Genomic DNA, 956091 nt, shown 5'->3' on the forward strand with positions numbered 1-956091 from the left:
AAGCAATAATCAAAAGTTGTTCTGCTTTTCACCTTTAATCGTAGGGTTTGCTGTGGTACAAAGGCCGTGTGATGCATCACAAGTAACAGAAACTTCACTGATTAATCCAGGGGCTAACATGTTGTTCTCTGTTGAGGTTATTCTGTACTGGGTGGATTCCAGTGAAATCTTTTTTCCCCTTAGCGGGGGGACTTGCAGAGGAAATTGTTGTTTTCTAAATCTCCTTATCTCGGGTTCAAATATTCAAGTTTTATGCCTACATCCTCAAAGTCGCACACACTGTGGTGTGCGCCAAGATTCTAGCCTCTTATCATTCAACTGAAAACCTGGCCACAAAAGCTCTCTTCTGCCCACATCAAGGGCTGTACTCAAAAGAGAGCTAGGTATGCTCACCCTGAAATGGAGTTTCCATACAGCCAAGGAAGGCACCTAGTTCTAAAAGGGGAGTAGAAACAAACTGAAAATTTGCCAGGTCAGGGAGAAAGAATGCAAGCTGCATGACAGACGAGCTTAGGTACTTAGGAGTCTTGCACAGGTTGAAGAAGTCCTGGATTCCCTCCTCAAAAGTTTATGTAGCTTATCCAACAGGTATGATTCCGTGAAGAACTAAGTCTCCTCATTTCTAGTTAGATAAGTTTCCTAATCTTTAGAAGCACCTGTACAGATGTACAATCAGTAGGTATTTACCCATGGAAACCAAACTCAAAGGCCAGCATTTGTTTAAAGTGTTCTGTCTCACATATTTTACTCTCTTCTTTGGAAAAATCATACTGGCATTGGAGAATGTTGTTATTGCTACTTTCCGACTCCATCTGTGTTGAGCTTTTCGACTGAGAAAAAAGGTCAATAATGACAGTTGCTGAGACAGCTAAACTTCTAACATGGCTTTACTGGTTAGTATGCACAGAAGCAAATCACATTTTAAAATATTTAAAAACATGGAGGAGTTTTAAATAACTGTTTAAAGAACTGCTCTTGGTTTGGTGCCAGCTACAGATGCCATGCTGATTACAGATTACTTAAATTCCCCAAGCCTTATTATCCTCTCACTTACCCCTACAAAACTGGGAAGAATTCCACTCAAGTCACTGGCGTTACATAGGTGTAAATGTGTGCTAGAGAAGAATATGGCCATTATGGTTGGCAAATTACCAATGCTTTCAGGGGGTCCAGTTATCTCTGCCTATCTATTAATACAAAACCAAAACATGTAGGATATAACGTCTATGTAAAGGTTTGAAGCTTCAGCACTTTCAACTGAGTTTCACAGCTTTATGTGCCAGATGAAATTTGACTCAAATACATAGGGAAAAAATCCAGCTCCTCGGGTCACGATGTTAGTGTTAACTTTTTGGGGAGGAGGGGTGTTCCCTCTCACTTCCACAATATGGACGTTAGTACAGATTCTGAAGGTTTCCTTCAGGGATAACTACACTTGTTCATATGAAGAGTGGTAAGAGGAAAGCAGTTGGTATAGTCCATGATTCTTTTTGTGTTATTTAGCTGTCAGTAATAACAAAGAGAACTAAAATTTGGTGACCTGTCAAGTTTCTATAGACTGCTGCCAAGAGCTCCACAGACAACCAGTGGCCATGAACAAGTGAGTGGGAAACAAACTATCAAGAATAAATCATTACAGTTTTTTCCTAAAAGTTGGGATGATTCTATACTACAACATTGTAGAAAAGCCATAATACCTTTACTGTGGTCCCTAGCTCTTAAATGGGATGAAGAGTTCTTAGTCTATAAAAGAATCATGTATTTCTTGAACAATACAAACTTGAGAATAAAAACAAATTTGTTCCTTAGAAATTGCCTAGTGTAGCAGTTGTTTCATACTGCCTGTTGAACATTTGGGTAGACTGATTCAAATGTTAAAGCTGTGTTCAAACCAGAAAAAATAAAAATAATAAGCTGTCAGAATAATTACTAAGAACATACAAGGATTATACAAAGTAAACTGCAGCCTGCAAAAAGAGAATTGCATGTTAGCTAATTGTTAATTTTAGCAATTGCAATGGCTAATTACTGTGGCACACATTGACTATTAGCATGATGCCCCAGCACCTGCTTTCTCCAATGAACAGATTTCTTCATTGCTCGTGCAGGAGCAAAATGTGTAATTATTGGCCATCATTGGGGCGATTTTTCAGTGATTCTTTTGTGTGATGTGAATAAAGCATAATGACATATTTTATTAGAGGGCAAATAGCTGTTTGTTAATGGAAATGATTTGAAATCCAAGAAACTAGGAGCTAGGAGCATGTTTTCAGTATCAGCATGAATTCAAATGTATTTTCTTTTAACTCTTTATAAAAGAAGCATAGAAATCAAATCTAAACTTAGTATAATATATTTAATGATATGTGCAAACACAGCATTGATTAATTGCCTCAAATGTTTTCAATGCTACACCATTTCATTTGTTACAGCAGTCTGCTAAATTTATGCATTTCTTATTTAAACTCTTCTTTCCTGGGTATAGCAAGATTATGTGGCTTGTTCCTCATTTACTAGGGGGAAAAAAAAAATCATCTTTGTAACTTAAGCAACAATTATGGGCATTATGAGGCACATTTTCATTGCACACATTGTAGAACACAGTGCACTGGCATTATTATTCCTGAAAGTACATGCTTGAATGTATCTATCAAGACCCAAATGTCAGCTACTGAATAGATTATGCATAGTTATCCAAAACAGTATATAGATACATAAAATCTCAACAACACAACTCTTAACTTTTGAGAAAAGATTTTATTAGATAATCTGCACGATACCTTTAAAGAGCAATGCAAATTTAAAAAAGAATCACATATGGATCTGAAATATGGTGGTGATTAAAACAGCTATCTACTTTGTAATTTTTGAAGGACAGGTCACGGCTACTATATGAAAGTTGCTCTTTTCATCTTGTTTTTATTTGAACACTGCTCAAAGCTTAAAAAAATGGTTACTAATGGACATAACTTTCTGAATTCTGATATAAATCTAGACCAAGTCAATAAAAAATAATGAAGTGACTTTGGATTTCCAAGGAAAGCAGAAGCCTTGTCAATCCCTGTGAAACTTTCAAGGATAAGCAGGAAACCTCAGCCTCTTATGCAGTGTTCAGATACAGAAGCCAAAAATTTAACACTATCTTAGGAGGACCTTAGAAGTCTCTTCTACCTTAGAAGAGATTTTTTGGCACGACCCCAATTTCATTTTATTTTGACAAAGATCCAGCTTCTTAATTTCAACTAAATTTGATACAACTTATACACACATGAATTAGATGAAATTCAGACCTAATGGATAGATAAGAAATAACTGGTTGAAGTAAATTAGCTTTCAAAATCATATTGAAATAAAGCTAGTACATAGTAGATGTAATAGGAAAATACAGTAAAGGATCCTATATTCTGCATTTCTCCTAAAATTGCATTTGATACATGTAACACACTTTAACACTGTGGCTTCATAGACCAGCTTAAGAAAAATTAGCCCAACTCTACCTATACTGAAAAATCTGGCTTGTCCCACGTACTGAGTGTGATTTATTTACAAACTTGAGGAAAAAACTGTGAATGGGCACTTCCTCTTCTCACCCAGGGCCTATATCTACATCTTGCAACAGCAGAGAAGCTAAGTTTGGTATTCAGGTTCACTGTTTGACCCATTAAACTGGTATTGAGGTATAATTTGTGTGTTTTCCCAGTACGGTTGCACATAGAATGGGGTTCATTTCCACAAGTTTGAATAAATTTATCCAGTTCAGTGAACCTGTTGTTAAGCTTAGCAAAACTCAGTAGGTGGCTTTAAAGTCCTGTAATTAGCCCATTACATAAAATCTGTACTTTAGATTTTTGCACATTGGTTAGTAAGTATAACGTGCTTCGTATATATAAGTAACATTACATTAAATGATGCAATATAAAGGAATTAAAGGCCAAAGCAGTTAAATAAAATACTTGAAGGAGATCTCAAATTAGCATGTTTAATTCCAACTCATTGAACAGGAAAAGGCTTTAGCCTTACTGTACCAGTTCCATACAATGTGCAGAATAGCAGATATTTAGTCTCCATTTTACATAAGGTCGCTGTCATCCCTGACCTCTATGTGACTTTGGAAAAATGTTCTAATTAGCTCGTTTCTTTTAAAATCTAATCATTACAATGTCTAAATATAGTCATGAATTACCAAGACAGCACTTGCCTCAACATTTTTTCATAGTTTGTACATAGCTAATTAATTCCTGATCCTTAATTTTTGCTTTTCAAATGAAATATGTTAGGAAAATGAAGTCTACAGCTAATTAACCCATGCAATGCCTGCTGTTTCATGAGAAAAACACTTACCTTAAAGTTCAAGCTTTTTAATAGCTGCGCAAGTAAAACACAGCTTTGAATCCTGTTGCAATAGGTCAAAGTTCCACATTAATCTGACAAATGATTATATTTATTTTTAAATGTTGAAAAAATTAATTAAGCAAAGTTGCAGACTTTTCTCTTCAAATCTATAGATGAATCCCATAGTTTGAGTTAATATATTTAAAGGTAATGTCCCACATAACCATTACCTTTTTTGAGAACTTCTTCTATTTAATAAAAGGAGTACAGAATAATACATAGCCCTCTTCACAGATTCAAGGTTATCAACACACGAAGAAACATATTCGTGAAGTTTTGTATAAATGCACACATGCATACATATGTATATCTACATACACTACTATATTAGAATCACATGAAATACTCAGAGTTAATTCTGCAGCCAAAGGAAACTTGCTCGTATTTGATTTCTCCAAGTCTTGGATAGTTTGCTAAGATTCATAAATATACAAATTCTTGTGGGTGAACCTGACCTGATTTATGTATTTATACTGAATTTACATTAATTCAATGGGTCCACTTGATTTCAACCTCATTCAGAAGCCGCAGCTCATTCATTTGAGATTTTAAGAATCATCAGAAAATTCACAGCGAAAACCTGGATAACAATCTTTATGATGCTCAACCAGAAGAAAAGAGTTATTGAAAGTAACAAATTTCACATGACTTTGCTTATTGTGATATGGCTAACAAAACTACACCAGTCGGCAGTAGTGTCCTGTTTTTCTTGTGCCATTCTATACCACCGTCTTTGAATGCCTTTGATATTTTTCCCATTTAATTTATTTCAATAGTCCTCTATACTACACTATTCTTTTTTTAATATTTCATTTTACTGACAATTTTACTTTAAAACTAATACAATTGCTTGTTTTTACATATACGTCCATATTGTCTACTTTTTTCTACTAAACATTGACATCTGATATTTATCGTTTGGCCAGACACTTCACAAGAGGTAAATCCAGGCACATTTCCTATTTGTTTTATATAGAGCTACTCCCTTAAAAGTGGAATGAACTTTGACCCCTCATATAAGCAACTCTGTTTCTCAGAACTATCTGGGCTATGTTTGGAAGTAACAGAAATGATGAAGAAATACCATATAGGGTATTAATAGATCAGAAAGTTCGACTAAGAGGTGGAATGACTTGCATAGATTAAGTATACCATAATTTATGCAAAATGAATCTAATTCAACAGTTGAGGAAAAAAAACAGAAAGAAACTGCAGGATGGAAAAACAATCACTGCAATACGCAACACAAGCCAGGTTAATCTTCCTTTACTTGTTTCATCCCAATATATTCCCAGCCTTGCATCCTCCGTCTTGGAAAATACATCTCATTTGGTTATCCCTGAAGGCCAGGTTAATGCTCTGTTACGCTACTTTCCAAAATTGCTTAGGCTTCCTTCTTCTGAAGAATTTCAATCCAATCTATTAAGTAAACCATCAATTACACTCCTTTACACTATGGATCTGCGTAACAGAAACGGTTAGAGGAGGTCACAGAGTATGAGTTATTTTTGTGAATGTGATACTTGATTCAGGCTCTTAATTGACCATGTGCATTAATTCTACTCATGGGAAAAAAGTTACATCTGGGGATCTGTCTGCTAGAACGCTGAAGGGGAGGCAATTACGGACAGGAATTGGAAAGTTGCCTTCTCCCCTCCCTAAGTACAAAATTCCTCATTAACATCTAGCAGTAAGTTAATGATCCAAAATAGCCAACACTGTCTTGCCTACCAGCCATAACTCTCCGTTTTAGAAGGACTAGTAATCATTAATGAATAAAACACACCAATCGAATATTTTTTTAAGTGTAAAAACATTACCAGATGGAAGATGGGAAAACTGTTTCTGTTTGCCCAGTCATTTTCTAAACATATATATCACATTGTTAGGCAATGTATGAGCACGTTCATCCTTGGACTTCCTGAGAAATTGCAATTTAATTTACAAGACAGACAGATTTGTCTTATCATAGGTGAAGAGCCATTTTTCCCCAACAGATAAATTAACCTCAACAAAGGACTTAGTTCTCTCTTTCTAGAAATGTGTGAGTATATACAAATAGGTAACTACTAGATCCTAAAGCTGTACACGCCAATAAATTAAAATTTTCTCAAGTGAGGACAAATGTGTATGTTTACTTTGAAAATCAGGCCTAAATAGGAATTTAGGTGCCCATCTTTGAAAACAGCTTGTGTACATGTTAATAAATATCACATCAAGTTATTAGCTGCCTGTGCATCATTTCTGAGGTGTCTGAATCTCTGAAGCTTATCAGTGGTACCTATACAGTAGCAAAGATACCGAATTTTACTTTTGTTTGCTTTTGAATTAAGAAATGGTTAGGGATAGCATATCTGGAAGCATCTAGCTAGTTTAATTTTTTAACGATAATGATATTGTTCAAAATATATTGAGGTTATATAGAGAATTAATGACTGAAGCACAGGAATGTTTACATCAAAATGTTGTAAAGGTAGCTGAGGCAGAACAAACAACGTGTTTTCTTCTCTTCTGCTTTTTGTGTGAGCAATACTGTAGATGGCTGTTAGGGTTTTAGTTAAACCCTTAGTTTTCCTAGATATAAATACCAATTTTAAAATATGTGCTTTTAACAATGCTTGACTACTTTTCCTTATATACCTCAGTAAAAAGTAGGCACAACAGGGCCCAGATGCTGAAGAAGTGACGTGTTCTTTATTGCTCCACTGATTTTGCTTTCTGTAAGATGACAGAAACAGACGCCCATTACAAACTTCCTTTTCATACTGGAGCTTTCACAATATATATTGAAAACATGTTACCTGGGAACATTTTGTATGGAACTAACAAAAAAAAGATTGATTTCTCTTATAACTATTATTATGAAGGCCCTGATCATGACCGGATAATGAAAACCGAGCTGAACTTTTTATTCAAATATAACAGACTACCCATGAGTGCTCTAGCATAACCAGTCATGACCACACTCCACAGCAGTTGGCAAAGACACAAGTAAAGCACAGAAAATACGCTACATGAGTTTGTGATGTGCGTTATAATTACTGATGATCTGTTGAATTTATATTCTGAATTGCAGAGGTTTTAACTGTTCTGGAGAGTTTGCGATAATTTACTGAGTCTGCCGCCTTCTCTCTCTTTCCCTGCTATGACAAGTTTTCTTTATACTGTGAATCAAATGATGTATACCTCAAAAAAAAGTGAATAGCATCTAGCTCATATAGCATTTAACTTACCTGATTTTATCTAATATCTTGGAATTTTTAAAAGCTAGAAGCTAGTCCCATGTATTCCATTGGGACAGCTAGAATTTTTCTTTTCCAGTAATATCATTTTCTGGGAGACAAACAGTCTACTGGTACAAATTAACTGACTTCACAGAGTCAGCTGAGCGGAGACTCTAGCTAAAAAATTTTTTCTAGCTGGTCAGGGTTATACAACGTGAGACTAAATATTGACCACTCTCCAACTAAGAGGAATACAAATTTGGAAGTGCAAGTTACAAGGGAAGCTTCTGTGGCAGATCAGTTTAACAGCGCAAAGACAACCTGAACTTTCAAGCAAATATCGTGGTAGGCAGAGAGCAAATGATGCTACTGAAAATGCATGGTAAAATGACTTTGCAGTCTAACACATTATTACCATCAGGAATGTGGAAAGTATGCTTCTACTAGCACGTGCACTCATGGAACCTATTTCTAATATCACCAAGTAAACTAAGAAAATTTTCTGTGTATCAGTAGCAGTATTTTTATCTTACAAAACGCTCATTCTAAAAGCTCCTGAAGATCTAAAACTACAGCTTTTTTCATTATTCCTTTCTATACTTGTTCTAATTGTTTTGTGGGCTAACTGTCCATCTTCATTTTCTATCACAGATATCCATTAAAAAACAGACATTAAAGGATAAGAATAAAGAAAGATTACTAAAAAAGTATGACTTCTTATTACAGGATATGACATAACTGCATTTTCTATGGTCATCAGTAAATTTTGGTTTAGAATAATTCCTTCTAAAAGTGTGTAAAATAACAATTCAAGTTAAAGAAGGGAGAGTAGGTAGCTAGGAGGGCGTAAGAGTGCAGAAAGAGAACTCCTAAGGAGAAGAAAGCTTTAGATCAAGTAAGAGAAAGAAACACATCCTAAGTTAATTATCCAAGCTTTTTGCCTGGTCAAATGTTTAGATACTTATTCAGGAAAATCCATTTTTCAGGATATAAACTTCCAATACTCCATGCCGCTCTAGTGAAGTTCGCTATGCAGCTTCTTAATTTTTCTGAAACAAACTATTCCTGTCAGGTTCTAGCTTTCACAGCTTAGCATACTTTCTCTGAAAGTGTTTTAATTTCATATTCACAAAACTTTTCCTACTTTGGAAAGTGAAGCACAAAAATTTCAATCCACTTAAAACTCAATGCAGGAATTTGGAAGGCCTGAGAGAAAGAATTCTCCATCCCTTTTTTCTGAGCACAAAACCTTTAAAATGTGTAAATAAAGCACCAATTAGGTTTACCATTCTAGAGGATAATGAGAAGTTCCCATCAAATATGTTACCTTCCTAAAATGTTTTTATTTAGCAGGATAAATTCAAAACACCGTAGTAGCTTCCAGAGTAAAACCTGACTGCACTCACATGTCACATTCTTTAAAAAAAAACAACAAAAAAATAAAAAGAAAAGGACCCCCCCCAAAACCATAAAGCTCTAATTGGAAAGCTGCCATCATCTGAGCACTTGCTTCCTGGCATACATGAAATGATCAGTGGGGAAAGCAGGGTCAATCGAGACAGACCGCGAGTGAAATTAAAATAATAAAATGTCTAAACATTTAACTGCAAATAGGAAATCTTTATACCCACCCACACCCTATTCTGTAGCATAAAACTAAGGCAACAATTATTCATATACCTCCAAGTAATTTGCAGGCTACACACAAAAATCTCATTTAAAATAAGAAATTGCTATTTCTGCACATTTATTCTCCCCAAATGCTGGCTAATTGCTGCAATGGCCATTATAAAGAATAATTTTCTCTTAGTGAAAAAAAAAGGAATGAAGAGAACATTTTCTGGTTTTGTTCCTCTGCGGAGGCTCTATTCAGCGAATCCTGAATGCACAGCGTTTCACTGCTACATTTATTATGCTGAGAGGTCAAGTATTACACAGCATCTTGTATTACGCTTTGCATGCTAAGTATTTCACTTCACAAATTGACCCTTCGGTGTACTTACTACATAATGCTCTAAAAACCCAGCTAAAACGCAGGACAATTAGCAATACTTTGGCTCCCGCTTAACAATGGGGACACCAATGTAGGTGATTGCATTTACAGTGTTGCTTTCTTCACAAAACATTTTTGACACATTAAAGGTACTTTGGAATTGTGCAGTACCAGTCGCCTCTCTCGTGAATGGCTTTTCCAGCATGTACTGAGAGAAACAGTTACTGTAGTTTAGGGCTTAATTGAAAAGAATTCAGGCACGGCCCTATGAAGCACCAATTAGGGGGATATTATATCATAAAAAGCTGTAATATCCATTTTCAGGCTTGTTCATCAGCCAATACAAAGTAGGGCACGGCTTAAAAAGAGGACGGAGTTTCAACTCGGGGAAGCGGGATGGTCGGGGAGGAGGGCAGAGGCCGCGGAGCCAGGCCACCTCCCCGCGGGCGCGGCCCGGCCTTCGGGCCGCAGGCAATCCTGAAGTTTAAAACAAGCAAACAAACAAACAAACAAATAAATCATCGCGGCCCCGGCTGGTGCAGAGGTCCCCGCAGGCGAAGGCGCCGGCTTTACACTTGAGTCATTGAAGCCGCAGCTTCAGGTTATTGCGGCGAGGTAATAATCACCCACAACGCCGGCAAGCGCGCAACGCGTTCGCCGCGCTTTCAGCGTCCCTCAGCGCAAACCGCGTTAATATCCGTGTCAGGCGGCCTGCACACGCCCACGGCACAGGCCGACCGCGCGCTGCAGCCGGGGGCGCGGCGGGGCCTCAGCGCGGCGGCGGCAGCGCGCAGGGGCCGCGGCGGGGGCCGGGGCCGGGGCCCGAGGAGAGCGCCGAGAGCGCGGCGGGATGGAAGCGCCCGGAGCTGCCGCCAGGGCTCTTTTAACTGTTATTATTTGTAGCTGTAATCATGGAAACAAACAGAACCCTCCATTAGAGCTCACGCCTCAACTCGCGTTTCCGCGATTTCTGCTCCCACCCCCCTACTTGGCAATCCGGAGGGCGGCAATTTCTTTCTTTTCTTTCTTTCTTTTTTTTTTCTAAGTTCATTCTGAGGAGAAAACAAACAAACATAAACTTATCGCCCCGAAAATTTCGGATTTCCTCACGTCAAGCTGCTAATAAAACGACATTAATGGCTCAACCCTGCAAAGTGTCTCTTCAGGGGTTTTAAAGTACCTTTCGAGTGCCCCGGGAGCCCCTCGCGCCTCCTCTCCTCCTCCTCCTCCTCTTCCTCCTCCTCCCCGCCGCGGCCGCCGCCGCCGGCTGCCCCCGGCCCGGCCCGGGCGCCATCGCGCCCGCCGCCCAGGCCCAGCGCCTCCCTGGCCCTCGTGGAAGTAAGAAATTAAGCGCGAATCCACCGGGTGGCACCGCGCCAATTACTCACATCTAAACGGGGACTCGACAGGCTCCTCGGAAACTCAAGCACCGGCCGCGCCCGCTGCGGGGGAGAAAAAAAAAAGCTTTTTTTTTTTTTTCCCACCAGGAGAAAACGCGAGCGCGGAAGAAGAGCGCAGGAAGCCAAGCGCACACGTCGGGCGGGGAAGCGCGCAGCGCAAAAGCCGCGGCGCCGGGCTAGGTGCCGCCGCGCCGCGCCGCGCCACCCCCGCCCTCCGTCTCTCCGTCCCGTCGGGGGCGCTGCGGAGGGCGCCGCCCGGGCGCCATGCCGCCACCTCCGGCAGGGCCAGAGCCGCTTAGGCGCCGTCCAGCTGCCCGGCCTGGGCTGACGCCTCGCGGGCGCCATTTGCCGCCTCGGGCGGGCGACCGCGCCCCGCGGCGCCATTTTGCTGCCTCAGGCAGGAGCTGCGGCGAGCGGCGCCGTCCGCCGGCCTAGGCCAGGGCGAGGGCGGCCTTTAGGGTTGACAGCTACAGGGTCCACCTTTGAGCTGATTAAGCAGCCAGAGCACCAGACTTCATCCTGCCTAGGAGAGAGCACTTCCCTTGCTACGTTTCCTTACCTTTTACCTGGGGATGAAGGTGTTTGCAGTCTGGGTGGGCCTTTTACGGGGCTTTGTACAGCGGTACAGGGCCAGAAGAGACCACTAGAGGAGACTAAAGGCAGTGTTCATTTGCACTAGCATCCCATGGTCACAAAGATACATTTCCTTCTGACCTGCTAGAAGGATGGGAGCTGTCATATGAGTCGTCACCTAGTTTAAGCCCACTATTACCTGTGTACGTGGGGAGGTGGTGGGCAGTCATATGGTGGGCTGGCTTTTGGCCTGCAAGACAGAGTGCTGAAGGGGCCATCATTACTGTAATTACAAGATTTCCTAACCAGAGCCTTTCAAAGATTTGCCAGAAGATTTCTAAGGTGTATGCCTCTGTGCCATCTTACTGTTCAGTGAGACTTAGAAAATTCAGGTGTAAGCAGATTAAACTCCCTTTCTGTAGCAGGATGCATGGCTGACATGTGCATGCAGAATCTGTACGGCCTGCTCCTCTCACTCCATGGTTACGATAGCCTGATTCTGGCTCCTTTGCAGTCAGTGGCAAAAGGATTAAGTCCAATGTCAACACAACTGGTGAAGAGAAAATCTTTGCTGTGGCTTCCTAATGGGGACTGAAAACATGGTGAATAAGTAGCTAAGGCTGCAAAGAACCATGATGTCTGTATGTAAAAGAATGTACAGAGTTGCACCTCCTCGAATGCCTGTTCTGCCTGTTTTTCTCAATCCACATATTTCATTCCTTTTTTCTAGTGGCTCTGGCACCATTCCTGTAGCACTGTTCTAGAAGCACAAGTGGTGCTAGGGTCATCGTAAGAGGAAGAGGGACAAGTAACAACAGGAAACGAAAGCTAAGTAATGTGGAGGGAGGGGACTGGTGGTGGCAAGGAGTTGTTCAGTGAGTGTAGTGTCCAGGGAGCACTATCTCCATGGGATCCCAGTCGCTGTTACATGTGCTTCATGTGTTTAAGAGAAGTCCTGTAAATGATAAAGCAGGATTTTTCTTCTGAAGTGAACGAATAAAATAGCACATTTCAGTGGAATATGGTTCCATCAGAGCCCTCTGTCTTGCTCTTGAGACAGTCTTCATGCATAAAGCACTGTTGTTTCTGAAGAGGAAGAGCTTTGAGGGCTGATAGCAGCTGTAAACTCTAGAGTGGCCCTGCTTTCGCAAGTGCAAAGTCACATGTTTTCCTCCACTAAGGGCTTTTCGAAACTGTGCACATAGCAGTGAGTCATGCTTTTTGCCATCCTTAAATTTGTGACAGCTCACATCAGGTCAGGCAACTTAATAGTTTTACAGGAATGACCAGTGGTTCAACTTTGGCAGTATCTATCAGCAGGGTGTGACAACAAATCCTTCAGCACCTGTCCATAGCACTCTGTTTTAAAACTTGATTAAAACTTTTGAACAAGCTATAAACAAACATAAGGAACCAAACATACAAGACGGACTGGCTAGGTGTCGTTTCTCTGTGGGCCAATGGTTTTAGAGGGTGATGCCAGGGGCAGTGCGGGATGCTGCTTTTCATAATTCCACTTCCCTTAATTAGAAGGAGCTTGGGGGGGGGGGGAGTGAAAGGATATTCACTATGGCCAAAGACTGCAGCTGTTTTAGCCATTCTTCTCAGCATAGCTTTACTTAAGACCATTGCAAGTACGTGGTGGCTTTGTCTTTCAGCAGCCAAAGCACTGGAGTCCCACACTGTTGCACATGCAGGAGCTACTATGTGGCAGTCCGGGGTTGAAGTTTGAGATTTTTATATATGATACAATTGTAAGCACTTACAGGGACCCCTGGCAAGGCTGTTGTTAGGAAGTCTGTGTGTCATGTAATGATTCAATGCAGTTATAAATTGTGATGTAACTGAGATTAACCAAAACGTACTTCTCATATGCAGAGAAAAATGTTTTTCTATATGTCAACTAATATGATTACAAAGCTGATAAGATGTGGCTGTCCTTGATGGAAAATAAGCGTGTGATACTACATCAGTATACTTATGTCACTGTAGTAAGGTATCTATCTGATTCTCTTGTCTACACTCTTGGATCCCTGCTTTAAAAACATCAGTTTACTTTGTTTCCTAGGAAAATGAGGAAGTATTTAAATACTGGTAAAGGCTGATTAGCACCACGACTAGCTAGCTTCATCAACTGGTAATACCCACAGCATAGTATTGCATGTCAGACACCTTAGCAACACTTCAGTTGACAGAATGATGCACATGCTGAAGAGTCTATTGAAAATTATAGGCAAGTTGTGTAGTAGAGCTTGAGGAAACCATGATGAAATATTTTCAAGACAGTATTTTTAGGTATATTAGAATCATGTTTTAATAGGCATGCAAGATAGATGTATGCTGAGTGTTATCTAGACTAGCCTTCCTTTATCCGTTATGCTAATCCCAAAACAAACAAACTAAAGACACAAAAAGAGGGGGAAAATGTCCAATAAGGAAATTCTAAGAAAGACTGAGCATGCAAAAATCATTAAAAGAGAAGAAAAAGACATTGAGAATTAGATACCATTTTATTATCCAACTTCTATATTAGGTCTATATTGTTGGTTGCTAAGTTTGAGACTTTTATTTATAAAGTATTTCAATTACTTACAAAGACTTACACAGCTAATCAGTTACAACTGACATACATTTTGGCTAAATACCTATAATTACAGTTGTCTCATACCTGAGCCCCTGTTATTGATGTTGTGTAACAAGCAGTCCTGATTGCTGACATCAGCCCACTTAATGTGCCTGCATTTATGTGATAATTAGATAAAATCAAATAAAGACTTTCTAGTAACTTCATAAAATGCAGTAAATATATTTACTGAGAGGAGTGTAGATCTCAAATATCTCATTATTTATGGTTTCATCTTTTTCTGACTGTGATAAAGAGCATGAAAATCACTAAGTATCGTAGGAAATGTTACTTTCTGAAAGTATGTTTTCCAATGTCACAGTGTACAGGTCTGTGATATGTCCGGTGAGATTTGTAGAGAAAGCTAGTATCTTTGATTAGACCATTTGAAATACTTAGAAAAAAACTCAGACAATTCAAGGCTTTGTGCCTAGAGGCTTTCTGTTTTTCCCAGCTCCATCAGCTGATCTAATAAGCTACATCTCACTTATACCCTTAGACCACCATTGCTACATTAGCATTACATGTTTGTTTTGACCCAGGATACACAAGTGATCAAACTAAGGTGCCTTGTAAGTGAATGTGTGGAAATGATGGTCTCTTTAGAGATAAAGCTTAAAGATATTTTAGAACATCATGTTATTAAGAAGATACTTCAAATGTATGAGGATAAAAAAGCCAACCGAAAGAATCTTCAGCCATTCTAAATAAGGCATTAGTGAGTGACAGATTTGGATTCAGTTGAAGATTTTTTCTGTTTAAATAGAAAAGTTCAAAGAGTCAGTTATTCTGTACATGCTATGGGGAAAATGCATGGGTAGCGTACTCTTTATGGAAGGGTCACTTTTGACGTTAGAGGAATAAAAACCACATTTGTGTACTCCAAGGTGAAATTCACTGCAGAGTAGAGGGTCTATGAAGGGAGCTTTCTACCACATTAACCCAACAGTATGGATGCACAGGGAGCATGAGCACAGTCACTCTGTGCCCACTGGACGATGCTCTGCTCCAGCTTTGGCTATGCTCACCCTGAGTGACCACTGAATCCACAAATACTCCATAGAGGTTTTCACTTTCCCCTTCATTCTGTTGGCTCAAATAGCAGCTAGAGGAGATTAACACTGCAGCCTGTCAGGCTGTATACAAATGGGCAGTGGAATTCCAGTCCTCAAAGCTTTCTGCTCTCCCCTGTACAAATCTTTATTTCACTGACTCTGTCACTCAGTCCTACTAAAGCTCATCCTGTTAGACACTCCGTGTTTGGGTCCTAGCCTTTTGGATCAGTTTGCCCTTAAGCTTCTCTTGGTTTGAGTAAGCTGCAGCACTGCTTCTTTCCTTGACATCTCTGACATGTATCCTAGGCATCTGCTTTCGGTCTTTAATCCCTTTACAAAAAATGGGTTCTTGCTGGCCACCTGCCATAAGCCTGCAAGAGCAGCTTTGGCTTCCCAGGCTTCTCATTATAGTGAGTACCCTGTGCTCCAACCTTGCAGGCTCCAGTTTATCACTTGCTAGGCATATGCAATAGTTAAAGTAAGACAACACAGAGTCTTTGTGAAGGCTGTAAAACCAGTCACTTTATACCTTGGCTGATACAGCAGTAGACAAAATAAACCTTTACAGGTATTTCCTCCCCTCATCACTCCTGTGTGCTTTCTGCGTTTAGATCGGAGTACCTCTGCAGAAATCTTCTTTGCCTTTCCTATCCTAACCTCACAAGCTTTTTCCCTGAATCGTAGAATTTCCCTTCTGTATATCCATTTTCTTTTTCCTTCAGCTGATCCTGCAGTTAAACAGAACCATTCTGCTTTGAAAGTGTGCCCATCTGTTCTGTCCCAGCATCCTTTGTCTGAGTGTAAGTTACCTTTGGGTGACCCTGTGATCTTTCAAACTGTGGTTTAAAAGTAGTTCTGTTAGCTCCTTCTCTTTTCAGACCCTTCAGAAAGGCTGGAAACAAATGGTTTGTGGCCATTCCATTCCTTCGAAATGACTTTTGATTGTTTCTCATCAGGTAGATACGTGGCATGATGAAAAAAACAGCTGCTAATTCTGCAGCATCTAAGATAAAACAGTGGCATAGCAGTTTAATTAAATCAACCAGAATTTGTACATTACATATAGATTATCAGTACTGCCGTATCTGCACACCTTGTGATTTTGTCAGGAATCTCTTAACACAGAATATTTATTTCAAATATCTATTTTCAGGAGACATGAGACTACATGAAGATACTAGCTTTCATTTTTTCAGAAGATTCTCGTGTGAACATAACCAGAGAATGGCCATATTGGATCTGACCAGAAGTCTAGCTAATCCAATATGCAGTCTCTAACAGTGGTCAATAGCAACTCTTAGGGAAAGAATCCAAGAAATAGGACAGGTACAGCATGGTACTTCTGTGGTGTCATTTTAAAGGAAAGTTGCAGTGAAGCCGCATTGTGGTTAATAGCCACAGAAAGATTTTTCTTCTGTGAATTTTTCTAGGTGTTTTTTAACCCCTTTATGCTACTGGCCCCACAAAATCCTGTGTCAGTGAGTTCCACACGATAATTACTTCTTGTTACTTTTAAACCTGCTATATGAGCATTTTGCTGGATGCCCCATTATTCACCTTCTGTATGTCTTTCAAGATTTTAAAGACTTCAGTTTCCAACATGAAGAGTCTTAACTAAGAATCAGTAAGAAGCCATGTTATGCCTCTGACAGTTTTGTCTTTTTTCTTGGAATATATTTTAGTCTTGCTATATTCCTTTGTGGTGGTTCACTATGGGGTTATTTTTTAAGCTGTGGCTGCACTATGGATGCGTTCATTGGCACAGAGGTCCTTTCTGTTTTCTTTTCTGTTCCTGTCCAGTAATTCCTGACATATCGTATACTTCATTTGTCATTATGGACTATTGAGCTGATATTTTCAGAGAACCACACAAAATGACTTCCAAGAGCTTCTTCCTGAGCAGCTGGTTAACTTAGAGCCCATCATTGTGTACTTAAAACTGCATATAAGGGGCTTATTTTTCTTCAGGTCCGTTTATTTGGATATATCAACATTATGTTCATCAGCGATTTAAGTTGCTACTTACTACATGTCTTGAGATCTTTCTACAGCTCTCCATAGTCAGCTTTAGTTTTGGGTAGCTTGAATATTTTTGAATCAGTAACAGTCTTTATCTTCTCATGATATGTTCTTTTTTGTGGCTATTTATAAGTATGTTGGACAGATCACCAGAATTCACTAGCAATCTCCTTCCATATTTTTCTTCAAAATGGTAAAAGCTAGACATTTTTTTCCTTCCTAATCTTTAACCAGTGTTTAATACTCAAGAGGACCTACCCTCTTGTGCTAGGACAATGTCGTTTAAGAGTCCTATGACTCAAGTGAAGGACTTGTCAAAAACTTTTTGAAAATATGCCCTATACCCTGTCAACTGTATAGCCAGTATATGCACATTAACATCTTTAAAGAAACCATGGAGTTACTAACTGCTGCTTTCATAAAAAACTTAAAAAAAAAAAAAAAGCCCTCAGATTTAGTAAACACATAAATGGGATCCTACACATATGTTAAAAATTGTTATTTTAAAGCCTGCTTTGATTTGCCAGTACTTAGTATTGGCAGTGCAACTAATCGCATATAATTGGTGGTGCTTTAGTATTTATTTCCCTTCCCGTTCTGTACGGCTTTTATGAAGCGTGGCTACTTGCGGCTAGGGAGGAGGTGCCTTGCTGAAAACCTATTTCACTGAAATAAAACCTCAGATTTATTCTGAGATTGAAGGGGGTTTCTGAAGTTCCTGGGCTTTGCATTGGTCCTGTGCGGAGATGAGAGTGTCAAGCGCTGCAAGCCAAAGCTGCCTTTCCTGTGCAAAGAATGGAACGATGTGGAATGGTGTCATTAATAAGCCCTCATAGTAGTAGGGAAAAATGTAGACAGGAAAGCTGTAAGCATATTTACAAATATAATAGGTTCAACTGTAGCATTAATCCACAGTCACTGAAAAGGGACTGCCCTGAATCAGGGGCAATGTGGGGATACTGTACTTCCAAAAGTACCAGGGAGTAAAGCTGCTAACCACATGAGGACTTGGTCCTTCCAGCAAGAAATCCTCTGTGAATCCATACTCCTGCTGTAGGTTTCCATTGCTCTGCATCATCAATAATCCCAAGTGAGGTGGACAGACAGAAACATCCGGAAAGTGCAAGGACTGGGATGATGTCGGTTACTCGTATAGAATCACCAATGAGAATAGTCTATGTGCCTTGGCCCTCCCTGGCCATTAAGTCCCAGCTATGGAAATACTCATCTTGGCATTATTTTAGTAATTGGAGGTGCAGAAATGTGATAGGAAATATGATATTTATCTTTTAAAAGCAGTCCTAAAATTCAGGATATAGAGAATGCAAGTTTGCTTTCTTAGTATTTATGCCTTCGCTGCTGTTACTTTTGTATCACATTTTAAAATATCAATATCTACACTTCACTGCAGCTTGCTACTTTGACAGAGAAATGTACTTGACTCCCTACAGTTATTACAATTGGAGGGGGATCTGATTAGGATGCTTTTCCTAATTAAGTGATATCACCTAAAGTGAGTTTCCCTACCATTGTCTCACTGCAGTGTAAAAATAACAACAGAGGAGAATCGTTTGGTTATTTTATTTTCCTGATTAAAATGTCTTTACTCATTCATACTTTACAGGGTAAAATTCCATCTTAACGAAAGAACGAGGGTCAGTTTCCTAACACAGCTAATTACATGTCCTTGTATCCCAATCATAGCTAGGGCTCACTGCCACTGAATCCAGCGGCAGCACATTTCACTAGATCTGTACAGAAGGAGAAAGCCCAAGGTGGGGACTCAGCCACCAGAGATCAAACAAAGGGTCCTTCATAGGGTTTTTTTGCCCACAGTCAAGTCTGGGGGAAAGATGCATATCGTCCGCTCCCTGACCAGATACAGCATATAAGCACTTATTCACAATGTGCAGGAACTTCTTTGACTTAAGCAGATTCCCCAAGATCTATGTATTTCAAATTCAATTAATATGTTTCTGCTTTGGCAATAAACTGCTCTCCCTCCATGGGAAGCACTTCCCTAGATTTCTCTCCGCTTCCGTTCTCTTTTTAAAGGTCCAGCTGAGCCCGTGTTTTACCAAAATTCTGCTCTACTAAGTGGTGCAAGTAGTTCTCTTGAAATCATTTGGCCAAATAAAGGGGATTTAGAGCATCTTTCCTTATGTTTTGAGTTGATAAATAAAAGTAAGGTAGATGAGGTTTGTATTTTATCAGCCCTATCTCTTTGGTTCACCATTTTATTTAGGCATGTGTTCATAGAGTTGCGTAAGAAATATTTTTAAGACCTTAAAAGTTAACAGACATGGTTCTAAAAGAGTTATTTCTCTCAGAAAGAGAAATATTTTGTTGTGGCAGAAAAGGTGTTGTGTTTAAGAAAATATTCAAGTGAAATATATTAGTTTCTCTTTTTAATTAAGAACCTCAGGTTCAACTATTGGATGGAAATCCTGCAGTTATTACTTAGAGCAAATTATCATTTAAGTTTATTGAAATTTTGCCTGAAAAAGGCTTCAGGATCAGGTCCAGGTTAGATGAATTTTCTAAATAGAATATTATGTAACATTATTTTATTCATTTATTGTTTGTTTACTTGTGACACTGACGTACGTTGTTTCATGTCTCTCCTGATAATTGTATGCAGCGCAGTTTAAAAAAGCAGTTTTCTTTACACTGTTGTGAAAGTAGAAGCAGGATTTCATATGTCTCATTTATTTCGTTCTGACTAGTAACATTCTGTGTAGAGGATTTCATCACCGTGCTGCTGTCTCCCATGCCTTTGTGCCTACATGCTTAATCATTAATGGAAAAATAGACTTTCCTGCAGTTCTGTGTTTTCTTTCTTGTACTTCCTTTCCCACTTCTGTTGTTTTTATTGATTCTACCACAATAAGTAACACACAAAGAGAAGATTAGGGCAGAAAGATTTCCCCAGCCCATCAATAAATTTTTCTAAGCTTCATTAGCTGTAATTTTTTGAAAAGACTCAGAGTAACATTTACATTAGGTAAACAAAATATACAATCTAAGGGGTCAACTCTATCATGTTCAATAATGTGTACCAAAAAAAATTCAGCTGAAGCCAATGGCTTAAAATTTGTACGACAGAGCAGAAAACCAGGCTGGTGTACAAAGTGGCAAATTCTCATCACTTTTGCTTAGGCAAAAATCTAGAGAAAGACAGCTGTGAGAGTGTTGTCCAAATAAGAATTTTGATAGTCAGCCAAGGAACAGTAAGAAGACTAGAATTAAATTCCAGTATTTTCTTTATGGAAGTGTTTGATGGACTGTTCTCTGCTTGTGGATTTGGGGTTTTTTTTTTCCTTCAAAGATTTTCCTTTTCAGTTGTACACATTGCATCAAATTATCTCCTCATTAATAGAAGAAGACAATTTTGCCTGTTGACAATTATAACAAACAATGTGATTGAAACTTCTGTTAAAAAAATTGCTCATACAGTATACCCTGCTGGGGCAAAGTCTCACCTCAGCTTTCCAGGATTTCACCTCACTCCCTTTACACCCTTTTTAATTTGTCTGTCTAAAGGATTGAAATATTTTTATCTAAACTATTTGACCTTTCATGGGGGCATATTTGTTTTAAGAAACGATGATTTCAGAGGCAATTCTATGACTGTTTTAATATTCAAATTTGACGTTACAGCACTGTGACATTTTATTTACTAAAAAACAGTGTCAACAATATAATTTTTCATTAACCACAGTTACTAAAATTACCGTCAGTGCTAAGAACACTGGCATCTTTACAAGCAAGCAGTGTCACATTCACAAATGTTTCATGGAAATATGAACATGAATGGCACAGTTGTCCTGCTGGTCAGTTTTGAATATCTCCTGTAATAGGAGCCTTAAATAATTTGAAGGCATATGCTCTATTGTTGTAGCAGTTTATTAAATACAAACGGAACTTTACAGAGGTTAAAGAGCAGCCATTAAAAATGTATTTAATTCTACTTTCATTTTCTGTTGTACTGTTTTGTTTTTTTCAAATACAAGCAAACTAATGATACAAGGTACTTGTCTCTAAAAGTAGGAGCCCTTACATTCCCTCCTCCTAATTAATCCCATCCCTAAACCCCATTCACTTTTGCAATAAAGGTGGCCCCTGTTCAGTTGGGTTTGGTATATATATACAACCAAAGGGCAGAAAATGTCTTAGCATTATTTATTTGTTGTTACAAAAGTGAAGAGCAGCAAATAGTGAACAAATGCTAAATAATGTCTGAGGAAAGCATCAGCATTTCAGAACGTTCAAGAGGAAACCTATTCTGTTAAGCATGCTTTCTGGACAAAAGATTTTTTATCTTTTGCCTTCCCTAATATCTTGCTTTAAAAATAATCATCTGAGCTTGGAAGCACTGCCTCTCCTCAAAATAGTATATATTTATAAATTTGTACAGGCAGAATAATAAAAGTGCATCTCAAATTTTAAAGTAATACATTTTAAAGCAAATATTGTATTCTGATACATGTTCTAATAGTAATCGGTGGACAAGTTTTAATGTTCTTCACAAAAGTGAATTACAGTCACTCCTTTGGAAAGAAAGCATTTTAGACAGACCATCTCAGCTCTAAGTTGAAATCGGGAGCTCTTTAGGGCATTTTAAAGACTATGCCAAAAGTAATACATTGTACACACCTATTTGAAGTGCATGATGCAAAGAGTCTGAACCATTTAAATACGTGTCTTGCACAATCAAAATTAATTGAAATAAATAAAATTCATGAAATACGGTGCTTCTCCCTGGGAAGTCACTTGCCTTATGCAGATCTCTAAGACACGAACTCTGCAGCCTCCTCTGGACCAGAACATTCATTGAACAGTTGCAGTAAGGAGAGAGAATCAGATGCTATTTAAAGGCATTAAGCAAAGTGTTGATGTTTAATATACGTAACTTAGCTCTGCATTCAGTTAATATGGAAATAATTATTATAATGTAGCACTTCATTATTTATAATGCATTAAATGGAGAATTTTATATGATGCCTTTACAGAACAGAAAGACAGTTCCCCTGCAAAATAGATAACTGAAGTACATAAAAATTAGAATGAATAAAGAAAGGTTGAAAGATCTTTTTAAAAGCAATGCGTATGATTTGATGATTAAGAATAGTTATTAACCCCTAAATGCTGAGCAAATAGGATTACAAACCATGCTGTTCAGCGGTTTTAATCTCTGTTTTTATGGAAATGATTTCAAACCTCTTCTCCGGTGCAGGAAAGACTGTCTGAAATTCCTCTATACTTTGAATGACTAAGCTATATATTTTCTAGTTGTTTTCTTCACCCAGAATGTGGGAAATGTTTATTCCAAAGCCCAGATGAAGCACTGATGTGAGAAATGTTGTACAGCATCTCATGTTGACTGGAGCTAATTAACTACAATGCTGCAGTGTTGTTCTCGGTTTTAAGCAGGAACACACAACACAATACCTTTTATTTTGCTTTTCAATAGTTTTTTTGCTTCAAAACAGATTAATTCAATATCTGTACAGTTTTGACCCTTTTTTCTTTAAAACATTCTTAGTAGGTACACTAGGAATATTTTCTATGACATATGGCAATTTATGTTTAAAAAGAAAGTATAATTTGCTAAACTAACTGCACTATTGAGTCCTTGTGTAGGTATAGTGTACATACTAAACATGCTATACTTAATGATTGCATTTCCAAAACAGCATTACGTTTTTAAGGGCAGACATCAAAGAAAACATAAGCTTAGATGAAGAAAAATTTCAGAGATTCGGTGATTAACTTCCACATTTTCTCTCATGTCCAAGGTAACCTTGAATCAGAAGTAAATGCTGATATTGCGTATATCCTACACTTGCATCTGTATATCTGTAAGCATATGTACATTCAGGGTGCTAGAAGCTGGAATACCAAAAAGCTGTTTCAGCTGTAGAAGGAGACAATTTTGCTACTGTGCAAATCAGATTGTTTTAATATCTAAGATATATGAAATATGTAAGAATTCATGATTTACCTTTAGTTGCTGCCACTAGAATTTTAATAGCTAGAGAAAGTTTACTGTAATAAATTGTATTTAATATTAAAACACAGCACCACTGTTAAAGAATGTGATTAAAAACATCTTATATTTTCCACTGGCTGAACAAGAAATAAAAAAAGAAACTCTAATTTTTTACCTGACTAGCTGCAAATTTACCTATCACTTTTTAATGACACTTTCCAAATTCTTTATCTGTGTTTCAAAGTGCTGTAAATTTACCTATCAGCTCTTCATGCCACTTTCTAAATCCTTTATCCCTATTTCGGAAGTGCTGCTTTTTCTGTGCTACAAAATGTCTTCATTCCTGCCCATACAGACTCTAAGAAGCAGAGCCAGAACAAGATATTCATATAAGACTGGAGAGTCCAAACTCATCTGAAGATCTGAAATTCAAGAGCAGTTCAGCTGTGCATTAGACAGGAGTGTTTCCGCTGTCTGCAGTGGGAGTTATGTCCCACTCTGAGACTGTATCTCTTGAGGTCGTATCTTGGCATCAGTCTGCGTTTGCCACTCTCGCTGCCGCTCTGGGGCATTAGATTCCCCTGCTGCACAGAAGGGCTGCAGGGAGGGGAGGGATGGTTAGGTGAGCACGGCACTCTCCCACAGAGCTCAGCTCCAGGCAAGATAAAGCTGTCCACCCGGCAGCCTGCCACTCCAGCGAAACACAAAACCAAACTCTCAGACTGAAAACTCCAGAGTGGAGGCTGTCAGCCGTTGAACTGTGAAAGAAATCAGTCACAGTTTAAATAGTATGTGAATTTTACGCTGACAGTAGATAGGACCTAGCTGCTACCCCATCCTTTCTCTCCACCCCGTTATGCCCCTCAGACAACCATGACATATTCTCGAACCCCTATGAAATCACACTTCTGTAAAGTGGAACTGGAGCTGAGAGGCCTCTTCAGGCTCGGGGTCACTGAGAGCATACTACATCTTTTGTTTCTGTTACGCTGCTCCTGCTGCTTCTCGGGATTTGAGAGCAAAGAGAGGAAGGAGAGACCTGTGACTAATATGTGAGCTGCACGGTTTGGTGGGCTACTTTCCAGTTCCCTCTTGTGCAACAGACTTCCAGAGGAACCTTGAGCCTGTCCCTTCCTCTCTCTTAACTCAGCTTACTTGTTAGAGTAACACTCATATTTTCTCACTCTCTTTCTCTGGTTTAGGCTGTGGCTGTTTGTGGGTTTTAGGCACTACTGTGAGACGAATAAGCTCCGCTTTATTTGCACTTGATCACCTTTGTACTAGAGAGTAGGAAACATCAGAGGCCCTATTGTGAGAAGGCAGCTTCATGTAGTGGAGAGCAGAAATCCATTCCAGTTCTGATCATAGTCAGTTGTTGGCACATGTTTTTTTTTAGTCCACAGAAGATCACACAGTGAAATCCCACCTTGTAGGAAGGAAGTTCCCACACAGATTAAGAGGAGAATAGAGACTGCCAAATAAGTATCCAATCACCTATCTACCTTCAATCCCTTTTTAAGGTGTTAAATATTCAGAAAGAATTCTCCACTTCAGGACAGGCATTACATTCTAGCTCCTCCATATTCTCCTGTGTCCTCTCCATTTTCCTTGTCTTCTTGTTTTTTCCTTTGTTTTTCTATCTTCATGTTTCCGTACAGCCATTTGAGTCCCTCCTGTATTTTTTCAACCTGCCTCCTTCCTTTCATTATCTGCTAAGCTTTGGCAACAAAGTAGCTAAAATTGAAATGATCTCTGCAAGGAGAAAAGAGGGTGTGCTGGCTTTCATGCTTTCTAAAGTCATTGACTAGGACTTCCTTGTTATATTTATAGTTAGTTGGTGAACACTGCGCACTGGAGGCATTTAAAATTTATAACTATGACTTCTGTGCAGTCTGAATATATCGTCGTAGATATATTATGTAGGCCAGATCTCTACCATCTCAGGTCTCTGAACCATACTTTTTAACTAACGTGGGTCTAGAAATGCTCTGCCTTAAAAGCAAATCATACCTTTTCCTTTAGAAAGTACCATCTGCCTCTCTTCCAAAGGAAGTCCCCTTATTAGAAGTACTGTGTAGTAAAGAGATCCAAAAGCAGCCTTCAAGTCTTATTTCAATAATCTTATTCTGGATGCCAAACAAAAATTGAACAGATGAGAAAAGGTAGTCTTAGTGTAAAGCACGAAAGTAAAAATGCTGTTTCAGATAAATTGGAATTTCTCCTTTCCCTGACTATGCTGGTTTTGAAGAATCCATTTTATCAGTGTTGTTAGTGGTTCCTTGCAGCAACCTGTCAAGCTGATTTTCAGCCCCTGGTGCACCATCGTGAACAGCCAGCAGAGCTGACTCCTGTGCCTCTCTATCTCCCTCCTTGCCTGCCTGCAGTGCCTACTGAGAAAGTTAGACTGGAAATGGCACAGAAGATACACAGGAGACTGGGAGTTGGGAAGCAGCTATGGGAATGAACCCAAGAAGTATGAATTCTAGCGATAAACAGACAGTGAAAGCTCTCTGGGGGCCTGACCCTCTTGGGTTGCACACCCGCAGAGCCCAGACTAGCTATAGCATGGTTCGAGACTATGAAGGGGGAGCTGCCTTGTTTTTCCATTATGTATTTGCTTTCTCCAGGTAAGCTACTGCTAGATCTAGACCACCAAGGAACTTGCTTGAGAACTAAGTGCTGGACCTCTGTAGAAGCTGATTATAGCACACATTATGGGTTTGTTTGTTTGACGTGTGGGGTTTTTGTCTGTTTGTTTGTTTTTTTAGTGTGGACATTTCAGCAGCTATTAGGGTTTCAGTGCCTTTCGGTGCGATGGCAGGTTTGGGTTGTTCTGTTTAAAAAGATACGCGTTTGGTTGCTGCGCTTGGAAGGGTCCCAGGGTTTCACATGCTGTGAAATACTGGTGGCTGGTAATGATGGACCTGTCAATAGAACACTCTGAGGCGAGAAAGTAATGCCTCTTGGTGGAAAGGCAGGCTGCTAGGGAATTGATTTACTGGCTTGTTGACCCTTCACATGTGATGGATAAGAGAATAAGTATAGGGAAGCAATGTCCCTGTATGTATTGAGCATTAACATAGGGGCAGGAGTGTTTTTCTTCAACTAAAGCATTTGTCCCTGTTCACTGTTTCAGAGTTTCTGAGGGAAGAGGCTTTGCAAATGTCTCTCTAGATAGGACTAAGAGGGTTTAGCATAAATGCGGGTCTTTCTTATCAGTGTTAATTTCTTTGATTTCACATAACAGCCTTTCTGAAAGAGTCTGTCCTTGCAAGGACAAAGAGACCTTGATCTAGGATTCCTCAGAGTAACAGAAATCGAGGCAAGAAAAGGCTAGTATGGATCTTTAGTCCTACTGCCAGCATACCATAGGCTGCCATACTTCGCCCAATAATTTCTGCATTAGGTTTCTCTCCAACTCCAACAGACATGCAACTTTGAGTTAAAGTGATGGAAAATCTACCACATCACACTTATGCCTTCACTATTAAAGATTTGCACCTTATTTCAGGTGGACTTTGCCTAGCCTAAGCTTTCAGCTGCTCGGTGTCAGTATGCCTTTTTTCTACTAAATTAAAAACACATCTAGTATAGGAAATCTTTTCTTAGTTACATGTAGACCGTGATTGTGTCATCTCAACCTCTTTTTGACGCCCTAAAACAACATGCTTCATTGATTTTATGTGCTGGAAAAGTATCTTATATTCCTTAAATAAAGGTAATTTAAATGTTGCTCCTGTATTGGAGTAGAAATGGAATGCATGAGAGGGAACAAAACGGAGGGTACTTGTATTTGCAATGAATAAAATAAAATAAAAGACATTCCTAAGAACATCATATAGGGAGGGAAAAGAGTTTAGATTGTGGCACAGATTTTTGTTTCCGGTTGCTATGTGAGTTGTACAGGCAGGAGACGATTCTTCGCACTGTAAGAAGACTCCTTAAAGCTTGTGGTTCTTTTGCTTGTGAAGCTTTTGCTTCAATATTACCTACTCCAGATAATGTTTGTGCAGTCCTAGTCAAAATAGTGATGAATAGTGCATGATCTGAACTGAGATAATAGCAGCAATGAAGACACTAAAGGTAGAAGAGTAGATCTTCAGATCTTACAGCATTGCTTACTGAATCTCACAGGACAGGAGGAAGAATAACTTGTCCTGGGCCCCCAATCTCTGCACCTTCTAGGGAAAAGCTTAGACTAGAAACTACCAGGGAAGAATGCGGTGGAAGTGATTCCAAGTTGCAAAGTACACTGAGAAAGGGCCAACCCTAGCTTTAATATAGCACCATAAAAAATGTTGCCCTGTGGAATATGCCTTTTTATTTAGGTCAGCAGAGCTGAGGAGAGGACCTTAAGCTGCCAATTGTGGATCACATCATGGTTTAGTCGTCAAACTCCTTGCCACAAAATATCTGTGGGAAAGTCGAAGAAATAATGAAATTCAGAAAGCTCCCAAGCATATATTAGAAAGCTCTCTTTTGAGCAGGTTATTCCATACTTTCCCATTTGAGCACCCTGTTTTAGAAGCAGTAGTTCAGTACTATTGTCGAGAGAAGGACACTGAGTTATATGAGCTACTGATCTGATATGACCTTGCCTTTTCTATATATTCTTTTCTCTAAGCCTAACCATTGCCTTACAGATAAGGTTCTAGTATCAGTGAACTTTTGCACATCCACACCATCCCCATTTCTCTCCTGTACCTCCAGTAATACTAGCATTTTTGTCTGACTTTTGATATCCACGTGCCCCCCCATGGGCCTTATCTCCTTTATTAGAGCAGAGTATTTATTGCTGCAGCCCATTACTGGAAACACGTGACAGTTTTTCTTACTTCAGCCAGCAAAGTAGCCCAGGCAGAGAACTTCCAAAGCAGCCTATCTCCCTCCTGTTGTTCCTCCAAGCTTTGAGACTAGTGTGTGTTACAGTGCAAATTTTTGTTTGCAACATAAACTCTGGATCACTCAGGGCTCAGTTTCCTGACTATTTTGGAGTAGGCTTTCCTGGGTGAAGATAGAATATACAAAAGGAAAGCAACTGCAAAGTCATTTTTGAAATCTGGTTTCCAGTTTAGAGGCAGTAAACTCTGCAACATTTGCCAAAAAATCAGGCTGTGGGCTGAGGCATATTTTTAATAAATTCTATCAAAATATTAAACATATCTTCATATCTCTAAAATCTTATCTCTATTCTGAATCACCAGAAAAATTCTGCTCTATATTTTTGGTCATAGAAATCAAAACAGTCTAAAAAGCTTTCAGAGAGTGGAGAAAATAGTGTTTTGCAGCAGAGTCCCTACATTTATGGGCTATTTCTGCTCGAAAATGTATAAAATAGACTCATTTGATTGCTCTATGCACAGCAGCTTAAAACAACCAATAATAAAGGTTACATATTGGAAAGTTAAAGATTAAAAATCCTGCATTTCTATTATTTATATTGCTAGAGAGTGGGATTGCTTTGTGATTTATGTCTTGTGAAGAAATCTTGAGATCTGGGTTTGACTTAGAGATAAGAGATAGAAAAAAATATTGAAGTGCTTTTATCACCAAGTTCTTCCTTTTTACAAGCAGATCACTCACCGTTGCATAAGAAATCCCAGTGCATTAAATCTATAAGCCACCACTAAACTGGTCAGGTTTCACTCAAGATCAGTAGGTCTGGCCGAGTAGCAACAGCCTAGTGGAAAAAAAGCAGTAAATCTTATGATGTAGCTTATTCACTCACAGATATCTGTAACCCAAAAGACTCCAAATGAGAGGAAAGTCATACAAGTTTCTGGGCGAAACTTTGTTGAGGGTTTTTCTCACTGACCTTCACTGGCTTCTGCAGCAGTCAAGTCTATTCTCACCTGGGAGCTTCCCTAAAATAGACCCTAGAGAGGTGATGTATTTGCTTCTTCAGAAGCCAAGAAAGCTTTTCAATTAACTTCAGCATAAACAGAACGAGGCCATTTCTGGACTTTTTAAAGCATTGTCTCAAACTTTTCCACAGATCTGTTTTTTTATAATCCTGGCTGTAAACTCTCTCTGCTGGAAAGACTTTCTCTGCAACCTAGGAAGCTCTTGGTTGCAGATTGTATTTCATTTTTCTTACCAAAAGAGCATACTGGTGTCCCTCAGCATAATTTAGAGACTTATCACCCATTTCCTCCCTGCACTATTTCAGCACAGAACTGTTCTGTGTTACTATGTTGGAAAACCTGTCCTTCCTCAGAGGTGGTGCACTGCCAGAATGATCCAAGTAGAGTGAGTTGAGCTCACTTGCATGGTTGCCTCCTGCTTCTGTTAAGAAGTGGATGGAGAATCTTTGGAGAATGGGATTGTTTTTCTCATCTTCCATGCTATTTTTGCAGAGCTCTGCACATGTTAACATTGCCCTGTGTTGTTTCTTCATGCTTTTTCCCCATTCTTAGTGCAACTGCTGTCGTTATCCTAATCTTGCATGAGATAATGCTAGGAAAAACACACAAACAAAAACTTCTCTCAGTTTTTGCTTGTTTATAAGCATTTTTCAGTAAATAAATGGATTTGCCAATACGTTGAGAAAAGCATCAGCATTAGCTACTAGCTGTCACCTCTCCTTTAACGTTTCTTTAGACCCAGGTTCTGTCTTGCCTTTAGGCATTAACAATGTTGCATGTTTCAGTTTCCTTTGCTGTACTATCTTTGCCTTTTGTTCAGCTGTTTCTTGCCTGTGTTTTCTGAGAATATCCCACATCCATGGAATCACAGGCACTGCAAGCAGGGAAAAGGAGGGGCGGCAGACATACTGTGTGTGTCTTGGACTGGTACCCCCAGAAATCTTGTCATTCCATCAGTCAGCGCTGTTCACGCCTGATTTAAAACTGATTAAGTTGCGGACTGAGTTGCTTTCATCTGTAAAATAGCCTTTTAAGGCAAGATTTGTGCAATCTTTCATGCTGCAAGAAGAGAACATATTTGCCTGCATGACACCATTTTAATAAGAATAATTTTCTTAACATTAAAATCAATGGATTTAGGGCATCCTATTGTCCGCAGAGTATCCTTGAGTTTTACTATTTTATTTTCTTAGAGCCAAGATTGTTTGGCAAATGTATTTCCACACCATGACAGGAAAAGGCTGAAGAGCACTTTGTTTTGCAAAGATATCACAGTGAACCTCAAGTTCCTTAAGGGAAAATTGTGTCTGTGATTATGAACTGAAAGGAAAAAGACAAACTGTAAATCACTGCATGTCTAAGGAAGGAATGAAAGTCTGAGATTTAAGAATAATCCTGCAAGACTTCTGGAAAGTCGTGATTTTGCGGGGGGCGGGGGGAAGAAAAAAGAAAAAAGAAAAGCAGTCTAGCTCGTATCCCTCTTGCAGCCTTGAAACAAGGCTTTTAAAGTGATAATGCTAGACTACTCCAACACTCACTGTAAAGAACTTTTCAGGTCAAATGGGGCAAGCCTAGAAGCAAAATTGTGGAGCAGGATGTACACGGGAGCTCTTGATTTTCCACTCCAATGTTCAGTTGTGCAGTCAGCATCAGGACAGAGATTGCTCAGCGAGTAACTAGCTCACTTTTAAAAATATGACATTTTACTTCAATAATCACGATCGAGCTGACATGTCATAAGCAGTATAGGCTAATGCGTGTAAAAAAAGGATGCAGTATTATTATTTTTTACTGTTATTACTTATTAGAGTAAACTGCTAAGAGAGGAGAATGACAAAAGAGCAGGGGGTTGTTGGTATCACTGCCTGTGGGTTGTTGTGGGAAGTGTGCGTGATAAAGAGCTGTTTGCTGTCACCAAGGAAATGCAGAACAACTTTAGGAGGAGTAATATCATTGTACCTGACCGAGTCAAGCTTATAACAGTAGCTTTTGGGCATATACTGATGCTATTAAACTCATATTAACACGGAAGGGCTTGATATTATTCCACTGAGAGCGGAAAGAGTCTTGCATCATAACTTCAATGGGAACAGGATCGGGCCCAGACCATCTTAACGCAGGATAATGACGGCAAACGTCTCACATGGGAGAAAAAATCGTGCCCGATCTTTCAGAAGAAAGATCCCAAATTATAAGAGCAGTAGTTTTTGGAAGATTCTATTTTGGTTCACAGAGACTTGCTAAAGACTTGCTGAAATGTCATAGATATAACAACAGGGAAAAAGAAGAAGAAGAAAAGAAGGGAAACATTTCCGTTTAAATAAAATATTTCTGATGTGGCACTTCAAAACCATAATTATATGAATGTTAGTAGTAAAAAAACATCCTTAAGGACCTGGCAATATAAAACCTGAGAACAAACATAAACTTATCATCCGAGTGGGAAAAGAATCCCTCCAGGTATATTTTTCCCCTCTCACCACTTTTCTATCTGAAATTTGAAAGTATTGGAAAACTACAGGCAGGTGGCGTGGTTTGTTTTCATTTTTTAAAGCTGCACTACAGGAACGGTGTGTTTAAGCTGCCCATTACCGAAGTGTGCGGCGCGCCCCGATTCCCAGGCAGCCGCCGGGCTGCGAGCAGGGAAGCAGCCGTGGGAGACGGGCGGTTTGGGCTTCGTGCTCATAACAAATCGATCCTCGACCGAAGCACACCCCAAGAGAGAGCAGCAGCACTGATCGCTTTAACATCAGCCCGTGCCCCCAGGCCGAGTGAGGCTGGTTCGCTTTAGAGCCCCGTGCCCTGCGCTCTGCCCCGCATACGCGCAGGGGGAAAGCGCCGCAGCACGCAGGCTGCGCTGACGGAGTGTGCAGGAAAAAGGAGGGATACAGCAGACATCTTTTCCTCTCCGCATCGCAAAGAATTTCAGCTGTTTTCTTTCTCTCTTTCTTTCTTTTTTTTTCCCCCTTTCTGTTTCTTCTGCAATTCTGCCCGCGGAATCCAACGATTGCTTTGCACTACAAGCCGCCGAGTAATGGGGCGGCGATGTTAAAATTCAGGGTTTGAAGAATTCCTAGTGCCTCGAGAATATCACTTAAAAACTGCTTCGAAATATTCCGTAGCTTTTTAATTGAAGTAAACAAAGTGCAACAAATCCTAACTCAAATATGATTGCACTGAGATTAGGCTCTAATTGCTTAAGGTTCAGGTGGACTCTGCAGGCTAAAGCCTATAGGAACAATCTGAATTTCACAATCATTCTGTCAAAAGCAAAGAGATGAGAGCCCACACGCTTCCTAACAAGTCATTTTTAACAGTTACAAGCTTCTTACAAAGACCACACAGGGAGTCTAAGAGATGCAAATCTAATCCCTGGTCATTCTGCAGGCCTTCAACAAAGATGTACTAAAGCCTAATAGAAAAGAAATCAGTTCTCTGTCACCAGCTCCTAGTAAAATCTATTAGAGAAAGTACGGATCTTGTATTTACAGCAGTTGCTTTTAAAGGTTAAGGACAAGTACATATAACAGGTATAAAAATTTTTTTTGTCTGAAATATTTAATAAAACCTATTATCTGCTCTTTTTTTTTTTTTACTAAACATGCTTTGGAAATTAGTTTGTATTCATTAGACAAAAGATTTATCCCTCCCTTTGTTCTTTAAAATATTGGCAACAGAAATGAAAAACGTTAGAGTTATTTAGAGGGCTGTCGTTTCTTTTTTTTTTTTTTTTTTCCAGGATTCCTCATTTAAAAACGCATGCACGGACCTCAGAACTGTGGTCAGCGTCTTATCAAAATACCTTGAAATGTCTCCCTCCCATTGGTAGTTCGACCAGTGTCCAGAAGTGAATTTTTAGATCAAACGAATATCTAAATCAAGAGAAATAAAAGGGCCGGTTGTGTAAAGCCAAATGATACATAGAAATAGTCAGCCTTTTCAACGATACTGTCCCCTCCTAAGTTTTATTTTTAATGAGATCATCAAAAGTCCTTTCTTTTTTTTTTCATCACTCGCTATAGAATGAATTACCTCTCTCGGCAAATCTTACACTAATTTGTTAAGGCTCTCTATTATACTTTTGAAACATTCAATTTAACTAACACAAAAGTCATCACTTTAGTGTATGAATAAACAGGTACGCAAACACCCCTCTGTGTACACCTTTACGTGCACACATTTATGTTTTTTTGCAGAAAATCTATATTAAAATAGAGGACTCCCCCCACTCCAGCACATTTGCATAGCAGCATTAATTTTTAGGTCACTGCTGCTTCTCGTAGGATTTTTGCCTGTTTCTTTTGCCCAAAAAAGAGTCTCAGTACACCAGCCTATAACCCCATAATATAAGTAAATGAGGTCTCAGTCTTACGATCTTCCACTAGCAACACTTCGATTGGGTTAAGTGGGAATATTGCCTGCGTAAAGACTGGCAGATTTGATCTTCCATTTCTCGGATAATAAACTTAACGAGTCACTTGTTGATAAACTGCAAGTTTTCTGTGCGTTCTTGGAGTGCAATATTCACCGTGGGAGCCGAAGTGCGGGGCGAGGTGGCGGGGATCTTAAATGACAAGGGGAGCTAGCGTATGCTCCGCAGAATAGATGATACTTCTGGGGGTGAAATCGCCCTTTCTTATTCGGGGCTATGTCGCCGACGTGAGTAAAGACTTAACAACATTCAGGTAATACAGCTTCATAGCTTGGTGACCCACAGCAGAAAGTAAGCTGCTCTTTAGGAATTATGTAAAAGCAAATTGGGTGGGAATGGTTTACTTTTTCTGCTCTTAGCCTTGGGATGTTTTTTTCACGCCATGATAAAATCAGCACAATCCGTTCAGCGTGGGAAACACCTACCAACCAACTGGCGTGACTTTAGGAGAGTTAAAAACACGTGGGGCAAAAAAGTGCTCGTTCCTCGCCATGATTAGCACGTAGAGTTCGGCGGGACAACACGTATGAGTAAATCCATCTCTGTCTGGGCTGGGAAGTAACTTTTCCTAAGCAGAACAGGCCCCCTTTCCTCCTCCTTATTCATCCTCCATGCCCATCTCTCCACTCCGGCATTTTCGAGGGAGAATCGACTCCCACCCCACGCCTGGAGGCGGAGGTACGAGGAAATCTCTCCCTCGGAAACGGCAACGATGGCGAAACCCTCCCTCTACAGCAAATGCCACCGCGGCCAGCCGGTACCGGCTGCTCCGCAGCATCGGAGGAGTCGCGCCGAGGGCCGGGACGCCGCGGCTGCCGGCTTGGGGGGCCCCGGCGGCCCCCTTCCCTCCCTCCGTCTAGAAAGTGCCCGGCCGCTTCCCGCGCCCCAAAATTGCCCCGGGAGTGTGATCGCAGCCTGTGCGGGCACGGGCCACGCCTGGGCGTGGGACGGGACGCGAGGGCCACGAGCGATCAGTGTCCGCTTTGGGGATGCGGGGGAAGTAGGGAGAGAAGAGTTTTGTCACGGTGACACCTCGGGCCGGGGAGGAAACGCTTCAGAGCACCAAGAGCAGCCTGCTCGTCTGGCCTAAGCCCTAATTAGGGCTCGCACCCTAACGAGCGGGCGCGGCGGGGGGAGCGTGGGAGCCCTCCCTTGGCGACCGGGGGGGGGCGGGGAGCAAGGGAGAAATCACAGTCGAAGGAAGTTTCCTTCTTTCCTTTTTGCCGGGGAAAGGGCTACCCGCCGCGGGGGCGGCGCAGCCAAACGCGGGGAACGGAGCAGGGAGAGAGGGCTGGAGGAGCAGGGAGCGCGGGTGAGCGCGCTGCGCCGAGGCTGCGCCGCGGCCGCGCTCTGCCCGCCCGGCCCCGCGGCCCGGGCCGGCGCTGCCGCGCTGGCAGCCGAGAGAGTCCCCGAAGCAGTGCCGGAGAGGACGGGGCTCTGCATAAACCCACCTGCCATGCTGTTCTGCGTGCATGTGCTTTGCAAGTCGGTAATAACGGTCTTTAGCTCTTCTAGGGCTCATCCAGCTTTCTGCAACATTGCCTTATTTATTCAGATATTTATTTATTTACTCCCCACTTCCCAAGGGTTGATTTGGCCCCTTGAAGTGTAGAAGAATAAAGTGTGTGGGGCAAAGGGTGGGAGCGGGGAAAAGCTGAGACTGCTGCGGCCGGGACGCGCCACAGTATTTAGCTGCAAGAAGCAAGTGACTGCTTCCAAAACCCTCGGAGAAGCAGGGCGGATGGCTGTGATCGGAGTAGGAAAGCTGCCTGCAGACATTGTGCGCTGTCAGCAGCGCACGCAGTCACATAAACAAGTAAATGAGGGAAATCGGAAATGCCAATTAATGTGCTATGTGCGGTGTTGGGAGAGCCTTTATTTCGCTATTGGTTATCTGCAGGAGAGCCTCAACTGCCCGCTCCTTTCCTGCGGGGTGATTATGATGGAGGACGCGTAGGCCTCCCGGCTTTCTCTTGCCTTCGGGCACACTTGAGGAGTAAGAAAAATGCTCTAGAGCAAGCAGAGGCGGGGAGGTGCGGTGCCTGCTCGGAGCAGGGATTGCTGTGGGGGGTGAGGTGAGGGGGATTTTGCTCTCCCTGGGACTAAATCCCCCCCTCCCCTCCAAGCTCTGCGGTCTGGCTTTCTTTTCTGCATCTTTTCCCCCAGCTCAGTCTGCAGGACAGCATGCGGCTCCCAGGGGACGGCTGTCCCGCGCCGGCCGCGGCCCCTCGGTGCTGGGGCTTCTCCAGGGCAGCACTCGCTTTGCTGCCGAGCTCTCGCCTCTGCGGACACTAGCCGGTGTTTGTCACCCTCGTGCAAATGTTCTTCCCCCCGGACTTACTTAAAAAACAAGTTCACATTTTCTACAAAATCATTTACCTAGTGCACTCTTAATTAAATGACTATTAACCCTAAGAGACGGGTAGGACAATCAACATGCTTTTCCAATCACCATTCTTTTCGTGGTTGTTCTTTTTTTCCCCAACGGGAAGTCTCGCTGTAGGTCAAAACCTTGCTTTCTAAAGCAATTAAGTCATATTTTCAAAGGGAATATTAGATTAAAAATACATCGTGATTAAAGCATCGTGTAAAAGGTCTGCAGCGGGAAGAGGATATTTGGTGCTCGTCTGTAGATTCTCTCACCTACCACCTACTCTGAATGCGTTCTGTATCTTCCAGCATGTCCGGCCCTCATGATTGCAAATAGGCCTGTTTTCAAATGGAAATAGGACTTCCAAACTGATTATGTGTATTGAATCGGAATCACTCGCTAGATCCTCTTGTTTAAAATGTATTGAAAAAAGCATGATGGTTGCACAGCTCTGAAACTGGCTCCTTCTCATCTCAGGGAGGTCGATCTATTTTGCAACTTTTTGCCATCTGAGAATGTTGCAGCTAGATAATTACGCTGCCATTGTGGAAGGGCGATACACTGACACACAAACACCCCCTCCCCCGCTACGCGCACACACACACACACACACACACACACACACAGAGCCCGCCGCCAAGCCCCAGCGCACACACCTTCCGCCAGCACCGCCGAGCCCCCCCGCCGCCCTGCCCGGCGGTGCGCGGACCTTGCCCGCGCGGACCCGCCCGCGCTCCCCGCGGCCGCCCGGCTCCCCCGCCTCGCCCCCGCCGCCCTGCCAAGCAGCCCCGGCTAGCCCCGGTGCCGCAGCCGCCACCGCCACGCACAGCCTCCTCTGGAGGTCAGGCACAAAATATACAACCCACCAGCACCCCTACTGAGCCCCACGGGACAGCACCTACACGTCGGGACCCAGTTCCCACCTCGGGGTTTTGCTTCGTGACCTACTATTTAAAGACAACCAGCCTGTGTGTGTGCGGGCGTGCGTGTGTCCATGAAAGAGCCAGAGCCAGAGCCAGGGAGCGACAGCTATTGCTCATACACTGAAGAATAAGGACAACCTCCACGCGAAGGTTCTGTCTATTGATATGTAACGAGTGCTTTAAACCCTGTCATATCTTCCAAAGAATAATCCATTCGCATTCACAAGAATAATTAAAAAGAAAGGGGAGAAAAAGGGGATCTGCAACTGGCAGGCAGCGGGCAGCCCCCCGGCTGGCCACGCCGCTCATGGGGGGAGTGCGGGGGGGGGGGGCAGCCGGACCGGGCCTCTCCGCGCCCCCCGCTTGCCCGGGGGCAGCCCGGGTCACGCACCCGCCCCTCGTCGTCCCGCTGACTCGCCAAAACTTTCTCGGGCGCTTCCTCGGGGTTTGCCTTCCCCCGACCCAAACCCACCAAGCCTCGAGCTCCGAAGGGACGGGGCGGGGGGCAAATCCCGAGCACGTGCGGAGTGCTGAGAGCCCCTCGGGGCTGCACTAGCCCAGGTGGGCAGGGGTCCCACGAAAGTGACTGCGCAGGAACCTCTGACAGCGCATAGGATGTCAGTGCCGGGCCATGTCCTCCTTCCTTCCACGCACTTGCACAGTACCTTTGAGAAGACATAAATTCACCCGGCCGCATCCCGTCCCCACCCCCGACCACGGGGGTGCCACGCACTGCCCTGCCGTTACCCCAGCAGGCAGGTGTGGTGTGCGTTGCAGCGACCGGCAGTGCCGGGTCCCTGAGTCTCCCGCCACTCGCCCTCGCTATGGCAAAGCGCCACAGAGAGCCAACACCTTGCCAGTGGGTTTGGGATGCGCGCTGGGACCGAAGTCCCGCGGGTTCTGGGCCGGCGCCTGCGGCCGTGGCGCGTGTGCCCCGCCGGCGGGCCGGGCAGGAGGGGAGCCGGTGAGAGCACCCCGCTGGGGCTGCCGGGGAGCACCTGCAGCCTCGCCGGCTGCGAGCGCGGGGGCTGCCTTCGCTGACATTAACAAAATAAAATAGGGAGGCTGGCGCTCCCCTCGGCAGGCGCAGAGTCGCATTTAGATCGCGGGCGGAGAAACGTGCCCCCGCCGCCCCGGCCGCGCCGGGCTGTGCAGCGCCAGCACCTGGGGCTCAGGAGGCTTCGCGCCGGCTCGGGCAGGGCCGGCCCCGGTTGCTGCTGAGCCCCTCGGCAAAGCCTGCGCCTCGGGGCAGCAGAATCTGGCCCATTACCCCGGTCTGAGAGCTGTCACCCGAACAGCGGCGAAAACTTTAGCCGGGTTATTTTTTCGCAGGTGCCGGTGCGGGGAGGGGGCAGGGCGGCGGCGCCCGCCGGCTCCGGCGCTGCTCGGGGGGAGCCGGCGAGGCCCGGCCCGGCGGGGCGGGCGCCCGGCGGCCTCGGCGGGGAAGGGCGGCAAGGCGCGGGGCACTTCCCGCAGCGAAAAATAAGGAGCCGAGCGCGGGCCGGCGGGCAATGCTTGTTTCAAAGTAAGAGTTTTCTCATTGCAGCCTGCCTCTGCTCCCCAGACCCCTCTGTTAATGCCGGGCACAGCAGCTCCCAAGTACACCATCCTCAGTGTGGATGCACACATCTATAGGTATATATAGTCGCGGGCGAACATATATAGACTAAACACTCCGCACCGATCATCCACATTTTTTTTTCCACTGCGATGAGCTAATGCGCAGAGGGGTGAAAGGGACAGGGAGCCGGGTGCACTGCGTTTGGCTGTAGCAACAGTGCGTTTCCAAAGTAAGGCGCAGGTTAAGAGCAAATGCCCAGAGCAAGAAGGTGCACAGAAGAAGATATTTTTAAGACCTCCTCTGAGAAACAGCAACATCAACAACAAAAAGTTTGAGGAACAAAAGCACCGAGAGAAACTCGAAAAGAACCGTGTTCTAGAGTCACGTTATTAGGTCACTAACACGCTGAAATGAACTCAGCCACTTCAGCAACACCTTTGATATGAAGCAAAAAAGTCTGTTCCTTCCAAGACCCCAGGTGTATGTAACTTTGTCTCCTTCTACCAGATTACTACTTGGAAAAATTTACTTGATCGGAGAAGAAGGACTCTGGTGACATCCAGCAGAACAGATGGAAGTGTAGATCTCACACCTGGCTTAGTTTCCTGCATTACAATTATCTTTTTTCCTTAAATTGATTGTACATACACTTTTTTCCTTTCCTTTAGACGGTAAAGAAGCACTGTATCGATTAAGCACTATTCAGAATGATATTAGAAGTTTTCTTTGAAAGAATACAAGAATTCGTATATATTTACCAAAGTTTACATCGCTGGATGTATATTCATTTGCTACAGTAGCACAGCCCCCAAACTAGTTTAAAATTACTTGGAAAGTCCCTCTGTGCTTAACGAAAATAAATCTATTTCAGAAAACAGTAGTCAACATTTTCAGATTAAGTTAGCATGAGATATGGAGCTAGGCAGTAAAAACAGACGTAAGCATTGCTAGTCACCTCGTAAATATTTTTAAAACATAATTTTTAAAGTTTTATATACCAGCTCAGGATAGTGAATTCCTAGTATCGTTTATAGTTAATGCATCAGCCATTTGCAAATTTGCTTCTTAATGTCTGTGTCAGTGTAAAAATATATATATATATCAATTTCCTTCTTCCCCCTCCCCTCCCAAAACCTTTAAATCGAAGATTAAATGTCATAATTATCGTTTTCAATTCTAGATTTCCCAAGGAATTTTCTGCATAGTAAGTCGTTTTAAGCATCAAAACGAATTTCAATTTGTTTTTAACAACAATACATCTTATTTACCGTCTTATTTATATCGCTGACCAGAAATCTTCTAGAGAACGACATAGTATATAGAAAACGTTGACCTTACCTGCTCCCTAATGTGCTCGCAGCCAGAAAAAAAAAAGTCATTTCATGTTATTCACCAATTTGCCAGAGAAGGTAATCTCTCTGCCTCATAGGGACGGCCTCACTGGGTCAGATCTCTGAACACATTTGATACATATAAACAGTATTACCATTTACTTTTTTTTTTTCCCTGAAGGGGATCGTAAGAGGAAAGCGGTCAGACAGAAAAAAATATTTCTCAGCTTTGCTCCCGACCCGGCCATAAAAGGACTGAAATTCTTCAGAAGTCATTCAGTTTTTACCTCTAGGTCCCCTTTGTAAAAGTAGCCGTCGCGACAAGTTGGACCGGGGCTGCCTTCCCAGCGAGGCCCCTGTACCTGCGCTCTGCCATAAAACTGCTAAAATACTTTTTTCCCCCTGTGGCAACTTCTCTTGGTGTCATCTTAGAGCTGTCTCAGATTACATTGTTTGGGATCTGCACTTTGAACACTGTCTTAGGGCACTGCACTGCCTTTTGAACTGAGATGCAGGCGATATACTTTTAGATCAGCTCCCCATCGCTTTTCTCGTAGGTATGGAAACAATTCTGCGCTACTTCATTATTCTGCCTGCCGGGGACAGAAATAGCATGTGGGTGCAGGCCCCAGGATTGGCGAGTCTTCTTAATGTTTCTTCCCGAGCCTCCCCAGCTACTGATGGTAAAAGACGGTGCTGTGAAACAAAAACGTTTTGATATGAAACAGCAAATATGAAGAAGCCTTTTGCTATTGTTGCTGTTGTGGTGGTGGTGGTAGTGGTGGTGGGTTTTTTTTTTTTTTTCCACAGCCTGCTGTGCCACTACATGCACACTTCATGGCACTCAAGCATGAACTCCTATTTACAGCAGGAAAAAATGCCCTCAGCGATTCTCGTACATTTGCAGGCAGTGCCAGGGAGCGGGGGAGTGGAAGGCAGCAGCCATTCTTCACTAGATCCCTTTCTCTCTCAAAATATGGGATGCCCACGGTCTGATGTCGATAATGGAGTAGTTATATTAGGAAATGTGTATTTCTTCCATCATTTCAGATTTAGATCATGCTCGGCCCTCCCCCCTTTCCCCCCGCCATCCCATTATCCAAGTTTTGCATTGATTAACGAGAGACTGAAAATCAGCGTATTGGAAGAAGCAAGCGTTTACATGGAGGCATATATTTTAATTTAGAAAAGCTATACAGTGACTAAGTTCTCGTGAGTGTTCTCGAGGGAGATTGGAGATTAAAATGAATTTCAAAAAAAAAAATCACCGAAATATCTTTATCCCAATCAAGGCATAACTGGTTTATACAAAGAAGTTTATGATAAAAGGCAATAACACAATGTCATTAAAAAACTCTATAAAATTGTTAAAGAGCAGTTTGTTTGCATTTCTCCTGATTGATATGTAAATACAGTTTGAACTGTGTTTGCTCGGTCTCTAGTGCTTAATAAAGAGATGAATTCACCTTTCTGTGGAACAAGTAAACAGACTTTAAACTAAGCCGACATCAGACAAAGTGGAAACGAGTTTATTTAATCGAAACTAAATCTAGTTTAAGAAAGATAAGTCAGTGTACATAATAATCCATTACAGTAATTACACCCACCACCAAATATGTGTTTATGAGGTTGTCGAGACACAATAAAATTCATTTATTTTCCCCGAAGTCTATAATGAAAAGTCACTGGCTGGTTCTCTATTGAACTTGCCAACTTCAAAACTTTCGGGCCAAAATAATATTTGTAATCTGTATTAACGTCTTTCAGTTCTCGTCAATTTTAACTGTTACTGCGTTTGAAAGAATGCAAACATTAATCACATCCGAACGAGAAATGTCGACTTAGCCGCATCACTTTCCACTTCGCACTCATATATTAACTCCGTAAGAAACTAATCCTAATTAAATAAGAAACTAACCCTAATTAAAAAAAATGCATTGCCTTAACCATGCCCTGATACCGCTCCTGCTGCCTTCGCTGGGACCTGGCAGCGCTGTGACACGTACGAGGAATTCCAAATACTTTATCCCTTTATCAGAAATGCCAGCACTCAGCTCCAGACCCCTCCGTGCCAAGTTTGACAAGACGGTATGTATCTGAAATGAATATTCCCAGTAAAGAAAAAAATGTTTATACTTTGGGGGTTAGTTGAGAATCTGGCTGTATAAAGCAGGACATAATATAAAGAATAAAAGGTCTCGAAATTCCTGTTGACACACGTGATGTTCTCTAGTTAAAAATAAAGGGGGGAAAGAGGCAGACAGAATCTGATAATCTTTTTTTTTTTTTCTGTCAATTTCCCTTTTTCTCCATCCAAACTAGCACTTGGTGTCCGAGTAACACCGGCTATCTTGTATAAATAAAAGCCTGTAGCTTTCGAAAGCTGCTACTTAAGCTGGGGCTTGGTTTGTTTCCATTCCAGGCAGTTTGCTTTTTTTCTTTTTCTTTTCCTTCTTAAAAAATATCCGTAGTTCATAATACCTCTGTAGTTCAGAGATCTTTGAATGACCATCATTCGCTTCCATGATTTAACTGAGAGGATATGGGGGAAAACCCGAAACCGTGCAGAAGATGCAAAGGAAAATACACGCTCAGGTCTTTTAGGATGGAGAGGCTTCTTATTTTCAGTTACACTCACAAAAGGGATATTTCGGGACTGAAAGATGGCGAATTACACGTTTTGTTGATTGTCCAATACAAACTGCTTCACTTAATCTGTTTTATCTATTTACAGCAAAGTTAATACCTAATTCTCTCACCTTACCCAAAATATTTACCTTACTAACAAACGCACCTCGGTTCGTCAGCTACACGCGCGCCCTGCATACACACACATGCACACATGCACACACACACATTGCACACACACACATTGCACACACATTGCACACACACGCGCACACACACACACACACACACACTTTATCTTCATCTGCTTCTTTGCAAGCCTCCCAAATCGCTACAGAAAAAGCGATGGGCGCTACACGGAGCTGCAGCCTGCAGTCAGCTCCGGCCCGCCCGGGCAGCAAGGCTGATGACGTTTGCAGAGGAAACCGCAGCGCTGTGGGCATGCATGCGGAGGTGTGTACGGGGAGAAAATTAAATGCATTCTCATAAAGAAAGTTAATTCAAACTGCATGTCGTACACAATAAACTATCATTTTATTTTGATTATAAATAAGGTGACTGTACTTTCCTTAAAATACAAGTACATAGGAAAACCTGGTAGAAATGATTCTCTTTTTTTTACAAGTTATTAAAACTGGACGCTCTTTAAAACGGCCGCATATTCTATACTGTCAGTAGGTTCTTCGTTAGTTTGTTTCTAGTGGCATTAGACTTTTACCTTCTCCTCCGTGCCTTTGGCATTTAAATTTCTGCTCCCGGAATACTTTGCTTTCTCTAGCAATAAGTATCCGAGATGCTTTCCCCCGCCTCCCCCCAACCGGGCTAATCAATTTGGACTCGATTTCTTCACTCTCGAGTTTATCAGCCCCACACGTTTGCTTGTAATTTTTCCATGCTGGGTACTGATCCTGTTTCCCATTAACTCCCTGGCGCAGTCCCCCTCTGGGAACAGAGTCCGGGCCCTCGGAGGGGCAGGGGTTCAGGATTTGGTAGCATCCCGGTTTGTTTCTCCATCAAGCAAAAAAAGAAATTAGGGCAAGGGCGGGACCGGGGAGGGGACCAAAGGGAAATAAAAAAGAATATTCGTAATGTGTATAATTTATTAGAAGCTTCTTAGGAACTATATTTAAGCCAAATATCTACATAAGTTACAACAGGAAAAGGCGGCGTGCGCAAATAACAAACTGCCAGAGGATTTACGACGGGGCGATCAGTGTCCATAAAAAAGGTGGGGGTTGGTTTGGTTGATTGTATTTTTTTTTTCATTTTACAACAAAATATACAGGTTACTAAAAACTATGGGTTTAGTCCAACTTTTGACAGCATTATACAGCTACAGGTTCACATCAAACGTAAGGAGGAAAATAAAAGCCAAGCCTTTGATGACTCCACATCTCCATCCGCTGGCCCTGGCGGCGGGGCTGGGAGAGGAGACCGGGGGGAGGGGGGAAAGCTGCTTCTTGTGTCTGGGTGACGCGAATGCTTTTTTGGGGAAAACCACCCCATCCCCCAAAATCTCTATATTTACATGCAAGTCCTAGACGCTGGCAAAGTGTACATCTGAAATCCAAGCCTTCAGACCACGCCTAACGATGGTCCCCTTTCTGCAGATTGCTCCATGGTTATTAGTCAGAATTTTTTTAACACCCCATTTAACAACCTTGGGGGGAAAAAAATACCCAAAACCATCAACTGTAGCAATAAAACCAAACAAAAAGTCACTCCCCCTCTCTCTCTCTCTCTGAGGGGTACTCAGAGAACCATTCAGTTAAACCAAAAAAAATAAGCGTTAAAAAAGAATGAAAGAAAAAAAAGAAAAGAAAAGAAAATCACCCAGTAGTTTGGACAGGGCAGACATTTGTGTGACTGGGGAAATCTGTTTTTTTTTTTCTTTTTTTTCCTTTTTTTGTTTTGCTTTGTTTAATCCTTTCACCAGGTCCTACCGTATAGCAAGGTGGAGCAAGACATGGCAGTGCCATAGTCAGAAGTAGAAGAGTTTAGGTGAGACAAACTGGAGACTTGGCTCTGCAGAGAGGAAGGGCTGGCTGAGTGCTGTCCCATGTCTGGAGACTGCCCCGCACTGTTTGTCTGGTGGCTCTGATGCTGTCCGAGGCTGTTGCCATTGGTAGCCACCGTGATTGTTGTAGCTGCCTGCTGCTGATGGCTCTGGATCGCGGCTGTGGGTGTGTTGGAGCCTGCTTGGCAGGGCTTGCCATCCTTCACAAGCACTGGCACTGCCACCCTTCTGGGAGACTGCTGCTGCTGGCAAGAGCCGTTCTCCTGTTGCATCTGCTGCTGCGCAGCCTTGTCTTTGGCCTGGCGTTTCATCTTGTAGCGGTGGTTCTGGAACCAGATTTTGACCTGAGTCGGGGTGAGGTGTATCATGCTGGCTAAATGTTCCCTCTCAGGGGCGGAGAGGTATTTCTGCTGCTTGAAACGTCTCTCCAGCTCGTAAACCTGGGCCTGGGAAAAAAGGACCCTCCGTTTCCTCCGCGGCGTGCTCTGGAGCGGGGCCATGCTCTTGCTCACGTCGCCCAGGGAGCCGAGGCTGCCCATGCCGCCCATGTTCATGCCCGAGGACGGCGCCATGAAGCGAGAGACTGCAAGGGAGAAGACGACCCGTTGTAAGCGGCTCGGCTCGGCTCGGCCTGAGCGGGGCCCCGCGGGCCTCGGCCCCCTCCGCCCCGCCGCCGCCCGCTCCTGCCGGAGCCCCGCAGCCTCCCCGCAGCCGGCCCCGGGCGCGGGGCTCCGGCCAGACCCCCGCGGCGTCCCGCTCCCCGCCGACGCTCCGCAGCCCCCTCGGCGGGCGGCGGCACCCCTCCTCGCCCGGCCCAGCCCCGGGGAGTAAAGGCGACCGCTCGCCCCTCGCCCTGCCCTGGTGACACCCGAGCTGGGGGGCGGCTGCCCGAGAAGGTACCTGGAGGTGACAGCGAGCCGGCAGCGGCCGCGGCGGGGGGCTCCGCCGGGCTGCCCGTGGCGGGCTCGCCCGCTCCCCCCCCGGCGCCTCCGGGGACGCGGGTCCTGCCCCTCCGGCTCCCCCCTCGCCCTGCCGGTGCCGGGCGGCGAGCAGGGCACGGGCACCGCCGGCTGCCTCGGCGGCCCCCGGGCCGTGCCGTTCCCGCCCCGCTGGACGGCGAGCCCCGGGCTCCCGCTCCCTCGCAGCGCGGGGGCTGCCCGCCTCCTTCCTCCCGTCGGCAGCCCCGGGAGGCTGCCATGAAACCAAACGGGGGAGGAGGGACCGGACACGATCCTCGGGCAGGGGGAGGAATGGGGGGGGGCAGCTGCGATTCGGACCGAGTTTTGCCCTGCCGCGGAGCCCCCGGCGCCCGCGGTGCGGCGGGGCAGGTGCGCAGCCCCCCACTCCCCCCCCCTCCAGCCGCCCAGCCCCGGGGCTCACTTACTTGAGGAGAAGCGGGGGTCCGGGTTGGTGCCGTACCATCCTGTCGCCGAAGCGCTGTTCCTCATGGTGTCCTGGTAAGGCGGGAGCTCACTCATGTTGCCCAGGTTCCCATTGCAGTAGCCCCCCATCGTAGCATGGGAGAGCTGGGGGACCCCTGCCGCTGTCATATGGTAGGCGGCAGTCACTGTTCCGTTGTGGCCCATGGGGTGCTGCTGCATGGCCGGCTGAGAAACCTGAGACTGTCTGTAGGCTGACAAGGGAGCCCCCAAGTTACTGCCCTCCATGCCCACTTTCTTGTAGCTTTCCTCCAAAGGACTCAAGATGTCAGACACTGAGAAAGGAGTCGTATGCTTTGGGCTCATCGACATGATTCGGCGGCTGGGGAAAAAAAAAAAAGGAAGGGGAGGCAAATCTTTTTTTTTTTTTTTTTGCCAAATATTCTGGTGTTGCCTTAACGCCGATCTTGTTGGATGTACACGTAACCGAGTGGACGAAGTCCGCCTTAATTGGATTGAGTGGAGGCTCAGGGCTGCCTTTCGTTTGTTTTAGCCAGACGCCAGGTTTTAGGCTGCCACCAGAGGCGGGGCATAGGCACTAAAGCAACAAGACAATAGAAGCCTACATCTTGCCCAAGATAATTAGCTTACATGCTGATGACAAGGTAAACACCTTTAAGTTTTACTTGTCAGGATTTTTTTTTTTATGTCTTAAAAAAAGAGAGAGAGAGAGAGACAGAGAGGGAGAGAGAGAGACCCCGTGAGCACAAGTCATTTTATTTTTTTCGGGGGTGGCAATATTATGGATGGGGAATCGAAGGCAGTGCAAAAAGCCCCATTTGGCTGGGTGAAAGGATTTAAAATCAGCTCCCGGGTGGCAAGGCTGCCACCCAGTCTTTGTGAGAGCTGGGGAGACGGGGCTGAATGCCGGTGAGCAGAGGGACCGAGCTCCCCTCTCCCCTCACTAAGTTTGATGTGGCAGGAGCACTGCAGCCAGGAAGGGCGAGCTCTCCGGAGGGCAGACATTTCGCGCTGGGCCACCGCTCCCAGGGCTCCGCACTCCCTGCACGGGCTTGTCAGGTACCTCGACTGGCTGCTGGCTGAACAGCACTTGGGGTTTAGCATCTCGGAAACCTTTTTTATGTCTTCTAAGACCCCCAGTGCGAGACCCCCAATGAGAGGATCGTTTGTCTCCCCAAAACTATAAGTTCCGTACACCCAGGGCTTTTCTTTCTTTCTTTCCTTTTTTTTTCCTACTTCGAAGAGCAAGAAGATGCAAGTCTGCAAAGACGAGCAGTAATTCAGTTGCCTGAGGCGAGGAACTGCTGAAAAATAGGTTAAAGCAATATGTCGCTCGTTATTCTCAAAGGGAAGGAGTGTCACAGACTGTCGTGGTCCCTCTGAACCTGAAGCTGCCTTCTAAAGTTATTTATACAGCATGGGAGCTAGGATGGAGAAGACCTCTCAGGTCATCTGCTACACCACCTTACCAATGAGTTTCCTGCAGTTTCTAATAAAGTGCAATTTCTGGCACTTTCGGGTCTGTTCTCTGGTCTGATGTGAAAACAAAAGAGAGCCCATTCACAGCCACACACATGTACATACAGAGAGTAGCTACTGTCACTCCGGTCTTTGAAGAAATCTCCCAACTTGTCCAGTGTCTTCAAAGCTCACATTTCTCGGGTGTTCCCGAGAGAAGAGAAACCTCCCCTAAGTGTTTCACATCCTGGCCTATGGTCCTGGGAAATTCATTTAATAAAGCGATTACCCGAATATTAAGAAAATTGCAGCGAAGGTACAGTTAACCCAGTGACTTTGAAGTGTCAAGTAACTATTTAGTAATTGCACTTGTAAATATGTTTGTGCTCGGCTGGTTCGTGCTTAAAAATGCAAAAGTGCACTTGCTACCCGGGAATAACTAAATATCTTTGTCTAAAGTGGCAGCATAAATAGCCGGTCGCTTTGTGACTGTGCTTGATATTAGTACATAAGGATCATTTTGCTTCAATTGGGAGGCTCTCATTCAGTAGGCAAGAAACCGTTTAGGAGAAAGTAGGTTCCCGTATGAGAGTTAACATCCTTCAAGTGTAAGCCTGTGCCTTGATTACACTTTAGGGCTCTGCAAGAGGTGAGCTTTTCCACACAAATATAATCGGGGAACTTTCTTTCAATCAGGCCTTCAGCTCCTCTACATCATCTCAGCTGCCTCTTTCGGCACCAGCTCCCTCAAACCTGAATACCCCGAAGAGGGCTTGTGAGTCTGCTGGGTTACCACACGCAGCCCAAGGGCGACCTTGGGTTAGAAAGGTGGCTGCTTTTACCACATTCTCATTTCTTTTCCAAATCTTATATCTTGTCTGTCCTGGTCCCTGAAACATTTCTTTCCTCCCCCCCCCCCCCCCATCTCCCGCTTTCTGCGCTTATTTTTCAGTATGGTCTTTGGTTTTGCTCCTACGAAGAGAGACACACGAGCTGCCTTGTTTTTTCCCCCGGATTTCTCACCCGTCAGCTCCGTGCCTGTTCTATTAGCCTTAAAAAGGAGGGGATGGGTGGGGGAAAGGATTTACCAAAAGATTCACCAAAATAACTCTGCGGTCGACTCAAGCCTGGGACGAATGATAGCGAGTGACCGCACTATTGGTGGGGCAAGAGCTGGGGCAGCGACCCTGTTTCGCTCCCGAGGCCGAGGCGCGAGGCGGCCGGGCACTCTCCGCCGCCGCGCAGCGCCGCGCCGCTCCGCGGAGCCCGCCGGCGCCGCAGCGTCTCCCGCAACGCGCCCCGGAGCGCGGCCGCGCTCGGGCTCGGCGCCGCAGCCCGCAAGCGCCCGCCGCTGCGCCTTCCCGGCGGCGCCTGCCGAACGGCTCCTTTTACCGCTGGCTGCGGCTCGGAGAGCTTATCTATCCTCTGGCTAGACTGAACGCAGGTTAACTAGCCTGCAAAGCACTGCTCGTTTAGATTAACTCAAGGGAGTCCAGCCTTGGCTTTGCGCGGGGTCTTGTAAAGGGAAGTTAGTGCGAGAGCTCTAATTCCGCCTTCGCTGGGGAGCGGGGTGAAACTCTCTTTGTAGGTTTGATCGGTTAGTTTATAAATACACCGAGCGCATGCAGGCACATCTACACCGTACCACAAGGTCCCAGCCGCACTTTTTTTGCCCCTAGATCAATCTAGTGAAATGGAAGCAGTTTAGGCTCTGATCCTCCTTTCCCACTACGAAATAACTGTAAGATGGCAAATAAAACCCCGGACAACTAGCAAGAAAGCTTGTTTGCTGTTGATCTGTCCCATCCGCTCACTTTTTTTCCTCCCCCCCAACCCTCCATCCCAACTTTCGTTTGCCAGAGCTGTCTCCCCGCACCCCCCGGGAAGTGTAGCCGCCCCGATAGGGTCCTGCCTAGGCTGTCTCTAGTGATGTGTTCGTTTACCTGGTGATGCTGCTTAGTAAAACGCTCGAGTTAAAAGGAAATGCTAAGGAGGAGAGCAGGGAAGATGAGATGCGTTTTGCCTGGTGGAAGCATTTTCATGAGAAAGGCACGGTCTTCACCCCGTGTTTGCAGAATGCGGCTACACGGACGTCCCTTCAATAGCTTCTGACCCCACACAATCCGTTTGATAACACTCGAGAGGTGGAAGAATGGGAGACTTTGTCAATCAAATGGTGCCAATCCCAATGGAAACGGTGCCACCAAGACCGCAGCGCGTTTCCTCATCAACTGGATTGCGGGGGCTGGGAACTCAAGGATCAGCTTTTGAAAGTGCGCACAGGGCTCTCCAAAGACAACAATGTCTTTTTTATACGAGCTGCCGTGCCTCCCCAAGGGGAATCAAATGTGCTCGTCCAGCCAGAGCCGCGGAAGGGCTGCAGCTACGACTTGCCACCCATTTCGCCGGGCAGCAGCCGCGGCGGGGGGAGGGCATTTCTGTCTGTTCCGGCGCCTCTTCTCAGCTCCTTGCCCCAAATCGCTCTCCCCTCCTTTATACACTTCCAGTTAAAAGCGATCGCTCCGCTGCGCCTTTCCTCCGCAAGCGGAGCTCACGCAGGAGAGCGGGCTCGATTCAGCGCAGCACTTAAGCACGTGCTTAAGTGTGACCAGACTCCTGGGGTGGCTGGATCTGAGTACACGTCTAAAACCTTTGAAGCATCTGATCTCAATGGGGAGAGGAGAAGGCTACCAAACAACTTGTAGGCAAATTCTTTCTCAAAGAGAGATTTTTTTTTTCAGGTGCAGCTTACTAATGCAAAGGCAAAACGGGCTCCATGTCCCCAGTGGGTCGCTTCAAAAGTGCGTGTCTCCCTGCGCCAAGCCACTGCGACTTCTCGCTGCAAAAACGCCCAGCCCTTCCCTGCCCCGCTCCCGCGGCCGGGGTGTCCTTTCCTGCAGGCATGTGTCTGCTGTGAACTGTCACCTGCCACTGGAGCAAAGGGCTCGGCAAGCTTCCTCTGCGGCGCCGTGAGCCGCTTTTAGAGGAGTCTACGTTAAAGCGGGCAAGAGCAGAGCTGGGACTCAGCTCTTTCTTCTGTCCTGTTTTTTTCATTAGTTCAAGTCTAGCACATAGATATAGAGAGAGATTTAAATTACCCTCCAAAAACCCTTCGTCCGGAAAATGAGAGAAACACCCCGCACTACCGGGACAGCTAGCCGCAATTCTTCCCGCTTGGCTGACCCTCAGCGAGCTCTGAGAAACTTCATCACTAATTCCTTATGCATGTAGGACTAATACATCCCCTGTTCCCGTAGCCCCCAGAAATCAAGCGTGCCCGGCACATCTTGCCCGCAACCCACGGCGGGAGGGAGGGAGCGGCGGCGGGGCGGCCGTTTCGGCAGTCACTGTGTGGGGCGGACATGCGTCAGTGCCGCCGCCGGGCGCCGCGGGGCGCTGGGAGCGGCACATGCTGGGCAGTGCGAGGCAGGGCTGCTCCCCAGACCCGCTCCTGTAAGCGATCCCTAGGCGTAGGGCGCTCTGGAGGAAGAACTGTTGTCAGGGCTCAGCGGGATAATTTAACTCCGTAGGAAAGTCACCTTGCCCTGGTTATTTCGTTAAGCCGGCAGAAACTCCGCAGCAGATCGGCCCGAAATCTCTTCCCCTGGCGTGGGAATCCGAGAAGATAACCAAAACAATCAAAGCCTAAAACAAAAATCCTTCCTCCTCCCCAGCACACGCGCAGTTACTCCTCCAGCTGCTCAGGGCATGGAGGCTCTTGCACGTGGGGTTTCCTGGGGACCCTTTCGTGACCAGCCCTCCGGCCCCACTTGCAAGGCTCCGTCCAGAGAACTGTTTCTCGCAGCCCTTTTGCCTCCCACCCATCGCTTCCCTAGCGCCTGTCCGACGGCTGGCCCTAATCTTCCGTCCCTGTCTTGTCCTTGGCTGAGGCGTTTCCGGACAAGAGGGCCAGACGGGGCCAGGCACGGAGTGCCAGGGCAGGGTTTGGGGGCCGGGGGCAGCAGAGCTCGGGAGCGCGCCCTGGCCCGGGGACACGCTGCGCATCCCTGCTGCTGCCGTGCGGCATGGGGCAAAGGGCAGCCAAGATTAAGGCCCCAGACGGCCTGGGGTGGAGAGCAGCGGGACTCGTGCAGATATAGTAATTCTGTCTGATGCTGGCACCTTATTAGCAATTAATATATTGTCCTTATGAATTCTCCACATCTGGCTTCCTTATTGTCTGTACATTGTCACTGTCGCAACACTCTCAGTACGTCTATACAAGACTCTTTATTGTCCCAGAAGCATCTCTACACATCTCTATACATCTAATTCAGAAGGTGATTTCGACGGGGATGTGGTTGCTGAGACAATTTGCAAAGATTTGTACTGGAGAGAGAGTCAAAAATTACAGGTACGAATTATACATATAAAATCAATCAAACCTAAATACTTATCAGTACATTACTACAAACAGAATCCTGCCGGGATCAATCTGTTTATTTTTATGTATAGATGTCAGTATACCACATTAGATATCTTAAGAGATACGTACTTGTGTATGCATATTCGTATATATCCACATATGTACACAAACATACATGTACATATGTGGAGGGTGCCTGTCTCTGGGAGTGGGTATGTATGTATGTATGTATATGTATGCATACATCTATAGCCCTTAGTCCTGTCTTCTGTAAGGGTTTTAAAAGGGAATGTAGCTTTTAAATTAGTTACTTTGCAGCCCTGCCCTTCCTTTCCTGCGCCCTCCTAGTGAGCTCTGCTGGAGCCTGAGTGAGACTCCTGCCCTGTCAGTGGTGTCATGAGGTTTCCCAGGCCTCTGCCCACACTAGCACTGGGGAAAAACTTGTCGTTCCCCTCTGGGGAAGGGGGATCTCCTTAGCTCCTGGGGTGAGACTGGACACAGAGTTTAGGGCTTCCGATGCACTTGTGTGTGCCTGGAGGAACGGAGATCAGCACTAGTGGTTTGATTTACCCCATCCTTTCCTCGGCCGGTTTCGGCGCGGCTGCCGGGCGCCAGCCGGGAGGAGGCAGGGACTCGCCGGCTTTGCCTGGGAGCGCCCCTTCCCCCGGCAGCCCCGGCGGGGGGGCGGCGGAGCTGAGCCCTCCCTGGGCGCGCGTGTGCGGGGCAGGGGCTCCGCGTGGGCGCGCCCGCGGGGGCGGCACGGCCGGCGCCGGGGATGGGACCGGGGCCGGGGGGCAGCGGGCCGGGCCCGGGGCGCTCCCCCGCGCCCGCCGGGAGTACGTGCGCTGGCGGGAAGGCGACCTTTCCCCCTCGACCTTTCCCTGGGGGTAACCAAAGCTCCCTTTTATTTTCAATGTCACTTCGGAGTTTGCCTTTTGTTCCCCGCTACCTCTCGCTTCCAGGGATACAGGCGGCTCCCCGCTGGCTCGGGGAGGGGCGAGCGGTTGCAAAGATATCTCATTTAAAAACGACAATGGAGCCCTTTCGACCGACCCGGGTGGTGCCGAGCTTTATTTTGGGGCTGGGGGATGGGAATTGTTTGCTTTGCTTTTGTTTTCACAGCAAAACTAGAGGGCAAGTTACAGGAGGGTGGCGAGTAGCCCGAACCCTGAGAGCCACAAGGTATTGGGCAGGGCCACCCAGGCAAAGACTGGACTGCACCCGGCGCACCCGCCCGCCTGCACGGGAGCCTGGGAACCCGCGCAAACAGCGCGGGATCGGGCGGATCTGCCCTCGGCTCCCCCGCCGCCACTCGCTTCTGACTGACTAAGTTCTCCAGTTGTTGCCTCCGAATCCTTCTCTGCTCCCCCACCCTTCTCCCGTCTGCAGTTTGGCCTGAGCTCCCCCAGGAGTTTGAATTTGGAAGAAAGCTGACAGCTGGCCCCCTGCGTCCTTGTTGCTGTTGTTGTTTTTGGCAAGGGCAATCGCTGCGAGGTGGGACGCTGCATTTGTGCTCCCGAGGCTCCAGCGCCGGCGTGCAGGCTCCCAGGCCCGCCCAGGGAGGGACGCGCCGAGTCCGGGCCCCTCCGGCCCTTCGGGTGCAGGCGACCCACAGCAGCCTCCGCTGGCCGCCGGGAGAAGTGCAGCGCCGAGGCCAGCGGAGCGGGGCGCCTGGGCGCCCCCGTTCCTGCGCATCTGTTATTGTTCAAATTTGCCCCTAAAAAAACAGGCAGCCAACACACACACACACACACACACACACACACACACACACGCACACGCACACACACACAAGAGCAGTTTTACTCTGTCGTCCTCTTAGGAGATCGGTGTAATTATGTGGATATTCATCCCTCTTCATTGTTTCATCTGTGCATTGCTTGAGATCTAGAGGGAAGGACTAGCTTCTTTTAATGTTGCTGCAGCATCTCTTTTCAACAGCTTCCCGTACAAACAGATCGTACAAGCAGGGTTCTTCCCCCTCCCTTGGAAAGTATTAGCAATCAGCCTGTTCCTGGATCAAGAGGAGCCGCTATATTTTGTGGCCACTGCAAGTGTTCACTTTTGAGTGGCACAGTCAAACAGTTTCAGATTGTGCTCTTGACAGTTTGTGGTTACATGCACACAAAATTCTTACACAAAAATGACTGTTGGGAGCGATCCTGCTTCTTCACCATCTGCTTGTTACCCCCAAGCCTGAAGCACATGTCTATCGTCTGCAGGGGCTGAGCTCAGCTCCCCCTTTGCAGGGGCTGCCTGCTTGTCAGTCTGCACAGCATGCTGGATCACACTCTTTTCCAAGTGTGTGGAGTGAATCTGCCATGTCTCTGTCCCTGCCTCCATACCAAACTTGCCTTCCTCAGGGGCTGAAGTCCTAAGAGGTAGAGGCAAAATGAATGAGTGAAGCGAGGCCTGGTAGGACAGGTAGCACACCAGGCTGACCAAACTGCCTACTATGAGTGGCAACTGGATTTGTTGTTGTTGTTCTAGGGTTTTTTTCCTCATGTAAGCCTCAAAAGCAACATTTTTCCCCAATATATACATATACATGCATGCATGCATAAGCAGCTCCCTCTGCCTTGATTTTCTGCTGTTCACTTCCTGGGACAGAGGGAGCAGGAGATTTCCTGGGCAAAGAGGACCATTTCAGAAGCCCAAGTGCAATTCTAGGGATGTGTCAGAAGTCTCCTTTTCAGGTCATGGGAACCAAAGTCTCCTGGGAAGATCATGCCCTCAGTCAGGCTAGTACAACTGGTAGGTCTAGCTAAAAGCTGACGTAAAAAACTGCAGCACAAAGAAAGCCATTTGTAGCAAAACTCAACAATGAACTTTATTGGTCCTGCTACCAAATGCATTAACAAAGCTATACACTCTTGAGCATTGTTTCCAGGCCCAGTTTTTGTTAACTAGCTACTGACATATATATGGCCCGGAGGGCTAATGTAACAGGTGCATCCCTCTTGCCAGCATTCAGTTAGCAGTTTCAGCTAGTTCCATTTGTAGGTACTACTGTTTCAAGAGTTTTCTGCTATAAGCAGAGTCTCCAACCTTCCTTGCACAGTGCAACATATATGTGGCAGGGATTCTCTTTTTGGGCCATGAGACCTGTGTGCAACAGAAGGACTTTGGCTACCCTGTCAACTGCTTTCATCACCTCTAAGGTGATGGGTCAAACAGAACATCCTGGTGGCCAGATCAGGCTCCACCACCTGGACTACCTTGCAATACTGTATATAACAAAGAGTGCTGTAAAAGCAGTCTATGCGACTCTCATATTCCAGCACCAATGACAGCTGTACTGGCTTACATATCTATGAAGGCAGGGTCCCTCTACTTTGTGCAAGGACTGGAGACAGGGGGTAATGAATTACAACTCCTTATAATACTGAGTTACTCCTGGGAGCAATGGGTGTTTATACCTTTCTGTGAATTTGTGTACAACCGTATCCTTGCTCAGACATTGGCTTTTTTCACTCTTTGCCATTCACTGTGACAAATAAGTTTTTTATGTAAGCTTCACAGTACAAAGTATAGGATCTATCAGGATGTTGCTCTTGCCAAGGAAGGTGACGCAAAGGTTCATCAAGCTGTTTCATTTTTCTCCCTTCCAAAAAGACAAAAAATATTTGGTAAAGAAAGGATCCAGTTGGAAAAAAACTTTTTACCAAGTCTGGAGGAGAACAGAGCTGCTCCCGGATGAGCTGCTCATATTATAATCAGCTGAGGCCCATATGTTGCACTCTTGCTCCAGGTAGCAACCTTTCTTCCCTTTGGACATGTTAATCCACTGAGGATGATTCTTTGGCTCCCATATTACTGAAGGGTTGATAGCAGATTTCCACTTGCAACTGAACGCTGACCAAAATATTTCACAGATATAACAAAAGACAGCTTCAGCCCCGCAAAATCTTTCTTCCTGGAGTTGATAAGCAGGAGAGAAAAAGTGAAGCTTGAGAGTCAGTTGGGTTGAAGGACTGAGAGTCAGACAACCAAAACAAAGCCTATCTGTATTATAACCTTAAAAAATGCACCCCAGAAGTCTCCGAAGCCCAAGAAGTACTCTACTTCTGCATTAGAATAGCAGAAATATTCTCTATTATAGAGGAACTCTCTATTGAAATAAAAATCCTAAAACATGTGCTAAAATAAGTCTTTACTAGCAGCTCTATATTCTTTTTCCACAGACATTAGTCATTATTAGCATTCTAGTGCAGAAGAGTCTCTGTGTAGCAGGACTATCTTCTAAATTACTTTGGATGATAGAAATAATGAAGTTAAAAATTTCACTCATCTTTGCCCTGTCATAAATGAAAGCACATATTATACTCATTCAAAAAATAGCTAACCATAGACTTAGGTTCAAGTTACATTTTCAGTGTAGAAATGTTTGTGCTGAAATAGCCTAGATACTTTCTTGGAAGTAGTTTAATGATGTAAAATAGTCCATTAATGGATTTTGACTACTGTACAGTTTTTGAAATAATGTCTCTTATAATTAGTTCATTCCTTTATGTGCCTTGCTTATTTCAAATTCCAGGGAAAGAAGGCTGTTAAGCTAATATAATGAGATAATACCTTTCACTGGCATAAGTAAGGATATGAGATGGACTGCTACCCACATTGGTAATTATACAAGTTCCATTTCTACAACTGGAACCAGAATGAATCCTCTATAGCATTTTACTGCCTTTGAATAACATTATCTGAAAAAACCAAGTGGGTAACTTGTTTACGCATTAGTATTGGAGGAAGCAACCTGAGCTGGCTGCCCTTGAGTCTGTGGAGTCAAACTCGTTCGGCGTGTACTTAACGCAGGACTAGGGAGGAAAACCATTGTGCCGTCTACATATGCACTTGCTGTGCTGGCTGTGCAACTCCACAGGGGTACCAGCTTCACAGAGGGTTCCCTAATATGCCCTCAGCAGGTTGCCAGAAGGCAGGGAGAAGATCACAGACTTGTCCAGTTGTGAGATAAAAAATTTATAGATTAACAAACTTGACACCTCTGTACCATCTTCTCTGTAGGATCTCAGAACATTCTATTGCTACTACTGGACTTAGGGTGTGTGGCTTGGGAAGTGTTTTTATCGTCATTTTAAGATGGCATAAGGGGCAAAGATTTGGCTTACAGTCATAAGGTGAGAAAAAGGTGAGTCCAATCCTGTCAGTGTTCCCTTCTGGAAACCCATTTTGGTTAATGAAATAAGAGGCACATTCACATACTGCCTGTTTGATTGCACTGACCTCTCTGGCAGCACAACAAACAGTTGGCTGTCCAAGCTGGACTGCAGGTTTTATGGTGAAAAGTGCATGCCCAGTTGGAGCAGCTTGGAGCTGCAGACAGCCTCCGATAGCCTCCCTGTCTGCAGTGGGTAGAGAGCAGCTAGAAAAGGGCCGGAAGGGAAACACTTGGGTGACCCAGCAGCTCCACAGTTCCTCCTCATGGGGCTGCAAACAGGACTGCAGCCTGTGATTCAGGAGCATGTACACTCTGCCGTCGCCTTCAGGCAGGGGTCCTCCCAGTCATTTGCCACCTGTGGTCCAGGACTCTTCCAGAATGAGAAATAAGGATTGCATTTAAATTCAGTGGGAAGACGCTCTAGTACTTACAGGCTTTAAAGCTTGCACTGCAAAACCTATCAGAGAGTACTTGCTTTCATTATTGCATTTTGGTGCTTTTTCAGTAAAAGAGCTTTGTCCTGAATACCTCCTGGAAACATCAAATGGAAATACATATTACATGAAGCAAGGGTTTCCAAACAGAGTTTGATTTGGGTACTGCTTGCTGCAGCAACCATAGCTGCTGGCAGGGATGGCAGCTGGAGCTGTGAGTGTCAGCTTTGGCCAGGGCTACCAGCAAAGATAGTGGCTGCCTTATTAAATTTATACCAGCCTGTATATACTTCTGCCCAGTCCATCTCCAGCTCCCCAGCCTCCTGTCAAGCCCCCAGCACTACGACTCCAACCATAAACCTAATTCCTCTTCCAATCCCACAAACAAAGAGTCAGCCCTCTTCCCTCTTCCTCCCGTCACATTTTCAGTAGCTTACTGGCACTAATGGTATACTTGCAGGAGCTGACCTGAGTGCTAGTGCCTGTGGGACACTGCCCGTGTACACGTATAAGTCTGACAGCTGACTACCTTTCTACATAACATGCAGAGTAATTTGAGTACCAGCAGTGGTTTGCAGGCTGCAGGGTGTTCATGCCTAGGAAGATCATGAACTACAGTGACCAACCACTTCAGATACATAAAATAAAGAAAAAGAGATCTGAAATGTTTGAAACTTTTCTCTCCAAGAAATTTGGCTTCTGTAGAAGCTTTGGCTTCTATAGAAAGTTTCAACGAACTTTGGATGTTCAGCACGCTGTGGCCTCTTCCCCGTGAAGGGCTGAACTGCAGTCCCTTCAATTGATGTGCTTCTGCAATTTTTCTTTTCTGAATAAGTCATCAAGTACCCTGAATTTATAAAAAATAGCTAGAAAGAGGACTTTGCCCTTCTCTCAATCTGCATGTCATTTCTTTACAAAGCTTGGAAATATTTTTCCTCTGATATTTATTCATTTTCCTGTGCTTTATATCCAATTAGACTATTTTGCTGCAGATTCAGAAATAGGAACAGTTCCACCTCTCTTGCACACTGCTCCATTTCTCTTCAGTTTCATTTTCCTCAGGGTCACTGTTAGGTGATGATATACAGTAATGTTCCCAATGAGGTGCTGCTTCCATTAACTTTCTGCAGCAGAGGTGGTCAGAGGTCTGAATTCTTATATGATTTGTTTTCTTGACTACTTAGAAAATAATGTTCAGTTCTGATCTCTCTTCTACACAGACGACAAATGCTCTATTTTCAAGAATTTATTCCTTCTCTTAGAAGGCAGTGGCTTTTCCCTCTGTTGTTAAAACAAGCAAGATGTTTTGGTGGATGATTTTTCTAATTAGCATTCAATACTATTTTTATAGAAATGGTGATAAAAAGAGGAAGAAATCATCTAGCAGAACATAGCATGAACTATTCATCCATGTTAAGAAAATAGCAGCAGATGCTCCCAGATTCACCTACCAGGAATGCAGTGAGAAAACTAAGCATACTTTTTCCTATGGAGCACAAGCATTCTGTATACGTAATCTTTGCTGATTCACCGTGCACCATGCTTTCAGTCATACTGTTCCAAAGCCATCTCCATTTCGGCAACTGCCTTTGAGGGCAGGGAGAGGGCCATAAGGAATCAAGTACAACAGGTTCCCCTTCTTCCCTTAAGAAAGTGTCATTTGAAAGTTTATCTTTTTTGGAGCACTGAAATGGCTCTTCTTCTGATCATGAAATTCTAACATATGGGGGCACTTCAGTGCCTTGCAGCACTTTAGTTTACAAAAGTAGTTACTCGCCTTAAAGTCAGTATTTCTCTGTAACCTTCTCTTGACTCTTCACACCACTTGAGGCCCATAGAAGGGCTTTGCAAGATAAATTGGAGAAAAATGGTCCAGTACTTTGCAGTCATGGACCTTGAATAAACTGTTGTGGAAGTGGATTGGAGGCAAATTAGGGCTACTGTTTCAGAGGAATTAGTGACCCAGAAGTTGGGAGGAGGGGGTTAGAAATGCAGTGACTGCTACTCAAAAATCAGAAGAACTCTTTTTTATGCATTCAAATAAATAAATAAGCAAACAAATGTCAGAGTCACAGTGAATTTCAATCATCAGTCATATTTCTTCCAGTTGGTTCAGTTGATCTTTCTATACTTTGACTTCATATTTTCTATAGTTATCTAAATTTAGCTAGAGTCAGCAGTAGATGTTACGTTGTGACAAAGGCTGGCAGGAAATTCCTTATCATTTTCAACTGAAGATACATTTTTTTCTCAAGTTGCATCATTTTCTGTCGAGCAAATCTAAGTGAAACAGTCTTCTTTATGCTGGATTGTTGTGAATGGCTAGACTGGTGAGATGAACTGCACTGAAGTAAGTTATACTGGGTCAATAGACTGCTGATGTGAGTCTGCCTGAGCTGCTGCACAGTTCTCTGGGATTTTCCATGGGGGTGCCACTTGCCCACACTTTTTTCTGTCCTCCTGACAGACACCAGAAATCAAATTTTCCCTTCTGCAAATCTCCCCTTTTCTCTATTTCAACACAGGAGTAAAGTAAATGCCAAATTTCAATGTTTTTTCTAGGACAGAAATTTCACTAAAACTCTCTGATATATTGACAAATGCTTTGATCTGGATTCAGGAGAAGTATTAGATTTTATTTTGAGAGAGAAATTTGCAATCATCTCAGATTGAAATAAAAAATCCAATTGTTCTGAGTTCTTAAAATTGTTTCGAGTAACTCCCTTTTGGGGAGCAGAAAGCTGTGGAAAGAACTCACAGACAGTATGTCTGAACTTCAGATGACTGTTAGAAGCCTGCTGTCACATAGACTAAGCAGTTAGTACAGATATTTTTCTTCTGTATGGAGTAAAGATGTTGGTTCATGCAGTTGATCAGGGTAACAATAGAAAAGCATCTATGTTGCCACCATAGCAGGAGTAACCGGGTCTTCTTCAGCATCAGGAATGCTGATGTCTTCTTTATGAGCGCTGAAAGACATCTGACCTTCCTTTGCAATTCAGGGTCATCATTCATTACTTGTCAGAGAATTATTTTAGTCTATTAGGAATGTTTCTTCTGCAAAGTCCAGCATGGCTCAAAATCTTGCCCTAGAAGATAAACAGATGGGAAGGAATGTAGCTTGGAAACAACTAGAATCAAATAATTTGAGGCAACAACTTAAGTTGTCAGATACTACAGATCTGCTCCTATGAGCATCAGCATGGCTTAGGCTGCAGGACTCTTTCGAGCAGTACAAAGACTGGTCAAGCCATTTTGTTTCATTACATTAGAAAGCCTTCAGGTAATTATTGCACTGAGCTGGCTACACTATTCGTGACTGTTGTGGCAAGACTGACAGGCATTGCCAAAGGCAGGAATCTTGCTTGTCCTACTTTGGCAGCAGCCCTTGTTTCCTAGTGGAATATTTCTGAGTCCTGTGAGGTCACCCATGGCACGACATCAGCTCTGTTGCAGCGTTTCAGGACTCAGTTAAAAAAATATTCATGCTTTTGCTCTAGTAGACCCAAGCATGTGGATCTTGGGCTGTTTTTCTTCTTTACGTATGATTCTCTCTCTCCTGGTTTAAAAATAACGAGACCCTAAAGTGTGTTAGTGTTTTCTTTTTACCTATTTCTTGCATATGTTTGTTTCCCTCAATTGTTAAATATATTATCTTTTTTTTAGTATATTATTGGATTTTACTTTAAAAACAGCTCTTTGGAAATGCTTACTCTTCAGCAGGGAATCTGAATGCCTTTAGCATTTTGGATTTTTATTGAAAAACAAAATCCTGCACATCCTTAAGAGACACGCACACTGTCCTTTTATTTGGCAAACTAGGCCATCCTGTACTGTTACTTTTAAACTGAGCACTGCAGAGTGTTTTCATGAAACAACTCATATACACATCATATACTGTCATAAAACATCTGCTAGCTTAAATTTACTATTGCAGCATAAAGCTCATTTGTTTCTTGCTTTCAAGTCAACAGCTCTAGAGATGCATAGGTAAGCATCTTTTCATTTTTTCCTACAATAGCAAATTTTTTTTTTACCAAATTTCACAATGGGCATTATTCTTCTGAATACTATGATGTCTTTGTCAGTTAGTGTGCTTCGGAAGTCTCTCTTTGGATTAGTTATCCAAATAAATGTTAGGTAAAGCTCTTCACTTCCAAATCCTCATCTTTATGTGCACACATAACTTGCACTTGTCTCACAGAGTTGTGTGCACACAGAGATAAGAGGGTAGCGATCCAGTAATTGTGCAACTGGCAACACACAGCACAATTTTTGGCTTCTTTCTTTAACTTTGAATGCAACACATGGCATCAATATTAAATTTCTTCTCTCTGTGGTTGCCTCTTCCTTTGTCAGTTACTTTCTGTTGCTAAGCCTCCTCTTCCTCATCTTCTAGTGCAGGTATTCCCTCTCTTGCTCTCCTGCCACAGAATTGAGGAGATCAAGTCATATCCCAGGAGAAAACAGTTGTGTGACTGCAAAGACCACACCTTTGCAAGGTATGTTTCCACTCCAAACCCAGCTGCATGTCACTGTGCTGTAAGAAACGCACAGAACTGACAAGCTGGGTAGAAAATAAGTCAAAGAACAAGTGCCAGGTATGGCTAACAGCCTTTTTAGATGGCCAGATTTTTGGGGGCTGTTCTATGGTTGCATAAGCAGCTCAAAGGATCTCTAAGGGGCCTGGAAAGCAGAAAGTATAGATGTGTCTCTCCAGCCACTTGTGCCGTGAAAGGCAGATGGTGGGCCAGGATGGCTCTGCGCACAGAGAAAGACTGAAGAGAGGAGGGGGCATTGCAGACAGTGGCTCTGTGGTATTCATGTCTCCCCTGATGTATAGCTGAACTTCTCTTGGATTGGCTGCAGATGAAGTAGCAGCAGTTTGTGTCCGTTCATCTTTATTCCAACTCATCTGTGCTCAGGTAGGGTGGAAAACTGAGCCATAAACAGCTTATTCTCCATCTCACACAGCTTGAAAGGCCCACAGCAAAGGGAGGAGACAATGTGACTGACTCTCAGGCCGGTAGCCTGATGAAAGAGAATTTGGAACAGGCTGAGGCTGCCACACTTTGGGATAGAAGAGATTTATGGGAGGATGCTCCTTTTGCATGTTATTTGTGGAGCCAAGATTTTGATATTTCAGGACTGTAGAAGGGCGCTGGGAGAAAATGTGCCTTTTCCATTGGCCTGAGACTTTATTTAGTGTAACTGAATCTTTCCTTCAGTGTTTGAAATCAAAACTAGGAAAAAAAAACGCCTCCCGTATCCACCTACATGACAAAAACCTTCTCCAGGTGTTTGAATGAGAGAGGAACACAGAGGCTTTATGCTTTAAATAAATACTCACGTATGTATTTCTTTCAAGGCTAGTTGCTCTGATAATCATTTCTTTAAAATTTGTTCTTGCTACATCTCATTTCTTTTCTGCATCACATGCTTCATTTTTCTCTTCAGAAAAGGGAAGGTTTCCTAACTGCTCCATCCATGTGCACAGCAGAATCAAAGGGCTGGAGTCTGAAGGGTGTGTGGCTGGAATATAACTGTACTGTCTTCAGTAGTTACTCCCAGAGTACTTGAGAGAAAAGTCAGGGACAAGATATTTTTAACAACAGGAAAGTCTATTGTTACAAATGTGTTAGGGTACGATATAGGATGTATTAGACAATGCTCATTTTTAAAAAGCACACTTTTATTCTCTGCAAACTTCTGTGAGGTGAAAGCTTTGATGCTTTGTTGGATTGATCCTTCTCATCGTCCAGTTTTGCAACTCTTTTCCCCATTAGCCTGATTTAAGAAATTATTCCAGATCACAGCAACTCGTAGCTCTGATGGTTCCCATGTCTGTCTAATTTGTTTGTGTGCTTATAGATGAATCGTGACTAAGAGAAAAACTTGAACTCTGCCATTTCCACTTGCCCATAGATTTATTTTTAATGAGCAGTACGTTTTCAGGAAAATGTAGTTCCAGTTTTCTTCACACGACACATGTGCAAACTGCACCAAATAGCAGGACTAAACTGACAGCTCTGCTGAAAGAGTTGTCTCCTTTCTATCCAGAGTAGAGGATCAAGGTTCCTTAGGGGATCTGAACCAACTTACCCCATCTCAAAGGCTAACATTTTCATCTTTTTGTGCCTATTAGACAGCACCTCACCTCTTTGGCCTCGGCTGAGGCTGTTCTTCTGTTGAAGATTGCATGCGTGCTGAAACAGGGGGAACGAGAGCCCAGCACAGCAGACCATCCGTTAGACCACACAGTCACAGTCACCTCTCTGGCTCAGTTAGTTATGTATTTCACATCTACTAGAATAGCTCCAACAGTGGAAAATCGATTCTTGTTTCCCTAGTGCTTTATCTAGTCTCGGATGGGTTTTTCATTGCTTTCCTTGAGTTTTTTTCCTTTCACAACTTTTCCAGTGCTAAAACTAATTTTTTTTTTGCCTTTTTCAAACTGCCATTTTCATTCAGACATTTTGCGTTCCCTTACTTTTAGCCATGAGCACTCTGCTTCTGTCACACTTCTGTACTACAGACTCCTTAGTTTCCCCTGTTTTACACACCTTCATTGCAAGGAATTGACTCACCCTAGAAATGCTTCTCTGTAGTGCCTAAAAAGGCAGTTTATACAGCTGTCTCTGGGTAGAAATCTACTTACTGACATCTCCAATTAGGTGAACCAGATCCAGTTCTTGTATTGATCATCAACAGCATCCTTGCAGACTGACTTTGCTGGAGCTGCTGTGCTGCATTTTGGAATTCTCCTTCCCAGAGTCAAGCTGCTAAGTTAGCCCAGGGAACCAGGTTTGAGCCCCTCAGTCCCTACCACCTGCTCAGCTCTCTCTTTGCTGAGAATGGAAGTTTCCTCCCTCTTCTCACCAACCTTTATTCAAACTTGTTTTTTTTTTTTTTAATTAAATAATCTATTTAGAAAGGAGCTTTTGGATTTACATTCATTGACACAGTATATTGCTATGAAAATGTACATCCCTCCTTCCTCCTACTCATTCTTTGAAATGAAAATGGAAAACTAAATAAATAAGGTCCTTTTCCTGAGTTTGTGCCTCTTAATTAGCACATACTTTTTAGCTTAAATGGCCCTCCTGCTGTTCACAACATTGGTACGACACTGCTAGTTACGCTATTTAATTAGTCATATAGCATAAGAAGTAGCTGCTGTACAACATGCTTCAGAGAGTACTTTCTGTCCATGTTAAGGTATGCATTATCAGGTGGACAATATGATTCATCTTCACAATTGAATAACCTTGCACTGGGCTTTCCTCCCTTCTTCCAGATTCTCCACCTTACATTTTTCCTAGATCGATCTTGTTATTTCTAACCATCGTCCCAGACTCCCTTAATCCTTTTATATTTTATATCTGTTTAACATGCATGTCCCCAGAGAAGGATGGGAACATTTCCCAGGGAAGAATCGTATTCAAATATCATGAATGTGTTTCTAATCTTCCTTTTCCTAATCATGCAAAAGATATTAAATAAAATCAGAACTAGCCTGTCTCTGTAACAACCTTCTGAGCACCTTCCCCAACTTGTCTTATCAGTGCTTATCATTTCAGTCCAACAGTTAATTTAAAACTCATACGTTAGTGCTCTTGAAGGAAATTAATGTAACAGTTCAGGACCTTTTGGATAGGGTGATATTTATTTTAAATAAAACTGATTGCAGTCGCTCACACTCCTTCTCTCACAGATTCCACTCACTTGTGTTCTCACACCCACATACTCAAAAAAACAGATGCATGTATCCATGTAGTCTGGCCAGGATCAATTGTGTTTGACAAGGAGGATAAAGAGCGCTTGCTATTGACTCCTCACTGCATCTCTTGGGTTCCTCTCGGTGGCGACAACAAGTTTTTTTTTTTTTGGATAGGTCTTTTATACCTTTAAGAGTCAAACTTACTATGGCATGATATCTTGACTCCAAATCTTGCTTATTTCGTCCTCTATGAAATCATCCTCTATAAATCTTAAATAAAGTTAACTGCTGTTTTCTTTGGGTATCTTTATCGCTACAGTACATTTTCCTGATGGGGTAGTGAGAAGAGGAACCATGCAATGTGCTGTAACTTTGTTACCCCTCTTTCCTGTCATCAGAGGTCTGTGCTGTGGCCTTACTGGAGCACAGAAGCTTCTAGTCTTCATGTAAAAGTCCCATTCCTCAGGGTTTACCAGTTTGACTGCAGTTGGTCATATCCTTGGTTTTCAATACAGGTACCTCAGGGATTGTCATTCATGTCTGTCCATAAGTATGATCAATTACAGAGACATTTTTGAAGTTGCCTCAAGTATTCTTTCAAGGGATTTCCATTTGTTTCAGATTTTGTGGACTTATTTATAGATTTTGTTTTGTATGTTAGCAGCTCCCTTTTACAGATCTGATCAACAAATGCTAAATGTGATTTGTTTATTCTTATGCACTCCTAAAAAATCTCAGCTTGAATAACGAGTCATCTCAAATTCTAAGTTAGTGTGGGACATTATCAAAACACTCAAATATAAAAGATCCCATACTGCACAGTTTGATTTTGGTGGAATGACTGAAGCGTGCTCTAAACACGGGACAAATAAGTTCCATATCTCAATGATTTCAGAGTTGCCATCTATTGAGCTGAATCAATTACAAATGGAGGGTCATTCAGAAACAGCAAAACATTTAAACTATAATTTCTCATTTTGCAACAGTGAGTCAAATAGTACTGCACAAGCTCATTTTTTGCATGTTTTTGTTCAATATCTGTATTTTTTAGCACTGGTGGTGTTAGCTATGAACATATTACATATTTATTCTATTTCAAGGTCAAGATTTCCTGAGAGGATAGAGATATACAAATAACTTATATTTGATATGGCTGGGTATTCAAGCAGCAGTGCTATTGTAAAGGATAACAAAAGACAAAATGTAAGTCTGACACTTAAGGCCAGAACATGTTGGTTTTGGCTCCTCTGTAAAAATATGAAGAAATAGAAACGTTATCTTCCTTAATAATGTTGCATGTTTAGTTTATGCTATAGGTTTTCAAAATGATTCAAGCAACCCTCATAATAAAAAATACCTCTTTAATGCTCCTATAAGATTAAATATTGTTTCTAGATATACATCTGCATATCTCAATATCCAGAGATCATTGCTTTCTCATTGGAGAGGAATCTGAAGCAGTGCTTCTCGTGTTTAATTATAAGACATTTATGTTTCAGTAAGCAAATTCTGACCTCATTTAGCGGCTGTTTAGGGCTCATTTTGTAAAACCATTTGTTTGGGGATTACGACTGTCGTTTTGTTCATTCTCTGTGTATTCACAGCTAACTCTAGTGTGGACTGTAAAACTCACAGCACAGTGGGTGGTGATGAGCTTGAGTGTGCATACATACTTCTACTTTCTTCATCTTCTGTTAAGTTTAGAAATTCATGGTAAGGCGACCCACACTGAAAAGACACTGCTCTCGCTTTGTGATGGATTTGTATATTTTCTGCTCTATCACATAATCAACAGTTTTATATGAAACCATTACATTATATTAGTTATTTTAAAAGATTTTTGGATCATTTCCTTCATTTAGGGCTTAATTATGATCTGAAGCGACAGCACAAGCAAGGGGGAAAAGATCAGGGCGTGTCCACGGGGCTAAAGCCACTCACAAAGCAATGGCGAATGCCGCTATACCTGCCTCATGGTACTCCCGAGGGTGCTGGGAAAAACAGTCAGCAGTGGAATTTCATTCAGGCTCCTGTTCAAAACCCAAAACAATGCATTGGCAACAAAGGCTCCCACAAACAAATGATTGAATTCCTGGCCCATTCATTGATGGAGCGTAGGGAAGGAGATAGTTGGGTTTTTTTCTTTTCCCTTCACCCATGCTTCCAAGAAGTCAATCCTTTGAAAATCCAAAGGTGAGTGAGCATGAGGCCAGTCAGAGTCTCAACAGTAGTGGGAGGCAGCAGGAGAGAGAAAATGAGGAAAGTTCTGCAAGAAGCAGCTCATGGGTTGGAGGCAACCTGAATAGCAGAGAGAGTGCACACAACCAAGGGACAGAAGAAGAAAACTAAGTAACAAAGGAAAAAGAAAGGAAAGACATCAGACAGGCAGAAATGTCCTGGTATACAACATGTCCTGGTATACAACACATAGGCATTTGTCTGCTCTCCAGCACCTAAGAGCGCAGCACTGGCTTGTACTGCCCTAGGGCTCTGGCCTTTGCTCCTGCTCCTCATTGAAATCAAAGTAGATATTCAAATCTCTCTTCAGGGATGGGTTCTAGCAATGCAGAAGTGACTTCTGCTACCATGTTACTGGTTTAATTCCCCTGCTGGATTCCAGTCGAAATCTGACTGATTACTGGGAACTTCTGCCCCTGGGAGACAGAGCCGTCACTCTCACAGGAACTGCACTGAGGTTAGGGGCCCTGCTCTTGCAAGCAGCAAAAATGCCTACAGATCTTAACATGCTGGGAGCTAAATGCCAGATACCAAACACTGTTCATCTACTTGATGCCTCTACAATAATTTCTTCAAGTACGAACACTTTGAGATGCAGCCCACTCACTCAGTCAAAATAACAGAGCTGTTTCAATTTTGCCATTTATATTTTATTTGAGCATGCTACAGGCAGCTGCCCACTTGTGTCAGGTTCAGGTACAGTCTGTCATAGAAGGAAAAAAAACCCATGAAATTTCTTTTGTCTAATTTTTTCCTCTTATTTTATTTTTTCTATCACCTGGAACAAATAATTCAGGTTCTCTCAGCATGATCCTAACATGAGCCATCCAATACTTAGTGTTTTGCCTAGAGCCCAAGGTCTTTTAAAACACGTGGTTGTCTCAGTTTAGCCTTCTTTTGTCTTTTTAAGGTAAGATTCTTGCTCTCATACCTGCAAGGGACAGCTTGATGGAATCTGCAAGACTCAAAGAGTATCAGGCAAATAAAGAGCTCGAAATTTCCTAACTTTTAACAAGCTCATATTTTAAAGCTAATTTAAAGATTTTGGAGAGGCTGAACCTAATTTTTTGAGCATTTGGTGCTTCCAGTAGTGCAAATGAATGAGATTCTTTTTGAAAGGTAAAAGATCCCATGCAGGAAGGCTGGCCTGTTAGCCAAAAGAGCAGTTATTTTGTTGGCCCTTGACGGGAATGCTACCCAAACTTTTCTTGTTCAGAAAAGTCTGTCAAAATATGAAGCCTTTAAGTAATAAACAAACAAAGACAATTGAGATAAAATAATTAGCAAGGAGATACAAATCATTCTCCAGTCAAAATGTACTTAGAATGTGAAAATTAAAAATCCAGAAGCAGTGAGCCTAATCAAATTAGGCTCCATCCCAGTGTTCAGATTATGTCATATAGCCTGAAAAATGTTAAGCAAATCCAGTTCAGCCTACCAAGATTTGTTGAAAGCCTCAACAAATCTGACAGAAATTTCACTAAAACCCTTGCAAATAGTCCTAAAAGTCTTACCACAGGCTGCCGATTTTCTATTGAAATAGGGAATCTTTGCAATAGGTGGCAAGGAACTTCAGGAAAAACGATTTTTTTTTCTTCTGAGCTTTGCAACAGTAACAGAGCAGGTTCCATAAATCGTTTTTGCAGTTTGCTCAGACCCCTGATTTCATCGCAGCAAGATTTCTGTACAGTGGCTTCAGATCCCAATGGTGATGGATTGTCCACGGGAGCACACCACAGACAGAAAATCCTCAGGATCCCGAATCTCTTTCATCTCTCCTTTAGGTAGGAGAACAACCTTTCCTTCTTCCTGTTTCTTTCTCCAAATGATCAGAAAAAAGTCAGCATTGTTCCAAGTCTTCTGATGCCAATTTTTCACTGAAAAAAATTGTAAGAGAAGGAAAATAAAGCTTGCAAATTTTTGAGCCTGGGAAACTGGGCAATTTTCAGATTCAGAACAAGAATCATTGTAAGACGAAAACCTGCTCTGCTTAGAAGAGGTTACTGGCAGGTGTTAAATGACCTTAAGGGTGTCAAACCAGATATAAGTAAGAGCAAACTAATCGATCTCATGTAGGGAGCAGAGATAACCCTATTCCTGCTCAGCCCCAGAGGAAGGAATGAAAACTCTGACCCAAATCTAAGCAATCTTTTCAAGATTTTAAGACCATAAAGCTCTATCCGGTGAGATGACCTTTATGACTCAGAAGAATCGGTCTAGACAGAAATATTGACTGAAGAGTGACACACCAGATGTAAGCTTCTTATACAAAATAATGCATAATTTAGCATCAAAGACTCGGGGCTGAGTCGGGGCCAGGGGTGAGGGGTTGATCAATCGTTGGTTTCATGTATCCTATCCACTGATCTTGGGTGGTGCGTTTCTTTTCTCTTTCCTATGAGCACTTACGAAGCACAGAAATGTAAGCTGCCACTGCCTGACTTTTACAAACTGGAAACTGAGCCAGCCCCAGTGCTTCATTTTCTTCCCATTGAGGATGAACTCCAGCTCCAATGGAGCAGGTCTCTTTGGAGCATTTCAACAAGCTGCCATGGAACAGCAGATCTGTAGTGGAAAAGTTGACATCCATTCCCATAGCAGCTGACAAAGGAGACTTTCTGCCTTTGCTACATTTCAACAGAGGTTTGCCCTTAGCATTTACCAGTCTCTCAGCAGAGCTTTCCCTTTTACATTTAAAGTGCACCACTTCTGAAATGGCCACACTGTAGCCTCCATCTAACATGCTTACATCCAGCAGCCACTTGCTGGGCTAAGAATCTTGTGTGCGGAGGAAGAAAGAAAATTTGAAAGGGGTAAGAGAGTAGCAAATGGTATCTGGGGAAATTTCTTATGGCCTGCTAGTTCCTGACCCACGCATGAACAATTCCCATTTCCCAATTCTAATAAATTTTATCCAGGAACAGAGTGGGTCCAAGGGTACCATCCCTGAAAAATTAAATTCTGTTTTCCATTAGGATACCCATACAGCAATTTCTGGAACCTTAAATATTCAAAGAAAAAAATATTACTGTTGACTCTCTAAGCAGAGAATACCTATTCAAGTATAGAAGAGTCCTCTTGGTGGTGTTGCTGTTCCCACCAGGAAAATATAGGGTCTTTTTGAGAGAGTAATATGAACCATGAGTGGCAGGATCTTCTTCTTTTTTTTCCTTTAGGAGGGATTCAAGCAGAGCTAGTTAGAAAATCCTCTATAAAACATATATTTTTGAAATTGTCATTCCTCAAAAACAGAACTTTTCATAAAGGCACTTCCAAACTAGCTTCTGGCAATTTTTGTAGAAGTTAAGCCATGATGTATCATTATATCACAGACCTTTTTTAGAGATTGCGTGGGACACTCTGCCCCAGAACTGCCCTCCCTCTGTGTGGAGTGGCAAGTTGCTGAGCTGCCAAGTGTGCACTCTGCCACGTGGAGGAAGAGATTGCCTTTGCTCTGGGATACCAGGCATCTTCCCACTGTCTCCTTTTACTGCTTCACCTTGTACTGCCCATGTGGTCCCTTAGGATCTCTGCCACTCAGGGATGTCTTCCTGGGAGTCACTACTGCCTCCCAATATCAACATCGGTTTGTGCTGAAGCTACCTTGGGGTGAAGGACTGACCACTTCTGGGTCCCCGCTACCTGCCGTACCATCAAACTGACCAGTCTCCACTGTTTGGATCAGTTCAAGGCACAGCTAACCTTACATCTGCTCCTCAACCTGGCCTGACATTTTGAAATCCGCCTGTGTTATTCATAAAAATGACAACGCAAGAAATATCATATTTTCCCCAGTGAAAACTCAAAGTTAAAAGCCATCACAGCTGCTGCAGAGGCTTCACCAAAAGCCGTATCAGCAGTTTCTGTTTTAAAAACATTTTTTTTGCTCAGTCACACTGATGCAGCTGCAGTTTTGAGCAGAGCCTTCTCTGTGGCTGATTTGCCCGTTTTCCCTCTCTTTCCATTAAAAAAATATCTAGAGCTTTAAACACCTTAAGACTTAGTTTTTGAAACTCTGAAAGTGAAGGTTAAATATAACATAGCATCTGGCAAAGCTCTGTCAGAGCCAAGGTCAAGTATTTTGCATTTTTAGATGGAGGAATGTCTTTGTTCTGCTAACACATTCTGAATGCCAAATGAAATTATCAAAAGTTGCTCCCAAAGCTTGCAGTATTAGCAACACACTGTGGCTACCTCAGTGCTAATGGATTCTACCTGATGGATTTGAACCGTCCTGCCAAAGGCAATGAGTGGCGTTCCAGACTCCCCATGATCATGGAGATGAGATGATCAGGAGTTATAGTAGGTTTTGTAAATGTCCCTCCAGGCAGCGTACCCTGAGAGACAGACGTATTTGATAGAGTTTGCACCTCTTCCCCAAAGTGCCTTCATCCCTAGAAACTCAACCCAGTCCCCCCCAGGAGCCACCTGATTCGTTTGCTTCCATCCGAGTTCCAGCTTCAGAAATAGAGACAACTGTGTAATAGCTGCTGCTAAAGAGAGGGGAAAAGTGAGGCGTTAGCTATCATGAACACAAGGGTAAGGGGGTGTTCCCTGCTGACTTGAGACCTTCTCTAACAGCCTTGTCTGGTCTGTGCTCTCACAGCAGGAGCAGGTGGCCAGGCTGATCCCTGTGGGGCTCTACAGGGGGACCTTGCAGCAGAACAAGTAGGCTGTTTCTGTGCCCTGAGGAGGGTGGCAGATCTGCAATGAGAAGGTGATCAAGAAGACAGTCACATGTCATTTAATAAAATCTTGTGGTAGGGGGAAGAAAATCACGTCTTGGAACTCCTAGAGATGTGATGGGCTTGGGGGAGAGGATATGCCATAAGTTTAAAGATTTTCTTTTCTTTTTTTTTTTTTCATCTACTTCTGTGCTGTTGTCTTGGTTATTGTCTTCTGTGAGTGCTGCTCCCATATATGTCAGAAACTAATGCGTGGATGACATGGATATTCAGCTCCAGAAGCCCTTAATATCAAAGCAGAGATGAGCATATTCTAATGCAAAAGGTGTAAGTATTATTTATCTAACAGCTCTGCTTGACATCTAACTTCTGAGCTCATATATGAAAAGATATAACCTCCTCCCTATCCATTCCAGTCAAAATTTCTGGATGCAATAGAATGAATGTACTTTTGTGGGTTTTGTGCAATTCAGTGCAGGCAATCGAGCAACAAAAATTTTAAACAAAAATATAATTAAATATCAATACTAGTGGCAACACATCAGTCACACTGCATTATCTTATCTTTTCATTATTATAGCATGCATCTAAAACAGTGTTACAAAGCGATACGAACAAAGTAAAACCAAAAGCAGTGAACAGCTCTTTTTTATATGGTGCAATTTCATCTGCTCCATTTATATTGAAGCTGGACTGAGCCAATCATTTGTCTCAGGGCACTGCTGTCAAAACTCCTAGCATTAGGGCTTTCCCAGAGCAGAGTCTCACCTAATAAAAGATTGTGAGAATATAAGTACCGCAATGATAAGTTAGATCAAAGGTCAGTGTTCTACAATAGCCAAAAATGAATGCCTAGAAGAGGGGAGGACGACAGAAAAAGTGCGCAGTGTTGCCCCTCCAAAATAACCTTCCGATTTCCAGCAATCTGTAGCTCAGAGATCTGCTTAACCAAATGCAATGTTTAGCAATCTTTCTGTTTCTGTTACTTGAACTGTTCCAGACTTTCCTTGAACTCAGGTACAATTTCGGTATCCACAACGTGTTTTGGTAAAGAGTTCTTTTGCTTAACTACTTTGTGCGAAGAACCCCCTCCTTTTTGTTTGTTTTCAGCCTGACACTTGCCAATATCATGGGATGGCCCCTTGCTCTTGCACTGCGACAGGGACAATGAGCTGTCATTTCCTATTTGTCTTCTCCTTGGCCCTCAGATCTTTATACTCCTCCAGCATGTTTCCCCTCTGATACCTCTTCTCAAGCCGAAGATGTCGTGCCTTGTAGGAAAACCATTTCATACCTTTGTCAGCCTTCTCTGAGCCTTTTGCAATTCTGCTATTCCCTTTCTGAAATGGGCAACCAGAACTGCACATACATAGTGTTGAGGACACAGATGTACCATGAATTTCTACATCAGGATTTCTCTTTTGTTCTCTTTTTGTTTCCTAAGCACCTTTAACGTTCATTTTCCATTTTTTACTTCTACTAAGCATTGACATGACATTTTATAGGACTGTTTGTTATAAACTGTCATTCCTGAGTAGTTATCTCTGAGCCCATAATATTTTATGTGAAATCAGCATAGGATTTTTCTTTTTCTTTTCCTTTTTTTTTTTTTTCTGATGTGCATCACTTCATGTTCCTCTACACTGAATTTCATCTGTTATTTAGTACCCAACCACTCAGCCTTGTAAGGTCCTTCTGGACGGCTCAGCCACCCTATTACTTATACTTGAAGCATTCAGTATCCATTATTTCAAGGACTAGAACATGTAATTAATTGCTATTTGGCTTTAAAAACATACTCGAATACATATCAGGGAAAGTTATAACCACTAAGTCCAGCCTGCATATTTAGTAACTCCAGGCTTCCTATTTATTGCAAATCAGTGACAGTGGAAGAGAAGCTTTCCCTGGAAATTTCTGGTGATGTGAAGCTGGGTGGAGGATGCAGCTGGGAAGTGAGCTGGAGCAGTCTTGGTTAAGTAATCAATGCTTTCTTTTTCCTTCACTATAAATAAGCCGCTTGCATTGGCTATTGCTGCAGTGGGAACAGACAGCACATACGGGACAATGAGTGTGTACAGTTCAGAGGTGTCTCAGGAGATGTATCCGTCATTTGAAGTCAGATAAAATCTGGAATCAAATACCTCATTCTTGGGACTGAAAAATCTTTTAATCTATTTTAAGTAACAGTCTCATTTTTTCTTGAAAATACTGTTTGGAATGTATAACTGCTGATTAGGGAAAGGATGGAGAACAACGATTGTAGTCTCAGTCAGTGGCCTTTGACCAGTTAGTTTTTCTTCTCTGCCAGGCTCTGAGCTCTTCATGGGGCATAAGAGTGCCATGGAGAGCATACACAAGGAATTCCCAAGTTCTTTTCCTTGAGCCTTGTGTTACCAGAGTAGCATGAGTCCAAGGGAGAAAAGGGGCCCATCGTTTTCCCTCTTCTGAGCCCTGAGAATCAAAACTTCCCGTCTTCACCACAGAAGTGGGCTGGACTTGCTTAATCTGCAACATTTAAGAAATAAGATACAACAAGAAGAAAATGCAGATGTTAATTAAAAACAATGAGCCAGCAGCCTACACCTCACCCAAGACATCTTGCAGAAGCATAAACTTTTCCCCTCTGGCTTCACAGGGATGATTTAACTGCCAGAATGCAAAGAAAACAGAAGCTAATTATCAAATGAACATTGTCTTAATATGTTAATGAAGCGGTTTTGCTAATAGCGAGAGACCTGAATTTTAATACATTTTAAGAGCTCCTTGATTACGTGTTTGTTAGTTGTTATGATCATTTTAAATTATCTGTGCATGGCTTTATAATGGGTTAAAAACTGTATTAAGCACTGTATTCTAAACAGGCCTTGATGAGGCAGGTGAATAGTGCAAACATTGTCGCTAGGAAATTCACTTCAAAAGAAATGTAAACTAGTTATCCTAAAACGTGTCATCAGGCCCAACAGTTACACTTAGCAATGCAAGCAATTTTTTATGTGCCTGCCAGTTATGTCTTCAGAAATTTTTTTCTGATGAACACAGTATTCCAGGAACCGTATAGCTATTATATCAAGAGTGTTTCTGCATGCATGAGATAGTACAACTGGCCTCAAAAAATGTTTTGCTGAAGAGATTAGGGGAACGAGTGAATTAGTTTGGAATATATTGAGTTGTTTCATCCCATCTCTGATTTTTAGAACCAATCCTGTTTTCCATTTGGTTATCCACAGATAAACTCATTTTGTTCTTCTCTGTTCAGAGAATCTGTACAATCATCTCTAAGCAGGTCTGGAGCTGGTACAAATGAAAAATGCTTTCTGCAGTGACACCACCATAAAAATATAGCCACCTACAGAGCATTTTTCTATTAGAAGGTTTCTCTGTTCCCCTTTCCATCAATTTTATTCCAAATCAAGTCCTGGAATGTAATCTTTCCTTCTCCAGCTTATTTTCAGCCAGCTGGAATGGCCTTCAATCAAATTAGTCATCCTGACGAATAACTATTGCTCCTATGGAGCAATAACGGAAAGAGGTCTGCTCCTCCTTAGCGAGAAACCAGTGACTGTCACGAGTCCTCTGGCTTCAACTTCTGCACTTTCTAGGAACAGTTAAACTGAGGTTTCTTCTCAATGAGCTAGTCTTCAGCCCTTGAAAATCCAGTTCCAGTCAAAAAACTGAATAAAGCCCAGCATGAGATCCGTGTGGACAAAATGTCAGAAAGTGCTAACTCCTTAGAAGGATGTCAGTGCTAGATGGGGCTTGCTCACATGTCCATGTTCATTTGGAGGTCTTTTCCCATTGTGAAAAGAAATGATACTTGAGGTACCGTGTGCCACATGTGCTGGCTTTGCAGGTGTGTGAGCGCATGTATACTACCTATGCAAGTCATCAAGGAAATTAGACTATAGTCTCAAAAGTGCAGCTCTGGATAGGACCTGGGCACAAATGGGAAAAATAGTTTATTTCAGAAAAAGAGCCACTAGATGGATTAGACTTGCCCCTCACTGCTGTCACTAATACTGAATAAAAGGCTCACGCCTGCAAAAATAAAGGGATTTTGTGAGTGTCACATAATATATAATATTTAGTTTTTCGGAATGGGACAGGCACTCCTCCATTTCAATGGAAAGCACACACCCCTCTCTCATTTAAACACTGAAAGTACCTGGAAGATTGGGCCCTGCAGCAGTTTACTGACTATATAAGTTAACTTAGAGTATCAAGCCCTGGGCAGTGCCTGATTAATGGCCCAGTACTTTTACCTCCTACTGACTTGGGCATTTGACATCTTTCTTTTCCTCAAGATTAAGCCAATGCTGTGGTAGAGAAAGACAAATAGGGAATGGAGACCACCTGGAATTCTAGCCATAAAACTCTTCTTAGGAAATCAGCTGACAGGATACTTAAATACAGTATACTTGGCTTTGATAGTTTGCAAAATCAAGTATAGGTATTATGTGAGCTAAATAAATTAAAATAAGGTGATATTGTTCATTTGATTATATTCATTTTCTCTTATAATTTGGAGATTATAAATATCCCCCAATTTCTTGCACGTTGGTGCCAATTTGTCAGACCAAGTAGGAAGCACGATCTTATTTAACATAACCAACGTTTCGGAAATACTAATTGCATGGCTCAGTTTAACTTATTTTTAGGTCATACTGCCCTCTAGGGGATTAGGCATATAGCTAGCGATTTTTGCATAATACAATTGTTTTTAATTCATGGAAAAAGAGGTCACATTCTTTGTACAATGGTAGAATATATTGATCTACATAGATCTAATAATTTAGCATTTTAAGTGTAATTTGCACTAATTTTCTTTGGGAATATCTTTATTATTAGCACAGGGTCTCTGTTTTTTGGATGTGTGGCTAAATTCACATAGGCGGGATGTTCTTTTTACTTAAGGATATTTGTACAGGGTCCAGTCAATAAAAACAAATCAGAGGAACCTTCTCACTGATTTCAGGGGGCATTACATTAGAATTATGAGAAAACTGAAACACTTAAATATCCAGTGTGATGCATATACCTATATATAGAGAGAGAGTTATTTATATCAAAAACAACCTCTCAATGTTTTTGAAAAATCAGATGGTTAAAATAGAACACATGACAGAGCACTCACTACATGAACGGTTGTGATGCTTTTTGATGGAATATGAATGTTAAAAGAAGGAAAATAAGGAGGAAATGGAAAGGCTGGAAAATGGAAATGGAAAGCAAAAGAAAATGACTAAGAACTTTGACCTCTGGCTAGGTGGAAAAATTTGCAGGCTTTTTTCCAGATGGCAACACTTGCCAAGGAAGGAGAGTAGCTTTCTGGAAAGGGCTAAAAGGCTAGATTTCTAGTTGCCTCAAAAAATCTAAATCTTGGATCCTTCAGTGTCCCTTACTGATGCCATGATTCTGCTGCTGACTTTCTCCTTGTCCTATTTTAATTCTAAAATCCATTAATTAAGCAATAGCGGCATAGTCTTGGCTGACGAATTGAGAGTCACATGCCCTGCGGTATGGCAAAGGTGGTGCAGTGGCTCGATGACTTGACTATATGCTGACGTGCCAGAATCTGGTCTCAGAAGCACCATACCGAGCACATGTTCGACCAGGATGGCTTGAGCAGTACCTCCTTTACTAGGCTGGGAATTTGCTTTAGAGCTCTCTTAAGTCTGTAGTTTGTTCGGGGTCTGTATAGATCCTCCAGTTACCTGAAGGCAAGGCCTGTTCCCAAAGGAATAGGGATGCTTCTTCTGTTCTAATTTCAGTGACTCTAGCAAGACACATAGAAGTACCCTCACAGGCTACTCACGCCCACAGGAAGAGTTTTCTAGTACTGCCCTGAGGCTATAGCCATTGCTTTCACTGCCCATGCTTACCTCAGCGTACAGGCACAGCTCTTGTTCCTGCGCTCGTTTGGAAATCTTATGTTCTTCTCATCTCTCAGTAGATTAACAGCAATGCTTACTATTCTTGCTGGGACTGCACACTGCTCAGTTCCATGGTCTTGCTGAAATCAAATTCACTGCTGATCTGCTAGCACAGTTCAACTCCTGCAAATGTGGCTGTCAGCTCTTTTCCCTGGGCTTTGCTCTGCGACCTTCTGGATCTGCCAAAGCCACACCACAGGTACTCTCCCAGGAAGTCTCTGTATCCTCCATCCTTGGCTCCATCACTTCTCTTTTTCTTAGTTGGAACAAGTCCATATCTGCCCGTACCAGCAGAGCGTATGGGGCGAGGGCTTGCTTCTGCAAAGTTATTTCTAGAAATCTAAGAACTCCAGAGATCCCCTCAGGTTATCTGTTTTGTCTGTCAATTAATGATGCTTTCTTCATTGCTGTGGGTACCACTGGAGCAGCAGTTCCCACTGTGGTTCTCTGCATGCTTAGAAAGAACGCAGATGAACTGGTTCCCTCATAGGATACTCATTTTCTTAGATGGTGCATTTTCAGGTAGCGTTTGAGGCATGGGCAGCCAGATTGACCTCCTAAATTATACTTCTCTTCCTTCCTACATTTGTGCTACTCCCTCAGTTTCCATGCAGGCAGCCTCTTTACAAGGAGAGGCCACACTTGGGAATCGATATTCCGTAAGGAATTCCAAAATACCAACAAAAAGCCTCTACTTCGAATTCAACGATTAGAAATACCCTGCAAAAAGAGTGTGAATTCCATCATTTCATTTTGAAAAAACAAAGCTATGCTTATACATTGACATTTTAAAAAGAATTCAGTGGGGCTGAGCAGGCATTAGAGGCGCTTTTTATACTCTGTGCCATTGTGCTAGGCACACTTCCTCCAGACTGTAAGGAGTAAAGGGGGATAAACATTAAACCGCAGCATTTACATGGCCAGTTAAGAATCTGCATAGTTGCATAGACTCATTTTAGCATAATTTAAGACATATTTTACATAATATATTTTCCTAGATCTTGCATGCCTGCATGAAGAACTTCTTGACTCCGTAAGTGATTCTCCAATGAAAACAAACAAGGCCTGATGGTGACTAAAGTGCTCCTCAACACAAGAGCAGTGCTGCGGCCAGATTCTGCCATAGCCTTTCTTGCATTAAGTAGTGACTTAGTCTACAAGTAGGATATTTAGTCTCAGCCTGAGCACTGCTGGTGAAAGGTGCTACTCAACCTGAAAAAGAACCTTATCTACAAGAAGAAATGCAAGCCAAAACAACAGCTTTTCCAATCACAATAGTTGAGTGGGGAGGTTAAGATTTAAGATGCAATACTTGAGTTAGAATTTGCCTTGGAAAGCAGGGTTAGCGCCTCTCTTCTGCACATCTGTTCATGGCCTTCTCACTCACATATTCCTGGGATCCAGCCTGGAAAACAGGGCTCAGCCTGTGCCTCACAGACCTATCCATCAGCATTGCTTTTGCACTGACTTACACAAACAGAAATAAGACCAGAAAGCAACGAATCATCTTGTCCAGCCTCCTATACATCAACAGTAATTTCATGTCCCTGTAAGACCTGTATTGAGCCTTGAATGTGACTTGAAAGTAACTTGAATATGCCTTGCAGAAGGGCCTCTAGTCTTCATTAAAAGAGTCCTTACCCTGGTTAATTACTGTCACACTTACAGCTGTGTGCCCTATATCTGAATGTATCTGGCTTTCAACGTCCATTGTTGTTATGCCTTTATTCCCCAGACTGAAGAGTTTTTTGCCTCTAGGAACACTAGATGTTATTGCAGAGTGTTCAGTAATGTAATCCCATGTGTCTCTTCACACAATAATGAGCATAATAATCCCATATGTACCTGGGAAGAGACTTTTAGACTTTGATGAAATAATCCCTCAACCTTCTTTCTGCTAAGTCAAATAGATGTAGGCTTTTATGTCTTTTGTCCTTTTATTTTCATCTTCCTTGAAACACTTTTTGCCTCTTGTTTGTCTTTTCTCCTGTTTTTAATATCTTTTGGAAAAGTGGATGGAACCGATCTAACATCAATCTCATCACTGCTAGAGACGGAGGGAAATCATTTTCTTTCTCCTACTTTCTACCTCATTCTTCAAAATCCAAGGATCACACTACCCTATTTTACTCCACAATTGTACTGGCAGCTTCCAGGGAACTCCTGTTTCACTAGTTCTGTTTCAGACTCAAGGCTTCCCAGCTATGTTTTCCCTGTTCCCTCTGTAGGGCCTGTGTTCCTCACTACCTGAAGTACCATTTTGCCTGTGGTAATATTTAAATGTATTTTTTAAAGGCCAGTCTTTCAAAGCAACGCATACTGCTTTATATGGTTGCCTTTTCCACCCATTATCTCATATTCTACCCTACACTTGGTGTGCCAGGTAAGGGATAGGACCATGTAGCCAAGGATGGAAAGAGAAATGGGAATAGGATGACTCTTCTAGCAGCAACAAACTGATAGATAACTGATAGAATAACTCAACCATCCAGCAGAAGCTCACCTGAAGGAACATTATTGACAGGAAACAGAAAAGGATTTCTGTCTTCTGCATGTTTTGATTTGGGACAAAGAATGTGAAGAATAGGAAAAATACCAAACATTGAGGGATTGTGCATTAAAGAAACGCCATCTACAGTGTGCACTGAAAGATGCAGAGCTTCTATGGAAATAATTATGTGTGATCAGATGATTAAAGACTGTATTAGAGTAAATAAAAAAGGGCTACCTCATTTCTGGAATATTCTGACTTTGAAGATATAACTTTGCAAATGCAAAGATATTTAAATGCATTCGCACATGTAACACTTCTTATTTTTCTCCCCCAAGAAACAACCTTGGACAAGCATGAGACAGACTATGGTCCCACTTTACATTGATGTTAAACATGTGCTTAAGAAATTCCCTGAATGAGACAGGTCTTAACTGTTACTCTAATTCTACAGGTCAAGGTAGGATTTTTTAGACCATGTAGCTAGGCTTCTAAGTTCACCCCTAATGTTGTCAAAGGCTAATTTTTAGAAGTGTTAAGTGTCCAGTAATACTTCATCATCAATATGTAGCTACAACATGTCTCATTGCTATGCAGGTTTCTTCCATAAATATTCTGTCTTTGGCTGTTCTGTTGGTGAAACTTAATATTTGTCATTCAACTAAATAGGTATTTTTGAGCAGCCAAGGATGGCTCAGGTTTAACTCGTTTATCATGCTATTTTATCTTTTGACCAGTGAGGGAGGGTTTGACTGTATATTCCCATATGTTTAGACAGCTCCTATCACAATATTAAGCTTTCCTTCTGCTGAGGAGCTTAAATGCTGTTGTGCTATGGAAAAACACTGCTGATATATCTACATAGTAAACAAAAAAGGAAAAGGTTCCCATATGAATAATGGTTCAGAGAACCTGGGGGAAGAAGGACCCTTTATTCTCTCAGTCATTTGGTTTCTGATAGCAAAAGATATTTTCCTTGAAGTTAAGATGAGCTATTCTTTAATCTCCAGGAAAATGATTACTATCATTTAAGAAAATGATGTTCTTTCTAATTAAGCTGTTTTCAGACAATTAAATTGCTTCCTCATTTTCATAATTGTCTCATTGCTAAGATCTACCTCTTTCTTGATTAGCAAGGTGGAAAAACCCCAATCCTTTTTCTCTGTACAATATTTAGTAGTCAAGAAAAAAGTCCCGGCAAATATTCTGAGTCAGATTCTGCCTCGCACTACTTGCCCTATATGTGCTGCTCTGGCTTCACAAAGTCAATTCAAATAGCCAAAAGCACCCAGAGAGGTAATCAGAAAAGTAAGAGGAAACCTCTTGGGATAAGACTGTGATGAGCTAGCATGGGAGGAACTGTAGCCTGGGATGCCAAAGTGCTGGAATGAATCTCTCCATCTCCTTCAGCTTTTACAAGGAAAAGAGTGATTTGCCAACTAGCCCTGATGGGGAACAGAGCTGGCTGCACAGCAGAGGATCAGGGGGAGGAGATATACTTGAAGGATGCTAGCATGGTATCACTGCCTCCCAGTTACAGAGCAAGTAAAAATACCCTAGCAGGCAGGTATGATACTCGTGACAATGACTGCATTTCTCATGCTACTTTGGCAGTTCACTTGCATGCATCAATCCTTGTGGTGGTGAAGTCTGTGATTCCAGATCTCCTGGGACTGGTACGTTGCCACCCCCAACATTAAAAACTCTTGTGTTGTCCCTTTCCCTGGTAGTACAAAGTATCAGCTCAAAATGAGATAGTTCTGCTGGATGGAACAAGGGACTGATTTCATTTCTGCCAACCCACTACGGCAGATGCCCTGTTTTCTAGTGTATATCAATATTTGCTCTTGATACTACCAGTAGTACTAAAACTAAGGCTTAAAACTGATGTTAGGTAAATGGAAGCTCCTTTAAACCACTTTTTGACATTTCTAGATAAAATGGACCTTGTTTGTTTTGTTTTAGCCCCTTGAAAGCAAGCTCATCTGCACCAACAGTTTGTCTACATCTTAATCTGAGGTAGCAACAAACTAAAACTATGGATTCCCAAATCCATAGTATACAGCTAATTAATCTTCCCTGTGCATTAAATAGCTATTGTAGTCAGCCCTTACTGCTGACAGAGTTTGGTACATGATTGATTTACTGTGCACAGATGCCTTGAAGAATGTACATAGAAAGTCTGCTTTTTCCTCACCTAACTGCAGTTTGGTGAGTTGTTCAGTATACCTGGATCTATTAGAGAAAATTTATTTTTGCATCTCATGTGCACGAATAACTTTCTTTTCCTCTTTCTCTCTGTCTTCTGTTCCCTCTCCCTCCATAATTTCCTGCTCTGTTATAGTAGGGTATTAGCTGTTAATGTAAGAAGTCTAACATTTACTGTAATGTGCAAGGTGTTACAGGGTGCTTGGTGTTACAGGGTGCTGACTTTTGACATGTGAAAGGTACATTATGAAAGTCCTGCAGATCTTTCCATGTTTTTTGCACAGTCTCCTGCAACTTCAGGGAGGCTATTCAAAATGCCGAGAGGTATTCCTGAGTCCCGTTTCCTTAAACTGGATATTGAAGGAAAATGCATGGATAGGGAGTTGTGCTTCAAAGCCTCTGCTCGTCGTTTGGCATGCATTTACTGTCACACACTTGTTATTATGAGAAATAAAGGTACCAGATTCGTCAAAAACTATGGACTGGAGTTGTACAAATGAGAAGGTGAGAGAATATACAGAGTGTATCAAAGACAGATGATTAAAGTAATCAGGTCAGATCCTCAGCTGTTTATAGAGTTGTTCCTAGAGCAACTGTAACAAACATTGTCTGAGGATCTAGCTCATTATAACTCTAAAGATAAGGCTAGGATGGAAACGTTCTTTCCACATTCATACGCTCCTTGCCTAGCTGCATGGATGGGTGGTATACATTCACTCCAGACCAGCCTTTGCAGCACTCAGAAAAACAGCAACACCGACTAGCCTGAGACAGGTGTAATTCAGCCAATGAAGCAGAGAACGATCCTAGAAACACCCTAGGAAGCCAAGGGCCTCTCTCATGACACAACCTCCTAGCATTTCCCACATCCCAAGCCAGCCTCTCTTCTGAAGCACCAGGCTTGGGCTCTGTTAACTGATCTCAGCCTACAAGACAAAGGCAATCACCTCCTTGGGGATACAGTCCCTTCCTTTCTGCATTACCAAGCAGATTTTCTTCAGAAGACCCATTCCCCAGAATCGATTCTCAAGCGTACAGCCTGTGAATGCTGTGTATTGAACCTGGATATCCCTTTGGTCTCTGTTTTCAATAACTGTGCATCCCACAGGCAGTGATTCCTTTAGCGTTTCAGAATGTTTCCAGATCCCTTTAAATATAACTTTATAGGACAATTATTACAAGTGGCCTTAAAGCATCTTCTAACTTTATGCCCCAAAAGGTCGTTGGTTTGTCTGTATGTGTTTACTTGTTTGCCTAATGGTGGTTATTAACAAGTACAGAAATAACAAATCAGTAGCACAGAACATATGAGTACTGACCCACATTTTCATGGTGAGGAGAAAAGAACAAACACATCAAATAAAACTGAAGAAGTGTTTCAGCAAGGTATTGCTCTTTCTACAGCGACAAATTCCTCCTGAATTTACTGAACCTTTTCGTAATAATGTTGAGTAGAGAGGAACAGAACAAAGAGCTTTCTCAACCTCCCATTACCTACAGAAAGGCAAAGAGCACAGGACTTACCAAGAGGGTAGGGAAAAGAATGAGGAGATATCTTGGCTCCTCTGCCCAGAGCACAGGCTAGCAGAGCTGGCTGCCTGGTGCCAGCGAGAGCCTCCGTTCCCAGCTCTGAGCTCAGCCACTTGCAGGGCTGCCCCTTGTCGTGCGTTGCAGGCAAAGTCCAGACCATAATGTCCCTTCACACCTCTCTGCCTTCGGTGACTTTAGTACTGACGACTTTGTTCATTTCTAAAGTGATTTGTGTTTCACATCCTAATTAACTTTACCCGTGAAGAGTACATACTCTGTGTATTTGCTTTAACATGACTTCAAGTTACTAGTTGCGTAGCCACATTTTGGCTGGCATTCCCAGGGAAATTTAACCACAGAGAGGACTTTTTTTTTTGCAGTAGGGCAGGTCTGCCTTTGAAAATGATGAATTCATCAACTCAATGGTTTTCACATTAGTGTCACTGTGATTTTTTTTGAGTGACCTGGCTCTTGAAAATAAACGATAAGTGATACCACATACAAACATGCGCAATTTTATTTTTCATTAGCCTAATATGCTCTTTTGAAGAGAGAGAAAAAAAACCCCAAACCTTGAAAATATAACAGAAGTGTTCCCCAAAATGAAACTAGGTAGCAAAAATTAACAAGTTATTAATTTTTTTTAATCTCATAATTCTTTAAACTCATGATTTCATAATTTTTGAGATATGACTCATTGATTTTTAATACTTGTGTGGCATGATGTTGAAAATCTGGCATAGACTCATAATCATAAACACACGAATATAACCAAAACCATTCCTCCATTAGAGATATTCATGGGAACGTTAGCTGTCTCCTACAGTCTACTTCCTGTAACACTCTTAACTGGAAGGAAAAAAAAAAAAAAGCAAAGGTTTTTGCCTTCCTGATGTGAGGGACTATTCCACTGTAATATCAGGGGCCATTATTAATAATTGCCTCTCTTGTCGCAGACTGTCTTTCAAATTGTTCCATGGGAAATATCTTTATATGAACTTAATCTTTTCCTTGAAACTTTTGTGAGGGAAAGGATAACCACAGTCAAAGGTGAGGAGGGTAGCTGAGGCAGTAGCCAGCATCAGAACAAACACAGATGGCAGAGCAGTGATTCGGGTGTAGCAGCCCCACCAGATGCAGTGGTATGGAAATGAGGAGAAGATGTAACCAGTGAGTCCACAGGTTTCCTCTGAAAGTCAAGCATCTGCTGTTGATTAGTCTCATCTTGATTGTTTTCAGGAATACTGACACTCTCACACTTTGCTCTTCCACTTTCTGCCCTTTTCATCGTACACTTTAACAGCCTGTCTCAGAGGGTGATAATGAAATAGAGATAATTTTTGTCTGCTGAAAAGAATCCTGTAGAAAATATCTTGTGTGGGAAGTGATCCTTCCAAACACCTGCATGTCCCCTCCGTACTGGGGGCTGAGCTAGCTGGAGTATGTTATAAGAGTGATATGCAGATGATCAGTAAGCTCTTTGCTTGGCATCCCTTTTCATTATGCTGCCATTTTAGAGAAATGTTTTTATAGCCTCTGCTTGATTTTCCTTCAGATCCCTCCCTATGCATCCTCCCTTCCTGCCTCCTACAAAATATGGCCAGCTGGTTACTGCTAAATTTAAACAAAGATGTGCTACTTGTAACTCTCTGTTTGCTTCATCCATACAATATTACTAGCCTAACTCAGCTAGCAAGAAGTACTTCTATTTTGATGTTCATAGGGACCATAAGCCCACATGAAGGTCAATGAAGGCTGTTGCATAGATAAATAATGCTGACAGGGAGTGCTCTAACTGGTTTTCCGCAGGAAAGTGCTGATTCAATGGGATTGTGATGCTTGAGGGGTACACGTGAATTCTGCTTGATGGTCCATGCACAACATGAAAGCAGAAGGTTGGATGCCCAGCGGTGACCTGCAGAACACAACTCCATGAGCAGCAGAGAAGCGTGGCCCAGATCTCCACCAGTTCCTAATGCTGCTGTGCTGATACCGAACAAAGCAAGTCAGCATCTCCTCTGCAATGGAAAGCCTCCTTTCTAGCCAGCTCTAATTACAAACAACATACCATTTTAAAATAACCAATAAAATAGTGCATCAACAAAGGAGCTGCTCTTTGCATCTCTGAGATTCACACAGCATCCAAGAGCTCCAACATCAAGGCAAAAACAGCAGGTAGCTTAACTCCCAAGATCTCTCCCCTGCTGTTGTTATCATTGGCAATGAAGGCAGTGTTGTAAGTGCAGAGTGCAATGGACAATTCATGCACTTACTGTGTCTTGCACTCTAGCTACAGGCGCGTGATTTTCTGAAGAAATGATGACAGGATCAAACATATTCTGGCAGATGCTCACAAAATCAGAGCCCCTTTCACTCTGCAAATGACCGTAAAAATGCTTTGAAGATGACAATAAAAAGTTATTTAATCATGTTCAAAACAGAAGCACCTGCCAAGTCAATATATCATTTTGTACATGATTGGCTGGTTCAGTGACAATAGAAAAAAATGCAAAATGAGGCTGTTAGGAGCAGCTACTGGTCTGATTCTATAGTAAGCACAGCCTGATGGTGGAGAGAGAGAGAACAAGGGAAGGGGAAAGAGAAAGAAAGAGAGAGTCACGCGCATATTTCCTCAGCCTCCTGATTTTTCAACTCTTTTTACCAGACTTTTTTACAATATGGAACCTACTTTCAAGGTGTCCTGAGCACCCCCCATTTTTAGTGAAGTCAGTGCCAGAGGGACAAGATACAAATGACCTAGAAAGAAACCTGAGACAGCTTGAGTGATCTTCATGCAGTTACAGCAGAGAGAGGAAAAGATGCTGGGGCAAGGAGGAGAAATTTGGCCTTTTTGTAGGATTACTGCCCTAGGATCTCTCAAAGCTGGTGTTTGGTAAGTGCTGGTGGAAGTAGAGAGAGAGAGATACTGTTATGTGCTCTGGGCCTAGATTTACGTGGAAGCCCAGCACAGCTAATGCCTGCCATGAACCCATGAACACTGTGGGCTATGGGGCCACGCCATGCACCAAAGAAGAGCCCTTGCCACTGTTCAGTCCCTTAGTCACAGTTACAGCTCCATCTTTCCTGATTCAGCAACTTTTTCTGCACACACCTTTTACCTGTCACTTGGTGCATACAGTCATAGCATTGAAGAGCTTCTCAGCTATAGCTGGTGCATTTTGAAATCATGATGTTGATTGACTGGGCTCTTTCAGCGTCAGCTGAAATTAGAGCAGCCCAAGGGTGGTGGCAATTTGCATTGGTTGATGGTAGACACCATTCTGGATCGGAAGACCACCAGGGTGGCAAATTTGTATGTGCAGATTTTAAGGTCAAAAGGGCTTGTTGTGATCAAGCTCTATGACCTCTCACATAATCCAAGCCATGGGGATCCTTGGAATTAATTCCTACTATGAGGCCAGCATCTATGATTAAAGTGGAATATTTTTGTTTAAATATCCCATTGCAGTTTTAAAATTTTCTGAGTCAGAGAATTTGCCATCAAGTTGTGGTTAAAATGGTTAATTATCCTCACTGATTAGGAATCAGGACAGATTTTTAATTAGGATTCATCTAGCTATCGGACCTCATTAAAGTTTGACTTGCTGAACTGAAGAGTCTTTTATGACCAAATTTACATGCACTGTGTGCATTCTTTAACTCAGGATGCTTCTTCATGGTCTCTTTGATAAGCTAGAATAGACAGAATCCCCAGCCTTCACCCCACCATCTGTTTTCCAAGCCTTCACCTTGCAGCTCTTGCATGATGACTCTTGAGGTCTTCAACATCTTTCTGAAAATGTAGACACCAGAATAGTATTCTTGTAGTGATTTTAAAGCTTCAATGCACTAATATTCAACTCTCTGTTGTCAATGAAACACTTGAATTTAAAGTAGTCAAAGTAAAAACTCATAATAGACTGCTATGCTACTTTGAAGCATAGATAAAATTAATTTTCTGTAGCAAAATTTAAATAAACATATGTTAACATAATCATAAACATATACATTGGTATTATGAAAAGTTGGACCACTGGGTCTGAAGACTACTCAGTGGTAAAACTGATTCCCTAGGATTGTTGTATTAGACATGAGTGAAGAAAACAGAGTGCTAAATTACCAGGTTGAGAAAACAATAAAGAAGAGAGGCATGCTAACACAATCTCAGCCTTTAGTAGGAGGCAAGTAAACCAGGCACAGAGAAAATACTTGCAGCAGTGAAGGGAGAACACAGACGGCACTAACAGTAACATTGGCACAGTGTCTTGAGGCCAATGTAAGAGAAGTAAAGAGAAGAACGGAGTAAAAATAGTCACGTCCATATTAAAACTGTGTGTCCAAAGGCTAAAAGGTAAATAGCACAGAAGGATGTTTAAAAGTGCTGTGCTCTGTGAAAAACAACTGGGAAACGGAAGAGACCAGGAGAAGCCCCCAACTGGTGCCCAGCTAGCAGCCGCAGATGCATTTTCTGAAGTGTGATGGCAAAGCAATCATCAAGAATGATACTGTATTTTGCAGAGAGCAGATGTATCCAATTAGGAGCTCTACGTGAATGCACACAAACAACAGAAAGTGGCAAATCAACAGCTTCCAGAAAAGCATGATATTAACTATTGGGCACCTTTCCATACTGGGTTATAGCCTTTTCAGGGAAGTTTGCTTTGTCTGGCAATATTGGAAAGTTATGAGCAGATAGGGCAGGTGTAGAAGATACCCAATATAGGATGCAAACCTTGAAGAACACCTATAGAAAGATAGCTCTAGTAGAAAAAGGAAGTAAAAGATGTAACACAGATTTTATGAAATACGTAACAGCTAACACAAATAGTCACATGCCTGAGAAAAGACAAAACAGATAACAGGGATCTTCAGTCATTTTCCATGGTATCCAGATATGGAGAAATAACAATAATATATTTTGTTCTTCAGTTGCCTTTCAACTTGCCTTGCAGAGTAAAAAAAACATTATTTCCTTAAATACACATAAGATGTGTATGGGGGAGTATACAAACACCCCCGCATAGTGCCAATACACTGAAGTTCTAATGCATAGTTCATGTAATACCATGAATCAATATATTTTATAAAAAATAGGATTCTTTCTCTCTGGATAGTTTTTTTTTTCTCTGTACTTTTTAAGTGGCTATACTTGTGACTCAGTAAAATCATTGTTAATGTTGAACATCAAAAGGCATTAACTTAGCACCAAACCTGCCATCTACACAGAAATAAGCGAAAATAAAGAAGAGAGAGGAAAATATATTCCCAGCCTAAAAAATCTGATGTCTCCTGCCCATGAATATTACAAAACTATACTGTAGCTGCTGGGAATGCCAAAAGATCTTCTTATCCTCAGAGAGAGTGCGAATTATTCAGCAGGACTGTTATGCAAGTTGGATGCCCCTGGGGAGTTTGGCTGGCTGCTTGAAAGCGACATGAAGATCTTGGGACAGTCCCATAGAAATGCACCCTCCAGACTCCAGAAGGGAGAGGATGAGATTTGTTCTTTTCATTGCTGCTATGTGAATCTCCATAACCTCTTCCTGTTTCTGTCTGGTCCTTTTCTGTTCTGAAGTATTCCTCACCGAGGGCTGAAATCAGTCAGATTGTGAAGAAGGTATCTAACTCCCATGGTTGAACACTGAGTGCAGCAAAGGGCTATGGAGAAGTAACTAATATGACATCAACTCTAAATGATTTTGTCTCCTTTTGCACAGGAAGACTGCGTGAGACCTGCAAATGACTGTCTGCAATGATCTTGTTCTCCACATTGGTCATGCAAATAAAGAGAGATATAGGTCTGCTCTGGAGAGAGGTATCCAAACTTTTGTTTGGAAGACCTGTCTTTGGAGGGTAGGTCTTTGACATACTTCATGACCTCTTTTAAATAGAAGAGGATTGGAGATTACAAAACGATAACTGGGACAAGAGTCAACATCATTGTTGGCTAGAGACTTGATTGCCTTCACTCTTTAGAATGTAATCATGAGCCTGAATACGGGGGAAAGTAATACCGGCTCGCAGGTCGGTGTTCTGTGCCTAGTGGTAGACAGAGCTCTCTTACCCCTGATAAACTCTTTAGATGTATAAGCAACTTTTGGTCACATCAGCAAGGCTAGTTATTGCTGAGCTGTGCTACTCTACTGCTGTATGACGCGTGAACAGCTTTAAGCAATTTTTCTGAGGTGGGAAGAATTGTGAATCCATTGCTCCCTTTCTCCCCGGAAGTTTCCTCTTTCCCTTTTAGCTAATATGACTTAGAAGACTTCTGGAAGCTAGGTGAAGTGTCTGGTATCCTTCTGTCATTGCTAATGGTGGTGGCACATGACTCTTCCTCTTATTATTAGTATTTTTTATCTCAGGGAGATGGAGTGGCGTCTTTGTTTTGCAACTTTTGTTCACGACATAAATTTCGGAAAGAGTGCATTATCTGATGCCCAATTACATCCATATAGGATGGGACCAGTACTGAAGGGCTAGGAACACACACCAACTGAAGGAGAAGGAAAATTCACTATCCAGGCTTTTGATTAAAGGGCTAAGCACTGCCAGGAAGGCTCAGTTTGGCATTCCTTAGGTCCTAGTTGCTCCTGTCTTCTTAACAAAGAACTGCATCGAAGAACTGTGGCTTGTGGAAGTCTCTGCATACAGGGAAAGGCAGACTTGTGCTCTTCCACAAACTGTCTTGGGCACCACTGGGTTCTGAAAGCAGAATAAGGTCACTCTGCCATACAGCATCAGCTGAGCCCTGACCCCGGAGTGGAAAGCTACTGCTATCAAGTGCTATGAGGTAGGAGGGGCTGAAAACTCTGGAGTTTCCACAGTTTCGACTTGCACTTAGTTAACAGCACAGCCCATGTGGGCTATTAACCCAGGCATACATATTATAACGCTGCTAGGAGCCTTTCCTAAGTCAGTGATGAGAGAAGGGATTTTTTTTTTTTTGGCATTTTGGAATTTTCTTCCATGGCAGAATTCTGCTTGGGAAGTAATCTCTTTCATCTGTTTCGATTTTTAAAATGCATTGTGTGTACATCCAGAAACTAATGAGGGACACAGATTGGCAGCAAAGCACTCAATTCTGTCATAAACTATAGCAAAGATGTCGATTATATGCTCTTTCAAAACTAATGACCATTTCTTGGAGACAAAGTCTTGTAATTTGTTTTAATGCCTGGGTTCTGAGTTAACGAACATGTGTCCAGGGGCTCCCACTGAAGCAGGACCGGGCTTTTTCAAAGGCAATAATTTATTTACTGACTGAGAATAAAGCATCCAGGAAGATGTTTGAGGACGTTAGCAATGCTTTTCATTGGCTGAAGATGGTATTTAGGTCTTGATCATGGCATGTTTATTCATTAGTTTCAGTGAAATCCCAGGCCTGTTTGCAGGGTGAAAGTGACAGTAAGACCTGGTGGGATGAAAAGAGAGAAAAGACAGAGATTGTGTGTTTGTTTACCCCTTTGAGTAGAAAAAAAAAGAAAAGAAAAAAGAAAAAAAGATCTCCTGTCTTATTAAAAACTAAATTAGAACAAAACAACTGAAAATTCACTGAAAGTCAGAAAGTTTTCTGCCTGGAAGCTGTCATCAATGACATCTGTTAAGATGTATCTGATAGATACAGCTTAACCACTGGTTAGGATAATAAATCAATTTTTCTTGCAAAAGACACTTACAATTTAGAAGTATTTTTTTTTGTTTCTATCAAAAGAAAATCCGTATTTTTAGTCCTACCCTCTCTTCTTGACAAGAGTGCAGCTTTTTACCTCAAATCTCCATAATGCATTGAATTGACTTATTATTTAGTGCCTTCTTCCTTCTACCTGAAGGTAGAAGTTAAGAAAGCTGCTTTTCCCACTACTTTAGACCTAACTTTACAGCTCGCCCTGCACCCCTGTAGCGTTCACTTCCCCAGGGCCTGCCACAGCACGATTTTAGCTTTTCTCTGCACCTGTTTCGTTCCCAGGCTTGAAAAACTCAGTGCCCAGGAACTGCACATTTTGCTTACCGAATCCCGCATCGGGGGACACTGCAGCCGAAGGGAAACGACTGCAGCCTGGAGCTGTGATGGGAAGAAGAGGCAAGGGACACCCAAGCATCCTCTGCCACTGCCCGAACAGGCAGTTACTGGTAAAAGCAATAAGATAAATAAGGGCAAATAAGATAAATAAAGACTTGCAATTTTGCAGGAGCTTTGTAGAGCCGTGAGTGGGCTCCAGGACAGGAGAACAGCCAGGTCAGCTGAGGAGCCGGGAAGGAACCCAGAGCCCTCCGGACTAGACAGTGCCAAACCCTCGGCAAGCTGGCAGAGGGTAGACTTAGGCTGGGGGGAAGGGTCTTCTGCTGCTGTCTTTGTTTCGGTTTCTAATGATGATGTCGTGCTACTTTCACGGTGGGTCCTGCTGCATAGAGGGGTAGCAAAGAGTTAAAACGGAAAGCAGCATGTGCACTTTCAAAACTACGTGTGATAAAGTCCACTGCTTGAAGTCCTGGTCCTTTCCCTCCCTCCGCCCCCACCTCAGTTTCCAGCAATCATTTATTATAAAGGGTTTTTATGATACAAATTTGATAATCTCCTATACACATTGGCACTGTTCTAATTGGAGTTGTAAGCCCATAAAATTCAAGCCCTTTGTTTTCATGAAGGCCACAAGGTTTTAAAAGATACTATTGTACCGCCTAAAACCCATAAAATTGTCACTAGGGACTGATTAAACAGTCCTGAATTGAAACAGTGCGGATTTTGTCTAGGTCCTTTTCAAGCACAACAATGCTCTTTTCAACTCCCAAGACAAAAGGAGGTTTAAGGAACGATTCTCTGGGAGATTCTTCTAAGATAACCCCATCCATATGGGAGACAAGGTGGCCAGCAGCTGAGACGGAAAAGGGGCGGGGGGAAGATTTGGGATAGGGGAGAAAAGAAAGGCAAGGGAGTGTAAAGCCCCCAAAACAGGTGTCAGAGAGGCTGCGTCCCTCTGTATCCTTCCTGCACGTCCCAGAAGCCTGGCCCGGTCCATATCTCACCCTCGGCATCTGGCGCCCGGCCGAGCCCTGCCTGGGACGATGCTGGGAGGGGATGCAGGTGGGAGGATCGGGGTCCCTCCGTCCCGCCGTCCTGCCCCGCTGTCGGGGTCTGATCCTCCCTGAGGAGGGGAGGCAGCCCCGGGGTGGGGGCACGACACAGCCCAGGCACACATCTGTGCAGGCGTAGCCCCCTCCCAGGGGGAACCAGCTTCACACGTCGTGTTTCCTGGCAGGGAAGCCGCCGGGGTCTGTCCCTGCAGCGGCGCCCTACGCCGGGCGCAGCGCAGCCGCGGGTCGCCGGGCGGGCGGGCAGTGCGGAGACGGCCGCGGCCCGTGCGTGGGCCTCTCCCTCTGCTCTACAGCCTTTCCTCGGAGAGCAGGTTGCCTCCTTCAGTCCCCGGCGGGGGCTTCACGCCCGAATAGCCTCTCTGGCCCCGATCCTGGTTTCCTCACCCGCGGCACCCGTTGAAGGGGTGGGAAGGTCTGTCCGCGTCGGAACAGCCGATCCGGTCTATATTTCAAGGATACCTGGGGTTTTTTTTTGAGAGTTTTCTCCCTCTCCTCCTTGACGGTTATCAGGACAATTATATGATTTTTTTTCAATCAGTAAAATCTATTCATTCACCGAAGCCCTTCAGAGTGTAATTCTTTGGGCGTTAGAGGATATTGCTGTCTTCTCCTAACTGTCCTTCCCTACTAGACCTGTGGAAAAGACACATTCTAATGCGAATAGCAGCCTGGATCCTGGGTCCTGCTTTAGCGGGTCCAAAAATGACACCAATGAACAGGCAGGCCCTGCCCGTGCCAGCGGCTCCGAGCTCTCCGACCGTGCGCGGCAGAGTACGGGCAGGGGCCGGGGGCGAGGGAGGAACCGTGCGGTGCAGCGGCGCGAAGCCTCCGCATCGCCGGGCATCGCCGCGCAAAACGAATACCAGGCAGCCTCAAGCGACGGGGAGCTTCAGTCTCACCCTTCTCAGAGAAAATATCCACCAGATTTAAAGTGAGATGTTTGTAGCAAACTTTATTCACCGTTTACCGGCATACTTTAAAGTGAGATTCAACTAGCAAGTTTAAGGAAAGTACTTAAGCTTTATGGCACAAGAGGTAAACCTAAGAGAAAGCCCTAATTGTCAGAAATACACTTCTCCACCGGGGACAATTTATTTGACAAAAGTCAGTTTATTAGTCAATGGAAGAATAATCTATTTGAAAATAATCTAGGTCGCTAGTTTTTTTTTTTTTTTTTAATCGGGAGACCTCTCGAAACGAAACACGAGGAGCGGAGGCTTTACGAAAATAGAGCCGCACCCGGAATCTGTGCCCTCGGGGCAAGACCGGCGGAGGGGAAGGCAGCCCAGGCGAGCAGTCCCCGGCCGGCCGGCGCTGGCCTGCCCGCTGCACCGCGGGGCGCCCCGCTCCGCGGCCCCCTCCCGCCCGAGCCCGGGAGACGCAGCCCCCGGCGCTCCCGGTGCCTTGGGCGCATTAAGAGCCTGGGGCTGGGGACTGGACTCCCCGCGCCCTTGGGATGAGTCCGGCCCTGGAGGGCGAGGCGCCACTATCACCAGCTCCAGGAGACGATGGCAGGATGTGCTAAGTGCTGGTAAGCGGGGAAGACGCCGAGGGCGGCGGCGGCGGAGCCAGGCTGGCAGGCTTGGTAGCCCTGGACGGCGAGGGCCGCCTGGGCGCTGCAGCCCGCCAGGGCGCAGGCGAGCTTGGGGCGGGCGGCGGGCGGCGGCGGGCTGGCGGGGCAGGCGCGGCACGGCTCGCCGTCCCGCACCAGCACCGGCACCACCACGCGGCGCAGCAGCGCGGGCGGGCGCGGCGGGCTGCCGGGGCCCTCGCTGCGCGCCCGCTTCATCTTGTAGCGGTGGTTTTGGAACCAGATCTTCACCTGGGTGGGCGTGAGGCTGAGCAGGCGGGCCAGCTGCTCCCGCTCCGGCGCCGACAGGTACCGCTGCTGCCGGAACCGCCGCTCCAGCTCCAGCGTCTGCGCCTTGGAGAAGAGCACTCGCCGCTTCTTCTTCTTCTCGGCCTCCGAGCCGCAGGCGGGCAGCGACCTTTGGGTGGAATCGGGCAAGCTCAGCTCCGGGCCGCTCTCGTCGGAAGCTGGGGACAGCGAGGCGTTAGAGAGAGGCAGCGGCCCGCGTATACCGCCAACGACGGGGCAGGGATGCCGGGGAGGCGCCGCGGAGGTGGCGGGCCGTCGAGCCCAATCGCCTCCTGCGGGGAGAGCCCCGGGTGCTTGCCAGTCTGGATTAATCCCAACAGTCAACAAGAGATTTGATCTAACCCCTCGAATAAATTAAACCTATAACATGGGACGCAGTGGGCTTTCCCGCTGCCAACGAAAAACTCTGCCTCGGTGTGAACCCCGCGCGGGCACAGCCGCTCTGCCACGCACAGCCCGGGACTTGCCAGGTGTTAGTGGTTGTGCTCGCTCGCTGCTATAATGTGGTATCAGGCTGCCAAGCGCTTTCATTCCTGCTTTTCTCCTGTTGCTCGACTACCTTAATATGTAACTTATCTCGATGGGGTTCCTGCATCCATTCAAAGGACAGTTCCCCCCCCCCCCGCCCACGCATACTCATGTATTAAGCGCTATATGTCTGCAGATACAATCTATGTGTGTGTGTGGTAAGACAAATGTGCTGCATAACCGGGTTTCGTGCTGGAGTCCGCTCTTCGCGGTAACAAGCGCGTGGGTTTACGCGGTGGCGCCCAAGGCGCGCTCCGCCGCAGCGCGGGGAGGTGAGGCACTGGGTGTGTGCTTGGCTTTCCGTTGCCGTGCCAGCCGCAGACCTGAAACCCCTCCAGCCCAAAGAGGCAGGATATTTTTGCAACAGTGAAACGGGGGGAAAGAATCCGGGGAGCGAGCTTAAGCGATAAGCGCAAATAAACGGGCAGGCGCAGCCTGAGGGTTCGCTTTCTGCCATAGACTGAGAACATGGACAGACCTACGAGAAAAGGTCTTTTCTCTTTTAAGCTCGTGGCCGGGATGTTCCTCCTGTTTCATTGTTGCAATTCAGCAATATTCTATAAAACTCCCAGCCTGGATCCCCCCGATCCTGTAGGCTACACACGCTGGAGATTCGCTTCTTCATATCTTCCCCAAAGGAAGGGAGAGCAAATACAAGAAATCTGCGTGGAGATGGCGAATTCCTGTCCGTTTCATACTCACAGGGATAGTGATTTCTGTCTGTTTCTATCCACCCTCGGTACGGCGAGCTGGTGTAGTTTTCCGCTGAACGGTGGTGATGAGAGGCTTGCTTTATGCTATTAGCATCTTGTTCTGGTAAATCCAAAATGCTCCTCACTGTAAAACTGATCCTGCTAGATGTGGCCATGGTAAATTGTGCACACCCCCAAAAAATTATCGCCGCAAACACCCAAGCCCCCTCCCTTAAAAGCTGCCAGGAAAGGATTGCGCCCGGTTACTGGGGAATCTCCCGGCTCAAGAGGACCTTCCCTTCCATCGCCGCCTATCACCAAATATTAGTGTCGTTTACAGAGGTGTCCTGTTTATATAAACAGTCCTCCCCACTGCAAACACTGCCTGCTTTCAAACCGTCCCTGTCTATAGGATGCTAAGTACCTGAATTAGTCAAGTGCTAAAGCCCTAATGGGAGTAGGTGTGACCCCCCCCTCCCGCCACCCCCATGAGAGAATAACCCGTTACCTCCCAAAGACAGCAGGAAACAGGCTTCATCATTACATATTCTGTCTGATTAGCCAAAAGTGGGGACAGATAATGGTAATTGTTAGCAGTGAATAACATCTTGGGTGGCATGTGGATGACCAACAACCACCCCCCTCCATCCTCCACCAAAGCCACCAGAGTCCCTTCTATCCGCAGACAAAATGAATCCTCCCAGGACATCCGCAGAGCCTGCCGAGAGCCCCCTCCCCGCTTCTGCCTCTTTATTTTGTCCACTTTTCCCTCTCCCTTTAAACCTGGAAGAAATTTAAGTCGTTATTTGTTTTATTTTCCCTGGTTATTTGCTATGGTACCTCCAATACTCCCGCCTGTCATTGGCAGGTTTCCTACCCTCAACGGGGAATTTTTCACACCTCCTTTGTGCTTTCCTCGGGGAAAGGTGGTGTGTGCGCGTTAAGGGGATGAGATCTCTTCATTTTTTGCCTCTCCTGACCATGGTAGATGTAGGGTGCACTTTTCCCTCTCGATGGGGTCCATTTGACGGGGTGAGGTTGTTTGGGTAGACGTTGGGAGCTCGGCATATTTGGTGCATAAGCAAGAGTCGGGACGAGGGACAGAGAAGATTTTTTTCAGCGTCATTTTGCGTGGCAATAATCCGGGGAATACCCTCCTCAGGCGAAATGTGTGAGTGGCTGAAACGATTCCAGCTGGGAGAGGGGGAGAAAAGACCAAACACGGTGCGTTTATTATTTACCCGCGCGTCTCCCGTCCCCGCCGGGCGCCGCTTCGCCTGCCAGAAGCAACAGCAAACAAACGCGGAGCTCCGCTCCCGCTCCCCGCTCCCGGGACGGGGGTGCAAGCGGGGAGGTGCCGGGCGGCGCTGCCGCGGGGGCGCCCCCACCGCGGGGCGGCCCGCAGGAGGCCCGGCCGCAGCTCCGCGCTCCCCTGCGCGGCCGGGCCTCCTGCGGGCGGCACCGTCCCTCCGCGGGGCTGCGGTCCAGCTTTCAAGTACCCGCCGAGGACTTAAAGAGGACGCAAAAACAACAAGCCTAATTAGCTGGTTCACATGCAAAACCGCGTTGGCAGGTCTCGGTCGTTAAGCTGCGGGGTAGGGACGGCAATGACTGATGGGCGCAAGTAGCCTATTTTGCGCGGGTCGCCCGCCGTGGCTCAGGCCGAGGGGGCCGTATCGGGGCTGGGAGCAGAGCAGCCCAGCCGCTGCGGCGGGCCGCGCTTCCCGCACTCCGCGCGTCCTCCTCGCAGCCCCATCGCTTCTCGCCGGCTCCGCAGCAGTGACCTGCGGCCCTTCTGAAACAGAGTAGAAGCCGATGTCCTGCTAGATAGAGGACATGGGGACTCTGGGGAAAAGGAGATATCTAATTTCTCCCAGGCATAACTGTTTTCATTTGAATGCAGTCCAAAAATGCATACAGTACGGCCTCGTCGGCTAAATCGCGTGAAAACGTGTGACACTGTGCGCCTTGAAACAGAAGCCCAGATACAGATGCAGACATTCTTCTAATCGGCTGCTTTGTTGGTAGAGACTTCCCTGTCCAAATAGACATCCATAACCTATTGTGTATAGATTATATTTATCCATCCCCTGCTTTCGGCCCCCAGTCCCGTTCCCTGCCTGTTTCTAGCCGCCGCACCCTCCCCCCCCCCCCCCGCCCTGCTCTGTGTGTCGCTTCTGGAAACAGTTACATTTCATGGTGAAAATGTAAATAGAGCGATAATGACAACGGAGAGGCGAGATTTATATCGGAGAGATTTGTGGGCGAGATGAACAGGGCACAAGGCTCCATTTGGCCAACTTCCTGCATATTTCTTCGGGACTGGACAGGCTCCATATAAACGATTCCCAGGCCATGATTACTGCAGCCACCTATCAAGCGTGCCTGGTGACAGTAGTTATCTTCCCTGTTTCAAGCACAGCCTCCCAGCCGTCCTGGGTGGTCGGAGCGAGGGGAGCACAAATACATGCCAACTGCTAGGCCGTGAACAAAAGGGAAATGTAGCCCTATGTCCCGGACCTGTTGGAAGCATTTGTTCCAGTCAAGATTTTGCATTTGTTCAGATCTGGAATAATAGGTGATTGACGCCTTCCCACAATGTGCTTTAACTCTCTGGGATAAATCGGAGCTTGTTCCTTGTTGTCATGGTTTTCAATAGGGTTCAATGGGATTGAACCACTATCGACTCTGCTTTACGTCTCCGGCAGCCCCGTCCATACAAATTTATTAGTTATGTCTTTTTAAATGAGATTAAATTGGAACGACGTGGCCGTCCTCCGCGGAGCGACTCCTCCCGAGACGGCTCTCGGCCCCTCGCCCCCCGCTCCTCGCGTTAACCCCGGGCAGCCCCGCGGGCGGCGGCGCGGCTCCGCGGCCGCGCAGGTACAGCCGAGCGCACCTGGCGCCCCGGCGGGCCCGGCCGGCGCGCTCCCGCCGCACGGCCCAGCCCGAGGGGCAGACCGGGGCTCCACCGGGCTTCCTAACGCCCCAAGTGTAAAAGGAGACCGAAAAGTTCTTATTAATATCTTGACCTCGCAGGCAAACATTTGCTGAATGGCTGGGCTGAGGCTGAGTTTCGGGGGGGGGGGGCTTGGCTAGGGGAGGGGGGCTGGGGTTCACAGCGCCACAAGCTTATACAGTATCCGAGGTGGCTCTTAAGAGGAGTTTGCCAAGGACACTCTAAAGAAAGTGCAAAAACTTTGCAAGGAAAAAAGTCAGGATGAGAGAAAGAGAGTCTACTTCAGTGACCTCTCTTAGCCTTTTAATCTATTTAACATCCTAAGCCCACACTGATGTGTAGAAATAAGTAAATGGTACTCTTCAAGCCTTAAGGGCTCTTCAGCATCAAATATTTGCACTTACTCTTAGAGTTTTTCTCAAATAGCACAAGACACATTCTCCATGGAAGAGCTGAGCTATCTAAATATACCTACGTATTGTTATCTGCGGGAAATAGTTTGCTTCAAAGGGAAAACGTAATAACCCGAAATGTTTCATGTCTTGTTTTGCTTGGGACCGACTCGGTACATTTCAGATCCAGCTGCCCGGCCTCATTTCAGGGTCTCGCGGTTCAGATTTCACCCTCTCCCCCGGCACTTTGGCGTTGGGGTCGAGGGCTCAGCGGCTCCCCACGGGGTCCCGGACCCGCGGTACCCGCCGAGGATGGCATCCTTTGACCGAGGAGGTCGGTTTGCCACTCACCCCTCCGCACAGGCTGCCGTGAGACCCCGCTGAGTCCCTGAACTGCTCCAGCAAGGGCCACCTCTTCCCCGACGGCGCTTACATGCGGCCGAGTGCAGACGCGGCACAGGAGGCCTCGAACTGGGCGGCAAACCCACGCGTGTGCCGCGCAGGGCCACGGGCAGTCACGCGTGTGCGCTACTCACGGAGGGGGAGCGGACCACAGGGCGCGCGTGGGGCGCGCGCGTGCCCCGCAGCCCTGTGCGTCCCGCTCGGGGGAATGAACCGCAAAATCCGCAGTGGCACCACCGGGCCCCAGAGCGTTTACACGCATTTCCACACTTCCTCGGGGGTAAAGAATAGATTTTTTTTTAATGCTTGTTTCCACATTATTCGCTGCGCGCCAAGGACCCTGTTTGTATCTCGCGTGAAGCAGGGCAGGACAAGCAGGAAGGCTGGAGGCGACCCCGCAAGGCGACAGGGCCGGCCGCAGCCTCGGCGCACCGACTGCCGCGCGGAGTTTTGGGGGAGCCCATGGGGGGGGGGGGGCGGCCCTCTGGGACAGCCCCGGGGCTGGGTCGGACCTGCCTCGCTGCCGCCGGGGCTCCCGCCGCCTGCCTGAGCTCCTCCCCGCCGCGTCCCTCGCCCGCGGGGTCGCGGGGCTGGTAAAAACATCCTCGACCACCTGAGAAAATAAGGGCTCCTTCTTTCTCCATCTCTCTCTCTCTCGCTCTCTTTTATTTTGTTTTATTTTATTTTAGTGAATGGGGCCATTTATTGTGTTCAGTGGAGGACTGCAAAGCAAATTGAGCAAATCGATGTACACGAGATGCAAACCGAGCATTTTTCTGAAGCAGTTAATTGTGTCTACACCTCGAGAGAGAAGGAGGGGAAGGGGGAAAAACAGATTTAAATCAACAAAAGCGATAGGTTGGTTCTAACTTAAATAGTCCTAGTTTCAAGGAGGAACTCCCTGTAGCCCTGACCCAGTCGAGGGCGAGGCAGTAGTGATGTGCAAGGGAAGCCCTGGCGCTGGGAGGTTTCCCGGCAGTGTGAGAGTGAAAGCTACCGAAAGGACACACCTGGCCAGGCTCATTCCTATGGGCTTTCTCTCACTGCCGGGAGATCTCCAGGTGGGAGCTAAAGGGCTCTATCATTTGGACCCAGCTCACTCTCTGGGAACGTTATCTTAATTAATCCATTAACTCTTTAACATTAACTGCACCCGTAGAGCCTCGACGCTGCTATATTCCAGGAACTCATCTTTCGAGGAGACAAGCTTTATTCCAGAAAATTTGCAACCTAAATAGATATATAGAACAAAAGAAAGGAGAAAAAAGAACAAAAAAGCGAGAGAGTGAGAAGTAGAAAGAGAACTTTGTTTAACATTGGTTGACAACTGGGCACTGAGACGTGGAAAATGAGCGACTTGACAAACATCACAAAAAAGCCTGTATCAGAGCTGGAAAATGAATCCCTGACCAAGAACTTCCTTTTTCTAGAATACTAGATTTTAGTATTTTAAGCTATATGCAACATGTCTGTGAGGGAGTTAATATTTAATCTCAGTACTCTTTACTGAAAAGAAAACTGGCCTCACAGAATTCAATGTGAATTTTAAAATTGACTTTAAAACAGGCAAGGTTTCAACTTTCTATAAAACCAAACCATCCTCTACCTCATTTTTCCAACAATGAACATTTTCATAACTTTACACCTTTTCCCTAATTCATCTTCTGAAAAATATGTTTCCCTCTCAACGAATCCACTTTAAATCTTACTACAAGCTCTTCTTTTTCTCTTTGTTTTGCAATTGATATTTGTTATGGTACATTTTCTGATTAGAACGATATTCGGGACAATGTGTAGTGTTCTCCATGGAAAGGATTAATTTCTATATAGTCTATATTGTATTTGTCTCTTCTTCCCCGGTAGAATAATGCCGTTTGCTTTTAACCATTGCTTTTCCCACTTCCTAGCACTTCCTAACAATCTGCTTATTTTTATGCACCTCCTTTATTTCTTCTGTTCATAACTATTTCCCTCCCCAGTCTAAGCACATAAATACATACATCGACTTTAACCTATTAACAACATTTTAAAACCCCAAAACACCTCTTTTTGTGGCTAATTTGGAAGATTCTTATTCTCTGGTGCTCTAACTTTCCTCCTGTCCAATCCATGACTCCCTCTGCTGAAAGTCTCCTGTTGGTTTTATAGATTTCATGAATCAAAGTAAAACCAGTTATTGAATCTGATATGTACAAAGGATGCTTATACCAAGGCTTACCCTTTCTCTGAAGCCCTCAACTTTCTATTTTGCATTTAAACAAGAGGCATTACTCCTAGGAACAGGGATTACCCGCACCAGTAGGGGATTCTGGATTGGGCTTTTCATTTGCTCTGTGCGATCATCCTGGAGGAATTAGTTTGCAAATGGTCTGCGAGCAAAGCAGTAAGAGACAAGCCCTCCCTGCTCTCTAAGTTGCCTTGGGATCAGCAGACTGGTCTGGCTCCACACTGCGAGGACAAGAGCAGGGTCTGCAGCCCCTCGGGCTTTGCTTCCCCTGGGCTCCTTTGAGCTCAGCTTCCAGGAAGGCCGAGCAATGGGCCCTGGCAGCTCTCCCCTTGGGCACGCAGAGGTCAGCTGCTGGGGTTACCTGAGTCACAAAACAGCAGCAGTAGCTTTCCTAGCAGCTAGCGGGAGCATAGGCTCCATACTTATCACCATCACGGTGCTAGTCCCCTCCTTGCCCCATTTCAGTCCCACACTCACAGCCTACATGGGGTAGGTAGAGAGGTCAGGTTCAAGTCTGGCTGAAGGGCAAAGCACACTCAGGGCAGCAGGCACTCTCAGGTCTGGCTCCAGCTGCTGTCACTGCCCTGTGCAGGGCCTCTTGCCCCCTCCCGGCTATAACTAGTCTGCACAGCCTCAGGGGTGCAGGTGGGACATCTAGGGTACAGAGGACATCCAGTAACCTGATGACCTTGAATGGGTCAGGTCTAGAACAAAGGCTTGATCTTGACCCATTTTCTCGGTGTTTAGGCACCTACCTCCCTTTTCTTTCAGTGAAAACTAGGTGCCCAAACCCCTTTGAGAATCTGGCCCCAGAACTGCAGCAGGTGGTGCTAGGAAAACGAGGTGAGTGGTGAAAGGTGACTAAAGCCTCTAAGCAGCTGTTGCAGAACTGCAAGGGGGCAGGACAGCTGGGAAAGCTGTTCTTTTCACCGAAGCCATTGTCCTCCACAGAGCTTCACAGAGGCAAGAAGGTACTTTATGCTTTGAACAACTTACATGGGTGCATATGGATTCCACTGTATAACTGTCTGTCCTATACTGTAATATATTAAGTACACTTTTAAGTATGTCATTAAATTCTGTTAAATGACCTCTATTGGCTAAATTCTATTAAATTTTGATACATAACCCCTGCTGGGCAAAAACTGGCAGCCAAAATTATAAACTTAAAAAGAAGCCTTTTATCATTGTCATAAGACATTATTTTCTTCCTCTGTGACATGCCCAGTGGCCAAGGGGTAGTGTGCTTTGGTTCAGTGCGTGCTAACTGGCTGGGTGTCACATGTGCTGACTGGCTAGCAGGCTGCTGCCAAGCCAAATATTTGGGTTTTGTTAGTGAGACAGTAATCTGGGCTTTCTCTCATGCCATTATGTTTCATAAACCTCCTCTGAGATTGTTACTAGTTTAAGACTTCTGATTGACTATCAGATTTGACTGAGGCTTGCCTGTTGTTTCAAAATTCTTTTTTTTTTGTGGATGACAAGCAGAAAATTAGATTGTGTGAGCCTTGTTCTTTAGGAAGTCAGGCTAAAAAGGCAGTTTTTGTTCCCAAGAAAAAATGTTAGGGAAAAGGTGTCTGAAGAGACTTAAACTGTTTCCAGAACTGGAAAATTTGTCTTTGTTACAGCAGCTGAAAAGGTATTAACACAAAAAGTTAATTTTTAAATTGCAGTCCAAGGTTTCTTGCCAAGGTTTCTTGGGCTGAATCCTGTTGTCATTCACACTCTACTGACTACACCTACTTTAAAAACGGTAAGTAAAGTAACTCTACTGACTTCAAAAGAATTCAGCACCGACCCTGGCATGCCACACAAGAAATAACAGAGAGGCTTTAGCTGTACAAGAAGTTACCACTCAAGCTGTCACTGTGTGGAGGGAGTTTACCAAAGAAAGAGTCACTTACAGCCTACAGCAATAAAAAAAATTTGCTTTTTACTTTTGACTGTACATGGGCCAAACCTCAGACCCAAAATCCAGATATAGATTTTGAACTGAGTCTGTAAATGAAAGCATTTAAAGACCCAGCTCAAAATCTGTATCTGAAGTTTTCAGCTTCACCCTGACTTGATATTGAGCTTCTTTTTTTGTTGCTACAAAAACAAGTTGCAGAGAGAGCTGTTTTAGGGTTTGTGCCACAAGAGACTAGTTTATTTTCAGGTACAACAACCTTTCAAACACATAGCACATGGCACACATCCAATTTCAGATATCTTATACATGAAAGGTCATATGTATATATGCATACTTTGGGTGCTCATTATTTAATATGCAGTCTACATTTAATGTAGACTACATTTAATATGCAGTCTACATTAATATTTAATAGCAGTCTACGAAATTCACAGTACATAATTAATTTTCCTTTCTTCTTCAGTGTCTTCAAAGCCTCCTTCCATTTTATTTCCTGCTCTCACCCAATGTTTTGGCTCCTTTTACCCTTATTTCCCTCTCTCTATAGTATTCATTTTAAAACATATTTTACAGTCACTTTCTCACAGTAACATCAAGTGCTGAACATAGTCTGCTACCAGACATTGCCTTAAGAAACCATGAGAATTTGGGGTATTTTTTCAATTCGGTTGCAGTTTCTTAAACGCCATTAATGGTCAAAACTAGACAGCAAAGCTTCTGTAGATCCAAAGCAACCCCAGACTAGAACACTTGATTAGGAGACCATAGCTGAAAAGCATATTTTCAGATACAGTTTACTTTAGGCTTATGACCAGAGTCTGGTAAAATCATTGTGCCTGATCCTGTTGCCCCTATGCATTCTTAGCCCCAAATGACAATAAGGACTACAGTGAGGCAGATATCATTTGCACCAGGTATAGATATCTAAATATGTATTTGAAATAGATTAAAATGAGTTTATACAGCTACATTCAAAAATGGTGAGACTGTGAATGTCTCTCAAGTTATTTTCTCAAAGGTTCTTTACACAGCTTTAGTATGAAAGTTACACGATCTGAAGGCATATGCATTAGATGAGAACGGAGGAAGATGAAAACCTAATTTTGGTTCTGTTGCTCTCATTCTGCAGGGCTTTGCTTCCTTGCCTTTAAAATAGGGCTAAATTGTATTAAACTAGCTTTCTCACGCAGCTGCCATGGTGGCACATTGCATAGCCAGCGAGTGTCTGTATAGTGCATTAATCACATAAAATGCTGTTAAAAATTTTAAATAAGCACTCATACAAAATTGTGGGGACATGTATTTCATAATGGACTCATAAGCCAGCTTGCCCTATTGAAATCACTTATGCCTCAGCTCTGGACTTCAGTGTATATTGTGTTTTTGTTTATTCACTGAAGCTATTTAAATGGCCATGGTTTCTAAGGCAGAGAAGTTATGAATCACGTGCAGAAACAACTGCTGTGAGAATACTTCAAAAGAAAAGTTCTTTTGTGGTTTTATTCACCTGCAGACCCAGGGATATAATATTATGTAACAGCTCCCAAAATGCTATTGCTGAAGCTCCCATAAAAGATCCAGGAGTGATTTCTCATAAAGTTTTCAGCCAGGTAGGAACACTGCTAAAAAAGGAAATAGTAATTTTTACTGACGTGCAGAAATTAACAACACAGGAAAACCAATCTGCTTTCACAACACTCAGGCACGCTTCCCTGCGTGCCCTTCTCCAAGCGCAGCTCCACGCCAAGGTTCAGCTGCTGAGCACGTGACCCCATCCTTTCTGAGAAGTTAATGCTTATGAACACTCACATACATATTTTTAAGGTTTTTTGACTTTGAATGGACTTGTTTGATGATTTAGAGCCATGGCTCCCCTTGGGGTTTTTGCGGGCAGGAGAAGCACGTGCTGGAGGTCAGTGTGAATTCTTGCAGACGCAGGATCAGGACAGAGCCTGCATCTGCCTTTTGTCCTGTAGGAACAGGCAGCAAATCTCCTAGCTGGCTTTTCGGAGATGAAGCTGGCACAGGCATCACACAAACCCTAAATACACAGACTAAGTGAAAAAGGGAGGACGGAAAGCCAGGAGGCTAGAAGAACATGTAATAGTGTGATAATATAATAATAATAGTGATAATAGCGAATAAATGCCTGCTGACCCTCCCCGTCTCTGCCCGCATTTTCATGCTGAATTCAGAGTAAGGTTGTACATCAGCTGCTTTTTTTAGGAGTTTAGTCAGCTCCACACATACAGCATTAAACTCAGCTGAATCATCTTATAACTTACTTACTGATTTGTTGTGAGCTGGCATCCTTCCTCAATTAAAATACTTGGAGTTAGTATCTCTTGACATGTTGTCCGTAATAATCCCTCAGCTCTTTGCAATACAATTACTACTCAATTTAAACACCCATTGGTCATTTCTCCTGCTGGAGTCAGAATGTTTTTCTTATTGGCATGCTGCAGCTTCGTAAAAGCTCTCACTGAAACTCCCAAAGTTATGAAAATCAGGATTGGGAGTATTCCTTCCTGCTTGCGGTCTTGAGCATTGGATGAACATGAAAAAGGTTCCAAGATTTTCCTCCTTATATTGCAGCGTTCAAGCACACTGACAGGAAGGACGAACAGTGAATGATTAATTTTAAAATAAAACATTCCTGCCAGCCCTCTGCTGCTAAATGGAGGCTGCGGTGACTGACACATTTATTGAGAATGTTTCAAAGTGAGATATATTTATCCTATGACAATACTCTATTACCATGACATTTTACGGTACACCTTTAATAATGAGCAACCTTTGTATAATAGTTTTCATATGATGGCATTTGTTAAAACAGTAAAATAAAGCTACTTTATTATTTCTGGAGCAGACACATTCCAATCTCTTTTTCAATATGCTAATATGCTTTTTTTCCTCCCTGTTTCTTGTCCCGTCAGCAAAAACAGCCAACGAGTAACAATATAGTTAAACTTCCAGCTCACATAATCAGATGATGCCCAGCAACAAGCAGATTTGTATAACTTAAAGTAATGATTACTAGTTGTATAATGATAATATTTTTTGGCTTTAAAAGGCTGACTCTCAGAAATTCTGATAAACATTGTATTACATTGATTTAGCAGGCTTTTAAGGTTTAAGAGTCTGTACAGGATTGCTTGAACAATTTTTAATTTGGTAAATATTTTAAATTTATTTAAAGCTGTTTTATTTTATGTATTTAATCAAAGCAGTGTTTTGTAAAGCTATTCTGTACTTCTGTCCATAACGAATGTTTACTTTAGAGTAGAAAAAAATTCATCTGCGCTCAAATGGTTACATTATACAGTCTATCCTGCCATACCTCTGAATAACAGCATTTGCAAATAGAAAATAAAAATAGAATGAGAGGAAAAAGAAGTCACTATTTTTAGTGCTTTAGCTTGAAGACACATCTCAAGGCGCTAAATAGAAATGATTGAAAAGGGATTTTAGCACTGCTTTTTGGGGAGACAAAATGATTTGCATCCAGCTAACAGCCAATGAGCACAACTGTGTCTTGAGGTTAGACTTTAATCACAAGGAAGGTAGTGAGGTTGATACTGGCAGTAGGCAGTGGGGTCCACGTGCACAATGGCTGAAAGAGCGACCACCCAAAGTGACACATTTCAGTACCGAAGATGTACAGAGACCTGTATCAGTTGACCCCAGCCTGTGACCAGCAGAGTGAAGAGTCACTAACTGAGAAAGGTAACTTGGGCCGGGCTTTTCAATGCCTTTGTAAATCAGCATAAGCACCTTCTAACGAATGCAAAACTTTCTTGGTAACCCAGTGCAACTGAGATGGGATCGGGAGACCGGGGGGGGGGGGGGGGTTCCTATGGACAAACCTCCTAGCAGCAGTGAGGATCCCAGCTGCTCTTTTTAATACAGTACCATCTGTAATGCCGCACAGCAAACAGGCTGGACTGTCAGGAAATACTGCAGCACTCAGTTTGAAAGTGTATGTGTACAGCTCCTCTTTGCTTGGATCATCAAAATCATGAGTTTCAGCATCTGTTATTGGGAGCCTCAAAATAGGGATGGAAAAAACAGCGGAAAAATCACATTTATACAATGGCAGCAAGGCAGTATTAAGACACGTTTTAACACATACAAAATCAGATCTTAAGCTTTCACTGGCCCTAAAAGATCTTTTGTGCCACTGGGTGCTCCCAAGGCTGCTTTTCCACACTCTAAGCAAGTATTCTGCCTGGGATGCACAGAAAAGATACTGTTTCATTTAATTTATGTTACCGTCTATTGTGGTTTTCAGTCCTCAGAGGGTTTTAATTTGTTTGGTTGTGACAGCTGTATTGCAGCTGCAGCCACAGTATCCTCTGTCTTTCTTTAGTGTCAACAGCAACATTTTTAGACATTTCCTGTACTGCCTTGTTTGGCTCTTTTCAGTCTTCCAGCTTTTATTTTATGTAATTAATCTTTGTATGTAGAGTGTTTAAGTTTGTGTTCTTCCTGCCTTGTTTTGCATCCTTACATGCTCTGTTTGGGTTTCCACTTGTGCAGTAACCACCATAGCAATATTTTCCCTGTTTCTCTTCCAGGTCCAGAGCCCAGGGTGCAGAACTCATGTACCGCTAGCATGTGAATTGCGTGTTACATTTCAGATCCCTCACCTAGTCAAGAGGGGCCTGGTTCACTGCATCTTCAGGTTATTCTTCTGCATCTCCAATCCAGTCATTTGAGTTACATTGGCTATAAACCAAATAAATACAGCAGAGAATCAGCCTGAATTTTCAATCCATTGTAAAGATTTAAAACTTACTGGCCAGCAAATCTCTAATAGACTTTATCAACATAATCACATTTATACAAGGAGTCCATGTCAACTGAAACATGCCAAAATCAATATTAACTGATAAGTCATCAATACTTTTAAAAATAAACTTAATGACTCCTCTTAGAAAAAAGCAGAAACGTTAAGAGAGAAGTAAAAGACAGATAAACCTATGAAAGCCAGTGTGTACTGAGTACTGGAGCCTTTTACCTAAAGCCAGATTTAGAGTATGTGCATATCTCTGTAGTTCTATCGACTTTGTGGAACTGCGCTGATTTAAACCAGTTAAGTTGCTCCTTTTACTCCTTTCTTTATTACCTTACCATGCCAAGCTTACAGAACAGTCACAAGAAATAAGGCTCACAACGCTTGAAAATGAGCTGAAATTTTGCAGTGCTGGTTAAGTGTTTAACTGCTCGTCAAGGTTAACAATGTGTTTAGTGTGCACGCATGAGGGAAATCTTAAAACAAGTGGATTTACAGAAACAGGCCATTGCTAGATTGAGAGTATAAAGGTCTATAGCTACAAGTTGGAAGATAATTGCTTGAAAATATTGCTATAAAAATAAACCATAAACCTCTATGACCAGCTTCAGATAATATCCTGGGAACAGGCTGCATGCCAAGAAACAGTAGGGAAGCAAAGAGCTAGAGTTCACTCCTCTGTGTCCAGCAGCACTCCAGCAGGGACTGCCCAGGGACTCTCCTATCCTGGTTTGCTGCCCATGTCACTCCTATGAGGCGAGAAATACAAACACAAATCGGAATAACAGAAGAGAGAATCAGCCCTCTTCTGTGGTTTGGAAAATCCTTAGACTCTACAGCATTTTAGCGGAACGATTGCAGTAAAAAGAATTTCCATCCTCCATTCAGAATGCTCCCCGGCCCCCTTCTTTTTTCTTTTCCTTTTTTCCCCCCTCACTGCTACAAGAAGCCACCCCACAGCATCACAGCTGGGTTACAGGTGGTAAGTGCCAGGTTACAACTCCTATAGTCTGGAATAATACATGCCCATAAACTTTTAGGGAAAATACACCTTGTTTGTCCATTCCTAAAAAGCTTTTAGCAGATAAATTTCTCATTAAAATGGTATGAAGCCACTCGAGCTGGCAATCACAGAGCTTGTGTTGGCAATTTGGGCACCGGGCTCGGAATAACGACATACTAAAAAATTGCAGTCTGGCCCCAGCCTGTAAGAGTTTACCCCTGGAGTGTATTGTCAGTTGGTTACATTCCTTCAAGCAGTGGAAATAAGGCAAGTGCTAGCGCTCTTTTTCCTACCGTTTTCTCAGCCTTTCCAAATTACTTGCCATCTCCTTTCCTGAAAGAGCAGTAAACAGCAGCAAGTAGACAGCATGGTTCTGTGCCTGTACCTTCGAACTCCTCTTCCTCTCTGTATCCTTGCCTGAAGCATAATCTGAGTCATGTTTTAGTCAATTAAAAAAAAAAAGACTATAATTAAAATTCAACATCCATATTATAAAGGAGTTACATTGTTCAAAATAACAGATTTACATCATAAACAACGTATCACTTATAGTGCAATCTTTGCTTATGTAAGGTCACTACAAAAGTAAACGTATACAAATATATTCAATACTTTTTCCAAATATAGTACAAATATAACAAGCTATACTTTTGCCCCTAAACATGAGCTAATTATAATAATATTTTAATGGACAACTTGGCTCCTGAAGTCATTTTGGGAAGCAGTATCCAGCAAAACAAAAGCTAGAAATAAACCTTTTTTGAAAGCTGACTTTCTTTCATGTTCTTAATGCCAGGACTTGTGTCTTCAAAAGAAAAAATCAAATTACTGTAAATCTGTGAGGCTCACCAACACTACAAATGCCTCATCCCTTTGCTCTCACAATACAAGATGTATTTCCAGCGCATCTGCATTGTGTTTGTATCCACTTTAACACACTTTGATGTTCATTGGCAAAGTGAGGTCCCTATTTTAAATAAGAATCTGTATTTCTGTCTTTTACAGTAATACAGTATCACGTTCCAGCCTCCAAGAATAAACATTGTTCAGGAGGACTCAAAGCAAAAGCCAGTGGAGAATCAGAAATATTGCCTGAGCCTTACATGCCATAAATGACGGTTATTTTTAATGGGAATCTACTGCTTTGCGAAGGAAAAAGCTGGCTGAGGTTTTCCTGCAACTTGACTTTTTAATCCTGTTCAGAAAGACAGAAGGGCAAACTGAGCTGACAGGTGATTTTTAAGGTCTCTAAAGCCATGTGTTGAGAAAAATATCAATGCTAGGCCTTTTAGGAGAAAATATATCCCATTGAACCTACACAAGCAACATTAAGTTCTTCAGGGAATAAAGCTCACGCTCTTTTTCACAAGAAAGGGAGTAGGTTCAGTGATAGTCTAAAAGCTCTTTCCAGGGGGTGATGTTCCCAGGCAAGTTACCAGAGAACATCACTGCACACAGATGGGTTGGGATAGGCAGGCCCCCTGCGTCCTGAGGGAAGGGGCCTCTGACAATCAATCCCATGGCATGTGGGATGAAGTAGATTCAAGCCAATCTGACAGGGGATTCAAAATGGAGCAGTACATTTTCGAAATCTTTGGTAAAAAGAGTTGATGGAACCAGTTCTTTTCCCAGGGAGTGAAGGATTAATGTTTCCAGTGAACACCAGGGCCTGTGGCATATATGCCACTGACTAAAACTCTTTACCAGAAGCCAGTAGGGAGCTCACGTGCTTTTCAGTGTACAAGTTCTGTGCATAAATATTATGTTGCCTTCTCTAGGACAGGCAAACCAATACAAACAGTAAAAAATCACATAGATAGTAAGAGCTCATACACAGGAAAAGTAAGCAGTTGGGATCTAGATATGCAAAATGAACAGCCTATTTTCACCCTAACTGCCTGCCTGCCTTTGTAACAACTTGAAATATTTCCTGGCGGCATAAAGACAACTAGAGAAAAAGGGGATCCTAGCAATGTTTATTTTTAAAGTGTCTTTTGTTCCCACACAAGGTCCTTTAAGACTTGCAAGCAGAAAGCTCTTGTCAACCTTCCATTTCATTTATTTCTATGGCTCCACAATGTGCTCTCCTTCCATGCATCCTTCTGCAGTCCATTGCGAGCTCTTTGTTGTCTGGAGACTCACCAGGATGCCAACATTTTACCTAAATTGCTCGGTGGAAAAATATCAGAATATTTCATTTCATCAGCTTGAAGTGCTTCACTTCTCTTCGGTTGAAGCACTTCAATTCATCTGTAATATTTTGACTTTACAAAATAACAAAATATCCTAAACTGTAGGCACTGAAGTCAGTACAAAAAGATTGAGCCTTGCTGTGGATGTCTTTCTGAGATATTTCATGACAGGGGAAATTCTGACTTTTTCTTCTGACTCTAAGTGAGAGGAAAATTATATTTTTATGGAAAAGAGGTTTCCCCAAAGTTTGAAATAAAAATCCCAAATTTTGTTTTATTCTAATAAAAATAGCTTTTGTCCGACCACTAATTACTCATATCAAAAACATGTTTTCTTCCTCCATAAATTAGTCTTTCTTTTGTCATTGGCCATACCAGGTTACATAGACTGACTTGAGCAGTTGAGAGATTTACCTTTGTTTTTAACATTGTGAAAATTTGTATTTCTCGTTAACCACACTAATTTTGGGTTTAAAAGGGCTCTCAAAACTGAAACCACTCAACAAAATGAACCATAGACTAGCCTTATCTGTCCTTATCCAGGCATTTGCAACAGATAGATACCTGCAAATTTGTCCAGTCTCCCTGTGTCGGCACGAAATGCAAATACACAGCCCCACGTCCGGCTGCCATCACCATCACTGGCCACACGCACCCATGCCAGCTGCCATGTGCTGCTCTCCTGTCTCAGCTGGTCACGGGATCCTCAAACCAGAGAGAACCACTGGGCTCCACTGCAGTAGCAGCTTTGCCCTTGGGCTCCCCACTCACAGGGCACTGCTCAAATGCCCTTTCCCTGTTGTTTTAGCCTTTTCCCCATCATACCATCCCAAATCCACATCACCCTTTTCCATCCCACGATTCTGGTGGACTGCCAGACCTCCCATCCTCCAAATGTGTATGCCACACAGGGCAAGCTGGGTAGCTTTGGGTAAGTGGAGAGATCTGTGCCTGGCACTGAAAAGGTCTCTGTCATTAATAAGAAGAACATAGACCTCAAAAGTATATATAGCCTCATTCAGTGATGTAACTTTTATCCCAGAAATGCCTAGAGCAATAGAGGTTGCAATCCAGTCATATGAAATTATCTTCTAGCTAAATGGCAAGGCAACTTATATCATCCCAATAGTCCACAAGCTATTTCAGAGCCATGGCAAAGGTTTAGTTTGGTTCTTATACTCAGACAAGCAAAGCTACACACATAGGTCATTCAGACCTGTCTCCTAGCTCAGGGAGGACTCATCTTACACCTTAACTTTTTCTAGACTTTTGTCTCAAGAACAAATAAAATTACTCCAAATAAACAGCTAGTAATTGAGAAGGATCTAGCATCTGAAGCTGAGTGGCTGACCACAGTTTCCTGGTCTTTAAAATAGTGAAAACCCTGCCTCAGGTGAGTGGAAAAAAGATGTATGTTTTTTCCACGACTGGTTTGCCTTCTCCTAATTTCGTCATGATTTAATCCAACACACACAATATAAAATAAAATGCTTTAAAACTTTAACTATGGTTATAGTTTCTGTAGAACCAGCATTACTTGAAAATAAATTGGACCGTGTTTATCTTTGCTTATTTTCTGTTTACCTGAAGTCATTTTTATTGTCAAAACTTGTGTATATGATCAAAACACAAACAATTCTGAAGTAAATCTGATAATGCTTAGACATGCTATAACTGTTTGTTTCCTAGGCAGAATTTTAGCACACCTAGAGAATTCTTAATACAGTTTATTACAATGTGTCTTCTTGGACTTTTAGGATCACAAAAGTAAATGTAACATGAATATTGTGAATTTCTGCAAGTCGACAGCCATTTCATTCTGTGATACTTAGATTTTCTACATAGCGGATTGAGATCAAGCAAGTAAACATAGCCAAAAATCTGTCCTGATTTCTGCAAGGTAATTCAAGACCTTTGGAAGAGGAATCATTTCACACACCAGATACAGAGATGGTGAGTGAAGTCTTTGCATTGTATACAGAGACCATTGCTTCAAAATCTTACTATATCCAAAACCAGCCAAATACACTTCACAAATGAGAGAGCTACTAATTATGAAAGACCCAACATTAAAGCAAGGGGTACCTCCTTGGTTTAGCTCATGTCTCAGTAAAACCAGTTGAAAACCAGTGAACTGCCTTCCTAGTTGGTGCTAGAAGATCAAACCCTTTAAGGGGGAAAAAGCTGGAGAATGAAGCGGGTGAATAGGGCACAAAGACATCCTGAAGAAGGACATTTTGAATACAAACTCCAAAGGACACAGCATGTGTGTTGTGTTAGCCTCATTTTCTCACGTTGGTAGAAAGTCCCCATTGCCAGCAAGAGGACTGTGCCCTGGAATGCACAAAGGAAATGGAGACTGTTGGAAAGAAACACAAGGTATTGGATTCGGGGCATTAGGGAGTGAAAGCACTGCAGAATACAATCTGCACATACGTGAGTGATGCGTCATGATCCATAGGAAAAAAAAAAGAGAAAATATTAGGGAGGAAAACAGTCCTTTTCTTTTCTTTTCTTTTCTTTTCTTTTCTTTTCTTTTCTTTTCTTTTCTTTTCTTTTCTGTGAGCAGAACAGTAAACACTGGAAATTCTAAAAAAGGGAAAAGGAAATTTGTGGGTTTTTTTTGGCAAAAATATTGATTTTCTTTTTACATTCATGTTGAAATTACTCTTGCTGCATTTCCATCTCCTAAAGTGGTATTTAATGTCTTGCAGTATTACAGATATTACATTTCCTGTCCTTACAGGACCTCGAGACAGAGACCAAATTTTCCATTTCTTAATGTTAGATTTTTCTGAATTTAGAGGTGTGTCATTAGACAAAAAAAATCTGTTGATGTACCTTAATATGCAGCATGGCTCCTTCCAAGGTCCCAGTGTGTTTTTCATCGTGTAACATTTATTTATTTAAATTCATCATTTCTATTTTTTCTTGGATAAAAGCGTGAAATAAGGGATTTTTTTCAGTGCCTTCTAAATATCCAAAAATCCCTAGCTGTAGATGTTGTGAGGTAACACTATGCTTCAGCTTGGGATCCCAAGCAAATACAGGCTGCAAATGTTACTCACAGCCAGGCCAGACACTGAAAAGTTCTGCTCCTTCTACCGCCTACAAATGGAGGACTCTATTTCTGTCTGGGCAATGCAGGTGAGAAACAGGAATGTGTGTTTCGTGCAGCAGGTGCTCCTGGGTCCAACACCTGGGAAATGGAGCAGATCCACCAAGTAGCTGATGCATATGTGATCAACCCATGCGAAGTACACCCAGCACATTGTAGATATATCAGACCTATTAAATGTGCATAGACGAACAGTGCAGCAAAGATGCATTCAATCTGATGCCTACAGACACATGATGCATAGTCTGTGCTGTTAATATAACCATGCAATTTGTCCAGGGCTTCCAAACATCTGGAAATTTCAAACAAGTGGCTAAATTCCTTTTCCATCTGGAGATCATTTATATATAACATCCATGCTAGCTGTCATGCTATTTCCATATGTCTCTTGAATGACAGACAGGAATGAGAAAGGCAAGATGAATTATTTATATTCATTACTTTTGTTTATACTGAGCACAAACAGCATATTTCACATTACTGACACTTAGAATTTCTGCAGAACTGAGGGACAGACATTCCCACAGCAGCAACATCACTTCTGCTGTATTTTCTCTGATCATGGTAATTCCCCTTATTACTCTCTGACTCACTCCTAGAGCACATATGTAGAAGAGCTGGCATGAGGTTAACTATCGTAGTGTCCCACCTTGCCCATGAGGAGTGAGCATTGCACTGTCTGGCCTTCATGCTGTCCAAATGGACCAAACCACTGAGAACAGCACACCAGCAATTATTTGTGAGCAGATTATCCAGGAAAAGTCATTCCCCTCCTGTTCAGCTCTGCACATCTTCAAAACCTGCATCTCACTTTAAGCAGAAAATCGAGCAATACAAAAGAGTCTCCAGTTAGAATTAAAAAAAAAGATAGCTATAATGTTTTCTGACAAGCAAACGGTTCGAGCTCGAACAAAATTATCGTATACTTGCAAGGTGATTCACTGGTATTTACAGGGAATCTGACAGAAGATGGTTTCGCTGTGAGGATCTCGCCTCACCTGAAAGCAGTATACGGGTATCTATCCCCCTCTAGAGGTCAAAGCCTGAAGCATCTATTTCGTGAGTGAAAGCACTTTCCTACAGAAGCAACTGCAGTAGTGCAGAGCCTCTTAGTTGCCACAGCCCTAGGATGGTCCCTAGCTTAGTTTGCATTTCTTGCTGCAAAAATTGAATGCTCAGATCTTCAGCGTTTTTTCATCTCATAGAAAGTCAGTGCAAAGCAGGTGTGAAACCACAGCCATTTCAGTGTGATCATTAACTACAAACCTCTTTTGCTTAGGTATAAGGAACCATAAAAGGTAAAAAGCAGTGGAGAAGCCAGATCCCTGGCTCAGTGTGCTGAGCATAAAAATAATTTTCACCATAAATAGTGCTTTTTCTTATTTCATAATGTTTTGCTCTTGATTCAATCTAAGTAACACAGCTACCGTCTCAGTCTGAAGGGAGCTCTTACTATATTTGCCTTTTTTGGCTACTAATTATAAGACTGCAAAGTCTGGACAGTCTCTTGGAATATGCAGCACATAGTTAGGTACACGTGTGCTCCCCCTGTCGTATGGCTGCTCAGAGCTCTGCCCTCCCAGACAGAAACAACACCTCCTGGGGCCCCTAGGGTGAGCACAAAACCCCTGAATTTATCACAATTACTGGATGAACATGGCAGGTCTATCAGTACACCAGTAGAAATATGTTATGTGACTGTTTTAAGCCCACCTAAAGGTGACAGGTTGGAAAATATTAGCGGCATATGGAATTATAGATGTTTTAGATGAACAAAGATGTTTTAGTCCATAATGTACCGTCCCTAAAATACTACAGGAATAATGCAATAAAATATCACATTATTGTGTTTAAAACTAATTTCTCAAAAAGAAGCAATGGCATTGTGCTAAGTTCTCCACTTTTTCTTTTCTCTGTTGAGGTTTCTGTTGCAGCCTGACCCACTGAAGTCATGGTCAAGTTTGCTGTTGATTTCTGTTGACAATAGGATGGAAAGAAGTAAACAGGCTCAGTTATAGAGTTAAAGCAAGGCTCAGTTATAGAGTTAAAGCATGGCATTGAGTGGCAGGATAAAGACAATAATGTCACAGCTGGAAGGACTGAAAAGCCTTTGAAGAAAGCATTCCACCTGTAAACTTGATTTTCCAAGTGCAAGTTTGCAATCACAAATGTACAAATGCATGTTTCAGTTGAACAACTTCTTTCACAAGTTTTCAGTTACATATTGCCCTGACTATGCCGTAGTTTGTTTCAAACATATAACCAAAATGTGTAGGTCTATAAGCATGGGTCACCTAGCCTTACTTTCACTATTTTCATAGGAGTCAGAAAGATTGAAGTGAGTGAGGAGAAGGTATGGAAAAATCAACCCCAGAACTTCTGGTATGTGTCCTATTTTTAATTTCCTTTCTTTGCAAGATCACAGAATCACAGAATCACTGAGGCTGGAAGGGACCTCTGGACATCACCTGGTCCACCCCCTGCTCAGAGCAGGGCAACTAGAGCAGGAGTGTGTCCAGTCGGGCTTTGAATAACTCCAAGGATGGAGACTCCATAATCTCTCTGGAAAAACCTGTTCCAGTGTTTGACCATCCTCACAGTAAAAAAGTTTTTTCTTATGCCTAACTGCAATTTCCTGTATTTCAATTGTTGCAGTGTAAAGAAAAAAGAGGGGATGCTGGTGGTCCTTTTACCACTACAAGATACTTGTAAGGCAAAAGATGACAAAGAAAAAGGTGTATCCAGAGAAAGGAGAAGATCTGCTTTATCATGTGGCTGATCATCATACCTAACTTCTGTGGTAAAACCATGTATAATAAATGAGAGTCCTACAGAGTTGTATTTTTTCCACAAGTTCTCTGTAAATACTCACAACTTACACTGTAAATCTTTCTTATGCAGTAAATTATGGTCATGATTAAAGACAAGACACCACTTCTGGCAAGAGAGCTACTAACTTGAAAATTATTCAAGACCTGGAGTGTATTCTGGGTATATACCTTCGTATGAGCTATCTCTTGCTATATTGCTCCATACACATCTATTTTGGTACACAGTTGGAGACGTGATATTTTGGGGTGGTTGGACCTCTGGTCTGATGCAGAATAGTTCTGCCTCACATTTTTGAAAGCTCCAGTAAATACAGCACCACTGACACCGTGTATTGTGAGAATAGGAAGCCCTGAAGCCCATGAAAACATGAATGGAACTGAGTGGAAGCAGGAGGCCGTCATGAGTCCCAATAAAGCCACCCCTGAAGCATGAAGAGAGCACCCAAGTAGGCATTCAGCCCTGAGAGTCCAAAATAATAGTGTTTCCACAACAGCCTTGGGAAAGTTGTGTTTGCAGAATATCTAGTTCAGTGAGGTCATGTTTACAGCCAGTGGATGCAGTTAGATGACCGTTAAATCTTGGCTTTGCTGAGGCAGAGCCATTTTGCTGCACTGGCTCCGACTGAAATTTAATTCCTTGTTAATCTTTGGGTTTTAAACATGTTGACCCTTGCTTTATCAGTGCTCTGCAGAAGAACCTCTCTAGCCTAGTTGCTTTGGGCTGGTCCCTCCAAATTCCTGGATCAAGATTTTATGACAGTCCAGGAAGAGATGCTCCTAGCTTTGAACCACAATGTTTCTGGGAAAATGTGAAGACTGACACAAATCCCAGGGAAAAGATGAGAAGTCTCTCCATTGATTTAAACAGGCTTGGTGAGTTCTCCAGGAATATGCATACTGGCAGATACCACATACCTTCCCATCAGCTCTCTGTGCTTTTATTTCAGGAACTCTCAGAAACCTGGCTTATAAGACTGACTAAACTGTCATTTATTAATAATGATTTCTCAGCTTATTGCTTCAGGTTGAGCCACATTTGTAACATTTATCCCAGATCCACCAGTAAGAGACGTTTCAGCTAGACTTGGAGCCAAATAATTCAGTGGCTTTGTTAGCATTCATTACTCAAGGGCAAGAAGATGAAACAAATTCTTTTTGATTAGGTCAATCTGAAGGACTATTTCTATGCCCCATTTAATAATATATTTCTTCTATAATGCAGAATAAATTGTTTGAAACTTTTCCTGAAGCGCTTTTCCAGAGAAAAGGTTAAACTAGGTACAAGTTCATGGTCTGACTGGGGGTATGGAATTTCAGATTGGCTACAAAATTTGATTTTATATGCAGACGTCTAGGGACCTCTCCAGAAAGAACAAGAAAACTGATTTTCTATCAGTTATTTTAGAAAATGTGTTCCAAGTACACCTGCAGGGCTTCATTAATACGAATGACATAGGAAAACATTCACACTTACACATATACCTACCATTAAGACTTTAGTACAAAAAAACTAGAGTGCTTAGTTCCAAAAGGAAAAACAAGGAATTTAATTGATTATGACTTGTGGTGCTAGTTTAGCCAAAGGCAAAGCTGCAGTTGGTGAGGAAATATAACTGCACAAAAACACAGTTTTCCCAAACTGATCACATGTTCCAATCAGGAAACTCACTCAGTACTTGGTAAGAAATGCTACTATTTCTATGGGTCTTCAGAGGAAAGCAGAGTCCAAAAGCAGAGATGTCCTGCTTATGCAGAGTCCTTCCCGTCAAGGACTTCTCTACTGCCTTTTTTTAGAATCGAGTTCTATAAAATGTTAAACATATTTATATATGTGTGTATATGTGCATATAAAAATGAATTTCATGAAAAAAGGAACAAGAAAACTGTGAAAAAGAAACTGTTATATCCAAAGTAAAAAAATTACTTTTTAAAAGTCAAATTACATTAGACATCTAATTTGACTTTCCAGACGACGCATACTATTTATAAAAACAAAATTCAGGTGTTCTGGTTCTGAAGTTCTTTGTAGACCTTCACTGACTACCTCTACTGCAGCTGGTGGGTCAAATCCTGCCTTAACTTTCAGGAAGTCAATGCACTAGCTTCTTCTTTTACACTAGTTCTGTCTTGCTCTGACCCCATTAGACTTACAGGTATAAACAACGTTTTACAGCTGTGTGAGTACAGCTGCCATTCGTTGAAGTCAGTGAAAGCAAAGCAAACTTAAATTTACAGGATAGATTAAAAATTATGCGATAGTGTCAGAATTTCTAAGCTTAATTCTTCTTGAACTCCTTTATAGTGGGCTAGATCCTTGCTGTAATTCACCCTTTCACTCTTTTGGAGGATTGAGTCCATCCACCACGGATGATCTGTAAACTGAAATCCTGTGAGACATAGCTTAGACGTGGCTCAGTCCATGTCTAATTCACATACCTGCCTAGTTATCTGAAAAATAGAAAAGTTGAGGTTGCAGGAGTATAAGCAGGAAACTCCATCCTTATATTACATGATATGTTCCTAGGATACCTGATGGCCAAATAATTATCTGTGCAGAGACCAAAAGTTCAATGAGTTTCAGAAGGAAGGTGAATTTATTTTAGGTGAATGAACATGGTTTTATGAATAAAACAGTTAGAAAAGCCAATGCAAATAGGGTGTGATGCTTTTATAAATCTAGCCTGTAATTGTTAACATATGAAGCACACTTATTTTACTGCAACTTGAATTGCATACTAAGAGCTTGATTCATGAAGGCATTATGCAATAATTAAGTGGGTTTTCTGTGAACTTAACCAATAAAAAGTGCAGAAAGGACAAGTCTGAAAATGTCACTGGTCACTAAAAGTGAAAAACCTGACACAGGTGTTCCTAGTGTATCACAGCCTGCTTACAGCAGGGAAGGAGGGAAGAAGTATTTTAGACATAACCTTACATGCCGTTACATGCAATTATGGCACTTCAGGCAAATTATGGCAAATGTAAGTACCAGGCTTTGCCCTAAAATATTAATGTGATAAAGAGAATCTGTGGCATGGGCCTTCTTTGATCATTTTCTGTATATATATATTATCTTAAGCAAAAAGTGTCTCCTGTACACTGGCCACAATGCTTTATATAGGTGCTGGAAGCAGTAAAATACAACACAGAAATATCTACAGCATGTTAAGCTCGTATGTTTTTTTCTAAAAAATAACTAACCCATACTGCTAGCTCTGTAGTTCTATCAAGTCACTTATTTGTGGTACCAAGGATCCAGTTCTGCCTCAGTAACTAAACTAAACTTACAATCATTGTAACTTCAGAGGTCAAGAGCCATGCTAAACCATCATACTTTTTTTCTGGATTTGAAAGCTAAAATAAGTCCCATCATAATTCCACTAGTCAAAAATGCCTGTCTCCTCGTGACTTGTTAATCTCTCTCTAATGCAGGGAAGAAGGATGGAAGAATTTCCATTTATCCGTTTGCTGCTGAAGCCCTGCACATATCCATGATGGTGACAACACCCAGCACGTTTACTTTGCAATCAGGGCATGCTAAGGGCACTCATACATTTAGCAACTGCAAACACAGCTAATGGGAGATAACTTGTCAGACCACAGTTGCTCAGTACTTTAAGACTGTGAAGCCACCAGATCATAAACCTACTTTATTGTCTCTTCTGCATAAACTAAATCTGCTTTAGAGATACTGAAAAAAGAGGGGAGAAAAAGAAAGAAAGAAAAAACAGGAAGTTATTTCTCCTGTCAGTCACAGGACAAGACTAACGCTCTCGATGCGAGATTCAGTGGACTCCACTCATACTCCTTCATCACAACCCTGGTATCTCACACACCACACTCGTGCCATAATGTCTCTCTAGCTGTGTACTCTGCCAGACACATGAAGTCAGAGAGAGGGTAGAAGGGGCAGCAGGGCTGGGCCACCTTGCTGGGCCCGGTGGCCAACAGGACATCTGTCGAGCGGCGATCTAGGGATATGTGGTCCTACATGCTGCAGGTGACACTTGTCGCACGACCCTTCTCACATGCCTGTCCAAAAAGCAACCCCGTCCGGTCGTCTACCCATCACATGCCTAAAATGTACTGATGTCAGGAAGGAAGTCTGGACAGGGAAGATAGTAACTAGGTACTATCCCACATTGCTCTGACTCATGGCAAGCAAGTACTGAGGCCTAGCCAAGCTCCACTCAGTCCCGGTACCCAAGGACGGGAAATAGCTGTTTAGGAACATGGAGAATAAGCCTTCTGAAAGGCTCCAGAGAGAAGCAAGAAGAATCTGGGCCACTTATTTTCTTAGTCTTTTTGTGAGACTGTAATGAATTCATTATTGTAATCCTATCTTCTGCTAACTATATGGGATTTATCGAGACACTGTAGTACACGTACTGGTTCTTCTGTGTGGATGGTTATTTTGGGCATAATCTGCACTGTTGTCTGATTGCTAGTTAAGAAATGGATGGCTCTAACAAAATTGTTGAGAACAACATGTTACTACATTCCACACCCCTTTCTCCTGTAGAAAGATATGCAGGTAGTCAAAAAAAGAATATATCCCAAGATGTCTGAAGCATTAGTACATATCAGGATAGAAGCAGTTTCTTTCTGCCTAAATCTCCTGCACGCCCACACTCCTCTCAGTGGGCATGCACAGAGCAGCTCAAATCTTTTCCGTATAGAAGCAACTCCCATGTAAGTGTCACAGGATTTGCAATCCAGGCTTCCTTTTTTCTATCTGGTCAGGGGGTACCCAATCTCTCTAAGGCATAGGGAGAGCCTAAGGCAGCATTACCACTGTAAGTGTTGCCATTTTCAAGACCTCTTTTTTATTATTGAATCTATTTAAATACTTTTCGAAGTTCAGCCAGTCGGATGGTTTTGAAGTGATTCTACATGTTACTCATTAGCCACAGCTTTGAAAGCAAATGTGAAACTTATTAGCTAAAATGTATCAGACTCTTCCCACCTGACCGGTGACGCTTCTCACAGGGCGTATTTCAAAGTAATTTCTTCTGTTAATTGCTGATGTCAAAGCCAGAGAGAGGCCTCCACTGAGCCCGGAGCAAAACGCAGCGTCCCCGCTTCACGTGCCATTGTTCGATACGGTACTACGTGGCTGCAAGGGCTCTGCCCCTTCCCTGTCTGTACTCCCCATTGATCCTCCAGACTCAGGGCTACTTGTGTCCCCATCTGGTTCGCCCAGGAAGGTGCGATGACAGCATCACAGGAATACGGACTAATGGGACTCTGCAGCTCTCCCGTCCAACCTCCTGTTTGCAGAGGGACTGCCACCAGCAGCAGACAAGGTCAGCTCTGGCTTTGCCTTGAAAGCTTCCCAGGATGGACAATCCACAGCCTCTCTGAGTAATGGGCTCCAGCACTGCACTACCCTCCAAATGAAGAAGTTTCTCTTAATGTGTGAGCTTAACAGAAGATGTATTTTTGTTCTTCTATTATGCAATAGGAGACACAGAAAATGTGATCCCAGCACTGAGTATGTCTATCAAGCATCTTTCAAGCTTCACTCTCCCCGCTCCCCCCCCCCCGCCCCCAGGGTAGTCTAAGGTGCTTCTCAGAGACATCCCATGAAATTTCTAGTGAATCCATGAGAATGGGGGGAGGGGGAGGGTTAGGAAAGTACTAACAGTACATATACATGTGATACAACTGTCACATTTCAAATCATCAGCTGAATGCTGCAGCCTTGCCTGTGTTTATCACACTCCCCCATCTTCATTTCCTTCTTCCTGCTAGTATAGCATAGATGTCCCTTTTGCTCCTTCCCACAGTCTCACCCTGGTTGGTACCTGGTTGTAAAATTCCCTGGAGCTTCTGCCATCTGGAACAAGCTTCCAGTATTGCTCCACTTCATCTTGATTCAGGCTTGGCTATAAGCATATATCTTCTTACTTGTTTGCACCTGATGATTTCTCTTTTCCTCTGCATTTATTTATTGCTAAATGAAAAGTGCCTGCTAACTCTGAAAATGCATTTTGGGATGCAGTAGGTGTGAAAGCTGTGTTCCAAAATAAAATGATGTCTTCTGACCAATGTTCTCTTGTAATTTCTCTCATCAGTTCAGAAATATCAGAGATATCAGGTATAACTATCCTATTTCTACTGGAAGGCTGCTTATTATATGAGCTAACCTTAGGAAATTCATCAGAGGTGCATTTCATATCTTTTTTATTCAGAGAGAAGTAACAAGAACCTGCCTGGAGGTTCTCTTGTGAAGTGCAAAACGTAGCACGCGTTTTCCCTTAGTTACACACAAGTAGTTTCTAGTGATGCTGATGAAAATTACACGTGCGTACACTTAGAGGAGAATATGGATCTGTGCTCTACAACCTACTTCAGAAAACAAACTCGCTTTATGGACAAGGGCTGTGTGGAGCTGAGCGGCAGTATATTTCAAGCAATGTTCCCTGCATACCACATAGTAAAGGGAAGAGGGGGCTGGGGAGCGAGGGAGGGCAGAGATCTGGATTTTATAACTACTTTTAATAACAACCTTGGAGGATAAAACCAACAGAGTTTTGACTAGCTTCAAAATCACTTCTCACCTCTGGTTCTGAAATCTCCAGCCCAATTATTTGTTTACTTGATAGTGCTAAAGTCTTACTCTCCATCATTATTTGCTTGCTAGTAAAGAACCAAAAAGAGCTGCAGTCCAAAGGTAAGCACACAACTAAATCACTTCCAGATGATAAGTCACACTCTGATGGTGAAACCAGACTTTACAGTTTCAGTGTGCCAGGTAATATATGGCAGTCACCCAGTTCCTATTAGGTTTTTGTAACAGTATATACACATACTCTTTTTTGAGTTGGATTATGGTTGGCTAACAGCACATACATATATTGTTTAGCTTGATTTCAGTCAGAAAATCTACCCCAAAAGAAAAAGACAATTCTAAAACATCTATTACCCCTCCTACAAAAAAATTATATTAGCAATTTAAGTTGTGACATTAAGTGTTGAGCAGTTTGAAAGCCAGCCTTAGGAGCATGTAGTCTAAATATACTCCCTGTATATGTATATTTGCGATACCATGCTTAAATACATGATCATCTCATGCTTTTCTCACAGGATTCCTGCCTCAGTCATTGTTCAGGATGGGTGGCATTCATTTATTGAAAAACCATTCAATATTTTGCTTTCTCCATGTGTTTAACATGTGGCCTAAAATCCTATTTACCACAGACTAGTCAATCTTCATCTGAAGAACAAGTTCTTAACTTAATCTGGGAAGTTTCCCATGGTCTTAATGACTGTAGTCTCTAAGCAGTTCAAAAATGTATATTTATTTTCCCATCACCCCTGCAACTATCATCCTCATTTTACAGCTGGGGGACAAAGAACAGTGCAGTGATTTTGGGTGCACAATTCAAGACACCAGGATCTAATTTGTCAGGGTGCTTAGTGTTATGTAATTGTTCAGATACTCAGAGCAGAGCTCCCGTTGAGTTCTGTTGCAGCTGTGAGCGCTCAGCACTTCTCCAAATCAGACCCTAGAGTCTCAAGTCAGGTATCCATATAACTAAAAACATACAATTAGTGACCATGTGTGCAAAATTTTTTGTGGGAACTTATTAACATCATATAAGAAATCTGTGGCATAGGCAGGGATCCATCCAGATCTTCAGATTAGCATTCAATAGCTTTAACCAGGATATTGCCCATTGTTTTCCTGAGTTCCTCATATGTACTCAACATACATGACCCAACCTGCAACAAATGAATACAGGGTTGGACAGGATTGTGTGCCTCTCGCTGCACAATCCTAACCCACCTTGAGCAGAGCCCAGACTGAGATACAGATTCTGTGGGAAAAATAGCACCGGCTCCTGTAATTAAAGATATATTCACAATGCATGCATGCAAAAAGAGAAAAAATCGCACAGATAGGTTCATTTCTCTCACTTTCTAACTTCTGAGTGTTTGTTTTGGCAGCCATCATAGAGCTCTTGGAGTGTTTGTAGGTAATTTCCTAGGTTCTTGATGAAGCAAAGTGGAAAAACAAAAGTTCTATTATGTGGCACGATATTAACACCTCGGTGCCTCATGCTGGTAGGGTTCGAACCCTTAGCTTCTCCAAGTGGATGTCTGCTCTGCAAGTTAATAAGGTAGTTCATAGCAATACTAAGTTGCCAACCTCTCTGTGGAGCAGGGAACACTTTTGCTAGTGGATGATATTGGATGAGTGCCACGACCCAGGGGTCTTGCACTACTTTCCCTTCTCTGGAAAAAATAATACTTAAGCATCTGTAGACTCTTCTGTTTGTTTTCCTCCAGCTTATTTAGCTCCATCTGACTCCCTTTCAGCCATCTCTGCCCCAATCCTATTCCTATGTCATCTCTAGCACCTTATTTCCAGCCACTCAGGCAGTTCCTGTTCCTGTTGCCCAGCCAGTCTCAGTCACCACTCTTCCTTTCTTTCTATCAGATCAAAGGTCCTAGTTTCTCCCACCCAGATTCCAAGTCCCAGTTCCCCTAGGCCCCAGACATCGTCCCTCACCTCCTGAATCCTGGCTCTTAGCTCCAGTTTTCTGCCTGTCTGCTCAGTTCCAAAGCCTCACCCCCAATTTCCTTGTCCAAACCACTCCAGTAGCTCCCTTTTCAAGTTGAATACTCAGTGTGTATTGCTCTCTCATTATTCCCTTGTACTTTTGTTTTCCTGCAGCCACAGAGCCTCCCAAGAAGTACTGAAGTAAGGAGCCTTTTACTGGGATAAAACTACCTGTCATCATCCAGCATGTCTCCTCTCCTTCCTCCTGGTACTTTTCTGTTTTTGTTGCATCCTTCCAGGAAGTTCCACTGGCGTGTTTACCACGGAAATGAGACATTTCTCACCCTTATGTACATGTTTCTGTTTCTTGATGTAGTCTATCATCTGGTTAATCTGACTCAACCTTATAGGAAAAATAGTAGTCAGGTTTTTATATAATTTTTATATAATAATGCCTGCGGTGCTCTTAATGCTGGTGCTGTGTTTCAGTGTTGTGCAGATTTTTAATGGGCTAAAAGCAGGCATTTTCAAGAGAGGGCAGAGAGGTGAGGTTGCCTCCTCAGCTTCTTTTTGAGCTACCTCTGAAGAATTCCGAACAGATATCTCTGCAAGAATCTGCCAAGCTGGATGTTGCTGTAAATAGAAACATAAGCAGGCAGGGAAAAGAAAGTACATGCTGCTGTTTGTGGGGTTCATCTTCTTAAAATAATGCTTTAAAATCTAGATGAGGTAAAAGCCTTACATCTTCCAAATAAGGAGTAACCAAATAAATATATACATGCACAGAGACACTGGCACAGGTACAGACACAGCTCACACACACACCTCTTTACAATTCACTCATGGTTTAAATCTGCACTTTTCTCTTGGCTGGTTGCTATTGACATTAATGGGAGTGCTGCCTGCAGAAGGCGTGCCGTATCAAATCCCCCAGCATAAGCAGAATTTGGCTGTTGTGTTTGGAAGGGCACAGCTGAACTGATGAAGAACCTTTTCTTACAGATATGTTAATTGCAAATGTGATTTGAGCTGAGGAGAAGAGTGGGGTGGAATGTCCCACACTTCCTAAAGCCCCCTAACCTCTGCCCATACTTTCAAGTTCAGGTCATTATTCCTTGTGGTCAGTGGAAGTTTTTGCACTGAACTGAAGAAGAGTTTGGTTGTGTCTTTCTGTCAGTCCTTCAGTTTGGTCTGTGTTGGCCAATGGACTGGAGGAAGTATTTGACATGAGTAAAGTTTTCTGTTGCTTTTGTAGTTTTCCTATGATAAGCATGGGGAGAGTCTGAGAACATAGTAGTGTAATAATTCTCTTTTCAAAACTGGTATCCTATATGTGTGGCTTTTACTCTTATAGACATGTGCATTCATAAATGAAGTCAAATATCAAAAAATATGCTGACTAGAAACAAGGTAATTAGTCATTCAAATGTTCCAGAACTGTCATGAGGAGGAAGAAATAGTGATCTCAGCTTACTTCAGCCCACTGTCAATATCAGCTTGGAGTGTGAGTACTAAGCTAAACTATTTCATGTGCTCCACACATGAAAATGGAGATGGAAAGTGATGAGCTCTTTATATGCCCCTTTCCAAACAAATTTGGAGAAGAGCTTAGTAGGTTAAGCAGGTCCCAAATGGTTTCTCCTGCTGAAATAGCCTATTGATGCTTTATTTTTCCCTTTAGACTTTCCACTACATTAAACATTTTAAACTACCAAATATTTCTTTTTAAAGGGGAATGGAATGAAAAGATGTCTTACATGATTTATTACAAATTCAGAGGGAAACAATCCCCTTGTAAATAGTTCTAAAAATTTAACATCATCAATTTTGATGTTGGCATGTTTAATATTAAAGGGTCATATTGTACTAAAGGTCTTTAAGCAGAATTTCCCATTGAAATGAATGATCATAGTGGGGACTGATTGGATTAAGAACTTGCACTTTCTGGTAGGTGGTGTATCTCCGGGCTTAATTTTGTTATTTTCAGTGCAGCTTGTGCATAACTCTTTTAGATTTTGTGGGTCAAATTGGCTTGCTCCCTGTTTCATTCCCATGCCCTAGACTGGAGTTTGGCCACGCTGTGGGCCCATGTGCTCACACCTTGGCACTGCTCTGCAGGGACAGGGCTGGAGCCCTCCAGGGCCTTCTTCACAGAGACAGGCAGCGTGGGTGAGGAACAAAAAAAAAGTATCTTCCACTTGGGATGGCCTTCCATTCCTGTCCTGTGAGGCCTGAGCACCCACATGCCCTCATTGGCTCCCCTGCCGCACCCCAGTACATAGCCTCAGTGACATGCCATGAGCCCACCATGCTGGCCACCATTCTTTTAGCTACAGGCACCTGGAACTGAAACCTCTTCAAATACACAATTGTGTCTTGGGGCAGCAAGGCTGTCTTGGTTCCCAGCAGGGACCCAGCCAAGTGCTCACAGTGAGCCTCTCCAGCCAACTTGTTGGGCATCAATGGGGGGACGCAAGCTAGGCACCTCGGCTCCCCTGCCAGGGCAGTCCACGAAGCTGGGGCAGTTCCCACCCTGCTGATCCCTCAGCTTCAAGCACTTGAGCAGTAGTGTTAGAGCCATCTCTCAACTTTGCAGAAATGACATCGTGCCCTTTTTCACATACCTTTACAAATAAATATGCTTAATGGAATAGTATCATCAAAGAGCATTTTCGCTAAGGAACATCAGGTTGGAAGTTGAATCAGTTGAAAATCCTTACCTTGTTCCTACCTGGGCTTCAACACACGCACCGCCTGCTCAGGGCCTGTGCTCTGACCCACAGTGGTTTTGTTTCACAGAGCGCTGTGGGCGTTGAGCATGCTATGCTCCAAATCCAAACTACGCTACCAGCTGAGTCCAGCAACCCAGCCCGAGCGGCCTCCCTTGCCAGCACAGCCCACTCCGGCTGACTGCAGTGCTTCCCCTCAAAATGCCTAGCATCTTTGCAGGCCCAGCCTTCTTCCACCAGTCTGCACAAACAGCTAAAGCCAGCGCTTTCAAACATGATCTCAGCTTCTGGCCACCTCCATATCTGAGTGCCAGCCTGAAAGGCTCTCCAAATGAAAAAAGCAGGATGGATTCCCCAGACCACAGGATTCCTGGGTGTTCAGTAGTTAAAGCATCAAAATCTGTAGAATACATTTTATTGTAAGCACAGACTAGATTGTCACTGAAAGAGTGGTTTTTTTAAAAACACTGTTGTGATTGTTTTATGTTTCTTTTATATATTTATAATTCTAAATTTTGTATTTATTCAGGGATTTTCTTTACCATTAAACTCAGTGTTCTGGGAAAAAAATTACTTCATTTAGAGAAAATATTCAGTCCTTTTTCTATCTTTCTGTTATTATTCAATATAAAAAGGATATTGTATGTGCATATTCAGCTGAATATGCGGTTTGGCAGTGAGCGGCTATTCAGCTGCCCTGCTTCTACCCCAGAGTTTATTCAGGTCATAAAAGAGACATATAAGCATTTGAGTTAAGATTTATAGTTACATTAAATGTATTAGAAGCTTTTTGTACTTAATATAAAATACACTCCAGAGGCTCAACATCACTGGATTCCACAATACAGTCAATATTAGACATGTAACCTCCTGTAATTACTTACAGTAATAGTCTCAGGAATAATGAAAAGTGAGTTAAACCCTAATGTGGCAGATGCATATATGACTTTACAGTAAATGTCATTTTGAAACACTGTATGAGTCATGAAATTTGTATTTAATATTTCTTTATTTAGTAATCAAGCAATAACCCAACAAAGCAAAGAACATCCTCACCTAAATACAGCATGGGCCGGATTCTGTTATAAATTCAATAAAGAAGGGTATACCATAAGAATTTAATTTGAATTCCATGAAAGATTCAGCTGAGGCTTGACTTGAGTAGGAAGAGAAACTCTCACAGGCACTGTTTAGGAGAAAGGGTGGGACAGGATTGGTACTGCTCCCTTTAACATCTAACAGCAACTCTTGTAAGGGTTCAGACAGCATTTCAGAGAACAATTTTCTTCTTGAAGGGAAGTTGAGGTCACCAGTCCAGCTCAAATAGGAAATTGTATATGTATGTCTTCAAACCGCCTTGAATTTGCCAGTTTGGAAATACTATTTTTAATCCCAACTCCCTCAAATTACAAGTTGATAAGGCATTTATTTTGGGAATTCCTAACTACTTCATCATTCATTCAATTGCAGAGAGACATTCATTCTGTTAAACATCTCTGCAGTCCTCCCTTTGAATGGCTGTTTCCAAACATCCCTAGGACAAAGATGTATATAAGGCACACAGCTTTCTCATATACACGCCAATACCATTCTGAGTCATGATCTCATATGTTATAAAAAAGAACCTGAAAACTGCATATCCCTAAGGAAGAGAAACGGCAGGATACCTGTTACTGAAGAGGTGGTACACAGATCAGTTTTAGGCACTGTTTGCTAAGCAAGGTCTGTACATTATTCTAAATATCACACTGTTGCTTCCCAAAGGTCTTGCAAGGCTTAAAAAGGATTAGACTATGAGTTTTTTTAAGCAAAAAGTATCCCCAGAGCTGTGCACTCTGTGAATTGTTTAAAATGAAGAATATGCATGTACTGCAGATCTTCCCCTGCAGTTTTTCTCTTTTTTATATATCTATTGATTTAACTAATGTTGTCCAAATGTACACAGTCCATAAATATTGGCATTCAGATGATCTGATTTTTGCTTGATATTAATTGCCTATTAAGGTGAACAAAGAAGAAAAGAGAACCAAATTTTACCTATAATCCTGGTCTTTTTTAGAGATCCCAAGATCTTTCTGTTAATAATAAAAACACTAATAAATCTTCTTCTCTTTCTTTTTAAACCTAACAGACAGTCTTTGAAGTGTTATTGCATGTATTTCCTCCAACCAGATGTGTAATTTATATTGTATTTGATAGCAAATCTTGGCATTATAGAAGAATTTTGTGCTAAAATAATAACAAAATATATTTTCCACTAATTTTTTCCCAGGAATGTTTCTCCTCCTTGGATTCCAGTGCTTTGCTAACATTCTTGCAACAACTCATCTGATGCTAAATAACATGGTAAATACTGTCACCCTCACTTCACAGCGATCTAAATGGAGTCAATCTGTAAATACATAGTAAGCAGGAAGATATCTAACGTCCCAGTCTGCATTTACAAGTAGCACATTGTAAGGAGCATGTTTAATGCCACTTTTGAAGATACCTTTGCAAATTTTCTTTAAAAATAGATTCAAAGAGCCAAAGATGTGACTTTTTCCTAGTAAAGCAAGAAACTTTATGCCTTTATGCACATTAGAAATGTGCAAACAGCTTACTCACTCTTTCTCTTCTTGCATCTTTGTTAGCCTAGCTTGAACCCTAATAAAGTAAGTACCTAAGTGATTTTGAGCAGTTCAGCTGTGGTTCCTATGCCAGAGAAATACAGGATGCTGCTGGCAAAGGATTTGCTAAGCTGTCTAAATCCCTGGTGGTGGGTAGAGGTGACTCCTGAGGCTAGCATCTATTGGTCCCCATAGGACCAGCTGCACACCCAGGTTCATCTCCCAGCTCCTACGAGTGCCTGACCCTTTGCCATCACTGGGAATCGCTTCAATAGTTAACTTTTCCCTCTGCTCTCTGAAGAGTATAGCGTGTGGCCATACTATACTCTCAGCCATCTGAAGATACTGGCATGTGGCTTGTAAGGTTAGGGATACCGGCAGCCATACTTTCAGCATAAAGTATTGGCACTTGTCTGCCATGAGCCTAAAGCACTTTACTGGTTGGGAAAACTGATTATTACTTCATTTTTATACAATGATGAATTTCAAAACAGCAAGGATGTCACGGACCTTTGCTTCCACACCTAGCAAGCAGGCATGATGCATTAGTTGTCTCAGGGGTACGCAGCGATCCAAGACATAAAATAGGAGGTTCTCCAAGAACTTGCACTCAGGGATGCATGGGCTTACTGGATGAATATGGCAGCGAGGGTTACACCAGAGAGTGCCCAAAGAGAGTCTGCCTCATTACTTACCCTTCTTTTTCTGTATTTCCTAACCTGGGATAGGGTGGCTCTATGCCATCCTCAGTACCTTAAAGATACACTTATGCTTTCCCTAGGGATGAATAACTGCAGAACTCAAGAAATAAAATGAGTTCTTTAAGTCATGCTCCCCCTCCTGACTCTCCATAGTGTTATTGTTGCTTATTGTTTGTACTACAGTTGAAGCCTGAGGCAGGATCAGGCCCAGGTGTATTTATTGCTATACAAAACTTACGGGAATATATAGAGCCTCCTTATAAAATGCTACAATCCTACACAAACTGTGTATGTGAGGTAGCAGTTACAGCTATTAACCTCTTGGTGGCAGAATGAAGTCTACAAAAACTAACAGGTACTAAGAAACCAAAGGATTATAATAAATTCAGCCAAATTTACTTTCTGATCCATTTGAAAAGCCCTTATTAAAAAAATAAATAGCAATAACTAAAATGCTGCACCGGGACCAAATCTGATGTGTAGCAATTGCAAAAACCTCTGAACATTACAAATGGTACAGCTCTTCTTAGTGAAACCCCGTACAAACAGTTTGAGACTAATCTTCCTCCTTCCCAGTATTTCCACCACTTCTTGAATTAGAATTACTTTTAAAAGAAGAAGAAGAAGAAGAAGAAGAAGAAGAAGAAGAAGAAGAAGAAGAAGAAGAAGAAAAGATTACTTTCAGTTATACTTAATAAACTTCTACCTTTGGCAGGGGAGAGGGGACACGTGGCTACTGATGTCTTCCGTGGCTCCCTTGCATATGTATATTTGCTAGTTGCCATTTGGCTCACTACTAATTGAAGAACTCCGGAGCTAGAGCAAGAGCTGCTGTAGTTTAAGCTAACAAGCCAATTTTTGTCTGCTGTGGAGTATAAAGCCTCTTTCCCACCTTATGTTAGCTGATACCCTGTGTGGAAAGCAGAGCAAGTATGAACCATAAGGCAGAATTTGGCCCTGTAGTTTCTAAAATATTACACTTTGCAGTCACATAGAAAAAAGAGATCTTTTATCTAAGTTACTTTTGGCTGTTTATCCTCATAGCTTCATATTTTATTCAGTTGCTGAATATCATTTGGTGCAGCCAGTTTAACCAGTTTTGTTCTAATGGTAACTTAATATTTGAGTCATAATGAAATGCCAGCAGGGAAAGTAGAAAAGGCCACAGGGTTTAAGGAATCTTCATTGCCAGGGAGGTCAAAAAGGAAGCGAACAAGCAAAAAAACTGATGATATTACAAAGAATTCATATTTTTTAAATTTCTGTAACTTTCTAATCAGGAATATTTTGAAAGTTTTTGCAAGTTCTTTACAGGTGATTGAGAGATGTTTCACCTTTGAAGAAAATGATTAAAGTAAACAGGAAAATATTTTCCCCAAAGTCTGTAGAGACATAGACAAGTAGAATATATTTTTAGGAAAAGAAAAATCCCAAAACAAAAGAAATGCAACTAATCTACTTATTTGTCCAATTAAAGGCCAGTCCTACCAGGCTGAAATAGTATTTAAGTGAGGGAGTTAAAGGCGTTACACTCCTCTGCCTAGCTTATCAGACTTCATGTTACGATGCTGTAGCAGGTTTGGGTGAAATAAGAGATATTTCTCTCTCATTTCTCTGCACATGTCTTATTTCAGGCTGTTTGAAGAAACTGAGCATATTAATTAACTCCCTCTGTGACCAGCTCTCTTCTATATCCTAAAACTGACTGCATATATTTCCATAACCACTAAATTGGAAGCTGCCAACTGCTGCAAAAAATAGGCTGTAGGCACAACCCTCACACAGCAAGAGTCGAAATCTAGTGACAGTCCCACTGAGCAGGAATAATTGCTTCCTGCACAGAGATCAGGATTGCACCACATGGCTCCTTTATTGCTGTTTCAGGAATAGATCCTGAAGTAATTAATGAATTAAAATCCGCAGCTCAGCTAAGTGCTGGATGACATCTTAGACCTCGATGATTTGCCTGTATCCTTGTATGACTCTGAGTTAGAGCCTTGTCACTGCTGTTTCATTGTATTAGGTATGACGGATGCAAAGCTCCAACTGAGAAGCAGTTGCTCTTTCCTTACAATTAGGTAAGAATTTGTTGTGGAAATCTAGCTGATTGTTTCTAGACTTTCCTGAAATGACTTTCTAAACACAGCTGCCTTATAGTCATGGTAAACATTCTTCACAAAGGCTAGTTTGCTCTGCAGGCCCCAAGGAATGTGACAGCTTGATACCTGGATAAACCTGGGCTCAGTTGCTGTTTCTATAGAAAACCTGGAATCTCTGGCAGATGTTGGTAAACAAACCCTGGAGCCATTATTTGATATGGTTCACAAGCTGTTACTCAGCACCTTGTAGTATGGAGCTGGATGTGACCAAAAAGTAAGACAATAAAAAATCAGAAAACTTTCAAAAATACTGGAAAAGGTAGAGAGTGAAAGAGCAGAGCAAGCTGATGTTCAGCTGCACAGCAGCACAATCTGCTTATTCAGCAATTACACACAGCCTGGCCTGGCTCATCTTGCACCAGATCAAGGTACTAAAGAAGTTCTGCTGGTTAACAGGCACAAGATCTCTCCTGTAATGTCCATGCATTGCTGTCATTGACTATAGTAGAAGGAAGGAAGGAAGGCAGGAGGGGAAGAAGATTGAACCAAGAACTACAATCCGGCCCTGCTATCAAATATATAGACTTTTTGTCCAGAGGACAAAGTCATTTGGTATCTGGTATCTGAAAGCTGAAGCTAGGTAGTTTCACATTAGAAATAGCATACACAAGAGTCAGTGCTGTTAACCACCAGGCTACTTAAAGTGTGGAGTTCTCCATTGCATAAAGAGTCAGTGTCTTCCTAAAAGTTCAAAAATCTTAGAAAAGATGCACTATAGCTCGGGCTATGGTGTTCAAGCAAGCACCATCTGGTGAAATGCTGTGCTCTTACCAAACTGCTGAGGACCTAGACCCCTCTGAACTTGCTGCTGCTTTCCTGGGAGCTTCTGTTTGCTCTTGTGATGAGGAGGCCACATAGGGAGAAAAGACATAAATAAATGAGACATCATCATTATTGTTGTAGAATTAGCTCCATCTTCATTACTAAGGTTGAGTGAAACCTGCTGCCGAATAAGGTATTACTTGCTCTGATGCGTGATGATGGAATTAAGCCCAGAAAGAAAATACCTGGAAACCTGGGCTTGACTGTGCAAGTGTAGAGTCCTGCATGGGAAATTCCAGGCATGCCAGCACTAGGCAGCTTCCACACCCAGTGACAGCTGAGCTCTGCCCACGGCTGGGCCCAGCCTGTGCAAGGCAATAGCACAACGTTTTCAGGGGAACAAGGAGGAGAAAGGCGTTTCTTGCCCTTCTAGTTCATTCCCTGCTCAGCACTGCTAATTCCTTCTTTCTAAGGATGAACAGTACTTATTATCCTGTCACAGTGAACTTTCTGAACAAAGCGTTTCTCCCCTTCAGTGTGCATCTGTGTGCAGTCACTCAGCAGTGACAACTTCTAAACAGGGGAAGATGCCCGTCCTAAGGCTTCCACAGAAAGGCTTCTGCAGGTCACCTAGGTGGCTTTAACACATTAGTTTATCTGAGAGGACTCATTCTTTCTGTGCACTATGATGAGCTGGAAGGGACCATTTCTCCATAGATTAGTGGAAAGATTTTCAGGTTTGTGTCCTCAAATGCAGATAAATATAATGAGCTGAAGAAAGGGGGCAAGAAAGGCATGATTTCCTAAATGCTCAGAAAGCACTCAGCTGCCTGAATCACTGGAAGGGCTACTGGACTTCCTTAAAGCTGAAGGGCTGAAAGGGTAAGAAAGGGCTTCAAAGGCAGAGCTTATTAGCAGAGAAGCCCTTGTTTAGTTTGGAGTGGTCTCTTCAAGGTGCAACATTGGTATCAGAGTAAAAGGGAGAACAGAAGGTTGAAGTTGTAATCCTGGGACTGGCAGAGAGAAAGCCAAAAAAGAAAAGAAAAGGCTAGCTTCCAGTGAGAGCTACTCTGTTGCTTTTAAAGTGTATTGGTTTTGTCTCATGTGGTCTTGCTTTACAGCCTATAAGGTGATCATCATCACCACCATTAACATGGGATTCACTTTCTTTCAAGTAGATACCACTCTTAAGTTGGATGGCTGATAGTGTCTGAATCTGCCTTTCATGGCTTACTAGTTATTCAGAATTGTGTGACTGACTCAAATGTAGGGACGGTGATAGCTATAAACGCTGCACTTAGCCCAGGATTATCTTCATGCTTAGAGGGCAAGGGAGAGAGATGGACAGAGAGAGAGAGAGATCTCTTCAGGATCTGAATACTCTCCCAACTTGCAGCCTTGTCATAACCGATCATAAAGTCGACTGTGCCCCAGTCTCTCTGCCAGTACAATGTCCCATCCCAAGTGCTGCAGACAAGTTTGATCACACAGGGGCCTGGAGCACTTTCCACGTTGCAAATGGTTTCTGTAACAGCCACCAAAGTGGAAAATGCCCAGCACAGTTAAGTACAGAGACCTTCTACCCAACCTCTGCATGAGCAGGGGTGTTTCTAACCTCCCTCCGGGGCTGCCACCTTTGGGTGCTCAATCAGCTGGAGGGAGGCTGCCCAGCTGCTCTCTCTTTTAATCCAGAAGCTGCTGACGATGAGAGTGGCCAGCAGGGCGGAGAGGGAGTCCCATGGCTATGGCTGGAGGAGTGGTGGAGACCAGGCCACAGGCACCTTGTGTTTGCCGCTGGATGCCTCAGCCGCCCTCTGTTCCAGCCCTGGAGCCTCGCTGATGGAGCGAACACACACCACCACGTGTATAGCCGCACTCACAGACACTGTGTGCTCGCCCCTGTGCACACACCCCATAAATATAGGTGCACTCACAAACACATGCACACCCCCTATACATACAGCCACATACGCAGCCGTGTGCGCACGCACACCCAGCATATGAACAGCTGCACTCAGCCTGGGTGCACACATACACATACACCCTCCACACACACAGGAGCACACACACATGCACACACACATGCGTGCACACACACACGTGCACACTCTCCCAGCCCAGACCGAGCCACTGACACTCCCGGCGCTGCAGGCCCCACAGGAAGGGGCCATCACATCCCTGGCCACCCCACCCCCCCCAGCCTGGGGCTTCCTGCAGAGCCACTGCCATGCCTGGCAATGCCCTTAGCTGCCCAGCAGCATTTTGCAAAACTGGAGGTTGGTTTGTTATTATAATTTGTGAATATATTTGTAAAAAAAGTGGGCTTCTGTTTTCTAGTTTGGCTGCAATTCAATGCCAGGACAGGAACCTTTCACCACCTGTTTGTTTCTTTCTCCTGGGAGATGCTTTCCCACGGACCAAGAACAAACACCTACTGCAGCTGGCCGAGCAGCTCTCTCCTGCGGGATGTGCTGAGATCCCTCATGACAGCAGGGTCTGGACCCTGAGCCCCCCAGCTCCCCAGTGACAGATCTCCACACAGGACATTTTTGGGTGGGAGCATGAGGAGGAGGAGAACAGTGTTGCTCCAAACTGTTAATTGCTCTTGGGATCAAAGTAGCAAGAGAATAAAATTAGAAATAGATAAATCTCTTTTTCCCTAAGAAACAAAGGCACCTGTGCAGAGCATCCGGAGCATTTCTGCCTCTTCTCCCTCCTCCTGGTAAATTGAGGGAGCCCTGAAGACCGTGGGATCTCAGGCAGTGGTATTCCTCTTGCCAGGCATTTCATGGTTCTGATTCAGTGCAGACCACCTTTTCCTGCAGTGCAATCTGTAGAAACAATGTAGAGATAGCACATTCGCTTCTCCAGACAAGTAGCACCACGGGCAAACTAGCAGAGCTGAACTGCCCCTGCGCCCATGGGAGCCCTGCCTGCCCACCCGAGCCCTCCGGAGGGGCCTTCCTCCAGCCAGCCTGGGCCCGGCAACCAGGACCCCCTTCCCCTCCAGCACAGATCACGAGCTTCTGTGGGGATAAATATCACTTCCCGGACTCAGGAAGAAACTTTTGTCTCTCGCACCCTTTCCATATCATTTTGATGTCTCCCTCTACCCCTTTTCTATCTAAGGCAAAGATTCAAGGAGAGATGGAAGAAAGAGGGACAGAAGTGTCTGCGTTTACTGCATTTGCCTTTGATGCCAGAAAAACTTTAGAGATATTGCTAGTAGCTTATTTAGGGAGTCCCAGAACACATCAAGAGAAAAAATGAACAAGCAAGAACAAATGTGTTGTTTTTAAACACATAGATTGGGAGCACGGGCTCCGGAGCCAGACGCAAAAGTTGCTCTGATTATTCCAACAAAAATCCTAGGCCTGCGCGCTCCTCACGCTCAGAGAATGTCTCGTTTTGTGTAAGACAGAGCAGTGCTGGAAAAAAAATATAAATATGCATTATACAAATATAAATGTACACACACACACACACACACACAAACACATGCACACACATATATATATATATCTCTTACCAGTGTCCTTCCCGCAGGGCTAGGAACAGCTGGCATTTCTCGGGCACGGGCCCCCTCCCCTCTGGGGCTCCCCCGGGGCCGGGCTCCCCCTCTGTCCCCGGCCGGGGTCAGCACCCCACGGGCTCCCTGCCCGCGGGCACAGAGGAAAAACAGCCTAGAAGAGGGGCATCTACCGGTGTAGGCAAAGAAATCAGTGTGGCCGGCAGCGCTGGTGCGGAACCGCGGCCAGCAGGCAGGGACGTGGGCGCCCTCCGCGCCCGGGCGCGGGCTGCAGGCGCAGAGCGGACCTGGCGCAGCCCCCGCACAGAGCGCCCGGTCCTGCCGCTGGCTGGTGGAGAGGCCCGGGGGGAAGGACGGGAGGGTGTCTCCGATCTGGACCAAGAGCTGCGCTTCTTTCTTTTCGAAGGGATGCCCTAAGCTGAAGGAAAGGCATGGGGTGGGCAGCCTGAGACTACGAGACGTACAGTTTATTCCTTTACAGAGGAAGTGCCCTGTGAAAAAGCTGGTTCCTCGAAAGTGATCAAAGTTTGGACTATCGTGGATTTTACACCTTTCAGTGCCGATGTTTCCCGCCGGTGCCGCCTGCGTTTGGGTGCGTGCCACAGAAGCGCCGCAGACAGCAGCAAGCGGCGGCTGCGGCCGCGGCAGCCCGGGCTGGCCGGGGTGGGGGGGGGGGGAGCGGGCGGCTGCAGGGGGCTGCGCCGCCGCGGGGCCGCGGCCGTCGGGCAGAGCCGCCCGCGGGAGCAGGGGCCACCGGCTGCGGCGTGTGCCGCGGCCCGGGCCGCCTCACCTGGGGGCTGTCTGCGTGCCTGGGGCGGTCACCCTGAGTTTGCATGGGGGCATCGGAGGGGGACTGCATTCGGGGGGAGGTCCAGGAAGCGGCTCTCTCGGGCAGTCGAGCCTGCCGGGTCCTTTCGCATCCACTCCAGGATTTGGCTCCCGAACACGCTCAGAAGCCTGGGTCAAACGACGTGAGATTGGCCTTTCCACACCAATTTGCTAATACAGGCGTCTAAGCTTGTAAATTCCTTTCTCCGGTGCTACTGATTTTGGACATCTCAACTGTCCAGAATCGTTCCTTTGATCCAACAAGCGAACACTCGTGTACATACAGCCATATGCATATATCTAAAGGAGATGAGCTTAATCTGCACATGTAAATGCAAAGAAAATACCGATCAGGCTATACGAGAGCAAAAATGTTAGCAGTCTCTGTTAATAAAAAGTTTTGCAAGCCAAGCTAAGATTCATCTTTATTGTTTAAATCCACACCACATTTCCAGTGCAATCCTGCGGCTTTTGTATCGTTTCTCCTCACATTATTATGCTCGAATTTGTTTTCAAATGCGAAACTGCATTTTATTTGCATAACACAGAACACAGAAATGCTGAAGGTAAAAGTCTCAGAATTTTGTGAAGGATTTCTGTTCCCAAGGAAACCTTCCAAAATTCTTAAGAAAGATGTAGGCATGTTAATACAGTGAGGCGGTTCTGACAGTGTTTAGTAACTTCTATCACGCTGAAGCTGTCCACATATAAAATGATTATAAATATAGACTACTATTACATTAACGATTCAAGGTTGTTGTAATCTATGATAATTTTATTCCTCCAAATGAATTTCCTGGTCGGAACCTTGGTATTATTTGGTCTTGCAACTATATTTGACAAGAGTGGGATTTATATTGAATAAATGATTTTTTTTTTTGCAATCACAATTCTCTTGTGGAAGTTGTGGGTTAGCATCTGCAAAGTACAAAGGGTACCTTATTCCAATTCCATGAAACTCCCTGTCTTCATCCTAAATAGTGTGCATACAAAAAAATAAACAGCCCTACAATTTATTAGGAACATTTGAGGAACTATAGGATTTTTTTTTTTCCAGTGTAAATCCATCCAATAACTGTAGGGTGTTTGTGAGGAGAGATATTATGTGGCTTAGCCTGATAACCAGAGACTAGGAGGCTGTTCACAGCAGACTGGATGGTGGCATAATAGTACAAGAGAGACATCGGACAAGTGTCTGCAGTTTACTCCAATGAACCGATGCTGGTGGATGAACTTTCTCTGTTGCTCAGCAAACGGATAAGGGCAGCAGCTAAGAAATTGTAACCAAGCCCCACCTCGGGCACTTCACCCTGCCTCTGTCCAGCGAGCAGCAGGGCAGTGCAGCTGAAGGGGACACTCTCCTGGTTATGGACTAATCTCGTGCCTGAAAGTCCCTGACATGCTCTGAACCTTGCAGTGCACTGCACAGAGCTGCTGACTCGGCCTCCCGTCAAGGGCCCCGACGGTTTGCCTTGGATAAGCATTGGACTTTGTCATGTGGGGAAGCCCTAATACAGGAGTGCAGGGAGACGCCAGTGGCAGCATCTTCAGTAGGCTGCCTGGTGACCTTCTCAGCAGCCAATTTCGGAGACCCTGTCTGCAGACTTTCTCTGCAGGCCTGACATCGCCTTTCTTCTGACCAGGCAGGTCCTAGTCCCCCCATGACCCACAGCAAAAGCCCACACCTCCCAGGACCCTCCGTTCCCCCGTGGAACTGAGATGACTTAAACACTTAGAGGAAAATGTCCCAAGGGCAGGTATGCCAGATCTCATCCTCGGGGAGGATGAGGCATCAAGGGAAAGAGCCGCCGACAGGCTGGATGCGCAGAGCGTGGATCAGTCCTGGGGCAGCGGCGGGCAGCGGTGAGCAGCCGTGGATCAGTCCAGGGGCAGCAGCCGGCAGCAGTGAGCAGCAGCCCGCTGTGAGCCGGGGCGTCTGGCGGCATGGGACTGCCCATCGCCACTGAGACGGTGCTCAGCGCAGTGCTGCACTGCGCTGCACTGCACACTCAGCACTGCACTGCACAGTGCTGCACTGCTGCACTGCACACTCAGCTGCCCCTGCCTCCCCACTCCGGCTCTGCCGCTCGAAATAATCCCAGGGCCGTGCAGGAGGGGCTGCAAAGAAATGTTACAGAGGCCCCTGGCAGAGGCCGGATCCGACTTTCCATGACAGAAGCTGTCGGGGATGCTCTAGGTGCACCTCCTTGTCCGAGGGCTGCGATGGGGAGCCCCCTCCCCTGGTCCTGTGCGCCCTTCTCTCTTCTTGGTCACCTGGGCTATGGTGCTGGCTAGGCTGGCACCCGAGGGGCAAGGGGTTCACTTTGGCTCCCAGCTACTGGCTCGCTGACTGGAAATCCGCGCTCTCTGCCCCGGGTTGAGAAAACGCAGCCACTGGAAAAGGGGGGCTGTCGATGGCTGCAAAATCGCAGGAGGACAGGGGAAGCCAAAAATCCCCGTGGCTGGCCCCGGTGGCAAGGCACGACCCAGATCTTCCCTGTTTCATCTGCTATTGCTGCATTTTGGCAGAAAAAACACATAAAATAAAAGCTTCTCTCAAAAGTCGTTTTCCGGACACCGCTAGAAGCCCGAGCTGCAAACGTCTCGGCGCTGAACCGCCCGCTGGTGCGCAGCGGCCGCTTTGCCTCTCCCCAGGAGTCACTTACGTTTGATGAGGACTTGTGAGGTGTAATTAAAAGTAGGCAGTTAGAGCATCTGGGATCCCCTGCAGCGGGTGCGCGCATGTTTCTAGACGGGCTGGGATCGCCCCTTTGCTCTTCTCCCGTGCCTCCTGGTGCGCCCTCACGGGGCATGCAGTGCCTCCTTTTGTAGCTTGCAAAAAACGGACACAAACTTCAACGTAAAACAGGGAAAGGTTGCTAAATCAAGGCACTGAGTTCTTCCGTCCTCCTAGAAGCAGCCGTTCTTCTGCAATGGAAAAAATACGCATATTCAATACACTGATGTGCATTAAACGTTGTAACGTCTCAATACTGTAAATGCATTGGATCGGTTTTATCCCCTCAATTAATACATTGCAGGTGAAGAAGAAAAATATCTTGCAAACGAATTCGAGACGGCCCGGTGCGAACTTCATCCCCCGAGACCCGCCTTTCCGGGGCCACGGGCTCCCCGGCAGGACCGCGCTCTGAGGCCGGCTCCGCCTCGACGGTGCGGAGCGGCGGGCGGCGCGGGCGGCGGGCACCCTCCGCTCCCCGCGCCAGCTCGCCCTGCCGCTTTGCCGGAGCAAAAGCGCCAGAGCAGGTTGCTGAGGTTAATTTCAATTTGACAGTTGCATGGTGTGGGGGGGAAAAAAACCCGACACTTTCATTTCCAAACGTGCCAGTCCTCTTCGCTGCCCACACACACACGCACACGCACACTGTGTAAGCGGGCAGGGCTCGACCCCGCACCCGACGTGTGGAAAACACTGAGTTTCACCGCAGAAGCTTTAAACTGGGGCGTCAGGAATTTTTTTTTTAAGAAAACAGCAATTGACAGTGATCTCCACGCTCTGTTACGTCTTTGCTGTTTCACGTCACAAATAACTTATTATCGCGTACATGAATAATGTCGCCAAAGCTATTAAGAATGGGGCAAAAAGCGCGGCACTGAGGTCCCTCGGGGGCCCGCGGAGCGCAGCTACAAACCGGCGCAAGGGAGCAGGGACTGCGAGGTGACAAAGTGGAGCTCACTTTTCTCATCGCGTTGTTTTTGTTTGTTTGTTTATTTTGTTTTTTTTTCTCACAACGAAATGAATCCCTCAAATGGGGAATGAAAGAGTTTTCTCTAGACTGTTAAACATTACAAATAGGCAGAAATTCTGCGGTGCAGCCTGAGAAGCTTTCTTTCTTTTAAAAAACCTGATCGCAGTTCCCGTCTCCTGAACTATCAGGAAACGAGCGCTCCTGATTATGTAACTATGCAATGCAAGGGAGAAAACGCCGTTTCGGTGGAAAACGCTAACAGCCCTTTTCTTTTGCAAATGCCTATCACAGACTTTGTCCCGGTGCTCAAGGGCCCTGACAGTCCCACCTTCCCTGATATTTCCACCTGGATAACCTGCAACGTTCCCCTACAGCCGCAGGTACCGCTGTCCCTTCCTGCGTACAAACCTCAGGTTATCTTGCAAAAATAGTGCATGAATGTAAAGGTATACACATTTTTTTGATAAAGAGTATATGCACATATAGACGCATAGGGTCAGAAAACTTTTAAAGGCACAGGATCTAGTGAAAAAGAGCGCACTTTTAAACTTGATCAGCAAGGATCGCCATCACCGCACATCTCGAGGACAAATATTTACAGTGTCAATTTAACCGTGGGAAAGGATTAGCAGGCGCGAAGTCAAGTGAGGAAACTTCCGCGCCGGCGGGGCCGCCTGCGGGTGCGCGGCCCGGGGCCCGCGTCCGCTGCCCCGGCTCCTGGGGACCCGCCTCGGACCCCGCGGGACTGCACGGACGCAGCCAAGGTGATAGTCCGCTGGCAGCCAAGGCCGTCTCCATTAAAGACGCCAGAAAAGTAGCAATTGTTTTCCCCGGGAATTTCTGAGACCTTCTTTATCAATCGTAGCGTAAAGCTTCACCGTGAGCCAGAGAGCAAGGTTTCGCTCTTGCAGGGCACAGGCAGAGAGCGCAGTATATACACGCACTCATCTCGGCCGCTGCGCCGGGCGCGCTCGTAAATTCCCCGTGCGGGTAGGTGCGCTGGGCTCCCCCCGGGGAAAGCAGGGCGGGCGCTCTGCGATCCCCCTCTGCTCGGCCCCCTGCCGGCACAGAGCCTGGGGACCCTCCAAATGTTGCTGTAGCTTTTGTTTGCGGGGGTTGCCTCCCCCTTCCCCCCCTCCCCCGGAGGAAGGGCTCGGTCCCTTCCACCTGCCGCGGCGCGGAACCGCCTGCGTGTGTTTGCCCACCCGTGCGCGCTCATGTGTGTGCCTGTGCACAGCTCAAACGAAAGCTGCAGGGCAAAGCAGCAGCTTTTGGAGTCCGAATTTCTGCCGTGTGTCCGGGCAGGCGACAGAGCTAACAGGGCCGTCTCAAACGCTTCTGGTTACTTGAACACAGCTCAAAAATCAAGTATTCCTGTAGGTGGCACTGGTACTAGGTGTTGTAGAAGCAAACGCAGAGATGGAGAAAATTGCCTAGAAATTCCCAATTGGTTCCTATAATTTAACGCAGAACAATAGAGGTATTTTTTTCATTTACTCTAAATTCATGTAACATGCGACAAATGAAAACCCGATTGCTTTATGAGAACAAAATATGCTTTTAAAATCTGGCCCTCTGTAGCTTTATGGCCTGGTACATGAGAATTGTCTATTTTCCTATATGTCATTAAACAAATCCTAGTGCAAAGAGAAATTAACTCAGCACCGCTCATTCAAGTCAACTGTTTGCACCAGGAAAGCCCTAATGAGACACTGTCTGGTTTCCAGAGGGGTTGCTAAGAACAAGTGGCGGCAAAGTTATTAAATCTGTCCAAGCAACTAACACATCATTAAGAAACCCCCCCAACCCTCCCAAACTTGACCTGAATATTCCAGCTAGGGTGGACAGTGCAGGGCAGCCGCCCGGCGGCCGCAGCCGGGCGGGAGCCCCCACGAGTGGGACCCCTCGCCCCGCGTGGGGAAGGAGAGGCAGGAGGGAGCGGCTTGGCTTGGGGGGCCACCGTGGGGCTTCGTGGGGGAGCCCACTCTGCGAGGACGCCGTTAACTCTTTGCCCGTTGAGGCACCGCTGTACCTTTACTTCACCTGTTCATGCGTCTGCCGTGTGCTACAGCGAAGTGCAAGCGCCTGCTCGAGCCTTCACTGAAGAGGGTTTGCTGGGGACGGGGGTGGCGGGTGGAGGTGTAAGGTCAGTCACTGCAGAGCAACCGGGTCTGTCTGTCACCTCCTCACTCCCGAGGGGAGCAAAATACATCGCTTCTTGCCGGCGCCTCCACCCAGAGGTGTTCGCCACCGCTCGCCTGACCTTTCACGGAGCTTCCCAGGCCCCGTCTCCCGCGGGGCCGGCGGGGTGGCCCGTCCGCGGCGCCCCGCGGCGCCCGGGACCCGGCAGCGCCGAGGGCTCCGTGGGCCGCAGCGGCGCGGCGCTCTGCCGCCTGCTGCGCTGCGGCTCCGCGGGGCGCGGGCCGCCGGCGGAGCCCGCCGAGGGCCTGGCCTTGCGCCGGGACTGCCTGCCTGGGCACGGACAGGGCTGTACGCTTTTGGCGGAAAACAGGCAAGCGCGGAGCCTCGGGGAACCGCTGCCTGAGGACAAGCGAAACGTTTTCGCTCCAGCCGGGCAGCTGAAAAAATCCGACACTGCAAGTCAATTTTTTTAACGGGTGAAACGGACCCTCCCTGCTCCTTCAGGGCAAGACCCCGCGGCAAGAAAAGAAACTACTACTTTTTTCAGGCGGCTGTGTCCTACCCAAAGAACATGACATTCAAAAGTATTATCACAGGGGAGGCTGCCTTGATTTCTTTGTATCTGCCGTTTCCCCCCTGGTTTCGGGGTCTGCCACTGCCAATGTGACTCTAAGACCCAGCTGCGTGTTGCTCGCCATTGCTGCCTAAGAGTGCCCGAAACGGTCGGACGTGGGTTGTTTGTATTTGATGAACCTCTGAAAAACAAAACTTCCTCCTATTACGCTTCCGTGCTCCGATCTGTCCCTGACTGCGAATCGATTCGCGAAAGTTGAAATACCCACACAGACACACAAACAAGGGCACTGTCCTCCCCACTCCCTACCCCCAGAACTGTTTGAGGACAAGACAAAATCTGAAGTTCTTTCGTGAGCATTTCAGAGTTGTTGCAAGTACTTCCATGCGCTTTTCAATCTTTTGTTAATTGAATTAATGTAAAATATCTCCCTCCCCCTGGGATTCGCATATACTTTCGCATATGCATGCAGGCAGCGTATGTGAACACAAATGTATAGGCATTTGTTTTTTAGTGAGCTAAAGTAAGGCAGTGGGCAGCAATAACAGAAAAGACACGATATCTGTACCAAAGAAGGATCGTCAACGTTTCCCGGGACCATTCTCAGGAAGCCTTCTTCCCCCCTAGAGGGGGAGGACAAATGGAAAACGAGGGCTGCCCCTATAGCAGGGAAGGAGCCGGGGGTCGCCAAGGGGCTCGGAGGGGCTGTGGGAAGGCGGCGGTCCCTGTCTGCAGCCCCACGCTGGCTGAAGGGGTCATCTCCTTCGGAAAAAGCTCCCCTCTCCTTCAGAGCCACTTCCAAGCAAGGATCTGCCAGGCACTTTCTTGAAGTGAGTTTGTCCACGGCTGCACAGGAGGGTGGACACACCTGAAACCTGGGGTTGAGGCCAAGTATTTTCGAGGCAGCAGGCTCGGCGGGGAGAGGGAGAGGGGAGCCCAGGGCCACCTTCCCTTGGAGAGCGCGGGGCGGCGGGTGTCCCTGCGGCTGTGCCCCCGGCACCTCGGGGCCGGTCAGCCCCTGCCCTCACCCCTCTCGGTGGCAAGGTGCCTCCTCTGACCTCCTAAGCTACGCTGCTCTGTCGCGTAAGGAAATACCCATGGCAGCCGCTAACAAGCGAAGGCCCCTTGTTCCTGCATTTAGTTCCTCACATATCGCAGCAAACGCAAGCGATCCTGGGAGACACCGTGGGATCTTCTACCCCAGGGTCTAAGAAACACTCTGTGCAAAATAAAAGCCTCATTTCAAAGCTAGGTGGGTGTCATCTCTTTCTACACCACACGGCACTTTCGCTCCGGGATCGGTCACCTCCAAAGGGCAGGCAGAGCCCTCTCGTCTCGCTCTCTCTTTGAGGGTTATAACGGTCTCTGCGTTTGCCCTAATACCCTCTCTGGTTGCTCACTCCTCCGCACACCGTGTGCTCAGGTATAGCAGCCCTCCTTGCCAGAGGCCGGGGGGTCGCTGCCCCTTCACCTGCCTCTGCCCTGCTTTTCCTTGCCTTTCTTTCAGAGCTGTCCCCAAGCCTCTCTGACGCCGCCACCGCGTTGCCCCCCATCCCTCCCCCTACTCCAAGGTGCTCTTTGCCCTTCGGGTTGTCCCCAGAGGTTCCGGGGGGCTCTCGCGGATCTGCCCTGCGCCCGTATGCCTGGGGCTGGGGAGGAAGGGGGGGGCAGCAGGACGGCTCCCTTCCGTGCTTCTCCTGCCACCAAGGCTCAGTGGCTCTAAACTCCCGCCACATCAGACCCGCGCCTTCCCCACGTCACCCTGAGCAATCCTGCTACCCGTGCAGGGGACCTTTGCCTTCAGGAAGGGTCACAGGGAGGCTTTTTACTTACAAAATATCTTGCGTATGAGCATCCTTCTGCCTTAATAGCTCCTCAGTAGTTACCTCCCCCCACACAGTCGCTGAGAGGGGTTTAGCTTCCTTCCAAAAAATCATTAAAAATCAGCAGCTTCAAAGAGGGGCTGGGAAGGGGAGGGGGGGTGTCACGTTTTATTTGGCTGATTTCTTCCTTCAGTGGGAGAGCAGAGGAAGCTGGAGATCAGTGAGGCACTAAATCACGAGGAGCCTCTACTGAAATACTGGAAGGCCCTCATGGAGGAAAGGCTCTCTCTGAAGGCGATGCACGGAGATGGGAGCTGTCTGCGGAAAACATGCCGAGGTGAGCGTCTCGCTGCCGGGAGTGGGGCAGGCTGCGGGCCCTTCCCCAGCCTGAGCCAGGCCAGAGAGGGCGGGATGCCGCCGTGCCCGGGGAAGCCCCTTCTAGCGGCGGAGGACGCTCAAAGGAGCCCGTGGGAGAAACGCTCCCCGAAGGCCCGGGCGATCCCCTCTCTCCCCGGCCCCAGCAGCGCCGGGGCTGGAGAAGCCGCTAATGCACTTAGGGGGGAGGGTGGACGGGAGGGGGGATCGCCCGGGCCTTCGGGGAGCGCTTCTCCCGCGACCTCGGGGCGCCCCTGCGGCGGAGCGGGGCTGCCCACGCAGGCTCTGCCCAAGCGGGGAGAGGGCGGCTGGGGAGGGAAGGCAGCCGGCCGGCCACGCACCGGCTAGTGCCGTCGGTACACGCGATTTCCTACCGAAAATCCACTCGAGCGAGATTTCTCGAAGGAAAGCGGGCGAGAGAGCCCGGTTAGCCATGCGAGCAAGAAAAGGGAGAAGCCGAGGGGCAGCATCTTGTTTCCCTCTTGTATCCCCCGATAAAGATGTAGCACACGCAGAAGTAACCCCCGAGGGAAAGGCGGGCACCGACATGGGGGGCTCTGACAGCAGCGTGCACAGCTCAGTCCCTCTCTTCAGCACTGCCACGGTGAAGGAGAAGAAGGGGAGAGAGGGGAATCTGGCTCTGAGGTTGCCCTTGCCCGGGTTTCTTTCCGCACCTTTGCGTTGCTTTGCGCAGCCCGGGGGGAGCCCGCGGTGGGAGAGCGGGTGCGCGCCGGGCGGCCGCCTGCGGAGCGGCGAGGTGACCCGCACCTCGGGCGAGCCCCCTCCCCGCCCTGCCCGGCCACGAGTGCCCTTCCCGGGGGGAGGCACCTCCTGCCCCGCTCCCCCTCCTGCCCTCCCCCCGCCCTTCCCCTTCAATTCTTCAATTATTTCGTACCTGAAAAAAGTAATCTCTTTGCCAGGCAGGTCACAAGCGATCACCAGGCTGTTGTATACTGTAATGTTTTCATATTCCTCTCGGCTCCCCCTGCCCTCTACCGACTCACTGTAGTTGTGACCTTTGGTATTTCAGCCCACACTCAGCAGTTGAATGGAAACAAGTTGAGCACGTTCACTTCTGATAAACATTATCCTTAAACCACTAGAGACTCGAGCAGAGTAAACGAGCTTTTCCGACAGGACCACATCAGGAACACACATTGAGTAAGGCAAAGAAACCAAATAGCCAGGGGATCAGAGGCGGGCTCGGGGGTGGAGGGGTGGGAGAGGGAAGGAGGGGGAACAGACAGGTTGGAGAACACGGCGGGGGGGACAGAAAAGGACACGATTGTCAACACAATAGGCACAGATGGGGAGAGAAATTGCCCAGGCAAGGCGAGAGAGAGCAGCGCAGGGTCACATCCAGAGCATCAGAATAACCCTGGGAGGCGGGGGGGCTTCAGGGGCTCAGAGCGGGCCCTGCATCTCAGGAGTCCCAAGGCCAGGCTTACACAAACTGTGTGCCTGGAGATCGCCCCCACTCGCACTTCGCTACTCAGTTAGAGCGGAGTTGAAGAAACAGGAGGAAAGGAAATGTCTGTGCAACACAGGCGGCCGAGGGGTCCCAACATCGCGGTGCAGAGCTGCAGTGCTTGGCTGCGGCAGGAGTCGCCTGGCACGTCCAAAGCTCTCGTTCAGTAAGGCAAGGGGAAATTGAATCTGGAAAAAGGGCAGCCTTGTAAGGGATTCGTCTAGCGATTATACTGTGAGAAGAAGTATAATATTAGTCGAGATCGGAACTTTTATGAACACGCGCTCCCCTCCATTGTTATGCTACATTACATGATTAAACTAATTAAATGCTGAGTCTGGGTCCCACTAGTTCGATACCTTCTCCCTTAAAAATCTCTGAGCAAAGCAACTCAACTCAAAACGTCAAAAAGGGCTAATGCCTAGCAAATGCCCGCGAGGATTCCCTGCGCAGGATGCGATCCCCTCGGGGAGACGGTATTTGCCCATGTGGAGGGGGTGCTTTTATCAAGGCTGAAGAAGCACCACCATTTACAAGTGCGATATTCTAAATGCGTAGTTCGCTTTTCTGAACAAAAGGCACAGAAATTCCGTACAAAATAGTTATTTTTTAATGCCTGCGGAGGAAATAAAAGGATCTGCCGATGTTCCAAACAAATAAAATCATGCCTGCGAAGGAACCACGACCGCCTTCTTCCCACCACAAAACGTCTGCAGCATGCCATTAATTTCTGGGTGATTTCCTATAGCATCCTACTTCTTCCTAATTATGCGTATTCACTGAGATATGTGCAGGCTCTGACATCCAGCTCACTTCATTTGATTTTTACATAAGTATTACTTACAAATATTTCACTTAAAATAATACTCATACAGGGTTCATACGCTTCAGAGACAGCAAATTTATATTTTAGTCGCTGATATTTCGTGCACTCCAGTCAATATATTATTTATTTTAATTTTTTATTTCATTTCTAGATCCCGTTTCTTCGAGGGTCGATTAAAAAATAACAAACAAAAACTCTCAAAACATTCGAAAGAAAAACACGATAAATTCTTATTTGGAGTTAGGAAGCCTCTGATCTCTGTGTAACATGATGTATGTGGGATGCGTGTAAGAGGCTCACACACACAAGCTGGCAGATTAGCCAAACCAAACACGTATCACTCTCTTCCACATACACAAACACACCATGACCCACACATACTTTAATTCCTAGCAGCTTTGTCTATTTTTCTTTTAACTGTTAATACGTAGCAGTGTCTTTGATAAGGGTTGAAATCAGCTGCAAGGCGTTGACATTTTACGGTGCTATATTTTATATAGGGATTACGACTAAACCCGAGACGGTCTTTACTTTGACGGCCGGGGAATATCAGCACCCCGATGGCCAGGCGCCGCGACCTCCGGTCCGTCTTCTCCCGGTGCAAGCGAAGCTGCGGCTGATTTCGCGACCTGCTTGTAGTTCCCGTGGAAAATAACTTAACCTTCATCGCTCGCAACACTCTCTTGCGTTAACCCGTGAAATGTTCATTAGTTTAAAAAAGCTTTATTTAAAGATTACAATAAGGCGGTGGTAAACAATAACTTTCTCTCCGTCACATGCAAAATCAATGTAGGAAAACCGTGCGTGTTTCAAGGCGTCATTATTTTCTTCTGTAAAAGCGCCGGGGAGGGAAATCTCTAGTTACTGGCTATAAGCCCCCCCGTCCCGTCCCCCCTTATCCTGGACAAGGGCTGGGAAGGCCGAAGCGCCGCCGCCGCGGTGCTGCACGGCGGTGCCGGGCGCTGCGCCCTGCCAGCCGCGGGCACCCCAGGGCGCAGCGGCCCGGGGCAGCGTGCCCGCCCCCGGGCACAGAGGGCCCCGGCCCCCTCGCAGGGTGATGCCCTGCCAGAGCGCTAGCCCCGAGCAGCACGGCCCCGGCATTAATTGCACTTTCCGTAAAACTTACTGCCAGGCAGGTATTAAATAGTGATTTCTATTGTACTGGGGACCCAGGTGCCGAGCACGCCTGCAAGCGAGAGCGGAAGGGCCGCTAGGATTGTGCTGTCTGTCATCTCCTCTGGCCATTAGGAGGGCGGCTGGGCGGCGGGGCCGCCCCCGGGGGCGGGCTCGGGTGAGTGATGGGCTGCAGCGCCCTGCCCAGCCCAGCCCAGCCCTGCCCACGTTGCCCTGAGGTTGAAATGCAGAACTCAAGGCTCTGTCTTCGGGAAGCAGACTTCCTTGTAGTCCTTTTTCCCCGCACCCTTGCTACCTCCTCAGTGGAAATCAGAGAGCTAGTGCAGCCGGGAGCGCAGGCGGCTGGGAGCGCGTCTCTGTTGTTAGGTCTCCGTTTGGGATTCAGGGCAGCCTCAGAGGTGTCCTGCTCAGAGGAATGGGTAAGTGGCTGGAAGCTGCAGGAGGGTTCAAGTGCTGTCAAGAGAGAGGGAGCACCCGCGCACCGTTGTGTGCCGCCGCAGCTCCCTTATTGACTTTGCTCGTGTTCCTACAAGTTGTAAGAACACGTTAAGGGTCAGGAGCAGGGAAGAGCGAAAGCTAATGACTGCTTGGTTTATTATTAATGTTATTAGGCGAGAACGAGGGAGGATAGCAGCCGAGCGGATGGCTGGAGCCTGTGGCACGCTGTATATTATTCCTGACACCGATCTGAGCAGTTAACATTTTAGCACGTTTGTTTTACAGCCTGATGTAATTGTGCTGTTAAGCGAGAGGCGCTAACAGCACTAGAAATAGTCTTTAAAAAGTTAGTCGCGACCAGTCTTTCAGAAGCACCGCGTTGCCCTTGCCTCTCCCAAGATTTAGCAGAATTTCCTCAAGTGCTTCCCCCCCCCCCATGTCTTTGAAAAAGGTTTTTCTTTCCTTTTTCTTTTCTTTATTTTCCTTTTCCTGTGGCAATAAAGCTGACTTGTCTGGTGGGGCGATCTCATTTTTCATCTCTGGAATGTGCTTGTTTGGAGTATGCTTGATGCACAGTTTAGAGAGCTTTGACATTTGTTGCTACTTTTTTTTTTTCCGGGGGTATCCCGTTATTTGAAAGAAGTGTGCGGGGAGTGACTGGGGGGGTCTCTCCGAGCTGTGACATCTACCTTTCAATGACGGATAGGTCGGACGCCCTCTTCTGAACCGTTTGCATGTCCAACGGGTGTGTTTGTGTGTTTGCTTGCAGAACCTGCCTTCGGGGAAGTGAACCAGCTCGGGGGGGTGTTTGTCAACGGGAGACCCCTGCCCAATGCCATCAGGCTCCGGATTGTGGAACTGGCGCAACTGGGTATCAGACCGTGTGACATCAGCCGGCAACTGCGCGTTTCCCACGGCTGTGTCAGCAAAATCCTGGCTCGCTACAACGAGACCGGCTCCATCCTACCAGGGGCTATCGGAGGCAGCAAGCCTCGGGTCACCACCCCCACGGTGGTAAAACATATCCGGACCTACAAACAAAGGGACCCGGGCATCTTCGCCTGGGAGATCCGGGATCGCCTGCTGGCTGACGGAGTGTGTGACAAGTACAACGTGCCGTCGGTCAGCTCCATCAGCCGCATCCTCCGGAACAAAATTGGGAACCTGTCTCAGCAGAGTCACTACGAATCGTACAAGCAGCACCAGCCGCCCCCACAGCCGGCTCTGCCCTACAACCACATCTACTCCTACCCCAGCCCCATCGCTGCTGCAGGAGCCAAGGTGCCCACGCCGCCCGGGGTGCCCGCCATCCCCAGCGCCATGGCCATGCCCCGCACCTGGCCGTCCTCCCACTCGGTGACGGACATCCTGGGGATCCGCTCCATCACGGACCAAGGTGAGACGGGGGAACCGGGGCCGCGGCCGCAGTGAGGCAGGACCACCGTGTCTCCACCTGGCTCCTTCCTCGCCGGGTCGGAAGGAGGGTTCACTGATCCGCCTCGAGAAACCTACAGATTTGGCGTATTTTTCCCAGCCCGAGTTAGCCAACGAACAACGTGCCCCGTGACTCGGGCAGATCAGAGGTCCCGGGGATGGGCTGCAGGCTTAGCAGCAAATGTTAAATATCGGGCGTCGCCGGTAGCGCCGTGGCCCGAGACGTGGCAACTTCGGCTGGAGGAAAGGGCCTGGGGGCGGCAGGCCCACGGCCGGGGTGCGCTCAGTCCCGGCCCGGCCCGGCCCGGCCCGGCTCGGCCTGGCCCCCGCACTGCCGTCCCTGGCCCGGCCCGGGCTCGCGGCCGCCCTCGAGTCACGGGAACCTCCTTGGCGTTGCCGAGAAATCCGTTCTCTCTAGTTTTCGCAATCAGGCCAAATTTGCCCAGGCAGGAAGTTCAAATGTCACCTAATTGCTTTCATTCTGATACTTTTGTTTTCCTCCGAAGTGGTGGTCCAGGAAAACGAAACCCTGAAGATTTGCTTCTTTTATCCTTTCCACCTTCTCTCTGTTACTCCGGCTGGAAACTGTGTCGCCTCTCCCAGCCGCTCGCTAGGCTGTGCCGCAAAGAAAGGGACATTTTTTCCATTTCGGTCTCTGCCAGCGAGCTAACAGTGAATGTGGTTAAAACAACAGTCTAAAATAACCTTCGCCTACAGCGATCTCTGTGTCCCACTCTTCCCTCCCAATTAGCAGAAGGGGCGGGAGGGGGGGCTGATTTCTGTTTTCATTGCGTTTTTAACGGCAACAATCCAGTAGCAAATTACTACTCAAGTGTTACAAATACAAATTACTCCTTTATGTATTACAAAATAATTATTTTTTTCACAAAAAAAAGAACAGCTGATTATTTTTTCAAGCAAAATACATACATGCGTACATATACACACACGAACAAATGTGTTTGGGAGCTGAGTTTAGAAAATACGCTCCTGGCAGTCTCTGTTCTATGCCGGAGAGAGGTAGTGTTAGAAATGAACATTACAAGGAAAGAGAACATAACAATTACATGAGAAAGGGAGATTTTTTTAGTGAGTTCCTCTTTTATTAACACCACATTGGCAGGCAGGCCTCTGACGGTGCTGCCGGGTGTCTAGCTATCCCCCCGGTCTCTCAGACCTCGAGAGCTGCATACGTCTTTCTGCAGCGTAAAATCTCACCCCCCCCCCTCCTTCCCAGGGCAGAGCTAGGGCTGCTGAGCAGCCGATGCCGCAGATGGGGGCTGCTTGCCCTTGATTTATAGGATAAACTGACCTTGCTGACATGGAAAGGAAGCCCCTATTCATGGGAAAGTGTGAGATCAGCAGAAAAGGGCGCTCACCGAGAGAGCTCAATTTCTTAAGACAACTTCAGATTTGTGCCTTTCCCCAGCCTCGGCGAGGGGCCGAGCGAGGCGGTGTCGCAAGAAAGCCGCTTCCCACGGCTGCCCGGGCCCGGCGGCTCCGCGGCCCGGCTCAGCAGCCCCGCGGGTTCTTCCGCGGCCGGGCGCGGGCGGCTCGGGGAAACCGCTCCCCCCGCCCGGCTCCCCGGCGTGTCCGCGGAATTTGCCCGGTATTCCCATGGCACGGCCGATGATCGTGAAAAGGATGGGACTTCTCTCTCTCTCTTTTTTTTTTTTCCTTCCCTTTTCCCTTTTTGCTCCTTTCCCCCCCCGCCCCTTTAATTTTTTTCTCAGAAAGTTGTTTGGAGCCTGGTTCATTTTTCAGCCCTATCAGGGTTGTCTCTAACAGAGGATATCGTTTGACCTCGGACACACGGACACAGACACATACACACACACACACACACGAGGCGATTCACGTAAATCTACCTTGGGAAACCCTGGGGGGCATGTGACGGGGGGGCAGCTCTGTCCTGCCAGCGCTGCGACGGGAGGATGAGCAACATCAACCCGCTCTGCGCTTTGCTGGCGATTTACTTCCCGTTTCCATCAACTGTACAGTAGAAAACCGAAGGGAATAGCCGATTCTCTCAGGGGATCCCCAGAGGCTCAGGCCGGACATATGCAAGGTGTGAGGGGCGAAGGAGAGATTTCCCCTTAGCTCTGCCCCGCAACCCCCGTCCCCCAGCGCCCTGCGGTCCGGAGCCCTCTCTGCACTCCCGGGGCAGGTCCCGCTGGAAGAGGGAGCCGTGTCCAGCCCCAGCAAACTGCCCCGCGGCCCAACCAGCGCCTCTAACTCCTGCCTTCCCTGCTGTGTTCCCCAGCAGCGAGTGACACGTCGTCTTACCCCAGTCCCAAGGTGGAGGAATGGAGCAGCCTGGGCCGAAACAGCTTCCCCCCCGCGGCCCAGCACGCCGTGAACGGGCTGGAGAAGAGCTCCCTGGAGCAGGAGGCCAAGTACAGCCAGGTAAAGAGAGAGCGGGGGGCGGGCGGGGATGCACAGGGCGTCTGAGCGTGGCCTCCGGCCGGCCCCCGTGCTGCGACCCTTTCCCGCTGCTCTTGGTTTCAAGACGCTCCGGCCTTCTTTCAGCGGCAGCGGGGTTTTGGTTTGCAAACGAGCCCACGAGCCCATAAGGAGAGGGGACGCCGGGAAAGAGCTTCGCTCCTTCCTTCCCTCCTCTCCCCTCCCTCAGCACAAACAGCAGCCAGGCCCCTGGGAGACCCTAGCCCTCCTTTCTCCTGGCGGCTTTGCCTCACCTGGCTTTGCTGGTGCCCAGCCCGGGCCGCAGGGCTGTGCCTCTCGCAGACGGCAGGGGAGCACCCGCTGCTAATCCTTGCCAGGCGCCGCACTCCAAACGCTGGCCCCCGCTCCCCCCCCCCCCCCCGCCCAACCCGACTAGCCGACACCCGAGAATCGCCGAGCACCTGCCCCTGCAGCCTGCCGGCGGGGCCGCCCTGAACCCCGCCGCCGCGGCGGCCCCGTCGGAGCCGGCCCCGCCGCCGCCGGGGCTCTGCCGCCGCCCAGCCCCGAGCCCTCGCCTCGGCCCGGCGCCTCGGCCCGCGCCGGGGGGCTCCGCGCTGCGCCGCGGAGCGGGGCCGCGCCGCCCCGGCCTCCCCCTCGGCGGCTGCCCCGGCTGCGCGGGGCGCGCCGTGTTTCGCCGCGCTGCCACCGCCGTCCTTCAAGACACACTTTGCACTGTCCGCAGCGAGTACTGTAGGCAGGGGAATAATTTGAAAATGAGGTGTAATTGCTTCCTACATTAAGTATTTTTAAACGCTTAAGTAGGCTGTGAATTTCCTACATATTAATTGCAACATAATATAACTGTTACTTAATAAATCTCTGTCTAAATCTTTGTACTTGGTAATCAAATCCCATGCCAGGAGACAAGCTATAAAAGACTTAACTGTTACTAGTTGGGAGAGCACAGCTTTTGAAAACGTTGCCATGCAGTGGAAACAAATTTCTAAATGTATCAGAGGATACATTCACTGCCCTGCAATTCGTTTGTTACACTTGTAATTAAATCAAGAAAAAACTACCGTCTCTATTTAGCATGTTACCATTCAAGAGCAGAGTTTTTGGACGTATTTGCTGAAGTTCTGTGACTGGTTTTGGATTCCGTACTAAAGAGTGTTCTGTATCTGCAGTTTGGTGCTGAGAGTAGTTGAATCAGATCCTTTCAAAATCAAGATGTTGAGCGTACATCGAGCAAACGCTTTCAAAAAAGTGAATGAGGCAGAATGGGAAATATTGTAGGCCCCAAACACGAGCAACCAGCTTACTACATGTATCACCTTGCAAACGATGTACAGGCCTTAATGGTATCCTATTTGTTTCCCATTACATTCTTACTATTATCCCACTATTATTCTGTTCGTTTCCTCTTACAAATAATGTGTTACGTAGTATAGCCATTAATGCAAAGTGGAAGATAGAATCAGGTTTAGAATTAGATTTAATATTTAACTTTCCACAGTTTTGTTTAAAAGTGAAACAAATAATGCGTCAGCAATCTTAATAAAAATTATGGAAATACCTTGTCATTATCCTGCTAAGAACAGCTGTACCATGGTGACGTTGTCTTAGGTTCCAGTCTGGGCCTTCTGCGCACGTATAACTTTCAGAAGCGAATGATTCTGCTGACGTATTCACAGGATTTGGCTCTGTTAGAATCAGACTTGCCTTAACAGAATATTGAGGAATAATGTTATATAAACTGGACTATTTTCAGTGCTGATGTTGGAAACTTTTTTTTTTTTAACTTGTTTCATTCTTTCAATATGTATGCTTTCATCTTCATAATATGTCACTGCTTTACTGTCAGTATCAGTTTCATTTCAAAGTTTCATTCAGCCTAAAAGGTTACCTGGTATGTGTAACTTAAACATACGGGCTATTTAAACATGGAGCAAATTATTATTAATAAAATGGTATTCATTTATCAAAATATATTGTACAGAGATTTTAAAAGAACAAGAAAGCTAAAATGTGATTATCCAAAATGTCATTTTCAGAACTTTGTACACTCAAAAACGATACGGAGTTGATTTCCACCCCTCCCCCTAAAAGTAATAAGTATAAACAGAATTTGGCTTTGGAAATTTCTAATGCATAGACCAGGCTATTCACACAGTATTCAGTCTTGCTTATCAGAGAATTCATTCACACGTACATTATTTGCTTAATGTCTTATAAGTATACTTCCTTGCTAATTTAGAATATATTCAAAGAAAATAAATGTCAAATAAGAATGTGGAAATATGATTTTCTTCAGTTTTTACAAGATTTTTGTAGCTAAAGGAGTTGTTCTAACAAGGTGCAAAATGAAATTCATAAACTGAATTCTTGCAGCATGTAGAACTGACTTACTAGTTTGCTGGTCTCTGAAGCACAGTGAGTCTGGTGACATTCTCTGCCAATTAAGTCTGACCAAAAGCCTCTGACATGTCCCTGGACCTTTACGTAGTCTCTTGCAGAGTCTAGTGCTTTGGATGTAAATAGATGAGCAGGAGACAACAGAGAACATTAGTTCATTTATATGGATCCAGCAAATGGGTATCTGGAGCGGTGGAATACAGGGAAGCCACGGTCATGATTTATGTGCCAGGAGGACTAAAGTGAAATAGGCTCTGTCTCCGGGCTTCAGGGCAAATGCTATTTTCCTCATCTGCTTTGTGCAAAGCTCATTATAGAATTCTGGTCTTAAGAAGGCTGACACCAGAGGTCTCGCAAAGAAGAGAAGTGACTCATCTGTAATACCTACTCCACTTGTAAAACCAAAGTCAGTGGAGCCTACAACAGGAGTAGAGCAGCAGGGAATCGAGCTTGTGGGCTTTACGTAGGCTTTCCAATTACACGACAGGGGTAGAGGGAATGTGCTGTGAGGCACGATAACAAAGGGTTTCATGTGGATGACAGGGAGAACTGCTGTTTATAACTAATATCAGCTACACACTTTAAGCATCAGCAACGTTCAGGAACACAGGTTCACCTCCCAAAGTGTGCAAATAGCTTCAGAGCTAACAGATGCCTGAAGGACTTCTTCCTCCAGCCTCAGTTGTGGAAGATAGTATTTTACTTCTCAAGAAATCCCCTGGAAACTCTCTCTGCATGAAAAAGACTAGAAAAACTGAGCCTAAAGAACAAGGTCTTCTGTACTTTTCAACTATATTTATTTGATCCCTCCTTTTAAACCATGTAACTTTGTTTTAACACACCAGATTCTGTAGCCATTTTTCAGGCAAAATTCTTATCAAACTGACACACTTGCCAGCAGCAACGAAGGCTGATCTCCGACCAGTTCGGAAGGCTGCATTTCACTCCTTACCCCATATATCAGTGAGAACTCTGCCTGGGAAAGGAGGCAGCAAGACTTCATATTTTTGCCTCAGCAATATGTTGTCACACTCATTTAACACAAAGCTGAACTTTTGCATGTAGAACATTTTTTGCTTTAAGTATCATTAATTCTCTGGTGCCTCTGGAGCCTTTGTTTGCAAAGTTGTCATGTATTTGGGGTTCAGGAGTTTGAAAGCTTTGCCTGGCAGACTGATTTTGTACAAAAAGTTCCACAGGAAATCACAGAGATGCCTTGTAAAGTTTCTATTCAGTTTTAATTACCTGATGTCCCACATTGTTGTTTATGTGTAAGCAATTGCATTATATTTTCCCAGTGCACCATTTGCACGCATTTCGCTAGTCAAATAGCTTTGCAAACAGAGCAGCTGTGAATCAGGGAAGCTGAAAAGGAAAATACATTTTTCTGAGCGCGTGACAGTTTTAGGTCGTACACGTTTTGTACAGAGCTCAGTTACATTGCAGTATTTATGCACAGGGGCACAGGCAGTGTGGCGTTGGGGGGAAGGCTTCTAAACAAAATTATATTATTAATATAAAAGTATTTTTGTATTAGAGTATTTTATGTGTTAAGCACTTTATACTGACAGCTGCATTAAAAATAACTAACTGAAATCACTGCAGACCTAAAATAAATACAAACTCATTTGTAGTCTGCATTTGAAATGAAAACATATAATAAATATGTATCATATTTAAAATGCACTTTTCAGACACCTCATGCTTGTGACTTTCTGGACTAATGACATGGATGTACAGACTGAAAGAACTACAATTTGCATTTACATGCATGTGAAAAAGCAGAAGATCTGATTTATATGCCCACACGATTTGTTGAGAGGCAGATAGCTTTGGAAATATTTTTTTGCAGAATTATTTGCTATGTGCATTGCAGGAAGCAGATGTGCACATTGCCAAAGGGAGCTGATATTTATTAACCGAAAAAAAGCTGCTAGCTTAGCAAGTGGTTCTTGCAAGTTTTCTCTGGGAAATGATGAGCTGTTCAGAGGACTGATCCTAAACCCACTGCAGTTGCTGAAAATGCTCCTCCGAGTTCAAAGAGGCTTGGGAACATGATTTGTGTGAAGTCTTCCTGTGACATGTTGGGCAGACTCTAAAGCAGCAACTGCTTCACCCCTGTTTCAGTAAAACTTCATCAGCTGTTTGTGGCTTGACTTTTCAGCTTTGCTGGGGTAGCACTCCCTAGTCTTTGGTTACCTTCTGATTAGGAGATCATGAGCCCCATGTGCTTATAGCATAAAAGGGAAGGCTCCATTTTAGTGCAAGTGATTGCAAATAATTGTGGGTGCAATTCTGGACAATTACTTGCACAGAAAATGTAGGCAATGTAAATATTTAAGTTTGTGATCTTTGATTGTAGGTGAACAATGAATTGTATATGTGGTGGGCAAAGCATCTGTAATTGTTTTCATCTGCTATTCTTAGAACCCCCAAGATATGGTAACTTTTCTGAGAGTCAAATGAAAATTTAGTCTTAAATGTCATGACCGATTAAATGACCCTCCTACACAGATTATTTATTGCAAAATTTCACTAGTGAGTTACCTATTTGGCATCCTATATTCTAATTCAGTATTCAGTTAGTCTCCTATCACAGGTCTATGCTAAATTAATTAGTGATAATGGCCCAGACTTTACATTCCACACTCATACCCGGGGGGATGTTGAGGAGAGATGCATATTGGCTTTCTTGCCGTAGTACCTAGCAGAAATCTTAGCCGAGTTCCTGTCTGGTGCAATGGTTCAGACCTTTGCCTGGGACAGTCTAGTTCTGTGTTACGCTGCTCAGGATCTCCAGAGCAGTTCCTGTTATTTAAACACTGTCACCAAAGTGGCTTCCTCGAGGTCTAGGCATCCATGTCATTGCATGTTGTGGGTGAGGGGCATGAGCTGATCCCACTACCTGCACCCGATTCCTCCCCAGGTGATCTGGATGGCACCCCATTCGAACCCCATTTGTGAGACCTGCCTCTTACTGGCCACCTGCTTCCACGGCCAAAACACAGTGCCCTGTCCACCAACCCACATGGCTTCAGGGCACTCCACCCGGATGAAACTAATAAAGAAAGTCAGAGAGGTGAGTGAATGGTATAATGACACTCAGACTGCACTCTGAGCACCCTCTGCTCAAAGGCCCCCAATGGGCCGGGAGCTCCGTTATGACATACAGGACGATGGACTGAAAAGCAAGTGGTGGGAGATTGCTATCACTGCCAAGGAGCAGAGTGTCAGAAGCATGGGAATTAGGTAGGACTCGATCTGTTCAGTCTTCTGGCGCTTGCAGTGAAGTGGAAAATAGACAAAGACTGTATGGTATGTTTGGATTGACGCCTGTTCCGGCAATTCATCAGCTCTTAGGGGTTGCCTATACGCCTAGTCATAATGGTGATGACCACTGAATAACCAATGGACTCTGATTTCACCCTCCTTAACTTGTCAGCCTCCCCGTAATTGCCTCTGCAGCACTGGAGATTCGTTAGACCAAGGGGAACACCATTTGGTTCTTCTTTGGGAGGACAAAGTGGGGGTTTTACTGATTTGACCCTGCGTTTGTGTGACTTGTAGCTGGCAGGATCCCTTTGAGGGATTTCTGTCTGTTATATCTCTTTCCACCAACCTCTGTTTTATTTAAATAGCTCTGTATTTAAATAACTATTAATATATTGTTGAATATATTATATTAAGGATGTATTTTCCATAGAACTTTTTGCTAAGTACCTCATATTTTAAACATCAGCGTAGAAAGAATAAACGTTTATTCCTTTCAGTGTATTCGCTTGCATAAAGTCTCTGCATGACTCCAAATTTGGCCCAAAAAACAAAGGTGAATTATTGTGGAAATCTGTTCTAAAACTATGGTGAGCTGCTGCTAGTTCCTAGTCAGGGGAGTCTGCTCACCTGGCATGGCTTTCTCCCGAGCTTTCCTCTTGTTCTAACAAACACAACCTGTCTGTCCAAGGAACATTCACCCCCTTTCCCTCAGTGCGCTTAGGTTTTAAAGTGACCGCTGTTGGCCTTGACTCATGCCTTTTTATCCTACCTTTCTTTTCCTCCGCTGTTTTTGTAGTGTATTCCTCAGTCTGCTTTTGTCTGTTTAAGTCTTTAAGAAAAGTTTTTAACTCTAGTTTCTGTTGTAGTTTGTTTTGATAGAAATGTAAAATGCCTCTGGCTCCTTTAGGAAAGGATCAGTGAGGGTGTGTAAATTCAAGTTGTTATTATTTCCAAAAGTGGGTTTTTATTTCCCTGAAGAGGCTGAGATTTAAAATTTGATAAGTAAATATAATTAAGAGTGATCCTGATGCATGTTGCAATTATAGTTAAAATATTCAATTGATACTATCTGATTTTTGTGTTATTCAGTGCAGCTGGGGATGCCTATAAGTAAAGGAAACAACTTTTAAGTTAATAAAAAAGTCCATTAAACACAGAGAATGGGATCTGATCATTATTAAGAAAATGAACCTTATTTTAGAAGGAAGTAGTGTGATTGTCTTATACGGTACATTGTAATTGAAGGACTATTGAATTTAGTGAGAGGAAAAATACCGGTAAAGAAAATGGCATCAAAGTAAGAGAGATTCATTGACCAGGGATGGGTAACTAATTAATGTTCCAATCTCAAAGCACTTAAGTACACAAGTAATTCTGTTTTACTCATGACTTCAAATAGAATTGCCAGCATTGCTCTGTATTACAATGAAAAAGGAATCCTGCAACTCCCCATTGTGGAAAATTTTCTTCCCGTTTTCAAAGCCCAGTTTCCTGAGAATCAACACAGCTCCCCTGAGCAACAGACTGAATGTGGGTCTCTTGCCTGCGTGTTAGAATTTTAAAATGTTCTTGATTCGAGTGTTTTGCCACCCTCCAGTGTTTGTGGAAAATGAAGACATGTATTTCCTACCTACCACAAAATGTCCCCCCTTCTGTTCAAAGTCTTTTGGACATTGAAATTATTTAATGAAAATATCTTCATTTTTCAGAATTTGTTCTATTATATTCTGCTTACTGTGAAATTAATGGAAACTGGAAGTAGACAAAATTCATTCATATAAGCATGTAGGCATACTCTGATAATAAGCTATGAAAATACTTTTAGATGACATTTTTACAGGATTATAAAAATCAGCAAAAACTTGTTTGTGGGATCAACTCCAACTAGGTTATTCACATATGTCTTGTTGTTTTAGCAATTTCATTCTATTTTTCTTAAAAAAATTAATGAAGAGTGTTATCATAACCTGGAAAAATTTACTCAGTGCTCACTTTGGTGTACCTGGATTCTTTAGGTAACTCTAATTTATCTGTGTAGCATGTTAATTCTAACAGAACACTGAGCTGAATGAATATTTGTAGGATCAAGTCATTTTTCCCATTTATGCTGAAGGATTGAATAGCAGCTTCAGAATTTAGCTATAATTTAGTTAACTGCAATCTCTATCTAAATAGTATTTAATGTTATTTATTTTAAAAGGTTAAAAGAAACATAGGTGTATTAATTACATCTTTAAGTAATGCCATTTTCCTAAATGAGATTTCCATTACATGCTGGCTACTGCTATTTTACTTGGAAAATTTGTTTACTCTTCCCCTGGGATCACAAATGTAGGTTTGATTTATAAATCATATTTAACCTCCAATTAAAAAAAAGGAGATTCAGTATGTTTGCTTCCTTTATATTTGTAGTTTATTTCTGATTGCTCCTAGTCGTGTTACCATAACCTTTTTGACTCATTATACGCACGTCGCTAAGAACATTAGATATCCTCTGGGTGTTTAAGGCAACTTCTGACTGACGGACTAGATCTTCAGCTCTGTTCCCTACTATGCTTTTCCCTTGTCAAGAAAAAAAAAAAGACTTCTCCAGTAGCTACTTTTTGACTGTTTTCAGTACATTTGATGCACATTCAGGATTTCCAGAAATTGTTTAAGCTTTTCATTTTGAAAAATGAGCAGTGAGAGAGTGGCTGTTTGTGGAGCTGCAGTAGCGTTCCTGTAACTAAAGCTGCTGCCAACGCTCCATTTTGCTGGAGAGCTGCTGCTGTCAGCAGCTTCGTTGTGATACCTCCGCAGGTTTGTTTAGTTTGCTTTTGGGGGAAGGCTCTGTGCTGGAGAATCAAGGCAATGCTTGCTGATCCAAGGACAGGAAGGATTCATTACATCCGCGTCAGTGTCAGGGTTGAGAAATACAAATTAAACAGCAACCCATAAGAAGTGTGTTCCTGAAGAATGGACACAGGCAGAGCTTCTGCTGGTTCCAGCAGGGGAACTTGATCTGAGTCATTGTCCAAGCTCATTATTGTTGTTGAATTAGGTAATTTGTTCTTGAAGCCAACGTTGTTTCTCCAGAAACACTTTTTCCATAGAAGTTTAAAATATTTCTACAAAACATCAACTCTAAGAATCTTAATCTATATAATAAAATATTGTAACAACTACAGTTCAATGGTCTAGTGATTCAAATAACTGGAAATAATTCATTCAAAATAATAAGAATCATTTTTCTGGACACTTACTTTAGAGTTAGATTATACAGTGGAGGTGGTATCCACATGTGGGGTCAAATCTGCTCTTGTTTGTACTTGTGTAAACCTGAAATGAGAACATTCGTGTTATTGCAGTTCATAGTAACCAACTAAATTGCAGGTTCATGATTTTAAATGTTATTTCTGAAAAAAAAGGGTGAATCTGGGTCTTTTTCCGAAACATTTCAAAGCCAAATGGGAAGACATCACAGGGACAGGCTTTAATTTTGATACTCAGAGAACACATGTCTAGCAAACAAAAGGAGGAGCAGAAAAAGTAGAGAGTGCGATGAAATCAAACAATATAATATCAATCAATTACCAGACAGAGTTTGATTTCATGCCACAATGTCTGAAAGCAGATTTTACCTCGTGTTTTCTATGGTATTAACATGGCCAAGGCAGAAAAAAAATCTGGCAGTCTGTTGTCAGACATGGATTGTTTGGGAAGTTTGTTCGGAAGGTTTGTACCTTGTTTCCTCTTAAAATGCAGGAGAGAGGCTGAAGCTACTACACCAGTGTTACCCTCATAGCAGAAGTCAGTGGGTATGTGGGGGGTTATCTCCGGCTTGAAGAGGAACTGTTTTGACTTTTAGGAGAGTGAAAAGCTAATGGAAATTATTTGTTCCAAAGACAGTCCCACGTACGCTTGGTTCTAGACTTGCTTTCCATCCTCCCCACAAGAAGAGGATGGAAAGAAAGTTTCCTCCAAGAAATCCCCAACTCTACCCTCCCAACCCCAAACAGATTGAAAACAACAATTACACCAAAAGCCCCTACTTAGGAGTTTAACTAAAGCTGTCAAAAACTAACAACTCAGTTAAAACTACCTGAGTCTTCACTGTTGAAAATAGATGTAGCCCCTTTGTTTCTGCAGCATGATTTTGTATCACATAAAGTGGGATTTCTGTCCCCTTGGCTTTGAATTCTGGCCTGGATATTCCTTTCCCAGTAGAGTGGCACCAGACAAAACTTGTATGCCTGACCAGACTAGTATTGTTTTGCAGGTAGCTTTGTGAAGACACGTTGAACTAAATTTACAAATCACTGGAAGGTCATGTTTCCTAGATTTAGAACACAACTCTGAAATTTGGAAATACTTTTTCCATCGGTTGTTTTAAAACATTGATAGAGGTAGCAATTCAAAGCAAATATTGCCCTCTGGTCTTTGTAGAAACTGGACAGTAAGTACTTTCAGACAGAAACCTTATCTTTTGCACAGCAGAGGCTCTCATTCAGTTAGAACTACATGTTTGTTTGTTTATTTTAAACATTAAATTTCCCTCAAAAAGTTATCACTTAAATTAAGAAAAAAAATATTTACAAAACTTAAAAACAAAGTTCAAGAAACTCTACACTCAAAACAAGTTCTAAGGACTTTGAAAATCCATAAACACCAAGAGATTCTCGTGCTCTAATTGTGAATGTTTAGATTTTGGTGTTCATTTCCTCCGAAATACTGCAGGAGGAATTATTCATCCAGTATATACATGAACATGGAATTTAAGCCCTTCCATTTATTTTAAGTGAATGTCATGTTTGTAAAAAGTGTCAGATTGACAGGCAAGATTCAGCCTCTCTGATAACCTAAACATTGTGCCCAAAGCTATCCAGAAGTAAAAACTCTAGCAGCTAAAATTATTGGGTCAAATCCTTCACTGGTAAAAATCAGACTACTGAGTTTATTTCTGTAACTATTTCCTTAGCTTTGAATTCTGGCCACAGAAGGCCTCTGACTACTGTGCTGGTAGGGCTCAAACATCCTCTGAAGCAGAAGCATGCTCTGTGCCAGGCCTGTCCCTATACAGCCCAGTGCCACCTGCTTTGCTGAAGTTGCTCATTGGAATTCAAATCATCGTGGTTTCGCGTGGTAAAGCTTGGGAGTTCTTATTTAAGGAACTAAAATAAGACCAAATTCATTTAATTGGTGAGGCAGAGACAATAGCTTTCATGCATTGGTGGCTTAGGACAGATCAGAGCTGGTGGTCACTGCGAAATGGCTCCACATCCTTTCCATAGTAGTTAGGGCAAGATCTTTATTGCATTCAAAATAGTTAGATGCTATGAAAACACCAGTTATCACAGTTGTACTTTAAGGAAGCAGGGTGGTGGGAAAAAAAGGATTGTTCTGATCATTACAAATCAGGAAATGAATTTTTTACATTATGCTTTTCCAAAAGCTAGTGAATCTTTAGCCAAATCTCATCTGTTTTGCAAATAACAACTCAAGCAGTACATTCCGTATAATTCAGTAATAAACTATGACTTCTCCAGTAATTACAGTCCAGAGCCTTTTATTTTATTTACTGACACAAGATCATACATTTTTGGACATAAATATGTATCAATACATCAATATGTATTGATAATATGACTTGTTAACGTGAGCTGTTCAGGAAACCATGCCAGCCATGCAAAGTGGTCAGCCTTGCAGCTCTGATCTAGGAGAAATACCTAGCAGCTTTGGCTGTATGAACTGCTGGAGGCCAGGACACGGGCTCAAGCACTGTTGCACCGGTGTCCAGGTGATGTGTTAGCACATTCCCTGGAGCAGTCCTGGCCTGTGTCCATGCATGAGTCACTGTGCAGGCATGCATCTAGGGTGAATACAGCCCAGGAACCCTCCCACCAGGTTGCATGGACAAGGTGGAAGGGAGGTTGGCCATAGGGCTGGGCCTGGTGTGAGCTTACTCATCCTCAGGGCAAAAGAATTGGCCCTGGTCTGTTTCATTTACTTGTACAGACACAGCCATCAGCTCCAGTGACTTCTTTGCCTGGACACAGAATTTAGCATCGGACATAACAGGAAATCATTTCTGAGGACCAAAAGCTGTCTCTTTCACAGAGAGCACTACCCATATACTTTTGTCAAAGGGGGGTAGCTTGGCAACGTTATTGCATCAAGCAGTGATTTTGACTTGGCATGAAGCAGCGTGATGAGTGTCTTTGAAGGATTCATTCATAGTCTAAGCACTTACTCTTTCCTCAAATGAGATGTTCTTTCCTCAAATGAGATGTTAGAGCATCTGCCCTTTCCAAAGAGCTCTAAGAGGAAGCACCAGTAGTTGGAGAGCATTCGACTGCCAGCACATACAGTACAGCATATGGGAAACATTTTCTTTCCTTTCCTATAGCAAACAAGGAGTCTGGCTCTTCCTAGAGCTACATGTGGTGGAGGGCAAGCAGTGACAATTGAGGAGGCTGGGGGAGAATGCGCCTCCTCTTCAGATGAAGGAGGATCCTTGCAAAAGGTAGCACAGGCAAAGGCTCACTGCACATGACCGTTCATGCTGAAGGATCCTACTTAAAACAGGGCTTCCAGGCAGAGCCTTGTGCCTGCCACTGGTGCCACACGGTACCAGTCTGCTTGGAGTGGGTGAGAGGTTTATTGGACCCCTGAGCAAGCCTGGTGGAGCAGGCTGTCCTTGCAGAGGCCAAACATCCTCTTCCGAGCATCAGGGGGTGGAGGTCTGAGTGCCTGTGCTGCCCCGCTGCCCTGCGCTGTCACATGGCCACGAGGCGCCCTCAAGGCTCTTCCCCTGTCTTTTCTCCTTGAAGCACCCGTGGAAGCTTTCTGCAGCTCTCCTCCTTGCAGGATCAGCTTGGCTTGTGGCTCTTGATGTCCCAGTGTTAAACCTGACTCTAATGGCTCTATTGCCTTTGTGAAAAGCTTTTTGTTGCTGTTAGGAAAATTGGAGAGGTGCTCTTTTTTTTTTTTTTTTAACTTCACATTGTGCCGAAGAGTACTTTACACATTGGTAGAGGCTTGGAGAATAGCAACTTTTTAGGACTTGTAACACTGTGGGGTTTTAGTTTTTGGTAGATTCAATTAAATAATTTTTATTGTGATTTAAGAAGTGTATTAATTTACAGTGCAATTACTTGAGGGTTTGTATTAATTAGTACTATTGCAAACTGATATTCAAGGCTGAGGCTAAACTGTAATTCTGAGACACAGTAGGGGATGTGCAATTGCAGTTGAAGGTCAGGTCACATATTTGGATTTTCAAAAGAATAAGGCAAGTTCACTTCAACAAAGTGTTTATGGATTTGGAAGGACAATTATGTTGCTGGTGCAGCTGTATGTTTTGTATTAATTAATACACTCATTTGAGGCTTACAGCTGGAATCCCCTCACTGTCTCCTGCTGTTTTAGATTGCTGTACACATTTATATTGATTCCAGTGGGATTACTGTTTGTTTTCCCAAGTGGCAATGAGAGGATAATCCAGCCACTGGAACTGTGAGTTACACTGGTAGGAAACACATGAGCCTGTAAGCAGGCCAGTGCAGTTTATGGAGACATATATTTGAAATTTAGGCAGGTGAAATCCAGATAGGAACTGAACAAGTGAAATATGTTAACATTATGTGACGTTTTAGCAGAAACCAAAGTCTGTTTCCTTTTTCAACTCTGCACCACATAGACTGGGTCCAGTTTCACCAGGTGATTAGGTGTCTCTAGGAAAAATGGCAGACACTACGTGATTTGCTGAATTGACACCTGTTCCTTCGTACTCAGATAGAAAACCTTCTTTCTGGGGAAAAAAAAGTCACCACATATCCTAAAACATAAACACTACACAAATCAAAACTGGAGCAAGATAAATGATCTTGTTTTGTGCCTGTTCTGCTGAAGAAGTATTTACAGGGGGTGAAACAAACCACAGAACTTTTTTATTTAAATAAGGAGTCATTCATTGTGAAATCCTAGCATGGTAGACTAAAGGACTCTCCCTTCTTTATTTAAATAGAAACCCTTCTCCTTAGCCTACGGAAGGACCTAGGAAAACAGCTTGCAGAAAAGGACCCAGCCCTGTAATTGTTTTGTGCACAGAAGCCCCATTGAAACCAAAAGAAGCTGTGAGCAAAGGACATTTGCAAGGTTATATCCCAAGTATCTAGAAAACAGATTTAAAAAGACATCATCAATAATACTACGATAGTTCTGACTCATGCTCTGAGCACACAGCTGCCAATGAGTTTAAGATGTTCCCAACCCCCAGCTGCTTGTTACCTTTCTGCTCTGAAGCGTGGGGTGGCAGCAGGAGGAGCCGTGTCCTCTCCTGCCCACTCCAGCCCCAAGCAGTGCCCACCCTGCTGGGCCCGGGCTAAGGCACTGGGGTCAGTAAGGTGCCCCATGGCACCCCATCTCCTGCCGCTGTGATGGCCATGGTCACTGCACATGCATCTTAAACTGCCACAGCATCTCCTGCCGTGGCCACCTGCCTCGGCCCAGCTGCAGTGGCCAAAGCCCTATGCAAAATTTGAGAAAGGTGGGTGAGTACTACAGTGCCCCCCACCCTGACACGTGGGACTCATTGCCAAAGGGATGGAGGTGCTCAGAGAAAGAGAGAGAGGCCAAGATCATTACAAATATCTGCAGCAGTTGTCTCGGACGTAACGATGAGGTGCAATCATGGGCTCAAGGAGTCACTAAACAGCAGGTTGCTGGAAGGGTCAGGAGTACCTGGGAAAGCTTGGTGGTGCCTCCCAGCTTTTGGTGTATAATCCCCAAGCATCAACTACCTGCCCTGTCAAAGACAGGCTCCTGCGCTAGAATGTCTGCAGGCTGATGCAGGGTAACTGGTCTCAAGATAAGGCACAAAGGGGCCCCGAGGCCATGGAAATCAAGGGCAGTGATCATCAGTGGCTTCCCAGGAGTCCCACAGTTGGTTGTCACACAGACATCAGTGGCAGCACTCAGCAGAAACCCTCATCCTTTCACTGTGCCCTGGCCTTGGCTCTTGTACAAAAACTCAGCAGTACAGGAAGGCAGTTTCTTCTGCAGCAGATACACTGTGTCTTACTCTCTCAGAAACATTTTTCCCTTTCCTTTCAGGCACCCAGTGGTCTCCCTGCTGTCGGCAGTTTTGTTTCAGCACCAGCCATGTCTCCTTATGCTACACCAGCCCAAGTGTCGCCGTATATGACATACAGCGCTGCCCCTTCTGGCTATATGGCAAGCCATGGCTGGCAACACGCCGGAGGCAACCCACTCTCACCCCACAACTGCGATATCCCCGCGTCGCTGGCTTTCAAGGGCATGCAGGCAGCCAGGGAAGGCAGCCACTCGGTCACAGCCTCGGCGCTCTGATGCAGGAGCCAGCCCAGGACGGCCGCCACACGGCTGTGCGTTCGTCTTCCCCCAGGCCTGGCTCACGGACTGCTCTTTCTTGTGCCGGTGGTGTCCGACATTTCTCCGTGTGACTTTCCTCTCGTAAGACTTTGGGGATTGAAAGGGTTGAAAACAACATCCGAACCTGAGAGAAGTGTGTTGTTGCCCTTGCACTGTTTAAGGAAAGATCTTGCGTCCCTCAAAGGGCTCATGGAACCTTGTTTGACTCTTTTCTGGTAAAACCACATATATTTATTCTTAATCATCACTGACTTTTTAAACGTGCAATTGTTATTAAGATTTGTGTAAAAATCAATAAAGGAAAATCATCACAGAATATTCTGCTGTGCCTCAAATCAGCAAAGGTGACTACACGGAAGGTATTTGCCGATTATCTGTCTAGAGAACAGAGCTTCTATTGACGAGGTTATGCAATCCACTGCTAGTAAAAGATTACTTTTTGGTCTTTTTTTTGTTGAGTTTTTGGTAATCAAATACAGAACCAAAGCATTATGCAGCTCTCAGATTCTTCCGGCATTTCGTCATCATTACAAAGGAAGTAGTATGTTTGTATTTTTATCCGTTTGTAAATATAGGCTTTTGACAGCATTTGTTTTCACTTCCCAGTACATTTCTGCTTTTCTTTTCTTTTTTTCTTTTTCTTTTGGAAGTTAAAAGCTGACTTTCTAGCTGTTCTCTGTGTCTTTGCATTGTGGGGTGATAGCCTCAGATGATGAGGTTTAAGTAGTTTTTTTTTCACCATGTTTTTGTGCCCACCGTGGAGGCTTCAACATCCCATGAAACACAGTTATTTCTTCAGCAGAGGATTCAAAGACAGAAATCCAACTAAGTAACTGTCCCCAGTTATACTGAACCTCCAAGAGTCATGAAACACCACCTCCATGCTAAGTATACAAACAGAAAAGGGTGGTAAATATGTGAACAAAAGTGCAAATTGTAGAGAAAAATGCTATTAGTGTGAAACTCGTGCAGAGATGCGGAACAAAGCCATGTAAGTTAACAAAACCACTGTGAAACAGAATTGTACTGTCATTATTGGCTCACCTGTGTTCAGCATTTTCATCCCCCAAATTATGTTGTAATCCTTTTTTTTTTTCTTTTTAGAAGAAGTTGTCTTTAAATTTTTGCTTTAACTAATGTAAAATGCGGACCTTGGTGAAGTTTAAATTGTTGTTCTGAAGCATTTTCTTCCCTTATAGGTATACTGGTGGTGGTGCTACAAACACAGACATTATTTAATATTAACAAATTCCCTTTCTACATTTCTGTATCCAGTGGCAAGTACTCTGTCCCAGTTATTTTGCTTTAAATTTTCTTGACTTTAATCCCGAGAGAGCTAATATTTTGATCTTTGGAAATTTTCCTGTTTTCCTTGGGCAATAATAAAGTTCTGAATATTATTCTAGAATGCTTTCCACATGCTGTAGGTATGTTCATAATATGAACATAGAAAAAATATCTAAGACTGGTGTGACATTTCATATCCTTCATAGAATATTAATATATTGTGTATTTTTATAGATCTTGTGCAATAACTTAAATTACATCACTAGAGATAATCAAGACAAAGGAGAAAACGTCATTCTTCAAATACTGCTCTATCTGCCTATCATATTAGACATCCATTCAGCGGAAAGGTAAAATACAGTCGTCTCTTTGTGGATTTCCAGCTTTTATCACTGATATCTGTGGGAAATTTTCATAATGATACAAGTAACCAGTACAAACATGCATACTGTATGTCCACTGAAATACAGATGGACTCAACTGGTTGTTGCCACCTTTGCTTTTGGCATTAAAAAAATAGCTAAATGAACAGTACTTCTACAAAGAGCACAGTTATTGTATTATGGCCCTAAGGAAAGAAAGATTTGATCTTGGATCTGATCCTATATTCTTAGTCCTCAGTGTAGCAGAGGAATTCAGCAGCTGTTTAACTTTAAATGAGATGCTTCAACCACTGCTATTCAGTAGAACGCTTTTTAAAGAACCTGTTTGAAACCATTGAATGCAATGAAATGCATGCTCACACAAGTGCATTTTCATGTTGCCATAGTGCTAGTGATGTGACTGGTATTATTCTGCTTTTACGCAGTTGTAGCTGAAATAAGACTAGGGCTCCCCCAGCTTTAATGCCACGCAGAAGAAATTGGTTCAGCTCTACACAAGCTCTCTGCTAAAAAATAAAGTTGGAAAAAAAAGGGGGGGGGAAATCATCCATAAATAAATGATTTAGTTGGCAACTGGATTTTAGCTTTCAGCCTAGCTGTTAGACTGGGTTATAGAATTATTGAATGAGTAAGTCTACTTATTTTTAGCCACATACAACACAAGCAACACATATCAAAGAAAAAAAAAAGAAAAAAGAAGAGAAGCCGTCCAAATTACAGCTTTTTGAGCTCCAAGGATTCACAAGCTTGTAACAAAGTGTGCCTATGTTAAAAGTCTTCAATGTTTTCCTGAGCAATGAGAGCTTATTTCTGGAATAAAAGTCGTCTTTTCTGAGATTCCCATGAGACCTTAGTGTGTTTTGGAAGGATAAGTAGAGAGACAACTGCTTAGCTTGTATGAGTTGTTCGAATTATCTTGTCTTCAGCTAAACTAGGATAATTTATAAAGCGAGGACATGAAATGATGTAATTATTCCTCGGCTGGGAATACGCTATTATGAATCATTTTGTTTTCTGTATGTGTTTGTTCGGGTACTGCTCTCCATGCATCTGCCTGTTGTAAATAACGTCTTACCCCCTGAGTGGGAAGTCAGTGGGGCTGTATGCAGAAAGTGTTTCTCAGAGGAGTAAAGGTGCCTAACCTTGGCCCTTGCTGAACTGCCTGTGTTTGCTTTTTCGTGAATTTTCATACCATTTTTTTTTGTAATGTAAAATTAGCATGCAGAATACTCCTTTGCCCAAGGACTTTCCTTACTGTTTATACTCATGGGTAAACCAAAAGACACAATGTGTTAGTTTATTAGCCATATAACTTTAAGTCACTTTAAAATAACCAAAGGGGAAAAAGGGAATTGTTTTTTTAAAATAATAAGTAAGGGTCAATTTCTACTGTCAGGTACAGAGGTATTAATCTGGAGTGAACCCACAGAGGTGAGTGGAAAAACTCTGAAAATATGCAGTGTACATGAGTGCAGAGTTTAAAGTTTTCTTATTAAAACCTATACTCCATTCCTAGAGTGCCAAATATTTTCAAAGAAATCAGCAATGTCTAATGCTCCCGTTTGTGAGAGCCCCGCTCTTTCCATGGTCCTGGTGCAAAGGGCCTCCAGTGTAAATCTGAATCTGGTCCCATATTACACCAGGACTGAGAGTGGTGCGGGCTAGAAGAGACAAAAAAGGCACTTTCTTGGTTTGTTTTTTAAAACAGTGCTGTGTTTTCTGCTTTCTAATGGTTCCCTTCTTATCAAAGATCAGGCTGAACTATTAACTGAAGAGAAATCATGTTGGTAAGGATGTAAAGCAGAAGGCTATATATGTATATACAGTATGTTTAAAGCCTTTTATTTTTATATTTTGAATGTTCTAAATTAATAAAAGACTAATTATGAAGTATTTTGCTTTTCATTTTCAAAATGATCTCAGTAGTCTCTCCTCTTTGGGTAAGTACTGATAATGAAATACAACATGAAGGAACATCTGCCTGAAAATTATAAACTGTAACAGAGAGAATTTTCCTGATTTTAGCAATGAAGTAGCACAGGTATGAGAAGTTGCTGGGGTCAAATTTAGACAAGAGAGATGTTTATTGAGCAAGTCAGTACAAGCATCCTTTGAAAGCGCTGAGAATGCATTTCAGTTTTTAGTTTTTTCTTGCTTTTCTAATGCATCAAAAAAAAAACCCACTCTGGAGTCCAGACTTCATATGTGAACTGTCATTTTAAAGTAATAACCTCTAAAGATATTTCTTCAGGATTGCTAAGAGAAACATTTGTAACTGCATATGAGGAAAAGCATGTAAATTTAACCTTGTGAACACAGTGTCTGTGGTGATATAGCAACTTCCAGCAATTGCAAGATACGTATATATTTGGCAACAAAACAGTTTCAGATAAAGGGAACTTTTTATGACAGAATAATGGATAATTTTAAATTATTAAAAATTTCTTGAAAAGCAACTGAAGAGTGGCGCTACTGCATGAAATGAAACTTCGTCTTCAATTAGCATAACAGAAGTATCTTATGCCATATTTCACAGAGCTAGTGAGAACAGCTAATATGGATAGGACTACATCACTGAAATATTATTTTATATTTACAGTGACTGGGAAAGATGTCAATTTTAGCTTTATGGCAACATTTATTATCTATAGAAAGGGACATCTCTTTAAGGTGTACGGCTAGCTAATTAAGACTGCATATGTGGTATCAGTCAAGAACATTGTTTCTCCACCTCAAAGGGTTCATGAAAGGCAGAAGGGCCAATCAAGAAGCATTGAGCATTTTTATTACAGGACAGCTCTTTAAGCAGTAAGATGTGAAGGTGGATTAAAAAATTCACAGTGAGGCCCAACATGCCTAAAATGATTCCTTTTCTGTTCATTTATATACTCAATTCTTCTGTGATTCCCACAGTCATTCTGCACTTTTATGCAACTTAGCTCAAATTAATTATGTTCACTATCTTCTGTGACCTGAGTAAGATTCATACTGTATATATGACTATGAATAAGCAGAACATTTAACAGTATGATTCTTTTTAAGGCTGTAGCTGGTTCTGCAATTCTTTCTCTGTCCTAACTCCTAACAACTTAAAAAGCTGTTCTATCAGTGCTGAAATTGTAAGGCTGGACCAAAGCTTGACACAAGATCTTGGAGAGCGTGGGTCAGGTTCTCAACCTGGAGTCAACAGAGCTGGCAATTTACGGTAGCTTAGCATCTGGTCCCACATCATTATTACAGTTTTCTTCTTCAAAATCTTCAGAAAGTCATTTATCTTGCCATTTAAAGAGAACATTTAAAAAAAAAATGTATTAACTACATAGTACAATTTAGTGTGCAGAATTTCCAGTTTATTTTTGAAAAACTAACTTGTTTCTATGTTTCCTTTATATTTTTTATTGATCCAGCAAGACAATTACAAATTGTATATCAATATCAATTGTATTATTTACTTATGCAGCTCAAGGAAAGCATGTGCTTAAATGTTTTCTTGGATCAGGACCTTAAGGCTTAATCTGTTTTAAGCTGTATTAATATCATTGTAACCTGGGGGCATTCAACACCAGAAAGGATAAGAATCACTTTTACTTTATTGAAGTGTATTTTAGAATGCATATAATTTGAAAGAGTATGCTTTTCAGAAGGACTCTTTGTGATCAATTGTTTCCTGAAGCCATGCATAAACGTATTCATAAACCAAAAGCATCACTGCACCACCTGGAAGAAAATATATTATTTTACTACATACAAAATTCAGTACTTTCAAGATTTTGCAGAGCATTTACAGCATGTAATCTAAACCAGAATACAGTAAAGCCATATTTGCAGAAACACTTAATTCAACTAATTCATTAAAATTCACTTTCTTAAACCATAGATATTTTACTTAATATTAGACCACAAAGTTAATTGGAAAAGCTTGTATATTAAATCAAAATCATCCTCAGTGTACTTATGATATTTTTCTTATCATTTTGCAAGATTAAAATTGTTTGTTCTTTTACAGATTAAGCTTTTCACCTGTGACTATCTGTATATATGCATGTTTGTTTAGAGTGAGATTTGGTCACAAAAGAGCAACTTGACTGATGGAGTGACAAAAATTCATCGCCTGGGTGATAAAAATATAAAAATGCTTCCAGGTAAGATTCACGAAAGGTTTTCAACTCTTTGTTTAAATGTTACCATGTCTAAATTAGAAAGTTGCAGTATCGACATGAGTATAATCTTCTTGTGACTGTATCTAGCTATGAATCCATAGGCAAAGTTTTGATGTAACGGAATAAGAGCAGTCTAGCTGCTAGAACAGATTATGGTATCAAATCCCACCTGCAATGCAATAAAGGCTCCCTACTCTGTGTGAAACAGGACTAAAGCCCTTCTGCAGTTGGACTGCAGTAATTACTATATGAGCTAAAGAAGGTAGATTTCAGAAGGTGTATATATAACTAAGCATATATGCCGGGCTGCAGGAGCAGAAGTGTGTTGTAATAATATGCTATTTATGAGTGCCAGCTCTGGGGCACAAATATTTGTTTCCTTTGCCTTTGCCTGCTGGCTCAAGTAGCTGGTTAGAGTGTGGCACCTCTAACAAATAAGTCTTCTGCTGAACTGGGATGACCTTTCTACGTAGATGGGATAGGTTCAGGCAGCCAGGCACACAGGACCACCACATGCCTTTTCCCATGTTATTTATCCTAACGAGCCATGATCAGACTTGAAATCCTCTATGAACAACAACTTACAGAGAGCCAGACAGAGCAAAAGTTTGCAAAAGGCTCTGACCAACAAACAAGTCATAGACACAAAGTCTAGAAGACGCAATCTGAACTCAAATCAGGGCTGATTTCCAGTCCTCATCCTGTGTGATCTTTTTGTATATCTCTCTTTCCTAAAGCATTCACATGTTGGAAGAAGGAATTACCTCTACAGTCCAAATATAGATTGCTTTGTTGTTTCATTGGAAAGCCACATCTACATATTAGTTAATGTGTTGAAAGTCAAGCACATACTTAACTGATTTGCTGGATCTGGGCCAGAATGCACAGTGACTTGTAAGATGGAAAGTTTTATTCCAAAATCAGCTGTGCTAACTGGTACTGGGGAAGTGGAGGCCTGCCTTCTCTTTGACCTGGATGGGATGTAGTATCCTTGGAGTATGACGGAAAAAGGTCTTAGTTCCCAGAGTCATGCCTTTTATTCTCTCCCCACCTTCTTCCTTTACTCCGCACAATAACCAGGCATAGCCTAGCACTTAGCCAGAGGGACTGGATATGCTAACATCTATAGGCGAACCTAATACCTCCTTTATGCTCAGAACAGACTCTGTACCTGCTTGCTTTTAACCATGTGTGTTCTTGCCTATTAAGCCATCTTGCACAATGGAAATAAAATTTCATGGGATACTTTTCAAATTGGGGCTCCCGCTCTTTGCAACACAGACTGCCTCTGTGGGCTAAGGGCCCCGTGCTTAGGTTTCATGATTAATCAAAACCAGTCTGGGAAAAGTCTGGAAGCCCAAGAAGATCTAGCTCTCATCCATTTTGTTCCTGCATTTGGAGCAACAGCTATTGAGAAGAGGTCAATCAACAAGCATAGTTTCAAGCCAAACTTGTCGTCTTTGTCTTATAGTACCATGCAAGTCTTTTCTCAGCTCATACTATCAGCTTTTTAGGGTCTGTACTCTTGCTTTCAGGAAGCAAAAAGTACCTAGAATTTAATATGCTTGGGCTGCACCTTAACTAGTTGGGAACATTTATATTGGAGCGACTCTAATCTGCATTTAGAGTGACTTCACATTGGTACAGAGTAGTCCTAGTGGGACTGGAAAAATCACATTAGAGGGAACAGGATAAGCTTTAAAAATCACTTTCAAAGGTTTACCATTTGCACGGGCACCCTTTGGCTTACTACATCTTGTCAAGAAACTAGAAAACAGGAAGAGAAAGCAAAAATAAAAGCAATATAGAAACGACAGAGGAAAAATTACCTGGGCCAAGCCTCATGATCTTGGGAACCAAACCTTTGTACAGAGCCAGAAATCTGTAGCAGAAGAAAAACATACAAAACATTTCAAACAATATTCTTGATCTAAGCGAAGAATAGAATTTTAGCATGTGTTTATTAAAATGCTGGCAGAGCACTTAGAAGCAATTATTTGAAATTACACACGTTCGATAGCAGGTAGTGTCTGGATTTTAACACTTTACAGAGGTGGATCAGATGAGGAGAAAAAGTTAATCAATGTTCAGTCACAAAAGCTATGTTGTGAGCCCAGCCAATCAGAAATATGACTTTAATCAGTGAGATGGTTTTACTTTCAAGACAGGTCTGTTAACAACAGCTGCATGCACGGATAAAATGACTGCTATAATTGAATATCAAAGCTACAACTCAGTCCTCACTGGAGAAATACTTTATCAAGTTGGAAAAAGTTATTGCTGCAGCGACCTGTCCCCCATATAATTATTTCAGCAATCTTTTTAAAGGTGCAGAGGTTTGCAAAATTAGAAGAAGAGATGAATTGAGAAACATCTTGTTTTCTATTGGTATTTTCCTTTTACTGAATGAAGAGTTGGTTTTAATGTTAACAAAATATAAAAAATAGTTACGCATGAAATAGATTAGGCATTTATCTGTGGAACATAAATTTTGACAACCCAGTAATCATCTTTTAAGCATTTTGTAAAAGTGCACATGAAGCAGGAAGATGATTCCTTGTAATTCTAAAATACATTTTCAAAATGTTACATTGCGCTCTTTTGATACATGAATTCAAGGTGGCTTAATAGTCCTCATCAAATCTGAAATGCAACAACATGTTTGTATGAACCCATATGAACTAAAACAGAGGTCTGGACATTTATTAAAATAAGAATGTTTTACCCTTCCTCTTTATAGACTGTTGCCATCGTTTTAAAACAGGTTCTGTACTTGATCTCTCCAGGAACTGGCTGTGGTCCTTGAATCCTACTTTTTGCAACATCAAAAGGAATGTTAATAATTGAGGCTATTGTTCCTGAGACCAGCCCAATTCCAAATTTCCTCAGAAACTCCAAATTTGGATCCTTCAAAAAAAGAGAGAAAGAACGAATAAAAAGGGAAACGGAAGGACCTTTGCAGGTTAAACACTATAAAGTAATACGTGTTTAATCAGAAAACTCACACAACACAACACAGTGATGTTATTCTAGCGGAACACATTAGGATTTCCTATGCTGGAACTTGTTTTCTTGACAATCCTATTGGCTATGTTTTTACACATGGTCTAAATTGCTGAAGTACACATTTCCTCACACAGGATTTATAAACACAGTTCATAAAGAAAGACTGGTATGGCATATGGGGATGATTTGTATAATTGGGCTTCACAATGTACTTAGTATTACTGTATCAAAACAGGAGAAATCCAAGCACACTATTAGCTAATTGGCCAGAATATTTTACAAATGACAGCAACTTCCACCATGAAGCCTACTAAAATGCTCATTTGTGTGTTGGACCCCCAAATGCTAAATTAAATAAAGGCTAATCTCAGTCTGCTGCCATTCCCCTCCAGGTTTTTTACATTTATTTTCACATGTAGCTGATCCACTGTACTGAGAAGTGCTAGCTTCCTGTTATTAACAATCCAACTCGGTGCAACTGCAAAAGAGCCTTCCCCATTCTGCGCATTATAAACAGTGGTAACTCACTCAGCTAATTGGCTGAAGAATTTACAACAGATTGTTTCTGAACCCGACTGCATATTCATGGCAAAAGTTAGAAGCACGTTAGAAGTGCATCTAAAAACTTTTTGCTCATTCCAGCTGAGTTTTATTTGATCTTTTAGAAAGGCTTCCTACCTCGGCATTTTCTACGACATCAAAGAATTTAGAGTTTATCTGGGAGTCACAGTCTCTTTAAGCAACTCTAATCCTATTTCTGTGAACAGTGCAACTCACAGTGAAATCTATTCCAGTGCATTTCCTATTAACATAACTTTTTTGCTATCATTCTTCAACAGCAAAGATGCTTTTCTACCATATCTAACACTGTATATATATATATAATACCTTTTTTCATTAAGATATTTTATAGAAAATCAGCAGTAAAATAATAGATGACCTTGCCATGTAATAACATCGGCACAATACTAAAATTGAATTATAATGGAGTGAATTCTTTCTTTTCTAAATTTGTACATTTGTGACTGAAAATAGTAACAATCAGGATATTTTCCTTTCCAGACTAGCAGCAAGGAATATTAGTTAAAACTTCCGTAATACTCATTGGATAAAGGCCACGCAGATGTTTAGAGAGAAATGTTAAAATCAACAGCGCTTATTATTACTTGCAGAAGACTCAATATCCTGACTTCACAAAATATGAAATATACTAAGATAATCCCTTTTTAGAAGTAGAATAGCTTGTGATGCATAAAGCATTGTACACCTTTATTAGTAAAAAGCTTAGCAGCAAATTAATGTTCATTCTGTACATAGTGACAGTTGCTGAAGTGGAAATAAAATAGAAAAAATCTGCCGTGCAGCCAGTTTTTCTAGTATCCAGGGAAAAAAACAAGACCCTTTTTGAGGCTTGAGAGGCACCAGTATGGCAGCCCCTTTCCAGCATGGCACCTAGTTTCAGGCAGCAGGCATGTGAATACACCCTCATCTGAAAACTAAGCACAATTATGGATTTTATTAACCCTGGCAAACCAGGCTGCAGTGAGGAGGCTACCACTGCTCTGTTGATTTTCTGTAGCCTAGAATGCTCTAAAATGTCTTTGCTAAGCTCTTCAGAGCAAGCACACTTTTTGTATAGCACCAAGCACAGTGGGCTGCCCTCTGGTCTAAGCAGTACACATCAGACAGAAATAATTACAGGTTAAATATTGAATTTCAGGCCCTGCTGCTTCTGACAAATCCCTTATCTTTGAATGATAGAACATTTTCATATTTTGGTGAATTCACAATGCCACGGTTGTGTGCTTTGTGACTGATAGTGCCGTAGAGTATATGATGCAGTGGAGTGTCGAATCAAGTGAACGTCAATTAAAATCTGACACTGCACCAAAACAGATAAAGGGAAATTAAAATAAATTGCTATATTTCTATTTCAGTTTTTATGACACAGAAAATATTGAAAGGCAGCATTTTGGTCAGTCACAAAACTGGACCCCAACCAAACGCACTATGGTATACAGCAGGTTAGCTTTGCTACATAACTCGAGTTGTTATTACTTATTTCATGACAAAGGGTTTTTATGGCATTCATCACTGCAATATCTGGGTCATTTCATGCATATAACAGATGCAAATAAATCTAGATGTTATAATTAAAATGTTCGTATTTATAAAAGCACAGATTAGTGGCTTTTTACTTTCCCACTGCCTCCAAGTATAAAACAGAGATTTCTAAATATGATTTGTGCCTCTGTCTACAAAGGCTATAGGTGCAAAGGAACATTGGCTGTCTATTATGTGGGTGCAAGTTGGTGCTATCATGGAGCAGTATCTTTCTTTTTGCACTGAAATCCTTCTTTTGGCCAAAGCCAAAATATTTTTAACTAAGAGCCAGTGAAAAGAGAGATGATGGTACTGCATCTGTCTAGTGCTGACACCATAACTGGCTAGCTGAAGCAATTATCATTTGTTATTGTCACTAACTTCTGCAGCACGCAGTCTGCTACCTGAATATTACATGCTTTCGTGCCGTAGAAAAAAAGTTCCCAGAAAGTCTGTCTCTTGCTTTCATAATGGCAGAACTGGAGGAAGAACATATATGAATTCTGTTTTCAGGGAAAGGTGATTTTTCTGTAGTATGAGCAGAACATGAAGTAGAATAGAAACATGATAACAGATGGTGTCACACCCGGCATGGTGTAGCACAAGGAAGTGAAGTAGCAGTTTGCTCATAAACAATGGCACGATTTTGCCGTGGTTGGACAGCATAGTCTGTGATCCCCTCAGCTTTTTAGCACACCCTTCACAATAACATTTTCTGAACATCTGAGTCCCTGTCCTGTGAGCACCAGAAGCCATGAAAAATAAACTGAAAAGTAGGCACTATTAATAAATGTCATTTCTATGCATGCCCTGTTGGATTTCATTACTTTGGGAGAAGAAATGTTGAGATGTTATAGCTCCTCTTTTTATACTTTGTAACTCCTATTATAACATTTCTAAATAAGTAGGGACTCTGTACATTCTAAGTCATATGCTGCTTAATTCCTTCTAATATCTTTCACAATTCCTAGCAATAGCAAATTCTAGCCCTAAATCTAGCACCTACATGCTCATGTACAGAAGTGTCATCCAAAAGATGACAGTATTTTAATTTATCAATTGTCAGTCTTCCAAGCCTCAGGTTTTCCCTTCCCTACCACTTTATTTGCTTGCTTATCTGCTGGGCACTTTGTCAAAATTTCCATTTAAATCTTTCATCTCCATCAAAAATTTCCAAACTATCTTCATCCATACTGAAGGCAGCTCACTTAATTCACAGTACAATGTAGATACTGTTCCAGCAATGAAATAACTCTGGCGAAGGTATGTATGCTTGGAACACTGGAATTTAGCTTACTGGTGGGATCATCATTTATTCAGGAAGAATAAATATTGATGGAGAGTATGACCAGAACGCTGATCCATAGTTCCTTAATAGAATAACTCAAAAATCATTTTAGAATAGATCAGTCTGTCTTACAGTGAACTCACTATAGTAGATATATTGGCGCTGATTTAGACACCCATCTTAGGTGCAATTCAAAGGAACAAAGCTATGACACCACATTCACCTGTGGAGAGAAGCAGGTACCTTCAAAGGAACAGTCCTTAAGCCAGGTTGCTTGAAATAACCAGAAATGGACAATCTGAAGAGTCCACCTGCATGTATAATAGTGTTCCAAAACTGAAGAGCAAAGACACTCAGGAACACTCTGCTTGCTTTGGCCTTGTCCGCCTACTGATGGAGTCAGGCCCTATTCAGCATGAATGCAGATGGCACGATGTGCCTCACAGAAACTTAAATATTTAAGGAAAGAATCAATGAAAATCAAAAGATCAATAAATATTTCTTCATCTAACTGAAACTACTTTAAAAGCTATTTTTGCTTCAATTTTTGAATGTTTGTCCTGAGATCTTTTCACCATTTTTTTTTTTGGTTACTGAAGGTACACAGCTTATGAAAAAGAATACTTTTATAAACACATTTTAATACTTCCCAGCAGCTCATACATAAGTTCGCTATAAAAGAAGAAAGCTTACTAAGTAAGAAGGAGGTCAATGCATGACAATTTGCAGGAATGATAAATAATAATAATAGAATAATATTTGAAGCTGGTATTTGTAAAGCAGCCTCAGAAGTTAGGCCCCAACAAATACTTACTTTGAGTGGAATATTTGCATCAAGTTTCTTAGGCTCCTTTGAAAACGTTAGCCATAATATTAGTTTTATAGATGAGTTACATTTGGCACAGAAGGTTAAAGTGATTTGAAACGCCTGCTAAATTTAAATACATTTGCTCAAGGTCACCTAAGGGGTGAATGGAGAAGCCAGGAATAGAACTGAGAGGTTTGCACCATATGCTGCACATTCCATCTCTCTGTGTATAACAAGGCAGGCTTTCGTTTGGCCAACTTTGTGGTTCTGTCTGGTATACCTTGTAATTATTGGATTGAAGAGGGAGAAAGGCGTGGAATAACGGGTAGTGTTGCTTCTCAGCCTTTTGTGGCTAAGATGAAGTGTAATAGCATAGGAATTCCTATGGCAAACTAAGAAGAGCCAGAAAACCTGACCTGGCATTATACGTTGACTATAATCAAGTGTTTGGCAGCAAAATAGGCTGTAAGAAACTGTTTTATACAGCCTGATAATTGGCTTTAACAGTGGTTCTGTTGAGCTTCCTATGGCTACAGACTGTGGAAGAAAGGAGTGCACGGGTCTGAAGAAGGGGAGCTTCCAAGATGGAGGAGAAAAGGTATCTTCAGATAGAGGTGAGGTGGGAGATAGCTCAGAGAAGCAATAAGGAAGAGATGAAAAGGTAGAACAAACTGATTTAAACAGACCTAGGCCTGGAACCCAGAGGAGAGACAGGGTTTCCCTACTGAGTCTTAGAGGAGAGCTTGGATGACAGGCTGTTGACTTCCGCTCTTAGAGAGGCAGAGGCTGTCACAGATGTGATCGGGTGGTTTGCAGGAAAGTAAGCCCCTGGCAGAAATGGCTCTAAGGAGTAGAAAATGAAGCAAGTTCACTGCAAGGCTCCAGAAAGAGTGAAAATGAAAAGGTGAAAGTCTTGTCACCGTCATGATGACTTTGTGCTTTGATTCTTTGAAAGAACAGTCACAATTTTTATTACTTTGTGACCTAATCAGGATTCAATCATAGCTTTATGAATAGCTTCATGCTTTTATTGACCCTTCACTTCAGTCCATTTCAGCCATCTACATAGTAAACTCCTTACTGTAAACTATAGCTTGTTGTCTGATGAGCACAGTGATGGTCTGACCTTTGCCAAGTTGCCAAAGAAGTATTGAAATAACAACTATAAACGTATTGATACCCAGGAAAGACATCCCACAATGCATAGTCACAACTGCACTTTGCTTGAATTACATACGCCTTTTCACATTGGTATTATCTCAGAATCCTCCTTGACTGCAATTGCATTGCAGCAGAAAATACTTCATTAAGTATTTTAAATTTACCTATCAAAAGTCTAACAGCATAATAAGATGAATGACAGCCACTAGGATGAATGTCCCGGGGAGGTCTCCAGCATGACATGGCTATCTGCTCCTGTAGGGTGTAATTTTGAAATTGCCATTCTCTCAGGGATTTGTTTTTCCCATAATCCAATTTCCTGGTAAAATTTTTCATCTTACTCTAGACTTTCAGGTATTATTATTATCTATTATTTATTCTTTTACTATAATCTTTTGGAGCCGTAGGGTGAGACTAGGACTCCACTTCATTTAGTCTAAAACAAACACCTGCACGAAACAGCTTTTGATAAGTAGAAAAACAAGAGACAACAAAAAATGTAGCCACTGAATACAAAATATACAGAATTCTACAGACTCAGTCAGCATAGTCAGTAATAAAAGTAGCAGATAGATCTATACTTGTTCCTCTTAATTCATCACTATGTTTCTGTAGGTTATTGTTAGACTGTTGAAAGTAGAATACCAAAGAGGCAACAGAAACACTTGCCCTCTCTCTTTGCATCCTCACAAACTCCTTGTCCGTCTATATCCTTCCAAACATGAGCACCAGCTTCTCTTACTCACAGCCACCCATATATAACGACTCCCAGATTTACTCAAAGAGGGCATGTAGTTTCCTGTCACTCAATATTCAGCACGTGTTCTTGCCACTCTTGAGGAATGGCCACCTGAAAAACTATTAACCATGCTAGTAACAACAGAATTGATCCTCCAGCTTCACAGGAGGCTTCTGAGGTAACTCAGAGCATCTCTCCCACATATGGAGAGTCGATCTACACAGATCATTATACTGTTCATAAAGTGTTCGGGTTACAAGAAGGCCAGTTTTTCATGGCATCATTTATTCATCAACTATGCCTCCCTTGAAATTCCTTAAAGCAGAAATCAGCATCCAGAAATGAATGTTTTCATCTAGTGCCTTTACCTGTACCCTCGACCTTCAGTCTCAGTTATATAATTAGTTATGAAACAGAAAAAAAGAGTAGCTCCATGAACTAAAGAAGAGTGATGTCCTAGGGGTTGTTGTCATCTGACTGACTGATTCTGATGTCTAGAAAGATACAAGCTCTGACTACATAGGTTTTTTCCCACAGGGTCCAGTATTGCATAAGGTTTAAGTTCTCACTGAAAATTTCCCTCAGCTGGGGCATTCATAAGGTGCACTTGTAGGGTTTCTCTCCTCTTTTTAAGCTACTATTTGTATGTCTTGTAGGAACTTAATTATTTTAAGTCTCCCTCTGTGAGCTGTGGTTGAACCAGGTTCAACGTTACTAGAGGAGGATAAACATTCAGTTGCAAAAAGTCTGTTTACATAATCTTTATTTCCACAGGAAACTTCTTTACCTTTTTATTTTGATCAAAGATTCCTTCTTCTGTAACCCCATATCTGTTTTGCCTCTTCCATTTCATTACTGCTGGGAAGCTATCTCTGCTGCTAAACAGAAGTAACTCTGCACTACAGGAATACTGCAGGAATGGAGCAGGTGAGGTAACAACAGATTCTCCTCCTTCTATATTACACCTTTTGGTGAAATCTTTAAACACCAGAGTCTACGGTTTCAACAGCCCACAGGACATATCAGATTGAAGAGCGTTGACCAATGGGAGCTTGTAACTTTCCAGTGGGTACAGCATTGCCATCTTTTTTGTAGTTCACAAGCCATCCTGAACTCTGCAGTTGGGTTGCAGCTCTGAGATTATTCTCTTTCCCACTCTGATGCAGTCTTCTACTAGATCAGCTTGGTTTACTATTTTTCAACAATGTTGCACTGCATGTCCTTTGCACTATGTGTTCCTACCTACAATTTCTACATTGGTGTAGATCTGAAAACAATTAAAAAGTAAAATGTTGTCTACTATCATATTTATTTCCCAAGCTGAACAGCCCATTTTGGTTTCCCATCCCCTCTTCTTTGCCTGGAGATATTAGGGCCCCTTCTCTGACAAAACAACATGCTGATCAACTCCCACTACCCAGTGTAGCAGCCCTTTTAACAGGCAGTACATCTGCAGCAGCTGGGGCAGTGTCTGACTTGAAATGAGTTTTGCAGTTGACCACGTTTCAAAGGGGGCTTTTAAAACCATATGGAAATCTCATACTGCTAAGAAATATGACAGCCACTTGGAGGTGGTAGTGAGCAAAGGTTTTAATGAAACTTCTACCATCAAACCTAATTTTTATCATCAACTCAAACTATGACAAAAAATAGAAAAGTGAGAGCTGCTGGAAGCCTATGAAATGTGCTATAAAAGCACGTGCTATAAAACTGAGACGATATAAATTTTCAGACTAATCTGATTGTTAGTGCAGATGCATAGCCGTTAATGCTCTATGGTTGATACATCAGGGGCAATTGAAAAAAAGCCTGGCTTATTCTGTTTTCAGTAAACAGAGCATGAGGTTGGCTGTAAATGTTCTCTTTAGCGGAATAGATTGAACATATGAAAAATTATTCATTATGCACATTTACAACCCACACATGTCATTTATATCATTTGACCACTCAACATAAAAGGTTTATTGTTTTTGGCAAAATAAGCTGCAAACATCCTTAATTGGGATGCAAATTTAATGCACAGTTTAGCACTGTTGACAGCTAAAAGGCTCATACGGACATTTCCATACATTTTTCCACTTACGTTACAGATGGTGAACAGCAGATATATAGTCAAGAGCCAAAATTATTTCAAAAGTGTAGTATTCTTATTTCATAATTTTTATATGCTTGTCAATATTGCAAGACTGACTTTAAAATTTTAATCTCTGGAGAAGCATGCAACATGAACAAATTAGCTTTTATAATGAAATCAAATATGTGAGAAAACTTGGAAAGTTACAACTTCTAATATTTTTAGGTCTAACTGAAAAACAGCTTCTATCAAAATCATGGCACAGGTTTGATAACTTTTAGACTTCAGTGCCTGTCTACTGACAAAAAATATTTAAGTTACAGATTACAAAGTATTATTGATTACTTCTATTTTCCAGTCACTGAAGTGAAGTTCAGCACATGTAAACATCTGAGACATACTGCTGGCTAGCACAAGGCATATGAGGCCTGATCTAAAACCTACTAAACTCATGGTAAGATTTGCACTGATTTTCATGGAAGTTTGGTCAGACTTATTGGCTATATCTATACATCCAGAACTGTCTACAGTACTGAAGCCAGATCGCATAGACCGTCCTAGGTCCGTGCTATTAAATGCTACCACCTAGAACACAGAGGCTGCATGAAACTTGCCTACCAGGAATAGTCGCTCGTCTGTGCTAACTCCTAAGCCATACCCAGGAACTGTGTGCTAGCTGCCATGAGCCCCTGAGCCAAAGTTGTGCCAGGGAACATTTAACAGCATAGATGAGTTTCAGTGATGTTGTTCAGTTTACTAGCATAGAAGCAGCCGCTGCGGTCCAGCACAGTGCAAACTTCTCCACTTATTTGCTGTTAGTGCAGTCCAAGCCTACTTTGACTACACTGTCTTTTGCTTTGATAGTAGGTACTTAGGTGCCAGCTGGGCAGAATGACATCATTAAAATGATTTCCCTTTCATTTTCTATATGTATTTAAATCTATGTTGAAGTTGTTTATAATTCTCTGTATTGTGCAAAATATGTATAAAATGGCAATTTCTCTCAGATCATAGAGTTTTAAATCTTTCCAATCACATATAAACTGTTTCTGAATCCTTTTTTTTTTTTTTTTGGATCTGAAAGGCAAAGAAAGCATTCTTATGCCAAACATTATTGCTATTCTTCAATTACTATGCAGGAATACTTCAGGATTTTCCTAGAAGATGCATGAATGCTCTTTATGTATGCATATGCTTACCTGCATATGATTCTGAATATTCTGCATAGTTATATGTAATTTTTTCATCTTTTGATCAACATAAATGTGTTTACTTCTATCTCAGTATCAAGCACTGCTTGTGCCTTGAGCTTTTAAAATGTGTTATTGAAGTGCATTGTTAAAGCATGCTTAAATACACTAGAATAAACTTGTTGAAATTTGCAGGTTAGCTGCACTTGAACGATTCAATTTACTGGAACAATCAGCAAATAAGAAGTGGAGGTTTTCTTCATTTATGCAACAGTGCCAACAAAAATACCAGGCTACTCAGAAGTGCAGAAAAAAGAGGTGTTGCTTCATCTGGGAATAGAAAGTGATCCCTTTTGATGTAAACTGCAGCTTCCTATATGGATATAACCACATATTACACCTGTGACTGTTTAACTGTCATTGTTTAAAAATCACATTAGTGAAAACACAGTTCAGTAAGTAACGTACTGGAATCATTAATAAACAATTAGGCTGTTGCTCACACAGTCATTTAGAAAGTTGCCAGTATTATCACATTTTCGTTAGTAAAATTTCCCTTTGTTATACAGAGGAATGTAAGACTATCAGAATAAAATTGCTTCCTGTGGAGTTACAGCTATAAAGATTCTTTCTTTTAACTTACTCATAAGGCATGCTACATAAAGTCCTATTTTGGGTCTGGCCTCCTCCCTTAAGGGTAAATGTTATCCTTAAACACTAGGTTGATCTGTCTTTTGAGTAAATAGGCCCAGTAAATAGCCAGAATACCCGATCTAGTGCAAGTCTGCCATCTCATCAAGCTTGGCATCTTACTTTGTGAGTATCGAAAGATGTTCTAGAAATAGTAATTGTTACTCTTCTAAGCCCCTTTACCACAGAAAAGGACATACATACCGAATGTAAGCATCAGCATACCTGTACCATGATTACTGCCTTTAACATTGCTACAGTGGTATCGGGGGCTATTCATGTAAATGAGAAGTCAAACATGACTGTCTTATTTATAGCCAGTGTTGATTAAAAAGTAGGAATTACAAATCCTTGTTTCGCTACACATATCTTACCAATAAAATTTCTGCAAAACAGAAAGCTAGGTCAGTCACTGTTTTTTACTGAAGACCACAGCTTCGCACAGGAAGATGAGTTAGTTAAGTTGCCAAACCGCTTATTTGTTGTTCTGTTACATAGTAGGAAGAACTTACTTTATTGACTGGAAGCATATTTTTCACATTGAAGTAGAATCCAAAGTAAACCATGTTAAAAACTCCGTGGCGGCCCAATGTTGCAGTGAGACCTTTGTTGAGTCCATGGAATCCCAGACCATCAGTTTTAATAATCTGCCGAGCTTGAACAAAGCTAGATGGTTGCTGCACAAGTTAAACAAAAGAAGAAAGAGGTCATCTTTACAAAAGGAAAATCATAACCTCATTTCAATCTTGTCAGCTATCACAATGTTGCCAGTTCCTGTCATTTTAACTTCAGTTTCACCACACTTGTTATTTTCCCTAAAAATTCCGGCTGGATTCCTGTGTCATGTGTGAATCACAGTTTTCATTATAAAAAGCTTATTTTTCTGATTGTAGAAGAAGTGATATCAGAGTACTCTAAAAGACAATGAATCCCTAAAGCAAAGAAAAAGATCTTAAAATCATCACTGAAAAATTTTAATTTGATTTTATAGAACAACTTGTGGCCTTGAACGTGAAAATCTGGCCGTACTGTTTTTACTGTTTACTGTGCTGTTAAGGTTATGACAGATGAAAGCCTAACAAAACTAGAATATACAACATTTATTCTGCACAAAAAGAAGATAAAATCATCTTCATAGGACCAATGACATGGGAACATGCATTGTGAAGGAGGGATGAAACAATTGAACTGGAGCAGGAAATTTTTGAGCCTTTATACCTAGGGAAGTAAGTCCCTGTAGGCCAAAAACTGGAGCACCAGGAGAAGCCATGTATGTTTGTACTGTCCAAGGCAGTTTCCAGATTCAATGTTAGGAAAGTACATACACTTTCTGGGAACCCTTCTGGCTCCTGTGAGTCTCTTGGTCATGCTGTTAGGAATGTAAATCACTGCTTTAAAATATGGATTTTGGGAGGAGCTATTGGGTACACACCAGTTTTAAAAAGGGATCACATGCTTAACTTTTTCAGGTATGGAGGCAGGCACATAAGTTTAACATTCTAATGACTTATATCAGCTATAAGTAAATGGAAATTATAGACGTCATAGCATAATAATATAACTTTTTTTTGCATAAGCATCCAACCGGAAATCTTGTTTTGCCCTCCTAATGAAATCTTTGACTTAAAAAGGGTAGTTAGATTTTCAAAATCGGAACACTCATTTAAATTTCAAGGTACAGATTTAGGAAATTGACGTTTAGAAATCCTGTTTTGAAAACATTGCCCAAAACGGAGAGAAATCCTCTTAGCCAGCTACTATCTGCTGGAAGCCAGAAAGGAAAAAATTTCCCCAGAACTGGTCTTCTGTAATGACTAGTTCCTTTAAAGTATCTTACATGGGCCACTGACAGACTGGATCTGCCTGTACATACACACGTCTGATCTGTTTTCCGGTATACTCAGCGATACTTGATATGCCTTCTGATAGGAACCCTCTAACGTTTTAGAACTCTTTTTAGTAGAATTATAGAAAAGTTCCTTGCAGGAAGTTTGTTAACTTGATTTGGTTTTCGCCAAAGCATAAACGTAGCTCTGGGTAACCAAATATTTAATTAGAAAGGCAAAACATGACTTCCTCTAGGATGCTCAAACATGAAAATATAGAAGAATTTTGACTACAACACTGTGAATACTGCTAATTTCAATACACTTATTTGTTTAATGAGTTTCATTTCAAAATATCACTGTGGTAGATCAACAGCATCAGCCAAACGATCCCTATTATATCCGACACAGCATATGACTGCTTATTTAGTTGACTGACAAGTTTATTCTTTCATACCAAGTTTCATTCTGTTTTTTCATATTTAGTAACTATTATTGACCTGTTGATGCTCTGCATATACTTTACTATAGTTTACTTTTGTAAAGTAAAGTACTCCTAGAGATTCAAAGCTATTTAACGAGATCAAAATCTATTTTAAAATGTAGATATCCAACATGAAATTTGGTCCAGCTACTAAGAATTACATCTTTTCACATGAACAAAAAAATGAAGATTAGATCTTTAAAAAAACAACCAATGGTCCTGAATAAAGTGACTGAAACTGCAGATGGCAGCTTTCAACAATAAGGGATCCATCAGTCTTATCCTGAATACAGATTTACTAATGACTCAGAAGGGCAAGCCTGAATGCCTGAGATGGGATTCATCAGTCCAAATGCAGATGCCTGCAACGCCTACATTTACACCTGAGCTACTCATCAAGACTCCCTTTCAGTTCATTGAAATACAGAGGCCCTCCTAGAGAGCAGTTCACCTCATCCAAAGTAGACATGTAAAATGATGGCTGATCATGCCCTACAAAGCTTATTTTTCTCCACAGGTGATGAAAGGACCATAGGATGACTAACTCAGATGGAAAAATTTACTGTGTAAACATCTGGAGTGGGATTTACTTCACCTAGCTATTGCCTTATACTCAGAAGAGACCTAGTCAGGGGAATCTGGAGCCAGATTCTTCTCATCCTAAAGCAGATACATTTATTTATTTAGCTAATCACACCTCTGAAGTCAGGTGAGAGTATTTTTTATTGCCACACCTGTTTCTGTAGCCAGTGAGTTTTCCCTAGGGGGTAAAGTTGGTTAGGCTGTGAAATCTGAAAAGAAGAAAAAGAAAAACAAACAACAAGGTGGTGGGGCTGCTAGCAGCCTCTTTTAATAAAAAAATCCCTGCAGTATTTTCACCTAGAGCAATCCACATTACAAAAGTGCCAATATGTGATTTATAGTGGCGTTCCTCTTTAAAGCTATCAGCCCTAGAAAGATGATCTGGTACCACAGAGTAATTCAACTGTCACCATGGTGTGTGCATATTTGTTTTGGGGGTGTGCAGAAGTCTGGGTGTGGGCGCATGTGCTCTTCCTTGTTCCTTTAAACAAGATATATTTATCATTTCAATACAATAGTCAAAGAAATATGTGAACTGTATTAGGTTTCATCATATAGTATGAAAGCTACACAATGGGTAAGTACATACTTTACTTAACCCTTTTAGAAAAACAGAGCATGGTAATGAAGTGAGTGTACCGTTGCCTTACACCATATAATAACATGCACATGCTTCTCCCAGTAGGCTTAAGTTTACAGAAGATAGCATGCTTTAAAGAAAAAAACTATTTTTTATTCCTGAAGTCTGCTTTAGTGTGGAATATTCTTTAACATATTCTCAATGAGAACTTCAACTTATGGTAATGAAGGCACCAGAGTTTTCCTGGTTTACAGCAAATTCTGAAATTCTAGCACTTTTTTAAAAAGATATATTAAATATTGATATCTCTGTGATTTAGCGATCTTTGTGATTTAAGAACATCAGTCTATGTTGCTTTTTTCTTTAGGGCAAATAGACACTTTTAGTTATATTTTAAGTGCAAGTTAGGTTCCCAGTGGAGTCCCTAGCATTGTTTTAGAATTTTATTTATACAATAATATATTATGATTTGAATATTGTGAATGCTTTCACTAAAGTACAATCCTTGGTTCCTTTTTCTGAAACTAAAGAATTTTCACTTAAAAGAAAACAACTTAGAATGTTTTTGAACAGCTGTAGCATTGGTTATTGGGTTATTCTGAAGGTTACCATGAAAGGGATGCAGACATTAAAGTAAAATAAAATTTACATAAAATTGACTAAGTAAAATACCTCAGACTTTGTTAAAAAGTTTGAAATCGAGGAAAAAGAATTTAAAATGTATGAATGGAAAGAATATATTGCCTTCTTGTAACTCTGCAGGAACTAGTGTGCTCAAAATAGAATACCGGTGTATTTACACTCAAAATTGTTATTAATATAGGCTAATGGTATCTTGACAACTGTGAGGCAGACAGACAAAGAATATCTGCTCACTTGACTGAGGAAAAGACAGGCTGGAGCAGTAGTAGTTCATAATGGTTTCATATCACTTTCATAAAATGCGATCCTCTCATGCATTACTTTCTCCCACTTCCAGTCTCCTTCCTTCTGCAATCCTAATCTTTTTATTCCTGTACAGTAGTAGCTCTCTGCTTCAGTGTTTTTTTGGGCCACGGTTAAAAAATATCTAGGCTGGAGACTCAGAGCAATCAGGCATCTCTTTTGGATGCGCTGAGAGAATACCAGACATTTACAAAATGTTTTAAAATTTATTCTCAAAGAGAATACTTCTCTGAATGAGTTACAGAGTAACTCTATGACATGTGGAAATCAATAGAAGTATTTTGTGAGAATATACACGAAGATTTAGGCCCAAACAGCTTATGTAAATGGCCAGGTGAGAAATCTCTTTACTGTTTATCCCAAAAGAGAGTTCAATTTGTGCAGACAAGTGATGTAAGGTAAGCAAATATTGTCAGTCAAAGCTTAATAGAAGAATAGGCAAAAATCTTGCCTCACCAGGGCTCCATCCAAGCTTTTCATGCCATACTTATTTGATTTTGTACTTTTACCATAATAGGTATAGCTGATTTCTTAAAAGATTTTGAAAGCGCTGATTTGACATTTGTTACTCTTATTCACTGAGAAATAAAGGAAGAAAATCCCACTGAAACTTTTCATATATTTCCAGATTCCGGGCAGAACAGCCTCTGACAGTACCTCCATATTTCTATTTTGATTTTTACAAGAACTGCAATGGTAAGAATAGCATAGATTAAAAAAAAAGCTGGAAAAATATAATAAAAATTTAGAAGTTTGGTCTCAGATTTATTTGTAGGATCAGGAAACATTTGGAAAGTTCTCGAAGATTTAGTTTCTAGGTAAATGGAGTGGAAATTAACCTTCCCACAAGAAGGCTGAAATGAAAACTTCACAACCAGGGACTAGATTATATACGAGAAAAAAAGATTCACTCCTGGTTCATAAAGGCTTGAAGGTTTTAAGGCCTGTCTTTATGCTTAAAGGCATAAAGGCCTGTCTGTATACGGCTGTGAGGTTTTCCATGGTGACTGTTGCAGGCACAGGGGGAAACCATCTTCCAGATGCACAGGGGTGAAGCTCTCTCCTGCAGATCTGCCATATATTCAATGGGCTGGATTTTTATAATGTGGAAATCTTTTAATTACTCTCTGAACTACGAAAAACTTTAAAGCAGCAGATCACAGTTTCAGCTTTGATGCAACTATGCCAATTTGAATGAGCTACAGGTCTCTAATCTGTGAAGGCAGCGAGCATCCAGTGTGTTGGGAAAACCTGGAAGTGGATTCCACCGAACGTTTCCTCCATTCCATGTGCGTTGGAATATGTTGCCAAATATTTGAGCAACTTATTTAGAGAAAAGTTGTGTTTGACGATAAAAGGTTTTTTTTGATGTCGTATCAGCTGTACGCTGAGCAACCTTACTAACGTATTTTAAATGGGAGAAAACAACTCATTATGAAAGTCCTGTTCAGCGAGCATCCCCAAGGGACTGCTTGATTTCTCCAAGAGTTCCCACCACACCCTGTTCTGGAGTGATACTCACACTTTTGCCAGTTCATCGTATTTTCCTTCATGATGAATCACTACAAAGTGGACAACAGGGTGGGGAGAACTGAACAGAAGGATGTCAGCCAATGTTTTAAAAGGAAAGGAAGAGAACAGTTACCTGTTACTGCCCTAACTGCAATGACTAGGGTGGCGCTTCAGCAGCGCTCCCAATAAATACAAACGGAAAACAGCTAGAACAGGCTAGAAAATGTTTTGAGATTTCTTCATTTTTCTCTCTCTGCATCAGGATTGTGAAGTGTTAGGAGGAAAACGAAACAGAAATCTCCTCTGAACCCATAATAATCTATTTGCTCCAGGCAAGCATCTAGCCCTGAGGTATAAGTCCATACAACAATGAACATTTGGTAATTTAGTATGAAGCTGGATAGCACCAATACGAGAAAGAACTGTCCTAGAAAAAAGTGCGGTTTTGGTAATTAACATACACCTTTGTACAAAGAGAGAATGACAGAGCATGGCTTTCATGGTATGGCAGATGAAACTCCTACTTCACAGACTATTAGCTTTTAAAGATGGGGAGAGTATGGAGAAAACCGTGAGCTGTGTGTCTTTTTTTTCTTCTTCACTTTAGCCTGGAACGTTTTCAACATTAAAACTGACTGAAATTAGTGCATTCCTGTGAACATTTTTGATCTTGATGCAACACTGTTTTCCAGCTGAATTTTTTTCCCCTTTCAGCAGTAACGAGAGCTATGGAAAAAGTCCATATAATATCAGTGTGCCTTATTATATAACTATTTTCTGGTTTGTGCTTATAAATATGAAGACTGATAAAATAAATTTGTATTTAAAAAAGCAGTGTGGCTAGTAGTTCATTCATCCATGATCTCTTGTCCTTTTGCATTAACATATTTCCTTGGTTAGTAGCTTAGCCATTATTGTTTCTAAAATATGAATGTGGATTTTCAGTGATCCTTATTATTAATATAATGCTGGCTCACTTTATGAATTATATTTATAGGAAATGCAAGAGAAATTCAACCAAAACTGTCAAATGTACCCTCTATATTTTTCACATAAAGGACATGAATTGGATCCTGGCTAGGCAATGGGGTACTGGTGTTTTATGCTAACCTTCTGTGCTCACTCAAAGTCTGGAGCTGGCTGGGGTTAATGCACTGTGTATAACAATCTCAGATTTGTACTTCTGGCCAACAGTTCCTCATAGTGCTGCACCACTGGCTACTCTGGAGGGAGGAAGGTGCACTTCACGCACAGAATATTTGCAAGGGAGATACTGTATGCTTAAGTATCTCCTCTGAAGACCTTGCCTACTGAGTCTCTTCTCTTTTTCCATCTCTGTTAAGCTTGTGAGAAAATCATTTGCATCAGCCCCATATATTCTATTAAAATATAGACATCTTGGTCGAAAAATGAACTTTGAAGTGTCTTACACCTTTTTTTTAAGCAAAAAAAGAAGAATAGAACAATTCTCATACCTCTGTGAAGGCACTCCGATTTGTCTGTAAGCTAACCTTTACTACTTCAAAAGGGTTAACCACAACTGCTTCTGTTAATCCAGATCCCAAGCCAGCAACTGCAAATGCCTAGGAAGGTTAAATCAATCAATATTTAAAAATTAAGTTTTCATGAGCACATGTAGTAAAATGCCCTATACATCATATTATGAACCTAAATGATACAATGAAAACTGAGAGATTACAGTAATGCAGCAGTATTCTATTACCAAACAGCTTTAGGCCTCGATTAGATGCTGACAGTTCATCAAGAAGAAACTACAATAGCCACAAAGCACACTCGAAAAATGAAAAAGAAAATGTCATAGCATTATCAAAATATTCTTTTTTCATCTAGAAGGAAAACTAGTACTGATTTATGATGAAACATAGCAAAAACGCCTTCACATGATCTTTACGTGGAGCTGGAATATATAGCTTAAAAATACAAATATAAATGCAGTTATGCAGCACTGAAAAAAATTCTTGCACTGAGCATTAAACATGTAATATTAACATGTAACTTAAAAAAATAAAGGAAATAAAAGAAACTTTCAAATTGTGAAGTACTTCAGCAAAATGCAGAAGCTGAATAAAAGTCCTTTTAAGTAAATATCAATCCTGACAGGGTTTATATGGGGATGAATGATACACATGGAAATGTTAGCATTCCCTGTAAGGATGAATTAACTCTGTTTGCTCAGAAACTGATGGCATATTACAGCAAACGATTTAACTCTGTTTACTTAGAAACTGATGGCACTTTACAGCCAGAGGAAGGGAGAAACTCACTGCTTTGCTTTCCAGCAGGAAGCAGCATTTAGAATTGCATTTAGCAATTTAGAAATTAATTTGTTTGTAATAGAAAAATAATATTCAAATATTCAGGTCAATTAAGAAAATTCAGAGGACTTAATTTTTGTGATCATTTTTATACCTTTATTGCCTCGATTTAACGTGCCCAAACTACCGATGCTCTGATAAAAGTCCCAAGATCACAACAGAATCTATTAGGTACCTTTGCTGAAATTTAGGGAAACCCATGGTAAGAAAAGAACAATAGTGAGGAAAATAACTTTTGCAATTCAGAGGATGCTGAGCAGGGACTGGATCTAACTGAGAGCTCAAGAAAGAGGAGAATGGAAGAGCAGTGGCAACCTCCAGCCATACTGCTTTTGGAGATCATCTTCTTACCAATGGACCTATTTCTCCAATATGAGGTGGGAACATAACCTGTCCCTTTCACCATCAGCTTTGAGATTTTAGCTAACAGGAGAAAAGTGCTAGTGTATGCCTCTCTCTTTTATCAATAAATGTTGACTTGATGTGAGCTCTCTGGGCATTTATAAGCATTCTGCCTAGGTTAGGACAAAATACCTCTCAGTCTTTCTTCTCTCACTACCATGGCTGTCTTGGAGGCATAAATGCCTCTCAGGTAACAACACTGCACCAAAAATGCGCAAGGATGTCTGGCACATTTGATGGTACCCACATCTGCTATATGAATTAGAGCAGCCTTTGCTTAGCTCTTGTACGTATACAAGTTTCCAGGGTGTTTTCCTCGAAAAAACAGTGAGTCTACCATGGAACCATAAGCTCTGTTCTTGCTGGAGAACAAACAACAGCTTCTCTATTTACATCTAAGGGAGAAGAGAGCCTGCTGAAAAATACAGGGAAAGAAAAGAGATACTGTAAACAACTATAAGGTCAGTGGAATAATTAAGAGGAAGAGGAAGCTCCTGCTGAATTATTTACTATGTTTCCATGACCATTTAACCAGTGCAATGGAAGGCAAATGTGAAGGGCAGTAACACTTTTTGAAACAGAGACACCTGTAGTAATGATAAAGCAAATGTCTCCTGTTTTTTGAGGTTTTGGCTAACGTGCCATGGAGAGTTATTTGTTCTCAGAAGATGGCCATCACAAACTTCCTTTTTTGAGAGGCAAAGCTATAACAAGATTCCAATCCAAAACTCATCTGACCAAGAAACAAACAATACAGGTGTTTAGGATTTTATTGTTTGCTAAATATCCTCTTGCGAATAGTTCACACTTTTAGTCTTGCATAAAACTCATACACATCAATTATTATATACTTATACATAAAAAATGATTATCATATACATCAAAAATGAAGAATGACAAGCTGCATACAGACTCTTTTACGGTGATTGTGGCTATCCATGTTAACAAATGTCATGTCACTGTCATGAATTATTACTAAGATATCTAACATAGAAATTAATGTAACTATCATTTGGTTACAAAATGATGTTATCAATGTTTTCAAGGGACAAGTCTGTTCTGCAAAACTGTGACTTGGTTAGACTGATCCCTTTAACTTTGGGTTCCTTCTCTTATGGGAAAAAACGGATGAGGCTATTCAGTGTACACATATTAAATTAGAACATGAAGTTCTGTATCATACTTACCAGTCCCGGTGGTAATGATGCATATCCTAGCAGCTTTTTGTATTGTTCAAAGGTGAAAAACTGTAAATAAAAGTTACACTTAAATTGTATGGAAAAAATTGATTAGGAGTTACTTATGTAAATTAGTAAAATTAATCAACAATGTAGCTTCGTTACCTCATATCCTGTGTAGCCATGTGTGATTATGCAAAATATGCACAAGCCACTTCCATTTTATGTGCTCTGTAGCAGTGTTAGATGTAGAACAGTAAAGAATTATGCTTCAGAATTGACTTTATTAGTGTATCATGCACAATATGATCACAAATGTAGTTACAATATTGCTTTATGTATCACTTACAATACATAGTTCATATTTTTAATTTATTAACTTTTTCTCCAACATCCAATTATCATATCACAGAATCACAGAATCACAGAATCGTTTAGGTTGGAAGGGACCTCTGGAGATCATCTAGTCCAACCTCCCTGCTCAAGCAGGGTCGTCTAGAGCATATTGCCCAGGATCACATCCAGACGGGTTTTGAATATCTCCAGCGAAGGAGACTCCACCACCTCTCTGGGCAACCTGGTCCAATGCTCTGTCACCCTCACAGTGAAGAAGTTTTTTCTCAGGTTCAGATGGAACTTCCTGTGGTTCAGTTTGTGCCCGTTGCCTCTTGTCCTGTTGCTGGGCACCACGGAGAAGAGGCTGGCCTCATCCTCCTGACACTCCCCCTTCAGTTATTTGTACACGTTGATGAGATCCCCTCTCAGTCTTCTCTTCTCCAGGCTCAACAGGCCCAGCTCTCTCAGCCTTTCCTCACAGGAGAGATGCTCCAGCCCTCTAATCATCTTGGTAGCCCTCCGCTGGACTCTCTCCAGGAGTGCCATGTCTCTCTTGTCCTGGGGAGCCCAGAACTGGACACAGTACTCCAGGTGAGGCCTCCCCAGGGCTGAGGAGAGGGGCAGGATCACCTCCCTTGACCTGCTGGCAACACTCTGCCTAATGCACCCCAGGAGACCATTGGCCTTCTTGGCCACAAGGGCACACTGCTGGCTCATGTTTAACTTGTTATCCACCAGCACTCCCAGGTCCTTCTCTGCAGAGCTGCTTTCCAGCAGGTCAACCCCCAGCCTGTGCTGGTGCATGGGATTATTCCTGCCTAGGTGCAGGACCTTGCACTTGCCTTTGTTGAACTTCAGGAGGTTCCTCTCCGCCCACCTCTCCAGCCTGTCCAGGTCCCTCTGAATGGCAGCACAGTCTTCTGGTGTGTTAGCCTCTCCCCCCAGTTTAGTATCATCAGCAAACTTGCTGAGAGTGCACTCTGTCCCTTCCTCCAGGTCACTGATGAACACATTGAACAAGACTGGACCCAGGACTGACCCCTGGGGGACACCACTAGCCACAGGCCTCCAACATGACTCTGTGCCATTCACCACAACCCTCTGAGCTCGGCCATCCAGCCAGTTCTCAATCCACCTCACTGTCCACTCGTCTAGCCCACACTTCCTGAGCTTACCTAGGAGGATGGGATGGGAGACAGTGTCCAAAGCCTTGCTGAAGTCCAGGGAGACAACATCCACTGCTCTCCCCTCATCTACCCAGCCAGTCCTTCCGTCATAGAAGGCTATCAGATTGGTCAAGCATGATTTCCCTTTGGTGAATCCATGCTGACTACTCCTGATCACCTTCTTGTCCTCCAGATGCTTAGTGATGACCTTCAGGAGGAGCTGTTCCATCACCTTTCCCAGGATGGAGGTGAGGCTGACAGGCCTGTAGTTTTCTGGCTCCTCCTTCTTGCCCTTTTGGAAGAGTGGCGTGACATTGGCTTTCTTCCAGTCCTCAGGCACCTCTCCTGATCTCCAGGACCTTTCAAAGATGATGGAGAGTGGCCTAGCGATAACATCCGCCAGCTCCCTCAGCACTCGTGGGTGCATCCCACCATTGGGGCCCATGGATTTATATATAGATATTATATATATATATATATAGTAATAAATAATATATATATATATATATTATAATAAATGTAGGTAGCACATATCATTTCTCACAAGAAATGATCCTCACAATTTTAATATACTGCAGCTATCTTCACATTTCTCAGACGCGGGTCTATGTCTGATCAGAGAGACGTAATTACAGATTTTGAAGATGGGAAGTGTGTATATTTTTGTAATATTTTGCTGTCAATAGACACCTTTCCTTCACTTTTTGCTCTTTAAAAATAATTTTTTCTCCCAATTGTCCACTTTCAGTCAGTGATGCTCAGATCTGCAGTTCCTCAGAGGGTGAGTTTTAAAAGCTATACTCTTTGTGTTTGAACTTCAAGAAAGAAATGAGAAGCTCAGTTTTTCCTGCACCAACATCAAGAAAGGCAACAATGTCTGTATGGTTCCCACTAAAACCTAACACTTCTTGCCACCTAAACCTATTAATTCTCAGAATATTTATTGTGAAATCTTCTCAAAATCAAGACAGAATAAATTAATGACTTTGTTCTTCCAAGAAGGCTGTTAAGAATAATACTGACTGCACTGAAGTCAATAACAAGATTCTCATCAACTTTTATGCAGACTTTCACTGCCTGTTCTCTTTTCTTTGGGCATAAACTCTAAGATGCATCAGTCAAGGTATTTTCAAGAGAAGGGGTATTTGTGATATTTTTCAAATTACTGGTAAGACTTCCTCCGGAATACAGCACACAGTCCTGGCCTTCCTCATTTAAAAATTCAAACCAGAGCATATTCAAAACAGAGTTACCAGGATCATAAGGAGAATGGAAAGATTTTTTTGGAAAGAGGACTGAAGGAGGTTAAATGCTTGTCTTGTTCAGTTTAGCAAAAGAGAGGCTACAAGGGGAAGAAAAACAAGAAAGGTAAAGGATATGTAACATGAAGTTAATAGGTATAAACTACTTACTTATAAATAGAATATAGGTGGAAATCTGATGAAGCTTTCTTAAATCCAAATGAATGGGGTTCTGAAATAGCCTTCCAAGTCTTTATTTAATGGAGGAAAAAATCTTAATTACTTGTAAGAGAGAGTTTGATCAGTTCATGAAGGGGAAAATCAGTTTGATCAGTTTATGAAGGGAGCAATTTATTACAGGTTTTTTTTGTAAGACAGTAGGGAACTGGATTTGCTGACCTAAGAGAGCCTTTCCAGTAAAGCATTTCCATGTACAGCAAGCCTCCTAAAAAACACATTATTTCAAATTCATATTCTACAAGTGTGTTGCTGAAGCCACTGAAAAAGCACTTCAAGTTGCTGCCACATAAGACAGTTCTAAGAGTAGTGAAGAAAATCTTCTAGCATGAGGAATGAGGATAGAAGAATATCCCCTGTGTTACAAGGACAAGACCGGTATCTGAATTCCAGACCGGTATCTGAATTCCAGATAAAACTAAAGATATTGGAAGTTTTTATTATTCCATGTAATTTTCACTGACAGAAATATACAAGGCCTGGAACTACAGCTCACTGGTTCAGAGTCCTGTAATCAGTAATCAACAAGTATCCACTACTTTGCATGCACAAGGACATGGTGCTTCCAGTATTATGGGACTGAATGATGAAAATCTGTCATGGCTTCACCAAGACTGCATATGCACAACTGTATATTTACTAGAGCAAAAGCTCTCAGATCCCTACATAACAAGAGTAAATAACTAGAACCTCTTATTTGGCTACTTTCTAAAGTCCGGGTCTCATTGAGCTCACTGAGTGCACGAAATTAGCACTTAACTAATTTAAATCGAGCTGATTCAAACAAAGGTGGCATCCTCTGAAAAGCTGTGCTTTTGGCTTCCACACAGGAGGCCAAGTTTCCTTATATAACACCATTCCATATACATGCCATTCAAACTGTCCTACCAGGATAAGGGAGGCCACAGCAAATGAGGCCAACAGAGATGTAGGAATCTTAAAAGACATAAGGGAACAGAGTTCTCCAGGTAAAACAGAAAGATTGGGTGACTTGTGCAGGGTCTCAGTCGAAAAAGACAAGTTCATTCACTCAGTTATCTCAGACCTATCAGATGAAAACAGCTTGTATCCTAAATCACACATACAGGACCACAAGTAATAAACATAACATTGTCATTTTAACTTGTTTAAAAGCCTGTGCTATGGCAAATTCAATAATATTTTTCAGTCAAGACCTGCTTCAAATGAAAAGCCACTAGAATCATACCAAATATAGAAGAAAAATAGGTGTTAATGAGTTAATAATACTTAGAGCACCATACTTAGAGCAGGAGGCAATGTGTATTACACCTCCATAATGTAAAATTAAGATGTGAAATTCTGAACTCTGAAGGACTCTGGCCAGTGGAGAGAGAGAGATATACATTTATTGTCAATAGGAAATATACCATTTTGCAGAAAAGGTCCTAGAAATTGGGCCTATATTTTAACTGCCCTTCAAACAGTGTATTGATCAAACAGTGATCTTGCAAACACATCGCAAATAAGTTTAAAATCACTGTACTAGCCTGCCAACAATCAGAAAAGATTGAAGTGTTACTTAGATTGTAGGTCTACCTTCATGTGTAACTGGAACAATCATGAAATATCCCCCTTATTGTGTAGCGTGTCATAATTTGCAGTGTCATTTTTACTGATAGGAAATCTCTGGGAAAGTGTCATTTGTAGGAGAGTGAGTTACTTCACTGAACTGAATTCATTTCTTACTGTGATAAAGTTTGCTTTATTCTCTCTCCAACATCTTTCTACTCATTGTTACCCTCCTAACCTTTAATGGAATTTCTGGTATTCCTTAATGTTTTCCATAGTCTCACAGATCTGTAAAATGATTGTAATAAAGGCAGAAATACACTATCTAGCAATTTTTTGGTCTTAACATTTTTACCGTAAAAATCAATAGCTTCCTAGAACCATAAATGAAATAACTACTTAAGAGTAACTGTGCTTCATGTTATATCATTTTTTAAAGAAAACAACTCAATAGCACTAAAACTGCATAGACATTTTGTGGAGTGTACTAGAGTGACTAGTATATGTACAATTTTGCCAGAAGTATCTAGTGATATCATACAGATTTGTACTATGTACGTCCATTCGAAGTGCTTTTAATAACACAGAGTAATTTGTCCTTTTCTCTATGGTTTTATTAAGTTAATAGCTTTGCGCACAAAATCTCAGGATAAATGTATTTTAAACATGCTTTTGTGTATATAATAACCAATATTGTCCATCTGGCAAAGATACACTTTAATTCAAGTTACACAGAAAATAGTCAAAGTACTTACCAGATGTCTCAATAACTCTAAGGTAAAAATATATGCTTGAAACAAGATGTCTGGGAACACATGCACGATATAAATTTGCCCCAAAAGTTCATCTGTTAACCATTGTATTGGCATCATCACTTCTTTCCTCTAAGTTCAATCTAACATAGAATTATAAACTTTGACTTTTCGTCTTCCAGAAATACCAGCTTTTTTTTTTTTGAAGGGAAATAAAGACGGAGAAAAAAAGAAATAGCAAGACCAACATGAGAACCTACTTGCCTAAAAGTGAACCTGCATCTTTGACATTCAGCATTAAAGCTGAATAACTTTAGCTAAATAACTTCTTTTTAGTAGCTTTATTTTTACAGGCAAATAATCATGCCAGATAAATACAATATTGCAGTACGACAGCTACATTTCTTCTCAGTAAAAACTCTTCCTTGTACGCTTTCATGACATATAAAAGATACTATAGTTTACCAAAAACTTTGCTTAACAATCAAAACCAAGGCTTCCGGAACCTAAAAATTGCCGCTCTACCTTTTGGGCTTCCTTGCAGGTGATAAGCAGCCAAAGTTAAGTGTTTTCCTAGTTATTTCTCAAGTCTCAAAGCCATAGGCATGGGCGTAGCCCTCCATGACTGAATCTTGCCATTTAGCTCGCAAGTGAACAAGGGACATCTTGTGGCCTGTTAGAATGAGGGAGGCTATTAGAAGAATAAAGGGAGGAGAGAGAGCCAAAGGAAGCAGCGTTTTTTCTCTGGTATTGTACATTCATATACAGATAAGGTCAGAAAGTAGTGGAGGTTTGAGCAAAGCTGGAGTCTTTTCAGGCCAATGCATGGCTTCAAACTCTGCCTGGGATGCTAGAAATTGTGCTAGCAGATGACACCTTGCATGAAATAGCGTCAGTATCCAGGCTCTTATATGCACATTACTGTCCTGTCACTGACTTGTTCCAATGTAGAATATAGTTGATATCTCCAAAGTCCTATTGATATCCTGGGAACAGTGCAAAATTCAAGGCATAGTATAAAGAATTAAAGAATTCAATGATTTAATTAAAAAGCACATTAAGCATTTAAGAGCTAAACTTCCTTTTCACCTGATTCTCATGGCTGCAGAAACAATTCTGAGCCTTAATGCTTAAATGTCCAAGAATCAGGTAAAAAGCATCTCACTACAGAAGGGTCACTAAGATATTTAAGGTGCTGGGAGTTTCTGACATACAATAAGAGGCTGAGAGAACTAAACTGAGGTTTAGCCCAGAGATGAGAAGGCAAAAGGCGGAGGGTCTTAATTCCTGTCCTCCACTGTTTAAAGGAGGGTAATAGAGAAGACAAAGTCAGACTCTTCTCAAAGGTGCACAGCGAAAGCATAAGAGGCAACAGTTACAAGTTGCAAAAGGGGAAATTTGGACTGGATATGAAGAAAAATTCTTCAAAGTGAGAGCAGTTAAGTACTGCAGCAGGAGCCCAGAGAGGCTGTAGAGTCTCCATTCTTGAAGATTTTCAGAATGTGACTAGGCAAGGTACCTGACCAACCTCATCTAACCATGAAGTTACCCCTGCTTTGAGCCAAAGGCTCACCAGATGTCCTCCAGAGGCCCCTCCCAACTTAAGTCTTTCTAGGATTCTAAATTACATTAAATATTGCAAGGTTGAAGCCAATTTTGAGTATGAGAAAGTGATTCATGACTTTTGAATGACTCAGGTTGGTAGGAAAGACATGAAGCCTGGGCTCATATTTTAACTAAATATATACCGTTATCTAAAATGCATGATCTGATTGACTTTGACCTCTTTTGAATGAAATGATGTGAAGAGACGGAAAAAGCACCACAGTCTGAAGAAAACAAGATATTAGGAAGCTTTTAAATATCATCCATGTATTCTTCACTGCAGCTTTGGTATTAAATAGAGCTTCAGTTTTCTTCATTGCATTAAATAATTTGAGATAGGTGGCACATGTCATTTGCATCCAAAATGATAATGAAAACAAAAATATGACATTACCCAAACTCCTTTAGGATTCTACTGCAAGGTCAAAGCCTGTCACTTTATACAAATACTATCCCTCCATAAAGGAACTGGAAAATGAATGATTAATTGCAGATGAAGGACTAGAATCATATGCAGCCTTTTTAGAGAGAAAAAGGAAAGAGAAGGAAAATCAAGACATCAGCTTCTGTACTATAGCTGTTTTTAGACATATTCAGTATAACTGTAGAAAACTCCAAAGTTCTGGGGTGAAAGACAAAGAAACTTTTGCTGATAGCACAATGAATGCTCTGACAGATTTTGAGCTGTAAGATGAGACTCTTAATTACTAGGTTATGATCTTAAAAAGTTGCACAGCGTAACTGAAGAAACCTAGAAATAATATTGTATCTTGATGTATATTGCTTAGGAGTGTTACTAAAGTAATGCCCTACAAAACAACACAAAGGATAAGAAAATAAGAAAATGAGAGCAACATTTGACAATGAATACACTTTGACAGACCAGCATCCATTTCAAGTGCAACACAGCTGGAGTGCATAAAATGTTCTTTGCATGATAGAGAGTTGTAGCCATTAAGATATTCAGTTTTAACAGAAGTGAGAATACAGAACAGAGCGCTTTTTGGAACACACAAAAACTCTGGGCAGCACTTAAAATCTACAGGTACATTACTCCAAGTTACTGAATAAATGTTAACTAGGAATGGCTTCTTTAATGAATGTGTTCATTTATTAAGCTTTTCTTAGTATTAGTTCTTTTGCAAAAAGCTAAGTGCTTACAATAAAACAAAATGTCAGAAAAGGAGGTAATTATGAATCTAAAATATGACTTCTATTATTTTATTAACTACCAGTTATACAAACCAATTGTAATTTGTTTTTCAGTAACTTTATATATATTGGTCAAAAATAGCCTGGCATTTAAGAATATCATCCTACCCTTCTTAACCAAGCACAATCTTATTGTGCCATCAGCAAGAAAGTTCTCTCCTAGTAAGAATTAGAAGATTATGCTAAATGAGTCTAAGATTCTGATGTCAATCAGTGTGGGGGGAAATACATGTTTTACAGCTGCCATTGTACCTACTCATTTTTTTAAAGGAGTAACTATGTTTTTTTACCTTCACTGCTCTTTTGGGTGTCTCAGCCAAGATAGGAGGGAATATTCCTTTGTAGAAGCCAAGCAACCTATTGAAGAAACAAATAAATTACTTTTGTGTGGATAAACAAAGGAGCATTACCAAAATGGCAATTCTGTTTTCACTTTTGAATAAAGTAAATAACCCTTCAGTGTTTTCAAGCATATAGATGAACCCTTCTAGTTAATAGTGACACTCTCGTTGCTTACTTGTTAGGTAAGCAACATGCTACCAATTCTGTTATGTGCTGGTGAGACAGCCAAAAAACATCAATAAGCAAGTAAAAATTCAGTCCTTGTATCCTGAATAGACAGAAAATTATATTTAAATGAGGAAGTATAGTTTTGACAATGAAGGGGAAGCATTATTTTATTGTATTCATTTTCTTGCCATAGTAATGATGATGATATTAAAAACTGAGATCACAAAATACAGACTTGGAAAAAAAAGTGACCTCACAAAGTTGCATACAAAAAACCTGCATGCTTATCTTGAGATATCTTTTAAAGTTTTTTCCTAAATGTGCCTTGAACTATATGAAGTGCTTGTTATTTGACAACTTACTTTTAAACACACGTTAGCTATTTACAGGAGAGGTAACAGAATACATGTATTTCATATTGGAAAAAACATTTGGGCATCTCTTTACTTTATTTATACAGGTCTTTGCGCTTGTCTTGGTGCCTGGCCCCATTAAGGGGCCTGGCTAAGGATCTACAATAGCTGCTGTCTTTGGGCGTTAGGATTAGAGCCAAAACCCAACAGGTTGCAGTGCTCAGCATTGCATCATCTAGATTTTATATGCCTGCCCTCCCAGAGCGGAACACAGAACTGTGACTCTATCAAACACCACAGAGCAGAAAGGCTTCAGGATCAAGCTGGAGGTCAGCTGGCAGAAAGTACCTCAGAGCGCACTCACAACCTTCACTAGGGTAACCCAGGGGATACTCCAAAAAGGACAATCTAAGGTATCCCCTGAGCTTTACAGCACACTTAAGAACATACTTTCTGGTACTGGAAAGAATGCCAGAACGCTCTGTGACCTACCGATCCCATCTGCCATCCTGACAGCACCACCTGGCTAACACATAACCGGGAAAATGGCTGATGACAAACACAATAGTACATCTGTATTGCCTGCCACAAGGATACATGGTACTTGCAGATAGCCTGAACTCAGCTTACAAGGCCAATGCGGAGGTATGAAGCTGGGTCTTGCGAATGCATTAAGTATCAGATAGTTCTCAAGATCACCGGGTCAGGTAAGAGCAGACATCGCTCTTGTGTGCTCGGCCTCCATATTACCTATGTAGTGCACACGGAAAGTTCAGAATGACATCTAGCACAATCAGCAAGACAAGGTTATATCTTACAACTTATCCATCTTTAGAGCTTGTATACTTCTTTCATGACCACAAGACAACGACCACAGAAGAATCACTTTTTGAAGCAAAGCACTTGTATCTTGTCTTTAAAATGCTGGAAGATGGTGATTCACCTTTATAAAATGGCCAATTACTTTGAATACTTCTGCAGGATGTGGAAAAGTCAGTAACAGTCTCTCATGGTTATCCTGTGCTCATCAAAGGTAAACAATTAAATTCACCCACACCCCCACCATAAAATATCACAACTGCTATATTTTCTTTTCCTCCCTTCTTCTGATGCCTCTCTGAAGCCCTCTCCTGAAACTGCTCCTATGTAAATAAAATAATTTTGGCTTTGTAAGATGTTCCACAGTGGGTATATTGTTTATGTTTCCTCTGGAGTGATGAAGTTATGGATTCCAGTCCATGACAAAAGGGAACTTTTGGCATTTTATACAAGTTTTCATGTCAAAATACTGAAAGTCCTTGGAGTAAGAGATTTCAGGAATTCAGTTTAGGAGTTAGATGCTTAAATTTCCGCTAAGTCTCACTGCAGTACATATACATGTAGCTATATGTATACTGGATTCAACCTCAACCTTTAAAGGTTTACACATATTCAGAATATATTCTTGCTGATTCAGCAAGCTATTGAAATGTTAAATAGCTTTAAGCATGTGATTCATGCAGTTTAACCTGAGTTCAAACTGAAATTGAGGTCCAAGTAGGATCAGCTACAAGAACACAGATCCCTATAAACACATTCTTCTTTTCAGCTCAGCCTAAAATATCGTAAGCATATCTACAACAGGCATCCTGTTTAGGATTTCTAGTGCTCCAGCATAATTGGAATTGGAAGATGAAAAGTGCTCCGCTGCTCTACTCACAGGTGTAGCTCTGGCTACAGAAAAGTGAGACCTAACCTTGGTCCAGATTTTCTCATTATTAAAAGATGCATAAGCAGAGAAATGGGCAATGTAAAGCAACAACTCTGTTCTAAAAACAAACAACAGCACTATCTAGCCTTACATAGCAGTACAGGTTGCTTTTCCAGTGCTGCTTTATGTATATGCAAATATATACAGTTACTGAATACATAAATCCTGTAATGTTCCCATAGTCTCTGAGGATCCCAGGGAAAACCGTCCAGCGAAAATGTGGAAGGGAAAGACATAGCAGGAATCCGAAAGGCAGATCTACCAAATCAGCCATCTTGGGAGGCAAACAATTGCTTCTGCAAAGGAATCCACCATTCTATCACACGTGGGTGCTGACATACCAGCTCTACAGGCCAGGCTGTGGGTTGTTTGAAAATGTTGGAGAAATAGGAACTAAAAATATGAAAAACAATTATCCATTGATCCTGAATCACTGTGCATGCCGTGTCAAGTTGATCTGCTTATTGCAGCTGTAAGGCTAACACTGAAGGTTCTCCACTGGAGGAATCTCTTCTGTGAACCAGGAGAATCTGCCGAGCTCAGCAACTTTATTCATGGCCCTAGGAATCCCTAAAATTTTAAGGGATCTATAACTGAGTTTCACTGCTTTACGCCTTCTTTCTTTTGTGGGGTCAAATCTCATCACAAAAAACATACAGGAAGGGGTTAAGATCTATTCTTATGGAACAGTAAGTTTAGAAATCTAGAAACACATGACAACTTTGAGTACACACACACACACACACACACACACACATATATATGCAATATATAAGTCAGTAAACACAGTAAGAACTAGCTCAGTATTTAATTATGAAATGTGGTTTGGTTTTTTTCCCCTCTATTTGAAACAGAAATAGAAAAAAGGTTAAACAGCATAATTAGTGAGATGAAAGAAATATGAAAAAGGAGGAACTAGAAGACAATCCCATCTCATCATCAATCTAGTTATTGTCAGCTGGCTAAATTTTTGCATAAAGCATAGTCTCTTTCAGAAACTTCTGTGTCTGAGATGGAGGTAAAGCAGCTGCCCCCATCTTTTCCGTATAATGCTTTACAAGCCTTGCCCATTAAAGATATAATTATTTGACATCTTTGCAGAATGAGTTATTTATTTATTAAAATAGAACTAGCATGATACTAATAAAAACAGTAATGGCTCCCACGTCAGCTACACACAAAGATTTTATGGTTTCTTTTTTTACCTTGGTCAGTAACAGTGTATTAGCCTACTGGCACATGCTACGTAAAATTTTTCAAAGCCAGCTAATGAATGGTGATGACATCTCACATTTGAAAGATATTATCACCTGGATGCAGGCCTTCATCAGAAACTCTGCAAAATTATGAAACAGCAGCAGCAATCACTGCATTATGTGATAGAAGAGAGAGGACGTGACATCATATCCCCACCTAGAAACATTGGAAAGAATTAACAAGTAAATCTCTAACAGAAACAGAACTACATTTTATTTTGTTTCAGCATTAAGGATCTAAATGAACATCACCATCCAATTGTATTCTGGGCAACAGCCCAAACTCATCTTTAGAATAGTTGATTTTGAAACATTACAGTCAATCATATCATCTCAATTTGTTCTTTGTTCAGGCTTTCGCTAGTCTTCTGGTTTCCATTTCTTGTTTGGAAACCTTGAGTCATTCACCCTGGCAAGATGACCAACCTAAATCAGTTATTTTCACTAAATTATATTGAAATTGGGATCTTGCTTAGTTTGTTGTTTTCTTCCTCTGTCTTTCACATAATTTTCTCTTTAAGGATCTAATAAAGTTGATTGAAGACATGAACACAATATCCTTTTCTTCTAGTGATGTCAAATCCAAGTTTCTTACCCACATTGTTTTATAATTAAAACAAAATACCTCTTACGTTCAGTTCTGCTTCCAGTACCACTGCGTTATTCCAAATTTAAATAAAAAATCTGGGTTTCATGACTATGCCAGTTAAATTAAATGGAATGTGTAACTTTCTGATTTTACCAAAAAATTTATTTCAACAAACGGAAGGAATTTTGAAGACATATATGGAGGAAGGGTGGATGTTCTTCAAAGGAAGGAAGGATACATTTTTAAATGTAATAAAATTTGCTTAAACTTTTATTTTTACCAGGAAAAAAGTATCTTCTTATTTCATGGCATGTAGCTTGTTGTGAATTTATTACTAACAGAAAGTAAAAACTACTGAAGACAGGGCAATATTGCTTTAATATATGTTACCAGTGAGAAGTAATCTTTATCTCGACCTGATTAGAAATATCGAAGATATTAAATTCCCAGAAGTTTCAGGAAAACTGGCAAGCACTTATTGAAGTGAGATGTAAATTAGTAACTCCCACTGAGAAGAAGAAACTCACCATTTATTCTGAAAGGAGCAACCAGTCAGCCAACTGGCATACCTGTAGTTCACCTCAATTACAGCGCCTATAACCATTTGCCCAGCTGAAAATGTAGAATACAGGGAAAGTTGGGTGTTGTGCAGGGGGAATGTGAACAGAGCTCAGCATACTTGAAGAAGATATTAAAGACTGGGCACATTTAGAGAATACCAGGCTTCAACGTTCTGATGCTCTCCAACAAGCATTTTCTTGTGAAGTGTGCTATGTATATGTATATTATTGTGAAGTATGTTATGTATATTATCCCACTGCAAATATCAAATGCATGTCACTAGAGAAATATCAATAAAAGCTATCACTGACAGCCAAGTTAGCCTCTGAATTTCTATGCAACTCACAGTACAGGTAGCACTTTAGCTAAAGTGGTAGCACTTTAGACACCAGCACTAAATACTAGGTACTTATTTTCATAATATATTTCATTTTTCTCACTGAGCTCTCATTCATCAAAATCACCATTGGTTACAACACAGGGGAATTAAGGAAAAAGGTGATTTTTTTATAACAAGTAAATGTAGTCCAGAATTACATATTAGCATGTGGCTATGCTGATGTTATACTATATGCTAAAAGAAGACTGAGGGTCCAGCTATAACAACACTAGAACTTTTCATTTCAATTAATGAAAAAAACTCCCCAAATAAATTGAGGTAACATACAGTAGGAAAGCTGTAAAATTGGTTTTAACTGACTGGTTAAAAAGGAGAAGACTGACAGTGAAAGGTACTCTTAAAGTAGTTTAGAAAAATACTGAACAGAGGAGGAGCTGGCTCAGAAATGATTAGACCAGCCAAGAAATGGATTAATAGTCAACATCAATCTACCTCACTTATTCAGAATGACAGTCATCACCATATTTACTGCATGTGGGTCAGCTTATGAAATTATTATGATCCACCATCCATGTGGCTTTGTTATTCTTACGAGAAATGGGTCCTTCTTCCATGACTTTCAATCACCCTCTCAATCTCTCGCTCAAAATCCTTGCTAATTTTTGGCTTTCTAGGCTGTACTCTGAATTTAAATAGGACACACTTAAAAATAAATTCCTCCTCTTGTTCTGCCTTTTTGTTTCAAAGATGATTATAAATTAATTAAGTGGTACATTGTTACCATGTATTGTTTGAGTAACAGATTCATATATACTAAATTTATTGGGACTCGTTTAAGTTTGGATAGTGAAATCTATTTCAGACAGAACAATTAACGAAAAGAGCTAAGATTAAAAGTGTGTTAAATTAAAGAAGTGATTTGTCATATGGCTGTCAGAAACAGTTCAGTCCCCCACAGGGTAGACCACCATGCCTTGGCATGGCTGCAGGCCAGTGCTACTCACTTTGCAAGTGCCAGGGCCTTTAAGGCTGGACTGACTGCTGCTGCCCAGGGAGGAAGCAGGCTATATGGGATGATGGCAATTGCTGGTGGTGAAGAGATAGACCTTGCCAGCTGCAATAATCTGTGCTTCCTTCCACTTCTGCCACTCTCCGGCAGGAGAAGCAGCACAGCTCACTCTCCAGGGCTGGTACCACCTTTCTCTAATCTCTGTTAACGCTTTTCTAGTACTCTGGCCCCCCATTGCCAATGAATGAACGTCTGCGTTTGAGAGCCCTTAAGCTGCTCTCTGTTTGATGTGATTCCTGTTGAAATCAATGCAAATGGCAGCGCTACCGTCACTGGCAGCTGGACTAGGCTTTTACAGAATTGCCTGGGCGTAATCACTAGCTAGGCTGTAGAATGGGTCTGCATGTCCCACAGCTTGCAACTGACAGCATTTTCCTCCTCAAGACTTCCCTCTAACTGCCCCTTTGTTTGCAGTAGGAATAAGCGACAGACATGCCAAAACAGCTTTGCCTAGAGCTTCTGAAACAGAAAAATTCTTCATTGCATTTTGGACTGTCAGAACTGGCAGAATGCTTCATTTGTTCAGCAGGAGTTTTAGCTGTTCAAACACTAGAAGAGAATTTAATTTTTTTTTTCTTTTTGCTAAAAGTACTGCCATAACTGGTATGACAGGAAGCAGTCACTGTTTTATAGTAGTACCACACCTAGGTCTATTGAAGTTAAAGAATGCAAGAAAATGATTCATTTTTAGTTTTGCTACCAAAGGAAAAATAGACTTTTGTATTTAGACATTTAGAGATCTGCTTCTGACATACGAAATGCGTACAGAGGATAACTAGATATATTTTCTAGAAAAGACTGACAGCGTTTGTCTGTGTTAAATTCTGATGCTGTGATCAATTAAAGGTAAAATCATGAGATCTGCACAATTTCTGTACTTGCCCTGGGAGTGTGTCCTACTCAGACCAATAGTGACTTTATAAAAATATAATATTAAGCTGTTCTAATTCCATCAGAAAAATGTGGGTCCGGAAGGAAATTTTTGATTGCAAGTTAATGTTAGCCTTCACTGGAATAAGTTACACTCTTCAATATCCACACGTGTAATCCCTTGGGAATTATATGACTACATGAATTCTTTCCCAGCTGCTGCTAAATAAAGAGATTCAAGAGGCTTTCAGTGTCATTATATAGATTAGTAACTCTCCCAAGAGGATTCTCGGTTCATGATACAGCGAATAACTTCCAATGAGATCTAGACGACCAACTTTCAGGGAGATCATTTTGTGTTTGTCTGAGTTTTACACCTGCAATTATTTGTGCCTGTAATTTAAGTTACTTAGATGTTTTTAATTTATGGATGCAATCAGTGATGTAGATATTTAAATAAACTGAACTGCAGGCAACTATAAATGCAGGTGCAAAATTTTGCCTGCAATTATTAGGACTCATAAACATATAGAACTTCTGAAGTCTAAAATCAAATTAGGCTAGTAGTGGTTTTATAGTGTTTTTAATAAAGTAAAAAACTTACTTACACATTTTTCCTGTCTCCCCCCTCCAGAATCTCAAGGCAGCACTTTTCAGTGTTAAAAGGAAAAGGATATAATTAAATATATACAAACTAACATGCACATAATAATTAATTTGATTCCATCTTTTAGTATCTTGACCTTTGGGGTATTTTTCTTATTCCCTTTATGGAGCCTCTAGCAGGAAATCATAAAAGATTCATGATTTTGTAACAGTAATACTGTTGATAGTTGCACCAGTAGAGAGCGACAGTCTTATATGCCCGGAGATCAAAGTGTTGCAAAATTTGTAGCACTACTTAGGCAGTGAAAGGCACTATGAATATGCACACACACTGGCACTTAAATTTCCATCTGGCAGACAGTTGTGGTACGCCGTTGTATCATGGGAGTGAAAGGCATTACTATACAGATGCATGAGGAAACTCACTCTAATGGAAACTACCTGTCTAAAGATAGACAAAATACGTCTGTGAGTGAATACGTGTGTCAATGAAACTGGATTGTATTTTGAGCCTCTGCTCACTCAGAAAGAGTTAATTGTCATAAGGAAAATCATTAGCACATATTTTAGTTAAGAAAGTTATTAGAGAGAATTTTATGTACTGAGGAGAAAGAAAATCATTCCCTGAAAAAACAGAAAGTTCTTACTGATAGTCCTACATACAGGGACAGTGTCACAGATCCTTTCCTCCACCTCTAGAGTCCCATCAGGTAGCGCTGGTTTGCTGCAGAGAGGGCACGGGGATGAAACCAAACTCTAAGCCTTTGCTCCTGTCAGCTCACTCTAGTCCGGTTTAAGAAAACTCTGTCACATGAAGATCTTCATGAGACATTGGATTCTGGAACACTGCCCAAGAGGATACCTCACGCACCACACGCAAAAACCTAAAAATACCAAATGGATTACTACATTTTCCTCAATGTTATTTCAGTCTAAGAACAAACAGAGTTGAAAGATAATAGAAACAAACTTACTTTCACTTTTTATCACAATACATTTTAACCATGAAAGCTCACTTTTCAGGCGATATGCAGAAATGCTTCCAAACTGATTCCACTCCAACACTTCCTACACTATGATGACATTCCTCTCATCCATCTCAACGCAATTTATAAGATAATTTTTTAAAGATACATATCTTATTTTATAAGATAAAGCCCTCACAACATCACGTTCTTACTTTGCCTGGAGCTGTGCCTAATCCTCACTCTGAGTTTCTCAAAGAGAAAAAGCGTAGACAAGGTAGGTTTAGATGACTGAGAAATAAGGAAGACTTACCAAAGGTTTACCAAAGAATTCCAACTAAAGTTTCCTGTTCAACTGTTAGAAAGGGATTATGCAATGGTAAGGTTTTAGACTAATTATATCCATCAGTCTAGTTACTGATAAAAAACAACAAGATTGCACAGCAGATATGTTAGATACCTTTTGACACCACATCTACAGGTAAGACAAATTTGTGAAAGGAAGAATCATGTAAAAGTTGCTGCCCCAATTATTACTGTTGTAATTTCTTATTTAGTGATCTACTCTTGTTTTCTGCAGCATGTGCCCCACCTGCCAATAGTCTCTTTATCTGCAGAGACATCTGTAAAGAAACTTGACATGCTTTTTCTTTAGAAAGTAATGGAGTCTGTGTCTCAGCGATGTGGCAGTTTCTGCTGAATTATTTATTCTTTTAAAAAACTTGCAATGTGCTCTTTGAGCAGCAAACCTGCCTCAGCAGGTTTAACTTGAACATCTCTTTTGAAATGTTTTCTTTTTCTCTTCTGATCCAGCACCCTTCTTAACTTGATTCTTCTGCAGAGCAGAAATTTTGCCACCTTGGTACTGAATAAACAAAACAAGCCAACCTTCTCTTCCAAATTACTTTTAAAAGTATGCACAGTATTTTACCTTACAAATGGACAAAATATTTCATGTAACAGTCCGAGTAAATGCAACACAAGCTATTTGCAGCACACACCATGGTTTTTTTTTAGTCAAGCCTTCTTTCTGCATTTTATTACTTAAAATAATAACACACTTTTAACCAACAATACCTCAAAAGAAAATAATTTTGGATTGAATTTGCTTTTCCTTTTGGATCTCTAATTTTCTCCAAATTTCCTGGACAAACTTTTTCTTGCATAGTTCACAAACATCTCATTAAGCTTGCTTAGTAATCAACTCTGTGCATTTAGAACTCAGCTAGATTAGCAGGAGATTATCATTCCACTTTTGCAGCAGTATAATTTGCCATGATCTCACAGTCTGTAAGCGTAACTGCAATTTGTAACCACACTACTTCCTTGTTCACCATCATCCGAGACCATTGCACAGTCAATATAAACAGCATTTCACTAGGTATGACTATATGATTACCAGGTATTCTATAGAGTTTAAATCAAGTGAAAACATGTGAAAACTACAGAGAGTAAACTAGAGGACATGAGAATACATTTATATTGTTTTAACTGGGGTAAACAAGCAGTCATAACCGCAGTGTCATTGGAAATTTGAGCCTGGTGAATCTGGTGCGAATGAAAAGAAAATTTGTAAGCAGATTTGCAAGCCAAGGGTGGGTACAGAGCTCAAAATGCAATGGTTTCTCTTGCAATTGTAGCTGATTTGGAAGGAGCAGGTGTTAAAGCAGTTTGAGTTCTGAGTTCTGGGGATCCTGAGGTAATTTCTGTGAAAATACATCAAATAGTATCAATATTGATACATAACACGGTAGATTCTTCTGGGTATGTTTTACTGTAAGCTAAAATTGCTGAAAAGCCCACAAGTGTCAGTGAGCTTTAACAAAATAGCTGTCTGCAGTACAAGAAGGAACTCTGCATGATTTATGATTTTGTACGGAAACCATGTAGAACAGGCAGTACAGTAAAAAGAGTGAACCTCAGCAGTGCTGACAACAGCCCTGTGTTCTCCTTTCAGGTTATGAAAATTCACAGGAGGACATCACCTGACACCAGCTGAAAACTAACTAAATAGCTGTGTGACTAAAAAATGAGAGGAATCAATTCTTAATCAGCAATAATTCTCAATGAAGCAGTTTAACTTAACTTTCTGCCATGATGCACTGGCTTGTTTACGATGAGATTTTCTTCCTGAAAAGAATTTATTTTTTAGTAAGCAAAAATATTCCTTCTTGTGTGAAACTGAGCGATCTGGACTCTTCTTTATTGATCCAAATCCTACTGAAGTCAAAGTAGTCCTTTTTATTTTAATAGAGTTTATAACAGGTCTTTTGCAAAGAAGCTTTAAGCAAGTTTAGAGAACGTAACTACTCCCTCCCTTTTGAAAGACTACATGTTTGTTGGTGTTTCTTTAAGCATCCAAGATCCCTGGAGTTTTGTGTACCTCTGGACATTTCTTCCTTTTCTTCTTCAGTTTTTACAGAAAGTCTGTGATCCCAGTTCTAAGTAAAAAAAAGTTTGGTACCATTAGTTTTTCAGACACAAAACATAAAGAAGAGTAGACTACTGCTACAGTCAAGCATTAAGCAAAAATGCTTCAAAGAATTTAACTTCTGAATACCGACATAAGTGTATTGCCCCAGATGGACATACACCACTAACAAATATAACGAGGCTTCCATGAATAACACTCTATATTTTGATTCAGGATTTGTAACAGAAATAAATTTTGGTTTTAGAGAAACCGGAAAAATGGTGAAATGTACATTATGATAATGAACGTATAAAACTGACACCTGAGGATATAAAAAATCACAAATAATCATAGAGAGTGGAAAGAGAAAGGCAATGTTCTCCATTGTCTCTGAGATCTGCCCTACATAGGGACCCCTGAGAAACCACAAAGTATAAAGCAGTGCCTCGTAATGTAATCAATACCTGTACTTTGTAGAAAAGGTGCATTTACTACACATACAGACACAGAAGGTAGCAGTCTATAGAGCCCTGGTACTGCAGCTCGAGTCTGCTACCATTTGAGCTAAAGCAGAACTACATTCACCAGCAGTAACAGCAACTCATTTATCCCATCTGTGGGCAAGCTATAAGGCAGCACACCACACACACAGCCAGTATTATTTTTCAAACCAAATAAGTAGAGAAAGGGAGTAAGGAGAAAAATACAACCTTATATTAAGTTTAATATATAGGCTATCTAATTAATTCATTTCTCAAAATTATTTAAGCCTCTGGGAATGCAGTCGTCCTACAAGACATTAGAGTTAAATGGTACTACATCACAACAAGTCAAGCACATAAAAACTGCTTAGAGATGATGAATAATGAAGTATTACTTGAGATTTTCAGCTCTTTCACTCCATACTTGTTTGTGATGATGTGGTAAAAAAAATGCTTTGGATCTCAGTTTTAACCATTTTACTGAACATCTGGTGTTTGCTGCTTAAAGTTTCACTATTACCAGGGTCATTGTAATTCTATAGCACATCTGGGCCAAATTCCGTGGAGTTTTAGTGAGTTCTGCAGCAGTGGAAACATCTGTAGCTGTGCACAGTTCCACACACAGAACTGTTAAGAGTTTCAGAATGTTCTTGGGTCTTTCACATTTCAGTGTCCAGAAAATCACCCATAGGTAATAGATGATCTTTTCATGTTTTTTTTTTTTAATCTTCAGCGGAATATGCCAAAATTGAGTAAAAATGTACACATTCTAATTGCTAACATTTAATTTTCATCAGTCACTAAAGGTACCATCTTCATGTTTTCAGAAGCATACACAGAATTTACAAACATTTTCTTGCAAGAGGATGGATTGATACAATATGAAAATGGCCCACTGTCACTGAAAATTTTGAGAACTGCCACATAAAGCCTAGGCTACAGAAGTTGAAAAGAATAAGGAGGAACTTAGCAACAAAATCTCTCAACAAAGGACCAGACACAGGAATCATTAATGCTATTTTTTAAAGTAAAAGTAAAGATTAAGAACGTGGAGCATTAACTCACATGTGTCATTTCTGTGCAACCAACTTTTGTGTTAAAATTCTTTTAATAATGTTATAGCACAATCTAAGTTTCAGTTATTTGTTTTAAAATCACAGAATAAAATTTTTACTTCTTACAAAGAAAGGCCATGACAATGAATGGCCCAGAATAGTCTCTTATTCCACAGACTCTGAAATATTTGTGCCAACCAGTTAAGATTAAATCAATATGTTACAACTGCCTGGACTTGATTCAAAACTTTGCTTTGCAAGAAAAAAAAAATCCTAGCACCAAGCTTCTTCCTAGTAGCATAACACATCGCTGACTAAGCCATGAGACACATGAGACAAGTAAACTAAATTTGTTCTGTTATCCGCTGAGTCACTCAGCAGTTCTTGTTGTATGTGCTCAGACTGGCAAACTGAATCATCTGACAGAGTAAGAGCCCCTCTGTACCTCAGCCTAAATCCTAATCTGAATTAAACCCTAAATTCTTAAGAATTTGTAAGTGAGAAGTACTCTTTTTGCTAAATTGGTTTATCAGAGAAGATTTTGACACTGTTGGGTGCAGACAATTTCCTTCTCGAAGCTAGCTGAGGGGACATCTGACATTAACAACAATATGACTTGGTTGACAAGGAAATCTCTGTGTGCATGGTATTTGAATTAAAAGAGTCTAAAAGATGCTCAATCCTAGAAAAAGCCTGCACCATAGTTACGATGATTCTGAAGTAATGCTAATAGAAATAAGGGATATGTGAGCAACTGCTAGCCAGCTACTTTGGTTGATGTCAGCCAAGAAGTTGGGTGAAAAATACAGAAGTTATTATAGTAAATGTACTGAAGGCAATAAGGCTTATGCTGGGGTGACATTGAGTTAGGCTACATAATTTTTTCAGCCTCAGAAGGAGTTGTGAAGGAAAAAAACATAATACTCTGAGAGGATCATTTGGAGGTGTAAGACGACATGGACCAATAATAAGCAAGAGGAGTAAAGACCTGGATAACCTGTATATACAGATAATGCAGTTTGAAGTGCATAGGAGGGAGGGTCCGTGACAGGAAATGGGGTCAGAAAGATTTAAAATACATTTAACAACTGCATTTAATAACTCCTTGCTATAAGGCAAGCAGTGTTTCTTCATAAGGGCTTATGAAATGCCCACACCTTCCTAACACAGCTTTCCTCAGATGCTCATTTCCATCTCCATACCACAGTTTTCCACACTCATTTGTGTTGATACAATTGTTAGCATGTCTGCACTGTACACCACATCACTGAAGAGTGCAGGGAGGAATGCAAAAAAGGAAGTGCAAGGCAGCTGGGAAGAGTGGAAGTCTTCTCCTGGAAGAAAGAAAAATACATGGAGATGAGAGGAAGAGAGCAAAAGAATGTCAGATCCATGATGGATGAGTAATATCTGGAGCCTTTACAGTTTGAAATTCTGTTCAGGGCTGACTGAACGGATGTTCTATAGGGATAAAAAGACCTTTCACTTTGCTATATTTGTTTTCATACAGATTACACAAAGTTGATCTTGAAGGCAGGGAATCTGAGCAGCAGGCTAGGTGTAATGCAGAGAACTGACAGAAAGAACTAGAGAAGATGCCTGGAACAGGACATTCATGATAGTCCCTGCCACACTGGGGGAGAAATTCCTTCCTTACCCCAAAACTGTAAATAGCTAAGAGCCTGAGCCTTCAAAAATAAACCATCCTGGAAAAAAAAAAAAAGGATTTCCTTTTCACCTTGGAGCACTAATCCATGCCATCACAGCTTCAGCTGTATCCAATCTTGCTTAAAAGGAAGGGAAAAAAAACCCTCCATCATACATCTCGTCAATTGTGCATTAAGAAAAAAATAATCCCTCTTGATCCCTGACAGTGACTTGCTGAAGCTCTGAAGCATGATGTAAGAACAGTTATTACTATAATGGAAATCTGCAAGCATTATGGGTAGGTTTAGGACAGTGCAAGATTTCCTGTTCTCCTCCAGTCTTAATAAAAGAATGGGGATGAGTTAGGAGACCAGATTACAAACTCAAAAGGGAATCCCTTTAGGACCATCCAACCCATCATATGAAGAATACAAACCCTCATCTAGAAACATTAAATAATATTGTAAAACCTCAAGTAATAGCCCTCCAGCAAAAGCCCTCAAACAAAAACCCTCCAGCTGATTGTTCCAGTGTTTTCCCACATTCAGAGAAAACTGAAGGCTGAATTTGCTTAACTACAAATTCCAGGTACTGTTTGTGGTGAGCAAGGTTGAACACCCGTGATCTCACAGGTGCCAGAAAACTTTTTCTGTAGGTAGAAAATACATCTATACATAGCAATCAAATCACTTTTCGATTTTCTCTTTCACAAACAGAAAAAAATGTAACCCCTTGAATTTTATAACACAAGGCTTATTTCCTCCCAAGACAGTTTTGTGGTTCTCTCAGATTTCTTCAGTATCGCTATATTTTCCTTAAAGTGTTGATTTAATACAGTATTTTATCAGTAGTCTTACCAAAGTTATGCACAGAGGCAAAATTCTGTACTTCCTTACTATTCCTTAGTTGCACATAGCATTTTTCTTTTTATATACTACGACTGCATGACCCTTTTTGCTATAGTGTAGTCCTACGAGCTCATGTTGATGCAATTATCTTTAACTACTAATTCTTTCTGTTACTGCTTCCAAAGACAAAGTCTTCTGCATTGTTAATATAACAAGTAAAATCTGAATTTCAAATCCCCCGTGAATTACTTTGTATTTGGCTTTATTAAAATGCATTTAGTTGGATGGTGACCATGTAATTGGGTGTAATTAGACAGCAATAATCTGTTTTCATTTACTGCCCCACCAGTCTTTGTCAGTTGAATCATACCAACTGAATCACACCAACTGAATCATACCAACTGCATTAAATGTTCACCAGACAGAAAATACAATTCTGACTTTAAATGCTTATTTTAATTTCTAATTTTTGTATGTGGCTTCTTTGTTTTTATTTAACTGAAACTCTTCCTGCTCTTAATTATTGTTTGCTTCTTGACTCACAAATATTGAGTGCCTGGGTCAATTATATATTCGATTTTAGAGATAACGATGGACTTTGAAGCATTTCCAAACTAAGCTTGAGAAAAAAAAAGACTTTAACTGATAACATTTCAGCAAATGTATTTAAAGCATGTGAGAGTATTAGTTTCACAACAGTGAAATTCTGAATTCTGTCATCTGCCTGGCAGACAGAAAATTTACCCTGCCAGGATAACTGGGTCTGGTGACACCACAAATCCTCTTCAGTCTGTTTGAAGCTCCATTCAGTAAACTGGTTTGCTGAGTGGGATAGATTTTTTTCCCAAAGTGATTTATATAATTAGGACTGGATGTTGTAGCACTGAAGGCTTGACAGTAAAGCCTTCTTGGCTGATTACTTGGATAAATTATTTTCTAGGTGTTGTAAGTGAATAACGGCAACTATGGTGGCCACATTTTTCTACTCTTAATAAACAGTACCTATCAGACATCTTCAGAGTATGTATTATATATCTTGACAGATTATATCTTACACTATCTTCTCTCCATCCAATAGTCACATGCACCACTTTTCCTCCTTCAGGTGAGCAAATGACTTCTTAGTAGTGATGACAGAAAATGCCGTATGAAAAATATTAACTGTCTAGAAAGGAGACGAACTAAAGAGCCAATAGTAGCACGTGGTCAGCTAGTTTTCAACTGAGTAACCATGGAGGTAGTGAAAATAGCTTGTTGAATGAAACTGAAGTTGAAAACCACAGTCTTAGTGATAATAGCCTTACTAATCCTCTGTTGTTTTCTCTTTAATAAATGATTCCAACCATTTAATGTTGTTTTTCTTCATTTTGCATTACATTTTATCATAGCCACAGTGAGATATTTTGGTGTCCAGGGAATATCTCCAAACCCTGGGCACTGCTCCCACCAGCTGCCTTTGCCTCTTGATTTCTCTGCTGTGCCTTCCCAGGTGGCAGCAGCAGGAAGAAGGATTTAATAAATTTGCCTCCTATACCTCTGGATATTCTTGAGCTCTGCTTTTGCTCACAGTTGGCATAAAAACTAGAACCTCTGTCAAGGAGGAAGTAATCCCTCCTCTCCCCTTTCCCATTCAGTCTGTCCACCCTTCACATTACCCCTTTCTTTGTGCTAGCAAAATTTCTGTGTGCCTATATGACGAGCCATATGGGGGGAGCCTATCTGTATCACCACTACATTTTTTTTTAATGGCCTAGTTAAAATTAGCCTAATCAGTTTTCCAACATACATGATCCCCATACAGGTGAAGAAATGTTTGTGCTGACACAAAGGAGAGCATGACACAAAAGCAGGAACATGTAGCTCAGGGCACACAGCGTATATGCTTGCTTTTTCTGGTGGCAGTGCTGGTTTATAATGTCCACGAGACTATGGTTTTGGTTAGACAGAAATCAGGATATAGCCTATTATGTTTTCATCTTTAACTTGATTTTTAATGTATGGCTCACATCTTGCTGTATATTGTGCTTATCCAGCTGTGTTGCAACAATGACACTTTTACCCTCTCATCAGGCTGTAATTTTGAATTAAAAAGCCTCTTCTAGGGATGGCTTCTAAAGTACAAAACATACCACCTCATGAATGCAGTAACTGATACATCGACATTCCACAGTGCTAAATAGGTGAGGATGTTGGCTTTCAGGAGCAATCTCTTGCCAGATAATACTTCATTATCTGACAGACCATCTGGTTTCCAGTCCATCAATGCTATATTAATACCGCCAGCTCTCTACGCTTGATTATTGCCCAACATTTCTACTACTTTGTAAATAAGAGAACTCAAAAACCAGGAGTCTTCCACAGATTGAGCAAGACGAATCACCACTTGCTCATGCACTTGTCATTGTCATTTTTGGATAAAGGCCAAACAGTGGATTTTTTTCCATGTGACTTGTGAACTCAGAGTACAGCGTACTCCATTGTTATCAAGCAAAAGTTCACCAATTTTTAGTTGCTCATTATATATAAACACAGCTGGCCTGGTGATTCATGTAGTAATGCAATATGTTACTCCCCAAAACTCTGTTTCAGGTGTGACCTCAAGACTCTATTCCAGCTGCTGAAGTTTGTGAGATTTACAGTGATTTACTCCTAAACTACTGGGAATTTTTAAAGGAATCTTTCTTTTCTGGGATTTCAAAAGGAATGTTTGCACTGTAAATGAGAAACTGTATCTACTGGATATCCTTTTGGTGTCTGTTCAGAGAACCCTGTTTTAAGAATGACTAATCACAAGAACGTGCACTTCATAACTCTGTAAGCAATAATAGTTGATCTCTTTACAGTAAAATATACGTTCCTCCAGTGGGAGGAATGTCACTGTGGGAATGTCATGACATTACTCTATAAGATCATGAAGAACAATAGTAGCCAATTTTTAAAGGAAGAGATACATTAAAAATGAATAAAAATAGTGTTCTAGTGTGGTTAACAATGGAAAAAAAGATTTTTAAATATTTCATTGACTCCTAGCTGAAATATTTCTACTGTGAGCTGGGAAGCTGGTGAATATTCAGCATTCATTTATTATCATCTCTGAGAATTTGCCTTTTGTGTACGACCCCCCCTTTCTACAGGAGTCAGCAATGAGTTTGCTTGCTCCTGCTTGCTCGTGCACGCTCTCTCTCTCTTTTCCAGTAGTCTTGTCTTAAAATTTTGGTTATACTTCAGTAACTCCGGTAGTTATCAGTGGCAATACATTGTCTAAGTAAAATATCTGGTTCAAAATCTAGATGCCTAAGGAAATCCTACAGTTAAATAAATAAAACTCAGAACAAAATATTTTTAAAAAAAGATTAAGGTCTAACTTCCAGCGAAAAATGCATAAATAATCAATTAAATAAATGTTCAAAGTTCCTCATACTCTTTTTTTTCCATTAATTGAATGATTTTCCTGAGATTACTCAAAACACTAATGATCACATTCTTATCAAGCATGTCTGAAGTGCTTTTTTCCCATAATAAAATACTAATATAGATGTAAGAAAGAAAAGTAAAACTGTTCCAAAAAGTAGGTACCACTAGATTGCATTCATTATAACTGTTTTAAATTTAACTGTTCTCGATGAGTCAGGTCAAACATGAAAAAATAGGAAACAGAAATTAACTAGAAAAAAACTTTCCTTCATTCCAATTTACTACTCAGTGTCTAAAGACTTCCAAAACAGAGGTCTCTCAGCCTAATTTCAATAAAGTCTGAGATAGTGACTGTTTCTCTAGTTCAGGACAATCAAATGTTAGGAGACAGTTCTGTTGATACCTATTATGGACCTTGGTGAAGGTGCAGTGGCAGATGCAGCCCTGATGAACTCAGATTAGGCTGTACAGCAGTGGAACTGGCCTGTTGTGCAGCACGAGAGCCAGCAATGCCCCAAGTGATGCTAGCGCAAGAATTAAGGCCCCATAAGTATCCTTTTAAAACCATGCCAGGCTGCACGTATATGGTAGGAAAATAAGACAAAGAGATGCTGCCCTGCCTCAGCAACAATATCTATAAAAACTTGGCAAGAGGCACTGCTATTTACTTCTACAGCCAGTGCTATCCCTGCTGTACAGATCTGCTTTTACAGTGTGTTTTTTTCCTAACAAAAATGTAAATTCCTCTTCAAGGGCCATCATTGTTGCATTCCCCATTTCCAGCCCCTGCAGTCCCACTCTGCTGGCTTCCAGCACACCCCCCCCCCCCCAACTCCCGCTCCTCTGGGACATCCCCACGACTCCCAAAACTCAGCATTTACAGACTTAACCTGCTGTAGGATGACTCACTATCTACAAACTTCAAATGTTTCATTATTAACAGGAAACCTGGGCCCAAAGTTGAAGCTCTTAATATTGCAGTATATCACAACATTACATGCCCTAGCCTCTCAAAGCATAAAGCCTGTGACAAGATGTCCTGCTTGCTTTCCCACTGCAACTTCTGCTCTACACAGTTTTGGGTAGACTAGTGACATGCTTAGTTGCATGCCTGAGCATCTATAGTGATCGGCTTCCTGGGGGATGTTGGTGATGTTAGAGAGGGAAGTGAAGACTAAATGTCTAACTGCAGATGCTGTAACTGCTGAAGGTGGTGTAACCCCAGGCACTTGAAGTGTTGCTATGCTAGGTGAGAAATAGTAGATGAAACTCCACTGACTCAAGCTAACAAGGAGCTGTTTTGCACAGGCAGAAGACATTGGGTTTAATGAGTAGAGATGGCACTGCAAATGAGAAACTTCCCAGCACGTGGTACTGCAGGACTCAGATTCATTCTGCAGAACAATCACTTGACTGCAACCGCAGAAGACTTAATATCCCAACTCTTTTGGCTGTGTAGGTGGCCTAGTGGGGAGCACTTTCTTTCATTTATGACTCATGGTGCACAGTCATCCCTCAAAAGTACACACCTACATCTCTTATAGTCAAGAAGACAAATACCCATTATTCTGCAGGGAAAAAGGTAGGAGTGATTGGTTACCTCCTTTAACCAGAAAGTAGGTTCAATTCCTCTCTCCCCCTTCTGCAAGGTTTTTTTTTTTTTTATTTTAAATCTCTTTGTCATAAAGAGTTTAGGGAAAGAATTAGAACCTGTAACTTCTCATTCCAGATACATTATCACAGAGTCACAGGCCTGATTATGTACCTTCTCTCTGGACTGATACATCTTGAAGCCTATTGCACACAAGGTCACACTAGAAAATAAGTGTTCCCATCTCTATTCTCTCTCTCTCTCCTATTACTACCAGAAGAGTAATGTGATGACTAGACCACCCTCTGGGAAGTGGGATCCATGGGTCTGGGTTCCTGTGGGTACAGAAGGAGCAAGAATCTCCAGTTCCCGAGCAAGTTCTTTAAGCCATTATGTAAAGGAAAATCTCTTTCAGGGGCTATTATTTTTTACAAACAAGACAGCAGACACCACTGTATTATAGGAGCCCAATCATATGGATGTGTTTTAGACATGGTCTGGAAATGCCTAGAAGTGGACTGAGCCTACCAGGTGTCTCCACCTGGCAACTGATTGCACTTTCTTACAGTAAGAATTTTAGACTTAGATGATAACAACTTTTCCTGGATATGGCTTTTTTTATTTGTATTACCAGTATCAAACCCAAACTTTCTGTTATGGTCTCAAAAGAATAGTTTAAATTGGTTAATTTTTATTTTTTAGATAAAAAGAAGAATGATCACAGTTTGGAAAAACAGCAGCTTATAGTTTGTTCAAGGAGCAACGCATGAGTTTTCATTATGCTATAATTCTTGGTGCAGACTTTCTGGTTTAGGTAAAATGTATCTGAGCAGGACTGGGTTTATAAGTAGCTTTATTCTTAAACAACCATACTGTAGCTTCACAGTAGCTGTTCCATTTGCAGTTTCCAAATCCTGGGGCCTTGTGCCCACTCTAGCTTGCAACATATTGCCCTTTTTCCCAGGGTCTACCCTGACAGGACTTTTTAGAGATATTTTTGCATACATAGTGATGCTCCGACCACATATCCTTTCACCCAGTGCCAGTTTGACCAGCTTTATCACGTTAGTGTCCTCTATGTAGGATGATCTTCGGTAGGCTGCTAAGCAAGCTTTACAGCTGGCTCTACTAAGAACAAGCAGATTTTGCCCCATACTTTTAAGGATGCTTTCAACGTTGTCCTAACCAGAAAATAGGTGACTAATTTACTTTCTTTTTAATGAAAGGATTACCACACATTACAAAGTCAGTCGCAAACCCCAAGGGCTAACAGAATTCTTAGTTCAGCTGTTTTTCAACTGATGGGGCAGCTAGTGTCATTTAGATATTTTTGTTATAGTTACACATATACTTATCCAAGAGCTTTATAATTAACTTTTTCCTGTGAGAGATTTTTCTATTCACAGGTGTTTATAAAGTGGTCTCAGATGAATCAGAGAAGCAGAAGCTTTGGTCATGCACCACTTAAGACAGGAAATGTAGACATCCAAGGTTAGCTGGAATGCTATTGGGCATCCCCAAGTTTCATCTGCAGTATTTTCTATGACAATGAAAACTCTATCTAAGATTAAGAACAAGACCTTTCACAAATGAAAAGAATTGCAATTTTTTAAAAGAAATGATTATGACAAATATAATAGATGATGACCAACTCAAATATTTCAGTTAGTGTCTATGTAATTTTATCAGAACCGAAATTTTTACAATTCCTATCATTCATATCCTATCATTTGCAGAAATGCAATGATATACTTACATTACTTACATGATGGAATTACATGTGTTTAAATTCCGCTTTCCATCTGCTGGATATCTTTAAACCTAGGATAATTCTAAAATAAAAAATTGGTGGCATTTGAAATGTTATTTAAACACAGATTTAGATGATATGCCAGAAAAGACTTAGACCGTTAGTGCAGAAGAATCTGGTAAATAACCTGTAATTCTGCAGATCACTAACGAATGTGGAAAGAGTGTACTGTTTATATAGAGCCCACGGCACTGCAGACGATAATGATCACACAGCAGGATACAAGCAACTTTACATGCTCTGTTCTGAAAGGTAATACGAGCTTCGTTTTGAGTGAAATGACTTAGCCAGTGTAGAAAGAACCAAGGAAGGTTCTAAAGAGTAGATAAGCAGCAACAGCTTGTGCTAGTCAGAGATCTTGGATTTCTTTTTTGGAAAAATAGAGTATAAAACATTTGTGCAATCTAAGCCATAAGAACCAGGACCTGCACACTTTGATTAATGTCTTTTCCTCTACTGAAAAACAAATACTACTGCTTACATAAATCTAGAAAATACACTCCAGTTTTCAGACTGTCCTAATCTCACACTGTACTCTTTCAGATCGACTTTTGGAAATTTTTATTCTCCTCTTGTCTTCATTCCTTCTGTTAGGGATCTCTTTCCTCCTCTTTTTCCTTCTCTATCACAGTTTCCCAGATCTTTTCTCTATCAAATATCTGCTAAGAATATAATTCTCATCGGAGGCCTCTCAGCATTAACACACCAAACTACACAAATTTCAGTGTATTTCTCCTTCCTACCCCCTTTCTTCTCCCTTCACTCTTTCTCTACATCCGATAAAAATTGCCAGCTCCTCTAGGTCACCTCACTGGTAACACAAAGGACAGCACTGACATTTAAAAAATAGTGGTAGTATTATAGAAAGATTTACTCCTTCCCATTAACTTAAGCATGAAAACTAGGGCTATATAGCAATTACAGGTTGAACTTGAGGAGGGTTATTTATCAATTAAAAATAAGCATATACATTTAGGCAGCGTGTGTCATTGTCTGTATCACGGTAGGATCACATTCTGTCTTCTAGAAGCAGGATATCTATTATGTCATTTGAATTAGGAGTTGCCATAGCAAACATACTAATGAGTAAGTAAATAGTTATACAAAGTCTTTACGGATGCAGTTAGAACTTACTTATATTTAGTAGCCTGTAGGCAGCTTAAACTTTCATGTATATACAGCTAGCGAAAAACAAGGTCTGCTTATATGGTTATGTAGGTATAGGAATTACTAGGATCATGAAAAAACAGCTACAAGAAATACTGTATTAATTTTAACACTGCAAGCCCTGCTTTTGATTCTTTCATGTGTGACCGGCCAAGTTCTGTGATTAGCTGTCTGCATGCCTCCATGCTTAATCAAAACATTTGTGCAAAACATAAAAATTAAAGTCATTAAGTTAGAGTTATATTAGTTATTACTTTTATAATATTATGGACAGGTGTAAAATTGTAAGTAAGAATAAGGAAAATGTATTTTAATGACAGGTTTGGGTTCCATTTCTTAAAAGACAAAGAAAATTAAAAGCCTGATATAAAGATCATAAAGTCAACAGGAGACTTTCCATTGATTTCAGAAGGATGTGAATCAGGCCTGAAAAGTAGCAACTCATTTAGAACTGACTGCTAAATTTATAGCACTTCTTTATTTTCTTTAAGTATAACAGCACCCATTCACCACACTGCAGTAACAAAGCCATAAGTAACCTGATCTATGACAAATATTACAAGCTTAATGGCTGATGTCCATTACTGATGGGACCTGCTCACCATTTAGAAGAGATTGGCACTGAAGGATTACTGAGCAAACATAGCACCTGAAAAAACTTGCATGCCGGAGTCTGTCATCAGGTGTGTGATCGAGGGCATTATCCGAGAACGCTGGCTCTTATCTTCCGTTGGGAACTGCTGCAATTGCCAACAATTCTCAACAAAGAGCTTCCGTCATGGAAGGCTGCTACACCGAGCCAGTCTGCTGAGGCTTCACCTTCCCAAGGCTTCATTCCTTTTTATGGATCACCTGAGACCAAGCAGCACACCAATCTTTAATAGCTTAAAAAGCAGGACACCCTCACAAACTGATGACAATCAGGAGAAAACTGATCCTTTTTGGTAGAAAGACAAAATACCAAGCATTCCTTCATGATAACTAAGAAAGATCTACTTCTAAAACTACATATTGCCAAATCTTTTATCACAGGGGTGAGGAGAACTTTCTTATAATTGCATCATAGTATTTTGCAAAGTCTATTCATCCTACCTATGTTAAACTGTTCCTTAATCTGTTTAGCAGTTTCCACCTTTTACACCATTTTACAATTGTTTTCATGAATACATTAAACACCTTTGCCATTTCCTCCTTTTTCTTAATGTAACACTAGATAAAATTACTATTATAAAATTTCTGAGAAAGCCTATGAAAATTGTTATTTGTACAAACATATACTGTTACTTTTCTTGCTCCTCTGTGTACTGAGGTGTAAAAATATTATCACAACTTAAAAAATATATTAATTATTTACAGTTTATTATATGAACTGTGGAAATACTGGTGGAAACATTTTATTTTTCATAAAATTGTGACTACAATAAAATTATTTAATTTCCACTGTTTTTTAAGTGTATCTGAAAATTTTGGTTTGCCTTTTACACATTTCTTAAAGAAACCTAACTTATTTTTAATAAAATTTTTAATGCAGTTACCTATTTATTAAGAAAAGATGGAAAAAAAGAGATGAAATAGTTTAATACGCTGTGACTAATAAATATATACAAATGGGAATATTATGCATTAAGCATATTATTGTGTAGTTGCAAAGGTAGAGAAATACTATGTAAGACTATTGAAACAAAGGCTGAAATGCTTTTTAGTTAGTACTTTACTTTTACCCACAAAACTGTTTCTTTCGAATTGCAATGGCAATCAAAAGAATAAATATGACCTATATTCTAAATGTTAATTAATACCTGGTCTAGATAATAATTCCAAACAAAAAATGCAGTACAAATGAGCTCTTAGAATACCTAAGAAATTTTTGGTGTAATAAAGTATTTTCCACAGAAAATGATTTGAATTTATATTTTCACAGAAGGTAAGTGGAATGTTTAATATATTAAAAAATGGGGTTTTGCAAATAAGAAGGTGTATTGATCAACATTTGACTTTTGGTAAGTTAGGATATTAAATTACTTTATAAGGTATTCAAATAATGAAAAAATGAGTTTTACTAAGAAATGCTTTACCAGTAAGTAATCCAAGCCTGTACTTAAATTACGAGGCATCAGGAGCACAGAAATATTTGTCCTGCCATAGAGTTTAACTGCTACAGAAGAACAATGATTAGATGTGTTGGTTTTGGCTACAAAATCCCAATGATGCAGAGGTGTCTACTTATTATGGAAAATTCCATTTATCAGACTAAAAGAAACAGCAAAAAATCTTGCTGTACTTGAGGCACCCACTGCATGATAGTCAGTTACAGAACAGCAAACAGGCAAGTTCAGGCAAAACCAAAATATGCAAAAATAACACAAACACTGGAGGCAAGCTGTAGAAAAAAATATTTTTATCCACATAGGAATTAATCCCGTACTCATAACTGGAGCCAGTCTTTCAATCTAAGTTACTGCCCTGTACGCCACACGAAAGTTTTAGAAATTTACTATCTGCCTGCTTACTGTGAAAGCAGGCAGACAGAATGACAGAATTTAACAATATAGTTTATCTGTGCTTATATGCATATATTCATGTAAGAAGATGCAGTATGTTGTACATGCAGTACGCTCAATGTAGAAATTTTTACAATGATTTAAAATTATTTTTATTGTATTAAAGTTATTACTGTAAGGTAGACCACAGGACTCTGTAAGTAAAATATCATGGACATAGAATGGGAGAATTTACAAGACAACCTCATGTAAACAAATAGCAAAATAAACTACTTATTTTTCACAGCTGGATTCTCAGTGTCATATAGAATGCAGTGTGCCCTGGAACATGAATTAGCATTATACAGAAAAAATATTTTTCTACAATATTTCCATACCTCATGCTAACTCCTCATTTTGCCTTGTTTTATTTAAGATGCATTCCCTGGAAAATCTGAATAATTGTCAAATATTTGATGTTAATTATATCACCTTTTTATTTAGCGTTCTTGCATTGGTCTAGTGAATAATTCCTCCTCCACGGTCAAGCATAGATATTTTCAACATCTAGTTAACTAAATTTCTTTCAGAAATATGATATTCAGGAAATCTTCAACTTGGGTAGAAAGTATTGCAAACAGAGCAGCAGTCGGCAACAGCGTTGGAGATGATCGTTTAGCATGCCGTTGTTACTGCTGCAACGGCAGTTCCGTTTCTCAAACAAAAAAGACTATTTGGGAATGATTTTCCTTTTTACAAAGATGCATTTTAAAAGTTTCTCATAGAACGGTATTATCTTCCAACTTTAAAAAGGAATTTCAGAGTATGTCATAATCCAAAGGTGTTAGAAAAACACTACCGTTAACAAATATTTAACCTTCCCTGAAAACATGAAAATGAGGTGTACTGAAAAAAACTATCTATCTAGTCTGTTACTGTCCTACTACATCTTCATAATTTACACTTAAAGTAATGAGCAAATTTATAGAGCATAAAGCTCAGTTAATCCTCAACTGAAAATGTTTTATCACTGAACACAATGCTTTATTTTGCATAGGCTGTTCATCTGCATCTTTTAGATATTTAAATATTTTAGATATTAAAATCAAGCACAATTACACATAAATAAACAGCTGAGGAATACAGTAACTTAAAGGTCTTGCATAAAGGAGACAAAAAGTTGTGTTTTCAGCTGTATCCAGTGAAGAAAATGAAATGAGATGAGGCAAACACGCAGATTAGAGAGAAGTATAATATCTTCATTATAAATAAATATGAAATACAGTCTAAGAAACATGATAAATGTGCATTGTTTGATTAATCAGGTCAAGACATGAAAAAAATTGATCAGGATGTTTTCTTTTGTTCCCTTCAAATTACAACTTATAAACCTTTAACTTGAAAAGAAGGCTTTTGAGCTAAAACACTGTTGCATGCTTTCACATACATGCTTCCTACAACCTAAATGAAAATGCTTCACTTTGCATTTTACACTGTCTGCCAGGTACTTCCTGTGAACATCCCATCTGAAAATCTCTTGGTCCTAGTAACTAATATCTGTAAAGAAAATCCTGGCCTGAGCGTAGTTCTAAGCTTCACGAGCAGCCATTTTAAACAGAAAGCTGGTTTAGTTGTGTTGACAATCACATTTTAAACTGATTCTTTCCAGATGAAAAGATACTTTTTCAAACAATGTAATAAAAGTGTAAAGTCAGCTGTTTTAAGGACATAAAAGTGATTTATCTGTTCTCTGGTCACTGCTTTTTCCTTTCATACAGTGGATTTTTTCTTTTAAAGAATAGCTTAACAATCTGTGGTTACTAGAACCCCAAATTGCACAGAAGTAAACAACAATTTACCTTTTGAAAAAAACAGAAAGCATATTTGAAATTAATTTGGCATCTCTTGAAACATGTGCTGTTGGGATTGTGTTTACGAAATGTTGAACATTAATGGCTAGGTTTACATAAAGGAGAACTAGTTAATTTTAACAGCTATCTATCGACAATGTCATCATCAGATTTCAGAGTTATTATCTGTGACAAGAAAGAGGGTAGCATATAGATTTCTGATTCTTTTAGCTACCTGCAGCTGCGCATGACAGCCTTGCGCTGTTTCAGATTTGAGAGACTTACACTCCCCCCTCCACCCCCGAGCTCGAATCAGTTTCTCTCCTTTTTAAATACAAGTTTAAATTCGGAAGACTCTGACGGCACCACGTAAACTCTTTCAGAACAAGAAAGTTATGTAGGGACAGATCCAAGAAAGCAGTAGGACCCAAAAGTGGCACTTGCGCAGAATTTAACCACTTAACCTTAAAAGAGCAATTCAGGAGCGCTTAGCTCAGAGGATCGGTACCCCGGCTGTGACTAATTTCACAGGTGTCCTGGTTCCTGACCTGCCGGCTTCTCAACAGCTGAAAGTTTTCTTACATCCCCGGGTAAGCCAGCTAAGCTCTGGAGAAGGGCAACGTTTTTGGCATAGCCGAGTGTGAGCTCTTGCCCGGTTTCTAACTCTAGATGGCTCCCTGCTCTGCTCCGCACCTCGGCTCCGCGCAGAGCACCTCCGTGCTCCGAGCACTGCGGGCTGAACCTGGAGCCAGCGCGGTTTCGGGGCTCCGCCGCGGCTCCCTGCCGCTGCCTGGAGCGGGCGAGCGGTGCCGAGCGGAAACGTCCCCATCAGGGCCCCAGGTACAAACCTCCGTTTGGAGCAGCGGGGGAATGTCGCTGTCTCAGCGGTGAAATAATGCAGTCCCCTCACACTGAACCAATTACTGACGAGGGAGAAATTCATGGCCCTTCTCCTGATCTACCAAATCTGACAGATATGTTCTGCACGTTCAGATGACAAAAACACATTCAGAGAACGAGATGATAAAGCATAGTGTGATATTTTCTGTATATTCTTAGACTAAAAGGAGTTTTTCTAAAAGCATAATTATTACATCAACCTACTTAAAGTAGATAACAAAGATGTCTGAAACCAACCAAGGAACCTAATATGGTAAAATGAGAGATATTCTCATATGTTAAAATCATAAAGACTACAAATTAAAATTCTCCTCATAGTCTGCTAACTAGAGTAGAGAGATAAAAGCAGATCGCAAATGATTTGTGGTAGGCATCTTCTTACCACTATAACTATAAACATCTTATAATGTAGTTCATCTGATTCCAAGCTGAGGCCTGTAGGAGCTATTCCTGTAAACTATGATGATATTATGGGTCATATTTATGCTTTATTCATAGAAAATAGAAACATCCAAGAAACAATAACATTGTTAAGATTAAAACAATCTGGTAATGAAAATACTTGAAACTTGAAAAAATACAATCTAAAACTTAAAAAACCACAGAACAGTGTAAACTGGTTTATCTCCAGTGGCCTTTGTAAACAATAATGACTAATGCTAGTCAAGGTCTAGCCTGTTTTAGTCCTAAGGTGCTTACAGAGATTTACATAATTTTATTACATTCTGTTCCTTTGGGAAATAAAAGAGCATGTGTGTTTCACCTTCAAAGCATCTCATTCTCGGAAGCGATTCTCTAATAGAGTGTCCTTGTTTACTGTGTTGCCATATATGCCAGATCAAATTTTGCAAGTAAAATCTCTGTCTTAAAAGCCAGCTCTCATAGACAACCTGGAATCTGAAAGTTAAGCTGTATTCTTTTTGGACAACATATCACCATCAGTAATAAAAATGTGGTTAGCCAAACACTGCCCCTAGTTACACCGAAGCAACCTCATTGTATTTCCTAAAGCTACACACATAAAATTGAGAATAGAAGTTTTTCACATTCCAGAGCCATTTCTTATGTTTTCAAGCGTTAACATATGAAGATGGGGGTGGGGAACCTATAGTTAGGAATAGAGAATTCCTGGCTGATCAGGATGATGAAAACCTCATGACAGTAACATCACTGTAAACACTGCTGACTATCTGGAGACAGACCGTGCAGTACACCGAATAGGGCGCTGGCCTTGTCGTCAGGATATTCAGCTTCACTCTTGAAACTGCCACCAGCTCCATGCAGGACCTTAGACGAGCCACTTCACAGAATGAATTACCAAGTAAATCTTCAGTCCCCTCTGAATTAGAAGCCTATATCCAAGAATGCAATTTGATGTCCAACAAGGGTGCTCCTAAGAGCTCTGATACAAACATGTTACCATGGGGCTACATGTTACACGTTATCGGGCTGTTCTGCAGGAATCATCTGTGAACATGCTCCTGTCCAGACCTACTCTACTCCCTGGCACTATATACCTCAGTATCTCTATCTGTACAATTGGGAGAATGATGCTTCCTTCTTCTGGGAAGTGTTTTGAGACCTATAGGCTAAGAGGACAGGTATCATTTTTGTTTCATGATCAATTATTTTTGCAAAAGCATCCAGTTACTCTGGGTGTGTGGCAAAACTTCACTTGATTCATTTTTATCCATCAAGAGACTATGAAAATACATGAATATTTTATAAATATGCATACATATGCATATGTAAATGCATTTTAAAGCATAAGGAGTCATCAGAATTGTCTGAGGATTTCACTATCTTTATGTGGATATGAGAAAAATTTCAATATCAAATATCAATATTAATTTACAAAAGAGAGCACAAGGCATATCACCTTCATACACATACCCAAAAGATGTATTCTTTATGGCCAAATTTATCTAAAATCTTGTAAGCATAATATAAATTTAAATCCTAGATTATCAAATTTATGACTTTGATTATAAATTATCAAAAAAATTCAGACAGCTAACTTTTCTGCCTTCCTCTTCTCTAACCATGAAAGAAGTCTTAATAATGATTTTACTCAGTGCTGGACTGCTCAAAATTTTATAGCTTGACACCCACTCAAAAGAAGAACACAAATGACAGTTTTAAGACACAAGACCAAATAAACTACAGACAAGCGCTTGAAACTGAAAATAGCAAGGCCAGGTAAGTGCTATATTGTATGTAAGTCTATGTAGAGTAAGATGTGGTAAAGTGAGAACAATGATATCAAGAACAGTAATGAGGAAAGCAGTTACCTTACTCTGTGTGTGTATGTATGTATGTATGTATATATATATAAAATGTGTGTATATATATATATATATGTACATATATACATATAGTAACATGATTGTGAAGAAGGAACTCCTTCTAATTATCTAATTCTTTTATCATGTGGTACTAAAAGGCTAAAGTCTATGCTAAGGTATCTTTTTTTCTTTCACTGCAAATCTGTGAGCGCCAATCCATATGGGTCCATGTGAACACTGTCTCTCAAACTATACATGCAACTCTCCAGAATGAGTTTGCATGTGAATGTCACAGTTTGTCTATTGAAGGACTGTAAGATCCAAGTCTCAACCAATGGAAAAAGTGGAAAAGCAAACGGTATCTTTTACTTCCAAATGTAAAGTGATAGATTAAATATTTGATAATTATGTACTAAAATAACTTACCACCGGTTCACAGTTTAAGCCAACAAACTGTCCTTCAAAATTTCAGTTATATGTCTCTTTACTTCATCAAGGTGTTACAAAGCTTAATTAACTGCCTGTAAGGCACTTTAAGTTTCAGATGATAACGTTTTACACAAGAATTTAATAATTATTTTTGATGCTCTAAGTCACAGTGAAGTCTGCAAAAGATACAGCTGCATGTCCTGAAGATGCCAGTGTATTATAATGTGACTGACAGGAAAGTTATCCAATGTTTGCGATAAAGAGAGGAAAAATTAACAATATACTATGGACTTAAACTGTGTGGATGCCTCAGGGTAGATTTCTGGTAGCCTTTGGTACTGTAGTACTCATTTCTGTATCTTCCCTCTCATTTTAGTAAGGCTTATACAAGTGTTATGGATTTGTAGGTTTTAGGCAGACCTGTATGGCTAGAAAATAAATAGATCTATGTACAGATATTTCTGATGTAGAAGTACTAGCAGATCCTCCTTAGTGGTCAGGTGGAAATTGCTATTCCTGTAGTGGGAGCAGAGGAGAAAACGTTCCAAGATCCCGTTCTCTGAAACTGCCAGTTTAGATGGGTCCAGACTAAGAAACCAGACTGCTGAACGTAGCAAGCAAAGCATGGCCACACGTTCACTTCTGCTATCCTGGGTATGGGAGTGCTAACAAGAACCTGATGAGTGGGGCAGATAGCTGGGGGGAAATAACATCTTAATCTATCACTTCTGCTTAGTTCAGAGCATCGGAGTCAGAGCCCAAAGTCTAGTCTTTCAATATTACAGAATTTTTATGCTTGCAATAAGCGGAAATGAATCTCCACTTCATAACTGCTAGCTGGGAAAAGGGATTTTTGGCATAAGTGACCATGTCACACTAGCCTCGTCGGCAATTTCATTGAAGGATTCATGCACAGAGTAGCCAAGTTTTTGCATCTCATATAACACTTATTTGGCAGCCTTTTGATAGGTTTCCTCAGCCCAGCTGGAAGAGCGCACATCCAGCTGGGCCCCAGAAATAGGCGGTGACAACTGCTGGTGACTGCCAGAGGTCGGTGCTTGCCTGCAGGGCTGGCAATCCTGCAAGTGGCCTTTCCTGACCTGCTGGTCCTCCTGCTGGATGTGAGCGATTGGAAGCAGCAGAGAGAATCATCCACAGCCAGCTGGAGAGCTGGCCTCAAGAGCACTGGGGTAGTCTCTCAAGCACTTGTTACTGCTACAAACAGCCAAGGGACCACAGCAGGACAGAATAGACTGCTAGCAGATTTCTTAATCGATGAGTGATTGCTGAACACCACAAAAGCCAGGAACCCTCCAGCTTCTGGGCGTTTGCTGACAATACAGCATTCATCCAGCTCCTACTTAACTTTGGCTGTTCTCCCACCTACTCCACCCATAGCTGACAAGTTTTGTGCAGCTTTAAAACCCAGTCCCACTACTGTATGAGTCATGGTGCTGCTTAATAAAAAGAAAAGGTGTACGGTCATGCAGACACTTATAGGTACAAGAGGGTGGCACGGTGGTGCTGAGAACAACAGAAGAGTTATAAAGCTATTGGACTGTGCAAACATAGAGGTAATTGTTCCTTTTCAAACCAAATTCAACATAAACAATCACATAATTAGGTAGAAGTAATGAAGTCTCAAATGATCAGTGACAATTTCATTTTGTACTTTCCTAGGACCATCTAGTTGTAAGAAAGGGTAACAGCACTCTAAACTGTAATTTATTTAAGTGTTGATTTATAAAACTGGAAACCAGGAGACTACTAGCCTTTTCTGCTTCAGACAAACTAACCAACCAATGAAATTAACAGGCTTCTTGACTGAGAGCCTACCAGAAAGGCCAGCTATAACCCAGAACATTTACTGGTAAAATTATGAGCCCATGAAAATCTAAGTTTATAAGACTGAAGTTGTTTACAGACCTGAAATAATAGCATTCATTGTTTTAATTTTTAACTCCAAATTAAGACAGTGCAGATGGGCACGATTTTCCATTCTTAATGTGAGACACAACACCATGTGTCTTTAATATAAATGCAACATATACATTCAGCTAGACTGTTGGTTTATTCTTACATTCCATATTTAAACCTAAGTCATTATCAAAGCAAAAGTGAGTGAATACAAATGCAGTGAAGATGACTGATACAAAACCTGCTCATTTAACATGATCTAAGCTCTTATTTGTAGGATCTAAAAAGAATGAAAAGTTCTCTCTATTTAATGTTTTCAGTTAATCCTCTATCCAAACATTTTGCCCAACAAACATCAGATTATTTTATGTTGGCTATAAAGCTGTCACTCCTCAATAAACAGATATACTCCTGGTGGTTTTACCTCTGTTGTCGAAGATCTGTCAATATATGCATCATCTCATAAGCGAAACCAGAGAAATTCAGGTGCAAGCTTCTAGCAAATTCAGCTAAACAGAGGTTGTTCACCACATGAGAGGATCCATGGAGCTGCAGCCCCCATGCAACAGGCCGTGGTTGGAAGATTCCAACAGAAGTTTGCAAAAGCCCTGAAGTTAATACTCCCGCGATCCTTTAATAGAAAGCTATGTGACCTTTAAAGCTTTGTTAGACAGAGCCTTCCTTTAGTCAGTCTCAATTAAATTTTATGTTTTGTAGCTCCCATTTTCTTGTAAGACAACAAAAGAGTTCAAGGGATGGATCCTTCTTTGAAGATTTTAATTCCCTGTGGAGAAAATTTATTTCCACCTAAAGAGCCATTCAAAATTTGGGAGCTGGGGGAAGGGAGCTTTTGCGTTTTTTTATGTCTGTTTTTTGTTTTAGAAATTTCTAGTACTTTGTGAACATAGAAAAAACCTTGAAATTCTTTGAAAGGGACAGTATTCTGGCAATGGTTAGACTGCAATTATTATCTCTGTGCTCTTCACTATAATGGGGAGAAAAGCAGAAGGATAGTTAAAGAGATCCTAGCTACTATTGGTGATGAAGTAGCTTTCCATGAAACCATCACCCATTGCTACTGTGATACTATAGTAACACAATACTGGTAAATTCTCAGTACGAGACATGGCAATGAATGAGACACATCATATTCATAAAAATGATAACTCCTTCCTCCTAGCCTGATCCTTCAAACTTACTCTTAACACAAACTGAATAGGGTCAAAAAATTGAAGCATTTGAGAGTGAACTGGGCTCTGACATTCTAGCTCACAGTAGTTACTACTGTTGAAAACATAAATGAGCGTAAGCACTATTCCCCGATGTAAACATTTTCAGGAGCAGGCCATCAGTAACATTTGTTTTTCTGCTATGTTCCTTTATTTCATTAGCTTGCTTTGCAATCAACTCAGTGTAAAACTGCATGTGGCAGTAGGGAATCCCGAGTGCTGGAGACAGGTTCCTAGGCTCTTTATGCAGTCAGTGTACACAGAATTAGGTATTTCTGAAAATCAGTCTAAAAGTGCCACACATTGAAAGGGGTGTTGCTTGGCACTAACCACTACAAAATAATCACAGAGCTTTTTTTTTTTTTTTTTTTTTTACCTTTCTCCCAAAGTCACACACCTGAATCTGGTTTTATGAGAAACTTCTCACAAATTGCTTTGGTTTGCTTGGTATCTAGAGTCTGAAGACCCTTCTTGGCTCTCTCTTTGGCATGACATTTCTGTGGTCACCCAAGGAGAGGGGGACGTGGGTTCAAGGTTTCCACTAACTTACAGACTTCACAATCTTCTCTCTCACTTCCCTCACAAGTGTCACAATCACCAAGCTTCAGAAACTGGACAACTTGTGCAGATGGGAATGCAAGACTCATGGAGTCAGACAGATTTTTCAAGATTATTTGATTATTGTTGTTTATTTTTAGCTAAAATTTAAGATTTTGGCTCTTAGCTAGTTGTCTACACTTACTCATGTCTGAGATTCTCCTCGTTTTTGCCTTGTGCTTACTACTTAATTACTGCTATAATGTAACCTTCTGTCTCTGTCTAACTTTCTGAAAAAAAAAGAGGTATTCATAGCATTTGCCTTTTGTTCAGATCAGTATAGATAGCTTTTGCAATAGGCAAGTAAAATTATCTATTACCTCTAATCCAACAGAAATTCAGTGCAATTTACTGCCAAGTGGTGATTTAAATCTGTAACAATCTCATGTAACCATCTTCTATTACTGCTTACAGAGTCATGCCTTGATACTCACAACTATCAGCAATAATCTGGTTTGATACCAGTATCAGGGCACACAATTCTAAAGAAAAAATCCTTCATCTCTCCCTTCTGAACTTCACTCAGTGATGACCCCTGCACTCAGACCATTGTCTCTACACAGTCAAAGACTTTATGCTTTTTATGCAGCACGCTTCCAAACACTGGGAAAATAATAATGGAGCCAAAATCATATAGTAAATAATAATCATGTCTCTGAAAACTATTTGAAAAGTACAATATGTAATACAATTCAAAAATAAAGTACTTATTTTCTTTCCCCCCAAAAATAGTAGCAAGGGAACTATAGTTTGTGTATTGCATTGCAGTTGGCAGTGTCCTACTGCTATTTTATACATAGGGGCTGTACAAATATCTAATTACACAATATAATCATACAGTTAAAAAAATAAGATCGTAAAATCAATTAACTTGGAAATAGTCTTTTGATTTAGGCTCCTTCTGATATTTCTGCACATGCTTAATTCTACATTCTGTGACTATTTCAACTAAACAGAAGTATTAGTGAGTTTGGATTAGATAAGCAGACTTTTTATGCTTACTGACTCAAATACTGAAACTAGTTTTGTATTTAAAAATAGTTAGATGGACATGATTAAAAATGTTAAAAGTTTTTTATTGAGAAAATACAGTTTTTTTTGAGAAGTAATAAAAATTAACATATACTCAACTTTGAAACCTGTCAGAAGTTACAAGTCATTTTTGTGTCAAGTCTTTTTAGCTTTTAACATGTTTAGTGCCTTGTAGGTATAATGCACAGCATAAGTTTTCCCTCAAAAATGAAAGCCAGTGATAGCAGCAAATGTGAAGGCTTCCCTTCTCACTACACTTTTCTTTACTTTAGCAATTGAAAACTTGTAGTTCACTATCTAGATACTTATGTAGAAATGTAGTTTAGCTAAAGCTTACTGCAGGAAACAAAATGGGTCTAGTTCTTCATTTTCACTGCTAATCTCACCTCTGCCTTTCCAGCACAGCATGTGGACATTTCTGAAGCTGGCGCCGTGCTGCAGCTATGCTGCCTCCATACGTGGTATCTATGCCACTATACATAAGCACAATTCCATTTTGATCTATATATGGATGTAAAAACAGGTTGCTATTGTATTTTCAAAGTTCTCGTGGAAAGCCTGCCAGCCACATAAAACTGGGTTTTACTAATTAGAGTTTCCTTGATTAAAGGCAAGCTTTGAAGAGCTCCTGTGGATAACAGGCTTAACTTTAAGCACGTGAGCAGTCCCATTACATTCACTGGCTTCAACCGGACTGCTCATAAAATTAAGCGTGTATTTAAATGTGTTTCTGGATCAGAGCCCAAGTACCTTAGAGGAGCTCAAACTAAGCGGTGGTACCTTCTGAATCCGGTATGATTCAGGTGGCTCAGCACCATAAATCCTGAAGATCTTCTGTATTCTGTCAAACTGAAAGGTTGTGGCTCAAGCAAGTCTTGGAAACATCATCTACCACGATTAACTCGGAATGTCAGTTCATCAGAGCTTGGAAACAAGTACTTCACCGGCTGATCAGGCTGATCACTGACTAAGCAAGTTCAGAAAACCCAGAAAACAAAGCACGATACTGTAGCACACTAATGTGGCCATCCTGCTCCCAATACATAAGGCTGCAGATCTTGCTCAAGTATCTCTACACATTATGCTCTGTAATCATAGCCTATTAGCAAAATTTCATACCGTCAGTGTAAGTAACGCTAAGACTTTTCAAATTGTGTTCATTATGCAAAACTAAATGTTTGCCAAAGTCTAGCAATTGCAAAAAGAGAGGAATATAGGGAGGATCTAATGTCTGGAAAATTGGGTGATTAAAAGAGGTCACATAAAATTGACAATTTTAAAACATGTACTCTTACCCTTCTCTCTGGAAAATAGTTCTAAAACAGTCCCCCAGGCTCTTGTAACTGGTCGGATCAGTTTTCCCTCTTTGAATTTGGAACCTAAAAAAAATACAATTTAGATCACAGCATGAGAAGTTAAGGATTTTAAGCCACTTTTAACTTTCCAATTATTATATAAAAGGAGTATTAAATTTTTTCACATATCTGATTCATTATTATATACTGTTCCTGATATACTTATTAACACTATTTTCATAGAAGCTATTAAACTAAGGAAAAATAGAGCTTTAGTAGTAAATTTTTTTGTAGTTTATGGAACTCACAGTATAGCTATCACCTTTGACATTTACACCTCTTTCTAGTTGTTTGAAAAATAAGCTGTTAACCCTGTGCCTTATCCAAAGTCCATTGAAATTAATGGGAGTCTTTGAATCAAACGCTGGTTTTGAAAATCTGAAACGGAATACTGTCATGTTTCATTATGAAAAGAATCTACTGTGCAGTTTCTTACTTTTTGTATCTGATGCAATTACAATAAAAATCAATCAGAGACATTACTGGAAATTAGAGCAGCATTCATTTTCATTACTTAATAATAAGATGAACAGTGTAACAAAGCAATGATTTATTTTAATTAAAATCTCTTTTTCCCTATTTACAGTCTGACAACAACAAACATGTTTCAACAGAATGACAGTGGCCTACAAAGGAAAATCAAGATTTTACTTGAAGACTGCATACATGGATAGAAACGGTAAGCTTAACCTCCTATATTAATTTGTTAAGTATCCCAGTTAGATTTTACTATTTCTTCCGATAAAAATAAGGAAGATCCAGTCGGAGAACAGTAACACTATTAGGTGGTTGGGATATTTTGTTAATTAATATGAACAAAGAGGCAGCATTTTCTTCCACCAATTTGCATTGTAGACCTAAGCCATTCACTGCATTTTTTACAGTAGGGAAACTTATTAAATCCTTACATGTACTCTTTCATAATACTATTATTTTTAAAACTGCAGCCAATGTACTCAACTAAGTAGTATGAAGTAGGTCTTTATCAACAGAATTTTGAATACATTTTTAGGAATAAATTTTCTTTTAAAACTGCACTTATTACTATTTAGCATCCAAAACAATAGAATATTGATGATAGCAATTTCAGTCTAAAAGAACTGTGTATGAGACTGTCAACGAGTTTACTTTCGCAGTAAGCACAATAATAGTTTTGCCCAGCAAAAAGTGTTCAATAGCTTCAAAGAATAAATGACATTATAATCAAGTATGTTGTACTTCACAGGCACAGGACAAAAGAAGTATCTTCAGTTTTGTATACATGGTTTCTTATATACTCTGAATTTTTTTTCAACAGGTCCTAACCACTGGTGTTCTTACAAACATCTACTGTTTCTTATTCTGTTTATTATACTGAATCTCATTAATATGCCATGAACTAAGATACTTCAACATAATGTTGAACAGCAGTTGTTTTCTCCCCTTTCTCAACAGAATTCAGTAGGATCCAATGAAAGTTTGTATTCTGGCAAAAGACATTCGTCATTTTGACTATCAATACCTCCTAAACCGTGTTCTGTGCTAACACATCTAACGTTTCATTCACTTCAAGGAAAAAATTTCCAGTGATGTAATACAATTCTTTGGGCAATTATGAAGGCAAGCCCACACCTTTTTTGAAAACAGTTAGAAGGAAACACTGAACCCTTCCATAGTCCTAATAAAAGTAGTTCAGGCACATCTGGGATCTCTATCTGGGGTAACCTCTTTTATTAGCAAGAGAACTTGCTGCCAAGTTGGCAGAGGACAGAATGCTATTCAATAGGCTTACACTCAAATAAGAGCTGATGCATAACATTTTGTCTGAAAAGAACCCTTGGGAAGGCTAATAGTTGAAAATGCCTCAATGCCATCACACAAAGTCCAACAGTAATATCAGCTTCAGAAGCTTTTACATTATAATAAGCAAGCAATCAAAGGAACAACAGAAAGTAGAATCTATACTAATTTTCGTATATTTAGGACTTGACTATTTATACCTTTCAGTTTAAAAATAAAAATGGATTTCATTTGTTAAACAAAATCTTGCAAAAATTCACCAGCACCCCACCTTTTTCAAGCATTTCAAAAGTAAAGCCTCCTTAGCCCTAACCCTTTCTCTCGAGCTTCAACGTTTGGCCTGCTTGTAAACTCAGAACAAAGCATAATTATTTCTGAAACATCCATTGAACAATGCACCCTCCTTCTCTTCACCCTCCGAATGCTCAAGCATATCCTCTGTGTGTGTGTGTGTGTGTGTGTGCGCGCGTGCGCGTGCGCGCGTGAGAGTGAGCTTCTCAACTGAACTGCACAGCCGTGACTGTTTGTGCAACCGAGGCTTTCATCACACACTCACTGTAGATCTCAAAACACGGAGAAAATACCTTACATAATTTTGCTCTGCAGTTATACTGTACCCACTTCTCAATTATATTTAAATGATTTAATAAAATTTATGTAGTTTATTTGTATGAGGTGAAGAGACAAGGATAACTTCTTGCTGAAGAAGTTAAAAGAGGATTACGTTTATTTCAGTTTTTTAAGTAGATAAGACTTTAGTATTAAATGAGTCCGTTTGTTACACTGAGTCACACAAATAACATATTCCTTCCTTTAGGGTTTTTGGATCCATTCCTTCCCTAGTAAATCTTTTTTACAGCTTTAACAGCAATCCTAAAATACATGCCAATTACGTGCTTCAACCTAGATCTGCGAATTGGGTTCTTTGATTCAGAATTGCTTGCCTCAATAAAATCATGTGTAACTTTTTAATGAACTAGCTAATTGATCACCAGCACTTGTTATAAGAAGCTTGAGGAAGAGCTGAAAAGATATTTATTTGCTTTACTGGAGGCAGCAGCAGCAGCCGCCTGTATTAGTAATCTTAATAATAACGAAGCGTGAGAGCATTCACTTCAAAAACAACTAGGCCTGTTTTTAATGATTGTTTAGAGGAAAGAACATATCTGGGGGATACATAACTGCTTTCTATGCTTTAAATCCATTTCTTTCTCAAAGCATTATTAAACCAGTCAATTTCATGCATTTTCAAAAGCAGGATGCCTTTCTTGTATGTTATTAGTTTTGCTAGAATAGAAAAAGGTAAATTCTCCTATAAATAACAATTGGAGTGGTAATTTCTGATCTAATTATTTTTTTTTGAAATCTGAAAAGCAAAATCTGCACTCAGGGTTCAGAGATGCGCCAAAAGGATGCACAAGCAGAGAGGCCTTTGCCGGGCTGGGCCAAACGCCCAGCAACTTATTATCAGCATACAGTGAGCATCAACAGCCCCTGGACACTCCAACATGATATACATTTACTGACAGCTCTAGCTTCATCACTCTAAAAATGATCATCAGATAACTTTCTTCTTCTGTCATATTCTCCTTTCTCATTTTCCTGCTCCTTGGCTTTCCAGTCTGTGGTATTAAGTACTCCCACCTTGGGCTTGCTCACAGAGCCACGAGGAGGCATTTTGGTTCCCAGCGTTCTTCTTTGCATGCGGCACCTTCCCTGTGTCCCTGGCGTCTTTGCCGGCTCCTCCTCGCTGCTCCCACCTCCAGCTCCTTCCGCCACTGGGGACTTCGCTATCTCCCTTTCTGGATCACAGCAGCAGCCAGCAGGTCTAGATCATATTTGCCCCCTTTGCCTGAACTCCACCTTTGCTGGGGCTCTATTTGATGCAAAAGCGTCCCAAAATTGTTTATAAAGAGAATATCTGTGTCCTTCCTTTTTGAAGCCAGAAGACACAGGGTTAGGATCTCAAAAGGTGGAAATCATGTAAAAACATTTGAGGTTTTGGGGCCTGTTCAAAATGAAAGCTCTATGTTGAAAACTTTTCATGATCTAAAACTACAAAAATATTTTAACTTACCCACATTAATCAGCACTATAACTACTACTTGTGAAACAATTAAATCAAAATTATTTTTATTTTGATAGCATGAGAGGGCATTTTAATGGTTAGAATAGTCCTTGATAAAAAACTCTAAATGGGCTCAGCCTGGAACTCCACAATGCAAAAGATGCTGGACTTCCTTTACCATTTCTCTGAGCCACCTTCCATTTAGCAAGAGGTATGTCGTAACCTGAAGCAATGATTCTTCTCTGCACGGACATCCATATCTGTTTCCAATGCCTGATTTACAGTTCTTCATTTTATAACAGCTAGTATTTTATTCCAAGCTTTATAAAATTCCTTAGTCCACAGGATGCTTTCCTGCCTGTCCTCCTTCCTATTGCAGGTCTTTTCTAATACAATTGGACCAGGAAAATTGTTGCTTTCTGGAAAAAAGAAAAATTTTTCTATCCCCCTCTATCAGTTGTTAATTATTTTGTACATGCTTGCTGAACAGCTCATCAAAATCATCTTGTGGATGTCTGCCACTACAATATCTGGGTATTTAGTGTTCAAAGTCTGTTCATCACAATGTTACCTAGCAATCCTCTCCCTTTTATTTACTGCTCAGTGCTGGATACAGGTCTTACATTCATGCTAACAATTTCAGTTACCTTAAAACCCAAAAGGTAGAAACTGCTATTTTCATATCTATACACAGGTAGATAGTGAGCAGTTAAATCCCAGCCATGCAGAACAGTCACAAGGTGACGTGGAGAAGACTAGAGCTCACCAAATTCTTGCTACTGGGTTTACAAAGGCTATACCTTCATTTGTAATTCCAGAATTTCTTAGTGCTTTTATGCCGTGCTGCTGACTAGTTCCTAAACCACAAAGTTCAGAAGGAAAGAAAAATATGGTTTGAAATAATCAGACTTCAGACCCTGTGACGATGTTTGCCAATGAGCAGAAGTCTTGGTTGCATTTTGCTTCTTACTTAACTTCTAATCTCTTCATATGTCTTATTAGGACTATCACTTTATCATATGTTCTAGACTACTTTGAACAAAGCTCCAAACATTTCCTTCCATGATTGGGAATTATGCAATATCAAAGCAAATAGAGGAGGACAGTCATGTGGCACAGCAACAAAATTATCTGTGCAATGTTATTTTTAAAACACTTTTAAACAGACGTGCGGCTTTCTGAAAGCTGAAAATAACATTTATAGCCACCTTACACTTCCAATATTTCCCACGATTCCAGTCACACCTAACTGTAGTTACTCCTACTAGCCTTGCAAAGCCTACTCCTACCTACTCCTTTCAAAGTATATTGAAAATGTATAGTCTGAAGTGATATGTAAATATATATATATTTAATAGTTCACATGTTTATAATCAAACATAAGTGCATTATAATTTTTAAAGATTTCAATCTGCTAACTTAAACATTTATTCAGGTGCTACTTGTTAGTGCTATCTAGTGATGCTTAGATTTCATGCAAAACTTGGTACTACAAAATGGGCTTTGATAATATAATTTATTTCACTTTTTGGCTCAAGTTCTTTGAGTTGCTTATGTTACTTACAGGATAATAACTAAATTGAGAGTATAATTCTGCCATTTATTTTAACAATAAATCACATAAGCTGTTGAAGAACTGAATATTAGATTTCAAAACAAAAATCCTACTTATTTAAAGCCAAAGATATAAATTATGCTAGCATAGGGGTCATATTTTAAGTATTATAGTATTGCTGTGATGATTATTTAACTTAAAAAATCATATAAGAATACAATAAAATAGTTACATTATAGTAAACAGGCAAAGAATAGAATGTATTTCAATCATCCTTCATAGTAGACAGAGACTTGCCTCTATCTTACCACAGAATTTATCATCTGTTTTCATACAGTTCATTATTTACTTCACAAGTAATAAATCAGGATTATGTGTAAAGAAATATTTCAGCATTCATCTACATGAAAATTTTATTCACTTTGTTGGAATTCATGATGCTTTTTATTTACTTTTTTGACTTTTGGATGAACATTTTTTTTTGAAGAAGAGGAAAGAAATTAGTAATAATGGAAATAATTATAAAGTTACCCTGAAATCTCAAAATCCTCTGATTACAGAGATGACTTTTATGTGAGTTAGAATATCAACTACCAGATATGAAGATCAAATAAAAAATACTGTAAATACTTGTCACAGAGTTCATGACCAAACACAAAGTGATGAATTCTCACATTCACCAAGTTATTTCTCAAACATTGCAACTCATAAATTTCTCCATTCCAGACCTGAACTCCATCTCCTTCCAATCACAATCCATTGCTTCCCGTAGTTAACTGATAGATTATCCACCAATTTGGACTTTAGTTTAAAAAAAAAAATTCAGAAAATGCTACAGAGTATAAGTAGGGCAGGAGAAACATAATACCCAGTGGATGAGAAAGAAGCAAACACTTACCCACCTTTGCATTAGGAGTACATTTACAGTAAAAATTAGGGCTAGCTCAATAAAGGACTTAAAGGTCACCTGGGGCTTAAAGCAGAACTTAGATGGAATGGAGTGGCTGTCCTGATCAAAATTCAAATACAAGAAGATCATCTTCAGTTGCCATCTCCCTTTCGGGTACCTAAAACCAATTCATGTAAACCCTCATAAAACAATTGATCTAAAATCTCATGGGTTTGCAGGCTCAGTGTTCCTCCACCCTATTTCCTTAAGAGCCCTTCTGCTAAAAACTTTCTATGTCTTGTGCTGACAGCAGCACCTATGAAGCAAAAAGATTTTTTTCCTTTTTTTTGAGAAGGCACCAGAAGAAGCCACATGGTCAGTCACTTACTTGACAGCGGAGAGATCTGGATTATACTTTCTATTCCTAAGACTACTGCTATGTTTTACATTCAGTTGCCAATAGCTAAGGGCCAGCTCCATCTTCTGTTTTGCTTTCAACTTGAAGGATGAGAACTTCCCAGGTGTCACTTACTCTGGGCACACATTTTTTTAAAAATGCTTTCTCTGAATGAACTGCATCCTTTAATGGAGAAACAACAAAGGCCTAAACACCACAAAATGCCTCAGGTGGTTCACTGGAACTCCTGGCCTATTCTCTGAATATGAGCGAGTCTCATTCTCAGAACAGACAGAAGTACACTAATCAGAAAAGTTCTTCATCTCTCCTTTACTTCCCTAGTACTGATTTTCCTCTATCTTGTACTTTCATATTTGAGCTAAGAAGCCTATCATTCCATTAAAAATATAAGTGGAACAAAGTAAGCAGTGCTACTATATATTCCTAGAGCGTGGTAAAGCATGTAAGAAATAAAAGCTGTGTTTTGCCAGCTACAAATGAAGAACAATTCTATCTTTTTCTCCTGACATTGCAGTAACTTTTCCATTACGCACACTGGATAATACACAATAGCTACAATGGCAGAAAGAAATGCTCTTTTAAACATAATTTTAGAAGAGATTGTTTAGCAAACCAGAAACAGGTCAAATAAATTAACCCATGTAACTGTTTCATGGAAATCTGCACCAGTAATTGTGCTAATGATTAACAAGAATAAGTAGTTATAGCAGTCACATTCAAATGCTTTAATGCTTTCCTGAGAAAGAAATATAGCAGAAACTAAGTTCAAACCCTAATATTTTTAACAGTCTAATTCCATAAATGTGTGTTTGTGGGGGTTTCAAAACAAGTAAGACTTAGTGAAAACCACCATTCTTTCATTCCACCTTAAAAACTGGTCAGAGAAATATCATGCACAGTTAGCTACAATGTCGTGCAAGTCTGCTTTTGTTTTAGGGATTAAAACACTGAGAATACTGTCAGTACTCAGTGCTGATTACACTGCAGAAAAACCTCTGTATGGTGAGCCTAAACTTGCGTGCACTGGAAGCGCCAACGGTTTATCCACCTTGACAATGGAGGATCAAGGCCTCATTACCAGTCTATTTCTAAGTTCATTGTATTATATGTACATTGTATATACATGTGCAAAGAAAAGTATTATCTGAGAATCTTGCATGTTTCTTAGCAAGGAGAAACTATGGAGTGATGTTCAGAGCAGGTACACCAAGCTTTTCCTAACTTCAACTCCTAGCCTCAAAATTCTATTATGCTCTTATTTTTCTGGATTCCCAGAGCTTTGAGCTACCATGGCTCCCCATTAAGTATCAGCCACTCCTCTTAGCTATGGACCTCAAAATAGCACATGTTTTTTGGAAATTACTGTAATGTTCTTCTGTACCCAAGCCTATCTAGAAGTTCTGCCAAAACAGGGACAGCTCTGCCTGCCTCCCCACTGTTGAGAGTACCAGGAATGTACAATTTTGTCCTTGAAACTTTATTTTAGCTGCCTGGATACAACTTCTGCACACAACTTGAGGTGACAGTGATGATCTTAAAGGGTCCAAGACAGCTACATTTGAAACCCCACACAATGTCCGGGAGTGTAAGATCAGCCAGGATGTATGACTGTAAAAGTAACAGCTACACTTAAACACTGCCTATATTTTTTGTGTGCATCTTCCTGTGTAAAAATAACTTAGCTATACTGGTAAAAGAATATGCAGAAACTAGCTATGGTAAAAAAATTGGTGCTTTTTTTCCCCCAGCAGTGCTATATTTCTGAAACTTCTCCTAATCTTTATTTCCTAGGCAAAGATAACCCCCCAAAATCTAAGGATGTTTTTACCCCTTATCTAAACAGGTCAAATCACTGAAAATGACAGCATAAGGAATAATTTTGTATTGTCAGAGGTCATGGACTTATTTTTATGACTTTACATATGTGTAGTCCCTCACAGCCTAATAATCAACACAAGAAGTCCAGTTTTCATTAGTTTTGGATAAAGTCTTGTATGTTTTCCTTCAAAATAGCTTATAGGGAAGCAATAGAAACAATGATGAGGAATATAAACCAATAACAAGAAGAGATTTCACAAGAAGTCAGATATTAGATTACATTACAGAATGGCCCCAGTAACCATCTTGATTCAGGAGAAAAAATGAGCATTCAGTCTGGCTGATTTTCGTCTGGAATACGTGCCTGTGTAAAAACTGTCCAGCTCCTTACCTTACTTTAACATCTACTACAAAAACATATATCCTCTATTGACCTCTCCCTGCTGCACTAACAGACTTTGAGTCTAATCCTGTAGAGCCGTCCTTGTGTCCTATGATATTAGTGAGTTGTATGAATCCTTTACTGAGTCTTTGCAAATTAAAGCCTTTGAATAATTTAAATATAAGTATGAAATAGTTCATCTGTCGGTTAAAATTGTTATGATATCAATGATATCATATTAGGGAAGTAATTTTACTGCCTATAAACAGGAAGGCTATCTCCAGTACTTTGAAAAGATACAGACGCAAATCTTCACGTAGCTTTGTAAAACAAAGCGTACTTCTGATAAGTCACAGGAAAGCTTCAAATGAATAATTGCTATTGGTCATTACTGGACAATACCTTCAACACAAACAGCAACCATTATTCTAAAACTCTTTCAGTTCAAATACTGAAATAATAAATATTTAAGAAAATATAATTAAGGTTTATATCCAACAAGGAAATGTTTACTTTTAACAAAATTCCTATAAAATGGGCCATGTACTTCCATAGCTCTTTCTTAACAAAATTTTGATATCCGTTTCCCCTATTGTAATCACATAGCACTTTGCCTTCTGACAAGGCAGGGAAATAGCTGCTAATCTGCGGCTTGCTGGCAGGAATGCCTTTGGAGAAGCTTTTTGGAGGGGTTATTCAATGAGAAATTACAATACTTTGCAGTATTCATTAGCATTCTAAATTCTTTTATGAGATCGATCCCACCAGACATTGATGTATTCTGATTTTTTTGGTATTATAATGATTTAACACCAAAATTTGCAAACTACAGTGAAATATACATTAACCTTGCTCCCTACAGTTAAAGTAGTAAAGATACCTGAAAATATTTTCTCTCCCAAAGGAATGAAATGGTAAAATACAGAAATGCAAATTAATTTTCAGTGGAAAACTGCCAAAAGCAAATTGTAAGCTGCTGAAAGAAGTGCTAGTTGTTAAGTGTTCACCCAACCTTCTATGCCTTCTATGTCTATGGAAAATATTTTAAAAGAAGATATTGCAGCTGAGATTTTTGAGACACTGGAACGGATATAGCCAGAGTTATTCTACTGAAAAGCACAGGTAAATCTTCTGCATTTAAAACCCTTAACTTATACGACCTCTTTTACTGACAGACAAACCATTTAAAAAGACTTGTGGCAAATTTACATAACATGGACAATACTGACTTTATATATGCTAATTCCACATAAAAATGACTATTTTTTCTATTGCTTTGTATGGCTAAGCAACAGAAAACCTACACCCTTAAAGCAGCATTACATTTTGAAATGAAACTAGTAAAGTGAGGAAATTCTGAGTCAAAGACTGAAACACAACTCTTACCAACCCAGCTGTGCCCCAATATTACTGCTTATATGGTATTCATTATCAGCTAGTGCTTAGCAACCTCAGCAGCTCTTAACATACAGTAGGGCATAACGAGGCAAGTTAAGGATGATATTTCCTCTGAAGCTGTGTGACTTTCTCTGCGGTGGTGACTTAAAGTAAAACCATTAAAATGCTGGAACACTCTTGCCTTCTTTTATACACTTTATCTGAAATAGTGCACTTCCCCTTTTGTCAAAAGAAAAACAAAAACACAATCCCATAACTTTAAGGAAAGTTTTCTGTGTGTTGAAACGGTAACTTGTCAGTGTGTTTCAGAATCAAGAGATAGTTAACCGCACTTTAAGCAAATTTTTTGTTCAATGAGTTTAATTTTCCCCTGGGAATTGAAGAGAAACCTGTGAGACCTGGAAATATACACTATTAATTCACAATACGAAGATATTGCAAAGATATAGGAAAGGAATTACCACAAGTGCAGGGTAGTAAGTTACTCTGTAAGAACAGCAGCAGTAGCAATTTTCAGACTTCATTAGATTTATTTTTCTAATGATACAATTAATACTTATTCACAAATAATGATAGCAAATAAAACTCAGGAGAATCTAGAATACAGACTGTATGCTGTGGTTAAAGAACTAATTTTAGTATCCAAGACCGTAGATTCAAAAGTCATAGTTGCAACACAGCTATCATGATATTACTTTTCCATAGAATTAAAAGCGCCACCCAATTATTATTTTCCTTATTTGTAAATACATTTTGAAAACTCTCAAAGTCCAACTTTAAATATTTCATAGCCCAGCTCTAAACACCAGCAAACAAGACTTAATATTCTAATAGAAACACTACCAGGCTCTTGACAACAGCCATGCAAGGCTGCATCTTTATATTACAACACACTTCTCCCAGTGAAAAAAATCGCTAGTTAGCCAGGGTAGTGTGGAAAAAGGAGCACTGTTATTTTAGGAGAGACAGTTGCTTGAAAATTGGCATGAAGTGGTGAAAATTAAAAAGGAAGGTTTATTTTTTTCCCCAAACTCAACCTAACTACTCCATAAAGTAATGCACAAATCATTCATTATAATGAGTCATAACAATGATTTGTGATCTTCCAAGTTTTCATTTTATGCCCCTCTGTTTTTCCTTAAAGACAGGAGGATAGACAAAGACTGGAAACTTTGGGTCATATGGATCACGGCACCACTGCTATGTCTGGAATTTTCTTATAAATATCCTATTGCTCTGAGGTTCATAGGCCTGACTGAAACAGCAGGGACGATCTCATTTGTACTTTTATAGTTGTAGAGGGATTTGCAAGAGTTAACGCAATTTTCCATAATATTTCTTACTGACTTCAGGAATAAAGGGAGAGTTCCCTTTTTAATCAGTATCTGAAACACTGTTAAACCTAAAGAAAAACAGGACTTCTTTCAGATTTAACAAGAGTTTTCCAAGTGCTGATAATTTTAAAGGTACAAAGCAAGACGATGTTTGGAAAAGAGAGGATTTCAGCCAAGTGTTTGTGGGCAGCAGACAGTACAGTAGTCTGGAAGATATACTTTGCAACAGGTTTTACTGCTTGTTTGCAGCCTTGTGCCTTTTAAAGACTGCTTTTCAGAACAGAAATGTTAAACGATTGCTTTTAACTTCATGAAAATCTTCACATCAAAGCAATATCTTAAGGTTCCTTTAACAACAGAATCTATTTCAGAAAACAAAACATGTTTCATTAACCATCAGCTGGAAACGAGCAAAATTCCTTCTCTAACTCTTCACACTCACAGAAGCCTTTTAAAGGCATTTTACTTATGCTCTTCTCTAGACAGGCAAGCAGGCTACATGAACATGGCTGACTCATCTCAGCTATTGAGCTCCAGGACTGAAAAAAAGACAAGAAAAGGTAATTCTGACATTGTCATGCAGTATTTCTGAGAGACTAATACTTTTTTTCCTTATCCCATGCAGTACCTCTTCCATACACCCACTTAAACAAGGGTTTGTGGTGCTACATGGACTTAAGAGGTAAAGCTAAGATTTTACTGAATGTCTATTGATACATGAAATGGGCTTGTTGAAAAATGACTGCTTGAAAACTCAGTGTTTCTACATGTTCATACAGAATTAATAGGTAATTACTACATATATTACTATATATAATGAGTAGGATTATGTCTTTGTTGTGGTATAAACTGCTCTTTCTTGTGTAATGCCAAACTGAGTAAGTATGCAATGAATATGGCTAAGTGCATCTAGGCATGCCATTTCTGTCCCTCTTGCCCCAAATGCTAGCTAATGAGAGAAGCAGCTATTTAGAAGAGAAGTGGTGCTATTCTCCCCAAGAGCTAGCCATGTAGCGTGTGCTACCAGTTTGTTATGTGACGCAATGCTGCTCAGTACACGTAGTTTCTCCATTGTGGGTCTTTACTTTTATGCAAAGATAGTCTGTGGACACACATAGGAATCCAAGGATACTGCAGTTTCCAGCTCTTTCTGCTATGAAGCCTGAAAGGTGACCAGACTAAGGTATGAGAAGTGCTTAGAGCACCTAAATTATGCAGAATACATATTGGTATTATCCTTGTTAAAAATTCAGAGCTCATCCCGCTTGTGGCTTGAACCCCTCCAGCAATAAGGCTGAACTTAGAGGTCTCCAGGAGGGAATCTGCAGCTCATCGCATACACAGGAGAGTTTTCAGCCCTATTCTGGTTCAAGGCTCTTTTGAAAATGCAAATAGCCACCCTGCACACCAGCTAAGAGACTTATCACCTACCAACCCACCCATTTACTACAGGTCGTAATATGCCAACTTGTCATTGGAACTGGCAGTAGATACCACAGTCTCTCAATCAACAAACACTGCTGCTTTTGTTACAAGCAGTTTCACTCGCTGCTTGTGGTCTGGGAAGAGCGTAAATAGGGAAAGGCAGTCACAGTAGAATGACTGATGGATGTACAAGGAGTGAGCAAACCTATGAAAATAGGAAGAAGAGTGATGTCTTCAAGCAACGTTATATACATTGAGGAGATGGAAAACTCTGAGTTGTTCAAAGTCATTGTTCAAAAAATGAGCAAAGTATCAGTCTCTGCTCTTTCTATGTCATCTCTAACACCTATATCAAAAGATGGAAAAAGTAAGTACCGTAGTTCTGCAATTTTCCCTTCTTTCCCTATTATTGCATTGAAGGCATAGTCATAACGTAGGCATAAGTGACATGTGAATTACTATATGCTATCAATTTACTATACTGTATTGTATCAAATTACAATTCTAAAATCTATTAACAATAGAAGTAGCTTATAAATTAAATCATAAACCTATGTTTTAACCTTACATGGGATTTTTTTTATGACTTTCTATCCTAAGCAATAAATATTACAATTAAGGCACGTAGTTTCCAGAAGTTCCCTAGACCTACACCGCATCTCTGATTCCTACCTAATCTCAAGTGGTATCCTTAACATGTCTTAAAATCATTTTTAGGATCAAAGACACTCTTTTTACTCACGACTCCATTTGACATTCTTCAGTATTTGCTATTTTCCTTCCCACCGCTAGAATGAATACACAAATGCAAAAAAATAACTTTCCTGAGTATACAACAGGAAATACGGCATGACTTGAGAAACTGATTTTCTTTTAAGGAATATGTGAAGTGGGTGTGGTTCAATGTCTACATCACTGTTATAAAATATATCTTGAAGAACTAGAAGAATGATCAGAAGTGCAATGTGCTTCCCAGTCTGCTCACATCTGGTAGTAGCTCACATCTTTGCAGGCCTCTGGTAGCCTGCAAACTTCCTGTCCAGGGTTATGACTGTGTACAAAGCAGCAACTGACCTGCTTCATTTCACATCATTCTGCCTCTGTCCCTTAAAAGTTATCACAGTGTGAAGTTCCAACAGATATTTTGAAGGACGTCTTCAACATAGATGATCTGGCCTATTGCAAGCATCTATGAAAAACAAAATACATAATGGATATATACTGGGTAAATACTGGGTAAAACGTGGAAAAAATCCTGATTCTATATCCTCAAGTGATCAAGTTAGGCTTTTTGACAAAGATACTGTATTTGCTCTGACCTGAGATGTATTTTGTTTTGTGAGCACTGAGCAGAGCATATAGACATAAATAATACAAGCCTTTTTAGTCATGATATTTTCATTTCTTTTAACAAACAAACACTAAGCTATCTTTAGCTACTATCAATAATATCTAGAAATGCTTACATACCCTCATAGACTAGGTTATGCTGAATAAAGAATAACATCCTGAAAAAAGCAAAGTGAATATATCAGTAACAAATCATTTTCACCTGCTGATGTTATAGTTTATTAATTACCTCTATAGCAGAGAGAACGTCTTCGCAAACGTAAGAAAAAAAACCCTCTTTCTGAAATGAAACATCTGATTTATTCAATATTTACACAGCTGATTCAGAAAGCACGTTCCATTTTCTGTTCACTGATTTCAAATACTGAATGGGAACCTGAAGATTACAAAACACTAGATGTGTTAAAGTTCATTTGCCTCTGCCAAAAACCCTGACATCATTTGTTTAGCAATAACATATCCTCATCAGAGTACTAAAAAGCTTTGAAAAAGAAGTTAGAGTACAAAAAATGCACCAAGTTGTTTCAAATATAAAACCAAGAGCTCTAGGAAGTCCAGATATGATCATCTGAATGATTTTATACATATACATACATATATTCTTTGCTTCTCTGCAAGTACAAGAAACTGAATTTTCTGGATTATCAAAGAAAAAAGGTTTTTAGGGGGAAACATTGAATGCACCATTAAGTTAGTATTACGATTCAAGTCTTCAGATTCTTTATGCTGCTTCATATTCACTTACGCATGCATGTTATGTAATTAAACATAAATCAATAGTTTGACATGTGCCATAGAGTTTAGATATCAATTTAACACCTCTGCATAAAGTTAGAGAGGAGAATTATAAAATCACTTCTAATTTATTATTTCTAGAAAGAGCAGACAAAAGTCTTTGAGGATTAATTTCATGCTGTGGGTTAAATTTCACTCTCACGATAGGCCAACTATTGCCTGGGGCTCTACAGATAATGAACCTGCCAAGGGATTAGCAAGGAAACGCTTGTGTTATTATAAATCGTGTACACTTCCCTTTCTAACCAAGTTCATCCTACATGACATTAACAAATTACACTCTCTGTCCATGTTTCAATATAATGTGAGGCTGTGAATGACCCAGAACCAACAGTACGTCAGATAAGATCTTCTCAATGCATAAACAGATATTAAATTTGGTTGAAAGATCCAGACCTCCTGTAGTTAGAACATAAGACATTTTATGTCAGATCTCTTCAAGACCTACAGAAACATTAACGTGTAAAAGTGTGGTGAGGATATCAGCTGATACAGTCTAAAATGGCTTAAAAAGAAATGCATACAAATAAATTAGATGCAACACTGAAACAGAGAAAATTTTAGGGAGAATTAATTTATTGTAAACAGTCTAAAATAACCTATGCAAAGTTAATAAGTTAGCATCACTGTAAACAACAGATTTACTAAACAGACCAAACTCTGTAATTTCTTATATGCATACTAGACTTGAAGTTCTAATAATGATTTTATGTCTGATGCCAGTTAGAATATTTATGATACAAATCTAGAAGTGTCATGTGATCCTTTTTACCTTCCTTTTCTTGAAAAGTTTCATAATATTGTTTTTGATTTGTAGAAAACAGTTCAGGCTCTAGACAAGCCATGCTGAGCTGCGTTGGCATGCACTGGTAATGAAATTACATAATACTACAATGCTAAGGCATATATAATCAACCTGACATCTTGCTCTGGATCCTGAATATTACTTAGACGCTACCATATAAATAGAAAGGCAAGAAAGAAAGCCTAGCTCTGAAACATCTTGAGTTGACCCAAATCTGCTGATGGTAGCATTCCCTGAATTTAAGAGATGGACTGCTAATGTTCCCTACAGGGAGAGAGATGCCTCCAAAATGGTAGTTATAGCATAGACACTATTCCACATAGACACTCCTGCTTCCAAAGCTTCTAAAGTAAGTGAGTATACAAAGAGAAAGCAATTTTCTCTACCCTATTACTTTTGCACCCCCTCCTTGAAGCCAAAGCTTTCTTTGAGACAAACCATCTCCAGGGTGCAGTACCACATCACTTCTTTAGATTTAGCTAAATAGTCATGAAGTATTCATCCATGCTAAAATGCTCTGAGATTTATTCTTCTCTGTGCTGGGCTATAAAAGAATGGATAGTTTTTTCTTTTAGTCCTCTTGTGAAATGGCCTGGGCAGCACTCCTTGCTAACGCTCCCTTAAACACACTGAGGGGGCATGAACTGACAAGTGGTCCCTGAACCCCAGAGGTGTTGGCTTAATAGGTTGGAAAAGCAGCCAGTTCCGTCTGTTCATTGTTATGCCTGCATGCCACTGAGTGTTGCCTTCCCTAGCTGCGGTTACACACTGCTGCTCTTTGGAGAACAGCGTGCACCCAACTCTTCCAGCGCTTATGAGTCACTCTGAGCTATGCCAGATGACTTGGACCTACTGCATGGCTGGTATTGTTCTCATACGACCAAAACAGAGAAAGAGAAATTTTGCCATTGTGTTCTTGCAATACATCAGTATCATTTTTATTCTGCTATCCACAGCAGGCAAGAGTAATATTTGCTGCACTCCCCTCTTAACTTTCTAATAGGAAAATACTATTGTATTAGGAAGTGTTAGGAATTATTAGGAATTATTACATACAGTAATAAATACTTCCCCTTTGAGAATTTGCCATTCTGTCTCCTTGGCATCATATGAGACTAGGCAGCTGTACTGGAAAGATAGAAAAGTGTCATTAACTTTTTACACTTTCCCCTTGGGATGTAGTTCAGGGAGTGCTACCTCTGATGGCAAAGCTTAAGGAGTTCTTGATCTCTAGCACGGCTTGTTGCCAGACTTTCTGCTCTACTGATGCAAATGTTTATGAGGTCAGGCAGTAAAGTGGAACAGTGAAATCCAGGCAAAAACAATCCCCCCTCCACCCCTGAATTTTTGCTGTTAGCCTAGATTATTTTATTATTTGTCATAAATTCAAGCTGCTGTTGGACGCATGGATGCAACGCACACTAAAATTAACATAGCCTTGCTTTAAATAATTTATCTCATTTTTCTGATATAGTCTATTCTATGTTTTATACTAAAGTTCTCAGAATAGTGTCTATGCTATAACTACACATCAGTCAGTGATATGTATCCCATCGTCTCAGAAAAGCATTACGCTGCAGCAGAAAGTAGTGCCTCCATCCAAAGCAGGCAATATGCAACAGAGTATTTAAAGGACAACAGCCAGTGAGATGTAAATGAAACGGAGGGGAGGAACCTGAGAGCTACATGGGACAAAGAATAAGAGAGACCAGGAATAGGACAGGTAGGATGGATGTGGACAGAACTGGCAGAAAAAGGGCAGGTGCTGGTGTTAGGTAGAAGAGCAGAATGGATAGAATTTGGGAGCTAGAATGTGAAAAGAAGAGTAAGGAGCAATGGGAGGCTGGGAGTGGAGGTAAATGGGAATATAGGAAGATAGAAATTATCTAGGCTAGGATCTGCAATAATTTGTGCCCGTGCCTTATGATACATTTTTTAACAAAAATTTATTCAACAATTTCAATGAGCAGAATTGTTTCGGAAAAATCATGTTCTCTGCCTCTCTGTGGTTTGTTTTTGGAAGAGGCAAGTTTGTCCTGTGAAGTTTCTTAGAGGAAACTTTCAACTTTAAACATCTTCACAAAACAGAATTCTTGATGCAGATATGTAGAAATAAAAATGTGCAACAGGTTGTATATTTTTTTATGAGACCCCTCCTCATTAAGTCCACAAGATACAGGATAGTCTGCAAATGAAGCAGGTTGCTACAGGAAGAAGTTTTTGTAATTCGAGTATAACATGCAGAAGTTAAATGTGGTGATGTGGCCCATGTTAATGAAGAGACACGTTACTACAGATTGTGCTTCTTACAGTTTCCTGAAACCTGATGGCTTTATATTCACACATACCAAAGGGTTATGGTTCATCTGAGACATGACAATAGTGTATATTTCTCAGGGTTGGTCATTACTAGAATAACAAGACTAAAGTCATCTTAAAAAAGTTATATAGTACACTTCCAACTATACAATAATGTACACTCTACTTTGTAGTAAACAATTTACATTTACATCTGTCACATATTATTTGTTGCCTCTTCTCCCCATTCCCTGAGTGAAGCTTGTTGTTCTGACAGCATTTTAGTGTCTATACTTGAGACTAACTCTTGATTTGCAAAGCAATAATCATAAATAACACGTATGTTCACTTATAATTTTGGTATTTCTATTTCTTTGTCATTGACTAGGAGTTGCTATTCTCAGCTTGGGGAGCAGGAATTTAAAGAAAAGTCTATCAACAATGGAATAAGAGAAAAAGAAGTGATATATCTAACTGCTAAACATCACCTGCTTTTATCATCCCTGTTTTTCTAAAGAAAATCATAATCGAGTGTGAGAGCTAAGAACTGTCTTCCTCATAAGAAATCTGCCACATTGTTGCCAGCTCACCAGTCTGATATCCTGAACCACTTTTTGATAATTTATATAGCATGAACTTTCTATTAATATATGGCATGTACTGATGATGTAATCAAAAGTAATCAAAATACATTATTTAATCCTCTCTGTCCAGTAGTAATAATAGTTTACCTACCAACCTTTTTGTGTCAGATTTTTTTCAAATTTATAGCTAACCTAAACTTTGAAAGTGAAGACCTACTCATCGCTTCACAAGCTGAATTAATGCATCTATCAGCATTAAGCCCATGCTGCACAGTGACATCTCTCCAGTAGGTAAACTGCCTCTGAGACTAATGTGTCTTCACTTATTACTTCACTTCTCTTTGGCTAAGCTCTGAAATGCCAAGGGATACAAATGATCTTGTCTTCAAAATAATTTAAAGCCTGTTGTAATACAGAATGGAAAACACAGCGAGAAAGGTCTTGTCAAAATGCAAAATCAACAGCAAGTGTCAGGAGGCAGAGCTTGCTCTCTGTAATTTGATCCTTCCACACACCATAATCTCCATTTTATTTTGCCTAATGAGGCAGGAGTTAAAACAGTTGACCTGATCAAATTCAGATGGCAGCCCTAGAGGATGAGCCCCCTGCTGCACTCTTGTCCCGACACCCTTTGTTACCTCCAAGTGAGCTGAGACCAGGCTGTGAACCATGTAAATAGGAGGTTTCCAGGTTAATGAAAAGCTGCAACACCATTCGAAATCGGGACAGGGTTATGCTTTTCTAATCCAAAAAAATTGTCATGAACCTCAGTAATAAAGTTTAACGAATGCTGGTCATTTTGAACCTTGCAACTAGACACTGGACAAAGGCTCATAGTTTCCTTATAAAAATCCTTTTTTCTATAACCATCGATCAGCATATATTATTAAGATTATATGAATTTGTTTGCTTATGACAAAATCAAATATATCAATTAAAAAAGATGTCCTGGAAAAGGGTAGTTAATGTTACTTATGAACTGATGTTTTTATTAGGTGATGGCATGTCTCATGTTCCATTTCATTACTTATCTGCCAAGGAGTTTCTTTCAACACCAAATCAGAACCTACATGCTACAATCATGTAACACATTCAGCTTAAGTCCATGTGCTTTGTTTTTGCTGTTATGCTCAAGAAGGTAGATAAAAATCATAATCTCTGAATGAAGTTGTAAGTGCATTAAAAATTCCCAACAACTTAAAAATTCCTAACATTTAGAGATTTTCAGGTGTTCAAAATAATTGCTGCTTCAATTGTAATGCTCCATACATTTTAAAGGAATTATCAAGTGCAAAATGTGAAATGCCTTCAGCTGCCAACATAGAAAAATGTTTAATAATGGGGAAACATAAAAATTGTCTACATTATCTTACAGTGTATATCATAATTTGCAGTCTTTTACCCAAAGGAGATAAGAATTGCATTCATCAATTTAACTTCTACCTATCACTTTAAAAACAAGACTATGAGTAGATCCGTTATTCAAAAATATGTCTATATATTCAAAAATATGTCTATATTCAAAAATATGTCTATATATTCAAAAATACATCTATATATTCAAAAATATGTCTACAGAGAGGCATGGAGAAACAGAGTATATTAATTTGGGCTTAGTGAGTGCATAGCTTTTTGTTTAACTTTGAGAGTGAAGCGGGGGTGGGGGGGGGGGCTCCAATGTGCTCACAAAAGATGATGTAGATACAAGAAGTGGATAAGATATACATAAAAATACCTCAGTGTGTCTCTGGAGTTTCATTAAAAGGTTTGAATGGATTTCCCGGTTTCGGATGTCTGAATTTTTTCAACACGTGAAGCATTTCACATTATGAAAATATATGTATTAACACATAGAGAAAACATTAAACCAGACTGCAAGATACCTATATAGTAGAAAAAATATGTATTATTTGCAAGCTTGTGCATGTACATTGTTCATACTGAAAATTTATATTAATTTAACCATCTTGAAGAAAAGTGTGGCAGATTTTATAGTTTTCATGCTTTAAGGTATACCTCCTGGGTGGCTATTCATTTCTTATTTAATAAAAATTATTTTTTTGTGTTTAGACTCCATTAGACTGTATTCTTAAGTCCCTTTTTCCCTTTCCTTAAGTAGGCATTTGTGACGCTACTTTTCATACATTCCAATAATCAGTTCTGAAGCCATTCATCAGAATTTCAGAAGCCACTCTTGAAAAATTAGATGCACGTGCTCAGTGTAAACGAGAATGCAATGATTTATGACATAGGTCACTCTGAAAACCCATGAGTTCTTCTTCAGTGACTCACCAGAAATCACAACTACTACCATAGGGCTCTGATCTCCTTATTATACAACGTATGGGTGGTATGCAATGCCTAATTCATTTTTAATGTGTTACAGTTTTTCTGGCTGATTTTCTGAAAAGATTTAGAGTTGTTTAGAGTTTGACAAGAATCGTAAACTGGTGGTTTAGTTAGTATGTTTTAAAATGGCTTGATCAAACTATCAGCCTGTTTGCACTCAATGTTCAAGCTATGAAGGCAGTATTGTTTTAATTGTAACTACAGCAGTCAGCAGTTCTGTAAACCATATTTTATACATCCCTTGGGAGAAAAAAACATGGATGTTCAATCTGACTAGCAAGGAAGAAATTCCATTCCTGTGCTCTCTTCAGTTTGCAAAGGACAGAGGGTAGCAATCAGGACAGAAAAAGGGTCTTTTCCAATTCCATTTTCTTGGTTACCTGGTCAAGTGAGGGAGTTTAGCACAATGGGTCAGGTACATTCCTGAATCTTTCATCTCTCAAGGCCTTACCACTGTATGTGCTAGAATAGTACTTAATTAGCTCTGATCTGCCCTTCCTGTTGGTGATATGGGAGTGACAAAGCAGACCTCTCATGCACTGAGCACAGGTCCCTTGCTGATTGATGAATAAGGATTTACCCAGTGGTAGCCAAAAATGACAAAAACTAAAGGTTTTCATGACACTCATCGCAGCTAAAATGCCAGGGTGCTACTTACTGCTTTAGAATTGCCACAGCTTCTCTCTAGTGGCTTAGAGAAGGTACCAGCTAGCTAGTCGCTCGGACAGATGCACATATGGTTTTATCAAGAACGTAAGATGGCCCTCAATTAATGCTACTTTGCAGAGCATACAATTCTGGTCGTGTGATACAGCAATACCTATGCAGCTATTCACCCCAAACATCCAGGCAGAGAGCATCTCTGCTGATATGAATGTGGGATGTCTAGTGGGAAGTCATGTCTAGTAAGTCCTACTTAATTGGACAGGGGGAGGCTTCTTAGGTCTAGCACAAACTGAGATACTTCTCTGTGCCACTGAAGGCTGCTGCCTTAAGACTGAGTCAGAATTTGGCCAAAACTCTTATAACTATGCACTGCCTGTTGGAATTAGATTTACAATAGAACAGAATTCCTATATGCATTTTAAGTACTTAAGTTTGATCCATCTCATTTAACTTCTTTGGTTACGCATCTAGTCAGTCAGCTAGGCTCCCTGTAGAATCAGTGGAGAGACATGCATCTCCAAAGGCCAGTTCATCCCATCCTAAGATGGGTATCAAAGATGGAATGAGTTATCCTGCATAATTGTTCCTCTCTTTCCCTTGACTATAGATGGAGCTGTCTACCTTTGATACACTACCAAGGTTCTAGCAAGTGCCCTTAAAGAAAGGCACAGAGTCTGATGCTTTGTGTGATAGCACAGAGAACGGAGCCTCAGGAGAGGAACAAAGTCATATGTGTGGACAGGCCATCTCCTGTCACTGAGTATAAAGAGTGGGGAGACAATGAGCAGAAAGACTACATTTGCTGCAGATCAGAGCAGAAGATGATAAAATAAAAAAGTTGAGAAACAGCAGGCAAGATTTAAATTGCTACATCTTGGAAAGATATATATTACTAATAAATGAACTTTGACTTCAGAAAGTTCACAGAATGAATAAAGGATTTAAAAGTACGCTAAAAGAAGAACTTATGTTACTGAACATTAGGTTATGCCTATATTATGTGTTATTCCTGTTCCCAACTTTAATTATGATATTGTATATAAAGTATAGGGTCAATATCTTTGAGCTGAAGAATGTGTTCACTTGGCTGTTAGAAGCATCTTTTGAAATCCCTTTTCTTTTTTTCCCCCACGCCTGAGTTATGTAAGCATAACTATGTTCTGACTTCCAGCTAGTTTTAAAAGATAAACTCTGCTTTCAGGGACCCTAGGAAGACCAGGTTTGCATTCAAAACAAAGAAACAGTAGAAACTGGTAGGCCCCTGAACATGGAACTTCTGTAAACTAGACAGGAGTGGATCCATGGTATGTAGGCTTCTGCAACAGTGACATACGCCGCATGCACTCTATGTCATGTACACTGCCCAGCTTTACCGTCTCTGTTTTGAATCTCTCTCTCTAATCTGGGTGGAACGATTCCTTCTACAGTTCGGCTGGGCTGAAAGGAAGCAATATTTCCGGCTACATTACCTACCAGATTATTCTGATAAAATAGTAGGGATGGTCTCACTTCAAAAGAAAAGCTCCTAGAATTAGCCCTAGTATTATGTGGGTGTGTTATCCATAATTTTATTTGGGCTTGTTTAAGCTGCTTATTCCTCTGGCTTCAGTTAAGTTTAGCTAGCTGTACAAGGAAGAGTGATTCAGAAGACAGACATTTTTATTTGAATCACAAAAATTAAAATAAATGCTTATCCTAGAAAGGGTATTTACCCAAAACTGCTATGCACATGCTTTTTCAGCAGAGCTGATCTTAGCTCTTTAAGAGGTCTTTATCTTTGAAACTTTAAATGCTTTCAACTTTCCCTCCTTTACGCTAAACAGCAACATTTCAAAAAAATTGGGAAAGGAAGAAAACAATGATCCTCTGGTAGTACATCTTCTTAGTATTTTACAAGGGAACAAAACATTTTTAACAACAACTGAAAGCATACTAAACATGGGACTAGTAAGTATGTCAGGCATAAAAGTCAGAAAAAGAAGACCTCAGTTCAAACTATATCACAAGAAATACACTGAACATTTGGAATTTATAACCATTGATTAACTGTTTATTAAAACATTAACCTGTCTAAAACAACTGTGAAAAATGACCAACAGCACATTTAGCTGAAATTTCAGAAAGATTACAGGAGAAAGGTATAAAATGCATTATCCATATTAAAATTTTCCCAAAACTGTAATTAACATATTTTTAAAATCCTTTTAAATTATATGCCATGACTTTGATTGTATATGCCTTATCTAAAATATATTGTGGAAATTCTCTGCGTTCAGTTATTTTCTGCATCTCTGTCATAAACGCTTTGCTCACCATTTAGTCAGTGACAAAGAGTGTGAATTAATAATAGTAATGACTGAATCAATTTTTTGTCTTGGCCATTATGCACCAAAGGCAAGGATGACATTTTATGTAAGTAGGGCATAGTTAACTCCAGTATTTGTGCTGGATTTACCAAAACAGAGAATAAAAATGTGTCCCTTCAGAAAAAAAAACATTCAACAGTTTATGTGGCTTCAATGACTATGCATGTCACTGAATGACTCTCTTCTGATAGAAGTTCCATTTGCTTTTTATGGTACCTTGGAACTGAAGATATTATAACTGAAACTAAGTCATAACTTCTTAAATTTTCCTTCCCAACTTGCCACAAGAGATAACTTGTAAAATGACCATCTTTATCAAAAATTGAAGATGTGGACATGCAACTAAAGGTAAATCCCATAAGGGATGTAAATGCTGGGTAAAAGTCCAATAAGTCCTATTGGGGAACAAAGCCTCTAGTCCATGCTAAACTTGTAACACTGTTCTTAAGAAAAGTCTGAAATAGTGGGTAAGGAAAATATGGACTACTCAGCTCTACAGATGGATGATGAGCAGATACAACCATAAGCACACTTCCACTACTGATAGTTACTCCTTTATTCTTACCGTTCAGAAAATAACTCCAAATCACCAAGGAAGACTCTCCAAGAGAGTGAAAATTGAACACCATCTGCAGGTCCAACCTTCTCGGTCCTAAAGGGCAAGGCAGATGGACTCCTTACTGCTCTTAATCATGATGTCTTTCACCAAGCTCTAAGTAAAGGAAAAATGCTGTCATGACGATAACCATTGATCATCATTGACAACCATGAGGTATATAGTGAGTTAAAATCCATATGGAGGTGCTGACCTGAGCCCTATGAGAGCATGACAGGCTTGAGAACCTATCACAAGAGGTGAAAGGGGTCTAGGAACCAGAATTGCTACCCTGGAATAACTATAAGCTAATAACTATGTAACTATAGCTATCAATACTTGTGCCTGTCTTCCTCTCCTGGAACTCTGAATATGTGTGAGATCAAAGGGAAAGTATATATCAGGAGCCTCAACTACAGGGGCAGGAAGGAAATCCAGTAGGAGGGATCCCAGAGAATGGACCTGCTCTGGAACAGAAGGACAGGCCTTTCTTGCTGGGGCTGCAGCAATGAAGGGGTCTTTAGGATACCCTGAGTCTTGGAAAATGGCTCTGAGAACACACCCATGCTTACCTGAAATGACTACAATCATCCACTTAAGTGTTCAGGACTTCCAAAGACCTCACTTCCAAAGAGCAAGAACTACTTTAATCTACAATTTACAGAACAATAAGTCATTCTGTTTCAAAACTATCTAGTTGTTTAGCATTTCTTTTAGCTAACATTTAGCATTAGCACTTCTCATGATGGGCCACAAAATTGCTTGTACCAAAATGGAAGTGAAGGAGGTGAGGCAAAATAGGATAACTGAATGAAGAATCAAAGCCTTCACTAAGGATATGGCAATGTTTCTAGCAGTGCGGGAGAGTAGCGTCTATCCAGTGACTCACATCCACCATTATTTCACATTTTCCGTTAGAACAACTGTGTGACTTGGGAGAGTTTGCTGCAGATGATTTGGCACCACTTCTGAAGAGCTCTCAGTGTGGACCTCCAGTGCAGTATCCATGTATTTCATGGACTCAGGGAAAAGCTATCGATCCTCAGATGGGACATTGAAGATTTGAACAGAGTAATCCCCTCCTAGAAAAAGGTATGCAAGGAGATGCTCTTTTTGACACTTCTCTAGAAATGAACAGGGATACCAAATGGTGTGAAGAACTGGCCTCTGCCATGTTTGAAGGGAGCAGAGGTGGTGCTGAAACAAACATATACTCTAGTCTATGTATGTGGTTACCAGGGCATACTCAGTGTCCCAAGGAGCACTGGTATCTCTTGAAAGAGTAAGACTGATCCCTCAGTTTGTTTGACTGGAAGCTACACAAAATATGCTTCTTTTTCTAACAGACTTGTGCTTTTCCTATTTGGGACACGGACTCCAAAGATAATGTGAAAGCTCCTTATCTGAGAAAGAAGACCTTGGCTACTGGACTAAGCCTCAAGATTGTGCTTACTATTGATGCATTTCAGTACTGGAACCTGTAATTTTGACAGGTAGAAGGCTAAACAACTTCCTTGTTGCAGGATAGCAAATAGTGCTGAGAAAAATTCAAAGATAAGGGCAAATCTCAATAACACCAGTCACAGATGAGAGAGTCAGTTTGGAAAGAGAAGATACAGAGACATATTACACTGTTCATAAGCAAAGTAGTGTGCTGACCTGGAACACCAGGAATAGGCGAAATGCAGTAAAGCATACAAAGAGAGCTCCAGAGCCACAGGCTGTATGAGCCTTCTCTTCTCCTTGATGCAGCTCAGTCTATGACCACAGTGAGTGGAACTTCTAAAAACTGGACAAGTTCCGATTGGAACAAAGCGGGACAAGTTCCTCTGTTGGCCTCTGCAGACTTCAAAGATTCAGTGCCTGATGAACACTCATGTGAAGAAGAAACTTTGCTGACTGTAGGTATATGGATGACCTACTCATAGAACAGGAACTACATTCCTGATCTGCTGCTTGTTTTTTCTTCTTTGCAGTAGATGTAGCAAGAAGGGTTGAACTGCAGTCACTAGAACCATAAGTAAAGGGAAGCCATTTACTGGGGAGCTAATACTCTTGAGCGTTCTCTGATTTTTCCAGACTAAGATCAGGACCAGTGGAACATTTGCTGGAAGGTAAATTTGCCAGGTACTTAAACAAAACAAGAATTGAGCATGACTGTAGAAAATAGCAATCAGGCTCTCACAAGTCAAATACAGTTCAGAACCAGATGACTTAAGACAAAGAGGCCATATTGTTTAAGTATACATGGCAAAGGCAGTGAAAAAGTATCATCCTGAACGGGTGAACAAAAAGGGTAGGTCAGAAAAAAAAGCTGCAGAAAAAAAATTTCTTACAGTTCAATTAAAAAGAGAATAAAAGACATGACGCTCTTGGGGGCAAAGGTAGAAGGGCCATCTCAGCCAGGGCACTGGGCACATTCCACACATGTACCATATAGAAGGAAGGTGCAGGAAAACAACATCGTGGGCAATGCTAAGACTTAAAATTAAGATTCAGTATCTTGAGTGCGTGATATTCTGCACCTGCAGCATAAATGTACTTACAGCAGTCATTTCAAGAATGGATCCATTTGACACAGAAATTAGGTTTTTTTATTCAACTGAAGAATAAAAATGTGACCTTCCATCTTGTAACTTTGAATAAGGGGAGCTGTAGTTGCAGGGGAAAAGTATATACATGAGAGGTTGACTTTTAGCTGTTGCAAGTACTTGCAATAAAATTTAGCACATACGTATTCAAGTTCGTGCTTTGTTGCATCATAGTCACTACTTAAACCATGTACTCAACTAAACATGCTATAAGAAGGTCTTTATCAGAATTTATATTTTTACTTTTGCCTAGAGGAGTTATTGAGGTTTGGATAAAGAATTATGTCATAAAGACTTGACTTTTTGGTACCGGATCTCTTTCTTGGTCAAGGCAACTGTGTGGGTTCTGGGAGAGTCAAGTTCAGGTCGGTCTTCAAGTTCAGGAAAGGAGAAATTTGAATTCATTCTTTCATTTAGCTATGTGTTGTGATCTTGAGGTTATGGGCTACTCTATGTTAATATGTCAATTGTATCCTGAAATTAAAAAATTACAGTGCAGCTTCTTCATTCATATAAAAATGTTTTGTGGATGCATATATTAACATTTTTTCTCTATTTTTTTTCCCAACAGCTTTGAAACTTTTCATTGACTCATTGAATTAGCACCTGAATACTCAAGGAACACAGGACTGCTTCTGAGCCCATCATGCTTTACTTCAATAACCATGAAAATGAGGACAAACAGATCAAACTATAGTGAGCTTCTGTTTAATTACATGACGGAAACCAGCACAGCTGGAGGCAATTCTTGCAAATTGATCAGAATTCCTTTACTTTAACTACAGCTTAACTAATAAATAGACTTCCATAATTTTCTGCAATCAATCTAAATGTATTTGAGAAATTAGTGAAACATTTGATCTTGAACTGTCCAGTAAATATTAAGCATATAACTTTGAAGAACTTACATAGTTTATCTTTCTGCCAAATTAGAAAAGAATAACTGTTTATAATAAAATCTTGTTATCTAAGCAATCTTTGTAGAAGCATGTTCATAATTCATTCGCTATGTAACAAAACTAATTTTTTCAAAGTTCAATATTAACTTTCACTGCCATGTTTGTATATTGCTTTTTTGTTTAAAGCTATTTTTTGTGTCAACTCTGGAAAGAGTCATAGGAAACCCACAGAATATTTGAAAAGACTGCATGCATGTTGATGCTCTTCTTTTACCATTTTTTTTTTTTACAGTAAATGCACTTCATTCAACAATCCAGCCATTTCCCTAGATGTATGTGTTTATTTTAAGGGTCTTTTCAAATCTTCCATGAACAAGACAATCTTGAACTCCCTTTGAACATAAAAGGCACGTAGAAATTCAATGAAAATATACTTTTTAAATGTAACTGATCTAGCTTTCACTCTTTCCCCACTTATTTCTGCAGTAACAGACTGGCAAAATCTGAAAGCAATAGAAACATCCTATTTGCTAACATAAATGAATATACTGAACTCTTTTTTCTAAAAGCCCATGGTGCAATCCCTCCTAAGGGACAAAAAATAACAAGAAAAAGATGGAGTTTGAACTCAAAGCACACATAAAAGCTTTATGTACAAAAAATCAATTACACACCCCAATTTGTTTTTACCAGCAGCCAAAGGAAAACCTGGTTAGCATGTTTCAGGATCCAAACACCTTGGATCTACATGTTTCACCAAATATTACATTATGGCTATTTCTAAGAAACAAACTAACAATTAGAGACACCTGTTAAAAGTGCCTGTGCTCTGTTCACACTTCATGTAGTATCTTAAAGTGACAGCATGTTAAAATGTCAATGCAATTCTTTTGCATTACACAAGTATTTACAACAACAGAAAGTGCAATTAAATTCTCTGCTCCTAAGTACTTGTACCTGACTCATTTAGCATACACAAAAAGTATTAACATAGACTGGCATATGAAGAAAAAATATTGAAAATATACATGTAATGCTGCAAGACACAGCATTACAAAAAACACAGACAGGCAAAATTCAGTATCCAGATTTTAAAAAGCTCATAATTTTATCACAGAATCACAGAATCACAGAATCACAATTATGTACTTGATTTGTACATCAAATTATGTACTAATTAAGCATATATTTCTTCTTTATAGATACAGACCACCAACTACATGTGCCAGTATTGTAAAATGAGTATTCTAGATAAAAGAAATATAACCAAACTGAAATTATTCAAAACTGTGCCTTTGAATATATGCCTGTACACTGTAAAATTTGCACATCAGTGAAACATTCTTTAATTTTGATCCCTCTGGCATACACATATCTTGCCCAATTCGTGTCAGAAGGTTCTGAGAGGGCACTAAGCCACATTATGGACCATACCTGAGGAACAGATTAAGATAATACACCTTTAAGCTGTTTCAATAGATCTATTTTAAAGAGATCACCAACACACTGATGCATTCATAGCATTCATAGCAAAGCAAAATGAAAATTCCAGCTGGATATAGTGGATTGCTATGGGAAAATTTTACTTTAAAAAGGGTCAATTTAGAGTAAAGCTCCCCTGAATACAAAATATTGCATTTATTAAAACTGAATTTCTCACAAAACCTGGCTTAAAATCCCCACGTCATGAATTCATGCCCATGTAGAAAGTCAGAGCAGAGCATACAAAACACTCCAGCTCCATTTAAACGCTCAGTGGAAAATAAATGGCATTACCCAGTCTTGCAGTGGTGCCCTAGAGAAAGGTAAAATTAGACTGTCCTTTTAAAAAGTTTTAGGCTTTGAGATTTATTTACAGTCATGGAGATAATAGGCAAACATCACCATGGACAGTCAAAAAAATCCTATGGTCTCATGCCAAATCATCCACCAATACTGGATGTATGTGAATGATTATTCAGTTACCGAGCTGCAGCCCTTTGAGGAATGGATTTAACAATTCTGCATTTATGATATACTACTTTTACCCACCTGTCCTGATACATTTTCCCACTTCGTACCACTCTGTAGCAGAGGGAACAGAATGAACTGTTTCCAGTTATTTTTGCTCACAACCTGAACTTAAATGGATGTAACGTCAACTGAGTTTGATGGGCTATAAGCTGTAGCACCTGAGAGCCATAACATTTTCACTTTTGGTACACTTCCACTACTTGGGTAGTAACCTGTAGCAGAAGCATGAAGTGGACAAACTACGGCTGCTCTTCAAGACACTAGTCCTAGGATGCTTCAGGAGACCTTCTCTGACAAAGATGCGAGGCTACGAGTTTCAGTCATGGCTCTGCTACTGACTAAGAAAAGGTGATTCAGTTTTTCTTCTTCTTTCCTGATAAATAGGGACAAAAACATTTATGGTGTTCTAAGGACTGTTGCAAAAATTGCTTGCGGTGTTCAGAACATATGAAGTATCAAGGAGCATTCAGCATCCTTATAACTTCTGCAGTTCCACGCTAACTACCAAAGCAGTAGTTTCGTTATTTTGAAATTCCAAAACTTTACTGAAAATTTTAACAACGGCTGTATCTCCAAAAGATGTATTCTCCTAACATGTTTGTCCCTGCTTTCTGAAATATGACTCATCAACACCTTAGCTAACCAAAGTTTTGCTTAAACTGTCTGAGTTTTATTATGCTCTGGATAAGAATCCTGGCCTATTTTTCAAATAAGAAAGGTTTCAAATGGCAGTATTTCAAGAAAGGTGTCTGCTTAGAAGCTAATTTGTCAGCAGATAGTGAACTAAACTCCTTGCAAAGGCTTCTGGCTATTTGTCCACATCAAAAGAAATTTGGTGTAACTGCACACAAATGTTTTCCAGGAGCACCTGTGAATTGGTATTGTGCTGTACCAGTTTTATGATTTGTCACTCCAGACTGAAGTTTACACTATCCTTAGGCAATGAGAGTAAGAGGAAGAGACTGGGCCAAGCTTTGCAGAGCTATTTCTTGTTGTTGCACTGCACTTGGGCTAGCCGAGAATAGTGGAATTGTTTTAGCCTCAGCACACATAACACAACTTTGGGAGTTGTTCTAATTGATGCTGAATTCCTACTAGTCACAAGGGTCTGTCTTGGCAACCACAAACAGTTGAGTATAAAAGACATGCTGACCATTGACTTCTTTCCAGAATTACCTATTCCCACATAAGAGTTTGTGAGGAACAGGTGAAGTAGAGTAATTAATTCACCTCTACATCACCTAAGGATTTCTCTTCTAGTAAGAAAATTTTCTAGTGCCAAAATCTCCTTCACAGTCTCTTAGGCTGTCAGAGTAGCATAGAAAGACAAGTATACTACTTAGAAACTGCTCTTCCTCTTCGACATCTCTAAATACTTCTGCTGTGCATTTTCTGCAAAGGCTGCAAAATGAAGTAGAAACTGCATTATTAATACACCTAATTGATCCCCAAATAATGATAAATCTCACCAGAAAACCAAGTTCAGAGATTTAATTTGTGCACTTTAGTAAATATTGCTTGTTTGGCTAATAAGGGAATTGTTTCATGATACAGTAGCTTTTGTAGCAGAGCCAGCTTAAGATACCCTTGCCATTTGACCCTTTAAGTGTACCACTGACTCCTTATTTCACTGGCAGAACTGCTTGTGCGACTGTGCAGTAAATGGGATAACTAACAGACCTCAAACACAACTGTGTGCTTTTGAAGGCTATTCTGAAGGTTGTTCTGTCCCACAAACTGAGATACAGTCTGTTCACACTCAGCTGCAGCAATTACTCTTGCTTCTTAGACTTCTCTTCCTCTGATACTATTAACTTTATTCCTCATGCATCCCTTTCTCTGGGATTATCTTGTTTCTAATGGGTAAGATGCTCTTCATTTTACTCAGAAAGCATGTGGGCAAGACATAGTCATAATCATTCTTGCTTTTACTGATTTTTGGATGATTTGTCATACAGATCAGAACACTGAACTGAAAAGGACTGGCTGAATCACTGAATTCAGTCCCTTCGATCACAGGCAGCTATGTCATATATTCCCTCTTATGCCCTGAGAAAGTAATTAGGCTCCACTGTAAAGACTACAAGTTTTTTGCCTCCAGAATACCTATTAGAAGGGTGCTCCACAACCTTGCTATGGTAACTAAAACATTCTAACTGTACTCGTGAAGAATTTATACCCATTTATTTTTGTGCTAATATTATGTATAAGAAGACAATGACAGATCAGAAGCCCATCCAACCCAACATCTAGTCCTTGACAATGGCCAGCAGAGGATCATTAGGTCAGTGTATGGGAAGATGACAAGTATAGAGTTTTCTATATAATTCTAACTTCCATGGTTCTGGACCTTAAGCTTCTTCTTAAATATGTCCTTCCCCTATCTTTTGTGAGAGCATATGACTAGGGACACAAGTTTTATATATAGCCCCTTACTTAACTCTACGTCCAGCTTTAATTCTTAGGTAGCGCAGAACACTTGGTACTCCATTTTTCCTGCACTCCACAACAGAGCTGATTGAAAAACTCAGCACTGCCCAGAGAGAGACGTCTCAGTTTACTTCCTTCCTTATTCCTCTCTCTCCCTACATTCACTCTTGGCTGGATTGTTCTGTTCTATATTTACTTTTTTTTGTTGTTGAATTAGTTTTTGGCTTAGTTAGAGAGCTGAATTGGCTGAGTGCAGGGCAGGCATGAGGAGGTGTAAGACCTCCTTCTTTTAGCAGCCATGAATTATTATATTTGCTCAGGCTGCAATATGAAATTTCACCCCTAATTACACGTTTCACAGCAAAGTCAATAGTTTTTTGTAGTGTGCAATCATTTATTGTGGAAATAACAGCAAGCAGCTATTGTAATATTGTGCAATTCTCCATTCATTTTATTAATAGGCAACTTCAGGAATCCCTTACTCATTCAAATTTGGCAAAGTATTTACACATGAATCAAGTATTGCAAAGCTAATAAATAAGTGCTTTGAAGAACAGGAATTTACTCATGAGTTTAAATGGTTTGATGTCTCTGGCTCAAAGCATTGTTCCGTGAACCACTGAGCTCATCTAAGAGCTCACCTAAAACAAAATGGGGAGGTTTCAGTTCCTCTTCCCTCCATTCCTATTCCTTTTTGCAGTGTGGTCCTGCTTCTTCCCTTGTGATAGTTCTGATGTTCATTGAACCTCTCCATAACCCTTCCGTAAGCAGTTCCGTAATTAATAAAAAATTCTACAATTTTTGGTAAATTATTTTTCTCTTGGGATGGTGTGTAGTACAGACTCGTGGGAAACTACAACAAGCTCTACAGCTGGTGCAAGGTGAACAGGAGTGTTACTGACATGGGGGGAGATATGCATCTTGTCCCTTTCACATTAATGAACTGCAAAATTGAAACTTCCCATCTCATGAAATTGCAAACTAAATTTCCTAAATTTCATGAGATGTGTCATACACTGTTACAAGTAGTAACAGTATGACAATGGAATAGTAAGCTGTTTCAGTTCTTAGATATATCACATTGTTCAGAGAGTAAAACAAGTTGGTGAGAAAAGGAAAAGTGGGAAGGGATATAAAAAGGAAAATAATGAATTACTATTGTTTTAGAAAATTCACCTTCCAATAGCTAAATTAGGAAAGTCTTTTAGCTACCTAACATCCTTACATTATTCTTACTCCTCCTGAGGTGGAACTCAAATTGCATGTTTATGGGAACAAAACTTTTGCCTACCCTAATTGGGCTTCAAACTCTAAGAGAAGATACAACACTATGAAATAGGTGCTATTAGACAAGCTAGAAAAGTGGCAATCATGAAAATAAAAGTTCTTATTTAACTCAGAGATGTAGTAAATAAACTTGTGTATATACTCTCAATTAGCATAAAGTTTTACATTACAGCTGGGCTCATCTAATGGTATGTACCCACTAGAAAGACATGCTTTTTTGATAGTTTAATTTTTTGACACATCTGCAAGCTGAATCAGTTTACCCTGAAGTTTTGCAATTGCTAGATCTCATACAAGGGAAATGGTGGGACGATACTACCAACACTACAGAAGCGAGTTGGTAGGAGGGAATGAGGAGCAGGACTAACTCTTTCAGTGTCAGCCCATCCTCACATCCAAGTAGGTGTAATATTATACCCCGCTCTAAGTGACAGTGTATACACATATGCCTTTCATGCATACCTTTAGCACAGGGTTCTGTGGCTGCCACTGATGACCTGTCTGAGTTGCCCCCCTCATTGCTCTGGTATTGCCTCTTATGCAATTGCGTGAGGCGCAAACTCAGGAAATGCAGCTGGCCAAAAAGAAACCCAACTAGAAAGTGATTAATTGATCAATTTTCCATTGACTCAACTCCCTGAACTGTCATTGCATGGCTATTAAGTGTCAAGGGGACAAATGTAATCCCAAAATAACTGAGCTTAAATTCTTGTGGAACCACAACTTCAAATTAAATATGCCTTTTCTCCCTTTTTTTTCTGAGATATAAAAAATGTCTGAAAAGATTTTTTTTTAATTTTTCTTTCCTAATTTGCATTGCAGTTTTGCAATCTCCAAACTATTTAATTTGATCTTTCCAGTTTCTGACTGACTCACTCGGTGAAAAGTTTCATGAGACAGTCGAGCTCATCTAAAAACTTGCTTCTGTCTAAAGGCACTTTTCCCATCCGAGTTTCCAGTTGTGTTCTCCTTCTTCCTCCATCACACTCTGACACTTGTCTGATTCTTATGTTGAGTCGATTCAGCTCACTAACACCCTAAGAAATGGTTGGGAGTGAAAAGAAAAAGGGACTGCTCCTTTTAGCATCAGCAAACCGTCAGATTAGCCCAAGTGGTCTGCAGAATGTCACTCTCAGAGATTCTGAGGTCAGTCCTGTCAGCTTATGCATCTCCACCTTAGAGACGTATTTACTTTGGTGCCTTTTAGGAATTCAAATCAAACAGGAGTAGATGCAACCATGCAAGTAAGAGCTGAAGCAATTTAAATGGAATACCAATTCATTAAGACCTCCATTTAAGTTCTGCTTCCTGTGTACCTCTATGTTTTAATTCAGTCAGGTTTTTCATGTTGTCTATAGCTTTCAAGGCTAATAAGACATGGACTTTAAATATATGGGCAAAATACGGAATTTTTTTTTTAAATCTTCTCAGATTTCTTTACTGACAGTAAAAAAACAAGAATGGATATGAACCTTCTACCACCTCTACCACCACCACCACCCCTGCTTTTTTTTACAAGTGAGAACTTAAACAAATAGCATGACTGTCAATACGAAGATTCTTAAATAAAGTCATACAGGCTTCTTTAAGGGAGCCTAGCATTCTACTTTCCTCAAAGAGAGAAATAACATTCCCCACTAGCCAGCGATGCTGTTATTTTCTCCTAACTCTCACCATCCAGAAAGAGCCACAGACAAAACAGAGACAAGTCTCTGTTCCTCACACAAGAATGTCAGTGCACACACATAGTGCTTTAAACTCATGCAGAGAAGTCCAATGGGTATGAAGACTGAAGTCTAAAACCATAGCAAAACATATTGTTTGCAACAAGAAGTACCCAACTCACCTTCTAGGAGAAACCAGCCTGATCTAAGTTGCTACACAGAAAGTTAAAACCTGAGCAGATGCTAGATGGATAGTACCACATGTAGCACTCAAAAGTATTTCTTCCTTCTCGCAGTTACAGATGTTGAACCATACCATGTGTGTGTGGTGTATGTGGACACTCCAGCACTTTCTAATCTCTTTGTTGCAGACAGGTATGTGGCAGTCAGTACACAGGGGATTCTCAGATACCATTCTGTCCCTACTCCAGATTCTGGGAAATGGATAGCAAAGGATAAGGAATGGCAGCACCTCTCATAGTTCTCAGAAGTTAATACGACTAAGGATCAACAATCCATTACTGCCCATTAGGGACAAGAGGCAGCCAGGAAGGAACTGCACCTTGGAGAGGCACAATTCCTTCTGTGTGCTGCTCTTGGGCTGGTGCCGCTACGCTCTGCCCTTCGCTCAGCTCGGGTTGTAAAAGCACAATCGAACCCACTGTCTTCTCACCAGGGACTCATCAGTTTACTACAACATTGCAGCAGTTAAAAACTTGCAAATATTTCCTTAGGTTTTTTTTTTTTTTTACTCTCTTGAGGAATAAATTCAAAAGAAAGCTCTATTGTGCCAAGATTATTTTGGAGATGGTATTTTACTTGCATCCTACTCAACATGAAGACTCTTGTTTCTCAAAACCCCCTCTAGACCTAGAATACACACTGATGCATCTGCTAGTAAAAACATGCATAAAGCATAGTTCATAAAGATATTATCTCTCTTTTTATTTATTTATAGATTTACTTGGCATCCATTGGCCTAATGCAGTTATTTTAGGGACATACTTAAATACAGTACTAATGGCCAACTTCTCTGAGAGAATTATTGGCATTGCTACATTTATATTGTGCTTCCAACATATACAACTTTCTTCTCTTGTGTGCATAGCTTCTAAAAGTTAGCTCACATACAAGTAAAAAACAATGCAATGTAAAGAGGTAGGTAATTGCTTTTCTGTTTATTGTAAATGAAAATGTTTAATAGTGATTTCTGATACTGAAATGATCTCCCACTAGTTTCGCTACATGACCAAATACTAATAAAAGTAAATACAGCTTTTGTTATTTTTTAAAACCAAGTGGTTCCTTGCTTGCTTTATTTTCAGCATGTTCCATCCATGGTTAGAAATCAGGCATGACAGTGGTTTAACCCAAAACTTTTGTCCATGGGTTAGAAATCAGGCATGACCATGGTCTACCCATGAATGTGATCTTAATGTTTTATACCGCTGACAAATCATTAACATCTGTTAATAACTCACCCAGCTGCTTTGTTAGATTGTTTTCAAAGAAAGAACCTTATGCACAGCATAGATGTTTCCAACTCATAGCCTATGTAACCTTTCCCAGCTGCTTAATCCTTATTTTAAATATTACTTTAAAATGTAGACATTTTAAAAACTATCCCATTTCTTTGTCTCCAGACTGCTTTTCTAACTGTGCTAACATCTGTTCACTTCCACTCCCCAATTCCCATTTTAAATACTTATTTTCAGCATGTATTTTTCTTGTAAACAGAATCCCATGTACTTTCTCACCTCCTAGCCCTCTACTTTCTGTTTTCCTCCCTTACTCTCATTCCATAATATCCCCCATGGTTTCACTTGTATCATTATATTTTAAAAAAAGGATTGATACAGATAGAAGATTATTAAAGAGCCTCTTTAATTATCTAATCCTAATTTAAGCTTGGGGGAAAGAAAACGGAGGAATGGCATGCATATACTGTGTCTACAGGGAATAAACAAAGGGAAAGAGGAACAATGTACAGTAAAAGGGAGTATAGGTAGTTGTTAGGGATGAAACTACATAATGGAAAGTTTCAAATGAACATTAGAAAAGACTTCTTGGCTGTAAGAATGAGTAGGCTGTGCAAGGGCCTCCCAAGGGAAATAGAGGCAGCTTGTCACCTGGCACACTAAAATAGGCTGCCCAAAACCTGTGGTCTGGGGCCAAGCAGCTAACAGTCAGTCTTGGGTGTAGAGTCAGGGAGCACAGAGGCAGGGATGTCTGAAGTTGTGCAGAAGGCTCTCGTTCCTCTTTCCTTCCTGCCCTGTCATCCTAAGAAGGCAGAGGGGAAGGAGAGGACAAGTAGGAACTACAGAGAAGGGGATGAAGCTGGTCCATGCTCAGCCTAGAAGCCCATCCCGTACCGAGGATTTACCTCCTGACAGGCGGCATGGGAGGACCAGAGGGAGAGGAGAGCACAGCCCTCTGAACTCAGCATCGGGAAGGGGGTTTCTGAGTGTTGGTACAGCAGTGGCAGGAGGCAGGGCATGACGGTAACACCTGATGTGGGACCTGGCTGTGATTTTAAGTGCTGGTTCCACCGAGCTGGATTCAACTGCATCCAGTACAGCCTTGGATAAAATGCTAGTGGCTTTGGTCACATTCCGAATTGCCCTACACTAGCAGATGAACAGGAAAAAAATCTCCCACCTTCAGAATCAATAGGTCAGATTCACAAATGATGTACAGGGTAGGCCACATTATACTGAAACACTCAAACTCTTTCAGACATATTTCTTTCTCACTATTACAGTGCAAGGGGCATGACAGCAATTTACATAACTCAAAAAAGGCATACAATTAAAAAAAGACCTGCTTGCAATCTATAATTTCTTCCAGTGCCTTGATGTGTAGAGTATGGTAATTTTTTTTTTTTTTTTACAGCAATAAAATGGGTATCCTTAGGCTGTGGCAAGCTAAATAAATTATTATGGTATGCTAATGTGTTTGGAAAGATATACTTACATGGAGATATTTCAAAGCACATACAAAAATCTAATGAAAAATAATCAGAAAGCAAGAGAAAATTACTATCAAAGCTATTGCTTAAAAGCTTTTTAAAGGCAAGCTAAATGCCTTAAATATTTACGATTCACAGAGAATATCATAGCTTTATTTTAGTGGAGATTAGTATCTCGGGATACCACTTCACCAGTGCTATACCTATAACCTTGCCATAACTGGCCTACTTGCTGGCGGTGACAGTAGAGAACCAAGAACTAAATAAATTAGGGGAACTCAATGCTTTACCCTAATATCAAAGATGATTTCTCCAACTCAGGACTTAGTCAAAGGAGTGCAATTGTGTCAGCAGGCTTTTTGCCCATCTTTATAGTACTTTCTACACAAATACGGTTATATTTTTCCAGAGCTGTCAGCCTGACCTCAGCACATGTCCAAAATGTTTCAAATGTAATTTGTCATGAAGATTTGGTCAGAGTTTTTGACCCCCATATATGTATATGTGTATACCTTGAGATACTACAAAGAGAATCCAAAGGATTCTTACTATCTCTTATTTCTTTGGTAGGTTCTAACTAGAGAAGCAGCCAAACTGCAAAAGCACATTTTAGAGAGTATCTAGTCCTAGCTGTCCTAGTCCTGTCCTTTTCCTTCTTTGCCCTATCAGATAGTGCTATCAAAAAAGAAACATTTAGTCGTATCTGTGATAGGGTTCTTCCCCCACTGTTACTGTTTTGGAGCTTCTTGTCAAATTTTCCTACTCTGCCTGGAAGAGGTTTTATATTATGAAAGGAAATATTTTTACAAAATTAAGATAAAAACAAAAGGAAGGAAAAAAATTCAGAGCTTTCTCGGATTTAAACCAGGAGTGCACAATGTGCAGCCCATGAAATCATAAAATGCAGTCCACATCACCCTCTTGTAACTGCGGCATGAGGCCATAGCTAATCAACTGCAGGTTTTTCCACTGCTAGTGAACTTAACTTAAACATCAAGCAACTTTCCCTTCTCTATCAAGGAAGATACTGTACCAGTGCAACCAAATGTTTCTGTGTAAATTTGTTTTTAAAAGATGTAAATATATGTATGAAGATTATAGAAGGGAAACCCTCAGGCTCCTGTCAAATTATAAGTTCTGCCCTTGTAGTTGCTAGTGAATGTTTATATGAAGCTGGTACCCGATCTCAGTACGTATTGGAAATACAAACACAGAAAGAGTATTGTGCTATTGCATCAGAATGAAAGCGAAACATATATTAAAGAGAACTGAAATGAACTGTGCTAGCTCATTGTCCTAACTGGACAAAAAGTAAAGCAATGAGCATTAAATTGTGAAGAGCAAAAATCCATATTTACATTTTGCAAATGTCCATAGTCAAATGGGTTGTCCCTAGTAGAACAAGTAATATTTGACAAGCATTTTAGCATGATTTTGGTTTGTTCCTAGTTAACTGCACAAGCAATCATCTGTAGAGTTCTACCAGACAGAGCTGTGCTTGAGATGTGTAAAAGGACAGATGGAAAGATGCACCAAACAAAGGTCTTGAATTAAAACACAGGCTACTTTTTGGAGAGCACTAAGGCCATTTCAAATCAGCTTTGATCCAGCTTGCTTCTGAAAATCCAAAACACACCATCCAAATCTATTAGATTGTAAAGAAAATGTACACAAAAATCACCACAGATTTCCTCCTGTCAGTCCTGGTTCCTCCTCAGGCTTTCTTTCTCCCTTGCTCTCTGTGGGAGACTTTTCACTTGCTTTGACTCCGGAAAAGCTTGCCCCACCATCTACTACTGCTGCTCTCCTCAATTCTCCTATGACAGTCCCACCACTGCCTTCCTGCACAGAGCACCACTTGCCTTCCTTCCAGTGTAAGGGGCTGGTCAGCTGCACGCTTGCAGAATGCAGACAGCTAATGAGGAGTCTGGAGTTTTCATTCATTTTATTTTATACCCCTAATAACTGTAGAAACCAGGAAAGGATCCTTTAAAAAGGAAGTAGAGATTATTCTATCTTGAGCATGTCGAAAGTGAACATGGGTTCTTTGGAAGGTGTTAGAAATTCTACACTGTTAGAGCTCACAAGTGAATCTAGAAATTAAGGGTAGTTTTTGTATGGCCAATGAAATGGCAAAGATTACATCTAAAATAAGCACAGTGTCATCACCCCAGTTCTGTCAAATGGAAGTGAATATTTTCTGGGATTTCAGATGTTCAAAAAGCAGCTACTATTCACAAAAATACACAGTACACAGTAGCACGTTTGATTAACATCATCCATTTGACCAATTTCCACATATAGAATTGTCATTAAAAAAAACCTACCAGGCAAAGCTTGAGAAAAGTCTGTTTTGATGATGTACAATTTCAGGTTCTATAAGAGCAGGGATATGATGATTCTGAAATCAAGGAACACTACATCTTACAAGTTTTCGACAAAAACTGCACTAAATTGAAATAGAGTAGTATTAAGCACTTCTGTTTGACCACAGATAACACAGGAGACATTACATGAGGAGATGATGAAATTGCATTTATACAGCTCTTTTTATCCCAGAGGATCTCAACAGTCTTTATAAAATATACATATCGTATGCCTATAAATACAAAAAAAAAAAAAAAAAAAGGAAAAGAAATCACTTTGACCAGCACTGGAAATCAGAGCATCTGTTTAGCAGTGCGCAGGAATACTGATCTTTAATTCAGGGAAGGATTTAAATTGGAATAGTATATCTAGCTGGAATTATTAGCCCACGTGCCCTTATTAATTCCTAACAGATTGTATGGAGAAGGAAAACAAAGGGCAGATTACAGAGCCCTGGATCATAGCCACATACAAATTATTGTAAACTTGAGATAAGTTCTTATTATATATAACTTGGAATGAAGGATCTGTAAGGAAATATTCAAACTATTTAAATGCTGAACTTTAAAGGCCAAAATCAAAGTATCATCTAGAATATGCGCATGGACCCTATGAATGATTGTGCTGAAGGCCATTGATAAATCAAGTAAGACTAATCCCAGAGAAAAGCCTTGACATTTGGTTGAAATAAGAACATTAAGTTGAGTTGGTCAGGGATTATTTTTACTAGGCTTTTTTTCCCCCAACTCAAAAAACTTTTCTCAGGAAAGGATCAGTTTCACTACATTTTTATATGCTTTTTTAGATGATAAAGGATATTCCTTTCTATATTTTTGATCCAAAGCTGCTGTTTTCCTAGTTCAAAATGATTTTTCATTTCAAAAAAATTGAAACTGAAGTGAAAACATCCAAAATTCAAAATTAGTTAAATAAAATGTTTCATTGGCTAAAACTCATTGTTTTTTTAACAGTCTTCTGAGAGTTCAGCTTTTCATTCCAATTCAGTATTGTTTGGTATCCTGATAATTTTCCCAGGACAGGAAGACTATTTTCTGCTTAAACTGTTACGAATCTAACTAGAGCAGTTTGCATCAAGTAGCACGAATTTAACACTGCCTGATGTAAACTAAGTGCGTTATGATCATTTGGAAATGGTAACACTGTATAAGGACAATGAACTCTTCTTTACACCAAGGCTTTTCAGAATAGGCTCCGCTACTGCTCACTTAAACAAAAAAGACCAGAAATCAAAGAGGAATTAATGATATAAAGGAAGTAGTTCTTGCAAAACAACAGATGGAATGAGATCGGAAACACATGTAGTAAGCTGAACTTTTCTAATAAGACCAAAATGACAAAAATTGGAACAAAGGATAAATACACACAAAAATCAGCAGAACAGTTGCTGACTAGAAATGAGTCTGCAATACAGAGTCCAAATCTGCATTTAGATCCCAAAATTATTTTCTAAATTCAGGGCTTTCGATCCATGATGTTGGTCTGGATTGCTGCAGAAAAGAGCGGCAAACCGTAAAATCTACATGATGACTAGATGAAAACGTTCTCAAAATTGGCTGACAATTATTGGCCTCATTTTCTTCATGCTGATATTCTGGACCAAACAAAAGAAAGACAATCAGTTTTTCATTCACATAAAGATTCCACTTCCTTAAAGTGGAAGCAACATGGATTGCATCTTCCTTAGATTTTGCCAAAGGTGGGAAACAGCTTTAAGAAAAATAACAGGGAGGTCGAACAGGTTGATCAGCAAAACAAGCTGAATTCAGAGAGGTATACACTGTACTTTTTAAGAGGTATAGTTAGTAAAAGAATTTCCTTTATTCTCCTGAGAAACCGAAGGAGAAGAGTTTGAAAAAACTCCTGGCTTCTCTCTTGGTCATTGCTTTCCAGTTTGCACACAGCCATCCCAATATGTGGCTGCGTTATTGAGGGCACAATTACATCTGAAAAAAGTATTGATGATTGTTAAAATAAAGAATAAAAATACTCAAATGCATCTAGAGCTTGAATTAACCAGAGAAGCAAAAAAAAAAAAAAAAAAAAGACTCTTGAATATATGCTTAATTTGTTAGGAAAAAAGTTCTCCTGAGGCTTGTCTTGATACAACAATAAACTAGACTTTCTCCAAGTCCCTTTAGATGGTAGTTGGCTTATGATCATATTTAACACTCTTCAAATATATGGTCTGAAAGTTAAAAAAAACCCCTAAATCCTCAGGTGGTATAAACTAAGCTGTCTCCACTAAGTCTATAAAGAACTGGAGCACAATTTTGCGTTAGTCTCATATGACAGAAACCATTTTTTTCAATTATTTGTCTCAAAATGTGTAGTGACATCAAATTATTGCCACAATGTCACAAAGAGATAAGTAAACGATTCATTCAAGCCCCATAACATTTTTCCCATTCATGGGACTTTCAGCTACAAATCTTCTCAGATGTGTTAGGTATCTGAAAACTTCTGCTGATTTTATTTTTATTTTTTCTCTACTATTTCAAAGCACTTAATCACAAATTTCTGTGTGTTTTCTATTAAATTCTCTCATGTAAAAACAATTGTTAAAAATTTGCAAAGTATGGTTTCCATTTCCTAGCTACACAATACCAAATGAGTACCCAAAATGTGTATTCCTGCTTAAAGGCATGTTTCACAGTTATTATGAACACTTGCACAGGCAACTTTGAAATTTGTTTTCAAGACTACTGGAGCCACTAAAATTCAGCTGTATAAATATAGGGGATAATCAGTGAAAAAGAGAAGAAGCACATGTAATGGTAATCCACTAGAAACCTGAGGAAATATTAGCCAAAATTTTATTTCTAGTCATAGGTCTGTAATTTCTAATGCTGCAATATCAATCATGGTTGCATCCATTCTTTTGAGGCGGTAAAATGTAATAGCGAGGAAAATTATACGTTAGTGCATGCAGTCTGGGAGGTACCAAGCTTTGTTTCCCGCTCCTGAAAACATCAGTTTTATGCTAGCAACTCAATAGTAGGAAAACGAAAAAATTGAGCAGTTTTTTTCTAACACTTCAAAAAGATTCAAGGCTAGGAGACCAAATAAGAACAGAACTTGGAGCCATCAGACAGACAAAAGTGATATTCTCCAGCTATCACACAAGCTTACTTAACTGATCCCTCAAACAATGCTAGCTTCCCTTTGACTGCAGACAACTCCCCATAATTCTCTTCTTTAGTTATTCTTTGACTGCTCCTGTCAGCTGTTGCACAAATAGTCATTTTCCAATAAGAAAAAGTTGTTAAGCTATGAATTTTGTACGTTTACTTACACTAAAATGTACGGACACAAAGCACGTCCTCTAGCTGGAAAAACTTTTTACTGTTTTTAGTTTTAAAGTTGACAAAGTCAACTGACAATATGACAAAGTCTTGTGCTACATATTATGATTGAGCATACTTTTCGTCATCTTCTGGTAAGTCTGATGGATGAAAATGACATTACAGCCCACAACACACTTAAGACCCAGGAAAAGGGTCCACAAAGCAGAAGTAATTCTTTATTTGGACTATGATACTCTTCTCCTCATCTAGGTTTCCTGATCAAAAAGAGGACCTTCTAAGTCTGGACTATATCTGTGCCAAAAAGATGTTGCTACTGCTCTCCTTGCTCATATTCAGGAGGACACAAATATACTGAATACTTACTGAATATTGTAAACTTCCTTGCACTGAGGAGGACAAGAACAGAGATTCAGCACTTTATTTAATTTACAGGCAATTAAGTTCATCCTATTTGTTAGGATACCTAACAAATAAAACAACTAATAAAGGCTCTTTGTGAGACTGTGAGATTAACAAATCTAGCACAAATTTTTGAATAGTCTCTCATCAGAAACTACCCAAACAGATGTTCTAATTGAGAAGAGAGGTTTATTTCAAAGAAGAAGTGGGATTCATAGGGCTAAAATAGTTGATTACAGTTATCTCCATTTATCTAGATCAATTATGTGAACTTATTAGTGATCTTTGATGTTCTTAGAACAAAATAAAATTATTTTGAAATACACATTTAACAGAAAACACTCCATTAAGCACTTGGCTTGTCTACAGTTTATAAAAATATACTTTTTATGTGTATTGTCCCTTCCTCATCCCCTAAAACATACTATGGGTAAACGAGTTTAGTATTGTTACGGTAGAATAATAGAAAATTACTAAACATATTGCAAAATGTCACAAAAGAGCCACATCATTTTCCAGGATTTCAAAATCTCAGACAGGAACTTTTTCTCCAATTTTTTATTAAAAACATATACAAAAAATGTAACAGCGAAGCAATGATTCTGAGCCACAAATCCATGAGATGCGAGCCTCTGGCATCTTCCCTAAGCTCCTTAAGACTGCTAACTTAGATCAAATAAAGCTCCACCAATTGAAAAGGCCACAGAACTCTCTCCACTAAACACACAATTTGTAGAAAAAATGCAGAAAACTCAAAGCAATGTAAAAATTAAGCAACAAATAGTACTTTTATGAATCCTTTCACTTTGGCAATACGAAAAAAGCCTAATAGCTGGAAGTGATTAAGAAATCATGGATTATCAATACTATGCTGGAGAAGAGTAAGTGCACTGCACAATTGTACTTACAAGAAACTGCAACAAGAGAATAAAGTAAAATAAAATGTGTTAGAAAACTTTCTAAATGCAAAGTTTGTAATTAAGACTGTGTTTCATTTGAACCTAAAACCATCATACAAAGAATTAATCTGCTACAGTAGTTTTGAGAATTTTGGACTAATACATAAAGAAAGGCAGTGGCATGGTGTTAGGAACATGGCACTGAATGATGGATCAGACAAAAGTATGTTCCATTCTTAAGTTTGCCATTGGCTTACAAGCTGTAAGTATTTACGAGTACTAACACGTGCTAGCATCGGCAGGAATATTGCAAAATCTGTGCAATATCTCTGAATATACATGCACCGGCAGAGCACAGAAAAACTAGTACCTGGATGCTCTTCCCTTCCACTTCATTATTTTGATCATGCCAGGAAAAATAACGTATAAGTTTCTCCCAAATCCACAAAGAGTTGCACTTCAGTCAATGGAAGAGGTGAAGAAATTTGCCAGTTGGCTTTTTCAGCTGATTCAGCCCCTTGGTTTAACCATGAATCTCAACCTAATTTCTCCCTCACACCTACTGCGCTTTCATTTCTTTCTGCTTTCTTCTTTAATTCCAATGTTTATGGATTCAGGTTTCATATTTAAGGGGTTCCTAATTTTTATTATTATTTTTAGGCTGATACAACTTCATAAACATCCCCTTACACTCTTTAATGGTTTCCATTACTGGATCTCAGATATGACTAGCATTTTCACTATTAGAAGTATGATAAAAAAAAAAAAAGGGAAAATCTGGAATGGAAATGGTGAAATCTGTCCCCACTATCTGAGTGTCCACTGTAGGTATGGTTTCTATGAGAAATCTAAAAGAACATCTGTTGATTGCCAGCTTATCAGAACATGTGTGCAATTAATGCTTTTTATGATGTATGATACGTGGCATGTCCTAAATCATGAGTGAATCTAAGGATATGTATTATGTTCTTTGAACCAAAACTGGAAAACCAAAAAGTTGACAAAAATGCTGGAGATACTAGTAATACACTAGATACTAGTAATACAATTATTTTTTTCCCTCTCAGTGAACAACATATTCAGACAAAAATCACAGGAACAAATTTTCCAGATCACTTCACCATTTTAAACAAACATTCAGAAAAGAAAAGGGACAAAAAATGCTATTTCCATCAGCTCTCAAAAATCTGTGAAAAAGATTTTGGAGGTATTTCCCAGTTACATATAAAGGCATTAATGCACATGATACATATAGTAAGCAAATTTAACTATAATTATCTTTATAGAATACCTTTTCCTTACAAGGTTAAAATATATATTTCACAAAACACATTTAACACCTTTGGATGACCTCTAATCAGAAATGTGCCATGCTATTCAAATTCCGTCTGTCAAGTGCTGTTAGAAAAAGGTAAGTAAATATAATGCCATTAAAGGGATAAGTTATCTTACTTGGAGAAGTTTTAACATTTTGTTTTTTTGACAGCTCCTAGTCTGGATATCTTCCAGTGTCAACAAAACCTGTTCAAGCAGAATCTTACCTTGTTTTCACTACATCAAGGGGATGCATCAAGCAAATTTCTACAAGACCTACAAAATAATAATAAAACAGACCTAATAAATGTTTGTACGAACAGTAGTTTAATTTTCATTAATTCCAAAAGATTTTGAAGTTTGAAAAGTAAAGCAAGTGAAAAACTAAACTTGTCATTGACGATACAGTACTTATATAGCTCATAAAATAAAGATACTCTTCTGAAGTGTATTGTAACAGTCACAAGGGATTTCAGACAGTAAACTAAGCAATAGTGGTTGCCCATTGTAGTGTTGAGGAAAGTGAGGACATAAACTGTGTGATCATTTTAAACATTGTTTTTGTTCAGTTTTCTGACTTAGGAGCAGGAGGAACATTTGACTGATCATAAATAAATATATTAAATCTTGCTGAAAGTAGTGAAGAAAGGGAGTTCAGGTTAGCACTGGCTTCTTTATCATACAAGACTAATCCCTAAAGATACTGCTATTATGCAAGACAGTGCTGGAGGTTCAGGTTCAGATGAACTTGCTGTTAAAATTATAGCTGACGCTTGATCTGGCTAATCAAGCCTCAGCTTTACTGGTCCTTCATCCTGTCCTAGAAGTTCCTGCTCTTGTGTGAACCTTGAGGAGAAGTCTCTGCTTCTCCTTCTTCCACTCCACCTGCTCATCGTGAGCACCTGTTAAGTTCACATGTGCTGGGGACTTTCCAGGTGCAAGAATGGAGGGTGTAAGCAAGAAGAGGGGGAATGCTGAGAAATAAGAGGTCTAGAAAATCCCTGACACCCCTCTCCTCCCTGGCTTAAAGGTTGCTTCTGTCACTTTTTTCCACCTATCAGCAACCTCATGCAAAGTCCCGAAATTTACCACCCACATTTGGCCCATGCTCCTGTCATACTTTGCCTTCTAGTCTTTCAGAACACTTCAGAGCTTCCTTATATCTGCTTACATTTTCCAGGCTTGCCTGCTCCCTGGTCATTTTATATTCTGCTCTCACTCCAAAAAAACCAAATATACAGGATAAATATATATTGATCAAGACCACAGAAAAGAGTATATCTTTAAAATCTGTCAATATAGAGAGATGATAAAAACAACTATAATAAGTTTTAAAGGTTTTGAAATGTGAGAAAATACGGATATGTGCACGATCAAGATACTAAATCATGTTTTTGAACTTGCTGTGCTCTGGTTTATTAAGACTCTTAAGCTTTCACAGTCTCTTTTTATCCAGTGTAATTAATTTAATGTTATAACATGCAAAAACAGTTTCTGAAGACTATACTGCTTATAATGATCGAATATATCTGTTTCATCTATGAATTATTTTAGTAAAAATAATTACAATTTCCAATACAGAACGTGTCTTTTGGTGATTCATCTTTAAATTTAAAAATTTCTTAAAATGTACCTTGATTCAGGAAAGCATTCTTAGTCAAGTCAGATTAGCTGTGTATGCCCTTCTTTATGCATACTATAGAGTTCCACTGAAATTAAGCACACCTTAAGTTCTACTAGTGCTTTTCAAATTCAGATATAACTGTCTTAAGATTCAGATCATGTTCTCTTATTTTAGTGGCACAGAATATGATCAAGCTTAAGAGTCACTAAAATTACAGCCTCTAATACCTAAAGCAACTTATTACGCGGTGGGATGTTCAATCAAGCAAGACAAAGAAATTACTCTAATACAAAGAAGTGAGAATCCCATTTTGAAATGTTCCACCCACAAACTACTGAACCAATGTAACTTGCATTTTGGATCTACTCTTCAGCAGACTTGATGGAGAAAGATTCTTAGTGGACATGCAGGAAGCAGGCTCTGCCTGGATGGGCACACTGCAGCATTAAAGACTCCTTTTTAAAATTACTGAACATAAATCTAAGTGTGGCTTATTGTATCCAATTGCAATTATTTCAGAACTACTAAAACTTAATGTTTCAAGTAGAACAGGAAAACTGAATTTTTTGAAGTTCATATGAAGGGGGATTAAATTCCAAGGCATTTACTAGTTTCAACATCAACTTTAGACAAAGTTTCTGAATAATACAGCTAAGGCAGTCCCTGAAATAATGTGGTATGCACCACAGTAAGCCTTTTACACTGGCATTAGTAGAGGGAAAATTCTCTTTGTCTTTTTTTGTGCCAAAAAATGATCAAACACTTTTGTGATTAGCAAGGAAGTACACCAAGTATGCATGTCTGCAGTATGATATCTAAATTACCCATGAAGTATCTAACCTATGAAATTAGATGTGCATGTGTTTTAACTATATTTTGTTTAACAAATACCTACGTTGGGATTCAAATCCAGATTCAGACAACCAGAAGTGTCTACAATGAAGATATATGTCTACAATCGTGCTAAATGACTAACCTGCCACTATGGTCAATGGAGCTGTAGCCAATAAAGTCAAAGGAGCCTAAAGACCTTTTTAGCTTACCTTATAATAAATACCTACATTTACAAATCATCATTCATTTCCTGCTTGACACGTTACACATATCAAATACATATATTATTGATACTTGTTGTGTATTTCTCGTAAGGAAGAACAATCTATATAACAACACAAGCTAATAACATAAGATTCAGAACTAGGAATATTTTCATGCATGATCACACAAGCACTTTTTGAGTTAGTCACAGAAGAATGGCATAAACTGTAAGGCTTAAATAACTAAATGTATTTACACAGGAACTTGCACGAAAGTTTGCAAAAATGTTAACATGTTTAAATTGAATATTTTACATAAATTACTTTTTGAGAATTCTAATTTAACATATCAAAATATTGCATTAGCTTTCTGAAATTTCTTCCAAAAATTGACTGAAGCACTGATATCACTGGTCAGTTTTACTTTCAAATCATTAATATTGTATGCCTGTATGTTAATAACTGCTTAAGATATCTGTACAGACACATTTTTACTCTTCCACATATCCTCTTTCTCAATAGTCCATAGTGTTTACTAAGAAGTAGTAACACAACAAAAGCAAGTTGATAGCTTATCTAGAAATTCCAGCCTCTTAGCATTAGAATTTAGTAAAAATTTGTATTAAATTACATATAAAAATCTTATACAGATCTGAGCTCCATTAAAGTTTTGTTGCACAAATTTAGGCTCCAATCTTCTCAAATACGCACAGATATTTAAAGTTTAGTATGCAAAAATATGTTTCTGCATAGAGATCAATTAAAGATATGACACAGATTTTAGAAAACAGGTACAATTAACAGGAACACATCCTTACCCATGATATTTAATTGAAATGTGATGTTGTATGTGCTCTAAATTAGATCATGTTAGCTTTTTCATCTTTCTACATATACTTCTTTTTAATACATTTTTAAAAATTAGACTTATTTGAAGATAAAAAACAGTTTATATACTTCCATAGCACACCATTTGTTGAAACTCTTAGTTCCAAACAGGATTTCAGTTCTCAGGAAATCTGAGTCTCCAACAAGCCCCAATTTTGCTTCACAAAGACTAAAATATTTTCCCTTCTCTGTCACTCCACTCTTTATATATAAAGCTTGCAAAAAAAAAAAAAGTAGCCAGACATCCCCCTTATACCGAGCTCCTTGCCACTGTGTTTGAATGACTACATCAAGTTAATATTCAATCACTGTTTTGTCATATTTTCTTTTCCTTCCATGTAACCTTGTATTTGTTATTCAGTTCTGGAAGAAAAGACGACAATATAGGTGACACAAGCCGCAGAGTATTAACATTAGTCATTTAGAATCACGCAACTGAATATATTTTACTTATATTTTTTCTATAAAACAGGAATTGTAGTTGTTGTTTCTGAACAGGTATATTTATCACTGTACTTGCTATAATTATTGCCCAGGAATGACTTATATTTTACTAAAATGAGGACCAAATCACTTGTCACATAAGGGAACAGAGACCATAAGTTTTCTATCCTGACTCTGTCCCAAAACCTATAAACTACTCCACAGCTGCCAACAGGTGCTTTACAAGTGGAGCAGCAGTGGAGTGTTTCATTGCTGGCAGGGGGCATAGTCTATGAGCTTTTTCCTTTCCAATCATCCTCCTTTTCCAACCTCTCCTCCCCTTCCCCCCACCCCAATTTTTTGATCTTCTATTCCATTTTGTTTTGGCAGATACAGCCTACAGTAGGGGGCCAAGCATCGGGCCAGGAGGTTGTTCACCCTATTCTGTTTTTGTAGCATTAATGTCCATTTTGGGAGAAAACTGTGCAGTGCTAGAATTTGGCTCTACTTTCTTGGTCCTCATAGGACAATTTTTAATTCAGGCATTTTTCCAGCAATTGAATCAGATGAATTCCAAGTTCTTTGGCAAGAAATCTGTTTTGATAACTTCAGGATTCTATTGGTTATCTGCCTTGCTCATTCTTTCCTTTGTCTCATCATTCAATTATGCACTAGGTTTTAAACAGTGTATAGTTACTCGATTTCACCAGACAGAACTCTTCAAAGATGCTGGGATTATTACATAGTTCTCTATAGAGTACCAAAGGAGTGCAAACTGTGCAAAATACTAATGGAACAGCTACAAACACAAGCTACATTTTTCCATCTACTATAGTAGTCATGCAAATCATTACAACATCCTACTTGATAGCCTGCCCAGAAAGAGTGGTGGCCCTACTAAATTACAAGCACTCTGAGATGTGCCCAGTAAAATAAAATATATTGCTCTTAAGCTAATGTTCATCAGCTTTGTGAGAAAGGCAATTAGCAGTATGAAAATCTAATTTGCTAAACAGACGATCCCAGAGTGTGATATATTTCTCCTTGCCATGCTCTAAGGACTACTGTTTACTGATTCTATTTTCATAAGACAGTTAACACAGCTACAGACAGATTGCCCAAAAACATATTCTAATCGTCCCATTGGGTCTTCTTGGTGATGTCACATGTGAGCTAACTGAGAGTGATTTATGGTGGTCTAATTATGTTTAAAACAACTCGGATCTAAAACTAGCCAAATAAGAGCCCAAAGGAAATACAGAAAAGAACAATTACTGGGTTAGTCCAAGATTTGTTGTTTTCTGAGTGCGAAAACATTCCTTGTGAAAACTGGATGCTAACCATAAATGAAGACATAATCAAAATTCGTGTGTAGAAGAAACAGCTAGCTATCATCATTGACGTCCTCTGAGTGTACACAAGTTGAATATCAACAATCAAGAGCGGGGGTCCAGAATTCTGTTATGGAAAAGCATTTTGTGGATTAACTAAATCCACAGAGGAAAGCAAATGACTGAAAATACTGACCCCCAAACCAAGTCTCCTCAGTAGAGGAGCTTTCCTTTTCCAACCAATATCTTCTGATTTTTATTAAGATTTTTTCCCCTATTATGGATTACTACATACCCTTCTACAAGTAAGATTTGTACTTAAAATTTCAAACTGACAATCTTCATGCATCTCTCTTCAAAGTAAACATTCTGGAGATTGCTGGATATTTTGAGTTCCTTTGCTCTTTGTTCCTCTTTTCCATCATACACACAGGTCTTGCATCGTATAGCATGCCCAGAGAATACTATGACTCTAAAATGAGCTTTGATTATCCATCTGGTCAAAATCAAAAGTTTGAGATTTCAGCAGCACAGGACTATAGCTCTCCTCATCTCCCCCAGTGTTTCCACACCTACTCTATTCATGGCAGAGGGAGAAAAAGTATGAAATCTAGCTAATGGCACTTGCTACATAGCATAGATAAAAAGTAGAATTACTCTGTTTTGGTTGCTCCTTAAGAGATAAATTCTTGCCTTCAGCTCTTCTAAGACCCTAAAAAACATGAACTGAAAAGTGTGAAGTGCCTGCAACGCACCCTGATTTGCCCTTCAAAGAAACCTGAGTAGTTCGCCCACTACATGCCTTCTGCATAGTGCACCTTGAAAGGGTGCTCCAACACAGATCCAAGAGATCTGGAGTGTGATCCATGTGTGTCAGTTCAGACAACCCCCTACAGCACAGAAGTCATTATGCACCCTCCTCCCCCTGTGTTACTCATTTCCGTGGAATAACATAGTCACTGGAGAAACACAACAAAAAGGAGAATGGTCACAGAAAATGTGGCAATAAACACGTCAGACACTGTATATTGTATAGCTGGAACACTATGTATTTATTTTGGCTTTTACATAGATATAGTTACAATGTAAGAAATGATCATAAATATTTTATGTGTACCATGCATTTCCTTCTCAGAATATATGTCTGACAGAAAAATTCTTGTGTCGATCTTTGTATCCTAAAAAAAACCAACAACGTTTTCTTCTTAATTCTGTTTGTTGGCTAAAACACTTTGTTTGACAAGATGAGTACCCACAGAAGTGTGGAACTTCTTCCTGACTATAGCAGTATTGTTCAGAGAACAATGAATGCCTGGAACAAAGTATCTCTGCAGTCAGTTCTACACAGACTAATTTGCATTTGTCTGCTGCCCCACTGCATCTGCATGGACAGATAAAGATGATACCTGTTCTGTAAGGGCACGTCTCTCTTGGTGGAAAAGACCACAAAATGCTAGGTTCACCATGATATAAATGGCAAGGCCCACTCCTTTCCCAGAGAGACAGTCACAGAGTGTGCCCTTCCCAGTTGTACTGTGTTAAGTAGGCTCCAAGGAAAACTGCACGGCAATATATTGAACATGCTGGAAAAGATCTATGTATTAGCCCTCACTTAAGAAAGTGACACTTATTTTAACTCTTGCCCAGGATTCTATTTAGCAGTGTGGTATGGGATTAACTAATGGGACCCTGGAGCTCCTTGCAAACATTAATTAATCTTTTAGGTAATGAGCCAAATCAATGCTTTCTTTAGAAAATGTAGAGAAACGGAAAGTTACTCCAAAAAATACTCTATAATGGCAATGCAGCATTCATGAGTCATTCTTCCTTAGAGACCTTGTCTACACTGAGAGAATATACTAGAAAACATGTTAATTAAACAAGATGTTGAATATGATTTTTCCCTTGGTGTGGACAAGGATGTCTGTGTTTAAAAATGTGTTAGCTGATCATGATTAATCCCAGGAGGACCTCGGGGTTTACTATCGTTACCTAATGTATTTTAGAAGAAGGCTTTTGCATTCCTACTGGAGGAGCTGGGTCATGCTCAAAGTCTTGTTAGGTAACAGCGTTTTCCTAATAGATGTATCCTGTCAGTGCACAGTTGCTATCTGGACACTGAGGAATAGTGGAGTGGGGAACAGCGATAACCTGGCTTTCAAAGAACACAGGACTCAAGCACAGTAGGAAATCTCTGATATTTGGCTTGCAGCACTTTTGCTGTAAACAGTCCAAATTTGCTTGAACAGTGTTCTTGGATCTCTGTCCGTAAAAGCAGGTCAGCTGTTCTGTTGAATTCACACTGTCCTGATTGTATCGCAAATTAACATTTTACTCATCAGGGTTTCAAGTAAAGGTTGCTACTGAAGTACTGGAGAATCAGGACTTCATAGCACACAGCCTAGATGGGAAGGAGACAGGAAGTGGCAATGAGCATTTTGGGCAGTATGCCATCTAGCCTGGCTGTTTCTCAGCTGTAAATCCCCTTCAACTTCTGAGGTCCCAATCCACAGCCCCAGAAATGTGCTCACGCTGAACACACACACCAAACAGTTTAAACCGCTCATCATCAGTGCTGACACCGCTCAGCTAATATCCGCATAATTTTGCTGCTCCCTTCCCAGCTAAAGAAAGCATAGGATCAATTATTACCACCAGATGGTAAACTGTTCAGTTCTGCTGCAAATAAAGGAGAATAGTAACTATATTCTATTTTTTTTTCGGCTGAGCTTGAAAATTAGGATGAAGTAGTTAACTGAATAAAGATAGAAAATGGTATGCATCTTTACAAATATTTATGGCAGAAATACAAAATACTTAAAACTAAGTTGTCATTATACCTAGGTACATACACATGAATATATTTTTAGCCTTTCAGAGGACAAATTTCACCTTGGCATATCATGTGCATATACAAGTAGCTAGAGATTATATTTGTGAATAAGGAATGTACTGGGAAGACCTTAGCCTTTTTCTTGATCTCCTAATTACTTAGTCAAATAATGTATTATCTTAAAAAAATAGGATTATTCATATGCTTTGGTTTCCTTTCTGACTTATTTTTATTGGGTCTTTAAATAGAAGATAAGTGGTCCTATCACGCTGTCGTAATTCCCTCTTACAGCAGTGCTACCAGGCTACCAGCAGTTCTACAGCCTTTTTTTTTTTTTTTCTATCACACAGTCAAGGTGATATGTAGATTTAATGAGAGTAAAACAGGTCCCGGTGTGCTATCTTTAGCAGAATTCTGTAATAATTTGCCACTATATTTCTTGCTTCTAGGTAAAAATATCTAGCTATAATGTTGAAGGTGTGTATTCTAAATTTAGCACAAATATATTCACTGTTTGCTTTTCAAAATATTTTTGGCACAATTAGCCAAATCAGTACATTATGTTCATGCTTCCAGTAGTAACCACATCTTTATGCTTACTGATGCCCAGAACACAGCTCAGGGAATCTTTTAATGTGCTTCATTTAAATCGCTCAATTCTCATTTAAATTCTCTGAGTACTGTTTGCCGTTTAAAAGCAAAGGCCATCTTCCAGTTTAATTTTAAATTTTTATTTGTTGTTCATTTTAAAATGAACAAGTCCTTGGTTCATAGGCTTACCAACCTGATCAACCTTAAGACTCTGACTTCACTGCTGAAATGAATAAATCTGCTTACATATCCACCATCTATAACTACTCAGAGGATCAAGTTAGTTAGAAATCATGTGCATGCAGCACTTCCATAAGAAAGCAATCCAATGCACTACTTTCAGAGATTTTTGGAGGTTAAATTCCATCTAGAAATGTTTTTGTATGTAAGACCTATGAAAATTTATGGCATAGTCAAAAAGACAGTCAGGATGACCATATCTAAAATTCCTGACTTTTCACACTTTTACTCAATTTTAAGAAACCAAACATTAGTTATCTCATTGGCTTTAATGCAATGGAGAGATTCATTATGCAATCAAATGTATGCAACATTTAGGTACTGAAACAAAAGTTAAAGGAAAAAAAACACAGCAGAGAACACATGAAAAAGCTCAAAGACATACTCGTTGCTCAAGTAGCGTAAATTGTTATAGGTCCTCTAAAGGGACAAAGACACATCAAGAAAAGAAAATGAAACTATCAAGTACTTTCTTTAAGTTCCTAACTACTATTGAGGTGATACAACCTGCCTCTCCAGAGTCTATCATTTAGAACACTGCTGAAATTTGCTTCACCTTAATTTCCATTTCAGTTCTGACTTACTAAATACAAAGTAAAAATATTATATCAAAAAGACATTGAGTTGGATTTACAAATAAATATTCCTGTGAAAAATCACTTTTCCCAAAATGACTATCGATAGTTTTTTTATACAAGTAACTGGATTTTTTCTTTATTCAGCCCTTCTGCATCCTTTAGTGATCTTGTATTGACACTAAAGCTTTGACTTATAATACAAACGTGTGCAATTTACAAACTTAAGTGTCTTCTGAGCCTCTAGACACAAGCGAAAGGCTATATATCATGTAAATTCTCTATAAATTTTTCAGCAAGTACTACATGCTATTATGTCATTCACAAATGACATATTCTTTCCATCATGTGTGTCTGAAAGGGAAGTTTTTTAAAACATGATTGAAGGGACCTCTAAGGTCAGCACTGGGTTACACTATGTTTGTGTCACATAGCTTTAGATATTTCAGTGCATATTGATTCAATACTCCTGCAAAGAAAATGTGTAACCTGTATTTTCTTTGCTGTTATAGTAAAATGCTTCTCAGTAAACTTGTTTTCATAAGAAGTTTGCCCACTCATATGTCCCAGAGCTGTTGTAATCTTCATTGCTAATGCTGATCTAAGAGCATGGACATTATTCTACTTCTTGACACATTTAAAGTTCTCTAATGAATAAAGCAAACAGCTTATGGCTGCTTGGACTGTCACTTGATTGCCCCTAAGGGCTTTAATGTCTTTAAAATAGGCCTCCTAGTTTGTATTTAACTACCTTGTCCACAGAGGTCTGAGGGGTACAGCAGATCAAAGATGTGCTGGAAACATAAAAAGCAGCTGTCCTTCATTTACCTTTAATTAGCTACATCTGACCAGATTCTTTACGGCCTCTTTGTCACACATTCAACAGTCTATAAGCCTTATGACCTGTCCTTCAGGATTATACCACTATATTAGCTTCAACATAATATAAATTTAAAATATTAAATAAGGGACTTGGAAAAACCTTTGGTATCACCATGGAACTACTACTTGAGGAGATAACGTGTTGGATTTATTTGCAAATGTTACAAGTTGCTCAGTATTTGCAGAGATAAAATTAAACAGTTCCTGAACTTAGATTTAGTTATTCGTTTTCCTTCGTGTACTACTCAACACTGCAATTGATAAATATCACACAAGTAACTGTAACCAGCACAGCTAGAACCATTTATACCACACTAAGAAACTTTCAGACCTGCTAATACTCCTCACAAGATTGTCGGTTCTGTCTTCATTGCTGTGAATTTAATGAACGTGGTCAAAAGAAGATGGTTAAACATTCACATTGGCCAAAATTCCATGTGTAGGTTTATGTTCTTTAACGCATGTATTTTAGGTTACACAACCTTTGATAAAGGCACATATCACATGATGCTAATGGATCATTATGACACAAGCAGTATGAGACATTTTTAAAGAAAGTCACATATCTACACTTCTCAGCCCCTTGTTTACATAGATCCCATTAGTTAGAGGTCCCTTAGCACAGAATGCACAGCACCTTCCAGGAGGATTTTGAGTGAAGAGAAAGTTCTGTCGCTGCTGCAGCACCAAGAAATAGTTCTGGTATATCACAGCCCAGTAGCCAGGGCTGCACTAACTCTTTGTATCACCACCAAGGCCCTTATAAAATGAATAAGTCGCCTGACACAGCTGCTCTACAATATGATAAATGACACATTTACTGATACTTAGTCACACAGGGCATTATATAAAGCCACTGGAGTGGATGGAGAGGTCCCCTTTGAATTCTCTGGATTTTGGATTAGGCCTCTTCACAAATTATTAGCTAAAAACAGATACAACTTCTTCCTTTGATAAAAGTTACATGAACAAAGGTTTTGAAAACTGATGCTGCAGCCTAAAATATCCCTAGACATCTTTCCGTACCAAATTTGTAACTTCTTCGTCAAGCAAGACCCCACATGCTTTTCCAACCTGTCAACCCTTCAGTCCTCCCTGACAAAGTTTTAATTAATCACATCTCTAAGGAGGTTAGCACGCTTTCAAAGACAGTAGTGCTCATTAACAGTCAAGCAGCCTGCTTAAATATAGGTGCAGTAGCAAGCAGGCAGGTGTGGCCAGAAGCCAAATTCTGTTCTTCAAGAAATGTCTACTCAGCAGTATGCAATTGTAACTCTCTTCCACATTACAAACCTTGAAGGTTTATTAATATACCTAAACTTTCTCTTCAATGTTCTATTCTAGTAACACACAAAATATTTGATCCAAACTGTATAGTTGAATGCTACGCTCATTCACCAGTTATTTCAAGAGGCATGCACATTTTTTCGCCCATTTAAGAGATTTGATTTTAAAACAGAAGGCAAGTCTATCACCGTATATAAGTCAGGGAGAAACATATATAAACAAAATAGCGTGAAGTGAGGTTAAAAAACAACCAAATATGCTTACATTTGTCAAATACTGCCTAATGCTACTAATTATTAAACAGTGATTAATGAGACATGGATTTTTCCAACACTTCTGTACTGCCAACATAATGATATAATGAAGAATCTAGACTATGAATCTAGAATAATGAAATGACAGTATCAGTTCCAGTTCAGGTGAAGAAAGCAAATATAAATGGGCTTAGAAATGCTGGAGGTGTAATATAAAAATGTTAATTTATTATATGCTACTCCATGTTTGCCAGAAGATAAATCATATTTGACTGGGGCATTCCTGGAGCCCAAAAATATCAGACTAGGAGAACTCAGTACAGAAAATATCAAAAAACTCAAAGAGTGAGCTTGCCCAAAGACAAACCTAACAGTAGAAATGAAAATGTTCATAAAAGATTAACGTTACAGAGCATTCATATATTCCAGAGTAAAGCTTTATTTTTCTTCAGAATCAATGAACATAAATAATTCTTCAAATAAAACATATAAAATTTTGCCAAAAATATGCTGGAAAGCCATATTTAAAAAATAATTTTAGTAATCTATAAATGTGAAACATTGATATATGATAAGATAAAATGCTGCTAACATACTGTATCTTTTGAGAGGAATAAGAGAGGAACAATAACACAATTTTTCTCAAAGCCATTCAGAATTAGAGATGTTCATCTTCACGTCTGGGCTACAATAACTCTTTCAGGTCATACACATAAATGTCAAATAAAAATGATTCAAAAATTTTCCACTAAACTTTTTTTTAATTAGAAAATTAGAAAACATTGACCAGTCAAATGTAAAATTTTCTGTGAGCCTATTGCTTTCAAAACTCATTATCTAAAAATTGTTCAGATAGAATTGTTCAGATTTCTGTTCAAAAAGGAAAAGAGTAACTTTTATCCCCAAAAACAGGATTGTCCCTGCTCCCATTGGTATATGCACATTCAAACTGACTCTCCAACCCAACTGGTAAGACACTTGCCATGTGTTCAAGAGACTTGGGCTCAAAATACTGCTGCTTTACTAATTACTTAATCGTTGATACAACTTGCAACAACTAGAGTACAAGAAAAGCCTGCTTTGGAACAGATGCTGAACTCAGCAATGATATGAAAAAAATCGAAGTGCAAAAACATAACGCACAGTCTCTTACATCTGAGGTGACTGAGCCGACTAGTCACCAAGTGACCACCTACCTGAGGATGAGTCTCTCCCTCATCTTCCCCATAAATTTTGAAAACTGTGCTTTCATGTTAGTGTGAACAAAAACATTTTAAAGTATCAGAGAGCTTTCTGTGGCAAGAAGAATAATTTCCTGTTGGCATCTTTTGTTCGTGATCTGTTAGTAATATTTTATACAAAATATAGCCAAGAATGAATGTTAAAAACATAAATGTTGTAAAACACTATATATAACTATGCACTTCCCCTTTAAATTAGTAACACTACCCCACATGTAGTCCATGGAAATACATAAAACTTGGCAAATATAATAGGTAATTTGCCATCTGGAGAAAGTTTAGTGTTGGATGGGACATTGTTTGGAGAGTGAGAGAACCGACCACAAATAAAAGCAAAGATTTAAGAATTAGGTTATAATGAGATGTAGTTTTGAACAATTGTTGTACCTTAATATTTTAAATTTTTGTCCATTTTAGTTTTGCAAAGTATCTCTGCAGCACTCTCTTTGCTAATCTATATTTGAATGACGTTTCCGAAAAAGATGTGGTTCATATCAAGATAACTGGAACAGTTTTTTTCCAACTTCTCCACTGATCTGTTGCAAGATAAACTGAACAACCCCTGATTCTTGCATTGGCTGTGTGAAACAACTCCACAGCTGATGAAGCTTTATAAAACCTACATGAAAACCTAAACCATCTTTAGTTCTCTGCCTAGCGAAAACATATTTATATCATAATCCAAGAATATAGGTAAATTGCTGTAGTACAAATGTAGTAAGTCATTTCCAGATGGCTACTGAAAAATTGGATTATAGCAGGCTCCTTTTGCTGTTTAACAACGAATATTACATAAGACCATATTTTAGACAATGTTTTTTCCATTCCAAATGCCATAACTGCTGACTCAAATAATATTTCTTAATCTTTACACCCTTAATCTTTAATATCAAATATGAAATTTAGTGGCATTTTCCGCCCTTTACTTTGGAAAAACAGTGACCAAAATATCAAACATAAGTGTACCAAAACCAGTTACACAACAGAAAACCTTCCTCTTTTACAGAGTCAAATTTAGCAGTTTCATAAATGCAGCTATGGTAAACATTTGGTTTAATTAAAAACAAAAAATTAAGGCTGCAGAAGTTTGGTTTTTCATCCAGTGTTTGAATATTCCTGAAACTTTCAACTACATTGTTTTATTTTTTACCTCCACCTGAAATTACATTTTTACACTATAACAAAAAAAATATTAAGGTTAAAATTAGGTTGATCTAGCAGTTTTTCAAGATTTGGTTTTCATGAAAGACTTCAAACTTATTACTTGCATGCAGTATTCATTAATTTCCTAGTACTTTTCAAGGACAACTAGAAAATGAGCAATTTTGCAGTAAAATAAAGTCCCATCTTTGATTCATTCCTGTCCAAAATTTCTGCTGGAGCTTGTTACATGCTTTTTTTCCCACTAAGGACAGAGGATCAAAGTCTAAATGACCTCAAAAAAAAAAAAAACCCTCAAACTTTGTATGTCTATCAAAGCAAAGTAATATTGGGGTAGGCTCTGTCCTGCAAATAGATCTAATATTACATGCATATTTCTTATTCTTATCCCATGTCCCCTCAATATTAGTGACACTTATGACACTTATCATGGGATTACAATACCAATATTAATCCCAATTACAAGATAAGACCTAAAAGAAAAAAAAGTTTAGCATGAAAAGATATCCTGAACCCAATTCTCTGCTAAGGTAAATGGATGCAGCTTCCTTCCATTTCAGAGAAGTCTGCTAATGTGTACCAGTAAGGAACTGGACTGCTTTTATTAAGGCTACTAAAACACGATGTCTAATTATCATGCATCTCTGAGTGGAATAACAAAAGACAAAATATTTTCTTAAATATGACTTGTATACACAATGCTGTCATATATTCTAGGGTCTTCTCACTGCACGCATTTTTTGCTGAAGCCTGTGTTGTGGCAACAGGTGATGACAGCATTACTATTTTGTGTTATTTTAGCAGTCACTGGTCTTCCTAGCATTTTTCACCACTCCCAGTTGCTGGCAGTATATCATGGCAACGTTTCAAGAGAAATCTCCTATGAAGCTGTGTGTTAACTGGGAAATGTCAACATGCAAAGCCATGTCTAGAATTAACCTGTCTTTAACATTTTCAGGCACCCACACCCTCTCTTCTTTCCAAAACTTAAATACATTAGCAGTATGCCAGCATTAAAGAAAATAATAATTAAAAAAAAGAGGAAAAGGTGTAGGCTTATTTAACACAAAGATCGAACAATAATCCTCCAACAGAGGTATGGAGACTGGTAAGGTTAATTTGACAAGAAAAAAATGTCTTCAAAAATATAAAAACCCTCATTTAAGAAGGATTAATTTTCTACTGAAAGTATGAGGACTTACCACCACCAACTGTATTAATAGATGTTCTCAACTTCTTCCTTTGAGAAAACACCTGATTCTCATTGGTGCGGTAGCAAATGCTCTCCTTCTGCCACACTGAAAGCAATTATCATTTCCTAAGGATCTTTCTCACAAAAGACACTTCTCTAAGTTTTTCAAAATAAGGTTATTTCAGAAGAAAATGAATTCCCCAAACAAGGCAGGAGTCTCTAAAACTCCTGCTTTTTTCTGTAATACAAGTTCTAATCTGTGGTTGATGTTAACACAGAAGCTGTATCTCCTTTAGTCATATCCATCATTCTCCTGAACAAATATGTTCATTCGAGCCATGTCACATAATGCAATCAACATCTCAAAAGCATTGTACAGATCTCAAAAGCATTGTACAGATCTCAGAAGCACTGTGGCATCAAAACAGTGGATATCCTGAAACCTACACTGCAAAGTCAACTCTTTGTTTTCCAAATCTCTAGTCTGCACATCTCCTTGAGCTAGATGGTAGCTGCTTCCTCAAGAACATGCAAAGAGAGATGCAAGAGCGGTACAGGTATCATCCTTCCTCTTTGCATAATCATCAACAAATACCCAGGAAAATGAGAGTTCTTGCATACTGATGACTTCAAGGATTGTTAATTTCTTAAGCTGTGAAAGCTGCTACCAGGCAGAATTGTACAACCCATCATATGAGGATCAGAACTAGCCCAAGTGATTGCAGGAGGAAACTCATGCTATATGCTTCTTCTGCGCTAGGACATCAAAGAGAAAATTTTTCTATAGAGTTCCTAAAGATAGAGCAATTTTGCATTGACTGTGACTGTGAGTAAAAGACACAACTAATCCCTTTATTTCCTTTCTACTGCCTTGTTATGTCTATACACACAATTAATTAAGCACCACAGAAGGGGATCTCTAGATTAAAGCAGCTAGTGATGAGGACTCAAAATATCTACATTTTACATAGTTTGAGGGTCTTTGAACTGGATTTTGTCTTGTCCTCTGGTTTGGTTTGGACTGCTTTTCCTTGTTGGGGTTTGGATAGTGCTTGGTGAACTGACAGCAGAGCTTCCAATTTCATCCTCTTCAAAAGATTCTAGTTCATTTTCATCACACTGCACTGTGAATTGAACCACACTACTGCTCCAAACCAAAAAGCTAATGTAGACATAGCCTTGTACAGCCTTCATTTTGAAACGAACCTCTTTGGTACAACAAGGCTAGACAGACTGCCTGCTTAAGTATCTGTATAGCTTTTCAAGCATTTTCTATGTAACTTGAGGATAACAGAACCAGGGAAACCCACCTAGAACACAAAGAGAACTTAAGAAGACTAAGAGTCAATAAAAATATCATAAAAATATCACTTTTTTGTGCCTTCAAAGATGCATCTAGAACAACGGTTGAAGGAAGATTTATCAGCTATAAAGTGCAGGGCATGGATAATATGAAAATGTCAGCTCTATAAAGGAAACTCAAGAAACTTTAAGAACTGTATCAGAAGCGCAATTCTCTGGTGTTGTTTGCTAGGATCTAAGGGCTGATGTCATGCTGAAGCTCAAAGATAAAAATGAGAGCATCTGCGTATGCATCAGGAAGATGTCTAATATGAACATTTTTTAAGACATACAGAATCTCATGTAGTCTTGTATAAAAGAAATATGAAACTTTTAGGATAAAATGTTAGACTAAAAGAGTAGAATGAAAATAGACTACATATGAAGCTTATTCTCCCCACTCTTTTCCCCACATACTTTGTAATAGATATTCAGAGATGATCTCACATTTTATGTAAAGCAATTTAAGATTAGCAAGTCATCATAGCATGTAGAAAGTAGGCCTGGAAAGACCTTAACAGATCATCTAGTCATCCCAGTGCCCAAGGCAGGATCAGTTTTACTCTCTTCTCAAAAAATGTTCATATCTTTCTCATATACACCAAAGAACATGAGAAAGTGGCTTGAGCTTCTGTCTCAGAAACTTTTGAGTGCTTTCATTTATCTTTTGATTGGTGTTTTACCCCTTTCTCCCTAATTAGATAAATAAGGTATTCAGATTTTAAGATATACACCTTAAGAAATGAAGACTTGCAACCATGCCTAGATCTTGCTAAGCAGAATTCATGGAATAAATCCCTTAATTTAATATTTTTGTTACGGATGGAATCATAGCGTAATTTAGTTTGTAAGGAGGTCATTTAGTCCAACCCCCTGCTCACAGCAGGACTGATTTGATTAGGTTGCTCAGAGCCATTTCCAGTTCAGTCTTGAACACCTCCAAGGAAGGAGAACCCACAACCTCATGGATTCCAGTATTTGACCATTCTCATGGTAATAAAAAAAAGAACAATAAAAAAAGCCATATTCTTCCTTATATCTAATCAGAATTTCCCATGTTCCAACCTGTGTCCATTGCCCCTTGTCCTACTGCTGCGCACCTCTGATAAGACTCTGACACCATCTTCTCTGTATCCTCTGATGAGGTAAGTGTAGACAACAATAAGGTCACCCCTTAGTCTTCTACTCTCTAGGCTGAACAAATCCAGTTGCCCTCCTCATACGTTCTGTGCTCTAGCCCCCTTATCATTCCTGTGCCCCTCTGCTGGACTCATTCCAGTATGTCAATGTCTTTTTTGTACTGGGGAGCCCCAAACTGGTCACAGTACTCTAGATGAGATCTCACAAGTACCTAATAGAGGGAAGCATCACTTCCCTGGACCAGCTGGCTACACTTACTAACGCAGCCCAGTATGTGGTTGGCCTTCCGCTGACTGATATTCAACTGGCTGTCCTCTATGATCTATGTCCTCTTTTCTCAAAAAGAAAACGCTTCCCAGATAGTCAGCCTTCAGTCTGTATTTTTGCATGGGATTATTCAACCCTGGATGTAAGGTTTTGCATTTGCTTTCATTGAACTTCATGAGGTTACCATTAGCTCATTTCTCTAGCGTGCCCAAGTCCCTCTGATAACAGTGCTGGTCTTTCACTCCCCCACCTGCCCCATCATTGGGTGTCATCCACAAACTTGCTAAGAGTGCCCTCGGTGTCATCATCCAGGTCATTAATGAAGCTACTAAGCAGTACTGCTCTCATTATTGACTCCTGAGCAACATTACTGATTCCTAAGCAACATCACTGGCTACTGTTCACCAACTGGACTTTCTACCTCTGATTGCAACTCTTCAAGCCTTCATTTTAGGATACATTAGGCTCTATTTTACTGTTTATCAACCCCAGTCTGATAATTTGCTTTCTAAAAATGCCTTTAACAACCTTAGGATGATTGAGCAAATCTTACATTCTAATTAGGGCAAACCCATCTTAAACCTACAAGTCCTTTCTTTTTTCAGCTTCCAAATTCCTCTTTTCAGTGTATGCATTGCATACTCAGTGTTCTTGAAGCCTCCTTTTTTGTCTGTATCTGCCAGATGCTAGTTGCTTACTTCTAAGTTAGCTGTTTGTTTCAAAAGAGATTTATTGAAGTCCAAGTGAAGTTTGGTCACCAACAATTGTTTATATAATGCAACAGAAAGAGTTACCAGTTATCAATTAAATTAACATTCTAAAAAAGGAGGAAAATCAGGAGAAAGTATCAAAGAACGTAGACACTGCCATGGACAAAGCATTGCTGTACCACTGAAGACAGAAACATATGAAAAGCCTTCCAGTCATTAGGTGGTAATGGATGAAGGGGAGCAGTAACAGCAGTTCTCAAATATAGACTGAAACATCAATTATCAAGGTACTGACATAGACCAACTTACTACTTACAATACCATGGAAAGTTAAAAATCAGTGACCATGTACACTACCAGAAAAACTGTGTTTTTATCATTATATTTCAACGCACTCATCTGACTAATTAAGGCAAGCACAGTTCTATGCACCGAGTTTTGGAAAGGGTTGATTTTGTTCTCTTTATTTTTGCAAATACAAGATTATGGCATTGATATTAGTGAACCCTTATCTATATAGTGCTACCTGAATACGTTGTGCAAGTGAACTGAAGAAATTTGAAGGCATGTCAGCAAAGAGACATAAAACATGTACATAAAGTGCTACTGACAGCATGGGTGTAAGGCTTTCTTCAAAAAGGTATTGCGGGAAGTAGGAAAAAAACCCTGGTTATTTCATTAGAGGATCCTATACTCATAACAAAATAGTACTATAGTTAGTTAGAAAAAGATAGTTATGTTCCTATACAGATGTCTGACAGGGTAGTAATCTCTGAATCATATAGAGCATTTTTATAACTCTAGATGGTTACAAAGCCATATACAACCTCTTATGTAGACTTGGCCTTACAAGGCATTTGGGAAATTATCTAATGAAGATTAGTTCAACCTGGAACTAAAATCTAGCAGCTAGGACAAATGAATGTCATTTTTGTACGTGACTCAGAGAGTCACGTACAAAAATATTCAAGAAAACAACATTATATTTATAAGAACAGCATACCTTATACTATGTCATTACACAAGCTGATGTAGAAACAAACTCAACTGTCATCTAGCTTTGCTATCCTTAAAATAGTTGATAAAAACACACCCTAAAAGGCATACTGCAAGCGAAGTTGCAAAAGGTTCTGTATTTGCTTTAACAGGTACAACTTTTTTTCCCTTATATTTTTAAACAGCTCTCCTGTGATATAAGATTTTTTTATGCACAACTGTATGGGAACTACGATTCATGGAGCTGACAGCTTTTTAAGATCCATTCCTGCAACTGTAAGCCAGACATAGAGACATTAGATGAGTTTCCCAATTGCCAAGAGAAAGAATAAGCTTCGTTAGAGTGATAACTAGATAGAACAGGTAATAACAAGAGGAAACTTCTCCTACTTTACCTGACATTACTGAAAAAAGGAAGAACTGGGTTATAACCAAGAACAGAACAGCAAGTGCTGCAAGTGAATTCATAGCTGTCACCACAATGCAGAGTAAATTAGTGTAATTACAAATAAACATGTCTTAAAACAACTTTTTTGATCCACAGTGGTATATTTAAAATGCTGAATGATGCATAATTATTGCAGTGTTCAACGTTTTGCTTGTATGTTTCCCTCTCACCTTCATCTTTCTCTGTCCTTTTAGATTGCAAGTTCTGTGGCTGCTTCTTTTGCCTTTGGAATATGCCTATGGTGTTTTGGATTTACCATGATGGATTTACCATTTACCACGATTTCAGTAAATAATATCTAACTTAAAGTGATTTATTTCAAAATAGGAATGGTCACTAGGGAGATTGAGTTCGCCCTTTGGAGCAAAAAGCCCAAGTTTATACAGCTTGATCTAAACATATAACTGAACAACCATCCACCTTAAATGGATTCCTACCTATTTCATTACAGGATTCCTCCAGACTACAGTATTTATTCCAAGCATGTGAGAGAGGCACACAGAAGTTTAAATTGCGGAGTATTCCTACTTTTGTGAGGGACTGGAGATTGAGCTGGAAACCTTTGAAATCCAAAGAGTAAGCTGCATAGTCAGTGTATTCATGTATGCATATAAACGTATATAAAAACACACACACACACACACACACACAGATATATGAGTACATGTGTCTGTATGCTTGCATGTATGTGTACATTCAAGCATCCATGTGTATATTTTACAGAACTGCATAAGAGACTTGGCTACAGGTGAGAGATTTTTTGAATGAGTCCTTCTGCAAGCCTTCAAATGCTAGCTTTACCAGAACAGAGGTCTGTAGAACGAAATTTTGTTAAACTGTGTATTTGGGTCTTTACAGAAACATTTTAATTCACACAGACACGCTTCTGCAGATAAAATTATTCAGTCAAAACGAAAAAAAAAAACAACCATGTTTGTCACTCAATAATCAAAACTAACACTGTTTCAATAATCTTACAGGTTTCAAGAGGAAACTTTTTGTGTGCCTTCTGCATTGTCAAGCACGTGCCATACCTTTAAGAAAGCATAAATAATAATAGAATGACCTATAATCACAGATCTATACACAACTAACCTTCAGAGTTTTTAAATATTTGTATTAAAGGATTCAATAATTATTTTTCCTCTGATGTATTTAATCTGGTTTTGGCTAGTTTTTGAACATAAAATTTTGTTCAGTCAAGCACAGTCCACCTGGTGGCATGCTGCCATCTGAACTGTTGATTTTTCCCTAGCTGAGGAATACCGTATCCTAGTAGCTTAAAGTCTCTTCCTACTCCTGTTAAGAGCCCAGTTTCTATGGAGGACACTGCAGTTGGTACTTCCACTGCTAAGGGGTCAGGTGTTACTTCCCCCTGCTTATGTACACAACTCAGCACAAAGAGTGAGGGCTGATGCCAGAGCTCACAAGCAGCTTCCTAAAACTGCAGTCTGGTTCCAAAAGGCTACAATATGAGACCCTCTCCCCCCCACTAGTTTTCTAACAGTCTTGTTTAAACCAGAGTTAAGAGATCTAATAAGCTTTGTGAAGTCTTTATTTCACAAAACAGCAAACTTTTCCTCAAAGCTGATTAGCATTTCACCTCACTGGTCTAGATCTCCCTGAGCTGTGTGAAACCAACTCGAGTGCATGCCTTCAAGTTCTGGCTCTAGGAACCGAGATTCTTTCTCGAGTCTGTGAATATTACATATCTGATAGCTACGCTATGACCAAGTAGTGCATATATACTATTTCTGAAATGCCAGTATTTGGCAGTAGTTGTATTTGGACAGTACAACTATTTGGACAGTAGTTTTATTAACACCTAGAAACTTAGAAAATATCATGAGCTTATGGATGTAGCACTATCTTTATGAAATGACAAATCATTGACAAACAAACATCATTATTTAACCTTATCAGTTAAATAAACCAAGTGGCCATTATTATAATTTTCAGTAATAAAATTTTAAGACTGGGGATATGTTTTCCATAATGGAAGCCTATGTTATTCAAACGTGCATGTTTAAAATCAAGATCTATTAAGACTTAGTAACTGTACTCAGGGGGAAAAAAAATCAACTTGATTGTTTCAAAAAGTCCTTCTACATGAAAACACAAGTCAGAACCTGAGTTCCTAATATGTCCAAAATAGCCATCACCTTAATATCTACAGATATTACCTTTAATAAATATATTTTATTTTTATGATGAATCCCATAAGCCGTCTAGATATAGGCAAAGAGAAACATTGAGTTACAAAACTCACAAAAACTCTTCCATACTTGAAAAACTGGAAGGCCTATTTGGAAATCTTTGCGTCAGCATCCAGGGAGAAGACCCAGTTTCTAATATCTACTTCTTCTGATATTTTTTCTATGTCGCACCTGGACCTTTATTTTAAGCTAGAGCATATTTAATCTGCAGGTTATAAATTCTTACTTTGGAAATAAAATTAGACTTTTTAAACATTTTTGTTCTCAGTTTTTCCTCTAAATACATTAGAAAATAAATTGTATATCCTTCAAAAGCACAAATAAATATTTAAAACATGCATACTCTTCTTGTTCTCTGAAGATCCCAGTTCTAAGTCCATGCAACACTGTCATTTATTAGCTCATTCCAGGCTATTAGATTTCTACACATTTTACTTACACTGGCACTCAGCCAGCATGGACTGCTCAAGTCTAGAAAGCCCACAGGTTTTTGTATTTTTTCTTTAAGCTAGTATGACAACCATTCCGAAGAGTAGCTCTCTCACCTGGTATGTTAAAATGCAAAACCATGAACGCTGATGCTGTTCTTTCTCTATTTAGCACTGAAAAAGAAACTATTTTTTCAGGTGCAACAAGAGCTGTATGAAATCTCCCTAATGTGTAGAGGTTCAGTAACTATATTTTTAATGGAACAGATCCATTAAACTTATCTAGAAATGTAAAAAATAAAAGCATGGAAAATAGGCTTTTTAACTGAACCCTGTGTATATCACTGGACAAAAATCTAAACTCTGACAAATGCTGGGAAGTACACATCTCTCTTCAAACTTTGGAAGGAACAGAGAAGTACCACAGTAAGAGAAGTCTTTCATGCAGACTTAGAACCACAACAGGTTTCTTCTAACATAGCAATGCATCAAAATTGACTTTGATGCAAACTGATGATTGTGGAGAGTCTGAAGAGAATAGGGTCATGTGTCTCTAAAACTAACAGAACACATTGTTTACTTGGTTTTCAAACACTTCTATCAGAGCCATACACTTCGGTGTGTATTGCCCCACTAAACTGTTAGACTATGCATGGGAAGTTGAGCATGAGGGATACTTCGATTCAAATAATTAGCTAAAGCACTTCAACATAATGAAGTGAACAGTTTTAATTTTAGCTTGAGAAAATGCAAGCAGCTTTGCTTGTTTGAGGTTTTATCTGCTTGAGCTTTACCAGTATCAGTTAATGTTCTGCTGCTTCCCAATTCACAACCCATGAATCACCTAAAAGAAAAATCAAGTGAAATCAATGGGAACCAACACTAGAAGATCTCAATACTAGTAGAATGCCATGGTGAATCCATACTGACTACTCCTGATCACCTTCTTGTCCTCCAGATGCTTAGTGAGGACCTCCAGGAGGAGCTGTTCCACCACCTTGCCAGGGATGGAGGTGAGGCTGACAGGTCTGTAGTTTCCTGGCTCCTCGTTTTTGCCCTTTTGGAAGACTGGCGTGACATTGGCTTTCTTGCAGTCCTCAGGCACCTCTCCTGATCTCCAGGACCTTTCCAAGATGATGGAGAGTGGCCTAGCGATAACATCCGCCAGCTCCCTCAGCACTTGTGGGTGCATCCCATCGGGGCCCATGGATTTATGGATGTCAAGTTTGGACAAAAGATCTCTAACCTGATCCTCCTCCACCAAGGGAGAGTCTTCCTTTCTCCAGACTTCCTCTCTTGTCTCCAAGGTCTGGAATTCCTGAGGACTGGCCTTAGCAGTCAAGACTGAAGCAAAGGCAGCATCCAATAACTCTGCCTTCTCTATATCCTTTGTTACCAGGGCACCCGCCCCATTCAGCAGCGGACCCAAAAATCTTTGAAAACTGAAGTTATATCTGAGAGCACAATGGAATCAAAAGAGAAGAATTTATAATTTTTTAAAGATCAGTTCAAATAATGTCCTACTTTTGCACTCACAAACACAATGAAGCTATGCATTCAGAAAGTCTGTAATGCTAAATGCTCACAGCAAAGAAAGAGAAACTAGTAGCCTGCGTAAACTTCATTAAATAGTTCAGATACAGTCAGAATATTCGACAGAGGCCTCATTATTTTTCTTCAATATAGTCAATTTCTTTATCCAAATTCATGTTCTAAACAGTGAATAGCTCTGTCAGCTACAGAAAAGATGTTCTTTCGTATATCGAATAAAGCATTGTGGCTTCTTTAGAGTGTTTACTAGTATTTCTTTCTGTGGCTTCTGTGCACCTTAGTATTTTATGTTCAGGCAAAAAACCAAATCAAATATACTTCTAAGTCACATCACTTGCCTAATACTTTTTGGACTGATGTATGAAAACAATAACTATCCCCACTGCTAAATAAAGTTTACACACATTTTACAGTACTGAACTCTAACAACAGCTACAGAAAGACATGTACAGTCTTGTACATGAACAATACAAAAAAGCCATGGATATACTGGAGCGAGTCCAGCAAAGGGCCACAAAGGTGATTAAGAGACTGGAGCTTCTGACATACGAGGACAGGCTGAGAGAGCTGGGACTGTTTAGCCTGGAGTAGAGAAGGCTCAGGGGGATCTTATCAGTCTGCACAGATAACTGACTGGGGGAGTAAAGAAGACGGAGCCAGGTTCTTTTTTCTCAGCTGTGCCCAGGGACAAGATAAGAGGCAACAGACACAAACTGAAATACATGAAATTCTACTTGCATGTAAGGAGAAACTTTTTTTTCTTTTTTACAATGAGGGTGGTCAAACACTGGAACAGGTTGCCCAGAGAGCTAGTGGAGTCTCCATCCTTGGAGATATTCAAAACTTGACTGCACTCATTGGGTTCTGAGCACAGTCCTGAGCAACCTACTCTAGGTAACCTTGCTCTGAGCAGGATGGTTGGACTAGACGGTCTCCAGAGATTCCTTCCAACCTCAGAGATTCTGTGAACAGCTGGAACTTGTTGGCCAGTGTCAATTAAATTTATCAGATTACATTTATAGATATTTTAAGGATACAAGATTCCTTTAATTTTTGTGAAAATCAGCTGCTGGGAAGACAGACACGTTTTTAGTCTAGTAGTCTTATCAGCTTTTCACTAAAAGTGGAAACATGATTAGTAATTGTGTTTGACAAGAGCCACAATATCTAGTTGCAGGTGTTATCTGTAGTCAATTTATATAGCAATTGCACCAAATTAGCTACAATTCATGCTGCCTTTGCCTCACTGAAAGAGCACATGGGTAACAGCTAGCAAGATTAAAACATGCTATTAGGAAGAAATCAAGGAGGGACAGAGTTTCTCAAGGTATGAAGAAAAAGAAAGGAGTGAAGATGTCATTGTTACAGTATTTTCATAAATTGCTTAGAATAAAATTGACAAAAATAGTACCACTTTTACATTCATTTTTCCTACTTGAAATGGGAGGGAAATTGTTGCTCACTTGCCTGTGCTGCAAAAAACATTTCAGTATTGTACCACACTAGCAACAAGAAGCTATTCGTCTAAGGGATGACAGATGGTGCAATGGCTTCCTCACTAGCCTAGGCTCCATGAGCTAGGGGCTCATGCATCTTGAAGGTCTCTAAAACAACACAGATGACTTGAGCAAGGCATTTAGATTCTTTGCCTCAGCATTCTGCCAGTGATATTTCTTGTCCTCTTAGGGATGCCAGCAAAATAAATACATTCAGTATTGTGGCGTTCACAGCTACTCTAATACTCAAAAAGTGCTGCGGCTGAACTGACTTTGCAAAGCCATCCGCTATCCTTCAGCCTACTATGATATTGTGTTAATATTTCACTTTTAATATCCTATGAAAGACAAAGGTTCTTCTCTAGCCTCCATCTGCCTATCTCTTGTCTTATTAAGAGAATTTTCTGTTGCACATTTCCAAATTCATCCATATTTTTGCAAAGAGAAAATAATCATTAAAAATTAGAAAGAATAAAATTGTTTTTTTTAAACATTAATTCTGAATGATGCAACTATTATGGAACCATGAATATAGTAAGCAAAATTATAAATAAGCCTAAAACTTAGGGGCCCCAAATCAGCAATGACTTTGCTTAAGTGAAGTTAATGGATACACAGGAGCGTAAATCCTCGCAGGATCAGAACAAAGGGCCTGACGTGACACCTACTGAAGTTGATGTAAAAGCTTTTATAGATTTCAGCAAGTTCAGGATCAAGTCATCAATTTTTCAAGTGAAACATGAAATAGAGATGTACAGACTTTTGTAGCACAGGTATGGTTTCATATTGTATTTTGTAAAAGCAGCTGCTAAAAGTATGACTGATCTGATGTTTCTCTTGCACTGCTATAAATTACAAATAACTTAACTGAAGTCGTTAATGTATAATACGAGGAAGGTAAGAAACAGGCCAGGGTGTTGGTGCATGCAGCCATCTTGTTACAAACTGCCTTAAAAAGAAATCTCTAGTTATTTCAGTTCTGCTTAGAAACTAATACCATGGTATGGCTCAGCAAATTTTGCTTGGGAAAAGCACACATAGAGGGCAGTTTGCTATCTTCAAAAGTTATTATACTATTTTGTTAACACTAATATTTGTTAAGAATTAATGGTTTTTAAAATTGCATCTTGTAAAAAAAATTGGCTTTGGTTTATAAGTTTACAAAAATGTGTCGGAAACCACCAACTTCTGTTTTTGTACACCTCAAGAAAGGAGAGCTATTTTTTCAAATACTTATTTAAAAATATCACTGCCAAATGAAGTGCTTACAGCTTCTCTAGCTTATTTTTAAATGGCTGAGTTCAGTCATAAACACCCCCAAAAAGGAGTTTATAGTGGAAATTACACATTCTTAACTATAAAGTTATGAATGAGGTCACCATTCTGATACTTAAAGTAATCACAGAAAAATGCAACATTTTGTGAGTACATCTTGTCTGCACTCTCTTATCATTTCAGTTTAGAAACTCAGTTGGTTTAACATTGATGTCTATTATTTACACAATTGCTTAAAATTATGTATTCGGGTTTTCTTATTTAACTCTTTTACGATTAAATTGAAAGGTACGGAAGTGCTTCTTATGCGGTGCAGCAAGAGGATGCAGCATTTTGATGTATGCCTAAAAAGAATACAAAAAATTAATAAAATGGCCATGTACTTGCCTCTGTGGTAAAATGTGTTTGACTTTTACTGTTTGAAAAGGATGGAACTTAAGGAGGAATTTTTTATTTTATTTTTTTAATGAAATGCTCATTCATATTCCATGTTGTAATGAGAAAACAAGTGAGTTATATGCAACATGTATATAAAGTGATGTCTCAAAGGTGAAAGTGAACCACAGCATTTTACCAGAAGTGTAGAAATAACCTAGGCTTTAATGTCTCTAGAAATCCTAACTCAATGTACAAAGCAATCCTTTGTAATGCTCTATCATAAATTTCAAATGTGTAAGCCGTACATGGTCCTCAGCCATTAAACATAAATGGGCCAAATTCTACTCTGCCTTGCACCTTTGGGGGGGAAGGTTAGTAACCAGAGCATAAATCCTGTGAAAATTTCAGCTCACAATCAGTACTGTAAATCATACTGGATTTTTTTTTTTTTTAAGAATGACATTCTATGAGTAAGTTATTGCAACTCATATTTTTTCTAAATATTTAAAATAGATCTATTTATAAGTTTTATATTGAAGATGATTGGCGAGAAAGTTTATCAAACCAGGAAAGTAATTTCATTTTTTACTGACTAGCATGCTTTACTATTAATATTCCTTTTGCTTATTATATACATTTAGGTATTTATTTTACAGGTTCTTATTCTCAGAATGTAGTAGTACAATGATAAAGGTAAATAATTTTTACCAAGGAAGAAAGTCCCTTTTTTAAGGATCAAAGCAGTTAGTATGAACACGCAATTACACAAATTCTAAACAATATGCAAAGTGATAGTATAATATAAATTAAAATAGCCTCATAAAAAGCATTTCTATCAAGTTTATAATAAACAATTTTTTGAGTAAACACTAAGCATCACAGTCTTGAGCTTCTTTAATATTCACCTAGCTCTTAGAAATTTCTAGTCTCTATACGTGAGCAATAATCATTTAACTATTTATAGAATGATATATGTAGCCTAGTTAATTTTTACAGTACATTTAATCTTGTACAGGGTAGTGGCTGAGGGAATTAGCCTGAGAACACTTTCAAGAAGTAACCTTACTGAAGTATAGAGCACCAGTGAAATGAATGTTAGCGGGATCAGTTTTCAGTGCGCGTGCAATTTTGCATGCCAGCACAGTTCTATGAACTTTATCTTTTCCTTTCTTTCCAGAGTTTGGGCTTCTCAGACATTTACAGAAAGTAAACAGTAAATAAATGCTGAAGTAGAAGACAGCTATCTTATAACACATAATTCTTTCAAAAGTAGCCTTGGGGCATAGTACTGTGGAGGTACTGAAAGCGAGTAATTTATTTTTAATTAAATTGCTTTAACAAGCAAAGCTCATCTAAACAATAGCATAATCTTTAAAGGGTTAACTACACTGTGCATTCAACTATTTATTTAAAAAGTGAATGTATTTATTTAAGCTTCTCTCTCAAAGACCAATACTAAAACTACAAATACAATTCTTTTGCGTTTCTTACCTTCGGGTTGAAAAATGGTTTATTTCAGCAACTTCCAGGATTTGCTTTTTCCACAGCTATTTATCAGATCACAATGAAGACACTCTGTAGTGTCTTTCACAGTTAAAACAAACAATAGCCCTGCTCAGTGACAAGGGATTTTATTTTCATTAACTAAAATAACTATACTGAAAAATATTTCCTTAGCATATAAAAATTTGTCTCAGAAGAAAATCATGCACAGCGCATACTTTTCAGTTGGAAAGAACATAATCTTAGAAGTTTGTGCAGAATGACTTTTTTTAAAAACACCTATGTATAATAATAAAAAAGGTAAAAGGGCTGCACTGTCACCTAGTGGATAAAGGTAGTAGAAAAGTACACCTAGGATTACTTTTTAAGTTTGTTCCGCTTTAACAACATTAAAATACGCTTCAGTTTTCATATTAATTTCCTGGAAGAGACAGTTAAACATCAAGAATTGGATCTATTGCTCTCACAAGTCCTCCCTCTGAGTACTCTGAAGAAAGACCTACCGAGCCTCTGGCTCTCAATACACATTTCAATCAATTAATTTTAAAGTTGACTATTAAATTTTAAATCTGTAACTGTTAAAAACTGCATTTTAAAGTGCTTGGGATGTAGGGGAGAAGTATGAGATTGAGAGTGTGACTGATAGTGTAGACAATACAAAGAACAAGGCCAAAAAATGCTGTGACCTTTCTTTTGCCTTCTGCCCTGAACTTAACTACCTTCTGTCGGTACTGTAATTCCAGGGTGTCTTTAAGAAAAGTCTGACAAAAAAGACTACATATATGATGTTTCTGAGACACAAAAAAGCATCTACATTACAAAATTTTAGACACTGAGTTCATTCAATAATTCAATCTAGTACATGCATAGATTAAACCATTGACTTGGACAGTTTCCAAATGACAATTTTTGGTCCAAAGAACTTTATTCTCATCATGGGAGCAGACAAACATCTCATTGAAATTTTGCCAAAACTTTTTCCTGTAATACAACTGGTGACTTAGGAACAAGTTCATTTGCTTCAGGATGCTGGTGCCAAAACTCACACCAAACCACTACTCTCCCACCAACCTTGTGCAGCAGAAACATGTTGAAGAGCTGCACCAGATGTAAACATATGATGGGACTTAGCTCCACGTAATCTAATAGGGTAGGAGAAGAAAAAGTTTTTGGGCATGGTCATTGGTTTGCTGACTACTGGAATGGTTTAAAAAAAAAAAAAAGGAAAATAGCACCTTTTATGAAAACATCTAAAGGTATCGTCTTCCACTTATAGTCATTCAATAGTCATACTCTCCAGAAAAAATTTGTTTCTACACCAGCATTTGAAACAGTAGCTGTAGCTCTTTATAACCACCTCAGACTTGCCTGTGAATTGCAGATAAATTATAGAAAAGAAAAACCTGGCAAATATTGATTTCCTTTGCATGATGATTTTTATGAAGTCCTTTTTCTAGCACAGAGTAACCCATATTAGTTTTGCAAGTTAAACAATTCTGTGAGAACAGACATGAGACCATGCCACCACAAACCATTTTTATCATAAGAAACAAGGCATATGCCCAGGAACTTACTAAGAGACACCTTCATGGTGTTGTATTACCTGACATTAAGTCATTTCACCCTTTTTTGCCTTCAGTGAAGCAGATTTACTTGTTCTTAATGCTTCAGTCTGAAAACTAATTGTTCAACTAAGGTTCATATTTGGGGAAAAGGAAAAAAGCAAAAAGACAGACAATAAGCTATCTTTCATTCCATTTTTCAGAGGACTTGAAAGCTGAAGTCTACAACTTTCTAGTATTAGAAAAATTGAAAGATGTCAATTGATACGTTTAAGAGAAAGGTTTATTTCCATGTACATTGCAATATGTTTACTAAAACAGGGTTTATCATATCTACAGATAAAATTATTAAAGGTTTGTAGGTGTCACAGTCATATGAACTCATTACGAATATTTTTTCCAGTGAAAAGTAGCTTTTTCTTTGCACATCTCTTTTATGGTTGGCTTCCTGGTTACAAATTGCAAATATGTAGCTTCAAATAGAACTAAGTAAACTTGCAGCACTGAACGAATTCTTACTGAACAATTTTCCTGATTCACTATTTATCTTTTTGCATGCATCTACTTCCAATAATTTTTTCATTTTCTAAACGTACTTGACATACTTCTGACAAAAGCTAGTACAATGTCCATACCTGCAACCTAAAAATATATCATTTTGATTTATTGGGCAAATTATATGACATATTTCTTTGTCTTTGGGGTGTGAAAATTTCTTCTAAACTCAGTGTTTAGTAGAAGTACTTATAAGACACATTCATAGTTCACATTCCGCCTGAATATGTGATGGAAGTTCATTCAAGCTCAAAACTTGTAGCCCCTAAGCATTCATATAAAAGCTGAAAACAGTGTGCAAATTGTGGAACTACTTTACAGAGTGGATGAAGCAGTGAAGAAGACTAGGTAAAAACTGTCAGTGGAGACCAGACAAATTCAGTTAGCGAGCTTTTGCACTGCCCGTTACCTGCATCCCTCACTCTCTCATTAAAGGTGGAATGGTTGTGGCAGGGCCAGCAAGTTCCTGGCATCAAAATCCCATAGGGTTTGCTAGGCTTAGAAATGAAAAACCCTCAAGATTCTTCAGCTGGTCTTTGCTCATGGGACCACAGTTCTACCTCTTGTGCATCTCTTTTCTCTTATACCTGATTAAGAAGGCCTCTAGTTGAAAAATGGGCTGAAAATATGTAAGACTTTCCTGTGACATTTCCTGTTAGTCCTGTGTTCAGTAAGGTTGAAGATACTGTAAAATAGTTTCATGTTTTATTTCCACCTCCTGTCTCCGTCAAATCAGGAAGCTCATAGACACAGAGGCAAAAAGAGAAACTCTTAAAAAAAAACTTTCAGAAAAAAATTCTAACAGGAAAAATCCAGCTCTGATTTGGAGTTCATTTTGAAGGAAGATTAGGGATTACTGTAAAACTTTATAGAAAGTTATATCTATTTTAAAAGAAACCCAGACTAACATAAGCAGTAGATGAGAATTAAAAATAGTCAATGAATTAATGTATAGCCAAAAACAAAAGATGAGACAGTAAAGTGAAACTGAAGAGAGTTTGTTTCAATTCTCAGCCCAACCATCAGCTTCCTGAGTGACTTAGCAAAGCTGTTCAATCTATCTGATGGTACAGTTCCCTGCCTGTATAGTTAAGCTAGTGCTTCTCTATCTCAGAGGGATCTTATGTGGATAAAATTAATGCTTATTAGGTTTTCTGTTAGTAGTGTTAGGTTTTCTGCGAAAGGTTCTTCTGGTGAAGAACCTTTCACAAGTAGATTCCAAAACAAATTACGGGGAATACGCACTGCAGTGTTTAATAAATTTCAAAATAGAAATCAGGATTTTGAGCATGAAACGACTTAGGAGCCAAATAATTTTTCAATTCTCCTATCTCAGGTTAAGAAAAAAGAAGAAAAAAAAAAACCCTAACAACTTGTTAACAAGCTGATAACTATATAAACTACTAATACAGAGACCAGGAAAGTTGTAAATGTAAAATTACTTTTTGCAACTAGTTCAATTCCAGAATTAACCTATACAAATTTTAACAGTGAGCTGTGACACTTACTTGAATGCTCTTGCCTTTTATAAGTAGCTTTTCTAACATACAATGTGATAAAAGACTAGGGTTAAGAGCTTTAAATCAGAATAAGAGATCTAGTAGATGCCTGTAAGGCTTTCGTCTCTCTCCTAAAAGCAGTTGTAGCTTGAGAAATGGAAGCATCATCATTTTAGAAGATGAAAAGCATGAATACTGAGGAAATACCATTAAGAACTGATGTGAACTTTCTATGGTGTTTCAATATAGATATAACTTTCTATGAAGTAAAAGATCATGACAAAATTATTTAACTATATATTAATGTGAAGAAGCAGCTGTAATTTTTGCAATTTTCCCCCAAAGTTAACAGCTAAATTTTAATAGTGTGATTAGAAGAACAGAAAAACATCAGGGATGAAATTCAAAGCCATACAATCAACACAATTGTTCACAGGAAATCACTAAAAGTGCTCTGGGAAGGCAATGGCAGGACTCAGTCAATAGCAGTTCGCTGGCTAGATTTAGCAAACAGATACCTTATCTACAAATAGATTTAACACTTCATATCACCGTAACAGGTCACTGAAAAAGGGCTACACTTCAGCAATCTGACCACATACCTAACGTGCATTCAGGGTATCACAGATTGGGCACAGCTTCTGCTATGACAGATGTTCTTAGCATATTGTTGACACAGGCTGACTTGCCCAGTCAAGCCTTTAATATTTCATGTGTGCCCCTTCATGTTTCATTACATAACAGCTTCTTTTACTCATCTCACCCCCGATAGCACTGTCATTAAGAAAACCTATTTCCTCAGTAATAGAAAACCAAAAGGTCCTCCTGAGTCACAGGTCAAACGCAGTCAATTTATTCCAAAAAACCCTCAGCTGCAAGTTACCAAAAGTTAGTTGCTGCTTCACTCCAAGGAGTTTTATATTTTCCTTGTCTTTTGAAATAACCCACAAGTGATAATGAAATGCTTAAAGCAATAAGAAAGAGACTCAGGTTTCATCTACCTGGCCTGTCTGGCAGCATACTGTGTAACAATAAACGAGTGTTCTTAAGTCACAGCATTTCACTGGAAATGAGGCAGAACTTGTGTATTTTAACAGCTTTTTACAACTAGTAACCACTAGCAAATTTATTTTACTTTCTCAGAGAAGACCAGTGAACGTCCCTAATTTAAACTAAAGGGCCTTTCAGCCTTGAAGACAAAAAGCACTTCTGCTTAGCACCTGAGTAATACATGGAATATGTACAGGTGAATTGAGAAGACTGGAATCAAAGATAGTTTGTCTGGCTGGTCTGAAAGGTCTGACTCATTTCCAGTTCTGTGATCATTTATTATCCAGAAAAGAAAGGCTAGCTTTTTGCACTGCAAAAACAGTGGTGGTCTGCAGCTCATGATGAATAGATTTACCAGGTCTGCTCTGAACTGCATGACATAGAGTTTTCCAGCAGGCTCTGACACATATACACCTGATGTATGTTTAACTTCTCTAGAATGGAAAGACCTTAATATCTACCTGCATGTATTATTGCTTTAAAGTTATTATATACAAAACACATTCTTAGGTGGCATATTATATAAAGCAATATTACAATACAGTCCTATCTTTCATCTGTAACGCCGTGTCAGATAAAGACTTATTTCCCTGTGGGTAGGCTGCTGTAACAAGGTCAGTACAGCGTGGAAGTTGGGTCTGGGGTCTGAAATGTCACTTTCCATATTTGCAAGTTGCAGGTTACACAATACTGGAAGGACTAGATTTACATTTAGGGGATAACAGAGAAGTAAAAGATGGCAGTATTTTTTTATACTCAAATCAGTGATACTACTGAAGTATTTTTCTGTACTGCTTCGTGATAAGCAGTAACATCTCCAGAAAATGATTCCTGAACATGGACTTATGCCAACCTAAGCTTTTCAAAAGCTACAACTGCTAATTAGGATCAGAGTATTCACTGGCAGACTATCACAAAACAGAGAAAATTCCCTGGCAACACTTAAAAGTTGTCAATTTGAGAGCCTAGCTGGTCTTTGCAGTTTACCTCTTTTTGCAGATAAAAACTAATTATACCAGTACGCTGGAAGCCAACACCTTCTGGCATTAGAGCAGGGTCAAAAATGCTAAAAAGAAATATTAAAAAATTAAACTAATACGAAAGTAAGATTGATAAGCAGTCCCTGATCTGTAAGGAAAAGGATCAAAATTCCACGCAACAGTATTAAAACACATAGAAGCACAGGAATATAAAATAAAACATGATTTTCAGTGCTTCTTTTCTAACTCTGCTCTCTCTAAAATTCAGTTTTAGATGTGTAAAATTATCTGTCTTTTTCAATAACATTTTTTTGTCAATCAGTCTATTAATTGTTCTGAGTCCTGTGGATACTGCAAACGTGACTCTACCAAAAACAAAAAAACAAAAAGCCACAAAATGCCCTTTCATTGAATTCCTGGTGAAGCAACGGTAATTAAGTTCTGCATTGCATTCAGTAAATACTTAATAATGTCTGAGACTACCTAGACACATCATAAGCACGGGCTGTAGTATTTGAAAAGCAAAAGAAGCCATCCAATGAACACTTAAAAGTGCTCAGTTGCTTTTAAAAAATATATTTATTTTAATCACTACCTGAGTTTCACTCTAAAAGTTCTATCCTTACAACAAAGATCCTCACTCAAATGCTCTTCCAGTTGTATTGAACTTTACAAACTTACAGAACTGTCAGTTCAAAATTTTTTCAGGCATTGAAACTGCCCTCCACTCTGCCTATCTTATTTAGTCCTCCCTTTCTACTCCCTCAGCGCATGTATCTATGATTCTCTCTAGTTCTTTAACTTCCTTCATACAAGGAAGAGAATATGTCTTTCGTATCAGCAGAAGGCTGTTTTGTCATTCTTTCAAGATTGCTATCTGACTCTCCACTTTCTAGCTACTGCGGTAACAGAAAAACAGTACACTTTCTCAGGACTATACTCTTACGGATTTGGACAGGTATTCAGAAGACAGAAGGGGGAAAAAAATCTGTTTAAAAGGGAAAAAAAGATAACATCATTTGAAGGAGAAAAATGTATTAGACAAGCACGGAGAATTGCTTTCTGTGGAAGAAAGTAACAAAACCAAAATCAGACCCAGAGATATGACCTGAAAATTAGCATAGTAATCTCTTCTACTGTATTTCAGGGACATGAAAATTATCAGAACATGACTGGAAAAGATTTTGAATCCATTTCCTTCAAAATTAAAGATGTACAGTAGTCATAATTCAGCTAAATTCTTTCACATAGTTTTCAGTTATCAAAAGTGATATGGTAAGTCTAGGTAGCTTAAAGCCTAAGCCGCTTATGTACAGAACTGTCAGTGTTATCCTGTATCTGTGGAAAAATCAAAGAATTATAATACTAGACATTTTATACATTAGAATCTATACAATGAACATCAGGCAGAAATTGTTAGCCAAACAGTCAAAGGAAATTGGATTCCCACAGAAATAAGACATAATGATGTCTTATTGACATCATTAATGAAATAAGACATAATGATGACAGTTGGAGAGTCTCATTGTTTTCTAAGACTGTTCGTAAGTCAAATTGATTTCTGTTCGAGGACAAAAAGACCTGGAGGAATGCCACCACATCCCCAGGGAAATCTGAAGAAGCCCATGAGCCAAGACTATCTGATCCATTTGGGTGCTTAGCTTCTCCAAATTTGCTTTTGTAAGGTCAGGTGAAATACAAACAACATATAAAATATCCTCTCTATACAAAGCATAAGAAGAGAGCTTAAGCCTATACTTTTGGATTCATTGATACACTGGTCTTATCTAAAACCTAGATGCAAACATATTTCAGTTATTTATTTTTATTGATCATTATTTGCCAGATTATCTCCATAATTGGCTACGTTATGACCGTATGATTACCTTGAGTACATCTCAGTCTATACAGTTCAGCAGTCCAGAACAGGCAGAACTGGTATGGGTTCCAGATTCCGCTGGTACCAGAGAAGATTTTCTTTTTCTTTTCTTTTCTTTTTTTTTTTTAAAGAATCAACTCCTTTCATCTCCTTTCTATTCCATTCTTTGACACGACAAGTACATTGAGTTCACATGTACATATATTCCAATATCCTGGCACCAAGATGATGAAAACAGACCTGTAAACTACTTAATATCTCCAGCATGCTGATACAAATTTTTTTATTTCTAGATAAACTCTGTTTATAAAATTGTCTTGTTAGAATGAACTCCTGAGCACAAATACAAAAGTCCAGTCTCAGGGAAGATGAGACTGGCATTTGACCTTTATGGACAAAGTGGGTATTAGGATCCTTTAAGTAATTTTGTTCCAACTTTTGAAAAACCTACGGGAGTCAATGTCATAGTTTTGACTAAACATCTCTAGAGACTCCAAAGAAAAATGTAGGGTTTAGACTGAAGGACTGAAAATGTTCGCACTTCAAATTTATTCCAGCACTTATATGCTACTCTTTCTGAGATAATTAATAATTCAAACATAATTTGCTACAAACTGCCATTATGTTTGCCTTTATCATTTTCAACATCAGGCAGTACATTAGAATATGAAATTCTGCTTCCACATGGAAGTGTAAGCTTTACAAGGATTTCAAGAATGGTCTTGCGCATACATCTTGATAATTTTAAAGCCAGTTCTGTATTCAGATGTCATAGCTGAAGTCATGTTGTTCTGAGCTGTAAGCGAGGTTAAAAACATTACTTCTTCCACTGATCTAATCTTATAGAAGACACAACTTAACATTCCTTATTAAATAGTGGCACCACCCTTCCAATTTTTCCACTAGGAAGGGTAAATACTTTCAGATTTTTGTCTTCTGAATTTTTTCTTTTAGTGAAAGTCTAAAGAAATGATCTTCCAAATAGAAGACAGATCCATTCAAATTACATGCCTACTATTATTTTAGTTTTCAGTACAAATATCCAGACAAATAAAGTAAGTTCTACAACATTTGCCCTGAAAGCTAATCCTAGAATTGGTTTCTAAATATTACTTAAATTTCTGGTAGGTTCCTTTTAAATTTTCAGTTCAATCAAATACCTTTTAAAGGAAAAAATAGTTCAAGAAAATAGAACTTATAAAACAATCAAAGGGTATCCACATATTGGTGATCAGAAGGGGGAGAGAAGATAAATAGATTTTTTCCCCCAGAAAAAAGAAGAAAAAAAAGAGATGCTGTGCAAAGTCCCAGATTGGTCATACGTTTTGGTACTGGTCAATAAACTAGACCACCATATATAAATAAAACATTCCATTCAACATTATGTCAACCTTTAACAAAAAGATCATCAATCACTGCAAATGAATGTTCTATGCACCTGTAAAATCTGATGGACATTCTTTCAAGTTTTTATTTCAACACTGTGTCTGTCAGAATTACCCCCCACTATAAACTTATTATTAATGTTGGGAGAAGTTTTCCAAATGTCACAAAAATGAATTAGTATCACACTGAGCCCAAGACTTAGAGAGTCACCATGTGCATTTATGTATTTTCCCTCCTGTAATACTGACACATTTATATCCTTTCCATGTCTGCTCCAAGTCTGGCAGAACTGCACAGTACGTGTCTCATTCATTTTGTTCTAACATGGTGACACAAAAATAGAAGTTTATTTGCATAAACTTTGTTGAAAATGTGTTAGTAGAAAACTCCATCCCAAAGATCTCTTAAATTAAAACAAAACAAATAAAAAGGTTTTGCCAGTTATACAACCAAGGGAGGTAAAAAAACTATTGTAGTGCATATTTCTTCTAACATGATGTTAGAACTTCACTGAGTTTCTAATGCGAAGGGATGTGATTTTATTCATTTATATCTCCAAAGAAATATATTAAAAGTTAATACACCGTTTTAATCTGTATAGGAGAGTGTGTTTGATAATAAAGGATTCTTCGTTATAGCAGATAAAGTACTTAGTAAGATTAAAAAGGTGGAAACTAAGGCTAGATAAAAGTAGAAATAAAATAGTTTTAAGCAGCAAAATTGATCAGCCATTAGAACAATTTCCCAACTGTCACGTGGATTCCCAGTAACTAGCAATTTATAAATCATATTTTTAAAAAAGATAAGGCTTAGTTCACGCTAAAAGTAAATAAGGGAAGATCTGCAGTACTTGTTGCATCAGAGAACCCTATTGCACTATAGTGCTTTCCTGATTTGCAAAAATTTAATTTACATTTAGTTTACTGCATATGAGCTTCATGTTCTAGAGATATCTATAACAAACATACTTCAATAGGAACCGGCTTCACTTATTTAGTTATCAGGCGGTAAGAAGGGTATAACTTTCAGGATGGGATGGGCAATGTTGTTTCAAAGAAAAGAGGCTATTTGCCATTTGTAGTTCAACTTCAAACAATGTACATAGGCACATTCATGATTTCGAGAGCAATGGTCTTGATTTCAGTGCATCCACTTATATGCATAGAAGGAGGCACACCATTTACTCTCTAAAGATTTCACAATGTTAATGAAAAACTATACAATATGGTATATTCATCCTGCTTCCTGAAACAAAAACTGCACTTCTTGACCTTCTCTCTGTGCATACAATGTGAAAAAAGCATTTTCCAAAGGAAGTCTGTAACGTCAATTAACTTTCTTTGCTCTCCTGTAATCTGGCTGGATTTTCTATTTCTGTTCTGCCATTTTCCCATTACATCGCTAATTCAATAATCTACTCTGGCACACTTCAACCATCTACACCTTCTTCAGTCCTCCCTTTGTAACCTAAATAGTCCTCACTATGGAGAAAGCAGAATTCAGAACAAATGAATGATGATACAGATCACAGCTTGACTAATCTTATTAGAAAGATGTAGTCAATAAAGGTCAGTAAAGGTCAGATCATAAGACTGTCACTCAGATTTTACTTGAGCAAAATTCCAGCTCCCATATACCTCAAGGATGGCTTGCCTAAGGAAGACCTGACTGAAGGTTTTATGATCCGTCCTGAAGTGAAGAATAGTCACTGGTATTAGGGCAACAGACAATAAATGGATACATTACATAAATATTAAAACCAGAAAACAACACTTTCATGAAGCAAGTTTTATGGCTTGTGTGGTTTAGGAACCTTTTGCTGGAGGGTGGAATTGTTTCACTTGGACCAGGTGTTAGGTTTCCCTCTACAGCTGTGTGAATCCTGCAAGGTTCAGTTCACAAAATGAACCCCTGCAGTTTGATTCACAAAGTTTGGAAAGGAACCAATCCTTCTTTGTTCACTTACAGATTCAAGCACTTGGGCATCTCTTTAATTCTTAGCACCTTTACATTAAAAGATTAATCCCTGTAATCCCCAGCGAACGAATGCTAGGCAGCCCAAGGACTCCTCAGACATACTTACAAGAACTGTAATTCTCAGAGTTTCACAGTCTTTGAGGTCCCTTAGGATCTGACAGTAAGCAGGAGGAACAGCAGAGTTTCCCTGCTCTCATTTTACTATACAGAAGTCAGAAGATCAAAAGAACTTGCAGATCTGGAAAGTACGATGGCAAATGCTATATAGTCCTAAATTGAGCCATTCAAAAAGGCCAGTAAGGGGGAAACAGCCAGCTGGGATCTCAGATAATCTCAATCAAGGAGGAGATAATTCTCATCATCTCTGAATCATGGCCTGAAGAAAATGGGGATTAACAGCTGAGCCAAACTCCTATATATTTGCAGAAACTGGGGAACAGAAAAGATCTACCAGGTTTCCTTGTCTTAAAAAAAAAAACAAAAAACACCTTAAAGCATTTCAGGATGAATGAATATGGCTAGAGAAGGAAGGTTGCAGGATACAGTGCAAATAGTCACAACCTTTGTGAGCACAGACTGAGATTCTTCAGAGCACAAGATCTAAATTAGGTTAAATTACTTATTTGATACAAATACCTGACACATCTCTCCCATGCTTCCCACTTCATCGCTTTGCTATGGCTTCTGCATCCTGATTTTTCTCTTTTCGGCCATAAAAAATTTGCAAAATGCCTCCAGTTCCTAAAGTTATTATTTCTTTTTATTTGGATAAGCATAGCCCTCTATGGCTGTTTCACACTAGAGATTCCCAGAACGAGCATCAAACACTGTATTAAACAGAAATTAACATCTTGCATTTGTTCCTCCTTTCAGCCACTGGCCTCTTACAGCATCAAATTAGACTGAAGATATTAGGTTACCCTAGCAAATCATTTGTCCACCAACACTACAGCTAAGCTATCCTTTATACTAGCAGAGTTCTATATTATATTACTTGCACGCTGTGCTGACTGCTAGCATTTCTACAAAAATGGCTGAGAAATTAAAGTCAGTGACTGAAACCTCATCACCTTCCATTGACAAGGCTGGTGTTAATCCAAGAGTGAATCATCTTATGTCCTCTCCCTGGTGTGCATGAAATGCCTATAGCTTTGTTAGTGATTACACACAATATTGTAGGAGTCAGGGTCACCATGAAGATTTTTGAGAGGCTGTTTGTGAAAATCCATATGAGGCAGGGGAAGAAAGTTGTTTAATGAAGAGCAACGAATAGGAAAGCTGAAGAAGTACACAATTATTAAAAACTCAGGGGTCAGTGGAAACCTCCTCCTCCCTCTTCTTCATCAGATGAGTGGGGAAAAAAAAAAAAAGAGTTCCTAAACTGAAGTTTTTCTAACCTTACAAAAGGTTTAATTGAAGAGAGGGGTTTGATTTTAAATAGACTAATTTTCTTGTTTGTAGTGAAAGTTTTCCACTTCAGTAGCTCATTCAACCAGTCAACCTTTAGATAAAATTGTTATAATGTGCTCTATGAGAGTCTGCTTTTGAAAACTACCTGTACACTGGAGTAATCTGCAGAACATGGTAATACAAACAAATCAGGACCTTTGCCCTGTGGAACGAATGCGTGTCTGCCGTCCGTGACTTGCACTTGCTATGTGTCAGGCAAGAGCAAGGTCTAGGTTTTGCAGCGTTACGTTACTGGGGATCAGCTTCCCTGGGAAGGAGAAGGGTAAAGGAAAGGGAGGGATATCTTGAAATGGAAAAAAAAGGGAGAGCCTGGGGGGAGAAAAAGAGACTATGTGTCTTAAAAGCAATTTAGTGTGTGAAATGCAATTATTATTTTGCAGTAATGACATATAAATGGTTATATTACCATGTCACCAGAAAAAGAATAAGCATTCCTTGGGCTCCTTAACTGAGCTTTCCAATTGTAAAATATTTGGATTTCCTTCCAATTTAATCATCATTTTAACTTCTTGTGTTTTAACGCACATTTTGAGGAACGACTGCAAAGTTTGAAAACCACTCATACATGCTGATTCTTAACGCCAGTTAAACACAGGCTTAGTCTGCAGCTAAATATATTAGAATATGGCAGTAAACCTACTGAGGGTCAGTATATGAAATAAGGCCGAGGACAGCACATCTATGCACTCCTCTTCCTTTGCATGATCTGACCGCAGCGTAGGCTGATTCACGTTGTTAAACTATGTGGTCATAAGAATAGCTTTAGTGGATCAGATCAAAGCTCGATCTAAGCCCAGTACCGAACACAAAATGCCTGAAGATGGGCTTAAGAACAGAGCAAACAGAGTCATGCTTCCCCTCCAGAAAACTGTTAGACTAATAGTTTTAGCTGAGGAATGCCCCAAACTAGAAGTGGTTTCTTTTGTATTCTTTAGTCCTCAGGATTTGTTTTGAAACCTGAAGAGTCCTGGCTTGCGTTACTGCTCCCTGTATGAAAACTGTTTCATGGTGAGCCTTGTCACCATTCTCAGAATCTATCCAACCTCTAACATATCTTTCTAGAGAAAGTGGAGGGACTGCAATTGCAGATGGTCTTCATAATTTCGTAACACAACAGGCATTACCTGAACATAATTTATGTTTTTTGTTTTGTTTCTCTGCTCTTTTCCAAATAATTACTAACATTGGATTTGTTTTCTTTTGATTGATCCTGAGCTAATGCATTCTCATGACTATTATTTCTATTTGTCTCTCTTGCTATAGGAATATAATAGAAATATTTCTGTTTCTATTTAGAAACGTACCTATTACAAGCCCAAGATCTCACTACTGAGTGATAACAGATAGTTCAAGGTCCATAATTTTATATAGAAAAGCTAGGATTCTTTCTTTCCCATATCTATTAATTTAATTTAATTTAATTAATTTACATTTAACTACATTGACTATCTACATTGACTTTATCTGCCATTCTATCACATAAGCATTCAGCATTGTAAAGTCCATTTGTAGTTCTCCATAGTCAAACCTTGTTTTAATTTCCATCTGTAACCCAGTATCGTTCATAGACTCTTTCACTTCACTCCTCCTTCCCTTTTTAGAGATCGCTCTTCACTGTGAAAATTGTTTTCTTCTACTCATTTTTTTAACCAATGCCAAGAACTTTTCACTTATTCTCTTCGAATAATCTCCAGTGACGAACCTCATCAAAAGTTTAAGATTCAGCTAGACTACATTCCTTGTCCACATTTCTGTTGACTCCCTCTAAGAACTCCCATAGTTAAATTCCCCTTACTAAAGCCATTTTGACTCTTCCTATATGATCACTAATTCAAGACTTTATTTTAGCTCCAACTAATTTGCGTGGCACAGACACCGAACTCATTGCTCTGCAGTTCCCTGGCTGTCTCCTGAAACTCTTTTTAAATAGTGGCTGCAAAATTAATCTTACAAAACAACAGAATAGTCTTTCTGGTTTAATTCTGTGAACTGGCTCACTATAGAAGCCAGGAGGTCCCTCATTGTCAGTCAGACGAGCTCTAGAGCTAAAGAACAAGTGAGAAAGTATAGCTAAGAAAGGGAAAGAAACAACCGTTCTTTCCCAACCATAGCTGTTGGTCAGTGGAGGCACAACACAGAACCAACATAACTTGTTCAAACTTCCTTGGCTTATCTTCTATGAAGAGTATGAGGGAATATACAGGTGAGCTGTCATATACCCAGTCTGTGCAACAGACGACCACAAATAAACCACGGGCAATAGCTTAAACTGGCAGAGTTGAATGCAAAACAAATTTTAGTGTATACCAAAGTCCTACTTGCAAAACTGCTTTTATGGGTTGGGATAAAAGCTACTCAAGTGGATTTCTGCAACAGTCACTATTTATTCAGGATACATGTAAAGGGAGTCATTAAGTTCTTTAAAGTAACTAGACAGGTGAAAAGAAAGCAGTCTTTACCCCAGACACAAGCACATACGAATGCATGTAGGTAAGGATGTCGAATTGGTTATTGCTTGTGTGGGCTTGTCCACAAATAAGAGAAACAGCAGAAAGCCTAGAAAAGCTCATCAAGAAATCAACAAAGTTCTACGGAATGCAAAAGGGTGGTTTGTGATCCTGGGATTTCAGATTTAGGAGTTTCTGCTCTCCCTGCTGTGGCTGTACAGAGTTGTACTAATACAAGTGAGGGGACACAAAAGGGACATTTTCCTCTTGCCAATCATGTACTGGAAAAATACTTGGAAAAACTGGAGGAAAAGCAGCAAATGAGGCATCAATTTTTAAAATGGATTGTAAGGCAGTTAGAACTGTAAAATACAGGTGCAACTGTAGAAATGAACAGCAAAGAATTTCATGTTTGTCCACATGGCATGAATTCTATAAAAGGAAGAGTCAACATGGATTTCATAGAGGGAAGTCACACCTCCCAAGTTAAACTCAAATAATGCCTGTAGTCATTGAGCAAATAAATGAGATTAATCTGATGGATACATATAGAGTTCAGGAAGTCCCTAGTATGCGATAGGCAGAACCTGGGAAAATATACTCGGTCTACACTTGCTCTGAATTTATATGACTTTCCTAACCATTTACTTCGGCCGGTGTCGGAGAGAGCTTACTGGATATGTGCTCTGAGCCTATGCAGACACGCCTCTTTTATGCTATTCTCACAGAATTTATAAGAGCTTAATAGTTCTGAGACTTTCACCCCTTTGCTAGATTTGGTTAAGACTGGCAAAAAAAAGTTATGAGGGGAAGAGAGCAAAAGGCAGTGAAAGTCAGACACACCATAGGATTATACGAGCCTCCTTTCTTTGTTCATTTTCCTAAACAACTCCAGCAAAAGCTTCTGCTGAAGACTTGGCCACAGTTTTTATCTTGAAGCACTAAGACTGCAGTAGAATCCAGAATGTAAACATACTCTTCAAACATACTTGTCTTCAAACGTATTTGGATTTAATGATAAGAATCCCAAAGAAAGTATTTTTCAGAATTCATTCTCTTTAAGTATTATGTTCTCTTTCCTGTGCTATGTAGAAAATAAAAGATCCCAAGCCCACATTAATACAATGAGTGATACATCAATATTTGCATTTCCCTGTTTTACATATGGAAGTGAAGATGAAGTATCCAAATTAGGGTAATAGAATCAAGTAGTTTGCACAAACCATAGCTCATCAGATGTGTTACCTTAGCTGATCTGATGTAGATTTTCAGTATGTTTTCGCATTTTTGAAATGCACTTATGTTGCTAAAAAACATTATTGTTAAAAAGCAAAGAACGTACCCTAATTTGATAGGTTTAAGCTAGATATTAGGACATATACAAGCACAGTCTGTTACATATGAATACTCTGAAACTCAAAACGGTTCCCAAACTTTGCTGTTGATTCATATTACAGTAACAATGTAAATAAGTTTCAAAATTGAACACACCAGAACTTTGGAAAAGTTAAATTCCAATTCTGAGCTCTGCAGCTTGAACCTATTTCTAGAAAGACATTATTGCCATTTTGATTTGTAAATGGTAATTTAGAATAAGTAGGACCATCTGTAAATAATGTCATTCAAGTACCTATCATAGAGGAAAACAAAAAATTCCTTTTGGTACCATTTGCAGAAAACCCTTTATTTCCAAAGGTTCATGATAGTAATTAGATAGAAACATCCTCGGTACGCTGAAACAAACTGGGTGTGGGTAAGAAGTCGCTGCATACCATGCGGAAAACCTCTATGGCACAGGAAGTCCTTTCACTTTTCAGAACGTCATCCATCATGCTGGGGAAACTGCGGGAAAGTAACCTACTACTTCTTAATAGGCTTCTGCATAGAGAGTCGCTTTGAAGCAGCAGCTGCCCACAGTAAATTTCGCTGACCCTTAGAGCCTTTCTCCACGTTTTCCAACTGTTTTGTCTCTCGAGTTGCAACTTAGTGTTAGGTCCAAGTCACCAGCACCTGACAAAACTTAGAAGCCCCAACAATAGCAGAATGTAAAGCTTTTAGGGATGTTGTCTTTTCCATATAGCACCAGCAGAGAGGCCTGATGCCATTACATTTACCAGTAGAGAGAATTTTCTCTCTCTGAGACAGAGCAGAGGACTGTTCTTAGAGAACGCTGTTGCACTATGCACATTTGTGCTATTACAGAATGCAAGATAAACAAAATGAAAATTTCTGGCACAGGAACCAGGACTCTGTCACGATACCAAGTGCTATATCTTATTCAGTAAACCTTGAGTATTTAACAGTCTGCTGTTTGCACCAAAGTGGTGAAATTAAATATTAACATGCAATTATGTAGAATGACAGAGTAAAACACCCTAACAGTGTTCTACAGGCATCAGTTAATTTAAGCCTCACAATACTAGTTTATTCATGCCCTCCTAATCAAACACGCTTCTGCATTTTTCATTCCAACTCCTGCGGCCTCAGTGCCAGCAAATTACTTGTCCTGCTTAACCTCCTTCATAAACCACTACTTCTCACTAGAGTTTGTGACACAGAAGACATGATACAGACCCTACTTCCTACTGTCATCATCGCCTCCTGTTCTCTCTGACACCAAGGTATCACTGCTCTTCTTGCAGTTCCTTCCACGTTGCCTCTCAATTCCCCTTCTGTTCTGATTTTTCTTAACGCTGTTCTTATATATTCCTTCCTTTCTTGTTTTCTCATCCAAATAGCAGCCTGCTATGGGTTCCATTCATTTTATAAAATATTTCACAATGCCACACTGCTTCCTCCTAGAATGAAAAAATTATAACAAAATGAAAAAATTGAAGATTTTTTTAAGAAGGTCCATTCCTTCTGTATAAATTCTGCAAACCAGAATATTCATAACTTTTCCCATTTTCCTGTGCTTCTGATTTCTTATTCATTTTTCAAATGCACTAGCTAGAGAACACAAGGTTTATTTAGCTTCAACAGGAGTGAGAAATCTAGCCTGATAAAAATGTTAGGCATGCTTGTGTTAGTGCTGGAGTTCCAGCTACTCAGTAAGTCTCCACGGTGAGGTCTTCTGTACTGAACACTGCCCCATTTAACTGTGTTAAACACCAAAAACAGATTAGCACATTAGAATACTATGGCAAGATCAGCATCTGTCCTTTACACTTGAACATAATAAAGGAGCTGTATATATCCTTCTACTTCCTCGTATGAATAAAACATGGTAGGGGGCATATAATGGGAGAAAGAATATTCATTCCAAGACCCTTTGTCCCCAAATAACAAGTGGGTGGGAATTAGGAGAATATTTGCCTCTCCTGGAAATACGCCTGAGAAGATAGAAAAATTAATAAAAAGTGAGATTAAATTGCTACCAATACAGTGTAGAAACAAACCTGGGCAAAAAAGAACACAGTGTGTCTCAGAATCAGATTCATTACTTCATATATTTGCAAGGGAAAACAAGTTGATGCTTCCCCTTGTGCACCATGCTATTGTGACAATTTCTGAAAAAATAAAGAATTGCTTTAGAAGAAAATGTTTTTATCCATTTTCTCTTTTGGAAGAATTGTGAATGAGTAGGAGAAATAAAAATTAAACCAAGAAAAACCTGGTAGAATGATTTTTAGGAATAGACTTATACTCATGAAATTCCAATATTCCAGCATATGAAAACTACACATCTTGGGAAGCCAGAGTCTTGGGAAAGCAGTGGATTGACCAAAGACACAGCAGTAATGTCTTCAGTATGTACTAATATTGAAAAAATTCATATAAAATATGCATTTCTAGTAAAAACTCAGGAAACAGAAATGCCCAAACTAGCTAGCCTGGTTGTTGACAGTACTTTTGTACTCTTTTTTTTTAAAACCATGGTGATACAAAAATTCAAGGTAAATTACAAAAGTTCATATAAGAAATGAAGTAAATGCTCAGGTGCTGAACATGGTAGGCCTATTCTGCTGAAGTTAGCATGGCAAAGTACTTAATATAACTTCGTTAAGACCTAGCTTGAAAATATCTATAATTCAGTGCAATTAATCACAAGTTCAGTGCAAACTTATTCCACACCACCAGACAAACTACACAATAGAATGTTTGTACACTGCTGTAAGATGGCCCAAATCACTAGATTGCATAATAGCATGAAACCCTAAAACTAGCATAAGGTGTATAGTTATACTAGGGAGGGTGGCACTAGTTAACATGGAAAAAAAAAAACACTTTGAAAAGCTTGCTTTGTCAACTGTATTATGAATGTGTCATGATGGGATCTGATCTACGAAGAGAATTCCAAGGTGAAGACTCTGAGTTTGAAAAAATTTAACACAATGGATGTATCCAAAGGCATTATAACTTGAAAAGTGTCTGCAACAAACGTGTTCTTTGGATCAAATTATCTTTGAATGCTTCATTTATTTTCAGGAGGCACTGACACCAAGCACTAAAGGCTCCATTTACACTAAAAGAGGGAGGAAGAAGATACACAACTTCACAGAGCCACAGGAAGGAAAATGTACATCATCATAGTCCCATTTAGAAAAGAGCTCTGGTCCTTACATTTCCTTTTTGATAAAACGACCAGAAAGAGAATTCCTAAGGAAAATAATAGAAGGAGAAGAATGGTCTCCATCTGGGAGAAAATAAGAGGGAATATATGAACTCATATTTGACATTTTCCCAGAATGAAACAATCCTAATTTGGAAGGAAAGATTAACTTCAGAAATCAATTTTGAAAGATAGCATTTCAAGAGGTGAAGTACTATTGAGTAATTCATGTAGTGCTCAGGAAGCGTGGATGAGTAAAGGAGCAAGCTCTATTCTGAGCCACATTACTAAGAAGGTAGAATACTACCCAACCAAATTCTTGGCTCCTACAATAAAATATGCTCCAGAGAAAGCATAAGCAGAAACTAGCAAAAGACTGGCAAGTAAAGCTGTATTTTATTTTTTCTCTATTTTGTAACTTTAATTTTATAGTTGAAAACTCATTTGTTTTAGCTCCATTACCTTTTTTTTTTTTTTTTTTCCATTTTTAAGCATATCTAGTGTCCGAAGTAAAATCAGGTGAATGTGACATTTGGAGATTATGCGCAGAAAACAAATGCAAAGAACCCCCATGTTACTGAAACTTAGTACAGTTTAGGAACCTCAGGAATTGCAGTTGGCTTCTCTTCAAGCTGCAAAAGTAATTTTAAGGACTGTTATGAGTATCGGATCTTGCTTGTACCTATCAGGTATATGCAAAGTCTCTTTTGGTGAGGATCAAAGAATGATAAAAGAGCCGACGATTTTGGTTAACACCATTTTGTCACAGCAGTGCTAGAAACTACCATAAATATTTATAATACTCTATGTTATTATAAACCTTCCTGCCACTGTGATACCTTAGTTCCATGATTTATTTATTGCTTGTGTGTGACCAGGCTAGTTTTAATCTGGTGCATCCACCGATACAAATTTGCAACGCATCCACACAAACCCTTCTTGTACTAGTAACGAAGGTGGCAAAAAAAAAAAAAAAGGAATGTACCATTCAAGACAGTTTCTTTGGCAGCAAGTGGTGGATTATGCCAGTCTAAGTGTTTGTTTAAAAAACAACAAAAAACAAAACAAAACAAAACAAAAACCCCAAAACCCACACGACTGCATTGGCAACCCCTCCTCTCACATCAGTCTGTAGGCTATTCCTCTCACTGGACTTGATAAACAAATCTTTCTTCCTTTTGTACCTTTGGGAGAAAGTTACAGAGTAGCCCTGTGCAGAATCATTTTACTACTGATAGTAGCTAAGTATTCCAGAGCAAGTTGCAAGACTTCCTTCTCCAACAAAACTGAAAGGTCTTGAGACGTAATAATTATATAGTGAAGGCTGCAAACAGATTTGAAAATATATTTTAATTGATTAAGCCAATTAATGGACCTGCTTTCACGGCAGAAAACAGACAAAATGCATTTAGCTAAATCAGCACCTTTTTTTGGTGAGTTCTTAAGCCAATTTTACATGGATAACGCAAGTTTTCTTTGTTGATATCTGCTGATTTTCCAACAATTTTAGGATGGGGATAAAATAGCATTTTCTTTGACTCTAGAGTTTATTATTCAATTAAATGGGGCACAAATGAGCTATATCCATTTGATGTGCATCTGTAAATTTATGTCAATAGGGAAATCAACCTATTACAAAAAAATAAAGTTGCCAGTTTCTGGACAATGGAAGGACACCAAGCCATTTGCAATTGGCATGCCAATTGCATTTCTTGGTCTCGGTTATAATGTCAAGTTCTAGCAAAAAAACAGATCATTAAAGGTCAATGTCTTGTGAACTTTATCACTTAGATAAATAGATTATTTCTCTTTAGAGTAGGCTTAAAATTAACGTTTGAAAAAACAGACTAACAAATTAATGCAGAAGTTACAAAAAGTATACAACAATCAGCAAGAAACTCATCTGGATATTTGGAACAGAAATTAAAGTTATTAGAATATGACATTACCTAAAATTAAATATTAAAGAAGATAAACAATTTGAGACAAAATCTTCGTAAGAAAAGGATCTGAACACATTGCTTAGGAAAATTCAGGTTTACATGGAAATAAACCAATAAAAATGATGACTGCAGAATAAGACAAATAAGTTGAGTTTGGAGGATGGGGTACAATTAAATTTAGTGAGATTAGAATAGGGGAAAACAGGATTCTGTACAAATACACCAGAGTTTTCAGTCTAGGACTCCTGCTGTTCTTATATTGGCCCCTAACTAAAATGACCAAATACTACTTGGCATAATTTAGAAACAAGATAAAATCATCCTCACTCTACTTTCCATTAGCAGCCTTACAGCCCTAATGGGACTTAGCGCTCAAAGGCTCCACCTTTAGCTTCCAGGGTTGTTAATGGGAGTGACATTCTTAACTTGCACACATCATGCTGACAATAAATTCTGCTGAATTTGCCCTAGAGACTGCTTCTATTTCTGTTACTGTGCTCCTACTCCTATTACTGTCTTACCCATATCACACAAATTTTACTGCAGTTTCCCTTCTCTAGAAACCTAGATTATTTTTATTACACTTTCAATTTCTTATGCAAATTTAATTTCTCACACTGTTATCCATTAACAAGAGCACTGTACGGAGCATTCTGTACAATAAGATTTGATCAGAAAGTACCTAGGGAAGTACTACAAATTTTGCAGTGTAATACAACAAGCATGTGTGTTTTTTTCAAATGGAGTTCACATTGCGGTTAAAAACTCAATTAACACTAAATAAAAGGATGAAAAAGGGCCATAGGAATTTACTTAGACTTTCATACAGAATTTAGTGTTGGGAGTTGAATGTCAAAATTTAAATAACAAGGAAAAACCTTAATTAGAAACCAATAAGCTGTCTTGAGAAAAAATAAAATAACTTTCTTCAAAAAAGGCAAGGCAATGTATCTAAAACTCCCAACTCAATATATACAGAGGCTGAACCATAGCCATAATTAAAGCTCAAGAATAGTATGAAACTTCTACGCTATTTCACAACAATTTCTGTTCTGTTTCAATACACTACTATTTCACTACACTATGAACAGAGAAAGAGAGAATGCGATTGTAATGATATGGCACTAATTAAAAAGTCCCATGAGGGGGAGACTTAGAAGAAAGCAAAGTTCAGGACACCTAGTAGGAGTTAGGGTCACCAAAAGAAATAAGCTAAAAAAGAAAGTCACAAAGAAAACATCTGCAAGTAGTGCTACTGTTGAGAGAAGAGAGAGAAGCAAATGCTCACATACACCATTACCAAGCAGCCTGAAACTTAAACCAACACCATTGGCATGGGATTTTTCTTACAAGATCAAAAGGAAGCAGCAATGCCATCTGCTGTTTGCTTAGAAAAATTGTTAGAGCAGATGTTCCCATGTGTAGACCCTCCATCCCTTCTCCTAAGAAACCACTTGAAAAATAACCATGAAATAACATGGGGAAAACATCTGCATGGTATACAGCAGACCACCAGTAGTGAAGCACAGGAGAGCCAAGAGAGGAGGAGAGAAAGGGCTGGAACAATTCAAGCACGTCTAAGACTAGGTCAGAGACAGGCACCCCACTGCGTGGCATAACCTCCATATGTATACATATGTATAACCACTCACTGGTTGTCTTTTCCTTTCATTACTCAGCAGGAGGAAGCCAGATTTCTCACCCATCAGACCTGTGTCAGGCAAGACACTCTGCGTGTGTAGTTAAGCCAAATACCACAAAAGAATGTGTTAAAGAACTCTTACAGCAAGGCACAAGAATGACTTACTCCTCCCTTTCTCTTTTTATCTGCTTGTCTCATATCTAGCACAACAGAAAAATGGTACTGTAGCTATCATTAGGAATAGAGAAATTATTTGCTTTCCACATTTCTAAAACTACTTTTATTTCACAATTGTGAAATCTTCAACAAGATTTTTAAAAAAGCAGTAGTCTGGACTATTTAGAATATGTAACCACTCATTAAGTCTTTCTGTATTAAGGATTATACTCCATGGTATTTCAGCAACTGAACTTTTATGGAACCTTCTATACCTTTTTATAAGTCTTTCAACAACACAAGTACAGCAATTATAGGCACCAAGATGTTATGGTACCATCTTAGGTACCATAGGAGACAGAAAGCTTTATTGTGCTATAAAAAGAAAATACAAGGTGCACTTAGTGTTCTGACTGTATTCTGGCAGTCTTAAAGATGGCATGTCTACCATTCCCACAGCCTTTCTAGAAATGACCACAAAATATATTAACAACAAAGAGAATAGCTTAATATTACATACCATAACAAAAGGCATTTTAGAGAGTTATGAGATAGTTAGTTGGCTTGAATTAAAAAAATGTTCAAGGCAGGACACTGAAAGGATTGATGAATTTTCAGAGCATGTGATTTCAGTAAAGAGGCAATACGCAACCACAAAGTTCTGAAAGAAGTTAGAGAGTGGATGGTAAGCATCATTGCAAAAAAGTTTGAAGAAAACACAGCTGAAAAAGTGAATATTTTATCTCAGTGGAGACATCACAGTGAACTGCTCATTTATCTTGACCGCGTGATCTCACATTTTAATAACTGATCACTGAAAAACTAACCCAACTAGCATTGTATCTATTCTACATACATACTTAAGACAGACTATTTGGCATTCCAAGTCACCCTTGAAATTGTCCTGGCTAACTGCTTTGCCAGCAGCCTGCAAAGGGAAGAAGGCTTTATAGAACTTGCCATGTTTTCAAATTGCCTTGGTGCCAGCTCGCAACTGGGTTGCCAATGTCTCCATGTCTCTAATCCTTTCCCAGAGCTGAGGGGGACCAGGGTGCACATTGTGACTTCTTGAACTGCCACCTCTTTTTTATCACGTTAGGGAAGACACAGTACCTTGTGAAATTTTGTTCTGAGCAGACTGATGAGTCATGATCCACACACTGTAATCATTTGTCCCTGATGCCTTATAAGAAAGACTGAAGAACTGGTAGAGTTCAGTTTTCAGAGTAATTGGCTGTTAGGGATAAATGCAGCTAGTATAGAGACACTTCCCAGAAGGTTCAACAAATAGAAGTTTACTGAAGATTTTCAGAGATTACAACGCTTTTTCTGCTGGTCCACTTCTTAACACATACCGCTGCTGGATTGATCCCTTAAGTTATTATAATGATAGTTTGATATGTCTTAGTCTGAGAACCATGATCTTCATGTAGTTCTAAAAATTAAATACTTCCTTTACTTTTTAATTTGTAATGGTAGTCACCAGGATTAAGTGGATTCTTGATTTCGCCATCAAGCTAGTCAGCCATTTAGCTATGACCTTGAACAGGGACGGGCAGCTCAGGTCATTTGAGACTGCAGACCCACCTGTCTCTGTTTCCTGTCGTGGCCTTTTAAGATCTTAAGAGAACACACTATCACATGCACCCAGCAAAGTTAAACACTATAAGAGAGGAATGGCCACAGAGTATTGGGTTCTTTTTTTTTTTTTTTTTTTTAATCTCTCCAGATTGACCTGCTTTTTCTATAATGGCCTGGAGTCTTGTGGTCCAAGCTAGGCAGAACTCCTCTTCCCCCCACTTCCCAAACCCCTGCAAGAAATTCGAAGTAAGGATGGTAACATAAATTATTGCCAGAAAGAGAAGAGATATTAGAAAGACATGGACTTGCATTCTGAGTGCTATCAAATACAAACAAGTCACAGTGAATGGGAAAAAAAGCCAGCTAGGAGATTCTGGTCCTGAACTACAGCTGGTCTGAATTAAACCACATGCAAAAGACAACTCCAAAACTCCAGAAAAATGAAGAGAATGAGCCTGACCGAGCAAGTACAGATGCCCAGAAGAAAGGATGTTGGAGGCTGAAACTTATGAAATGAAACCTGGGTGAATTAGCCCCAAACCAAAGACAGCTAAAACCAACAAAAAATAAAAAAACAAACTTTAAGAATAGTTCATATATAAGCTCCTTCACAGGGTCATCTTCAAAATACTCTGATATCCGAGACGTAGGTAAAAAACATGGCCAACCTAAACAACCAAAAACTATAGTAGGGATGGGACTCTGAGTTACTTTCAATACAATCTTTCAATACTCCATTAGGAAGCATTAGGTTCAATGAGGAAATGTCTTAGATATGGCCTGTTTTCTTCAATCATTCTAGATTAATCATTCTTAGAAGGCTTTACTACACTACATTTTGTGCAGATATTCCTAATTTCTCTTCCAATTTAACCCTTGTATTCTGACTTTTCATAGGGTCATTCAAGTGTACTCTGATCAGTGTACAACATTTTTTTTTTAATCTCTTGAATTGTTATAGTGCTTACTCACCTGAAGTAAGCCCAAGTCACTAAGTGAATGTGTCAAACCTTTCTTCTTCAACCACATCACTTTAATAGAAAATTTAAAAACTGATAGAAAAAATTATGATCTGGGAATTCTCCCCTTAATCACGTCCCCTAATATCTATCTTTAGATCCTCACAATCCCTTTGTGTTGCTGTTGAGGAAAGCAGAATTTATTTTGTAGGTTTCTAAATAATTTTTTTTCAAGTTCATCAATTTGCAGTTTATGCCCTAATGTACGTTCTGTCTTGTGACATTGTATTTGTCTAAGTGACTGAGAAGTCATGTCACAACTGTATTAGCATTGGCAGCTATACAGTTTAGTGTAAAAATATCACACACATTTTAGACCTAGAAGACCTCCGAGAATCTCGATTTCAACTTTGCAGAAGAAATTGTACCCATTTTAAGGCGCAGAAAATACTAAATTGACTTTGAGAGGTATAGAAATTAATTTGGCTCAGCTTTGTTTCAGATGGTTACCACCTGCAAGCTTCTCAAAGACCAGACACAGATATGTGAGCCATTCCTTCGCATTACAATAGAAGGCAGAACAATGTGTGCACACATGGATCCATCCAGAGCTAATATGATGAATAAGAAACAATATACTGATGTATCACATGAACATTTCTTCTTTCTTTCACTGTCTTTCATTACCATTTTTCTTTTTCTGTTTTCCTTGCTTGTTCTTTCTGTCTTTTCTTTCTACTTCTCCTTCTCGCTCTTCTACTGAGACAAAAGAAAACCAAATCAACCTTACAGTAGGCCATGATAACTATTCATAAGAAAGTGAGAGTTTCTCAGTCATATATGCAGAGCCTGGTCCTCTGATAACTCAGAAAATACAAGTTCCTTTTTAACCTTAATTAAATTCTCAACCATCACCTATACAACAGAAAAAGAATGGATGGATAAAAGGTAGAAAGAGACAAGTTTTCTTAGAAACCTTTAGGGTCAATTTTTCAAGATTTCAGAGTATGTCATTTCAGTAATTAGCATCTAGAAGTAGATGAAAATCTCAGCAACAACTTCTAGTAACACCCACTGAGACATCAACACTCTGAAAAATACTGTAACTTACCTGATGTCTAAATAAATACTTTAAAACGCAATTAAAAAGGATTCTATCCAGTTTTGCCAATCTAATTTTACTAAAATTAGAAATGCTTCACAGGCAAAAACAGGTCTTTAAAATAACTGCAGGTATATGGATTCCTAAATATAGTATTTTATGAGGAAATCATGGGTAAGACACTAGACCTTAACAAATGTACACAATCATTCTTTAGGCTTGTTGTACTTTTGTCTAGATTTTCAGACAATAAAAAGTTAAGGAAATATAGTACTATCTCTGTGATGACTACAGCTGTATAGTATTTTGTAACTATTGTACTACCATAAATGTATTGCTTACATTTATCTGTCCATTATATGATATATCAATAAATTACTATTAAGACTACAATAACAGGTTGTTCTGACAGGTTTACCTATCCACACCTTTTACTGCAATTAAACATCTCATTCCTATTCTGGACTTACACAGTACTTCCACTTGCTAGTTCAAAGTCTTCTCAGTGGCATATATTATAGGCTTGCTTCAGGTGGAAATAAGAGAAAAAAAACGAGTAACACTTTGTTCCAGAAAATACTCTCATTGATAGATTATGTCAAAGGGACAAAATTTGTTTCAAGGGATCACAGCTGCAGACAATTATTGCCATTATCCTATCAGTGATTGCCTTTATTCCATAGGGATGTTTGAAAAGCATCCTTCTGCAAGGGATTCTAGAAATGGAGATGAACACATATATATATTTGTTATCAGCAGAGGCAGAATGAATGATTTTTACATTTGATCTCCGTATGACTGTCCCCAAGTATAAGCAAAAATGCGGCTGCTTCACAATGCCTAAGAGAAAGAAAATAAATTAATTTTACTGGTCAAATTTCAATATCGTTGATTTCTAAACTGAGATATTGATATTGTGAAAAGTCATTCAGCATATATCTAAAGCTTTTAACAATTAGTACTTTACACTTAGGCTCTCTGCTTTTGACTTAGAATAGCTTCAGGTAAGTCCAGGAATGATCATGTAGCCTCTTTCTCTGGCTTCTAAGCAGAGAAATGTTACAAAGACAGCATTTTTTTTTCAAATGGAACATATTCAATAGGGATATACCAAGCTACTATTGCTGATAAGAAATTTAGGGAAATTTGTAGTTGTGGCTTCACTTTCAAAGCATGTTTTGGCCCCCAATCCAACAGTTACCCAATTTAATGTCAGAGTTTAAACATACGCATTTCAGAACACTCTTCCTATGTTTCTGTATATGTACTGTTGGATCATTGTTTCCTTCCAGTAACCTGAAGACCTCGTATGGCATAAAGGTAGCTCATGCGCACAGAAAGCAGAACACAACTTGATTCGGAAGCAATCAGGGGAACAAACACTGTTGATGTGTCCAGTATTAGAAAAATATTCCATCTGTTCATCCCAATTGCCTATAAGAAGTACTGGTATATTGGCTTGAATCTTCCCTGCAGCCATTAATCTTAGGGGCCTCAGTTGGGGGATCTCAAACTGTGAAGCAGCTGTCAATGATGCTTCAGAAGGAAATGCAAGCAGCCGGAATGAACACTAGTGCCATTGTTCCCTTGGCTTGCTTGCTCCTGCCATTGAGCAACAATGCTTGTCGGCTCCGTAACAACATTATAAATGTACATTTATAGCTTCTTTAAATGATCTAACTAATTATGAGATTTATCCACAATGCTTCTCCTCAGAAATACGTTTTCACTGTAAAGGCTTTTCAAATTAAAATTTCCCAAATTTTAGAAATAAAGTTAATGCTATCGCCACTATTTCCCATTCTAATATTTTTAAAATATATTCCATTATCTCAAACAGAGAACTAATTTTTTCAGGTCTTCGAATACAGAAAAAAATTCAACTACAAATGAAAAATTCAATTACAAATTGTTTTTAAGCAGAATTCCTATTCTTCTGCAGTATTTCTATTGTTATTAACTCACAACTCAAAGAAAAACAGTGTTTTTAAAGTACTAGTTTATGCCTTTATACTAGCCCAACTCCTATATCCGAAAACAGATAATTGAAGGTATTAACTGTTCTTCTCTCAGATCTCAGCTGCATGCTTCTATGCAACATTTTACCAGGAAATTCATCATATACCAGGCACTAAAATGCAATATCATAAATTCAGTTCAAATTAAATTGGCCACACATTGTCTGTTTTGATCCTTATCCTTAGAGGCCGCCAAAGGAGATGGAGAATACTGGACCAGGCCCAGAACCATAAGTTCACGAGAATTTATGTTTGTGAAACAGCATGATTCGTAGGCCTATGAGCAAATGAGAGACAATGGAGCAGAATAAAAAGCCAACATACTATGAGCAGATGATGAATGTGTCTAGCTCTGTAAAGAGTCCCATCTGGTTTTATAACTCCTTGCCCTTCCAAGTTTGGTAACTGAATAGCATATACCCTTCTTAAGAATTTTGATTACAAGAAAAAATGGTTTGATGTACAAACCTTGTAATTCTTGAAAATATGCTTCATACAAAACTTCCTGTCTTAAGAGCTGAGTCAGAGATTTAATGATAACAGAAGTATGCTGAAGTTCGGTAAGTAGGACATATCTTCTCCCGTCCTCTTCCAAAATAAAGATTGTCCTGGAAAATAACTGAGATGTTATTACTCTTCTGTTTTTCCTTTCACTTTCCTACTTCTGAAGATGTTTTGTAGTTACTGCGGGTACTAATAAGAAGCCTAGCAAAACAAGGACAGGCATGAAGATTTGAAAGAAAGAATCAGATGCCACTTGTGAATACCGATATAGAAGTTAATAATCCAAAAAGGAAGTTTATAATGAAATGTTTATTGATGCAGCAGAAGCTAATTTATCTTTATATGATTGTCTTCAAGTCTACCATCAACAATTTCAGAGGCATTATTTTCTATTTACAAGAAAATGATGTAATGATCCAGTTTATTGTTTTATTTAGAGACGTAAGAATTAAAAGAAACTGCTTTGCTTTCTTTCAACAAAGAGGCTTTTGCTTTTTCCAAAATAACTGACACTTTATAGCTATGCTTTATTATACCAAGATATGTAGGCTAGCATCTGACAACACTGAAGGTGGTCTGGCTAGTGCTAGTTTCCTAATAGACAGGAAAAGATAATCTTTTAATAACCCCAAAAAAGGAAAGAATCTTGCCTTGGAATGACAGCTGAATTCTTACGTATTCTTTCCTTTTTAAGCATCTATTTTATGAAGTTTTTTCCTCCCAGGTCTGGTCTCACCTTAAAGTGTCAGTCAGAAGAGAGCATTTTCAGATTTTCAGAATAGATTTTCAGAAATTATGGGCTTTGCTTTCCAGTTCTCAGGAAAGGTGACAATAGCTTCTATCCAGTGTCCAATCACTGTGCCAGAATTTGGAGCAGTAACAGCTGCAAAGAAAAATCCTGCCATAACAAATCAACTCAAACATTTTCTTAGAGTAGAAAAAATTTATTCAATTGTCCCAAAATCTCAGTGACAGCTTTATTTCTATGCATACAAAAATGGTATCAACAAAATATTTGGAATGCAATCAAAGTTTAGCTTTCAATTCCAGTCTTTTCAAATACAGTCGTAACTGTAATTATGGATGGTCTTCTGTACATCCACAACATCCAAAGTTAGGTGAAGAATCCACTTTGAAAAACTTCTACAGAAGTACAGTTTCAAAATAGATTTTATGTAGCGAATTTGTTTGGAGAATCTGTCCACATGAACAAAAGCCTGCCCACTGAACACATTCACAGTACGAGGCTGCAGCCAGCACCATCACATTTAAGACTGCTGTGTACAAGTCTAGTCTGCACAATGATTTTAGCTTCCTGAGCATTTGCAGAGAAGATTTTCTTTTTTGGTATTGTGGCATTCTGCAGTACTGCTTAAGAGACCATGTTGAGGAAGTTCAACTCCAAAACAAGGTTTACAAACTAAGCTGAATTGTTAATAATAACAAATAGTTAAATTATCAAATAAATAATGAAGCAAAGGTGAGGAGGAGATCTTTAGCTGTGTCGATGTTACAATTGCAGGTCATTTTTGAGATATAATGAATCAAGGCATGCTAGGCAAAAGTACCTCAACTGAACCTATATTGCAAGCTACCTAGATTTCCCCCAATTGGTCCACGTATACATAGGAAATACTGGATGGGTGCTATCTGTCATAATGCCCTTATGGTCTCTCTAGCTTGGCTTCCCAGCATTTTTTTCCATCTCACTTTTTTGCTCTACGACCAGCCTCCTGAGCCTCTAAAACAGTATACACAAAGAGTCTTGCACTGATCTTGCTGCATTTTTCAAAACACTAAAGCTTATGAAATGGATGTGGCTGAGAGAGTAGCTGAACCTACCAAGTTCACACCCACCAGGTCTTAACTTTGTTCTGGTCTAGCCCCACTTGACAATAGTCTTCCAGACTTCCACTGCAATTGCAGCTCTTGCGTATCAATACCGAACTGCAATGCTACCAACCTACTGGATCCGCAGATCATGTCCAAAAGCTGTCCATTGACTGTCCGTTTCTGGTGGCCTTTTGCATGTTGGAAATTAGAGCTCACTTTTCTGCAGAAGTCACTATCAACGTGGCTTCCTTAATGAATGCTAGTTATCCACTGCCAAAGTCAGACAGTATGCAGTAGGAGCATAAGGATTTCTTAATGACCATCCATTGTATAGTACAGACATATAACTTAAGGCACACTGACAGGTTTACTGTATGCAGTTCATTACTTTGTTTTGCAAATCATTCACAAGGTATTCATAATTTCTCTCAGTCAATCTGATATTCACTTTTTTTTCACAAAGTAGCTTGAACAAATATTAAAATATATTAAATTAAACTAGTTGTGACATCATCCTTTTGTTGACACCTACACTGCTTAGCTCTTTATTATGTACACCAAACATATCTAATTTTCACTAAGCACTGTCTTTGCAAACTATGTCTAAAGTAAAAGAACCCTGGTAGAAAACTGCATTCTGTTTACTGGAATATTCACATTTATATTTCAATTTCTGTATCATTGTTTGACTGTGTGCTTTCATTTTAACACAATTCTTTTCACTTCCATTAATATTTTGCTAGAGGTATCCTGCATTCTGTGTAACATAAACACAAGTTATTCATTCAAGAGTTCTGATCTTTAACCCAACACCAGTGCATAAACAGAAATGGTTTATCCATGCAGTGTGTAACCTTAAAAGACAATGAACAGCTGCTCAGGAAATGGAGTACCTTCTTGAACTACTCACATAGTCTAGGAAAGTATTAGACTCGCAAGAAAAAGTAGCCAACATGATGGCCAAGAACAGAGAGAAAGCTGTAGGCAGCACAAACAGGCATATTATACCAGAAATTCCCAGCTTCCCCACATCGGCAATATCTCAACAGCACAAAAAGTGCTAGAGACAGGGAAAGACAGAAATACTTAGGGCTCACAAGATGCAGTGCACGATAGTCTACGGAGAGTGATAAGAACAGAACAGGCTGCCTGGCTCCTTACTAAAATAAAGTCTACAAATGCAAAGATTTAAAACTACGGGCTCTGTGAATGAGGTTTATCTGTTTCAGCATGATCTATTGACAACTAGTATGATGATAATTTTCATTATTCACATCTTTGTCTTGCAATTTTTGTGCATATTGCTATGCAACGTGTGACATAACTTATATTGCACTATGCACATTTTTGTCTAGTTCAACTTAGGAAAAAAGACATATCAGTTTTTAGGTTAGCCTTCATTTTATTAAATAAATAAAGATTATTGCTTTCCTTTTCTTTAAAAAAAAAAAAAGAGGTTGGCAACAATAATCTTTCTGAAGCCCTTTAAGCAATCAAGAAAAAGATATATCTTCAGCTATTTATAGCTTTTCAGGAGGTGATGCAGCTTCCATCAGGATGCCTCATAAACAAAAAATGAATGGATTATTAGAAAATATCTTAAGGTAATGAAAAAATATTCCCCTCTGCATATGGAAAGCAGAGATTTGGTTACATAGGGAACCTCTGACAGTATGAAGAACTGAAGACAGATTTCCTAAATCTTGGGTCTGAAGGGCTTTAACCACAAGCCTTACCGCATATATACTGACATCATAAACTTCAGTACTTGTCGATGCAGCTAAAACTGTCTTCCATGTAAATAATGCCTACCTGTTTGACAAAAGCATGGAATAACTCATTTTGTGCATGCTAATATCAATTCTGCAACACGCAGACTGTTTTTTCCCCCTCTGAAACTATAGGTTGTTACCAAGCTGGAACAATAGCTGCAAGAACAGCAGCAGCTATTTCTAATCCAAACGCATCAGGAAGCCTAACATACTTTCTTCTGTTACAAATGTAAGCATCCAGCCAGTCCTATCTAACTTCCATTAGCTACATAGGAGTATTACTCTAATATAGACCAAGTTATTGAGCAATGGATGTTAGGCAGAAACTCAGGACTAGACTGTGGTCCAATTTGTGTAGCTGTCTGTTGCATTGAGGGGAACTAAGGTTACCTCTTACTAACTTTCAGCGGCTACTCTTGTCAACACCACCCAGAACAGAACAAAAAAAGTCGTTACTTCAAAGCTATTTTTCTACTAGTGGCAATTAGCTAACAAAGTCCTCCTCTTATACTTAATCTCAGTAACACTCTGTACTTTCTTCAAGCCCCAGTACTGGACCATTTGTCAAATATACGATTCTCTCATATGAAACAATTCCCTTCCAAAGTTTCTGTAGTGGTCCTCAGTGGTATCTTGGTTGCTAAATGCTCAGCAGTCATGTTAAGCCAAATCAATTCAAATGAAAGCCAATGACGATTTAATGATTCAACGGAAAGGAGTGCTGGATGACCTGTGAACATTACAAAGTTTTTCCACTTCACTTTCTTCCTGGATAGTATACTTTAATATTTTAATAAAGTGAACCATTCTGCTCCACTGTATGAGTCCAATCAACAGTATCTAGTTCAAAAAGAAAGTTAGCTATAACTGAGATCCCACATGTCAGTAGCAAAACCACCAAATAAAAACTGCCAGCTACTTTCTTCTTCAAGCAAATGAGTTCCAACAAAAAGGAATAATGTGAACGGAGAAAAGAACCACTGAAAAAAAAAAGTGCTTAGAACTCTGTTTTTCATGGAGACACATGGAAATGGAAACTCTCTACCATTATCATTAAGCAGTATGGATGTTGCACTATGTTGAGCCAACAGAGAAAGAACAATTTCATAGCCAGAGGCCTAATTTCTACATACGGACCTTTTCCCCTACTCTTCTAACATCTTTTAAGTGAGAAAATGCCATTAAATAATATTTATCAGGCTTCCCAGCATGAGGAATGCTTCCCTCAGTCCAGACTGCTTCCCCAGTTAACAGCGGTAACTGAAAGGGAAATCTTCAGCACAGATCCCCAAATTGCTCATGTTACTGCCTTCAGCTCTTACTCACATATTCAGTATGTGCACGTACTAATGAGAGAATTGCAAGTGCTACAGCAGGATAAAATTTCCATCCTGCAGCTCATGACCTTGGCTCTTTCAGTTCATAACACCTTGATCATCCGTTTGGCCTCTTCTCCTTAAGGTGACACAGTGACATCAAAGAATCCATCTCTTGCACCTGAAACATGCTCCTGATGGCATATGTCAAGCAACCAAAATTATCTTTTAAACACCAAATGATTAAAGAAGTGCTTTTCAAATATCATATTTACACACAGTATGCATTCCAAAAGTTCCTCTTACAATTTAACTTTCAGTTGCAAGATAAATATATTGTTCTCTGTTTGTCTCATAATCAAATCCTCAAACATCCCATGCCTCCTTACATATCCTTAGCTGACTGCCAGCCTTGCTGGGATACCTCCCATTTAGAGGAAACTGACAGTAAACAAAAAGCATTATTTTATTATTTTGGTGGGAAGTGCCAGGCAGGCCTGCACACATCAAATAAAAGCCGCCTTCTGTGGGCTCAGATACGTGTCTCATGAAAAGAAGTGGGAACAGAGAGAGCAGCAAAGGAGCACAAAGAGACAACATTATCTGAGGACCTCAATTAGCCTCAGGTTTCACAACAGCAATTGCTAAACTTCCTAACTAGACAAATCTGGCAGCACATCATATGGGTGTAGTCCCCAAAAGAAATGGCTGAACACACCATATAAAAGATGAAAAACTAGTCACTCAGAGCCACTGACTCTAATGGAAATTATCACCAGAAACAACTTAATAGCAAGTTTCAAGATGCAGCAAAATCCTTGTAGTCTTTGCACTAGTGTAGAATTTGCATTATGTCGCAAATCTGATACTTCTGAGAAGGGAAAAGTAAGCATAAGAACAAGAACAATTTCCATAAAATAAAAATTCAAGAGAGAAAAAGCAGGACCACTAAAATATTTTTGTCTTACTAATATCAAATTTTCTTTCAAGTAGTATTGAAACATTTAGTTGTGCAAGATAAAAAATGTTTTTTCTAGCATGCCAGTTTTATTTTTCAAAACTTTAAACATATTACAACAGCAAAAGTAATGTCACAAGGTGTTACATTAATATGTAAATGATAGATATAAATATTCAGTATACATATTTTAATAAAACAATTCTGAACAAAATCACTGAAATAAAATATTTTACCATATTAAACCCATAAGTTTTTGAAATGTACTGTTAGGAAATTCACAAAAAATGTCAAACTGTCGTTTCTATTGCTATTATCACAAAGTTATCAAAATTAGCCGCTCCTACAAACCTTCTGTGCTTCAGTAAATCTCCATTTGTATTTGTTTTTATAGAGAGATCTGTTACACTAAAAATACTTCAAGCACTTTTAGTCAGTCTGGAAACAGATGAGCGTATGTAATTTGCTGGTAAGTACGCTACAAAGACTGCCTGCAGGGGGTTTGAAGGCTTAGTCTTCTCTGGCTGGGGAGCCTTGAATCTTTGTTTCATTACACACTATTTCTACTCCTTGAACACTATGAGAGTGATCAAGGTATTGCCCACCATATGTATCCAGGGTTAACTTACTGAGGATCTCAGAGGCTAAGAATGACCATACATTACATATTGATAGCACACAAGTGACAAATTACAGGAAAGAAAAGCATGCAAAGGCTGAGAAAAAAGGTCTCCTGAATAAAGAGGAAGGTGGAATAGGACCACTTCAAACCTATGTTGCTGCCTTCCCTATTTAAAACTAATTGATAATGCAGCATAAATAGTAATGCTTGCAGCCACATATTCCCCCTTCATTCTGTAAATACTGAGGTTCAGAACAGAGGCCAGATTAATTAAATGCTTCCATTAAAAAAGAGTAGCTTTTACTTCTGCTTCTGCAGCTTGCCAGTAGAATAAATCACATACCTTCAGTCCAAACTTTACCTGATCTTTTAATATAGGGGGATACTGCTGAGCAGTTCAGTTGGACTTGGTCTCAACAATGTTATACCTGTCCAGTGGCCAAAGCTTCAGTGCCAATCTGGCACAATTTCTGACATATACTGATGCTTACCTTAGTTGATTTGGGAGCAATTTATTTTATTAGAGATGAATACCACTACTGCAAGATGGTCCTGAAGTTCAGTGTGCGTGAGGACCTAAGGACTCACACTAGGAAAACAGACCACTTCTGTAACATTATTCCCATGCATGTTTATTATTATGCATGTGTTTGTTTTTTAATTCAGCTCTGTAGCTTAATGTTTACTTGACCTTACAAGAGCATGTTGCAGAATATCTGCATACACATGAAAATTTGGCTAGGCATATTTTTCTAAATAAGACATTGTTCTATTCTCATGATTCACATAAAAGCTCTCATACAATTGTGGACATTTAAGGGGTTATCCAGGAAAATACCTAACTATGCAAAAATGTCTGCTTAATTTATTGATTCATTTTGGACCATCATGGGAAACTCAGGGCCTAAAAATATCTTACCCATAGGCTTTATGTTCACATTTCATTCGTACTGAGAATGACTGACTGTACTAGAGGCCCTTGGTACCTGTTGCTGAAGTTTCTTTACTCAGTATTTTTCTTGGACTGGACTTGCAGCCAACTGGTTGTAATTGACCCTCTATTGGGACAAGTTAGGATAAGAACATATGCCTTTCCTTAAAAAAGGAGAGAGAAAAAAAGAGAAGGAGAAAGAGAGAGAGAAATATCACCAGTATTTATTTTAAGTTGCCTTCATTTCCAACGTTTTTGGCAGAAAGTCAATCTTCTGTCATAATGCAGTTCATATAAAAGCAGCTCCTGGAAAAAAGACTGCACAAGGAACTGAAACCTAGCTAAAATATAAAATGTAAGAATGGAGCAGTAGAGTTATTTCTGCCCTGTAGGGTGTACTGTCTAGTACACCTGATAGTACCATAAGATTTCTGCATATGAAATGCCAGGTTGGCATTTCTCTTTAGGGCAGTCATTAGTCAATTTGTCATACATCATGCAAACACAAATTACTAAATTATAACTGCGGATGTGCAAACCTCCTATGGTTCTTTACCTCAGGCCAACTATTTCTAGGCTAAACAAACTTGACACCAGCCTTCAGCAGCAATAGTAACAATTCCACAAGGATCTCAAGGGATTAGTGGCTGCACCATGTGAAAATATGCAAATTCTGTCTAATTTTTCATGTATGAAAAAGGAAATTTTTGCTAAACTTTTGCATGCAGAAAAGTATATTAAAAAACAAAGCTATTACCTATGTACATGAATCTTTCTGAAATGTGCCGTATGTTTAAGCTTTGGTGCACATACATGAGAACTCCCACCATCTTATCTTTGTTGTTGAGCTCACACTCATGTTAGTTTTATTTTGGCATATAAGCAAACCTCCCTCTGCAATCTGCAGTCCATGCCCAAAGGAATTGGCACTCAGCACCCCCTTGTTCCTTTTCTAGAATCCAAATACAAGCTCACAGATATAATCTTAGTAAAAAGCTTTTTTTTTCCCTTAAAATGTGTGCAAAATCTTAATATTTCAAGAATTGTTATATATACATTTCTTCTTACTAAAGGAATACTTGTTTTACTACCTTTCTAAAGAAAATACATGAATGCTTCAGATTTTCAAACCTGAAGTTAAATTCTAAGCTGTGAAATACTGACTGATGAAATCTACATACATACGTGTGCCCTTCTCCAAGTCACTGAAGAGGTTACTAAACCATCATGGTCCTGCTTAGCTCAGCAAACTTCTGTTACAACAGAATTTAAACTTTCAAGTTAATGGTAACATCATGCAGAGGCTCAATGGGTTAATGAATGAAGACTAGACATGTTTAACCTAATACAGGTTCTAGCTAGATGAAAACAGTTGTTCTTTCTAAGGTGGTAAACAGCTGTTCAGTAGCTGGCTTTCCAGACAGGCAACACAAAGAAAAATCGCCTGTTTCCACAAAAGAAAAGCAGTGCTCATATGCCATAAGCATACTCCTTATCCTCTCACCCACTGCTTGATTCATGCGTCCTCCCACTCCACTGTGTCCCTAGCTGGATTTCGAGACCCATAGGAGTTATAACAGACTCACAATTGTAATTGCTGTGTGCAACTTCCTCAGTGAGGGCAGCAGAGCAGAGCCAGAAGGAAACACAGCATCTGCTCAATCCTGTTTTAACGCAGCAGCCAGTCACGGAAGAACTTACTTTCTTCAGCATTGGTATGAAGGCAAGGATGGCCTTAACATTGCCAAAATGCCTACAAGCCAGACTGCCATATGCAGCAATGGGTATGGTGGAGCCTGTGAAACCACCTGCAAGAAAACAGGCCTCAGCAGTTGCACGATCCTAGTGTAGGTACTTACCTATCCACTACTGAGGGGGAACGAATTCCTGACAAAAGCGAAGGGAGTAGTCCTGCAGACAAATTGCTTTAGTATGGATATCACATAGACACATTCCATAAGGAAAAGTACTCAGCTCAAACTTTACTTTTTACACTGTTGGCGTCTTATAATCTGAAAATATATTACGCCATGGAGAATGAGAACATTTTTCTCTCCTTCTTTCTGTTTCTCTTTTTGTAAAGCAGAAAATTAACCTCTTCCATGGATTTAAGGCCATAATTTGTTGCAGCCAAGAGGTTTGTAAGAGCAGTGTTATCAAAACTGGAATCATCAAGAAATTGTATAAGACGACACTGTTTAAGTATGAGTCTAATTATTGCAATCATTTTTTTCTTTTTTTTCCCCACTTCTTTTTGTTTCCTTTGCATAGATCCACTTAATCCCATCTCTTAGTGTGGGCAAAAGCTGACAGTTGCATGACAAGGAATGTTTCCCTTTGTAAAAGCCTACTTCCTCTCTGTGTAGTTTTAGCCTAATTGAAATGTTTCCTATTAAGCTCAATCAAGGCAGCAATTATCTAATTACTCACTTATGCTTTTCCAGTCAAAAATAGTCCAACTAAGCATATTAGAGGGCGGCATACATATTTATTATTGTTTTTATACGTCCCCATTTTAGCTTTAAGCAACAGTTGGAATATTTTCACAGTTCTTTTGTACTGCCCCTAAGTCAACTTGCTACTATTTTTTTTACTACAAAGAATTGTGCAGGTCACAAATCCTCTGCTATGTGGCCAAAATTCTGCAATAGGTAGACGACCTCTTCAGAATCAAGTTGCTGCTACATAATATGGCAAAGAGAAAAGAAGGTTACAAACAAACCCATTTCATATGAATGGGCCTTACATAAGTAAGCTTGCAAGACTGAACTGTCCAAGGCAACTTTTAGGTCTTCCTAGTTAAAATTAATTTTACTGAAGCAGTTTATCTTTTCAAAACTGACTACAGATTTTGGATACCACAATTCCTAGGCTCACAACTTAAGGCACTGTAAAGTAACAGCTAGTTTTTCAGAAAGTGCTAAGCGACCACACACTGAAACCCAGATCCCTTTCAAATGTGTCAGTTTGAGAATACAGAATAGAAAAAAATCTCCTACAACACTGAATCTAGTCCATTGTTTTTTTAGGCACTTAAACAACATAGACGAGATCACAAACACTTAAAGCTCCACTTGAAACCTAGAAAGGCTTTCTCAGCTCCAAAGTAATCTTGTTTTCTAACTGAGCCTTTTTAGAGAGGTCCTTCCAATGTGTATATAGCCTATAAAAACACAGTACTCTTTCAGTAGCCTCATGTTGGTGTCACTGCTTTTCATACAGCACTCTCTTTTGTGTAAGTGAGGTAGGTATAGCAGAAACAGCTACAGAAGACTTCTGGCTGGTTGCAGAAATAGCACATTAACAGCTTCGACACTTCACAGAAGGCCTCCTGAAATACATGATGAAGATAACTGAGAGATGCCCTTTGACTTCCGTGGTTTTGCATGTGGTCCATAAGCAGAAAGCAGACTCTTTTCTAACACTGGACAATGCAAGAATAAAGGACTACAGACAGGCCAGTTAGCCACTTGCCATTTCTCCGAAAAGGTACAAGGGCAGGAGGCCGACCTGGCACTCCCCCTCCCATGGCTCCCACCTGGGGAGACACAGGCTCACCTTCTGGGAGCAGCAGAGCCAACCACATGGCAGGTCACCCTCAGCCTTCCCCCGAGGGATTTTGTCTTGCTCTGCCAGTTGAAAGTGGACTGTCAAGCACACTCACTCCTTCCTGCTGTCCAGGCCACATCCAGACTGTGCCCAACAATGAAAGAACAAAAGAACCCAGTTTCTCTTTAAGGTCACATTACACGTTTTGGCAGCAAGGGCTGTTTAAAAGCTATAGGAGTATTGATTTGTTTTAAAAAGGAGGAGGGGAAAAAAAGTAACATAAACATTTCATGAAAACAAAGCTAGACAAAGTTGCCATATTAAAGCTTATCAATCAGACTGCAATTAACATTATAGACCATGCTGCTAGAGTTACAATTGTGTTATCCTTTGTGCAAGAGACATGCTACATGTACATGGGTTTGAAGCGCATACCCATGCAGGCAGTCTGGAAACACTTAGTGGTGATAGCCTGTACTAGTATGTAGGAAACCTAACTTTAATTCCGAGACCCAGGACATCTGGGACAAAAGCAGAACTAAATGACATTCATCATATGGTTGCCCTTTATTAACTTGCAGACTATAATACTTTTTTGTCATAATACTATAAACATGTTCCTGTTTTCTACTTTTTAAAGTGCAAATGTTCATTGTTAGCAGAAAGGATAATTTTACAGTAAAAAAGAAGTAATTTCAGACCTATGTTGTCATAGTCAGAGTGTAAATGGATACTTCTGCAGTATTTCATATATTCATGAAATGCACCATTTTTCTCACCACCTGACTGTGATGCTGTTTCATATACATTATCAACAAAAATACAGCTGCCTGGAGTTTCTGGAAGATATATGTATATAGCACATACTCACACCCCATATACATGGAGGTAATATCCATGTGAAAAATTGAAGAGGTATGTGATACCTATGACTGCATCACCTGCCCACTAATCCAGCTCCCTGGGAGTTAACTCTGACATTCCAAAGCCCTGAGCAGCTTCAAACAGCTGCCACTGGAGGGGGAAAAAAAAGGAAAAAAAAAAAAGAAACAGAAAGAAAGAAAGAAAAAGGAAAAAAAAGAAGAAAAGAAAAAAAAACCAATGCCCCCAAATCTGATAGTGAAGCGTTACTCTTCTTCCTCTTCTCTTGTCTCTCTACAAAATTGCCCCCTAAAATGAACTGTGAACCACTCCAACCAGAACTACAAGAGGAACAAAGCCAATTTTGAACTGGTAGATACTCTTCTACTTGTAGAATCTTTTTTATAGTGTTTACTATTGCACATTTATCCAGAATATCAAGTCCTGTAAGCAGTTAATTTGTGAAACATAATGACACGAGAGTCCTGTTGAATTCAAGTGTTCAGTGACTGGAAAGCCACATGCTCCAGCACCGAAGGGGTCAGGGGAGCATTCTGGCAATACAGATTCTTTCCTTTGATGTGTGGTCTCCTCTTCTCCTTTGGCATTTTTTACCTTCTGTCAGTAAGCTATTTGGACAAATTTAACTTATACATTTTTGAAGTACAATACTTGCCCCTATATTCTTGATTGTTGATTTGAGCCTACAACTGCTATCACAATCCTAATAATTTTTTTTCCACAGTTACAATTGTCAAACACTGGAACAAGCTAACCAGAAGGGTTATTGATTCTCCATCCTTGGAGGTAGTAAAACTTGACTGGACATGACCACAGCAACCTGAATCTAACTTGGCTGTGCGCTGAGCAGGGAGCTGAACCAGACGACCTCCAGAGGTCCCTTCCATGGTTCTATTATTCTAGTAGTAGCACTAGTAGCAGTAATAATAATAAACTGGGTCTACAAGACAAACAAAAAAAGCTCCTTATAAATATGCACTAAGTAAAACAACTCAAAATTTCATCCACTCCTCTGTTTAGTTTTCATTTGCCTTACAAAAAGGGATCTCCCATGGCAGAGAACCAGATATTATAATTGGAAATCCACCCCATCTCATTAAACAGTTTAATTGATACATTTGAATGAGGATAAATTATTAATGAAACTTAACAAGATGAATTCAAATGTAAAGATTACTTGCATATATGAAATAAACCTGACTCCTTTACTAAAGCTTTGAAAAATATAAGAGATCTGAAAATTGTCTGGATTAAATTTGCTAAAAAGTTCAGGGGGAAACTATCAATACATAGCCAGAAAGAAAGTGTAACTAAAAGCACATTATAGCTCTGTATTCAATTATGAATATGATGACATCATTGCTAAGTAATTAGTAAAATAGTTGATTAAGAATTCTGTTTTTATGACACATGTTAACACTTAGGGAATTTTGATAGTTAGCACCAAGAGTTGCATGAGAGCAAAGTGCAAAGCAGCATTAATCTAAGAAAAATTCCTCATAGATGCAATGGAAATAAAACAAAAAGATTTATTAAAAATAGCTACTGATAATTAATTTTTCCTGACACCAATAAAATCTAAAGGTAAAAATGTTAAGAGTGTAGAGGGAAAGGAGTAGAAGAATTAAAATCCTTAAAATCTTTAAATCGCTGTAAAGCCAATAAGCCCAGAGGGGTTTGAAAACATTACGAAAGTCCCAACTGCACATGTAAAATAAAAGAATGGATAAAACATATGTAAAACATGAACATTTTTGTATTAAAAAGAACAGTATTTCAACTATTACTGTTCTGTCTGATTAGCAAACTGCTCACTAAAAGAATAATGAAGCCTGGAAAGCATGATCTGTACAATTTACCACACTGATTCTTAAGAAAAACATGATGTCAGGATCTCAATAGTAGGTGGTCTTTGAAAGCAATATGTTGATTTCATACAACACAGATTCAATTTAAAATGTATGTGGAAATAGACAATGCACATCCAAAGCACAAACCACAATATATTACCTTCGTACAGAGATATGTAACAGCGCAATTCCTCCAAATTAAAGGTTAAACTGCTCCCAGAGGAAGAGTTGTCTAGCCAGCCCCACAGCAACATAATCATGTTACAGACCCAAAAGGAAGTTAGAAGCCATCAGGACGATTGCCTTTGGAATCTACCATGAAGCTAGATAGTGCTGCCAGTAGCCGATTTTCCACAAGCAAGAATCTGTTTTTAAAAACAATTCTAATCCATTTTGCAGCAAGTTCCAAAGGCTAAACAGTGAGATGTAAGTAGGAAATAGTCTATCTATCTGCCTTATTTATAAGGAACTGTTTCCTATGGTCTTGCTAACATATCTTTGTCCAGTTTTTCTTTTATCATTTCATAGAGGATTCTAGCTCACTATTTTATGACTTTTGAGATTGTACAGTCCAAAAATTTGTTTGATTTTTATTTCATTGTCACCTTTTTCACTACAGCCTGCTTTTGAATTTTACATTAAACAATCATCAGATAAAGAGAAATGAGTTAGCTCCCCTTTTCCCATTTTCCCATTTAATCACAGAATGGTTGGAAGGGACCTCTGGAAATCATCTATCCCACCCCTCTGCTCAAGCAGGGTCACCTAGGGCATGTTGCTCAGGACCCTGTCCACACAGCTTCCGAATTATCTCCAAGGATGGAGACTTCACAACCTCTCTGGGCAACCTGTTTGAGTGCTCTGTTCCCTTCACAGTAGATAAGCTTTTCCTATGTTCAGATGGACCTTCCTGTATTTCAGTTTGTGCCTGTTGCCTCTCATCCTATCACTGGGAACCACTGAGAAGAGTCCAGCCCCATCCTCTTGACACCCTTAGTGATTCAGGCTCTCTTTTGCTTGCCATCTGGCATTCCTGGAAAAACAACACCCTGCTCAGAGCAGGAAGGGTAAAAGAAGACCCGCTACCGATACAAATTTCTCTGTGACACAGGAGTAGGGGTCCCATCTAGTGCAAGGGAAGGCTGCGGCTGAATTTCTTCAGGCTTGAGGTTAATTCAAACCACATCTCCTACTTTCTGTTCTTGTCGATACCAATTACACAACAGAGAGCATAGCTGTATCCTGCTCTCAGGAGAGAAATTTTCATTTTGGATCCCAGCAGGATGAAGCACTCAATGTGCAACTCTAAAACAAGCACGTCAGCTGAAAAGAGGATCAAGAATCCAGAAAAAAAATTATGCTGCTCGTTTTGTATTGGCTTTCCCTTCAGATATGCCTAATTCTCGTCACTGACTGCCCAGTTGCTCTCTCACACACCACTCGCAAGACATTTCTTGAGTACTTGTGGTACTCAGACACCTAATTCTTAAGTACTGTGATCCTTAAAGTGAAGGCATCTGGTAGGTGTTCTGGACATCCCTGTTAGGCTAAAACTGAGATGCTATTCTTCCATCAGATCACAACTTGATGTTACAGCCATTTTAAGCACAGTTGCTAGTGCCTGGTTCCAGCATGGGAATGCTGCGTGTCTAATTACAAGATTTAATAGAAGCTATGCCTTTGTGGAAGAGGGAAGGAAATAGTATTTTGTGGTAACAGCACCATACAAAATGAGCATAAACAGTACATGGCTACTTTATGCACTGTCTTTTCCTAAGGTAAATATGTGCTAGCAGTCAAATAATTAAAGGGAACTTTCAAACTAGCCATGACAAGCTCCTTCCAAAGATCTAGAAACACACTTCAAAAGAAACTGCCACAGAACATTTTCTCTTAGCGGCTTTTCATTCAGCTTGGCATGGTGGTAGTCTTTTCTGTCCAATTGTTTCTCAGCTAAAAGCACATCCTTTCCCCAACTGCCAGCTAATTCATTTAGTTGAGAGACACAGCCAACATGTCACGCTTTCCAACTTGCTTAAAGTTCACTCTTGTAACACCTTCTCTTCTCACAAGGGGAATCATTGCTGGGGTTCAATATAAAGTCATATTTTCTTTAGACTTAGCCTCAATCTGAATATTTGTCTGTTAATCAAATAATTGCCAAGGCATATTAAAAAGGGATAACTGAAAATGTAAACATACAGATGAAGTAACTGATGAGGTAAACAGGCCTAATGATTAATTCCCTTTTCAGGCACTAAGCACAACATAGCCTCAATGTTATATGCTCTCCTATAACTCCACATACATCTACTAACAAACATTATTTATGATGGTCTTTCACAAAGGTGCTAAGGATGGGCTCAGTCGTACCAGATGTTGAGAACTCTCAATTCCAATTAAATTTAATGAGAGCTGAAGGTACTCAATGTCCACCTCTGCCACTAGTTAAGTAGCTACCTTGCAGTCACACCAGAATTTCTGCATGCTAATAAAATTATGCTAAAAGACACAAGCAGCACAGAACTGAAGTAGGTAGATTCACGTTATTTTCAGTTTACTGATGAAAATGCCCCCTTTCACCCTCTGCCAACAGTTCTGACCCTTTTCTACCCCTTTTCCCTCTTTGTTTTCCTGTGCTGCAATGAGCAAACAAAAGGAGAGCTGATGGCTCCTATATTCTCCCATTTCATAACTCAAATCTTTTCCTGTGCCATTCAATCTTTACGTCCTTTCAGATGCCTCCTTTGCCTGAGACTGCAGACTGCAATCTAAGTTTTGAGAATGTACTGGTGCTAACCAGTGCTCCCATTTTGGAGGACGAGGAAGGAATATTTCCTGTTGAGCCAAATTATCTGAGATGCAATCTGCTTCTGACCCCCCCCCCCACCCCCAGCAGAATTATAGAGACATGCATACTTGGATTCAGAACACTGTGAATTAGAAATGGAATATTAGAAGTAAAGTAACAGAATATTTAGTTTGTCACAACCTGCAGTTAATACACAGTGAAAATAAAGGCTACACATGCCGTTCCCCCAGAGGGAAATGAGGCTTTCAGCTGCATTTCTATGGAAAAGGGGAAGCCTGAACGTCTTCACAGACTATGTTTCTTGCCTCTTCTACTATAGCTGGAAATGGTGAGGACAACTGTAACTGAGTGGAGTTTTGAGAGAAACAGACTAAGGGCATCTGCCTCAAATTATGTTGGAAGCAACTGCAACATAGCATGCTTGTACTTAAATAGACGATTTTCTGTGCACTGCCAAGATTATAATTTCTAGTCTGCCTCAGTCTCTACCTTTATTTCTCTTGGCTCTAAGCAAGGCAGAACCAGAGATGCTATGTGACTTCCCTACAGAAACAAACAGGGCTCAGATATATAGGCCAGTTATCACAGTTCAACTAGTTAATATGCATCAACTGAGCCTTTATGCTCATTTTAAGTTCTAGTAATATGTGCTCGTTTGATTTACAGGCCAAACCAATGACAGAAGGCTAAACTATAAAGAGGTAAATTCGAATGTGCTTAATGCTCAACTTCAAGGTCAGAGCTACAATTAGAATTGAGGATCACTTGCTCTTAATTCTGCTTGTAGGTTCTAGGATACACACTGACCAATACGAAGGAATATGTCCAACTCATTTACTTCTTCAGCACTTTTGTATGATACTTAAGGAGCCAAATGAGTATATTTTAAGTGCTTCAAAATTACTCTGAAGTAATCAAAAGTCAGCTCATTCTTCTGACTCACTTTCTCGGGTCTCAGTCTTGCAGAGACTTACTTATGTGCTTAGCTTTAAATGAATGAGTAGGCCTACCAATGTTAGCAGGGCCACTTAGGTGCACGTTTATTTCAAATCATTAGTTTCTTTTCCTTGCACTGAGGAAGCCCTAAAACTGTATTTAATTGAGCAAATAAGGTGGAATTTATCCCTTCTACCATAGCAGGCTAAGAGTCAGGCATCTTGTCTAAAGAAACAACTTCATGCTCAACTTGGAGGGACATAAGCTCCCTGGGAGAATATTTGTCCCCACTGTAGATACCAGTTATGACAGGTTAGGACAAGCTGCCTTTCCCTGTGCACTTTATTAATACAGGAAACTTAGCTAGCCTAGACGAGACACCTAATTTATAAATGGCTAAAATTAGGGAGACAAATATTACCTCAAGAAACTCAAACCTTGTGTAAAAATTTCAAAATATGGAATTGGTTAGTCAAAGTAAGGTTAGATTAGTCTCACCAGTAGAGCCACATAAAAGCAGTAGTGGTAAAGCAAGTATAACCACCAAAAAATATCACTGTTGATGCTTTCTATGGTTTTACTTTTTAACTTCTTGTGATAACTATAAAGTCTACAGGTCAACTGCTCTAGGAACATTTTACACTCTTTAAAAAAATATGACTAAGGTAAAATTACTATAGATATAAAATTTCCTAGGAGTCTGCTCTAACTGTAAGAAACTTAGAAGGCAAAGAGAAACAATGGCTATTCCCCCCACCTTCTTACTTTTTTCTTGTTCATCACAACTGAACTGTAGATTTCTCATTCTTAGAGAAGTAACCATTATATTCAATCTAGTTAGGCATCTAAAAAGTGGTACTGTGCATATTGATGAAATAAATATGCACATACTATTCTTGAACAAAATAAAATGTAGTTATGAAGTCACACTGCATGCTAAAGGACACCACATACTTTTTTTTGTCTATTGATATCATTAAAAGAGAGAGAGAGGTAGAGGAAAATTGAAAAGAAAAAGTATAGAAACTGTTGAGAGGTAATCAGGAAAAGATGCACTTGTGGAATTTCAAAATAGCATAAAAATATAGTGCTATAATGGAGATACAAATGAAAGTCACATTTCTTGAAAATTTGTTTGGAAAATGAATGACATACACGTTAATATTTTTAGAACACATATTAATGTAGAAGTCATATTTGTTACATATTCATGCACATACACACTTACTTTAATTTTAATGTCATTAGCATTAATCCTCAGTATTTTACTGTGATAAATTTGACCTCCAAAACAGAAGTCTAGGAAATATGGCAATTCTATGTGCCCGAGATAAACATTCATTTGAGAAACTTCGTAGGAATAGAAGGCATACTGAAAGTCTGACATGCAAGAGGAAGAAAACTATGACTTATATGCAAAACTTTTTCTCTCAATCAGAATTTTTTCTTTCAGAATCAGTAGAAAAGTAGTTTAGATTAATGAAACTTTTTTATCTCTCTCCCGTCCCCTCCTTGTCTCAGTGTCCCACTTTCCCATACCAGGTCTCAGGGGAAAAAAAGGCAGCAGGGGCAGCTTCATCTGGGCTGTTAAAAGAACCTCTACCAAATACCAGGGACAACATAGCAGGTGAGACTTTCTTCAACAAACATGCATCTCAATTTCTTACTATCCCCTATGTAAACATAGACACATAAACAAAGTAAATACTTATTTGTTCCTAATGCTTTGAGAACACTTACTAGAAGACAAACTGTACCATAATATAGGGCGTATTAGCCCTAGTGCTTATTTTAATCCGTTAATCTGTTAGTGGAGTTTTTTCATTATAAAACTCCACTGAGTCAAGGTACAACAGAAGTGTCATTAAATAGGGGTTATTAGCAATTTAATTATTAATTTTTCCAGACACTACTATACTGTAACGACGATAATCTATCAATTCCTTAAATAGGAAGAGGTTCTCACGCTCATGGAGTTAGAGTATTAGACAATGATTCAGTTAAACGGGTCTGTCAGCTCTGCCAAACTGGATGATGAGCTGAAGAGTCAGACCTTTCCATAGTGCAAGCATCTAAATTTCAAAAGAAAGCTAGAGTAATTTCTCAGAATTATCATCTCAGCCCTTGTATTCTTATTCAGATTAGAATTAAAGGGCAGAAACAAGAAATTTCTGTGAAGTTAAAAAAAAAAAAGAAAAGAAAGTCGATTTAAAATGATTTGGGAACTTGGAAACTTGAAACTAACTTTTCCAATCAAAGTTAAAGTGCATTCTGAAAAAAAAATTACAGAAAGAACCAAATCTATACTACAGAACCAAAGCACATGTTACACAGATAAATACACTGCTGCTTATGCTGCAGATCTTCCACTCTTTCCCAGTCTTATCCAGAGGACATCTAAGAAATGAGAACTGCGGGAGCACAGGTTTTCCTGGCCTCCACCAAGGGACCTCAGTATAGACACAACGTGAGCTGCCTCTTCCAAATTATTTGTATAATTACAAATTAGCTGCATAAGTATGAGGTTGAATATTTATTACAAACTACATCTCTTCCTTCAGAAGGAAGCGGGTGGATGTAGCTTCTTTTCCTGGCATGCCATTGCACCTTACGGCCTGCATTCAGAAAGCTGCCTTCTCTTTGCTCAGTGTTGTTCTATCCTTTCATTGTAGCCATATTCCATTTCTTTGGACTGTCTGATACTACAATGATGTTAGTTAAAACTAACAGGAAAATGATCTTAACTACTTCACTTTGTTATAAATATGGGTGAACTACTGTTACATACAGTTTTAAAAAAAAAAAGTCTCCATGCCCAGTATATTTTTAATACCAGACTTCAGCATGCTGTGATGTGATATACAAAGGAGCTGTAAATCTCTGCCTATCTTTGGTTGGTGTCCAACTGGAAATTGATCTCATGTCATTTTTCTTTAAAAGTTGCATATAATTCCAGCATCTGGGTCACCATTTCCTCTCTCAATAAAATAATAACTAAATACATCCAAAACTGTGTGAGAGCTACAGCTAAGCTTATGGTGGATGTCACATATGCCCGCTCATTGCACCACCAACAACTGAAAATGCTACTTTGTAAAAGATTTTTGTATTCCTTAATATTGAAAAATAGCATATAAAACCATTTTTAATATGCACATGTATAAAAAAGGGGTTTTGAATGTATGCAGTTTTGTTTTGATGGGTCCCTTAACATACAGGCATTGAAAATAAAAGTTATAGGTATGTTTTATATTCCTAGTTCCTTACAGAAGTGGATTGGGAAAGCTGTTTCTAATACTCTGTCAGTGTACATTTTAATAGGGAAAAATAACTGCTGATTATTATGAAACAATGAGCCACATTTCGGTTAATCCGGCCAATCAGTAGAAAGGATTTTAGGCCTTCTGTTTTATATTTGTGTGCAAACAGCTGTATTTCATTTTTTAGCTTCTTTGTTTTCCAAAGCTTTTTAACTTTTTGTCAGATAAAAACCCTGTTGTCATGGTGGCCAATACACTAGTGAAATTAGGTGGAGGAAGGAGGGGGGGGTTATATGGGAATGGAAAGCCCCTCAGTTGAAATCTGTTTAAAAACAAAAAACCCAACAACAACAAAAATGCCACATGTATAGAATAAGTAAGAACAGTTTGTCTGTAGGTAAAATACTGACTCCACAATGCATTGTTTTGATTTGTTAATACAAGTTATTATAGCAATATCAAATCAACATTGAATAACTCACTGCTGTAAGACAGTATAAAAAAAATACTATATCAGACAAACCTGATACTGTAGAATTCCCAGCTTCCTAATTTTGATAGCAATTTATAACTTCCTTGGGAAATGGTTTGGTTTTGTATTAACAAGGCAGTTGGGGGAAAATGAACACTGGAAGAACTCCAGCTGCAGTACGTGCAGTTCTTAAAAATTAAAAAGAATAAAATAATTTCATGACTTTTTTTAATGGTTTATTGCCTCTTTTGAGATTTACTTTAGAATTTAATAAGTTTGTTACACTATAAAAGTCTGAGTAGAATTTCAGTAGGGTAAGAAAGTCTAAATCTAGCCTGCAGTGCAAATTAAAATGAGTTTGGTGTTCTCAGTTCAAACCTCCAGCGGCAAAAGTTAATGTCACAGAACTACTGTATATAGACTATGGTAACGTAAGCGCTCTGTATTCCACGCATGTTGGCAGGATCAAGCCTAGATCTTAGTATTAAGTGGATCCTTTCTGAGAAAGGCTTCAAGAAATGCTTGCAAGTCTCCACTGATAATCTAAAAGAAGAATATATGAGGTTAGGCAACGGTTAGAATAGTCGAAACAGCAAGGGGCTTCATGCTACAAAAGCCATTTAGTGCATGAGTGTATCTGCCCTTTCAATCTCTTTTCAAAGGAACGGGTATGTTCAAAGTTAACATACCCATGTAATGGGTATGTTAACTAAAAGCTGACGTCCAAAAGAACACCAGGCTTTTAAAATCAGTGGGCCACATTCTCATTCATACTCCCTCTGACTTCAGGAGATAGCTTTACTTTGTCAAATGCAGGAAAGGTGGTTAAAAAAAGAAAGAGAGAATAACCTTTTCAAATCTTCCATCTCAGACATGGCCCAAGTTGACCCTTGAATTCCACTGGATATTTTGCTACAAACTAATCAGAAATGCAAAATGTACTTGTTCAAAATTGTTTACGCACTATGTAAAATTGATTTTTTTCTTTAATACTAAAATTTGGTCCATCTGTTGAGAAAACATAAAATATTCTAAATATATACAAAGAGTAGAACTGCTTCATTCCACTGGCCATATCCCGCGGTAGATGCATTTTCATCAGTATGTTTGTCTTGCAGACAAAATGAATATCAGATGGTGGTTTTGAAAAAGGGCAGACCTAACATGAGGTGATTAGTTTCAAAAACAGATTTTTATTCTTGATAAATTATTACCAAATACAATCATCTGTTGATTGAGGATATAAAACAGATTGGTCATGCTATAACCCACAGGTTAAATGAAAAACGGAAATAATAAGTTTATTTAACATAGCCTTGCATTGAGTTCCAAAGCAGTGCAAATCTACGGCAAATAATTAGATTTCCAATTTAAAGATATACATTTGTTAAACCAGACATTCCTTGAGGTCACCTATTTCTTTATTGGCCATTCTATCTACATTTTGTACTACATGTGTACACAGATTTTTACACATTTATATAAATACATCATTTCCACTTGCAATCAATGATTAATGTACTTTGTACAAGACTTATCAACTAGAATTGCCATTGACAATTTATTCAATTAAAAATTGTGATCTATTACATTTGCTGATTATTTGTGAAGAGATTTGAGAAATCTGCTAACCTACAAAAAGAAATTCTAGTACAGTATTACAGAGAGGGAAAAGAAAAAGTGATTCTTAAAGCAGCAGGAGTCCTAGAATAAAAGAGCTTTGACTTATTAAAAGCATCTCATAACAATACTTGTCTAGCAGCTCTTATCAAAATAGTGGCATAGTGAATTTCAAATGTTTCAGGAAAAAATCATACTTGAAAGTGACCTTCTTTTACCTTAAGGACAATTACAACTGTGCCATGTTCAACATGAAGGCAGGGAGGGGGGAGAAGGAATCAGATTCTGTGATTCTTACCCTACACACAACTGTATGGAAAATCAGTATTATTAAAGGCAGCAGAATCTAGCCCAAGGTTGCAATTATTTACCCCCATCACAGAGTAAAAATTACAGCATTGTATCATATTTTTGTTGTATTCTATGAGATGTAGTTATCTTGCAAATAAATTCTGATTAAAATGATAAAATTACTACCCACGATAAAAGCATTCCAATCTCAGTAGTGATAAGAATACAAAATGAAATCATTGAAATTTAACATTCTTAGAGACAGCCCTGTGACAAGGTTTTAAAATCAAAGCCAACTGCTGGCTAGAAGTCTTCCTCTTCTTGTTCTATTAACTGCAAGCGTTCTACTAACTGTAAATGTTTGATGCAAAAGAAAGCTTATCCAGTCCTTCTCTTTAAGGTTCTAAAAATCATAGGCTAAATCCATAAAAAGCTATTCTTTTACTTCTATTTTGGATAGTATGCAAAATTTTCATGTGCTAAAACTTTACCCTCTCCTATCCTCCAATTGTCAAGAGCAGGTTTACTCTCCCAGAATTCAACCTGCCTATGCTTTTATGCTATTAAAATGAAAAAAAAAAATACAGACATCTGCATTCTTGAGTAGACAGGACTATTTAAAGTGGAAGAAACAAAAGTATATACTAATTTCACTTTATCACCATGCTGAGATTTTTAAATTATTGATAAACAGTCATGTGCCACTGAACGAGGAAAATTTCATTTCTCACTTCTTGAAAGCACCTGTGTACATAAATTTCCACTAACATGTAAATTAAAAAATAACTTTTTTTTCATAGTGACCTGTAATTCTGTTGTAGGTATTACTAGAATTTTCTGAAGTACAGCTATATATTTTGTTAATGAAGCCATCGTATTTACTGGTTAGAAGAGCCTTCCTAAAGTGTTATTTTTATTTGTGCTATTTGAACTATCTATGTCATTGCTAAGTTGTCCCATTTTATTCAACAGTTCTATTTTTGCATTGCAAACTTTTTCCAGATGGGAAGTAATGGGGATCCCTAAGAACGTTATCATAGTGTTTGCCTGCTGGAATCTAAATATTTTTTCCACTGACTTTTGAGTAACTTTGTTTGTTCCAAGTGCTATTACTTAGGATTTGATATAATTGACTCTTAAGCCCGAGATTTCTCTGAATATCATCATTTGTTTTGTAAGGCATGAGGTATGCTGAAGTAAGGGGATCAGCAATCATCATTAGAACATCATTCATACAAAGTTTAATTCTTTTTCCCTCCATCGGCCATCTGTATTTATTCTCAAGTTATGGTCCTTTTTTTTTTTTTTCCTCCTTGATTTTTTTGCATGCAAGAGGCTCCATGGTCATAAAAAAAATTGAGTGAGGGCATTCCTGTCAAATGAAGAGGGGATTGATTCTTCATATAGTATCTTTACTGAAGTGCATTTTTATGCATTCGGCTCTCCTAAGCAACAGCGATGAGAGCACCTAGCTGATTATCAGTGGTTTTGCCAGCTTTGTTTTATGCACCAGTAACACTAAAATTATACAATTAAATTTAGGGTCAGATAGGAAGGCTGGAATGAGCATCAAGGGGAAAACTTTAAAAACAGCAGGACTGAATGAACAAGAAAATTTTAAGTATACAAAGTATATACATATGTAGCCATCATCATACAACAGCAGCTACAAGATCCCACATCACAGACCTGCCCAGTACATCATTTAATTGTACCAAATACAAGTACGAAGAATCCATTACTAGGTACAGCATGCAGAAACCTATTCCTCAGAAGTGTGGCAAAATATGCACTTTGAAACTTGTCTATTTAATATTGCAGAATTCATAGCAAAACAACAGTCTGCAGGATAGTCTGCCTTTAACCATCAAAAGTGTGATACAGAAACTTTCACCGGTTCCCTCATTCTTGCTTGAAAGTCTGCAGTACAGCATCAGATCATTTTCGAAATATTTTTTGAGATCTGTTCTTATCGTAGTGACGGACGGGACTTGCACACAATGCCACCACTCCCTATATGCTTACAGCCTCACAAGCAATCTGCATATATTCATAAAAGCCAAAAAACTAAAGTGCTGCAGGATCAGTTAGTCGAGTAGAAGTTCAGTCAGCATTTCTCTATATTTACTGCTTAGAAGAGCAGAGTTCCTTCACTGAAATGAAGCCTCAGTGAGTCATAGTTCAGTTGCTTTTCTCAGAATCTGGAAAGAAGTGCATGGACTCAATTTATAATTTTCCTATATATTCACTAACTCTATTTAATAATGTCCACAAGAATTTCCATCTTTACACAGGCATTGCTAAGCAGTTCAAATAAGGATACATTAGTGTTTTCTATTGTTCCTCTCTCTGCACCCCACACTGCATCCTACATTTAGTTTTCTTGGATGTGGAGTTATCATTGCCAGTCATTTTCACAGTATCTAAGTGTCATCTCTACAGTGACAAAATTAACAATGCTTAACTTATCTGAGAATGCAACATTATATAGCCCTTGAGTATCATAAAGCAGCTTTGGCATGGAGTTGTTGCTGAGAAATATAAAGACAAATTACATCTCCACTAACCAAACAACTTGCTATCAATGGGCTCAGCTGTGACAACACAAATGTTTGTCGTCTTCTTTTCTGCTCAAGGTCTGAAAGCCAAGAAAACACTCTGCTACCACTGTGCATTCTCCCACAAAGAAGCTCCCTCTTCCACTTTGCCACTTGGAACTCTTTTTTTTGTTAATATTCCAGAGAGCGTTTATCTGATCCCTTAAGTACCTTAAGTAAGGTAGGCAGTTCATGAAATTTGCACCTGTCTATGCTGACAAAGTGAGATTCTACAGGATGTTGATTAAGATGCATAGGTTTTACTGTCAGATACAAAAGGATGCAAGAATATAACGTTTTGATATGTAAAACAGTACATAAATAACACACAGTTATTTTGACTATAAAGAATGGTCCGTAGAACTTTAATAATTCTTTATCCTCTGACCTTAGTGAAGCACATCCACATCTCCCAGAAAAGGAGATTTCTGAGTCTGATATCAGATGAAATGTTTTGTGACCTTTCAAAAAAACAAAAACAAAACAAAACAAAAAACTTGAAAAATGGGTTCCAGAATGACCGTTTCTTTTTTCCTTCCTGGCTCTATGCTGAGATAGAAACTCTAAAAAAACCCAGGTATCTTTACTAAATAAAAACAGGAAAAGATTTTTTTTTTTTGGGGGGGGGGGGGGGGGGAGGGAAGGTTGTGTTCTTTTGTTGTCCTCTCCCCACCCCAAAGATCACATATAGGAAACTAAGAAGGGAAAGAAAGAACCCTCAGATCCTGCCTGAGGCAACTGCAGAGTGATGAACTGCAGGCAGAAAGGATGGAAAGGAATTTCACAGAACTGGAGAAAAACCTGAGTTTATACTTCCTCCTGGCATGCAGAAGTTACCTGGAACGGGAGGGAGAAGGATTTCAGGCTTCAGGAAATACAACACCAGCGAAAGATCACACCGTCTTTCCACTTACCGAACTTAGAGTTAAGGATTTAGAACGAGTTAGGGACTGGGGTTTTGACCAAAACCGTGGCTATTTTTTTTACATTACAATTTGTCATGGAACAGGCGGAAAGCACTCCCAACCTTGCCTGAACAATAGAGGACAATCATGCCTAAGCAATAGAAAGAAAGATAAGGAGGAGTCCCTATATGACATCATGCTGTTTGTCTGTATGTGTAAAAAGTTGCAGAAAGTCAGAAAGGGATAGCTGCTCTCTTACTAACCAGCTCAAGGCTTTTCCTCTGGAAAGCTACACTCAGATACTTGGTTTTCAGAGCTAATGGATCAACACTCCTTCAATTCTAGTGAAAAGGCCTCTTTCATCCAGGCTGATGTTAATACAGATAAAGGATACCCAATTACAATGCCTTATCTTTCTTTTCTTGTTTAAAAATCAACATATAACATTTACTTCTGACTGATGTTTGAAAGAACTGTTCTTTGTAACAACCTACTGTAACATATTAACACCAGAACATCCACGACTACCTTATTAGGAGCTTTATAAACATGCTGCAAAACTTCACTCTCTGTCATTTCAGTCATTTGATGTTAACATAGTTTTATCACAACAGTGATCTTGGCCTCTATGAATTTTTAACTATGCTATTTTTATTTCTGTAGGAGTGTTCATGTGCAATCTAAGAGCAACAGCATCAATAAAATACAGCAGTAGTAACTCCTCACATAGGCCAAAAACTTTTCACTTTAATCTTTCTAAAGAATCAGCAAACTATAAAGCTTCTTTCCTAGAAGAGTAACCCTTCAGAAAGAACAGCCTTCTGGCTTTGAAAGACATTAGCTTTCTTCAAAAACAAGAGAGGTCTGGCAAGCCTGCTTATAACCTTTTTTACAGTACACACTTTTCAGCCTTTTGGTTTCAGCCTTTCCTTAACTGCACAGGGTAAGTGTGGTACAACATATGCAATAGTTTTGGGAAAACAAAATAGAACTACAGAGCTGGACAATCAGTAATAAGTGAACACTACCTCGGTGAAACTCTGGCTCTTGAAAACTGTTGAAACTGTTCCCACTTGAAACTGTTTTCACTGAGATCAATATATGTGCCTGGCTCTCCCCTTCTGGGTTTGTTTTAGTTTTGCTCCAGACTGCTTCTCCGCTTGTTGAGATACGATGTGCTTTATCTATCAAGTTAAAACTCAACTACACTCAATCCCACTGGAGGTGCAGTGCATGAGCTGTTGTACCATCACAACAGGTTCATATTTCCTATGCAGATAAACTCCACTGAACAAAAAGTTATGACACAGCTACCTTGATAATGTTGAGCCTCAAATTAATATTTGCATACAACATGTACATGAGCTGCGAATAAACATCTACTACCTTCTAAGAGCAGGCTAAAATATGAGTAATTATTGCAAAGTGTTTGGAAGACAACAAAGGCTATGGAAAATCCTATAGCATTAATTTTCTGTGTCACAACTGCCCAGATAAGCAGCTACCACAAAAAATGCAACACGAGTAGCCTCCATTTTTCAGAGGAGGGGTTGACTCCGTTCCAAAGCCCAAAAGAAAGGGGCAGAGTACAAACCTGCTGAGTGTGCTTGACGAGGAACACAAGTAATGAGGCATGGCACTCTATCTTTTCTAAATGGAAAAACATAAACCAGAAAGGGCAGGAAATCCTATCAGTGAGGCTGTAAAAAATTATTAACAACAGTGTATAAAAGCAAGTTTTAAACTAGTTCCAAAGATGTGAGATACATTTAACAGTTTCCCATATCTGCTTGTTAGACTACCATAAAAGAAAAGAGACTATAATAACAGAACTGATGCTGTAAATAAACATATCAGAAGCTTCTTGATTTTCCCAGCTGTGTTTCACTTTCAAATATGAAATCAGTCCTTTTGCAAATTTGCTAAAATGTTCAAAAAAGGTAGACAAAATCTAGAGAATTCGCAATATTGGAATAACAGGAACAAGAAAATGTGTGCAAATCAAGGAAAAAACCCAACTATTTTGTGTCTCTGGATTCTCCTTCCACTAACACGTAACACCAGTAAGACCATTTTGGACAATCACTGTCTTATCAATACATGACAATGAATATTTTGATGCTATGGTAACACTGTGGAACACAACGAGACAGTGTCTGGACACAGACATGGTCAAGTCCAATTCAGTTCAGGGCTAGATGGGGGCTAGCATTAAGTTTTAAAACTTCACAGCAAAAAAACCTGGGAAGTGTATGAAATTTCAGGTTGAGATGGTGCAGATATGCTGACCTAAAATATTTGCAACAAAAACTGGGACCAGAAAAAGAGCTGTTGTGGTTTGAACTAAGTAGCACATAAATTAATTTTAGTCTGGGAACCTAATTTTAATTATCCCCAAATCCAAATCAGTTAAACATTATTTTGATTCATATATACCAAATATTCACAATGATGTGATCCACCTCATCAGCTGAGGAAGAACCAAAGTGCAAGACAATAACCTACCTAAGAAATTTTTCCCTCCACTGCCAAAGAGGAAGGAGAGAAAGGGCATGTAGAAATAAGTCTAGGGCTGAATACTACCTGCATCCTGCATTAGTATTTGAAACAACTTCTCATGAAAACTGGTATTAACATAAAATACAACAGTAGCTCCCCTGCATGTTGAGTGGCTGTGACAGTTCAAGCATGCAATTTTATAGCAGGCAGCAAACAAGATTGGGAATTCAGGGTTAAAAACTCCAGTGAAATTTTGTCTTATAAAGTAATGAAAGTTGACCAAGAGAGTAAATCAAATGGATCTCCTAACAAACTGAAAACAGCTGTTTGGCTGAGTTTGTCTCTGATTTAAGTTTGGTAATTATTGCCCTACTGTGGCTCAAGGTTATTCTGTATTAGTGAAACAGGATATCATATGAAAATCATCCAACTTCTTAATTTACTATAGCATCAAAAATTCCACTGTATAAAAATATGCTGGATACATAATCGTCTAAAAACTTACCTATAAACCTTTTAAATGCTAATTTATTTATTCTTCTTGCACACAATTACACAAAATTTAATTATTTGTAATAAAACTAGAGTATCTATGCCAAACAAATGAAATTTCACCTCCACAGTCACTCCAACGTTGTTTTCACCTAAATATAGTGAATAACTGCTTTAAAAACTTGCAGCCGGTGATACACTAACTTGTCTTAACAGCCTACTCTTTGGGTTGCTATGCTCTACCTTAACTTACAGAAAAACTACTCTGAGTCTTACAGTAAAGCATTTTTGCACAGGAAACTTTTTTAAAGGCTTCTTATATCAATAGCAGTACTAGCTACACAGCTATTAATCCTAAATGTTCAAAGTTGAAAATCTACTTAAGACATGCTAGATATTTGATCAATTTAAGCCAAAGTAATTCAAATAACGCTCCATTCCCCGATAATTCCGAAGTACACTGCGGCTTGACTAGTTGCTTTAGTACCTTTATCACTTAAAAAAATAATTACTACAGTATTATTAGTTTGCCTGTTGGACAAACAGAGTGCAAATACATGAAAATGTTTAATTAGCTTGCGCATCATTTTTTAAGGTCTAAAAAGTAAAGAAACACCATGTGTGTTCTGTGAGCACTGTACTAGGATTTCAGTTCTGGAAAGTCAACAAAATTTTGGCTCTCCCTCACATGCTGGCCGCAATTTGAGTCAGTACCAATTACTGTACAGTGCTGGACTAAATCTTTAATTCTAAGCACAAGAGTAACATTGAAATATATTTTATTAAACAATAATATAATCCTAGTAAAAGTATTACAAATCAAAGTGCTTATTTTTCTGAAGCTTTCTTTTAAGATCAACTCAAAGTCTCAAATAAAATGATTTGGGTGATTTAAGGTCAGCTCCAAGTAAACACGAAATTCAGCTCAGTAAGTTATCAGAGGAAAATTTGACTTTGAGGGTGAATTATCATAATTGATTGCAAATAGGCATTTCAAGAGTATCCTTACTTTACCCAGCACACCATTCTCTCTTCCCTCTGTTTCCTGTCTTCTCCTCTGAGATAAATGCAAATAATACCTTTGCCAAAACCAAATTTGTGTAAACACAGTCTAAAAATATTGCAGTCTAATAATTGTGGTAATTAGTGAGCGTATGCCACAAAAATAGCATTTTGTAAACACACAGTGCTAATACATTTTTTGATGTCAATGAACAACGGAAGGATTGGACAAACTCTAGCAAGAATAGTAATAAACTAACTCAGTTTACTCTTTTTAAAACAGAGAGGGCTCTATGCAAGCATTTCTGGATATCTAACACAAAACAGGCAACAGACATCAATCTGAAACCCCTTCTGCATACTTCTTGCCAAGGAGCAATTTCCATATTGACTTTGTTTAAATATATATAGGATAGAGGCCAAAAAAGGCACTTTGGCTATGAAAGTATCGAGACAAACCTAGCCAAAAAAACCCAGCAGCGTTACGGAATAATGTGGAAGTCCCAACGTTGTTTTGAATGGAGGGGAAAGAAACAAAAGGGCATAATAATTTTAATTTCTTATCTGCTGATCTTAAGATATTCTGTACTTCAGGCAACCTCAGAGATAACTCTACCAGCAACAGATCAGCCAGACTACAGTAAGCTCCAGTCCTGCCCATTATAGAAGGGTGGGAAGCAGATGGCCTAAAACCAGGCTCTTATCGGCTTGTGGGACTTCAGGGATTTCCCCTATGCACACTTTCAGGCATCCCTTAGGAGCACTTTTCTAGATGAGTCTCACTCTGATTGCAGTCTAATTCCTCCAACATCTGCAGTCTAACTCCTCCAACATCTGCAGGCTGGCTTTACTAGCAGCTATAGGCTAGGCCCAAAGAAAGGTTTGGGCACCTAAAAGTCATTCTTCAGCTCCAGCACCTGATGCAAACTGTCATATCACCTACTATTTAACACATTTTCTTATGTACAAACACACACTGGATCCATGAATGACACTACATGCTATGAGAGCTGGTAATCAAGTATGAACTATGTATTTTAATATACCATTTTATTCTGCACTTCCACAGAAGTATAACAGGTGTTTCCTTTGAAGAAAATGGATACACAGGGAGGATGATGAAAATAGGGCTCCCTGCCATTAATTAGACTGTGAGGCAAGCTCATGCTCAACAGAAGTGACAGAAGTCTTTCAGTGGCATTTCAATTGAATAAAGTTGACAAACATATTGATTGTTGATTTCCGTGAAAAATGTATTAAAAATCTGGTAGAGGAGATATTTAGAACTTCTAAAACAAGCCTTCAGACAACTTTACACACCCATTTCCAAAGAGCTCTGTTCCCTAACCACCTCACCCTGATAGCATCTCTCTAAGCTGAATGTGCCTTAAGTTCCCTGAGCACATCAAGATCTGCCCTTTCACAGCTGAAGCCTCATCAGGATTCAAAACTTAAGTAGGGTAGCACGTGAGCCGCATGAGGGACCCAATCCAATATGCAAACTTGGAACATGCTTAACACAGACCTACAGACCAGGGCCTTGTCAAAATATGACTGTAGGCAGTTTTAAAACACCAGTATAAAAGGAGGTATTGGCAACACTGCAGAGCATTATTATGCAGAAAGAGCAAAATTCACAAGGTTAGAAGGAGACTATATATGATAAAGTGTGACTTCATGGCTTAAAATTTCAGAGACTCACCTAAGAGTACAGAGTGCTATGTTCTGATATGTAGAGCACCAACCCAGCACATTTCAGTTCCTAAGAGATTTAGCCTTCTTCAGATCTCACCACACAGGAATAAAGAAAAGGTGTCTAAATATGACTATTCTACCACATTTAATGCAAATTTCCACTGCTTAATTCTGTGTGTTGCAGTGAAATACTCTGTATTCTTGAATAATTGAGACAGTTCTACCAGGTAACTGTAAGGACTGCTGTAATATCAAAGTAACCTTCTCTTCTGAAACATGATAATACCAACCATTTATCAATAATGGCTACCACTGAACACAGGAATCAATGAAGACTGCTCCTATGCAGACAATATCTAGATGCTGTCCCTTTTCAGCCTGACCTACATTTTATTTATATATATACATATATATATATATATATATATATATATATATAAGAATAAATGCCCATTCTGCAATTTTACGTATAATCTGACTCTGTTTTTGCAAAAGCAAGCTTTGATTTGGACACCAAGTATTACATGGATATTGTTTCTGCTTAAAAATAACAGACAGAAGTTTAAACTTCTATTGCTAGTAGCATGTTAGTTCTTGAAAATATGTGTTACATATATTTCCTTGAGGAAATTAATATTTTCCCTGTTTCACTCATGAGTCATGAAAGAGTTCCCTAGAATACTGCTGATTCTTCCATATCTTTACAATGTACAAATGTAGAGCAGAGAAAACAGATTAATAAAGGTGCAGGAACGTTGTTTTAACCATGAAAAACATTTGGTTGATATTTATCTTTGTTCTGTTCGCACAGTGCCTTTCATTTCAAGATGAATAACGTTTAGCTCGTTTATTTAAATTTTGCTTTCACGTACTGACACACAAACATGTAAGGATGAGCTCATTCCACACCAAAATTGAGCCACCCCTGCAGTGAAGTCTAACAGCTATGTAACCTCTCCTGGCAACACTGCACTGTAGTTAGAGACAAGTAAAGAATGACAGAAACATTTGAAAGCAGGCAAATGTAGGTAGACAGAATGCAATGAATCTTAAAATAAGTATTTTAATATTTCAAATGACAAATTCTTAGGCACTGATGACAAGATCCAGCAACAAGTGACTTCTGTTGATAATTTGCATGCCTTGCAATCCAACTTCTTTCTTGAACCTATGCTAGAGAATCGTAATAATAGAAACAGAGGGAGATTGCTTGTGACAATGAACAGACAGAAATATCCGATTCCTCTGCCATTTTAACAGCTAATCCTATTACACAGTTCTCCCTCCTTCACAACACATCTGGAGTAGAGTTCAGCACTACAGTAACTCCAATGCTGCTTTTGCAACTGGATCCTGAGTACAGGTGTCTCCATCAAAACTCTTCACCACTGAGAGCTAAAAAGAGCTGTTCTGAATTTCTCTTATTCAAAATCTACAGAAAACTACTCAAAAAGAGGACAGAAAACTTGGGCTACCTTATTAAAAATGTTACATTGCTCTCAGTACGTGGCTATCAGCAATGTCATTAGGCAAGTGTCCGAACACATACTGCAAGGCATTGCCCAGCTGTACAGCAGCTGGCTCCAGCTAAGCCCAGGAGAGGTCGAGGGTGATAGGAATCCTCAAAAACTGCTGGCTTGTCATGTTTATCTTGATGGCCACAGAGTGCAAATGGCAACAAAAGAAAATAAATGATTTCCTTCACCTTAGATTCTTAAATGATTTAATGTCTTTGTCTCTTATGAGAGGCGGTTCAAAAGGTGACATATATTTATATCTTCAGACTGGTCACTGGATTCTACTATGCATGAGGCAGAGACAAAGCAGAAGCCCCTAACCAGGCAGATTTTGGAGGCCTACCTTGACAAGGACATGGAATTATCCACAAAGACCTTTCCTGACCTAGTAGTCTCAACAGGCTCTCAAGTAACATTTTACTGGTAGGTACACGAACCTAATTTGCAAAGCTATCAAAGTGCTGGGATTCAGCCACTTTTGAATCTTTCACATGCTAAAGGCATTTTTCTGTTCTGAAATTGTGCAGCAACATAATCCTGGAGCAAAAATAACCAAAGAAAGGAACTATCAAATTGGTTCAGCTGTGGAACAAGCTAGCAAAGTGGGTTAGATTGCACCACAACTCGCCATACAGCTGAAGAATCTCTTTGAGAAAACTTCTATATTGCTTACAGTTTTATGTCTAGTATGCCCCAGGAACGCTTAGTATGCTCCAAGCAGAGGAAAAGCATAACACTCTGCAACACCTACCAGATGCTTTACTGTACAAAACGAATGGCAGAGCACACACATAACTGAGATAGGTGTATTGAAAAATTAAAGCCAGATACACCTACAAAAGTTGTTACCACTACAAGATACTGTTAAGGTAAGTGTTTCTGGAACACTTCTCTGTATTTTGTTCAGCTTCTCTGCTGCCATACGTTGACTGCATAGAGTTGCATTAGTTTTGCCATTTGAAAACCTAACCCTCTTTTCATAAAGTATTTGGAGTATAAACATGGTATATAAGCACAGAAGCAAACAACCTGATATAAAATGAATGGCAGAATGGCAAGAATATTTTCTGTTTTGAGAAGCACTTCAGTAGCAAGGGGGTGGGGGAGAAGGCATTGCACACGATGGCCCTAACCACTTGCCAACAGCCACATACTTAGCCGCTGGGACCTCAGGAATCTCACATTCTTCGCTGCACAGTAACCTAGCCTTACCGGGGACAGTGAGCGCTCTCACCCTGTCTAGCCCGCAGCCTAGTGGTTAGAGGATACGCTTTGGTACTTTGGTTTGAACCCTCTCAAACTCATCTGCCAGAAGCTGCTAGGAACAAAAGTAGTCCTTGTGACTTCAGCTGGATGCCTCATGCAATCAGCTTCCCACCACTGGAAAAAAAAGTTCCACTGTCTGGCTTCAAAAATAATATAAATCTGGATCATCTCAAGCAGAAACTAAATATGGTTGCTACCAGGCACTTTCTCAGACACATGGGTACAGCTGGTCTCTGGAAATGATTTTGTGCTTTGCATCCTGGATGACGAAAGGAGGTTCCTGTTTGTGTGTTCTGTATTTTACTCAGCATGGTGGCCCTAGACACCCAAGTTGATTATTGTATCAAGGCAGTTAAAACAAATTGTAATGGAAAGTTTGAGACTAACTTATATTTCAACCTGCTCACATTTCATAAAAGCCCCCATGGGCATTTAAAGACCATGGATTTAAAGCTAGGAAACTCTGAAAGTTCTTAAAACCAATAAGCATAGTTAGCAAGGATGATGCAAAGGACCTCGATTAATGGAGTACTATGATACGGTTGGACCTCAAAAATAGTAATTTCAGATCATTTTATATTATACTGGTATGTTATTATACAAAATACTTACAGATATGGAAAATAAGGATTTGCGTCTGTATACATACACACAAGGAGTTCAGGGTTATCCAGACTGCTTTGTTTTGGGGCTTAATTTTATTCAAAAGGACATATATAGTGAAGGATTCTCCCTCCTCCCCCTCAAACACGCAAACAACCCCCTCTCAAAAAGAAAAACCAAACTTTTTCAAAATATAATTTTTACAAAGCCACTGAATTTCTAGTTCAATATCACCGTAGGCAGCAACTGCAGTGAACAGCGCTTACTTAAATATTTCCAGTGAAGTCAGAAAGGACCGGAATGACAAACTATTACTTCTAGAAGAGAACTACTACTCTCATAAATAGTCCAACTCAGCTGAACTAATCAAGTCAACAATTCTCATAGTCTGGCTCTATATAAGCAAGTACCAATTCACTAGACAGTAGTTCATTTCTTAGTATGCCTTTGCTCAATGTAAGCCTGATGCGTATAATGTGTTGTCTTGAATCAACACTATCATAAGAATATCAATAGCTAAAAGGCATGAATCCTAACTCATACAACACAAACTAAAGGTTCTGTTTTAGCTTTCATAGAGAAAGCATTATTATTACTTTCTTTAGTAATTTTTCCTTCCTTCATTATTCCATTTTAGTACTTTAAGTTATTGCGTATAAAAAAATTAGAAAATCCTATTACCCACATATAAGGCTTGAATACCTGAATGTAATCCAATGTACTCTTAGTAGACGTGAATTGTCACAGATTGCAGTCTTTCAAATAATGTTTCAGAACATCTCATTATTTAACATCTAGATTTTGAAGTCCAGTTGCAAGTGTTTACTATAGAAAACTTGGTCAAGCTGGTGTTTGACCTTTGACAAGAAGCTGCCCTCACTCTGGCTAGTCCCAACAAACTAGGCCCAAGACAATAAGCTGCTTTATAGCTATTAGCTAGGTCAGTGTGTTTCTCCAGGAAGACCTCAAGCTGAAAAGCCAACATGCTTGACAACCACAGCCAAGGTACCAAGGGTCCAAGCACTAGACATTGGAAAACAAATGGAAAAGCACACATGGCTACATCTGGAATCCTAATGGGCCACCAATGGTTCCCAGCTAAAGGAAGAATTACCAATGTTATTTTATCATCCCTTGTGCTAACTTAGCTGTTTATGTACAGCAATAAATGATTTTTTAAAAACATATTTGGGTCATTATGTCATATACCACCAGCAAGTATGGTTGTTTTATTGTGCTTGGAGTCAAAATACACTGCTATACCCAGATGTGAGGGAAGTTCAAAACCTCTAGTCCTTCTGTATTCATTCCTGTTGGACAAATGGATTAAGTTTTTAAAAGGGAAACTGAGAATTTTTATAGCCTGTACTCCCATCTCACTAGTAAAATTCGCACTGATATTTTCCTACAGAAGTTTGCCTTGCCAATGATAACATTAAATATTAACTTAGTAAGCAAAACAAGATTTCAACCAACAGGAAATGCCACACATTTTGTTGTCAAAACATCTCTGTTCTCTTCTGCCAAAGCCACAATATGCAATATTAAAGAAATAACTGGTTCCAAAGCAGCTTGAAATATCACTCTATGTGCTTTTTCACCTGAGCACCAATTGAAATTCAAGGCAAAATAATCATCTTATTGCGGAATTAAATTTTTTAAAAATATTTATTAACAGAATTAATAAAGGAGGATTCTTCAGTCAGGGACCTACATTTATATCAGAAAAAAACAAGCTTTTCCAAAATATACAATCGGCATGTTTTGTTTCCACTTACATGCAATGGAACATGGAATTTGGGTAAAGGCTCTTGTGCAATATTTTTAACTCTAGTACTGTGACATTTAGAGTTGAGATCAAAGCAGACTACAGAAAAACAAAGCTGGATTCTTTCACATGTTAGTTCAGAAAAAATATCAATAATTTGGAAAATAAAACGAACAAAGAGTACATTGTAATAATCTAAAGTTTCAACATTTGTTGAAAATATTCTAAAATTGACAGTATCCCAAAAATTTAATTCAACATCTATCAATAACATCTTTCCTTTCACAGCTTTCCATTCCAAGAGAGATACTGAAAGTATTTGAAAATACTGAAGATATTTCAAAATAAGTGCAGTTTAGAAAGTGACAACTGAATCCAATTTTGGTAAATGTAACACTAAGGGACTCATTAATTTCAATGGAGGTTGGAAGCAGCATGCAACCTCCCACTGGCAAAACTATTTCTCATAAAAGAATTAGAAAATAAGCAGAAATAAGCATGGAGAAGGATTCAACAATTAATTCTAATACAGAGTACAGAGATCCCCAAGATCTGAATCTGAATTAATTAGTACTATTGAACATGAAGCTACAGTTGAACAGCTTGAATATTTTTAAATCCAACCAGCTTCACACAAAGACTCCCTGAGGGCACGCACTCATCGTGTTATTTTATTATACATCAGAACTTTGCCAACCCATTCGCAGATAGTCAAGGGCAAACCCAGTTAGAAAAACTGCTGAGAAGTAAACGATCCAGAATGATCCAAGATGGTGCTAAAAGAAGAATGAGAAAGCCAAAAGCATGTGCATGTCCCAAACACACCAAGCAACACTCATCCACGTTGCAGTGAATCCAGATGAATGAACTTGTCAGTGTCCTGCAGAAGCTTTCCATTACATTAGCTAGGAGATAGCTCAGAAGATTTTTAAGGACTCTTCTAGCAAATAACGGACATTTCTTTAACACATAACTTCAAAGGAAGGGGCAATTAAAAAAGTTATTTGCAGAAAAGTCAATGCTAAAAGCGGCTTCTTTTCAAAACAATTCTGTCCACCTTGTTTTTCCCTTAATATTACTCTCTGGGCAACCCTTATTTGCCATGGAAAAACAGACGTGTGAATTTGATACCCTATACTTGTTGATGTGTTTTTAAAGCTGACTAGCAGAGTGCAGAATGTGAAATTTCCTTGCTTCTGCTGCCACATGGCAGGTTAAGAGCACAATTAAGTAAACAGCTAAATATTTCCCTTGATTTCCAGGAACAGCAGAAATATTATGTTAAACTGAAAAGAAAAAAAAATCCCAGCAACTCATCTCTTAACATCACAGCTGCTCCAGAAATGTCTGTTTCCTTTGCACAATGTACACTAAATATGGGAACCAAAACACTTACAAATTCAGTTCTGACACTTCTATTAAGTACATCTCTATATAATGTGGTGCATTTTATATAAATATATATGCACGTTTGTACTAACATCCCAAAATTAAACATTATATTCAAAATTGCTAGCAATTTAAAATAGGTCAAAATACCTTTTCCTTGCTGCCTTCCCAGATGGTTCTTGACTTAATGAAAGAAACAGAGCAAAGATTAGAGAACAATTTCAAAGAAACACAAAGCACATGACAACTACTGAAAAAATAAATAAATAAAGGTTTTTTTTACTTACAGAAGTGATTCTTTACATATGCCAATTACTCCCTCATGTTATCATTAGGCAAACCTGATACTTGACAAAAATAGATTTAAAAAACATTTAAATCTTAGGGGAGAAAAAGTAGTTACCTTACACTAACAGACGAGCAAGAAAAAAAAATAAAATCATGTACTAACTTATTTCATCTGCAAACATTCAATTTCAGTTCAGATTGCTGTTTTCCTCTCTCCTTCCTCCACTCCCTACCTCCATATTTCCCTGCCCTTCTTTTTAAGGGAAGAGAAATTAAATGATAAATATCACAGTGTTTGCTACATTCACACGTGCAAGACCTGATCCATCTTACGGGCGGTTCCTTACATTAAAACAATATTTTAATAAAAAGCCTTGTGTGAGTATGTCACAAACAGGAATTTCAAGGGCCAGCATTTAAAAAAAGACTTATAAAATTCTTGCTGATGAGTTCTGTGTGCATCTTTCAGGTGTTTTTGCCACAACAGTCTTCATATTTTCACATACTAAAACTAATAGCATAATTTAAAAATCATTTCTAAAAGCACTCCTCGTATTTACTGGTACTCTCAGATATACTTTTACATGCATTTAGCAGCAATTGTGAGTAATTTGGGAGATTTTCTACTGTTTCTTACTATATTCTCACAAATCAAATAGAAAACACCAGTTTCTAATTTTATTGGTCTTGCATTTTTCACAATAACTACACATTCTATTGTGGAAAAATGTGTTTTTCCTCCAGTTGTAATCACATGGCAAATATGTGTTGCGTCTTTCCACCATTAAAGTGGCTTATTTTTGTTTACTTCTCTTTATGTCCCAGTATTCCCAGCAGTTTGATATAGCACAAGGGAGATATATATATATATGTACATACGTGTGTGCGTGTGTGTGTGTGTGTGTACATACACACACCTCTCTCTCTCTCTCTCTCTCTCTCACTTTGTGAGACTCAAAAATGTCTGTCTGAAGAGGTGCGGTGAACATTTTTTGAAAAATAAATTATTTGGAAGTACATTCCCTATTAGACAAGAAATATTTTAAGTTAGTGTATGAGTGCATTTTTAAAAGCAAAGCGACATTAGCAGCGGGTTATGAAATAGTTCCACATGTGATGATATTTTCACAATAATGGTAACTATCAAACATTATATTGCACATTAATTTTTATTGTTGAATAAGATGCTGGAGCCAAGAATACTATAGACTATAAAGCACTGCCTGTTGCAGCATATTCCCTGGCCAACTCTTCATACCACAGATGTCGGGCTGCCTTCCCAAAGCATTGCACATATTTACTGGTGCCCTCATTTTTTCATATTAGTCCCACATTTATCAGATCTCCTCAGTAGCATTAACCAAACAGTACATAAAGTCAGTTTTAAAATGCAGCTGCAAATATGTAACTCTGCTTTGTGCAACCACTTGTTTCACGTTCCCCTTCAGATCAGCCATTTGCCATTAACAGGGACTAAATGGCCTGTGACTTAAGTTGAGAAAGTTGTTCAAAAGCCAGTAGCTTTCCAACCAACATCTTGATTCAGAAGGTACTTCTGAGGAAAACGCCTAAGGTAAAGTTTAAATATAGGTCTATGATTAAGCATCTGGAGCCATCAGTGGTTAAATACAAGCAATGCAGACAAAATTTCTTGCTAGAATTAGGTTATAGTCTTCCAAAGACTGACTAGTTGTAAAGCCTTTAAGATAATATTTATAATGAACACTGATACAATTTCAACACAAAGTAATGCAGAGCTTTCAGGAAAAATATTTGCACAAAAACTGAGGACGTCTTTTCAAGAACTCAGCAGCCCAACACTGCTACTACTGACATCAGTGGGCATTCAAGTTACATTTGCACCTGCGCAAACTAAAATCTATTGCCTTCCAATACAATGTTATACATAAAAGAGTTTATATTTAAAGTTGAGCATCTCAGGGCATCCCCAGGCAGCATACCTTACTGGAGTCAGAAGCATCCATACTACAAAGGTTTGCAAAGTATTAAAGCTTGCCATAGGTGTATCACTGATTATTCCCCAATTTCCAATGTAGGCCACCAGATTTTTTGGAGGCAGAGAGTATTTGATTGGCTAAGAGAAGAGCAGGAAATTTTTCTTTGGCAGTTTTTTTTTTTTTAAACTAGCAGATGTTTGAAGCTGCTCCAAGGTTTGGAATGTTGAATAAATCCCAGCGGAGATAGATTTGTGGCGGAAAGCAGGTGAGGTGGTCAAAGGTGGATGTAAATACAATTTATCAGATGACTCTGCAATTTGTTACATTGGTATCAAAACCGCACATGTGGCATATATAAAAGCTTTGGCAACAAAGAATGAACATCATTCCTCTAGCCAGTGTATTCAGAGATGAATCGTACAGCAAACCAGGGCTGTGCTACCAGTAAACCAAACAAGAAAATTAAAAAAAAAAAAAATTACTCCTTAGCTTACAAAAAATCTAGAGTGCATTGAGGAAGGATGCAGAACAGCGGTTCTACTGAAATACTTCTCTATAACTAAGATCACTGGCAAACTAATCTAAGGAAACATCAGCCCTCAGACCTAAGCGTGAATCGTAACACAAGTTGTCAGGTCAAGCAGTCCAGTTCCTAGACTCCTCCCAGGTGCCACATTACAGTGTCTTTAGGTGAAGCTTTCTGCCACTCCGGATTGAAAACCCATCCTGCTCTGCTGGATGATCTGTGCTTACCTCAGATACATTCTCCTTTGTCATCCCCAAAACTACAGCAAAGCAATATATCCATGCAGAAAGCCACAGCTTGCATCCCTAGCACCAAACGCTGTATTTCTTCTCAGCAAACAACCAACTGGGAATTTGTCAGCATGCTGCCTATCCCTTTTGGCCTCATAGACTACCAGAACAACTTCAAGGGACTGGGGACTTTATCTTCAAGATGACTAATATTTGGGGACCTGATTCTCGGTCATTAACTTCGTGACTGGAAAACACTAGGCTCATTCACGCATCAGTGCCCATTTTTGCTACAGTTAAATAAAGTGAAACAAAATCCAGCAGAACATACATGACTTATCACTATCTTCCATGCCAAAGGCCATGTAGAGTGCTTTGATCCTCTTTTCCAGATCACAAATACTTAGCAAAATATATATTAACATTCATAATAAAAATAATAGTATAAGAATTCATATTAAAAACAACAAAAAAGATTGCAATACCAATTCCCTCCCACACCCAACAATGAGAAATGTAGGCCTCCATATAAACAAATTTCCTCCTGGGAAGAGAATAAATTAAATTTATCAAAATAGCCTAAGAAATACCTAAGCCTGCCCCTTCCTCAAAGATCCTAATTTAAGTCTAATGTAATGTTACAGGCCTAATACCATTCCATCTGTCTATACAAACAAAACCATATGATGTCGGTTTAATTTGTGATAAAATGCTATAGCATCAATTTGCTAATGTAGTTAGGGCTGAAGGTTTCCCTTCTATGAATCAAGCAACCAATGTCAGTATTGAGCAGCACACCTGCACATACTTGAACCTCTGGTGAAGTGGGGGCCCAAAGAAAATCTCTTTCTCTAGCCAAGTTCAGCGGAGAACTTGGCTGAAGTCCAACCGATATAAACAGCTGGAATTATCGGAAAGACGTTTTCAAATAAGAGAACAAATAAGGGCCTTCTGGCTGTAGAATCAGCTACCTGCTAAGCTGTGGCGTTGCTCAACCCTTGCTGCCTTTCTTCATCTGCTTACACTTGCAAAGGTTATATTTCTCCCCCTTCTCCCCCCCGCAAGAATTTTGAAGGAGGAAAATTGGAATTTAACATTTTCTAGCTTAGGATAAACAGGTTTTCTCAAATAGCACTATGCAGTGACTGTACTAATTGCAGTGTGTTTATAATAGTTTTAAGATTGCTTACATTGTCTTACAGGTATAATAAGAAACTATAGATAGATAAAAAAAGACAAATAAGTAAATAACTGCACAAATAGATTAAAATAGATGTAGAAGTTTTTTCACCCCACCAGCAGTGGTGGTAGCAACTGTCACCACTAGATCCAGAACCTAAAGTAGATATCCATTCATTAGTAATGACATTCCTGGACCAATTTTAAGATGCAGCCAAACATATATCACAATTTGGAAATCCCAGTTTCAAGAATGATGATAAATTACACTACTGTGAGGAAAATAAAGTATTCCTCCAAGTACACAAACTACTGTGAGGAAAATAAAGTATTCCTCCAAGTATACAAAACTACCAAGGTGCTGGTGAAAAAGAAGATGCATATATATTTGAAAAAGGCATGATTTTGAAGCTGAGCAAAGGAACCATTACTATATCTAATAGCTTCGTAACGTAGGGATCCTTTTATTGTGGATCTGATTTTTTTTTTTTTTTAATTCATAAGATATTCCCAGAAGTCACTATGCAGTCTTGGGTTCTCCCTAATTTTTCATTCATGGCTCAGAAGATTATGGAGTTACTTTATAATTTCCAAGAGTCTTCTCACAAACGACAAGCAAGAAATAAATATGCAAAAGGAATAGTACACAGTCTCGTTCTGGGACAAAAAGGAACAGAAATAGGAAAGTGTGGAAGCACCACCATTATGCCTTAACAGATACAGGTCAAGGCATTAATCATTAATTCATAACTAGCTTTCCAGGACAGGACTTCTTAAAACTTGGAACAGGAAGGCATAATTAAGCATATCTCAGTGGAGTAAAGCGGTAACAGTGTTCACACTGTATGCTTGCTCCGTAAGCTATTCCTACAGTGCTCCAAATACGACTTCAGAACTGAGTCATCCCCTTAAAAATATACAGTTAAGAGAGATACTAGATGAGGTCTCAGCTTATATCACTTACAAAATGCTTATGTAATGGAAAACACAATTCCTTAGCTTACAAAGTGGGATTTGTTTTCAAATATACCTACACCTAGCAACTGCAGATTTCTTTATGCAATACTCCTTGATAAACAAAAACAAAAATCCTTTAGCCGTCTCTTTGAATTATCATGTTTCAGTCCATTTCCTTCTTCACTGATCACTTGGATGTATCAGAATTTAATTATTTCTCTTCTGAGAAAAAGAATCTCTCAGACTTTAAAATAAGTTACCTTGTTTTCACTTCTGCAATCCTTTTCTCTCTCACACATCCATCTATTTGCTTGTCCTACTGCCCATTAACACTTGTATGAAAACTTTTCACACCCTGTTTGCCAAAAATAATGATGATAAAGTATTCTCTTAAAGTCTGGAAACTGCGTCAGAACAGCACATTGTCATCACAGCAAACAAAAATCCCTTGCATAGCAAAATCAAAGCTTGTAAACTTACGGCAAGACAGAATCCAGTGATACAACACTTAGACCGGAAAAACAAAACACATCCCAAGTAAGGAAGGAAAATATTACATGAAAACAATACAGAAAGTAAGGTATTAAGCAGTGATGTTTTAAGCTAGGGGTAGTAATTCATCTATTCAAACTTTACAGTTGAGGAGAAGGAAAGAGAGCATGGATAGTTACTGTATATTCTTAATGAATTTACCCTATCATTTAGTGAGGCCCAGATTTTTGGTAATGAAAAACACATCACAGTGTCTAGACACGGTGCATGCAGAGGGCCCTCGGCATTTCAGAAGTCATGGCACAGTCTTCTTTACGGGAAGCTTTTCAGAGATGTCCTTCCTTAAGGCAAGCACTGAGACTAATACGATAAATGGCAGGGCACTATCAGAAGAGGCAAATACCAAGAGGAAATACCAAGAGGAAATTGGTCAGGAGCAACTTGATCTTGTTGCAGAAAAAGCTAATCCATTGCACTGTTTTATACCTTAGCCCTATTGAAGGATGTGGTGCACTATGAAGCAGCATAGGTTATGCTGAAAACAAATTACATACTTTCCAAGACGAATATGGATCAAGTGCAACATCATTGCTTATTTCAGTTCCCGTGCAAACATTAATGTGTATGTGACAGAAACAAGAAGCTGAGGAAAAGGAAAAAAACCCACTAGGCTCTGCTGTAATAGCATCACTTACAGAACTTAGTCTGATTACTGTTACCACTGCAATTTAATAAGCCTACCTCCTGAATGTAGCAATAATGCTCCTAAAACAAACAAAAATCCCAAATATTTTATTAGTTCCATTGTTAAAATGAGTCACTGTGTAATAGCTATATAATTTGAAGCATCCTGCAGAATCACTGATTACTGCAGACCCAAAACTTCCTTTGTGAGGATTAAAGGTGAGAAAAAGACTATTAGTATGATACATATGGTCTACATATTTTTTTCATTTAAGAGATTTCTGGACTTCTTCTCTGAAAACAAAAGTAAATCATGCAATAAACTGATTCCTGTAAGGAAAGACAGAGAACACTAATAAAATTTATTCATTAAAAAATTACTATAAAATTACTTCTACCACATTTCCAGTCTCAAAAAAAAAAAAAAAGTGAGGAAGGAGATTTTCCTACTAGTGCATGGTTTTCATAAATATTTTAAGCACTTTTCCCTCCTCCCTGATTTTTTTTAATCATTATGTCTCTGAAACCAAAACTTAGTTTCTCAGACAAATCCTACTACCTAGGCCAAATTAAATTATATCTTGATGGCTCAGAATTGGCATAGCCATACAAGCTGTGCTTCTCTCTCAAGTCCTTAGTCAACTTGTCCACTTATATTAATTATGCCAGCACCTACACATCACAGTTAAAAACAAACAAACAAACAAAACAAAAGTGCCCCCAAAAACAGGGCTCCTGATGCTAGAATAGTTCAGGTACGTAAGGGAAAGAGGGCCTGAAAGAGCTAACAGTTCCAGTAAAAGTCATCCACCATGGCTTGACTTATCTAAAATGTCAATAAGGCTGTCTTACCGCAGAAGCAAAGGAGCGAATCGAAATAGAAATTATGGAACTATGACTAGATCAGTAGTGCAATGCAGGTATACAATATATATAATGGTCCTGAAGAAGGCAAACAGATTTGAGATATATTGTATAGTTACATGAATCATTCATGGGATGATTACACGAACAGAAAAGGATATACAAGAATTTTTTTTTCCTTTTTTGATATTCCATGCATTGCATTCTCACTTGTGCAGCGTACGCAGCATTGCGCTGCAAGCTACTTTCATAGCAAAGACAAACAGTCATGAGTCACTCATTTGTGAACTGTTTAATAGCACCTGGGCTGCACAGTCCCCATTTGCATCTGAGATAGTTTAGGGCAAATGCAGACTTGATCCTCCTAGAGTTGTGCCAGTGCAGACCTCGATCTCATTTTTAGGCCAGTCACCTTAAATCCACTGTCATGGTCACAAATTTTTCTTTCATTGCTCCATTAAGCCGTCATTGTACATTCTTATGGCTTAATTTACCTATTCATGGTAGCTTCCTTCTCTATCACAAGTTACCCTAGCCAATTAAGAGCTGATTATTTATCAAATCATGATTAGTTCTGGACAATAAAAAAAAAAAAATACAGCTGCACTGCTGTCCAAGAAGCAAGCTGTTTCAAATGAAATAAATAGAGGAAGCCAGTTATTCGGCGTATGGACCAACACAGATGCACAGATGTCTATTTGTGAGCTAATTGGTTAGACTCCCTTTGTGATCAAGAGAGAAAACAAGCACTTCCCTTGCATAGTTTGACTCACCTTAAGACAGACACCTAAAATAGGTCAGATAAAGCATCACCTAACAAGACTTAATTCTACCTAAGGAGTATTAAGAGCATTTAGAATGATTAACACGAATATCGCTGCCTAACATCACCTGAGGTGAATTTGCTTGCATGTTGCATATACCATTTGCCTCTGCACATATATGCTCTTGTAATAGAGCAGTGAACCAGATGTTTGCTCCTCTGTGAATTAGGGATGCAGTGAATCTGTGCGCATGAAAAGTGTGCACAGGCCAATCTAAAATCCTGTTTCATTTCATATAGAATATTCAAATCTCAGATCCAAAATCTTCTAACACAGTTTTAAGGTTACAGTTTCCAACTTTGTAGCCTAAACCAGCACGTAAATAGAGAAGGTGAAGTAAATCTATTGCTCACTGATCAGCCACTCAGTCACCTCTATGCACCCATATAGGCAATACAACACATGCCCAGGGCTGACTGCAGTTTCTGTACCTGTCTGCCCACCAGGCAACTAGCACTGGAAATGGCAAAGTCTGAGAAAACACCTCCTCTCTTCCCTGCTCAAGCTCAAGATTTTAACCTAGTACTAACAAAAAGAGATTTTTCTTGGTGTGAAGGAAAATTAATATAATGTGACAAATATCATCATCACCTTTGCCATTCTCAACAGCCAGTCACTACTGAGGAATGCCAACGTCGTCATTTAGAACAACTATTTTTAAAGCTAAAATTGGCTAACTGTACAAAATACAATTAACTAGCAACCTTAGTCTCCTTCTAATCTCCACACTGTTTTGATATATGTACTCCCAAATATATGGTTGCTACTTGGAAACACTTTGCTTCATCTAATGGACACAAACCTTGCAATTCAGCAAATTTGTTATTCAGTGGTCTCTTTTTAATAGAGCCACATAAAACTTTTAATGCACATAATCTTTAGTTGGTGCCTTTTTAGAACCACACACAAATACAAATCAAGATCAGTTTATTTGCTTATTAAAGTCTCAGACCGTTTATTTAAAGTAAAGCTATCCCTAGAAACAGTGAGCTGGACACCCAAAGTGACTGTTTTACTGATGTAAAGTAAATGTTTTAGGACAATTTATTGATTTAAAACTACTTTTTGGAATAAAAGAAAATCATTATTTTGAGGAACTTAGAAGAGATTTGAGTTTAATTTTTACATTCTGTAAATATAGAATATTTAATCTGTTTAAAATTAAACTCAAAAGATCTAATCAGATAAGCTTTTGAAGGGCTCAGGGACTGCAACTATTTTAGCATTGTATTTGCAAGAGATATAGCCAGTTGTTTAACCACACAGATATCATTTAGTCTGTAATTTAAACAAGCATTGATAAAGTTTTTTGCAAAAAGATGCTATCAGCAAAACAAACACAGTATTTTGTATTACTTCAAAGCTTATTTATAATGTGTTTAGAAATATTCAGTGGAAACAGGAAAATAATGTCTTGATTTTCTAAACTTTACAACATCTGCTTTTACTTACTTGCAGCATTGTAAAGTTCTGCAGCTTTCAAATGGGTAACTTTTTTCTTTTGTCTGCTCCCTTATTTGAAAGTGTTCACGTTATTTTTACGCACATAATTTTCTATTTTTCACTTGTGAATACAGCCATAGGAAAATCTCTGCAGCCTTCTAATAGTGGCAAATCACCAGTTAGCATAACTTACATTTTAAATAAGCACATTACAAACCTTCTAGAAATTTATTTTCCTCAAAAGACTAAAATTCCTAAATCTTTATCATTTCCCTATGTACACTATGGGACACTAACTCTTTTTTTTTAAACTATATATCATATTGTTTATTCATACTACCTTCTCCCAATCGGGTATAACCCACATTAATTTCCAGAGGAGAAAACATCCTCTTCTAAAAATGAAGTTCTATTCACTGACTTGGTGTGGGGGAATTGCTACAACCTTCTACAACCAAAAATGTCTCCTTTGACATTTTTTCCCTCCATAAGACAGGATTCAACCTGTAACCCTAGGATATTAAGATGCAACAAATGCATCTGTATCACTAACAGGTTACTGTGAACTGTGGCAAGATGCACTATTGCACATAACTTTACAAATTCCCCTCTGCTATATAAAATTAGAACTGTCTGTGATCTATTGAGAAGTCAGATCCAAGCCTTTAAGTACCTGATCACATAGTATTTCATAAACACACAGTTGCTTCTTCTACCTGCTTAGATTACAGGTAGACAGGTTACTCCTGCTCATGGGTTATTTTCTGGCTGCATCTAGGCTAATATACTGGCACGTATTACAGAACATTTTACGTTACTGAGTATCTTGATTTCCTGATCACCCAGATCAGGGTGATCAGCTATTGCATGGTCTGGCTCCCATCTGGCCTCGTACTCAGGTTTCCCTCCAATCAATCAATAGCATCCGGAGGGACAGCAGACAGGAGAAAAACTGGTGCAAAGCTGGGTCTCAGGCCGCGACTGGGACACGTGGCTGCGGGGTGAGGCAGAAGGCTTAGTCCATGCTCAAGTTTTGCTGCCCACACCCAAGAGCTTGGAAATGCTTCCAGGTCTACTAGCTTCTGTGTGCCTGACAAGCAAAGATAGCAAAGACAAAGACTTCCTGTACAGTCCTTGAAATAGCAATAGGATATTGGCGCTATACACTTATGCAGTCTGTAAACAGCTGCATATCACCGAATATTTCTTTTTCTTTTTAAATCTGCAATCATAAATGCTTAGTTTTACTTGCAACTTTCCTCTTAAAGCCGTCGCTTTTCATACCTATGTCTGGGATAGACACTGAAAATATAGGCTTTGCAGCATGCTCATTTACAGTGGAGAGGAGGCTGAACTAGTCTTCTACACCTGACCAGCTCAGGCTGAATTCATGTATATTGGATGATTTTGTATCAAAATCAAATCTGACCCCCAAATTCTCCTTTTCAACCATTTTTCAAAGTGTGACTGATGGACTGGGCTCTGTTCACCTTAGAAAAACCTGTGAAACATTTGGAACTTTTTAAACCCATCTATAGAAGAATTGTTTGAAATTTTTATTTTATAAGTCTTTGCTTAACTAATGCCATGTAGTAGTAAATTTAGTAACATCTACGCAAAGTTTAAGCTGACTTTTCACAAATATAAGTTCCTACAAGTAGGTTTAGTATTTCTGGTTCACTGTTTACAATTAGTAGGTTACCTGAACATCAGAAATTTCCAAGGGAAAATCCCTGACATACTAAAATACAGTTCTGCTAGAGCATTCACTATATAGTTAAATTTGCACTCAAAGGTCAATTATTATAAAAAGCACTGGCACACACATATGCTAAAGTAAAACAAAGAGCCCACAGAGACTTGAGAGCTAGACCATACATTAATCTACACTCAGTCCCCCAAGAGGCATTTAGGAAGCCTCTTCCCTTTGGGGTACTCAACTACTTTTAACTTTGAGAGGTGCTAGCCCCAATTAAGCAAGGCTTGGAATTCAAAATTTAGATTCTCAAAAATCCTTTACACTCTATGCCAGAGACATCTGACAACATGTGTTAGAATCTACATTTCGGCACGTAAGAGTTTACTTACGGCACGTAAGAGTCTGTTTCTCTGCTACATCCTCTAAATGTGAAACTCTAAGATCCCCTACTGCCCAGCTATCATGGACTGCAGGCACCTATCCACAGCTCTTCAACTTGCATCCTTTTAGGCAAGAACTATCAGAGCAAAGAGAGAGTAGATCCTCAAAACTGATTCTAATGGTTGGGACATGTCTCGGAAGGAAGGGTGTAGAATTTAGATACCAGTGATTTCAGCATTTTTATGATACATGTTATTATGGAAACACTCATTAAAACAGGAACTGGAACCCATGTCTCCTGCCAACATACTAGCATACCACAGTTATTAGACTAAAAATCCATGCTCTTCTGTATTTGTCCTCTGTGGCCAAAGACTCTGAGGCTGCTTCACTATATTAGGTGGCGCCTAGTTCCTCAACAGGAGCAAGAGATAAAAACCTCACCCTCTGCATTCTGATTCCCCTCTTCTGTTTACTGGAAATAGTAGTGCCTAATTCAAAGATATGGGTTCTGCTATCAGAGCATAGCGCTAGCGTACTTTGTGGGTATGGGCCTTTCTTTGTCGGGGAGTTTCATAGCAAATAATTAGCGTCAGGTATTTGAAGAGAGTGCTGTGGAACCAATCCCCTGGCTTCAGCTATGTATAAGATGCATGCCCTGGGCAGTGGGGGCAGGAAGACTCTCCTGAGCGCCCATAGTGCTGCTAAGCTTGTCAAAGTCTTACCGCTCCCAAAGCAATAGGTGATGGAAGTCCTCTTCTCACTGCCCGAGCGTGCGTGGCTGCACATGCTGACGATCCCAATTCAGTTCAACCTCTGTGGTGTGGCTAAGGGAGATACCTGTGGTCCTCACATTAGTGAAATCATGTCCTTTGATAGCTTTTTTGGGGAGCCAAAAGGCTAAGGGTGAACTTCATACAGCAGAGAAAATAGGCCATTAACTAAAATGCGCAGTTCAGGCATTTTCCCCTTTATGTGTGACCTGAAACAGCTCCAGTTCTCCAATTTTTGCTCTAATTCAACATGTGGCATAACAGCCAAGACAGTAGTGATCTTTAAAAATTCACCCCTGTATGATATTATTAGTCAGCCTCCTCGTTCCTCAGTTAAATCTCAGAAATACATATATGCAGATAGGAATATAATACAAAAGCCTGAAGGAATAGAGATAGCTTAGGATTTCAGAAACATAAATTAGCAAGTTCTAAGCTCCTGTGAGGCTGATGGGAACAGCTCAAAACTGCTGTGCTAACGCTTCAACTTATGAAGAGTTCTCCTGGTGCTGTGCATTGCTCTGGGTACTGTAGCTACAGCTGCCTCTAAAGAGCTCTGCATCCCCAATCACAGCTCAAAAGAATAACTCCATTTTCCTCCATACTGAATCACTATCTGCATTGCTCCCTGCAGGGAAGAGAAGACACGGAGAGCAGAAGGAAACTGAAAAAGAACCTAGCATCCAGCAAAACACATAGAGAAACATAAGCAGAAAAGAGAAGAATGTATGGAGAGAGTAAAATGTAGACCAGCAGTTATCTCAGCTTTGAAAGGTGACTCTCAGTTCATGAAAGGACAGAAAGATAAACCATAAGAAACTTGTCTACCAGACATCTCACGTGACACTCCTTTCAAAGGCTCTATGATCTTTTAGGTGGGCCTTGAAAAATGTTTTAGTGTAAATATAAACCAGTTTTCATAATGCATGTCCCTCCTAAAACAACCTTATTTTTCTTTCTCTGCCACCACTATCCAGTGTCCCAATCCAACTGGCTGAGCAAACGCTAAAACAGCCACAGAGTCAAACAGCAGCCGAACTAGTAACAGAACCCAGAAAACCCAATGTAAAGGAACACGAACAAACTGTTCTCTCTTCATCATTTGTTCGTTCATCGTGTGTAAGGAAGGAGATGCCTATCTACTGCTGTCATCAACTGCTTGGGGCTGCTCAAATTCAATAATGACCCGTATGACAGTCCTCTTGTGGGGAAAATAAAACTCCTCGAATTGCATGGGCTTTTGATTTCATGTTATTGCACTTATTTATTGGTTAAAAAAATCTCAGATATTTACCAAAAACAAGCATTGAATAAGCGACCAATAATTTGTTTTCGCTTGCCTGAGTTTGATGATATGAATTGAAACACAAATAAACTCTAAAAACCTTGCTCTCTTCTACTGGCATCACAACCACAATGACATTATTACTTCAAACACAAGTTTGTATTTCAAGCCTCTCTCAAGAGAGAACTCAAAAGCTTAAAACAGGTAAATATTCTTCTGCCAAATCTATTGCTTTCTATTCTCTGCCCTCTCTGGGCAAGGACAAATGATAGTTAATTTTTAAAATTAAACAAAGCAAAATGTTTGGTCAGTTATTTTCAATTTCCTCTGGCATTGGTATCTTGTGGCTCCTATATCAAGCCATGAAAAATAAATAAAAGGTAGCTGAACAGTTCAGTTACTGTGGGTGAATATTTTTCCCAGTTCAGTGAGATTAATATGCCTTTTAATTCACAAATTTATAAGAACTGGACTATAACTGGCTAACATGCTTGCTATATACTCATATAGCTGTCTTACTACTAGGAACAGAAATTAGTTCTCTATGACAGAAAGAAAAAGCCAAGATTAGCTGTAGTTTAAAAAAAAAAAAAAAAGTCACTGACTGGTACTACAGTCAAGCAGACTCCAGACAGCAACAGGCAACTGCAGCAACTGTAACATACAAGCAGGAAAGCTGTGAGCTTGCAAACTCTTGAACACATGATTAGACTTGAGTACCTCAGTTAGTCCAGCGAACCTGTTCAAGTTAGAAACATCCACGTGTCATTTAGGTGACTGGGAACAAACCAATCATTTCACTTGGGAATCAACCAAAACAAAAAATTTCAAATCCTTCAGAAACTTCTTACACTTCAGAGAAGATAGATTCACATTGTGCTACTCCGCCCACTATCTAAGCAAGTCTTCAGACCCAAACAATCTTGAATTTCAAGGCTACCCAAACATTAAAAAAAGGAGTTTTCAAATGAATTTTTGCTTTTACGTTGTTTTATTTTTTAAAGAGTGGCAAATGAGATATTCAGTGCCCCATCAGTGTAAAATCAAGGCAGTAAATGGTAGAAAACCAAAAAAAAACCTAGGAAGTTCTCTATCAAATTTACCTCTTGCTTTAACTGATTTCTATAATGCATCCAAATATGTAAAACCAGAGGAAGAATATAACCTGCTGAACATTCCAATTATTTCTTCATGTTAAGAGAAACTTTACTCCATGTAGCAAGCTCTGGTCCTCCTTTGAGCGTTTATTTGTAGATAGAACGTTTGATCAGAAGAACCTTCAGACTGTGAAACGTGCATTTCAGCTGACATACTTTCCATTAACCTCAACATGACACTGCCAACATGCATAATTTCCATTTCTTTCATATAGTTTTCTAAACGTCAAATCTAAATACAGCAACAGGTTTAAATACCCTGGTAACCATAGTTTTACTGTAACTGCCTTATAAATCATGTTATAGCTAATTAATCTAATTAACAGTCCTATGTCCCAAATACGTTACAGGAAAAGACCAAATCAATTCAGCCTTGAAGAAATCACTAATGTGTCTCAGATACCAATCGTGCATTTGCTGAATGTTCATTGAATATCAACCTGCTGTGAAAATATTACTATACCTGCTGCTTTTATGGGGTTGGATTTTACTTGCTTTTTTTTCCTAAAGGAAGTTTAGTAACACAGAAGTTAATGCTTTAAACCAAAGATACTGAGCAAATGGCTTAACATTTCAAAGATAACTAATTAAGCTGATAAGATGAATCTCTTAAATTTTAAAATTCACAGGTTCACAGTCTAGGATTTTTCTGTTATATACTTTTTTCATCTCTCCAAATTAAAAGACTGGTAGGCAAATAAAACTACTCTAAGTCCCTTGAAACTTGGGCCAAAAAGCTGCACGTTTTCAGAAGGTATATAAAGAGCATTTTGAAGCAGAGCAGACTTTCTAATGAGTTAATGTAAAAAAACCTCATACAAAAGCAATCCACATCAAAGCTAGCAGGCTATACCCTGACAGTCATCCATCAAACCAAAAGTCCCCTTAATAAATGCCAATTATAGGGCAAATATGCACAAACGCGGATAGCATAAGCCATGGGATCATTTCCTTCCGAGAAAATTAGTGACCAACAAAACACCCATGCAGTGTAAACTACCAGCCTGCCCTACAGCAACACTCACTCCTGACCGGAATACTAACTACTACTATTATTTCACTCCTTTTTATTTTATTTTATTTTGTACCTTTGCAAGGGTTCAGAACCACACAGAATTTTGTTTGGGGTTATACAAATTCCTTCACAATTTGTATAGAAGTCTAACATAACTTTTTAAAAGCCATGACATGCCTATAATGTATACAGAGTCTCTGACTTCCGCCGTAAGCGAGCCTTTTTCCTAACTTAATCATACTCAAATTTCACCCCTTTTAAAGATCCTGATTCAAAAATGTTCACTCATTCTCCACAGTCCACAAATTTATACCATCTCTTCCTGTGGTATTGTATGTGCATAAATTAAAAAAGAATGGTCTTGTATAAGGCCTAGAAACTTAACATTCAAGTCCCGCCCCCCCCACCCCCCATTTAAATTTAGCTTATCAAGGAAAACGTTCAATGCAAAATATATATTCTTATTGAACTACCTATTTGTGTACAGACAGGATATTTTGAATTTGAGCAAAGTTGTGATCCCCAAATCTAAACCAAAGAGTAATACAATGCTTAAATTAAAACAAACAATATTCAAGTCTTCCACACCGTTACGTCATACATCTGATTCATTTCAGCCCCTTTTGCTAACGCCTTCTGTATATCACACCTGACCACAGAATGCAACATTTTTGCTCTCCCAAGAGCAGATTTTTTCAGATTTATTATATCTAATATACTGAAAAGTAGCACATTTTCTCATATCAAATGTCAGAGGTGCATACCTTGAGGTAACAGTTAAGGCCTAAGAAAAAAGAAACATCATGCTAATAAGACAAAGCAGTTTTCCAGGAAGAAATACTTAATGCTAGTGTCACGACAGAGAGAATTAATTTCTTAGATGAAAACACTCACATTCGCTGTATTTATACAATTGGATTAGAAAATGCTGCACTAGCCCTAGTTTGATGTCTTACCCAATTGACCTCTACAGTGACATCTTCCATCACACAGGTTGGCCCGTGCTATATTCATTTATTTCCATCTTGCCCGAAATTATGATGAATGGTCTGAGCTCTATTCAGTTATTGAAAATGTGCAAAGAAACAGAAACAATGAAACTGGCAAAGCGCTCTGCATTCTTAGGAACAATTTAGGCTAATTAGCATCAACTTCTCCCCCATTCATCATACCCTTTTAGAAATATAAACAAACTGTCAGCTCTAACCTAACAAACAGATCACTGAGCTACTTAACACAAATTATTCTTACATGAAAAGCTCCTTCTCAGGCAATATTCTCCTCTAGGGCATCTGGGAAGCTGAGCTATTAAAATTGAAGACATATGTTTCAGTCAAACTTAACTCCCAGATTGTAGTGATCGCTGTTGTGACAGTCTTCCGTCAGCACACCGCTGCTGGCAACATACTACACGTTTAAACGAAGTGATGCAACAGTAGACTTAAATGATGCATGTTCATTTAGTACAACGTCAATACCAGCCAATTAGCATTTTACACCTAAAAATGCAGCTATTAAAATTATCATTTAGGTAGCACTCAAATCTCAGATTTCATTTGGAGGGGGGGGTCTTTTGAAATTCGAATTTTTGTATGTTCTCTTTAACGGGCAGAAGGCAGCAGTTATGACAACATCGGGTATGACAATAGCTTAGTAATTCAGATCAAGCTGAAACAGAGGCAATGCTCTAAAGAGGCCATAGAGGGGAGCAGGGCAAGCGTTCTTGTAATCTAGCTCAAACTTCTCTGTATGTGCCACAAACAAGAGGTCAGCCCTTTGAGCTAAAGGACTGCAAGGGGAGTCACCGCAGAATTCTTCCTTGATGTTGCTATCACCATGCTACTGTCAAAATCAAAATGATACAGAAATATTTTCCTCTTTCCTTTCTCAAAACAGCAGAAGTAACTAAATTTGTCCCCCACCCCATTTGTGACTAAGAATCTTTGTGCTTAAGCAAAGATATTTTTCATTGTTTCAGTAAAATAATTCAGTATGTTGTGGAAGGAAGAAATAAATGATGCCCTGAACTTTCCTGACTCAGTTATTTGAGATTCTGTGCATAAGCAGGCATGAGTCCTTTCAGGTAAAGATGTGAGAACTGCAAAACCAAAGAATATCTTCTGCTGTTTTCTAGCAGCATGCACACTGGCAAATACAGTCTGGGAACCCCAAAGATATTTGAATTAATCAGTGATGAGGAGCTATTTCCTACCTGGGTTGGGTTTTCCATTTGAGCCTATAGAAGAAAATTTCTGCTTATTGCCTTAGTTCCCTTGGGGCAGTGCAACATGCAAATAGAACTTCATGAATTAAAAAGGGAAGAGTTCCTCATCATTTCTCCTTTGACTTCCTTTCATTTTGCTGCTTTGCTGTTTCTTGCTGTCTCCAATTCTGTCAGAATCACTTGTAGTACGTTATAGCTTCTTTTGCCTTTTTTCCCCAGCCTTTATTTCTTCTGAAAATGTTAATGCAACAGAGCAGTAGCAGCTTTGTGGCCTACACACATAAAAAAGGTTTAGCAGGAACTTAATTTTGTTTCATCTTTGGTTGAGAGAAGGAAAGAGAACCCTCCTTAAATTTCCCTGATTTTACCCTCATTTCTGGCTCCACACACAAGTGTTTTTCTCCTCTTGAATACAGAATTTCCTGGGCCTGGAAGCATGAGTTACAGCTGCTGACTAGAGCAACTGCAGATATGAGGTCCCCAAACTGCCACAGTGATACACTTCTCCAGCAACAGGGAGGTACCATAGGTATATCACCTTTCTGAAGCGACACTGACAGAGCAAGATTCCATTTCTCACTTCCAAAGGCAAGGATCTTGCATTAAGATCTAATGGCCATCAGGAAAAGCGTTTTATGCATTAGTGCCAACCAGAAAGTCTGTATCCCAGAAGGGTGACGCAAACAAGTCTGAGATTTGAAGATGAGGATCTAAGCAAAGGCTCATGTCTAACTTGGTCTGAAATGACATCGCAGCTACGGGTTGATGCATAGAAGTGGTGATGTAGTTCCTGTTTATTAAGAGGTTTTTAAGGGAAAGAACTAAAAAAAAAAACTTATTTTAGATGTCATGAGCATGGCATGATAGAAAGATCAGAGACATGAGTCAAAATTAATCTGGACAGAAACACTTGAGGTCTGAAGTAAAGAGATTCAAGTGGCAGCAGAAACAATACTAGTGCCATAAAACAAAGCTCAACATAAGTTATGACGTTGAAGTATAGTGTAGTGTGAAATACAAGTCACAGGACTGTACCCTGCTCTTCCCATTTTTGTTGCCAAGATCCACTTGAAAAAGAAAGCATGACCAACACTGCTCTAGAAAGAGAGGCATGGAATTAGAAACACAAGGAAAAGAAGCAGCACTGAACCCCGCTCAGGTATTAGAGGGGAAAATGGAGGTACACAAATGCAGCAAGGAAAGCACTTAAGTGCTAGTATTTTTCCCTGCACTGTGGAAAAGGATTTTTTTAAGGTGTGAGCTATTTTATACAGGAAAGTTCAAAAAGGTGTCATCAACCAGTGCTTTTTGCTAGGTTACCAAGAAGATGAGAAACATGGTATGCTAACTAGATTACCAAAGTGCACATTCCAGTTCACCTATTTCATGTATAAAGAAAGAAAAAAGTGTTTTTCATATCTGCATGGAAACAGAGCATCTAATATGCATGAACACATGGATTGCATCTTCAAAGTTTCAATTGCTTCAACAGCTACAAAACTGTCCTTATTTTTAAGAAGCTTATACACATATGAATATAACTGCCTTATAAAGTAAATATTAAAATCACATATCCAAGTTCCTTCCAAACTAGCATCAGTTTTTTTTTTTTTTTTTTAATTGGCTTTGCTGAAACATGGACACTCTTTACAAAGTATCTTCATTATTATATATTATATCAAGTGTGCAACGTTTGAAGATTAGTTTCTTATTTATGCCTGTTTTTTGTTTTCCCTTGCATTTTCAGATGCTTTCTGTTGGTTTGGAGATTTTCTTCTTGCCTGGTTGCAAAGGCACAGCATCAATAGAAGCAGACAGGAAATAAGCATTGTTGCTCTCTGGAGGATGATTAAGCAAGTCTGCAGAAGTTCCCTGATGCACCCACAAATGAGGTCTTATGTAACAACATATGACTTCAAAGATATTTTCTGACCAGTGAAGAGACTTTATGGAATAATATAGACTAATTTTATGATAAACACTGGATCATGAAATAATTGTATAACATAAGCATCTAATTTACTTCATTTGTTGTGCTTCTTAAAATATGGTAGCAACTGCTCCTCAATTACATTCTTCAAAATTTATTTTCTTCAATAAAGGGTCCAGGTCCTGCAGTCTCTTGCTTATGCAAACAAAGCATATTCCATGTTCTTCAGAATATATTTTGGGATGAGTTCAGATCAAGGTTTTAATGAAAGTAGTCCAAATGACTTCAGTGGATTGCTTCTATGAAGAAGGATCTGTCCATCTTCTCTCAGTTTTGCCTTGGTCAGAATTTCAACTTTAGAAAAATTTAAAAAAAAAAAGGGGGGGGGGAAGAAAAAGGTCTCCTGACACTCCCCTTGTATTAGATCTTCCCAATATGTACCATCATAAGCTTGGTTAGTACAGTACCGATTGGTTGGAATCATTAGTACTGCACAGTTTTTCTCTTTTCCAAAATACATGCTAATTATAGGACACTAAGATTTTCTGCCTTGCTCTTTAATAGTTTTAAGCAAAATTCTTAATCATTTTATTAAAGAATTGTAGGTCTATAGAAGGGAACACTTACAAGAGGAAAAAACCTAACTGGTGTTAGACATAAGCATAGGCTATAACATCCTTTGATTTTTCAACTAATAAATAAAACCATTTTGGAATAGAGCACTTCAGGGTAAGATCATCCTAGTTTTAACTTGAATTTTTTGATGTTAGTGTTTAACAGAGACAACACAACATGCACACTAAGTTCTCAAGTTACTTTCACTCCATTCTCCCTGTAGGAAGGTTTGATATTGACAAGGCAAAGGAGACAGGTCAAGCAAAGACGCCGGTTAACTACCGCCCCAAGCCTCATCCCCCAACACGTACTCCAGCAGAACATCTTGTGCCCTCTGGAAGTTTGAGAGTGGTAAGTCTGATTTCCATGAATTACACTATGTATTATATTTTCACATAATGGGGACACAAGCTTAGCATTCTGCATATGAAAAAACATTGCCCACATGTATAAAACTGCCCACAGCTTATCTGGTTATACCTGAAACTCTAAAATTTAATATTTCACACAAGAATATCTACTTCAAAAGGACTGAAGATCCTGGCTCCTTGACTTTTTAAGTAGCCTCTGATATTTTTACTATGTGCCGCTTTTTTAAAGTTTTTTTGTTTTTAACTGGTTTTTGCAAGACACAGAGGAGGTGTATAACAGGGGTTTAAAAGACAAAGCAGGAAAAAAGATTAAATTCTTTTTGGCCTTGCAAAAGCTAACCTGTCCCCATTTGAAGTTTCCTTTAGCTTCTGTCTTTCTCACAATGGTAATGTGAGGAATCATACTGCAGTTATAATCTAATGACAATTTGACACCTTCTTGTGAATATACATTACACCTTTTCAATACTCAAATATCTTGAAATATACTTCATATGATTCACTATTTCCCCTTAGCTGACACATTACCATATTGGTGCATGCCTGCATGGTTAAGAGGTGTTCACTCTGTGTGGGGTTGCTAAGTCACAGAAACTAGAATTAAAATAACCTAATGGGCCATTTTCCTAGCCAGACAGGATTATCCCTTCTAGCATATTCGGTAATAAGCTGTTAAAAAAATCCATGTGATAAGGCTTTCATCCCTTGTTTCACAGGTTGTACATCTCACTGCTAGAAAGCAGTTACTTTCAAAAGTTATTCTTTTGAACGTTTCATTTTTAATTCCTCTTCCTATACTTAAGTCGTATTACTCCACAACCAGTTATGACGAAGTGCCAAACAGCCAAAACAGACATGATCAGAATTACGGTAGCAATAGATATCAAAAGATATCATAGTGTATATATTTCATTCTACAGGAAAAGTCTGAGCAAAACAAAAGAAAAAACCCTTCACTCACATTTACAGTGAGCTGAAGCTAGCTACTATTATCAGATGATACTGGATATGATTTTGATTTCAGTTTTTCCTAAGCAACTTCAAGAAAGTTGCATCGAAATAAGTGCAAATTGTAGGTGAGAAATGAAGTGAATGAGTCGCATTGTTGTTGCTCTTTAAACAGCCAGCACTACACTCAGGCATAAGAAAAACAGTCCATAAAAGCAAGAATTGTAACTCCAAAGCATACATTTTTTTAAAAAAAAGTAATTGCACTGTAACAGCTTTAAAAATGAAAAAATAAAAGCAGTCTTAGAACAGTCCTGGTAAGAAAAATGAAGACACCTTTCATGCAATTAAGCACAAAGTTTCAAAGAGATTTATATAAACATATTAAATTTGAATACATATATGTTTATATAAATGCTAGAAGACAAACAAATACCAACTTATATTACCACATAAGTCTAAATGTCTGATAAGAGACCAATTGCTTGGTTCAATTGGGTACCAGCTCGCTGTGCTCCCCGAAGACTGACTTTTTATTGAGTTGCTGGAGAATGGGGAATCAAGGTCTAAGTATATTTATATGCTTGTTTCCCACATTGGGAAATCATATAATGAATCTTAGTGTAGATTACTTTCCCATCATTTCTCAGATCAGGCTTAGTACAGACCTTAGTATGTTATCCAGGATACAATTGAGAACCCTAAATTTGTCCAGTCCCTCCTAAACTAATGAGCAGATCCAAAACTGAAAATCTGCATTCCCCATTGCATGAGCCTCAGAAGATAACAGATGGAAGCACTGTAGTTAACAGAAGCATCAGGAAAAAAAAAAATGCCAAAGCATTTCTGCTCTTTGGTCAGGAACTGTAGAGTTGCCAAAAGCAGAGGTCAGGAACAGAAAACTGACAGCTTATGCAAATACTTTCCAGGCTATGAAAGTCATGATTCCCAGGGTAGTTCAGTTCCCTAGCTAGGAATACATAGCTTGAACAAGCATGATTTTTTTGAAAAAGCTATGGGTGTGGAAACAGGCCATGGGCCAGCTTCTGGACTAAAGTCACTTTTATTTGCATTTTGAAAAATAAAACAAAATACCTATCACTCAGAATGGAAGCAAGGAAGATGGGCTCAGGCCAAAGCCTGTTTACAATTCCACCCCAGCTGACAGATGTTCTCTGAACAAGAAAAATTCCTTCTCATGCACTAACTGGCTGATCTAAAGCCCATTGAAGTGAAAGGGAGTCTTCCCATTAAGTTCAAATAAGTGCTGCATCAAATTAGGATGTCAGAAGATTCAGTGGATGTTACTCCTAAAAATCTCAGTTCCCATGCAAGTTATTTCCTCAAACAGACCCCCAGCTTGGTGCATCTATAGGAAAAGTCAGGTTGTGCACCCTAGAAGATCCAGTGTTAGCTTGTCAGCCTGCAGCTGGTTATTAACAGATCTCTGCCTGTATGTGGATGCTCCTTTAAGGGGTAAGTCTCTTCCAATAGTAAACACTGGTTAAAAAATTGGCTAACCAATTAGTATTAGTTAAAAATACGTAGCTTTATAGGAACTTTAGGTTCTTTTGGCATTAAGCACCAGCCAAAGGAAGGTATTGACATTTGTTCTGATCTTTAGGTTGACTCATCTATAAAGCACTGGAGAAATTCAAGGCCTATCCATCTTCTGTTGTCTCATGTATGCCTTATTTAAATTCCGGCATACAAGCAGGGGAACTGCTTTGAAACTTTGAAAATGGTCACTAAGCAGCCATGATAACTCCCTATTTCCACATAGTACAATTAAGATTTTAGGCATCTTTATCATACACAAGAGGGAAAAATGCTGTTCAAGTCACTGGAATGTAAAATTACAGACTGCTGGCAAGAAAAAAAACTCCTGAGACAGAAGACAGCAGGACCTCCAGCAACCAGTATCAGTGCTTGAAGTTCTAATACCATAAAGAACTGAAGTGGATTAGTCAGAGGATGACACTGTTGAAGCCTCAGTCTCAAACTGGAATAATTATGAACAGCCTGCAAAAGTACCCCAAACCTACTTAGATACAAGCGATCAGTCTTCAGTTCCTCTTCTGCACAGAGTATACACACCCACCCCACCAGCCACAATTCAATGGAAGTTTTCCTCAGGGATTTTCGCTTTAGTTGATTAAATGTTCATAGACCAAATTCACTGCCATTCAGGTTTACACTGTTATCAGAAGATTGTCTTGGAAAAACCTGGAAGAAAAGATAATACAGTTTACCTATTTTAGTGACTCTACAGTAAGCAGTCTGCTTCAGGACACAAGTGAAGAACAAAAAATGCTACTGAAGCCACTGAAGTGGATGCTACACCTGAATCATTGTCTACTGTTCTGTCTGGGCTTTTCTCATTATTTCAGAAATAGGCATTTATCCTGATCTCTCTACCCCTCTTCTTCCACTGCACCTCCCCACCCTACTACTTACCACACTCAAAGTTGAAACTGCTGCCTTAAAACCAAAACCATGCAGAACCTGCTCATGAAGAATTGCACAATACTGTTGTACCTACATTAAATTCCTTGCTTCATTTGTGCAATCTACAGTGTTAGGTAGGATGCCTAATTCACATGGAGAAGGTGAATACCACTAAGGTTCCTAAAGAGTCAAAAAACCTGAGGAGTGGCCTAGATAATGCCCAGGAGAGGGAAGACCCTCTCCCTCAGCATCAGACACCCACTCCCTAGCAGCTGCAGGATGTCCCATTTCTTTACCAGGAATTTAACCTGCAAACTCATCCTGGAATTAGATGCATTAATATTTGTTCCTGCTTTAAAAAAAAAAAAAGGGGAAACAAACAATGATAGCAACTTTACCTGCAAACATTCCTTTACCTGCAAAAGGAAACTGATTCCTTCCCTGCGTCTATGAAAACAGATTTAAACTTTTTTCTCTCTCAGAAGAGAAGTCTCAATGCTAAGCTAGAATAGGACAACTATAAGATGGAAGTTTATTTACTCCCCTTCTGTTCGAACTGGCCTGCTTTGCGTAAAGATCCACTGGATTAAAGACTGCACACTCTGGCCTAGTAGAAGAGGCACTCACGAGAGGCAGGAAGTCTAGATATAGTCTCAGTTGTGAGGAAACACACAACACAAATTGAACTCTTCTTCGCTGCTAGTAGGCTCTGCAGTCATGCTCCGTCTAACAGGCACATCTCTTCCCACCTTTAATTCTTTTATACAGAGATGTTCAATATGGGAGGCCAAGAGCATGAGCCACTCCCCACCACACCAGCTAACAGCGGACACCACACTCCCCCACATAGTGAGTGAGGCAAGTTTGAGTTTTCACAGGCAGAGATGAAGCCAAATCCAAATCCCTCACACAGTTGAGTGATCTAAGACTGGAGAGCTAGGGAAAGAAGTGGGACAGAATGGAGGGAACAGTCTTTCTTCCCACTGTGGTTCACATAAAGCCTGATCTGATGAAGCTGCACTAAACATCTGCTGAATGGAGCCCTGCAGAGGAGACGGGATGCCTACACTGTTCATCCTAGTATGGCTTAGACATGAGTTAGGTATGACTGTTCAGTTTGTAGGCTAAGAAATTTAATTATTGAAAAGCAATCAACTAAAAAAAACTTTTTGGAGCCCAAAAATGAGGGTAAATTTAGAAGAACTTAAATTTAAATCCCAAAGGACTGTAGCCCTTAAACTCAGTTTGCTTCATGGATGTTTACATCTAATGTTTCAGCCAAGGGGTTCTGTTTTGTTTGTAAATGTATGTATATCTTTCACATCCAGGCAGGTAAGTGTTAAAAGCAATGGAAAAACAATAGGAGGTTGAAGCATGCGATGCAATAAGAATGTTTAGCATGCCCCAACACTCCGAATTTTTCCCCCCTTCAGGCATCCAATTGTTTGCTTTTCCTCCTACATACAATAATGAAGTGAACTACAATCAAAGTGTGATGACAAATGGTCCCAGGGTTTGCATTCTTTGGAATATATTGGCATTTGTAAACCAAAAAAAGAAAGATAGATGTAATCAACCACCCTCACACAAGAGTAGGATCTGGAAGAATATGTTGGCAAAATCTTCAAACCACATTAAGCACTAATTTGAAAGAATGTTTGAAAGGAAAAAGCAATGCATCTAATACCAGTTTATTTGTGTAACAACAACTAAAAACTGAACTCACTAGACATATTTTGAAAGATGGAAACAATTAAAATACATCAGTGATCTAAACAGGCACAGTATTTTAAAAGAAAAGAATTTTAAACAAACAAGGTTACACATATCCACATTTTGTTTACCAATCCTCACCTTCCCTTGATTTGCTAATATACAGGACTTATATTACACAGAAATATTGCATCTGTGCTTACAAAAAAAATCACAGAAGTATATGAATACATTTGTTTATGGAGAGGGTGATATATTCTCATATATCCACACCAGCAGAATAGCAATTGTTCTGACTGATCCAAGATTAAAACTTCAACACTTCTATCCAAAACCAACATATTGCTTCAAATATAGAATAGCCAGGCCCCACCATATCAGGTTAACCATTAAATATTTTGATCTAATTAATACAAAGTGGGCAAAGTATGCTGAGAGAACATGCTGATCGGGTTATCTTCTTCCTTAGAAGCATCCTGACCAGGAGGAAGGAGGACTGAGTATGAAAGTGGGCTGGGCAAAAATACCGTTGCCAAAGCCCCACTCATATGGTCATAGGCAATTCACTGTACAGCTCCTACTTATTGCCCTGCACTACTGAGGAAGTCTGACAAAGAAAGCTGAACAACTAAAGTTCAAGAAAGATAATGGAGTAAGCTAATAGTGACGCAGGGCTGAGGCACAAGAAATTTAGTATTGGGAGAATGCCAGCTACATTTCACTTCATTACAACACAACTCACCAAAATAAAATAAAGATGATCTGTACACAGCAGGACCCAATAGTCCTCATATTTAGTGAGATTCAGACTTTATGTTCAGATGTTCACCATAGCAGAATTGCCTTCACCTGCATCCACAGGAGCTGGTCTTTACCCTAGTTTTCAGTAAGGCATTTAAAAATATGGTATTTTAATGCAGTACTTCAAACTTCCAGAAACTTACTCTCCTACAAAAGATTCAGTCATTCCAAAGTCTAAGCACAAACTGTTACAAATCTAGTCATCTTTAGACATACACTTTTGACCTACTACAGTCTAAGCTATCAGACCTGTACATACTTCAGAAAATGCTGGCCAAGTCTTTGTAATATGATATTTGCTCTCCTTTCCATGCTTTGATGAACAACAAAACTGTTAGCATTTATAAAGCAGCATCGTTAGCATACGTCAGCACACAGTGAAACAAACAGTTCATGCCCAACAGCTACTGTTTCTAGTTTTCATCACTACAGCAGTTACGGTTGCTCTCAGTCTTTAGGACTTGATGTGAAGCAAAAGACTGACTACAGGTAAGCAAGATAGAACTGGGGATTTCCTGACTGATTTTCAATCTCCTTGTTTTACAAAAGGCACAATTCTGATTCATAACATTCAGTGAGGAATTGCTTTGAACTATGTGAGCTATACAATATTTAAGAGGCCATGGTAATTAATGCTTTTTAAATTTGGCATAATCAGTACCTATTAGTCACCACTGAGAAAAAATATCAAAATTTTAAATTAAGATACAGTATCACTTGCAGATAACACACAGGAGTTTAAACCAAAAGACAAAGACATAATGCTTTCATAGTAGCAGAGTACTTGGAAGTCAGGAAAATGGTGCCAGTTACCTAAGGAAACAGCTTCAGCATTCATTAAAAAATTTAAATGGTAAACCACTGAAAACAGAACAGTCTCCTTTAAAAATCATCTTTGATACTATCAATAAAGACTGATTCAAACACAGGCAAGCAGCCCCATCACCCTACATTCTATATGATTTATGTTTTAAGAATAGTGATACATCTTGCTACTAATGGTCTGGAGCCTGTTTTCAGGAAATTCCTTCTTCAGAGGAAGAGAAAGTAAAGTCAAATAGGAGTTGGACAGGCTACAGAGAATCAGGACTAGAAAATATGATGTCACCTTTTAAATATCAATCTAATTTATTAAGGTACATAAACTGCAGACAGACCTTCAGTTGTAAATACAGTTATAGCCATTAAAGAAACAAACAGACAATATATGCAGAACATAAATGTATCATACTTGGCCCCTTCCAACTCCATTTCACATATTTCTAGCTTTCAAATGCCTTAAGTGTCAAAGGCTTACTTGTAAGATAAAACAGACAAGATCCGGTAGAAATACAGGCTACATAACATGTATATTAAAGGTTATCTTCTTGAAGCTGCCATTGTCAATGCAAGTTTCAAGAGAAATGAAGAATTAAAAATGCATACACTCCTGGCATTATCCTTTCACACTGTATACATTTCAGATTTATTCCACTCATGATTTAGTAGGTGTTTCACTGAATTTTCCTAAAAGCCATGTTTCAGAATCACTAGAACATACCAGTTTAAAAAACAGATCCACATTCTTACTTGCTGAATAAAAATGTACAGTCAAACAAACCAAGTGCAAAAATGTTATTGAAGAGGGGAGGAAGACAAGGAGGAAAATTAGAGAGTTAAAAAACACATTTCAATAACATCAAGCAGAGACATCTGTCATCTGCAAGGCTCCGTCAATAAAAGAATCCAAAAAACATTTACTTATATAGTTAACTCCATAAAACAAAAACAAACAAGCCAAGGTAAGTAGTCAGTGCAGCTCAGATCTTCAAGCTTCACCACGCAAGTAGACACTGCGCAGGGTGAGGGCAGAGACCATGGCAGGACTTCAGGTGGGCACTGTGTCCACAGGTGCAGACCAGCCGCCCAGCTAAGCAACTGGCAGTTTTCCATATGCAAGGCCAAAGTTTCACATACCAGGATGCACTGCTCTGGTTCCATTAAGAATGCATTTAAAATATGAATCTTCCAAATATATAACTTTTTTTTATTGACGCCAGTGAGCTTATGCCCAGTCTTCTACATCACTAGTAACAAATGTTTTTCTTGAAAGCAATATTACAGCTTTTATAAGTGTTTAAAACTTCCATAAGTACTATGAAAGTTCATAACATCCAGGTAATGAACACTTCAAACTCCCAAGTTATTAATCCTCACTTGGAATCAAAGACAATATTTTGTGAAATAAAATTAGCAGACTTAGATATTTCAATTCTGTTATACAATAGACCTTTCCAGTTAATAGTACATTCTCCTGCAATATCTACAAACTGATCTAACTACCTGCAGTAGCTTAATTTCAGTATTTTTGTCACAGGATAGAGGTACTTATCTTCCTATAGAAAAGACTGCACATAGCAAACTCCCCTGCATGTTTAGGCTTCTGTTTGCACTCATGAATTCAGCAAAATGACCGCTCAGGCTGCTTAAGGAACAAGTCTTTATTTCAGTTAACTAGTATTCACTTGCTTTTGTTGTCTTCAAACAAGACAGTGAAGAGGCACAACACTGCCATCTTCAGTGCTTAAACACTGAAGTACAAGCATCACAGGCAAAAAGATTACTGAATACAGGCTTCTAAAACTTACAGGAGCAAGTTGGGAGGAATACCACCAGGCACAAAAAGCTGAACAGACCAGAGTGCACCAGAACGACACTAAAATTAACAGACTCAGAGCCCAGAGGGGATAGAGCAGGTGAGCTGGCAATGCCAGCTCCCTCACATTTCCAGCTTCAGCCCTGCCCTCAAGTGACTGGCATCAGAGAGGCTAGAGACATTTGTTCTCAGAAGTGTTTCCACACTTCAGCTTATCTGACAGTGTTGCAGAACACTAGAACTGCAGTAATGCTTTTTCTGAGGTGAACTTGCACACTGGGAAGCATAGAGAGACCAGCAAACAACTCATCCACTGTTGCTGCAACCCAATGTATTTTCGCACATACACTCAAGTGAGTTCTATACTGAGAAAAGAGCAATACAGGGCCAGAAATCTATCCTCCAGACCCTGAACTTAATTCCATATCAGCACATGTTCAGGGTAACAGAACTGCAAAGAAAACTATTAAGTTCCTTCCTAGAAAGCAGAATGGAGCCTTCTTTCCTCTCTTGATCTTCACACAAAGCAGAAGAAAGTCCTTTTCCTTGTGTGGATTATCTGAATACATATTTCCATGTAATTGTATTTAAGAGTTTAGGTTATCCTAGAATCAGGTCATACAAGTAACAACACAGAAGACTACAAGCAACATCATTACTTACCACAAAGAGCAAGCAAATTGCATCGCTGACAACTGTTAAGCTTTGGGTAAAGTATAGAAGCCGGAGCACTCCTGGCACTCAGTGCAGTCTGATAACCCAGGTAAGCAATCTAAGAGAGCTGCTACCAAAATCATTACCTACTTTCCCTCCCCAACAAGGCATTTCTGCCACAAGATTATCAGATTGAATACAAATCAGATAGTGTTTCCAGATATACACCCCAGCTTCCTTGAGAGAAGGACAATGCAGCCTGGTCCAAAATATGACAATATCAATATGATTTTACAAATCTAACTTCAGTTAAGGGAAAGCAAATTCTAATACAATTTCCGTAAGTGTACAGTAATTTCACAGTCTGCTCTAAAATTGTTAATATATCAAGAATATCGCATTCATGAAAGGATTCATAAAACACAAGACCAGAGATGCAGTAGTCTTAACCATGCAGTGACAGTAAGCAATAGGTTAAGGTTTGTCACAAACACCAAAAACACAGGCCAAGTAAATAAAGCAGTCTACACTGGTGGTAAAACAGAATAGTTCTCTTCTCCTGCAGAGAACATATGAATTTGTTGGTTTGAAAATGTGGTTTTGGAAAAGTGAGAATCCTAGAGTTTTATCTAAGAAAAGGTTTATTTTGCACTTCTGTGCACCATACAGCTATTTTCATTAAATGCAATACATCTGATGCAGCAATACTGATAATAGGTGGCACATTTTAAAAGTTAGGCAAGGAGCTGGACAGATTTGAGCTCTGAGCGTTACAGCCTATCACAGAAACAAATTATTTCAACACTGAGATATAAACTCAGATTGTAAAGTACAGCTAACAGAAACAGTTAATTGCTACCACAAAAGCCATTTCCTTTAGGATAGAAGTTAATAGTTTTGGGGAGGGGGAGTTGTGAAGGTTTTTTTTTTTTTTTTTTATTAAAAGGATGGCACACTCTCCAACATTTTAACCTAATGTCCAAATGCCAATAGCAATTTCAAATTAAGTCTTGCACAGGATTTCATAGTTGTAACTTAGACTGCCTCAGATTTACAAATAATTTTTATACAAAGTAGCCATTTGTAGTACAGTTGGGATCTTTGACAGTCATCTGGTCCAGTCCCTTCCCAAAAAAGGGACCACCCTTTAAGCTTGATGAGGCTGATCAATGTTGTCTCCAGTGCATTACTCTTGCTATTTTACAACACTGTGGGTAAGACAGAACGTTTACACTTACACAGTGTTTCTACATTGGCCATACAGAATGGAGGCTAACGACAACTAAATAGAGTTTATCACAAAAAATACTTTGTGATTAAATATTGATTAATCCTTAATTCTAAAAACTCATTTTAGTCATCAATCAGGAAAACAAAATTTTAAACTAAAGCAAACCTTGCAAATTTCTCCAGGTTTTTTTATTAATATCCTCCAAGTTTTAAACTCACTGTTTCTATAAGCAACATGTGATAATCATCTTGTCCAGGTTTTACTGAAAATTAAGGTAAAGAATTACTCTAAAGTCATTATAGCTTTTTCTCTTCAAAATGGTTTTAATCAATTGCTATTTTGTACATTGAAAAAAGGTTCTAGAGTTTCAGGAATCAAAACACTGAATCACTATATTACTACTCCCCATCCTCTTCCTGTAGACTTCCGAGAAAGTTGCACTTACATGTAAGGCCCATTTTATTTAAATGCTTCATATGCTTTTAGGTACTCGGTTTTAAACATTCAAACACTCAAATTATAAAGTTTCATTTTAAAATTGCTTGTTTACATACATTAACGAAACAGTCTAGGCATTACAACGCTTAGAAAATAACTACTGCCTGACTTTAGCAGGACAAGTCATAGGGCCTAAGCCCTCAGTGAAAAAGTCAAAAGTTCAATCCCTCAATACATTAAATAAGCCACCTATAGCTAGCCAACAAGTAGACATGCTGAATAATGTGGGAGACCTGACACAGATTAAATACAGTTCAAAGATATCAGGAAACAATAACTTATATTGATTTCAGTGGAATTGAGATATTCCATTAGTTTTGTGGGCCTGGCCCAGGGTACCTCCATTCCCCTAAAACAGAAAAGGGTCAGTTCTCCTGAAAGCACATGTTAAAATTTAAATTCAATTCAAATTAGTGTGTATTTTTCCAGAAGACTTCATTAACCACCAAGGCCACTGTATGTACAGCCACTCTCTCCTGTGGAAACTGCATCACTGTGCAAAAAGTGCAAGACAAGTACCCAGAAAGAGAGTATACTCAAACTCAGTTCTGCTGCTCAGTGAAAGACTTCCTTGGAAAATAGTGTTTTCTTGGTTCCAGAGACTGCTTATGCATCTTGAACTATAGAATAAAGTGCACAAGAACACTGTGAGAAAGGACTCAAGCCTGACAAACAGCTCCTTGCTGGACTACAAACTAAACCAAGGAGGGCCCCCGATTCTTTCGCTCTTATCTCATGGATCTCCTATGTCTGTTCCAAATTGTTCCTTAAGCTGTGGGCGCCTAAGTTCTGCTCAAGCAGAATGTAGGCAGTCTAAATCCCATCCTTAGTCAAAACGATTTACATTATAAGCTTAAATACTGAAGTGTTTACAAAAACAATTAGCAAACACACAAATAATAAAATATATTCAGATTTCAAGCAGTTCAACCATAATACAAAATACAATACAAAAGTGATTTATTCCTGTCTGAATTTAATTTCCTAACCAGAGTCCACAGTCAAAATAAAGACAAAGCAAGCTATCTGCACCCCAGTGGTGCTAAATAGGGTTCCAGCCCTATTGATGTCCTACTAGGAAAGGGAATTATGGAATGCTGTTGACTCTCCCAAAGATTGCTCTTTAAAGAGCTTGCAATTAAGGTTTTGAGTGCAGATAAAAGGATGAATTAACACACAGAAAAAGGTTAAGAATGAACAGAGAAAAACTAGATTAAGATTGAACTGGCGACAACTGTGATACCATCTCCAATCAACTGAAGTGTTTTTCTGAAGGACCCTATCCTCACTCAGAGCTCAGAACATATACCACTGAGTCCAGGCTATAGTAGTAAGTTGTCTTTGGGATCAATTTCACTTCTTAAAAATATTTGGAAGATGCACGGTTAATGAGACAGGACTGCAGGCAGGGGGTGGGGATAAAAATTAAGGCAGTTAAAAAAATCTCCCTCTCCTCCTTCCTCCTCCCCAGGACTACATCCCCGCTTCTGACAGGGATCTTAAGGAACACTCCATAAGTCACATAAAATAGGTATTCATAGGGCCCCACTAAACATGTATTCTTTGTTTGCAGGTGCCCATATTGACGCAGAAGTGACTATGTAACACTCCCACAAATCTCAGCATACCAACTTATGTCTTCAGTGAAAATACTGGAAGTACACAAAAACAGATTCTGATACAATCCAGAAAAATAGTCTAGTGTTGTATACATAAGGGACAACATATTTAAACAGATAATGAGTACTCAAATCACTTTCAACATACATATCCATTCTATACATTAAACAAAATATAGATTGTGGTAGAGAGAAAGGAAAAGGCTATCACATAACAAAGGGCAGGATCACACTACCTGAGCACGAGGTGGGGTTCCCCAAGTGAATGCTTGAAATCAGGTGAAATAACATTAGGGTTGCAATTAGAAGTGTTCTGGCAAGCGTCAAGTGATCAGTGTTCTTGTAACACTTCTAAAGAACTCTTCTGAAAGTAGAGCATCTTAGTGTACAGGCCATATCTAACCACTTGAAAAAAATTACTCTAATAAAGCATTTTGTCAAGTTCATTCCCCACTGCAACTTATTTTCACTACAAGAATTTTGGCAAGTGACATTTTTAGTGAATGTTAAGGATCCACTGCTCTTATTTGACAACCATGCTGCTTTTTAGACATCTTTAAAAGATACTTATTTTTGTAGACTTCAGTTTTAAAATAAAATTATTTTTCCCTAATCATTTTCAGAACAATACTTTTGCTTAGAGTTTACATGAGCCTGCAGTTCATTAACTGTCCCTAGTTGCTAAAAATACTTGAATTTTAAGCAAATATTACAGGAAAAAAGCTGATATGAAAGATTAAAGTTCAAATACAGGGTAACATCTACATTTGTAGAGACCTTCCCAGAGTTATAAGCATAACAAACTTGTGCTTACTGACAGACAAAAGAAGTCTCATTTACACCACTTCAGCAATTCATCATATGGGTCACTTTTTTTTTAATTCATGAATTAGCAGATGTTGTCCTATCTTCTATGCAAAACTTAAAAAAAACTTAAGAGAACTATTTGCCATTATTTTCCAGAGGTATAAGCTAAAACTCAGGTCTTAATTCAGGAAGAAAAGCATGAACAATAATCTTTGCTTATAGGAATGGCAGCCAATAGGCACTACACTCTCTAGATTTTAGATTCTTGCTCTACACAAAGATTATTGCTCATGGCTAATTGATCTTGTCCATCTATGTTCTCCCAGTAGTAATGAGCCCTAAAAGAAAAAAATAGAAAGAAAACTTTTCAGCAACAGAACAAGGTCTCCCCCTTTCATTCCTTCTGTCCATTGAAGTGGACATACAGCTTCTATGACAGTTTTGACCCAAGTTCTTACAGGAAAGAACTTGACCCCACTCTTACAGAAAAAAGGATGCTCCAAACGCTGGAAAATAATTTAAACAGAAGACTACACCAGTTTTAACCCTGCAGAACTCAGTGAGATTACTGAAAAATGCCAGTTTCTATTTTATCTGCTGCCTAAACTTAAAAAGGTCTGCTCAGGAACAATGATCTCCAGCTCTCCTGACAAGCTAGATTTCCCAGCCCTGTTATGGTCGTCACAAATGACTGAACAGTAAAAAGGCTGTCCCTCAGAAGCATTCACATGGGATCCAGGCAAAGAGTATTTGCAAGCCAAGTGCCAAGCATTTGATTAGTGTTGTTTCAGCGCAACCTTTGCATCATTCTGAAAAGATTATTCTGCCAGTAGAATAGTAATTAGCACAAAATAGTAGGAAGAATAGTTGTATATTTATTAATACGATACTTCAGTTGTAATTACAAATGGCAGAATGCCTGCAACTCAGTACCTTCTGTTTATCCTAGCAAACACATTAGAAGCAATGCATTGCCTATGTACATCACTTCATTCATCTGAAGATCATTTTAATCTGTTGATCAATGCACATCTACACATTTTAACTGAACAATTGATAATTATTGCATGTTGAAATATTGAAGATTTTCCAATAAGTCACTGTCACATACAGAACCATCATATCCTTCTGCACAAGGACATCAACAACAGCTTAAGAGAAACTATTACTTAGTCATTCAAAAGCAGAAAGTGATAGAGACACTAGCTCCTGTTATGTCCTGTTATGCAGTCTTCAAACGATACTACGTTGCAAGTCCTACTGTAGTCTTCTACCAAGCTTTTGGGGAAGGTATAAATGATGTGGTAAATTTGCATTTGAATTCAAGAAACTAAAAAGTCTGTTTCCCATTTAGCCCTCCAGCCAGAAACAATATTTTCATTTGTAAACATGCCGCTTCATAATCAGACATTCTGTGCTTTTAAGGGTTCCCCCAAATATAAAATATACAGAACCAACTTGATTTTAAAAACAAAGTAAAGCAGTATCTTTTCAACATAAATCATTCAGTACTTTCTGTATCCCTCCATGGTCTAACATATAAGGAAAGATTTTAAGGAAAATTTAATCTGGTGTCCAAATATAACTTTACTTTAAACATGAGGTCATCTAAACATCTGTCTCCAATATATCCCTAGGGATTTAAATCAAAAGTCTGCTAAACATGTACAATCATTTTGAAAATAAATAACAGAACAAATTTAGTCTTGATTATGATTATCATGCTTTTTAAGAGGAAACATTTATTCTAATAAGAAAAGCCTGAACTAATTTAAACTCCATGGACATTAACTTAGAAGAGTTTCATATTCTGAGTGGAACATTTCTTCCCCTTTAGTTTAGTTTTAACAATATTCATTGCTTCATATTTGGCGAAAGACAGCCCCATATGCTTTCTTCTTCCCCTTTATAATCAATAATGCTATTTTTCTTCTCTTAAATGATCATTCCTTCTTTCTGGAAAATTATACTATTTCCCCAACAAATCAGCACAGATTGAGTTTTTCCCCCTTTTCATCATCTATGATAGCCATCATTTCATCATCCCACTTTACACTAAGGATATGCCAGGTAACAGAAGACTGCATCTTGATATTTTTATTTATTGCTTCAGAAAAACACATAGTAGATGCTGTTTTCAGCAAGGTCCCATTCCCCAGCTAGCATTCCAGGTTTGCTATTTAAAACTTTATGAACAGATACAATGACTAAGTGGCAGCTGTGGCTCCCCTACTTAATTCAGGGGCCATAATCCCATCCAGACTCCTAATCCCATTTCAGAGAAAGGGAAGGAAGCACTCATCCATATAACACAGCACTATCTCAGAAAGTCAACTGCTTTGGCTCCAATGCTACAGACCCTGAGGGGAGAGCAAAGAGCAGGACTGTGAAGCTCCCAAGGTCTTCCACAAAACCTTTTCCCCCCTCTGCTGCTTGCCCTGCTGAAGCACCCTCTTTCTGAGGCAGAACTGCTCCAAGGCAGAACCATAATATAGGAACCCAGAAGAAACAGATGCTACCCAGGATATGCTCATAAAAACCTAAAATGGCGCTGGATATTCCGTTGTTAACACAGTATTTAGAATACGCAGTATTAACAACTTAAGGACTTGTCAGCACCATTAGGCAACTCTGAGAAAACCAGGGCACATACACTCTTTCAATACTGTGCTGATACTTGTCAACTTTTACAACAAGACAGTGTTCAGGAAAACAAATTCTAACAGTCTATAAGCACCCTGATGATTTTCTACTGGTGTCCACAAGGCAGAGTTAAGCACACGTGCATATACCAGGAGATGCAAGGCAGCAGTGCAAGCCTGAGAGAACATATACACACTCAGCCTAAAAAGAGACTACTACAATATCATCAACCTCAAGCATCCAGACTTTATGACTCAAGTCCTCAAATCATCTAAAAGTTATGAGAACCATCTTTAAAGGCTATTTGGTTTTTAGGTTTTTTAAAACCTTTGCCATTAAAAAAAAAATCTTACTCAGTGTTATGGCATTAAGGCTTGAAAGCATGACTTTAAACTAAGAAGTTTCACATAAATCAAGTAGCTCCAGAGGCTGCAAGATGCACTAAGCATCACTAAACCCATAAGAGTTAGAATGGGTTACTCTAAGATTATGGCAGTTGGAACCATCATTCATGTATTTAACATCCCATTCGTGTTTTACTGAGTTCAGCGCGCTGTCACAAGTCAGCCGAAAAGAGCTGAGCAATCTTTGCTACGTTCCAAATCCATACTCATTTTGAAAGCTATAGTGTTCTTTATATATTAAAGTGTTGATAACAAAAAAGTAAGACCTAGCACTGTTACAAGAATACTTAGAGAGTAAACTCCAAGGGGAAGCAAAATAATCATGCAAAGACTTGTTCAAAGTACTAGGAAAGTTTCCACTTTATTTTCAGTGTGGCTTCTTGGGGACATCAGCTACACATCAGCACATCAGTGTAATACCCATAAAAGTGCCCAAGAAACTAGGATAACACCCTGAGCTGGGAAATGATCCATTGGCTAAAGGCTGAAAGATGACCTATAAACTACACTTCCTGCCAAATTGGCAAATCGAAAAGGATCCAGATAAAAACCAAAAGCAGCAGATAATAGCAGTTCAATGGACTGAATGCCAAGGGCCAATTACTCATCTGTTCCCTTTTCCACTACGCAGATGGGACTTCAACATTCAAACTCACAGATGTAATCATATTTTCCATTAGGAAGTCTCCACTATACATGGTGCAGCCTTAGAGGTTTCAGATGTCAATGAAATTTTATTTCATTCTGATGAACCCTTGCACAAGACCTGTTGCAGGAAGAGTGGCAGGTACTTGTCCTGCAACAACTATTCAGCTATCAACATTTAACAAAACAAAAGCAGTAGACCTGAACTATAGACCCTCATTCACTGGGAAATGATAGTTCCTGTACTGAAGGTTAACACTTTTTGCACAAAGGACAATTAGGCAGAGTCAGAGCCTCTGATTATAAGAAATACTACAATCACAGCCAGCTGTCAGAATAGAGTTGTGGCTCCCCATCCAGGTCTAAAGCAAACCAACTGGCACTGATGATCATAACCGTGTTTGTGGTCCACCTCCCTTCTGCCCCCAGACACTGTATTAGATTGATTTATTTTATCCGTCAACAGGACTAGTGATTACTTCCACAGGCAACAAAAGACAACTAGTTTCTTAAGGGGGGAGTCATTACACATTTTCAACTCCTGTGGAAACAAAACAATTTTAAGGCTTTCTCTGTGATAAACTCAGGATACAGCTACTTGAGAATACTTAGAAGCAGACCTGTAACAGAAGGATTGACAATTCTCTCAGTTCATCACAGTATTGATGATCTTTAAGGCCTCTGTTCTAGCAGTCACATCTCTGCCTGAAAAGGCCTTTTCTACTTATCTTTAGTTCTCTTAGTATTTTTAATTCATACCAACCCATAATGTTTAAGCCAGTCTCAGGATTTTAGGTTGATTAAATACCCGTTCGTCAGGGAGAATTATCACAGTCAGTCGTGTAGCAACCGATGGAGTTCCTCCAGTCTCACAGACCAGACAGAACCAATGGTTCTGATGTCCACTTCTCAGAACTGTCTCTGCAAACTAAGCACTTTTTGCCTATGCACGTTACAACAGACAGGCTTGAGTAGTATTTCAGCTAGCTATTTGGTTTTCCATTTGTAATAAATGCCATTCCATAATATTCTTTACTTTGATTATTTGACAAATCTGTCCAGCACTGCTCACAATAAAGTATTTAGAGTTTGTTTTGAAGGCGTAAATATTAACCTTTTCTGCTTTGCTGGTGGTTTCATTCCTGCCAATACTTGGAAAAAAAAAAATAATGTAGGCTTACAGCAGCCTACATTAGCAACGCAGTCTTAATTGTTTATAGGTCAGCATTTGAAGCTATTTCTCCAATATCACATGAAGTCTATGATAAAATTTTCATAATCAAGAGGCAAAATCCTCACTCTGTGGAAATCAATAGGCAGCTGCACATTGATTTCACTGGGCCAGAAGTTTATCCCAGCTTTCTGTACTTCTATGTGATATCTTAGCCTTAAGACCATCCCTTGGCCTTCACCAGTGATATACGTATTTATGATCCTTACTGTTGATTCAAAGTAAGTCAAATTCAATGCCTTGTGTTTTGTAGTACATATAAAAATCAACATTTATTGATCATGAACTTGTCATTTTTATATCCTTAAGCTTTGCTTTCAAGTATTATCCAGATTGATATATCCTAGTCTTACCATCTGTAAAAGCTTCAACACACATTATTCTTGTTTCGCCCATAGGAAAAGCCACATGTAGTATCATATTGTAGTATTACACAGCCATCTAGCGGGTACCAGAGCAAATAACATCTTCACTGTAACCTTGTAGTTTTAAGATTCATTTTGCAACATGCCAAGCTTCCTTTTATTTTAAGGAAAACAAAAAACCCTTACATTACACTAGAAAACTACAGAAAACATTTAACCTTAAAATCCTTAGGCTTATCATATGTACAAAACCTAAAGAATGAATATGCTTCCTGCTCACTCAGACCATTCTGCATTTAAGAAGTTGTCGCTGTTGACTAAGTTGCCAGGTCAGAGCCAGGCCAACTCATTACTTTCTTCAGTGCTTTGCTTGGACTAGAGACAGAATGGGACTGATGAGCTCTTGCTGCAGGATGCTGCATCCACTTCCTTCTTACCCACTCAAACCAACAGGGAGCATCAGAACAAGGCAACACTAGCTTAAAAAACCAGCAAGCTTAAAGTTAGCCTCCAGATTGAACATGCAGCTGTTTTCTGAGTATTCATGGGCCCTTTGACCAAAAACTTCATTTTAAGAGCCTGGTTCCTACAGGACTGCAAAAGGTGTCATGGCATATTAGACATCATGAAAAGTCTTAGTTGTCAGGTGCTTTTTCCTGTTCTATGAACATGGATTTTTTCCAAGAATGAATTCTTCATAACTTAATCCCCCCATATAAAATCTATCGTAGGCTTAAGAAGCTATACGGCTAGAAGCATTCAAGAGTTCTGAGAGGACTTTCTTAATTTGTTAATGCACAGTAATGTCCTGATCTATCACTTTAAAGACTACATATAGAGGTTTTAATTCATTCTATTTAAAACTATATTGCATGAATATCATTTCTTCAAATTATTTAGTTGTCTGTACATTTTGAAAATAATTTTGCTAGCTGCCAGTTTCACAAAGTCAGCATAGTATATGAAAGCCTGTGAAGATTTTTAGTTTCCTCTAAAAAACGACCAAGGTTTTCTGAGGCAACCCCATAAAATCTTTAAGGCAGATGCATGTAATCTGTCTTTCAGATTCAAAGGTGAATGTTTAGTTAGCAGAGTTGGTTCAGAAACTAGTAGCATCGCTTACCCAACAGACTTGTTTGTTATTTTTGTTTACTTTGTGTTACCTATACTAAAGTTTTAAATAAAGTTAGAGATGCTGTATTAGCTGGGAAAAAGGTCTAAGTTTCTACTGAGGAACGTTCACAAAGTGACTGTAATGGCCTTAATCCAGTGCATCGGGCATACCCCTCAGCTTGCAGCATTCAGGTACACTCTTACAGGGTAAAACACAAGACAAAACAAAGCATTTCTAAAATGCCCTAAAACAGAAGTTCGCAATTCAGTCATCCTGACTTTAAAATCAGCTTCAGTTTCTGCAAGCTTCCCTGATGGTTGTTCCTTATTTCCAGTGATCCACTGAAATCACAGGCTGTCATACTGTATTCCCTCTCTGCTGAATAATGGTGAAAGCAATGGGGATTGCACAAACTTCAGAGATGCTTCATATTTTATTTTCAGCATGTTTTGTAAAATACTTTGGACAATTTTGTCTGTGAGCAGACAGGAGAAACAGGAGGCCCTCTTTGTCTTCATTTCCTGACTATTCCCAAGTCCAGGATCTCCTCCTCATCTTACAAGCCCTTACTTTTTCAACCTTCTTTCCTCCTAAACCTCTCCTCACTATTCTGCCAACTTAAGTCCTACATCAGGTAGCATGCTGTCAACTTCAGCCTGGCAGAGAGAATTTGCTCCATTGTTAGAAATAAATCGATTCCTCTGGTGTACTTTAATTTCAGGAACATATCCTACAAGCTAATGCTACATGACTGCTTCCTACCCATAGCTGCTTGTTAAAAAGTCTTTGTTAACATCTAAAATTCCAGTTCAGCACAGGCAGTGAAAGACAATGAATGCATACTGTGGTCTTGTATAGTATTTCAGACTTCAGAAAGAGGAAGGTTTGAGTATCTTAAAACAACGTTGGTTTCAAATCAAGATAAAGTTACCAATTTTAGCTAAGTACTTTGCCAGTTGAAACTACCTCTGAGCATTAAGTGATTATTTTAAGAACACATGAACGGCAAATTGCACAGCTTAAAAGCTAAAAGGAAGCAGCTAGGAAAACAATACATGTCCTAACTTTAATTCCAAAAATAAAAAAGCAAAAAAAATCGAAATTAAACATCTAGCTAGCTAACGTTCCCCCTGCTTGAAAGTGCTTCCTGCCCTTTTATTCAGTCACATTCCCTCTTTCATTTATATGGGCCAAATAAACTAAGGTGTTTCCACAGCACATTCTGGTTAGCATACCTTACAGTGATGTTTATCTGCCTAACGTCTCTAGTGATGAGGACCGAACACACTCTAATATATTTACATTTGACACCTTTACTCTGATGATTGGCCTTCCCACTTATAACCTGGTTCAAAGGAGTCGCTGCAACCTAGCATGATCTCTTCCTGAAACAAAACACCTCTCAAAGGTTTGGACTTTCAAAGAAGCTTAAGACAGTCAGACTCCAAATCCTATTAGATTTCAATTAGTAGAAACCTAACTCTTCCTCCTTCACCCCTTCCCCTCCTTACAAAAAAAATCAAAGCTAAAGGTCTAGACAGGCAAAAACACTGCTGTTTCATGAAACTATACAGAAAAGAGGGAAGAAACACCAGCTCCATATATACTTACACAGAAAGTGATTTTTTAAAATTATAATGAAACTCATTTGTTCTGACTTTTCTGTATTCATTTTGGAATAAGAGAAGGCCAGTAGTACATGTAGTAGTAGCACAGTTCCATATAATAAATGGAATAAGGAAATGAGACCTACTGAATTATAGCAAAAAAATATTTTAGGATCAGTTGAACATTACAGATTTGAAGAACATCTTTGCATTTATCTGCTATACACAGTAAAAAACTTCAAGATTTTAACTTCTAATTACAGATGGTTATGTTTTATTTATTTGCAAGTATATGAGAACAAAAAAGTGAACATAAGCTAAATATACATGAGGATCATATTTAAATTGCTTGTGGTTTTAGCTACAGCTCTCCCTCTGATAGTTCTTCCCTGCCACACACACAAATACACAGATAACATGTTGCAGTATCCTAAAACCTTCAGGCCCTGTTCAGCTACTTTCCTTCACTCAGCCAAGGGTCATCTGTGCAATTGTTTAAGATGTCATTTATGTTTAATCATGCAAACATTTACTTAAGAGACTGTTAGAGGTGTCTTGACAGGTCTACCTGTGTATCAGTCAACATATTTTGTAGTATTCAACCCCTCTCCCGCGAGGAAAGGGATCTCTGCTGATTTCTAACACAAAGTTGTTTATTGCTCCAATTTCTGCCTTTTTCCACATAGGCAAAACAGACAAGGATCCTGATCCTTGTGAATCAGAAAAACAATTCTTCCTCTGTGGCTTGAACCCTGCATCCACTGGGCTGCTCAAATAGCCTTTTGACTCTCATGTTACACACAATGCCACAATTAGGGATTTTCAGGTTCTTTTTGATGATTTACAGTCTAGAGAATTTTTCTGTTTAAGTTCTCCTGCAAGTTCCACACTTGATTCTGCATGCCTTAGCTTACTAATTAACCACTGGAGAAAAGAATATGCCCTCAGTTCACTGTACCTGAAAGACCAAACTTTGTTAACAAAGTGTTCCAGCTACACTTCATTCAAGCTCCTGTTCCTCACTGTAATTATGCACCCAGGCAAACAAAACCAAGTATTTTTATTTATGCTATCTTTCTGATACCTGAGTGGAGGTTAATAGCAACAAACTGAATGACCACAGGGAGAACACAGGCCAAGACAGATTAAGACTTTGTTGAGATTTAAGACAGAGTCCACTCTCAGGAAGCAGAGCTTTCAATTAGATATGAAGTCAAACTGTGAGCCTGGGAAAGCAGATGCACCCCCTGCCTCCAACATGAAACTGCCATGAGAGCCTGTCATGCTTGAGTTCTACAGTTCAATTACATTTGAGAGCCATCCAAGTTCCTCTCCAACCTAGACATGCCTCAAACAGCCAACAATACATTAAAACCTTTCAAAAATTGAATACTTTCATTTCTCCCTATTTCAGCATGCCAGCATCTTCCATGTTATCAGTCCTGTAGAATAAGGGTCATGCTTGACTTCTTTCTTTCCCTTACACCTCTCCTTAAGCCCATGAACAAGCCTTGTCATCTTCCATAAAGCTTCAAAAATCCCCTTCTTCCTGTCTGACAGTTGAGGCTTATCTCAAATCATTTTCCACTCCACCTAGCAGAATCACCTCTTATCAGATCCTTTTACATCAGAAGTGCAGATGCTAAATAATTTCTCATTTTATTTAGGCAGATGATATTTTTGACCTTTCATCACACTCCATTTTGCTGTGCGGTTCATTTCCTTGACTACCTTGCTACTTTTCTATCAGTTTTGCCAAGGACACCAACCTATGCCACCCTCTTTACCACACTGATTTCCCCCCCCCCCCCCTTCCTACAAAATATCAGCTTTTGGTATAGGTAGTATGATAAGAGTATTCAGAGTTAAGGAACCTGCCTGACAGGAGAGTAAACAAAACTATACAAGCATCTTTGCAACAGAATACCTCTGGATTAGATTCCGTAGCTTTAAGTATAATTTTATGAAGAGTTAGATGCACATATGCTTTCTCCTTGAAAGGAGAATTCTCTCAACATTTAGCTTACCAGATAAGTGCAGATAGTTTTCATGCTATTTTCCCTAAACTACCCTTGCAGGTACCTATCGTTTCCCAGTTTTTTAGCTGCTCTGCAAAACTCTTCCTTAATCCAAGGAACAGTTTTATTTCCACTGTGCCAGCCAGTCTGTATTTCCATGAACAATGAGCAATGCCTGTAAAGAAAATGGGCTGCCTTCAAAGGATGAAAAAAATTAAGTGACTTTGATCAGTTTGAATCACCATCAGAGGTACAAGCCCTCAGCTATAAAGAAATATGTCATCCAGCAAGACATCTTGATATCCCTTCAGGTATGACCTTCAACAGGCACTGCTAATAGAGGTTAGCCTTTCCTTTCTCTCCCAAGTAGAGAGCAGAACAGTACCAAGCAGCATCTAAGAAAGCGTCTAGGATTTCCAAGGCCGCGTAAGAACGACGTAGGTAGCACGCCGCAAGACATCAGAAGGCCCAGGATAGCAGACCTCACTGCTTCTGCTGTGACACCTAGGGCAGAGCAGAAGGCTGAACAGACTGAGATGTGTAAAGTCATGAGCGTGCAAAAAAAAGGAAGTGCACAAACGCGTGTTTGCAGCTGAAAAGTACAGCAGATTTAGTGGGCAAGAGGAATTAGAGGGAACAGAGTCCACATACACAGCCACGGCCACATAGCACTCCTGCCCACTAGACAGTCTTGCTTGTGCATATTACACAAATATTACATAGTAAAGGACAGTATCATTACTTAATCTTCATCTTTTGAAGAAAGTTAAACTACTCCCTATGAACTCATATGGAAAACTAGAGCATAGCAAGTCACTGAAAAGGCCTTAGTCACTTTCAAAGTCACTTAAAGTCACTTTCAAAGGCCTTAAAAACAAGGTTGAGACCAAACTTTCCCTGTTTTGCTAACATTGCTGCTTACGCATGTCAGAGTCCTAGTTTAGCAATTGCCTTTGAAACAGCACATCAGCAAATTAAAACAGAGGATTTTTTACTGCTCCCTTCCTCTCACTGCTCGGAGAATTTAGCAGCCTACAATTCAGGAACTTACTGATCAGCTACCCAACTACAATTCAGGAACTTCCTGATCAGCTACCCAACTTCTGAGCAATCACACTGAAGTCAGAGAAAGTTATAACTTGCATGCTTCAAATTAATCCTACCTGAAGGCTCGTCCTGAAGCAAGGCACAAACCAGACACAGCTAACATTAAGTGATTTAGGCCTGAGAATTAGTATATGTTCTATTACCTCAAGGTACCTATTCAGAGTTACAGGCACAGGATAGCTCCACTCTCTTCCTCCCTCAACCCAGAATTTTCTCTCTAGAATCACTAAATATTTCATATCCCCAACTCAAGGGGGTATAAAGTGCAGCTGTGGAAGACATGAAGAAATAAAAGCCCATAAGCAAGCAAAGTGTTCTTTAGATGTTATTAAAATTTACTAGAACATGCCACTGTTGGTTTCCTGTTGCCAGGTATCTAAACAACATTTTACTTCCATATTTGTTTTACTCGCACTGGTGAATTTTGTTGGGACTGTTTCTATGGATGTGCCCCCCAAAAAAGCTTGTGCTGCAAAGAATAAGCATAAAACAAGGCTTGACCTACAAGAGCACCATCAGAACAAACAGGGCATTTCGACCCAGAAGGAGATACTTAAGAACAATTAAAAAACAGTACAGAGTTGAAATGCTAACAGGACACAAACTCCCACTGAGAGAGCAGTATTTCCATCTAAATGCTCTGTACGCCGTTAAACTAAATAATCCAAGTCTCTCCCTAAACAGGGACCAAAGAAATGAACTAGTAATACTTTCACTGCTGGGTAAACATATGTAGTTTTGACACTCGCAGCTCGCTCTAGCGTCGTTTTCTCTATGAGGCAGCGTCAAAGGGAAAGCGCCACAGCAAACACATTTCAAAAACGGAACGAAGTTTTTCCACCCGGCATGAACGCGCCGCTGGAGGCTGACGCGGGCCCCCGGCAAGCACGCGGGTCACAGAGACTGCACTAAGTCCACGTTCAAAGAAAGGAAAGAAGCAACGGCCGCCTGTTAGAGACGATCACCGGGGGCCAGCAGGGCGGTCACAGCCAGCCAGCAGCCCCTTATCAGCCCAGGGGCTGCAGGGCGCGGGCCGCCGAGGCTCCCGCAGCGGGGAGGGAGGGGGGCAGGGCAGGGCAGGGCGGGGCGGGCACGCCGCCTCCCGCCGCCCCCCGGCCCCAGCGCTGCCGCGGACCCAGCTGCCGCGGCCCGGCCCGGCCCGCCCGGGCCCGAGGGGGCGCCTGCCCCACCGCCGGCCCGGGGCCGCCACCGCGACCCCGCGGGGCCGCCCAGCGCCGCCCGGCGGGGGAGGAGCCGCCGCCGCGCGAGGCTAAGCGCCGCCGCCGCCGCTTCTGCGCCTGAGGAGAGCGAAAGGCAGCGGCGGCGGCGCGGCGACGAGGCGGCCGCTGAGGGCTGGGGCAGGAAGGCGCCCGCTTACCCGCCGAGCCTCCAGCGACGATTTGGTGAGAGGCCTCCTGCAGAAAGCCGCCGCGCTTCCCAGCCATGCTCCTCTGGGCCCGGAGAGCGGCCCGCCGAGCAGAGCTGCGCTGGGCGGGGGGGAAGGGCCGGCCGGCCCGCCCGCCGCGGGGGCGGGAGCCGCAGACCGCGGTTATCTGCGCCGGGGCCGGGGCCGCGGCGCGGCTGGGGGAGGGCGGGGGCGCGCGCGGTTCAGGCCCCGCGCTGGCGGAGCCCGCGCTGCCGCGCAGCGGCCTTTGTAGCCCGTGGGCAGAGTGGGGCCTCGCAGCTGCGGCTGATCACGGCGGGCAAGGGGCACCGCGATCGGTTCCAGCCGGGAGAATCGCAGCCTCCCGCCCTGGGAGGCAGCCCCCGCTCGGGGAGAGCTGTGGCAGCAGGCCCTGGGAACCGCCTTGCTGGGGCAGGGAGGCAAAGCTTTGGCGGTCTGACAGAGAACTGATGGGGAAAGCCTGTGACCTCTTCAGACCCGTGCCGTTCAGCCCTTTTTTCTGGGCCTGTGCCATGCAGCACCCACTTCTTCTGTGGCACTCCTGCCCCCGCACCGTTGCCGAGACCCAGGTAACACCCCCGTGAATTCTCTGGTACTCCACTTCCAGGAAGCATTGGTGGTGCTGCTGGGCTCACCCGCTCTCTTTCTGAAGCATACTGTTCTTTTAAGACCTTTGGACTTTGTTACCAGTTCTTCAGTGTTTAAAGGACAAGGGTATTTCAAAACAGAATCACAGAATGGTTGAGGTTGGAAGAGACCTCTGGAGATCATCTAGTCCAACCCCCCTGCAGGGTCACCTAGAGCACGTTGCCCAGGACCATGTCCAGATGACTTTTGAATATCTCCAAGGATGGGCAAACTGTTCCAGTGCTCTGTCACCCTCACAGTGAAGAATTCTTTCCTCAGGTTCAGATGGAACTTCCTGTGGTTCAGTTTGTGCCCGTTGCCTCTTGTCCTGTCGCTGAGCACCACAGAGAAGAGTCTGGCCCCATCCTCTTGACACCCTCCCTTCAGATACTTTTGCACATTGACAGATCCCCCCTCAGTCTTCTCTTCTCCAGGCTGAACAGGCCCAGCTCTCAGCCTTTCCTCACAGGATAGATGCTCCAGTCCCCTAATCATCTCCATAGCCCTCTGCCGGACTCTCTCCAGGAGTGCCATGTCTCTCTTGTACTGGGGAACCCAGCACTGGACACAGTACTCCAGGTGAGGCCTCACCAGGGCTGAGGAGAGGGGGGAGGATCACCTCCCTCGACCTGCTGGCAACACTCTGCCTAATGCACCCCAGGAGACCATTGGCCTTCTTGGCCACAAGGGCACATTACTGACTCATGGTCAACTTGTTGTCTACCAGGACTTCATGAAAAAACTTTTCTGAAAACATTTTATCCAGTCGTGGCTTTCAAGTACTAAGTCACCTGCAATTTGTTCTCAAAACAGGAAAATGTGTTTGGAAAGGCTTGACAAATGATTCTCAGAAAAAAAGAAGGCCTGCCAGGAGGGATGAGAACACTGTCGTTTCAAAACTTTATGCACAAACCCCACTTGTAGCCTCTTGAAGGATTTTTCTTTCTCAAAATGCTCATCTAAAAATCACTGCTTTTGTCTGTAGAAAATAAGGTTCTTTGCCAGTGAATGAGCTGGACAGTTAAATGAGATTAATTTTGTTTGAATAGGTTTTCATTGTTTTGCTTAATTTCCTTCCAGCTTCTCTCTCTCAGCCTAACAGTGACCTCTTTATTTCTTTCCATCCAATCTGGAGAGCTGTGATTTGAGAACGCTCTCTTAAACAACAATATCTGAAACAAATTTTCTTTGGCTGCACTGCATTCCACCTTTATGAAAAAAAGAATGCATTTTAATCACAATCAACTTCAGGAATGTGTAGCTTCCCTTTAATAGTAGTTTTTGAGTACTTCCACTTTCTTCACAATGGATTTTTTGTCAATTTTTTCCCTTTTATTGGAGGAAGAGCAGTGGTATTATTAGAATAAATGCAGATTGATCTTGTACCTTAAAGGCACCTTTCCAGGAAGGGTGGATGAGGAAAAACAGTAGGTATTTTCTTTAACTCTGCTATACTACATCTACTCCTATAGTCAGGATCATAAAATGCTGATTTTAGCAAAATGCCCATGGTTTCACTATGCCTAGGATTTTACCTTAAAGTCACTGCCTCCAAGAACATCTCCAAATGGACACCTGGAAGCCCTGCTCTTACTAAACTATCATGGAGCAGACTGCAGATAAATACCTATCAGACACGAAAAAGAGCACATAAGCATAGTATTTGGGCATAAAAAACAGATCTAACTGTGATTCCATAAGGAAAGAACTTTGTACTAACATCTGTCTTTAGTAACTGTTTTGCAAGAATACATAGGTTCACCTAGTTACAAATTATCTATGCTGTTACATATCTATGCTATTACATGAGTTTAGCATAAACTAATGTCTTGGTTGCGTGGACAAAGCAGTCTTTTTTCAGAATAGATGAGGTTCAGGAAAGAGGAGTTAAAAAATAAGGATGGCAAAATCACCTTTGTTTTCCTTCCCTTTTGAAAAGCTGCCAGCAAATCTAGCCTCCTAGCTCTATTTCAAGATGCCCAAAATCACACCCAGTATTCAGCCTCACTTTGAAGATTATATGAAGGATTTCTGATTCAAAATGAATATCCTTGTCTGTGTTAACACAGTAGGACTGATTGTCTAGCAAGAGGGCAAAAAAAAGTTTAAATCCCAAATTATCCATGTGACCAATCAAACAAAGTGTTGTACCTTATTCAAGAGCTGTTTCATTAAATCCACCTTAACTCTACTAAGCGTGTCCTTGAGATCAACAGCAGCTGTTCTCACCCCAGAACCAATGCTGTCAAGCTTGTATATAGGTAAAAAGACTACGCCTGTACTAGCAAAGGCCCTTTGCCTGTTCTCTGGCCCTGAGAATAAATGTCCTGATGTGTTTTGCATCCATATGGCTAAACTGTCTTCCCCATCAACAGGGTAGCCTCATTCCATACTGCCTCTGGGGAAGAGCCCATGCCATAGCCCTAGACTGTACCTGGGCACTTTCTGGAAAAGCATTTTGTTGACATAGGCCAAAACAAGGCCAGAGACCATCAACAGAGGGATTGATTGTGTCCTAGTGCTTGAGACCATGCCCTGGCACTGTTTAATTTACTACGACAAAGCCAGTGGGTTTGCATGACGCATGTAATATGTGCTCTCCAAGCTCTGTGGAGAGCTGTGAAATGTTAGCTTGCAAAATGTCTGTTGTGATAGTTTAGCAACAAATTCTGCTAACTAAATAGAGATTCTAAGGCTGAAAGAAAATGTATCCTTTGATTATTTAGAATAAACATTAGAGAAAAACAAAGTTTTTAGTGCTACTGCAATGTATGGGAACACAGAAAATACTATATGCAAAATTGCTGACAAATTGTTAAAATACTGAGATTGTAATGGCAAAAAAAAAAACCCCAATAACATTTGGGTATAACTTGAATGCTTTGCACGCATCAGCAAATAAACAGTAACTTGAACTCCTGGATATATATAAAAGCAGTGTAGAGATGTGGGAATACAGAGTGACTCCCTTAAATTAATAAACTTTGAATGTGCTGACCTTTAAGTAATTAAAATCTCAAATTCAATGTATCATTAACATTTGCATTAGTTCCCTTGGTTTTGCTCTTTGAGATTGCTGCTCAATAAATATAGCAGTATCATCAGGTCTCCAGTGTTCTGTATCATCAAAAGCAGATGCTGAAACATCAAGACTCTTCTTGTTCCAGAGATGTAGGTTTCACTATGCGATACTGCCTTTGATACAAATAGAAAATCTAGAATTAAGGTGGACTCGCAATAGCAATTCAGCAGTAAAGAGAACTGGAGATGATCATATGGTGAAAGAACTCTGGTTGGTTAAATCTGTTTTCTGCAAAAGGTGTTACTGCAACAAAAAGAATGTTTACATAAAAACATTAACAGCATAATCTAACATAATACTCAAAGTACATGGAATTTCTGTAGAGATGTGTTTACAGAATAGCATAACATCTGCTCCTTAAAAGATAAGCTCTTTACAATGGTTAGGAAGCTATTAAGTATAACCCACAGTATTCAAAACCCAAATCTATGCACTGCAACGCAATTAAATTCTCATGTCGAAAGCCTCTCATATATTGCACATCACTCCTTATTCTCCATACATCCTTCCCTACTCCCTGCAAAAAGCCAATGTTCACATTGTACAAGTGTCCTGAAGCACTTCCAGGCTCACTACCATTTCGTTACGGCCTCTTCCCAAACCAAATCGTGTGGACCACTCCTTCGGTAGCGCTGGTTTGGCAGTATTTTTCTCTCCCGTCGCACTTACGACATGCGTTAGGAGGGGATTCCGTTTCCAGCCAGCCTGGGCAGCACGCCAGTAATAACCTTTCCAAGCAGAGAACAATTTCCCCTGGTTATGGGAAGCGCATGCAGGAGAGCCTCCAGCTCCCATGACCTCTTTCAGTGATGCGTGCAGAAGACTCCTATTCCCTCTGGCAGGACGAGCCCCTAAAACCCCCGCACAGGGTGCTGGGCCCTTGCCTTCCTCCTCACTCCACGCAGCTCGCTCCGGGCGGCGCGACGGTGCGTCGCCCCCGGCACAACCCGCCGGGCAGCGGTGCCGCCGTCTGCGGCCGGGCCGGGCCGAGCCGAGCCCCGAGCCAGCCCCCGGCGGCCGCGCCGCCTGGCCCCGCCCTCGGGCCGCGGCCCCGCGCTCCCGGGGGCGGCGCGCTCGCCTCCTCCCGCCCGGCCGCAGGGTCCATCGGTCCGTCGGCCCGCCCGCTCGCGGGCTTTGTTGTGGAGGCAGCGGCCCGCGGCCGCCGCACGCCCGGAGCGGGCCCGCGGGGGAGGAGCGCGCAGGTAACGGGCTGGCGGGGCGCTTCCCTCGGCGGCCGCGGCCCGGTGGGGCGAGGCGAGGCGAGGCTGCGGCTCTGCCGCGGCGCTCGGGTTTCAGCTTGTCCCCGTCCCCGGCGGCCGGCGTGTGCCGCGCCCTATGAAGACGACGTCTGCAGAGGGCCCCTCCGCCCGTAGCGCCTCCCCGCACGCAAGCAGTCCGTGCCCGGGCTCCCGGCCTCCCCTTGCTCTGGGGCTGCGCGCGAGCGGGCGCGTGGCCTCCGCCGCCGCCGCCGCGGGGCCGTTGCCGTAACGGACGGCTCGGCCGTTAACGGCTGCGCGGGCCGTGGTAGCTCAGCGCTGAGGGAGCTCCGCGAGCTCCCCGGAGCAGCCCCTGGCCGAGGTGGCGCAAGGAGGCTGTGGTATCACTACCTGCCCCCTCACCGCGGGGCTCTGCTCCCCGGGAACCTCGATACGTCCCTCGCCTCCCCTTACGTGCTATTTCGTAGCTAGAAAAATTAAGAAGCAAGTTGCACATGCAGTGGCCTACGATTTGAAGTTCGAAATGCTGTAACTTCACTGAGGAGGTGAGAAATAAGGCAAGCTCTTCCAGGGAGGAAGAGCAGCACTGATAAAGGTTATTTGGAGAATCTGAAATGAAACCTTTCCTGAAGAAATTCAGGAGGTCAGTGTTGGATCTTCAAAGTCAGATGAAAATAGGCTGTGGGGGGTACTCAGAATAATTTTTAAAACCACTAAAAAGCTGCTAAAATGAAGTTTGAAATCTGTGCTCTTTTGAGCCTTTATGATTTAAAAAAGGTTAAGAGGTCTGAATGAATGCTCTACCTCAGCTTCTAATATAAGCAAGTTTCATACTTACCTGGTTTCTTTATGGTATTGTAAAGGACTGTATGTAGTCTTAGTCCTTGTGCGCTAAATGCATATGAGAACAAAAACACGTTTTCTCAGTGTGAGCAATTTGGAGGAGAAACATAAACTCAGTATGGGTACACAGTTGCCTGTTTTATTTGAGCATACAGGTCAGGTGCTTACGGAAGAACAGTGATGGCAGGATCTAGATACAACTTCAGAGGATTGAAATGGTTTGAGCTAGGTGTTGTAGAAGTTTGCTGACCCCTAATTTGGGAACTGTGAGTGTCTAGCAGCAGCTGGTTTTGTTTGTCTGTTTTTATGTATATGTCAGCAAGGATATAACAGCAGAATTCTGTTAGAGTAGTCTTAAGTTAATGTGGTTTAGTCATGGAGGAAAAATCAGTTTACTTTGGATGTGCCATTGCTGGCTCAGCAAACTTCTAATTTGCAAATTCTGGAGGTTATGAGAATACGTCAGGGGAATACTGTGATACGCTTGTCTTGTATTTGTATCTGTCCCTTGAGCATCTGTTCTTGGCCACTGAGAAGATAAAACTTTGGTTCAACTTGAAGTCACCATACTTACGGTCTATTTCTTTAAATATACTGTGGCACTAACTTTAATATTTTGAAGTATTGAAAAGAGTTAAAACTAAGCCATAACTGTTAAAATGTAATGTTATGTGGTAGTCTTGGTTTTTTCTTTCTTAATTTTATTTAAATATGCAAAATTCAATATTTCACAACAAGCTCCTTCAGTTGTTTAAACAGATGTATGAGACTGAACTGTATACATAAGTGAAGCGCCACGGGCGTGATGGTTAAGAGCTGTTCTGCCTATCACTGGTGCAGGTATCAGCACTGATTTCAGTCTCTTGAAAGCAGAAAAACTTGTCTTACCCTTCCAGCTAAAGAGAAGTTACTGCAGATCTAATTTCTATATGGAAAGTGAAGGTGGGGGGAGGTGGGAAAGTAAAAAATATGTGCAGGATTTCAGAAAGTAGGGCATTTGGGGTAGGAGAGTTGTGAAGCTATGCAATCACTGCTGCTTCCCATCCCTAGGAGTGATAGCACTATTAGGGAGAGTACAGCTGGCTCTGGTAAATGTGCCTGTGGAGAGAATATATGGTAGCAGAAGATACATTTTTCTTCCAGGACACTTCTTGACTAGTAGTAGATGTTTTGTCTAGTTTTCTTTTAAATGTCCAGACTGACAGGGGTCAAAAGAAACTAGTAAATCTCATAGTCAGGAAAATTGGATACTCTCTTATATTTTATTAAATGATTCCTTATTGTAGATCTTTGTATATAGCATTTGTGTTGTTATTACTAGTGAGATATAGTGATATAAGGCTGTGATTTTTAGCAAGTTCTTTATTTCTTCTTTCCCATTACAGTTTGTAATAGGAACCACTCTCTTCCATAGTAGTGGGTAGCAGATGAGATTTAAAAAAAAATCTGTCTCCAGTTTTCACATGATAATTAATTAGGCTTCCTCCTCTGTTTGGATTCTCCTCTTTTTTTTTTCTTGCAGGTACTATTTTTCTGTCCCAAGTATAAGTAACAGAAACATGACCACATCAATAGAATGCCAACAGGTATCTATCACAACGCAAGCCTGTGTTGTTTAAGACTTTCCTCTGTATGCTGCTGAACATAACTACCTGTTAAAATAGGTTCCTGTTTATTGTGCACTATTGTCCTTGGCTGAGCCTCATTGAAGATATTGTCTGATTTATTTCTTATTTGACAGAGAAGTTAAATCTCAGTGGTTTAGTTAAGTATTGTGAAAGCCAGAGTTGTGGCATCTATGGCCCCTAGACTTTATACTGACCACCAAAACACTTGTGTAGCGTTTTTTAGTTTGTTTGCCAGTGCTCTTCTAATACAGGCATGTGAGGAGTTTATTGGATCTGGTGACCAGTGAGAGGATATCTGTATGCTTGCTGTGAGTTGGGCATGGGGTACTTCTGTGGCTTATGTAGTAGGAGAGGGAATGAGTGACTGAGTAGTTAGTGTCTGTGGCCATGTGGCCTAGCGTCACAAAAAGATTCAACACCTGATTTCCCTCATTTGTGTGAGGCAGACTGCCAGGTAATGTTTCTGTAACATAATGTCAAAAATGAAAACAAAGTCATCCTGTAGGCAGGATGCCATGTAGAGGCGTGTAGCCTCTACAGATGCCATGTAGCTTTTTAAAGAAAATAGTCCTAAACATTGTTTTGAGACTTATCAGCTCGCTTCTGTGCTTACCCTTCAATATTTAAATTTTTACTCCGTAAGAATGAAGGGAATCCGCTCAGAATCAGAATGCAACTGTTGCTTTATTGGTATGTGTCAACCTGTTAGGCTGCCCTGTCAGAAAAAAGAGGGAGTCCTCTACTGCTGTGTAAGAAATAGCTGCTCGTAGGGCATTGCTTTCGGGATGTAGGTCATATTCATTCTCTCTCCCTGTCGTTCCCCCCCCCCCTTCATTATTATTTTTTTATTTACAGTTTAAAAGGAAAAGGCAGGCAGAACACCAGCAGAATCAATATTTGCCATTTTTGTTGTGGAAATTTATTGCAAAAATTCATGTTGAAAAAGCCGTCTAATTCTGATGGTGGCTTGTATATAGTTACGATTATCATTAAAGTGTTGCTTTCAGTTTTAGCAGGGAATAAAATGCTTGAGAATGATTCAAATTTTTTTTTCCTTATTGAAAAGAAGTCAAGCAGCATCTATGATACTAATTTATGGTCTCTAGAATAGCAAACTGGGGGATAGATCCAGCTTACCTTTAAGTGAACGGCAGAACTTCCCTCAGTCGAAGCAACATGGGATCACACTGTAGGTTTAGAAGAAGTAATTGGTAAAGAATTCATTTCCTGGAGGGCATGAGTTTTTGCACCATGAAATCCATAGGAAATTGAGTTGATGAGAGCCACATAACATGCCACTAGACAAATGTTATCCCTTCTGTCTTTTTATGTAAATCTACTGAAGACAGAATTTGATCTTTGAGTTATATATTCACTTAAATAGTAGTATTCCAGCTATCCATGCTCTAATTTAAATGTTAAGTGAAAAATCTAATCTGCTTCAGTAATGCAGTATTAGGATAAAGAAGGATTAAAATGTTTTGTTATTGGTTAGCCCTTTAGAAGAAGGGGGTGGCAGTTCCTTTCAGAATTTGTAGAGTGAAAACATAGTTGTGTTAGCATTTTCAGAGCAGCTCAGATATAATGTTATGCTCTATTGTGAGAGAATTTAATGTAGGATCAAAGATTGGTGTACTTGAAGCAAACAGACTGAATTTTTAATAGTCTTTTAAAAATGTACAGATCTAGTAATTTATGTTGACTTGTATCTTAGCTTATGAATGTCCACTTGTAAAGAGAATATTTGATGCTGAAAAAGTTTCATAGTTGGATGTGTTTGTATGTGTAAATATTTGTTTGTGTTAAATTAAACTATGATATACCAGAGCAAGAATTTCAGTCAATTTAACAAGGGGTACTAAGCTTAGATTGGCTTGATGAAAAGGTATAAAGCTTTCTGAAGCATGTTGGTTGGTATACATGGAAATCAAAAGTAGTAACATACTTCTGTTGTGGAGCACAGGCACAGCTTAAATTATTGTCCCTTGTTTCATTGCAAATGCATAAAATTAAATGCATATATAAATCTTTGTATTGCGATCTTTAATTTTTGTTTTAGATGTCCTTGGCTTATTTCATTTGGGATTAATGAGCTCTGCTTTAGCTTTCTTTCAGTACTCTATTTCCAAATGTATATTTGATCCCCTTCCCTTTGCTAATTCTAATTTGTCAGCAGGTGAGAAAATTGAACCATTCTTGCTGCTTGAATATTATATCTCATAGGAAACAAATGTCTAGTTTATACTGGTTTTGTTGTTTGTTTTCCCTATGCATTATAGATTTAACTTCATATTTAGAAGCTTAATTGACTGGCAAAAAGATAGGCCTCTTGATGAGTGTAGTTAGAGAATGAGAATGCTGGGAATAATTAGAAAATTATTCTGAGGCATTCTACTGCCTATTGCAATACCATTGAAAGAATTGATGTAAAAAAAATATATAGATAGATATATTTTTTTTTAATATTTGGGTTCTCTCAGTAGTGGTGTTTACCTGTAGCATAAACATAATATAAAATTATATATATATTTTTTTAAATAAACTGCTAGTCTTGTCTGAGAGAGGTTAGATTGGTGAAATGCAATGAAGGTATCTATCATAATGCCATATCCCATCTGGATATTGTCACTCCTACTTGCTGTAGGATGTATACAATTTATGTAACTATAATCAAGTTATTAGTATTGTTTTTACAAAGGCAAAATTCATCTTTTCTCAAGTACAGTTCTGAATTTCTAAATTCTCTGATTTACAGTTGGACTTATTTTAGGAATCTGTTATAAGATGTGGCGTCCTTGTGATTCTCATTCAAGTAACTAGAAATTTAAGGTTTTATTGGATTTTGCAGCATTAAATGCTCAGTAGGTAAGAATGTGTTAACTAGGTTGTGTGGGTTTTAGATACAAGCATGAGAAACACACATGATGAAAAAGTTTTCTCTGTGCTCTGTTTCTAAGTATATGTGCAAGTACGCACATAGAGGCAATCTTCTGTTGCATCAGAGTATTAGGACGTGGCTTCCCTTATCAGAAGAGCTCAACGCAAGCGCTATATGAACAATTTGTTTTTTAGTATCTTCTGTGTAGCGAAGGAAAAGGCACTATAAGGCAACTAGCAAAAATTTTAAGGTATGTTGAAAGTTTTCTGCTGACTTTTAAAATAATGCAAATATTGCAGGTTTTAAAGTGATTAGAGGCCTTAAAAAACACTTCTAAAAGTAATACTAACTAACTGGCATTCTAGCTTTTTATTTTGGATGCCTGTTCTTAGTTCAAATAGAACACCACCATTTCTTTCCTCTTGTAGTGAAAAGGGGGAAGAGAAGAACCCTCTTTTACCTAAGGAGAAGATAAATCACAGTCGTCTTTCTCTGTTTTGTATCACAGAGAAATAGTAATAATTATGGACAGAAACTTACTCAGTTGAGTTACAGTGGCAGAATTAAAGATAGTGGTTACCAGAAACACTGTTTTGTGTGTCCTTGACTTGCCCTCCCTTCTCTGAAAGACCTTTTGGTTCCTTCCCTTTTAACTATTGAGGTGCAGGACTTACTTGTTTCTTGATGTTTGTTTCTTGTCATTGTTTTCTAAGTAGGGAGCAGCTGTGTCACTCTACATTTTGTCTTCAAGGAAATTGAAGACAAATTTACCTGCTGGCCCTTGGCATCAAAGAAAGATTATTCTTGTCGGCAGCAGGAAAGGCTACTTTTTTCGTTGTCTAGGCTAGCAGTAGGAAAACAGAATAGAACTTTTCCTTTGTTCTTCAGTATATCTTATAACCCAGAAGGCCTAGCATACAGTGCCTTTAGAAAGTATAAGCATTTAACTGTTCTATTTTCACTGTTTGTCCCTCAATGATGCAGAGTGGAGTGTAGATATTGGCACTTGGAGGTGTTTTCAGTCTTTTGAGTTTTCCAAGATCTGCATGTCTCTGAAAAGCATAATTCTAAGACGTTTGTTGGAAGTTTAGACAAATTCTGTCAGGCACTGATTTTTTTTTTTCCTGTTTAAAAAAAAAAAGTTTTGTTTTCTTATGATATAATAATTTTGCAGTGCTTGTTTCTCTGTTTTAATTATGATGGGGTAAGGATTTACCTGTACAAATAGAATGTAAAGCACCAGCTTCCAATATGGACTTTATATAAAAGATATCCTTCAAATTCTGAATGTGAGAGACTGACTTTAGCAGGATTTGAATTAGACCTCTAGTTGGTCATGGAACATAAACCAGAATCTCAGTGCTTCCTGTATGTCACCTGGAAACTAAAAAATAATTCTATGTACTTAAACCAGGGTAACAATAGCGTATACATTGCTTGTATTCACTGGTCGGGTGAGAATGTGCTAGTAAAATTGTGCCCTTTTAGTTGAACAGCAGTGGAAGTATACTTTACAAAGAGTAACTTAAAGGCAGGAAAAATGTTGTCTGATGTTAATTTTTTTTTTTATTACAAATACTATTAGATGAATGATACAGGTAATAGCCATTCAGTTTTTCAGTGTCATTAAAGTAGAACAATCAAGTATTTAGATAATAATTTTAATCTGTTTTCAAAAATGTTAATTTTTTTTTTTTTTTTTTTTTTTTGCTATTTGTCAGGATGCCATGAGCTTGCTGATAATGTCAACAGTTCAAGACAGGATAAAAATGCATCTCGAATTACTTAAATATCTCAGTTCACATGATCTTTATCTAAAGAAAAACAGTTATTTAATAAATCTACGTTCTTGGCTCTATTTTCAATGGCATTTATTTTTATTAGACCACAGGAATCTTGAAGTTAAGCTTTTCTTTTTGCACCTGACTACATATGATGAAAAAGGATATAGTTCCACACCTATATCCTTGTTAAGCATAGCATGTACTCATGTCATTGTTCCTCAAAGAGACATCAGCCACCCTATAGTTATTTTCAGCTGTACTTTAAAATGCACTTTGATTGAAATTTAGGAAATAAAAAGGCCAGCTTTAAGGTTTAGATTTTGCTTTTCCCTCAAGTCTTAAGGGAGGGAGGAGGGGAAAAGAAGCATTCTGTTCTTAATCTGTGGTGTTATGCAGCTCTCCTGTCTTCCATCCCAGTTCACTGTAGGATACTTGTCTGTTAATCTTTTCAACTAGCATTTTAAGAGGGCAAGTAAAATTGGGAAAAGGTTGGATTAATTGGGCCACAAGTGGAACAGAGTGGATTCCCTGGTATCCTTGTTCTCCAGTGTCCCCTCCACAGCTTTATAGGATATTCTGTAGTGCCTTTATTACTCCCCATGTCATCCCTGCTTTCTTGCTGCCACTGTCTGCTGGTTGTTTCCAGGTGTTCCTGGTTAAATTTCTCATCTTTTCCTGCAGCCAGATGTACAGGTAGAGCAAGGGATGTTAAGTATTTCCATGATTCCGTTGCCCTGATCCTGTTCTGTGCCTCCTACAGTACTGAGCTCCACTCAACTGGCTTAAACTTGGTGTTGATTGATGGGGGGAGATTTTAAAGAGTTGTGGAGCTCACTGTCCTTTTCCTACACCATGTCTTACCTTGCATCTTCAAGTTATTTGCTGACCTTATTAGACATGTCTTGCAGAACAGAATTAGGGTGTCTGGTGGGCCTTTTGGTTGGCCCTTACTACCTAGATGTGATTGCTAGCTGTGTGGGCACTGCTTTCTTAGTTGTTGCTACACAGTAGCTGTAGTAAGCCTGCTTTTAAACTAGTTTAAGTAACTAAGGGAGCTTCTGTGTAGAAGCAGTAGCACTGCTTCTGCCTTGTGCTGTGGCCCCTATTCTATGGCATGATTTCATGCTAAGCTTGACTGGTTGATAAGCACAGAGAAGCCTGGAGAAGAAAAAGATACTGCAGTTTTTTGGTACCGTGTGTGACCTGAAGGCAGGGTGAGGTCAATAAGGCAAGGGTTAAATGGCTGAATTCCGTTAAGTGCTGCATGTAATATGACAGTAGTAGCCAAATTAATCTTTAAAGTTAGATGTACTGTAGCTGCTTACGTGAGCTGCAGCTGCTACAGCGCAGGCATGCCGTTGATGACAATTGGCCGGCTCCTACTGAATCACTTTCACTTCTGTATGTCTGAGGAATTCATTTTTCTAAGGAAAATGAAGATCTCCTCTAATTAATGCACTGATGTATGCAAATAATGTGCAGTTAATTTCCATGTACTTTTTATGAGTTATCTGAATTTGCTTATTTGCTTGCTTTAAGGAAGAACAAAAAAGCTTTGTAGCTGGATCAGGAGTGTATACTGTGTTGATTCTTGTAGGGAAAAATGCTGGTTCTTTAGGTCTATTTTTTGACATATATTTTGAGAATGTTGGAGAACAGTAAGACTTCCTATCTAGCCTATGTGTGTGTATATATTTGATCGACTGGTTTCTTCTGAAGCAGTGGTGTGGAAACGTGAAATAGCTGTTGAGATTTTTTTTTTTCCCTCTGAGCTTTTATCGTGGGTGTTCATTATTGCTAACCGCTAGATGGAGCCCTGTGCCAACAGCGAACCTGTTAAACAGTCCATAGTGAGAGTACCTGCCTCTTCTGTCCCGAGAAAGGAAAGACTTAAGAGAGGAGCAAGAAAGGAAAAGAGTTAAGCATATTATCTGTAATATGTTTTATTTATGCGTAATAGTTGAAAGTAGTTTTAAAGTTTTAACATTTAATGCAGAAATTAAGCCAGTGACCCTGCGCTAAATGCTTAGGGATTCCCCCCAGTTTTCATCAGGGGCAGGCGATCCAGTGAAATATATTGATCTGGTTTAGAATGTTGCTAATATGATAGCTTACCTGAGGAGTTTGATGCATAATACATTTTCCCTTTTGAGTTAATTTTTGGGTCAACGGCTAGTCATAAGAGAAATCTTGACTGAAAGCATTGAAAGCGGTGAGTGTGGGAAGCTCTTAAACGTACAAACCAGAAGAATGAACTTTTAAAACTTAAATTTTAGGGCTTGGTTTTGTATTTTTGTTTTTTCACTTGTGTTAGCTGTACATACTAATCCTTTTGAAAGTATATTTTTGAGTATTGAAAACTGTTAAACAACACAGTTCATAAAGTCAAAATTGGCAGTAGCTAATCTCACACATACCAAGTTTGCATGGTTTAAGTCCACACCATCATCCAAACATTGCGATATGCTCAATGGGGCATATCCCCATGGGTCATTTGTAAGACTGTTAAGAGTGTCAAAATAATGCAAGTTGTTTACAACTTCTTCAGAATCAGCTTACCAGGTGAGGTTTTTATCTGTAGACTAGTTATTATTCACTCCAGTGTGAGAATAGTTGCTAAATAGCAAGGTGATAATTTTGTTTGAAAATGTGATGATACAGTTCTATTTATTATTAAAGGGAGAGGGGAGGATAATGTTTTTTAAAGGGAGAAGGAGTAATTTTTTTTTTTTACTGTAAATAAGTATATACTTATTTGAAAAATCTGGCAAATTAGGACTTTTCTGTTATTGTAACATGTACACAATTTGTTGTATAGCAAATACACTGCATTTCTTATTTGAAGTTCAAAGTGGCTGATGTTTACACTTCAAGACAATGGGAAGGGTACGAGTCCCGATTGTTCTTGCTCTGACTAATAGCTTTGTGCATTGACGCTCTTGTACAGTACCTCATATCCCAAAAGTAAAATTAAGTCATTCCCAAAGATTGCAAATTTGTCTGATGAGTATATATGAATTTTAAAATGCGATCTGAAATAACATTTGGAAATGTGTGTTTCAGCATTGCTGCTCATTATATGCATGAAACTTATTCAGACATCAGGAAAAGGAGTTAAACATAAGATTGTGAAAGCATTTGTCAAATTATTGAGTTAGAATTCTGCTGAAATGGTGTCTTTTGGTTTGCTTGAACTGTTTTGCTGGCTAATAGCCACTTTTGCTTATGATTTGCAAAAAAGAAATTATGGGATCTTTTTTAACACGATACACTAGCAAGCTGTGGTACAGTACTAATGTCACTGAAAAGTAGGGAGCTGTTGCTGTTTGAAGAGTGAACTTGAGACAGCATTCCAAATTAGAATTATTTCTGTGCATTTAAAAAACAATTTCTTCTATAATCTGTTATGAAAAGCATTTTGTGAATTTCTAAAAGCATGTTTGACACTAGAAGCTTAGCCACATGTACATTTTAAAATTATTCGGAAATAAAAATAGATATAAATATGATCTACTTATGTCAGTGTCAATTATGGTCATTTTAAAATACGTTTTTGGAAATAATTTGACTTCTGTGCAATTGGTCACTGCATTGAAATTTCACGTTCAAATGAAATGTCAAACTGTAGCTTTGGCATGTATTTTAAGCCATCTTTGGTGTGTTTGAGAATAATCTCTTTTTTTTTTTGGTTATTCTAAGCAAGCTGTAGAGCGGTCATGTTTTTATGTTCTTTGAATTTTTGTTTAGTCGCTGAAACTAAAATTTGCAGGAATGTTCATTTTTGTCTCTTTATACTTCCTCTGGCTAAGTATCTATGCTTTGAGTATTATATTAATAGTCTGTTTAGTTTACAAAGAATAAGTAATACTCTGAGCACATGCTAGTATTTCTGATTTAGTTTAGTTATGTCTTTACTGACACTGGTAGTTTGAAAATTATAGTTTTAAGATTCTTCTAGGAGAATCAGTTAGAAGCATTTGCCGTATTATGCAAATAAAGTTCATATTACATGCTGTTGGTCTGTTAGAACTTGAGTTCTCTCAGACATTCAATTGAAGTTACCTTCTGATTTCTCTGCCATCAATAAATGCTAGTAAAAATGGAGACAGTTAGAAGGTAGCCTTATCCCGACAGTGTTTTTTTCAGAAGCATTTTTCAAGTACTGTTTCTTTTAGGCCACCTGTATATAATCAGACCGTTGTGTTAAAATGTTTGTGTTCTGAAGTCTATCCATGAAGCAGATGAGCAACGTGTTTTTAAGCAGAGTAAAAAAAGAACGCAGAAGCATGGAAAGAATTGAGTTAGGGTTAAAAGCTGTTACAAGCTTGCAATTTTGAGGAGAAAAGAGATCAACTATCTGGGCAAAACACTTAATATTAGAAAACCCTAAACTAACCCTGAAAGAGTAATTAGAATTCTGCAATAAAGGTGATCTTGCAGTAGAGGCCTTAATTTGTAGTGTGGATAGAAATTGCACTAGTGCTAAAGAATACACAGGAAAAACTAAGGTGCCAGAGGAAAGGGATTAGACAGAAGAGCAGAGAAATGTCGAGTCTCTCAACCTCCTTTCTCTCCAATTGAAAAATAAGAGTTCATGCAGCAATGGATGGTGGGAAAACACCAGAAGTTCAAGTGTTCTGCAATAGCTGTTATCCTTTTTTCAAACATCAGCAAAATATATAAACATGATGATGGTACCAAGGATATTGCCCATGACAGCACAATGGGGGAAGCAAATACTATCTACCTGAAACAAAGTGAAACACGTGTTATTTGGACAAGTGTAAAAGCTAATGTAGAGCCGGAAGCAGTGATACTAGCATGAAAAGAAAAGTTCTGGAAGAGTATAAATACTTGGTTTGGGTGCTTATACAATAATCTTATGCCCATCAAGGAAATGATGTAAATGTAAGTGTGACGAAGTTTCAGCCCATGTTCTTGTTAAAGGAGTATTTTCTTTGGAGGGAGGAGGAACTGAACTGTTTGAGGAAAAGTCTGAATAAACAGGGAAACTTTCAATGAAATACAGGATAGAGATGAAAAGCTAAATTGTCCTGAAAATGACATTCTGAGGAAAGTTTACACTTAGCAAAAGAAGAGCTTGATAATCTCCTGTGAAACTTGAAATGAGTGGAAGAATTAACTTTCAATCACATACTTACTGGTCATTAAAAGGTGTGAGGTGGGGGAAAACACAAAACTTAATTGAGCTTGTTGACCTAACATTTTTTTGTTCTTTTTTTAAAGAATTGTACCTGCCAGTAAAAGGAGAACCCCATGAAAAGATGACTGATGACAAACATTTTTCTATGGCTTCATGCATCAGTAGAATTAGGCAGTTGCCTGAAGAAAGTTGAGACCACATCTGTGTCTTTAGCATACCTTATGTATCAACACGAATTCTTTTGAGAGCCATTTAGATCATATGTAGTGCATGAAACATTTAGCAGGGAAATGCAAGAAATGTTTAATAGCAGACGTTACAGCAAGATCTGATATTTTGACACAGGGAAGACAGTAGAAATATATGACTAGGAATTTTGAGAAGGTTTGGGAAGAACCAGAGCTTCTAGACTAAATCTAAACAAAGAGATTACATTTCATGCAATAACAGGTCTAGGAAATGAAAATGGGGTGTTATAGGGTATAGAAATAGGCTTTGTTAAGATTGAGACAGCTGCCACAATGTGTGGTATGTTGTGACAGGCAAGGGAGAGGTAAAAATGTTTTATTGATTTAATGAGTTGTGAAGGAAAGTGTAGGCTTACTTACCAGAATCTATTAATCTATTACAGTGTCTATGCAAAGATGCGTAGCAATGGACAGAGAAAGAGATTATGAACTGGTTACTGAAGAATTCCCTATATTGAACTATGGTAGGAGGTGTCCATCATGCTGTGAGTGTTTTGTTGTTGTTTTTTGTTTTTTACCCTAGTCGTTTTACAGCAACGTAGTCAGAAGTGCATTCTAGTAGCTTCTTCACAATAAGCAAAAATAAAAGTTGTTCCAGGGGGTACCATTCCTGAGTTATATGGAAAAGAGGTAATATGCACCAGTTACCTGATGGACTATTAACATGTTCTACTTCTGGTGGAATTCAGGATTCTCTCTCTTGCTCCAGAAGGTCTCGAGTGGTAACCAAAACAGTTTAATTCTGAATTATGATAATATATTTTTCTCCTAGTAGCACAGGGCACTTCAAAGACCTACTGGTGATTGCCTTTAAAATACATTGAGATTTCATTACTATGTGGTGTTGTTGTTAACCTGTTATATTAAGTGGGGAAGGAAATTATGGGAGCTGAGCCCTTTAAAGAACTCATGCAAAACACAACAAATTATGTTGTGCAGAGACTTGTGATCTGCTCTATTGATCGGCTGTAACACAGCAACTGACTGAAAAAGGCCTGAGGTCTGAGTGGTTTCTGAACACAAATGAAGGTGGGGGAGGAGGAACACCTAGACATTTGCAGTCCTGCATGCAGGACTACTTTAAGGTCCTTGAGCTTTTTATGACTTAAATGTGTCTTAGCTGTAGGACTGCTGAGCCCTCCATCTTAACATCTCTTTGGTTAGCCATTGCAGTTTGACACATGAAAAACTAGTGTTTGGAAGTTTCAGTCTTTTTCTATTATACTTTAAAAGATAGAAGTTAAGGAAAGAGAACTAGTGTCAACACCTTAGATAACTGGTATGTGCCATTTATCAGTCATTGCAGGTGAGTGGGTTTCTCTCAGTTTCAAAACTAGTAACAGTCCCTGGAAGAAAACAGCCATGTCTAGAGTTATTTTTAAACAGAAGTAAATGTTACACAAACCTTAGTTTTAATACCTGAGAAAATAGCTACTGAGTCAGTAGATCTTGATGCTTTTCTAGTATTCTTTCCAAGGGAATCTCTAATGCTGTGAGAAACAGTTCAGTGCTTGTGTGTGTGTGTGTGTGTGTGTTTGTTTGTTTTTAATTAAATTCATCATGTGACATGGTGGCTTTCATAGCAGAATGTTGGTCTTAGCTCTTTTCATCTGTACTTCAGCAGTACGGAATGTGGTTCACTTCCTGCCCTAAACTGGGAAGTGCTGCTGTTAAAAAGTACTCTTTCACTATGGTGGTAAATCTGTCTCAGTAGCAGATTCTGGTGAGCCGTAGTGGAAGTAGATGCCACTACAGAAAAGTATAACTAGGAAGTGTTCATAGTCCATACTGATAATCTCATTGTTGTCTTAATGAGGCTACAACTACTGTTGTAAATACAAGAATGTTATTCCTATCTCAGGTGCGTTGGTATGGATAAGCATTCCCAAATATAGTATCACATACTTTAGAACAGGGCTAAGCTTTAATATTCAATTTAACAGTCATTCAGACACACAAACACACTAGAAGTAGTACAAAGCATGTTTCAAAACACCAGTTATTCTGTTCTGGCAATAAAATACATGCAGTACTTATAATCTGACCCCTGCTTAGAAGTAGATTTCCTGCTGGGCTAATTACCTCTAGTTGTGGCAATGTTGTATAGCAGTAAGGGGAGCTTGCGAGATAAATAGGTCTGATACTGATGTTTATAAGATAAACAGTATGGACTATACTGTTCTTCCAAAGGTGTGATATGTATGTGTGTGAATCAGCTATCCAAGATGGAAATTCACCCAGTAGCGAAAAAACTTTAAATTGTGTACCCCTTGTGACATACAGCTTTTGTAAAATTTTAATGAATTTGGTAGTAGTTTGATTCTTGTTCTCCTTTAGCAGTAGGTTATACAAACAGGGAAGTTACTGTGCTTGCTTCTCTGTTTAGCTTTGTAAATATACTGTGGTTCAAACTGACACTACCACTGCTATTCCAGCAATGACCAGTTTTGCGAGTTCTCCCTATATAAGCTGCAGATTCCAGATGAAAAAATCCTTTTTTATTATTTTTACTTGTTTTTAGTGTAGTTTTAGATCATTACCTGCAGAAGGAGATGGTGATTCCTTCTCAGTAATTCCTTCAGCAGCTATTACTTCAGTATTCCTTCAGTAGCCTATTCCTGGAAGGATATTCTGATTTAAGCCCAGCTCTTTTCTTGACAAAAGTTTTTTCGCTGTTTGTATGGTTTTTAAAATAGCATAAATCTCCTCCCACATGATATTTTTATTTATTTTAGATTGTTTGTATGATAGTGTATGTGTATATATGTGCATTTAAAATAATTAAAGGCATACATGTATTAGTATTTTAAACTTTTTCTAGGTTCTGGGCAGATTAAAACTAGTGTTGCAGGTTTTAATCTGTCTCTAGCTATCAGTCGCAGTACAGTTTCAGTGTAGGACTTTCATTAAGCAGTTTTTCTTAATTTGTAAAAGCTGTTGGAGAACCTCTGTACCGATTTTTTGAATAAAATCTGCTGATAATATGAAAAAGATACTACTAGAAATGTTTTCCTGTGTCACTTGAGAATGTATCTAACTGCTTTGATAACGGATTGAACAATTTGATTGAACAATAATAATTTGGTTGAACAATAGTATTTCCATATATGAAACTGTCTGTAAGAACAGGTCTTGGGTAAGCTCCTTTAATCACTTATTTGCTCACATGTTACAACTTTATAGTTAACTTGGGAAGAAAGGGTAATCACTTTTGTTGTATACCTTTGTGGACTGGATGTAAATTAATCACCTAAGTTTAATGTCAGCATGAATTAAGCAAACTGAATGACTATTTCATTGTTTTATTTAAATGGCAATAGTTCGAGTAGGTCATTTGTCCTAACAGATTAGCCTGATTTCATTGGGGAAAAACCTTAGTATGTTTAAGGCAATGGGGAAAAAATTGCTTTCAGTACATCCTAGCAGAGATCCTGTTTAAAACAAATGGCAGCCTGTCACGTTCAGTAACACATCAGTCATCAGATTTATTCTAATTCCTTAGGCTGAACGTTTCATTCAAGCTTGTAGCTTGTCTTGTCAAGCTACCAAGAGCTTCATAGTTTTTCTGTCAAGCATAGAGTTGCACCAGTAGTTCACATATAAATGCCAAGCTGCAAAAATACTATTTGTTTTCTTTAACCTATTATTCAGTTAACTGCAATGTTCTTTTATATTGTTTTCTTCCCATGCATTATCACAAGCTATTCAAGGGACTGCTTCCTAAACGTGCCTCATCCTGACACCTGCCCGTTCCAGACCCAGGAACACTCATTTTGGGGTGTGCTGTTTTAAACCATGGTGGTCTAGACTGCTGTGAGTATGACATTCCTGTTGTAGTGACAAAGGCCAAGTGACCAGCTTTGTTTGCTGCACACATGAATGAATTCCACTGTTAGTGTATGTGAGGCACTGGTGTAACCAGTCATCTTGTTTTCTGCAGAATAGCAGCGATCCTGGAGTTCTGCTTGTCATGTGTGCAAAGTTGCAACTTTGCTATCAGTTCACACAGCTATGTTGTTCTTCATATTTATTCATCAAAATCTCTTTGGGGCTGTACTGTGTGTATTTGTATGGCATGACTGAATTGGCATCCTTGCTTTTGTTTTCCACGCTTGGCTCAGATCTGCCTGCTTGGATAAGAGAACTTGCTTGTAATCTTCTCTTCTCCTGGGCCTTTTGCTTTGCCTAAAATAAAGTTTTTGCCTAAATGGTAATGCTTGCATGCAAAGTGCTTGAGCCAGCGTGGTAGTGAGAACTTGACTTGAGACGCGATGACTTTCTTTGAAATCAACGCGTGTATGTATACAGTAGTAAAACTTAGGGGATGGCTAGCTGAAGACATGTTAACTAATGCTGGCTTCTAACAATAGAAAAGAAACTGTTAGATTGGTCCATTTGTATACCTTATATTTAAGCCCAAAACAATGCTCGATGAGGTGATTTTCATGAACCACTGGAAGACTTGTGTGCACCTTAGACTAATCTCTATGCCAAGCTGCTAATGCTGTGGCATTCAATTTAAAGTAGGGGAAAATGGGGGGGAAAACCTCCCTGGTTGTCCTTTTCTATAATAATAAAAATCTAAGCTGCTCATTAATAATTTTCCAGAGTTACCAACTTCAGAATTCCTTTCTGAAAGAGAGAGAATGGGATAAAGTATTGAACAAAGCACTTGATAATACAATTGTATGAACACTTTTAAATGAGTTGCAATATAGTTAGTATCCTGTTATATTAGTAACGCATAAGAATTTTTAAAGAGATGTAAGTCTTCATAATGTTAAAATTGTAAGCCAGAGTCTGCCAACAGATGATTTCTTTTGACCCTTACAGTTGTCTTCTTACATAAATGAACATTTTGGGATTTCATTCACCTTTTGAAATCTTGTATGCTCTTTTGCTGATATCAGTATACTAAAGATAAGGCTTATATCACTGACTGATACCACTTCCAGAAGCAAGAAAGCTCTAAAAAGAGTCATTACAAGTTCTTAAGTGACTTCACTGTAACTTATTCCTTCTGACATTTTTTCTTCTGTCATTTACATGCAGTGTTACATATTATCTCATAATCTGATGTTTTTCTTTGTTATAAAATCCTGTTATTTCTTTATACTGTATTTTGGTCTGCAAAATTGGAAAAGTATTCTTTTAACAGGCTTATTCCTTGAACAGGTATTCTAAGGAGTACATTCTCTATGTGTAAAAATCAACTGTGGGCTTGAAGCCCTAGATAAAATTAAAGCTTGAGTATATAAAAAGTGATTGTTAAAGTGTCAAGATAATGAAAAGTCAGAAAATAAATTATAGCTGTTATTAATTTTGAATTGTATTCAAACATAGGAATATGTAGCATAGACAAAAGCTGAATACAGAGAGATAAAATTCAATTTTACACTAGGATAATTGTTTTATGTATTTTACATTTATTTATAAGATCAGATAAAGGCTTGGAATTCTCAGTATAAATCACAGTATGGTCCTGATGAATGCCAAGGTCAGTAGCTGGAAACCCCTTTCCTTGCAACACATTAGTTCTGTGGGAAATATAAAGTGAATAAAATGACACTGATAAGCACCATCTTTCCTCCTGTGTTCTTTACTTTCATTATAATGCTAGAGATGTGGATATTTTTGGTCTTTCAAAGGAGTGAGTATTTTCATCTGATGTCTTGTCACATGTAACCAGCAGCCAAGTTAACATGTCTTTATTAAAAAGGGATTAATTAAAAATTTGCTAAAGCACTACACCTGAGAATGGAACTGTCATTGGGATAACATTAAGAAATTAGATTGGTCCTGTTCAAACAGCCTCATGTGTACAGGAGCTGCCGCTGAGGGGATCCAAATCTTATATAGAGTATGGAGCCCTTGATTTAAGAGCCCATTTCTGTAACATATTGCTCCATATCAGAAAACAATATTTGTTAGCCTCTGTTTCAAGTTTTGGGAAACCTTATTCTCTTACTAAATAGACCTTTACTGTAACTTCAGTTTTTATGTGCTGTTGAGTGGTTCATGACTAAAGTAAAAATTTCCACAAATAAGAAAAGTACTGAGTAATTTCTACAAAAAGGAAAAAAAATAACAAGAAGGTATTGGAAAACAAAATATGATCATCTTACATTATTATCAACAGATATGCATTAGCTAATACTTTTTAAAGAGAAATCATGACTTGAATTACTAAATCTTCAACATTTTCTTTTGCTCTGTGTATAGCTTTACAATATCCTTGGCATTCTTACAAATTGCCAAGATGCTGTCTTGGCAAAAATTGCTGATAAACTGCTTCTCAGACTAGCTGAACAAATCTTTTCTAATTAATCCATTTTGCAGCTAAGCACAGGGACATGATTTTGTAGGGGGAGAGGTGAATGGGGGGAGAGTTGGTCAAAGAAATTTAATGGAAACATGTTGGTTCATATACTACATGCAGTCCTTGAAGAAATACGTTGTGTTGTGGTGTTTTAGCAAATAGATTTTTAGCTTTTTAAAAAAAAAAAAAGGATGAAACCACTTTATCCATCATAGTGTTTCACGTATCTCAAACAGGTGCATGAAAACTGTTCATAATAATGGTAATGTATAAATGTTTTCAAGGAAAATAATCTGAAAGATGTTTGCAGGAAACCTCTCATTAACCAAAGCTGTTTTTAAGCTCTCCCTGCATAGAGAATCAGGATACTTTTTTTGTTTTGTTTTGTTACATTTCTATTCCATTTACTGATGAAGAGAACTTCAAAAACATGAACCAGTATAGACTTATTGCAGCAATGGGAAAGAACTTGCAGCTTTTCTGCTGCAGTTCTCTAATGGAACTTAAGCTTCACTCTGAAGGCACTATTTTTATTTAAAAAAAAGTTAAGGGTGAATACGAAAGAATTTCTGCTATCTCAGCAGTCCTTAGGTCTGTTTAATATGCTGCACTGGAAATCTTCAACTGAAAGAGCTGCCACTTGTGGAGAAAATTGTCAGAAATTATCTTGCAGGAGGACTGATATCGAAATGAAGCTCCCTGTGAGGTTACTGCCTCCTCTTTCTTTTTGATGCTGTAGAATTTCTTTCAGGATCATGAGTCCATTTATTCTGTAATACAACTGCTAAAAGAACAGTTGGATTTACCCAGACCACCACTACTTTCATTGCACCCTGGCAGTATAAAAGAATGGAACATTCAAAAAGGATTCCTTGATCATAAAGGTTGTAGATTATGATATAATTGATATAGCAAGAGACTATCTTATCCTGGGATGTACGTTCAGCCAGTTAAGGGTGTTGTAAGGGTATAGTTTGCTGGACTAGAGTAGCATAAAAGTAGGGTGATAGAAATGTGGCTTGGAGCCAATTTCAGCTTGCTGCTTTGTAGACTCAAGAGTTTTATGGTAGCAAAAGTAAACATGGTTGTGGGGTGTAACAGATTTTCCCACACTGTACTGAAGGTGACTGCTGTGCAGGCGTACAAGGTAACTCTAACTGAAATAGTTTCCCCTTGAAATGTAATTTTGTTCCTCTTCTTCACTATCCTGTGGTAGACTAATATTTGTCTCCAGAGCGTTTTTTGCAGGATCTGAAGTGGTGTTACTGTATCTGAAGGTTACTAAATATTAGGCAAAAATTATAATTCCCTTCATATTTTAAAAGTATCTTTCAGAAATCTTCCTGCATGTAAAACTCTTTTGGCAAACATTCACTATCTTGTGCATGTAACTTATACAGAGGCTTTTAAAAAGAGCCACAAAATTATGAGTTAAGTGCCCTTAGAGTTAGATGTCTTGTACTTTGTTTTCTGTTTGGTGTAATACATGCTTTCCAAGTATATCTTACAAATAAAAAATACTTTATTGAGAACACATTCAATATTATATATTATACTTTCTTTCCGATGATACTGTCATTCAGCCTTTCAGAGAGATTACTCAAATTGTCTGTACCTCTGCAGCTCTGTATTTTAACTAATACCAATCAGAAATGTGATACTGTGAGTAAAAGCAGAATTTTGTTCCAGCTGGAATAAAGTCCATTCAGACTAATGTTTAACCTCAGTTCTACAGAAGTTTGTAAGAATATTCTCAGAAAATATTCTTCTCAGAAATACTTTTAAACAAAACTATTTCAGTAGTTTTATGATTTAAAAAATTATGATGGGAAGATAGTTTGCTGGTTTTAGGGTGTCTAGCTTTTCATACATCTAGTGAAAGAAGTTTTTAGGGAGGTGCCTATTAATGGATGCTTGAGAGTAGTTGTGTTTTTCAACCTGTCCTAAAAGGACAGCATAAAATCTTTAAGTGCTAAACTACCTTTTTCTTAGCTTTATCTTTTTGAAGTGGATATCTTTAATTTAAAAAAAAAAAAATCCTCAGTGAGGTTCAGAGTGCTGAGTAAATTAAACTCACTTAACTCTTCTCAGGCAGGATCAACACCTTCTAATAAGGTAAATTTTACAAGACAAAGCCTGCCAGCTTACCAGAGTGCCTCTTTTTCCAAAGCAGTCAACTCAGTAGATGCACAATCCAGCTGAAGAACGGGGAGTGTGGTAAAGTAGAAAAGAAAATGCAACTTACTGGCATATTTTTTTACAAGGAAAAATAATCTGTTAAATGTTTTGGTCTTGAAGTTTTGAAGAAATTAAAAGTACATTGAAGTCCACTCTAAGAACTATGTCATAGTTACATAGCTCTATTCGAAAAATATGGCTCTTTTACATTAAATTTTGATAAACGTGTTAAGATTTACTTTTGCCAGCATGGGTCATAAAACGTTAAAGAAAAGTAGCTGGTAGTAAAGAAACATTCCAAAAGACTTTCTCCCTTCTTTCCTCCTAGTTTGATGTGAAATAGGAAGCTATTTAGAAGTTTTTCTAATGCTATGTTTAAGCATAGAAGCCAACCTAGTACAAGTTCCTAACCTTGTAATGTGCTCCTTCAGCATAAAAAGCAAGATTTAAAAAACTGAAGTCTACAAATCTTGCAGCTCCAGAATATTGTTCTGAATGTTTGAACTGTTGGTGGGGATTTTCTTTCCTTTTTATCTTGTGTTTTATCTATGTTTCTATTGCTGTACAGTGTGGGACCTTGGAGGTTTTTTGGGGTTTTGTTCTTTTTTGTGTGTGGGGTTTTTTTTTTTGGTGGTATGAAACAATGAAACTGTAATGCCCAGAACCTCTGACAAACAAGTCTCAAACTGTTCGGCAAGATTATATACATGAGAAAGCAGTTATCAAAACAAGCCTGGATTTCAGAAGTGCTAAGTAAGAATTTTGCCTCCTTCATCTAGTAAGTCAATTTAGAGCTGTTTTGTTCCACCCAGGAATAACTGCTCTAGGGCCAAGATTCAGCTGATGTCTCAGCTCTCTAAAACCTAATTTAATTTCTTCTTTTCACCTCCGGTGCCCAGTGTGTTTGCAGTGAAAACATTTTAAATGTAGTTTGAATCGAAGAATAATTAGGATATCTATATTCATATTGAAGTTGTAAGAGAGAAAAGAATATTGAACTTCTGTTTCTTTCTGCAAACAGCTGAAGAAAAGAATCGTGCTGAAACTGGCTAGATATTTCCATGCCTTAAATTTTTTCAAGAAAGTGGGGATTTTTTCCATTTGATTTTTTTTTTCTTTTTTCTTTTCTTTTTTTTTTTTTTTGGCTATATAGACTTAGTGGGAAGAAGCTGTTTGATTTTTTTTTTTTTTTTTTTTTGAGGCTCAGAACCTCCGAGTTATGTCAGTTTTCTGTCAGTTATGTGACGCTAAACTTATCTGAACCTCTTTGTGGTATGTATCCTCAGAGGAATTTTTAAGGCTCTGCACTGTAAATTATTTTCTTGTTTCTGTCTGAAATAATGTGCTTGTGAAGGTTTTGAAATGACCTTTCTTCAAAGCACAGTAAAGGATTTTTTTTTTTTTTAAATAAAGTAAGGCTTTTTACGTAAAGAAGGCTCCAGCTTCATTATTCCAGCAGGTATTTCATAATTGATGACAAGATTGTGGAGCTATATATTTTTTTCTCCCCAAAAAATGTATTTCCAAAAATGCTCAGATATTTCATTAGTTGAATGAGAACAGAAATGACAGAGCTAATAGTCGTGGTTTCATTATGGGGGATCTGATAGTTCTGCCTGTGCTTAAAGTTGTCCTTTACCTGTCTTTGAAAGAGTCTCTTTTCTAGGTTTTCCAGTGTTTATAACTTGCAAAACATTAAATGTTTTGGGTGGAGATTTTTTTTTTTTCCACAGTAGATATTTTGGACTGGATGTTTTTGTAAGTTTCAGCTGAGGAAGTTTTGGCCATTTTCCAAAATAGAGATTAGAGATAAATATATTGTTTTTCTAAAATAATTGCAGCAGTTTCACTAGGAATCTAATGTGTGGTCATGTTTTGCATCATTTTATTGAAACTTGGCAGGGAGATTGATTTACTGTCAGAAACTTCTGTGGAAAGGTGCCTGGCATTTTAAACGTTTTTTTTTTCTTTCACTTAATAGTTAACACCTCTTTTTTCCTGTTTGCCATTTCTCTTCCCAGCTGCTGGCTGCTGATTTGGACTCTATGGAGGCTCTTCTTTTGAGCTTGTACCTTACTTGGTTGGTGCAGGAGAAGGAAGCAGTACAGCAACTCTATAGTGGCAAAAGTTTGTGGGTTTAGTCTCTTTGGTTTTCAGCTTCCATTTAAATTCTGAACATTCTCAACAGGTTTAGTTACGTTGACACACGGTACTTGTCTGTAGTTCTTATTCGGTTCTTGCTTACCTCAGAGCATCTGATTCTTCTGTGATGGTCTCAGACTACTTCTAGCTGTGTAGCTTGCTCTTTTAAATGCTTCTGGTCTTCAAGTTTCTTTGGTAGTGAATTAAATCCGAAGGAAGTATCTATATTAATTATTTAAAACCACTAGCCTGCTCATGGTAACTAAATAAGCAAAAGCACAGTATGGCATGTGTGATATCATACTTAAGTATATTGTAAGCACATAACTACTGCATATGTGCTGAAAACACTCCAAAATGCTGTTAACTGAGTATAGCGCACACATCCTGAAGTGTGCCATTGGTTCATAACCCCCTCCACATTGTCCTCAATTATTAGTATTAGGCTAGTACTTGCAGCAGATGAAGGCACTATGTAGTGAATCTATTTGCTAGATTTAAAAAGAATCATAAATTGAGGGCAGACTTATTGAGTTGTAGACAAAAGCATGCCTGCATTTACACCAAAGCAACATTATCAGTTTTGGTGATCTTACTATTGTGCAAGAGTGGTTTAGGGAGCAATTATGCTTTTAGTTCTCCTCAGATATTCATTTCAGAGAACAGCTTAGTTAATTCTCTTGAAGAGAACAAAACTGGCTGATCCAGAGTCTTTAGTCTTTTCACTTTGCAAAATTTTCAGGTGATCTATGACATGATTCTCTTTTCAGCAACTCAAATGTATGCTGTTGAATTTAAGTGGGTAAATAATTTGGGTATATCCAGTGCACTAGGTATGTTACTTTATGACAGCATTGGAGGTACATTTGTGTTTTCATGCTGTTCAAAACAGTCTGTCAGATGTGTAATAGGTGTAGCTGTAGTTCTGTGAGACCTGCGGGCCCCTCTCATTCCCCACCTACAGTACTGGGTCTTGAATGGTTGGCACACTTCTAATGAGCCTCTGCGCGTTCAGCACTAATGATAGGGTGGATACTGGAGACTGATCAAGAACAGTTTCGTAGCCTTTATGCTAGGAATTGGAATGCATTTGCTGTTGGGGAAAAATGGGGCTATTTAAAGGTACTTTGAGAAATGTGAATGGGCTGGATAAACTGAGAAATTCTGTGCTTCAGTTCTGTTTGTTACCTCCTTGCATTTTCCAAGTCCCTCTTCAGTCTTCCTTCTGTCTGTGAAATCAGCTAAGCTATTAAGCTGGAATACTTTTGTCAGGAGAAATATCATTTCTGTTTAATGTTACTATGTATGATGATGGTTTATGATTCTGGCACTAAGTAGCTGCCTGCTTTTATGGGTATATGATATTCTGTGACTTACTCTTGCTTTTATAGTAAAATCTAGGATAACTTTTCTGCGGTAATGGGAATTATGATTTGGGGATTTGGGAATTTTGAAGTATTGAATATACTGCACAATTAATTTTGCAAGTATCAGATCAGAAGTGTATTTTCAGATGTTTCTTAAATCATTTCCAAAGTCAGCTTTGAAGCTACTTCAATCATAGTGACTTTTTCTTATGTTTATTTGGGTTTTTTGTTTTGTTTTGTTTTTTTTAGAGGATTTGTGGGATTGAACCAAATGCTTACAGACGTTTCATCTGACTTTTTCAATCAGTGGTTCAGTTTGGCTTATTGCAGGAAGGTGAGCAAACCACATATTCCAAACATGTAATAAATTGGAGGGGGGAAAAAAAAATGTGATGTTCTAAGCAAGTAGTGCTCAAAATGCTATGCTGATAATGTTGTTGTTAAGTATCCTTCTTATCGGCATTTTTCCTGCCTGCCATGTGGGTCTTCCTTGATTGTGTCATACTATTTTGTCGCTCTGCCTGTCGCGCGCGCGCTCTGCCTGTCGCGCGCGCGCTCTGCCTGTCGCGCGCGCGCTCTGCCTGTCGCGCGCGCGCTCTGCCTGTCGCGCGCGCGCTCTGCCTGTCGCGCGCGCGCTCTGCCTGTCGCGCGCGCGCTCTGCCTGTCTGTCGCTCTGCCTGTCTGTCGCTCTGCCTGTCTGTCGCTCTGCCTGTCTGTCGCTCTGTCGCGCGCTCGCTCTGCCTGTCCGTCGCTCTGCCTGTCTGTCGCGCCCCGCTCGCTCTGCCTGTCGCGCTCGCTCTGCCTGTCGCGCTCGCTCTGCCTGTCTGTCGCTCTGCCTGTCTGTCGCTCTGCCTGTCTGTCGCGCGCTCGCTCTGCCTGTCTGTCGCTCTGCCTGTCTGTCGCTCTGCCTGTCTGTCGCTCTGTCGCGCGCTCGCTCTGCCTGTCTGTCGCTCTGTCGCGCGCTCGCTCTGCCTGTCTGTCGCTCTGCCTGTCTGTCGTGCCCCGCTCGCTCTGCCTGTCGCGCTCGCTCTGCCTGTCGCGCTCGCTCTGCCTGTCTGTCGCGCGCTCGCTCTGCCTGTCTGTCGCTGTCGCGCGCTCGCTCTGCCTGTCTGTCGCTCTGCCTGTCTGTCGCTCTGCCTGTCTGTCGCTCTGCCTGTCTGTCGCTCTGCCTGTCTGTCGCTCTGCCTGTCTGTCGCTCTGCCTGTCGCGCTCGCTCTGCCTGTCGCGCTCGCTCTGCCTGTCGCGCTCGCTCTGCCTGTCGCGCTCGCTCTGCCTGTCTGTCGCTCTGTCGCTCGCTCGCTCTGTCGCTCGCTCGCTCTGTCGCTCGCTCGCTCTGCCTGTCTGTCGCTCTGCCTGTCTGTCGCTCTGTCGCGCGCTCTGCCTGTCTGTCGCTCTGCCTGTCTGTCGCTCTGTCGCGCGCTCGCTCTGCCTGCCTGTCGCGCGTTCGCTCTGCCTGTCGCGCGTTCGCTCTGCCTGTCGCGCGTTCGCTCTGCCTGTCGCGCGTTCGCTCTGCCTGTCGCTCTGCCTGTCTCTCGCGCGCTCGCTCTGTCTCTCGCGCGCTCGCTCTGTCTCTCGCGCGCTCGCTCTGTCTCTCGCGCGCTCGCTCTGTCTCTCGCGCGCTCGCTCTGTCTCTCGCGCTCGCTCTGTCTCTCGCGCTCGCTCTGTCTCTCGCGCTCGCTCTGTCTCTCGCGCTCGCTCGCTCTGTCGCGCTCGCTCGCTCTGTCGCGCTCGCTCTGTCTCTCGCGCTCGCTCGCTCTGTCGCGCTCGCTCTGTCTCTCGCGCTCGCTCTGTCTCTCGCGCTCGCTCTGTCTCTCGCGCTCGCTCTGTCTCTCGCGCTCGCTCTGTCTCTCGCGCTCGCTCTGTCTCTCGCGCTCGCTCTGTCTCTCGCGCTCGCTCTGTCTCTCGCGCTCGCTCGCTCTGTCGCGCTCGCTCTGTCTCTCGCGCTCGCTCGCTCTGTCGCGCTCGCTCTGTCTCTCGCGCTCGCTCTGTCTCTCGCGCTCGCTCGCTCTGTCGCGCTCGCTCGCTCTGTCGCGCTCGCTCGCTCTGTCGCGCTCGCTCGCTCTGTCGCTCGCTCTGTCGCGCTCGCTCGCTCGCTTTCTGTCTCGCTCTCTCTCGCGCGCGCTCTCGCGCGCGCTGTCTCTCGCTCTGTCTCGCTCTGCCGCTCTGTCTCGCTCTGCCTCTCTGTCGCTCTGCCTCTCTGTCGCTCTGTCGCGCGCTCGCTCTGCCTGTCTGTCGCTCTGCCTGTCTGTCGCTCTGCCTGTCTGTCGCTCTGCCTGTCGCGCGCTCGCTCTGCCTGTCGCGCGCTCGCTCTGCCTGTCGCGCGCTCGCTCTGCCTGTCGCGCGCTCTGCCTGTCGCGCGCTCTGCCTGTCGCTCGCGCGCTCTGCCTGTCGCTCGCGCGCTCTGCCTGTCGCTCGCGCGCTCTGCCTGTCGCTCGCTCGCTCTGTCTCTCGCGCTCGCTCGCTCTGTCTCTCGCGCTCGCTCGCTCTGTCTCTCGCGCTCGCTCTGCCTGTCGCGCGCTCGCTCTGCCTGTCGCGCGCTCGCTCTGCCTGTCGCGCGCTCGCTCTGCCTGTCGCGCGCTCGCTCTGCCTGTCGCGCGCTCGCTCTGCCTGTCGCGCGCTCGCTCTGTCTCTCGCGCTCGCTCTGTCTCTCGCGCTCGCTCGCTGGCTCGCTCTGTCTCCCGCGCTCGCTCGCTGGCTCGCTCTGTCTCCCGCGCGCGCTCTCGCTCTGCCTGTCTCTCGCTCTGTCGCTCTGTCGCTCTGTCTCGCTCTGTCGCTCTGTCGCTGGCTCTGTCTGTAGCTCGCTGTCTGTCTCTCGCGCGCGCTGTCTGTCTCTCGCGCGCGCTGTCTGTCTCTCGCGCGCGCTGTCTGTCTCTCGCGCGCGCTGTCTGTCTCTCGCGCGCGCTGTCTGTCTCTCGCGCGCGCTGTCTCTCGCGCGCGCTGTCTCTCGCGCGCGCTCTCGCTCTGTCGCTCTGTCTCGCTCTGTCGCTCTGTCGCGCTCGCGCTCTGTCGCGCTCGCGCTCTGTCGCGCTCGCTCTGTCTGTCTGTCGCTCTGTCTGTCTGTCGCTCTGTCTGTCTGTCGCTCTGTCGCGCGCTCGCTCTGTCTGTCTGTCGCTCTGTCGCGCGCTCGCTCTGTCGCGCGCTCGCTCTGCCTGTCTGTCGCTCTGCCTGTCTGTCGCTCTGCCTGTCTGTCGCTCTGTCGCGCGCTCGCTCTGCCTGTCTGTCGCTCTGCCTGTCTGTCGCTCTGCCTGTCTGTCGCTCTGCCTGTCTGTCGCTCTGCCTGTCTGTCGCTCTGCCTGTCTGTCGCTCGCTCGCTCTGCCTGTCGCGCTCGCTCTGTCTGTCTGTCGCTCTGTCTGTCTGTCGCTCTGTCTGTCTGTCGCTCTGTCTGTCTGTCGCTCTGTCACGCGCTCTGTCTGTCTGCCTGTCGCGCGCTCGCTCTGCCTGTCGCGCGCTCGCTCTGCCTGTCGCGCTCGCTCTGCCTGTCGCGCTCGCTCTGCCTGTCGCGCGCTCGCTCTGCCTGTCTGTCGCTCTGCCTGTCGCGCTCGCTCTGCCTGTCTGTCGCTCTGCCTGTCTGTCGCTCTGTCGCGCGCTCGCTCTGCCTGTCTGTCTGTCACGCGCTCGCTCTGCCTGTCTGCCTGTCGCGCGCGCTCTGCCTGTCTGTCGCTCTGTTGCGCGCTCGCTCTGCCTGTCTGTCGCTCTGTTGCGCGCTCGCTCTGCCTGTCTGTCGCTCTGCCTGTCTGTCGCTCTGCCTGTCTGTCGCTCTGTCGCGCGCTCGCTCTGCCTGTCTGTCGCTCTGCCTGTCTGTCGCTCTGTCGCGCGCTCGCTCTGCCTGTCTGTCGCTCTGCCTGTCTGTCGCTCTGTCGCGCGCTCGCTCTGCCTGTCTGTCGCTCTGTCGCGCGCTCGCTCTGTCGCGCGCTCGCTCTGTCGCGCGCTCGCTCTGTCGCGCGCTCGCTCTGTCGCGCGCTCGCTCTGTCGCGCGCTCGCTCTGTCGCGCGCTCGCTCTGTCTGTCTGTCGCTCTGCCTGTCTGTCGCTCTGTCGCGCGCTCGCTCTGCCTGTCTGTCGCTCTGCCTATCGCTCTGCCTGTCTGTCGCTCTGTCGCGCGCTCGCTCTGCCTGTCTGTCGCTCTGCCTGTCTGTCGCTCTGCCTGTCTGTCGCTCTGTCGCGCGCTCGCTCTGCCTGTCTGTCGCTCTGCCTGTCTGTCGCTCTGCCTGTCTGTCGCTCTGTCGCGCGCTCGCTCTGCCTGTCTGTCGCTCTGCCTGTCTGTCGCTCTGTCGCGCGCTCGCTCTGTCGCGCGCTCGCTCTGCCTGTCTGTCGCTGTCGCGCGCTCGCTCTGTCGCGCGCTCGCTCTGCCTGTCTGTCGCTGTCGCGCGCTCGCTCTGCCTGTCTGTCGCTCTGCCTGTCTGTCGCTCTGTCGCGCGCTCGCTCTGCCTGTCTGTCGCTCTGTCGCGCGCTCGCTCTGCCTGTCTGTCGCTCTGCCTGTCTGTCGCTCTGTCGCGCGCTCGCTCTGCCTGTCTGTCGCTCTGCCTGTCTGTCGCTCTGTCGCGCGCTCGCTCTGCCTGTCTGTCGCTCTGCCTGTCTGTCGCTCTGTCGCGCGCTCGCTCTGTCGCGCGCTCGCTCTGCCTGTCTGTCGCTGTCGCGCGCTCGCTCTGTCTGTCGCGCTCGCTCTGTCTGTCGCGCTCGCTCTGTCTGTCGCGCTCGCTCTGCCTGTCTGTCGCTCTGCCTGTCTGTCGCTCTGTCGCGCGCTCGCTCTGTCGCGCGCTCGCTCTGCCTGTCTGTCGCTCTGTCTGTCGCGCTCGCTCTGTCTGTCTGTCGCTCTGTCTGTCTGTCGCTCTGTCTGTCTGTCGCTCTGTCTGTCTGTCGCTCTGTCGCGCGCTCGCTCTGTCGCGCGCTCGCTCTGTCGCGCGCTCGCTCTGTCGCGCGCTCTGTCTGCCTGTCGCTCTGTCTGCCTGTCGCTCTGTCTGCCTGTCGCTCTGTCACGCGCTCGCTCTGTCGCTCTGCCTGTCTGTCGCTCTGCCTGTCTGTCGCTCTGTCGCGCGCTCGCTCTGCCTGCCTGTCGCTCTGCCTGCCTGTCGCGCGTTCGCTCTGCCTGTCGCGCGTTCGCTCTGCCTGTCGCGCGTTCGCTCTGCCTGTCTGTCGCTCTGCCTGTCTGTCGCGCGGTCGCTCTGTCGCTCTGCCTGTCTGTCGCGCGCTCGCTCTGCCTGTCTGTCGCTCTGTCTCTCGCGCTCGCTCCGTCTCTCGCGCTCGCTCTCTCTGTCTCTCGCGCTGGCTCGCTGCCTCGCTCTGTCTCGCGCGCGCGCTCTCTCTCTCTCTCTGTCGCGCTCTCTCTCTGTCGCGCTCTCTCTCTGTCGCGCTCTCGCTCTGTCGCGCTCTCTCTCTGTCGCGCTCTCGCTCTGTCGCGCTCTCGCTCTGTCGCGCTCTCGCTCTGTCGCGCTCTCGCTCTGTCGCGCTCTCGCTCTGTCGCGCTCTCGCTCTGTCGCGCTCTCGCTCTGTCGCTCTGTCTCGCTCTGTCTGTCGCTCGCTCTGTCTGTCGCTCGCTCTGTCTGTCGCTCGCTCTGTCTGTCGCTCGCTCTGTCTGTCGCTCGCTCTGTCTCTCGCTCGCTCTCTGTCTCTCGCTCGCTCTGTCTCTCGCTCGCTCTGTCTCTCGCTCGCTCGCTTTCTGTCTCGCTTTCTGTCTCGCTCTCTCTCGCGCGCGCTGTCTCTCGCTCTCTCGCGCTCTGCCTGTCTGTCGCTCTGCCTGTCTGTCGCTCTGCCTGTCTGTCGCTCTGTCGCGCGCTCTGCCTGTCGCGCGCTTGCTCTGCCTGTCTGTCGCTCTGCCTGTCTGTCGCTCTGTCGCGCGCTCGCTCTGCCTGTCTGTCGCTCTGTCGCGCGCTCTGTCTGTCTGTCGCGCGCGCGCTCTGTCTGTCTGTCGCGCGCGCGCTCTGTCTGTCTGTCGCGCGCGCGCTCTGTCTGTCTGTCGCGCGCGCGCTCTGTCTGTCGCGCGCGCGCTCTGTCTGTCTGTCGCGCGCGCGCTCTGTCTGTCTGTCGCGCGCTCGCTCTGTCTGTCTGTCGCTCTGCCTGTCGCGCGGTCGCTCTGCCTGTCTGTCGCTCTGTCGCGCGCTCGCTCTGTCTGTCTGTCGCTCTGTCTCTCGCGCTCGCTCTCTCTGTCTCTCGCGCTCGCTCTCTCTGTCTCTCGCGCTCGCTCTCTCTGTCTCTCGCGCTCGCTCTCTCTGTCTCTCGCGCTGGCTCGCTCTGTCTCCCACGCGCGCTCTGTCGCTCTCTCGCTCTCTCGCTCTGTCGCTCTGTCTCGCTCTGTCGCTCTGTCGCTCGCTCTGTCTGTAGCTCGCTCTCTGTCGCTCTGTCGCGCTCTGTCTCTCGCTCGCTCTGTCTCTCGCTCGCTCTGTCTCTCGCTCGCTCTGTCTCTCGCTCGCTCGCTCGCTCTGTCTCGCTCGCTGTCTCTCTGTCTCTCGCGCACGCTCTCGCTCTGTCTCGCTCTGTCGCTCTGTCTCCCTCGCGCTGTCTCGCTCGCTCGCGCTCTGTCTCCCTCGCGCTCTGTCTCGCTCGCTCGCGCTCTGTCTGTCGCTCTGTCTGTCTGTCGCTCTGTCTCGCTCTGTCTCGCTCTCGCGCTCTGTCTCGCGCGCTCTGTCGCTCTCGCTCGCGCTCTCTCGTGCTCGCGCTCTCTCGTGCTCGCGCTCTCTCGTGCTCGCGCTCTCCCTCTGTCTCGCTCTCCCTCTGTCTCGCTCTCCCTCTGTCTCGCTCTCCCTCTGTCTCGCTCTCCCTCTGTCTCGCTCTCCCTCTGTCTCGCTCTCCCTCTGTCTCGCTCTCCCTCTGTCTCGCTCTCCCTCTGTCTCGCTCTCCCTCTGTCTCGCTCTCCCTCTGTCTCGCTCTCCCTCTGTCTCGCTCTCCCTCTGTCTCGCTCTCCCTCTTTGTCTCCCTCTTTGTCTCCCTCTTTGTCTCCCTCTTTGTCTCCCTCGCGCTGTCTCTCCCTCGCGCTGTCTCTCCCTCGCGCTGTCTCTCCCTCGCGCTGTCTCTCCCTCGCGCTGTCTCTCCCTCGCGCTGTCTCTCCCTCGCGCTGTCTCTCCCTCGCGCTGTCTCTCCCTCGCGCTGTCTCTCCCTCGCGCTGTCTCTCCCTCGCGCTGTCTCTCCCTCGCGCTGTCTCTCCCTCGCGCTGTCTCTCCCTCGCGCTGTCTCTCTCGCTCTCGCGCGCTCTCTGTCTCGCTCTCTGTCTCGCTCGCTCGCTCTCTCGCTCGCTCTCTGTCGCTCTGTCGCGCGCCCCCTGTCGCGCGCCCCCTGTCGCGCGCCCCCTGTCGCGCGCCCCCTGTCGCTCGCGCTCTCTCTGTCTCGCTCTCTCTGTCTCGCTCTCTCTGTCTCGCTCTCTCTCCCTGTCGCGCGCTCTCCCTGTCGCGCGCTCTCCCTGTCGCGCGCTCTCCCTGTCGCGCGCTCTCCCTGTCGCGCGCTCTCCCTGTCTCGCGCGCTCTCCCTGTCTCGCGCGCTCTCCCTGTCTCGCGCGCTCTCCCTGTCTCGCCCTGTCGCGCGCTCTCCCTGTCTCTCTCTCTCTCTCTCTCTGTCGCTCTCTCTCTCTCTCTCTCTCTCCCTGTCGCTCTCTCTCTCTCTCTCTCCCTGTCGCTCTCTCTCTCTCCCTGTCGCGCGCTCTGTCGCTCGCGCGCTCGCTCTGTCGCTCTCTGTCTCACTCTCGCGCGCTGTCGCTGTCTCGCTCTGTCGCTGTCTCGCTCTGTCTCGCTCTGTCTCTCTGCTCTGCTGTTCTACTCTGTAAAGCAGAAAGCAACCCAGAATTTTAGTGTATTATATGAATATTGGCTTTTGTATATTAGTCTTATTGTAATCATTAGAGTAATAACATATGGAAGGGACCTTTGAATGTCATCTGTTTCACACCTCTGCTCAGACCATGGCCATCTCTGAAGTTAGATGAGGTTGCTTAGGGTGATACCCAGATGAGTTTTGAATATCTCCAAGAACGGAGATTCCATAACCTCTCTGAGCAACTTGTCTCAGCATTTGACCAGACACATGATGAAAGATTTGGTTTTTTTAAGCTGATGCTTAGAGTTTTCTGTGTTGCAGCTTGTGTCCAAGAAAAGAGTCTCTCTCTTGTCTCTAATCACTTACAAGGTAATTGAAGACTGATTAAAACGGCCCTTTAGCCTTCTCTCCTTAAAGCTGACAAACTCAGTTCTTTCAGCTTCTCCTCATAAGTCACGTGCTTCAACCCCCTAATCATCTTGATGGTTTTCTGTAGTATTTACTTAGGAGCCTCAGGCTGTACACAGCGCTTAAGCTGTGGTCTCAAAAGTGCCAAATAGAGGGAAATGATCACTTCCCTTGATCTGCTGGCTATATTCTTGTCAACACAATATGCAGTTAGTCCTCATCACCATGAGGGCATAGTGCTGATTCAACTACTACTCTATATTTTGCTTTCATTAGCTCTTACTTTCAGAAGACAACAGTCTGAACAGGAGCATAGAAAGGACTAGTTGTGAACTGTATAGAAATGGACATCTGGCTGCCTGCATGATAGATGATGATACGAGACCAGTAAAATATTTAAAATGAGGCCTAAGAATGGCTAAATGACAAAATTAGATATTTCACACTTGCCCAAAACATAACATAGTTTCATGATTGGAGTGAAGAAATGTAAATCGAGGTATGGCAGAAAAAAGCTGCTTTACAGAAGATGCACTGAGATGAGAAAAGATAGAAAGAAATAGAGACAGAATTTGACATCCTGTGCAGTTTCCTTCCCATTTCAAAGAAGTGTTTGTGGGAAGATTATGGAGAAGAAGACAAAACTGAAAAAAAGGAAAAGAAATGGAGGGCAAAGAACAGCTAAAAACTGGGAAAGAAGAGGACAAAACAGAGTGACGATAATAAATAATTTTTTTCTTGTTGTAAATTGTAAACAAATTGTAAAGTTATTAAATATTATTTAATAAAAGAAATAGAAATGATTATTATGATTATTTAAGTTGTTAATGGGGGAGAGAACATGACAGATGCAAAGATGTGAAGATATTGACTGATAGTGACCTAACATGCAAGTAGAACATTTACTGGTGTGAGTAAAGGGAAAATTGAGTCTTGAAAACACTGAACTAATAGCAGAAATCAGGCAGGGAAGAAAAGATACAGAAAGAGAAAAGTGCTTGTCTTTTCTCCTATTAAATTTAAATCAGGGATAAGGAATTTGTAAACAAATTGAAAACTGCAACAACATAATGTACCTTCTCCCTCTTCCCTTTCACAAAAGCAAGACATACATACCAAATATGAGAGCCCTATAACTTAGTGTATGCATTGTTAAAAGCGTCAGAAGCAAATTCTTCTTTGAGAATGTAAAGAAGCTGCTGCAGCAACACAGTGAAAAATATCTGAGCCTGGTTCTCCGTATTATGAGACTTGCACAGGTTACTCGGAACCTAATGCCAATGTTTCATCTCTTTTTGGGCCAAGAATCACCTGTGGGGAAAGCTAGAGATTATTATATGAGTCTACCCTCTAGAACAAATATTTATGTCAAGCTTCCAGATAATGTAGATACTTCTACAAGCAAAAATCTTGAAGTCCTTGTAGCAGTGCTGGAGTTTCAGAGTTGAAGTACAAGTCACGTTGCATTTATCCACTCATGGCATTAATGCACTTACGTATGGGGTTTTTTCCCTTGCAAAAAAAAAAAAAAAGAATATCTGCATGAATTTCTTATTTTACTGTATTTTATTACTTTTATTTGCTTTTAAATATAAGTAACTTAATTTCAAAGTGCTTCATTTCAGTTTTCAAGTTTCTGGAGAACTTTGGGTTTCATTCTGTGTTTGTCAAATAATAAGTAAAATAACTACTTCAAATCTTTGACTAGTATTTTTATAACTGCCGTAAATTAATTATAACTTACTTCAGGTTGTTAAGCTTTCTATTTTGCCATTAAGTTTTATTGATAGTGAGGAAATATGAATTTTCTGTGGAACTGTGTATCATTGCAGCAAAACTTGGCATCCACCTAAAGCTAAGAAAAGTCTTGTTTGTTCCCTACGGAAACGCTTCTAGAATTAACTTTGGTTTTTATGTATGCAGTATACCCTCCTAGACTATCGTTTAGTTTAGCTTGGCCTGAAGCAAAACATTTCAGGATATTTCAGGAGATCCTGATAATGTAATTAATCTTATAAAAATAATACTAAAATTCATTCTTTATTTTCCTATCCATAAATTGTATGGCTTTCCATCGCTTGTATAGCTCCATTCTCACACTGTCAGTGACAACTGTTAACTGTGTCATTATACTGGACAAAGATTGGCTTGGTGCCATTAAAAAAGGGGTAGGAATTGGTGTCTCGTTTTGCCAGAGGCAGAGCAGATAGGGTAGCCCTCCTTTGTGACAAATTCTCCCCAGACTTCAGCACTTTTCATTAAGAAAAGGTGAATTCTGTCAGCATCAGCAAGCATTTGCTTCCTGTCGTAGTGGAAAAGGGTATGACTCAGCAGTTGTCCTCAAAACCTGTAGAGACAGGAACGAGCAAATGGGGTTTAGGAAAGCTCTGTGTTCCATATGGAGGGTTTGAATTCACCCAGAGAGGGAAGTCAGGAACTGAACTCTAGCTTAAAAACTGAACTTGCTGACTCCTACCGGAGGAGAGAATGCACTGGAAACTGCAGCAGAATGTTGGTAGTCCAAACACCTTTGGTCAGTATCATTGAAAGTTTGAGTTACTGCTGTGTGGTGGTTGCTTGTTGTAATACATATTCTGCAGCCACTCCTGAGACTTTTTCCACTGAAAGTGGAAATATCACAGCAGCTGTAATAAAAGCTATTCAGAAATGTGAAAATAATAAAGCACTGTGTGCTTTTAACTTGCATATATTTTGCTATTTTTATATACCTCTTCTTTTTATTAAATTCTTAATGAGTGGATTAAGTGTTTGTAGGGATGAGTAATTTGAACTGGTCTTGCAGTGACCTCCTTCTAAAGAACCCATTACCTTTAGTTGTTTTTTCTTCTCCTATAATCAATTCGGATTTTGAAATACCAAAAGGCAAAATATTTTGAAAACATATTGTTTCAGAATTACATCCCTAAATGAATGAAAGAAGTAATGATTTTACTTGACACTGTATGAAGAAAATGAAGGCAGTACAGTGAGCTTTGCCTCCAGTTTTTCTTTGTTATTTGTCATGGATGTAAATAATTCCCATCTATAAGCAGAAAAATAAGTTAGGTATTTGAAAATGTGATTGCATGAGTCTAGTTGGAGAATGTTAAAATTTCCTGTGTGTTTTGCCATGGTAGTCTTTAGGAAAAGTGAGGCTGTTTTGCTGAAGTATAAACTAATTAGAAGTTAATACTATTTTTTGATAGAGTACCCATGCTAAGCTAAAATGTTTATGTATTTCATATGTATACCTATGTAATTAAGCATTTGCAAATTTCTTTCTCTTTAGGAAATACTTCTGCAAATCAGTACTCTGTATATAAAGAGTTAAGATCATATTGTCTGTTGTTTAAGGTGAGGATGAGGGCAGATATTATTATTTTATAATACATTCTTAATCCTTTGTTCTGAGACATGTTGGAAGTTTTCATTAGAGTTAAAATATGTTGCATGTTTACAGAAAGCCAGAAATTTATGTGGACCTTTCAATTTTAATTATTTGAATCATTAAATCATTTATTTTTTTTGCTTAAGGATACAGGAATGTGCCATTAAATCTATTTTTAAATATATATATTTTTTTCCAGTTTAATGTCTGAATCCAAATTCATAAAGAGTTGGAAAAAATGAGATGTCTGAGCTATAGGATTCACGGGGATTTCATATGAAGCCTATTTAATCAGGATAACACTGTTATTAATATTCATAAAGTCAGCTGGAACACAGATGACAGACTATGCGAGCCTAAAATTTTTTACTTGTGAATTTATTAAAAGCAGCTTAAAAAATTAATGGAATTTAAGTAAAGTTGACGAAAATGAAAATCTTATGTTAGCAGAAAAAATCTTTATTAGAACTTTCTCTAAGACCATCTTGCATTGATATCTTTGACAGATTTCAGTGGTACTTAAAGAAGAAAGATGCATGAATGGTCATTTAAAAGGATTTAAACACATTGGCACATTAATTTTTACATGAATAATAAGTAGTTTCCAAAAGCAATTAACTTACAGTGTACAAGATTTGAATTGGAAAATAGGACCATGACATCAAAGGGCAAAGCAAATGTGCTGTACATTTTAAACTTTTAATAACGTGATTACTTGAAATCTATTTCATTTCCACAGTAGGTGAAGTAGCAGTGAAGATGCTTATGTACAGCTTTGGTTTGTTTGGAAGTATAGTAAGATCTGGAGCAAAGAAATACTTTGACAACATGCTGTTGGTAAAGAACACAACTGCATGTTTTAACAATGGTGATCATATGCTTTTGAATCTGGCTTTCTTTACATTAGAGCTTTTGTGCATGGAAAATATGCATATATTGAATTTTTTTTTCTTTACACACATTGTTATAAGTTTCAGTGGGAAGCATTTGTTCTTTCTATATTTTTTTTGTGGGGGAACAAATAAGTAGACTGGGAATTTCCAATTAACAGTGGGACTATATTAATTAATTAATACTCATATACATAAGTAATTTTGTACTTAAATTTGTAGTGTCATTTTTACATGACTGTTAAATGTTATATTCACCAGAAAAAAACCAGTTTCTGGCTTTCTTTGCTTGATGTACAAAAGGTAATTTTTAATACAACCACAGGTTGAAGTGAAGAAAACTAGTTTGTAAAATTAACTCTGGATTGTGGGTCACAGTTTCATTCTGTATTCTCATTTTTTGTCTTGGTCCACCAATATACTTTGTTTATCTCCGGAATGAGTTTATTTTGATTTTTATCTTAAATATTGTGTTGACCAGAAGACTCTTTAATTTGTAAATGTGTTTCAATATTGACTGCTGTATCTCATTATATTCAAATGAGAGTAAATTAAAGTTTTAGAAATCATTGTATTTCATTTTTTCTGAGGCTTCCTCCTAGAAAAACCTTCATGACCATGGCCAACTCCTGATTGTTGTTGATTTGGCAGAATTTTTTCTTTAACACTGTCTGAATAACGTTCCAATTAGTTTTGGTTCGAAAAAATACCTTAAAGTACCTACAGTTAAAAAATGTGTATGTCTAGACTGATTTGTAAATATTAGGCATCAGTTAGATATCGGTTGCAGTGTTTGTATTCAGAATAACCTAGCTACTTAGTGCATGGAATATTTTGTTACTCTATTTACTAATGTTTTATTTCTAATAATAGGGAAAGCACACTGAGAAACTTGGGCAATCCCAAAAGGTCCTTCTATTTGACTTCGATTAATAGGTTGCCTAATCTGTTCTCAACAATACTTTCATTTTCTGTATGTATAAAACAGAACAATTCCTTTTAATTAGCAGAACATCTTTCACCTGTGAAGACCACGGAGTCTCCAATTCTATGAGAATATTCACTTGATATACTCTATTATTTCCAGGAGAGGGCAGCATTTTCCTACATCAGGTACATAAAAGAACCAACCCTGCTTAGACTGTCAATGTTTCTTGTAATTACTCCCAGTATATTTGTTGCTTGCTTATGAATTAACTTGCATTTATGGAACTAAATCATTCCAATCATTTAATTACACCTGAGGAGCTGAACTATAATTGCTTGCTTCCAACTAGGATCTGATATGGCTTGAGCAGTATTAATTTGATGTTTACTTTTCTGAGTGCTAAAAGCATTAAAATGATTGTGCAATGGGATTACATTTTACTAATTGCTGGCATTCATTAGCTGGGTAAATGGCGAGGAAGAATGACTGTATATTGTGGAGGGATAAAATTATGGTTTTAAATAGTACATTACTAGGCACATTAAGGCCCTAAGACATGTTTTAAAATACTCTAGAGGTTATTAAATACCGTATTTTCTTCATGTCTTGCTATATGAATATCTTATTAAAATACTGCAATTATTATGAACCTTTTTATGCAATATGTAGGGAAATGGCTTCACTGACAGGCACCCATTTCTTGATATTAATAACCTTCTATATTTTCAGCTAATCCAAAAGTAAATGAGGAACTTAGGAAAAGATTGCCAACTCCAAATCAACACAATTACACAGAATTGAAAAAGAAGAAGTGTACAGCTTCATTTGAGGACTTTTGTAAGGAACTTGGTGTTCTGCAATATGAGGTGAAGTTTTTTCTTTTCTTTTTTTATTAAGAACTAAGTACCTCAAATCAACACTTTGCTTTTATCATGCATACTTACAGGTAACCACAAATATGAGCTTAGATAGGTATTTTTTGAATGCTTAATATAAATGCTAGTCTTAAATCTTAAGTGTTTACATTTTTTTTATAATCTCAAAGTTAAAAATGAAAATTTATATAGCTTTGGGGGTCATATAGGATAGAAGAATTGCTTTCTCTATTGCCTTATTAGTTAAAATGTACGTCCTCATATAATACACTTGAATTTAAAAATTTTTTTTATTTTTAACTCTCTTACATTTACTATCACAGTGACAACTCTCTGAGTATTTTCATTGCCCAGCCAGTGTCTCTTCAAGCCATGTGTTGTAGGTATTTTTTGTTTTAATAAATATAGAAAAAATATCCTGGGAAAATATAAAAGATATACACAACTTTGGTCAAAGAAGAAAAATTGTTCTTTGTATAAAACATTTTAAAGGAGATGCTTGGGTAAGTAATGAAATGCATGGTAAAGTTACTGTATTAGTAAGAGCGCTAATTTCTTTAGATTCCCTTGATAGATTTAATGTAATTGAGTTTTAACCCATCAGAGAGGATATGTTTTAACATTCAAAATATTATATTGTAAGCCTAGTATTTTACTGTAGATCTTATTTGTTAGTGCTGAGGGTTAGCTCTTGAAGATCTTTGGTTATATGAAATATTTCAACAATGTAATTAACGGTTTTATATGAAATAATATGCATGCAAATATTTGGATGGGTTATTTAAGAAAACCAGTCAAATATCTGCAAGTTCAGAAATGGTTATAGGCCACTTTACTAGTACTTTATCCATGGATTGCAGGCAGGTGAAAGGATGTTTTAAAGGAGTGAAACGCGTACTGCCTTCTGTAGTAATTAGTAAAGTGAGCAGTCTTATTGCCTCCAGTGGGGCTACTCACTGTAGTTTGTGCTGTGCTCAATAGCATGTATTTGCAAGAAGAGGCTCTACAACAAGGAGGCAAACTAATAAATTTTTCAACAACAGCATTGCGTGCAACAGAAAGCTGAACAAAACCATTATATAAGCTAGATGTGTGAAGAGAAAATCTTTTACTGAAAAATATAATTTGGCACTGACTGTTAGGGTACACAGACTTTATTGTCCTACTATAAATATTTTTAAATCATTTGTCTTGTAAATTCTCTGTCAAATAAAGGCAAAGTATAGGTGTGTTATAATGCATTGTTTCAAGTTTATTTATCTAGAGTTCACTTTATTTTAGCTCTGAAATCTTGGAGCAAAAATTAGAGTCAGTGCCAGATCAAACAAGTTCAGAAGAACAAATGGAGGACTGGGCAAAAGGTAAGGACTTTTAAGATATTAATAGGGAACTTCTGGTGTTGTACCAGTGCTAGGCAGCGATTGGAACATATTTGTTCTTGACGATATAACCAACTAACCGACTTCAGAGGTAGTGCTTGGTGGGTTTTTAGTTTTTTTTTTTTTTTTTTTTTAACAGGAGAGCAGCTGCAAATATGTGATTCTTTCTAAACTTCTGTGTAGGAGGGGGCAAAGTAAGGAATGTAAATCATCAGGTCTCATTGTGTTTGACTGTTGAAACTTTGCTGTAATTTTTAGTCTTCACTACATTTTTAGCCTGTAAATTGTGCTTTGCTTTCCAAATTTTTATTTATTTATTTATTAACAAACCTGAAGTCTATTTTGAAGTAACTTTTTAAGCTACTTGTGCCTGGCTGAAGTATGATTAAGTCATCTACTAGTATTAACTGATTTCGTATTAGGCTTTGAGGTAGAGAGGGCCTTGGTTAACTTGGACTGAGGGGTTTGTGCCCCTTGCATGGTTCGTGGAGTTATAATCTCTCCATCGGGATGGAAGGATCTTCTTGTATTTGGATGACCCAGTTGTTGCTCTTGGATATGATCATTTTTGTTTCATGGCAGAAGCGTACAAGAGTTAGCACTTTACATGACTGACTGACTTTATGCAAGTGCGAGAAAAGTGACCTGTGACTAAATGACTTGTGTAGGTTGAAGACAGGCACAGACACGGGAAGGAAACCTTCAGTACATCATAAAAGGGTGGATTTGGTTGGCAAATGGCTCTTTGTAGGTCCAAAAAAATTGAATGGATGTGTCAACCTCAAAGGTGCCTGCTACATCAGATCCTCATAGCATTTTGTGAATTCTTCTTTTGGAATTTTATCTTATGTGTTCTTTCTCAAAAGATAATAAATGTAAATTTTGTCATGAAGAGAGTCTGATATTTAAAAGAAAAGAAAAAATACTCCATTTTGGAGGTGATTATACATTTCTTACAAACGTAAAGGAAATGCTGCCTATATTATCCTCTATAACATATTAGTTGAAGACCCCTTTTTTAATTCATGGAATTCTGAGCTTCTACTGAGCTAATTTAAAAATGTTTTTGAATCAAATACACTGAAAACAAAAGTATTCATAGTGTCATAACTTAGCAGAAAATTGTATTCTGACAACTTATACTGTATTTTAAATGTGTTATTGCCTATTCAGATCTAGTATTTTTAGACCTTTAGGGGTCAGCATACTCTAAGAATGGTTCAAAAGGTTAACTTTTCCAAAGTAGGCTAACAGTGAATACCTTGAATTGATTCTCTGTCAAATATTTCCTGACCAATTGCAAGAAATTGTATTCTTCTACAGTTCACACCCACTTTAAAAACTAGCTAGTTACCAAGTTTCATGTATGTTTTTTGCTGATGCATTAAGTTTATATTTTCTGTTGTTTAGAACACTATGTCTTCCAAGCTTACATTCCTGTGTTTTTGAATCTAATAAGGCTGGCATACAAAAAACTTGAAAGAAAACTTGGTATCCTAATATTTTTTGTAACAATCATAAGTAATTATATTTTTACTCTTAAAATAATTTAAAAAAAAAAAAAGGGAGGTGGTTATGGAGGGTACTTCATGTCACCATATTGGTTTGAATGAAGAAATAATGTTTTTCTGAAGTTTTTATTTGGACATTAGCAATACAAATATTTTATGTTACTGTAATTTATCTAACTGCCATCTTTGTGATAAGAAAGTGTTCATTATGTACCCTTAGTAGACAGCTCTTGCTCATTTTCTCATTGAACTGCTAAACCAACACAACTTTTAACAATCTGTTTAAGTGTCTAAACTTGAAATGTTTTCTGTTTACCTTTCATTGTCATTCAGGGTATCTTCCCTTTCTGAAGTAGCAGTGTACCAGTTCTAGTTATCCCTCGCTTGTAACTTCGAAGTTAAAAAAATTTGTGTGTTTTTGTTGTTTTTGTTTGTTTACTTTTAGAAAAACCTATAATGATTATTTCAGAATTTGTTTTATTAGATACTAAAAGATTAGAGAATAAATTATTTGTTAAAAAATAAGTAAATACTCTTAAGCATATCTGATAATAAATTCAGTTGACTAGATGAAAATTCAGTCAAACAGTGAGAATCTAAAAAAAAAAACAGCAAAAGTGAGTACAGAGAATGTATAGAGAAGTGGCAGGTTTATGGCAGTTATGTGGTTACATATGTAACCTGTTAATAAATATTATGAAATAAAATACTTTAAAGAGGGACAGCATTTAAGAACAGTGTATCTGAAGTGTTTGATGGCTGAGTGTTTTTTTTAACTTTCCAGATTCTGTGGATTATAAATATGCTTGTGTGGATTCAAGTCATGTTTCTGTCTCTGTTCTCACATATTAGGCGAAGTTAAGGAACAGCTTGTGTGCAAGGATTATTATTTGGGTTTTGTATCTAATTTAAATGTACTGTTTATCTCCACAGGATCTAGTTTTTAATAGAAGGATAGTGACTTTTCTCATTTCTCTCTAAGAATACTTGAGAGAAAGGATCTGGAGCATTGGCAGCATGCCAGTGAAGACTAATTTCCAAATGAAATGTTCAGACTCCAAGCTAGAAAGCCTAGGACTAAGGTCCATTATAAAAATAAACTTTTACTGGCAAACTTGCATAGCTTTTACATTTTGGGGGGAGGGGACAAGACACACTATGCACCTAGGTGAAGAGCTGTTACTTTTCAAGAGTTTAAATGCATGCCAAAACCTGCACAAATGTTAATACTGTGAAAACATACAAGGAAACTTGAATCCGTACTGGGTGCTTTACATACTTGCATATTCATACAGGACTTGATACGTCAATTTTCAAAAAGAGTTGGCAGGATAGGAAAGTGGTAAGTGTGCAAATATTGAAGGTAAATTTGTGTCTCATTTGACTTGTATCATGTACTGTGTTTGAATGGGTGCAGTATACCAAGTTGTCTCTTTACTATTGTAATGTTTTTGCCTGTGTTAAACTTCTGCCACGTGCTTAAAAGTCACAGACGTTCAAAAAGTAGATGAAGTCTTAACATATCAAATAGTTTGGTTTGATATGACAGAAAACTTAGTTTTGCTGACTCAAATGAAAAGCATTATATAATTATTATTTTGAATTTTTTTAAATGAGGCAATTAATTTTAAGGGCAAAGTGTTTTGCTTCCTTTAAAAGGTTGTTGTTATATTTTCCAATTACAGATATACATATGTGTGTGGATGTATGTATATATTTATGTTTCTAAATCACTGCTTAAAGCAGATATTGAAGGGAATATCAATGAACCAGTTTCATCTGTAAGAATTTGATGTCGACTCTTAGTTATGATCAGTATGTTCACTTTCACTATAGCTTATGTTATTCTTTGGAAGAATATTTTTCTGACTCATAAAAATACTTTAAAATTGCATGCCTGGAAGCTAGGGTTCAGAAGAGACTCTATTTTAAAAGAGATGTGATAGTGTAGATTGGAAATGAATTGCAGAACCAGCTTGTGCAGGGAAGTTTGAAAAGTGTTTTGTCTGATGCTAGGCTGCTTTCTAGTTCTGTTCCATTCAGGAGAAATAGAGGAGGAAAACAGAAATGTAAACCTACTTAACAAGTCATGCGTATGTAGCTGCTTAGATGAATGTGCATGTGTTAAGCTTATATATGGTAAATAGTCTTCATTGCAATGTGCGTTTCTGCCATTGTCTTGCATGAATGTATGGTGCTTACTGCTAGGAATCTGGCCATAGCTTTTCTTATATCATCATGATTGTGGCATATATGTCAGTGTATTGTTTACAAAAATACTCTTGAGGTTTTTTTGCTGTGTAGCATGTTATTTCAGGGAATAAAATCTTGCTAGAAATATCTTGTATGTTATTTACTCCATTTGTAAATGTCATTAATTGTCTACCACCCTTTTTGCATTCATTTTAATTGAGGCAATGTACAATCATGTATATAGGTTAGGTAATATGAATTATCCTTTTTTTTTTCCTTTTTCTTTCTTCCTTTGCTAACTTTCAAGAAATGAAACCCTTCTCCCTTACCACATATTTATGGACAACCTTACTAGGAGAAATTAGTTTTTTCAAGTTCTGTAATGATTTTAACATGCTTTTTCTGTGGGTTTGGTTTTGCAAAAATAAAAACTTATGTAATTACAAGGGCTTGTTGGCTGGAATTACTATTGTGTGACTTTCACACAATAATCATATAGCAAGCTAAAAGTCTGAAGGGGTAAAGAAAGCTTTGAGAGTAATATCGTAAGGATGTTTCCCACTTTCATCTGACGCTCAAGTAGTGGAAAAACTACTAGTTGTGGAGGTGCTACTTCTTCCTCAAAACACATCCATTACAGCTATAGATAGTGGGTAAAGTAAATCTGAAGCCCTTCTTCCAAGGCTGCAGTAGAGGCAAAATAAACTATATTTGTCATATTGGAGTCTGTTTTGTCTCTTACATGCCTCAGTAGAAGATGATATGAGCCTGTTCCTCCTTTCCTTGCCTCTTTTAGCAATAAGGAAAGCTATTTACCTGGAAAAGAAAGAAGACCCTGGGTATTTGCAGGGGTATATGCAGAGGAATGCGTATCATATGCGCAAAGAGGCAGAGTCCTGTTCACACACATGGCTCAACTGAGAGGTGTCATGTGTGCTCTGCTTTCAGCATCAGACTCGCTGTGTGCTAGCTGTCACAGATCCCCTTTCAAAGGGAGATGAGTAGTTGCAGGTTTCTCTGCACGGTATATGAAGCAGAAGAGAAGTGGAGAGGATGATCCTGCATGGGTAAAACAACACGGGAAAATGGAGTAGTAACTGCCAGTGATGATAAACATGAAAGATTAAGAGAAAATCTTTCTTGGAGAAAGAGGGAATAGAGCACCCTGACTTTGAAGGAAAGGAGATAACAATAACTGAAAAATCGTCAAATGCTGGTCTTTGCTCCAAATATAACACCCTTCCATGTGTATAAGTTGTCATGCCTCCCTCTTCTATCTGCTTCCTTTCTTCATACATTTTGAATGGTTAAATACAGTGTATTTGCAGGCAAGTTGCATGGAGTAAGGGTCCTCATCAAAAGGACAATTTGGTCTCCAGTAGCTACCTGAATTACTGGGTCACTATGAGAATGATTTTGTTAGAGCCTTTATGATACACTGAAAATGTGTAGTGCCTTATCTGCAGCACGTACTACAAGAACTAAGGAAGAGAATGCACACCTTAAAGTATTGCATTTCAAATCACATTACTGTTTAAAATTTGAAGGAAGCTAACTTCAGAAAGCCTTGCAATGTGCTTCTTGGAGAAGCAGCAATTACCACCGCAGTAATTTTTACACAGTGCTTCGAAGGAGCTTTGGAAGACCTAGCACAAGTACAAGAATTTGAGTTTTTTGATTTTGGGGGTTTTCCTTTTTTCCTCTTTTTTAGAAACCCGTCTCACTTTTATTTTAGTAACAATGAAGCTTAAGTTCAGAGCAGTCCTGCCTTAGCACAGGTCAGATGAGCAAAGACATCACAAAAAATTTTTATTAAAAAAGCAGCCCTGGGAATACAGGGGAAAAAGGCACTAGGGAATACATTGGCGATTCTCATCAGAGAGTTCACATGTGTCTTTAGACCATTTACGCTGGGCTATGGGGGGTTTTTTCTCTTTAGTTTTAAACTGGCATTTTATGCCTAGTGACCTTTTCTTTTATGTTGGACACTTAATTTTAAGAGTGTATTAAGAAAAATATTATAAAGCTGTAGCTTTCTGGGATTGTATTTGGAAGTCTAAATTCAGCCACCTTTAATTATTTGTGTGTGGTAAGGGAGGTTGAGTACATTTGGCTAAGAGAATCTTCACTATAATTAATGGGCATCAGGAAATATGACCCTGCCTAGATAAAAGGGAGTTCTGGATAATTAAGATTTAGATAATGGAAGGGGTTATATGTGAAAAGCAATTGTCTGGTATTACAATAGCAAAAGAAAAATGGGACGGGAGAGTTTACTTTGTTTTTAGTTGTTTTAGAAAACATAAACTCAGCATGCTTAATAAAACTCTAGCAGACACTATGTTTGGAAATTATGTAATAACTGCATACAGGCTGTAATGATATCCTGAAACCCTGTATTTAAACTAACCTGAATTACAATGAGAGATAAACAGAATATTTACCCATCCCTTATGAGCTGCTGCTGATATGTAAATTTATTCTTCTACTTTGCACAAATATACTTTTGAGCTACTGCTTAAACACTTCAAGGTCCTTAGCCAAACAGTTTTAATGATGCCTCCAATATTATGAAAGTGTGACATTTGATGAATGCCTTGTATAGTTGTGATATCAGGGAAAGTGTAAACAAAAAAAGCACATCAAGTCATCGTGCAACACCTAGATAATTTATAATTTTACTGTTTATATCCATCTTGACATTTTTTATCTGCCAAAGGCAGGTTTCATTTGGAATCTTAATCTGAGATTTATTTGGTGGATCTGGAAATCATAGCTAGAGTTCCCACAGGAAATGGTCCATCTACCAACAGATTAAATGGCAGTCCTGCAGTTGTTAAGGGAGCTCAGCATTTAACACACATGCATACTCATTCAGTCAGCACTGTGGAGAAAAATTAAAGTAGTAACCCAGGTTTAGGAACAATGTAGCTAAAAAGTCCCATATTTGCTGAATGACAAAGGGTTATATAGCAGCATTTCATTTTATTATTCGTGCTTGAATTTCTTGTTTGCTTTGTTGAGTCTGCTGACGAATACTAATAAATGCCTGCAACAATCCAGACGAGAGATGCCTGGCAACAAAGCTATGCGGTGGACCTCCCTGATCTTCTGCAGTTCACAACCTGACCTTTTGAAAAATTGGCTGGGCTAAGCTGCAGAATTTGGGTGTAATGGTTATTGTTAACTCCAGCTTTAGGATTTATTAATTTGTGTGATCAAGACTTACCTATACTTCAAAGTTTCAAAAGACCAAACACAATCATCCATCCATTAGAAATAACATTGTGTTTCAGTGAATCCCGCTTAGTATCTGACTAGAGATTCTGCTGTTTTGATGTGTTCAGAATCTAAAAATGTTTTTTCAAGTGCAAGACTAACCCAGTGAAAATCTGGTTTCTTTACAGAGACTAATATTTTAAAATAACAGTATGTTAATGAATCGTAAACAGAGAGTAGAAAGCCAAAGAAAATGTGTGAAATTTCACATTAATAAATGCATCACGATTAACTGCAGTGAATACCAAAACAATGACTGACCATATATTTTTAACGACTTAAAAGCATTTTGCTAATTTAAATATCCAGCAGTTGATACGTTTTTGCTGTTTGCATGTGAAATAAAATGGCAAAAGACTGAAAGTGAGATGGACAAGGGAAGCATCATTACTAAAATAACCAGAATCCTTGGAGAGTTGTAAAAATTGCCTTTCTGCCAGAATAACTCCAACTGTTCTTAATCTGTCTCTCAATTTATTTCCTTATGAAGGGTGTTGCCGGGGTTCCAAGCAAGTACAGGTGAATAAAGAAGCATTCAAAGTAACACAGATATCCCCCTGCTTAAATTGCTAACACAATGAATTCAGTGTTCTCTTTAGATTCCTTCAAGGAATTAAAAAATGAACCATTAAACTTTTGAGTTTTGTCAGTATTCTAGCATTTTAGCAGACAAAAAACTGTTTTCATGGCGCTCTCTCTCTTTTTTTTTTGTTTTTTTGATTTTTTTTTTTTGGCCCTGGGATATGGAGCAAGCTGAGACATTATTTCAAAATATACCTTACATCATTTTTACTTCATTCACGGAGAACTTTCTCATTAAAGTTTCAGTAAGAAGATAGTGTTCTATTTAATCATGGCTTTGGACTTCTTAAATGGTTAACTCAAGACAGAGGTCTGAGCATTTGAGTTGTAGTGTTCTGTTAACCTGACTGACTTTTAAAACAATTTTTATTGTTCAAAAGTTTGCTCTAGTAAAAGTACAGTCAAATAAGTGGTTTCTCTTTTCTGCATACTACTGAAATAACAAGTGTGTAAATACTTTACTCTGCATATCTGTCTTTTAATGTAGAAATACTACAGTCTGTCATGTGAATGAAAATTATGACCATGATAGAGTTTGGAAGGATACCAATCCAATTATTTGAAATTCCTGTGTATCCTTTGAATGTATAAACATTACTTTATCATTCTAAAAGTGATAGCTAAAAATAGGTTAAAATAGTCATTTTTCCTTGGAGGTCTTTTGAAAAAGAGTTGCATCTCATAGAATTTAAGCTGCCTAAAGCAACTCTGCCAGAAGAGAAAACTCCAGTCAGGTCTCTGATCAGGATAAGAGAGCAAGGAGGGCCACAGCTGAGGCAGCATAACCTACAAGAGAGAACACAGAATGGAGCCTTGGACTTCTGGCGTTTTACTTCTGTCATGATTTCCTTGATGACCTCGATTTGATTATTTTGTTACCGTGTCTCTGTCTTGCCCACGTTAAAATGACTGTCACAGTGCTTATACGTTCCTTATAAAATATCTGGAGAGTCATTAATTAATACCTCTCCAGAAAAGGTAGTTTTCATGGCTAATTTCAGAGGACCTTTGTCATTTGTTTCTTGAAATAAGAACAGATGTCCTACTCCAGTTTAAAATCTGGGTAGTTCCTGGATAGAGTTACTTAAATGCAGATTGATAGTCCTTGTTCCTCCCAACTGTCATGATCTCACGGTCTCTATTTCCTGCCTTGAATTGTCTAAATCAGACTATTCAGTTTAGCCACGCTGCTCTGTGCGTGGCTGACAGTAGTGAATCGTTGGAGCACTTGACTGTACAATGCATCTGCGTGATGATTTCCTCGCTGTAACTGCCAAGGGCCTAGTAGTTTATATGTGGGATTTAGGCTGGGCAGAGCCTTGAAAAATGAAAGGGATTAGCTTTGTATTACAACACTACTTTGAGCTCAGTCTTCTCTTATCAAACTGCTGTGACTGCTTCAGTTGGGTTTAGCTTGGAACCCTAGTGAATAGTCGTGTTAGTTTACCTGGTTTGCTTTAAGCATCAGAAAAGGTGTGCCATGAAGGGAAAACGGTCTGTTGTTAGTTGCTGGTTATTGGTTGTTGGTACACTACATTATGCTACCTTGAAGGGCCCAAGTAACTGGCAACTGAAGTAAATCTCTTGTACGTCCTAAGATGAATAGAGCTGCTCCTTTATTGGAGAAAATATGTATTGGCTTTGCACTTTCTGTAGTGGGCAGTCATAATTAGTTTTTCAGAGAGAAATAGAAATTACTTTCTTCTTGAAAATTCTGTATAGGATCTTTTCTTGGGATTAACTTTGAAAGCTTGTTTGAAGATGTAGAAAAGGGTGAAATGGTGAGAAAAGTGTATATCAATTCTGGTAGAGAAAGTTGAAAATAGTAAATACTCTTTGAGGTATGCATGTAACTATTCTGTTGCATGAAGAAGGAAATAATAGGCACAGTGAAAATGTATAAATCCTAAACCAGCCGTCTTCTTTCCACTTATGCCAGGCAATAGGATCAAATTCTAGCCTCATTTTCTTTCTTTGCATATTTATGCCTATAAAATCCTTTAATTTTACTTTCCCATTCATTTTCAGGAGTTATGCCTTTTAATCATTCAGTAAGGGGTGAGCTGTTGAGCAATCTTAGTCTTTCACAGATACTCTGTTTGGTAGAAGTTCCAGTAGTTATATGGCTGAATGAATGTTTGTCTTTGACAAAAATGCTGAGTAGTCATTTTCAGCTCATAAAGGAATATTCAACTGTAGTACTAATTTCACTTACATAGCTTCAAAAGTTAGTGGTTATCAGGTTCAAGTCTTCTATCAGACTTACATTAGACATAAACATAAATTCTATATTTATTGTTTATAAAATAGAATTTAAGTCTAGTGGTATTAGATGTTATGAACTTAAGACGATTCTATAGTCCATCTTTCACATGAAGCTATTAGAGATTGCTTGCTGTTAATGCACCAGTTGTCTTATACTAACAGCTTATTAGAACTTTTGCAGATGTGCGTGTATTGTCATACAAACCTGTCCCCCAAATTTATCTTTTCAGAAATTTATGTGAGATTTTACTTTAATATTTAGCTACAGAAAACTTAAATTACTTGAAAGTCAATAATAAAGAAGACCCATTAGTTTAGCATAAATAAAAAGATGAAGTTCTCAGGTCATGCTTTGTCACGTGATGTTTAGTGCAGGAAGTTCATAGACGTGTGGCTTTTAGCTCGAGATGAGAAGACATATCTTTAAACCATAATAACTGTGTGCTTTTATCGCAATGGGAATAGATTATCTTGGGGTAAGGGCAGAGTAGCTCTTTTCTTTGATAGTTTTTATTGGAAAATAAACGTTCCCTCTGTGTTTGAATTTCACATTTTTCATCTTGTACAGAGGGAACCACATCGAGATTGACGCTACATTGCTCTTTAAACTGAGAAGAAAAAATACGTAATTAACAGTCGATTAGATTTTGTTAGCCAATGAGTTTGGGGGACTTTTGATAATTGAGATTGCAATTATTTCCTTAAATGTGGAACAATGTTTTGATTTTGATTTTTTTTTCAAAACTTTTAATCTGAGAGTGATCGTATAAGAAGGGTAAGCCACTGACTTTACAGTCAGCTTTGCTCATGCTCCCAGAACGCGTATGGTTCATTCTTTTCCTTCCTGGTTTTGCTCTGTTTTCCTATTCTGCCTCTTACTCCTGCTCCTCTATGGGTATATTCATGCTGACTTTTGCAGGCAGATGAGAATGTCCATCTTTTCTACAAAGCAGCTTAAAATAAGCACTAGGAGGCTATAGCTAATGAGCAGTAACTTTTGTTACACTGCTTTGGCTTGAAGTTGGTTTGGAGCACTGGCAAGAGTTTCTAATGTCCCCATAATCATCTGCAGGCAGATCTGGTAGTCAGCCATGTACTTTGCGGTGCTGCGTGGGTGTTCAGTTTATTTTTCTTCCTTTGTTGTTGTTCCTCAGAGATCCCCTGCAAACCTCTGAGGTAACCAGCACAGTTTGGCTGGTGGGGTGCTGAAAAACTGCAGAGCTAGAGGCTGCCTGGCTAAAAACAGGGGAAAGGAGGTATCTTCCCAGCTTCTGCTGAATGACAGGACTGCTGAATATCCTGAATGATACACAAGGGAAACTACTGCCTCCTTAGCCTTCCAGGTGAATCTGAATCTGCTGTGTGCTTGCATCTTCAATACTCTTTTTCATATTGTCAGTGCGGGTACAGGATTCACCAGTGCTCTGTTTTCCCTGCTCTTAGTGCCTATCCTCTCTTCAAAGAAGATGGGAAAAATACTGGTAACCTCAAAGATGTGTTAGGTACTTTTGAACACAAAAGAAGAGTGACACAAACACTTTGAAAGGGACAAAAACAATATAAGTGAAGGGGAAAGGAATAATTTATGTATAAATAAGTTCATATTTTTACTTGAATTTGTAACCACTCCCAGATTGACGACATTAAATTCTCTTCTGCCTTTACTATTTCCAAGCCATTACAGCATTAGCTTCCCCCTACTTTCCTCAAAATCAATTCCCAGCCTTAATTCTACTGTCTTTATATTCCTTCTTCCTAACATTTGCCTTTCTTTCCTCAATGTGAATGAGCTATTCATTCAAGATAAATACATAAAACAGAAGATCAGCTGTTTAGCTTCTCCCTGTGGTGAAATATTAATCTGGGGCTACTGAACTTGTTCTATTTTTATGTGGAAAATAAGTTAGCATACTCAAGAACCAGAATCAATGGTGGTAATATCACGTAATGAAAATTACAGCTTTTTTTTTCCAATGCTTGCAAGGCTGTTGTACCCTTTTTCTGATGCTCTATATGCAGCCTGATTATTGCAAATGCTACTTACTCCCCAGTGTGTTTCTGCAGCATCAGTAATTAGTGCACAATACAATTTGTAGGAGCCATGAAGAAATGCACTCAGGTATATTGATTAACACTGCTACTTAGTTTAATAGCAAAGCAAGAAACTACCATGCACCAAGGCCTAAATTACTTGGGCTGGGGGGAGTGTGCACTGTAGGTCATGGGCTGTTTGGGGACTAAAATGATTCAAAAGTAATGATAAAAATTCACTACACACGTTGACCTGACAGAATTCAAAAAGTCTTCCTTAAAGCCTTCTACTTCAGGTGCACACAAGTGAGGATACAGACAGATTTAATATGTTGGAAAAAAAAAAAAGCATTGTAGCTCTATTAAGCAAAAACTCTAATCTTAATGTCATTGGACAGAGTACTTCCAATTCTGAATGGAGGAGGCTGCCATCTTCTCTATCTTACAAAAGCTGGTAGATGGGAAACAGATCCTCAGTGTTTGCAGGAATGGCACTTACAGGCTTGCTGTGGTGCAAGCACCTATGTGCTTGAGAGAATTGAATGTAGATGGAGAAATATCCTGCCAATGCTAGTTACTTAGAAAAGCATTATTAGCAGCAATAAGCAATAAATACCATCACAGGTCTGTTCGCATGCTAAATTCAGGGGTGTTTTAGATAGCTTCACTTATGACTGAAGGAAGGCATAAAAATTCCAAATCTTAACCTAGGCTAAGGATTTAGGCAGGACTTCACCTGCAAATGCCCTAAGCAGATAGGTTTCTTCAATCTATTTTAAAAGAGGGGGTGGGGGATGAGAGGGAGAAACCCTCTTCCCTCTCCCCCAATCTTTTTATGCTCTTAACTCTAAAAGTAGCAAATCTGAAAACTAGGAAATGTGAAAAGGGGAAAACCTATGCAGTTGATTCACCTGGAGCTGATTCACCCCTAGTTGAAGGGGTAGAATCACTTGTTTTGATTTGTCCACCTGTAGCTTTGGTAACTAATGTCATCTAATCTTTTTAGTGTTCTGGGGTAGGAAACCTTTCCCCCAACTCCTACCATATAGTGTAGGCCTAAGGAGAGTATAGAAATACAGTGCTAGACTAGGAACAAAGTTTCGTGGTAATAGACACAGGTGCAACAGAGTGTGGGGCTTGAATTTCTTCACAGAATGCAACCTACCTTACCTGAAACACTTCAAATATATATCGTTTATAGAAAATGTTGGTGCCCTACAGAAGAAGGGGAAGAAAAGCTGTATGGCAAGTGCAGTGATGCACTTTCCCTTCAACGTGTAAGAGTGTAATTTGCGGCACTCTATAGACACAACTCAGTGTATCTGAAATAGGAGAAATGGACAAGATGGTGCATTTGCTTGACAGTTCTTTATAATATGAATGAAATGGGAAGCACGTCTAGACCAAGTGTATGCATCCCTAGAAAAGGCTTTGAAAGTACTGAAATTCAGACCAGCTTAGTTTTCAGATAGCACTAACTGGAGAAGGTTCAGAATTTTCCCTGTATATGTTGCCACTCCCAAGTTGGGTTAGGTTCTTAGAGTATATGTAGTGAATGTTTTAATGCCTGTTCTTTTAGAGATCACCCTTGCTATACCCTTGTAAGGAGGAGCAAGAGGTTGAATTCACCTCGTTAAGTGTAACAGGGCTTTGAAGGAGTCTTTGCTCAAAAATCTGCAGGGTAGAAGCTAATGAACACAGCATACACTTGCTCAAAGAATCAAGGTGGCTATGAATAATTTCTGCATTAGCTATGGAATGGTCTGATTTGAGGAATGCATTTCAATCCAAGTACTAGAAGCTGTGCTTCTGACAAATGTTTTAACAAGTTATAGTCCCCATACGTTTATTACTATTCAGAAACAGATTTTGATAAACTGTTCACTGATTGTTTCTTTAGTACAAAAATGAGTGATTATAGTTTAGAGGAGCAATGAGAGCAGATCTGAGTGGATTTGTGCTGAGGTAGATGAGGAGAACTTGCTGAGGTAGATGAGGAGAACTTAGATGACTAATAGCTCTGAGCTACGGATCCAACACATTTTCCTCTAGCGAATAACAAACAGCTTTGTGTAGGAACTTATTAAACCTGCTCCAGCCAATCAACAAGAAGTTCTCTCTCTGTACTCTCCGGACAAGGAGGTGTGTGCAGTTGTCTCTGCCATTCCTTCATCAAGAAAGGAAGAATCTCATCAATTTTAACAGTTATTAGAGACAGTTTGAGGTTTTTTTGCTTAGAGTATGGGCTTTTCTGTCTTATGTGCAGCATGATACATTGATTTTGATGAATGTGTATTTTCCAGGTATTTGTAGCCAGGTACAAGTGCATGGATAATTTCTTGTATTACTTTGTAGAAGGAAGTAATAAATTGGATCAAAGAATGTGCAGAATGTAATTTATCCCAAGTGTTTGAAAATGCTAACTTTACTAAAGTGGTAAAAACTCCAGTGTTAATGTTCTCTACTAATCTGAATGAAAGAATGAAGAATGTATGAGCTTTTTTCCCTCTGCAGGTTTTTTAGACTTCTTCCATCTTGTTTTCTAATGTATTTCTGTAGCTAAAACTTATTTGTTATTACTTTATGAAAGAGTGTTCATGGTATGTAATGTATCTTTCATTTTAATACCTCAGTATCAGAAATATGTCCTAAAAATGCCTGGTAGCCAAGCTTAGGAGAAGGCCTATCACACTCAACGTTTTAACCAGATAATTTTTCCCTTTCACACGATTTATGCTTTGCATTTTCCAAGTTGTTTAACTATATGAGCCTGTAGCTTACACTGTTCAGGCGTGAGAGATAGGACCTTAAAGTTGTTGTCACTATTTAGAGCTTACTTCAAGTTTACTTTGGCAACAAAAGGAGTATAAAAAGACCTCAATGTAAATGAGAGTGTTTTACAACCTGTCACCTGATGACAACAGAAATTCATTGTGTTACACAAGAGTAGAGATAATTTTTACAAAAGATTTGTAGATGTTCTGTAAGGGCCAGTGTTTTATTAACCAGTCAGTGATGGAGAAGAGGGAATAGGAAATGGTGATAAATTTTTTCAGTTTTGCATAAGAAAAATCCAATATATAGGTAGTAACTCCTAAGTGAGCTCTTTAGCTTACACAGCTGTCACTCCTCAGTGGGATGAGGAAGCTGTGAATCTGAAACAAAAGTTCTCTCTCCCTTCTGCTACAAATAAGAGTATAGGAGGCTATTTTAAGAATGAAAAATTTGAAGTTTGTACTTTCTACAATTGAAAAACAAATATGTCTCTATTTCCAATTAGAAATACATATTCTGGAACAGAAAAGAGAAGACTTTTGTGCTGAATTTCAGTTTCAACAATATTATTCAAAAAAACCAGAATTTTTCATCCAGGCAGAAGCTGAAACCCTGAAACTTTCAGATTTGCCAGTAACCAGCCTAAGTGGAGGATCCCCAAATGCATGTGGTGATTATAATTCCAGTCCAGAGGAATCAAGGTAAATACAAAATCCCTATATATTTTTTTTTTCTTGTTTCACAATATGGAAGATATACCTATGGATTTCTGGATAAAAATGTGGAAGTTAGGTTCCCAGCTGAGGATGAATAGGTCAACTTTCTCCTTAGACTAGGAAATCCTCATTTGTGTAAACATTGTGTGCTAGTAGGTAATTTATGGAACACTGTCGTGACTGTACGTGACTTTCTTTCCTTATGGAATGCAGAATTTCACCAATGCCTTCTTGAGCACTGATAGAAAATATGATGATGGTAATGGCCATGGTAAGCATATCTGACACACTGCAGGTATTTCAATGAGTTGTGATCTCTCCAGATAATTTTTTTAAAATGCATATTAAACAGCATTAGAGAAGAAGATCCAAAAGTCCAGTGGTACCTGTGGCTTTACACCACAAGTACAGTGTACTAGAAGTATACTGAATGAGTAGCTGGTGCAAACTAGGAAGCAGGAGGAGAAAATGGTGAAATCAAGATGAATTTTGAAGAGTGAGGATTAGGAACTGTAATGTTTCATAGGCAGAGTCTGTGACAGGATTCTAGGGAAGGGCAGGTATGGTAGAAGAGTATAAAATGAAATCTGAAGATTTTATTCTTGATAATTAACAACTGTATGTTGTCATTAATGTCTCTTCTGAGCTATGACCCTCTGTTGCAATCTTAAGAAATGTGTGTGCATGCCAAGGGCTGTTGCTCTGCCACTATTGCTGCTCATACTGGCAGTCAGGCTGGTCTTAAATACTGAGATTAACCTCCTACAGCTGTCAGCATGTTGAACCGTCTCATCTGCACAAATATTGCATGTAGAATCCCAAAATTATAGGCCAAGATCTCATTGTGATAGGTACTATATAAACTCAGAAAAGAAAAGCTGCCCTTCCCAAAATAGTTAATGTATGATCATGATATGAGAAAATATCTTGATGCAGACAGACCCAGAAAACACTGGGTTTCTGGTTAGCATTTTAGGTGATGGTCTTAGTGCACGATCAACATGACTTGTCAAGCTTTCTCTTAGACATCAGTAAGAAAAAAAGTTAAGGAAGAACTAAAGGTGGTGATGAGGTAGGTTCAAGGTTGTTTACAGGAATCACCTCTGACCATGAGAAAGCACAGAGAGTTTGAAATTTGTAATTACTGGACAGTAGTCTCCAGAGACATCTCTCACTTACTGTCTGCAATGGTGCTGAATGAAATATGCCAGGCAGAGCAAAAATGAAATAGGCTTTTAAGGATCTTCCAAATAAAGACAAGCAGCTTAAGCACCCTTCCACCACCGCATGGTAGTTTAATACAGTAAGCAAGTACTTTTTTGGTGTGACTCTCCCTCCAGTCCTCACTTAACATGCCTTAGGTTACACCATAGTTGGCCCATAGTGCAGATCTGGAGCTCTTTCTTAAAGAGCCTGTGTGTGCCATAGAGAAAAGGGATCTGATGGGAGAAAGGAGGAGCTAAATAATTAGGCAATGACTCTGGATCAGCAGATAGCTTTTCTTTTTTCCCCTTATTTTTCTTGTTTTCTCTCCTGAAAATGTGAATTATACATGCAGGTAGCATAAAGAAAGTAATGCATTTAGTTGAAATAGAAGTTCAGAAGGTATAATTTTTCTGTGGCTACTTCTTAAGACTGATACTTGCCTCTAATCTGTGAATCTACTTACTTTGCTTTTATCTTAGAAGTGAGATTGTATAATTTTTTTATTAAGATAGAATTTGTGTGGCTATGATTATATGGTTACTGATGAAGCTTGCATTTGCATTTTAATGTCATTTTCTTAGATTAGTAAATTCATTTTTTAGTCAGGAAGGGATCTCACACTTGTTGCCAGCACAACAGTCAGTGTATCCATTAATAGCAAGATCTTTGTAACAAAGTTTCAATAGCTAAATCCATCCTTCTTCCTTGCAAAAGGAAGAATTTGCCAGACAGAGCAAAGATGAAATAGGCTTTGAAGGCTCTGGAATCCCTTGCAAGGGATTTTCCCTTGTCTATAGCTAAACAAATAATCTTAAACCTCTGTGGATGGTATACAGTAAGGACTTTTCGAGGTCAAAAATATTAGAGTTTTCTACAATTCTCATTTCATGTTGAGTTGTCCATTTTCCTGAAGAATTTGATTTTTTTTTTTTCCAAACAATTTTTTCTTTCTTCCGAGCAAAGGCACTTGAGCATCTCTTTGATCCCTAACTGTTTCATTACATTGTGGTTCTAGGGTAAACCCAGGTTTTTAATATTTGTTTCCTTTAAACAGTCTCTGTTTCTAGGCTTCATAGCCAAATTTATTTTATATTAATCTGTTTTATACCTTAACATTGTAGTACATATGTTAACTATTTCAGATTTACAGATTATTTCAGAATTATAGATTTTAAACATATTTTGTAAATTAATTGTGTTTTTCATTTAGGAAGAAAATAAACTTTTTCCTTTCTCTTCTTTCTTTTCTTTTCTTTTTTTTTTTTCTTTTTTTCTCATCCTAAAAACAGCTCTGTAGAAAGAAAGGGTGACAGGATACTCCCTGACTTTCTGTCTTCATGGAAAGATGCTGCAGACTTAGGTGGAAAGACAGAAACTGCATTCCTTTTAAAAGAATTGGACACTCTAAGGGCCAAAAATGCAAAGGTACAATTGAGATATTCAGGTCACAATATTTGCTTTTTTATGGTTGTCTTACAAAACTTACATTTTAAAGTATTCCTAATTCAGTTTTGTTATTTATTTTAGTGCACTAATCAATAGCTTTCTTGGCATTTTGGATTCGTAGTATTTGTTTAACAACTACTTCTGTGGAAGTAAAAACTCTTTCATCCTACCCTTTGACCTTTTTAATCAGTGACATCAATTCCTGCATCACAGATGAAAAACAAGTGAATCACTGGCAAATCACTTTAAAACCATTCTTTTAGAGGGTACTGATTTTTCCATAATACCTCTGAAGAAAGCAGAAATGGTTTACAAATGGTGAACTTACTGAAATTAATGGAACGGTTTTCATTGGCTTGAAAAAGCTTTTGGATCAAAATCTACAGTAAAATAGTTGCATAGCACAATAAATATATTTACAAGAAAATAATAATTTGTAATGACTGGAATCCTATTCATGTTACAAAGCTATCCAAATCGGTAATTCACATAAGCCGAAACACAAAAACAATGATAGTTCATCACAAAATTGTACGTTGTTCATATATTTTGACAAAAGAGCCATTTTACTTTAATTTAATATAGTGTTTTCAGAGCATAATCAGAAAGACGCAACCCATTAGTGCTTAGAGGTGAATGAAATCTCAGGACATGGTATTAAATGCTTGTTAAGAGAGGAAAGCCTACTATTTTATTACTTGCTTGTTGCTTGTAAGAAATAGCAAACTCCTCTGAGGCCTGGTCCTGAAAACATAATGAACTGTGATGGCAAACAGTGAGACAACTCAGTATATAAAGTTATGGTTATATGGTTTAGTATAAGAAGTTGCAGTGTATAGGCGTTCACAAATTTGATGTCTTAACCCTATTTTATTTCCCTTTTTTGGTCAGACTTGTTGTTACAGTTCAGGTGGCTAATTTCTATCTTGCAGTTCCTTCCTTATCATAGTGATCCATATTTTGTCACCTGTGTCCCAGAAATCCTCTATTCATTTAAACTACAACGCGTTTTTTAATGCCAGGCTTTAATATCTGTTTTCCATCTCCTTTGCACTTTATTTCACATTTAGTTTAGCATCATACTAGAAATAAAAGTATATCTATTTTTGCCTATTTCTGCTGTGTTAGGATGTCTTAGTCCATCCTGTATTCAGTTGAAAGTAGCCTATCTTCTCAATAACTGCTTTGATTTAACTCTGTCAGCCTTCTGATTTTTACAGAGTAATCTCTCTGAGATTTTTACGCTCTGAAATTTGAGTTTCTGATGCTGAGGTCGTACTTGGTTCTGAAGTCAGCTTTTTACCAGAAGCACACTCAGTTTGTATTTTATGAGTGCCATTTGAATATGTTTAGCTTCTGCTACGCTCTTGTCTCTCTAGTCCTTTTCATATAATGAAGACAAGGCTTCAGCTTTTCTAGTATAATGATTTCTAATAAAATGGTATGATTTAAATGATGAAACTTTGAGTAGTTTGAAACTTGCTTTCAAGAGTGTACTTTATCTGTTTCATTAAACATTCCATCTGAGATGGCCAAGCAGTTCATGACAACTTTTTCAGCTGTTGAAGTAAAAACCAAAACAAAGGCCAGTATTGCATGAATGGAATCTGGAGCTCATGCTTCTATACATGTGATCCATATAATAATATGCCCTCCTTGTTGAGGGGAGGAAAATACTGTCCTACTTGAACACCGCGATGATTCTAGCATCAGTAACAGTTGCATGTGCCTAATCAAAGGAAAATTCTAATCTTTCCATGAAGTTTCATTGAATATTCGATGAAAAACACAGATATCCATGCAAGAACAGATTCAGTGAATTCCCAAGTAAGATAACGGCATCAACAGGTGAAATAACATCGTCCTTCTCTTTGACAAGGCACAGGGAAAATGATTCATTTACACCCCAGTCTCTTCAGATTGTGATGTCAGTATTCTTAGTAAGAAATAGGCAGTTCATGCAGACACCACTTAAGGAACAGGGTGAATCGTTTCTTCCATATAATTCTGAACTTCCTTAATAAGAATGACCAGAGGTAGTGATATCTGAAGATAATCCCAAATAAAAATGCTGACACAAATTTCTGCTTGTCTCACAGAACCATATAAAGCAATTGATTTAAAAAAATATGTATTTCGCGTTTCTCCTTTAAATATATAAATATAATTAACTGAACTGCTGTTGTATTCTTACTGTTTGTATTTTGGGGGGAGGAGAGCTGTTACTTAATATTTTGTTGTGATTTAAAGAAGTAGTTGACTGTTTCTGTCTGATAAGAATCTTATTGTCCATTTGTTCAATTCAGCTTCAAGATAAGCTGTCTGAAAAGGACAAGGAGATGAAGACAATAAAACTGGACTTAGAACTGCAAGAGAGAGCTACAGAAGCTAAGATTGCAGAAAAGATTGCAGGTACAGTAGGCAAGCATTTAACAGATGGCTGTATGGCTCATACGGTACCCACGGTTGCTATATGACGTGGCCTAGTGAATGTTAGCGATATTTGCTAAAGGAGGGAAGGTTTGACTTTTTTTTTTTTTTTTTTTTAAATGTGTGGCTGTTTAGAGTTGCTTAGAAAATAGGTGGCTTTAACATCCTGGTACTGGTATTAGCAAGAGCTTTACCTGTATTCAAACTGATTTGGGCATTAAATGCATTGTTAACACCATGTCAATCCAATCACAAAAAGGTTGTTTGTTTTGTTGGAAGGTCCTGAACAAACAAGGGGAAATAATGATTACCAGTGCCTCTACCTTTCAACCAGCAGTTCAAATACCACTTATTGTTTTAGCTCTTTCAGAGCAATACTACCCCCTCCCTGTGTATGGAGATAGTCACACATTCGCCTCAACTGGAGACCTGCACTTTTCTTGAAAAATCTCGTCTTCTGATGGTTAATGAATTTTCATCTGTTGATAATATGTCTCTAGAGAATTATACAGATTCCCAAAATGAAAGGCATTAAGTTTATAGTTGAAAATGAATACATGCTTTTATTTGTCGTTAAATGTTCTTTGGGTAGAAATATAAGAACGGAAAGAGTTTGTATTCTGCAGTTTCAGAAGTCTCTTTCTAAACCAATATTTTTATTATTAGGAAGTGATTGTGTATACAGTGTATCTAGTGGATGAAAAATATTCTCAGGTTTTCCTCGAAGTGTTTCAAAAAAGTTAACCGGAACGCTTTTATAAATTCATGGTATGGTTTGTTCATAACTAAATAAAGTATGAGCTAGGTAAAATTATGTCCTCTTAGACCGCACGCTTCATGTAACAGGACTCGTATAGGACATAGGACCAATACCTATCCCCAAAATATTGGTACTGAAAGGAGGAGTAACTATCATTAGAAAAGCAGAGCAGAAAATAAGCTCTCTAGCTGAAGAAACAGATGGTTGGCTTTCTGCTTAGCACTATATTCTCAGGAGTTTAATATTCTCTGTGTGTTATGGATGGAGGAGAGGGTTCCTGGATTTTGTGTGTTGGAAAAAGGGAAAGGAGAAACTAAATACTATGAAATAAATGTAGGTGAAATATAGGCATAATTTTTTCTTATTTTCTTTTACATACATAAGCTATTTTCTGCATGTTTAGAAAAAAAGATCTGCATTGCATATCGTAGTTACATCTTGATTATCCAGCAGCTGAACTTCTATGCAAATTGTTTGGGTTGCATTCCAAGATGTGTGTTTGTTCTTGGATGTTTGCACAGTGTTTTACTTCTATGTGTATATTACAGGAATGTTGTATTCGGTTAAGGTGTTCATTGCTTGTTAAAACCTGGAAAGAAATACGAAATGTGTGTCAAAATACTCTCTGGTTTCTTTTTTACGGATAGGACTGAAGTACAAGTTAATAAATTGTTTTCTCCCATGTTATCATTTAAACTTCCTAGTTAGGTCCTAAGCATAATAATCTCTCCAAAATAATATGGCTTGAATATGGATATGGATAGTTAACACAGTTATTCCATTAAAAAAAAAAAAAAAGAGTAAGCCAAATTTTAATCAGAGTTTGAAAGCCTAGTAAGGGTGACCTTTCAAATAAACAATGCCTTTTTTTCCCAACATTTACTAGTTCAGGATGTACAAAATCCTTTAAAAGCTGGGAGAAGGGGTAACAGGCTCCTTACTCTTTAAGTTGTTCACAAAAAGGAAGTATCGTTAATATCTCATGATTTTTTTGCTTCCTGTTTTACAGTTCTAAGGATCTTAAAAAGTTTGAATAAACGTTCTGAAATCTGGAATGATGTGTACCACACTGAATTTGTGGAGATCTGTGCATCTCTGTCATAAAAGCCTTGGGGACAGTTCTGATGGACAACCAGGAGGATGCAGTGTATTTAAGGAAAATCTCTCCCCCTTGTATTAAGTCTTTTGAGGAAAGGAGAACACATGCTGCTATGATTTCATGATGCTAGTTAATGTTTAATTACTGCGGTGTATAACACATGGTAGAGTGAAGCTTGTAAATATGGGTGTTTGCATTTTTATTATTACTTAGTACTGACTTCATGATAAGAAAATGACTGCACAAAATTATATTGTAAAAAACATCAGAAAGGTACACCATAAAAATGTTATCTACTTGGAGGGATATTACAATTCTATTTTAAAATGTAACCCTCTAACTGCTAGGTTTTACATAAGCAAGCCCTGGGGCAAAAGAGGAGAGGCCATTTTAAAATTGAAACTGCCACAGTCTTCGACAGCAAATAACCAGAGCTTGTCGTTTTATTATTTTTACTTTGTTCAGGGAAAGAGATGAAGAGGAAAAGTACAAGTTTCAGAAATGAATCATGAGAGAATAAAAACAAGTAAAGATAAAGGCAAAAGAAAGACATGATGGAAGAAGGTGTTTAGTAATATGTGTATTAAAAAACTTATTTTCAGATAGTCTTTATATTTCCTTTATACTAACCTGAAAAAATGAGTTTTAGCACTGCTTTCGGTTCCTGTCTCCGTATCAGGTAATTAGAGCTAGGAAAAAGAACAAATGTGCAGTTCTAGTTGCAGGCTCTTAGCCATTAGAGGTTATTGTTAATGATCACAGTTGCCACATGCTACATATCCTGCTGTTTCTTCATGTTCTTCTATTAAATTTTCTCTTATATAAGCCAATGTCAGAGGGCACCGTTAGTTTCACTTCCCATTGTGAAGAGAGGAAGAAGAGTGGAGGAGACAACACTGAGGAAATCAAGGGAAGAGCACATCATAAAAGAACTGAGGCGAGGGTAACGTAGAGAAAAAAGGGAACCCCTCATGTGAACACAGTGTGAAGAATGGAAAAATAAATCTTGAAATGTTGGACTGCAAAGGAGAAATTTCAGATGCTGAACAGAGAAGGGAGTCTCTCCCTCTCCTCCTGTGTGTGAGAGGAAAAGGAGAAGGAACACACATGCTCTGAAGACAAACTGGAAAGTAAGGGTGTAAGCATTGCAAAGGAGTCAGTCTTCAAAAGGGCCAGCGAAGAGAACAGATTTCGGTTTGGGCAGACATAATAAATAACTTGATTTTTACCTAAAAGAAGAATTATACAGGGGTATATAGAAGTTTTCAGAGGAAAACAGCTGGTTGTGTATAGGTGACAGTTGCAGAGCGTATTCATGTAGTCTTGGGAAAAATACCAGGGCCCTGAACTTATGGCAGTGACTACTGGCATTACAGTAACAAATACACCATACATGACAGCAGAGCCTCAGCTGTTAGTATATCTGAGTTGCTATCACACTGCAGTATATTGGGACAAAGAATGATTTTCCTTCAAAATTTTTAGTCAGAATTAATTTAGCAGGAAGTAGATTGGTTCCAGGTCTGCTAGGTCAGTTAGGTGTTGCACTTGGCTGAGAAGTGAGTTAGCATACTACAGATACTCCCTGAAAGACCAGGGTAATGACAGGAAGTGTGGGATGGAAAAAAGGGAAAGTAGTGTTTCTAATACTTTTGTACCCATTGTACAGCTTTTGGTCTCTCAGCAGTAAAACTACAATGAAGTACTTTTTTCCAGTCTGGTCCTGCAAGAACATGGGATATTAACATTTTTGACATTTTTGAATTCTCAAATGTGGTATGGAGCTGTTCATGAACGTTATTTAAAGTTTCCTGAATTAACTTGAAAAATAAATACTGACTGCATATGCAATAGTTTGAGTAGCAAAAATGAAAACAAATATACAAGTGGCTGTTAGCTCGGAGTTAAAGTTTGATTTAACATCCCATAAAGCAAGAGGAAGTAAGTAATCTTACCAGTAATTAACTGTGGGTGGCAATAACTTCCAGTGCAAAGGAAAAGTTATTTCCATTTTTTTTAAAAGCTCACTTTAGAGTCCCTTTTTAGATGTTATTTTTCTTTCTTGCATGTCATCCATTAAAGATTAGCTGTGGAAGGTTGGAGCATGGAGAGATTATGAATGGCAGAACAACTCCTGTGGAATAATAATCATTTTTGGTATTTAATGCTGTTTGACTTTTGCAGACACATTTCTTATTAACCTTTGGTACAAACAGAAATCCAGGTTCCTGGTATCTCATGGAGAAGATGAATTCAAGATCCTCTTCCAATTAAACTGAAATAAGGCCAATATTGGGCTTTAGCCAGAAGAACTCAATACTTTCCAACTCTTGTGTTTATAAACGTAAATATGAATGATAATTTACAGTTTAAATAGCTAATGCATATACTTTCACTAACTTAGTTTTCTGTGTATAATTCATTTGTATGTCTACATAATTCTTAGGGTTTTTGTCCTACATAATGTTTCATTATAAAAATCTACTGTCTAAAAATTTTTACAAAATATGTCCTGATAAATGGCAAAATTTGTAAAATAACTATAGGATTTGAATCCTCTGTATGGGAAGGTAGATGATCCATCTAAAGGACAGGAAAAATAATACAGTTTTGGAGATGGGGGCGAGTAAGAATCTTTTGGCTTAATTTTTGATGGCTTAATTTGAAGCACTTCAGATTGTCAGAATGGTGGATTGTCAAAAAGCAAAACGCAACTCTTTGTAGTATAATATATGCTGTGCCTGGAATAGGTTCAAAATGTAAATCATTGATCTGTTTATGGGGTGAATTCTGTAGGTAAAAAGCAAGTCAGCATCTTCTGCATATTGTATGACAAGTTTGGCCCTTTTTTCCCCTCTTTGTGGTGCTAGATAAAAATAAGGTTTTGGTTTTTGTGTGTGTTTGTAGTTGGGTGGGGGGAATTCGGGAAAATGAAGGTTCAGAAATAGTCACCTGCATGGGGAATTACAAAAACTTCATTTGCCTGTGAAATTAAACCTTGCAAACTTCAATCCAACATTAATATCGCTTGCAGAGCTCTTCCCCCAAAGTAACTATTCAGGCATCAGCAGTTTATTCACTGGGAAAAGTTAAACAGCATTTTTGTTTGAATTTTGAAGTCATCTGTGTTTAGTGTATTCGAAGCAGAGGCTTAACAGTTGTACAAGGACCGGCTTTCACAAGAACCAGGTTGGGTTCTGTGTATAATATTCTCTCCTATTCTTCCCTCTATTTATTTATTTATTTTATTGAATTGGGATCTGAGTACACAAAGAAAACCTTATACATAGCTGCCAGTTAGCAATTTTAGCCTTTTATTAAAAACACTCTGCTAATAGCATTGGAAATGTAGGCACAGATGAATGTTACACACTAAATATGTATAACAAACACAAAGCAATAAAGTAGTCCAGTGTGTTTTATCAGTGTTTGTTCAGAATGCTTTATCTATAAAGTCACATTTAGGTGTAAATGACTTGTAGTCTATAATTCCTGGTGTAGACTGGTCAAAACTATTAAGCAGCTTTCTTTTATCACTGTTTTGCTTTTATTTTTCAGTTATATGTCGTAACTGAAAGTAAATGGATGGTAACTTTCAAAAAACAACTAAGAACTTAAGTTGTCTGTTTCATAATAGAACATTTCAGCACTGTTTCAAAGTCAACAGTCAGCCCTGGAGCTCATGATAGTTTGCCTTTAACCTGAATGAGAGCTGCATAAGGGCCTTCGGCTTTGAAGAGTTCCAGGGATTATCTACATTTTGCAACATAAATGCACAGAGACTGATTAATGACACATTTCAGAGACTTTCATAGCAATGCAGTGAATCTATGTTTCAGTTTATTTAGCTCTAAGATTGGCTTCTTATTTAAGAATTGTGAACACAGTCATTAAATCTAATAGAAAAAAGTCTCAGAGGATTTTGATTTCTAAAATGAATCAATAACTAACACATATATGCTTGTATATCTGTAAGGAGATCAAACATATATCCATGTGGTTAAATAAAACTAATAGTAGTGGCCCATCTGGAAATGGGAAGGATAGTTTCCAAGTCCTCCTGTGTTTAGACGGAGCCGGCAATGAAGAACAGGAATGGGAGGGGTGATGATAATGAAAAATTAGCTATTCATTGTACCTCTTTTCCATATCTTTCCCAACTTCCTCACCTTCCTCTAGCTGCTCCTCAGAAATCCAAAGTGGGGGGAAAAAAAACAACAAAAAAAATCCCTGAACAGCTTCAGTTAAACCACTCAACGGTTAAATTTCAGCTGACAAGATCTTTCATGAAAGCAACAATGGATAAACAAGATACTTATTACAGGAATCTTGAATTCTAAGTATGACTTGGCCAAGCAAGTTGTTTCATGTTTCTGCTTATCCTTTACAATAATGTACATTTTCAAAACTTAGAATATTATTTGTTTGTTTGTTTATTTTCTCATGAATTCAACCATCCCTCCAGAGTTACAGCTGTATGCCTGTATGAAACAGAAGTCAAATCGTGCAGCAAAAGGTTTTGGAATAATTGTATTTTCAATCAGTTCTGGAATATTTAAGATGCTATGGGCCTTTTTATAAAAATACCATCTCATTGGTCTATCTTGTTACTGTAATGGTGGGAGTAACTGTTAAAATTACTTTGATTGTACCAGAATCAATGCCAAAGAAAATCCCAGGTCACTTAGAGTTCAGCAGCCACTAATCCTGAATACTAAATCTTAAACTGCAGAGCTCTCACATGCTGCAACAATACATTGTTGTTGACAGAAAAACTTACTGTGTCTTTCTCTTTGAGTAGCTGATCGCTATAACTAGTGTTAGAAACAAAAACAGTTAGCAAAATTTTAATTGCGGTATTTCTTGGATAGCTTTGTCTTCAAGTAGTTCAAAGCAAAAAGCATTATTTCATCACACCTATTAATATCAAGCACCTTACAAAGTCCAAAATATTGGTATTATTTTTGTAACACCGAATTATCTTGGAAGTCAATTGTTATAGTACTGTAATATTTACTATATATTTTGAGTAGCACTGTGAGTAATGATCTCTTTTTGTTATAAGGTCTGGCCTGTATTCAGGCCTTTACTTTTTTTAATGAGTAATGTTAAATGGTTTCTGCTGAGATAGATGTTTTAAATCCTAACAATTTCTTCTTTATTGCCTTTGCTCTTCAGTTTTTCTGTTTACACAGATGACCTCTAGGAAATCAGCAAATAGACTTTTTTTCCAAGGGAACAGCGCTTTTCTCCCTTCCCCCAAAGTTCTGTTGCTTGTAGAATCACGAACCAGTGTTTAAACTAGAATGATGTCCAGCACACCTTCTCACTGCTACTACATTTTAAAGGTAGTTAAAGTGTAGAAGACGGGTTTGCCAAAAGAATAAGGTTCAACTAAGAAAATATGTACACTGCTTTGACTCAGTAAACTCATACTCAGTGTGGTTCATCTTCTTCATATTTACTTTTGCCCATATTAGAAAACAATTAGCTTACTAAACAAATTTGAGTATTTGGGAAGAAAAAATCTACTTTGAGTCTCTCCCATTTGCCTAGGAATTACATGATATTTGATAAGCTTGTTTAAAAATGGACATATCCAAATATTATTGTAAACACCCAATGATTTGTTTTACCTGCAATATAAGTATTTTACTTAGTTGGCTTACATAGTAGCTAATAATATTTGTTAATGTAATTTAACTGCTGTGAACCTTTACTGAACAAATATTGAAATTTATACAAGTCAGAGAAAGAGAATCTCTAATGACTTTTGTAAAAGCTTCCATTTAATAGTTAAGGAGAAAAGTTTATATGACATACCAGATGCAATTAACAGTAGATTTTACATTTAATAAAAAGAAAGAAGCATATGTATTTGCTTTATTCATTCCATCATAATTTGCATTAGAGCTGTGGGTGTTTAATGAGCAAATTCCAGCTAAAATGCTATATTGATTTTCTAACTGAACTTTGTAATAGCTATCTACCTTACAAAAGCTCTCTGTTTACAATTGTTTTCTTTACTAAAAACTAAAAATATTTTAGATTTGATGAGTTTAGCATAACGATTCTTTTAAAATAAAGAGCTCTTTTAGAGTAGGCAGGGGTTTTAGTTACAAGGAGAAAGATGTTACTAAATTATTCCAAAGCAAATAAAGTTTATACAACTAAATAGCAATGTCGTATTTGTATATATTACAATATTTATAAGCATTGGAAAAATCATTCTTTTTTCTTAATTGAGCACTGAGGGAATGAAATATAACTCAAGCCTGTTGTTATATGTATATGAATTACTAAATAACACAATTCATTTTAACTTAATATCTGACTGTTCGTATTTCATTTTTGTATGTCACTTTCTTGCTTGAAACATTAGTGCTATAAGAATTCCCATTTCTTGTTGGTCAGGCCTCAAGATAAACAGGATGGGTTGGATGGTACACTGCTGGAATGCCTCCAAGAAAAACCTCATGGTGTCGACCAGAGCAGTTGGTGACTAAGTAGCTGGATTACTTTTTCATTGACTCAGACATCAAGTCAGTGTTCCAGTATGGAACTAGTGGCTTGCTGGATATGCCATACCTTGAATGGAACTTAAGAGCATGATTTCTTACTTTCATTCATTTTCTTCTGGCATTTTTAAGAAGCGTAGGGATGATAATCTGGATATTTATTGCTTGTTTTAATATGGAGGATTTTTATGTCCATATCTCTTGTACATGTTTTTATGGACACCTTATACCTCAATACTTTTCTAAATATGACATAAAATGTTCTATTGCTGCTGTATTGCAGCCCAGAGGTGTATATATTTCAGTGACTTGTGAAAATGTTTTTTTTAATCTAACTTCTTTGAAGAATCTTGTGATCTTTATGATTTTGGTAAGCTGTGTACGTGAATAAAGTGTGGCACTGTTCAGTTAGGATCACAGAGACTAAGATAATGCTGAATCTCTGTTTGGAAATGCGGAGAAATATTCCTTCTTCCATGTTCTTTGCCCAACTTTGCCAGAAGTAACCCCTATAATTCTTTAATTCAGGGTTAATACTCTGATATTGACTCTTTTCGTTTTTAAGTTTGGAGATTTTATTTATTTTTGGCAGTGTGTACGTGGCATTTTAATGGCAGTGTACGTGGGAGTCCGTCTCTGCAAAGCAGCTTTCAGGAATTGAGCCTTACTTTTACTTGTGACTTATCCATAGCTCAGTCTGAATGTTGAACGTTATTGTTAAAAATATCTTAGTTCAGACACCTGAAACTGTGTAGTTATTATGATATCTCATATAATATTAAAAAAGGAATTTTTAAAATTATTAAATAGAGTTAGAAATATGTAGATATTAGATACACATAGATGTGTAAACTAGAATCAGGAGATGCTGTAGCTGATAGAGAAATCAGGTTGTTAAGCCTTCAGTAGCTCATTGAAATGAGTGACAAGGAGGACTTTATTGTTTTTAAGTTTTTTTTTTTTATTATAACACTTTTTATGGTCACTGCCAGTATTGCTACACAGTACTGAAGTGCCACTGTGCTTTCTTTTGGTGGTGGTGGGGGGGTCTTCTTTTTAAACTTGGATTACCTGCAGGTATCTTAAACGTTTTTCTACAGTCTGTCAAATCTATTGTAGTATAAAAAGAAAAAGAAAAAACCAAACACTGTCATAACTGATGTGGAACTATTGTTCAAATTTATTGATGTAATTGGTGCATCTGATCATTGGGATATTTACTCCAATGCTTTAGTTTAACGGAAGAGTAAGGAAAAAACAGAAGAATAGAGAGTTGCTCAAGGTAAATTACTTTTCCATAGCCATTAGTTTAAAGACAGTATTTTGTAATGGATCTTTTGGGGGGAGAAGGGAGGGGGAGGGTTCACTGTTCAAGGCAATCAGCCTCTTGACTCATATCAGGGATGGTAACATTTCAGATAAGCAGGATTTTTAGGTCACTCAAAATCTTTTTTCTCTGAATTTTTTCTCCCTGCTTTGTATATAACACTTTAGTTTCAACACAAACAAGCAAGAGTCTGGTTTATAAAACCAGCATAGTCATTATTACCACTGGATATAGTTATTTAGGGAGGGAATTAGGTATGACCAAACACAGTCCTAAGTCCGTAAGTATACTTGTATGCTCAAGAGCCGTTCTAGCAGCCAGAGAATTGCAGTTTTCCGTGCTGAGGTAGGGAACATATAAAGTCAGAGGAAGAGGGGCACTCAAAGAGACCAAAAAGAAATTAACTAGCCTGGGAACTAGTTAACCTCTAAACAGTGGTAAGTGCCATATGTATAGTAATTTTAGATATCTGTGTAGTTTTTATTCATTTCAACAGTTGTGTCCATTATGAAAATTGTATAGAGCTTACACTTATAGCTTCATGGAAATATGATGGAAAGCATAAAGGTTCTCTGTGTTGTGTGTCTAGCATGATGCTAGATAAACTGACATAATTTACTGAAAAAACTTCAGTAAACAAATACTTTAAGGTACAGATAGATAACAAGTACTATACATAATTAAACTACTCTTGTATTTCACATCTACCTTGGACACAGTCGTTTCACTGTAGTTTACGCAGTCACTCAATGCTGAGTTTCTCTGCTTTTGGCATCGTTGTGCCATCACAGATCTCAGCAGTCTTCATGGAAGTCTGGCAAGCCGAACTGCACAGCCCTCCCAGTACAACTTATTCTTGTTTGTTCTTGTTGAGCCACTCAGCAGATATTAGACTTACGTTCTACAAGTACTGCTTACTTATTCCTGGCTACCAAATTGTGCATTTGCAGCTCTGCAGCTGCTTTACTCATGCCTTCCTTTTTCTATTCCATGCCAAGTAATGCTTTCTTGGTGCAAATAGAGCAAACAGATCTGTAAGAAAAAGAAAGATCCTATTCCTGTGAAGCAATTGAATATTCAAATAGAAGAGAACTAAATAGATCTTTGAGTTTTGTTTATTACTTTTCTTGTTGGTGCACAGTTTATTACGTCTCCAACCTGATCACTGGATTTGCAACTCCTCTGCAGATTTTTGTGAGAGGAGGGACATATCTCTGGGATTGTATCCCCAGAATAACATGTAACCTTTCTATATCTTCTTTTGTCCAGTCTATTCTTATTGTTCAGCTTTTAGCCCTTTGCTAAAGCTGCAAAAAATGCTTCTTTACTCCTCAGTACCCCTCTTTTCCCAGGTTAACAAGAGGATTGCTTTCCTACCTTGAGCATCTTTCTAATTCCTCTCTCCAGATTCTTTTCTTCTTCTCATCTTACATCCCTGCTTATCAGAGCTACTTGTGCACTATACTGAAACTTACTACATTTTGTATTTCCTTTTTTCCCCCTTCAGTACTCATAAAATGTATTTAGTGCCAGCCGGATAGTTATTACCAAAATGTGCTGCTACTTTTATATTGTTCCATTCCTGTGAAGAACCATAAAGTGCTTTATACTATATTACACAAAGCAACTACTGTGAAGTTTTTGTACAATGTACAAAGGTGAAGTAAGAGTAGAGAAAACTAATTCATAAGGGCAACAAAGTTGTTGTCATGTATTGGAAAGAACAGAAGGAGTATAGACTGTAGGCTAAAGTGAACAGGAAGCGTTTCTTTGAGATCTTAACTTAATGGCTTTACCAGTAGCTCAAGAGAAGGGCAGAAATTTTAGAGTAAGCCTAGCAGTAATGCCTTGATACAAAAGATTCTCTAAAAAGAGTGGTAAAAATAGCCAAAATTTGATAGAGATCGGAGCTTGGTCTTAGGATTCTCTGTGGCTAAAAAATAGTTTGGCAAACTAGAAAGGGAGTGTGGAGAATTCTGGAACCTGGAGACCTCACTCTTGGTTTAATTTTTTCGAGATGCCTGTGACAGAGAGGATGTCAGAGACGGTCCTCTGTCTTGGAATGACAGCAGGCTCACTATAGCATCCTGAAAGTCCTAGAAGTTTTGACTGTAGGCTTTATATTGACTATGAGGAGAGATTTACAGTATTAGAGAGGGAAATAATGAAAGTATGAATAAAGATTTTAGTGGAAGCAGGGTCGAGGTAAGGAATCTGGCAATGTTCCAGAGCTGATGTTAGACATATTGACAGGGGAGATGCAGGAAGAAAATGTAAGCTGAAGATGAAGAATGGCTTGAAGGTGTTAGTTTGTTCCCAAGGATAGACAGTAAATCTTAGTTTATTGGCACCTAATGCTCCAAGGTCCACGTATGCTGTAACAGATAATATAACAGTATATTACACAATAAAGTAAAGGCTTGACAGCGAAGGAGAGATGCCAGCCTTGCCACTCTTGTGATACCAGAGATAGACATGCCATGAAAATATTAGATTGAGCTAGTGTGCCACCTTAATTGGAGGCAGTGTGATGATAAAAATAGTTAATAGATCATTACTCTTAATTCTGTGTCCTGTAGAAGAAACCTACTAGCATTTCATACAATTCTGAGCCTTAAAATTTACCTTTCCTTGAAGCAAGGATTCAAAGCAGAACGCTTCTTTGCCCTGTGTCATTACGCAGGCTTAATTTTGAAAACTATTAACATTATTTTCATTCCTTAAGTTATGAATTATAGCAGTTAATGGCAAGTTAATGTTGTGTCTAAAGAGCCGTGCAAACTTTATCCAGAGGATCCAAGGTCAGGGGAAAATGGTGATTTTTAGGAGATGCTGGCAAAGGCCTGCATAAGGTGTACCAAATAGTGTGAGCCTGTCAAATATGGTTATTTTGCAGCTCTGGTGGAAGAAGTTTATTCTGCTCAACGGGAACGTGATGAGGCTGTCATGGCAAGGCTCAGATTAGCTAATGAAGAGAGAGATGAAGCATTTCTACGAGTGCAGCATTTAGAACAGTCTCTCAAAGAGTAAGTATGCATTTCCTGCTCTGTGCAAAAAGATTGTTGTGTCGGAGTTTGACTTTCATAAACTGCTCAACAGTGGTTATGTTATAAATCTTAGCATGAACTTCTCTGTGATGAAATACCAGGCTAGTGCTAGTCTTAACGTCCTATTAGTTAATTTTTTTTAGCAAGCCTATGAGACCATATATTTCTTTGGAGACTGAGAGCAAGGTGAATGACTGATTACCTAAATAAATAAATAAATAAAGCTTTGTTATTGATTTATTCAGGGATAAATCAGGGGAATGTGACATTTCACATGGGGATCTTTTGACATGGAGTACCAGGATGTCAGTCAGAAGTTGCACTGTATAGGAAATCAATGAAGTCTTTGAGCCCACTAGACATTTCCTTCAGCAAAATTTCCACTAATTATGTGGGTGATGTAGTAAACATATATTTTCCTCTTTATCTTTAGTGCAGGAGCAGTTTGTAAAGCAGGAAGGCTATAATTAATACTTTAAAGAAGTTCATATTTACTGTGTTAACACAGGAAGACAGAAACAGGCAATGTCATATCAAATAGAAGGGTTAAACTATATTAAGGTAAGGAGAGGAAGATCAAAACAAGTTTCTTTTCTTGTTTTGGTATATAAAACCAAACCTTGAAGCTACAGTTTTCTACATGTAATTCTTCTCCATCCATGTTGTGATCATCTTGCTACCATCCTATGCCAGCCTCCCTAAGTCGAGAGTGGTTGAGAAATTTCCCCTGTGAACAAGTACAAATGAATAGTACCACTGCTCACAGAATATGTGAATAAATTCATGGAACTGCATGTTCATGAATTTATTTACATGTGACCTTGTGAGTATGTGTCTATTACCTAAAATCCTTTTACCACAATAATTTTTGTTCTCCCTTATTCTGTGTAGGCTAAAATGGGCCTACAGTCTTGAAACTGAAGATGGTAGAGGTGGAGGGGAGACAGGCCTTCAGAAATTAGGTTGCTGAAGTCTGATCCTTTAAATTGTCTACTTCCTGCTTTTTCCCCTTCCTTTGCTGAATCTGTTCCACTTGTTCTCCATTTCAAGTTTTCTTTCTCCTTTTTTGCCTTACACTTTTAGTTTTGTATCTTGTCTTTTCTGTGTTGCTCAGCTGTCTTTCTCCCTACCTTCCTTGTCCTTTTTTTTTTTTTCCAGCACTTCATCTTTATGACCTTTAACTCACCTTTCACTTCCACCTCAGTCCTTTATTGTCATTTCTTTCCTTCTCATTAGGCTCCATCAGGCTACCTCTTTGGGGGAATGAGGTCATACATAAGCCATTGCATTCCAGGTTATGCTAGAATCCAAAAAGACTGGAAAGCACAATTAAGATAATAGCAACACGTTAAAAATATGGAAGAGAAAGAAAATACAGTGGAGGAAGGGCAGACAAGATAGGATTGAGGGAGGAAGTCATTATGGAAAATTTTACTATATTGAATAACAAAGGGGAGGGAAAATACAGCCTTGAGGAGTTAGTGCTGTCGACATTATCAGCTCTGGATCCTGTGTCAGTTCACAAGTTTTACTTCTGCTGAACTTGCATGGATTTTATTACCGAAACAAGTTTTTCATGGTAGCAGACCGAATATATGTAGTTATTATTCAACTAAATGCCAAGCAATTATTTTTTAAATAATTGATTCTAATGAAACACTCTTTCCTCTTCATGGCAGAAAAACAGTCTCCTTTAAGGGTATTTAGGTAGGTCCAGAGAATGTTTTCCAAATAAATTCCAATAATCTGTTTGTGCACCATTACTCTGTGGAATTTACCTTTTGCTAAAGTTTGTACAGCCCATAAATATGGCTTAAAGCAAGTTTAGGAAATTTCAGTCCCAAAAGAATTAATGCACAATTTGTCAGAGATCATGCCCTGTAGAGCCCAATATAGATGTATATATACATCTGAAATTTTGCTTTGATTGGCAGTGTCTGAGGAAATGACGAACGTGCTTTGAATTCCCACAAAGCGCATCATAACTGTGACCTTTTCTCTCCAATCTTTCCAGTTTCTTCTATCACTCTTCTAATTTGTGTATTTCAAGAGTAAAGAAAGCCAGAAAGTTTTGTATGGCCACAAACGTCAAATGAGACAGTCTGTGTTAGCTGTGAACATAAGCCCAAGATCTTGGGAGTTTAAGCCCAGATGTTCTGGAGCAGACTAATTATTCTCACTGATTTGTGTTTCTGGAAGAAATCGCAGGTCTGTTAAGTGCATGACAGGCATATTGCTACGGTCTGTGCAGTGGAATCCACAGACAAAGCTGTGGCCTTACTGTGGTCTTGACACACATGAATCTCAGAGTAAGCCATCACTTGTTTTCCCTTCAAGCCTTTCTCTGCTTCACTCATATGTTAAAAGGCCAACTCTGTTCTAAGCAGAAAGATGAGAAAAAGAAGAAACTCTCTTTCTTGGAGAACATGTGTGCTTCCTTCTTCAAAGGAATGTCATTGCAGAAGGCAGTGGATAGACTGGTAATGATAAAAACACCTGCTCCAAGGGGATAGTTGGTAACTCCCTCTGGTGACGTTGGTACGAAAGCATTGATGGAGCCAAGCTGTCATGTCTTACTGCTGTCATTCAGAGAACAGTAATTGTTATTGCTCTCACCCACTTGTGCACTTTTTCTTATGTTTTTTAATGAGGTCTGATACCCTGATGCCATTCACAGTCTCTGAATTGGCATAGGAAATTTCCCTGTGGGGAACACTAACCCGACACAGGTAAAAGTTGGGATGGGCTAATCAGCTAGTGTTGGGTTGATAGCTGATTTACATCTTCTTTTCCAGAGACTCATTGTCTCAAAGGTCCTATAGCCAGTATTTCTTCCTGTATATTCTAGAGAGGTGCAGGTCAGACTTCTGTGTGATATTTGCTGTAATGGCAGCCAGCACCAGACCACAAGGCTAGGGACAAAACCGGTTTCCTTCAAAAGCATCTTCCTTGCCAAGCTGCTTGCATTGCAAAAGACCATAAAATTGGTATCTTCCAAGATCTCCCATTCTGCATTACAGAAACTGACTGTGGTAATGGCAGGTGGTGAGAAAGTGTCATCCCAGTCTTTCACATCCTGGTTGCCTTGTCACCTGTCACTGAGGACATCGTGGAAATGAACAAAATCCTAAGGCATACCCTAAGCAGACTTATGTCACTCATTGGGGCACAAAGATATGTTACCTAAGAATTCTGAAAAATGTTATGTGCTTTTATTTCCATGGACAGTTTTAGTGTCGGTCATCAGAGCAGTAGAAGAAAAATCTTAAATGGTAAGAGGCTGAAAAAAGCTCAAAAGCTGGATTTGTTCCATTGTAAAATCTAATATTCATCTGTGTAGCAAGTACGTAAAGGTAATGAGTTATTGGGCATTAGTAGCCACATGTAATTTCCTAAAAGGGAGGAAAAGTTGTTCTTATATCCAGGTTGCTTTGTAGTAATCATGCGGACTGTATCAGATGTTAGATATCTGCCTCTTTCCTTACCTTACTACTATTCCAGTGAAACTGGAAGTTTGATAGGAATGTCATAAGCCATATCAGACAATATAAGAGACTTTGAAGATGGCTTACTCTGTTTCATCGATTTGTGTTCAGTATTTCCTCAGCCAACAGTGACTGTGTGCGTTTCCACAGCCTGACCACCGTTTACTGCTCTTCCCTGTCCCATTTCAGTCCTCTTTGTGATGGGACCTTCTGGGTGAGAAGCGATCTTGTTTCTTCCGAAAAGAGCAATAATAGAATACAGGAAAGTATTGTTTATTGTGACTGTTGGCTTCTTGTTTTCTTTTCCTTTGAGGAAAGCTCTTTATTATTTTTGAAATCTTTGAGGATTTCAGAATCAAGAATGGATGCTTGCTTTCATCAGGCTCAGCTGCTCTAAGCTTTAGGATGCTTATGTTCATACAGCTATACACCTAGCAAAGAAGAAATAGCTGTGATTTGTGCTGGGGCCAAGATTCCTGCTGGAACATAGCTCCACTAGTTAGGCTTTTCAGAACACTGAGGGTCTTTACTAATTGTAATGACACTTCAGCTGAGGTGACAAGATATTCATTTCTACTTCTACCTGGATGAATGGCATGTTGCAATGGGAGAAGCAAGTCAGGACTGTGCTGCAAACCTGCTGAATTCATCACAGTGAATAAATCAACATCTTTCCATCAGTCACTATCACCTCTTGTGCATTCAGGTATGTTCATTAACCAAAATTTCTATAATATCAATAGTTCTCTTGAGCCTCACTTAAAACGTTTGCTCCTCTAGCATCTCGTTCTGTTACTAGTCTCTTCTACTTATTGTTGGTTTCTCAAAACAAGTCAATCTGAGGTGCTTAGGGCTCAGCTGACCTCTGCAATAGTCGTAAGAATAGAGTGACTCTAAAACCTCACCTCTAATTTATCATGAAAGTTTGTCTCACTATTCATTCTAAGCAAGCGATCGTTTTTACCTGCTGCATTCTTAGGAGCAGAGTGAACTCCAAGAAAAAAATTACTTTTCTTAGACTCTTTATTGTAAATAGGTTCGTAGTGTGGTTGAATGGATTTTTTTTTTTTTCCCAAAGTCCACCTCACACTCTACAAATCCTTTGGAAGGAGCAGAGGTGATGGGATGAGCCATAAGGGAGTGGCTTTTCGGTTTTAGCTTTTTTTTTTTTAGCTTTTGGGTTTGTTCTGGAATGTTGGCGCTTTTCCAGCTATCATCGTTATTTTCTTGCTGGTGCTAGTTGTGCAAAAGGTCAACCTTTCTCACCTCAGAGAACATCAAATGGAGCACATAGGGCATTTCTTTGTAAAGTCCATTGGCTATTTTTGCCACCCTTGTCAAGTTTTAGACCACAAGCCACTCCCTCCATCTGCTCTGGACCTGTTCCAATTAGAGATTTTTACGAGAGGGCAGTATTAAGCAGCCTGCCAACCTTTACCAAATGCTCAAATGCTTTCTTAAAATTAGCTGCTAGAGCAGTTCTTTGGTCACTGTTTAACTGTAACAGCTGAAACGCTTTCAATCCTGTCACCCCTAGAGAATACTTCAGGGGAATGTGTATAAAAATAGAAGAAAAAGGAATCCTTCCGTACTGCTGTTTCAAATCATGAGAGAACTAAAGGGTCACTTATTGCCTGTGCACAGCCAGGGAGAGGAACCAGGCAAGTGCACATTTAAAAGAAAATACTATGACCTTAGAGGGTGTATGTATGCCTACAGATAGATGTCTTGTGACAGCAAAAGGGCTACATTTATGGTGGTTCTTTTTCTCTTCCCCCATTTCCTCCACCTGTATCCTCCCCACCCAGCCTGATGGTTGGCTGAGTGATTTTGTTGACCACGCTTTTATCAGGAGAGAAGTCCTCTGGTGAAGCCAGGTCATTCCTGCCAGTTTTCTTTGACAAGTACACTTTATTCTGAATACAGACTAGCTGGAGACCTCTCTTTAAGTCCCATGCTAGGTGGAACTTAGAACAGAGCAGTGTAAGAACCTAAAGCAGGAAGTCTACAAGGAGCCAACTCAGTTGTCAGAATTTGAACTCAAGTGTCTGTCATTTTTTGGTTCATATTACTTTATGAACGTGAGTCAAACCCAGCAAAGGTTAGCTTTCACTTTGTTTGGTTTTGGTCTAATGCTGAGTGGATATATTGGAAAGTAGTTACTGCTTGCAAGGTCCATGTAAATATGCCAACTATCATACAATCATACACTGGTAGTACATTCTGTATTATTTCTTTTTGATTAAAAGGATTAATTTCAGTATTGGCTGATTTGCTATGCCATATGAACTGGTAACTAACGCTTTAAGGTAATATGTTACTGTGCTATCAAGCACTGTTACAATGTTTGCTGGCTTAAATCTTGGCCTCAGAGCAGCATCTCTCAGCACTGAACAAGTTATTTTTTAATGACTACTGTCTTTTAAAATTTTATATGCTAGCCTGTGACAGGCCTACTTTTAATAAATGTCACCAATAATTAGCAATGGAGTGGAAATGTAACTTTTTAATATTCCTAAATAAGCATATTAAAAAATATTAAAGAGGTCTTTTCCATTTTAAAATGCACACAAATATTGTAAATAATATGCTGCCCATATAACTAACCTTAGGTAAAATAAAATGCGTACTTTCCCATTTATTAGGTGTTTGTTCTGTCACTCACTTCTTTTGTGCAGCTGGTGTTTAATTGTGTATAACTAAATTCCTCATATCATCTTTACATTTAACAGGTAAATACATATTCTCTTGAAATAAAAAGCAGGGAAGAGCAGACAGAATTAAAGAATGGCCTTGCAGAAAATTGGCTTAACATGGTATTTTATGCAAAACATAAAAGCAAAATATTTTAAAGGAAACTTCAACTAGTTGTTTTGCCTCCTTTTGGCAGAGGGAGGTGGAAAATGACTTATTTTAAAAAGAAAAAAAAAATTCTCTACAAAAGTCCTGTCCTGTTTCATTTGTGGTGAGGTAAAAATAACAAAAACACAACGTCAAGTAAAAGTTGTAAGTCCAGAAATAAATAAAATAAGAGCATCACTCACTTCTATCACTGGGGAACTTTCTTCATCTAAGCACATATGAACAATTGATCCTTGTAGTCATATATAGCAGTAAACATTAATAACTTAACAGTCTGAAGTCAGTGCTGAAGGTATGGAGCATTATTGAAAGATGGAGTCGAGCGGGTGGCACTTTAATATGTTCAGTGTCATGGTTGACTCTAAAGACTAGTAGAATGAAATTACTTGAGGTTCTAAAGATTTAAAAAGCGAACTCATTTTGCTGCACTAAGGAAATGCTACTGATCAGGCTTTCTGTGTCCCTTTTTTCTAGGCTAGAAAATATTAACCCTGAAGAAAATGACATGGTAAGCCATTCTCTGAGGAGATTTCTTGATGTCAGTCTTATATCTTAGAGGCTTAAGTTCAATTGAGTGGGTTTCAAGAACTAAGATGTGGGAAAAAGAAGAATTGACACACTAATAATGTACATCTTTGCTGCAATATGAAAATTCAATAACTTCACTCAGTCAATTTACAATTCACATGTGCCTATTAATTAAAACCCTATATTAAATAAAATATATTAAAACTTCATGTCTGACTAACATATAATGCTGTTGGTAGACATTACAGGAATTACTGAACAGAATAAACAATGCAGACACCGGCATAGATATACTGAAGAATGGAGCTATAATTCTGAATCGAATACACAGGACCAAAGAACGTAAAAAGAAAATAGTAGCTGAGGAAATGAATGCAGTGATAGAACAACGGGATGCTGCTTTGTCTCAAGTAAGTCTCTACAAGTGTATAATCGCTCAATGTCAAATTTCTTTTTTTTTTCCTTGCTTTGCTTCTAGGGAAGAAAATTGCTTCATTTTCTTTTCCCTATTGCAAACCTAAAAGACTGCCCTTATGGCAAATGGCTGATTAATAAACAATTATGCCTGCATGGTAGGAGCGCTCATTAAAATGGCATAAATATATTTCACAGGCAAGTTTATTTCTGTATTTTTTGCACCCAATCACTAACTTCTCCATTTTTAAAGCAAAATAGCTTTCAGTATACTGGCCAATGTAAAAAGATACTAAGGGCTCAGTTTTGCAGAATTCTGTACTGCTGTAAAGCATCAGACCACAGCTAGCTCAAAGTTGTAAAGGGTTAAAATTATCAGTGGCAGAAATATGCATTAAAGGAAAATAATGCTGCATGCAGCAAAATAAGCAATTCCTCCCTGTGTTGCTTTACATTCAGGAGGTGAAAATCAGCATACGGTCCTTGATTTTTCAATGTCTCATGCTTCTGCTACATAGGCCACTACAAGCTGATTTCCTTTTTCCACTCAGATCACTGATTCCCTTCACTTTTCTGTTTTCACAAAAGAATGCTATTTTCATTCTCTTCATCATGGAGAGAGTCTCCTTGGTTCTTCCATCTCACAGCAGAGTTGTTCTGAATTTTATCTCCACAATTTTTTTTCCTCCTAATGTTGTCTTCTGATAAAAACTGGATTTAGCTCATTGGGAATAAGCTGTGGGGAGAAGCAGCCTGGATGGGGAGTAGAGCTCTTGAGAGATTTTTAGACTGGATGAAACTCCATATGCATTCGTCACAGGCAAGAAGTTTCGTCTGGCTTTTGCTCCAAAATGGAAAATTTAAATCTTCCCTGAATATAAATTATCCAAGTTAGCCCACACCTAAATAACTTCTGTTAAATTTAAAATCAGGTTTGTGATGTTGACTGGTGCTGATAATGTTGGTTAAATTTATGTTTTATACCTGGTAAAATAATCTCTTCTCCACGCCCTGAGATTTTCACTTTTTGCAATTATTATTGTTTTTATGTTCTATCCTACCTTAACCTGGAAAGCCCTGTGTGCTTGGTTCTTAAAATACTTTATGCATTTATCCACTACAAAGCATATTAATGTTGGAACTTTATTTTTTCACTTGGCTTTCTTTTGCTTTTTATAGTAACAGTAAGTTACCGTTAATAACAGTAAGTATAGTACCAGCCTATCTACTGGTAAACATCCAACAGTCCTGCCAAAAATTTATGCTCTTTATTTTTTAATTATGACTGGATTTCTTCTTTGCACAGGACATTTGAGAACTGGGCAGCTCATAAGAGAAAAGCTTTCAGCAAAGGGGAAGGATCTTTTGGTATATTCTTATTTTGTTAGTTTTTTGCTTCAATGTCCAAGTATGCGTTCAGATATACTTGGACCATAAAACTTTTGTGAACTTCTGAATGTTATTGTAGGGCATTATAATATATATTTTAACAGAGTTGGTTTTTTAGGCTCTCCACTTAAAGAGTAATCTACAGACATATGTATAGAAGTCTCTTTTCAAAGTAATTAGCATAGCAATTAATTAATGAAAGATCATTATTTTTTGTAGTAATGGCTCAAATGCCACAGCCAGCAAAGCCACCTTGTAGGTCTATCAGCAAAATGCACAGATAACGTCAAGTAGATGGTGCAGCTAAAAATAAATGAATAAAATAAACATAAAACCCTCCAAACTAAGATTTCTTACATCAGCATTTGGTAGAAGGCTGTAGTGCTCTGATTGGTACTGCTTGCAAATTATAATACCATTGTTTTAAACTGATTACTACTACTAGAACTCTATTGAGCTTGCATTGTGTTTTCATAACTGTGATGCCTTTATGGCTGTGACTACTGAATCTGTAAAATAGATTCTTGGAATTGAAGCTACATTTCAGCCTGCATTTCTCACTTGATGATTCCTTGGGAATTCATACCATACTTGAATTATTAGTAGTCTTTTGTTAACATTGCAATAGCAGTAGTTATTACGCTAACAGCAAGAACAATAGGAGAGGGATTCCTATCTTAGACCACAAAGGGACTGGATATAATTCAAGGATGTATATGCTTAGCATAACAAATGTAAATTATTAGAAGTTAGATCTGAGGCTGCCTCAGGTATTCATAACATCTGCAAGTTAAAATCTTTCTCTTTTCATGGGAGGTGACATCAAATATGAGGGGGTCTTGGTAAGGATAGGTTGAGACAAAGGAGTTGAGTATGCCATAATATGCTGTGGCTGACCTCTGGAAATGGTGTTTTAAAAGTTCAGAGGTCACTGGGCAGTGGAAGCTAAACGCTTCATGACGTATTTCGTAAAAATCGTGTTGCTCTGTTTCTACTACCTGTTGTGGAGACACCAGTGCCATTTGGGTGACCCACATAACCAATTCCATATGAGAAAGAACTGTCTATCTGATAAATAAGGGTTTACACAGGCTATATTTAATGAAGCTGCATCTATTATCCTTAATGTTTTTCTTCACAATAACCTGGCAATTGACAATTAAGCACGGTGAATACAGCTAGCATCCAGTTTTTGGGGTATAACTTCTGGGATTTCTGATTTTTCTGTATAAGCAATAATAACACAGAAATCTTTCCAGCTCTAACTCATTGGTTTCATTTCAGCTAAGGACTGCTTAGCTTTCGTAGAGAATGGATATTCTATAAACTGTGCATCTCCTGTGACCAAATAAGTACAGGCTGTTTTCAACTAGTCTTTCAAGCATCGTTTCACAATAACTTTTCTGCTGGTTATACCATGAAGTTGTATTTTACTGGACTGCTGTTGTACAGCTGCTTTAAAATGGTTAACTAGTTGTGATTCTTTTATTTGAAATTTTTTTTTAGTTTCTTTTATTCTTGAAAAGATGAAAAGCGCTATCCATGTTTATGAAATGTATCAATAAGGTCTTTCTGAGCTATAATACCCAAGCACCCCTACGTCTTTTTTGGTATTTCAAATGTGAATGTGGCATCTTATTAGGAAGCAGCTAGAGGCACTATTATCACTGTATTGAGCTGCACATGTGTATGTAATCCTAGATCATTCACTACATTGCTGAGCAAATATGCAAACTACTTTTTGTATGTGTGAAAACAAATAAAATGGTATAAACTCAAATATTTGATACTACTTTTAGTATGTATTTTCAAGTGAATAAAAACCAAACAACTAAAGCATGACTAAACATTGACATCCATCTTCTCCTGTACCAACCCCCTTAAAAAAACAAGCTCAACTGTTTGGTTATATTTGCCAAGATATATTTGTTAGTGAACAGATATTGTGTTACACTGGGAAGCTTGTGTCTGTTTTATGACTGATTCTCTGAAAAGGAAATGGAGTAAGATGTTAACTGTTATGAGAAATAAAAAATCAGTTTATTATCTATAATACTAAGTTTTGTCTTAACCCATTCAAAGAAAAAACTTATTCGTCCAATGGATTGTAATACAGTTCTGCCTTTCTTCAAAAGTCTTGCTTGCTTGAGCATTCATTTGATAGAAATTAAATATGGCCATGGTCACATTAAAGTATTTTATGAAGATCATATAAAGAAAATGGTTTCCAGCAGGAGGCAATGCAGTGCAATGTCTCAAACTGGCCACCACCTGTTAAGCACATCACATCTTATGGACAGGAATGTTAATATGATTAAAGGGTTGGCAGCTGAAGCTGGGGACTTGAGTAAGTCAATGCAATAAGTTTTCTTCTGTTTTAGAGAAGAAAAGATGCCCTTTAATTGGTACAGCTTGAAGGAAGTGTTTTTAAAGAAACTAAATAGCAGCATGGTTTATAATTCAGAGTGTTTGATATGTTTTCAATGCTAATTTTAATTCTGTAGATATTTTGTAATTGGGAACAGTCTGTTGCTGTACAGTTTTAGATATTAAAGGTGTAGAATTTTTTGCTGAAGAAAAGCAGTGGTTTCACAGCCAGTGAAGTGTCGTCTCTAATACCCTGATCTTGAAGCAATAACATAACTGGCAAGCAAACCTGGTTTTACAACTTTGAATAGTTTGATCACATCCTGCTGTGCAGGAACATGCTTATGACTGTTCATGTAAAAATTGGCATGTACCCAGTTGTTCATCTGAAGCAAGTGTAAGTACCTTTCTCCATTTTAAGGCCTTGTTTGGCAGCAAGCAGCAGTTTATGATTGCTGAAAACAAAGATGAGAAGCGCTATGCTTGACTGCTCATCGTTATTGGTTTCGACTAATGACTAATAACTGATAAATGTCAGTAGTCACAACAAGTCAGCTTCTTGCTAACTTTTTTTAGCTTCTCAAGCATTTTCCCTCTTTGTACATCAAATGAGGTGTAGAACCTTGTTATCTGTGATTTGCAAAGCATTAAGGCATCCTTGGCAAACATGAGTGAGCAGGCCTTATTAAAGTAATAAACCCAGAAGCTGTATTCACTGTAAAAACAAGAAAAGCATGTGTAAATGAAAAAAATTACTCACAGATCTGAGACCATTTCAGGAGACATACTCAGATGAAGGCTGCAATGCTGTGTGACTGTTTTATCTTGGAGATAATTCCTCTTCCACCCAAACCATGGTTTGGAAAATTATTTTTTAATGATCATTTTAATCAGCACATCAATATTAAACTCTGTGCTTTTGATTCCCGTTGATACCTCCTAGCTAAGGATACGGACTGAGTTCTTGTTTGGCAAGAGCACATTTGACAGTATCCTAGCTGCTCTGCTAGGATGCTTCCCCAGCTATCTCTCCACTTGCTTCTCATATTTGGAGAAGACAGGAGAAGAGAAGAGAGGTATTCACAGTTCTTTTTGAACCTGACAGCTGCTGTGGGGTATTGATGATTTTGGTCCCAGGCTTGTTTGAGGAGGGAAGTGGAGGTAAGGGGGATGTTTATTGTTATTTGAGGACACAAGTTAGTTTCCTCTTATGCACGGTTTCATTTGGGAAGGCAAGAGCAAGTTCCTCTGGCCCTCATTTGCAGTGCTTTTCTCTGAGTGGTAGCAGATAATTGAGTGAGGGGAAGTTAACCTGCTAGCAGGAAGGGAAGCAGAAAACTAAAGGGCGTAGTTTTAAAAGCTGGCTGTAAGTTGCTCCTCTTACTCTTCAAATTTAGTTTGAGCCCTGAGAAATAAATAAGGATATGGGGAAAATACAAAATAGAATTATTTTTTAAAACTTAAAATTTAACATTAAAATTTACATTGTTATGGGAGGGATGAGGGAGAAAGGACACAGGATTTGGAAAAAACAGTTGCCAGGTTTATCATCACTTACGCTGGTGGCCCCAGGTAAACCTCACAGACTTCACTTTAGATTTAAAGCTGAGTAACAGGCATCCTGAAAAAAGATCACAAAAGCCAAGTCATATAAGCAAGTGTTATGATTAGCTGTATTAATTTTCCATTTGGTCCTATTGCAGTGGACAAGCGCTTTATAATGTCACATTTGATTCTCTGTGTATGTAGATAAAGGTAATCCTTGCAAAGTTTGACTCAATTCATGTTTCAGGAAGCCCATGTTACACTAAACTGATTAAATCCATGTTTTTGTTACTGCTTGTCTGCGTAGACTAGGTGAATCTCATTGGCTACAGAATTTTCAGAAGTGCCAAACAGAACCAGTGATTTCTGTGGCTGAAAGGCTTGGAGTCCCAAAGTCTCGCATAAAACTTTTGAATTGATACTGAAGAGGTACTAAATCTTTTGTATCTCACAAAAGGGAAGGTTCTTTCCTACTTGGTGGGAAAGAAGTTTTGAGAAACTATAACTCCAGTTTCTCAAAACATTGAGAAAGCTGAGGAGAGATGAGAAGTTCAAACAGAGTAATAAGAGCCTAAACTGAGAAGATTTGGGGACATCTGTATGTGTATTGTTATTTGGTCCCTTGCCTTGATGTAGCAGAGGTTGTGATGTCTTTGTAGACAGGTATTTGTCGGTAGCGAATGAAATTCTCTGTGATTTCACTGGAGTCAGTATTTCACTCATGAAAGTGAGTATCTTGCAGCTCATTCCTCAGTTTGGCTTCAGAAAGGCTTTGGTTGCATGAGGTGCAGTGGTTTTTTTTTTTTAAATTAGCTGGTACGTTGGGAGTGGAGAATCTGAAGGAAATGGCCTTAAGGAGCTCTTATACCTAGCTTTTGTATTTAGTCTATGAATGTGAAATGTGAGTAAATATGTAAATGTGAATGCAATGTTTCCTTCCTTGAAAACAGGGATTACAGTTTGTCTTTTTGAACTTCTAAAGCAAGTTTTTTAATTTATACTCCATTTTCTTTATTTTAGTGTCACAAGGTTTTGACTGAATGATGCTCTGAGACCCACTATTGTTTGCATTGTTAGATCACCTGTTGTTCTTGTACAAAGTGTTGTACAGAATTCAGAAAATACATGTCTGCATTGTATTTGAGCACGTGATCAAGCCTTGTATCTTTAACTGTAAGCTCTAATGAATTTCAAGTAGAACATTCATCTTCTCTTTGCTACCTAGAAATTCCTCACCCCTTTGAAAATGATAGTAAATTTGCATGCAAGCTTGTTTAATTAATTGCTATTTGACTCATCTATCATGGTGCTAAGCTCTAGGTTCACACAACTTAAACTTCCAAACCAATTTCTAGAATTAGTTTAAATATTTAATGTCAAAACCCTAGGATGAAAGAGAGAAAAAATGTTTTGTATGCTTATTGATGGTCTCTTTCAGTAGCAACAACCCGTAGAGGAAATTCTGAATGTGATTTGAGCAGCAGAATTCAAACAGTATTCACTGCGAAGAGGAGATTGAATCACTGTGCATGCAATAACTTCTGTAGATGCCAGAATTATTTAAAGGTATTTAAAGTAAGGTTTGCATGGTATTTAACTCTTTATAGTGTCAAGATAAGCAGTGAATGCTGAATCAGATTCTGATTTCCTTACATTTGTTGGATAAAATGCCTCTGTTTTTTTTTTAAGAAAGTAAAAAATCTATCTATCTATGTATTTCATGTTTAAAAGGTAGTTTTCTTAGCAACTTTCTAAGAAATCTTTCTGCAAAAAAACTTTGTTATTCTGGATACCCACATGGGTTTACATTAAAATTCTCTTTGATAGGTGATAAAAAGAGATTGTTTTGCTTCATATTTATATTTAATATGGGGTCTGAAAAGGTTCATGTGTCTGACCTGTGCGTTCATTCTCCTCCTTGCTGTTACCACTTAGCAGTTCTTGAGCGTTCACAGTTGCAGCTTTATAACTGGAAGTGCTGATTATGTATTAGCAAGTACTGTGAACTAATAGGAGTGGATCTGGAGTATGAAATAGTTAATTATCAGCACCTGACATCCACATTAACACATTTCAGGGTGGATTTTTGTTTATTTTGGACTGGTCTATGGACTGAATGCTCATTTGCATTGGAGTACAGTCGGAATGCCCCTGGACTAGATCTCCTGAGTTTGCTTTAATCAAAAGGAATCCTGTTCATTCTCCCAGAGAACACTCCCTGTTGCAAACCAAAGCACAGAAAATGGATTCAGTGCAAATTGCACCTTGGATGCAAATGGAGGCACCAGCATAATCATACCCTAGGTCTCCATAATACCTGAAGTTTATGTGGAGTACTGTCAGTATGGCAGCACAAGTAGTATGCAAATTGCATTTTTTATTGAAAATCTATTAAATGCATTAAGAATGTTATCTAAAAGTGCTAGGTTTTCTTATTTTAAATATAGAAAGAAAAATAAATCCATTTAATTCAAAAAAAATTTTAAATTAGCTACGTTAAAGCTCTGCTAGTCTATTAAATGAAATTAGGGATAAAAAAGTAAAAGGTAACTTGAAGAAGGAGAATCAGATTGGAGGGGCAGGGGGGAAAGCTAAAGTGAAACAAAAGCTGTCATTGTTCTCAGAAAAAGTATTCCAGCTATCATCGTATTCAGTGTTTTTACTTTGAAAATTATTTAATAGATTACTTTACATGCAGACCTTTCTGGTGAAGATTTTGGACCTGTCCACAAAGCATGTAAATTACCTTGGTTCTTTCAAGGAGAGATAGGCTTCTGAACTAGTTTGTTTAAATCTTTGCTTGACAAGTAACTAACTTACATAAGGGATACTCCTGTAAATTACTTAAGCTATCTCCAGCTGATGAAGGGATCCATATGGAGTGACGTCCAGTAATAACGAATAGGAACCTGAAGCCAATTGTTATTCTTTAGGAGTTTGGATTTAATTCCCCTTTCAGTCACCTAAAGTCTAGCTTTGTTAAGATATACACTATCTTCAAATACTTTTTCATTTTACCTATTTTCTTCTTTCTAGGCTTAATGGAGAAATCTTAAACATTACTTAGAAGTTACTTTGTTTTCCTGCCCTTTATTACTTATAATTTCCACCTAGCATGAAAGCCATATTAAAGATTCTTGCAGTGGTTTTACGCAGCATCACATGCAGAAGGCTTGAGTTTGTGTCCTATTCAATAGAATGTCAACGGGATGAAAATCTGAGAGAGATCTAGTAGATAATTTTCATGTGATTACATATATGACAAGGCAAAGTTAATATAATAAAAGCAAGGATTAACAAAAGCCTGAAGTATTGGATAGATATAAACAAACTAAGAGGAACAGTAGATTCCAAGTAGTCAGGAGAGTAGCTGTGTTCAATATCACTAACACTTCCTAGTGTGTTCGGTATGTTGGCTGTTGATTCTTGTAGTCATCAAAGCCTTCATTAAAACCCAGACGGGTTACTGTTTTAATGGGAAAGGGACAAATCTTTTTTTTTTTTTTTTAACCTCAAAATGCTAGGAAGCCATCAATCAGTTTTTGGAAGTCCTTGGACATGATGAAATTATTTTAGAAATTCTGAACTATAGTGGCCCTGGGGAAAAAGTTGAAGGAGAAAATCTGTGAATATTCTGTTGGTGAAAGAAGGATTTTGCAGTAGTATTGTTTGACTTACCTACATCTTATTTGCCAAGTATGCCTACATTTGTCTAGTTTATGGCTTTACTGTTTTGTGCTTCAGATGGTCAGATTTACCCTATTTTCCTTGTTCTGTTTTTTCACTTTTAATTATTTTTCAAGCTGAGTTGCTTGAGAACAAGAAAAATATGCCTTCCATTGCCTTCTATTGAAATGAAGGATATAGGTTTCCTATTACGTGTGGACTGCATGTGATTGTAAGGTGCTGTTGTTTTGGAACTTGTTTTTTGATGTTAATGTTTTATTGCCGTTCTTTTCAGTGGTGTTATTAAAGTATTGATTATTAAATATGCTGTGGGTATACACAGGCTCAACACCAAAAAATGTGTTCTGGTTTATAGTTTACTTTTATATTGAAAATACTTTTTTAAATGAGCCAATTCAAATATACAGAAATATTTATTTAAAGGCCCTTAAGAAGGTGTGCCTGTGTAAAAAGTATAATTCTTCTAGCTTCATGATTTACCAAAAAAATGTAAGTAACTGATGTAATGTGTTTGTGCTGGATAATCAGCAGTAATACTTCTGATTTTACATACTTCTATACGTTATTGATAACATAGAATTATACCCTTTTTGGGAGAGGGAGGAAATTTTGAAAACATTTCTTCTATGAATTAGCTGCTATAAATGTGTAAGAAGTCTATTAATCAATAGGTGCTTCTGGTAAACTTTCAATTATGCTAACAGCTACTTATTTCTTAGTTAGCTCTAACGCTTCTCTCTGTTGCCTGCTAAAGTATGAACAAAGTTTATATAAAAAACAAAACCAAAAACTCTTGTCTGAGAGAAGTTTGCTGGGTTGTGTTCAAGACAGGACTGAACACCTCCCCCTCTGTGAGTTTTCCTCTTTCATCTTCTGTAGTTTTGAGACAAAGCTTTCTTTCTCAATCTACAGGCATTTTTTCAGCCTTGTTGCTTGAGGTTTCACTAACAATCAAAATGTAAGGAGTTTACTTTAAATGAATTTCTATCTGCAAAACTAGGCTTGAAAATCTCACTGGAAAACTAAAAGCATCCAGTACAAGTGTCACAGAAGAAGCATGAAAATCTTTGTTAATGCCTTATACGAAATAGTCATATCAATCTACTTTCCACTGTAGGGCTAGCTAACAGCTGTGCGTCTCATTACACGTTCTCTTTGTGTCCTGTGTGTTGTCTTCTATGGTATCCAGACGTCTCCCAGCAGTAGTCATGCATTTACCCGTTTTGTTTGTTTTGGCAGGCAGACCCATCGCTTTGCTTTCAGGAGATGTCATAACATTCTTCTGTCTTTCTGTTTTTCTTAAAATTTCTCTGCTTAGGGTGTCCTTCCCTCCACACAAGGGATGGAAGCTTTGAGGTGCATGAAGGCATTGTTGGTAATTGCACATGTCGAAGGATGTATTTCAGGCAACTGACCTTAGGTTTAAGCACTTCTGCATCTCAGTTGGATATCTGAAAATGTTTAGGTGGCCGTTAATTCAGTGCTGCATGCTCAAGATATAGAATGCTCTTGAAAAGGTTGCATCTGTTTGGGAAGCTAATCCCGTCAGTCCTTGTAATACATTTTAATGAAACAAAAATCATTTTAATTACGGAGTTAAAATTTCCATATTAAACCACTGATTATATTTGAAAAAACTTTTTATGTACCAAAAACTATATATACACGTTTTTCAGTATTATGGATGTTGAGCAATAAATACTTTCTAAATATTTATTTTAATTTTGCCGAGCTTTTATGTACTTAAACATTTTTGCATGAGCCACTTATATCTTTGCCCTCTATGTGTGATTCATTTTAATAAGCTTGTGCAAAGCTGATAAATTTCTTGATTTTTAAAAAATATTTTTATTCCCCTTTTCAGTGCATTTGAGCAAATCTGAAAAAATGTCTGAAATACAAATGTTAAGATTTGAATCTTGATTTTGGTGGGACAAATTAATTTCACAAAACCATGTGAAGTTTTATAGTTAGCTACTCCATTTTAACGTTTGTATTCAGGCTGTTAAAACACTGAGATTAATATCGTTTTAAGGGAGTTGTGGTTTTTATTGAGAGTTATTAGAGCAGTAGGTGTTGTGTCCCAGCTTCCTAAAACAGCATGTTGATTCCATGAAGAAAGGACTCCTGATTCAGGTCATTTATTCAAAAGTATTTCCTGTCCCTGTCATATCTGCAGAGCTTTCTGCTTTCATGGACCTACCTAATTTAGATGTTTTACTTTGTCATATTCCCTCTTGTTAAAGTAGCTTTTGTTACAGGTTGGAGATGTTTTGGGTACAGACATTGCACAAAAGAAAATTCAGGAACTGTCACTTAAGCAACTGATGGCTCAGTTTAAGAATGCAGAATTTATTAGGGCAGACAGATGTGTACTACAACGAATACCTGTGATCCCATGATTACAATAACTGAACAAAGCAATTAATAAACTGTAGCCTCTCTGTAGTGATCCATGATACTGTTTTCTGAAATAATGTGATTGCATTTAAAAATGGGCCATAAGTATTCTTATCCTTTCATGCAGTAGCTGCCAACTTAACATTTAGGCAATAGTCTGTTTGTGTATGGATTTTAAGAAAATCCATTGAAGTTTATTTGGAAACTAGCTCATCAGAATGAGATATTGTTTACGGAATTTTGTTTTTCTGTTGTCAACCACTATTAGTTGTGTTCACTTAAAAAAGGTTATGCTTCCTAAAACCATATCTCTGTCAGCAGCTGAATGCCTTGCATATACCTGAGAATCAGGTTCTAATTGCTAGAAATAGTTGGAAGATGAGGCTGAATATTAGCTTCTAAATTATCTCCATTTCATACACCTTTGCTAGTTTATATGTCCAAAAACTCAGGTGTACCAGACTCTCCCTGCATCCATTCTATTATATATATTTTTCTGAGTACCATTACTGTGTATATCTTAACTGGATGTTGGTAGAAATAATTTAAACAGGAGCAATTATCAACTATCTGTCATGGTGTGCTATGTCAGATGGTTGACAAGCTGTCACTTGGCCACAGGCCATCTGGTTGTAATGGTACTGGCTCCTCTGCTGAGGAGCCAGCAAAACACATGGCCGTAGGAAGCAATAGCTCAAAATCCATGCGATCAAGTGAGCAAAGCAGAGGTTTGGGGTGTAGTAATCCCAGCTCTGAGATGATCTCTTAGATTGACTAATCTTCTTAAACTTTCTGTGTTAATTTCTCATTCCATAAAACAAGGAAGTCCTATTTACTAACTTCAGTAAAGTGTAAAAACTGGTTAGTCAATGTTTATTAAGTGTTATAACACCACCGAATGCTCACGTGATTAAAGGAGAGTTACTGCAGAGAATCAGCATAATAAAGAGAATATTTATGGGAACAAGATGAAGCAAAAAAGTAGATATAGAATGAGACAGTGTAGTGGAATGGACCACCTACAGGCCAAGAGGAGAATTGAGAATTAGAGTATGTGTACATTCTGCAGTGCAATGTATGCATGGAAAAAAGAAGAAAGGAAAGATGCTGCATTCAAAGAAGGGAGAGACTAAAAAAATTGTAGAGGGAAAACATGTATTTCCTCCTTTCAACAATGAAGGAGAAATAGGACAAAAAAGTGAAATAGCTAGTAAAAAAAGAAAGTTCATGGTCTGTAGAAACTTGTGTTCCTCTCTTTTATTATATTTCCATATTAGAACGGGTGTGTGTAGGATTTACATATCTGTAGGAATAGAATGTAATTGTTTTTTGAGGCTATGTGATGATGAGGTGTCTGGCTACTGTGGATCTGTCATTATCTAACTGAAGACAGAAAATCAATGGTATATTAGGTTAGCTGCACTTATTAAGTATTGTGACTGTAATGATCCATTTCATAATATTACAACTCTTTGTGCTACCAAATTGTGCAAAAATTAACACTGGAGTTCAGAACAACTGAAGCTGCTTGGCAAAATAATGCATAGGCAGCTATGTGGGGTTTGCTGTGGCTTGGAAGATAAGGCCTGGTTGTTGAGACACTTAGTAAAGGAAGGTCAAAATAGTACTTTACTATACAGCTGGTCACATGGACTTCAGTGGGACTTTTCTTGCAAGTGAAGTACTTACTACTCTGCCAGTGTATAACCTGCTACAGGTGGTCAGTAGAATACTTCAGTGCTGGCTCTCTTTCAAGGACTATACTAATATATGCTCTACTTTGAGGGCAAATTTATTCCCAGATATCTTTATTTCTGCATAATTTTATTCTTTAAGTGTTTTTAAGATTTCGCGGTTAGTTACTCTGAATTATTTTCTCTGCGGAAGTTTCTACTCTGAAATTATCTCCTAACTCTCTTCGCTGTAGTTGCTGCTATGCATTGAAAGTAAAACTGATTCTGTTCTAATTATTACTGTACCTGTGGGCCTTTATTCAGTGATTTAGAATTTAGCTAACAAAGTTTTACATTTTTTTTTTATTTCTTTGTCATTGATATTAAAAGAGAATCTTGAGCCTTTAATAATTTTTCCTCTTGTGAGAAATTCTTAATTCATATTTTCCATTTGCTGAATTATTTGGGGATATTGATAATTTTTTTGTTTTTCAATATAATACGCCGATGTGTGAACTATATGAAGGTCACTGTACTGTCCTGTTTTCTAGTGTTTCTAGTGGGAAATTAGCTCAAGACAGTGAAGTGTGAGCAAGCATACTAACCTATTACCTGGCATACAACGTATTAGCTTACATGCTTAGTTTATACATTATTTATTAGAATTATAGGCATGAAATTAGAAAACTGAATGAATAATGTGACTTCCATGTAAAACAGAAGTCACTTATTTATATATGAGAGGCATTTAGGAAAAAAGCACTCTACGGCTGGTTGAATGCATTTTTGCTTAGCTTCAGACCTAGTACAGTCTCATAAGTAAATGTTTGACTCTAGGTTGTTGGGTTTATGTTCTGATTAGAAAAGACTATGAAGAATGCAGCAGATGTGAGGTGCTAGGGAAAAAGTGCAGCAGAGAAATTAAAGACAAGAAAGAAGGACTCCAATAAAAACTGGTAGTTTATATGCAATGCGTTAAGTGCTCACTTATTCTAGCTTCATTTGATGAAATTTCTGTTTTGCCATATAGAATTCCCTTTTGTTTTGAGTGGGATCTGGGGGTTGCCCAGGTTTTGAGTGTCTAAGGTATGGGCAAGCTGTATGAGAATCTTTTACTGAGTCTAAAACAGTTAAAAGTATCTGACCTTAGACCTCCATAGAGTTCAGCCTCATTGAAAGTGACTAATTATACTGGATAAAGAGAAAACATTGTATGGTATGTCATAACAAAGTACAAAACATCAGAAATTTGAAAGAAAACAAATTTAGAAAGTATATGCCCTCTATGCAGAGGGTATGCTCTGGAGGAGAAATTGAAAAATTGTGCACATTTTAAAATATGCAGCTGATTTCATTCTCTCTCTGCTGTAGCTCTGTTTTGGTAACACTGATAACATATTTAAAGGGAAGTACATGCATAAATTCTGAGGAGAACAGAGGCCTAGTTTAATTCTTAGAACTTTATTTTTCTACACTATTTAAGAATATTCCAAAAAAACCTCATTTGATGTTTAAATAATTAGCAACACAAATGTTCCCCTCCACCCAGATGTGGAATTATTATAGGAATTAACTTCCTTCAAGGTTTCTAGTGACTATGATTGAGCTGCTTGGCCTTTTTACAGTTTTTCTAAATCTCAAAGTAATAGAATTTGAAAATTACATGTATCACTGTGAGAATAAAAAAGAAAATAGCGAGAAAAAGTATCCCATCAAAAATGAAATATTACCAATTTTCCAATGAATTCAAATTCTAGGGTAAATTGTACCCATAAATTATTTTGGTATTTCTGGGGTTTTTTTTAAGTGTTTGTAAGGTCCTATTTCACATGTTCTATTCAAAAAATCTTTTCTCTAGTGTTGCTAGTTGGTGGTTCTCAATTGCTTAGGTTCAGAAAAAGATAGAAGTTAGATACTTAAACACTTTTTGACAATGAACCAATACTTTAAAGGTCCCAGCAGGAAGAATCATACTTTTGAATCTTTTGAATCCAAAACACATACCAAAAGCCTGGAGAGCAATAAGCAAAGAGAACTTCAGCAATGAGTCACTGACAAGAAGGGCTTAGTTCAGCTGCCTAAGTATAGGTGTCTAGTGGCGTTTCAGGCTGGATACTGACTTCTAGGCCTCCGATTGTCAGCACTGAATGACTTGGGTCTCCCGTAGGCCCTCCCATATCTGCCAGCCCTGTGCAGATGTTTCAGAAATCCGAAAGTTCCCCAAATGGCACCCGCCACCAATGGTTAGGCAACTGAATCAAGCCAGGAATGAAAAAGTTCTCATGCAGAGAACTGAGAGTCTGTGCTGGGGATACAGCAAACTTTGAGTGTGGCTCCAGCAACTGCTGCTGTTAACTTTCCTCCTGCAGCTGAGGAGTCAGTCAGCAATCACACATTAGCAGTGCCCTGTTAGTCCAGTGACATAGCTGGCATGAGAACCCTATTTGAATGACCTGTGAATAGCATAAGGCTCAAGAAGATCGGGATTTTCCTTTCCCTTCTTCTCCCAGCATGTTTTTCATAATGAGTGTCATTGCTAAGGAGAGTCTGTGTACATGGAGCTCTTTGTGAAGTAGATCGAACTTGTCTTGATCTTTGAAATGCCGTCACTGAAAGAACAATAGGAGGTGTAAAAAATATGTGTAGAATGGCGTTGTATGTGACTGAAAACCAAGTGAGTACCCACACGGCTAACCAATACTACTGAGTGACTGCACATATTAAAAATGTTACAGACTGAAAACACTTAAACTTCACTGTCTGAATTTTCTGAACCTTTCTGTGCACTTTTAGTTCCTTTAACTGTTAAATGAAAATAAAGGAAATCTTGTTTTGCTGCTTTTTGAAGTATTCAAAAATAGAAAGGGAGAGGAATGGTAAGAGGAAACCAGATCATATATACAGGGTATTATCTGTCTCTTTTAGTGCTGCAGGTTCCAAATGACTCACAGACAAAAATGTTTCATTTGTATTTTAATGTGTTTTTTTTGATGGCTTCTGATGGAGCTAGACACCTTTGCACTGTTGCAAAAAAGCGTTTACGTTTAAGTGTTCCTCTTACTAATAGAATGTAAATTTTTAAAATGCATGTTTCTGAGGCCTAAACTCTACAAAAGCACTTCTCTTTTCATGAAATCCCAGTAGTTTTAAGCTGCTGGGCATTGTATAAATAATCATTTAAACACATTTGTTGATCGTTTGCCAGAACTTTGAAGAAAAGTCTTTTCTTTCAGAGGTTAGAAAACTTTAATTCAAAATTATAATTTAATGGAAAAATCCTACTAGTGATTATTATGTGGAAACTCATTTATTTTTGTGCAAAAAATGATTTTGTATGAAAAAAATGAAATCTATTTATATAAATATAAGTGCTTCCAAACATCTGCAGTTCAAAGTACATAATTCACAGTGACACCAAAGGTTGGTTTGTGTTTTGACTGGAAGACTTTAGTATTATTTTTGTCTGCAGAGGAAAGAGTTATGTAGCATCCAAGTGGCGCAAGATGTTTGCCTCTCCAGAAATTGCAATGAATTTGGGACAAGGGGCAGACTGTTCCAAAAAAAAAAAAAAAGCAGGAGAGAGAAATTGAGAACACATTCCATTAGGCATCTTTGAGTTGGGAGCTACTCTAAGGTGCACATCATAAGAAGAAAATCAGCTGAATTGTTTGTCTGCTTCATGTACTTAATGTTGTTACTGTATTTACGTTTCTATAGGTGATGACTGAAAAAATAACAGGTGAAAAGGTAGCCATGTTTTTTAATCTCATTTTCCTGTGTTTGTAATACAGAATAATCATTCATACTTCAGTTGTTTGTTGCAGTTAATATGTGATAACTGTTAGAAGTGTATCTCATATCTATCACTTACAAAAGTATCCTGCTTTGTGCTAGGTTCTTGGTATCTCATGATCTTGTCTTTTAATGGTCCTTGTATATTTTCATCAGAATGTGTTTTGTGATTTGTTTTGCTGAAAAGCATTTTGTGAAACTGCATAAAGGAAAAAATGCATTTTGGAAAATATTTCATTATCTTCCATTCAGATGAACCATAATTTGGAGGAGAGAAACCCTTTTCCGAGTTTATTTAGTAGGAACTAGGTTATTTTATTTTTCCTTACTTCACTAACCGAGATCCCAGTTCAGCAAGGTCTTCATGAATAAAAGTCTACAGAATATAATGGATTACTCACTGCTTAAAGTAAAAGCTCTGATACACAATCAAGTAATTATCCACCACCTGACCCACAGTAAGTGACTTACATTCACTTTTGATTTTTGTCTGACTTGAATAAAAATATATTGGCTTTAAATTCAATGAGAGCATTAAGCTTTCGAAAGCTGTCTTGCCTTTGTGAGGGGCTGTGGATATATACAGGATCTACTACTACAAGAGACTGACTGAATTGGATCAAGTCAGACCAAAGGTCCACCTGCCTCCTCACTCTAACCCCACTCACAGAGAATAGTCCAGACTTCAGGAAAGAGCACTAGGATAGGGAAAGCGTGTAGCAGTGCTTCCATGTATATACCCTCCCTTTTTTTTAATGGTCTCATCAGTGGAGTCTTGTGTATTCATACACATTCTAATTTAAAGGTTATTCACGTTGTGGGTTTTGATAAGGACTACAGGATCTGTTCCACCTATGAATGAATACATTTTCATAAAATATTATCTTTTATATGTTTTAATTGGATTAGACATACCAAGATAACATTAACAACAGAATGTAATTCAGAATTAAGGAAAGAAGACAGTGCAGAATTTGGCTTCATTTTAGTCCTGGTACATTTGTTTCATTAAACTTTGACCCTGAAATCTGTATTAACAAAGACAAATCAATTCGTATTTTTTCTATCATATGAATGACGTAATGTGTTGACTTCTTTTTTTTTTTTCTGGAGAGGTTAGTTTTAATTCCTATTAATGACAGTCTATGGAAAACCTTGCACTTTTATATAGTAATATTAAAATCAAATATAGATATAACAGGATTATATAGCCATGAAAACTGCATTTGTAGTAAGTACGCATTACAGTTCTCTGTTACATTCTGCTTGTTCTGCATTCAGCCAGCCATTCTGTTGCTTCCTCAGCCAATGAGTATTACAGTACTCTGGATTTCTCTAGGTCAAATTTTCACTGAAATAAAAAAAAAATATAGTAGTCTACTCAACATTACCATGTAGCTCTATGAAATGAGATCCAGGAACGCAAAACATTTATGTCTGTTTCAAAGCATGTGAGCAATCTCATTGACCTCGGCCACTCAGAGTTAAATATGCTGCTGCATGAGACCTTGTCTTCATATTGGGTATTACCTTCATATAAACATTAAACTGGATCATTACCAAATGGTTGTTGGTTTTTTTCCCCCCTCTACTCAATGTTAACACTTTACTGTATTCCTTCTTTTTCTCTAATGTTATTTCTCCAATTACTTTCACATTTTTCTCTTGTGTAAAGCCTTTACTGAAACCTTTTGCTTTTAGAACGCATTACTGAAGAATCATCTTAAATAACGATCAAAAAGTAACTAAGCAGTCTGTGCAGACATGCCAGGCACCATAGCACCATATTAACATGTTGTAGGTACAAGTTGAGGAAGAAAATGCTGATAAGCTGGGAGCATGTTAAAAATGATTTGTTTATACAAGTGCTAAAGTTATGTTTGATATGTTAATACAACCTCATTTTCTAGTGAAGGCCAAACACTATTAAGTGGTTATCTGCATTGATTTTTCTATCTTCTAAAATACTCAATTCATTCTAAACCATCTTTACTGCTTTCATGTACCTGAAGCTAGGACCGTCTTTTAACAACCTCTTCCTGGGTAAGCCTCAAGGACTTCACTCCATGCTATTCTCCTGGTTCATTTCTTGATCTTTTAACCAGTGTCTCCCCTTCAGCAGGCCCTCCTTTTTATAATTTCTGTGGCATTCTCAAGCCTTCCACCTGCGTTGTCACTGAAAGTCATCAGCAGCTATCGTGGGCTGAACTGGTGCCTCTCACTAATATCATCATTCTGCTGAATCATATTAGCTAATGTTACAAAACAATCTTAGGGCTCACTAACAGCCTAATGGTTTAAAGTAGAAGGTGTACTTGCTGTCTTCCCCTCCTTTTCTTTCTGAGTGTCTTACTATCTTTTGGATCTGTTATCTGCTTTGCTTTTTGTTTTGTGCCTTAGCTGCTTGTGGTATATCCTGTGCAGGGTACGGGAGTAGTTGTTTGGAAAGACTGGTGCTTTTAGAATAGTACAGTTGGGTTGCACCGTGGAAATATGGCATAAGAGAAAACTGAGTGCCAGTAGTTGGGGACGGATGATGTTCTAATGAAAGTTGTACAAATGGGCACTGATGATTACTCGAAGAACACTTGGAGCAGGCTTAAAGAGATTCACTGTCTGACAAGTAAGTTATAACATGAACGAGCCTAACTTAGGTGGGGAATTTTTAGAAGGAAAATATATATTCGGATAGGAGAACAAACGTTAAGGTTTAACAGAAAAGACGGGATATCTTTGGGTTTTTTCCCCCCCTTTAATACTGCTTCTCTGGCTGCAGAACTCTGAGTGCACACAGTAGTCTATGTGATGAAGCTGATCCTTGCTGGTTCGTTTGTGTGAAGCCTTTATAAAATTACATGCCATTTCTGAGGCTTTAATATCCTTGTCTTAGCTAAGTCTTCAGGGCTGTGGTCAAGGTGTATGCTCCTTGACATTTGTCCACACTGCTCTCATATTCTTTGATCTACTCAAAGTGTCTAAAGTGAAGAAACAATTTTTTAAATTAGCATCCCATCTTTCAAGAATGTTAAGTTCATGGAAAGTTCCATCTAAGTGCACAATTATGCCTCAGAACACTTAGGCAATCTGTATTGCTGTAAAAATACTTTAATTTGCCTCTGAGTGTAGGAGGATTATATTTGAATGTTTCCCAAATATGAATTTTCACAAGTGTGGGATAAAAGGATTTAGATATTTATAATATTTAAAATGAAATACTTCCTTTAGCTCTCAACTTTCTTTAAAGGATCCATCTGATGTGTCCGTTTTGTCAATGCTGAATTGGATGATGTCTTCTCTTTGCTGTGCTCCAAGAAGTATTTTTATATATGTTTTCAAAAGGAAATCCAGTTTCTTACTTGAGGCTGCTGGCCTCTTGGAGCCCTGGAGGGAACCAATAAAAACACATGTTCTTTTAAAGAACATCTATTTTTACTGGACCTTGCTAAAAACCAATGACACAGAATTTAAAAAATGTTGGCTGAGATGAATAGAAGGACTGCATTGTTTAAAACTCTGTTTTTAAAACTCTTTTCTATGTAGCAGGATTGCATAGAAATTTTTTGACAGCTACCATTTATTTCATTGTCCTGTCTTCACAGGAGTAAAATGGAGAGCGGAATAAGATTTTACCCGTGCTCTTCATTGTGCAACCTGCCCTCTATTTCAGTATTTCTTCTGTATTGTCCTGTTTTTTCCCATGTTCTTTTCCTTCCGTCTAATAGTTTTTCCTCATAGGTCTTCCTGGTACCTTCATGTTTTTTCTTATTTTGTTTTGATGCAGTAAAACTTTCTTGTTGGTAAGACAATAATTGTCTACTGACAACTAATTTAATTCTTTTAAACCAAGGTAACTGGGCACAGCCTCTTATTATTACTATAAAAACTGGTGAAATATGATTTAGCTGACAATTTGGAGATCCCCATTCTTTAGAATATCTGTTCAGCTGAAAGGAGTAACTATATAAGTGTGCATGCACGCAGTAGCAAATGTTAAATTTTTCATTCTCTGTCATTAAGTTAAATATTTAAATCAAAACAATCTTAAAACTTCTTTTCTTCCAAGATGTGGTGTGTGCTTTGGAATTCGAGTAATCTCAGTATGAAAAATATAAGTATAAAATGTACATATATTTTTTTCTAATAAAGTGGTGTGTTCTGAATTTGGGAGGAGGTTCTTTAGTTTGCTTGCTTTTTTAAAAGCATACATGTATTTCCTTTCTATCCACTTACTTAATAAATAAAATCGAAAATCTGGCATTACGCTGGCATAATAGGAGAGCTATTTAATCCCAATATCTTTTTAATTTTTAATACTTCTTAAAATGTTTTACAATATGTCTTTATCTGATTCTGAACTTGGGGTTTTTTTGGCATACAATTGGATCAGGAAAAAGCCGCATAGTAATGCACATTTTAAAATGTCGCTCTAATAGTGGTTTAGCTCTTGGATTGTAACTTGCTTTTGTCTGATGCCTTCTCTACTGCAGAAATAGCGATGGGGTTATTTACGTTAATTCATTTGGCTTGTTGAAAAAAATATGCCCACGCTCCTCTACTTAATGGGATTCTTTCCTCGTTGCAGTGCAAACGGCTGGAGCAGGAGCTTCATCATCTGAAAGAGCAGAACCAGACTTCAGCAAACAATACGAGACATCTGACTGCTGAAAACAATCAAGAACGTGCTCTGAAGGTAAATCTCCATTCCTTCTTGCAGGCAAATTAAGGTTGTAAGCCCCTGGTGCCAGCTTTCTGGGCTGCATATATCAGTTGTGTACATTTCGGCAGAAGTGAGCTATGGTGTTTGCCAACAACCGCTTCTTTAAACACAGATACAGCACCCTTCTGTTATGGTATTATTTTATTTTGTGTATGAAAAAAAAAAGAAAAAATGTATCATCCATATTTTTGGGCTGTGTTATAGTAATTAACACTAAATTCTTGGAGCCTGTCCTTGCAATATTGCATTTCATAATGTGAAGAAAACAGCTACTATTTGCTTCACGGTACCTTTGCAAAACTAATATTTTAAAGTGTGGCTATTTGATTTGCTGCTAGCAGTGTATGCTATATTAATAACATTGTTGACCTATACTACTAGTGACCACATAGTTGATACTACTATTTGCAAAAGGGTAGCTAGTTGGAATTGGGAAGAGGAATAATAAGTCTTGTCAATAAGAATAAAAACGAGCAGAGAGGAGGGAGAGGGTCAGAGAAAGGACAGTGTAAAGTGACAGGTTATTCCTGCTTTGGTCTGAGAAAGTGGTATTTTAACATCAGTGGGATTGATAGCTACATAACTAGGAACTCCGTCACTAGCCAGAGTAAGAGAAAAGTAAGAAGAGTAAGATATGTAAGCATCGTGCATGCCTATTCAAGCACTATATTTTTAAAAATCTCTTTTATGAGTAGTGGAGAGACAATATAAATTCCGGAGAAGCTACTCTGTTGATAAGAATGTTGTCATTTTAAAACTGTGTTTGATTTAGGCACCAAGATCCAAATGAATCTCATTTATAGGCAGATTTTCCTCTGCCTCCTTTTTTATATTCTGGGAAAACATCAGTATTAGTGCAATGACTTGATCAATGCAAGTCAGAAAAAAAGTGTAATAAATAAACTGAAAGAAGCTGCATGCCACACACACGTGTATTCCATGGGCTTAAAACTGCTATTAAAATCTTTGCTGAGTATTACAAAATCAGATGTGCAATATTGAAAGAAATCCATCCTCAGGTGATTGGAAATAGAGATCATAAACATTCAGGGCTATTTCTGACCACAGTAATAGAATTTTCTTGAATCTGGCATCACTAAAAGTTAGTGGTTGCCAGGCATGGCAAAACTATTTTAAATAGCATGTATTTTTTTTTTAAATAAATTTCATGCTGACTTGTGTTTTCTGTATGATTGAAAATGTTATGCACAGAGTCTTTCTGTTGGAAAACAGCAATGTTTCATCGAAATTAGGCTTTTTACATTTAATATTGTCTAACATAATGCTATCAGAGCAAGAAGTGACTTAATAGTTTAGAGTGTTACTAGGATTTCATTCTAAACTTGATATTACTCTCCTAGCACCTATTCTTTAATAAACTAATTTCTGGCTAGCTTGTCACAGGCATTTTTGATTTTTCAAAGTTAGAGATTAATTGGTAATGGTCTCTTAGAGATGAGAGTCTGGGGAGGAAGAAAAGAATGTTTTTCAATTTTTGGTATTCATACTTTAATATTATACCCCCTAGGGTTTGTCTCAATTCATATTACTGTTGTCCTCAGTGAGGTCAGATCCCTCTGAGTACCTTTTAAAAGTTGATTAAGTTGAATCCTTGACCATGAAAATAGGAAAATACTCATCTGAAATATTGACAATAGTAATTAGCGTTCACATATAGCATATGAGCGCTCATCCTGACCAGTTCATTTAAAGCATTCATTTAAATGAAAAGCTTGTCCTCCCCCTTTTGTTGTATACCCTAGAAAATACAGACTGCCTAGCAGAGATTAAAGTCATGTCAGTGATTTCTTAGGAGTCAGTATAATCAGCACCCTGTTAGGCCTGGCTCTCCTGTGGGCCAGTTTGCTACTGGTGCTGTTAGCAGCAGAGCACACTGTAAGAGAATTTTCACGTCTTATTGACAGGTAATTCACTATGATATCTTGGCACATACCGCTTCTGTAAAATCCTTTTATTCTTAGCTACCTCATTCTACCTCTTATGCGCTCTTAGTAGCTATCATAAATCTTTGCTACACATGGAGTGCATGTACAGACCTAAGAATCCACTTCTCTGTCAGCTACAGATCATCCTCTAGGTCACCTGATCATTTTCAGGGAAATATGACAGGCCATTTGTGTCTCTAGTGCAGAGTAAAATATCAAAATATGTTTGTTTTCACTGTGATCCAGAGAACTGCATTTATTTAATCACCTCTGCATGCAAACTGGAAGCTGTACTATATACTATTAATTCAGATGTAAACACCTGTCTTGGAGGGGCAATCCATATAGCATTCTTTGTCCGTTTAGGACAGATTATATTAAGAAAGTTTTTTTGTTTTTGCTTTTTTTCAAACAACCACCAAAAAAAACTTTCTTGTTTTCCCTGGTCTCTTAAGCTTAATTGGTGATGTCCAAACCAATCTTTGGTGAAAGAAGTATTGTGGTACAGTATTGTGATAAAGATGACAAATGAGAAATTTGATGCTATAGATTTACTTAAAAGACTAATGGAAGGGTAAACACTGGATGTGGTGTGAGGATACTTACAATCTTAACTGAATTAAAAAAAAAAAGTAATCAGAATCAGATAGATTAAGGGTGGCATAAAAGTTTGTGATAAAAGCTGAGATCATTTCCTCTTGGGGGTCCTGAAATACACTTAAAGAATAACCTGCTGAGTTTCATTGTTCTTACTTTATAAAATCATCTTTCTTACAGTAGTGAGCTGCTCAGAAAGAATAAAAATTGTAAGACCAATATGCATAAGAAACCTGTTTCACTCTACCTATGATACGGTCTAACAGTTAAGATAAGCTGCAAGCTTTCAGTGTTATTTTGAGCTATATTAACTCACAGGGCTGCGGCCACCCTTGTTTGAGACATTAGCAATCTGTAGATTCCTGCCTGAGGGAAAGCAAGTAGAGAAAGAGACAGCTTTTAGCTGTGGGAGAGTTGCCCTGAGAGGAAGGGACTGTATCACGTGGGAGAGACTGTAACTGCTTTACACAACTCTTTGTAGGGTATTGATTATTTGCAGCTGATTAACTCTTTCAGTTGAAGAAGAAAGGAGAAAAAAATGTAGAATAATGCTTATAAAAAAATAATTGCGACTAAACACTCAATCAAGACCTGTTCCTGCAGATACACATGGTTGAGGGACTCTTCACGGGAATGATATCATCGGTGCATTTCTGAGAGTGGTGTTACCCATATGGGTAGCTACTATTTTCCCTGCAGTGCCTTTTACAAACATTTGATAAAATTCAAATAAATAGTGGTTAATAATAGTAGTTTAGAGAATGGTACCTAGGGCATCCAAGCAAAGGTCTTTGAGGATGGCAGTATCATTGCCAAGATAACATGGTGGAGAGTTAAGAAAGAGCAGGTAACAGATTAATAAGCTTTCTCTTTCTTACAGTGATTAAGAAAACTTTTCAGGTTACCTGCAAATTACAAAGTGAAGGAGCTCTAGAAAGAGGAAAGCAACGAATTGCAGAGTACTCTGATGCTTTCAGAAATCTCTAACCCACGTAACAATTTCTCTTTTATTTGCTATTGAATGCTTTGTGCTGTGGAATGGCTGCCTTTATGATATTAGGGGATAGGGCAGTTACACAAGTAATCTTAACTCCTGCAATGATTTTTAGAAGTGTAAGCTCTTCATAGGATTCTATTAGGACATTAGACTAGGAGGGAGATTGCCTTAGTGCTGGCAGTAAACTGGCCAGATCCAGGTTCTAGGAATCGCAAAGATGATGTAAGCACTCTTGCATGCTTTTATTTTTTACATATTTTTTAGTACCTGTGTCACACCTGAAGATCATGTGTCAGTAAAATATATGATATACAAGGCATGCTGTATGCACATATACTATGCAATTTCATCTTACTGTACAATATAGCATCTGCATGTGTTTGGTAAGATAGCTGTTCTTTACTAATCTCTACCATGCATATTAGTACTATAGGATTTAAAATTCACATATTTAATGAATTTATTGAATAGAGCATTCCATGCAGTGATGGTGATTCAGTCCCACAATGCCAAACTGGTGCTCCTATTTTTTAATATTCTTATTGTCATAGGGGATTACATTAATTGAACGAAAAGGTTAATTTCAAATCTTCCTCCCCAAGTAATGCCCAAGACTATACAGAGGTCATCATGTGAAGAATGCGGGCCTCTATTTCCATACTTAAAGTAAAAATAATCCCCTTCTGTCTGAAACCATTTTAAAAAATCTCTTATAATATTTCAGATTGAATTATATCTAAATCTTTTAGGGATAATTGCTTCCTAAGGGCCTATACATTTGCGCTCTTAGTACATTTTCATAAAATAAGATCTAGAGAGTGCTTTGCAGTTCTAATGTGTCAGGGTCTATATGTAAGATTATTCATTTGTATTTGGCCTTCATAATTAACATTTGGTCTCTACTGATTCTGAATAAATGTATTCCCACATTTTACTGAAATAACTGATTCAATTAAGCATAGAAAAGTTTAAGAATTGCTGTTTTTCATCAGTATTCAAATATCATTGTGGATCATTTTGTTGCTGTTGGCTTTGTAGTGTGTAGTTTTGGAATACAGAGTTTTAAGTAATACATTTTCATAAAGAGGAGTAAAGGTTTTGCCAGTGTGAGTGTCCTTCCTCTTTACTGTGTTGAAAAAAACTAGGAATAAATCCTGTGAAACCAATAATTTAATGTGAAAATTAATGGAAATTGTTTAACTGGGTTTGAATGCAACATACAGAGATGTGATCTTTTTTCCCCCACAGGCCTATGATTTATTTTTTAATTTTGAATTAGGCAGTACATTCTTTTTAAAGCAACTATTAATCTGCCTTAACCACCAAAGAGACATACTAATTTACTTTCAAGCCAAACTATTAAAATGGAAGAGAGGCTGTTTCATGATGATACACAAATCAGGTGCCCTTTAATGGCTTAATGAGTTTACTCCAGCCAAGTATGATGTCATTAGAACTTGCAAAGGTTATTCATCTCCTTCAGAGCTGTTAGGATGTTAATCTTTGGCTGTGATTGGCTATTTTTTTATTTTGTTTTTCTGATTGACCAGTCTCATTAGCTGTGATATTCTGTAGAATTCATTCTCCATGTTTCTGTGGTTTTATTAAGAATATCATAAATTTGGAGTCAGAGGCAAGAACTTGACCTAAAGAAGACTTCTCTAGAGTAGATGAATCAGTGAGTGTCATAAAGCAAGCATAGCTGATGTCATTTACTTTCTGCTGACCTGTAAGAAACATGTCAGGGCTTTTAACCATTGCCCTTATCTGCAAAAAATAAGTCATACTAGCACTGCTTTTATTTTTAGTGGCTTTCAGAGCTTCATTTTAATAAGTCTAGAGCTGGTTCATGGCTATGAAGCATGTGATTTGTTTCTGACAAGAGCCATGCACTTTTAATATACTGCTGTAATCCAGGGGAAAGTGCCTGAAACAGATGTGGGAAACTTCAAATCTTGCCTCTTCTATGCAAATTCCAGTTCAGCGTACTATTTTTTTATTTTACTACAGTCATTAATTGCATGTTGTAAAACACTTAGGGAAAAGCCTTACAATACTTCCATAATACTTTTTAAATAAGATAGCCAAAATCTGTTTGGTGTATTGGAAATCTAGAACTTAAGTTTTGAACATGACAGAGTCCGGTATATCCGGAGCACCATTGTACGGACTTCAGCCGTTTCCACTGTCATATCTCTAACTATAATCATCTCATAATGATGCTATTCTAACTACCCACCCCATCTCTGTGGGTGATGGAAACTAGTTGCTGACTACCAACTTGTATTGCTAGCAGATGAATAAGCTGCATTATCCACTGGTGAAGTGTGTGTGACAGCCTTCTGCAGGTACTAGTCTACAAAGCAACTAGACATTACACCTCGAAGAGTTTAAACCTTGCTGTTGATCTACTTGTGGGTATGGCATTATTGTGAGTCATATGATAAAAGATACTTTAAAATAGATACTGTACTTCAGAGTTTATTGTCTTTTTTGAGGCAACTCCCCAAGATTGGTATGTTGAGCAATTCACCCATTTCTGACACGTTTTGCTGAGAATTCTTCTGGCCAGTATGCATTGTTATCTTCATATCTAATTGACAAAGAATATCAACCTGTGAAAATTCAGTCTGATAGCTGGCTCTATAGCCTAAAGCAATCATGCTTTTAAATCTAGTGTGCTCCTACCTAGAAAAGGAACTGCTATCACATTTACTAATATATGTATAGTAATATTTGAAGACTGGGAGGCCAGCTTCATACTGGAAGTAGAAGAGGAGGGAAAGTGGGAGGAAGACCTGCTGGTGTTGTGTAAGGAGATGTACTCTCCCATTGCAGTTACTTCTGATCTATATCAAATTTTCTGGAGCTACAGAAACATTTCAGGAGTAGTGGGAATAGTTAACAAACATCTAGGAGGTTGCCTCCAGTAAAAAATACTGTTAAAGCTAATCCTGAAATGTTCTTCATGCTATTCGTCCTATGACTCTTAGAAGAGGATAAAATACTAAAGGATTTATTCAGGTAAGCTGCAATCTCTAGCTTGGTGCAAGAGCAGTTTCAATAGTTTAGTTTCTTCTCCTAAGAGAGGTGCCACTTCTTCCTCTTTTGGGAGAGTTCTTCATTCAGATTATACAAAGCCACATGATGCATTCATTTAACACTCCAAAGCAATATGTGCCTTCATTTAAATGCGTGGACAAATGTGAGAGACAATTTTGCTACCTTTTTAGTATATGAGATCACTACTGGTTTTGGAGTGGAATTTTGCTGAAGTTTGAAATCATTGCTTTTAAGTACCTACTGGAGGTGGAAGTAAATGATCTAGTAAACCTTGGAACGTGTTGCTGACAATCTGGATGTGAATAAGAATGCACAAACGTTTCTCTTCAGCTGCTACTTCCTTGACATTTTAGTGGACAGGGTAGATACAGTTGCAAACTTAACTGCCATTAAACAGAGCTTTTGCTTGTGCTGCACTAAAGAACACTTTATCACAGAGTCTTAAAAGATGTCACTAAGGTTAGACCTAAATCTGTTCAGCTCTTACCCATGCTAGAAACATGATTAGTCTCTTTGTGGCCAGTGTCATTAATACAGAACACGTCAGAGGAGCTCAGTGTAAACCAGTGCACCATGCTATAAATGAACTTTAAAATGAGGCTGTGTACAACTCCTGCAAAAGTAATTTTGCCCACATTCCAGTTGATCATGAATCTTGACACAAACATGATTAAGGGACTGGAGCATCTCTCATGTGAGGAGAGACTGAGAGAGCTGGGAGTGTTTAGCCTGGAGAAGAGGAAGTTTGAGGGGATCTTACCAGTGTTTATAGTATTTGATGGGAGGGGGTAAAGAAGAGGGGGCCCTGACTCTTCTCAGTGGTGCCCAGTGGCAGAACATAAGAAAGTGTTCACTTCACTATGACAGTGGTTGGACAGTGTAACAGGTTGTGGAGTCTCCGTCCTTGGAGATGTTCGAAACCTGACTGGAGATGGTCCTGGGCAACCTGCTCTAGCTGACCCTGCTTGAGCAGGAGGGTTTGACCAGATGATCTCCAGAAATTGCTTCTAACACCTGCTCTTTTGTGATTCTGTGATTCTGTGTTCTTTTCTGCTGGTGTCTCCAAAAGCTAATGCCTCAGACTTCTAACAGCCCACAGCAGTCATCTGTATATATGGAGGGAGAGAAAATAACTCACGTAATCCTACAGCTGCCAGCATTCTCCCTCCCTGAGGGAGAACATAAGCACTGGTCAAATGGCATTTAGGCCAGTCATCTGAAGTTTCCTTGAACCCAGCAGATCTTAGAATCGCAGAATGGTTTAGGTTGGAAGGCAGCTCTGGAGATCATCTAGTCCAACCTCCCTGTTCAAGCAGGGACCTCTAGTGCATATTGCCCAGGATCACATCCAGACAGCTTTTGAATATCTCCAGGGAAGGAGACTCCACTACCTCTCTGGGCAACCTGTTCCAATGCTCTGTCACCCTCACAGTGAAGAAGTTTTTTCTCAGGTTTAGGTGGAACTTCCTGTGGTTCAGTTTGTGCCCGTTGCCTCTTGTCCTGTTCCTGGGCACCACGGAGAAGAGGCTGGCCTCATCCTCTTGACACTCCCCCTTCAGATACTTATACACATTGATGAGATCGCCTCTCAGTCTTCTCTTCTCCAGACTGAACAGGCCCAGCTCTCGCAGCCTTTCTTCATAGGAGTTATGCTCCAGTCCCCTCATCATCTTTGTAGTGCCTTTGTAGGTCCTTTGAGCCAGGTATCATAACCTTGTCCCTTGACCAATTCAAATCCTGAGATCCTCAGCCAGTGATTTCTCCTCTATCTGTAATCATATATTTAAGTGTGTAATAGTTTGTGTATCCCATGTAAGGTGAAGGTGACTAATTTAGCACCATTTGACCATGCATCAAAGAGCCAGTTTCAGAAATTTGACCCACTACTATCACTTTCAATGGCCAGTTCTGTTAATGGTTTTTACAGCCATCCAAGCTGACAGAGACTTTCTTCAGTTATCCTAATCTTGATAGTAGTTCGTTAGTGTCAATTACATTCTCAATGACAATACCCTTCCATCTAGTCATTAATATATTTTTGCATTGTAAGACATTTGTTCTATGTATTTATTGGCCAGAAATGTCTTTAGTATATGAAGAGAGCTGAAAATTAGAATACTTACTCAAATATGCCATATAAGCTAATAATACAGTATTATCCCTTGATGGAAAACATGGGAAATAGATCAGACACTTGCTATTCACTGAAAGTAAGTCACACAGACTGCCTTTAGAAAGATAGACTTCTAGAAAGTGAAAAATCTGTTTTATGTGGAACATCTGCCTAGGAGTTTAAGAGAAACTATATTTGATAACTTGCATGATTTTCAGTGGTCGATTTGTGATGTCATTAAGTGGCCATTTTTTGTTGCAGGACTGCGGATGGAAGGCGGGTAGTTTATACTGTCTTGGTTCTCTAAGGCATCACTGTGGGCCAGAATTTTAGTGTCATTCAAGCTTTGGATTGTTTTGAAATTGAAAGAAACAAACATATTTACCAGTTTTCTTTTTTTCTTCGTGAGTTGCATTAGTTGTACTGCTGTCCTGTAAGGTTGTTCTTTTACTGACAGCATTGCCTGGCAAGACAAAGCTATGTGTACATTGTTCTTTTCACAACACTTTCCAGAGATTTCTTGGAATCGATTCAAGTAAACGGAGACCAAGCAGTGGTGATTCTTCACCTATTGTGACCTCAGGCCTGTCAAAATTTCTTCAAAGCAAAGTAATATATGGATGAGAGTTAATGTTTGTTGACAGAACAGCATTTGTCCTAAAAACGTCCTGAAGACAGGACTGTATCTATCTAATTAATTATACTTGTCTAGGACATTATATTTTACTCCATCTGAGTATTTATATTGACTGTAAACAGCTGCACAAGAATGGCACCAAATGTGTCTTGATATACTGAACAATAGCTAAAAGAGTTTATTCATCTTGCCTCATGAGTTTAAGTCTTCCTTCTGTCCACTTAACAGATGCTGAAAATTTCTGACCAAAGCAGATTTATTAATTGAACCTTGATTCAGTTCTGAACATTAAGGAATCCACACTATTCATTCACACTTTATATTTGATGTCAGCTTTCATCTGCTCTACTAAAACTTCCTTGGAGGTCTGTTGCTTCTGATTTGATGCCTTTAAAATCTGTCTTTGGCACCAGATTACCCATGACAATCTTATCTAATAACAAGCTGTCTGTATACACTATGAATGTCCACTTGTCATTGGGGATGATGTGATTGTTCAAACTCATTGGCTGGATCTTTCATTTTTTTCGCTTCCATTTCATAGATGGAAATAGATTTCCCATGGCCACCTCCAATTAGCAAAAAGATTATTTCTCATGAGTGCAGCATGTTCTCAGTATGCAATATTCCAGTTTCAGGTTATTCTGAGTCTGGATCATTGTTCTCCCAATTATCTAGACTACTTCTATGTCATCACTTTTAGTGTGTAAAGCATAATCTCTTTCACAATAATAGGCTTCTGTGACCACAGATTTTCTATTAACAGGGCTATTATCCATGTTTTTCACTTAATCATCCTTTAACTGTGCATCTGCACATCTCATACTGACTTAATGAGTGTTTTTCAAATACTCTGTTCTTTCAGGCACCTCTTCTTCCTTGTAACATGATATTGATAGGTAACTGTCTCAGTGACTTCCTGGAAGTTCCTTCTTTGCTCAATGACACTGCTACGTTGCCTTTCAATCAAATAAGATCCAAAATGCTTTTTTTCAATTGTAAATGTTTTGCAGCATTATTTAGTTTTTTGTCTGAGCTAGGCTAAAGTCCCTCAGAACTGGAGTACTTTGTGGATCTGGGGCAAATCTCAGATATATATTGCAGGAATATAGATCCTGAAAAAAATAGATATTCTGAAGTTCCAGCAGGTGCAACAAACTGCAAGCGTCCTGCAGCCATCTAGAAGGATATATGCTGTCCACTTTTCTTTCACTCCTTACCTTCATAGAGGTGACACCCATGCTTTAACTCAATAAAAAGTTGATGTGTTCTAAAATGTGCTGAAATTCATCAATATCTTGTAAATAAGAACTATAAAATCTGATGCATAAGCAAAATGGATACTGTAGCAGCCACAATCATATTAGAACAGCTACTCAGATGGAAAGGCTAGTACTTACTTAAAAAGAAAAAGCTATTAAAGACTGTAATGATAGACCTTGTGGCCACCTCTAGTGGTAGGGGTTATCACCCTAATCATGGGTTTATGTTTCTTTCATTCTGCGCAATAATATATCGATAGTAACATCTGAGCGGGTGTCATATGGCTGACGTTCAAACAGCTATAAACATATTTCCCTTTCCCTTTAGTATGGAGTTTCATTTCAGGATTACATGGATCAAGAATGAGGGGCATATGTTAATCTAATTGTAAAGAAATGGCAGAGAAAAACCTGATGTATCAGACATCCTAACAGAAAACTAGGACTCTCTCCTTCACTTGCCCTTTTTTGATACTATAAAACAAATCTCCATACTTAGTTAAGAGACTCTAAAGCTGAAGTCGTTTTGTAGACAAAATAATTATTTTCTGTGATGTTTAGAGAAGTTCTTACCATTTGTTTCTGTTAATAATAATGTCCTTAACTTTCAGTGGACTTAGCTGACAGTTTTTTAAGTAACCAGCTTCTCTAGCTTTACATGAAAAAAACAGGAAATCTTCCCAACATCAAATCTTAAAGCTTATGTTAGCATAATTTTCAACATGTCTATCAGTAATGTGCCATAATAAAACAAAGCAAATGTGAAAAATATTTAGCCAATTGCAATTTTTTCCTTTCTCAGAGGTACTGAGTATTAAATGATGCTGAGACGTTATATCATATTTATTGAATGAAGAGGCAGAGTGATGTTGTTAGGTACTATTTTTTATACATATAAAATCCTTCATTCACGCATGCAGAAAGAAGTGTCGTAGATGCTAATTTCCAACCATTTTTCAGTGTCTTACTGTTTATCCTTTGGTTTATGTGATGCACATAAGAAGGTTCTGCTTTAGTGTGAGCAGCAACTGTAAACACAACCTTGAATCTGAGTGCATGATGACATGTTAATTAATTGTCCTACAATAAAATGTGTAAAAGTTGGTAGCCTAAGCCCTTGCGCAAAAGTCAAGCTCTACAAGAGCATTAAATAGCAAAGATCTTGCTCTGACCCATTCAGGACCTTCTTATTTAAAAGGTTTCACAGGATTAGTAGAATCTTCTTTAGATCCTGGGTGGAGGAGAAACCAGGGATAATACAGAGGATCAGAAAAAATATTTCTGCATTTTACCTGTTTGCTAAAAAGGAATATTTGGTCTTTGTATGTGAAATTTTATCCAAGTTTTTCTGTTCAGAAGTGGAGAACCACTTACTAACATTTTGCATGTAAGTGATCTTTTTAAGGTATGACTTTGAGTAGAACGGGGAGAGAGATGGCAAAAGAGGACACTAAAATCTTAGTATGGTCTCAAGGCTGCAGACTAGCCTTGGCTCAGAAGTCCAGTACTATGTGTTTACTCTTACTGTCTTAATCTCTACTGTGATTTGAAAATCTTCTCTATTCTGTTCCCAGCTGAGAAGCCTCTCTAGGTTTTAGAATGAATCACAGAATTAAAAATGAGAAATGAGACATGTCAAAAGAGCCCGTATTCAGAATTTGCAGTTTTGTGCTCAGCAATCATTTACTTAGAGGAGTCAGGACTCAGTTTTCCTTCCCTGTTTAATTTCCATCCATTTATCTGGTCTGGTGCAGAAGTGCATCTATGATAGTAAGGAACTTGTGCTCCTAGATAATTTAGAGACTTTTGAAAGTCCAATTTTTTTCCTCATGAATAAGAGCAAAATCCTGATTCTATGTGTGTGGCAGGGTAGAGGTGTAAAGGAAAGGGGAATTCTGCTGTGCACCTGTTCAGGTTTCTGAGGGGAAGAGATGTGCTCCTTGCGTGCAGTAGATGTGTAGTTCTGCCCTGGCAGTATGTGGAGAATGCTTGAAGAGCAGAAAGAGGTAATGGATTTGGATTTATTTTGCTCTTTTTATTTTTCTCTTATGAAAGTAAGATTTATGAAGTAAAATATTCCTCACCTTTCTTCCAGTAGGTCTCCACAGTTTCTCCACAGTTTCTGTAATGAGATTGTGGACTGGCTGGACTTTTGCTTTTCTCTGAGTAAGCTTTAGAGTAAGTTATGTTTTAGGGGTTGAGTAGTAAATTTTTCCGTACAATTCAGTAATTCTGATTTTCAAGGTCTTAACCATAAAATAACTGTGCAGGCCCACTTGTTCTCCACCTATTCAAAAAGTATATTATCTTTACTGATTACCACAAGTACAAGTAGAATTTTGGCATGTGAAATAATTAACCTTGCTTTTTATTGGTTATAACACTTCAAAGGTATCAAGTAAGGGTCACATTAGAAGAAGTATACAAATGCATTAAGATTTCAACTCAGTCTATTAGATTTATCTTTAATGAAGGTCAACAAAATATGGTATCTTAAAGAAGGTCTGATATCTCCCGTAAAATATAGCATTTGCAATTAAAACTTCAATTTCTTATGCTTCTAAATACGATCGGCTGTATTGTTACTTTAAAAATTCAGCCTTCGTGAGTTGAAAAGTAAATATGTCATACCAAAAAAAAAAAAAAAAAAGCAATAAAAAGGTGAAATGAAGACAGAGCTGCCGGTAAACTTTGGATAGGAAACTGAAGTAATAAATGCTTTTGTACATAGTAAATAAGTGTATATCACATTTCCTGAACATGATATTAATGTGAACTGGCAATTGTGTTAAGCTGCTAAGCAGCCAAATTTGCAATTTAAAAATAAAGTCAAGGACCATAATGGCATTTTGTAGTTAGATCCAATATATAAAGGAACTTGTGCTGAGACTTCATTTTCTGATCTGTATTGGTTGATACTGGATTTTTCCTCCTCCAAAATTGATTCTCCGCTTAAAACTGAATAAGAAGATATCTATTCTTACTAAATATACCCAGATTTTATTCAGTTTCATAAATTTGCCGTTTCCTTCTGTGACAGGGTTGAATCACAGTTAAGATGTGATTGTTTCAATGCTTGTTTGTATTTTTTACATTAAAGAAATACCTGTTATGCGGAAGGATTATTAAGGTGTTATCATTGTAACTTGCACATAGGGTTCTTTCTTGATACATAGCTTGACTACACATGTTGAAAAATTGAGAGAATCAATACAATTTCAAATATTCTTTATGTAAAAACATCCTCTGGCCCAGGCTTTCAAACACTGAAGTTAATCAGTGGGCCCTGTTTCTGTGAACATTATGAAGTGGTCAATCTGCTGGAGAACAGTCCTGCTGACTTTAATAGTTACTGCTATAAGATCTAAATTTTGAGATGAGATGAAGCCTTTCTTGCTTTGATCTAGAAGCTTCTGGACTCCACGTGCACTTAAATTTTCATGGGCCTATGCCCCAAATCTGTCAAATCTTAAAAGTTCTGCCTCACACATTTAGGCTGTTATAACAATACTCAGAGACCAGTGGAAACGCTCTGTAAATTTTTGTTCATAAACTATGTATCTTATGTGATACCATGAGACCTGGTAAGAATCCCTTAATGCTTCATTAGGACTTTCAGAAAAGCTTATGCCAGAAGACATTTTAGTAGGAGAGATCTTTGATGTCCACAAAAAGAGTCTATTATCCTTTCTCAATGATAAACATCATCTCCCTTCAAAATCTTTCCATCTTAAATCTCATTAACAGCACCTCTGTTTTAACCATTGTCCTTATTGAGTGAATCATATAAAATACCTCATGCACTGGTACTTTAATGCTTTATCGCATGCGCTAAAAGGATGATACTACTTAGTACAAATCCTAGTTTAAAAAATGGAACTGTGATTGCCTGTACTGTTAAGCGACTAGAAGAATAGTTTGAGTACGCTGCTTGGTGTCGCCTAGCTGCATTTTGCAGAGACGCAGACCTCAAACTCTTTCCTTGGAAAAACAGAGTGTAGCCTAGAATGCAGACTTAGCATACCAAATATTATGAAGAGCAGGTTTTTTTGAATATGTTCATTATAGATGTTTTAAAAATTAATTACATATTGATATTTTAAAATATGAAATGAAATGAATCGGTCTGAATTGGTTATCTGTTCCTGTTTCTCAGCACTGGGCTATAATTCCCTTAGATGTTGGGGGAGAGAGAAGAAATGGCTGAAATTTTGGGAATGCTGCTGAGAGCCACTTCCATTTAGAATTGCTATACAGCGGTAACAGCAAAAACACTCATTTTCCAAACTAGATAAAATAAAATCTGTTTATCTAGCCTATTAAATCTGTGTGCCAACTTTCAAGCAGATGCAGTTTTAAGCTGTGTAGATGCTAAATCCTGAAACATTTGGTCTATAAACAAAAGAGCTGACATCAAATATAGCATTATTGCTAGACATAGTAATGGTGTATGTATGCTGCATTCACGCAAAATAGGGACATGATTGCTTTTTTTGTATGTTGCTTAGGGTTTTTTCTTATATTAGAGTATTAAAACAGATATTAAATTTTATCATTAATGCAGTGCGTGGTCTCTCTTCAAATCCCCTTAATTACAGATTGACTCCAAGGATTAGACAGCATGGATTTTAATTTTAACTGAAACAAAAAGGAAAGCTGCTTAAAAATTATTCTTGCTGAGTGACTTGTCGGACCACAAAACAATTTTTAAGATCTTTTGACAAGTGCTGTCAAATTTAAGTCGAGACAGAGCTTGAGTGCAGCTTCAAACTCCAATTTTATCATATCTACTTCCAAAATGTTTTATTAACTTTGTGCTCAGAACGGAATGTCTGCTTCTCATATTTTTGTTTTTTGAGTTATTCTTTAGGGAAAAAAAGACTTGTAGTCTTGCTGAGATGTGTTTACGTTTGAAGAAAATGACATCAGACTTCATGCTTCCTTTCTTTAGTAATTTGAAAAAAATTACCAAGCAGAATTGACGTTGTAGCAACAGCAGTGTATTTCACACCCTGACATTGTTTCCATTCTAGCCCCTATCTTCAAGGCTTACCAGCTCCATGCTGAAAATATCATTCCATTTCTTCTAAGTCTGAAACTTAGAATAGCAGATCTCAGTCCAGAAACAACATTTTCACAAATTGGGGCCTAATCCAATGAGCCTCAATCAGGAAGCTACTTCTGCAAGCACGTATTATTCATATGACTAAAACTTGCAGGATCGGGGCCCCGTTTTTTTAGTCTATTGCTTATGGAATTTTTTACTCATTTCTTAAAAGATGAAATGAGCTTCTCGATTTGTCTGTTTCATTTACCAAAACTCATTTTTCTGAGTGAAAATTTATTACTATTTTCTACAATTTTACTACATATCTCCTGCCATTTCTTTGAAGATACATAGGAAAAAAAGTTATTCTCCAAAGGTGTATCAAATAATAAATGCACAAAGCTGAGTATCCCCAACTTCTCTTGAATTTAGGTGCAGCTGAAAGTGCCTCTCATCTCTCGGAATCTGGATGCAAGTTTCTTATTTCAAAGATCAACTCCTTTTGTAACTGAGTAACAACTTTGAATACAAAAGGCTAGAAGAATGAGAAATTAGCTTTTGGCCAGGAGGTCCGTATAGTGCTGAGGGATAAATCCATTGTTGCTGCTTAAGGTAGTTAGTAGTTTGATAAAATTCCCTTGACTCTCCAGTTTGTTAGATTAAAACATATTTTCTGAGGCTTCACAGATCTGTAAGTAAATAACATCATTATTTCTGCTTCTTTCAATGGGGTAAAATTATTGTACTTTAAAAGGGGTTATTTCAAAGGGGCTCAAGGGTTTTTTTTTTAACTGTCTCTGAATTATTGCCATCAAAATGTTTAATGCTTTTTTCCGTTTGTCTATTCGCACGCTTTTTTAAATGCATCAAATAAAGCCCTATTGCTTTGCATTACAGTAAAGCACAAATCCTTCCTGTGTTAATGGAAGACTGTTTTTAATACAAACCAATAACAAGGCTAACTTATATAATATTGTTCTGTCTAATTTGGCCATTATGTGTAGTACTCTCAACAGTATATGTTTTCTGATCATGTGTGCTAAATGCAGAGGCCAGAAATAACAAGCAATCAGACTAAATGGCAAACACACTTGCTTTATATGGCTTTTGTTGTTATGGCTTAACATATGTAGGGTAAGAAGTGTGTTTGCATATGTGATTTCTTTTAAGTATTTGTTAGCAAATGCACAGCACTGAGAGTGACACTGGCTAATGACAGAAATGTGATGCTTTATTTTCATTGTAGTTATGTTCTGTTGCTTATCTATAATAAAGCTTTGAATGTATTATTGGTCAGACTTTTAATAACATATACAAAATAGTTCATAGTTTTTTTTCAAAAACAAGGTGAAATGACCTAAAATAAATAACAAAAATTGATTTTTTTCCACGTAAAGTTCAATCTTGCGAGTCAGCTTTTGAAGCCTATTCTGTGAAATAGTGAACGTTTTTGAATGCGCAGTGAAGTTAATAGGGAATGAGGAGGCTCAAGGCTATTCAGGCAGATCATTTGACAAATAATACTGGCGCTCTATAACATGCTGGACAAAATCTAGAAAAAGAAAAATCCTACTTGTGTCCTAACATAAATAAATGTATGCATGAGCACTATCTTATGAAGTAGGTCACGTTTGTTTAACTTTGAACAGAGGACCAAGTCTGCTGTCCATTTTTTTTCAAATGGGGTGGGTAGCCATCTATGTCCAAAAGAAAATCGTTCTGGAATCTGGAGGCTGAGACTGACAGGAAAAATCATCCTTTAAAATAAGTAATACCTGATTTTGACAATACTGTATGTTTGCAACACATGCATTGCTGGTATAGGTGTGAAGGTCACACAGTTTTGAATATAAAATTTCAGGAATTTTTGAGTTATCTGCTGTATCTTGATTTTGATATTTAGATTGTGAATCAGATCTGCGTTTTGAGGCAGCGGTGTTGCTGGGGCTGTTGGTTTCAGTCCAAGCATAACCATCTCTGTTTAGTTTACCAGTTGTTGAGACTGCAACAGTAACTGTCAGTAGCTATTTTCTTTTTGTTAAATGATTCCTGTTTTCTTCTTTTTTTTTCATATCAGCCTCATAAGTGGAGAGTACATAATTGCTGGGGATTTGTTCTGCTTTTGCTTTCCATACGTTTTCTCTAGCTAGTCAGTGCTTCTTCGTATCTGTTAAAAGGGATGTGCCATTTCCTGGAAAAGCTAATTTACAAGCTAATACTTTTTCAGTTTTGCATGAGTTCTTGCACAATGGTCAAAAAACCTCCAAGGTTCATTCTTTAGGTTTGGGGGATTGGGGTTTTTTTGTTTTTGTTTTTTTGCTCTCATTTCCACAAGATTAAGTCTCTTGTTTAGTTATTGCAGAATCCCCTAGCTATGTTTTTAGTTGAATCTAGGTCACGAAAACAAGCAGTCTGAATTAGTTTTGAGGAAGGAAATGTTCAACTTGAAACATGGCGTTCACAGGTAAATCAGCAGACTTATACTGAAAATAAAATAATGAGAAATAGAATGGCTTTTTACTTCATGTGACTGATTTGTAGTTGGCTACATCTGAAAAGGAGTGAAAAAATGATCTGTTTGTTTGAGATTTGCCAAACAATGCTATAAGCTCCAAGTTATTTTGAGGTGGTGAAAGGTGAAACATTTGACGTGTTCTTTTTGGGCAATGCTTTTTTAAAAAGAGAGGGCAGAAAAGAGGCGTTGCCACATCAGAGTTAAGGGTGTTTGTGGTTGTCCATGACAGCAGCTCCAGTTTTAAAACACCTGTGTTTACTTTCCAGCTTTTCTCAATCTGCCTGAAAGTGGCCTAAGAATGGCACAGAGGGACCTGCAATATGGATGTGTTGCTTTTGCAGCAAAAAAAAAAAAAAAAAAAAAGACAGAGATAAATCTCTTGTTATGCAGCTAATCATTAACAGCATTTTTGGGCCTAGCTGGAAACACTTGGAAGTTTTCTAAATTTTTATATGCTATCAGATAATGCCTATATTTTTTTTCCTCTTAAGCTTAATTTTTATCATGCTGGTAATTTTTTGTTTGTGGTAAAAATAAAATCAGCTTAGGCTTTTTCAAAATTTTTGTAATTAAAATTATATCAAAAATTGATATTTTTGTTGCAAAGTAATATTTCATTCTAGTATTTGGAGATACATGCACAAATACTCCAGTTAAAAATAACAAAAATAAGCAGGCACAACCCTCCCACCATGCCCCTCAAAAAAGGAACTCACCTTAGAACTCTTCTGAGTAGTTTTGCTTGACATAACCCTAATATTTGATGTATATTAACTTTTCGTAATGTGCTAGCTTGCATTTTATCATGTAAATTACTTGTCCTGCAGTGGGTTATAGAGTTAGGTTAGGTATAAAATAAGCATCTCTTGAAAACTAGGAAATGGAGATTGAATATTGAAAAAATGAAAGGCTGAAATACGTCATGTGTTTTCAGTGCTTAGAATGTCCTTCTAGCTTAGACATTTTAAAATATTTTATTGGTCAGTATTCAAGATATTTGTATGATGAGAGGGTTGCATATTTTTTACTACTGCTTCAAATTTATTTATTATTGCCTTTACATCTTCTTCATGTTTTACAAACATTGTTAGCTCTTTAAGAAAAAATTAACCACTTTCTCTAGTATTTTTAGTTGATTTAGCATCTCTTCTACCTTCCACTCTTGAAAACATGCATGATATTCCTGATTATAAAAATATGCCTTATACTTTCAATGTTTTTTTTATGGACCACTTAGTGTACATCAGTTTTTGTATTTCTAAAGTATAAAGAAAGAGCAAAAGGAAATACTGTTCGGATAATAGAAGCAGATGATTTCCCCCTCAGGCTGAGTTCCTTTTAGAGTTGCAAACTTGATAGACGTTTTCAAGGTCAGTGTATGGGAATGAACAACATGAAACTCCTTAGCCGAAGACACCTAAGCCAGAGCCCAATCACTTTACTGCTGTTGGTCTACCATGATGGCTCAACAGAGTAAGGTGGGAACAGGCCAACTTCTTCCAGATTGGGCACTTCCTATAAACTGAGTAGTATCACTATTATCTTTCTTTATAGAATTTATTAGAACATCAACTATGTTCCAAAAAGTGATTCAATAATATTACAGCAGGAGTGATAGAAAAGCACTGACTTTTGCTTCAGGAAGTGATGCTGGTATTTGTGCATGCTCTGATGGAGCTGTCTCCTAGAGAATGCAGAGTGCTAAATCAACTGACTGCAAGGAAAGGAGATTAGAAAATCTATTTTTTTAAATGTCTCTGTTTTTAAATTATTCTAGAAAAATTTCTATTCTAAAAAACTAGAAAATCTGGAGAGCATTGGTCTGAATCAGCTTTGGACACAGAGAAGAGCTAGCGAGCTAGATGCTCAACTGAGAATCCACACTGAAATCCACGCAGTATCCTCTTTCATGTAAGTAAAGGTTGTAAGCCAGTACCCAGACTAAGAAATGGGGAGAACAAAACATCTAAAGATTTCACAAAATTGATTTCAGAGACGCTTTAAAGAAGATTAAATTGTATGTCTAAACAATAGGGAAATTGTCACATTTATTGAATTACCAGAGGTAGATGTGTTTTAACAGCAAGCTGGGGTAAGGGCAATATGTGAAAGGAGAAGAAAAGGCTTTGTGAATGCAGCTGTTTTTCTGAAGGCAAAACAGATCTCAATAGGACGGAGGTAAGTAGAGAGCTAGTATTCAAATGTGTCTAAGTGGTTTGGATGCCTGCCTCTCATGAATTTTGATGGCAGTTTGGTATGTAACCCACTCAGGCCATTTTTGAATCCCAATAAGAACCTGTCCTCAGCAGCTTCAGCACCTTGAAAAATCTGGTTATCTGTTCACTTTTTGACCTCTGCTAAAATTACTTCCTGCTCCCTATAAAAGCTGATAGTTAAATAAGAGTAAAATTAAAGGCTGCAGTTTTGTAGCAGTTAAAGACTTGAGTGGTCTTCAAAATGGAATTGCCTCTATGAAACATGTTAATAAACCAGTGTCTGCTTGATATTGCCACTGAAGTTTATTCTCCTATGAAAGCACCCCCAGGTTGTACTGAGGAGGAAGTCATACAAAAGTGATGTCAAAACAGATTAAGTCCGTGGCTTGTTGCTTTTGTCATGTCATAAGCATGTGCGTGTCATATCATTGTGTATGTATCTCATTGTGGTTGAGATTTACATTTAAAAAAATCTGGATATTGATGACAGTGACTTAGTACACAGCTGAAGAATGCAGTCTTGAATTAATTACTCTGTTATTCTGTCTTTTAGAGTATTCTTTTTTCCTTTTTTTTTTTTTTGCCCACTAAATTTCCTTTCCATTCATCACATTTCTGTCTCCTGAATTGTTAGGCAGGGGACTAGGGAGAAATTTCTGTCTCCTGTGATTCCGGGTACTGTTGTGAGATTCTGACATAAGTTTCTTAACCTTCTCCTCAGTCTGTTTCATAATCAGGAAATGATCCTATCTGGAACCAGACCATCCTGGATTTAGAAAGGTCAAAACCAATTTATTGTTTCCTTCTAAAGACTCAAGATGGATTCCATCCAGTAAGTCACTCTAGCTGTTCCCTTGGGGATTTTTAGTGTTAAAATTTCTGTGAGATACCCCAGTCTTTACAAATTCACTGCCGAAGTAAGACAGAATCAGCCAGCTATCTAAGAAAAGGCTGCAGCTCTGGGCTGCAGGCCCAGCTGTAGGCTATAGTTGTCTTAGGGGATGCGTACACAGATGGATACGGTCATTCACATGGTTGCTCTGACAAGCCCTACATTAGCTGTCTCTGGTCTTGACTGGGTAGCTGTGTTAGGATGGATACCTAGCACCTCACCTGGGAACACTGTTTCACACAGACTCTCAAAAAGAGCTTGTCTTGGCATTTGCAGTGAATCAGTGAAGGAGTTTTTTGGGATCGCTCCCAAATTTAACTTTGCACTTTTCCTGTACCTTCATGATCACATCAATATTGTAGGAACTCTTCTGTCTGGAGAAAATACATCCAAAAATAGCAAATACAGCCAAAATCCAGAAGTTACAGTGCAGCTTTTTCCCCTACCCCCTTCCTCTCCTCCTTCCTTCCTTCACCCCTCTTCCCCTTCTTCCCCTCTTCCCCGTTTCTCCCCTTCCCCCCCACTTCAGACAGTATAGCAAAACTTTTGTATATCTGGTTCTGCATGGGCAAAATGGTATTATCATGCCTATTCTTACTCAAGGTGAAGTCTGCAGGAAGACAAACAGTTTATTTATTTGGCTTGTTTCTAAAATATATCAATATCTGGGATTTGCAAAGCACTTCATTCTTACTTGTAAACAACATGCAGTGGATTTTATTTCTACATTCAGTACTTGATTTAGGAAAACTGTGTTTTTAACCGTCTGATGCATCAGCTACTACCTCTAATCTTCTCAAGGAGGTTGCCACCTGCAAAGTCTTTAACTGATATGTATGCTTGTTTTCTAGAAGCTGTAGGTCATCTGCTCACTGTAAAAATGTGAAAATCCACTTGCCTTGTTCACTTTTCAATTAAGCAGAGGTTCTGAACAAGAAGGAGGAGGTAGAGAGATTCACATCTGCTCTGCCACTTAAACTTCTCTGTGCAACAATTGTGCATATAGGGTTTCTCTCATCTATCTAGTTAGAGATTTTCATAAAACTCCTAATGTCCCACTCAAGGAATAGGCAAGAAGAACTTTTATCAGCAGATAAGTTACTGTTGAAACATTACTGTTTGGCCGGAGGCAGCTCTCCAACAGTGTATCATAATTAGTGTCCAAATGATGGACCAAAAATGTAAATATAGGTTGTAGGGTGAGCTGGAACTATTGTAATAGAAAGCTCTACAGGATATAGGTAGAATCTGAGGATGTTATGAGGACAACTGTGGGGGCATTATTGAGGGGAGGAGAGGTGGCAGGAGGAAAGTATACGGGAACGTAGGTTGAAGATCTTTAGCAAAGAAGGATTTGTTAGTATTGCTGGTACAGAAGAACTTTGGTCTATATTTATTTAAAGAGATCCTTGTCCTCAAAGCATTTATAAACCTTTTAGTATCAATATAAACTTTTTCTTATTTTTTTCTTTTAGGTTTCAAAATACAGATTCTAGTAGCAGACCTGCAAATTTCACATCTATCAAGAGCAGTATAGCTGGGGTGAAGAGCTTCAATCATTTCTCTCTGTTGCTCTTTTTATGCTACATTTAAAGTGATGACATTAACCCTGAAGAGTTTTAGCTTATCAAATTGAAGTCCATGCCTTTCATTCATTTTTAATGGCATGAACACCAATTGATCTCTGGCAATTTTGTTGGGAGTGGGGGGCAGGAGGTAGGGGCTGGTGATTAAAAGAGACAGTACATGAATTAAGTTGATGTTGAAAAGATACTGGCACCAAAACTACTTCTGTTGCAATCTATTCAAGCATAATTTTAAACTTATTTACATTTTGCAGTCAAAGATTCATTCAGTGACACTTCTGACCTGGAAAAAAAAAAGGAAGTATTTTTTCACATTTTTAAGAAAGTTAAAGAAAAGTGAGTCTTCTTTTCTGATACTTGGAATAATTTGACTTTCGTCTCTTTAGAAGAATAATCTGATTTGATTTCTAGCATGTTGAGTAACCTCTTATGTATGCTATGTCCTTCAACTTTAAGTATATTAAGCTAGATTCATTCCTAATTCTCAAATTGTTTCAAATTAGATGTCATAAAATGGAGACTTACGGTCACTAAGCCAGAACTGAAAATCTTGATCAATATTTCAGTATTCAAACATTTCAGATAAATCTCCTTTATATAAATGCTTCAAAATAGAAAGTTTCTAAAAAAATGAAATTAAAAAAATCACAGAAATTGTCACGTAAAAGAAAATGCAATATGACAAAATTTATCTCTTAATTTTCATTCTTATATGTTCTCCTCCTCCTATCTTTCGACCTACCTCTGAAAGTACCTTGAGCTGTACATTCTTCTGTCTTACATGTTTTCATCCAAATTATTGCTTCTTTCTCTCTCTTCTTCTTACACCTAACATCATATCTTCAGCATCACTGAGCTTTTTTCTATTCCCTGTTTCTCAAAAATGTTTTCTTATGTCTTCCCTCATTGTTTTCCTAACTTATCCTTCCTTTTTCAGCTTGGTTCATTGTTTCTTCCTTATCAGTCACGGTCACTTCACTGGGCCAACAACAGCTTGAACATCCTTGAAGACCTTTGTCCCATGTTAAGAGCTGGGTATTTTTGTGTGTATTGGTATTAGTTATTCTGTGAAGCAGAAAGATTACTTCAGGTCCCCACTAATCAACCAGAAAAAATGGATGACATGGGCAATGTGAAAAGCTCATTGATGGCCCCTGGAGAAGTATTGCGTTCAGAGTTGACAAATTGCAGGAGATTTAAGGAGTGCAGGATAGGGCAAGCAAGTGATGTTGCTTTCAGCAAAGGTATTCATCAGAACATTCATTCCTTTAGGACGGCAGGTTATATAGCCAATAATGACGAGTACTGTGTACGTACACAAAGTGTACATTGTTATTTATCAAGCATGCAGAAAGCTACATTGAAGTAGACAGCTAATAAAGAGTTGATCTTAATTCTGGCATTTCTCAGTGAGCATCTTCATTTTCTATCCTTTCTACTGAAACAGTATATTACCATTTTTCTTTACAGGATCATGTATGCTTTATTTCACAGCATCCCTGCTCCACACAGGACCCAGAGAACAGCCAGTCAATATGTTTTTTTATCTTCTTTGTTCGTTATGTGTGCCTATCCCTTGTTTACTGGATACTGTTCAAACCTTTTCTTGAAAATAGAATTTTTGGTAATGATCATGGGGATTTTCCATGGTATTTAATGTTACAAATGAAAACCAAAAGTTTAATAAACAATGATTAATATATTCCTGCACGAGTAAGGGGTGTTCCCTTCATGGTTCATGGGGAAACTAGGTCACAGAGAAATTAAGGTCAAAAGCATCCACAAATGTTGCATGCCTACTTGAGGCATATAAGACTTTACCTTTTAAAATATTTATCGTTCATAAATTCCTAGCATTTAAGGCTAAGCCTAGAAGTAATTTTTAGATAATTCAATTGGTCTGCTGTATATCACAGATCATTAATTTCACCAGTTGTCAATGTATTGAGTACAGTAACTTATGTTTGTTTAAACATATTTTCCAGAATGGTATCCAGGTCTGTTGTAAAGATTCCAAGAGGTGGGGTGACTGTTAGCGATTAGACTTCAGCTCACTCAACTAGATTAAAAAATTCTCGTATCTCATATTTTCTGCCTAGTTATTGAGAGAATGAGAAAAAGTGGCAAACAATTAGACAACTATTTTATTCCTGGTAGATTTACTTTGTTCAGAATTAGCACATTTATCTCTATAAATCTTTGCTGAATAGACTTATCCTCAGGGTTTTTTATAATCTGAACAGAGTAAACTCTTTGAAATCTGTCACTAAGTGTCATTTTCTGTAGTACTTACATTACTGGTATGGCTGTTTTCTGCATGTTCTCCAGGTTTTTAACATCTTTTTTTTCTTTTCTTTTTTTTAGAATGTGGACACAGATGTAAATGCATATTTATAGTATTTTTCTCTGGTGCCATATGCAAAGTAGAATCACCTTAATCACCTTCTTAGATATACTTGTTATTTTCTTATTGATACACCAAAAGATTGCACTTCAGCAGTTTTTCCACAGCATTACACTGTCATCACACATTCATAGTTTATCGGTGATCTTTTTCATAGTCAGTGCTTTTCAGGATCTGGTTACCTTTTCTGTTAGCGTAGCCTGTGTTCACTGCTCTTAGAATGAGACTTTTGCATTTGTTTATATTAAAATACACTTGATTTGAATAGGCCTAACTACCAAGTGACCCATAACATTGTTTTACCATCATCATTTACTCTCTTTCTTTGTTTTCATGAACATTACTAGCCCGTCTACCTGTTTCCAAGTAGTTGAAGAATATATTAAGATTATGCCTAGTACTGATCCCTGCACGACCTTACTGTAGTGCTATTCAGTGATGATTGCCTTTTGACATGATGGGTTTTTTTGTGTGTGTATTTTATTTTTAGAACTGTCAGTTCTTAATCCACAAGGGGAGTGTTTTCTTGACAATGCAGAGTGCTTTTTTTTTATCAGACTACTATATGATAATAAGTCAAAGCCTAACAAATCTTTATACTACATCTGCTTCTAATCTCATCAAAGAAGGAAATCAGATTTGTTCAACAAGTCCTACTTTACACAAAAACATGTTGACTAGGAGTAATTATATTCCTTTCATTAAATTCTGTATTAATTGAATCCAGTGTTTTCACTTATCTGGCCCAGTTTTAATCCCACTAGTCCTTTTTTTATTATTGATACACTATTATTGCCCTTCTAGTCTTGAGGAATGTCCTAATATTTTAAGCTTGATTAAAAGTGAACATCAGCCAGCCAGAGATCCTGTCTACCAACTGTGCTAGAGCTAATGTGAAAATTATCTGGATCTGTAAATATGAAAAGTATCTCTCTTTAATACTGAAAAGTGCTTACTAATTCTGCATAAAATGCAACTATATCATCCTATTTTTTTCCATATATAGACTGACATGTGCTAAACCACTTTTTTTTTTTTTAAACTTCGCTGTTTATAGTATAGGTGTTCCAAACAAGGAATGGGCTTGCACATTGACTAAGATGTATTCTGATCCTCTAATAATAAGACAACTTTATTAACCATAGCCCTGCCAGCTATGCGTTTTTACTTGATGTCTTCAGATGCTCTTATCAATTAGCGTTACTGCATAACTTCCACCTATTTGTACTCTTTTCTTCTGTAGTTGCGTGATTTTTTTAACATATGCTTACTTTGTACTTGAAAGAGGAATTCTTTCTCTTGGCTGTCAGGTCAGATATTTTTTGTATCTACCTTTAAAGAACTCCCCAGTTTTCTGCCATATTTTTCTATCCTTTTTCCTTCCAGTTTTGAAATCCTTTGTATGTTTGAGTGTTTCTGGACATATAAAGACTGAGGTTGTTTTTTCCACATAAAGTTTAATCAGTGTGTGATCACTTATCTCTAAGTATTTGCCAATCTCCAGTACAGTGATTAACATCTCTTGTGTTATAATGACATTCACGTTATTTACCTAATACTGGTAAATAATGTACATTTTTAAAAAATATATAATACCAGTTTATTGTTGACCATAAGAGACTTCCAGCATGTGTCCCAAACTGAAGTACCCTCATCATTATTTTCATTTCCAAACCTTATAGATGCATGCTTAAGAAAAATGAGTCCTCTGCCCTAGTTTGATTTGGTGGTAAGCAAGTGTTTCTTAAGTTATTTTAGTTAGCACATTGATCTATACGTATTCAAGAGCTATGATTCCGTATTACTGATCACTGTAAAAGGAATAAAGATAGGGGGGTGTTTATTTTTTTAAGTATCATATTCCCTTATCACCTCTTTTATCCTTTCTCATAATCAGAGATTTTAACATGCCAATTGTCCACATGATTTGAGTAAGCTATTTGTATAAAATTTCGTCTTATCAATGAGAATTCTCTGCTCCTTTTTTTCCAGACTTGTAAGATCAATACATAAATAATTGAAGATACTCTTTTCATTATATTCTTTGCCACATTGGTTCAACTTGCTGGTTAGGTGCTGAATTTGAGCATGCACCTCATTTGCCTTCCAAATAACCTCCTCTTGTGTTGCTGATTTAATATCCTGGCCGCTTCAGCTAGTTTCCAACTGAGAAGATTAGCCTCCTACTTGTGTGGTGTAGGCTATCCTGTTCATACAGTCCCTTCTTTCACTGATGTGCTATTTCACAAAATCGAAATCTGCTTCTTTTCAGTCATGGATGGCAGGCAGAGAATGCTGGAAATAAACTTTCTCACTTGTAACATCTGTGGACGGCCACTTACATTTTACTTTTCCTCTTAATTGCATTCAGCATGCTTTGAAGCCTTCAGTGATCTGTATAATTTCATGTCATGTCTGATCTGCAGGCATTATACGGCATTTATGTCTACCATTGACTTCAGGTGCAGCTGTGAGCGCTCAGTACTTCTGCAGAGCAGACACGAGCGATTTATCCATGCAGTCAGAAAACAGGTAACATACTGAGTCTCTCTGAAAAGTTTCTGCTAAGTCATGCTTAAGAACCTTGACCAAAGGACGGATAGACTCCACTTCTGTTGGACAGCATTCAGTTCTCTTAAATACGGAGGGTATTTGCTCTCTTCTTGCATTACCGTTCCAATGAGTCCAAAAAAACCCCGGAATATACAGATAACAGACTCTTTCACTGGGCAGGCACGATTCATTCCCAGGTTTTGGTCCATCCTGTGCAACAATCATTGAGAATTCTGTGGGGAAAAAAAAAAAAGATCATGTGCTTAAAAGTAGCATCACAACGTGTGTGTACAGGTAGCCTTAACCCTGGCATTTCCTAATATCGATGTGCTTGACTTAATGACCTTATTAATATTCTGCTAAAGGGAGGAATTCACTCACCCAGCTTCAGCTGTCAACGGGCTTCTCATCCAGGCTCAATTTATGCTCAATACAAAGAGGAAGACATACCACCACAGGGCAATTCTTCCTGCCTAAACAGGCAATAGGAATAAATGCCTAAAATAGGACAGATGAAATGTTCTTTGGGCATACCTGGTTCACCTAAACTTTAGGTGGCTGAAGGAAGGGGTTCGTTTCTCTGTGTGTATTATTTGTGTGTATATTTGTGCACATATGTGCCTGTGTGAAAAGGTAGGAGTGGCCTGCACACGCATATATATATGCACACATATATTCGGTGTCAACCTGTAGCTGTACCTCATACTTACAAAGTGTTTCTCCTCCATTTACACCACTTGAAAATACATCTTAAATCAAGCCTCAGATGTGCTAAAGTTGTGTTTGTGAACTGAATTATTGAATTCGGACTAAATCCTAAAGTGCTTTTTTAGTCGCTAATGAGAATTACTCTTGTCTCTCCAGATCATCTTTGTAAAAATGTGTTATAACAATGATAACAAGATGACTCTGGTTGATAAAGAATGGCATTCTGTTTTGAATGAGCCCAGAACTTCTTGAGATGTGGTATGTGTAATGAGTTTCTATCTAAAGCTCAATAACTCATTAAACAACGAAGGGTGGTCTAACTTCTGTCCTTCATTGTTTAAAATGGAAAAGACTACAGATGTGTTCCTTAAAATCCAATGGTATGTTAACTTTTCCTTAATCAGTTGCTGATGATATTCTTTTCTTTAAGATACATGGTTAGCAGATTAACCTTACCTTGACACAGGTTCTCTAGCATTGTGCTCCCCTTCTCTGTATGTAGAAGTATTAGGTGTGAAGCCATTATTTATCTTTTTAACAAAATATTCTTCATCAAATTCAAAACAGAAATTAAATTCCTAAAACATATGTTGGCAAGGGAGCTTTTACCAATTAATATTATAGATTTTAACTTTATTTTTTAATAGGTGTTACTTATTTCTTCCTGTGGAATAATTACTGTGCAGAATTATTATTGTGAAATACATATATTAGAATTTTGCTATAGGAAAGATTATTAAGGGTTATTCTACTGTTTGACAAACTTCTGTAAACTTCTTATATTTTGTTTAAAAAAATCACTTTGTCCTGTGCAATAGCAACAAAATAACAAAATCCTTGTATTATCAAATGTACTTTATTTTTACCAATTAGTATTTATTTACTCTGTGTTTTTTTCTCAGCTGAGTTGTAAGATTTATTGTAGATACTAACAGTCAGTTTCAGTGTTTGTAGCAATAAGTATTTCAACGTAAATGCTACATCATGATGATGATGGTGTTTGTAGTTATAGGAAACAATTATTCCTGACCATAGTTCTCCAAAATATAGTGTAAGGACAATTACAAAAAATCCTAAAATTGAATGAATCTGTAAAATAAAGATTTCCAAGGGAGTAAAGCAAGCAACTTGGGGGATGCTATCAACTCAGTCAAAGGAGTGGCCCCTTAGAGCTGAAAAACTACTGCTGATTATGATTTATCCAGCAGATTATCCAGTAGTGGTAGAAATTTTGTTTTATATGGAAGTGCTTATCCTCAGAGAAACTGGCGATGCTACTGCAATCTGATTGATTGAAAAATAAGGCCTTTTCATGGATCACCTACCTATTAAATAAAGTCCTCAGAGTTTTTCAGAATGTAGTGTGGTAAATCAAGAAAATCTAATGAGTTTTTAAATACCTAGATATGTATTATGTATACTATAAATAAACATATAGTAATGATATATTTTTGTATTATATATGGCTATATATAAAGTATATTATTATGTTTTAATAGATATATAATAATATATTTTTAAAAATTTATAGCTATTTTAATCTACGTCATACTGTGAAGTCACAGCAGACTTTGAAAATTAAATGATGCTTCTTTGGCCATAAAAGTACATTTTCTTGTAGCCTGAAGTACTAATTACTCTTAATAGAAAATTTTGTTAATATAGAAGTTCATTAATTCCTGTTAATGGTGAGAACTTCTTACTGACTACACCAGAAAGAAACCCCTTGCCTCTGCTGAACTTACTGTGACAACTTTACTTCAGTGGGAGCAGCATTGGGCTCTGTGTAAATAAGTCCAGTGAACTGTAAATATATCTCAGAAATAATTTTGAAGTTATGCTTCGTCCTTAATTATTTACATTTCGTGATTTATCACTAAAACTTTGCTAAAAGATTTTATTCAGCTGCTGTTAATATATGCTTAAGAGTTAGTATGAGGCAGTACTTTATTTTCCCTCAAGAGGTGGAGCATAGCTGGATTTCAACAATTAAGTAATGGTGGGATTTCAGTAGATTGTCACAGCTCAAGAGCCATGTTGAGGCTGGCTACTAACTTCACTAAAAAACAATTCCTTTTAGGGGATGAACTTGCAAATTCCTTAATGTTGCAAGTACACTCTTCTGTAGTATTTGATTTTAGTGTACAAATTAGCCACTTTATTAACTCTAATACTTGAACTAAGTTTGGGGATTATCTTTTATAGAAAACAGTTAAATTTTACCCAGCTATCAGTATTTTTGGCAAAGTGTAAAGTAGTATTGGTAAGACTGAAACAGGGATCTTTTATACTTCTATACAAAATCAAAAGTCTGTCATATTATGAAATGTAGACAAAAATATGCTTTGAAGAAGCAAATCTTGATGTCTTAGTATTTAGTGTTGACTGTATTTTCTTGTAAGTTTTTCCTGTTGTGTTGACCTCTAGCAGTAGTACTCTTAGATATTAATAAGGTAGTTCATTTCACCTGAGGCTCTTGATAATTCAGTCATGTGAATCAGCTTCTTCTAAACAGTGTCACTAGGATGTAGTTCTTCCCTCAAAGGGGAGTGGTCTTTTGTTAGATTATGTAAATCAAAGAAACATTCATTATCACCACATTACTAATTCCTGCTTTAACCTGTAGAACCAGGAATTGAACGGCATTTTTCTTGGATACAGCAAACATTAGAAGCTACTGTTCCAGCGTTTGCTTTAGTTTCTCTGGGGTATTGAATGAAAGTAGATTCAAATCAGTGGGAGATTTGTTTGTCAAATTTTGCAAATCAAGTTTGAGAAAATGGAGTTTTGCAAGCTCCATTCAGGAGTCCAAGATACCAAACTCACTTCAGCTTTCAACATAACGTTCATACTGGCTTTTTGAATCTTAATTTTGATTGATTACTTACCAGCATAAGTTTGTACTAAAATCTTTCCTTTGTCCTCTATCCCTTGCTCACCTTTTCATTCTTTTCATGTCAATTATTAACACTATGACGTTACTGGTTGCTGCAGTAACTTTGTTTTAATGCAGCTGTTGCCAGGTTAATTTTGTTGAGAGCTTGACTGTCACATTTACGAAAATTTTATGAGTGACCAGAAAGATTTGTTTCAGGCAGCAATCTTCAACCTTACGTTTTCATAGGATACAAGGGGTTATTATGATATATACTGAACTAGATGAAAGTTTTGTTAGCAACATGGATATTAAGACATTAAAATATATTGGATTTAATTCACTGGGACAGATTTGCTGCCGGTCTGGTATAGCTGGGATTCATGAGGCTCAGAAAACAGAACGTGTCAGTTTTATTTGTTAATTCAGATCTCCTTAGGTCTCTTTTTCGGCTGAGAAGAGTTTTTGTAATTATGTGGTGAATCCAGTCAAGCTGTATATTAGTAGACTGGCTGTTGCAAGAAGTGAGACCAAAGTCCGTGTGCTTTCCGTTCTCTGACAGAATGCCAGTGGCCAAACAGTACACACCCTATTGTGCTTTTTTGCTATAAGAATAAGTTATAGTAATTAATTCTGCAGAGATCTAGCGTCAATTGTAATCAATTCATAGGGTGAAACTGGTCATCCTAACTGCAGAATTTAGGCAGCCATTGCCACATATATGCAACTTGAAAGTTTCTAGAGTGTGTCCTGGCCAGAGTGAAACAATGTTCGTTGTCTCTTTCTTCTTCAAGGCTTCTCCTGCTTACTGTGTAGCAGTTGCTACCATGGAAATCCATGGAGATCACCAGCTCTGAAGAATTTCCTGATTTTTAGCCTGACTTTAATATCTTTTCACATGGGATATAAACTTCTCTTGAGATCTCTTCTCTAAGGTAGACTGGCCCTGTACTGTCCACTGCTCAGATTAGTTTCTAGTTGGCACAGTCTAATTTTTAACCTTTCCTTGATAGACCGAAGCAGAGACAGAACAAAATTTAACCACTCTCTCCCTCCCCTCCATACCATCCCCCCGGCACGTTCATGGATAACAAACAAGAGAGCCAAGTTTTGTCTTCCAGGGGAGAACCCAGTGTGATGGTCTGAAAATGCCACAAGGATAGAGGGAAGCAGCTGGATTTAAAAAAAGGAAAAATAATAAATCAAAAGCAGCTACTTTAAACTATTCCTTCTCCTTTCTTTCCCCTGTGACAGGTAGACAGCAGTTTGTGACCATTACACCATTTTCTTCTTTTCACTTCCTACTACAGACAAAATCTATGACAATTTTTAAATTCTAATGTAGAACTCAGGCAGTTTCTTCTGAGAGAAGAGATAGGCAAGATGAAGTGGTCCATGCAGGTGGAGGAGGGGAAAAAAAAAGAATACGGAACAGCTTTTTATAATTTTTAAAGAGGAAAGAATGTGTATCTATCTGCTTCTTTTCTCCAACTTTCTCTTGGAGTGAGATTCATCATATAAACATCAAAAAAATGTATTCTATAGAAAGGTTTTGGCTCAATTTGATTGTAATGAGATTGTAAATTGTATGAAACAATATTCCTAACAGCAGTGAATCACTCACGCGTGTTCATTACCCTGAATAAGCTTTCAGTGCAGTTCTTGCGTAGTTTATGTAGTAACTGATAATTTATTATTTTGGAAGTCTAGCCCATGTAATTGGTCCTCATGCAAACTGAAGTAGATAATAGGTGGGAAAGTATTTTTTTAGCATTCTTTTAAGAGTAGGAAATGGACAGCTAGGCTCAAGCTCTGTACTTGTTTTATAGCATGCTCTGAATTCCTATTAGCAGATGTAAGGATGTGTGTGCAAGGATCCATTTCATTTTTATTCCTATAATGAGGGGTTCTTTTTTCTTTTAATTCTGAAGTGGGAATGGAAAAACACATTTTTTTTTCTTTATTTCAAAATACTAAGTCAAGTATCCTGCAACATATCTTTCTTAAAACATAGCTGCCATGGGAGTATGATATACTTTTACTCATCCTCATGGATGAATCTTTTTTTGGCTATTTGATTTCTTTATATGTCCTTTAAAATGTTGATAGTTCCTGTTAATTGCCCCACTGCCTATGGATGCGCACAGAACTGATTGTCGATTCCATACTTAAAGCTCAGGGAACAAGCTGCTTATGATGACCCAACAGAGACAGAAGGGAGGTCCATGAAAGGGAGAGTATTCAACCAGCTTTAATCCTTGTTTTCAGTAAGGCAGTGTCTTTAAGTGCAGACTAATTAGTGAATAGACATGATTGTAGATTCTTGTAGACATGTCTTTTGTTGGCTTGAGATGAACTACACAGCTAATAGAAATGGTTTGAAATCTCTGCTTTCCTTTGCTTTACTTCTTAATGCATTTTAACAGGCTATGGAGATGAGAAAATATAAATCAAGCAGGAGCAAAAATAACTACAAAGCATGCAACTGTCTGTGTTGATATATTCCGTTTAGATATTACCAGTTATGCTTGTGGCTCCCACCAGTGGAAGTCTGGCTCTGTGCTACTAAAAGGACTATTCATTTTATATCCCTTGGCATACGTCAATACTAGAAATGCATGTCATTTTTTTCCTGTTACAGTAATTTATTATACAAGTATTACTTTGCATTTAAATAGTATGCTGAAATAATTAAGCACAAAATAATCCATCAACATAAAAATAGTTCTCCTATTCTAATGATAGTGAAACTGAATTCCAAAAAGTGAATTTCCTTAAGGATCAGTGGCATGCCTAAGACTAGAACCTAAGACTCTAGAGGGATGCCTCCTGCCCCTTAATCATTCAGAGTTCATGTCTTATATTGTATAATAAATTTTCTAAAAGCTAGGAATTACCATTTAGATGTTCCAAAAATCGTTTATGGTAAAACTGGATGCAAGGAAAAGCGTACAGGAAAACTGAGTGAACAATGAAATGAAATCTAGTCATTCACATGAAAGAGAAAGCATTCCTTAAAGATCAACAAGACATTTGAAACATAGCAAGAGGATTAAAAAAATGCAGTTTTCTTCTGGTTGTGTTCCCCAAGTTCTCTGCATGTTGCTTGAACTTGACACAGTGCAGACAGCAGACGCAGCAACTTACTATTTTCGTCATTTTCTAAAATTAGCCATAAATTCCAGTAATATTCAATATCAGTAGCTTGGTTATTGAAGCTCATAACCTTTCTGCTGCCTTTATCACCTGTATTATTGATTGGAGATAATTACTGCAAAGCAGCTGGCTGTTGGTTTTAAGGAGCATCAATTGTTCTCCTGTCCCAGCTGTTGGCTAATAAGGACAGTCAACACATCTGTTTCAACAGCTGGTAATTAACAAAAGCCTAATTGCTGCAACTCTTTTAACCACAAATCTATGAAAGAGTAGGGATGTGGAGGAATATTATTTACTCTGTGCTCTGCACTTTCTGTGGCCAGTTTCTTTTTTCTTTTTCTACTTTGAACCATGGCCTTTGTCTGATGCATTGAATGGCAGGAGAACACAATATGGTAATCCAGAGCTTAAGTTTTTCAGGTCTTTGTTGGTGTTTCTTATTGCAACATTTCTTTGCTAAGTTGCAAGATAAAATGGATCAAAAGCATGCGGAGTTTCATACAACAGCTACAATCCACAGCAGTATGCCTAGGCAATTCAGCAGCCTGCAAAAGAAAGTGATGGGTTTCCCCTTTCTCTATACGAGTTTAATAGCCCTGCACCCCTCCCAAAAGGGGATGTCATCATTCTGAAAATGATGGTTATTTGAAGGATTTTATTACTGCAGTTCAGATCCTTCACAAACTTTTTTGCACAGATGAAACCAAGATGGTTGTTTTTCCTTCCTTTGATGAAGTCTATATGCATTGTTCAATTTAAAAGTAAATGTTAGATGAGACCTTGCACTACACAAGTATCTCACCATTTTAATATTACAAAATTGGAGAGGGTTCTACATCATGCTTGTCTAAGCATCTCTACATTTGTAGTATCTGTAAGCAAACACAAAGGCAAAGAAATCGCTCATGATTAAGCTTATTCTGTGTATTATGCTTGTGTACAGCATGCATATAATTGAAGTACTCATCCTTAAATAGAGAGACAATGCATGTATACAAATACAGGGAAATGTTAATCCTATTGAAGTCAATAGCAAAAATTCTGTTGGCTTCACTAGGACAGGATTTTCCCTGCAGGACAAAATTTTCTTACAAGCTGGAGACAAATTTAGCATTCATTATGTTACACATGAAAAGAGAATGTTCAAGTACTAAAGGAACTATTGCCTCAAGTATTATGTGCAAGTCAGGCATATGTTGCAGATTGTTTAAAAGACTGAATCAATAAAATTTTCTAAGAAACAGCATTTAAAGCTGTATTTTAAAGCAGTCAACTGATGGTGAAAAGTTGTAATTCTTTCCTAAAAGTTAGTTAAGATCACTTGATTCAACTTGCTTCACTAGCATTTCAATTGGCAAAAATTCCTGTACACTGAGTTCTTTCATTGTCTGCTGAGTACGTTGAAAGGTATATAAGAAATTCTACCCAAGTGCTTGCCATTGACAGAATGCAGATTGCATAATTTAAAATATTCTGGCACGACAAGTTTAGTTCAGCAGGTGTTTAAGTGAAGAAATATATAATAGGTGCAGTGAAAAAGTATAAAATATTATTTTGTATAACAAAAGCATTGGCTAGAATTCCAGCTGTAAGACGGTGACATATAAAGAAGTGTTTACTGTATCAGGATTTACAGGACATGATTTTTGTATGCTACAGTCTTGGGTGACTGAAGTGGTCTCATTACCCTTGCACAAATTAGATGGAAGAAATATACCTTCTACATCAGGTTATTCTGTGAAAAGGTGCTAGAACATTTACTAGTTGATAAAAATCTTTGTCTTTTCTCTGGGTTACCTTGTTTCATTTTGCAAACTATGATTTTAAAGCAAATGATTGTGGATAGCATGTATAGTTCTTTCCATTCTCTTCCCTTCCTCTTCTTTCCTCCAAAGATTACAGGGATTATCCGTTATGCAGGAACCACCTTTTTTCCTGTAGTAGTAGTTAAGAATGTAGTCAAGTCTAGAGTGAACTGTGACAGAGATTTTAAAGGTGCTCTGCAACTGTATGCCATAACCTCTGTAGAAAATGAAAAGAGTGCATTTGCCCAAGGTAAAGTTCTAATGGAATCATATCTAATAGATATGTACTAATGACAAATATAATTACTTCATATGAAATTTAGTAAATAGATTAGTTTTAGAAGAAATGGCCAGAAATATTTAGTATCAGCACCTACTGAGCAAAGAAAACTCACTCATATCAGTAGATCTTGTCCAGCTGTTAAACTCTGTACTTTTCGTGAGTTCTATACCAACCTGTGGAGGCATTTGTCCCCTGCTGATTCTATAGGAAAGTGCCATCTGTAGAATCCTCTCTAGTACTTTTTCCAGCAGACAGATGTATAAAGGCTTAAACATATGTTCTCACATACACCTCGGTTCACCTCTCATACCTTAATTTGAAATCTCTAGCCAGAGTTTTACTTTGGTGGAAAACATTGCAGTAAGAATGTGGAAAAAGAAAGACTCACGGAGCTGTTTTGCATATAAATATGATCAAAACTGGAGCCAGCTACTCAGTCTCAGTATGAAAGTGGTATTTTACACCTCTCTGGCACAGAGAGATCCTGAAGCTGTTTTAAATTGCCTATTGAGGATTCTCTCATCACAGAAGATGCAATAGTAGGTTGTTCAGTGTCTCAGAATTCACAGTCACCCTGGTTGCGTGAGTGGCTCAAGGTAATGCAGCCCACAACCAGCCCCAGGAACAGGTACCCTCCTTAGTCTTTTTCTGAACAGCGTCAGGCACCAAAATTAATCCATCTGGGGAATGACCCCAAATTGTTCTGTTCAGTAGTCTGATAAGAACTTCAGATATCAAAGGAAAAAAAGCATTAATAGACTTGCCAGATTCAAAGTCGCTTTGAGAAAGTCTTGGTACTTCAAAGTTTGGACACGTCTGGGGCATATGCACACTGGTTCTTTCTGTTCCTCATTTTCCTGTTAACAGATACACTTATTCAATGATAATTTATTCTTTTCTCAAGTAGAACAGTTACTGTTGACCTCAATGCATTGATTCTGAGTTTGTATATGTACAAAAATACCACATAAATTTCAGTGTGTATACCTTCTAGTAATTCGTTTTCCGTAAGAATAAGACACATAAGTAAACATTAACTCAAGCTCTTCCCTGCCTTTTGTTCCAAATATTGCATGAGTTATGGACAGGAGCAGTCCCAGTAAAGTCATTTCAACTCATTGAACAACTCATTTTAAAAATCTTGTGCAGAATCATGGCCTGTTTAAAAGATTCATAGTTTTTGTATGAATATCGGATTCTGACACCACTGCCTTCTGCAGAAGGTACTGTTTGTCAAGTGACAACGATGGTTCTGTCTCTGCATGAAAGGTTTTGATTTGGAGTGTGTCACTAGGTATCAATGGTAAGCTTTGGAGTATAAAATGTTAACTGCTTTTTTTGCTCAAATTATTAGCTTTGATGTTTTTTTCTACCACTTTCATGAGGCATGAATAATTTCAATGTATGTATTTCCTTACAGAAAGAAGCATCTGTAAAATATTGTCAGGGTGTCTCAGCTGGACTAAGGGACTGGTGCCATGCTGAAATCAGGAGTCAGGAACCGTAATAAGTGACTCTCTCATAACAGAGAAGCCAAAGGATAACCAAGTCCAAATGGCAAGGGAAGGGCGTGGTCAATATCTGATCATAGGTCAAAGCTAAGGACTCTCCTATAAGGTAGAGTCTGCAGTAGCGGTTGGGTAGTGAGGTGAGGTTAGAAGGGTTCATCCAGAGCAAGGCTTGCTCCTGGAACTTTGGAGTGGAACTACAGGTGAGATCTGCTGAACAGTCAGGAGTGCCTCACCTGCTTATTGGGGGGGAGAGAGAGAGAAGCAAATTGTCAGTCAAACTCATAAGATAGGTCAGGTTTATCAAACTTGATCAGTTTATTAAGGCTGTATTAGCTGACAAAACTAACTAGCTATATCTACACTAGTAACTAAAATAGGATCAGGGCAAAGGTTTGCTCACTGGCATGTAATCAGCTATGCTTTTTGTTAGCAAGCTCCCTGGCACAGTTTTAACACATTCTCTCAGGCAGTGGGACTGCGTACCAGGAACTATTTCCATTAGACAGTGTGGATGTTACCAGCCCTTTCTGTTAAAAATGGAGGGAAGAGAGCTTTTTGACATGTGAACACATGCCGAATCATGCCAGTTGGCCTCAGGGCTGAAGAGAGGTTTCTGGCTTGTTCTTGTTAGTAGTAAAGAGGTGGCTGCTGTGGACAGTTTTGGGGCTCTTAGTAGAGCCTGAAAACATACCAAACAGGGAATCTTGAAAGTACACGCTGTTTCTGTCTGTAGCACAGAAAAAAAACATGTCTAACTCTAATATGAACTTTCTTCTGTTCCTGTGCCAGCTCACTTCAGCCCAGAACTGGATAGGACACTTCTGGGACTGAGGGGAATGTTCTTTTTATTGAATAGGGTCTTTGTTATTGTAAAGCTTCTGAGACAACATTACAACACTACCTTTTGGATCCTGTGCTGATAATTTACTGTTTGTAGCAGATATTGATTTGATATCATAATGGCTAAAGTCATTTATACGGGCAACAGGTTTATCATGGGTACTGACATTTAAAACTTTCCCATAGTAATCTGCCAGTAGGCCTCAAACACAACTTGAAAGGCTGCTTCCAGGCTATACAGCTTACTTCAGCCTACACTGTCATTTCCATCTTGACTTCCTCTAATGAATTTCCTTTCAAATAAGGCCAATTTCTCTGTATTGCTGGTGTATTTCCATTTTTTTTCTTTGAAATAGTTTTATTTTCCAAGTGATTTTTAGATCATTATAGAAACAAACCCTGTGATGTCACCAAAGTGATTTTTAGATCATTATAAAAACAAACCACATGATATCACCAAAGCCAACCCTGAATTACAGAGCATAGAGAAATATGCCCTTTCCACATGTCCACAGCTCTAAACATTCCTTAATCTGAAAAGGGAAGAGATTCGCTTATCTTTGTTATTTTAAAATGCTATGTTTATTGTACAGTTTCTAAAGCCATAGTTACCATGCAAAAATGACTGTGATGAATGGCTTTTGCTTCACTATTATGATGAAGTCTTCTTGGTTGTTGTTTTGTTTTGATTTTCTTTTCACGGTATGTATCACGATGTAGCAGTGAGACAAGTAACTACTTGTTTGTATATGGAGACCCAACTACTTGCTATGTTAAAGAATTACTTCCAGCTGTGTTTTTAATAAAATCCTTCCCACTAAAAAGTCAGCATCTCTGCACATGACATTATTTACCTGCAAAGTCCAATCTGGTTATGAATCTGTATTTTGGAGCTATCGTCCTTGAAATTATTCAAGAGAGTTTTTGTTGTCACAAAGCTTAAATTCTTCCTGAAATAAGCTGTCTGGTATCCTTAGCTGGTTATCTATATCCACAGAGCAGATTATCTGTGGTTGCATCTCTGGGTTTTCTTTTTTTTTCTTTTTTTTTCTTTTTTTTTTTTTTTTTGCAAGCTGTGTACTTGAATGAATATGAACCGTAAATGAAATCTTGACTCTGTGAAGTCAGTTGGTCAGCCTCACAGAGGAAGAATTTCAAATTAATCTTCCTCACTCTGTGATTCAAATCATTCTTTACAGTCCAACAGTTCCATGTATTATACCCCCATATTTGACAGATGGCTTGGATTGTGCTTTGGATAGCTAATTTTTTTCTGCATTTTCAGTATTCCATATATTTCCTGGAACAGGTGTAAAATATTACAAAATAATACTGCAAATGCTTAGGAAACTTGGTATCAACAATGTATGTAAGGTTAGATGAGCAAATTCTTAAGCTAATTCTAGATGAAAATATTATGAGCATTTCATGTAGAGATTTTCTTGCATAATGTGATAATGGACTGAATTTGTCTGTAATACGAGCTATTGTAGGAATGTCATTAGGTGAAAGGGTAAACTGTTTGCCAAATAGTGCTGGTACAGTGCACTTCCCAGGGTGCTGTGACCATGCAGTGCAAAGACTGAGGCATTCACATCTCGGACGTAATGGTCCAAATGGTATTTCTTTGAACTAATTAAAAAATTTTCAGTTTTCTCTTATTGTAATAAAATGAATCAGATGTGTACTCAGTCTAGTAAAAAAATGCTATCGAATCCTTTCATTTTCTTTGCCAGAGCAATGAAAAGTTACTTGGTCACTGTTCCCCCCCGATTGCACAATCTGGATAAAGTTTGTGGTGACCTATTGCTGTCATTTCAAACAGGACTGCTCAGAGATGAATGACCATACAAGTAATATTCGTATGGTATGATCATGTATTCTTAGTGTGTGATTTGCTGTTTATGACCTTGTGATCAAAACAGAATCTGGACTCCAGCTAGGGATATTTTTACAAGTCCTCTGTAAAGCTCCAAAAGTATGTTAAGTTAGGGAGAGTATAGAGACTGAGTTGGGGAGGGTGGCGTTAAGTAATTTTGCAGCACAGCACTTCTGGAAAATGATAATTCTGTTTTGGAAAAAAAAAAAAAAGGAAGTTTACCATTTTAAATTTATTTAATGTAAGGAGAAAGCATTAAGGAGATAACAGGAAAAAGGTGCACCTATAATTGCTGAAAGGCCAGTGCACTCACATCATATATGTGAAACCCCTAGATTCAGTTCCTTGATCCAAACTGAGCACCCTCAAATTTCTGATAACTGGGCTGTGGAGTTAGCCTCCTTCCCCATCCTGCCTTTCCTGTCTGGACGTATTTTTCATGTATTTAGCAGTTTAGTTAAAAATTACTTCTGCCAGTTAGAGAGAGAGGATACACACCAATGATTATGGCAGTCACCAGAACTGTAGGCAATTCACGTGGATTTAGAGCAGGGAAGTATTCCTCACTGGTTGGAATCTGCCATATCCAAAGTGAGTTAATGCAGGCAACTAGGACTCAACATTAGGTTTCTGCATCCGAAAGGAATACCCTAACCACATGGCTGGAGAGCAGTTCTCTCTTGTGTCAGGAAGTCTGCTTGGGATTTCTCAGAAATACTTCCATCTAAATCAATGCATCTTCACAAGGCATTTTTGTTCCTGTGAAACAATGTTTTTTATTAAAAAAAAATTGTCATTAACTGATATTTATTTTGACCAACAATAGTATTAGATTATGGAGCAAAATTGTGTTATGGTTAATTGTTTGATCCAAATAGAAACTCATAAAGGTCCTGTTTGCTGTTGAGATCTCATTCCTTCATGACAGGGAATGTCAACCAGGGTATGTTGTGGCAGTCTGTTGGGGGAAGCTGCAGCTTAAAGGCTGTTATAGTTCCCGCCACCACCACTGTTACCCTGAAATTCACACAGAGAAAAAACTCTGGTTCTTTTGAGTAGTTTTCTAGTGGTATTGATCCTCCACAGCAGCACAGATCCATCAGGACTCAGAAATACAGTTGCTTGTTTTACTGAAAGTTAAAATAGTTTTAGTCAAAACTATTTCCGTTAGAAAATGATGTGTTGAGAAACCAAACATTTCATGATTTTCTAATGATTTCAGTTAACATTCCAAACATTTTCATCTCAAGATTATTTCTCAAAAGTGTTATTTTTCAAAAATTTGAAACTGCATTTCAAAATGAAGTCTTAATTTTACTTTTTAAGTTTGGATTTATTACTGTTTGTTATATATTTAGTGATGTGTCAATAATTTATGACATTTATTATAGCACACTTTTACTTTATATTTTCAAATCGTCAGGGGCAGCTGCTACTTGAACACAGATTGAAGCATCTTATCTAATTTCCTAGGTCAAACTGTCCCGTTTGTATTGTAATGAAGTTTGACACGTTAACACTTTGATTTAAAAAAACAAGGTGATAACTTGGCATGTTATTAGAGAACTAGGCATTTTCAGTGCCATTGTGTTAACTGGAGTCTTTTTCTTGATACTGAAAACCTCTGATCCTCTAATTAGTATGACAAGTAGTTATCTTCTTTTCTAGATCAAAGTGTCACCTGCTTCTCTTGTTGAGGAACAATTTGATATGTTGACACTTTGATCTAGAAAATAAGATGAGGTGTTGTAATCTGTAATAAGCAGCAGCTGCTAATATAAAAATAACAGAAAGGTGCAAGTTGTATGTCATAACGTTCCACAACACGACCTAATTTATCATGCAGTGTGTACTGAGGTTATTGACATGATACATAGAATGTGAAGGCACTAAAAAGTGTAAAATAAAAAATATTTTTAGATCATTTTAAAACAAATTTTTCAGCATTTTTTTTTAGAATTCTTGGTTTCATTCTAATTCAGACTGAAAAAGATTTGCTCCTCCTCCCAATCTCCTGCTGCTCCAAGACATTTGGCCTCTTACTATCAAGCTAGCATACTAATATTGTCAGAAACATATCCCTAATACGAGGCAATTCTTAGCTGGCCGTTTGAAGCTAGATTCCATTTCAGTCTCCAGATAACACAGGACTGAAGGAGTGGAAAGATATTTTATTGCCATCTTTCCCCATCCTGCAGATTTACCATGTGTAAGCCATTCAGTCCATAAATTGCAGAAATGACCTTTGAGACTCTCTGCACTTCTTATCCAGCCTCCATCTAATCCATAGGAATATCCTAGATCAGTGGAAAGAAAGCTGGTAGGAGCAGCCGTTACTGAGTTAAGGAATACCCACACGTTAACAAGTACCCTTAAATAAACTGGGGAGAATGTCAGAGTGTCAGTTTTGACTAGGTGAATTATAATCTGCAAAAGAATGAAATGATCTTCTATGGGAAAAGTACTTATTAACCAAGAAAGTTACATTTTAGAAAACAGAAAATACATGGACAAATGAAAATTGTCAGAATTCAAGATAAGTTGCCCTTGGAAAGGAAATTAAAACAAACAATAGTGTAACAACTGAAATGAGAACAAGGAAAGAGGAAATGTGCCACTATTCTGAGAATGGTGTAGAGATCAAGGATAATCTGGATTAGGTCTGAAACTCTGTGGGTTTTTTTTTTCTTCTCAGCATTGGGTAATAATGGTGATGCCAACTATGAGGACAGGAGTCAAGAAAAGTGCAGGTATGGAAACTGAATACATCACAGCTGTTCAGTAGGTTATTATGCTCAAACTGGGACACTTGATAGTCTCCATCCCAAGATTTTGAAAGAACTGGTATCTGAAATTGCAAGAATAATAGTGAAGCTCTCTAATAAACCCTATGAAGTTGTGAATGGTGTAGCCCGACAGGGAGTTAGCAGAGGCCACACCTATGTTTAGGAAGGCAAAAAATGTAATCTTGCTAATTGTAGACCAGTTAGTCTTTACTGTGAGGCTTTGAAGTAAATCCAGAAAGAAAATATATTTAAAGCCTGGACCCATCGACAGTGGGGTGAACTACAATTTGCAGCCAAGCAAGATGATGCAAGAATTCTTCTTTGATATGATAACTGTTTTTTTAGACAAGGAAACTAGTTATATGTAAGATGTCACATAAATAAAGCTTCTGATTTGGTGCTACATGAAAAAGAATTAATTATAATAGAGTGTGCATATGTTATTATTTTACAAGCAGATAACAAGCTTGATCTAGGAAATGCTGCTTACTGTTAACTGTGTTCACCTAGCATCTGTCATTTGGAAAGGTGGGTGGGTTGAGCTCATGTCTGTCTGCAGAATATCACGTACCCTCAAAGAGGATGAGGGATTAGTCAAAGACAAGTAAGGAATTAGCAGGGAGGCAACAATAAACATGTTGGAAAGAAGAAGCGTTAAGGTCCAAGGATTTTGTTAGTGGAATTTCTCTCCAATTTCTCACCAGTTGGTGTTGGACCATTTTTCTTTAATGTTCTCATTGAGAACCTTGGCATGAAGAGTACAAATGGAGCAACAGTGTACAAATGAAATTGACTGATGACACAGAGCTGGGAGATATTGGCAATAGAAATTCAGTTCAAGGTATCTTGCAGAAAGGTTGGAATGACATGAAGTATTGGAAAAATAAAAGCAGTGGGGTGAAATTCAGTGATACCAAATACAAGGTCACACATTTAAGGATGAATAAGAACAACTGCTGTGAGCTGGATAGTATCAGTGGACAGGAGAATAGACAGACAACAGAAGGTGACTGTGGGTAGAAGAGATGCACAAATGTATCAGATAAGATGTTTCCACTGGACGTAAGGAGATATTGCTACCAGAGCACCAGTCAGAGAGATTTCTGGATTGATCAGGAGAACGGTGTGCCTACTTATCGAGAGGTAACAGAAAAGTTTGTAGTTTTTTAGCCAACCTAAGGAAAGAATAGGTGGAAATGTATGTGATCTCTATAAATGTATATGCATTTGGAAAAAAAAAATTTCAATAAGAGAATAAAGCTATTAAGCTTTATTATTCTAATTCATTCAATATTTTTCCCTCTGTTGGCTATTTAAAAGCATTATAAAAATCATCTCTTACCTGTGGCGAGTCTGCCAGGATAGGGGGCTGTGTGTTCGTACCTCTTTGGATTTAATTAGAGGTGCAGGTATTCATATTTGACCCTGGAGTAATTAGGAAAGGATAAATGCCAATTTTACCCTCTGTTTTTCTTAAGTCTTGTATTTTTCCAACCCGTGGGACTATTAAACACATAGCATTGTTTGTTTAAATATTTTGAAATAAAAATAACAGCAAAAGGATCAGTAATAAGATTTCTTATTCAAAATCTGGCTATTTTAACTTTGATATGTAGCAATTAGCGATTAGCTGTAATTAGAAAATTCAGATTTTCTACAAGTAACTGTGCTGCAATGCAAACTCTCATAGGGTTTCTTGGGAGAAGTGTAGAAACAAGAATTCTCTTTTGCAAGAAATTTGGGGGTCGGGGGGAGGGAGACATCCATCCACATAAAAACAAATGTGAGAGCATTGGAACTTGCGGTCAAAACAAAATTGTGAGGAAGAGACCACCACGTTGCAATGACAGACTACCCTTTCAAGGTTAAACAGAAACTTCATCGATGGTGACCTATATCCCAAAGGATAGACTCACCACTGAATTGTCTGTTTTAGAGAAAACCTCCACCAAAGCAACCTGAGTGTAATTCTTTTTCTTATTGCTGCTCTTTCTTTCCCCTGCTCTCCAGAAAAATTAAATCAAACCTGATGCATTTTTGTGAAAAGTTCTGATTTCCACATGCTGACAGTTTCTAAAGAAATATTTTGTCAAAAAGTTCCCGAACAGCTATTGCTATTACTAGAGGTGAGCTCATTTAGGATTATTGCCGTAGGCACCATGGATGGATTTCAGTATATGTTATAGGAGTCTTCCATCTATTTTATAATAGTACAGACCCTGTTATTTTATTTAGCAGTTTAACTTGATGATGGACAAAGTTCTACTTTCCTTCTAGTAAAGGAGGGCATCTTTCATTTGTGAGGGTATTTGCGTCATATTTGCACTCTTCAGTGTTCAGGCCCCTGTGTGATGGGTCCTTCTGTGGTATGGTGGCATACTGTGCGCATATATTCCTATGCTGGAATTTTTCTTGGTCTCACACAGCTCGCCATTACCTGCAGCTACTCAGGAGGTTAACAAATGTTTCACTTTTATTCTCTTGGGTTTTTGTAGCTTTTTGTTTTGTTTTGCATTTTAATCCAAAGCACCTGATCCTGCTGTCATTTTTACTGGTAAATCAGATGCAAACCCAGTCAAATCAGTGCAGTTTTCCTTACCAAAAGCTAGCATAAATAAGAGTCTCACACTCTTTCATGACTTTTGTCCTGAAAAGCAAGTGGAACATTAGTTGTATTTTTTTATGATAGTTCTCCAAAGAGACTAGCCGTTAATCTCTCTGTGAGTAGGTGTGTCTGCTGCAAACATTTCCTTCCAGTCTACCATTTCAATCACACTTCACAGTACACTGAAAATTGGCAAGGATGTTAATTATTGGCCTCTAGAACAAACCACCTACTTTGATTCAAGCATGTTTTTCCAATTTTTAAGAATGTTGTTTCACCTACAGTACAGTATAATTATAGAAAATGGCTTGGTTTGGCTAACATTCTTGTGTTCTGTGAGTTCTGCTTGCAAGGCAGTAAGCAGCACCAAGCGAGTGGCTCACCTGCAGAGGATTTTAACCTCTTACTGGCAGGAGTTAGGGCTTTCCAGCTTCCAGTATATTGTTTTCAGTTTTAGAAGGTCTAAACCACTGTCACTTGGAGGTTAAACATTAACACTTTTTACTTTTAAAGCTCAAAATAGTACGATTGTTTTTATTCTCAGAGGAAATTACTGTTAAAAAATCTTATAAATGTGTTAGAGGAGCAGTTACAGTGGTGGGTCTTGTACTCCAATAATGCAAAACCCAGCGTGCAACATGACACACTGAGCAGTACAGTGCAGACCAGGACATGACTGAGCAACCAGCAGGATAAATTGCTCATAGATGACTGGGAGTTGACAAAAAACAGTGAAACACCTGTCTGGAAGACAAACAGGAATAGACAAACAGGAAACAAAAGCAAGTGTTAAGCCTCATTTTAGATGAGAGATTTTGAGGCACAGAGAGTGAGTTGTTCATGATTATATAGTGAGTCTGGCAGAGCTAGGAGCTGAGCTCTATGCCTTTCACTTCATGTATTCCCAGCTCATATAACAAGCCCTTAATTTACCAAGAAACTTTTTCTGCAGCACTGTCCTGAAGAGTTAGCAGAATTCACAGTCAGCATTTCTCGTGCATGTAGCTCTTGGTTTGAGGCTCTACAACTTGTAACTTTAATAACTTACACCATAAATTAAAAACATTGGAATGATATGGAAACCAGTCCAATGCTCAGGCTTATGTGTTAGAGAATTGCTCTGCAAGACCAGTCTTATTTGTTGTTACAACAATTAATCATCTTCTGGTTATAAAATAATTAAGATGGTACCAGGGCCCTCAGTGGAGTCCTGCAGTGCTATTGAAATTGGACATTTTAAAAGTAATGGTGATCAAGCTATAGAGCCATATTAAATATACATGAGTACTTATTTCTACTTCCTCCTTAACCATAACGCCATGTCAGGGCTGGCTACCTTCCTGGTCTTACAAGCCACATACAGCAATTTCCATAATGGTTATGAGTCACAAGCCATTCACAGCATGCTGTGAATAAACAAAAGGAGGGAGAACATCCGGGATGGTTCACAGGTGGGAGATGGTAACAGTTTATCAGGGATTCCCTCACACCATTATAAGGCAGATCCAGGATGAGAACTCACCCAAATCCCAGAACAATCCAGTGACACCTGTCTTAGCAGCCCCTGCTGGCTCATTTCCTACGACAACTCAAGATGTGAGTTAACCAGCAGCCCTCAGGCAGTGCAGCTGAGCTGCTGGTAATATCATGTAGCTCCAGGACAGGAGCTGCACACGAACAGTATGAGAGCCACATGCAGATGAAGAGCTCCAGCTCAGCAGTTTGTGGCTCAGTGCCTTGCTTAGCTCTCTAGAGTATGTTGGTCAACAGGTTGCACTTGGATAATTAAATAAATATGAAATATATTTGTTGACCAACACTTGGCTAAACTGAAGAAATTATCTAGCCTTTGCCATTCAAAAAGTTTACTGTACATGTGAGGGAAACTGTACAAAGCATTATCCTGCTGGAGAAAAAAAATACAGTTACAATACTATAACAAGAAAGGGTTTTTTCAGAAGAGTTGAATAGGCAGTGTTGCAAAACAGTATTACACTACTGAAGGGCTGAAAGGAACACAAAGATTGTTACAATGTTTTCAAAGCAATACAGATGATCTGACAATCATTGTCTTATCATATTGCAGGCAGAATTGATAACCTTGCAACAAGAAAAAGAAGCTGTTCTTCAACAATGCAAAAAACTAGAAGAAGAAATCCAGACACTGCGTATTTATTACAGGTAAAATAATTAATACTAAATACAAATCAGTGACTCATGGGGAAAATTTTCTGCACTGTTTCATGACTGTAAGTGAGGAAATGGCCTTATCAAACAGGTATTTGTTGGAAATGTGACTATGTTAATGAATCAAGGCCTGCACTTCTGCTTTACTGCTCACCAACCGTCTCTTTGAAATACAAGTCCTTTTCACATGGCCTAAATATTCTATTAGTTTCCTTTAAGGGAAAGAGAAAGTTGCTATCAGTTAATTCTCATAAAAAAAGAAAAAGCTATGTCATAGCAATGCATTCACTTAAAAGCATGAGGATGAAAGGACCAGATGGCATAAGTGGTTATTTCTTCCCTGGCTGTTTGCACATGCTTAGCTTTATCAACCTATATTTTAAAATAATAAAATCTGTAATTTTAGAAAACAACTTTCCTTTCTAACCCCCAGCATAATATATATATTTTAATTACTTACATTTTTTAGCAATAAAAAGAATGAGAGCAGTAGCCATTCTCTCATTAATTTTGGTGGGCTATACTGAACATTTCCATGGATCACTGAGGAAAAGCTCTGTGTGGTCCAGTGAAGGAGTTAGGTTGTTTTATGGAGTGATGTTGGGTTACAGCTCTCATTTCATCCTGACCTCCTGTATGCGGGGGTATACAGAGCTGCCAGCAGGTTTGAGGCAGGAGAACTGGCATCAACACAGCAGAAAATTGTGAATCTGAGGGCTGAATGTCTGTGATGAGGGATGTGGGCTGCAGAGGTAAATAAAAAATGCAGTGTGAATATTGTGTTCATTGGAAATAAAGGGAATTAGTTAGTCATAACCAAAAAAACACTTGCAACAGCAGAACCGTGTATGTTTTCAGTGTTTCAGCATTTGCAAGTGAAAAATACTGAGGTTTCTAGAGGTTTTTAGAGCTTCCCTTTCTCATTAAGTTTATTAAAAACTTGGAGGGAAGTTTCAAAAACAACTTTTGTTCCTAAATTCCATAGGCATTTATTTAAAGCCTGTTAATAGTCAATAGAAACCCCAAGCAATTTGTGATCATCGCTTTTAATTAATTTGGTCAGCTTTTAGGCTACACATATGTTATAGTATGATTTGCCAAGCTAAAAAAAATTTATTATCGTGCCCTTATTACTCACTTAAATGGGATTTTTTGGATAGTTTAAAAACAGAAATGCAATTTTTATAGTGGTATTTCAGAAATTAATAGTTTATGTGTGTTGGTGCCTGCACATTGCAGAATGTTTCTCACTGACTTTTCTTGCAGCCGTGTTGTTAAGATAATATGTCAAGCTTGCTCTACCATCAAATTTGGCAAATGCTACAGTATATAGCAGACAGTTTATTTATGCAAATGCTTTAAATTTTGGTAGTGTTAATATTAAAGACTTGCAAGAATCACTTTTAGAATGTACCATGTTATTAAGTTATGGCCATTACTTTGAACAGGCAAAATTTCATTGCAAGTTTGATAATTGTATTTTGCAAGATGTACTCCTTAGGTGTGTAAATATATATCTGAATACCCCTTGGGGCAACAATCTTTGCATCACTCCTAAGTTATACAAGTTATATAAAAATTCTTAGCATCAGAAATGAAAGATTTTGTATTGTACTTCACTGACCTGAGAGGATGTTTTTTTAATGTACTTTAAAGCAGACCCATATATGTATATGTCATCAAGAAGAACTAGAAGACAGCTTTAGATTAGTCTAAAACTTTTGCAGAAGTAAAAAGAGGGATGGCAGGACACATATATTTGTTTTGAAAAGTAAGTTGAAAATGACTGCATTTTAATCTCTGGTTCTTACTGGAGAGTAAATCTACTCACCTTACCTGGTTAATTAGTCATGTTTTCTGAGGAAGAAACTTTAAAGTCTAGAGGGGTCAGAGGTATGTTGTGAATATGGTTTTATTTCTTTTTTTTTTTTTTGAGGGGAAGTGGTCACAATCAAGTAATGCTACATTCCAGGTTTCAGCCAGCTTAATAATAATGTCCTCTAATAAAGGTGTGCTCAAGGTCTCTCTTGATTTGCAGTGCTTCCTTATATTTCCAGTTATTAAGAATGGATACAAGCTAAAAGTGCTCTCTAAACATAGCGTGTTGTTTTCTGCCAGCAGAACATCATTTAGTTTTCCATATAACAATGACAGTGTGTATTAGGTTCCCTATTTTTTTTGCTAGTGATTGTAACTAATTTTCTCAGTGCACCATGTAGTATTTGGTAAGTTTCTAGCATGTATTCTGTTCACATGAGGAGCACAAGTTAATACTTGTGATGTGAGATGTGTCTTTTCTTCTTTTCTAGACTGTACCCCAACAGAAATATTTTAAAATTTGTCTCCTGGGACCTTCCTATTCATTGCTTTCTAGTTTCCTTGTCATATTTGAGGTCTCATGCCTATCATTAGCCTGGGTTAGAAATTAATTGCATTATTGTGAGGATTCTTATGAACATATTAACATTTCAGTTGTAGTTTGGCATATGTTGCATGAACATCAGCCGCCTCTGTCATCCAATAGTCTGATAGGGTAACATACCTTTGAACACACACTGAAGACAGATGAAGATAGATGAAGAAAGGAATATATGGCACGTGTGCATAAAGCCTAGGGGACCATATCAAACCAAATGTGGGATGACCACGATAATCACGAATGGCAAAGCAGAGAGCACGTTCCTCAGGGCATTCTAAATGAGCGACTCTAAATGAATCTCTATTTTGTATGTGCAGGCTATTTAAGGAGTGTTTAGTTTTTATTTTACTACTTGCCACACAGTGGTAACCTAGAGTAAGTACTGAAAGAGGTCTTCAAACAGCCTATTTGGGGATTTTAAAAAGGCTGGGTGAAACTTTGACCCAGGTGAGTTAACTGGAAGAGTTACTTCTCAAGACTGCCTTACCCTGGAGTTGCTTCTCTTTTGGACTTCAGAGTTCCCCAGTCCACCTCCACATGTTCCAGTCCTCATCCACCTCCACATGTTCCAGTCCTTATCTGAACTGTACAGATGCAGTGGGACATCTTAATACTGAGAGTACACACTTCCTTTATCCACTGTTCTCTCTTCCCTTTTCCAGTTTCTCCCACTGTCATCTCTGTGGTACCTTTCCCAGTATGTCAGCAGCTTGGGAATTTTTACTCCATTTGGTGCCTTCTCCTGCTTCTGCTCTTAGGTTTTCATCCTTAATAAAGAAATTTTATCATCCTTTTCTGTTTGTTTCCTAGTTCTAACTAAGATTTACACATCATCTTTTAACTTGGGAGGAAGAAATTTAAGAAAAAAACAATTCTAGAGGCTGATGTTAAAGTGTATAAGAAAACCCTAAAGGCGTGCCTTCATGCACAACCACCATTTTAGGATTTTGGCATAAATATAATGACTGTACACATGGATTAGCTATTTTTGAATGCATACGTATGCACATAGTAACATCAGAATGAGTATTTTTACAGGATTTTTCTCTAACTAACATTAGTAAAACAAGAAAAGGCTGAATATTATTTTATTAGAACAAAATCAGTCAGGAAAGAGATAAAATCCGGAATATCTGTATCTGTGAAGATGCACCTGTATGTGCACAAAAGTATGTTCAAAGTAGGGAGCAAGTGGAGACCTTCAGAAAAAAACAATCTTGTTTTTTCCTCTAGGAGGGAGATTCCTTGTATCTAGAATACTGTATCCTATTTGGGGACCCCCAGTACAAGTAAGACATCAATAAACTGGAGCAAGCTTGGCAGAGAGCTGCCAACATCGTCAGGGGCTGCAGTGCTTGCCCTGTGAGGAGATGCTGAGTGAACTGTGCTTGTTCAGCTTGGAAAAGAAAGAGGTAGCTTCAGGGAGGCCTGCCAGTGTTTGTAAGGAGGTTATCAAGAAGGAGAGATGCAGGGTCTTCACAGTGATGTGTGGCAGAAGGGCGAGAGATAACAGTCATGAATTGAAGGAACAGGGATTCAGACCTGATATAAGGAAACCACAAGAACAGTAAAGCATTGGAACAGGTTCCCCAAATGGGCTGTGCAGCCTGCATCCTTTGAAGTTTTCAAGATCTAACTTGATAATGCCCTGAGTGATGTGGTGTGATCTCATAGTTGATCTTGCTTTGAGCGTGAGGTTGGACTAGAGACCCCCTGAGGTCACTTTCAGCTTGAATTATTCTACGATTCTGTGATCAGGTAGCTGCTGGTGTTTGAAGCCATTAGTTTTTTCTCTAACTATGAAAAAAGCCAGTGTTGCAAACTGTACTTCTTCACAGATGTGGCTCCTACATGGAACAGGAGTTTTGTGGAAGATAGAGGCATGGCCTGCAAGACCCAAAGCGAAATTAAATAAGTTTTGGGGAAAAAAAAGATGGAACATTTATTTCCATCTGAATTTGGCTTTCTGAAGAGAGGGCATCTCAGAACAATTCCAGCCTTCTTTGAAAGGAAAAGTAAAAAGAAGGGAAAAAGAAAAGGAGGAGGGATCTAATTCAGGTAGAGAACAGGGAGGAAGCTGGCTCAGAATGAAGTTAGGCAAGTACTCTGCTTCTGTCTTTTTGTATTGTTTCATGTCTCAAAAAGAAAGTTGCATTTGCTGGAGTGTAACCTGAAAATGCATATCTGAAACCAAAATTTGCATAGCAGAAAAAGTATAGAGGTCCTAGCTTACTGCGGCAATTGTTTCACAGTTGTACTCTTTAAGCTAAGTCTTAATGTAAATCCTAGAACCTCATGGACTGAAGAAGGCTATATCGGAATAATCAGTTCGGAAGTATGTGTCAGTTTTAATCCTGCTGCCACTCTCTCATCTGGCTCTGTTTGAATATCACCGTAAGTTTTTAATTTGCATATTATTCAGTTACATGGTCTGTGCATTTTTATCACCAGTTTCTTTCTTTTTCAATAATATAAGTAAAACAAGGTTTTATCTCTCTCTGTACAGAATTGTTTTAGGTCTTCCCATCCCACTTTCTGCCTTCCACTAGTATATGAATAAACGTGAAGGCTTCAGAATTGAACTACATTAAAAGATAGCTGAATAATTCACTGAAATTTTTAAGTTTTTTCTAGGCTGGATCCTGACCCTTCCTTGTGCATGAGTAGTAGGGAGGTGCTTAATTAGGTCTCCTTCCAACTGCACTGTAGAAAGCAAGATAAGTTCTCTGCTTTACAAATAAGGTGTACTGAATGGTTGGTCTGGCTCTCCCCTGGGTGTAAAGTTAACCGCAAAAGGATCAATGATTACATCGTTAATCATGTTTTCAGCTCCCTTAGTCTACCAGGGTAAAGAACATCAAACAAGTCCCTAGACCCAGGCTCTAGTTTCTTGACCTTCTCGGAACCATTGAAGGCCCAGCAAATCATAGCAGGTCTTCAAGGGACCTTTAGAGGTCAGTTCATCTATTTCCTTTTGGTAAAAGAGAATTGAATGTAGCTTGAACATCTAGCCTCTTTTCAAACCGGCCACTGAAGGATATCTGATACCTGTCTCTACAGGTAGCTCTTTCCAGTTCTTAGGTCTTAAAGTTCTTCTTAGTAGTCTCACTACATCACCATTCAGTCAATTTTTTCTTACTTTTTCCAGTGATCATAAAGAACAACTTTTCAATATATACTTTGTAATGATCTTAGTATCGAACAGGGAGAAAAACGTTGGGAGTGAACATCCCAATCTACGTGATCTGGGAGGAGAGGAATGAAGAATCTGCTGCTGGATTTTTTGAGTTCTTTAGAATGAGCATGAGAGATCTTTTATCTTAAATGCTCTGCTGGTACTAGAATTACTTATTAAAATAGGTGAAGATGATAAAGCCTGTGGAAAAGTATGGCAAATTTAAGATCTCTTCCATAAAAATTTCATTATAAGACCCTCTTCTCAGGGGCCTTAAGTATGGCCAAATTCATTAACAGCTGATACTGTCCATTCTATTTTACTGTGGCCATATCTACATGAGCAAATAATGTGTCACAATAGGAATAGATCTGTAGAGTGAAACAGTAAGTGCTGAGAACCTGATGTCTGCACTAGTTGAAGTGCAACCCTCAAAATGAAGGCGAGCTCTAGTCTGGTCCTGCTAGAAATTGGACTGCTCCTGTAACACATAGTCTGACTTAGTTTCATCCGAAATGAATCCAATTCATGCTCTCCAAAATCATTTAGTGATGCAAAATAAGGTGCAGTAAGTGGGGATGATAGGGGATTTGCTTCAAAAATGTACTTCTGCTACAAGTTAAAATGCTCACATGGTGTTGAATGCTGATTATTTTTCAAGTATTAGCCAGAACAGTTCAGCTGTATATGGGAAATACAGGTCTATATAGGGAAGCGTATATATTTTTTTTTTCTAGGTTTAAAAATTGCCTACAATATTTCATTGAAAAGCTCTGGCACCAAGAGTTCTCACAGGCAAATAATTTGGCCAGATTTTAACTAGTACAGCAAAAGGTACACCGCTAAAATGCCAGATATCAGTTCCCTATCCCGAATATATATCGATCAGAGAACAAAATAAAAACAGAGGACTACCCCTACTTAAAGCTATATTTTTGTAAAGTTTCCAGTTGGGGTCGAACGTAGTGATTCATTATCACTAATGTTTGCCCTACAGCTGTATAAGATTATATATATACATTTGTGTTAGTTCACACACCTTTGAATGAAGCTGCTCAGGCTGAGAATTCTTATGTCCAGCTATATGAGTTAATTAGGGCCCTAAAGTAAAATTTAGGGAGGCTTTTAGTGTGTATGAATAGTTATTTTGATCGTAATTTAAGAGGTTCCTTTATGATTTGATCGAGTATTTTAAAAGCCATGTATTTGCTAAGTTCATGGAGGAGGGGGTAGAGTGAAAATTTTTGGCAAAAAATCTTGATCCAACGCTTATTCTAGTTTGCTTTTGAAATGTATAAGATGCAGAAATAGTTACAAACTGGAAGTCACAGTAAGGAGAAACTTATATTTATTGTAGCAAATTTCCTAACAAGCAGACATTTGAAAGAACTTGCAAAGTTAAAAAGAAATTTAATTTAGAATTCTTTTTATTTTCCTGACATTGGGATGCAGTAAAGATCTGAAGAAACCGTAGCTGTTAGCAGCATGGAGAGATGGAGTTTTAAGGGCAGTTGCATGTCAGAGTCCCAGGAGATGCATATTGCAGAGTACTTGGAATCTGTAAATTACAGCCAGCATGCCAGAAAGGTTAACCTGTCTTAACAATTATGTGACAGTTTTCAGTAATAAAGGAGAGGAATAATTTCAGTGAGAACCCTTGTAGTAATAAGTACTATGACTTGGAATAAATAGAATCACGCCATCAGTTAGTGTGGGCGGCTTCTCCATCAGCATTGCAAACAAGAGTTGTTGTTCCCTAACCAGCTGTATCACTTTTAAGAGTTAGAAACTGCTGAAGAGGTTTAATACACAAGCTGCCAGGTGAACTTCTTTGATATTTTAATGATTTTTCCCCCTTCAACTTTTTTTTCTAACTGTATATTTCTTTAACCTATTTATGTGATGTGCTTACTCCAAAGGTATTTCCGTAAAGACAGCTCCTGATGCTTCAATTAAAGTGGAATTTGTGGCTTAAGTGGAATGAGCAAACAGTCTAAAAAATGATTCGTTTTATGGAGGTCCATATATTTTTATTTCAAAGTCTCTTGTAAAATGACATGAGGGTTTATTTTTTTTAAAGATTGAAATTGATAGGCTTGAAAGAGAAGAGAATCAAGATTTTTTTTTTTTAAATAATTTCCTCAAATGGAAGACACATAAGCACAGGGACAAACTCAATTTTCATTTTAATTACAGAATTAAATCAGCCTATAACAGGAGAAGGATGCTTTGCAGGGTAATATATGCGCTCCTGGGAAGAAAGGCTGTATTCTATTCAAGCTCTGAATACAGTGGTAAACGTTCAATTTACCTCCACTTTATAGTTTCATGGCCCATATTGTGGATTGTAATACTAGAATGATACCATTTCAACTATGCTACATGGGTTCTGTACATGGATTTGTAATAGTATAATTCTTACTGTTATGCTGTTCCTTATGTTCCAGTTGCAAGGGCTATTGCAAGCTAGAAATTATTCTACCTAACATGTCAGTAGTCATCCTCTTGTTGTATTCCATGTGGTTTACAGACACTGTAGTAGAAATACAACCTCTGACTGACCCCCTACTCAAATATTTCAGCTTTTTTGTTTTGCCATCTCTCAGTCTTTCTCAGAGGTAGACTGTTGTCCAGTTTTATTTCAGGGTCATAGGCATACTTGAGCCTAAGTGGAACTACTGGGCTAGCAGAGTTAAAGCACACCAGTTCTGTCTAGCCACAGGATGTATAGCAGGAGATCTGGCTGCTCTAATGCTCAGCTTCCCGGTCCAAACAAACTAGAGCCATTTTCACTGGGATCAGTGAGGCTGCAGCCATTAGTGCAGAGTGGTAATCCCAGTCGTTTGTCTGAAGCAATAGCAGGATACCTTGAACACCTGCCACTGCAGTTTACTTAAAAGAAATGGCCTTTTCATTACTGTTTTTTAATCTCATATTTGCAGTTGTCTCCACTGACTCATTTTCCTGCTCTTTTCATCCTGTGTGCCCTCAGCTATTCTGGCAGTTACTGTAGTTGTTTCAGTATTATTTGCTTTATGCATAAAATAATGTGACTAGTTAGGGTCATTAAGAAAAATGACCAGATAATGTATAATGTCTTTGTAAACTGACTGTTATTTTTCAAGAACAGTTTTGAGGAGGTCAGAGGAGAACAGTTGTGTTTTAAGTATTCTATGTCCTTGTAACAGCAACTCCTATTTTATCCTAAGGTTTCAGACACCTATCATCAAACATAAATCTTGAGCTAATAATTTCAGGCACAACTGCTTCCAAGAGAAAGGGGAGATTCTCTTTCTTTTTGCTGAAGAGATGAGGTGCTTACGTGTAGAACACAGTGCGATATGTCTTCTTGCAAAGGAACCCAATGCACTGCAATTTGATACAGTCCAACACCTAGAAAACAATAGTTCTGTAAGGGAACACTAAGTTTTCTGTTTGTCTTTCATTATTCTAAAAAAACTCAGGTACCACCCAAATGATATTTCTTAGTTTATTCTCTCTATTTAAAGTCTTGTTGATTTCTATGGGAGATTTGGATGTGCAAGAGATGAAGATTTATCCCTTGGGTTTTTGGTAAAACATATGCTTTCTTCCTATTCATTTGTTGAACTGGCTACTGGAATTAGTTGATTTTTTTTTTCTTTTAATCAGATTAATTAACAACACAGCTTCTCTGAGGAACATGGAAGTTTCAGAGAATTTTAGTCAACTTTTGGGGGCCAGGAGACCCAACACCCTGATAATTAGGAAAGTCCCCTCAGACTTAGAATCTGCAGGTTCAGGTTTCTCTATTATCGTGGCACTTTCCAGCGGAGTGCTGCGAAGTATTAGTATTCTGGGCTGGGTCTTTCTCACATGCATTTTCTCACTGGCAGCCCCCACTCTATTCTTTCCCTTTGGCTCCTTCTTGCTGGCCCTATCACAGCTCCTTTTAGTGTTGCAGGAGATAAAAGTCTCGGTTTTGGGGGCTATTCCATTAACTGGATCAGGCAGCAGAGGAGGATAAAAAAAAAGTTACCTGCTTTGCTTTGACAAAGCAGCTGCATAAAGTTTTACTAGCGCTACTGAGAGGGCTATATGCCTCAGAGCCCAGGTGCAGATGAGCAGTCAATACAGTGCCCTACCTTGTTATCCATATATATTTTTATCCTTATATATTTTACGCTTTATTGGATTTATTACCCCCCCCCCCATCCCTCCGTTCCACTGCCAGACTTCATGCCCTTCAGCCTGGAATCGAGCCTTGTCCCTACTGGTGCAGTTGCTGCACTTTCTGGCAATAACTGCTAGGGAGACTGAATTTATAAAATAGTGAATAGGGAACTTCCTTGGGATTGTGGCAGACCAGATTTTTATCCATACTCCAATTAGTATTTAACTGTTTCCACAGAAGCGAGATGTTGGAGAGAGATTCCAGTATATTTCATAGGTTTGGTATAGCACTTATTTGGCAGGCAATGACAGGTGATGAAATGGCAGAGCAGTATCTGAACCCTTTATTTTTTTTATCTTCTAATGGAGTATCTGCTCATCAAACTGCTCTTGGAGCTTTCTCTGTCTCTCATTTGTTTAGAGACAAAAATAAAAGAATAGCTTTGAAGGTTTCTCTTTTTGCCCTGATACAATTTTGAAAATTTTCCCATCCCACTGGGAAAAAAATTGTAGTAAGGAAAAATAATTTCCTATTCAGCTTTAGTGATTTATAAAAACTTAGAGGGAGAGGAAGCACTGAACTGTCACAGATCACAGCTGCCTGATAGAATAACAAGTTACCCCATGCCATTCCTGTAACAGGCAATGAGGTGAATGTTACAGTAAACTCAAGCTGCCTTGTGTTGCTTTTAGCTCTGGCCTGAGTTCTTCTGTCCTACATTTTATGAAACCTTTCTGCCTAATGTTTCCATACTCTGGCTCTTGATCTTCAGAGATGTCTTTCCCGTAGGAAACGCTAAGCAGCAGGGAAGAATGTGGACTGACATGCTTAACATGTTCTGTAGTGCAGTTCTAATGTATACCTTGTAGTGTATTAATTATGTTACTGCCTCTGCTAGTGGGTGGGTTAAATTAAATCTGAGCACACTTTCTCAAGCTTACAAAGTTTGTTGAGGACCAACCAGTCATTTGTTATACTAAGAGCACTAGAGCTAGAAGCACTCCACAACTGACTACACTGTACTTCATCAGACTTGAGCAATGACTCCTTCCTATTTGCTGCTTTTAGGTAATTTGAACAAGAAGAATGATTGTCTTGTAAATTTTGCTATCCTAGACCTCTCCGGATGAGTTTCTGCTCTTCTCTAAGAGTGGGGATTTGCTTGACAGAAAGGAATTCATTGCCACTGGATGCTGATATGGTCTCATGACTCTGTCTATATTGTTCTGCTAACTTTCTGTTAACAGTTCTTGATTTAGGACAATCATGAACTGAACCCTGTCATGTTTTCCTTAACTCTATGTGGGTTTATGTTATGACTTCCCTGGTTTCTAAGTGAACTGAATTGTCTAAGAAGTGTAATTTTGTTCTAAGTTTTTTGGAATAAGTACATGGTGGTTTCTAGGAATTGTTCTTTTTTCCATTGTAAATTGAATGATTGGAAGGAAAATTTAAAGTCTCTAGAAGAACTGCCTACAAACAGCCTACTGACTACTACCAATAATTTGTAGTAGATTACTAATACAAACTATGTTACTCCAATAGAAATACTGGTAGAAATTAGGACATAGAGACCAATGGAGCTAATACCTGTTGCCTGTAATATAAGAATACTTGAAAGGCACATAGAAAAAGTTGTAAGGAGCATATGCAGGATTATGGACTCTGTTACTTGGTGAGAGCCTCATGTGAACAAGTGCTAAATATTCTGATTCTGCAACTCAAATGCTGGATGAGTATGGATGAATCACCTCACTTATCTATGCTTCAGCTGCTTTATTTGTATAAACTGAATAAGAAGTTTTACTGTTTTCTGTAGTGACCTTAGGGGGTCTATGAACGATGAACATGCATGTACTCTTACTTTAAAACCAGGGAAGGAAAACAGATGTGAGATAAGCATAAGCCTTCTCTACAGCAAGTTAAAGACATACAGAAAAACACTGTGTATAATAAGAATTGTTTGAAAGACAAATTTTTCATGAAAAATTTAAAAGAAATTTAAAAGAAAATCTAAAACTACAACAAACAACTACAACAAAAAATCCACTTGGCCATGTAAATATAGTATTGAAGGAATTCATTTTGTTATGAATATGATCTTTAGAAATAAAATAACATTGTCAGGAGAACTTTAAGTGCCATTTCTTTGTGTTGATTTTTCATAAAGGACAAGTTTTTCTGTTAAAGTGTTAATTTAGTGCAAAAAAAAGTTCATTTTGACTTCAGTGATTTGTTTCAGTTGTGTTGAGCTGAAGAACTGAAACAAAATAGTTTTTAAAGTTGAAATATCAAGGTGAAAGGAAATTTTAATTTAGAAATTTGCCACAGGAAACCAACATATTTTTTTCATTGGCATTTTCATCTTCCAGTGGAAAAATATTAGTTTGGTGAGAAGACTTTCCACGTGAAAGATTTTCAGCCAGTGATAGACATAACGCTATGTTTCTTATTTTAAGCTTAACCCTACTCCCAGTTGAGTCGATGGAAGACTTCCATTAGCAAGCAACTAGGAATTCAAGACTAGGCACCTGTTGTGTTTACAAAGAGAGAAGCTGAGAATGAAGTGTTTTCTTTATTCAGTTGTTTTTTAAAGTTAGACCTTTCATTAAATTGCTACATGGATGTCCATGCTGATGTCTTTTATTGCAAATTTTTCCATTTTTACATTCTCTCAGTAAGCTGTTTTTCTAACTAATATGCTAGAGGTTTGTGTTTTGAAAGCTGAAGATTTTTAACATTGTGTGCAATGTAACTTAATTATGGGTTACTCATATAGTATGGATAATTCCTTCAGTGTTGGTGTGAATGCTCTCCTTTTTAGGAATGGCAGGGGCCTACTTAGAAGCTTCAGTCACAGTTTTGAAGTGAAGAAATGGGCCTGCTGGGAATTGGAGAATTCTAAGCCTCCCAAATACTGAGTAAATGCAACGTATTAGTAATGCTTTGCATTTATAAGCTGCAGTTCACATGGTCACGTGAGAAAGGAGGACTAGCACAGAACAAGTTACTTTTTTTCTGATTTCCCACCAAGAAACTATATAAGCAACAGTGTGATATCTTATCTCACTAGCACAGAAGTTTGGCTATGAATTTGGAAGAAAAAGCCACAGAAGGACAGGGTGGAAGTTACACTAAGCGTATAATCAGTGGTGAATTTTCTTTGACAACAAAGTGATTTTAAAGAAGTTCTTCCCTTCCCCGAGCCATTTCTTCTTTTTTTTTTCTTTTTTGTCTTTTTTTTTCTTTTAACCTAGGCTATTTCAGTGGTAAAACTTAGAACACACCCACCCACAAATGTTTTCACTAGTAGCACAACAGTGGTGGTGAACTGTGACACAGGAGCAGGAATAAGCACTGGGAGGTGGGAGCGTAGAAACTACTAAAGGAAAATATATGATCATACCGTAGCCTGAAAAATCTTGGTCTGCTGGGTGGAAAGAGGAGGATATGGCTGTGTTTCATCAGTTTCAGTAGCTTGAACATACTTCCTTGCCATTATAGTAGATGAACTTAATTTTTAGGCTGCTGTAGGTTTGAGTTGCCTGTTTAGGGATCAGAAAGGAATTTTTGCCACCATGCCCAGTGGCGCGAAAAGGGCTTTATTCCTTACTTTCACATTCTTGGTATTGCTAGCTAGCAGTTGGTATGAAGGCTACTAAGCTGAGAAATACAATATTGTAGAGGGTGATGGCAAAGTTTATTTTTGGCAGCTGATGGCTAGTGTCCTAAGTGAGTAAAAGGATCTCTAAAGGAAGAGAAATCTGCAAGTCCTGTAGTCTCAGCATTGAGCCCACTTAAGTTGCTGGCAATTAGAGCAAATAAAGGTCTGCCACACAGAATCCACCCTTGTGTGTTGAGATATTTTTGTGCAGCTCTTGCCACTTTTCAGTCATTAAGGATGCTGCTTTAATTTTTGAGAGAAATTTCATGAATTTGATCATTTAAATATTTCATTCTTGCATGACTAAGGGCTACTAAGATGTTTAAGGGACTGGAGCATCTCTCCTATGAAGAAAGGCTGAGGGAGTTGGGAAGGCTCGGGGGAATCTGATCAAGGTGTATCTGAAGGGAAAGTATCAAGAGGATGGGGCCAGACTCTTCTCAGTGGTGCCCAGCGATGGGACGAGAGGCAACGGGCACAAACTGAAACACAGGAAGTTCCATCTGAACGTGAGGAGAAATTTCTGTACTGTGAAGCTAACTGACCACTGGAATAGGTAGCCCAGAGAGATTGTGGAGTCTCTTTCCCTGGAGATATTCAAAAGCTATCTGGAAACATTCCTGGGTAATATGCTGTAGGTGACCCAGCTTGAGCAGGGGGGTTGGACTAGATGATCTCCAGAGGTCCCTTGCAACCTCAAACTGTGATTCTGTGATGGCATCAGTTTTGCTTCGAAGTTTGCAGGGTTAATTGGGATTTGTCTGCGCCATTCATTAGATACCAGAATGAAAGCACTGGTCATGGTAAAATGAACTTTGAGATGCCCAGGTTGTGTCAAGAGTCAGAGTAGGAAATAATTATGGCAATTTTGTAAAATTTTTTTGTAAATATTGACATTATAAAAGCTGTAATTGTAAGGAATCTCTCTGTTTTGACTGTAAATTTGTATTCAGTGCTGGCCAGACTAGACTAGTGTTTGCAAACAGTATCTGCCCGACAGCCATTAGACAAAACTGTGAATACACTAGTTTATTTGGGATTTGTTTGCTTGTCTTCTATGTCTTTCTTTAAAACAAAGTAGAAAAGTAGTGAAAAAAAGAAAGAGTGCTTGTATTATTCATTTGTTGTGTTTTTGTTTTGTTAGAATTTCTGGTGCTTGCAGCAGAAAAAAAAATCCCTTTATTTCATTTACCTATTCTTTGAAAATGATGTAATAAGTAAGAAGTAATGGGTAGAAGTAAATTGAAGACACAGCTGGATATTACTGTTACAAGATAGGAGATGACAATGGTATCCTTTTAGTTTATCTATTATCATCTCTGGTGTCGTTAAACCTAATGATGTGCCAGATGATAAAAGCAGTCTTATCATATCTCCAAGTTTAATAAGCAGGGGGTTCTCTGCTCTTGAATAGTGTCCCAGAGTTGCCATATCTGCGGGTTCCACAGGACTTTTGGAAGGGGTTTGGAGTCAGAGGAAACTGCAGTTTCAAGTGCATTTATGCTATCCCAAGCTCTTCAGACAGATGGTTGCTAGCACTCCAAAATAATTAAAATATGTTCCAAGAAAGATCAGTCTGTGGGCTTGGGGACCCACCTTTCATTAGTCAATAAAGGGTCTTGAGTTCTTGAAAATGAAATCTTTAAAAACCAATCAGGCTGCTGGTTTGCTCTGAGCTGTTTCTTTGAATTTTGCAGTTGTGGATTGGATTTGGGCAAGGATTGATCCAATAATTTAAGGCTTTAAAAAAATCTGTTATCAAGAGACCTGTTGGTCAAAATTTCGGCCTCTGGCCAAAATTTTCAATCTTGGATGCATAAACTTGAGCACCTGAGTTTGAATTTAGCAAGCTAGAGAGGGACCTGCAAGTGCAGCTTTGGAAAAGCCAATCACTCACTGAATCGCACTGAAACTATAGGCAGCAAAGTTTGATCATTTTGACATGTTTTGTTTTATTTTTAAAACCTTATCAGATGGCTAAAAAATATCTCCAGAAACATCTCCAGAACACTTTCTGTATACCGTACCCAAAATCCTGGCTTATTATGCAAGTTTTCCAGATCTTCTAGAATGCAATATTATTATTATTTACAGCACTCCCAAGTGTTGTCAGTGCTTGCCAAATATGAAAATGCCGTAGTGTAGTTAGATGCTGCACTACAGCTGGGTGTTATTCTCTCATCTACCCCAGGTAGGGATAGCAACTAGAGGCTTGTACAAATGCAAAGTGTCAAAGTGAGGACAGTAGCAATAAATGTCTGTTTAATACAATATTAACAAATCCAAGCCTTCTGTTTCTTCTTTTTCTGACACAGGTGTTACAAAGACTGCTCTCACAATTTGTAAACTTCTGAATGTAAAATATCCTTGCCCTAAAGACTTTCCTCACAAGTCATGAAATCTGAAGATGTGTTTATTCTGCCAGTCTCTCAAAAATCCCTCAAGATTTAGCCCGTTGCTTGCTAAAAGAGAATATATTTTAAACAAACATCAGAGTTTTGACATACACCAGCAGAAGCAAAGAAAGTCATAGTGATCCCATTAGCTCAGTGTGATCCCATTAGCTGAATTGTTCAGCTTGTCTCCTTTCATCTTGGGAACAGTTCTCACATTCCATTTGTCAGTACTTGATGAGGCAGGCGGCTGGAGCTTTTGCCCCATGCACACCATAGTTACTTGGGGAATGTCATACTCCACTTCTCTTTCCCATAGTCTCCCTGTGAAGGTTTTTCTGTGCCTCACTTTTAACAGTCAGTGAAGTGAACTTTACTTGTCACAAACAAAGGCAAGATGTTACTGTCTTCAGATAAATATACATCAGACTCTGGGCTCTTTGAGCCAAAGTATTTAGGCAAGATGGTTTTTGGTTTGGGTTTTTTTTTTTCCATTCATTGTAAAGTATCTTTTTTGTGTGTCCCAAAGCTTTTGTCCACCATTTAAACAGTCCTGTTATCCACTCCGCTCTGGCAAATGACTCTCGAACTAAGTCACATTCTCCCTGAAAAACATCTAGCTCTAGGCATAAGTTTTTAACCACTGTTCTTGAGATTCCTGTAAACTGTTTTATTTTATGAAGGCAGGGCTAACAATTCAGCTCATTTTTGCCAGAGTAGGTCACACAGAACAAAAGTCTACACTAAAAGCTCAAGACATAGCAAATGTGTCTCCTTCTCTTAGTGTCTGCATGGAACCATTTCTGGAGTTCCTTATGAACAGATGTATTCATCTTGGACTTGGGAGTTCTCCCACTGATTTAAGTGTGCTCTGAAATCATACTGTTACTTTATCTATTACTATTTGAGGCTGCTTGTGTAAAATGTAGGGATATGACCTAACTGCCTAAATGAGTAAAAACTTCAAGGGAGAGAGACAGGCAAAGCCTTTGTCACTATCATAATTGTAAGGCTTGATAGATCATTAAGAACTAGCATTGGGAAAGGAAACTGTAAAGAACAGATTCCCAGTGACCTGGGAGCAGGCAGTTAGTTTCTCTCCTCAGAAATTATATCTCTCTCCTTATATCTCCTGAGGTACGAGACTTCGTATTAGTCACCTTTTGTTCTGCTCCAGGGAAGAATATAGGCCCTTTTATCGAGCAAGACAGCATCCTACATAGCCTGTGTCACTTCTTTTTTAGGTCACTTTTCTGAGCTCTACAGAAGCTTGGTTTCTGAAAATGCCATGTAATGAGAAAGTGCCACAGGATATTCCATCCATATGCTAAGGTCTGAGGTTTCTAGAGAACAGGAGTTCAAGAATGACATGAGTCTGGAGGTGTGGATGATTTTTAGATGCTGCTGAAGTGATTTGGGGCTCCAGCTTTAAATATTCTGATATATCATTGTTTTCATCTGGAGTTACTAGTCCCTGACACTTCCAAATATCAAATCCTAAAGGTCTCTATTCGGAGAGTGAAAATGAAGGGCCTCTTTGGAATGAGTTTTCTTTGCCTCTTGATTCCCCTAGCTGTAAGATGTGAATAGTGCTACTCATACATTTTTGGAAAATACATTGATTTAAGTTTTCTTTATTAGATTCTGCTACATGTTAAGTGGGAGAGGCCTAAATATATCACAGTAGCTATTGTATTGCAGCAGTCCTTCTGAAATGCAAGTACAGAACTGCCTTTTCCAGACAAGTAATATACTGTGAGTGCCCCATTAATATATTTAACGTTTAATGACCAACTGTTTCTCCTGCTTCCTCTAAATTACTGTGAAGTTACTATTCCAAGGAGAAAAGTAGCTTTTTATTCTGGAGAAGACTGTGGCATTCATTGCTTTGAGTGAGAATGTAATCTCAAATAGTTCATAATATTTCCTCTGCTAAAAGGCAGCAAGTATTTGGAACCCTTTGAAATAGGGATAATGCTGTAAGACAGAAAAAGAGTATCTGCTTTCTACGTAAGTGAGTCCAGTTATTGTATTAGTTCAGGTATGGGGATTTCTTTCGGTGCCATCAACAAATATATAGAGAACTTAATTGCAGAAATGTTGCGGTGTTCCTTCTTTCTGTTTGCAAAAGCACAGCTCTTTATGATGAGGGAGGGGGGAAACTGATTTAGCAAAGGAGGTGTTGAGCCTGCCAAAGTTGATGGAGGTGAATGTGGATAGCCATTTAGCATGGAACAGCTAGATGGGAACAGAGAAGCATGTAAAATGAGTAGACTGCTGCAAATTTATGCTTGCGAAAACAGAACAGGTAAGTTGTGAGTTTAGAGAGTATGAGTTTGCAGACTTAAGTAAAAATGTGCCTTTAAAAAAACCAAAAAGGTGTTGGTATAGTGAAATTTATTTTAAAGATTATTCTGGAGGCAGGTTACAAAATGTAGAACACATAATTTTTACTCAGCTGTTGCTTCAATAATTAACTTTAATGCTGTTGACATTATTTGTGGATTGAATGCCAGCAATTTAGACAATAGATAGTATCAGGTGCTAATAGATCAAACATAATTACTCTAGATGAAATAATTTTACACAGTTTAACAAAATTGTTTCAATTATTTATTCACTGTAAAGCAAACTTTAACTAAAGGTGAACATACTAAGCTTTCTCCTCTAGGGGCATTATATGCATTTCTGTGACATATTTTTTCTTCATAGCAACCTTTCCTCTATAGCAGCTTCTAGTGCAAGTTATTACAATTCTTTTTGCATAAGTTAGGTCATATGAAGTTCAGCTGTAGGTGGGGCCACTGTAGTAGATTGGGGGACAGTCTTAATAGATCCGTTTCATTAATTAAGTAAGTCATGCATTTTTTTATTAACAAAACCTGTATGTCAGGTTTAGCCAGCTGGGAGCCATTCTCATGGTTGTTATCTTTGTCAGAAGGAATATTGTGAAAATAAGGAATTACTGTACATGCTTTAACTCCTGATTAAACAGAGGAATGACATCCGTTCACCACTGTCCATGAAACAATAACTTAGGGGCATATCATAAGCTAGATTCGTAGAGTATGATCTGTACGTATCTCAGTAAGGAAACTCTGTACATCACATTCAAAATTTACCCCGAAGGGTTTGTGTCATACCTGTCTCATGGTTATTGAGGTAAGGGAGGTTAAGGCCAACATTTCACGTATCTAGCTTACTTATTTCTTGTTTTTACTCACAATGATTTTTTTTTTATTTATAAAGCAATATTTTCTGGTATTATTTCTTTTCTGGAGTTCCATTCTCAGAGTTCAGGAGGAAGGAGCAAGATTTCCAGAAAGTATTTAATTGTATTAGATACAGAGAAGAACAGCGTAACAGCACCATCAGTAGATAACTACAGCCTTTAGTTTCTTGATACAAATAAATTCAAGTCATTCTTTAGTAGGCTGAGAAACTTTCTCCTCGTTCTCAACAGGAAATGTGCGAATGATGTCCACTGTCATTAAAGACTGAAATGAGGGGGAGCTTTCACCAAGGAGGAAGGGGAAGTGCCATGGATTTGTCCTTTCCACAAAAGAGTGGCTCATCTAACATCAAATTCTGATGCTTTAATAATAATCTGTAACAGGGGTAATACAGAGGCTGAAGTACTTATTTTTGCCTTTAGCTCCTCTTCCTTACTATCTTTATCCAAAAGAGTCATATGTCAGCTTATTATACTTCTTCAGCCTCAATTGTGACAGTAGATTGAGGAGTATCATGATGTAGGAATTCAGTTGTTCTTCTTGAACAATGTTACTGCTCCTCTCAGAGGAAATAAAAATATTGGTTGAACATGTACATGTATAGCAGGTAGTACTCATACTGAATTATTATCTTGTTCTGTCAAAAAAAAAAAAAAAGAATAATTGAACACTTCAGTGTTGGCTAGATTTCACAAGAGCTCCCATATTCATTCAATTTCCTTGTCAGGTTCTGAGAAAATAATTACTTCTTTGGTTCAGTGCAACCAACGCACTTCCTGCTACGGTATTTCACTTTTGCCTACTGCTTCTGGAGAAATGATATGCTGGCAAAAAGAAAAGGGTGCTGGTTTTCATGAGAATTCCTGCATCATTAAGTTAATACTGTTGTTTTCCTCTTCACTCAGGCTACTTTACAGTGCATGACAATATTATTCTTTTACAGATTTGCTTTCAGTAGCCCAATGGTCAGAACTCATGAAGGTAAGGAAGAAAGAGGTGAGAGAAGCCGATTTAAAATGTTTAGGATACAGAATTCAGTTCACCATCCATTCTGAGCTTCTTTCTAACCGTTACACTTTGGAGCTCTCTCTTCTCTGATTTTTCTCCACTACTGTCTGATCTAACCTCTCACTTTTCAAGACACCTGTGAATGATGTGATTCACCTTGCAGACAGTGTGCTATACCCAACTAAGGGTTACTTTCATCTGGGAGGAAGCAAAGAATAGCTTTTTAGGTAACGAAGTGCCTGGGCTAACTAGCAGAACAGAGCAGCAGGAGGCTGCTGTCACTACTTGTGCCTCTTGGTGGCAATGGCTGCTGACACTGGAAGGGGGAGAAAGAAGCTACCTCCATTACAGAAACTATAGTATTCTCTCCATAAGGGTCCCAAACCTGGGTCTGTCTGCTGAGGTCAGTCTTGCTGATATGTGTTGCCAGCACACTCATACTGTGAATTGGCTCTTTTGTATCTTCCCATGAATAATAACTTGCATTGAGGCCTGAACCAAGACTAAGGCCTCAGGTTTCCAGATGCTCTACACAGATGTAATGAGAGGCAATCCTGGGCTCCAAAAGCTTAGAATTTAAAGAAAGAAGAAAAAAAGTGAGGGAAAGGCACTTTACTCCTAGTTTTAGTATGTGAGGCTGAGGTTTGCATGTTGTGACATGCTCGGTACCACACAGAAGAAGTGAGACAGAACAGGGAATTTAAGACAGCATTCTGATCCCCTCTCCATTAAATCATTCACCCAGCATGTGCCCTTGTTTTGTACTAGGGAGAATGGCCCAGACAAGTCTGCCCAGTTGCTTCAGTAAGCATTGGTACAATGGGGAAGCAGACTTCCCCTGTATTAAATTTCCCAGGCGTTCCCTCTATCATTTAAGCCATCATTTTAACGGTGTTGTTTCATAGCTCTTAACTGTCCAAGGAGCTGTATGATTTATATGAATAAGGGTTTGGCAACAGCAACTAGGTAAGACATGGCTTATTGAGTAGCTCTGCATTGCAATTGTGTCATTTACTTGGCTTTAAGGAGGTGACTTGCAAAAGTTATATGTGCGTAGTAGTCCCAGAACCAACTGCATTTTTGTATAGAAGGAACCATGATAACTTTAAAGTAGACATTACAGACATCTGTACCAATCTGGAGAAGGGCACTTAAACTGCAGCACATGCAGCCGTGGTGACTCACCAATCATTTCAAAGTGGTACATGTTGGCACACTTACCTAGAATTCAGCAATATATCTCACTTCTTGGCCCACAGGACACCTGGTTTGGCTATAGTCAGAGTTGCTTAATGTCTTTCAGTAACACCTCTGACAAAAATCAGATAAAAATGTTCAAATACCCTCTGTTTTATTTTCCAGGGATGGGGAGAAGTATTCTCAAAAAAGGTATATTTTAATTTAAAAGAACTATCATTCAAAGATTTTTAACCATCTGAATCACTACGCAAAAAAGGAATGATAAGACAGCAGAGCACTATGTGACTCTCCTTCGCAGGTCAGTTACACTGAGGGTTTCTAGCTTAGGGCTTTTCAGTTCATCTATGAGATCATCCTTCTCTCAAATTCCATATGTATTTGGTTATTCCATCTTTGAAACACATTTCCATTCTTTGTAATTCTTTTAATTGCCTTCTCCTGGAGAGACTCTTCTCTTCCATCCACTCAGCTGGATATTCCTGGCTGTGCTGGAAGGCAGGGCTGGCTTCCAGCCCAGTGTTCAAGACAGATTCATCGCTTTCTTCTCTTGTTCAGTGGGGGATTTAAGCCAGGCAATCACAATAGCAAATCAGGACAGCCATAAAATTCATGATCATGTCTGATTTATAAAGATAACATTCTATTAAATACAAGATATTTTCTGAGGTTATTAGCAACAAGTTTTATTCAGCTGGTCATCGTATCTGGATGATGCCATATGCTTTATTGCTTGATTGATTTGTGTGCCTTTATCATTTTTATTAATGTTGTGTTCATCAGAGACAATTACTGTTGATTTGGAAACTCCTGGCTGTCCTGGAATCTTTATTTTGGAAATCTACTGAGTGGCATCAAGAGCACTGAAGAGGTCATTTAAACACTGGGAAAAAATAATGCTTATACTTCTGGGAGAACATTTACGGTTACTCACATTTTGGAAACTGAAACACTATCAATGCTTTATTCCCAGATTATTTTCCAAGAAAAAGCTTGAATCCATTGATGAATTGATTTCTTCAAAATACATAGGCTCATCCTGAAGTTCATGCAGAGAATGGTGGAAGACTGTTTTGGGGGAAGAGCTTAGGAGACTCCTACATCCTCAGTTCTTTTCAATTAGCACAGGGGCATGGAATAAGCCTATGTAGTCTCCTAGGAGGTGTTTGGATCCTACCTGGCCATAGCAGGGAGGTCCATGGAGTAGGTGTTCCAGGATCGGGATAAAAGCGTTTGTTTAGAGATCAAGACAAACTGCTTTGCACAGAAAAATAGAAAATGGAAAACCACTTAATGAAATTAATTAGCTGAGAAGATACCTACTTTAGGATGGGAGTGTTCACAGTAGTGAAAAGTAAAGTCTCTGGGCCTTACTATAGCTATTTAAAAAGGTTGTTTTCTTCCTCAGAGAAAAGAAGCTAAAAATCCTGGGCCATCTTGATGTGAGTGAGAGCTAGGAATTTTACAGAAACTGAAGCAGTGTAAGAAAATCTCAAATGTGCACTTGTATAACAGGTTTTGAGCGAGTCTGGCACAGTAATTACTACTATCCCATAAAGGGCTGGGTTCCTTGATGTGTATTTCTGGCTGGCATTTTATCAAGGAAATGAATTTTGCTTTCTCTTTATTTTCTGGCATATGGAGTGAAACTGCATTTTCTCTGTCCTTGATTTAAAAGCATTAGATTATTAATTTAAGTGCTTTTGCATATGACTAGAATTGTGACTGAACAAATTATTTATGCAGAGAGAGGCAAGATAAAGTTTCTTTCAAGAGTTCTTAAACGTATCAGATTGATAACAGTCAAAACACCTTTACTGCCATTAAATATTTACCAAGACTTGGCTTTTGGAAGAGGGGCAGTTTAGTGCAGTGTGTTTGGCTCCATGCAATGCTATTGATTAGCTATCAGAAGGACATAGTTAATGGGTAACTTGAGGTATTACAGAGCACTCCACATTCTTGTCAAGTCTTTTCTCTGAAGATGACCTAAAATAAAGTCAGTTACAACTGGCGTTCACCCTGCCACAGATTGCACAAGCTCACCTACGGTATGAACAAAAGGTTCAGAAGAATCAGTTGACCAGTGCTTAAGCAATCCTTTCTAGTGGTTGTTGTCATCACTGCTGGACTTTAGAACTGAACGTGTTTACATTTAATTAGAAAGAACACACAGTTTACATCGCACAGTAGCTATCAGTATCGAATCAAAATTGATTTCCGCTCTCTTTCTTAAATTACTATTTCCTTCAAACTAATTAAAAAAAGGCACATAACAAAATGACTCATATAAATTTTAAAGCAAAGCAAACAGTATTCCTTGGAGACAAAAATAAAAGTCAATAGAACACAGTCATTACGTTGAACTTGTTTTCAGGTGATTCTGATGCCTGTGTTATGATAGACATCAGTGCTATCAGATTTATATATATGTATATAGATGTATATATGAAGTATCACTTTTCACTGAGTAGATACCTCACTGACTACTTCAGTTTTCAGTTTCAGGATTCTTATTTCTTTTGTCTGAATTGTTGCAGTTTATCTGGTACAACAGATGATTCACTAGTATATACACAGTAGATTTTGCAGGAGGATTTTGTTCATTTCCAAAAAAAAAGTTTGCTTGTAGGTCACTTGTAAAATGGCAGTCAGAGGCCATTATCATTTCCAGTGAGAAGCTATAAAAGGAAGCTAAAGGCACAAACCAAATTAGCCTTAACTTCATGCATAATTTCAAACAAAGAGTGGCACTAGTTATGCAGGCAAATATAAAGCCAAACTAAAGTGACAGGACATTATATTTAAGGGTCCTACCACAAATTCCTGTCTCGAATGTGCATGTTCTTTGTCATCAGGAAAGATTTCTGTGGTTGGCATTTTGGAGCCTACAGGTTCAAACCAGCAATTTGCTGAGCACTGTCAAGTCCGGTGAAGCCAGTGGGAACTGAAGGTGTTGCAGTCCAGACCAGGTCAGTATCAGATGCGTGGGTCTATAGGATTTGGTCCCGCAAAGCCTACTCAGAAGGCCCAGTATTCATCTGTGCCGTAATGCCGTAGTCTCCATATAAGAGATAATGTCCAAAATCAGGCTCTTGGAAAGGTTTATCAAAAAAGGAAAAAGGTAATCCATAAAGCATCTCTTTTCCACCTGTTTTAGTTGGTGTATCAACAGCTATATTATTTTAGTGCACAGCAAGAGCTACTTCTTTTTTATTTATGTTTAGGTATTTGGAAAAATATGCACTATTTTTAAAACCAACATTGTCAAAAACATTTTTAATGTATAAAAAATAAACCACTTTGACCTTTAGGACAAGATCCTCAGTCTCTATTACAGCTAGTTTTTGCTTCTGCAAATCCCTGACATAGGTGGTTTCCCTGCTGGCCCAGAGCCAGAATCAGTGCCTTTACACCACCTCCTCACACACCCCTCCAGTGATCCATGTCAATGGAGTGGCCTCCAGCAGCCAACAGAGAGGCTCAGGGGCTGCCAGTCAGCTCAGGAACGGAGAAGGCGGAACAAAGTCTTGTCTTTGAGCCACTGATGCCCCTCCTCTGCCCTGTCTCGCTCAGCTGAACTAAGACCTATTCTGTTGCAGCTATAGTGTTAGCACTTCCCAGGGAAAATGGTCGGGTTTTCTGATATGCTGTAAAACATGGAATTGTTGGCACCATCTTAAACATCCTTTATATTCAAATACTGAGGTCACTCTTGATGACTTGATGCCAGTTCTGTCTTCGATTAATAGATAAGGTGGCCTCTGTATTTGCAGTATTACCTAAACAATCTATTACTGTAGGAAATAACTACAATATTGCAAATACTAAGTTAAAGTTATTTTGTTAACTAAAGCCATTGGCAAATATTTAAGGATGGCCAAAGGATATGAATTGGCAATAAAGAGCAGATAAAAGATAGCAAAATTATTTCCTGTAAGTTCTAGGGTGCTAAAGAAAGCACTGTACAAAATACAATTATTTTAAAAATTTCAGATTAATTTTTGCATCATTATAAGCAAGGCTTCAAAGATAGTTGAATGTGAATACTTAGGTTAAAATATGCTAATATTGTCAAAGCATGACAGGAACATTTTACTGCAAGCTTAGTTTTATGAATAGCATATAGTCTAATAAAAGTATGAAGAGCATCCACAATAGTTAGTGTTATATTGAAGAGAAAACAGCCTCCTAATTTGTGGAAGATAATGAGAGCCTATGAATATGTGTACATTGCAGTTAACACAGCTCCGTTGTGGAACCATAAAGATGTACGATTAATGTTAACCTGTATCAAGTAATATTCAGGATTAAAGTATAAGATCTATAGTAGTCTGTACTGTAAACTCAGATACAGTATAGCTAAGAGTTGATGTACGTGTGAAAAAAGCTATGTTAAGTTGTCATCTGCCACACTAGTAATTAATCAATCAGAGACTATGGAGGGCCCAGGTTTTGGATGCTACTGTGAGAGAGCATCATGTGCTCAGGAAATTCAGGAACATATCTCAGCCTCAAGTGATTAACTGTGGTTTTGTGCTTCCAGCCAAAGAGGATAGCAGTACAGCTGCAAAAATCTCCAAAAATCTTCCTTCTACTTATCAGCATCATGTATGTTTTGCTTGGATTCTATTTCAATCAAACTTTATTCATCCGTACTCTATTTTTTGGGGGTTCTGGACCATTTGCTGATATGGCGAATGTGAGGAATGATAACTGGTGCTGGGGGTCATGTATATACTGTTGTCATGCGAGTCTGTGCTATCTGAAAAATGTGCTCAGTGGCTGCATGAACTGAACTGCATACATTTGATTACTGTGCAATGCCGTAAGTGAAAGGTTTGTAATGGAGATATGGTTTCCAATTATTTCTTGTGGAGAGCATGCATGTCTCAGCGGTTTTTCAACCTCAGGAAAAGCTTAAATGATTACATCACATGCCCCAGGTTCTTACTACCTTTCTAAGGTTAGTCCCGGGAATGGTGTGGGTGCTGTGGTGGTCCTGGAGAATGAAAATGAGGCCTAAAAGAGAATGTTTGTTGCCTGGTGTCATCAGAAAACTGTCTGGTTTTAGTTCTGGCCTGGATTCAAATTGTGCTGCATCTATGTGTTTTAACAGTGACAAATATACTTTTCAGTAGTGGAGCTCAGACCACCTTGCAAAGGTCAGTAGTGTGATTGTTCTCATTTTCAAGATGAGAAAACTGAGGCCTAAAGAGGCAATATGTGTTTGGAATGGCCTTTAATCTGAATTTGTTGAAGAGTGGAAGTTCTAAGATGTAGGATAGTCCATTCAAATTCACTCTGTAAATAATACTGAGCCTGCGCTTGAATCATACGGTGTCCAAACTGTTTGGACACTTACACAGGTTGCAGGTTTTCTCCAGATCATGTCGTGGGAGGAGGCTAGAACTCATCTGTTGCTCACTGTGGATCCAAATTCAAATGTAACTGAATTTGGATGGTATGGACATGCACAAGGGCATTCATGATCAGCTCTAATCTGTCAACCTGTTATCCTATAAAATCACCATCCAACGCAGAGAAGACAAATCAGTAGTGGGCTCTGTCCTACAAGTGCTCCTTGAGCCTGATGAAAGAGTATAAAACACAGAGGATGCCTAGGCTAGAATAAATGGATTCACCACATATGAGATAGAGACACTCTGTGATGGACCATAAGAATGCACAGAATATAGGCTGCATTATGCATGATGTGCATTAATGTTATAGTGTTGTACAGGGTCTGTGGCCTCTGCTCTATAGAGGAGTCTAACACAGCTGCTGCCTTCTGGTTGCATTAGTGAGTGATGTTTGGGTGGTTGATGTGACCTTAATGCTTGTAATTGCAGAGGAAAGCACATAATCACAGGCTAGTAAAATATTTGTCTATGGTAGGGTATTGCCATCTAGTTGCCTGTCTAACAGCTGTCAAATGCACTCACATGTGACGCAGATTCAACCATTCTATATGCTGTGCTGTGTAGCAAAACCAGTTTAGTGCCAAAGTCCTTGTAGATCATATGGGCTTTTTTTTTTAATATTGGCTCATTGCAGTGTCTGCTAAGAGCAGCTCTGAGGCCCTATTTCCAAGTCATCAATGGCCTAGCTGAGTACTCAGCAACATGAAGGGACCCTCTTCAAAACCATCCTGGGTGCAGGTTGAAGTCTGAGGGATCTCAGAAACTTGAGTATCAGCCACACTTCTGGTGAAAACTACTCCAAACCTACATGCCTTTGGAAACATTGAATATAATGTTTGTCACTAGGTTTGCTGCGGGGAAGGGCAGGAATGTTTGTTTTTTACTGTTTTTTTTCTTTATGTCTTTAGATGGAACATTTCTCTATGCTGTTCGGTAATTGCTTTAGGTGGAAAATCATTTGCCACCTTGAGCAGAAGTGTGCTTGGCAAGGAAAGAAGTGTTATAAGAGCAGCACTTCATAGAGTTGATTTTCAGCCAAAGTCAAGTCCCTTGGGAAAAAGTTATAACTGGTGAAATTTTTAGCGGACTTGAAGCCGCTCTGACTTTGGGGAGTGAAGAAACCTCTTGCTATCTGTCTGGTCAGGAGTTACATAAGTCACATAATCACATATGACTTTTTCTTCTCCTGCCTGGGCACACTTTGGGTGGGCCCATTAATTGAGGCTATCAGATCCAGGCTCTAGCAGGAAAGGGTTAGGCCTGCATTGCCATAGAAAGCCGAAAGGCTTGCTGTTTCTATGAACCGTTCTTCAGGCCTGGGACTCCCATTTATTTTTGGTTTATAGCATCAATATTTTTTGGAGAAATAATTTGCTGGACATTAACAAAGGAATTTCAAATTAATAAATATGAAAAGGAACTAAATAAAAGCATTTTACCAAAACATATATTGGCAGGAATCTTGGAATTGCACATTTTTGAAGAAAAAAAAAAGTGTTAAAAATGTATCAACCACAGTGCCTTTACACTGGCTTACAAAATGATACATATCAGAATCTACTGATCACTCAAATGTGATCTTTTTTGAGAGAAAGCATGTAATGGTAGTATTGCATGCAGTATTGTTCTGGGCCAGTACTTTCTGAAGAAGACGAGTCATAGTCACACAGGACCAATATTTTAGAGTCTAAATAAATGACTATATTTTTCATACCTTCTGGAGAAAAATACTGAGGTGCTGTGTTAGGCAATGAACAAGCTGGAATATTTGGATTCTCAATTTTTTTGAAAATCAGGGACCCATATATCCCCTGAAGGGTTTAACTTCTGAGCAATTTTTTTTTCCTTTCAACCTTGTCTCAGGTGTTTGATAAGAGGACATTAGTGGTATTTCAGTATCCTGCTTTCAGCTTTATTTGCGTGTCTTTGTATTTTTCCATGGTGATTGGTGCTTCACCATATAGTGGAACTTTGGTCAGTAAATTTTATGTGCAACTATTAAAATAATTTTATTGTTAATGAGTCTGTTCTATGCATTTTCATATCCCTTTATAAATATTTGTATTTTCAATATGTCTTCATTTCATTGAAAAGGTTCTTTGCATTATTTTCAGACAACCTCAGGCAGCTGATGTAATGACATATCAACACTCTGACCTTTGAGCTTCTAGATTTCTATTAGTTCATCCACATTTTGCTTGTCCGTGTATATTGTATTTTAGTTTGTATATGATTTTCCTCTGTAGCCTGATGGAATGAAGGGTGTTTCCTATACAAAAGGCTTAATAAATTGGAAAGGAAGAAAATATGCTTTTGCACACTAGCACCCATCACTCAGAACGTGCCTAGAGTATTATAATCAGTCTGCACTGCTTCTAGAAAACCACACTTGAAATAATGTTTGATGTTTACATGGTCTTCAGTCACAGAGATGATCACAAGTCATGCTCACCAGCGCAGCAACAGCTTCTGGTGTACATGAAGTTGTATTGAAATAACTTCAATTGTTTGTCTAAACATGCTGCTCACTGTGATACTCTGGTGCCATCACTTTTGTTGTAAATGTCCGCCATGAATTTTTTCTACTACTAATGTTGTTCTCCAGTGATGTAAAATTCACTATAAAATTATGGATGTTAGAGATGGGAAACAGTTACTGCTAATTCCACAGAGTCTGCTAGTGCAGGCTCCTCCCTTAGTAATTATATATTAATGTGATTTCTGCCATTTCACCATAATACCTCAAGCATTTGGCTATTTAGTAATTTGTTGAGAAATAATTCCACACACTAATAGGCTTTCGGGGGGATTTTTTTCCTGATGCTCAATCTTTTTTCACCCTTTTTACAATTTCTTCTCATTACTTATGGTTGTTGTTTAACCTGTTGGTCTAACATCCTTCTTTTTACACATCTTCCATAGTTACTGTTAGCTGATCCAGACATATTTATTTCTCTTATTCTTATAAATCTATTCCTTTAGGTCCCTATTCCATTTCATTTCTAATTTCTGATCTCCCTTTGATTTGTCCAGAGCTTTCTGGCAGTCGAGTACCAGGCACCCAGCACTGTATTCTAATTTGTACAACTGTATTCATTGTTTATACCCTGCAAGATTTTTAGTTTCATGGTTTATGATTTGATATCTCCATGAGTATACCTCAAAATCATCTATAAAACTGAATCCATTGAGTATACATCTTTGGCACTTCTGTGTGAAGTAGCAGGTACATGTGTCTGACTTGTTGCCTGAGTGAATCCAAAAGAGTGGATTATAAATGTCTTTGCAATAAATTATGGTTATTATGGTGAAGGACACTATTGATATTGAAATGCCCAGGGATAAAACTTGGATGCTGGCAGGTAACCTATATGTATCTACTGTGAAGAGGCTATTAAAGACACAGTATTCTAGTATAGGTATTACTAGCTTATTTAAACCAGCATCAAGAAATATTTCAGTTGAATATTTCAGAATATTGACTGAGGGCCTTTAGAATTGATTAGCATGTGCAGATCATTTGTATTTCTAAAAAAATCCAGCTAATGTAATTATTTTGTTCTAGTACATTGCAGCATTTTTATTCCTGTCATTGTATTGAAAAATATGCTATTTTGCAAGTAAACCCTTTGTACTGGTGAATCTGCTTGCTAAAAGTGCTGTGTAACACAAGGTAATAACACCTCAGTAACTCACACTGATTAATTCAACTTTATGTAAATCACAATACCAACTTTTTGCTACATCTTATAGGAAAGCAATGCTTAAATTGGGTATTGATAGTATAGGGAAGATGTTGCAATTGAAAAGTACTGCTTTTTAAGTTTTCATTTAGTAACACTTGTTTTGATTTTTTTTTTATTCTAATAGCTCTTATACGCTTTTAGAAGACCCGTGTGGAAATAGTATGTTCTTTTTGTTTTCTGTCACCTTGGAAATAAAACATATTCTGGTATTAGCGCATATGCATCCATGTATCATCATATTAAAAGTACTAATTGACCTGAGTGTAGTACTCTTGCAGCTCAGCATTAAGCTGAGAGTTAATAAAAGGTATGATTTTATTTTTCCAGCTTACACAAATCCTTATCTCAAGGAATGAGTCTGAAGGATCAGCATAACTGTACTTTTAGTACCTCTGAAAGTGGACTGAAGAGCAGGGATGATGTTGTGACCCTTCTGTATGGCCAAGTTGAAGAACTGGCAGCCCAACTGCAGCGAGCACAGTCAGAGCAAAAGGACACAGAACTGAAGCTCCAGAAGGCCTTGGAGGCTTCACGGGAGGCCAATGAAAAAGTTCAGAAGTAAGTCACTTGCCTTTTTCCAAGAAAAATTGCAGTTGAAAACTAAATGAAACATCATTTCTTCTGGTATTTTGTCTGTGATTGAATGCATGGTTGTGCTCAGAAAGGTTCCTTTAAAACAATTCCCACTTTGTCAACAGTTCAACTTCTTACTTAATTGTGAATTTGACTGCTTAAACAGTTATATGGTGTTGTGCAAGTCAGTGTGCTTTCTAGAGGTGCAAGGCACAGTGAAAGTGTTTCCATCTCCCAGGAATGGTTTTCACTGTCTTCTTACCCATGGCAATCCTATGGCAACACAGTATTGGCCTTTATAATTGCGTGGTAGAATATTATTAAGGTTCTCATATATTATTTTTGTCTGATAGGTATCTCTCTCACGCTGTTCTAAATGCTGGTAAGGTTGTGTAGGGCCATCTTCAAAATCTCTCTAAAATCAGTAGGAAGTCTCGAAATCAGTGAACATGGTCTGTACTGTTTCCCATCATAAGACTCCCTATTAAAAGGCTATTAAACGTCAAAACTTTCTGAAGTCCTTATTGTCATGACTGTTATTACTAGCATATGAACTTTTGAAATTCTGCTTGCTGGGACATAGGCAACTGTGTAGGCCTTGCCTTTTCATAGACTGGCACTTCTCCTATATGCATTACATGCATCAGCTGCAAAATACCCCTTTCAAACTCTTCCAAGATTGTCGATACTTAACTGGGCAAAATGTTCCCATCATTCCATATTTCTCTTTAAACTTTATATCTGCAGTTAATTTCCAGAATAGCTAGAAACTGGCTTATAATACACTGTAATGACCAAAAAGTTCTCCCTGTTTAAAAGAAAAAAACCTACTTAGTACTCCTGTTTAAAAAAAAGTTATATTTTTTAATTTATTTGTAGCTACATAGTCAAGATATATATATGAAAATAAATGTTTTCTGCCATCACTTTAAAATCCCCTGTGATTGGGTGAGTATTATTCAACTCGATATTCTGATCATTTGAAAATTCACCAGGTACATTAAGCATGCTTATTAAAATAAACCTATAAAAATAATTAAAGGATATCTAGGAGTCCCTTTCCAGTATAGTTTTGATAATATGGGCTATTTATATTGATTTATTATGTATTGAATGTTGCCTGTGTGCTTTGTGTGATACAGAGAAATCTTGAGCTGTGCTTAAGGAGTTTATATCTCCAGATATATACACAGCAATTCACTGGATTTGTTGATAAATTAGTGATTAAAATGAGTAATTCATTCTGTGATTAAATTATACTAATATAAAAGAGAATATTGGCTAAACTTTTCTATGTGCTGTTTAACCTTAAAGTTATTGTTCATTTCATTTCCTTTTATTTGTAGATTGGGAATACTGAAGTGAAGTTGCTTTGGCGGGGGGAGGGGTTCAGGGAAACGGCCTTGTTTAATCCCATGTAACTCGGGTGGTTGTAAAAGAAGTGCAGACACAACCTGAATTAAAGTAATGGTGATGGACTGGTACAGTGAAAAGACTTTATGTAATTTAACATGCTCAACTACTTGGGAAAATTTTGGTCAAGTTAGTTTTCATTATTGCTAAGATCAGGCCTATAGCAAAATTAAACAATTGGGTGAAGTCTTTTGATGACAATAGCATGCCCTTTTTATCAAGAAACTGTGGAAAGGCTCTGTGCGTCTTCCCAGCACCCAGAGTCATCCACCCCCATCTTATAATTCAACCTGCAAACAGATTAAGCAGCTGAGTTTGTGGAAAGTGTGTTTACTTTGAGCTAAGAACCCTTGTGTGACACTATAGAGATTCCTCTGACACCTCTGGGAGAGCTACACAGACAGTTCTTACTCATCAGCAGGGAAACTGGGCTGAGAATTCCCAATTTCTTTGTAACCTCAACTGCTTCATACAAATCAGTGTTTGGCAATTAGGCAGGAACTCATTTGTTAGCTTTGCTTTTTATTTTGAACATGTAGGATGTTCTGCATTTCAAAAAGGAACTGACAATTTAAAAACCTGTCGGCTGAAAGGCTTCTTGGTATTAATTGCAGTAATATTAATCATTAGCACTGCCTTAAAAGAGTGCTTATTGTAATTTAAAGTGCAACACTAGAATTCATAGCCTAAATGCCGTTCTAAAGTATCTGTCTTCTTAACTTACCTTTTTTTTTTAAATGTCCAAGTAAAATTGGATTCTGACAGATGAGGGAAATTTTTTAACAGCTGTATAAAGTAGTTTCTCAGTGTTAGTCAGTAAAACACCTGAATAATGTACTCACAGTTAAAAACTGGAAGAGGAAAATAATTATGAGCTTCATAAAGAAAGAACATAATTAGAATAATTAAAAATGTTGAGCTGGTGTACTGCATATTTGGGAATCTGTAATTTACTAGTGTTCACTGTGCCTTTGATAATCTGTTCTTTGACAACACTGAAGAAATTTTTAAACGTTCTTATAAACTTCAGTGCTTACAATCAGTATCGTATGCTGAGTTTGAAATACAGAGGTGTAATTTCTCCATGGTATTGCCAGGATTTCATCCATTTGCGTAACTAATAAGGAACTGACCTGCGATTGGTGCTTTCAAAGAGCAGGATCTCAGTCAGAGCAGTGGTCCTGTGTTTTGCATAAGGACACAAAGCATCTGAAAAATTTCTGGATCCCATTCCACATGAAACAGCAGCTGTGAGCCAGAAGAAGGATATATTGGAATCTGCCTATAGTGAACTTGGATATAGTAAAATTCTGTTTATACTGAAGTGGAGGGAACGTCTCACAGCAGCTCATTGCAGTGTGATAAGTAAATTACAACTGTGTACTCTTGCCTGTGAAGATGATTCACAATCCCAGCAGGGGTGGTGGTGTGAAAGAGAAAATACTGATGGTCAGAGCGTGGCCACACGGCTTTTAACAGCTTTTATGTGCATCCAAATTGATTTTTAAACAATCTGTACAGATCTGACTTTGAAGGGAGCAATATTGTAGTTTATAAAGCAAATACAAATTGTAACTGTGCGGTGTTGGTAAATATATATTTTTTTCTGTTACATGTGTGTATATATATATCTAAACACATATATATACATATTCATTAGGAAATTATGACAATCTGTAGGATACATAATATTTTAGCATATTCTGTAGAATGGCTATGAGTATAATTTTCTATATATTTAGTTATTGCTTATATTTCTCTGTTACAAACAAAGAATTAGGGCAGCAGCATACAATTCACCAGGAGTGCTGGCACAGAGCCACAGGCCCCCTGCAAGTTGGTCCTGCTGGAAAAGCCTGGAGCCAGCTGGTGCAGCCCCAAAAGGGAAATGGGACTGACCTGGAGAAGGTGGCTGGAAAAGCCTGTGAATTAATTAGTGCTTCTGCCAGCACGAGCTGGAAGAAGCAAGATATTTTAAAACTGTCCTTCCTGCTGGAACCTCTGGGACTGAGGAGTGTCTGCTGATGTCAGTGAGATCAGAGGAGGTTATAGTGTAATACCCAATCAATATTAGCCAATTGATGTATTTTTTCCAGAAACAATAGCTTTGAAGCTGGGAGAAATTTGAATGCAATTTCTCTATTGAAGGTTTTTATTTTGTCTTTCAATGTGATAATTCTAGCTCACTAAAGTTTAGCCCTGTGTATGTGAACATGTCATGCTTGCACACTCATGTAGCTTGTGTATGCAAGTTTGTAGCAGAGGATGTGCATATAGAATTTCTGTGTAAACCTCTAAAAGCAAACACAGATCCACAAAATAATAGTGCAATGCTAAAACATATGAAAATATGCACAAATGGTGATAAGTATACTGCTTGTACACTTTGCCAAGTTAGTTCTTATTATGAGCAAAGAAAATATAGAAGTGATATAAAATAGAAATTCTTACTTGTTTTATCCTCAACTGTGTATTGAAGAGATCTTTTCTTTTGATTTTGGATGTGTTTGTTTTGAAGAGGAAGTCACGGAAGTTGTAGATGTGGATAAAATATTTCAGTCAATGAAATGCAAGAGAAAGTTAAGCTATCTTGTGGATAAGTAGATAATTTTATCAAAGGAAATTATTGTCTCTCATAAAAGAAATATTATCTTTAATAACAGTCATTTGCTTTACCTCTTCAATTTTTTTTTTTTTTGGCAGCTTAACTTTCACTGTTAGTGGAACACACCTATTTATGAGTAAGTCCTGGATTTCCCTCCAGCATTTCTGAACATGCTTTCTGTGCTTTCATAGTTGTTCACTTAGCTTTATTTCTTTGCTGATGCTGTTAAACAAGTCCACCCATGAGACAGACAAAAACAAACTGTTCTTACCAGCATTTCACATATTTGAAAAGAATACAGAAATGAAAAGAAATAAGGACAGAGCATTTCTTAAATGGTTAGAATCCCCTTCTTCTTCAAGGAAAACAAATCTGCTTCTGAGTACAGGAGTGGGGTGCATTTCACATCAATGTGCAGGACACTCTCCAGTGCCCGCTGGAGGGTCTAATCTTCCCCAGAATGATCTGAGCAGTGTAGTTCAAGAACAAGAAAGAATCTTTGAATAATCTCACCACAATGTGAGATGACCCTCAGACAGGGGACTGACCAGATACACATATGGGTTTTGGGAAGACGCTCTGATGCTCTTTTTTAACACAGCTGTGAGAAGAATGTGGCTAAGACCCAGTAGTCTTTCTGGAGTATAGCTGGCAAAGGAAACCATGAGGAGAAGAAAATTTAACACATGGGTGTAAGAGAGTCTGCTTCATTGATGCGATCTGAGGGGAATGTCTAATGACTGGAAGAATCAAACTTGGCAATGAAAACACAAAGCTCTTTTCATCAATTCAAACGCAGACTCTAAAGCTGCAGATGGTTACCTCCAGCTTTGCCTATTCAGTGTGGGGTTGTATAAAATGGCACTTTGGTGAATACTAATAGATCAAAACAAAGATTTAATAACATAAAGATGTGGTTTTCATTTTTAAATGAGGATACAGGTCAGTGTCTCAGAAAAGAGTAAAATGAGTATCTTTATATATAGGTCTAAAGTCCCTGGAGGTTTTTAACTGCCTACATGGTATCTTTAATGTACAAATTGTATTCAGTACAGCACAGCTATGTGGGGAACAGACTAAAAGCAAGATTTCTGAATTATTATACCAATTGAACTGGTTTGTACTGTGCAAATGTTGTTAACTAGTTATCTCCTCTTTAAAAGCATACCTATATATATTTAGTTGAAGTATACACTGTAGCTTGTATGCTTTCAGTCACTCATTGTAAATAAGAATGGAGCTAGTTAATTAGAAATTGCAGGCAGAAGCACTGCACAAAAGAATCAAGTTGTACATTCACGGGGATTCAAAGCTGTTTGTTCTGGAGAAACCACCAAATGGCAGAGAGCTTGGTTGACTTTATTTTAAATTTGAGAGATATGTTTATGTAGTTTTTCTCTGTCAAAACAATAAATGTAATTTGAGTTATTTTATTCAGATATTACCTTTGGATGTTCCGACTCTGCTGTTAAAATTAGACTGCTTTTTTTTTTTTTTTACTTACAAAACTGTAATTTGGAGAATGTTAGATCAACACATTAACTATTGGAGACCAGAAGTAGAACTTTGTAGATATTAATAGTTTCACTGACTTGTGTCAGTAGATAATTTAGCAGATGTCAAAAGTGATTTTGCTTTTAATGAAAAGCACTCTGCTATCTGCTGCTGTGAATTTCTGCTGAGGCTGAATAATTGGTAATCTTTTAATATTATATGGGGAATAATGTAATTGGTGCTGGCATTTTGAAATGGTAAGTTCGTTCTGATATTTTATTGAAGAATGAAAATTTAGAGCTAATTTCTCAGTTACAGTAAATTGGCAGCTTAGCTCTATTGTACAGAGTTGTGTTCATTTGTCCCAGTTAAGGAGCTGTCCTGTAGTTTACTGTGAAACAGATGCCGGTGTGTGTATTCAAAAGACAACTGAGTGAGGGCAAAGTGCTAGTAATCTTTTACTGTTATAACAAGCAATAGAAGTCAACGGTTCTGAGAGTCTGTATGGAAGAAAACTGATGGGAGAAAGAGGGAGGGAACTCATGTAGCAGTCTAAGATATCAGTGAAAATTAACAATAGTTCTGGACTTTCAGAACTGGATCAAAAATTCTTAAAGAAGATTCAACATGGAAAAAAACTACTTGATGAGGACTGATGTGCTGGTTGCTTCCTGAAATGATTAAAAGCAGATTATGAGCTCCATGGGGCCCATAAGAAATACACAGTGTCCACAGGCAGGGTTTTATGGTGTTTAGGAAACCCACTCTAGCCAGATGGAAGATTCCCAGACACGCAAAACTACCACAAACCCCAAAGAATTCTACCGAGTGTAGCACAGCTGATGCAAAGTTTCTTTGGCTTGCAAAGCATGAGTAGGAACATGAGAAAGTCTGAAACAAAAAACCTAGTAAGAATCATCTCATGTCGTATATGAAAATATTACCCTAACTATAGTAGCATTAACAGGCAGTGTGAAATTACTAGATTTGGGAGCAATAGGTTTGGAGATAGTCTGCTTTAGGGATTAAGTTTAATGAGGAATTGAGACTAATTGAAATGTATGAAGGAAGTCATGAGTGATCTAACTGAAAGCAATGCATAGTATGGACAGAATTTATTTAGGTACTTAGAACTCTATGGTAAAGCCAGTCATTCTCAAAACATTCCCTTTAAACTGCACTAGTATGCATGGTAACATCATGAGTTATAAAGTCATGTAGAGATACCTATTTGTTATAATAAAAGAACTGAGTAAGTCAGTGAGATTATGTTTGACTCCAGAGGAACTCAAGAAGGCTATAGAGCAAAATCAGTTTCTAGATATGGAAGAAATAGTATATTGGACTGGAGTTCAAATTTGAGGCGAGTCGAGCAAATTCAATCACTTGTGGCATATTCTCTGGACTGTTCGAGGTATACAATGATTTCTATCACTAGACAGATCTTATTTCCATTGGTATGTCTAAGATATTATTCATGCTGTACATGAGGAAATATATCACTTCTGCAAAACTTTAATGTATTTTTCACACTGAATTTATTATCTTAATTAGATGACACTTCCGTTGCCAATTTGAATTGCATACTCCAAATTGCAGTCCAGTTAGAATTTGCAGATTACAATAGAGGGAATGGCTGATGCTGCCTGCCATTAATACTAGTTACTTCCTGGCCCAAAGAAGACTTATGTTAGCATAAATGGAAAACTTCTGACTGTAAAAATACAAAACAATCAACTTTGTTATTTTTTGGCCAGTTTCTTTGGAGACCCAAATTCAGAAACATGTGCTAAATGGAGTAATGTACGCTGGTTATGCTGAGACCCACACAGCAAAGTGACCTCAGCCACGTCCTTTCAAAAGTTTCCTTGGTGTCTGTGTCCCTCCCTCCTTTTCTAAACAATTGTTTGGAAGTGGGATTACTATCCAGGATAGAATGGAGATGTGATAGAGTGGAGCTGACTTTCCTCTTCTGTCTGAGGAGATCCTAATTCAGATCTCCCATGTCTCAAGGCGATGTTTTAGCTGCCTAGGTTTGGCATGGATGCTCTCCATTCCTTGAAGAATGGAGAATTCCTTGTGGAAGCTGTACCACACAGCAGAAAATAAAGCAGGCTTCTTGGGTCAGAGAGCAGTGAGTGGGCTACTTACCTCTGAGAGGTGAGATCTGATCCTTTCCTTTAGGGCTTTTTCTCAGTTTTATCCAATGCCCACTGAACATAAATATGGAGACAGTAGTGGAAATGACATCTCTCATTTTCCAGGTGAGCGCCCTTGATCACCACCCACAGAATCATGACTTCAGGTCTCATAACATTTCACAGCTTCAAAATGAGAAGTACAGAAGATCCTTCTGCCTCAGAGTATATAACCCTCCTGAGAGGTCACAGATGTGGGTTAAAACCAAGTTTTTCTCAGCTTGGCTAAAGGCTCTAACTGGCAGACAATACAATTTTTTATACTTGTTTTAAAAAGCAAGAGTGCTAGCACTGTCATTATCTTTGTCACCTTAAAAAGAAACAAGTAGCCTCAGGGGCATTTTGGGCAAGGGCAACTTGGGGACCTCTGAGCAGCTTGGAGGAAGACACTTAAACTGAAGGGCTAAGATAAAAAACAAACAAAAACAAACAATGACGATAAAATCCTATTTGGCTAGTTTAGGCATGCCCTTCTCTTGTGCCAGTTGTTACAAATCCAATCCCAAGGAGCTGTAGTGCTCTCTGTGCACCCTGGAGGAAGAATGCTTAGGTGCAGAACTTACTCAGAGCTGTAGATCCCATTCTGAGAACTGGACTCCTGAAAGACAGATTTGGCACTGTTCAAAATTATTACAGCTAAGACTACAGCTAATTGTAGTACTGATGATTGCTAATTTTTTCAGTTTAAGATTGCTCTTAAAAGTTCAGTTCATAATATCAGTACCAAAAGTCTCTCGCACTTGTAATCTATTGTATTGCCAGAGCAGATCATGGAATATCATTTTCACAGGTACTTTAGGTGTCATAAGTTATAGTGAGACCTTTAGCATCTGACAGTTTATGATCATTGCCAGCATTATGTTCAGTGGTGTGCCTAACAGAATGAAGACAGAAAATCCCAGCCAGAAGGGAAGTACAGATAAGTCTTTCATGCATTCCTTGCACACCTAGGACATCCACTAACTGCAGGGATTTTCACATGGATGAAGAATGCAAAATTTAGCAGACAGTCTAAGTCAGTTATTTGCTTTCTTTGTGTAGCTATGATTTACATTTACTTAACCTCTATAATTTGTGGACTGGAGTGCAGCTATTGTTTTCCTAAAGTATGGGTAGTTACAATATAAACACAAATATTTATTATCATTTGAATATTTGTCATCTCAATCTTTCAAGAAAATATAAGCAGTGCTGAAACTTTGTTCTGTCAAACACTAGAATGTATTCTATGAAAGTCAAATGTTTTCAGAGTCAATATAATCACAGCATCCCAGGTTTTGACCTGTGTGTTCATTTACAGTTTGCTTATAGCTGCTTCACAGAGATGGAAGTTTGTAGATTACAACATGGTTTTATTGATTTATCAGTAGCAAAATACACTAAGTATACTCAGTAAACTGGATCAGCTAGCTCTTGGTCTTGTATTGTATAATATCAGCTTGTTGTGGAATACTTCAGAACAAAATCACAATGTTGGCATAGTTAACATAAATGGTGTAAACCAAACTTGCAAAGACTAATATTTAATAAGACCAATAACACAAACAAATTAGATTTTGGAGTTGTTTGCCCAATAGGAAGAAGCATGCTGACGTGTGCATAGAGTTAACATATGACAAATTATTACATAATCTATGACATCTGTGTCGTATCTATGACAATCTATTAAATAAGCTATGACAAATTATTAAATAATCTTTGAAAAGCAGACTGAGTGCTCCTTGAAGAACGACAGGAAAACTTTTTCTTAAACTTGCTTTTTTTTCTAAGCCAAAAAAATGAGTGTCATGGTAAATAATCATTTACTTTAATATTTTATATCCAAATAAATAAATCCATGGCATTTACATTGCCGTTACTAAATAGTATTTGGTTTGTTTGCAAGATCATTTATTTGTGGCTTGGCTGAAGGAATAAAAATAAATTTGCAGTTCTTTCTGTTAATGCTCATACTGTTTCTCAGCATATGCAAAAGGTTGAATGCTATAAATGTATATGCTCAACAAAAATCTTAGACTTTCTGAAGCTTCCGAATTACATATAAACTTCTAGAGAATTGCTGGAATAGTTCTTTAGAGCATCATATGGAAATAACTGATGAGGCCCAATCCACAAAAGCAAACTTGAAATCATTGAAATTGTTTCACTGCTTAAAATTAAGCATGCGTTTACTGAAGCAGGAGCTAGTTCTCCAAGGAAAAAATTACAGTTCATGTTTCTAATCTAATACTGCATCTTTAAAGAAATAGCCAGATTTTTTCATATGACTACTAATTTTTTAAACAAAACTGTGTGGAGAAACTGAACTGTGTGGAACACATGAACTGTGTTTTTAGGTATGAAAGCTAACAACAGCTTTAACCGCATCATTGCCCTTGTTTTATTGGCAAATTGCTTGGTTTTCCTGTTCTAGGTTTTTGCCATATGTGAGGTAGGTAGAAGGATAAGGATCTAGACACTGAGTTGTTGTACGGCATAAATCTTTAGGAGGTAATTTTATCATTTCTATTTTAGATTATGGCGGTTTTGCCCACAGAAAGTATCAGAATTTAGCCTTTGAATAGAAGACACCTCAGATATTGAAGATACATATTGTAAAATTTGCACTTGTTTAGCTCTTTATTCTTTGCCTCATATTACATCATTTTTCTATCACCTCAATCTTTTATTTGGCAAAATAATTATGGAAAGGGAATAGTTGTGAATCTGCATCTGGTAAAAGGGATACGCTTAATGGTGAACTTGACACAAAAGACATCTCACAGGTCTCCAGTTTTAAACAATGAGAAAATATTTTACTCTAAGCTTTTAAAAAATTTCATTAATTTTGATGTAAAGCCAATGTTTTAAGTTTTTGTCAGCAGAAACTGAAAAGTTTTTCTCCTACAACTTCTCATCCATGTCGCTACCAAGCAAAATTGCACCAAGACTTGAGTCTGCCAGCGTGCCAGCGGCAAGTCTGCCGGTCTGCCAGAAAAATTAAAGCTGTCTACAAATTGAGTGGAGGGTCCACTGCTTCTCACCTTGTTCAAGAATTCCCTGACCTCACAGGAGCAGGACGAGAGAAAAGTGACACTGAAGCTCATTCCCAGGGGGCTACTGGGAAATGGAACAAAATGGGCTTAGAAGGGCAGTGCAAAAGAAATTAATGTGAATTGTCTTGACAGTACAATGCAGGAGAGATTCAGGGACAGTGTGTATGCCTGCTACGGGAAAAGGTTACTGAAGCTTAAAGTGGGAAGGCTTGTTTTTACTTTAGTTGCCTTAAATGACTGTTAACTTAGAAAAAAGTCTGTTTGGTATTTTAAGGAGCACTATGCATATGTAGAAGACACTTTGGTCTGTGGTGCTAATTCTCAATGAGTATTTTAAAAACTGATTTGTTGTGTGCAAATGAGCAGTTAGGCATATGTTATGATTTTGCCCTTCCGTATGGGAACTCATCCCAAAATCACCATAAGAGACATGCTTAATGCGAATAACATCTATCTATATTTTTTAAACATTAAGGGGGGGAGAATGTTCATCTGTGGATATCTTCTTTGTCCATTACTGAGGAAAGGCTGCCCTTCTTTTTTCTAGAAATATTTTTCAGAAGTATAGCTATGTACGAATTGCTCTAAATCCAGGAGAAGTTTGTGGACACATATGAGAAGAAGTAGTCTGTATCTGCGTATTAGATAGATACCACTGGATTGCAGTGGAGAGTGCAGCTATCAGTCTAGGCCCATTATGAAGGAGTTATCACAAGTGGGAGCTTGACTAAATGCTTTTCTCTTACATCCAAACCCTTTTCTATCGTTACTTGAGCTGTCTGTTACCATTAGAACTCCTTCTAGCTTGGGCAACATCACGTCAGTTATGACAAGAAGGAAAGTCTATTGAAATATATCAAACCTATGTAAAAGGAATTATTTTTAACATATACTGGGAGGATTTGATGATGGTTTATGTGAGGAATTTTCTCTCCACAAGCTCCAAATTACTGTTGGTCACTAGGGTGGAACCACCTCAGGGAGGCAGAACGTAACTGAGAGCTGTCTAGAGCCAGCAAGTCTGCATCAGGTTTTGAAAATATTTGTGGAATCAAGAAAAAAAGCTAATATTGTCTTTATTATTTATGATATCAAGAAGAGTCTACCAAAGTTGTGCTTTGGTGGGATGCACTGAGAAACAGCCTGGGTAGTATTTTAGTATTTGCGATTTTGCAAACTTACTGTAAATAAGACTGGACTAGAACATACACAAAAGGGGTGGGACTGGCTTGGAACAGGCAGTTAAGTAGTTCAGACCTGGCCTTACAAGGAAGGCTTGTTTGAAATATGCAGAAAGATATCATGTGGTGGTTTCAGGCTGATACTTTTGTAGTCTCTTATTAGAGACTATTATTTGGAGTTGCCATTCCCTACAGATCCTTAAATGTATATCAGCCTGTTCATCCTACATCTCATCAGGAATTCTGTTTGTTCTGAGCAGGTCTGAAATACTGTTTGTTTCAGATGATTAATTTTTGAGATTGTTTTTAAGTATTTCTGAAGAGGGATTTAGAACAAAACAAAATCCTCCAAAAAGGAGGTCCTGATTCCATTTTCTCCTCAGCTGGATATAGAACAAGACAACTGGCTAGTCATTACTTGCTGATGTGGCACAGAGCATGGGTTAAGAAGCTGAGAGTGATGGACTCTCTATCCAGCAATTTCAGACTCTAATTCTGCAGGCATTTATGCCTATGCTTTCTTTTTTTCTTTTTTTGTACACATGAGGAACTCAGTTCAGCTCAAGATAACTTATACATAAAACTAAAAATGAAAAAAAGTTTGTGAGTCTTTTCCGCTCTTCTTGATTGCTTGAGCTTCAGCAAGTCGTCTCACTTCTCTGCATGCTGTTTTGCCGCATATAAAATATCTATCATGCAACATAGACCTCATGTCTGCTTTTACATAAAGTTCTGCACGTTACGTGAAGTTGTGGCCATCCCTCCCTCCATGTTGTGAGTGTTCAAAGCACAGAATATTTGTTTGTCTGAGATTTGATTGTTCTTGACAAAAAGGTGGGAAACTGTTTAGAGATTATTTAGTATTATTTAGTATTATTCTGTCCTGTGCAGCAATTTACATCAATACAAAGTAGAATGAAATGCTGTCAAAATAGACCAACTTTGTTTACCATTCACTTTTCCTGCTGCTAGTGATGGCACAAGGTGAATAGAAATGGTGAGCTAGCTCATAATCTTCCAAACAGAAGGTAGAAAGCAAACAATTTGACAAGATTAGTTATTGTGGACCACAGATAAAGGCTTAATATTTTAGCCAAGGCCTGTGTAAGCCAGGTTTATTTTGAAATATGTCTGCTGTCAGGAGCCCAACTGGCTGTATTTACTTCTAAGTTTAATCATATACAGAATTACTCTTTTGGGGTGAGAAGATGCTGAAAGGGATTTAATAGGAATGCTTGTTTTGTGACAGTGTTTTTCTGAGGGAGAATGGCTCGCCCTGCCAAATTGAAGACCTGTAAGTTTAATGGAACATACTTTCTGGAGTGACATTACAAACAGTGTTGGGCAGGCAGGAATTAACAGCAGTGCCTGGATAATTAGATTCAACACTGTGGTGTACCACGATTTAGAGCTAGCTAATGCTGCTGAATCAGTGTCTAAGACCCATGTTTTAAGACCAGAAAGGACCATTAATATCATTCCCTCCAGCCACCTGTCTAACACAGGCTATAGAATTTTACTTAGCAATTCCTGCATCAGGTTCAAAACCACTGCTAAACTCCAGTGCAGCATTTAGAAAGACACCCAGTTTCAAGCACATTATATGCAGAGGGAAGTTTGTTAGGCAGAATAAAGGCAGCCCAATGCATCTAAATCGATCTAGTCTTTATCAGAAAGATGATTTTTGGAGGAATTGTTACAGGCTGGTATATGACCCATTAAGTGCAGCCAGGCAATGTTTTTTAGCAAATAGATCAAAAATTATTCTTGTTGAAAAGGTAGGTTTTTCAGGTAGCAAAAATAAAACCTGAATTTAGGAATAAGAGTAATTAAAGATGCAGTGAGCAACACAGAGGTAAGAGGGAGAATGCCTCTGTAGCATGGTAGATAGGCCACTCACCTGCCAGGTCATACCCTCACATTCCAGGCTTCAATCCAGTGAATATTTAAGCATTTTATTCAATGCAGAACAGCTTCAACAATAGAGACTGAAAACAACGCACCCCAGAAACCAGTATTTGTAAAGTGCTGCTACCTTAAGAGGGAGATAGCTGGACTCCAATTCCCTTGCACAGATAAAAGAATTAAACTAGTTTCTTCCAGCCTTTTGAGTAAATGAGCCTGTCCAAGTGACTAGTTTCTGTATGAGACTAGTGCTGGTATCACAGCAACCTCTCTTCTCTGTGTCATTTATTTCCTTGACTTTTACTGAAAATGCCTGAAAACAAAGTATTCTATTTCTGATATGATGAAATATATCCAAGAGGAAAACTGGAGGAAAAGAAAGGAAAAGGACAGGAATTTATTATTATTATTATTATTATTATTATTATTATTATTATTATTAGAAGACGAAATTAAGTGAATTTGTTTGTGTGACCACTCACTGAAGAGTCAGTTATTCACTGAGCCCTATTGCTAAGCTGCTTGTAATGCTTCTGTCCAGTGCATTTTATTTATCTAATATATTTTAAAATGCTTGGTTTCTAAAGGGAATTAGTGTAAGCAAAACACATTCCACAAGAAGCCAGAAATCATGCAAGTAAGGCCACCTCCATAGCCTGAGCCTAATCTAATCTGCTAGACAGATAGCCAAGGGTTATAGTTTAGGTTTATAAGCCTTTATACAGCATTTCAAAATCCAGGAGGGTTTTGTTTTTATAACTCCTGCATCTGCAGGTAGAAGCTATTGTTTTGGACTAGTCTCTATATTGCCTTGTAGATTAGGAAATAGGCTACTTGAAGGATGCTTTTTTTTCCATTTAGGTATGCATTTTGGCTATTTCTGAGGCATGATATCCTGGAAGATCAATCTGTGATAGCTCTATCCATATTCAGAATTTGTGGTTAAAGGCCACTGCTCTGGTTTAAAATGAGCTCCTTTGGCCAGAGGTGGTGCAGTGTAGGGGCATGTACTGATCTGCTTGGATTTAAGCAGTAGTAGAGCTTTTACTGAGCCCAAGCTCCAGGTTAAAGCTACGTTTCTTCAGCAAAATTCCTGAAAGAGAGCAAGCCAAAAATGCACATAGGCAATCTGCACTAGAGACAGTGGTTGGACCAGTAGGTAGCACTTCTGCAATTACACAGCTGGCCGTTCAGCTCCCAGAACAAGCTTTTCTGTCAGTACAAATTTTAAGTCTGTTTTATAAGAATGACTGTAAAACCAAAATGATTTATACTTAAGGGAGACAATAGTCCCTGAAGATTTCTAGCTCTCCTTCAATCTGTGGTAGTCTAAAAAGCATTGGTGAAGATAAATCTCTAAAGCTTCTAAAAATCAAAGCAGGAAGTCAACCAGTTCGGGAGCTGTGTAAGAGCGCTCTATATAACAACATATGCTCCCTATAAGCATTTTGCCAGATATATACATAGGTGATAGAGCTTTAGGGTAGTTCCCAACACCTCTTATTCTGCTGTTCAGTCTGATACATTTGCAGGTTACTTTTGATTTTGAGGTATAGTTTAGCACAGGCTAGAATGCTCAGATTCTGAAAGGAGCTGCTGCAGTAACCCGCCAGGCTTGTTACAAAGATTAATCAATAAGAGGTGATACTGTCATCCTCATCCTTGCAGGTAGTACCTCATTTACATAAACAGCCTTATTAACTATCTTTTATTACTCACAAGGAAAAATGCTGCTTATTGTGAGGCAGGATGGAAGAGTTGGACCCTTGGTGAACAAAGAGTCCAGGATTATCGTTCCCAAAAGCCCCCCGAGGCCTGTATCAAGAGTTATTAACCACTGATTCAGCCCATAGCATTATTTTGTAGGCTTAAGTGGGATTTCAGTGGTATATTGGGTCTTATGTCTGTGTAGGGGTGAATTTTGCCCTTTGTTATTTTATCTTATAAATAGCTGTTGCGGTTCTCTTTTACATTATTGTTTAGATATCTTTCAAAGGTATGGTTTCTTAATCCTCTGCTGCTTTTTTTTCTTTCTTCTAATAAAGAACAAATAAATTTGCAAATCCACACATGACTGAACCAAAAGACAAATAAGCTCGGCACAGTTCGTTCTTGGTGCTGGATACCTCATTTTGATGATTTCAGTCATCATTCATTTGCAAAGCAGAAGCTATGATTGTTAAGCCTCATTATTTTCAATGAGGCCTGACAGTTTCAAGGTTAAACAGAAGACAGCTACTTTCATCCCAGTGGTATTTCTCTTCAAACATGGGCAACTCTTCACTAGCTTGTCTGCGCGAGTGTGCAGTGTCATTGGTTGGTCACAGAGTGGTGCACATCTAAGCTCATTGCAGGACAGCCTGTAAGCAGTGACCCTCTAACCCACGTCTCTCTTAAAGACACCTCAATTGTTGAAGTTATTTTTCCCCCGCATGTATAAGCCATGCAGCATTTCTTTGTAACTGAACTGCAATTTAAATAAGCTGTGATCTCAGATTTTACTATTTTTCTGCCGTTTCTCAGAAAACAATAGAACTTGCAGTTCAAACCTTCTGTTTGTGCAGGCTATTTAACATGTTTCTCCCATCCTTGATGTTTCAGAGCAAAGGGATTTGCCCCTGAAGCACGTTAGGGAGGATGCTACTGAGAGAGAGACCTCCAGTGATGCTTAAAGTGGTTGAGAAAGCTGGAATGATGCTTCTGAACGTACAAGGGTCAGAGGTCCTCACTGCTGTTACAAGTGAGGGTTGATCTGTCATTACTTTCTGAAATATTGCACATGGACTAAGAACTGATTTAACATGTAAACCTCTCGGTAACAGGGTCTGAGGGAAATATGACTTATCAGTAACTATAAATTAGAACATTTAGAACCCAGGAAACATTAATTTAGCCAACGTGGAAAAAAATATCAGGAGCAAATAAGCTGCAAAAGCCCTGACTTGCATAGAGTGATTGCAGTAAGTTATGACTGTCTGGATGCTGCCTCCATAAAGACAAGCAGGTGCAGTAGATGTATGTGGGAAAAAAGAGAAAAAATGTTACAGGCTGATTAAAAAGGAAAAGAAAAGTGATATGTGGAAAACTGGAGGGAGAGGAATAGTGTTTTACCTGTGCTTGGGAAGTGAAACTGGCAGTCATTAAAAGCCGACTCTTTAGTGTCCCTGTGCAATAGTCCCTGTGAACTTTCCACATACATTTCCAGGTGTGTGATAGTGGCTTTAGGGTGGTGAATTCTTAATCTACTTTCAGGAATTATGTCACCTAGTGAGTACAATAAAAGGTGTAGCTTCATGGTGCTTGGTGGTTCCTGGAAAATGAGTGTTTCAATACATACAATGTGCATTAGTCACTTGTGGCAATAAATCCAGGATGTGTTAACTAGTTTTCCTGCACGTTAGCTCAAATGCAGTTTACAGCTTTGATAAAGCTCTGTTATTTATATTTCTAATCTACGATCATCATGTTGTAATTATAAATCTGTCTTCAGGTCAGAAAAATGGTGAACTTCGTAGTAGTGAATACGGCTATTTGAACTTGCAGCTCTTAACTACTGTGGAAATGGTGTGCATAATTTGCTGTGCATGGCTCTGAAGGTATTCCACTACCGTCAGTGTCTAGTTTTACACGATTAGTTTTTTGGGGGGAGAGCTTTCATTGAAGAATTCCATAAAATATAGATAAATTGAAGAAATAGCTTGAATACATGATTACTGGAGTACTTAAAGATAAATGCATGCAAATGGAAAATCTTGGGCAAGTTTAGCGCTTTCAGTTTGCCCACATACTTTAACAAAGGAAAGAACAAGTTAAGCCAATAAGATGCTGGACATGCTTATATCTTGTGCATTAAAGCTAAGAGAGTATTATGCATCTCTCTGTCCTACTTATTTAGACGGTAAATTATTTTGTATTTGTGTTGACATAACAGTCATGCAGGCCACCTTCAAAATACCCTCAAATTCATCTTCGGAAATTTGACTTGTCATGCATTTTGAAGACGCTTTTGACATGGATTTTTGGCATAAATTTATAAATTGGATGATAAAAGTATCTTGTGGTATTGAATAATGAGCAGGGTATTTTTTAAGGAATAACAAGTATTACATTTTACAGGAGCCATGGACCACTCAAGTTCTTAAAAATTGCAGGAATGAAAGAATGTACGTACTGCTTACACAGAAAGGTATATGTGCAGCAAAATTGCTGCGTAGGGTTTTGTTTTAATTCCTAACGAGGACCTCAGATACTGTATATACTACAAAAGAAAAGGTGAGTTGATATATATCACTGACTGCAAATGGGTTGGGTTGTAAGTTTAAAAGTTTTCCATGAGTTGTCTGCATTTTCCCTTAATGTCTGTCTTTTACAGTACTGCTTTGTTTCTTAGCATGACCACCACCAGGACAGCTTGGTTCAGTGCAAACACTGTCTCTTTCAGCCAGAACATTCCTAACGTTAGCTTCTTTATTTTCTCCTCTCCCTCTCCCCCGCCCCCTCTCAGGTTGGAAAGACTGGTGGACGTCCTGAGGAAGAAGGTTGGAGCAGGGACCATTAGGACCGTGATCTGATTGAAAGCTCTAGTCTAAGGAAGCATTCACATCTGGTGACCAGGCTGCTTCATTCAGCGCTGTGTAAACACTAAAGCCTTAACTTAGCAAACAGTTGTTAGAAGTGGGACACTCCAGCGACATTCCAAGCTGAGATAAAATCAAATCATAAATGTTTAACTACTTTGCTGCTGAGTTCTGTGATTTGTCGAAATATTTCACTGCAAACATATATTTGTTTTTAAGCAGATGCATTGTGGCACTATGTACTGTGAAAAATGGTGTAGATGCTTATTTTAACACTCTATTCTCTGAATGTTACTAGATTGTAGTTTGCTGCAAGACAGCCTGATCATGTTTTCAAATATTGCCTGCTTCAGGTGCAAAACCCTGCAAGGCAGTTTCCAAATTTAAATCTCTTGTGTTATTTCTGAAACTGCAAACAGTTCAGTATTTACACGTTAAATATATTAATTGATAAAGTAGGTTCACGTTCAAAAAATGTCTCTGGTTAGTATATTGGAAATTTTTTCCCCTTGCTCATGGCCCATTCAGTTGTGGCTAGTAATTGCAGCTATGTCCAAGGGAAGGATAGATATATACTTCTATACAGCAGTGGAATAACTACTCCTACTACACGGTATTTTCAGTGTATATTAAAAACAAATACACAGTTAGGTTTCACTGGAGGAACAGGTTCATATATTGCTGTGTGAAAGCCTTGTAACATTGCACAGTATCCCAGACAGTGGGGAATTTTCTGGATTGGTGTTGATAACTCTTCTGTCCTTTGCTATGAGAGGAAATCTCTCAGATATTCAGGATCCACCTCATCATAGAGTCAAAACTCACCTCTTCAATGTAACGTGGGTGTCTCACCCCTTTCCTACAAGAGTTTTTACCTGTTTCTTCTAAGTGGAAACTAGTGCTCTGTGGTGTAGGAACTGTATCCAGGTTGGGTCTGAGGCCAGACTGCCAACTATCTACTTTGCTTACTCCTCAAGTGCCCTCAGAGTGAACTCTAAGGCTGAAGAATAGAAGGCAGCAAGGAGCTGAGAAAATAGAAGTGTAGGAAGAAAAAAATTCAGGTATACATATATTCTAGACCTTACAGACACAGCAGAGTTGGTCCTAGAATTATATATGTGATCCAAACACTTCCACGTATTCTATCTGTCCTTGGCACATGACTGAAGTTGAGCGGAGAGGTCAGCTCTGTGCTCTTAGAACCATGCTCAAGAAGGTCATGTAAACTCTAAGCAGCCCAAATTCAGTATTGACTCTTAGAAACACAAGGGGCTTCAAGCTACCCCCAGGATGAGCTGGCTCAAGCAGAGTGAATGTAGCTACTAAGGCTTCCACTTAGTCACTCTGCTTTGTCTTTAATGTTGTTATGCTATCTTCGCTCTTAAATTTTAATTGTACAAATGTAATGAAAGATTAGTATAGCAGAAGAATGAAGAAGAAAATGAAACTTTAATTTAGGGTTGAGGGAGACATTTTGATGCATTGCTTCCCTTTCAAGCATTTCCACATTAAACCGTCATCATCTGCACATCTAAGGTGCTCTTAGTTTCAGTTCACCACGTCTTGCCCCTTATATGGAAATTGGTAGCATTCCTTCAGTCCAGATTTACCAGTCTCTTCTAGAAAATTCTGAAGTGCTCAAGACAGCCAGCAACTCTATCCCACACACTTACTTAGCAGGAGGAAAGTGTAATTCTTCCAGATGTGAACATTGTCAAACTCCAGCTTCCAGCTTCTTAGCCATCCGGTGCATGCTGCTGTCCAGGGCTTGGAAGACTCTACTGTTTTTTTTTTTTTTCCCCTTTACTATCATCACTGAACCTTATGGCACCACTTGAAAGATAAGATCTCCTGAGCTGTTGGTGCTGTTGAACCACTTCTGATTTAAGGAAATGACCAAGGAGAGAATGAAGAGGAAGATACCATACTATGTTTGACCAAAGGCCCAGCTAGCCCAAAAAGTGCCTTTAACAATGACCAGTAGTAGGTGTTTAGTAAAGGGTATAAAATCAGGGCAGATGCTAGTGACCTTTCTCCGGAGTAGTCTCCCAGCCTCCAGCAATTTGTTTAAGGGCTGTCTGAGCCAGAGGTGGTGTCTTAGTATTTAGGGCTTTTCTTTTCATGACCAATTTTTGAGTCCATTTAAGCTTCAAGTATCTACTCTGTCCTGTAACAAGAGGTCTTGTAGTTAATGATGCACTGAGTGAAGAATTATTTCCTTTTCTTTATTATGAACCAGCTAGATTCATTTGATATCACCTAGTTTTTGTGTTAGAAGAGACAGTGAAGAACCATTCCTTGTTGATACTTTTTCAATGTCCCTAGTGATTATTTGTGTTTCACATCATTCCCTATCAATCGTCTCATTTACAGACAGAAGCCTTAGTCTCATGTAAAGAGGCTATCTCATGTTTTTAATTGGCCTTGTTGCGCTGATCTCTTTCTTTTCGGATTCTGCAGTGTTTTTACTGAGATATAGAACTAGATTTGCCCATAGAATTCAAGATGTGGACAAACTGTCAGTTTATCAGCTGGAATAATGATGATTTATGTTTTATTCTGTCCTCCATTTATAATCATTTCTAGCATTGGTTTTGCTTTATGTTTTTGTTTTACTACAGCTGATGTCTGTAGTATTGTTTCTGTCATAAATTTAGGTCTCATTTCTCGATTATAGTATTCAGCTCAGAGTTCATCGTAGAGTATATGGAGCCAGGACTGTTTTCTGAATGCGTAGTTTTGCATTTGGCAGTAATAAATTCCTTCTGTTGTTTTATCATGCATTCACGGAATATCCTGAGTTCCTATTGCGTCTCTTCTCACAGCTCATCTTTACTATTCACAGAAACTTTATATCATCAGCAAACATCACCATCTCCAAATTAACCCCTTTTTCAAGGTGATTTCTGAGTATGTTGAACAGCCTGGGCTCCAGCAAGGATCCCTGTAGGACAATAAAGTGACTTTTCTCCACTGTGAAAATGATATATTTATTCTTACTCATAGTTTTAATCTAGCTTTTAATTACTTACTTATTCATGTAAAGATCTTCCCTTTTACTCCTTGACAGCTTTGATGAGGAAGCTTATTAGCTGCTTCGGAAATGCAAGTTTAGTAAATCAGGGCTTGTTTTCCATGCAAGAATGGGCTAAGTTCCTCCTTCATCTAGGTGTATCTAGAATTCCCCATCTTCCTCTAATACTTTCCTCCTCTGAGCAACTAATCTTGTGATGCAGACTTCATACAGCAATATTGTTTGACCTCCTCCTCTCATGTTAGCTGGCTCTGTCTAGGAAAGTAGGATCAGCCAGGCAAAAGCAGTCTAGCAGTCTTAATATCGGATACATCTGGCTGTGGATAATACTTGATTCTGTAAAATTAGATGATAATTTTGCTTCTTAATTTTCCTATGTCACATTGTACCTTAGGAGAAAAAAGTATTTCCTAACTCTGTGTTATATCTTGCACCAAGTAGGCTGAAATTCAATGAGGTTTTTAGTTATGTTTTTTGTCACCCTTGAGCTAAATGACTTTGAATCATAATTAAATTAGGTATTGATTTTTAAAATTCAGCTAGATATGTTTGTCTTCTTTGAGAAGGACCTTGGGAAATTTGCTGTGCTGAGAGGCAAAGATTCAGGAATACTCAAGTTCTGACTCTTCCTTGCTAATAAGAAGAGTGCACAGTCTTTAATAAGTCTTTCAGTGGCAGGTATAAAAGGTGTGTAACCACTAAAAAGGTACATACGCAGCTTGGGATAGTTTTTAAAAGCACCTGTGTGTTTAAAGTCAAAATATTTTTGCTTCTTCACCCACTGTAGTGAACAGTGAAAGTCACACAGCTTCCAATAGTGTAGTGTAGTGTTCCTTTAGTGTCTTTGGGTGCATTTCTGTCCTCGATGAGCTCAGTGAGAGTTCCAGGAGCCTTTCAGTGTACTGGGGGCAGCAATTCTCATCTGGCCTATAGAAACAGGGGACAATCCTAACATGGCTTAACTGACTTCTATTACATAGTTTATCCATTGTAAACACATACATAGTTTATCCATTGTAAACTGATTGATCTCTGTCTAGTGATTTGAAGGTGAAAAAAAAAAAGTCTGCCCTGTGTAACAGACAAATACAATTTTCATTTTTGTCCTAATTTATGAGAGAAGGGTGAGACTGTATCAGATTATGTAACAGGAGAAACAATTTGTTTGCCTCCCAATGGAACAGCAGTTCATGACAAAAGGTGACTCACATAGGCAATAATTATTATGGTTGTAATTTCTGGTCAAAGTAGTATCCTGATGATTGTTTCGAAGAGCACTGAGATACTCAGAAATGTTCTTCCCTCATGAGATTTTGTGTATTTCTCTGGATAATCCTGCAGCAAGTTACGCGTTGGGAGCTATTTCTGATATATGCCATGGTAAAATATGTAAATAGCATCACATTGTCTCAGGATAAGAGCGTTATTAATGCTTTTCAGCATTGTAATTATATTCATAGTAAGCCTTCCCTAAGCCCTCACTAATTAACAATATTGTGACAAATCAACTTTAACAGAAAAGAACTATGCACCTTTAGTCATTTAGTAGTGTTTTTCATTCATCCCACAGCCCAAAATTTATAGCATGGTTTTCTATACTAGTGTCAGGAAAACTGCTGATGTTTGAAAAGTTCAGAGCCAACTCAGTCTTGTTAGTGGAATCCTGTAGATGAAATCAGTTTGATTCCTCTTTAAATTTATTCACTGGAAAGTAAGAGTCGTTAGTTAATCATTAATGTAGGGAAATATTAAAACTAGTTTTACAAATAAGCCATCATATTGAAATAGTTTAGTAATGTCAATATGTTGTCACAGGAAGATTTATTTATTTATTTATTCCAAATCACAGGACATTTCACAAGATATTCATTCACCTTAACTGTCAAATTAAAATAGCTGTATAAATTTTCTTAAGAGGTGATGAAGAGTTGTAACGTCCTTAATCCGCATACACAAATGAACTTGCTATCTAAAGGTCAAGTTTTCTCTATGCCTTTATTTTCTTCATTTACAGTAATTCCAGATAAAAGCTGCTAGTTTTTTTCCTTTCGATTTGGACCCCATAAGTTTTTTCTCATGTACAAAAATAAACTGTGAGGCACATTAAAGGACTGACTGGCAGTTTTTCTGATACTGTTCTTGCTATGATTGCAGTGTTACATGTACTGACTCTTATCATTCTACTATTTCACATGAGGTCTGCAGAACTGGACTTTCTCTGTTTGTTCTTCTCATGCATTGGTAAATAAAATGTATTCGCAAGTCCAAAAAAATGCACCGTTGTTCTCATATTAGGTTGATTATAAGTCAGTTGTTGAGCTTCAGTGGTCTAAACATTTCATTCTTCAATTTTTTTGGGAGCACACGTGTTCTGGGAAGCTTTTAAACAAATACTTGAAATGGTTGAAAGATTTACATTGCCAGTGCCTAGCTAAATATGTAGTCTTTAGAAAAGACATGGTTTATTTTGGCATCGTTTGAAAAACTCAAATATTTTAAACATTTGTTAAGTTTGAGCTTGCACATTTGAACTAAAAGTTTGCATTCCAAAATTGCATCTCAGGTTACCTGTCTCTTTCTCTTTTGTATTTTATAATCCCTTTATTAAAGTAGTCTTTGCAAAAGGAGTTGAGTTTTTTAGATAATTGTAAAATATTGTGATTAACTTACTTAATAATTAAGTTAGCCTGGTAACTCTGTTCAACTGAAACATAAGAAACTCAAGTCCAGAAGTGTCTTCAGAATTTATGGCTTCATGTTGGTAGCCAAGACTTGGTTGTAAAATTAATCAACTACAGGAATAGCGTCTGAATCCTGCAGTGCTTTACACTTAGTCATGCTGTATACTGTGATGTGTAACACCAGCCCTGATGTTGGGTGCAGGACTACACAATAAAGAAAATAAGCTGAAGGTGTACTGAACTGATGAAACAGAATAGCTTGAGAAAAAGGAAAAGCTAGCTTTCACCTGAAGTTTTTGTTTTTCTTTTCTGTCTTTCCTTCCCTTAGCAGAAGAATGGGGGGGGGGGCTGTTTAGTCTATTTTTTAATTAAAATATATATATAGTTCACCTTTGATTTTCTATTAAGTTTCAATCTGAGACTTGTAGTGAAACTTAAAAGGTGAGAATGTGTAAATTGAAACCACCATATTTTGTTTAAATCCTGTCAGAACCCCCAGTTCAGTGCATGTGCTTTGGTGTGCTGCCCAGTCAGGAGCCAAATGCAAAGGGTCATACTAATTTCTGAGAAGTTGTCTTCAGGAAGAGTTTGGCATGTTCCCTCCATGGTTACATTGGGCCAAAGGTCCAAACAGTATCACATTCACAGGAGTTCATGGCTTATGAAAGCAATAGAAGCCAATCCATTGTCATATGGTAAAATAGCAATATACCTGGTAGAACTGGTCACAACTGCTTCCCAGTCATGCTAAAGCAAGATGATGATAAAACTGCACAAAATATGAAGATCCACAGTATAAGCTATGTGAATTCACAATATTTCATACTTATACATGAACGTGCACACTATATTTCACATAAAATTGAAAAACATACTACTTTCCCAAAGAATTCAAAGAATGGAAACTGGTGTATTTGTTCATAAAATAAGTATTAGCAGAACTAATGCCTAAGCCAAACTTGAAGAAATTTTTCAAAAAATTAGGATATAAAAATAAAAACTACTATAATACTATTCTAATTTGTGGTCTGAAGCCTCAGGACTTCGTTCATTGGTATTTGACATTCACTGATGTAGTGCCAATATTTCACAAGCTCTTTGCAATCAAATAGATAAACTGCTTTCAAGAATCAGTCTATGAGAAATAAGGTTACTGGTATCTTAGTTGGATCTAAGCAAGATTTCACATATCAATAAGTAAGAACCACCTTTTCAAAAAGTTAACTAATTTTTTCACTTGGATGTTTAGGTTATTCAGAGAACATATCCAGCTAACCAGTTCACATGCAGCCTCTGTAAAAGTATACTAGACTGGAGATGGAATAACAAACAGTAGGAAGTCTCCATCAACACATGTTCATGCTACCAAGACCACCATATTTGATGCCCTACCGTGTTCTATAAAATTATCAACTTTGTTTCTTCCATTTTATATAGGAAAAATTTTCATTCTCACCCCTAGCATTCTACTGATGCATGCAGAACAACAACATTACAGATGATAGTTATTAAACATTAGCAGTGGAGTTAAGCAAGACAGGGCGACGCAAGAGTAGATGCAGATTTGGAATGTGATCAGCCAAGGAATTTGTTATATCAGTTTGTTTTAAAATGGAAATGCAGCAAAAGGAATTCTTCAAACTATGACTGCAGGATGCCAGACCCGTTCTACCACTGGAAGTTCTCTCTGGTGTGGACACTAGGCTCACAGACAGTCCAAAAGAGTAGGGCTGATAGTCAAAACACCGTATAATACATTTTGGGGCGAGAGTTATAAGCTCTCAATGTGTGATCCAGTCAGCAAATTGAGAAAAATGTAGGCAAATCATAACTTTAACTTGGACACTTTTCTTCCCTTTGGACAAGGAAGGTACAAATCAGTACATCAAGACTGCTCTATTGTTGCAAAAGCAGTATAATAGATAATAGCATGCAAGATACAAATTAAAATTTGAACAGGAGAACAGCAAAAAGGAATTATGTGAAGTCCAAAAGTGCATGAGTGTGGAAGTTTTGTCTGCTTCAGATGTAGAAAAGGAAGAAAAGCACTTATGATGAGTAGCAGGAATATTTTGCTTTGCAGACAGGCAGAAGACTTGAAAACTTCTTGGAAGCTGAAGCAACATACAGTTCTAATCTTTGAATGCAGATGTCACACTGAGGTTAAAGTTGATTTGTGAGTGTAAGGTTAGGAAACTTATGAGGTAGGTTGAAATTTGATCATGTCCTTTTTTTTTTTTTTACTGAATTCTTATTTGATAAGGCAAGCTAAACTTGCTTCCAAATTTCAAATAAAACAACACTGCTAATTAACATTTATCTGGTTTGGTTACTTTATAACCAACATGAACAGTTGGCAACGTCCCCTTTACTTCTCACAAATGCAGCAAGAGAAGTAGTTCTCCTATGACTAAGGTTCTCTTGGTAAAAATATGACATAAAAGTTATGATGTCAAAATAGTGAATACTGAGTTATGATTAATAGTATCTGATCCCTTCTAAGATTTTCATTAATAAGTCTCAGCATACACTTAAAAGGAAAGCAAATGATGATGATACTTTATCCTCAGACTGGCAAAAGAAATCCGGAAATGTGCGTTTGATTGTATGTTGCCCCTTCACGCTGGGAGTGATTAGAATTGATTATACTGGATGAAGGAGTTTCTAGGCAGTTCTTAGCACCTTTACCAGTGCTTGGTAACTTGCAGGCGTCAAGGTGCCTGGCTGAGGTGTGCTTAGTGAAATATCTCCTCTAGCCAGCCACACCTCTTTATCACAATGACATTTCTAGCGGTTGCCACCCTCTTGATTACAAAGCAGTTTTTTGTGTCCAGTTGATCAGAAAAAGCCTGCAGGTCTTGGTTAACCAGAGTGATTTTTGTCTTAGCCAGGTTAGTCCAAGATAGTGAGTTGCCACTGTATGAGTAAAAGCAAGGGCTGTGTATGCAGAAAAGTTTTTACGTAGTGGTTATATTTTAATATGCCTTTATTTGCTCAGTAGTTGCTTTAAGTCAAGTTGTAAAATCAGATTAACATATGTACAAAAGCAAGTTTTGTATATGTGAAATGAATTTCATAGCATCTAAGCAAAATAATAGTCTTGTTGAAATCTGAGGCATTACAGGCTAATGCTCAGCTACCGGGCCATGCAAGTGCTTTTGGAGCTGGGTACAGCTTTCCAAAGAGTCAGCAAAACTGAATTTTGTCTTCCCTGCAGCAGCAAAGTTTAACTTTGCAGTGAGGAAAGAGGGGCTCCCTCGGAGGCAGGCAAAGGGGAAGGGGGTATCTATGAAGTTTCAAGGCTTCTGAAAGTATAGTAGTGGGAGTGGGGAAGTGAGTGGCTTTACTGGGGATCTGTCATAAGGAATGGGGCTCAGAAGAGTTAGTGTGGAAGTTAGTGTGGAAGGCAATTATCCCTAGAGGCATATTTTCCTGTGCAGGCCACTGAATGCACCACACTGAATGCACTAACTGAAGTTCAGCAACAACACACAGATTCAGTGCTATGAGCACTTTCTTTTGACTGAATGACCCAAGCTCACTCTTCCTTTCCCTAGGTGTACAGGATTCCTCCCCTGGTGCACGCATGCACACTGCCAAGGTAGAGACGCTCACTTGGCCCTTCAAAGCACAGGATCACTTCGGCCTAGGTGTCTCCTATACTGAGGTAAGTGCTTCCTTAATTCAACAGGTCCCCATAAAAGCCAGCTAAGTAAATACTGGTCAGCCCAGCTTTAGGCAGTGGCCAGCAGGGGTGATGCTGCATGTGCTGGTGAGCCAGGTGGGGAAGGAGAAGTCAAGGCAGAAAGGTAAGGAGGGACGGTGGAGGGTAAGACTACTTTGCAGATCCTGGTGGGGTTTCAAGGTGGGATCTAGTTGCATGGTCCCAGCAGACAGGAGGCCGCTTGTCTCTGTGTCCATAGAGGACTGAGAGCAAGTTGTGATACCGTTCCCTCTCCTTGCTGTGCTTGGCAGCTAATGTCTGCCTGTGCCTGAAGCCATGCTGGACAATCAAATCTCTGCCTAATGCCTTTACAAAACCTGGCCATCTGACTACATTCAGTGTTTCTGCATGTCCTTGCTAGACTAAATAACCTACCATAGGAGCTTAATCCAGGGCTGTGCCAAAATGAGGGCTGCTAGAAGAGCTGAGACTAGGTCTAGATTTGCAGGTCAGGCAGTGCAGTAGAAGGAGATCCCTAGGGCAAAATAAATGATGTGAAGCACCTCATGACCAGCTTGTGTGCATTTTGGGCTAGCTCTATGCTGGCCCTGGGCTGAAATGCCCAGCAGTGGTGGGAACATGTCTCCCAGTTTCATACCATCCTTGAGGTATCCTGAGTGCATCAAGACCCCTACCATGAACCAAAACACAAATATCACTGCATCCTAAGTGAAACTTGCCTCAGGATTTGCTCAGGATTTAGAGCAATTGGTCTGCTTTGCCTTTTGCAGATGAAGGCTCACTCTGCTCAGCTGTGGTTCCCACATTCTGGCCCAAGGGCATTATATGTGGGACTATCTGCACTCGTTTATAGTACTTTTGGGCTAGAGCTGGCTCACCTCCTAATAGCTTGAAGTGCAGGAAAAGAAAAGACAGAATTGTGCAAATTCACACTATTAGGCAAAGGCTTAACTAAGGGTTGTGCTGCAGATGTGGAAGAATATCTGTGGAGAGGGAAAAGGACTCTTATCTGCACAAATACAGCATCAAACGTTTGAATACAACAATGACCACCATAACACAGATTGGAATGAACACCAGAAAGCTTCACAGTTTTGCTCTTCTTTGATCACATAATGGAGAAACTCAGCTCAATTGCTTTTCAAGCAGCTAAATGCCCTGCTTCCTCCACATTTTGTTGTCTGCCCATGATAACTTTCTTTCCCAAGAGCTCTTGCAGCCACTAGAGCAAGACTCTTATAAATCTGAACTGCCTGTGCCTGAAGAAAATATGCTTTCATCAGTGTGTGTTTTTGTGAAATCCCACAGGACTGTTCTCAACATTCCAGTATAGCAAATCCACAACTGCCTGTTGTAACTATCTATGCTGTCTTTCAGTAATGGCATTATCCTTTTAATTTTCCAGTCATGGAGATTTGATCAGCAAGTGACTAATACTGCGTGTTACAAGGTGTCTCATACAGAACTGCATCTTTGCACAGCCTTATTTCCTGTGTAGCCAGCCATTTGTTATCAGGTGACCTGCTACCTACTATCTCATTACAATTTTTTTTTCCTCCGGTGCTATTGACTTCTTATCTTCTTAGGGCTCTTCCTAAATCATCTGCTGTAGGTGTCTAGCTAGATATTGTGACTATTGCTTTCCATTAGTAGCAAAGAGAGCCAAGGTCTGGCAGGCTCAACCACATGTTACTCTCTTGACCCAGAATGTGTAGGAGATAAGCACCACCTATCACAGGCATGTGCTTTTCCCTCCTTTCACCCCTCCATTGGCAATACCTGTAAGTTTTGTCTTTGTTTCTTATTCTACCTACCTTTCTACTGAAATGATGCATATACCACACATGTGTCTAGCTAAATATCATCAATTTATGGTGATTAGAATATGTGCATGTAGTATAGTCACTCCAGAGAAAAGGTTTTCTTTGGCTTTGAAAGCTATTGATTATTTTAAAGGTGGGAAACCCTACCTGATAGAATGATTCAACATACAAAAAACATGTGACAGGCTCCTTCTCCTCTATTTGCTGTTGCTTTTCTAATGCACTCACCCTAGGAAAGCCAAGTGCCAATCAAATGGCCAAGTGCCATCAATTCCAGCACCCCAGTAGAATATTACTACCTTGGTGGGTTAGAGAGAGAGCGAGGCCACCCCTAGAGCATGTCCCAGACCTTCATGTGGAACTACAGATGTGTGGGGAACTATGAATTCTTGACTAAGGACTAAGATGGAAAATCTACTGTTATTATTGAACTTGATTTCTAGTCTGTTTCTGTCTCCTTTCATCTTCAGACCAGTAGGTCTCCTTAGACTTCTTTTTCCTGATGACTTAAAGATGTATCTACTCTCCCAAGTCCTTCCCCATTCTGAAAGCTGATGACTATGAATAGATTGCCTATTAATCTTCTCTTGGATAAACTGAAGAGAGTGAGCTTCTGATGTCACCTCTTAGATATTGTTCAGACACTAAAGCATTCTTGAATCCTGTTTTTTGGATGCATGGATGCTTGAGCAAGACACAATTTGCTTTTCCTTGTCTCAGACATGTTCTATATGCAGCCGATCTTTCCTTGCTCTTACCTTTTTTCCTGATCCCAAGGACCAAGGATCTTCATTCTCTAAGGCACAGCATAACACCAAGATCTCCTGCTCGGTGGGTTTCAGCAGCATGCCTGCTAAGTCCATTTCAGTGCCAATCCACTCCATGATTCAGTCTCCCATCTTGTAAGTGTCCTACATTCTTGATTCAGCTGTATGGCCTTGAATTGTCTTTACATTGTTAAATGAATCTGCCTTCAATTCGAACAGTAGACTATGTCTGGAGTCAAAATAATTTGCCTTGCTGGTCCCTTCCCTTCCCTTCCTGGACGTTGGTGGTCCCTTCCCTTCTTCCCTAAAATTTTTCTGAATGTGGGAGAGACCAGACAGGAAATGATTTGAAGCAGGAAGTAATAATGAAGGAGTAAGCTGGAAAAAAATGGAAAAATGGAGTTAGGAAGCTCATTGTAAAGAACTCTGCTTCATTAATGATGTTGCGTGTGTCCTGTATTGTTATTGCTTGGCCATGAATCTTCCCTGATAAGGGAAGAGATAGGTCTCTGTCATAACTGAGACAGCTCTCTGTCATAACTGTCTAATAGTCAAAAGAGCTAAAGCCAGGTAGGTGTCTAGAAAGGCTGCTACATAAAAGCTAAGTGACTGTGCAGTTAATCTTGTTGGCTTAGTTGTGTTCCATGGTGATTTTAATTACACTGTAATTTGAGCTAAGTCAAAGGATGATTAGGCCGGTAAGAACAGTGGCTGGGTGGAGGTTAGTGGAATGTGAATGGAAAAAAGCGATTCTGGGGACAGATCTGATGGGCAGGAGTATTGCTGTGCTCATGGGGAGGGGGCAAGGCTGTTCTTGGCACGAGCCGGACAGGGAACAGTTCCAAGAGGCAGGCAGAGCTGGCAGCAAGGGATGACAGACAACAAGTAGGAAGAGTGGTACTGCACTAACCATGGAAAAAGAAGTTGAGAAACACTGCACTGATCGTATTCAAGAGGGAGGCAGTCAAAAAAAAGGGCTCAAAAATGTAAGGAAGGCTATGACAAGAACAGAACTGCAGCGTGTCAAATGCCAGTGCTGAGAACCTGCTGTACCTGACGGACAAAATATATGACGCTGTACCTTGAATTAACTTGGGTTTTGCCATAGCTGACAACAGTGCCTCTCACATCTAGAGGGGTAATCAGTCACCTGCTGGTAACAGCTTTCAGTATGGCTGTATTCATGAAACAATGACATTAAAGGACCCTAAATTACTATTGTTCAATTAAGCAACACAGTTAGAGTTCTGTGCTCTGCAGCATTCAAAAGAAATGTCACTTAGGTGAGGTGCTGTGAAGTGGCAAGAACTGTTAACTGCAGTATTCCTAGGGATGTTAACATTTCAGTTGAAGTACACCTAGTGCAGCTACCCTGAACTGGAAAGTCATGTAAGGTGCATGAAGCAATCGCTTATTAAGTCCATGCTGAAGCCTTCTTATAGCAATAGAGAGCCACCGAAGGTCAGTATTAAGAATACTCATCTTACTGATGGGGGAAAATGTTTTATTTTGATGGGGAAAAGGAGAGAAACAGCTTAGAAAGGGTAGGCTATTTTTTGTTTTTCTGTAGTATGTATGTGGCAAATAAGGCCTGATTACTGGGGGAGAAATAGTAGTTTGCTCTGGCATGTAATTTATTTAGGTGTCTTTTATTTCTTAAAATGCAGATGCAGTCACGCAGCTGACAAATGGCTTTGAGTACAGCAGAAATGGCTGCACCCCTCGAGTTAGAGAGCAGTGCGCAGGCTGAGGTCTACAGACTCCTTGTAGACTGACTCCTTTGAAAGCCAAGAACTCCCTCCAGCAAACTGTTACTATCTCATAGGATCAAGACCACAGATTTCCCCTTTGATTTTCAAGGGCTCTTGTCATACCAAAGAAAAGCCAGCATTAAATGTGTGCCACCTTTGCCCCTGTGCTTTGGGGAGCTCTTATCACGGGAGAGACTGCATTTCTGCTTTCAGATTTTTGAATGACACAGAATCTATTGCACTTTCTTACAGTGCCCTGGAACATTGACTTTAAAGTGGAAAACTAGTGATGGATAGGTTGCAAAACAAATTCTATGAAGTTTGCTTTGTGCAGAAGCTGATCCAACTTTTTTTTTTCAACAAAAGCAGGTCTCAGAGTGGCCAGTTGGAAACTTTGACTTTTTTCCTTTAGCTACAGCACCTAATTGCATAGATTTAATTCTAAATTTCATATTCAACTTTCCTCTGTCATATACATACACAAATGGGATTTCATTTGCTCTCAGATTTCCAAGCCATAAAAAGTAAGAACTGTGCCATTTTAGTAAAAATTACTTATATTCTATGTATTATTTTCATAATCCCCCCTTCTGCCCTTGTATGTCAGATTTCTTTCTGTATTGACTCTCACTCGTATAAAGTCCTGCTTTTGCTATAGCCATCTCTTGACAGCAGGATCAGTCCTGCTCCTGCCAGCTCCTGCCAGGTGCTAAAACGGCTTAACGTACTTTGGCTGAATGAAAGTTGTAGGTGCTCAAACTGACATGATCAGCTCTTAGCTCTGGTTTGTGGAATGCTACATTTGTATTAACATGTATCTCTCTTTGGTGGGGTTTTTTTTTTTTTTTGGAAATGAAAATGATGCCCTTTAAAATCTCTTCCTGGAGAGAAAGAAAGAGAGAGAGAAAATACACTCCCCTTGGAATTTAACCTTAATTTGAACCACGATCAGTGAAAGAAAAGCACTTTCGTGCATTGTTCACCAGCTCCACCCAACTAACCCCTTATCTAACCTGCGTCTCCACTGCCTATAGCTTTGGAACTTTTGCAGTAGTACGCTCCACATGCTCTTACATGCTTTAAAATGCACTTCTTGGAGGCAGTGTGACATTATAATAGCAAGAAACACCTTCATGATCCTATCTCCCTAGTCCTTAGACTGTGCAGAGCAGTAGCAGGGACTGTCCTTCCAAGGTTTTATAAAGGGCCCAGAGAGTACTGCAAATAAACAACCATTGTTATTCCCGACCACTGGCAAAGGTGAGAGCAGTCTTGGAAAACCCTGAGTCAGCCTCTCCCTTCACCCCCAAACTAGAAGGTATTTAAACGTTAATAACTTTTTTTTTTAGCCTGATTCCTTGGATTTCTCTTGCCTTTAGAGGGAAGCAGCCAACTCTTGATTTGTATGATGTCAGCTCGGGGTCAAAATTCAACCTTAAACACGCACATAAAAAAGCAAGCTTTCTTGTTTGCTATTTAAAGGCGGATTTCCACTGTATGTCTTCTATCTTCTGGACTAGGGGGAACAGCTTGTCTATTGCTTTGCTGTTCTTTTTTGCTTCCTAGAAAAGGCAGACAGCTGTTCCAGGCGTGGTCCACCTTTAAGCTGTCCCCTGTCTTCTGCCAGCCATCTGCTCCCGGCAGTCACCTCCCTTTCCCAACATGCCTCACTTTCTCCTGACTTGTAACTACCTGGTCCACCTTCCTCTGCTTACTTCCTTTGCTTCATAGCCCTTCCTTCTACATCCTGACTCTTTCCTGCAAGCTCTCATTGCTCATTATTCCCATTCCCATTTCTCTAATCCTCTAGCAGTCATGGGTCTTCTCCCTGTCTCTCCAGGGTCTCCGATGAGGACAGCCCTGTGCTGGCTTCAGCCGCGGTCCTTTTTGCTAAGTGCAGTCTCCCTCCACCTGCAGGCAGATGTGGCAGCCACTTGGCAGAGGGCAGTGGGTGGTGCCACCCCTGTGCCAGCAAGGAGAGGTTCCAGTCATCTGGAGAGCAAACTTCTTAAAACTGAAGGCAGAAGTCATTCCTGATGACTGTTCAAGATAAAGACCGATATATCGTGCAGCACACAAGGAAAGAGAGGATGTTGTTAAATGCACGGGTAGTTTGCCATGTATCCTCCCCTTTTTTAACAGCCACCGGCTGCTTTTCTTTTAAAAAGATGTTTTGCGAAATGCTGTTTGTTTTTATTTTAGATCGACTAATAATAAAACCCTGGAGGGAAATACTGCATATAGCATTGCTCTTACACTGCTCGAGCCTTTGAAGGAGGAGAGAGGAAGCAGGAAAAATCTGAATAAGAAATATCAAGGAGACACGGTCAAGCATGAATCATTTCGGTCTCTCAGTTGAACCCGAAGCGAGATCAGATTTCACATCCACTGTGGACGGGGCTGGCATTTTCACGCACGCTGCAAGTCCGTCGGTGTGGAGGTGGCTTGATTATTACGGGGACCATTAGCTTATGTTGAAGCCAAATTTAGACGAGTTATTTTACAATTTGTAAAGAAAAACTGTAAAACCGCTGATCAATAGAACGTGCCCGTACTTAAAAAAGAAAAGAAAACAAAATAAAACAACGACAACAACACAAAAAAAACCAGCTTGGAGGCAGGTAGGCAGTTTGGCAGTAGACACGCACCCGCCGGGGAGCTGCAGCCCACGCGCGTCGCCAGTGCCTGAAAGCGAAAGTGACTCCAAGGAAAAGCGAAAGCGGCGGCGGCCGCGGAGCGCCGCGGCGGGGGGCGCGGGGGCTCGGTGCCTCCCGCGCCCTGGGCGCCTGCGGCCGCGCTCGCTCCGCGGCTCCCTGCGGCGGGAGGGACGGAGCGCGGGCCGCGCGCGGGGACCCCGCGGCCAGGCGCTGCCTGCAGCCAGGGACCGGGGCTGGCGCGGCAGCCGGGACGGGCAGGGCGGGGGCAGCCCTCGGGCTGACGGCTGAGATCTTGCTCTAAGGAGCTGGGGCGGGGAAGGGGGGGAGGGGGAGGGAGTTGGGACGGATTTGAGCAAAGCCACGGCCCGACAAACTGCCAGATCCTTCTCTCCTTCCCTCCAGCCTTGCAGCGGGCGGGCTGGCAGCCGGATGGCGCCCGTGGGACGGCCCCCCCGCCGCCCGCCTGCCCGATGTGCACGGGGAGGCTCTCTCTTCTCTCCCTCCCTCGCTTCCTCCAGGCCCGGCATCAGCCCCCGCCCCCCCCCCAATCTTCTGCGGGGCCGATAATCTCTCTGCCGTCCATGGCAGCCCACACACTCAGGATCGGTGCGCGCCTGAGGGGAGGAGAGGGGACAGGAAAGGGGAGAGGAGGGGGAAATCCCCGGGCACTGCCAAGGGCGTGGGTGGCATTTCGCGTGCCCGCTGCCGTGACTACCTGCGAGGCCCACCGCGCCCGCTGAGCGGTAACGCCGACGGCAGCCGGCCGGGGACCCCCGCCTCCCCCACGCTCCTCCGAGCAGCAGAAGGAGGCGAAACTTCATTAACCATTTTGCAGCCGATGGGACGAGAAGGGCACCGGGCAAAACCAGGCTTTGCTAGCTCTAATTACAGCCGTGTGCCGGCAGCCCGGGCTGGAAGGGCTCTGCCGGGGTGGAGGGGGGGGGGGGGCGCTGGCCGGAGCCGAGCCGCTCGCCCCCCCCGCGCCCCGCGCCCTCGCCCACGCCAGCCCCCAGCCCCGCTCCGCGCCCCCTGCGCGGGGCGCGGCTCCGGCACCGCCACTTCACCTTCGTCCTGGAAAATACCCTAAAAAAGTGCCTTAATTCCTCCTGTGAGCATTCCGAGGCGCCCTTGGTTTAGTAACCCGAACGATGATTTTGTAATTAAATCTGTGTTATTTTGGAAAGCCTCTTTTTTTTAATGTAGATCTTTAATTTTTCAAGTTATCCTGCCACGCTCACACTGGCTCAGTAGCGTTGCATGTGCCAAACCGCAAAGCTTACGGAGCACAGGTCCTTGCAGATGAGGAGATCTTGAGTCTGTGCCTTCTGCAAACTAAAGAGCTCTGTGTCTTCGTGTGCCTGTATATTGACTACTTTCATAGGGTTTTAGCTGTGGTTTGCCGCTCAGTGTTGAAAGGAGTTATTGATACTTCCAGGCAAAAATTGAGAAAAAAAATACTTTTTCTTTTTTTTTAGGTATAATGACAACTAATGTTTTTCTTTGCTTTTCCCTCTTATATTTCTTTCCTTACTAAGGTTACTGGCATGGAAACAGGACTGTTGCACTTAACGACCTCGTCGACACACGCAGTGTATTTGTTGTGGAAGATCTGACCGTTAAGAAGTATTCTATCCAAAATATGTATTGACTATTTGTTCTTAAATGGCCCTGTCACAAACAATTTACCTGGTCAAGCACAACTGCCTTTCTTCTTCTGAAATTAAAACATTCTGAAAGGGAATGACTCCTTTCCATGAATATCTTTCCTAATTAATGCACACTACAGCTTTTATTCTATTCCAGCATTTCTAGAACAGAGGCAATGCATACAATGGGAACTACATTTATGCCTTAGAAAACATACTAATACATACTAACGTATTGCATGCTACCTGAAACTAAAGTTATTGTGAAAACTGCCAGTGTAGTTGACTGGAGTGGAAGTGTTCTGGTTTCTCAGATCAGTATGTATTTGCTAAAAGAGTTAAGGGCTGTTATGTGTCAGACGTTTTGTGAAAAAATTTCGTCTACCTTCTTTATTTTAAAATTCCTAAGTAAGTTCTAAAACTAAAAGATACATGTTTTCACAATATCAAGGTAAGGCTGAAAACGCATACAGTTTTTCTAACCTCTAAAAATGCAAGCAGCTGCTAAAAGATGCTTATGTGGCTCTTGCTGTTCCATCCTGTAAAGTGCTGTGCATCTCCCAGAGGCATTTAGAATTGTTACTATTTAATTAGGTGTTATTTACTTTATTAGTAGTATAGTCCAGTAGTTCCATGTGGTTTGGAAACCATGTGCTTTGCAACACACAGCAAAAAGGCGGTTTTAAAGAGTTGATAATCATAGTCTGCAAGTATCTCGTAAGGCCCCCTCCTTCTGCAACTAGGATACTTCCAGCCTCCTTTGGACTTGAGTGTGGCAAAGGCCCACGCAGCCATCTGCCTCCCTGTGGCCCTCAGTGCAGCTCTCTCCTTGGGGTTCTTTGAGTCCGTCTGCGTGTATGTGAGTAGGTCCAAACGGGGGGGGAAAGTCACCAGTATGCCAGGCTCTCCCAAATTCCTACAAGTAGCAGAAGAAAACCGCTCTGGCTAATCTACACCACCAGAGAATGCAAAAGTAGAAAGGATGTGCAGCCCAGAGCCGCTGCAGCCCTCCCTCGGCATCCCTAGGCACCTCTTTGGCTAACTTAGCTGTCTAAGGGGGGTGAGCTCAGCTGGCTTTATTCTTACAGCAGGAGTCGAGAAAATACAGTTTCAAGGGAAAGGAAGGCAGTCAGACGCCGCTTTCACTCGCTAGGACATGGCTGTGCGTCGCGTGACTGTCTCCCCTCCGTCTTGGTTCCCAAGTGGGTTGCACACACACGGATGTATGTCACGCTCCCATGTGCACGCGTTTTCCACTGCATCAGCTTCTAAGTGTCTGGTTTTTATGTCGTTATTTATTTATTTTAAGGGGAGCACGGTATAAGCAAGCATTTCCCACCTTTCCTGTTGCCGAAAAGCACCAGACAGGAGAGGGGAGAAGCGGGGCGGGGAAGGGCGGAGGCACCCGGCGGAGGCTGCGGCCGCGCTCCCCGGCGGAGCCGCCGCCGAGGGGTGGCCCCGAGGGGGTGGCGGGCGGGAGCACGGCGTGACACCCCCATCCCCGGGGTTAACCCCTTTGTCACAGGCCATCGCCACGGCAGTTTCGGGGCAGGCTGAAGCTGATGGGTCAGAGTGTGGGGTCTGCTTGTCATTGGATTTATTTCCGAAGGAGGAAAAGTTTTCAGGTGTTTCCGTGCACCATGTGTTTGGTTAAACCCTCCACTGAAATAGGTTGACTTTTAGTATGCAATTAGTATGCAATAAGGGGTGGTCTGGCCTGGCCACCGGCCGCCCTCCTGGACGAGGACGAGGGTAGGGCCCGGGGTAACGCGCTGCCAACTGGAAGAGAAAGGTGGTCTCTGTCCTAAGACTGGGTGGCTTTTACTATTTCTACCTGAATTCTACCTGTATCCTAGTGATTGCAAGAAAAAATATCGGTGGTCAATACAAATGAAAATGATGCTTTGAAATCCAATCGTTTTTGTATCAGTTTCATTGGAAATAATGGCTGGTAAAAATTAAACCCACAGAGCTTCCGTCAGTCTCCGTTGGCTAAATCGTGATATTTTAGAAATTGAATTATATTTAATTTGCAACTTTCTTATGCTTATTTTAACCTTAGCACTGAATATTATTATATGCAACTTTTGGCCCTGGAAGGGATGGGAGGTGGGAAAACTTGGGTACATTTAAAACAGAAAGAAATCTAGGGTAACTAATGTCTGACTGGTGCATCGAGCTGGAGATGGTGCCATGCCCTGCCTTTTGCTAGAAAGAACCTTGGCATGAAAGCAGGATCTTTGTTGCCTAGGAATTAAGTTGTTGCTGCTACTTATTCCTTACCTGAACTCCTAATCCTCTGTTTGTGCTACAGCACAAAACAAATTATTTCTCATAGACCAAAGGGCTCCCTTGTAACAATTAAAGTCTATTGTGTAAAAGTATAAATGGCACATTGATTGTTAAGGTAAGCTGCCTTGTAAAAAGTAATTCTTGGACATTAGGTGTGTGGTCATTTAATGTATACTTTGGAGAAGTCATTATGCTCAGGGAGGTAAACTGCAAACACAGTAAAATGCTTAGTTAGCCCGTTAACGTATATGTTCGGTCTAAACAGACCTCAGCGGGAAGAATATGAAGTTCGCTCCTATTTCCGCAGAAGACAATAATATATTGCCACAGATTTCCATAGGAAGAGAGACATCTTTTTCTAAATGTTTTAATTCCTTAAACAAACAAACAGAACCCTCCCAAATAAAAATACTCCCTCTAAGGCACTTTACAAAGTGGGAAATATCCCGAAATCCTTGAACCTCGGACTCTGCTGAGGTCAGTGCAATCTCGGTCCACACTCATGGGGGCGGGAGGGGGGGTGCGGAAGCACCCTTCCCAGGGAGTGTTTAAAAGGAGGAGTGTGGATCCACATAAACCAGTCCTGTCAAGGTCAGCTTTGCCTTGTGAAAAGAAAGGCGACAAGGTCAGCGTTGTTGCACATGAGGAAATCCTCACGGGGGTTAGAAGAAATGATTTCTCTCCTTCTTTCTCCACCATTTGGCCAGTGTGTCCCTTTTTCGGGCAAAACACCCACCGATGGGATTTCTTGTTCCCAGAGGCAACTCCTCAGCGGGCCGGTTTAGGGTTCCCGGGTCCCAGAGGCCGGGGAGGGCGGGTGGGGTGTCAGGGAGGACTCCTGGTCCCCGCAGCGGAATTTGGCTCTTGAGAAGTGGGGTGAGCCCCGGAGCAGCCTCGAGAGGCCTCTGGATCACGAATACACTTTGTTGGTTTCCTTCCACGTAATGCCCAATGCGTAAAAGATACCCCCCGTATCCCGGAAAAATAATTTTGAAGGCACCATTTACAAGGTCTGACAATCACTCTGAAACTAGACGACTAGGAGCTAAGCTGCACTGCTCCTTCTTTCCTGCCATAACACTGAGGTCCCCCCATATGCAGCTGCTCAGCCCCGCAGGCAGGAGGGCACTGTCCCCCGTCTCCTCCATCGACGGGGGTCACCGCACCCGCGCGATGACAAACGCGTGCGTGTGCGTATGAGGAGGCACTTCAAGGACAGCTTTCAACTCTGCCTGACAACTAAACCCAGGCCCCATTTACATGCCCTTTCCGGTCTTTTTTTGCACCGCAATCTCAGCTTCCCTCTAGCAGAGGTGAGGCCTGGGGGTCCCCCGAGCCCAGCCCTGCCGGGGCACCCCACCTCCTCTCCCTGCAGCCCAAGCCTGTCCTCCGCATCGGCCGACCGTGCCCCGCCGGGCCCCGCAGCCGGGTCGGGCAGACGAGAGCGCCCGGAGCCCCGCGCCGCCGCCGAGGAAGCGCTAAAGAGCGCGGGGCTGCGCGGGGCTGGGGCAGAGCGCTTGGCCCCTTGCACTATCGATTTTCCTGGAGAAAGGGCAGGTTTCGCCACCGATTCCCCCCGGGAGCCCTGCAGAGGCACCAACGTCGCCGTGCGGCCCTGGCTTTGATTCCGCGCCTTTCCCGAGGGCTGCGCTGCGCTCCGCGGCTCGCCCGCCGCCTGCCGCCGTCCCGCCAGCTCCCCCTGGCCCCCCGCAGCGGCGTCAGCTCCTCTGGGCACGGGCTGGAGTCGCTGGGGAGTCTGGAGGTGCAAGCGGACTCCGCGCGGCAGCAGGGACGTGCGCGCCGCTGTGCGCACGCACAGAGGAAACGGGAGGGAGGTCTGCCTCGTGAGCCCGTCTCTGCCGCCGCGTGTGCTTACGCCCACGCGTGTAACGCTCACCCACTCCCCACCCGCGCAGGGCCCCGTAATCCCTCGTCACACGTGCAATGCCTTTAACCGCTCGTTGCCATATTTTGCTTGGCTTTGAAAATTAGCCTGTTTGGATAGCATCCGATGGAAAACATTTACGCTGGAAGCCAAACAGGCAAATATTTTAATCTCTCATATTAACACAGCGGTTTTCCAATCGGTTGATTTTTGTACTCGATTATTTATTTATTTATTTATTTATGTGTGCGTTATTCATTCATTCGCTCCTTGATTCATTCATTCATTCATTCTCTCCTTCATTCATTCATTCGCCCATCTTTTGCCCTCCACCGACAAGACTGAATCCGACGGTAACCCGGGCTGTTCGTGTTGCCACTGGCGGCGGTGACACTTGACTGAGTTTATTTGCATGCCCGTTGCCCTAGACTGTGTTGGGGTGTGTGTGTGTGTGTGTGTGTGTGTGATGCTGAAAGACCCCCACCCTACTCCCTGCTAGGACGCCCTTCTGAGTGCCCCCGCGGTCCACGATGGTGATGCTGGTGTTGGGGAGGGGATGTTTCTTCTTTTTGCTGGTGTGTGCTTGTAGCTGTTTCACAGAGCCCAACTTACTGCTGCTCATTCTCCCTGAAGTCAGCGGCGGGGACCACAGGTGCCCCGGCTGCACCTAGGCACGGGCCGGCGTCCCGAGGCTGCGAGCCTCCCGCTCCCCCGCCGGACGGGGCGCCCGCCTGCAGCCCGGCTGACTGGAGCGACTGGGTCGGGGTGAGCCCGGCAGGTACCCGAGCGGCGGGGGAGCTGCAAGCGGGTCTCGTCCGGCCCGGGGCCGTCCCGAGCAGGGAAATGTCAAGAAACTCTAACCTAGTCGCTGTCGACGTGGCCAGCAAGGGGAAGAATGCGCAGTCAGACCACCAACGTGCCTTGATCCGTACAATGCACCACTTAATACACTTCTGTAATTTAAACTGCTGGGGACCCCCTCCTTCCAAGCCGATTTTCGATATAGGTGTTTTCTCATTCCCCCCCCTTTTCCTTTGAAATGCCCCCACCCCCCTCACCCTCCTGCTCCCTTTCTTCTGAGCCCCGCTCTCTAATTCTAGATGAGTATTACTTTGCTCTTTTCGTTGGCCAAGCACAATTGTGTTATTGGAGATAATGAATTCAATCCCCATCAAAGAGTATTAGGAGCGCCTTGGCCCTGTAGTGCCTTTTTTCAAACTGGGAATGAAAGGCAGGGAGAAAATTCTCTGGGTAGTCTCCGCGATAGCAGCTTTTGAAGTGAAGGGAGGCGGGCATTGTTGTTCACATTTTTGTCCATACGGCTGAAGAAAGCCCGGCGGCTTTTGATGAGAAGATGAGAACCGCCTCGTAAGTTGAGCAACAAGTTAGATGGCAAGGTCTTACCGCTGCCTACTGCCTGTGGATAACATATGTCCCGCATTAATAGAGGCTCAAGGGAACAATTGCCCGGGGGGGGGTGGGGCGGCAGAGAGCTGTGCTGTGCACCGGCTAACGGCTCTTTTTTTCCCCCTTCCTCTGGACACCGATGCTCCCGATGGGGGTGTTTTTAAGGGAGCCTTAAGAAGATGCTGCCTGGGCTGCTCGGGTGTCCCCGGGGCCAAGCGGCGCGGAGCGCCGACGAGAAGGCTCTGGGCCCCGGCCCGGGGCGGCCGGGGGCCGCGATGTGCGCGGCTCCCCCGCGCCCGCTGTTTCTGGCGGTCCTGCCAGGCTCCCGCCGGCCGCGGCGGGATGCTAGGTCTGCTGCGACGTGTGTTTGGAGGCGAGGGCATCCCCGCTTTCGAAATTGGAGTCTTTCTCTACTTTCTTTACTAAATGTGGAGCCACGGGCTTGGTTTTGTTGCATTATTTTTTCCCTTTCCATTTCGTATAACGTAGTGACACACCTGAAGGCTATAAAGTACTTCCTTAGATAAAGCTGCCAGGCAAAGAAAAAGGAACGGGGTAAACGTTTGCTGGTCACATCAGATAACCTTAGAACTAGAAAACTTGTTGCATACATTTGAATAAGTTCAGACATGCTCTTATTCCAATCTCCTACCCCGCAGTTCAAAGATTCCCCGCCCCCGGGGCTTTATTATGCTAACGAGGTCATTACTAAGAGTCACTATGGAGAGATCCCGGTTTTCAGAATGAGGCCCACCTCTTAGTTACCGACATGTTTACATTTTCCGCCGGTCATAACCGGAGGAAATGTGTGTTAGCAACCTGCCGGGCAGGCTCTGAGAAGAGAAGGAATAAAGAGGGAAATATATTTCAGCTACTGCGCAGTTGATTGCAAATATAGATGATTCACCGGGGAGCGCTTAGAAGTCTAGGGCACAAAGGCAGTGTTTGCCGTAGAAATGGTTGCTGCAAGCGGACTAGATCCTGCTGTAGCGCAGGCGGCTCGGTGGCTCGGCCTCGGGTCCGGCCGGGGCGCGGTGAGAGCCCGGGCCGGCCGGGCTCCGGCAGCGCTCACACCGGCCGCGTCCTGCGGGCGCCGCGCGGGGGGTGCCACGCAGCGACGGGGGCTCCTTCCGAAGCCTCCGGAGGCAGGACGAGGGGTGCCAGCCCTCCGAGAGCACCCGAGCAAGCAGTCCTTGTCTGACGGCTCGTGGCGAAGCGGGGGCCCCGTCCATGAGAGCGGGAGGCCCCAGCCCAGCTGAGCGGGGTGATTTCTCCCGGGGATGCCGACGAGCTCGGCAACCCTTCATTGCCTTGAGGTGCCTGCACCAGGCTGATTTTGCAAGCAGAAAGTGCAGTCACCTCCAACAAGTTCACCCGGGAATTTCGCCATTCTCTACTCCCCCCCGGGGCCGCTGCCCAGCAAAGGCGAAAGAGGCGCGTCGCAAACCACAGCCACGGCTTGGACCAGAAGCGCGCAAGTGCCGCTGGTTGTCCCCCAGCCGCCGGGGAGGGCTCGGGGCGCCGGAGCCGGGCAGGAGAGCGGGCTCGGCGAGGCCGGCGCGGACAGCGGCGCCCCGGGGCGTCGGAGCCGCGCTGCGCGCCCCGCGCCTGCCGGGCCCGGTGCCGCCCGCCCCGGGCTCGCCTCCGCCGCCGCTGGGACCTCCACGGCGTGCCCAGTGCAGCGGGGACTTGGCAACATTCAGGGTTCAGCCCGTGTTCCGCCTGCTGACTGGAAAATACTTTAAACAATAATAATAACGACAGCAGCAACAACAACAATAATAATTCCCATTCTGCTGGCAGCTCCCCTTTTGAATAACGAATAGGCATATGGAGCTTTCGTGGGAAAACTGGGTTACCATCAATAAGGCAGTAGTGATGAAACAACGAGGAAAAACGGCGAGGAGCTTTTCCTGGAAGAACCCGTCTGCGCAAAACTCATTTGACCAATGCTCCCGCAGCAGAGGCGGCTTTCCGATAAATGGTTGTTTCAATGAATTAAGCTAAATATAGGAGTTTGAGTATAGGCAGAAGCGAGGAGATTGCAATTTTTTCTCGGAGCCAAATGGATCCTGTCATGAGGCTACATATATTTTAAATCCTAGCGACTAGAGATAAAGGTGAGGGCTGGCAGTTTGATCCGTTCAAAGTTCAAAGATCTGAAATCTCAATAAGTTTCTGTTTGAGGTGAAGAGGAGAAACACAAACACCATGGCACGGCTTGGGCCAGAAAGTTGCCCTGTTTGGGAGTGAAATGCGAGGTTATTTACACTAATCTGTCCTTAACTGCTACTTTGTCACAATGGGCAGAATAATTAGTAGAAAATAACCAGAGAGAACAAAGGCAGGTTTTCTTCTTATCGCCTTCCATTTTCCAATCTTCTCTTCCCTCAAATTGCTCTGCAGCTGCAAAGGACCTTTCGACCCTGCAAACTGCAGAAAATGTTCGTTCTATTTTTATTAGTTATCATTCTGCATTTGCGAGTAGGCTGAGAAGCCTGGGTTTGCATTAAGGGGAAAAATGACCCCTTTTACAGTGCCGCAATTGGCATTTAAATAATCAGACTAATTGCATTTTTATTTTAGCTATTAACCACTATCCAATATATCCTAATATTGCAGCGTGGGAGTTTTGCGAAGACTTACGGGTACATTTCCTACCCCAGTCGCTCTCTGCACACTATTGTGATTTTCGCCTGGTCATTGTGTGTTGCGTATATTTTCACTTGTCTCCCATGGAAACAAATATATATTAATTATATATATGTTAATATACACAACATATTTACCTATATGTCTCCCGAGGGAACTTTCCATCCGGTGTTTATATGAGGATAATTTATTTCTTCACAAATTCAAAGGATCAACCTGTATGCAACCCAGAAGTGTATATTGATCAAGACTCTGTTTTTTTAAATAAAATATTTTTTCAGAGTGATTAAACGCGTGTATCCACACATGTATGCCTAGAGCCCGTCTTATCATAACTGAAAAGAAATATTATTACGTGCATTGTTATTACAATCAAGAGTTTTATCTACAATATCACTGTAAAATTAAAACAAAGTCAATTGCTCTTTTAAAGGTTAGTTGGCGTTACAGCGAGGGAATTCATTTATTTCGGGTTTTTGTTGACGGACCAGTAACCATTCAAGTATTCGACCTCTCCACATTTCAAAACAATATTTGAAACTACATCAAAGGCTGAAATGTTTTTTTTTTCACCGTTCTTTTAGGATTTACTTATATTTTATTGACATTGCTATATTTCATGGAGGAAAAAAAAAGATAGAACTTTTTTTTTTCTCATCTTTCCATCTGGTAATTTTAAACAAATTCCTTGCAATAAATGTTCTCCCTTCTATTGTTTTGCTACTGTAGATGTCAGTGTTGTCCATTCGGACTCAGAAAATAGCCCGAGGGGGTTGTTGTTCTTTTACTTACACCCCTCATTTGGGTGAATGAAATCGGTTTTATTCCATCGACTCTCCCGATCTCAGGAGAGAAAGTGCTTTTAGGAGGTGCTAAGGGCCAGGGGCCGATTCTGCCGGCCCTTGCCGCGGGCAGCAGGGTGGCCCGGACCGCCCAGGCAGGGCGTTTCGGGGGGTGCTGTACTCGCTGCGCCCCGCGGAAGCGCGGCCAGCCCCGCCGCGGCCCCTCGACGGCCCCGGCCCGCCGCGGCGGCGCGCCCGCCTCGGCCCCAGCCCCCGCCACCCAACCGCGTGAATCCCGACGGAGATCCCCAGCCGCCCTGAGTTACTCCCCGCTTGTGTTTAATGACGTTAAATGAGCCGTTTTCGCTCCCTCGCACGTGGCTGATAGGAGATAATTGCCGTGTAGCGAAAGGCGAAGTTGCCGCGTAAATCGCCGCGACGGCCGGGGCGCGCCGCCGGCCCGGCTCCGGCCCGGGCGCGGGGCCGAGGCGCCACCTCCGACACGGGCCAAGCGCTCGTCCCGTCCCGTCCCGTCCATCCTGGCGGATGGTCCATCCGCCTGGAAAAAGCTGCTCGTAAGCTGCCCCTCTACTTCTTACCGGGGGTCGGGAGGGGAGGGTGCTCACTCGCTTTCTTATGCGATCCTACTTTCAGTTTATTTTTCCACTACTCCTGGGGGCACACGATTAAAGCGCCAGCACCACTCCTAGGAGTGGGACAGAAAAGAGGGCACTTTTCTCCACTCTCTTTACTTCCAAGTCTTAAACTAAGTACGGAAAGCCGCATTCGCTGCGGAAGGGACCTTCGTTTTTTCACATGAACCATATCCCTTTCATGTCAGTGGGTCGTTTGGCCACGAAAGCCACCATTTGCCTATAACAAGAAAGGAAAAGAATATAATCTTGATGGCGGGTGGCGATGGGGCACAGGTTGTATCCGTGACAGGCTCCGCTCTTTATCTTGGAAAGGTTTGGAGCCTCGTTGGTCTGCTTAAACCCTTTAATTACCCACGCCCCGAATATTTCCATTACACACGGTCTGTGCTCCACAGCTGATATGCGAAACCTGCTGCCTTATCGCTGTCGGTCGATTGATATTTTCTGTGTGCAAGCCCAAGGCATGAAATCAATGTCTCCGCTTTGGAGAGGCATATTGTCTATAGACTAGTCCGTAGAAGACAAGTGAAGTCCTGCTTAAAACGGGCTTCATCCTGTCCTGATTCGCACGAAGCTGCCTCTGGCAGAAGAAGTGGGACTTTAAATAGGATCCACCTTCCCGGACTTGGTGCCGAGCAACCTGGAGCTGCCCCTGCTGCCGGGGGGTTTGCTGGCGTTTGGCAAATCCATAAAATCTAGCGGGCGAAGGGGCTGCCCAGGCAGGCATGGGGCAGGCGGCTCAGCCGGCTCCCCCGCGCAAACCCCGTCTCCCGCGGGCGCCCAGGCGGCAGCACCCGGCAGGGTCCCCGGCCCCATCCCGCTTGGCGGACCGCACACAAGCAGCACAATGCCGGGGCGGGCGCCGGCTCACCGCAGGGGCCGTGTGCTCGCTTCTGCCACTCGCTGCCTGGCTTCCCGTGGCCGATCCGGCCGTACCTGCGAAGCCCGAGGCAGAGGGGCTCTTGAGTGTCTTTCTTCCCTCTTCGCCGGGTAGTTCTGCTCGAGGCATTGCTTGGCTGTGGGATTTCTGGACCGGCGGCTTGTGTTTTTTCTTCCTTTTTTCTTCGACGCTTAAATTTAGTCAGTCGCCGCTGTCCCCAACCCTTCAGGGGGCAATTATGTGATAATTATGAGAATTACACAGTTCTTTCATCCTGCGGTCTTGCATGAAGGGGGCTAACGACAGTGAAATCTGTGAAACCCCTCGCGGTGATGCCGCTTGCTGGGGATCAGCGCTCGCCCTCTCGGCTGCTGTTGTTACCGGCGCAACGATCCGAGCCGGGGCTAGAAAGCAGGAGGCGGACGGGCAGCGCGGCTCGGCGCTAGCCGCGGCCCGCGGCGAGGCCGAGCAGCGCTGCAGGCGCTCCCCTCGGGGGTCGCCCCGTCGGGCGGGGAAGCGGCGGGGCCGCGCCGAGACCGCAGAAAGCGGTGGCTCTGGCCCCCTCCGCAGCGCGCAGGGAAAGGGCACTTCTAACGCCCGACCGCAAAGCACCGAGGAGGACACGCAGCCCTCGGGTGGCGTTTTTTTTTTTTCCCCTTGCATGGCGAATTAAAAAAACAAACCCACGCCCGCCGCCGCTGTTAGAGCATATACACATCCCGTAAACAGCAGGAAAACGTCCTCACATGCCGCTGCAAGCTCTGCGCCCCGCGCACAGCGCGCAGCGCTGCCGCAGGTGGGCGCGTCCCCTGCCTGCCCGCAGCAAAGTCGCCCGGGCCCTCCGCGCAAGCTTTGCCGTGGAAATTATTCCTCCTGACATCCACCTTTTGGTGCTACGTTTGATCTACTACCCATGCCAGCTTTTTCCTTCCACCGCACAAACATTTCTTTTGAAAGAAAACAGCAGAAATTGTTCATTGTTAACATTTGATTTATTTAAATTCCTTAACTGCAAATGATCAGAAACATACTTCACGCCTTAAATTCTCAGTTATCGTTTTAAATCAAAATATTTTTTCAATTACAATCACATTTATAAAATTAACAAAATTTCTTAAATTCACGTGTAATTCTTTTTACTGTCATTTAAAGCAATTTCCAGCTGTAAAGAAAGAAAAATATAAACCATGCAATAAATTAAGAACATTGAGACAGCGAACAGGAATAATAATAAAACCCGTCTGGCTATGCTAACACCGTGTAAAACTGTGGAAAGTGCATTAACACTGGATGAAACAAGCTAACAATGGCGATAAGTAAACGGCCACAACAAATTTTGGGTGTGGAATTTATCAAGTTGGAAAAGGAGAAAGTGAAAGAGCTCGCCTCTTTTCCTTAAGTTGGTTTAATAGTCAATGTTTCCTGGAGGAAGAGGAAAAGAACCTCGTTTTACATATATATATATATATATATTCGTGTGTGTGTATGTGTGTGTGTGTATATATATATATATATGTATGTATTTCTAGCTGGTATATAATGAAAAGACACTGAAATTAAATAAGCATGTCATCCACATGTTGAAGAGAGTTCCTGATGAATGAGAATCTTCAGTAACAGATGGGAAGGAAAAAAATACCCAACTGGCTGTGACCTCTTGTAACTTTATATTACATCCCAAGACAGGTAACACTTGGAAAAAATAAGGGTCGCATCCTGCACTCCAAAGCTCCGGTTGGTCCCCTTGGGAGTGCAGGATCCGGCCCGCAGCATCTGGGTGTATGCGGTTTGTACTAGCCGAAGGTTTATTTTGCAAGTATCAAAAGGATGATCCTAGAAAGTAAATAGTCCTCTTGTTGCTTAGAGATTCTCTTAGTGTTTTGCTACTTCACAGCAGTATTGTCCTTCCAAAGCCTTTTTAATTAAAAAAAGCCTTAAACGTCTACTCACTTCTTCATCTCCGTATTGTTAAAGTATTGCCACATACCTGTAAACTTACATGAGATTACAGAGCACAGAAAGGGAGAGGGGGGCTGGGGCGAGGTGGAAAGCACAAACAAGTAGTTTACAAGCTTAACAATTTTTTCTTCTTTTTAATAACATCCTGCAAAGGCTATAGGGTTCTCCGGGGAGGAGGGACGGGGGAGGGAGCGAGGGGGTATGTACAATAGGGACGCGGTCAGCTTTGCAGGAGGTCGTGTTGGATAATAACAATACACAACGCGTTGCGAGACAATTATAAAGTAACAGTCTTGGGCACGCAGCGTGCGGAAACACATCGGTTTGTCGCAGATAGGGGGAAAGGGTGAGGGGAGCAGGAGAGAGGCCGAGGAGGAGAGGGGAAGAGGAGAGGGGCTCGCCCCCGGGCGTGCGGGCCGGAGAGCTACGAGGTGTTTAGCACGGGTCTGGAATACACACCTTGGTAGTAGGAGGGCTCCAGGGCCGAGGGCTCGATGCTGCTCCGGCCCGCCATGGAGGCGCTGCCCAGGGGCAGCCCGCCGGGAAGGCTCGCCCCGTAGGAGGAATATTGCAGCGCCTGCTCGTAGGCTTTGAAGTCCAGCTTGTGCTGCTGTTCCGAGGAGGACATGAGGTTGTTGATGGAAAAGGGGTGGTTGAAGGAGTAGTGGGGATCCCCTTTGAGGTGGAGCTGGGGTTCGTGGGCTAAGGAGTGAGGGGGGTGCGGGACGGAGGCTAAGGCGGGGACGGAGCTGATGGTGGAGGAGGCGGCCGAGGCCGAGGTCTTTAGCTCCGTGCTCGATCCGCTGTGGTCCATAGACTGTGGGCTGGTGGACGGGTTGGAGCTGGAGAGGGAGGTCGCGGGGTCCAGCTGCGCCGGTTTATTGTGGCCTCTGTGCAGGGGGGAATTAGAGCTGGAACTGGAGGCTCCGGCCTGATCTTTCCTGCCCTCCTGAGGGGCTTTGCTGTTCGCCGGCTTCTCGCACTTGAACCGCTTTTGCCGGCGGAGGTAGCAGCCGTTTTCAAACATGTTGCCGGAGTCGGGGTGCAGGGTCCAGTAGGAGCCCTTGCCGGGCTTGTCGGGCGAGCGGGCTACCTTGACGAAGCAGTCGTTGAAGGAGAGCGAGTGGCGGATGCTGTTCTGCCAGCGCTGCTGGTTCTGCCGGTAGTAGGGGAAGAGGTCCATGATCCACTGGTAGATCTCGCTCAGCGTCAGCATCTTGCTGGGCGCCTGCTGGATAGCCATGGTGATGAGGGAGATGTAGGAGTAGGGCGGCTTGGCATGGGGGTAGCTCCGCTTGAAGGTCTTGGCGTCCCGAGTCCTGCCGAGGTTGGACGGCGTGTACGCCATGGGGCTCATGCAGGGGTTCATGCCGCTGTAGGGGCTGAGCCCGTTCATGGGGGTTGGCTGGGCCGACATGGCGTTGATGCCGCCGGGGCTCAGCGCCGTGCCCATGGCGGCCACGCCGGCCGGCATGCCGTTCACCGGGCCGGCGGAGCCCGCCGGCATGCCGGCCACGGCGCCGGGGCTCAGCCCGGCCCCCAGCCCCGTGTTGGCGTAGGACATGTTGAAGGAGCTGGAGGTCATGTTGCCGCTCGTCGTCATGGTGTTCATGGTCATGTAGGTGTTCATGGTGTTCATGGAGCCCAGCCCCGAGTTCATGTTGCTCACGGGCACCGAGGAATAGGCCTAGGACAGCGAGATGGAGAAAGGAGATTAGGAGAGAGGGGGGCAGGCGGGACCCCCCGAGGCCGGGGCCGGGGCCGGGGCCGGCCGGGCCCCCGCGGCTCCGAGCTCCCGGCTGCGGCCGGATCCTGCCCTCCGCTGCGGCCAGCGCTGCAGGAAGAACCGATTCTGCCTGTCCCGGCTAATGCGCCTGGCAAACTTCTCCCCCGGGGGTACCTTTGGCTTCTTCGGCACCCGTGAAAGCGCGTCCTAAAATCCGCGCAGAAGGGCCGCTGGTGGGACGAAAAGGCTAATTTATATTTATACGTATTTATAAATATCAGTATACCGAGAGAGTGCTCGAACCGGAACACGCTCCCGTGTTACCGGCGGGCCAAGGGTTTCCGCCTGCTGCGGCAGGATCATCGGGATGCCAGGAACCACCGTCCCTCCCGAAACAGCTCCGCACCTCTGCAGACCCTGGCCACAGGCTTTATCGGCCCTGGGAGAAGGTTTTCTTCTTGGATATTCCGGCGGTTTTGCTCATTTTGTGTCCCACCTTGCTAGCTAAATATTAAAACTCATCGGAATATAGGAAATTACGGACATAGCCTCTCTGTGCCATGATGAAATTCATCTACCCGAACTTTCCCAGAATAATATCACACATTTCCCCTCCTCACTGCGGATTTCAATTTATTTTCTTGCACAAGATATGATAGTGTCTCTTCGCAAAAAAATAAACAGCTCACGGCCGCGCATTTTATCTGCGGAAAGCTTCCCACTTCTACGCATTTTCTATCCAGCCAATCTTTCATTTAAAGTTATAAAAACTTTCCCAAAGTACGAAAAGCCTAAACTTTCCCTGTCAGTGATTCTCTATTATCTCCTAACGTGCAAAAATTGTAGCACCCTTACTTCTAACAGAACTGTTACAAAATTCAGAACCAGAGAGCCTGAAAGTGTGCTTCCCAGCACGGCATCTGATTTAATAGGAAGGGAAAACACGTCGCAGATGTATTCCCATTTACTTCGAACAAAGACAAAATGGCTAAGGAAAGGATGTTTAGCGACGCTTAAAAAGCCACTGTAATTAATTTGCTAGTATTTACTACGAATTCTACGAGCTGACGAATACGATTTTAGTTTAATAATACGCATTTGAGATCGTAGAATGGGGATGAATTTCCCACACACCATCCGTGCAATGATTTAAACTGGGGGGGGGGGGAGGTGACCAGAAAAGACTGAGGCTAAAAAACAGCAAATGAGAAGGTCGCTTAACTTCGCGGATGTTCGTGGATAATGAGTAGAGCGAGGATAAATGAATGCGGAAACGGCACATAATTAAGAAGACGGACTTCTCTCTATTAAATGAGATGCCAGTAGGGTGATACGTATCTGCATGTGCCCATGCGGCCCTGCGGGTGCTGTGCACAACCCCGGGGAGCAGGGACGAGGCGTGGGGATTGTGGAGCCGTGTGTCCGTGTGTGCTGATGCAATGCCTGTGTGCGCACACCTACACGCCCGGCTTGCTAGCACACTTCCTTAAAACGGCTCCTTCCCGGTGCGTTAATCCTCAGGGTTTCTGGCGGTGCTGCTAAGCGCTGACTTCTCCCCGCGAACCCGAGTTGAGAGCCGCAACGGCACAGTGCAATACCCGGACCCCCGCACGGCCGAGGTTTGCTCTAGGGGACGGCACCTCCGCCTACGGTGGAGAGCGCTTCACTGGCCCTCTCCTGTGCCGTATGTGTTGGCGTTTGGGCCGTTTCTCTCCGTTCCTGTGCACGGTACTGTACATGAATGCGCCAGCCGGACCCGGCTCCCGGGGTGCGGCGGTGGCGGGGAGGGGGCGGCCGGGGCCGGGGCCGGGGCTCCCTCCCGGGGCCGCTCTCCGCAGCGCCGCCCGCCGGCCCGCGGCCGCAGCGCACGCCGCAGCAAAGCCGCCTCGCAAAGTACGAACAAACGGCTTTTTTTTCCTATTTTCTTTTCGCCTGGCTTTAACAGGTGAGGGCCCCGGCGACGGCGCGCAAGGAGGCGCTGGGCCTCGGCGGGGGCGGGCGGGGAGGCGCGGCGCGGCCGGGGCCGCTCGCCCGCGCCGTACGCCGGGAAGGAGCCGGGCGCCGCGAGTCCTCTGCCCCGAGCCAGGAGTTTGCGGGGCGCTTTTGTGAGCGCCGAAAGCGCAGATTTCGCCTTTTAGAGGAGATCCAGGGCTGCCCCCCGGTTCCCGGCACTCGCGGCAGGCTCGCAGCCGCCTCGGGGCTCGCTGAAACGCCTCCTAGGGCTCTCGGAAACCCTGTGGATTTCCTCGGGGAAGCCTGGGCAGCTCCAGCGCTGGAGGCGGCGGGGGTGGGGGGGGCAGGCACGTTTGCACTGGCAGGATCTGGAGTGCAAACTGCTTCCCCCGATTGCTGCCCCCCCTAGATCCCTGGCCCTCCCCCCGACCCCCCTCCCCCTTGCAGAGGGGCAGCAGAGGAGCCAGACCCTGGGATTCACTCACCTCCTGAGTGTCGGCGTAGTAGCTGTTCCAGTCGCTGGTTTCATGCCCTTCCATTTTCACAGTCCCTAACATTATGGAGCCAACCTGCCCGGTGTAACCATCCAGCCCTCTTGCAAGCGAGCGACGGGCAGCAGGAAAAGAGCCCGAAAGCTCGACCTAGCAGGAAGCCAGTTCTTAGAAGGGGAAGGGGAAAGGGGGGCTGAATTCTCGTCTAAAACAAGCCAAAAAGGAGGCAGGGAGCGGTGTGGGGCGAGACAGTTGAGAAAGTGAGGAAGTGCCGGCTGGGATGTGAGTGGAGTTGAGCTGATGTGGATCTTACGTCGCAGAAGTACCCACCTCCTCCTCCTCCTCTCCCCATTTGTCCGCCGCACAAAGGCGTTCGCACCTACAAAGCCGGAGATGCACCTGCAAACAAGGCAGTTCCCCTCGCCTGCAACTCCCCCCGGGGCGGCACTTTATTTGCAAAGCAGTGTAATTGGTTTAAGCTTGTGGGGAAAGAAGGAGAGACGGAGGTGGGAGAGGGGGAGAGCGTAGGAAAGGGGGGAGGAACCCACCCTTTCAGACGGTCAGGACAAACGCTAGGAGGGATCGGTGGAAATGAAATGAGGTAGATAAGGGAAGGGCAGCCCCCTCTGTTTGAATAGAACGCAAAAGGCCATCCAGCCTTAAACCCCTGAGATTAGGGGCTGTATTTACTAAAGTCCAGTAGATGCTCCTTTAACTTGATGGCTGGGACGTGCTCCAAAGTCCCGAGTCCTGCAGTCAACATGCCCCCCTCTCCCTCCCCCCCTTCCCCGCTCACTTCAAAGCTAATAACTGTGCCAGGTACCTATCCTGGCCCCAGGCCCCTGCCGCGGCCCCCTCTGCTCCCAGCGTGCTCCAGGCCAGGGACTGGACTTTGTCTATAAGCAGAAAGGCTCGACTCCCAGGTCCACGAAGTCCCACATGGGCTAAATCTCGTCCTTCAAACTGGGCTATGTGTATGATGATGATGGTAATTCTTTTCTGCTAGCTTACGTTTAGAAACCATTTGAGTCACAGCGCTGAGACATAACATTAGAGCCACCCAATAAATACGGATGGAGGCTTGAATGCGGATCCACTGATATTAACCTCCACTTGGCAAACATCAGGTGAGTCACTGGAAACATTTTATACGTTTACGGTGGAAAGCCTTCGGCCCAGAAGGCTTCTTTGGAGCCAGACACCCAGGAGCAACAGTAGTAAGAAGTAGCGGGTATCTCATTAGTAATTTCTGGCTCATTACTCTGACTTCTCGCAAGGAACAGGGGAGGAGGAATCTACACGGGCTAGAAGGTGAAAAGGCGCAACAGCAATAAAACAAACTAACATGGGACAAAGCACTTCATAATATGGACAGTGGGACTCTCTCAGCTTTTGCAGACGGGCTCTACTTTGTCCTTTTCCTATTCCTGCCCTGTCCGGCTCTTTGACCTGATGTCAAGATCACAGATTCTTCTTGGGTTTCTCTGCGCTATCCTTTATATTTTTTCTCCCCTACCCGGCGGCTCGAACTTTTATGACCTGGTTGTAAAACAAACAAACAAACAAACAAACAAGCAAACAAACAACCCCCCCTCCAAAACAAAAGACCCACCAAACAAAATAGACAAACAAACTACCCCCTCCTCAAACCCAAACAACTTCCCGGGGAATAGGGGTCTAAATGGGAAATAAAGTTTCTTGAGCTTTTTCAAAAACGTTTGCGTCTCATACCACACAAAGTACAATACATAGCTGTGTCTGAATTACTGTTTGACATATTTATCGCCCACTAACATCACAGTTGCTTCCACACTGATTTGTCCTCGAGTGATCTGCGGAAAGGTCACCGTCACAAGCGTGATTTTTAAAACGTTTCTTATTTAGAGACCCAAGATTAAATTGGTGAGATATAGCCTACCGCTGCAGGGAGAAATCTGTTTTAACTTGTCCTCAAAATACATTTTCTGTTATCTCTTTCTTTGTTCTTTCCCCCCTCATCCTCTTTCTTTAAATCTGGCAACAGTTAAATAAGTTAAATCCTTGAAACAAATACAACTTCGGAATCAGCAGGCGAGAACAAGGGACGAAACTGTGTCGCTGAAGACATAATAAAATAAAATATACAAGGTAAAAGTAGAGGCTTAGAAATGTACTTTTTCAAATGCTCAAGCTACATAAATGGAGACTGGAACAAAACCCAGTGGAAAATGTAAGAGACGCTAAAATTGCGATCTTGGTGTATGCGCTCTCCCTCCCTTTCTGCTGGAAACAGTCTGTATGTCTGAAGTAGAAAAATCGTGAGGGCCCGTTCGGGAGCAACTCGTTCACGTCAGTACTTCAGCTCTGCTCAGAAAACCTGCCAGAGGCAGAGCCACGCCGGCGAGGCTGGGACGGGCCACAGCAGCGGCAGCCGCCCCGCTCGCCGTCCCTGCCCGCCGAGTGACCTCGGGGCGGTGCTGCGCCGTTTCCAGGGCACAGCCCTGCGGGAGCAACACCCGCCGCGACGCCGGGCAGCCCCCGCAGGGCTCGCACCCGCCGGCGGACAGCAGCCACGCACCGACGGGCGGCGGCGGCCCCTCCGAGCCGGCACAAGACCGCGGACGCTTTTCGCCAAGCGGGGCAGACGCGGCGCCCGGGCAGAGTGGCTCTCGGTGCCGGCCGGCACCCTCGGGTCGCCCCCGGGGCGCAGGGAGGGCACCGGCCACTGCCACCGGCTGCCCGGCGGCGGGCGGCAGCCACGGGCGGGCCGTGCCGCGCTGTGCCGTGCCGCGCTGTGCCGCGCCGCGCCGCGCCGCGCCGTGCCGGCGGGGGAGGCCGGGGGTTGTGCAAAGTCGCAGCGCCTCCTGTTGTCCGGCTGCCGCCCAGGGCTCAGCCCCGCGCTCCTACCGTTGCTCCCGGAGGTGGGAGCTCGGGCAGGCTCCTGTCTATACTCTCCTTAGGGAGCCTTTCAGCTTGTTACACAAATCAGGAAGCCCGAGGCAGAGGCAGTCGCTACTGGAAATTCCCTCCAGCCCTGGCTGCTGTATTGCAGCCCTGCTTGCTGAAAGCCTTCCTCGTGTGAGGAAGTGGGTCCTGTCGGCTGTGTCTGTGGGCACGGAAAACGAAGGTATTTCGTAGTCCCCTTTGCCTCGCTTTTGAGCCCTTGCACAACCCTATGGGTGACGCTCCGAGAGTCCAGCGCAATTTGTCCGTACCCTTTACCTCACCTCAGGAGAAGGAAAGGACTCTCCTAGGGTGGAAGGCGAGTGACAGCCGGCAGGAGCTCTCCAAATGAGTTTACCTGCTTAGGTGTTTTCTAAGCTTTAGGACGGTAGCCCCGGCCAATTTATTCAGAGCCTTTCCCCAGATCTCGTTAGAGTGGTGCTAGTTTTTAATCAAGCTGTGCGACTGCTTTATTCAGAGGGAGATGGTTCTGCAGCCAGGAGAAAGGTGAGGTTTTTTTTTTCCACTGTCTAAATGGGAGCAGGGTCTCAGCTCCTGGATCCATCGATCCGCGCTGGAAAAATATAAGAACTGACCGAAAAAAATGAAGGGGAGGAGGGAGGCGTCCACGGGAGCCATATCTTCAGCCCTGGCAGTAAGAGCTCTGTCCTGCCGTGTAAAAAACACGAAGCAAGTGACCACTTTTAGCAATCACGTCGCTGCGGGTGCCGGGCCGGGCCGAGAGGCCTCGCCCGTGGGAAGGGTCGTCCCGGCGCGCAGCGCTGCCCGCGCGGGGAGCTGCCGCGGCCCGGCAGTGCCGCCCAGCCCGCTCGGGAGCGCCGCCCCGCAGGTACCGTCCCACGCGTGGGGCGGGCGACCCATGCAATCGGCGAGGGCTTTGATTGTAACTCTACAAGGAGACTAGGGAGAACTGTTTTGAATACCTCCCGCGCAAAAGCTGCTTTTCCTTTGGCAGAGGCAGCGCCTGCTGGCCACCCCTTCGGTTTAATTTGAAGAATCTGATTTGATTGTATCTAAACGCCATCCTCTCTTCGACAGCAACCTCTCGGGAGTGGCTGTGCGGAGGCAGATCTCTAACTCGGGAAGGTTTTGGGAGGCTATCTCAGCCTCAGGATACCTTCCTTGCTTCTCACTGCACAGCCGTCCCTACACCTCCTCCGCCCCGTATTTCGGAGTGCATCTGCTTCTTGCCAGGGGGTCGCTAGAACCGGTTTTCCAGGCCGGCTCGACATGGGGAGGGGAGCTGCGTAACGGCCGCCTCAAACGCCGTGGGACCCCTTGGTCTCCGCTCTCCTTCTTCTCCTCCTCCTTTTCCTGACTCTCTTGGCAATGGGAATTCCCTGTTCTGCCTGTTTCCACCCCAAAATCCTTCCCCACCCAAGCGTGCGAACACTGTCGGCGCCCGGAGCAGGAAGCAGCGGGGCTCCTTTGGACGGGGTGGGAGCCCGACGGTCCGGGGCGCTCCCGGAGCAGGTTTCAGTGAATTTGACAGCACCCCTTGCTCCGCCACGGGCACGCCGGGACGGCGGCGGAGTCAGAGGCTTGTTTCCCGTCCCCCACCCCCGACACACGCAGAGCCGCGCTGGCTCTGCGCTCCCCAGCCCTTAACGAGGAGGACCGGCGGGGTCCCCAGGCCCCCCCGGGGCAGGAGGGAGCCTCCGGCGCGGCCCGGCCGCCGCCCGGCTGCCGCTGCCGGGGTGCGGCGAGGGCGGCCCTCTCCGCCCCCGCGGCGGGGCGGGAGCTCCTGCGCCCCCGGCCCCGGGAGTTCACGAGCAGGTGAGATGCGATAAGGTCGCGTTTACTTTCCTCTCACTGGGGATCAGTGCCGAGACAGGTGAGGACACTTTATGGGGTCAGCAGTTGCTTTGGAGCCTTCTCCGCGTGAACTTTTCTTATCTCCGACCGTGAAAACCAAGCGATCCCCTTCCCCCGAGCAGCCCGAGAGAGGACGGGGACGCCCCCTTTCTTTCTGCATCTCCTCCCTCCCCCCCCCCCCGCCGCCCCCCGACCTTGTTTTGGATTGCGCCTGGGCGGACTAGACGTGCCCTCCCGCTGCCCCTTCCCCGGCGGGCAGGGCCGGAGGGCCGCAACCCTGCCTCCCCAGTGGTTGTTTCTCGGCCGCCATTCTTCCGCTCCTTCCGCCCCTCTCCCTTGCCCCCCGCGGGCTGCCCCGGCAGCGGCCGCAGGTGCCGCCCCTCCGGAGGCCCGGGCCTGCCAGGGCCGCGCCCCCGGGGCGCCGCGCCGCGCAGCGCTCCCGCGGGTGCCGGGGCTGCGGGGCCTCGCGGGGCGGGTTTTACGGGCGCACCTGCGACGCTCTGGACACATCGCTGGTTGCAGTAGGGACTTTGTACGGCCGGATTATTTTATTTAATTCATTTTATTTTATTCATTAAATTTATTTTTTTTATTTTGTTTTCTTTTATTTTTCATTCTGTTTTCACTTCATTTCAGTTCAGTTCATTTTTCTAGGTGTCATTCAGCATACAGGTATCGAGCGACATTCTTGACCTAAAAAGAAATAATACTCCCCCGCAACCCAATACTCCTGTATTAGACCAGTTAAAGGAGAAAGAAGCACAAATAATAGAAAGGAAAAAACTACTACTAGGTTAATACGTGGTTGTTGCAGTGACGAGAGAAAGGAAGTCTCTGATTTTTGTTTGTTTTATTTTTCTTTAGTAAACAAAGTAGTTCTTAACTAGGTAAATGTGATGCTATGTATACGATTACTTTATTCTTTGTGAATATGGCTAGCTATGTATATGCTGTCTGCAGATCTCTCGTTGGCAGGATGCCCACACTGCAGTGTGCGGTTGGGGAAACGTGTTAAAATAGGGAACAGTGACTCAAAAATGCATATGATAGTTCTCATTTGGTACAATAGCAGCACAGTAGGTGTTTATTTCAATTACTGGGTGCATTATTTATGTTATGTTTTACTGAAACACAAACGGAAACGCTTCTGTGGTTTATTTTACCTTGTATGCCAGTTCTGATACAAATACTCGTTGGAAAGTTTTGGTTTGTTTTAGAGTTTGTTTCGCTTTGTTTTAAAGTAACTGGAGTAATATGGCATGGAAGAAAGCATCAGATGAGATGCAAGTTCAATTATTCACAGAGATAAATATGTACACGTCTGTAGGGCACCCACTCTGTGAAATCTTACTTAAATTACAAATACGGTCGTTCAGAACATATGCAGATTTTTGCAATATGCCTGTAAGGAAGCAAGAAAATGGATTAAGTCAGTGCAGTTAACCTATATAAAATGATATAAGACAGAAGGGCTTGGCAAGAGAGGGACTTTTTCATGAATCCTCAAATTACTCCTTTGTTAAAGCTGACCAAGTGACTTCATGGACCACAGTTTGTCCTTTTTCCAATAATATCTGTTAATCGAATAAAAAGTATTTCTGCTCTTCACAAGTCTTGCTTCTCTGAAAACTTCAGTGAGTTCTCTGTGAGAATAGATGTTTTACTATGTCACTGTACTGGTCAAGAGATGGAGAGCTGACCAATTGCTTGAAATGTTCATATCAGTATAATACTCCAGCTCTTCTGCAAACTGGTCTTCCTATGCAAAAAAGTGGACTAGGTTTGGGAACGTAGGTTTTGAGTGAGACTGTGGAGAAATTCTTGTCAGTGTTTTCACTGCAGAGCACCATATTTTCAAACTGTTAGCCCTGTTCTCTATTGCCTGATCAGAATTATTCATTTCTCTCTCTCTTCAGCAGCTTTACAGCACAAGAGGGAGAAATATCTACCATAAATGACTTTCCTTGGCTGGCTTCAGCTCTGAGGAACAAAATCAAGTTTGGTTGTTTGAAGTCCTCTCTAGGGAACAATTCCACAGCCTCAGCCATCTTGAAGTTCCTAGAGCACAAATGCATTCAGGCTGCATTAACTGATCATTTTCTGGAGTTGTACCAAAAGGGATGCCCAGCAACTGTGGGATGTGTGGTAGCATGACCACACGTACACCGAAGCATTTTGGTCATCCACTCCATGAGGGAACGTACAATAAGTACTGCATAGGAAAAACGATATTTACCCCAGAACAGGATGTCTGGAGGCCTCCTATAATATGTCCCATAGCCTTGAATTGAGATGTGAGAAGGTGAGTATCACCCAATAGTGATATCACCAAAATCATAAGCAAGTCCTATTGAATAGGATAGTCAACTAGTGTCTATTGAAAAGTAGAGGAAGGGCTGGATTCAGCAGCATTTTAGGACTCTGTCCTGCTCACTCTTGCCCAAAAGATGAAGCAATATCCTGAACTCCTCAGCAGCAACAGCTGTACAGCATTATGGAGAGTGGTAGGTTCTCCCAGCAGTTGGCCTGGGTTTCTTCTAGTGCTCCAAGCATTACATGGAAATGCAAATTTTAGGAAATGACATCAGGAAGGTCATTTAGTGTAGCTTGTGTCTTCCTTTCCGCCTTCATCTGGGATCAGTTTTTCTCTGTGCAACCAGTTGGCCAGGCAAGGAAGAATTAAGGCCAGGCTGATTTAATTTATTCCCTCAGCCAGCAAGGCAGCTACCTAAGTATGTCTAAAGTGCATGTAGTTTCAGTTTTACTCCTTTTTAGGTGGTGACTGATGGGATTATCAGGAGGGAATCCAATACCTGATCAGCTCCTCTAAAAGAGAGAGATCCTCTCTTCCATCCCAACAATTTCATAGCTGGAGCTGAAGCTGGTGGCTTTCCTATTACCTGGCAGACAAACAATTCATTTCCTTTTCACAGGATTAGTATTAAGAAATATTCCCTTCACCACTCATCCTCTGCCAGGAATCCTGAAATTCTTTTTAGCATTCCCCTTAGACACCACAGGAATTTCAGATGCCTCTCCTCACTCCTTGCAGGACACTTCCTTTTTGCTGAAGAAACTCACCAAATGCAAATATTTTTCTTGTGGCTGAATGGGACTTCTATGTCCCACAACACTGAGTTTTCAGCTGTGAAACCAAGAGATCTACCAACACATGCATATATATCTATATATCCACAGTCAAGCTGTTGTCATAGGAGAACAGAAAAGTTGGACTGAAATAGCTGACTGGCAAACCTGTTGTATTAACTGAGAGACAGTGGAGAGTGGAGATAATGAGATCAAATTTTAAAACTAAGGCAAGTAAAGGGCTCAGCCCAGCAAAGACTTTGGTATGCGTTTAACTGTATTTTCTCTGTTTATTGCTTACAGCTTTTTTCAAAACCAGGAGTGTTTCTGATGTTGTGCTGATAATAAAGGCTATATGTGGTGGGCTTGTAGATGTAACTCATATAATTTCTCTTAGCCTATGTAATAACATGGCACATACCAGAAAATATTAGTTACATCATGCCAAAAAAAATATTTTGGATTCATGATCACTCAAAATGACCACATTTTATCATTACAAATGCGTCTGAAAAAGAAAGGGCTCCATCTTGTTTCCAATTCTTTATCTACTTTTATTTTGAATTACAGAGGAAATGACTTTGCTTAATAATATGTTTTAATTTGGCATACAAATAAAGCAAAGCTCAAAATCACAAGAATTTTTTTTAACTATTTCTGCTGGAATAGTACAGGCACATATGGATATCTCACAATGACAATGGAATTAGCAGGGGCTGGGTGTGCATATCTGTTATGGATCAAAGATATGATAGTGATTAGGAGAATGACAATGCTTACAGCACTTGCAAGGTGATTGAATGTATGATTTATAGCACTAATTCTGCAAAACCTTTCTATTGCTGCACAGTGGATTCAATATAGGTTGATGATTGAAAAAAATACAGCATTTCCTTCAGCGGAGTTGGATCAAACCCCTGGAACTAGCAAAAACTTTTTCAATAATGATCCTGACTGATTTAAGAGATTATTGCCCTCCCCCAGCTGTTTGCCTCACTCTTCTGCTACAGATTACCATCCCCACAGTGTAACTGACAGAAAAGTTTGTATCCTACATCCCCAGGAGCCATAATTTACTGCTTAGCATTTTAGCTTATAATAAAATCACTAATTAATTGATTTTTTCTGAGTATTTGTGGCCATTTTCTATATATGTGTGCTCAAAATATTAAAACAAACATGCTGATGCCCTTAAAGAGCAAACAGTAGCCTTCAGTCTGAGCATTCATACTTCTGATTTTCTATTTCTGCATTGTATTACTAGACATGGATTCAGTTATGAGTTAACCACCGATTCTGCTTGAGGCCATAGGAAAGTCATTCAAACTATTTGTGTTCCATTTCCTGGTCTCTAAAATGAGGTAATGTTACCTAGACATCATGGTGAAACTGTATACGTAAACATGCTGTTATCCTTACTAGAACTGTTGCATAGGCGAATGGTTTTGAGGAAGTGTACTGCTGTTCTGAGGTACAGTGGGCTTGCATTTTGACTGTAGTATACTGAAAGAAAGAGATCAGAATCCCTCAGCAGGCCTCTTGGGGTTTTAGACTTTTTCCACTGAAAAATATTTCATGGCCAGCTAGGAAATGATGCCAAAGCTGGGCTTAACATCTAGTGAGGATCCAATTGCAAGTCACAGGCAAACTAGCACAGTAGCTATGCTCTTAACCTTCTTTTCCTTTAAGTGATTGCTGTTTAGCTTTCCAAGTACTCTTTCTGGCATTGATGGATAGCCCATACCAGGGTGTACATATTCCATATGCACCCTGATGTCCTGGCTTGTAGTTGCTTGGATTATAGATAGATAGCAATACATTGGTATCTATCAGAGAGCACTGTAACTCCTTCTGACTGTATGCTCCAGTTTTCTTCCAAAGCACGTGAGGGACCACGTGCACCTAAATTTCCTTCCAGCATGAACTTCAGACGTGGCAATCATGTGCACCCAGGGTGGGACTTCCTACATAGTGCGAACCGCAGCCAGTCTAGGAGAAAACAAATTAGGTTTTCAGACTTTCTCCAATCAACTGAACAATCTTTTAACAACTGTTTTTCCTCTTAAAAAGAATAAAACCTGCCTTGTAACAGTAATAGATTAATAACCTAGATGATACAATTTATGTGATATTAGAAAGCTTAGTAATCTCATGAGGCCTAATTAAGAAAAATAATAATGTGTACCTAGGGACTAAATTTGCACAAGGTTTTCCAAATCTGGATCAATTTTCTGGGTATAAGGATTCAACTACTGATTAAATTTTGGACTTTGCAAGCTACAGAGATGAGGGTTAACCTGTTTAACTAAATACTTTAACTTAATAACAATATACCTCCAGACTTCAAGCATCACTATGATGATTAAGAAATGGGCACGTGCTAATACCTGGGGAAAAGGAAAAAGCTTTCTCTGTATTCCTGTATATTGAGGACTCTTCGTGCAAGGTTCTCTGAAGTGAAAGGAGGGATGAATGCAGTGTTGCTCTCAATGAATGTGAGGAGAAGGCTGTGCAGTAGCACAGTGGGAGATAAAAACAGACTGTGCAGCAGTGTGGCTGCAGCCAGACTTAGATGCCATGTACTGCACATGACATGAGATCCTGAAAATGAAGTTGATCCTGTTGGCAAATTCCTCTGCCTTCCCCAAGCTAAATGTGTTTCTGAGGGGGAGGAGGAAGATAACAAACTATTTACTGTTTCTCTCACCTCTCACTGACTCAGGTGAAACTCATCTTCTAAAATTATCATTTCAGCTGTATGTTTTATGGCCACTTTTCTTCATTCCCTCTAATTATCAGTTGCTGCCACCCAGATAGCACAATACTTGATCCTACTGACATGCTCACTAGTATTACCAAGACACAGCTCAATGCTACGACTAATGCTCTTGACTTTTTCCTCCATCTTATCCTTGTTCTCTTGCTTGGCTGCTAATTCAGTCATTTATTTTGCCATTTCTCTTCCTTGTTCCCAGAATGAGTCACTTTCGGCATTCCTCCACCAATTCTGTGGTTGCTCAAGGTATTTGGTTAATCTGGGCAAGATCCTTCTCTTCAGCTCAGAGTCAGAAGGTATGGAATACTCTTTGTGCTATCATACCTAAATTTGTAAAGATGTTTCTCTAAGCCAGTCTGTCTTACTTGCTGTCTTATATTCATGAACATATGTTTTCCCTTGTGGAGTCTTTTCAGCAATCATTTTGCTTGACTTGTACTGAAGGAAAATCCCAGCCTAGCAAACAGCAGTGGAAGAATGTCAGCCCTTTAAACAGATGGAAAAAGCCCCATGCTCTTAGAAATGAAAGCAAGAGGAAATACCTAGAGCTGATGAACTCACAATTAATGTCTCAAAGCAAACAGTCTGTGTTGTTGCAGATCTGTTCACAGTAGGCCTAACTGCGATTGTCATTCCACATGCAGAGCTATAAGCTGGCTGTAACATTGCTTGTGCCTTTATAGCTTGGTTTACATTTCTCCACTCCTTATAGATTTCTATCTTTCAACATTTTAAGCTTCCTCTTTTTTCTAACTTTTATATGTTCTCTGTACAGGGATCCTCCCCAGATCCAGTCTTCTTTTGGATGCTTTCAACCCAAGCTCAGCTGGTAGACACACAGATCTTCATTTAGATTGAGCTTTAGTAATGCAGTTGACTTCGTGTAGATAGAACCTTTCACTATCACCAAAAAACCCTGACATGAAAACCATAGCTTAGAAGAGAAGATGAGGCAGGATTGTGACTTATCCTTTCTAGTTTTCCTCTTAGTGGTGGCGATCCACAGTAGGGAGAACCTCAATAGAACTGAAACACAGAGAGAAAACAACAGTGCACTGTATGGATGGTAACATGTTCACATGCTAGCCAGCCCCTTCTCTTCAGGAACTGATCAGTGCTGTTCTAGGTTAACTGAATTGTTGAGACCTTACTTACTGTTTAAGTAGTTTGAAATAGATTTTTTTGGAAGGGAAGAAAAAAGGAAGGGAGAAACAAATTATATAGCAAATACACAGGCTTCCTAGGCTGCATTACAGAGCTTTAATCAGTTAGCTTGCTCGCAATAGAAGAAAGAGAATCTGCTGTTGTATTAGGATATAATGTGACAGGCTAATGAGTGTCTTTAACAAGTTCCTAGTTACATTAACAAGCTAAAAGTGGGCCACCTAGGAGCACCACTTGCAAGAAGAACGCCAGCCACCCCCTTGAACTCCAGTAGGTAGAAAATGCATCTGAAAGCTACAAAGGAAAACAGGAAAATAGAAGCCGCTTGCCTCTTAGAAAGTGGGGCCTTGCAATCAGTTAAGTGACTAATTTGAATCTGTTATAGGTAGCTAGTCCCAACACAGCTGTCTTTGGCATCACACAGATGTTTGAGGACCCAAACTGAAAAAAAAATTCATTTTTATTCACCATAAAAGATAAGTGGATTATGAAAATAATTAAGTGATTTTTTGCAGCCCAGATATTCCTGGAAAGCTGTTAGTGCTCTGAGTTTAGATTCAACTTTTGATGCAGGAAATGACATTTCTTTTCACTCAGTGCTCTGAACGGTTTTGCTTTGCCTCTGTGTTGTAGATTACCAGCCTTCTTGAGAAGCTAGTCAGTGCGTCCTTGCAGGTTTGTGCCTTATTTCTAGTTATGACTCTACTGATTTCTCTAACACTCATTTCTGGATGACTCTGAAATTTGTGGCTCTTCAGATATGAGATTACTCAAGGGAATAAATTCCCACCAATGTATCAGATATAAAAGACTTCAAATCCTCTCTCCTAAAAGGGGAGTGCGCTCACTCATGTTGCTTAGGCCCACACAATTTGTAATCGAGTGCAAGCCGTGTGGTCGCACGGGGCACTCCGGACGCACGTAGCCCAGGTGAGGAATCACCAGCTGGGGTAGGCAGGACGAGAAGTGACAACTGGATGGCCAGAAGTGCCATGTCATTCCCTGGGTCAAGGTCCAGGCCAACCAAGTTATAAGGATGCTCACAGTTTGGAGCCCACGCTACTTTTTGTCTGTGAGATTCCCCTCTCGTTAGTACAGGGCTAAATTCACCGTTGACCAGATTGCACCACCACCAGCTGACGGAGATGGACCCTGGGTACAGCAGCTCAGCAGTGGTGGTGAAACGGGGTTTCTGCTGGTGCTGGGGCCTGTCTAGTTTGAGTGTTTCTTCACCAGTTCCTGACAAGATCATGTCATCTGCTGGGCCTGAAGGTGGGCAGCTGCTGCGTGCAGCAACCGCCCAGGCCCAAACCGCTGGGCGGCGGGTTGGTGCTGGCACCGCCGCGCCGTAGCGGTCGCACAGCTGCACAACACCCGCGCGCTCCCGCGGGCTCCGGCCACCTCGCCTGTGGCAGATCCTCGCGGACCCGCAGCGGCTGCTGGCCCTGGCGCCGGGGACCCCGCGGCCAGGCGGTCTCGCCTGCCTCGGCCTCGAGGGCAGCGCCACTCCAGCGGGGCCTGGCAACGGCCAGCGTTTGGTATCGGCCCCATGGGGCTCCTGACCGCAGGGACGCGCTCAGGCCTGCCGCCAGCGCCCGCGCCCGGCGCTGCCATGGCGGCAGCCGCGGCCTCCCCGCCTGCAGGGGGCGCTGCCGGGGGGGGGGGGTTGGGGTGGAGGGCGGCGGCCCCTCTCGCTCCCCCGCCCCGTTCGAAGAGGTTGCTAGGTTACGGAGCGCGTCCGTGCCCCTCCCGCCGGCTGGTGCCGCACCGCCGTGCCCGGTGAGGGGGCGGCGGCGGCCGAAGCCGCCTCCTGGCGGGGCTGCGGGCAGGGCTCGTCGTCGTTCCCGAGCCCGCCGGCGGGGTGGGTGCGTCGAGGGGGTGAGCGGCCCCCGTGCTGTGCTGCGCCCGCCGAAGTGCGGTTTTGGGGCCGTCGGGCTGCGGGACGCTCCCGGTGGGTACCCTTCCCGGGGGGAGGTAGGCCCTGTGCCTGCTCGAGGGAGAGGTGTGTGCTCCGGAAGGCCCTGAGGCTGCTTGTTTCTGTAGCTGGAAAACCTTGTGTAAGTCCTTCGAGAAGGATTGAGTTTTATCCTTTTTCATTTCTTTTGTTTGTTTTTTTTTTCACCCCTCTGTTAGGCGTTTTTATCTGAATTCCAGTTTATGTGCCCAAAGATAGGAACGTTTGTGTGGCTTTCTTGGATAAAGTGCTGGTTGCTATTGCTGGTGCTTATTATACACGTTCTGGACAGTCTTGCTGAACTCCTTGGGGTCATTGTCCAAATGAAGTAGTCTTCACAAGGTTGGGTTCTGTGTTAATATATAAAATACAAAAAAACCCTATGTTTTAACTTACAGGCGACATACGGTAGGAGAAATTTACTAGAAAACACAGGCTCTTTGGACTGAGTTACCTAGAAGAGCTGAATATCATTAAGGAACATGAGGCTGTATGCAGGGAGTCTCAGTGGGATAGTCTGAAAATCAAACAAGCTAGAGTTACTGCACCTAGAAACGTGGGCACATAGCCCTTATTGGAAGATTTAACACCAGATCAATCACACCGGTTAAGAACATTATCCTCTCCCGAGGTCAAAGAGTCCACATAAGCCTGTCATGAATATAAATACAAATATTCCTAATTAATTCATTGGGTGTTCTGAAGTTTGCAGAAAGTAAGGATATCTTCTGAAGTAAGAGACATGAAAAAGACTTCTGATTTTAGCATGATAACTCAAAGAAATAAATCTCTGGAAGAGGACAGTGCTGATAAAAATCAGAGAAGTTGCTCTGAGAAAGTCAGCAGAGAAAATGGCAGCTGTAGTCATGAAAGTACAACTGTAAAACTGCCAGTAATAGCATCATTAGCAGGTACTACTAAAAAAATAGTTATGGGTAAGCATCCAGCACCACCTCAAAAGCTAGGTTATTGCAGGTCTAACTTTCGTGCAGGACAATTAATTAATAACTCCCCCACCTCATTACGAAAGACAAAAGCTGTTAGTAAAGTAGAGGAGAGAGTGCATATACCGAAGATGAGTCCACAAAATTTAAAAAGAGGTGGAACTGAAGAAATAGAAACTGTGATTCAAGATAGTGATGAACCTGGCTTTACAGATTCTAATTCAAAAAAAAATATTTCAAGAAAGGAAAAATTAAGCAAGGCAGACTGTGAGAAGAGAAGTAGAGTGATTTCAAAAGTAAATCAGCAAGATTTAGGCTTTGAATCAGGAAGAATGTTGAGAAAAAGAAGCAAGCAGCCAAGTGTGAGGTCTGCTCAAGAACAGTTGGAAGAGGCTGGAGATGTGACTGGACCAGACGTTTCAAAAATATACGAGAAGAACTTCCAGCAGAGCAAACCTGAAGAGCCTACTTCCACACCAGTGTCGCCTGTGAAAGTGGTTGCAAGGTCTATTGATGAAATAATTGCTTCCCTGCAGTCTACTTCTCCATCTCCCTCAGACCAGACGATCAAAGAACTCCTGGAGAGTGTTCTTGGCCAGAACTACAACATAAAAATGGAAGTAGGTGAACCAGAACAAGAGCAATATTTTTCTGTTGGGTAAATGTTACTTTTATAAGAGTTGTATATTTTTTTTCCAGCTCCTACAATGTGTTATAACACAGAAGCCAGACAAAACAAATGGGTAAAGACAGGAATATATCGTAGAATGTTCTTCACTGTTTCTTCTGCATTTTTTTTATGTCCCTTAAAAATGAAAATGAGCCATTATGAAAATGATTTAAAACATAATCTCTTTTTGGATATTAGTTTTATTCTACTACTTATAGTTCAATACATCTTTTTTTATTACCTGGTTAATTTTTTTCCCTTTTGTAAGATGACATATTTCAGTCTGACAGCTGAAGAAGTGCATTAAATGCATTTGGAATATAAAGTATTGCTTCTTTTAGGTGTTATTGTTTGCCTTTTTTGAAGTCTCAGTAAGAGAAACTCTGTATTGTCACAGTTAGGTAGACTGTGTAAGCTGCTGTAAGAGAGTCCTTTCAATTACTTACAGCAGGACAGTCAATGAGACTAGGCATCGGGTTGATGTTACTGAAGACTGTCCTAGATTTTCACCGGAGAGCTGCTGCTGCTTCAGTTCGTAACGAGACTAACAGTTTATCAGGTGTCTGTTTTTCCTCTCTGAGTGAGATTCATAATTTTATTCCAGTTCCAAGAGGACTGAAGCTCATGTCATGAGAAATACTACTACACCTGGTATCCACACTAGCATTTGCTGTTAGAGATGCTGTGGAATGCCATGAATGATGCCATGAAGGCTGAGCTACTTATTCTTTTGAACAGCTGTTGCCGCTGCAAGGAAGTGTGCAAGACTGATGAAAAGCATGTGTACCTATGTTTTAGGAGGCAAAAGTGAACGTTGTTTCCTATCAAAATGTTGCCTTTTATGATCATAGAGTATCTCACATAGAATTTAAGTGTAGTACCTTCATTCCCTTAAAATTAGATTGACTTTTCTTTTGATTAATACAAAAGTTAAGAGAAAAAAGGATCATGAATTGAACTACTTTAAATGACTAGTTCCCTGAGCAGCAATAGTCTGGAACTTGATTTCCAATAGATTTATATCTTCTGATTTGATTTTCTTCTGTCCCAGGAGAGCTGTTCATGTGGTTGCAGCATTCATAGTGTCTCCCACCCTCTGTATATTCTCTGGTATGTAACTGGGATTGTACTCGTGGAAGCCTGTCCTCAGTGTTGCAGCACTGATAGGATCTCTCTTCATTACTTGACTTCTGTTTTTGTGAAAATTTATAGGAACGTAATAATCTGGGATCACTACCTTTCTGTCGGCTCTAACTGAAATTTGCCACTTGGTTCCAAAAAATACCTTAATGGAAGGGAAGAGGACTGAAGAAGATCCCAGTCCTGGAAAATCTTTTCTCATTCAGCTTACCCCGAATTAGTGACTGGTAACATGTGCTGTGTTGCTTGGCTTCTTTTGGTCTTCTATAAACGTCTTAGGTTCTAGGTGAGATTTTCAGCTTTTTGACCTCTAGCACGTCCTGTTGTTCTTAATTGAAAGTGTAGAGAAATGATTCTTTGTAATGGAAACTACTGGGCTCTGAGCTTTGAAAATCTGACCTCTGAAGTACTGTGCTGTTTTATTCTTTACATCTAAAACTTCCATCAGTCTGGTTCAAAGTAAAACAAAAATCTGAACGTGGTCATGACTTTCTTGTCCAATTGTTTGTTTTATAATGTTTTTATAGATGCGGACATTAGTGAGAATCACACTCTTGCTGATCACATCTTTTTTTTTTTTTTTAATCAAGGGCATTTGTAGCAGGTGTCTTGTGAACTTATGTGACCTTTTAAATGGGATGAAAAATTTAGCCATTCTTTATTATTATGCATGGTTTATTTACTTTATACTGAGCTTCAAGACTTGCTTTCTCTAATGAAGTAAGAAATGTATTCTCTTAAAGGAAATAGACATATGTAGGAAAAGAATAGAACTCCTAAAATGAAAACAAGCTCTTAGAATTACTTTCCTTTCTTTAAAACAAATATTTTATTCTATTCTCTTTATCTTATCTTTGATTTTGAATTAATGACTGGTTAGCATTATAACAGCTTATGATATTGCTGTGGGGTTGAGCACTATTTTTCTCACAGCATTAGAAAGAGTATTATCTGAGGAACGGTATGCCAGCTCGATGGGGCATTAGTACTTAGCCATGTTTCTTTTGGAAACCTTGAGGGAAATCAGTTACGAATAATGATTCCCACCATGTTTTCTGTTGAAAAGTAGAATTTTTATCATATTGTAATATCACTTTCAGTGCTTGGACTCATTCTGTTGGCTTTATTACCCATAGGAGGGAGTTTATATTCATTGCAGAAATGCATTTTCGTGGTGTTTGGCTTTAAACTGCCTGAAGCTCATCATCTTTAAGTTAATTTATTGTTTTCAGCAGATCAGGTTTTTGGTAGCTCAGATGAGCTTGTGAAGGTGGTAGCTAAAAAAACATTTTTGGTTTGGAAAAATAGCATTAAATTTGAATGCTGCTATTAAAGAACAACTATGCAGTGCACCAGGCTAGCAGCAAGCCAACATAAAATATACTTTCATTTTTAAAAATATCTGAAGCTCTTATCAGCTAATCTCAGGCTTGAGGGCTCAAGGAGATTTTTCCTCTGTAACGCTTTAACGCTTTCTCAAAAGTGGTTGGGTAAAGACAAATTATTGTTAAAATTGAAGAAGAGGTGGACTTGTGTGTATTTGCTCATAAGTGTAATCTTATTTAGTTAGTATTTGCTATATATCTTCTTTATATTTCAACTGAGATTTAAAATATGCAACAGATCATATGATACGTTGTAGTAAACAGTATTTTTTAAGAGGCCTATGAAAACTTTTCATTTTTTTTCCTTTGAAGTGCTCTGAGGTGTATTCTAAGTTTCATGGAAATGAGCGGGAGCCTTCATTTTTTTCAGATGGGAAGAAAGTGGAAAAACCCTACCTCTTCCTATTAGTTCCTACCCTTCTTTAAGTGGGAAAACCCTACCTCTTCCTATTAGTTTTCTTTTTTTCCACTTACAGTTGACTCATGAAACGTACTTCTTTCAGGCATGCTTGTTTATCTGTTAAAAAGTAGCTGGTTCAAGACCATGATGCTTTTTGTTATGAGTCTGCTATTGCATTATTCATTCAGGAAGTACACATTACTGCATACGCTCAGTAAGATTTATCGTGGCATAGAAAAGTGTGTCATTCTCCAGCCACTTGCTGAAGGGAGCCACTCAGTCTTCGGGAGTGGACACCACCACTCCTGGACACATGAAAAGTTCCATCTGAAGCAGTTAACTAGTGTTGCTCCAGATTTTTTCAACAGGCTTACCGTTTTTATGACTTTATAAGAAATTACACAGTAAGAGATGCTGGGTATGTCAGCTACATTTGGAGATTTCTGAACCTTAAGGTGTTTCTTTCTTCAAACTTATTAATGTTAAGTAACTAATTAAAAATAATCCAACTGTGCAGTTTGCTATATTTTATGAACAGCTTCCAGTATCCCGGTTCCTTATATTAGGCCCGCTTGTTGCCCCTTATCTTAAAAGCCCTACAGGCTTTATGGGGCAAGGACTGTCTTTTTACCCCAAAGTCTAATGAAACGGGAGACTAATCCTGATTAGGTCACTGAGGTGCTGTTATAGTATGAGAACGAACTGATTTTAATTAGCTGGACTGTCATCTCCCAGAGTTTGGAGCTTTGTCGAAGGGTACAGGGTAATTTATAGACATTATCTATGTTTGTATATAAATAATATTAAATACATATTTTAAATAATTTTCATGTTCACACATCTAAACTGGCTTATTTCTGTCATTCTTCTTTTGTGAAACTGTCTTTTGTGACTGAGATTTTCGTCATCAGAACAGATAGGAAAATTGTTTACTATAATAGCGTGTAACTGTCAAATGAGGAATCAAAGAAGTACTAGATGAAAATATTTTGAGTGAGAGAGAAATCTAGGGGTAATGGTTAACAAATCTTAATTTTCTGCATGTGAGGACTCAGAGTAAATATTTTCAGCAACAAACACACAACCACAGGCAGCAAAATGATTAAAATATTAAAATGATTTCTCATGAAGTAATATGCCACATCTTCTGTCACTTGAAGGTGCTTGGGTACCTAAATAGTTTTCTAAACCTGGAGAAGGAAGGCTGTGGCTAATAAAGCTGTTTTCAAAGCACAACAGAATTTTCCATCATAAGGCTAAAATATTATCAGTGCGGGGGACAGCTTTCTCGAGAATCAGCAGAACGCTCTAGAACAGATTCCCACAGGAATTAAGAGATGTTACAGTTCTCAACACTTTTCTTTCCAAATGTCAGCTCAGATCTCTTTGGCCTTGTTCTTGCTAATACAAACACACAGCCCATAGTACATATATACACAGTACACACAATTTTATTAAAATAACACAGTGGCATTGTGCCTGCAATTCTCCCATGGGGAGTGGACAAAAGAGAAAACGCCACACCCAACAAAGGAAAGCAATCACATAACTTGTACAAATGTCTTAAACAGAATGAAGGTATCATTTGTTCATATAAGTCTGTTCCGGCAGAACCAAAAAATTGACATGTAAAATTGTAATTTACAAATTCTGTCATGGTTTAGAAACTAAGTTGATGCAATCTGACCGAATGAAAGGATTTGTGAAAATTTCCCTTTGATTCTCTGAATTGAATAATAGACTGCATGGGGCAAGAATTACACTTGTATGACTTTTGTATGTTGCAAAGCATACTGGTGATAGTCTGTAATAATTCGTAGTCCATGGTATTCACCATATTTGAAAAAGTATACGTGTTGCAAAGAAGAGGAAGGTTATTTGTTACAGCTTGAGAAGATAATGTCAGATCTGTTCCTTTGAGGCTGACGTGTTAATACGTTCCTTTATTTTAGTTCCTTGCTGTCATAGTGATTAAAAGAACGTTATATGAACTTTTTTTCTTACTCGCACTTCTGCCAAATGTAGACAAATTACTAAGGCTTTGGTTAAAAACAAAATTCCGATGTATGCAACCTTCTGCAAGACCACAACTTTTTATTGCTTTTTAGCTTACATCTTTGGGATACGATACACACCTATCACTTTTTCTTGGCTTGAACACTTCTTTTTCATTTCCTTTTTATTTTCTAATATGCAAGAAAAGCAATGTTACAGATCAGGATATGCTTTTTGCTTGGTATGTTAGATTTAGTAAGACATACAAAAAGTCGTAAGCATTAAGAAAATTAATATTTTTAGGTGCACGATACATTCCGTAGAAGAAAAATTCTATTGTAGTAAAAATTCTGACAGTGAAAGGGCAAAAGAACACTTGCAGTGTCAGCAAAAGGGTTTTTTTTTTTTTCAGGAAGTGATGGACCGTTTCTTGCAATAATTCAGTTGATATCTTTAATTAGTTCTTACATTTACATTTACGAAATATTTTTCCCAGAAATATTTTAAATTTTTGTAGCAGTTTTGTAAGAACTGTGTTCTGAAATGAAATCTAGTTTAAATGTAATATTTCTGTTTGTTGCTGTTATCTGGAAAACTTGATTCCACAAACCAGTATGTGACACAAAGGGTAAAGTATATGTGTGCTGAGTTACCTACACGTATGCTAAACATGCTTAGAAAGCATACTGCCCTTAAAACTATCATCTGTTTTGTGAGTTGTTGCTGGGTTTTGTTTCTGCCTTTCTTTTTTTGTATAGTTATACTGGAACCAAAAGGGCACATGATGAGCTGCGTCCTTTGACCAGAGAGAATAGTACTTCATGGAGATGAGAACAAGTCTAAATTTTGTAGTAGCTTTTCTGCTAGTGGAGAAATTATTATTTTTCTCCTGTGGAGAAAATGAATAACAGAAAATTGCAGTCAGCTTTTTAACTTAACTATAAGCAATTCCATGGAGAAGTTATTTATAGCGACGAGTTAAGCATGTGAGTAAGTGTTTGCAAAATATGAGCCTAAGATCGTTTGTTTGTAGATATGCTTGCTGCTTTCAAACTAGTTATTTAGTGAAGACCGCAATCTTTAATTCATGCATATGCATTGTTTTGGTGGTGTTTTGTTCTATAAGGTACTGTGAATAATTCTTTTTGCATTCTTGTTTAACACTAATTTTTTTATCTTGCTTGTAAGCAGGCACCAGTTGAAGATCAGGAAGAGAACACTGAATCTCAGGCTAGCAAAGGAGTGCTGCCAAGTTTTCACCAACCAAGCCTGGTAACAGTCTACATTATCTAGGAATGTTAAAATATAATAAGTTAATTGTGCTTCTATTTGCTTGCAGTGTTGTTAAGATAGGTAGTTCATATTTTAAACTGATGAAACTATGAAGGAAATGAAATAGTGCCTCAGAACATTTTGGTACTTCATTAATCATAAGTATACCTTTCTTTTTTGTTTCTTTCCTTGGTCTGTCTTTTTGTCAATCCTTTTCCTCTGAGCTTTGATTCTCCAACCACTGGCTATGCAGAATTCCACTTAAATTATATAGTATAAAGATTAGGGCCATGGAATCAAGAGAAGTTTATCTATATTCATACATACTAGTGCTCATCATTCTATGCCTTGTATTCAGACTGTTTTTGAAGTTTAATCATTTAAACCTAGATATATTTGTGGGTTGCTCACTGTTTAGAAGTGCTAATAATTTATTCACTGCAAAGGATCATATATCTCTGGATATACATTTCTAACGTGTGTTTCTTCTTATGTTTTGGAAGTGTACTTTGTAGAAGAAACACCAGATTTTTGATAATAAATCTCTATAAATATTATTATTTAGTGCCAATCATTGTAGGTCCTTTGGCTATTACTGTATTTGTTTTTGTAAATCCATTTGGCTGCTGAGGAAATGTTTAGCTTAAGATAAAATTAATGCAGTGTTCTAGCTGCTTCATAAAATACATGTGGACAGTGAATGAATATTTGCATATCCGTAAATACCATACTGAATAATTTGTCAGGTAGCACAAAAGGTTTTTTAGACAAAATATTGTGCTTTCACCTCTTCAATGGACTTTATCATTCCCTAAAAAGACACCAGTTATTCAAAAAGAATCTCAAGCAGCAGAAAATTAATCTCAGCCTGAAGAACTGTCAATAGATATTAAGAAAATGAAACAGGTAAGCAGGTTTAGTACTGTTGTGAGATAGCAGTAGTTTTCCCGTGCTTAAAGGTTTTGATGCTTTAGAATATACAAGAAATCTGCAAGCTTTTTCCTTGCCACCTGCCCTTTAAAAGAAGGCTCTCCTATAAAACAGGTCTCCATACTGGTCCTGCAGCTTAAGCTTAGAGGAAAAAATGAATTAAGGTTCATTCGGTCAGATGCTGGGTTAGGCTTCTAATTATGAGATTGGAAATAAGATTACAAGTGAAACAACGTAAGTAGACTCCTCATCTACATTTAACAACTGGATGCCTTCCTGAAAAATAGCACAATACTCCATATCCTTTTTTGGCTTTACAGTATTTTACACATCACAAAAACTATCATTAAGATATTGACTCTATTAAGCTTAGATTTTTTTTTTTTTTTTTTAACAGAGAGCATGTACAAGTTTACAGAGGCAGTACTACTAATGAGAGATTTGTTACTAAGGCCAAGGCTTCTTCTGCATGTTGTCAGTTTCTAGGGTTCTATTGTCTCAAGGCTATCAACAGATACTAAAATAAAGCTTTGATTCCCTCTGCAACTCTAACGTGATTACTGTACCGTTAAGGGTATCATATGCTCAGTGCAAAACAGAGTAATTCTGTTTGCTACTATATTATGTGACCGCCAACGAAAAATTAGATATGTTTCTATTGGGTAGTTATATGTGCAGAAATACCAGATGATGTTGGCCAATGCTTGAGTAAATGATATGAACACAAGATTGCATAAGCTACATGGAAAGACAGATGTGAGTTTTGAAAATAAGGAGATAAAAGGAACAAAATGAAAAAAGGATAAAAAAAGGTGTGGAAGTATTGATGGCAATATTGCTGGAGAATAGGTTGTTTCAAGGGCCAGTCAACGTAAGGTCAAAATGAGGCCAAATCAAAACCCAAGACACATACAGCTTACTCTGAAGAGCTTAAGGAACAGTGGCAGTCTGAGAGTTATTTGCAGGGGGACAACATCCACTCTCACTTAGTCCCATTGCTGCACTCTGTGATGGGACTAACGTGAACCTGTAGCGGAGTCTGAGGTGACCTGATGATGATGGCTTAAACAGTTCCGGTTGCCTGGCATTCTTTTACAGCCAAGGCTATGTTAGCCCAAACCTGCGGCCGTTACATAAGATGTTAGTTTCAGCATGGGAGCCCCAAGGCAATCTTCCTTGTTTTTACACCTCAGGACCAGGGGGGAGGTGCACAGATTGGGTGGTGGAGGAATGATACTCCTCCTGCCTTCAGCCCGTCTTCCCCAAAGTTGTTGCATGAGGCAGTACCAGCCTTGGTTATTTTTGGTAGGTGGATTCTCTAGCTTTTTTTCTGTTGAGTTGGGTGAAAATGAAATAATATGACTTTTTAAAAAAAATCTGAATTAGAAAAAGAATACTGATTATATAGTATTTTTCTGTCTGTAAGTCAGAAAAGAAACTTTTTAAATCCTTTAGTAACTTTCCATTGAGTAGCTGAAATCATATATACCATCTGTGTTTGACTATAATGCTTTATATAATTAATATTAATAATGATCTTTTCTTTAGATAGTTTTAAGAGTATACTCTGTGATGGTACCTTTACATCTGTTGATCTATTGGTTACTAAAATGAATTTGCTAAATGATGCATAAACAATACGCAGTACAGTCTCACTGATAGTAATGTCTATAGCACTCTTAAAATGGTCAGATAATTTATTATTTCTAAATTGTACACTTTTTGCCAGTGGAACACTTTCACAGTTAATTCAACAGGACTAGGGTACTATGATGATGTTTTTTAGCCAGTATTATTTTGGGCAGCCTGCTGCTTTTGTAATACAGTAGCAGTAGTGATATTGTAACAATACCTATCAGTGTGTGTTCATTGATCTAACAACAGAAAGTGATCTGCAACAGTGGCACCTGAAAAGGTAAAATAAGTTCTGTTCTACTTAACACAAATACTAAACAATTTAAATAGGCAGCTTAATTTGAAAGTGTATGCCTTCTGTATTACATGCAGAAATAATAATGGAGACAATTTTACAAAAAGAAAAATTAAATCAGAAGAGTTCAGAATCCATATGTATTAACTAAATGTATATGTTATACATATGTATAAACTAAATCCTATCATTAGCAGAACAATTTATGTAAGGAGGAAAGGCAATTTAATGTATATGTATACATGTAACGGCAATTTAATGTATTTCTATAAAAACCTATTAAATGGCAAGTTATTATGACATTATCTTATTTTCTGAAATAATTTTGGTTTGCTTAGTGGGATGCAGGGCCCATACAATTTCAAGGTAAATTGACTGATTGTGCAGATGAACTTGGGAAGTTGGTTATACGCAAAGCAGTCGGACTGAAACAATACAAACTTTTCCTTTACTTGTTGTAATTTTACTTGTTACTTGTCTATTTGACGGAAAACATGAGATAACATAACTTTGGCTCTTGACTTTAAAATAGTAGCTACTGTAGTTTTTATTCTGCAGCTTTTCATTAGTCCTATTGATGTCGAGTACATCAAGACAAAGTAGCTACTGTAGTTTTTATTTTGCAGCTTTTCATTAGTCGTATTGATGTCTAATACATCAAGACAAATGTTGAGGTTCTTCTGTTACTTCTGATGATAATTTACATGGGATATTTCCAAGTGCTTGAGTATCTGGGCATTCCAGAAGCTGTTGATGGGAATGCATGCACTAAGGTTTGTTGTTTAATGTTTTTTTTAATGGACAAGAGATCATAACAGAAATGTTTACCTGACATTCAAAAGCACCAAGCCATAGTCCTACTCTAGGCTTTTTATCATGATCCATTTATAATCAAATGTGTTTTCAGGTAGTACTTTCAAACTTGTCTATATTCCATATTTTGGTTAGCCTATTCTCTATGTAAGATTTTTGATTGACTTCCAGCTTCTCTTGTAAATGTCAAATAACTGACATCTGTCATCTGAATTTCTTCATGTAAGTGCTAATATAAGCAGCGGTGGTGCTTTCAGACAATTAAAGAAATGAAAGAATAGATTAAAATACTCTATTTTTAAGTAAGCCTCTTCAGAAGGTAATTATTTATTTAGATTTCTTCTACAGTTCTCCATTATCTTTTACTTGGTGTTCTATATTCTTGTTTATGAATGATAAACTTTACCATAACCTTTTCATGAAGTAATTTCTTCAAAGAACTTAAATATTGCTGAGGTTATCAGTAAGCACAGACAGTGTGACCAGTTTTATTCTGGGATAAATAAAGTATGTGTGTGGACAAAGAGTAAAATCTTGTGCTTCTGTGATTCCTTTAACCGGACACGTGACTGAAATATCCTAATTAGTAAGGCATTTGGCTATTACAGTGGATTTCTTTGGGTTCATGTATACTTTTAAAAGTAAGCCTAGCTGGCTGAGTTATAACCCGGGTCTATCAGGAAGAGCTGGGCAAAAAAGAGGCCTTAGTTTTAATTTTGAGAGAGAGAAATTTTTCAAGACAAAACACTTCAAAACTCTGTTTTTTCTGTTTTTCATTGTTATTCCATGACTATACTGGTTTATTTTCTGGAACCTGCTTTGCTGTGTTGTGTATGCAAGCCTTTAAGTGCTGTTCCAAGGAGTCTTTGTTGGTGGCACTGCTACTCTGTTTTAGGGTGATGTTTCATAGATTACAGGAAGCAATATGAAAAAAAAATCACAAGAATATAGATTCTGAGCCTGGATTTTATGACAGAGGCACTCTGGCAGCAATACTAACTTAAGAAGTTCCTTTTTCCTGCTGTTTGCTCCTGCTCCTGGACTACAGCAAGCTGCCTTCTGACAAAATTTCTGTGTGGAGAACTGTACAAAGTGAGTTGAAGATCTGGGTCGGTCTCCCCTGGCCCTCCCCCTTTTTTAGCTAGATTTTTCAACATGGATCAGTTATCTGACCTGATTTGCGGTGTGAACAACGTTTTTTTGGCACAACTGAGCAGGTGATGCTCTAATAAATAGGAATGAGCAGCGGCGGGTGGAAACATTAGGAATTCCTTACATCTGTATTGCTGCTGATGTTCCTATATTGAATAAATACAGCCTTGAAGAAACTTTTCTGAAAGCTCCATCCTTTAAACCATGTGGATCCTGAGAAGTTTTAATTTCAGAAAAGCTTTATATTTCTGTTTTGAATTTGCATAAAAATACAATAAAATTTTAGATACGTTCATGCGCTTTTAAGTTTAACTGTTTTGAATAGTGACATTATAATCTTGATACTCTTTTGATTTTCTCTGATTAACATATTTCAGAATGCTTGTTTTAGCAATGTTAATATCATGGCTACAAAACTATTCTAACTGTTTTCTTTCCCTTTCTTTCTTTCTTTCTTTCCTTAGAAAGAAGAATCTATTGAAATTCCTTATTGGTTTTCAGAAATGATGCATCAGCTTTCTCAAGATTTGCAAATTCAAGAATCTAAAGCTCGATTGTCTTTTTCAAGTGTACCTTTCTTTTCTGAAACAAGTGTGTCGTTCTTTGCAACTCTTGAGAATTCAGAAGGTAAACGGGAACCTCAGAAAACTGAAACACCATCTTTACAGGTGATATTTCTAGTTTGTTTAAATTTTGTTTGAAGTTTCTGTTTTATCCTGTTCAGAAGTGGAATTTAAGGAGGGCACATTGGAAATTTTGCTTTATCACGCCTTGCTGTAGATCTTATATGCTGAATTGCTGCAGGCTATGATCTGTGTAGGAACAGTGGTTCTGAACTACTCTGGTTTAGATGAATTGTGTTCTCTGATGGTCAGATTTGCTTGTTTGCCATTGCTCCTTGTCCTACTCCAGACTGGATGTGAAAATATCCGTTTAAGTTATCTAACATTTTTTATCCTCTGTTCATGCACTTTTTAGACTCCATCCTCAGATATGCTGCAGGTGGAAGGAAAAGCAATAGTGAAAGTTAAATCTCATGAAGTTCAGAGAGAGCTGCAAGAGGAACACCATTTACAACAGTCTTCGCCTCTGCTGCCTGCTCAGGCTTCAAATGTCAAGTAATTTTTTAAATCTTATTTCATTATTATGAAAATAATATTAAACTTTTATTAAGTTATAAATGTTATAAATTCAGCGTGATGAACATGCTTGGAGTAGAAATAAGGCCACCCTCAAAAGTCTGGATCTGAACACTTACAATTTTAAGCATGTTTTGCTCTGAACTAACAAGTTTATTTTGGTATCTCTAGTTTTAACTTAATGTTTATCTCTGTGAAATAGTTCTGTTTTACAGTTTTTAAAATCTGGTGTGTCTATTCAGTATTGCTGTATGCAGATGAAACTTCTTGACTGCAGCAGCAACTGAAGTTGCTTATGGGAGCGTGTGTGTGAATTTGTCCATATAATTCCAAGCATAATCTAATCAAAATAATTAAAAACAAACAATGGAAAATACCACAAATTTAATATAAGCAATGCCAGCTGTAAGCCATCATCTTTAAATAGAGAAGGTGTATTAAAAATTCATTAACTTGAATTTGTATTACAGTCAGTGCTTGTCTGAAATTCGGGAGATTTTACTTGGAGAGCTGTAATGTAAGGACAACTGCTTATTCCCTTGCTCTTGTCATAGGCAGCATTTGTCATTCTGTAGTAGGAGTGCAGATCAGAAACGTAGTACAGAGTGTGTTCTAATTTAACAGATCCTGTTCATCCCATGTCAAGTAAGACTCTTCAGTTTTATGGTCTTCTGTGCTAATAAGATCTTTATGACTGTCTTTGTTTAGATGTACCATAAGTTGCTTCTTCACTTCTCTCTTTATTGAGGTTAAAAAAAAAAAAAAAAGGCTTTAATTATTAGCTTTTGTTGTTCTTAGGGTCCTGAAAGGTCTATTGGATACAGAAGAGAGCCTTTTTATGGCAGGCCTAAAGTTTGTAAATGGATAATACTTTCAATTAAGTAGCTGAGAATAGTCATGGGAAAAGAATGCTTAAGTTTATGAAACAGTCAAATTGGCATTTAAGTGACCCTTTGCATGCCATTGCTTATCTGCATTGCTTAAAGATCATTTGGTTAGCCAGATTATATATTAAAACAAATACTGACAACAGACAATGAGTATTTTACCTTCAATAAATAGTTACTGTCAGATTATCAACCGTGCAGAAACTGCATGATTTTGTAAAAAACCTGTATTTAGTGCATTAAGTGAAGGTAATGTAGGCCACACACACAGTATTGTTTTTTCATGTCCCCTTTTTCAAAGAATGATAAATAGTCTGTTTTAGGAGAGTGTGTGCTGTAAAAACATTCACCTTTACCTGCAGCATGCTCTAAATATTTTAGTTTACATTGATAAAACATTCAGTTTCTTCATTCAATGAAATGATAAACTTCTATACAAGAGCTGTAAGAAAATAAGGCAATTAAAGTTAAATTTAAACTTTGTAATTTATTTTAAATGAAAAGAAAAAAAACGGGAGAAAAAGTACCTCGATAGGTTTTAAATAATCCTGTCTGCCTTTGTTTATAGGAATCACTGCAACTGATATGAGTTCAGATTTAGGAAACTGCTTCCCATCTACTCTTATTTTTTTTAATTACATTTCAATTGCATTGCAGAGAAAGTGAAATGAGTTGCAGTATCGTGAGATAAAACACCATATACATTTATGAAGATTGCATACTCTTTCTCCATTTAAAAAAGCTGTATAAAATATTCTTTCTAACTTTAAATTAAATGTGATCTACTTATTTTACAGTGACAAATCAGATTGCTGTTTTAATAGATTATTTATTTCCAGTTACACTGCAAAATATATGAAATCAGTTCCTAAAAATTATCCATTGCATTACATGGGGTGGCTGTAATTATGCCTTAATTCCTAATCAGTCTTTTGTGCCATGCCAGTGAGTTACTTTTCAAACTGGACATTTCATTTTTAGAACTTTTATATTTTATTTCATAAGCCTGGTCTTATTCTCCTTATTCAGGCAAAACTGTTACTCATTGCAGCAGAGACTTTGGACTGTAAGAACTAGTCAAATTGTTTCTTGTTGAAGCTCGAAGCAACCAGACTCTTTTCTGTATACGAAGTTATATGGCTTAACAAAAAATATTTTTAACAGTTTTAATTAAAACAATACAGACTCTAATTGACACTCATGCATATTGGGTTGTCATGTGCCTATAAATTTAGGAACTTAAGCTATATTAATATAGCGGATTTAAAATGATGAGTGTCTGTATGGAATTTTAACTCTAACTCCAGCAGTTTGAAAAGCACATATTTAGAGAAATCTAAATCTTCCAGTTAGAATAATGGGAGGTAGTTCACTTTCCTTCCCAACAAGAAATCTATTTTTCATAATATTCCTGAGAAAGCAAAAGAGAATCACATATTTTTTGTGGGATAATTTCTTCATCATAAGTGGAATATGTGTTATATTACACTGTTTTTCTTGTTTTTACTTGGATGCCAAATTTTCTCTTACTTTTTCGCCGTTGTTTTCCGCACCAGTAAGCAAATATACAATGTTGTTTTTGTAACATGAATACATATCACATAAGGAAAAATACAAAATGAATTTATTATTTCATTGTAGTTCTTTCTGATTTCCCCTTTATAACATCCCTTTATAATACAAGGCATAGTCCTCAGTAAAACAAACAAACAAGCTGTTGAAAGTGTCATTGTTTCTGGAGAACCTTAGAAAACTAGTTAAACCTGAAAACTATTCAATGTAATTTCAAAGTGGAATTTTAACCATTTTCTTTTGGGATTCCCTCTTAAAATGTAAAGGCACTTATGAACTTTAATTAAAAGTAGGATATATTTGGGGAGCCATTACTGAATTTTTGCATCTCAGACGTTTTCCATATACTGCTCTTCACGTTGTAACTGTCTGCATGTTAGACATTTATTAACTTTGTAGAGTTCATACAGTAGCTGGAGTCTGTTTTTAGAACTTGATCCATGGCCTGTTGAAGTCAATAGACTTTCATCACCTTCAGTGCAGCTTAGATTGGAGGGTTAAATGGTAGAATTTTTAAGCTATTAACTTTTTAGAGATAGCCAAAGACACCGTGTTTCCTCTAAAATAAACTTTAATTCAAAAGTTAAGAAGTTCAAGTGATAGCATGTCATAAACCTAATTCAGAATTTTAAGAGTATTTACAAGGTTCTCAGTCATGGGAGAGAGTTTGCAGATGAATGTACATGTAACATTTTAACATAACATTTATTCACGTACCCAGTTTAAGCCATAACCTACATTGTGTACCTGGGTTAAATGGTCAGTGCTGCAAGTGGATGCTCCAAGTGCAAGTTAGGAAAGTAAAATGTTGACTTCTGAAGTTACTTTTTACTTGAAAATTATTATCAAATTTTTAATCTTTGGTCTATTTTTGTAAAAAATATTATCTCTACCTGTAATAGAAATTATAAAACAATTTATGCAAAGTATTTATATTAGCAATTTATGTCCTTTGGTCTCATATCTGTCATGCTGTAGTATAAGATAAATTACATACTTTATAACATAGAGTATGAATGTTAAGGTTGTTTCTTTTTCTCCTTTCTAGAGGTCAACATTATCCAGACATTCATCATCTATGTACTGCTTTTCCTAGTTTTATGTTGCCTCCTGATTTACAATTGGCTTCTAGAGTCTGTCATACTTTGGACAGAAGAGGTCACAATGTGTTATTTACAGCAGAGGATCAGGACGATAAGGAGGAAGAACTGACCTATTCAAAATATATTTATTTGAAAGAGCAAGCTGAAAGGAAAAGGTATAAACTCACTTCTTTTCAGCTTTTTGATTTTGTAAGTTAAAGAATTACTTGTTAAGAAATAATTCTTCTGATGATTCAGTATTTAATAATTTAGTAGAAGTGGCAAAATAAAGTCCTGAGGAAAAATGTGCCTTATTTTGGCAAATATATTTAAAAATAATTAGTACTAGCCTTAAGGCTAAAAGGCTTATATTTTGTTCAGAATGTAAAATGTACTGTTTATTTTTAAAATAAATTGCATTTTGTAGATATATTTTAAAAGATATGTCATGATTTAGGTTATAAATCTATGAATGTTTGTACTTGATTCCACTCACGTGAGAAGTCCCATTGAAATCACCAATGCTGAACAAATAGAATAGGTTTTCTGTGAATGTCAAATTCTGCAAGAGTAAAAGGTTTAAAGTCCAGACCCGCTAGCCCTTTATCACAGAGACAATTTGCATCAATCCTGATTCTACAAGCACTTAAGAACAAGCATAACTTTAAGGAATTGAGTGTAGTTCTGTTGAGTTCAACACATGCACAGACTTAAGCAAATACAGAATTGGGGCCTCAGATAGATTCCCTGTAGTCAGCAATATTCTTTGCCTGTATAAAGGATGCCTATGGGATAACTGTACGCTACTGTGTCTTTAGTATATGAGGAGCTGGATTAGAACAAAATGAGTTTTCCTCATCACACTAAAAATGTCCTTGCAGCATATCAATGTCAACAAATTTGTTTTATAAGAAGTAGTGAGAATACGGTGATGAGTTTTGGAATCTGCCTACTCTCTTATATTATTACATTTACCAATTTTTGTATTTGACTGTTACAAATTTCTAAATCTTTGTCTTTTTCAGTTGATTTTTTGGGCATATTTTGCACCAAAATAGTGTGAAATAAAGCTAGGCAATGAATATGAAGAATAATTCATTTTTCATTGCTTATTATTTGAGTCTTTTTTTTTTTGCCTTAATATTTTGCATGGTAAGGTCAAGAGTTTTTGAATTGGATCCCTGATATTCTCAAGTTTTTCCTGATGGTTTTTCAGGCTGGCAGTTTACTACTTATAGTTTCTGTATTTCACTAGCCCCAGAAATATAAAATAATTGCTCATAAAATTTGTAGGTGACCTGAAGAATAGTAGCGTGATAAATAAGGATAGAGATAGTCTGTTTTACAGGGCAATTTGAATAGCTTGTTAAATTGGGCTCACTTGAAAAACATGCATTTTAGTGCAGCCAAATGCGAGGTCATAAGGATAAGAATAGGGAATAGGGGTCATCCTTTGTAGGAGAGGAGATTGTATTCTGAAAGAAGCTTCATGGTCTTGACAGATAACTTACTGAAGATGGCTGTGCAATACTTTCTGAACTGTTTAGCTTAAAAAAAAGAAGGGAAGATATTAGCTATAACATGGAAAAAATCTGGGATTTAGAAATATTATACAGGCTGCTCTGTTCCAGGCAAGTGCTCTAACAAGTGAGATGCAGAGTCATGCCACCACTTGTTCTCTCTCTTGGCTGCATGACTTCTGCATTCTTTTCTGCTCAACAGCACAACTTCCTGTGCCCAGAATGGTCAAATAATTTAATGGTGAGTGAGGTTTGAATCCTCCAATAGGCAACAAAATCTCATTTCCTGTCCCTGCGCTTTTAAATAGTGGGTTATCATAAAAGGGTGGAAATTGCCACTCTTTGCTTTTTGCTCTGGCTATTTTACAAAAGAAAAAAAAATCACATTGCCCGTCCTTGAAAGAATGGATGCATCTGCCCTCATGTTCTGGATTTGAAATGGAAGGAAGTTTCTGCCAGCAGCCCCTGAAAAATCTAAGCTCTAGAAAGGAGCAGCAGATTTCCTGCAAGTTAAATCTGTGATTCTTCCTCCATATGCAGGTTTGTAGGAATGTTGTTCGCTTAGTGAGGAGTCTAGATGCTTAATGGAATGTTCCAAATACCATTCTGCGGAGCAAACAAAAGCGTTGACTCCTGAACGTAATTTCCCCTTTGCTTGAGTATCTGCTCTTTATTAAGACATTGAAAAAATATATTTTTTTTTATGCAAGAGATTTAAGAGATAGCTTGAATTTGTTACCTCCATGGTACTGTTTCTGGTTGAAGAGGATTTGCTAGACAAAAGCATTACAAACCCAGTAGTTGAAATTTCAGTCTAGAAAAATTGAGAGTAGATGTAAGATTTGAATATATAGCAATGAAAGGAGCAACTTCTGGAATAGTTTGCTCATGGATTAATTATTGCTTGCAGCCTTTAGATCAAGACTGGATGTATTTCTGGGGTGTATGCTGAGTTTCAGCCAGAGACTGTAAGCGTGATGCAGAAACAGTGGTGAAATGGTATTATCTGTATTATTTTGAAGGTCAAGTTGGATGATCATAACGTTTTCCTTTGATCTTAAAATCTGTGAATACAAAAAATTGTTGTACAGAAGTTCCTAATCTTTGATTTCCTTTGATACAATCAAGATTAGCCTACCCATCAAGCATATTATTATTTCAGGGTGCAGGGTTAGGTGCTGATCTTTCCTTTTGGTCAGAGTGAGCTTCTGCTTCTATCCGGAATTTGGGTACATATGAATATCATTTACTGCCCTATTTGAACATTTGGTTTTGGTTCAGCAATGTTTTCTGTCCGTTAGGCAGATACAGACAGAGTATAAGGATGTAATAAGGACACTGATCAGCCCGATGAGCAGAGATTTTAGCATACCGGTGACGCAGCCATTAAATATTTTGTAGGTCACAGTGGAAGAAGTTTTAAGGAAATTCTGAGAGAATAATCTGTATTAATTATTTCTCAAGCATAAGAGGCAGCATGAGGGAAAGCGAAAAGATGTTCAAAAAGGAAAAAAAAAGAAAACCTAGGAAATCAGTGATGGAGTCAGCAGTCACTCAAAAATGGAAGGTGACATCTCTTTACTGATATAGAGATGACAGGAAAGGGAAAGGTTGTGAAGGTTTTGAAAGCAGAGCATCAGCTTATGCTTGAAATAGCTTCTCTTTTTCTGTTATTTCGAAGAAAGGGATGACGTGTTCAAAGCAAGGAACTCTGATCTCTGCAATAGTACTGTGAGCGGATGTGAGCAGAGCAATGTGGCACTTGTCTAGGCTAAGAAAGAGGTGTTGCAGCAACTAAAATATGAAAGTAGATGCCAGCTGATACCTTGAATATTGGAATATGGTGGATGGTACTGAGGTTCTGAGCCTGAGTGAATGATAGGATGCTATAATGATGAAGAAAGAGCAGAGAAGACCCTATGAAGGTTGAAAAGGGAAAGGCGCTTAAGATCCTTATATTTCAGCCTTGCTGAGCTAGCACTGGCAGCTAGACATCCCTAAGAGGAAGATAAGTTGACGTTTTTGTTTGTGCAGAACAGAGTAGTGAGTCATGCTCTGATTCATAACCGTGGAAAGGGTGCCTGTATATGGTTTTTGACTATAACATGACTAGAAATACGGAGTAGAGGAAGAAGGAAAACAAGTGGAACATAGAATCCCTTGAAACATGCAGCAAGTTGAAGCAGTTAGAACTGGGAGATATGAACTGTAGAAGGTGTAGGAGGACAGGATTTCCAGAAGAAAATGGTTTGGTTTTCAAGAGGTAGCCAACAGGTTTAGGAAGTTGAGGAGGAATCTGAGCTTTGTGTAACAGTCAGTAGAGATTTTGGGAAGAAAAGTTTCAATGGAGAGTTGCACTCTCCACAGATAAAGAGAATTAAGAAATATGCCTACGCTAAAATTCCTTGCTGAATTCGTTTAATCCTCGAAGTCTAGAAAATTAAATTCTTGGGAGCACTGCCATCTAGTGGCACCATCTACACTCATCAGCTTTTAGCTTAAAAACTGATTGTCTATGTGAGCCCTGAAGGTCACAGGTATAATTTATCTGGCACTAACTAGTTTAGGTGTCTTTAAGCTGTAGCTGTCCACGTTTCATTACTGATCAGTCCCCCACATTTGGCTAACTTCACAACTGCAAATAATCTAAGTAGGGTTAAGAGTGATATTTGTATAGTGGATAGTAAAATTCAAATGGCTTTGCTATTTAAATAGCAATAGATCTATTTTCTTTAGGTTTTCAGTACTAGTCCTGAATTCTTCTGCGAAAAAATCTTGTTTGGTTGTAACAAAGTCCAAGCAAACCTACAATGGTAGGACATTGTAATCAATGAGCTCAAAAAAGTAATAATTAGTTTGCTTTAAAGTCTTGTCTTCACTATGAAAAATACGTGTTTTTTCAAAACCTGTAGATCACTTTTCATGTCTGCAAAAAAACATGTAGCAGAGCAGGGTACATCAGTTTGTCAAACTGTAAACTTTCCAAGTATCTCTTTCCTGGGATTGAGCTAAGGTTCCTTGTTTTTCCTCTCTTGTTTCATCTTGGTATATTTTGCAGGCATCAGTTATCTAAAGCTTAAAAATGTTGCTTTTTTTCATTTTGTTTCTTTCTTCTAGAAATGAAAAATCTGAATTTTACTTCACATTAACTTGCATTTTATTTCTTAGTATAGGCTCCTTGAATTAAAAACTATTTATGACAAAAGTGCTCTAAAAGAGCAATCCTTTTTAAATTGGTCACCGAAATCACTTTTTAGTACCAAATGCTAAAGTACCTTTCAATTGATTGTTTTAAACCTTTTTATGTCTTGTATAACTTTACTTGACACTCCTTTTGTGCAGTCTCCCACCTTGAAGGTCAGAACCACCAAATGCTTATACGTAAAGGTAAAACTAGAAAGGCCACTTACCAAAAGTTAGGTTTTCAATTCTTGTTTTTCTTCCCTATAAGTAATAAGTCTTTTATCAAAATCTCCACTTGACACTTGAACATTCCAGTAGTTCAAGAACTACTCCCAGAACTAGGATCTGTCTTCCTGTGTAAGAACTACTACTTGGGCCTAGTGCTCTTTTTTAAATATTCCTTTTTAAAATTCAATCACGCTTCAATTTAGAAAGCATTTCGTTTGCTAAATAGGATGGCTTGTTCTCAGTTATGCTGAGACAACTCCCCCCTTTACACACCACTGTGATAGTTTAAATAGGTCTTAAAGTGGAAATATGCTACACATAGCATAAATGAGAATCCAGTCCACTCTAGCAGATATTCCTGTGACAAGAAAATTACTAGTAATAGAAATCATACACAATAGTTCCATGAAGACACAAAGAAATTTTATTATTAATTTAATGTTTTCAGAAAAACTACCCCAAAATAACGCCAGTAGATGTCACTGTTGGCATATGATGCTATGTTGAGAAAACTCAAATGTTCAACGTCAGGTGTATTTTAGTTTACGTATGAATATGGATACCTGAATATATGAAAGTAGGAGTGATTTCTTTCATTCTTTTGTACATATAATACATGTTTTGCCATTTATTATGTTCTATACTTGTAATTGCTAGTATAGTAAAAACTCTATACGATCTTAAGTAAGTTTTGTATTATAAAATAAACAAGAACAGAAAATGTAAATGTAACTTCTACTCTCTGTTAAGCAAAAATATCCGTTATAATTTTGTGCATAAATCTTGTAAAATATCTGTTCAGATAATGAATGTTAATGGGCCCAGAATGCTTGTTGCTACTATTTTCTAAAATAGTTTTACTAGGTTAGTAATAGTCTTCAAATCTAAATTTCCCTTTTGAGGTGCCAGGAACAAAGGAAATGGAGGTAGAAAAAAGAGGAACAATTATGTGTGAGAACTGTATGTGTGTGTGTTCACATATATACATGTGCACAGGTATTTGAGTTATATTGTGTTGTGTAAAAGTGTGTTTGCTATTTGAAATAGAAACAATCGTAGGTAGGAAATTAGGATGTATAATTACTTCATACTACAACTTTAGAGAGTGAAATATTCCTTTTGCATGATGTTTGCAGTAGGTAATTTTATAAAAATAAGCAAACAAAAAAGAAACAGAATCCAATCCCCAGTGTAATCATGAAAGGTCTTCTTGAAAACCAGTCAGACATTCCTACTGAAATCAGTTCCCTGGCATTTAAGTATATAGGTGATCATAAGTACCTAAATGATGTATTTGCCATGGTTGAAGTTAGGTCTGTAATACTTTTCTTGCTGCTTTAGACCTTAGTGTTGCATTTTTCTTGTGACTTCATGCAATATGCACCATGGATCTGATCATGAAAGGCTTCTTGAAATTATTTGGAATGTGATTACATGTTTGGCACCAGGTTTCTGGTGTGTGTTAAGTCATTTCTATCTTGAGTTCTTCCCGTCTAAGAAAAAAATATTTTGTACGTTTTACTCATTATTTACTTTGTTTGATTCAAATTTTTACTTAATTTTCTTTATCTTTAAATAACAGCATCTGAGTAACTTATTCATCTTTTCTGTTGCTGCAGAATTTGTTATGAAGGAGTTCCTATTTCAGAACAATTCCAGAAGGATGGGATTCATGTCCTTCCTCCTCATACCTCAAGAAGTCTAACAGAATGGCAAAAAATAGCTGAATGTTGTCTTAAAAAGCCACAGCTGGAACTGCTAGGAGAGAAAGTAAGAAATAAGTTTAATACATATGTTATGTACTTGCACAATCCTGCAAATAAAGACACAAAATCTGAAATAGTTTTCTGTTTTGTTCTTTGGTTGTATGAAACATCTATGAATAAACATCTGCTGATTTTTCAGCTTTTGACATTATGTGATATAAAAATGTATATTGACATTTTTACTGATGTAGAATTTAGTTCTTTATATTCTGAAACATCCTGCCTCAGTTCTTACTTCTTTCTCTGAAATAATAAATGCTAAGATGCTAAACAGTAACAAATAAAAGCACTAAAAGAGCAAGCTAGGTAGTTGATTCAGACTGAGAAGCCATATACCTTTCAAGATTTCATTGCACTTGGTGTTTTTTTGACAAAATCATGTTTAGTAAAGACTGGCATTTTATCATGCAGTGGTTATGTTCAGATTTAATATAGACATTTATAAACTGGATTGTTGTTAGTTGGTAACTAAATTGTATTGGTTTTGAAGGTTTCCATTTATCCAGAAGCTTTAAAAATGTTTTGGGCTCCTGCTCCACCAAAATTCTCTGCTCCAATTTCTTCAATGAGGGAAATTTTATTTCCTAAATATGAGGTAAATATCTTAAATGTATTTTTAGCGTTCCCATCTTTTGCAGAAATGCATGTCCTTCTCTAACAGTTGTATTACATCCTGCTATTTTATTAACACTTCTGCGTACTATAAGCACAGTTGGTAAGTCATTGTACAATTTGTAAAACTATGTTTTGAATAGTATTGTAGTTTAATTTCGATTTCTACAAAAATAAAGTTTCTAGTAGTAAGTATTCTTAATTGCCATTTCCTATTATATTATCATGCTTAGTACGTACTTGTTATATTTTTATTAATTGAGGTAAATAATCTTTCCTGCTTTGTGTCTTTATGTAGAGAACTACATTTACATAACATCTTTCTTCAGCTATGCTGACAGTGATTTCTATTAAAATAGGATAAATTAATTATTATATTTAACAAATTAGGTTCTAGAAAAATGTCTTTTTTTGAGTTTTGAAATGTTTTGAATCTCTGTTGTGATCACTTTATTGGAAGAGATAAGTCATTCATGTAAAAGGGCATGCCTACTGTATGGGGTACATATAAGTAGCGCTCTGCACCTTTACATGGCCAAGGTTACAGAGAAATTAGAATTTCAGGACAACTTCACTCCACTGCACAAGAGAGAAAGAAGACTTTCTACTACATGGATGAACTAACAGCAGGAATAAACCTGACATGGTTCTCCCACCCACGTCTGCGAGCCTTACTATGCACTGAGCTGTGTTGATGCTGCTATGTGGACTACTGCCAGCTGGTATAAATTACCAGGGGTACAGGGGAAAATGTAGAGAATCAGGTAGCAATAACGAGTTCCCTCGTTACCTCTCTTGCACCATTTACACCTTTAATCACATTAAAGAATATGCCCCGGTGTCTGTCCATGAGAAGCCTAGGATAAATGGCTTCTGTGATGTTAGATTTGATCATCATAAATCTTTAGCCAAAATATAGGCTTTACTTATTAATCTGTTGCTGTGTTTTCTGTAGCTAGCTAAAATAATAGTATTGCACATATTCAGATATGCAAATATATTAATATTTCAGAGCAATGTGATTGAAGGTGTTGTATTTGAAGACTTCACTAATCTTCAGGAAGATGAAGAGTTAGAACCTGAGGAAGGCGATCGTTATTTCTACAGTTATGAATTGGTGTGTATTATAGTACTTTTTTTTTTTTTAATATAACACCTTAAAAATTAAGCTTACCAGAAATATTTTTAGTTTTAAGATCTATTTGTAAGACAGAAAATGTTTCTATGTCATTAACTTCTAGAAAATTTTGTGTTAGGTATTTTTTTTTAAGCAAGTGAAATTTTGTATTTAAATCTGCTTCATTTCTGAATTGATAGAAAAAGCTAAATTTCACTTTTAAAACCTGGGACTGTACTTAATTTACAATGGTGGAACTTCTACTGATATTAGCCATGTATTGATATCCCTTAAGGCTTAGGAAAATACTCATGTGGAAAGAGTTGTTGCATATGTTAAAGACCCTTCTTATTTTCAAAGAGGATAGCATTATGTGGTGAGCAGGGTTTGTGACACGGAGTTTTTTAGGAAAATGACATATCTCAGCATAGTGGCTTACTGGATGTTCCACTCCACGCAAGCATCTAAAAAGCTGTGAGAGTCAGGAAGCAGAATAGAGGAAGACAGATGTTTCCCAGTATGTAGAATTTTTATGTAAAGTTTTTCGGAATGTAATACTGAAGGATAGGCAAGGGATTCCATGCAGGTGATTTGCAAGTGGCAGATTGAAGTTTGGCTCTCAGCTATAGCTGTTGGTCTTTCCAGTTACAGAATGCTGACTATCTCAGACACCTTTGATCTAGTTCTTGGAAGCATTGCAGGAATGAGGGCCATAAGCTCCACAGAGGACTTGGAAGTGGCAAATGATGCTGTTTAGTTAAATGTGTTTACACAGGGCTAGCTGTTTCTAGCAAATGGGTCTGAAAGGTGGAAGTGGGTGGAAGCTTACCCAAATGCCATGAGAAGTAAGCTGAAAATCTTTCTTTACTAGAGAATGTGAGGTTCAACTGAGTATTTCTGTAGCTAAAATACAGCTGAAACCTTGGAACTGAAGGTGCTACGGTGACCTCAGTTGGAACTGAGGAAGGCTAATGCACAAGTGGATGTATTTGCATCCAGAACTGGGCAAACTGAGGCTAGCATAGCGTTACTAAAGTTGAGCTCCCAGATAAGGTTTAGTGAATGGAGGCCCTGTTTAACATTGGTGTAATTTAGGGCTCCATCTGCAAGTTTGAACTATTACGGCAGTTAAGATCTGTTGGATAACATGCTTCCTATTTGAAGGTGAGAGATGCTGGGCAAGATATATTTGCCTTTGTCCTTGAAATGAGGTTTTTAATAGTGGCTATGGATATCTGAGGATCTGTCATTCAAGAGAAGGTGATTTATAGATGGCATGGGAGCAGAGCAAAATGATAAATTTGATTATGGTGAAGGAACATTTGACAGTGTGAACATTTGCTGCAGGAGTTGGCTAGAATAAATGAGAATCTTATTGAATATGTCAAAAAGGAAATGTTCTGTGATCAACTTTGCATTGTCTCCTACGTCGTTTTGCAGCCAGGAAGCAGCAACTTAAAAGAATTATTTTATATAAGGATAAAAATTATTTGGAATTTTGTATCATGATTGACTTCAGGCACAAAGGGATTATGACTGTGTTAGACAATATAAATATAAACTGATTTTGAATTTTGCAGCAGAGATGAAGAATGCTGGTAGCCATTTGTTTTGCAGGAAAACTGGGCCATTAAGTACAATAATTGAAAATAATAAAGCGTGTAATTATGCTCCAAAATACATGTACTTATTCATTTACTTACAGACCTCTTGGCAACATTTCTGGTAGGGAGAGTGCTTTTTTGTTTTTTTTGAACTTTTATTACAGAAGAAAACTGCTCACTTTGTTGAAACAGAGATGATTATGGTATAAGTAGACCTGTTAACGCATTAACAACATCTATTTTAATAGCTGTTGCACATATAGTTTCTCAAGAGGAAGTAATACTCTTATTGAAAATTATTGTTGTGCTGGTGGAGCTGTATTATTGTCTGGGTTTCCCAAGATAGAAATATGTGCATGTGAGTAATGTGACTCGATGCTCAGCAGGTCTGACACTTTTAGAAAGTGTTGTGCCTAATACATATTGACTGAAAAGACATCTCCATACATCCAGTAAATTCAGTCTAGGTGATTAACAGTATTGGCATATTCACAGTGTGTTCTGAGACTGTGGAACTTACTGTGCATGCATGGAGCATCTGTGCAGCACATGTGTATAATATGTGCACTCCTGGAAGTGTCCAATGGACTGTGCTTGCTCTGTAGGGTTAATCTGTATAAGTACATTGGATGTATCTGGGTTTTTCAGACATCTGGCAATGGAAGTGGGCTTTCAGACATCTGGAAATCTAGATAAAAAATGCACTCCTTCACTCAGACAAAGGCAGGGGCTTTTCGGGGAAAATTCAGATTTCTCTGGAGATTATTTTTATTTTTGGTAGTCCTAGCTTTTAAAAGCTGAATTTATCTGAAAGCTCTCTCATATTAGACTCAGACTACTTCAAACTTATTTTCACTTTTTGTTTTATCTATAGACAAAAACTGTTCTGAGAAGATGCCATTCTTTGCCAGATTTTTCTGACAGTGAGAAATCAGAGGTATTGTTTTATATCTACATATATTAGTTCCCTAACTAGGATTTTGTAGAAGAAATTCTTACACGACATTGAATTAAACTTAGTATTTTCTTATTAAATGCAAAAATCAGATTCTCAAAGGTCTCTTTCAAGTGGATTGGCTACCATGAATCTTTCAGTTTCAAAATAGGAGAACATAGATTTGTATTGATTGAACCCCGATTAACTTTACAGACATTTGAATATAGCCCTTATTTATATCAGCCATCCATACTCATCTAGCTAATCTGAAAAAAGTGGAACAACTTACTAAAAGACTTGCAGTATCAGCTCCTTGGATTTCAGACATATCAGGGCATCAACATTGTCTAGTTTCCAATCTAAAGTGCCATGTGCTTATATAGCTATTGAAGTAATGTTAGATATTTCACCAAATGCATAAAGCAGCAATAAATTATGCAAACTTTACACTTGTGCAAAGATGACCTTGATAACACTGGTAGTAGTAGTAGTATTTTATTAAGGAATTTGATTTTGAGCAAGAGTCGGAGTAGTATGTATTTATTTAAAACTTTTACATAATCTATAACGACCTCCTTAAAATGTGACCATGGTGTTTTAAAGACAGACATGAAGCACAGCAGCAGTTGAAGCTTTATGCTGTGATAAATTAAATAATTTAAACACCAGATTTGCAATTTGAACTAATATTGATGCTTGGTTTTAAAATATCAGAATTTTGTGTTCAAATAGAAGTGGTCTTGTTGAATTCAATTACCAATCCTTTAGCAAAATGATGCATAGTTCATTAAAGGAATTAGCCGAATAGCAATGGAGCATTTATGCAATTTACAGTCAAACTATTTTCTAATCTATAATGATAAATAATAGTTTTACATGGATCATGTGACCTGATTTTTTTGTTTTAATAAGTCAGAATGAAGGTTCGATTTTTTTCTTAATGATAATTTTCCTAAAAAAAAGGGGCACACACTGTGACATTGTGATTTTTTTAATCTTTTCAAAACTTAACAAGGTATAATGCATTACCACAAGTAAAATATGAAACGCGTAAGTGGAATGAAGTGCTTTAAACTATTGTTAAAAGAAGCTGAAGGTAGATGCAGTATCTTTATAGTAAATATATAAATGATGTAATTCTTAGCAAATGTCTATAACCAAGCTTTGAAAAAGTGCTTATCTGAGTCCAACACAAAATTGTTTGGTGCTTCATTTTCTTCAGATTAGCAAGTGCTTTTCTCTGAAATTTCAGGCAGTATACATGCAATTTCTTTTTAATTTCTTCGAGGATGTGTTATCCTTAGTATTATAGTGCAAGTTGGACAAGTCAGAATAAATTAGCTACAAATAATATTTGCTTAATAATTAATTACAATTAAACATGGGAGTATAACAATTATTCTGTAGTCCTTGATTTCGTTGGGTGATTCAGGGATGGGGGCACTAAGTACAGGGGTGTATATTTTCATTGAGATTTTAATTCTGCTTCCATATAACACAATTCTAATTCCAAGCATTTTACAGAGTCCTTCCATCTTTTCTTCTGACTTCATAAATATATCTCAGTTCATCTTTTTGTAAATGGCCCTAACAGTGCTATACATTTTTGTTTTTAAAATTCAACTTTCCTATAAAGACTGGAGGTTTCTAGTTCAAATTTCTTGTGATGCTTTTTAGAGAAGATTAATTTTACCCCTTCTGCCAGCTGCAGAGAACATTGAATTAATGTTTTAGGTTTGTTTGTTTTGACATATATCCTGAGGTATGCAGATCTTCCCCCCCCCCCCCCCCCCATTAAATACTATTAAGTTATTTTCAGCTGTGTAGTCCTCATGGCAAGAAATAAAATCCAGTCCATTAAAACTCAGAAAATGTAATATGTAAATCTTATTTCAAGTGTACATATAAATAATTTAAGTTTCCTTTTTTATAACAGATAAGTTTGATTAAAAGGTCAGTGTCTGCTCCAGAGGGGACTGCTTTCAAAGACGAAACTATGTTAAAGATGTCAGCTAATTTCAAAACCAGCATGAAAGAGTTGAAGTTTATGAAGCAACAGATAGCTGAGCCAGAGGTTGAGACAGAGATTGGGAAAAGCTCCCCTACCAAGCATCTATTGAATCAAATCTGTGATGATCCTCAATCAATGCAGACAAACACACCAATGGAAAAAATGCCTACTTCGACTCGACAAGAGGATAGTGAGAATGACATTGTTCTTGCTGAGAGATCTCAAAAGGCTGGGATTAAATACTCTGTTTTCCCAAGAAGAAAGAAAACAAAGAAATCAAAGAAAAAAATAGACCCTAGACAATTAGAAGCTGTGATTAAGAAATTAAGTCAACCCCCAAGGATTCTTAAAAGGTTTTCTTTAATTAATGTGTATTGACTTTTTAAAGAATATATTTTAATTTTTAGCCACATTATTTAATTCTATGTTTTGTCTTTTTGAATATTAAGTATTACTCTGAAATTTAGTAATAATTCTTTGGTTATTTAGGATAATACTTGTTTTTTAATGCAAAGTAAAAATACATGACTTTCAGGATTTTTTAAGGATATTTAGTATATGTTACACTTTAAACAGTAAGAATTTTGCTTCTTGCAACAACAGGAAAAGATTTATCTAAATGAGTGATTAAAATATTGAAAGGTCTTTGTGTGAAAGACAAGGCAGAAATTCTCAGTATTTAGGAAACTTAAGTGCTAGGCTGGACTAACCTCCTTTGTACCATGATCTGCACAGGTTAAATCAAGCAAGTGGTTTGCTTCTTACCTTTTGATTTGATGCGTACCTCTAAATATTTTGCTACTGAATACTCATTATTTATGTACTTAGGATATGAGTTGCAAAGATGATATGGCACCTTAGGGTAATCAGGTGTTAAAACAGTATAAGAAAACTTTAATATTCTTGCCACTTTTTTGGCATGGGGTATTTCTTAAATACTTGTGCTTGAAGTATGAGCTGTAGAAAAATAAATGTTGTCTACGTTTGTAGTAATATGTTATGTGTTCACATTGTACTTATACTGATGATAAGGTCCAGTTTTCCTTGGTGTTTTTTGTGTGTGGGTTTTTTTTTTTTTTTTTTTTTTTTGCTTTTAGGCACCTTTCCATAGGTTCAGTGTTAAGAAAATCAAAGCTAGTTAAACTGTGGTATGACATACTGGTACAGTGAGCTGTGACTAATGGAGCTGGTGGCGTTTTTCCAAAGTCATCTTTTAGACAGGGGTGCAGTATGTTCTATGTTGACTGGAGCTTTCATATCAGATTTGCTAAGACCAAGAGGTTTTCATCTTTGTGCTGCTTTACATGTTATTCATGTAAGGGCTTGCTTCATTATTTTCTTTAATTTCCCTTTTTTTCCTCAGTGAGATCCCTTTTACAAAGGATAGATATGTATAAAATATTATCTCTGTATTCTCTTTTGGTATTCCCTCCTGTGTTAGCAAGAACAGTATTGTTTGTGATAGGGATTAAGTGTTTCTGTTTAGGAACTTCTGTTTCTTTGACTTCGAGGTCTCAAAGCAGATGTTGATATAGAACATTTGTGAAGGTTCTCATCTTCAATGCTATGAGTTTTCCCAGATTATCATTCTGGAAATGTCCTTGTAAATTCAAGTGGTTTTTCACCTTACAGTCTGTGTGGTGCTTCTTGTGTGTATTCTCATGGTCTCCTCATAACCTCAGTAGGATTGTATATGTATTTATCGATCCAGGATTTATCATCTATGTATTTAGCCATGCTGGTAATTATTCACTCTGAAATATGATCCCTTCTTAGGTTTAGCCTTGTCCTTGTAAACTGAAGTTAGAAGCTTTCAGAGGAGGCAAGCATGCAGCTGCAAAGTGAGCGTTGCAAGTTTGGAAACATGAATCACTCAGCACAATTCTGCTGGTTTCTGTATTTTTTTCATAAATGGCTGATAAGTTGGAAAATTATTGTTAACAAGATAGTAAACAATAGTTAATTGCATAGTTGTTGCTTGGCAGATTGTAATTTGGTATTGTTAATATATCTGGGAATCTTTAGTTAATTTTAATATACTTTTTCCCTCAGGTCTGTGTCCCTGGGAAGACTCCCTACTCATGACAAATTCAGTATCAAGGTATCTTCAGCAGTCAGACAATATTGTAGCCCCAGTATCCCTTGTTTGTTAGATTTTGAAAAGTTCGCAAAAGTGAGGGGTGGAATTCCAAAAGAAACTTCTGCTCGCAGATGGGTCAGTGGAATATGGAACTGCTGGTTTGATGAAACTTTCCCTCCTAGTAGGACTGATTTTGAGGAGAAGAATATTAAGTTACTAGAAGGAACTAAGGTGGACTTACAAGAAGCAGATCTACAAATAGGACTGGTTGACTCAGTACGTCCTGTTCTGCTTGAAGATGCAACAGTTAGTATTGGAGATTTAAAAGAAGAAGTAAGACGACTGACAGTGCTAATAGAAAAGGAAGAGCAACCTTTGGCTTTTCATTATTGTAGACGTGGAGCAATACAAAGAAAGTTAGGCAAGTTAAAGTCAGCTATGGATGACTTGGAGAAGGTAAGTTTAATGCCAAGTTTGGCTTCTACAAAAACCAGTTTTTTCTTCTTTTTTAATTGAGCATCTGAGTTCCCCCCCAGGAGGTAGTCAGAAGCATAAAAGAGTTGGTAACTAGCTGAATGCCACCTTCTTTTGCCCATCTATGACAGGCCTAAGGTCAGTCCTGGGAGAATGCCATAATAAGCTGTACTCTAGTGTTCTCCAGGCACCATAATGTTTCTCTGCAGGCCCTTACTAAGGATACGACAGTCCTAAGACCTGAACTGGCCTATGTAGATTGGAGATAGGGTGGGGAAAAAAAAAAAGTCTTTTGTTTCAAGTCCTACTACTGACACAACTGACAAGCCAGCATCTCAAGTTATCAGCTCTTAACACAGCCTTTGGTGTTTTGGAGGAGCAGTCCTCACCAGCTGCTTTAGGTTTCATAAACCTAGGACCAGGGTACCTAATAATGCGAGACTGAACTGATCCTTTTGTTTTGATATTTCTCTTGGGGAGCAGAACATCAACCAGCTGTCAGTCTCTCTGAAAACATTCTTTACAAAAAGCACCTTTAAATAAAGTAAATAGTGTTTATTTTGCTAACATGCAAAGCTCAATAAATCAGTTGGAATACTTGGAAATGTACAGAGGAATGAAACAATTTCAGTCAATACAGCTACATCTGATTCTGGTTTGGCTTCAGATTGTTTGCTCTATTTCTTTCAGCTAACACAGTCTCAAGCCGTGCTAGATTTTAAGGCAGTTCACCGTGTGTCCTATAATTGGATACGTTTTTCAGATTTTATTCCATTTCTAGAGTTTGCCTTTCCCAAAATGCATAGTGCCCTACAGTGAAATCTCCTTTTATAAGACCATTTCTTTTAATGTTTCACTTGGGGATAAGTGTGTATTTTTCATTTATGAAGGGACATAGGTACCTATTTTATGCACCTGCAATCTGTACGTGTTACCTTCCAAACTGCATAAGCTATCTGACCAGAAAATTGACCATATTCATAGCAACTCAATGATCTGTTTGTCTCACAGCTTTTCATTCACCCAGGGCTTTAGAAACAGACTGTCAAATATCTGAAAGGTAAAAATTCCAGACCCTAATGCAGTGGTTGCAAACTTTTTGGACCAATGGGCCAAGATCAGATCTCAACATTTCTTTTCAATGCTCTTGCATATCTTAGTGAAAACATTATTAATTTTTCTCTTCAATAACATATACGAGCACCATTCACTGTGTATTTTTTGGATCCTATGAATTTACAGACTAAAATTTGAGAATTACTGTTGTAGCAGACTGGTCTCAGATAATTTGTTTTAGTCTCTATATTAATTTCCATATGGCTGTTAAGTGTTTATTATATGCATAAGGAATGTATGTGAAATATATTATTTGATTGATAATATCTCAGTCAAGTGTTTTCTGTTAGGGAATAGTAAGTACTTCTAAAGGAATCATAACAGCACAGTTTGAAAAGCTGATCCCTCTTTCAAACAGGGGACGTGTTAGTTATTTCTTACTTTCAAATAGGAGAGCAATAAACAAGATTATTTTTAAACGTTTATTCCCTGGGATTCTCCTAGAGATAATTTTGATCTCCTAGAAGTAATTCAGGTAACTATTTTAAAGAAATAAACATAATCATATCCCAGGTTCATTCATTTTTTACACTGAATATACTGGTAGCATAGACTTTGATTCTGCATATGTGTAAGCACATGAGACTTTTAAATAAATAGCATCAAATTTGTCAGGTGCTTAGGTTTGCTAGGAGTTTGCTACTCTAGGTCTTTTCTGGAAACAATGAAAAAAAGGATGCAAAAATTAGTTTCTCGTTTCCGCTGTGCTATTTTGAGCACATTTTAAAAGTTCCTTCCACAATTTAAGTAATAATTATTTACTTCCAATATTTTATTATAGGCTATAAGCTTAGAACCACTACTACTTGATGCTTACTGGCACAGACATTTGATTTACCTCTTTCAAGATAGAATGTCCGCTGCTCTGGATGACCTAAATTTCATAAGTAAATGGAGCAAAAATAAAGCAGGTAAGTATCTATTAAAGTGTAACCTAACTTTTAAAGCAGTTTGTTTTTGACAGTGTTTTTTCTCTTAGTTGCCTTTAGGCCCAGTTCAGCAAATATTTTTGCACATGTTTAACCTTGCATCAATAGGTTTATCTGTATTATAGAAAGATTAAAAAGCAGAAAGGAATCTTCAAAGTTTTGGGACAGAAGCTGGGTTTCTGAGACAGCAATAGGTATTTAATTTTAGTGTGCTTAAAAAAATGCAAGGGAAAAAAACCTGATGGCAACTATATCCATTAATTTAATGTGGAAAGTTGATAAGCAATCCTATAATGGGGATAGTGTGATACTGTACATTCAGTCAGCCCTGCTCAGCCGTACCTTTTAAACCAAGGAGGAGCTTAAAAGGGAAAGATACCATCTACTTGACAGACCAAAGAGAAGAATAGAATATGGTCCCCAGCTTCTAAAGGATGGTTAGCGAAAGTTTCATGGATGATTGCTGCCTGCATAGGCTGGGGACTGGCAGCTAGGTAGCGGCTCTGCAGGAATGGGCCTTGAGAGCCTCATGGACAAGTTGAACGTGAGTCAGGAGTGCACTCTTGTGGCAAGGAAGGCTAACTATACGCTGGATGCATTAGCGAATGTGTGGCCAGCCAGTTAAGGAAAGTGATTTCCTGCTACTTGGTGGTCGTGATGCTACACCTGCAAAAGTGTGTCCAGTTTTGGAACCTCAGTACAAGAGCGACAAACTGGAGAAAGTCCATTAGAAGGCCATTAAGATGGTCGGGGGCAGAAGCATATAACATACAAGGAAAGGCTGAGGGAGATGAGTTATTTAGCCTGGAGAAGGAAAGGCTAAGAGAGAAATATGTCTTCAACTACATAATGGGTGGTAGTAGCGAAGGCGGAACCAAATGCTTCTGAGCACAGCAAAAGAACAGGAGGCAATGGTCACAAGTTGCAGTAAAGGAAATTTGAATTGAATATGAGGAAAAATTACTTCACAATGAGAATGTTAAAGCACTAGAGCAAATGCTTCTTGTAGATTTTCAAACTGGACAACTAATCAACTTGACCTAACCTTAAAGTTAGCTCTGCTCTGAGCAGAAGGTTGGACTATGTGATCTTGAGAGGTTCCTTCTGACATAACCTTTTTTAATGATTCTTTAATAAACCCAAAGCTGATACTGTTTTCTCTGTGCAGAACATCCAAAGGATAGCCAAGCAATATATTAAGTTTTAAAGTTGATATATTACTGTTTTGAACACTATGCGTTTATTATATGACTTAAATCTGTAGTTTAAACAGTTATAGAGAATCGGTCAGTGCAGTAATAGATAAATGTTTTTGTAAAAGGTCCCGTTGGCAGGAATATGTCATGAAGGGGGAAAAATATTTAGATTGAAGGATGACATCTCCAGAAGATCAAATCATTATACATTTCTCATGAATAAATGTGAACTGGAAGTTACAAGATGACTTCTCATTATTTCAATAGCGAAGCCCTGGACTGGTTTTCTAAATTGGGTCGTGGAGCCAAGGAACCTAAAACAGAGCTTAATAATGTGAAAGGAATTTCATACCAGAGAGTTCCTGGAGATAAGAATTTATGTTTACAGTAGGAGAGTTCTTTGGTGTCAGATCCCTTAGTATGCTGAAGGGGAGGCAAAGGAGAGTGTCACTGTTTGTACTGCATCTCTTGCATGTTATTCCAGTGCATCAGGGCTTCTGCTAACTGTCTGCAAAGACCAGTGTTTTTTTTTTCCTTCTCTTGTTCGAGTGCTCTGTTGACATGTCCTGCTTATGCTTTGGTTTAAACTGATTGGGAGTCAGGCTTTTTTGATCAGGGATCAGGAAGAACCATTTTACTCCTTCATCAAATTATCAGGGTCCATTGGATACTTCTCTGTTTTGTCATGTTCTGTACTGAGTGTAGCCTGCTACAGAACATGAAAATGAGAATGTCCCACTTCTGAGAATCATCTGGAAATGTTATATTATTTGCTAAAGTTGGAACTTAAAAGATTCCTGATGCCTTTGATCTCTGCTATTCTGTTCCTGTGCTATATTACGGTTTGACTTAGTGTCTTTTACTGTGATCTTCATTAGAAGTTTGTTAAAAGAGGTTGGGAAATGTTTTGTGGTTGATGTGTATGGGGTAACTATTTTGTGGATCCATTTAAACTAGATCTCTTTCTGTGGTCAATAGGCCTATACTAAATGGCTAGATGGTCCATTTCTGTCCTACTGTTCACAGCCTAAAATGCCTGGGAGTATCTGGGATTCTACAGAGGGCAAAGATTCTATGTGCCTTTGAATCCTACAGGAGCTATTAGTTACAGCTGTATAGGCTTGAGGATTGAGCACAGAGCTGTAGCTCCAAATTTTTGAGGCCTGTTGCTCAGAGTAAAACAGGACTTCCTGATCTTTTGTATGACTTACTGTTCTATTTCTATTAATTGAATTAGCTTCCCTGTAAGGAGATGACTTATTGCTTTAGCTGCTAATGCCTTTTATATTTCATGGGGTTATTTCAGATACATACCTGTCAAAGGCTGAAATTTACAAAAAACTGGGGGATTATACATTGGCAATCATCAATTATAGTTCAGCAATACAATGCAGCCCTGCAGATGATGATATTTATTTCAGGAGAGCTGAGCTGTATTTTGAGGAAAATAATTTATTATTGGCCATGGATGATTACACCAAAGTAAGCTCACTTTTTTGTATTATTACAGTAATGTAGTAATTTTGTGTAACTTAATGTAGTAACTTTAATAAATTTAGCTGTATTTGGATATATCTGTCAAGGAGTTTGAAGAACAGTTATCCTTTCAAATAAATGATTTTCCAAAAAATCAGTGCTATGGAAGGAAATATGTAATTTCTGTTACTCCTGTCAGGTAATTTAGTAAATTACTGAATAGCTACAAATTATGAGGCAATTGTGAGATTGTATCACTGATTTTGTGTTTCACTTTTACAGTTAATGAAAATGACAAAAGAAATTAAAGGACAAGAGAATAAAAAAGGAAATCTAAGAATGAAAAAATGTTTTCTATGCTTGCTGGATAAGATTTTTAGTCATTAGAAATAATCATGAATAACCTCATGATTTCTTATTTTTTTCATTGTAGTGTTTTCAGTGTAACTCAAAAAGAACGGATGCACTTATGAAACGTGGAATACATTTCTTTAACCGTTCAGTTTTGACTACAGCTATTCAGGATTTTACTGCTGTGATCAGGGAAGACCCTATCAATGCTCAGGCGAGGTAGAATACATATATACAGAAGTATTTGAATTTTAAAATAATATTAATATGTACAAGATTGAATACGCATTAAACAATAATAAAGCAACTGCATTTCCAAAGAGACATCTAATAGAAAGAGAATAAGACTTCTAGGCCATTGTATTCATTGGGGAATCTTTGTGTTGCTTTAATGACTTTGGATTAGTCCCTAGACCTTAATTTAGCTAAGCACAGAACCATGCGCTCAGATCCCACTGGAGTTATGTAAATAGAGTCAGTTGGACTTAAGCACATGCATATGCACTTTACTTGGAAGAGCTGGATTTAAATACATGCTCAAAGTAAAGAATGTCCTAAGGATTACATAGATCTATGCCTAATTTCCGTTGGTCACCTTGACATTTCTAGTTTTAGCATTTTGCTGAATTAATGTTTTCTGTGAAAAATCTGATCATGTAGATGGGAAGTATCTTTGTTTTTCAGTTATGATAATAATTCTGGGTTTGACTTATACAGATTGAAAAAAATTCATAAGATTTTGCCAATAGCAAATTTGACTTGTTTTAAAAATCATTTCTTTGAAGATTTACATTCTTTTTGTACTCTAAGCTTGATTCATGAATATGAAGTAAAAATGAAAATAGAGATTCAGTACCAGATTATGATACCTCAATTTATGTGGCAGCGTGCTGTCTCCTTGGGATGTAGGTTTCTGAGCTGCTGTTACAGTCGTGGGTGATCTAGCTGATAGTCGGTAGTCACTAGATAGACTGAATATGTATCTAGGCTCTTCCATGTAACCTGGAGCCCTAGCCACCTGAGTAGCCAGTAACTGTGTACTTTTGGATGAACTGAATTGCTCTCATCTCCTTGGGTTATGTTGACTCAGTCTTCATCAACTATAATGGAAAGTCAGACACCTAAGGTATGTTGTGGACATCTACAAATAGATACTTAAGTTTAGGTGTCTTAATCTGGATGCTCCTCAGAACTCTTGCAAGGACATAATATTTTGAAGCATCATGAAGGTGCAGTTGGCCTCCTGAAATCCACTTATCCATTGAGGCTCAAAGGTGCATGCGTGGGCCCTGTGAATAGGGTCATTGCCCTGTGTTTGTGCAGAGTTAAGCACATGATATGATTCTTGAAGAACTGACTTTACTGCATTACATTTAAAAAGGAAGAGTATATATTTTACATAACAATTCTGTGTAGAAGTGTGATGTGGCATTAAGGCCCATCAGATAAAAGTGAAAACTATCTTCAGCAATACAAAAATGTAAATTTTGTATTTTTAATTGATAAAAAAGTTTTCTACCCATTGCTGTCTATTCACACTTTTCCACCTGAGTTTGTAATTTGTCTTGTTTAAATATATTGCTAGAATCTTGAATTTCAGGGAAGGATAGCATAAAATAGTGGGATCTGATTCTGTAAACTCCTATGTTTGAAAGAAATGTTGGAGAATAGAATGGGCATTTTCAGGAAGTTTTATAGTAATGAGGAAAGTTTTATTTTTTTCTTTAAATCAGATTTGAAAAAAATCTGGTATTTCCTATAAGCAAACTGCTAATAGACAGTGGAACTTGGACAGAGTCCCACTGAGTGTCCCGGTCTGACACTCAAAGCTGATTTAGTGCTCTATTATATGGAGCTCCATCAGCTTTAGAAGGGATTTATGTAAGTGCAGGGATCTGCCTGTATGGTGTAGGTCGCAGGACTTTGTTTCTTCTCGCTTGCTTTATTAACTTCAGAAATAAAATTGAATGCTTATTCTATCCTTCAACACTTTTTCATAAGTAATTTTAAGGCTGCAGGACAAAAACCATGAAAGAATTACTAAATTGACTCAACATATTAATGTTATAGATAATAGTCTATGACTTCCTTCTGTAGGAATATTGTTGTACGGGAAATTATATTTAAAGAGAAACTTCTTTTTTTACTAGGCTATATCGAGGAAGAGCATATGCTAAACAGCGGCAGTATAGAAATGCAATACAAGACTTAGCAGCAGCACTTCATCTAGACCCTTTCTGTTGGTTAGCATTCTACTATAGAGGATGCATACTACGACAGATTGATCCAAAGAGAGCTGTGCAGGACTTCAGTGTTTCTGGTATTATTTGTTTCTTTTAATGCTGAATAACGTGTTTATCTTTAAAAAGAGAAATAAGCATTCACCAGTGTCTCAAGTATTGCAGTTATTTCCTGTTGTAAATATTGAAATGGGCTGTCGTTGCTCAGCACTTGTAGTAACTTGCTTGTTTTGTTTTCTGTTAAGGTTGCTATTCGGTATTGGCTTTTGCTGCTGCTGTTACCCTTTTAGTTATTTTCCCCTCTGCTTCCTGATGCCTTCCTGCTTCACTTTAACAGTTTGAGTGGAAGAAACTGGAAAGTATAATTATATTCTTGAAGGCATTCCATGCCACGTTAAATATTTGTATTATGATATAAAATGTTATGTTATTATCTATGATATTTTATAAAACTCTAAGAAAGTTAGATTGAGAAGTAATGAAGCTATATACAGTAACAGAAGTATATATGAATATCTGAACAATTGATTTTTATTCTTCCGCTCCTACAGTGCTCATCAATGACACTCAGGAAAATTTTTGTTCTTTTCTTCATCGTGGGATCATTTATTCAGAACAGTGTCAATGGTCACTTGCAATCTGTGACTTTGAAAGTGTCCTAGCATTGGACAGGTGATTTGACTTGGATTTTAATATATTTTGTTTATGTTCCGATTAGCTAGGAAAGTGGAAATACAGGAAATAAAGGAAAGTGGAATCACAACTGGTATTCAGAAAATAGACTAGAATTAGTGCAGACATAAACAATAATGTTGTCTTATTTTAGTATGTTTTGTCTCATTTACTTTAGCGTGCATATCATAAAAATAATTGTTAATTTATTTTAAAACTTAAACAGGACAAAATTTTATTTTGTCTTATATGGGAACATGACAAATTATTAAATTCTGGAAGACAAAAGATGAAATTGAAGTCCTAGTTACAGTTGACCATTCATGCCTGAATAATTTTATTAGTCTTTTGGGAGGGAAAGAAACAGTCTGCATGAGAAGGTTGCACAGGAGACTGCAGATCCTAGAAACCCAGGCTGGTAGCAGCCAGCCAAGTGAAATGGCAGAAAAAGAGGTAGCAGGCTAGATGGAAAATGCCTGTGTTTTGTCAGAGTCTTGTAAAACGAATATGATTTTTACAGTTGAAAAATTCAGCCTTTCTTGGTATGAGCGTATTTTCTTGCAAATTACCAGCTAGGACTATTCTTAGTCCGACTTCTATGACAAAGAAATTTGTCACCATTTCCTCACGAGTCACATTTGAAATGCTGTTTTTGGTCATCAGAGAGCCTCTAGCGCGTAGTCAAACATAGCAAGCTGACCAAAGCCTCTAATGTTAAAGCTACTCTAATGAGTATTTGTCCAAAGGAGGTAGTTTAATACTGGTAATGTCATTCGCTGTGTATATATGCCTACATTAGCATTTGGGAGAATTTAATTGGTAATCAGTAATGTGTTTTGCTGTTATTGCATGAACTGCATGCAATTCAGAATCTAGCTTTATAAAATAGATATCTTGTAAATGGCATAAAAGCTGATGACACCTCTATAAGTCATGGTAAATACAATGACGTATTTCATGTGATATCATTAACAAGAGGGTGAAAATATCTGGTTTTAGGTCTATCGTCTTTGCTTACTTAAATATTGGTCTGATACTGCTGTTGTATCTGGATCGATACTATGAAGCTATTCGGCAGTTTACTAAGGCCATTGAAATTGATCCTCTCAATGTTCGAGCCTATGTATGTAGAGCTCAAGCATATCATAAGGTAATACATTCCTTTTGCTTTTTTTGCCATTCAGTATTAGTTATTTATATTTACGGTTGTTGTGAGCATTTTAACACTTACTTATGCCTTGGTGTTACAGAGATGTTAGAACATGCTTATGGTTGTACACTTCAAGTAGTCCTCATCACTGTAATAGAATTACATATATTGTGACTATTGTAAAATACTGTGATGCAATGATATAGCATATCTCAATTTGTTAAAATTTTATCTTTTCTAGATCAGTGCACATGTAATCTATGCTGTAATAACATGTATTTTGAAATGGAAAAACACATTTTGAAATTACGATTTTTTTCTAAACAATTTTCTTCAGTTCTCATTTTTCAGGAAACTTAAATTTGTTTCACTACAAATCGGAAAGAAAACATTTCCAGTATTTTAATTTCTTGTAAAACTGAATGTTTTCCACTTCTGCATGAGATTTCAGAATAGATTTTGTTAGCAATTGTTTGAGACCCTCTCAGGAGTGCAAAGAATGGAGTATGACTTAATTTCTAAGACTATCATTGGCAGAACTGAAACAACTGTTGTATCTCACAGTGCTTAATTTGTTTCACAAATGTTTGGAGAGATTGCTTAGACTATTCTTGTTTTTCTGTAGCACATCTGAAGGAAATGACTGTTAGCTCAGAGTCCATCCGGGCTGATCAATTATATTCTTTTTTTGATTCAGTTTTTAGTAAGCCTGATAGCTTGTGTTGGAGGTCATCTACCAACACTCAAATTGCTTTGTAGTTTTATTAACAGAGTTTGGATAACAGAAAGAAATAAAGCAGCTAAGTAAAGTTCAGGGCATGCATTCCGTTTTTACTAGTCTTTGATGACACTTTCAAATACCAGCTGAACTGGTATCAGTCCTTGGAACCTTCATTGAAATGACCTCCCATTGCCTCAGCATCTGAAGAACAGTAACTTGGACCACATACACAGACACTTGAAAAATAAATGATTAGGTTCATTGCAGCAACTGAGATTCATCACGTTATATGTACATGCGGATCTCAACCTAATCTCCTTCCCAATAGTCCAGAATCTTTTTATTTGGATTTTGGAATAATACAGGAACTGTCTGGTTTTTGATTTTGCACTGTGAGAGCATATGGAAATCTGTAGGATGCATGTATCGGACCTTTTAGCAAGAACATTCTGAGCTCCTGTGCAGAGGGCATATGTGCCTGATGAGTTGGTATCCTGTACATTGCATCCTGCAGAACCACAGTTACAGAAATGTTAATTTTCTTCGGACTGTGTTCATATAAGCAATTAAGTTGCTGTTTTTTACTTTATTAATTACAGGTTCATAATTTACCAAATGCTGTGAAGGATATAAATCGAGCCATTCGTCTTTATCCAAATAAATCACAACTATGCATATTAAGGTAGGAAAGTGATTAGTTGAGGAATTCATAGGTATCTCACTTTTAAAAAATTTCTGATTTGGAATCTTGTTGGTAGATGCCCTTGTATCCTTTGAGATTTGCTCTGAGTGTGCTTGAGTACAAAAAATGTATTATTTCTGCAGTGTTTTCAAACCTGAAAATCTTCATATCTGTACAATGTTGTAATCTCTGGCTTTGAGGGAGGGACCTTGTGTTACATATAGGGTTCTGCTCATTAAGGTGCATATATAAACTCTAGGAAAAAGTGAGTAAATAGGTGCAATAGTGGTATTGCAAATCTGCACTTTTAAAAAATTCATGAATTTGAATGTTTTCACCAAGTGGATGGATTTTTAACTGATTTGTCAGCAGAATCCACATAATACAAAGAATGTGAAGGATTGAGTCCGGGCCGATTTAGACTTGAACAACTTCAGTGAGAAGTATTCAACTTGACTAAGTTTAAAACTTCCTACATAAAGCTGTTTCCTCCCTTGACAAGTTAGTGCAACTGAAGAGGGAATTCTCAGATATAATTCCTTAAGTGTAGTAAGAGAATTGTTTATTAGGTTCCAGTCAGTAACAATGTACTTTCCCACTTTTAAGAGTGGGGTTGCTCAGCTATCTCTGAGACTGTTGTTTTGCTAGCAGAACCTCTTCTACTGGTGGTTATATCTGAAGAGACCAAAAACTATGCTGGTATCTGAATTCAGACTGTATCTATCAGCTATCTGTCTGATAGAACAGTTGGATTTTATAAGCAGCTTTATTAAGGTTATTGTCACAATTCTTGAAATAGTAGGGATTGCTATGTGGAATCCAGAGGAAATGTATTCTTATAACTCCTACAATCAGAAGATACGGAAACACGTATAATTTCTTGGTACTGCGATGTTAGATAGAAATTTAAAAAATTGAAAAGATATTTGTGATGGAAACAAAGAAGAAAAAACCTTAACTGTTTTTATTGTAAGAATTTATTTTTTCTTTTTATTCTAAAGAAAGCAAATTGTAGCTTTTTAATTAGTCTAGCAGTATTTACACTTTGAAAAAAATACTTGGAGACAGCTTTACTAATTGCATCCAACAAATGTTTCATTATAGGGGACAGTATTTAATGGAAATGAAGAAATACGAGCTAGCAAGTTTATGTATTCACCAAGTCGCAGAAATGGATGAAGGTAATGTCAATTTGCCTAGGGATTTGTGAACTATGGTAACAATCTATAAGCAAGGCATTCTTTAAAAAAAGGGTCTCAAGGCTAGTTGCCATGAATCAGCTAAATATGGGTACTTATTGTCTAGTATATTTTGTTTGCATGTCTAAAGCCTTAAAAATAATATTGTGTACATTATTACTGGTAGAATCATGTGAGATTTCAAAATTTCCTGTATCTTTTGTGTGCTTGTCATTTTTTACTTCCACCAGTTAACATTGCTGATTTCTTAAATAAAAGGAATATTGAGTAAGGATTCTATTTTGTTCTTACATGTGATCTGTCCTTACAAGATATCAAATAGGTTTATGACTGAACCTTCCCAATGCTTTTGAACAGTTAAAATACCGTAGAATAGTTGTTCCTTGTTGTGTGCTGGGCATAAAGCGGTACGTACACTGTATCAGACAAACTTCCTGTCTCTGGCAGTGACCAACAGTGATTACAGAAAGTATAAGCATATAAAAATAAAGTAAGCACATGGTGATACTTCCACAAGTAAAGCTGCCTTAGATGTGGGGAAAGGAAGGTAAAAATTTGCAGATGTTTAGGACTGGAATTATACTTGATGATAACTGACTATTCCCTTTCAGACTGTTATACGGAATTAGTTTATATTTTTATGATTGGTAAAGCAAACAAGTTTTGACCTTCAGATATTTTAATAGCATTTTGAAGTTTGCATATCCTTTAAAGGCATTCTCTGTTGGACAATGTTTAGATTGAAGGAAGAGAGAATAACTACTTTTCGTGATGTTTTTCTTCCAGGATCCTTCAAGTCTCAGCCTGTTCAGCAAGCACTCATTCAGTCATTTTGTCAAAATCACAATAAAGCCATAGAGTCCTTACGTGAAGTTATTGCAGTTCAGCCTGAGCCTTCAATGTTTGTTCTCCTAGGAAAAATACAAATGAAAGCGAAGAAAACTAAGGTGAGAAATGTTTACAGTATATATGTGCCAAGCAAGATAGTGCTTTTGTTTCTGTATTCTTTTAGTACTTTACTCATACAACAAGACATTTCATAAAACATCCCAGTACCTGTCTGAATTGAGAGGCAAGTAAGATTTCAACACCATACTCATGCACCACTAATAGTTCGGCATAATTAGGCAATTTTAACTTTAAAGCATTTAACTGTATCTTTTAATAGATCATCCTTATGTAGGTTGGGGTAAATTATATATCCTAATTCTGATTCTTTTGAAATAAAATGACACAGAAGTATGTCTAGCTTTTTTTTTCCTAATAAAATGCAGTACAAAAGTTTAATTTGTGTATGTAAACTGGGCATATAGCATATAGTTATAGCTAGTTTCTCAACTTTGTTAATATTCTAATGTCATAGAGTTTAACCGTTACTGTCACTTCTCTGGCTCCTGTAGTTAGCTGTTGCTTTTGGTGCAGTCCTATTTTTTTATACAAAATATATAGAGCCCTGCTCTCTAAACATAATAGGAACAAGAAAGAGGTAGTTTCCGAAAGCCTTTATTCTACCTATGCATTGAGCTCTGTGTTCAACATGCCCTGTCTTTCTTTTTCCTCTTAATCTTATGTTTGAAACTTCTTTTTAAATGATTGTCAGGTGTACACTTTAAATTTTAAATTATACTCCTGGGTTTTTTACCAGATAAAACCTCTTGAGCCTTTCAGCTTATTTTTGTTAGGCTTGGGTGTTCTATTTGCCTCAAACCGTAATGGAGCTTGATTGATTGTGCTGTCCCTGGAAGAAGAATGCCAGGTGGCATTTAAGATGGCAATCATTAATACCCTTCTGTCCAATCCATTTCAACTACTGTGGTTAGGAGGACGTGTATTAGAGTCCTTGATTTCTCAGAGCGCTTCTCCCAGATGTGAAGACTTGCACTGTTACCTCCCCTGGAAGGGAATTTCAGAATTCTCCCAGTATGGCAAAATGGTCAGACTTCAGACTGTAGTAGCCTGGGAATCAGCTGTGCCATTAGAAACATATGTGAGTGAGTTCAAACATCTCCAGTTCTTTGTTTCTTAAAATAAGAGGCTTTTTTTAACAGTAGGAAGAGGTGGAAATATTTTTTAAATAGTAGTAAATGCAGGCCCTATAGCCTTTAAAACTTCTACTATCTTGATGAAAACTTAGACAAGTGTAGTATTTGCAGGCACCCCTGTGGGCACTGGGATTTCAGGCTGATTCTTCTGAACAAATACTTCTTTTCCTTGACAGACTTATTTAAGACAAAACACTGTAATTCTTTTAATCTTCTTGATATTTAAACTTTCAGCCTTTAGACAAAGCCAATTTCTGCAGGTCCAAAAATAAACTGGCTCAGAAGTCTCTGTTGTGCTATTATCCCTTCATAATCCTTAAAGGTTAGAGGAATGGCTTATCTTGAACTAATCTGAATTTCCTAGTTGTTTTTTTTCCTTAACTCTTAAATCAAATCATTATTAAATATTCATAAATTATTGCCCAGATCTATGAGGCATGATAAGATTTTGAGAGGCTACTAACTTAAGTTAAATTATTTTAATGCCTGTGCAGGATTGATCTTTTCAATGTGTTTCTTAATAGGTAGTACGTTTCTGCAAGTTGTATATGGAATAAATAGTTTGTCTTTACATAATGAAACCAGCAGCAAATATTTCATTATCACTAGCAACCATCAAAAGGTGTACCTTCTCTTTCTAAAAAGAGGAAATAAATTATCAGTAAAATTCATTAATGAATAGTTATATTTATTTATTTATCTAAATAATTGTACAAGTGAATAATATATTATTTCTATATTGTGTACATTAACTTATTTGCAACATATAAATGAAGCTCATAATTTTTTTTTTTTTTTTTTCTGATCTGTTGTTTATATGAAGCATTGAGAGGTCAAGAGCGTGACTACCGCCAGCAACATCAAGGAGTACCAGACTACTCATTTTTATGTTAATGTTCCAAAGACTAAGAAAACCTTTAAAAAGATTAAGAATGAATAGAAGTCTTGCAGACTTTCAGTCAAGTGCTTTACAACTCTGAATATTCTTTGTATTACAGGATGCTCTGGAAAGTTTTAAACAAGCTATAAACCTCCTGATCACCTCAGCAAGAACCCTACCTAATACATTTGAAGCTGCAGAAATGTATTATCTTATAGGCCTGTGTTATATGGAGCAAGTAAAGTTATTGCAGGTTAGTATCAGTTATATAGACTGTATTAGTTTTTGAATTTACTGTCTGTAAACAACAGCTATGAAAACTGAGTAAAGGATTTGATATTTTAAAGAGTCTCCACAGCCTTTAACAATTTCTTTGCTCATGACATACAGCAGACTGTCTTGCAAGTTTGTGAATCATTTGTCCAGTGCTAAAGTTAAAATTTGCTGTCATTCTGGTGGAGCAGAAAACAACATGAATTTTTTACTTGTGCATCAGTGTTTTCACAGATGCTATAGACAAAAAACTGTTCTCATGGAGGAGTTTCAATGGTTTAGTGAATTGATACTAAACTTGGACAAGAGGATTCCTGGAATATTGTCTTATGACATTGTATAATTTTCTATATTGCTGTTGTTCAAAACACCCCTAATTGGTTCCATTCAGCCTTCATCTGATGTATGAGACTTAAAAAAAAAAAAAAAAAAAAAAAAAAAAAAAAGACTATGTTACCAAAGAAAAATATATTTATCTAGCTTTAGTAAAAGAAATACTTTTAACTGTATTAGAGGCTTATTTCTTGAAAGCCATATTGAAAGCCTATCAGTGAGCTTTGTGCAAGGCCCAGTGTGGGTTCATGCCAATGTTTCTATTTCATTATTTTAGTAAATACGTTTCAGTTGTTGGTTTGCTAAAAGGCTCAGTGTTGAAGTTAGAAACAATTGAGATATCAGAATTTCATAGGGCAGAAGTACCATTTCTTGCCTTGTCTGCCTCTAAACTCGACAGTCTTAATTGATATTTTTTTGGAAGAAGCTATCAGAAATGTCCAATGTGGTGACACATGACAGTCATAAAAGGTCACTTTCTGTGTCAATATAGGTCTGGTATTACAGCTGTAGTTCCCAGAAAAGACCATGACTTTGTAAGCTAATGTGCAGTTTGGAGGGAAAAAACTCTCTAGATGATTTTAAAGGAGTTGTCAGTTAGCCATGTTAGTTCATTGTCCATTGTAATAAATAACTTCACTATTTCAGCTCTTTAGAGTCAGAAGACCATTTGCTATTTTAAGCCTTTGTCATCTCACTCAAGAAGAGGTTATTAAATGGGTGACATTATACCACACTGTGGTTATGATTGTGTTATATAGGACATTAAACATTACAAATTTTTTAGTAGTAGTAAACAGATGAAAACAGTACCAAAAAAAGTAACTATATGTCATGTTCCACCTACATAAGTTGGTCAGGACTATCTGTACAAATCAGTCAGTGAACCAACTGCCTATGTTTTAAACTACATTCAAACGGATCCTGTTTAATCCAAATGATATGTCATCCTTTTAGGCCTGTGATGCTTTTAGCATGGCTATTAAACTACATTCAAGTTATCCTGATGCCTTCTATCAACGAGGGCTGTGTAGAATGCAGCTCAGACAAGCTAAGTGCATCCGAGATTTCAATCGAACACTTGCGCTTTGTCCGTCACATTTCCAGGTAATATAAAGACTCCTCATAGCTTGTTTCTGTGAGGCACTTTAGGAAGGCTGCGAAGAATGACAGGTTCTGCATTTATGAGTGTACTGTTGTACAGTCTGCCAGCTAGCACTAGATCTATTGCTCATCTTTTTCTCAGAATGTCAGATATAAGAGTATCAGAGCACCTTTTCCATCTTACTGTAACAAACTCTATTTTTCCTTCAAAGCAGCTTCAAAGCTTTCCTTTAAGGAATAGTTTGCATATCACTTGGGCTTTTTGTTTAGAATGTATCTGTCTGTAGCCTTTCTTTGGATATTGTTTTTTTCAAATCTAAAGACTTTTCCTGCATTCAATTTTTGGCTTCTTTACTCCAACATAGATATTTTGTTTCAATTTTCTTGCAGCTTTTCATTATTATAATTGAGACATCCTACTTTTTTTTTTTTTCATATGCATATGGCTCATAAGAGGTATATTTTTTATGAAACTTTTCATTTCTTGTTTTCATTTAATACCTACCTTAAAAAAAAAAAGAGTGTTTTTAGCATTATACTACATCATCATTCTATCTTCATTTCTACAGGCATATATGAGTCGTGCTGCTTACTATGGAGGGAAAGGCAGATACTCTAAGGCAATTCTGAATTGTAATGAGGCTATCAAAATTCATCCTAACAGTGTGAGAGCTTATTTTTATCGAGGAACTTTAAAGTATCACAATAAGGTGAGAATGTCTATTACTGTTGTGCATTTGAATGTAACGCACAAATTATTTGATGTTGGGTTCATCTGGGATTGAGGGGGTGGCATGAAACATATGCCAAGACTATGCAGATGCATAGAAGAAGGGGTCTGTAGCTCCCTTAAAACCTTTGATAATCAATCCTAGTTTCCACTTTATTTCTGAACAGTGGTAAAAGCTTTGGACACTGGTGTTGCTGATGGAAGGGAGAAATTCTGCTTGGCTAGCTTCTTGATTTAATTGAACCCTAACTTGATTACTTCCCCTTTGAAGCCACTTTCTATTTGTTTTGTATATATGAAAATGATAGATTGGTTGGAGAAGCTACTGAAGATCTATCTGGATATTCTCCTCTAAGTTCCACAGAGGAAGCTCTTACACACTGATAGGCAGAAGTACTGAAACTCCACAAAAGATACTTTCTAGGTTAGGTTATGATACAAAATGTAGGCTGGTAAAATTAAGGATGGATTATGTATTGCATTAAATGAATATGACGTAAGCAAACACGAAGAATGTTTAGTTTGCCCAAACAGAGCTTCTATAGAAGTGCTCCCACTGAAAAGGACTGCAGTAACTAGTCCATAGTGAACGTCATGAAATGATGGGATGCTTTCCAGTACTGAAGACTAAACAAAAATGTAAAACTATGAAACCGTATTTTACAATAGGTAAACTGGGAATTAACTGTGAATTATAATCTATGCATAGTGTTTTTGCATGTGCAGACATATAAATTTGCAATTGAAGATCTTTCCAAAACTATTGACTTCAACAAATCCTGCATTTTGGCATATTATAACAGAGCAGTCTGTTATCAGCAAATAAAGGATTTCAGAAAGGTATGATATGCATTTTTTTCAACATCACATGATCACTCAATTGTTTGTAATTGCTGTTATTGACAATCAGAATTTCTAATCCTTTGCACTCTCTTCCTGAATGAATGAGATCTTCAGGAAATTCTTTTCAAGAACTGGCTTTTTTGTCTCTACTGTCATATTAGTTACACTTTGATATCCCTTGAAAAATCTAAGGACTAGATCCAGAAGAAAACGATATAAAAGCTGTGATTTGATGTACATAGAACCCTCATCCACGTATTTCAACTTCTGTTGCCTTGCCTGTCAGCTGCCCCTAACTGTTTTTGCTTCCTAGCTGTGTTGTATGCCAAAAGCATAAGAGAATACATTCAGGCACAACACAGCTTTAGGCTGTGAAGAGCAGGCTCAATGATGTTTTTCTTGAGGCCTGTTTTCAGAGATCAGACTTGTTCTCAAGCGTATGAGCTCAGGTGTCTCAAGTCAAATCGTGACCTTGGGCAAGGACCTTGTGGTTAATTGAGCAGGAATGATGCAGATAGATAAAGAAAAATAGGAGATTACAGTAAAGGAAAGTAAAACCTAAAGAGGTGAAAATGATGGATCCTTCATGGATAAGGTACTATAAGTCATTCCTAATCACTCTCTGGAAAAGCCAGTTCAAGTTCTGTCACTGGATACTGCTGAGAAGAGTCTGGCTCAGTCGTCTTTACTCCCTCCCATCAAATATTTATGTACATTGATAAGATCCCCCTGAGCCTTCTCTTCTCCAGGCTAAACAGTCTCAGCTCTCTCTACTCCTCCTCGTATGACAGATGATCCAAGCCCTTATCATCTTTGTGGCCCTTCGCTGGACTCTCTAGCATGTCTACGTCTCGCTTGTACTGGGGAGCCCGGGACTGGGCACAGCACTCCAGATGTGGCCTCACCTGTGCTGAGTAGAGGGGAAGGATCACCACCTTCAACCTGCTGGCAACGCTTGCCCTAGTGCAGCCCAGTAAGCTGCTGGCCACCATTGCTGCAAGGGCACGTTGCTGGCTCATGTCCAGCTTGTTGTCCACCAGTTCATTTCTGAGTTCATTTTTCAAGTGGAAAAAAAACCCTATAACTTCTTCAGATCAATTGCTTTTGGAATATTCTTCAGTTTTGATAAACTTGTGAACTGAGGCTTTTCCAGTCTACACTTCACCGAAAATTAGTTAATACAACTAGTTCTTAGATTTTTCATTAATAGTATATTATATTAACAATATTTAATTTTAAAAGTTCCTTACTTTGATATTAAATTATGATTAATAGATTTAGAATCATTAAAAACAAACTTTTAAATGAGAATATGGACATAGCATTTAGCTTTATTTAGGAGAAATTAAATTTTATTTCTACCTCTGAAATATATGTAACTACAAATAAGTTTTAATTATGTCAATACTTAATATACTTGTATTTTCTTTGCTACTGTACTCTGGAAATGGGTATATATGTAACCATAGAAGGCTCCAAATACAGTTAAGTTCAATCTGCAAGCATTGAAACATTGTCATAGTCAAATTGAAGCCAGGACATATGCACATGATTTGCAGGAATTTGAAAGTTTGTGTTTTAAATTGTTAAGTAGCATTGCATCTCCCTGAATAAGTTAGTGCTTAAAATACATATTATGTTTTTGTAGGCTTTGAAAGATTATGGAATTCTTCTTCTGCTTGAATTGAGTAAGGAAATAGTTTTTAAAGTGTTAATTAATCGTGGACTGCTCTACGTGGAACTTGGTGATTATGCTAATGCATGTGAGGTACAAAATCCTTCTTTGTATACAGGAAATTTGCATTTTTCTCTCAATTGCAATCCATTGCTGGTATGAAGACCAATCTGCTGGTTTCTGTTTTCTTCTAAAGTAGTCTGTGCCTAGTTCTCATTTGCTTAACACCTAATGCTGCTCTGGGAGTGAAGAGTGCAAATAAACTACAGTTTTACTTGTTTTACAATAATTTTGTATGGGTAGAGTTAAGAATGGGAATTACAAAATTTAGTAAGCAAGTACCTGATTTTTCTTCTTTTTTAATCTTGAAGTCATTTATGTTGAGTCCAAATGCATATGAACTCATAGCAGAAGCTTATGTAAATGATTACGTGGGCTTGTTTTTTTTTTCTCTCTCTCTCTCTCTCTCTCTCTCTCTCTGTGTGTGTGTGTGTGTGTGTGTGTAAATGACCGTTTTTATTGAAAGGGAAGGAACAGTTGTAAAACCCTGAGTTAATTTTCTTACATTCTTAAATGTAAGAAAAAAAGTATGTGATCCTGAAACTAACTTACAGAGTAGGTGACTTTCACTTAGGGACTCCATCCGGTATACCAATAGCAGGCTTGAAACCTAGCAGTGCTAAACATCACTCTTTCAAACATAAATTTTTCTTATTTTTGAAACTTAAATGATTTAAACTTTTAAAAAAGTTTGATTTTTTCTTTTCTTAAAAGCAAGGTGATTTTTTTAGTATAGCTGAGAAAAATGGAGGCATTTGTTGCCTCCGTTGTTGGCTAATATTTTTAAACTTTGTCTTTGTTGTGTGATACCAAGAATTTCAGCATAGGCAGTCTAAAAATAGAGTAATATTTCTTATTTCCAAATATAGATTGCAGAATGAAGATGAATCCCATTCCAGTGAACCAGAAAAATCCCACTGGAAATACATGACAAAAGCCCTTTGCAGTTGGTAGACCTTGCATAGAAATAAATGAAACAGAGCTATTGCGTTATTCATCTCTCTTATGCTTCAAGACGCAGTTCATCAGAATAGTTCAGATAAGCGATTGAGATGGTGCAAGCATCATGATGTATAAGGGCAGTAAAAGGAGACTGGGGAATTGTGGTAACGGGGCAGAACGACAAGAAGCAGCAAAAACTTCTTTGAATGGGTTGTAGAGAAGACAAATTTACAAAATGGTAGTTGGACAACAGACACAAAAATATTACAGCTAATATAAGGAAAGAAGCAGGGATTATAAATATGCTTGAGAATGACTTGAGTGCCAATCAGTTTTATCAGTATGTTATTGCAAGAAGTATGTCTGTATACTTGCATAGTGCTTGTTGAATTAGGATATTATTGTTTAAACACGGATTCATGCTAACTGAGTTGAGGATATTCCAATATGAATTGGGTGCACTGGAAGAAACGGGAAAAGGTACCATTTAGTTTATTGAAGATCTGAATTGCTAAATGGAGGTGCCTGTCTTGGTTGATTCTATGAAGTGTGGGGTAACCTGTCAGGGTGGCACGAAACCTGATCTTTGGAGCTTTGATCCTGCTTTTGCTCTGCTCTGTGTACAGAGCAGAGTGTATGCTTCAAATTGCACATACGAAGAATCGTCTTAGCTTTGTTGGAAATTCTTTGAAAGGCTTTGGTGGCTTGGAGCAGTTAATAGATTTTTGGAGGCAGATCTATTATTTTACAACACTAATTGGACCAAGCAATAATTATTTCTTAGCTGTAATTCAGTTGATGCATCAGCTAAACTGCTCCTACTACGTAGTTTGCTCTCCTATGCAGAGACCTGAAGTGCTTTCTTATTCGTAGTCGAAATGTTTGTCTGATTTTAAAAGCACCTGTACGCTTGTTTCAATTGAACCACGTATATCAAAACTGCATAAGTTTTGACAAATATTCTGAACGTTAGTAAAAGGAAAAGTTAAAACTCTTGAAAACAGTGATTTATAATAAAAACCCTATCACGTCTCTCCCTAAAACACTGTCAATAGAATCTCTCAGTGCAAATACATTTGGTTTACTACATTTATAAAAGTAATAACTGAAAGTAATTAGATAATTTTTTTACTGGAACAATTTCATTGAAAAAAAGAAAACTTAGGTAAGATGTTTCTGTTAGAAACAAACAAATGATACCTTTCTGGAAGGTTTTGTTTCAGGAAGTGATGCCTCTAGTTTCCTAGGAAATACTATGAGCTCACGTAATTTGAAAAATGTTATTCTATTAAAATTTTGGACATAAAGTATGAAAATAGTTAATTTAATACATTTACTGTTCTCCTGAAAGAATAATGTAGTGTCAGAAGTCATCTCACTTTTCGTGTAAAAATATAAAGTTATTTTGCTAAAACCATAGTTTTAAGTGAAGTGAAACAATACAAATTTATATGTTTTAATGTCTATTATTTTCAGGACTTCAAAGCAGCAACATTGCATAGTCCAGATGATAGCCAGATCTTTCAAGCTATTGGAATCTGCTATCACAGGTAAGATAGGTGGTTTTGCTTGATGCAGAGTAGGGATAGGGAGCAATTGCTGAAACTGATCCTCCAATTCACCTTTTGATATTGCGTAAACTGCAAACTGGAAAAGGGTGAGTGGCTAAGAGGAATGGAAAACAGAATTAATTATGTATTTTTCAAGTTTAACAATTTAAAATTAAAATCCCTTTTTGGGAGCTTTTGTTATCCAGCAACTATATGTTCATGGCAGAATCATAAGGTAATAGGGCAATAAAATAGATCCAAGACAAGGACTGAAGAGCAAAGAATTACAAGAGGTAGGCAGAAACATAAATCCCCACCCTCAGATGGGATTGGAAGTAATATAAAGTTGTGTTAGTTTGTTCAAAGCTGTTTAGGATGCAGGTTCTGATTAGGTCTGCATTTTGTGCTTTAAAGCAAAACAAAAACCTCAGTGGTCTTCCTTGCCTCTCAAGTTCATGACTGCCCGTCTACGAGACTGACATGATAGCCTCATGTTTCTTGCAACAAGTGCTGTACTGAAAAAAGTTTTTGGTTTATAACCCTTAAAGTTATATATTAGCCAAATCTATTTAGTCTTTCTCACTTTGATGAATAAGTCAGGCTATGCTCCAGGTAGAATCTGTTTATGTAGCTTATATTCTAACATCGTCTTATCTTTCAGTATCTTCTTGGTTAAATGACTTTGTACTTTGACATATTAAAATTTTTGCTTTATATGTGAAGATATTTACTAGCATTCACTGGCATTTTAACCTGTTTAATACTTTTTATTCCTCACTGATATACCTGAAATGTGTCAAGTCTTTATCTAAGGACGGAATCCTACAGTTGGCCTATTCTTAGACCAGAATGGTCTACGCCTGAATATCAGCTGTTTTTATCCTGCAAGGTTATCATAGTTTGGATATACTCAAGAGCTGGTGCAAGAAAAAACAGAGAGAAGGCTTGTATTAGAAATAAATTATTTATGGCTGAAACAGCTGTGTCTGAACAGACTAACAAAAAAGCATGTGTGATCATGACGTTTGGACAGCATGAATGACTCAGATAAAGTCTGCTTTAGAATCTGCTGAGCAAAATGTTGAAAAAGTAAAATCTTGGCCCAGCAAAAGTTAATGAGACTTGCTGCTTTCTTCATTGGGCCAAGGATTTCAAATTGAAGTTTGCAGAGTCTTAAGCTAACTGCCTTCACTGTTCTAATAACCATCAGAGAGCACATACAGAAAGCAAAACTAAGGGAGAGAAAAAGTTTTGTCTCTCATTCAGAATGGAACTGTTTTCTGAGGTAATTATGGGGTAGCACTTGCCGATCACACATAAGTTGAGAATCTTGGTTTTAAAACTGGTAAAAATGTAAATGGCACTAATAGTCGTTAATATCTCTATTTTTAGACTTAATGAGTTTGAAGAAGCTGTGAGATCATTTAACCAGGTTCTCAAATTAGATCCCATTTCTGCGGATGCCTATGTTGGAAGAGGAAATTCGTACATGGAAAATGGACATAAGGCTGATCATAAACAAGCACAGAAAGACTTCTTGAAAGCACTTCACTTGAATCCGAAGTGTGTGAAAGCCAGAATTTGCTTAGGATACAACTTGCAGGTAACACTAAAATTCATTGTCAGTAATATGCTTAATCAAAGAAAATAACATTAATTTTGTATGTATATATTTATATAACATAAAATATCTAAGGGATCAACAGGATAAAATAATCCTTATGCTCAATGTAGATCTTGTGGGGTCTCCTTTCTTTTTAAGTAAATAGGTAGACCGTTATTCTCTTATCACGTTTGTGCCCAGTCTTGTTGGAGATTTACTCTTGAATAATGACATACCAAGTAACGTTACACTCAATTGATTCACTTATATGGTGCTCTAATTAACTAAGTACTGTGATTTTTTTGTGTTTATGAGCTATTTATTGAAGTAAAAAGTTAACAAAATGTTTACAAATCTATGTAAAAAGAAATCTTAGAAAATGCAATGCTAACAAATCTGCTAAAATGCCTTGGAAAAGGACTTGTGTATTATGATCTCTGAAAACTACTTAACTACATTCAAAAATGAACAGTCCTGCATTAGCAGATGGATATATGGATATGACTTGACAATTTTTTTTTTCTATGTCTAATTCCTATGATTTTCCTACTGTGCCTTATTATACCTACTTGTCTAAACTGTTTTGAATTATGAATGTTATGATTTAATTTTTGCCAGTGAGGGACTAACGTTAGTGACCTGTGTCAGGTTATCTTGGGTAGGTTTCGTGCAAATTTCCTTTTACAACTTTGCCAATGAATTAGAATTGAATTCTAATTAATGCTTTCACTGTGCTTTATGAAGTGCTAGGTAATAGAAAAACCTAACAGTGACTACCTTGGTGAGTAACAGGATATAGGTAGTCATTGGACATCTCTGGTGCAGGGCGCAGCCCAGAAAGCTAATATTGTGGTATGTGCTTAATTTCTGAGGTGCCTAAAACTCACTAGGTACTTTTTCTTTAGCCTGATTGTGCCTTTGGAGCTTAAATGTGAGCACATGCGGAGAAGTATTTTGGTGTAGGGAACTAGATGCTTAACCTTCCACCTTAGCTTAATCAGTCCATAAATGAGGTAAAGTGTTCATGTTGTGCTTGTGGTCCCAAGGGTCCTACTCAGAATTTATCACTTCCTTGATGATGCAAAGTCCTTCATGAAGTATAGTATGCCAGAGTTCCATTTGAATGTACAGGGAAGGTACTTACCTTTTACATAGCAGCAGGAAAGGTTTCTGAGGACTGTAAGAAAGCAAATGTCACTCCTATCTTCAAGAAGGATGATCTGGGGAACTACAAGCCAGACAGCCTTACCTTGATCCCTGGGTAGGTGATGGAGCAAATAATTTTGGAAAACATTTTCAAACACATGCAGGACAAGAAGGTGATTTTAGTAGTCAGCATGGATTTATGAAAATGACATCTTTTTTAACCAACATCAGAGCCTTCTGTGATGAGATGACTAGCTTGGTGGATGAGCGGAGAACAGTGGATGTTGTTTATCTCAAGTGTGGCAAAGCTTTCAACACTATCTCTCATAAAATCCGCACAGACAAGCTGATGAAGTACAGGTTAGATAAGGAGACACTGCAGTAGACTGAGAAATGGTTGAACTGCTGGGCGCAAAGGGTCATGATCAGTGGCATGAAGTGTGGCTGGATGCCAGTTGCTAGTAAGTACCCCAGGGACTGATACTGAGTTCAGTACTGTTTAACATCTCCATTAATGACCAGGACAATAGGAGAATGCATCCTCAAGAAGTTTGCAGATGATACAAAGTTGGGAGGAGTGGTTGATACACTAGATGGTTGTGCCACCATTCTGAGGTGGCACAGGCTGGAAACATGGGCAGTCAGGAACCTCAGGAAGTTCAACAAAGGGAAGTATGAAGTCCTGCACCAGAGGAGGAATAACCCCATGCACCAGCACAGTCTGAGGGCAAACTAGCTGGAGAGCAGCTTTGCAGCAAAGGACCTGGGAGTCCTGGTGGACAACAAGCTGGACATGAGCCAGCAACGTGCCCTTGCAGCAAAGGTGGCCAGCAGCTTACTGGGCTGCACTAGGGCAAGCGTTGCCAGCAGGTTGAAGGTGGTGATCCTTCCCCTCTACTCAGCACAGGTGAGGCCACATCTGGAGTGCTGTGCCCAGTCCCGGGCTCCCCAGTACAAGCGAGACGTAGACATGCTAGAGAGTCCAGCGAAGGGCCACAAAGATGATAAGGGCTTGGATCATCTGTCATACGAGGAGGAGTAGAGAGAGCTGAGACTGTTTAGCCTGGAGAAGAGAAGGCTCAGGGGGATCTTATCAATGTACATAAATATTTGATGGGAGGGAGTAAAGAAGACTGAGCCAGACTCTTCTCAGCAGTATCCAGTGACAGGACAAGAGGCAGTGGGCACAATGTGATATACAAGAAATTCCATGTAAGCATCAGAAAAAACTTTTTTCTGTGAGGATAATTGAATCCTGGAATAGCTTGCTCAGAGAGTTTGTGGAGTCTCCATTCTTGGAGATATTCAAAATGCAACTAGATACAGTCCTGGGCAGCCTGCTCTAGGTGACCCTGTTTTGAGAAGTGAGGTTGTACTACATGATCTCTGGAGTTGACTTCCAACCTCAGTCACTCTATGATTCTATAATATATGAGATGTGATACTTGCAGCTAATACAACTATGGCAGATATATTACATATTTGCAAGGAGGATGGGTATTGCACAATTAACAAAGTATTTCAGTGTGGTTTTTTTCTGATTTCAGTTTACTGCGTTTGCAAATCTAAACGTGTTTACATTTTCTGCTGTAAATTTTTAAGTTGGACCCTTAGCATATTGTTTGGCATTTCCAATACTTATTATTGTGGACATACTGCAATTCATTTTAGACCCTTGGAAAGTTTCAAAAAGCTTGGAACCAATTTACAATTGCTATTGGCATTGATCCAAAATGCCATGCTGCATATGACGGACGAGCTTCAGTCTGTCTTCAGATGGGCGAAACTTTTGCTGCACTTCAAGACACAAATGCTGCATTAAAGGTAAATGTCAGCTTAAAGTGATTTTACTAAAATGAACCTGTTGTCTTAAAGCCAGGCAATACTGTATATGAATAGCTAACAATTTGTATTAGAAGGTGCAATTGTATTTTTAATGAAGGTATATTTGAGAAACAAAGTTACTGTAAAAATGTGAACTTTCCCTAAATAAGCATGCGTCTATTATTGTTTTTCAGCTCACTACCACTGCTCCACTGCTAACAAATCGAGGTGTTGTTAATCAGTTTATGGGACACCTATCCTGTGCCATGAGGGACTACCAACAAGCAATTTCTGTTGACTCTGACTATGCCTTAGCCTATTTCAATGCAGGAAATATCTACTTCCATAACCGACAGTTTTCACAGGTAAGTCTTTAGTCTCTCTATACCATCTTTAGAACTGTTTTCCTTGACTCTTGTATAAATACCATTGGTACCAAGCTATTTATAAATATATTTAACTTGAACTTTTCTTTCATTGAATTTCATAGTTTTCATCCTCTAACAGGAGATGAATTAATCTATAGCAATTATTAACAAATAATTGTCCTATTATTGGACATTTTATCATTGATATGAGTGAACTGAAATTCATGACAGCTATGATAAACATTTCAAAAATCTATAAATAATTGAGGTACCTAAATTCTCCTTATTTTTCAATAAAACTCGCCAACCTAAGTCTCATAGTTGCCCTGTAAAGTACAGCAAATAGAGATTAAATGATTTCCCCAGATTTGCTATAGCACCATGAGAAGAGAATGAAAAGAATCTCCAGCTCATAGGCTTAAATCAGTAACTTGGGTCTTTCTTCTATTGCCACAGTAATTTCAGTTTTAAATCACCTCATTCTGCTGAAATTACAGTGGAAATCTTCAAATACGGAAGAATTGGACACTGAAATTCCTCTTGCAGAGAGACTTTGAAAACTGCTTGAAGGCAAGGACCGTTTACTCCTCCCTGTATGAGGAGCCCCAGCACTGATTTGTCCTTTGGTCTTCCTGTCGCACTTCCTGGGTGTAGGCTCAGTATTACTCTTTTATTTGATTGGAACTTTGTGGTCTAGCATCTATGGAAACCCAGGACCAGTGCTGATGCTTCAGCACATTTCATCTACTCAAGTTCTCTCCCAGAGTGGCATCTGTAAGCACTTCAACTTGTAGTTTGTGTATTGAGGTGTTTGTTATATACAGACTTGTCAAAAGATTCTAGACGTAGATAATTTGTACTTCACACAGCAAAAGAAATAGATATGTGCAAGAAAACAATTTAATGTTCTGGTATGTTTCTCTGAGTCAGACTCCTTATTGCTCTTAAGTATTAGTTAGACTTGCATCAGAAATTCTTAAGGAGTCCAAGGTGCACTGCATATGGCTTCTCCTGTGATCAAGTAATTTCTTTTTCTTCTGCGTCTAGTATCATTCTTCCATGACTGGTCTTCCAGAGGCTTTTCCTCCTCTTTCTCCTGCTTCTCTGTTTCCTTACTCTGCTCCCAGAGGCTGTCTGATTATGAAGATGTTCAAGAATAGGTGTTGCATTATAAATTCATATTGCAGCTTAATTCAAAGTGACTTTAGTGCGTAGCTTCTTTCTTCTGCACTATAATTACCATTCAGCATAAGCAGATAATCTCCTCCTTTTTTCAAAAGTCTGTCTGAGTGGTGATGGTGAATTGACCTATTTGTGGACAGACATGCTGGTGCTGTGCCTCTCCTATGCACAAAAAACGTTAAGTAGAACAAGTAAAGACTTAAGAACATAAACAATTTTAAAAAAACAAACCAGAATTTATAATTTGTGCATAAACCATTTCCTTGGATATTAACAATGTATTTTATCTTCAATGCATTTCTTTTGTAGGCTTATTGCTATTATTCCAAGGCATTACAACTTGATCCAAGAAATGAATCTGCTGTTACGAATCGTGCTATTACAAATATGTTATTAAAAAATATTACAGATGCAAAAGAAGACTTTGAGAAGGCAGTTTGCCTCTGTCCATTCTCTGCAGCAGTGTATTTTAACAGGGCAAATTTCTATAATATATTAAAGCAATATGAGCTAGCTGAGAAAGACATTTCAACAGGTAATCTTTATTTACCAGACATGATTACATTTGGTAGCATACTAACAATTATGATAACAAATTACTTGATTTTATTTCATAGTTCAGAAAGTAGATGTTTATTTTTGTTAGTATGTTTTCTAGTTACTTTGGGTAGATATTATGATGTTATTAAAAAGAGGAAATTAAAATAAATATGCTATTACTTTTTTCCATTCCCTGAACTAATAAGAATATGCAGGTTAGAAGAGAAAGTATTTTATATAACGTGTGTCGTAGCAGCTGAACAGAATACTGCTTTTAAATGAAATTGTACCAAGTAGTTATGGAAAAACACTATACTTAAAAAATTTGGAAAACCTGTGTGTGTGTGTGCTGAAAAATCTAAGTGCCTGGAAAAGGGCATACAGGTAGCTTGTTTCATATACAAACATGGAATATTTTATGAATGTGTTCTTTGTGGAACAGGTTTTGGAACAGTGTTTGTCTTCCATAAGCTAGAATTGTTGCCTACTTCTTGAAATAAAGTTAATTAGTTTGATTTCTATATTTTCTCTTGTGAAAATATGTTTCGAAAAGATTTTAAGCATTGACATGAGCTTTCTTCTGGAACGTGCTTCTCTTTATAATCATATGATAATGTAAAAAATGCCTAAATGCCTCTCTTTCTTATTTTTTACAGCATTGTCAATTCAGCCCAATGATGCCTTGATGTATAAATTTAGAGCTGATATTCGTGGTAAACTGGGTTTCATTAAAGAAGCTATAGATGACTACAAACAAGCAATCAACATTCAAGAACGGATTAATTCTATGTGAAAAGATGACAGTTCTAATACTATGTGGGTTCTGTTTACAGATTTCTGAGATTTGCAGTTAAAAAGATTTTCTTCCCTGTAAGAAAAATTAATAATCTTTCTTTATTCTCATATATTCTATACACATTTTATTTTCCTAAATAATATAATTATGCCAATTCGATACAAAACTGCACAGAGTTATTTAAGAATAGAGTGCTGCATTTAATTTCTATGCGCGTTAGGTCATTCTTTATTTGTTGGGGCCAAGAGAAAATTGATTGTGTCATGTGGAAAATGAAGGAGAGAGGAGAGGAATTTATAAGCAAAAGGCCTCAACCATTCTGGTTATAAAAGATGAAATCTCCCTAAATACAAATGCTTACAGTGATGGTAGTTGATCGGTATATATCATCTGGACCGTCTGGGAAGTAACGGTTCTAAGATGGCTGCCAAATGCCTGTGACCACCAACCAGGTCTCACTTTCATCCTGACCCTGCTTCTACACCTCTTCACAAGATTTCCTGTTCCATCCCACTCATATCATAGAGCAAAACCATTGTTCAAGGTGTATTTTTTGCAGTGTGCGGGAACTACTCCAGCAACTGAAATTTGAGAAGCACATGCTTTGGTTTGTGAGTAAAAAGATTAAGTTATTTGTTTCCTCTTACATATATATTATACTTTGTCAGTTTGATGGGCAGGTGAAAATGTATAAAGGATCGATCAGTTTTGTGTTTTAAGCTGCAGGAATGAGCTTGAGGAACAAGTTTTGTTTGACTTTGTAATGGTAACTCATCTAAACCTGGAGACTGAAATGTGAATGTGTGTGACTAAAATTAAAAATAAAAATCAGTCCTTATCCATGTATTTAATTAAAACCACCAAATGTGGCATAGCTCTAGTTGTAACATACAGTTGTTACCTTGTTTTTAGCCAAGTCCTCACATAGTATGATAGGATAGCACAAGGATGAAGCAAAATAGATGTCTTTATGTCTCAGAAAAGGGAAGAGGAAGGAATCTTAAGTTCTCATGCAGAATGGGAAAAGTCCTGTGGTTTCAGAAGATGGGAAGATTTTTACAGGTACAAATGGCACTTCAGTGCCTAATCCCAGTGATATAGGAATTAGACGTGTAACCTCTGTTTAGGTGTAGATGTGAAATCTTAAAAATTTTCTTTTTGAAAGGGTAAAAAGGACAAGGTGAGGGGGACCTTCAGAACAATAAAGCTAACACACACTGATCTGTGCCTGTAACAGCATAATCTTCTGTATGTGTAATAATCCCTAGATAGCAGAGAGTAATTTGCAATAGAATCAGAAGTAAATAATCTAATTCATATGAAATGATTATCTAAGAATCTTATAGGTCCATTTAATTTTATAATTGACCTTTTTTGTACTCTTTGACAGTTATAAGTGATTTTTTCACTTATATGCTATTGAGAAGAAGGTAAAAAATGTTGTCATTGCTTTGTCTCAAAGAGTTGCATTTTATTTTCTCCAACTACCTAACACATTGCTATACACTATTTCTGTATAATACCTTTTCTTGCATGCCTATGTAATATATGTTTAGCCAATGTGACAGAGAGTGGCTGGAATTTTAGCTTCGTTCTGGTATCTACATTTTTGCATTTGTAATATCCTATGATGTTGTAAAAGTTCCCGTGCTTGTCACCTTAAGATATTTGATCTGAAAAAATTACTGTGGAAAGGAAATTCAAAGTATATTAGCCAAAGAGCAGATAACCTGGTAAAGCATCTGATTCCGTCCTTACTCTCCTCGATTCTCCTCTTGTCTTGCTGTTTAATAATATCTATCATGATGAGATTTTGCACTTAGATCTGTAATAATGTGATTAACTGGAATAGATACGCCATAGTTAAGATTTATAAAAGTTAGAAATAGCTGTTCCAAAAATATTCACTAGTTAGTTGTTCTTCCTTCATGATTAGTATCTCTGATGTTCAAAAATGAGTATTTATAGATATAAAAACTGAATTACAATATTTCTAAAGGCTGTAGGATGTTGTATATAAATATTTCTTTCTAATATTAAACATTAGAGCATTACTTACTGGAAATCTATTTGGCATGATAGTTTTTCTTAAAACCGAATTGAAATGTGTGACCATGGGAGAAGATCCAAAAGCAATTTCTGCTTCTCCAGTAATTTGCAATAATATATCGCTAGCAATAGCCTTTAGAAGTCTTAGTTTTACCACACTTCATAACTATAGTAGAAGAAATCCTGGTAGACCATGGTACACAACAGAGAGAAATTCTTTGTGACTATTACAGAATTCAAGCATCAGAATAACTATATCAGGTCTGATTAAACCATTGTAATTGCACGCCTTCCTGTAAAGAGTTTTACTCTTCAAAGGTTTTACTTCTGTGTCTTTATTCTTGAGTGTTGTGCTATTGAAACTGTTTATGAAGCCCAAGGATGACTTTATAAATAAGTTTACTGCTATTCCCCTCTTGTTCCATTTTCTTCATTTTCCTTATTTTAGGGCATCATGACATAGCCAGGAGGATTAACTGTAATGGACGAAGTATAAGTATATATGCATCTATATTTCCATGCATGATTACCTTTGATGCAATTTGGGGAGTTATTTACTAATTTCCTGTATATACACACATTCTAAGTTTGCTTGCAAGATGGTGTCAGTGTCATGCACAAATATGGTATTTTTGTTCCCTTTCTGCTCCCCACATTCCTCTTCCAGTGCTGTTTTATATTATCTGAAGAATTGTTTGTTGATGAAACTGCTAAATAATGCATGATTCTATGGCCTTTTCCTTTCTTTGACCTCCTTATGAATTACTTGCTGATGGGTTGTGAGCTAGTGATAACCTCATCATGTATAGTGCATCATCAAAGTTAAATCAGAATGAAGAGAGGTTAAACCTTTCCCCTGGATCCTTTTCTTGCACTAGGCACAGAGGCTTTCTTTAGTTTAACTTCTCTTGAACGTCAAACGGAAATGGACACTTATAAGTTTTTATCTTTACATGTAAAAACTGAGTTCAAATACAATCAGCTATGACTCACTGTTGATGCAGTGATTTGCTATAAATAATATGGGCTTTTGTCATCTCTCTTCTGCTTGTCCTAATTTTTCATTCTGAATCAAGTAGATTTATTTTTCCTAATCCTTAAAACCTGAATATTTATTAATTCTATGCTTGGCTGAATGGAGGATTGATTTTAGAGCTTTTCAGCTATTATACAATCCTATGAAATGCATGGTGTCCCGTTCTATTTCCAATTTTATCATTTAGCATCACTCTCATTAGCATTTCAGGAATTGTTAGGTGCTTTTTTTAAAGCAAAACGGGAAATGGATGGAGAATTTGCTTGCGCAATAAAACATGAAAATTTCAAGAGGCATCACCAAAACTTACAACTTTCTTGGAAAATAGATAGTTGACTCTTCTTTTTTCTCCAGCTCTTCCTTTTAAATTTCCTAAAAGAAATTATGTATTTTCTAAAGATTCTTAAAAACTGGTGGAAATATTTTGTAAAACAGCAATTCTTTTATAAATTAGATTAATAGGGTCATTAGTGACTCTAAGAATCATTGTTCCAGCAATAAATACCAATTATATTTTGCAGGTTGAATGATAGCACTTGAACTTCCCTTTTGGGAGGAACTGTGATGGATTTTTGGTATTCTGAACTTTGCCCAACCTGTTATGGGATAGGTTACTCTCAAATTACTTCCATTGCTACCAGTAGGTCCAGTAAATTTTCATACTGTAAATTATCAAAGTAATTTTGCCTCACAAACTCAGTTTAAGAGAAGCTCTTATCCTTTGCTGTGTGATAGTATTACTTCTTTCTGGATTTAAAAACTATTAATCTGAGCTTCATTTTTTCTTTATCTCCCTCCTTTTCATTCTCTTACTAAGAAATCTATTTAATAGTCAGTAGCTAAAAGCCAGACTTACTAAGAAGACTCAGCTGCGTTCTGTGCATTCAACCATTGCTGAACATAGACTTTTTATGTCAAAAAGGCAAAATATATAAGCAACAGCCTGTCTCTCATTTCATATCATATTTGTCAGTGTAACACTTTATTTATTCTTAAAGATTGCACTATTTCCCCTACCAAGATCTAGTTTACTAATCACCTGTCACATCAGTGTTCCCAGTTATTTTTCTATATTCAGAATGACAAATGTATATACAAGTTTTAATCCTAAATTTACTTACTATATTTGAAAATTAGTAATTGTTCCAAGTAACAAATACTGTTTCAAGGAAAGTAGATATTGCTTTAGTAATATGATCATTGTGATGGTAAGTGGTCCTTGAAAAAGATACAGCTCAGCTGTTTATTAGGAAAGGAGGGCAGAGAAACAAAGGTATCTCAATGCTATTTTATGAGTACCAGTCATGCAAGCTTTACAGATTTTAAAAAAAGTTTCCTCGAGACTGATTCCATCTATAGTAATGCAGCTTCATAGTAATATTTAACTGTTATAATCAAACTGGGTAAAGAATTTGATGTTATAACTGAAACAGATCTTTATCATGTAAACATAGCTCTGTGTCTCTAGCAGAATGAGTCATGTGTTTTATTCCTCCTTTAAAATACTGATAATAGATGTATTACAGGAAAATAGGTAATACCGTTTGTTTAGTAGAGAATGACATTAGATGACTTAGCAGGAAGCCATAAAAACAAGGACCAAAGAGAATGTTTTCATTTGGCTCCCAATAAGTGAATAGGAAGTTATGAGTAATCTCTCACAAAATAGTAAGTTACATATATACATGTATTAACTGAAGTGTTAAGGCATTTTCTTGTAATATTTTAAAATTTAGATCTTTTTTGGATGGAATGCACCACCAAAAGGATGCTAAAGCAGATCTTTTATTACCTTAATTGAAAAGTTAAACAAAGTGGTACTTTTTAAAATAAAGTGGGAAACTATTTTGTGTGTAAGTTTAGCGAAGTAGTTTTGTTTTTCATTTGCTTTGCAGTGGACCTTTGTCTGGAGTTACTGATCAGGCCTTTCTGATCAGACTAAATCTGATGTATTTTGTAACTCAAGTCAGAAAAAAATGTCAGTAATGGTAGCGTAGCTCCAGTTTAATAAGGTAATCTCGGGGGAATGTGGGAATCGGTGGCTCAGTAGGCTGTGAAAGAAAAATGAAGAGGCTCAAATTTTGCATTTTGGTTTTTCACAGACTGTAAATGACAAATGTTAACTGGTTTTCCAGTGCCTCCAAGATCTCTAAGTAGATAAAAGTTCATTTGAAAATAATCCTTTAAAATTCTTGGTGAAATATGTTTGGGTTCACCTTCAAGTTAGCATGAGCAAGGTGCACATAGCTACTTGCGGCTTACAGAGAAAGACCATAGTAAAGAAAATTAACGTTACAGTAACAAACTGAAATCTTCCATAATAGTAAATAGAACAAAAGCAAATGAAAAAATCACTGTGGTCTCAGCTGAACCCCACTTTCAGTTGCTCTTCTTAGTTTTGGAGAGTTTGGATGGATAGAGATGTTTTCTAATGAGAAGCAGGGCTTTGAAATAGGAAGCCTGAGAAAAAACACAAGCCCTTTCCTAGCTAGCCACTTACAACAGAATAGCAGTCAATTCACAAAATGAATTGGTAGCTGGCACTGAAGCCTGTATGGGAGAGATACCAGATTGACGAGATTGCCATACTGATGAAAGTGAAAAACGTGAAAGTAAACCAAACTATGCGTTATTGTAGTAGAAAATGAACTTTAGAGAACTACACTACTCTTTAGAAGAAAACCTGAGAGTATTAAAGATGATTTGGGAAACCACTTTGACCAAATACAATAAACGTAAGTAGTCTGTTTTTTGATCTGACCTCTTAGTGTTTTTAGTTACTTTTCTTGGGCCTCAAAGAGTGTAGTAAACTATACTGTACTGCTGGCTTGGTGCATTCAAGTGAGGGAAGACTGATAGCTATGCTGCATAGAGGAAGACAGTCTTATAGCTGCTGCTATGGTATTTATACAGGACTGGTTTTGGAACAGAGCTTTCAGGTTCTAGTCTTGCCTTCCAGGTGTGCATATGGAAGTGTATTTTCCTTTTGAATGGACAGGAAGGTGAACAAAACCTTAATTTCTGTATTATATTTATCTCATAGAACACATTTTTCCCTAAGAAACATATCTCAGAAACATGTATTTTTCTTTGAAGGCTGGGTCAAATTGATAAATTTGTATTTTTCAGCAAATTAAAAAAAAAAACCCATTATACAGCCTAGTGGAAGGGAATATGAAAACTGTTGGTAATGTGCTTCTAATTTCAATAAGAAATGTGTGTGATTATTTTTTAACATTATTTATGCTTATGGTACACCTAAACTGCTGGGCCAAAACCAGGTTCCAACTCAGCCTTAAACCCAGTGTGTTCCCTGCCTTTTTTGTTTGACTGCATTGTGAGAAGTAGGAAGTAGAGTGGGTATAATGCCCCCTTGGAGCTGTGTAGGCATTCTGAGCAAAGGCTGCCTATGACTCCAGTCTGTTTGACGTAAGGTGGTTTTTAGTATAGGACACTGGCCAACTGTTTTTTGTAACTTTGGCTGTATACTGTTGCCACAAGGGCAAGTGGAAGGAGTACCAGATGATCTAGACTGGTATGGTATGCTGTATGATAAGCCATGGTGTACCTCGGTCCTCTACTATGCTGAAGCTAAGTGTATTCCTGGGTAAAAAAGAAAAGTGTTAGCTCAAGTTACCTGCTATGTCCTCCATCCTGCCCTGACTCCTGCGTAAAACCAGTGCTTGAGCCAAGGCATGTGTGGACATGGATTGATGTTGGATTTGAGCTGCACATAGACCAAACTTTGAAATACAATATAGATGCAGCCAAAGTCTTTTCTTTGAGTATTAGGAAAATAATATACAGGAATAAATGTGCATGAAAAATGTGCTCTGAAAAACAGAGTGCAAGGCAATGTTTTAAGTAACCTTATTTACCAGTTTCTTACAAAGTGTGAATTTAAGTAAAACCGCCGGCAGATGGCACTCTGGAATCTTAAATCGAACAGCTTTACTGCTTCATAACAAATCAATTATAGTTGTGAACAGCAGTTGCTGGTTCTAATAACTATTCCGAGGAGGTATTACTATATATTGATGTTTTCTAATATTTCTTGTTTAATTGACAATATTGTTCTCACTTTCTTTTTGATACACTATATGCAATTCTTTATTATTAAAACAATAGTGGAATTGTCATGCCTCAAAAGCTCTTAGATGATATATATCTGTAATAACACACGGACACACACACACACTTTACACACACAATAATGTGAGTAATAGGTAGCACAAGCTTTGAATAACAACTCTTTTCCTATCTTGATTTTTCTCCTGGGTTTGAGGTACTTTTCTACAAAATGAGGCATTCAGAAGGGAAGGCAAACTGTGGAACCTTTTAACTGCTCCCCATGGTTATATTTTACAGCATGTTCCTTTTTATTTATTGTAAAAAGTCAGTAGATTCTTTTTGTTGCCAAGGGAAATTGCTTATCATTGGTTTCTTTTGGAATTCAAACAGAAAAGCCAAAAAACTAGACACGCTTTGCTTCATGAAACAGACATTCTCCATCTGGCCTTTTTTGTCCCATTCTCAAAATGGAAACAATGCCTTATTTGCAGAAAGTAGAGAAGGCTTAGTGCTTTCTCTTTAAGGTAAAAATGAAAAGCTTTAAGCAGCAACTGGAGGTTGTGACCTTCCAGAGCAAGTCTTTGTCAAATCTGATAAAAGGAAAGCAGGTATCAGGCATTTTCAGAGCTCCAAGCTTAGTTGTTCTGTTGGGTGACAGCCTTAACTGACTTGCAATCTCATATGCTTTGTAACTAGATGCACACATGTATGCAGTGAGCATTAAAAGCCTGTTTCAGAATTCATTGCATTCAGTGAAAAAAACTTAACTAAATTTTGAGTCAACCCTGCAGGCTGCAGAAAAGTAACAAATATTCCCTTGCCCTCACTTTTCCCGTGTTTAAGACATTTTATTTATCAGGTATTTCTGACCTGACTCATTGTGATGCACTGTGGCAAAGAGCTTATTTCCAGTTCCTGCAATGCAAATTTATAGCATAGAAATAGTTTTGCATTAAGTTGTTTGTAAGTGTTTTTATCGGGCAGTATGTTCAGCTTCATTTAGCGATCTCTCATATGTACTGTTTATGAAATAGAAAATACACTAGAAACTCATATGTTATTTTGCTTGAGCATAATTTCCCTGAATAGACCTGCATGTTATAGAGGAGTTCTCCATGCGTAGAAAGTGCATCTCCTGCGTTAGCTAGGTTTTACCTCCACCACTGTTAAACAGAAATGTCTGGAATAAAGGGAGGGAAAATGTGTCCCGGGGGATAGCAGAGCAGAGTTCTGCTATTTCCAGTTATCCCTTTCCCCCACAAATGTCAGGTAGCTATGAAGACTGAAGAGCTATTCTGTGCATCCCCCATCCCTGTTGTCTCTAGTCACTGACCCCTTTTCAAGGATCTTCCTCTATCCTAACTGGATAAAACATTAGTACAATAAATGATAATGTTTTTAAAAATCTATCTTTCAGGTTGATGCTGTCTGTTTTTAAATCCATATAGAACACAGCAGATGGGTTTAGTATAGCTCATTTGGTTGCATTTTCCCAGATTTAGTAATGGATTTTTTTTCCCCAGAAAGCTGATGAGAAATTCTCCTAAAATCAGCTCCATGTGTTAAACGTTGCTGCTATTAATGGAATTGCTCATTGTGAGATAAACTGTAATTTCTTGTTTGCAAAAGAAAATCTCAGAATGCGTTCTTCTGTAACTTTCCCAGTGCCCTAATTTCACAGAACTTTGGCAGCCAGGGTTTAAAGAGGAGTGTAATATACTGCAGCTCTAAGAGGTGTGCTCACTGTACTGAATAATCCTAATAGCCAGTCTCCATCAGGACAGAGTTGAAAAAGTACAAATAAGACACAATCTGTGCTTTTTAAACTTAGTTTTTTAAACCTAGTTTACATGCTGATGGATCAGAAAAGCTTGTGGCCCATGCAGTTATTGACTATAAGCTTTGTGACTGACTGACAAATGCATACTGTAGTCTTTAAATAACCACTTATCTGGAAAAAAAGTAAAAATTATTTATCTGGAGCTTTTCTAAATAGTACTTTAACTGTGATTAGAGCTATTCAAAAGCCATGAAATAAAAAAAGGAAACTTGAATCATTGAAGACTAGGCTTTTTATATACTAAGCTGTGTATCAAACAAATGTTTTGAGGTAGTGTCAGTAAGTAGCTAATTGGTACAAGAACCATTAGCATCTTTTTATAATAATGGCATTATCTTATATTCCAGACTTCTCTTTCGGTTGTTTTCATGAGCTTGGGGGAGAAAGTTTATTCTCTAGCAATGCTATAAATTTGCTGACTTGCCTAATCTCATTAAATAACGTAGTGTTTATTTCTGTGTCAGGGGACACTAAAAAGAACTTGTTTAAATGGAAAACTTCTAATACATACACATATTGTTTACTTTTTCATGTATAAGAAATGTGCAGGAGATGGAGAATTATTTTTGTAGAGATTTAAATACTGCATTAAACTTATCACCCCAAGCAATGTGGATGTGACTGTGCTGTACTTAGGTAGTCAACTTTTTTCAACTGTTACTCTCCCTTTTCAGTATGGGATTTTTGGAATAGGTTTGTGTGAAAGGGCTGGAAGGGAATCTAACAGTGATATTTCTGATCAGGAGAGGCTTTCCTTTCGTGCAGATGTACAGGACAGCAGGTAGCTATCTTCTAAAGGTCTACAAGGACTGCAAGACCTGATGTAGTTGGTGTGCTAAGATAGGGCTGGAGGTGGTTGCAGCAAGTCACGGTCGAGGCTGCAATATGCAGCCCTGCAGAGATCCCAGGTGACACTTTGGCACTTACTTTCCTCTTGTAGTTACTGCAGTATTGACGAATGATTTTTAACACAGAAATTATGCCTAACCACCTCTGTCAGACAAACTGCAAACTTTTTATTTGTCTTTGCTGCTGTTGTCTCGGATTTGAGCATGTGATTATCCACGTTTCCAAGCCATACCCGTGTAGTTGCCTTCATAATGGTACTGCAGTTAGGCACTGTTTAGGTGCTTGAAATTCTAAGTCCTTAGTACTTCTCTAAGCAGCCCTTTTCTATGAATCATTTCAGAGTGTATGATGGGAGAACATCTGTCCATTGCTGGCTCCTGCTTTTTTTTAGTCATCAGCTCAGTAAACTAAAGCACTTCTGTCATGTCATGCTTCACTTGGCGATTCAAAGATTCTGCACCAAATAGAAGGGAGACACAAAACCAACTCGTGACTTGTTCCAATTGCTGCTGACCGTATAGCTCTCATTCTAGGAAAGGCAAGTGAATGCAAATGGAAGGACACCTGTGGCATGTCATCTTGAAGAGGTGATAACCTGCCGTAGTGAAATTGTGCAGGCCATATGCAGAAAGGTTGGGTTATGATGGCCAGTGCAGATGTTAATAGGTGCACTAATTTGACTGGAACAAGGTTGCCAATGCTGAATGCAGGGGCTAGGCACACACCACCACAATCTAGAAGAGGGAGATGATGTTAGAGTGGCGTGAACAACATGACTGACTCATGAGTAAGACCTAAAGGCCTATCTAGATGTAGGTGGCTATTTCTTCCTGGAGCTTATGATACTTAGATGCATATACGCTCTCTTTCTTGTCCCTCTGCTTTTTTTACTCTGTGTCAAATTTTCTGGTATTCGTTATGCTGCAGCAATGGTTTTGTGTAGAATAACATATTCTTACTGCATTCAGAATTATTGAGGTGGTCTGAAATACTGCAGAAATGGAAGCTGCATAGCAACCGAGATAGATCAGCAGAGCTGGCTATTCTAGAAACCCTGGCAATAATTTCTGTCAATTGCCAGGAATAAGGATCACTTGTAGAGCAGCCAGCTCAGTCCAGCCAGCGGGTTCATGGCAACTGCAGCTCACAAGCTCTGGTTATTACTTCCTCCTCTAACTTCTGGAAATAACAACAGATGGATTACTTGTTTAGAATAAACAAGGAAGCGAAGAGTATTGCAAAGCCAGCTGTGCTGATATCCCAGTCATTCCCTAATGATCCATTAGTCCAGCTACTGATGTGACTCTATGTTGTCAAGTAGGAATGATAAAATGCAGTCCAGCATGAATGGTGAAGCTTTCCTGCCTTCTGTTCTGGGACACAGTTGCCAGGATTTCCCAAAACATTTTTCTTCAAACAAAATATAATTAAAAAATTAAAGTGTTGAGTCTAAAATGAGAATTTGCTGCGTATTCTCTGAAAGAGAGGGAAAAAACGATAATTCAAGATATGATAATAAAAGTAGATCTAAATTAAATTCTCAAAAGTACCTGAATGGATTAGAAGGCTAATTCTCATTTTCAAAAGTAATGTATGTACTTTACAATGTTCCATTTGGGGACTATCTGCATGTTTAGATACCTACATAAATCTGAAAATTTAGTATGTAGATAATGACTAATTTGACTTTAATTGAAAGACAATATGATTAGTGTTAATCAGGAATTTTCTGACAGAAGGCTTTTCTATCAAAAATGTTGTTTTTGTTAAAAGCAAGACATTTTGTGGAAGCATGCCTATTTCAGTGAGTTCCTGTTTAGAAAAAAAGCCTAATAATATAAGCATTTCATTTGAATTCCGTTCTGATGTTTGCAAAGCAGGATGCTTTGAAATAATTCTTTTCTGTTTTGATAGGTCGTATTTTACTTTACTGCAAAGGTTTAAAGGAATATAAGTGAGTATGTAATATTTTGATTTTTTTAAAAGTAAATGTTAGTCTACTAAAAATGAAATTTCATTTGATAATCAATTTGAAGGAGTGGTTTAAATTTGCTATTTACTTTCTGAACTGCAGCAAGCTTTTAAACTAATTTAATTTTCTGTAAAAACAAAAAATCCAGTTCTCCGCTCAACAGTGGGACTAGTCCCTTTTGAAAATTTTACTCAAACTTCTGATTTTTTTTATGCCATATTCCCAAAGAATGTTTCATTTTTCCTGACTGTATCCTGAATGTATTTTCTTCGTATGTGTGTTCATTGAGTTATATCTAGATTCTATTAGTAATTTTTAAGAGTAGAAGATTTTACGATTTCTGCCTTGTTGTGGGCACCTTGTTTTTTTGCACTGGGATATGGCTATGATGAAGGAGAAATATTAAAGCAAAGCCCTGTTTGAAGTTTGAGAAAGTTCCTTCGTTTTTCCTCTCCTATCCTCATGTCTCATTTTTCAGGCTTGTGATCCAGATAATTCTCTTAAGACTTGCGCATAAGATCAAGCTCTGAGATAATGAAGAAACTTAACTAGTGAATAGGAAAAAGTTCTTAATTATCTGAGAACAGACTTAGTGATAAGAACAGATAAAACAGTAAGAATTTTACTTCCTAGGGAGAAATATCTATGGGGTATCAAAACAAACTAATTGCATTGTGATAAGCACATTGGATTTTTATGTTGATGAAAATATTTACTTTTATTTATGAACATCAGCGAATAAAGCTGCTTCAAAATCTAGCACAGTTATTTTCCCTGGTAATTGAATTTTGCCTGCATTATTTCAGCCAAAAGAAATATTAAAATTTGATAGAGTCCGTTAACAATGAAAAATTTGAGACTTTTATGTAACTCTGGTTTCTTGAATGCAAGATATTTTCCTTAAAATTAATGAAATTAAAGAAAGCCGAAGATCACCACATTCATAAATGATTATAAAGGAGATCAATGTTATTGCATGCTGGAGGTAACAATGAAGATTAGTACTTGCATCCCATATTTTTTGTTTCAGAATTTAGTATAATTTTGAATGAGGAGCTAATGCATTCAACTTCTGGAAACAACCAAGGTAAGAACTGCTGCTTCATGCTGCCGCTTCCAGTGGTTGGTATTAAGGTGTATATGGTTGTTGTGAGTAGTTTCATAAACTGGTACAGACAGAGACTGAATATAAATGTTTTCCTAGAACACGTGGATTTCCTTAGGAGAGCGCTAATGGGGCTGGAGTGAACATACGTGGCCAGCTCAGGCTCATCCTCAACTGAAGCAATAAACTCTCCTACAGCACAGCGATTTCCCAATAGCTTGGTCCAGGTCTGGTTCAGCATAAGCTGCGCTAGATGTAGACTAGCTCTTGCGTATAGCCAGCTCAAGTATCTCCTTTCCTCTAGTCTCAGTATTCTGACCAAAAGTGTGAGGTTAGATGAAGCAATGAACACAGGCCGGATTCTTGCTCTGGTGTGTAACTGCACCTGCATTACTGAACTCTTGGACCTGGAGTCACGAAGAAGCAAGTTGAAGAAATAGTTACGGCATAGCTGATTTTAGAAATCTCAGCTAACTTCAGTCTCTGCACGCAGGCCATCCCCATGCTACTCCTGGTTCTGGGAGCCAGATGCAGAGAAATTGGCATAAAGTCCGTGGAGTTAGCTCTGGTTCTGACTCATGCAAAGGAAGCTGAGCCTACTATGGAAGCAGCAGAGGTGCATTAACAGAGCAGTATGCCTGAATTAAGCCTCACTGTCCTAAACTGATTCTTTTCCAAGGAATTGTTCTGCTTAAAAATGATACTGTCCCTCCTCACCATGCTGAGTTGCACTGGAAGCTCTCACAGATTTGCTAGTGAAGGTAGATGGTAGGAGCACTTTCTCCTCCACTCAGACATAGCCATCCCCACCAAACCAATCTGACTTCCACTGCTTAAGGATGGTTTATCATACCCCTTTTTCAAACAAAGCTGAGGCGAGGCATTACTGAAGGCAGTAATGTTTCAATCCAGCTTGGCTCAGTCTGAATTGGGATGTCTAGCCATGTAATGCATCAGAAATGATAAGAAAAATGAGATAGCCTGAGCCACATCAGTCAACCCAGTAAGGATAGTTTGGGTACTCAGACAAAAAGCACTCCCTATTTATTCTGATAATTTGATTTTCGTATTTATGGTTCTGGAAGAGTAAAAAAACATTAATTTAGACACAAGTGATATTATGTAGTATTTCAATTAATCAAATAACAGTTTTAAAAATGATATTCTATTATATGAGAAGTCATCTTTTAACATTTCTCTTAGAACAAAATAAGGCATTATGATTTTTATGTACAGCTCTATGTTATGCATTCTGTATAATGATTGTCAAGGGTGAGTTTTTCAAAAGCATTTAGGAAATATTAATTTTGATGAAAGTGAGTAGCTCTTAACCTAGATAGTTGATCAGGTTTGAATCTGAATCTGCCAGATTTCTTTCAGATGCAAGTTTCTTTCAGACACTTTGGTGGTGATTAGTTGGGATTTTACTTCCTTTAGTAAACTGAGAGGAGATATTGAATATTGAAGTTGATGTGGGAATTATGTGTTTTAATTTTTTCTCTGCCATTCTTTTTAATGTTTGCTTTTCACTTAATTACAGTTCTACACTAGTAATTGGTTTACCATTTCTAGGTGATCTGACTGTTCATGACTAGTGGCGTAAACATTCATGCCAAAAATACCTCTGCAGCAATTTTCATAAATGTTCTCATTTCCCAACTGTTAGTTACTTCAAGTAACCAGGAATGTTTGCAAATAATCTTAAAAAGACTTGGAGTAGAAGCAGTATTGGCTAAGAGGCTTATTTTAGGTTGCTAATTGCAAAATAGCTCATCAAATAACATAATATGGCAATTGCCATTGAGATGTTTAACATAATTCCGTAAAGCAAGCCAACATCAAGTCACTTTTTCTGAAGTTTCTCAAAATGCTTTCCAACAATCATTTTGGTAAGGAAATGTCTGGGAATATTTAATATTCAATGCCTGTACGCTAGAAAAAGAATAATGTACACTTCCAGAATTTCTGTACTTTTATTTAAAGCCTGCTTACTTGCATATACACGTCATTGTTTATTCTATGAATGGCTTTCATAAAATATTAAGAAAAATGTTTTTGAACAATACCTAATTAACTTTTTCAAGTGCATAAAATTAACTTCTCTATTCTCTCATAGTTCCACTATCATAAGAGGATGATTTTCAGTGTAATGGCAGATGTGCCGCTTAATAGGCTAGTAGTTTCCTGAAAGTGTTAATGTCTCACGATGATTCAAAAAAGGACAGACATACAAAACCTTAACCCATGTCAGGACATTTGACAAAGCATTTATCTATTTGTGCTTTTCCTTTCACAGGATTTTCAGACATTTTGGACTCCCTGTGCTCAGGCCATGAGATGTGGCAAAAATTCTTTCTGAAGCTAATTTCTCTTTTTCATTAAGCTTGTTGCATTATCTGGCAGCTTCTTAAATATTAGTGAGGATTTGGGGAAATCAGCTAGTACACTAATTGGATGGAAATTGGAGGCTCTATCACTTAATACTTCTGCTATAAGCAGTCTTTGGGGTGTTACTAATTCAGAAGAGTCTCACGTGTCCTCTCATATGCAGTATTTCAATGATACGGTCACAGTCCGAGTAGAACAAAAAGAACATTAGGGAAGTACAGCTGTATACACAATTCAGTGGAAATGTTATCTACTGTACAATAGGAAATTTTATCCATAGAAGCTGAATGCAGTATTTTTCCAAATCTTTTAAGTTCCCAGCTGCTGCAGGTAGGCACAATGCAACAGACTTTTCAAAATGTGGTTTTCCTTCTTCTTAAATTTCATTAAGTTACTTGGCTACAAAATATGCCGTAACTACTCTATAGTTGATTCTTTGTTGATATAGATGCTCTTCTGATAGATAGCTTATGTATATTTTAGCTAGAGAGGGTCTGATATCAGAGAAATGTATCAAAATTCTACAAATTTTGAGAGTTTTCTGACTCTTTTTCAGTCTAATAAATAGAGCAGCGATCAAATCACGTTTAAATACAACAAGCAAATTACACTATGGCAGTGACCTGGAGAATCACTCTGCCCAGAAAAAAAGAAAAAGCAAGGAAGCAAAAGCTTATCTTTATAACATGCATTGTTAACTGAATCCAGAAGGTTGCTGGATTAAGCTCTGGGTCTCAGTGTATCCCCCTCTATAAATAGGAACTTGTCAAGTCTTGTGCACTTTGTGTGAAACTCATGTGACTTGCTCCTTCCTCCTTCCTATATCTCACACGTTTGCTCTGCTGGTTCACGGCTTCTGCTGTTCTGTGCTCCCAGTGCCAGATGTACCTGGCTGGCAGCCAGCTTTCTGCATCTGGCCTAGAAGACCATGGAAGGGCAATCGTTGGGAAGCAGAGCCATTTAGCCAAACTCTAAGAGCCCATCCAGAAGGCTACTGTTCCAGGAGAACACTACAGTCGTGGTGCCAGGAATACTATCAAGATAACTTTTTCACCTTGTATTAAAAATTTATGTTCCTGGAGACTGTATAAGTACTTGTGAGAGAATGAGTAAGCTAATTTTCCCTTAGACTGTAAGCTTTTGGGATATGGATTTATCTTTTCTCTTTTTCTTGCAAAAAAGCGTACAGAGAGCATGTTGCAACTGGTATCTGGCTCTAGGAGCTGCTATAATACAAACAGCAATAGTAGTATCTTGCTGCAATAAAAGATTTGATGCAAATGTTTATGTTCTTAGTATGTTGTAAGAAGTTAGCATTTTCTTTTGATGTGAAATTGCTCACTAGGTGTCCTCACAGGACCAGAACTCATTGAGCACTTTTTTTAATTATCATGTCTGGGAATGGTTATATTTGCCCAATCCTGAATCATTATGAGCTATAAAGTGAAACTGATGATGTATATCTGTCACTGACTGAAGCAGAAGATTAAGACAGACAAATGGAGATGACCAACTTTTATATCTATTGTTACACTTCAGGTTTAAATCTTTTACAGTTTTTTCTGGCTTTATACAGAATCGGTACAGGATATTGAGCTAATATAAATAATAAGTTAATATATAATTAAAAGTTAATGAAATTGTCTTTTGATAGGAGGGAAAGAAGTGTGGAGTCTTTACCAGTACACAAAAAAGGAATTAATCAAGAATTTAAAAGCCATACTGTTCCATGAATATGCTTCAGATAATCAGGTAGAATTCTGACAACGGTGGTAGTCTCAAGTTAAACTTATTAGTTCACAAAAATAATTTATGTTCCACAGAGGTAAATACAACAGATTTACTTGATATTAAATGAACACTTCTGTCTGTATATCTTTCTTTTTTCATTTCCTGACTGTTTGCAGTCAGTAAAACTAGAACAATTCCCACTATATGCCTGCCTGTATTTGACTAGATCTTATGCCATTAGTTGTCCTTTTTAGGAGGGTAGCAACTGTGTTCTGTAAGCTAGTGTGTTATATAGTATAGATTTTTTCAGTTATAACACCAAAACTGACCATAATGCCAATTAATTTAACTACCTATATAACACAGAGTATAGATGTTGAATGAAAAATAGAAGTGACCATGGGCACTTCCAACTGCACATCTAGAACTACTGCTTTGAAAAATAGGTAAAGCAACAGATTTTCAGCTCCTGTATGTCACAGCCAGCTAAAGACTAATTTGATCCTGGAGACAGATTCACGTTAAGCAGGCCCTCCTTCCCTGCACAGGACCTAGGAAAAGGGTTGCTATGGAGCTGCTAGATTGGCTCAGTTCTGTTTAACACATTTTTACATTTTATTTGCATTTCAAGAGCAGGACCCTGAACTGAGATCTAAACTACCACTTTTTATTGGTGATCAGCTACCCATAACACAGAGTGAGGAGAAGTGCAATAGAATTGCCTTTATTCAGGTTCTTAATTATTTAAAGTGATGAAACATTTTTGACAGCTACTCCCTAGAAGTGTCGTTAGTAAAACATAACATACAAAAAATCTTTTAATGGAACAGATGTTTGACAGAAGGGGAGTGGCAAATCAATTGGTCATCAGTAAATGTAACTATACCAAAGATGGCTTTGGCTGGCTAGAAAAGATAGAATTTGTTAGGAAAATTCAAATAAACAGCTATTTTAAAACTCGATAAGCCAACTCAGAATAGTAAAAAATGAATACTTTCCTGGGAGATAAGCTATGAGATAAACTGAGCATGTTAACTACTTTGTGATAATTGCTTGTTTATGCACTGAATCATGTGAGCAATGATTGCAATCTAGGAGAGTATCCTAACCTCTAAACAAAGGAATCATGATCTCTCTCTCTCTCTTTGACTTAATGTTTTTGCAGACCTTCAATGGAAGGGATGGAGAATCACTCTCTTTTTATCCCTGAGCTTAACGATCTCAAATTTTCTAGTAGAGTAAGCGCTAGTGAGAAGCACTGTGCGGGTGGTCAGCCCAGGTGTTCTACTCACTCTTCCTCATCGGTTCCATTTTTACCTCCAAAGTAGTGATCCATTTGACCTCAGGGAAAAATCTTATTCTGAACTGAGGTCACAAAATTCCGGGCTCATGGTGAATGCATGTTTTTATTTCAACAGCTCACCAATGCTGCAATGATAATAAAAATTTATTTTTTTCAACAGCTTAGAATCTTGATTTCTGAAGCTTCCTTTATGCTTGTGATTGGGTTCCTAGGGGATGCACTCTGGTCTTTAATGAAGAATGCCCACCCAGAGACATTTGCTGTACAGATGCTCATAAGGAGTCAGTTTGAAACCCGTAATATGCATAACATCTTCTAGGAGAAAGAATAAAATTGAAATTGAAGAACAAAAGCAACAAACAAATTGAAAGATAATGTTTTGCTTGTCCGGATATGTAGCACACATTCTAGCATAGACAATTTTGTCAGCAATTTTGTGGTGGCTTTGTATTTCACCTCCTTTTTTCTGGACAGCATTGCTTATTCTGATTTACAACAGGAAATTAAAATAACATGAGTAACAAATTTGGAATTCTTAAAATAGGCAAAACGATTGTGTTTCTAGACTAGAGATATTCTCTGCATTGAACCGAGGATATTCTGTGTAGTATGCACATATACGAAAACAACAGAGAATTTTTTCAGAGAGATATGCGAAGAGAAAGAAGTCTCAGTACACCAAAAACTATTTGGAAAACATGAGTCAGGAAGACAGCTGTGGCACATAAAGTACATCCTGGTCCTTAATAAGCATGAATAGCACAAAGTTCGCTGTGCTCAATTGCTATGCTTGTGAAATGTTTGCTGCTGTACATGCACTGGATAGGCTGCTTCTTATCATACCTGCTATGCTGCTTTGGTGAACACACTGACCCCCATCCAGATTTTCAAAAGCATTTCGGCCTCTAAAGGTGAAGACAAATGTCTACTGAGGTTATTTAAACCACTGGCATGCCTACCTCCTCTTAAAATATCAGAACCTCTGTAAGCTTTTGAAGTCAAGAATATAGAGGAATCTGTCTGGTGGAAATTGCAAGCTTCAGACACAATAGGTTAGCTCGTTTTTATAGGATGCATCAGGTAAGGCAAAGAATTCTAAGAGGACCTAGAGATGTTATACTCAACCAAGAAGCCTGTACAAAAGAAACAATTTGCTTGTGTAGATAGGAAGAGCAACTCCCTCGTATTGGAAGTTGCACCTTATCGAGTAAAGCTTAGGGAAATTACATGGTAACTTTAGAGGGTGCCATCTTTAGAGAGAGAAATGAAGTCAGATAAGACACATATACAGACGTGGACACGTCTGCAGCAGTGACTTTATCATATGTGATGGTCAGTGTTGTAGATAAAGGGAAGAGTATGTGCAGTCTGAGTAGGTTCACATTAAAGGCACAAACTCTGGCTGCTGTGTAGCACCAGAGCTTCTCCAGTGTTCCTAGAGTCCGTGTTCTAGAAGGAACTAGGTGAAGGATGGTCACTTGCTGCTAGCATGGGAGGATAAAGAGGAAGAGTTGTGGAGTGTGGAGATGCGGAGGATTTACGCATACGTAATAGGAAGATGTAGGTCTCCAGAAAAAGGGCATTGGGCAGAGACCCAAACTCTCCTCTGATAATTTTATGCTTATATCCCAGTCAATGTTTCCCAACATTTGGAAATGACTGTTAAAAATTGAACTAGAAGGAATGACTATAGCATGTTTCTTTCAGGTGCCAGACTCCTAAGTGCTGTTAGGAAGAGGAAAAACTGTTGCCTGTGAAGAAGGATTGAGTCAATGTATGGGATCTCTAAGTTATTCTGGGAATGGGGACACCAGATGGAATCCAGATCTAAAGCGAGGTAAAAATATCTGCGTGACCTTCTAGAATTGTTTTCAAAGCAGAAATGGAAGCAAAAGGAAGCTGCAGGTACATTAGCTGCACTCTGCAATATACCTATCTAAGAGGTAAATATGGGAGTGGTAGTGATATGAAGAAGAAATTAGGTTTCACAGTGGGGAAGCTGCAAAAGGCATCAGAAAGGAGACTTGAAGTAGATGCAGGCTGAAGAGGAGGTGTTTGGAAAATGTAGCCAGGAAGGGAAAGCACAATTAATGGATTTAAAAAGAGGAAAGAATAACAGATTTCAGGAAGCACATGGGCTCAAAGGGCATATGTTGCTGTGGAAATAAATAAAGGTGCAGGAAAGAAGCTGAGTACTTGCTGGAGCAACTCTGAATGTGTGTTAGCAGTGTATTGCAGAAAAGGTAGATGTTAAGACAAATTCTACCTTACATTTTATATAGTTCAGAGAATGAGAAAGAAAGGACTGATCTCTTGCTGGTGCAAATCTGTACTGCTCTATTCACGTCAACATTCCTGATTTTTAAAAATCAATTTTTACCTTAATGGCAGTAGAAATACAAGCTTGCTAAAACATCCAGGATCCCATTCAAAAACCCCGCTGCATTTTGGAAGAGGTAACTTCACTCTCTTTTGTTCTGCACAGATGTTATTTCCTGCACACAGTATCTCTCTTATCTGCCATGGTGTCAGCATTACCCAGTATCTGCCCTTTCAAACCAGAAACTAATCAATTTTTTTTGTAGTTAGCGGAATTGGTGCGTAATTGTTTGGAGATCAGAGAAACTTCTCCACAGAATTTCTTTTCATGAAAAAGAGAAGATACTTTGACTTCTAGCGCATGAGTTTCTTAGTATTTTCCCAGCAACCTGGTTAGGTCAGCTCTGCTTAGTTGGTATTTGCTTGGACTAACCAAAGAAGAGTTTGGACATGTGAAGATAACTTTTGGTTCCCCATGTGTGTTCATGATTGCTAACACTGCAAGAGGCTGGTTTCAGCCTCCACCATAATTTGGAGGTGTCTTCAGAATTTCTCTGAATGACAGAAGGCAGCACACCTGTTACAGTGTCATTTTACAAATGCCAGTTGTCAGAACCAAGCATCCGTGTGATTTCCAGTACTCCTTGTATTAAAAATTCTAGTGGAAGCAGGCAGAGGGATCCAGGTGTCTAGTTTCCTGACTGTGAAAACAAGCATGCAGAAAAGCTGTTATTTCTAAATCTTTCTCCTAGCAATTGCCTAGTCAGCATTTCAAGCCTGCCTGTTATCTGTTTTGATTTTTAATATATGTATTTTCATTACCAATGGAGGATGCCTGAGGAAGGGCATGGACGATGCTATGAAATTTTGGGTCCAAACCAGAAAATATCTGAGGAGTTGTGCTCCTGGCCTAGTGAGTGAAAAGCCGTTTATTACGGTGTATGATTTGATATTCGTAGTCCATAGAAATTCTCCTGCAACAATCTTTGTGGGCCGAAACGTCTGCAGGGAGAGGGCTTCTAGAGTCTCTCGTGAGCAAAAGCACCAGCAAAGAACCCACCTATCATAAGACATTGAGAAAATAACAGTTCAGGCTGCAGTTTCCTGGCTTTGTGTGGCCTGCCAGTTTATTCCAAGCCTTTTTTCCCCTGCAGTCTGTTCATATCAGTTTTGGAGTGGGCTATCCCATTCATCTAGCTCCTGTTTTGCTCATGCTGTCTTAGGTACACACTGATTTCATCAAGCATGACGTTTGTTTTCATCACACTGAATTCCATCCCTATCCCCACTACCTATCCCTTATCTACATAGATTTGGGCAGCAACTGCTTGTAATTCTGTTAGTACAGTGTCTAGCATTATGTAAGGAGGCAAGCGGGCAGGGAGAAATAGGCAAAATAAATGTAATTATAGCAAGTAACAATGAAGTAGAAGAAACTGAAGCATGTGGGTCTGTCAGTAAGGCAGAAGTTCTGTTTTTTTGTGTACACTCTTTCTTTCCATAAAATATATCCAAGTAGTAAACAAATAAATGATATTCAATTGTAACATTACATTATTTTGCATCTTCTGTTCAGTTACTCCAGCTGAAGCTATATTTCAGTTTGTGACCTTCACTATAGTCATGAAGGTTGTTTAAACTTCAGACATCAGCAGTAAGTTGAAATGACACGTGAAAACCTGAAATAGCTCTTTAGGTAAGAACTGGCATTAAGAATTATTCTGAAGTTTATTTACAAAACTGTTGCTGTACTTATGCTTTTCTTTTATGGTACTTTAAAGATCCACCATTATAACAGCCATGAAGCCTGCACAATCCTTGCTCTGTATGTGCTGGATGTGGATAAGACGCTTCCTGAACAACCCAGGTGAGATCACAAAGTGCACTATAGAGGATGGTGAAATGAGGAGAATTAAATTGTTTTATATGTTACCTCAACTACATCATTTTCTATTAGGCATGCTCTGGTATGCTGGAGTTGGAGTGTGGTGTGAGGGCATCAGGATACAGCCTAGGTTCAACAGAGCACTCATAAATTATATTTAGGCAATTCTAGGGCATGTAACTGTTCAGCCTTGGTTTTGTGTTTGCATGTGAATTTGGGTATAAATGCACGTATGTACATCATTTTTGTTTCTTTCTAGATGAAGCTAGAAAGAAGTTGTTTATTTTAATCAGTATTGCATCTCTTGGTGTATTTTTTCCACTTTCAAATGTTCTCAGCAGAAAATATTGTACTGCAAACACAATTTAAATTACCATTCTAATGACCACATTAATGCTATGTCAAATAGAATTATCTTTCTTCAGGGCCTCAGTGTGATGCTTGCTATAACATTGACGTTTTGTGACGTTATTTTATTTTAACATTTTTATCTTTTTGTCATCATTGCCATCATTATCATCATTAATCCATCAATTTTTCAGCTGACTCAACAGATCTTTTAACTTCTACTACATGATGCTCGGCATGAAAGCTGAGATACTACTTTTCAAGTGAAAGTGCTTAAGCTTTAGATCTCTAAACGTATATTTTAGGTGTTAAAATGCGGTGAATATTGGCAAACTGCCAAAAAACAAATTGACAAACAAACTCTCTAGAGAAAGCTACATGGACAGTGTAGGCAAATGGAAGGATGAGATGCATTTTTTCATATCTATCTTCTTCAATACTTCTGTTCAAATGTTTAAATGATGTATTTTTGGAAACAGTCGTGATATAAAATGCAGTGCTGAAATCTGAAATGGACGCTTACCAAAATATCAGTATAGTTGTCACTATGCTTGTGTACAGTTAACTGTTCACTGTTTTTCCTCTGTTTTGTCTTCTGTTCCTGTTTTAGAGGGCTTTTGTTTCCTCTTAGCATTGCAGCATTTTATTCCTCAGTCTGGTCACAGATTAACCTATCTGTGAGAAAAGGGGAACAACCTCTGTGACACACCTCTGAGCTGTCCCTTTATATTTTGCTGCAAGCTGCTTATTTTGCCACAGCTCCCTGGACCTGCTTGTGTGTGTCATGGCTTTCTCGTTAGACTAAGGGACTTGTTTTTTTGCCGGCTGAGACATGCTGTGGTACAAACAGATGTTTTTCTAATTTATTGTGGAGGAGAAAGAGGGAAGCCTGTTTGTTTGTTTGTTTTGTTTTGTTTTCTAAAGGTACTAATGACTTTTGGTTTGCCTTTTGATGGGTAAAGGATTCCTGGTTCAGTATAAAATACATCTGATCTTATATCTTCCGTAAGGCTTTCTGAAGCGCTATGATATCCTGTGATACATGTAATCTTTGAGGCAACAGCTGTCCATGCCAGCATCCACACTTTGATCTAAAGTTCAATGTCAGTAGTTTGGTGCCTTAACGTAGAGTGTACAAGGACCAGATGTGCAGTATACGGAGAAACATTGATGATAGTAGCCTACCTACCTGCTTTTAAGGGAAATAGGTCTTTTTTCACAGAAAGATATTTAATGTTATGCAAGAGGGATGACCCAAAACCTCTATCTGCTAGTGATGGTGTTAGCAATTTCAAGTGATTTTTTTTATTTCCTAGCGTTACAATTTAGCTAAAAATCAACTATAAAAATCCTGTAAGTGTTTAGGTTGTATGCAAAGAACCAGAGAATCTAATTTTAGTTGGAGTAGGATATTATTTCCCAATATAGGTAGTATTGCAACAGTCTTGCAGGGGGTGATGCTGTTTCTTATTTTAGGAGAGATGCCTTACTTACATACAACCCTTTAATTTCTCTCTACTGGTATAACTCCTGTTGTTGGAGTAAGGAGGAGTTTCAGTGGAAATAGCTGTGTAAATCTGAAGTATGGTTCTGGGTAACATTCATAATCTTCTGTTTTTCCAGTTCAATGAATTACACAGCTGGTGACATAATAATGTTTTGTTGCATTATTTATGATGGAAGGGGTGTTTTTATATATATTATTGGAGTTTTTAAATTATTTTTTGCTTCCACAAAGAATTTTCACTTAGCCATCTACCTTCTATGTTAGATTCACTAGAAATGCATGTAATTTAATCTCTCTTGGATTTTTTTTGAACCAAAATCATGTTTGCTGCTGACTTTGAAAAATGAATCACTGAATGATTCGGTAAGAAGTATCAAAACTTGGGAGTGTGCTTGGACAACCGGTGAGGAAAATTGCCATGCAATTTGAGTAAAGGATGAGTGCCAGGATGGAGGCTGTGTCTTCTTTAACTGATCTAACTCTTTCTACAATCAAAGGGAACCTATTTATTGACTTAGAAAGAGATTGAATTGATCCATATCTTGATGGATTCAAGTTCCCTGTTAGCAAGGTCTCCTGACTGGTGTAGTTTATGTTTGTCTGGAGGTCAAACCTTGAGGGTATAGCCTTAAAAGCGTAACAGGAAGCATAAAAGGACGAGAAAGAGAAAGTCTGTTATTTGGGCAGATCTGGCATGCAGCAAGGATAGCACCTAATTTCACGATATTTATTGATTTTCTGTGGCTCGTGAATCTTCTACGCAAATTTTATTTATAAATAAAAAGTAAATAATTTGTAAATAAATGGATAGCTGTTGATTGATCACTCTGGTTGTTCCAGACAAGCCCCAAAGACATTAGAGTCTGTGGCTGGCAAAATGATAAACAGTGATTACTTGCAAGTCTAATTAGAAATTAGCTTTGTGCAGTGATTTGTCTGACTCTACTTATTGCCTATCCAAGCAATGTACTTTGTTTCATCTGTAGCCCAATGAATCATAGCATGTTATTAAATATCAGTATTAGCTCTAACCATCTCTCATCTCTTACACGCTTTGTGCTATGCAAATACATACACATGTGTAAATTACACATAGAAAATATATGTATTTTTAAAATGCATAGAGGTGTGTGTGTATGTGCATATGTAATATATTTATATTTATAAATTATTTTCAGCAAGGGATAATAATAAAGAACATTGTCTCAGATACTCTTCATTTTTTTTAAATCTTATCAGGTTAAATGTTTCTCAGGTTCTCAAAATTTTCCAAAGGTAGGAGATTGTGTAGGTCAAGATATTAAGATAAAACAGTAGCAATAGCTCTTTTCATCTGGAGGCCAGGTAGCTAAATTATGAGCACAAATGAGCAAAGTATTTTTGCATTAGTAATTCTATCCTTTCTAGGGCAGCTTTGATTGTGTGCCTAGGTCACTAAAGTCAGTGACATTTGTCTGATAATACCGATGCTGTTTCTTTTTATATTATAGTATAGAATAAATAAAGTGAAATTCAGTATAGAATAAATAAAGTGAAATTCAGTATAGAATAAATAAAGTGAAATTCAGTGCTGTGCTATGGAGAGTGGGCTTCCTAACTGAAATATGATGTTTAAAGGCGTATCAGAAACAGTAAAGAATCTTACTCACTAAATGCATGACTAACTAAAAATAGTTATTTAGTAGCATGTCCTGAAGCCTTAACACATACTGCAAAAAAAAAATTCTAGCATTTGCTTCACTTTTCTATTGAAGATTAAGTCAGTGATAAATAGTAACAAGATGGCAAGCACATCAGCATGGGCATATCTGTATAAACACTGGAATCAATTAGCTGAAAACAGAAGGATGTCATGTGTGCATAGAAGTTTTCTGTTTAGTGCAAGAAAAGGAGAAGGGAGGAAGGTGAACAGTTCAGTCTGGCTAATTCCACTACCAAAGGCATCCATGGCTGAAAAGTGACCCATTGTGAAGACTCTTTGAGAAGGATAAAGTAACTTTATACAACTTTCAAATCTAACTGAAAATTCCTTCATATTGAAATCTCCTAACTGAAACTCTGTGAATGTGTATACCCTGAAACATTTCCGTAAGCCATAAAAAGAGACATCACTTGATATCTCTAGAGGAACCAATGGCTGGAATGGAAACCTTTGTATCAACATGGCCACTGGAAATTTGTACTTTTTTGTGTGCTTATTTTGCCTTCTTTTAAAATAGAAATATTGAAAATGCCGCACTGGGTAGTGACAAAATAAATCTGTGTGAGAATAGAAATTCTGACTCTCATCCAGGTTTATCTTGCATGTATTCAACGTCAACCTGGCTAAGGGCTGTGTTTTGAGCCCTCTTATGTATTTAATTTTATTAATCCTTTTCTCGTGAACACTTTTATAGACGGTCTTTGAAGTGAGACAGTCCCACAGAGGGACCCAATGCAGCTCCAAGATTTATGCAAGCAATCTTACTTCTATTATGTTGTCTTCACCCATTCCTTAGTGGTTTACTGTCATATGTCACTAGCATCCGTTAAGAAAATTCTATTTTATACTATAAATGCCCTCAGTCTGAATCTTCCACTGGAGCAAAGTCCCCAGAATTAGCATTTCACTTCATTGTGATGATGATGGCTTTGAAAGGTTACTTCACGATCAGTGTAGACCTATTGGGATCTACAGATAATGAATGATCTAAGGCATACAAAAAAGCAATGAGAACCATCTTGTTGACTTGTGTTTATTTTTACTGGGCTCTGAATGACTCATGAGAGATAGTCATTTAAACTTTGTCCTGTAAATCAATGCTTTTTCCTTCTCTGCATGAAGTTTAAAAGGGAGAGTTGCTTAAGAAAGAGAAATGTATGACCAGTGTATTTCTGCCACTGGAAAATTCTAGTCGGTTTACTTACTAGCCCATGGTCATATTTTCTGCAATGAAATGTAGAGCATGCAATATTCTGCACATTACAATGATTAGTGTAATAATGCTGGATACCTTATTATCCTATAATCTTCCTTAAATAATTTGATTTTATACTTGGTTGATTTGCCTCAGCAAATTAAGTCAGTGTGCTAAGAATCAAGATGGGAAATAAACTGTTCTCCGCACATGAGACAAAAAAACCTGATGTTCTGAAGTAAATTATAATTAGAGAGATAGTAGAGAAGACTTTTGATTATGTTGAATTCAGGAAGTATTCCCAAAGACAATTTAGAGAACCTGAAAATGCAGGAGAAAATGCACCATGGACTGCATTCTGGACTTTTTTTTTGTGCAAACTGTGGTTGCATAGAAGATATGTCTTTTAAACAAATATAAATTGTACAGACTAGGGAAAGGCAAAGAGAAAGAAATTAAAAAAATAAAAAAGAAGACCAAAAGGATACGACTGTCTTAAAATCTTTTTGAAAGTAAAGTTCTCGCAGAAGATTTTCTCAGCTATCCACCTATGCATTTTCATATGAGAGGAACATTGCTACCAAAGATCCGTTGATGTATCTATTAGCTGACAAGGTGTAAAATTTGATTATTTTTATTTTTAACGACCAGTTTGTTTTCAAATGAGCTTCACAACCCTTGGGATAGCCTAGAGTCACATTTTGCACTTTCAATATGTACCATTAGAAGAAGTGTCACATGTCATAACGCCGTTTCTCTAGAACCATTGTTTAATCAAAAGCGCAATAATCACCTCTGCATAGGCAAGGATCATAGCCCAATTCAAAGCATGACTTGTGAGATGAATATCTTTCATGTCCCTTCACTTTGATTTATGGGGCGAAGGTGTGAAATAGTGAATAGTGAAAAGCTTGATGAGTGCGATTTAAGACTATGGGACAGGGGTGAAAAAGACTTTTTAAAAAGTCACTTACATCTAGGCATTTTCAATGGCAGGGAGCATTCAGGGAGGTACAGTTCGTCTGGTGAAAGAATCAAGTTGTCATTTCAAGAAGAAAAATATATATAGTTCACTGCTAGGTCACTGATTTGAAGCTAGCTCCGTTCAAAACAGGGGCCAAATGACTACCATCTTGTACATGGGAGGAGCTGATGGTGTCTATCCTGTCTGTAAACAAAGTCCCCCACACAAAAACACAGCTTCAGATGTCTTTGCTGAAGCTGGGGGCAGGGAGAGAGAGAAAAAAAGAAAACCCTACCCCAGAGACTAGAGGAATGTTATTCCTTTGGGAATGAAGCCTTAAGAAGGATTTTTGCCAGCGGTCCCAAAGACTGCACGGCATGCAGCGTGGGATATCTTGCAGTATAGCTTCCTCTGTGGTTTCTGGACACAAACATTTCTGTTGCGGACAAATTTTGTCTAAGTGACTGAAGTGAATGAAGCAACCCTAAGACAAAGAACTTTTGGACTGGAGCATGCAGGTCACTGCAGCGAAATGCAAATGACCAGCTGGGCCAGGAAGAGACCAGTTTACCCAGGACAATGTGAACACTGGAATGATGGTAAAATAAGCAAGCGTAGGGTAGGGGTCACAGTTTGAAGGGAGGGGGTATCATCAATGGTGCATCGCTCTTCTCTCCTTTGGGCAGCAAAGACTGTGCCTCCAGACTCCTCCTCTGTGTGTCCATGACCTAAGTCAGCTTTGAAGTGGAACATTCTTCAAATAATAGTTAAGCTTACAGGAACAGGTTATACCCGAGGCCGAGAAGGGGAGGAAACTGGTCATTCGGTATAGGAAAGTAGCAGTTTATGGTTCCTTTCTGATATATTTGGTATTCATGCAGTGGAATGAGGCCTTAAACGTGAACTGCAGTTTAGGCAAGGGGTTACAAAGAACAGTCCAAGGTTCTCAAACGGTATTTTGTTTGGTTACCTTTATCTTAGAAAACAAACAAATATTTACATTGCATAAATATAATTTCTTGAAAACAGACTAATGTAAAGGCTAACTATACTTGTGCAGATATTTTTATGTGTGGCCTATGTGAATTCATGGATGCATATTTTCAAATATAAGTTATAGAAATATACCTGAATATTCTTGGGTGGTAATGTATTTGCCAGTTTTGTAATATATTTGTAAGTTTTAATATATTGATAACCCGTATAATGTACTATGGGCAGTTTGGGGAGTACTTTTTCTATAAGACTGCCTTCTATATCATGCTATTGGACTTGAGTTTCCATCTCTTTGGGAAACAAAGTGATATAATGGTTTTCATAATACAATTGTAATTCTAATGTTATTTCTCTCACTGCTGAAATGTGACATTTAGAAATTTAATTTATAACTATGAGAATAAGAAAACATGTTCTATTGAAAGAAATAGTTTTGGATGGGTATATCATGATCGAGTTAAAATTTATAGCGGTTGAGAGGTTTTGCAACATGACAGCTGAAACATACAGTTTCCTGCAGAGAAGGATTTATGAAATGCTGCGGGGGTCAGGGAAGGTGGCATTACAATATGGCATTTCCCACAGAGAGGGATTTTACAGAAATCTACTCTAAAACTGCCTCTCCTTTATAAGCATTTAGAATAAAGCACACGTCATTTACCAGCAGCAAGTGTCTATACTCTTTTTCCCAAAGAGACTGCATAGAAAACCCAAAATAAAGCTGATATTCTCCAGATATTACTGGCCACTTTGGGAAGTCATAAGTTAAGCAGACACTTTCAAGTGAAAATCCTATCCACTCCTCTATTTTTCAGTTGATCTTTTTCTGAAAGATAGCTTTCAGAATTTTCAGATTTTTGTGGATAGCTGATTCCTCTGTGACTTTTTAATGAAGCAGTCAACTTTATGCGACCTTTGCTTTAGCTGGTCCTAGAGCAGCAGAGGAATCAGCGTTCTTTCTCACTGGAAGGGCAGAACTGCAAAACCAGTGAAGTGGCAAGGCATTGCCAGAATTTAGGTCAACAGTGTCCCCTTCACTTACATCTAAATTATTTTAAAGGAACATTTGACACCCCCCTACCCCCCGAAAAGACATGTAAGTAGAATGTAGCAGTGACCTTTTACCAGGTGTATATAGTGGATTGCTCCTATGACAGCCAGAAATATTGTTGCTACCTTAAAAACTTCCCTATATTTCTGAAACTGCCTCCACATCGGAAGACTGCTTGCTGTGATTTCATTCCAGTTTTGAGCCTCAGGCTTTGGTCTGTTAAGCCAACTGACCTGCTGCATTTGTGTTCATCGTTGTGCAGCATGTACCCAGGTGAAATCCTGGCATGATTTGATTCTTTTTATCTCCTTGTTTCTGGGCTCTGATGTCAGTTGAACATAGGTGACTGGCACAGAGAAATGGCTAGGAGCACTTCAGCCTGACTTTCAGCTGTTACTTACCTCTGTTTGAAACTCCACAGTAGAGGTGACCCAGCCTGTAGCACCAAGCTTACAGTAAAGGGGCCTTAAGGATGTCCAGCAGGACAGGGCTTTATGATTAGGAGTCACAACAGAAGACAATCACTGGCTCCAGCCTGCACTGTGATTTGGATTTGATGTACTGGGCTTACGTGCACTGATTTCAGTCACCCTTAAGTGAGATGAAGCAGCTAATTTTCAGATACATGTTCAGAGCTTCATTATGCAACTCTCAGCAAAATTGCAACTTTGAAAATAGGAAGTATATTCCGTAAAGATGGTTATTTTTTTCAGGGCAGAGAGTGGAATATGTGGCTGTGGGGAACATTAGGAAGAGATATTGTACTTGCTTTCACAATGTAGCAAGCCAGAAAAAAAGGTTTCATGTAATCATCTGGTGTCAACTGCTTTACATGGTTGAAATGAAGTTAGAAGGGACAGAAGAGGACACAGTATGAAAGGCAACTTAAGTCAGAGAAGGAATTAGTCTTGGGACGCTAGGACTGGCACAGGGAAATGGATGGGTGCTCCAAAAGAGTATTCTGATTTTCTTTTGCCACTTTGCATTATGTCTCTGGAACACAAATAAATATCCAAGCACTCACACACACCTTCATGTGTACGCAGATACCGTTACCGCTGGAAAGCAAGAAATATACCGTTTGCACCCCATTGGTTTATGCTGCTTGTAGCACTGGTACCTGAGAGTAGCCTGGAAGGCTGTTCCACAAAGGGTGTGAAGACAGGTTCCTATCACAAAGGTTTATGAGCAAGGTCCATAGTTACTACCTTTAGTGGTGAAAGTTATTTTGGGGTGTAAATAAAGCAAAAGAAGAGAAAGAGAGGAGAAAAAAAAGAGGGAGGGGGGAAGCGGAGGGAAAACTCTCCCCAGTGTCCAGCTGGGAAAAAAGGTGACAGAGTCCCAGAGGAGCATCCTCCTCTGGGAGCTCTCTCCTGTGCCGCATGTGGTGATGAGGAAGATGATAATTTTGATGTCTCTTTGCCATGCTTTTCCCCTGGTGCTGTATATTTTTCATCGGGACCCTCACAGCCCCTCTCCTGGTTGTCCCTGATTATGATGCTATTCATGCTGATTTGCGTACCCTAGTTAAGTGTTCAGCATTGGTTGTTAAGCTTTTGTGTGTATAAATTATTGGATAATATTTAATAAGTATTTAAATGATTATAATCTACTTTATCGTGCACTGTGTTTTAGCTTTCTCTTATCAAAACTAAAATCTGCAAAACAGGACCCGAGGAGGGGGGCAGGAGAGGAGTGATTCTCATGCCACTGGTACCTGTGGCACTTTTACATGAGAACTTGCCATAACAACTTTATCAAGATTTGGAAGAGCATGAGAACAATAGGGAAAAAACTCCGCCACAGAGGCTCTGGAAATGCTGCCTCAGTGGCTTTGGTAAAGGTTACAGAGTTATACATAGTAGGTAGGCCTTACTAAGGCTAAGGTGCTAAGGGACCTGTGGCATTGTGGGAGAAGACAAATTTGGCTTTTATTACATCTGCATCCCTGAAAGTAAACAAATGCATTTGGGAGACAGGTAGGAGGGGTCTGGGATAATTTCTCAAGGCTCAGATTCAGTAGAGCATTTAAGTACAGGGGCTTTTTTTGTATACAGACTCCGTTGTTTTTCTGGTGCCTTTTTCAGTGTTTTGTGAGGGTGCTGTGTGCATGGGAGGAAAGACAGCCATCCATGATGGCCAGTACTGCTGTTGGCTTCTATCATAAATCTGGTGGTATTGTTTTACTCTCATACCTGATTTCTGCAAGCAGAAACACCTGGAAGGACTGCCTCCCTAGTGGATGTGTACCAGCAGATTTGGAGGCGGGACAGAAATGCAAAAATTGCATGCATGATTATAATCTGAGGAGATGAACCCTCCTTATGCCTCCTTTAGAGGTAGCTTAGTCATAAGTGGCAAGGACGCTACAAGCATAAGCTCTTATCTGGAGATTGCAGGGACCTCCCAGAGACAGAGCACGATCTTACTGGCAGGAGAAGGGCACTAACTTTGCGCTCCCTGAACGTCTACCGTTCTTGCTGCTGTGCCGGTGCTCAGGCTCGGTTGTGGGCATTTGGACAGCATGTAATTGCCTGTAGCTTCAACACCAGCTTAACCCGGTGATTTTTGTAGGACTCGAGTTGAAAAACTAGAACAGAGAAGTGAAGGACACAGGCAGTCAAGGCCTGGAGTTGGTTTTAAAAAAAAAAGTTAGCATGCCATCCACTGACATTTCCAGTGTTAGAACAAATGACTCTGACTCGACAAACTGCTGGGTAGAACAGTGTGACTGACCTAGCAGTGAAGAAACATCTAGGGAATTCGCAATGACTCACCCTGATTTTTAACAGAATTACAGATGTCTTTTTGCTTTGGGTAACTCTGCTTATACAGCCACCTTTAAGGTACTACAGGGCGTGTGAAAACTGGCACAAACTTTTTCTGAAATATTTTAGGAAAAAAATGCTTTCTCCCTATTCAGATGCAGAATTTTCCGTAAGCTGAGATGACATACTGAACATTCAGTTCCTTCTTCCTGAGTGTTGAGAAAAATTATCCCATGTAATTTCTACAGTGAATGACTTTCATAACAGCAAACAAAATATTTTTCACAAGATTCCAATTCTGTTGTGGATGCTCAGTAATAACCTCCATCATGTCTGTCTTTCCCCTACAGGAACTCTGTTTTATAGCATATTCTGTAACTGTCAGAGTAGGTGCTTCAAGTTCTTTACGTGGAGATGGAAAGAAGCTAAGCTGTCCCTAGGGATGCGGCAGCACACCCACCAGCTGTACAGCTCTTCTTGCTCACCTCCTTTGCATGCAAAGCTTCTAGTCTGCAGAATATGAAGACTGGGAGAAGATCATGGATCTGAATATACCGGTACTTCTCTACTGTAGTCTCTGAGGTTTCTGAGAAAGATCAACTATATGAATAAGTGATTTTACCTGGGCATTTCCAGTTTTTCATGATTTTCCTTGCACTGGTATTACTCTATTTTACAGTGGAAAAGGGACCGTATTTGTTCTTACTTGTGTAGTGTTTAGTTCTGTGAGTACTGATCCATGATAGGGGCTCCTATGTGCTGTTAACACTGGAAGATCTGTCTAGATTTGGGTTAGTTGTGAATGAAGGGATGTGAAGAAGCAAGAAGAATCGTTCTGAATGGCAGGATGTGCTAGCTCATTTCCACAAAGTACTTACAGTGCTCTAGGCATAGAGTAAATCTCTTAACCCTGGACTTCCACCAAGCATTGATGTTTGGGGGAAGGCATTTTATGGAGGCCAAGGGGACTTTAGCCCGTTTCTTGAATCTTGTTCTGAGTCAGTGGCTATTCACATACTCCCTCACTGCTGCATGGCACCATAGTTTCTCTTCTGCTTCTCCAACATGCCCTGGTGTGAGGCACATTCTTGGCACTCTCCGTGCAGAGAGACATGCATATTTCTCTCTTGCATTGCCCAGCACATCTCCCAGAACCCACAGTGTCAGAATTTCTCATTACTTGTTTCCCTTTCTTGCAATAGTGAAGACATGAGAGTATTTGGCTTTTTCAGCGGTGACTGTATTAGAGCTAGAGAACAACTATCCAGATGTATATTAAAATTTACTGGAACACCCTTTGGATTATGTATTTACATATTTAGCAAATATATATTTGCAAAATACATATATTTACAAATATATATTTACAACTATAAAGTATAAAAAAACCCCAACCCTTTTGCTTTTGTTTTATACATAAGGAGGAATTACATATATCTCAGATTTTATATTTATGCATAAGGAGCTAATTTCATAAGCCCAGAGTTCACAGCCATAAACTGAGCATTAGAAAGAAATCTTGAAGATTTCATTGCATTCAATTCATTCAGTTCCATACAATTCTCAGCAAGTAAAGAAAATAAGTTTATAATTCTGATACAAAATGATTGAAGCAATACACTACCTGTAAAATATTACTGAAATGAAACTGGATTTCATTTAGGTAGGTCCAGTGTAATAGCATGGGTTTCCAAATAGAAAACTTCAGTGTTATGTGGCATATTAGCCTCCATCTGTTTAAAGAAAAGTTAATTGTTGTAGAACAAAAATACAGTCCAGAAAATTAAGCGAAATGACTGGTAATTAATCAGAGGATGTTTTAGAGTAAAAAGCAATTGGAAATTATTATAAGAACTTTTTTTTCCAGGCAGACAATAAAGCCAAGTTTTCTTGAAGGCCAGAGAAAGTGATCAATCTCCATACATCTCTACATCTCCATAGCTGTAAAATTGATGGAGAAGGAAAATATGCTTGCTCACAGCATGCAGCACCATTTAAAACTTTTAAAAGCATTGTCTTATTTTCAACTTCACTTATTTTTAAATAACTCATGAAATGCACAAAGCATAACACTACAAATGCATGCTTGGGCAGGGCTTGCAAGAAAGTATAATAATTAGAAAATGTCTCTATAAAAAAACAGAACTCTTCAAGTCCTTCATACTTGACTAGTTTGTTTTAATAGCTGGATCTGAAAGTTAGTTGATTAAGGAAACATCCAGAGTACCAAGATATTAGTGGCCTGAAGAAGCTAGTGAGGTTTACAGGAGGGAGTGTTCCTTCTGTAAAGTGCAGATATATGGAGAGGTGTCAAAAAATCTAAGACATGCCATCCTGACTTTGTTTCTGTGCAGTTTTCCTTGCAGAAAATTAATTCCAAATAAGATGTTAAGACTGGAATTTGGAAAAGACTAAGATTGGAGGGTTTTTTGCTAACTTACAATGTTTCATCTGCCTGACAACCTGCAGGGAAAACTTTACCCTATGTTTTGACATATAATTAGCATATACCTCAGGGTCCCTGCTACTAACTGTGTCTGTTTCATCTCTGCTGTCAAAGTTGTTCACCATGTGAATGATCTCTTTTGGATCTTCAAGGATACCTGAAAAGCTTTCATTTCCCTGCAGAGCCCAGTATTGGCTCTTGTGCTGTGCAGGGCTTATAACTTTGCTAACAGCTTATAGTATGCTAACAGCTCAGCATAACGATATCTAAATGTTGTAAATTCAAACCCATGCAAACAAATTCCTTTTTTTTGTGTTTTCTCCATGTTCTGTAAATACAATCTACTCCAAGCACATATTAAAAGAGGCAGAAAAGGAAAGAGTAAGAAACTCCTTCTCTTTAGTTTTTTTCCTCTTCCCCTAAAACAGATTTTGTTCACTTCTCAGAAGATTCTAAGAAGCTGAAGTAAACCTATTACTGCACATACATCTATGCTGAAAAGTGTATGAAGCAGAGCAGTTGAAACAAATAGGAGAAATGCTATATCCAGGCAAAAGTTGTATTTAAAATATTTCAGTTATGAATGCTGCTTTTGAACTATGAACTTTGGAAAAGTGCTTCAGTCTTCACTTAGCTCTTCAATTTATTTTCAAATTGTCATGCAGGAAGCTGGATTTGTTTCCAAACAGAAAACTTCTCCAGCAGTAGAAGCCAAGACCTGGCAGTTGTGCAGAGCGGTATGGGTGTGTGTTTGTTTCCTGTATGGAACATTAGGGTTTGAGAACCTGTTTTTCATTGCTATTGGTGTATTTCCATAACTGCAACATGGGTTCAAAATGAAAACTTTTGAGAGAGGTGGGTACAGAAGATGAGTAGAAAATCTTTGTAGAATTTGGGATGTCATTCTTCAAATGACATGTGATCCACCTTGTCGCAGTCAGCCAGCTTCCAACCTTGTGCCAAATAAAGGTCCCTTTTTCTGCTTGTAGGTTTTAACTCCATAAAAGATTTCTTGGAAATATTCTTAGGGTCACCACAGATGAACAATTTTTTTTGTGGCGAGAGGATTGTCATGGTCTTTTTAATTGTTCAGTCTTGAAAGAACTTGAAAGGTGGAGTAACAATAAAGGATCTCACCTATCAGGCTTTGAAGGACCGTGATATCGTGAATTTGAAAACCCTGGAGCCTATTTTCACTGAGGATTGTATAGAACTGTCTGTACTCCACCAAGCATAATACCTGTTTGCAAGAAAATCTCATAGGAAAATCCCCAAGCTGTAGTGTATACCCAGCAGTTTCTTCATGAAGAGACTGCAAAATTCTTGTTTAAGGGCATAAGATTCTGTCAGGGTTTGACCAGTAGTTCATCTAGTCCTTTATTCTGTTCTTGACAGAGATGGAATATCCATTGCAAGGGTTTCCCCTTCTCAGAAGGAATGATCCTACTGCAGGATTTGTATGCATATCTCTGCAAATTGTGTTGAGAAGGACCACAGGGCATGTTGTCAAACAGTAAGTAGCCTCTAAGTTTGACTCTCTCTCTCTCCCTTTTTATTTGACCTCACTGGCAGGTCTGTGCTATATGCAAAAACGTTGTAGGTACACAACAGTATAAGCTTTGGCTCACATAAAAATGCTAGTATAAATATAGAAGTTCCCTTGAGGTGTTTGTTAATCATCATCTACTAGATTCTGTCATCTAATACAGAATGCATAACTAAAGCAATTGTTCTGCCATAATGTGATATCTATAGGAATGTAGGACTGAAAGGGATATCTTTGGTTACTGAGTCAAGTCCACTGCTATTGTAGCTAAGTTATACAACCCTTTCCTAAACGGATCAAACTACTGTTTATATACATATATTTGATAACTATATTTAATGCTATCTTTGTTCTCACAGCTCCTACTAAGAGGCTCTTTTAGAACCCATGATTAGCAATTTCTATTTTCTGTTCTGTGTTTATTCACAACAGTTTATTCCTTCAGGTTAAGATGACAGTGTTCTTTGGATTCAATAGCCAAAACATTTCTGGTTTCCTCCCATTAAAAAGCCTCTATATTCCCTTGATTAGCCTAAGAATCCATTTCTGCAGCTGTTCTTGTCTAGAGTCATCTATCTCCTGCAGAACTTTCTTATCTCTAGTGGAAATAGTTCACCTGACATATTCCAAAATTGCATTTCCTTTTTTTCACAGCAACATCATATTGGTGGCTTATAACCACCCTATAACCAAGCGGGACACACAGTCTTGCTTTCTGTCATTCCAAATTGATAAGCCCTAGGGTTAATAGCAGAATTTCTTGCTGTCAAGTCCAGCACGTGTGCTGAAAAACAGAAGCGTAACATCCAGTTCTATACAGTTCCATAAAAAGTGCTTCTAACAACCACAAATAGCCCCAAACAGGAAATGGGAAAGCAGGTCCTGCCGTATAATAGAATAATAGAGCTCCTGTTCCACATTAATCTGGGTGTATCTGTTTGCAACAGCAATACATGGACTATTACTGCACATCAGAGGAGTTATTTGTAACTAGGGACAGTACCAGTGAGCAACTAGCGTATAGATGAATATTATGTATAGTCAATTAGACAGCTTCAAGGTACAAATTGAAACTCTGCTAGTATAAATAGCAACAACAGTGTTCTGTAACTGCCATGACCTATTTTGGTGTCACTTTCATATCTCACGCCAATGATTTCAGACATCTTTTGTGGCTTTAAAAAAAAACTCCAAGATTTCTGAACTGCTTAAATTACTTAAGATGTACTTTCCAGATTCTTTAATCTGCAAATGATGTTTGCTATGCCTTTCAATGGTGCTAAAAAGGAATCATCAGACACAGTCTATGATTAGTATAAGTGATATTTGTACAGTAACAGTGGTTTGACGTCTGTCCTTGCAGTTGTGTATGTGTGATAACAAGGGTCACACATACTATTTTGCACTGTATTATGGGTAACTGAAGCAGAAACGATTGCTGAAGTCTGCTACACACACTCGCATCCAGGCCAGCAGAGTGGTTTGGGGTGACAGAAAAAAGTTCTGCAAGGTTCTCCCTTACCGTCTTTGGGAAAGAATGGGTGTGTCCCCACCACTGCATCAATGAAGGGCTCTACCTCCAAACTCTCTACTTTCCTTTCCATGCTCCCACAAGATAGTGAGGCCAGGCAGGATGGGAGTAGCAGAGCTCATCTAGCCTGAGAGATTCCTGTCTGGCTGGGCTGCCTGGTGTTTGCTTTTCAGAACGTGCCTCCTCTTACCAACAGCCACCCAATTATTAGGTGTGCCTTGTGAAAGGCAGTGCAACTTGGACTATGTCTCGTCTGAAATATCTGCGGTCTCCATTGCCACTTGCCTCTGAAAAGTCAGCACTTCCAGAGAAGTGGCTAATTCCCCCTTTTTCCCCTCTTCCCACTGAAATTTTCAAAGGACCCTGAGGAAGACCTGCACCAGACTTTCCTGACTACAGAGTATGTAACTCCTTGAGTGCTTCCTGGTCTGCAGTGGATGGCTTAGAGTGCCTTTGCCTCCTCCAGCACCTAGCTCTGCCAAGAGATTCAGTGGAGAATCCGGCAAGCACGACCCACCTCCCTCTGAGGATTACAGGACACCAGAGGAGGAGTAAGCGAGAAATCAATCAGTCGCAGGTAAAGTGTAGGAGAGATCCCTTAGCCAACCTCTACCTCTGAAAAGTAGTTTTGTTGATGGAAAGTTACTGGTTGTTTCCTCTGACTCAAAAGGGTAAGTATAAAAAATACTGGTATTCTGCCTTTTTGTCTCTGTACTTGCTACAGTGAGTGCAGAAGAGGGCCTAATGACAACACACACATAGTGACTGGGAAGTAACTGCAGCCCGTAAGGAGTTACTTCTGCAGAATGGTGCCTGCTAGGTAGCAATGTATTTATTAATGACTGATTAAAACTGGATGTTTCATCCTAATAGACCTATTGCACTTAGTGCTGCCGCTATTCCCTGCCACGCTTTGAAAAGAAGTCAGATCCAGTAAGGTAGTCTGAAAAGTACTCAGAACAGTCTTAACTGTACACAGTTACTTCCGTTTTCGAAGCAGGTGTTTTTTCACAAGGGATTCAAAATTTTGTGACTAATCCTCATCTAGGCATTCTCATGAAATTGCTTCCCCTTGCCGGTGAGGTTGAGGATGAACAGCACACCTGAAGTTACTGAGAATTATGCTAAGCGTTTGCTGACATACGGAATTCAAGCTGCTCTGAGACGGGTGATGGAAGGAGCAATTCTGATGTGCTGACACAGAACAGATCTGTGAATAAGTTTAGTATATCCCACCTAATTTCATTTCGATGGGGATTATCTGATTCTCTGGCTGTGCAGGAGCATAAAGGCTAAAAATTTAGTTGACAAAATGGTCCATTTCAGGCTTTTAAAAACTTGTGCCAGGTTTTGAAGTTTTTAACTAGAGAAAAAAATCAGATAGTTCTGAGACTGGGCAGCCCAGTGGAATGACCTTCACCGCAAACATGTTTCTCTGCAGTATGACAGCCTGGCTTTAACATAAGTACTCTCTTATCTTGAGATTCACAGCAGTCAAGGTCAAACCTTGATCTGACAGTGGGTAAAAGCATTTCCTTCTTATTTTATACCTCAGAAACAGGAGAGGAAAATCAGATAGAATATTATCTATATTTTAGCAGACATTTAAATATATGCCCATTATGAACAAATATGTATCTTCAAAACTCATTTCTGACTGGTCCTTTTATAACTGATTTGAAAGAAGTTTTGAAAAGCAACTCTGTGGAGTCCTATAAACTCATTACTGTACTATTGCATTTTAAAATATTTGTATGTGTATGTTTGTTTATAGAACACGAGGGTCTTACCAAAAATCTTACCAGTTGCCTCTATAAGACCTGGGTATAAAGGCCTTTAGAACTGAAATGTGTGTTTACACATAGGACACTTCTCATCCTCACTGATGAAACCACTGAGTTAGAGGGTGACCTCACGTACTAGGTTTTCAGCAGTGACCGACCTGCCCCGATTATGAAGTTGCTGATGTGCTCCGGCAGTATTTGGAGGTCTGTTCCATAAATCAGAGCTTTCCGCAGTCCCAGATGCTAGTATAAGCAGAAGATGCATAAATTTTTATTTTTTTAATAAACAAATGTGAACATCTTAAGTTTTCCTATAAATTATATCCCTTTCTCCTTATAACATTCAGGAAAATCAAGTAAAAAGGGCTTCTGCAGATTACTATTTTAGATTTCTGAACTGACTTCTGTGCTTTCCTAACAGTTTATTTTCAGCTTTGTTCGGTGAAAGTGTTCTGGCAATTATGAAGTTGGCTTTTCTCTTTCATGTAAATCATTAGAACAATGCCCTTTCCTGCCACGGATACAATGGACATTCACCAGAGATTTTCTCCCAATTACATGCCTCACTGAGCCCTTCTTGATTTAAATATTCTCTCATTTTGCCTTTGTTCTAAGCTATCAGTACTGCTACTCACTGAAGTCAAGTTGTGTCAGGAATAATAGCGTCTATTCCTACAAGAAGCTTGTGCTTTTTGACATGCTGACATATAATTGGTTTTGGAAAGGCTGGGGATAACAGAAGGTTTTCATGAGACTCACCACCCCGAAAGGGATTCTGTGTGGATGCTCTCTGAGTCATAGCTATAGTTGCACAGCAACACAAACTGAGACTTACCCTTCTTATTTTGCCAGTGTTTATTGCTTGCAATCACAGCTGAAGCTTTTGTTTTACTAGAAGCTGTGCGAATAAAGCCTGGGGTCTACAAACGTCCTGTGTCTCATGTCCTGCAGGTGAATAGACAGTCAAGCAAGCGCTGAAAATTGTCAAGGGTGAAGCTAAACTTCAGTAGTAGTTGGCTAAATTCACCTCAGTGTCAAATAATCAAAATGCTTAGGAAATATTTGGACAGTCTACACTTCCAACGGAATTTATTCATGTAATATTAATAGCTCATCACTTTTTTACAGAAAAAAGCAGTGGCAGAGAATACTGGATGTTGCCTCTTTTTAAGAAGCCTCTCTTTCTGGAGTGGCAGAGCACAGCACATCACTTCTAACATCATTAAGGGCTGCTTCTGAAAGAGTTAGATTTCAGCTGGAAATGTATAATGTAAACAAAGATGAACATCCTGAAAAAGCCTTCATTCTAGAAGCCTTTTGAGCCCCATCCAAAACAAGTTCTTAATAATGCCTGGGAAAGTTAATTAAACTGTTCTTTGTCATTTCTTAAGTTTATGGGAGGGACAGGCACCTGTATCTATGAGTGGTATGCTGAGGCAGAAAAGTCTTCTGGGATAAATCACTCATACACTTTTCAGAAGGATGAAGCCCTATTCTATGTGATAGTTATAAACCACAAACGGTAGCTTAGTTTTACTAAACACAGTTTTTCAGGGCACACAGTGAATTTTTAACACGTTTATATGTCAGTTGTTGCAACGCCAGAGAGCCTGTGACTGAGTCCTCTGGGTTATGTAGCACTGGCATGTAGTTCACGCTGAGACTTGCCTGCGGGACAGTGTGTAAGAGCTGACTCCAGGGTGTCTGTGCCGGGTCACCTCTTGCCTGGGTGGCATTTAAGATCTAGCGCTTTTGTCTGTGTCTTCAGGACTATCTTTAAGTCAGCAATGTGTTAGGTCTAAATGTAGGACAAGTATCTTATACAAAGATTGTATATATGCCAAAGCTTGTAATTTCACTTTCACGCTTCATCTTCGGGTCAACAAAAATGCTATAATTTATTCTGATGTCAGGAGATTCAAAATCAAATTTGCAGTCTGTTATCTCTGGGGCTGGAGGGAAAATTTCAGAAGTTTTCTTCACCTGAGGTGAAAGGTGTAATTGAATTGTCCTACCCTGTAGGGCTCTTCTTTCCTTCTCTTTTTAGCCGTGGAATAAAGTCACTGCTCTACATATGGTTCAAAATGAAAAGCTCACAAGTCCTTGACTACTGAACTTTATTATAGAGATGGAAACCTGCCAGCATGAAGCCAGGCGGTACTAGCCAATATTAGTTTCTCTGAAGCATTGGAGTCACCTTCACAGTAGTTGGGATCTATGTTTTGGGCACTAAGAGGATCATGCTTCTTTCTTAAAAGAGGATAGTGAGGGCTTTACAAAGAGAGAGACAATTATGAAGTTTGCTCAGAGGTGAGCCAATCACTCATTTTAATGAACAGAGTTTCAACCTAGCTGTATAAGTATGCCCTTGAAGTTTTTTAGTAGCAATGACATTATCTGAACAGTTTGCTCTAAGAGAAACATCAAACATACACAAGTATGCTCACCTTTATAGGGGAAAAACACTAAGCAAAGTAACTTGCTTAGCAAAACTGGTAACAATTTATTAGATACGTTCCTCAGGTTTGTGAGTTTATGCAGAGTATTTGAGATAATGAAGCTGATACAGATGAATGTAAAACTACAAAACTGAGATAGCAGCTATAAGAATTTCTGCTCAAGTGATTATGAATGATGGTAAATTGGCTTTTTTTTTTTAAACTAGCAGTCGCTATTCCTCCCTAAAATTTGCTGTACAGAGGACCTCTGATAGTGTGAACACACTGCCATTCTGTTCAGCAGTGTTATCTCTAGGAAATCTATGAAATTTTTGACTTCAGTTGGCAAATACCATATTTCCTCCTAGACCCAGCTTTTTTTTTTTTTTAAAAGAGGAATCAGTACCTCAGTCTGTCTACTCGTCTCATTTCAGCTGTTTGGAACATTGTTTTAAAGTATAGACTGCTATAATTTTAATTAGGGGTGAGAGATTTTTCTAGGAGCCCTAAACCATTTAGTCTTTATAAACTAGAACTCTCAGCACTTCGTTTCACTGTATAAGAATATACAGTAAGAGACAGCTTTAAGAACATATGCCAAGTTTTTAGGGGTCTTTTGACATTTAACTCACCTTGAACAGGACAGGAAATAGATATCTAAAATAGATCTTCATCCAACTAGACAAGACATGTGAAAAGGTTAGGGGAGTAGAAAGAAAGATCCACTAGCTGCGTTTTACTGCTTAGGATTTGAGACAGAAAGCTCATGCGTGCTGTGTGTTTTGAAGCTACCTCAAAAACTTAGATGTACAGCTGAAGCATGCTGGAATATCTGAATGGCTTCCCAACAGGAAATGCAGTTTCCACAAAAATGCAATTTTGCTTGGGAAACTGACTTTACCCAAAAATATATTTTATATTGAGGGGGCAGAAAGGAATAGGTTTGGTAGGCAGAACATCTGTGTCTTGATTCATGAAGTCCCTTGGTGTCACAGACAACAAACCTCTATCATGGAGCAATATGTATATTGCTCCATCTTGGAAGAGATTTTTTTTTTATACCTACTGAAAGTCTGTTTCAGTGTCTTACACTTTCCTCTGATTTATAGCTTTCATTTATTCGGGGACAGTCTGTATCTATTTCCTCTAATTTCAATTCTGATTTGTTTTTTCAAGTTCAATAGCTGTTTTCTCTCGCTATTGTTTAGCACTTGAGGTATTTACAGCATTTAATTATATTTTCTCTTAGCCTTTTCTGGCTTGAATGTAGTCTTTTTACATTCTCTGATCATTCAGATTGTTAAAATTTGGAACTTTTTATCTCAAACATATCTGATGAGAATCAGGAGATGATGTTCTGTTTTTAATTCAAAACTAAACATGCCATATCAACTCAGTTTAAAACATCCAGCTACATTTCTTGGCACCTCATTTCCTTATGGAGGAAGTTGTTTTTTAAATTCCCTGCCTCTTCTCTAAGCAATTCTCCCTGAAATACCTATTCCTTTAATTCAGTGCAGATATCTTCCAACCAAGCAGTGGTTTGCCACAGGTGGCCCATGCCTCTGCATGTATTGTGAGGGAAACACTCTGACCAGGACGCACTGAAGGTGGGGAGGAGGAGGAGGAAATGGGGGTACAGCACCTGAAGTACAAAGTCCACATGGGGAAAATCTCAACTGAATACCGAATTTTTTTCACAGACCAAATTATTTGGGTTAATTCCATCACTTGGAATGAAACACTTCAGATCCAGATAAAATCAAACAGACATTTCCCAATGCATCTTTCCCCAAATCTCTCACATGAAAACTTTTAAATTTGTCATATTTTGGAAAGAAAATTATTTATTTAAGTGTTAACCTTTCCCTAGGATAGAAATTGTCAAGTTTAGTCATCTCTGCTTAGGTTGCCTAGAAAAAACTTTTGCTAAAATCTTCTTCCCAAACCCTGAGAAATTGTTCTCAGTTTACCCAGGACTTTCGGCATAAATCAGATACTGAACGCAGTTTGCTAAGCATTTCAAGCTAGTGACACAAATATTCTTTGTCATTGGAGCATTGTAACCTCCTACAAGGCTGACAAGTCCTACTATGAGACACCAAAATCTTCAGTAATATTTACACATACTGGCAACTAACAGAGAGCCTTGCTTTCTTCAGCTGCCCCAGGCACATCTGAAAATGGCCGTCCAATATACCTTCCACTGCAGGAAATTTTTTAATTTTAGTAGCAATGATTTTGCTTTTCTTATGAAATTCATGGATCAAATCTAGCTTTCAACCAATTGTGATCATTACATGCACATCACTAAAATTAAGATCAGTATTCTGATTTAGGTGTGTCTCTTTCTAGACTGACAAACTGTTTGTCTTCTGCTAAGTGTACTTGATCTATGCTCATCAGAAGGCTTTAGGCATGGCAGAGCATTGAGTTTTATGTCTGCATCAAATATATGTTACTAAACAATGTGAGCTGTGATATATTTTTCTGGAGGCCAGGTAGTCAGCATCATTGAGACAGGAGTGAATACGTAGGTATCTCAAATACATATTTGAATCTCCTGTGCTTCTCTGTCTGTAAACTTTGTTATTAGTTGTTTCATTGCTCCTATTGTATTAATTATTTTTAGGTTTAAGGCATGTGCTGACAGTACTATTTAAGCTTTCCTGCTCACAGAAATACCTGTTAGTATCAGGCAGACTCTGTATTTAAAACTAGCTTCCCTGAATGGTTAAAAACTTTATCCTGTACTGTTGCTGAGCTGAAATGGTTTCTCTACCCCTCTTGCTTGTAAAATAGATTTTTTCTAAAACCTGATCCATTGTACAGATCAAGAACAGTTTATCATTCCTCATGCTTATTGCCGTTTCTTTCCAGCCCTATGGGCCATTTTATCTTTTATTAATAATTCTGATTGTTTTCCCATTCTGCTTACTGCAGATATTCCAGAGTATCTATGCCATACACCCTTTCTTCATTTGTTATGAGCTAAGAAATAGAAACAGAATTGCGTGTTTCCTGATTTATCCATGGTGTGGATATTTTGATTTCCCATGATCTTTGACAATACAAGCAATAATTTTTGTCCTTAAAAACTACTAAATATGAAGCTGATGTTAAATGTCTTTAACTTTGTTTGGCAAGAATGGAAAAAAAGTCCTCATTATGTTTTACCTTCAGTTTCTAACTTTGCTCCCTAAGTTGGGAATAGACAAATCTAACCTTTTATTCCCACGTAGAAGTTTTTCAGAGTTTCTACAGACTTACAGATTTGTTTGTTTTTTAGAAAAACTCTTCTTTTTTCTCACCTCTGAAGATTCTGCCAGACTTCATATGGTTCCTGTAAAATTTTCCATAGCAGATGTACCTTCCACTGCATACTTTTTGTCTTTGACCTAGGCAATTCGTCTAATCACTTCTGTAGTGGTAAGTGTGGAGTGCATGAGTTTACCAGCCTAAGAGACTGAATTTCACTTTAGTATGTTCTTCATCTTAGAACAGTGTCGTATCGCAGGTCGCTGAATCCTCGCAGACTTGCTAGTCTACACAAGCCTTGTGGAAAATGAGGCCCTGTCTAGGAAAGTTATGACTATGTCACTATTCCAGGGAGGGAAGTGACTTTTATACCAAGAAAGCTAAACAGTGTCAGCCTCGGGGGAAAATTTCTGAAGCTACATTATTCTGTTTGCCTCTGATTTAACTTACCCCTTTCTCAAGGCAGATGCAACTAGCTGCAGCAGAGTGGCATGCAGCCCTCTGTTCTGCTGAGCGTTACACGCTTTTGAAGGCTGACTCGAAAGGAAAGCCTGGCATTTCAAATTTTCCCATGGATTAGCAACCCTGGCCTGTTTATTTTTTGGAAAATAAGCTAAATGACTTTTTGAAACAAATATGACAAGTGTGATGGATTTACTGTGAGCTGGAACCCCTGTTTCCAGGTTGCTGCCAGTACAAAGGGACTTCTAAAGATACATGGCAGAGAACCCAGAAGCTGAGCCCCAACTTGAGCAAGTCTTCCAAGGCTCCAGCATTCCCTACTCTATGGAAAAATTTGTCTGGTTTGCATTAGAGGAGTCAATGATAAAAGGTATTGATAAAAAATATTGATTCAGCTCACTGATTCTGCATTTTCCAGTGGAAACAATTCCATCAGAAAATGTCAGTTATGCTAGATAACAAGTCCACACCTCAGGGTGGATGTGAGGGTTTTTTGTGCTGCTGTAATTACTTGGCAGAATATTCTAATGTAAATGAGGCAATTTGCCCAAGCCAAATGACCGATTTTCCACCGAACCTTTCCATGTAATCCTGTTCTTTGGACAGCCTTTATCCAAGTATCTCCCTGTGGCTTGCAGGCATGAAGCCTGAGAGGTGTACTGAAGTTTTAACTCCATCACGGTAGTTCATATTTCTTTATAGGACTCTTAAACTGCTCTAGTTTGAGAATCAAAAAAAGAAGGTAGGCAAAACTAGTAGAAATTTGAAAGACTAAGCAATTACCCTAAAGTAAAATAAAATGAATTGTTTATATTGTTTTCAAGTGAACAGCATGGCATATTTTACAAATCGAAAGTAATTTATCTGAAAGCTGCAAGCAGAAAATTGAGATATTTGCAATTAAAAATATCTGAGGGATCACATCCTTTCTCCTCTTCAAAATAATCCGTGAAAAGTTTTCAATGATATGTCCAATATTCAAAGTAATTTACAGGAGCATCACACAGTGTGCACATTTTTCACCATAATTCACTATTCTTTCAAGTATTCACTACTTGTAAATTACTAATTACACTTTATACTTTGTCTCCTAAAGCATATTGCCTTGTTTTTCCCTCTGAATTCACAGTTTTCAAGTTAGCTGATAAGGCCATATAACTGAATAATTATGACAATACGTATCTTTTGAGTATGTTTACCACATTTTTTTTCTCAAAATTCTCTTAGGAACAAAACCTCTTTTGAAGGGAGTTCTCCTCAAAGGTGAACAATATGAGTCAGAAATGCCATCAGAGGATGTTTGATTTTTGTTTGAATCAATACTCATAAAAATGTTTTTGTGCTATATTGTTATTTCCACACAAAAGTGAGTTTCAGGGTTGATTAGCATGTAGTGCCTGAGCTTTAGTACCCTTCTAATCTGAATTTGAATTTATTGTCCGCTGAGTTTTAGACTGGAAATATCTTTTGCCTTTTAATTAGATCTTTAATGTAGGGAACAGAAAAATCTGCAGGCTACAATCAGAAGTAGCAAAAGCAAACAGACAATGTGACATGTCCTAGCTACTGATAAAACATGACTTGATTCGATACATATACAGGACAAACTATGGACTTGCAAACTATGACTGCCTCTTTTGGTCTACACCGCGTTTTTTTTTTTTCATTCACTTTAACTTCAGATTCTTTTTCAGAAGTGCAAACTAGCAAGCATCCTTGAATCACCCAGGAAGGGTTTATAATAGCCCTCTGATCATCTAAAATTTGATTTTCTCCTTGGAATATCTTTCCCAGGTATAGTGCAAAATGACTTTTCTTCATCTTTTGCTGTAAGATACTTTTCAAGGTTTTAAAAGACCAAGATGCTGTGTGCCATAGAGTCTATGACTGCAGTCATAGCATGGCATAGGCACCTGTGGAAAGCATGGGAAGGTTGTTGTAAATGCTTCAGGCATTTATCTGAGGCAGCTCGTAGAAGGCTGTAATCCTTGTAGGCTCCTTGGGTAGTCAACAGAGAAAGAGAGAAGCCTTCCCAGCTGCTGAACCAACTGCTCTGCTATGTGTCCCTTGTGCTGCATGTTCTGCTCCTGAGCAATCCAGTGCCCTCACTATTATGTTGGTTGTGAATTTCATTTTTATTAAAATAGTAAATTTCCTTGGGATCAGCTGGTATCCTACAGGAACACTGCAAGGGGGGCAGATAGCAGGCATGGAGGGCAAAGGAAGTTATCATGTAGAGAAGAGTAACTGGATGAGTGTTTCAGATGGCACTGCTGAGGTTTGTTACTACTCTCTGACGCCCAAGCGCTGCTGAAGCTGTTATCAGAGTGAAATTTGCTTAGTGCTACCCTGCCACAGCATAGCTGCTGTTTCCTCTCACAAACAGCAGCACATGAAAATTAAGCAAAGAATCATGTGAAAGTTGCAATGAAGCTTATTGAGAAGACTTTTATATTTTTACTGCAAATAATGAAACATCGCTCTTCATACAAATGCCTCATCAGCTTATTATCCTTGGCAAGGGACAAGTTCATATAACTCCCAAATTAGGTTGTATCAGTAGTAGCTGCTGATGCTAGAATGACAACACTTTAATCTTACAGAGGGAAATGTCATGACAACGATCACTAATGTAGTCTTCGCCATACTAGGCCATAAACTATGCTCAAACATGAATATGCTCCATACGGTAGTAGGCAGATCCAGAGCAACAAGCAGCATCCTTTTCCTAAGTGGGTTTTAAGGGTGACATTTAAACAAAACTACTTCTTTGCATCAAAATTGTGTTTAAAACTTCCAGTATAATTTTGCAGCTAATAGTTTGAGGTTTCTTAGTACAGAAAACTATGGGCTTTTGAATGCAAATGTCATGAGTTCTATTTCTATAGTTAATATTTTGTATTTCATAGATTTATAATCCTGTATACAGGATCCTTTATGTGTGACAGGATCCTGTATACAGGATGTGACAGGAATCCAACTACAAGCACTAGTGAGAGAAAGGGATCTTGTTATGGTATCTAATTATATTGTTCTTTGTTTTCCTGATATACTTGCGTATATTTCTGTCAAAAATGATTTTGGCATTTTACTTTGAGGATGTTGAGATATGCAGATTGTTCCATAGTGTTTCACAGTTTAATAAGTGCACAGTTTTATTTTCAGCTAAAGACTTCTCACCATTCCCTGCTAACGTGGCACATTTAAGGTCCATTTTTTCTCTCCCATCAATCCTTGTGACTCCAGATGGATAGAACTGCACAAGTCAGCAAATGTACCTGAGCATGGGCAAATCCCATTGGATTTCATGATCTGCTGCTCAGTATGCATGTATCTACTGCTGATTCAAAGTTACATAGCTTTTAGCAAGAATAAATAAAAGAGGACCTGGGCTGGACTACTCTTGCCTCAGGAAGGGGAGAGAAAGATGAAAGGATAGGGAGAGTCAACCTTGTTGATCCTGAGGACACGTGAGGATGATACAGACACTTGGCCAGATACAGACCCTATCTGTGACAGACAAGAGCCAGAAACCTTATACTGCAATTCTAGGTTTGTTCTCGTTCCAGGGAGATATAGTAAGCACTGAGCAATGTCCTTGTTCGTACTCTCATGCATCTCTTCAGCCAGAGGTGTCTGTCTTTCCTGGAAAATGGCACAATCTTTTCTCTAACAAACGAAGCAAAACACCACAGGAGTGTAAATAGGAGTTTGCTACAGTGTATGAATATTTTTTATGTCCAAACATGACAATCAAAAATTGATAATATAACCTCTAGAGTTTTCTGGATGTGTAAACTGGATGTTAAATGGCAGTGTTGAGAAGCTATTAATAAAAATTCTAGTTTGCTCTGCTAGCAAAAAATTCATTGATTTCACATTTCAAATTTAAAGCATGGCCCAAGTAGATACATTTATCACTGCAGAGTTTTTAGTCTTAATATATAGGTTGAGAGTGGGAGGGCTGGAACCAGATCCAGCTATGCTGTGGACACATAGTAGAAGCTGCAGAGTTGCATATCTGTATCCTCAACATGATGTCGTCATGCAGTAATGGGGGAGTAAGGAAAGGACGATCACAGAATCACAGAATCGTTTAGGTTGGAAGGGACCTCTGGAGATCATCTAGTCCAACCTCCCTGCTCAAGCAGGGTCACCTAGAGCATATTGCCCAGGATCACATCCAGACGGCTTTTGAATATCTCCAGCGAAGGAGACTCCACCACCTCTCTGGGCAACCTGTGCCAGTGCTCTGTCACCCTCACAGTGAAGAAGTTTTTTCTCAGGTTCAGATGGAACTTCCTGTGGTTCAGTTTCTGCCCATTGCCTCTTGTCCTGTTGCTGGGCACCACGGAGAAGAGGCTGGCCTCATCCTCTTGACACTCCCCCTTCAGTTATTTGTACACGTTTATGAGATCCCCTCTCAATCTTCTCTTCTCCAGGCTGAACAGGCCCAGCTCTTGCAATCTTTCTTCATAGGAGAGATGCTCCAGCCCTCTAATCATCTTGGTAGCCCTCCGCTGGACTCTCTCCAGGAGTGCCATGTCTCTCTTGTACTGGGGAGCCCAGAACTGGACACAGTCCTCCAGGTGAGGCCTCCCCAGGGCTGAGGAGAGGGGCAGGATCACCTCCCTCGTCCTGCTGGCAGCACTCTGCCTCATGCAGCCCAGGAGACCATTGGCCTTCTTGGCCACAAGGGCACACTGCTGGCTCATGTTTCACTTGTTGTCCACCAGCACTCCCAGGTCCTTCTCGGCAGAGCTACTTTCCAACAGGTCAAGCCCCAGCCTGTACTGGTGCATGGGATTATTCCTGCCTAGGTGCAAGACCTTGCACTTGCCTTTGTTGAACTTCATGAGGTTCCTCTCCGCCCAGCTCTCCAGCCTGTCCACGTCCCTCTGAATGGCAGCACAGTCTTCTGGTGTGTTAGCCTCTCCCCCCAGTTTAGTATCATCAGCAAACTTGCTGAGGGTGCACTCTGTCCCTTCCTCCAGGTCACTGATGAATATATTGAACAAGACTGGAGCCAGGACTGACCCCTGGGGAACACCGCTAGCCACAGGCCTCCAACTTGACTTTGCGCCATTCACCACAACCCTCTGAGCTCGGCCATCCAGCCAGTTCTCAATCCACCTCACTGTCCACTCGTCTAGCCCACACTTCCTGAGCTTACCTAGGAGGATGGGATGGGAGACAGTGTCCAAAGCCTTGCTGAAGTCCAGGTAGACAACATCCACTGCTCTGCCCTCACCTACCCAGCCAGTCATTCCGTCATAGAAGGCTATCAGATTGGTCAAGCATGATTTCCCTTTGGTGAATCCATGCTGACTACTCCTGATCACCTTCTTGTCCTCCAGATGCTTAGTGAGGACCTTCAGGAGGAGCTGTTCCATCACCTTTCCAAGGATGGAGGTGAGGCTGACATAATTCATACCTGTAAGAACTGTGGACTTCTAGACAGTTTACTGAAAGTATGATGTTTAGAAAAGAAAGAAAAAGTGTGTTGGAGTTAAGAAAGATACCATAATTCTGAATAACTTCTCTGAGCGCTTTCAGCACAGAGCAAGCTGTGCTGGTCTGCTGAACTAGGAGATGGTAGAGGTTGAGGCAAGGTTCTCGTGAACAAGGAGCAAATGCGAAAGCTCACAGTTTATAGAAGAATTACTTAAGCACAAGCAGTGCTTCACTTACAGTGTTCTGTGGCGGATGGTATCTTTGTATTTCTGCCACGGAGCAGTTGCTGCCATGCACTCAGCTATCTCACTCCCACCAGGGGTGTGATTTTCTAGAATTTACTCATTCTCTGAAGGGTGAGTGGTACTTCTAGGCAAATCCCTCTTACACTAATGGGAACCAAACCATGAAAAACCAAATGATTTCTTAGTTGTCTTTCTTCAGGTGAGGACTCCCAGCTAATCCACTTGAAAGAAGGATTTAAGCAAAGCGACAAGCTGTAGGCACTTTTTTAGCCTGTTACTTTTAAGTACTACAGGTTAATCTGTCTGATTGGAAAGCTTTAGGAATCACTCCCTGGAGAGCTTCCAGTGACAAAGAGTAGAAAAGTTAAAGCTACACCTACGTTCTTGCTCCTGAAAACCTGACGTTAATGAGGAACACGCCATGAAGTCTGTACATGTGTCAGACCACTGCAAAGGAGAGTGAATGAGGTAAAACTTTATGTTTCATAATTATTTTTTCTCAGCAAGTTATTACTTCTCTTTACAAAAAGTGGAGTCTAGTGTAAAGAACAAACGCGGAGCCTGTCTTAAAAATGCTGATGAAACTTGAATGGAACTTGCAAATGAGCAATGATATGCAGCAAGAATGGAAACCTTCTGATACCGGGAGTAGATTCTTCATACGTCCCTACCAAATCTGGAATAGATTTCTCAGGACCCTGTTAAATGACAATTTGGAGGAAAAATCATGACTGTACATCAAATGAATCTCAGTCTCTCATGCAGAGATTTCTAAGCACTAATAATTTAAGTTACAGAAGGTTAAAAGGTTGCCGGAATACTAAATAATACATGCTTCGTATATCTTACATGCTTATTTCATCATGTAAAGCACATGCTGTTGAGAGCTCCAAATTAATGTATAAGTAAAAGAATATTTTATCTCCTTATTCTGCTTTTTCTTTCTAGGCTGGGTCTTCCACATGAACTAATTATTTTCACCTTGCTTACCCTTTTGCTAAGATCTTCGAATGACAGAAGTACAGGGTTTTGTGCTTAATCTTTGAATTAAAAGTATTATGTGGATTGCGGCCCTAATAGTTTAGAATATAAATAGTTTAGAATAAATCTTATGATATATTAGCAACTTATTAAAATATAACTTAACTTCACTAAACATTGTAAATTATTTAGAAGCCTGTATAACTTAATTTTTGTTTTCTCTATGAATCTTCAGGTAGGATCAAGTTTTAAATCCCCAGTCTTTGTGACCCTCTCAGTATTTTACATCCATTCCTTGTATCCCCAACAGAGTTCTAAAACCTTCTACAGGTTTTAAACTCTTTATAAAGGGTTCCCCTCTGAAACCTTTATAAAGGTATCATTACGGCCATATCAAGTAAACTCTAAACTTTGAATGGAAATATTTGTAAAAGGAACTAGCGATATCTAAAAATAGAGTATATTTACTAGAGATGGACTGCTTTGCACAAGATGATTTTTAACCTCTGGTAAAGTGTTGACTTTTTTCAGTTGTGTACATGTTCTGCACATACAAGATGTTTTACTTTTATTTTAATAGTTATATACCTGGAACTACACATTTTCTTCATGTACATAGGATGAAAGTGCTTCCTCCTTCTCTCTCTATGACCGCTTATCTCCCTAGGTCATATTAAAAATAAGAATGGAGTCAGTCATGCTACTGATGAGAGAAAACGTAGTGGTGACAAATACATATCCACTGACCTTCTGGTGTTGTTCTGGGTGGAGACAAAATGGGTGACAATCTAAATGCATTGTAACAATGCACTGAGGAAATAAATGCAGCTGATACCTGTCACCCACAACAAGTGTAGTGTGCTCAGTAGACTGGGTAGGATTTAAAGACTTAGCAGATGAGTTAGGAGCTATAATAAGTGCCTTTCCAGATATCTGGGTTACGCTCATGACATGGTGATGTGTTAGCTTCTGGACATAAAGATATGTTGGAAACTAATGCCAAGCATTCATACATTTGCAAATCTAGTAGCATAGCCAGATTTGTCTTATCTGAAATATCTAACTTTAGGGATTCACATCCTTTTGGGAAGATCTTTCCAAATTTTTTGGATGTTTGAGGACCCTTGAATACAGTGTCGATGGTATTACTTGCAGTGCAAAGTTAAACAAATCTATCTTTGGAAGGCTTGGTGATAACATATTCTCTTAATGCAAAAATGAATGTGAGCTTAAGACTGCTTTTTAATGACATTGAAATGTGCCTTAGTACATTATTAGTCTCTCTTTAACCCTCCTCACCTGATTTTAAAGCTATAAAGACTATTTAGAATATAAGTGTATGCATTTTCTTACCTGGTTACTAGAAAAGATTCAGGTGATAAGTAACAAACGGGAATCTCACAATTAATCCAGCAAACCTATAAATAATGCAGGTGCATAACAAGTGAGTGGGGATCACTTTATCCACACTTGACTTTATTTTTCATGAGTTCAGTCATGTAACACATAAATGTTAGTTCTGTATAAATAAGTAAGAAGTGAATAAATTTAAGAAATAAATAAATTTAAGGAATTATTAATAAGGTATTTAATACATTTAAGGAATAAGGAATAAACAATTGAAAAGGAACAGAAATTAAATAAGCAAAGAAAAACCACTTTGATAATCATAGACTAATGGTAAGGAAAACTCATCACACTATAATTTCAATTTTGCCACAGACTCTTTGCCTCGTCTACCCTTATGATATTCTTGATGTCAGTCTAGTGGTCTTCTTTTCCTTCTCACTCTTTTGACACTTCTTTCTCCTCCAGGCTGCTGCGTATTTTGAGTCTTTATGCCTTCCTTCCTCTGTAGGGATATTAAGAAATTTTTTTGGACAGGTAGAGATGACGGTTGTTTCTGGCTGTACACTGAAAGAAACTAAGGATTTGAATATGTGTAGACAGAAGCTAGAAGGGCGTGGGAAAGGGTAAAATAGGTTGTGGAATCTTAGAACAAGAGATGTGAAAGATATGAAGAAGAAAAGAAGTCTGAGGGAAAAGGCTAGTATCCTTCAGCACCATAACTCAGAAGATGTGCTGTTTTTCCCGAGCATGGCAGGTAGAAGGTAATTAAATGCCACTGGGGATGAAGTAAAATTTGCATCTTGTCTTAAATGCTTATATACTTATATTTGCATAGGTCTTAAGTGCTTATATACTTACCACTCCCTTTAACTTAGCAAAAGAATCTCCCTGTTACTAAGTGCAAAAGGAAGCAGGGCTTTTGGATTCAGTCATCATAAGATCTATTTCTAAGCTTTTATTCTTATGATTGACTGAAAGCTAACTGATAGCCTCTGGCACCTTGCATAGTCAGGGCTACTTTAGTTTCTGGGTGTGTCTGTGTGCTGGATACCAAGATATTTACATATCTAGTTGCAAGTGAGATAAAATAAAATAGGTAATGATCTAGTTCCATATCTGGATTTGTGTTTTCAATGATTCATTATGTTCTCACAAGTCCTCCAGTCATACTATAGCTGAAAAACATGCTGTTGTTTTTGCTTCACAAGCAAGGAACATCAGCTATATTAGATTAGAATATGTAAAAGAAGTAAAAAAGTGTATCATCAGTTTCTCTGTGCTGGATCCTTAACGCTGCCAAAAATAAAAAATGAGAAGTGTCAGCAACTCTAGCTGCTGTCTCCTGTCTCTAGTAAGCAATATTGACAGTGTTCTAGATCCAGGTTCCTATTTCAGTAATGGAACTGTGCAAAGCTCTACATTCTAAGGAAAACAAGTACATGTTAAATGGAAGTGTCTCCTTCCTTGCCTCTTCAGCCAGTTCGAATATGAGAGTTCCCAAGTACACCCAGCTCATTTCCATTTTGAAAGCTGTACCACACAGTGATGATCTTCATCAGTTTCAACAAGGTAGAGCACCACCAAACTGGATTTAGCAGCTTTGATTACGATGCAGTACCATAGGTGCTGGCAATAGAGTAAAATATTTAAAATAAAAGAGCAAGAAAAGGTCATAAAATAAATCTGTATTTATTGTTTTACAGTTGCAGGCAGGAGACCAAATTCTCAGCTACTGTTAATCAGTATGGTTCTAGTGAGTCTGATAAAACTCTCCTGTTGTATGCAAAAGCAAGATCAGCAGCTATGCTTACAAAGAAGCTATTTACATGTGTGGTTCCCATTGAAGCAAAAAAGATGCCTAAGAGCCCTTAAAATCTGGTCTTTGTGCTTTTAAAGCTAAACTATGTCTGAAAAGGCAGCCACTTCTCAAAGCACTTTTACTTCTATGAAGTGGATTCTGTATAAAGTGGTGGAAAAATGAACTTTTTGAAAATGAAGATGACAAACTGGAAATACATTAGCTTTCAGTGTTTCCTGTAGTTTAGTGATTCAAAGGACAGGGTGACCCATTTTGTGGCTTTGGAGGAATCAAAATGCCAATTCTATCAAGATTAAGAGAAATTTAGTTTTATTATAATTTTTGTGAGAAGCAGATTCAGCATCCTTTTTCATGATCTTGCATACAGTCCTTGAAAGTCACAAGAAGAGGAGAAAATAATATGACCTTACGCAGACACATATATACATATATATGCCTTTCCTGTAAAATCTCCCTGCTCTGTGTAATAAGATAGTGCTGGTTTCTGTATGTGCCAGTTGTCACTAACAGTCTAAACCTATGTGCTCTGTCAAGATGTACTTTGATCCTTCCATGCTTTTGTTAAACTACTACTTCCTTACACTCTGCAAAATAAGTGATGCAAATAGTTGAGGGATAGATTTGCTTCCCAGTTCCCCTTCCTTCCCACCCCCACAAACCAATCTTTGGGTTGTCCAGCACAATGTTTCATTAGCATGAGAAATTGATGTTTTAGAAGGTAATTACTGGAAAAAGTTGTTATATTTAAAAACAACCCAACAAAGCAGACGGTCTCCACTTGTAAATCTCATTAGAGGTGCTCCAGGCTGTGCCATAATGGCCTAGAAATCACTGACCCGGAGCTTGCTCTCTGAATGAGGAGAAACTAATATTAAGATGCATTTTATTCAGCTTTACATGTAAAAAACAAAGAGCAGGACTTAGTTGTCTACTTTTAAAATATAGTGTCAGTCAGAGCCAGTTGCAGTCGTCAAACCAATAACGGCCATTTCTTTGCAGTCACTAGCAATTATTATTACTTGTTATTTTATTTTGTGATTTTGTAGCACCTTACATGACGTAAAAGGCTCAGAACAGCTTTCAAAGTCATGAATGAACCTGAATGAGTAGGTAACAGTTTAGCAACAGGGAACTGTAAGTTTAAGGGGCTTGCAGAAGATAACATAGTAAGTAGCAGATCAGAAACAGAAACTTCAATCCTTGGATTCCTGGTCCTCTGCTTTAATCTGTCCTAAAATGAAGTGCTGTTTTCAAAAAAATGTATTGTAACCCTTTTCAGTAGCATGTTGATTTAAAGATACTTTATTTAAATGCTCTCAGCTTAGTGATGGTTTTCACTGCAATTTCGTAATGATTCTTGCATAAGGTAAGATTCAATACACCTAGCTTTTGCCATCTTGAAATTAGGCATCTGGTCTAAGCTGGTTGTCCAAGGCTCCTTTTCATTCATTGAACAGAAAGAGACTCCTTTTAGCTATATGCAGTGTTGTTGGCTGCGGTTGTTGTGACACATACTGCCAACAATGTCCTAGACATCATGGTGGAACAAGGCAAAATTTTCCAGATAAATAATATCTATGTCAAAGAATGAAGGCCTATATCAGGAGAAACTCCTAACAAAGTTTTTTTAACTTTGAGGTTAAATTTTTATTTAGAAATTGAGATACATTTTAATAACAATTATAAGTGTAACAAAATACCTGAAGAAAACCCAGAATATTTATTGGTGCAGAAAATGTTTTTTCTGACCTAAAAATATTTTCTGTGCTTTTCTTCAGAGGCTGAACTGAACTTTTTTCATCTCAAGTGTCTATAGATTGCTGCTTTCCAGCAGTGGAATGAAATGCTTCATTTTCCTTCTTTCAAGGCTGGTGGGATAGCCTTAGAAGACCAGACAATACTTGTTGCTATTTTAGAACTATATTAATTGTTCTAAATGCTATGATATGTTTTACCTAAATATCTGCACTATGTGTGTGTGAATGGGTCTCCATCTTGCATTATCCTAAATTGAAAAAGGAACTGAATTGAACTGAACAAGGAAAGTGGCACAGGTTATCCTTTCTGCTTAACTATTTGAAGAAGAAATGTTTGGACATCTTCAGGGAAAAAAAGGATGTTATTAATTTTGTATATTTAGGGAGTATGGTAATACTGGTATGGTCATCACCCACTGCACACTGGTTAGGAAACTTAGGGCAGAGCATGTGTTATATCTTGGCACGCTGCTAATACAACTGCTTTCACAATTTGCCATGCAACACTTCCAAGGCAGCGACCTCTTCACTTCTTATTAGAATTCTGCAGAAAAGATGTTTGATTCCTGACCCAGAAGTGACATGTGCTTTCTAGCGAAAACTCTTGCTACTTCCTAGGCAGACAGAAGTGACAGTACTTGGTACTGGCTCTTGCTGAAACAGGCATCTGTAAAACAGAAGAGTATTCAAAAGGGAAAGAATGAATAATGCAGCTACAAATACCACAGTGCTAGACATTAGCCTGCTTGTTATATCCAATGGTTTTGCATCCATAGGAATCACCTCGTTTCATAAAAATCTGAAAACTTGGAAGTTTTGTTTCTAACCCAAATCATTAAATAGTCTTTTTCTGAGCAAAATCTTGACCCTCCAGATCTCCTGGTTTGAAATTACAGTAGATTGTGGTATCTCATTCAATTGCAGCTTTCACATAAAAACATGATAGGAGCTGAGAACCTTGTTTTTGTTATCCATGCATGATTTATTTTTAGTTATTACAAAAGAAGCTACTTCAGACCTACAAGGCCACAGTCTATGCTTTGCTAAGGAAGCAAATATCAGCTTGAAGTTTCTAGACAGGAAGGGATATTCAAGATAGAGGGACAGTGTGATTTTAATTATTAATGCGGCTATTTTGTGCTGGTTGGGTAACTGGTTGATGCTAACCTTGTAAGCTGCATCGAGCAGCGTCTTTCTGAAAAAAGACTTCAATTGTCATGAGTGTCACTGCCTGCGCCCCACATAGCCCTTCAACATGTTTACAGCTATCACAGTCTGAGCCTTGATTTGGCCTTCCTCTTTGCCTCACCTACTGTGCTGTCTCTCTGCCTCCTTTTGCTCATCAGTAACTGCTTGGAAGTTGTCTAAAGGCAAGATGCTGGTTCCAGTTGCAAGGAGAGCTGTTAAATAACAAGGAAACTCCTCTGCATCTAAATCAACCAGATATGATTCATGCTGCTCTGTTTAGAAATAGTTATAAATGAGCACTGCAGCTTTGAATTATGCTTTGAGAGGCCTGTGTTTTACCTTATAGCCCTGGCCACACATCCTTATGCTTTTTGCCCAAGCAAATTATCATATTCTCTTGGGTGATTCCAAACCTGGGTACAAAAATATGTGACTCAAATACTTGAAAATAGATTGTTTTATTATTACCACTTATATACTGAAGCTGTGATTCATGACCATTGTCTTCTGAAGGACTGCAAATTCATATTAGAAAAAATATTTTCTTATATGTACTATATATAACAGTAAGGGTAAGGCAGGGGCAATGCCTGGACTCCCGGCAGGGACAGATACACAAACACAAGGCACATTCTGGTTGATATTGAGCGTTTACTACCTCTGTGTCTAAGTGAGAGTTCCCCAGCGATTTCCCGATTGAGGTAGTAATGGAATGAGAGAGTCCCTGGCATCCCTGAGTGTCAGTCCATGGCAAGGAATGCCGAGGGGGCTACTATATGAGGTTTTTATGGACTACACACATGTGCAGTAAGCATATTGAGCTCATCACTAACCTTGATTCAAAGCCCAGGAGTGGCACCACACTGGCATGGGCTCAGCCGCGTGACTATGGGTCAACATGCCCTGTAGGTGCTCCTTTTCCCACGGAACTGTCTGGCTAGCTTCCATCGCCCATCTCCTCGAGATTCTTCTGCATTTTCCCATACAATAACTTACTGTTATGTTTTAAGAGTGTACTCTTAAGCATACAGCATTTTTTCCACTTTGTGATTCTCAGGCCAGCAAAGGTGCATATAAAGAGTTGCATATATTTTCATTGTCATTTCTTTTGACATAGCCATCCCTGAGGATAGAATTTACCTTTAAGAAAGGTTATAAGCAAGAAGAGGTTAAATGCCATGGAACAAACAAACCCTAAATATATTTAAACTAATATTTTGCAAAATTTTGCAAAATAACCAGTTCTGATTTTGAAACTCTTTTTCAATCGTATTGAGGAGCAAATTATAAATCAAGGATTCAACCTTCTCTTTTAAAATTCTGAATCTGGGCTTAAGTATTAACACGACAACATATTAAATTTCTAACAAAAATGTTTGAGAAAATCCCCTAGTTCATTAAATTCACCAAACATCATATATGTTTTTACAGCTGAAGATAGTGCTTTTGTTCATAAGAAATCATAGTCTTCATCACCTGAACCAACAGAGACTTAAGAAAACCGCATGTGGATTTATGGTATGTCAACTAATACATACTTTAAAATCATTAATTGATTGTGGGAAGTAGACCAGCTTTACCTTAAAACAGTAGAGCATTTCTCAGTTCTCCCTGTCTAGCAACATAGCTCTATTTAGAAAAAACTCAGTCATTATATTTATTAACTAAAAAAACCCAAATTATGACACTTTTTAACAATTATAAACTTCCAAATTTAATAATGTGTGGTGCTTTCCAAAAAGAATTTTCCTCTATCATTTAAGCAGTCTTTATTTTCCATTCTATGTGCTCATCTGAGGTAATACCTTATAATAGTCTAGAGCAGTCTGATATATCCATTTGAAATGAGCACAAGTTCATTTTGTCTAAGTGGTCACAGTGAGTCATCTGTAATTCTTCACATCCTTGCTTCTGTTTGTCTTCAGCTAATCTCTTCCCCCTCCTTTAAAGCTGTTTTTCAAAATGTCTCTTTCCGGGAATGTGTTCTTCTACTGGGTGTTGAAGGTTACATTTTACTGCGATTGTATCATGTTTTAAAAGCGCTGAGTAGGCTTTTAGATGTTGCTGGAAGGCAGCGTCACAGGCAGGCCATATTACTGCTCTTCCCTGTCAATGCTCTCCCATTTTTTGTATTGAAACTGCGATTCCTCAGGATCTTACAGTAGGCTCAGGTTCATGGCTAAGCTTCTTTTGCTTCCTCTTTGCTCCATGGAGAGATAGGCATATGACCAGGGCAGGTATAACTGTATTGCACAGGCAATTTCTTGGAGAAAAGGTAAAATAAGAGGTCTTGACTGCATGAATATCAATACAGCACCTTGCTCCGGGGTAGCAGGTGTCCTAAGCACCTGAGGTCCTTAGAAGCTGAGGAAGTAGAAGCAGCAGCTCTTTCGAACAATGGCCAATTACAAATAGCACCCATTGGGAATGAAACCTAGTCAGTTCACACAGTCCCTCACACAGTCCTTTCTGGGAGCTCCCTGCTCATGAGTAGGGCAGAGTAAAACCAGTTTTCTCATTCCGAAAGAGTTTGAAGTTACAAGGTTTTCACCCTTTCCTAGAAGAAAGATATTGTCTATCTCTAATTGTCACAAACAGGTAATTAGTAACAGAGGAATTGACTGTGGGCATTTGAAAACTTTGCTGTACTTCTGATCTCATATATTCCCCCCTTCCTTTTTTCTTGGTATGGGATAAATACAATTCCAAAACAGAAGTTATCTCAAATGAGGAGGTGGAACGCTTCATTCTGAAAACCTCCACACAAGTTACTCTGAAACATAAAGACTTTTCCTCAAATGTTATTAAATGGGAAGATCCATTGATTTTTCCCTAACAAGAATTTTTAAATCTTTATGAACTGCGTTTTACAAAGCGGCTAGACATCTTTTTTTATTTGCTTGTTCTGTTTGTCTAGATTTCTCTTCCTTTGCAATCCTTTTTTAACTGATCTCAGTTCTCTTATCTGTACTCTTCCCTCTAGTCCACTGCCTCTCTTTTCTCATATCTGCCCACTTCCTTCTTCTTAGTTTGGGTCTCTAAATTCTAAAAACGTTTGCATTTATTTTGAAACTATGATGGTGCTTAGGTGTAGCCTATTTTAAACTAAAAGGTTAATATATTTGCTTCAGGAAAGCAGTTTAATCTAAACAATATGGTTATAATTTTACAAAATGTGTCCGCTGGAAAACATTTTTTTTGAATAATCTGAGCCTTTCAAGTTGTTATATGACAGAAAACTGCAGGACTTAAGATTGCATGTCCACATTGGCATAGGATAACGTTCTAATCATTTCCCATAAAGTTTCCTACCCAATATAGTCACACATGAATATAATAATTATTCCAGTCCTCTGAGTGGACCTGCAGTGCTGAATTCAGTGCAAAATAAAAAGTAATTAGTTTAGAGGAACCAATAACCGAGCTGATTTTACTGTGGGCTATCAAACTGGCTTTGTTTTAGAATTTCTTAATCAACTTTTCCTTTGAAACATCTAGTTTCTCTGATATAGTCGTGTGTCAATGTCTTTGTTAGAAATCATGTGTTAGTAAAAGGGTCAGGAACTTTTAAATTTTTTGCTGTAAAGCTGGATCAGTAGGCACAAAAGGATAGGAGGAACTGAAATGACTTTCAAGCATCTTTTCCAAGTCTAAGCTCTTATAAAAGGAATAGTTGTCTTACAACAGCAAGGTAAGGGGTTCAATGCAAAATGTAGTGGAAATAACAGCAATATCATATAAATCCACAGTGAAGACACAGGATAATGGACCAAAATACCAATAGACTTATCGGAAGCCTATTAAAGACAGTGACGTCTTGCCATTGACTTCAATGAGTTTTGAATCAAGTCCACAAGAAAAGTGTATCTTTTGCCATATCATCATGACAGAAAACATGACATTTTGATGTTGATTATATAGTTACCAGCTGCATCACAAAATATCTCTAAGTTTTTACCCTCCCTGTGTCTTCTATCACGAAGCATACACATACGCAAACTGAGAAGGCTGTTCTGTGACTCCTGAGGTCTGCACAGATGTGCACGGACTCAGGGGCTGTACTGCAGCACAAGATTCCGATTCAAGTGCTGAGGAGCTTAGCTGATCTTGGTTATATAAATCAAATAAGCGGTTGCTGGATGAGGATTTTACATTAGAACTGGGTAGTACAAGGTTATGTGGGGCAGTAATTTAATGAAAAATGAATGCTGCCTTCTGAACTGAATCAGTACCTACAGAGAGCCAATCCATATAGAGCTGAGTGGTCGGTATTATGTCCTATGACAGCATATATAATTAATTCAATGCAGAGCTTTGTTAATAACCAATAGCTTCCTATGGTCTTAAATCCCATATCTGTTTTAAGGACTTTAACCTTTGACTGCAGAAGGTGTATCAGAGGTTACTAAATTTAGAAAGGGGTCGTGATCTGTGCAGGGAGAGAATACAATATTCTAAGGAATAGCATGAGTCTGATCTATACATGCTGACTCTCTGAGCACAGTTGCCGGGTTAGAAATGTCCAATGATTCATTACAACAGACAGGAATGCTCAGAAGTGTGGGGGAAGGTGGATTTTTTTTTCTGAGGAAAAGGTTGAGTTAGCTAATAACATGGTTTCAATTACCCAGCACTACATTACTGAACCTCTTGACCTTCTCTCCTTCTTATTCTAGCCTTGTCTCCATCTCCTAATTAGGCAACAGAGACCACCTTTCTTTGTACAGTGGAAGTAAGATGAAATATACATTAGCATAAAGCTATTTCTCCTTGCCCCTTTCCTTTCCCTGGCTTTACACTGTAAGCAGTCTCCAAAGATGTTAAATATATTTATCTAAGTAAAATTATCCGTATCAAAGTACTCAGCAGCTGAATGTGCACTTACTTCATGCTGTACATTCATCAGCCATATGAGATTACCAGCTACCCTTTAATAATACATACCTTCCAGACGGACACTATAGACAAATGGAACTGAATGGAGGAAGAAAGACTTCTTCGAGGGGCAGAGTCCTCTATGCAAGCTTGTAAACTAATATGTCACCCTCTCAATTAATAGTTGTTAAACACGTATGTGTTAAGACTGAGATGACTGAAACGTTGTATTTAACAATAGTATGTGATTTTGTGGTGGAGGTAACTGAATCCTTTGCATGTACTTTTCCATGCACTAAATTCACACCACAGCCATCCTTCCTGTTGTCAGAGCCTTATTGTATTACCCTGGCATTCTCTGTTCTGTCTATCTGTTTTCCTCTAGATAGTTTCTCCTACCACCTTTATCATCACAGTATTTGAGTACCATTCACCAGTGCATTAAGCATCATAACTGCCATCTGTCATACGTTTGTCCTCTGATCCTCTCTGTAGAGAGTGCAATGTGCTCGGTAAAGTGCCTTGTTTTGGTAGGATTTTTGTTACGACACATTTTTACATGTATGCAGAAATAAAAGAAATATGCTTTCTTCTTAGAGCAGAAGGTGAGGGTGTCAGGGATGTTCTGCGTTCCTAGTTTGGGGGAGAGTTTGCCCTACAGCTTGGACTCCCTGAGAGGGAAACCCTGCACTTGCAACAGGTACTGCTGGGCCTTTCCAAATCTCAGTAGACACTTTAGATATCCTGGGCCCAGACCGTAAGGCACGACAAGGAAAAGAACGAAGACCTTGAATTTGATTTGGGTCTTCTCGAAATCTTCTGGCAAGTCAGGAGGGGACAGTTTCACAGTGCTCCTCATAGCTTTTATTACAGAATAAACACAATCTCTCAATCTTGTTCTCAATCTTAGCCTTTTTTTCTGCCCTAGATGTATCCTGCTGCTGGGTTTGCCGATCTGTCAAGACACCTTTTAATGCTGCTTCAACATCAAAGGCATGCTCTTTGCCTGCAGCCTATCACCCAGGCCTTTCTGGGAAACATCACATACTGCTTTAATTCCTTTTTGGAAGCCTCCAGCACTTTTTTCAAACCTTCTTTCGGGTCTTGCCTCACTTCCTGTTGGCCATCTTTGATTTCTGAAAATGCTTTCGTTACTCATTTTATTTTGTTTGGGGTCTTGTGGATTATTTTTACTGATAGATGAAATGGATGGGAGAGAGAGTTCTCTCTGGCAGTCATGTTTTTGAAATTCAGAGTGTGTTTCTGTATGTGCTGTGTTTCGTTGTCTACCTACATATTTTTGCTACTTTTTCCTACCATAGCCAGACATGCAGATAGCTGAAATCAAGTCAGTCCCTAGCCCCTGCATTTATTATCAAGAAATTCTGTGAACTACATTGACCAGCTAGTACATGAACTTACACGTGAGTTAGTTATTGAACAGTCGTTTCCCATGTTTTTGTGGTCACTAAACAAAGGGTTGTTTTACAGAATCACAGAATCACACAGAATCGTTTAGGTTGGAAGGGACCTCTGGAGATCATCTAGTCCAACCTCCCTGCTCAAGCAGGGACCTCTAGTGCATATTGCCCAGGATCACATCCAGACGGCTTTTGAATATCTCCAGCGAAGGAGACTCCACCACCTCTCTGGGCAACCTGTGCCAGTGCTCAGTCACCCTCACAGTGAAGAAGTTTTTTCTCAGGTTCAGATGGAACTTCCTGTGTTTTAGTTTCTGCCCGTTGCCTCTTGTCCTGTTGCTGAGCACCACGGAGAAGAGGCTGGCCTCATCCTCTTGACACTCCCCCTTCAGTTATTTGTACACGTTTATGAGATCGCCTCTCAGTCTTCTCTTCTCCAGGCTGAACAGGCCCAGCTCTTGCAGTCTTTCTTCCTAGGAGAGGTGCTCCAGCCCTCTAATCATCTTGGTAGCCCTCCGCTGGACTCTCTCCAGGAGTGCCATGTCTCTCTTGTCCTGGGGAGCCCAGAACTGGACACAGTCCTCTGGGTGAGGCCTCCCCAGGGCTGAGGAGAGGGGCAGGATCACCTCCCTCGACCTGCTGGCAACACTCTGCCTCATGCAGCCCAGGAGACCATTGGCCTTCTTGGCCACAAGGGCACACTGCTGGCTCATGCTTAACTTGTTGTCCACCAGCACTCCCAGGTCCTTCTCGGCAGAGCTACTTTCCAGCAGGTCAAGCCCCAGCCTGTGCTGGTGCATGGGATTATTCCTGCCTAGGTGCAGGACCTTGCACTTGCCTTTGTTGAACTTCAGGAGGTTCCTCTCCGCCCACCTCTCCAGCCTGTCCACGTCCCTCTGAATGGCAGCACAGTCTTCTGGTGTGCCAGCCTCTCCCCCCACTTTAGTATCATCAGCAAACTTGCTGAGGGTGCACTCTGTCCCTTCCTCCAGGTCACTGATGAATATATTGAACAAGACTGGAGCCAGGACTGACCCCTGGGGGACACCACTAGCCGCAGGCCTCCAACTTGACTCTGCGCCATTCACCACAACCCTCTGAGCTCGGCCATCCAGCCAGTTCTCAAGCCACCTCACTGTCCACTCGTCTAGCCCACACTTCCTGAGCTTACCTAGGAGGATGGGATGGGAGACAGTGTCCAAAGCCTTGCTGAAGTCCAGGTAGACAACATCCACTGCTCTGCCCTCATCTACCCAGCCAGTCATCCCATCAGAGAAGGCTATCAGATTGGTTTTACTTTTTCTTTCAGTAGCCTGAAATAAAGCACCTTCTATAACAAACGGCTTTAAAGTGGTGCAATTGATCTTAGCGTGAAGAAATAATAGGTGAATGAATTAGACAGCAAAATAAATGTATGTGTCCAGAGGTGAAGTGTGGAGTTTAAAAACCTACAAATAAGTTGGCATGCTTGCTGTAAAACTCATGGTGCTAGATGGAATACAAATGCAGTAAGTTCTCTTGTTGCTTTCAAAAAAGCAGGAGAGCAATCTTGAGGAATTAATATTGTGAGTCTTTTTACACCCAGGATCAGTTCTAACTATTTCTATCTCTGCTAGTTTATAGCTAATGGAGCACTTATTTCTCACCTTATCTTTGCTTAGATATACTGGTTTCTCTAAGGATGTGATTCTTAAATCCATTTAGTGAAACCTGGAAATATACCGAGGGTTATTTTGGCCTCATTTTTAAATTAAACTAGTAAATCTTGGTATATAGATAAGATCTCTATTGCAACCAGTGGTACGCGATTCCTACATCCAGGCTGCGCTCTGTATAATGACACAGCCATTGCTAACTTTAATTGTTTTGGTCATTTTTCCCTTTATAGAAACAGAGATAGGTAATAAAGTCATGTAGATCTGAAATATTCAGAAATCCTACCGTAGGCTTTTTGCTCTATTACCTCATACTCACCTTTTCTACAGTTTGATTTTATTGTAGCTCTCTATTTAAATACTGCTTTGTGAAAATAATTTTTTCTTAAAAAAAGAGCAGCCAATAAAATCTCCTGTTCAGTTAAAGCAAAGGTTCCCAGACTAGCTGCAATACATCTGCTCCATTCCTCAGGACTCGGTGTCTCACATGTGCTAACAGGAAGGGCTATTGCTCTTTAAGCCTGTTCCTCTAAGTTATCTGTGATCCATAAAACACGGCCATTGGCCTGCAGAATCATACAAAGCTGTAATAGAGGTAAAGGCTCTGCTTTGAGTGGAGGTTGACTAGATGGCCTTCAGAGGTCCCTTGCAGGCTAGATTATTCTATGATTCTATGTGTAGTTATTATATTCATTTCAGAGTTTTTATTTACAAGGTTGTCTGCCAGACATGACACAGACTGACAAGCCCATTGATCCAAATGTTTCAAAACAATGCTTTAAAACATTATCATGAATGTAGCCCTGTCTGATACTACTATGAGTTGTATGTAGAGTACAAATTTAGAGGAATCTCTCCAATGAACATAGGAAATGAGCAGTTAACAAAGAATTTCTTAAGATATCTTAAAAGCAATGTGCATGTTCTATAATAAAAAAAAAATTAAAGAAAATTCTTAAAGGAAAGAAAGAAAATAAATGTACAGTTTTCCAAGTGCAAAACCATGGAAATGTAACCATAGTGTTGGATGCAATGATAGAGTCAGACAGGTCTTGCTGTCATTGTCAGCATACACATTGGAATAAAGAAAATGTTAGGATATGGAATAGCCCAAATAATAAAGGTTTAGGGGCCACAGAAGACAAACAAAGAAGTTCAAATGATCTTTCTCTTTTTATGAAGAGCAGGAGAGAGAAAATCTTGGACTTGAGCGGTTGGATAGCTGACTAGTGGGAAGTAGAAGGTTTCAGTTCTGTGGAACCTTAAACTTTTGTCTCATTTTACTGGGAACTAATGCTGTTTGTCCAGAACAGTCTGTATCTTATGGGTAGGGAGCTAATTTTCTCAGTTGGAAACTAGCTGGAATAGGTGGAAAGACAAGTAACAATATGAACAAGGGGTGTAAAGACAGCAAATGTAGTACAAATTTAAACTCAGCGTGTCATGAACAAAGCTGTCTGATGTGGCAAAGAATGTGAAAGCAAGACATTTTTCACTAACTCATATACTCACTAACTCCTATACCCATGCTACAAGTCTGAGTAATGAGCTAGGGGAACTGGTAATTCTCACTGATGAGAAGAAATTTGATTTACCTTGCATTACTAAAACCTGTTGGGAGGATCTGTAGGACTTGAATGTTAAAATCTCTATCAGTAACCTATTTAGGAAATACAGAGTGAAAAAATAATTTCTATATTAAAGATACCATTGATAACTCAGAATCACAACATTTTGAACACGTATCAGTCAGTGCATTAACTTCAATGCCCAGGAGGAAGTACAGGTGGGAGCCATAACAGATCGTAGAACTGCATCAGAGGACTGGGTGAATGACTGTGTGAGCACTTGCTTTGGCAATGTATGGAAGGGAAAAACATATCCTAGAGGACTCCAGTTTGGGAGGTATAGAGAGATGGTACCAGGCACTTCTGCAAAATGTTGTTTGATTCCTAAAAATGGTAAAAAGATAATTTTCTTATACAAAAGGTGTCTACCCTCCTTTACTTTGAACTTTACTTCAAGCCTCATTACAATAGACAGGAATGAATTAGTAGCTGGACTGGAAAGACAGGGGTTCCTTGTAGACCTGATTACATTTGATATAGGCAAATGGAGGAGAGAGCCAGCTCAGAGTATTTGCTGCTTCAAATTTCCAAGTTTGAGGAAAATTAATGAAATTGAGTGAAATAGATTAAGAAAAAAGAAAAAAAAACTGTCAGGAGAAAACTAAGGATTTTTTAAGACCAGTTTATTGCATGACCGAGAAGTTATAATTTTACAAAAAAAGGAAGGGGAAATTTTAAAATTTAAGCTTATTCTGGATGAGTGAGAAACAAAATCAGAAATTAGAAAAATGCAAGGCATATGTTGCAAATAGAAAATGGGTCTGAAGTGGACACTAGAAATTAAAACTGACAAAAATTGACAAGGAAACTCAAGACAACATAGACTCCCTCATATATGGCAGGTTAGGACAATCAGTATAAGCTGATTTTAAGCAAAGATATTCTAATAGTGGTGCTGTTCCCTAAGTAGGCTGAGATGGTGAAACTGTTAAGAAAAATCCAGAAAAAGCAGAATGTTTAGTAAATGCTCTACTCCTGTGCATGCTCCTGAGAGAGGCAAGAACACGTTCCTGTTTCTCATCATGGTGAAATATTCTTTGGAACATCAGTAACCAAGGAGATGTTAATAATTATTAGAAAAGAAAATATATTAAAAACTAATGGGCCTAGGTAACTTGCACCAAAGAATCCTAAAAGACCTGAGTAAGAAAGTCCCTTTCACTAATGTTTACTTTAAAAAATTGTGGAAAACCAAGGAAAGTCCAAAAGAATGAATATGCTCGTAGTTAAAAAATAAAAATAAGATCACCAAGGCAATAATTAGGTTAGCTTTAGGCAAAATCACAGAAAAAATGGTTATGGAACTCAGTTAATATAAAATTAAATGAATAGGAAGAGGGATATGATTAATGTTTATCAGTAGAGTTGTATGGAGAATAGGTCTCATCTCACAGGACATTATTGAAGGAGATTAGAATTAGGTAGGTGAAGATGCAATAGATGTTAATTTTGTGTGATGCTGGGTTTTCTAATTTAAAAATGTGTTTAAAAGTGTGCAATACATAGGATTAGTTAACTGGAACCCTTTAAAACATAGGTTCTGTTAAGGAATCATCATGGAAATAAATTATATAAGCAAGAATTTCCAGGGCTTAGATCCAGGATTTCAGAATACAAGGTCTTACTATAGCAAAACCATGCCTCTGGGAGCACGTGGTGCAGGCTATACTGAGAGTATGGAGGTCTGCAGCCTGCGAAGCCAGACAGAAAGGGCCAAGAGTCAAGGAAGGCGACAGAGACTGATGTAATCCTTGGATATGTAGAGGTAAGACTAGAGGATCTGTTGCTTTCTCCTGGCCTTCAAAGCGCTCTGAGAAGTTCAGGACAACCACCTCAAGGTTTCCTGTGAAAGCTGTATATTGGAGTCGTTTGCTCCAACCTTTAGCACTTGGCTTGAGGAAAGAGCCAAAAGCATCTTGGTTGTGGCTAGTGTAGTTTCAGTAGCAATGAGTATGTTTCAGAGTACAGCTTGGAGGGAATCACACAGAGCATAGCCAGTACCAGATGTGAAGACTAGGGGGAAGCATCAAGGATGTGATGATGCTGCCGAAGCAGTGACAGCAGATGGCAGTGTTTGTTAATAACAGTTGTGTAAATTCATACCTGGGTTCACGTGCTCTGCCTTAATATGCTAGGATAGTAACACCTGAGGAATGCTGGCATCCTAGTGCCTGCATTTGTTAAAGTCTGAACAAGCAACTGTTAGCTCATCAGGTTAATTTGCCAATGAAAATGCCTGCATTAGTTGTTTAACCAGGATCCTTTAAGACATAGCATGCTTGAGGTGTTTGTATTTCGGCTGTGAGATGCTATAAGTTTCCTGATATAATAGAAACATAACAAAGGCCTTGAATAATCACATTTGACTTTGATCGCTTAAGCCAGGTTTCTGTATAAGGAAAATCATTTCCTTAAGCTTCCCTAATTTAATGGAGAGAAAGGACCCTTTGTTGGATGTTTCAGATCTTAGATGGCATCTCTGGAGCTACATCTCTCGCTATTGACTCTGGAGGAACAGCTATACATATGTGAGCTGTCTCTCTCAGATTTTTAGATTGGGGTGTTGAGCCCAGATCATAAACTCTACCACAGCTAAGAGGATTAAGGGCTGGGCATGATGCTCATTCAGTGCTAGCATTTTCTGAATCATTAATTTCTGCACAGTTTATTACTTTATAATGTTGATGACCAATTAATTATCCATGAATTAATGTTACCAGGAAATGCCCAGGATTCTTGTACTCATGTTCTGCAGGACCCTCAGTAGTGAATCAAAACCTAGTGTTGTGCACTGCGTAAACATATAACAAAAATGCTCCCCAGAAAACAATGCAGCCTGCACAGGTATAGGAATGCCTATCAGCAACAAAGATGCATAGGATAGAAGCTTTGTGATAATAACTCCTCAAAATATGTGTCCTTGTCACCTTTTCTCTACTATGAGAGAACTGATTTAGTAGAAATTTGAGGGAATGTTCTGAAGGAATTTCCTGCTCACATAGAATCACAGAAACATAGAATGGTTGAGATTGGAAAGAACCTCTGGAGATCATCTAGTCCAAACCCCCAGCTCAAGCAGAGTCACCTAGAGCACATTGTACGGGAATGTGTTCGGATGGCTTTTGAATATCTCCGAGGATGGAGACTCCACAGCCTCTCTGGGCAACCTGCTCCAGTGGTCAGTCACCCTCACAGGAAAGAAGCTTTTCCTCATGTTGAGATGGAACTTCCTGTGTTCCAGTTTGTGCCCGTTGCCTCTCGTCCTATCGCTGGGCACCACTGAGAAGAGTCTGGCCCCATCCTCTTGACACCCTCCCTTCAGATACTTTTGCACATTGATCAGATCCCCCCTCAGTCTTCTCTTCTCCAGGCTAAACAGGCCCAGCTCTCTCAGCCTTTCCTTGCATGAGAGATGCTCCAGTTCCTTCATCATCTTAGCAGCCCTTCGCTGGATTCGCTCCAGAAGCTCCATGTCTCTCTTGTACTGGGGAGCCCAGAACTGGACACAGTACTCCAGGTGAGGCCTCCCCAGGGCTGAGGAGAGGGGCAGGATCATCTCCCTCGACCTGCTGACAACACTCTTCCTAACGCAACCCAGGATACCACTGGCCTTCTTGGCCACAAGGGCACATTGCTGACTCATGTTTCGCTTGTTGTCCACCAGGACTCCCAGTTCCTTCTCCGCAGAGCTCATTTCTCTAGTGATAACTAGTAGCATAATCTTAGAGTAAATCTTCCCCTTGTTCTCTGTTTTTTCCCCAGCTAGTTCTACTTTTTAAGTGAATTAGTGCCAAAATTCTACATTAATAATATGAGCAACAAGAATTTAATATAAATATGAATTATAATATTATTGTAAATTATAATAATTTAAATGGTAATTATTGTTATAAATTAAACATTATCATATTAGTATAATTTGCTGCATTAAACATAAATGCAATATATTAATATAAATAACATATAATATAAATATTACATATATGCATACAAATGATGTTATAATTTATAATATAGGATATAAATGCTATCTTACCAGTCAGATAACAAAAGCTTTTAATGCAGCAACTCACCTTATACTCTTGAGTTGTTATGAACTCAGACCTATTAAAGATAAATGTTAATATATATTAAATAATTTCTCTGGAAAGCCATAGTTTTTCCATACCTTTCTCATTCAAACTAAGGAGATATATGCTGCAGGTTAGTCAGGTCCACTGAAGAGGCTGACATGCACAGAAGCAAGTATTTTCACCTTCTCAGAAAACATAAATTGCATTAAATACAGAACTGAAAATCAATTGGTATGGCAGGATATCTGTATTCTGCTGATTTCTAGGACAGTAATTCAAAAAAGCATCAGATGTCTAGGGAAACTGAGCCCAGTACTCCATGGATCCCAGCAGAGGGACATGCCCTTTTCCTCCCTACTAGCCAGTGTTAACTGATTAAGCCTGGCATTACAAAGAAGCAATCTGCTTGGACTCTGGCTGCCTTACTCAGAGGAGACAGCCTTCATGAGACAAGCCATGGAGAACCTCCTCCCTTCAGGTGTGCTCGGTTTCAGTGGATTTCTGCCCTAGCTATGCTCATATGCATGGGACACTTTGGAAGAAGGTCCAGAGTTGAACTGATGTGAAGTGCAATGTACTTCAGAGGCTGGAAAAATTATTTCTTCCTCCTTGTGATTTTATTCCTTTGTGTCCCACTCAGCAAGAGTAATTCAAGTTTCCAGGACCAAACTTCATTGAAAAAGCAATTTTACTAGCTTCTCCAGTGCAGAGACTTCAGCATTTTGATATGGGCCTTGTTCTGTAACATGAACAAACCTCCCCAAAGGCACAAGAAATAGTCAGATTTACTCCCCTGAGAACTAAACCAAAGTAGATTTCAAATAAATGGAAAAAAGGCATTTTTTCCTCAGAGATACTCGTCACTAGGTATCTAAAAACTCTGTCACGGGACATACTCTACATTAGAGGTAGGCACAGATGAACTCCAGCTCCTACTCTGTGCAGAACAACATAGCATAGCTAAAATCAAGGTCTGGTCCAATGTTCTTTAGTAGCTAAGGTCAGCAAAGAAACACGGAGCCCTCTTGACACTGTGTCTGATGGAGTCACCAGGCAGCTTGTTTCATTGCTAAAAAGGACAGATTTGAAAGTGTTTTTATTATTCTTTTTTCTTTTTTCCCTCTTCTTGCTGTTCAGCTTGTTAGAATATTGCCAGGCTAAAAGAGAAAGCTCACGATATATGTTAGTAGAGGGGAAGAGGATAACAGCTTGACAGCTTTTCTAGAGAGAATCCTTTTATTTTCAGCAAAACTCCACACTGCAATTTAGACAATTCTCCTGTCTGTCTTCTTTTTTACTATGTTATAAAGGCCACAGTTGAAAGAGGGGTATGTTTTAATGCTTATAACAGAAGAGAGATTGTGGAGTAAAGGAACCATTAAGTCTCCTGCCTCCCTTTGGAAGTTAATAAAAACCACGGTGTTTAGCCTCTTCCAGGATCAGGCCCTGTGGAAATTGCTTCTGTTTTTCCATAAGTGTTAATTCCTTCTCTCAGACCTGAACAAAAGGCCTTTCTGTTTTTCAGTCACAGGATGATCAAACTGACAGGAGTAGATTAATATCAGCTGTAGGACTGGTTTAATTTTGTGTATTTTCACCCAATGCAGTTGGGCTAAACAAGTTAAAAAGCCAGTAAATATGGTCTCGCTTACTTGCAGTCATGCTCTCTGCTTTCTGCAAATGCTGACGAAGCTACACAGTTGTCAGCTTGGTCCTAAGCTTGAAAAGAAATCTAAGGGCTACTGCATTAAAACTGTGGTATATCTACTGGAGCTGGTTAAAATGTTTCCAGCAGAATGGTTTTCCATCAGAAAATGGTGATAGCGTGGAGTTAAAGTGCTCCATAGCCTGCCTTTGGTGGTATTATCTTGTTCCTGCAGAACACAAGGACACTGCTGAGTCAGCACAGGTGGCTGCACGTGGACTGGCTCCCCACCTCTCTGAGTTCCCAGGAGGTTACCCACTGCATTGGAGCCAGGGAGGATGGCAACCCAGGATGCTGAGACCAAAGCAGGTTTTGAGAAAGTCCATTTTGCATCTTCCAAAATATGATTATTTGAAGATGTAATCCCATGCAAAATGCCTCCTAGTGCTGAAACTATTACATCTCTGTAGTTGTTCATGCAACAATAGAACCATCTGTAATCAGTCAATTAGTGTTCAGCTCAGAGCAGATTTTTACAGAAAGAGGTAGGAATGCATTAGTACTCTTTCTTTTACAGGCACTTTGGTTTTGTTCTTTCTTGGGCTGGCTTTACTCCAAGAGCACAGTAATTCTAATGCTAGAGGGGCTGAGAATGAAAGCACAGTGCTGGCATTTCAACCCCTACATCTGCGAGGGTAGGAGTTAGGCTTGTTCAGTTCATTAAACTGACACAAATAACATTATTTTTTTCCTTCAGTATTTCAGTGTTTATATTAATATCCCACCTCATAACTTTTATTCACTGAATATAACAGGACCCTTGAGGGAGATAAAACACAGAAGAAAACAGGAAGGGTATATATACTGTATCTCCATCTGATCAGAAAAATGCCATTGGCATAAAGGGGCTTGCAGGTGTGGGTAGGAAACTGTACATTGCACTTCACATCAGTTCAACTCTAGTGCACACTCATTGCCATTCTCTAAACTTACACCCAGGATAATGTTATTTTTATTGTTTTTATTTTTTGTAAATTGGGCATTTAGACTTATTTTAATTTATAATGCTGAGAAATAGTAAAGCACTCAGGATCCAGACATTCTAATAACTTAAAGAAAATCTTTCATCTGCCGTTCCCTGAAATCTTTTTAGCTGGATGAAAATGTACGGTTTGTGAAAGATGAATTCTTAAGATTTCTAAATCCTGCTTTAAGGCTGAGGTAGAGATAAAAAGATTATTGTGTATTTAGGAAGCCACTAGTAAAATAACTATTTGGTTGAGAGAGTAGGTTCGACCTGTCTCCTAAGAACAAAATGCTTTCTTGTTTTCCTGCAGGGCCTTGAATGCTTTGTGGATCATTTGTCTTCACTTCTGCACCTTCCAAAAACTGCACACTTCAAAATACACTGAACAGATCAGATTTTACTATTTACTATTTCCTGACTTAACATGTGAATTTCCCTTCCTTTATTTGCTTAAGAGGTGAGGGCTCTTTCCAGTCTTGAATTCACAGGAGCTTCACTCACTTAAAAGAACCCAATTCTCCAGCTAGTGGATGGAGATGAAAACTAAGAGGGAAGAGCAACTGTGGAGGAGATAGAAAGAGCAGTCTGAAAGAACAGGAGAATGGCGGAGGAAAAGTAAACCTAGTAAGGGTGACTGTGTCATAGATCTGTGCCCACTTTATCCATGTCTAATTCAAGAAGTGAAGGGTTACTCTTTTTAAGAGTGGCAGAATCTATCCTAGAGAGAATAAACCCTGAAGCAAGACTACGCTTTTAATAAAACAGGCTATCTGCTGAATATAAGTGGACTTTGAAGTATGCAAAGAAGTCTGTTGCACTAAATCCAGAAAGACACTGAACGTCTGTATCTCCCAGTTCTCAGCAGGTGCTTGGTCTACATTTTAAATACATTCCAATATTGTGAGAACTTAAAATGTATCTAATTCTGCAAATACTTTGGTACATCTACATTTGCTAAAAATCCTTCAGACACTACTCACTAGTTATCTAAGACAAAAATCACTTTTAGAACCCAGTTATCATTGTAAGCAAGGGAAATGTTGCTATCTCTTGCATTTTTTTGTTTTGAAAATGTTTGCAAGAGCCTTCTAAAATAGTATTTTGAACACAGGTACTACTGAGTTACTGAGTGTATGTGTTCTAGTTCTATCTTTGGTGTTACAAATATAGCACCACTGAGAAGCCAATAAACACAAAAGACCCCAAAATGTGAAAGGCTGTACTTGTGTGTTGTTAGAAATCATCCATAAACCACAAAGTTCAAAATCTAAAGAGGAACAATGGCAGGTGGATGGAAGTATCACTATGCTCGTTTGCCCAATCACACAGGGTATCTGAGGAAGAGCCAAGAGACTAACCCAAACTGAATATGAATACTGTTCCTCAATTACAGGATCAATCTTCATTTTTTTGTGGTATACTTCCTATCTCATCGTAATGCATTGCACATGTTACTATGATAACTTTCTCATACTTACTCTGAACATAAAAAAAGATGTCTTTGTCCGGACTGATTATCAGAAGCTATACTTTTCATGTAACATCCTGTGTTGCTGGATACATTATGTCCAAATGCAAATTTGAAAAGCTTTGTCTTTACAACTCAGTCTTGTAAAGTTTAACTGCTAGTTTAACTGACAGCGAGGATGTGAGCTGAGGAGATTTCATTTGCAGTTATTTCACCTCCATGATTGTGCTATGGCCAGCCCAAGAACTAACAGAGATAAATCTGTCTGTATTAAAGACAATGGAATAAAAGAAAATTATTTTCATGAATAAGGTAAAAGCAATAAGCATAACTCTTGTGCTTATTAAAACTAATAAATAAGACTCCATGATGTGCAACTTGATTTGACTTCTGTGTTTTCTTGTGGTTGTTGCTCTTGTAAAGCAGCTAGTGTGGACTGGGAAGCATAAAAAGGCATAGTGTATTGCCCTCTAAAATTGTAAAAAATGCATGAGACATGACTGGTACAAACTGAGTGTTTTTAGAGCAACATGAAAGTGTCTTATTTTCATATACAGAAAAGCATACACATTTTTATCAGTATTCTTTGACTGTTCCAGAGAATGGTCAAATAAGCTTTTAACTTTTTCCCTGTAATTGTCTGCCAAAATGCCATCTCCAAAACGTGCAAAAGTGAAATGGAAATCTTAAGAGATCAATTCTGAAATAAATGCTGAAGGAAGACATCCTTTCTCTCCAGAATTCCCCTGAACCAGTGCTTCCTGGTCTGGATCTTCTCCTCTAAGGAAAATTCTTTCTGCAGTCAGGAATTTTTGCTTGGACAAACTACACAAAGGATCCAAGGTAAAAAAATAAGCATGCTTAAGCTGCATCTGTTTCAAATCTGCTTCTGACTCATTCTGATTGTCCTGTCCTCCTCCCACCTGTCAGCCACACAAGGTATTTGGAATGCAGAACAATAGCATATCCAGTCACAGTGCCTACAGCCACTTCTGGGTAACTGTCTGGAAAGCAACTGCTAATTTTTTCTGTTCCAGACTACTTGGCAATTTAAAGGCCTCTTTGAAAGCACAAGCAGTCTTTGAGAAGGTTTGTATGTACCCACCTGGGCATATTTTAAAATTGATGCTGGGCAGTATGTGTCATTAATAATGATTTATTTCTTATTCTATTACTCAGCTGTAATAAGAGTCTGTGCAAAGTTCTTTGCAGGACAAAGACAAAAATAAAATCTGTGATGCTCAGACCGGATTCTAACTGGAAGACCTCAGATACTTTCCTTCTCGAACAGGAGAGTGCATGTCAGTCCTTTGACAGAAGGACACAGAGAAGAGCATCCCATTAACAAGACTCCATTAACTGTGGAGACATGCTAAGAAGTTCATTTCTCCACACTCTATGGTAGGCTGCAAATTAGACCAGCCAGGTGCAACTGGCAGTTGGGATCCTAGAGGAGGATAGAGGCCATGATGCTGTCCTGTAAGTGAATGAGATACAGAACTAGCTTCAAGGTAGTCATAAGACTGAAACAAATCACAAGAATCTAAATCACAATGTGGAGCTTCAATAAACTTGAGACCTGCAGAGATTGCTGTGTAGCCTCCTCCTTAGGCCTGGGTATGAACAGAGGGACACCACTTAGTCTCAGGGACTTGCTCTTCCCTCTCTTTTGCGAACTGGGTCTTCTATTTTTATACATAGCCAGATGGGTAGTGATGGACAACAGCAGAGAAATGAGATGGAAGGACCAAAGGCAAAGTGTAAAGGTTAAGGGTTTAACTTGCTCTACAGATGTCTTGGCTAATGGTCTCACTCTTCTTTCTTTTTGGTGCGGAAATGTAGGAAGGACAGCATGGAGGTGGGAGGGCAGGTGCAGATGGCATTATTAGACTTGGTAGCTGGGAAAGGGGAAACAGGATGAAGAAGGAATACAGATGAGTCCTATTAGCATTATTAAGACTAATAAAAAGTCAAAGCAGCCTGTCAGTGTGCCTGTGCTGTGTTTTGATTCTGGTTTATTAAGTTTGTCGGTGTAATAGAGAATTTTATGAAGGATTTGAGGCCTTCAATGGGTCATTCTGAAAGACCCATAACTATTCTGCTCTATGGCTTGTGACATGAGGTGTATTGATTCAACAGCTGCTCTGGAAACTATTTCCAGAGAAAGTGGAGGAGGAGCAAGGACATACATACTCTCTACATCCTTTGGTATCATGGCTGTTGGGGATATCACACACCTCTGTGGAGCTGGAGAGCAGTACACTGTATGGCCAAGATTCAGTAAAAGCTGGAATTCACAGAAGTCACTAAACTGGGCAGGATGATGCTCAATCTATCCAGTGCAAGGTGCTGAGGAGATAAGCACAAAAATAAGTAGATCTCTCTTAGCTAAAATGGAAACACGTGCTCCGCACCTGCTCAGCTCTTCCAAAGTGATTGAGGAGAGCTGGGGGTATTGTACTCATCAGAGCTCAGCACTGATAGCACTAACATGGGATGGAGATGATGAGATTCAAGGACTTTCTCTTTGTGAATTGTGGGATCGATCTCCTGTCTCTCATCTCTGAAAGAAGTACAGTAATCCATGAGTAATCCGTTGCTGGTAATTCTCAGTCAAGCTGTTGAATTGTCATTAAATATTACATAGGTTGTTCAGTCATTCAGTATTCACTGAGCCATAGAAAGAGTGGATGTGACTGAAAATTAGCAAGCGTGCATCTGTCATGAGAAAGGACTTGAGTTCCAATCCTTCTTCCAGTTAGCACGAAGCTATTTCACAGAAGATAAAGAGCTCCAGCAAGAGACCCTGGTAGCTCGGTTCCAGCTTGCATATCAGGAAAAGTCTGAGCCTGTGTATCTGCTCTGCTAGCTCAGGTTTCTGAGCACAGGCTGCTATCTGGAGCACCACGTTGTCTGCTGTTGAAGAGAATAAGCATACTCTGATTATGCCTATCAGAGCATGCCTACCAGTTTGGGAACAGCATAAAGGCAGAGAAGTGGCTGTCGCTGACCCCTGAACTTCTGGTAAATAGACTTTTAATGCATGATTTTGTATTTCTTATAGCTAATTTTAACCTTGTTCCTATTACTTTAATCTTGAAGATTGGCTGTACTTCTTGTAATACAGTGCTACTGCCTCCAATGTTGATTACACATCCAAACCTGCGTAATCAGGAGGTTTCATCAATTCAGTTTTTTGTAGTAGTATCTTCATAGCAAATGGTAAAAAGAATCTGTGCCTGCATCTACTCTTGAGGAACATCTGAAGGAACCCCCTTTTAACTGATGTGCTCAGAGGTTTCTGATTATATTCCACTTAGCCAGTTCTTGACCTGCTTTAGTGTCTTTGCACTAATCCTTCTTTTTCTTCAGCTTTACTAACAATTTGTTTTATGGCTCTATGTTAAATGAAATGATCTAATGTTCATTTTAGGTTACCACATTTCACCAGTCTAGAAGATCATTGGTGTTACCAAAGAAAGAAGCTAAATGAACTCTTGTTTCCTGGTACCCTTGTATGTTGCTTTTCCATGACAGATGAACTAAGATGGTGACATAAAGATTACTTCTAGCATAAATCTTAATCTCTTCCCTGGTCAATGATATTCTCCATAGTTATGCCATTAAGTAGATACCATCTATCAACTTTATTTACCTCAGACTTAATATTATACGTTTGTTTTCATTAAATTGCATTTTCCATTTCCAGGCCAATTCACTGAGGAGATCAAAATCTTTCAAAATCTGACCGAAATATGCCTTAATAGTAGCTGTACTTTCAAGTCATTATTCCCAAATTTGATATATTACTTTAGATAGCTGCATGAAAATAGTTAAACCTTTTTCAAATAAGACAGCTTCTCAAAACAACCTCAAAAAGCTACAGTTAATAACAATAAAAAAACGCCCACACCTTTCCAGCTCAGTAAGTTAATCACTGTTATTTTACAAGTGCTTTTCTTCATGGCATTTTAGCCTCATGCAATTTTATCATTCTTACTGTTAAAGCTGAAATTTTTTTTTGTTTCCATTGAAAAGCAAGATCATGGCAAATTTATGTTTCAGTTATTCTAAAACTGTGAACCACGGTGGAATTTGCTAAATAGTTTGGAAGATATTTTTGCGGCTAGGTGTACAAAACTGATGGAGAAGGTCTTGTCTTATTTTTGCCCCGGAGAATTCAGGATGTGCAAGATCTAAATTCTGCCCCTGTTTCCTTTCCAGGGGACAACAGCTAAGTCACAAGTATTCTGGTGTTGGTACAGGAGGAAATAGGAGGTATTTCTCTGTCACTTGTTTGAGATGATATACTTAGTAAATACAGCAAAACATTTCCTGGAGTACTTGGGTGTTTTATCTTCTTGTTGAGCCGTTGATCTGTCAGGCTGCCACCTTTCTTTTGATCTGTATCACTGACAGTGTTAGTATTTGATACAAAGTACAAAAATTGCAGTAGCTGGGACTGACTTGGTGCTGTCTTGTTCTGTCCCCTTGCCTAGTAGTTGGGGCGTTCCTTTAGGCAATAACATTTGTGTTTAAATCTCCTCAGCTGGAGAGAGATGAACTCAGAATCCCTCCTTTCTAGTTAAGCTTGCTTAGCCACAAATGCTTGGATAATTGTAGAAGGTAACTTTTCCTCTAGCAGTTTTGTGAATCTTTTGAGTGATTTCATTTGCTTGTTTTTCCCCATGCATACCTCTGAAATGATTTGGGTACAAAAGGGTCAAATCAAACAAAACAATTTTGGTGTTTTTTCCTCAAGAAAGAAAAATGTAGTTTGGACTGAAAATTAAATTTTTTTAGTTCATTTACTGAATTGAAAAATCAATTAAGAGCATAGTCTTAATGTCTTTTTGGTGCTGTTTTGTATGGCAGTGATACTCATACCATTTACCATAGGATTGGTAGAGCACTTCCTAATCCCCTTATAGGCTAGATAAATTTTCTCTTGCAAGATATAACTGAACTTCCAAATCTTGATGCCGCAGGAGGGTGAAGACAGAGTCTTCTAGTTACTAAGGAACAAATGCAAGCCCTTTCACGATCTCTGTGAATCTGAGAGAGATTTAAGAGAGGGAGCTCCCTCTGAGATATCCAGTTCTTTTGGACCCTCTCCTTGCCACATCCAAGGGCCAGGTAGAAGAGGGACATAGACAAGCGGAGTGAAAATTACAGCAAACAGAGCCACTGTTGTACCCGTTATGTTGAATTGTTTTCAGAAATGAAATATGTAAGGTCATGCCAGGGTAGAGAAATTGTCAATAAACACCACTGTATGTTTGTGAGTCCTGTCTGAGTCCTTGAAGTTAATCAACAGGTTGTCACTCGGTAGTTAGAAAGTTTGTTTTCTGTCAAAAAGTGAATATCTTGCAACATCCTAGACTTTGAATTTATTTAACCAAGGATAAAACTGTGCAACTGTGTCACAGGATCATGTAAGGGTTTGGATTTTATCAAATGTAATTTCTGTAGTGTGAAAGAGGCATCAGAAAAAAGAGAAAAAAAGAAAAATAGAGTTAGAAGCACAGTGTTCCCCACACTGAAAGCCAACTATTACCTCAACAGAATAGGTGAGAAAACAGGGAAAAGAATTAATGAAGCTGGTTGTAATTTCAGATGAATAAATCAGCATTAACCATGAATAAGGGTGGGAGAATTTGGCAGCATATGATTTTTTTTTTTAATTCTGTGATACTTTAGAGACTATTTTTAAGGACCTAAAAATAGGAAAATAAATAGAATGCAATAAGCCTTTCTCTAGCTGAGTTTTCACATATGTAAGTTTAAATCTGTCATTTTTTCTAAAGAGTTTGGCTAATGGCACATTAAGCTACAGGTACAGGCAGTAATATTGCCAAAGAGTAAGCAGGTGGCTGACTGTTGCCCACTTCTGCTCTCAGCTGGGGAGTAGAAAAACTTCCTCGGCTTCCCATATTTACCTGCTTTCTAAAACATTATAGGATTTATAAATGTTTGATATTAAAGTTGCCCTGTGAATGTCACACAGCAAATCCATGTTGTCAGGCAGGAGTCCGGAAGGGTTCAAGACAAAACTTTTATCGCCAATGACCAAAGAAATCCCTCAAAAGCCAAGCAAAGCTCTCTGTTTTTTGTTTGTTTGTTTGTTTGTTCTCATTTGTGCATCTCCTGCTATAGTCAAGGGTCCTGCAGCAAATGGGCAGAGCTTTCTCTTTGACTCCTACAAGAATTCTTGTCTTTGAAAGTGCAGAGCAGTAAGTGTCTGGCAGATTTGCTGCTTTTTCCCATTCTGTAAGCTCCTGTCTAGCGCTTGTTTTTTAGGGTTCTTCCTATTCACAGATTGGGTGAGGGGGAAGTATCCCTGCTGTGGACCTCCTCTTTCCACCTTCCCCTGCTACTCAGGCCTCAGAGCAGAGAATGGAAGGGAGGAAGGTCATAAGACACGTCTGAAGAAGGATGTGAAGAGGGACAGCCAGGCCTGGCATGAAGATGGACATGAGGACACATAATCTGGCAAGGTTAGAGTAGAATGAATAGCTAGTTGGAAGACATACATATGAAATTATGACAGATACCCCCTTTCGCCCCCTTTCAGGTCTTTTCAAGGCTGGGGGAGGATGTTCAGAAAAAAAATTCCACCCATATCTCTGCACCTAGCTCACAGGGTGTACATCTATGATCCATTTAGCTGCAAATCTGGTTCACAAAGTTTCTTGCCTTTCCCTGCTGTCTTGTCAGCTGGAACATTTTTTATTTGCTTTCCCCTTGCTGCATTGTTTGCATCAATACAGCTGTAAACTAGATCAGGGAGATGATCTAAGATAAAAAAGGGAAAGCCCACTGTGGTCTGAGCGAGAAAGGGATAAGACCTTGTTCTCTTCATGCTGGGTAAGATCCTTGACAGTCTAGCCCAAAGGCTACTTCTCTTATTAATATTTATTGAAACCTTCATGCCATTTCCCTGCAACTGTTTCATGTGTCTGCTATAATCCATCCAAAACAGGCCAAAGTCACTAACTACTAGTCCTCAGTTAATCAAGAAACTTCTTTTTTGAATTTTTGTTTTATGTCAGCCTGTTGTTGCATTAACGGATAGGTATGGAACATATAAATGATATAGATGGTTCTAAAACAGAATGAGTGATCACACTCATGATTTTAAAGAGCTGTGGGTGGCATGGGGTTGATCATTAGTTCTTTTATTGGTTCTGAATTGGATAGCGAAGCAGTTTGCTCATACGTATTCTGCTATTGCACAAAGCTGAGCTAAAGATAAAGATGATCCAGACAGGCTGGATTATGTGATTAGAAAACACAAAGTAATGCTATTGAAACATCAGGAATTCTCAGTTCAAGGCTTCTGTAGTTACTAAGAGCCTCCGTCCATATGCCAAAGCCTTTTGAAATAATTGGCTCAAGTCTGATATTGCTGTTCAAAGTTATGACTGTAACCTAGGCAAACAAATGCTTTTGTCTTAATTAGAGTTCACTATATTTCCAAGATTCCTGTTTGTTTTTACTGGTTATATTTGAATCTGTGGTTGCAAGCATTTGTAATGTGTTTGCATATTCTATATTCTCCAGTATTAACATTTCATTATTCATCTTTGAAATATATATATCCTAGCTTTGGTTTCTTACATTTCAGTGGCATGTTTTGAGTAAATACTTTCAGTATTACTATGCAAATAAGTTGTAAATCAAAACCCTTCACTGTTTAGAAAGAGAAGTCCTGTTCAAAAACTCAGTGGTGCAGTATGTCCTAATGCATCTACAGCCTGGCAGTTTCCACCCAGCTATGTGCAGACATTTAACCTAATGAACAGAAATTGCTCCATTGGGACTACTCCTCTATTCGAAATTGTTTGAAGGGTAAGTACTTACACTGGAGTTAATGTAGAATGTAAAAGAAAAATGAAAATCTTGTGGCTAGCCTGCTGAACAAGGGGACAAGTTTTCCTCTTAGCTCTTCAATTAGGTTGCAGAGCTAGTTTAGGCAGTGATATTTATGGAGCATCCACCAAAGCTTTGCCACTGCATCAGTCATTCACAGCTGTGCAGGGCACCTGCTAGATAAGATTATTCTGATGAAGTCGAGCCTTACATTCATTTTACACTTGCATCTGGCATAGAGAATGACCCAAAGAGCAGCACAGAGCCATAGTTTCTCAGTAGAGCTGATTTTGGCAGAGTGTCATGATTTATACGGAATAGAAGTCCTCTGCGAGTCTTGGAGACAAAATGCTATACTCTGAGCGATGATCATAGTCATTATTTCTCTTAGAATCTATTTACTTAGCACCTTAGCTCCTGGCTGTAGTTCAAACCTGGTGTAAAAATATTCTCTGATGTAAGGGTTTGCAATCTAAATAAAAGCCATTTTCATTATTTAACATAATGTATTCAGCTGAGTATAATTACGCATTTCATCTTTACTGTTACCTCTCCAATATCGTCCTGTTATTCCAGAATATTGCTGTGGCTTGAAGAGATAGGCTGTTAGCTCGGTGTGATCTTCAACAACGTTAAATACTTTGCTATGTTTTTGATGCTAACAAAATGGCAATGATGTAACCTAGCATAGCCTGAAAGACCATTCAAGGCCCTATGTCTTTCTCATTAGCTATGATGGGTTTTTAAATCATTAGACAGATTAAAGAGCTGCTGAACACATCTGGACAGATTGCTGATGCACAGGAACCTGCATGGAGACAGAGGCTGGGGCAGCTGTCAGAGAAAGCTGTGTTCCTGAGTACATCTGAAGCTGCCCTTTGAGAGGAATGCAGACCTACTCATAGATTTGAAGGCTAAAATGAACTGTAGGAGCATCTAGTCTGTGCTGACATCCCATGCAATACTGTATTCCGCTGTTAGACATTTTCTCTAGCCTTCCCTTTGTTTATTATGGGCACCAGAATAGTTCTGCATAATTCTGGTATCAGTCAAATCAATGCTTTCTTAGCATTGATTAGCTATCTTTCCTTTCTAGTCAAACAGGATTCATGTTACCTAACTATGGATGTTTGCAACAAAGTGATAGATATACATCTGAGCTAATCCCCTGGACTTCTTTTACTGGAAAGGGATAGAGATGCCTTGACTGCCATAGCTTTCCTCTAGTTAATCACGTTTAACTTGAATCTGAGGCACAGGGATTTGCATCTCTGCTGGAGCTGCACAAAACTGTAAGTGTTTCAGAATTCCCCGATCAGAGTGTGAGGAAAGCCGTATTATCTGAAGTCTAGGAAAGGTAAGATAAAATGCTAAGAGGTTTTGCCATGTAAATAGCACAGTTGTTCACAAAATGATTATAGAGTAGATAGCATTGCTGCTAGACTTTTAAGAAAATAATTTGAGACTGAAAATTTTTGAAATTTGCTTGGCTGGGATGAATGTACTCCAAGTCCAATTACTGCTATGGTATACCTGATTCATTGTAAACTTCAAATAAGAACCATGTCATTCTGGAAGATTATATCAGACTTTCCTTTGTACTTTGCATTCTGAGAGCACATTATGGTAGGAAAAAAAACCAATTAACTTAAGACAAGTCTCATCTTTTTTTCTTTACAAAATGCTTACCAGATACACAGAAAATGATCTCAGGTACTTGTAGAACAACAATTGAAAAAAAAAGACCTAACAAACAAGAGGAACATCTCAGAATTAAGAATCTATCTTTAATGTTTGTTCTGAGAAAATATGCACCTACAGCAATGGTGCAATTCCAGATGTGTGTTTCAAAGCATAGTTAAGTAAAACTAGAAAGCTGCTAGACAATCACATCTTTTTAGTCACAAAAGGAATAAAAATATGGCATGTTGCTTCCCATAAAGAACTCTCTCTATTACTTAAATGCATTAAATGGCCCAGAGTAGATTTTTTGTATATATTTAGTATTACATGCTGGAACAGTATAATATGCCTCATCAATCAGTTTTTTACACATGGTGGTCAAATTCTGGTGTAACTGCTGAGGTTCACTGCTGTGAATAGATCTGCTCAGATATAAGGACTGGTGCTATTAGGTGCCAGCAGCCAATGTGGACATCTCAAAGGTGCTTCAGAGCTGACATGCCATTCAGCCTTTTAAAGACAATGTTAGTGACTGGAAATTTTTGAAAATGGTGGGTTGTTGTACTGAGTACAGCCACAACTACTGCTAAGTTTGTTCTCCTGCAGCCAAAAATAAAAAAAAAAATTAAAAATTAGCAAAAATAAATACAATCAATTTATACTGTTTGTATATTTTTCTCCTTGAGGCAGAAATTATCTACAATTCCCTATCCAGAATATGACACAAGACGAAAAACCATTTTGTTAAACTTCTCTATCATGGATTTTACATTTGTAATGATCCTTCAGTAGAGATTCTTAAATCTCCCCAGCAGGACAAATATATTTTAATACTTAGTATTCTTTGTTATCATTGCATGCTTTGTACTAATTTCATTAAGGCCTGAACTGTGAATAAACTAGAAATACAACAAATTTACTGTGCCCTTCATATAGTTCTTCAGTTTTCCAGGTTCTAGGAGCTCTTTCAGGCTGTTTGCAAAATTCAGCCTTGCTTCTCCCAGCTGAGAATTCTCAATCTCAATGTTTTGTACTTTCAATTACCACCTGACATGCTAAAGTACCGTGTCACAGGCTATTAGATGTCACTGCAGTTTACCTAACATAATAACCAGTGGACCCTATCTGGACAATGCTGTGTAGAGAAGAAAGTAACACTCTCTCTTTTTTTATACCTGAAATTGAGGTCTTTTTTAGGTATTAAAAAACATGAATTAGTCATGGGCCCACAATTTAAGATGGCATCCATTAATCACTGTTCAATGGTTCTGTTCATATTATGATTAAGCAACCTACAGACAGATGTATTCAATGGTATTTGATTATTTTTCAGTTTAGTGGAGTCTAGTTACGGCCATCACAAACAATGGATCTTACTAGTCACTATTACTTTTGCATAATTGGGAAAGAGCTTGCACAGTCTTGTATTAATAGCCACTTTCTGATCAGCCTTCAATAAGACCTGGAGCAAGATATACAGAACCAGGGCAATAAGGGAATGAAAATTAAGACTATGCCAGAATCCAAATTTCTGCTCTCTGTAGTTTATATAGTTATATTCCTCTGATATGACAGCTTCTAGTTATCTTGAATATTTATGCCCCAAAGTCTTTTCCAGCAAGACTATCAGAGGTAAAGTGAGGTTATTTTATGGTATTGTTTTCAAGATCAGCACTTGGAGTGGTATACAGGACTGCATCAGTTGTCAGAGTGGTAATATGCTGGAAGCAATCAAATTCCTCTGAATTCAGAGCTACTGTCATTGCTAATTAGCAGAAGTGTGAAATAATGATGTCTTTTTAATCAAGAGGTCTCACTAGGAGCCAAGCTTGTGCACATATTTTATGGACTTTACATTGGGTTTAATTGGGACATCTCTGAGGCTACTTGCTGGATAACTGGGACAGCTGGAATTAGATCTGGCAGCTGATTAACTCTCAGTTAGTGGTAATTACGAGAGAAGGCCCAAGTGTTCAAATAAGCATTGCACCACACTGTGATGTGGAACACTTCATTGTACATCTCTTACTGCATTCTCAGGATGTGGTGCATTTCCCTTAATCAAGATTGTCCTGAGAGCTGAGGTAGTTTCACTGTTTTGGCTGCAGTTGCTAAGCTTTTTGATATTTAAAAATTTCAGGTCCTGCTAGACTTCTGTGGCACAAGTCTAAGTCGTAGGCTCCAGCCTGAGCAAATGGAGCAGCAGTAAAATTCTAGACTGGCTGAAACTGGAGCAGAGGACATGTCATTGTTTTCAGCCCTCAAAGTCCTGATGACCAAACGTTGATTATGGGGTTCTGGAATTCTGCAGGAAGCCTTACTTCCGTGGGAAAACAGGCCAGGCGGGGCTGGCTGCATGGCCCACGGGAGCATGGCAGCAGATGCGAGCAGCTAACAGAAAGGGGTGTGTGTGTGTGTGTGTGTGTATGTGTATGTGTGAAATCAGAAAGGCATCAACACCATATGAATAGAGCAGCAGGTGAAGAAAGGCAAGCAGGAAGAGAGCACCCATGTTTCCAACTCTAGGCTGGAGGGGTAGCTGGGACAGAAAAACGGAGCTGGGGCCTATGATCAATGGAGAATATTAGAGTCAATGGTGTGAGTGAAGTGACTTGGGGCAGGTTTTTAGAAAGAGTGAGGCTCTTCTGTTGGAAGAAATTGAAATAAGAAAGGACTTGGGAATATGAAAAAAGAGAAAATTATTCTATGTACCTAACCTAAAATAAAAAGGAGTCCTCCCTGCACCTGATATAAAGTCCTGTTACATCGCTGTTACATCTTCTTTAGGAAAGGCAATGAGAATAGTCACTCTCTGCCTTGTGGAGGTGATAAGATTACCTCTGAGGGAATTCATTTTAATTGTGTTATGTATAGAGTAATATGAGAAATGCTAACCAATTTTCTTCGCAGGTATCTGCTTAGAGCTGGTACATCTGTTTTTTTATGCATGCATTTCTGTCTTTAAGCTATAGATATGTCTCAGTTCCTTGAAGCTTTGTTTTATGGAAATGTCAGTCCTGCATTTTCAGACTAGAACTGTTTTTTCCATGGTTTGCTTTGTTTGCTTTTCCTGGTTCTCACTGAGTTTTATCTCTTTTTTTATTACTACTTAGGTGTTAAAAATCCCAAAGAATTGTTTACTTCCTCCCTCTGGAGAACAGTGATGCTGTCATCTATTACAAATCTTCCTCTTCTAAGACAGATTTGCCTATGTCATACACCAAGATATACTAGCTACAGTTTCCTAAATTTTAGAGTATTTGATATTGAAATCAAACCTAATTCCTTGAGTCTTCATCTATTTCTGTGTATCTCTTTGTTCTTACTATGGTGTAGAATGTTGTACAGACAGTAAAGGCAGACTCTGCTCTTAATTGACATCCAGTATTCTCATAAGAGAGTGCTGCAGTAAAAGGATGCTAACTGCTGAGTTGCTGGTCTGGCAGAGAGGGCAGGCTGAAATATAAGGCATCTCTTTGATTTCGCAGAGATGAACCTGTATAAAACCAGTACAAGTGAGCAACAAGGTGAGAGTGAGTTAAACAGCGTTGTCCAAGATTTCTTTGTTGAAAGGCTATTCTCTTTGTCCCGAGGTTTGTTTTTTCATGTTATCCTATGTGGTTTTATGTTCTGTAGTCTACTTTTAGTTGTTTATTAGACAAGTGAGCAACAGATGATGCAGAAAATCAAATCAGCAAATATGTGGCCTCTGAGCTTCTGAGGCTTTATCAAGGTCTCCCAGAAGTCAGTGGCAGCCCTAACTGAAAAGGATAGTACAGCAGTAAGGTTGGAAAACTGAAAAGGAGAGAGAACCAGAGTGAAATGGTTTTCATTGCTTTTGAGAGGATGTGGCTTACTTCTTTAATCTGTTACACAGACAGAACTGAGTTTTCGGCTTCTATTTCAAACAGAGCAGCAGAAAACTCAGTTACTGGAACCGGCTAAACAAACTGTACTCAATAGGCGTTCTAATCTCAGGTTTATCTTCGAAGGACTAGATGGAGAGTCCCGTCATGTTGTTAAGTATGATCATGTCTACGTTGCTGTACTAGATCATGCCTGGTCCGCCCTAGGATGGACATTTCAACTAAGAGTGCCCTGCAGTCACACTACAGGTCCTTATAGCACCTCTGAGAGCAAGTCCACGTCACTGTGCCAAGCAGGCAAGGCTCTTCTAGCACTCCTGTGTCTAGTCCACACTGCAACGTCATCTCACTGCCCCTATACCAAAGATCTATCAGGCTCTCAGCACTGTGTGACAGTACTTAAAGCAAATGGTAAGGACTGGATCCAGACCTCTGGGCTTTCAGATCTTCCCTGCAAATTGCCTGTGCCTGAACCTCACAGCCTACATACAGGGGGGCATTGAGCATCTGTTCCCAAAGTATGAAGCTGCCACTCTGAGGACTCCCTCAATCACTCCACGAGGCTCCGCAGCACAATGGCATGCTGTCATTATTCCTATTCATCCTCCCATGTACCTTGCCATTTTCCGCAGGCTTCTGCAACAGAGAAACAGCGTGCTCAAGCTGGGCATCAAGGCAGGAGACAAGACAGCATTGCTGAGTTAAGCAGGATTTCTTTCTTGCAGGAGCTAAACACCATTATTGTTTCTAAGACAAAATAACTTTTCTCTCCTCACAGCAAGCCCTGAAAGAAGAGTGATCATATGGCCTCAGGCCTCAAAGATTACGTAGAGGTCTCTCAAAGCAACTGACAGGGAGAGGGCCATCCTGTTATAATCTTAATGCAGTTATTAATGAGCAGTCAGATTTTGGCTGTCTGGGTGCTGAGGCAGAGACTTGGGAAATGCAGGCAGTGTCACAAGACTCTTATCTTATTGCAGCCCTTGCAGAGAAGATCCCTAAATAACTGTGCCTCTGTGCCAAGCATAGTTGACCTTTTAGCTCTGCAGAACCCCATTAACGAAGGTGCACCCACTATATCCTACTGAGGCTTCAAATTAAGACTAAGACCCAGAAGCTCAGGCCACAGATCCAGAAAACAACAAAGCACAACTCAGCCCCTCAAGGGAAAGGTTTAAATAAGATTCAGTTTCTCTGAAAGCTCCTTAGGACACCAAAACCAAGCCTGCTGGAGGTGGGCTTGAAATGATTCAAGGCAGAGCTGGGAAGGAATTTCTTAGATATATATGTATGCTGAATACAGTGAATAATCACTATGGTCATCCCTAGCTGATTACCAGGAGAAGGGGCACAACCCCTAGATGCACCTGAAGTTAAGAACATCTCTCTGGACTTTACCACCACTTTTCACTGCTAACACTCACTTGAGACAATGCCAGGCAAGCACACATCATTTTGCCATCCAACACAGCACACAGTCATCACCTTTTTGTCACTTGATAGCTGCCATGCACAGCAGCAAAGAATGCCTGTCTGGTCTTGTCCCCTCTCCTCTCCTCAGAGCCAGGTAGATCTGCCATGACCAGCCATTCTATTTTTAAATAGCTGCCAGTGCAGTCCATTGTTTGCCTGCAAAAATGCTTGTTGAGGAAAAGAAGAGAGAGCTATTTGGTCATACAACATCCCACTTTCTTTCTGGATCCTGTCTATGGTCGAACTGGGTGCTATTTTGAACCCTTCACCGGTGTTTTAGGCTGTATCTACAGCATAGTGTAGTACAGATGAGCTAGCTTCTGACACCCATGTAGTCAACTTAGATTATGTGCTGATGTCGCTGACTTCCCTACAGCTACCAAGCCAGCTCAGGTACCCTCGGCTAAACAGAGCTGTGCAGAGTAGACCTGCCTTTGCTCACCGAAGACCCTTCTCTCGCTGGGAATGACATTCTTCAAAATCATTTTTAAAAGTTTAATTTTAAAAGTGCACCTATTGTCTTCATGTAGTTAATGCTTATTACTTCTTGAATAATTACAAATTCTTGCTGAATTTTAGTAAGTCTTCTTTTTTATACTGTATTTATTTAATAATTGCTATGAGATTAGTATCTCAAAAGGAAATATCAGTAGTACTTTACCATAGAAAAGTGGAGACATCACAACGCCTAGAAGTCTTTTCACACTAAAATAAAATGTCTCGGAAATGCACCTTATCTCTGATAAAATACCTTCCAGCCTTTTTAATAATCACATTTTCTGCAGTGAATCTATTGTAACTAGCATTTAGGATCAATTTTGTACAAGACAAAACAATAACAATCATTTTTCCGTGTCATAGCATTTTGAAAAACGTGAACAACCGCAGAGCAAGTGCTGGTTTGTGTTTAACAAAACAATTTTTTTTTTAAACTTCCATAGTGCTGACATTTAAAATGAGCTAGAAATAGAAATATGGAAGCAAAACAAAACTAAATGTAATGCAAGGCAGACCAGAGCAAGATTACATTGCAAACTTATGATGAGGACAGGTTGGCCTTAAGGTTTGCTGAGATATATGAACCGTTTGGGGAAGTTATTCTGAACATCCTGGACCCTGTTTAAAGAAATCTGGGCTGGCGCCGTGTTTTCACATAAAAAAAACAGTGATTGCTTGGATTTACAAAGCAGGCTAAACTTCCCAATGCAGACAAAATATTACTATTCATAAATTCTGCCTTCTGGTTTTCCTTATTAGCCGTCAGATGTAAACTCATTTTGCTCCCATTTAGGTTTTAAAGTCAGATCTGGAATCATCATGAGAGATCTCATTCCCCGCATAAGATAGGGTTTCAGGGGGTTAAATCCTGTGTCAAAGGGAGGAATTATATGAAAATCTCTGCAAAACAGAATAACAAAAAATATTTACTGACTCCAAGTGCACTTTATTGACATCTTTGCTTATTGAACTATGCTGTTTTTGACAAAAAGTCCTTGCGTTTTTGACAAGGTGGCCCCCAGAATTTTTTTCCCAGTGCCATATTCACTTGCTGCCATGCCTTGTGGTAAACCAATAGGGCGTGGTGTTGTGCGCCATTGCGTTGATCTCGTACTTAGTCAGCCATGGGGACTCTGCAGCTGTGCTCAATAGCGTTCACAGGTCACTTCCATAATCTGATTGTACTTACAAATTTGGATGCAGCACAAATTTCTTGTTCACATATTGTGCTTTGAATTGTACATATCAATTATCTGAAGAGCATTATTGCTTGAATTGCTGTCATTCTGAGCTATTCACTGAGTCTAAGACATAGCCAGATTTTCACGAGGGAGACGAAAAACACGTATCTGACACAAAGGCAACCCACTGACAAATTGCACATCCCTACTTTAACACAGGATCAGCAGAGCTGTTCAAAGATAAGAGTAGCCAGAATTTTGAGGGCAAAGCACTGTATTTGCACTGTCTTTAGTCTCAAAAATAGTATAACAAGGAATACACTCAGTCACCCTCTTTTCTTGTGGTAATTCCTTCTAGGTAATTTTCTTCTAGGTAATCTTTCTTCCTGGGAATAATTAGAAAGAGGGTCAGCTTTAGTCTGTGAAAATGTAGCATTTTCCTTTGCACTGATAGACTCACTAAAGACTGTGAAGAGCCTGAAAGCCCTTTATCTATGAGGTATAGGGAAAAAGAAAATAAAACCAGCAATCTGAGCACTATTCTTTCATTTATTCCTTTTTTGCCATTGTGTACTGTCCCAAATTCTGACTAGCACTTCACCTCAGCCCTCTCTCTAGACTCATGAATCTTTTCTCTGTGTAAGTACAATCAGTAAATTATTATTCTATTATAGAATGCAAATATTCAAGATGAAACTGAACTCCTGACTTAGTGCCACCTCTGGAACTGAAATTCCTAAAAGATGGGGTGTGCTTAGATATAAGCTTCTGAGTAAGCCTCATCTCTAATAATTATTGACCTGACCTAAAGCTATTAAGACAAAGGGAATCTTCTAATAGGTTTCAGAGGACTTTGGATAAGGTTTTTGTTGCATGTTAAGTCCAGTGATGCATTAAGACGCCTCCTCCATTTTGCTTTGGACACTGACATTTGGAAAGGTCAGCCCGATAGAACCTTTGAGCTGATGATTAAGGAGAAGAGTAGCTAAAATAATAAATGACGATCTCACAAGGAACTCACTACAGACTTCAACGTATTCCAAGTAAGACATTTGCATTCTGTAAGGATGGCAAATGGAGAAATAAAAACACATGTTAAGACTTTATGCCTGTTCCCAAAATGTCATTGCTGAGTTTTTTAATGACCAAACCTTGAAACAGATAGTTGTTAACCTCTGTAAGTGCTGAGAGGAATGGTTCGATCTTTCAGTTGGTACCTTTCTCTGACATGTTTAAGGAGTCAGAACAGCTAAGGAAATTAGAAAACAAACCAGCTCAATTAGGACACTCAGTATTCATTGCTCAATGTTGGCAACAGGGCTTTGGTTTCTATGACCATGGGACCCTGTTTGAAGATCAACAGCTGATGGGGAGCGATGGGATCCACCTTACCAAGCGGGGCACGCGTGTCTTTGCCAACAGATTGGCCAGCCTGGTAAGGAGGGCTTTAAACTAGGCAAGATGGGGGAAGGGGAGTGGTCTAGTGGCAGGAGAGTCAGTAAAACACCGCTCAAGTCAGGATGCCTCCAGCGGGTGCATACAGCCAGGGGAGACAGCATGCAACATGGCTATGGAGGCTCCTCTTGCACCTCTCCTGGGAAGCTTGCATGCTTGACTGGCTCTCTGAAATGCCTGTATACCAATGCACGCAGCATGGGGAATAAACAGGAAGAGTTAGAGATCTGTGTGCGGTCACAGGGCCATGATCTCATTGCAGTTACAGAGACATGGTGGGATAGTTCACATGACTGGGATGCTGTCAGGGATGGCTATGTGCTTTTTAGGAAAGACAGGCCAGGAAGGCGAGGTGGTGGAGTTGCTCTTTATGTGAGGGAGCAACTAGAATGTGTGGAGCTCTGCCTCGGGGTGGATGAAGAGCAAGTTGAGAGCCTATGGGTAAGGATTAAAGGGCAGGGTAACATGGGTGACACTGTTGTGGGGGTTTACTACAGGCCACCTGACCAGGAGGAAGTCATCGATGAGGCCTTCTACCGACAGCTGGAAGTAGCCTCACGATCACAGGCCCTGGTTCTCCTGGGAGACTTCAACCACCCTGACATCTGTTGGCAAGACAGCACAGCTAGGCACAAACAGTCGAGGAGGTTCCTGCAGAGGATTGATGAAAATTTCTTGACCCAGGTGGTGGAGACGCCAACGAGGAGAGGCGCAATGCTAGACCTTGTCCTAACGAACAAAGAAGGTCTAGTTGGAGATGTGAAGGTTGGGGACAGCCTTGGCTGCAGTGACCATGAGATGGTGGAGTTGAGGATCCTAGGAGGAAGGAGCAGGGCAATGAGTAGGATTGCAACGCTGGACTTCAGGAGAGCTGACTTTGGCCTCTTCAGGGACCTACTTAGGGGAATCTCATGGGGTAAGGACCTAGAAGGAAGAGAGGTCCGAGAAAGCTGGTTAATATTCAAGCATCACTTCCTCCAGGCTCAAGATCAGTGCATCCCTCTGAGGAAGAAGTCAAGCAAAGCAGGCAGGAGGCCTGCATGGATGAGCAAGGAACTCCTGGCAAAACTCCAGCAGAAGAAGGAAGTGTACAGAATGTGGAAAAGGGGACAGGCCACTTGGGAGGAATACAGGGATGTTGTCAGAGCGTGCAGGCATGTGACGAGGAAGGCTAAGGCCCGTTTGGAATTAAATCTGGCAAGGGATGTCAAGGACAACAAGAAGGGCTTCTTCAAATACATCAATAGCAAAAGGAAGACTAGGGAAAACGTGGGCCCGCTGCTGAATGGGGCGGGTGCCCTGGTGACGAAGGATACAGAGAAGGCAGAGTTATTGAATGCTGCCTTTGCTTCCATCTTCACTGCTAAGGCCAGTCCTGAGGAATTCCAGACCCTGGAGACAAGAGAGGAAGGCTGGAGAAAGGAAGACTCTCCCTTGGTTGAGGAGGATCAGGCTAGAGATCTTTTGTCCAAACTTGACATCCATAAATCCAGGGGCCCTGATGGTGGGATGCACCCACGAGTGCTGAGGGAGCTGGCGGATGTTATCGCTAGGCCACTCTCCATCATCTTGGAAAGGTTCTGGAGATCAGGAGAGGTGCCTGAGGACTGGAAGAAAGCCAATGTCATGCCAGTCTTCCAAAAGGGTAAGAAGGAGGAGCCAGGAAACTACAGGCCTGTCAGCCTCACCTCCATCCCTGGCAAGGTGGTGGAACAGCTCCTCCTGGAGGTCCTCACTAAGCATCTGGAGGACAAGAAGGTGATCAGGAGTAGTCAGCATGGATTCACCAAAGGGAAATGATGCTTGACCAATCTGATAGCCTTCTCTGATGGGATGACTGGCTGGGTAGATGAGGGGAGAGCAGTGGATGTTGTCTCCCTGGACTTCAGCAAGGCTTTGGACACTGTCTCCCATCCCATCCTCCTAGGTAAGCTCAGGAAGTGTGGGCTAGACGAGTGGACAGTGAGGTGGCTTGAGAACTGGCTGGATGGCCGAGCTCAGAGGGTTGTGGTGAATGGCGCAGAGTCAAGTTGGAGGCCTGCGGCTAGTGGTGTCCCCCAGGGGTCAGTCCTGGCTCCAGTCTTGTTCAATATATTCATCAGTGACCTGGAGGAAGGGACAGAGTGCACCCTCAGCAAGTTTGCTGATGATACTAAAGTGGGGGGAGAGGCTGGCACACCAGAAGACTGTGCTGCCATTCAGAGGGACGTGGACAGGCTGGAGAGGTGGGCGGAGAGGAACCTCCTGAAGTTCAACAAAGGCAAGTGCAAGGTCCTGCACCTAGGCAGGAATAATCCCATGCACCAGCACAGGCTGGGGACTGACCTGTTGGAAAGTAGCTCTGCCGAGAAGGACCTGGGAGTGCTGGTGGACAACAAGTGAAACATGAGCCAGCAGTGTGCCCTTGTGGCCAAGAAGGCCAATGGTCTCCTGGGCTGCATGAGGCACAGTGTTGCCAGCAGGTCGAGGGAGGTGATCCTGCCCCTCTCCTCAGCCCTGGTGAGGCCTCACCCAGAGGACTGTGTCCAGTTCTGGGCTCCCCAGGACAAGAGAGACATGGCACTCCTGGAGAGAGTCCAGCGGAGGGCTACCAAGATGATTAGGGGACTGGAGCATCTCTCCTATGAAGAAAGACTGCAAGAGCTGGGCCTGTTGAGCCTCGAGAAGAGAAGACTGAGAGGGGATCTCATCAACGTGTACAAGTAACTGAAGGGGGAATGTCAAGAGGATGAGGCCAGCCTCTTCTCCGTGGTGCCCAGCAACAGGACAAGAGGCAATGGGCAGAAACTGAGCCACAGGAAGTTCCATCTGAACCTGAGAAAAAACTTCTTGACTGTGAGGGTGACTGAGCATTGGAACAGGTTGCCCAGAGAGGTGGTGGAGTCTCCTTCCCTGGAGATATTCAAAACCCGTCTGGATGTGATCCTGGGCAATATGCTCTAGAGGTCCCTGCTTGAGCAGGGAGGTTGGACTAGCTGATCTCCAGAGGTCCCTTCCAACCTAAACGATTCTGTGTGATTCTGTGTGATGAGAACAGCAAGCAAAGGCAGAACAACTTTCAATATCTGTGATGAGATTCTCTAAAACTTACAGTACAGCAGCAGAGTTGTTACTCAGTCAAGACATCCCATTTCCAGTTTCACCACTTAGTACATTTGCATACATTTTTTGAATTCCATAAGTTCCAGAACAAGCTGATTTTTTGTTGTGATACCAAGACATGCAGCTACTGTATCTCAAGCTGCATGATGTGTAAAAGTATATATAATTGGCTGAAAAAAAGATGGTTTGTCTTTGTGAGAAAGGGCAGTAACAAGCACAAGAGGAATGATGAGATTCTGCCCCTGGGGGAATGGAAAAGCCTCCCTCCTGTATTTGTGCTGAATACTAAATGAAAGTGAGCTTTCTTATAAAGAGAAGCAAATTAAAGGTGACGGACTGTACATTCACAAGTGTCACTGTCCAAGACAAGCAATACTGACATTTTAGTTGACAGCACTATACAAAGAAGAGGAAAAAGTAACCCTTTATTCTGTTTAGTAGTACAAATCCTTGTTTATAACCAACCTAATTTTTCTCTCTGTTAGGGGGAACACTTAACCTCGTCTCCAGCCTCATGGCTGGGTGGATGCCTGGGAGAGAAATCGGAATGAGGAAATGAGAGTGGAGTTAAAATTTGAGGGTAGCCTTTAAAAATAAATTTAATTATCTTTTAACTTTCTGTTACTTAGTTGCCAATGTTATAGTAGAAGGGCTGAACTTACTTTAATACTGATAAAATAAACTGGATATATTCTCACAAGTAAACTCTGCCTGCTTATAGGCATGGTCAGGCTACAAACTGCTGTGTTGCTGTGGACACAGCAGATCATCAGTCATGGCTCTTGGAGGAGCCATTTGACCTTTCCATACTGGAAGAGCCTTTATGCAAAATGTGTAATGGGGTTATGAAGAGCTGAGATATGTTTTCCAAGGAGCTACAAGAACCAGCTCAAGGCCTGGTAATGCCAAATGCTGCATCTGTAGAAGGAAATCTCATGTGTCAAATGCAACCCAGTGACTCTTGACAAGTGGAAAGAAGGGAGTGAAACTGAGTTCTGAAAGACTCTATCAATCACATTCCAGAAAGTAGCTGTAGTGAGGCAGAAACTGTTCGGGCTTACTTTTGTACAGTTAACATGCTATAGAGCCAAAGGCTCTCCTTGGTATGAAAAACAGTGGACAATGTGTATGCTGGCTGATAATTCCAGCAGGTCCTGTCCTTTATCACCTAAAGTCAAAGAGTGGAGGTATTTGTGCCTTCACTCAGCAAGACTAGCTTGCTTTGTATTTGGAAATGGGGGTGATGCTTAAGTGTCAAATTTCCCCCACCATTTTGTGGCAGTTGTTTACTCCAGGTGACAGAAATCCACTCCTACAATGAAGAAAAAGAAAAGAGAAAGAAAAAAGAGAAAGAGAAAGAGAAAGAGAAAGAGCCAAAACCTAAGAAATAAAAGCTGATGATACTGACTTGGATGGATCAGATTATATCTAAATGATGGAGTTGAGTTTACAGTCTGTCATATCATAATATCATGATAACTGACCTGAAAGAGAAAAAGAGAACTCTAAAGGTTTGTTGACTGCTTAATCTGAAATAAGTTCCCAACTGAGAATGTTCAAAAGGTAAAAGGAAATAACTGGACACCAAAATATAGAAGATGGAATATGCTGCTTTGAAATGAAATATGGAATTTCAAGCAATTGCATGATGGAAAGAAATGCTTGGAATAATTGAAGACAATAGATAAACGGAAGGTGAAAGAGTATGTAAGGGGTAAAACTTGTGGAAGCTCAGAATACAAGTAAATATTTAGAGCTGACTAAAAAAGAGAATAGCAGAACATGTGCAAGACAGTTCCTAATTAGCGTTTGCAACTATGAATGAATAAGAACTTGCGTTTTAAGGAAACCAGATCATAGCTTACGTTTTGGGTTCAGGAATGCAGAATGATATATCCCTTCCAGAGCTCACTCTCTGCAGCTCTCTCATGTGAGTCCTGTTCATCTCCTACACATATCCAGACACAGGTTGTATCTGACAAAGGTGGTTTCTTTCCAAGGATGCTGATGCTACATCTGATGCTACTAAGCCTTGAATTAGTCATTCCACTTCTCTGGAAAATATATCTCTCAACTCCTTATAACCCTTATTTTGGAGAATTCTTTTTCTTGAAGAACTAAAGTTCACTATACGTGATAGTCCGTGGTCTATCTCTTCTGAAGTTAGCAGAGTTGGATGAGAGATATAATTAGAAAAGTAAGAGTTGGGGGCCTTTTAGACCTCCACTGGTTTATGGCTAAAGAGGTACGCCCTTATTCATTGACCTATAAATTATTAGAATGAAAGTCAGAAGCATCATTCTTGATAGCATACTAATAGTTTTTGGTAGAACTGATACAGTCAAAGCTATCTTCCAAGAAGCATTTTTAATATAGAATCTGAGTCACTTATCGTCAAAGGAACTAAGATAAGTTTCAGTCTTCACCTCCTAACCAGTGCATTAATAAAATGAAATATTTCACTGGCAAGGCTAATTCGAGAGGAAAACATCTGAATAACTGCTTAATTTGTTCTCATAATCATGCAATTCGGAGGGCTTATCATGCATACAGTCAGCTTTGAAGAATGACGTGTGGTATAGTTCATGGCAACTGTTCTTCCACCAGGTAAAAATCAATAACACTTTGCTTATGGAGGTGCTCAAAAACGCACATTGAGGCTCTCTATCCCATCAGATGACTGCTTGTCATGTGAACATAACAACATCCACCTCAGCTGGCTACTTGTGCGTGTCACATCACACAGACAGATACCCACCAGGTGACAAGCATTGCATGCAGTTATCCTTTCCTGGGGTACAGATGTGCAAGTGACAGCCACATGACTAGACACCAAATGAACCACTGGTGAAATGAGAAGGACAAGTCACAACCCTCTGCAGGAAAGCACCTGACCAAGGTAGAGAATGTATTTGTCATCCCTATACTATCATGCCTATCACTATTGCTCCTATATCATATAGGCAGTGAGTAAGACCATATTCTCTGAGAGCCTAAACCAGCGAAGATCCAAAGAACACTTTCCCCACCTCCTGCCTGTAGTTCATGTCTAACGTCTCATTTTATTAACTACAGTATAAATCTGTCAGAGTTGAGTAGGATCCATGAATTGCAGTAGCAGAGAACCTTTCTTTGAACACATATTCCTGATGTCAGAAGCAGTGAAGCAAGCATGATTCATTTTTTCTCAGAAAAGTTAGTAGAGCTGCACAGCAGGACCTGAAAGCATAATTTGGTCCCTTATCTTTTGTACTGGTGAATGCAAAAGCAATTTCCACTGACTTTGTCTTCATCTATAATTCTATCTCAGAGCCAGCGCTGTTTCCAAAATATCCATTTGTAATGGTTGGGCACAACACCTGGTTATATACTGTTGCAGATACTTTCACTAGGTCATATAGTTCTTTAGGATGCACAAACATATAGATGACTTCACCATTTCTATTTGCATACATTTATGAGCATTATTGATAGATTTATACTCTAGCTGTTCCGGAAACGAGGTCACACAGGGCCCAATGAGTTGTCATGACGTTAGCTTATGTTTCATCACATGGCATGCAAGCAGATTAGCCAAACCTTTTGTTTTTAAATGAATTGGCCCAAAGTCCAGTAAAATATCTAAATGTTTAATACGTATTCACAGTTTATATGCCCTGAAGGGGAGTCTTTCATTCTCATGTACATTCTCTCTGAAGTCAATATTATGATGATGATGAAATTAAAGTTCTAGTTAAAGGAAGTAGCTCGACGTTTTAAGGGTTTTTGATAGAGTAATTCTGGAATTGTGCTTGCATGTTCATCCTTCACACACCGAGGAAGTGGTTATATATTTTCTTTAGCATGAGAAATATAGAAAACTTTTAACTTTGCTAATTCTTTCTGGTTTTCTTTCAGGTAGGAACGATAAGGTAGATTTATGCTGATGTTGCAATAAGCAATGAATGCACGCTAAGTTTGCATAAAATTAGTGTAACAAATGTAAGTGTGAGATCTTGTGGAAGGGATTAATTTATAAAGTCTCTAAGTAGGTAGACCTCACCAGCTTACCACTTCTCTCTCAGATTTCATTCACTCACAGTCTCACACCCACACACCCGCAAGCACCAGGGCATGTGTGCTCAAGTGGTCTAGCCAGGATCACTTGTATGCCAGGCGAAGGATGAGAAATGCTGGCTGCTGAGTCCTTGTCCCATCTCTGATGTTCTTTTCCCTGGCGATGGTGAACTGCTTTTTGGAGAGATCTTTTACACTCTTCAGGAGCCAACGGTTCTTATGGGACTATTCTTTGCTTCAGAATCATGCTTATTTTGAAACATAAGCAAGTTTGCTGTTTATTGTCCGTTCTTCCTTGTTTGTTTGAAACATGTCTGTTTCCCTGGTTGACTAACATGACAAGGAATGGCTATGTGATTTGCTACAGTCTGGTTGCAGCCATCCAGCTGACAAGTCATGTATGCTGTGGTCATATTACAGCACAGCCTTTCTGGTCTTGGCAGAAACAACACATACCTCAATCTTACTGCTGGGAAAGGTGCCCTGGGAGCACTGTTCTGGGAATGGTGTCATTCGTTATCAGTCTGGGGCCATTCTTTTAACCCTTGTTCTGCTCTTTCTTATGCTGCTCTCATGCACGCATTTACATTCATAGTTCATTTGTACCATTCTTAATGTTTCTGTTAGAAATCTCTACAAGGTGATCTTAGTATTTTTAGCACCTTGTTGGTTCAGGGTTTTTATGTTCTCATCTCTAGTTCATTACAGAGAATGCTTTTAAAAGATGAGTCTCTTCTCCTTTTCTAGCGACTTGCAAAATACATCACAAAAATACTATTTTTCCACTACCCCTCACCCAAATGACAGTACTAATGTGTATTCCCCTTTGCCATGACTCAGTCATGGTACTGTGAAACCGGAAAAAGTCATTCATGTCTGAAAGTCACATCAACATGTCTGTAAACATTACCTCAATATGAATTGAAATCAGCAATTTTGAACAAGGCATTGGTGCCAGAGGGTTAGATATCAAATTAGCACCCAAGCTAGAGATGTCAGAAAGTTGAAACAAATCAATAGAACTATTTAGGAGAGATTTGCAGCACGTGAATTTTTTAATAGCTCGCTCCACGCTTTTTTTTTTTACTACTGGTAGACTGATTAGATTAAAGATTTACACCTTTTTAAAATAAAAATGCAGACACACGCTATAGCCTGAAGTATTTCATCAGTTATTGAAAGTTATTCAAAAAATAAGATGTATAAATATTCTATATTTATCAACATGTTAATAGATACTCTCATACAGTTATTATTCCATTGCACTTTGTCTTTTTCATCCAAAGTGTCTATTTAGATAAGATTACCTATCAAAATATCTTAGAGTGAAATTCAGTATCACACTTTAGACCTGACTGATGATAAAGCTCCACAGTCAATATGCTTGACAAAGAATAAAATTCAAGGACATATTTGTAAATAGTAATACTGGAAAAGTGGCCATGAAATAGTTCTCTTTGAATTAGTACTTCTAAGAACAGTCTGATGTTCAGACCAAGTTCATACTGGCCTTTACCCTACCTGTACCTCGCTCCCCACTGACGTTGCAAAAGAAACAAATCCTTGGCAGCTCAGCATTCTCCATAGCTCACTGAGGAAAGAGTGAGGCTGGCTGAGCACCATCCATACTGAACCCCTTGCCCCTCTCTATGTAAGAACTATATTAGCAATAAGGTAAGAAATGAAAAGCAAAGGTGAGTGAGGGCTAGACCAGAATGCATTGTGCTCTGCAGAGGTGACACGTGGCTCAGACTGGACTCTCCAAACTCCAGCAACACTGGAGTCTCCAGAAAAACTGGGTTCATGGAAGCGGGGAATGTTTGAATGTCTACATTTCAGTCAAAGGTGGAATTGCAGTGTAGGAGGTCTTACCCACCAGACCTTTGCTCTAGCTAGTAAAGCTAATAACAGCAGTGAAGACATGGTAGTGCAGGCTTCAGCACAGAGTTACACCAGCTGGCCTAGTGCCCTGAATATATTCTCAGATATACCACCTCTCCATCATTTCCTTCTAAATTTCATCATGTAACTGAAGACTGAACTATTTGTTTACCCATAGGGCTGATTTTGTGCATTTCTGTTAGATGGTGGCTGGAACTCAGATATGTGTGCACTCAAATGCAGGTAAAAAAACAATACATGCAAGTGCAGGTGAAAACCATGACTTAAGAATCAAAGAGCATTTTAATTGTAGGTAGACTATATGGCAACAGTTACCTAATATTTTTCTTCAAATACAATTCTTCATTCCTTTTGCTTTCAGAACATGAATAATAAAGGCAAATCATCACTAGCCTGCTCTAGATTCAACAGATCTAACTCAAGGTTTCACTTACTGCACTTAATAAGAAGCTTGAAAATCAGACAATAGCACCAGATGAAGTGGAGGAAAGGCAAAGTTTCACAGAAGTCCACAAGCGTACAAAATGACATTTACATTTAAAAATTTTTTAAGTCCTTGCCCCTTCTGAAATCAAATCAGAAGAGAACTGAATGTAACCAGATTCACTGCAATAGATTTGTAAAAGTGAGATTGTTTGCATAACTGAGATTAAGCTCTGGGGCAAAAAACTTAGGGTTCGTTTTTTTAAAAACTACACATTGAAATGGTGGCCATGTATGCTTGCAAAGACACATCTGAGCTCAAAGCAGGCAGCTGCGTATTTAGTTGTTCAGCCTATCTGCACAAATAATAGTTTCCAGATATGACAATGATGAGTATGTAAAAAGATATTTCATAAATTTTATTCACCATCTTGAAGTCTGATTTGACGCCATTTTAAAAGGTATTTCTTTCAGATTAGCTCCTGCTTCCTTATAAATCTTTCTGTTTAGTAGAATGAATTCTAGTCTCAGAAATGTGCTTATATACAAAAGATGACTGGGATACCATTTAACAGAGAAGCTCCTTCTCTCAGGTTTTATATCAAATTGCCAAAAATGAATACTGAAATTTTTGCCCCAGTGATACTGGGAGTGTTTTCACTTTCAGGGATTTTCATTTCACATCTCTTCAGGTAATCTGTGCTTGTCTGTTGTACACAGCTCATCTATTTCTCCTGAATTTCTTTTACTTCATTTGTTCTTTTATGACTGACATGGCCTGTCAAAAAATGCATGCCAATTGTCCTTTTTCTTCTTCCAAAATCTTCTGAAAAGCTGTCTGGCACATAACTAATACAAGCAGACTAGATTTTCTCTGATTGTCTCCGTGAGTGTTTGTTGTATGTAGTATTCACTCTGGATAAACTTTTGGTAACTGAAGTTCTAGTCTTCATTGCAGTTAGTCTCTTGTTCAGATTTGTACATATTTATAGTGGCAGGTATTCAGAATAATGCTAAATACTTCCCAGTTATTTCTTCCATGTGTATTGTGTATTTTGAAACAGCCACAACTATATTCAAATTATCTGTCAAGATTTTCGTAAGTTTCTACTCCTGTTGCATCTGTAGACAGGTATGGGAAATCACAGGAAGTAAACAACTATAAAACAGAAATCTTGAAAGAAAATTCCAGAATTTTCTGACTGTGATAAATAAGACTTCATTCTTTCTAAGAAGTGGAAATGCTGGGCACCTAAGAAGCTGAAAATGGTGGGTATCTAGTTTTACTGTGGCAATGACTATACCGTATGATGTTCTGCATGTGAAGACAAGCATTACTTACAAGAATGCTCAGAACAGAAATGCAGGCAGATATGAAATGAAGCCTCTGAAAGTAAGCTGAGGTTTTCACCTAATGCAAGAGAGAGAAAGTTAAAGCAATGATAGAAAAGGCGAGATAAAAAATGCACAGGAAAATAAAATCAAGCCAAAATTGTTTTAAACCTTTAGCATTTGAAAACTATCTGCAAATGAACTATTTGCAGAATATTGCCAAAAGTAGGTGATACTTTTGGACTCTGCCATAGTCTCTGACTCTTGAAAGTTTTACACTTGAACTGCATTCTTCTTGATAAAGATATAAAGTAGCTGATTTGGTGAGTCAGAAATGAAATAAGCTCAGACTGATAGTCTAGAATCCCATTGGATTCATGTTCAGTTAAGTGTGGATTCATAGATTGCCAGAGTACAATAATCTCACCAGTCTATCCTGTGGAGAGGCAGTGCTATTAAAGTGTGGCCAAATGGTAGTTTTTATTTAGTTCTCCTATTCCTTCTCCCCAGAAGAGCGTATTGTAAACGACATGCAAATGAATAATGTGGTAACATGCATTCCTTATTATTGGCAATGACAATAAGGTTAGTAATAGGCTATCTAGAAGTAAAACGATATATTTACTTTGCTAAAGTGAAAACGCTGATATTTTTCTGAAATGTTACACTCTGATAATGATCTCTGAGCATATAGGGGCTGTGTACTAGCCACTTCTTCAAAGAGCTGCTCCACTCAGCAGCAGCTCTGTCATGTATTGATTTAGTTTTTTCCAAAAATGTATCTTTTCCTTTCATTGTGACATCCATATAGCATAAAGCAAGGTAGCACAGGCATACTGCCAGCATGTGTTTATAGCTGATTGGTTTCATACCAGTATAGAGAATAAGACGAAATGGAGTTGTTTTTTTGCATGACTCCATATATGAGTGTCTCTGAATTGGGCATCCCAGCTTCTGGGGACCTGTTGCCATTAGGTGCCAAAAGCAACAGTGAAATCTAATTTGAGCATGAAGAGATACCTGTCCTAAGCCCATGTCCATGAAGACCTCTCCTAGTGATGCCGCAGGAATGGCTGCATGATACGAATCTTGTATTACGAGGGGTCCACGAAAATGGTCTTGTAGTTGGTTTGCCTCTGCTTCCTTGCTGATTTTATTCTTGGAAACTGGGGGCGGGGGGGGGGAGAAGGCAGTAGTTGATGAGTTTATTGCCTTTAAGAAATTTAGCACTGTTATTAAGAATCAGCTCAACTCTTGCTTCTTTCAGGTGGCTAGTTGAAGCATCCACACACACAGGGGACACTAATGATTTCAGTTTGTACAGAAGCTTTCCACCAGTTACCAGTTCTGCAATGGATTTTTTAAAAGACCAACATGTGTAACACTTCAGTGTGACATGCACAGCTTCACATAAGGCACTAAAGAAGATAAAATGCCATTTTTCTTGTTATTTGCTTTTTCCAGTTCCTACCTTTTAACGATTCTTTTGATTGCTATTGTATGAGCAAGACTATAATTTAGAAGCGAACTTTAGCAAACTAATCACAATACGCTACTGGATTTCAGAAACCTGAAACACCATTAAAAATATACCCACCATAGATTATTTTGTCAAGGGTTTATGGCTAGATTCACACAAGATCTTAGAGGTTGCAGTACTGATATTACATTACTGTTTACATGTCTGGCTGCTCAGCACAATCTGTAGCCTCATGGGCAATGAGGCTCCCTACACAGTGCCTCAAACTACCTGAAGAGCAGGATCACCAAAAGTCAGCAGCATGAAGGGATGCCAGCTAATAGAAAATATTGAAGAGAAGCATGCCTGTCTCCTTACAGCATTTTCAGTGTTGTAAGTTCCTCAGGCCCTGGAAAGGCAGTCCTTTTGGCATAAGACAACTATGGCAGTTAAAGGTGTTACCTCTTCCAGTTGCTTGTTACTACCAACAAGTTGTGTTTTGCCATTCCTACACATCTGCCAAAGGAATAAAGAAAAAAACTCATTTCCTCATCTTTGCTATGAGAAATCAGACAAGTTAGTTTAGGTCATCTTGACTGACTGTTCTTGATCATATTACAGGCTTTGCTTGAACCAAATATAGCAGTCCTCAGACAGCCGCTTCCACTGGCAGAGCTATGAAGACAGATTTTTCCACCAGAGAGGGAATAGCAAGGCAGCAGAAGAGTGCCAGTGTCTCCATTAAAGGCTGTTGATCGTAGCTTCATTCATTAAACACTCTGCTCATTCAGTAAATGTCTGTTGCTTCTGGCCCCATCCTGGTTCAGTAGTTGTTGCGTCATGCTCCTATTTAGATGTGGTTTTGGGATCAGCATAGGCAGACACAGCATGGCTGTGTCTGTATCTGCTGTGTAAAAGTGCCCTTAAAAATAAGGGGTGTCGGGCTGCTTGCAGATTAAGAGAGTAATCAAATCAGGCATTTTGGCAGTCTCTTCTGATAAGCCTATTTGGATTTATTCCAGAAAGGACAGTTAGACAACATGCAGACTCCTGAGCTAAAGGACAAGTCATTCTGATCGTCCATTTTTTTGTCTCTGGTTTGAGAATAAGACATCACAGATATCTTAATTGTTAATGTGTTTTTTTAATTTAATGGAGATCTTAATATTATTACTGCATGATGCATGCTGTGATTGGAGTGAGTTCTTTCATAAAGAGATAACCCATTAAGAATTTCAGGAGGATATGCTGTACCTTGTAACTGACATACAGTGCAAGCAGATGTTCAGCAAAAGAAGTAAAAGGATTCTTGTGTAGGATGAAATGAAATATTTTTCCTCTCTCAGTCTGTTAATTTGAAGTCTCTGTTTTCCTCAGCAGCAGCAAGATGAAAGAAACTTTTATTCATTTTGCAAAATAAAAGAACAAAGATCTCTTCTGCACCATTAATTTTTTTCACTCCATAAATGTTGTGAGTAAATGTTATTTACAGATTTATTTTGTGATAATGTTGTAATGTTTTATTGTAAAGGTAATTGTTCTGAAACAGCCTTTCAGTCATGACTAATTTTGTGTTTGGATGACTCATTTTGTCTTACAATTAGATAAGATGTGTGTATGTTTTGATCTTTAAAGATAAGTGCTGAATATTATGTCAAGAAATAACTAAATTATTTGCATATGTTATGTTTTTGGCTATTTGGATATGTTTAGTTAAATAGAATCAGTCTTGCACTCTAATTGACTTACTTTTGCTTAGCTTCTAATGATCCTCCTACATCCATGATATTAAAGCATTAAATCTGACTTTTCAGGAGGCTGACAGGTAATGATTGAATGTCTGTTAAGCGTGCAAGTAAATGTAACATGTTGTGGTACTTTGGGAAAAAAATATTAATTGAACTGAAAAATATGTGCTAAGCTAAGTCCTGCCTTGCATCCTACCACATATCTAATCTGTGTGATCAGAGAGACAGAAGACTGCCAGCCTGATTCTTCGGTAGCCAGGATCACATTCCTGGCAATGTTAACCCTACTCTCTGTTGTGTGATGAAGATCCCTCAGACCAGTTGCCCCAGCCCCAAGAGTGGTGCTCATTCTTCCTACATTACCCAGCACCTCAACAGATCATCTCCAATGCTCCAAGCCCACGGTTCTCATACTGTTCCTTTCTGGGATATCTCTTTGAGGAACTAAATAAGACAAAATACTGAATTTTAAATTTCAGCGTGCACAATTTCTTACTTATTGATGACCCATAACATGGATTTTGATCAAGAAACACCGTTTCTTGATTCCCTGTCTCAGTTCTTTTTTGATCTGGAATGCTCTTATCTACTTCAATGTCTCCTGGATTTTGTATCCCCCCATTTGACTTCATTCTTCATCGTCAGCTATCTTTTCTGTAAATGCTTGAGTATCTACAGCCAGTTCCCTTAAATCCAAAAATTCTCTTCTAGCTCAGAAGATGTGCCCATTGACATTTTTTTCTGTCATTCCTTTTGTTGTTTTTTAAACAAATATTAGCATCACCATCATCTTTTACTCTATCTTTTTCCTTCATCCTTCATCCTTCTGCCTAAAGCAAAGGACTCCCCTAATTTCCAGCTACCTCATTTTAATAAGGATTTAATATTGGATTTAATGACTGACAATTATTAAATTGTACTCAGAGGCAGTCAGAGTAGCATAAGATTTTGCTATCCTTAGTGCAAGAATCATGGAGAAATGTTTAAACCAAAGACTAGCTTCAAGAGAAACTAGAGAAAATACAGACTTGTCTTGCCAGCCAGCCATCATAAGTACACATATGGACTTTTTGCTGAAGTCAGATGGCAACCTTGTTATCAGGAATGGACTTGATCCAAGAATTTTTCTGCTCTCAAAGCATTTGCTTTAGATTTTAGCCAATCTCCAGTGAATCTACTCTCTTTTCCAACAATATTTTTTTATGTGGTTTATAGCTTGTCTTCATAGATCTGGATCTTCAATATATACAGTCCTTTAAATACAAAATCTGCATGTTATGCAAATTTAAGCCAAAAAAGCAGGTGTATTGAGTCAAATGAAAACCGCATATGGCTTAAAATTCCTTTTCTGAGAGTAGTTTGTAGCACATAAGTATAAAAAACAGGGCAAGTTGTTGGTGTTATTTCTCCTCAGCCTGTACCAGGTTCCAGCAACCTTTGACTTGGGTGTTTTCTGAGTCAGAGCTCGTAATTTTGATGAATAACTCTTGTACATGTGCAACCAGTTTTTGAACCCACAAACTCCGTGATCCATCACTATGCATGTAAAGTTAAGATTCTTTTTTCCTCAAAGTCTTTTACTTAGTATTCATCAGCAGTGTCATCTGTTGATTTATTACTCAGTTATTCTGTATTGTAAGGTCCTTTTGCAGCTCATGTGGCTTTCAGTTTTACCGCTCTTAACAATCTAATATCTTCAGCAAACTCTGTCACTCTTCATTCTGAATTATTTAAACCCTGCCAAAACTGAATCTGAGATAGATCAGCTTGTGCAAAGGAAAAAAAAAACAGCCATATTAACCTCCAATATGCACAGATGTGATGAATTTATACAATGTTTATCCTATGGCCTATTTTACTTCAGTGCTTCTTTAACAAGATGTTCATCTGTTGCTCTTACCAAACACCCAAGACATCTTCCCTGGATCTGTTAAAAAAAAGGATTTGTTGTTAATCTCTACGTCTTTATCATGTTTTCCCCAGATCATTTTAGACAACTTTATTGTGTTTTATATGTAGCTACCTACAGATTATATTCTTTTCTATGTTTATTTGAGCGATGTCTTTCTTCTAATAGTTTCCTTTTGCCTGCTCGTTAAAAATGTCAGCCATGGTGTCTTTAAACTTTCTGTATGATAACTGCAAGCTTTTTGCTCTTTCTCCCTATTTAATTTTCTTTTACCAGCATTCCTCAATTTAGGCAATTCTTTTTTTTTTTGAAATTAAACATTACTGTAAGAGATCTTCTGCTTTTTTTGTTTCTGCAGAAATGTTTAATCTAAGGAAATTAGATCACTTCTACAAAGAGATTTTTAGATAATAACATTTTCAACTGGATTCTACACACTACTCACAACTAAGTCAAGAGTAATTTCTTCTTTTGGGGCTTATGATTAACTGGCATTTATGTTATCTACAAATTTAACCCCATCAGCAGACTGTAGCATATTTACCCATATTTACCCAAGGTACAGGGGGAGGGGAATGTAACTAAAGTCTCCCATTGCTATCATGTCTCCTCCTCTCAAGGCCTTTCTGATTTCTGTTACAATGTTACAGTTTTTTTCCATCACTATGGTTATGCGATAGCAATAATTCCAGGTTTTCCTTTTAGATGTGAAATTTCAAACCACAGATGTCTATAATATATATACCACAGTCTCTAGTATGGGTTGATACACTTATGTATCTGATTGGATTCTTTATTGTCTTTGACATACAGAACTATTTTTCTATCAATATAATTGTTTCTGTCTTTCCCGTAGTGTTTATGTTGCAGTATCTGACGGTTATCTTATTTTCACTGCATTTGATGTAGTATCGAATCAATATTCTTTTTTAAGAATAGGCATTCATTTCTGTGTCCTATTTAAATGGGACTTTGAAAATTCAAACTGCTCCTGGTTAAATTTATCTGCTTCAATCCTATCCTTTATTTGAAGATAAAAGTTTTTAACACCATCCCCACAGAAGGTGTCATGACAGACTGTATGATATATAGACCATGTGCATGCTGGTGGTTTTTTCCTCACTCTTTATTTTAAAAACGCTATAATTTTTCTACTTGAAATATTAGCAGTTTGGCATATGTTTTAGTCCTTATTCATCACCCTTATTAAGACATTTTATTGGAGATCATTATAAAACATGGAAAGTATTGTATGTTGTAATAATATGTAATAATATTATATTTTTATAAAAATCTACAGCTAGCTCCAGGCAAATCCAGCCTTAAAGTAGGATAAGTCCAGAATCATTCAGGTAGTATCAGTATAGCTGCCCTTATGTTTACTGAAAGCAGAAACTGTCCTTTTCTACTTATATCTTAGCTGAAAAGAAAATGAGTCGGTGATAGTACTGATAGCACTTGAAATCAGCCTTTTAGTGAATCAAACACTTGAAGAAATCACAGAACAGAAATATTAGTTGTCTACATAGATAATCAAGTCTCTGGTTTTTAGACTTGATTAATCTTTACATGAAAGTCATGATATATGTGTATGTATATAGAGATTCTCAAATTTATCTTACAGAGAGAGATAAATTAACTAAACTTCAGAGTCTTGCTGATATACATTAGCCTTGTTAATCTATACATCCATAAATACTTCTGTTCTTTGATTTCTTCAGCTTTGCATGTGTATGTGGGTGTGTGCTCATAAAAAGTGCACATATATTCCTTTACCCTATTATACTATACTGGATTTAAATTCTTTTAAATGCAAGCATAAAAGCTATTGAAAAGTCTACTTTTTTAAGCCTAAGGGATGTGAGCCTCTACCTTATTTTAGCTCTTAAAAAAATCCCACTCTGAAAAGTTGCCTGTTCTCACAGTCCTATACTGTAAATGGGAAAAGAGTTATGCCGAGTGCAGAAGAACGGAAACATTGTACTGCAAGACCCCACACAGTAGCCAAACCCATTAAAAGGAGTGAGAAATCACCCTTGAGCCCATTCGTAAGCTTTCTCCTTTCTCCACACACTTCTATATTATTTTCTTAAATTCTTATGTGCATTCCCTATTAATTCAGGTGCAGTCTTGATCTCCCCATATTTCTCTCTCCAAAGATCTAACTAAATCTAGTTTAGAACTTTATTAGACCACAGTTTCTTTAGATGGCTCTGCCCTGTAATTTAATAAACGTTAGCTCTCTGGATGAAGTGTTTCCAGATTTCTCAGTTTCTCCTCCGTAAAGAGCCCTCCCTCTCCAGTGTGTGAATTGCGCTTTCATTGTGTATTTTATGCAGCTTAAAAAACTTTTTCTTCAAATAAGCTGACCAAAACTGAATGTTGTACTCTAAACGTAGTCTAGACAGAGCTCTATTAAATGTTAACATATGATCCTTAGACCCACATGTGTATAAATAAAGCTCTTGAGGCTGACCCAATGCTGACCTGAGTACTTCCTTGCTTTGTGAGCAGCTGAGACTGCATCTGTCTTTCACAGTAGCAGGTCTCTGCAAATAGACTGAAATAAATAACCATTTTATCACATCTCCACAAAGTTTTCAAAAGCTTTATACCTTCATTTTGGGAGTCATTTCTGACCTTGCTAAACACTTCTTGCTAACGCTGCTTAAAGCTTTAAACCAGGGTCTGTCAATTCACGTAGTCAGATCATCGTCGAGGGTAAGTTCTTATGGCTGCATTAGATGTTTTTCACAAGATTCATGTTGGCATCGGATCTTAAAATGTTATGTTTTTGTCATACTAACTAAATTTTGGCATAGCTCATGCATTATTTCCATGAAAGTTAACACTTAGTTTCTATGTACTAAGTATCCTCCCCCTGATCCGTTCATTTAAGCTTTCAGGTGTATCGTGTCGCTGCAGCATTCCTTAATCACTTCCTCTGTTTCATGCTGTGTGATAGTATCCCACACTACATCCTAGTCTGAATCATCAGTTGATTCATGTGTCCATAATTTATATAAAAGCAACATCATATTAGAGTGATCTTTAAAACAAGAAACTTTATTTGTTCGCAGTTCCTTTCTCTCCTTCACCCATCCCCGCTCATTAACAGGCACTCATGCACATGAGCACACATGGTACTTATGACTTCATCAGGAAATCCTGCTGGATTTTGTTGTTCTTTGAAAGAGCATGGCCATTAGTAAATACCAGTTTAGAATCTGAGAAAGGTAGACCCTTCCGAAGAGCCAGTGAAAAATATAGCCGTCCTTATGTTCTTAAAGATGAAGCACGGAAAACAAGAGAATGGAAAGGAAATTTTGCACTGTATCTGATCGAATGACAGGACAAATTGCTGTAATGATTGTTGCTGGAGCTAAAATGTCTGAAGAAACTTGTAACACTGTTGAGATCGACAAACTTCATTCTTTATCCCGGGACTGTAATAGGCTCAGATATAAAATAGATACTATGTCATCAATAATTATAAAGTGAAAGGAATGAGAGACAGTGAGTGATAATTGCAACTCAGAAGAAAGGTAATTTTAAAATGCCATCTTTTAAGAATATTTACCCATTTTCAGTGCACAGTCTCACAGTATACGGGAGTCACAACCAGGATGGAAGGATGACCGTGGCTTCCTGACAAATCAAAGCAAGTCAGCTCCTCCCTCAAGTAAGAAGGGAAGAAAATAGGGAAGTAACAAATCATCATCCTTTTGTTACTAGTCTTTGGCAAACATGCATGCAAAAATGATTTAATGATGTATTAAATTGCTTTGGGATGTCAGTTTCTATAGAAGTCATATACACTAAGGAGAATACAAACCAGCTTCTAGATGCTGAAGTCAAATGCGTTCTAACTATTAAACCATGATTGTTGCCTTCATTTTTCCACTTACCAAAACTGACAGGATCTGTGGTCATCATACGTTAGCACAGTCAGATAAGAAAAAAACTTTATCATTTATTTTATCAAGATAAAAGAGATTGTCAAGCTATGACCAGCACCTGAATGCCAAGTATATTCCAACAGCTATTTAGGCTACCTTTACTGACTGTGGCGTAACTACCACACTGAGGTGGGTCAACAGCAATTTGTAGTTCCTATCAAGTAGTCTGGGACAAGCACTGCTCAATATGAGATCCAGAAAGATAAAGTTTCAACTAGGGGAAACAAAGCAAGCAAGCTGCAAGCAACTATTTAGAATGAAAAATGACTATCCCTAAGATAGTGTGCTAGATTTATCAAAAGCAGTCAATCTGCACGTGTTAAGAGCAGTAATCCATACAAGGCAAATTGGTTCACAATTTGATATGATCTGAAGATGGCAAAAATTAATATTAATATGATCATTTCAAAGGAAATTAAGAAAAGATTGGAAGGAGCATGTACAAAAAAACTCCTACTAATTTTTAAATCTTGAAATAGATTTTTCATGCAGTAAAGGTCAGGCTTTAACACCAGCAGACACTATAAGGCACATGCAGCAAGAGCAGGAGAACAGCAAGGCCTCTGCTTGGATGCCAGGGTAAGGAAGAGCTATAGACAAACCAAGGCAGATTGCCTTGTCCTGCTGTAAGCACTGTAGAAAGAATAGGTGAAAGAAATATCACCAAATAAGATTCACCTTGATGCATTTTAACTTCAGCCTTTCCCTTTGCTAGAAAGCCTCTGTCAATGAGAGTTTTTTTGTTTTGTTTTTTTTTTGTTTTTGTTTTGTAGGAATTGTCCCATCACCTTGCTGGTAGGAGACCTTCTACTATCATCATACCTGCATCATTGCCTGAGACTTGTCTGAAATGCCTTCACTGTTTCTGCAGAGGAAACCTGGAAGAAGGAGATACAGATCTTAGCTCTTTTACCTTCTGCTTCAGTTTGTGCCTGACCATCTGTGAGTAAGGTACTCACGGGTCTCCATGCTTAATTAACCCTTTCACCCTTCTTCTGTGTCTTTCCATTAGCTCCATCTTTGCTATGTTGCAATGAAAGGTACCTCTCTGGGGCATGGAAAGATAAATATCTGAATATCTGCCTATCAATGCTCAAACCACCAAAGTCATTCTAGGCTTGAGCATTTTTCCAGTTTATGCATAACATTAGGGAATGGTCTTCATTTTAAGACAAAGCTGGCAAAGGAAGGGCATGATCTCAAGAGCTTTTTAAATACCACTGTTGACTGAAAGCTATTAGGTCATGCTACTGAGTGGCTACCACCACCATTAACAAGAAATGGAGCAAATAGATAAAAGAAAACAAATAAACTAAGGAATGCTTGCTTTATAAATATTCCATTCAGACACGCAGCTTTGATTTGGCACAAATTCTGGGGTTGAAGGGCTTATTTATTACTATTTATTACTAATATATAATACATAAAGCAGACTGGAAAATGACATTCATTTCAAATACATCCAGAATAATGTAGCTCTAATGCAAAGAATGGAATCTTCTGGGCTCACCGATAAACTTTCCTTAGTCTTTGAAAATTATCACAGGGAGAGGGGAGGAAACAACTGATGCATAACATACTAGCATGAGGAAAAAAGGCCAGAACATCTGTGGCAGTCATGGGTACAGTACATTATGTGGCTTTTTTTTTCTTCATTTAAAATGGCTTTTTAGATGTGAAAAAGAAATTGAATGAAAAACAAAACTTGTTCTCTCTCTCAAACACAGATACTCGTGCGTGCACACACACACACACACGTACACACAGGTACACTGCTCTTTTACCTTTTCTGGCGTGCTGTTGATTTTGTGCTGCTCCAAATTTCTGAAGAAGTGCTTCTTAGGGAGTTGCACTTTTTCTCCTTTCTCTTTCATTACTGATGTGACAGTTTTTTTAAAAGCTACATTATCAAATGATGGTAGGGAGAAGGTCTTGGTAGGGAGAAGGTCTGGCATAATTAAATGACTTATAACAGGTTTTCCCGTTCTCCTTTTGTTTGATAATGCTGCTTTTGATAACTATTCACTGTAGCAGGGAGAGAAAAAACAGCCTACAGAAAACCAGACCAGCTTCATTCTCTTTCCTCACAGATGACCAGAATGATTTTAGACTTTGAAGTCATGAAAGTAAAAAATATAAACTTAAATATGCATTTAAGTTCTGTTTAGCTAATGGCTTTTCCATAGGATAATTGGCCCTTCTGGGAACAGTAGTTCTCGTATTTCCCATTCGTTTCTTCTTAGCCTCCAGCATTTACTCTCAGTTTTCAGTGCATGTTATTATGAATAGGCTCAGGCGCTGATTTTAACTGTCCTATGTAGAAGGTAATGGCGTTGCTAAGGATAAGGGTTCAGGAGTTCTGGATTTTATTCTCAAATCTGTAATGTGCTTACATTACATCTTTCTTATCCAGTCCTTATGTGCTTTTGCTTGTCTACCTATTAAATAGATATAAATAGATGATAATCCTGAAACTGATGATGTGAGGTCAAGGATATAAAGCTCTTTTGACTTTCTATATGCACATTTAGCATATCTTAAGGCCATTGTAAATCCTGTTGCCTAGAAAGTGAAGACTCTGAAGAACAGAAATGGGCCTCATTTAGGCCCTTTCCAATTCTCTGATGTTCCATTAAACTCTGATAGCAGCAGTAGCCTGAGTGCTTGCCTGTCTCAGCTATCCTGGAGACACTAACCTTTGCATCTGGAAGCAGAGTTTATCAAGATCTGTGTCTTACTGTCTTCACACAAGCCTGCTGGGAAGGGATTTCAGCTAGCTTTCACAGGGGAGACTACTGCATCCTTTGAAGGTCATAACCCCTGGCAAAGGTATTAACCCTATCAGACTCTGTCATGGAATCAAAAGTCAGGGTGGTCCATGGACTTGCCACTGTCTAATGCCAGATCTGCCTCTTGGTGTGAACAGGTCACCAGAACGTCTCTTGAAGAATGGCCCATAGTACTTCTTATGAAGAGCAATCCTGTCTGTGAAAGCAGAACCCTGAGGGAAGAAGGGGAAAACTCACTTGCTATGGGCAGAATTGCTGGTGTGCTGTTTGTGTTACCTCTAAAAAATACTGGAGAACAGAGCCAAAGCAAGACATTTTAATATCCAGAACCCATCCCTCTCCCATCACCTTTTTCTAGTCACCACTGCCACTGTCTTCTGCTTACCTTGCTATCGCAGACCTCCTCTGCCTGAGAAGCTGCTAAAGCTGACGGAGCTTAGAAATTTTTGCACTGTTATATGTCTCCTTTAGAAAGACATTGTCCCATCTTTCTCTACCCATGCTGCAGCACTGCAGGTAGATTTGGACTAGCTATTCCCAGTGAAATCACCATGGGTTTTGCTGCAGTAAAATCCTAAATATATTTGACAATCCTTTTCTATAGTAATAGATTTTTTAAAAATACAAGAGCAAACATACATCATACCAGTGCCATAAACCTGAGGGTAACAGAGCGTTAGTTAAATATGGTGCTTGAAAGAAGAACCATTTTATCTGGTTGAAAGAAAGTAAATATAACTTTATTCCAAATTTGCTGATGAAACAGTATAGAAAATAAAAGAGAAAAATCTTGGCAATTTCCCCTGTTATAGCCCTGTACTTACACATTCTGAAACCAGATGGAATCTGGGACCTCCCACTGCCCCACACCCATAGGAACTCACATTTTAGTGTCTGATGTGCTAGAACTGTCAGCGAAGGGTAGGTGGGGACAAGCTGTTGTTTCAAAATATACTTGTCTTAAATGGCCTTACTTTCCTTCTGAGTTGCATAGCTTTGAAAGTACTGGAAAGAAAATGGAAGCTACTTCAATTTGTCTAAAGTAATATGGTGAAAGATTTTACTGGCTTTAGGCACTGTGAGATATTTAGGAGTATTTTATTTTTATCTAGAGAAACACAAAAAGGAAAGAGGAAGAAATCTAAATCATCTTCCTTACTATGAAGAGTCAGAATTTGATTTTTAAGAGGTTGCAGTATTTCAGACTCATATTTGTGGCAATATGTAGGCATGGATGAGATGGCACTTATAGTCTAAAGCCCCATTTTCAGGGGCTTCAAAACACTGTAAAATTGCTTTTTGCAAGGTGTTGGAATAGTTTGTTGCTTTTTCTTTCTTTTAAGGGGGTTTTGGTGGGTTTTCATAAGGTCCATTGAGCTGTTCCTAGCTAACTCAGATAGCAACATTAAAGTGTCAGAGTCCAGTACTCTCTGACCAGGTTCTTTTAGATATTCTACGCATACGGAGAATGTAATGTTTAATATAAAAGTTTATTTTAAAGGAATTTGATGTTACATGGGATTTTGGTTTAGCAGAGTGATTCAGCAATATACTAAAATCAAAACACAAGCGTATCACAGTACAAGTGTACACACTTAACCAAATCTATCTAGACAATTCAATCACAATACCAATGTGATTGCCATTACTGGTCTCAGATACGCTCACCGTCATGACACTGGGTGTCCCCAGTCACCGGGAAGGAATACATGGGTTGATAACAGCTCAAGCTTGTTACTCTTTTCGAAATTTCTTTGTTAGTTGTTGAGGCTGAGGCTCTGTTGGCCTGAGCCACACACACACTTTCCCCATGCTGATCTGGCTAATCTCAGGAGATATTCACATCCTTTTGGTCAGCTCAGGAAAAAAAAAACTTACACCGGGTCCAAGTAACAGATATGGCCGTTTATCTTATCTAAGACAAAGGCCACCTTTTGGTCCCTTTTGTCTTGAGATAACGTCAGTTCTCTGTGCAACAGCTGTGGTTAGTGAGCCACATCCTACACTGTCCTTGAGATTCAAAGGGGCACTTCTCTATCCGAGTCTTCTCCCATGAATAGGGGCTATTGGTCGGTCACATAAAGTTATGCTTCTCTGTGATCAAGAGAGATTGCGCAGATGCTGCTTTGAACTCAAAATAAAGTTACTTGTGCTCAAAAGTGCTGCATCAATAAAGCCTTTGTTTTAAGTGAAAGTAGCACACTCCATTTGACTAGTTAAATCCCGAGCAGGACTGATGATAAAAAAAGAAAAATTTGAAGCATCTCTGTATATCACTCAATTCCTTTGGTCAGCGCATGTGGTTTTCTCCACTTTTGTTTTCTTTCCAAGACTACCTATAATAAACAGAACCCTCAGGAATAAGTAGGACCAGGCCTGGGTGGAAACAGATCTGGTGAGACAAAATCATGGGAGAAAATAAGTGATGTGCAATTAAAATAGGCCCATAAATATGACTTTGCAAAAGTGGCACTGCTGTTCACTGTGTTCCTTTACCTTAGCGAAAGAGAGAGTGCTCAGATAATATCTGGGAACACAGACCAATACGTGACAAAGGGCCACAGGAGGTTCTTCTTGTTAGTACTGCAGTGTGTCCTAAACTCTATGAAACCTTCTGAGGTCTTTTAGCAACAAACTACAGAGCAGCATCTCCTCACTTTCTTCTTCCTTAAAAATTGGTGGAAGTGTAAGAAACTAAATTAATGCAGTCCTAGTACTACAAGTATCTCCCATCCTCCTGTGAGTGACAGGGAGAGGATGTACAGTCCGGGCAGATTAAAGAGGTGGGATGGAATCTAAGTTTTCTTCAGTTCTAGCACTGAGGTGATCAGCCTTGTGGAGGTTGAGTATGGCCCCCTATTAGGGCTGAGAGTAGCCCAAGCTGTGCATAAAAGTTCAGGTAAAACAAGCCCTCCTCAACAGAGAGCTGCTTAGCATCCCATCCCTTGCAGCGCAGTAAGGAAGCTCAGGGAGAAGGCTGCTGCACTGCAAATACATTAAAGGGCTGCAGTGTTTGCATGGGTTCTAAGCTAAAATTACTTTGCAAACTCTGACTTTCAACTCCCTCACTTAACAGAGAATTGAATCTTGACTTATCTTTATGAAGGGCACATTCTTGCATTTAGTATTTGTTAGTTCCTCTCATTTTATTATTTTTTAAAATAAAATCTCACATGACAAAGGAGTATATCTAATCACTGCATGGTTCTCTGGGGTTCAAATGATTTTGGCAATGTCTGCTGATATGTGGGTTGGTGGCATTTGACCTTCAGCCTCATTTTGAGCAAAGAATTCAGCGTGGAATGCCAGGATGCTCACTGTGCTGCAGCTCATTGCTCAATTTCTCAATTACTGTATAGCACAAAGTAAAACTCAAAGCATTAAGTTTTAATTTAAAGAAAGCTGAATTTCTTAAACTGAGTTTGCAAGGTTAGTTTAGCCTTTCCTGGATGGATGCCCCCATCTGACTTTGTGTAAGAAAACGGCCTGCAAAATCGCTGGTGTTTGTGCCATATACGGAGTATAGACAGTATCTATTTTGTATTTGCATGTTGAATATAGAGAGTAGAGCCTTCTCAGACCATGGCCTTTCTGCCTACCTTTCAGCCTTGAGACTGGTAGTGAGGTTTGGCTAGCAGAGTAAATTAGTGCACACCCTGTGAATTTTTCAAGTTGAGAAACTGAATTAATTCTCAAGCTGAAATATCTGTTTGATATCTCCAGGGTATCATATTGCAAATAGAGGTGACTTATTAACTCATTGGAAAGGCAGAAAATGCATGAGTTGGATTAAATATTCTTTTAACACAGATATTTCCTCAGTAATAGCAACAACAACAATAGAAGTAAAGGTCTCAGGTGCCAAAAGGGAAAGAGAAATGAACAAACTTTTCCAGGATGAAGTTCAGACTTCTAGGATATATTTGCCTTTCCGTGGCCCTTAGCTCCTGGCAGCTTCAAAGCCTATTCATTTAGTAACAAGGAAAGCTGGCACCTGCATGGATGGACCAATTGTCAAAAGTGTTTTAAATAACCAATTTTGATCTTCTTTCATACCAGTAAGCAGGAAATCATAATTTAAATAAGCAATTTTATTCTTGTTTTGCGGTTATACCTTTCTTTTATAGTTCTAAGGAAAAGGTTGTTCTTTGTCATTGGAATAACCACCAAAAACTGTCAATAAGAGATTAAATGCAGTTTAATTTCCACTAGGTTAGGAATTCCCCTGTGCTAATCAGAGGACATACATATTTCTGCCTGTATATAAGTGACTGTTACAAATTTGCTGACATTTCTCAGTTTCAGAAAGTCTTCCCCCTCCTCCTCTTTGCCAGTGAAATTCCAGTTAGAGCTACTCACAAGAAGTTCTCTCTTCTTCACTGACGCCTATATCACCTGCTCCCAAATGATACAGGCTCCCTTATCTCTTTCTTGCTGTTGACGAATGAAGGGATTGTGGCACTAGGTTCCTGAAAACCGAGGCAGTGCCCCAGTTTTAATGACTGCCATGCTCCTAGGAATCAAACTTGTTATTGTTTACTAACTATATTAAAACTGTCCTGAGTATGAGACACAAATCAAAGTGAAATATTTATTTTTGTAAGCTCGAAGTGGACAACAGCTACAGCACATTTAGAGTAAAATGTACAAGGAAAAAACCAAAAAAATGTGAATAGCCTTTACCCACATTTTTTTATTAGATCCAAGACATTTATGCTTCTATTACTCATTTGTTGTTCACTTAGGTTTTTTTTGAATCACAGCTTTTGTGGCCTCTTGCATGTAGGTAGAATTTGGCTTTCATTTTAAAAAGCACAGAAACATCATTTAAAGATGTTCCGTTTTTTAGTTAAATGCAACTGAAACATATTGTGTATATAAGAAAACCATGCACTGAATACTTGTTTATTTAAATTGTATTTTTTTACACCAAGGGTGAGCACGCTGTCTGCACTGGGCTCGCTCTCAGCTCCTGGCTCGCCTTGCCTTCTGGAGCAACCAGCCCTTACCGCTCCCTGACAATCCAAGACAGGATGAAATTTTTTTCTAGCTTTCATAAATTGCTATGTGATCTCTACACAACACTCAGAAAAAGACAAAAAGCTGAGTGTAAGCACATCAAGAATGTCCAGCATTCAAGGGAAAGCAAATCCACTAGCTCCTGGGACTTGGAGCCTGTGTGTGATAATACTATTCCCAGCAAACTAGAGGCAGATGAAAGAGAGAATCAGGATAATCCTCTCAACTGCTAAGAGACCTTGATCATCTAACACAAGTGCCCCAAACAGTAGAAAATGTTCTGTATTCTTAGTTAATGTTTAAAGGCTTCAAAGGCAATGCTGCCATGGCTGTGACTGAAAAGGGCAAATTTTGCTCACAAACATATGTCAAGGTTTTCTTTCTTATTTCCTGCTCCAAACATTTTTGCCCAAGATCCTGACAAAGCTTTTGCTTTGTGAGAAAATCATAGCCACTGAAAACTGTTTGATTGACTTTATGAGGCCAGATCCTCTAAAATAATGCAAAAACTTTGCTTTGCCCTACTTAGCCTGTAATGCTAGTGTGTGTGTTTGATGTGTTAACACTGCTGGGACAGCACATCCCTGACAGTGTAGAGGTGGGAGGAGCAGGGAAAGTGGATATGGCAAGAGATTACTCCTGCCTGCACAGCTGTTCTGAATGATGCTAAATTTCCATTTCAGGGGAAAACCTGGCAGTAGCAAAAATATGGCTTATTTGGGAACCAAACACTTGAAGTTTAAAAAAAATTGCCACAGGCATAAATTTGTGAATGTGTTTCACTTTGGAAAAATCAATTTGTTTGATCAGTTAGGCTATTTCTCTAAGAGAATAAAGATAGCTATACTGGTTCCTGGATGCTCTGGACTCCCATACTACTTTAGATTCCCTGAGATGCTCTTCATGCCTGGGAGCAGCCGTGGTTCTTCCTCTGCAGAGGAACTAGGACTCTGAGATTTGCTGTTGCATCTGAGGAGTCTGGAAGTTCAGAAGCTTCCTGGAACCACTTTGCACTTCAGCGATGATCTGAGGAAGTAAAAGTGATTTGTAAAGCAGCATTTCGTAATAAACTCACAGAGTGGACTTTTTGGCTGCTCTTACTAATCTTGTGGGGAGGCTGTAACTGTACTGGGGGCAAACTGGGGACTTTGTGCCACTCAGAGCATGTGGGAGAATAGGTGCACTTGAAAAAAACATCAATTCTGACATGGAATGCCCTTTTTCGTAGGAAGCTGACTTAGAGGGGTCAAGAAATAGGAAAACTCTGAGAGTCTTACTAAGGACTTTCAAGTGAAATCATCAAAGAGTGGAAAAGGTGTTAAAGGAGGAGGGGAAGGGTCGACCCTCAGCACACAAATGTGCACCACCCCTAGGAACCTCTGATCCCTCTCCACTGGTGCTGCGCTTCTCTTGGTGCTGGTGTGGTACTGCTAGGGACGGGGGTCCACAGCTGCTCCTCTGCAGGGCTGTGACTGCTGGCACCCTGAATGTGCTCTCCAGGAACTACACAACCACCAGAATCTGTACTAGCGTCTCTGCTGGTTCCCTCCAGGGTTAATGAGGAAGATGATAGCATAGACTTTAGCACCTTGTCACCCTCCCCCCAGATACTGAATCCCTTCTCCCAGAGTTCTTATTGGAAAGAAAAAGTTTGTACGAAACAATCAAAAAGTTATTAAGATGGTGACTTGGAACCTGACTCTCCCTAGGTTAGTATCCTAGCCACAGCATACGGGGTTGACTTTTTTACCCTCCACCCCTTCTTAGCTGGAGTAGTTAATTGTTTATACATAGTGGAACAGCTTCAGCAGGAGATGCTCTGATCTCAGAATATAAGGCGAGGTGTAGATCTAGGACTAAATTCTTTGAATGCAAAGTTTGAAAGGCTTGAAAGTGGGTCTATTACTTTCCAGTGACATGCTTTAATCCCTGGGAAATAGAATATTCTGGGGAGGATCCCAGTTTCTTACAAGAAGCAGCTTTTCTCTTTCCAAGAAAGGACTTGCATAGGTCGTGCTTGAACAGCCATAGGCATACCCGGCAGACGTGGAGCTGATGGGTATGGGCCTTTCAGAGGCGGGGCATGCCTGTGCCGCTCCCCTGAACATCTCTCACCGGCTTCTGGGAATCTTTTTCTTACCGTGTATATGTTTCACTCTCGTTTGTTCGATGCACATGGGCACCTACACTGAATTGCACTAAGCACAGTGACAGCAGCTCTGTTGTCTCAGACAGCTCTCTGTGTCATCCCGAGAAGCTATACCCTGGTAGTAGTCTATACCTAGACTACTCTTGCGGAGTAGTCTAGGTCCAAACCCACAAAGAAATACCAAAAACCGCAGGAGGAGTCAGGTCCCTCAATAGCTTCTTGAATCTGGGAGAGTAGTACCTAAATCACTAAACAGCCTTCCCCCTCAGGTAAATTGCATCATAAATGGATAATGTGAACTAGAGAGCTGTAGATTAATGAAGTTCTTCTAGAGCACTGAAGAGGGGATTTTACCTTGAGGATTGTGATTAGCCTTTGTACCTCTTCAGTATAACCAATCCATAGCACTTTGCTCTGCTAGTGGTCACAAAGTCTAATACTGGCAATGTTGAGCTGTGGTAGCTAATTAGACAAAGGCAAGAAGTAGAAAAAATATGTGCACCTGTGCAACCCCTTTTCCCAGATAATTTATTTCTCTTCCCATTCCATTTGCTTGTCCTTTTACAGAAGTCTTATTACTATTATTTGCACTTTCCACACAAATGCAGCTAATGCCACCTACACAGTAAGGTGTTGCCGTTGCCCTTTGTAAAACTTCCTGATATTTCAGAAAGAGTTTTTCATTCAGTTATTAAAATAACAGCACAGATGTGAGACTTAACAGTGCTGGGTGATATTTCAAGCTTCAGAACATTTTATGTTTCTTCAAGTGGTCTAATTTTCAAGGTGGCTTGATTCATTTTTGCTCCTGTATTCCCATAGCAACTGTGGCCAGAAATGCCTTTTACCATTTTGGCTGGCTAAAAGTCTGCACCCTTTTTTCTAAGATGCAAGACTACATACTGGGATTGGTGGTGACATCTCTGTCATAGGGGGTGGTGACGACTGCTAGAGCCAAGCTTACAGGCTGCCTGGAAACTAACTAACTGATTCAAAATGCAGTGGTTTGCCAGAGCACAGAGATGAAAAACATAATATTAATCCCAAATTGCATACTGGCCACCCATTGGAGTCTGGTTTTGATTCAATGCACTGGTTCTTATCTCTAAAGTCTTAAACAAGCTAAGGTTTGGCTGACTCTGAGAACATCTGTTTTCTGCCTGTTAGCATGAAGGGTGCAGCTGATGAATTTTTGAGACCTTTCAGCTCTAGACCAAAGGATTGAGAGGGCAGGAGCACAATACACCAGTTACTTCTTCCCAGTTCCTGAGTAATCTCTTTTTGCCTGGTGGACTGCAATATACTAATTTGAGTTTCCCTGTTGTAGAATATGGCTGTCAAAAATCTACACATGCAACTAACGACAATTTTTTCTTTGCTTTTCTATTGAAGGTCTTTTATTGTCACTGCTGAATGTGCTATAAGCTCTTTTTATGAAGAAGTCTGCTAGATGTTATGGTAACAACTATTTTTAAAATACCCCTAATAATAAGGAAGTAGAAATGGGAAACAGGCATTCTCCTGTGATGTAGTGCTTACCTCTAGCTGTAGACCTAGTAAGGCCTGCTATTGTCATGTCAGATATGTTTTTGCCATCTAGCAGCTGTTTTACTTCGTCAAAAATCCTACCAAATGCGCACAACAAAAGGATGACTGTACTTCAAGATTTGTGTGGTGAAGGCATACAATATTCCTTGCATGCCTTACAAATACCATGCCTTTCTTCTGCAAGCAAGGATACATACTAATTCAATTTGCATCATTTCTAGATTTCAGGCTCAGTCTTGTAATTACTCAAACATGTGGCTAATGTTATTCACATCTGTAATTATAGTGGGGGAAAAATGGATTTAGTAACCTAAACTACATATGTTCCGAAATGTTTGCAACATCAAAGCCTTAAAGATCAAGAAACTGGCTATTACATTTTATTTATTGAGTTGTTTTCTTCAGGTATTTTCAATTATTCTTCCACACCTACACCCTTATTTAGCATGAGTCTGGTCTACAAGTAGAAAGGTGTTATGTGCTAAAAATAAAGACATCAGTCGCTACAGAAACCAAAACCCAGCCAAGGACCTACATAAAGAGTGATAAAGAAATGCAGACTGACCAGGTTCACAGTTGTGTTGAACCTCTATCCACTTTACAAGTTGAAACATATTAATATGCAGAAAAGAGGACGGTTTGCATTAGGAATAAAGCTCATCACTCCCCACAATGGGCTATTTTCTATTGACTGTGCTGAAATGGATTGAGATTCCAGCAGCAACTAATCATTTCCTTCAAAGCATCCTTAAAGCTAAGTCAGCAATCTGAGATGAAACTTCTGCTCTGCACAATAGCAGATATCCACAGGGATACCTTTTTAGAAGATGATAGCCCGCATCACTTTAGGCTTAAAATGGAGCATTTCCACTTCTTGTGCAAAAATTTTCTATAAATTGTTAAAAGAAGAAATTCAGTCTTACCAGTATGTGTTAGATTTTTCTCTCAACATTCTGAGGACTTGTTTGTGTCCACTGTCCAGTATCTTGATGTCCACAGTCATTGATGTCAGCAGATGTAGGTAAGAGAGCAACTAAGTTGGGGAACCCTGCCAATCTAGGCACTGAGCTGAGCATTGAACTGAATAGATAGGGCAATTCTGGACATTTACATGAAAAAGGTTTTACACATCTGTAGAGCGTTAATAACAATTTGGATAGTACCTACAGATTTTTAGTTCATCTGGATAGTCACTGAGCAGACTGCAGGAACTCAATTTACAAGTCTGATCTTAGTGGTATCTTTTCTGCCTCTAGACTCAGTTTTGGCACCCGAACCCTCTCCTTCTTTACCAAATCTAAGAACTGAATTTGGACAACCAAAAACCCCGCTCAGTTGGTTCCTAGCCTTGAGGAAGCCGAAAATTTATGGATAAGTGAGTCTTGTTATTAAATGTCCTACTGTATCTCATGAAGCACATACACTCTGTGCCCCCTTTAACTGGTAACATCTGGTGCTAGTCAAGTTTAATTGAAGCTGCTTTGATACGTTATAATCTTTTTTATTTCATTTAGCTTAAATTAGTCTCCCCTAACAAGCACTCAGAATAGCCCTATTCCCTCTCAATACGTAGGCCACAGAGCCATTGTTGTGACTCATTACTGAGAATTCTCTTTCTGCTTAGCAAAATTGAGACAAAGGAATGCCTCATCAAGTTTTTACTGTTCTGCTGCCTTGCATTTATAAAGCTCATATGAATGTACTATATGCAAAAATCCTGCACGTAGACGGGCACCCAAAAAAAAGAGCTAGTGCAGAAAACCATGAAGTTTGATTAATACAATCTTTTGCTTTAAACATTTTCATCTAAAAGCTTTTCTAAATTAATAGAACTATTTCTGAGTATAATTGCAATTAATTTATCGTAATTAGAGGAATTATGGCTCTGAGTCTTGCATTGCTATGTATATTTAGCCCATCAAAATTTCTGAGTCTATCAGCATTCAGAAAATGTTTACAAAAACAATCCTCATTGTTCCACCTTCTTAATGAAGTTGCAGCATTTTTCTCCTCTCTGCCTTCCGTTGTCTTCAGCTGTAAATTATTTGGGGTGAAAATTCTGTTTTATTATATCTCTGCCAGGATTCAGGATAACAGGTCAATGATTTTTCTGGTGGTCACTGGTTGTTGGTATGATCACTACTCCTAATATAGCTAAGAGAAGGCCATAAACACAAGCTATGATGAAAGACTGCTCAGTTTCCTCCATCCAGACCATGTGCTGCAGAAGGTGGCAAAAGGAGGAGAGGAAATGTAATTACATGTAATGTTACTTCTCTCACTCACTTCCTCCTCTCCTTTTTCTGCACTGTTATGAAAAGAGCATAGCATGGGAGGGGACAGCTGCTGCTAGTGGAAGAGACTGGAGAAGACACTGTAAGATCTTTTCATAGCTTCATAGAGATTATACCTCAAAGGGTTTCTCAGACTTCTTGCTAAGCCAGTAAGTTCTCCATATTCAAACCACAAAGCATAATTAACTGAAGTATTTATTTTCTTAGACGATTTAATTCTTGCAGAGGATGAGAGGGTACCAAGCACAGCCAGTTCCTGAAGTTCCAATAGTTTTCAAGCAGAGAAGTATCCAAGTGATCCCAGCAGGGGAATAACAGCATGTAATGCAGAAGAAAATGAGCACCTTTCCTTTTCCTGTCACTTCTGTGACAATCACGAGTCTGCTTATCAGGTATGGACAGCACACAGAAACAAGGTTTGTCATCTCAGTTCTTGGGCGAGCTGGGTTATTCCAGCCCCTGCTCTGTGTCTGCCTGTGCATGGCCTAATGCTTTACAGGAACATAGGGAAAAAAACCTTAGAATACGTGTGGTCTCTTACAGGGGAAAAATCATTTCTGATCCTTGTCTAGACAGATTTGGTGAGAGTCAAGCTTTTCAGGGCATTTTAAAAATACATTTAACTTCTTATTTCAGTAACAAGCCATAAAGGTTGCTTGAATGATCCTGCAGTGCTTAACTAGCCTAACTGCCCTGCCATTGATAATACAGGATTATAATATAGTCACTCTATCAGCGTTGAAGCATGCTCTCTTTTATAATTATTATTTATAATTAAGGATTTAGTGAAAGAGTTATAAGGGGATGCTGACAGCAGTTGACTTGATAACAAACCTGAAATTGGCCATAATTGCAGTAACAAATCAATTTCACCAGGATTATTGCTACTGTAAAACTAATAGTCGGTAAGAGTCATATGCCACTAAAGGAGGCTTTGCATCAGAGCTTAGTAACAGTAGGAATTTAGAATGTAAAACAGAAACAAAATTTCTGATAAAAATGAGGTAAAAAGTATCCCAAAGGGACCACAATCAAGGAACAAATAAAGACTAACAAAGGGAAAGCTTAATCATATTTTAAGGTTGATGAGAAAACACAAAGCAGCAAGCATATTGCTACACAAAGCTGGCAAACTGAATTCCCAAAGCATTTGCAATGTCAATAAGTTTCCTGCTCTTTCAGTGCTGCGGGAGTTGTATTTTCATGTCATTAATGAAAGAACAAGGGAGACTTCACCAGCCAAACCACAATGAAACAATAAGTATGGCTGTCTAACTGAAACACTTAATTAAAAGGAATGTCAGGGTCAATTGGTGCAATAGTCTAGCAATAACTTCAAAACCTCTATTCCATACAAGTCTTTTCAGCATTGTATCCGTAGTGCTGGGACAGTAGTAGCTTCTGCACACTAAATCATCTGTATATCATTTGGTCAGTTTTGGACACCAGAGAATCCGTATAGTGTTTGCCTTCAAGAAATTGGTCTCTGAAAAATGAGAGGTGGCTGGTCAAAGAACAGCTTAATCATGCTTCTTTGCTTTCATCCTAACTGGGGAAATGAGGAAAAATGCTTGACTAAATTCTTTAGTGGACTATACTCTTTTCCATATTAGCCAGGCACCACTGGACACTGAAGGTTTTCCTGCAATGCAGAGCTTTCTCAATATATCAGAGGATGAGGGATGAACCAAGGTGGCAGTTCCATGACAAGGTACGCTACATGTTTCACAGGTCTGTTTTCCTGCTGTCCCACAGAATATAGAGGATACTTGAGTGCATATCAGCTAATAGGGGCTGGAGGGGAAATGCCTTGTGGAATAAATTTCTTGTTCACTAAGAGATAATAAATCCTCCTGCATCGATGTACATACCCAAAAAATCTTGAAGATCACCGAGGTCTTTTTCTTACAAGCTGGGAGTTAAAAAGAGACTATCTACTATGTCTGTCTTTAACTATTTGGGAGGTGCTGACACATGTTGGTTTGTAATGAGGGTGATTTGTGTACCTTAAATAGACTAAATAGCTCACATTAAGGATGGAATTCTTGTTAGTAAGATGTTAGTTTCAGACAAGTATGACAAGGGATAACTTAAGATATTTTTGTACCTACATGCAAATCACATTTTGGAGGATTATTTACTGGTCTTCTTATGAGAAAGGAAATAAATGCATGCAGACTTTAAAATCATAGAGTAAAATCAAAGCTAAAAAAAAAGGGACTGGATATACAAAAGTAATACGCATAGAGCACAACCTGGGGGGAAGGAGAACCCACTACTATAGAGTTCAGCTGCTTCATAACCAACTTCATTAATGTTCAAGGTAGAAAGGAGAAAGAAGGTCAATGGCTATTGCTATGAAATCCATTTCCCTTTAACTTTATCCATAACTTTTTGAAGAATGATGCTGCACATTCTTAGCTGTTATTACAACACATATCCTCCTATCCTGCCAGGTCCTATTTCTATGCATCTTAAAATGCTATCACTGAGAACTTATCATTCAGTCCAGCTCAAAACAAGGTCCACAAATAAGAAGAATATAGGACTAAAACTACAGAGGTGCAAACGATAGGCTGCAGTTTTAAGAGGCTTAAAAATTTGACAGAATCTGTAAATGAAATCCTGCTTCATCCGTGAGCCGGAATTTTAGGAAATGTTGTTGCAGCTACCTCCATCTTTTTTTTTTTTTTTTTGAATGAGTGGAGGTGCAAGGAAAGGATAGAGAGCTCCCAGCTCAATTAGAAGCTGGTGTAAGCTGTAACTGCTGAAACTCTCTGAACAGAAACCTTAGATCCTGGAAGAGAGCCCAAATGGATTCACTGGGTCTTGAACAGCAGAAAGAAACAGTGTTATTTGACAATGAACTGCAATTAACCAAACCAGAATCAATCTGAACTGCATATTCTAGTAACTCCCCTGTCCTAGAATCTGTGCACAGTACATAAAAATTAGACTCATATTGGAGAGCTCAGATAGACCTGTCAGGTTACAGATTACTGGTGAGAATTTTATCTGTTAAGATGCCAAGTGCTGACTCACCTCTGATTTGCCGCTATTCCTGTAGGAATCTGACTCATTAATCAATATATACCATACGTGGATGATACTGAAGACAGATATTTCTCTACAGATGTGTATGCCTTAAAATAGTGATGCTGCATATTTAAAACTGATGTTCAATTTCACAATCCAAAACAGCTGAAAATAGAATCCAAAATAACACAAGTTTCAGACAATATGTTTTGCAAATCAGATGTTAGCAGCTTATGAGAAACTAAATGATGAGCCAGGTTTTTGAAATAGTCTCCTGGGGCCAATTTTACCTCTATTTTGTGGAAGTTTTGTAGTTTTTTTTTTTTTAAGATGAAAGGATAAGAGCTTTAAAACTATCACATCATGTAAATGTCAGTAGTCTCCTAAACTGCCTTGTTTATTTTTCTGTTCATATCAGAAAGTGAGTCTGATGATGCTTTGATTGAAGTCAATGGAATTGTTCCCATTCAATTATATCCTAAACCTGCAGTGGGATTTGCTAGTGAATGTAACGCCAGAGCTGGTGCAAGTAACAGGCGTAAGGGTTTTTATGATACGCTGTCAATAATGAACATTTTCCTTTAGTTTTTCTGGAAGGCCTTATTTCAAAATCAGGAGAATATTGCAATATCAAATACATATTTTGGAAGGACCAATTCTACAGCTAAACTTTCAAAAATTGATTCAGACTACCTTCTGTGGCATTAGGTGATACCTGAAGTGCATAAAGCTGGCAGAATCCGAGCTGATACAAGCAAGAGGCACCAGCAATAGAAGAAACGGGTAAAGTTCATTTGAAAGGCAAAAAAGTGCAAAGCAATGACTTCAGAAAATCCCCCCTACCATCTTCTGTATTTAGTGTTAAATAAAAATCCCCTGTAGCTGATCAACTCTAATTCATGTCTGAAAACAATTCTGTACATCCTAGAGCATGACAATGATAATGAGATGAATTCTGCAGCTTTAATCCGCCGTGAGTTCCAAGGAGACGAATCTCAGGACCCTCCCACCCGTCAGGCCAGGAGGATCACGTTCACTGTCATCTAAAACTGCTCCAGAAACGAGTGTGGAGATGCAGAGGGGAAGGAACTGCATTCATAACTGTTTTTCACTGCTGTTAATGATATTGTCTAGTTAAGAATCATCTCCATACATTTTCCCCTACAGTTACAGATAGCTCTTCAGTTTATTAATTCAGAAGAACTGCAATGTACTGTACACCATCTATGCTCTTTCTAATACAATTATACAACTCCCTCTTTATAGTCATGATTTTATCATCTAATTCTCATGTACTAGCACAGTGTGATGTTTGCATTTCCATCAGTACAGGGAATGCTGTTCCTTCTTCTTGCACAGTGTCCTCTGAGTGAAATCCTAGCTTTGCTTAACTGAGTGGAAGATTTACCACATCTAGACCAGCACATCATACTTTGTCTTGAGTATTTTAAAATCATGAATATCTTTCAGTCATTCTAGATTTTACAACAGAAAAAAGTAACCAAATCTAGATTTATTTCTCTCCTCTTGCACAGGAGTACTTATGTGAATCCAAAAAAATGAAAAAACAAACAAAAACCAGTCATCATGATCTGTATACATCTGGTATGTCTGCTTGCATCTTAAAAATCAGAGCTATCTTTCAATTCTCAGCTCCTATATAGCTCTGCTGGTGTTCGAGTTCTAGGGAGAAGTACAACAGTTTTGGTCATGCATACAAAACACGCAGAAAAAGACCTCTGCTCTTGCAGTCTAAGCCTTTCCATTTTCCCTAGAGCTTAGAAACTAGGCAGCAGAGTCTTCTGGTAGCTATGAGCAGGAACTGCTGGCTACTAAAATGCAGACTGACATGCCAGACATGCCCATGGCTTAGGCACCTACCTCAGTGGGAGTGAGGTGCCTAAACGCCCTCCAGCTCTCAGACACTGCAGTAATGGTTGCCTTTATCCATTCAGAGATTGAAAGCTTAGGTTATGTAAATCTATTCCTAAGGCTGCTGACACACTGCAGTTCTTTTTTTTTCTCAGTTATTCCTGTGCTTGATCTCAGAGGCCGCCTTATAAAAGGCTTTGGGGGAGATGAGGGTATACCATCCTTTGGACAAACAGATTTCACAAGATGAGAAACATGTTAAATATATGCTTTTACCTAAAACCAGTTGGGTCCAGGAATACAAAACCCACAAACCACATGGCATGAAATAGAAGATAGTACAAGATACTGGGGAAGAAAAGATGCACAGGGTGAGATCAAAACAGCAAAATGGATAACAATGAAGAAAGCTAAATCTGCATGGTCTTGTCTTATTTCTCAGCACAGCCTATCTGAAAGATTGAAGGAAATAGAGGGGGTCTGCCGTCTCTTGGATGGAAGCTAACAAACTTTCTGCTCAAAACGGTGTTCCTTTTACATAAAAACTGAGGATCTCCGTTTAATATCCATTGGTGGTGGTGAGGGAAGTGGTGCCTGAAATACCGTAATTAGGCTCTCACAATGTGTCTACGTTAGCATTCTAATTTGGATCAGGCATTCGCTTTCCAAGCAAATCTAACATCCCTATTTGCTGCTCTTTGCTTCACACTGTGGAGTGGTCTCAGAGTGCAGAAACTGAATCCCTTTCAGATGAAAGTAACCTGAAATATGCGCTCCAGGAGCATACCTAGCCTACTGCAGCTGCGAAAAGGCATTCAGTCCCCCGGACCAGATTAGTGTTAGTTGACAGTTTAAAAGAATCCTTAAATACTTACGTTATATAGTGTAGACAACCTTAGCACCCACTCTTTCACTCTACATATCTGCTCTTACGGGTCTGCACTACTTGCTAATGTAAACTTAGCCTCAGCTACCACATTTCTGTAAATGTTAGCAAATGCTGATAATGCGAAAGAGGCTACTAAAGTGGTTCTGGCTTTAGCCAACAAAGGGAGACAAAGAAGAGAGTGAGGGGCAGTGGCAAGGGAGTCCTACCAGTGTAGTTAGCAGAGAGATTAGAAGAACGATGCTCTAAAGTTCTCAGACAGCTGGGGGAGAAAGAGTGGAAAGCTAGTGGCTCTTTCCCACTTCCAAAGGACAAGGTCTGAAGGGATCCAAAAAGTGTGAGAGTAATTATTAATTTACAAGGGTAAATATGGATGCTGCCTATAATGCTGCCTATTTTATTTCTTTGCATGTGCTCTTGTTAATGCAAGATCATAGGGCTGAATATCTAATCAAATGCTTATGCTTAAAGATTCGTTCTTCTTTCCTGTATCTCATTTGTATATTATCAAGCAAAGCTTGCCTTCTGAGATGAAAGGATGACACGAGGTCCATTATTGACTGTGAAAGAGAGATGAAACAACTATTCATCATCCCTGTCTGCTTCATGACCTTCGCCTAGTCAGTAGTTTTGAATACCGCAAAATGGCTTTGCTGTCTGAGAACTACAGATAAGTAAGATAGCAGATAGCAGATAGCAAGAAGGAAGTAAACAACAACTAGTATTTCTTGTGCCAAAAGAAAATGAGATGCATAGATCAGTGAAGTTAATAATGAGTAGCTTGGGTTTTAAATAGAGGTGAAAAAAAAAAAGAACGGATAGAGATTGACACTCAAGTTTTCCAAAATGTTTGTGGAAATGACCAATAGTACCTTCAGTCAAGATATGCAGATGAGTTTTCAGCTTACATGGAGACTCCTTTGACCCCAGTCTGCACTATGAGGCTGTGATGTGAACTTACGTGTTACACACTGTGACACACTCTGCAGACTCCAGGTGGTCTTTCAGTGCAGGAAGACTCAAAGAATGTGTTGAATTAATGCAGAGTTTAGCACTGTGCAAGTTAGCATTTGCAAATGGCCAGGTTTCAAATCAGAAGAGAGGCATCACTTGAAATATTTCTATTGTTGTGGTCTTTTGGGATTTTCTGTTTGTTTCTTAGAAGGCGGAATTTTTTCTAATATGCTAAGCATGAGTGATCAGTCCAATAAATCTATTTTACAACTGTATTAGTTTAGTTGTAAATTTGTATCTTACAAAGCTGTTTTAAGCTATTCAGTTCTATTTTAAAAACATTTAGCCTTTGGCTTTTTTCTGGTCTTTTAGAAAATTAAACAGAAATTCTTCAGCATAATAAAACATGCAAAATAAAACAAAAAATTCTTTAACCATGTCTGATAGCAAGTGACTGCCCTCTGTTTTACTTCATAACGTAACATCAAGGACTACAGAAAATACCTTGACTGGAGGGAGATTTGGAAGTGGAGTTTTTCTGCCACATTATGGTGTCTTCTGATTCATATTTTCTAGCAGTTACTTGGCTCACTACACTAGCAGAATATACATTAAAGCATGTGTTGACACAAATGCTCTCATTGTTGTAAGCTGTACAGAAGTAACTTTCAGAATTACTTAATTAGAACCATTTACATAACTAAAGAGAAAAACTAAAACGGAGGAGATTTTGTTCGAGTGAGATTGAATGAAAGTTACGCAAGCGCTAAAGGAAAGATAAATTATTACATACAAAATTCGACACCATATCCTCAGTATAGACACTTCCAGTGTAAAAGCTCAGGGAAAAGATGTTTCTACAATAAACAATGAAACTTTTTTGCCAAACACACTTTTAAACCTATTCACAGGCTGTTGATCTTTGGTATTTTACTTAACTTCAGTGTCTTAATCTCATTTACAAAATCATATGGACATTTCAAATACATTTGAAAAGCACTGCATCTTACTTCTGTCATCTCTTAAAGCAGCAGGAACCGAAATTCCCCATTAAAAAATTCTCAGTGTGAACTTATCTTCAGGTTTAAAAGAAGAATAGAAATCATTAGGACATTTAAAAGTTAAGTGCCTGCACACACTAAGATAGAAAGTTATGAGTTTTGCTGGAGAGGGAATTTTAGAAATTACGCTTAGTTTTGAAGCCAGTGGAGGTGCAGTATTTGCAAATTATGCGTCTGCAGAGATCCTCGATGAATGGAAATTCTATTTATGTCGTTTTAGAGTCTTTGATGCAATATTGTTTTAGTATTTTAGTTATAAAAACCCTATTTCATGAAACATATTTGGATATACTGACACCTGTGTATTCACCATTGATTTTCCAGTACTTCACACTGTAACAACTAGTTAATTGCATGTCATTTATAAGGTCAGAATGGCATCTTTGTATATCCATTTTGCAGTAGTGTAAGTGACTCCTTATAGTGCAGGGCATCAGAGCACCATAGAAAACTGAGATAAAAAAAAATCTGAAACATGTTCAGTGAATGTTAGATGTAAATATGTACTGTGCTCCAAATATTGAGCTGTCTTCAGAGATGTACAAGTGCTATAGATAACCAATGGTAATTGTAGGATTCCGGTTTTTTTCAATTAATCTTCTTTCTCCTGTGGATGGACATGAACTTCAAACAACACAGACTAGATCAGTGTGGTCGAGGTATGATGTGTACTGCTACTTCTGTTGTTTATAGCCATATTTCCTTCTAATTGTTCATCTTCATTTCCACTATAAAAATAACTTCTCATTGGTCCTGAGTACAAAGAAACAATTAATTATACAAGATTATGATGAGGCATCAATTTTTAACAAGACTCACAATGAATTAAATGATTGTTTGCTATATAAATATGTTTCAGGAGGCTGAGGAAGGGGTTGTCCATCAGGAAGATCTATATCATTTATTCATATGACCTTTAAATTAAACCCTCACGAATTCAGAACTCTCTCCACAAACCAAATGAAGTAAGTAATAAAATTTAACTGTGTCTCATACAACAGCTATGGTTGTCATATAAATCTACTTTGCGCTCTGCTATCATGGCAATATTTCCTGATTTGTTTAAAGCTATTTGTATGCAAAGAGGACTTCCCCTTCTCCCCAGCCCACCACATTCATAATTGATCATCCACTCATTCTGCTTACATATTTCCTGCAATATTTATTCTCTAACTGTATCCAGTTATTTCCATCTCTGTATTTCTATCTCTACTTGAATGATGAAAATTTTCCATTCTTCTTGTAACTTATATGAATATAGGTATTTAAAGATTAAGCAGTTCTTTAAAACAAAGAGTTTGTAGTCTTATATCATATGAAACAGTTTCTGGAGCCCAGAGATTACACAGCAGGGAATCAGTGCAATTATAGCAACACTTCGAAAGAAGCAAAAACAAGTACAGCATTAAAAATTATATAGAATTGTCCACTAAATTAAAGTGATGATTGTGTAACATACTTGGCATAGGGATTAAAACATGAATTTGCAAACAAATTTAAAACTGAAAAACTTGTTGCATCAAAAGAGGTTTTGATATTACCATTTGACACTGATAATTTTACTAAGTCTTCATTTAATTTCTTTTCTTTGCCCACTTACAGTGAAGAGAAAGTAGGTAAAAGCAACTCCATTCTGTAGGTGAAATGAGAAATGTTGCTCTTCCTGTTCCTGTCAGAGGAAGTGGGTAACATTTTCTTCTTGGGTAATGGATGAAGCCTTTTTAGCTTCAGTAGTGTTTTGGAATTTACCTGTAAGTAATTTGAGCCATTTAATCATGCATGCTCCCATAAAGTGAATGAAACTGCTGTCAAACCACAAGACATTTTTTCACCAATGAAAAGAAATGTCCTTTGAGACTATCTTTGTGTCAAGGCTAACTAAATCATTCCGGGAATGTTATTTTTTGTTTAAATATAGCAAAACCTATCAATTATCTTCAAGCACTGCAATTTTATGGGGGCTAAATTTAAGGAGGCTAAATTAAAGTCTCTTAAATCCACGTGGAAACTTTGTGACTATTTCTCTGATAGCATCTCCCAGTAAAACAAGTCCCAATACTCAGAACAGCATAGAGTAGCTTTGACTGAGACCAAGATGGCTGCAAGGTTTACAAATTGCAAACCGGCAGCTACTTAATTGTTTTGTAAAGTGCTTGAGGTTAGCTAGAGCATCTCAAAGTTACCAAAAAACTGGAAGTTAATTTTGTTCTCAAGAGGTACAGCTAAAATTATAGAAACCTTGCCACGGTGAGCTAATTACAGGTGAGATCAGTGCTGACATTAGTGTTGTAGTCAGAGCTCCGAACATTTTCGGATGTCAAGAATGTCCGTAGGAATCAAATCACAAATCCATCCTCCTTTCTCTTTGAGGAAACACACTGGCATGCCGTCTGTTCTTTTATGCTGCAATAATGACTAGCCATCAAGTCATAAATATTCTGCCCAGGGATGGAATATGTACCACTGTGAAACCTCAGAGGCAAGGCTCAGTTAGTGTAATGATCCATGCTCAGCAAAGTCAATAGAGATATGACAGTTTTCACTAGTTGAAGACCTACCCCCTAGAAGTTACTCCTACGTACAAGTAAGAAATTAAACACAGTCTTCTTCAATATTTAAGAGCTTGGTTTATGCCCTTCAAAGTGGGGAGACAAATTGCCTTGCCTTTTTACTGCAATAAGTTTTCTTAGTCAAATACACATTATAGCATAGAACAACGCGCAGTATCGCTTCTCAGATATAATTCATTCAGCTAAAACAACATATGCAGCTCCCTTACTCTTTCCAAATTTTCAGGTTAAGCAAACAGTAACAAAATTTTATATCCAACTATCTGCTTTGCTCCAGGCAAATTTTGAGTAGCTCCGATGAAAATCTGGCAAATACAATTTGTCCTTGGCCATTTTTACAGCCAAAACACACTCAGTAGCATTACAACTGCTCCTACTGCCGATGCCACTTGTCACCAAGTAATTTTTCTAAGGGAGGCAAGGACTAAAAATCAAGGTTTCAACCACTGTTACATCAATATAAACCCAGTTAATTACAGCAAGTCAATTGAATTACTCAGATTTGGAAATGTGTATCTGAGATCAGAATCTGGCACTATGCCTTTTCTTGCTCTCTGGGGAATCAATCTCTCGCTCAAGAATTTGGAAAGTGTGCTATCAGCGTATATGTTCAGCCTACAGCTTTCTTGAACAAATTAATAGCATAGAGCAGTTTGCTGTATGATTCTGCCAAATAACTGATTTTAGTAATGTTACCCTATGTTGGTTATTAACTACTGCAGTAGAAAAAGAAATGAAATGGGAAGAATAGCAACGTAATGCAGCTTTTGTCAACCTTCTGACTTTAATGTTTTCAGCAACTAAATCTGAAATAATGCATCTGGATGGAGAGACAAAGAATCATTTATCTCTTCACTAAGCAACAGCTTGACTCTTTTGCTGATGAATTTGGTTTAAAACATCTGTTTTTATAGAATAGATGTTAATTTCTCAATTAATTGTAAAGTTCGAATGACAAAATTTTCCTTTTAGGAGAAAATGCTTTCTAACATACCATTATCATAATGAATCACTTCCATCTGTCTATTTGCACTGCATTTTCAACTATCACTGCAAATGATGCAAAGTTTAGGCGCTCTACTAAAAGTAAAATGATAACCACATTCATGACATCTTACATACAGTAACTGTATTAGGAGGGAAACATTTTAAAATGCAGTGACATTCTAATGAAAAGTTAAAATCTATGCTGACTCACAGCACACCCAGTGATACTGCTCGTAAAGCAAGAATGGAATTTACATCTGAGTGGCTTAAGTGGCCTGAAATTTTCTTTCTTAATCAAAAGGTCATGAAAAATGTATGACTCTCAAAAATATGCAATTTAAATGACTATTGAATGATTTATAACAAAACTGTAACAGACTTCAATTCAACTGATTACTCAAACTTTATCATATTTTGCTATTTTGTAGAAATAAATGGGTGTAAAAAAGGTTTCACTCGTTAAATTCCAAGTAAGATTTGCAAAACATTTAGTATGAATCTTGCATGGGGCACATACGGATTACATAAGAGACCCTTTACTAACTTATTCAGTGGGACCCCATCAAAATGATTCAGCCTACCAAAATACTTTTGATTTGCAGAAGTTTCCTGGCTTATACAAACAAGAGTAGTATCATGGGCTAGTACATCAGTGCTGTGCTGAAAATAAATGAAAGATGCCGATGAAAAGTACTCTTCATATATTTTCCTGGTCTTTAGACATTTAATAAGTTATCATAGGCTTCCTTTTGAGTGTCTGATTGTTTCCTTTTATGTTGTCATAGTACTCCAGACATAGTGGTACTAGGTGAAATACAGCGTGATTGACAGAAAACACAGGGGACATGTGAGTAGTTTTTAGGGTTATTTATGTGCGAGTTTTTGAGTGGCAGTCTTGCCTCACCATCATGAGAAATGTTCGTGATAAAACTGTATCTCTTTAATTGCCACTGACTTTTGTGCCTTACGTCTAGCCAGCAGAGTTGACTGGGCTAGCAGTTAATTGTGAGCACAAAATTAGGGTTCAAACTCTTTAATTTCAGAGTGGGAAGTGTTTTATCAAATAGAGTGAACCTGAATGTACTTGCCTGGAGTGCAAACCATGAAGCAATGTGTCTGTGATATATAACCTTAACCCTAGAAGTATGCTTAGGGGAAAGTAGGCCTTATTCCAACACCTGAGTCATGAGCTAGAGGAGAAAAAGGGGAGAAAAAGTTGTGCAGCCTTCCTCTTGCATGTTAACCCCTTTGAAGCCCCAGTCACATTGGAGTTCCTGGCTTTTTCCTCTCTTCTAACTGAAAGCCTAAGCCTAAGTCTAAGCTGGTGTGGACTGACTCTCAGAATCGAGACCTTTCCCCCATGTTCCAGGGAACAAGTGGGTGTGGGTGAACTTTTTCTATATCCCACTGCTTCTTTGTCCTCGCTTTTTGAGCCACTAGGCACTGGAGCACTAGGCTTTGTCTCTCTCTGAAGGCTAACCCTAAACCCAAGAGCAAGTGTATGCTGAGCCTTAGTACGTGTTCCCAGCCATATACCAGGAAACAAGTGGTCAGGGGAGATCACTTTTTGTAGTCCATGTTTTCCTTGGGCAGCCCCTTTAAATTCCTACTCCAGCTGGGACTCCAGTCTTTGTCTCTCTCCTAATCCTAACAGTAGGCATTGGTTTAGCATAATCCCAAGACGCCCAGCTATGTCCCAGAGGGACAAGTGTTCAGAAGACCAAAAATTGCGGCATCCTCCCCCCTTCTTTGGCAGCCACTTTCCAGCCCCACTCTACCTGGAGCTCTGCCTAGGTGTTGTCTCTCCTCTAACCATAATCCTAACCCTAGCAGCAGGCACCGGCTGAGGCCTATCCTGAGACCATAAACCACAGCCCAGAGGAGAAGGTTGTTAGGGGATAACACTTGTGGAGCCCCCCTCTACCTTAGGCAGTTCCTTTTCACCCTTGTAAGCTACAGCTGTAGGCATTGTCCCTCGCCTGACCCTAACTGCAAGCCTAGGTGTTGGCTGAGCCTTATCCTGAGAGGCCCTGCCATGTCCCAGAGGAATGAGTGTTCAGGGGTGATCTCTTTGTGTAGTCTCCCCCTTCATGTGTCCTCCCCTTTGCAGCTCCATGGCACCTGGCTGTCCTCACCTGGAGCTGAGTGCTTTGTGTCTCTCCTACCCCTAACTCTGACCTAGGTATGGGCTGAGCTTTAGCCCTAGACCACCAGGCATGGCTCCAAGGTAAGAATTTTCTGGAGAGAATTCTTCTTCCACCCTACCAGGGGAAGCAGGCCATGCTACAAAAATGGGTTACTGAAAAAAACTTGCAAAATCTGTTGATAAGGGCAAGCTGCCCTTCCCTTTTTTGTGACAGGTGGATTACAATTGCAAGCTAACTCCTCTGGCCTGTTCCTAAAAGGAAAAATCCTTAGGTAAAGGAAAGAAACATAATAAAAATAAAATGTCTAAGCATATTCCCAAATTAGAGTTGCTTTATATCAGAATTTCTTCTTTACATGAAATTTGATTGTCATAAATATTCTTTTTGCTTCTTGAGGCTCAAATGAACCAACATTGATGCTTATTATGCTATTATATCATTATTGGGGTAATAAATACATTGTTTCTAAGCAAGTGTTGTTTCTAATCAAGTAGTTCAAGTTAGAAATATGCACTTTTGAATCATAAGCAATAAGCAATTGACTGGTGCTCAAAATCAGTAACTCAGTAAATTTTTATAGAGAGTATAATCAGGCAATTGGCTTAAGTGATGAAGTAAATATTCAAACAACTTCTTACTGGAAAATAGTATCATTTTCTAGTAGATGAATGTAATTGTCCATCCCTGAAGAAAACTTCAATGAATGGAAATACAGAAATTGCCAAGCCTTCTATGTAGGACATACTGCACTTGGGTACTTCACTATAGTTATGACTACGATAGCATTTTCTTTGCCTGGGCATACCTGTCAATCAACTGTGCATATCATGTCTATTAAGACTAGAACCTTTGCAGGAGTTGTAATTTACAGGTAATTTTTTTGAATCACTGCAGCAGGAGAGAACACTACGCCCAAATCTATTTCAGTAGAAAAGCTTTTACTGACCCTCTTGGGTGCAGGGCATGGCCAAACGCTAGCGTTGCAAAGGAATTAATTAACCTGGGCCAAAGCATGATAGAAGTGTCTAAAATGCCTCCATATGTGCTTACATGTATGCAAATACAACGGAGGATAATGCAGACAAGAAGTGAGATTTAGTGGTGATGACACTACTGTTAATGCACCATCAGTTTCAAAATAAATCTTTTTTGCTCCAATGTTCCTGCAGAGCAATCTAAGAGTTCACATTTATAATCACACTATTGTTAAATGCCAACTTATAACCCTATGAAAGAAGCCACTTAATCAATACTCCATAAATAAATGTCCTTTAATACAAATGCTCAGTAAACAAAAATTGGGTTATGTTTGAACTACAGGTTTTCAAACAGACTGAAGTGCTGCAATAAAACTAGATGTTCTTGTTGATGGGTTTGCAGTTATTTACTTATGCTCCAGCTCATATCAGTGACTAAAGGCTGATTCATGTTCCCCCAGAATATGGATTTTAACGCAAATAATTCTCCAGCTAAACTTACATAATCGTAGAGTTTTGAACAGTGTCAGATAGCATACTGAAAGAAAAGATTTTGCATGACATAATTCAAATGTGTTTTTTTTTTTCACTTTATACTGGAAGCTCCAATACCGACACATCAGAATATATACAAACTCTAAAACCCAAACTGTAGGTATGAATTATTTGAGCAAAATTTGTATGGCATCCTCAAGTGCTCTGACATCCAGCTAAAACACTCATGTACAGCAATAGTTTTAAGAATGTTAAGATCATTTGCAAAGGCTGCTCAGTAAATTCATTCCTATATATATAAACATAAACAATAGAAGTCCTCAGAATGACCAGAAGTCACAAACAGTATCATCCAAATAGAACTTATGTGCAATTACTAACAACTAAAACGATTTTTTGACAAACCGTTAAATTTCTATCTGTGTGTATATACATATACACACATACATAAACTCACAGTCTGCTTGTTAATCACAGAAGGATAGGAAACACCTTGCTTAAGGGTCATGCAAAAGCGTGCATGTGCTAAAGGTAGTGCCTATGACAAGGTATCAAAGAAGATGTATTGGTCACACTGGCACGCCTGGCTGATGCCGATAGTATGCGGATGATCTGTGTATTGATTGTAGGTGATAAATGACATGAGGAAAACCATACAATCAGAGGCTACATGTATGTTTTGGAATAGCTGCTTGTGCTGATAATGAGTCCATGCATGGTGCTAGAGGGAATAAATTCCTGGTGATGGGTAATAGTGAGTTGATGGTAAGCTGCGTGTATCTGCATATTAAAGTGGTGGGTGGTGATGATATATATAATTGTGAGGGTGGGCAGACAGTGATAATGAAATGCATGAATGGTAGGAGGTGACAGCTATGCATGGTAAAATGAGTGGGTAGTGAAGATGCATGTGTGATGCTGAGTACAGTGATGTTGTGAAGGGCATACAGCAGCATATGTATTGTAGTGATAATTATGTGGGGTGGACCTGCTGTTTCTGGCAAAAGTAGGTGGTTCTTATAGATGACAGTTTATGTGAAAAGGCAGATTGATCTCCATGCAAGTGTGGTGGCAAGTGTTCATACAGCTACAATAGACTGGATAAGCAATTACTGAGTATTTATTTTGTATGCATGTATGTGTTGTGGCACTATTAAGAGTATTTGGTGATGAGGGAGCATTAATTCAGTGAGTAAGTATGAGGGAGTGAGTATTAGTGAATAAATGTGTCTGGTTATTACAGGATAGGCAGGTGGTGGTGGTGGTTGGAAACTGATGAAGTAAGTATGTGTAAGTGTGTAAGGACAGAGTTTATGGGTCGAGTGACAGCATGTGTAGAAAGATAAGAGACAAATTGTCTGGTAGGTGAGGTGTATGTGAAGGTGGTAAAGTATGTTTCCAGGGTGTAGAGATACTGTATTGGGAATATCTGCTGGTGCTCATATATATTTGGAACTGGTAGTATGGATGAGGTGCATGAGGAAGCAGGGTCTGTCTAGAGATAACAGCATGAATAACTATTGGTTTATATGATCATGTTTGTCTAGGATCAGGGTGTGTGTACAAAATAGCATGGTCAGTGTATAGAAGCAGCTTGTGAGTGTACAGGTGTAGCAAGGGATAAGCAAGTCATTTATACGGTGATGGTTATGTGTATGTAGAAGCACTATGTGAATGGAGATGGTAGCAATAGTTTGTGTTCCTTTACAGCAGTGGTGCTCTGTGTGCAGGAACAGGCTACTCATATGAGAGGTACATATAATATTGAGGGATGTCTGCCTGTAATAGTGGAGATCTAGGCATGAGATGGTTGAGACTGAATGGTACTGACCAGAAGCAATACGTGAGGGGGTGGAAGAACAGCCAGTTGGTGTCTGCATGGTAGTAGCATAGCTAGGGTGGCATTGGCACCCTCCTGTATGAGTGTAAGTAGTGCTGGTGGGCACTAGTGTGCAAGCTGGTGTAAGCACTGCTGCATATGCAATGGACAGAGCTGGTGTGTGCACTGGAATGAGGATGGGGCTGGGTGGGCATATCTCAAGACAGGCCATATGGAAAGGGACAGGACTGTAAAGCATTGGACACTGCTAGTATGTGGCATCTGGTAGTGGGGTGGCACATGGCGAGGTGGGGAGCACAGAGCTGTGTGACAGCAGGCTGTGCAGGCCCTGCTGGTGTGGGGCAGTGCTGCGCATGTACGGTGAAGGTCGCATGGCACACAGAGTCAGTTTTATGCCTGGTGGCAGCACTGCAGGGATGGACAATGTGCCTGGTGCGGTGAGAGGAGGGGGGAGCGGCAGCTGCAGAGGGACTAGGCATGACACTGCCCTCCCACCCATGATTCAGGCTTTTGTCCCAAAGCAAGAAGAACCATCTCTTTACCTGGAGTGCCCCTGGCACCCAGGTACTGGGGGGAACAGTGTGAGTTCGGGGGAAAAGAATGTGGGCTGGTGGAATCAGAATGGGATGGGAAAGGGATGTGTGGAATGGGGAGGGAGAGTAGGTTAGGTGCAGGACGGGAGGAATTAGCAGGGATGGGGGTGGAGTGAGGGATGGGAGCACTGCGGGATGGGGGAAATGAGGGATGAGGCAGTGAGGGATGGGGAAAGTGCAGGATGGAGGCAGTGTGGGATGGGGGCAATGCGGGATGGGGGCAGTGCAGGATGGGGGAAGTGAGGGATGGGGGTAGTGTGGGATGGGGGAAGTGAGGGATGGGGCAATGCAGGATGGCAGAAGTGAGGGATGGGGGAAGTGCGGGAGGGGGGCAGTGCGGGATGGGCCAGGGGCAGTACGGGCTGGAGCAAGGGGGCAGTGCGGGCTGGGGGGAGGATGACTGCCTCCTGGCAGCCCTGGCACAGCCAGCACTGCGGGCAGGCTGAGGGCGGGACGGGAGGCGGGAGGAGGGGAAGGGGGTTGGGAGGGACACCCACTTACGTCTCCTCCTGCATTTTTTTTTCCCTCCTCCTTTTCGTAGCTGGTGACGTGCCGCTGCCTATTAATCATTCACCAGGCGGGGAGCAGCAATTACTGCCACTCGGAGCGAGCGGCGGCGGCAGCCGGCTCCTTCCCCGCCGGCCCGCGGAGCGGCCGAGCCGGGGCTCTGCCGGGATGCCGAGCCCGGCGGGCGGCGGGCGCCCGCCGCTCTGAGCCGGGGCGGGGAGGTCCGGGCAGAGGATGCTCCCCAATGGCACCTGCACCAGGCTCCCGGGCGGTGCAGGCAGCCACAGCAGCGGCAGCGAGAGCGGCGGCGGGGCCGGCGGCGCCTTGGAGGAGGCGGCGGCGGGGGGCATGGACTCAGGCGGCAGGAACTCCTCGGGCGCCCCAAACAGCACCCTGAGCGAGTCTCAGGGCAGCGCCATCCTCATTTCATTCATCTACTCAGTGGTGTGCCTGGTGGGGCTGTGTGGCAACTCCATGGTCATCTACGTGATCCTGCGTTATGCCAAGATGAAGACGGCCACCAACATCTACATCCTCAACTTGGCCATTGCGGATGAGCTACTGATGCTTAGTGTCCCCTTCCTGGTCACCTCCACCCTGCTGCACCACTGGCCCTTTGGCTCGCTGCTCTGCCGCCTGGTGCTCAGCGTGGATGCCATCAACATGTTCACCAGCATCTATTGCCTGACTGTGCTCAGCGTGGACCGCTACATTGCTGTGGTGCACCCCATCAAGGCAGCTAGGTACCGCCGGCCCACTGTGGCCAAGATGGTGAACTTAGGTGTCTGGGTGCTGTCCATCCTCATCATCCTGCCCATCATTATCTTCTCCAACACTGCAGCCAACAGCGATGGCACAGTAGCTTGCAACATGCTCATGCCAGAGCCCACCCAGAGGTGGCTGGTGGTCTTTGTGGTCTACACCTTTCTGATGGGCTTTCTGCTGCCTGTAGTGGCCATCTGCCTCTGCTACATTCTCATCATTGCCAAGATGCGCATGGTGGCCTTGAAGGCTGGTTGGCAGCAGCGCAAGCGCTCGGAGCGCAAGATCACCCTCATGGTCATGATGGTGGTGATGGTCTTCGTCATCTGCTGGATGCCCTTCTACATTGTGCAGCTGGTCAACGTCTTCGTAGAGCAGGATGATGCCACTATCAGTCAGCTCTCTGTAATCTTGGGCTACGCCAACAGCTGTGCCAACCCCATCCTCTATGGCTTTCTCTCGGACAACTTCAAGCGATCCTTCCAGCGGCTGCTCTGTCTCAGCTGGATGGACAATGCTGCAGAGGAGCCCATCGACTACTATGCCACTGCCCTCAAGAGCAGGGCTTACAGCGTGGAGGACTTCCCCCCGGACAACTTGGAATCAGGGAGCATGTACAGGAATGGCACTTGCACCTCCAGGATTACCACCCTCTGAGGAAATGCCCCAGACCCCCATCTCCACCACTGCCCCCCAGGAGGAGGGCACGTGAGGCTGGGATCATGGCATGGGGTGGCTGGGAGGGAGGGGTTTTCGGTCCTGCCCATCAGTGGCAGCGTTTGGCGTGAGAAGGAGCGAAGAAAACCCTATGTCCTCCATGTACTGTCCTGTCCCCCTGCTCAACTTCCCTGAGGGTCGGTGCGTGTGCTGATGCTTTGACACCATCTCAGTAAATTGATTGCTGCGCCCCATAGATCAGCTTGGAGTCCGGCAGCCAGGCCCTGCCACCCCTTGCTGTGTTTGACCAGAGGTTGTGTGGGTCCCACAGTGACTTTCCCCTTGCCTTTTGTATAACTTTCCCATGGCCCTGCCTCTCATCCTCAGCGGATGGGACCCTCCGGGCCACTGAGGCAGTGTGGAGCCAAGCACCAGCCAGCCAAGCACCACCAGCCCAGCTCAGCCTCCCCCAACTGCAAGCAGCACTGCTTGGCATCTGCAGGCACATGCCTTCCCTTCAGAGGGTAGAAACACTGGGAAAAGTCTCCTCCAACACACACCACCTCCTGCCCTGGAAAGGAGTAAGTGGCCTTCTCCGCCTTCCCATGCAGAAAAGGAAGAGGGGAGGAAAAGATCCGCTAGAAAAGGAGCAGCAAATTCATGGAGCTGCCTTTTGCTTCACAGACAGCCTTTGCCTTGCTGGGGACCAGCCCTCTGCCCTACGCTCAGGGAAGCAGGGCAGAAAAGGTCTTCGCAAAAGAAGTCCGATTATTGCCATGCCTCGGAGCTGCACAGCAGGTTGCTGATAATGGGGAGATAAACAGCCCCATGACTCGCAGGGAGCAGAGTATTGAGCTGAGGGGGCCGGTAGGGTTGAGCTGGAAATGTTTGAATGTGTCGGTACATACAATAAAGGTGTGCAAATAATAAAGTTTAAAGGGAGCACTGGACTGTGAAGCTATTGTCCTGTGCCTGCTCCGTTAGCTGTGAAACAGCACCAAAGGGAGCTGAGACAGAGTTTTTGAATGACCTGGGTAGCCGTCAAATCACTTTAGCCTACATGGAAAAAGGGGGACCAGTTTCAAAATCTCCATCAGGCTTTAAATTAAATACTTGACAGAAACATACCTAAAGTAGTTGTTTGATAATAGCTGTTACCCTAGCTCCAATTTCTTCTGTTGCACTAGCAACTGAAGGGGGTTTCATATGTTGCCGATGTAATATACTGGCCCAGAGCTTCATAATGTTTCGTTTCTGAGAATTGTTGTTTTTAGTGTGTGCCAATGTCTTTTATTTGATTTTTTAAAATTTGATTCTTGTCACTGTGTCGTGAACGTGTTTCTCTGAAGCAATTTATACTGTGTACTTACGTCTGTGGTGGCTACTTGCAAGAGTGCATTTAAAATAGATGATGCTCAAGGAAGCTCTTTTTCAGAGAAAAAGGCTATAACTCTTTCTAAATATTTTGTCTACACTGTCTCCCCTCACAAAAATTCTCTCTCCTGAATTTTCTTTCCCTCTTCCATTTAAGACACAACATTTTTCTTACAGATAAATGAAGCCTTCTTATTTGCTGAATGACAGTTGTTAAAACAAAACCTTCTATTCCTGTTCCCCCTTATCCCAGACATAAGGATTGGTGTAGACTGTGGTGAAATAAGCAGTTACGCCTTTTGTTCCCTACCACATATATTAACGGTGTCACACAGTGGCGGGTGTCCTGGTAGCTGTGACAAATCACTTCTCCAGCACAATACTGTGATTATATTAATTATAACTACCGGCAATCTGAAACAAGAGCCCGGGGAAATTCTATGGTAGCAGCATACCCGTAGCACTGTCTGCTCGTAGCTACAGTGCTTAAGAAGTCCAAACAGTGTTAAGTCTGCTGTTGATTATTAAGGCATGTAGCATTTGGGGTGGTTGACTTACTATGTATTCTCATTAAATTGTACCATGTAAGTTTTCTCAGCAGAAAAAGCAGGAAGCTACTTTGTACATTTCTTTCACCAAAAATTAGATACTATTAAATGAATGTATAAATTTAGTATTTCACGGCGGCCTGATTCAAAGCCCGTTGCAATGAGAGTAAAGATTCTTATTCACTTCAATGGGCTGTGAGTTGGCCTCTTTTAGTTTAAAAATTGCTGATGTGGAAGCTGTTATATCCTTATTAAAATATTTTGTGAAAAGCTTTAACAATTGTATGGTTTCTCCTTTACTTTCATTGGGCTTCATTAATAAAATATATGAATAATAATTTTTAATAATAGTTATTTACATGCACATATGAGAAAAAATGACTAAATCTCCTTATAATCTCATTTAAGTTTTCACAGAAACCAAACATCTGTCAAAACAGTCATATACCACACAGTACTCTTTGTAGAGCTCCACTTAAAATCTCGCTCACAAGCTCTTCAAAATGGTGTCAGTCTCATACTCTTAACATTGCCTTTTTTCCCAGGCATATTGTAATGTCTTGTGAGCTTAAATAGAGAGTCAGACTACTTTTTACTGTTGGATATTTTTAACATTAGACACTATGAAGCAAAAGTGAAGAAGCAGTGATTCATACCTGACACTCAGCTTTGATGAAAAGTTGAGCCTGCTTTTGTTGCTGTTTTTATTTTTTCATTCGCCTTTAAACAAAGATGTTACAAATGTCTGCACATCTACCAGCATATGCACTTCAATTTCAGTTCTCCCAGGCAGAGCAAAGACAAGTGGCATTGGTACTTGGCAGGCGGCGCGGGTGCTGCAGCAGAGGCGGTTGGTGACACGGTAGGTGGCAGGCTTTCCTCCTCACAAGGTCCTCGTTCACCAGCAGCCAGCAGCAGAGGTGCAATTACTGGCTAAAACGCTCTGCTCTGTTTCTCCAGTGAGAAGCACAATCCATGTTGCTCATTCTAAACTAACAGCTCTTCCTGCTATTTTTTAACCTTGAGTTTAGCTCGACCTTGGCAGTGGGAGAGTTGATCAGAAACTGTAAATCACTTCTAATTTGCTGTGGAAGGAGAGGTCAGTTCATTCTACATGATTATGCTAAATAGCAGAACATAACTCTCAGAAAAAAAATTGTCCTAAGAAAATAATGTGTAGTGTACCAGAAAACAAACAGAGCTCTTTTCAATACTTTCCAAATTTGTTAAGATTTCATACGAAACGGATTTGGCTTAATTTTAATTCACTGGAAAAAGAATACAGTGACACTTCCCAGTGAAAATGTGTCCCTTTGTACAGCTATAACATAATTCATCTAGAAAAGGGATAACGATGATTTATAATCAGTAATGTGCTGCTATATTTTCCCCATATGTTTAATATCTAAAAAGTAGCATAACTGTATGCACATTATCATGGGAATTGGCCCTGCGCCACTGACTTCCATGCAACTTTTATTGTTCTTTGTTCAGCCTAAGACCTATATACAACAGCATGATAGCCCTTAACAGTATAAAGGCAATGGTCTGGATCATTTCCCATGGTACACACAAAAAGAGAATGATCTGCACACAGATTTTCCTGCCACCTACATCAGACACCTCTGCAGCATTTTTCCAATTGAAGGAGGGCATGTGGGAAATTACTGTTCTTTCTTGCCAGACTTCCCAGGAAGTATGATTAGATCTAGCACTGCATCAGAGAAGATACATCTCATTACCCTGGGACTAACTGTGTGCAGCCAGTGGGCTTCAACCAGGCTGGTTGCAGAGGCACTACGGATGAAAGGGGTGGTGGTCACATGTACTTCTTTTGCCTTTTGAGATGGCCCTTAGAGAGGAGAAAGTCACTTAGTGTGGCGGTTCTTCACACATAATACTTCTTAAAGAACCCCTCTGATTTCTTCACAGAAGAGGAGACTCACATTTCTGAACACGACGCATACATTTCTGAAATGCCAGTTTTACGAGGCATCACAGTAGAACAAAAGGGTTTCTGATTGTTTTTGAAAAACTGAAAGCCTGCATTTCAATGTTTGGTTGCATACTGTATTAACACTGTGACCATTTGTCACTATAACCAGCTTCCAAAATCCAGCCTCCTAATTTTATATACTAAACTAAATCTTACTGAAATAACTTGACCCTTCTGATGAGTAAGTTATGTAAGATTTAACTTTTGCTAAATCTTGTTGTTGACATTTCTAGAACAGCAATATGGAAATTAGTGTCTTAAAATCTTGCCCCAAAAAATCAAGAAAAAGAAAAAATACAAGAAATTAGCCTCCAAAAATCAGCCTGCTGTTCTAGATTCTGTGATTTCAGCTCCTAGAGCCTTACCTGACTCCAGGGCTCTACAAACAAGAATGTGAATCATAATCTATAGAGGAGAATAAAATATTTCTATGCATTATGCATTCAGCACTTCCAGCACTTCCACCTTTTTCAACACAGAGCCTGGTTGCACCAGTAACTGCAGGCTAAGCCACAGGAGGAAAGAGTAATTTACTAATTAAATTTCTCCTTGAGAACAATGCTTTTAGGTGTTATACTTTTGTAGAAAGAAATAGTCAAAAAGAACAGGGGAAACAGGAAGCATTGTGAAGTATTTCACCAGACACTGTTACAAACCAAGCACAATCTTCATAGGAAAGATGCTTTTCAGTAAAAGCTACCTGTGTTCCCCCCTACCCACGCCATCCCAACCCTGCTTCACTAAAAATCTAAAATCTGTTTTGACAGAATAGTTATTAGCCATGAAGCAGAGCCAGCAAGATGCTCTATCCCACCTCAAATATACAGGTTTTTCATCTTCAGTCTGGACTGAATACATTTCTTATTATATGCTCATCATTTATGTGATGGGTCAAGTCACCTTCAAAGTAGTATCAATGCACAGAGAGCCAATTCTATTCTCTGTTTGTCTAAAAATAATATTTTCTGTACAGACTTTTATATTAAAACATATACGGGTTACACTGCAAGGTCCTGTGGGTTACTGAGCTTCCTAACTAGAACAGTTGAGATAAAATTGTCAATATGCATAGCTTATCTGCAGGGCAGTTAAGAATCACCAGTTTTATGACTTAGGAATTGTGGATTGCTATGATGATTACTGGAATTGGATTGTATTGGCTCAGTTTATATTGTTGATGAAAGTGTTTTCACTGCAAGCGTGGTCCTAAACAATCATGAAATTACTGAGGACAACCAGAGGGAAGCTGTGAGCTTCTGCAAGGGTGCTGCAATGTACTATACTGCGCAATGCTGAATAATGCTGAGTAACGTTGGTGCTAAGAGACTATTAAAAGCAAAGAGCCACAAGTTCAACTGATTCATGCAGGACTTGCAGATATGCATATTTACAATGGCAATCGCTGGTCAGCTGCACTAGGTCAAAAGGTGGCAAAGTTGTACAAGGGCAAGTGTGTGTGTATAATATAGTTATACATACACATATACGTATGTATGTGCTTGCATGTTGTGAAACATATAAGCATTTTATTTGATCCATTATCCAATATGTAAAGTGATAGATTAGAATGTATATTGGTTATAAAGGAACATGATTAATAAACTTCAGATTCTAGTTGTTGGGTAATACTGTAGCACTGCTTTACTATGTGGGCAATATGAAGTCTTTGTTTTGCTTTCCTGCTGCTCTGTTTAGAGGAAACTGGAGTGCTAATTCTGCTATGGAGTTGAGTTTATGGCTGGAGAGGTCAGAACTCATAGAAGGAGAACTTGGAGAAAAAAATAGTAATGCTTGAATTAGAACTAGGGTGGGTATGTCTGGAAATAGCCATTTGATGTTCAGGAGGTTTGGTGCTGATATTGACGAGAGCTGCAGGTGCCCAGCGCTTTAGGAAATCATTCCCTGCACCTACTGCCTGGACCAATCACACCTTTCCTCAGCTACAGTTAGGTGAACATCTCCATCTGAGATCTAAACTAGGAAACTAAGGATAACTGTGATTATGGTCATTTAATTAATATATTTATTGGTTATAATGCACTGTAACTGAATGCAAAAGGTATGTTATCTATCAATAGAGTACTGACTAAAGGCTGGGAATCTTTTGGCTGTCTAATTTCTGTTAAATACAGACATAGGTTGATCTTGTCCCATTATCCAGTCAATGGGAGACAAGACATGGATAAAAGAAAAAATTGCAAAGCACTCACTTATTGAGCTGAAAATCAATAGCAGTATTAGTGACTATATTTTCCTAGCATTGCAGCATAATTGTTTTGTATATAATTTGGTCACAGAAAGAGAAAAGACACTTTTACAAGCTGAACTGACTCTACAATATTGTAAAATGGGTTTTTTTAAAGGAGCTTCAGATGTCCTTATGAAAAACTAGAACACTGTTATTAAACTATATTTCTCTTTCCCATCTTACGCTTTCTACTTTTTTTACCATTTTGCAATCTTTCTATAAACCTGAGTGTCTTCATAAGAAAAGAAGCTTATTTACCCACTGAGGACTATTGGCCAATATCGGTAGCTGATTTCAGTGATGCTCTGAACGTCTAAATCAGCTAAAACTAGTCTGTGGTTCATGTCTTGGATTCATAAAAATTAATTACATAAAGTCATTGCAAGACAGAATGAATGAATGAATGAAATAAAATGCAATAAGATCAAAGACAATAAATACAGAAAATAGACCAAATACTATCCAAAACCAAAAGCAGCTTAAATCATATGCTGGCTCAGCTGTTCTCTGAGCAGCATTACAGTAGTTCCACTTTTTTTTTTCTAAATATGATTCATAGCTGCTGTTTCCTCTTCCTTCCATCCTCCATGGCTTCCACACATCTTACCTCTTGCCTCCTCAGCTCATCCACTCCTGGGATTTGCAAGATTGCATTGCTCCTTACGTTATCCATCAAGCACATAACAGTAGTGGTCTTTGCCACATCCTTCTGCCTAAGACTTACAATGCCAAAGGTCTGGTGGGTGGCAGGAAGGACAGGACATAATAACTGTGGGAGCACTACCACTCCCCTGCCTGCTTCCCCAGCTGCTGCCGCCTACATGTAGCTCACTCCTATGCTTCAAGTCCACAATGCAGAAAAGGGGATAGAAAAGCTGCTTGTAAACAGGTGCCCCCACCCCATGCACATTCACTTTCCAACCTCCTGACTCCAGAGCTCTGCGAGGCCAGAGGGGGAAAGGCAGGGATGTATACGCAGGGGAGGAAGGAACAACATGAAGTTTAACCTATTGTGAAGTACTGGGAGTGTGGTTACCCTTGCTGCCTTTCTGTGTTTACTTTTCAAGTTGGTTGTATATCATCAGCGAACTGTAGGAATCACCACTCTATACCCCTGATGAATGGCTACATCGTTAAGAAATAGAAAATACTTGTAGAATGAGCTAAGTTGCGTCTATCAGTGATTAGGCTCCATTCAATAGCTGAGCAAAGATAAGGCAGTCTGAAAACATGAAGAAACTTGATTAAATGATAGCAAATTATGCTTCCTAGGGGAAGCACAGAATCCATTCATTTTTATGTCTTCTTTAAGCTATACTTCATTTTAAAAATGAAAAAGGAGAAAAGTTATTTGAAGTATTTGAATTTTACCCCGGCTACTTTTAGATTTCACTTTAATCCCATAACACACTTAAGCAAAGACTCAGCAGTATAAGTCATTATCAAACAATTTGGGAAAATTAAAATTTTATTTCTGACTATATGATGAATATTATCCACTAAAAATTTAATCCTATGATCATGAATAAAATGTGCAAGCTGCAGATGATGTGCCTACCAGTCAAACTATCACTGGAGGAATCAAGGGAATAAAAACTAGAATTTTTGGCAACGAGACATATTTTTGGACCACTATACTGGATGAGAGGTTTGGACATTCGTACCCTTTGCAAAATTCACCATTTTTAATGTGAACTCATAGACTGTTATGTCTGCTATTTCACATTACCACATTGAATCCCCTATTCAAGAGCCAAGCTCTACAATGCTAGGTACTACCCCAGGAAATTTATAGTTTAAACAGACCACCTAATATGACATGTAAGGGATTTAAATGCACTAAACTATTTAAGATTTTCCACAGAGATGCATCCATTATAAAACTCACATACAACATGATTTATATGCTTTTAATATGGGATGAAATAAAGCTTTTCCTGTACACTTCAGGCGTAACATAGTATATTTAAAAACAGGCGAGGGACACATATGTCATATGAGAGAACAGGTGAAGATTTGTCTCCCTCCCTTCTATATTTTGGAAAAATATTTACTTTTGATTATTTTACATGATTATTTACACAGGAATTAAAAGAAAGTTGCATCCAATTTCATTATCCAACACTCTGACTATGCCAACTCTTGTTATGACTGTCTGTACTCATTACGCCCTTATCCTCCTCCCACAGACGTAAACAGCAAACCCTGCACTGAATCTGCCTTGCAGGCAATTGGCTTAGGGTTATGATACGAGCCAATGGTCCATGTTGCAAGTCAGTTATCTATTGGTTTCCTATTTAAGAAAACCAGAATTTAAATTGAAAGTGGAAAGCAAAAATGATTTATCCTTTCTCCCACACGGTCCACTTCTTGTTCTGAACTGCTAGAGAAGAGGAAGAGAAATCCATGCTGTGCCTAGCTCATGCATTTCAAACCCATTCCGATTCCAGTTAAATTCAGATGCTACTGGCCTTGTATTCTATTGAAGAGAGACTGTGAAAGGAAGGTGAAGAAACCCAGAAAGACAAACAAGAATCTTTAGTAGTAAAAACAATAAAAGCTATGCTAAAATTATGGCCGTTTAGTCATGCCTTGAAGAGACACAATTTAAGCTTGCTTTTACAAAAGTGATTCACATAGCTGGAGACTTAGGATTGAAATTCTCTGATTTAATTTCAGATGTCTGCTTTCCAGGCATGTAAATTCAAGGTAGCCTCCCTAGGCTTTCATTACAGTCAGTGCAGACAAATGGCGCTTTGCAGTTGCAATTCATCTGCCCTGCTTTGAGCATCTAGTCTAAGATGAGAATAATTGCTACCTGCAAGTACATATTTCTCTCCATACACTGTCAGGGAGTCTAGATGAGTAGAATAGGCTAGATAAACTCAGTTAGAGATGTCTACTTCTGGTGAGAGGATCCCACCCTAAGATGCAAAATGCTCTTGTTTCAACTAAGTTAATTTATAAACCAGGGAATACTTGCGTGACTATTCAGAAAATGACTATTTCTAAATGACTATTTAGAAAAGTGTCTAAACGGAGGTTCTACCACTTAATCCTCAATCTGGAGTGTGAGAAAAAGAACCTGAAACCAATATCTGCTTTCACAGGAAGCCAAATGCAAAGACTGAAACGAAAATAGTAAGACAAGAGAGGTGAATGGCTATAAAGGCATGAACTCACACATATTAAATAGCTGCATAGTCAAATCCTGCAAGATGCTAAAGACATGCAATTCAAAAGTAGTCAGTTATGGCACCTAACTCAGGACTTAGCTGTGTGTTTGGTAAAACTCCTGAAACAGAGAACAAGAATATTTCTAGAGCTTAGAAAAACATACTTAAACAGTTGCACAATCCCATCAAGAGTTCCACCATCTGACATGTGAGAAACACAAAAAAACTTAGAAATATTAACTTAGGGAGGCTCCCATTCACCTTACTTTTGCACAGCTGCTATTTGCTTATAGAGTCCGTTGTAAAAGAATGGAGCAAATAAAAGTCCCACATGCATTGCCCCTTAGAACAAATTACTCGGTGATCACAACAGAGTGATAGCAGGCACTGACAGAGATGCTACGACTCAGGCATTTTCCAAGTCTGTGCCTATCTGAATGTAGAGGTAAGCCTCTTACTGAAGCTGGAAAATGCTTGTCTTCTGAAATATAACTGTCAGATAAATAGATTAGAAAAGTGTGCAAAATATGGGGCAGCTTTGTAAAGACTAGTATTGTGATTGTAGCTGGATTTAACTTCTGTTATAATAAAATGGTCTTTATAGACAGCCTGATGGCTCACAAAGTCTGGGAGGCCCTTAAAAAAAGCAAAAGACTCTTTCCCAGATGTCAACAGCCTATGATCAGCAGACAGAGAGAGAATAAAACAAACAAATGTATGTCAAACTTTATCCTTAGCAGCTGTTTATATCAGATTAATCTCCATCTCCACACTTGCAAGAAAAATAGCTAATAATATCCTTTGTTCTCCAAATTCAAAAAGGAAGTGATAAAATGAAAGCAATAGTCAAAAGTCAGCTCTCTAAAGAGAGAAAAACAAAAAAGTATCTTAGAAAAAGACATTTCAGAGCCTTTTAAGAACTTTAAAGCAAGAAAACCTCCCTCCCCTCCCCACTCCCCAAAAGGTGGACTCTCTTTAAAGAGATCCAGGTAGCTGCGCCTCACTGCACTCAGAAAACCTTGAATCAATATTTGGTATTACCACTTTAACTGAAATCAACACCATAATAATAATAAGTGAACATCAGCACTCTGAACTGCAAAGAAAGCAAGTTGTTTGGTCAGGATGAAAGCTGATTTATAGGAATTCCAAAGGGAAATCACTGAGGAAGAGTCTACCTCATTTAGAAAGGGGCACAAAGGGTGAATCATCCTTTCCTTACTCCCAAAGGACTGCATGCAAAACAATACATCTCGTTGAAGAGAGTGGGATTTGCATGGTGTATTTGGACCCAAGTTAACTCTTCTCACAGCGTGGAAAGTTTGTTAGCACTTTGTCTGATTCTAATAGATACAGATATTTGCACACAGAAACTAAGTTTTGCACCAACATAGCTTAGGAGGAAAACTTTAACTGAAGATTTTGTTGTTCTTCTATGATAAAAATGTGTGAAGTAACAAACTGAGCAGTGATGTAGGTTTTTAAAATCATCCTTTATTCTTTTCATCAGCTGAAGTATAAAACTGACTCCCCATTAACCTCCCACTCCCTTAGCAATTTAATGACCTTCTAAGCAGAGAAAACCTCTTCATTTATAAGAATGTCAGTCTGAAAGAGTATGGGTCACAGTTCCCTCCAAAATTATGGCAGTTCAGATCTCCAAATGTTTGAGCAATTACGAAGAAAATGAGAGCCTCCGAGTACCACTCGGGCAAGGAATGAGTTCTAAATTATAAGGCACGAGTGGCCAAAATGTTCCACTTGACAGTTGCTTCAAGAAAGACACCCGAAAACTGCTGTTCAGAGAGGGTAAGAGAGGGTGCCACGGTTGCCACCCGCAACCGTGGCATATGCAGGTATGCAGTAATTCTGTAGGTCAAGACTCTTCATCTATATTTTACTTCGGTCAGCACCTAAATAACTGCTTTTCGGATTGGACGGCGCGAACCCTGGAAACCCCTGAAAAGCAGGTGGCTTACAGAAATGCCCTGCTACATGCCCCCACGTCTGACAATTTCCGCCGTAAGGCCGAAAGCGCTCGTAGAGGCGTTGCACCCTAGGGCGAGTCCTGCTCCGCAGAAATCCCCCGACGCCTTTTCCTCTTCCTCGGGTGCCCCGCGGCCGCGGAGGGAGCGCAGCAGCCCGGGGCGCCGCCCGCTCGGCTGGGCGCGGCGCGGTGCGGTGAGGTGCGGTGCGGTGCGGTGCGGCGTGAGAGCCGCCGCCACGGAGCCCCCCGAGGGGCGGGAGCGGCCCGCTCGGGGTAACCCCCGGGTCTGGGGCCGCCGGCCCCCCAGCCCCCGCGCCGGACGGGCTAGTCGCCGCACGCGGCTCCGCGCTGCTCCGCGGAGCCCGCCTCCGCCTCGCTGCCGGCCGCCGGCAGCTCCTGGCTCCCGCGGCCCGCGGATTTCTTGTTGAAGCAGAGCTTGAAGACCCCCAAGACGGTCATGACCAGGATCACCAGCACCACCACAGCGACCGTGACCAGGATGAAGACGTAGTTGGAGGAGGAAGAGGAGGAGGACGGAGGGGCGGGCGGCGGGCGCGCCGTCTTGTCCTCGGCGGCGGCGCCGATGGCGGGCGGCCCCGCGGTGCCGCCGGGTGCCGGGGCGGAGAGGCGGCCGCCCGCGGCGGTGGGGGCAGCTCGGGAGGCGGCGGGGGTCGCCCCGGGGGCCGCGCAGGGAGCGCCGTCGCGCCCGCCCGGCGCGCAGGCACAGGCGAAGCCGGCGGCGGCGGCGTCGCGGCACTCGGCGGCGTCGGCGCAGCGGCCGGTGCCGGGGTGGAGGTAGCCGAAGGGGCAGGGGCAGACGGGCTCCTCGGCGCCCCTCCAGGCGAAGCCGCCGCGCTGCGGCTCGCAGGTGAGCCGCACCGCCCCGCGGGGGCCGGGGCACGCCACGGTGAGCACGGTGCCCGGCGGGCTGAAGCCGGGGCCGGCGCTGCGCTCCCCGAAGGGCAGGTGGTAGTCGAGGCCGAGGGCGCCGGCGGGGCTGAGGGCGGCGCAGGCCCCCTCGTACGAGTACTTACAGACGTAGCCCTGGCTCTCCCGCTGGCACGGCCGCTCCTTCCAGCCCCAGGCGGGGCCGGCCGCCACCAGCAGCCCGGCGCAGCGGGCGGTGAGGCAGGACCGCGCCGGCTCCTTCGCCCAGCGGCCGAGCGCCGCCGGGGCCGCGCCGCCGCCCGCCTCCCACGAGAAGCCGCGGAGCGGCTCGGCCGCGTCGGTGCAGGCGGAGGCGTTGCGCCTCAGCCCCAGCCAGAAGAGCGAGGCATCGGGCCCGTCGGCCACGCCGGCCAGCAGCGCCACGACGAGCCGCAGCTCCGGCTCGTCGTCCAGCCAGGCCAGGGCGCCGCGGCGGCGGCCGCAGGCGCTGCGGGCCTCGGCGTAGGAGCAGTTGGCGAGGTGGGCGCTGAAGCAGGTGCCGGCGGCCTGGCAGCGCACCGCGCTCCGCCCGGGCTGCGGGGGCCGCGCCAGCGCGCAGCCCGCCGCCAGCAGCAGGCACCAGGGCGCCGCGCCGCTCATGGTGCCGCGGGCGCGGGGCGCGGGGCGGCGGCGCTCGGCTGCGGCTGCCCCCGGCGCAGCTCAGTGCCGGCCCGCGCCGGGCCCTCCCACGGCCCCGCCGGAGGAAACGTGTCGCGAGCCTGTCACGGACCACCCGGCGTGGCCTCGGCCTCCGTCATTTGTTGGCGGGCGGGTGACAAGCAGCTGCCTTGGCAGCCAGGAAACGGGAGCCCAGCCCCGGCCGAAGGGTTTCGGAAGGCGGGGAGAAAAAGGGTGGAAAAATCCCATTTTCTTGCCATCGCTCCGAAGGGCGAGTAGGTGACGAGGCGCCCTGAGCCAAGGTGGCGGAGGTGGGCGATCGCAGGCCCTGTCTCTGGTACACGTCAGGGAGACGCCTGGCTGCCCCTGCACGGTGCTCCTGCCCACGGGAGTCTTGGCAGTGTGTTTCAGAGGCGGTTCGCAGGAGGAAATGGGCCTGGTTTAAGAACGTTTTCCTTAAAGAAAATCAAATTTGGGGGTTAGGTGAAGTAGTGCAACCCTTCAGATCCCAATACTTGAGCCAGTTTAACACTTCATAAAATTGATTTAGCTTACTGGTTTCAAGCAAACTGGTTTAAATGCATCTTACATCAGGGGTCTGCACTAGCTTTCAGTAGATTGCTTTTAAATGAGTTTAATTGATCCAGTGCAACTGTTCTGCTGTAGACACTTCATAAATTGCCTCATTCTCATACTCCTTACTGTAAGACCTGCTGACTTCCATATACGTTCAGATACATACATGTGAGTCTCTTTCCTAGGCTTTTTATTCAGCATAAGTCAATGTGCATTTCATTTTCCAGATCACTTTGGAAGGATCCATGGCCATGATTTGAGTTTCATATATGTGATGTTCTACAAATTCCTAGTCTGTGAAATCCAGAAAAAGCAAAGAAAAAAAGGGAAAAAAATCTATCTGGAATTTAAAAAGTAAGTTCATCAGTAGCTACTGTTGCGTGAGGGAATAAGTTCTACAGTCTTGGATCCTGGCTCCAGGTAAATTCAGAGTCCTGCACAAAGTATCCACGCTGTTACTGTAGACTTGTAGGCTCTACCAGTTGAAGAGTGGTATGCTTTAGAGTTGGAGATAATGTGTTGCCTATTCCTTGCTCATTCTTTTATCTGCCTGTCTTCTCCCTGACTCCCAAATGATAGTAAACTGCAGCTTGGTTGTTTCTAACCTTCCACTTTCCGCCTGTATTTTGAACGGCATTTGCATTCCTATTCTCTAGCTGAACATAGAGGTCATAATAAAGCAAAATAAGATACTAAAAAGAGCAAATTCTGATTTTCCTGCTTGTCCATTTTGGTGAATTCTCAATAATTAACTTGATTTTTTTTTTTTGAATGAAGCAGCCTTCCAAGCATTGTATGCATCTTTTCAAGTAGTATAATTTAAACACTTATTTCACATCTAGATGAAAAGATAAGAATTAAATATCAATCTCTTCCCCAAAATGTGTATTAGTTAATTAATGTTTGCTTTGGGGAAACATCTTGCTAAAAGCTTGTATGGTCCCACTAGATAGTGACATATACACAAATTCTATTTATCACAATTGTAAGAGTTAACAAAGCAACATTTCTAAATACATGTAATAGAAAAAGTGGATTAGGGCTAAATTGGATTTGCACATTCACAGCTGCTTTTAAGCAGAATATTACATTCAGTTTGCATTTTGTTTTCACTTGGCATTGAGCAGAAGTGAAACTAGTTCAAATGTTGCCTATATTTTCACTGTATTTCAAGAGAATTAAACTGCTTAGCTAAATTTGTTATATGCTCGTTTATGGAGGCAAGCATAATTATGGTGGGATGCCAATAGATTTAGTTTTATGGAAAGTAGGTTTTGTCATAAAAACCTGTTGATTTAATTCTAGAGGAAATCAGAAATGTGGTTAGTCAAGGTGTATAGATGTACTTCATGATACAGCCACAGATGTCGCAGTCTACAGTGCTGTAGCACCTACATTTTCCAAGCTCTGCTGCCCACTGGCATTCTCACTCCCCAGTTAGTTTCCTCTCCACGGTGCATTGGGACAGAGGGAGGCGCCAAATCCCGTGCTTGAGCAGATGAGCACCTGGTGGCCCTTGCTGTCTCTGCCTATACTCCAAGCTGGAAAGATGCAGGTCAGTTTGCATCTAGAAGCTCTATCATCTATATCACCAGATGCTATTCCAGTTTGTATCTGGAAGCTATATCATCAGATATCTAATTCTTCATTGGGTCTAGCCTTAAGTGAACCTAAACAAAATTAATTGTTCCTTTAGCCCTTGACATTTCTTGATGATACATAAAAGCATACCATAAAGGTTATGCTTTTATAAACCCCTGTCAGGTTAGTATCTTGAGCCCTTTTCCCCCCAGATATGGTTGATAGATTTGGGAGAGAAGAGAGGTTGTTACATGAGAGATGCACAGCTTTACTACTGCCTTCTCGTTAGCGAACGCTGACGAGACTTTGCCAGGGACGATACGAACCTGTTATCCTACCGCTTCATTTTGTTTTCTCTTTCAAAATAGAATTAATTTATTGCAGCTAAATAGAAACGAGCTTGTATAAACAGAACAAATAAAACAGAGGCAACAAAACAGTTCAATGTGATGCTTCACACCTATTCTTGAGGCTCTGTCCCTAGAGAGCAGAATGCAATTCAACCTCTGAAAACATTTGTTCCCTGGCTTCTCTTTTAGACTGTCAACAAGGGCGTGATTTGAACCGTCTACCCACTGCGTATTTGACAGGTGCTAGCAACTCATTTCACGCAGGCCATGACTCTAATTTCTTGTATTTGATCCAGCACTTCAGAAAGAACATGTTAGCCACCAATGCCTTGGGCCCTCTAGTCTCCTAAGAGGAACTTGTAACAAACAGAAATATGAAAACACTAAGTAACAAAGCTGAAGGCTTTAACCAGCAGAAAATCAGAGACAGTAGCTGTATGTCTGCCTCATCTGCCATCTAATGCATTTTTTCCTACTGTTGCCCCCAAATAGTCCTGCAAAGTGGAATCATTTAGAAAACGACAGATCTACTAGATCTCCAGAAAATGGCTCTTCTTCTGTTTTTGAATGTTCTTCTGGTTCCATTTTAAGGAAATAAATAAAAAAAAGTTATTTCATCAAGTGTTTTCATGGGGCTTTTCCTGAAGAATTCCTTCTTGAATGAGAGGATTAGCTACTCACACACAAATGCTGTTAGCAGTCACACTGGCAGGCAATTAAACTTCCATGTATAAAGAAGACTTTATTATATGAATGTGAATGGTATATCACTAATTGATGTATAAGTCATAATGTAGCTGTTTTGCTTAATGGTAAAAACCTTATTACTTCAGCTGTAGCCTTTGCTTTGTAGCACTCCCTAGTCTTCTGTAAGGTCTGGGCCTTTGAAAAAATGTGGCTTTCCTTAATTGTAGATTTTTGTTTCATTACATATCATACATATCTACATTATAATAATATGTATGTTTTGACTAATGAGTAATGAGAGAAGTGCTGAATTAGTAAAACTGCTTTTCTTTTTTTTAGGGTGGATACTTTCTTGCATTTTTATGTGGTAAATTAAAACTATTCTTTTTGTGCTTAACCAGGAAATATATTGGCCATATGCAAGCACATGCCTCACAACTGATAGGGCTTAAAGGGATATATTTTCATTAGAAGTAGGCTCACAGAGAGCTCCAGCAACCTGCTCTTACTAGGAGCTATATTTTGCTTTGCAGAGGCAGAAGATGGATGATGCAATAAAAGAGCTCTGCCTGGCTGTGAAGGCGACAAGTAAAATGATTACATAACACTGCGATGTTTAGGGTACAAGGAAGGTACCTGAATTGGCCGGTGATGCTTTTCATTCCCAAAGGGGATACAGGAAAGTGTCTGGTTTGGAGCAGTCGCTGCCAACTAGCCGTTCTGCTACAAACCTGGGAGCAGCGTCTAGCAGCAGAAGCAGCCACAGCTTCTATGTGTAAAGGAAGGCTGCTCAGGGAGCCTCTCTCTGCATCTGTCCCGTGAATGCAAGAATCCTATTACAGGCTGTTGTGTGATACCAATTTTGCAAGGGGGAGAGAACAGAAGGAGAGGATCAATAAGATCGCCCCACTCCCCTTTTGTGTTGCTCTGGCCTTTTAGCTTGCTACAAGGGAATAAGGCGTATGATGGACTCAACACCCGTGGTCAGGGAGGAGGCTGCAGCCTTGTCCCAGCGAACTCGCTTCTCCTCCCGCTCCCAACCAGTATCACCATCACTCTGCTGAGGTTATTGTAAGTAAGGCCAAAACATATCCATATCCTCCTTCTTCCAGTGCTCTGAGATGAGCTAGATACTAATTTATACTGAAGCATCCCAATGGAAAAAGGTTTTCTGAGCAAGTGAGAATTGCTGTTGTTCGAGAGCATGCCCCAAAAATGACGGGTTAAGTCATCCTGTCTTCACTCAGCGCAACATGAGATTGATATCTTCATTTAAAAAGTGGTTTATCAAATAATAAAGCAGTCCTATGTGTAAGTTGTACTTAAGCGTAGAATGTGTTTTCTTACTAAAAGGATATATTTTCCTGTAGGAAAATACTTAGGTAAAAGTCAGACCCTCTTGAAGTCAATGAGGACTGCCTCATCAGTATGCCAGGATTTCTCCTGAATTTGGCTGTATCAAACAACTTGCAACAGAAAACAGGAAAAGGAAAGAAAATGAGAATTTCTGTCCTATCCTAGCAACTTGCATGATCACAAGAAGTTAATTATTCGTTTCTCAAAAGGACTACATAGATAACAAGGTTCACTTACATGGTTTCGAAAAGATAACCCAGCAGGGGTCCTGCAAGTTGCTATCTACTGTAATAGCTATTTCCAATGACATTGTCATATAGCTACAGGATTTTTCAAAACTAGGGCATAATATTTAACTGCTCTTATGAAGAGAGTGGTTTAGCTTTTCCATTTATGACATGGACCTAAAGTAGAACTAATCCTGACCTGTTCAAGTAATATTTAATGGATCCAATGCACAAACAAAAAGATGCCGATGTAGCATTACCTAGTATATATATGTTACCCTTAAAGCCTGTTTCCATTTTGATTTTCGTGTTTCCATTACTACTTATGCAAGAAAATAATGTATTCTGTTAACACTTCCATTCATCTTTAATGAGTTATTAACAAAGACTCCAATCCTGTAATTAGCTAGGGGAAATGAACTCCAGAAGTCTCAAATTAAACACTTTAAATCTTTTCCAAAAATACTATAGTCTATAAATATCTTTTTTCCCACTCCAGCCCACTCTCCTTCCTTTTATTTACTGGATAATTCGTATGCATTCCATCCCAGGCTCTAAATTCTTCCAATGTGCTGTGTTACATAGCACTGTCTGGTTGCCACCTTTGAGCTTCATGCTGAGTTTACGTTGGTGGGAGGGGTCCACAGGAACTGGAAGTAGACTGTAGCCGTATGCTCAATTTTCAGTTAACAATGGCAAAAGCAGCAAAAGCACTGAGATGTGTCATGGTATGATCAGCCTTCCCTGCATCATCTTCTATTTTTACTGTGCCTTGAACAACGAGCACCCACTGGTGGATCAGAACTTTGAGTGGTTTGATGTATTTTAGTGGTCCCTATGAAGTAGCCACACGCTGCAGAGCCTAAGTTTTCATTTGTGTGTGTGTGTGTGTGTGTGTGTGTGTGTGTGTGTGTATGCATGTATATAGATGTCAGGGTATATATTGTCTGTACATATCTGTGTATATGAGTACACAGACGTTTTTTCAAGTGCTTGCAATTGCAAAGAAGTCTTTTCAAGTGCAAACTGCCATTATTCCTAATGACAGGGAATAGTCTATAAGGAGTCTGAAACAAGGAGGCACTAATGTAAATGTTACTCCTCTCATTAATCTCGTTATTACTGACATCAGCTATTTGATATCTGAGCAGCACAGTGTTAGAATAAGGCTGAGAGTGACAGATAGCAAAGGGTAAAGTTGAGGGAATGGAGAGTTCCTGCAGAGAATAAAATGGACAGCCAGAAAAAAAGTGGGTAGACACAAAAAAGTGAGCAGACACAAAGAGAAGAGAATAGGGAGGGAATCAAAAGAAAGGTTGCTCACTACTGTGGCAGTATGAGGAGCAGGAGGGAGCTGAGGGGCCGTGTTACCGCAGCCTGCTGCTGCATGAGTGCCTGGTGGTGACTGCAGGTGCATTTGAAAGACTGTACAACCCCTGTGGCAGCTTGGCGTGACATCTGCCTGATCCCAGGCATTGCAGTGCTGTTAGGTAACGACAATAGCTGAAATAAAAAGTAGTTACCACATAAAGAGTAGATATGGTTCTTCAGTTTTGAACATACTCCTATAGGCAGTTGTGTGAGAACCACTGTGTGCTGATGGAAGTTCACAGCCTTAAACTTACTTTGTGGCTTAAAGGCCATACTTAAAAAGCATTATTATCGGAATGAGCCTGACACCTCGTGTTCACCATTTCCTTTCTGGTCCATAGGGATGTTATCAGAAGCCTCTCTAAGCTGTAGATTTCAAAGGGCTCAGAAAATGTGTGTGTTTCTACTGTCCTCCCATCCTAAGAAAAAAACTACCAAAGGAGAAAAACGAGAGGCTAATTCCATTTTACTTACATCGTATCATATAGTTTTTAATCCTCAAAACCTAATTGTTTTGTCCTAAACAGAAATAATTTGGTAAATTAAGGAATTTTCATTTAAAGTGAGAAACTCCCTGTTTTTAGTAACTTCCTGTAGAAATGCAATTACACAACCAACTCTCAGGACTAGCAGATTATTTGGGATGAGGCAAAGTTTCCTAGGGAAATAAAGTAAAATAGCAGGAAAACTGGCGGTAAAGAGGTGATTTCACTTCCTGGCATTTTGCCCAGACTGACCCTTTAGGAGAGTATCTTGAAGTATTTGGTTGAGAAAGGGCAAGAAATAAAGACTAGTGAGAATAAATTCAAGAGAGAGCAGCTGTGAGATGGGGAGGCAGCAGATGCTTGTCTATACGAGCAGTTAATTCAAATTGAAAAAAATAAAAGGAAGGAAGAATATGTTGAGCCTAGTGAAATTATTGTTGTCCTCGAGGTTATGGGAGGTAAACATGCCTTTTATGGAAATATCTATTGCCATTCTTTTTGTGAGACTGGCTAGTCAGAAAGGTTTTAGTTCACTTTACCAATGCTTCTTTTTCCCCTTCCCTTTATAAACAATCTCCTTTCTTGCCGCATTTTCATCTCCGACGTGTCTAATGTTTTAAACATTGTTTAAAATGTTTAAACATTTGTTTCAACATTTGGCTGAAATTATTTATGTTTGGCTGAAATTATTTATGCACTATCGAAGGGGAGAAGATTTTGCTGTATGGCACACAGGTGTGTGCAGGGATACTTATTCTTATTATCCTAAATGGCTCTATACATAAAACAGTACCTAGGATCTTAAAATTTTCGTGACATAAAAACCACAGGGAAGTTGTTATTATGCTCAGGAGGCAATGCATATTGAAAGCAGAGATAGGCTAAAGAAGCAAATTAATGTATCCTATGGACTTCACACACTCCAGAATGTGGGGGTATTCAAAACCGGGGTGTTAGACCTTGTCTGATTAAAACAGGAAGATTAAAATCACACTTTAGTAAAGAAATGCTTGCTTACTAGAGATGGCTTATGGCTATTGCCATTGAAATGGCTAAGTGCTAGTCAAGTAATACCTGTATTTCTTTCCTGCTGAGATTAAAATACTGGCAGCACTGACAATCTTTCATAATTTAAATGAAACAAACATCTCTGTTATGACTGTACGTAAGGTTTTTTTCAAACCAAGTCTTAAAAATTAAGGTCTACCAGTGCTAAAGGCATTAAAGACCAACTGTTTTCATGAAGAATAAAGCTAGTCTAGTGAGCAAACTCATTTCAGAACGCACAGTCGCACTGGCAATGCGTTAGCACTTCTGCATTCACATGACAGAATTAATTGTTCTACATTTTCATCCACAAACAGATGTTATTATGATTACTGTAATGTTATTTTTGTCTGATGGTTGTGTCACAGGCCCCAGTTTCCTTGTATTATTACTCACATTAGATTGTATCATATAAGTGTCTGTAAAGACAAAGTCACAGAATCACAGAATCACAGAATCGTTTAGGTTGGAAGGGACCTCTGGAGATCATCTAGTCCAACCTCCCTGCTCAAGCAGGGTCACCTAGAGCATATTGCCCAGGATCACATCCAGACGGGTTTTGAATATCTCCAGGGAAGGAGACTCCACTACCTCTCTGGGCAACCTGTTCCAATGCTCTGTCACCCTCACAGTGAAGAAGTTTTTCCTCAGGTTTAGGTGGAACTTCCTGTGGTTCAGTTTCTGCCCGTTGCCTCTTGTCCTGTTGCTGGGCACCACGGAGGAGAGACTGGCCTCATCCTCTTGACACTCCCCCTTCAGATACTTGTACACGTTTATGAGATCGCCTCTCAGTCTTCTCTTCTCCAGGCTGAACAGGCCCAGCTCTTGCTGAACAGGCCCAGCTCTTGCAGTCTTTCTTCATAGGAGAGGTGCTCCAGTCCCCTAATCATCTTGGTAGCCCTCCGCTGGACTCTCTCCAGGAGTGCCATGTCTCTCTTGTCCTGGGGAGCCCAGAACTGGACACAGTCCTCCAGGTGAGGCCTCCCCAGGGCTGAGGAGAGGGGCAGGATCACCTCCCTCGACCTGCTGGCAACACTCTGCCTAATGCACCCCAGGAGACCATTGGCCTTCTTGGCCACAAGGGCACACTGCTGGCTCATGCTTAACTTGTTGTCCACCAGCACTCCCTTGTCTACCAGCACTTGTTGTCTACCAGTACAAGTCTTTGTACTGCAGATACTAAAATCTCAGGTTTATGGACAACACATAAACATTATGTGTCTCCAGTAGAGCTACACAAACTGACTCCCATCTGAGCATACAGCTAATCCATTCTGCCATGTGTATACAAAATCATATCCAGACTCTTCTGCCCATATCTGAACATTTGTGATAATTTGTCTTCTTGTATTATAGGGATTCTTGAGAAAGGTAGGCAATCTATTCATATTATAAAATGAAGCCCTAGCTTCTATTTAACTTTAAAAATAAAATAAAATCCATGTAATCGTATTTAAAATAAGCCATGAATAATAGTTTGTGAGAACAAAAAGAGGCCTCAGTTCCTGGCTTAATTGAGAGTGATGCCAGACACAGGCTGCCCTTGAAGACTATTAGTGTGCACACATCTTCCATAAAGAGAGTGACTGTCATCACCGTTCCGCTGGTTTCATATTTCAGCCACCATATATTTTCTTTAATTTTGCAGTGCAAAAGCAGAATCACAGTAATTTGTTCCTCAGCGATCGTTGGATATAGTGTAGAGTGAGGGAGAGGCTAGAACCTGCAGGGATTTATTTTAGGCAGCAATGTTCCTGGATGGGTCATTTACATTTAGTAGCATTTTCACAGGTAAGACAAGCAGGGCCACCAAGGTTTGCATGCTCTTACTTTAGCTAGGACAGTGCCCTGGAATCCAGCTGGACTACTTGGCACTTGTGTTCCAAGGGTCTTGGTTTAATATTAGTTGACTAGAAAAGGTCAATAAGAGGTTAGAGACAAGTGAATGTTAATAAATAATAAAGGAATGACAGCTGTAAGTCTTTGACCCATCCCTGCTGACACTAATCTGAACTGAGAAAAAAAATGTCAAACTCTTCCCCACTCACAGATCTAGAAGCAATTCTGGTGTGTGTCAGTAAAAGACAGGAATTAGACCAAGAATACATTAGCAGATGCCAACAGGAATAAAACATAAGCATCCAAAAACAATAGTTACTGTGTGTCATCTATAAATAAGATGTGCTTATCTAAAATATTTTTGGTGTAACAGTGTTCTCATATCTGTTGCAATGCATAAAATCCCGTCCATGCGCCTCTTCCGTGCAGCCTTGCAGTCACAGAGGGGCTAGGGCAGGAGCAGGTAGTCCATGTGCAACTTATGAGCAGATCCCTTCTCCAGGAGAAGCCTCCTGGAGACCAGACCCACCTGCGATGCAGCTGTTCAGCTGGCAAGTCTGAGTATTCTTATTATTCTTATTCTTCGATCTCGTTCTCTGATTGCTACTTTCTGCTCTCAGGTGAATCAAATCCATGAAACACCCCTATTGCATAGCGCCTTGCAAAAAATGCAGCCAGATGGTGAAAGGACAGGTAAGGGCAATTGTGTAGCCTGAAGGTTGAGGCATTTTTTTATAACAAAGTAGGGTTACTTCTGCTGCAGTGAGTATTTCCATATTTTGTAGCCAGTAGAAACATTTTGTCAGGACAGACTGATACGGAAATCCATCTAACGTTGATCTTCTCCTGAAGCATGGGGGTTTGCTTCATATCCCTACTCCACATTTAACAGTGATTTGAGCACAGCTCATTTACATTCAAGTGAGCATAGTAATTACTGAGCTGTCTTTTTTTGTGTTCTGTATTTTGGATTTGCGTGTGTATGTGTGTGTGTGAGAGAGAGAGAGAGAGAGACTGACTAATACCAGTTTTCTGATGTACTGGAAGTGTATCAGTGGGGATTTGGACTAAAGAAACCTCTCCCACTTCTTTCTTCCCTAACAGAAAGGGCTTAAGTACGTCTCTGACTTCAAATGAATTAGGAACACTGCCTTTGACATAGGCTGTTTCTCTGAGGTAGATATTAAAATGAGGCCTATCTACCCTATTCCAATAGCTTTACAAAAGAGCTCTTACAAAACTATGTAGAGAAACAGTGTTTTTACTGAAATGTTCTGTGCTAAGTTTCTTGCTGTTTCAGGATGGCAATGTTTGCTGCTGTAAAGCCAGTGAGAATCGTCCACTTTTAAATGCATTGGTTTTAGTCTTATCCGCACTTTGTGTCAGTATATGAAAAAGGGATTTTTAGTCTTTACATTTTAAATATTCAAAAAAGAGGTGAGGGAGGAGAGAGGAAATTACTTCCTCCGGTAATTCCCAAAGGCCTTGTATTTCAATGTAATAAAATTTAGGGGAATTAATATACTTAATCTTAGTTAACATCTCAACATTATATTTTAATAAAGATGCTGAAGTAATTGTGACTTCAAACATTGTTCACAATTGATAACATTGCCATAGCAAATAGGAAGGGCACTTGACTGGTATTCTGTGATTCAGCCAGAAAACTTTGGTGGGAGGCAGACAAGGAGACAGAAGAGAGAAAGCTTCCAAGCATGAATCCGCCCCACCAGACCAGCTGTGTTTGTCACTACACAGAGAAATTACCATGTCCTTCTGACACTGGAAAGATTAGCTTACCAGTTTAATTATCAAGGTCATACAATATACACAGGGTTTTTTTTCTATTCTTTGTGTGCAGGGAATAAACCATAATCACAAGAAAAGTCTGTAAGAGCCACTGAATTTTCAGACTCTCTTAGGAAGATAAGCAGTTAAACAGAATTAAGGAATCTTAGAATAATTTAAATTACTTTTTTATAGGTCAAGCGAATGTTACATGAAACAACCTTCCTCGAAAAGGAGGCTTTAAGAGACTTTCAGCTTTAATCTTATTTAAACTTGTACAGTTACATCTATTAATTGCATGTGTATATGCAATGCCAATACAAAAGACATGACTGGGTGCATTTGTTGCTGATATGCTGGATTTATGGCAACTGGACCAGAGAGCCCTGAATCCTTGCTCTCCTCATTCCCAAGGGAAGTCAAATAGTTTTACTGTTCTTATATGCTTGCCGCCATTAACGTTCTTCCTAATTGATTTCTCTGTATTTGACAAATGACCTCCTGAATACAACTGTGAAACTTGTCCTCCTAATTCATATTGGGCCACTGATGGAACAGGAAAATAAATGAGTTTCTAAGTCCTCTTTGTCCTTATATGATATATCTGGGGCTCACTCAGTCCATAGTGCAAGTTCCCACAGTTTCCTGGCTTCTTTAGCATATAAGAAAGTATCAAAAAGTTATTTTGCAGTGCAATCCACCCTTCTGTTCCTGATAGAAACATAAATTACTCTATGGGCCAGGGAGGCATAACTGACAGACAGACCTCTGATACAGAAGGATATTTTTACAGCTAGAGCAGACTGAAAAATGCACCTTCTGAGTCAAACCTTAATTTTCAGGTTTGTCGTTCCACTAATAGGTAAGGAGAGAAGGAAAAAAAGAGAAGCAAGGAGACTCCTGGAGATCATCCTTTATGTGGCTAGGGGCAATAGTGCACTCCCACGCAGGAGGGGAAACCCCAAAGGAAGCAGCTCGCCAGTTCGGACCTGGCCCTGGCCCTGGCCCTGGCCTTCCAGCATCCCAGCCAAAAGAAGCGAAGGGGCGGAGGAAAGTGGACCGACCAGCCTGCTCCTGGCAAGGTGTGTGTCCAAGTGCCTGGCGAGCAGGGAACACATCTCCCTGCCTGTCAAGGTGGGTGCATTTGCCAGTTAAAGAGTTCGCAGATGGCTCATGGGAAGCCTGAACCCGTGTTGGCCTGAAAAGTTAGTGTCCTCCATGCCTGGTTGGTCCTTCTAGCGATGCTCTCCAGGGAGAGGATGGCAAGCCTCTGCATCAGCTGCTTCCATGTCCAGCTGGACAATTTATATAGGTCTTCCTTGGCAGTACCTGCTAAAATTCTGGGTGTTAAACTGGAGTGGAACAGGCACATCTTCCCTTTTGCTGACCACCAGGACAATAAACTCCGAGGGAGGGCCAGGACTCTCAGCAAGGAGTGCAGGTCGGTGCCGGTCACATCCAGATTTTCTAGCTCTTGCCTTTCTTGCCATTGCAGTGGCCAGTCACATCCAGATTTTCTAGCTCTTGCCTCTCTTGCCATTGCAGTGGTCACTATTAAACCCAGTCGTGTGAACAGCCCAGCCTGGCATAGTCTGGTCACTCCTGGGGCTCCTCCATCAGATGCTGCTGTCTACTCAGGAGATGGGGAGTGCTACCCTGTGGCCAAGTCAAGTAGCAACATGCAATGTATAAAAATCCTCATGTACTCAGACACAAAATTAACATTTTCAGGAGTATAACTCGATTGATCCTGTGCTGACAGAAAGTGATTTTAAAGAGTGAGCAAACATAGAGGTAAAATGGCTTAATTTTGAAACCTAGATGGAGACTGATGGAAATATTTCAGAGTCATCTCCCATTTCTCCTCTCACTACAGTGCCGTTTTTCCGAGGTGACCTATCTGACTCCGCTTCGTGCTCCAGAGTGTGGTTTAGCACTAGTGCATATAAACAGTAAATCTCCTGCCTGAATGCACAAGGTCTCCCCGTATGTAAATTTTACCGTTTGAAACCACAACTGTCTGTGCCTGAAAAGCAGAACTGAGGGAGCTAAAGGACTGGGTGAGCAGGGATCATGCCAACACAAGGAAAGACACGTTTGTAAGCTGAACTAAAGTGATTTATCCAAGTGTGCGCACATAAGAACAACTTCATAAATATATGTACACTGAGAACAAATTGCTTCATTTAAAACAGTGGGAATTTTACCACTAAATTCAGGAAGGCACCCAATTCGGGATACCACCCAAAGCCCTTCAGAAAGTACAAATTAATGATTCCTGGAAAGAACATTGAAATGTAAAACTCAGAATTACTTCTCTTTAAAAGGAGCAAATACCATTTCTATTTTAGAAGAACATGCTTAAAAGATCTATTTTCGTTTGACATTATCTGTTTGTACCCATAGTAGAAGTGAAAATGGCTGTTAACTAGTGACAGAGAAATAGGTTACAGAAATTACTGGGGCGCCAGCGTTTCTACATGTGCAGCACTAAGCCTGATTTCTGTTATTAAGATAAAAATATTTGAAATAGTTCTATGAGATAACAAGGAACTTCACCATTATCTTCAGATTATGAGTGTGTGCAGATAAAGAGCTTTTTAAAAATTTTGTACGCTATATGGAAGGAAGCTGGTGGAGATAACAGATGATAGGATACAGATGACTCTCCTTTGCTCCCTTGCCCTAATGCCATAATTCTTAAGAAGTTCCGTAGCCTCAGGATGTCATGCTCATGCCCACGCAAAGAGTCTAGATTAATTCTCATTCCTGCAGTTATCTGCCTGAGAATGGCTAAAGCCTTGGTGGCTGTGGGGCAGTGCACACTGTTGCTAGCTGTAATATACAAGTTCTGCAGAAAAAGCAAGCTGTTATTTTTCCAGCACTCTATGCCTACCACATACATTCGAAAAGAAAATATAAAAAAAGGACACAGGCGAGGGCTGAATTTATTATCTTGACTTTATATGGATCAGCCCTTGGCAGCACTAAATGGCGGTGAGATCAACACTCATAAACTGAGCAAGAAGAAAGGTTCATCATATAAGCTGCTTGTTTTGCTCTTTGCAATTCATATGAATACAAAATTAAAACACTAAACAGCTGTCACCTCCTGCTTGTGGCTTAGAACAAAAGCCTACCAAAACCCAGAATTTTACATAGTTCCATATCAAAACTATAATTTAAGCCTGCCCTGATCTGAGCTAAACTTGCTCCTTCCCCAAAATACTGTGGCAAATTTGGCGACTTTTACTTCCGGGATGCTCCGTTAGGTTTGTAGGCCAGGTAAAATATTGTACTGATAGCACCATGAAAAGTTTTGGCTTATCTCCCTTTCTATAGCATAGTCTGAAGTTCTTGGCAATATGCTCACACTTAGACATTAGCCTTCTCCTTTAAGAACAAATTCTATCACAACCATGTTCTCCATTTTTCATTCTATTTGTTACTTCATTTTTAATTTTAAACAGGATTGTAGTCTATCTTTCGTCATGGTCTTGACAGAGACTGAATAACTCAGTAACCTGTTGAAAATTTGGAATAAAATCTCTAAATAGGCAAGAAAGGATTCTGCAATCCTTAGCTTCTTCTGAACTTATCCTAAAGAATACTAAAGAGTCATACAAAAACAAAAGCAAGAACACATTTAATTTCATCTTTACTCATTAAAAAGTGCTTGTTTTTGGATGCCTTTCAATGTCTCTCTTTGCTTCAATTGTTTACTTCAGCTGAGGAGGTGAATACCAGAGGGAGGGTATGCATATGGCTAAACCTTTGGAGAAATTCCTCAGCTGATGAGAGTATTATGGAGTAGGAAGGATGAGATAGGGGAGAGTCAGCCCTGGTCTTGGAGGACTAAGGCAACTGTACTGTGGGTCTCTGAAGAGCCACCAAAGAGAAAGCCATGGCATCCTTTCTATGCATAGAAAGCATGCCAAAGAGGCAGTCAGGGAAAAGCTGTTGTTTTAGCGTAGTCAGGTAAAAAGATGCTTAAGACCATACATTGTGGTTGGGTCTAAACACAACAATCTGGAAAATATTCATCTAGAAAGTGCTTGTGAGGTCTGTGTCCAGTAGAACTGAAATCCTTTTCACCAGGTCCTTGAAAGCTGTGCCCTTCAGATACAAGGTTCTGCAGAAATGTAATATGATTTAAAAAAAATCACATAATCTTTGATTACACAATTAAAATAGTTTACTACTGTGTGATGACCCGAAAGCAATTTCATAAACTGTTTTAAAGTCTTTCAAAAATGCAATCAAGGCAAATATTTCTTTTTTAATGTTAAATTTCAAAAGGCAACATTGAATAGATAGATGGATAGGTAGAAAGAGACAGAGGGAGGGAGGCAGAGAGAGAGAGAAAGATCTGTTTTTGTTGCCTTAGTAGAGGTCCATTCATAATAGCACAGAACTCTGAAAGTCAAACTTAAGTTCCTCAAGCACGAATACTGACAGGTGTCTCCAGAGATTGTATATAGTTATATTAGCTAAAAGAATAAAAATCTGTTTCTGGAAGATGTTGTACTTTTCTCAATTCCTTTTGAAGTCAGTGGGAAAGGTAAGGGTGTCCAGGCAGGAGAAATTATAAAGGTAATGGAATTCATCATCTTGCCTCCTAAAATGCAAACTCCTTTGGGTTTCTTCTTGTCTCTCATCACTTCCAGATTAAAGCTCAGGGAGAAGGTTGAATATTAAAATGCCATCCAATTTATAATTGGTTACTAAAGTCAATTCACAGATGACCTTGAAAAAGAATTAAGCCAGCAAGCTTACAAAAGAGGATGACCCAGTCATTCTGATTAACATTAGAGCAGGTGAAGGAGCAGGACGTGTAATGGGATTGAAAGAAGACAGAGAAGACTGAAGCACTCAGTATATTAAAGAGTTTCTTTAGAAACTGCCTCTTCCCTAGCACTGTCATGAAAATCCACAAATTTCAATAGATGGTATAAATCTGTTACAAATTCATATCTAGTCAACAACTCACAGTATATGAAGGACAGACAATTTAAAATTCTGTCAATTATTAGTCCAGATTTTCCTTATAAGCAGGAGAGACTCAAGCTGTGAGGAGTCACAGGCAGGTGGAGGATGAAGGTTGTAGTTAAGAAGAAGAAGAAGAAGAAGAGAGGTTATTTCCCTAGTGTTGTTAAAAACAATGTAAAACTGGATATTCTCAATTGGCTAATATTGTCTTTAAAATATGGAACTTTTATTTTTTAAATCAATCAGATATGAATCTGCAGTAGTTTGATACTTGAGTGCCTGGAAGTAGTCAACTCCCAGTCACATCTTTCTACTATCTAGTATTTTAGAAGCTTAACCTGGTAGAGATGAGACAGAAAATCTGGAACCAGCTTTACAAGGTGAAATGGAAGGAACTGAAGACCAAAAGGAGCCTCAACAGTTGCCTAACACAAAATAGCTGTAGTTCAGCTGCCTCGTTATGCCTTAGAATCTGACTAAGCCTAGTTGAATACTTTTATATTTCTTATACTGGGTAACTTCCTAAGCAAACTTTGAGGAAGACTTAAACAACATGAAATGATTGTGCTCTGATTCCATGTATTTGTCAGATGTTTTCAGAAAGGAAATACCTCAAATTCTGAATCCTACAGTTCCTTACAGGGAGTTCCTGAGGACAGGAAGACAACCATCTCACAACCCTTAGGAGCTGAAAAAGAAGGAAACTCCTTTCTAATTTTTAACTACATATTATCTCTAAACTTTAAAATGTGGCACTGACTCCTAAAACCTCCATGTCAGATTTTAAAATGTAGGACTGTGTCCTACACAATAAAGTCAATGAACACAAAGCATTGCATGCATGCATTTTTTAAAATGAAAGAAGCACTGCATTAAGTATACAATTCCTCCCTCAGGGTAAGATGAGTGATAAATGATTCTTATGTTACTTAAAGTATTCCTGAGGGCTCTCAGGTGAAGTATGTAGGATCCCGACAGAACAGACAGCTACCTCGCATAAATAACAACTGTGTTTCAAATTAGAAACAGTACACCTGCTCTAGTGAATTTAACCTGTTTTTAATCCACAGTGGCCAGACAGATTAAATCTCTACATAGATATTAGAGAGTGAAATGCACTCCTATGCATTTGCGGCTAAAACACCAATAGTGAGAACAACCTGACGGTAGTAGCGTCTCCAACAATTAAGATTGGACACTAGACCAAAACTAAGTGTTAAAGATGTATTTCCCTTTAATGACAGTAAGGTAATACATACATTACCTTATTACATTTATAGCTTTATCAGAAACCAGAGTAGTTAGTTCTGTGTATCCAGCTCTAAAGTGACAAAGGCAACCATACAACTAATTATTTTTTCTTGCAGTCTTATATAACTTTAAAGACAGCTTTACCTGTATTTTTACTTGTGGGCAGTTTCTATACATTGTGACACAGTTCTTTATCAGTAATTGGTGATTTGCATTTATTTCCCTGGGTCTCATGGCCTCAGCCTGTGTCTGCACACTTTCAAGGCCTTTGCTGTCATCCTATGCTAGTACTCTCTGAAGCCACTGCTACAATTTACTAATAATTCACTCTACTTTTATTCTGATTCTAGAGGCATAAATATAGTTTCTTAAAAGAATATATGTATATTTTTATGTATATGAAAAGAATATATGCATATTTTAATATGTATATTTTTATGTATTTTTGTATGTAAGTAGTTTTTCCCAACTACTATCAACATCTTTTAAAATAAAGCAATATTTACAGTTCTTATCAAACTTGTTTACTTACATTTGGTTTGCTTTCTCCAGGTTCAGCAATCCTAACATTAGTAGACAGGATATAAAAACACTTTGTTCAGTCCTGGATTTGGTAATGCCTTGTTTTTTTGTAGATAAATGAAGAATTCTGCCTTTGATTTTTGCAGGAATTGTTTTATTCCACATTGTTAGCTAACATAGTAGTTAACTTTACTATTTGTTATTGAGCCATTTTATTTTGTTCTGTTACCAAGTTAATGATATTTTCATTTGATTTTAGCTATGATTATAATTTTATAAATTATATACAGTTGGAAAATCTTGTCAGATAAATATTTCTTAACCAGACATTCGGCCTGAGTACTAGGCAGTCAGTGAAAATAAAGTTTGTGGTTAATATCTCAATATTGTTCACAAATCCTTCAATATCAAATTGCCTGGGAATATTTGCTTTATTTGGAGACAAACGTTGCATTTAACCACATAAATTCTGTATAAATAATTACAAATGTGTAAATATTTATACAAATTATTATAGGGACAGATATGTCACCCTTACTTGAATGCAAGTCACTCCCAATCCTATAATTCCTCTTTTAAAAAAGAAAATACCAAAAAAGGGGGGCACTGAAATGGCCACGGAGGTTCAGTATTGTTTAGTTCAATATTGTTTCCAACAGCAGGCAGTGCCAAATGCTTCAAAGGCACAAATAAAAAGAGCCTTGATTTAAGAAATATTGAATCTACTGAAGAGATCTCTGTACAGTCACATCAATATAAAGACAGTTAATGTCTTCAAGCATAATGTCTTGTTTAATCAGAACTAGAGAGTTTTCTTTTCACTTCAACCTCTAGACTGTCCCAGAGCCATTCAGAACATTAAATTTTACATGTAGTCATACCTCAGTGAGGAGCTATCCCCTGGAGATCTGGAATAAAATAACAGTTATAGCAATTTCTAAGTTTCTTACTTGTACAGCAAAAGGGAAAAGTAAAGGTAAGACTAAGATTTAATTGTGTCATTGCCTGTAGCACTGAGAAATTTTGTTAAACACCAATTCATCATGCTCTAGTGATGTAGCTAGGGGATAAGGCTCCACATCACTCTACTGATAATTGCGTCTTTCTTTTCACGCTTGAGAAGCTTAGAAACAAGTTTAAATGCAAAATTTTAGAAGTATCAGTTCAATTGCTTTGAGGGATCAGACACGAAAAATACAGTTTAAGAGATTTAAAGAAAATTCAGCTGAAGTTTCAGAATTCACGTATCTTGTTGCTCTAAAGGGAGGTTTAAAATCAGTTTGCATGACCTAAACTCACAGAAAAGTTTGTGACTGTCTGGTCAGATCAGAGAAACACAGATTGCCCTCCCATCGTTCCCCTTGTTTGGCTCAATACTGCCATCCGATGTCTGAACTGTTGCCAAGGTTGGGCTTCTCTGCCAGAGTGAAGTGGACCCCACACTTTGGGGAAAGGGCAGGCACCCAGCGGTCCTTCCTTCAGGTAACCCGGGTGAAGAGTTCAGGGTACGAGATACAATAATCTCCAGTTCAGAAGTGAGTCTTGTACACACTTAAAGGAGATCTCCATCCTTACTAATAACTATGGTCAGCTTCTCTTTAGTGTTACACGATTCTATGTCAGAAATTGGACATTTTGAGTGTGTAGCCCAGGGTAGCATCTTGTGTTTGTACTTCCAATGCCTCTGCTACCTTGTAGTCTCAGGGAACCTGCTACAGTTCACTTTTATACACATTTTTATCCTAGCCTCATTGGTAGTTCACTCTACACGACAGTGGTGTTTATGAGCAGATATGCATGTAATACTTTGTCAACTATTTGTTATTGATAACTAATTATGAAATTACCACAGGTACTTTATCAAAATTGCTTTATAACAATCCAAATATAGTAGAGTAAGAGCTGCTCTGGAGGTGGCTTGGTAGATACTGACAGTGCTCCCTGGCACAGCTACCTCCCTCTCCGGTGGGCTGCATCACCTGTGCTTGCCCTGCCAGGCAGCTTTTCCTCCCTCTGCAGCTGCCCGGGCTCAGCCCCAGCCTGCCTGAGGGGGTTGCCATTAGCTCGTCATGCACCTTGTGTTAGTTCCCTTTGGAGTTTTGAGTGGGCAGGTGAGGAAGAAATGACCAGATAGCTCTCCGAGCTTGCAGTTTCATTTCCTTTTCTTTTATTTTTTTTTCCTTCCCTTATTCAATGTGATAAAATTCAAGAATTAGAGGAAAGGATGTGCTCATTGCAAACATCTTTAATCTTTTCTTTTTCAAAAGCTGGACCTTGGCCGTTGCTTACACTTCAGCCCCTTGTTCCCCCCAGTGCAGTAGGATCCCACTGGTTTTACGCAGCTACCAGGAGTTAAGTATTTACAGCAATTGTGGGGTCCCAGTCTCAGCCAGATGCAGCATTTCTCCCCCTCGACCCTCCACAGACATCCTCCCTTTGCTTTGCTTCTGGGCTATGGCCGGGCTGTGTGATGGGCTCGACGTGCTGCTTACAGATTCCCTGCCAAGGCTCACAAGCAGTTTTTCCTTTGTTGCTTCTGCTGCCACTGAAAAATTCTCCCTGCTTCTTCAGTTGCACAGTCATGGATGAGTTCTTCGGTGAACAAGAAAACATGTTGCCGTCTAGGGGCCTGATCTTGCAAGGTGAGGAGCGCTTTCTGTTGTCAATAAATCATGACTCCAGTGAATACTGAGACTGCCTGCACCTTCTAGGATCAGAGATTTGCACATAGCTCCATGTTACTCAGTAGGCAGTAGTGGAGTTGGTGGTATCTTAAACCCAACCCGTTTTTGGAGCTGCAGTAGTACCTCACATAACCCGGCAGGGAGGCTCTTCATTCTCCTGGGGGAGGGGGAGGAGGTGGTCACAGCCCTTAATCTTCTCTTGAAATTAGATTCCTAGGAGAGAGATTTCTTTTTCAGTGCCTGCTTGAATCGACTCTTTCAGTATTTTTCCAAATGACTGTTTAATGTAACACACAGACAAGTTTAGGAATCAATCCCCCATGCTACTCCTTCTCTGACAAACGCCTGCACTTCCAGCGTGATGTCTTGTACTCAGCTCTCACACATCATCTTCCCTTCTTTGAGCACTGTGGGGAAAAAATCAGCTTCAGCTGGAGTCAGCAAAAGTACATCCTGACTTGTAGCTTACTTTGTAGCCTGACAGCTAGGCTGTGCTTTTCTGCCGGGAGAAATATGGTGAGTGCCTTCCTCAGGGGCAGCTGAGCCCCAGCCTCCCCTTCCCCGGCTGAGGGCACAGACTCATGTACTGAGAGGCTCCTGTGGCAGCATCCAGGCTGGAGGCAGAATCAGCCCATGTTTCTGAAGTGTGTCTCCCAGACCACATGCTTCAGGTAGTATAAACAAAGGAGGCTCATTTGTATTCTAAAGCATTGCAAAGCTCTCCATGACCATAATTTATATCAAAAACTGAGTGAGATTAGAACTGGTTCTATAACTTTCCAAGTATGCATCTCCAAATAGGTTTGAAGGATTTCATGCAGTATGTTGCTTCAATTCTGTTTATGGTAATTAATAAAACATATGTGAATACAGGCACTGACTATTGTTTTCAAAGGGCTTGTTAACACTTGTGCTTTTGACAGATTTTCAGAGAAAGAGGGTATGGGAAAACTGCCACTCTTTGTTTGTACCAAAAAAAAAAAAAAAGACAGAGTTAACAATATGTTAAACATACGTGTTGTAGCCAAAGCAACTTTGAAAACACTTTATTTTAGATTCAGTAGATGCAATCTACTAAGATTGTTTTGAAGTAACTATTTAACATTCCTTTGTTACACCGATAACCTCAGGAATATTTAGAAAAGCAATCATTGTTTATAGCACATATTTAATTTAAGAACAAGTAGATGTTTTTAACAGCTGCCTGCTTATGCTGTGATTAGCCTTCATATGAGTCTTAGGTAAAATTAATGAGGGAGAAGTATGGTATTCAGAACTTGATACTGTGCAAGGCTCAGCACATCCTCATCTCCACCAGTTTTACCACAAGCTATCACAAAAACAAGAGGAGGAATAAAGTAATCCTTCCCCCCCCCCCACCTTCCTACAAGATACATTTGAAATCTTGGGTAAATAGCCCAAATGCCAGCCTAGTGATGTGCAAAACAGCTTTGGGGTACAATGTTGGCTGAAGGGCCTTTTGCATGATTAAGAACTGAAAATAGGCTTCCAAACTGTCCTTTGTTGGTTAGCAGCAGATGAATATCCTCATTCTGCAGGATTGGAGAATGATAATTCAAACTCAATGCAGCCTAAAGCCAGTATCTAACCTTCCAGTATTTTTTCCCCTGAAATTATTAGGATCACACTAGTAGTGAGGGAAAGAAAGAGACATCAAAGAACAAAACAGTAAAACCTTCAAACACATACCTAATTTAAAATCCAGAAACAAATTTATCTGGAAATACAAATAGCAGCAAAACAATACTTGAGCTCAACTACTAGGATTGTACAGAAATGAATTAAAAGGCTACAGTATTGAGAGTACCAGGTAGCAGTATGCCCACATCACTTACATATTCTGAATACAAGTGAATTTCCAGCACTATTGCTTTTCCAACTCGTCTCAGTTTCAGGTATTACCTTCAAGCTCAGATATATTCTTAATTAAAATCAGATAAAGAAAACTCCAAGGACAGCCTGTACCAAGGACTTAGAACAAGTTATAAAGACTCCAGTAACTTTAGCACTGAAGTTTTTTCCAGTAAGTTTAATTCCAGGGACCGGTCAGCTGCTAAAGACAAGAAAGCGTAGCTTAAACCTTCTAGTCTTAAAAACTGAATAGCTCTATAGCACTGTAATAAGAGATTTAATTTGGCTTTACAGACCTTCAGCCAAATTACCACTGAAATTAATCACCCTTATAGATTAGTCCCTACCTACCACAAAATTTTGCCAGATGCCTTGTAATTGCAGCTACAACATACCCCAAGTCAATAAATACTCCATATTGCATCATAACTTTTAAATGGCTTTATTGCTCCAATCTGTCATTCTGAACTCAGTCTATTAATTGCTAGCCAATCTTCACTGTGACAAATCAACTGAGGAGCATTGCATTTGTCTTTGCTTCTAGGGCTTGACCCCGCAGAGTGCCAGATGTCATCTGCTCCTAGTGAAGTACAGTGGAATCAAGGCTTTCTTCAAGATCAGATCCTAAATTGAGTTATTAGTTACATAGTCACTGGCTGCCTTACTTTACCATCTAAAACAAGCTATAAGAGCAAGTAACCTTTCTAGAATCAGCAGTTCAGCCCAAACAGTTTTAAATGATTAGCAGTCAGGGGCCAAACCCTTGAGATGCTGAGCCTTTCTTCTCCTGCTGACTGTACGGGCAGTTAAAGCTGTTTAGCCCTTCACTCTTTTGCTCAGCATTTACCAGATTCAGCCTTCTAGAGTCAGTGGCTGCCATTGCCTTCAAGGTTAGTAGCTTTAAATGGTTGTTGAAACATAATATAACTCCCGGCCTCTGTGTCCCCATGAAATTAAAATGCAGTAGTTTTGCCATAGCAGTCATAAGTGGGTCAGTCACGATTTTTCTCAACCTTGGTTTTGATTGCCCTTGAAAGTTTGCCTACAAAGAGGAAAAAAAGGAAAAAAATGCTTGCCAAGAGTGCAGTGGTAAGTAGGGTGAAAAGATGGGAATGGTGTTTATTTATGATTAAGAGGAAAATAAGTGGATATCATTTTGCTGAATTGGCTAACAATTATAAAGTTAATTCTGTCATAACTGCCTGGTGGTTAGCAAGCCTGTAACACACACTGAGTTAACAAATTAACATGAATAAGATGGGAGTCTTAATAAAATATATAAAAGTGCAAAAATTTTCCTTAATGCCTTCCCCTTTCAAATTCATATGCATAGCAGCCTTTCCAATATGGATTAAGTCTTAATCATATAGAAGAGGAGAAAACAGGGCTCCTCCTAGATTCTTTCTTCCTTGGACTGTGTAGGATATACATCACCTAAAGGATTACTTTGCCTAAAGTACATATCTAGTGCAATTCAAGATGTCTCTAGGGTATCTGAGACATCCACATGGGGCTACAAATATCACATGGGAGCTAGGAAAGACTTGTGCTCTTCTTAAGAGACAATTTAATACCAGGCCCCTGGCTGAGAGACATCACACAGGACTGCAGGCAGAATGAGATAGGCTGGGATGGAGCTGATCTCAGCCACCAACACGGATTTCTGGTTAAAAAAACACTGAGTATGTAGCTATGGTCATCTCCCAGAACTTCCTGTTTCTTCTAGTATTTATTTCCAAATGTTACTTTTATTGCTCCAAGAAAACAGAATACATGTATAAATATGTATATCCACACATAACCTATGGTGCAGGAGAGAGCTTTTTGTTATTGTGGTTTTATATCCCCTACACTTCATTCTCTGATGTCCTGCCACACTAGATTCCCACCTAAAACATCTTAATGCTGTGATAAGATCTGCAATATGGATACAGTTGAGCCTAGTTAGTCAGAGCTGTTGTGACAGTAACTATTTTGCTCACTGTTCAAAAAATAACTACAAAAGAAAATGTTACAATTCATTTCAGGTCACTGAATAACTGAATTCCTATACAAACTTTTCAGCCAACCTGGAAATAATATTTTCACAAATATCTGTTAGACTGAAAACACTTCACTGAAACCATAATGACTGGGTTTGAACCTTTGCTTAATGAAAACTTGAACAGGTATTGAATTACTGAAAGCATATTTTTTTACTCTATTAACCTTTCCTTTTACCTCTTGAATACTAAGAGACAATTTATATATTTTCTGAATTGCATACCAGCCTTTACCTGCTCTTCACTCTCTAGAGCATGCAATGTTGTTAAAAGAAAGCTGTGGTCCAGAAAAGACTGGTGAAGTGCTGCAAAAGTAAAGCTCTTATTGTACTTCTCACAGATATAGATTCTCTCCCAGCTGCTAAGAGAAGCTTAATCTGAAGGCTTGAGGTTTGGATGACATTTTGCAGCTGGTTGAAGGAGCCACTTAAACTCACACAGCTGTTTGCTCCAGTAGATCCTTGCAGTCCCCTGACCCAACACCAGCTGCTCTCCATTTTCTTGTTGCAGCATTGCAGAAAGCTGTTGAGCAGCAAAGGAGATGCAATGTTCCCTGTTTGGTCTCCTTGTCCCTCCTTCTTTCAAAGAACAAGCTCCAGTAAAAGCGTCTCTGCCAGTGGGAGTGCATTAAGGGGTCTCTCTTGTGCAGATCCTCTGGTCTCAAGGGATGAGCACAGGCTTCAACTTTTCCTTCATTCACTTACAGGGTATCTCACATCTCTTTAGCCACCTGTGTGAATGATGCTAATGGGAACTTAATTACCCCAGCATTCCTGCTAAATGTGGTTGGAATTAGGTGGTGGGTTCAGAAGTTACTGGCAGAGACATTCACCTAGACTGCCAATGGGACTACATGGAAAATAGCACTCTTGGTGACTCCAATTACATCATAATAGAGATCTCAAGTTTTTTTGCTAAGTATGACTTTTATATAAAATAATTTGCTGTAAGTTTAGCATTTGACCTGTAAGACAGGGCTTTGAACCAGCACTTGGGAGAGCTGGAGTCTGTTTCCAGTTCTGCTGCAGATCTGCATAGTGACCATAGCACATACCTTCTATTCCCTCTGTCTCAGCTTCTTCACCTGTAAAGTGAGATTAAAGTAAAACACCTTCATCTAGCACTTCAAAATCTGTCTTCAAATGTGTATTACTATTGAGGATCTTAGAGGTATTATTGCAGGGAGGTTAGTAGGGAAAATAATCCGTTTCCCTCTGAGTTTGGAAAGGTGTGGGCTATAATAGTCACTGCTTATGTTTTTATAACATATGCTGGTCACTAGAAGAAGGCCAAACTAATCTTTACTAATGTCACCCTGGGATGAGAGTGTTTTCTACACTGCCGCCACAAGTGCTGCATGACTACAGAAATAAAAAGAGTTTATTTCATAGCCACTTGGTTCCCCAGAAGATATTATTTTTATAGCCAAAATCACTAGGATCAGAGTTTATATTGAAACTAGTAGTTAAGGATAATGCAAGTGATTGCAAAGGCTGTTTCTGAGCCCTGGGATTGTGCTTGCTGTAAAAGCTTTAAAAAAAAAGCTACAATGTTAAAATATGTTATTGTTTCAAAGTTTTAGTAGAGATTATCAGATTTGTTTTCAGTTCAGTTTCTCCCTGTTTCTATTAAGCTGTTTAATATTATTCGCTTAATGCCTTAGATACAGTACTGGAAACAATCCTGCATTGTCAAATGGATCAACCAGATGGCCAAAAAATGAACAACTTTCCATGACTAATTATATTATAATTTTGGGTCATATGCAATAAGTTGATAAGCAGGATAAGTTTTGTGTATGTATATGTGCTGAAAAATAAACTGTATGTTCCAGTGCCTAGACTGCCCTAAAGATCTGTATACGTGGCCAGCCACATAAATTGATACAGATAGAAACACTCACACAAACACAGAGGGCCTAATCCTGTCCTCCTCTCTGACAGTTCAAGATGCAGGTCCATTAGTGGGAAATATATACACATATATGGTATATATGATGTGGATCCCTCCAGGAGCTGGCCTTAGACACAGTCTACCCAGTAGCTGGCCCCTGGGTCCCCAGCTGGCTGGTACTGAGACCTCTGCACACATGCTTTTTGGATCACCCAGTAAATGGCTCTAGACACCTGGTAGCAGACCCTGTATTCCCTGGTTTCCTGCTGCCTCATACGGAGACACACGCATGCAAACAGGTCTCTCAGTTGACCCTCAGATCCTACAGTCTCGCCAGTAGCTGACTTAGGCCTCCTGTCCCTCCAGTAGCCAACTCACCAACCCTCTGATCTGTCCAGCATCTGGCCCAGACTTTTGGTTGCTTTGATTTGTGGCTCCTAGGCCTATATCCTTACCTCTGGCTAGTCCAGCTTGTCCCCTGCTGGCGATTACTGACATACGCACTCACACACTATGCATGTACCCTGGTGTCTCCAGTCACAAGCACCCTGGGCACACAGGCCCCTCCGTCCCATCGTCTGGCTCCAGTCGATGGCAATTAGAGCTCCATACACACACATGCACACAGAATAGACTGTCCTTCACCCAGGAAAATAGTTAGAAATGGAGTTTAATAAGAAGATAGGACAGACTGAAGTGATCAGGTGCCAGGTATGGCCAGATAAGTGTACTGACCACCTGTTTACATGCAACTGGCCCCTTTTATCCCCTTTTCCCTCTGTTTTTCCACACTTGTTCCTCCTCAGTCCACCTTCCTTACCTTTGGTTCCTTCCCTAAACATCCCACAATAAGTCTTGTACAACGCTTAAAATACTCTTTCTAGTACCTATAATGTGTTGCACCCCCTCACCCCCCACAGTAACCCCTCAATCTGTAAGGCGCTCCGGAGGGCCTCTCCTGCTGACTCACAGTGATGGGTGTCAGCGCTGGCCAATGGGGCTGGTGGCTCCCCTGGGACAGCTGAGGAGGGCTGCCGATCAGGGACTCCATTTTCTCTGTTTTGGTTTTTGGGGTTCCCCTAACTGCTGTTGTGCTTCTGTGCTCCTTTGTTTGCACAGAGATGAGCTTTTAATCACATAAGCTAACAACCTTCGCCTTCAAAAATGCAGCCTACAAACTCCATCAACTTGTTTCCATTTTCTCAGTTGTGAGAACACCATTTTTTCTGCCTCCATCACTAGAGATTCCTCCACCATTATTAGGCCCTGTGCCCAGGCTGGCTGTTTAAAGGGGTAGTCCATTTCTAATGCATTTTTTTCACAGATCCTATAGATGAAACTCTCAGTTCCTGAAAGAATGAGTCTATGGTGAGAGAGGTTTTCTTGTTTTGCGATACTTGATCTTGTTTTGAGATACTTGATTTCTACCAGCAGTTGTTACACAAAAATGTACCTAGTTTGCTCTCTGAAGGCTTTGGATTTACATCAAGCTATACTAGCTGATGAGCTGATCCCACATCTTTATTGGGACAGAACAATCTCAGATAGTTCACTTTCTAACTTGATGTTTGTGCAAGTGAGTTGCTTAACCAACCTGATAGCCTTCTATGATGGGACAACTGGCTGGATAGATGAGGGAAGAGTAGTAGATGTTGTCTCCCCGAACTTCAGCAAGGCTTTTGACACTGCCTCCCACAACATCCTCATAGGCAAGCTCAGGAAGTGTGGGCTGAATGAGTGGATGGTGAGGTGGATTGAGAACCGGCTGGATGGCAGAGCTCAGAGGGTTATGATCAGTGGCACAGAGTCTAGCCGGAGGCCTATACCTAGCAGTGTCCTCCAGGGGTCAATACTGGGTCCAGTATTGTTTAACTTATTCATCAATGGCCTGGATGAAGGGACAGAGTGCACTCTCTGCAAGTTTGCTGTTGATACACAACTGGGAGGAGTGCCTGATACACCAGAGGGCTGTATTGCCATTCAGAAGGACCTGGACAGGCTGGAGAGATGGGCGGAGAGGAACCTCATGAAATTCAACAAAGGCAAGTGCAGGGTCCTGCACCTAGGGAGGAATAACCCCATGCCCCCATACAAACTGACCTGCTGGAAAGCGGCTCTGCAGAGAAGGACCTGGGAGTCCTGGTGGACAACAAGTTAAGCATGAGCCAGCAGTGTGCTCTTGTGGCCAAGAAGGCCAATGGTCTCCTGGGCTACATTAGGCAGAGTGTTGCCAGCAGGTCGAGGGAGGTGATCCTGCCCCTCTCCTCAGCCCTGGGGAGGCCTCACCTGGAGGACTGTGTCCAGTTCTGGGCTCCCCAGTACAAGAGAGACATGGAGCTTCTGGAGCGAATCCAGCGAAGGGCTGCTAAGATGATGAAGGAACTGGAGCATCTCTCATGCAAGGAAAGGCTGAGAGAGCTGGGCCTGTTTAGCCTGGAGAAGAGAAGACTGAGGGGGGATCTGATCAATGTGCAAAAGTATCTGAAGGGAGGGTGTCAAGAGGATGGGGCCAGACTCTTCTCAGTGGTGCCCAGCGATAGGATGAGAGGCAACGGGCACAAACTGGAACACAGGAAGTTCCATCTCAACATGAGGAGATGCCTTTACTGAGAGAGTAAACCGTCTTTCCTGTGAGGGTGACTGACCACTGGAGCAGGTTGCCCAGAGAGGCTGTGGAGTCTCCATCCTCGCAGATATTCAAAAGCCATCCGAACACATTCCCGTACAATGTGCTCTAGGTGACCCTGCTTGAGCTGGGGGTTTGGACTAGATGATCTCCAGAGGTCCCTTGCAGCCTCAACCATTCTGTGATTCTGTGAATTGCTCTGGTCTGGGCATAAAACACAATTTGTCAACATGCTTGTTGTGAAGAATTCTAATGAAGCTGGCAGCTGTACCCTCTGAGTCTGGAAGCCTGTTTACCAGTGACAGAAAGTATTTTGAGTTTGTGGCCAAATCGCTGCCTGAATTTATTTTGGGGTGAATCTACACTGCAGTACCAGCATTATCCTTGCTAAGTTGAAACGAGCCAGCTCAAGTACATAAAACAGCCTCACCTATACTGCTTCCAGGAACATACATGGTATTTCTGGTATCTCTACACATCTTGGCACTGTGTGGTATCAGGGCACCCAGGGAGGGGTGTGAATCCATCCGAATGTCTGTATTGATAACAAACAGAAATGTGGTATGTAAATTGCTCACATCAGGCACTGGGCACTGAAGCATTTCTTGTGATTGCAGGAACCCAAAAAGGAAACAAAACACAGATCTAGATCAAAGATATCCCATATAGGTAGCGATAAACAAGCAAATTCCACGCTCTAGGTGCCCATGATGCCAAAGAGTGCTTTATACCTTTAAAACGAATCAGTGTGCTTTGCAGTCATTTAGATATAAACTTTCAGAAAATAATTTAATATTCTCCACTTTTGCAGGGTTAATTTTTTTCACGGCCTCTTGATCACACAGATAACTAATCAACACCCAGATTTAGATCAGGAAAGCATTTGTTTACACTCTGATTTCCTTCAATGCCATTGCAGTGTGTAGTTTAAATCTTCTTTAATCTACTTCAATTACGGCAGACCAATTAATAACATTAATTATAAAGATGCTGAATAGGCATTGTGGAGGAAGAGGATGAGGGGGAGGGAAGGGAGGGAAGTATAACAATCTTTCCAGTCTGCCTAGCTATGTATGATTATGTCTTTGTGTTCCTTATTATAGCACGTCCAGCAACCGGTCTCACATAACTAGCCCCTGACTTCTGCTGCCACACAGTTAGAACACTCTCTCTCATCTGTTTGCAGCACTGCCCTAGTCTCATCTCTCCTCTGTGACCTGACATGCCAAACCTTGCCAGTCCAGGATTTGCCATCTGGCTATACCTGGTGCTTAGAAAAGCTTTGGCAGTGAGTACTACTCACTGCAGCCTCGAGCCAGGCTTCCTCTCGCATGGCTTCATACACTGGCTACATCCTCTAGCTCATAAGCCAACTCGGTGTTGCCTCATGCATCAGAGAAGATACCACCTAAGAAGTCTTTATGCCAGGAACTGGCAGTGATAATAGTGAGTATGAATTACTTCATTCATTTTTGTTTCCCTCTCTGCATAATAATTTTTTAACACTTGGTTAAAGAAAAGTTAAGAACAAGAAAGTCTGCTTAATTAGACATATAACCATCAGTTTAAGCCCCTGAGAGCTCAAAGGATAATGTCAGCAGCACAGTGTTGTGACAGAGCAGGGCCTACTGCTGCAGTAGGAAATGCCAAGGTGAAGCAAAGACATTTATAGAAAAGGCAAAGCTTAAAGATTTTATTTTTGAAGTCAGATATGAGAGTGAGGGTAATGTTCTCTGGGGACAGAAGCAAAGAATAAAATTCCACCTAACAGAACAGATTCATTCAGGAAAATATATTTAGGACCGCTGCAAAACAGTAGCAAATATTTACGAGTGTGAATTGTGATTAGCAAAAGTATGTCCTTAATTTCTCCTCCTTGACAAATCCAGCTCTTCACTAATAGCACAGTACATCATTTTCATATTTACTCACTGACAGTGCTGTTTTGTTGGTGGGCTGGTGGATTACCACATAGTTAAAATTAACTTATTATTGGTCTGAGAAACACATTAACATGAAGCACTGTGACAGGATAATACCTCCAAGTTTGGAAGCAAGAGCATCCACTTTGTTCTCCTATAAATACCTTATTTTTTCTGTTGCTACTGTAGAGACTGCTAGCTGGTTGCCATGTCCTTTCCATTGTTGTTATTCCTTTATTATACTATGTGGAATTTCTAGCTGTCAGTTAGATTGCTGCTGGATGGAGCTAATTGCTGATTTAAAATCAAAGCAGAAAACACCCACTCACTGTTGTCAGTCCTAGTGAATCACTTTATAAAAGCAGTTCTTCAAGAGAAAATATGAAGTCAAGAATCAAATCAGCATGCCAGTATATGTTCCATAAATACAAAGGTAATAAATACAGGCCCCCTGAAATATGTATGTGAATAAAATATACTTTGGTACAGGAGAGCATTTACTAGAGGACTTCAGAGGCTGTTGCCACCTATCAGTCCTGCTTGTTGAAGCCTCATGCCCCTTGTCGTACATGTGCAGAGTGACTGCACTCCTTTGTAACCCTTTTCCTCAATCTCCCTTGCAAACGTCCAGCATTGCCCAAGCAGGTAATCCCTTCGGTTTGCTGTGTGAAGCCATTAAGCCATTTTTCTAAAGTCTCACTGAGCAGAATGATACTACTCACAGAGATGAAGTACCAGTTCTTCTACCCTAAGTACCAGTGCCTGTTTATTATCATTAAGACCTAAAATCCTGCAAATACTTACACAGATATCCTTTAGATCTAATAACTGGAGCAGACTCAGGAAACCCAGGTTCTTTTCTTGCTTAAATCACAGGTTTCCTGTATTGCCTTGGGCAAGTGACTTAGGCCAAGATTTTTTAAAAAGTCCCACATTGTTAGGTGTCTTGACTTGGAAGATTTTAAACTGGTTTTCCAAGAGGAGAGGCTCAAGATACGCAGGAGGCGGCAAAGACTCTTTTAAGCAATTTTCCTTCCTATCCTTACTTTCTTTTAATGCCAGGGTTTATAGTGAGGAGAATTGCTACATTTGCTAATATCAATGTTAAAAAATAAACCTCTTTCAAAACAGCATCACCTAAACCTTTAACCTTGATGCTTCCAGATTTGGTTAATCACTTTTTAACCTCTTAGTATTTATCTTGCTGGGCCTTAGCTCCCCAGTCATATCTGGGGGAGGTGTGCCGTAGAAAGACTTGCAAAGAAATAGACCCCTTTACTTGAGAGAGATAATGCTTGTGAGCATCAGCGCGCAAAGGTTTCTGTCATCTTTTTTAGAATCATATGAAGGCTTTACTGCAGAGTCATTATATTTCCTTTTTCTCTTATATGCCCTACACATTTTAGAAACTACCTTGATTGGACATTTATTAACTGTAACTTTAATGTCTTCTTCTAGTTTTGATCATTTATTTCATTATAAAAGAGCATAAATTTAGGTAGCTGCACTGACTGATTGCCTTTTCTATGTTATTGTGCCATAGCATTTCACTTGTGTGTTTTCAGTTTCATGGTGGACTAGAATAAATTTTTTGTTCACTAGTAGAAGTTGGCATCTGTTCAATATACTGTCCTAGAGGTATATTCATTCTTATGCAGGTGATGTTCTAATGGTTCCTTCCGTTTTCAAAACTATCTTGAGGTATTCAGAATTAACTATAGTCAGCTGATAGATCCAGACCTGGGATTTAACCAGAGAAAAGCTCAGCATTGCTAAACCTAGCATTTCAGTGCCTAACCCTCCCAGTGGCTCTGAGTTACTCGCCCAGGTTGATAAGGCCCTCAGCCCCTGCTGGCTTTGCCCCCAAGCACAGAACTTCTGGAAGAGTGTTCTTACGCTCCTTAGATCCTATTTTATCGTACCCATGGGTACAACTCCGTGAAAATGCTGCTTCTAGTCTTCATGAAATATTACTTTTGCATCCTGACTAGATCTAAATTAAACCAAGAGGCATTGTCAAAAAATCACTCCTATATGTTAGCAGACAGAAAATGACTAATGATTATTTGGCAGTCATGACATTTAAATATTGATAGTCTTCCTTAAAAGCTCTTTTATTTCATTATTTGATATTTGACTGTTTTACATCATATAAATGTGCAAGCAGTTTGCACCTAATTATGCACTTGTCACACTCCTACTTGCAGTTTTCCTCATTGCTATCCTGGATAAGTACGAATTAAAATGGTTTAGCTGCATTGAAGCAACTGTCTTTCTCTTCACAAGTCTCCATATCCAGCAACACTGATGAAAGAAAAGTTAGTTAAGCTTTAACTAAGTAAGAGTAAATTAATAATGCAAACTATTAGTGGGAGAATTCAAAATCTTTATTGCTAAAAAATGGCTAATCTGAGATTTTTGGGGGATTCCAGATACATTAGTGAATATAATTGCAAATAATAAAGGATCTAGTATTTGAGTTAATACAGTAGGCCCTTAGTTAGAGCTCTGAGATAGCTCTGATTGAGACCTACTCACTCTTCCCAATACTTACAGATTTGGGGCACTGGATTACATCTAGAGGGAAGACTTGTGGGACAGCAAAGGTGTCAGTCTAGTCTGGCTGAGTAACGTCAGCTCAGATTGAATGTTTTGTGGAAATAAACGTTTTAGGAAGAAAATTTACACTAATTGTCCGTAAAGCAGCATCTACACATATGTTGATTAATATTCAGACCACAATCTCCCATAAGTTTTCATAGACACTACTATCCATGTAGCAGGATCTATTTGATTTAGTAGATTCAGGTTTCTGTTGTTGTGGAAGGAAATTGTGATGGCAGGAGTTTAAATGAGCTTCTAAAATGCTATCACTGGACATGGGATGCCAAAACGTTACTTAGCACAACTGCCTAGAACTCTAATTGTAATTTGGGAAAGGATTATAGAAAGGCAGGAGCTATGAGAAATTGCTTGGTGAATCAAGTTTTGATATATCACAGCTCTCCAAACTGAGGCTTAAATGGAGGCTTTTTTAAACAGTTTTTAAAATGAAGCATGTCAATGGAAGTCCAAAGCACTCCATAGTAATTCTGATATACTATATTTTAGTCGTATAGAACTATTTTTATAAGGAATGGGCAAGAATGGTAACATCCTAATGGAGAAAGCGATTGTAATGAACCTGAAATGCATATAAAAATTAGAGGTTGTGTTTGAATTTGGTCTTTAATGAGCTTTCTTTCCTTGTGAAAGTACGTGGTGGCACAAGTAATACTCAGAGTCACGGAAAATGCTTCATAAGAGATTATAATAAAGAAAAATATCAAAAGCTAACATATGTAGCGTTAAGAAATAATAAAGCTAAGGATGTTTAGTTTGTGACCCAAAAGGCTTTGTGTTTTTTCATAAGAACAGGTTGCAGGCCCCAAGGGACTATGAATTAGCTGAGACTAGCTAGAGCACAGAAATGTTCCTACTGCTGCCTGCATCCCTACAGGCTGCCCTGCAGCCTACTGGGCAACTCACTGAACAGTGCAAAGAAGCTGAATTATGGTACAAGGAAACCCCTGAATGGGAAAGGAAGCTTAATATACTCTATCTGTGAAGAAACCACATACCCACATACAACTCAAACCTGTTTTCACATCTTTCAATATTTATTTTGAGAACTCTTCCCTAGGATAATTAGAACATACAACAGTTGGGTAAAGTGCCTTTATTACCAGTTTGCGAGTGATCTAACGTCCCTCAATGTATTTTGTATGTCAGTACTACAGGAAACCTGCATGTGAGTTTTTGTATAGCATAAGACTTAGGGCTGCCCGCCCCCTTTGCTTTTTTAAAGCCAGTAATGTAAGCTCCATTGCGCCCCTGCGCTTTGCTCAAATTGTTTCCCACATAAATAACAACTAGCAGTTTGTAGCCTTCAGAACTGTTCTGCAATTGGTAAGTAATCAAAATCTGGATGACTATTTTTGCTTTTCAGCCTACTCAGAATAGAGAGAAATGTAGAAACACTCTTACACACATTTTCCTGAGCATAACCTTTGTTTCAGAATGTGGTCTGCAAAGAGCAGAACAGCAGCTGCTCCCCTGGTATTTCAGATTTTAGTTTCAGGTATTAGGGGTTAATACTGAGAAGCACAGAAACATGAAAAATGCACTTTTCCACACTCCTTGTGATGGCACATGATGTAGCACCCCTGGGGGAGGTGGTTCCCCAGGGGTTGAGATTAGTACCTTTTGGAGCATACTGCAGGTCTCATCTGCCCTGTGCACTTTCTTCCCATGGAAAATGGGATAGAGGAGTAGAAGCGCATAGCTGCCTCCACCTCTTGTCCTCTGGCAGAGGCAGGAGGCAGTCTGAGCCTGCAGACAAAACCAGGTACTCAGCAGCTGTCCTAGGTTTCCAGTTTGACATAGCTCCCATTAAATGAAGCATGCTGAAGCAAAGAGGTGAGAATAAAATCATGTAACCACTGAAACCATAAAGCATTGAGCAGTAAAGAAGAAATAAAACAAGCTCAGAAGGATCTAGGAGAAAGAACTGTCACAGTGCAAAATGAGCTTCATTCAATATGTAAATCACACTGAAACCTTATTCTCTTTCTGTGTTACAGAAGTCTGTGATTAGACCTTTACTGACTGCTGTTTGCTGCTGATACAGGCACTAAGAGAAAATGCAGTTAATTCCCTAACGCTGCAAAAGCAATACGGCTAAAGGAAGAGTTTCACGTCATGAATCAAAAATATGAACCTAGCCCGCTGATGCTGAGGGAGCTTTTATACTGAGTAATTATTCAATTTTACACAGAATAACATTTCTGACTGTATCAAAATCCAGCTAAAGATTGGGGGGAAGGAGAAAATCAAATGGTTTCACTGAAACCATCTGAAAGCAAGAAAACAAGGTACTAACACAAGATTGCATCTTGTGTGTATAGTTTCAATTGTTTATAATTTATCATAAGATGATAACGGTGTTTTTTGTTGAGTTATAGGTACAATCATTGGTTAATACTTAAAAGCACCTTACAGAAAATAATTTCTAGGATATGGCCTTTAAAGACATGTTCAGCTAAAGTGCTTCTGTGTTAACTGCCGGTGACTTGCATGCCCTTTGCTCCTAATATGTCTGGCAAGTTACAGTGGGACATCTTATGATAACTCAGCACATAACTTTAAAGAAGCAGCTCAGATTTATTTTATCTTTTAAATCACTCCAGTCTAATCAAGACCTGTCACATTCAGTGACATAAGCAGGTCTGAAGTACTGAAGAAATTAAAAACGTTCAGATCATGTTGAGAAACAGACTAGAAAGTAAAATGGACAAGAAATGTGACAGCCAGATGGCTTCATGAATGAATTTAGGGAGCAATCTCAAGTCTTTAGTCAGAGATACAATATCTATAAGGACAAAATACTGTGCTGAACGATACCAGGCTGACCAAATTTTAACAGATTGTGAATTAGCTGTTCAGGAATCAGTCTGTAACCCATTCCTTAGCATAATTCTCTGAAATGTAATTTTCTGTTAAAAAGTAGAGCATCATGCAACGGCCATTGTACAAACATGTAGCCCTTAATGTTAATAGACTAAATAATATGCTAGGTGCATTTTATTTATTAATTATGCTGAAAATAATTCTCACAATAATTTCTGATTCCATTTCCTTTTAACATTTCTCAGTGGATTTTAGCTGCCATAAATGGGTTCCAGAAAATTTGGAATAACAATTGTGGCAAAGTTTTTGCCCAATTACCCAAAGTTGTTACAAAGATGAACCTGTAAGAAATGTACAAAAGCTATACCACAGAGTTTCTTGCCTTCTATCACCAGGTTGAGACCTGGGTATATACCCTAGATTTTAGCATTAAGATAATGAAATCACATGAATGTAAAACTTGAAAAATTCAAAGATAAAAATACACTCCAAATCAAAATTTGGTATGCCACAAAAAAACTGAAACATTCCAAACTAACAGAATCTGATCGGGCCCGATTCATGTGACCTAAATGCTACTGAAGACCATCTAAACATCTAACATGGCATTTTGTTTTGGCTGGCTCTGTATCTTCTGAGAAGATGATCTCAACAAAATATTCTTTCTGGAAAAAAAATCAAGACATGCCAGCAGAACAATTTAATTTTGACAAATGGATATCAGCCAATCTCGTTTACTTTTTTTTTTAATTTATTTTTTTAAGAAGCTCCATCCCTCTTAAACATAATAAGGTTTGTGACTTTTTTCCATTTGGCGAGTTTTTCACCAGGATCTTCCAGCAGAGGAGGGTGTTGCAGGCTGGTGCTGCAGGAGACAGGTTCCAGGAAGAATTTCCCTCTTGCCGGTGCCCTTCCTGCAGGAAGCAGGTGGCACAGAGATGATCCATGAAGCCTCACAATGATTTATCGTTGTGATAAAGCTTACAACAACAACATATAACCTGATACGACTACGTGCCAACAAAGATATGTTTCTTCTCTTGGGATAACAAACCATTTTAATTACATACATTGTCCTCCGTAGAACATAATAGACACAACATTCACTGCAGAGCTCTCTACAGATTTCTTCCACAAATATTTCCAATAGCAAAGGTGAATGTCACACTGTTTAACACCCCCTTTTCCACATAAAAGCCCAGTTTTGTAAGAAGCAGAACATTCCCAACTTCCATTGATATCAATACAAATTAAACGTTCAGCTTTTTCACAGAATTGCATGTAATAAGTGGGTTTGTCACATATCAGAGATGCTCTGCTATTAGTCTATGAATAGCATCGCTTCAAGGACTGATCTTTACTAATACTAAACTACTGTAAAATAGATTTTAAACATTAGCAGTACAAATTTAAAGTTTTCTGTGCAAAAATCAACCCCCCTTCCAGCTTTATTCTTCCTCTGCAATCCTACCAGCTCACAGCACCAGGATAAAATCAAATTCAGACTTCTTGATGCACCTCTAATCATAGTGATTCTCCTCGGTTTTACTAACTACAATGGCATGATGTTCCTTGTGCATGGCTCTATCTTCTGATCATTTTTCTTTCTTCTCTCTGCAGTATAAGATTGTTAGCACCACTTTTATCACCCCTTCCTACCTGCCTGTAGAGTGAATCTTACTTACAGAGGACCTTTGCAATATTCCTATAGATGCTTATATGAAGGCTGTAAGTACAGAAAATTCACAAAGTAGTTTCACCTTCTCCTCTTCAGATCAGATGCATCGCGTATTCAAATCTTCACTCTTTCTGCGGTAATAGACAACGTATGGCTTTTTTATTATGCATACTTTTCCCGCTGTCCAGTGACATGAATAATAAGCAGCGCGATCAGCCACTGAACAAATTCTAGCTTGCTATGAGTCCATGTATTATCTTGCCATGAACATCTAATTAATCTCGGACATCCTCCTATTCTAGTGATGACTGCATATAAAACTCTCTGTTAAATAAGATACAAATAATGCTTATTGGCCAGGCTTCTTTGTTATTTGCAAAGAATTCCAAATATATGTATGGCTCTTTATATATTTAATAAATAAAATCTTTACCAACCTTCATTTTATTTTGGGCAATAGGCAAACCTGTAAGGGTAAGTAGTGTTTTTCCTGGACTCGTATACCTGAATATTCCAGTTACCAAGCTCAGAAATGAGGAATTAACAAGTTTGAATGCAACCTTGGAGGAGATAGACAGCTGCCAAAGGAGGTAATGTAAAGAAAGTATCAGAACATCAGTCTCAGTGCACATGACTAGAATGCTAACCGCAACTGCAGTAACTGTCTGTTAAATGTCAGTTTAGTTTTCAAGCACAGAATCCTCTCCATGTACCCAGACAGCAGTGCATGAACCAGCCGGCGGAGAAGCTTTTGGAAAACCAGAAAACAGGTTTTGCCAGTTCACCTCAGATAAACCTGTTGCCACAAAACAGTGCTTTGAAATATATTTGGAAACAGTTGGGCATTACTTATTTATATCCAGAGAATTCAAGGGTAAGTCTGCTTTTTTAACCTTGCAAAATTATCAATTAAATTTAATTAGGCAATGAAGCTTCTCCCCTCCTGTTACAGTGCCAGAAAGGAGAGCCAAACTCTTGTAAAGCGCGTTGATGTTAAGGACTCTGAGTTACACAGCTATGTAGGGTCCTATCTCATGCTGAACTATGTATCTACTGTACATGTAGGTTCTTGGCTTTCATTGGGCTGCAGATGAAATGTTTACCTGTTTCAGAATGGGGTCCTAAGCTGGTAATTTTGAAGTAAACTCATTTTATATATACTTCTGAGCAAAGTGTGACATTTGAACTGAATCACCTTGGGATTAGAGCAGAGGGCTGTTGCAGCTCAGGCAACCACTGATTCATAAACTCTCCACTTTCTTCTGATAGTACTAATTTACTATTAGCCAACGCAGCAGATGTTTATTCCTGTCCTCTTGCTAGATTAGCTAGTGGTAAAAAAGGGTAGCAAGAACTCTATTCCTCACCTGTCTTCTTCCCCTACAGTACTGCTGCCTTTCCCATACAATATATACGCCTGTACAATATAACAAAATTCACCTCTGATTCTGCAAAGCCAGTGCAATCATACATGACACTGGGGTATGCCCTGGAAACTCTTGTATATCAACTCTTAAAACTGCCTGCTTGCTCCAGATAGGAAGCAAACCAGGCTCATTCCAGCATTTCTAGATTCAAAGTCCAAACAGTCTCATAGGCTGTTCATAAGTCCGGCTGCAGCTATGTCAGCAGCTAAGGTATCTGCCCACCCCTCATATTGTCACCACCCCGATCTACTGGTGGAGCCACTCCACTGAGTGCTCCATTATCTGTTTAAATGAACATGACATGGACTAACTCCTTAACCTGTCCAAGCAAGTGGAAAAGAGGAGATGGAGAAGGATTCTGACCTCCTGTTGCCCCCTTTGCAAATCTATAAACCCAGTCACAGTTAGCCAATATCATGCTCATGATGTTTAGTAGCAGAAACTTCTTGAGCACAAATGTACTTGAACAATTAAAGAAAAAAATCCCATTTAGTAATTCTCAGTTGAAAGTAATTTATGCAACCCAGAGAAAAGGCTACTGGACTAAAACAATAAAAAAGCTGTCAGTAGCAAGTCAATCTTTATGAAACTGTTATGCTGGAAATATTTCTTGAGTTGCACACACTGCTTCACTTTTTAAAGAAGCTGTTTACTATGTAGAAGGCATGCAGGTTCAGATGCACTAATGACTCATGCGACATTCAGCCCATCAGTGGCTCTCTTGGTCTCTAATGGGCCTTTAAATACTACCCCTTTTATTCTAGTTCATATAGAAATGGTTCGTTTAAGTCCTCCCACAGAATACATATTGACAAAAAAAGAATACATTGTACCGGATTGGCAAAACCATTTGGGTCTTCTCAACCGCTGAAGTAACACATCCTATGCATTACTCCACAGTGTAGTAGGAAAGCAATCAATCAGCCTGATGGATGTTAAACATTTCTGACAAAGTTACAGCACGTTGTTGTGCAGAGTTGTGTAACCCCTCTTTGTGTGGCTGAGCACTTAGTCACAGAAATAGTATCACTGGAGCCAGTGAGTCTCCTCCCGGGGATCAGTGTTCACCAAGGCTGAGCGAAGACTTTTTATCTGGCTCAAGGATATTTAACATAATTGTTTCTATTTGCTCTTTTGTCTGAGATTGCGAGAAGCTATCTCCTGTTTATACTGGGTACATTCCCTATCTGGAGGAAAATGTCCTTTCAGGAAGATGACAAAATAGTGAGGTTTATTATGTGTATGTGATTTATTGTATTTAAATCAGGTTACTGTATGATTATCTTGGGAACTCTGTGAAATTTTCACACATAGTTACGTTTCAGTAATATTCTGTATCAAGGATTAATTCATTAAATGAAAATAAAATGCATATATTTGTCTCTCAAAAGTGTACTCTATCATCTGTAATCCCCCTCCTTCCTTTTCCTCTCACAAAAAGTGAACAAACTGTGGGCAGGAGGGGAACACAGCGTATTCAGTGACTGTGATCTTACAGCATATTTGCTGTAATCTTACTTCCCTTCCTACCTCTTCTCTATTAGTCTGTGGGCACTTTGCAGCCAGCACTCCTTCTCTTATAACATATTTGATTATTTATGAAAAGGTGGAGCCCACATCTCCATCAGAGCCTGCAGAGGCCCCTTTCCCACTAGTAAGAGTCACTGTGGTTGGGGAAAGTGTGGGTAAGAGTTCCCAAACTTGCTCTGAATTGAATCTGAAGTCAGACAGTTCTGAGCTTTATTATTCATTCATGAAATTGTTTTTACATTCAGCAGGTAATGTAAAAAAAATAGGCATAGTAATATTTCTTAGATTAGTGCACACTTTGAAAACATATTACTGCTTCAGAAACAGTAAGAGGAATATAGTGCTGCAGCTCCTGTGTATTATTAACCGATTAACCATTTTTCTGTTCCTCTTCAAACTCAGATAAGGCAAAGGAAAAATAATAAAGTTAAAATAATAAAGTTAGATGAGAAATGACCTTGTTTTATTGTTTTTTGCCAGGGAAAAACAAAAACACAAACAAAATTCAAATACCCTTATAGTCCCATGGAGTCCAAATTTATTCAAGTATTCAAGACAATTAATAACAGTGAAAGCCAAAATTAGGGTATATTAAACCATAAATCATAAAAATCCTCACTATGAGATAAAATAACTTTCAGCATCTCATCTAGGAGCTAACGAGAAACAATAATGAAATGAGATCAAGCCTTTTACATTTTCTGAAGTCATTTCTAGCTAAAAGCTTATCTAAGTATGCCCTGCCAACCAATGTTAGTAAAATTAAATGCTGCTCTGAGTACTCATCTTCCTCTGTTTACACTGAACTGTTTGGTTTAAAAAAAAAAAAAGAAGCTTTAACTACTAATTTATTAGCCTTTACTCAGTGCTGAAAATACTAGGGGAGCACTCTGAATGTTCAGCTAGTGCCACAGGGGGTTAAAAGGAATGAGGACTGATGACTTCGGTAATGTGGATATAAGAACAAAAATGACTGCCAGCATTTCATAAACTGAATAACTCCTGTGCACAGCTACTAGACAAGTTAAATAGGAGTGTTTTCTTGAATAGTAATTGATTTACTTTACATAAATAATGCATTAGAGTTTTACAAGGCTCTCCATCCTCATACCTTCAAACTTTAACTGAGCACCAGTCATGAACACGCAGAATGTTTTTTTCTGTGTTACACTGTTACGTAGAAGGGTACATCCTCATTGCTAAAATGTTTTGTTTCTGAC

At 39.5% G+C, this 956091-nt stretch overlaps 10 protein-coding genes across 43 annotated transcripts; 4 read left to right on the forward strand and 6 right to left on the reverse strand.

Annotated features, from left to right (window-relative positions):
- Positions 1-42943: 42943 nt before the first annotated feature.
- Positions 42944-49280, reverse strand: NKX2-1 (NK2 homeobox 1). Its single transcript, XM_009670924.2, has 3 exons — positions 49200-49280; positions 45783-46159; positions 42944-44981 (listed from the first exon to the last, which is right to left on the reverse strand). Exons 2-3 carry the CDS (start codon positions 46147-46149, stop codon positions 44311-44313), a joined length of 1038 nt encoding a protein of 345 aa, XP_009669219.1. The 5' UTR covers positions 46150-46159; positions 49200-49280; the 3' UTR covers positions 42944-44310.
- A 45342-nt stretch (positions 49281-94622) lies between these two features.
- Positions 94623-96408, reverse strand: NKX2-8 (NK2 homeobox 8). Its single transcript, XM_068944070.1, has 2 exons — positions 96243-96408; positions 94623-95170 (listed from the first exon to the last, which is right to left on the reverse strand). The coding sequence occupies exons 1-2, from the start codon at positions 96406-96408 to the stop codon at positions 94623-94625; spliced, it is 714 nt and encodes a 237-aa protein (XP_068800171.1).
- Positions 96409-151870: 55462 nt separating this feature from the next.
- Positions 151871-174796, forward strand: PAX9 (paired box 9). Of its 4 annotated transcripts, none has more exons than XM_068946505.1 (5): positions 151871-152357; positions 153146-153772; positions 156074-156216; positions 161555-161707; positions 170995-174796. In XM_068946505.1, exons 1-5 carry the CDS (start codon positions 152354-152356, stop codon positions 171247-171249), a joined length of 1182 nt encoding a protein of 393 aa, XP_068802606.1. In that variant the 5' UTR covers positions 151871-152353; the 3' UTR covers positions 171250-174796. The 4 variants fall into 4 exon arrangements, with proteins under 4 accessions (XP_068802606.1, XP_068802607.1, XP_068802608.1 ...); XM_068946506.1 differs by having other exon boundaries at positions 156077-156216; XM_068946507.1 differs by lacking the exon at positions 161555-161707.
- A 1737-nt stretch (positions 174797-176533) lies between these two features.
- Positions 176534-436862, reverse strand: SLC25A21 (solute carrier family 25 member 21). 2 transcript variants are annotated; one of them, XM_068946511.1, is made up of 11 exons: positions 351812-351958; positions 351040-351179; positions 292733-292781; positions 245415-245498; positions 208395-208461; positions 200035-200094; positions 197585-197692; positions 190693-190857; positions 179847-180028; positions 178951-179003; positions 176534-176678 (listed from the first exon to the last, which is right to left on the reverse strand). In XM_068946511.1, the coding sequence occupies exons 3-11, from the start codon at positions 292759-292761 to the stop codon at positions 176599-176601; spliced, it is 828 nt and encodes a 275-aa protein (XP_068802612.1). In that variant the 5' UTR covers positions 292762-292781; positions 351040-351179; positions 351812-351958; the 3' UTR covers positions 176534-176598. The 2 variants fall into 2 exon arrangements, with proteins under 2 accessions (XP_068802612.1, XP_068802611.1); XM_068946510.1 differs by lacking the exons at positions 351040-351179; positions 351812-351958 and adding an exon at positions 436674-436862.
- MIPOL1 (mirror-image polydactyly 1) lies at positions 436530-647398 on the forward strand. Of its 30 annotated transcripts, none has more exons than XM_068946477.1 (18): positions 441500-441611; positions 443992-444055; positions 454555-454656; positions 457873-457984; positions 466427-466511; positions 479610-479715; positions 480260-480396; positions 481687-481766; positions 496926-497121; positions 499632-499767; positions 502095-502200; positions 514819-514948; positions 521791-521824; positions 522084-522254; positions 543694-543801; positions 592191-592285; positions 623030-623260; positions 641611-647398. In XM_068946477.1, the coding sequence occupies exons 7-18, from the start codon at positions 480392-480394 to the stop codon at positions 641675-641677; spliced, it is 1359 nt and encodes a 452-aa protein (XP_068802578.1). In that variant the 5' UTR covers positions 441500-441611; positions 443992-444055; positions 454555-454656; positions 457873-457984; positions 466427-466511; positions 479610-479715; positions 480260-480391; the 3' UTR covers positions 641678-647398. The 30 variants fall into 30 exon arrangements, with proteins under 30 accessions (XP_068802577.1, XP_068802587.1, XP_068802596.1 ...); XM_068946480.1 differs by lacking the exon at positions 454555-454656 and adding an exon at positions 477614-477678; XM_068946485.1 differs by lacking the exon at positions 454555-454656 and adding an exon at positions 477614-477678 and having other exon boundaries at positions 479613-479715.
- LOC138067350 (zinc finger CCCH domain-containing protein 13-like) lies at positions 471150-474171 on the reverse strand. Its single transcript, XM_068944109.1, has 3 exons — positions 474104-474171; positions 473038-473920; positions 471150-471890 (listed from the first exon to the last, which is right to left on the reverse strand). The coding sequence occupies exons 1-3, from the start codon at positions 474169-474171 to the stop codon at positions 471150-471152; spliced, it is 1692 nt and encodes a 563-aa protein (XP_068800210.1).
- Positions 647399-671256: 23858 nt separating the features above from the next.
- Positions 671257-677010, reverse strand: FOXA1 (forkhead box A1). Its single transcript, XM_068946512.1, has 2 exons — positions 676405-677010; positions 671257-673927 (listed from the first exon to the last, which is right to left on the reverse strand). Exons 1-2 carry the CDS (start codon positions 676474-676476, stop codon positions 672665-672667), a joined length of 1335 nt encoding a protein of 444 aa, XP_068802613.1. The 5' UTR covers positions 676477-677010; the 3' UTR covers positions 671257-672664.
- Positions 677011-679630: 2620 nt separating this feature from the next.
- On the forward strand, positions 679631-753952 carry TTC6 (tetratricopeptide repeat domain 6). Its single transcript, XM_068946514.1, has 32 exons — positions 679631-679839; positions 687231-687327; positions 697875-697955; positions 703245-703448; positions 703759-703898; positions 707427-707636; positions 714011-714161; positions 714648-714752; positions 715782-715886; positions 718365-718427; positions 720364-720791; positions 722491-722974; positions 724890-725019; positions 727540-727715; positions 728143-728279; positions 730211-730380; positions 730852-730972; positions 731972-732122; positions 733443-733525; positions 734630-734706; positions 735511-735671; positions 737765-737899; positions 739210-739359; positions 739926-740066; positions 740813-740926; positions 742578-742697; positions 745083-745156; positions 746549-746759; positions 749577-749729; positions 749924-750094; positions 751589-751814; positions 752476-753952. The coding sequence occupies exons 1-32, from the start codon at positions 679817-679819 to the stop codon at positions 752610-752612; spliced, it is 4929 nt and encodes a 1642-aa protein (XP_068802615.1). The 5' UTR covers positions 679631-679816; the 3' UTR covers positions 752613-753952.
- Positions 753953-899525: 145573 nt separating this feature from the next.
- Positions 899526-903053, forward strand: SSTR1 (somatostatin receptor 1). Its single transcript, XM_009670955.2, has one exon. The coding sequence runs from the start codon at positions 899622-899624 to the stop codon at positions 900804-900806; it is 1185 nt and encodes a 394-aa protein (XP_009669250.2). The 5' UTR covers positions 899526-899621; the 3' UTR covers positions 900807-903053.
- An 8569-nt stretch (positions 903054-911622) lies between these two features.
- On the reverse strand, positions 911623-942631 carry CLEC14A (C-type lectin domain containing 14A). The gene is given in 4 exon segments (XM_068944110.1): positions 911623-913677; positions 913680-913781; positions 941835-941969; positions 942527-942631. Coding segments are annotated over 4 exon segments (1560 nt in total). The 3' UTR covers positions 911623-912459.
- Between the last annotated feature and the right edge of the window lie 13460 nt (positions 942632-956091).

Source organism: Struthio camelus, chromosome 5 (assembly GCF_040807025.1).
Source record: "Struthio camelus isolate bStrCam1 chromosome 5, bStrCam1.hap1, whole genome shotgun sequence".
Classification (NCBI taxonomy): domain Eukaryota; kingdom Metazoa; phylum Chordata; class Aves; order Struthioniformes; family Struthionidae; genus Struthio; species Struthio camelus.

What these genes read in the sequence shown, in the direction of transcription:
- SLC25A21 (XM_068946510.1), bottom strand. Translation starts at nt 436,740, where the DNA reads ATGGCTGGGAAGCGCGGCGGCTTTCTGCAGGAGGCCTCTCACCAAATC. An exon ending in CGTCGCTGGAGGCTCGGCGG is followed by an intron (nt 292,782 to 436,673) that starts GTAAGCGGGCGC and finishes ATTATTTTGTAG; the next exon opens with GTCTTGTAGAAATTTGCTTG. An exon ending in ATATGCTTCCAGTCAATAAA is followed by an intron (nt 180,029 to 190,692) that starts GTAAGTTCTTCC and finishes CTTTTTTTGAAG; the next exon opens with GATCCAAATTTGGAGTTTCT.
- PAX9 (XM_068946505.1), top strand. An exon ending in CCGCTCCATCACGGACCAAG is followed by an intron (nt 153,773 to 156,073) that starts GTGAGACGGGGG and finishes TGTGTTCCCCAG; the next exon opens with CAGCGAGTGACACGTCGTCT. An exon ending in TAATAAAGAAAGTCAGAGAG is followed by an intron (nt 161,708 to 170,994) that starts GTGAGTGAATGG and finishes CTTTCCTTTCAG; the next exon opens with GCACCCAGTGGTCTCCCTGC.
- NKX2-8 (XM_068944070.1), bottom strand. Translation starts at nt 96,408, where the DNA reads ATGGCCACATCTAGCAGGATCAGTTTTACAGTGAGGAGCATTTTGGAT. An exon ending in AGACAGAAATCACTATCCCT is followed by an intron (nt 95,171 to 96,242) that starts GTGAGTATGAAA and finishes CGCTGTCCCCAG; the next exon opens with CTTCCGACGAGAGCGGCCCG.
- SSTR1 (XM_009670955.2), top strand. Translation starts at nt 899,622, where the DNA reads ATGCTCCCCAATGGCACCTGCACCAGGCTCCCGGGCGGTGCAGGCAGC.
- FOXA1 (XM_068946512.1), bottom strand. Translation starts at nt 676,476, where the DNA reads ATGTTAGGGACTGTGAAAATGGAAGGGCATGAAACCAGCGACTGGAAC. An exon ending in ACTACGCCGACACTCAGGAG is followed by an intron (nt 673,928 to 676,404) that starts GTGAGTGAATCC and finishes TCGCTGTCCTAG; the next exon opens with GCCTATTCCTCGGTGCCCGT.
- NKX2-1 (XM_009670924.2), bottom strand. Translation starts at nt 46,149, where the DNA reads ATGTCGATGAGCCCAAAGCATACGACTCCTTTCTCAGTGTCTGACATC. An exon ending in GGACCCCCGCTTCTCCTCAA is followed by an intron (nt 44,982 to 45,782) that starts GTAAGTGAGCCC and finishes TCTCCCTTGCAG; the next exon opens with TCTCTCGCTTCATGGCGCCG.
- TTC6 (XM_068946514.1), top strand. Translation starts at nt 679,817, where the DNA reads ATGGTTCTGCAGCCAGGAGAAAG. An exon ending in GCTTAGGATACAACTTGCAG is followed by an intron (nt 746,760 to 749,576) that starts GTAACACTAAAA and finishes AATTCATTTTAG; the next exon opens with ACCCTTGGAAAGTTTCAAAA. An exon ending in TGAGAAAGACATTTCAACAG is followed by an intron (nt 751,815 to 752,475) that starts GTAATCTTTATT and finishes TATTTTTTACAG; the next exon opens with CATTGTCAATTCAGCCCAAT.
- LOC138067350 (XM_068944109.1), bottom strand. Translation starts at nt 474,171, where the DNA reads ATGCTGAGACAAGTTGCTCAGAGAGGTTATGGAATCTCCGTTCTTGGA. An exon ending in GATATTCAAAACTCATCTGG is followed by an intron (nt 473,921 to 474,103) that starts GTATCACCCTAA and finishes TCTGCTTTACAG; the next exon opens with AGTAGAACAGCAGAGCAGAG. An exon ending in GAGAGCGAGACAGAGGGAGA is followed by an intron (nt 471,891 to 473,037) that starts GCGAGACAGAGG and finishes ACAGACAGGCAG; the next exon opens with AGCGCGAGAGAGCGAGAGAC.
- MIPOL1 (XM_068946476.1), top strand. An exon ending in AATGGAGGACTGGGCAAAAG is followed by an intron (nt 481,767 to 496,925) that starts GTAAGGACTTTT and finishes ATTTCCAATTAG; the next exon opens with AAATACATATTCTGGAACAG. An exon ending in GGGATGCTGCTTTGTCTCAA is followed by an intron (nt 522,255 to 543,693) that starts GTAAGTCTCTAC and finishes TCCTCGTTGCAG; the next exon opens with TGCAAACGGCTGGAGCAGGA.